The sequence below is a fragment of the Diorhabda sublineata genome, chromosome 4 (genome assembly GCF_026230105.1).
Source record: "Diorhabda sublineata isolate icDioSubl1.1 chromosome 4, icDioSubl1.1, whole genome shotgun sequence".
NCBI lineage: Eukaryota > Metazoa > Arthropoda > Insecta > Coleoptera > Chrysomelidae > Diorhabda > Diorhabda sublineata.
The window spans coordinates 3,895,585-4,924,206 of NC_079477.1; the positions used below are offsets into that span (position 1 = coordinate 3,895,585).

General features: G+C 32.3%; 29 protein-coding genes and 2 long non-coding RNA genes across 52 annotated transcripts; 16 read left to right on the plus strand and 15 right to left on the minus strand.

The window, feature by feature from the left end:
- Positions 1-13,332: 13,332 nt before the first annotated feature.
- Positions 13,333-20,540, minus strand: LOC130442503 (cytochrome c oxidase assembly protein COX15 homolog). Its single transcript, XM_056776667.1, has 7 exons — positions 20,309-20,540; positions 20,125-20,257; positions 19,763-19,895; positions 14,507-14,693; positions 14,184-14,451; positions 13,839-14,107; positions 13,333-13,781 (listed from the first exon to the last, which is right to left on the minus strand). The coding sequence occupies exons 1-7, from the start codon at positions 20,462-20,464 to the stop codon at positions 13,647-13,649; spliced, it is 1,281 nt and encodes a 426-aa protein (XP_056632645.1). The 5' UTR covers positions 20,465-20,540; the 3' UTR covers positions 13,333-13,646.
- LOC130442504 (tektin-1) lies at positions 16,487-18,989 on the plus strand. The gene is made up of 5 exons (XM_056776668.1): positions 16,487-16,811; positions 16,927-17,160; positions 17,797-17,998; positions 18,090-18,354; positions 18,663-18,989. Exons 1-5 carry the CDS (start codon positions 16,518-16,520, stop codon positions 18,922-18,924), a joined length of 1,257 nt encoding a protein of 418 aa, XP_056632646.1. The 5' UTR covers positions 16,487-16,517; the 3' UTR covers positions 18,925-18,989.
- Positions 20,541-20,915: 375 nt separating the features above from the next.
- Positions 20,916-26,306, plus strand: LOC130442730 (2-aminomuconic semialdehyde dehydrogenase-like). Its single transcript, XM_056777078.1, has 10 exons — positions 20,916-21,169; positions 21,223-21,443; positions 21,499-21,668; positions 22,742-22,898; positions 22,957-23,111; positions 23,670-23,767; positions 23,827-24,255; positions 24,435-24,534; positions 24,594-24,798; positions 25,793-26,306. Exons 1-10 carry the CDS (start codon positions 21,071-21,073, stop codon positions 26,280-26,282), a joined length of 2,124 nt encoding a protein of 707 aa, XP_056633056.1. The 5' UTR covers positions 20,916-21,070; the 3' UTR covers positions 26,283-26,306.
- Positions 26,307-26,727: 421 nt separating this feature from the next.
- On the minus strand, positions 26,728-31,942 carry LOC130442813 (protein Spindly). The gene is made up of 8 exons (XM_056777170.1): positions 31,594-31,942; positions 31,271-31,540; positions 30,631-30,824; positions 30,395-30,580; positions 29,532-29,660; positions 29,140-29,479; positions 28,177-28,395; positions 26,728-26,999 (listed from the first exon to the last, which is right to left on the minus strand). The coding sequence occupies exons 1-8, from the start codon at positions 31,831-31,833 to the stop codon at positions 26,895-26,897; spliced, it is 1,683 nt and encodes a 560-aa protein (XP_056633148.1). The 5' UTR covers positions 31,834-31,942; the 3' UTR covers positions 26,728-26,894.
- A 268-nt stretch (positions 31,943-32,210) lies between these two features.
- Positions 32,211-36,204, plus strand: LOC130442959 (glutamine synthetase-like). The gene is made up of 6 exons (XM_056777377.1): positions 32,211-32,368; positions 32,434-32,663; positions 34,102-34,302; positions 34,373-34,645; positions 35,611-35,763; positions 36,017-36,204. The coding sequence occupies exons 1-6, from the start codon at positions 32,211-32,213 to the stop codon at positions 36,202-36,204; spliced, it is 1,203 nt and encodes a 400-aa protein (XP_056633355.1).
- A 1,365-nt stretch (positions 36,205-37,569) lies between these two features.
- LOC130442690 (V-type proton ATPase subunit e-like) lies at positions 37,570-40,817 on the minus strand. Of its 2 annotated transcripts, XR_008909791.1 has the most exons (5): positions 40,619-40,817; positions 40,516-40,563; positions 40,285-40,372; positions 40,060-40,116; positions 37,570-37,832 (listed from the first exon to the last, which is right to left on the minus strand). XR_008909791.1 is itself a non-coding variant. In XM_056777012.1 (4 exons), exons 1-4 carry the CDS (start codon positions 40,714-40,716, stop codon positions 37,812-37,814), a joined length of 255 nt encoding a protein of 84 aa, XP_056632990.1. In that variant the 5' UTR covers positions 40,717-40,811; the 3' UTR covers positions 37,570-37,811. The 2 variants fall into 2 exon arrangements, 1 of the variants encoding a protein (XP_056632990.1); XM_056777012.1 differs by lacking the exon at positions 40,060-40,116 and having other exon boundaries at positions 40,619-40,811.
- A 63-nt stretch (positions 40,818-40,880) lies between these two features.
- LOC130442686 (probable proline--tRNA ligase, mitochondrial) lies at positions 40,881-43,461 on the plus strand. The gene is made up of 7 exons (XM_056777008.1): positions 40,881-41,243; positions 41,295-41,472; positions 41,534-41,607; positions 41,669-41,930; positions 41,981-42,165; positions 42,222-42,437; positions 42,522-43,461. Exons 1-7 carry the CDS (start codon positions 41,136-41,138, stop codon positions 42,825-42,827), a joined length of 1,329 nt encoding a protein of 442 aa, XP_056632986.1. The 5' UTR covers positions 40,881-41,135; the 3' UTR covers positions 42,828-43,461.
- LOC130442960 (uncharacterized) lies at positions 42,876-53,195 on the minus strand. Its single transcript, XM_056777378.1, has 7 exons — positions 53,119-53,195; positions 52,381-52,498; positions 50,186-50,383; positions 49,834-50,128; positions 44,422-44,647; positions 43,603-43,809; positions 42,876-43,062 (listed from the first exon to the last, which is right to left on the minus strand). The coding sequence occupies exons 1-7, from the start codon at positions 53,193-53,195 to the stop codon at positions 42,876-42,878; spliced, it is 1,308 nt and encodes a 435-aa protein (XP_056633356.1).
- LOC130442691 (uncharacterized) lies at positions 46,778-48,214 on the plus strand. The gene is made up of 4 exons (XR_008909792.1): positions 46,778-47,031; positions 47,213-47,387; positions 47,443-47,513; positions 47,610-48,214. It is a non-coding gene; the product is annotated as an uncharacterized LOC130442691 (long non-coding RNA).
- Positions 52,542-54,347, minus strand: LOC130442688 (protein ARV1). 2 transcript variants are annotated; one of them, XM_056777010.1, is made up of 4 exons: positions 54,053-54,347; positions 53,878-53,997; positions 53,420-53,825; positions 52,542-53,366 (listed from the first exon to the last, which is right to left on the minus strand). In XM_056777010.1, exons 1-4 carry the CDS (start codon positions 54,149-54,151, stop codon positions 53,260-53,262), a joined length of 732 nt encoding a protein of 243 aa, XP_056632988.1. In that variant the 5' UTR covers positions 54,152-54,347; the 3' UTR covers positions 52,542-53,259. The 2 variants fall into 2 exon arrangements, with proteins under 2 accessions (XP_056632988.1, XP_056632989.1); XM_056777011.1 differs by having other exon boundaries at positions 52,550-53,351; positions 54,053-54,209.
- Positions 54,348-54,513: 166 nt separating this feature from the next.
- On the plus strand, positions 54,514-57,515 carry LOC130442685 (general transcription factor IIH subunit 4). The gene is made up of 2 exons (XM_056777007.1): positions 54,514-55,130; positions 56,492-57,515. The coding sequence occupies exons 1-2, from the start codon at positions 54,668-54,670 to the stop codon at positions 57,451-57,453; spliced, it is 1,425 nt and encodes a 474-aa protein (XP_056632985.1). The 5' UTR covers positions 54,514-54,667; the 3' UTR covers positions 57,454-57,515.
- A 1,131-nt stretch (positions 57,516-58,646) lies between these two features.
- LOC130442687 (zinc finger protein 611-like) lies at positions 58,647-64,692 on the plus strand. Its single transcript, XM_056777009.1, has 2 exons — positions 58,647-59,012; positions 59,167-64,692. Exons 1-2 carry the CDS (start codon positions 58,769-58,771, stop codon positions 60,033-60,035), a joined length of 1,113 nt encoding a protein of 370 aa, XP_056632987.1. The 5' UTR covers positions 58,647-58,768; the 3' UTR covers positions 60,036-64,692.
- Positions 64,693-66,336: 1,644 nt separating this feature from the next.
- On the plus strand, positions 66,337-70,170 carry LOC130442626 (cytoplasmic dynein 2 intermediate chain 2-like). 2 transcript variants are annotated; one of them, XM_056776909.1, is made up of 10 exons: positions 66,337-66,497; positions 66,548-66,632; positions 66,798-67,019; positions 67,155-67,282; positions 67,333-67,445; positions 67,503-67,710; positions 67,761-67,948; positions 68,003-68,157; positions 68,801-69,006; positions 70,058-70,170. In XM_056776909.1, exons 1-10 carry the CDS (start codon positions 66,439-66,441, stop codon positions 70,137-70,139), a joined length of 1,446 nt encoding a protein of 481 aa, XP_056632887.1. In that variant the 5' UTR covers positions 66,337-66,438; the 3' UTR covers positions 70,140-70,170. The 2 variants fall into 2 exon arrangements, with proteins under 2 accessions (XP_056632887.1, XP_056632888.1); XM_056776910.1 differs by having other exon boundaries at positions 66,344-66,497; positions 69,070-70,170.
- A 2,812-nt stretch (positions 70,171-72,982) lies between these two features.
- On the plus strand, positions 72,983-79,754 carry LOC130442961 (NADH-ubiquinone oxidoreductase 49 kDa subunit-like). The gene is made up of 6 exons (XM_056777379.1): positions 72,983-73,267; positions 75,840-76,026; positions 76,083-76,285; positions 76,364-76,874; positions 77,696-77,836; positions 77,894-79,754. The coding sequence occupies exons 1-6, from the start codon at positions 72,983-72,985 to the stop codon at positions 77,929-77,931; spliced, it is 1,365 nt and encodes a 454-aa protein (XP_056633357.1). The 3' UTR covers positions 77,932-79,754.
- A 1,981-nt stretch (positions 79,755-81,735) lies between these two features.
- On the minus strand, positions 81,736-174,003 carry LOC130442694 (protein neuralized). Of its 3 annotated transcripts, none has more exons than XM_056777021.1 (4): positions 173,731-174,003; positions 87,067-87,236; positions 85,597-87,006; positions 81,736-84,534 (listed from the first exon to the last, which is right to left on the minus strand). In XM_056777021.1, exons 1-4 carry the CDS (start codon positions 173,756-173,758, stop codon positions 84,289-84,291), a joined length of 1,854 nt encoding a protein of 617 aa, XP_056632999.1. In that variant the 5' UTR covers positions 173,759-174,003; the 3' UTR covers positions 81,736-84,288. The 3 variants fall into 3 exon arrangements, with proteins under 3 accessions (XP_056632999.1, XP_056632998.1, XP_056632997.1); XM_056777020.1 differs by lacking the exon at positions 173,731-174,003 and adding an exon at positions 151,164-151,247; XM_056777019.1 differs by lacking the exon at positions 173,731-174,003 and adding an exon at positions 115,825-116,138.
- A 5,630-nt stretch (positions 174,004-179,633) lies between these two features.
- On the minus strand, positions 179,634-781,103 carry LOC130442824 (protein slit). Its single transcript, XM_056777183.1, has 32 exons — positions 780,903-781,103; positions 759,604-759,909; positions 210,422-210,493; positions 210,176-210,247; positions 210,034-210,105; positions 205,578-205,649; positions 205,452-205,523; positions 200,870-201,105; positions 200,607-200,751; positions 200,480-200,551; positions 200,345-200,416; positions 199,320-199,391; positions 199,195-199,266; positions 199,071-199,142; positions 198,704-198,867; positions 198,129-198,279; positions 194,589-194,735; positions 194,331-194,474; positions 194,114-194,277; positions 193,848-194,052; positions 193,636-193,779; positions 192,753-192,824; positions 192,531-192,694; positions 191,800-192,016; positions 189,732-190,041; positions 189,154-189,361; positions 188,863-189,097; positions 188,575-188,798; positions 184,862-185,149; positions 184,539-184,681; positions 182,678-183,072; positions 179,634-181,472 (listed from the first exon to the last, which is right to left on the minus strand). Exons 2-31 carry the CDS (start codon positions 759,804-759,806, stop codon positions 182,986-182,988), a joined length of 4,371 nt encoding a protein of 1,456 aa, XP_056633161.1. The 5' UTR covers positions 759,807-759,909; positions 780,903-781,103; the 3' UTR covers positions 179,634-181,472; positions 182,678-182,985.
- LOC130442962 (uncharacterized) lies at positions 775,735-776,484 on the plus strand. The gene has a single exon (XM_056777380.1). It carries the CDS (start codon positions 775,735-775,737, stop codon positions 776,482-776,484), a length of 750 nt encoding a protein of 249 aa, XP_056633358.1.
- Positions 781,104-793,278: 12,175 nt separating the features above from the next.
- LOC130442538 (cytokine receptor-like factor 3) lies at positions 793,279-797,839 on the minus strand. Its single transcript, XM_056776718.1, has 6 exons — positions 797,556-797,839; positions 797,106-797,390; positions 796,884-797,049; positions 796,550-796,818; positions 794,204-794,383; positions 793,279-793,562 (listed from the first exon to the last, which is right to left on the minus strand). Exons 1-6 carry the CDS (start codon positions 797,772-797,774, stop codon positions 793,404-793,406), a joined length of 1,278 nt encoding a protein of 425 aa, XP_056632696.1. The 5' UTR covers positions 797,775-797,839; the 3' UTR covers positions 793,279-793,403.
- A 312-nt stretch (positions 797,840-798,151) lies between these two features.
- LOC130443265 (putative helicase mov-10-B.1) lies at positions 798,152-822,431 on the plus strand. Of its 3 annotated transcripts, none has more exons than XM_056777811.1 (17): positions 798,152-798,373; positions 804,820-804,914; positions 806,174-806,273; positions 808,251-808,428; positions 809,303-809,430; positions 809,523-809,632; positions 809,850-809,963; positions 812,690-812,807; positions 813,723-813,910; positions 814,142-814,339; positions 814,474-814,755; positions 815,461-815,765; positions 817,278-817,423; positions 817,499-817,674; positions 819,452-819,581; positions 820,781-820,957; positions 821,696-822,431. In XM_056777811.1, the coding sequence occupies exons 1-17, from the start codon at positions 798,359-798,361 to the stop codon at positions 821,933-821,935; spliced, it is 2,700 nt and encodes an 899-aa protein (XP_056633789.1). In that variant the 5' UTR covers positions 798,152-798,358; the 3' UTR covers positions 821,936-822,431. The 3 variants fall into 3 exon arrangements, with proteins under 3 accessions (XP_056633789.1, XP_056633790.1, XP_056633791.1); XM_056777812.1 differs by lacking the exon at positions 798,152-798,373 and adding an exon at positions 800,005-800,258; XM_056777813.1 differs by lacking the exons at positions 798,152-798,373; positions 804,820-804,914 and adding an exon at positions 800,089-800,258.
- Positions 822,432-825,504: 3,073 nt separating this feature from the next.
- Positions 825,505-835,430, minus strand: LOC130443267 (serine/arginine repetitive matrix protein 1). 7 transcript variants are annotated; one of them, XM_056777814.1, is made up of 8 exons: positions 835,285-835,430; positions 833,950-834,074; positions 833,098-833,192; positions 832,421-832,553; positions 831,467-831,907; positions 831,070-831,382; positions 828,915-829,198; positions 825,505-828,330 (listed from the first exon to the last, which is right to left on the minus strand). In XM_056777814.1, exons 3-8 carry the CDS (start codon positions 833,189-833,191, stop codon positions 828,048-828,050), a joined length of 1,548 nt encoding a protein of 515 aa, XP_056633792.1. In that variant the 5' UTR covers position 833,192; positions 833,950-834,074; positions 835,285-835,430; the 3' UTR covers positions 825,505-828,047. The 7 variants fall into 7 exon arrangements, with proteins under 7 accessions (XP_056633792.1, XP_056633797.1, XP_056633793.1 ...); XM_056777819.1 differs by having other exon boundaries at positions 828,921-829,198; positions 833,950-835,426; XM_056777815.1 differs by having other exon boundaries at positions 833,950-835,426.
- Positions 835,431-835,718: 288 nt separating this feature from the next.
- Positions 835,719-865,014, plus strand: LOC130443264 (sodium leak channel NALCN). 3 transcript variants are annotated; one of them, XM_056777809.1, is made up of 27 exons: positions 835,719-835,815; positions 835,878-836,018; positions 836,097-836,239; positions 836,334-836,519; positions 836,579-836,802; positions 837,005-837,136; positions 837,195-837,343; positions 837,397-837,644; positions 839,126-839,842; positions 841,290-841,496; positions 841,576-841,781; positions 842,435-842,539; positions 843,447-843,629; positions 844,028-844,207; positions 845,879-846,131; positions 846,560-846,936; positions 848,299-848,419; positions 851,477-851,610; positions 851,663-851,828; positions 853,149-853,343; positions 855,833-856,050; positions 857,129-857,352; positions 860,442-860,578; positions 860,631-860,767; positions 862,086-862,242; positions 862,744-862,921; positions 864,646-865,014. In XM_056777809.1, the coding sequence occupies exons 3-27, from the start codon at positions 836,135-836,137 to the stop codon at positions 864,915-864,917; spliced, it is 5,211 nt and encodes a 1,736-aa protein (XP_056633787.1). In that variant the 5' UTR covers positions 835,719-835,815; positions 835,878-836,018; positions 836,097-836,134; the 3' UTR covers positions 864,918-865,014. The 3 variants fall into 3 exon arrangements, with proteins under 3 accessions (XP_056633787.1, XP_056633786.1, XP_056633788.1); XM_056777808.1 differs by having other exon boundaries at positions 835,762-835,815; positions 842,435-842,560; XM_056777810.1 differs by lacking the exons at positions 857,129-857,352; positions 862,086-862,242; positions 862,744-862,921; positions 864,646-865,014 and having other exon boundaries at positions 835,762-835,815; positions 842,435-842,560.
- A 650-nt stretch (positions 865,015-865,664) lies between these two features.
- On the plus strand, positions 865,665-873,256 carry LOC130443602 (DNA topoisomerase 2-binding protein 1-B). 4 transcript variants are annotated; one of them, XM_056778358.1, is made up of 20 exons: positions 865,665-865,858; positions 865,955-866,211; positions 866,317-866,459; positions 867,793-868,033; positions 868,118-868,386; positions 868,441-868,727; positions 868,919-869,001; positions 869,079-869,372; positions 869,707-869,821; positions 870,147-870,386; positions 870,449-870,640; positions 870,698-871,000; positions 871,202-871,366; positions 871,498-871,748; positions 871,823-871,954; positions 872,078-872,210; positions 872,285-872,346; positions 872,405-872,665; positions 872,729-872,952; positions 873,007-873,256. In XM_056778358.1, the coding sequence occupies exons 2-20, from the start codon at positions 866,125-866,127 to the stop codon at positions 873,209-873,211; spliced, it is 3,687 nt and encodes a 1,228-aa protein (XP_056634336.1). In that variant the 5' UTR covers positions 865,665-865,858; positions 865,955-866,124; the 3' UTR covers positions 873,212-873,256. The 4 variants fall into 4 exon arrangements, with proteins under 4 accessions (XP_056634336.1, XP_056634335.1, XP_056634333.1 ...); XM_056778357.1 differs by having other exon boundaries at positions 865,672-865,790; positions 867,790-868,033; XM_056778355.1 differs by having other exon boundaries at positions 865,682-865,858; positions 867,790-868,033.
- Positions 873,257-873,487: 231 nt separating this feature from the next.
- Positions 873,488-878,493, minus strand: LOC130443603 (CTP synthase 1). Its single transcript, XM_056778360.1, has 8 exons — positions 877,981-878,493; positions 877,586-877,756; positions 877,149-877,531; positions 875,317-875,696; positions 874,844-875,142; positions 874,683-874,790; positions 874,362-874,580; positions 873,488-873,779 (listed from the first exon to the last, which is right to left on the minus strand). The coding sequence occupies exons 1-8, from the start codon at positions 878,144-878,146 to the stop codon at positions 873,688-873,690; spliced, it is 1,818 nt and encodes a 605-aa protein (XP_056634338.1). The 5' UTR covers positions 878,147-878,493; the 3' UTR covers positions 873,488-873,687.
- Positions 878,494-883,182: 4,689 nt separating this feature from the next.
- Positions 883,183-885,848, minus strand: LOC130442598 (40S ribosomal protein S23). The gene is made up of 4 exons (XM_056776866.1): positions 885,727-885,848; positions 885,242-885,401; positions 884,680-884,878; positions 883,183-883,338 (listed from the first exon to the last, which is right to left on the minus strand). The coding sequence occupies exons 1-4, from the start codon at positions 885,728-885,730 to the stop codon at positions 883,270-883,272; spliced, it is 432 nt and encodes a 143-aa protein (XP_056632844.1). The 5' UTR covers positions 885,731-885,848; the 3' UTR covers positions 883,183-883,269.
- A 258-nt stretch (positions 885,849-886,106) lies between these two features.
- LOC130442616 (zinc finger protein 430-like) lies at positions 886,107-892,184 on the plus strand. Of its 2 annotated transcripts, none has more exons than XM_056776894.1 (5): positions 886,107-886,242; positions 886,357-886,449; positions 886,687-886,868; positions 886,924-887,258; positions 887,316-892,184. In XM_056776894.1, the coding sequence occupies exons 2-5, from the start codon at positions 886,363-886,365 to the stop codon at positions 887,525-887,527; spliced, it is 816 nt and encodes a 271-aa protein (XP_056632872.1). In that variant the 5' UTR covers positions 886,107-886,242; positions 886,357-886,362; the 3' UTR covers positions 887,528-892,184. The 2 variants fall into 2 exon arrangements, with proteins under 2 accessions (XP_056632872.1, XP_056632873.1); XM_056776895.1 differs by having other exon boundaries at positions 886,139-886,242; positions 886,306-886,449.
- A 5,687-nt stretch (positions 892,185-897,871) lies between these two features.
- On the plus strand, positions 897,872-926,754 carry LOC130443204 (uncharacterized). Its single transcript, XM_056777723.1, has 6 exons — positions 897,872-898,108; positions 899,964-900,131; positions 912,910-913,059; positions 919,049-919,178; positions 919,240-919,329; positions 925,970-926,754. Exons 1-6 carry the CDS (start codon positions 897,932-897,934, stop codon positions 926,224-926,226), a joined length of 972 nt encoding a protein of 323 aa, XP_056633701.1. The 5' UTR covers positions 897,872-897,931; the 3' UTR covers positions 926,227-926,754.
- A 2,846-nt stretch (positions 926,755-929,600) lies between these two features.
- LOC130443205 (uncharacterized) lies at positions 929,601-933,859 on the plus strand. Of its 2 annotated transcripts, none has more exons than XR_008909828.1 (2): positions 929,601-930,158; positions 931,414-933,859. It is a non-coding gene; the product is annotated as an uncharacterized LOC130443205 (long non-coding RNA). The 2 variants fall into 2 exon arrangements; XR_008909827.1 differs by lacking the exon at positions 929,601-930,158 and adding an exon at positions 930,169-930,454.
- Positions 933,860-934,950: 1,091 nt separating this feature from the next.
- On the minus strand, positions 934,951-937,927 carry LOC130442623 (serine/threonine-protein kinase mos). Of its 2 annotated transcripts, none has more exons than XM_056776905.1 (5): positions 937,788-937,927; positions 937,465-937,700; positions 937,027-937,406; positions 936,286-936,438; positions 934,951-935,163 (listed from the first exon to the last, which is right to left on the minus strand). In XM_056776905.1, the coding sequence occupies exons 1-5, from the start codon at positions 937,895-937,897 to the stop codon at positions 935,026-935,028; spliced, it is 1,017 nt and encodes a 338-aa protein (XP_056632883.1). In that variant the 5' UTR covers positions 937,898-937,927; the 3' UTR covers positions 934,951-935,025. The 2 variants fall into 2 exon arrangements, with proteins under 2 accessions (XP_056632883.1, XP_056632884.1); XM_056776906.1 differs by having other exon boundaries at positions 935,055-935,172; positions 937,788-937,922.
- Positions 937,928-938,921: 994 nt separating this feature from the next.
- LOC130442624 (39S ribosomal protein L46, mitochondrial) lies at positions 938,922-940,097 on the minus strand. Its single transcript, XM_056776907.1, has 5 exons — positions 939,767-940,097; positions 939,578-939,711; positions 939,382-939,524; positions 939,190-939,324; positions 938,922-939,136 (listed from the first exon to the last, which is right to left on the minus strand). The coding sequence occupies exons 1-5, from the start codon at positions 940,006-940,008 to the stop codon at positions 938,993-938,995; spliced, it is 798 nt and encodes a 265-aa protein (XP_056632885.1). The 5' UTR covers positions 940,009-940,097; the 3' UTR covers positions 938,922-938,992.
- Positions 940,098-944,203: 4,106 nt separating this feature from the next.
- LOC130442725 (acetylcholine receptor subunit alpha-like 1) lies at positions 944,204-1,006,150 on the minus strand. The gene is made up of 10 exons (XM_056777070.1): positions 1,006,018-1,006,150; positions 980,833-981,038; positions 969,899-969,943; positions 969,727-969,836; positions 965,310-965,490; positions 959,316-959,417; positions 953,758-954,037; positions 952,719-952,997; positions 952,018-952,274; positions 944,204-951,700 (listed from the first exon to the last, which is right to left on the minus strand). The coding sequence occupies exons 2-10, from the start codon at positions 981,028-981,030 to the stop codon at positions 951,497-951,499; spliced, it is 1,656 nt and encodes a 551-aa protein (XP_056633048.1). The 5' UTR covers positions 981,031-981,038; positions 1,006,018-1,006,150; the 3' UTR covers positions 944,204-951,496.
- Positions 1,006,151-1,014,030: 7,880 nt separating this feature from the next.
- On the minus strand, positions 1,014,031-1,021,837 carry LOC130442963 (uncharacterized). The gene is made up of 4 exons (XM_056777381.1): positions 1,021,706-1,021,837; positions 1,020,517-1,020,707; positions 1,014,354-1,014,464; positions 1,014,031-1,014,196 (listed from the first exon to the last, which is right to left on the minus strand). Exons 1-4 carry the CDS (start codon positions 1,021,835-1,021,837, stop codon positions 1,014,031-1,014,033), a joined length of 600 nt encoding a protein of 199 aa, XP_056633359.1.
- Positions 1,021,838-1,028,622: the final 6,785 nt, after the last annotated feature.

Below are 1,028,622 nucleotides of genomic sequence, written 5' to 3' on the forward strand. Positions count from 1 at the left end.
CCTTTAGTTTACGTACCATGTGGGCTAAGTCATCTATGTCGTTTGCACTTATCACCTGATCTAAACTATCCACTAACACTTAATTATTCACTAAATTATGCACTAACTTACTACTAAACACTTATATAATTTATTCAAATTCATTATTTGGTTTACTTTTTACTATACCGTTTCGTTCACGCGTACGAAATCAGATTATTTATTGAATTTGGCGGCTAAACTATCGCTCATTTATATCCAATGGTTTTCTAGATAATTCGAGTTCTAGAAAGCCGTAAAAAACAAAAAGTCTTCTAATAAATCCCTTTTACGCCTTTTTATTACCGACGAATTCGCCAATATTTAGCATTGTTTAACAGAGCACGGTCTATGTAGTGGACGAGTTCGTAATGATGTTTATGGTTCTCGCTGTAATTTTATTGCATTTATTACCTGATCAGCTGGATCTTTGCATTTATTTTTCCAAGTTTGTAAATCTTTAGAAACATATATTATTCTAACAAGTGTAGGGGAGACGCAGCACCTTCATTTCAGGCCTTTATCGACTTTGATTAATTTTGGTATTTTCAAGAGATTCTCATAATTTTCATATGTTACCGAAAGTCTTTTGTAAATCTATTTGTTCCCATTTTCTTCCTTATCAATTGCAAAAGAGAACACGTTATCTGTATAAGACCTTCTAGCTCTAAAACCACTCTGTTCTTCTTGAAATTTTGACAGCTTGTAGGGAATACCTCAAAAAGAAAAATGTACCTTACGCCGATGTTACTAGGAGGTGAAAATTTTTATGTTGAAATTGAATTGATAGTGGACCAAAAAATCAAATTTGCTTTAGGCATAATACCAACCGGGTTATGATTTATTGAAGGCTGAATATTTCCAAAAGTTCCGAAACATTTTCTCTTGCACACCTCAAATATTGTTAAAAAATGAGGTGATCAGATCAAACTTTACTTTAATTTGAAGAAAAAAAAACACCTAGGGGTGATATCTTCGAGATGGGTTGAGGATATTTTCTTATAAGAATCATTTTATGTAGAAAATCAACTGGATTTTATCACAATAGTAAAGTTCCCAAGCTTTTTCTCTCGTAGACCTCAAATATTGTTAAAAAATATGTTGATCAGATCTACGGATCTATATTTACGTCGTCCCCTATGGAGTCTCCCGTGGACCCCTGGGGATTCACTAGGATCAGATGGGAATCACTGCTGTATGTCATTTCGTAGACTCATTTTGTAAAAAAATTTAGCCATACATCAATCTTGAAAATCGAGACAGTTATTTTTTGTAATAATCGCCTTGGGTCTTTGTACCCTCACATATTCAGGATTTTGAACAAGGTTGTGATAGAAGATATTTCATGTTTGTTCAAAAATGAAACATATTTTTTTATAGCCTGTATAGTGGAGTTATTTTAGTCAGTATTCCTCCGAGAAAATACGTTTTAAAAAAATAATTTTAGATCCATAAGAAGTATGCGATAGAATAGATGATGATCTCATTTATTTATTATGAACTTGAATGGTATTTCCGACGACCTAAACGAAATATTTGACATTCAAAAATAATGTATAAAGTTTTTAATTTCCCACTAGGAAAAAATTGATTCAATGCACGCTAGTTCATGAGTATTTCGTGTAGCTCGTATAGTGCACAATTGTGTGGTTAATGGTTCATCATCTTGTCGCACCCATACGAAATATTCGAGGGCTGCTTCTTAAGTTTTCAAAAAAAAACCAACAATTTTTGTTTTACTATTGTACATACTGTTATTTATTTTTTTCTACATTGTTGCCTAGTTTACTAATTCACTTTTCACTAAATTTTACCAACTATCTTTGTTGTATTTTATGGGAACAGTAGCAATCCTTCGAACGTCTAGTTGAGATCAATAAACGCTCTTTAATATTTAATAAAAACGAAGTCTCGCATATTTCATTCGGTAACAAATATCAATAGTCAACAAAGCGCAAAAAAATACGAAAAACCCATATAAATACAGTCCACTTATTGAACAAATCATAAAAAAATTCTCTTGGGTTATATTTTTGACTATCCGAACTAGAATTATAATAGAAACACGATAATTTGGCGTTTTAGAGATCTCAAAATCCATTTATCGAACTCCTTGTTTAGTACTTTGTGTTTTACTAATAATTGGATTGGTTAATTTTTGGCTTTGTTTTTTTAAAATGGATTTATGAATTAAACGAAACGGATTATAAAAACATCTCGCTATTCATAGAAAAATAGATTGTACCCGAATTAACCTTATCGAATATAAAGTAAACTTAACCTAATCAAACTTGGAAGTAACCTAATCGAAGCTAAAGTAAAATAAACCCAATCGATTATAAGTAAACTTAATTGAAGCTAAACTAGAACTAAATTAATCGAATCTAAAGCAAATCTAACCTAATCGATGGCAAATTAAACCTAAATCAACCGTAAATAAGTAAATCTAACTTACTCAAAGCTAAAGTAAACCTTATCGAATCTGGAGTAAACCTAACCTAATCGAATCTAAGGTACAGCTAGCCTAATCGATGGTAAATTAAATCGTAAATAATCAATTCTAACCTAATCAAACTTAAAGTAAATCTAACCTAATCGAAAGTAAACTTAACCTAATCAAACTTAAAGTAACCTAATCGAAGCTAAAGTAAAATAAACCCAATCGATTATAAGTAAACTTAATTGAAGCTAAACTAGAACTAAATTAATCGAATCTAAAGCAAATCTAACCTAATCGATGGCAAATTAAACCTAAATCAACCGTAAATAAGTAAATCTAACTTACTCAAAGCTAAAGTAAACCTTATCGAATCTGGAGTAAACCTAACCTAATCGAATCTAAGGTACAGCTAGCCTAATCGATGGTAAATTAAATCGTAAATAATCAATTCTAACCTAATCAAACTTAAAGTAAATCTAACCTAATCGAAGCTGAAGTAACCTTAACCTAATCAATGTTAAAGTTAATCGAACCCAATCGAAAGTAAACTTAACCTAATCAAACTTAAAGTAACCTAATCGAAGCTAAAGTAAAATAAACCCAATCGATTATAAGTAAACTTAATTGAAGCTAAACTAGAACTAAATTAATCGAATCTAAAGCAAATCTAACCTAATCGATGGCAAATTAAACCTAAATCAACCGTAAATAAGTAAATCTAACCTACTCAAAGCTAAAGTAAACCTTATCGAATCTGGAGTAAACCTAACCTAATCGAATCTAAGGTACAGCTAGCCTAATCGATGGTAAATTAAATCGTAAATAATCAATTCTAACCTAATCAAACTTAAAGTAAATCTAACCTAATCGAAGCTGAAGTAACCTTAACCTAATCAATGTTAAAGTCAATCGTACCCAATCGAAAGTAAACTTAACCTAATCAAACTTAAAGTAACCTAATCGAAGCTAAAGTAAAATAAACCCAATCGATTATAAGTAAACTTAATTGAAGCTAAACTAGAACTAAATTAATCGAATCTAAAGCAAATCTAACCTAATCGATGGCAAATTAAACCTAAATCAACCGTAAATAAGTAAATCTAACCTACTCAAAGCTAAAGTAAACCTTATCGAATCTGGAGTAAACCTATCTAAATCGAATCTGAAGTAACCTTAATCTAATCAATGTTAAAGTCAATCGAACCCAATCGAAAATGAGTAAAATTAATTGGCGCTAAAGTAGAACTGACTCCATCGAATCTAGAGTGAACTTAACCTAATCGATGGCAAATTAAATCGTAAATAAGTAAACTTAACCTAATCAAACTTAAAGTAAATCTAACGTAATCGAAGCTAAAGCAATCTTAACCTAATCGATGTTAAAGTAAAGTGAACTTAACCAATGCTCAAGTAAACTGAACCCAATCAAAAATAAGTAAAATTAATTGGCGTTAAAGTAGACCTAACCTCATCGAATCTAGAGTAAAGCTAACCTAATCGATGGTAAATTAAACCGTAAATAAGTAACCTTAACTTAATAAAACTCAAAGTAAACCAACCTAATGGAAGCTAACCTAATCGATTTTTAAGTAAACCAAACCCAATCGAAAATAAATAAACTTAATTGAACCTAAAGTAAAACTAACCTCATCGAATCTAGAGTAAAACTAACCTCATCGAATCTAGAGTAAAACTAATCTCATCGAATCTAGAGTGAACCTAACCTAATCGATGGTAAATTAAACCGTAAATAAGTGAACCTAACTTAATCAAACTCAATGTAAACTAACCTAATGGAAGCTAAAGTAACGTTAACCTAATCGATGCTTAAGTAAATCAAACCCAATCGAAAATAAATAAACTTAATTGGTGCTAAAGTAAAACTAACCTCATCGAATCTAGAGTAAATCTAACCTAATCAAAGCGAAAGTAAACCTAACTATTCGAAAGTATAAAAATAGGCCCCCGGAAACGAAACCTTTTGGTTTAATTAAAACTGTCGAATGGGTAGTCAACTTATCACTGGTAAAACCCGATGAACTAATCTGAAGCCTCGATAAATGGATTCTGCGACTTTGAAAACGATCAACTAACGTGTTTTTATTATGATCCGAAGTACAGGTTAGTTTTTACTACAAGTTTTAATAGTTTGTTTGCTTTGTTGTATTGTTTGTTCGTTTTGCAATATCCCATTTTACTCTACACGATTGTAAATCGAACGACGTTTGGTCAATTCGTTGATAACTAGTTACCAAGTTATTCGCCACCGAATTAAACCACAAGAAATGATCTTCAATTAAATTAATCGAACAAAAACAGATGTGCTGAAAAAAATTAAGACTACCTTGAAACATATGCATTTATCACGTTATTTTCGACTGAAATATATTGATATTTTTATTTAATAACATTTACGATACAATATATTATGTATATGTATATATATGAATAATTTATATTTACAATTATTATTAGGTATTATTTTTACGCTTTTTGTAATATATAATTTAACATGCAATAATATTTAAATAAAAAAATAAATACTTCGCATAGTATAACGAGTATAGAACAAACATAGACTAACTAACTTTTTTCTGGAAATGTCAAAATTAATTAGGCGATCTAAAGTTGCGTTCGGAAATGTTGTTCGCGGAACAGAGCGAGCAGAGAACAAATTGTATCACGTGATCGTACATTGTACAGTTTGATCGTGGTGATTACCGAATAGTAAACGAAAAAAAAACTTAACCTTAAATAATTTTGAAGTCGGCTGGTTAGAGCAGTAACTAGTGAAGTAATCTTTTGAAAGTAAACAAATTGACCATTTCCGCATATCTAACGCCTCTTTAAAATAAACGAACTTGGTTTTCAAATGTTTCCGGATTCGTTCGAAACTCATAGTTAAATTGATTTACATTGAATCTTGGAACAACCTCTCCTACATAGCAGTGGTGGATTAACCAGCAGGCTAAGTGGGCTGTAGCCTAGGGCGGCAAATTTTGTGCAAAAAATGTTTCTTTCGATTTACAAAATGAAAATTTTTCGAAGAAATGTTCACTGAAAAAGTAATTTGATAAAAATTGAAATATACGTTTTTAATTGTGAATTATGGTATCAGCGGCAAATCCGTAAATCTATAATCTTCGGATGTACTCCCAGTTCGTCGTCTTCAGTTTCAAAAAAATCTGCACAAACTCCACAATACATTAGTACAAACTCTCTACAAAATTACTAATTGATAAGCGTTGTAACGTCGAAACGAACACACTGTTTACACTACCACTACGTCAACACTTACAAAGTAACTTGGCTAACAAAACGCGCGTCGGACAGTGTAATTGTGAGTGATGGTGTAGTGGTGGTGTAAACAGTTTATTAAGTATTACCAACGTTTTCAAAACAAAATTGAAACGTCAAAACAAATCTAAGAACTCGCTTTCAAGATTCGGAGCGAAGAAATCTTACTCAGAGTGTTCAAACATTTATATAATCGAACGCGAACCGAGCAGTAAATCAGTACACAGAATAAACGCTAGTATGACGCGCTCTAGACGTTCATAAATGTCTAAAGATAGTTCAACTTGTTAAGAAACTGGATAACGCACACAATGATCGCTCTTGACGTCGAACTATCTACTTTTTACGCGTAGATCATCGCTGAACGTCAAAAACATAACCTCACTTTTCTAGTGTAGTAGCAGATACCCTGAACAATAAATTCTGTGAGTGAAAGACTGGATACAAGAAAACTAGAATATAGGGAATGCTTTTCCCATTTGAAAATTCCACGACAAGAACTAGTGATTAACTTCCCTATCTAATCGACAATCAGGTTTTCTTATTGGATGTTTTGTGAAGTTTCTGCTCAATAAGTTGAAAAGTTGATTTTATAAACCCCGATTCATTCATCTATGTTTAAAAAATTGGTCTTGATAATGATGATGATACAAGATGATAATTCAAAATCTTTGATCGCCGTTCAAATTTATATACATGGACAATTAATGTTATGTTTATTAGCGAACCAGCGACAGGTTCGCGTTAATTTTGTACAGCTTTAAATTTAGGGTGTGTTTTTAACATTCACGACCATCTAGTTCATTCTGTACACCACTTGAGATCGAAATAAACTAGATTGCCGAACAGAGAATCATCACATGTATATAGCCGAACGCAGTATAAGAAAACAGCTGATCTACGTCAAAATGGCCGCCGTAGGGTAAACAATTGATTTTCTCGTATATACCCGGTTTTTCCTAGTAGTGAGGTTTTTGTATTGTTTAGTGGAAATAATACTGCTAAACTAAGTATTTTTATAGAAAACTTGTATTATTTTGGGCTTAAATTACGGGAGTTTGTTGGACATTATCTTTCACTGTTGTGTTATTAAATATGAGTGAGTACTTTTTGCAAAGTGGCAACTCAGTGACAGCTGAAAGGTACAAAGTCAAACCTAAAGCTTTTGGTGGAGTTAAACCCTTTCCATTAGATGGGAAGAGGGCTAAGCTTTAGGTGATGGACCGCCGAATTGAATGTTCAAATTTTAAATTAAGGAGGTTCGGAAAAAATTAATTCTGCAAATATGTGTTTTTCAGCTTTATGTGAAGGGGAACGTAGCTTGTTTGAGACGCCATTTTGTATTGTGTCATATATGGTGTTTCCAACGTTGCCATTAATCATTTACGGGTTGGGTTATGTCTTAATTAATGAAATTTTCTCAAAAATACTATTACGGTTACGATGCCGTGCCTCAATTCAGTTGGATGTTTTTATTTTACAACTTTGACTAAACGTCATTTTTTTAAAAACACGGTTTATCCCGAAATTCTGACACAGAGTTGGTAACACTATTGCGTGGCATTTAAGGCATCGATTATTTGCCTTATAGTTGCGAAAGTTAGGTTAGGTTGATATTATTTTTTATTTCATTGAAAACCTCAAACAACTATAAAGTTGGCGATCTATAAGTACTTTGTAGACAATAATGATATACACCCAATATAACCTCACTTTTAAATATTTTAAATAACAGTTCCCTTTACAGGGGAGTCTTGCAGCTCTTTCCGGGCGTGAGAAGGCACTCCACGCAGCTTGTTCATCAAAGAATTACTTACAAGTTTGCAATTTATACCGGATTTATAGTCGACATAACCTCAAACTTAACTTCGGGCTCCGCAACTTCCCTTCGACGGTCCATAATCTAAAGTTTTCCCGAAAAGCGCTTTAGTCAGAATCCTACTAATTTTCCACAAGTTTCCAATACACTTGTTTTTCATACTATATTTACCCAATGCATAGTTGAAAGTAAAACCAACAAACCTACGCTTCCGGGAGGAAATTTCATATTTCTACCAGTAGTAACTATTTAAGAAGCTATATATCGAAATATAACTGGAAATAATAAGGTTTAAAGTCCAACCAATAACTTCGGCAGAAGCATTTGTTGACCCCACGGCGGCCATTTTGTTTCTCATATTTATTAGGATATTGGCAATGAATTAAATAACGAAGTTCTATGCTCGTTAGTCAAAATTTTATTTTCAGGCAGACAATTTTATATCCAGTGTATTTTTATTATTAAGAAACACCGAAATATTTACGTTACAAAACTCTAAATAAAATATTTTTCTATGTTCACCATATTGTAGCACAAGCTCTAGCTCTTCTTTTACATATTTGTACCGAGTAAACATCTTTTGGGATAAATCAAAACGATTTTATGAAAACATCGAGTACTTTTTACATGCAGGAATTATTGTCCGGCTCAACCATTGGGGAAAAATATTGTGGTGGTCTTTATACATAGTGCAGAAAAAAATTGAGGAAATAGAAAATTGGAGAATTAAATGTAAATTTTTTAATTGCGCTTGACATGGTATCAGAAAAATTGCTTAATTGTTATTGCTGCCCCCTCCCAAAACTAACCTTTTTCTATTTTGTTTATGTGCATAACTTCCAAAAATTGGAAGAAAAATATTGTGTGTGCAATAAAAATCAAAGAAGGATAGATTTACCACAGAAGATGAAAAAGTTCGTTTTAGAAAAGTGCTTGAATCGTTCAGCTAATCTGATTGACATTTGGTTGGTTACTAAACGAAAAGTAACTAGATTATCCCCTAGAATTGTAACTTGCATAAAATTTTTAAATACCAATAGACACTGTACAAGAAAAATTTACACGTTTTTTGACATTCAAGAAACTTTTTTTAATATCACGAATCATTCAAAGGAGGTTAGATTCACCACAGAAGACGAAAAAGTTCTTGAATCGATCAGTTGATCTGATTGACATTTGGTTGGTTACTAAACGAAAAGTAACTAGATTATCCCCTAGAATTGTAACTTGCATAGAATTTTTAAATGCCAATAGACACTGTACAAGAAAAATTCCATGCAATATCAACGTGTACGATGAATCCTACACGTTGTTTGACATTCAAGAAACTGTTTTTAGTATCGCGAATCATTCAAAGGAGGTTAGATTCACCACAGAAGACGAAAAAGTTCTTGAATCGATCAGCTGATCTGATTGACGTTTGGTTTTTAACAAATTGCAACTTGCATGCAATAAAAATGACACCAAACCGATTAAGTTGCAAGTGTGATGTTTTACATCATGCCAATTATGTGTAGAATGATTTTAATTAAGCATTTTATGTTTGTACTTTCGATCCGAACTACTATAGTGAAGAGTTTTGAATAGAACTTATTTGATAAATAATTAAACGATATCAGTTTCATATATTTTTAATAACATTCCAAGCCAGATCAGCATAACAATAAACCAAATATCCTATCACTAAATTTAGGCCAAATAATAATTTTAAAAAATAGGAAGTTGCAGAGATTACGATCCAATCTGCTAGCGCAAAAAAAAGTTTTTCTCAACTGTAAACTGCATTAAAACGCCTAATTTTCAATACTTTTTCTTTGTGCATAGATTTGAGTTTGTTCTTTAGTGTAATTTGTGGTGCTTCACGCCAAATGACGTCTAGTTTTCGAAAACAATTTACTTGATGTTGTTCGGAGCAAGTTGTCCCTTCTATATGAGTTTTTTCTGATAGAAGTACTTCCGAAATATTTTTAAATTGAAAATGCCACAAAATCTACCTTCTTTGAGATTTTATATAGGGGAAACCCCAGATTAAATACTACAGATAAATCACTGCTTTGATTTTTTTCGAAACGCCGCCGCCGTTACAACGCACATTCAAATCGGTTATGTTCAGCGTTGCCTCACTGTGCGGCCGTGGAATTAGATTCAACAGCTGTTTATTTAAACGTTACCAGCAAACTGGGGGGTGGTTTAAACTTTTTCCAATAATTATTCACATTTTTACGCCGAGAAAACAAAAAACTTTCTCAAATAATTCAGCTTTTAAAAGAAATATTGTAAAAATTGTAAAATAGAGCAATCTTCTGGATTTAAACTAGAGTTTAAACCATTATTTAAAGTTAAGTTTAATCTTCAGTTTTACCTTAGGTTGTAAAATTGGTCCTTACTGACCCATCTTTCGTATTTAATCTGGCATAAACCATACCTGTAAATACCTTCTTTATTTAAATCCATATCTGGTATCATCAAGAGGAGGTATCCAAAATAAAAGTCATAAAACATCACTCAATAAGTCGTGTGACTAACCAAAAATCGATTTTATTCATCAATGTAATCTTCTTCAAGAGCAACACATTCTCTAACTTCTCGATACCGTGGCTTTGTAGAAGGATTTGTCTTTTGCCTCAAAATAGACTTCAGCCTCAGCAATTGCTTCTTCATTTCAGCTGAATTTGTTACAGGCGAGCAATTTTTTAGATATCAGCGTATATCCAGTGGTCACTGATGGCCAGATCTGGACAATACTGTGGATGAAGGAGAAATTTGTTCACTTTAATCATCGTACCCATCGGCTTGTGAATTCCTTAAATTGATTGTGGATCCCTTTTGGAGACAGTAAATGAACAATATTCCATGCACATCCCAAAATACTGAAGCCATAACATTCCCAGCTGACTGTTGTAGCTTTGGACGTAGTTCGTGATCGGTGTCTGTACGACCACGTTTAAATTGAGACAAACAAATAGTTTTTTTCGATGGAGCAGAGTCCGGATAATACTTTTGAAGCCATTGCTGGCTTTGTACAGTATATTTTTCATCAAGAAGCAATGATAACTTAACACACGAAATTATTTTGAAAATAACAAAAGTAACTTCACTTAAATGACTGTCAATTTTTTCTGACTAATCGAAATGTTATGAAATTTTACACAAAGTCTTTTAAAAGTTGGTACTTCATAAACGTCATATGGATTTGTCAATGGCAGCGCCATCTGTGTGTCAGTCACACGACTTATTGAAAAATGTAATGTACGAAGAGATCCGAAAGCCTTGATACGGAGGATAACAGAGTGGAAACCAACCATAGGACGGTTAAGAGATCAGCCTAAAGTACACTGGGTACAACAAGTAATTCAGGATGTTGTAGCGGTGGGATTGAGTGACTGAAGACAAATAATGGAAGATAAAAAGGAGTGGAACAAGATAGCGATAGCAGCGAACAAAAAGCTATGACAGGTTGGAAAGTAAACAAAGAAAACTAATATTCCTTTGTCTATGTTGGTACTTCATAAACGTCATATGGATTTGTAAATGGCAACGCCATCTGTGTGTCAGTTACACTATTTATTGAGTGATGTAATACATCTACACAAATCGTTAAAAAGCTGCAGAAATAAAATTTAGTAGTTGTTTTCTTCAAGTATCGAATTTTGTGAGATTTGTTGTTATTTTTAGACATAACGTACAATACCAATAAACATTTAAAGCAATAGTATATTAATTACTAATTTTTTAAGTAAAGCGAGAGTCATGTGCACTCTTTATAAAAGTTGAAAATAATTTTTGAGGGTTTTATAATGATATATCTGTGTGTAAATAAATACATTCGTAAATAATTATAATAAAAGTTTGTTATTGAATTTTTTTGTTTTATTTATATTGTTAAGAATGCAAATCACTTATTTTTCATTCTTCAACACCATCACGTGACATGTACATCCATTCCAAATCCAGTTTTCAACTTTCTATCACTATTCTTTAGTTCTAACTAATATTTCGAAATATTTTCATCATTTCATAAATTTTCCTAGATCGCCATATTTTAAATTAGATTATTTAGTGTATTTTTCAAATGAAGTAAAATCGTCGGACTCTCGATGTACGAGAACCTGAAATAAAGCGCCTCCCACAATAATACTAGTATTTTTCATTCATTATTGTTTTAAATTAATTAAAAAAAATTATTTTAATCTTTTTAGTTTTATGTGGTTTTTAGTTTTTTTAAACTATTTTTATTTTTCACTTTTTGTTCGACATTCAGACCTCCAACGACACCCTCCACGTGCTAAACAGGTTCACTCTATTCATAAAGCAGATTGTAAAGTCAGTCCCAGACTGTCCTTGATTGCAAAAGTACATGGGGACATTCCCTCGGTTGAGGACTTCCAGACCTGTGAGGCACAGGAAGTCGGTTAGGTAGCGCCCCCTGAAGATCTCATCCCTGCTCCCCATTGGCCATAGTACGAGTTGGAGTCACAACCTATGAGAAGGGGGAGTCCCATTATTTTACAGTGTTCCATTGTATAACCTTAATTCTCCGGAAGTGGTATTCGGCATCAGTTAAAGTATATTAATAACTGGTACTCAGATGGGTTGAATAATAAATATTCAATTGGACGTTTAAATGGGTAAACAAAGTGGAAAAGCGGGAAACACATTATTAATTAAATTAAAAATAAAACTATCCCCGGACACGATTATCCAAATTGATATTTATTGCTAAGAACAATAAACAAAGTTTCGGCAATAAATAAGTTTATTGGAAAAATACTAAATTCATATTAACTGCGTTTCCAAAATGGCACAGCCCTCAACTGGATTCCCAGTTGTTGGAGTTAAGTTGAATTTGTTTGTGATGTACCGGTTCAGTCTAACCTGGCAGGTGTAGAACTGCGGGAAAAAATAAAATGAGGAAGAAAATGGAAACACAGATAGAAATTACTAAAGAAGAAACGAGTAGGTAGAATAGTTTTGAATAAAAGGAACTTATGCTCTAACATGTAAAAATAAATTTATATTTTTTAAAATATAACCAAACAGGAATCTGTTCTATTCTTTCTGTTCCCCAAATAAATTCATATGAATACCATCATACAAAATTTGCTAAAAACAAAAGGAAATTCTTAAAGACAACTAGAATTTTTGTGAGCACAATAAAAAAGCAAAGAAAAACTTACCAGAGCATATAAAAAATAAAATCACAAATTTACTAAAATTTACTTTTATTTGGACTGTATATAGGAAGAGGAAGAATTCGAATCAATCCACTCAATGTTAAAATAAATAAATCCGAAGTGACTACTGTGCCATAAAACGTGAACAAAGGTATATTTAAAATGTTTCAAGAAAGCTAAATGGCGTGTTACGTCTGACCCGCGTTTCTCTAACCAAGTTATCGTCTTCAGAAACTGAAGGTAAACTCTTACCTTTCAGACGAGCTATTTTGTTAAAATAAAACTAATCTGTTAATGTAACACCACGTGTATTTATTAAAACATGTTGACAAAAGCCGCGTATTAGAATCGTCTTTTCTCAAGTCCAAAACACTGGCCTCAACCCCCCATGCCTGTTGAGCCAACTAATTGACTCGTACAAAGGTGGCGGGATAGCTATGAAATAAAGATATAATTGATAACCTATATAATACACAGCGTAATTGTTAGTGTTGGTGTAGTGGTAGTGTAAACAGTGTATTCAGTATGAATATCACCAACGGTTCCAGAAATGCCAACTTAGTATATGTTTTGGGATAAGTATTATTTCAGATTTTTTAAATATTTTTGGTCAGTACTGCGGTCTTCTCTACCCAAATAACATATATACAAAAATTGATAGTGATAGTAAAAAAGACATTTTGACCCCATTAGCAACGTTGTAATAACTACCTTCCATCAATCCAAATATATACTAGTCCTAAAGAAGAAAAAAATATATTGTAACGTTAATTATAACCTTGATGACACATTTTAAACTACCTATCACCAACTTGAATGAAAGGAACACCAAGAAAAAACTAATTTTAATACTTATACCAATATATTTATATAAAAAAAAATCACAAGTTCTGTACAATTAGATTTTCGGTAATCTTTTCAATTCGTGTGTTAACCAAACTGCTGCAGAAAGTACTGCAAGAGAACAAGTTTGATGGGAAGCTGCTATACTAACTGGTACGTAAGTTAATAAAGTAGTTATACCTAAAGTTACCTAAAACATTTCGTTGACTTTGATAAAGTTCGAATTTAAAATAAAAATCGTACTTACTTGAAGATATGCTAATGCTCCTAATAGTGTCATCGCTTTGTAAGCTTTTGGTGGTAATACTCTACGTTTAGACATGTACCATAAGGCTGTAATAACACATAGCGTAGTTGTACCTAATATCCTATGATCAAATTGGACAGTCGTAGGATTTTCTGTGAAATTTACTATTTTTGGACTAAACGCTAAAATATCTTCAGGAATCCACCTATTTGCGAACTTAGGAAAAGAATTGTATACTAAACCAGCATCCAATCCAGCTACAAAGGCGCCTAAAATATTTTTATAACTTTTTATAACCAAATCTGAATCGAAGAGATTCATTTCGATGAATGATTTATAACTTACCAGAAACCGCGGTGAGAAATACCAGACCTTTAGCAGTATGTGCCAACATTCTGAATTTTCTTGAAGCTTTTATTATCGATTTACTAGTTACTGCGATTGTTGCAGCTGGTGTTAATATATCCAAAGCCGACCATAAGAAAAGTGTGTAAAGGATAAACGCTAAACTGAGATGTGAAGCTAATCGGTATTGGGAAACTCTTGGTACATCATTGGGACCTTGAAAACGGTCTTCTAAACCCGATTTTACCATATACCAACCCATTAGTCCCTATAAAAATGTAATTATGAAAACTAAATCAGCTAATTTGGGTAGTTTATTATACCTGAGCACCTATTAGAGTACCAAATGCTAGTATTCGTTTTTTTAAGCTAGATGAAAATCTACCCCTTGCCCAAAAGTAAATTGCTGGAAGCGCAAACGCTACTCCAATGGCTCTGCCCCATTGTCTATGGGTATACTCCATAAACCAAATAAATTTAAATTCATTCAAAGTAATATCTTTATTTTTTCTAAAAAACACAAAAAAAAACTAGTATTAAAATTGTCCATATGATATTTTTCATTTTATATCTTTACATTGAAATAATCTGGGCCATAAATTTGAACACAGTATTTAGTTAGTGAATGACATAACCTAAAAATTTCTATATTTGAGTATATGGTGCTTAAAGGAATATGCTCAAAATAAGCATGCAAGTTTGAAAAATTTACATTTTATATATTTTTAGTCTAAAAGAATACCATTTGTTTAGAAAACTGCAGGTATACAATTTTTCACAATCTAAGAAAGAGCCTTTACTACCGAAGCCAACATAAATATCGATAAGACCCAAAAGTCATAAATTATGGCTATTTATTGTTATAGCAAAGAAATATATGAAGGATAAAGGAGTGAAATATACACTCAAGAGCAAAAAAATCCACTTAAGTCGCGGTCAAAAGTCTCTAGCAAAAAATGTGTACCTTCTATTCTTTTTCTGACTTCAGAATTAAATATAATATAATAAATCTTAAACAATGAAAAAGGGTTATAATTAATTATATTAAATATATAATATTTAATGTACTCTCCCTCCCCTGGCCTTAATAACAGCTTCCAATCGCTTCTTCAAGGATCGAGATTGTTTACTCGATGTTGTTCGATGCTATCCCATTCTTCAGTAAGTGCAATTTTGAGGATTGATAGAATTTAAGTCCACGTCATAACGGCAATTTCCACATCCTGTAAATACTAACGTATAGACTTAACCTGCAATTTGTGGGCATTGTTCTGCATTAGGATGAAGTTTTCGCCGATTGAACTGGCGTAGTTAACGACGCGTTCTCCTAAAATTTCTTCTATGTATCGGTTCGTCGTTAATCCCCCAGCTCCACCACCAGTTTCAATAAAAACCAATTCAATTTTTGCTTCCATTGAAATTACCGTCCAAAACCATCCAGGAACCACCTCCTAAAGCCACGTTTTCTTTCTTGCAACACAGCGGGAATCGTTCTCCAGGTCCTCTGTAGACTCGTCCTCTTCTATCACAGTCATGCAGGCACTTACAGGCAGGCATTTACCTGAGAAGATAACGGAGTCTCATTGTTCGCCAGTTCAATTAACGTGTTGACGGGCTGCTCGGTGGAATGGAACTAATTTGGCTCAAGGTTAGCTTCCTTAAGTCTTCTTCTGACTGTCCAATCATTTCTCGCGTTTCTATGAGCTCTTGTTGGACTTAAAACCAGCGAGGGCTTGATTTCTCAGCGACGTGCACCTTTTTCTTCCGGAACCGCGTCTTCGATCAAAGTTACCAGTCGCTTGGTAACGACGGTAAATTGTGGAAGCAGCACACTGACTCATGTTCAGCGAACTGGCAACTTCTCGCTGTCTCTGGCCTGGTCGCAATAGGTTGATCGCTTAAGCAGCTTTATCACTTGTTTAATGTAGAAGTTTGTTTGTCGTTAACGGAGATGTTTATCGGTTGAAGTTTGATGGCTAACTGATAGTGGTTAGTCAGGTAGATAACCTTTTATAGTTGGACTGTGAGAGCATTTTATATAATTTTGAGGCTAATGCTATTATCTTCAATATTTTATTACAAAAAATCCAATTTCGTGTTCAGTTTGTTCGTCAATTACACGAGTGTATATTATTTGTACGTTTATTTGTTTTAAATAGTCCAGTAACTTGTCAAATGTTCTACAACAACTTGTAAAATATCCCGTATACTGTCACTACTGACAACCGATGTCAAAACAAATTTTTGATATATTGACCAAACATCGTTATATACTTTAGAATATTTCCAGATTCGGATTTAATTTTACGTTTACTTTTATTCTCATTTACAACAATGTCTTCGCAGCAACCGAAACAAACCACCTTGTACCATCATTCATTGGTAGTGGTACCTCCACCACCGGCAAAATTCACCCTAAGTGAATGGCATTTAAATAATTCGTTTAGGAATAGAATATGCCTGGACCAACAAAAATTAGCTGACTCCATTATTACCGAAATCGATAGATCTATAGACGAAGTACAAGATAAAACTGACCTGAACAAAAGAGAAGTGGATCACAATTTAAAAGAAAAAATTAAAGATATCGAATTCATTAAATCGGAGATAGAAATACAAAGGAAAGAGGTAACACTCAAGTTTTTTTATTCAATCTTAATGTCAGTCTCACTATTTATCGATATTTTACTAATTTTATTTTAATAATATACTGGAAATATTTGATTATCATTTTGTTTAACAGGTGTGTAAAGAGGAAGAAAACTTGAAAATGTACATGGAAAGAATTAAAGATTGTTTGGAAGCATGTCAAAAAAATGGCTTAGAAATTGTTAGAAAATGTATCATACTTAGAGAAGGAAGGATCGGAATTGATTTTTGCTACGACGAAGTAGACAGAGAATTAAAAAAAGAATTATCAGTTTTAGAGGGTGGTATAAGCTTGCTGAATAGAACTTTGCAAGAAGCAAATGAACAGGTAAACTACATAGAAACACATAGATTGTATATTGTTTGTACAAGACTCTACATCGAATTGTTCTGTTTCCAAAATATGCAGACTCCTCCCAAGGGAGGCTATATTTTGGTGTCCCGTTTGGGCGTTGCTAAATGTTTCTTTCTTCACTATAAGCTGAAGATGAAGCAGGTTTAGTAGCGCCTTTAAGGATGTGGTGGAGCAGGTTCATATTTCCCCTGTAACACCCAGACAGATCAGTCTTTGATTCTTTTCGTTTTTTCTGGACTGTTGTTTGTTCAGCTTTCCACCACCTAACAAGCATATGTGATCATGGGGTTGATGTCTGTTAGGCTTTAGTCCTTATGTCTTCCCAACAAGCTTGCAACAAGTCCGTGTAACCACAGTGGCTTTTGAGATTACCTTAACTAGATGACTGCTCTACATAATTGTTTTATGACTCCTAAATATTTTACTTCATTTAAAAGTTCTATTAATGTTGTTCACTGGGGTTGAATGGGAGTTGAATGAGAGTCACTCTTCATCACCCCACTTTTTAATTGTGTTTGACACATAAACCAAAGTAATAATAATTTCTGATGTATTTTCAAATTGATGCCACATTTGAAAACAGTCACCATATAAATTTATTAATTTTAGATCAGGCGTTTAAGATCCACTTTTTACTTCATGGATCGTGACCTAACAGACAAAAGTACCACCCATAAAATTGATAGTTTGAACAGTACTTTGACCAATACCAGTCTGAATCTCAGTATATACCATGGATTTTCACCATTAGACCCTGCCAATATCACATTACAAGAATGGGAAAAATTTACTCAAGAAAGCATAAATAAAGGTTGGTTAATTTCAAGGTTTTTTCCAGTTTCCTTTTTTTATTAATAGATTAAGAATTACGTCGAATCATAAGTCACATATTTATATTGTAGCTGCTAAAGAAATTGCTTGTGCCAGGCAGCTTCGTTCTTATGTGGACATATTGCTTAAACAAGCTATCGATGACATGGATATGCAATGTAACGCTACAAATAATGCATTTAGACGAAGAATTGAAGAAATTAAAGATATAAAAATGAGAATGGAAGTGCAACATTCCGAAGTTATGAGGCAGGCAAACGAAATGACAAGAACTATAACAAAATTAGAAAAGGCTTTGGTTGAAAAAGAAGGATACATGGCCCTGGCTCATACTAGGTAAATATAATGTTGAATCTAATAATTTGGCATATAATAACGTAATTATTTTAAAACAAAACAATAATTAATAAGATATTGTCTCGAAAATTTCTTTCTCTACCTCTTTTATAAGTATTTAGTGGGAAGAATTTGTAAATAAGATCTCAGAATTAATTTTAAATTGATAATTGTTCCTGGTGCTTTTTTACTAAAATGAATAATATTTATCAAAAAATAGAAATAACACACCATTATCAATAATAGTTTTATACAAATAATGTTTGTCCCCTGAGACTTATATGACCTATGTAAGATTGTATTTTTAGGTTAGGTAATCGAGCGCAACGTCCTGGAGTTGAACTGTGTAAAGATCTTGTTGAAATAGCTCTAGTCAATGAAGTCGCTGAGCTAAGAGGCAACTGTGCCATTTTACAACAAAAAATGGCAGAAGCTCAGGCTTCTTTACGATACCTTCTAAAAACACAGATTCAACTAGAGGAGGATATAAATATAAAAACCAATTCATTGAAGATTGACGAAGTTGACTGCATGAGTCTTCGACAAGCAATGGATTATCATAGTTTTTGAATCTAATATTTTTACTACATTGTGAGAAATATAAATTGAATAAAAATCTAGTTGTATCCTGCAAAGTTGGGTATTGTGTAATAATTTTATTAATCTGAAACTTTTTGACTGATCATTTTTTGGTTCTCTTCTTTTAGGAAATCCCAACAATATTGAATTGATAAAGATAATAAATTCTTTGGTTCCTTGATAAATTGTATTGATTGTCTTTTTCGAAAGAAAATTAATTTCAAAAAACAGGAAGTTTTTTTTAACTAATTTTTTTGAAAAGAAACCCAAGATCAAGATGATTTATCATGAAAAATTCTAAAAAAGCATTATGCATAAGTTAAGAAAAAATTAATTATTGAAATATTATCACTGATATAGACCATGACCCTGTCCTACTATAAGTTTGTCAGGTGTGTCAAGTATTTATTTAGCCTGTTTACCCTATTTTTTGTGATTGTTTTTATAGAGACAAGAATGCATTTTTGTTTGCTTACGTCAATCTAGAAATTTCAATAATTCGAATGTTCCAGAAGATATTCTTAATATATAGAGTGAGGGTCTAGCAGCCATAAGTCAGTGAATAATTCAATTGAATAGTGAGTACTTTGAAACAATGATAAGTGAACTAAATGATATATTTAAGTAAATTAATTGTGTATAAATAAATTAGTGAATAGTTAAGAGTGCAACTGAATAGTTAGTGTATAAATAAATTACAAAAGTAAGATATACTAGGTATAAATTCATCCCCCCTGTTTTGTGATTACAATATCTTCAAAAAAAAAATCATAAATAAGTCGACTATTTATATTTATAATAAATAATAAAAACTAAATCGTGAACTCACATTTTGAATTCCGGAAACTGTTGATACCTTTCAAATTCTTCTTGCCATTCTGCTTCAGTCCAAGGCATTTTTTCACCCAACAGTTTCCAGGTAACCATAGAAAGACCTGATTCTGTTAATCTTGTTACACCCCCTATATAAAAATAAATTTCTTCGACTGTTCGATATTCTTCAGGCATTTTACTTGTAGAAGGTGAGGATATCAAACAGAAAACCAAGAATAATTAATTATTATTATATTACTAAAACTAAAATTACAAATCAAAAATTGACATTTATAATTTATTTAACACTCTTTTTGATAACCTCATCTAGTACAATACAGATGCTAACTAGCACAACGTAATACGTGATTGAAATACCTAAAACTACTGCCACAAACACCATACCGCTACATGTCAACAACCAATAACCAACGGCTTTTTGTCCTTTAGAAATATTTGAGCCAAATCTAATAGGAACGGTTGTAGTACTTCCTCTAATCAACGTTCCCAACTGCAACAACATTCACTTAATAACCTTATAAACTTTAAACATTTCACTTACATTTAATTTATGTGAAATAAGTTGTGGTCGGAAAAATGCTTTTGTATATGTCCTACATTCACCATTTTTAATAATATTACAGGTATTACCTCTAAAAACATGTTTAACTCTAGAAATTGAAGTTGAAGGACGACAATATTTTGATAAATTAAACATTTCGGTAAGTGTTTATTTTGAAACCATACGTTCTCATAATATCTGTCACTGTCATTTCAAAGACAATTGACTGATTGTCCCTGGTTATTTTCTTATTCTTTTTTAAATAAAATGTGTCTTTATACAATTAACCATATTGTCCCTGCTAATATCCCATTACAAGAATGGAAAAAATACTGCTTTAGCTATCTATGACAAGGATATGCAATCTAACGCTGCAAATAATGTATTTAGACGAAGAATTGATGAAATTAAAGATATAAAAATGAGAATGGAAGTACAACATTCGGAAATTATGAGACAGGCAAACGAAATGACAAGAACCAAAACAAAATTGGAAAAGACTTTGGTTGAGAATTTTCTTATTCTTTTTTAAATAAAAAGTGCCTTTATGTAATTAACCACCTGGATATTAACATATAAGTAATTGGCGTATTTAATAAATAATTATAAATGAAGAATACTTTTATCAGTTTTACGTCAGCGTGTTTATTATACACACGATATAAAAGTCAAAATAATCAGATGTGAGGTTAAAAGTTGCAATTAATACTGATAAAAATTATCTTGATTAGATGACTTTAACTTCTGCTCTTGAACTATTTAATGATGGCCGAGAATATTAGAATAAAAAGTAGTGAAGTTAAGGAAATTTTCAAAAATATGGAATATGGAAGTAGCTACGAAACCATTCACTCAGCGCTTGTAAGTATTATTTAAACATATGAAATGAAATCCATTATAATGTACTTTTTAAGGATTGGTTAAAAACTAAGGAAAACAGTTTTTTCGCATACGTAGATAAGCCCACAGAGACACCGAATGGAAGTATAATAGAATTAGCTAATGCTGTAAATAATAAAAAATTACATAAAATTCATGTGCCAGATATTGATACTATTAATAAGATTTTATTACAAGGTAGCAACAAAAAGTGGTCTGAATTAAAACCATATGAAAGAGTAAAAATTTTAAACCAGTAAGTCTACTTATCTACTGTAAATGAATATCAGTAGACAAACGTTTTATTTTAGAATTGGTACTCAGATTGAAAAAAAGGCTGAACTATTTGTACAGTTAGAAATATTAACCAGGGGTATTTTAGGAAAAGATTCTAAAACAAAAGCTATTCCGCTATTATCTCAATATTTCCATTATTATGCAGCATATGCATTTAATTTAGAAGAGGAAAAGTTACCACAAGGTATGTAACATTAGACTGAAAAAAAACGACTATTTTTTTAAATATATCGAAAATAATGTTGCTAATAAATCCCGTGAAAGCCACTTGATATTAATATTAAGATATCCTGCATTCTAAATTTCAATTTCCTGTGTGGTTAACAAGGGAAAGCTTGTTTTTTTTAATTAGGAAATTCATAACTTTTTAAAGGTTCATCAAGAAGGCTAGACTAAATCATTCTGTAAAATAAAATTGAACGCCCTACGATAAGCCTACGCGTTTCAAAGTTATTCAACTTTAAAATAGCTTTGGTTGAACTTACAATAAGTATTGTACGAAAAATGAAAAATAATTACAATACTTAGTACTTGTGATTAGTGAACATAGGAAAAAAGTTCAAAATTGAAATAAAATAACTCAAATGTAACAAAATTTAGAAAAAAATAATAATTTTCAGTTGAAAAAAAAAATAATTTTAATTTATTCAAAAATTAATATACAATAATATTAGAAATTTTACAGTTAAATAAAAGGATCTGTGACACCAAAAAAAATTACGAATACAAAAAAATATAAAAAACTATAGTTTTGTCAAAAAAATGGGAAATATAAATCATATTTTAATGTTTAACAACTTCGAAACGTGTCAGCTTATCAAAAAATGAAGAGAACTTTCTTGTAGTGCGCTCATTTTTTAAAAAGAAAATTATTTGGTCTAGCGCTTTTGATGAACCATTAAAATGTTATAACAACTCAAAAAAGCAAACTTTCCTGTGTTAATCATGCAGGAAATTCAAATTTCTCGTACTGGATATCTTGAAATTAATATTAAGGTCTGTGGCTTTCACAGGATTTATTTCAACAATTTATTAGAGATATTTAAAAAATAGTCGACGAACCAAGAAAACTATAAAAAACAAGATAAAATGAGAAATTTTTCTTCTATTAACTTTATTTCAAATCAGCTCCATTCAAACAACCTTTCTTATATTATTGAGTCTTAAAAAACTTTAGTGATGTAGCTAAAGACTTTTATGCTCAGAAAGAAACTACAAATTCCACCAGCTCATCACAAATTAATTTTTTTGTTAAAGGCATTGCAGTTGGAGTAATATCAAAAGAAAATTATTTACCCTATTTAGGGCTTTTTCTGGCTCCTGCTTTAGCTGCAGGACGTACTATTGTACTGCAGATAGGTTTGCAATTAACACCTGTGGCTTTTTTATTACAAGAAATTGCACAATCAGCCGGGTAAGAAATTATACACTAAAATTTAAAACAAATCTAAAAGTTTTTTTATACGTTTCAGTGTTCCTGAAGGTACAATAAGAATCATACCTTCAGACGATGGTGAACTTCTGCCTTATATGAATTCTGAAAAAGTAGAAATCATCACTTTATTTGTCGACTTGAATAGTGGATTATACAGAGGTGTTAACACTCAAAATAAAAAAATACTTGTTCGTAAGTTTAATCACTCTACATTATATTTATAGGCTAGTTAGATTAAGACCAGAGAATAATTGTAATAAAAAAAAACAATAAGCAATGTACAATTTGCTCAGAAAAATTTCAATGGAATAATTGGACTTTCGAGATGATTTTTAGTATTTGTGTTTTGTGATAAATTGTTTTGATTTGGGTTTGTTTTCTATCTTTTTTATACACCAACATATCATTTTATTTTCAAATTGTCATTAGTTTCATATAATATAAATTAAGAAATATGAAAATCAAACAAGCAGATTCCAGACTTTTCACAAGTCTAACCTTAAGATGCTTCTCAAAAATTAGGTTGTAATAAGGAAATCATATACAAGGCTTGTGCATTTGAAATATTATTTATTTCCTCCCAGTTACATAGGAAGTTATTTTAAATTTCAAAAGTTCATATTTTTGTCTTTAATTTTTTTTTCTTAAGCCCTATAGGCATATTCACAAAATTTTCATATTTATTTTAGTAACTTTTTGAACAACTAATAATCACTGAAATTCTTGAAATTCCCCATGTAATTATTTCAGTAACTTCGTACAAAACTCCTGCCATAGTTTTTGATAGTGCGGATCTGGATACAGCATCCGAAAGTGTAATAGAATCATCATGGAGTTACCAGAGCATGGTAAAGTAGTTTTTCAATACCTTAATGCGATTTTTTTATTCATTTCATTTTTTTTTCAGTTACCTTGGACCACAGACACCATTTTAGTTCAAGAAAACATTTTCCCACTATTCTTGAACAAACTCAAATCGAAGATGATGACCCTTCACATATCGACAGCGGACGTGAAATCAACGAATATTTCCGTGAATTTAAGTGAAAGTATTGATGAATTAAACGAACTTGTTAAACAAGCTAAGCTACAAGGCATAGAAATATTTCAAGTTGAAGAGAGTTCTAATAAATGGAGCCCTACTTTGTTGATCGGTGGAAAAGTATCACATAATGCTTTAAATACGAAAATTGATACAGCTAAAGCAGTTACCGTTTTAGCTTTCAGATCGATAGATGAAGCTGTTAATTTAGCTAATAATACGAGACAGGGCTTATGGGCATCTATTTGGAGTGAAAATAGTGGTGTTATTAACGAAGTCACAAGAAAACTAAAAGTGAGTACATGAGTTAGTTATTTTGAATCACTACATCAACAGTCATATTTACATATTTTTTATTCGCATTTTGATAACCTAATTTACCTTTAGTCTTTGAAGATGGTAACTTGGTTATCGAAATGGTGATCGGTATCATTATTAGGGAAAATGAGGTGATAAACTAAATTTTTTTATAGGTGAGCAATATTTTTGTGAATGGTAGTAATGCTTTTTCTCCAGAAATAGTCTTTACCCCAATCAAAGAGAGCGGAATTGGAATCTACGGGGGCAAAGAAGGTAAAAACATTAATTCGAAACTAGAACAACTATTATATGTGTATGAAAAAATTTTTTAGGCTTTCTAGAATATCTGACTTTGGAACCAACAAAACATTGTTATTGTACAAAGAAACCATCCTCATCATCTATTTCTAATATAGATTCTTTATTTAATACAGCCAATAAGGCACAAGCAAGTTGGCAGAAAGTATCGAAAATACAAAAAGAAAAAATATTTCTTGAATTTGCAGAAAATTTACCGCCAAATATAAAAGAAGCTAAGTGAGTTACTCGACCTACGTAAAATATAAAGTATACTCCACAATTATGTAAAATAGTTTCTACAGTTGATGGTATTTTCAAAAACAAGGGTGCTTACTAATATAAAGTTTTTTCTTATTCAATTTGAGAAGCATTTATATCGATTTATATTTTATGCCACCATCAACTACATTCTATATGAATACAGGGTAGTTCGAAGGGTGGGAATTATTTTTTCATATATTTCGTTTTGAATCTGAAAGCGGTTCTTGTCCCATAAACGTCCTTATGTAATTTTTGAAAAAAAAACCTCTTTTACCTCAGAAAAACTTGATGCAATGCTGCTAAATTTTAATATCAATTTAAAATTCTAAAATTCTTTGTAACCCTCATGCTTTATAAGCTTTTTTTTGTTTCCATATCGAGTGATATTGACATAGTTTGGGTATCGGGGCCCCTATATTGCTACTACCACCGGCACTACGGCCTTCAAAGAGCCTTTACCTCGTCCACCATATTCCTCTAGTCCGAAGCTTGTTGTTGTAGTTAGTTAGCCCCAGGCCCAACCCTTTGTAGAAGGACCACATCTCTGCCGCCCGATGTCTTTATGATACGGAAAGCTACCACCAGCTTCAAAGCGGAGGTGGAAATAAAAATTAAGTAAGAGAAGCCGGAATCCAGAGGATATATTGCGCATCATACCCCTTTACCTGGTTCGGTACCCCATATAGCTGACACAGTGGTAGTTACGCCCCTGATGGATCATTTACTTTCAATAACTATCATATGGTATGGGGCAAATTATTATATGATAAATTACCCCAATGTCTTATAATCATCCCTTATGCATCGTAATCATAACTGTTTAGGAAAAAATATGAATTCCTCAATTCTCAAGAGGGTTTTAACTTCGTTTTTATTCAGTTTTAGTAAAAAATTAACACAAACAAGAATTTTATTATTAAAATAATCAATTTTGAACCACCTAGTATATTTATAAAAATGACTATTTTAGTGAATCAGAAGTGAAATGGACTGCGAAAGATATTTATTTGGCGCTCAAGAATACGATTAGAACAAATTATTCAACTACTATTTCGGGATACAATTTAAATTCCTATACAGAACCAAGAGGAGTTATTGTACTAGACAGGTCAGAAAGTGTTAATATCCCCTTGGTAGTAACTTCAATTTTAGAGGGAAATTCTTTGATGGTTCTTACTACTGCTAATTCCGAGAAAATATTGAAATTATTGAGTAGTAGATTACCCAGTGGCGTTCTAAATTTAATTCCGTATGAATCAAATATATTGAAGAAATTGGCTGCAAACAAAAAGGTCAATTGTTACTTTGGAGATGACAGCGAGCATATTTTAAGATGTCTTCCTATTCAAGACTCCATTAAATATGTTAATATAGCGACAAGTGTGGATATTTTTGGAAAAATTACATTTGTGAAGAATGTTTTGAGTGATATTGGATCTTCCAGTAACTGTAATTTTTAATAAATAAAACATATTGTTAATAAATTTTTGTTATTCTATATAATTTATTACCTTACCAAATAAAAAGATATGTATGTTGTTCACCTTTATCAGAGTCTAGATCTTGTTCTTCTTCTCCGTTAATCTAAATAACCTTAATTTCATAAATTTTATACCTTTTCAATGTATGTCAAATTCTCCAAAGTGAATGTACTGATTATCTTATAATAATATTCTAAAATTCCAAGTTTCACTAAATTCTGAATGCAAATCCTAAAACCGGTAGTATTACCTTAATATCATCAAAAAAAATATCTGGGAGTCAAAGTCTTGTTCAATAACAACAAAAAAAATTCCTGGGAGGGAGTCAAAAATTTGTTTAATATCAACAAAAAGAATATTTGGATTGATATTCGTTTCATCGCTTTTTGGTTAAGCTTATGTTGAGGTTAAATAACAGAATGACAATTTTTTTAAAGTTTATTACTCTTCTCACTTAAGTACCAGCTTAAAAAATAATTTTTTTACAATCTGAGAATAGATCAAACAACGTACTAAACACATATAACTATTTTAAGTCAGTCTTAAAAATTAAACAGTAAGTAAAAAATTTACAATTTGTCATAAATAAATTTATTTTTTAAAATTTATATTTTTAATTGCTACAATTCTCCTGCCTCCTTTCTGTTGCGTCTTCTTCGGAGAAACGGTATTTTCGGCAAATGAAACCTTCTTTGTCTAAAAATATAAACCATTTTATTGAATTAAGAGTATTTGATTGGCCTATAAAATCGCTCTACAATATGAGTCGGCTAATAAAATTGTGGGATTCAACTATAATTTATTTCATTAAGGAATGAAGTTGTATAATGACATATATGTTAAGGTTGAAATCAGTTGTCACTTAATTCTAGTTTTGACAAGGGAAGATTAGTTTTCACAAACTCATTCCGTTAAAACTTGTTTTTACTAGTCAAAACTAGTGTTGACTAGTACCCTCCGCGTTAAATCTAGTTTCAACAGAAAATACTAGAATTTACTAGTTTTTTTTATTTAATAGTATTTTTAGTTGAAACTAGTTTTCATTAGGGAATTCTACTAATGGAAAACAGTGTTTCCAGTTGAAAAATTTATTGTTTTCAAATTTTATTCTAGTAGCACACTAAAAAGTCAGAATTTTTAAAGTAAACTTTCGTGGCATATCATTTTTTTTTGTACAAACCACGAATAGAAACACAATATTTTTTCCAGAAACATCTCACAAAACTTGAGCCAGTGGATAATTGTTCAGTAGCACTGTGAAGAGACAAAGTTGTACCTGGGACTCCATCCAATGGTAGAAATACCTCCGTGCATGCAGTGAATTTAGATCTACCAATACAATTAATTTTATAAACTATATAAGTTCAATGTCAATAAATAAAAATATCCAGGATTCAGATGCTTGTTTAATGTCAACAAAAAGAATCTTTGCAGTTAAAAGCTTGTTAAATATCAACAAAAAGAAATTTTGGAGTTAACATCTTGTTAAATGTCAAAAGGGGTTTCAACTGTAACATATACATCTTAAATCATTATTAATTCGTCAAGTTTACATTGTTGTATTCAAAATGAACACACTATTTACACTACCACTACACCAACAATTACAATGTCTAACGCGCGTTTCGTTAACCAAGTTATCGTCTTCAGTATAATTGTGAGTGTTCGTGTAGTGGTAGTGTAAACAGTGTGTTTGGTAAAAACATTAAGCATTTTATAGATTATCAGAAAAGTATATAACAAAATCATTTAAATAATGATAATATAAAAAAATCTATTTATATGTTACTCATGATTTCTTCCAATGCTTGTTACTATCAATAAAATCTATAAGATTCTTGATAATAATAAATACCAACGATAAAGGACTCACCTGATTTGTATCAATTTTACTTTCTATAATATTTTCTTTGTTACCACCGGCATTCTCCTTTTCTGTAGTTTTACTTTCATCTTTTTTCAACATGCTTACTCTAGATTTATCACACTCATCCGGTTTTTGTTCAACCTCCAAAGATCCTGATAAATGTTCTTCTAATACAATAGTAAATCTTGATTTTGCCTTATTTTCTATTTTAAAATTAGAATTATCCTAAAAATATTTTACCAAAATTTAATAAAAATATATGAGATCTTTGACTTATGTTTGTTTTTGCTGATTAATTTTGAAGAATACCTGGGAGTCAAAGGCTTGATTAATATCAATAAAAAGAATATGTGGAAGTCAAAAGCTTGTTTAATATCAACAAACAAAATACCTGGGAGTTAAAATCTTGTTTAATATCAACAAAAAGAATATCTGGGAGATGAAAGCTTGTTTTATATGAATAAAAAGAAAATTTGGGAGTCAAAAGTGTGTTTAAAATCATCAAAAAGAAATTATGCGGTTAAAAGATTCTTTATCATCATTAAAGAAATATTTGGAAGCAAAAGCTTGTTTAAAATAAAAAAGGAACAATTGGAATTGACAGCAACCATTTGTGTATCAATGAAATTATGGTTTCAGCATAACAGTTGTTCCACTCACAATTAATATAAGATAAAAAATAATTTAAAAAATATTTTCAAGAATTTCTTTACATGATTTTTTTCTTAGCACTTATTTAAAGCAAAATATTTACCGAGATGGTTCTGAAAGAGCTACAAAACTCAACAAATGAAGGTAAAAAATAATATTTTGTTTCATTTCTATTTTAATTATTTCTATTTTTTCAACGATTTTACTTAGAAATTCTTCTCTCTATAAATGTGTAAAATCTTTAAGCATCTAACAGATATTCTTTAGTTATATGGAGGTTCTCAATTAAAAATTTGTTATTCTTCTAATAATACTCACCTGAAGAGGATTTTCATATTCTTCTTTAATGTCTGATAGGCGTTTTGGCGATAATGTCTCAACCTTAGAAGAATCTTTGTCTACCATATTGTTCTTGTAATCTTTTTTATTAGTTTTATGTGAAGCTTTTTGTAGTGACTCTTCCGAATCATCATTTTTAGTTTTCTCTTTTAAATTATTAGCTATTTCCATTTTTAGTAACTCAAGTTGATGTTCTTTATCCATTGCCTTCAAACGCCATTTTCTTTTTTCATCGTTCGCTTCTCTCAAAGCAGTCGAAAGTAAAAATCTATCTAGAGACTTTGCGCACATTTCATCCTTGAGAGATTGTATTTCTTGGCTGTAATTTTCAATATCTTCATAATAATCAAATTAGATCTGATACAACTTACTTTTTTTCGTTTAGTGTGAGACTGTAATATTCAATTTCCTCGAAATTTTTCTTTGATAATACAACTGGTTTTTGTAATAATTCTTTTTTGTATTTTTCTATTACTTTTTCCAAATCTTCAATTCTGGATCTATAATAAGATAAACTTAAGAGGAAATGGAACCCCTTCAAGGAGCTGTTGATGAGTGGGCACAGCGGCCGCCCTTCTTGGGCACGCCTAAGAGGAGGGGGGATGGTGCAGAGGAAGGCTCAATCTAAGGCGGAAGCAATTGTGCCAAGGGATAAATGATACCTGAGCCCTAATTAAATATTATTCGCAATTCCTATGGGATATCTGAAGAAATTTCAAAGGCCCTGCAAGAACAGGGACCTTCTTTCCTCCGAAAGCTCTAAGCATACAGGCACCAGGGTAACCACAATCCCCAAAGCATTTCTACTGATGTCGAACCTCTGACAAGACTTAGTTCATATGCCACATCATCAGTTGTGTTGAGAGGAAAAAGAGAAAGGAAGGCCAATACAACCTAATACCAGCTCCTGGATTTCATTAATGTCTTAACTAGGACTATCATGCTGTCTTCATCAGACAGAATCGAGCCACCTCAGTGTCTGTCTCAGCTGGTTATAAATCATATTTTAATTTCTAGTAGGGCAGAATAGGTCTATCAGAAGGTCTATGTACTTAACAGCTCTAGGCCACACACTCTTCTACTATTAACTAAGAGGAAATGGAAATAACAAGTAACATAGTCAAGTCAAAATTATAATAGAGAAAAGAACAAAAAATCGCAAGTGGCAACAAGCTGAACTATAAGAAGCTGCAAAAAAACTAACACATGAAACAGATTGAATATATTAACTTACTTTAAGGCCACAGTAACTTCATGATTGTCATTGTCTTTTTCTTCTATATCAGACTTCCATTTTTCCAACTGTCTCATATTTTCCAATTTTAATTGATGGATAGTATTTTCAAGTTGAGCTTTTTCTTGAACCATTGCTATATAACTTGCTTTCATTTTATTCACTTGGTCCTGCAAAAATACTCTCCTGAAATAAAAAATGTAGTTTTTCAATAAAATTTAAAGTGTAAAACATACCTATCATCAACTTCTGCAAATAATGAATTTCCTCTACTATCCTTATTCAATGGTTGGTTTTTCAAATTGTCTAATTCAGTTTTGAGACAAAGTATTTCATCATTCAAAAATTGATTAGTGGCATTGGCTTCATGTAGATCTGTCCTGGTACAATTTAAACTTTCTTTTAAATTTTCTAATTCATTTGTGTATTCCTAAAATTGATATAAATCACATTCATCTAGGTACTATTATGTATTTCAATATATTTTTTAACAACTGAGAAAAATAGAAAACGAAGGTGGATAGGATAAGAAATGAGGTAATTTTAAAGAGGCACAAACAGGAACCAATAGGAAACAAAATAGTTAAGATTATTGAAATGATATGGATACATAAATAGAACTCTACAAAGCATAACAAAAAAAAATCACAGAAGCAACAAGATATAAGAAAAGAAGAAAAGGAAGACCCAGGCAAACTTGTCTACAAGTTAAAACAGGAAGGAGGAAGACAAGGGAAACAATACAGCAAATGAATGAAATAGCAAAAGATCGGAGAGAATTGAAAAAATGGATGAAAAGAGAATGAAAATCAAAATCTTAATACTCTGACGCTCAAAAGATCATAAAGAGTTCTAGAGAATAAATATATTTTTTACCTCTAGTTGTCTGGTTAAAATTTCGTTTTTGCTTTGTAATTCTTTTACAGTGTCTTTTAATTGCTGATTCTCATAAAACTCTGGAGGATCCGAAAGAATATCTTGTATTAGTGAACTTGTATCTCCAAAATTAGTAACATTATTATCATAAGAACCTTTGTAGACATCGAGTTCATTTTTCATAAGTTCATTCTTTTCTTCCATTTTCATTATAACATTTTCAAAAGTTTGTTTTTCGTCATTGTAGCTCTCCCTCATATTATTAATGTTCTACAAAAAAAAAATATTCAACATCTCATACAATGTTACTCAATTTTACTCACTTGTTCAAGCTGTTTAATAATATCTTGATATTTCTGTTTTTGTTTGATTTGCTCAGATTGTAACATATCAATTTCATTTTGGTATTCTGCCTGTACAGACGTTAAAACTCTAACATTTCTCTGGCATTCGTACAATTGTTGATTTGCTTTGTCTAATTCTAATTTTATACTATCTAATTCTTGCTTCAAAGTTAAATTATCAGCTTTTAAACTTTCACAATTATCAACAGATTGTTCCATAGTCAATGAAAATTATGTTTTCTTTTGAATATTTACTTAAATAATAACCGTAAACTTAAATGATTTTTTTGAACTTTCAAACTCAACGTTTTTACTTCTTCTTTTTTATGTCATTTCCTTTAGTTACCTAGGTAACTATTTTAAGCGCCTTTTTGATACTTTAAAAATTTTATTAAATCTGTACTAATCTTGAGTATTTAGAGACATAATTAATAATTTCTCTAATATTTGAAAGATATAAAATAATACGACGCTGATCATCTCCAAATTTTAGTCAACCACCATTACAGGTATTCAACTTTGTGACATAATGTTACTAGATAGGGGCTTTATAACCCATGACAGTTTTCAAAATAAATGTTCCAATTTAAATTGAAATGTTTAAAATTTTTACAAAACTAAATCGAGGAATATTTTTTAATGAGGCGCGATCATGGAAAAAAGTTCACACAAGAGCAGTACCTGTCGTTTTAGAGGAATTAAACGCGGCAGAAATAGCTTTGGAAGAATTAAAAAATAAACATATTTTTGAAAGGTAACGATGTGACTCTTTAACTGATCGATTTTTATGTATTATTACTGTAAAAATAATTATTTTAGATATATGTCCCTTCCCATTCCAGAATCAAAGGTTCCTGCTACTTATATATGGATAGATGGAACAGGAGAAAATGTACGTTGCCAATCTAAAACGTTAGAAATTAATCCCAGCTCCCACAAAGAAATTCCCAATTGTACTTTTAACGGAAGCGAAACGCAACAAGCTAATATAAACAATCCGGACTGTTATATAGTTCCTGTAGCTGTGTACAATGATCCTATAAAAAGAGGTAAATGAACCATAAACACAGTTTTTTTTAGTTTGTAGTCTCATTGAATAAAAAGTAAAGGAAAAAGCAACAAACAAAAGTTTTGCGCCCAAGATGGTTGTTACATATGGCGGACATCAATATCCGCTTTACCATAGGCGTGCTATATAAAAATTATTCTACATCAAATAATATAAAAAATTAATAGAATTCAGAAAAAACTTGTCTTTTAAATATAATTTAATTTCATATTTTCTTGTAAAATTTTATTTTTACAAATAAAACACAAACAACGCTTAAAATATTTCCAGAAGGCTTTATTATAAAAGAATATTGTAATTTTCCAATGGATTTATGTCATGTAGCATCATATTTTTGGTTTTTAACTTGATTCAAAACTTGATTGCTTGTTAGTAAAGGTCAAAATATTTCAATAATATATTTTCATAGTCAGTCAACAATAAGTTTTGCTTTTTAGCAAATTTACTGTTCATTTTTTTTCTGTCGCCAAGTAATTTCCCAGTTTTCGAATTTTTATACTTTCTAAAGCATAATTTTTTTCAAACCCATGATTTGACTTTTTAGTTTTTTCATGTATTCATAAAAGGAGCTACAATAGGCGCTTCTGGCCTGAATTATGGTCTTGATAAAATCTGATCTAAGTTGAATTGTGATAATTAAATTAACATTAACAAATATAGAAAAAACAATTTTTGAATAATTATAAAAATTGTCAAATAATGTAATAATTATTGTAGAAGAAGTATGTGTCTGCGCTATTTAACTTGAATTTCGATAAAAAAATTTACGAAGGCCGTGTTTTAAACCACTGATTGCAGAGGGCATGCGCTGTAGGCGACTACGAGGCTCTTACACTAGACACTCCGCCATTGTTGACAGTCAGGCGTCAGTAGGCGTTGTGCTACAGCTACATAAACATGTCCGCCATTATTGATGCTCCCACCAAGTGTGATTCGTTTTCTACAGGTTTAAGTTTAAAGATGACCGTAATGATGAGAAATGTCTCGATCTCTTAGCTAATTATTTCGAAAAGTAACGGGAAGTGTACCAATCCTTTAGTAATAAAATTATTGTTTTATATGAACTTGTCTTATATTTATAGCCTATCGGAGGTTGAAAAAAAAACGGCCCTCGTATTATTGATATGTTGAGAACATAATTCACTCATTCTTGTAGGTGCTCAATTCACTTTATTAATAAAATTCCTCCATAATTTGTTTTTTTGATAGTTTAACTTAATATTTTTAACATTATGTTACGACTATGTCTTTCTTAACCTCAATTATTAATCAAAATACGATTTGATTTTTCTTTTGCATTTTATATATTCAAATTGATAGTAGCTAAAGCGAATAAAGAAAAAAACAACTTACCTGTTGAAAGTGATCCCTAAATATGCATTTTAAATAGTGTTGGAATTTTAAATATACAATTTCAGGTAATAGTAAGCTGGTATTGTGTGAAGCATTTAACGCCGAAGAAAAGCCTTGTAAAACCAATCATAGACAAAGATGCGTTGAAGTTTTAAACAGAGCATGTGAGCATGAAATAGAAGTAAGTTTTGAACAGGAATATTTATTGACTGATAAAAGTGGAATACCGTTTGCTTCTCAGAGCATTGGAGATGATTTACCAGCAGGTTCGACATATATTTATAATTTAAATACGTTCCCGTTTGTAATAATTATCTGCTATTTGGGCTATTTTAGAGTTACATTACGCAGGTATAGGAGCAGGAAAAGTATTGGGTAGAGAAATAGCGGAATGTCTCTACAGAAGTTGTCTTTACGCTGGTATTGAAATCACAGGCGACAGAGCAGAAAAAGTATTTGGACAATGGGAATTCAAACTCGGACCATCTCCTACGATTAAGGCCGCCGACGATTTATGGGCAGCTCGATATTTACTTTCGAGAATAGCGGAAGATTACGGGATTGGTATATCGTTAGACCCAAAATTTTCGCAGCAATACCCAGGATCAGGTTATAATAATTTTTTTATTTATAGTTTACAATAGTAATTAACAGGTAAACGGTTAAAGAAGTCCTCCACATTACTCGATATGGTCGATTCCCCTATATCGGCGGTATATAATATTTTAAAAATAACTTATTACATTGAGCATTAAATAGTTTTGTTCGCGGGTAAATTTAGAATCGATTCAAAATCAGTTGGTAACAAATTTAGGATCGCTGTAATGCGCATGCTTAATAGTCCATTCATGATTATTTATCGCGAACGTAATGAATGATTTTTTAACATTGTACTATACCATAGAGTTAATATTAAATAGAGAATGTTTAATATTAACTCTATGGTCCTGAATCGTCGGCCATATTGTCGTAGTGGACAGAGTTTGTTTCATTTGTGCATAGAGAATTAATTGGTGGAAGCGGCAAAGGATGAGACTCATATGACCTCAAAAAACTTGTCTATTAGATTAATTCTTATTTAGTTTCAGGGCTAATACTTTTATTATGAGTAGTATTTTATGTCAATCTAGTTTTTACTGACCACACTGTTCACATTACCACTACACCAACACTGCCTGATGTGCGTTTCTGTAACCAAGTTATAGTCTTAAGAGACTGAAGGGAACGAGAGTCGGACAGTGTAATTGTGAGTATTGGTGTAGTAGTAGTAGTGTAAATACTATGAAGAATATCACCAACGGTTCCAGAAATTAGAATGACATATGGAGATATAGCTCGCCAGTTAATAATTTTTCTAGACAGAATCTTCGGTTCTTTTTGAGGCTATTTAGTGTGAAAATGTTCTAAACTTTTAAATACTATTAGGTATTTGTGTCCAATACATAATTGATTATTTTGAAAACAATTCTTTCATTCATTTCATACTTTTTTTGTGGTATGAAATATTCAAACATTGTATTTATAAATTATGTATACTTTAGATTCCTCTATTGTTTAATATGACATTTTTTCAGCATTAACAGCAACTTTTTCTACAAAATTCATGAGAAACGATAACGGTATAAAACATATTATAGAAGCTTTCAAAAAATTGGAAAAAAGGCACTTTGAACATATGAAAGTATACGATGCGAAAGGGGGAGCTGATAATAAAAAACGTCTTACAGGTAAAAAATATCCTACAATTGAAAAGCTTCTTGGGATATTTCTAATTTTCATTTTTTTACCATTATGATTATTTATTTTGTAAGTATTTTGTAGGATATTTTGGGTATATTCAGTTTTAAATCAATCATGTAAGCTCCTCTATTGCTCCTAAATAAATGTTCGTGACTGTGATAACTAAAAACTATGAAAAAATATCCTGGAAATGTCTTTTTTTGAATACAAATCAACTATAAACATCGTTCTTTTTCTTAGGAAAGTTCAGAACATCGTCGGCGGAAAAATTTACTTGCGGAGTTGCTGACAGAACTTTATCGGTTCGCATGACGAAATTGGTAAATTTACGAAGGAACGGTTTTTTAGAAGATAGAAGACCAGCGGCGAACGCAGATCCCTACCAAGTAATATCTGCATTGGTCGCTACCTGTCTTTTAGAAATGTGATAACCTTAAAAATAATTTTAGTAAAAGAGGGATTTAAATAAACACAATTTTTTAAGAAGTGTATAAATAACTATAATAAATTAATTACTTGTTATTGTTGTAATACCCAGCAGATTTGTTTGAACAATTTTCAATTTTATATTAAATAATTTGTAGGAGTAGCAAGTGGTCCCGAATGATCTAACAAGCTCATATTTTAAAAAATACTAATAATGTTTTGATAAAGACCGAAGTAGTTTGAAACTTGTAATTTTAGATTGATTTTCATAGAAAAGAGACCTAAAATCAAGGGCGTATATAGAAATTTCTCCAGAGGGGGTCGAAATACTGTCGGAAAAACACATAGAACTAACGATTTTCCTATTAATCAGTCACAACAACTTTATAGCAAATATGTTGTGGGTAGATTGTTCGGATCTTCTGTTCCTAGTAATAAATCAGACGCAAAACTGATTTAATGTTTCTCTGAATTTGGTTATATCCAAAAAATATGATTTCATTCCATTTTAAAGTTTATGTACTTCTATAAAAAAATATTCACTGCTTGTGCTTGAAACTTTAATTTTTTTAAATAGTTTGTGAATAGAAAAATAAAATTTAACGCCTGCTGCATGGTTTAGTGTAAATGGTTAAAGATAAACAGTACTAACACAATCCATTGGTTCCTAAACTTTTTTGTTTCATAGACTACTTTCAAAATATTGCTTGATCCGGTGGATAGCTACATCACTACCAATTTCCAAATCTCAAAAAAGCAGTGAAGATTAGATCTATCTTTAGAAACTTGCATTGTGGCTGTTCTTCATTATCGAAACCAAATAAATAGTCATGGATTCTCGCTTAGGATTGTGAACTCTCATTTTTTGTCACGCCCAACGGAGGCTGTTGCTTAACAGGTCGTATGTGTCAGAATTGGTATAAAAAAATCCGTTTTGGAGATTTTTCCCTTAAAGATAAGCAACGCTCTGGTCGGCCTACTGAAGTTGATGATGACTAAATCAAAGTCATAATTGAGGAGGTCCGTCATATAATTGTTTGTGTGGTAAAGTACAACAGCCAAATGGCCGACGATAGAGAACAATTACCTGCTTCCTATTGAAAAGGATATATCCCCGAACTGAAAAGAATCGGCTTTTTAGGCTGGTGCTTTCTTTTCTTCTTCTTCGACCTCGATTGGTCATCCGTTTTTTCAGCCCGAAGCAGCACGATCACAAGCTTATCACTACAACCCTAGATCTGCAGAGGAGCAACTCCTATATCAGGGCCAATTCCAATGAACCTTCCTCTCTATACAAAAATTTCCTCATCCCACCCAAAACATTCCCAACGAATCACTAAAACATTAAAAAAATAATACTAATCCTTCGACAATTATATTTTATTTTAAAATGTCCATCTTTTACGACAATATTAACAAAATGGATTTTTTTTATATATTCAGAGAAAATATTGTACTGTATAATTAATTTATGATAAAGATAAAAGGAGTATGTTACAAGAAATAAAAAATAAATATAATACAACGTTTTAACTGTAGAGAAATTAATTTTGGGATACACTACACTGTGATATTTACCATTCTTTCAATTTAATCTACCACATTTTTGTTATTCTGTGACAGCGTTACCCTAAAAGAAAAAAATAGTCAGCCCATTATTTGTACACTATTTGTTCATAAAACGAAGTTTTTCAAATAATGTCTACGGTCTATCTAATCAAATATATAGTTTTTTAATCACATCAACTTTTATAGCAGGGGTTTCCAAACTAGGGTCTGCGTGCCAAATCCGGCCCGTAACAGAAAAATTAAATTGTTTTGATCCTTGGAACATACCGAAAAATATTCTGAATATTTTGAAACCCGAACGTTTCAAAGTATGAAGACCCAATGTTAACACCTTGTAACATTGGTGCTACTGTCTCTAGTTTTGTAGAGACGAATACATCGAATACAATGAAAGTAGTTGATATAACTGCACAGTACAGCTGAAAAGCTTTTTGTTTTGAGTATATACTATTAAAACATAATTTACTTTCATCTTTTTAGTTTATTTTTATAAAAATATTGCTATTCGCCAAACTAATTTTCATTTTTTGTCACAAATATTTTTATTTTCACTGCCCCTATATGATGGCGCCCATGACAAATAGTATAGAAATGTTTCATAACATAGTTATATCCATTATATCACAAATTTACAATCTCGAGGTCACTGAATCAATTCTGTGGGGGGAAATACATTTTTTATTCCATCAATCCAATTCAAAATCAGTTAACATGCAATTTTGCGATCTTTATTAACAATATACGTTTATTTAATAATTTTTCAAATAACTAATCAATGGCTTAATAGAAAGGATCTATTCGAGGATCAATTAATGGGAAAAAAGAAATTATATTTTAATAAAGATATTTCATTTTCCATAGTTGACTTTTGTTTTCATTAATAATATATTTGATCTTGGATTTTATTAAGTAAAACTTGAAGAAAGTTACTTTTCTTTTCAGTTATTTGAAAGCTACTAAAATAGTCCTGACACTATCAAGGGGCTTGAACCACTTATGAATGCACCAACCTTTCAATATTTTGATGAAACTCCCTCATCAGTCGAATCTAAGAAGTGGAGCAATGTATGTTGAGTACAATTATGGTGTCAATTACAGATTTGGTCGCCGTGAAGCGGCAAAACAAGCAAAAGAAAAAACTACTTTGGTCTAAGGAGTAAGGAGTGGCACAAAGTGAGAAACTGCTTCAATCATGACCATCTCCTAAAGTTTCTGTGTGATTCAGAATGAGAAGACTACTACTTTTGTTCTATACTTAAATCGGGTTTAATCTTTTGCAATACGCCCATGATTGTTTCTAGCATTGCATTTTTTTATTTCTAATAAATTAATTAATTGCCTTCCCAGTTTTCAGGAAACAAGAATTGGGTAGTGGACGCCATAACTGACGCAATGCTTGGTGAAATTTGCCAACAGGCTCAATCATTCACTTGAGTTGTCAAACATTCCATCAATCATCACCAATGCTTACTGCAAACATAAAACTATCAATCCTGGTTGATACCAATTTACTAAAGCATTTGATCAAGCTGCTTGATAGTGTAAGGCCTCCATAACAATTAACTAGGAAAATGTTCATGAAGAATTCAATATAAACCACTGTATAATAAAAAGTGGGTAGAGGTGCAGGTCGCAGTGGATACTATTGGTTGAATCAAGATCTTCAGCAAATAACACTGTAAAGTAGTTAGATTACATTTGTGTTACAAAAAGATACTGTGCTCTTGCATTGTTGCAGGATTTAGGTGTTAAAATGTCAGTTGCAACCTACAACTTCAATTAAATATTCCTTCATTTAGCACTTAATACAAAAATAATTTATAGCAACATCAAATGTGTTTTGTTTTATGCAAGTTGCTATGGAAGGGGGATGACAACTTGGTTTTGAACACACCACTAACATGGACCCCGTAATATGCATCAATGTATAACAAACTAATCTGTTATTGAAAAGCATCAATGCAAACTTGTTTTTTTTTCTCTTCCATTCACTTCAATGTGTTTGATTCACATGGATGTCGATATCAACCCTGACCTCTACCTTGACTGCAACCTACTTGTTGGGATCATATATTTAGTGCTCTGTGGTGTAATTGTGGAATAAATAAATAAATAAAAATTCAGTACTATAAACCATAATTTCCAAAAAAATACTTGCTCACATGCAAATACAATTATTTATATGAGAAAAATACTTTTACATGCTAAAAGCATACATAAAAATAACTACAAAACTAGTTAATTCAACAAAATATTCACATGGTACTTTTGTTATTTGTATTCATTACCTCAAATAAGGTGAGTCCTATTGCTAAAAGAATAGATGTTTTATAACATTCCTACTCCTGAAAGCCAATGTGAAATTATTGGATGAAATTCTATTAGTAAATGTTTTTGAAGCAAAATATAATTCAATCATACGACTATTTTATATTTCTAATACAATTATTTCAAAAAAACTTGAAATATAAATTCTATTATTATAACACCAACTTCAATTACTAGATACTTACCCATTTTTCAGCCATAATGAGTATAATATTTTGTTCCAGTTTTGGACCAATAAGTGGGTTCATTTGGGCTACATAACAACACAACCAACTAAAAAATATATATATAGTATACATTTATATATTTTTGTAAAAGCTATAGATATATATTAAATCTAATACAATTATACAAAAAATGTAACAATAAATAGGAGTTTTAAACTATGTTTGATACTTAAGAGTTACTATACTCACAACAACCAGCAACACACTCCCGTTAACATCAAAATTACTTGTACAATTCTAAAAAAGTAATGCAATATAATACTCTTATATATACAGTAAAAGCTTACCATACCCTCTGTTAGGTCCTTTAGGTACAAATATGGGTAAAATTATACCTATACCACCCCATAAAACGGTGAAAATGACAAAAGGTATAACTGATGCGCCCATTTTTTTATTGAAGGTACGTGCAAACGAAATTCACGTGAATATTTTCGACTCAGTTTTCGACCTAAGTAAACGATTAGATGTCAAAATCATATGACTATAAAACACAAGTTTGCCAACATTTTCATACCACTCCCTTAGGTATTTTATAGTAATGCGTTTGTAACCTGTCAATTACGCTAATCGTAAGCATTAATCAAAATTAACCAAATGTAGGGGATTAATAACTTTTATGGTTCAAAAAAACGAATCAGCCCGTCAGCTGATTGCATTTATTTCAGATTGTGATGGGGTTAACCAAATCATAGTTTCTGAAAACGCTTCAATTCATTAGTGGATGTAACCTAATATATGAAACGTAAAATAGAAGAAGTGTTTTGTCTCGATGAAATAGTTTAAGTTTTTTTCTAATTATTTTTAAAATGACCAATAATATAAAACATTGTTTATCGAAAATTTTTCAACCTATGACCATTATCCCAAAGAATTCAAATTTATCAAGACAACAGGTTACATCGAAAAGCCAAAGGGTAGAATGTCAAATAATCATAATATTGTTTATTGAAGTCCTTTTTTTATAGTTGATGTTAGAATTAGGTATTATCCAACAATCTATCCCTGGATGTTTTCATCTACTTCCTCTAGGATTGAAGTCGTTAGAAAAGTTGATCAAAATTGTTGACGATGAATTATTCAAAATTGGAGGACAGAAACTACTGTTTCCTACGCTCACCAAAAGTCAACTTTGGGAAAAGAGTGGTACATTAATCTCTAACTACTAAATTTTACAGCCAAATTAAAAATAACTACTATTTTTAAGGTAGATTGGAAGATGTAGGACCTGAACTTTTTCAACTGGAAGATCGTCATAAACATAGTTACATTTTAAATCCTGTAGGTAATTTTCTTATAACATTTTTCATATAAAAATAATACATAATTTACACCCGAATAGACACACGAAGAAGTAGCTGGTGAATTGCTATCTATGTTAGCACCAATTTCATACAAAAGTTTCCCATTGAGATTGTATCAGATCTCCAATAAGTTCAGAGATGAAATAAAACCGAGATTTGGTTTGATGAGAGGAAGAGAGTTTATTATGAAGGACATGTATAGCTTTGACGTTGATATAGATAATGCAAAAAAGACTTATGAAGAAGTTTGTCAAAGCTATGATAATATTTTTTGTACCATCGGAGTTGAATATGTAAAAAGTAAGTTTAATTATCTGTTTTAGTTCAAGTTTTCATTAATTTAGTTCCAGTTTTGGGTAATTCTGGCACAATGGGAGGCTCACTGTCTCACGAATATCAGTTTAAAGCTCAAATAGGTGAAGATAATGTTCTAAATTGTAGCTCTTGTAACTACACTGCCAATACTGAATTATGTGGTGATCACAAATGTCCAAATTGTGGAGAAACTACTATAAATATCCAATGTGGAATAGAAGTAAATATATTTAATTTCAAAAATCAAAATCATGTGTTTCTTGATAAATTTTTTAGGTTGGTCATACGTTTTATTTAGGAGATAAGTATTCAAAAGTTTTTAATGCTACTTATGTTGGAAAAGACGGAAAATCAGGAATATTACAAATGGGAAGTTATGGAATTGGTATAAGCAGACTTTTAGCTGCTTCTCTTGAAGTTTTATCATCAGAGAATGATTTGAGGTGGCCTAGTGTCTTAGCACCTTATAACGTCATCATATTACCTCCCAAAGTAAGTTAGATATTTAGTAAACATGATTCTTGATAATTATTAATAATATTTTCATCTGTATACAAATTTCAATATTATTTTTAGTCTGGCAGTAATGAAGAAACTCCAACTGAGGGTAGAGCGACTGATTTATATACAAAACTTGAAAATATGATACCATGTTTGAAAAATAATGTTCTTTTGGATGATAGGACTTCTTTAACGATAGGGCGACGATTTGTGGATGCTAAAAGAGTTGGTTATCAATTTATAATAGTAATTAATAAGAAAACTGCCCAAGAAGTTCCTTTATATGAATTGAACGATATAAAAAACAATTCGCAGATGTATCTAACAGAAGAGGCGTTAATAGATTATATTAAAAAAAATATTAGAATGAATCAAACTTAAAACATGTATTTTGTATATTTTTTGTAGTATTATTATAGAAAATGCCTTCTACTTTTCTTCTGGGGACTGGGATATGCTAATTTGTGTAGGAACACCAGTATTTTCTGTCGGCAGTTCAAAATCTTCTATATAATTCAGCCATACTTTCAACTGAGTTTGTCTTGCTTTGGTAGCCACTGGTGATTCACTGTATTTACAAGGTATTTTTGGTAGGGTTTCAGATAACATTGTGTAACTAAAAATAATCATAAAAAACTGTTATTGGTCTATTTTCATTTGAAACTTTTTCCATTATATCTTTAGAATGAAACAAAAACAATTTAAACTCAACAACAAATGAAATATGTAAGTTGAAGACAGCTAAATTAATAGTAGGGAGAAGGGGCTTTACTTGAATGTCCTAAAAATCTAGTAAACTTTAAAACTTAAAAAAATATGAAGAAGAAAAGGTTTAAGTACATATGGATCTTCAGCTCATGCTATTGTGTAGTTTAAATTAAGGAAAGGTTCTTCTCTTCCGGGGCCAATTAAAAATGATTGATTACGCCAGATTATTAGGGTTTTATATATCTAGTGGTTAACAACAGTTTTTTTCCTGTTTCTATTTATTTCAAACATTAAATTTTTCTAATAACAATTTGTTTAATGTAATAAAATTGTCAACAAATTATTCCTTCATCTGATAAATGTGAGAAAGTTTAGAGATGGAGAGAATTTGGAAGATGAAGGGAGACGTGGAATTGTAGTAGATGACGTTAAAAAGGTTTCAACTTACTCATATGGAGTCTGAGGTGGCATCATGAAATCTGGTACTGGTTTCATAACGGAACTTCGTTTTTTAGTGGTCATCAATTCTTCATTCAGCATTGGATCTAAGAACTTTCTAGGAACGCCTAAAATACCAACTCCAACTTCTAGTTCTTCCAATAGATCTTCTGGAGCAGTGTAAGCCATTCTTAAGTAATCAAGTCTTTCGCTACGACTACATAAAATAAAATCTAGTCTTAGTAGTAGTAGTGAAATCAATTCATAAGACATTCAAAAGAGTTAATCTAAATAGCTTTTATCAAGTCCATTCGTTTTTTATATAAAGATAGGTGAAATTCTTCATGAACTGACAAGTACTCATTCTTGCTAGAGGTAAGATCGATCAACACTGTCATAAGCTTGTTAGTAATCTATGAAAAGCTGGTGTACGGTAATACTGTACTCTTCCAATAAGCAGGGAATAGTAAAGATTTAATCAGTTATTGATCTCCCTATCCTGAATCTGCACGTTGCAATGACTTTAGCCAGTATCTTAGCTAAATTCCTCTGTAATTTGCACCTTCTCTGTTCATCTTCTTTTGAGAACTTGAGCATGGTAATGGTACTCTAGTTCTCACTAGTTTGTGGTACATCTTGGGTAGAACTATTTGATCTTTTCTGAAACTTTTCTCCTGTACTTATAACTATATGCATTGTGGTAAGAAGATACCTACCATGTTCAGTAGAAGTTAGGTTATGTTTTACGGTAGTATAATAATTGTGATACAAATTGAGTTAAACGAAAAATATTCAGTTTAAGACTGTTTAAAAAAGACATAGTGCTTACTCCTCAATATCTGTAACACCAATACACAGCATCCTGTAATCGTGAACATCGAAAATAATTTCTTGTATCAACTGAGATCTGTGCAAAAGTTTTTTTTCTTTTCTGTAAGCTTTTCCTCTTAAAATTCTAGTTTCTTCCGGCGTTGCCAAAAATTGATACATTTTAAGCTTGTCGTGTTCCATGGGACTGAATATGGTTGTTCTCAACAGCCTATTCATTTCTTTTTCTGTTGAATAAAAACCATAAAATAAAATGTAACGGTAAGTAAAAAAATTAAAAACAATTTTATTCCTGTGATCTTGAAGCATATTTCAACGCCAAAATTTAATTTAATACTGTGACCATAAAACAAAAATCCAGTTATAAAAATTATTTGTTAGATATTTTTTCATATATTACAAATACAGGGTCTATTATAAAAGTAGTAGGACTGGTTGTTTCCTATGAGAACATCCGCACGGGAGGCGGTCTGCGCTTATACGATTGGAGGAGAGAAAGAACGCGAAAAAAAATCGATAGTCAGACTTGCGTCTTGGGGCAAGAGCCAGGGAGCCTGAATCGGGTGGCGCCGGCAGTTGTCGGTACCTGTCGGCTCAGATCTGTCTGCGTGCAGGGGACTTTGACACTTTTTGACTTGAAAATTATTTCCCTTCACATTTTATGCAGACTTAGAACTGCCATCCTGATAAGTAACATATTACTTTGCAGGAGGTATGTTTAAAAATTTTTTTGTTTGGTTTTTATCCAATTTTATAAGAAAATTAACAACTGGTCGTGAAAAAAATGAACACTAAAAGTTGTCACAAACCAAATTTATTCTTGGTATTACAGGGTGTTTTATTGAAAAATAGCGTTTAAAAAACATATCACCCTATGAATGCCCATTGCAGTTTGATGGCAAGCCACATAAAAACTTCTGGTAAATCCTAATTTACGTTTGTTGTTTACTATTGTGCTTTTGCGATAGTAAATTGAATGCAATGGTTTCTCGTTCTGTCAGAGTCGGTAGTTGAATGGATGAGGCATTTCTTTGGTGGATTTTTTTGGTTGACTTGAATTTTCTTTGCGGTTCAATTTTCGTCTTCTTACTGGGTGGAGATGTAAGTTTTGGTCCCTCTAAATTACATTGTGATTTGTATTATCACTGCGCGTGAAAGCAGATTGCAAGCAATCTGGTGCGTTTCATCGCTCGATTCGCTAGAAGTCAAAAGTGCCCTTATTTGGTCAAGAATCATTTCGCTCCGTTTACTTTTGTCATTAACTGGTTTTGAGGGGTTGCAAATTACCAAGTCTTTAATTATGGTTTCCTCCAATTCTTGAGGTTCAGATGTGTCTGTCAGTTCCGCGAGATTTGAAAACACCGTCACGGAAACACTGAAATGTCATTTTTTCAATGTTCTCGGCAGTTGAGTATGACCCGTATTGTTTTACGAACATACTTCGATCGGCACTTTCAGTTTCAACTTTCCATTTTTGGAATTCTTTAAATTTATCACCTCTTCCCGTTGAAAAATTACACTTATTACACTTGAATTTATTAACCGATTCACCCCCATGAATTGTTCTTAAATGCCGGAAAAAATTTTTATTCGCGGAGAATGATTTTTCACAAATGTGACAAATATTATCCATTTTCGAAATTGTTAGTCAAGAATTACTAGAACTCGAGAAATGTTCCTCTGTGCGTGACCTTCCCAGGGTCAAGTGTGTGGTGTGGTGTGTTAATGAAAAATAACAGATTATAAAATTAACAGATCTTTAGACTGTGAGCGCTTCTCATTTAAATGAATGCGCGCCAGACAGAGCTTGGCCGCCAGTTACCAATGGCTGTCGCGCCAACCGTCTTCAAAATTGACATCTCCGCCCAGTAAGAAAAATTCAAGTCAACCGGAAAAATCCACCAAAGAAATGCCTCATCCATTGTACTACCAACTCTGACAGAACGAAAAACCATTACATTCAATTTACTATCGCAAGAGCACAATGGTAATCAACAAACGTAAATTAGACTTTATTTTTTGAACGCTATTTTTTCATTAAAATACCCTATAATGCCAAGAATAAAGGTTTGTAACAACTCTTAATGCTTGTAACAACTTTTAAATTTGTTAATTTTCTCATAAAAATGTGAAGTCTGAATAAAATGTGAGGGGAAATCATTTTGAACTCAAAAAGTTTTCAAATCCCCTGTACGCAGACAACCAGCGTTACCCCCTTTGATTTGAGTGAATGCGCGCCAGACAGATCTGGGCCGACAGGTACCGACAATTGCCGGCGCCACCCGATTCAGGCTCCCTGGCTCCTGCCCCGAGACGCAAGTGATCACAGACCACACCAGACGGGAAAGTAGATTCAAAAAGAAGGCAGTTTTTTTCATCATTGTTCAGTACATTACAAATCGTATTTATCTGTCTTTATCACACTTACTACAAAACATTTGTAGAGGCGCTTTTGTATTTACAGAAATCTTTCGAAAGTTACATTATTCTATTTGTGGGTTTGTGTGGTTTCAATAATCATCATTCACCGGAAAATGAGATTTTGTATTGTGTGCGGTAATTCTGAAGACGACGTAAAGCATTTATTTTGCTTTCCCCGTAGCGCAGACAGGTAAACAGAAAATTTATTATCTTGTTGTGTAAGTACCCATACGTTTGTGCATGTTAGATGAATGTTTGGTTTTTTATTACTGAGGTTTCCTTACTGCAAAGATTAAAATCGAGCTGTACCAGATGAAACTAAAAAACAGGTTGCTATTTTACAATGTACAATAATTACATGTGTGTTACAGGTCGCAAATATGGCAGGAAGCTATGGGAATGAAATATAGACCACTATGTGGCCATGTTAGAATCTGCAATGAGCATTTCACAAAAGATAGATTTGTGCCGTGTACCTCAGTTTTACGTTTGAAAGCTGATGCAGTGCCTAGAATTCTGGAAGTCCAGAAGGACCATGTTATGAAGGTTGTATTCTAATATTAATTAGGTTTGTATTTTACAATGAAAATAATAATTTTAGGGACTGGGCCAGATAGGAAATAAAAAAGTATTTACATTATATCCCAATATATAATAAAGCCAGAACCACAGGTACTGAATTTTACATATTATTCTAGATGATTTGCTTTTATCTTGCTTTATGCAATAAAACATAACTTAGGTGTTAATTGAAATTCAATTTCTTAGACTCTTTTGGATACCAAATCATTAAGTAATGCAAACAGTGAAGTTACTGAACATGAGAAAACAAATTCCTCTCAGTCACCATCCCAACGGGCTGTCACACCAATTTCAAGTACAGTTAGATGTAGAAGGACTCTTTTTAAGGACGTTGAAGGCTTGTGTTCAACACAGATAACACCAAGAAAGCAAAAGTTGATGGTTATTGTGAAGAGGAAGCAGGGTTGCATAAGAAAATTACAAAAAGTTTGCAAACAAAAAGGGAAAAGGAATAAAACTTTAGAAAATATAACATTGAATAATTGTTTCAAAGGTAAACAACAAGTAATTATAATTTGTATTTACTTCTAAACTAATAATTTTATATATAATATAATATAATAATTTTTTGGCAGGCATGCCATCTACCATATCTAACTTTATGATGTCTCAGATTTACAAACAACTTTGTCCTCTTGCATAACGTTTTGTTTCAGTTTTCTTGGAATCCCTATGATCTAATGTTACTAGTTCTCATTCAGTCTGTGTTTGTTATGAAAAGATGTGGCATAGCATTATTATTATTGTGAATCTTTGTTGTACTTATGCAAATACAATTTGACAAAGCTCAATTTTTGTTTCAATTATTTTTCTACATGTTTAAAAACATTTTAAATTAAATTTTAATTCAAAATTAAAAATCCCGCTATTCGTCGGCCAAGAGCGCCACCTAGGTACGTTTTATATCGCGATGAGAGAGAAGAACAACAACTGTTTCTCTCGTCTGCCACTTCCAGATTATTGAGTTGGGTGTCTGGTGTGGTCTGTGCAAGTGATAGTCAGCTCCCAACCGCTGAAGAGAGCAGATTTCTTGTATTGTGAAGCCCTGTCGAAACGCCTTGCCACGTAGAATCATAGAGCGTTTACCGCTTGTTTAAAATTTGGTAAAACGGGCAAATAGACTCACGATATGATTAGGGAAGCTTACGGTGGTGCTGCTATGACTAGATCGGAAGTTTTTGAGTGGCATCTTCCGAGAAGTTGAGGAAAACGTGGAAGACGACGACCGCTTCGACCAGCGAAAAATAGATTTGATCCGGAAACTAACAAGATTTCTGAATTTTTCATTATTTTTAGCATTCTTTCGAATAAAAAGGTATTATCAAGAATTCTCTAAAAAAAATTGACATGCTTGTATAAAAAGTTCCATTTTTTCGAATCCAATTGAGATATCGTTTTATTTTTTATTCGAATCAATTGAAAAAACGTGTGTCTAAGTGACATTTCATATTGGATTCCTTCAACTTCAAATTTTTGAGAAATATACCGGGTTATACAATCCTTTCATGATCATACAAAGCGACTTATATAACATAATGTTAGAAGTTATTAAACAAAACTTCAAAGGGAACTCCTTTGTTCTGAAAATAAAAAAAAAGTTTTCCAGATCTGGCTAAATTGCTGTAGAAACGGATTTTTTGATACGAGGGTTCGAAAAAGATATCAGTTTCTCGGAAAAAAATTATCGGCGAAAAATTCAACTTCTCGGAAAAGTATAGATTTGATCCGGAAACTAACAAGATTTTTTCAATTTTTTGGACAAAAATATATAATATAAAAATTTAACATCAACAATTATCTCAAAAAATCCACAAATTCGAAAAAAAAATTGACATGTTCGTATAAATAGTTCCGTATTTTCGAAACCATTTAAGATATTGATTGATTTTTTACACGAATCAATTGAGAAAACGTGTGAGGAACGTCGATACTATCATAAAAAAATACAACAGCCCCCTTTCACGATCATACAAACCGATTTATATAACATCCATACTAGCTTTGACTCCATTTTATAAGAGTCAAGTGGTTGTACAGCTGCACTGCTATTTTTGCATTGCTATAGTTGTCTGTAGTGACAAATTAACCAAGAGAAATCTGTAAAAACATGCTCTCCCCAAAAATAATGAATGTAATGAAAGAAAAACGTTTTGAAAATTTTCTAAACATCGAAAAAGCCATGACAGAGCAGATGAAAGCCTTCCAGTCATGAATTAAACATTGAGTTAGTGCTAAGGACGGTATTTAGAGAGTAACTCAAATTTTATGTTACCTTTTCACTTTAAAAATCAAGATTTTTTCGATAACACTACTTTCAATCCAATGCCAAAGTTGAGCCGAAGAAAATGAGTTTATGTACATCATAAAAAGCACTAACAAAATTTATTATAAAATACATTTTTTGGTTTACCTATAATAGTCAAATTTTTTTTCTTTAAAGCGATCCATATCACCCGTACTGTCATTTTAACAAACATTTCAAATCGTTTTCTATCTTTATCAGATAGAGAAACATTGTTTTCATTACACATATGATGAAATTTTTTAGAATCGCCGACTCCAGTCAGTATGGCGGCGTAATCTCGAGTTACCATACTACGAAGATCCGCTAAATCATCCCTGACAATATTTTCGAGTTCCGTAACGATTGGTTGACGTAATTTTCTACTAGCCTCTATTCTCCTCAAAAGCATTAAATTCCATACCTAGAATAAATATCCCCGGATATATATTTGATCATTTTGGAAAACGTTTATCTTTACCTGGATGTAGTATTGAAAATATATGATGCAGGATCTCAGAAATTTATCAACAATCTTCGTATGAAAGAACTTTATAAATTCAGGTGTTAAACATTTTACATCACAGGAGAACAGAGCTACGTCTTTGCAATCTTGCAATATTACCACGTTTGTGTCGTTAATTTTCACTTTTCTTTCATAGTTTTTTCGAAATCTAGTCTTTAAATGGAATTTTAATGTTATTAAATGAAAATTTTATATTCAATTAATATTCATTGAAGTTTCGAATTAAATACTTTTGAAGAAGAAATTGCTTGCAAAAACTCAACTGAAAAATGTTTTACTGATGCCCACCTCTATAAAGTTTGGTTTGTGCGGACTAAATCAAAATTAACATTAAACTAAACTTTCTTGGTGGTAATTTTTTGGTTTACGAGGTATAGCTATTAAATAACGAGACCTTTAATATACTCCCCTCTCCTCGCCACACACTTTTCCATACGTTTTTTCCATTAATCGAAGCAGTGCTGGAAGTCTTCTTTAGTTAGGTTAGGTTAGTTTAGAACCTCTGCCGTTTTTTCTTTACCGTTTCCATCGACTCAAATCGGGTCCCTTTCAAAGCAGATCTTTTTCTAACCTTCCAAAGAAATCTGAGCAGACCCGTTGACGCAAGAGCTTTTGGTTAGGAGTCAGATTTTTTGGCACAGACTTTTGTCATGTGTAATTCCTCGTGTAAAATTTTTCTAACCGGAATAAACTATTTATTTAACAATATAATAATTAGTTAAACCAGGTTGCAATAATCCGACGACTATACTCGACGAATGCCAGACTATTAAAAGGACCTCGTATCTTTTTAATCTTCAGTTAAACAATTTCTAATCTATATTCAGGTAATTTTGTGTTAAAAAACACAGCAGAAACAATAATTTACGCCACAGGTCTTGATTTTTTTCCAAGGAGAGTGTATAATAGAGCGGACCATCTTACAAATATGGATAATTTTACCTTTTTTATAAGGTTAGAAGCCAACATTTTGGAGTAAATTGACTATAGCCTCATATCGATATCACTACTTAACTTATTCTTCCTTGGTAATGGGATTTTATAGATTTTCCATTATTTTTTAGGTCTATTGTTCCTCGATCCAAAGTTTTTTAGAACTCTTTTGCTGATTTAACCACATACAATGACGGGATAATAAAAAAATGAGTCATGTTATATGAAATAGCCATTGAAAAGTGTATGAATATTTCTATATTTTTAAGCAAATCAAATAATCGAACATGGAGTAGTTTCAATCATTTCCATTCATTCTATGTAAAATTTATTAAATAATTTACTTCTTTGTTACTGTTTACTTGACTATATTCCTGATTACTTTGTATATACGTATTCACTTATTTATGATAAACTTAATATCTAAACTTGAACACAACAGTTAAAACTAATACCAAAAAAACTTTAAAAATATCTAAGCACAAAACAGATACAAGTATTCTAAATTTTGTATATTGCTTCGAAGCTTACTTGCAGATAAATAAATTAATAATCAACTCTCATTACCGAAAAAAAATAACACGGGTACATATGAGAAAATTGATTGTTTACCCCACGGCCGTCATTTCGACCAATAGCTGTTTTCTTAGATTGTATTCTAGACATCCGGGACGTGACGTCACGGTCGTCATATTGTTATAATTCACTTTTCAAACAATGTTTGTTAGGTTATGCTTCGTGTGAAAGGATTTTTTTACAAAATTTATCAAAGAAAATATCACATATATGATCGTCAACGCAGTTAAAACTTTGTTTGGAAAGTGATCCCTAACCTGAGCTAACAATGGCGGTATGTGACGTTACACTCCTGTTATCTATTAGACTACTGTTATTTTTCTGTTTGTTGTCAACTTCATAGTTGTAAATTGGTATTAGATTCGTTCAAACATTTTTCACGAGTTTTTTTAAACAAATTTTATGCTTTTTATTATTAATTATATAAATTACTCTAAAAATATCCAGGATTATTCGTGAATTCATTTGGAACGAACCTATTCTCAGAAAGTATGGAAATGACATACTTTGATCAAGTCTTAAAGAAAAGTTGAAATCTCGAAAATTTATCTTTCTTTTAAAAATTACCAAAAAAAAAAAACTAATTTTAAAACAGAAGAAACCTAAAATCAAGAACATTTAGATGCATTAATTTATCTTACTTGAGATGCTGATCCGAATGTATCTTTAAATGTTGTATCAGGTACTATTGGAACAGCTGATATTTCTGAATTTCCAAATAGAGTAGACTGAGGTCTCTGTTGTCCTATAGAATCATAACTGAAATGGGTTTTTGTATGGGTAAATAATAATAAAAATACAACTGTAGCTTTAAGGTCTATTTATAAAATTTTGCACCAACGTTGACGCCCTCGTTCGCGTCCAACATAAATTAAACGCTCGCGTTCCAGCTCCAATACAATGGAAATAAGTATCCAGGTCCATGAGTCGTTTCCTTTTTAATTTTTCCAAAGTATAAAGATATAAAATTTCCGCTTTTGACGAATTAGGATATGATTCCTAACCAACTGAAGAGGGGGACACTGCTTTGCCGGATGGAGACGGCATGATGGCCCCAGTCACCTCATCAATGAAATCCAGCAGCTGTTGTTCCGTAAATTCGGAATAGGATTGTCCCGCTCAACTAACGACCAGATGCAGTTTCAGTTCCACAGCTTAGGAGCCAAATCGTTCTATTAGCATATAACCATGACTTCCGGGTTACAAGCCCTGGATGGAGGGAAGTTAGAGGTCGAGAGGACCTTAAGATCCGGGGCCGTTAAGTCCTCGGCAACTTTACAATTTGTCTTGAACTGACTGATATGACTTTTTCAAAAAATTTCATATTCACTTTACCTACAGGTCTTCAACTGTATTGTTAACTGCAAGTATGTACTTACTTAGTAAACACTAATGTATTGTTGTAATCATCCCATGACCAAAACCCTGGCTTAAGAGAACCTCTTCTGTCTCCCATATATAGATGTAAGTAAAAACAATATTTGTGTTTGAATACTATAATTGTCTTTTTGACAGTTTTATCACTCGACAGCTATTTTAGTAAGTGGAGTGGACATTATATACATTTTAACTAAATTGGATAAAAAAACAACTACTAAGCTCCAAATTTTTTCTGAATTTGTGATCGCTGGAAAAATAAAAATCATTTATAACTTAAAACAATAAAAATCGAAAAATTACCTTTATGAGCTAATAACTGTGAAAGTGTAGTATATAATGATACAAAAAGAATGTGGAATTCATTAATTTGTGTATCCCATATCAATGAAGGTAATATTAGAAATATTCCACTGCTGGAAAGACATACTGCTTTGGAAACAGTAATTAATGATATTTTATCAGTTTTTCTTAAATAAGAATAAATTCCCGTTAAACTAAATGTTACAATTATGTAACTGATAAATCCTAGAATAGTGTTGAGACTCATTTCATAAAATTTTATATCATCAAGATAAATATCTGCTTCATTGAATGTTGATATGTTATGTATTTCTCTAATTGGTCTTTCAATTGGAAATTCTTTACTTAAAATCCAAGTCATGTATGTTTCTAATATTATCAATCCAATGGATAACTTCCAAAAATTCTAAAACAGCACTAATATAATGTATTTTTATAAAATCGGGACTACAACTTACTCTAAATTCGGAATTGAGCAGAACGTGCCTGTAAGCCGTCATTTGAAGTAGAATTAGATCAATAATAACAATAACAGCATCATATTCTACGTATTTATCAGCAATATTCTTGCAGTTATCCTAATATAAAATATATACAATCATAAAGGACATTATAAAAAAAATCAAATCTTACACATTCTGTTAACTTCAATACCGTTGAACTATATTCTTTATAAAGACTTTTTACTGTATTACCACAGTTTATGCAATATTTATTGTCCGAATTTAACATTATGTTTAAATGTTTTTTTTCCGCTCTTTGTTTACTAACCTTAGTATTTGCCGTGTATAAAATCTTTGATTTGCTTCTTCTTTTAACAGACTTGTCTTTAAATGCACTCGTAACTTTAGTAGTGCCTATTCATACGAGAACCGGATTATAATGTTTATTAATTTTTCGCATTCTTGAATGAATAATTTTTTTTTATCCATACGTTACATATCAAAACATAAAAAAATATATATACAGTACAGTATCAATGCTTCTCACATATAAACACGCTTTAAACTATCCTTTGAATAAATTTTTGTTTATTTCTACGATGTTCTTACGATTATTTACAACCATTAACTTTTTCACTGTAGTTATTCTTTAAGTAAAAACAGAAGAAGAAAACGACAATATAACCTAATTTTTCGATTTTTAGGTTGATCGGTTAATCGTTTTAATCGTAAATTAATAATTACTTATTAAATTTAATTTAAAAATATAGCATGAAAAGAGTTTTATAAACCAACACAACTACCAATGGCTGATAATGAGGCTGGTTCCTCAAACCAACGAAGTACCCGTATAAAACAAACTAATTTGGAATGTAAGAATCTCTATGATTATTTAAAATCTCGGTCGCCAAATATATTAGAGAGACTATATAATCATCCTACGATATGCCTAGCGGTCTACAGGGAATTGCCTGATTTAGCAAGACAGTTTGTAATTAGATTACTATTTGTAGAACAACCAGTACCTCAAGCAGTTGTAGCTTCGTGGGGATCTCAAATTTTCGCCAAAGAACATAATTATGCAACTAAAGTGTTAGCAGAATTAAATTTATGGCAAGAAGCGGCAATTCCTGGCGGTCTTTTGGGTTGGATTTTATCTCCAACTTTTAAAAGGAATCTTAAAGTTGCTTTACTTGGAGGTGGAAAAGCATGGAGTATGTCATCTGCACTGGAAACAGATAGCAAAGCTAGAGATGTTGCCTTTTTAGGTAAATATTACAGTTTTTAATAGTAAAGTCAACAATATTTTACAAAAAATATGTAAAAAATCATATATTTATCATATACATTCCAAATAAACTAACTTGTAGTTGAGGCAGTTGATTTTTATTCATTTCTTTTTAAGTAATTTTGATTAATGAAACCATAATACCATAGATTGAATTAAAAATAATTTTGATCAAACCAGGCAGGTATTTGTTACTGAATCTACCAATAAAACTCGACAGAGCTTTTCAGGACTGTCATTCTTTGGTTAAAATGAAGTATTAGTGTTAAATAATGTTTTGACAAGCCTAAATATTTAGGTTTTTTGTAATTTGCACAATAAAACAAGATACTCTAGATTTCATTAGTTATGTATGGTTTTAATTGCTTTTGAATAACTTTGTAATTAAATTAATTCAAGTTATTTTGCTTGAGTATGTTCTAATATATCATAAAAAATTGTGGAATTGAAAATTATCAAATTGATTATTTTAGTTCAACAAACTAATTTTATAAATTAACCAAATTTTCCATTAGAAGTATACATTATAGAAGACATTATAAATTATTTAGAATTCTATTGTTTACTTTCAACTGTCTACTGATAATTAAGTTATTTTAATAACTCATTTAGAAAAATATTTGGATGAAATTTTTTCAATTACAACTTATAAGAATCTTTGCTTAGAACAAAACATTTCTGGATATTAATAACAAAATAATTCTGATTGATTAATTGATAATCTTTTTTTATTTAAACGTTCAGAAGTTCAATGGATTTTTACCCCTAATGAAGGAATTGTTCATGAATTAATTACATCTTTACAAGTAATTTGGCCACAAAATATCTAATACTAGAAAATATTATTTATTACACCCAATTATTAAGGCCAAATATCGTGTGGTAAAAAGAATGTTGGTCAAAGATCAACTTCTTGACTCAACAATCTTCACATCATCATAGAACAATTTGATACAGAATTCAACATGAAATTCCAACAATAAATATCAGTCGATGCAGTATAATAAGAAATCCTTTATCAGCAATTTTTGTGTAGATGCCAATGCTCTGATGATTAATTTTTGACAATTATATTGATGCATCAACAAGCAATCCAAGTACTTTTATTGGATTTGCATAGCAGTCTAAAACTATAGTCATTTGACAGCTAATTAGTACCCCCAATGCTGTATAGTACCATATAACTGAATCATTTATTAAGGATTGATTTTATGGTAGTATAGGGATTCACAAATAAAGGTTTTTGAAAAGAATTTATCACTAAATAGTTCTATTTAACAATCGTTTTCCTCCGGTAAACTAATTAAACAGTTTTACCATTTTTGTATCATTTATTTTCAGATACTTATTCTCAAGAAAGATGGGAATGTGTTTTACATTATATGGTTGGATCTCAACAACAAGAAGGTATATCTGCAGATGCTGTAAGAATATTACTCCACGCTGGTCTTATGAAGAGAGATGAAGATGATGGAACGCTTGTGATAACCAGACAAGGTTTCCAATTTTTACTTTTAGATAGACAAGCTCAAGTGTGGCATTTTCTACTTCAGTATTTGGACACTGTCGAAGAGAGGGGATTAGATTTAGTGGAGTGTCTTACTTTTCTATTTCAACTTAGTTTTAGTACTTTAGGGAAAGATTACAGTACGGAAGGAATGAGTCCAGGTTTATTAGTGTTCTTACAACATCTCAGGGAATTTGGTTTAGTGTATCAACGAAAAAGGAAAGCCGGTAGGTTTTATCCAACTAGGTTAGCACTAAATATAACTAATAGTCAAAACAAAGTAACTACTGATATAGAAGAGGACGTACCGAAGGGATATATAGTAGTTGAGACAAATTATAGAGTATATGCATATACTGATTCTAATCTACAAGTTGCCTTGATTGGTTTATTTACTGAACTTATGTACCGATTCCCAAATTTAGTTGTCGGTGTCATAACAAGAGATTCAATAAGGCAAGCTTTAAGAGGTGGAATAACTGCAGATCAAATTATAGGATTTTTAAAGCAACATGCTCATCCTAAAATGTTGGATACTGAAGCTAAACAACCGCTACCTCCAACAGTCGTCGATCAAATCAAATTGTGGGAACTGGAAAGAAATAGATTAACTTATACTGAAGGTGTTCTATACAGTCAGTTTTTGTCTCAAGCTGATTTTAATGTTCTTAAAGAGTACACTGAAAGTAATGGTGTATTGATTTGGTGTAATAAAGAAAAAAGGACTTTGGTTATTAATAAATCGGCGCATGATGATGTTAAAAAGTTTTGGAAAAGGTATTCGAAAAGCAATTAGTTATAAGTCTTTATTAAGATTTATATATTTGTAAAAATAATTAATAAATTTTTACTTTTGAAGACATTTTTTTTTATTTACACAATATATTAATTGGTAGGTAGAAAAATGTGATATCACACAGTATTAGAAATTATTTCATAATCTGAACTTGAGAATTTCAATGTAAAATCTTCAATTGATTCCAATTAATTAGTGTAAAATTGATTTAAAAAATTATAATTAAATTGACTGTTCCACTATATTTTCACTCCACACTGAACTAACAAGTCCGCTATGTAAACTCTTCCCTGTCGTATAAAAATTCCCTGCAGAATGGAAACTTGCTCGGGTTCAACCCATACCAAAAAAGGAAGAAAGATGATACCCAACAACTAACGTCCGATTGTTTTAGTCCCAGACATTGTCAAGGTCATGAAGAAAGTCTCTGAGATATTTTGATACTACCAACATCATCAAGAACCATCAGTACGGCTTTCATAAACATAGACCAACTGGGGATCTTCAGGCTTACATCACCAAAGTATGGACCGAAGCTATAGAGAAAAATAAAGAATTCAGGGCCATCGTACTGAACATATCAAAGGCTTTTGAGATTGTTTGGAATGTTAACCTTCCGAATAAATTAAAATTGTACAGTTTGCCGTCCTCATTCATCGACTGGCTTAGTAACTTCCTCCAAAAACTTACACATCTGGGTCGCTATCGATGGACATACCTCAGAAAGCTTCGAGTTCAACGCTGGTTAGGTTCATATCATATTTTCGCTAAGCTTTTTCGATATTATTCAATTAAATTGGATTGTAAATTTGAATATGTATCATGCTTACATTACTCATACTTATTTTCATTAATTTTTTTAATACTTTCATTATATATTTTACTTTTACATTTTTTATATGAAATATAATTATTAAATACACATCGATCCCTTTTTGTATACTTTTACATAAAAGCATAGGTTCAAAAATAAATAAGCCAGAAAAAAATTATTTCATAAGTTTCTTACTGCAAGTAGGGTGTAATTAAAAAAAAAAGAAAATATTTATTTAGAATGAAAAACACGAAAAGTTTAATGTTTATTGTGTGCAGTCCTACTCTGGACCTTGGGGAAAGTTGTATTGATAATATTGCCCTCGTTTTGGTTTTTTTACAATAATTTCACAAAATTCCATTTGTTTAATATTGTCTTAAAAAAATATTTTCCGAGTTGTTCAGAATTGGGTTTCCGAAAATTTTCATTACAGCTCTGCGCTGTGTACTATTTTCAACATATAGGTTATGTCCTAAAAGTCCATCGATAATTTTGTGTTTGATGATGGCGATTCTATTTGAAGATTATTTTTTCGGGAGGCCCGAATTCGGAATAAAAGAAGCGATAACTATATTGGAAAGAATCCGAGAAGAGCCTAGAGAATTTGAAGTAGCAAATTTAATTAGAACACTAAATGATCAAAATGAGAACAAAAATAATAAGTCTGAGGTGATTACAGAAAATTTAGTATCTTCAAACGAAATAAAGACAAAAGAATTTCAAAATGAAAATATTGTGTATACAGGTTAGTTATGAACATATTTTTATCCATCAATTATGGTTTTAGAATTTTTTAAATCGTCGGTACAATTATTTTAAACTAGATTTGAATGTGAATTGAAAGCTGTAGGATTAGAAATAGAAATATATAATATAGTATTGTTTTAATTATTTTACAGGTTTGCACTCGCCTGAAAAGACGGCGACAACTTATAACCAATCTTTTAATCCTGATTTCAAGATTCATGAATTAAAAAATAAAGTGGGTAAGTATCAAAAGAAATCTTTACCCCAAACTTCTAATACCCAATATGAGAATAAAATAACTCAGTGGAGTAAGCTTAGTGATGAAGAACTAGCTAACAAACGACTTTATGTGGATTTAACACAATGGAGACCAGATATAGTTAATAACTCTATATTTCAAACCAAAGTAACAACTACAAAAGGTAACGAAGATAAAAAAATCGAAGAAAACTTTGAAGAAAAGATCGTTAACTATGAGTATAATACAGAATCTCCTTTTAAATGTGAAACATGTTTCAAACCTTTTTCTAAGAAGTCGTATCTGCAGCGTCATCAAAAGGTACATGCAAACGATGAGAAATTCAAATGTTTATTATGTTTGAAAACTTTTGCTGATAATTCCAACTTAAAAAGACATTATTTGTATTTGCATAGCGGTAATAAGATGTTCAAATGCACAATCTGTGCTATGACATTTGTAGAAAACTCCGGCCTCAAAAGACACTATTTGTATAAGCATAGTAATGAAGAGGAGAAGAGGTATAAATGCAAAATTTGCTCAAAAAAATTTGTAGAAAATGGGGGATTAAAGAGACACATTTTGTATAAACACAGTGGCGAAGTAGGTAAAAGGTATAAATGTACAATATGTTCTAAACAATTTGTTGAACATTGGATGTTGAAAAGGCATTGTTTGTATAAACATAGTGGAGGTATGGGGAAACGGTTCAAATGCAGGATTTGTTCTAAAGAATTTGTTGAAAACGGCGGATTAAAACGACATTTAAATGTACATTTGTAATAGTAATTTACAAAAACCGCCGGGGTATCGCTTTATAAAGTACAAGTTTCAAGAATTTCCAGACGAGTACTTTAATGATGTTTCATGGTATTATATTATGTAATATTTTATTTCATACTGTTTTTTTTTAGTTGAGATAGTTTTTTACAAACTTTATGAGATATAATATCTTTAGAAAAAACAAGATTTCTATCACAGGTGAATTTGAAATTATTAATGAAGAAATAATTTTTTTTTAATTTTGTTTATATTCATCTAATTGTCTAGTTTAATTTTTGTAAAATTTAAACTTACGGGTTAACTCCAAAAACATTGTTATCATCACAGACCTAATAACACAAGAGACAAAATATACCATTAATAAAATGCATTTAAAACGATCCAACATTGTTTGTGAACAAGTAATAAGTGCAAAAAGGAGAGGATTATATCGGCTCCATATTTCATAGTTTTGGGAGCACATAGGCCTTCAGATTGGCCCCTTGTGCCCCACTTGACGTTACCAGAGGCCAATGTCCTTTGAGAAGCCAATCAGGCGCTTTGACTTGAACTCTTTGATGTGCCTTGTCAGCTTAGCGTTGCTTTCCGGGGCAACGCTGCAAAATGCGTACCTTCGTATGTCGCCAGTGGTGCACTGAATATCATTCTTCACAACGTCTAGGATCTTGCTCCATTTGAATTAGTTACCAGGTCGTCTGGGGAATAACGATGCGAGGGATTTTTTGGCAGAAGTTGCCTTTTTGCAATACCAGCTAAAGAAAACCATAATTTTCGTTTTTCCAAATCGTTAGGAAACCTGATTTCACTCCAAGCAAAATGTAATATAAGTAACAATAAGCCTTAAAGTTCCATAATATAGAGTAATAATTAAACCCATTTCTTAAATAATGAAGTTTTAAAAAAATAGGTTCAGGCTCAGGAAACGAATTATGAATATTTAAATATTTCAAACGGAATAAAAAATATAAAATTCTTTGGAATTTAAGAAATTCTATTTGCATGTAGATCTAATATAAAAGAGTAAGGAATCTGTTTTTACGTTCGGGACTTTTTTCTTGTTTACTTAGTATTTCTCTTCATAACAAAAATATTTGCAGATTTTAACTTTAATAGTTGAATAATAGAAATGTAAAGAAACAAAATATTTCAATAATAGTAGAAAATGGCCCGCCACTAGCAATAAATAAACTTTTTTTCCTGAGATAAAACATAACCCTACTTACTTAAGAAAAGTTAAATATGGAAATAAATGATCCACTTTTCTACAAACCACACAACCACGAACCATAATTGTGTGATTATATAATTTTTTTTCAAGTCACAATACCAAAATAGCCAAAAAATTGTATAAATAATTATATATGCACAGTTTCTGTAAGGCAACACCGCAAGAAATAAATTCATTCAATTCTCGCATCCAGCCATCATCTAACGTAAAATTCTAAACAGTGTTGTCACATTTCTTTTTATCTTAGTATAGAAATCTCATACGAATAATTCATAAAATGAAATTATTTATTTTATAATGAATGGTTTGATTTTAATCTCCAATCTCCAATGGTATAAGAATAAATTAAATCACTTTTAGTTTATTGGATATGATACTAAATTGCTCTTGTTTTATTATATTTTTCCTCGATAAACTTATACAATTTGTAAACTTGGCAATACTGTGGCTACAGTTGTTTTAGCATAAAAAGTGGATATTTGCACACTATAGAAATGTAAACAATTTGGTCTCTTGTGTTATTAGGTTTTATAGTTTCCGAGAGGTAAAATTACTTTAGTGACTCTTAAGCCAAAATATTTTAGTTTCAGTCTACATTTTCCAAATGGTACAGCATGAAATAGAATTTGTTAATTTATAGTCACAAATTCCACGAAGTTTTAAAAATGTTTATATCTAATTGTCTGGTTTAATTTTAAACATGAGGGTTAACCTTAAAAACATTGTTACTGTCATTTTAATTTAATCAAAGTTATATTTCATTTGTTGTAAATTTTTTTTGCCTCACTCATCTGTGTTGATTAACATAGTTTCCGGGGGGTGAAGTTACTTTACTGACCCTTGAGTCTCCCTTAGTTTTCTAAATAGTACAGTATGAAATAAAATATTTGAATTGAATATAGAAGTGTACGTAATTATGTTATATCTGAATTTGAAGCAAAATGAGTTTCAATCACATTTCAACTATTCAGATTATCTAGAGAATTATATGGTGCAATAATTAAGTTTTGTGTTTCAATAAGAAAACAATAAAAAATTATTATATCTTTTGCCGAAGTTGATATGTGTCTTTCAATATTTATCGATTTTTTAAACTCAAAAAATGTGCTATTCCAATTGATTATAAATATTAATTGATTCTTAAAAAACACACACTTTCCAGCATAATTTTATACAGTATTATAGTGGATTTGAGCTAAAAATATACATGGACATTGTATACGGAGCCCTAGCTAGAATAATAAGTAATAGTTTAGGCAAATATTTGGGAAAGTCAACTAGTGATCAAATTTTCAATCTGAAGGTAATCAAGAACAATATCTATAACCATGGATTAAACTTAAAACTTCTCTTTGCGGATTTCAAGCAAGCGAATTTGGGAATGATGACACCAAATAACACCTAAATGAAGTAACTGTCGAAGGAAGCATATTAAACAAAAAGAGGTTAGAACCCACTATCAAAGTGCTCTTTAACCTTTTACTAGAAATGATTCTGATAAGTAGTGGCATCCGAACCCAGGGGGTCCAAATATATGAAGTGATGACAGAGCAAAACAGAGAAAGCCTTGTGCCTATACGTTTTAACCCATAATTTGGGTGATACAAAACATGTAATGAAGCAGAGGCAAAATTGGAAACATTACATTCGATCAGTGGCGGTTTTTTTCAGTACAATCAACTAGTAGAAAACTAGTCGTGTCCTTCGATATTTTGGGATTAACGATTAAAGCCCAGTTGCCAACACTAAGAACTTCAACTCCAACCAAGTTACTATTTGTACTTGTTGGAAGCCTCTAATCATTCATTTTAAAAGATAGAAATATTGGATGGTAATAAGTCTTATCCAATTAATAAATTAGTTTCAAATTGTGCTGGTGAGGGTATTTGAAAGAATAGCAGCAACTAGAATAATATAAGATTCTTCAGTTGAAGTTGTTTCTTAGAAACAAAATAATTCTGTAAGACAAATATCAGAATATTAACTATTATTCTCTCTCATTATCATGCTAGAATCAATAGAATAGTGTAAAAAAGTGAATTTTATAAAAATGTGATTGTTTTTATAATGTACGGGATATTTCTTGTACTATTATACAGCTCAAAGATTTTATATTATTTGACTTATCAAATGTTCAGTGCTAATTGTGTTTTTAGACAAATAGTGATTAAAGAATATGTAATGCAACCTCCAAATATGTAGATACGTGAAGTTTCCTGATGTTGAAAGTATACAATCACTTTTGTATTCAGATATTTATTTTAACCCACGGGTATAATGAATTATCCTTTATATATAAGGAGAATAATTTTTTTCTTGGGGTTGGGTTGAGTGTTTTCTGTTGTATTTCTATATAATAACTGCTACACGTTTTTGCAGCTAAATTTTATAAACATGCAAATTATTATATGATACTATGTTTTTAAAAATATTCTCTACTTATTTGTGTCTTTTAAATAAAACCAGAGTTTCAATTTTCTGATTCTCTTATAAGAGATGTCCTAAATTATCTTGTGCAAATAATTATAGTACGAATATATTTATTGAGAAATTTTAGAGGATCCAGGCCCTTTTTGTGTGTGTACTTGCCTTAGAACAGACTATAATAATTTGCCCCACTCACATCTATTATACCTCCACACCATCCATAAATTTCGAAATAGATTTTCACCTCTGAAGTACCTTCTGTTGGTTTTGGTTTGTGGTTCTTGTATCTCTAATTCTGTTTTCAAAAAATTCTTTTATCCACCATCTATACACCTGTCCTGTATCCTCCTATACCTCCTAACGAAAATAACACACTAAAAATCATACTGACCAAGATATATAACACAGGAGAAGCGCTAAAAGATTGGTAAATGGATATAATTACACCAATATTCAAAAAAGGAGACAATAACAACAACATTTACGACAAAAAGTAAAACGTGCTCCCCTTATCTATTAGGTGCATGTATGATAGTTAATTTGGGACGTCAACTTTTATTTGAAAGTAGAGTATTATAACGTTTTGTGATTTTTTTTTATTATTTTTCTATTTATTTATTTTGTGTGTTAAATGTACGCCACTCTGATATCACATGAGTATACATGTCACATTTTTTAACTATAATAATAATGAATTTTTATTGTGCAGAGCTTTTCAAAAAATGTCTCATGTACTTTACCACACATTTTGGATTTTATTACAACTAATATTGTATATACTCCAGAATGTGTGATATACCCTGTATAATGGTAGCGATAAATCATGTGTACTCTTGTAAAAAGTTACAATATCAAAGTGGTTAACTTAATAAAATAGTGTTGATATTTTTTTATACTATTTAAAATGTAGTATACAATATACAAATCTATAGAAAGCTTTCGTGACCATAAACGTACTATTATTTATTATAATGAAAATAAATATATATCTTTTGTGTAAAAGTTGTTTTTTCTTCTCCATTTTAATTTATATATCCCCTCCCATAACAGTAATCGTATATTTCTATATACATAAATTATTATTGTTATGCCGAATTGTGTTGTTTGAACAGAGTTCAGTTTCACTCAACAATACTAGTTGTATATCATTTCGTGACATATGAAGCTTGTATTATACTAAGTTAGTTTTTATGCATTACGAATAAGACTATTTATTTTACATATACAAAAACCACATTTTAGTACAAAAAAATCTCGATTAAAATTTCTAATTAATAAGCATTGAAACGTCAAAAGTCAAAACAATTATGAGAACTGTCTGTCAAGCGCAAAGAGATCTTACTCAGAGTGTTTTGAAAAAATTATATAATGAAACGCGAACCTAGTATTGCGGTCTCATAAAGTGGATTGCCGAACGATACCGAACTGTCAGACAATGGATTTACATAACCGATCGCAATACCTGCCTATTTAGTATTTCAAACAAATTTTTCATAAAAATTTAAACCTATAAATCTATAGGTTCCTCAATCAAGTAATCAAAATGAGAAATAATTTAATAAAAATAATACACTAAACAGTATAAGATAAAAATTAGATTTTTTATGGAGTTGAAATAATATCCAACTGTATACAATAAATAACAGTTCAAAAACCTTCCAGAATGACACTGGTATAAACAGAAAAATTCAATATTTTTGACTAAAGCAGTTCATTATTGAAAATTTCAACGACTAAAGTAAATATAATTCAAAAGAAAGTTGGTACTAATGTGGCCTTACCCTTATTTAACACATTTAAAGGGATCATTTTTATACAGACATTTCCTTCTCTCTATCCTTCATAATTTGGATGTTGTATGTATTTCATTGAATTAAATATAAAGGAAGAAGCAATAAACAAAATGTTGGGTGGCTGGATGGTTGTTGCATATGGCGGACGGCATTACCCGTTTTATCGTAATTAATATAACCTAAAAAAATTTACACTAGTCCTAATGTGACGTCACCCATAAAATGAGCTTTACATGGAATGGACTACATTATTTATTATGTGGATTGTTTATATTTTACTATAAAGTGCGGTAATGTCGTGTAATTTATGACGTCAGAATATAAAGTGATAGATTTGGTTAAGCAGACCATCCTATTATTTGAGGACGAGTCCTTGGATTGTACTATTCTTTGTGGACGAGTCCTTGGATCGAACTATTGTTTCTAGAAGACTCCTTGACTCTCTATACTACAATCATTCATCATCTTCCGTGAATACCGAGAGGCTGGGTTCCTCACGAGGTGTGGACATAAACTTCGTACTTCAGTTTATTTCGATGAAATGTCCATTGAAGCTATACATAAAGATATAACTGGGAGAAGCTGTATGTTGATAATCTTCAATCTATGGTTATATTATGAAGAACTTTTCCAAGAGATGTCACTAGCGGTAGTGTGAAATAATGGGTTATTCACACAGAAATTGCTATATTATTGAAAATCCAAATTTTACTAGTATTTTTAAACATTTGAAATATATTAGGAAGGGGAGTTGATTTTTGAATGGCATTGTATATATAACATTCTATTCAAACATTATTTATTTTGTCTATGAACTTCTTGAGAGATAGCCAATCGAAATATGCTAATTTAAACAATCGATCAATCATTCGTGTGATGTTGACGTTTTGTTTGTATTCAAATATCAACGAAAACATTTAAATATACTTAGATTGATCAATTATTAGAAAATAAAATGTTTGGAATAAAACACAACGAATGTGTTGGATTCGAATCGAGATGGAAAGTGAAAAAGTGAGTATGTTTTTTTTCGTTACCATTTGATTTTCAAAGCGTACTTATAGAGTAACAACTGATACCGCTATTCAAACTACTGAATTTTCTCAGGCGGAAAAAGGAACAAATTCGACTGCAGTGGGCAATATTGAGGTAGGAATTTTTTTATTTCGGTACTAACTGTTTATTAAGGGTTAAACCATTTAATCGCCACAAAAACCAATATTGTTTATACCATTTATAAGAACAATTAACATTTTTTATTAAAATTAATTCATGGGTATAATAGTAAGAAAATAATAAATTGTTTACATATAGATTCAAACAGATTCTTCAGAAGCTCCCGTTTTGTCTGAAGATACTGATATGCAAAAATTAGCAACCTGGTTACGAAATATATATCCCAGAGTGAAAAAAGAAATTGATGATGCTAATAATTCTAATGCTTTTCGAGGATATCGGTTACAGAGAGATACGAGCGAGGTTGAATGTAAATTATTACAAAAAATTAATATTGCTCATAATGCAGGTGGAGATAATGTAAGTAAAAATAAAATTTCACTTAGTTATTGAGAACATGATTTGGCTTGTGAATATTTGACGTTAATTCTGCCATGTAGAAATTGTGATCAAAATGTGAATAAATATTATATTTTCTACTTTCGCTTATTTTAGACAATTTCTAAAAAGGTTTCATCAATGACATGGAATCAAAGTGGGAAATCATTGGCATTTTCTTGTAATTTTGAACACCAATCATGGTGTCATCATTCAGGATCTGTTTTCATTTATTCACAGTCGAGGTAAAATGAAAACCATCAATTTTATAGTATTTTTAGTTATATTTTTTTAGTAACGGTGTTTTATCAGAACAGCCTAACAAAATTTTAAAAACAGAAAGTTGTGTTGTATGTTTAAAGTTTCATCCAACACAACCTAGTATATTGGCAGGATCTACATTTTCTGGTAAACAATTCTATCCATATAGTATTCACTTTATAGTTTATCTTGCTTTTTATTAAGGTTCTGTTATTGTTTGGAACATTCAAAATGAAGAAGGGGATGAAATTATGATAACAAAAAATGCGCATGGAGAAATAGTTACTCAGTTATCGTGGACTAATAATATAAAGCAAGATAAAGGTTTACTTTTAGTCACTACAAGTACTGATGGGTTGTTGAAAGTGTGGAAATACAATGCTACTGAATGCGATTTAAAGCTTTATACAAGGTACTCTAATAAAAAAAAATTACTAGAATTGTTATTAATACTTATTTTAGATATAAAGTGAAACCTCCATTATTAAATTCTTCACAAAGAATCAATGAATCACCTAATATAATAAACAAATCTTCTAGTAGCATAATTTGCTTCGATTTTTCAAAACATATTCCAGATATGTTTGTTGTTGGCTTAGAAGGAGGACACATAGTTCAATGTTCTTTACTGGGGGCAACTGAATTAAAAGGTCTGTTTTTCACAAGATTTCTGTGTGTCAGCTTTAGTTAGAACATATTTTTAGGTAATACACCGGAAGATCCTTTGGAAGATCCATCTTTCAAATATTACGAGCCCCATGAAGGCGAAGTAGTATCTGTTAGTTTTTCACCAAATCGGAAAGAAATGTTTATGAGTTATGGCACCGATTCGGAAATAAGAATTTATCTCATTGGGCAGGTACCTAAATGCTTTGAGGTTAAATTAGTGCAGAAGTTTTGTTAGTTTTAATTTGTGAATTTTACTAAGATAAGCTCCTTTTCACAAGAAACTACTTAGTCTTCATTTAATTGATAGTGTGTTGTTTATACGCCTTTTTATCTAATATACGAGGTGTGTACGTTAAGTAATGAGTCACACAGCACTGTAGATGGTCCATAGCAGAAGTTACTAGAATATATTTCTGTTCTAATAGTTTGAATGGATTCTATTGAGAAGATTGGAAAGAGGGAAAGTCATTAAGTCTTGGGCCAGGAAAATTAAGCTGATAAGAAATTCAATAACTTGTGTTTATAATAGAGGCTTATTTGCCTTTTGAAAATGTCCTAAACTACTCATTACCTTGGATTCAGATTATGTAAATTTTTTAAAGTTTTACAGAATTTTTTCCTCCACCAAGTCCAAGACTGAAATAAAATCTAATATGGAGTTTTAGAAGAAATGAAAGAAATACTTCAATAAAACCAAGGGCTAATAAGGTTAAATTTCTAATGAAAGTGTATCACATGTTCATCTACTTCCTTATTGTGTTGTATTGAATGCTATGTTGCCAGTTTTTAATAAATTATCATAATAAAAAGTTGGGGATTTAATAATTTTTTAGGAAGATCCTGCGCAAATGATATTTTTAAAAAGTACATTGTTGGATTTGTCTTTCGTTCCTTATCAGGATAAACTAATCGTAGGATGTGGTTTGAATGGATTTATGGAAATTTTTCATTTACGGAAGGCGCAACGAATTCAAGACGTAACTAAGGAACATTTTAAAAACAAAATTACGTCCACTTGTTTAGCTATCAATTATAATAAGTTAGTATAATTTATTGGATATTTTGAAATTTTTAGGTTATATATAATCATAAATTGTTTCAGTTATCAGCATAACCTCCAAACTACGTAACATTACTTGTCAAAAACTCTTCTAATTTGGCATCTGTGGGCAAACAGACTTTTATTTTGTATAATAGTGTTAGTAGTCACAATACAAGTAGTTAGTAATAAATATTTAAACATAACGATTAGATGCATATATACAAATGTAGTTGTAAAAGAACTAAACATAAAAACTGTTTAAACATTCTTTTTACCTGTTTTTTTACATATTTACATTTTCACGTATTTTATATTAAAATAAAGTCGAATTACTTGACAATAAAATCAAAATAAATACAAAGATGACGATAATCTTGTTGTACACCGAGAATTTATTTGTCCACAAAGGCCATATTGAATCACAGTGTTGAGAGAGTCCGATAAGACTCTACGAATACACATAATTAAATAATTTTCATATTTTTCTATTGAAAGGTATTTAAAAGTGAAATATACAAAAATCTTGACCCATACAATTACATGGACAGCTACTTTGGTCGAGAAATTGGCAAAAAATCTAAAAGGACGATCCTGTAAGCCCTTGGTTGTTTTTGAGGATTCCAAAAGAATCTAACAGCGTTTTTATTGTTTTTTATGGTTCGAGGATTGTTATTTGTTCATTTGAAAGGATTAGAAATAATTCTAATTGTTTTGGAAGAGTCAGAAATAATTTCTATTCGCTCTAATAGATGTTCACCTTTTGCTGTGAGGAATCAAAAAAGTAGCAGTCTATGAAACTGTATGGTTTTAAACCAATAAAGCATAACCTATAAAAATAAGATCAGAAACTCAAGGGATAGTTTATTATTTTTGTTTCCAATTCAAAACCTGGTAAAGTTGTTTAAAAATGATTTTATTTATAAATACCGCTTCAGGATGTGTTTGTAATGGCTTATGATTTTATAAACCAAAATTTTAATTTGTTCCATTGTTTTAACGTGCTAAAATATATAAAACTGGAATGCTTGTTATAAATATATGTTTTCAGGAATAATCTTGTTGCTCTGGGTACCGCGAATGGAGAATTACAATTATGGAACGTGCCTTGGGATTATTTGGAAAATAAATAACAATTTATGTAAATAAAAGATTGTTTCATTATTATAGACTTTAAATATCATATCGGTTGGGGTTTTAAAGTATAACGTCAGTTCATTTCCTGTGAGGTAGACAACCAAAACAACATATCATTTGTATGTTCGCGACCGATGAAGACGGAACTTTGTCTTTCGAATGAGTAGGATATCATCGGAAATCAGTTAATAGATTTCTTAACCCTATTCAAACGTGCAAATATTAATTTTCGTCGGTTTTTGATCGTTTCGTATTTTAGAATTTAAGAAAGCTATTCTCTTTGTTTGTTTATAAGCTTCAATTTTTTCTTACACTTTTTCTGATAAAATCAATAGTTATTTGTATGCCAAGGACTGAAAGTGCTACTCTGTGGGCCGAGTCTGAAAATTGCGAGACGAGCGAAGCGAGGTGAGCAACAGACGAATCCAGCAAAGTAGTATTTCAGCCGCGGTGTACACAACATTTTTTAAACGACGCATAAGATCCAAAACTTTTTCAATTACACCAAGGAAAGAAAATGAATAATAGTAAATTATAAACATTTTATTTATTGAACAATATAATGTACTTAATGATATTTGCAATATCAATATTACGTTTTCCATTGGGTTTTTCGCCTTTTTCTGGTGACACCAGAGCTCTGGAACACTCAAAACGCAACTTTCGATATGTAAATGAATACAGAACGAAACTGTCGACTGTCACATTTAAAGAAGTTAAATTTGTCTAATCCAGAGCGTCCCGAAAGTGTTTTGCAGTACGGAACACTAAAAACGCATCTTTCGGTATGTAAATGAATACAGAACGAAACTGTCGACTGTCACATTTAAGGAAGTTAAACTTGTCTAATCCAGAGCGTCCCGAAAGTGATTTGCAGTACGGAACTGCCACTTTCACTACATGGAACACTCAAAACGCAACTTTCGGTATGTAAATGAATACTGAACGAAATTGTCGACTGTCACATTTAAGGAAGTTAAAGTTGTCTACTCCAGAGCGTGCCGAAAGTGTTTTGCAATACGGAACTGTCACTTTCAATACGTGGAACACTCAAAACGCAACTTTCGGTATGTAAATGAATACAGAACGAAATTGTCGACTGTCACATTTAAGGAAGTTAAAGTTGTCTACTCCAGAGCGTCCCGAAAGTGTTTTGCAGTACGGAACTGTCACTTTCAATACATGGAACACTCAAAACGCAACTTTCGGTTTGTAAATAAATAAAAAACGAAACTGTCGACTGTCACATTTAAGGAAGTTAAACTTGTCTAATCCAGAGCGTCCCGAAAGTGTTTTGCAGTACGGAACTGTCACTTTCAATACATGGAACACTCAAAACGCAACTTTCGGTTTGTAAATAAATAAAAAACGAAACTGTCGACTGTCACATTTAAGGAAGTTAAACTTGTCTAATCCAGAGCGTCCCGAAAGTGTTTTGCAGTACGGAACTGCCACTTTCACTACATGGAACACTCAAAACGCAACTTTCGATATGTAAATGAATACAGAACGAAACTGTCGACTGTCACATTTAAAGAAGTTAAATTTGTCTAATCCAGAGCGTCCCAAAAGTGTTTTGCAGTACGGAACTGTCACTTTCACTACATGGAACACTCAAAACGCAACTTTCGATATGTAAATGAATACAGAACGAAACTGTCGACTGTCACATTTGAGGAAGTTAAACTTGTCTAATCCAGAGCGTCCCGAAAGTGATTTGCAGTACGGAACTGCCACTTTCACTACATGGAACACTCAAAACGCAACTTTCAGTATGTAAATAAATACAGAACGAAACTGTCGACTGTCACATTTAAGAAAGTTAAACTTGTCTAATCCAGAGCGTCCCGAAAGTGTTTTGCAGTTTTAACAGCAGGTTTAACATGATAGATTCAAATCCTGTACAAACACCAATTAAAAAATGGACTCGTGACAAGAATGGACCACCATTGGAGAAGAGTATATACCCTATATATAAGCTGTTGAAAGCCTGCTCTATCTGACTATGACTACTCGTCCAGACTTTTCATATGCTGTTGGTATAGTTTCAGAAGTGTTGGATTGTCCAAAGGAATCTGACTGGGAAGCCGTAAAAAGGATCTTTAAATACTTTAAGGGGACTTCACATTATGGTTTGTTGCATTGTGGAGGTATAGCCTTGAAGTTGAAGTGCTTCACTGATTCCGATTATGCCAACGATCGTGAGACACGACGCTCATTACATGGACGAGTCGCAAGCAAACAATCGTGGCATTGAGCACAATTGAAGCTGGATATGTGGCTGCAAGTGAAGGCGCGAAGGAAGTTGTGTGGCTGAGTAGGTTGCTGAACGAAATAACAAGCCTGTCTTCGTTACCAACGTTGCTTGTTGACAATTTGAGTATTATAAGACTAATTTGGAACCTAGAGTTTCATCGTCGGACTAAGCGCTTCCACTTAATACGGAAAAAAATCACGAATGTGCAAATCAAGCTGGAACTCGTTTCAAGCCATCATCAACTTGCCGATATGTTCAAGAAAAGTCTTCCTGCTCCTGCGTTCTCAAATCTATTGGAGTCTTGAGTTTGGGGGAAGGTGTTGGAGCTACCTTCCTCCTACTTATTCAAACACAAGACAACAACAATTGACTTACCGTTTCAATATTGATTTCACGGAAACGTTTCTGTAACTATTTATTTTTTTTGACATCGACGTTTAATTATATGTATGTATAGTCGTTTTTAATTACATTGTCAAAAGTTTTAAGTCCCCTTGATAATATTTGCACCTCTAATACATTGTTACTTCATCACTGTCCTGACATGACAGTTTGTTACTTATCTTGTTCGTTACTTCCAAAATGAATTTGTCAAAAACGGCGAAAATATTATCTTTCCGAAAATCTTCAACTACCCACATTTTGATTAGAAACGCTACGAGATGGTACCCTGATGCGGAATATTTAGAAAGTTTTAGAGGTCCAGTTATGTATCCCAACGAGATAACTAAAAATTGGAAGGTCGCTCCTTGGAATGCCAAGAAAAAACCGCCGGAAAGAATCATTCAAAATATGGTTCTAAATTTTGGACCCGCTCATCCTGCCGCGCACGGTTGCTTACGTCTAATACTAACTCTAGATGGCGAGGTACAAAGTTTTAAAATTATTCTACATCGAATTACGAAACATTATATAACTTATTTAATTATTTTATTTTTATACCTGGATGGGTTTGCTAATTATGTACCAAGTTATTGCCAGGACTTCTTTATTCTCAGATAAATCGGTGAACTTGGTGATCTACTTCTTGATATCTCTACCTCCATGAAACATGTCCGAAGGTATTGGTTTTTGCCTATAAATGATGGTAGGTCCAAGATATGTCTTAAAAAAAAATTAAAATATTTTTCAAGTAACGGGTGCGGCAGTATAAATTGGCACCATTCGATCTGTTACTGTTACTATAAAGTTGTATCCAGGAAGATTTCGTTAGAACAGCAAAAAGCGGGAGTCTGTTGTTGAGCTTACATTTCCAGTGGCTATTCTGTGATTACAACCGAGCGTGCCTTTCGCAATCGTTTTATATGGGTTTTTCCCACTTTTTTGGGTTTTTATAGCTAATTTTTGGGGTTTTCCCACTTTTTGGGTTTTTATAGCTAATTTTTGGGGTTTTCCCACTTTTTGGGTTTTTATAGCTAATTTTTGGAGTTTTCCCACTTTTTTGGGTTTTTATAGTTAATTTTTGGGTTTTTATAGCTAATTTTTGGGGTTTCCCACTTTTTTTGGGTTTTTATAGCTAATTTTTGGGTTTTCCCACTTTTTTGGGTTTTTATAGCTAATTTTTGGGGGTTTTTCACTTTTTTTGGGATTGTACCACTTTTTTTGGGTTTTTATAGCTAATTTTTGGGGTTTTATTGCTAAATTTTGGGTTTCTTTCACTTTTTTGGGGTTTTTGGGTCACTAGGTATAACCAAATTTCAAGGGAAACAAAACTATGGACCGGAATCCCATTACATAACTTGAGAACATTGAGGCTGTGTAAGCTCCAATGATGCGATCATTATGGCGCTCTGCACGTCTGCCCCTAGAGTTTCCAATGGTTCTATGAGGAGATTTCTCCGTGAAGACTTCATCCATAAAAGATGGCAAGAACATGACTACAGTTCTTGGCGGAACGTATATGAGGGAGGTTCTTTTGTTGTGAATGAGGACGCTATTTTTTAGAGATGAAGACCATTTTCATTATGTAAATACGGAAAAACTTGGACTACTTTGCTGATACTGTCTGTTGCCCACAAATGCACTTATTCAAAGAGGCAACATTTCATGAGCTTCTTGGTCATGTTTTTTGTTACATGTTACAATAGAACGTTTAATCTGGAATATATATATATATATATATATATATATATATATATATATATATATATATATATATATATATATATATATATATATATATATATATATATATATATATATATATATATATATATATATATATATATATGAAGTGCAAACTTATAAAAACAACAAAGGATGACTGATGAAGAAATAGAACAAGGAAAGAGAGTGCAGGAAATAATACAAAACTTACAGGATAGGAAGAATGGAAACAGTTTAGGAAAAATGAGTACACACAATGACGTAACCCCAACCAAGTTTCAGGGACGCCCAATTATACGAAATAACTCAATTAGATCACAAGTAAGACTGTATAACGCCGATTTTAAGTTGTATGATATCCTTAGATAGCAGCGCCACGTCATGGCTACTTCAAACACTTAAATTACGGCAACATGAGAACCACGACGCTTTGTAGAAATTGGTCTCAATTTTAAGACCTGTATGTAAGATTGCGATCAAAGCTAAATATTTTTTGGCTTGTTTAGCGGGTGTCATTAACGTAAATTGATTTGTTGATGTTCTAAAATCATTTACAGATTCCAATGTTTCAACCACATTCATAGAGGCATTTTTTAAATACGGCATATTTTTTAAGTAAGTACCGTTTTGCGATTCCGCCGCCGCAACCCCAAGTCGGCGTTCCGCACATGCGCGTTGGTTACTTACATCTCTTGTCTACGCACTGACGCCATTACAGTCTGATTCTTCATTGTGTACGTTGTTTACTGAGTGTTTAAGATGCCTCCGACAATCGTGAGTCCCGCCGATTGTGAAGTACGGGCTGTTATACGATTTCTTAGTGCTAAAGGCGTAAAACCGATCGATATTCATCGAGAGATCTGTCAAGTTTACGGACAAAACATTATGAGTGATGGAATGGTAAGGAAATGGGTGAATGTAGGGTATCGTTTTGCTGCATGGCAATGCCCGTCGACATGTGGCTAATCGGACCAAAGATCTGAACAAATCTTTTCAATGGGAAACTCTAGATCATCCTCCCTACAGCCCTGATCTGGCGCCCAGCGACTACCATTTGTTCCTGCACTTGAAGAAACACCTGGGCGGTCAGCGTCTTCAAGACGATAACCAAGTCAAAACAGTTGTGATAAATTGGTTCAGTTCAAAAACTGGTGCCACGTTATGGCAAGTGCCTCAATATTAAAGGAAATTATGTAAAAAAGTAGATTAAGGTACAGGCTTTCATGTAAAAATAAAATTATTGCGATATCTTTGCACTTCTTAAAACGGTACTTACTTAAAAAATATACCTTGTTTCTTTTTGATTGCTTTAGTTGTAAAAAAATTATTTCAGCTTGTAAAACGCCTTGATCCCCACGTAGGACTACTTCACAGAGGAACCGAGAAGCTGATCGAATACAAAACTTATACGCAAGCCTTACCATACTTTGATAGGTTGGATTACCTTTCGCCTTTGGTGAACGAATTAGCTTTTTGTTTAGGTGTAGAAAAACTGCTTGGTATAAAAGTTCCCAAACGAGGTAAGTAAATTCCAACGACAAAAATGGGAAGTCGATTCAACAGGATAATATTGTAGCTCAATATATTCGAACAATGCTCGCCGAATTAACAAGATTGAATAATCATTTAGCTGCTACTTCGTTTTTAACATTGGACGTTGGCAGTATCACGCCTTTATTTTGGTATTTCGAAGAAAGGGAAAAATTGTATGAAATTTTCGAAAGGGCATGCGGGTCGAGGATGCACGCTTGTTATTACAGAATTGGAGGAGTGAGTCAGGTAAAAATTACAGCATCGAAATTGAATATACTTGAAAAATCGAATTTTTCATGTAAAAAGTGCTTGAATATTTTGTAGGATTTACCACTTGGTTTGTGCGATGACATTTACGAGATAGTAAAGAAAATTCCCGAAAGAATCGATGAAGTAGAAGACGTTGTAACAAAAAATCGATTATTCATTGAAAGAACTAAAAATATCGGAACTGTCAAAGCACACGAAGCGATGAACAGAGGATTCTCAGGTCCCATGTTGAGAGCTTCGGGTATCAAATGGGATGTGCGCAAAATGCAACCGTACGAAGTATACGATGAATTAGATTTCGAAGTTCCTATCGGCTTAAATGGCGACGTTTACGATAGATATTTGCTCAGAAATAACGAGATGAGGCAATCTTGTAGAATGATTGTGCAATGTTTGAATCAAATGCCAACGGGAGAAATCAAATGCGACGACCATAAAATTTCGCCCCCGAATAGAAAAGAAATGAAAACTTCGATGGAAGCCTTGATACACCATTTCAAATTGTTTTCCCAAGGGTTCCAAGTACCGCCGGGCGCTACTTATACTAGTATCGAACATCCAAAAGGTTTGTATCGACAAGTACACAACTATTTAATTTTCATTCAATTCATTCGTGAAATAGAAGTAACGGCAAAAAATAAAGAATAAAATCAACGAAAAAAAAAAATAATTGATGTAAAAATTGTTTTTTTAAGCTAGTTTTAAAGTTTAAAAAATTTGAATTACTTTTTGGTTACGTTTGATTAGGTAATTATCACTTAGTGATAATGGTTCATTCTGCTGATCAATTGTGCTTAGATATGGATGTACATTGGTGGTTCATTGTCTGAGTTTGTGATGCGGTCTTCAACATATACAACAATCGATTGCCAATTCTTTCCATTCTGAGCATGGTGCCTTCAACGTCGAACCCCTAGCAGGATCAGATCCGCCTCAACGTCCTCCAACCAGCGAAGGCATGGTCTTCCTCTTAGTCACCGTTCTCCAGGATCTTCATACATGGCACTGCGCGTGTATCAATCAAACGTGCCCCCCGGATGAACGCCACCAAATCTGGTTCGTCATACATCTGTCTCAGCTCAGCATTCCTTCAGATCTTCCGGCAAAAATTTTTCGTAGAATCTTACGTTCTCAGTAATTCACTCGTCCGCTCACTTGTCGTAGTCATAGTCCATGTCTCGCAGCCTTATGTGACTACTGGACGGATTATTATCTTGTAAATTCTGAGCTTTGACCTTCGTAAGAGCCGTCTAAACTTGAGCATTCTCTGGACTGCTCAAATGGAATGTCTGATTCGCTATCTGAAGACATTTCTAGTAATTACTTCTGACTTATTTTGAAAAGTCTTTGCATGCTTTCATAGTAACAATACAACTATTTTTTCAGGCGAATTTGGTGTATATTTAGTGTCTGATGGTTCATCTGTCGTATATAGATGCAAAATAAGAAGTCCTAGTTTTATACATTTATCTGCAATGGATTATATGGGTAGAAATCATTACATAGCAGATGTTGTAGCTATGTTATGTAAGAAATATGTCAGAGTGTACATAAATAGTTTGATTAATTTTATTTCTGTTTTAGCTACCTTAGATATAGTGTTTGGTGACGTTGATAGATGAGATTCACGTTTATAAATCTCAAGAAAACACGTTACGAAACAAGCATTAACATTTATTCTATTTTTAAAAAAATATATCAGTTGCTTAACGGTTTTGGTGCCGTTCGTCATTTCAGAAGTAATCGAGTATCTAATAAATTGAAATAAAATGAATTTACAATTTTGAAAAAGGTTCTTTATCTATACTATCCCCTTACTATTTTCCAAATTTGACTTGATTTAATGAATGGATTTCCAAGATTAGTCTGGGTGGTCCTTTTTGAGGTCATTCCCAGATTAGTTCAAATGCTTCTGTATATCTTTAAATCATCTGTATGTCCGAATTAAACCCCAAACTACTGAACGAATTTTCACCACTAAATAGAGTGTTTTATGAGGAAAGTTTACGGTTGGCTTAAATATGACACTAATTGTTAGCAGTATCGCAAAAATTTTAGCCGTTTTGAAAATGCTGCTCAATATATTTGAAATATAAAAAATATGGTGGAGTAATCTTCTGTTTTACATCTACAAAACAATTTTCGATAAACATTAAGTCATTATTTTTTGCATTCAACTCGCCACAAGTCAGCGAAAAATCAATATTTCTTTTTGAAAATTCAATAGCATATTCTTCAACTATTTCATAAATTATCAAAAGTTGTCCGAAATTTTCAAAGCATTTTTCGGGTGGGATATTTTGGAAATTTTTTATCATGGTATTATGACTTCGTACATTGAAATGAAAAAGTTTAGTGGCAAAGTTTTAAATCATCCATCATTATATATACAGTCTAAAAAATCATAGAATAAGGAAGTTATTCAGATAATTCCAGCCCTTAATCTCTTTTAGAAAAGAAGCTTTCGATTTTTTAAGTTCCTTGTAGTAGTACTAAGCTTTTTTTGTATATGCACTTGCCAAATACGAATATTAACATTTTTTTCAACTAAAAAATTTCTTACAATCATTATAAATAATTTAATTATGCAAATCGTTATAAAATTGCACCCTAGTGAGCAACGGACAGAAATACCACGTCTATGGATAAATTAACAACCAAAAATTACATTTTTCATAAAAATATCTATTTAATTTACAGCCCTTCATAATTTTTAATACCACATAACTTTAGACATAAAATATCTTTATGGAATTAATTTTTTATGCTTGGTTGGAAACAAGATTACCACTAAACTTCTTTGTATAGTAATTAGCCTTTTCATTTAGATATAATGGTGAAAAACATTCTCAGAAGCCTGCTTTTTGCTTTGTAGTAAACTGTAGTACTACTTCGAAAAGAGAACATTAATTTATACTCAATGGGGTGAAGATACAATTATATTAGATAATACTGTTCTAGTTTCTACTGTCCTAATCAAAGTCTGCCCCTAATTGTTGCAGATTAATCGGGTTTTTTATGTCTTGTATCTCTATTTCTGATTGTTCCAATTGTTCAAATTACGTCTCAAGTTTTTTTGAAAAAAATTATTATTATTTAAAAGCACATTCAATAAAATTTATCTTCACAGTTAATGGAATAGGAATAAAATATGGCACTATAAAAAATCACAGTCGTAGATCACTCCACTCCACTAAAGCTTTAAGTGTCACAACAGTTAGAGCGAATATCCAAAAAAGCTAATGTAATTCAAGCCCAGACACAAGTATTCCGCATTTTGTATATTGCTTAAAAGCTTATTTGCATAAAATAAAATAAAAATTCAAAACAACTCTCACTGCCAAAAAAGCTAATACGAGAAAATCTATTGTTGACCCCACGGCCGCTATTCAGACGTAAATCAGCTGTTTTCTTAGATTGCTCCACAGGATAAGAAAGTCGACTTTACATCTAAATTTCAGCAAACCAAATTTAGTTCTGCTAGTTACCAATTGTGGCGCTAGTGTCATGAAACTGTGTCACTACTGTCAATGTCAATTGTCAGATAAATCATTTTTTTTAAATTTCCCTGATGTGTGTTTTAAATGGGAAGAATTTTTTCATAAAATTATCGCTTATGTGACAATCTTTTTCTGAAAAGTTATTTTACAAATTTTAATAGAAAATATTTGTACCTCTCATCCCTTCATTGCCTACTTCCACAGTTACGTCAAAGTTAATGACCATATAGTAGGCATTGGGAAATAAAAGAATATATCGATAAATATCGTATCGATATTTTTAAGCAATATCGATTTATGCAGAATAAAAAATATCGATATTTTGATTTATTGATATTTTTATTTCAAGGTGCGATTACCCAAAAAATTGTCAAATTATTCGAACGTTAAAAAATGTGAACAAAAATTCAATTTTTACAGTTTTATTTATTAATTAAGAAAATAAATATTTAAATATTGTTAATAAAATGAAGTTTATGTTTCTAAATCATGATTTTAGGTCTCTTCTGTTTTAAAATTAGTTTTTTCAATAATTTTTAGTTTGACGATTCGACTCAAAATATTTTGATAAAGACTTAAAGAAAAGTCGACACGTCAATTTTATCTACCTTTCAAAAAGTATTAAAAAAATTAATTTTAAAATGGAAGAGTCTTAAAATCAATATTTAGAAACAAACATATTAAAAGGTTTAAGAAATTAAAGAGATTTAAATTGAAGTTTTTAGTAATAACAGAAAATGATCATTTTAGATAGAACTGGTGTTAAATGTATTACTATAGTAAGTGGAATACATAATTAATATGAAATATTACGAAGATCTTGAAAAAATATGGGATTTGATACTCGGAAATAAATATTGATTATCGATACTTCAAGATAAAAAAATCGACGATAATTATCGATTATTTTTGTAAAAATATCGATAGTTCAATATATTGATATTTTATGCCCAGTCAACAGTCAAAATATCAAAATTGGAAAACAATTTGAAGAATAATAAAGAGCAGTTAAAGACATTGAAGAAGATGTGTGAAATTGGAACATTTAAGTGTATAGAAGAAAGTTACAGTTAAGAAATATTTATAGATAAGTTACAGCAAAAATATGAGTATAGTATGCACGATAAAATTTTTGCTTTTGCTATGTACAAAAGAAGTCTCTACAACCTTTTATTTCAACCGTGACAATTTGATAACTACTAAAGTACTGTGATATTTTATGTACCTCTGGTATCAATATTGCTCATTTTTGATTTATGTTGGTGGCAGATCCACTTAAACCTTCTAACATACCTTGATATATATATTCATTAACAAACTTTTATGTTCTTTGGCTCACTGGTATTTCTAGCAATATTTTTGGTTAAATCCCTATTATTGTAATGATGTCAAATCTATTCAACTGAATTACTTTTTTACTTCTGTTTAGAATTTATTACAGTTTTCACTTTGTTAGGAAAAACTGTATTTTGTAACTTTTCATTTTAAAAGTAATATTTGTAATATCGTCTACTAATTTTCCTTGGGTTAGTTGAAAATAAATGTAAATATTATTTTGTAAATGAACATGTCCCAGTTCTAAGATGTTGTTTTTCGTGATTTCAGGAAGTTGAGAAATAGGAAATGGATGAAAATAAATACAGTAGATATTCTTTGTTATAAATAATATGCCATATTGTTTCCACTGAATAAAAACTAATTTAGCTTTTCTTCTTAGGATATGTTCTGTGCATTGCAGAGGCCCTTTGCGATAAATAATTGATATCTTATGAATAGACAAAGTTTTATTTATTAATGTATAGAAAAGAATTTTTTTTTGCAGACATTTGTGATAAACATTTTACAGAAAAATACTTTGTTTTCGTGTTTCTCCGGCAGTTAGGCGTCATATGGACACTTGGTGGATTTAAGGTTAATAAAACTACAATTTTAAGTTTTATAATATATAACGCTTTATTTAAGGACTATAATAATAATTGAACTAAGTTGAACTAAATCAGTACAATCTTAAATGACTAGAAATTCTAATATACAATAGATTTTAACCCCAAATATTTTTGATAAAGGGCCAACTTTCATTTTAACAACTGGCCATTTAAGTTTAAAAGGAATGTAGTCAATTTTTTTTTTCATAAACATTAGGATGTACACGAACAGTAACAACTTTTTTTTTAATTTTAATATAACATCCTTTTTTCTTTATCACAGAGAATATACACATGAGTGAAATAAAGAATAAAGGAGGTTTTTTTGGTAAATAATATACTTTTTTCAAACTAAAAGATAAAACATAATAAATAAATAAGTTTAAACTGTGTGGTCACAGATTGACTATCCACTGATTTTTGTGGAGCACGATAGAATGACTAATTTTTCCATCGCAAACGCAGACAATCTCATAAACTCGAGATTAGTCCATCTTTGGTTATATTTGACAGAAAAACGAAGTAACTTTCACAATATTGACAATGTTGCTTGAATATTATTTATAAAACCCAAATTTCGACAAATAATTTTACCAAAAATTAGATAATTTGAACTAGGCGATATCATTAGGAACTTGTTAATATGGATGGATTGAAGAAAATTTTTTCATATAAATAACAAAATAAATTATTCATGCTATATATATCGGATTGATCTTTACTACATTTCATTTTAACATATGTCGCCACCATTCCACTACAATGCAACCTATTTAATAATAATGTAGCTTACCACTAGATGCCATAAGCTCAAACTCTGCCTTAGTTACAAGTTTGTAGCCATAAACTTTGAATAATCCAATATTCCAGTTTTTTATAAAGGATAGAAGCTACTATGTATCACAAAAGGAATATTTACTGAATGGTTCCAAAGTTAGTTTGTGCCATTTGTAATATGGAAAATAAAAGTAGTTAATATACTTATAGATACTAAGTTATAAATATATCAATATAGGGATAAAGCAACTACGCCATCTCTATGTGATGACACGAACCTTCGAGCCATCATATTGAATAAGAATATCTATCATTATTTGAAAATAATGGAATTTAAATAACAATTTTTGATTAGCTACCAAAGATAATTACATGCCAAAATAATAGGAGCATTGAGCTGAAATTCTAGAGAGGTGTTTATGAAGGTTATATCTAAGTAGAAAAAAATCAGAACGTTGATGGGTCCCATAGTATGAGAAAAACGTGGAACCAAACTTGTTCGAATATTGATGAAAAATCTTCCACGCCAAAATAAAGATTATTTGTAATATGAGTAATAATATTATAACTACTTTCCAAAACACTCAGTAAATTTATCCAATGATATTGACAACATTTACATATTGTTTTTATGTCCAAATTGCACCCTACTACAGTCGATATACCAATATGTAATACAGATAAAAATTTTGTTTTGTTTAACTTGATTCTGACCATATGTTGGATTTTATTTAGATAAAAATGTGAGTATCCACATTATAAAAAAATTCTGGAATAAAATTTGGCATTCAGAAACTAAAGAATTATCCAACAGTAATAGAAACAATCAGATTAGACAAAACAATGATGTGTAAGGAAACATCTGATATGATTTTAACCGGCATAATAAGAGAAACTTGATGACTATGGTAGTCAAATAGGTATCAGGATAGCACAAAGAAGCTATGTTAGCATTTGGCAAATATATACAATGGGTGGCCCAAAATAATATACCTGTTAACCAAATTAAGGAACTTTGATTTCAGTTGTGGGGATAATTTGAATAAATAGTAACAGTAGAATCGATCATTGTGGTGAATGGTAACAAATTGATTGATAATTTTCTATGGGTAAGAATTTGTTTGATGACAGTCTTCAGTACTTAACAATGAGTAGTTGGGTGAGAGGAACCATTTGGTATGATATTGATATCATAATGGTGATGAAAAGTAACATTTTGAACTGACAATTTTCTATGAATAAGAATTTTTAAAAAAATATATGAATTTCAGTATTTACATGTTCTATCCGCTTTCAGCAGACTTATCAGGTACGATATATTTAAATTTGTATGTTTAGCAAACTCACTGTATATTATTTAAATAAATATATGTTTTTATCTGATGGAATTTGAAGTTTTCTAATATCCAAGCAACTTTGTAGTAGTACAGATAAAAAATATAGTTTGGGACACAAAAATATTTTTCAACAAATTCAGTCTTTTTTACAACACGAGCTTTAGGCAGTAAAGTTCTCTAATATGTTTTTTTTTGGAAGCACTAGTCACTTCAGACACATAGTCGTCTAAAAAAATTGTTCAACAATGTCCAAACTACAGGTAACAATTTAACCCTTGGTCAACTGATCAGATTTCACTAAATTAATAAGAAATAAATCAACTCTGATGAAGAAGATCAAAGGAATTTGAAATTAAACATAAAAAATGATACTAAAAAACAAACAGAACATTCAACCGATCATTTTTGTTTAGTAAAATCTGATCTTATAAAAATATGTCCTACGATTTATATGTTCGAATCACATCTCTAATAACCGCCCTACAAAGGGGGCAATGCCCACCTCCTTTTCCACGCCACTGTTGCAGAGCGCATTCATAACACATGCACATGTGCCCGCACATGTAAAGCACTGCGTCTATAGGGTGTTCATAACAAATTGTACATTCTACTCCTGCACCAATCGTGGTACCATTTTGTTCAACCCAAGACAACGGAGTCGAATATGTACTAGAATCCGAGATGGGCTGGAAAAGAAGAAAACAATAATTTAATATATTATGTCTAATAGGGTATTTTTTCTAATTAGATGGAATTGAGGAAATAAGAAATAAATATTTGTTTAAAAAAATTAGCAACGTTACTATATTTAAAATTTAATATAGATATACATAAAGTTCTATACATTTATAGGTTATGTTTTGTAACTATTAATTTTTATTATAAGAAAAAATACAGTAAATTGACTGAAATAAAAATTTACAAGATTTGTTAAGACCAATGATCACTTATTTGCAAAAGAAACTTCAAAAATAAACAAAGAAGAGAAGGAAGAACTGAAAATAGTTTAGAAAATGATATCGAAACCAAACACGACATTAAAAATTGAAAGTAGACCAAAGAAATTGAACAAGAGAATATAAAAATGTATATAAAGGCACAGAGACTCGAGAAAATTTTCGAAAAGGCAACAGACATCATTAAAAATGTTACAAAATGGATGCTTGAGTGGAATCCCATGAAATAGAAAGTTATCTGGGAATAAATTAACAAAATAAAAATTTACAAGATTTGTTAAGACCAATGATCACTTATTCGTAATAGAAACTTCAGTAATAAACAAAGAAGAGAAAGAAGAACTAATAGAAGCGTCACTAATAAAGAAAAGGAATGTAAGAATAAGAGAACCACTAAACGACAAACTATGAAAAAACCCAGCAGGATTAAGAAGTTGCATCGACTGTAATGCATCAGAAAGTCAACTGGTATCTCAAGAACAACAAAACAAAGATTGTTTCAGACCAATCTAAAATCTATTCTGTTATATGGAGCCGAAACTTGGCTTTATAAAAGGAAGGTACCATTTAATTGTAATAAAACAGGCAATAGCAAAAGAGGTAGACCTGTACGAACATGGAGAAGAACTGCAACAGATATACATGGAATGGAGAGTTCCCGTCAACAAAATTGAAAGAAACCCACAAAACCATGCAAGAGGGCTGCGATCTCATCGTTTTAACAAAGCTGTGTGTTTCACTGGGAGCTATATGACGATGATTATGTGAATAGTTTTAATTGCAGATACTCACTTCTACGTAATTACTGCTACATGTGGACATCATAGTTCCAGTAGGTAAATTGGATGAAGTAGGAATAGGTGCCATTACCGTACTTGGAGACACTGCAGGTTGAGTCGAATGCCCAGGATATGAATTATGTTGACTAGGATGATTATTGACTGAATTTTGAGAAGAATGGTGTTGGTGATGAGACGTTGGAATCGGAGCAGCCGTACTGATGATACTCGCGTGCGCGGGAGGTAGAATAACCGACAAAACAGTACCACCATTAGCGCTAGGTTGAACTTGGATATCGGCGGGTGCTACACAACATAATCTCGAATTTGAATTTTGCATAGCGGTGTTTCTACGAATTTCCGATTGACTATTAATACTGTTCATGGATTCGCTGGTGGGTGTTATGATTCTTCTTTCTGGATTTCTGGTCGGCGAAATCGGAGTGGTGCTACTTAAAACTCTGATCCGTTGGGTGGATCCGTATATGTCGAAGAACGCCCATAACCTCAGAGATTGATCAACGTGCATTATAACTAGAGGAGCTCCGTGGTTTTTACAAATTTGTACTTCTCCGTTAAGTGATACGGAAAAGCTAATTTCGTCTCCTTTGTTTAAATTTCTGGCGAAATCTCTACTCAATACCCAATATTCTGGTCTATCCAATAAAAAATTGGAATCGTCGGGAAGGTCTGTTTGGGTAAGTAGAGCTGGATCACAGGAAGTCAATCCTATACTCAAACAACCTTGGAACATCGGTTCGGTTCCTAAAATTTGTACTACTATTCTTTCTCCAATCTGTAAAGGTCTGTAAGTGAATACATAACCTTGGCAGAATTCCGTGTCCGATCTGAAAGCAACGCTTCGGTTATTTGTCATGAATTTAACGTTTCTACCTCTAGTTCTATGTAAGGGCATCGCTTGGTAGTTGAAATGCGTGGGTTGGTATCGGAGTAATGGTAAAGTCATTTCTTCGTTAGATTGAATTGACATCTGCTGCATTGGATACGTTATTCTATCGGCGACGTCTTGTCTATTATCGCAGTTCGGTGTTGCATTATATCTGGATGAGTTGTTCAATTGATGTCTAACATCAACAAATTCTATTGCCGTAGAATTTCCGTATACGTCGATTAAACACCATAAGGGACCTCTGGTTTCGACACTACTGAAGAAAATCCCCTTTTCTTCACCATTTATACCAAAATGGACGTCACCAGTGGAAGTTACGTAGTAAAAAAGTATGGTGCCTTGGCTACAGAAACGTTCGGGAAGAGCTTTAGCCCAATATCCTGGTTTATTGGTAAGATCCGGGCAGGCATATTTCGGCAGACCATATCGAAGGCTAGTTGGATCGTTGTAAGTGAAACCAAATCTTATCACCCCCGACCAATTATTGGAAATCTCCAAGAACTTGATGCAAACCTACAACGATAGAAGAAAATGAATGTGACTGTAAAAAAATAAAAAGTAAAAAAAAAATACTTTTTCATTAACTTTAACGGGTCTCGAGCTGAAAGCTATCCCTTTGCAAAAGCTTTCGACGCGCCTTGCAATAGTACCATCCCTTGAAATTCTAATATTTTCACCGTGGACGTTGTGGAATAATAAAGGGGGTAGATTGTTTGTACCACCGTTTGATGATGAACGGGAGGCTGTAACAAAAAAAATATACTATAAAAAATATACCATCTTGATCGACTCATATTCACCAACATCAACATTGTAAGTTCAATCAATCTACAGGAAAAAACAGAACTGTATCTTATGTAACAGCCGACAAATTTTTGAGTCAATCAGAGCTAGGTAGTATCACCTCTAGGCTAGTACAAAACTATATTGAGCGGCTTTTAGAAGCTGTCGACTATAATTATATTAAACTTGTGTGGGTTCCTGAAGATTTTGGTGTTCAGGGAAATGACAGGATAGACGAGAACGATACGGTCTCCCCAATTCCAAAACTATATGGTTTCATCAAAAGTCTAATGGTTGGGAGGGCTCGAGACAGTTTATTAAAGATATGACTGAAAACCTCCGATACACTAAAATCCTAGAATCTTCTTTAAAGTACTCAATGTCCAAGATGTAAAGGTAAGAAGTAAACTTCAACCCACATATTGTTTATATTTCGTTATTCGACGTAATAATGTCGGGAGAAAACACCAAAATCCAGGACATCTTATCGGCAACATTCGCTACGCGCAACCGCTTGTATATGTCGATTCAAAGAGCGTCACCTAGCAGGAAGCCTCTTCGGATAGTCAAACGTAGTCAATGTGAAATTGTAATCGGGATCCATCCTTCACGTGGTATGAGACTTGGTGATACAAGTTGGACTCGACCTCCAAACGGGAATCGATGAAATGAGATTCACCCCGTGATCTGGAAAGTCAAGACATTTCTGTGGAGCAACTAGTGAAATGATTCTACAAAGCATCCGACCATAATTGAGCGGTACTAGGTAGTGGGACCTAATGCACGAATATTTTACAATCCGCATGTGCCAATAATGACTCAGCGTGTCGTAACTAGTCTTGGTCCACCGTACTCCTATGACCTTTGCGTCGACAATCCAAGAACGTGGAACTTCTGATATGCCATTGACTCTGGTTCTAACAGTTATTAGACGCTTTATGAATGTTACGAAGGTAATTTATTTGTATCTTCTGTTTTATTTTTTCGTTTGTAATGCCGTTCACTGACGTATGTATATTTTTTACGCTTAGTACATTCTGTCTCAATCAGAATCTGATTATATATAGTAAAGTATTCGTAGAAGGCCTTATAAACTACATTTGGGTATTAAAAGTTGTTGAAAAAGAAAAAGTTTTAAAATTAAAAACCAGAGAAAATAATCTACAAATTCATTATATCTGTAATGTTAATTATAATCATTTGTTTTGTATAATTTATGTCAGATTTGATATAATAGTCCAAATTACTTTTATTGTAGACATATTTATGAGCCAGAAGTGATTCACAGTAGAATTTAGATGTTCATGTGAAAGTTTATATATTCGTTATACTCAACTAAAAATATTACATCAACTTGTAGGAAATATAAATTATGCAATTGAAATTCTTAGTGGGTTGTTATAATTTCCAGGTGAGAATAAAAAAAAAGTTTCTTAATACTACCTTAATCATAGTAGATACTAAACTGTGCGTCAGCGAAAACAGGTCACTCCAAATATTTGCTAAATCATCAATTGTTACTAATTGCTTATTTATTAATTCAGTGAAATGGTTTGGTATGTATACGGAGCAGGCAGATCGACCCTGTACAGATTAGAAACAACTTCTCGCAACCAAGGAAACGATTCAATTGTCAGTTATTAAAATTTCGACTACTTCATGTACGTTCATTGTGAGTTAAAACGGTTACGTTGTAACATTTCTAGTGATTTTAAGGTTTAGACGTATCGCTGTACTAAAGTACAGTACTCCATTGAGTTAAATTTCTAATAATGGATGAAAAATATCGGAGAACTGTTGAGATTGAAATATTGCTGGATATTGGAACGAGTCAACGAGAGATTGCGAGACGTTTGATTTCTGTTAATGCTCGACCGCACACGGAAAGAATAGTAACGGAGTACCATGAAAAGGTTGGTATTGCGAAAATGGTCTGGCCCGCTCAGAGCCCCGATCTCAATCCTATTGAGCATATTTGGAGCCAGCTCAAAAGACGTGTAAGACGTCGCATACCTGCTCTATCAACACGAAGAGAGCTCCGATTGGATCTGATTGAGGAATGGATAAACTTTCCTCAAGCAAACATTCAGAATGTCTTGCGTTTTATGCCCGCTCACTTGAGGTCACTTTTTGTGTGTGCTTTGTTCAATTATTGTAGTGTTAATTGAAAGTGTTGTTTCTAATTGTAACCGGTATAAATATTTATTACAACAAAAATAAACTACATGTAAAAATTTGGATAATTTTGCAGATTTTTGGGGTGGCTGGTTTTCGCTGACGCGCAGTGTATTTGTATTAGACATGATTTTAATCACAACAAACTGATTTTTTTTATCTGTAACCTTGGAGAACTTCTAGGAAACCATTCTAATTTTAATAACGATAACTAAACCGTTTTTATTTGTCTGGTAGATATAAAAAGTGTAGGTATAGGATTCGAAATAATGATAGGGCGGTAGTCAGCGCTCCTTATATCCGGTATAAAAACGGAAACTGTACCACGTGCATAAGTGCATATAGCTTATATCCTCAGGTTCACTCTAGCTACCAGAGTTGGTTTCAAATTACTGAAATTTCAGGTAGTTCAATTGTATTTCAATGAAATAATGTGGGAATACAACAATTAGAAACGATCTACGACAGGGAAACATTAGGATATCTGAGAAAGGCAGATAAACATTTGTATAATTCCAAATGCATATCTTTAGAAGACTGATGCGTCTTCTGCGACTTTTTCTTCTTCTTCAATATTGGATTCAAGACAATTTACACAGCTACACAAAACTGGCAGTGCAAAATGGACTGAATTTTAAAAAAATAGTCGAAATTTGTTACTAATTAGTTGTCTCAATGAGATTTTATTGCTCAGTCTGGTACCAAAAAACAATAACAGTACCAATAGCAAGGAATAAGAAAATCCAAACTGAAAATAGACTAAAATTGTTGCCGGTGAACCCTACCGGAAAAAATGTTTACCGGTCAATAATTTGTTATGTAATGAGTAGACAAACCGCCATGAGAATTTGTAATGTTGGATAATGTTTAGTTTTTTATGTGCGATTTTGGTGATATTTTTTTTAATTTTTCGTTATTGAGTAGACCACTAAAAGAAGACGAAGCGGTTTTTAAAGCGGGACATATTGTATTATGTAGACTAGAAGGAACAAATTCAAAAACCATTAAAAGTTTGTGTCTACAGACGTCAGGTACTATGAATGATATAGTTAAAGATTGGAAATGCTACCAAAATGGCCAATAGAATGGGATTTTAACAACTGGTACGTTTTTATTGTTTTCGAAGTGCACCTTATAGATGTTTTTATTTCAGAAAAGCACTTTAAACAGGTATATACACTTTCTATTGTTTATAAAACAAGAAAATTAGTTCGTATTCTGTCTTTTCTGTTCATCTCTATTGAAGTTTGAATGGAAATTAATAGATGTCGCCCACTTAGTCAAAATCGGATATTTTACTAATGTAACTTCAAAATTAATTGTCGAATCAGTTGGCGCTTGGAAATGTGCATCGAATATCGCTAGCCTAGATGATTTTATAGGAAAATGTCGCAATTAAAATGTTCATAAAAAGTGTTTTGTTTATTTTGGGGCTCAAAAAGTTCCAACTTACTCATGAGTTTCCGCCTTTCCAGGTGTAAGGCTTATTGGAGTTGCGTGTCATTTCGTGGGCTTCTTTTGCCACATCTATTTCTATTACTTTGTTTTTTGTTCTATTTTCTGTCATGTAAGAGCTGGATAATGTGTAAAAATAGTTTTTGAGCTCTCCACCATGGGAAATGGAAAATGTCTGGGAGTTCTTACCTCAAACTTACTTATGACTTTTCCCCTTTCCAGGTGTAAGGCTTATTGGAGTTGCGTGTCATTTCGTGGGCTCCTTTTGCCACATCTATTTCTATTCCTTCGTTTTCTGTTCCATTTTCTGTCATGTAAGAGCTGGATAATGTGTAAAAAATTAGTTTTTGAGCTCTCCAACTTGGGAAATGGAAAATGTTTGAGAATTCTAACCTCAAACTTATTTATGACTTCCCCCTTTCCAGGTGTAAGGCTTATTGGAGTTGCGTGTCATTTCGTGGGCTCCTTTTGCCACATCTATTTCTATTCCTTTATTTTTTGTTCTATTTTTCTGTCATCTGATTCCTCGTTTTTCTCCTACCGACACCTTATTCGATCTTTCTTTTTTGTTTTTGTAAGTTCATGCTTCATCTGTGCTCAAAGAGCTCGATGATGTGTAGAAAAATTAGTTTTTCAGCTCTCCACCATGTTAAATGGAAAATGTCTGAGAGTTCTAATCTCAAACTTACTTATGACTTTCCTCCTTTCCAGATGCAAGACTCATTGGAGTTGCGTGTCATTTCGTGGGCTCCTTTTACGACATCTATTTCCATTCCTTCGTTTTCTGTTCCATTTTCTGTCATGTAAGAGCTGGATAATGTGTAAAAAATTATTTTTTGAGCTCTCCAACTTGGGAAATGGAAAATGTTTGAGAATTCTAACCTCAAACTTATTTATGACTTCCCCCTTTCCAGGTGTAAGGCTTATTGGAGTTGCGTGTCATTTCGTGGGCTCCTTTTACGACATCTATTTCCATTTCTTTGTTTCTATTTTCTGTCATGTAAGAGCTGGATAATGTGTAAAAAATTAGTTTTTGAGCTCTCCAACTTGGGAAATGGAAAATGTTTGAGAATTCTAACCTCAAATTTACTTATGACTTCCCCCTTTCCAGGTGTAAGGCTTATTGGAGTTGCGTGTCATTTCGTGGGCTCCTTTTACGACATCTATTTCTATTCCTTCGTTTTCTGTTCCATTTTCTGTCATGTAAGAGCTGGATAATGTGTAAAAAAATAGTTTTTGAGCTCTCCAACTTGGGAAATGGAAAATGTTTGAGAATTCTAACCTCAAACTTACTTATGACTTCCCCCTTTCCAGGTGTAAGGCTTATTGGAGTTGCGTGTCATTTCGTGGGCTCCTTTTACGACATCTATTTCCATTCCTTCGTTTTCTGTTCCATTTTCTGTCATGTAAGAGCTGGATAATGTGTAAAAAATTAGTTTTTGAGCTCTCCAACTTGGGAAATGGAAAATGTTTGAGAATTCTAACCTCAAACTTATTTATGACTTCCCCCTTTCCAGGTGTAAGGCTTATTGGAGTTGCGTGTCATTTCGTGGGCTCCTTTTACGACATCTATTTCTATTCCTTCGTTTTCTGTTCCATTTTCTGTCATGTAAGAGCTGGATAATGTGTAAAAAATTAGTTTTTGAGCTCTCCACCATGTTAAATGGAAAATGTCTGAGAGTTCTAATCTCAAACTTACTTATGACTTTCCTCCTTTCCAGATGCAAGACTCATTGGAGTTGCGTGTCATTTCGTGGGCTCCTTTTACGACATCTATTTCCATTCCTTTGTTTCTTTTTTCTATTTTCTGTCATGTAAGAGCTGGATAATGTGTAAAAAAATAGTTTTTGAGCTCTCCAACTTGGGAAATGGAAAATGTTTGAGAATTCTAACCTCAAATTTACTTATGACTTCCCCCTTTCCAGGTGTAAGGCTTATTGGAGTTGCGTGTCATTTCGTGGGCTCCTTTTACGACATCTATTTCTATTCCTTCGTTTTCTGTTCCATTTTCTGTCATGTAAGAGCTGGATAATGTGTAAAAAAATAGTTTTTGAGCTCTCCAACTTGGGAAATGGAAAATGTTTGAGATTTCTAACCTCAAACTTACTTATGACTTCCCCCTTTCCAGGTGTAAGGCTTATTGGAGTTGCGTGTCATTTCGTGGGCTCCTTTTGAACTTGGGAAATGGAAAATGTTTGAAAATGCCAACCTCAAACTTACTTATGTCTATCTATGTTTCTACCCTTTTTAAATCAATTATACACCGAGAAAAGTGTTAAGAAATGATCCATGATTCGATATCAATTATTAGTACCTTGAATTTTTACCGCTTTTAAAGTGCGAGTAAACATTTTTTTTCGACCTAGCAACCATTTATATTCTTCTAGTTTCCACAATGGTTGTTTCGAGATTATATTCTCACGTATACATCAATAACATCAATCATTAAAAGTTACTATTAGTCATTTGGGATATAATACCGCTTGGCTTACGTAAATATTTGAAGTAGCTCATACCAGAAAAGTATTTTAGGAGGATCGAGTTTTACCATGTTTTCGTAATAATTAAATGATAACTCAATTGAAATATATGAACTTTCATACTATTAAATAAGTAGATCATTTATTAGTAGAAAAACAAAGATTATCAATAGTTTTTGTTGAAAGACTGTTGGGAAAAGATAAATAAGAAGTTAATAAAAGTTTTGAGTATTACAAAGGGTTTCTATAAAAACAGTATCATCATCACCATTTAGTTCCGTCTACCGCTGGACATAAGTCTCTCTTAACCAAGACTATTTTGCACGGTTTTGAGCATCTTGGATCCAGTTTGAAGATATCTTTCAATTGCATCCGTAACTTTTGTACTCTCGTAATGTCACTCATGACATGGTCTTCTCCATGTCTCGTTGAGTCCTTTTTATTTTATTCACAGTTTTTTTGTGTTTCAGAACCATAAGACAATACTGGGCATTGGTCCAATATTAAAACATTGTTGGAAACACAAAAGTTTAAAGCAGTCGTGGCAAATATGTGAAATTGAAGGAGTAGACATTATTTATGAGACACCCTATATATAGTTCACTGACAAAGAAAACAATTTAGTTTCAATTGGAGCTCATGATGATGCTTTACATCAAATTCATATCTGATAAACTTTCTCAAAAATTACCTATTATTATTTAGAGAAAATGAACTTTATTTATGAGACACCCTATATGTAATATATGTATAAAATGAAAATCCTTATGCAAAAGTGGTATTTCCACACCGGATTTGTATACCTGAGACTTCCCCTCACCAATACAGCTGTCCATTTCTTTCTCTGGTCCCTTCTTGTCTCTGACATATTGCAGATAGAAAACACCACCTGGTTCTCACCGTAATATAAGGGAAGATGTATTCCCCCTATGCGTTTTACTCTTTGTTGTGCCAAATACGCACACATGCCGATGTAGCGTACAAATTTGGTAAGCGAAAACATGTAAAAGTTAAAGTTTCATGGGGCACCATGATATAAAAATTTGATATCTATTGGTTATGATTTTTTTTTTGATTTATTACTATTGCTGAATGTTGTGGCAAATACTCGAGTGTTAATTGAACATTGGTGGAAAAATTTTACCTTTCGAACTGATTTGTGAGGTTGATTTTTATGCCGACGATTTTGGGATCATCATGAAACGATTTAGAAAATAATTTGACTATTAATAAAAAAATGAAAAATATTATTAATTATCATGTGATTATCATTAATTATCATGTCAATTTTCAGTTTGAAACGTCTTTTAATTTATGCTTATAATAAATATGACGGTTGCCTTCATGTAAAATCGATACAATATATCAAAAATTAATCGATAGTTTTATTTCGACGCTCGTTTCGTATAATTATGACTCTAAGAAAGAAATCTTTTCCTAATAATTACGTCATTATCTCAAAGAATTAAATAGAGATAAATCTTAAAAGAGATGAACATCGCGAGTTCTTTGTTTGAAATGTTGTTTCCCACGGCATCAGCCGGATCAGTGAGAACGCGAAGAAATTAATCGATACGTTCACCTGAAGATGGTCTTACCAAAGGAATCATACATTTTGGTTTGAAAATAAGATCATTTGGACCATAACATCGCCAAACAACTCTCTTATAATATGTTGAATGAAAGTGGATCGTTATATAACTTTTTTTTTAAATTTAATTAACAATTATCGGTTCTGGATGATTTAATGACGTATAATATTGATAATTTATGATAAAAAATTGTGAAAACTTAAGTTACCTAATAAATATATTGTAGCAACATCTTTACACATATTTTAGGGATATTTTGAATTTGTAGTAATTGAGAAAACAATAATTTGCGTGAAATAAACCTCAATAAGTTTCTTATTCATCCAATCTGATGTGTGAGAAACATAGAAGACTGAAAATTGATTCATAGATTTACGATAAAACTTGATAAAGAAAAGACATTTCCTAGATTAGAAATATACTTTTAAAAATAATCGCTGTTTTGAAAATGTAATAAAACAATGAAAATTGAATAAACAAAACTTTAATACAGATTCAAAGAATAATTTTTAAATACACACTCCTCATGTGACACGAATATCCAGCTGTTATAACAGCGTCCAAATGACGTCCTTTTATTCTTGAACTACTTAATCTGTTCCTTAACAATTTGTCTACTATCTCCAATCACTGCGTTTATCTTCTGTATTCAGTATCCTCTGTATTTTGTCGTTCACTATGTTCCTTTATACTTTTTAATATTTCCATTTATCGATCTCTTTTCTGTGCAGTTTTGTGTTTTTTTTAGTACTCATAATGTCCCGTAGAAATATGTATATACGATTTCTTCACAATCAATTTTATTTCACTTCATTGGAAGATTTGAAAAAATTGCTGCAGGAAAAGTTATGATGAACTTTGAAGAACTACTTTTAACAAACAAAACGACGCCAACTTTTCTATGCACACAATATTGAATACCTTAATGTCCAACTGTTTGCTGATGGATTTTTATGTATGTATTTATGTCAATCAAATAAACTTTTTGATAGCCTCCTAAAACATGCGTTCTTTTTGCTCCACCATGTATATGTATAATGGATTTCTTTAATTTCTTATTTCTTAGACCTTTTGATATATTAATACATCGAAATGTTCTTGATTTTAGTTTTAAAATTAGTTTTTTTTAATAATTTTTTGAAAAAAGATAAAATTTGACGCTTCGACTTAACTTCAGTCTTTATCAAAATATGATATATATTCTCAATCAATGGAATGGAAACATAAGCAAATAATGACACTTTGAAAACTCATGTGCACCGTTTTTTGGGACAGAAAAGGCATTTTGCTGATTGATTTCTTACCACGAGGCCAAACAATCAATGCCCATGTTTATTTCGATACCATTAAAAATTGCACCGCGTAATACACAGCCTGCGCCGAATATTATTGCCAAAACGTATTTTTTTTTCATGTTCATCCTCCATACAGCCCTGATATTGCTTCTAGAGACTTTCATATCTTTTTACACCTAAAAACTTTTCTTTAACGACGCTGACGAACTGGAATAACATGTTACCACATGGTTGTATCTACAGCTGTAGATTTTTGTATTTTTTGTGTATCTGTACAATTTTTTTACTAACCAAAGAATAAAAATATAACGACTGCCCTTATTTCTTCACTAAAGAAATATAACAACCTAAGAATTATTAGACGATACGTAACTTTTAAACTGAATTTTATAAATTTATGTGTGTGGTAGTAGTAACATTATTCTATACCCCCTGTACATTTTTCTTTTTATATTTTCACACTCCTGGAGACCAAAATATTATTATTGTAACACACATATGTTCGAAGCACGTGCGTGGTGTACACACCATACGTTTGTGCAGTAACATGCGACTCCTATTCATTATTTTATCATTATACCAACACGAAGCGGATGTTGTAACTACATTAACAATAAACCACAAAACAGAGGGAATGTAACCGAATTACAGACACTAACTGTAATAATTATAATGCCATTATTTATTAAGGGGAAAGGAAAAATCGTAAATAGTAGATAAACCGCAAAATTAACGCATGGCGGCCCATTTTAAAAACAATACAGTACAATAATCGAAATCCAGAACTACATATACTGTTCATAGATTATATGCAACCTCACGAGGCTTTAGAATCTTAAGGTGCCTCAAAAAAACTACTGGAACTAACTCTGGATAGAACCGAGAACAAAGTATTATCTGAAGGAAAGCTAGCAGTGAGTTTTCAATGAACAATAGGGCTGATGTAACCCTTATCCACTTCACTTTCTAACATCACATTGAAAGTGATTATAAGGAAAGCGCAAACACAAGAGGTTTAATCTCTAAAGTATAGTTAAGCATATCCAGACGATATAGTAAATAGTAGATTGGAAAAGGAATGACGACACGAAAGAGAAACTCGGATACAAAACGATTATTAGACCGACCGTAATGTATTGGTGTGAGTCCTAAGTACTAACTCAGGAGACGTGACCAAGAGGACGTGAAATAGAGCATAAATGGAGAGGGAGTGCATCCGAAGAAGGATAGAGGCCAAAAATGGATATGAGAGGTAACAAGATTTGAAAAGAGTGGTAATAACTGAGTGGAGAGAAAGAAGAGAGACGGAAACGGATGGAGAGGTCAAGTAACGAAGTAAGAAGAAGAATAATATAGAGATTTAGGAGTTTGATGATACTCAAGTATCGCTTCATTAATGACACAAACCATTATTAGACATTTTAAATGCACATCCTTCAATAGAAAGACAAAAATTGGAAGCCTGAAGATTAAATTTATTTGTGAAGTCCAAACGTCTCTAAATCGGTCATAAAACAATTATTGGATTATGAAAATCTTGAGTTTGAAAAGATAAATCGCTCTCTTTGAATAACCGCCCTCTAAACAACTCAATTTACCCTCTAGAAACGATGTCCCCCTACGAATTAAAACATGACATGTACACTACAGCTCAGTTTTGTTCTTCCTGCAACTGAAGTGGATTATGCGAGGGTGGACAATCGGTACATGGACGGAGATAAAATTTTGTCAGAATCCATCTCACAGGGTATTCTCATCTTTAACCTATTGGTATAAATTTCAACGGCGATAAATAATTAACTAATTCATTAGATTTTATTCCAAACAGAAAGTGGAAGAATAATTTTATTTTAAGGCAATTTTGATTTGTGAGATGGTGCACTGATCAATTTGTTGTTGTTTTTTTGTCGAATTTGAGTTTTCGCATGCTCAAATATGTATAATATCTTTAGGGAGTCAGCAATCTCAGCTTCACCTCATTTAAACTTAGCAAACCACTTCTCAAAGGTTGATTTCCCCGGATCGAAGTCCAGATAATATTTATTAAGCCTTGCCTCGTCTTCAATACCATTATTTTGTCAAAAAGCAATGCTTTATTATCACACGAATCCCTTTTTTCTATTTGTTCACAATAACAAAAGTTGTCTCATTCAAAATGTTGTACATCGAAAAATAATAGCACGCCAGCTGTCAAATTTACACACGAGTCTTTTGAAGTTTAGGACTAAATGAAAATCATATGGATTTACACAAATGAAGACTGTGATATAGTATACTGGCCTAAGTTCACTGACACTACAAAGATTTCACGAATATATGCGAAACCTCATAAAAACCTTGAGAAGAAGTTTCTCAGTGTATACCAGATTTCAAAGTGGTATTTATTACCAAAATCAAAATAAACTAAATTTTACAACCTAAAATATTTACATTTTATAGTTAGTTAATAGTGATATAAAAATCGAGACTTTTGAAATCTGTTATTTTTTCTATTTCAAACGCAACTATATATATATATGTTTCTCATTCGATTTATTTGATAATAATGAGGTGATATCCAAAAACAGTTTAAAGGAATGCAAATTGTGGCAAAGTATGAGTAGTTTCATTACAAATAATCAAGTTTAACATTGAAATAATATCCTTTTTTTTTAAAAAACCACCCGACGTCTATGAGTCAGCACACATCTGCATGCTTGCACATTGAAAACCGCCATTATTAAGGGCTGTAGTCAAGTGATAAGCCCGATATTCGAACACATTCCCCTAGGGACTCTTTTAATATTGTTCCGAGTAAATGCAATTGCAATTCTGGGCAATTCGTTGCATATACACAACAGTATTTGATTTCCATTAATGTGTTTTCCCCAAAGATTTTCATGGAAAATGATACGCGTAGATCCTCAACCGGTTGGTTTAAATTTTACAATGGAGAGTTTTGAAATTTCTGTTTTTATAAAAAAGGTGATATTGAAACAAAATCAAGAATAATGGTTCTTTCAAATGTGGACAAAGCCCGAGCTGATTGCAGAAACGCTTCAAGTCTACCAATCACGATGCACTTCGACGTTTCCAGGAGACTGGAGGGCTGGCAGTGGGCAACAATTGGAGTAAACGATAGATTTATCCCGCTGTCCGAAACCAATCTCAAACAGCTTCTGAGGAAGCATGTATCACATACAGGGTACAAACTTGGAACGTGGAAAGTCATGCTCATTGGACTGTGGGGCAATAGAGCAAAGAGTTTTATCAACGGTTGAGGTTTAATTTGGTCTATATTACTCAGACGATCGAGACAGAGTTTGGAGGCGATCAGGAGAGTAGTTTCCTCTATGTATTTTTCGCGAATCACGGCCTTGCGAAAGGAGATCAGTTATGGTTTGGGGTGAAATTAATTTCCGCGCCCGGACTGAATTAATTTTGATTGGAGCTCTGACTACTCGGAGGTAGACATCGTCATCCTACTCCTAGTGAGACTTTAATCAACTCCAAGTTGCTCCTGAAGCGAAGTGAAGAATGGGATGCTATGCCGATGGAGTAAATCCAAAATTTATTTAGTTTTGTGCCTTTAGAGCCTTTTAACGTAACAGAGGTAGAACTACCCGCAATTAGAATGACATAACTTGCACTTTTTGTTTGTTAAAAACAACAAAATGCCTTTGTGGCAGATTTGAATGTGAATGTTCAATTTTTTTGCTGTTTGTATAAACGACAAAACATCTCACACTCTTATTTATATTTATATAAAAGAATGCATACGTATTCAACTCTGGTTATATCAAAAATAACCCAAAGTTCACTAATCCCGTAATTTATTTTTATTACATTCTTTTCTTTGCTTCGTTGTCTGTTTGTTTGTAAAATAATCCGCAACTCCGCGACGAAATTTTAATTTTTAGGTACTTAACCGACTCAATATTCACTTTAATGTTCTATTTTGATTAAAAAAAGCTCATAATACTAATTTGAAACTCCTATGTTCTGGGAAATTCTTTCTAAAACTTTATTTATAATTTTCTGTAAAATACACTTTCGATGATTCTGTATACTACACCAATACCCGACTGATGCTTCTAAAATTTATTTTTATTAGTTGAAAGACGCCTAGCACGTTTGTAAATTCCAATAATAAACAGAATTATAAATATCGTTATAAATTCGTGGTCTGTTAGTTTTGTGCAATCGAATCTTCAAAGTTACGAAATGAGATCGATGAAACTGATATAAAAATTTGTATATATACATAGTGATTCGATAAAGTTGTAGAACTGATTGTAGATAAATCTCAAATGTTATACTCAACCTGAATAATTTAATAAAGAGTTTCGTCGTCAATAGAAAAAAATTTAGGTGAATCTGTGGATAAGACATGTACCCACGAAGATTGACTTGCAACCCGAGCAAACCCCCAAATTTCCCTACAAGCAGAGGACAAGCAAACCCAGCATCTCCGAAGCTCTTAAGCCCAATCCAGCTTCTTCTTGTGTCCTTTCGCCTCGCCTCTGTTTCTTGATTTCGTATCGGTTTTTTATGGGCCCAAATCAAAGGACGTGAGGATGAAAACAAAGTGAATGACACGTGGAATCAGATAAGAAAGAAAAAAGCTTCGATTAAATCCGTTTCCGGTATAAATATCGCTTGAATTACGTCTATTTTGTAATAGACGTAGCGAGCAACTGAATAAATCGAGAGTGTGAATGACTAGCACTCTTGCCGGTGAAAACTGTATCGAGAGCCTCTAGGAGGCGCTTCAAAAGAGCCTGCCGCGGACATCGGATAATGGACTGAAACGAAAAAGCTTTAGAGGTGGATAGAGAATACTAAGATCCGATGATGACTTTATCCTAACCACAAACTTCCGTGAAGAATTACAACAACGCTCCACGACAAATGAAACAAAACGAAAGTGATGTACAACGAAACGGTACACCATCATGAAGTATCAATCAGCAATACCACAGTTCATCTTCTTTAAATCTAGAATGATGTACGGTTGTCAAAACCTAGTGACTGAAACAAGGTCTCATAAAGAAACTCCAGGTTGTGTACCAGTCTATGGAGCGATGGATGCTTAACAGAATCGAATGGAGTAGACAAGAGACTTAATGTCTTAAGTGACAACGGACAGATGAAGCAAAGAGGCGTCAAATTACTAAGAAGGAATCGATGTAATGTTATCAGAAAAGAAACAGCGTAATTAACGATAACATGGCTGCATATAAAAAGTATTTCCTAGTTCAGTAAGTTTAGACAGATGTTTAGGTTCATTATACCTGGTATGTAGAAACTTGTTTCAATTTTTATTGTTTATTGAGGATAATATTTGGTTTTGAATGTTTTGAGACTTTAGTTTAAGAAAAAGCGTTAAAAATATTATAATTATGGTAATGAACAAATACAATGTGATAGTACAGTTACTACTGCGATTTATTCGTAAATTATTAAGACATGGTTTGTTTGTAGACCGTAAAAATAACTAATGCAAGTAAATAAAAGAATATGCGTGGTATATACCGCTGTTACTTTGACCTGGGTTTCTAATTGAGGTCAACAAACGTTTAAACAAGCTTCTTAATTAATGGAACAGATATCTAGCTGCATTATTTACTTCATAGAACAATATACAGCTCAAAGTATCGGGAAACAGAGCCAAAAAGATTTTTTATACAAAAAATTATATTCGAATACAAACTTTTTGATTTTTCTAAAAGCTAAACTTTGTTCAATGAAACAGAATGTTCGTGATTTCTTTTGTTATTTAATATTTTAAATGGAAATTTCATGATACGTAAATGCGAATGGGATTCCCAGCTTCCCGCTTACCATCGAAGTATATTTCCTACGAAAAAAAAACACAAAGTCTTTATCGAATATTTTATTGATAAAAGATGTTTAGGGACCGAAAATAAATATTTATTATCAGAATTTTGGATGTTGTGAACCTCGTAACTCCATAGAATCATTCATTTTCGAAATTGAAGAAAAACAAGTAAAATAACAAGAAGTGCGTTTAGCTTTAAACAAAATGGCGTAAGCACTCCGTTCTTCAAAGCAGCAATGTGTAAATCGCTCTCTAGGTCTTCGGTATACTTTCATTGTTTGATAGCTGCCATGGAGGTATATTCTGGTCTCATAGGAGAGCCAAACAAATCCTCATTGTTCCAAAGTCAAATTCAGATGATCCTGCGAAAAACGCAAGCATGCTTGCCGATGAGTTGGGATAAGTTTTGAACCAATCGGAGGTGTTTTAGGGGTCAGGTTATTTTCCTGCAGTCTTCGTCGTACTGTCCAATGACCAATAGTCACTCCTCGCAACTCATGGAGCTGTCATTGCACTTGACGATTTCTTAATGTTCTTGACACAATAAAGCGGTTATTACGAGCAGCTGTAAATCGCCTTCTGCCTATTCCAACTTGCCTATGAAAGGCTCTAGTCTTCTTATAACGGTGGCAAACTCTTCGAACTGGTGCGCGGGTCATATCCAATTATCTAGCAAAAGCTCCCCGACCAAATTCATTAAAGCAATAACTTATACGGATTTTGTGGTGTATTATGTAACTATGTACTAACTTACTTGAACTTACTATTGAGATTATTTAATTTCAGAACAGGAACCGATAAAATATTTTATTTGAAGACGACAAAACTTCTATCAGGCGAGTTTTTTTGGAAATATTGCAGAGCATTTTCTTTTGAGAAAGTCCAAATCGATTGCCATTATTTCTTTTTAATTTGCGTATGGTTTTTTCTTTCTTATCCCACTGTATTTTGTCATCTTTCTTGAATTTCTCTTATCATACACCAAAAAATTCCCCATGAATCACTCTATCTATGACTGTTTTTTCCTACTTCTTCAATAGTGTCATTTACAAACAGTTACAACAGTTGCGAACAATATTTATTTGTTTATTGACGATTCTATTACAAAAAATTACAGATTCTGGTCATATAAAAAGCAAATCAAATCATTGTGATTCTCGATTTATAAAAAAACACAACCGTTAACTAAAAGAAAATGGAAATATTTCGGTATTATTGTTACCACTATTGATTCACTGAAATTTAATATAAATACGTGGTTGTAGAGCATAAAATTCTGAAAGCGATGTTTTTTGTGTGTGATTTTTACAATTGAATAATTTTACAGAACATCTTTCGGTTGCGGTACTACGGCCTACTGATTTCCTAGACCTCTTCTTGTTAAAAATTAAGTCACATCAATTTACATAATCTAATCATTAACAAATATTGAAATAACAAAATATGCAGTTATTAAAATATGTTAATGCAGTTTCATTTTATTTCTTTATCGTATTGATGATCTTTTAATATATTTTCTAAATGCTGAGATGTCTGTCCTATGTAAATAGCGTCGCAATCATTACAAGGCTATTTTAAATTTTAGTTTTTTGAGATATTGGGATAATATATTATGTCCTTTATGACTAATACCATATATTTATTGAAAAAAATCGTAATCAAAGCAGGGAAGTAAATAGGAATGAAATATTAAAGATATAATTAAATTTGCAATTCATATAAATTAAAAACAAAACTTTTCATAGATAAACATTCCTATTCGAACAAAAGGACTTTTCTATTATCCCTAGACGCCATAAACACAATGAGCTAGTCACCACAAGATAATAAATAGCGTTTTTAGATTTCCTTAGGGTGCAGTGGGATGAGGGCTGCAGATCTATTCGATCCTAGACGAAAAATCGGGGGTGGCGTTGAAATAGCACCAGATGGGATGGTTCTCAAGAGATTTTTCCTTCTTCTGTTATTCGCGACAGATGCGTAAGGGGCATTCCCCGTCTACAAGCGGGATTAACTCGACCAGGTGTATATATCGATGAATTTTCTATTAATAAACTATTAATACAAAAAAATAATTGTGGGTATAAAGGCTACATGAGAGTAGTTGTGTTTTATACTACAGTTACACACTGTGGAATTTCCGACAAGAAACTTCCACTCAATTTAAACAGCTTGTTATACTTGAATGTATAATTTTTAAAGTTTTTCTATTTTTCCTTTTTATTTATTCAGTGACGAAAATTCTAAGAAATCGTTGACAGAAATAACAAACGACAGATCTAGGACAAGGATTCGCTATATCCTAATTGAAGGATTATAAATTCGTGAGCTAGTCGCGAGTTAGATACTGCGTTTGCTCATTTTGGACCAAAAAAGCATTCGAACGAACACGTTCCAGGCTTTATTTTGGCTTTTTAAGCAGAATGAGTTAGATTTTTTGCGTTTATTTATAACTGTAGATGGAATCTGTATCTACCAACACATTTCTAAAACGGAAAAACAGTCAAGATAATGGATTGCAAGTGGCGAACCTCCTCAGCAAACTCAAAGGCGGTTTGCGATTTATTTTTGGGAATTGTGTTCATAGTTAATCCTAAAAAGAGGAGGGAAGTGCTTTTCCATTAAGACAATGCATTTTTGACATAGTTAAAACTCAAGAATTGCTTGAACAACCACCGTGTTCCCCAGATCTGACCTTCAGCGAGTTTCTCATGTTTCTTATCCATACAGTTTCATTTTCAGGGAGAGATTTTCATCAGACGAGGACGTTGACATACGTGAATGACTATTTTGAGGAGTTAACAAGATTAGAGCATTACTAGACTAAATCTATAGATTTAAAATGAGTCACGCGTTAGATACTGCGTTTGCTCATTTTGGACCAAAAACGCATTCGAACGAACACGTTCCAGGCTTTATTTTGGCTTTTTAAGCAGAATGAGTTAGATTTTTTGCGTTTATTTATAACTGTAGATGGAATCTGTATCCACAAACACATTTCTAAAACGGAAAAACAGTCAAGATAATGGATTGCAAATGGCGAACCTCCTCAGCAAACTCAAAGGCGGTTTGCGACTTATTTTTGGGAATTGTGTTCATAGTTTATCCTAAAAAGAGGAAGGAATTGCTTTTCCATTAAAACAATGCATTTTTGACATAGTTAAAACTCAAGAATTGCTTGAACAACCACCGTGTTCCCCAGATCTGACCTTCAGCGAGTTTCTCATGTTTCTTATCCATACAGTTTCATTTTCAGGGAGAGATTTTCATCAGACGAGGACGTTGACATACGTGAATGACTATTTTGAGGAGTTAACAAGATTAGAGCATTACTAGACTAAATCTATAGATTTAAAATGAGTCACGCGTTAGATACTGCGTTTGCTCATTTTGGACCAAAAACGCATTCGAACGAACACGTTCCAGGCTTTATTTTGGCTTTTTAAGCAGAATGAGTTAGATTTTTTGCGTTTATTTATAACTGTAGATGGAATCTGTATCTACCAACACATTTCTAAAACGGAAAAACAGTCAAGATAATGGATTGCAAATGGCGAACCTCCTCAGCAAACTCAAAGGCGGTTTGCGATTTATTTTTGGGAATTGTGTTCATAGTTTATCCTAAAAAGAGGAAGGAAGTGCTTTTCCATTAAGACAATGCATTTTTGACATAGTTAAAACTCAAGAATTGCTTGAACAACCACCGTGTTCCCCAGATCTGACCTTCAGCGAGTTTCTCATGTTTCTTATCCATACAGTTTCATTTTCAGGGAGAGATTTTCATCAGACGAGGACGTTGACATACGTGAATGACTATTTTGAGGAGTTAACAAGATTAGAGCATTACTAGACTAAATCTATAGATTTAAAATGAGTCACGCGTTAGATACTGCGTTTGCTCATTTTGGACCAAAAACGCATTCGAACGAACACGTTCCAGGCTTTATTTTGGCTTTTTAAGCAGAATGAGTTAGATTTTTTGCGTTTATTTATAACTGTAGATGGAATCTGTATCCACAAACACATTTCTAAAACGGAAAAACAGTCAAGATAATGGATTGCAAATGGCGAACCTCCTCAGCAAACTCAAAGGCGGTTTGCGATTTATTTTTGGGAATTGTGTTCATAGTTTATCCTAAAAAGAGGAAGGAAGTGCTTTTCCATTAAGACAATGCATTTTTGACATAGTTAAAACTCAAGAATTGCTTGAACAACCACCGTGTTCCCCAGATCTGACCTTCAGCGAGTTTCTCATGTTTCTTATCCATACAGTTTCATTTTCAGGGAGAGATTTTCATCAGACGAGGACGTTGACATACGTGAATGACTATTTTGAGGAGTTAACAAGATTAGAGCATTACTAGACTAAATCTATAGATTTAAAATGAGTCACGCGTTAGATACTGCGTTTGCTCATTTTGGACCAAAAACGCATTCGAACGAACACGTTCCAGGCTTTATTTTGGCTTTTTAAGCAGAATGAGTTAGATTTTTTGCGTTTATTTATAACTGTAGATGGAATCTGTATCCACAAACACATTTCTAAAACGGAAAAACAGTCAAGATAATGGATTGCAAATGGCGAACCTCCTCAGCAAACTCAAAGGCGGTTTGCGACTTATTTTTGGGAATTGTGTTCATAGTTTATCCTAAAAAGAGGAAGGAATTGCTTTTCCATTAAAACAATGCATTTTTGACATAGTTAAAACTCAAGAATTGCTTGAACAACCACCGTGTTCCCCAGATCTGACCTTCAGCGAGTTTCTCATGTTTCTTATCCATACAGTTTCATTTTCAGGGAGAGATTTTCATCAGACGAGGACGTTGACATACGTGAATGACTATTTTGAGGAGTTAACAAGATTAGAGCATTACTAGACTAAATCTATAGATTTAAAATGAGTCACGCGTTAGATACTGCGTTTGCTCATTTTGGACCAAAAACGCATTCGAACGAACACGTTCCAGGCTTTATTTTGGCTTTTTAAGCAGAATGAGTTAGATTTTTTGCGTTTATTTATAACTGTAGATGGAATCTGTATCTACCAACACATTTCTAAAACGGAAAAACAGTCAAGATAATGGATTGCAAATGGCGAACCTCCTCAGCAAACTCAAAGGCGGTTTGCGATTTATTTTTGGGAATTGTGTTCATAGTTTATCCTAAAAAGAGGAAGGAAGTGCTTTTCCATTAAGACAATGCATTTTTGACATAGTTAAAACTCAAGAATTGCTTGAACAACCACCGTGTTCCCCAGATCTGACCTTCAGCGAGTTTCTCATGTTTCTTATCCATACAGTTTCATTTTCAGGGAGAGATTTTCATCAGACGAGGACGTTGACATACGTGAATGACTATTTTGAGGAGTTAACAAGATTAGAGCATTACTAGACTAAATCTATAGATTTAAAAGAGACTATGATAGAAAATGGAAATGATTGTAGAAAAAATGTCTTATTTTTTGTTAGGTCGTATATTTTTCAGACAATCCGCGAATTAATGGCATATTATAGGTCAAAAGTACGTGAAAGAAGAACAAATACAGAATAACAGCATATTAGAAAAAAACAATGGAATGTTTTTAAACCACGGAGATGGATTACTGAAGATTCAGGGCAATAATTGAGAGTTTTGACATGATTAGATACGGATATACTTAAATTACTATGGGAAATGTACTGGTCTACAACAAATTCCTTACATTTTCTCACAACTAATCAATTAAATACCTCTAACCACTGTAACTAAAACTTTTAATGACGTTTAAATTTGTTGAATATTGGTAAAGGAAAAAAACAAGATTATAACTATGATAAAATAGATGTTGTTATTTATAAAAACAAATTGTACGGATAATGTAGATTGATTAGTGTTCTTTTTCATCTCTGAGGATATTTTAGATCAAAAACGTTGCCAGTTGAACAAATTATACCGTTTGATCGTGTCATCGATTGATCCAATTCATTCGATTCTTGTAAATATGGTGCAATATGGCAACGCGCGAATTTCTGTCCCGGTAGCAAGTATATGATGACGAATTGTCAGTAGAAAAAGTTCGAAACGGTACCTGGTATTGTTGTTTCGAGCGTGGGAAAAGTTCTTCGCATTTTTTGTTTCCGCCGACTGTGAGAAGATAGAAAGAGATGAAGAATACATGATTTCCTGAGAAGGCCGTTCATTATGAAAAACCTCCAATAATTTCGGGTTATTCGAGATAATAATCAACAACGAGACGTTTTTTATTTTAGTTTTTTGATTGCTAGACGTACGAATTATCGAATTTGAGATGTAGATGGGCTATTAAAGAGATTTACATGAATCTATAAATCACACATTTAGGCTACGTCTAACAACGACCTCAGTAATCTCATCCTCTAATGAAAATTTAATTTACTCGTTTTTTTGTGTGATAGCAAAGGAATAACAAAATTTGAAAATGAAAAAAATATAAAGAAGATACAACGGGAAGAGAAAAGATGTATAAATTATTTAGGACATACGAGGGTTGTTCGTAAAATAAGTTTCCCAACGAATTTCCACAATGAAAAACATATTTATTGGCATTGATTAATACATGTTTTAAAAGCTTAGACTTCCCTCTATGTTTGCATTCGATGTACCATCTTCATCATGCTTAATATCTTAAAGCCTCTTCTTTCCGCTCTTCGTCGGTTGTGGAATGCGTCCCTCCCAATGAGGGACAGTATTCCATTTAAATCTGTACGTCCGTCTTGGAATTCTTTGCACTATACATTTCGCAAAGTTGAGATATAATGAAAAGTTACACTTTTCACGGCTACCAAGACAAAAATGGACGTTGTATGCAGCTCGTCGAAGCGGGAACTGGAAGAAAGGGACACTTTAGGTACTTTATTTTATGGACAACCCTCGTATATTGATAAAGGACTAGAAGATAGTAGCACAAATAGCTATAAAGGAAATAAATGAACCAGATTGTACTATAATAACAACATTTTTAAGTGAAACTAGGTCATTAACAAAGAAGATCTAGATGAAGCACCTAAAAAGAATTAAGGCAGGATAACAATGTGGGAAAAATAAGAAACGAGATGATAAAAGAATGAATGATGATAATGAGAAAAGTTGAGGTCAATTACAGTATAGGAACAGACTTAAAAGAACAATGATGGAAGCAGAATAATCAGAGGACGCAGTATCGGATCCTGGGTATTTTCCAGAAAACATATCTTGTAGAAGGTCTTAGTCAAATTGATTTTATCGATTCATGTGATGAAGTGGTTGAATTTTTGTGATGGTTGCTCTACATGAAAAATATCAGTCGCCAAGCACTACTTTAAATCTTTATCGAAGTGTTTACTACTTTAATTTCATCTTCAAACTTAACTAATCTAGATCACTTACTCCTATTCCTTCTCAAACTCCACTGCCACCAAAAAGTAAGCAGGGAAAATAATATAAGAAGCTTTTTCCTTTCCATGTAAGTGGTTTTACTGTGATCTGTGACTCAAAATTTTGCTCTCATAAATGATATCACTTTCCAATAATCACTTTGTTTAGTAAAGAAGAAAGAAAAGAGAAACCTTGATAATCAAAGTATAAACTTCTATGGTTACAACCCAACATTCGGTAAGCTCTTTGAGACCTTGGTAAAACCATTCTTTGGACACATCTCTTTTAGAAGGTTCAAGGTTAGTCTTCTACTTTTTCCCTTGTAACCTTAATATCCTACACAAGTGGTCAACCTGAACGAGCACTACAACCATTAAAACTTAAATCAAAGAGTTACGCTGGTCTGGTGCACTATTATTTTAGACCGCCGGTACTGTAACGTGAGTCTTCGTAGATTATAGAAACAGCGCGCAGAGCACGTTCGAGTATCTCAAATGAATAATAATACTCGGAAAATGGGTGTATTATTCAACTGGTTGGCTTTATTGAGTTGTTTATAAAGGTATTACTGCACGCATGCGAAGAATTGATCCGATCAGACATGGATATGAACAGAGAGACAGTACGTGCTAGAGATTGACAGATAGTCTTCTGATTAATCGTTCGAACTCAATTGGAGTCTTTAATACAAATTTAAAAAAACATGGAGTGTAATTTTTTTATAATTCTGCATAACCTTCTCATTTTTATCTATTCCAAACATGTGTAATATTCCAAGATCCTATTCAGAATTCCCCTTTCGTTCGAAATCAAATTGTCGTGAGAAAATATAGTAAATACACCGATCTTAAGTAAAGTCCCGTTGTTTTGTTTGATTTTCTCAAATGTACCTATTACTCAATAGATTTACTGAGTACCTACCTTAATGTAAAGTCAACAGAAATGTAATAGTTTACGAAAACGACCCACAAATAGTTTACCATCTTTGTTTGATACCTACATTAAAGATATGATGAGGTAACGATTACTTTTACTCACGGTAGGAATACGCTGCGTTGCCACGTTTTAGTTTTATTACTTACAATTCGACCAAAATAAGTACGAAACGAAATAAAACAGGTAATATGTAAATTAGAAGTATGGAAAGCACCGGGAATAGACCAAATAACGGTAGACGTGGTAAAAGCAACAGACGTTAAAATCATATACATGACACAGAATAAGCGCCAGATTAGCAATTGAACACAAGCAACTCCAACAGTACGTACATACAAAGATAAGAATTAGAAAAAACCATAGAACACCATAAATATGTATAAAGTACGAAAAGCAATAGGTGAAGTGAGGAGATCCTGAAAAAGCATTCGACAGAGTCAATACAAATGATCTATGAGAATTAATAGAATAGAGAGTAAGATCTGTATATAAACAGACGAAAAATTATTTTAGAATCCAAACAACAAAAGGGGTAGAGCAAGGATGTATACTGGGGTAATTATTGGTTTTTATAGTGTGAGATGAAGCAATAAAAAGAAAAAGAAACAAATAAAACAATATATGTTCCTAAGAAGTGGGAGACAGATGACATGGACACTGACGCAAAAAGAAAAATGCGGAATACAGAAATGAGATTTGTAAGAAAAATTGAAAATCAAATTAGATACGATAAAATAAGAAATAACTTTACAAAAGAAAAACAACTAATATGTTTTGGCTACATCACGAGAATGGGGGGAGATTATTAATTGGGAAGATATATGAAGCACGTCTTCATAGACGAGAACACCGAGGAACTTGACAGAAGAAATTAAAACGACAAAGGGAAAAGATGGCAGAAAACGGAACAAAACAAAAGACAAGTATTGACTCAAAACAGTTTTACACGTGAAAATGTAGAAAGGCATCAAGATCAAGCTGAGCTCAGCTACATAACATTCGATTAGTATTTCCAATCGTATTTTTAGTCGAATTTTTCGAAAGCATGACTAGAAGACTAGAAGAAAAATGGGGGGCATATCATTTTTCCCATGTTTTGAGACCTCCTGAACACGATTATGTTGGTTTTTCGAATGTTTGTAGTTTATATATATATATATCTATAGATCTGTTTAAGCTACAATTCTTATTTTCGTCTCTCGAACAATTGCTATGGGTCCGATTTGGTTCAAAATTAGCATACATGGCTTTTTTGGCGGCAGATTGATGTTATTAGAGTTTGGTTGAAAACAAATGAATATTTCGAGGGGTCGCAGTGCAAAAAAAAATGGTTTTTGACCTTTGCTCACCTCTGCAGGTCAAACGAAAAGCGACTGAGAAATGAAATTTCACATGTAGGTTCAATTAGTTGCGAGATGATTTCCTGCCAAAGGTCGAAACTTTCCATCTCCACCCCTCTCCATTTTATGGTCATTTTTGTTATATTTTCTTATTTTTTGGCCAGAAAAAGTTTAACTAGAGGGTTCGAACTTCGTATGCAAGTAGGGGTGATGTTGAAGAATTGTCTTTCTCAAGTTCAAAGTTTTCTTCTAGCACAAAACGCCTGAAATAATTTTGATCGTTGTAATTGTTGAACTGGACCGCCTCCTATTTAATGAATAATACGAGTATGATCGTTGTTAGGGTGATTTTTTTTACTTCCCATTTTCGAAATTTCTTGTCATTATGACAATTTTTTCTTTGTTGTCTATTGGAATTGAACAAGAGGGTTCGAGGAGACCACCGGATCTATTGAAATTATGAATTTTTATTCGAGAGAGAGAGTTAACTTGTGAAATGAAAAGTTATTGAGGAATAGCAAATTTTCCATATAAAGAAATAAGATTGAGAATTGATATCATTTCCAAGAAATTCATTTTATGGAAAGATTTGTTTGTGTATTAGTTAAATTCTTCATTCGACGAAAAATTCGACTTTCGTGATGGAGCTCAGCTACTCACGGCTTTTTTTCCATAAAATAATAATGTATGAAGGGTGTTGTTGATTTTGTAATTGGAATAACTGGTCTTTGATAATAACAAACGTTTTTTTAAGGCAATTATTAATATATATATATATACCTAATGATTTATATCTGTTATTTATATAATAAAAACTTGTTTACAAGATGTAATTTTTATGCCTAATCAACGCACGACTCACAACAATCGTTTTTACGAATACTTTCTCTTTGTGACTACATAACGTAGCCATCAGTGTAATTACTCAAAAAAATTGGTTATTCTCTTAAAATAATTACTTATAGTACGTTTATAAAAAGAAAACTTATGAGGAAATAATTCTCCAGTGTAGTTAACTAACTGCTGGATCATTTGAACACCAAAGGTACACCAAGAAATAAGAATTCTTCGATTGATAGTGCTAGAAGGATTTTAAAATGAGTTTTTTTAATAATTTTTGGAGGACAAAATTTGACGTTTCGTCTTTTCTTCAAGTCTTCATCAAAATGTTATATATAAAAAAACTAATTTTAAAACAGGAAAGACCTAAAATCAAGAACATTTAGATGCATCTAGAAATCAAAAATTAAAGAAATTCACCTTGATATTTATATGTAAGGAAATTTAATAAACATCGGCAACGTTGTTAGACTACCGTGGGAACGCTCCGAAGTCGTGTGTAAGTAGTTAACGTGAAAATAACGTCACGAAGAAATAATGGAAACGCGACCTTAAACGTACACCGTGTAAAGCTCACTAAAGTTAATATTAATTATTGTTGAAGAAGTAGAATCACGTGAGGAATACTTTATGAGGTTTTTCGGCCCCATTTTTATTTCCAAATGTATTTTAAATTGTTCAGACGGTTTAATAATAAGGTGTATATGATAAGTTGGGCTATACAGTTCGTCTCAAAATTTATATATTTAAAACTATTCCAGTTTTCGGAAACTATGATCACCGATCAGATCGATCAACTATCAGATGCAGATTTTTCAAGTTTCCGTTCTACTTTGGGTGGAAAATTCAAATTTATAACCTTCAACAATGGATTTAACAACAAAGTTCAATACCAGAAAGCTTTTAATTTATTTGAGGCTGGAACATACAAGGAAAACTCCTGAGGAACAACCCACACCTGTATAGGTATATAAGTGAATTTATGTTGATGATGTACTTCATTTACTTAAACACCAAATTTGCCTTCAAAGTTGGCCCTTTTATTTACAGGTACCGCACGTTTCAGCTCGCTAGCAAACCCTGTACATTATTTACTTAAACGCTAAGTCTTGGGATCGCCTGCACTCTATTCGGAACGTCGTCTCGTCGATAATGCAGATTTTTGCAGGCGATAGAGAATAATACGGCTGATCTAATTCCTCCACGTCAAAAATAACACGTATACAATATTGTACTTTCGGACAGGACTCATATAAACACTAAATATCGTTTTGCAAAACCAAGAGATATGCAGAGAACTCAACTATTATTTCAGAGCCATAAAAATCAACCCAACCCCAAAACTTAGTACTACTCCTAATAGTTATACATCACATCTAGAGGTAGCAAGCAAAAATCCTCTTCATTTACTTATAAGCCACGTTCTGTTTAACGTTTAGGGATCGCTAGCATAACTTACACTTCATTCATTAAACGCCACATCTGCACTTGATTTAGTTGCAGCGTCGTCTTGTTGATATTGCAGGCAATCGTGTATAATGCAGTTTATACCTTAGCCTGGTTCATCCACATCAAAAACAAAACTCATTCTATATGGCACTAGCCGATCGGATGAATACAAACAATAAATACTGCCATTCAAAACCACGTGATCTAAAGGGGTATCAAATTCTATTTCAAAGCCATACCAATCAACCCAATCCAGAATTTGAAGGCAGTACTGATCACATCTAGGAATCTCGAGCAAAAATTTACTTTATTGACTTACAACCAAGTTCTGTGTAACGTTTAGGGATCGCTAGCATAATTTACACTTCTTTTATTGAACTCCACGTCTAGTGATTGGCTGCACTTGATTTAGTTGCAGCGTCGTCTTGTTGATATTGCAGGCAATCGTGTATAATGCAGTTTATACCTTAGCCTGGTTCATCCACATCAAAAACAAAACTCATTCTATATGGCACTAGCCGATCGGATGAATACAAACAATAAATACTGCCATTCAAAACCACGTGATCTAAAGGGGTATCAAATTCTATTTCAAAGCCATACCAATCAACCCAATCCAGAATTTGAAGGCAGTACTGATCACATCTAGGAATCTCAAGCAAAAATTTACTTTATTAACTTACAACCAAGTTCTGTGTAACGTTTAGGGATCGCTAGCATAATTTACACTTCTTTTATTGAACTCCACGTCTAGTGATTGGCTGCACTTGATTTAGTCGCCTCGTCGGTGTTGCAGATTTCCTGCAGGCCGCAAGGAATAATGCAGTTGGATTCTAGTTGTTTTTATTTTTGCGTAACCTGATTAATTCCTTCTACGTCAACAACTAGAGTTTTACAATATTGTATTGGTTGATCGGGCCAAATACACTCGGAAGAATTGTAATCAGAAGCCCCCTTATGGAGCTGTACTGATCAAACTAATTCAAAATTTGAAACTACTGCTAATAGCTGAACGCCATATTTAGGAATCGCTTGCACAAATCTACGGTCAAGGGTCGCTCTTAATTTATAGGGATAATTATTTAATAATTTATAGGGATATTGAAATTGTGCCAAATTGACAAGTCTGAAGCATTGTCTGTAAAGCAATCTGTAAAGTAATGATTCCAGTGGAATGTAAAGTTGGTTTTATATACAGTAGACATTTACTAGCAAATGATTTACTTCACCATAAAACTTGTTAAAAATACAATTTGTTAAATAAAATAATTAAATAACCTTGAAAATTCCAAACACGTTCAACAAGTGATGTTAATTTTTTTAACCTTATATATTAATTAGTTCGGTCACGATGTTTTTAAGTAAATAATCCGATCTTCACGTATACCAGGATGATCAATAATTAATAAAATATATCTACAACATTGCGAGATTTTTTCGTGTTACTAGAATTGGAAAACATCGATTTGAGTGTATCTGAAGACCTTGTTCAATGGAATTATCGATTTAACTTTCGAAACACCTTCAAATCAATAGTTTACGATAAAATTAGATTTAAATGAAAATTTGAAATCGAAATTTAAATAAATATTTGAATTACGTTGCCAGTATATTATTATGGCTAGTATGTGAATGGATTTGTTTAAATATTTGCAAACTTGTTTAAATATGATAGCAAAAAAATTTCGTTCGATATAAAATATTCGGTTTGTTCCAAGTTTTTGTGCCAATACAAAAAGTTGAATAAAACAAAGAGAATTTTTTAATGTGGAAGTAAAAGCTGACAAACTCACCTAATCCCATGCGCCTTTTAATTTTCTTTAAGACCTTCATTTTTCCTTTCAGCGGTGAAAATTTATTTTCTCCCTTAGTTTCAACACTTTTGCAGTTGCAAGCTTTGTTTTCTTGTATCCCCATCAGTCACAAAACACAAAAGTTTTTATTCAAAAACACACACGAAATGTCGAAAACAGTCCTTTATCCATAGGAAGAAAATTTAAACGACTAGAAATAACTAAAATGTGTGCAGATACACAACACTAACCCTACCTGAATGAGTTTTCAACTGAACAAAACTCGGCTGCGACAGCGAGAAAAGTATACGGTAGAAGAAGCGGTGGGGGTAACGTAGCATCTGCAGCCACGAGTCGTTAGCCAATGGGAATCGAGGCGCACGCCGTATGCTTTTCAACAGCAGCCGCCTTTAGCAGATGTGACACCCTATCTTACCTGGTATTATTTGAATTAAAGTTATTTACCTGTTGTTGAAATTGTTGCTTGAGTTTAGGGCGATTCGGATACGAGGATGTAAACAAAGTAGCCGACGAGGTCAACCAAACGATACCCATCGCGAAGGGTCACTGATATTTCAATATCATCAATGATCTTCACTTTTTTTATTGAATAACCATACAAAAACAAACCCTCAATCCGCAAAACTTTGGTAAAAATTGCAGCACTGCATTTTCAACATCTCCTTTGAATTTCGCCATGGATGTGAATAATTTGTAATCTAACGGTACAAGGCCGGCACTAAATGCTGGATGTGACAGGAATTGAATACCACGTGTAGTTTATGGTTTTTTGGGATTGTTAAACCATCAAACGCAAACTACTATTGCTGTATCTGGGATCAAGTGAAGTTCCAGTATCGACGTAAACGCTAAATTGTCCCATCTGCGAAGTGTTGCTTCTTCACGACAAAAGTCACGCCCCATACAACATATGTCACTAGTGGAAATTGACTGGAAAACAGTCATGACAGAACAAATTTATCGCTATCTTTGGATCTTTTTTAAAAAAAGCACGTCGAAGCAAGAAATTTGAGTAGAAATATTCCTATGTACCTCATTAGCTACCAGTCCGATTTCATTTTACAAGATCGGCAAACAAATGATGGCAACGTTGGAAATATATAATAAAAGGAATCTATATAGAACTCATCTGTTGACCTAAGCAGTGTTTGAACCCATTGCGGCTTGTTTGTTACTCCAACTGTTTCGGTGAAATCGTGTTTGTTGTGTCTTAACATAGTGTTACTAACTCGTCCACGACATAGGTCGCGAAGCCGATCCTGTTCGGTTATAATGGAATTCTAACAATTGGCGAATTCGCTTCGGCTCTGATGCTTTTTATTTATTTGTTTGTCTGTTTATTTTCTAAAATTTTTGGGAAATTCGTTTTAGAAAACTTAAGTTTAGTTAAGTTTAGGGTTGTTGTTTATCTAAATAAATGAAGTAAGTAAAAGACAGTGTTTATAAATTCACCCCACCGATAGAAATAGTATAAATAAATAAGAAAAACGTTACAATTGATCTTGAAAAATTATCATCAAGTTTTGTTTTTTAAAAAAGTGTCGAGGGACCTCACGAAATATTAAAACCTGTCAATGGTGCTAATGTATTAACCTCGAGGAATATTTATATTAACTATTTGAAAGTGGAAATGAGTCAGTTAAGAGCTATAGGGATGTTCTTTGACCTCGAAAACAGATGAATGTGTTCTTGGTCTTCTAATAAGGCTAAGAGTAGTACTTTTGAGGAGATTAATTCGAATTTTATGCTACCTTTTTAAATCTATTTTTAATAAACGTTTTTTCGATCACATATCGTAAATGTGGAAACAAGCAGGTTTATAGATCGCATTAAATGGGATCAGAAGTTCTAACCATAATATAATGGATAATAGTATGTATAATGAGACCGGATATTGTCAAAGACAGCAAGAAATACGTAAAAATAATAATCAATGTAATTAGTAGGACAGCAATTAGAGACAGGATGTCTGACTTAGTCATCTTTTAATTCAATTATTTGATTAGGAAGACAGACTATTTTTGTTAATTCATTTCAATTAGTTTAGGTACTGATAGGACTATGGTGGTAATAAGCAACAATCGTAATAACCATGTGGGTAGTTTATGATTAAATAAAAAATATTTGGAAAAAAAGTTTGTATAATTATAAGGTATGATATATTTCGTATTTCAAACCATTATATATCCAAATAGAATCGTTTATCATCTGATTTTGCATTTCTAGTTGCATTTGCAACCTTTTCATTCGTTCGATTAAGGGCATAGAGGAGCGCCCGTGGCCTGGTTCCAGAAACGGTGCTAGGAAGTTTTATCCAAGCACAGTTCAGTAGCCATCATCCACCGTTGTATCAGTTGGAACATGTGTTTGTCATGAAGGCTTACTTTTAGAAGGGATGTTCTGTGATATCATCCCAAGGTCCTTTCGAACTAATAACTCTAGCCCTTTGGCGCATTAGATCATCTGAAATCATTGGAGGAGTGAGAGCTTGAATATCTAAATTTTCTTTAAAAGAAAATAACACTTGTGCAGAAATTACCAGAAGGTGACCACAATTCTCGGAGGGACGCCAAGGTTCTACCGGATATCGTTCCTAAGAACGCTGTCGTTGTTTTTTAACTATTTCCGTTTGAATTGATTAGTGAATAAACAAAGTACGAGCTACTGTGTCGTGTGCTATTTCTTCAGATGAAATTATTGGTCCCACGGCTAGATGAGTTGGATTTGGCTGATATTTCAAACCAACAAGTTCTTGAAATGACACACACCACAACAGCATCGATAGTTGTTTTCAGGAAGCAACCTCCAGAAAGCCTCAACTTAATCAGGTAGTTGCAAATCAGATTTGTACGATTTTTTTTCTATAGGTCTTTTTCAAGTTCAGTGTTTATTTGAACTGCATTCGAAAAGAAATTGCCAGCACAACGCTATTAACATGTTTTGCTCTTCAAAACTGGGTGCGCTACAACTGGTGACGATTTTTTATCCGTTGAGGTAAGGATGCCCAAACTGGGGACGGGAATATTTCAGGTAAACGAAAAGGTAGTCCGAGTACATAATACAACTCGTGACGGATTTGTATATATATAATTGAAAAATCCAAAAATTAAAACCTAATATTTCTAAATCCTTCAGGTTAGGTTAATTAACCTAAATTCACCATTTCATAAATAAAATATCTTCTATAAACTGACTAAAATTTATATCTTCTATAAACTGACCGAGGAGAATATTTTTTATTGGAAAATTTGTATCTGGAATAAATTTAAAGTGTTTGACACGGTTGGTACTTTTAAATTCTGTCCAAACTACTTTTAGTTACGTGTTGATATTTTTTACTGAAATACAATGTAAATACATATTTTTTTTTGTTTTTCATTTCATAATAATAATCCCGAGCTGCATAATCTTCCGTCACGAGTTGTCTAATCTTCATGACAACCACCATCACGAGTTGGCACATTGTAACAGAAGATAATCACGAGTTGTCGCACGCCTTCTAGACTATGTAGAACAAAACTTTAAGTGCGTACCTACACTATAAAAAACACGAAAATTCAGAAATGCTGTCAGTTTTATAAATGATACCGATACTTTTCGTTAAATAGTTTAAATTGTTATGAACAAATGCCAACTTCTTTAGATTGAATTTGAAACAAGGTAATTTGAAACTTATTTTCGATCTCATTAATTCTGTATAAATGACTTTGTTGTTTCTAAGACCCTTTTTACATATCGATTTTCAATATAAGTTTAAGTGCACCCGCATATGTCGTTTTGTCTGTGGTCTTCACCTGTTGTCTGTTGCCGACGACATACTGAAACCATTGCTTTGGCTCGAGGAGATGCTGCAACTCGAAGCCCATTATTTCTGACTTCTTGGTGGCAGGTGCGAGAAGGGAGGACTGCCCATCATATGTCCACGTCGATTTAGTTATTAATTTCCTATACAATTGCCATTGCGAAATCAATAGATATTAAAATAATTAGTCCTTCCACTTTCTCAAATGAAACAGTTATTATTAAATTAAAGAAAAACTTCACTTAATTTTATATACAATTATCGATTATATTGTTTCTCAAAAAATTTGTGATTTAATAGTAATAATTAATGAAAATACGAGGGATGATCACAAAAGGATTAGCAGACATCATCACAAATTGTATTTAGGTAGTTATTGGAACGCCGTTTTGGTATTCATAGATGCGGTAGATTGATAAATATCCATGTCTGTTGCATTTTCCAGCTAATACAAGTGAAAATAAACAAATTCAAATATTAGGTTAGTTTCGTAAACGGAAAAGAAAATGTTCCGTTGTCATACTGAAGTTGCTACCAAGTTAACGTCTTCAAAAACCGAAGGTAAACTTCTATCCTTCAGTCTACGAAGACGATAACTTGGTCGCGCGTCAGATAGTGTAATTGTAAGTGTTGGTGTAAACAGTGTGTTCAGTATGAATATCATCAACGGCCTTCTCATTGATTCTTCATCATACACCACTTGATTATAGTAAACAACAATTTTTTTTCAATAAAAACTTAAAAAAATTAAATATGAAAAGCTACTGACGATAATTCAGCGATTAAAGTAAAATATCTATAATTTCTCCCTAACAAACTCTTTTACAAATTTCATTTGTTTATTATAATACTTTTTATTAAATTTTAAATAAACAAATTGGAATTCATTGAGTTGTAGCTTTACGACAGTCGATTTTTTTAATAATACGAGTTGGATTGATTATACCAATGAAAGACTAAAAAAGTAGTGAAACCAGAAATAGGGAAATATCAAAAAGGTTTCAGACAAGGAAAATCGCGTAATCGAAGCGCAAGAGAAGCTCAGCATCCAAATTAAGAGTCTAGCAAAATTCGGGGACCACCGAAAGTTGAAGTATATAGGACTTTTGAATTATGAAATTAAGAATATATTAGTAAATGTGGATGTAGTAAAAACAATTAATGCTAAAAGAATACAATGGTACGGATAAATTGAAAGTAGGGAAAAACGGTACAAGGAAAATTACAGAATAAAGACCAAACGAGAAAAGATTACCAGGTAGACCAAAAAATCGATGTGAAGATCAGATTGTACAAGATATGCGAAGGAAGAAATTGGGAAAAATAGTCGATGCTTTAAAAACATGGCCACTCTTAAAAACCAAAGGTCATAAGAGCTTAACCTGAGCGGCTACAATTCTAAAACTTATGTATAACCATCTTCTTCTTCTTGAACGTATTGTAGGCCTTATGCTTGTAGTTTCCAACTTTTCATACTTGAGTATTGATGTCCATACATCCATCCATCTTTTTGGAGGTCTTCCTTACGGTCGTCGTGTCCCTGGTTTACCGTCTCGTGCGATCTATGCTAATCTTTCTCTGGTCATCCTGTCCACGGGTTCGTTCCAAGCTCTTCTACGTTTACGTCCCCATCTGATTATGTCTTCCACCTCACATTCGTGTCTTATGTCTTTCTGTCTCTTAGTGTGTATCCGCGAATGTATTTTCATTTCTCTTATTCAAATGATATTTTTGGTTCTTTAGTTGTCAATATGGGTCTAACGCAGGTTTTGTATATCTCAACTTTTGCCCTTTTGTTCATAATTGTATTATTCCATATAATGTCCCGGAGTGCGCCTGATATTCGGCTGGTTTTGTTTGCTTGTCCTTTTACTTCATTTATTCTGTTCTGGTCTGCGTTGATTTGTGTGCCTAGGTAGTCAAAGACATTACCAGTTTGCACCTTATTGGTTCTTTAGAGATGACAAGGGCTTAGTTTTTGCGGTGGATACTTGCATGTTAAAGGTTTTAGCTTTCACGTGGAATGAATTTAGGAGCTGCTGTAAGTCGTCTTCGCTCTCTGCCACAATTACAGCGTCATCGGCAAACAGATTATTTTTATTGCGCCCGTTGTAAGTGAATATCCTCTTACTGTATTCTTGACATGATTTATTATTTCGTCCATTATCAGGTTTAACAATTGCGGGCTTAAAGAGTCTGTCGGATACTCGTTGGTGTTTGTTTTTCCTTTGGCAGGTTTTGGTTAACCCACATGTGTTACAGTTTAAATTTCTTATGAAGTCTATTTTGGTTTTCGGAATGTATTTCTTTTCTAAGATGTGTACTACGTCGCTTAGCCTTACCTTGACGAATGCTTTGGTGAGATCTATGAAGTACATATACGCGGGCTTGCCGTATTCTACATCCTTGTATATTTGTATATATATATAATACACTTAATACAATCAAGTTCTTTATTTTAAAGGAAAATTTCAGTGTTTGAATAATATGAATTTTTATTTGATGCAGTTTTTAAGAGTGTCTTACAATTTCAATAGTTCTGAATCGTCTGGTAATTTTCTTTATTAGACTTTGTGTATTTTTCAGTTTTTAACTATTAGAAATATAGTCAAAATAAGAATTAGGATCTGGGAAGCATGAGGTAAAGTTAAAAATGAAGAATCCCTTGCAATAGATGGTATAAATATTGAGGAAAATAAAATAATAAACGACGAGTTAAAATTTGGAAAAAACACGTTTCTGCAGTAGAATGTTGTCGAATTCTATGAAATTATCAAAGGAATTCATAAATTTTACAATTTACACCAGCACCAAGTTATTTACCACCAGCAATAATTCTCTAAATAAGAAAATTGTCACGTATATCTTATAAACACCTTGAAATCATAATAAGTTTCTAGAAACTTCGACAAAACTTTAAAATTTTTGTTGAAAACTGTAAATTCTTCAAATCACCTGAATACCAGATGTGTTTTTATTGTCAAATCTGTTTTTAAAATGAAAAAGTTCCCACAAATATTCACTATTAAAAGTTTCGTGGATTACGGAGGCTATCTGATAAGTTTCACTTAATTCTTCTCTTGTGTTATTTTCAATGGTTTTGGTCATTAAATCAATAATTCAATTCTTGTATTTGATGAATACAAGTTGCCTATCTTTGGCGGGAAAGGAAACTAAATCAAAATTAGAAATTTGCTCCACAAGACTGAGGAAATAATATGATAAAATCACCAAGAGTTTTGCGGGATCCACGAAAATAAAGAAAATTTCTAGATTGATACAATACAGCATCTATAGCAATACCCAGAATTTATCTTCATTTTTAATTCTCTGAGTAATCACTGGTTCAATATTTTGATCAATTCCACGGCATGATTTCATTTGTTGTATCCGAATTCTAATTCCGTGAGCATTTGTGAGCTCACCAATTGAAGCACTCTGTAGAACGCAATGCAGATATGGCAGCAAGATATAATACAGGGTTATTCTATATGATGGACCCTTTTTGAAAAATTCGTATTTATTAAAGTACAAATGCTACATGTTACAAGTTTCAAAGATTTTTTAAATGCATTACAAGAGTTCAATGTGTTGCACGGCAAACAAGTATTTATTTGCGTGTGAGTCATCGTCCATCATTTATAGCACATTACCGCAAAAATCAAGCCGCTTTTCTTTGTCATTGAGAGCCTGCACGAGTTCTAAACGGTAGGGCTTGTACAGCAAACGCCGTCTCAGAACTTTCCATACAGTTAGTTGGGGTATTCCAAGTTCTCTACTAGCTCTATTCGCAGACTTACTTGGGCTGCGAACAAAACTGTCTTCTATCCGTCTGACATCATCTTCTGACACACGCGGCCTGTACTTTTTCCTTTATATACATTTCCAGTCTCTTTAAATTGATTAAACCAATGAGTGATGCTTTTTCTAGTTGGTGGTTTAATACCCGCTGCACTGTAATTTGCGACTCACTTCTTACGAACTCGATAACACAGAACATCTTGTGCTCCACAGTCGCCATCTCACTTACAACTGGCAGTGACACAGAATGGCGGCCTATTGGCGCGAGAACTCTAGCAGCCGCTTCTGGAACTATCACCACCTGTCTGCACTTGTAATACATTAAAAAAACTTTGAAACTTCCCCCTTCCATTGGTATAAAAATTTTTAAAAATGGATCCATCAATTAGATTAACCCTGTACCTACCTAGTAAATGGAGAGGATGGACGAGCTGAGGCAGATTTATTTACAGCTTACAGAATGATACATCGATGAGAAAGAAATGCTAATTGTGTTTATGAGTTGTGCGATGTGGATTAAAAAGAGATGTCATATATAAAAAGCGTTGTCTTAACTAGTACAGACTTTGAGGTAAGTTATATCCAAGTTTCAACTCTTTGAGCTTTTTCGTTGCCTCATCAGCTTACCAATTGAGAAACTCTGTAGAGCAGAATGACACAATAAGACATCGATGAGAAAAATATGCAAATTGTGTTTGTAAGTCGTGCGTTGATGTGGAGTAAACAAAACTGTCAAAACTTGTTTCCTGATGTACAAATTTTGTGCCTTATCTTTTTAACCAATATCAAGCGTTGTCTTCAACTGGCACAGAGTTCAAGAGAGGTTCGAAATTAATTATTTCAACAACTATTAAACTATTTAAAAAAAATTTGAAATCTCAAAATAAAATTTGAAAAAACTAAAAAAGCAACGGGACCTGATGATATTCCACAAGAACTACATCAAATTATTAGCGAGTTAAACTTTGATTAGAATCGGTATTTATAACCATTCAAAAAATAAACAAGCCAGGAGATGATGATCACAAATTGATAAGTCTGATGAGCCTCAAACTAAAAGTGTTTCTTAACATCTTAAAATCTCGAATAAGAAACAAATTATTCCAGCGAGACGTAAACTTTGGCATATACGAAATTTGCCATGTACGGCAATGCGCTTTATTAGAAGATGGTAGTGGGGATTAGTACGGTTCCTCAAGCACTACTATTATGTCTGTTAGATAGTGGTGAGCACTGCGTGGGTACCTACTTTCATTGTTTTTACTGGATACCGAGATAGAATATATATTTTATTCGGGGTACAGAATTTAATACTATGATTATTTAATTTTTTAACCCCGTGCCTCTCGTACGTTTCTTCGAAATTCACTCCTGTATTTGCCAAACTTCACTTCGGTTTTAGAAATGCCCTTGGTACCAGGGAAGCAATTTTTGCTTTGAATATTCTCCTCCAAATGTTTCGCGACCATTGTAATGATGTTTTAGTGTGTTTTATTGATAATGAAAAGGCCTTGAATAGAGAAGAGCACGAAAAGATTATAAATATATTGAGACACTGGTGTTGATGGAAAATGTAATTGAAAACCTGTACTGGCGATAGAAAGCATTCAAGTCCAACGAGGGTGTGTTCCGTTCCCGCTGTTGCTTATTAAACAATCTAAATTAGGGGTCAAAATTAACGGTGAATTGGGTCTTTAAAGGTCTCTAAAATGGGATTGAATATATATGTTGCTAAGACGAAGTTTTCGGTCTTCAGTCTCCAGCCATACCTCTACACTACACGCAAATAGGAAAAACGTTCAGAGGGTCTCAAATTTGGAATACCAAGGATCCTACATTAGATGCAGTATTGAATTAGCCAGTGCAACATCACTGAAGATGAGATCAGTATTTTGTAACTGAAAACTAAGACGAAGAATTGAATTAAATTTTTGTTTTTGGTCTGTGCTGTTGTACGATGTTGAAGTCTAGACACAATCAAATCAAGTCTTAAATAGAGCAAATGCAGCAACTTTTGACAGCAGTTAAATACCGAAAACCTTCATACTTGTTGTGGAGAAAAATAGGGATCAGCTCGACAATGTTATTGTCAACGTCAGGGGAATTTTCATAATTAACCTCATTACGGTTATCTCACGGGTATTTTTGGATGTAATGCATTGAGACTCTAATCATAATTTTTATCTCTTAACTAGACTATCAAGATTGCATTACTGATAATAATCTATGACTGTATGTTATGGGAATATCGTTTGAATTCACATATAGAAAGCAATATATGAAACAACTTCAATCTTTGCATATAAACCATATAAAGAATATCCGCTTGTTAAATCTCTCAGGAAAATGTTAATTAGAATTTAGATTTAATATGATTATACATTTATAACATGATCACGTATTTTCCGTAAACTTATTTAAATACGATAATGAACTGTTCTTATATAAGTCGATATCTAGTTAAATATTACTGTTTTTATATTATAAATAATATTAACATAACCTCACTGTTTAATATAGTCTATTTTTATTAATGAGAGAGTATTAAAATAATAAAGCATTCGTAATCCAGTATCACTTCTTTTAGAGACAAGTAAAATATTTTTTAAAGTTGTAGTTTCGTATTAAATAACATTTATATAAATATGCCGGATGCACATTTATATCTTCACTTAATTAACTTGCTTATAACTTCTTAGCAGCTGAAAGTAGAATACGAGGTCTGACTATTAAATAACGAGACTGGATACGAAAAACGTTTTTATAAAAATTATTCTTCATTCGAATGCTCTTCCGTTTTTGCTTTACCGCTTCAATCGACTCAAATCGGGTCCCTTTCAAAGCAGATCTTTTTCTAACCTTTCAAAGAAATATGAGCAGACCCGTTGCCGCAAGAGCTTATGGTCAGGAGTCAGATTTTTTGGCACCAACTTCGCACAGACTTTTGTCATGTGTAATTCCTCGTGTAAAATTTTTCCAATCGTTTCTTTATTGGCGTCTTTATCATTCTGAAGCTCATTCCACGATCTGCACGCACAATTTAGTTGATTTTGGTCACTGTTTCCGGAGTTGAATCAGTCACGGGGCGACTTGGGCGCTGGTCATTTTCAGTGCTTTTTCGGCCCTCACTAAAGCGCTTACACCGCTCAAAAACACGCGCACGAGATAGAGAATTGTCCCTATTGGCCTCTTGCAACAATTTATAGCACTCAGTTGAAGTTTTTATCAATTATGCATAGACAAGATATCTAGATATCCCATGCATTACTCGTTTTTCACTCAACCCATCTGGGGCGCCCTCTAGGCGCGCAGTCTCGTTAATTAATAGCCAGACCTCGTAATGCAAGGTATGAAAAGGTTATAAATTAATTTAATTTCTGATTTTTTGGACCTTTTGACACGTTTATGTTTCTCAATCGTTTTGATGTTCTGATTTAAAATTAGTTTTTTTATAATTTTTGGAAGATAGGTTAAAATTTAACATTTCGTTTTTATCAAGAGGTCACCTACATTATGAATATCAAAATAAAAATAAAATCAAAATAGAAATCTGTTGTAACATAAAAAATTAGTTTTTACATCTCAATAATATGTAGCTCTGAAGCAATAAGTCAAATTATACGTAATTTCCAAAAATTCTCTTTTTCCTGTGTTTGATTTCGTTTCAAGAATTTTTGAATCTTTATCATTGAATTTATGTTTTTTTGAGTGAAATTTACAACCCTATTTTGTAAATCATAATACAATTTTACGAAAATTTCACGTTAGATGTTGATAAAGACCTTAACAGATCAAAACGTCAAATTTTAACCTACATTTCGAAAATTATAAAAAAAACTGATTTTAAATCAGAAGAGATCGATTTAAAAACATAAAAATACTGGTTAAATATGTTAAATATGTAGCTCTGAAGCAATAAGTCAAATTATACGTAATTTCCAAAAATTCTCTTTTTCCTGTGTTTGATTTCGTTTCAAGAATTTTTGAATCTTTATCATTGAATTTATGTTTTTTTGAGTGAAATTTACAACCCTATTTTGTAAATCATAATACAATTTTACGAAAATTTCACGTTAGATGTTGATAAAGACCTTAACAGATCAAAACGTCAAATTTTAACCTACATTTCGAAAATTATAAAAAAACTGATTTTAAATCAGAAGAGATCGACTTAAAAATATAATAATACTGGTTAAATAGGTATAAGGGTTTAAACTTTGATTTTTAAAAGCTCATAAATGATGATTTTAATATAAAAACTGATCAGTGTAGGTAGAGCTACTTCTAACAAATCCAAATCAGAACTGGAATCAACAGACTTCCGCAACCAATATTCACAATGAGTCCGATTAACTACCTTTTCACAGTTTTCAGCATCATATTATTACTAGCCTCCAAAAACAACTGTTCAACATTATTAATCTTGAAAAAATTATTTTTTCTTGAAACTTCTCCCTTTATGGCTCATTGGGGGTGGGAGGAGTTAATACTTATGAAACCTAATATGAGAGGGAAGGGCGAGATTCACTTTTTCTTACGTAAGATCAAGCTCAAGCTTTTAAGAAAGCACGTGAATGCCGAATGAAACTTGATGCATACTCCACACCAGCTACTGTCAGTAAAAACAAGCGTCAACGGTGATTTAAACTCTGAATTATATATATTTTCAACCATATTTCTTAGGTAAGAGGGGGAGGGTGGATATCTTCAAACCTTAATCATCAAATGCTTTACGTAATTTTGTAAAAGTTCCCTATCTGTGCCCATACCATTTGGTATGTGTAATTTTTTTTTTTCAATAGACTTTCTGGAATGCTTTTTCCGGCGAAAAACTATTTCCATTTCCAATTTTTTTTCTAAAGAAGAGCGCACAAGTTTTCCTTCAAAGTTCCTATTTAAAATAATTTTCTATTTGAAATTTTGGTTTTCTTGGAGCTTTACTCCGTGACTAGTAAATTTTTCATGTAATCTAATCCCACTGTGTTTTACATAAATGATTGTCAGTAAATTAATCAAAACAATTTTTTAGTTTTTACGCCGATCCTCCCAAATTTTCCATATTAACCACATTAGAATTCTCAAAGACTGCAAAGTAAGGTCAGTCACCAAAAAAATTGTAAGAAAATAATAAAACCAAACAAAATTCTCTGATGTCCCTGTATATGAGCTGTTTTTTCAATAGTAGCGGAAACATTATTTTCAGTAATGGCTTGTGCTCCAGCGTGTGCTCTACCTGGGAACAAAACCAACACACGTCTTGGATGGAATCTTAAGAAAGGCACCTTCCAACTTTCGTAATAAACAAAATTTTCTTAAGATTTCTTTCAAATGGTTATTTTTTTCATTTACTTTGTTCAAAAACCACAAAATTGATTATCTACCTCTGCTACCTGGTATAAGGTGTATATTCCAGATAATAATAGTTGAAAGAACGACCTTAGAGGGCATTTAAACTTAAGAAGATTGTCCACTGAAACTAGTTAAAATGATTTCACTACATCGAATTATAATTTTAGTACAAAATTGACGATTAGCGTTTTTCATGAAATTTAGCACTCAAAGTCTATATTTAGTGCGCGAATCTTTCTCCTGGTCTTCTATAGAATCGTCTTCTATGCTACTATGTAGACAAACTCTTCTTTCGTTTGAGAACAGAGCTCTATTGTTCATAACTCCAATTAATTTGTTCTCTAGCAAATAGTAGAGATGATGATCGGTGGGCTGGGGTTGATTTGGGGCCAGAAACTCAAGTTGAGCTGCCTTAAGTCTTCTTTTGACTGTTCGTTGGAGTGGGCCCTGATATAGGAATTGTTCCTCTGCAGACACGTGGTTGCATGGGGTTGTGTTTCTAGAAGAGGTAAAGCAAAGATTTAGGCCTTTTGGCTAGAAGAAATCGCAAGCAAAAACGGTCCTTCTCGGTTTGGTTTTTTCCGATTTTTTGAAAAAGTTTTTAAATTTAAAAAGCTGCTACTGCGTTATTCCCTATCGTCGGCCATTTGGCTGGAGAACCGGTTCACCAGGTTAGAGAAAACCGAGGATCGACGAAGGGTGTGTGGAATAGGTCGGGTTTTATCTGAAGGATATGGGAGAGCCAGCGAGAAATCTGCCGGCAAGTTTGGTTTTAGTATCACGAAAAAGGATATTCCTGGAGTTGTACTTCAGTGGAAGGTACTTGGCTTTTGGGTAAAAGTGAGATGAATGCGGTTACCCACGCCGCTAGTGACGGTACAGTAGTATGGTGGGGACTTTTGGGGTTTCCATCCTCTTCGGACAAAGAGGGTGAGAACCGCTGCAATCTTCACAGGTAGGTAAATTTGATTTATCTGGTACAGTAGTGAGTCAGGTAGATAACATCTTATAAGGATCAGTTACCCCTAATTGATAGTGTTAAACATAAAAAGGGTAGTTACCGATCGTAACAGGACTGTGAGAGCAAGAAATATTATAACATTTTACATAATTTTGAAGCTGATGCCATTAGCTATAAGAGTTCACTAAGAAAAATACAATTTCGTGTTGTTTTTTGCCAGTGAGTGTCGCCCGAGTTTTTTGCTCACAAGTGTGGGAGGTCTTCGAGGGACCATTATTGAAATAGGCCTCAAAAGCACTTTCGGTTGCTAATTAAAATAGAGACTCTAAAGGTATAATTACGATGTTTTCTTTTAATTGAAGATCTACCTCAGATTAGTACTTGGACATCTTCCAGTTTTTTCCGTACGATATTTTACATGTTTGTTTCTAATATTAACAACTTTATAATCGTTGGTATTGTAATTTTTTTCCAAATACATATACAGAACGAATCCTCTTAACTTCAATTATTAATCTATACAACTTGACGTAACTTTATGTCGTAAGGTAAGAAATAGAAAACAGCTGACGGACAACAAAACATTGTCATGGGTAGCTGAGATTTTTAAAGTCCACCTACAATAATTATTCCAAAGAATACCATATGATGCAAAGGCAAGAAAAGGTCCATGGGAACTTTTGGGACAACTAAAGAAACAGTTGAACGTTTACCTGAAGATCCATTCATAATTCAAACGAAAACAGTTACCTGTTAGGTGTTAAATGGACTGTGATTGTTATGTAATTATATAAACAACTATTATTGTTATTTTTTTTATTATCATCAGGCATGGAAAAATACTTTAATATGACTTTTTTTATTATACATATTTCAAATTCAAAATATGTTTTGTAGTCTGACTATATTGGACTAGTTTATGAGCTGCTAGTAGCTTGTAAACCCGTGTACTGTTTACGTGATGAAATTAAATGAATTTAATACGTTGAACTAATATATTAACTAGAAAAAAATCGATTCTCGATAACGATACCATTTAATATCCATTTGTAAAAAAATTACTAGAAACAATTTGTTTGAACAAATCCTTAACAGAGGGAAACACATGGTCTACGTTAAGCTATTTGGTTTTTGGTTATTGTATCAAAAATCAAAATCATTATCCAAATTATTTTAAAAGCAGGATTTTTTCTATACTCTACACCTAATATAACAAAGACGATATGTCGGAGCAATAAATGTAGGTTGCCTGCCTGTTGTTTAAAAAAAAAACAAATATTTTATCAAATAATTTTTCAAAATATGATAATTTCATTTTGATAACAATATAAACACTGGATTAAAAAATAAATTTTCCGTCTATTTACTGGTATCGGTATCGACTTTTTGCAATCGATTCTCGACACCGATACCAATGTCCAAGAATCGACTCATCCATAATATTATTAATTAAAAGTTTTACTTTTTTATACCGGGAAAAATCTATCCATGTTATTCGTGTATAGTCATTTAGTTATTTGATGAATTTCATCGATGAACAAAGAAGCAATTCCTCGTGATCGTGATCTAAATTCACTTATGATAGTAGAGAAAGTGTTTACCTCTGACTTCATTAAACCAGCAGCAATTTTTCTGAAAATTTGTGAGTAGTTGGAGGATACCCATAGAAATAAATAGACGTCGTGCCTACTTGCGATTTTGCCCCGGGGGTGGACAATATTTTATTAAAAATAACCCCATAATTATAATTATAGTATGAAAAATTCTTATTTATAATTTCAATTTCCTGTTTGTATCGATCGTAGTGACAGTGACTGTTATACGTATCATTTTGATTTTTCTGTGCAATTGTCATGTTAATTTTACTCTCATCGTAAATTTATCATTAGGTTCCAGTGCAATTATTATTTATTAATAATTAAAAAGACAGGTTTTACTCTTATGTAAGTAAACACCGCTAACAACAGCCTTTATCGTACCTGTACATATTGTACTTAACAATTTTTAGAAATAGTTTTAAGTCAAAACAGAAGCGTGTACGTTTTTAATAAATATACGTGTTCTATTATTGTGAGGGTCAATCACAATCACAAGAGCCACGAAATCAACAGAGACAATTAGAACGGAGAGATACGCGTAGATTCATAGTAAACAGACGAATTGAAGAATTGACTAATGCCAACAAGTTCTTCGAGCATTTACATCAGATTTATTTCTTCGACTAGCATTCCAGTATGAGCCTGATGTAGAATATTATCTCATTTCAAAGTGGTTTTTGGACAACTATATGTGGCATATTCTTAAAACGCATAACGTTTTCTTGGTCAGCTAGTTTTATTTGCTCATTTTGGACAATTTTAGATGTTGCTGATGGGTTTTCGTTTTGTTTTAATGATAATAATTATTCAAAAGTTCGCCCATCTCTGGGACACTCGAACGATCTTTCGGATTCAACACAAGTAGTGCACGAAATGTTTTCTAAATGTGCCTGTGCGCTCGATGCACGTGCCCTTTCGCACCCCACCGAAATGCCAAAAGTGCAAGTCGAGCATATGTCTTCTTTTAATTTGAGAGTAAAATATACCTCAAAGTCTCATGCAAATTGATAGAGATTCACCGAAAAATGAAGGTAATAATTGATTTTTATCTTCATTCACTATACTACCTTGAAATGTTTGAAAAAAAAATAGCCCACGTGAGAAACGACTGCTTTTTAATGTACCTCAAGGTGTTCACATTCAACAATTAATATTATTGACCATTGGGCATACAGTGCTTTCTTATAACGAGATACTGAATCTACAGGTTGTCTGAATTCGGTCGACTCGTCGAATAAAAAAACAGCTGTGCATCCAAGAAGATTCGACGTAGGTATATTTCGTATAATTCGTATTATTTCTAGTTCAGCTGTTGCACAATGGGGTCGGTTTGTGATCACTATTTACGATATTTTCAACTCTGGTCTTGTGTTACTGCCGTGGGAATCAGATAAAATGAGAATCATGCTTCTACATAAAAGTATAATTAGAACAATTAAATAAAACTACTCCGAAAATGATACAAAAAAATATAAAATAGTTAAGATAATATATTTCATTAGGAGTCTGGAGATGAGGATTTTTTCATGGAAGTTATGCAAGCACGGAAACATCCATTTCTGAACGTGTAATGAACGATACTTTTTATTATACTTGAAAACAACGCAAAAAAGAATAAGAATTAAATTTTATTATTTAAATAATCATAATACATCGTGATAGTATCAAATATTTTATCGCTATGATCCAGATATTCCTAAAAACATATTAGAGCTAGCGTGTTGATTTGTTACCAGCAAAATCCAAACCTAGAAGACGAATGAACACAAGTATCAAGTTTTTATGGAACGGCGATATCTCAAAAAAGTTAAAACTGTAAATGATGATATTCTTCTAGTTTATCTTGTCGAAAAAGCCAAGAATATGAAATCTTCCCCGTTTTGGAGTCGTTTCTGGAATGTTTAGCTATAAAAGAAACTACTGACAACACAAAAAATATCCAAAAACTGTTGAAGCTATGTAGCATTAGGCTGTGGGCTACATACCAAAAAAGTTAAGGGCAGAATAAGTAAACAAATTTTTATGCGAAGCTTCAGAACAGTATTAACTGATAAAAGTGATTTTAGTGTTTGGGATATTTGGCGTAAGTTACAGAGATGATTGAATACGTTTGAGTTCAGACGATGTAGAAGATAATGGGCGTTTGATTGTTGTGTTTTTACCAGATGGAAACAAGTCAACAAGTTTTACCATTACCATGAAGGATGTATATTCGAGCCCTTTGCACTTTACCTTACCACCACAAAATATGAACAGCAGAAAAGATACGGAGTTCTTTCAACGCAGCAAAAGTATATACATAGAAGAATCCCTACAAACAAAAATAGGAATACCACTAAAAGTATTAAGCCCTTCTAATTTGACCAGCGACATTCCATCAGGAAAATCAAAACATCTGCGGACCATCTTTAGTTCTAGAGAATGAAATACCGAAGGGACTAAACTTCTGCAATAATACAAATACAGTTATGCAGATAAACATAAAATTGTATTAGAAGTCAATACTATGCTCAAGTCTATAAGGAATATAGAATGAACAAAATAAATCGGGTACTAGTGTAGTAATTGAATTCAATATACATTTTGAATATTTTCATTCCGATATAACTTGACGTACACAACCGATCAAAAGTCAAAAGAGCCCACCCATAATCCGTATAGTTCATAGTTATATTGTGGGCGGCCAAGAGGCCTTTGAGGACATTATCAAAGTCCAATGTCCTTTGAGAAACCGATCAGGCGCTTTGTCTTGATCCCTTTGATCTCATATGAGCGCAGGGCACTCACAGATGACGTGGTTTGCTGTTCCATCCCCTTCCATGCACTAACGGCACTCCGGATGTTTATGGTGTGAAGATGGCGTCTTAGATAGTGTCCGGTAAGTAGTCGGATTTCGCGCCTGTTTAGCTGGATCAGTTGTTTGGTTTGAGACTAACAAGGTCCATCTATATATGCCTTTGCTTGTTTCATACCGGGTGTCTCTATCCATCTCTGCCGAGCCCGCTGTACGAGTAGACTGTCGAGAGACGCTTTTAGCCACGCCAAGGATGGGTTCTGAGCCCATCGATGAGTTCGCTGATCCCCTAATCAATACACTTATGGATTCTTATTTTTATTAATTACTAATACAAATTGGAATATGGGAGATCTGTCGAATGTAAAATTAGCTTAGTTTTTTTCATGACATTTTTGAACAAAATGGAAGGTATAAGTTAGCCGATTTTTCGACAAGTCTACGATGTTTCTTTCTTTGAAAATCGATTATAATTTTGTTCGCGAGATATATGGCATTGAATAAGAACAGAAGATGAATATTAAACTCAAGTCACCATGTATGGTAGTTCAAAAAAGAATGATGTAACAGCAATAAGCTAATAAGTACAATTTCACGGTGGAAATATGATTTCGTGTTAATCAATTCTACTGCTTTACATTATTAAGTTGTGCCTTATATTTACCAACAAAAAATTAAAGTCACTTGACATGTGTTTTATCTGATCATATTTTAAATTTAATTATACAAATTCAACATCGAATTACTGAACAAAAAGCCATAAGTTGAATATCCATAACCAATTATCAATAATGAGATCCATAAATATTGGCGAACGTGAAATTTGCTAGCAATTATTCTCCTTGAGATCATCACGATTAACATAAATCATCATCAAGTGAGAAAAAATTACTTGCACCTAAGGAATTCTTGAATACAAAAAAAATATTGATGTTACTTTCAAATACTTGCACAATAGATTATAATGTATATGAAGCAAACCAGTTTAAATGTTAAGGAATCGGTACGGGGTTATGGAACATTGACATATTAGTGAAATTGATTACAATTAACTGTATATGTATCTATGTATATCGTAAATAGTCGATGAAATACCATTAGAACAGTCCAAATATGATAATTTCAATTAACCAAGCGTTGTAAAATAATGAGTGAAGGTGTCTACATACTAAGTAACTATTAATTCTAACATATCATTTGGCCCGCTACGTTTTTCTTTCGAATATTCCTAGATTTACTTAAACTGGCTCATTATTCACTTCGGTATCGTTATCGCGTTCAAGTGTTTGGAGAAACTTATTTGTTGCGGACCTCAAAGTTCAATAAAATCTCAGTATCGATTCTAAAACGTCTCCTATTTACATTCTACAACGGCTACCAAAGGTTAAAATCGAAATAAAAAGTAAATTGGTGGTGTCACAACTTGTGCACCATCATTACGTCAAAATCAACTCTAACAATTTGGAACTAGTCCCAGAAGTACCTGGCTTGAGCTAGAGATGGCGGTAGTTGTTTGAAAAATACCACTTTAGTAAAAAGTACACAATCTATGCAGCAAATGTTTCAAGTTTGAAGACGCCACGTTGTTTAGTATTCGTTTGGCAGCCATCGAAAGTTTTCAGTGAATTTGTAAACGTGGTCATCGTTATTTGACACAATATTTTAATTTGAAAGGCATTAGACCAACCAATATAAAAGCTGAACTACATTCTACATTGCATGAGACTGCTCCTTAGTAAAATATTGGGCAGCAGAGTTTAAACGATGATGTGCAATCTGCGAAGACCATCATCGTCGTGGTCGACCAAATGAGGTGGCGATTTAGAAATATAATTAAATACTGGATGATCGTGTGCTAGCAGATATAGTAGACATTTCAATAAGTACGAAAAGAAAAAGCCACAGACTAGAACCAGAATATAAAAATCATCGATGAAGATATCCAAGTAAGACAAGCCAGAGATTGATTAGTAGAAAAAGCAAATTGAAGACGGAAACAAAACTCAGGTTTATTAGGAGCATAATAATATAAGCTGTCACGTATTAGTACAGGAGCTGTCAATCTAAAAAGTCCCCTCATACCGTGCATGAAAATTAATTGACAGCTGCTGGACCATATGCCTCGGTAGTATGCAAGCGTAAATGTCCACGGGATAGCAGGAAGCGAAAAATTAAACGGAAAAACGGGATCACAAAGATAAACTATTCGAGGATCTGGAAACACATCCGAGGACTTAAGGGAGGAGAAAATTGGATCAATAAGTTATTGAGAATATTTTTATAATACAAAAAAAAAACACAACAACCCACATCCTAAGAGGACACCCCGATACGGTAAATCCGTCCTTCATAAGCACGTGCCTGTCGAGTTATACATAACTCGCGTTTGATCTTTTCTTGCCGAGGTTTACCCGAGGCAGCGAAACACATACACGACTGAGCAGCCACGACGACACCTGAGCTAACTGTTAACACGGAACTCCCATGGAACTGGGGGGATAGGAAAGAGGCTACGCGCGAATCACGATAAAGATCTATCGTAATGACAGGTTATGGTGGAATGTCCTATTTGACAAATCCATACGGGAATGGATTCCTAATGGGACGGGCGTTCTCTCGCGCATGCGGTTGTTATCATTTAATTTTGTCTTCTCGTTACAGATTATTTTTTAGAAGAGAAAGAAAAAGTAACTGAAAGAATTGGAGTGATTAACATAACAAGAAAAACAAATGAGATGCGCATAGAAGTAATCGATTATTTATTTTTATAATTTCTTCATCTGTGTACTTAGTATTTGTATAAAGACAATATGGAGATCATACAAACGTAGCGACGCTACAAACCCCGAACCGTGTCGACCCATTTACTTCATCCCTGACCTATTTATAATGAATAAATACTGTACTATATGACCCTATTGTTCACATAAAAATCGCGCAACTAATTACATCCGATACGATTTTCAATTTAAAAAACGGACAGTGATAACGATCAATATGTCAGTGAAACTAATGGACATCTCCTACTTCGATTTGTTGGAGAATATCTCACGCGGAATAAAAACGAAGAAGATATAAGTATGGGAAAGAACGGTGTATGGGAGAGCGAAAAAAATTGAAATCGTCACGTTCGAGGTCAAAGTTGAGAATGTCTAAATGGAACTCTCGGTTCTTGAACAAAAACCGACACCGAGAAGGCAATTTTAATGTGTGAGATATAAATTTGAAGAGGTGGATCTATTACCAGGATAGGACTGATATAATGCAACAAACTATTCTATAATTTCTATCAATATCTACTTCGTTACTCTTTTTATATGTTTTCCTTAATAAATCGTCTTGATTTTAGGAGAAAATTAGTTTCAAAAATACGAGTGAAAAATTGTAGCAACCTTCAAATAAATTATTCAATATCATATTTATTGAAACGATTCAATAGTTGTTGGTGAGGTCCTTGTACATATGGCATGGAAAACTTTTTATATCTTGATGTTTATTTTTTGCTTTACTCCTTAATTGGTTACTAGCTGACCCGGCGAACTCTGTTCCGCCTTAAAGGAAATAAATAAGCCAATTTTCGAATTTATTAAGTTAATTTTTTTATTATGTCAGCTCCTAGCTCCTCTCCAACGCAACTGTTTTAAGTGTTCAAAAACTCAAAAGAAATAAGGTGTTTCAGCGAGTGTTCTTAAATCAAAACGAATTCTGTAGCTATATTAGAACCTGAGATATAGATCTTTTAATGTAGGAAAATTGCCAACAACCTACAAAAATCCATAACTCCACATTAAATGTCCGCGCGTAGCTCCTCTCCAACTCAACCGATTTAAGTGTTCAAAAACTCAAAAGAAAGAAGGTATTTTAGTGAGTGTTCTTAAATCAAAACGAATTCTGTAGATATATTAGAACCTGAGATATAGATCTTTGAATGTAGAAAAATTGCCAACAACCTACAAAAATCCATAACTCCACGTTGAATGTCCGCGCGTAGCTCCTCTCCAACTCAACCGATTTAAGTGTTCAAAAACTCAAAAGAAAGAAGGTGTTTTAGCGAGTGTTCTTAAATCAAAACGAATTCTGTATCTATATTAGAACCTGAGATATAGATCTTTGAATGTAGAAAAATTGCCAACAACCTACAAAAATCCATAACTCCACGTTGAATGTCCGCGCGTAGCTCCTCTACAACTCAACCGATTTAAGTGTTCAAAAACTCAAAAGAAAGAAGGTGTTTTAGCGAGTGTTCTTAAATCAAAACGAATTCTGTAGCTATATTAGAACCTGAGATATAGATCTTTGAATGTAGAAAAATTGCCAACAACCTACAAAAATCCATAACTCCACGTTGAATGTCCGCGCGTAGCTCCTCTCCAACTCAACCGATTTAAGTGTTCAAAAACTCAAAAGAAAGAAGGTGTTTTAGCGAGTGTTCTTAAACCAAAACTATCTTGAATAGAACCTGAGATATCGAGGATAGAACGTGTGTATGTGAAAAACTCCCATAAGTAATGTACAGGGGGAAATCGCATTTGAGTATAACTTGAGAATGGTGAAAATTAGATGAAATCCGATGGTTGATGACTGATCTGTGCATCAATACCTTTCATTGATGAGAGAGAGATGAGACTGAACGGACTCGGAATGGAAATCATCATTTTTTTTAATATATAAGATAGTATCTGTTTATTCCTTTATTGAATATGTCATTTATCATTTTATCAGAATAACAAATATTAGATTTCAAAATTATAAATTGTAATTTTCAATCGGGGGAGATCAAAATAATTCAGCCACAAAACATACAAAACGGTCCAAGAATTGAGGAACTGATGAAATGTATGTATAAATATGAAATTAAAGTCAAAAAAAGCGAGGATTTGAGGGAGGTAGAAGAATACATGATATACATGAAAAATATTGAAAATGAACACAGTAAAAGCAAATAAGTATCCAAAATAAAAATATAAAGTGCGTATGAAAACAAGGTAAAATGAAGAAAGAAGAAAAAAACAGAAGCAAAAATTAACATAATGAAGCAAAGCGGAGGAATGATGAAATTAAGAAAAAAGCGAGGACAACGTATATGAAAAAAGGAATTATAGAGGGCATCTCATAAATAATGTCGGATTCCAATGTTAACATGTTTCAATTGATATGTAGAAAATTTCATATATATAAACCGATATTACTTATGAGACACCACTCTGTAAAACAGATCAAAGATATGAAAATAAATAGCGAACCTAGCGAAAATATAAAAAGAAAACAAAACAAATGTAGGACATGAGCAAGAAAGTGGTTGCTAAGAATGTGAGAACACGAAGAGATAATGAAAAAGAACAAAGTAAAAACTAGACGAAAATATAAGGAGATATTGAAAGGGAAAAAATTAGAATATGCTGAGAAATAAGATATGAGAATAAATCGAAAATAAAACTAAGATATTCAAAGCGAAAGAGTGGGAATTTACACAGAAATCATAAAAAAGGGGATATGAAAAAAGAAAGTAAAAGCGAATAACGGAATTCACATATATACATAATAAAAATAAAAAGAAATTAAAACAGAACAAAAGATGATGATAAAAGAAGTTTTAAAGCCAATATAACGAGAACTTTAATCGAAAAAAATCCTTGATAAAAAGTGAATGAAAAAACGAAAATATTGTAGAAATAAAATATGGAATTCCTCTTATTTTTTTTTATGATTGGTCTAATTATAAAAAAACGTGTTTTGATACATTTCATTGAATGAGAAAACTTATCACATTCCTGTTGTGAATACGTTTAATGGTTCAATAAATCTAATAAACAAGCTACTTTGATGAAATTCTTGCAATTAATTGAAAATTATTTCCGTCAGCTGCTTTCCCACAATTTGATAGTCTGATTTAATATTTTTAATTTCCATACTAGCCATATTAACAGTAATAATAAATATTTACAGCTCATAATACGTAGAGAATCATGATGTTAATGAAACAGAAATGAGGCAAATATTATTTCATGTAATAGATTGTAAATGTGGATATTCGTTAATCAATCAGTCTTCGTACTGTTTGATCGGCTTCTTATGTCGAAAAGAAATTTTATAATTGAGGAACAGAAGTGACATAATGGCTAAGTGACAAAATTGTTACAGAGAGAAATTTAGAGAAAACAGATTCTTTATTTTCAAGTATTTGTTAAATATATTTGAGCCCAAATATGCTACGATGAAAGAAACAGACAAAATAGAAGACGGAACATAATAAATAGAGAAAAAGTTGGGCAAATAGGAGAAGGGTTCAACTTTAGAATATCATTAGGTGTTTGCGATTTTATAATTTTTATTCTCACTAAACTCATTTGAAGAAAAACAAATTGTGCTCTGCTACTTCTCTAGACAGCCCAGGCGTTTGATAAAGTTCGTCATAAGTGCTTAAATTACATGTTAAGTAAGTTACTACTTCGGCAATATTCAGAGGGATAAGAAATGTCTAAGGGATATTCTAAAGGAACAGAATGTTGTTCAAAAATCAAGAAAATAGGCACCCAAATATTCTACGAAGCAACAAAAATCGAAGCTTAGAAGTCTGAGTGACGAGTTTTCAGGTTTTGAAATCATTTTCGACGACGAGTCATATTTTACTTTTGACGGTAGTGGAATAATAAGATTATTATGGTCAGAAAGGCGATAAGGTAAATTCAAAAGTGAATTTCAAAAGACACGAAAAGTTCAATTCGAGTTGATATGGTGGGCGATAACTTCTAGTTCTTTAGCATACATTTGTGCTTGGAAATTGGAAATATATGAAAAAGAGTGTGTTAGATCTCGATTTATACAGTACATAAAGAAAAAATATCTTGCTAATTATGCCAAGGTCGTTGTAGAGAAGTCTATAAATATTTCTAATGTGCCTCAACTGATGCCAATTGAAGATTTTTGGGCGACATTTAAAACGAAACGTTATATTCTGAAAGTTGGGAAGCAACACCTAATGAAGAATTGGAAAAGAGAATTATGAGCAAACGCCAGGCATTTCATAATTTAATGAGAGTTTTTTTCAAAAAAGACAGTTTCTTAGGGCAAATAATGGTTTGTTTGTCAAAAAAGACAGATTTCTGAGACGAAGGACAATCCATTTATCAGAAAAGATTGTTTTCATCCACAAATGACAGTTTTTTTTCAAAAAAGACAGTTTTTTAGGGCAAATAATGGTATGTTTATTAAAAAAGCTAGATTTGTTTGTTCCCTTCCACAAATGACAGTTTTTTTCAAAAAAGACAGTTTCTTAGGGCAAATAATGGTTTGTTTGTCAAAAAAGACAGATTTCTAAGACGAAGGACAATCCATTTATCAGAAAACATTGTTCCCATCCACAAATGACAGTTTTTTTTCGATATAGACAGTTTCTTAGGGCAAATAATGGTTTGTTTATTAAAAAAGATAAATTCCCAAGACAAGGGACAATCCATTTATCAGAAAAGATTGTTCCCATTAACAAATGACAGTTTTGTTAAAAAAAGACAGTTTCATAGAGCAAAAAAGATATACTTCCAACATAAAGGACAATCCATTTATCAAAAAAGGTTGTTCCCATCCATAAATGACAGTTTTTTTCGATATAGACAGTTTCTTAGTGCAAATAATGGTTTGTTTATTAAAAAAGATAAATTTCCAAGACAAGGGACAATCCATTTATCAGAAAAGATTGTTCCCATTAACAAATGACAGTTTTGTTCAAAAAAGACAGTTTCATAGAGCAAATAATGGTTTGTTTATTAAAAAAGATACACTTCCAACATAAAGCACAATCCATTTATCAAAAAAGATTGTTCCCATCCATAAATGACAGTTTTTTTTCGATATAGACAGTTTCTTAGGGCAAATAATGGTTTGTTTATTAAAAAAGATACACTTCCTACATAAAGCACAATCCATTTATCAAAAAAGATTGTTCCCATTAACAAAAAACAGTTTTGTTCAAAAAAGACAGTTTCATAGAGCAAATAATGGTTTGTTTATTAAAAAAGATACACTTCCAACATAAAGCACAATCCATTTATCAAAAAAGATTGTTCCCATCCATAAATGACAGTTTTTTTTCGATATAGACAGTTTCTTAGGGCAAATAATGGTTTGTTTATTAAAAAAGATACACTTCCTACATAAAGCACAATCCATTTATCAAAAAAGATTGTTCCCATTAACAAATGACAGTTTTGTTCAAAAAAGACAGTTTCATAGAGCAAATAATGGTTTGTTTATTAAAAAAGATACACTTCCTACATAAAGCACAATCCATTTATCAAAAAAGATTGTTCCCATCCACAAATGACAGTTTTGTCTCAAAAAAGACAGTTTCTTTGGGCAAATAAAGGTATGTTTATTAAAAAAGCTAGATTTGTTTGTTTTCATCCACAAATGACAGTTTTTTTCGATAGAGACAGTTTCTCAGGGCATATAATGATTTGTTTATTTAAAAAGATAGATTTCCAAGACAAATGGAAATCCATTCATTAGAAAAGATTGTTTTCATCCACAAATGACAGTTTTTTTAAAAAAAGACAGTTTCTTAGGGCAAATAATGGTTTGTTTGTCAAAAAAGACAGATTTCTAAGACGAAGGATAATCCTTTATCAGAAAAGATTGTTCTCATTAAAAAAAGACAGTTTCTTAAGGCAAATAATTTTGATTTATGCAGTTCATAAAGAAAAAACATCTTAAAGGAAATTTTGTGTTTTGGCCAGATGGCAACTGCTAATTATGCCAAGGACGTTGTGGGAGCTTGATTATTCCGATTAATGAGAAGTCTATAAATATCCCTAATAAGCCGCAACTGAAGCCAATTGAAGATTTTTGGACGAAATTTGGAACGAAACGTTATATTCTGAAAGTTCGAAAGCAACACTTAATAAAGAATCGAAAAAGAGAATTATGAGACAACGCCAGGCATTTCATAATTTAATGACTAGTAAAGTAAAGTGCAAATAATTGAATTGAAACATTTTGTATAAAGTTTATGTCCTCACATCTTTAATATTATCATAGGGATTCAATATCAGAAGATCGAATAATGATTTCATTACATAAATTCAAATATACAGTGCTTTTCAGATAAAAGTATCCACCTTTAATAACTTTTGTAATACTGGTATTTAGAAAAAATCCAAAAACACGTCAATTTATGTTGGAAGGGGCAAGCATTATGGCATATTTAAACTTACTGGAAAAGCCACCCCCTCACCCCCAGCAGCATCCCCTTTATTTTTTTAAATTACTTGTCATATTTTTTATGTAAAATTTGGATACTCCTCTTTGAGCTGATTTCAAAAATGTATAATACTTGTAGGTTAAAGTGATTAGTTTATGAGATAAACAATTTTTCTTTTAAGAGCACAAATTTTACTTATTATTTACTTTCACCTTATTTGCCTGTACTAAAATGGGTTGTACAACAGTTTAAACTCTTTAATCTTTTTAACTGTGCTATTTATTATGAAGTTACAATAAGTGTTCGAAATGAGTACCATTCACTTCCATACAATGGTATAATCTATTTTGAAATGCCTCTCTGACAATGCTTAATACGGCTGGATTTAATTGTCGACATTCATTTTCTATCCTCTCTCGTAAATCATCCAGAGATTCTGGTTGGGTACCATAAACTTTTGTTTTTAAATACCCCTATAAAAAGAAGTCTAGGGGTGTTAAATCCGGTGACCTAGGTGGCCACTCCATCATCTGCCCCCTTCTACCTATCCAACGAGCGGGGAATGTTTCGTTTAAAAATTGTCGGACAGGCATAGCATAGTGTGGGGGAGCTCCGTCTTGTTGAAATACCAGTAAATCTTCGGAAAGGTTATCATCATTTTCTATTATTGTTGTAATACGTGGGTCAATCCCTTCCCTGAGTAACTCAAGATATGATTCACCATTTAAATTTCCGTTGATGAAGAAAGGTCCGACAATGTGGTCACCTAGGATACCACACCAAACGTTTAACTTTTGGGGATGTTGTGTATGGAATTCACACATAATATGTGGATCACTTTCAGCCCAATATCTACAATTATGCCTACTTACTAAGCCATTTAATGACCATGAGCATTCATCAGAAAAGCAAATATTGTTTAACAATTGTGGATTGTTATTGATAATTTGCGTCATTGATTCTCAAAACTCTAGACGACGATCAAAATCATCTTCATTCAACTCGTGCACCAACTTAACTTTGTATGGGTGGTACTTGAATTTATGTAGAACTCGAAAAACTGTAGAAGATGAAACACCGATCGCTCTACTTATTGTTGACCACGATTGGGGTTGTTGAGCCTCTAAGTTGACTTGCCCGAAAATTGCCACTTGGATTGCTTCGTTATTTACCCTCTCGCTTATGCACTTTATTGCAAACAGACCCTGTTGTGGTAAATTTCTTCATCAGTTGAATTACATACTTATTAGTTGCATGTCTTCCGTCATGTAATTCGTTAAATATTCTAGCAGCAGCTCTTGCACAATTATTATTTTGGTAGTATAAACCTACAATTTCAATTCTTTCTTGCAAAGAGTAAAACATTTCAGAGAAACAAAATAAATAATGTATCAAATTACACTATCAATAGTGACTACAAATTCTAGTTGACAATGTCAAACTTTAATAAAAAGTAGAGTTTTTTGTTGTTTGGATTTTTTAAGTAGAATAAATAGCACAGTTAAAAAGATTAAAGAGTTTAAACTGTTGTACAACCCATTTTAGTACAGGCAAATAAGGTGAAAGTAAATAATAAGTAAAATTTGTGCTCTTAAAAGAAAAATTGTTTATCTCATAAACTAACCACTTTAACCTACAAGTATTATACATTTTTGAAATCAGCTCAAAGAGGAGTATCCAAATTTTACATAAAAAATATGACAAGTAATTTAAAAAAATAAAGGGGATGCTGCTAGGGGTGAGGGGGTGGCTTTTCCAGTAAGTTTAAATAAGCCATAATGCTTGCCCCTTCCAACATAAATTGACGTGTTTTTGGATTTTTTCTAAATACCAGTATTACAAAAGTTATTAAAGGTGGATACTTTTATCTGAAAAGCACTGTATAATAAGAATGTAAATAAAGCTTGCGTATTTTCATCAAAATCCACTATCTTTCTTCTTAGGGCGCTTGTAGACGCCCGTTTTTTTCGCCGGGCAACGGACCGTGTTTTCGCCGGAAACGCGGTGGTGTAAGATTCATAAAGGATGTTTGTACATGCACCGGATATCGGTCCGGCGAACACATCCATTATAAATCATACACCATCGCGAATCCGGCAAAAAAACACGTTTCTTTGTCCGGTGAAAAAAACGTTTAATTATTTATTGTCGTCTTTAACATTTCACGAATATTCTTCTAGTTTTCCTATATATCACTTATATAGGTTTGTTGGGTAGATGCGAGATCAATATAACCCAGAAATGCACCTGGCAATTCGAATTTAGAGGCTATTAAAAGCGCACAAATAATAAAAACCTCTAAAATAAATTGAATAAAACTATGCAGACTCACCTGCTTTAAATAAAACTGGCGTTAGTTTTGTTTGCGTTTTTATTATTTCGCAAAATGCGGGAAAGACAGGTGTCGCTAGTATCGTAAACCAGTGGCGTGTCAGGAAATTTCCCTTTATCGATAAAGCTCCGCGATCTATCTTATTAATTAATTAATATTTTGATTCATGGGTGGGTGTTTCTGTAGTTTTCTATATACTTTTAGTTTCAATCTATTCTGGAACTATCGATTCTGAAATTCTTTTAGCATTCTGACTATAAAAATATGATACAACTCTCTAGAGTCAAATTGTTCGTACACCTCCCGTCTAATTTCATCTTTGCTGTTAAATCATTTATCTCTTGACTTTGTCTTCAGCCGTGCGAACAAAAAAGTCGATCGGGGTTGGTTCAGGACTATATGGTAGGTTTTCAATATCTGTATTCGTGAGGTAAATTAATAAACTCCGTCTCTTACGTTCTTAATTTATTTACACTCAATACAAAACACTTAACTTATAATAATTTACTTATAAATATCACTCAAATAATTTCTGTCATTACTTTTACTAATTCGTTCTATTAACTACAACTATTTATTTAAAACTGAAGTAACTGCGTTTACACAATACGATTTATATACCTAAGTAAAATTCTTCGAAATTTTAGAACAAAAAGAAATAAATAAATAGATTTATTATTGTTTAGAAGAAAGGCGCCGCGCGAATTCGCTGAATTTTAAGATTCCATTATAGCTAGACAGAGTCGGCCTACCTTTCCACCTTTCCAATGCCATTCCATGGAATCTCTTTTATATTTACAATTGATTGAATTACGTTTTCTTGGTCATCGCGGCAAAAATCGCTTACAACATTCTATTTGACTTTGCTTTTTGCACTGTGTTGGGAATTCGAGGCACCGAAATCGCACTTATCTTTATCATTGTTCATTCACGATCATGTTTTTAAGGCTTCGGTCACTTATCACCACTAAGTTAATGTTTTGTAACAGAACCTTCCGCACGTGAGTCATCTTTTAATGATTCTCGTCCACAGTTGTTGAAAATGATGGACACAAAAACGGAACGTTTTTTGTTCGCTTATTTCATCAAATTTAGTGGGGTAAACAACAGATGAACGTCAAGTTATCACATAATACTAAATTATACGAGGTCTGGCTATTAAATAATCAGATTGGTTACGAAAAAATGCTCCCCTTCCCCTCACCACACACCTTTCCATACGTTTTTTTCATTGATCGAAGCAGTGCTGGAAGTCTTTAGGAGCTCTTCCGTTTTTGCTTTACCGCTTCCATCGATTCAAATCGGGTCCCTTTCAAAGCAGATCTTTTTCTAACCTTCCAAGGAAATCTGAGCAGACCCGTTGACGCAAGAGCTTTTGGTCAGGAGTCAAATTTTTTGGCACCAACTTCGCATAGACTTTCGTCATGTGTAATTACTCGTGTAAAATTTTTCTAATCGTTTCTTTATCGGCGTTTACAGCCTCGGCAATCATCCGGATGCTCATTCGGCGATCTGCACGCACAATTTGGTTGATTTTGGTCACTATTTCCGGAATTGAAACAGTTACAGGGCGATTTGGGCGCTGGTCATCTTCAGTGGTCTCTCGGTCCTCACTAAAGCGCACGAGATAGAGAATTGTCTCCATAGGCCTCTTGCAACAATTTATAGCACTCAGTCGGATTTTTGTTCAATTTAACGAGAAATTTGGTTTTCGACTCAAGAAAAAAATATGTTCGTTTCAAACCTCTACTGCGCAAATACCATAATAGTGATGGATTCGTGTTTTGGGATGTGCATAGACAAGATATCTAGATACCCAAAGCACTATTCGTCTAGGGCGCCCTCTAGGAGTGTAGTCTCGTTATTTAATAGCCAGACCTCGTATAGTTTACTAACCAATTTAATTAGTTTTGTTATTTTCTAACATAAAAATTCCACGCATTTCAACGTACATCACTGGTCGCTTCGGCATCTTGCAACAAACTATTTTTTTTTTCGATTTTTTCTTTTACTTCTTTCAACTGACTTGAAAATTAATTTGTGTTGTTAAGACCTTATATTTTCAAAGTAATTATTCCCCATTATTGTGCGCCACTGATGCATCGGTTAAAAAACACAACAATCTCGAGAAAGGTGCTTCGTGTAATTTCGTTCAAGAAAGTCTCAAGTTAGGATGCGGGTCGCTACGGCCGATTTCGATTGTTGCCAAGACCGTCTTCGAACAAATTACTTTCACGTATCGGCTATTTACATCGGGGGTTTTATTGATTAATAATTCTCCAGATGCATATGGAATTGACAGTAACTCATATACTACGTATACTTTTTTTCCATTAATATATACAAAATTCGATATTTGGCAGTATGCATTGGATTTTATGCTGTATATATAAAAATAATAATGCCAGCTGGTATAACCAATTCAAGTGATTCAAAATCAGGGTTTAGAAGATCTGCTAGATGGTACTATAGATGAAATAAAAATTACGTGATGACGGTCTGGTTATATATGTTACCCTTCGAGCCCTTTGCAAGTTGTTTAACTCTTGCTTAGAAAAGGGAATAGCAATAATAGTGATAATGCATAAAAAGGGGTGATAACGAACTACGCACTAGGGTGGTTCAAAAAAAATTTTGTCTCAAATGTTTCTATTTGATATTAGTTATAATTTGCAAAACTCGCTGGCGTTCGTTTTTGTAAATATTACGCTTGTTTAACAATATAACTCTTTTTATAACGTTTTTACGTACAACGTTTTATCTAATTCCGCGCTTTTAATATTTAACACGTTGACTGCCAAGGCAATTTCCACAATTCCATTTAATCGCATTAAATCTTTAAAAATGATAATTTAAATAAAAAGTTATCACTGAATGGTATAGAAAATGTGGGATTTAAAAAAAACATTAATTTATTGGTTGGATTATGTGAAAAAAAACTCTTCAGCGGAGGTGAAGTATGAGTTATTTTGCAGTTGGCAGTCAACGTGTTAATAGAATCCTCAATTACAATGATTATTATATTACTGTGGAATCAAATGATGTTACTATGGAAGCAAACAGCGTTTTTACAAAATAAGTCAAAACAAGTCAGAAATATTCACTTGAACTGTCTTCAGATAGCGAATCAGACATTGCATTTGAAATAAGATAGTCTACAAATGCTGCAGTGGGTAGTTTAATACCAGAAAAATCAAAAGTAGATACGCCCTGGTCTACCAAAAATTTGAAAAATGGTGCGATTTGTTTATTTTGAAAATGTAAAAATATTAGAGGCGTCGACTTTGCGGATTACATATTCCATGTGGAGATTTGACTCTATGCGCAAAAATATCGATATCAAATACAGAATGCTTTTGAAGCTGAAGAAACGGTCTGCAGGATACCATGCAAAAAAATCGAAGATTTTGACAAAGGAGGATGTAGAAAGATTTACACAAGAGGCTGAAGGCGACATATTTTTATTTGCACAAGTACGACCTTACAGGAAAGATGAACTGACGTTCCTACGTGAAGGAGACGTATTTGATGAAGGCACCTTTCTTAAAATTGCAATTCCAGAAAGCAAAACACACTTTTTCGTGAATTTGTATACACTGCTGGAAATATTGTTGGTGTTAACCTCCTCAAAAAGTACAGAAACATTAGACCTCCTGCTGTAAAGCACGACAGATTTTTTGTGCGATATTGTGAAGAAAAATATGGCATGGACATGAATACCATTGGAAAATTACCAGCAAAGATTGCTTACTACCTGGGTCTACCTAATGTTAAAGGATACACAGCACATTGTTTCAGACACTCGTCAGAGTCTCTCCTGGCAGACTCAGGATCCGACATTCTGAAGAGAAAGCAACACAGAGGATGGAAATCCAACATTGTAGCCGAAGGCCTCTGGAATACATGTAGATATCACAGATTCAAATGGAATTAACATTAGACAAGAAGTTCAAGAAAATAAACACCTAGAAAATTGACTTACTTTAAATAACTGTGTTTTAATAATGTTGGTTTCAATGTCTATAAAACTATAAAAATAATTATCAGTTTAAGAATATAAAATGTTTTTTGTAGAAAATTACGTGAACTATGTGTAAATTCAATTTTAGTACAAATAAAACTGAAATAAAAATAGCGACCTCTTGGAGTTAAGTTACAGGGCTCATCTTTGGTGAGGATATTTTTTACATCAAATACAAACATTTGAGACGGTAAGAGATGAAAAAAAAATTTTCTTAAGCACCCTATTACCCACCCACTTTCATATATGTAAGTTGTATTATTGGTTAAAATCTAAATGGGATATTTATTAGCCTTAAGAACAAGCTGGGTTTAGGTACAAAGGATCACTTATTGAATATAACAAATTTATCATTTTTATGTTCGTAAACTATGAAAAGCTGTTTGATACAGTAAACCAACACAAAATACTGATAGTTTTAACCGCATACAGCAATACGGCAAGGTGACCAAAACTATTCATAACTCTGCTGGAATATGTGTTATAAGAAATTGAATTTAAAAACAAATGTATCAAAATAGATGGCAAAAAACCTTAGATTCGATGACATTGTACTAATAGCACGCCGTGTCGACGATGTCAGAAGTACGCTTGATGATGTAAATAAATCCTCAAAAAATACGGTTGCATATAAATTAATAAAAAAAAGAATACATGAAAAAGTGTTGAGTAAAACGCCAAGTATAGAAAGTGATAATATTGAAAAAGTAAGATTGCACAATACTTAGTTAAATAGATTTAATCTGGACCGCCTTTGGAAACTTAATCATGTTTTCAGATATTCCTGTTTGTTTGAAGAGAACACTGTATTCCACCGGGAGTAATATAGGGTGCTGAAACAAAAGCTACCCTGAACAAATACCAGGTAATGCAGCGAAGAATGGAACGAGGGACAGAGTGATAAATATAAAAGACTGTCTCGACGGTTACAGAATAACTGGATTAACATGGAAATGAGGATCTAAGTGACCAGAAGAACAGACACTCGGTGAACCAAAAGAATTATTGAGTGGAGACTAAGAGAGGATGCCCTTAGAAGTAGATGATGTCCACCGACATGCGGGTCTGACGATACTAAGAGGATGGTTTCCAGTTGGATGACAGTTGCTATGAACCCAGCACAGTGGCAAAGATTTTGAGGGATGCCTATGTCCAGCATAGTACGCAAATGGCGATGATGATGATGATTGGATTTTAAGGAAATGCTGAAATTTGTTGCAAGTGGAAGAAAATGAATTGACAATGAATTCCACTCTTGGATTCTCCTACTTATTATAATCCAAATTGATCAGTATCAATAGTATTTCAGTAGAAACATTTTGTTAATAAATACGATAAATTTATTTCGATTTTAATACCATTTTGAAAGAGTTTCTTGTCTCTCAAATTGAGCCTTAACCACGAACCAGTAACTATGACTGGAAAATACAAAAAAAAAATGAATTTTACTAAATAAAAACTCACCAATTTGTTTGAAAATGGATTCACAATAATTGAAAAACGCAAACATGTCGACATTGAACACCATTATAATGTATGTAATGTATGAATGTTAAAAAGTAGTCATACTAGTTTTTTTTTTAAATAAGTTTCGATATAATACTGAATTTAAATGAACTGTTTTTACATTGATAGTCACTTTATTGATAAATATATAGTTTCAATCAATTATTTTGTATAATGTTTGAATAAATACAATATACAGAATGTTTTAAAAAAAAGTAACCCCGTGTTTGTTCGAGATGTCAAGTTTTTTCTGTAGATCTTGGATGTTTATTGCAATAAGGGATATGTTATCAGCATAATATGTTCTCTCGGATATTTTCACCACTTCTAGTTTTTCTATTTATAATTCTAAATCTATATATTTCTTATATCATCTATAAATATATTGAAAAGCAATGGATTTACGCCACCAACTTATCCTACTTCTACGATTAGAAAAGCTTATTAAATTAAGTTTTTACTAAAAATACGGTTGACATTTCGTTTATATAAGCTCATGATTGCGTTTCGTAAGTTCACATCTATTTTCCACTTCTCCAAAGCTTATAATCAGTGATTTTTTAAGATATATATGATTTGATTTTGAAAAAAACCACAAAAAATTTGAAAAAATTGATGAAATCTTTATTGGAATCGATAGAACGATCAGTATAATTTAATGTTTGAAGATGATTTCATGCAAATGTTGGCCACGGCACCGATTTAGATAGCCCATGCGCAAGGTCCAATTTTGTCACATTCTCTCCAACAAATTGACCGGTATTTCACATTGACTTCCAGTGCGCCAATTGTTGCTGGTTTATCCCTGTAGACATTAGCCTTAACATAGCCCCACAAGAAATAGTCCAAATGCGTTAAATCACACGATCTAGGCGACCAAACGTGAGATAAAATGTTCACCAAAGGCGGTTCTCAATTTGGCCGTTGTTTCGCATGCCGTGTGGCATGTGGCACCGTCTTGTTGAAACCACATGTCAGGCATGTCCAATTCTTCCATTTTGGGCAAAAAAATCGTCAATCATCACACGGTAGCGGTCGCCATTCACAGTAACATTCCGGTCATCGTCGCTTTTGAAGATTATGCCACCGGCCCATAAACTAAGAGATGCATTGATAGCTCTTGCAATGCTTCTGGCTGGTCTTCACTCCAGATGCGGCAATTTTGCTTGCGTATCCATTCAACCAGAAATGAGTTTCGTCGCTGAACACCATTTATCGATAAAAAAGTGGATCTCCCTACAATTTTAACAGCGCCCATTTACCAAACGTTAGAGTTTTTACATCCTTTCGCAAATTTTTCACGTATTGGAATAACACATGCCCAATTGCTGTGAACGGCGGCGAATTGACATTTCAATATGTCCAATGTCCAAAAGTGTAAACTGAGTTCGAAATTTAGTTACAAGCTTCCGAATAGTTCCCTCAGTAGGCCGACCAAACTGCCCATAAATTGGAAGAAGTGCGCAATGCACTGAGCATGACTTTTGATAGTAAAATTAAATAATTTGCAAACGTTGTTCGTTCGTAGGTCGATTCATTATTGAATTATAGACCAAACTAAACAAGTTTAACAATGACACAAGACACGATTAACGCGTTATCTGTCAAAAACAGTGTCACCAAAAAGATACAAGCAAAAAAATCACTCTTTATTTTTGACTGTGGTACTCCGTCAAAAACTTTCTGCATATCAATAAATACGAATAATGCATATGTGTTTCGGTGGCCAGCTTTGTCTATAAGTTTTTTGATGGTAAATACGTTATCTTGTACATTTCTACCATTGCGGAATCCACTTTGGCATTCGCATAGACGTAGAACTCTACAATCCTACAAATCGGATGCGGAAGATTATAAAATGATCAGTACGGGTTGCTACTAAAGTTTGAGATAAGCAAATGAATACAAATATTTATAATTGGATATCACTTTATTAATTTACAAAATATTCTCCATTAAAATCAAATCACTTTTGCATGCGTTTGAACCAAATATCGAAGCTTCAGTTTCAGTTTCAATTCGATGTTTTGATTGTTCAAAATCGTCTTCATTTGAACTGATGTGTGAAAGCTCGCGTTGTCCTGGTGGAGAATGATTCTTCTCCTGCGGTTGGTTTCCCCGATTTTTTTTGAACACTTCTAGCAAACAAATGCTGTTCCACTATTCAGAATTCTACCATTCTACATAGCTCATCGATGTTTGGTGGCACACCAGACAATTATGGACGACCTTCAAGAGATTCATTCTGTAACAAAGTACGACCACGTTTGAATTCACCTAAAGTCGAAGTAAGTTGATAATCACCCTGCTATTGGTTTAATCCACATCAAATATCATAGAAAATTGTCGCAATAAAATGTTCGCGATTTTAACCAAGATTAATGTTTCAAGTATCTGTAAACTCAAATAACACACGTTTTTAGTCAAACTTTATGATAGCAATGTCAAATATTAACATCAGTGTTGTTATATCTCCAAACTTAAGTAGCAGCAACCCACGTAGAAAACGTTCGAGACGTAAATTTGTATTCTACTCCCTTATGAGTATTATGAGTCTCCCATGTATGAATATGTACATTATAATAGTCCAAATTGACCCTTTTCGTTTTCCAATAAATAAGGGTGGATTATTTAGCATGCAACAGCATCAGTATTTATTACAAATTCGATCCACATCTGCATTGCACACTTCCCTATCGCGGTCAGGTAAGATAAAACAAAATTCACCCTCGCAAAATATAAAAATAGCCAATATCTCCCTATTTTCTATTTAAAACAACCCTCACCTGGATAACAACCCCTGAAAGTATCTTCTCGTACTGGTATGGTAATGTTTTCATTTTGTCTGTTTCAAAATCTTTTCAATCTATTATTTTTGAAATTTGTCACCTGGTGGCCATGACAGGAAAGGGGTGGAATAAAAATTGGATTTCTAAGTGAAAGTTCGACCGTTCATTGTATGCCGTTTCATTTTTCGAAATTTAGTTTCAATATCTATTAGCAGATGTTTGGTTTCCTATTTGTGGAAGGAAGTTTCGTTTCTAATTTTGAATACAATAAATTTGGGAGAAAGTAAAAGGTCAAATTAAAATGGAATATGATTACGGGTTCAATTCCACTAAACTATTTACACACTTTCACTTATTTAAATTTTTCACCAATCACTGTATATTTTTATTTTAATTCGGCGGTACCTATACAACTACGAGGGTGAATCAAATATAAACAAGACTTATTTTTTAAAATATTTATTTTGATTTTAAACGCACAAACAATCATAGTTTATTTTTCTACATAATCTCCTGATTTAGAAACACATTTTTCCCAGCGTATAGGTAATTTTTTAATTCCTTCCAGGTAAAAAGAGTCAGGTCATGTTTGTAGCCAATTGCGCACATATGCTTCAACCTCATTATCGCTGTGGAATTTTTGCCCTCCCAAAGCTTCCTTGAGAGGACCAAAGACATGGAAGTCGCAGGGAGACAGGTCTGGACTGCATGGAGGGTGTTCCGGTGTCTCCCAACCCAGTTGCTCCAATTTTTGTACTGTCAGAGCTGCCGTATGGGGGCGAGCATTGTCATGGAGGAGAATCACTTTTCTCATTGGAAGGTGTCGTCTTTTGCGGCGATATGCAAGTCTTGCATATCGCAATTGCAATATTCGAAGTTGTTAGACGCCTATCACCTTCAACAAGTTGACGAACACTGTCGATGTTGCCCGCTGTAATGCTGGTGCGGGGTCTGCGGTCATGGTTCTCATTTTCAACACGTTCACGGCCCTCCACGAACTGTTTATGCCAAGCAAACACTCTAGCTCGCGACAGCGTCTTTTCCCCGAACTGTGCAGTCAATCTTCTCAAGATTTCGGCCGGTTTTACACCTTCTGCAGCTAAAAACTTTATAATAATACGTTGCGCAATAGAGCGAGGTACCTCCTGCTCAGACATCGTAACGATGGACACTGAGCGAGTCTATGATGATGAGTCACGTGCTTCCCCCACTCCTGACAAACCAACCTAACAGCCAATAACAGCGGAACGTACTTCCATCACTATTGCGCGCGCAGGTCCAAAAGTCTCGTTTATATTTGATTCACCCTCGTATTATACGTAGAAATCACTACGGAATTCGTTAGAATTATAATTTTTGTTTATTAGAATGCTACTATCCAGGTTTTGGTGCAGAGGTGTAGATATGACAACTGTAACGTATAATTATGTTTTATAGATTTTGAGAAGGCATTCGACATTGTCCGTCATCATAAACTAATAAATATCCCACAGGCAATTGGAAAAAAACAAATTTACGACTCACGACGTCACCAATACTTTTCAATTTATACTTGGAACATGTAGTCTATGAAAAAATATATTTTATTTACATGAAACATGGATTAATGAGGATCGTACACCAAATAAATTTTGGCAAGATGGATCTGTTACAAGTCGAAGGCAGGCTCTTCCAAATAATTTATCAACTGGTTAAAATCCACCAACAGGAAAGGGGCGCAGACTGGTAATAGTACAAATCGGCGGTTCAAACTGTTTTGGTAGTTGGTTTATTGACTTTTGAATCTACTGGTTCCGGTGACTACCATGAGGAGAAGAATACGATGGTCCGAACAAATGATAGATCTCAATGGTAATGGATAACGTTAAGTTATCATTCGAACATTGTAGAAAAATTGCCCACAACCAAATGGTTAAAACGATTTACAGAATTGGTTTAATTCAAAGAATATTAAGTTCCATCCTGGTTCTGTAAGAAAAGAATTATGGACATGAAGTGTCCATGGAGAGATATCTTAGATGTTGGAGGCTCCAAATTGATTCAAATCCAGATATAAATGTACATGATGGTAATATTGTTTAAATATTGTATTGGACAATGGTATAACGAGCGAAACAAAAAATATATTCGCAAGAAGATTATCAGGTATTTTCGTATCTGTTCTGCTAAACATCAGGAAAGAGTCTTTGAGGATCATAAAATGTTAGTCAAAAGGCCGAATAAACAACTTATATGAATCTAATATGCTGCTGTTATTTAGGCATTTGAAGTTACTAAAAATGTCAGTATAAAATTTTTGGTTAACACGTTTCGCAGTCTACAATTAGCAAAATTGGAAAAAAGGTTCGTGAAACTTGACAAGTAAAGAATATTGAAAAACCAGGTAGAAATGTTGAATTTACTGATGAGAAAAAATTAGATGGACCTTGCCTCTGACAATGATGTAAGTAAATAATCTATTTTGAAAGTTTTGCATAAAGAAAAACACCATTCTTACAATATTCAGTTGGATCAGGAATTAAATGGATATGATCCTGATAGAAGGCATGAATTCTGTGAATTCATTTAAACGGAACATTAACAAAACTGTAGATATTGGAAAAGAGAAAATCCTCACTGGATGTGTGAGGATGACACTCAATATCCTAAAAAGTGAACTTTGGGTTGGTATCATTAACAATACAATTATTGGTCCTTATTTTTTTGAGGGCACAGTGAGGTTTATCTAGATTTATTGCTTAATTTTTTAGTGCCTATATTACAAAAACTTATTCCTGATTTTAATCATCCAAATAAGATAGATCGATCTATTTAGATGAAGCTCCATCGCATTTTGCTTTGCACGTACAGTTAGAAATTATGTAAACGAGGTTTTTCCCAAAACGTGGAACGATCGAATGGCCGAATAGATACTCCGATTTGACAATTTTCGATTACTTATGGGATACTTTAAAATCTAAAGTATATTTTATACAAAAGTTAGGATAACGTGAGAAATTAACAAAATAAGCCCAGAGGTCATACAAAATGGTTTACGTGAATTCCAAAATCGCCTCACTCGGTTATTGTCAAGAAGTGAATGGTGGTCATTTTGAATATCAAACTTAATTATAAAGTACATTGAAAAATTCATTCTAAATATTATGCGACATTTATTATCTTTATTCTACGTAAAGTTTTGTGATAGAGACATTTTCAAAATTATATCTATAAAATTAATTTTCTCAGATATGATCGCACCAAATTTAAAAAACTTTATATCGCTGAAAAGAGGACTAAAATCCCTTCCCACCCACAAGGTGCCACAGGACCCCCTGTGGGTGCTTATAATTCAGAAGGGGTGCTGGAGGGGTATCATACTGAAAAGTGTCAATTTAAATATAAAAATCGACCTGTTCCAGGTTTTTTTCACATAGTACATAATAATACTGAAATTGACTTTATTTTTCCTCACTTTTTCCATTTTTTTCAGCTTTCGACATCTCGTATAATAATTAATATCTACGCCGACTATTTAATTTTTATATACAACGTCACTTTTTCAATCTAAAAGTTTTACTACTAAAATAAAAACAACGAAGAAGAAACTTCTGTTGCTGGTAATGGATATTAGCATTTAAGTAATATCATCTTTCAATTTCACGGAAATTATTTTTCATTAACTAAATATGATATTGACCATATTTTACTATTACCGGATAACTACATTTCCAATATATCTTTCAGCTGCGGATGCCGACATCTTCATATCGAATAAACACCTTGCTTTCTTCTTCAATTTAAGGACACCTGCGATGACCTTGTCCCGCAGATGATAATCCTGTAAGTTTATTTACAACAGGTGGAAATAGCTAAGGATATGAAGAGTTTGCACGTAATAACTGTTACTATATTCAAATTTGTGAACAATTTTAATTTAAATCGGTTTAGAAAGCCACTTTCGGTATACGATTTGGTTGAGGTTTTAATTAATTACACAATTTAAAGTTAAAAACTGGAATATGGAAGTCCGTATTAGCCTATTGTACAGGGTCCTTCACGACGAGCTGAATCGATATGTGTATGGGAAAGTACTGGGACTAGTGTTCTGAAAATTTGCTTGCATGAGTTTTCCGAAATGCTCGTTTCAGTTTTCTGAAACTTCCGGTTATACCGCAATTTTTGGAATCCACGCAAAATTTCAATACAACTTTATATAAGGAATAATATACCTAAAGTCCACCGTTTTTTAATTATTTCACTTTTTCGAAATTTTTGGACACATGCAGCCCTCCATTAAAAAAATTATATTTCTAAGTATAAGTGAGTTAGGTCTAATATTTTTGGAATTTGGACAAATAACACTTACAGTTTTCAAAATCTGTGAAAACCTTGATAAAAATTTATATAGGGTGTTCAGAAAAGGGTGCCGAATTTCGCTATCTAAAATCTTCTGGATTCTACGCTTTAAATTGAGGGGACTTCGTTAGTAAATTCATATATCTCAAATTAAAGGTTTTTGTAGGAACTTGGTTTTTAATTGTCGGTTATCTGGAGCGATAAAAAAAACATATCAACAAACAAACAAACAATGAAAACGGCATTTCGAACTTTTTCACTGCAAGTAATTCGAAACGCCACTCAGTACGGGTTTTTAAGAAGAATCCATAAATTTTTGGAAGTTTTGTACTTCTCATCTTAGTGTAGTGTTTTTAAATATTTTTTAATTGACTAAAGTATTTTAATTTTTGATACGTTAACTTTTGTTATTCGTTGTTCGCCATCGGCAGGTGACAATTAAAAACCATGAAAATTTCAGTTTTTTCATTCAAGTTTCTACAAAATTTAAGATATATGAATTTTATAACGAAGTCCCCTCAATCTCAATGTAAAGCGTAGAATCCAATGGTAAAGGGAAAAATGGGGGTTGCCATTTGAATAAATTAAGTTTTTAGATGGCGAAATTAGGCACCCTTTTCTGAACACCCTATATAAATTTTTGTCAAGATTTTCACATATTTTGAAAGCTGTAAGTGTTATTTGTCCAAATCCCAAAAATATTAGATCTAACTCACTTATACTCAGAAATATAATTTTTTTAGTGGAGAGCTGCATGTGTCCAAAAATTTCGAAAATGTGAGATAATTAAAAAATGGTGGACTTTAGGCATACGATACCTTATATTAAGTTTTAATGAAATTTTGCGTAGCTTCCAAAAATTTAACAAAAACCATAGCAGTACGTTTAAAATAACGAAGTTTGGCTCCACTTCCGGTATAACCGAAAGTTTCAGAAAACTGAAACGGGCATTTCGGAAAACCCATGCAAGCAAATTTTCAGAACACTAGTCCCAGTACTTTCCCATATGCGTATCGATTCAGCTCGTCGCGAAAGAACCCTATACCTTTCGATGATCAATGTTTTATAAACTTTCATCTTAGAAGCTTCAAGAAAAACGCTAAAATCATTTAATATCCACAAGTATCTTTGTTCTCATTGTTCACGGAAGCTGCTTTCTGTTGAAGGGATCGATAAGAAGTTTTGTATCCACCTATACAACTATTCATAATCTTCAAAATATTATAAGGGAACAGGCGAATTAGCATTAGTTAACTAAATAGAAACCAAAATTATATTTACCTCTTATAATTTATTTCCTAGTGGGATTGTGGCAAAACTAAACACCAAAGTGTACTAACTCTAATATATTTCCAAGTTTTAGAAAAATGAAAATGTGACAAAAAGGCCAAAGACTTTAATTCTCGCTAAAGATTTACAGCTGCATGTCTACAAATTCAACCGACTTAACACCTTCTGCCAGTAGATCATGAACAGCGAGGAAAATTTACCAATTGGATCCTTGAACAACCTGTTTATTTTGCAAATAAAATCATTTTCAGTGATGACACCAATTTTCATCTCGATGATTTCCTCAATAGGCAAAACCGTTGCATCTGGGACTTAGAAAATCCACGTATTGTTCATCAGAAAGCTATGCATCCACAACGGATTATTATATGGTATGCATTGTGGCCTAGAGGAATAATTGGCCGTTTTTATTCGAAAACGAAAAAGGTAATGCAATAACAGTGAATGGCTAACGTTATATTTCTAAAAAAATACAGTTTCTTGTTCCTCATTTGGAAACTATTGATCTTGACTAAATGTGGTGTCAGCAGGACGGTGCCAAATGTTATACCGTGCGTAAAACATTGACCATCTTGCACGAGGTTGCTCCTGGTCCCGATTTGGTGACCAGAATTACCCTCCAGGTTCTTGCGATTTAACGCTAAGGCTGTGGGGTTATTTGAAGTCGCAGATTAATGTCGAGAAACAATCGAATGGAAGATATTTCCTTATAAAATCAGCTTCTTCAATTGTAAATAGAATAACCATATAATCGTTATTTACTGACGGGTTATTTCGTTGTATAAATCTTGAGCAGTAACTGTTAAATTTTTATCAGTATTAAGAATATTATTTTCAACTTTGTATAGACGAAAATAAAACCGGCTGACTGATCGCATATGCTCAACGTGTGTGTATCTCCAAGTAGTTACAATATATTATTAAATTTATTTTAGTGTCGGCTGCATCTGCCTCGAATAGCTTTTTCTCCCCTTTGACAGTTTCTCGCGTTCCAAATTAAAAGAATTGCCGAGTTTAAATTTCGGGCAGGAGTAAACAAAACTTTTTGAAAAGTCGTGTGTCGGAGAGGGGCGGAGCGGGTGGCTGCTTTTAAACCATATTTGCAGATGAAGGAGGAAGTAAACGGAAGCGGATATCGGGTTACAATCTTTGAACACGCGTCCACCGTTGCGTTTACTTTTGTTTGTTGGTACAACTAGACCGAAGCGTGACAAGATATTCGTAGGGAAGCAGGGACGTACTTTTACGTATAATTGATTATGTAAAATATTTAAAAAGATCACAAAAAACTACTGCCAGCAATCTCAATTCAACGACAAGATCTAATTTATAATATAGATATATTATATTATAAATTTAATAATAAATTTTTAGATATTTATATTATTTTAAAAGAAATACCACTCTCAAGTCGTAAGTAATATAAGAAGTACAGAAAACAAAAAAATATATACTTAATATAAGTAGACATTTCTCCGAAGAAATTTCCTCAATAAAACCTTTTTAATTTCCGAATAGCATACAATTAATCCTCCCCAATATACCTGATTTTGGGAAAAACCAATAACCTTCTACCTAGTCTTTGTTCTATACTTACAGGAACCTAGGTAATAAAATGTTCCGTACCTAAAGATGGAGGTATGGAATCAAGAAAATTCCGGCGACGAATTTACATGTTATTAGTGGCAACTCTTCTGCTATCAGTTTATATGCGTCCCTTTAGGCCCCATCTCATCCAATCTAGGTATTGGTATCTTACCAAAAATAATAAACGTTGATTTGGGTGCAAGATTATCTACATTCTAGATGGATTAAACATTCTATCAGTACGTTCAGATATTGTATATTTACACTAGTTAAAATCCTAAAACTCGCTCTATATTTTGACAAAATTTGAAGCAAATAGTCAACACATGATACCCTTGATATAGTATTTCTTGTGGTGACAAAATATTTGCGGTTATTTGATATAAATTTGCAACTAATTTGATATTTCTTGCTATCTTTTGGATGAAATAAAATTTGTGGTAGATTTTTTCTTTACTTTCCTGCAGTACTTTCATTATATGTTAACCGAAGAGCCACTACCCATAATAATGGTATAAAAACAATTAACAATGCCCTTGTTATGGTCATTTATTTTTTTAGTACATGAAGCACGCTTCCTATTTCCTATACACAAACAACTACTTAACATAGAAGAAGAAAGACACTCAACATCGACAAAACTATTCTTAACGAAACAATGTTTATTTTTATTCAATATTCATTATATATAATTTTTGATATTAGATTTAAAAAAAATCTATAACATATCCCGTTCCCGTGCAGCTGATAATTACGATAATAACATTCACGTGTAACCGATTTGAAGTTTGTTTTGTGCTTTAAAAGCATATGGTATCTTTTCAAAAGGACCCAATATTATAAAAATACCGTAACTTATAGTATCACCCAAGCACACGTGCCACCTTTCAATAAAAATACCTATTAGAAACAGAAATACCCGAAGGGGAAATGAACAAAATATGCGCATCAATTATCTCTTCAGACGATCAGAACCGGCTCAAGGTATACAATAACCACACGATTAGCTGCGTACTGATCTGAGCGTTCGTGTGCACACGAATGTGTGCACGTAAAATTCCTGTACAATGGCAAATTTACGCGTATAAGCAAACGCGTACGAAAAAACGCTACCTGTGGCTTGTCGGTTCTTCGGGCTTATGCACTCAGTCTGGAAGCAAACAATTCTGCCTTTGGACGACTAAGCATTATAAAGAAAATAGAAGCGCAAGTAGCAAATGGATCAGAGATGTGAGAACATATGATTCTTGATAGAAATTGGGATAAAAGTCTCACTGAAATGGGAAATTTCGATATTAAATATAATTTGTACAGAAAAGAGAATGAAAAAAACGGTTGGTGGGGAAAACCTATGTAGAAAAGAAAGTAGTTGCACAGCAGGCATAATATGAAAGTACCTATTAAGAATCGTTAATCCCACACACTAATACCGTAAAGAAGTACGATTCCTCGCACCAAAAAATGAATATTGACGCTTTAAAGAAATTTTTTCACGTGGTAACTAGAATTACCAACTAGAAACAGATCTCTTATGAAACTAATGTCAATTGTCAGTCTATTTAGGAAAATAATTCTTCAGAATATATTAATTTATAATTCGCAGTAAATTCCCTTTTATGTCATCTATTGACTGAAAATGGATTGTTCGAAGAAGCAATTTGAGTTAAGAGAATATTTATTCGTTTTGATACCTGCATATGTTGAAAATATCTGTCATCATATAAGGATCCTAACGACATGGTTTTGATGTCGATGAAATCATTTTCCTTGCTCTGATCTGCTGTGTGCTGAGAAATTTTTCTAGATAACTGTACAATAAATGCAATTTGAGAGTCATATTAACTAGTCAAACAAAGATTGTCGCTGTTTTTCGAATTAATTCATATACTTTTTGAATCCTTATCCTTAGTTGTTCATAGGTTATTTGTGGTCCATCGAAAATATTACATCACTCAATAAGTCGTGTGACTGACACACAGATGGCGCCGTCATTGTCAAATCCATATGACGTTTATGATGTCCCAACATTCAAAAGTGACAGCCATTTAAGGGAAGCTACTTTTGTTATTTTCAAAACAATGGATATAAAACAATTGTGTGTTAATTTACGATTGCTTATTGATAAGAAAAATACTGTACAAGCTCAGCAATGTCTACAAAAGTGTTATTCGGACTTTGCTCCATCGAAAAGAACCATTTTTTATTGGTTTGCTGAATTTAAAAGTGGATAAATTTTCTGTTGATTACATCCCCAAATTATCACCGAGCCTCCGCTCTATTTCACAGTCGAAATTATACTTATATCAAAATCCGTTCTTTCTTTGATCTGCGCACAGACACTCTTCTTTTTGGACCAAAAAACTCCCACTCTTCATTCGTCCAGTATTTTATGTTTAGCCCACTAATACCTCTTAATTTTATTTTGACGTCATAAAAGAGATTTCTTCATTACCACCTTTCCAAAAAAGCCAGTTTCTCTCAAACTCCGTTCCAGAAGTACTCAAGGGAAGATCCCTAGAATCATTGATGTGAATTGCTATCTCTGGTCCTGTTAATCGTCGATCACATTTACTGTTTACGTTTATCTTCAGTGGTTGTGATTTTTCGAGGCCGCCCTGAACGTTTTCTATCGCCAAAGCTCATGGCTCATTCAATTGATACTTCTTAGGTTTTACTCATTATAAGACAAGTCTGAACTACGAACAAAAAACGATGTCTTGATCCAAAAAGTATAAATTGCATCTCGTTTTTGCGTGCCTTAGGGCTAACTGGGACTGGACTACAATCATAAACACCTAAGAAATAATTCAAAGTTAGGGAATAATAGAGAAATCAGCTGGTACTTACAAATTTTAACTTGTCGCTTTCACCAACAAACTATAAGTATGAAAGAGTAAAAATTTGTATTATTTTGAAATTTAATAAAGATCTAGATAATAATAGATGCCTTTATTGTTAATTTAGAAGAGTTTACAAAAATTTGTTTTACATAATAAGTACCGAATTATTTTATTTTGCGACTCGGGTGTTTATTGTTTATTTCTATACCAACTAAACTTGAGTTAAATAGGATGTTTCTTTTTTTCGAAAGAGCTTCATCTTGAAAATAACTTTGAGATTGTACAAGCATTTGTGAGGAATAAAAAATACATAGTACTCTGAAAATAATTCCCTCATTATGTCCCAATATCCAGATTAGAACATAAAGTTTTTATTAAGAAGTTTTTAAAAAAGCTGTTTGGAACTATGACTTGTCTATTGTAATTCCAACAAACTCCCAAAATTAAATACTTGTATTATGATATTAGTCAATACCTGTCCAATGAAAAATAATCATTACCTCACAGCATTACCAACAGCCGATAAAGTAAGTATATTTTGGTAATAGTTTTTGACAGTTGGCAGTACTGTTACTTGTTCGGAATGACGAATTGACTGACGAGTTTGTCAGAGTAATTGTTGGAAGAATATTTCATTGTAATTTTTTAAAGATTACATTTTATTAAATCATTCCATCACGTTCAATTTTGATGGCATAGCTACGTATGTTTTTAGAGGTAAAAAGCTGGCAACGAATGGTTATGTTGCGAAGTTTTTTAGGTTATGATTTGTTTTGTCATTCCCTCATTTTGAATAAAAGTAAGGGGATGATGAGTTATGATGTAATGATTTTCGAACTAGATCGACTCGGTTTTCGTACAAACTATTGAATTACTATTTTGCTTTATTTCATAATTTGTAAGTTAATATAACCTAGTCTAGTTTTAAATATATTTGAAAAATAAATCCTAAGATTTCATGAAAAATGAATATAATCATCATTTCAATATTTCCTCACATTTAAATCGTCCAAACTCATTTATTCTGGGAATCAAAATATTTTCCACTCCTAGTAAGATAAACAGTAGATAAATTTAAGTATTTTTCATTAATTTATTAATAGGTAATTTCGAGATTTCATGAGAATTACCCATAAATTGAATTATAATACAAAAATAGTGTACTGGAACAAATTCTTCAAACCGGTACTGTACTTTTTAATCTCTCGAACCCAAAATGTGCATAATAATGCGAGCCAGACGACTATATATATGTATGTACGGAATGGGGTGAGCAAATTTCGATATTCGCCGATGAAGAGAAGGTGGATGAAGGTATTTTTGTTTGTTGGTATAACGGGACCAGACGCGTGTCCGAACGTCGGTCGGACTGGCAGCTGGCATTGTACCTTTATGATCCCCCCATATATGGTTTCCTAATGCATAAATAAATTTTTAAGAATAACCAGGAACTTCTGGCGAACTCATTATTATTAAGCAATGCATAGGTGAAACATAATAGCCCAAAAATCTTCAGAAGCAGATGTGTTTGTTGTCAATGTTTTCCAAAAATTACTTGATTTCGTTAATGATGTTCAAAAACTATATCAACATATCGTCACTGTTATAATCGCTATTAACACATTAATGCTCATAACTATGAAAGTGTTTAGAGTGGATGTTTGTGTTCGAAAATTATTAAATATGACCTAATAAAATCTTTGAATTGTAGTTTATAATTTTGAGCAAGGGTCTTTGGCACTTATTAAAATGAAACAAAAAACATAATATTATGTTTATTTATCGAAAACAGAAGTTCCCATACTTTTTTTCCTCGTGGACCACTTTCATTTACAACAGAGGTGTCAAACTCTGCTATTTATTAAATTTTGAATTCGTAGATTAACCAGATTCAAAATAAAAAAATGAACTGAATTATTATAACATTTTATTTATAAATTCATATAAGTATATAATTTTCCGTTTGTAAAAATCATATCAAAGTTAAAATATTGTAGGTAATTATGTTGAGCTCGAGGATCCAGATACCTGACTTATCTTGTTTTTGACAAGCTCATTCGTAAGTCTTGTACGATGTTTGTTCGTACAGTATACAGTATTTAAGACATCCATAGAGGAATCGAATGAAATCTAAAAACTCTAAAAAACGTGATTCTTCTTTCTGTGACACATTGCGATCGCAGGCCTTGTTGATATGGTCCAGGGGCCGGAAGCGGCCCTCGGGCCGTATCTTTGATATGACACCAACTCGTCGAAAAATCAGATCTAACTATGGAAATTCAAGTACACTTCCGTAGACCCCTAGAGGTGCGCCTGGAACACATTGAGAATAACTGATCTGAAGAAATTTGGAATAAAAAATTTTAATGTGAATGAATTTATAAAATTCATTAAAAAATTTATCGAATGGAACTAATAATATCTGCGTCCAAAACAAAGTGTATGACCACATCCAAAACTCCGTCAAAAAGTAAGCTAGTCGTAGACGACCAGATAATTCACCAAGTAATGAAATTCAAACTGAAGCCTTAAGAATAGCAGCATGTTTTAACGAAACCATATGGCGAAATAAAAATATCGGAATAGAAGTTAAATCGAGAATATACAACGCCACGGTTAGACCCATAATGACCTATACCTCAGAGACACGACCAGAAACGGCGAAAATCAAACGGCACAGAGGAAATTGCTACGCAGGATAACCGGAAAAACCCTACTGGACAGGGAAAGAAGTGAGAACATCAGAAGATGACGGCAAAATAGATGACGTCAACGAATAGGTTCAATCGAGAAAGAAAGAATGGAATGGACACATAAGTCGTAAGGATAACAACAGAATGGTCAAGATAACGAAGGACCGAAGGAGTACCAGCCGACCCAGAAAAAGTTGGAGCGACAACTTTGAAGCGGGATAGGAGGCAAGGATGTCGAAGATAAAACAGACGTCTATGTCTAATAAACGGAAGAAGAAGAAGTTAATGGAGCTCGACATCACTCGCAACCTTTTTTTATTACATACGAAGCATCTTCTTTTTGTCTGTTGGCAGACTATCAAGTGAAACAGTACACAGAAGCTCTTTTAAGCTCAGCAATTTTTTATTCCCTTTCATATTTCTTTAGGAGATACTGTCAAATCTCTCGCCTAAATTGGAGATTCGTAATAGTGGCTACTTGACTAGCATTGGCAACGCATAAATCAATCATCCACTGCAATATTTTCACTTTTTCTCACCCATAGCTATTCTGTACAGTTGATCTGCCCTCAGATATATTGAAATATTCTTAGCCTACTATAGAACCAAACAAAATTTTAATGTCAAAATATTTTATTATTCAACATATTCACCTCTTAAATGGATACATTTATTACAGTGAACCTGCAACGTCTCTAAACCTTTAAAAAAAATGTTTTTTCTGGCTCCGCAAACCAGACCTTCACAGCTTTTATTACCTCCTCATTGGAAGAAAATTTACGGCCTTTTCAACTTCTTTAAGGGGGGTGTTCTAGTAATTTAAACCGTAAATACACGAATTTTTTGCATGGCAACATGAGATTTGTGTGCAGGGGCGTTGTTCTGCAAAAACAAAACACCTTTGGATACCTTTCCGCGTCTTTTTTGCCGTAGGGTGGTCAGTAATGTCGAATAGTAATCTCCAGTTATTGTTCTAACCTTATTAAAAAAATCAATCATGATTACTCCACGGCAACTCCAAAAAACTGAAGCAAGAACTTTCCCAACATATTTTTGAGCATGAAACTTCTTAGATCTTGGAGAACCAGAGTGTCGCCATTCCATCGATTGTTGCTTTGTTTCTGGATCGTAGAAATGTACCCAAGTCTCATCCATAGTAACAATTCGATTTAAGAAGTCTACATCGTTTCCAAATCGAGCACAAATCGAACGCGATGCTTCTACTCCTGCACGCTTTTGGTCAACATTCAAACATTTGGAGATCCATTTTGCAGCAATTTTTCTCATGTACAAATTGTCGTGAACTATATGATGAACGCGTTCGTCCAATTCGACGGTCTGATAGAATCATATCATGAATTGCATCGATATTTTCGGGGATTGACACAGAAACTGGCCTTTCCGATCTGTCATCATCTTCAATGGAAAATTTACCTCTTTTCAAACTTGCAGTCCAAGTTTTCACGATCGCATAAGAAGGACATTGATCACCGAGGGTATTAAGCATATCTTCGTAAATCTGCTTACTTCTTAACCCTTTTAAATAGAGGTACTTGATCGATACTCGAATTTTTCGATTTTCACAATTTCGTTGGACATCTTTTTTCTTTCAATTTATTGCGTAACTCTATTTCACTGTTTTGACGTCAAACTTTACACTTACACTTCTAATAAGTTATTGTTCGTTGCTATGGTAACGCAATATTTTGTTTATGTATGTGATATACATTTTTATTGCATTCGGTTAGACGACATCCATTTTCATTAATTTTTAAAATACAGGGTGTTACGATACTTAATGCAAAAAATTCGGGAGTGAATACATGACCTGAAAATAATTATTCAATCAATTCTCTAACAATAATCTACTCTTTGTTTAATTAGATAAAATTTATGGTTTGGGAGATATGTAGATTTTTAGATCGTTGTACTTGCCAAGGAAACCGTTCGCCATAAAGAGACAATCTGAAGAAAATTATCATAAATTGTAATTACAGGAGGTATTAAAATACAATTAAACATTTCTAATTGAACTGCATACTGTCGAATATCGTGTTACTTGCATGGGGAAAAAATTGAAATGTAGAAAAATTTAGTTGGTTAGCTTACAAGCTTTTAAGATATTCCCAAAAAAATGAATCCATTTTATCTAATTCAGGGGAACGTGGTGGCAATGCAAATGAACCTCCCCGACCAATCCACCTATTAGGAAAAATGTTATTAAGACGATTTTTTTACATCATTTAGGAAATCGTGCACGAACCATATATCTCTGCGAATGTTTACTTATTTAATCATTAATTCTTTAAGAAGTTTGATTCTGTTTAATAAGTATTTTCAATAAATAATTACAATTTATGATGATTTTTTTCAGAATATTTCTTTATGGCGAACGGTTCCCTTGGCATGTACAACGATCTAAAATCTACATATTTTATAAACGATAGCCTGGTTTGGTACTCTCAACCCAAGCTTTATAGCCAAAATCGTATGTTTTGATGTCCGGATGCGTACTGTAAAAAGGTTTCATTCAATGCATCAATTATTGATCGCAGTCATTTGTTCCCATTGAGGTAGTGCGCTGTTGTCAGATGCATGAAAAAATCTGCTGCATATCTCTTCAAATCCATTATGCATCATCGATTGCTGTACTAATGAATTATGCAGATATTCAGCTTCTTACCAAAACAGTCTGCTGGGTGGTAATCTTTGCTTCAGACTACAAATCCTAAATTTTTTTAAGTAGGGTATTTAAATGTATATTTCACGACTTCTTCAATAAATAATGGGACTCATGAATATGTCAAAAAACCCTATATGATGGATATGTCTAGATAGGGAAAATAGTGGTACCTCGGTACCATTCCAAGAAGTGAGAGAAGGAATACGATGACGATGACATTGCATAATAGATTATTTTTTAATCTGGGGGGGCCATTAACGACCTCTTTGGCATTAATGGTTTGATGAACAGCCAATCAAAATTTAGATGTAAAAATAAAAATGTTGGTAAAAAATTGTCAAGAAATATAATTTAATAGAATAATCAGATGTGATTTTCGACAGACAGATATGTCGTTTCTTAAACTATTCTGTGAATCCAACAAATCCGCCTTCATTTTCAATTCGTGATCTTGTAGAGTCAGTCAACTAAAGCGAATTATTCAATTTAAAGATAATTGCTCTTAAAAAAGGTCTAACATCTAACCTATGACCCCTCCAATTTTACAATAGAATTGAAAGAACGGCTGTAAGGAAGTTTTAATCAACCTCACGTTTTATACCAATTTGTCACTTGTTTTTTTTTAATACTAGTTCATGGCGAATCACGAGACACGAACTGGAAGAATCTTAGTGATTTAGTTCAATTGAAGACGCGTGATTCTAATTTTTATAGGTACAAATACAATCGTATTTTATTTAGCAATAAATTATTTGTAAAACGAACTGGTTATTACCGGTAATTAATAGTCCATTTGGATGAATAAGAGAGTATGAAAATAATAAAGCATTCGTAATCCATAGGCGTACCACTTGGTCAGGGCCGGATTAAGATTTTATAAGGCCCGGGGCTAAAGTAATGACGGGGCTCTCTTAAGGAATTCGGAAGCTCGGAAAAACAAGACTAATAAAAGTGATAGGCATTTCCAATAAATTAATTATATCACATATTTCTTGTACAAATAATTATTACATATATTATATCAAAAGTATATATTATAACTATAAAAATGTATACAAAAAATGTTTTTTTTTGGACCTGGGGCTATAGTCCCCCCAAGCCCCTAGCTTAATCCGGCCCTGCACTTATTTAGTTAAAATATTTTTCAAGTTTTACCTCGGGTATTTTCGTATGAAATAACATTTATATAAGTATAATGACTACACCGGGTGTAAACGGCTTGAAGTAAAAAAGTGCAATTTTTTCTATAATGTTTTATTTTTCCACAATATACGTTAAGAACACTGGGTCATAATGGTTATATAGGTATAAGGGTTTAAACTTTGATTTCTAAACAACGTTACGTTCATAAATAATCATTTTAATGTAAAAACTACTGCTACAAATCCGAATCAAAACTGCAACTAGAAGATAAACTGCCGCAACCAATATTCACAACGAGTGGTTCGATCATTGCATCAAAAAATATGTCCAGCTTCCACATTTTCTTCTTTAATCGTATAATTTACTGTCTTTTCTTAGTAGCTCAGCCATTTTGACCCTTGGAGGTAGTGCGCTGTTGTCAGATGCATGAAAAATCTGCTGCATATATCTTCGAATCGATTATAGCTCATCCATTGTAATACCAGTGATTTATGCAAATCATTTCATCAAAAAATATTGTCCAGCTTTCTCTTTTTCTTTAATCGTATAAATTACTGTCTTTTCTTTGTGGCTCAGCCATTTTGTTCTCTTGAGGTAGTGCGCTGTTGTCAGATGCATGAAAAATCTGCTGCATATATCTTCAAATCGATTATGCCTTATGGATTGCAATACCAGTGATTTATGCACATCATTTTATTAAAAAATATTGTCCAGCTTTTTCTTTTTCTTTAATCGTATAATTTACTGTCTTTTCTTAGTAGCTCAGCCATTTTGACCCTTGGAGGTAAATTTCTCCCTTTGTCTTTACTAATAACAGTCCAATCGGATTTAGTTCAGAATGATTTTATGGTGATCTAACCACCGTCATTCTACGATTTTCTGCAGTTTCATCTATTTCATATTTTTTTCAATTGTTCTTTATGATGGGAACATAAAGAATTTAGTTCTTTTTTCACAAAACCGGAATGGAACACTTTTGCATGTATTTGAATCAATTGTTAAAGCATTTTTCCCTTTTCCATTGAGGTACCTCCGATTTGTGATTTGAACGTATCAACCGCTTTTCAGGTGTAGAAAAACGATGACCTCGCAATTTATTCTTGATTTAAGGGAATAAGAAGAAATAATTGGATATCAAACAAGGCGGGTGACCCATCAATTCGATGTTCGATTCCTCTTCGATTGGTTTTTCTGATTTTTTCGAACACTTCTGGCAAACAAATGCTGGTGTACCATTCAGAATTTACCGTTCTGGAACTAATAGAACAGCTTTTGTTGCAGTTAGCTCGTCTTGAAAGACCCATACAGTCGATTGTTGTTTAGTTTCGGGTACATATATATAGATCCATGATTCGTCGCCTGTTACGATGATAGACGTCGTTCGAAGCACCAACCCAACGTGAGCACATGAATATTGAATGTAAGCGAGTGGACTAATGTCCAGGTATGCTTCAATCTAACGGTATGTCACATGACGATCTTGTGATATCAGCTTATGCACATGATCGATTTTTTTTCTGGCCCAACAGCCGATTCTGAACGATCTCCAATAAATAAATCCTGTAGTGAAGTGCGTCCACGATTGCTCTAGATGGTGTCTCATCACCAAAAGTCGAAGCTAGTTTATCGGCACACTGTTATTATTTTAATCTACGTAAAGTCATAGAAAATACTCTCACGAAAATATTCGTGATTTATTTCCATTTTTTGACGACCAAGATGAATGTTCCAGTATCTGAAAACGACTCAAATAGCACTCGTATGACAACACGTTCTTAGTACGTTCACCATTAAAAATGTCAAACTTTATAATGGCAATGTCTGATTTGACATATTCATATCAGTGTTGCCATATTTCAAAACTTAAGTAGCAATCCTCGTATACTACACTGCCACCGCCATTTTCCGGATAATTAATGAGCTTTTACAACAGTTTTTACGTACATTTATTTCATATTAACAACAACTGAAGCTTGGTTTACGGTACTTGTAATTCATGTAGAAAATAAACGGTAAATTTAAATTAAAATTCGTCAAATCTAAGTTCTTAGTTTAGTTCCTTAATTTTGTGAGGTTATGAGCACAGAATACGTCAGATAAGTCTGTATTGGTGGTATTGTTTTGTTTACAACACGCTTGTTCTTTGTTTATGGAAATATTATTAGCGTTATTGCTTATTTTTAAAACTGATATCAAGAAAATAGGAGAAAGAATTGATTGGTTTAGTGTACCGCCAAGAAAGTTAGTACAATTTATTTTCGCCATTTTAAATTGCATTTCAATATGATGAAAGTTTTCGCAAACAAATTACGAGAAATATACAAACGCCATCAACAATAAAATTATCTTTGTAAAAAATAAGATAATAAATCATACGACAAAAATAATGGGATATTGTTAGTTGAAAGAACAATTAAAAACAAGCGAGAACACAGTACGTGGACTCGAGTCGCCCACGGCAGGAAACTTCGAATTTTTGATAACAAAAGGCAATCGAAAAGACAAAAGACTACTGCGTTTATTCCCCATGTTGACTGCGATGATGGTTGATGAAGATAAAGTGGAATTGATGATTACGCCGGAAATTACATCAACTCTTTTCGATCCCCTAATAATTTCTTTCATACATTCTTTTACTTGGAGAGGCAATTAAAAAATTATTCTCATTTTTACTCCCCCACATAGTTTCATCTAAAGCAGCTGAAACCGCCAACGCATTGGGAGTAAACCTTATTATTTGAATATTAACGTCAAATTTATTGCAAAAAATATGTCTGAGGAATATTCATAAAACTTTAATATCTATTTTATAATAGAGAATCTTGTAATAATATTTACATTTTACGTAAAATTCATTTAATTAATTATAAAAGTTTGGATAGAATTCTTATATATCAGTGTAAGTTTAAATTGTAGGTGTCATTTTATATATGTAGTCGGATAACAATAGAAGATTCCATGACAATGCATATATGTCCATTATTTTCACATTATTCGATTACTTCTTTATAACATTTGCATTTATATCAGGTTACAAAGCTATAGGAAATGGAGAATTAAAATGTAAATACTAATTCAAGAGAAACATTCCTAACCTCAAATTGAAAGATTTTAATAAAGCGTTGTCATGCAATAACATGAATAAATAATAAACTAACTTACTTGGTATGCCGCTTGCAGTTTGACCCATAATATTACTAGGAAAATAAACCACACAGCACAAGATAGGTTTAAAATATTTGACACTTAATTTTAACAGCCATAACGATTCTACGCAATGATTTTATTAAAATGAGGAATCACATTCACTATATTTAACTTGACAATCAGCGCTAGTTATTTATATTTTAAAGGTTATTACTATGAAATAAAAATCTTGCACAAAATAAAAACACTTTAAAAATCTGTTATATATGAAGTTAGATTTAGGAATATAAATATGAGAAATGGAATGTCACTTCTTCTTTTTTAAACGACAGTTTTTATATTTGATACGTGTAATATTGTTAACCTATTATATAGGCAACACGTAACACTAATACAGAGTAAATCCGGAATCATCAATTAGATTAAACAAAAATAAGAATAATTATTTTTGTATGAACTAAATATATTGATATATATTTTGCCCACATCATTTCACAACGCAATATAACGAAGGGTGTTATAGAAATATTTAAATAATAAAATTAGTCCCCTTGTGCTCCAATTTCTATGAAAATTTGATTGGAAATTATCGTGTATACATTTTGAAAATTCATTAGAAAATAACTATTTAACAGCGCATCGTAAAACTGATACTTTGATTATAAATGTAAGCCTTCCTACTTCAGTATTTTACGCTGTAACTGCATCTCTAAAGACAGTAAATTATTTATCATTGAAATAAAATTTTCAGTCAATTCTTTGGATAATGTAATTAATATAAACGGGGTAACTTAGTAAGGGGTATGTGCATAGAATCAATAAATATGGGTATGTGACGCGAAATACTATTTTTTAGGGATATTAAGTTGTAATCCCACATTTTGACTAATGTATGTTTAAATAAAATTTTATCATTAAATGTTGCAGTTATGAAAACAATTAATGTATCAATAGTGTGTGAAATTTGATTGTTCCTTTTTATTCCCATGTAAATATGCACAATTCTACTTTATAGTAGGTTTTGTTGTAAGGGAGTGGAGTGGAATCCATCACAATTGAAGATGGTAACATATTTATTGGCTTAAATAATGTGAACTAAAGATTAATTTATTATTTTATGTTGAATAAAACTATTTATTATACGATAAATTTAATATATTTTTATACACAAGTTGAGTTGGATATAAATTACAATCATTAGACATAAATAAGTAGTCATTTTTTAGATAAAAAACTTTATGTGTATGTATGATACTTTTTATTGTTAATCTGATGTATATTTTAAAATTCAATAGTTATGCAAAAAAGAACTAGGTTACAATAGGCAATACTTGTTCAAAAATTTTACATTTTTTTCCAAAAATATTTGCTAACACCCACCAAAAATTGTTTTGTTAATAAAATTTTGTAATTTATAATTTATCAATAACAAGTCTCCAACAAAGAAAATGATCAATATAAATAATAATTTTATTTGTATGTTTTTCTTTATAAATCGTCTTGATTTATAAAACAAGAAGAAACTATATCATTCTAGTATACATAATGATGCATTAAGGTTAATTTTGGAAGAGTTGGAAATATCTAACTACCTCATACAAATTACTTAACATTTAGCTAACACATTAGATAATTCAAAAGTATGAAATGTTTTTATAAACTCAAATATTCATAAAATCAGCAATTCTGAAATATTTTGCTTTGAAAAACAATTGCATTCATTATAAATATAAGAATAATATTAAACATGAGTGTCTATTTAATTATTGATCATTTTCATGTGAAAAGCATATTTGATATTAATAATTTATGTGTACTTATTATTTGTTATATTTCAAAAAACATTTTTTTTGGTTATTTGATGAGGTATTACTCTTACTGTTGAAAAATATAAAAATTTCATATGAAACCTATTTAACCTTGATCTGGGAGGAAAAATAAACAATTGCCTCATGTTTCTCAAGGACCGAGTCCACTGTGCCTGTTCTGCCAGGATTTAATTGCAAATGTGACGTTGTTAACATGTATCCATTCTTGTTTGTAAATAGGAAAAGTGGTGGTCGTGGTTGGTTGTAAGCACCTGACATAATAGTGAACATTCAGTAAATTCATTTCTTTTGCTGTTACAATTATTATCGTGTCTGTTATGTTGATGAATCAAAGGTGATAGTCCGAATTATTAATAAGAATTACCAGAATAACAGATTAAGACAGCCATTTTTCATACTGTTAATATAATTTAATACTGTAGCAATAGATAAGAGACATTCGTACGATTTTGTGAGAATAAGTTTTATAGTCCAGGCGCTATAGCCAAAATTTTACTGAAACCTGACATTACAACCAATAGTAACGATTTTTGGCATACAAGTAGTTTTTGAAGAATACTATTTCTTCGCACGTGGGTCCATAGAAAATGGGGAAAACCAATAAAAATAGGTATATTGTCAATAACGTGGAAGAGATTGAACATTTCGATACAATGTATAGAAACAAGCGTGAACATCCACACAAAAAAGGTATGTATACGAAAAATAGTGCATTTTGGAGAGATGTGGCCCTGGTGTGTTGTTTTTCATTATTGGATCCCTGTTATGCGGGTTGTGAAGCGCATGCTCAAGTTAATTGGGTGGTAACTGTGTGGATTCGTGATTTGACTAGACTGAAATCAGATTCTTTTAATAATTGTTATAAAGTAGATTTGCCGGTTGTACACAATTGATAATTTATCTATAACTTAAGAGTATTTCAAAAAATTTCAACATAATCTTCCATCAGCTATAGTTCCACATCAATTGAGATACATTTCTTAAAAGTGGAAAAAAGGATGAAATGAATTGAAATTTTTGAAATGGAAAAGTGGAAAGGAAAGAAAAAAATTAGTAGTACGAACCAGAACGACTGAAGATATGTTAGTTTATTAATTTATTGAATGATGGTAAGTAATCACCCGAAGTACATAATCTTTATTCATTATTCACATTATTCAAAAAAATGAAGCTGTAGTCACTAAGATACTTAGTAGTATTATCAGAAGAATTTCCAAAAAACAACGTGTTCAGAAAAATGTGATTGAATTTGGCCAATGACAAGGTGGGAATGAATGTTATAACTTATTTTTTCAATTTTGGCAACCTTGTAACAAATCCAGTAAAAGGATATAAAAAATTAGTAAAGTTAAATTGTTTATTAAACAAAATCATTTCAGCTTTGGATTAGAAATAGGTTTTTGACGGCACTTGCCAGCAGTATCTATATATCCATTACTGAAGGAATTTCATTCAAAATCTCGTTTACTTTGGGACCGTTTACTCAGACAAAAAAAAAGGGAGTTTAGAGATTATTGTCCAGCGTAACGGCAAGTATTAAAGTATTTTGAGTTGTTAATGCATAGATCTGATATCACCAATTATAGTTCATTATCTCGTAAGGGAAGCATTTTTCGAAAAAATATGTGGAGATCTTTTTTATGCAGATTTTCACATTCTTCAAACCTGTTCATATTCGTTGTACTGAAATTTTTAACCCCTACCACGTCATTGACACTATTCCAATTTTCCAGGGTTTTTTGAGAGTTTTCCCCAGTTTCCATAGCCGCTCACTCTTGATTCCTGGACTATCATCTGAATTTGTTAATATTTTTTCGATCCCAATGGACGAGGAATTTTTTTAAATATATAGTGGAAGATACTCACTGTACTAACTAAAATTGATCATTTATTTTGAGTAAAAACCCTTAAGCGTTTCTATTTTTATAAAGGAAATAATAATTGATGAATTAATGATACAAGAATTGAAATGAAGCTTTCCAACTTCTTGTTCTGTTAAGCTCTATTCACAAATTTGTAATAAATTGAGTTGAATACATAATTATTCATCATTATTTGCTTTTTTTGAATATATTTAAATTTTTTGGTGAATGTTACATGTTTTGGAATAAAATAATTTAGTGTTTTAATTACTATTTTTATTGTTTAATTATTTTAATCATATAAATGTTTATCAAATACAAATATTTGATAATTCTTGAAATAAATTACAAAATAATCTCGTATTTTAAATGAAACAGTCTCGTTTTCCACAAAAGTAAATAGAAAAACGGATTTTTTTCATGTTAATTATGGAATACAAGAATGTATAAGTTTTTATTCAATTATTTGTACAATGGCGCGAATTTTCTGAAGAATTATGCTATATACAAAAGAGCAATTATATTAAATTACAGCGAGTGAATTTCCAAGACTGTACGGTGCGTTCCACTAAGCGTTAACGGCGTCTGAAATACTCTTATGTGCGTTCCACATAGTGACTACGATCCCAGGTTACTAAAATAATATAAGGTTCGTGACATGCGCATGTTTTTGTAAAAAAACGATCAGCTGCTAGAACACCAGCTACGTCATTATGTTTTGTTTATATTTTTATGTCAAATAGAATCTTTCTAACATTATGCTCGAGTTATGAGGATGTGTGTTATCTCTTGCTGATCTGGCTATACAAACGAATATATTTCTAACTAACGAATTTATTGAGCTGTGAAGAACCGGTGACGTCACGTGTCTACTGCGCATCTTGTTATTGTCACAAACCTTCTATTATTCTAGTAACCTTGCTACGATCGATGTGGCCGCGGCGACAGCGTCACTCATACCGTCATGACTAACGTTTACGACGATCCTTGTCACGAGGTACGTCGAAGTACAAATCTCAATCAAGTCAGATTATAACCATGAGAAATATCTCATTATTTGATACATTATCAAATATTTTAAAACTTTCGTTTTATTTTTCTTGTTTTGCTATTGGTTAATATTTATCTTGAAGCTTGTAAGCTATTGTGTTAGGTTAGGTTAGGTTAATGTTATGATTATAACGCTCGGGAATAAGTGGAACGGGAAAGATCGTGGCCATGAATGTGATTGTCGTGAGTGCTTAGTGGAGTGCACCCATTATAGTTTGTAGAACACTATATTTTCTCTACCACCACAAATTTTGGAAATGATATGACTGATATTTAGTTTCTGATCAATTGCATTTTTCTATTATTCTATATCTCACCAAATCTACATTCATAATAAATTTTGTTACTCTATATTGAGATATTGAAATTTTTACAGCAAAGTGATTAATTTCACTAATTAGAAATGTTTGAAATAAAGTATTAGATCCATGAAATTTTGTATCAGTAGTTGAGAACCAAATTTTTTCAGTCAAATTATAAAAAAAATGTTTTACTAACTTATCTATCAAATTTAGTTACTATTTTTGATTTAATGCATGTAATTATAAATTTACCTGGGCTCTTAACACAAATTTCTACTGAATTTTCAATATAAACTGGATTTTTAAATTTGAAAATACATTGTTGGAAACTAGAATACTAGTTTAGCCTAGATATATTAAATCTCTTAGAGAAAGGAGAAAAAATATTTTGGATTAAAACCGCGCTTAGAAATCTACAGGGAGATGTCAAATTTAGTGATGAAAACTATCATCTTGTGATGCATCCAAAGGTAATCCTAGTTTAAACATCTACGAATCACCTGGGGGTTGAGATTAATAATTTCACAAAAAAGTTTCCATACATATTGTAGAGTGAATATTATAAGCTAACATGAAAGAAATGTTATTCCATTGTACAAATTTATCAGGGTCGAACTTAATACCTACTCTTAGATATACAGAGCGATTGAAATTTTTCTCGTGTAATAAATGGTAACAATGAAGGAATCCCATTTTTATAATAAATAAAATACCAGCAATAAATATATTATAGCCATTTCAACAGCTCTGCATATTCATTTATGTATATATACAGTTATAAAATGTTTTTTTTTATCCTATCTTATAATAAAAGTTTATTTGATCGTATAAAGGAAATACTTTTTAATATTGGGAGCGGTGAATCAAGAAAACCATACTATAATCGACTCGTGTTAATAACACTGTACACTCTGAGGTTTCAGGTATTTTTTAACAAATATCAAGGGTTTCACAGAAATCAAATGTTATTTCATGCCCTTCAGAATAGTTACATAAAATTTAATAATACTTTAGAATATTTGAAACATTTAATTTAAGTAAAGGTGGGATAGTTATCATCTATACAGGGTGTCCCAGGACGAGTTAAAACGATCTGTATATGGCAAAAAGATGGCCGACTTTCGGTAGAACCGGAGGTGAACAGAAACTTTGTTGAGAATTTTCATTTCTGTGGTCTCCAAGAGTTGTTTCCTTTCTGATGTTTCCTGCTTTATGTCTGATATATAGGTTTGATTGCTGTTTTTTGAATTGGTGCCTTTGTTTCTTGTTTTAGTTGTTCGTTCAGCCATACTATTTGCTCCAGCTACTTGTTCTCTTACCTCGTCTCAATAACCGGTTATGTCAATTCTAAGATATTTGTATTTTATTCTCTGTTGTATTATTTTACCTTCTAGTTTTAATTTGCATCTAATGGGCATTTATAGGCATGTATAGCACAGGATTATGACTCCGCCTCTCTGCTGCTTCAACTGAGAAACCTGGTGGCATTGTTGCAAGAAAAAAGAGGAGATTAAGGAGCTAGGTTAGCAGCCAACCTCCCAGAAAATAGATAACTAGCTCAAAGTACGATAGAAAATTGGACATTAGTTTCCAGTGATTGAAAAAGTAGCAAATTACAAATTAATATATAGTGAAGCAAAACTAGATATGCGATTCTTCTTTCCAATGTAGCTTGGCCTTTGCTTGTGTGATTAAACAGTTATCGAATATTCTAGAGTTACGTGGATAGTTGTAAAATGTCCAGGAGAGCTAGCACAATAGAAGGAAGGGGAAGTTGACAGATATATTTAGAAAAATGTTAAAATTTTAAGTAAAAAGTTATAAATATCGATCTTTGTGCAATCCTTGAATTATGTTTTTAATTACTGTACAAATCTCAGTGTGTTACAATATTTTATACCATTTCTTTTGATTATATTTTTATAGAACTACAAAATAAATGGATTTGAGTATAATATTATTCTATGACTTTTTTATAGGCAAACATAACGATAAAAACACCATACAAATGAATTCTATAAATCATCGGAAAGTTTACTTGATACCGCTCATCAAGACATGGCTCTGTGTTTCACACAATAAAACCTAACCTATAATTCTTAATGTTTTTTTGTAAGATTTAAAATTTAAACGCCGCTAGTCACAATTCTAACATCATCAGGGTTGTTATTTTTTTTCTTTTTAATATCAATACAGTCTGTTTCGGGGTTTTTGTTATTAATATTTATTATTTGTCTTTTTCGGATTTGTTTTTTCGTCGTTCATTACTTATCAATTAAAAACAATCACAATCGGGGGTAATAAATAATTACTATTCAGAATCGACATGCACTTATTTGAAGTTCTTCTAAACATGCAATTTATATAAATATATATATAAATAATAAGAGATTGTTTTATAACATAAATAAATAATGGAATATTATCCAATTATTAAACGAAATTAGTATTGTATTGACGTTGTTATAAAACAATCAATTAAAAACTCTACACTTCGAATAAACGATGTATTTCTTCAAGTTTAAATATTAAATTTGAAATATCCTAAAATGAGTGGGGCGCAGTACTACCACCACTGCATTTGTTCCACGTGCATGTGCATTCGTTGTTTGATCCACAATATGGCTAAATATACGAATGAAGTAATTGTTACGAAATACAGGAATGCGGAAAGCATACACCCAGCATCATGCTCGTTGTGGTCTTTTGCATATCTGAAAAAATAAAAAATAAAAAAAAATATATTAAATTCTAAAATTCTTAAATTTCGGTAGCTATTGCTTCAATTACTTCACAAATATCCGCTGAAAATAATTGTAACATAGATACCAATGAACTCCTTACTACATACGAGGGTTGTGTAAAAAGTTTTCGACCTTAACCTGAAAATGTCAGATGACTGACTGTCATTTACGACTGTAAAACTTTGTTAGGTAAATTGATAGGGCCAGCTCGATTGATGACGTACTTCCGGGACACCCATAACTGCGACAAATACCGATATCATTAAAAAAGTTCACCAAATGGTATTGGACAACCATCGGAGAAAGAAAAGATTGTTTCGGAAAAGACAGGAGAGAGATTTTCATCAGACCATAACGCACTAGATGCGTTCGACAATATTGTCGGTTAGAACAGTAACTAGTGAAGTATGAAAGTACACAAATTGATCATATCTGTATCCAACGCCGCTTTTTGATAAACAATCATTATGCATATTTAAAATGTTTCCGAATTCATTCGAAAATGATACTTGAATTGGTTTGCACTAAATCTTGATTACTGCTTTTATCATTTTCTAATTGATATTTCGAAAATACGATTGATAAGCACAGAAACATCAAACGAAACGTCAAAATTCAAACCAAATATGAGAACTGTCTTTCAAGATTCGGAGCAAAGAAATTGTAGTCGGAGTGTTCAAAAATTGATATAACTGAACGCGAACCAAGCAGTGAGATCGAAATAAAGTGGATTGCCGAACGATATCGAACAGTCAGAGTCATCAGATGTATTTAGCCGAAAGCAGTGTCGGAATTTAGAAGAATTGCTTGAAATAAACGGGTGCCTTTAAACTTTGTTTAAATCATTGTATTGATCTCAATGGAAAAAGTTTTCAATAGTTAATGAGATAGTTTTGTGATGATTACTGAATTTCGTATACCGGAATTTGTGCGATTGAAAGATCCTTTTTGACGAAATAATAATATAATTAACGAAAAACACAAAAGTTACAACAAAAACAGAAAATACGCACAAAAAATCTTTTGTTTGCCACCCAGGTAAAATGGCAGATTTATCAATGTCACGTGTTCTGGACTAGTGCATAGTTGTCGAAGTTATGTTTGAGGTTTAATAAATTATAGTCATATTGACGTCATTAGTAAATTATCCCCTTCAATGTGCATTAACAACTTACCTGGCTGCCTTATTTCCTTCAAAAGTACTATCGTAACTCTGTACGACCAATCCGTCGTAATCTTTTTGCGGATCTTGAGGAGAGTCATTCTGCATACTTTTCGCATTATTATTTTTGTCGTTTTCATAGTAAAACGTCAATTTGTACGGCTGATTTGTGGCCGGTTCTGGTTCAAAGTCTTGGGTCATGGGAGCGTGAACGGGTTGGCTAATGTCGTCGTCCACGTATACAGTCTCAGTTAGGGGCGTTGATATAAATGATGATGATGATGATTTGGCGTTAGAATTGTGATTAGCGGCGTCTGTCAGTCAGTAGCATTTCTTAGTACAAGCGCATTTACGCACGATATCGATGTCTTTAGTGTAACGGGTGCCATCGTTGCAAATTAGACGAACCTACAACAAAAATAAATAAATCATTATTTAATTCAGCCTAACTAGCTCCATAAATCGAAACCCTCCAAATTCCGTTATTAAACGACTTAAATACATCCAAAAGGAACAACTAGAAGTTCAAAAAAACCTTTGCGAAACTGCATCGCTAATTATTTCCACAAGGAAAAGAATTTTAAAAGAATGATGTTTGAATGTTGCAAACTCAAGATAAAGAGTAGGTTAAAACCTATCTAAACCTGCAATTAAATGATCATCTATTAGGGTAAGACTTCAGTATATCTTCGATTTTTAACATTAAGAGCAAGTTTTTACTTGAGTATTCACGCCGAGCACGCGAGCACCGTCTCGTTTGCAGCCATATTCATGAATCGTCTTATATTATTGGACAAATTTGGTTCGGCGGAAACACCTACATTTCAAGATGTGGATTTCTTTTACTGGAGGAAGAGGAGAGGGATTCTGGAAGGGTCGATGCAGGAAAGGGGTTTCTTTGCTGATGACGATGCGAGCAACCGACAAGGTGCATCACGCGAAAGGAGGCAATGTATAAGACGAGGTGAGCATTCAAAGGTCAAAACTTATCCTAACCTAACCGAATCTAGCCTTACTTGACCTAATCAATAAGGAGAAGATTCTTAATTAGAGCTCAGCGTATAGATGTCTCCTCGATGGAGTAAACTTCAAGATTTAACTTCCTTCTTGACCACATTATAAGTCGAAGTCAAATGAGATTTCTTCTAGGAAGAGTGAGAGTTAGGGAGAGAGTTAATTCCTTGTCGTGTCCGTGTGTGTCCGGCCACTGCTTGGCACTTCTTGAGCTTTGATGAAAGGAAACGTCTAGTAGTAATCCAGGGAGTGAAAAGGGTGTTTTTGGCATTCGATAGTGCGAATCATGTATCGGACTTGTATTATGGGGTTATATCGATATCGACATAAATGGTGTTACTAAGGCTGAATGATGGTTAGGTAAGATGTAATGGTCGCTTGATAATAGGATTGGTTTCCTCCTTTAATAAGACATACTAGCCTCCGAAGTTCAGATCGGTCGTCTACCTGAGAGTGATTGAATAGACGACTTCTCTGCGGATCTCGAGATGTTCTCTCCAAAGCCTTAAATGGAAATGGCGTGGTTCAAGTCTTACGCTCCGGGTATTGGGATGATTAATGATAAGTGGCTGACTCACTTAATTTCCCAGACTTAGAAGGTTCTGCTATCTCACGGAGCACTTTCTAAGTCTGAAGATGGGGCTCTAAAACGAAATTCAATTCCTTATATTGGAGCAACTTCGATAAATAACTCATACACGTTTGATGCATTATATAAAAGAAATTACATTAAGATACAAGTTTACAAGAGATGAGCCTCTATAAGTGTGATAGATTAACCAAATTGTACTTGTTATGTAGGAAATTATAGTGGACAAAATTATTTACAGGACACACACTGTATAGGGGTAATTACTCACCTTTCGCCTTTTACTTTTTCTTGCGTGACAGCAGCTTGTTCCACAGCTGCCGACACATTTGGCCATTTTAAGAGGTTTCCTTGATCTGCATCCATGCTCGGTGTAGTGTTCACGAACTTGCTCTTTCCGGCAAGTTGCAGCTACTTAACAAAAATATAATTAAATGAAAATTTGTTTTATTAAATCAATTTTTTCAAAAAGTAAGTATACCTGTGATATTATAATTAGAAAAAAGTTAATCCAACACCATTTCTTCTCTAATAGAGCTTAGTATTATCTTAGCTGAAGCAAGAAAATTAGTACAGAAAACCACTCATACTTACACTCTTCCTCACCTTGCTCGCAATATTTCCCCTTAAAACCAGGTCTACATTTACATGCGTATTCTCCGTTTTTAGTCGGTACGCATTTGCTGTCGTGTTTGCAGTGATTAGCGAGACACGGATCCGGAGGATTAGCAGGCTCTTCTATCATTTCGTCCATTTCGTCTTCTTGTTCATCTTCTTCGCGATCTTGATTTATTATTCCGCAACCCGGCTGGACTTTCTGTTGAGTTTGGGCGTTACCAAAATCCACCGGCTTGTGGTTTATCCAAACTTCTTTCATACAACCTGAAATTAGTAGCAGCATATCATTTAGACTGTTATCGATTTATTTTTTGAAAATAGACTGAAGTTGACGGAATAAAAACAAACTTTCTGTTAAGTCAGTAATGCAATGCAAGACGCAATATTTCTTATCAAAAGCATGCGCAGAAGAAGTTCAGGTGATTGTTTCATGCAAGATTTCGCACTTGGAACATTATCGGTTTGGTGTCACTTTTATTGCGTGCAAGTTGTAATTCTAGGGAGAAATCTAATTACTTTTGGCTTAACCACAAACTAAATGTCAGTCTTAGATCAGATGACTTTCGTAAAACTGATTATTTTGATCTCGCGGTAAATTTAATCTTATTGCGATTTTGTTTTTGCTCATATTTGTTAACAAGGTCAAAATAATTAGTTTTGCGAAAGTCGGCTGACCTAAAACTGATATTTGGTTGGTTAGTAAACTAAAAGTAACTAGATTTCTCCATAGAATTGCAACTTGCATGCATTAAAAATGGCACCAAACCGATAATATTGCAAGTGCGAAATCTTGTATGAAAAAACTGAACGAAATATTGCGACTTGTATGCATTGCACGTTTTATTGCTTCATGTTGCAAGAAATTCCATGCAACTTTTAGCACGTTGCATTGCATCATGTTAAGCGGCCTTCACTAAGAAAAATTTTGAATATTTTTTTTTAAATCAATAATTTAGGGACAATTGTTTAGAACATGATTTTTATTTCTTCAAAGATCTGAATTATTAGTTGAAACGATTAAAAATTTTTGATGGTTTTCAAGAGATAAGTAAAATTTAAATTTTTTGAAATTGAAAGGAAATAATACAGATTTCTAGTTACAACCCAATAGAAACCGCATAAAAAAGCGACAACATCTTCTGGAAACCAATCAGTCAATTGATTGATTAACTCAAAGAACAAACAGAAATCGCTATATCGAGAAAAATCAAATATTTTCTTATTTCAACAATAACTTGTGAAACTAAGTGAAACCAAAATTTTACATTGAAAATTAAGTATTTCATAGTCCCATACAAATGTTTCACGATATATCTGGATAAAACTTTCACCAGAATACTTTGTTGTGCCACCATGACTTAAATTAAGCGCCTACTTCTTAACTTATTTGTTTAGTAGCTTTCTGCTACGATATATAAAGTTGGGACTAACTAGATCAGGCTTCGTAGTTTAATAAAACTCAACTGATAGGGTGTAGCGCCATCTCAAATACGCCAACTGCTTTTTTCAGAACACTAGTAAACAGCTGATAATATAGGTTAAAGGTTTTTGCTGAAATGCCGGATTTAATAAGATAAACAGCGTCTACATTAAATTGCACCTGAAGAAAAATCAAACAAACCTACGGTTATGTGAACCAAGGTTAGACAAATGTCAACGCACGTGATTCAACTCATTGGTATTAATAGTCATCTCACTTTACGGTGGCGTTAACACTGCCATCTATTAGTTAAAACTAAGATGCAATACCATATGTCGTTTGTCGGCCGGTTTAGTCTCCCGCCTCATGTATTCTGTGGAAAGTAGGACCAGCGAAGTTACAGGAATCTCAGCTTCATTCTCTAGGTACGCAGAAAAGGAAAAAACTTCCAGGGGCGCAAAAACGAGAAAAAAATATGGAGTGTAGAAGTATGGAGATCCTTCTCAGTGTATCAAAAAGTATCAGTTGAAAGGGAGCCAACTATGATGACACTTTACCAGCAAGTGGAAAGATTTTAAAAACAGCACCACACGTTATTAGAATAGGATAGTAAATTAAATTCTTATTTGAGAGTCATAAGTATTTAAACAAAACTATTGATATAATAATTGGTCAAAAAGATGCTTTTATCATTTTTGTTTAAATATAAAATACTCACTACCCATCAATTTAGGTTTTTAAATAACAAATGTACAAATGATGCTATATTCTCCCTCCTAAATATTGTCTATTCTTAACAACCATCACTCCTCTGCAACAACTTTTTGTGATTTTTCTTTCGATTGTGTTCATCATAATGTTTTAATCAACAAATTGCAGTACTACGATTTCCGAGGACACTTCTTGCATGGCTTAAGTCATACCTTACCAACAGAAGTCAGCTTTGGTTAATAAAACGTTGTCTTCTTGCAAGCCAATGGAGTGTGGAGTAAGCCAAGGCTCAGTATTAAGACCTATTTTGTTTCTTATGTTTATCTATTTACTCCACGTTCAAAATTACTTAGGGGCTCAATATTTTACAATGCAAAAAATGCACAATCACTTGCCAATTGAAATTAAATCGATATCATATTTTCCCGCATCTCGCTCGGCATATTTACTAGAAAGTGCCTTCTACTCTGTAAACAACTTCTAATAATAATATTTAATTCCGGACATGTTGCATACTGATTTAATTCTTGCTATGGACTTACTATATACTAATTATTACCTATAATTTTTTGTATATAATTGTACTCATCTTTATTTAGTTATTTTTATGTTTGTTTCTTAGTTTTTACAAGCTTTTGTTCACAAAATATACAGAAAGAAAAAATAGCAGAACAAGTACAACCTTAAATCAAGAGGCTATGCATGTACTGAAGAAAAGGTATAGTATGTAATGTTAACTTGTAATCAATTTATCGTAACACGCTGCAATTTAGATTGCGGTGATGATCTTGGTTTGTGGCCTGCCAGTGTGACTATTAATATTTTTATTAATTGTAGTTCTAGGTGTTCAACTGCAGCTTTCCTATAAATGATAATAGAAAGAAAAAATACGGACAATTATTAGCATAGAAATCTTCCTAGTCGCGAAAACATTATTCGTATGCTAGAAAAATTCGAAATTATAGATTTGAGTCGATATTTTAAATGAAATTAATGATCTCAGCAAAGTGATTCAGAGCTCTGCAATGAATAATCAAATCGATTTAAATTTGCTAAATTACTTGATTGATAATGAATACAAATCGTCCAAGAAAACAATCAACACAATGATAGAGTTTTATTTTAGAATCCCAGATCAGACAATAACTTCTTTAGAGGATAGATTCGACAAGTTGGCTTTCTTAGTTGCATTTTGTAGAAACCAGTCTAATGATCCACAAACCCTTTACAAAATCTTTTTATCAATAGTACTGGACAAATTCAATTTGCTGCTGGAACGTTTAACTTTTCTTTTATTACTTATACTGTTGGAACGCAATCTTCATATCGCGCATGATCAAATAGTTCTAGACAGTCTGCTGGAACTGCATCCTTGATATGGGACATCCCTATCAAATTAATTATTAGGGAACAAATGGGAAAAATGAAGCGCTCTGCTATGTGAAACTATTTACAAAAGGAACGAATATAAAATTTGCAATAGAGAAGAGCATGGATCTAATAGAAATTATGGATCATCTTGAGAAAACAAATAAATAGTTTATAATATGAATCTTACCATGAAAACTAGTTAGATTCCTCAAATGCCACTGGGTAAAAGCTTCCTGTCCTGCTTCCGGAGGTATCCCACCTAAATACATAGGAGTACTTAACCTCAAATATTCTTTAGAACCTTCGTTTATGATGCTTCTAGCTAATCCTCTGTCGACGCGAAGAGTAAAGTTCTTTTTAATAGCTATCAGTTCCGCTACGTGATATTCTCCATCAGATACAGTTTCAAAGCTAAAATTATGTAATATACGAAATAACTTTGGAATAATAGGAAATTTTCGGTGAAATTAATTACCTGTACATCGTCGAAACGGGATAATTGCCAATATCGTAACTAACTCGTATTCTTCCATTGAAAAGTTCAACTGCCAAATGTTCTTGATGACCGTCATACATCAAAACTCCATTTTCTTTCTTGGTTGCAAAAATAATTGTCACGTTAGCTTCTGGTTTGGTTCTTAAAGGTTCTAATTCCACGTACGAAGTATTATGGATAAAACTAAGACTAGTGAGATATTCACATCGTTTTCCTGAAATTAGAATTAGTTTCGCAATGAAAATAAGTATGTTTTAATAATCTAGTTACCAGAGTATCCGGGAGCACATTTGCAGAGGTAATCATTGGTACCAGACGGTTGAAAACAAACACCGTGAACACAATCGTGATGTTGGCAAGGTGAAGTTTGTGGGTACATCATAGCTACCAATGGCGTAATTTCGCATAACTTCCCACTGTACTCTCCAGTACATTTACAGAAATATTCATTTACACCGTCTACACATGTACCTCCATTCTAAAACAAACAGAAAATAATGAGGATTATGAAGAAACAGAAAAATTAATAAAATAGCTGCAAAATATGAATTTCTAAATCAATAATCCAATGAGTTAAGAGGTTGGTGACATTTTTATGACAGTCCTTTATAAAACATGCTTCTCTTGCCAAAAAGGATCACAGAAAACAAGGCTCCTAAAATTATCCATCAATTTCCTTCCAATCCTGTTCTTAAATTATTTAAAACAATGTAACTATATCATTATAAGTACTCTATAACTGTATAATCATACAGGTAAAGACCAAGTTACAAGGGAAAGAAGAAGAAGAAAGAAGAACCAGTTAACAGTTTTACTTCAAAAATAGTTAAGCTTTAGTTTTAACTAACCTGGCACATGTGGTTCTCACAGTCGTCGATGTTGATGGTACAGTTCTCGCCCTTAAAACCAGGTAAACACTCGCAAGTGTAATAATAATCGTGATCAACGCAACGACCGTTATTTTTACAAGGGTTATATTGTTCAGTACAAAAGGGAATTTTTCTTTCACAGTAATCACCCATGAATCCGGCGGGACATTTGCATCGGTAACCGGCGATACCGTCGACGCAAGTGGCGTTGTTTTCGCACTTGTTGTTGATGCAGTCGTCGATGTTGTGTTCGCATCGCATTCCGGTAAACCCTGGGAGGCATTGACAGCTAGAAAGAAACAAAAACAACTATAATCTAAGTTTTATTAAATAAGCTAAATCATTTTTTGATCGAGACGCATAAATAAGCATCGTTCAGTACCAAATCAATCAGAAAAAGTTTTGGATAGAGATCTATTTTAAATTACACTTTTTGTACTTTTCTTTTTAAAAGTTTTGTCTTGGAGGTACTTCTGGGTTTCTTAGATCCAGCTTATACACTGTTTTCTGATCTGCCTGTACGCTTTGGCTAATAAAAATAATATCCGCAGTCTCTTCTTTTATCTCTAACGTATCTTACATCTTCCAATTCACAAATTTGTCTTATGTCGTTTCTTTATGGTTCCTTGAAGTATGTGTTGTGTTAGATCTTTATAACTTGGTTCTCCGCTTGTTCTCTTAGATTTTTGCTCTTGGTAATGTTAAATTGGGGTACTTGAGACATGATTCACTATTTGATCATATAAAACAGTATTGACCCCCACATCCAAGACACAGCCTGGATATGTCTAGAAAGACACAACCTGGAGATGTCTAGAAAGACACTTGATATTGATGTCTATAAATAAAGGGACTAGGCAATGAGAAGGACTATCAGAAACATTGTTTATAATTATTCTTCTCTCTGTTATCAAGCACTATTTTGACCAAAGGATTGAAATATTTAAAAAGTGAACACAAATGATGAGATCGAACTACCAGCAAGAAGCAAGACTGGTGGAGTTGTTCGAAGACATATAAGAGAAAGCTAGAGATGTTGAATTCATAGTTTATGAAAGTAAAACGAAGTAAGTGATCGCTTAAGCAGATCAAACTTCCAACACAATAGACTGTGCAATAGAAAACGTTTAGGAAAGTAACAACTCTCAATGTAAACTGCTCAGCATTCATCAAGGAGCGAATACAAGTTGAATTCAGGACCTACTACGCAAATCTACAAAACTTCATTCGTCCAGTAGTCTCATATGGTGGTGAAACACTGACAGAATACGATAAAGAAAGATTGAGAAGATTTCAAAAAGTGATCAGGACAATAAATGAAGGGCATAAAGTGGGAGATGACATATAAGTGATATCCTACTAAAATAAAATGTTTATCGTTTCATCAAAGCTCGAAGTATTCAATGAAATACCAAAAAAGTTCTGGCCAATAATGAGATGGTTGGAGAGTGTCACGGATAATTTATGATGGTTCACCAAGTCAAAAGACAGAATGCTATGGATTGTTGAGGAGAAAAAGTCCCACAAAATGTTGTAGAGCTTATACTTAAATACTTATACTTAAATCAAACAAGGAATTCAGTCTTCCGCGAATAGATATCATCATTTTCAACTATAGAACAACGTAGTCGGTGTAGTAGATAGTTTTTATAGTCTAGTGCTCTATAGAATATTCTCTACCTACAGTTTTGGCTCCAGTGGATTAATTTCTTGATTAAAATATAAATGAATCGTTAATGAGGTATGTTAAAAGTATGTTTATACCTGGATTAATAAACCACTTCAATAAGTAAGGATTCTGGAGAAGAAATAATATCAACAGCTGATAGAAAATAAACAAAAGTTCAAAAACTGTTTTGAATAAGATAAAAATCACCAGGAACAGAGGAATATTGTGCTTTAATCTACTTTTTTATATATTCGGCTTCATTTTTGTCTGTGAGAATGGTTCTTTCTTGTTTGAAGCTGAAGTTTGGTCAAAAAAATTTTGTAAATACCATGGTATGGTACTTAGACCGCATTAATACTTTTTTTACAGTTTTTTTACCTGAATCTCCCCTCCTCAAGCACTTTACAACTCCCATCATTTCGGCAGGGGTTGTCGTAACAAGCGTCGATCATAAACTCGCATTTCTTTCCGTGATATCCGGGGGCACATTTGCACTGAAAGTCCCCTTCAGACAGAGTGACGCATTTCCCTTCGTTTTGGCAAGGAAATGTATAACAAGCATCGCATTTTGCTAAAATGTCGTTGCTTACTTTTCCTGAAACATAACATATAAAAACGATCAATAGATACTAATAAAATTGTTGATAATATAGAAGATGAGATATCATTAAAGATATCAGGACTGGATATTCCTTAAAAGGTTTCGGAATTTGGATTGATTTGGTCAAACAACTTTCTATCAAGTTGATGTAACTCGACGTCAAATACTTGACGGGATTAATATATTGATTTACCAATCCAATATTTTTTAGAATATTCTCGTGAATATTCTGTACATTCAGTGGCAAATCCATACTACTTCAATGTCCAATAGTAAGTAATAAGACACATTTTGAAGTTACAGAATATGTCAATGTGCAGATTTTTATTTAAATTATTCCTCTGTTCCTGGATCTTTTGCAAAAAGAGATTTAAATTGTGGTGGGGGAGTGGGACTCTTCATTTTTATTATAGATATTCACTAGATTCGATCAGACATTTACTAACAATCACTGTGATTAAAACAGCAAGCGTGGAGAAACCTATTTTTATGTTTGTAAAGAACTTACCTTTACAAACGAAAGATGAAGACGGTGTAGATAGAATTGATTTGTCTTTCATTGCCGGAGGTTCGGCGCAATGAGCTATTCCTGGTTCTACGTAATCAACTTTTACCCAATCTGACAACCATTTTAAAGAACAGTCGCAATATAATGGGTTCGCTCCAAGTGCTCTAAAAATAAATAAATTTCACGAGTTTACAACAAAGAATTATTATTAGTTTTACTTACATGTGACTGATCGATTTCAAATTAGCAAAAGTTCCTTCTGGAATTAACGATATTTGATTTCCGTGTAGAGACCTAAGGAAAAATCAAAATATAAAATTTTTAAATATTTTTCCATCAAAAATGTGTCGACATCTTTTGATTTATATCGGAAGCAACAGTTGAAGATGGAATTGAAAAATGTAGAAAGCTGCGAATATTTTTGAGTCGTATAATTCTATTGAAATTTGATCGTAATTATAAATTCCTATTTAATCTTCCATACTCATCTACTAGATGTCGCTAAATACTATGAAATGAAAAATTTTAATCACAAACTGTTTTAAGATAAAATAAAAGACTATTTTTCAAAAAATATTCTAAATTTATTTATAAATATAATTTTTTATTATAGAATGTGATATATAAAATGTTCTTTCTAAAATATGTGTCGACATCTTTTGATTCATACCAAAAACTACAGTTTAAGATAAAATTAATAGAAAGTATCTATTTTATTGCTTCATACGCTTACTAGATGTCGCTAGATGTTGCAAAATCAAAGAAAAGTTTTATTAACAACAAAATTTCATATGAAATACCAAAAATATTATTAAAATTTATTTGAAGAGAGACTTTTATTTGGCAAATGATATTTATCGCAGGTTTTATTAGTTGTCTGTATTATTAGTTGACGTTTTCAGTCCTAGAGGTCGAAACAAATAACATTGTTGTGAACCTTCTAATCATAAGTAATCTATGATTATTGTTAATTGTCAAATATGTAAATACTGTAGGGAAAGAATTTTTAATTTAATTTACTAGTAAAGTAAGTATTGATATTTGTTTACACGATTTTTAGTGTTTCTAAGTATTTAAGCTGCTAAAACTAAAACAAAATACTTACAAAATTCTTAAAGACAACAATCCCTGCAATGAATCCCTTTGAATGCACTGTAACTTATTATAGCTGATTATAAGGGTAGACAATTTTGATAGATTCGTGAACGTGTCATTTGATAACATTGCTATTTTGTTGTTACTAAGATCCCTATAAGAAACAAATTAAGTTTAGGACATAATTTCTATCTTTTACTTAACTATAATAAAAATACTTACAGTCTTGTCAATGATTTCAAATGTTTAATCCTATCTCCTTGTATCCTGTCGATTTCATTGAAGTCTAAATAAAGTTCTGACGTTTCCGGTGGTATACCACGAGGTATTTCTTTGAGATTAGCCCTAGAACATCGAACTACAGTTCCCGTGCAAGAACACATTGGAGGACAGTAATTTTCGCCTAAACATCCTTGATCACTTTCACCTAAAATAATAACCAAAATTATCATATAACAGAAATTAATATTAATTTGAATGTGATTTACTTAGACATTTGAATTCAGTTTTGGGTAGTTCTCTAATGAGAACTTCTTTGACTCGATCCGGACCAGCGCATCTCGGAGGTGAGCCACTTAATCCTTTATTCTTTAACCAATCAGAAAACCATGCTAAATGACAATTGCACATGAATGGATTTTGTACCAGATTCCTAAAAAACAGTTTGATATTAAGATGTCAAAGAGAATATTTGAAAGAACTTACAGTGTATGTAACGATTGAAGAAAATCGAAAGATCCTGGCATAACACAAGTTATTTGATTATTATTTAACGATAAGACTTTCAAATTATGTAAGCCTAAGAACATTTTGTTATGAATTTCCAGCAACTTGTTTTCAGAAAGCAACCTAGAAGAAATAATATTTTTTTATATAATTTATTAAAACATAATTAATTTCAATATATAGTGCTTCATATATATTACCCAGCATATGGAAATGAAAATTTTAGTTTCCACTTACAATTCAGATATCTTGGAAGCACCTTCAAAGGAATTTTCTTCAATTCCAGTTATTTGATTACGTCTCAAATCAAGTTTGATTAAGTTGGGTAGTGTTCCAAAAAGTCCATCTGATTTTATACGTCCCAAATCATTATCATGTAGTAATCTGAAATAATATAAAGCTCCAGTTTTTAAAGTTTCAATTTCCTACAAGTCTCAAATAGTTGTTTAATTAACTTCAGTCCAAGTAACGGTTGCTTCGCAAACAAAAAATTATGAATTATTATGAAAAATTCTTTATCATGAAACTAAAAGTTTTTGAACCGTCACTAGTCACCTCAAAAAATCGACGCGATAACCTTGATTGCAGTTGGAACGGTCTTTGCCTTCTTTGGAACCGGTTCTTCCTTTTCATTGCAATGTTTTCATTATTATTTTGTTTCAAGTATGAAGTGATGGATCCACGTTTCATCTATACTCATTCAAACATTGCAAAACACTCGATGGAAACATCTTCTCGACGCTGTTTTTGTTCCATTGTGAGCAAACGCAGCATTTGGTACAATTAGAAATCTTACAGTCTCAAATAGTTGTTTAATTAACTTCAGTCCAAGTAACGGTTGCTTCGCAAACAAAAATTATGAATTATTATGAAAAATTCTTTATCATGAAACTAAAAGTTTTTGAACCGTCACTAGTCACCCCAAAAAATCGACGCGATAACCTTGATTGCAGTTGGAACGGTCTTTGCCTTCTTTGGAACCGGTTCTTCCTTTTCATTGCAATGCTTTCATTGGTATTTTGTTTCAAGTATGAAGTGATGGATCCACGTTTCATCTATACTCATTCAAACATTGCAAAACACTCGATGGAAACATCTTCTCGACGCTGTTTTTGTTCCATTGTGAGCAAACGCAGCATTTGGTACAATTAGAAATCTTACAGTCTCAAATAGTTGTTTAATTAACTTCAGTCCATGAAACTAAAAGTTTTTGAACCGTCACTAGTCATCCCAAAAAATCGAGGCGATAACCTTGACTGCAGTTGGAACGGTCTCTGCCTTCTTTGGAACCGGTTCTTCCTTTTCATTGCAATGTTTTCATTGGTATTTTGTTTCAAGTATGAAGTGATGGATCCACGTTTCATCTATACTCATTCAAACATTGCAAAACACTCGATGGAAACATCTTCTCGACGCTGTTTTTGTTCCATTGTGAGCAAACGCAGCATTTGGTACAATTAGAAATCTTACAGTCTCAAATAGTTGTTTAATTAACTTCAGTCCAAGTAACGGTTGCTTCGCAAACAAAAATTATGAATTATTATGAAAAATTCTTTATCATGAAACTAAAAGTTATTGAACCGTCACTAGTCACCCCAAAAAATCGACGCGATAACCTTGATTGCAGTTGGAACGGTCTTTGCCTTCTTTGGAACCGGTTCTTCCTTTTCATTGCAATGCTTTCATTGGTATTTTGTTTCAAGTATGAAGTGATGGATCCACGTTTCATCTATACTCATTCAAACATTGCAAAACACTCGATGGAAACATCTTCTCGACGCTGTTTTTGTTCCATTGTGAGCAAACGCAGCATTTGGTACAATTAGAAATCTTACAGTCTCAAATAGTTGTTTAATTAACTTCAGTCCATGAAACTAAAAGTTTTTGAACCGTCACTAGTCATCCCAAAAAATCGAGGCGATAACCTTGACTGCAGTTGGAACGGTCTCTGCCTTCTTTGGAACCGGTTCTTCCTTTTCATTGCAATGTTTTCATTATTATTTTGTTTCAAGTATGAAGTGATGGATCCACGTTTCATCTATACTCATTCAAACATTGCAAAACACTCGATGGAAACATCTTCTCGACGCTGTTTTTGTTCCATTGTGAGCAAACGCAGCATTTGGTACAATTAGAAATCTTACAGTCTCAAATAGTTGTTTAATTAACTTCAGTCCAAGTAACGGTTGCTTCGCAAACAAAAATTATGAATTATTATGAAAAATTCTTTATCATGAAACTAAAAGTTATTGAACCGTCACTAGTCACCCCAAAAAATCGACGCGATAACCTTGATTGCAGTTGGAACGGTCTTTGCCTTCTTTGGAACCGGTTCTTCCTTTTCATTGCAATGCTTTCATTGGTATTTTGTTTCAAGTATGAAGTGATGGATCCACGTTTCATCTATACTCATTCAAAAATTGCCAAACACTCGATGGAAACATCTTCTCGACGCTGTTTTTGTTCCATTGTGAGCAAACGCAGCATTTGGTACAATTAGAAATCTTACAGTCTCAAATAGTTGTTTAATTAACTTCAGTCCAAGTAACGGTTGCTTCGCAAACAAAAAATTATGAATTATTATGAAAAATTCTTTATCATGAAACTAAAAGTTTTTGAACCGTCACTAGTCACCTCAAAAAATCGAGGCGATAACCTTGACTGCAGTTGGAACGGTCTTTGCCTTCTTTGGAACCGGTTCTTCCTTTTCATTGCAATGCTTTTATTGGTATTTTGTTTCAAATATGAAGTGATGGATCCACGTTTCATCTATACTCATTCAAACATTGCAAAACACTCGATGGAAACATCTTCTCGACGCTGTTTTTGTTCCATTGTGAGCAAACGCAGCACTCGTATTGCACACAGCTTTGTCATGTCCAAAATTTCAGTTGATATGCGATGTACAGTACTTTTTAGAATACCTACTATGTCTGCTAGGTCCCGCACTTTCAATCGACGATCATCCAGTACCGCTTTATGGATTTTGTTCATAATTTCTGGAGCCCAACAAATACTAAACAACGCGGCGCCTTCAAACTTGGAACATATGTTGTATACTGTGTACTTTCTACTAAAGTGGTATTTTTCAAGCAAATACCGCCATCTCTACGTCAGGCCAGGTATTTCTGGGATCATCCTCGTAGTTTGATAGTTACCTCGGTTAAAAATACTTTTCAAGTCTATCCATATTATGGTAATCAATTAAGAATACTTCAAAGGGCAAGTTTAGGTAGGTTTTTGATCTAATTATGGAAGATAAGATTCAGATCAAGTTTTTTTATGTGGGGCGACTTCTAAATGTTTATATTTGATTTATTATTTGATGGATTATTTTCAATAAGTGGTTAATACTTTTTCCAGGACAGTACTATGAAACATAAATGTCTTTCCTATTCCCTTATACTATTTGATATAACGTCCGTGTTGAAGTAAATCCAACTTCTAGAATATGAATTTATTCTATGAATAAACTTATCGATTGAAACAATTAATCTGTAGGACCCACATCAGCATGTTATAAAATTGTTAAATACTTATTATTTTTCACTCAATCATACCCAGAAAACCCACAAGTATCAAACAAAGATTAGATTTCCCTTTTTCATTTTCATGGATAAACTTTCAAACAGTTTCAGATAGTAATATAAATTTATTTAGATGCATTAATAAATTTATTATTGACAATAAATTCTTCTTAGAATTTCTAGTTGAACTGACTTGCCACCATGGTCTGTGGTTTAGGACTACTTAATTTAATCTGAGAATAATACTTACAATTCTGTTGTGTATAATGGAATGTCTCGTGGAATTTCCTTCAACTCTCTTCCTGAACAATCCACGATGGTTCCGTCACAAGAACAACCGGATGGACAGGCGTTGTCAATAAGACATTCACCAGCAAATTTAGTTCTAAATTCTTCTTGACCTAAGTATATCGAAGTTGTTATATCAAGACTTACCCTTATGTCTATTGAAAACTGACTTGTTGCATTGTTGATTACTATCATTTGGTACAATTAGAAATCTTATAGAATAGTTTTTGTAATTTTTTCTTTCTTGTAATAAGCAAAAACATTTTAACCCAAAATCCATCATATGTAATAAGCCAGCTTAAAATTTGAATTATGAAATGAGATGGAATTTAGCTAAACATAGATAAATTATGATAAAAATAGAAGGTATGGTCAAGTTATTTAGGAATTTATAAATAAATGAATTTATATATAAATCTAATGATGAATATGTAGTGTAGGAGAGAAATAAAGCAGGAAGAGACAGCTTATATTAATAATAAGAATGAATGTTAAATGGAACACCATTACCACTTATTATAGTGGAAAGGTGCTTACCCTTACATTTGAACTTTTCGTCTTTTAATGATTCGATTCTTCTTCTTTGCATTCTTTTTGGAGTTTCGCATCTTGCTCCGGAGGTCTCAATGGGATTTTTATGTAGATACTCTGCCAGCCATTTCAGATTACAATCACAGATAAATGGATTCCGAGCCAAATGGCTACAAATCAACAAAACGTAAAGCGATTTCACCAGTAAAATTATTTACTAAGTATCAATTGAATTTACCATATACAACAATAAATTTTATTAATATTAATTATCATTATGAGATGTAATAAAAGGTTGGAACTAAATATTGAAAAAATTCTAGATTTTGACGATGCTAAATTAAGAGTAGTGATAAAGTAATTAAAAACTTACAGGGTTTGAATGCTTCTAAGCGAATCAAAGCTTCCATTAGCCAAAGATTGAATATTGTTATCATATAAAGATCTAAAAAACAATTTGGGTATTAAATAATCAAAATTTTTGTTACGATACTTACAATAAACTCAAGCTGTGAAGGTCTCTGAACGTATTTTTTCGTATACAAGATATCTCGTTGGCATTAAGTAATCTACAAAAAAATTGAATTGGCTTTTGTTCTACACTATGTTGAAAACTACTTACAGTAGTTGTAACGACACCAATCCTTGGAAAACACCAGCTGGCAAATCTTTTATTTTGTTGCCGTACAGTACCCTAAAGTTAAAGAGACAAATTTTGAAATTAAGTGACAGAAATAATGATAAACTGATTGAGAACTGAGTACTATACTAGACTAGACTAGACATCAATTGGAAGGAATTATTAAATGGAAAATAATTATAAACTACTGTAAAAATTTTGAAAAAATATCAAAAATGGAGATTTGGTAAAAGTTCCAAACTAAAAACATTGGAACTAAAATTTGTTATAAAGTTTTCTTTAATCTCTTTTGAGGGAAATGTTTGTAATAAACAATTTTTCAACTTATTTTATTTTAAATCATTCATTTCATGAGTAGATGGAACAGGATAAGGTCAAAATGCCAGTCAAAGGTTTGATTATCCTTTATTGATGTATTAGATACGAATTTTTAACCTTAGTCGTTTCTTCATTTAATCATATTTCTTTATTTAGTTCAATTAATTTTTTGAATTACCAAAAAATAGTGGTATATTTTGAGGAATAGTTGCAAAAAAGAAAGCATACATGTTATGAACAATTTACTCATTGCTAAGTACAATAAATACATTAAACGGCTTTGATAATTATAGTCACAGTAATTTAACAACACTCTGACTCTTTAAATAAATGATTCAATACTTTTTCACTTGAAAATATGAAAGTATTTCCTTAAAAAGACATCTGGCGACAACACAAAGTATTTTTAATTAAATGTAACGGTAAAGGTAAAAATTCTTTGTAGATTTGGAACATATGAAAATAGGATTACATCATAACCTCAAAAAAGTACTACACATAGTTAGATCATTGAAAGTACGGAAAAGGTTAAAAACGACCCATAAGTCCGTCGAAGACCAGATATATGGGACTCTGGATCAAGACCTTTATGCATTCTTACAATTTCATTTATCATCTAATGTGGATGATATTTATAACTTGGATCAAAATATGGAATTCTTGATATAATTGGATTTCTTAATACTTACAACGAACTTAGGGCTTTAAGTCCTTGAAAAGCGTCTGGAGCAATTTTTGAAATTTTATTGTTGCTCAAATCTCTAAAAAATTCAAGAAAAGTACGGTTAATTAGGATTATTTTGTAATATTTTGAATATACGTACATTCTTCTGAGTCTTTTGTGAACCACGAAAGCTTTCGGTAGAATTTCAGTTATTTCGTTTTGTTCAAACCGCCTGGAAAACAAATTTTTGAACAAATGAATAAATATTTGTTAAATTATTAGCTTACAATTCAGTTATGCTGTCAGGAAGATGATCAGGAACTTTTGTTAGTCCTTTTTGTCTGCAATCAACAATTCCATCAGCGCATCGACAAGGGTGAGGGCATTGTGGTTCGCTGATACATTCTCCACTAATAGCTCTTTCAACTAAACCTAAAAAATACCATCCGGACTCAATATTTATCTAAATATATAAAAATAATCGCCTACTAGCATCTACTAATGAGAATTTTAATAAAAATGATCCGTAATAAAATTAAGTAACACTCACCTGAGCATTTGAAATCACGATCTTGAAGATCGACTATAGCTTGTCCTTTAAGATGACTTGGGGAATAACAACGCGTATATTGTGCTAATCGTGAAGAATGCCTCAGGTATTTAGCAAGCCATGACATCTGGCAATCGCAATGGAAAAGATTATCGCTTAATCGGAGCGTTCGCAATCGGAACATGTTGCTAAACATATCTTTACCCAACCATGTCAAATTGTTGTTATTTAACGTCCTAAAAATATATTTATATTATATGAAAAAAGAAAATATTTTCCGTGTATTTTCAATGCTTAAAAATCATACCAAATAACTGGATATTCCACACATAAAAAAGCTTTAAATTCCATGTCTTTCTTCTTTTAACAAGCTTTGGTAAATAATGAAACTCTCAGTCAGTCAGTACATGATTAGTTCTTAATTACTAAGAATTACAGCGAAATTGAGGATTTGAAAAGAATCAAATTTGGAATGGGCAGCAAAAATTAGAATCAAATAATGAATATCACAAAAGCTTTAGCACTAAAAATAGTACGAAAGCTAATAAGTTTACTTAGAATTCGAAATAGCTTGTCAGAAGATGTCTATCTGAAGTCTCTATTGAACAGACTGAACTTTTATGGTGGTATAATTTTAGACTTTTAGATCCACATGTCAAAATATCATTCAAATTGGGTGTCGACGCGACTTGAGTGGCTCATTATCATGATTTTAATAGAGATGAGCTATAATTTCGGATATGTACATCCATTGGTACGATTAAAAATCTATGGGATTTTTACATGCATTGCAAACTTAAAAATGTATCGTTTTCTCCCTTAGTTTCTTCTGCGCATTCTTGCAGTTGTCTAGTAAATGTAGTGTCTACACATACCAAGACCAATTCCGTTAGTTTTTGTTAATTCATGACCAATATAGAGTGTGTCATTTCTTCAATTTTCTTCTATTCATTCTTAAATTATGATAAAATCGTTGCAGCTATCACTCATTGGTTCTTGTAGGACTATTTTACACTCCAGCGAAAGGCCTGAAGCACACTACTTCAGCCGCTTCTGCTGTCTGAGAAGATCGAGATTACTGTGCTTCTATATCTTCGATTGAGTATCGGCCATCCACTATTCCATCACAGCGAATACTTTACCTTTAAAGACGTTAGAATCTCTCCCAAGCGAGAAAGATTTGATTATTTTCGTGCTACGAGCAAGTAATTCATCCTGGAGTCAACTGTGAATCACGTAATTAGTATTGCAGGCTTAGATTTTGCAGACCTCCATTCTTTGTCAGTGCTGTGCGCCTCCAATTCCTTATTATCAAGCGCTATTTGGTCATTACCCATCAAAATTATAGCATAATCTGCAGTCCGCGTCCAATTTTCGCATGGTAAGCCACTCCAGACTGCAATTCGTGGAGAATATACTGTTTTCATGGCTTCGAAAGATCTAGTTAAGTCTAAAAGTTAGAGCTATAGCTTTATTTGGGACCGTACACATGGACTCTATGATACAAAGTTCCCAAAGGATGGCTCCGTACTTGAGAACCATCGAGATATCTTTGGAGTGAAGGATTTTCGCAATCCCTACGTACAATCTGAAGATATTCTACATGTTAAGAGCACGCGAGTAGCATTCTTTATACTAAAGTCCAAGTATTCGTCCAAGAGCAGTTTTGGATTCAGTCTGATCTTTAGAGTACGCTAGTACGAGTAGTAGAGCTGTTTTTTTGGGTGCCTTTGCACCACCTATTCACTTGCCGTCAGCCAAGAGGGTACGCAAGGTGGAGGCGTCTTTTTCGGGCAAAGAATAACAAATTCATTAATCTAAGCTTGTGCATGAAAGTCTGCCTCATTTAGATCTTCGATTAAGTCAACCAGGTGTTATAAAATGAATTTTATGCATGAATTAAAATTAAAACTTTTATTTACTTAAATGAATTATTGTATTTTGAACTAGCTCATTAATTAATAAGACTTTGTTGTGTTTTATCACTAGTTATCGCATCAAAACCGTATACATAATCCTTTAGATCGTAGCCGTGTTTAACTAAGGTAACACGACTCTGTTGTTGATGAGGTTACAGGGTACTGTGGATAAAATTTCGCTTCCAAGACGTCTTATAATGAACGAATTCAAAATACTCATGATTTAGGTCGCTTTAATTCTTTCTGCTATCAAGAAAGTTCGATATAATATCTATCTATAAAAGGATGTCCTGACTGACTGTCTGATTCATTCATTCATCAACGCCCAGCCAAGGCTATTAAAGATATAGACATGAAATTTTGAAGGTATGTTTGTATCGGTGTGTAGAGGTGCGCCAAGAAAGAATTTTGCGAAATTTCGATTTTAAAGGGTTAAAACGGGGTATGTTTGCAAATTCGATTTTTTCGGTTTTCTCGGCCGCTAATTGAGATATCGACTTCGTTTTTACACTAAAACATTCTCCGTACAAATACCTAAAAACCAATTTCTGCGATTTTCAAAATTCGACTTGGAAAGGGTTCAAAGAGTTGAACAATAATTTTTATTACGGAACCATATAGCATTATAAGGGTTGGTGTGTGTTTATGCGTTGATTCCTATGAGATTATTACATTCTGCAGATTATATTTTGAAGTACTTAATTTTTATAATCATAAGCTTAAATATCTTCTTCTTCCAGTGCCTGCTTCATTCTAATGAATGTTGGCAATCATCCTTTGGAATTCCTCACGATATTCAGTCATGAGTATTAGATTTACATGGAAACAAAGGTTTTTTAACCATGAAAATCATACCGCGCCTGCCTTCTATCTCAGCTGTAACAAGGCACATTTTTGTTTTCTAAAAATGTAGCCAAAATAGGAAGCTTTCCTTTTCTTTACAATGGTTAATGGTTCTCGTTGTCTGTTCATTCGTCTTAGCACTTCGTCGTTGGTCACCCGATCCGTCAATGGTATTAAGTATAGAGCGTTAAAATCATTGTGGTTGAGTTCAAAAGTATTTCATTTCACAAATATAAACAACAACTTCTTTGAATGGTAGTGGAATATAAAAGCCATTAGATTCTTCAAGACCAGCTCGTCATTTTTTTGAGCAACGCATAGTCCCTTAGTTTCAATAGACTTAATAACATAATGTTAGTTAGTTAGTTTTTGTATACCAAAGTTATCTTTGCTTAGTGAATATAATAAAAAATAGAGCACTGTAAACGAACTAAACAAATTTTCTTTAATGTATGCATTTAAATATCTTGAATTACTAATATGAGTAAGCTGGGATATGATGCGTCTCAATATTTTTTAACCAAAAGGTACATTCATTATAAATCTTCAGATTATTATCAATATAAGTGATGATACCAAGACCTTGTATGTGTACAGATAAAGATGAAGAAGGAGGGAAATATAATTGATTAACGACATCATCAACGGCATTATTAACAACACGTCAAGGTAATTCTACACGTGACTCTATTAACGGCTCTTTTCCCTCCAATAATAATGTTCCTCCTCGAGTCTCATTGTTTTCCTAAGCTGCCAGATATCCGAGATCTATCGATTAACATCTACAGGTTATGTTATATGTTATATCTTCTTATTTTTATACTATATTGTAGTTTAATTTCAAACTGATTGATTCAATATTAATAAAGTATCGTTAAGTTTAATTGTTCACAAAGCGAAATTAATTACATTATTCAATTAAGGTCTAAATGAACCAATGACATCTTATATGAATATATCCTAGTATACGTTGTATAGTGGTTTTAGTGTTTATATTTCTTCATATTTCTTCAACGTTCGTTCTATTCTAGTGGAGTTTCATTAAATTTTCAATACACAGCGTTTCGGGTACATTCCTAGTGGTAAAATAAACTCCTGGACAAAATTAACGCACCACTCATACTTTTCTTGATATTTATAAGCAAGCTGTTAATTGTAATAGTTTTTATCACATGTTTGGAACTTCATTTGGGACTATATCAAGTAAAAAAATGAACCGGCGTGGAAATTTGTCAATGGAGGAGGCAGTGCGAGCATCGATTCTTCTTATTGAAGGATGTTCAATGTGATATGTTGTTGGTTGGTTAGGAAGACATCATTCCATCATCAGTCGCATAGTGAGGCGACATAATCACCATCGAAAACCAGAACAAAGGCGAAAACTACATTGATTATTAAACTGCGCCGCGCGAGCTAAATCTTTGGAAACGGTGCAGCATCGTTGAGATCTCGGCGTTCGGGATCCGATCGCTTCGTTGTCTCGAGACACAATAAATTTCTCGCCTCGTCTGGGTTCGTGTAGGTATGGAATAAAGAGCAGGTAGAAGATATTTAGTATTTTATTTGGACATTAAGAACGTTACTTGGAATTTGCTGGGTCAGATATCGGTCAGTCAGGTGTGGACGGATTATCGTTTTAGTGAGAGAATATGAAACCGTTTAAATTTAGTAATTCAAATCCCGTTATTAGAAATCAATAATTGAAAGATTTGGTATCATAATTGTTAATATAATTTTTAAGAATTATGATAAAGTTGCGTGTGAAAATTCACATTTTTATTGTTCAATATTGAACATTTAAGCCCAAAGTAAACACTTACAATATTTCCAAGTCCTTCATTGCTCTCAGCGCGTTATCATCTATACAAGTTAATTTATTGTTATCAATTTGCCTGAAAAATTATTACTGATATTAGTTTTACAATTAGCATAACATGATAACTTACAAATTTCGTAACGATTGTATTCCACGAAAGGTTTTTTTCCCGAGGACAGATATCTGGTTGTGGCTTAAATCCCTATAAAGAAAAAAGGATTGTGATAAAATAATGAAAATATACCGTAATAGGGTGTTTCACATTGCATTAAATTTAGCTATTGAAGGTGTAAAATTTATAAATTGTGGGCAAATATTTTATGTCGTATTTTCAAATCTTTCTGTGCACCCCCATTGAACAGTAGCGTCACTGGATTATTAGTGGGTACATGAACATGATTTTCATGAAGCATCTACAAAATTTGGAGCATGTCTTGCCCTAATAATGAACCTATAAGGATTTATTTCCAATTATATCGAGTTGTATCACATCTACGGTTTGACCTACACCAAATGTTTGGTCCAAAAGTTATGCTACAAATATTTTTGTTAGCCTCAAAATATTGTGATAAAATTTTATCTTGGATCAAAACTATTCTCAACAAACAAATGATGTTAGTTAATAATATCAGAAGGTCCTATAAGAAATATTAATAATGAAAAGTCATCATTATCCTCTCAGGATTATGAAAAGAGTGCAATTAAGGTCTTTAAGTTCGTATCTTGAATTAGTATGGTATTTAGTTCCCTTGACAATGAAGGATGGTCATTTTTAAGCTCCCATGTGATTTCTGGCCGCAGATTGTAGTCATCATTGGATTTTGTAACTGATTTTAAGATCTATAGGATTCAGATAAGGAGATCTGGCTGGAAGTGATAGATGAAGATTTTCTATTTCTTCTGAAACACTTTAGCTCGATGTGATCATATCAAATCTATAACGGTATAAAATAGTGGCAGTATATTGTCCAACACTTAACATCTTTATACCTACTCTATCATTTTTCCGTCCAAAACATCAACCTAGTACGGTTATTAAATCAAATGTCTATCTAGACCATATTTGTAGGTTTTGGAAGTGGTCGACAAAGTGCGGCTTCAAACACTTTAGTATTTGTCAAAAATTCTGTAAATGCTACAATAACCGAGTTGAAATGTTCTACTTTTGGAATCGACATTGGTAGCTTTGATATATAATCGGTGGATTTTGAAACAAGGAATCCGGCACGGTCTCTGTTGTGGAATTGAGAATACACCAGTAGTTTGCTTTGCATGACTCATTTTCAACGCTTGGAATAGTATTCCTGACTCTTACGATTAGCTGAAAAAGCTCGTTATTGCCGTTCTTTCCCTTTTTGGTTCTACAGTCTACATATATATGCAAACAATTTTCTTCAAGCATGAAAATGATCAAGAGTAAGTCTTCTTAATGATGAGAACTTGGAATCATCCCAATAAAATTTTCCAAGGATATACAAGCACATTGTTCTCATCAATATCTATACATTTATTAAGTATAGAATTTAGTTTTATTTGGTGTAAAAAAGTTAACTAAACCAGCTGATTTGGCTTCGTTTTTTTTTAAATTGTTGTAATATTCATATTTTGACTCTTTGGCTAATACGTTAGCCGATCAGTGATCTACACCGTACTTGTAGGTTTTCGAAAGAGGATGGTTCGTTGATGCAAGGGCAAGGGTCTCCCAATTTTACGTCTTTAGATTCCAGTTTCCTGGAATTGACTAAGCATCCTTGCAATGACGCTTTGGTACATATTTAGTCGATCCAATAGCCCAAGATGTTTCAACAGTTAATGCGAGTCAATTTTTATAAATGACATTTATAATATTTACAGTGACTTTTCTTCGAATTACTTTTTTAACTGTCATATTTCCCAAATTTAAATGAACTAATTGTCTATTTGATGTAAAAGAGAGATTTCTAAGTATTGTTGAGGCTCTAAAATTTTGTTCTTAACGTTACAAAAAGTCTCAATTTATTGTATAACATTGAAAACCTCATTGTTTTGGCAATTGGAAACACTCTATTACAGAAAAACTGTTGTCTTGCAAAAAATTATATGAAAGCTTTCATTTATTTTTCCGTTAGAAATTTTACAAATGATGAAAGAAATTGTGTGCAAAATGGACACTACATGACAGAAATGTGAGCGATGATGTTAATTTAGAGATGTAAGTTTATGAGACAGAGTTTTATAAAGGACACGGCATTAGTACGCAAAAATCCAATGAGAAAAACATATTTTGAAATATACAAATGTAATACTCCGTAATTTTTTTCCATTTTCCTATAATATAGGATTACGGAAAGTTATACAAGGTAATAAACAGAAGAACACAGTAATTCGGCTTCTTCGCACTAATACCGCAACCTGCATAAGAAACAGTGCTTACTGTTAAAAAAGAAGAGTAGACAGAGCAGTAGTCTTTAGTAAAAAATAAAATTATCAGTATACTGCAGTTATACATTTATGTAATACTCCTATATGGACAGTTGGTATGGGAAAAAACGTCCCTATGTTATGGTGCCGACAATATTCATTTTCTCTCTCGTTCGAGACATTTTATCTATATTGCGCATGCTTGAGAATACGCAGAACCGAGCTGGAACCTTGGAGGATAGAGAAATCGTCGCCATTTTGTCTTTCTTAGTCAGAACAGCTTCCACTTATAGAAACTGTCCATATGTATTACATATATGATTACATCACTCAATAAATCGTGTGACTGACACGGAGATGGCGCTGCCATTGACAATTCCATATGACGTTTATCAAGTACCAACTTGTGAAAAATTTCATGATATTTCGATCAGTCGGTAAAAAGTGACAGCTACTTTTGTCATTTTCATAAACAATTTATTGAAAACAATTTCGTGTGTTACTTTATCATTGCTTCTTGCTCAGCAATTGCTTTAAAAGTATTATCCCGACTCTGTTCCATCGAAAAGAACCATTTGCTATTGGTGAGATAGCCGAAGCCGTAAAGATAAAGATATCAATAGGCAGACATGAACATTCGACCTGAAGAATCTTTATTCAAAATGGGTGCAACGTTTACACAGAGTCGATCAAAAACAACGTGTTGATGATTCATAGCAATGTTTGGTTGTTTTTACACATAATAAATCAGATTTTTTGCGTCGATTTGTGATAATGGATGAAACATGGATCCATCACTTCACTCAATCACGGAATCAAGACGATTATCATCTGAGTAAACTGCAGCCTGTGAATCACGTCCGAAGTATCCAAAGGCACACCAGTCAGCTGGGAAGGTTCTGACAGTATTTTGGAAAGCGCATGGAATATTGTTCATCGACTATCTCTAAAAGGAAGAGATAATCAATAGCGAACATTACGTTCTTGGATTATTTGATTACAAAAAACAAGGAAAACCGGCTTCCTATGTCCATCCTATGGCTACGATGGTTAAATTGAAGGAATTACACTGCGAATTGCTTTCTCATCTATCGTATAGTCCAGATCTGGTCCCCAGTGACTACTAGCTATTCGCTGATCTCAAAAAATGCTCGTCGGTTAGAAGTTCAGCTCAAATAAAGAAGCAATTGCTGTAACTGAAGCCTATTTTCAGGCAAAGGACAAATCACTCTACAAGCGCGGCACCTATAAGTTAAGGAAGCGTTGGAATGGTAGTATTGCTCATGAAGATTACATTCATGGATAAAATCGATTTTTGGCAAAGAAAATTTGTTTTTCTTCGTTATTCACACGACTTATTGAGTGATTGTTGATTTAGAAATGATGTACATTCATATATTAGCGAAAACTTTTTTTATTAAATAATATTTTCTACTAAATTGATATTTTTCTGTTTTTTTTTAAATACGAGAGCTATTTGGAAAGTAAGGGACGTTTATGTAAGTCGTAGTTAGTTGATCACCTCAGTCGGCTTCTAGGTATCACAACAGGAAACATTTCCATCCTACTGGTCCGTTTGTACCGATTTTTTTATGTGAAATATATAAAAATTTACCAAACGATTGTGTAGAGTAGCAGACAAGAACGTATAAATAAAAATTCCGCTTGAAAATGATGCATTCAGTTCAAAAATGATCAAAACGTACGCCTTAGTATTATAACTGATGAATTGGTCGCTATAATTGATAATAATCGCCGATTCACAATATCGGATATCAATTTGTTTGGTAACTGTATAGAAAAGTAAATTTTTGTCGTTTTCCCAGATGATGTACGTCATAATTTTTTTCTTTTAGTTCCAAAACTTTCTAAACAGCCCTAGTATTCACTACGTATAAAATTGAAGCTTGGAGCATGATTAATGATAGAAAAGAACCTTTACACCATACAGTGACACAGAATAGTACAAAACTCTTACTTGGGTAATGATTCGAAAGAATGAAATAATTAGATACGAAATTTATGTTTTAAAATTGGGTGGACGCTATATTACATCCACCAAAATTTTAAAACAACAAATTTTGTTGTGAATTATCACGTAAACAATTCGGATTCAATACTTGGAGGAGATAGTGTATATCAAGTGTTGTACTATGCATTGTGACATCAACAGAGACATTACTTACAAACGAAATAAATTAGGCACGTTAGAAAATAAATTTTCTGGAATGTGTCGTATACTGTTGCCATTTAGTCGTCTAGAAAAGAAAAAAAAAACAGTGGGGAAAATAATGGTTGCGAAATCGTCTCTTCAACTCTTTTACTTACAGTCTCTCTAAATTTACTAGATCTTGAAATGCGTCTTTCTGTATTGTTCCTATTAAGTTATCGGATAACTGCCTGTGAAAGAATGTTTTACTTTAACAAGATAGAAAATAAAAGTCTTAGAAACATCTACTCGATTTTATTTATCCCAGAAAGTTTCTCCAATAGTTATATATTCTTTCTTATTCTAAATATCTCATTTTTATTTTAAATAATTATTTTTTTTTCTATGAAATTCTAGGTACTTACAAAATCTTCAGTTTTCCTAAATCTTGAAAGTCAGACTCGTACAAAATCGTGATGTTATTTCCTTGCAGATCCCTGAAAAAAAAACAATCTATTTGTATTCTATTTATACCAACATCCGTAAGAGAAGAAGTCAGATGTCAAAATATTTTATTACTCAACATATTCTCGAGCCTGCGACGTCTCTAGACCTTACAAAAAAATTGTTTCTTCTTGATCTGTAAACCAGATCTCCACAGCTTTCATTACCTCCTCGTTGGAAGACAATTTACGACCTTTCAAACTTTTTTTCAGTTGAGGAAAGAGATGATAGTCGGACGGAGCCAAATCTGGTGAACAAGGGGGGTGTTCTAGTAATTCAAACCCTGAATCACGAATTTTTTGCACTGCTACATGAGATTTGTGGGCAGGGGCGTTGTCCTGCAAAAACAAAACACCTTTGGATAGCTTTTCCAGTAGATTTTTGGACACGAAACTTCTTAGGTCTTGGAGAACCAGAGTATCGACATTCTATCGATTGTGCCTTTGTTTCTGGATCGTAGAAATGTACCCAAGTCTCATCCATAGTAATATTTTATTTATGGAACTGGTCTAGGCTAACTAGGTATCAATACATCCTCGTAAGAAAAACCGGTTGGAGATTGCATAATACTAATTTAAATTATAAGTTGAAGTACATTTAGACCAGAACGGCTACGCAAAAACCGAATCTGGAACAAGATAATAAAGATTTCTCGATGGATATGAATCGACGAAAAAGTTAAACATGAAGCGATGTTTCTTGGTTGAATGACCATCAGTCCAAGTTAAGATTTCAGACAAACTATAGGCAATTGAATAGGACTCTGTACCTGCAGCTGCAAGACAATGTAAGGTCTTGGCGAATGGTAAAATCAATACAACAATGGCACTTGGAAAGGCAGACAACAGCTTCACGGAGGGTAATTAGGACAGAGTATCAAAAAATAACTTCCCTGGGAGCGGTATTACGGCTTCAAAAAACAAGATGAAGAGATAAAAGCTACGAGACAAACTACAGCAATGTTTAAGAACGTTTGCAGCAGGGAAAAAATAGATATGAATCAATCTCAAGCTTATCAAGTTATACGGGTGTGCCATTGACTGAAAACAGGGGGATTCACTCTATACAGTAAACTCCTCTGGAATAACCGCGAAAGTCCTGATGGTGTGCAGAAGCTCCACAGAGAAGAAATGGGGTTGTAGCCTAAAGATCCTGCTGGGGATGTACACAATTATAGTCAGATGAATAGATTGAGTAAATAAACGGAGGAAAAATGAAAGGTATACTTTTGAAATGTGTACTCGTGAATTATTATCTGAGGAAGAGTCACCGAGACAGTTGAACGCCTGATTTTAAGGCTTGTATTTCTTAAGAGAGAAAAGAGTTATGAAGGTAGTGAGGTGGATACATTATTGATAATTTTATTTCTTGAAAAACTTATTGGTTCAGTTTAGTAATACCAAATAAGTAACTAAAATTGAATATCAAACAATTGAAAATCGAAAGTAAAAGTCTAATAAAGATTCCAATCTCCCTTTTCTAATTACTAAACTAAACTCGAGCAAAAAAACATAGGCAGTAAAGTCAACATTAATATAAAAGTCGAAAGGAAGCAAAAAGGGTCTACGGTTGTAGCAGCAGTAGCGTTTAATTCAATTTAATTTCATCAAATTTGTTTAATTGAACGAAATGGCTTTTAAATACGTTTTCAATTGGGTTTTTTAATTGTTGGTTAGCTTTGTGGTAATAACCATCGTGGATGGAATAACAAATTTTCTGCTTCCCATTTACGCTTTTACTTTCACAATATCGCTTTCCCTTCGTTTGCTTTTCTATTAGACTAGATTCGTTTATGGTCGAAAGCGTACATTTCGCATTTTCTATACTGTAAGAGCTCATTATATTTTGAGTCAGAAAAATGTTTTAATAGATCTTCGTTCAATTTGGTAAATCTTGGTAAATCGATAATAGATTAAATACGCACAATTAGATAGATTGTGCAAAAAACACATGATTAGATCGATATATTGCAATGATGTTTATAGATTTCCAACAAGCGTTTGACTCAAGATGATAAGGGCATTAATAAAAACCAAGGGATAGGAATAAAATTGATAATACTGACTAGCGAAACGGAAATATTTCTAATTAATAAAAGAGTGAGACAATGTGACTCACTATCTGCAGCACTATTAGCCGAGTAGTCTCGGAGGTAAATCCTCGGCCAGTCAGTATGGGGGATTTTGCTCAGTACGTTTGCCTCGCACACTCAAGACGGTTGTACTTCGTCTCACTTGTTCATGGCGTGTTAGCGTAATGGATAAAGGACAGTATCTCAAAATAATACAAGAAAGAGAAAGGTGGTGGTAGTGGCAATAGCTTTCGGAACGTGCGGCCTCATGAAGATCTTGATTACATCTTGCTTGGCTTTTCCTTTAACACGAGGTCGCTTCGCGTGGAAAACGTCCGAGGCTGAGGCCGACACATAAGGGATACGTTGAAGATATTGAAAACAGTAAAAGAAGAAATGGGGTTAAAAATAAAATTGAATCATAAGGTATTATAAGCAGTCAAAAAGGGATAGGTCATATATACAGGGTGTTAAAACTATCTGTATATGGGAAAATACTTGTAGTAAAATCATGAAAATTTCTACGTTCAAGTTTTCGGATACGATCTTTTTAACTAAATTATTTTCAAAGATGGCCGACTTCCGGTTTTATCGGAAGTCGACTGTAACTTTGTTATTTTAGATAGAACACCCTATATATTAATACATTTTTAAACACTACGTAAGATTTTAGTATACTTTTGTTTAAAAACTTTTTTAGAAAAATGTATACTTTTTGAGTTATTAATTTTTTTGTAAAAAAATTGACCCTTATAAATTATTTTTTTACGAGGATACCCTTAAAGATATTAAAATGGTTTCTGTTCGGTTGCTTATAGCATGGTCAGACATATTTGAATGTATGTTGAAATTTTTTTTCTTTTTATACAGGGTTCGTATAAAAAGTGTTCAAAGTTTAACTTCATAAATATCAAATTTCTTCATTTTTTAAATAGAACCACCCGGTTTTTTCTATTTTAATGCATTCAGGGGTGAAAACTAAGGCAAATTCATGTATACTTTCCTATACCTAAGCCTAACCGTTATCCAGGTATTAAATGTTTTATGTAAATTTTTAGAGATGCTGGTGTGGTCTAAATTTTATTTTGACTCGCTAACACAAGCACTAAGAAAAAAAACTATGTTTTTTTATCTTGTCAAGATCTGTAAAAAAAATCAAATCAAATTGTATTTACTAATCCTATTCCTAATTTTAGTCGTTTCCGAGGTATTTGAGGTTTTAAATTATTTTTGTATTTTAATTTTTTTAATTTTTTATGTATATTTTTAGAAGGCTTTGTAATATATTGACACTTATTTAACTGTCACTTGTCAATTGTCGATACTTTTGAAAATCGTTAAAAACGGCTCGTTCTCAATTTAATAACGAATAAATAAAATTTAGACCACACCTGCATTTCTATAAAAATTAATAGAGAAAATTTAATATATGGATAACGGTAGGGTTTAACTATAGAAAAGTATACTTAAATTTGCCTTATGTTTTACCTCTGGATGTATAAGAATAGAAAAAACTGGGTGGTTCTATTTAAAAAATTTGATATTTATGAAGTTGAAATTTGAACACTTTTTATACACACCCTGTATGAAATAAAAAATTTTTCAACATAGATTCAAACATGTCTGACTTTGTTCAAAGCAACCGAACAGAAACCATTTTCATATCTTTAAGGGTATCCTCGTAAAAAAATAATTTATAAGGGTCTGCAAAGGTCAAATTACAAAATTATATTATACAAAAATATTAATAACTCAAAAAGTACACATTTTTCGAGAAGTTTTTAGACAAAAGTATACTAAAATTTCACGTAAATTTTAAAAATGTATTAATATATAGGGTGTTCTATTTATAATAACAAAGTCATAGCTATCTTTGAAAATATATTAGTTGAAAAGATCGTATCCGAAAACCCAAACGTAGAATTTTTCATGATTTTACTATAAATATTTTGCTATATACAGAAAGTTTTAACTCGTCGTGGGTCACCCTGTATAGACGAAAATATGTTAGTAATTAATAGATAATATCGTTCAAATAAGAAGATGTTGCAAAGTGAAATTTTAAATGAAAATACCAAAATGATAATTTACAAAACAACGATTTTAATGTATGGCGGCAGAAACAATGACAAAAATAGAAGAAGTTGATATGAAAATAATAGCACAGAAGGAAAGATAATTATAAGTATATTAGATTGATGAAAATGAATACAGCCAACGTATGAATAATGAAACAAATAACACATTGTGATCCAAGGAGTAGAAGAAGTTGAGGCTCAAATGAAAGTGGTTAAAAGAATTAATGGAGGACGTTAATGAAATCAAAATCAAGCGATTGAATGAAAAGAAGACACAAAAACAATTAACGTTAGAAAAATGAACTCAAAAAGATCTACAGATGTACAAACATTTCACTGTTGAGATATCGTCTCCAACAAGAGATCTCAGTTTCTAGATGAAACGGATACATTAGTTTAAGTTCTAAAAAGTACTTTAATAAGTATTTTTATTTATGAAACTGTTTTACCCCGTTTAGATATTCTAATAATCCGGAAATATGAAAACAATCCATTTCTGGGTGAAACCACTCATCCATCCAATATATCCAGCTGTAACTTTTCCCGCACTTATTCAATCTCTTGAGAAAAATGTAAATTGTGGAAGTGCTCTTGAATACGAAAATACTTTTAAAAAAAAAATCGGCCCGACCAGACCGCTCTCGATTTCGTACACGATAAAAATCCTTTTAGGGAACTAATCCTTTGTAAAAATTAAGTTGTCGTTCTTCTGCGTTTACTTTCGTGCGAAATAATCATTTGTGTTACTTTTAATGTTGATGTAAATCCGAGTCAAAAGTTCTTTACCACACGCGACACGTAAAATCGTTGATTACTTATTTTTTGGAGGTTTCTGACCGATAATTGATGGTTTACGTTAAAGAAGTATAAAATTATTTTTCACTGTATGTTAATATGTAAATAAGTGAGAAGAAATTTGTTTTAGCGACCTTGAAAATTAGTTAAACCAAAACAGGAGCAATAGATTACGTTATATATGTTACTAAGACTACAATTCAATATTTTTTTTAATAGAACATTTATTTCTGGAAATAATTATTGGGTATGAACTAGTTTTTAGCAAGAGCAAACGTGAATATGGAAATACACCATACCAATAACATCAAATCATCTACGAATTGTTTGTCACTCATCAATCTACAATTAAATTAATTTATCGAGATTACAAGTCACCACAAAGGTGCAGCATTGAGTATTTTTATCGATACAGAGGGAGTATTTTATAATGTTCCATTTGACTCTATACGGGAAATAGGGATGTGATGCGAAACAGAGAAATTTCATTCAGATTTCAGACCATTGAATTTTGCAGCAACTCCCATCATGTAGTCGATCGTTATTGACATTTTGCTGGTTTGGGTGTACGCCCTACGACGATGATGCTGCAATTCTGTTCCAAAACCTCAGCCTTAAAACAATGAAAAATAAGACACAAAAGCTCTAAATTTTTATTAGAGCTTTCTCGATCTTTATAACAAAATTAATTTTCTCTAGTGAAGTGCGCTATGTCGATGTTATGATAAAAAAGAAGCTCAATTGGAGAAACCACGTTTATAAGCAGTTGGAAAAAGCAACCACCACTTATTTGGTAATGAATAGTTGTGATTACATAGATCTATTCGTATGATGGACGGGTGCCATCCTCAAGATTAGGCGCCTGAATTCATATGTTGATAATCTAGTGTAATTAGGCTACAATCTCAAGGAGTTATGAAGATTTGTTTTGAGGTGGGTTGACCTTCATAATTACAGAAGGGCCAGTTTTGTATACAGATGGTTCAAAGACACTAGGAGTTGGAGTAACTTTTTATAGCTCAGTGTGAAAACGGAGGAAACTTGAACCATGGATCTCTCGACAGTAATGGTTTACAAAACGTGAAACCTGAAACTTGTTACTGTTTGATAGGTCTATACGACTATTTTAGTTACACAAATCACTTATATCAGACCGTCTTAAAAAAGAAAACGAATATCAAAGTCATTAAATACGTCTATACTAAAATACCCAGGAACTGGAAAAGTAATACCATTATATATCAAGTACTTTGTAATTTTTGACTTTGTTTACATAGTACAGACATCTCAGTATTTAGAAATTAGATTAAAAAGTCATCAATGCGATTAAAAAAATGAAACACAATCAATTATAAAAATTCTTGAAATGGAATCAGGTACAAGAGAAAGACCTTATTTATTTAAAGGCTACTATATATTTGAAACAGATTTTTATTTTGATAATCATGTCGATCTATTAATTAATATAATCGCACATATTATTAAAGTCAAGTCATTTTTTGAAAAAGACTGAAGTAGTTCGAAACATCAATATTTCTAAATTTCTAAAGACGATTTAGTGACAAAAATGATGGTTTTATAGACAACTACGGAGGACGTTGAATATTTGACTAACTTCATACTTTTGTAGTTTCTCTATGAAATTTATGTTGGAGTGGAACAAATCAAAATGTCAGTTTAATTAATAACCATTATTTTGTCTAGCTAACTAATCGATGTTGTATCTAAAAGTTATGCAATAAGCTCACGAAATACACAAAATACAGCAACTGTCACGATACGATCGGTTTGGTATTATTTTTATTGTTCCTGCCAGCATCAGGCAAAAAAATCATATTTCGTTAAAGTGAAATCCTGCAAAAATAAAACAACAGCGATTTTCGAGAGCTGGTTGTATTTGTCGCCTATCGACCTGTAAAAAACGTATTTTTACATTTGGAGCGTGAATAATTCGTTTCAGTTTTTTTTGAATGGTTGGACATGATAATGGCACGGGAAGTAATTTATCTCTAATAATCCGCATTTCGCTACAAAATCTTTAAAACCAGGATTTTGAGGAGAATTCAATTAATACACACAAAAAAAATGTTTTATAGGAACCTTATATGAACAAATAGCCGATTATTACTAATAATAACAAAATCAAACAGTTGACAAAGTTTTCAGTAAATTTCCAATGGATAATAGAGTGGTTAGCTACTACTACCTAATACAGCGGTGCCTCTTGCAAATCTTCATCCATTTTATGCTTTTTGGCCGATGGTTTCATGAAAAACCTGTCCAAAGTTGTTTGTTTTTCTCTTTTCTCCAACATCTGCCGGAAATAACGGACAAGAGTATCGGAGTATCGGGCATTGGTAAACTCCTGAACTGCTTTCCATTTGACCAGGATGTTCTTGATGTCAGCAGTTGGGATTGGTTGATTGTTTGATTGCTGCTCCTCGATATCAGATGACGCTTCCCTTTGAGCATTGTCCTGTTGCTGGACCAGAAGTGTTTGGGCTCTTCAGTTGTCAGCTCTTCTTCGTGTTCCTCAATAAGCTCCTCCACATCCTCTTCCTCTACCTCTAATTCCAACCTTTGAGCCACTGTGATGATGTCCTTCATCACTTCTGTGTTATCAACTACTGCTTTTTTCTGGGTCCACGAAGGCACAAGCAGCTTCCAAGCAGAAATCAGGGTCCTTTGTGACACTTTTTCCCAGGTCTTCTGTATAAGTCGTATTGCCATAAGGACATCAAATTTCTCCTTCTAAAACTTTCGGACAGTCATATTATCTCCACCAAATTATCTCCACCAAACACCTTATTAAAGAGGGCTCTAGTGTAGAGTTTTTTAAAGTTTGCAATAACTTGCTAATCCATTAGCTGAAGAATGGATGTGGTGTTTGGTGACAAATACTGCACCTTGATAAAATGATAATTTTCGTGCAATATTTCCTCTAGGTCTTTTGGATGAGAAGGGGCATTGTTAAGTATCAGAAGAGCTTTGAGTGGCAGCTCTTTTTCTAGTAAGACTTTTTTCATAGTAGGAGCAAAGGTTTCCAGAATCCATTCGATGAAGATAACTTGGCTCACCCAGGCTTTTTGATTGGACTTTCAATGGTCGGGCAGTTTGAACTAAATAACGTTATTTCTCTTGAAAAATTATTGTATTTTCAGAGTGATGAACCAATAGAGGTTTGATCTTGAGGTCTCCGCTGGCATTAAACGAAAATATAAGGGTAAGTCTGTCCTTCATGTCTTTCTGTCCTGACAATTTCTTCTCCTCTTTTGTAATGAAGGTTCTGCTCGGCATTCTTTTCCAAAAAAGATCCGTTTCATCGGCATTGAACACTTGTTGTGGTCAGTATCCTTTATCCTTAATACATTTTTGAAAATTAATAGAGAACTTTTCTGCTTCTTTTTTGTCAGCACTGCCATCGTCACCATGCATAGTAACGCTATGGATTCCACACCTTTTCTTAAATCTAAAAAAGCACCCCCTGCTGGCTTTGAATTCTTCTTCATTATCTTGATTGCTGCTACTTCCAAGGACGTTTTTCTTTAGATCGTCATAAATTATCTTGGCTGTTACGTCACCTGCCTGTCCTTAATCCGAATCGCTAATAGCCTCTTCATTTCCTCGTGGATTGAAGACCTAGTTTTTCATGAAATAGTTTGCAACCTTATTTGTCAAAATGGTGAAAATGGTGGTCTAGCTGAGGCCAAACTCTTTGGCGAGGTCACACACATACACACAATTTAATCAATAAGAAATGAGTTTTAAATTCTTTATAAAAATATTGCTGCATCCCTATTGATAATATCTTTAACAATTTCTTCGTGATTGACAGCCTAGTATTTACAATATTTACGCTCTTCAGTCACTATTAGCTTAAAAGCTCCTAATTTGACACACCCCTAATTCAACAAATGAAAAATCTTACGAGATACGACATGAAAGGGAAAGGATTTAAAAAATTCACTACCCTTTCGATTGTGACCCTTTAGTCCGGTTTGCTCCAGAGCTGTAGATTAATCACTGACCATTCATGTCCGATGAAATTATAAAAGAGAATAATTGGCTTAACAAAACGGCAACCGATGTTTGGTCAGTAGCATATCTAAAAGTTTTCTCCGCCAGAAGAGAAAATATCAAAGATAGAATAAACATGAATAAACTATGTTTCAAATTGCTGCTAATTTTAGTATTTATATAAATAAATAATTTTTGTTAATCACATTGTGGGATTCATAGTTCTAATTTTCCTAATGTGGATCTACTATAATAAGTCTTTACCTTTAATTCCAACAACAACCAAGAATGCGGATAGAGATTTCATTCCTCATGTAGCAGAATCTGAATGTTGCATATTCTGCTACAACAAACGTCCTCAGGAATGCCTCGACAAGACTTTCAATATTCGTATTTGAGTTGATACCTTAAACAGAGCGAGGAGTTTCAACCTCTGTAGATTTGTCCAGTGGTTTCACAGATATTATCTATTAACAGAGAGGGATCTAGCTATCTTATTAGACTGTATCAGAAATATTTTGGTTGAAGTTTCAGACTACAGAAAGATCTGTAGGAAATGGGGAGTTTGTTTTGCTAATACTGGCCCAAAAACAAGTGCTTATCAATATTCCGTACAGCTGTAGATAAGATGAGGCTTATCATCATGATTCTGATCAAAATATGACGCTAAGAAATGGTTTGAAATGGTTTTTAAATCATTGATGCATAAAAATAAACTGTATATTCATATTTGTTTTTTCAACTTTTTTCTTCTCAGATTTTTGATATGTTTCCATTGATAAACTGTCTTGGTTTTAGGTCTTTTTTGAATAGAAATTGGTTTTTGAAATAGTTAAAATGATCAAAATATGATTTGACATTGACATTTTGGATAATTATATTAACCAATACATCGTCTAAGGCGTGAATATCAGAACAAACATTTGTTTTAACCAAAATAAATAATTGTTTTTTTGTTTTGTTGTCATACATTAAAAGATAAGTAACAGCCATCTATCAAATTATTCATATCTGCCTCAAAATGTATTGAATGGAATTAAAAATTTTATTCAAATTGTTTATCAATGACTTATATTTCGTTTTTATGTATGTGAACCATTTCTAGAAATTCTCAGTTTTGTATTTGATTTTCGTCAAGAATTTTTGTATTTTTAGACATTATGATCTTTCAATCTATTCTCCAAAAGCTGTGATGTCTGTCTTATGTAAACAACGTCATGATTATTTCAATGTATTTGATATTATAGTATGTGACATAGGATGACATGAGTTGAAATTTAAATATCTTGAGAACCAAGTTGGTTTTCTATACCACTATGTATTTATGTTATTTTAGTTGTATGTTTTTATTTGTACGTATTTATATATATTTTTTCTGTCGAAGCATCTGGGCTGATGATGTGCGCCCCTGATTTGCGCGAAGGGCTAGCAGACGAATTGTTTGCAAAAACTTCAAAGGACTAACTGACCATCCGGCGTTAAACGCAATGGGAATTCTCATTTTTATGCAAACATTGTCTATCTCTGCTTTGTGAGTTTTAATTTTTAGTTGTCGGATGCAAATACTGCTGGACCCAAAACCGCTTCGACGTGACGATGGGGGTTTGTTGATGCAGGCGAGATTGATAAAAAAAATGCAAAATCACATTAAAATAAAAATACATACGGTAAAAGTGATAATATGGATGTTTCTATTGTCTGTTTTTGACATATGTACATTTAATTTGAGGTTATTAATAAAACTAGGAAAAAAATCATGTTGTTCATTACATTTGGATAGTTTTAAGTGAAAAACTTTCTCAATAAAAACTTTTTTAGGCTTTTAAGTGAGGCAAATGTCGTTCGTTTTTAAAAAAGACAATCTCCAAAGACAGATGATGATTGTTTTTGATAAAGACATTATCTAAATACAAATGACAGTTTGATTTTTAAAAAGATATACTTTAAACACAATTATCTGTTTTTTTTGGAAAATAAAATGACGCTTTGTTTTTAAAAAGTCATTTAATGCAAATACAGGTTTATTTTTGACAAAGCCAGGTTCTGAAAGCAAATAATTCTTTTAAAAAAAGATAGTTCCTATGGAAAGTTTCTAAAGATCTTTTTTTTTAAGAAAGGTAACTTCCAAAGACACTTTTCGCTTTGTTTAAAAAAAACAGTTTCTGAAGACTATTGATTGGTTTTTTTTTGAAAAATAAGATTTCTAAATACAGTTTCTAAAGAAAATGACAGTTTCTAAGGCAAATGATAGTGAATTCTTGACAAAGTTAGTTACTGAAGAAAATGACGTGTTATTTAAAAAAAAAGCTTCCGAAGACAAATGATTGATTTCTAAAAAAGAAGTTTCTGAAGATAATTGCTCAAGATATCGAAGACAAATTACTGTTTGATTTTGAAAAAAAGAAAGAATTTCTGAAGACTAACGACTTTTGTTTTTTGAAAAAGACAGTTTTTAAATACAGATCCTAGAAGACATCATGTTTTATTTCTGAAAAGCCAGTTTCTAAAGGTAAATGACTGTTTTAAAAAATATAGTTCCTATGGAAAGTTTCTAAATATCTTTTTTTTAAGAAAGGCAACTTCCGAAGACACTTTTCGCTTTGTTTAAAAAAAACAGTTTCTGAAGACTATTGATGGTTTTTTTTTTGAAAAAGAAAATTTCTAAATACAGTTTCTAAAGAAAATGATGCCTTAATTCTTGACAAAGTTAGTTACTGAAGAAAAGATGTTTTTTTAAAAAAATAGCTTCCGAAGACAAATGATTGATTTCTAAAAAAGAAGTTTCTGAAGATAATTGCTAAAGATTTTGAAAAAAAGAAACAATTTCTGAAGACTAATGACTTTTGTTTTTTATAAAAGACAGTTCCTAAATACAAATCCTATAAAACATGATTTATTTTTAAAAATCACAGTTTCTAATGAAAATTGATGACGCTCTAATTTTGAAAAAATAAAAGTTTCTAAAGACAAATAACGATTTTTTTGGAAAGATAGTTTATGGAAACAAATGATAATATTTTCGTGTAAAAATCTGAATGCACTTTGTTTTCGAAGATGACAGTTTTTGATAACAAATCTTAGATTGTTTTTGGAAAATACAGTTTCTGAAGACATTTGTTTTATAAAGATCTTGTGCGATAATTAACTGTGGTTTTTGGGGAAGACAGTTTTTGCAGAAAAAAGACTGTTTATTTTCGTTTCAAGACAAATGATGGCTTGTTTTTTAAAAAGACAGTTTCTAAAAATAGCTTTTAAAGACAAGAAAGTTTCTATGAACATATAATAACAACGTGTTGGATTCTTGAGTACTTAGCATTGATGCAAACGGCGACAACTATAGGAAATCTCTTGAAAATTCTCAAAAATAAGCTAAATTAGAACCTTCCGAGTTATAACAATAATGATATGTATCTGAATTAAGATAGAATACACCACAATCGACAAACCTTGATATAATTGATATTTAAATATAAATAATATCTACATATCAACCAATTTCTCAACATCGAGTAATCATGAGACGCCCTACGAATTTTATTGTTTCGTTTCACGGACTTTGCAGTCAGACAATACACAAGCAATTTCATAAATCACCATCAAAATGGATTTGATTGGGGGTTATAATTCAATCGAGGCAACTCCCTTTCGCGTCTCCCTTTTCTCTCACTCCTGCATTCATTGCACAATCTACAGTTATTCTAGACGGATTTCGAATGTTAATCGACTTAAATGTTGTATCGACTGCGGCATCGAATCGAATTATGTGTGTAATAATACATTAGTTCAACAATTTTTTACTTTAAAGAAGAAACATGTTGATGTTAATGTTTTTCAATTAGAAAATGACTATTATTATATGCCTTGGTAGGAGTTTTTTGTATAAAAATGTTCTAGACTGGTTAGTTAGAAAGTATAGATCATCGAAATTGATGCTTATTATTATGAGTCGATTTTGAAATTATAACCACAGCACTGCTCCAATCTTATAAGCGTCCTTTCTTTTTGTATAATCTCGAGCAGATCAGAACCGTTTATTCGTAATAATCTCTTGTTACTTTGTTTTCTAATTCACTGTAGTTTACGCTATAAACAATTGTTAGTGGATGTTTTTGTTGTGGAGTTAAGGGCGGTAGTATTAGGTTCGAGGATAATTAAGAGGTAGCAGATTGAATACACTGTTTACATAACCACTACACCAACACTCACAATTACACTATCTTTCGCGCGTTTCGATAACCAAGTTATCGTCTTCAGAGATTGAAGGTAAACTGACTGTCTGTTCTGTCTCTGAAGTAGATAATGTGGTTGTCGAAACGCGCGTCGGACAGTGTAATTGTGAGTATTGGTGTAGTGTAAACAGTGTGTTCAGTATGAATATCACCAACGGTTCCAGAAATTCTTACAACTCAACTTAGTAAAGAGTTAACATATTAATCAGAAATTGGATTACTCGAACTTATTATTTATACAAAAGAAAGATAACTTGGAATCCTCAAGAAGAGACAATTTGAAAGTCATAAATTTGATATTTATGAAGTTGAACTTTGAACACTTTTTGTACACACCCTGTATAAAATAAAAAATTTTGCAATATATATTCAAATACGTCTGACTTTGCTAAAAGCAACCGAATGAAAACCATTTTCATATCTTCAAGCGTAAAAAAATAATTTATAAGGGTCTGCAAGGGTCAAATTATTTACAAAAAAATTAATAACTCAAAAAGTATGCATTTCTTGAAAAAGGTTTTCAGACAAAAGTATATTAAAATTTCACGTAGACTTCAAAAATGTATTAATATACAGGGTGTTCTACCGGAAGTCGGCCATATTTGAAAATATTTTAGTTATAATTTTAGTATTTTGCCATATACAGATAGTTTTAACTCATCATGGGACACCCTGTATATGGGCGTAGTCGCTATAATATTAAACAAAAACAGAGGAACAATCAGGCATATGTTCTAGGACTGCACATCATGTTTATAGATTTTAAGGAAGCCTATAAATCGAAACACGATGTATAATGTGTTGAAGTATCTGAGAACCTCAAAAAAATGTACATTAATCATCATTTTCAGAAAGAAAATGTGCATCTTATCCTTTTACAAAATCTATTGTACCTTAATAAACATCTATTAAATTGCCTTTTATTAATATTCCACTGATAAATCCTTGGATTCTCATTGTTTCATCAAAATATAATAACCCGACCACATTCGGTATCAGCTTGATATGAAAATTCCATCCACCCTAGCACCACAATCATCCACCATCTGTTTCTTTTAATATTTGAACCATATTAAATCTATACGACAGCTAATAACCCACAACCCTATCCCCAACAATTTCGTTGGTGATTTGCATACAGAGAACGCAGAAAGCATATCGTACAGACCACGCGGTATCGTACCGAAATTTCTCTTTCCACTCTTACGGTTGATTGACTGATAGAGACGATGATATTTATGTTTAATTCATGTCCGGAATGAATATGAATGAGAAAAGGCGTTCAACAATGCCTCCGACGGTGAATTTTGACGTAGCGACGCGAATTCTGGGCCCGGTTGCGACATGTTGCGCTCACGTCGGCGACAACTAAACGTCGAAAATCGAACTTTCACAGCAATAATGAAGAAAAAAAATTTCATCATAGATTCTGGAGCTCAACGAGGTCCAAAAATTGACCTCCCACTAATCATCATTCCAGTCAACTTCTTATGAAAAGCGTTGATACAATTGATATATATTCTACAGGTCTTATAAACAAGTTCGTGCAAGATGAGAAATTCTTCAAGGTAATAAGCATTGACAACATAATGGAGTCGAGCATACAAGTCCGAAGGTATTGTCCATGCTATTTTTGTAAATTTACAGAAATTTGAAAACGGAAAACTGTGGAAAGTTACGATTTCAGTCCACTGGACCCCTAGGTGCAAACAAATCCTAATCGGCTTGGATTCAGTTGCCAAATATTATTAAGAAATGAGAAAAGCAGTAATCAGCATGCCACTATTGAGAAAAATCACTTGTTTTATCTTTTTCCATAATCAATTTCCGTCGTTGTGAATTTCGCCTGTGCCTGAAAATAATTCTAATCTTTGATAAACAAGAGAATCGAAATAAAAACCTTTGAATAGAATACCTTAGATAATCTAAAAACTCTAGATTTAGTGCAACCAAATCAAAAGTAATTTTGCTATAGACTGGAACAGAGTAGTGTTGGTACTCTCAACCGAAAGAGCGCTTCACAAAATTTTATACCGCTTGTTTTGGTTACTACAAAGTAGTCTACGTAGTTACAAAGTTTGTTATCATCTCCATGCCAACGATTACTGCATTGAAGCAATTTCGGGGAAGCTGGAGATGTGTCGTAGAAGAAACCTGGATTCAGAAGAACGGAAACATCGATTTGGTAGTTTCCAGATTTTCTGGATGCTCAGCTCTAAAATATGTTACTGCTCTTTGATCTATACAAATCAGTTGCAGTTCAAGAATTTAAATTACAAGATTCTGTTGTTTAAGAATCTTCATTTGAAGCGCTTAACGACGTTTTTAGTTTCGTTGTGACGAGGATGATCCATATTTTGATATGTGACTCAAGAAGCAGTACCTGGTGACATTGAAAGACTAGAATATCTTTCGCAATAATTCGATATTTTCACATGTATTGAAGAAGTAGGTGAGTCGTTTGAAACCCTTGTATATTGACTTCAAAGTGATTTACCCCGCAATATATAGATACTATATAAAATGAGGGCTGTCCGGAAGGAAATCTAACCGATGAATAAAACTCACTTTTTTTCAAACCGTTTTTAGATCTCTATTTAAAGCTACATTTTCATTCAATGATCGTCGGTGTCATTTCCATTCGCGAACCATCATATTCGGTGAATAATGGTGTCGGAATTCCGTTACATATGTTGAAAACTCTTTCGACCACGGCCAACCCCGTTATTTACGCTCTCTCGAAGGTGTCAATAGAGATGGATTACCTTTTTCGACGGGTGGTTCGTATCTACCAAAAAAGAATACGATGGAAAGCAGAAATCAGGATAAAAGACAACCACACACACACACATATATAACAGAATCTAAATTCACTTGATGCGTTTTTTTATAGTTTGAGTTTTTAGAAACGTTTGAGATTCAAACATGTAACAGAAATGGAAGTGATAATAATTGAGTTGATAATCAAATTTACAGATTAGAGCACAAAAATAAGCAGAAAAATCTTAGAGCTAACGGCATTAGCTACAGATATACAATATTGCAATGTTTCTTGCACTCACAGTCCAACAATATGTTATAATCACCTACCCTAACTACCCTTTTTATGCTTGTTTATAATAGTGCTAATTAAGGGTAAATGACTCTTATAAAAGGTTATCTATCTCACCCACTGTTATCAGTTAGCCATTCTAATGCGACAAAGGCAGAGTCAGCGAGAAGTGGCCAGTGAGCTGAGCATGAGTCAGTTACTCGGAAACTGGTAACTGGTTTCGGAAAAAAAATACACCTACGATTTAAATGACCCATTCATTGTCAGCACATCGCTTCACTGGTGTTCCAAGTCTAACAAGAGCTCAAAGAAACGCGACGAATAACTGTGAGTAATTGGCAGTCAGACGAATACTTAAAGCAGCTAACCTTGATCCAAAAAGGCCAGCTATTGGTTCCAAACTAAGTCCAACCCATCTACGATTTGCCTGAGAATACATTAATTGGACTGAAGAGCAATGGGGCTCTGTTCTCTTCTTAGACGAAAGCAGAGTGTGCCTTCATGGTAAAGATAGAAGAGGACGAGTCTACAGAAGACCTGGAAAAAGATTTGCGTCGTGTTGCATAAAAGGAGGCTTTTGGAGGAGGTTCTTGGTTGGTTTGGTAGGGAATTTCAATGAAAGCGATTGGAGAGCAAAAACAAAGTTGGTTTTTATTGAAATTGGCGACGGAGCAGGAGGACTAATGGCGAACCGATACATAGAAGAAATTATAAGAGATCGCGTCCTTCTCTGCGTATGCAGGGCAATGCCCGTCCACATACTGCAGGTTCCGTACGGCAGTATTCACAGGATATCAGCATTGCCGCTATGGATGGGCGAGCAGGTAGCCCGGACTTACATCCTATCGAGCATTCATGGGATGAACTTAAGAGAAAAGTTCGGGATAGAAAACCTGCATCAGTCACGAAATCGAACCATGAAAAATCTATTTGAAGATGTAACGAGAGTCACAGGGGAGAGAAGGATGTCCTGACTGACTGACTGATTTATTCACTCATCAACGCCCAGCCAAGGCTATTAAAGATAGAGACATGAAATTTTGAGGGTATGTTTGTATCGGTGTGTAGAGGTGCGCTAAGAAAGGATTTTGCGAAATTTCGATTTTAAAGGGGGTAAAACGGGGTATGTTTGCAAATTCGATTTTTTCGTTTTTCTCGGCCGCTAATTGAGATATCGACTTCGTTTTTGCACTAAAAAATTCTCCGTACAAATACCTAAAAACCAATTTCTGCGATTTTCAAAATTCAACTTGGAAAGGGTTCAAAGAGTTGACCAAAAATTTTTATTACAGAACCATATATTTAGCAATTCTTCATGACGAAATGAGATATCAAAGCGATTATTTTTTATAAATGGAATGTGAATATCTAAAAAGTAATTTCTCCGTTTTTGGAAATTTCTTTTTGATTTCTTTTAAAAGGGTTAAATTAATTTGATGGAGAAGTTTCGATTTATAGATTCTGTGTTACAAGTTGATAATGCTGTGCAATACCCATCAGAGTTCCTAAACACGCTTAATCCTCCAGGTTTCCCGGCACATAGACTTATTCTGAGGGTTGGAACACCGATAATGTTGTTACGAATTGCTACGTGTGAACGGTCTTCAGAAAAACGTAATCGAGGCTACAGTTATAACCGGATGTGCTAGAGGGGAATCAGTATTTATACCAAGCAAACCCCTTATACCTTCAGACTACCCTTTTCAATTTTTCAATTTTCAATGTTTTGCCCCTTTTCAATTTGAAAGAATGCAATTCCCTATTAAAGTCTGTTTTGCTATGACAATAAATCAATCACAAGATCAATCTTTGAAAGTGGCAGGATTCGATTTGGGAGAGAACTGTTTCTCCCATGGTCAATTTTTAGTTTAGTTATTTTAGCAAAATATGGCAAAACAATTAATGTGGTTTACAGAGAAGTATTGACATAAACAATTTTGTTTTGCGTTTTTGTAATCATAGTTACTTTAATAATAAATCATCTATTTAATATCTTTATGTTAATGAAATGTATGTATGTATTTGTTATATTATTTATCGTATAAATAATAAATGTGTGCAATTTTTAAATGATAATGTGTCTTTTCTTTATAACACTTCCAAATTGAATTAATGTGTAGTTATTATATATTTCAAAAGTTAATAATCAGATTTTGTTTCTGTGAAGTGCGAATAAAATAATTGAAAATGAAAATCAAGTATATGTATAAGTCAATATAGACATTGCTGTAATTCACGTGTATGGCCAGCTATTCTATAAAATGATAGAATCAGAAAATGCAGTGAATTTCCCCATCTTGTACGTGTCGTTTTCTGTTAGTGTGAATTCGCTGGCGATTCTTGTGCTCGGTTGCATTTGAAACGCCGATAAAATGGATTTTTTTATAAATTGATTATTTGAAATTCGGTATTTCTTGAATTTCAGAGCAAATATTTGATATTGTGGTAAAGGAAATATAGATACAATATTTGGATAACTACAAAGTATACAATATTAAATTCTGTTATGTAAATTCAGACTGTTATAATGAAAATTGATACACGTATTTGTCTTAAAACTTAATACCAAAAATGTCTCGTTTTATACTAGCTGTAGAGCTGGCAACACCAAGTTTTTAACTATGTTAACTATGAACAGAAATAATAGTTATTTATGTAACAGTGAATACATGAATCGAAAAAGGGCTTTAGACACGAATTACATACAATATTTTTTCTACTAACGAAAATTTTATCAAAATGGTAATTTTACTTATAAAATATATTATACATTTATCAATATTTCGAACATTTCAATCAAGATTAGAGCAGATTAACAAAACAACAGACGAATTTGTCAGACATAAAAATAAAAATAAAAAATTGTATCACTGCGACTTGAACCTGGGACCTCCCGCATGTTGATAACGTACTCTACCCACTACACTACAGAGACCTTGAAAATACATGTTTTTCACGCACTACTGCTTAAAGTATGTTACAATACGCACTAGTGCGTAAAGTAAAGTTTTACGCACTAGAAAGTGTGTCTATAGTACGTATTTAACGCACAGTAATAAAAAAAATAAATTTCTTAAAAAGACTTGTAGCTTGCGTTAATTTTTGAAATTTCTAACTGTTCTATTTTCCAGATATTCTACTCTTTTTTTAAGGAAACCCTTGCTTATGAATTCTTATAATTAATGTGCGAAAATGATAAAAATTAATCGCAATAAAGGATTTCTCGGCATGATAGTAAAATTACTGATGAGAAAATTAATATCTTTATAATAAAAGCGATGAATGCAATTTACGTTTTGTAACTAATAAATCTGAGTCTGATTTCCTGTTCGTGGACTATTACGTGATTTTTTCTTCTTTCATCCATAATACAGCCTGTTCCTTCCTCGATATCTTTCCTCATTCTGGTTCTAGGTTGTCACTCTACCTCTTTTGTGGTCAACCTCTACTCCGTAATCTAATAGAATTACTTTCTATTTTTACAAGTCAATCATAACCTAATAAAAAGCGTGTAAAAAAAGCAAAAGTAAGATGGAAAGGATATAGATGGACAGTTGAAGCTGCAGCTGGGATAAGAATGATAAGTGGACGCAAAGTGGGAGAGGAAGACAGAGGTTGAGATAATTGGATTTAAGAAGAATAGGATGGTAATAAATAATTATGGTTAGGTAGAAATAGAGACTGGTAATGAACAAGCCGAATGTGTATAAAGACGAGCACTGAAGCTCTCTTGATTAGGTCTTCGTAAAGCTCTAGAAAGCAGATAAGTTCCACATAAAGGACCTTGTCGTATAAAGTAGATTTAACGGCAGAAATAGAGGTAAATTATGAATGAAAAATGTTCAATAACATTCATATCAACATTTTAGCAAACAATGACTATTAATAAAATTTTATAAACAATGAATTGTTAATCAAACCTACTAGGTAGCTAGTCATCAATTCATTTCTTCTCATCATGCTAGCAACCATACTTACATTTATAACCAATGTTATCAAATAATCTTTTTTTTTAAAAAACTTTTATGACATTTTCATAAGTATCGCGCTATGCAATGTTGATACACTCTTTTATTGCAATAATATACAATTACCTTTTTTACAGTTATTTATAGATGGGAATTTATATATAAATTTGTAAACATATCAAAATTAAAAGATCAATTCAAATCAATTTCACTTTACCTCAATCCCCGGATTACTTATAAGGTTTGGCAACGTTGAATATGTGATCTCTGGATATATAACTTTTGTAGCTCACGTTGTTTATCCTTTAAAGTGCATGCCATGCATTTACCAACAAGATATTTGACTGAATTTTCAATAAATCTGCCATCCGTTGTCATAATCAGGTATCGTTAATGTTTTTCTAGTAACAAACTTTTAATTTGAAAGACATCGCTAACGAACGTTAAAATCCCAATTAGAAAATTTCCCGTCGACCGACCGGGAGAAATTTTGGCTCAACTTTGTTGATTAATAATCTCCAAAAAAACAAAAACAAAAACAACAAAAATGACGTCCCGCTACCGAAATCTAATTACACGATTGATCGAACTTTGAAAAGGGTTGACTGAGGTATCGAAAACAAAAAAAAACTCGATTAATTATCAATAATATTAATTTTAGTAGAAAATTTGCGTTTCATTAATTTTTAATTAGTTCTCGCAGTTAATTCGTAGAACGATTGTGACGAAGCAGGACAGGCTTCATTTGTAGAAGGGTATTATTTATTGGGTAATCTACGACAATAGCTGATTTATGTCATTATATCCTGACTATCTGGGGTGTAATTCTTTCGATTATATCGATTAATGACGAATAAAATTATAAAAACTATTTTAAATTTCATATTTTAAATATGAATAATTTTGTCATCGAACTTATTGCGGTCCTGCAAACATCGGTTAACTTTAATTAAAGTTGCGTAACAGTAATTTCTGGATTGTGCGGAAACTCCCTGTGAAGTTAGTACTGGGGGTCAGGGTATACAGATGAAGTTCAGCATGCAACACGTGTGGTTGTTCTTCTCCCACTCCTTTCTTGATAGACGACGGTGTTTGGAATTAGTTTTGTAATTGGATTTTCGGTACGAAATTCGTCTTGTTCGAAATCTATAGCATACCATGTCGCTACAATTATAAGATTAGATTCCGGTTTATTTACAAAGGGTTTTAGAATATTCTAGACATTATTCGATCAACCTAACTGGAATATTTTAACCGGTGATAAATTTCCTATCGATCTTACACTAAAAAAAAAGATACACGTCAAAGACTGGATTTAGATATTGTTTCCAGTCTTTATTTGTTTTAAAATAAACAATCTTCTGTTGTCCTTGTTGCCACGGCTACTTATGTTTCCAATAATAGCTTAACAATCCTCGACATTCATCTGTTAATAGCTCTGAATATCTGCTTAAGCTTGACATCCATCGCCTTGGACGTGCTTCTTCATAATGCCGTTAAATTTTTGGAGTTTACTCCTTAAGAATCGATTTGCATATATAAGGGGCTCGGTATGAGAAAAATGTGAGGAGTAAAATCTATCGATGAATGACCTCGTTACGTTACCCTATGATGCGCAACTTTTTAATTTGTCAGTGTCAACATATTTATATTGCTGTTTTTATTATAAATATCAATAATTAATATTGTTATTGTGAAGTTTTAATTTTTATCATTGTGTTTGGCTAAAGTGAACTGAAAATATTTTCAAATAACTATGGCAGAAAGAGGTGTAGATGATATTGCCGGAACATCTAACAAACACGAGGCTGCATGGTACGTTATAATTCATGTATTATATGTATGAGCATATGCAATTTGTATTAATAATTATCGATGTAGTTCATATAAATATATATTTGAAAACAACACATAAAATTAGATAATCAACCCAATATGTATTATCGAGCGCATCCACATAAAATAGAAAATTTCTAACCTAACCAAAATTTAATTTTTTTGTCGATGTCTATAAATTTTTCCACGTTATTATGATATATTTTATAAATAATTTTTAAATATTAACAACTGTAGTCAATAATTCGATAATATTATCAGAAAAATCGACAATATTTTTCATTATAATAATATTTTTATATAACTTTCTTTCGAAAAGTTATTTTTAAGCTTATTTTAAATAATTTTCATGTACTATTTATTTAGTGACATAATTATCTTTTTATAACCATTTTTGTTAATTATTAAGATAATATTATATTTTAAATAAAAAATTAATTATAATAATTTAAAAAAAAATGTTTATAAAAATCTTTTTTTATCAATTTTCTTAAAGTCAGTTAAAATTTTTATAATTATGCATTTAAAAATTTTTTTTTATATTTTTTGACTAGGAAAAAATCTAAACCTCCAAAAACTCCAGCCGAGAGACAGCGAGCTTACAGATTAAAACAAAAAATAATGAAGGAAGCCCAAAATATTCTGGCAATCAACCAATCATTTTTAAGTTAAATAAACTCTTTTGGCGTCTGGTTAGACTATCGAACTTAAGGAGTAAACTCCAGTCGTGCGTCGGAGCTGACACACACAATTTTTTTTTGTTAATATTTCTACCATATCTGGTTAGATATTCATTCCTCTGCCTCAATTGGATATCCTTAAAATCAATATGTCATTTTGAAAGTATTTCGTTTCTAATAGTTCCATTCTAGATATCTTCACAGTTAAGACACTATTCTAGAGGGATGAAATTAAATCAAAGGATATTAAGGATTGGAATTTAGGTAAGGGGATGAAATGTAACAGTGGCACAAACCCAATGACAAGTTTATTTCTCCCCGTTCTCCAAGAGGATTATACGCTTGTATACACATCTTAGAGGTTGGCAGAAATACGTATCCGCGTTTCCTGAAAGATTATATTGGGTACGGAATAGTTTGTTATCTGTTTATTTATATGAAACAATAAACACAAAATATTTTCTCTATGCAGTAGAAATAAATGGAGAAAACCTAGAAACCTGGTTATATTCAAGGTATAAATAGAATATTGTAGAATATTTGAAAAAAAAACACTCCTTTCATCCTTCATTAGACTTTCTGTACATATAGAAGTGATACAGAATCATCTTCTGAATTTAAAGTGAGGGTGGCAGTGAATTGAATTAGTTCTAGTTCTTGTAGAAAAGACTGAACGACTTCAAAAGGGTCCTGCTGAAAAATAACCTACTATGTTCTAAACATATCAAAATGACGATACTAAAAATTGAATTAACAGAATACGCTCCACACGATTGTGGATTCAAAAATAAGTTTAGTTTCCAACACAAAAAGAATGAATATGATAAAAGTTCTGGAGAAACTTTAAACCAGTTCAAAAATAGATAACTACTTCCCTTGGTAGTGAAAAATGTCCTTTTTATGACTTTGAGACAACACAGCAGAATGTTATGCTAGATTTTATAGAAATTGGCTTTGAAGACATATCATAAGTGAAAGTGAAAACGTAATCAACGAATGTGTGGATATATAGATAGGACTACCTTCTCAACCATATGAAGAGTGATTCAATCAGCATATTAACATTATGGAAGTTAGATATGAAGAAAAATGAGATATACACATGATGGTCTAGCGCAGTGAAGATTTTAGCGAGACTATTAACTCTGTATACTCTGGTAAACTTATATGACCGAAATACTTAATTCGGGTCCAATATCAAGAAGCTAAATACTTCTCAACAGCTTATATTCCTTTAGAAGGTACAGATTTGTCCATCCTTGGAGTATTTTCGCACATCTAAAGATAGGAATACTCCGAGGATGCTGGATTCAATATAGAAAATACGGAGACGGTACCACGACAGATGCTTATACAATATAATCCCACCTAAAGTACTATTCGCAAAATCTACTCGACAGGCAGGCGTGGCTAATGAAAACCAAGTTCTCCTGTAGATGTCCAGAGCGTTATGTCTAGGTATTATTTCTTTTGGAGACGTGCAAACAAATGGAAAATATTTAAATGATAATCGACTAATATATGCAATTTTTTTGGTTTCTTTTATCTAGAATTATTTCTCTGTCCCATTACCAAGAAAAAATATCTCATGAGTACTTCAAAAATATGAAGGTTACTCAATCAACATACAGTGAAACTTTTCGCTAACTTTCAAACTCCCATAAATCTTTTCATACCCTTCATAGAAAATTGTTCCAACTTCCTTATTATCCTGTTAATATACCGTCTCGAGCAACATTCATTGAAAATTTTTGGAATTATTATCTGCCGAGGAGGGCGAAGAAATACCGTTATTTCTTTTGTGGTATTATCGTTATTTCTTCACCGTCATGATTCCTCAAGTAGGCCAGTACAAAATTATATACTTCGTTTGTGCATAGTTTATGTTACTAACTGAACAAAATCGTGAGTTTTGTTTAGAATTTTATTAATATCTTGATATAAATTTATCCAACAAACTGTATTTAATATTTTAATAAATAAATTACGAGTTTCTTCGTTGTTTATCAAATATGAAGGCCTTTCACGTAATTTTCGTTTGATTATGATGAATATTTCGATATAAATTTCCGAAACTACTACGAAACCTAACGACATTTGATAAGGGGAAATTTTAGAATTTCAAACTATGAGGCCACGATTGAATTCAAATTTTTTTTTAATTGTCACACTTGCGAAATTATAACCTAACTTTTTCGCTTATATTGGTTTTTAATTTTTGATTGTTTAAGAAAGGTTTATGAAGAAAACAGATCAAGCTACTTCTAACAATGAAGTTACCATCAACTGCTACAGTTTTGCTTCAGTTAACCAAACCTGCTAATAATTCATTAGCATTAAGGCACTCTTTTAAAACTTATGGTAAAACTGGAGATTTAACTAAAGTTTAAGCTATGGATTAGAGTGTAGTTTGAACCAAAAACAAACAAAGTTCCTCTATTGCTATATTCTACATTAACCTTAGATGAATCGACAATATTGATAATTTCTTCATCGTCGTTTATCAAATATGAAGGGCACCCAGGGCCGGATTAAGATTTATAAGGCCCGGGGCTAAAATAATGACAGGGTCCCCTTAAGGAATTCGAAAATCCGGAAAAATTCACAAAATAATATCAATACGTTAGATTTGTGGTATCAACACATTAAAAAATACAGAAGATTTCCAAATGATGGGGCTCTCTTGGACCTGGGGCCCGGGGCTATAGCCCCCCCAAGCCCCTAGCTTAATCCGGCTCTGAGGGCACATCTTCCAATCCTTCATTCAAGGTATGCAGAGTAGAGAGATGAATGAGAAAATTTGAAAAAGTATCCAACTGTATACGTTAAATAACAATTAAAAAACCGTTCAGACTCTTGTTGGTGTAAAAAAAGGTATATATGGTAGATGAATTAAAGTATGCCGAGCAGAAAACCATTACCTAATAGAATTATAGAAAAAAGTGGGACAAGAATGTATTTTCTCGCTAATAATATTTGGCGTTTCCTTTTATATTTAACCTACTTGCTAATGTGGCGCCACCCTTATTTAATGAATTTCGATGGACACTTTTCATATGCACAGATTATTCTCTTTCTCTTTATCTTCCATAACTGAAGGTAATATGGTAAAAGCGTTAATAATTTGGAAAGCTAGGTTGAAAGTTGTCTGAGTGTCATATAAGACTAAAGTTTAAGCTACAGCCAGTCCGCCGGTAACGTTTAAACGTCTAATATAAAACGTTAAAAAGTCGATATCTATAGCAGAGGTGTCAAACTCAATTTTGCAGAGGGCCATATATTAAACTAGCTTTTACCCGCGGCTTCGCTCGCATGTAATCCATTAAATAAGTATCAGAAATCATTATAATAGAAATATATCAATATGATAACATTCCAGGAGTTTCATCTTTGAGTGCATTGCAATATTGACATTTTTTATTCATTGAGCCAATAACAATTAGAGGATGATTGTGATATTCCATTGTAGGGTCATATTGAAATCTAGTTTCTATTTCTGATCGAACAATTCTCCTAGCCTGTGATTGTTCTGGCGTTTCTACCGCTCTTCTAGCTACCCGACCCAAACGACTTTGGGTCTGAAGAGGTGTTTCAGAAGCTCTCAAATCACTTTGTCGCCTTGCTTTGTCTTCTCAGCTCTGAATGAAGCAAAGATTCTTGATTTCGTGCAACTTTTTTGGCGAATTTTTAGATAATGTAGATTTACGTTTCCGAAGTATTTTTTAGACATACGCTTTCAGTGACAGTTGAAAATAACAATGGTACCTAACCTCAAAAATTCCAAACAGCTGAAACTATAGTTAATTCAATTGGATGTATAGATTAAGTGGATGTAGACTTAGATGCCGCCGAAGTAACAAAATGTTGATATTTGTTGACAATTTTTTTTAATAAAAAGTATACTATGTTACTTCTAGTACCACCCAAAATATGTATACAGAGTTTCATGATTCGTCAAGTAGTCTTTGCGTGAAAGCATAACAAACATCCACGCTTTCACATTTATAATATTAGGGAGGATATTGAATTCGTAGCTGGGCCAGATTGAAAATAAAAAAAATGAACTTAATTATTATTTTTATTCATTTATTGAAATATGTAAGTATATAATATACGGTTGTTAACAATCATATCAAAGTTATAAAAGTTGGTAGGTAATTATGTTGAGCTCGAGGATCCAGATACCTGCCTTCTCCTGTTTTTGACAAGCTTATTGTTGTCAGGTATCATATTCGTTGTAGTTATTTTGAGAATTGATTGGAGATGTTCATTCGTAAGTCTTGTACGATGTTGGTTCTTATTTATTTTCATGACGGAAAGCATCTTCTCAAATAAAGGCAGAGAATGCTTTTTGAATTCCAGGTAATTATCCAAACTCTTGAAATATTTTGTATAAAATGCAAGAGCGTTAATCTAATTAAATTTTTCTTTCAAAATACTGGCCGATTGAAGATCTATCAATTCCATTTAAAATGGATTGGTGCCTGTGCTTCAAAATTGAATGGATCGTTGAAAATTCGGAATTCCATTTCATTCATTTTGTGAAAGTCTTCAAAACGATTGTTGAATTCCGTAATCAAATTTTGCAGAAGTTGAGAAAATTCATCCAATTTTTTTTGGTTCACTGTACCAAATGATTTTAAATAAAGGAAATGGTCCAAACTTTGATTTTTTACCTCATTTTCCCACAGCCTCAACTTCCTTTCGAAGGCTTGAATATATGAATACATTTGAGTGACAATCAGATTTTTACCCAGTAACTTTATATTCAGATCAGTCGAGTGTTTCTTCATATCTACCAAAAAGGCACAATAAATCCACCAGTCATTGTCATAATCAATTGGCTTGCCTTTTTCTAATATGAAAGCTTGAATAGAGTCACGTAATGCAAAAAATCTTTCTAAAACTACTTCTCGACTGAGCCAACGAACTTTGGTGAAATAAACTTTTCGTCCAAATCTTGTAAAATTTGCATGAACTGTCGGTGATTTAGATCTCTGCTCCTTATTAAATTTACAATTTTAATTATAGGTTGCATGACATGGCCCATTTTTAAATGTTTGTATACCAACGATTCCTGACGAATTATACATTGAAATCCAGAAGCGGCCCGTGGGCCGTATCTTTGACATGACTGATCTATAACTTAAACTGACGATTGTTGATCTCTACATGTAAAATAACAAATCAATTCGTTACGTTTTTAGTCTGTTTTCAATAAAATAATTGCATTTTTCTAAAAATTAGTTAAATCTATCGACCGCATAAGTTCAACGTTTATCGTATTGGCCTGTATAAAAATTTATATACGGTTCAAGATTTTCTCTTTAAAGGTTTGAGAGATATAATCTCACCCCTTTTTAGCATATTTTCTTGGCGGTTTCACCAACAGACCTCTGATCTTCGTGCACAAACGTGCCTACGCTACGCCGGTATTATGAGGAATGCCAAGATATTCCACTAGTAAATGTTATGCAAAATACTCAGCACAAAAGGCAACAATATTATGGTTTCAGAAGAACAGGTGTTCGAATTTATAACTAGTATAGATTTGTAGAGTATTTTATTATTTGGTAATTTGTTATTCGGTTTAAAATGTCGAATCACGATATTGTAATGAAATTTTTGTTTATTTCATTTATATACATTTAAATATTTCAAATTTGAAATTGAGGAATTTACGAACCTCAAAATTGTGTCATGATATTAGGGATTCACTCACAATTAAGAAACGAATGTGAAGAAACAAAATTTTTGAAATGTTGATGGAAAAAAACAAATAAAATGATAATTTTTCGTGAGCCCAATCCTGATTTATAAATGACAGACTGTATAGCGACACAGATTCTTTGAATGGGTCAGACGAGGTCTAGGGCTGCGACATCCGAAAGTGCCACCATTACTTGTTGTAATGTAATGGGGAGTAGGGGTTCGTGACCGCTGCAAGTTCGGTTATATCGGTTAATGGACAATTAAGGGAGCTCTTTGTCTTTTCTTTGTACGGTCCTATGTGCATCTTTCTATTAACTAAATGTTCCGAGGATAGTCTACGGCGTTGAGGAACGCATGTGAAATGGAGTGTGAAAAAAAGGAAGACCGAAATAAAGTGGGGCTAATAAGAATTTCGGTAAACGTGTTTCCTACAGAACTTTTTTTTAAACGAAAAAACTTACACACAATGACATTCTGATATAATTTTTTAATTCCAAATAGTGCGTTTTTTTCTGTATTCATCTTTGACCGAAACCATCCCCTTCATTCGTTATAACATTGATAAGATTTTTTGAGTATCACAAATTAGAATTCACTAACGTAAAAAGCAAACAGTGTCATTTTTTTAATCTCATACCTGCCAAGCCGATTTTCCAAGTCTATGTCACGTCTTGCAAAAATAAGGAGAAAATTCTTGACAACGTACACCATGTTGTTTGACAGTTTTTTGTCCAGCTTATTTTCCCCGAAAAAAGTCGGTCGGGGGTATAGTGAGGCTACAGTTGGGGCGTCCACTTGATGGAGTGTGAGATATTATCCTGACAGGATTCTTTATTAAGCCCATCTCGCACGGTCCTTTCGGTTCCTATTTCTGTTTTCTCTAACAGAGATGTATTAACAGCGATTTTAGCAGCTCGAAAAAAAGCAAATTCAATCGTACATTTCGAATTTTAAATGCACATGTGTAGCTACGAGTTTCACAATAAAGTTCACTTAAATGATTCAAACTAATAACTTGTACTACAACACACAATCCATTTCGCTATATCCATTTAGATTTTTGTGAAAAAATCGAAGAACTGGTTAATACTATCGAAATTAGGGTCTATTATTACTTCTGGTTGGTGGGTCTATCCGTGTATCATGCTGCAATATCAGTTGCAAATATTTTACCTTATGCAGCATCATCTGATCGATATTATCAGGATTTATGCTGCCGACAGTCTCCTCTACATCCTCTCTCAAATCCCCCAAGTGGTTACGCACGAAGCGTCCTCTGAGTCGTTTCCACAATACGTACACTCAGGTACTGTCTTCATTTTATGAAGATACCGTCGGAAGTAGCCGTCAAAAATTGAGTTATGTAGAAGTTCACCTCTCCAAACTTCATTTCGGTCTACATTCAGCGTACATTCAGCTGATTTCTCTTTGTTGTTGCCACGTCCGTATATTCTAGTGCGTTCGATTGCTTCCGCATCCTGTCGCGTTATACCTAAGCTGCTTCTGTATTTAATCTTACGCTCGAAAGCTAGGAGGTCCACGGGAATTATACCCGCCACCACTAGGACAGCTTGTGCAGAGATGGGGAGTCTTAATGCATTTTGTCTATGTACCATCGATTTGAGTGCGTTGCCGCAATCAGCAGCCTTCGTTTCTCCGGCGGTTCGTTAATATTTGCCATTGACCGGCTGAAAAATGTTGTCTTCCTGGCCGCTTTTTGAGCTGTCTTCCGTATGTGGGGCCAGAAAGACATCTTCGTATCTAAGGTCACTCCCAAATACTTTATTTCGCATCTAGATTCAAATTTGTCTGTCGCGGTTTCAATGGGAAGTCTTGTGTGTATTCGTTTGCTTATGAGCAACATCAGCTCCGTTTTTCCCATAGCGTGTTGAATTCCATGATCTTTCGTCCATCCCCTTACTTGTCTCATTATTTGGTTCAGTTTAAGATAGTTATGTTACTGCCTCTGTACATTAAATTAATCAAAATTTAGCAAAAGATATAAACGGAGAGAGTTTTGGTTACACGTTTTTGTAAAAACATTTCTAAGTTAAGTCAAGCAGGATTTTAGAAAATATGGGTACTAAAAATGATGAAAGCGGAGAGCAGATTAACCAAAATATAGCTTTTAATGGAAAACGGCTTAAAATAAATATCAGACCACTGTTGCCGATTAGGGGAATCCACACCATAGACAAACAAAATGAAAAAAGAGTTTTTCTTCTAACACTTAGAATTCGAATCAAGTGCGATTGGAAAGATATACTTTTAATTGACTAGTGGCGAAAAAATCATAAGTTCTAGTCCGTTACTGTTTTCCAATTTTCCCCCCACTTTTTCTTTTCCATCGCTAGCCGGTTTGGCACAATCCCGGTTCTCACTTGTCATTTTCAATGAATATCATTTTTCTTTCGTCGAGGAGAAATATGCTCGTTGAAATTTGTTACGGGATTTTCCTGTATAACCGGCAGGAGATAGGAACTAAAAAGATTAATGGTTGATTAGCGGATATAAATGTTTTTGGAATATACACGTCAACAAATAGACGGTTGTATCTGATATTAATAATGAATTACAAAAAGACGCATCACCAGATATTCTGTTCTTTCCTGGGCTTGCTTTGAATAAGATGATCAATGAAATTTTCATGAATGTCATCTCAAGTTGTTTGCATAAGAAAATAAGAAAAATTTGGGTCAGTTTATTGGAACAAACTGGAGAGTTTTCCATTCCTAAAAATTTATAATGATACTATCTACAGGACAAAAGACTCCATATTTTTCTTGAATAGAATAAAAAATCGGTAATAGGAGTTATAATTAAAAACTTATCGGCACCTATTTTCTATATTAACGTCTATATTATTAATTACTTTCATATCTTCACATTACTATTACTATCTCATCACTCGGTGAGTGACATCCTGAGACATAGTGTTAATTTGATTGATTAACAAGTTCTCAGCAATATTTCCACTTCATGAAAGTCTTCATAGTCGGCTCTAAATTTGAGTTTGTTCATAATATGAACATTATCTTTTATGCAAATAATAAATATTTGCTGTCAATATTGTATTTTTATCTAAAATCAATTGCTGCAATTTTCAATTCCAAATCTCTACCAGATAGTGTCCTTCTTAACTAATTATATATATCTTTTTATACAGTAGAACCTCCATCATTCGAAATCCAAGGGAAAAAATCGAGTTACGGAGTTTTTGAGTTATAGAGGATTTCGAGTTAGGCGACAACTGGTTTCAAGTTAAGGACAAATTCATTGGAAAAAGTCAGTAACTTTTTCTAGCTTCAAATAAGGTTTGTCTTCATCTATAGCATTGACTTGTGCATGCTACATTATTTAAATCTTCTCTATCATCTTCATTTATTTCATTGTTATAAGATACTGAATTAAGAATCTCTTCGTCCAATAATATTCCAGAAGTCATTTCTTCATCGTCACATGCAATAAAGTCTTCGAAACATACCCCAGGCTCTACTGGGGTATGTTTCGGTAAGACTTAAGGATTTTTATTTTCGTTTCCCACTCATTGCTCATCAATTTCTTCACGTTGACGTCCAAATTGATGTAAATTGCCATAAATCCCAACTATATTGGGATTCACGACAATTTATCTAGGAGATACTTATGTTCGGTAATAATTTTATATCCAAGTTTATTTATTTGAGTTATGGAGGGAAATATGTATAGAAACAGCTTGTAGGGACTCACTAATTACTTCGACTCTCGACGTAGGTTTGGGTACTTGAAGATCGATTTTATTTATTATATATATAGTTTTAAAAATTACGAGTATTAGTTCCGAAAAATATTCAACTAACTAGTATTTAGCTATTCACTAATACTTGATTATTTGATATAATAATTAACTTGTATAGTAACTTTTCTAATTTATTTAAATCCACTGGTTACTCTTCTATTTCGTTTTGTTCACTATGACTATTTATTATAAACTGAAGTAATTCCGCTAAACATCTTTGATATATACAGCAGAAACGACATTATTTTGGCATTCTAGAGAGTAAACAAACAAAAACAACTAAATAACAAGACCTTCGTCGAAGAAAACAATGTAAACAAACCGCAAGCTATGATAGAAACATAAAATTCCGATGGTTCATAAAAAGTATATCAAACGTGCTGCGACTTCGTCAAATTTTAGAATTCCATTATAACTAGGCAGGACTGGGTTCACGGTCTATGTCTTAGACTTCTTCTTAACATTATAATAATACGTGAAGTTTCCCTGTATCGTAATTTTTTTTTAAATTTTTGATTACACTATTGAAAAAATGAAAATTGAAAAATGTACTTGATAAAATAGTATTTCTTTTACTTTTTTCATTTTTAGGCGATAGGATGATAAAACAAAACAAAGTGGTGTGGAGGCTGCTGTATCTTATCAAGCCAAACTCGATCGGCGCTTGTGACGTAAGCAACCTATTGACGCGTTCCAAGAAGAAGAATTTATATCAGCGCTATTATGGTAGCTAGAGACGCGTGGTAAATTGCTAAATTTATGTTACCGCGTCTCCAAATTAAAAAATTTTAACCCGACATCGCTTTCGAATCCATTCTACACTTGTGTAAACTGTTTGTACGATTCAAGTAAATTCATCAGTTAAAACATGGTTAATTTATTAATTTTCTGTTTCATAAAACTCTCATTTTGTGTCTTCGAATCTTGATGTCGCATTCCTTATACTAAAAACGCACATTCAACACAAAACAGAAACATTGGATAGCAAAAAGGTTTATAGCGAAATATTCAAATTAATTTTTTTTAATATTGAATAATTACACTTAGAGTAGGTGATGTCTAAACGAAATTATCTCTTTTATATAGAATTCAACGGAATATGAAAAAACAAAACGCGAATTTTAATTCGGCGGGCTTTACAGACGTTGAATTTGCTCTCGTGCATTGTTCGAAATGTTTTATATTAATAGCGATTATCACACAAGAGCAAGCCCTGACAATAATTTTCAAAGGGCCCTTGTTCAACCGTTTACAAAATACCTCTGGTTGTTATATTGGGTATTATCCGTTCCGAATTCATTATGTTTCGGCACAAAATGCTTGCCTATATCCGTTTCTGTGATTCTCTCTGTTCTCTGTTGTGACTGCCGTATAGAATATTAAAATATTTATTAATTTCGCCCTTTACCGCACACCTTTCGGCTAATTATTTGGCCTATTATAGCGTAAAATGAGAAATATCGCGTTAACGTCATAATATAAATTTTTCAAAAACAATCATGTACACTATAAGTAAATAGTTTAGAGTTTAACTAATTCTTTCAATTTAATATTTGTATATTCAATATATTCCTTGTACAGAAAATGAGCAAAAAAATAGTGACCTTCAGAAATGCTCTTCCCAAGCAGAATCTAACCATACTACGAAGATGCAGATACTTGTCAAAGAAATAAAAACAACATTCGGAATCATTCAAGAATTGGAAAGTATGATGAAATATAGAGAAACCAAGATCACTCAGTCCCAATGAGGTATTATACAAAAGGTTCTAGTAGGTATTTGGCAGACAGGCTGATTTCTCTAAACTGATATAATGAAAGAACTAGATATTGACGTAGACCGTGAAGCCGGTTCTATTCTAGGACTATCTCCTTGTTATCCGCATTTCCATCCTCCGTATATTTGAATATTCCTTCTTATAGTTTCGTCCTTTAATCTTCATTCTCTTTTTTCATTCTTTGGGCCCACACCTAGTTATCAGTTTTGTTAATGATTTATCGGAAGCTATCGATATCTTTTGTATCTTATTTCCAGATGATACAACAACCTTATATTTCGTGGCTAATAAATTGTAACTTAATGAGAATAAAACGAAACATTTTCTCTTTAGTGTAGACAAATGGGCCATGAAATCGGAGCCAGTGAAATTACTAGGCATTTACTTGGATACCAATCTAAGTTGGGCACTTCATATTGACCACGTTTGCTCAAAATTAGCGAGTCAATTCTTTGTATTTCAGCAGTTAAAATGTTGTATATCTATTAATTTATTGTTTACCACTCACTTTTCCACAGAAAAATGACATATGGTTATACTGTGGGATAACTGCTCATTAGTGAACAAAATATTTGTATTACAGAAAATAGTAAATCATTTACAATGTGCCCAAAAACACAAATAGCAGAGAAATATTTGAAAAACTTGAAATATTGCCACTTTAGTGCTTATATACTTCAGAAATATTGATAGAAAACCGTTTTATTCCGACGAAACATGAAAATATTCATGATTATTTCATTGGGAATAATAAGGAAATTGTACCTTTAAAATGGGACATGGGACAATACATTTGTAAAATATTTCGCGCATCTTAACGTGGTTGCTATGACAAGTTTTCAATTTGAAAACTTTTCTTCTGAAATACTGCTTTCATACAATAGATGAATTTTTAAGGGAACTGGGAACCTAATCTTGATATAGATAAACATTCTATATAACTTCGTTTTGATTGAAAAATTTCCCATCATTGGGTCTGCAAACTCTTTAAAATTTGTCATCTAACAACTCTTGAACCAACGTTACTTTGTATGTATGGAATTTATTATCACGTAAATTTTCATTACGGATGTTTGCGAAATATCAAGTTCCTGGTTATTTGTCTAGTACTCAACGTGGATCATCTTTTAACAGGATACAAACATCTAAAGATTTGTTTTCAGTTGATGCAGTTTTTTCTGCCCCCCCCCCCCCCGATTTAAATAAATCTTTTACTGAACCAGTTTCGTTAAACTTTTTCACTAATTTACAGATTTATAGATCTTGTTATCGGATTTCGGTTAGGATATAAATTATTAAAGATATTACACGTTTCTAGTTGACTTCTACGCTTAAAAATCAATTTGTTCTTTTTCAGATAAACGTTTCATTCTTTATGATTCTCATATATATTTTTAGACCCACTGACATATTTGCTCTGTAGTTTTCGCACATTATTTCGTCTCAATCACAACTGTAGTTTTTTAGAGATTTCGAACATAATTTCAATTCAATTTCGCTTTGGTTGAATAGTTTTTTAATTAAACTTTTACAAGCAATATGAGTCAAGCTCAATTTTAGTCCTGCGGAGAGAATATTTTACTTTCATCACCGTATGTTCGGGAAATATGTCAAATCATGAACCCTTTTAATCATACCTGCTATAGATAATCTATCTCCGCTAAACCATATTGATTATTAGGATTATTCACAAGATAAGATCTAAGCATAAATTAGAAGAGGATCCGTTATTCTGCAATGAGAAGGGAAACCATAGTCGCATCGTGTATTTTATTTGCAAGGATGCAATGATATTGGTGAAAAACTTTAATTATATCGATATGATAATGAAAAACGTTATTTAATTGATGTGTAATTAGTAGTATTCACGAAATTTTCACTATACATCCCACGAAAATAAATGCGATTAATTTATTACGTTTACTTTGGGAAAAAAACATAGATTGGTGTTTCGCATATATTTCTACTTGATATTCAAGAAAAAGCTGCTTTTAAACTTTTTTTGTTCTGTTTTCGACGGTTTTTTTATCAAAATGTAAATATTTATTGATAAATTGAGCATATGACACAAAAATTGAGAATAAAAACACTCTATAATTTGATATTTAAAGTTAAATGATGTTTTGAATGTTTTAAAATTAGTTTGTTTTATTTCAATACAAGAAATTCATTAATTTCACAATTTCCTTTTTTTTTCTGACTTATTTTCATATATTATTTATTTGAAAAACATCAATAATATATAAGAACTAATTTTGGTTCTCATTTAAACTGTTCCTTTCATCAAAATGTACATATATCGATAAATTGCGCTTATGTCAAAAAAATTAAGAATTTAGATTTAATAGAATAGAATATTCAATTGTTATAAATCTCAATTCAACTATACAAAAAGATGATGTCGATCGGTGGGGCTAAACTAAATTCCTTCACCAGGAAGAACAAACTCAACCTCGAACTCATCAAGAAATATCTGGGACTCATAATATATAGTAAACTTTTCTGAAACAAACACTAAAGCCACAAAAGCTCTGATGGTGTGCAGAAACTTCGCAGGTAAGAATTGTATCTTTGTATCACAAAGATCCTATTTTGGATCACACGGCAATTGTGAGACCAATCATCACATATGGAGCAGTGTTTTGAATTACTAGAACTAATCTGAATACTACGAGAAATAATCTCTCGAACGTACAAATACTGGCAGTCTAATGTGCAACCGAGGTCATAAAATCATGCCCAACAGCTACACTAGAAGATTTCTGAATCTCCCATCTCTTAACATAGTTCTGGAAAGCGTGGCAAAAGCAACATCACTTAGAATGTTAAGAGACGGAATCATCAGAGAAAAAAATAATGACCAAACTTGGGACATGCCTCTGGGTAACGAATCGAGAAAGTATAGCTTTGAGAGAAAATTTACCTCAATAATAAGCTGTAGCAGTGAATGGTATGTGGACGGATCTAAAGCAGCAGATGACAGAACTGGATTATCAGTGCACGGGCTCAAAACAAACCAACCAACCGGAGATCATGATCCTATCCGATAGCCAAGCAACCATTAGAGCCTTAAGCACCGTTATCATAAAATTCAAACTCGTTTGGGATTGCCTGGAAAAATTAAACGAGCTTGGCAAGAAAATTAAAGTTAAGATTTAGGGACCTGAAGCTTTTTGTGTATACCAGCTACAGAACAATAGAAAAAGCATTGGAAAGAAGGTAGATATGAGCAAAACCAATTATTCGAACAACTAACAAGGGCTGAGACAGGCAACGACTCTCCTGGAAAACTATAAGCAAAGATCTGCTGAATGTATCAACCTAAGTAACAACAATCTACGAATAATATTAGGAGTCCTATCGGGGCACTGTTGCCTAAACAGATACCTGAAGACGCTAAACTTAGCAGATAATACTAGCAGATTTTGTTGCACGAAACTTCTATCCATATTCTTCAGAGCACTACACTTGGGAGCGTATAAAATAGAAGACAGCTACAGCCATCCAACATTCTGGATTTTTTAAAAGGAGTGGGATTAACAGATGTAAACACTGGGTTTCCCAATATCACAGAAAAGGGGTACACAATAGATCCTTTTGGTCACAGTGTATATAATACCCCAATATTCATATAATTATATACATTTCAAATCTTTTATTTTCTACTTTTGAATGTTTGTTATACCAAGATATTGCAATTTCTTTTATATTAATAATAAGATTTAAGCACCTTCATATTTTTCTTGTTCTTATTGCTTACGTTAATTCACGTTATTTGATAGAAAAAACTCTATATTGGAGGAAAAGTGCCAAATTATACTATACATTTATTTTCCTTCATGGATTTCTCGTTTTTTTTTACTGATTACTTTTTCCGAACTATTTTACTGAGCCTATGGTGAAAAGAGGGTTTTCTACAACTAAAAGGGTCAATGAGATGAAATGTGATTAAAAGGACTAGCAGAATTTCATTTCAAGGGTGGCCAGACACCCTTCTAATTTATGTCTGATGATATGGTGAAGTGTAGGAGATACTAAGATAGTATGTACGTATATAATTTGAACAAGTGTACCGAATATAATGCGTATGAAATTTGGTCTTTAATTCAAGGGTAAATAGTATTACTACAAGGCTTTATGACTGTAATTTTGTTTATTTTGGTAGACCAATTTCTTGTCATTGGGTAATATACAAACATTGAAGATAGAGTCGTTTATAACTTTCTTGAAAGTGAAGATTTAGATTTAATACATATGTTATGAGACGTTTTATTTGATTGAAATTATACTTCATAATCTTTCCATCTTTTGCTTTAAAAAACCCAGATAAAATTGGCTTTCTGCTCTAAAATATCCTCTGTACTCTTTCACATCTATCCATTCTGCTGAATTGTATGGTATGGGAATCTGCCAACAATAGTCCAAACAAGAAGAAGCTACTCTTTTGCAGAAACAACAATATAAATGTTAATTCCATGTGGGTCCCATCACACACAAGGATAGTGCGAATGAGAGAGTAGATGGAATAGCAAAAATTCATACAATAATAAGCTATCAGTAAGGGATAAATATTTAGTACATTCCGACTTCAAAGCAAACTCAAGAATAATGGTAACAAGTGGCAAAGAAGAGCCAACATCAACCTTACGAAGGTTCCCCAGAAGTAGTTGGGATGCTGAGGACCAGCTAAAATATGACGTCGAACGAAAGAAGAATCAACTACCACATTCACCAGAGAAGCGACTTTAAGGGGATCAAAAGAAACTTATGAACTATCTTAAAGACTTCAAACTAATTAACAAAATCTAAATTCTTATCCTGAATTTATTAAACCTCAATGACTCGCTGATAACCCTGCGTGGTTAATGCGGAAAAAAAATCTTTATAGACAGACATACAATTTGGGATCGAACTCGTTGGTTTGTTGTTTTTTTTCCTCTTCACGATTAGTTTTCAAATATTTCATTAGCTTTCACTAGTAACGTTTTGAATCTATTTTCATGATATCTACCTGAAAACACAAGTCACGTTTTATCAATTATCCCATTTTCCACTTTGAAAAATCGAAACACTATCATTTTCATTTTTTATACATAAATAAATTTTTTACTACGAATTTTCTTGGATCGTACAAGAAAATATTGGATCGACAGGGTTGTAACCTCTTATACTCATATTGACCAACTTTTTCCAGTCTTTCTGGGTTTCTTCACCCCTATTAGTGGATTTAGGTGAGTTTCTATAGTTTTTTCGTGTCTGATGATTCCTCTTGTATAGTGGGCACTGCCAGGTCCAAGTGAATGGTGTGATTTGTTACATACCATGGAGCATCTACTAGTTGACGGAGTATTTTAGATTAGGACCTCTGAATAATATTTATATTTTTATATATTCTTGATGACAGATTTGTAGATGAGGTCTTTGTTTTCAAGTGAGACTTTGGATTCTGTCCCTATCAACCAATGTACTTATTTTGCTTTTATATCAAGTTGTTGTTTTTTTTGTGATGTTTCCAGTTAGGTCTTAAATCTTACCTAACAAACAGAACCTTCCAAACAAAAGTTAATGGGGAAAAGTTCGAACATTTTACTATAGCAGCAGGGGTGCCACAAGGTAGCGTACTAGGCCCGCTATAAGATATACCAGAGGCACAGTATTCAACAGTAGGAACCTTTGCTGACGACACAATCATCTACTCATCAAGAACCACGAGCAGCGGCAAAAAATGTCTAGGCTCATCTTAACCAATTACAAGAATAGCTACAAAAATGGAGGATTGAAGTTAACGAAACCAAATCAATTAATGTAGATAATGCTAAATACTTAGACAAAAAACAACAATAAGATCCACTTGATTTTATAATTTAAGAAATGATACCAGACACAGACGAAATAATCCCCCTTTGGTAAACTCTTCTAGCATATTTTCCAGGAAACTATAAATCTGTCAAATATACGTTAAACCATATTTTTTCAAATACATTTCATTCAATTATCAATAATTTAGTAGGGAAAGAGGAAAATCCGAACGGAAAAGTTTCTATAAATTTTGCATACAATGTGAAATTATCGATTTATTCGTATCCTCCCTAAATTATGAACACGCTATCGAGAACATTAAAAAAGTTTGAGAAGTTGTCGGCACTTGAGGCTATATTCAACGCCGGGCTTCGTAATCACAAATGAGACTCTTGATTTACTAATTGGCGTCCACCTATGATTATTTTCAGTGATTACTGTTGTTTGGTGGTCAATTTTTCAGAGAAGGGTTCTCATTAGCGATGCGTCATTATAGAGCGATTCTAGTCAGATCTTTTTTTTTTAAATATTACATCGACTTTATAAGATTAATTTGGACCACACAGATATGTAATTTATTTTGATTTTTTATTCACAATCGTTGATCTTCTGAGAGTATTAGTCGTTTTAGTGTGAGTAAATGATAACTGTATTGAGAAATAGAGCTAAGAAAGACATCGAATAATATTTTCCCTGGTAAAATTCATATACATTTTGTAATTTTTTCAATTTTTGGTTATAATTTGATTTTTTTTGCTATATGTATCTGTGAAGTGTATCAATTCTTATTTATTCTTCTTCTTCTTTTAATTCTTCCTTTTGCCCCCTCTTGAGCGTCGGAAATGTCTTATCTATTTATCCTCTTCATCCGCTTCTGCATTAGTAACCTGTAGCACAGATTTAATGAGTCAATATCAGTTAGTTTTCCAGAAACAGCTGAATTATTATCAAAGATAACGAAGTATTCGAACTCAATACAGTGAAACTACAATTCTTTCTCCGCATGTTACTTCAAACCAAGTTTTCTTGAAGCAGTTTACAATGGTCCCTTCAGTGAAAAGATTCCAAGCTTTGGCAATAATCGATTCGAAAACGTCCATAGTAGTTGGAGTTCGTCATTCAACATTAGCCAGAAATTTTTCTTTGAATGATGCCTTGGTCTAGTAATTCTAGTTTGGAAGTGGTAGTTGAAAGTAAGTACTATATTTTTATATTATTTAGTTTAGTTTAGTTTAGAAATTTATACAGTACAACTATCTTTTTTTCTTCATCTCTTTTAAACTTTTAAACTAAAAGTTTTAAGCTAAAAGTCACAGGTCATCTAAGGTTCGCGGTAGTATTTATAATTTCCAAGCTGATTATTACAATTTACAAAACATCGTCGTTTTCGCTGCTTTCCGATGATGAGGGGCCCAGCATTACGGTTAAGCGAAGTTTGCTGTTGTTCTTTGACATTGACGTTAAAGATTTTTCGGAATAATATTTGATGGTCAGCTCTTCTAGTTCATCTTTTCACTCATCACATACTTTTCATTTAACTTCTTCACCACAAAATTTTTGAATAACCTTCTCATTTCGTTTAATGGATTTTTGAATCCACTCGGAACTTTTCATGTCCTAATTCTATTGCAAACTGCAGAGCTTTTTCCTGAAGGATGAAGCCTTCGATTGCCACCTTATTGTTTCGAAATTTCTTCACGTCTTTAAACTTTATTTTAATCTTCTATTTTTTACAGGCAAACAAATTTCTTTCAAGAATTCATCAATTTTAAAGTTGTAGCAAATGTACTTGCGGGAATCCCGATACTATTTGTTTGGTAGTCATCAATAGTGAACGTTTCCAGTGAATTTGTAAACATGGGAAAAGTTGGTCATTGGTATGTGACAATACAAGACAATACTTTCATTTGAAAGGCATTAGCTCAACCAATATAAAAGCTGAACTAGATTCTAATCTGGGTAAGACTGCTCCTTCTTTATCAACAGTAAAATATTGGGTAGCAGAGTTTAAACGAGGCCGTATGACGTGCGAAGACCAGCATCGAACAAATGAGTTGACGACTTCAGAAATGTTGCAGAAAATCCACAAAGCGGTACTGAATGATTGTCGACTGAAAGTGCGCGAGCTAGCAAACAGCAGGCATTTCACAAAGTGCGATACATGTTAACTGAAAATTTTGACATGAGAAAGCTGTACGCCGTTTCATAAACATAGATGAAACGTAGGTTTATCACAAAGATCAATCAAAACAATGGCCTAAAATGGGAGAACTGGTTCTGAAGAAGGCAAAGACCGTTCTATCTGCAGGCAAGGTCATGGCGTCGGTTTTTTGGGATGCGCGTGGGGAAATTGTCATTGACTATACTGAAAAAGGAAAAATTATCAACAGTGAGTATTGTGCAAGCTTACTGCAATGTTTGAGCGAAGAAACAAAGCAAAAACGGCCGAAGAAAGTATTGTTCCATCAGGACAATGTACCAGCTCATGCATCCGTTATTGTAATAGCCAAAGTTGATGAATTAAAATTTGAATCGCTACCTTATGCACCCTATTCGCCAGATTTAGCCCCCTCGGATTATTTTCTGTTCCCATACTTGAAAAAATGGCTCCATTGTCAAAGATTTTACAACAAGAGGTGATGTCGGCAGTTAATGGTGATTTTAAGGAGCTTGACGAATCTTATAAAAAGTATATCGAACTTATAGAGCATCGCTGGGAAAAGTGTATGGAGCTAAAAGGAGATTACACTGAGAAATAAAATTATTTGTTTTCAAAATTTTTGTGTTTTCTTCTTTGTCCAGGTACTCATGGGACCATTTTCTTACGTCTAATTCTTCTGTAGTAAAATAATGATGTTTCGCTTTTCTGCAATTGATAAAGAACATCTTCCACATTATACATTGGTCGGAACGATATATAGTGATTTGGGGTTGACAAAATTCGTTACAGTTGTTATAAATTGGTTGTTCGCAATATTGTTACATATTTTACATTGACACTTATGGACAATTCAAGGGAATGTTGAACTTCTATAATTTATTTGGTCGAAACCTGGTTTGATACACACGATGTAGTTCAATATGGCCCGGATGGTAAGTCTAGAAATTGTATCTGGAATACTCCGTGTACAATGGAGCAATGAAGATGATTTTGTACCAAATCCATTGCTAAAAGCATGTGTTATTACAACGATGACATGACAGCGGCAATATTTGAAAAACGTTCCACCGATCAGCTTTTACTAACCATTGTTGTTGCTTTAACAGTAGGGCGCCGGCAAAATCCTTTGTTATTTATTTGTTTTATCATATTTTTTGCCCCTGTAAGTGTGAATAGAACTACTATAACATCAAAGTCCTTTCCTTTCTTCTGTTCACTTTTTTCAAATTTTTGACACATTGTATATATAATTTTTTGATTAAACATTCATGATTTGATAAATAGCCGTGATTTTTTATTTCTTTATAATTTCTTTTATGTTTCGTTGTAGTGGAAGTTAAATGTACACGTAGCTAATGTATTCATCCGGCTCAACTTATGCAATATATGGGCAGCATGTATATTATACTCGACGGCGTTAATTTAAAACTCATAATTAGGAGCGAGCTGCCAGCGCTTTTCTAATTAACACAATGACAATCAGGAACGTATGCAACACACCAAATTCCAGACTATTTTTCATACAGTTTGATGTTCGCTTACCAGACCCGACTTAGCCATATCTTTTTATTTCTGTTACTATATTAGATAAAATTATTTGGGATTTAAGAGTATAGGGGATCCTAAAGCACAAATGAGAATCAAAGACAATGAATAAAATTTTGTAAAAACGATCTGTAGTATTTAAATATGAGATATAAAGTCTCTAATTAATAGCTATTAATTAACACCACATAATTAAATGTGATATTTTGCACCAAATAGAGTTGGAAAAATTCTTGGGAGCAAGACCAACCAGGAAGGTTGATACCACGTGTATGGAAAAAAGGCTCCACGGCGATGTTGGTTATTATCTTTCTGTCCAGACAAGGGTATTCTTCATACTGCTTCCAAACAATGGGCAAGAGTGATTCGCTTGAATGCACTTGCTTCTTGGGAGTGCAGGAAGATGCGCTGCTTATGTTTTTCTACTGCGAACTGTAAGCAGATATTATCGTTGTTGAATCTATTAAGAAAAAAGAGCATCTGACTGACAAGAAGAAGTGAATCCGAAGGATGAAAGAGGGATCCCAACCGGAGTAATGTGCTGAACAGTTCCAGGTTGGTGTGCGGAAGAAGAGGTGGAGTATTTAATTGGTAGATCTTTACTAGATCAAATTTGTTAGAATATATTGATTCAATGGAGGGGAAAATTGTTAAGACACATCTCGGCTGATGGAATTGTGAGATTATGTGGGATTTTTACCCACTAAAACTCTTACTTCTCAACAAAAAGTTGTTGTTTTTGAGTTGTTATCTTTGTCAACAGTTTCCGTTTTGTTGAATGGTTCCTTCTGTAATCTGGACAATAAAAGTATGCTTTGCAGTATCTTTAAGTTTAGGATAGTGAAGACAAATTGGTGGGTCTACAATTTTAAATCGGTAAAAATAATCCATGCGTTATCTGAGTTGTTGAGACGTCATTAGTAGCTTCCCACGGATATCTCTTTTTCCTTTGCTACCTTCATAATAGGTCAATTATTTTCTGTATCAATTAATCTATCGGAATCAAGTCTGCTTGCGTTGATATTGTTCGAAATGCTCAACAAATACTAACAACTAATTTAGTTTTTACAAAAGTGGGAACATTGAGATTTATCATCAAGCAATTAAAGGCGATCGCAGATGCTACAGCTTTTTTGCAGGTATTCAAAAAAGGCTTTTCATAAAAGCTGACCCAAGGTACCTTATTTGTGGCTTAGTTGCGTGACGTTATTTTCACCTTTATGTTACCTGCCGAACTATTTTATGGTCGACAATGTGTTTCAGTTCTTTTTCCGCGAGTTCCAGATCCATTTTTTCAATACACCCCGATACTCTATATTTCGCAATATCTGTCAATGTTACTAATAATTTTTCTTATGCACCAAAGACAACTACTGCAAAGTCTCCATCATAACCAATAAGAGTGATGTTCTGCGGCATGTATAGATTGAGGATTTTGGACCTAAGATGGATCCTTGTGGTACATGTAGTTGAAATTGATGAATTATGGAGACAGATTCATTTCAAGACTTCGGACTACAATTCGAATGATGCTCCAATACAGTTACCAAATTGAGGCATGGATAGTGCTATAATCATTAGAAACATTTTTATTTTTCGTCTATATATGGTTTTTTTGATAAAGACGAAATTAGTCGAAACCTCTTTTAAAATTATTACAAAAAACTATCAAGAACTAATCAAGAACATTTAGAAATAAGCAGTTGCATACATCATTCTTTGAAATTATACTTCCGTTAAGTATATTTTTATGTCGCAACGTACTCAGTCCGGCCCAAAATGTGTCTTCATTTTTTTTCTGTTTCGTATAAAGTAGTTGTACATGGTTGTTAATGTTAAGCTTTTATTTCTGAAAGTAGAGTCATTTGTACAAGTCAAAAATGAGTCACGGCTCGTCGTGATTTTAGGATGGACTTTTAGAAATTAATGGAAGTCCTTGGAAGCAATTGATTAGTTACGCGGTTGAGGATGTTGTTAGTTATTATTCAAAAGAGTTCGCCGTGTCTTTTTACTTGTTCTATTTCAACATATAACATTGCAGGAACAAGAAAGATTATTTATTGCAAAGGAATTGAGAATATAAAAGAAAATTGTTGATAATACTTTCAATTTACATCAATTATCTCTTTCCGAAGAATGTATGCAAATGTGGCATATCATTGTTAGTTTAATAAAATCCTGTAACGAAAAGATTAAAACGATCATTTCCACCCTCAAAGAGTTCCAGAACAAAAACCGAATACCGTAAGAGCCTTAAATCCCATCAATCCCAGAACTTATTCCAGCTTGTCTCATTAAACATGATAGATCACGCAAACAAACATCGGCATCGGCGGAAAAAATGTGTTTCATTTAACACAAACATTCACCCTTGTAATTACACACACCCCTTGTAAACGGGGGTGGCGGGGCTGTATGTCAACCGGTGGGTGGCACTCCACCCTCAATATTAACCATCGCGGCTACACTGACATTGATATATGTCGACAATATCGAATGAGATGACAGACTCAATCGATGGATTTCTCCCTTGGTGTCTTAGGACGTCCACTTCATGCTGATTTGATAGATTTTGATGTAATTAAATGGATTCTTAATACCACCGACTGTTGTTTTTTGAAATTATATTAGAAATATCTCGTAGTATTTCTTACATAAAAAGATCAATTGTTTGCTTGAGTCTAAGGGTTCATAAAGCTTTATATTAAAAGATCCTGTAATTACTATAAAGTATAAAACAAAGTCTCTTGGTCTCTTTGTTTGTCTCCTAAATCACGCGACCGATTTGATGAGACTCGTCCTTTCGTAATCAACCTAGAGAGATGCTGCTTCAGGTTAAACGTATAGTGGAATTTTTCTTTCTACACAGGCCGGTCCTTGTAAACAGAATAAACTTAAACCCCCCGAACTCGATAATTAGATTTTTTAAATATATTTTAGGCTGACGGCTTCTATATTTCATTTTGACCGAGGTAGTGAGTGGTTGCAGAAAATTTACATAATTATTAATTTGTATGGATTTTCTCTTAGCGTTAAGTGAGTATTAATTTGAATGATGACATATCCGAAATGAAAATTTGTATTTGAGGAGGTGTCGAAAGTTCACAATGGAACTGGTTGAATTATTGAAAATAGATTTTAAAAACCGTGGCAATTATCGCTTTTATTGTCATGCGCACAGCTTCAATAGCTCGTAATTACAAGATGAGGATAAAAACTGTGGACCATAGTTGCGACTTATCCATCTTCATCATCAACACAGGGATATATTCCTTATTCAGTCTGACATATAATCAGTCTTTGTTTCAACCTTAAATAAAAGGTATTCCATCCACAATCAAAATCATACAGTTACAATGCAAATGGCAGAGAATCTGAGCTTTTGGTATATGTCGTTAAGTTCAGTTCAGTGGCCAGTTCTGATAAAATTGTACCGAAACCGGTGAAACGAATCGGTAAATTTCTATTCATAATTTGGAGCAACCTTTTTTATGTTCGTGTTGAGGATCCGATGTTCATCAAACTCATGATGTAGAGACTACAAGGTGTGATATAGCGCACCAGCTGGGAAGAAGCCAATGAGAATTCGTTCCCAAAACGACGAGCCAATTTGGGTCTTGGAGGATTGGAAAATGAGAACACACCTTGTAGTCTTTACATCATGTTCAAACTCGTCATTATTGGCAACGAGATGTTGGTTTATGAATATTATATCGAAGCTGTCAACAATTTATCGAATGGATCTACAAAAATTAGTCGAAACCACATCAAAGTCGATCGAAAATTAGGTAGATGCTCGTAATTTTAGCCCAGTAGTGTAATTTACCATGAAGTCGTTCTAGAGTGTCAAACAAAGTGCTTATTGGCAATTTAAAGGCATCTACGAGTAGCAATTCGTCGTAAACGATCAGATTCGTAAACACATAATTCATGGATTTTTCACGACATTCTCATCATGATTATGATTGCTCCCTAAGACTTATTTCTCTTCTCAGAAATCAAGACTCTGTTTCGAGATATACACAATACAGCTTTAAAAATTAACTCGCTTATAACTGAAGGACAGATTTACAACTAGTGTTTGGAAAATTGGAATAGGCGTCGATCTACAAGGACAAGGACAAGTCCTGTGTGTGGTGACTTTCTTTTTCGATGGTGACCGACAAAAATTGGCTTGAGCAAGGCCCTTTTTTTATGCTCCATAACTTTCAGGTATCCCGAACTCAGTTTCCATGGAGAATAACGTGACGATAACCTACGATCACGTAATCAATTAACCCCGATTAAAGTTGCGCGAAATAAGTATTTCGAAAATTTACTTGGGCCATATTATACTGCATTAAATTTAAGGCATTTTTGGCTAACAAACGCAATCGGTGAACCGCAGTATCCAATACTTTAAGCGCAATCAATAGAAGTTTCTGCGTTTTTCTTGAACGTCTACGAAAAATGGATCCACTGGTACACAGCAGAGAACAGGGAACAGTCTAAATACCCAGAGAACGTGCTCTAAAGAGGACAAAGACTATGGGAAATGAGGTGGCCATCGTTTTCTGGGATTTACGTCTACACCGACTACCTGCAGAAAGGGAAAACGGTCTCAAGATTATTCTATGCAAAATCATTAGGCTGATTTAACACGTAATTGAAGAGTAAACAACTCTATTTAGTGAGGAAAAATTGGCTCTTTTACGATGAGAAACTTACCAGCTCACACCTCCATCCTTGTCATGGAAAAATTGGGCTACAAATTGCTGCCTTGACCACCTTATTCTCCAGACTTGCTCTCGTATAACTTTTTCTAGTATATAAACTTGAAAAAGTTCTTTTTTGGACAGAAATTTGAGTCAAATTACGAGTTCAAAGCACGTCTTCTTTGCAAACCCCATGAAATACTAAACGTCACATACCCGATTTTTTTTGAAAACTAAGTATTTATTGAGTATCTTTGATCGAAAAATTGCGGTTATTTTTTATTAAGTCATTGTGTACATTACAGTTTAAAAAAAACCTGGAAAGAGAATATAATGTGCGATATTGAACAATAAAAGTAGTAATAACAATAATTATCTATAATTTTATGCTTCGACATAACATGGGATCACGTAGAATAATTTTTGAGTATTAATGATTGCAAATATACGGGAATTAACAGTCGACATCACTCATAATTAAATAATAATGATAAACAAAATAGACGAATCGACGTGAAGAGTATATTTGGACAGTTTAATTTAGCTGGTCATGATACATAGTCGTAGTTAGATCCAACACGAAATTATTCACTATATTATTGCGTACATTTCATTTTTCAATTGTCATAAACTTCATTTAAGTACTGAGTTACTATCTGTATTATTCTGTAGCTGCGCAATTCGTCGGTCTCTACTTCAAAAACAGTTTCAAGAATAAAAAAACAGTTTCAAGAATAAAAAATTGTTTAAGACATAATTAGTTTTTATTTATTTTTTAATATAGTATTAAAAATGAGATATGTGCAAAAATTGGAGTCCCAAGACACGGACACGAGGTTTTTTTTTTCGCATCAACCATACAGCGAGTAGTTAAGTTTAAGCTTGTGGCTGATGACAATTTAGACACTTAATTTTACTAGTTAATTTGCAATCTTTCATATAAATCATGAGTTTTTTTTGTTTTCTCTTAAAAGCTTCTCCTATGAATGTGGTAGTTGATTCTTTTCAACGACTCATACGATTGTCAAACATAAACTGAGCATACAATCACTGAAATTGTAGTGTAGTTAAACATAAATAACCATTACGAGTGAAACCAGAGGAAAAGTAATATATTCAAAGTGACTCGAAAGAGAAATAACAAAAAATTTGGGCGTATTGTATGTTTACATAAGTTTAAACTATAAGAAAACAAAGAAATATATTTTTTATTTCAATAGAACGTGTCTCTATGATATTTCAGAAGATTGATGTTCAAATTGGAATGTTAATTTCCAGGTGTTATATTGTCTCTTGTATATCGACGCAAACGAAGCAAAAAAATGATCCAATGAGGTCAAATTAGACGATCTTTGTAGAAAATTACGCGAGATTATCTTTTCATCAATAGCGAGCGCAATATGGAAAATGGTTCTGTCTTGTTCGAACCACATTTCAGTAAAATTTATGCCAAAATCATCGTTTTTGAATAAGTATAGACCTAGGTCTTTGACAGCTGGTAGAGAACATCTACCAATCATTTTCTGAGGACGTAATGGTGTTTCGACAAAAGCTTCTAGATAATCCTCACATCAATTGCTTCAATTCTGTCTATTTACGTACTCATTCAACCAAAAGGGACTTCAACGAATAGCAATAATTTGAATTCAAACAAAATATCAAAATCAATTCGCGTTTTATACCTTTTTCCAAACTGGCCACGTATAAGATGGTCGTTACTGGACTTTAACTGCTGCACAAATTGAATATTGAAATCTTTTAACCCAAGATTGTTTCAAAAAATCTCCCATAAAATGGAAGAACACATTACCATTTACTGAAAGCCGCGACGAATTGGTTGATTTGGATCTTTCTTAATTCATCCCTGTAGAGTGGTTACAGCTTCTTCAGGGAGCAATGTTTAGCATCTCACGGGATGCAAATTATCACTAAAGGCCTTAAAACGGTCCATTTTCATTGTAATTAGCAGCTCTAGAGAATAAAAGGGCTTTTTTATGCCGTAAAACGAATAAAGTTTGACGACCAGAACAATTGTAACAAAAACTATTTACAAGCGTTGCTCTGGCGAGAATCTATCTTCAATGAGATGTCAAATTACCTAAACAAGAAATAATTATCAGCTGTGATGCTAAATCAAAGTTGTAAATTTAAGAAAAATATAGTATATGAGTTATTGAAGTACTTATTCACAATATGTATCCACTCGTGTTTAAAGGACTTGATTTTCTCAATTTTTTCTGCATCATAATTTTCTATTTTAGTTTTCCCTGTTAGCTCATCATTATATACATCTTTTATTTCTTTCTTGCCTCAAATTTATCAAATTCTTCTGTTTTATTTTGTTGCTCTATTTTCATATAATCATACAATTCTTCCCGTCTCGCAATTCCCGTATTTCCATTGAATCTTGGATTAATATATCCACTATCTCAATATTCCTTCTTCAATCTCTTATTTCACGTGACCCTTCGATTTGTGTTTATCGTTTTATGCATAATATTGGTGGTTATTTTTTTTATATATATTAGAAAAGTATCTTATCCCTGAATCCCACCTCTACCTATGTCATTGTATAATTAACCGCCTATTGTGGATACGCGTACGTTTATAAACTGATTTAATGGTCTAGTGGAAAATTAGTTGACACAAGAGCGTATCAGATGATCCTAATAACAAAGCTTTAACAAGATTATAATCTGGACAGTAATAAAACTTTTCAAAAATTCCTATAATAGTGTTAAATATCAATTTACGATACAGTGTTTCAAAAAATATATACATTACAAGAATTTTGTTTGCTTAGCCATTGTAAATCTGGCCCAGGCTTTTGGGATTACATTGTGGCAATCTGAATTTACGGCGAAGGGAACAGTTTATGTTCACCCCGAAGTTATACCAAAGGGATTGTACTGACACCGAGTAATCCTCAAGATGATATTCATTTTATAAAACCTCCCGGATATAATATTTCTACGGAATGTGCCATGTTGATATTTCAATAAGGTATTCTTGTCAAACATATTCCTTGGGAATATCCTATACACAAAAGGGACTCGACTTTGCATGTTTCCTTACTTTCAATAACTGTAACACCTGAAATAAGTACTTTTATTTAAAAATAAAACCAGCGTTGTTTTTTCTACTTCAAAAGATGTATTGATTTTTCAATTTTTGCTTCAGTAGTAGTCTGATGGTGACGTTCATGAAGGAAAACGGATGAAATTTATTTACTCAATATTATAGGTTGTCTAATTCAGTATTTTAAATTTAAAAAAAAAATAGAGGAATAAGAAAGAAAATCCGAATAGCAAAAGAATAGTGGATGAAAGAAAGGTGCGAGGAGATTGAATTACTTCAGAATAAACAGGACAGCCACAGAGTTCATCTTAATATATAAAAATTCAGGGTCCGTGTGTATGTTCCGAATAAATTCAAAAACGAGTCAACTGATATTCGTGAAAGATCAATGGTCTCAATGATTAATAATTAATAATAAACTGATCATCAACGTTGATTGTTGTTATTAATCGTAGTTTTCATAAGTCTGGAACAGATGGCGCCTTAAGCGAATTCCTTTACAGAGAACTATAAAATTTTGTCCTTTGCACCTCATAGATGGCGCCACCCTTCAATGTGATGTATTTCCTTAGACAACACACTATACATGTCTTATTTTGCCTATATAACTTAACGTCGCTTCTTTCAAACCATTCTTCATTTTGTCTTCGTTGCGTATATTACTTCGAATATATATTTTTTTACTTTTAACTTACAGTTATATAAATACAGCCAAATATATAATCTACAAACTCAGAGAACAGCGAAATTAATTGACATTAAAAATTCAATTACTATTTTTATTTTTAGTAAAGTGCCACCCAAAAAATCCAACCTTAATGCCCGTAGCGAGTGTATAACTCCAAAATGATCCAACAGCACAAGAATTTTTTAAGCAATTACTGGATCTTTGAAACGGTGAAATAGAATTTCGTCAAGATAAGCAACATATTAGATTGCCAGATAATTTCTGTACTGTCGTTGAAACTAAAAGTAACTGAAGGAAAGTGTCTTCCCAGACATACTAAATAACTACTTAAATCATGACTGGCTTAGTAATCGTGCAATTTTGGTAGCGAAAAATGTTGATGTTGATCTGATTAACTACCAGATACAACAATCATTACCAGGTGATTTAATGTCATTCAAGTCGATCGATGCTACTGTAGAAGAAAACTAGGCAGTGAATTTCCCAATCAAATTTTTAAATTCTTTAGACATATCAGGAATGCTATCACACAATCTTCGATTGAAAATTAGATCACCGATTATTCTACTTTGTAATTTAATCCCTCCTAAACTATGCAATGGTACACGTTTGGTGATCTAAAAAATCACTGGAAACGTTCTTGAAGCAACTATTTTGTCATGAAAGTTTAAAGGAGAAATCGTTTTGTTACCACGTATTCCGATGATACCATCCGATTCTACCATACCATTTAAAAGACTAGAGTTTCCCATTCGTTTAGCTTTCGCGATGACTATAAATAAATCTCAAGGCCAAACAATGTCTATTTGCGGCTTAGAATTGGAAAATCCATGCTTCTCTCATGGGTAATTAGATTAGCCTGTTCACGAGTAGGAAGATCATCAAGTTTATTTGTATTAATAAAGGACCGATTGACCAAAAATATTGTACATCAATTGGCACTTCATTAAACAGCAACTGTGATTTATTACAATCAAGGATATTTAGAGTATATACATATTAATAAAATAAAAGAGGTAACGCATTCCAACAAACATATATACGTAAAACATTCGCAAGCGATACGCCACGAATATTCCACACGAATAATGAAGGTGAAGCAATTAAACTGATTAAAACCGGAAAAGCCACGGGTCCGGACGAAATCCACATAGAAATGATGGAACTATTGAAAGAAAAAAAATGTTGGCAATGTTCCAGTTACTACAGAATCTACCAACAATGTGAAGGAGATCAAAGCGATACACAATTTGGATTTCGCGAAGGTCTAGGAACAAGGGAAGCACTAGCCAACTTATTAAGAATCTTCTTTCTATGCCTGTTTCATAGACTACGAGAAAGCCTTCCATCGAGTTAATTATACCGTCTTTCTGACATTACTACAGAAAAAGGGGTTAGACAAACAAGACATCGAGTTTATTAGTAATCTTTATTGGAACCAAGAAGCTAATCGCTGGTACGTTTTGTACAAACATTGCTACTCGCGGGTAGATTTTGTACACTATGCGCACCAAGAGGAGGTAGGATTTGCCTTGACGTTGCTAATCAGCGGTATGTTTTATCTAAATGTGTGCACCTACAGGTCGACGCTTACTGCCTCTAGTTACATCTGGTTTCCTTCTGAAGATGGACTTCTTCGGTTGAATTCTTATTGAAGCACCAGCTCGATTGCGTAGGCCAAAGGTACTACCGCACGTTCTTAAAATGTATCCCAACTATTTTTTGTTTTAGCTTTATCCAGCCTTTTTAAACATCTGTTCAAAAGTACTTTATATGTATCAAACTTAGTATGTTGTTCTCGTAGTACATTTAGGAAATGTTCAAACTCATTATCATTAGCATTTTTGCTTTCTGGGACTGAGAGTGTTTCAGTATTCTCATTTATACAGCATCATAATTTTCATAATTTGAACTTATTTGGATCTGGATTATTTGAGCAGCTGATGGACTTACTTTCAACAAGCGGTGAATAATTCTTTTCCTTGACGTTATCTCCTAATGCCAAAACTGTCATCGAGTATCTATCATTATCCTCAGTTGCAATAGAGTCAGTATAAAAAGAAAACACTGCAGCCTGATGCTTACAGAGTTTTCCAAGGATTCCACTTGCACATGTGCAATGCCCCATGCATATGTCGATATGCATAAGGCAAATTCTACTTCCTATTGGCAATAGTGCGCATAGTATTCCTAGGGAGATTAGCAATGTTTGTACAAGACGTACCAGCGATTAGCAACAACCAATGAGAGACCTCAATTTATAACCTATTGCTAATATGTATAGATAGTGTATAGAAGGGGGTGCGACAAGGTTGTGTTTTGTCCCCAGTACTGTTTAATATGTACTCTGTGCACATATTTAACCAAACAATAAGCGATGACGATGATGGAATAAAAAAAACGGCAGGATATTGAACGACATACGTTATGCAGACGACACGGTTATCATTGCAGATAATCCAGAAGCCCTTCAAAGTAAGATCACGTATAGAACAAGATAGAGCCATATTCCTAAAGGTGAAAAACCTATTATGTAACGCAACGTTGAAATTAAACTTAAGATACCTTTTTGTAAAGGCGTATGAGCACTCAGTTCTTTTATACGGAGCAGAAACCTGGACATTAAAACCATGAATACACTCAAGGCTTTTGAAATGTGGACTACTAAAAATATCATGGACTCAACTATGAAGTGCTTAGACGTATGATATACTGATATTAATAACAGAATGAAATATCGAAGGGAAACGTGGCCCTCGTCGCAGACAACAAAAAACATGCGACTGGTATGAACATATCAGCTTCAATTCACACCACTCAAGATGAAAATAAGTATGCCGAAATTGTCGCTAACTTTCATTAAATGGAGATGGCTCCTGAGGAAGAAGAAATTGTAAAAATAAATTATTTCAATATATTTTTCAAGAAATATCCCATCTGAAGGTTATATTTTTACATTTCAATGTTTAGACCAGAGTAATTAAGAACATTTATTTTCTGGAAGTTTCATATTGGCGATTATAGCAATAAAAAATGAAAATTCTGGATAAAAATATATCGTGCCACAATTGAATAAGAAACTGCTGACTTAAACGGAAATACCTGTCTTACGTAAACCAATAAATGTTTTCCCAAAACCGGAAACAACTTTGACAAAGTATCCCGTAATTTTTTAGTAGTGGAGACGTTCCGTGGTACTTCATGTATGATAAATAGTGTCTTTGCTTCCGTAAACAAGCAATTCTTGTGGACCGCAAGCAGTAAAAACTTTGGAAGAATGAGTAAAGAGGCGAATGTGAAAATCAAACGGCTTCCGGTTGAATAGTCTGTCTATGGAATTTTTCCAATTCTCATTCTCCTCTGCACACACTAGAGATTTATGTGATACTGATAGGGAAGTAAATTTTTCACTATTTGGAAACTATTTTTAAGCAGACGTATGTTTGTTTTATTGTTGCGAATATTTAATAGATAGATTCTAAATGAAAAATATATCAGTTTCAGCATGCTTTCAAAAACGGTCTAGTCGTAATGGATCATTAATCTCACTATATCCGTCCATCTTCTAGCTAAATTCAATACAGTTGAAGTGAATCATCTGTAGATTGAGCTTTTAATAGAGATAGATACCGGGGGTTCATACTCTTGGACCAATTTAAACGAAGATACATCATCTCGTGTGATCGAAAATGGTAAATGAATTTAGTTACTTTGGAGAGAACGTGTTTGCAGTATCTGTCGGGAGAAATAGATCTGGAACACATGAAATTTCATTCAAAGTTATAAAAAATGTTACCATATTTGTCTCTGTCCACAATGTAGTAACTTTTAAGAAAACAAATTTTACAAAATTTCGAATCTTATACCGGTAAAAAGAAATCTGTTGAGGTTTCTTCTTAATCATGACAAAGCATCGTGTAACTTCTAGTTCTTAACGGAAAACAGCTTTCCAGAAGTTCAACTAATCGTGGACTTAATCCTCCCATATGTAATGTTAGTTATTTAAAAATTCCTACACCTCTAAACAGGTGCTTGTCCTGCCGAAAGATGATCGTAAAGCGAAAAGTTTCGACTCCAAAGGAGATGTTGAAATCCAGTGCGACAATTTTTAGCATATGAACTCAAAGCATGGTTTAACCAAGGATTCATAGAGCTTGCGGAGCGTTGGATTGAAACCATAGAATGCTATGTTTTGTTTTTGTATGATTATTCAATAAAAGTGAACGTTGCAAAGCGGCATAAATTATGGCACAGCCTTTATATTTTGTTTTCAATAAAGTAATTCATGTATTTTTTTAAACAAGTTTCTGATCAGAATAATCATTGTATCTCCGTACGTAAAAACTCGTTTTGTACCAAAAGAATGTAATTGGTGACCATTCGATTACTAAAAATTCATTTAAAGAATGGTTTTATGAATGGCTCAATTCGCTGAGGTTTTATATATGTCCACATCTGTAGCAAAATACAATATGAATTATATATAAATCCAGTTACAATAACAATAAGAAAGTAACATACTGTAGTCGTCGTTTTCGAGACCAATACTAATAATAAATTTTTGCTTGACAAATTTTTCCATTACCCCGAAACTTCTCCATGTCGAACCATTTTTCCCCAACATATTTACGTGGAAACTTTTTAATAGTAGTAGTAAACTTTCCTAACACCCTAACCTCAACATAAACGGTTTATTTTTTATTTAATGAGATGAAGGCCGAGTTTCTTCCTGATTATCAACTTCCGCGTGAGATTTTTAAGCAGATTTTCATAAATAATGAGGGGTTTGGACTAGTGTCGCTTAATGAAAAGTCAGGCTGGGGTGAGATCCTATATACCGCTAGTGGCTTCATTAATTTTGAATGAAGAGAGTTTTTCTTTCGCCTACAAGAAGAGAATGGGACGGAATGTTTTTGAATATTTAATAAAGTCTAATTTTCTTAGAATATTTTGAGTTATATATTACATTAAATCCGCCTAATTTGTATTCATTATCAAAATATACAATGGAATAAATAATTCCGAAAGGGTTAGTTTGAAAAAGACCACACGTTGCGATATAGCACTCATAATAGTCTGCCAAACGGTCTCGCAAAACTAGTCAACTAGATTTGGCCGGTTCGTCTTTGTGCTCATCCACCTTTTTTTGCCAAACGGTCTCGCAGAATCCTAAATTTGACCATATGGTCTTTGTGTACCTTTTTATATCGAAAGCTCTACACATGAAGATCACCATCATAATATTAAATAAAAGAAATACATACATATTTCACGATAGGCTTTCAACGATTGACTTAACATAACCTAACCTAACTTAACGTATCCTAACCTAACCTAACCTAACTTAACCCAATGTAATTCAACCTAACCTAACCTAAGTTCATGTGCTATTGCTCTAGATGACCGCGTATTTCGATATGATTGGAGAATTATTGACGTTCAATATACATAAGATAATGATGGAAAATATGTGTCTCCCTCACCTTTATAGTACTTACGGAGCACTAAAAAACAACCCTATATGCGCGAAAAAAATTTTGGAGTAAATTTGGGGTGGAGCCCGAATTCTAAATAATCACCTCATTTTTTATAGTGCAAAAATTCATGAATATCATTGAGAAAATTCTGTCCTAGTCCTATGTCTGAATCATTTACACTTTAATTGTTCTCCCTAGAAAGATTTTGAAGTTTTATTAGTATATGTAAACAACAAAACTTGAGCTATAAGAAAAACGTCAGTTTAAAATAATAGAGTGGTTTTTTTTTCGAAGTCCTACTAAATTTCAATTGGTATTAAGCGAACTATATCAAGCTCTTAAAATACTACTTTCCCACCAATTTAAATACGATTTATGTACAAAAAGCGTCCAAATAAATGTCAATTATCCGGCCGAGCAGAGAGGAAGTATATTTTTAATAAAGTTAATCTGCAAGAACATCACAGTCAAAGCGTTTTTATAGAGTTATCACGGTTATTATTTGCGTATGCACTTTAATGGTATTTCCAGCTATGTGCACATGGGCCTGCCGACGGCATAACGCGTGCCCGACGCACGTGTTTCATCTTCGACTATCCCACTTGCCCCCTTTTTCCACTTATCCAGAGTCGTAGCGAAGGGTCTACATTGAACGACTGGCAATCGTCAAAACAATTCTTAATAAAAGGTTCTTTGACCGCATACAGTAGCGCAACCTCTAAATTAGTATATATGTAACAGAATATGTAAAAATACACGAATGGTTTTCATATTATCATTTCCACGTGGAAGACTGTGTAATTAACGCATTTAGAATTTGCTCCTAGGCTTGTACAACGTTTTGTTTTCAATGTATGATTAGATTTTCACAGCAAATTTCAGTTTTTATTAAAAGTATAACGATTATAGATTTTTCTTTTTTTGAGTTTAAAACTTTTCTTGAAAAAGTTAACTATTTGGCACCAAAAGTGCAAATGACCTCAATTCATCATTTTGTTTACAAATAAAAAGCAATAAGAGTAAACATAGACGGTCTGCAGACAGTTTAACAAAAAAACTGGGTACGTTCTAATACATTCACTTTCGTCAACTTGATGTCACGACTTTACAACAACAGTAGCGCAGCAATAAGTTATTGATGTATCTAAGGATTCCATTTTGATTTATATATTATATATTTCCATGAATATGATTAATTATGGAAACAAACTATCATACATTTCTTTGAAAATTCATGTAATTATTTGATGAACCTAATAAATTTCATGAAATTCAAAGTGAATGAAGTTACCAGCAGAAAACGACTCAGTTATTTCGAATGGTTCGAATAGTTTCGCGGAATAGATCCAGCAAAGCTCATTTGTGTCTAAACAAACAAATTGAAGATGCAAAAGGTTAGGTTAGGTTACTTTTGGTACCAATATGACCCATACAATTATTACGATATGAGAATAAACATTTTCGTTATGTCATGGTGTCAGTAAAAGGGAGATTGGGATATAAGTGTCAAAAAGACCAAAAATAAACTATAGAATAAATCAACCAAAAAAACTTCATAATCCCAAAGAAAATGAAAGCGGATCAATACTAAGGGAAATGGAGAAACCAAATTGAACAAGATATCAGAATCATAGAAATAGTAGACTGGAATGCAAAATGTAGAAACAGAAAATAATGGAGAAAGCTAGCAAACGAAGGCATGATCAACAAAAAACTGTAACAAAAAGTACGAGGGGAGTAATCCACCGCAATAAATGGATTTGTTGGCACACAAAGCGCTAGCCATAATGATGATGAATGAAGGGACATGGAAAACTCTAATCTCGAAACTATCATGTATTCATCAAAACAAAGATGATCCACGCCAAGTCAATAAAATGTCAACTGAAGGTTTTGTTGATTAAGAAAGAAATTACCCAAGATATTGAGTACAAACTTTGTTGTAAATGAACAAGGTGAGAGAGTTTAATTAGATCCTTGGAAAAAAGTTAATGAGTGAGCGATTGCATATATGTATATCCAATAGTACCACTATCTGCTGATTCTGAATTTTTCTGATATTCTCGGTTTAGTTTATTATTCCTTCTCGTATTTTTGTTTTAAAAAAAACTATTAGGTCCCATTCTCACTATAACGCCTCTGATAGTGTTCATTGCTATTACCCATAAAGGTCAAATGTCGCTCAAATTCCATTCCAAATATGAATGAATACATACATTTTCAGCTTGACAATGTTTTATAAAACTAATATAGAACAACAAACAGAAATTTTTGACCTAACCCAGAATTTTTTCCATTTTATTTCCATTTTTCGATATAGCCTCCTTTTAAATCTATACGTTCATTCCAGCAATTCTGCAAGTTAAGGTTAACAAATAGGAGAAAGTCACTCGGGGTCAGATGTAGTGAATACGGTGGTTAACCACTACACAGTGCCTCTTCAGCGTAGGCATATTGCCTTGAAAAAAACATTTAAAGACAGCTCCATCACAAAATTTGGGTGATTCAAAATTGAATAATGAAACTACTAAGAAGTTTACTTCAACACTGGGATAACTAAGAAAACTATGAAGGGAAATTATCTAACAGTGGGTCGAGTACTTTTTGCTTGAGTCTACTTTAATAAATTACATATTTCTTAATAGAAAATGTTCTGGGCGTTTTAATCTTAATTCAATCAAATAATAATTTGAATATATGGAAGAAGCCACCTCACCGTATAAGAATTTTTTTATTAGATTTGCAATTATTTTAATAACTTTAAAATTAAGATTTCATTAGTCTAAAATCAAGAATACCAAAAAATAGTGATTTTATATATAAGGTTACTTGTGATACCATTTATATACGACAGACATCTCAATATTTGGAAAATAGATCATAAGATATCATACAATAAGAAAGCTGCGATAACGAATGTTGAAATAGCAAAAAATTTACAGAATGTCTTAAATACATATTTGAAAATAATCGAAATAGATTAAAATAATGGAATTTTGTACGTGGACATTTTATTTATGCCTATATTTATATTTTCCGCAGTACGCCACTGTAGACACCTCATGAATGACTATTGGACCTGTGCCATATTTAATTATTGATTCAATTACAACAGCATCTCTTCTGATACTCTGCATCTGGTTAAAACGCAATTATACAAAGGAAATGCTTATCTACTGAACGAGCTGCTCTTTTACCATTCATTTTATTTATGTTATTATTCATAAGTAGGTCTGTTTAATATTAAAAGCTATTCGAGATGATTATCGTGGCCTAAAAAAGAAAATTCGTTTTTGGCAGGTGTAATTTTATGTTATTTAGATTTGGGTAAAAGTTTTTTTCTAACTTGTATACGATTAAGGTAATTGCCATAATTTTTATATGAATTATACCTTCTAAACTAGCTTAATATCTAGTATTTTTAATATATTGACTAGAAAAATTTCTTTTGTTTGGAAATTCTTTGAAAAACTTATAAAAACGATGATAGAATCTATAAATTTGGTAAATTAATTTTAGGTTCGTTATGATAATCGATATTTTGATTTTGTGGATGGGTTGTTATCCTTGCCACTTTTTTATGAACTAATTGATGATTTAGCAGATAAAGATCAAAAGCATTTCTTTTATTATAACACTAGCTTTTAATCGCGACTTCGCTCACATCGAATCCATTAAATAAGTATCAGAAATCATTATAATAGAAAAGAACCTGAGATATAGATCTTTGAATGTAGAAAAATTGCCAAAAACCTACAAAAATCCATAACTCCACATTGAATGTCCGCGTCTAGCTCCTCTCCAACTCAACCGATTTGAGTGTTCAAAACTCAAAAGAAAGAAGGTGTTTCAGTGAGTGTTCTTAAACTAAAACGAACTCTGTAGCTATATTAGAACCTGAGATATAGATCTTTGAATGTAGAGAAATTGCGAAAAACCTACAAAAATCCATAACTCCACATTGAATGCCGGCGCCTAGCTCCTCTCCAACTCAACCGATTTAAGTGTTCCACAACTCAAAAGAAAGAAGGTGTTTCAGCGAGTGTTCTTAAATCAAAACGAACTCTCTAGATATACTAGATATATTAGAACCTTTGAATGTAGAAAAATTGCCAAAAACCTACAAAAATCCATAACTACACATTGAATGTCCGCGTCTAGCTCCTCTCCAACTAAACCGATTTGAGTGTTCAACAACTCAAAAGAAAGAAGGTGTTTCAACGAGTGTTCTTAAACCAAAACGAACTCTGTAGCTATATTAGAACCTGAGATATAGATCTTTGAATGTAGAAAAATTGCCAAAAACCTACAAAAATCCATAACTCCACATAGAATGTCCGCACCTAGCTCCTCTCCAATTCAACCGATTTAAGTGTTTGAAAACTCAAAAGAAAGAAGGTGTTTCAGCGAGTGTTCCTAAACCAAAACGAACTCTGTAGCTATACTAGAACCTGAGATATAGATCTTTGAATGTAGAAAAATTGCCAAAAACCTACAAAAATCCATAACACCACATTGAATGTCCGCGTTTGGTCCTCTCCAACTCAACCGATTTGAGTGTTTAAAACTCAAAAGAAAGAAGGTGTTTCAGTGAGTGTTCTTAAACCAAAACGAACTCTGTAGCTATATTAGAACCTGAGATATAGATCTTTGAATGTAGAGAAATTGCGAAAAACCTACAAAAATCCATAACCCCACATTGAATGTCCGCGTCTAGCTCCTCTCCAACTCAACCGATTTGAGTGTTCAAAACTCAAAAGAAAGAAGGTGTTTCAGTGAGTGTTCTTAAACTAAAACGAACTCTGTAGCTATATTAGAACCTGAGATATAGATCTTTGAATGTAGAGAAATTGCGAAAAACCTACAAAAATCCATAACTCCACATTGAATGCCGGCGCCTAGCTCCTCTCCAGCTCAACCGATTTAAGTGTTCAAAAACTCAAAAGAAAGAAGGTGTTTCAGCGAGTGTTCTTAAATCAAAACGAACTCTTTAGATATACTAGATATATTAGAACCTTTGAATGTAGAAAAATTGCCAGAAACCTACAAAAATCCATAACTACACATTGAATGTCCGCGTCTAGCTCCTCTCCAACTAAACCGATTTGAGTGTTCAACAACTCAAAAGAAAGAAGGTGTTTCAACGAGTGTTCTTAAACCAAAACGAACTCTGTAGCTATATTAGAACCTGAGATATAGATCTTTGAATGTAGAAAAATTGCCAAAAACCTACAAAAATCCATAACTCCACATAGAATGTCCGCACCTAGCTCCTCTCCAATTCAACCGATTTAAGTGTTTGAAAACTCAAAAGAAAGAAGGTGTTTCAGCGAGTGTTCCTAAACCAAAACGAACTCTGTAGCTATACTAGAACCTGAGATATAGATCTTTGAATGTAGAAAAATTGCCAAAAACCTACAAAAATCCATAACACCACATTGAATGTCCGCGTTTGGTCCTCTCCAACTCAACCGATTTGAGTGTTTAAAACTCAAAAGAAAGAAGGTGTTTCAGTGAGTGTTCTTAAACCAAAACGAACTCTGTAGCTATATTAGAACCTGAGATATAGATCTTTGAATGTAGAGAAATTGCGAAAAACCTACAAAAATCCATAACCCCACATTGAATGTCCGCGTCTAGCTCCTCTCCAACTCAACCGATTTGAGTGTTCAAAACTCAAAAGAAAGAAGGTGTTTCAGTGAGTGTTCTTAAACTAAAACGAACTCTGTAGCTATATTAGAACCTGAGATATAGATCTTTGAATGTAGAGAAATTGCGAAAAACCTACAAAAATCCATAACTCCACATTGAATGCCGGCGCCTAGCTCCTCTCCAGCTCAACCGATTTAAGTGTTCAAAAACTCAAAAGAAAGAAGGTGTTTCAGCGAGTGTTCTTAAATCAAAACGAACTCTTTAGATATACTAGATATATTAGAACCTTTGAATGTAGAAAAATTGCCAGAAACCTACAAAAATCCATAACTACACATTGAATGTCCGCGTCTAGCTCCTCTCCAACTAAACCGATTTGAGTGTTCAACAACTCAAAAGAAAGAAGGTGTTTCAACGAGTGTTCTTAAACCAAAACGAACTTTGTAGCTATATTAGAACCTGAGATATAGATCTTTGAATGTAGAAAAATTGCCAAAAACCTACAAAAATCCATAACTCCACATAGAATGTCCGCACCTAGCTCCTCTCCAATTCAACCGATTTAAGTGTTTGAAAACTCAAAAGAAAGAAGGTGTTTCAGCGAGTGTTCCTAAACCAAAACGAACTCTGTAGCTATACTAGAACCTGAGATATAGATCTTTGAATGTAGAAAAATTGCCAAAAACCTACAAAAATCCATAACACCACATTGAATGTCCGCGTTTGGTCCTCTCCAACTCAACCGATTTGAGTGTTTAAAACTCAAAAGAAAGAAGGTGTTTCAGTGAGTGTTCTTAAACCAAAACGAACTCTGTAGCTATATTAGAACCTGAGATATAGATCTTTGAATGTAGAGAAATTGCGAAAAACCTACAAAAATCCATAACCCCACATTGAATGTCCGCGTCTAGCTCCTCTCCAACTCAACCGATTTGAGTGTTCAAAACTCAAAAGAAAGAAGGTGTTTCAGTGAGTGTTCTTAAACTAAAACGAACTCTGTAGCTATATTAGAACCTGAGATATAGATCTTTGAATGTAGAGAAATTGCGAAAAACCTACAAAAATCCATAACTCCACATTGAATGCCGGCGCCTAGCTCCTCTCCAGCTCAACCGATTTAAGTGTTCAAAAACTCAAAAGAAAGAAGGTGTTTCAGCGAGTGTTCTTAAATCAAAACGAACTCTTTAGATATACTAGATATATTAGAACCTTTGAATGTAGAAAAATTGCCAGAAACCTACAAAAATCCATAACTACACATTGAATGTCCGCGTCTAGCTCCTCTCCAACTAAACCGATTTGAGTGTTCAACAACTCAAAAGAAAGAAGGTGTTTCAACGAGTGTTCTTAAACCAAAACGAACTTTGTAGCTATATTAGAACCTGAGATATAGATCTTTGAATGTAGAAAAATTGCCAAAAACCTACAAAAATACATAATTCCACATAGAATGTCCGCACCTAGCTCCTCTCCAATTCAACCGATTTAAGTGTTTGAAAACTCAAAAGAAAGAAGGTGTTTCAGCGAGTGTTCCTAAACCAAAACGAACTCTGTAGCTATACTAGAACCTGAGATATAGATCTTTGAATGTAGAAAAATTGCCAAAAACCTACAAAAATCCATAACTCCACATAGAATGTCCGCACCTAGCTCCTCTCCAACTCAACCGATTTGAGTGTTCAAAACTCAAAAGAAAAAAGGTGTTTCAGTGAGTGTTCTTAAACCAAAACGAACTCTGTAGCTATATTAGAACCTGAGATATAGATCTTTGAATGTAGAAAAATTGCCAAAAACCCGCATAAATCCATAACTCCACATTGAATGTCCGCGTCTAGCTCCTCTCCAACTCAACCGATTTAAGTGTTCAAAAACTCAAAAGAAAGAAGGTGTTTCAACGAGTGTTCTGAGAAATTGAGGATAGAACGTGTGTATGTGAAAAACTCCCATAAGTAATGTACAGGGGGAAATCGCCTTTGAGTATAATTTGAAGTTGATGGCTGATCTGTGCATCAATACCTTTCATTGAAAAAGAAAAATTAAGCAAATCTGCTGGGTAGAACGCCTGAACGGACTCGGAATGGAAATCATCAATTTTTTTAATATATAAGATTAATTTCAGAGAATTTCATACATGTACATGAGATTTCAACAAAAAAATATGACAATTACGAATAAATCGTATAAAAGCTGAATGACTTGTGAATAGATAACGTGAAAATAATACTGTGACATGAAAAAATTTCTTATACAACCCCTCGTTTCTGAATGATAGGCATAGAAAGTTGCGAAATCATAACTTATATTCAAGTATATTTTCTAAATTATACATTTGAACATTATAAATTTTAATGGATGATTTCGTATGCATAACTTTTACAGGAAGCTTTACAATCTAAAGATAGCAAAAATAAATTTTTCAATTGTTTTTTAACAAAAAGTTACTCTTTGTTTAACTCGATAAAATTTATGGTTTAAAAGATATATAGATTATTAGATCGTTGTACATGCCAAGGAAACCGTTCGCCATAAAGAGACATTCTGAAAAAGATTATCATAAATTGTAATTATTTTTTGAAAATACTTACAGAAGGTATTAAAACGCAATCACACATTTCTTGGAGAACTTATGAATAAATAAATATTTGAACTAGGTTCATACTATGGAATGCAAGGTGCCCAATTCTAACATTTATTATATTTTTTTTGTTTGATAAGTTGTAGGCTAACCAACTAAATTTTTTTACATTTCAATTTTTTACTTATGTAAGTAACACGATGTTCGACAGTATTAAGATCAATTAGAGATGTTTGATCATGTTTTAATACTATTTCAATTTAATTTCAATATTAATAAGTATTTTTAATAAGTAATTACAATTTATGTCTATTTTTGGCGAACGGTTTCCTTGCCAAACAATAAATTATAGCGAGTTAAACAAAGAAGATTTTTTGTTAAAAATTCCTTTTTGCTATCTTTAGGTTGTACAGGTTGTTCCTGTAAAATTTACGGATTGTTAACCTCTGGCATTCAGATAGTAGCCTAGAATTATTTATTCCGCCAAACAGAAATTAATTATGTTGTAATTCAGAAAATATACTTAAATATTTGATTTCGGAACTTTGAATATCTATAACTTGTATGAAATTTTTTTTTATATTACTGCATTATTTTCACGTCATCTACTCCCTCCCGAATTTTTTGCATCAAGTCCCGAAACCCCCCATATTTACATATGAAAACAAAGTTATTCACCATCTGGATAATTAAGAGATAATCCTAGGAAGTATGGATTCACCTATTTTATTATAAAAGAAGTAGGCCAAGAGCCGGTTTTTTTTGTAATAAACGTACGGGAACAGGTATTTTTTTTTGAATATGTTCAGGGGTGTCCCCTGAATGTAAATCTAAGTGGGCGTCATGGGTGGGGGGCTACACTTCAGCCGATATCTTGAAAAACACGTTTTATTAAACATCTCGAGAACCGTGCATCGTACGACAAAAATTGTAGAGATCATTATTGTAGATAATAATATTTGCTGTTTTTTTTTATTTGAAACTTTTTTTGCATAGGTTTTTAATTATAGCGCACAAAACTTTTTCCAATATGGCTAAATAGTTACGCTATATCGTAAGAATTGTTATTGTTATTCTCAATATTATTATCATTAATTAAAGTTATGCTTGTATTATGCTATTTTATACTGTACAGTATTATTTTATATTGTATATCTTGTAATATTAAAAATGATTTCTTTTTTAATAGAAGAATATGAATTTTTAATTTTTCAACGTGAATTTGACTTTATCTCATCGCCTTAAAATTTATAGAAAATTTTATGCTCTACAATTCAGTTACCACCATTTTTAATTTATCATTGACCATTAATTAAATATTTAGCAAAAACCATATTGAGAAAAGTTTGGGGCGCTATAATTAAAGACTTATGCGTTATACAAAAAAAAGTTTCAAATAAAAAGGATGGCAAATATTATTATCTACAATAATGATCACCACAATTTTTGTCGTACGATGTGCGGTTCGCGAGATATTTGATAAAATGTGTTTTCCAAGATGCCGGCTGAAGTGAAGCCCACCCCATGACGCCCACTTGGATTTACATTCAGGAGACACCACATATTAAAAAAAAATACCTGTTCCCGTACGTTTTTTTCAGAACCTACTTTTTTGGTTGTGGCTCTTGGACTAAAGTCGGAACGTAAAATTTTTATCTGTTTTTAAAAAATTATGAAAGAAACTAATTCAAAATTAAGAACATTCAGAAGCGTAAAACTAATTCTAGTAACACTATTCATTATTCAAAAACAGGAAAGTGAGAGATTCAATTTTGTAACAAAACCCAAGTTCAAAATAGTTCATTACTTGCAGTGGAGTTAATTATTAATAAACTCGGTTCGCCGAATAGATATGTTAAAAATTTAAGTTCCATAATGAGATGATTAACCAATTTAAATTTCTACTTCAAATATTTAACTTTTTCGGAAGGTAGATAGGTAACTTAATGAAGCCAGTTTGGGCAAACGCAAAGAAAAAGTTTGATATTCATCTCCCGCTAGAATGAGAATGAAGCCCCGTTGTGTGCTTGCTCCCTTGAATCAAAATTTACACGGGAAATGAAGCTATACGATATACGAGAAAAGTATGACTGAAATTTTGATGTGTTTGTGTAGTTACATCATAATATATGGAGGAAACTTCAAAAGGCCGGAAAATATGTATCGTATGGTTAGACATACAGTGTGGAAAAGCTAAAATAAATTCATTATTTTGGTTGACATTTTTCGCGTGATTTCTACTTTCATCCCTGTTTGAATGACGGATACAGACCCCAATTTATTCAATGTAAAATTAATGTACACGTGATGAAATGAAAATTAATATCCTTCATTCGCCTTTAGCGAAATTGCATTCACGACAGGAGGCACTCTGCTGTGGCGTGACCTTCTCAATGTCGGGAATAATGTCGAATCTTTTCTAATAGCACATTTTTCATGTTCCGGAAGAGACAAAAGTCAGATTTTGCTAGATATAGTAAATAAGACGTATGTAGATAGAAGAAAAATTAATTTGTGAGATGATAAATGATGAAGAAGTCTTTGGTCCATTTTCAAGGCTTTTTCTTCGCATATATTTCCACAAACGTTTCAATATTTGATTGGTCTATTTTAACAAACAAATTTGTTCATTCTACGTACGCCTTTAACTCTTTTTCTTGCTGATACGGTGGTTGTCTGAAAAGTTTCCGACTACAACTTGAGAACGTCAACATTTAACGGTATAAGCCGGGAAATCAGTTTTCTGCAAATTCAAAGAATTAATATGGACTTGTTCTGTCGAATATTTATTTTTTAATAGCAATATGCCTATAAAAATGAAAGAGGAGTAAGACACTGTAAACAGAGACTCTTCTGCATTCTAATGAACATTTCCTAGGTCTAATCGATTCGGTTTGAAGATTCCGCGTCGATTTATAACTATAAATTAAATTTGGTTCCACCACTACACTCCTGAAACAAAAAATAGTTAAGGCAGTGGATTGCAATCCATTTTTCGCGCCAAACATACAGTTTCAAACGCTTGCAACGCACATTTGATGATGAAAGATCTCCACAAGCAACTGAGTTTTGCTAGCAGTTACTGTTGGATATATTGAAAAAATAAGATGTTTGATTGAAAATGATCCAAGTTGGACCTATCAAGTGATTGGTGTTGGATTCGCAACAGTAAATTGTAAAGCGTATCATACGCTTAACGATTTCCAAAAGGGTTAACTATCACATATTAATACAAGTATTAAAATATCTGAAAATCATCCTGTCTATTTTATGACATCTAACTCTTCAATAATTTGATTCAATACGATTCTTGTGATATATGTAATAGAGATTTAAACCATGAAAAGTCAGATATTTATAAATAAACCGACTTCGGTCATGATTATTTCAAATCAACTTTAAGAAATTTCATGAATACTAGTATCTAGTTGACTATCGTTACCATTGTTATATTCTTTATCAACTGGTATAATAATCAAACTTATTATAATCTAAAGTTAAATTTTGGGAAATGAAAAATGTTTTATGAAAACCACTTTACACGTTGGAAGCTTGAATCTCACCGAAAAGAAAAAACTCAATCTCAAAACAAACAAACTTTAATTTAAAACTTATAACAAGAAAAATATTTCATGATCTCACCTTGAAAATATGTTTTCAAATTATGACGACAGGTGTGAGATGAAGTTGAAAGCAGAAGTTTTAAAGTTTACAAAAATCATTTAAAAAGTTTTTTTACACGCATAGAGAAATATGTTTGAATCGATTATTTGTTACCGTAGCTGTTTTTTGGTTTTGGATAGTTCACAACATTAAAATTGTCGTTAAAACTCAAATTTCCCATGATTTTTGTCGATGAAATTCAGTTTAAAGTAAACAATTATATGTAGAGAGCAATTTTTTAGAAATATATGCCTTTCATTTTTGAGATCCTTGTAATATCTCAGTAGAAGTTGAAACAGTACATCATAATAGCTATGATTAGATAAATTATTACTTGTATTTCATTTCAGATGAAACCGAAATGATCCAAAGATGGGAGCATTTCAAAGAAGCAGTAAACGCAGAAAACGAAGGTGGACAATGGGAGAAGCTTACAAACCAAGATTGGAATAAATTGAAAATATATTGCCATCATCAAAATAAAAGTGGCAACACTAGAAATAATTCGGGGGCTAAAAAAACGGCAAGTTCCCGGGAGAGGACGAAATAGAACAAGAATTAATCAAGTATGGTGGAACTGTACCGAAGACAAGAATATATCCTTTAATAAGCGGTATATGGGAACAAGAGACAACACCGTAAATGTGGAAAATGGCAATAATGGTACCAATACAGAAGAAAGTAAAAAGAAATGAATGCAAAAAGTACAGAGGTATAGCGCTAGTAGATATAACCTACAAAATTTTGACTAATGCCATAGATAAAAGTTTGAGAACCAATGCGGGTTTAGATCTGGAAGATCAGTCACAGACCACATGTTCATTCTGAGCCAAATGCAAAGAATGCGGCATGAATACGATCTGCCAATTTTTTCAGCCTTCATGGATTTCCAAAAAGATTACGGTACTGAGAACAGAAACCATCTGTACAGCATTATGAACGAGTATTCCAAAAAGACATGTAAGTCTTATGAAAATAACACTCGAACATACAAAAACGAAGGTAAAGGCAAATCAAAGAATATCAAAATATTTCCAGACCAGCACAGGACTAAAACAGGGATATCCTTTAACCATCACGCTGTTAAATATATCATTCAATATATATGTATGGCACGTGAAAACGGTTCAAATGGTTATCAACGTCGACGGTGATGAGGGAGAAAATCTGGAAGCGGTGATGACGAGTGAAAGTAAACAGTTGGGAGCACTGAACGCGATAATAAGAACCCAAAAAATTCTAGATAATTGAAGCTACTATAAAACAATAATAAAACCAACAGTGGGCTAGGGAGGCGAAACCTAATTTCTTAACAAAGTAAAGGAAGAGAAGTTAGATATATGGGAAAGAAAAATACTTAGAAGTCAAATAATGAAATAAGGAATCTATTTGGAAAAGCAGAACTAAGCGAGATAATAGAATGGCTGGGTCACATACAGAGAATGCCAGATTTCAAAGCAACAAAAAAATGATTGACGAAGAGCAAGGACGAGCAAGAAAAAAAGGAGATTAAGGAAAAGATAATACGCAGAGGTGATTGAAGACCTAAGAGAGAGGAATTCAGAACTGGAAAACGAAAGCAAACAATAGGAAAGAGTGGAAAAAAATCACTTCCATGCTATGGGCCTAAATGCATGCGTAACATCTTTAAATAAGGTTCACTGTCAGTAAATTATTGTAAAAGTATGAGGTTTTCAGATTTCAGGCATTGTGTTAGAAAAGCACGGAAAAACTGCATACAAATCTTTTATTAAGTACGGAATTGCCTCATACAACGATATGTTATCAGATTTACGTTTCCTACAACTCTTGAATCAACAGTATGGATAAAATTCTATATCATGTAAAATTCGTATTACGGAAGTTCTCTGGATATCAATAACTGTCTTCTCATATAGCTAATTACTTGATACAATTTTTTTATGCCTTGATTTCACTTTTATAACCAGTTTCGTTAAACGCATCAACTTAGTCAAAGTTGTTAATCTTTTTATAAGGTGACAGTTGGGATTTACATGATTAAAGATATTCAACATTTCGTGCACGCATATTCTCATATTCAAATCATTGAAGCACACGGTCTGTTATTTGTTCAAACCTAACACCGTATATTACAAAACTCTTATAAACGTTCAAAATATGTATTCTTTTTTACATTACGAGGATATATTGAAAAATTCTTAGCCTACTATAGAACCAAACAAAATATTTTATTACTCAACATATTCTCCTCTTGATAGGATACATTTATTACAGCGAACCTGCAACGTATCTAGACCTTTCAAAAAAATGTTTCTTCTTGCTCTGCAAACCAGACCTCCACGACTTTTATGGCCTCCTCGTTGGAAGAAAATTTACAACCTTTTAAACTTCTTTTAGGGGGGTGTTCTAGTAATTTAAACCCCAAATCACGAATTTCTTGCATGGCAACATGAGATTTGTCTGTAGGGGCGTTGTCCTGCTTTCCGCGTCTTTTCTGTTTCATTTTATCCCTTAGAGTGGTCAGTTATGTCGAATAGTAATCTCCAGTTATTGTTCTACCCTAATCCAAAAAATCAATCATGATTACTCCATGGCAATCCCAAAAAACTGAAGCAAGAACTTTTCCAACAGATTTTTGGACAACTTCTTAGGTCTCGGAGAACCAGAGTGTCGCCATTCCATCGATTGTTGCTTTATTCCTTGATAGTAGAAATGTACCCAAGTCTCATCCATAGTAAAAATTCGGTTTAAGAAATGTACATCGTTTTCAAATCGAGTACAGATCGAACGCGATGCTTCTACCCTTGCACGCTTTTGGTCAACATTCAAACATTTGGGGATCCATTTTGCAGCATATGATGAACGCGTTCGTATGAAATATTCAGTGCTTCATATATCCGTTTTAGCCCAAATCGACGGTCTGATAAAATCATATCATCAACTGCATCGATATTTTCGGGGACTGACACAGAAACTGGCCTTCCCGATCGGAATCATCTTCAACGGAAAATTTACTTCTTTTGAAGCTTGCAGTCCAATGTTTCATAGTCGCATACGAAGGACATTGATCACCAAGGGTATTACGCATATATTCGTAAATCTGCTTATCTCTTAACCCTTTTAAATACAGGTACTTGATGATGGCTCGATACTCTAATTTTTCGATTTTCACAATTTCTTTTAATTTATTGCGTAACACTGGTTTACTTTTATGACGTCAAACAATACATCCTCGTGTATCAAAACATCATATCTATTTTATCTATAGATATTTTCAAAATAGATTTTGAAATAATAGTGTAATAATCATCTATCCTATACTTCATCACAAGTGAAATCAACAACAATGCCTAAATATTTAACCAAGACATAATTTTATTGAAAATAATTATGAATTTAAAGCAGAGCTTAGTGAAATGACGGATCCTGCAGGCACAGAACAGAGGAAACCAAAGTTGTTATATATCGATTTCAGTAGTCGCGGCATCAGCAACACAACTCCCAACCGAACAGCATTGCTTTATTAATCTCTTTTGAGGTCTTATTACGTTGAAGTAAGGAGGAAAAGGGATCTTTGATTGCTTATTGTGGTTAAGAAACGAAGCCCTCCGGGACAAACCGACACCCTACAACAACTTTTCTGTCCTTCACACTCGTAGTAGGAGAGATTGTGAAACTGATAAGACAGTTAATTAATAATTGTGCAGATGTTCATTGAAATTTGATTCTAATAAGGGCAAAATTCCATTAAGATTCTAGAGATATTTATTCGTTTTTAACTTTTAAACTGAGTTCACAAAAGTAGAATCCAAATATAATACAATATGTGTATCTCTAAGAAGAAACATTCCAATGAGATTACCTTACAAAGGTCATAGCCTACGATTCTAGCAAATTAGATCAAGTTCGTGTTGAAATAAATAGTTTATGATTGCAGTATACACAGTATTTGCTAATAACGTTTTATTTTGAACTACGGAAATCAAATCCAAAAACTTTTAAAGTGATTACTTCTTAATATTCAAACCCCAGTTGTATCTCTTGGACGTGAAGGTACGGTATAAGGCCAAATCACTGAACTGGTCATTTTATACAGAATCCTATTAGACTGTAGCGAAATTTGTGAAGATTTATGTGGAATCAAGTAGATACCAACATAATATTAGAGGTATTAATAGAAAAACAACACAATATTCACAATTCATTCGAATATCTTGACTTCACATCACATCAATGCAAATTATGAGTATCTGTGGAAATATAATAAATTAAACCAAAAAGTCACCGTAATCTACCCGACTATTATGTTTCTGTTTTTTGTTCGCGTTTCTGTTAGTTCCGGATTGTCGTCTTTGTAAGGTTTCTAACCTACGACTGTCATTAAATATTTGTCCGGTGTCTTGTTTTCTCAAAGGAAGGAAAATTTTGAAAGTGAGTCGGAAAGCGTGTGAGACGTTTTATTTGATTTAAGGGGACTTATTATTAGTTTGTGTGTGTGAAAAAACGCCGATTTATTGAATTTTCAGACTGTTTATTACATTTTTTGTGATAAAAAGCATCCCAAGGAAGTCGTTCAGAAACATTGATACGCTGTTTTGATCAGTTTATGGCAATTTTATCAACGGTCTTAGTATAATTTGCATTTATTTTCTCTTTAGTATCATTCCAGCTTTTTTATTATTCCAAAAAATTTCGGAGTAAACCAAAAAAGTTTATTTTATGTGAAATGGGGTTAGTTTTTTCTTCATTTGCTGTAGATTTCCCTCGGTCGGCTTTAAAATGTAGAATTTTTGAAAAACTAAAATAATCCTGTTAAACTTCTTAAGTAGTAGTAATTTGGGGTTTTTAGAAAAACTGTTTCTGCTACAAACTTCTCCAGAAATAAAAGGCACTCTATTCATGCACACAGTCATCATTGACAGCTTCAACAAGTTCTTCCTATGAAGCTTTAGGTACCAACGTCGGAATCATTATTTCTAATCCCTCATTTTTTGCATTTATGTAAATATTATGGAAATACTCTCAGAAAAATGTAATCTTCACTTTACTTTATTTTTTTTTATTTTTGCAAGGACAATTTCTTTCTTGGCTTCAAACTAGACGTTTCTGCTTTTTCAAATTCTCCATTTTTCAGACAGAAAGTCTAATAGACTTTCTATTCACGATATTTGCTTATTATACCCCATCAACGTCTTCTAATATCGAAAATTTACAGGAATTTTGACGGTTAATAGGAACTATGCCAGTGCACTGCCGTGGGAACCATGAATTCCAAAAGCCTTACTTCGACAGCTTTTGTTTATATCGTTTGTTGGAACAAAACTTACTTTTCAGTTCGAATAAATACCATCTTAGTTTTGATATGGATACCTGAAATTGGGTGGACATTCTCATTATGATGCTATTCGATTTGAACACCGAACAAGAGATTTTCCTTCATTTTGTTTCACATAACCACACTCATATCTTACTACAGATCGAGCTCTTCATTTAGGTATGACCTGCTTCCAGTTTGGTATCGCAGAGATTGCGTATTGGTGGAATTTAGCATAGATTGCGTACAGTTCGCCGGAATGATGTTTGGCGATGGTGTGATGAGGCCTGACCCTCTAGGGAGTGGAAAGTTAGAGGTGGAAAAAGCATATACAACCAAAATCAGGCTTAGCTTTTGTATAGAAATATAGAATGAGCACATTGACCGCATGACGGAACGAATTGTGAAAATAAGGGGCAAATCACCAGCAGGATAAAGAAGCCTTGGAAGACCTAGGAAAAGATGGAGTGACAACCTCCCAGGTGACTGAGCAGAGGCAATGATGTGAAAAAAAACAGGCAATGATGCCTATACACAGCAGGAAGAAGAAGAAATAATATATAGTCCATATAAAATAGGTTAGGTTAGTTTGGGTTTCCTTCGTCTGTCACATTCCACTGCTTCAAAGGTCACGCCTTGTATCACCTGGTGGGTTGTACTCAATCTTCGCCTTTGTTTGTAACTATCCTCGTAATATCTATGTCACCGATTCTCAAATAAATTTGAGGTTGTATATGAGTCAAGAGGTTTTATTGATTAATATTTTTCATTGTCATTAAAGTCCTCAAACACTTTGTCGACAATCTGCGTACTTTCACTAAATTGAACCGTTTGCCGGTAACACCAGCATATGAAACTTTGTTCATAGAATTTCAAGAAACTCGAAACATCTTAGGTATCATCGTTTCACGGCATTTTATATACTTTCATTCATTGTAAATCTATAAACACTTTGTGAAAATAAATGAAGAACATAATTTCTCTCCACGGAAATGATCAATAACAAGATAAATGAAACTAGTAAGAGACGACCAATTATAAAGGGAAACGAGCAAATAAAATATCTATAGCTCGTTGTCACCCTCATAAATATAAGGTAGAAACATGTTGTGAATAATTTTATAATGGCAATTTGCGAAGCACAAAATGAGAATTATTTAACATGTTTAACGCGTCTAGAATCCAAAGAAGTTTTAACGATCTGCTTGATAATGATATCGATAATTATAAAAATTGGTATTTGTAAGAAAAAATATGTACGGGCACATATTCAAATATCAAATGTTATGCATGAATGGATAAATAATTAACAGAAGTCATCAATGATGATGGACTTATAATTAAGTATCAAACTATGTAAGTAGAGCTGGACATTTTAGTAGAAAGCGAATATGCTTTAGAATCTGGATGGTTAAGGCTCTTAAGAATGTGAAATTTTGCAAGTTAGTAAGCTCATTTGAATAAAAATTAGAAAACCATTTTCTTTAATTCATCCAACTTTTAATTGGAAAGTTGAAAGCAGTGTGAAAATGTCATACTGAAACGTGGGTTAAAGAATTTTTGCATGGCATATTCCGATGGATTTTCCCAATTATATCGCAAGCAATTCAAAATTTTGATTGCGTAAGATTTATACATTTTTCAAAAATACGAGGAGCGTTAAAAAAGTTAAACATCTATTTAACATTTGAAAAAAAAAGTATTTGAATGACATATTATAATTAAAATGCCTCCTCTCCAAAGCTAGTTATTTTTTTTCGTTTGACTACATGGATAAATAATTAAAACTAGTCAAAAAATCTGTAGATTTGAAACGTTTTAGAAGGCATACTTTATCTATCGCGCTAAGTAACTTTGGATATGATTAATTCTGTCATTATATCTCTTACTGCAGCTTTGTACACGACTTTCAATGATGGAGAGGTGTTTCTATCGAAAAATCAAGCACGTATCGTGGAGGCTTGCCTCAAAACCTTATTTTGGAATCTTTGTATTATTTCTAGATTGTGATAGAAAGCAAATCCACATAACTGGATGTCGTATGTTCAATTGGGCTTTGTCTTTGGTCTAGATGTATGCCCAGGTATTTTTCTACTTATGTTAGTTGGCAGTTATTCATTGTGACCGGCCGTTTCTCAATGTAACTGTAATATGTTGAGGTTTCAACTCGTTGGCTTTCATTTTTCATTTTTTCAGTCTCGCTTCTATTTATTTAAAATTATTTGAATGAATTCTCAATATATATGCCAGTAATTATCTATTCTGCATAAATTTTGACTAGTTTGTCTCAGACTTTGATGTGTTTAGACTAGAAGACAATTTTGTGGCTTAGAAAGATTGAATCTAAAATATACATGGATATTAAGTTGAAAGGAAGTTCTAGAGAAGGTCACGAAAGTTAAAATCTATTTATGATGGTATTGAAGTAAATAGAGAAGGCGAAATGAGATTAGAATTGGTTACATTGGTATGCATCCGCCTTTCTCACCAGATTTAGAAGCATGCGACTTTAAGAACTTACCTAAAATAAAAATGTGCTAAAATGGAAAAGTTTCTTTGCCATTCTTCATAATTAGGAGGCCCTGAGAGTAGATTCAAATTAATCCGAAAGAAGCATTCGAACAATGTTAATTTAATGTTGGAATAAATATATATTTAGCTAAGAACAATACTTTGCTGTTTACAAATAATTTATTTCAAAGAATATGTAGTTTTCGTTTAATTTCCTTTTACCATTAAACTCTGGTTGAACTGATGAACAAAAAAAGTTTCTGATTATCACAAATAGGGAATTGCAGTTAAAAATGTGTACGAAGTCATAAAATGTACATAATCTTTCATTACTATGAAAGTTGGCTGTGTACAATAGTGATAACGATATCTTCATTGCAAATCTAGCCCCAAATGAGCCATTATTTAGAGAAATGGACGTGTGAGCTAGAAATAGTATCACTGTTAACTGAGAGAATAGTAATTCCACCCAATGTTGCTGGATGAAAAAACTATTCAAATTAGTACACGTAAAACATTAAAAACGTGTGACATATCATAATAATATGAGTAGAAATGTAATAACTAAAAGTTTGAAGTATTTCCGAATGTGTTATAAATTCAATTTCGTTAGAAAACATGACAAAATCGTTTTTTGTCGGAACGATTTGTATGTGAATCCTACTTCACTGTGTTAGTTCAAAACGTTCTGCGGTTATTTGAAACAACACTCCTCTGTAATTGCTACATTTACTACGTGATTCAACCATTTTGTGGAGGAAAACGGTGATCCATTACGGCACAATCTAGATATTTATCAAAATTGTCTCGTTTCTTAACAACTGCTGATATGTGAGACTTTTTAATAAAGCGTGCCATCCGTGAATGTATTTTTCGGCAAAAGCATACAGAGTTTGGAATTATCATGATAAAGAATCAGTAGTAATTAGACATTGGAGAAAAATGCTGCGGTCTGATTGTTTTTTAAGTACGTTATATATACGAGGGTTGTATAAACTTTAACCTGAAGAAGATGTCAACTGGACGCTTAGTTTTAGTTTGATAATCGTATAAATGAGCCGTTGTGAAGATAGAAAAGAAAAGTATCGATTGAAAATAAAAATGTGTTTAAATGGAAAAGTCCCTGATACTGACAAGACCATGCTAGAGAAGATTGAAGCAGATTCGAACAATTATGATTTGTTTTTGTTTGATTTTGAAATATATACGCGAATGAAAGAGAAGTTGGACTGAATACGGAGACTCTACGCCATCATTTACAACCGCAAACTTTTGAATAGCTGAATTTAAACTTTGCTTGACTGACGATGAGCTATGAAGATGAAAAAACTGCGACAACCAGCAATTTTAACAGAATAGTTCACCAAATTACATTGATTTCTTGGCTTTCTATGGCTACTACTTCCTTTGCCCTTTCCTGTTTTTCGGTCCCACTGTAGATCATTCACAGGTACTCTTTGTATCGGTTTTGGCCTTTACCTTTCTTTTTAGTTTCCTGTATGGCGCAAATGTCTATGTTGTGATAATTTAGTTCCTTTGTTATTTCTTGTTCTCTAGTATTGAGAGATCTGATGTTCCATGTTGCAAATTGTAGTACATTTTTCTTTTTCTTTTTTCTCGCATGTGTCGTCATCTTTTCCACATAAGTGACGGCATAAGGCAAAAATGCAGGGTGGAAAATATTAACGAATAGGTACTGAGCAGAAGCGCGAATGGGACGAACACAAAAGTAGAATGAGCGAGGGAAGAATAGTAAGGGTAGCACCACTGGGGAGAAGAAGTATGGAAAGGCCACGAAAACGATGGAGGGATAATCTTACCGCCAATTGAGGCAATAGGCATGCTCCGAGGAACTAACAGGCAATCTGCCTAAAAGGGATGGGATACCGCTCACTTTGGACCAAAAGTGCATTTACTCTTATTAGTCGTTTAAGCAAAATGAGTCGAGTTTTTTGCGTCGATTCATCGCTATAGATGAAACTTGGATCCCCCACAACATTTACGATGAAACGAAAAACCGGGCAAAACCGTCAATTGCAGACGGCGAACTTGCTCCGAAGAAGGCATAGACGGTTTCATCTGCAGGAAAAGTAATGGGATCGTCATTGGCTTAGACTATTTTCAAAAAGATATATAAAAACAGGGGATTATCACACCTCATGGCTTGATAAGGAGAAACGAGATTTTACAAAAAAGTGACCACATTTCAGCTTATTTGAATGAATTATTATTATATATGCCAATAATTACTCAATCTCCATAAATTTTGACGAGTACATCTCATACCTTAATGGATTTAGACGAGCAGACAATTTTGTGGCTTAGAAAGATTGTGTCTAGAGTATACAAGGATATTAAGTTGAGAGGAACTCCTAGAGAAGCTTACGAAAGGTTAAAATCTATTTATGATGATAATGAAGTAAATAGAGAAAGCCAAATGAGATCAGATCATGAATAACAGAGGAGTATCAGGGGAAACGAGGAATTACATAAAAGTGATCACATTTGGAGAAGAAGAAAGTGCGTTTCCATCAGGACAACGCGCCTTCTAACAATTCGGCGATCCCAATGGCTGAAATTAACGAATTGCACTTCTAAATTGGTTGACCATACATCGACAGTGCTGGACCCAGCGAATTTTACCTGTTTCCTTATTTAGAAGTTTTATTTTCAGAGGATTGTGTGAAGAACAAACAATTAATTTGGATAAGATACACAATATTAGATATCTTAGGCAACTAATTATATTAATTCGATAGATATTGAATCAAGAATTGCACCGAAAGTCAAGTGATGAGTCTATTCTATTGTTAAGGCGTGTTCACACTATACCACGGTTAGCTGGTAGCACTGCCAGGCTGGCAAAGTCGATACAATGTAGATGCTAACATATCTTGCCAAGCCAAATATGTATGAGCCAAATATATATGACGAATATATGTAATCACATGGGTACAGTTGTGTTTTGTATTTGGACGAACGCTAAAGTGTGATTTGTTTGAATTATACCAAAATAACCTGTTCTATTTATTTTTGGATAAGAAGAACTAACGAAGAACAGAATGATTTGTATAAATACCTATCAAGAACAAAATACACAAAAGAGTAAGATGGTTGGGACATACTAAAAGGATACTAGCAAATATATTTGCTTAAAATATTATTAGAAGTATAAAAGAGGTACAAAAGAGGGGGAACCCAAAGAAAAAAAAATGGTTCGATGCAGTTTTGAAAGATATTAGAGAGATAGAAATGAATTAGACTGCAAAAGTCCAGAATCGCAGCTTGTGGAGATGAAATGTAAAAAATGTAGTACTGTAAATACTAAAATAACCTGTTCTATTTATTTTTGGATAAGAAGAACTAACGAAGAACAGAATGATTTGTATAAATGCCCATCAAGAACAAAATACACAAAAAAGTAAGATGGTTGGTACATACTAAAAGGATGCCAGCGAATAGATTTGCTAGAAAGATCATTAGAAGGATACAAGAGGTACAAAAAAGGGTGAAACCAAAGAAAAAATTGGTTCGATGCAGTTTTAAAAGTAATGAGACAGGTAGAAGCGAATTAGAGTGCAAAAAATAGATATATATGACTTTAGTTTTGATAATTTTGCTGTGCCAACGTACGAACTTCATCACAGTATGAATGAAATTTGATTTGATAGAGTAAAACTTAAAATATTTGAATCGTGGTTATAAATATAGATAGATATTTCAATTCAATTAATTTTTAACTACAATTTTAAGTAATGTAAATTAGTAGAAGAGATCTATGATTACATATAAAAATGAAAAATAGAAACTCAAAAATATAATCGACAATCCCGAATGTATTGTCTATATCTCTTTACGTCTAATTATTGTTTTCGAGGAATTTGCATTAAAATTTTGTTCGATCCCAAAGAGACCGACAATGGACTACAGAATATCAGTAAAAACCGAAATGGCAATTTGATTGTGTTGAACTAAATTCGAAGCCAGATTATGCATATGAAAGCCTTTGGGATTATACGTAAATTATAGTTTATATACGAGTGTAGGCTCATATGTTTCGTATTTCTTTCACTCATAGATTTAAAATTGATAAATATTGAAGACAACGTATTACAATGTGTTTTACAAAGAACTAGTCCATTGGTAAAGTTAGGTTAGGTGTACTATTTAAAAGTTGTGGATATTTTTATATCGCCCCATATTCTGGACTAAATATTTTAGTTTTATTCGATTTTGTTAATATGTGATAAGCAGTCTGAATTCAAAAATGCTTATTTTGACTTGTAAATGAATATTGAAGAGCTGTACAAAATAGTTGAGAAGTTTGGTTAATATCAATAATGTTGAGCTGAAAATTAATTACTTTCTAAAACTAATGGTGTCATTTAGTTTAGAGGATGCTCAATCGGATCCAGAAAAATGAAAGAGTTACAACCGCCATTGAGGATCGTTATCTGTTACTCACAGCTTATATAAATCCTCATGATATCTCCAGAATCCTGAAGAAAAACTTTTTAATGCTAGATATGTTTCTGAATCTTTCTCAATGATAAAGTAAACAATCAGTAATGATCATTTAAGATAATGGGAAGTACCATTGACCATTGTGCATAGGTAACAAAGATTATTTTGAACATTGGTGGACCAGCACTGGCGTGATGAATAGAAGAACGAAATTCTTCATGGATGAGTCTCGTTATCGATTGTTTTCAGGCAGTGGATGACAACGAATATAGATAAATCGATCTCTTTCAAGATTCACTGGATGAAAACATAACAGGACATGTGTCTGGGTCATACCGCCACAGTTTCATGCTACTTTAGGCACCCAGTTCCTTTTTATTGATTATAATGCGACACTACATCGACCTACGATGGTTTATATCACGAGAAGGATCAGTTACAAGATACCATCAACATAATCAGAAATCATAGAGGATCTTTGCAAATTTCTTCAAAACTTTGGGCCAAAATTGTTCAACATGTTCTGCTGTTTAAACATTCTCTTTTATTATATTTTTATGTATAGTTTTTTTGTTTTATCATTCTACTCATTAGTAATTTATTCAATTTTGAATATTCTACGTTAAATAAATATTATATTAACCATTGTTGGCAGTCAACAGTTAACAAATTTATACCCTTCCTAGAAATATTATGAAATTTATTTGTTTTAAGTTTTAAAATCGAATTTAATCAATATCAAAAACTTCTAACCGGTTGTTTACTATATAGAATTCGTAAATAATCAAAATCACTTTTCCTAGGCATTGTAGTTGCTTCTATTTCAATGAATATAGATTCTACACTAAAGTTTTCACTTGGCCAGTGATATCATTAACCCTATGACGAGGTCTACAAAACAGCTCGCTACTATAGTTGTAAATCATTTTATAATATTTTATTTAATAATAGATCTTGTCTCAAGTTAAAATAATTCATTTAGGTGGCTATGACTGCCATATTAACAAATTTGACTTTTCAATAAATTATCATAGTTGAAGTTTATTGAAAGTCACAATGGATCGTTTATCTCAAAAAAGAACGAATTGATATTTTAATGATATTAGGAAATGGTGATAAGCGTAGAAGTCAACAAAAAACGTGTAATATCTTTAATAATTTATATCCTAATCGAAATCTCATAACAAGATCTACTCAGTAAATTAGTGAACTTAGTAAAATAGTTTAACGAAACTCATTCAGTAAAAGATTTATCTAAATCGGGGGGCAGAAAACCTGCATCAACTGAAAACAAATCTTTGTATCCTATTAGAAGATGATCCACTTTTGAGTACTAGACAAATATCCAGGGAACTTGATATTTTCGTAATGAAACTTTACGTGATAATAAATTCCGTCCATATAAAGCAACGTTGGCTCAAGAGTTGTTAGATGACAATGAAGAGTTTGCAGACTTAATGGTGGAAAAATGATACAATCATAACGATCCAAAGATACTGATCACATAACAATCTTCTTGGATACGTGAATCCCACACCCAATATTTTGAAAAGCTGAATGTATGGGCTGGCGACAAAATAATTGGTCCCTTTTCCAACAATAGTACAAGTTATTTCCGAGATTATTGAGACGTTCCATATATAAAACTCGTCCTGTATATAAATATTAGATGAGCTAGTATCATTATTACTTATGTAAAATATGTGATCAATGTAAATAAATCTACTATCAAATCAATTTCTCATCTACGCCAGAATTCTTTTTCTCTCACAGAAAACCACTGATGGATTCAAAGGGAAAACGTAATTTCGTCGCTATATTTTTCTGTCTCGCTGTTTGTATGTTCTTGTATACATCAAGTAAGTCTTTCATCTATATCCCCTTGGGCAATAATTGCTTCGAAAAGTGCCTTGCTCATCCCCTCTTGTAAGGGAATTCTAGGGTATGTCAAATTCGATACAAATTTAGTGAATTGATCTTCAGAAATTTACTCTTTTATGTATACATGTCTCTTTTATTCACTCTTTTGAAATAAAATTGACAAAGAAGTCAGTTAACCATCTACTTATTTACACAAATTACATAAAAAAATTGGTTGTATATAATATCGACAATTTGTTTTTAATAACTGGAAACTTGCATCATTATATTTTTGGATTTATAATTGAGACTCTTTTCCTTATTAAAAGTTTTTTCCTACTACGATTTTCTGAATGAAATTAGCATTATGACTAGTTAGCAACACTAATTAGAATCGGGATTCGAAAATATAAATTTGAAAAGCTGGAACTTTACCCAATAGGAATTTATGATATTTATTTTTGGAGTACACCACGACTAGAATGCAATTTTCAAGTTATTAAAGTTATGTCGTTGAGTTTGAATTCGAGAAGTAAAATAAGTTAACAGCAGAATCCGAACGTTTAAAATTTAGATTGGATAATATAACTTTGATACGAATTTCGAGCGAAATGTTATGTATTGGCCTTTAAAATTATCTAGAAAATTATAATGGATGCGGTAGGTAAACAGCGAAATTTTAATAAGTTTTAGTTATTGCAATATTCAAAAGGCTTGTTAGTTTGTTTGATCTCAATCCAATAATAACAAACTTTTATTTTTAACTTGAATTCTTGAATATTTTTTAATCTTTGTGTTAACAAACTGGATCGCGAAAAGACAAGTTTGAATAGAGGGAATACCAAAGAGACTAGAGGCAGATCTTGAGTAAGCCACATTTTTCCGATAAAAAAATGAGTCTTTGATGCAAAATTTACGAAATTTTGAGTTATGCACATATATACCCACTTCAAAATGATGCTATAACATTAATGATTTTAGCATTAAACTCTAAAAACAATCTCTTAATTCCCACGGAATCAAATTCCCCACAAGTCAACACTGGTTCGGGAGGTAAAGGTACATTCGGCAATGATTACTTGTAGACTAGAATCATTGGAGAATTTTTGACAAATACTTTTTCTACGGTACTAATTGGTACTTTCACATTAGAAAAAATAACATTTAGTACGTTCGGCTAGTCGGTTTAATATACGTAAACTAAATTTGGTTAATTTTTTTAAGCTGCTGTTTAACTTTAACTATATGAGGGGCGGCGCATTATACCAGTATACCAGAGTATAATTTTTTCAGTAGTAGGTGCGAAAAAATTAATAAAACATTTAAAAATAATATTATTAATAAAAAAATTGATGTCACTATTATGAAAACAAATTAGTTAAGATTACATTAAAGGACATAACCAATATAGTAAAAATTAATAATAAGAAAAGTGAATCTTTCAAAATATAACAATTATTAAGACAAGGTGACCTCCTATCAAGGGTACTATTTAATTTAGCTTTGAAAGGCACAATATGAAGAACCACTTAGCTTATGCTAATGATAGCAAAAAACAGAAAAAAGCGTGAGGAAACTACAAAACAAAGTTTATAGAAATAAAGAATAAATGTGGAAGCAAGACAAAAAATAATTTCAAAGTACATAAACATGATGGGATATTAATAGAATTCGAATAGGTAGAAAATTTCATGCATTAGGGTATATTACTAGATAATAAATGCCAAGAAAAAAAGGAAATCGAAATAAAAATTGGCAAAAGTAACAGCTGTACAGGCACCCTTAGAAGAATATTAACATCGAAAGGGATATCCAGAACTACGACATTTTTATGACAATTTTGAGACCCACCTTAACATACAACTGTGAAACCCGGATAATGACGAATAAAACTAAAAAGAACTTGGAAATCTCGAAGAGAAATATACTAAGAAGAATTTTTTGAGGAAAGCAGGCAGAGCTAGGATGGGAGAAATGATCAAACCATGAAATTCAATGAGTTAATAATCAACGCGTTTAGAAAGAGAAGAAGTTTACAATGGCTAGGTCACTTAGAACGAATTGACGAAGGCAAACTCTTGAAACGAGTTGCATGGAAGATACCAGAAGGCTAGAGGAAAAGAGAGATTAAAAACAGTGAAGAGAAGTAATGAAAGTAAAACATCTAAAGCTAGAGAGAAATTACAACGCTATGGACCTAAATAGTCGGCATATGACGTTTCGACTTTTATTTAAGTTTTTATCAACTCCGTTCCAAGAATTCTTCAATCTATTCTAATTTTTTTTTTATATTTCAGGGTTCGTTAATACAGTTTTTTTATCGTATTGCTATCCTTTTAATCTATTTTCTAAATACTGAGATGTCTGCCCTATGTAGACAGCATCACAATTAGTACAAGACACTTGATATATAATAGCAGTTCTTTTTTCTTTTCGTGCTTTAGATTTTAATTTAGTGAAATATTTGGATAATGTATTATGTCCTTTATGAGGTTTGATGTTTCGTTTCTGATTTTCAATTGATTATAGTATCTGTTTATCCTTTTCTTGAATATGTTATTTATCATATTTTCCGGATAATTAGGGTGGTTTGTATGACATATTTAAATTAACTTTGTGCTGCAGCCGGCTCTGTGCTGAATTATGTACATCAGATATTCAATATAAAATTACTTGTCATATAGAATGAACGTTGTTTATTACGTAACGTATATGTAATTAACAGGAATCGAGCAAACGACCCATTAAATAAAAAATCAAAATACTTTTACGTGTTCGTATGGTTAATATTTCCAAATTGACATTGTCAGTTTATTTCACCCAATCCATTTAAATCGCTTCTCTCTACATTTTCGAATAGCAATAATTGTAATTAATTAACAGATTTTACGTTGGCGTTATCTATGTGACAGTTTAAATATTCGTACGCATCCATTTATTTCGGGGTTATTTTGATTAAACAGATGTCTAACCACCTAATAGAATGTCAAAAGAATTTTTATATTTCGCATTCTTTATTGTTGGTTGACTGCGATATTTGTGAACTTGCATTATTCTGATGATGATCAATTTTTACCAAACCGTACGCAGGAGGGTGTTAAAAGTGGAATCGACGTTTCTTACTAAGATATAACACAAAATACGCAGAGGTGTAAACATATACCCGCAATTTTTGTACTTTTATTATTGTTGGAATTAAAAATTAGCTTCAAACAAGCAGTCCACTACCACGATCAGATTCAGAATTTACCAAATCAATCAGTGGACAATGTTGCACTCTTTTGATCCTAGAGGACGAAAAATTGAAGAATACTGTGTTCATATTCTCCAGTGGAAATTGGTGGATTAAATTCGAATGGCTTGCTTATACTTGTAGATTTCAAGGGATGATTCAAAAGATGAATTGGTCCTACCACTTGTGATTAAATCTATGTTTTCTGATTGGTAGCTTTAAAAGCTCTTCATTACAATTATTTGGAATACATACAGACACCATAAAATACAAATCGCAGCTCCCCAAATATAATTTTAATACGAGTTTCCAAAAAACTCCAAATGTGTTAACATTCACGCGCTTATCAGAGGAGGAAATTCTCAAAATCAAATGAAATTTAGTTATCAGATCTTTGTCCTTTCCACTGGAATAGGTGAAGAATGTTTTCGGTTGTTTTTTCGTTGTTTGACAAATTAAACTGTCTTGAATTCTTTTATTGTTTTTTATTGCAACTATCTTTTGAATCATCACATATGGGTTTTTTGAATGTATGGAATATGAAGTACAGAACGATCCATTATAGCAGTGTAAGCTACAGACAGTCTGGATCTTTTCATTTAAGTATCTAGAGCAATTGGTTCAAATGCATGCAAAAGTGTATTGATATTAATGGAGAATATTTTTGAAAAGAATAAAATCATATCCAATTATAATTATTTGTTTTCCTTTGAAATTGAAATTCTTTTCCTAAAACTAAGATTTATCATTTGATATGCTCCTGTGTACGATCTTTGAAGTATCTCAGTACTTTTCAATCTATCTATCAATGATATCAATGGGTAATGGTGAACAAATTAAGCATCCAAAGCTATTTTCCTTTCCCTACCAGTATCTGTCAGATCGAACAAATTAGATCAGTTTCGGCTTTATTATACCCAATCAGCATCTAGTTTATAGCATTTCTAAAGATATTTTGAATCCTTTCTCCTTGAAAAATTACAGTTTTATGAAGCAATAAATTTTTTCTAACCAAGTAAATTTTTTCTTATTTAATCTTGTACATCATTCTAAATATATCATGAATGCAAATACTTAAGCAGCTGTTTTATTACTCTAAACAGTCACTCGAGGGCGATTCTTTACCCGAGTCACGTGTGTTGCTTCTTCGTGCGTGTGTAGGAAACGTGTGACCGTGATGACGTCTCGGTGGTCGTTTTTGTCGTATTTGGAGTTTTTGTTACCGAATTAATAAATAAGACGTTCGTGCTTGGCGATTTTTATTCTGCGCGAAAGGATAGAATGATGGTTAAGGCGGCTCCTTAAAATAAAATATTACAAAAGCTATTTGAGCCGTGATAAAATATTGAAATTAATGTTTCGTAAAAAATGGTTACAGCACTGGAAAACATTAGAAATTAATACGTAACATGCCAGTTATGCTGCATAAAACATTGGACATGGAATTGGCTTACTTTTTTTCCATGGGAGAGAGGTTATGATATCAATTTTATATGAAATTTCCTTTCTATTTCAGCATATCGTTAATTTTATTCTCATAATAGCGGTCGTCCAAATATGAATACAAACGATAAATAATTAGTTCAAAATAGCCCTGGAAGCAGATTAAGGGTAATGGATTCTTGATTAAATAATGGTCACACGTACTTCTTAGAAAAAGATTGAACGAACAACATCTTATCAAGGACTACCTCGAAGGAACCGCTGGGTTCACTGCTGATTTATAAAGGAAAGCATAAGTAGGTTCCATTATTATACTTTACAGTATTGGTTTCCATTGCATTTATCACTTCATTTAATTTCATTTTTCACTTGGAGTTATTCTAGTGCTCCATATTTTATGGGTACTCTTTCTTTTTCAATGGATGCCATTACTTGCCACTATATTTTTTTATGACAAAACCTTCTTACACTTGAATAGTTCGAGTAGTGACTGCCGTGTGTAGATGCCTGTAGATATTGATCTTGAACTCGGGAAAGACGTGCCTTGGTAGATGATTCCACAAACTTGCACTTCTCCTCCAATGAAATGAGTCTTGATAAATTGAAGTTCTGCAGGCCAACTCGGTGTACATGAGCCTCGTCTACCTGTCGAGTAGATCTTGCAAATACAGCTCTAGACAGGATTATGCTAGACAGCTCGATAAAACATTTGTCGTGGTAGTTCAGCTTCTTCGGGGTATGCTTGGGAGCCCAACTCTAAATGTGCGAGCAATATTCTGAAGATGGACGAATCTCGAACTTGTAGAGGACTAGAAAAGCTGTTGCGAAATATATTGCTTTTTTGGACTTAAAGAAAGAAGTTTTTGTGAAGCTGCCTTAGCCAAATCCATCATATAGCTCAAGAGTATCAAAGACATCAAAGGATTTGAAAGTAACCTGCTGGCATTCATCGTTAAAGATATATTATTTGTCTTATTTGCAATGCAACAATAGCTTTGTTTTAGGAAGCGAACATTGAAAGACATCAAAAGTTACAAGGCAAATTAACTACATAACAAAATAGTTTTTGAAATACAATAGATACTGCTACGATTGCTTCATTAAAAGTTGATGATAGTTTTAATAAACATAATTTTCAACGTTTCAAGTTTGATAGAAGCTTTTCTCACAGCTATAAACTGGAAATAAGGGTATCCATAAAAGATATGTCGTTATCACGAAACACAGTCTGTTGCATGTTGACGATATTTTACATAGAAACATAATGAATTGTATTGTTTTGTTTTTTCACAAAAATGATTTTCGATTATATGTTCGCCATTATTCTAATACAAGAACGCAGAAGATATCTTTGATTTATTTGAAAATAACGTATAATTTTCCAATTTATCGCTTGGTATCAATAACCATTACTGGGGTTAATCTTATTAATTTTCAAATAAGAAGATTTATAACATTAAGTGATCCTGCCATTTTTTTCTTGTCCATTTAATGATATCATCGATTCTAAAAGTGTCCTAAGCAACGTTCTCGGTATTACAAAATTAGCAGACATGGAAGAAGCCATAATAAGTAAATATTAAAGTTGACATGGTTCCAGATTGTAACTTGTGGAAAATTATAAGAATAGACAACTATTGTAAGCAGCATTACCATGTGAATCCGCATTTTTATTTATTAATGTCAAAACAAAACATCGATCGCAATTAAAAAAATAATATCTATTTAGGATTTGCTTTATACTAAATTTTGAAAAACTTTTGCCACCCGCAACCTATATTTTACAGAATAAATCGCCACAATTCAGTCACATCTTTTTTTTTCAATACCTCCATGCAATTACCAATCTTTCTATCATTTGTAAATAATAATTAAATTGTATGATTTCACATGTAGAAGGTATGTATATCCATCGATGAGTAATTATTTAAACTTTGAAACGTTTTAAATATCGGACTTCCCTTGTTGTGTTAAATAACTCACTAGTGAGCACTTTTGGATGTGGTTAGTGCATTGATTAATATACTTATAATCATATGTTGGAATCTTTGTATGCCATATGATCACAGCTGTGATTTTCTACCATTACCCAGTAAAATTCCTGCACTTTAAGTCCTAGTTGCTTTCTTTTGTTAAATATATGTTTTTTTTACGTAACCCCTTTGTCGAGACCTTATATATCACACTTATATCACACTCTAGTGTAATGTGTTCAGATATTGAATGCTTCTATTTTGTTCAAATCATTATGCAGATTTCTGGTTGCTGTTTTTAAATTCTAGTAAGACACTAGTATTGCCGTTTTGGACAGTTTCTGAGGTGAAAAAAAGATACAATACCGGTCCCAATATGCTTCCTTGGGGTTCTCCGGACCGGATTTATTGAATACCCACAAATCTGTTTTTTAGTTTATATGGGTACCACACTAAAACTACCAAAATGGCAGAGCAATACTTTTCGTTTTTGGAAAACTTTGGATAGCTTTGGTATTGTGGGTTTATATGAACCTGTTGTATTTTTCTCTGGCGTTGAGATAATTATCTATTGTTAAGGAAAATGCCGGCGTCGAATTAATGTAGATTCTGAAGGATATTGTCTGTTATAAGAGCGTATCTGGGTGTTTTGTATATTTAACCTCTTCTAGAACCGTTTCTTTCATTTATAGGTTTATACATTTGAAAAAAAAGCTTCTATGTAATTATTTAATTATTCCAAGTTCTCTTTGTTGTTTTCACTATCAATAGGTTTGAAAGTATTTGTTAAATACTTGGCAAATGCATCCTCTTAATTTTTTCTAACCCATTTTTCACTTTGGTCTTTAATAGGTGGAAAGTGGTCTATTTGTTTCATTCATTTTTGTACCTTACTAATAATTTGTTTAGTTTACGTTTGATAATTTTGTCTGTAGCCGGATTTTACAAAGTCTTTTTTTCCAGCTATAGCCACACCTGATATAATAAGTTTCATTTTCTCCAATAATCACTTCTTCGCCAATATTTGGTACTAAGTACTGTAACATACTACATATTCAAATCATACCTACCGGATTATATGTTTGAATGATTCTTTTTAACAACTAATTCATTTTTCTTAAATAGAATATTAATGTTTATAGTTTTATTTGTACTTATATTCAGAATTCAAAAACAAGTTTTGTAATCTCAAGCATTGTCAATTTTAACGGTATGCTGATAAACGTAGATTCTCGAAATTTAAAATTCAGATGACCGAGACTTCGCAAGAGCGTGTACATGTACTGGAAACTTTTGAATTTTATTATGTTCCTCGATTGGGTGGGTATATAAGAGACTTTCAAAGTTGGTTTTTCGTGACTCAGGCTGAAGAAGTGACCGTCTATCGAATTGTCGTGGGTTCAAACGTCGAAGCGTAGAGCTATTTTATATACGTCCGCCACCGCCTACTTGACATCCTTGCCTTCGATATTTTTTTTTGGGTATAAATCGTCTCCGGAAGAACTTTATTGACTAGTTTTTTTTTACTTTTTTGTAAGAAACAAGTGACATGGGATTATTGGCCGTATCAATTCCCCTTTCTGATATCTATACAAATCAAAATATATCATTATTGAAAATTTTCTGAAAATCGGGTTCAAATAGAAAATAACTTTGTGAAAAGTTGATATAACTAAATTAACGAAATTAAAGTACAAAATTAATATTACTAGAATAAAATATATATTCTAAAGATACGAAATTCGAATTATTAACTGTCGAATCTATCTTATTGAACCAAACATAAGTATTTTTTTAAAATACGGGGTATATACACAATGTAAGTGCCGTTTCTATTTCTATCAGGGGTAGCGCTGCGATCGCAGTTCCGAACATGCGCGCCAGTTACTCTGAAACAAAATATTTTCAGATTGCTAATGTCGATGTGTTTCTTTATGACGTCAATTGAAAATGCCGCCGCTGATGAATCTGTGATTCGTTTCCTAAATGCAAGGAATGTTTGAATTGAGAAGTTTACGGAACAAAAGCTATGATTGATTCTACAATTGGATGGGTCAGAAATGTGGACGCTCATCTTTGATTACTGATGAACTGGTTCATAAAATTGAAGTGAAGCTTGAACAAAATCGTAAGTTTATAATTATTGATTTTGCTATGGAATGTCCACAAATCTCATCAACACCATTTCACAAGAATGTTACTGAAATTTCGACAACTTGGATACTCGAAATTCCCAAAGTTCTTATTGAACAACAAAAAAACACGTATGGGCAGTGCACTTTAGCTACAATGAACACGGTGATGATTTTGTTTCCCGAATAGTCACTGATGATGATACGATAGCTCAGAAACTAAACGGCTGATTAATTTCTCACCATGAGGCCAAACAATCGATGTACAAGTTCACTGCGAAACCCTAAAAAAATTGTGCCGCGCAATACAAAGCAAACACCAAGGGTTACTGTTGAAATCCACAATAATGCCCGACATCTCAATGCGAACATAACAATAAAATTCCTATAGCAATTTGGTTGCGATGTCTTTGACCATTCTCCGCACAGCTAGGATCTTACTTTCATCTCTTCTTACACCTAAAATCTTGATGGTCAACAACAATAATGGCGAGCTGAAAGAACATGTTACCACATGGATGAAAACGCTATGATATGAGTCAGAATTTCGGAAGCTATGTGAAAAATTAATTCAACAGGTATAGATTTTTGTACAATAATTCATCGTTTTCGCAAAAGGCATAAATTTTGTCACTTCTAAGTTTATTAGAAATGTGTAATTGAATAATCACAAAACAAGCTTTGAAAAAAGGAAAGAAAAAGCGTGATATGACGCTGCAAACACCGTTTAATGTTATACTTCTAATGAAATTTTTTAATGCGTATTTGATGGAGCATTTGATGTTTATTGCCCGTTTCGAAATTTTCTAAAACATTGGCGTAACATCTAACAAATCGAAATTTATTTGTGTTTTTTCGCGAAGCAGTTACATCAATAATTGAAGAAACAAAAACAAAAATAACCTTTTGAGGCGTTATTTCTATAGTTAAAGAGTATAAATATTTGCTGGATATATACGAAGGCTGTTTTTTTCAACCTCCGATCGCTCCGTGTGGACGCTATACGAGCGAAGCTCTCGCACTACACACTCCGCCATTGTTGACATTCGGAAGTCAGTCGGCGTTGTGCTACAGCCACGTAAATATGTCCGCCATTATTGATGCTCCCGCCAAGTGTCAATTGTGAAGTGTCATTCGTTTTCTACAGGCTGAAGGCCATAGTGCTGCAGAAATTCATCGGAGAAATAGTCGTGTCTATGGGGAAAACTTCATGAGTAATGGTATTGTGCGTTCATGGTGCCGAAAGTTCAAAGATGGCCGTATGATGTGCATGATGAAGGAGGCCAAGACGCTAATTTTAGATGACCTGGTTTAACGAGTTGACAGAATGGTTAAAGAAAACCGCAGATTCACCATTACAGCTTTGTCTATGGAATTTTCAGAAGTTTTGTACTCTACTTGAATTCATTGGCGGCAACTTTCTTTGAAGAGGGTATTGAAAATCTTGTCCACAGATGCAAACCTGAGCGAATACAAGCAGCAGCAATGAGAATACATCGAAATGTGATCGAAAGCAAATAAGACTTCAAACTTGTAATATCAACTTGTAATTTAATGTTGCTTCCTCCAAAGTAATTCCCTTTTACTCTTCATGCAGTGAAACTTGGATAGCCTTCGGCTGATCGGTTACTATCGATTAAATACTGTACAATCTCCCCAAGTGACATTCTTCCACATAATATCATCACATGGATAAGCCAAAAGTAAACAGGGCTTACCTACTTGACGATCTTGAAAGGGTAAACAGATTTACATATATGAGGTCAATAATAAGCAACGCGGATGGATGTGTAGACGAAATTAGCTTTGGCTAAAAGCTTCTACATAAAAGCTTTTTGACATGGTGGGCACTTAAAGCTAAAGAGCGCCGATATATTGATTCATTTGGAATGTGGTGCTACAAGATATTACTTTGAATTCCCTAGACTGCGAAAAGAACTAATTAGTCATTACCGATATAGTTAAGTGTAACTATCAGACTATCATCATTATGCATGCGGGCTCATAGTTATAAGAATAGAACAGGTAAAAAGAAGTAGAGTCCGATCACCTATGAAATGGTGTGATCACAACAAAAAGTTACAGATCAACCTCTTCATGTATCGTTAAACAATATTAAAGAAGGAGAAATATGGAACGAGACAATAAAGAAGGAAATAGCGACATTCAAAAGCGATCACGGCCCTGGTGACTGAGAAAACTAGCATAAAGAAAACATGTGGATCATTTAAATCGATTCCACGAAGACATGGCAACATGTTTTAAAATAATTTCCGAGCAAATCCTCAATTTAGTAATTCAGTAAAAATTTGATGGACGGTGGTGTGCCTCAAGTTCACTTGCGTTTGAATTCGAATGTTCTTATTCACGTATAATATAACTAATTTCATTTTTAGTTTGTTAGACTATAGAGAATGAATGATTTAGACGCAAAACTTCCTGTTTATGGCTTTCGATCGAGCGTAAAAAAATACGGCTACTGCTATACTTTACAATTATATCTTTATGGCTGTGATTTAATGATACAATAAAAATGAAGGTAACGAGGTGATTGTCTTAGGGAGCGAAATAATCGTGAAATTCTATTGAAATTGACAGCAGAAACGAAATATTAGAAGAATTATTAATATATCAATCGATGTATTATATAAAATTGATATGTATGAATAATAGAGTTTCGAAAGATATTCTTATTAAAAATTCTGTAAATAATTTGAATTAGTTCAGAAACAGTTTCAATAAAGTTCGTTACATCTAATTAACATACTAATTGCTGTTAAACAAAGTCTAATATGTGTATCTCCGGTCAGATAGCAACAAACATATCTGGGATGGTAATGTAGTAAACTATGTATTTTACTACAATTGCCGCCCCATCATATTCCCAGCAGTAGTTACTGTTCTAGCCGCCTCGTGACATTCTCGCAACAAGGCAATTAACTAGCAGATAAAGTGATTATGAGAGGCGGTTTACGCCATCCGCCGCATCCGGTCGACAAGATACTATGGTCTACCTATGTCGTTCTCTCACTTTATTTAAGAGGAAAGCAACAGTTTGTTTTGATGCGGTGTATTTTCTCGATTTTATACAGTTGGTAATAATTAAATATGATATTAGTATAAGTCATAAAGGACATAATACCTCATCCAAATATTTCACTAAATTCAAATCTAAAACACCAAAAAACAAAAGAAATATTATATATCAAGTGCCTTGTACTAATTGTGATGCTGTCTACATAGGGCAGACATCACAGTATTTAGAAAATAGACTAAGTAGCCATCAATACGATAAAAAAAAATAAAACTGCATTAATGAGCAATGAAATATCTAAAAAACATAAATTTAATTATAAGGATTCAAAAATTCTGGGAACGGAATCTAATACACGAAAGAGAGAATTTTTAGAAATGGTTCACATTCATGAAAACGAAAGAGATAGAAATGATAAAAAAGATCTAAATAATTTTGTAAATTCTAATAAAACTACAAATAATTCTATTTATTAATATAAAAACGCAAATTGTCAGTGTCAATATCATATTTTGATAAAGAAAAGTCGAAACGTCAAATTTTATCGTTCTTCCAAAAATTATTGAAAAAACCAATTTTCAAACTGAAGAGAACTAAAATCAAGAAACTTTAGATCCATTAATATATCAAAAGATCTAAGAAATTTTTGAATATATATTAATTAAAATTAATTACGCCTCATTATTTGCGAGTTCCTGTTTTACAAGGTTTTTGTTGATCAAGATTTGAGATTGTTGCCAGACTTTTGAAAAACCAGCCAAATTGTTTAGAATCCGTAGTTTTTACAAATACGAGGGTAATGCTATACATTTTGAGATACTACAAAACTACAAGTCAAGGACGTTGATTATATTTAGGTAAATTCAAAGTAAAGACAATCAACATCAATGCAGTTGTGTAACCGAAGTTTCCATTACTTGTAAGTTTGAAGCCAGTTATATCTCAGAACACTTTCTTACTACTCAGGGACGGTAAAACTAGATATTGTAAATCAATAAGTACTCAAATGTTGAATACACCGAACCAAGCACTTTGGAGGATACTTATAGAGCAGTAGCTACGTCCCTAGTACATGAACACTTGTCAGATGATCTATCGGTTAGAGTGTATTTCTGTCAAACATTCAACAAAGGATAGTCTTCTATCTAAATTTTTTTGAACGTATTCTTTCTACGGAGGATGCTAATTTTAAGTGGCAAAGCCTGTTTAACTTCCTTAATGCACACTACTGATATGATGAGGATAAGAACCCACAAGTCGGAAAGGTATTACCATCATTCATTTAAATTTTATATTTGGACAGCAAGTTTAGGTAGTAAATTGAAAGGTAATCATATTCTAACTGGAAAAAATATTATACGAGCGAAGATCTCTATTTTCATTGCACAATCGAGCTTCGCTGCACTTAGAATTTGTGGTCCACAAATCATTTTCTGAATCAATGAATTGGTAGAGAAGCAGACGCTCCGATTCAGTTCCATCCTCAATAAATCGATTCCAATCCTTTGGACTAGAAAGGTTTGGTCATAAAAACAAAATGTATGCTAAAAAGGTGATGAATTCCCGTTAACAGAATGAATGAACAACAATGACTTTACATCTGAACACCAATCGGTTGGAGGATTAATGGATCCTTTAGAAAAAAGGATATATTTGTGTATCCGCAAAGAAGGATAACATTTGAACAATTTAATTGAATTTTATTTTCTTTCTCTTTATCATCAACACAGCATAGATTATAAATTCATAATTTCCAAATCAAAATGTTCTGAAAAGGGTACACAGCATCGAATTTCACAAAGAGCACGTTTTTCATTCCAATAATGCCAATAGTTTGGTCTTTCGTTATTTATGCTGAATACGGATGGCGTTACCAAAAATTGTTTGGTAAGAAAACCAGATTACCTTTTTTTGAAACACTCTGTATACTCACAATTCTACATAATGTATTACATTTAAAATACATTAGCTAAGACCGATACCTCTGCATGTAATTCCAAAAGTAGATTCGTTTAAAATTATTTAATTATGTCAAAAATTAGTAGATTTCTACATCACTAGTTTGATTCAAACGTCGAGAATTAATTATTATTGACATTATTAAATTGATTCACATTACTTTATGACCAAACTGTATAGTTTTTACCATCGAAAAAAAAAATGTTATGAACACGTCATTTAGTATTATCGTCGAAATGCCAATTTCCAACGACATTATCTGCTTTGATTTATCAAACTTCGTCCACTACCCTGAATTAGGTTAGGTTAAATCGGACGTTTCGTATTAATATTGCCATGCTAGTTAAACATTTGTAACTTCTAGAGTTACTTGACATTTTACATGGTTTACTACTTTGCTTGTGATCACGCGATATTTGATAAAGTCCATTTTCTTGTAAATATGCTAAAAATTTGTATATGGATTTGTATACACTTCAAGTGGTTAATATAGAAATATTAATGTTATAGCAAAATTAGTAATGGAAGATTATGGAAACTCTCATTAGCAAACATAAGAACAGAATGGTATAAGAAACCAACTTGGTCCTCAAAATATTTCAACTCTAATTCGTGTCATCCAATGTCACAAAAAAGATCGGTGATAATAAGTTTGGCTGATAGATCTATCCAACTATCAGATCTTGAATTTAGATGCTTAGCTATTCAAAAAGCAAAAACTGCATTGAAAGAAAATAATTATCCATTAAGAAACATAAAACATTTCTCCTTACCAAATTTACCAAGATTTTTCCAACAATTATCGAATTATTTCAATAAATTTAATAGTGTAAGTCATAAAGGACAAAATACATACAGATATTTCACTAAATTAAAATATAAAACACCAAAAAAAAAACAAAAGAAATAATATTATACATCAAGTGCCTGATTGTGACGATGTCTACATAGGGCAGACATATCCGTATTTAGAAAATAGCCTAAAAGTTCATCAATAGGATAAATCATAATATAATCTACAAATTCTATATAGGTAAAGATTTCATATTATCATGAATTAGTTATTTTTGTTTATTAACAAGAACATACTATATAAAATCTGAATTTATCTATGGATTTTAATCAATTTCCTCAATTTCAAATAAAATTATGCCTAAGCAAATGTCCTTCCATAAACCTAAAAGAGAAATATTGCATCTTGTCATATTAATTTTCTTCAACCAAATCATTTTTTTCAACTACTTTACATGGTCACTTAAGTTTAATATTCTATTCTTACTCAACGTCATTTATTTCGTATGAAATTTGATAAGTATGTCGATTAAAAAGTGCTTCTTTTATTATATTTCTGGAAAATTTATTATTTTTAAAGAAAACCCATCGTACATTCTTTACAAAATTCATATTTTGGATTTTTTATTGCGAACCAAGATAAATATTTGTATCACATGTGGTTTGTAAAAGCTGTAGAATTATTTTACTAAAATAGTTAGCCTAAGATAACTTATTCTTCCCATTTGGTTTGCTAATATTTTGGAGCAATCATTAATCAGTTTCGTTTCTAGTGAATCAGATCTTGTTTACAATAGTGTAAGCGGGTAACCCGCATGAGGTATCATGGATGAATTTTTTTTGTTCAAATTCAATCATATTGCAATGCTTTAAATGTATCATAACTTTTTTTATCATTTTTTACTGCAAAAAGAGAAGTTGTTTTCTCGAAATAAGTCGGTTATATGTAGGACCCTTTTTGCATAACTTTATTCATTTAATCTAATTTTTTAATAATATAATAATTTTGTATAAAGAAGAAAAAAATGTGTAGATTGTAAAATTTATCTTTGGAGATGAATCTCCAAAGACACATCTGATAGAGATCGGATAGAAGAAGCATTTGAAGGTGTCGATGGCCGCCATTTGAAAGGGGGCGCTGCTGTCGAATACACCTCGACGGTCGCCGTCAAGGTGGTTTCATAGGTAAACATCACATTTACAAAAAATATATAACATGTAAATCTTCTGTTAGTCATTTATCTCTCTGAATCTACTATCCAACGGTCTTTCTCTGTTTTAAACTCTTCTATTTGTACCATCATGAAAAAAATGCACAATCACTTGCCAATTGAAATCATATTTATTGGAAAGTGCCTTCTACTCTGTGAACGTCTTCTAATAATAATATTTAAATCTGGGCAAGCTGCATATTGGTCTAATTTTGCTTATACTTATATATTAATTATTACTATTCATATAACCTATAATTTTGTTATTCATTGTGATTCTTTCCTAGTTATTTTTATGTCTGTTTTATAGTTATCCCAAGCTTCTGTCTACAAATTTTAACAATTTTTTGACAATAAAGTATTTCTCTTTCTTTCTCATTAATATTCCTTTCATTTTCTGTTAAAATTTGTCGCGTGATGAGAACGAAAAGGTGCACCAATCAGCTGCAAGTTACGTCACTAAATAGTAAACATCCGATGAAGTCTGATTAAATCTATTAAAGCTTACGTTGTACTAACGTCAGTGCACTATGAGTGTTTTAGCGTGAAGAAAATTTAAAATCCTGATTTTAGATGTGATGATAATATGAAAAATATTATTATGGTAATTTTGCATGTCAGATTGGAGGTAAAAAAATCAGTATGTCTTGTAGTGAAATTTATTGAAGCTAATAATAATTTTTATGATATTTTTGTAAACCATAATTCAATTCATTCAATCAATCGATACAAAAGCGAAAAACTGCAATTTATTAATTATTACATCAACAGCAAATATAGCATCTGAATTGAATGGGTGTATATATATAATTATAAACAGAAAACGATCGTAACTGACATATGTAGGAAGTTGTAAATATACGTTCGCGTCGACATTTAATATCCTCGTTAGCCGTATCTTCGCGATGGATTCTTTTTTCTTTTATCATACAATAGCAACAAGACCAATTAGCCTTTCATAGTTTATTGCCCGAACCCATCGATTATAATTATTGTTCAATTATCGACAATACTCGATTCATTTGTCCACCAACGTATAGTACGTCGTATGTTGTTCTTTTCAAAACAGTGTAGTCCCATTTCACTCGCATGATGAGGTGAACATCTTTTTACAGGAACCTACCAGGGGATGTCAAAAAACGACAATTTCAAGTTTGATATTGAACAAATGCTGGGTTTTCAAACTGACAGTTTGTCCAGTAGACTCAACGATTTATTTGGTCCACGTGGTTTTCTTTTTGAAATTAATCTATCAATAAATAATTTTTCATACTCAGAATCCTCTCTAAACAAATAATATCATTTCGATCTTTTTTAATATTTCATCTCTTTCGGGAAATCCTTATTTAGTTTATGGCCACCTAGGTCGACAGTTCAAGCAACATAGACATGCATATAAAAATTATTTTAGCGTTGTATGCAAACTAGGTTGAGTTAAATGAAGCAGATAGATGCGGAAAGACAAAAAGTGTTGAAAAGTCGACACAACAATGCGCCTTCCATCAGTTTATTTATATACACATTCTCGATCTTGAATTCTAAGTAGGCCGCGTCGAACGATTCCGACTTGTACCAAGAATACTGACTTGCAAAAAAATACGCGCTACAGACGTTATTGAAGAAATAAACCACAAGTAGGATTGTGGTAACAACATCTTTAGTGCAGTGCCGTTTTCAAAATAAATATAAAAAACCTCTAATACGGAATTTGTGCTTCATGTATAATAAACGAATAAAATTTTGTTGAGACGCTTTTGCCACAGAAATTATTAGCAGTATTGTAGGATGTAATGGTTGATAAACATTATAATTAAATCATACTTTTTATCAGCGAAAAAATCTAAAATATTCTCACAATTTTTATTCAAAGTTAAAAATTATCTATATGAATGGTCTTAACAACATCAACAAACAATTTATATAAGGGAAATTGCAATAAAGAAAGCTTCAATGACTAATAAGCCTATTATCAGTATTCAACACTCTAAACCTGTTTTCATAGTCCTTTCCATTAGGGGCTTTAATATTTCCAATCATAACGTATCAATTACTAATTTCGACAAAATACATACAAACGAACCTTCTAACGATTATTATAATGAGTATGTGTAGTATAAACTATCTACGATGCCGAATTTTGATTCAAACTTCTAGTTTGGTGATTGTTTTAGTGACCTCTAGATTTGGAATTGCAATATTCGAAATATTTTTAATAATCTTCAAAGTTAGATAAACTTTTAGCATGATAACATGAATTATTTCATTCTATACTATACTATATACTATACTATACTTTACTATATACTATATAGTTTTTTCAAATGTACAAATACAAAAGTATATTGCTCAAACTCCATATAATATTGGAATATATTTTGATACCAATTTATCAATTATCAAAAATTTAAATAAATAATCACAAACAATTATAATTAACTGATCTGGTTCATTGGTAATGTTATCCAATTTTTGACTATCCTTCTTCTTTTTCTCATATCCATTAATGGATGTTTTCGATCTCTTCTGACTATTTTATCCTGTTTTTGGTATGAATTAGTTTTCCTGCGATTCTTACCCCTGTCTCATTTTTAATATTATGGAGCTATGACATCCTTCTTGTCTCTATCTTTCCCTCAATCATTAGTTGAAGCAAATGGTACCTCTGGCTCAAATATCCCTAGTAAACTGTTTTCCTATGTTTTCTCGTGCCCAGCAATTCACGTTCCCTTCCCATTCTCTTCAGAATTTCTTCGTTGGGTTTTTTTCTTCGGTAGATCCACATCTGGAATGCCACCAATCTGTTCATGGTGTTGACTTTCAGTATGCAGCTTTCTATGCCGGACCATATGTATCATTTTGTGAATCTTATTGATAATGAGTCTCATAAGCCGACTGTGTATTCCAACTACGTCCAGGAACCTTTGAAAGTCATTCATGTTATCTGCTATTAGGACTGTGTCATCGGAATATCGGGTATTGTTGATGCATGTACCATTCATTTTGATACCTTATTGTTGATCCTCGAGGACTTCTTGGAAGATGTCTTCCGAATAAAGGTAAAACAGGAGTGGGGAGAGGACAAACGAGATCATTAACAATAATAAGATTGTTTAAGGATAGGTATTCATTGCATTAAAAAGATTCGTTATAAAACATAGATTTTAAATCTTAAAAGACAGTAATTATCACACCAGAATGTGTCATGCGTTACTTTTAATAAAAGCAAAAGGGAATTTACACGAAAAACAATATTGAACACACCCTTATCGTAATTGCAACTCATTCCTTTTTTTTATCTGTTTTTTTGTGTTTTACTGTTGATAAGTTTTGGATTCCAATCAATTGTTCTTAGCATCTTTCTGCAGCAAATAGTTTTGTATTTTCGACATTCTTTTTCAGTTAATGATTACACATTCCACATCGAACGTATTTCAGATAAGAGAAAGCGTCATTTGGCACCATCTCCATAGATATAGAGCAACTGGGAACTCAATAACCTGAAAGTTACCGAGGGATATAATCTGAGCAAAAGATAATTTTCTAGCTGCTCCAAATGGTAGAAAACCTCTTCTTCTTGTTGTAGTATTTAGAGAGAAGATGCAGATGTGTTCCAAGTGAGTGGAAGTGTCATTTTACATCTTCTTCATAGACATTGAGCAGCTGGATAACATTAAAGTCGTCTACCAAAGGTTACAATTCCCACATAATCGTAGAGTACCTCGTAGATTTCATATTCCACTTCGAACGTATTTCAGATCAGAGAAAGCGTCCTTTCGCAGCTTCTCCATAGATATGGAGCAACTGAAACTCGATACGGATGATGTGAAAGCGTCTTTAAATTATTCTTCCTGCTGTAGTATTTTGAGAAGAGATGTATATGTATTCCAAGTAAGTGAAAGCGTCTTTTCGCAGTTTCTTCATAGACATCAGGCAACTGGGAACTCGATTACCTGAAAATCGTCGGCCAAGGGTAGGGTACCTTGTTTACAAGAGATGTAGATGCGTTCCTAGTCAATGAAAGCGGAATTTTTCAGTGTCAACAAGGGTTACAATCTCCGTACCAGATAGTTTTCTGACTATCACCATTCATAGGTAACTTCTAAGTACCCGAAGGATGATGTAAAAGCGTCAAAGCGTCTCAGCAACAGTTCTATTTCTTGTAGTAGTTTTCAGACAGAAGATGTAGGATGACTTTCAATTCAGTAGAAATGTACGATATACCGAGCAATTGAAAACGTGGTAGAAAGCAACAACCCAGGGGTTACAAACTTCGTACAAGTTAGTTTTCTGACTTTAAGAGATTCAAAAGCGTCGTTTCGATAATTATTTTTCTTATATTCTCAAGTTTTTTATTGATTCCAAATTATTGAGTCAATTGAGAATTGAAATTTGTGTTAAATAATGCGTATTTGTAAACATTCTGGTGAAGATAATAGGATATGATTGAAATATATTCCAAGTCTGTGAAAGCGTCTTCGAGTGACTCGAAACATGCAGAATAGATCTTAAAGTAGACAACCAAATATTAATATTTTGAAAAAAAAACTGACATCGTACAAATATTCAAAATATAAGATGTGAATATTTTTGATTAAATTACGTAATTTGTAAAACAGAATCTAAAATTTATGAGATGCATTTTGTAGAACAATTTATTCAATAGCAGCCAATCCTTAATGACATTTCCACAAACTATGAACTTTCCAATTTTGCGTGTTTTTCTTTCGCAATAATTTTTCAACCTGCTCTTCGCTTACCATTAATTAAAACCACATCCGCCAAAAAATTCCGTAGCGTTTTATTCATTAGCAATTGTATAGGTAATTGCTTTTAGATATATCTAATAATTATGCGACCCGCTGCGGCAAGAATATGAAAAAAAATTCGCCTACGTGTTCAATTCTAAGACGATTAGACCACCATGAGTACGTCACGGGGGTGGTCCATACAGTGTATATGTTTAACAACGAGATAAAACTGGTACTTGCTGGGTGTATTTAGTTTCTGGATAGGAACAAGAAAATAGTAATTACCGTTGATAATAACATAAAATAATAAATAATACGGTAGTCTGTCGATAGTTATGAGATTCACTGTATATCAAGATGCTTTCAAATAACTAGAATTAGTAATCGATTTCATTTTCATTTGAAAAACGGAAAAAGTATCACGGCGAGTAGTAACGGTAATTTATACAGGATGATTTATTTATTTCTGAATTTCATAAAAAAATCAATGAAATGTGAAGAGTACTTTATTAATTTCCTAAATTTTTGAATGTGCCTTACAATTTACGATATCTAATCAACAAATTTAATATAATATACTCTGATTATTTGTACAATGTTAATGTTTTTTTAAAAATTAATATTTCTCTCGAGGAAGATCGTCTCTAAAAAGTAATGATGAACATGAGTTCATGGTAACCCTTGGTTATCTTCTTTGAGATCAATCCTTCATGTTTCTAGTCACTGGAAGACGTTTTCACTGACTTGGAATATGTATCAATCATCCTCTACTATCTTCATGAGAATGTTTACATGTAGGCGTTATTTAACACAAATATTAATTCACAATTGACTAAATAATGTGGAATCAAAGAAAAACTTGAAAATATAAGTAAAATAATTATTCAGAAACCTAACTTGTACGGAGACGCTTTCACTGACTTGGCCGCATCTACATGTTCTCTCTTCTAAGTACTACCAGAAAACAATTACAAACAGTTATGTGGGAATTTTAAGCCTTGGCCGACGACTTTCTGGTTATCAAGTTTCCAGTTGCTCAATGTTTATGAAGAAGCTGTAAAATGACACTTTAACTCACTTGGAACACATCTGAATCTTCTTTCTAAATACTACAACAAGAAAAATAAGTTTTTAAAGACGCTTTCATATCATATTATAAGTACCCAAAGGTTTTCAACAATTTGAAGCAGCTAGAAAACTATCTTTTGCCCAGATTATAACTCTCGGTCAACAACTTTCAGGTTACTGGGTTCCCAGTTGCTTTATATATATGGAGAAGCTACAGAATGACGCTCTCACTGATCTGAAATTCTTTTGATGCAGAATGTGGAGTCATTAAGTGGAAAATACAAAATTTGCTGCAGAAGAATGCCAAAATGTTTGGAATCTAAAACCTATCAACAGGAAAACACAAAAAAAAAGAAATATAAGAAAGGAATGAGTTGCAATTACGATAAGGGTTTGTAAAATATTTTTTTCTCAACTTAATTCTCCATTTTTTTCATTAGAACTAATGCGTGACACACTTTGGAGTGATAATTACTTCCTTTTAAGATCTAAGATCTTTATCTATGTGATCCTGTGAGTCGTAGACTCCCGTCAAGGCGGTTGAGAGTTTAAACTCTCCCATTGCTGGGTTTCGATGTGTTATCAGTTTTCTGGAAAATCGTTTCACTCATTTCTATCAAACTACTTCATTACCATCCATTATGAAAAGAAGATTCGAAAATTTCAGTTATTTATGACTTGGAAATTCTTATTATTATTGCTGTCAAAATAAAGATGCATTAACTTATAAATATTGATATATATGAAAAATAGTTTCCTTATCGCGTTAAGACACTTCAGCCTTTACAAACAAAATTTCCTTATCCAGAAAAACATGTATCCAATCATCAACTTTCTATACCGATAAGGTCCTACGTAAATCTCTAATTACCACCACAAACAGCTATAAAGACAACAAGGATTTTAATAAAACCTCTAATATCCCTCAGAAATCCACGTTAACCAAATATTAATCTGTAATAAGGGGGAAATACCTCTGCATATCATAAAGGGTATTGGAGAGCGTGCTAATGGGAACTTTATTGGGAGAAAGAACCCTTGACTCTGCGTTGCCTCCTAGGCAATGACGTTGTTTCGATTCCGAAAGGGACAAAATAGGGAAGCAAACGTAATTAATTTTATCTTTCAGTAGCGGCCAACAGTAAACTCAGTGAAACTGTGAATGGATATCGTTTATTTTTAATAAACCAAAAAAAAAACAAAACTCATCAAGTATACATTAGATATAGCTTACGTTAAATCAATTTATTTATGACACAATTTGAACGTTTTTTATATTTATATTTATGGTACACAATTTGGGTATTGTCTGTAACAATTTCGATAAATAATTCGTCGTCTATTTGGTTCTATTCCATTAAAAAGATGTGAAGTGGAAGCGGCACACTGTTTTTGACTTCCCTGCCAAGTTTGTCCCACAAAAGATCAATCGGGTTAAAGTCGGGCGACTGTGATGGCAAAATAATAATTATTATTATTCCAAATACTTTTTGCAGAACTTTGAGTAATGCTTGGAATCGCTGTCATGCTGGAAGATATATTTTCTGCCGATCAAGTGCTGGCCAGAATATACTTAATTTTTTCTATATATTTCTATGGCATTCCTTTTTAAAACTCATTTCACTTTTCATAATTTCTCCAGTCGTTCTTATTCCAAAACGTCCCCAAACCTAACCGAGAGCCTCCGCCGTGTTTTACAGTCGGGATTATACATGGAATTAGCATCCGTTATTGCTTTGACTTGCTTTCTTACACCCAACATACTTGAACTTTGATTCATTCCATAAAAATCTTTCCCCCACGTCATGTGTCCAATTTTTTTGTTCTTTAGTCCAGCTTCTATCAATCTCCTTTTGATTGTAGATGTACTCGAGGGTAGATCCCTAGATTCATTGATCTGAGCTGCTATTTCTGGTCTCGTAAGTCTTCTATCACATTTACTGATCAATGCAATAAATAATCTTTTGTCTTGGTGGTCTATCGCCAAATCTCCTGGTGGAGGCATATTTTTTCACTTTGTAATGAATTAGAAACAAATCAATTTAACCAAATAAATTAAACTTAAATTTGGTTTATCCACATTTTCGCAATAGATTTTTCACGACATCTATAGCTTATGTAGACTATTTCTGTTTTCAGAAAATAGGGATGCTCGTGCAGACCCCTGTCGAATGTTTAGCGTTGATTTTTATTAGAATCTAATCTGAATACAACTCGAATCGCGAAAAGTGAACATAAATTAGTGATTAGTGTAGGTAGGTTTAGTGTTTTTAGAACGGTTATTGAATTATAAGTAAGAACATATACCATGTGTTCAAATTTATTCGAAATCAGGGTAGTATAAAATGAGAACACGTTTAAGATATTTATTGAGAAACCAACTGACATATATTCACTTCTTGGCGATGATTTTATATCATAAATAGGGTACTGAATACATAGTACTTAATTAACTTAATTTTTAGAAACTCTTCATATAATGGCCTATTATTTATTCTTAAAAATTAGATGTTGTGCTTTGACTACATAAACATCCCATGAACCAATATATTGGCCATCTTATGGTTTGTTTCATAAGATTTAGAACTCATATCAAATTTCTCGTTTCATTTATCTACATAAAAGGTGACTGACAAATAAAATCACGTTATTTCGGCGTAACAAATTGGATAATAATTTTTTTATTACACATTTAAATATACCATATAATAAAAATCATAAAAGAAGTCTCAGTATCCAATGAATTTGTTTAAATTCTTACAATATTTTGAGAATTCTGAGATTTAATCTGGTTTTTTCGATTTATGTTGAATTTTTGACGAATAAGGTAATCAAAAATTTTTTCTTAACTATTCCGCTCTTTGTTTTTGAGTGATATCTCGCAATACAAATCTTTCCAACTTTAAAGCACTTAACATGATGTTTTATTTTGATTAAAGAATCTCACTTTAACCTCAACAATCAATTAAAGTAAAAAAATTGAATATTTATTTGCTGTTACATACTTTTGAGGCTCAATATGAAGTCTTCAATTAATTTTTTTTTGCCAAATAAACAACAATATGTTTCGGTGGGTGTCAGTAACGAAACAGACTGATTGTAATGTTTATATAGAATACACAATTCAACTGTATGTAATTTTATTTTCATTACCTGATATTTTAGTTACAATGTTACAATTATTTTGTTTAATAATACAGAATCATCAATAAATAATTTTGGTATTGTGAAAAGCGTGTTCAATTTAAATAACGTATAAAAAAAAGTATGTAAAAAAATCATGTTTTATTTCTTCGCCAAATAAAGCTAGTTTCAATTTTTCCCTTTATTAACAATAGAATATTTTTTAATTTCCATTTTTCTTCACATATTTTGTTCGATCGATCTTCCATGCTTTTTTCCCGAAATCACTAAGTCTCTAGAATAAATTGGTGTTTTTCAGGTTCCATTTCTAGAAGTGAAACTTTCTTTTTACATATTTCCATAGATTTGTGTACGACAAAAACTTCAAAAACTACTTTTAAGATTGCGTGAAAAAGCGACTAACGTAAATTGTAGATTTCTACATTCTTGTCTAATCTCAAATTATTAGAATTATGTTTTCCTCATTAAATGTAACCAGTAGTACCAGTATCCGTGATAAAACCAGTTTTCTGTCTAAATCGTTTTTTTTTCTATGTATTTTCAAATCGGACAAATACAATATGAAAAGACGCATTGAAATTCAATTAACATTCTCAGACGTTTTAATGTCAATAAATTTCATATTCTACTGAGTTGTTTTTAATTTTCAATTAATCTTTTCTGCAACTTATCAGGATAATAATAATTATTTATCTTTCTGAACGTTTATATATGCTTTTATTGAACATTAAATGGATATCAATACTGTTATTAAAGACATTCCAGTATGGTTTTAAAAGATATATACAAACAACCACCATGTAATTTTACATCACACTGTATTTTATGATATACTACACTTATATAAGACGTTAATGTATAATTTTTTGTCGTTTTTAAATATATTTTGAGACTATTTCCATTTATATCATAAGTTCTTTACTGAGTGGGAAATAATAGTTATTTACTTCACTTCACGGACCTATATCGTATATACATAAGCTGTTTCTTAATGGGAACGTGGCAATGAAACACCAAAGTGGACTAACTTTAATATATTTTCCGAGCTTTCGAATACTTATGTATTCTTCGTCTGAGAAATAATTAATTAAGATTGTCGGTGGTTTTGAATCATATTAATTCTTGTGAAAATTTTAAATTCATTAGTTTCAAAATTCAATATTCGAATTGATGTTGTTAGAAATATTGATTAATTAATCGTAACATTGCAGACAAAGGCAGACATATTGGATTTTTGCAAATAGTGGAATAAGGAGAATTTAAGGCTGCTGTAAAGTACAAGGATAGTGTAAAATGCCATTTTCCGGACTTCCCGGATTTTCTGAGTACTGTAAAGTCGAAATTACAGTACAGTATGAAACAAATGGGAATGAAAACATATTTATCACTGTATATTTTGTATACGAAGACTCAATAATAACCGGAAAAACATAGCCTTGAGTGGAGTACGCATTTGTAGTAAGCATTTCTATCGAAATTCATTCTTCTTCTTCTTTCATAGCTTTATACCCGTAGAGAACGTTGGCTATTAACAAGGCTATTCTTATATTGTTTTCTGAGTTTCTAAACAGATCATCAGATGACACTACAAACTACAGGCGTAGGTTGTGAAACCATGAAACCACTTTACCTTAGACAATCAACTGCAAAATATGATATTTGTGATGTTTTTATACGTGGCCAAAATGGTCCGGTTTCCGTTTATTTTACTGTAAGGGCTAGTTCCTTCTCTTTCCCTAGTCTGTGCAAAACTTCGTGCTCCGTCCAGGATATTTTCAAAATACGCCGATATATCCTCATCATCAGTAATTTTAAAAGTAGCGTCGGTTGTGGTTCAAGCCTCTACACCATAGAGCAGAACAGAAAATATGTAGCACCTAACTAGTTTTAATTCTAATGGTAATGAAATATCTTTGCTAGTATATAATATCTTAATGTTGTAGAACGCAGCTCGAGCTCTTTCTATTCGTGATCGCATTTCTGATGCCTGGTTCCATTTCGAGTTTACTGTGGTTCCAAGATATGTGTACGTTTCTACCCGATCTATGTCTTATCCAGACGCACTGGAGGACGTTGACTTTTGCTAATAATCATATGTTTTATTTTTGATATATTCAAGAAGAGTCCTTCTTCATTGTTATTTATTATAATTACGGTGTCATTGGCATATCTAATGTTGCTGATCGTTTCTTCATTGATTTTGATGCCATCTGGTGATTTTTTGATAGGTCTAGGTTTTTGTTCTTGTGTCAAGTTTTAGTAAAGAAGGTACGCAGCATTGAAATTTTAATTTTAACCTGATAAATATACTATAGAAAATGTTTTAATATTGAAAACAACTTATAAAGATAACGCTAGTTTACAAGTAGTGTGGAATTGATAATTGTCAGCGAGTAGCGGGTTATCTTGGAGCTCTGAAGATTTGGACATGAAAAGGGTTACTGGGAGTTTGTCCTTGGCTTCTACATGGCAATCAAAAAAAAGATCTAACAGAAACATGTTCGTCGAAAAGACAGCTTGAGACTGATCCAGAGCTTGTCATGATGCTATGGATATGAGGCTGAATTAAAACAACAAACGAGTCAATAGAGTCACCCTTTGTTCAAAAAAATGTATCCAATTAAGAGGATAATATGTTGTGTAATAAAATATTCTGACATTAAAATTTTGTTTGGTTCTATAGTAGGCTAAGAATATCCCTAAGATATATCCTCGTATTATCCTTTGTATTTGTAGTCTTCCTTCCCGATCTTATCGTCGATTATTTTCTACTTGGCAAGCCATTGTATTCGAATAATTGTTTCTATTTTAACCGATTATAAAAAATTTAAACATATCGATTTATAAAGTATCTGCAGTAATAAACTTTGAAAACGAAATCTCTTAATGAATGGTGTCTGCAAACATAAATTTCGTCGAAAGTAACATATCTGTCTTCTAAGAATGGTTCCACCGACGAGTTTTAGCTTGGTAACACGGACAAGAAGTGTTTATACTATTATATTTCTGCCAAGTCGGTCATTAATAGATATTATAGCGAATTGGAATGCGTTTTGTGGATTCCCTTTATGTACTTAGACACGAAGATGTAAAACAAAAGGTTCAAATAAAGGCTCCATAAGTTTTATCATCAGTATAAATTGATTTTTCATATATAAGTGATAGTATTTGATTTGAGTAATTGTACTCACGCTGATTTGATTTATTCGTTATTAATTTCATCGCCTATTCACTATTAGATCCAAAGATTTTGAGTTGAATCTTCCACACTTGTTGCTTTGTAGCTTCTAGGTCAGGCTTCTAGGATAAATTACCAACCAATCGCTAGATATAGGCCATGTAGTCCTGACAGCGCTAGATGTTCCGTTTTTGCTCAATCAACATTAGTCTAACAATGGAGTTTGAAGAGCTGACTTGTATTGGTTGCTATACCGTAGGTTAAAAGCAAGGAGTAGAAACATAATAATTAACAGATTAACTATAGGTTCATTTGTGTAGTTGTATCCTTTCAAGCACACTTTTCAACGCTCTATTTTTCTAATATCCACACTTCGTATCTCAAATACATTTCCATGTTTCAACTTTTTCTATAAATAGCTCTACATCAAAAGCATCGACTTCCATTTTGAGAGTGTATTGATAGATATTTGTTAGCAGTATATATAGTAGAGAAAGAAGAGAGAGAAAAACGTGCTGTACTGGTACTGAAAACTACCAGCGCTGCAGTAGGTCGAAGCTTAAAAGCGCGAGCTTCTATGTGACCGGTGTCCTTTGAGTCATTTGCTTTGCTATTAAAATAAATGAGCACAAAAGACGATGATAGTGGACATATCAAACAAATAAAAACAGAAATATATAAAACAATATCCACTCCCATATTGGCATACGGATCAGAGACATGGACACTCATACAAAAACAAAATTGTAAAATACAAATATGATATTTCTAAGAGAAATAGAGAATAAAAAAAGATACTGAAAATAATAATATTATAAGAGAAAGATGAATTTGAAATCAATTCAAAACAAAATCGAACAAGGACAATTAAAATATGGAAGATATATGAAGCGGAAGGAGATTTACAGAAGATATCAATATGGCAGGAAATAAAACAAAAGACATAGGATAAGAAAGAATGGAAGCTGCATTGGAAAAGGGAGTCCACATAATGACTCAAATCGACTATGCTTTACACCTGAAGAGGTAAAAAAGCTTCAGGATTATGTGGTTAAATACTTTGCTAACGCATGTTTACAGCTGCGCGGGGTTTAAGGACCTCATGTGTAAAACGCCAAAGATCTGCAGCTACTAAACCTTTTCTAAATAAGCGTATAAAAGTCTAGAATTATTTATAGCTCCTATGATGCAATATTGGGAGTTATACAATAAAAGTTAACAACTTGAAAGGATACTACAATAGCAGCAAGACTATTCGAGTACCTGAAATAAAAGACGGTGGAGTAGTAAGCAATAGTAAAAAATGATGTTCTATGTGTGTGCTATGCTCTAAATAAAGATGAATTATAATATTACACGCTAGAACCCGAGATAAGAGTGTTATTATTATCCACTAAAAGAACTAATTATCATGAAAACATGATAGAAATTGGTTTAGTGAACAGCTGTCTAATATCTTTTCTTTATGTCGCTTTCAAACTTCTACAATTATAAATGAAAGACCTTTACTCCGATTTTATTCTTACTACCCAATATCTATAATTTCAGAAATGAATATAACTCGCACGTACGACTATGCGTGTATGCGAATAACGTTCTTTAGCTGGGTTGAAAGTAATGATACGAATTTGCTTGTTCAAAGGATACGTTGAGATAGTTTTAGTTAATGAAAAACTAAATGGGGGTAAATGAACGCTAGAAAGAATATTGACCTTCTACGTAAAAAGGTAATAAAGTCAAATTTCGTTAGATTTTGTTACGGAAATTAAACTCGTTTCTAGTTTGTTGATGTTGGTTGATATTAGTGTGCAGAAAAGTTCAACCAGTTTTAGTATTAAAATATCCAATATCGACTTAATATTTTCATCAGGGATCAATGTTAATTATCAATAGTTGTTAACAAGACGAAATATTGAATATTATATAAAAGCACAACATAATTGGTCTTTTTTGAAATGTTAGTTACACCTAAGGAATCCTGTGTAAACGTGAATTTATAAGGTACCATATCATAGGCTCCTTCAGAATTTATACAAATTCAATATAAAATAAATTATAACAACTTTTGGGTGTTTTGTTTACCATAAACGTCAAATTTAAAATAATGTAATTACTTCTTGACCTACTGTTATTAAGTGGTCTTCTAAATAACCAGATTTATCTATAAACATTTTTTTTCCTAGGTAATTATTTAAAATATCGACACTTTCATGTTTAATGGATGAATCTTCAAAGCTTGAAATTGAAAACATAACATCAAGCTATTTATACTATTTATATTTTACTCTCGACTTTTATTCCGTGGTTTTTAATCCATGTCTTATTTATTCTACTGGATCGGCTTCTTTTAGGATAAAAGAAACAATGAAAGCAATTTTTCTGATGCTTCAACGACATAACAGTTTCGGGATCAGATACAAACTTGATTTATACTGGCCGAACTTTGTGAAGTAACACCAAAATTGTGTATTAAGATGGAGTTTCTGGATTCCTTGATAATGATCATAATTATACGTTTCGATAATCAAGTTATCGTCTTCAGGTAATTTTACTTTCCGTCTCTAAAGGCGATAACGGTGTTTAATATATCGAGAAATTTTCCAATAACTTTTCACTTTAAATAATGTATTTATGGGGTAAAATTAGAAAATTTCAGGTGTAGTCAATTTAGTATTACAAACAAATAACGACTTACATGACTAGTATTTACAATTCTCAATATTTTGGACAGCAGAAGTTTGTAAGGCCATGTTGGAAGCTCAAATTGGCGATTAAAAAAACTAAGTAATAAGTCCGACCTTTTCTTTAATATTAGTTTTGAACTATCCCAAATTGCAGACTCAGCATTTGTTTAAAATGAGATTCATACTATTAAATGTATTCCGAATTGCAGACTCTCTCTGTATATACGAAGGTGATCTGAAAAACCATCAACCTCAATTTGGAAATGCTAGCATTGTTGGGAAATATATTTGTGCATTCTTTGAAAGATTCCCATTCAACTTTGGAATTTGTTAAAACTGCACCTTAATTAACCATCGTAGTTTTGAGCAGTTGAACGGTTAAAGCAGTGGAATGAAAGGACGAACCTGCTGCAAAAAAGGCAAAATCGGTTTCATAAACTGGAAAAGTGATGGGACGTTGATCGCCATAATTGAATTCAGGATATTACACAGTGACTTTTTCCTGTTTTCAACCTCCAAGTTTAATTGGCATATTATCGCCGGCCTAAACGCCTATTTTGAGGGAAAAGACAGCAACTATTACTAAGAAAAGTTAGAAAGATTCAAGTATCACTGAACTAAGTTTATCGATTTGTTTTTTGTTAGTATGAAACTTTATGAATAACCTTCGTATATAATATTCATAACTTCGCCAGCTATGTTTCGTCTTGACATTTTTAAGCTTTAATGACTGTTTAAATTATACCTGTAAATTAAAATTTCAGATCAAAATGTAGATAAATCCACAAATTAATAATTACAACTTGTATTTCTCTTTCTGCTCTTTCACAAGAAGTAATTGAAAAAAGATTGAATCGTGAAATAAACGGTTTTATCCCCAACATCAAGAGTACTCAACTCGAGACCTCCCTCAGTGTTATAATCTCCGAAAATTCCCCGTAAATCTGGTCAGTAATTCAAAACAGAGGCGGAACTTAAACTACCCAACCATTTTAAAAACGTAAGAAGTTTGTAGCACTTTGTAATGTTGCTTATAGCATTTTTGTCAAAAAATATTCTGATTTACTAATTCTAGCATATTTTAATTTAAGATACTAGTAAAATAATATCTATTATACATGATAAATCTAAGTTTATTTATAAATTAATAGTTTCTACAAGTCAGCCGTATTAAGATCAGTATCAGCCAGACAGTATCTCTAGGTTTGCTCTCTCAAAATAAACAAAATTGCGTGCATTTGAATAGCAATTGATGGTTGTTTATAATACAAGAAATTTTTGAGATTATGTTCTGATTATGTGGCTAATAACGAGTTTTGGTTGAGGCAAATTTGTGTTTAAAAAAATATTGGATTCTCTATCCACCTTTATAAGTACGACTATGCCTTAGAGATAAAAAAAGGTTTAAATGTTTTAAGAACTATTAAATTCGTGGTAGTTTAAGACTATATACATGCAATAAAAAAGACATTAGTGTGTATGACAGTAGCTGAAGATATTTTACTTGTCCCTAAAATGTTATGTTCTTAATTTTTAAGTTCAGACGAAAATTCCACCAAAATTTATATAAATAAAATGTCTTTTCTTAAATACATTATAATTTTTGTAGTTTTACTAATTGAAAGAAAGAAATACGATGGGATAGTAATATTTAATTAAATATTAAAAATTTCCTGATTATTGAAAATCTAAGAGCAAATTTATCAAGGAAATTAGAACAGAGTTCACAGAGTTAGCTACAAACTTCGGTCTATTAAAAACGAATGCAAATTGTAAATAGATGAAATCTAAGTATGTTTAGTATACACGTCTTTTCTTCTTCGAAGTGGTTGATCGATTCGGTTCTAAGCTATCTGTTTATTTCCGATATTCATTCGAACAATACAGGTAGCCAAAGTCCGATGTATACTCGAATTAAACCGGTCAAAAGTTCGAATTTCGGTTAATTGTTGAAAATTGAACGTACTATACGTTCAATCCCGAAAATCCTAATCCGACTGCGCCAATGATGTTTCGTTACTTCTTCGTTACTTATTAAAAAACGAAAAATTACAATGAAGACGTTTATTCACTAAATTAAAACAAACAATTTTAGTTTTTGCTTAACAAAATTCTACATTTTGAGAAATTACAACTCAGCCTTTGTCGTTTCTTAACTCACGATTCAGAGAAAATAGTTTTGGAGATATTGAAGAATTCTAGTATATGAGAGTGACAGTTTCATATAAAAGTCAATAAACATACAGAATAGAAGAATTCCTGCACAAAAAACAGTGAAATAAAGCAAACTTGTAAGACCAGCGGTTCTATATGCATCAGAAATATGGACGATTACAAAAAAGATAAGAATAAGATAAGAAAATTCAAAATATGAGAAAGAAAAATCCCCTGGAAAACATATGCTGTAGTCATAATGGAAAAAACAACCAAAAATAACACAAATAAAGCAGAAAGAGGCGAGCTGATTGGGACAGATTTCCAGATTAACAAGTAGAGGGCGCTCAAAGAAAAAATGGATAGAGTGGAGACCCGTAGAGCTGAACTATGTACGATTATATACACTATTGCCATATGCAATGAAGATGTCGGATTATTTAGTCAAAATATCAGGATAATTAATTGCAAAGTAAAGAAAATTTTTTTCCAAAAGCGTCTTATTTTGACTCTTACAACAGCAATCGGTGTTAATAAGAGAGGGGAGAGCTACAGTTTGTGTTTTTTGGATCTCACTAAGTGAACGCAATTTATTGCTAATAATGCAGCCGTCGCAACTTCTTGTTGAGTTATTTGAATATTTCTGAATAATTGAAACGAATTTTCAAAAACTATATTGATTATTACTATACCTTTTATACATAAGCACTTCCAAATTCATAAGAGAGGTACTAGTGTATAATTTTTTATTTTTGCTTCTAGGATAAAAAATTGATTAATTATAGTGAAAATTCTATCATACTTATCAGATATCAAATGATTCTATTCGATTTAATGAAGTTTTGTAACATTCCCTACCGTTTGGAATTTGAATATATTAAATTTAGTAATAAACTTTTGAGCAATGTATGTTTTCTTCACTAATTATCCATTTTTTCATGGCCTATTACTATGATATTGTCATGATGATAAATTCTTGGTGGAATTACAAGCAAATCATTTTAAGAGAGTTTTAGAAATGGTGAAATATAAAGTATGTTGCTGTTATTTTTTTAAGAGGCATTTTTTTCGACAAGTTACGACAACAAGTATAGAGATAAAAATTATCATCGAAACTCACATTTTAGCTGTCCAAACAAGTCTTTAAAAATAAAAGTATGTTAGTCGTCTTGTACGTAAAAGATAAACCAAGTATAATCTCCTTTCCTACAGCTTTCCGAAGAATGTAAACTACATCAAAGTGATAAAGTACAGAGTGATCATAAAGGGTCGAAACAGGTCCTATTTATCTGTTCTGTAATTCAACTCGAGCCAAACAAGGTTTTTATTAAAACTTTTATCAGTGTTTTGTAAAAATATACCGACAAAACGCCTCTTTTTTTTTGAGAGTTGGCAACACTGATGTACGGTCAAGATTTTTGTGGATGCATACCTAACCAGTGCATGAAGTATTTTGGATTGATATCTCTGGATGATAGCAAACTTCATTTACTTACACAACCCATAAGCTCTATACCATAAGTCCAAAAAATCAATTTATATTTTCTCTACAGTAACCAATATAATTTTTGAAAAGCAAATCAATTTGTCCCCTCTTTTTAAGGCTGTTTTAAAGGCTCTTTTTAAGGCTCCTTCCATTTAACTTTGGATCCAGGTGTATTCCAAGACAACTGACTGAACGTGTTTCTAGTATTATTATAAGATTGATAGTTCATTAGTTCTCTCTTCCATTTCCAATTTTCTAAGAGATATAAATGGTGTGGAGTTGAGCTGTTGTAGTTACTGGATAAAATAATCATCCGAAAACAAAAAAAGCAAGTAACAAGACCTCAGAACGCTTCCCTGTAGTGAATTGAATTGATCGGGAAAGTGTCTGAGACTTGTTAAGTAAGATCCAATAATTTCAAATAAGATCAAAGGCTTGGTTTGTATCAAGAAATACTGGTAGAAAAAAGTTTTTTTTTCATCGAGAGATCTGTTGATCGTATGCACAGTTTTGTAGCATTAGTGAATAGAGTTTGAATGGCTGAAACCAAATTGGTGATGTGGCATTTCATTTAGAATAGGACTTATTTTGTGTATTAAGAGTTTCTGAAGAAGATTTTAGATAATTGGAAAAAAACTATTGGGTCTGTAGGAGGTTACATGATTTGGGTTTTTATCTGGCTTGAATACTGCTGTTATGTCTGCTATTTTCAGTTTTTTGGCCCAAAATAGTGTGATTCTGGTTCTGAATGGTCTTCTTGTTAAGTAAGATCCAATAATTTCAAATAAGATCAAAGGCTTGGTTTGTATTAAGAAATACTGGTAGAAAAAAGTTTTTTTTTCATCGAGAGATCTGTTGATCGTATGCACAGTTTTGTAGCATTAGTGAATAGAGTTTGAATGGCTGAAACCAAAACGGTGATGTGGCATTTCATTTAGAATAGGACTTATTTTGTGTATTAAGAGTTATTGAAGAAGATTTTAGATAATTAGAAAAAAACTATTGGGTATGTAGGAAGTTGCATGATTTGGGTTTTTATCTGGCTTGAATACTGCTGTTATGTCTGCTACTTTCAGTTTTTTGGCCCAAAATAGTGTGATTCTGGTTCTGAATGGTCTTCTTGTTAAGTAAGATCCAATAATTTCAAATAAGATCAAAGGCTTGGTTTGTATCAAGAAATACTGGTAGAAAAAAGTTTTTTTTTCATCGAGAGATCTGTTGATCGTATGCACAGTTTTGTAGCATTAGTGAATAGAGTTTGAATGGCTGAAACCAAATTGGTGATGTGGCATTTCATTTAGAATAGGACTTATTTTGTGTATTAAGAGTTTCTGAAGAAGATTTTAGATAATTGGAAAAAAACTATTGGGTCTGTAGGAGGTTACATGATTTGGGTTTTTATCTGGCTTGAATACTGCTGTTATGTCTGCTACTTTCAGTTTTTTGGCCCAAAATAGTGTGATTCTGGTTCTGAATGGTCTTCTTGTTAAGTAAGATCCAATAATTTCAAATAAGATCAAAGGCTTGGTTTGTATCAAGAAATACTGGTAGAAAAAAGTTTTTTTTTCATTGAGAGATCTGTTGATCGAATGCACAGTTTTGTAGCATTAGTGGATAGAGTTTGAATGGCTGAAACCAAATTGGTGACGTGGCATTTCATTTAGAATAGGACTTATTTTGTGTATTAAGAGTTTCTGAAGAAGATTTTAGATAATTGGAAAAAAAACTATTGGGTCTGTAGGAGGTTACATGATTTGGGTTTTTATCTGGCTTGAATACTGCTGTTATGTCTGCTATTTTCAGTTTTTTGGCCCAAAATAGTGTGATTCTGGTTCTGAATGGTCTTCTTGTTAAGTAAGATCCAATAATTTCAAATAAGATCAAAGGCTTGGTTTGTATTAAGAAATACTGGTAGAAAAAAGTTTTTTTTTCATCGAGAGATCTGTTGATCGTATGCACAGTTTTGTAGCATTAGTGAATAGAGTTTGAATGGCTGAAACCAAAACGGTGATGTGGCATTTCATTTAGAATAGGACTTATTTTGTGTATTAAGAGTTATTGAAGAAGATTTTAGATAATTAGAAAAAAACTATTGGGTCTGTAGGAAGTTACATGATTTGGGTTTTTATCTGGCTTGAATACTGCTGTTATGTCTGCTACTTTCAGTTTTTTGGCCCAAAATAGTGTGATTCTGGTTCTGAATGGTCTTCTTGTTAAGTAAGATCCAATAATTTCAAATAAGATCAAAGGCTTGGTTTGTATTAAGAAATACTGGTAGAAAAAAGTTTTTTTTTTCATCGAGAGATCTGTTGATCGTATGCACAGTTTTGTAGCATTAGTGAATAGAGTTTGAATGGCTGAAACCAAATTGGTGATGTGGAATTTCATTTAGAATAGGACTTATTTTGTGTATTAAGAGTTTCTGAAGAAGATTTTAGATAATTGGAAAAAAACTATTGGGTCTGTAGGAGGTTACATGATTTGGGTTTTTATCTGGCTTGAATACTGCTGTTATGTCTGCTACTTTCAGTTTTTTGGCCCAAAATAGTGTGATTCTGGTTCTGAATGGTCTTCTTGTTAAGTAAGATCCAATAATTTCAAATAAGATCAAAAGCTTGGTTTGTATTAAGAAATACTGGTAGAAAAAAGTTTTTTTTTTCATCGAGAGATCTGTTGATCGAATGCACAGTTTTGTAGCATTAGTGGATAGAGTTTGAATGGCTGAAACCAAATTGGTGATGTGGCATTTCATTTAGAATAGGACTTATTTTGTGTATTAAGAGTTTCTGAAGAAGATTTTAGATAATTGGAAAAAAACTATTGGGTCTGTAGGAGGTTACATGATTTGGGTTTTTATCTGGCTTGGATACTGCTGTTATGTCTGCTACTTTCAGTTTTTTGGCCCAAAATAGTATAATTCTGGTTCTGAATGGTCTTCTTTTTAAGTAAGATCCAATAATTTCAAATAAGATCAAAGGCTTGGTTTGTATTAAGAAATACTGGTAGAAAAAAGTTTTTTTTTTCATCGAGAGATCTGTTGATCGTATGCACAGTTTTGTAGCATTAGTGGATAGAGTTTGAATGGCTGAAACCAAATTGGTGATGTGGCATTTCATTTAGAATAGGACTTATTTTGTGTATTAAGAGTTTCTGAAGAAGATTTTAGATAATTGGAAAAAAACTATTGGGTGTGTAGGAGGTTACATGATTTGGGTTTTTATCTGGCTTGGATACTGCTGTTATGTCTGCTACTTTCAGTTTTTTGGCCCAAAATAGTATAATTCTGGTTCTGAATGGTCTTCTTTTTAAGTAAGATCCAATAATTTCAAATAAGATCAAAGGCTTGGTTTGTATCAAGAAATACTGGTAGAAAAATTTTTTTTTCATCGAGAGATCTGTTGATCGTATGCACAGTTTTGTAGCATTAGTGGATAGAGTTTGAATGGCTGAAACCAAATTGGTGATGTGGCATTTCATTTAGAATAGGACTTATTTTGTGTATTAAGAGTTTCTGAAGAAGATTTTAGATAATTAGAAAAAAACTATTGGGTCTGTAGGAAGTTACATGATTTGGGTTTTTATCTGGCTTGAATACTGCTGTTATGTCTGCTACTTTCAGTTTTTTGGCCCAAAATAGTGTGATTCTGGTTCTGAATGGTCTTCTTGTTAAGTAAGATCCAATAATTTCAAATAAGATCAAAGGCTTGGTTTGTATTAAGAAATACTGGTAGAAAAAAGTTTTTTTTTCATCGAGAGATCTGTTGATCGTATGCACAGTTTTGTAGCATTAGTGAATAGAGTTTGAATGGCTGAAACCAAAATGGTGATGTGGCATTTCATTTAGAATAGGACTTATTTTGTGTATTAAGAGTTATTGAAGAAGATTTTAGATAATTAGAAAAAAACTATTGGGTCTGTAGAAGGTTACATGATTTGGGTTTTCATCTGGCTTGCATACTGCTGTTATGTCTGCTACTTTCAGTTGTTTGGCCCAAATATAGTATTAAATAAATAAGTTAACATTACGATACCTTTTTTGGAGACTACTTTCAGCATTTTTGAGCTTACTTAATAAGGTTCTGGAGTTTTTTTGTTATTCAAACGGGATATTTCTTCTTCAATTTTCATCATCCTTGACAGTCATTTAGTATGAGCTAGGTATTCCATTATATCTTGGTCATCTATGTCATGGTTAGATATAATAGTTTTTACAAGTAGGTCTGCCTTCTCTTTGTTACTCCTTGCCCAGGGTCCTGGAGGAGGGTTTGTCAAATCAGTTGAGATTCTTAACAAAATCGTGGAGTGAAGCGGTTTTAGATTCTCTTCTTTTTTGTCTCAGTTTGTTGGTTAATCGGCAATTTTCAGTTTTGTTTCAGAGACAACAAGGGACCAATAAATTCGAAAAAAGCATTTCAGGGTCATTACAGTTAGTAATTGAATTTAGATTTGAGTGAAATTGTGAATGTTGTAAGTAATCTAAGGGTGGAAGTTACCGATTCCAATAACAGTACAATATACACCAAAGAAAAATTAACTTACGAAGGGATCTATATTCTCAACTCAATTTGTAAAGAGCTACTTCATTCAAAGCATTGTCTTTCTAGTGTGAAGAAATCTATATTACATGATATAAGTATAAAACTAAACTAATTTGTGATAAATCCAATAGTCAAGTACAAAATCTCTGCCGGTACAATTAACGTATCCTCAGAGACCCTATAATTAAGTGACAGTAGCCGACTGGACAGCCATACTGGAGTAGGTATACGAGCCTACTCCAAAAGTTTCTAACAAAATAAACAAGCGAACTGTGTCCGGTCGCCATTTACTTTCAAACGCGATTTCGACTTTTAGTTGAGGGAGTTGCTGACATGGAACGGGCGTTACTTGAAAGGTTTCTTTAGGTAGACGGAATGGGGTCGTGGCACAAACCTCGCTATGGAATTTGTCTTTTGTGCATATTTTATGCGGAGAATTTGATGTGTTTGGAGAGATGCGCTTGATAAAAAATTTAAAACTTCACAGGTATCCACGAAATATAACCTAGATTATTTTATCTCTCTATTTTCTCTTGATCTTCTCTATTTCCAATAGCAGTGGTAGTAGTGGTTCAGTAATTTCTTGTTTTTTTATAAAAAAAGTCAAGCTTTCATTTTCGTTTCTAATATTGTCTGTCAAAAAGAACATTTTCATGAGGTTCGTAATTTTTATTTGAATAAAGAAACTTCAAATGTGAAGTATATGTTGAAATCAAAGACAACGACGCCATTCTCAACATTAGTCTTGAATTCTTACGCTAAAACTTACCTGAAGTATTGATAGAAAAACAGGAAATATAATGGAAACATGAATGCAGATCTATTCGATGTGATTTGAGTTCGTTTTGCGACATGTCAAAGATCAATCTATTATTCCATTATATAACCTTATCCATTCTCATTAGATGAAAAGCTGGAATGCAATGATTAAAGCAGAATGAATGGAAACTATCAATTATCAGTCTTGCACCCAGAATTAAATTTAGCATGGTTAGAAAAATAAGAAATGTTTGGCGGCGACGAAATTTCCTGAGAAAATGAACGAATTTTGGAAATATTAATGCAGATCTCTTCTAACTGTGATTTTAGTACGTACTGCGACATGTGAAAGAACAATCAATTATTCTAATATAAAATAAACTCCTTTCCATTAGTTGAAAAACTTGAATACAATAATGGCTGCGTGGAAAAAATTTGAGGATACTGTAATTAGAGTTAATGGTAAATATCAATTTTAATGCTAAAACTGGTTTATTGGACCAATATGCCTTTAACATGTGATAAAGTGGGTCTCGAATACTGTACAAAACTCTTGTAATAGATAACTAGTAGGGATTGCATAATTCATTAACAGCTATTAACGCGATGAAGCTTGGTAGGAAAGAATGAGATAGGAATTTAGTCATTAACCTTAGGTAACTTGAAATGTCGACGTCTTCTTGGCCAGGAAGCTGTTTAATTGTTGATTCTGGGATAGATGTCCAAAATACTTGTCTTTCGCCAAAGAGATGTTTGACCAAAGTGTTGATAGCGTTGTTTTCACTGGTTGATTCAATCCGGCTCGAAGGGCCAAATGTTGCTTGTATTCGAAGGGTAGATTTGTTAAAATGATATGGACTGTATAGTATACAGTATAGTCTCGTCTTTACGACTACCCTGACTGACCTACCTACTGACCTACCTGAGTGAGATCTCCTCCTATATATAAGGGTGGGAGTTGCAATCCCCACTTGTTATTTATTACAAATACATGTTTCTTGGACAAATAGTTACCATGTAGAATGAGAAATGAAAATTTCATACTTGTTTTATGAATTACCAAACTGTATGTTTAAAACACAGTTGTAGGTAGGTGTAGATTTATAGCAAAAATTGACCTATTTCTAGCATTATCGATTATCTTGAAAATGAGCTGATTCGTTATTTTAAAATATGTATGAAAATACAAGTTAATAACCAGTTTCTTAATCAAATCGATAGTTTTATATAATGAAGTCTTCATTAAACTTGATACAGTACAGCTTTACCAGAGATAAAATCCTCAAGCACATTTTTTTATTTTTCATAGAAACTCAGATCCAGTTAAAACGTTCACAGTTGACTGGTCGGTTGCCTTGATCGATATCTATGCTGATATTTATTGCATCGGTTTTAATATCTCAATTCAACAGAGTATTACGCATTAAACTCAACTTCTTTTGCTTAATTGGATGGTTTACTGGTTCTTATGTATATTTTTTTAAAAATTACCGTTAAAAATGAAATCTACTAAAGTTTATTAATAATATTACATGAAGGTGTTATTCTTCTAAAAAGTCCTGCTTGCTGTAGAACACAAATTGCAACCATTAGATATTAAAAATCTTCAATTGTGTACAAATCATATGAAAATAAGAATTTTGTTCTAAAGTATTTGATAATATCGGAAAAAATTTAAAACTATTTTCAAATTTACATCGTATCTGTAAGATATGGCCATCATGTCTGCACGAACTACTCTTTAGATGAAACATAATCAAACTAAGATACATATTCGACTATAACATTCTATATATATAAAATTACATTCATTACAAGTGAACATAGAATCCAATCTACTTCTAGACCAATTGTAACCATCATTGTATAAAGCAATATGTGCAAACTTTTAGCAGCTCCTTTAATTTACAGACTGGAAAACTTATAACAATCAAATGCTTCATAGCAATTCACAATTATCTTATGAGAAAACTGTCCAGTCACAATTTCTTTTAACTTAATAAATATATAAATATTTATACTATGACACTAAATCTGTAAGGCAAGTTAAATTGTTAGCTTTCGATTGGTGACAGGTACTATTAGAGGTTCAGCTTGTTTAATTGACTTCGTTATTGATACATTTACAAGAATTCAGAATATTTTTAACTGAAATCTTTATAGAATAACCATATTAAAATTAGAGGCAGGGTTCTAGGGAAATACCTGGTCCGACCTAGAGAGGGCGGTAGTTGTTTGAAAAATACAACTGTACTTGAAAGTACACAATCTATAGAGCATTTATTTTGACGCCCCGTTGATTAGTATTCGTTTGACAGTCGTCAATAGTAAACGTTTTCAGTGAATTTGTAAACATGGAAAAAACTGGTCATCGTTATTTGACACAATACTTTTATTTTGGAATGCCTTAGCCCAAACAATATTCTACTCTGGATGAGCTGCTTCTTCGTTAAACAACAGTAAAACATTGGGTAGCAGAGTTTAAACTAGGCCGTATAATCTGCGAAGACAAGCATCGCAGTGGTCGACCAAATGTTTCATAACCATGGATGAAACTTGGGTCCATCACTTCAACTTCACATTCGAAACAAAAGAATCAATAGACTGAAAATGGAGAACAGACTCCAAAGAAGGCAAAGACCGTTCCATCTGCAGGCAAGGTCATGGCGTCGGTTTTTTGGGATGCGCGTAGGAAAATTGTCATTGACTATCTTGAAAAAGGAAAAATTATCAACGGCGAGTATTGTGCAAGCTTATTGCAAGGCTTGAGCGAAGAAACTTAGCAACAACGGCCGAAGAAAGTATTGTTTCATCAAGATAGTGCACTAGCTCACACATCCGTTATTGCAATAGCCAAAATTAATGACTAAAAGTTTGAAAAATGGCTCGGTGGTTAATGGCTATTTCGAGGAGCTTGACGATTCTTATTATAAAGCGGTATCGAATCATTGAATACCACTAGGACTAGTATATGGAGCTAAGAAAAGATTACTGAAATTTTTGTGTTTTCAGTTTGTGTTTTTTCAGTTACTATACTGTTATCAGTGTAATCAGATGACACCAATTCATACCTGAGTTTAACTGAATTAGATGTTCAATTATACCATACTAAATATCCAGTAGACAACATTTCGAATATGCAAAAGCAATAAGTAATTTTTTGCCAAATTGTTAAGCAACAAGAGTCATTCTATTAAATTGGCCCTATTATTCATCAAAAATAGTCTTAGAATTAGCTCAACCCCCTTTTCATCACTGGATAGCAACCTTCAATTATAATAGAGGCCAGTAATTCAGTCACGCAACTATTCTAACCTGAACAGTACAGGTCTACGTATTCTAATGTAAAATCAATTTAGTGGATAGTTGTCTCGATGAACTTCTATATGTAACAGGTTATGTAAAAAGTTCGTAGGCTAGCATAGAAAAAGTATAATTTGATTTTATCATTCAATGTAATTGTCATACAATTTCATAGAGGTCGTACAATACTTTTATACCATTTTTATTGTATGATTTCTCCTCAAACTATAAGTTTCAGGGATAATCTCATCATTGACCCAAAATTTATGCCCAGCGAGCATGGTCTTGAGATCTGAGAACAGGAAAAAGTCGCTGAGAGCTAGATCTAGTTAATACGGTAGATGCAGTAGCAATTCGAAGGCTTATTCATGTAATTGTGCCATGGTTTTCATTGATTTGTGACATGTTGTTCTTCTTTTTCAAGGACCGTTTTGATTAATATTAAACCGATTAATATTAAACCATGGGGATCCCATAATATTGATGCCATAAACTCGCCAGTCGACTATTTTGTCTTTTGGAGCGTGCATTCCACACGGCTGTTACATTCATTGTAAAATTTGGATGCAAAGTTTGTATTTATTCCGATTGTATAGCTCAGAATCATCAATTCTTTGTAATTTCTGGTCGCTTATGAGCACGCGCGGGATCTATTTTGAACACAGCTTTGGATACCAAAGTATTCATCCTACTCGGAGCTCGCCTCGTTCATTCAAACTAACAAAATTGACTTCATTCAAAATGCTTAAACTCACAAAATAATAGTATAAAATCTGTCAAGTATGTGTCTAAGTGTTTTTTGAAAGCTAGCACTGATTAAAAATCATTTGGTTTTAATATTAGTAGCCCTTTATATGTATCCGACTACGAACTTTCCAGCCTATCTAATAGATCTTCAAACTCCAGAGCCTATAAAGTTTTTTTCTACGTCCTTAATAATATTCACGTTTTTTCAAATTAATTTGCATTTATAAAGATCGTAATTTCTAAATCGGTCAATAAGCGTGAAAAAAGTACCGTCATTTTTTAACGCAATTATAAAATTGTTTTATCAAAATAGTGGACTCATATCAATTCGCATCTCGGATAAACTGTCACACTTTTATTTCTTGATATTCATTCAAGAAAATCCGTTTTGTATGTTACTAGCTTACGTTGAAACTAGTCAAAATGTGGAAAAATTTTTGTATGAAACTCGTGTATAAAGTAACTTTTTTTCACTCGTATGGATTGCCGTCTGCCCGTCCTACTCATGAAAAAAAGTAGTACTTTACTCACTTGCAGCATAAAAAATTATTTATTGATTCTGGTTATGGGAATTTATTGTCACAGAAAAAAAAAGAAGTTGCACCACACATTTTTCAATATTTTGATTGAATTAACGAATATAAGTAAAATAACTTTTATATGTGGTCACTCTATTGCTATTTTCTTCATATCGGCTACAGCAGCTCTATGAAATTCATATACAGAGTGTGCTAAATAGAGCAATCTACAAAGCAGTCTACAACGATATTTGATGTTTTTTATTCGCTTTCAAGGAAATTCTGAAATACATCAATACTTGTTCTAACGGAGACACATCTGTATTTTGTCAACCCCTTCGCTTCCACTTTCCTCCAACTACTCATTGTCAAATAGGGAATATACTATGTATAGTACCTTATTAGATGTGACTTATCTATATTTATAAACCTACAAATACGAAAGTATCATAATACATTTTATTATTTTCTTTTCTATTTTTTCTATTAATACAACCCTGGAACCTCTCGTGTTTGATACCGGTGAATAACTTATTAATACAACGTTCAACCCCCTGTGTCTTTTGTTTTATAGTACATGCTAATTATTAGGTGCCTGTGTAGACGTCTGGTCTGCATATATATACTTGAATTCAAGTGGTTGTTACTTGTTTATGAATGCGCTTTTTATGTTACTAAGAGTTTACATTTTTTTAAATTGTTTAAGCTTAATAGAAGATTGTGGGTACTTCATACATTCTAAAAAATGTATTGAAGCTTTAATAAAAGTTTACGGACCATAAACTAACCCAAAATTCAGATACTGTGACTTAGAATTAGTCTATTATAGAAGTGCTTTCAATGCCACGGATTTTTTTCTCTTCAGTATTTAAATTAATAGACTATTTTTCTTTCCAATTTTTATCGATTTTTGTTAACTGTTTTCTTAAAATTGCTTCGTTGTTTGTTTAGAAGAAAATACGAAATTTCGCGAGATGATTTACTCAAACATCTAAAATTATTTTCAAATTAAAAATACTTATTTGTTTCTCGTTTCTAATATTTAATTTTGATTTAAAGAGTTCACTTCAGCTACAATTATTAATTAACATTTACTACTAACATTATATTATTAAGTATTAAGTTTTGAGTATTAAGTCTTCTGTATTTTAGACCTGATATTTATCATATGTTTAAGATTAAGTTTACTAAGAAATAGAGAAAGACGCTTTCGGCCAGGGCCGGATTAAGCTAGGGGCTTGGGGGGGCTATAGCCCCGGGCCCCAGGTCCAAGAGGGCCCCATCATTTGGAAATCATTCTGTATTTTTTAATGTGTTGATGCCACAACAACAAATCTAAAGTCTAAAATCTAAAGTATTGATACTATTTTGTGAATTTTTCCGGGTTTCCGAATTGCTTAAGGGGGCTCCGTCATTATTTTAGCCCCGGGCCTTATAAATCTTAATCCGGCCCTGCTTTCGGCTGCTGATTTTGAAGAAAACGAATGTGCTTTCCATCAGGACAAAACACCTTCTTAAACTTCGTTGATTCATTCATTAATTGCATTTAGAATTGGTTGACTATCCACCGTATTCACAAGATATAGCCTCCAGTGACCTTTTCCTGTTCTCTAACCTTGAAATTTCATTTGTATGAGAGAGATTTACATCAGACGAGGACTTTATCGAATGTTTGAAGATCAATCTTTATATGATGTTATTTTAATTTAAATCCCGATAACTTATGGAAAAATAATTTGAAAATTTTCATCTCCAATAACATTCGTAACGAGGTGACTATATTTAAAAAATACGAATAAGAGTGTAAATAATAAAGAGAAATGAGTCTTTGAAATTTTTTTAATAGAGCGACACAAATTTTCACGCGAATGGCATTCTGAAAATCAATTATGAACTTCGTAACATTTGACAGTTTCCCTTATTTTCATCCTTATTAAAAAGTTTTGTTGAATAGATATCATAAGAATGGAATTATGAGAAATATAAAAGTTGAAACTGCTCGAATTTTATTCCGAGGAGGTTTTTAAAAAGTTTTCTTAAGAAAAACATATGCTTGAAAGCATCGAAAGATTGAAGTTCTTCAACAACTAAACGTTAATTCATACTTTCTCTCGATATCATGTATAAATATGTTAAATTTGTACTGTGAATGTTGGCTATAGCATTAAATTGTAAAACTGCGAACATATTGAATAGAAAATGTCAAAGTTAAACAAAAATATTGCAGTGAACTTCAAGCAAATCACCGCCGAATTTAGTATTGTCGTGCTAGAAAACTTGTCTAGAGTTGTCTCCGAGCATAAAGGATAAGCAGGGCTAAATTCTAAAGTGCACGAAACTGCGGTAACGTCTTGTTTGTTTCACGTACCTAGGTAACAGGCGTATCAACAAAAGGTCTAAAGAACTTTGAATACGGTTTCGCTTTATATAATTATATAACAACCGCAACCAGGACAATCACCAGACTGAAAGATTAACGATTGAAATACTTTTTGTCATTATAATTTTCCTTCTTATTTTTCAGAGGCGGCTAGTGTAGAAGTGCTGCACAGGCCGCTCAAAAATATTGTTACTTATTAATTATTAACCACCTAGACAAATTCTATTTCTAAACTAAAAGAAAATTTTCAATACTTCGCGGTCAACTTTCTAATATCTTGTTAAAAACTCAAAGTCAATTTATATTTTCTCTTTAGGTCTGGGGTCGGCAGCCTACGGCTCGCGAGCCACAAGCGACTCGTTAGATGTGAAGTGAAATATTATTGATTTTATCAAAAAATCGTTCTGAATCTATTAACAAGGATTAGGAATCGATTCTATCTCCCAGCGACTTGTATTCGCTTTTCTTAGCCTCTTTCTCCGTGACACACTTCAAAGATTTCTGCATAAGTAATTACAAAAACAAACCAGGAATATTGGAGAAGATCAAAGATTTGCCATTATAACCTAAAATGTCTTCTAATGTAACATATTTGCAGATGGAAGATATTAATTTTTCTTTTGCCTTATCACTTGTTATAGATGAGTTATGTGACATAAAAGACACGGATTGCTATCGCTCTAGGGACAAACTAGAAGGGAAGATATAGCGAATGCCATGCAAAAATGTCTTAAAGACCATTGGATTAATTTAGACAAAATCGTTTCAATAGCAACTGATGGAGCCAGAAGTAGGACAAAAAAAAAAATAAAGCAGCAACAAATATTCTTCAGAGGAAAATAAACCACGAATCGCTTTGTGTCCAAAACGTTTTGCTTTGTGCTTGAATGAAATAAATACTTTCCTAAATGGAAACGGTATTAATTACCATGAATTAAACCCAGTTTTGATAAAAGAATTGATGTGCTCTGAAGGAAAATTAATTCTTTTTGCCAAAGATATCGAAGCGGTAAATCACTTAATTTTCAGTTTCTAAAGCAATATCGCCAGAGCAACAGTTGACGCAAATTGCTTCAGCACGATTATAAAATATTAAAGATAACTTTGTTGACATATATGATCAATTCAAAACCAAAAAAATCACTCTAGTATTTATAGTAAATCCTTTCAGAACAAATAGTAACGAAATCCACATTGAGCCGTTTCGAATTGAAACTGGATTCCTAGAAATGCAATTGATCGATTTGAAAAGTAAATCTTTGTGGATTGAAAAATTTAGATAGTTGAAAAGCAAGTTATATGGAGCTGGAGATCCAGAAATGCATGTACATAACGCAACAAAAGTGGACACCTCTGAAAGAAATGCCGCAAGTTCAGGCTCTTATATTTGATGGGTTACTCTTCCAGATTGTTACAAAGATGTAAAAAAGTTTTCATTTGGAATGCTGACTATCTTCGGATCGACATATTCGTGCAAGTAAGCGTTCCCTTATATAAATAAAATTGAAAGTAAAGTGAAAAGCCAATTTATAAATGAAAATTCAGAAACTTACAAGTTATAAGCCAAATTTATCCAAATTTTTCAAAAACCATACAAGCCAACGCTATTTGGTTTGCCCTATTGTTTGTTATTGAAGTACGAATTGGTTGTGAGTAACTGTTTAATTGTGTTTTCTTTTCTTAAATGATAAGTAATTATCTAATTAATCCATATAAATATGTATGAATATTGACTAATTTGTTGTGAAAAACACTACAAATATTTGAATATCTATTTTCTTATGAATAAACGATTAGCTTCTTTTATCCGAATTGGCTCTTCTGACTCAAAATGTTTCGATCAAAGGCTTTTTCAAAGGCCAAACAAAGGCCACGTACAATTTCTTCTTATCTTGTATTGTTTTTTATGTCAACTGTTTAATAGTAACTACATGATCTTGGGTGCTTCTTTCTATTCGAAATCCACTCTGAGATTCTTCGAGTGTGTCTTCTAATGTTAATCTAATTCTTTTCTCTAGTATTTTCATTATCATTTCTATCGCTGTACTATAATGTTATTTTTCGGCAGTTGTTGCATATCTTACATAATCTTTTTTTACAATTGGTACTATTAATGCATTCTGTCAGTCTTTTGGGAATGTCTCAACATTTACAGCTTTATGGAAAATATGTAACAGCATATCTTTTCCTTTTTGACCCATGTTTTTCAAAATTTAGAGAATATACTTTGTCATATCCACGCTATTTTCTATTCTTTATATCTGATTCTTCCGTTATGTCAATTTGTACAATTTCTTCTGTATATTTTGAATCAATATTGAATAGTTCCTTTTCATATTTTTTCCAACTTAATGATATTTCCTTTTCTTTTTACATAACAAAAAATACGTCCAGATTTTTTTGTTCTCATTTTTTTTTAATTTGCTTTCCTTCGATCACAACGATGCTTGTTTCACATTATGTTTTCTTCTAATTGTTTCATATATTTCTTCTGCATTTCATATAATGGTTTCAAAGTAATTCGATGATTCTTCTTCATTTACATTTAATCTTTCTTTGTTATTTAGTTTCTTATTTATCTCTTCTTGATATTTCTGGGCGATGTTTTCATTTTTAGCTTTGTATGTTTTTATAGATTCATATCATATTTTTCCATTTTTTGTTGATTTATAAGGGAAATCATGTTATGCATACACAGGTGTCTGAGATAATATTTTAAATTCTGTATGAGTTCGATACGAAGAGATAATATAAAATTTACAGATCAGTTGCTTCTCAATTATTTAATAACATGTATCGCATATCACAATATAAAAGTTCTTCTGCAATCTGTAGATTATATTATATCATATATTGTTTTGGAAAGTCGTTTTGGCTTTACAGACACTTTGCACCTATATTTAGAGGATATTTTGTACACGATTCCACATCTGATTGTTCTTCCCTCCCAAAAGAGGCTATTGTTTGGGGGCTCTTGTATCCCACTACCCTAGGAGTTAGTACACGTACTTAAACCTTTTAGCGACATTCGCAGAGTAGATGCTCTGCTGTTTCCATTGCTTGCTCGCAGAATCTACAGTTGTCGTCTTCTGACATGCCTATCGTCTTAAGGTGGTATTTGAGGGGGCAGTGACCCATCACAAAACCGACCACCAGTATCATGTAGTTTCTGGTCATCACGAGAAGTTCTTCAGACGTTTTAGCTGACATGGTTATGAATCTCTTGGATTCTCTTAGGTCCGAAGTGTTTCTCCAGTGAGACTCCAACTGATTCTTTAGCCATTTGTTCAGTTCGTTATTGATCTGGTCCAAGATATGGAGTTGTTTCCCATTTTTTGACAAAGCTGTCCTGGTATCCCTGTTAGCCAAGAAGTCTCATTAGAGTCACTTTGTTTTTGTTAGCTGTTGGATGTGCTCTCAGCACCTTCAAGGCTGCTTGGATATATGAGAGAATATATATGTGCTTTTAGAGAGGTTTCTATCCAAACACTCCTAAGCACATTTGTCAATTGCTGGCAACTCTATATGAAAAATGGTGAATCATGTTGCTAAAGGTATGAAGAACTCGCATTTTGGTTCAGAAATGCCCAGCCCAGATAACTTTAATTTTAATTTTACAATGTATTAGTCGCTGCAAATTTCTAGTCCTAGTTTTACTATTCTATCTTTTATTGTATTTCTATGTTGTCATTAAGGCTAATACACTTTATTATATCATAAGTTGACCATACTTCAGGCTTCTCTCTACGGTTCAAGTACCTGTTCCATCCTTTCATTATTCCATGAAAGAAAAAATTGTAGAGCGACAACTACAATTTTTCAAAAGCCATCATATATTTTATTAATTTTTATTTTTGATGGTTCACCCTTACTTTGATCTTTATCAGAATAATACCTGTCAGGTCTGTCATCTGCCCTCTTGTGACGCCGATGTCCAGCTATCGTACCAGCGTTTTGGGGGCCTACCGATTGGGTGTCTTGTGTCTGGTTTCTGTGTTTTGGCCCATTTGGCAATTCGTTCTGGAGCCATTCGTTCTACATGGTCTCTCCATTGTCGGTGTCTTGCTCTTACCCATCTAACGACATCTTGTACTCCCAGTTCTCTTAAGGTATCTGTGTTGGGTATTCTATCGTGGAGTGTGGTACCCTTTATTGTTCGTAATATCAATCATTTAAAGCATTGAAATATAAATAATCATCTAGTACATAAATATCAAAACAGTATACGAAAATCGACATTTTTCTAGATAAAAAGTTGAAAGAAATTTCTAACTTTCCATCTTTAATAAAAATACTCACAAATGATGTTAAAAAAACTAAACTTTTCAATTTGAATGACCTTACAAAGTGAAAATGGCATTTTCGTAAGAAATAAAAGAGGTAATCTCGTATCAGCTTTTTATAAGAGACATTTTGTACATAAAATCAAATAAAATAAAACATTTTTGTAAAATATCTGGTTAATTGGCTGTTCCTTTACTTTTGGAACACATTGTACATATACTCAACACACTTGGTAATGACGTGTAACCGCATGGCCCCTGTCACGAACAATTAGGGTTAACCAGTGTTAGATAACATCATTTAGGAGTTGTTATTAAAGGTTTCCGTTGCCGGAACGGATACTAATAAATCTGTTGTACAAAAGAAACTTCTCTAAAGATGGTTAATTAGATAATTTTGTAAGTTTGGCAATAGAATTACATTGATTCGAACTACTATCAAAGTGATGAAGAAGTAATGAAAAGGAAAATTGAATTGAAAAAGAGTAGATGTAGAAAAACATAAAAATAAAATCGTTGAAGTTGTAGTGAAACGGGAAGGAAGCTTTTGAAAAATATGGAAAAGTTTTTAATGAAAGCAAATTGATGGAAGATGAGGTAATATGATTAGGAAGCAATTAGTGAATGTTTTCTCTTCTATTTTTCATACCTTTGCTCTTCGAATATAAATTTATTTGTTGTTTTATTCTTCATACCTTTTTCTGAATTTTTTCTTCATATGGTTTGATATTTATATTGTTTTTTCTTTTCCACAAAAATAATTAGATACCTTCATCTCTTTGTCTTTCACACTGAACTAAATAATGATCTTCTAACTGGTCTCGTATCATTTCCTTTATTTCTTTTATGTTTGTTGATTGTGATTCTTCATCATTCACTTTTTCATTTATCACTATTCCAAAATTCATTTTCATTTGTTTATACAAATTCCCTTTGATCCTTTGTACGTTTTCGTTTGATCAGCTCTTTCTGTTTATTTCAATCGTTTGCTTCCATTTAATTTACCAATAGAAAAATTAGAAAAAACTCGATAAAAATGAACAGAAAATTGATTAGTACGAAAATATACGAAAAATCCTAGCAAGTTTGTATTATGAAATGGAAATGAATGTTGATGTATGAATGAAAATAGTAAAACGAGAGAAGAGAATAAAGAAAGTCAGATTAAGAAAATAAATAGGAGAGGTATGGAATGTTGATTATCTAGGAACTAAAACAATTTATGGAACAATAAATGTAAAATTTATCAGAAACACTGGCAGAATGGGAGCCAAGCTACACGATAGTCTGACTAAATCCTGCCTAACAGCGTTCCTAACGTCCACATCGCCTTGAGAACCTTATTTTATGGTTAACCTTGGTATATCTGATATTTATGGTCTGTCCAAATTTGATCTGGACTAGTGTTTTTAAATTGGAACACGCCATGTATCGATTGAAGTCATAAAATTTTGTTTTTGTTATTAAAGGCCACCTCAATCGAGGCTCATAATAAGTGTGAGGAAAATAAGATTAGGTTAATATTGGCTCTAGAGTAGCCTATTTGAAGGCGGAATGAGGATTTATTTCTGTCAAACAAATAATCAATCGGTGAACCAAAAAATTTATCAAGTGGAGACCGAGAGAAATGGAGAACGTCCACCGACACGCGTCCAACATCACTTTATATTTTTGGGACTAGTTCCAATATGATTTTTTGATTATTGTTAAAATATATTTAGTATGGGGTGGTAGCGTTACGTGAAGAATACGTCATACAGCCCCAAATAAACAAAAGTGCTTAGCGGGTACCTTTAGCAAAAGACTCCTGATCCATTACTCCCACAATCCTGAGGAGTAACGCTTTGAAGGTCAACCTTGATCTTTTCATACAGTTATTTTTATATAATTTCATCACCTTCACATATTTCATGTTTTTCTCTACGAAACTTCTCTATATTCTGAACATTATTCTCGTGATGAAACTTTAGTTATCTTTTTATTTTTCGGAAAAATAAGACCTAGAAGTTGTTGTGTACTTGATGAGAAAACAATATTTGTATTTGAATAACAAATCAGTTTGTTGACTGGAAAGTCTGACGTTATTCAACAGCAGGTTAGTACACGTATAAAGGAAACGATGTGACAATGTCAGAGATTTTCTTTGGAAAATACGAAAACAAATACGTTATCTCGTAAAATAGTGAATAGCTTATGTATAATGCATAGAAGGTGCCTCTTACAAACTTAACCTCAGAAAAATCGAATAAGATTTGTTTCTATGTTACAATATTTGCCATTTTGTAGGAAATATAGAAATTAAAGATCTAATCAAATAGTTTCTTTGGTTAGTCAAAAAATATTACCGATAAATAGCTTCAAGAACGTGCATGTGAAAATATTTATAATGTTTAAGAGACGAATTACTTCATCTTGTAGAAGATGAAGACGTGGGAGTTTATTTTTGAGCCTTTCTTGTCATTATATTTGACTGAAATCAATGAGAGAATACGAAGTTCCAGTTTTTTGTAGGTAGAAAATATTTTAACATAAGACTAATTTGAAAATTTGTAGACCTTTAGCTTTAACAACAAGGAATTCTTCAATTTATTTTTTACTAACGATGCATCCTTTATAAGGGGTTACAATCTTTTACTACCAAAATAATGATGAAATACTAGGAATTCTTCTTCTTCTTAGGGTGCTTTCTTCTAACAAAGGTTGGCGATAGTCATTTCTGTTTCTGCCCCTTCTTATCAGCGTCTGAGAGTCAAAACCGGTCTGCCACGACTACGTTTTTCCTCGATTTTCCCTTCGATCAGAAGTCTGTATCTGTATCTGTATTTCTATATATCTATCTCAGAGGTTTTTCGAGTTTTTATTAATTCTATAACTTGTTCTTTGCGTTAATTATTCGTTATTGATATGAGCGGTCCTGGGAATTGTCAGCATCCTCCGAAAAATCCACATTTCGAATCTCTCTAAGCGCCTTAGTGAGTTCACCTTTAACGTCCAAGCCTCCGTTCCGTATAATAAGGTGCTGTATACACCATCCGGTACCGGATGTTAAGGTCGAGTGCTCAGGATGTAAACAATTATCTCATTTGTAGAAGGACATTTCTTGCTTGATCGACGTGTGATCTTATTTCTATATCTGGGTCTAGGAATTGGTCAATGTAATTGTTGTCTGATAACCATATGGTTAGACAAACACGTTGTTTACCCAAATTCCGTTCCGGTCTCTATATCTCTTTACTCGATAATAAAATTTAAACTTATTATTCCTCTTCTTTGCCGCATCCATCACTCTCTCTCTCTCTCTCTATCAGCAGTTCGTATCCACTTGAACAAGCCCCATACCTCGCTCTATCTTTAATATTGAGTCTATGCTTTTCACAAGATGCACTATATAGATGATGGATTTTTTTTCCTTCTGCTTGTTCATTTGCGATTTTTTTTACCATTCAGTCCAAAAATTAATAATACTCATCAATATATTCCTTTTTCGTTGAAGAATATGCGTCTTGTGTACCCCAAAATTCAGAAGCCGTGAACTTGCCAGCGGAATTTTTATTATTCAGTCCACCCGAATGACTGTCGTGAACATAGTTTCATCTATTGAAGATATTTATCCTCCACACATCGCTTTAAATCATGAATTCGTTGTTGTTTCGTGGGGAAACTCGCGCCTTATTGGAAAGAAGTTTTTTATGTCCAGATAAAAGCAGAGAGAGACGTGTTTTATTGTCAAAACATTGTTTACAATTTTGTAGACAAAAGCTCGTAAAAAAATAAGAAACAAACGTACAAATAACTAAATGAAGACACAAATAAAATAAAATCTCAATATGAAGTACACACAAAAAAACTACAATAAATAACAGAATTACCTTATATATAAAATTGTCAAAATTAAACAAAAATAAACCAGATAAAAAAATAACTAACTCTACAGCAATCCTAAAATATGTAATACTTTGTATTAAAAATCAATAAGAACCATGAATCAGTGCGTAGTATGCTCCGAATTAAATATTGGTATTAAAATAATAATAATAAATAATAAAGCAATTGGTAAATGATGGTATATTTTTTGTATTGTAAAGTATTGAGCCCATAACTAATTCTGAACATGGATTGGGTAGATGAAGGTCGTGCACCACGTTCCTAAGTGGATAGCTCTACAACGATCTCTCTAAAATTGGAGGAGCGTGTTTAGGAATTAGGCAAACTCAATTGCTCATCGCGATGTCTATCTCTCAGTGTGAGTCATGATTTTCAGTACTTTTTTGGTGTTCTATGGTAGTTCTGATCATTGAGCATCATCAGGGCATGTTTAAACTCATACCAGTAACATTGGTTGAATTTTTTTGAGACAAATTTTCCGTTTTGTACTTAAAAAACAACATTTGGAATTTTTTATCCATTCATTGATCAAAATTTGACAATTATGATTCGAAAAACATAAAATAAATAATTTTTGGCGATTCTTCCACTTCATAGCGGGAATCTATTGTTCGTGGGACAAGAATAAGACAAGTAAATAAATTTATCAAGTTTACCCTTCGATTCTGTAGGGTTCATAATGGAAAACATGTTTTCGGTTATTTATTATTATTTCAGTAGAAACGATAATTAATTAGAGATAAAAAAGTGGTGTTTATTCAATTTGTCAACTTGTCGCGAGTACAAGAAAGATATCTTCCCTCGAAAAAGAATTATGACTTCATTACATCGCTCTTTATTTTTCTCAAAGATGTGAAAACAAAGGAGTAGGAGCCGCTCCATTTTAAATTAAACTGACAATTAAAATTAATTGGAATCGTGTTTGCTTGAGAAGATTGTTTATTTATTTTATATCCCTTGTTGTACGTTTTTTAATGATTTTCACTTTTCAAGTGAAGTCAAAGTCAAAAACGTAGATTTCCAAGCAAAATTTCGTTCTTAATCATTGCGTGATATTACATTAAGAAGTCTGATAAGATTTATATGATCACTCTATAAGGATGGTTAGTTACTTTGTACCTTAGCTGATGTAAGGCCTGAGTCCACTAAGTCGAAGTGGAATGTAACTTTCAGGCTACTATTTAGGGAAAAGATTCAAATTAAACGTCTTAAACGTCTGCCAATTCTAAGAATACAATCATAAAACAATACCCTAATCTATTTATTTTATTTATTTGCCTCATGTTTTTGATATATCAACAGTCACTTCCCAAAATTTCCTTTATTCATTTCTATCCATTACTTTCCGTCTTATCAAATTTCAATCAATGTTTCTTGCTCCATCCGCTATGCTAACTTCCTCATTATTTGTTTTTCTTGGTTCTCTTTTTCTTACTCATTGGATACTCTCTCAATCATTTCGTCTTTTTCATTCTTGTAACATGCACAAACCATCTTCTATTTTAGTATCTACAGTTTTTTGCTGTGTGTATTAGTTCTAATCGTGTTCAAGCTTTTTATCTTTCTCAAATATCTCCCTCTTCTCCTCCCTCTTCTCCCTTCATTTCATCCCCAATTCTTCCATCTAATTCATTTAGTTTTGTTTCAGTTTTGTTCTATTCAGATACATTTCGTGTACTGTTTTGTCTATAATCATTTTTTTATCTTCTCATTTATCTTCACGTTGTTGTCAACCCTCAAACCGGCATGGTATCACATATGATACCAAATGTTTAATAATTTCTTAAAAAATCGGCGATTAACTTTTAGACCTGGTTCTTTTTCTAGGGGCAAGGGAATTCCATTGTGGATGTGTTTTTCATACTGTTTTACGTCTAACAAAAGTGTTTTTTGGAATACGGTAAATTATCTTAGCTTCGTAATACTGTATTGAATGCAATAATGGAAAGAAAAAATCGTGATAACTGAATTTCTGCTTTAGAAAATGCATTTTGTGAACGTATCACATTTGATATTTTTTACCGTTTATGGTAAAAGTTAAAATGACTTTTGTTAAACAAAATTAATACGCTTTTTATAACTAAATTGTTTATTGATATTTATTATATTATTTTGTGTATTATTATATATAAAAATTATTATTTTTAATAAGTATAATTTTGAGCTAATTTATTGCTCTGATCTAACTAATATGATTGAATATTATTTAAACAAAAATATATAACAGAAACAATCAAAACTAATTACAATCTAAATTTAATGGCTTGCGCAAACATTATTCATATTTATTTGGAGCCAACAAAGAGCATGTGTCATATTTGTATGGTAATTTGATTAAAAAAAATTGGAAAGACTATCCAGATGTTAAAAAAGGAAACAAAAGATGTGATTTCGGCTAAATTCTAGTAATTTTTAGCTAAATAACTATCTCAGTACCCCCTAAACCGGGAAGGTATCATATATGATCCCATATTGGAACATATGGTTCAAAAATTGAAAAAAAAGTTTTTTTCTGACATTTATTTCAGTTCTAAAACATGAATCATGAAAATAAGAAAAAAAGTCATTGGTGAATATCCTGCCAGTTCAAGAGTTTGAACTTGATTAGATATTTCTATGTTTTTCTTCAAAGTTCTTTATTTGCTACTTTGATCTAATTCATATTTCAATGTCCCGAGACATTTTTTAAATAGAACTCTTTATATACTTACACTTCTGTTCATTGAAATAGCATACAAGTCTTGAGACAGATTTTTTGAAAATTTTTAGCTGTGTAAATTTACATTTGTTGCCATGTTTACAAATATCAAGTTATTAGGTAAGTATTCAGAAACAATTATCATCATACCATAATTATTAACCCTTTCAGTTCAGCCCTCTTCCAGTTTCGCAATAATGGCAGCTTTCTGAATTTCACTTAAATGTGTGAGTACACTTTTATTTCAACTGAACTCAAATTAATGATTAAATTATCTGTAATTAACACTGACAGCGACTTAAGTTAGAAACTTTGGTTTACACAGGCAAAATGAAGTGTTTCCTTTTTCAATGAACAGAATTGTACATAATAATTTGATTCCTTTTAAAGTTGTATCGTCCAATCCTGCATTTGCTCACGCAAGCTTGCCAAGCGTGTATACGTAGCATTAGGAACTAACCTATTTAAAATTAATTACTTTTTAAACTGCCCTAATAGACAGCTTAGTTAAAACATTAAAACGTATTCTAAAAATATAATTGTATATAATTGTGGGATTCTAATTATATAGTCAGTAAGAAGTCTCGTTAGGTGAAAAATAATCTGTAATTTGTAGGAAAATGTATAAATAATAGCAATAGATATCACCTATTATTTAATGTAAATTAGTAAACGATTCTATAAAGATAAATAGGGAAATTCACAACCTACACATTTAAATGAAGTTGTCGTAATACCGGTAGAAAATATTTATGTCCGAAAATTTTATCTGTAGATATAAATGGAATTCTTAATCGAAAATTGTGATAAGCTTTCGAAAGAAAGATATTACAGTAGTAATAATCTTTATTTTTGTTTATTCTCGAAACAGCCTGTCAAAATGGTTGTAAGTAATTTATGCATTTAACTTAATAACTAATTTTTCATTATTTATGGCTGAATTTCCAAAATGAACGGTAATACGCCGCATTATATTTTGAATTTCTGGCTCCGAACCAAACAAACTTCGACAAATGGTTACATCAATTGAAGTTGAAGAATTTTGTTGTCAAGACTTCTTTGAGAGGGCATGATTATTGTATGTAAATTGAGGTAGAGAAATACCGATAAGCTCAATTTTCAGAAAAAAGTGTAGAAAAAATGTTAATAGGATTATGGATTGATTATGGAAGAAACTGTAAGCAGAAATTAAAATTTAAGGGAGCAGCTTCTAGATTAATTGCTCTTATTGAAAACAGGCGCAGTCAGAGGTATGTACGTGGGCAAAATATTAGCAATTGATCAGATTATCAAAGGTAGTTACGAAATATCGAGACCCTCGAGGATATGATAGAAGGCTGCTTCAGTGTAGGGCGTTGGCAACTCCAGCTGCAGAAAATAGATTTTTGAAACTGCAAACTTTACGAATAAGACATGCAACGATATGACAGCTTCAACAAGAGTTAGCTGAAGCTCGAAATGTGAGAGTAACTACACAAACTGTGAGAAATGTTTTGATTAATGCTGTAATCGGAGCTAGAGTAGCTGACACTGCACTTTGGCTGACCAGAAAACATCGTGCAGGTAGGTTAAGATTATTAGGAGAACGTGCGGACTGTTTCGGCTAATGTACTTTTTATTGAGGAGTCCAGATTTTGTTTATGTAGCTCAGATCGAAAAATACGTATTTCTAAAATAGATGGTGATAGGTATTTTCCTTGCAACAATTGCCTCGCCAGTTATAGACATTGTAAAGTTTTGGCTACTTCACTGGAAGAAATTACCGTAAATTTAAGACCTCAAACGTCAGTTCAAACATGTTTTTCGCGTTTTCGTTTTATAGATGGCTCCACCGACAGAATTTTGGTTTTTACATTTCGGCAGTCTAGGGGTAAGTTTTGGTTTTTGTAAAATGACTGACGATGATTCATCATTAATACTAAAGCCGTATTAACAAGTAAATAGAATTTTTGTTATTTGAAATTTAATTGCTGCAGTTGTGTTAATTCCGTTACGAAGATGTCGTTTACCCTTCTGCCACATTCACCTTATTATTTATATGATTCTCTTGTTATAACAACTTTCCATCTGTCACTAACCCAATGACCTATGACACTCTTATCTATTATTACTCTAGTAATAAGAGAGGGGCGCGATGGTCCTTCACCAGTTTCATAAAAATTTTGTTTTTCAATTGAAATCACTTATTTTCTATATTGGTAGTAGTTGTATCGAAGGCATCATCATTCTTTTATTCTCATAATTGAGTTCTCTTGCAAACTCATCCAAATCTTCCAAGTCAGGGTATCGTTTTTTATTGGGATTCGACTCATTGTATTTCTTCAAAAGGTTGACCAAAAGTACTACCTCATCGTGATAGAAGTTGCATGATTCTTTTGTTTTTGTTGAAAATTTTCAATATATCTAAGTTGCAAAATTGAGCCTACTTTTGACTATTCAAGTCATTGACAGTTTGAAGCATTTGTTATCTCACTTTTGAAGATTATGATTCGTGATCTCTAAGAAAAAAATGACAGATCTTAATGGAAAACTAGTGACTGAACATATCCAACCCATATACGGTTTTTTGTCAACATGATAATGGGTCTTTGCACAAGAAAAGTCTTACGCACCAGGTCTGGCATTTCTGCTACAATTTTTGATATTGGAAAAGTCACGAAAGAGAAGTTGGAAGCAGTTTCGGAACATGCCTTCCAAAGAATCCTTCCTTGGTGGTTTTACCGTTAGGATGAAAGCTTTGCTAACCGAAGATAGTACTTTCATGGAAATTAAGTTTCAAATGACGTTCCTATTTTCTTATCGATAGAATAATTATTTTTCGTATTTGTTTATTACATTTGTACGCTGTCACTGGTTATTCCAAACGATCCATTTAAGAAGACTGTGAATCTTTTAATTACAATTTATCGAATACATGCATTTTTCTCGTTTCTTATCTTATAAATAATTACGCATCGAAAGTTGTACGAAACTTTTGCATAGATTAGTACTGTCAGATAGTTCTGTTCATAATACCATTTAATTGGCTCTACAAGCTCCAATTTTTTTCCATAAAAGTACCTAACTTGTAAGGGAGATAAAACATGTTGAAAATAATTTATTTATGCTTATAATACCGGTTGTGCAATGACAGGAGCAGAAATTAATCGACAGAAGGTGGGTATTAGACATGCGACAGATTGTTGTGAGTTTTAACAGGTTTTTTGAAAAAAAGTCAACAAGATTATACATCCAGTGGATAGGTTCACAAAACGCTTAAACAAATTGAGTTAACGACCGAACTGACATAATTCAACGAGAAGTTTACTTACATTTCGAAACGTAAAAATGAGTAAGTAATATTAGGGATGAAGTTATTGTAGTTTTCAATTAGAGAGCCTACCCTGGAATTTGGTCACAAATGGAAACAAATGATACTTAGTATTACGAGCTGTATAAATACTATTGATTTTGGAAACATGATGAATCCTTCATATTTTATATTGTTTTGTTACTTTCCTTTCTAATGCTTGCCCATGTAACAAACTTGTTGACCTTAAGGCTATGTTGTGTTCACTCCAACTAAAAATTTTGTTTTTTATTTTCGGTTATTCCACTCGTCGCGCTACGTAATCGATAAATTGTCATATTTTGAAAAACCCGCTATTCACATAACCTACAAGGAGGGTACCTGGCTTAACCCACAGATGGCGGTAGATGCTTGAAAAATACCACTGCATTAGAAAGTACACAATCTATATAAAATATGTTTCAATTTTGAAAACGCCACGTTGTTTAGTATTTGTTTGGCAGCCATCAATAGTGAACGTTTTCAGTGAATTTGTAAATATGAAAAAAAAGTTATCGTTATGTGATGCAATACTTTTATTTGAAAGGCCTTATCACAATGGAACAAAAACATGAAAACGTGAAGATGTTTCCCTCGAGTGTTTGGCAATATATCACAGAAATAAAGCTGTTTCACAACTATGGATAAAACGTGGGTCTATCACAAAGAAAAATCAAAGCCATGGACGTCTGTACGATGGTTTAAAAATTTACAAAAATCTCCTAAACCGTCAGATTTATCTAGTTAAACAAGAAGCAACTTTTTGTTAAAAAATCGATTGTAAAATTCATCATTTCATTTCATTCATCACAGCACACATTTTCACGTCACCTGTATAACAAAAAAATATATCCAACCGATCCAATCTTTTCTTTCACTTTGTGACATTCTGTCTAGTAGCTTTTCTAGTATCATTTCTTTATCAATCTTAAATAAATCAAAAATCTAATGGAGTTTGTCCATTACTTTGTGTCGGTTTATTTGTATTTTTTTAAAAACTGTACATCTCAAGTTATTCACATTGATTTGAATAAGCAACGATGCAGAAAACTTTTCAAATAAAATATTTCATTTATTTAAGTTGGCATATTTACTAGAAATTAAATTACCTTCGAATATTTCCAGAAAATCTAATAAAACTTTTTAAAATTACCATGTTCAAATCATTCACAACAAATTTCCACTGTAAAATGTTAATGAACTTTGTTCTCTGAAGAATATTAGAAGATATTATTTGAGTCAAGAATTCAAGTAGAAACCAGCGTAGTTTCAAAAATTATCAAACTATAACACTCTTATTATTGTTTTCAAAACCAATAGTACAATGTAAATCAATTCATGAAATGAAATATGTTTCCTCTACGAACTTCTCTTGGTATATAACTTTGAAAATAACACCAACTTACGGGATTCACAATGTCGTTTCTTTATCTTCACTTTCAACTTTCGGTTTTTATGAATATGTACTTAAAGAGCTGTAAAAATTTATGATCAAAATATACCGAAAAGTTTTCCTGTTTATTTATGAAATCTAGTTATGATATGACGTTATTTTCTGAGAAAACAAACTAATAATAATAAATACATGTAGAGTATCATATCATAACCTGGCAAAAGTCACTCTAACGGTATTGTTTGTAAACAAATTTCAATATAAAATCAGATGATAGATGTGGGAGAGGAATATACCATCGAGCCGATGCTGGCACGAGAATAAATTATTTTCTAAATAAACGGCATATGGTTGGCTTTTATTTGATTTGTACCATCCGAAAATGAAATTTAAATAATCTGTACCCCTCGAGAAAACGAAAAAAAAACGCGAAAATAATAGGTTGCCGCAACATCTACTGGTAGGAAAGAATCAGATTTTCTTGCACCATTAGAGAATATTAATTTTTTATTTGTACCCTTCGCAAAATTTGAGAAAAATTAAGTCGTAACTTCTGCACATGTGCGATGAAAAATCTTGTTTCTAGCACTGAAATATTTTTGGGAAAAAATCAAGCGAATGGCTTCTAATTAATTTATACCATTCGAAAACTACAAATTTCTCATTTGTACCTATATCAAAACTGGAAAATTTCAGTTTTCTCTATCAGCTCTATTGATATTCTCTAAGCCGACGTACAGAGGTTGGCAGTCATTCAGAGAATGAGAGAAGAAGAGTCCGACTGCAGCAGACAGCAGTTTGAGCAGGTCCAGAATAGAGTCCAGATTGAGGGAGTTAGAGAAGGTGCGTTTTCGCGTTTTTTTTAAATTAAATTTCATTTTCGGATGGTACAAATCAAATAAAAGCCATCCATATGCCGTTTATTTAGAAAATTTAGAAAATAATTTATTCTCGTGTCAGGATCAGCTCCATGAATATACCAGAGAGTTTGGGAGACATTATAAAGGGAATTATTAAAAATTTGAACCTTATTTAAAGGAAATTGGAGCGAACGCTTTATTAGAAAACCGAAATTATGAATAATTTATCTATCAAAAACGTGGGGTGCTTAATATTTTAAAATAATAATTGCGTTTCACAAGTATACATTGTTTAAAATAGATTTTTAAGTAGATGCAGAAAGTTACATAGAGATATTGAGATTCTGTTACATAGACTAATTAAAAGCGCGTTTTTTTATACAGAAATGCTGAATATGAGTAATTCAGGCATAATTTGATTGCAGTGTTTACATTATTACTGATATATCGAATTTTCTACCATTAGATTATTTTCAGGATATAATTCCACATTCTAAACTATTAACTATATCTTTTGAATAGACAATAGACAGAAAGCAATAACCTTTTTTTATTTAAGCAAATATGTAAAGGTCAATTCATAAACTTAACGCTAACGCCCGCGCTGAAGATCTCGTTTGCGTTACATAAATTGAACAGATTACGAAGTGTTATTTAGAAACACCAACGACCGCGCTCGCGCTCGCGCTCAAGTTCACGCCAAGTTCGCTCTAGGAGACTTTTATACCGACGCTCACGTCCCCACGACTAGCCAATGAAAACAGGTAGACATTCAACCATAACTAGCATAGAACCAAGATAAAAAAATGCTGAAACTTGAAACAAATGAAACGGAGATGAGATTTTCCTTTTATCATGCAAAGGAAAGTCAAAAACTTTATAAATAGTTTCCAATGTGAATATTAACTCGTATTTAAAACGTTCAATGCACAAGCAGGAGCTATGACATATGCAGTAATGAATTTTTGAGAAGAAATTGAATTGAATTACTTATTCAAATATGACATAAGTTTTCTCTAACTAACATATCAAAATTTGAATGTTTTCTATACAAAAACGAAGTTCGATTGAAAGGGTGAACTGTTTTGATACCTTTACCACCGGAAAAGGTTAAGAAATTATATAAAGAATAGTGAAATCCGTTAAGTTTACGTTTAATTTGTCTAAATTTAACATTATAACTATACAGATCTTAAAAACATATGAAAATTTACTTTAGAGAAATCTCTGAGTCCTCCGACTTGGATTTTATATCTCAATTATCTTTTGACAAAAACGACAAAAATTAGTTATGATCATTTGCGTTTATTTTAGCAAACTTTATCAAAAAATCTCAATATTTCCATTTCATATATCAGAAGTTCTTGTTTAATAATTAATTATAACTTTTCGAATTCAATTTATCTTCTAGGCTTTCAATGAATACATAAAAAGTTTCAGGATTGAGGATCCCGACAATTACGAGCTGTAAAAAAATTCTCGTCACGTTTCAACTTAATTCATTTAAAAAAAAAAATTCGGTCCACATTTCTCGCTACATTTAGTCCAAAATCTTCTCTGATCGGATAAATCGACCAGAAAGTGTCTAAAACAATGAAAATAATGAAGCGTAGTGTGTCCGGAACACTCCAAGGAGGTGTATAATTCATTCAAACCCCAAATTTAGTAGAATCTGCTGAAATTCTCTGGAAACCATTAATTTTCGGATACCATAGCCTGTAAGAGACTGCTTTCGGGTTACTATGTCTCATGTTCGAGAAGCTGAAATAATCGGATTCAACTCAGAAACCTATAAATTACAATCATTCGCGAAATTTGATTTCAACTGTGGTCCTTTTTGAAATAATAATGAATAACAACTGATGTTTGGAAAAACGTTGAAAAATGAACGTAAGAAGAGAGCGAAACAGATTTATTGTGACAAAAAATTATTTAAACAACATTTGAGAAGACGTGATGTTAAATAATATTAAATAAACAGCATTTAGAATGCAATGAGCAAATTAATCTCAACGAAAATATTTCAAATTCTGAAACTACAGGCGACTTTGTTAGTGAATTGCTTAAATGTAAAATACGAGCGACATTGAATGTTGTGACACACATAAAATTACATGGATTGAATACACACAAGTTGTATTACACCTGATCGAAATCGACCAAACAGCATTTTTTCTTGACCTAATTTATATCTACAAACCTTAAGGTTATACCCATTGATGTTAAATAGTTCTTATCCGTAAACTTTCACTTATCATTGTGGTCTGCTTTTACAATTTCACTAAGGTTTTATACCAAATCTGAAGGATTTATCTATTCCAGTCTCCTCTTTATCCTGTCTAACAACTTTTGGGTATATCTCTTAACTTTTGCTATGCTGAGTTGTATTTCGAATATAGTATGGAGCCTTCACACGAGAGTTGCTATTAAAGTTTGGAAATATGGCAACACAGATGTGAATATCTATCATTGCCATCATAAAGTTTGACATTTTTAATGGTAAACGTACTCAGAACGTGCTATTTGAGTTGTTAGCAGATACTCGAATCATTCATCTTGGTTAAAAAATGGAATTAAGTCGTGATTATTACTAAGCGATGATTTTCTCTGACTTTCGACGTAGATTAAACTAACAGCAATGTGCCACACCATCTCGAGCCACAATGTTTCACTGGGTTTCAAAATTCAATCGTGGTCGCACTTCGCTACGGAATGAATTTCGCCAAGGTCCTTCAAAACCGGTTTTTTTCCAGAAAATATCGAAAACTGATCTTGCAAAATGTTCATGAGAGATACCGTGAGATTAAGATATACTTAGCATTACTTCCACTCGCATATATTCAATATTGCATGAACATTCGGCTTTCAAAAAAAATTGCTCGTGCTGGAGACCGAATAATTTGACAGTAGTTCAAAAAGAAGCTCGTGTCAATTAGTGCAAAGAAATGCTGAAAACATTCAATCACGGGGCTTTAAAAGATCGTGACAGGCGACTAATAATCGATCTTTACAAAAGAATCCGAACTAAGCAATAATGACTGTATGGGTCTTTAAAGACGAACCAAAACCAACAAAAGTTGTTCGTGCACGAAGCATTAGAAGCATATGGTCGCCTGTTTCATTGGAATAACTGAACAGTCAATTCTTAATGGTACACCAGCGTTAGTTTACCAAAAATAATAGGAAAACCAATCACAGAAGACGATCCATTCTCCACCACGATGCTCTCTTGTTTGGCAATTTCTTCTTGTTCATGCAGAATAAATTGCGAGGTTATCATTTTTTCACACTTGAAGAAGCGGTTGATGCGTTCAAATCACATGTACCTGAATGGGAATGGTAAAAATGCTTCGATAATTGATTAAATCGCATGCAAAAATGTATTTATCTTAATGGAGAATATTTTGAAGAACATTAAAGCGATATTCAATTATAAATAAAACTTAAGTAGCAGCCCTCATAATAGGAAGTACTTTGTTTTGAAATTTTTGAATGGCTACATTGTTGGTTGATTTAGAAAAGTACCAGAGCTGTAGTTTGTATCCACATTGGCTTTCGAATTTGCTTGCTTGTGAGTAATTCGTTTTGTGTTAACATTTTAGAGTTTCTGCCTATAATTTAATACAATTTACTATATTTTGCATCCAGCTATTTCCTTTTTAACTTACTCCATCTCAACCTAGCATCTAGAATCATTCCTAAATATTTTTAGCTGTGTTTCACCTTCACTGAGATTAATATGTTTCGATTGTTCGTTTTGTTTGTGAGATTAATTGAGTTTTATTCTCACTATTTGATTTATACCTGGAATTTATTGGTGTCTCTGTGTAACTCCTTCCACATTTGTTCCTGTTGAAAGGAGATCGGTGTCATCTGTAAATGTCCTATTTTCACAACATTCTCCTCTGGTGTATCATATAAGTTTATATTATATATAGAACTGGTCCAAGCATATTCCCTTTTGCCTAAGCTCAGAATAATCTATATTGAAAAATTGATAGCTCAACGTATTTTGTAGAAAAAAAATTGTTCTATTTTGTTTGCTGAGTCCCTCATGCCCGATCTTATGTAATGCTTGGGAACAAAGCAAAAATTTTGTATCACTTCCAATTAGATCTGTGATTCTTTGTACTTCGTCATATGTTTTGTCTAGCCTTTAATGGAATGGTTCGGAGAAAAACGTATAGTAACTAGTATGAGAGAGAAAAATATTATGTTTACTTATTTAAAGTAAGTCAAACATATCTAGTTCAACTTTTAAGCCTTCCCGCAACTAGTCAATGAAAACAGGTAAGTCAAACATATTTTTCAAACAGTTTTACTGCAATTCATAGGAAGTGAAAGGTAAAGAAATTAGGTCCAAGTATATAAAGACTGACATAGATAGTTAGTAAAGTAATGAAGAAACAACTACTACGAGGATGTTTATTCAAACATTATTGAGGAAACTTATTGAGGAAAAAAAGCTCATTTGGTGAGAAATGTGAACAAACTGAGAACAAAATTTAGAAATAAAACAGATCACATTAAAACATAGAACAAGTCCAATCCTTCTATAGCAGAAGAAAGTAATATTGGAGGAGATAGATTTAGGCGTGAATTATTCACACAGTCGAATTCCAGGTAAGAATTTCACTCATATCAACCGTCGTACTTACGATTTATATTTTTATTGGATCTGTTGTATTGCTTACCTACCTAATTGAGACATTTATATTATAAAACTTTGCCTTCGAGATGACTGAAACTGAAAATATGATAGGTAAGAAAAATCAAACATGCATATCTGATGATGATGTGTCTAAACTAGAGAAACCTCACATTTGTACAAATCCAAAAAAATCTACACAGAACTACAACATTGATTTGAGTTAAACAATTGAAAGTGAAGTGAAAAAAATTGAAATTGATGATGAGAAGATCATTAATACAAATTTTCTAGTTTAACAATCGAAAACAGTCCAACAACAGTCCAATAAAAAGAATAACGAAGTTTTTCTTGGGTTCAAATCCTATATTTTTCTTGTTGTAAATACAAAACTCAAAGTTTTCCATTATAAAGTAATTTTTCATATTTTTTATTCATATACCTTGAAGAAATTGCTTTTTTTAAGAAGGCTTCTCTTTATAGATTCAACTTATTAACTAAAAGGCCATCAATATCATCCTACATGAAAGTATATTAAATTAATTTTTGATCTCGTGAATTCCAAATAATTAGAGAATTGACTGACGCCGCGAGGCTTATTGCAGGATTAATTTCCTCAGTTCCGACTTAAAGATGGGTGGGTGGACCGCTTTACCTTCGCCATGGTTATATAGAGTTGGTACTTACCTGTAACAAAAATTAAGTTATTAATATCTCATGCCAATCGCCGTGAGCCAGCTCAGCTGGTTGGAGCTTTGTTAATTTTTTTAATAACTCTTTTGATTGATTAAAACTGATAGATATATTCTGTTAACCGTGGGAGGATGTACCGTTTAGCCTGTTTGTATAATACATACTATGAATGTGAATTTAAACTGGTTAAAGTTGTGATAAATTTTAATGTGAAATTTATATCAATTACTTTCCGTATAAGTAAGAAATTTGCACAAACAATTCATATGAAAACATCTATCAAAAGAACTAGATAATCCTTAATCTGGAAAGTGGATTTTTTAGTACACAAAGGGAAAATGTACAGCCTGAGAAACTACTATGTTGAGTGCTAAAAAAACAACTAGATTTTTGGAAAAGTATGTAAATTTTAATAGAAACTGATATTTTGCTTTCATTGCAGGGCAAATGTCATGTCAAAAATAAAAATTTCAATTGATTTCAACAGAATATTAACATACATCTTTCAAACTGCCTTTAGATACACATATCCTGTAGAACAAATAATTCTGTAGTCTACTTCTATACAATATAGAAAACATTCAAACAACCTATTAATTGTATATAGCAAAAAAACTGTCTTTCCAGAAACTGCAGAAATGCATGAACCACAAAGCACCTTTGTAACCAAATTGGTTACAAACGAGTATGGTTATTCAATGACAGCTCTTGAGTATATGGAACCCGGTACTTTATTCTACAGAATACTAATTGATTCGCTGATTTTTTTCGCAAATAAAGACAGTAAATAAAGCTTACATAACCTCAAAATGCGGTAACACCCAATTAAACTTTTAGGTTAGTTGGTTATTCACATTATTCACATATTGTCAATTATATCGTTGTCTCTTTTTTTAATACTATTGTCTTATGAAGAAGACAATCGATCTTATGTTATTATGTTGGATGTCTATTGATAGAAGAAGATAGTATGTAGAAAATATTTGCTCAATAAATCGTAGATTTAGTCACGTGATGGAAGAGCTCCACCGTTTCTACTTCATTTGTGTTCATAATAAAAGTTTAATGGTCTATGTTTTTTACAAAGCTTCGGATCCAGAAAATAACACATTCGAAGAAATCATATTTTTAATCAAGATCTAAAGGTAGAAAAAGAAATTCATCAGATACAAACTAGTTGAAAGAATAAATAAACTGAAGAAATTTCTCTTTTTATAATAGCATTCGTAATTATATTTTTACATTAGTTTATATAGGGTGTTCCAGGACTTGTCAATTGTCAATTATATAACGTGACCGGGCAGTGGACGTATTTGTTTACAAATATTTGACAGTAGTCTGCCTGAAGTCATCTCTCCGGTTTAGGGATAATATAGATTTACATTTGGTAACAGCTGCATATGATGCTTCTTCTCACAAGTTCTTTATAAAGTTGAATCTCTCCATTGAGGCGTTCGAACATGCATGAAAAACCTTGTGATTCTTCGATATACTACCGTAGTGTGATTGATTCCACAACGGTTTTGATCCTCTGAATGGGAAACTGAAGTGTATAATAAAATTTATTATCGTATTTATATTTCCAAATATATATCTTTTTGTGTTATTTTAACGGGCTTATACATGAATGATGATTGGAACAGGAACATTTGTTGACATGTTAACAAATATTTACATAAAATACTAGCGGGATTATCATTGTCTTAATTATATTTTGTAATGAAGTTGAAGCATTCTAGAATTTTTTCCTCATTTCCTTGAAACAACATAATGACCTCATCAGATTAAAACAAGATTAACCCTATTAGGGCATACCTGACGAACTCCATAATATATAATATATAGCTTATATTATTTCATCCGTGTTTATATTGGAAGCGTTCGGATCTAACGAACGTTCTCTCTCATTGATTCACATCCAGTTGCATGACATTACTACTGTCAAATGTTGTCGTCGCTGTTAATAATTTTCCAATTCATTAGAGAATGAAAGTGTAGAAATATATTATGTGTGTAAGTTTTTTCTATGGAAATCAAGTTTATGTTATACAAAAAAATGTGAAGAATTTTATAGCGATGTATCGGAAACATTGAAATAAAAAAAATATTCAAGCATAGTGTTTCAAAATAATACTTTTCTTATTGTCTTAAGCTCATAACGGTATAGATATGTGTTCAGGATCTCATCACTGATTTGCGATTCATCCTCATCAGGTTCTTGTGAGGTTATCCTAGCCTATAACTTACCAGGTTTCGTAATTATCTGATAAAGTACCTATTGAGTCCTCACAAAAAAACAGATGAATGGATATTGTGAGTAATAGATCACGCCAAGGATTTCGGATATAAATTTTGAAGGCAACCTTGAAACTATTTGCCAACTAGAGGATGTATTGACATCTAGTTAGCCTAGACCAGTTCCATGTATAAACAAAATATTGCGTTACCATAGCAACGAACAATAACTTATTAGATGTGTTAGTGTGAAGTTTGACGTGAAGAGGCCAGTTTCTGTGTCAGTCCCCGAAAATATCGATGCAGTTGATGATATGATTTTATCAGACCGTCGAATTGGGCTAAAACGGATATCTGAAGCACTGAATATTTCATACGAATGCGTTCATTAAATAGTTCACGACAATTTGGATATGAAAAAAATTGCTGCAAAATGGATCCCCAAATGTTGCGGGCAAGGGTAGAAGCATCGCGTTCGATTTGTGCTCGATTTGAAAATGATGTAGACTTCTTAAACCGAATTGTTACTATGGATGAGACTTGGGTGCATTTCTACGATCCAAAAACAAAGCAACAATCGATGGAATGGCGACACTCTGATTCTCCAAGACCTAAGAAGTTTCGTGTCCAAAAATCTGCTGGAAAAGTTCTTGCTCTTGTTTTTCGGGATTGCCATGGAGTAATCATGATTAATTAATTAAAAGACGCGGAAAGGTATCCAAAGATGTTTTGTTTCTGCAGAACAACGCCCCTGCATACAAATTTCATGATTCCATGCAAAAAATTCGTGATTTAGGATTTGAATTACTAGATCACCTCCCTTATTCATCAGTTTTGGCTCCGTCCGACTATCATCTCTTTCCTCAACTGAAAAAAAGTTTAAGAGGTCGTAAATTGTCTTCCAACGAGGACGTGATGAAAGCTGTGGAGGTCTGGTTTGCAGAGCAAGAAGAAACATTTTTTTTTTAAAGGCTTAGAGACGTTGCAGGTTCGCTTTAATAAATGTATCCTTTTAAGAGGAGAATATGTTGAGTAATAAAATATTTTGATATTAAAATTTTGTTTGGTTCTATAGTAGGCTAAGAACTTCCCAATATATCGTCGTAGACTATGATTTCAAGGTTTATTTAATATTTTTCAACATTTTCAAATTTTGCTAAAGAATTGTCTTCTATGTCTAAGGTTATACCCAACTTTGATGAAAACCTTAGGAGTTGATATTATTACATAAATTAGAGTAAAAGAAACGGAAGATATTAAAGTACAAAGATACGAGGACATTAGGAAAAAAGAAAAACGCGTAGTTTCAATCCATTGCTGATACGAAGCTTTTCAACTGCCATAATTCGAATATTGTTGTGATTATTTCCGTTTTTTTTGTCTATACCGCTTGAAATAAAAGAAAAATCCATTAGTTTTCAGGAGTAAATCGTTATAATAAAGGAACTTAGATGTATAAATGATCCAAACCTCCCTACAACCGAATACATATACTGCCACAGGCTATTCTCCACTTGTGCCGTGTCAGCGATAGATGTAATACGCATAGTAGGAAGTGGAAATCGTCCCCGAGGACATAAAATCCTTCCCTCCAGTCCTTCGTGTGTTGTCTCACGAGGATAATTCTAATGATTAAATCACTCTCAACCGAATCGGTTTTATATATAATGCATCAACCTAATTCTCATATTTTCCTTTCTTCTCTTCAACAATCAAAATTCGTGAAATTCGTATTAATATACAACTACCATTATTATCATATTATGTTTCAAATACTGAAAAACAGATGGTTCTTTGTAATAATTGTTATGCTCTTTACATAGGACAGACGTCTCAATATTTAGAAAACAGATCAAGAAGTCATAAATTAGATGAAAGATAGAATTCTATTAATACACAATAGTCTATCAAACAAATATACATTCCGTAAAAACAAAACAAAAAATGCTCAATGGAAGAGACGAAGAAGTCTCAGAAATTAGTTCACAAACATAAAAACGAGAAATTTATTAATAATAAAAAATACCTAATGAGTGGAGCAACATTAATAATTCTATTTCAATGTTTCCATTATAATTACAGTTGTTTCTTTTTTGAATATTACTATTGAAACATAAATGTTGAGGATAAAAATATTTCGGTATGGTTAAATAGTTATTTATACTACAAGGTGTGGTAATAAAGTTCAAGACTAGTAAAATATACTTGCATACCGTGAAGTATAAAAGATTTTTTCTCTAATTTTTGGTAATTTTCTGTAGTAGGTTGGTGCCTCTGAATAGCAGTTTTATTTTGACAGTTGATTGGACGATGCATTATTCGGTCATGTGTGAGGATGATGTGATGTTATTTCAATTTTAAAATATAATTTACCGAAAACAAAAAAATTGTTTCTCCTGTAGTCTCCTTTTATCTTCATACAGTTTTCCCAGCGATGTTCAAGAAATTCGATGCCCCGTTGTTGGAAAATCTTTGTCTACTGAGCTCCTTTTTCAAGTTTGGGAACAAAAAATAATCCTAGGGAGCTAAATCTAGCCAATAGGATGCATAACGTAGTAATTCAAACTTTAATTTATTAATTTTGGATATTGCCATAACGGATGTGTGAGATGGTGCTTTGTCTTACCCAAATGCGGTCATTTTTCTTGATTTATTTGCTCAAACTTCGCACTGAATACTCGCCGTTGATAGTTTTACCTTTTTTAAGATAGTCAATGGAAATTATCCCACGTTGTTCCCAAAAAACCGACGCCATGACCTTGGCTGCAGATGGAACGACCTTTGCCTTCTTTGGAGCCAGTTGTCCCTTTCCAGTCCATTGTTTTGCTTTGACTGATTTCTATAGCATCATAAACATTAAGGAACAGTAAAATAGATACAGAAGAAACAGCTTTTCTGGCTGTGAGGGAGAAGTATAAAGCAATATAACAATAAGTCAAGAAATTGTGCCAAACAAAGACTGCTACTGCAGTTTTAGAAACCGTACTTTTGGCATAATTTCACAAAATATCTTTTATACTAAAGTCTCCATCAAGCTTATGGTGTAAACATACCATACCGAAGTCCACCCCTTTTATAGAGAAAGACATAGATATTTTCAATCCTAAAGTTTAAAGTATTTCAAACAGGATAATAAATCATTTTAGTTGGACGTAGTTATTGAATTAAACATTTTATATGGTATAAATTATTACCACCCAAGGGAGAGAAGTTGACTTACAACCCGTCATCAACGGCTATCGATATATTTTTGGTTATTGTTACTAAAGCCCTTCGAAGCAGTGTCAAATTGCGTTGTTTACAATAAAATGAGAGAAAAATAAATTTTACTTCAATATTTATGAGGTAGATGATCTCTGTGGTTGATATAAACAAGTTTTCAATATCAAATTGTATTTTTATTAGATCGAAAATACATTATTCATTAAAATAGTCCTCGAAACAAGAACAATTTTTTAAAAGCTTTATTGTTTTAATCAACTTTCACAATTTTCTTTTCCAAACAACGAACCCCACGACGCACTTACACGCGAAGAAATCGTAACCAAGGTGCTGAAGAGTAGGTCAGCTCCTTACGCAACATTTGGGTACTATCAAATAATTTATATTTGGTATATTATTCTTCCTTTTTTTTTCTATATTATATGACTAAACTGAGTATAATTATATTTTTGAGAAAACCCCGTATACAACTGGAAAATTATAATATCTATAGTTGCATTGCAGGTTTCACACCTTGTAGAACTTTTAATCAAGAATCACTTTTTTAATAATAATAATAATAAAGTGAATACGTTGCGAATGTAAGTGAACACACTGTATAATATCAGAACTTTGAATCTAATACAAAAATAAAAGAAAAAAAAATCCATAAACTTATTTATATACATATAAAGAGAAATGGAATTTGGAAAAATTGCTGTTCAGACTTCAGTAAAACCGAGATAAGGGTATTAGTTTGAAAATAGATTTCCTGATACTGGGAAAGTATATCCGAAGTGGCGGTTATTCAATTATATTTCGCAGAAATGCTCAGAATTGTAATTTAGTATATAATTTTGTTAACTCACATTTCGATTTAATCATAGTATACCATGTATCCCAACAAGAACAACTCTGATATATGTCCAAAACAGTATGCAGCCGCGGAAAAAATTTAAGACAAAAATAAGCTTGAGTAAACCATGGAAATAATCTTTTAGATTTGTATATCTACAGGTGTAAGATTCTGTGAATATTCAGTAATAGGTTTTAGTCTAAAAAAAATACAACAACAAGGATATTTAAACAAAAAAACACTACTTGGCATGCTCCCAACTAAATTATCCAATCAGTTTTGTGCGTTTTCCAAAAAGTACAAAAAACAACATCAACATAAAACTCATTCTTTCTATAGAGATAACAATTTTTAATAAATAATTTCGAACAGATGTATTGAATTCAGAATAGGGGGAGCTTCAAAAATATCTTTTTTTTGTATGATTGTATATGATCACATTTATTCCCTAACGCCGTTTCTTTGTATTCCTAAATTTAAACCTTTTCCAGATATCTCGGGACAGAGAAAAGATATTGAAAAGTGTTTCTCACTATTCTCATTAAATCTAGTTTCATATTCACTGAACTATGTTGAAATTTTCATTTTAATGTTGATGGAGAGAAGCTAACTTTGGAAAAATTAGTTGAAGCTATGGACGTTTTTCATAACAAATTCATGACTTTCTCGCGTCCTTAATCACATGGACGGAAAATTATAGAGGGATTCTGATAAAGTAATAAACAAAATTCATGAAACTTAAAATCAGTATAAAGTCAAAAAAATAGAATGTCAAAAATATTGAAGTTATAACTCCATCAATATACTTCTAATATTATAAGAATAGAAATAAATTTTATTTTAGTTATTTCCATATTAATTGAACATTGCATTAATTTTTAAATGTCCTCACAGAAAAGAATTTATAGGGGTGAGATCAGGTGACCTAGATGGCCACTCCATTAATCCATGTCTCCCGATACACCTTCTCTCAAACTGGTTATCCAGAAACCTTCGATGTATGAGCTGGTGTATTGTCTTGAAAAACATCACTTTCTTATTAGCAAATGCGCTTGTTTTTGCTTAATTTCTTCGCTCAAACGTTGCAATAAGTTCGATGAATACCCGCCGTTGAAAGTTTTTATTTTACAGGATCGTCAATGAAAATTATTCCACACGCATCCCAAAAAAAACCGACGCCATGACCTTTCCCGCAGATGGAAGGGACTTTTTGCATTCTTCGGAGCCGGTTCTCCCTTTTCAGTTCTTTGTTTTGATTGTTCTTTAGTTTCGGGTGTGAAGCGATGGACCCATGATTCATCCAAAGTTAATTACAGTGAAACATTGCCAAACACTTGATGGAAACATCTTCACGACGCTGTTTTTGTTCCAATGTGAGTATTCATATGAATATGAATCCACCTTCCCTTAAACTGGTTATCCAGAAACCTTTACTTAATGTTCTTTATTTAATTAAGCCATCGAGCGATTCTAGAAATGTTCTCGAGACCTTAAGCTTCTCTTTATAGCTCAATATTGGTACTTTTGATTGTATGGAGAGTAAAAATGATATAATTAATCCCATATAGTTCAAGTTTCGCCAATTAAACTGTTAGATCTAGTTCTGTATGTCTTAAAAAAATCTAATACGGAAATTTTTTATACAATAACAACATAGACACACGTCTGTTCTAAAACATGAAATATTTATCCAAATTGTTCCATTTCTGTTCCTCATTTTTCACCTGTTGTTTGATGTCAAAATTGACTGAAAGGCAATATCTTTCTTTTGTATGTTACTTCGAGGCTGTAACTGAAATTTCTTTCAACTGACATGTTTTTCTAATCAACACAATATTTTTATAGTGAAAATATCAACAGTTTCGTATTTCTAACAAAATTACAGTGTCTTGTTTCTTATAATAGACTGTCTGATATAAATGCTATAGGGAATGTTTCAAAAATCAATTTTTATATAATATAACCAGTGGATTACTGAGATAATATAGACAAGAGATGATAGTTTAAGATGAATTGAAAAATAAATCATAATTATCAAAATTTGGAATCTCGAGATGTTTCGGTGATATTGAGGGAATGTTTATATTATTATATAAATATACTCATATGGTTGAAAAAGTATAACCACCACTGTTCTTTCCAAGGACCGAATAATCACCAAAATGTATCAGTTAGATTTAACTAACAACGAGAAATGGACAGGTATATCGAGATTTCATAAGAATTACTTATTTAAGCTTGATATTAAGTCTTTTACATTTGATACCTTACATAAGACGGTCGCTACTTTACTTGAGTTTTAAGATACGGCAACATCAATTTGAATATAAAGTATGAAATTTTTAATAGTAAACGTGTTGTCATACGAGTGCCATTTGAGTTGTATGACTTGTCGGACATTTTCTATGTCTTTCGACGTGGATTAAACCAACAGCAGTATGCCGATCAACTCGCTTCGACTTTGGTGATGAAGCACCATCTCCAGCCACCGTGTTTCGCTGGTTTTTCGAATTCAATCGTGGTCGCATTTCGTAACAGGTAACGAATCATGAATCTATGCATATAAACTCGAAACTAAACACTATATGGGTCTTTCAAGATGAACCAAACCCAACAAATCACGCACGAAGCACTCCGAAGCAAATGGTCGCCTGTTTTTTCGGAATAACTGTACATGTCGCCTCGATTCCATAAGAGTAACGTAGAACGGTCAATTCAGAATCATTAGTAGTTGTTTGCCAAGCGCAGAAAACGAATCTTTCCCCACGACGACAATGCGAGATCATCAGTTAGTTGAAACAAAAACGTTTTTGAACAGTCGAAACATTCTGTTTCTCGCAGATCAAGATAAATAGCTAGGTCAACGTGTTTCTACACTTGAAGAAGCGGTTGATGTTTTCAAACTTGTTTTGGAGGTACCTCAATAAGAATAGAAAAATGTTCAATGGAAAATATTTTGTAAAATAATAAAACCACATGTTAAAAAAATTTATTTTTATATTATTTTTAGAATATAACGATGAATATTCGATACTACTCTTGAAACATATATTTGTTTCATTCATTTCTTTACAATATAATTATTCAAAAACACAGTCCAACTCCAGGTACACAATATTAAAGGTAACGATCTTAAAACAATACTCCTAAGATGATATCGGATTCTGAAACAACATTTAATATGAAGTCGAATCCAACACGCATCAAAACAATAAACCAAAATAAAAATAAATAAGTGTCATTCTTCAATATACGTATCTTTATCTTCTCTTCTCTTTTATAGAAGAGACATTAGGTTATTTGAGGTATCCTTGTCGGCACGCGATGAGCGAGACCACCCAAACGCACGTACGACCGATTCTTTTTGTACAATTTTTTACGTTAGGGCAGTAATGAGAGGTTTGATTAGTATACAGAATGGAACTAAAAAGAATCGTTAATTATCTAAGATATTTTTTAAAACTGAGATCATAATTGAGTCATAGACACTTGATTTCAAATCATTTATAATATAGTCTGATTATACATTAAAGAAAGAATATCTATAAAGGTTAGTTTAGATTTTTTACCCTTAAAATAACGTTAAAAATAGTATATTATAATATTATATTATATAAGGATTAAAAGTGCATATTTTTTTACGAGCAATATTTGCAGGTGCGAGGCGGAGCGCAGCGCAGCCGAGTGAATGCAAAATTGCTGTTTTGCAATTAAATTCATTAAGAAATCGGTCAGTGACAAGTGTCGAGCTCAACAGCCTTTTACGAGAAGTCCGAAATGTAATATCTCATAGATCAATAAGGTGACTCCTTCAGAATGCTGGTCTACACAGCAGAAGAGCTCTCCAGGCACCTTTGCTAACCAGTCAGCATCGTGTTGCTAGACTAAGATTTGCAAGGCAACATTTAGATTGGAATTTAAAAAAATTGGTGCCAAGTTTTATTTACTGATGAGACAACAATCAGTCTAAGAGGTTCAGAAGGACGAAATCAAATTCGAAGACGGCGAGGAGAAAGATTTGCGCATTGTATCATTCCCAGGGAGCCGTTCCAATGAGGGTCTATCATGTTTTGGGGAGGAATTTGTTTTGATGCCCGCACGTCGTTCCGTTTTGGTCATTTATTGGTGATGATTTGCGTTTAATGCATGATAATGGTAGACCACACGTTGCGGCAGATGTTCTGAATTACCAAAACGAAGTAGGAGTTCATACCCTGGACTGGCCACCAAGAAGTCCAGACATGAATCCTATCGAGCATGTCTGGGACATTTCAAAACGCCGCATTCGTCGCCAAAATCTATTTCCTCAAAATTTAAATGAACTTGAACAAGCGAAATTAGAGGAATGAGAAAACATACCTCAAGAAGTGATACAGCACCTAATTGAAAGCAAGCCCAGGAGAATGTTTACAGCAATTACATCCAATAATAGCAATATTAATTTAAATTTTAATAAACAAAAAAATATTTGCAGAAATCGAGGTGGTGCGTTATTTTTGACCACGAGTGTATTTTGCACAACCTCGCCAGTATTGTAATAAAATTTTAAGTGTCGTTTATATCAATGTAATGATTCTATAGCACCTTAAAATTGCGATAATCAACCGTTTTTTTTTTATTGAACAACAACCTTAAAACGATAAATTCGAAAAAAATTAGTCCACCAATATGTTAGCTTAAAGTTAGGCACATGTGAAAAAGAAATAATTTCTACTAAGGCAGCGTGAATTATTTACAGCTTCCTGATGTTTAATTGTAGCCACTAAACGTCATGTAATTGCACGCGAAGCTGCCAACTTTAATTTTTATCAAATTCTCGGGAAACCGCCGCATATTTATAGGGTTGAAAAAAACTGTCGTTTTATTCCGTGCTCGAGGGTGTTGTTTTGACCTATATTTATGACTTGTTTTTTTTAAAGTATGTTTTACGCTCCGGGCGTATTTTTCCTACAAACTGGAAGTTACGTTTTTCATAAAAAGCTGTTTTTTTGTATCTTGAAAGAGGAATTTAAATAAAAGTATTTTATTATACCAACTTTTTTTCTGGAAAAATAGAGGCAGATTTCAATAGGCCGGTACAAAGCAGAAATGTATGCCGTCGCATAAACAGTGATCTATACATAAATGATGCTATATATTTTGAAATACAAGTACACTGAAAGTCTTCAGAGGTAAACCATTTTACTGTTGCGGATCCAGCACCAAGAGTTCCTCAATCTCTTGATGGTGCAGTTACTCATTAAGGACTTTCATTGTCATGTGTCATTGAAACCAAAGTAGATTATAGCACACATATATTCTACGGCGAATCGTATCCACATCTATTTATTCTGTGATACTGCAGTCGGAGTTTATAATTTCACGATGGTGGTATCTAAAAATGCAGAGCTACTAGCTTTAGCTAGTCTAATTTCGGTCGATAATTGATACAACTAGAACTCACCCAAAGCTGTTGAACCAGAAATGGAAAAAAGATAATCGGTTAAATAGCTAGTAAATTAAAAAATTTTTTCTCGCAAAACAATATTAGAATGCTCAGCATTAACACGTTCGAGGATCAAACACACAGTGGATCCTACTGTAAACTGTGAATATTGCTTGTTTACCAAGATTGAACAAAAGACAAGGTAAACTATTAAATGGATATTTTTGAGTGGTCTACAATGCAAAATAACCGGCATCTTCATTCATAATAAAGTTTGCTATACAAAAAGAATAATTATTTACTTTTCGACAGTTAGAATATTAGGAGTCACTATAGTGCGGCCGTAATTTTCGGTGAGGCGTTTTGTATAATATATTATTGACACTTTTTGCAATATCTGCGACGAATTAGTTAATTGGAAGCTAAATAAACATTCTTATTATGAGATAGTAGTCTTAATGCACTTCGCTATTTTTTATTATTGTAATGTCATATATGAAGCTATTGTAAAGCTCGATCACATTGTGCGTTGCATGAAAAATTAGATAGATAAGTATTTTGTAATAAGAATATTTCAAATAATGATGTAACCTGTATAAAAAAAATAAACTGGTACTATAAAAGTATAAAAAAACTATTTTTTATTCATACTTCACTGAAATATTACTTATTTATGACTAAATAAGAGATTCTTTTCAATTTTCCCACAGTTTTTTTCTCAAGAGCCGACGACGGCATTCCAAATTGCATCCCTTAAAGTAGGCACGCAACAGTCAACCGCCCCTACTGGCACCAGCGTGAGTTGCCCAGACGACGACTAAACTCCTAAAATATGCATCAACCCTCTTGCCCTCACAATATATATATATATATATATATTTTTACCTGCTATCTACGAGGAAACTGACATAAGTAATAAAATGATTGTAATAATATGTAAGCGGTGAAGTTATTTAGTTGATGGTCAGAAATTTAGCAATGGATATATATATTCATGATTTCAGTCTTATCGTATTATTTTCCATTAAAGTCCAGCTCGTTTTATTTCTAAAATTCTTTATTAGTTTCAATGAAGTATAGGCTACATTTAATCGTCTCCCATAATCCTATGAATTATCAAGCTAGGTACAATATGTTTCCATGAAAGTATCAGCGAAGTGTTTTCTTTAGAAAATATTATTAAAATTAACGCCCCTCGTTTCCAAGTCTCGATAACAAACTTTGAAAATCTGTGTGTATCTAAAATTTAATTTCAAAACAAACACCCTCGATGACGATTGCAAGGTTTATCTATTTAGTTATAACCTGAAAGAAAGAAGGAAACTCTTTCAAAAGTGTAGTATGACAAATCGGTTACAAATTCTAAAAAATATTCAATTGGGTATTATACATTGGATATTATATCACGTAGAAATGTTATTTATAAATTTCTTCATTCAATATCTATTAAATCGGTGCGAATTGAATCCGACCGATTCTTTTGGCACAACTAAAAAAACATGCGAATCATCACTAATCAGAATACTAAATTATTAAGAATTACAAAAGCAAATAGGAAATGAAGAATTGAAAATTGATAATGAAGACTCTGACTACTATATACCTACTACAATATCAAGAATACATTTTTAAGGAAAAAGAAGGTATCTCTAAAGGTAAAGTTACAACTTCGTGTATGCACCAATACTGACTTTTGGCTACGGAATCTGAATACTAACGAGGCTTGAAAACAAAATACAAGCAGTGGAAACGGAACACCTAAAAAAAGACCTGGTACTAAGAGAAATGGATAAAATATGGAATAGCGCCTACAATGTATGAAGCATGAAAAAGAGGTTAAAAATATTTGGTAATCAAGATTTTTTGGACATAAACTGTACCTATCGAGTAACCGCTTAAAACTGATTTTGAAATTTAGTTTCGAGCGAGTAAAAAATAATTATGAACAAGTGCCTTATTAAATCTGGTGCTTATCCCATGGCACGACACTTTTTTAACATTTTTTTTTTGTTTCGTTACCGTACCTATCGAGTAACCGCTGCAAATTGTAATCAAATTGAAGTTCAAACATTTCTTATTAAGAAAATAAATTAGTGCCATTTCAATTCTAGTGACAAATGCCTAGCACGATACTTTATATTCCTTCAATTAGTATTCATATAGCAAGGCTAGTCAAAGACTATTTTGGAGTAAAGAGAGAAAGACTCATGTACATTTTCCATAGACTTAATGTCGTTTTCTTCGAGTCTTAAGGTAATATTATCTACCTGAGAAGAAACCTTAGTAACAACAATGAGCGTCGACCAGCCCTCCTATTTAATTGTCTTTCTTAGGTATGCTGTAAGCTGGTAAGTTTTGGAAACAACCGTTAAGAAGCATTTTTAAAAGTACCTTCCAGTAGTCTACAATGCTTCATGTATGTTACCGAGAGAGAAATTTAACAATAGAAAAAGATGCATGGAGATACTATCCAAATTTGATGCGAACATTGAGCGTCTCAGTTATTGAACTAGTTGTGGTGCAGTGCGCACGGCCTGTGCTCTGCAAAATTTTTTGGAGTATTTCCTATTAATTATTGTTAAAAAAGTGCGAAATTACTTCGAAACAATAACAATGAACTTATGTTTTTTATGTGGTCGTGCATGCAATCATGAAGAGGTCGATACTCGTATTTTATATCATTTGAGTGAATTGGAGAATGACAGTAAAGTAATGATCAAAGCATCTGACACTGACATTCTTGTAAAATACTTGGAAATATTCATAAGTTAGCATCATTAGAAATATATTTAAGTACGATAGGATCGAAATCTAATGTTATAAATTCCATTAATTGCACTAAACTAGCTAAAAAACTTGGTGATCTTGTGTGTCCTTCTTTACGCGGTTTCCATGCATACACTGGATGCGATTATACAGCTAGTTTTTTCAGAAAAGGTGAAATTAGGCCTTTTAAAAAATTATTAAAAAATCTACAGTTCAACAAGTTCAACAAGTATTCGCTAGTTTAAATAATATTGATAAAATTGATAATTTAAGAAGTATGGAAATATTGCAAGAATATACTTGTAAAATTTATGGAATAAGTTGTAATGATGTAAATGATGAGAGATTATTAATGTTTCCAAATCGATTTACGTCAACGTCTGTAGCAGAATATTTTATGAAAATGTAAAAAGATTTGATTCAACTCAACTTCCACCATGTTGGAAATTACTGAAACAAAAAATTCTACGTACCATCTATGTAACTTCAATGTGGCAAATTGCTACAGTTAATGACAATAAAATTGAACCACTTTTTCCGAAGGTAATCCGAAACCTCTCTTAGTTGAAGACATTGTTATGGTAGAGCTTGATGAAATTGATAATTGTGACGATGATTATTATGATAATGATGATTGCAACAAAAATAATGACAGTGATCATGACGATAATAACGATGATAATCATTATGAAAATAAAGGTGACCATGACGATAACCATGATAAAAGTGACAATAATCATGACGATAGTGATGATACTGTTTATGATAACATTTAGTAATAATTCGATATATATGTTTTATTGTATATTTTTATTAATTTTATAGTGACATATATGAGAAAACTTTCATTGTATTTTATGTCTATACTTTATAAAATACTCGTATAAATAAAAAATAAATAAATAAAAATTACTATAATTGTTGCTCATCAGATGTTTATCCATTTATTCCCCAATGTTTCTGTTATAGCTTTCATGAGCATCATTATATTGCTTGAAGGAATATAAAGTATCGTCACTAGAATAGAATTGGCACTAATGTATTTCCTTAATAAGAAATGTTTAAACTTTGATTTGATTAAAATTTGAAGTGGTTACTCGATAGGTACGGTAACGAAACAAAAAAAAAAGTTAAAAAAGTGTCGTGCCATAGAATTAGCACCAGATTTAACAAGGCACTTGTTCATAATTATTTTTTACTCGCTCGAAACTAAATTTTGAAATCAATTTCAAGCGGTTACTCGACAGGTACAGTTTATGCCCTGGCACAATAATTTTTACAATAGTTACAGTGAGTAGTATCATTCAAAAAATACTTCATCCGGTAACTCGATAGGCCAGGTTTTTTGCAACCAGATCTTGGACTAAAGAAGACACGAGTTCAGATGGAGACCCCCGACCACCACCACCAAGAATCGCTCTATACAAAAAATCTTGTAGGGCCTAACTAAAACACAAGTGGCGATCCTGGTAATGTATAAGAGTAAAAAGTCTCATTGGTTAATAATAGAATGAAGAAAATTTGTGGTGGCTTGGAAATATGTTAGAAATAATTTGTCTGTTTTGTCTGTAATTGAAAAGACTGTAATTAATACTTTTTGCACGGTATTTTCATAAAGATTTCCTATACACCAGTAAATTGATGAATTTTTATTATTAGAATCATTCTGTTCGATGAAAATCTTGTTGGTGATGCATATTTTTTCCGGTCATTTCCATCAATAATAGCTTTGTTTGCGAGGCGGAATTCGTAAGCAGTTTTGGAAGACATTAAGAAGGCACTGTTATGTGCTTGTTTTGGTTCACAGAAGTATATTAGTCGGAAGAAATGAAGGAACAAAGAGAAAATGTATGGAATTGGCATGTACATAAATTAAACTAAATAAGTAACGGCCATTTTCTGCGCTTCTGATTAATAGTACAGGCGCTAAATAAAGTTGAGTACATAATACGATGTGGATATTGAATAAGGAGACTGGTGATACAAAATATTTTATTTGGATATTTTCATATATTTATTTATTGTTATATATCCTTCCTCTATCCCTACATCGCTCTAAGCCAATCTTCCATTATTCGAAACAGGTGCAGGAAGTCTCCTTCTGTCAGTTTCGCCGATTTTTCTTCCACAGCTTCAGCAAACTCAAATCCCATTTCTTTTAATTCAGAAAAGAGGTAGAAGTCACCCGGTGCAAGATCCATTCAATCACATTCAAAGTGTCATTACAAATATTTTTGCGAGCTTCTTGTTGTTCGAATATTAGTACCAATTCTGCACACACTTTTCGCGAGTTTTTTCATGCAAAATTTACCCCACACATTCTTTGTCGATTCTTAGAGATTGATTGACGAATTCTTAGCCGACTGTGAAGCACCTTTAACTACTTCTAGTCTATTTTGAAAGTGCTTGCAACACGTGGACGCGACAAACATTTAAACAGTATAAAATGAAAGCAGTTATCGTATTAAATGCAATTAACTGCACATAACTCATGGTTTAGAAGACAAAAATGTTGAGACTAATGGTGTGAGAATAAAATCGAAGATGAACGAGTAAAATTTGCTGCAAAATCAATGTTTTATCTGATAAGATTAGAGTTCCAGATCCGATCTGTACATGTTTGTTTCAATTCAATTTTCTGACTTTACTTAGTCAAGATTATAATATAATAACGATCAAGAAGTCTAGTAATCAGTAAACAGCTTTTTTAGCCAAATTCTGTTTGTGTTCACTAGTGTCCTTTGAGAGTAATACAACTAGTCCTACGCTTTTTTAAACTTTTCCAGTTTAATACTCCTAAAATAGATTTTAATTTTAATGAAGACTTTCTCGTTTAATTGAGCATTTTCCAAGCTACTAACTCGCCTTTTGGAGTTACGACACTGTTCGTGATTCACTCAAACATATTCTAAATTATATAAATGGGAATTGTATTGGTATCTATTCATAATACTGGCTATAAACTTATATAAAATCGGCGTTTTAATACTACAAAAATGTTTTGATTAACAAGATATAAATGTTCAGTTCATGATATCTTCATTTTTGTTATATCAGATTTCAGAGAAATCGTAAAAATTCATTTTTCCGTCCACCCTTACAATGATTTTATGAGTATTCGTTACCAATTCAGTTCAACAGATCGTTTTTCCAAAAAGACCACCTCGTGATGAAATCCGATATTTTTAGGTTATAAGTCGGTTTGATGTCGGAAATTAAAGATATTTGATAACCACGAGAAATAAACTCAGACTTTTATTGTGAATATAATCTAGATTATAATAAAATCCATACAATCTCAAGCTGTAGACGTCTTGATTTGAAGATAAAATTTCAACTGTTGTCTTTGGTTTCATTTCAATTCCATTATTATCTTTAATATTTCGGTCATTCATCAAAATAACTGAAAAAATTGAGTGAGTGAACACATATATTAATGAACAGATACAGATACAAATTCTAGTTTAGGTTCAATTAAGAATAAGAATAGAAAAAAATCTTTTTTTTTTATAGAATTTTATTTTATTTTTCAATATACTTGCACTCAAGGGCGATAGGGCGATAAAACTAAATTGGCTGTCAATTGTTTGATACTATTTTCTAGTAGGATTTGTCTTTAGCTAGACTTCATGGGAGCAAAGTTAGTGTCCAGCGAGGATCTTCTTGAGGCATGAGGACAGAAGAAAGTTCCTGTGGGCCAGATCTGAAGAATACATTGAAAGTGGAAGCAATTTGAATCCCAACATACTGATGTCATAACATTATCAGCCATTATCAGTCGGTTCATCACGTGCAACCCATTGGACTTCGGTGTGAAATGATAAAAACATGTTTCATCCATTGTCATATTTTCAAGTTTAGCTCAGGAATATCAATTCGTTGTTGTCTTTGATCTATGGTGAACTCACACGACAACCATTTTTAACAGAGCTTTCGTATACTAAAACATCCATTCCGATAATTTTTTTGATATGTATAGGGTCTGTTTCAATCAGTTTTACTTTACAGTTGTGAACTTTTTTGATTTTTTCGACGAAGACAGCCTCTTTGAGGCATCCATAGATTGTATCGTCTCCGATGCTCATTTCGACGTGTTGATTTTCGTAGAACAAATAAAATTAATGTGGGGTTAATAGTTTTTTTTGCCAAGAAGCGATGCTTTATTAACAAACGAAGCCAATAATTTAATTGGAGCGGTTTTCAAAATAATTTGTTCTAATAAATAGTGAAAGTGACAAGAGAGATTTGAATTTGAATAATGTGGAACTAGATATTGTTGCAGTTGAAACTTTATATTTGAAATGTGAGAGATTTAACTTTGAGAATCTAATCGAATCTAAAATCAATAAAAATTGAAATAGTGAGGCAATACTGGTAAATATAAAAAAAGGTGAAGAGTAGTGATAATTCAAAGAATAATGATAACAAATTAAGAAAAAAAATGGAAAAAAAGCGAAAATAAAAGCGTGTGTAGCAAACAAAAATACTACTATGTGAATGAATTGATTTATAATCTGTTAAATTTTGTTTTGTCACCAATTATTGAATACACCTTTTAACACTTTTGTTTGAGCAAGTAATTCATTTTAGCTAGTTAATCATTAAAGGATTAAGAAGATTGTAGTTTCAACACCTTGTACATAACAACTTTTTGTCAAATAAAACGCTCTACTTTTGATGAATAACACTAAAAACAAAAGCCTATCCTCGCCAGTCCGGAAGCATATGAAAACGTTTCCGGCTCAGCCGAAAAAACCCCGCTGCGTTTCTCGTTTCAAATTGAACACCCCATTACTATAAATATTATTATGTATTTGCGCACTTGGATCGCCCTTTTTGAACGAATATACATTTCAACATATTTTCTGCATTGCTGCACTCCCACAAAGGGTAAAAAGACCTTCAGGCGGGGTGAAATATGCCTCCAATATGATATTTACCAAAGCCAACCCTAGACAGTTATTTATGGTCATTTGTAGTTTTTTGTAGATCGAAGGGATTGTTTTTTAATGCACCCCTAAAACCGCAACAAAAAATATGTTTTTCATTCAAAAAATATAAAAAAATTTCATATACAAGTTTATAGAAACAAATCTGTTTTCAGAATTTTTATTTCATCATTCTGTACTTTGATGAATCTACTTGAATTTATACATTTGTTTAACTACAGTATTATGAACTGTTAACATCACTAATCATTAAATTAGTAACCTATTCTCACTCGTGCTAATTTTTCACAACTCTAAATCCCCTATCCATACTAAAATATCAGGTAAGTATAAGTACGAAGTTACAAATAACTTTGTAGAGTTTTTGACAAGTTGTTTTGGCTTTTCAGCGTCTCTACACCCCAATACCTAGTAGATATTTTGTACAAGACACTACATCTCATTATTTGCTTTGATCAAGTTGACTTAATAGATGTGAATGATATTTTGATCCACCACTTTCTTTGCAAAGATAAAATTATCAACAGTGAATTATTTTACACCGTAATTGAATCGGTTGAATGGAAAAATTTGGATGAAACATCGATGGAAACTGTGGTGAATTTGAACAAATGTTGTTTACAATAATTGCTTGACCACCCAGCGTATTCTCCAGATAAGTTTTCCAGAAATGTTTACATTCATTGATTGAGATAATTACATTGCGAGGTATCTTATGATTTCCGGGATACATCCGCGGACGGATGCCAAGAGACATTCCACCACCCCCTGGAATTTCGTCAGGTCCTCATCCTCGTTCACGTCGCAATTTCGCATGTAAACTTCTTCCTTTCACCTGATTTCTTTGAGAGATTCTGGAGGCCCTATCTTTTTGTTAAGAGTTAGCCTGTTGGCTATACACTCTTGTCTTCATGATGTCTGGATGTCTTAATGTGTGTGTGTGTGTGTGTGTATTTTCGCTGCCTTTCAAACCTTCTTCGGCAAGAAAATACCTTATTCTAGTGGTTCTTCGCCTTCTTGTCCACTATTTACAACTCGGCACTTGCTTATGATATGCAGAGTATCGGGGAGTCTCCATTTGTGGATCTGAAAACTCCGAAAACCTAGAATCTTGGAAAAAAAGTTATTTTTTTGTTTTTTGTATTTTTTTTTGTGTGTGATTTGTTTCAAATTTTTTATAACAATCCAACTTGGAGAAATTTCTTAAATATGATCATTTTTTCTAGCTTCAAACATCAACACTTGAAACATCAACCATTACGGTTGTCATCTGTTCACTTCCTTTCTGAAAATTCTCTTATTGTGTTTTTTCTTTAGCATCGTTCGTGGGATTTCCTTTTGTAACACTAGAAAACAGATAGCGTGTACAGTAGAGGGATGTATTATAACCTGTTAACATTTCCCTTTGCTGAGGGTGGTTAGCCACAGTTCTTTTGCGCGAATCGTTACTGCAGCTACCGCAAATAACCGGTTAGAGGTGGAAGATGAGTATCCATTGAAACTGTTCATTACATAATTCCAACTATTGTACATGGATTATACACTTTTTTAATAGTAGGGGTGAGATTAAATATCAGATTTTGAGAATGATAAATTTATTTCTGGTTTTGGTTATTTGTTGTTATTTTATGTATAGAAAAAGAAATACGTGTATCTTGATATATATCAGAATTAATCACGGTTTATAAAATAATAGATTCTGAATTGTGTCATTGAGTATACCCATATTAATATTCCGCTCTAATCTTCGAATCGAATTGGGAAATTTCATGGTAGTAGTAGATGCAAAGCAATATTTGGGGAAGTTTTTTCACACGAAGCAATCCCATGACATTTATTTTGATAAGCAGAGCCACCGAGAGACTTTTGGAGGCCCGGGGCAGAGTTTGGTACCATTCCTCTCCCATGATAAAATGGACAAAATCGGGAATTGAAAGTAACCTTTTTCTTGAATTGACCCAATATGTCATTTTTCCAAAGTCCGTCTAAAACTAAAAATTCATGGCATGAGCTGAGCTTTGCTATAGACCAATAGGTTAATAAGCTTACAAGGATTAAAAACATGCGATATAGTTTAATAAAAATACAAATCTTTGTTGCTTTCACACATGAATATATTTTGGTAATTTATAAATTGGTACATGAAATTTTTAATTGAAATTAGTTTCCAGTTCCAACTAACCATTGCTGATAGTACTTGTTAACAAAATATTTGATATATTTTGAACCTAATTGATAAAAAACCCGAAGCTGAGAGTTAACTAATCATTTCTAACTTCTTCTTACATTTGCCATTTTTTAACTTAAACACAACCAAACTTTTTTTAGAAATAACATAATACATTTTGAAAGCTTCTTTATTCAAAATATGAATATTAACATAAGATAAAACAATTCTTAAAACTCATACTACTATAACAAATTACTATATTTCCATATGTTTACTAACATAAAGCTTTTCCACCAGAAGTTTTAAATTAAAACCTTTTCTTTGTAGTTTTCATTCTGGCAAAATTGTCGATGATAATTTTTCCACTGTTTCATGTTCAATGCTGACTAACACCAAATCGATCTGTCTTCACCAGTAGTTGCACGTAAGCGATTTTTTACTAATGATAAATCAAAGGGTTGTGAATATCTGGGGGGAAACCGACTGTAGTTCTTTCTTATAAATAAGCTTAAGCATATCAAGGACAAAGGGATGTTCCCACTAATAGAAAGTTTGGATTACTTATGTACTAACTTCAAAAAAATGTCTTCCGTCAGATCTTTGTAAAGGAGATCTGACGGAGGATCTGATATGTGGATGCAAGATCTTCAGCTAGTCTATAGATTGGTTCGTACGAGTAAACTCAGTTCTTCGTCAGCATCAGAGTCGTCGTTATCATCGTTGGAGCTTGGGAGTTAATATTTATGCACTTAAGGAGTAAAGATTGGTGAAACTGTCCAAACAGAAGCACCTGTAGGTGGATTTGTGGAAGCTCGTACACTCTCTGACTGAACTATATCCTCTAAATTCTCAATTCGCGACTATTAACAATTGTGTGCTGTATTATGTGGGTTGATTTTATAGTGGTTTAAAATTTCTCAAATTTGGAACTCAATGTTGCCTGACAAAATGTACTAATCAAAAAATTAGGCCCCTGTAACGCCCGAGGCAATTTATCCCCTTTACCACACTCTTTTGGAGGCCCTGTTGAGAAAAACATTGTAGTCCAAGTAATTACAATCCTAATACCAAAATATTCCGAAAATAAACGTTTTGATTTAATCGAAATTTACGTAGCAAGGATGAGAAACTGTTATTACAGACGATTCTGCAAATTTTTAACCGAAGCAAGCGAACAAGCAGTTTTTTATCTTAATAATAAACTTTTTTATTCGGAATTGAGTACAAGAAATATCATTATTGTGGGAGTCTGCGAATATTAATATTTACAACTTCATACAAATATTATAGCTTCAGATACCGTCCATCTTCACACCAATTTCATTTCTATCTTCTTGTGGTTGTGGTTAAAGCGTGCCTCTACATTTCATTACTTATTTAGACACTCAAGGATGTTAGTGGTCTAAATAAATAATCCACAACACAAGATAAACATTCGTTCTTAGGAGTATACTCAAAACTCTACTATATTTTATTGACTTTAAATTTGTGGTAAGTGGCTCGAAATATTGAATAGATTTGATTGTTAAAAGTCAATAAAAGACAAAAAACTGGACGTTTATATAAGGGAGTTGAGAAGCACGTAAATGAAACATTAGATATGAAATTATACTCAAAGATATAATTTTTAAATAAATAAAATAGGAGTGTAGAAAATTGGTAGACATATTATATGAAAATTGTTGCATTTTTTGCTTCTTTGCTTGAGCAAAGTTATTACCCATTTTCCGATTTCCTGTGTTATTTTCTATTCAATATGAATGGAAAATTAGATCGAAGAATTATGGAAATAAAATAAATCGACACCAAGGAGAAGGTGTTTCTTATAAATTGCTGGAATAAGGTCGAGTTGATTTTTAAAGGTAGGTACTACAATTACATTTGATATTTTGTGGTTTATGTTCGTTTCCATTATAAGATTAATGCACTATACTCCTGGAACACACATCGGCTCAAGGGGAAGTGCGCGTTCTTCCATCAGAATATCTACGGTTGATGCCGTTGAGGACAGGACACAGAAAAACTACAGGAAAACATTCTTATGTTTAATTGAGCACCAAGGGTTCGCCGTCTTCAAACTTCTGTACCCAGCATGTACCTGGACTTATAAATAAGCTAATTTCGTGATGTGACCTGACTTTTCCTTGTGGCGAACTTTCAAACTCTTGTATGCTCACTTTGTAGCCATATTATATGAAATTTTTTTATTTTTTGCGTCTTTGCTTGAGCATTCGGCTTGGAAAAAGATAGATATTGAAATTGGAAAGTTATTCCTCATCTTCCGATTTCCTGTGTTATTTTCTACTTTCTCATAGATCTTCTTCTAAGCTTCTCTATTCAATATGATTGGAAAATTAGATCGAAGAATTATGGAAATAAAATAAATCCACACCAAGGAGAAGGTGGTTTTTTTATAAAGAAAAAGTTTATTATAAATAGCTGGAATAAGGTTGAGATTATTTTTAAAGGTAGGTACGACAATTATATTTAATAATTTAAGGTTTATGTTCGCTTCCATTATAAGGTTAATGCACTATACTCCTGAAACACACATCGACTCAAGGGGAAGTGCGAGTTCTTCCATCAGGATATCTGTTGAGGTTGATGCTGTTGAGGACAGGACACAGCAAAGCTACAGGAAACATTCTTATGTTTAATTGAGCACCAAGAGTTCATAATATCCTTCTTTTTCTTCTTATTCATTTTTATGATCTCATTATCTGTTAGTTTTGCAGGTTCCTCTGTATCAGTTCCTGGGAGATGGACTGTCAGCTATCCATCCATCTCTTAGGTGGTCGTCCGGGTTCTCTTTTCCCTATTGGTTTCTCTTCAAGTACGATGCATGGCAGTCTACTCTCTTCCATCCTTCTCAAGTGGGCGAACCAGTATCTTTTTCTTTGTCTCCCCCATCTTACGATGTCTTGCACCCTACACTGATGTCAGTGTTCCTGATTCGATCTACTATCGTTTTTCCAACTATAGTCGTCAGCGTTTTCATTTCGGCTACCCGAAGCATGCTTTTCGTTTTGTTGGTTTCCTCTCTGGTTTCTATTCCGTATGTCATGATACAAGACTTATAGATCCTAACCTTGCTATCATTTCGCATATATTCGTTCGCCCATATTATCTGCTTTAAGCAGCCCGATATGGCAGTCGCTTTGTTGATCAACACTGGGCCGTTACAACTCCACAGGTCCATACCCAGGTATTTAAATTGTGAGACTTGTTAGATTATTTTGTCTTGAACTACCAGCTTACATCGTACGGACTCTTTAGCAAAGGTTATGCTTTTCGTTTTTTCTGTGGATATAGTCATGTTCATCGCTTAGCTTACCTGGCAGAATTTGTGTAGTTGTCTCTGTAGATCGTCCTCGAAAATAGCTGCATCGTCGGCCTAGCATACCATGCTGATTCTTCTATTCTGTCTCTTCTATCTCCAAACCTCTAAAAACGAGATATGACCTGACTTTCCCGATGTAGCGAATTTTGAAACGCTTTTCTCAAACTCGGTTAACTAAATCTGGTTATGTCTCTATTAAAACCTCTTATATTCGCATCAGCTGTCCTATATATACCTCGGCATTGATAGCTCGATTATATGGAATGATTTCTAAGTTCACCAAACCTTCATAGTTCCACAACACGACTTTCCGCTCGAACTGCGTTACAGTATTCAAGCTATTCCTCGTAAATATAAGTACAAATCAATGGAGGATCTGATCAAAAGTTTAACTTCCAGCTAGTCGCTCGTCTAATACTTATCTGTGGTGAGTTTTAGTTTTATCTATTACATAAAATGTGAGATAAGACCAATAAAATGTTATTTTTATTATTCTCTTCTCTCGAAACTTTGTTTTATTCATTATAGATTAGAATGTAAGTAAGATCAAAGCAAAAACAGAACTTACTTAGAACGAAAGCTAAAATTTTCCTCAGAATTTGTACAACTCTCACTATCCATCAATAAATCATGTGCCTTTATTTCCAAAAAATGTCACTTTATAGACTTCGTGCAATAAATTTTCGTATCTATTTTATATAGAGAGCGTCTAGAGCTGAGAGTGCACAGAAAAAGTTTTTATTCGTTAGCAGATAAGTGTCGGGGGAAATCAAGTAGTAATTTCAGACGCTTCCTTTAAGCCTTTTTCTTACTTTTATGACTCAATATAAAAATTACGAACGCCCATTTTTCATTACATGAACTTTAATAATTCGGAAACTTAATCGGGCTCGATAATTGACTGTCCTACATGATTTTTGTAACACATTTCAAACAATTATTTTCATTTTAGTGATATCTCCAAAAAACGGAAAGAATTTCCTAAAAGATCTAATACATAGGCACTTTTCAATATATTCTTTAGAAACTTTTTTGATCGCTGATAGAAAATTTTATGGAGACTATGAAATTGGTCTGTATTTAAAAGCAGAAAGATTTAATAAAGTGGGTTATTTATTCTCTTCTTTGGCTTAGATTTGAGATTTGAAACGATTATTTTTAGAATGACGATTTTTGTTATATTTTTGGAATATTTACGGTTAAGCCACAAGCCGGATTGGGGGAGGAAGACGAAGTTTCCCAGGTGTGCTGTGTCATTATAGCTTGTCATCACTTCAGCGAATGGACGGGAATAGAAGAAATATGCTTTTTGCAGTTCCAATGGTGCGAGAAGTCACCAATCATTTTGATAATTGCTATATTTGTACGACAAAGGTTATTTTAAAACATAAAAAAGCCGTGAGCAGCAGAGCTCCATCACGAAAGTCGAATTTTTCGTCGAATGAAGAATTTAACTAATACACAAACAAATCTTGGAACAAAAATTAATTTCTTGGAAGTGATATCAATTCTCAATCTTATTTCTTTATATGGAAGATTTGCCATTCCTCAATAACTTTTCATTTCACCAGTTAACTCTCTTTCTCTCTCGAATGAAAATTCATAATTTCAATAGACCCGGTGGTCTCGAACCCTCTTGTTCAATTCCAATTGACAACAAAGAAAAAATCGTCATAATGACAAGAAATTTCGAAAATGGGAAGTAAAAAAAATCACCCTAGCAACGATCATACTCGTATTATTCATTAAATAGGAGGCGGTCCAGTTCAACAATTACAACGATCAAAATTATTTCGGGCGTTTTGTGCTAGAAGAACTGAAGAAGAAAACTTGAAGAAAGACAATTCTTCAACCCCTACTTGCATGCGAAGTTCGAACCCTCTAGTTAAACTTTTTCTGGCCAAAAAATAAGAAAATATAACAAAAATGACCATAAAATGGAGAGGGGTGGAGATGGAAAGTTTCGACCTTAGACAGGAAATCATCTCGCAACTAACTGAACCTACATGTGAAATTTCATTTTTCAGTTGCTTTTCGTTTGACCTGCAGAGGTGAGCAAAGGTCAAAAACCACTTTTTTTGCACTGCGACCCCTCGAAATATTCATTTGTTTTCAACCAAACTCTAATAACATCAATCAGCCGCTAAAAAAGCCATGTATGCTAATTTTGAACCAAATCGGACCCATAGCAATTGCTCGAGAGACGAAAATAAGAATCGTAGCTTAAACAGTTCAGGAAGTCTCAAAACATGGGATTGCTGGTAATGTAAGGAGAATTTAACCGAGGACATTTGTACACTCAAAAAAGTCCTCTTTGGATTTATGGTTAAGTCAGAAGCATTTCTAAAAAAGAGAAGCGTGAGATCATCCTCAAGGAGGATTTACGCAATTTTGCTGTTTCCTTTGTAAGTTGGACAGTCATGCAGTAATTCCAGATAATGTAAAGAGAATTTAGCCGAGGACGTCTTGTAGACTCAAAAAAAGTCCTTAGGTCTTCGTTTTACATTGATTTTAGACTGACGATAAGCTTTGTGAAGGCTATGGTTAAAAAAGGTGAAGGATGAAAATATTTGAATTATATCTTTTCCCAATTAGTTGCCACTAAGTTCAATGAGAGTATATTTACTAGGCCTCAAATTTGAAAGTTACTGAGAGAATTAGTTTTATGGAGGCGCTTACCACACAAGGACTTAGAGCTGGTAACTCATTGGCAACAACAAAGTATGAAAGGTAGTTGATGACTTTTAAGATTTTTTTAAATCGCTTTAATGTCATTTTGTTTATTAATTTAATTATCAAAAGGGAATAAACACCACTTTCTAATTTTTTTGCATAAATAATCTCAATTCTATGCAAAAATAAACAAAATATTTATAAATTCGAAATTCATAAATCTATAAACGACAAATGTAATGAACTAGATCTATAGACTGAACCTGTTCAAATGTCTTAGGGGATTTTGACAGAAAGCGGTAGATTGGTAAAAAAACCTCTCATAAATTAAAGTGGCTTACTGAATTTGAAATAAGGCAGAAAAAGATGGCTGAAAAGAGATAACAGAGGGTATTCGACTGAAGGCGAATAAACCAAATTGATTCCAAGTTTTTTCCGCATCAAAGTTTTGCCGCAAAAGTTTTTCAAGTAGTCGTTATTGAGATAGATATGATGTTAATGTCAAGTATTCGAATCATTTCAACATGTTTATTTTGAAAATATTATCTAGCATGGAGAAAAGTATGAAAAATTACAGTTATTTGAATGATACTTTAACTTTTAATATTTCAAAAAGAATTAATGAAATTTAAAACACATTTTAAACATACAGCGAACGGGTAAATTATTTCGAAAAATTGTAATTTAGGTGAATTTATGAAATGAAGAATGAATGTCAATTTCACTTTCTATTCAACAAGAATATTTTGAAACTTAATATTGCTAAAAACTTAATAAAAACTTTCAAATGTATCACCAACAACTTTTGTGAACCTTCTGTTAACCCTCTTTTAAATGTTGTACTACAATCCCTGCAAAAACTTTTATTAGCTCGGGAAACAGAATAAAAACAGATATTTATAGTACCTTTACCCCTTCAACTGACAAACAAAATAATAAATTTCAACCCTATTTATCTAGAAACTTCAAGAAAATATTTCATATTCAATTACATTCAATCTAGGCCTTCTTCCGCTCCAGCTTGAATAACTAACAAGAAAATGAAAATATTTTATGCGTCTAGGGAAAGCGAGGTGTCTTTATTATTTAGTCCTTTGAGACGCGCATTTAAAATGACACTGATAAATTGCTCCACTTAAAATGTATGAACGAATGTTCTAAAGATGTACCTAGAGTGGATGAAAACCTAACCTCCTAATTGTATTCGACCGAGTTTAAGTAGATTCTGCAAATTGGGGAGCTTCATCTGGCACAAATTTTGTCGACTTGTCTCCGAAGTTATTAATTTTCACCTGAGGTGTCAATCAGAAAAAGGGGACTGTCGTTTGCAGCATTAAATTTCATTTGTTCGCCCAAAAAGGGAGAGATTAAATTATCAATTCAACGTGAAAAATATGAAACCTTTTTATATTAAATGTATTTTGAACCAGATCGTTTCGTCAAACAAAATGAATTTCGTTATAATATTTCCCCGTTCGTTATTAGAAATTTTGCTTTAATTGAATACACAATATCGCAACAAATATTTACTTTAATTCGTAAGCGGAGACGCTGAGTTAGAAGAAATTCAATTAAGATGGCAAATGGGAGAAAACTTGGACATACCAGGGCATTCGGATAAGTATTTAGCCTCACTGCTCGATGGCTGCACTATCGCAAGAGAAATTTACTATCGTGAAGTTCACTTTCGTAGTCTTGTGCTTGTGGAAATCGTGCAGGAAGCTCAAAGATCATTGAATATTGTGTATGGTGACTCTTCTCTTTGACGAGTTTCAACGTGATCACACGTCAGTTTTTGGTGAACCACGTCCAAGTATCTCGAAAATGGCTACCACGGAGGATAAAGTGACAAAACTTGAGACCATTTAAGAGCAGTCTTCGATGCTATTTAGACACAATAGGAAAGAGTTTCTGCATAGTTTCATGATAGCTGATGAAACATGGATCCAGTGGTTCCCACAAAAAGCCAAAAAACAGTCGAAACAGTGGACTCCACATGGTGAACATACTCCACAGATAGCGAAGATGGCCACCGTTTTCTGGGCAAATTATTATATATTATATATTATGCTGAATTATTGGGTCAATTCAATGACGAATTGGGAGAAAAACTGTTCCGTATAGCAAAGCAAAATGTGCTCTTCCACTTCCACTCTCGCCGCGGCCAAATAGATCGAATTGAGCTACCAAATGGTGCCCCATCCATCATATTTTCCAGATTTGTTTCTGTATCACTTCTTTTCTAAACTCGCTTGACAAAATTTGAGTGGAACGTAGAGGCCATCGCCATCAGGAGGACCTTATTTGTAGACCTAGAGGGAACGCTTTATTCAGGCGGGCTAAAGTGGAAATGGGACAAAATTCTATAATAATTTTTCTATACTTTGTTAGTCTTTCACAATATTTCATTATATTTTACCGGAATATTCAAGTGATGCAATGGGAAGGCACTATATCCAAATTTAGTACTAGAAATAAATATAATAAAAATTTTACATACACATAAAGCCGATACATTCCCAGGGTCATTTTGAGTAGCCACTTGGATCTCTTCGAATCTTTTATTGCAGTAAATCAATCCACACTGTTTCTTATGCTTTCGTGTCTTCATCTATTCAATTATTCTGGTTTATTCTCTCCTATTATTTATCCAGTGGTTTAGTTTCTCATCTTATTCTGTGTCGTCCTCTTGGTTTGTCTTCTATCGCCCTCCAATTTTTTATTTTTATCTCTACATGTCCATATCATTCCAACCTCTGGGATTTTATGTTACTAGTTACTATGTCTTGTCCCTATTACGTCCTTTAATTCCTTATTCGGCAGCCTTCTAGAGGCATTATTTTCTCTAGGAAAATTTCGAAAATATGCATGTTAAAAGAATTTTACAACAAATATTCAGAATAGTCTTGAAATTGTGAATTGGACCGTCGCGGTATTAAAAGCATTAAATTATTAATTAGTTATTGTGGAATGGTGTTTCATGTTTGGAATGGGTAAGAAAAAGTGCAAGTATATAAAAAAGCAGTGAGACGTGTAGCAATGTGTAACTATTGCATGAAACATTAAGTAGAACTCCATAAATCTCTGAAATGGACGTATTTGCAAGCTCTTATCATTTGCATAATGATACAGTCGCCAGATTAACTATAAACTTGAATCATTTTTTATTAGTATATCTGCTTTATTTGAATAATTTCATAATTACATCTTATATGGTAGTAATGCAAAAATTACTGTAACTTATCTGCCATTATTTCAACTCGCTCTGTGTTTGATTACATTTTATGGTAGTGTACGGGAGGTCTTGACATTTCTAAGAAGAAAACGGTTTTTATTCATATCATATGCTTTTCTAATTTTTTATTAAACATTCTTTCATTTATTCATTTCATATACAAATTCACAAAAAAATTGTTATCTTATTATTTTGGTACAAACAGTGGTTACAAAAAGTCCCTGATAGTTCGGATTCGACGCAAAGATACGTAGTCCTCTATGTTCAATTGATAGTTTTATAATAATCACAACAATTTGAGCATCATGTACAAATGAATATTTGGAACCAAGTGCAATTACAAGAACTATTTTTGAGTATAAAAACTGCGATTCTGAATAATCCGACAAATAGAATATTCCAAAATTTTTTATCTTGGACATGAATATCAACAAAGGAAGACCAGAAAGTAATGTCGGTTTCTTGAATTAAATTTTCAACCATTTTTATTTTTAACGAATAACTTCAATAATCTTTGCTAAATAGTTTACATATCATTGATGCTGGAACCATGAAAATCAATTGGTTTTTGAATCCATATTTTTAAATTTCGTCCCTTCAAAAAAAAGGTTGTAGCGATCGAAAGGAATTTTAATCTGACGTTGTGATATCGGGCGAGTTGGTGAGTTATACGGTACCTTCCACCACAATCATCATTTAACTTTACACAGTGAGGTGTTGGATGATCTTATTGCAAACTAAAATCTTTTATGTAGACAATTAAGATCTGCATTAACAGTTTCAGAAATAAGCAATTCTGAATATAATCCACCAAACATACACACACGTCTTTTTGAGAAGTAAATCCGGTTTCGTAGTACTTCGTGGAAATTCATCTAGAAATAACCACTCCCTTTTGCATTTTGGTCTATTATAATAGACCCATTATTCGTTTCCAGTGACCCATAGATCAAAAACTAGTTCTGTAAGATTCCTTTGAAGTAATATGTTGTTTGTAATGGATCAGTTGGTTTTTATCTCTTCAGTCAGATTGTGGGTGATTCAAATGCGTGGTTTGCTTATCATATCATCTGCTGGAGATGTTCTTGAATGGTCCATCAAAGCGTGATTGAAGTTATCTGTCCTTAGAATGTCTTTATGTAATGTTGGTAGTCTTCTTGATCAAGAGTCAAGAATTTTACGACTTGAAGAAACATAACAAAATGTTTTGGTACCATACTTGCAAAACTCAAAAAGTATACCATAAGAATATGCTTCTATGATTTCATACAAAAACTTTTAAATGTCTCTGACACGACTTCGGAGTACACAATCTAATATTGATGCGAGAATGACAGTACTTTCGGGATCTTTGATGTCTTGGGAGAACTGAGAGTGTTTTTGCTTTTATTGTAGAATCTAACGAGTACGCTTCAATCAGAGGATCACAAAGAAATAGAAGCTAAGCGTTTGGACAAAAGTTTCTACATGTTTCTTTGGAAACTGTCACTGTCACTGTCACCGGTTTATTTGTGGAAACATAACTATATAGTGTAATTAACGTTATCTATTTATGATATTGATTCTTATATTCAATGATTTTTTACTATAAGCAACTCATTTATTATAAATGGAATTTTTTCTACAAATTCAACTATTAAGTATGTAACGGTAACATTCTTCATTGATTTATACTAGTTCATCAAACTGGTTCAAATTACTCCTAATTCATTTGGGAAACGAAACTTTTTTATCTGCTACCAACGTTGACCTCCAGTAGTTTCAATCACTTAAAACACAAAAGAAAAAAAAATACTCACGACAGAAAATTAGATCGAATCGCCGAGGGTTCCACTGATCATTTATAATGTCTTTAATCTGCTGCTACAAAAATAAGAATCTATGACTCAGAAAGAGAATCCCACAGGAACGCAGGACTGCAGTATCGCATACACATAACTTTACATATTGCACCACCCCTCCTACTGGTTTCTATTGTTAAACACCCCTTGTACAACACATTAAGCATATGTGTCTTTCCCTAGCTCATTTTCGTCACTATGATAAAATAGAATCGAAACAAGTGCGTGATTCATCGATCTGGAAAATATTTTTGAGGTAAAAATAGAATTAAAGATAGTAAATATCGATAAGAAACAGCACCAGAAGATTCTGAAGAATTTTCTAATAAAAATCATTGAGTAATAAGGAAATGCGAAGAAAGTATAATACTGGCTATATAATAAATTTTTTACGTTATAAATCATTTTGATTTTAGTTCCTTTTGATATCAAAACTTGTATAAAAAGGTAAAAACGTCAATTTTCACCTGTTTTTTCGAACCATCTCTTTCCAAAAAGATCTAAAATCAAGACTATTTGACAATAAAAACATAAAACATGGGAAATGTTGGATTATTTATTTCATTGAAAATAAAAGGATGAATCCTTGAATAGGAACATGTTTGGAGAACATAGTGAAACAAAACATGTCGTGCTTGGTTTTATGTCAGTTATTTCGCAGTAAGTTTTATTATTTATTTATATACTATCGAGTACCATCTCCAGATATTTAGTTGCTAGCTCTTTCCCATGGAACAATAGAAGAAATTAAAAATAATTACAATGATATTCGACTTTCATTGACTGACATTCTTTAAGGTGAGGTTTTCCATTTATCTGCAGTAACAATTTTGGTAATAAAATTTAGATCACCAAGAGAACAACCTTTCATCAATAAAAAAAGTTAGTGCTTTATAGATCTGGTTTGTGTAACTAACTATCCTTTGAAAAACATCATCCAATAGATCGCTGCTTTTGTTTGGGTATTTTTAAAGTCATCTGTCATTTCTGGTAAAGGTATACAATACTAGGAGCTCTTTTTCTCCTTTTCATTTTCCACCTCACCCCGAGAATCGTCACTTTCTTTTCCAAACACTGATTTAATCGAGGTTCTTTTCTCCAGCATACGTCTCAGTTCTTCAGCATTATTATTTAGATAAATCAAATTCATGGGCCATTTTAATGGAAAGAAGAAAAACTACCATGTTTTGGTCCAAACAAAATATATTGTTTGACGAATATGGGCGTAATCTGCATGGGGTCCTTGTGATTGTAATTGCTTCCGACGAAACTTGTCAAACAATTTACTAGTTGAGGTCCCATTATTTGAAGTATCAGATATTTATTTCCCCATAAAATGAAGGAAGAAGAAGAAACATAAATATATGACAAATAATAAATTTCATATATAAGAGGCTTGAAATCAAGCCTCAAAAGTATGTTTCTAAAGAAAATTGTGTGACGAGATTGCTTTTTCACTCACAAACAAACAACGAAGCAAAGAAGAGATAAAAATCCGAGCCACAGTTTTATAAATAGTACGAAATTGAAACAGAAGTGAAATTAAAGAATGATAAACTAAAAATGAAGCTTATTCAAGAAGTTATGGATAATAGGAAATTAAAAAAAGACTAAAGAGGAACATGAAGAAAGAAACGACGATAAAGTCCGACAATTGGTGGAAGAGAGGGAAATAAATAAATATAATAAAGAAAGATAATGAAACGAAAATAAGAGACACTAAAAAATAAGGGATATTTGAAATAGATGAACTAATGATAGTTAAAAGATTAATTGAAACTTTTTATTAACGATGGTGTTCTGATGGATTCAAATGAATGTATAGAAATTATTTATTTTCGTTTCCCATTCAATCGGCGCATTTTCGAAATAAAAATAATATTTTTGTGATGCGCTACTGGCGTAACTACATGATTCATCCACCATCATAAGGATTTAGAGGTGTAAATGAAATTATCGTTGGAATCATCGATGTTCATGCGATTTTGATGGATACGTTTATTGTGTAGACAACTGCTGTATTGTCCGTTTCGAAAATTACTGACATACATCATGTATCATCAGTGGCAATTGTGATGATGAATGTCATCGCTATTCTATAATTTGATGGTTGAATTACGCTGTTTGTTTCTGGTTAACCGACTAGTTTGAAATGAAATCGAAATTTCACGGAAAAAAATGATCATATAAATATTTTATAAACAGAAAAATAAATTATTATATGATTTACGAGGTCTGGCTAATAAATAACGAGATTGCGCGTCTAGAGTAGTGCGTTGGGTATCTATCTTGTCTATGCACGTCCCAAAACACATTATAGTATTTGTGTGACGATAAACAACGTATCAATCTCGAATTTTTCGTTAAAAAAACTTGTAAGAGGCCTATAGGGTCAATTCTCTATCTCGCGTGGTTTTGAGTGGTGTAAGAGCTTTATTGAAGGCCGAGAGAGCACTGAAAGTGACCAGCCCCTGTAACTGTTTCAACTTTGGAAACAGTGACCAAAATCCTCCAAATTGTGCGTCCAGATCATCGAATAAGCATCCGGATGGTTGTCGAGGCTGGAAACGCCGATAAAGAAACGGTTATAAAAACGAGAAATTAGACATGACAGAAGTCTGTGCGAAGGCACCTAACCAAAGAAGAAGAAGAAGGAATATTTCTGCAAACAGGAACTGTTTCAATTCTGGAAACAGTGACCAAAATCCTCCAAATTGTGCGTGTAGATCGTCGAATAAGCATCTGGATGATTGCCGAGGCTGTAAACGCCGATAAAGAACTGTTAGAAAAATTTAGGAATTAGACATGACAGAAGTCTGTGCGAAGTTGGTGCCAAAAAGCTCTAGCGTCAACGGGTCTGCTCAGATTTCGTTCTAAAGTTAGAAAGGTTAGAAAAACATCTGCTTTGAAAGATGTCGATGGAAGCGGTAAAGCAAAAAACAGAGCTCCTAAAGGCACCTAACCAAAGAAGACTTCCAGCACTGCTTCGATCAATGGAAAAGACGTATGGAAAGGTAAGTGGCGAGGGGAGGGAAGTATATTGAAGGGGAGCATTTGAATGTAGAATGTCTCGTTATTTAATAGCCAGACCTCGTATGATAAAATTTATGGAAAGAAATTAAAGTCAAAGTACGTCTCAAAATCAGTTAGGAATAGCTTCAAGTTTGATAATAAGCTAGGCAAATAGATCTTTAACTCCTATAAATACATTGAAAACGCAGCGATGCCTTTGGTATGCTATGAATTGCTTTAAGGGATTTGGAATGAACACTTGACAGGCACCGATTGTGAGAAGGAAGTTGTGAAAGCGATTTGGAATATTTCTGCAAAGCGCACTCCTATTTCAATAGTGCCATATCTCAAAAAAGTGGTTATAGGAAAAAGAGGAAGAAAAAATGATTCTAATTTGGTTCTGATGCCGGCCTACACAACTAAGTCAAAGATCGAAACAAACAAAAAGAAATATTCATTATCTTTATTTGAATGTGATTCCCAAGTCATACCTATATCAGACTATGCTAGATTTAAGAAATTAATTCTAATTTAAAATCTAAATTTAAAATTTAAAGTCCATGCTGCTTAATACTATTTTTATTTTTTTTGATGTTGTTCTTCCTTACATTAAACGTAGATTTACTCGAGTTCAAACACAACTTTTGTAGTCGAGTTTTAGTTTAAACATTTTTGGGGTTGATAACTTCGTGTTTTTTTCTTTGTCAAACTAAAATTCAAATCATATTTCGTTACATTCTCCATAAGTTCTATTTCAATAAGTCTTAATAAAATTAACATCAATAGTTTTGCCGAATTTGGTACGCCTATGTACCGAATTCCTGGATCCATTTATAATAGTTTTTATTTTGGCTTTCCCGAAAAAATAATATCTGTAAGATTATGGCAAATTGAAATAAGGGTGCAGAAGCTTTCACAAAAAAAATATTTTCAAGATTTTAATCAGAAGCTATTAAAAGATATAGTCTTTTAGAATGCCAGAAACGCACATGCTGTCATAAAAAGCGACATTACGATAAAAGAATGAATTTGTGAGTAGATGTGTCTAATTGAACATTAGGAAAAAAGCTTTGAATGAGTTAATATTCGTTAAATTCTTCAATTAGAACTAGTATCGAAGACGAAATAATTTTAAATTAAATATCTTATCATTTGAAATAGACCTTTCCAATCACGAAACCATTTTTCTTTCATTAAATCGAATTCTATAAACTTCGAGAAACAGTCAGCAAGTGAATTCAGCATTTTTTTCCAAATAAGATTTCAGTCGGTATCAACTGCCTTGGATTTTCTCCAGGAAGGCCAATTTATTCTAGAGTCCTGCAGAGATCAACGTTAGATGCAGGTTTCACCATTCTTTTTTTTGAAATATGTATTTATTTGTAACAGGAAATCGAGAATACAAGAGAATGTTCGAAAGAAAAGAGGTGCCTGAAGGTAGCGTGTGTCGAAGTATACTTAACATGATTCAAATATCCCTCATAGGCGGGTAAAAATATTAATTTTCGCCATTTTTCACTTGAACTAATCCTCACAAACACTTACTCTTAGAGAAATATCCAGGAAACTTTCATTGTACTTACCTGAAAAAGAAAAAAATAATTAAAATCGACTCAAATATTCAAATTTTGTAATGTCAGAAACGATTTACCAAAAAAAATGATCAGAAACTTGATACAAAACAACAGAAAGAAATTTATCGTTAAAATAAAATTGAATAGTAGATTCGTATCCTGATAATGACAAATTCCTTTTGGTATAATGTTAACGTTAATTTAAAACTTGCCTCATAGTTTTTTCCAAAAGGAATCATTTTTATGAGTTATGCTATGATTACTATATTATATTTCAGCTGTTAGCATCGTACGTGAATAAATTATGAAAAAAGCTTCACACAACAAGCTCAAATCGGTCTAGTGATAGTAAGGCAGCTTTAAAGCCAGCTTACAAGTGATATCAGATATTTTTCGAACTCACAAATCGATGAAAATTTGCATAAACTAGAAAAAAAACTTGGCAAGTGGTATGAAATAGTTTTAGACCTCCAGAACAGATAAAAATATGTATAAAGTAGGTAAAAATGTTAATTCAATCAGATGATTGAACATTGCGAATCGATATGCAAGGAAAGAGACCTGAAAATAGTTTTTTATCATTATGAATACTCCCTGTTCCACAAGTTGCTTTTGATTCGCTAAAAATCTTATGTTTTATACACGCCTAAATGACAAGACATATTATCATTTACTTTTGGTTGTTTTTTAAATAAAAGTAAATTGATCTGATAGTGAGAAAGCTACGACATAGCAGGTGAAAGCCATTACTAATAAATCATTCCAGAAATGCTGTCATTTTGGTATTAGTATATTGATACTCAAGGGTAGTCGTGTTATGTAGTGGTTTAATTTCAATTTCATGTTAGTTTGGGTAGTTACCATCGTATTTGAATGAATTAAGTACTTGAGAAACTTGGAGATATATTAGAAAGACTGTCCAGAAAAGCAAACGTCATAAACTGGTTCCTAAGAGTTGTATACAAAATTTATAAGTGGAACAGAAAAAGTAATTAAGACCTGTGGAGTATAACTGAAGCAGAGAAAATAGTCGTGATGATTACGAAGCGAAAATGAAGATGAATAGGTTATAGACTACGGAAACCACTAACAAACATACGCATTAATCCTTTGATGCCGACAGCCGTATTATTACGCTTCAGGATAACAATAATTATTTTGGATATCATGAGTCGCACGTTGTAAGTCAAAAAAAATGCCCAGTAATAATTTTTTGGGGCTTGAAAATTGTATTTTCGGCACGTGCTTGACACCACGCATTTTCTTGAAATTTGTACTCTGTGACAAATTAATTGAGGTGAATTTACAATTGAAAATTTAGCTCTATTTCAAAAATTTCTCCTCTTGCTCTGTATATATATATATATACGTGTAAATTTTTTTAATGGTAAAAACATCTGATATTAACCCTCTGTGATATTTTAAAAAACTTTTCTTTCCCGGTCCTCGAGCCTAATTTTGGTTTCTAGTATCCAGGGCTGAAAGGGTTAAATTATAATACTACATGCAGAAGGAAAAGAGGCAGACCTGTACGAAAAAGGAAAAGATAAACAGATAAACTTGAAAAGAGGCTACAGAAACAGAAGGAAATTAAGAGTCTTCGTAAACAAAATTGGACGAAAACCATAAAAGGACACATGAGGATACCGCCCACAGCTCCTGAAACACCGAGAGGTGCCCTTTGTTTTGATGGGAGCTATATGACGATGATTATGGAATAGTTCTTGAGATAACCATTAGAATTGGTGTGAATTGTTGTACGTTGTTATCTAGTTGTGCACAAGTAATAATTACAAGTGAAAAAAAATGTACGAATTGCATCTTTTGTATGCAAGTGTTAACTTTATTATTTAGTCCAACTAGTTTGAAAAAGATGATTGAATTGTTTATCACTGTTGTTCGAAATATATTGTTTCGTATATCGTGACATGATTGTCATTTAAAAAATAGAATAAGTGCGGTTATTTGTTAAAAAATAAAATAAAAATGTATTGAGACGACACTGACAGAGAAAACATGCGAGTAGGTAAACTGAGAGTGACCAAGTACTTAGCGTGCACGGAAAGAATTCGAAATTAAAAGTGCATTATACCTTCAGGGAATTTGAACCACTTGATCAGTTGTGAGAAAATGTAATCGCCATATTATTATCAGAATAGAATTTACTTTAATAATATTAACTATGAAGGATATGTCGTTTTATTACAATTCACTATAATTTATAGTTTTTCAGAAGTTTTTCCCTTTTGGAACTTAGTAGTTAGAGTGCGAGATATAGAGTTATTATAGAGTTACATTTGAGCAACTTTAAAAGTCGTATTTAGAATAAAATTGTTCATTTTTGTTTCTCTTTTGTAGAGGAGCAATTTAAGATCGTATTTTTCTAGCGTAAGAGTTCTATCGAATGTTTTTTTCATTGGTATAATACCAAGAATGATATCCAACTAAAAGTCTACAGCATCTTTTTAATTATTGATATGACAGGTGCCTTGATGCCAAAAAATTATACCCCCAAGTAGATGTTCAATTATTTGACTTTAGATAAAATCGGTAAATAAGTTTGTGTTTAATGTTGTTTATGTTTAATCAAAACGAATAACTATGTATAAAGTGAGAAAATTTAATAACGAAACTTTGATTTCATCGAAAAGTTACAACATATTACATACTTTGTATAAAATAGAAAAAAAACGAATGTCTTTCTCTAAAGAATTTCAGTTTCGTCAAAGCAACTTCCAGTTGAAGCTTTGTTTTTCCTTTGTCTAGATACCAATCATTTAATTATCAACAATTATAAAAGAAAGATCGCTTCTTCCCATGAAACCGATCCTTTTCTCAGTGTTCTGTGCGCCTCGGAACACGGAACATGAAATTAGATTCGTCACGGAACAAAAAGGAAATCGATCATGACTTGTCAAAGAGAGTCACGGCTCACAGTGATTTAATAAAAGGCAAAGAATCAAAGGGGTATCGTGTTGCGACTTCCTTCTATCTGATATATATGTCTTTTCTTATAATACGAATTTATATGTCGATGAATAAAGAACGCGAAGGCTTAAGAAAATTCTTTTATTGTCAGAAGATTGATAGTTATCCTTAACAATGATAGGTGTGTCGTCACTGACAAAAATATTTTTATGTATTGATGTTTACTAGATAGGAATGATTTAAACTTTATAATCACATTGATATATTGTTATTTGTGGATTGAACGAGTTTACAAAGCATGTAAGAAATAGCAACGTGAAAGTGAGAGTACATAAATATATAAGCGAAAAGTTGAATAAAATAATGACTAAATCTTGCAAGGCATGAATACAGACCTCGTAAGAATAATCTAAAGCGCGAGAAAACAACATAGGTATCAAAAAGAAAAATAGAGACATACAGAAATATAAAGAAATACAAAAGGACATTGTATGTCGTCAAAAAAAAGGAGAAACTATAGGAGTCACAGAGTGTGCATAAAAAAATAAAAACGTTCACGGGACCTGGTCGGAGATATGAATCATTACAGATAGAGAAGGAAATATTGTGTTGGATATTAAAGATCAACAGAATAGCGGCGTGTCCAGAATATTGCTCGGGGGAGGAGGGTTCATAAATCCACGGAACCTCTGGGGAATCTAAGGGGTAGAGAATGTTTTTAAAAGGTGTTGTTTTGGCTATCTATCCATAGCTTTATAAAAATAAACTTACTACGTAATCAATACAAGCATTTGACATTACAATCCGATTCTAGTTATATCTAGCATTAGATAAATTATTTAATCTTTTTCTATAGAGCATAATTATATTTTTTGGCTCGGGAAGGATATCCGGTCTCGCTCGTCTCCACCAAGGACCAAAGAGAAGAAATAAATACTGATAGTACCACTGAAATAGGAAAAACCATTTTAAAGGAAGCGATAAAATTAGCTAAGGATGATAACCAATAAGGGCAACAAAGGCTATAACAAAGGAATGACTCTAATCAAAGTTTCTTTTATAATGTCAAAAAAATGCGTAGATAACCGTACTATTAGCCTATTGAAGGCCTTTATCAAAGTAATCCACCTTAGGTTTTATAAAAAGCTGGAAAAGGATTCAACAGATACACAATTCGACTTTCGAATAGCAATTAGGGAGACTTGTTTCGACTATAATGTCTTCATACAGCGATATCTTCATGTCAAATAGAATATATAAGTCTTTTTTATTGACTATAAAAAGGAAATTGATAAAGTAAGACATAAACAATTAATAGAACGAAAAAAACGGGACACACGGTATATACAAAAAATAACCAGACAGTATATGAATCAAAATACGTCTATTGACTACCTGAGCTTGGAGTTGAGGCCCGGAAACTCAAGTGTTATCCATTTCTAGTCCGCTTATACGGGATGGAAGCTCGAACCATCAACTTATATTTCTAGCAAACTCTCGCAATGTGGGACTAACGAAGGATGGTGAGAACATCACCACAGATCATTTGACAAATGTAGAAGATCTAGAAAAAATGAAGAAGGACGTGAAGATCCTCCATGAAGTGAAAACAAGAGGTCCTCAGCTCATGATTCAGGGAAAAATTGTAGGAAATAGATCTATTAGAAGGAGGAGAATATCTTGGCTCGGAAACCTTCAAAAATGTTTTAACCTCGCATCATTTGATCTATTTATGGCGGCATTCTTCAAGGTAGTTGTGATGACAGCCAACTTTCGAAATGGAAATGGTACGTGAAGAAAAAGAAGAGTGCTCAATAACTCTTAACCAAAAGCTCTTGTAATATCATTTTGCATGTATTGCTAGAATGTACATCATTTTTTTTATCTGTATATCTATATACATAACCTATTTTTTACGAGTGTTGTTTAAAATTTTGTTAATACATTTCAGTTTGGAAATTTTTGAACGCTTGTTTATTAGACATACTTAAAGAAATATTTTAATTGCAATACTATGTTCCAATACAAAATCTTTTCATGTTTTTCAATATTCCCAACTTTTTTGATTTATCATATTCAATAAATATCTAAATAAGAAGGAAAGTAGCTATATTTCATATTAGTACATTTCCGGAAACTACGTATTTCCTGTTTAGTGTTGAAACACGTACTAATTCATATTTTAATATATCCGACAAGCGGAATTTAATCTACCACCCTTTTCGCATCCAAAATTTCCATCTACATATACCTGAATTTCATAGTCGTATCAAAGATACAACGGAATTTTGTCCTTTGTTCAAACACGTAACATTTCGTTGTGTCTTGTCTTCGGATATCATCAGCCATTCAACTCAATTCACACTGCGACTCCTAGAAGTTAGCTAAAGTTACCGGAATCAGACGAAAGACAACAAAAGAGGAATATTACCAAGTTGTTTGATTAATGCCTAATAGCAACCAAGGGCGTCCGTCGCTGTTCCAATGTAGAAAAGCTCTGCATTTCTAACAATTTTATTAATATGACATTATATATGACATTTATTAGATTCATCTGCTTACAAAATTTTGAGATGTTTCTTTGGTTTGATAAATTTTTTAGTTTTCAGATAATTGGTGCTGTGTAACTGATAAATCACCCAGCACATACTTTGTGGAGGAACATTTGAAGCAAGGTGTCTGTTGATTCTTTTTCTAAAGTTATTGTTAATCGAGTTCTATTCTTGTTACTCCAATGAATTCAGCAGTATTTGCATCTTAATTCCAACAGAAAAGGCATAAAATATACATTACTTTGCTTATTTTTTATAGAAGGATAAATCTAATATGACATCAAGTCAATCAAAACGCAACAGTTTCAAAACTTTATACTTAACATTTATACTTTTCTCGAGAGCTTCTCTCCTATCGTGCGCTGCTTTTATAGTCAATTCGAAGTTCTAGAATATTTAGATTGCAATGTCATAAAGACATTGACAAAGGCCAAAGAAAAATAGCCTATCTAGTTTTGTTTCACCACCCCTCCTACACATCAATTTTCATGTCGAACTCTAGCAGTTCTAATCAATGACGATGTTTCCTCCCTTGAAATTCCAACAATACAATAATTGGAGTAATCGATTTTTTTTCCAGCTTCGAGTTTGCCTGCTGCTGACAACCATTTACAGAGCTCTAGCCTCCAGATGAACCTTTCCTGGGCTTGCTTATAGTAGAACCGATATCTTCATAGCGAATCTTCTCGAAACCACAGTCACCCTGGATCCTGGATGTGTTGTGTCCATTTATGGTCGAAATCTAGTGGCAATAACGTCTGATAATTATTAGTCTCCAACTCTCAATTACAGCTTTATTTTGAGTGTATTTATCAACAACTCAATTGATTTATTGTTAGACATCATTAGAAACAACCTCATGTTTAAATCAATTTATAATGTTCCAAGGTTTCAAATATTTATTCCAGAAACGAAGCATTTTACAGAAATCGAGGTTTATGCTTAAAATGACACTTCTCTAGAGCTCTTCTGGTAACTTGAGACTCATAGCAATTAGGCAATCTAACCAAACAGCTGATCTACAAAATGACGGCCGTGGGATAAACAATCGACTTTTCCGTATGTACCTAATTTGATTTTTTGATTTTTTCGGGTGGTAGTTCGCTTTTGTTTTATGGTGTTAAGAGGACTTAGATACTTTCTAGATCTATTTGGATGAAATTAGTACTGGAGAAACTAAGTATTTTGCAGTTTACTTCAGTCAGTCTTTCAAACAATTCACAAAATTTAAAATCCTCAATTTTTTTGACGGTTTTTTGAAGGTTGCAAAGTGATAACTCAATGACAGTACAAGGATAAACTCAAATCTTTAGGTGGATTTAATTCCTTTCCATTAGATGAAATGAGCTTTAGTCAGAATTCTGCTCAATTTTCAAAAGTTTCTAATATATTTACTATTGAGATAATATTCACTGCTTACCTATACTAAGTCACGTTTATAAGAGGAAATTTCGCACTTCTTCAATTAGCAACTCTTTAAAAAGACATTTTGGAATGAAACTGGAAATAACGTATAAAATCAAGACGTGCCTTAAAAACCACACAGAAAGTGACAGCAAAAGCATGTGTTTTCCCGACGGCGGTCATTTTTTAAATGGGCATCAGCTGATTTTGACAAATCGTTAGATTGCTCAATAGGACATTCCAACACCATATCAAGTTGATGTCAAAATCTTTGATCCTTGAACCATAAGCAAAAAACTTTTCATTGGACAGTTACTATCATCTGACTCTAGAGTTCTCAATGACAAAATAAAAAGAACTTTCACGTTTGAAAAGAGTCGTTTAATGCTATAAACGTGCTTCTTATTGAAGATCTTAATTCAGATTGGATCATTAGCTTTATACTAGAGTTTTGCATTACTAAAATTGATCGGGTCTATATAGTTGACAAGGAAATGAGTGAAATTTTTCAAGATCTGCTCTAAAATACTATTTATAATATAATGTCATATTTTATGTACCTTTTCATAGTACGACAATGGTGAAAATCTGTCTAATAGAAATATTAGTCACGCTGTCGAAGAAGTTGCGAATAAGAGATTGAATTCATCTTCAAGTTAGCTTGCTCGGAATCATTATATCTAAATGCATTCAAATAGATTCTCACGAGCTAGAACTTCATTTTAGTTGTACTATTGAGGGTTTCTTATCGTTTCAACGAAATGATAGCATTCAATAATCTCAATGCCCATTGAAAAACTCAATAAATAACAATATATAATCTAATTGTTATTAATTTTTTGTATTTTTTATTCAGGCAGAAATTTTAGACAATCTTATAGAATGTATGTAAGAGAATACATTACTTATTCACATTTATTTAAGTTATTAAGTCATATTTAATCACGAAGAATAGTTCACTCATTTTTTATGAAATAAAACATTTCTAAAAGAAATTTTAAATCGTTTTTGGATGAATTTATCGTGTGGTATATTTGTTTTATGCGATACGATTTTTCCCAACTCCGAAATCATTTTCACCATCTGTATATTTAACCCAAGTTATTGTATATACTTTAATGGCGCCGTATAAAAAGCAGGATTAACCTAATTACGACTAGCTCTACTGGGATAAAGCTCTGCGTGAATTGAACAGCACCTCAACGTTCTAATCTTTATGTTTTTCATCTGTGATAAGTTCGCCGTTTATATAGTTGCTCAAGCCACTTAACGATCACGAAACTGGAAATTCCTCAAAGCAAACTGCCATATATACATACATAATGGACCTTTCAAAACCATAATAAATGTTTTAGATAAAAACACCTTTAAAAAGCTCTTTACTGTTTTTAGATTTGAGATACAAAAAAAATATTGTTTGAATATTTTATTGATCTAATATAAAATCTAACATGAACCAGATTCGGAATTATTTGACATCAAATTACTCAATAATATTAAATACTCTTAACATGACTCCATAAACATTTTTTACCACGACAATGTTTTATTGAAATATTTATTCTACGAGGATGGTCCTAGAAGTAGCTGGACTGACTGAGAGATGGCGGCATTTGCTTGAAAAATACCACTATATTAGAAAGTACACAATATAGCTTATGTTTCAAATTTGAAGATGCCACGTTGTTATTTTGAAGGCATTAGCTCAATCATATAAAAGCTGAACTAGAAGCTACTATGGGTGAGACTACTTCTTCATTATCACCAACAAAATATGGACTAGCATAGTTTAAGCAAGGCTGTACGACCTGCAAAGACGAGAATCACAGTGGTCGACCAAATGAGGTGACAACTCTAGAAATGTTGAAGAAAATACACAAAGCGGTATTGGATGATCGCCGACAGAAAGGGTGCGAGCTAGCAGACATAGTAGGCGGTACATCGCAAATTAACTGAAAATTAGGACATGAAAAAGCTGTTCGTAATATTGGTGCTGCGTATGCTCACATTGGAACAAAAACAGCGTCGTGAAGATGTTGCCATCGAGTGTTTGGCAATAAAGCTGAATTTTTGCGCCGTTTCATAACGTGGGTTCGTCACAAAGAACTTAAAAAACAATGGGAACCGGCTCCAAAGAAGGCAAAGACTGTTCTATCTGCAGGCAAGGTTATGGTGTCAGTTTTGTGGGATGCGCATGGGATATAACGGTTAGTATTATGTGAACTTATTGCCACGTTTGAGCGAAGAAATCATGCAAAAACGGCTGCATTTGGTTAAGAAAAAAGTGTTGTTTCATCGAGACAATGCACCAGCTCACACATCCTTTATTGCAATGGATAAAATTAATGAAATTAAAGTATGAATAGCTACCTCATACATCCTTTTCGCCTAATCGGATTATTTTCAGTTCCTGGACTTGGAAAAATGGCATGATGGTGAAGTATTTTCCAGCACTGAAAGGGTGATGTTGGCAATTAATGGCTACTTTGAGAAGCTTGACGATTCATATAAAAATGGTATCGAACTTATTGAACATCGCTGGGAAAAGTATATGAGGTTAGGTTAAAAAACCAGATATATCTTTTTCCCAAATTTATTGTATTTTCTTTGTTGGTCCAGGTATTTCTGGGACCATACTCTCTTTTTATAAATTTTTACAATTTCTATCTATTGATAAACAGAAATTGTGATTCATCATGTTCTTCACTTTACTATGGTGAAGATACAATCCTAAAAGACAATATTCCGTGGCCGGCTTAACAATGAGAATAACAAAACTAAATAAGTAACGAAGTGAAAAAATGGTCAGTGAATAGCTGTCAAGCTGCTGTCTTACTTTTGAAGCCTGATGAACAGGTTGGTTGCTAAGGTAAAAGTAACTAGATTTTTCACTAGAATTTCATCTTGAGTATGTATGCTTTTGATCAAGAAATATTGCGTCTTCCATTGCATTGCACGTTGTATTCCAACATGTCAAACGGCCTTTAACTTGTAAATTGATAGGGTTGAATGACTGTAGTAGGACCAGATTTTTGTCAAATTATTTTGCTTATAAATTAGACAGAGAAAGACCTCATAGTTCTAGTTAGATTTATAAATTATACAACACCATAAAGCGAAATGAAAATGATATAACATCAATTTGATATGTATATCATGATATCATAATTGGAAGGGTTAAAAACCATGAAATAAAATTTTACATCATCAATTAATTTTGTGCATTAGTTAGTGTATTCATTTGTGTTAATATCATCCTATCAACAGAGCCACCCCGACATGTGATAAAGGAAAGTCAAGCCCTGAAAACGAAGGTGTTGCTCGTGACATAATAGGTTAATAAGCAATTTGAAAAAAGCCCGTATCTTGACTAATGAGACATGAAAATATTTATTTATATAATATTGGCACGCGAATAACTGCTTTATCATTAGAATTTCCTTCATGCTATTCATGATATACCGTAACATACAACCTACATTTTATATTTGAAAATAATGATACGGTGTTGGAGTTTATGTATGAATATAAATATTGTAAATGCAATGGATAAATCACTTTGATTTCAATTGATGTAGCTGAACTACTTCAAACGAAACCCCTTCTTATTTGAACAAAATAATTATATGGAATAACGGATATAATAAATAATAATTAATATATTAATATATTTTTTAAATGAAAATGTGCTTTTGTGGAAAGTAAATTAATCCTCTCTTTATTATGCTTATCAATCCTATATGAAAACGTAAACACTTGAGACAAATGGATTGTGTTTACTCTTATTTTTGACATGCTTTTGTCTAACCAGGATCATTCAAGAACTAATGCTCTGGAAATTATGGGCAGGAGTAAATAAATAAATGTACAGGGTGTCAACCATACACTTGTCTCAAAACCTTTATTTATCAAAAAACAAAAGTTCTTTGAATTTTGGGTTTTCCAATTTTTCAGTATCAACATTAACTTTGGAATTTTAAATAGTACACCCTATATTTTAATGCATTTTTTGATTTCGTGGTTAAAACAAAGGTAACTCTCATTTAACCTACTTATTTGATTTCCGTCCAGTTTTGGAAATATTTGAGGTTATTTGAATTTTTATTGAAAAATCATTATATTTGGAGAATTCCGAAAAATGAAAATTAGGCTAGCTGGTATCATTGCAAAATGTATTTTTAAACACAAAACTTAAGTTTATCGAGCGATTTTCGAGTCTAGAATCATACTGGGTGTCTTTTTTTACTGTATGTACAGAATATCATCAGATACCTTTAATAAAAATAAGAATAATTTCATACATAAATGTCTTATACCTATATTTGATTTTTTCTCATTTTTTCGCCCATTTTATATTGTATTGTACTGTACTATATATGTACTATATATTGTACTGAGTATTTCATTTTGGAAAAAACTAAATAGACAATGTTTATCATAAGCAAAAAGCTATGAAAATATCGTGCCCTTGAACAAATATTTTTATTAGGAATAATTCAAGAAATAACAGCTTATTTGAAAACTACGCTACAGAAAAAAATCATATAGTAGGAATTCGTATTTGGATTCCTATTATTTTGGTAATATAGCAGGTTTAAAATGCCTTCAGACAAAATATGACAATAAATGTGACGTTTGCCCAAAATAATGGCAGTTTTAGATGACAGTTAAGGTGGCTGTGTAAACCAAGTAATTAGTCGTACTTCTAATTTTTGTATAAAGAGTTTAAAGAAAGAAGATTGAATTTAAAATAGAAACTAAAATGGATATACAGAAGAAGAAAGATTAAATCTTTATGTTTGATGTATTGGAAATAATAATAGTTCAGCCCTTGCTCTAAGAGAATATGGAAGGCGTTTTCACAACAACAAAACTCCAGGCAAAAAAATATTTACACGCATTATAAAAGTCTTGAAAAAATTACAATTAAATATTTTGTTATAATTCCAGCATAATTTCGAGAATTCTTTAAGAGATGCTAAACGTGACCCACGGTTGAAGAGAAGTAGCATACATGGTGCATCAAAAATTCATCAGTTTTAGCCCTTTACGTTTCTCCCGACGCAGTTTGTATTGGATGCTGATTATCAAGAAAGACTGGAATTTTGTGAAACAATAATGAACTAACAATTTGAGAGACAACTTATTTTCACAACTGCTGGAATGAATAATAGAAAAAATTGCCACAGCTGGATCAATAAGAAAAATTAAGAGACGGGGCAATAGAGGATGTCCCATTTAAAAAAAATGACATTCTTTTATTACAAAATTTGAAACTCATACAGTAAAAAAAGACACCCAGTATGATTATAGACTCGAAAATTTCAAAAATTTAAAAAAACTTGAGTTTTGTGTTTAAAATTTTGCAAATGATACCAGCTAGCCTCATTTTTATTATTAAGTTTAAATAATTTATATCTCAATATCTATTAATATATACTTCGACTGATTTGGAAAATATTGGAAAAATTATTATATCAAATTAATGTACATCAAGTAAAGTAACGTAATTTGCTATTTCTGTTAGATTCAAACAAAAAAATATTATTTCATGTAGTACCAACGATATATAAGTTAAAGTTAAGAAACAAATTGGAATGTATGATAATGAAGTAGCCGATCGATTAACAAAAGATTCAGTACTGATTGTAACAAGAAAAGATGCGATTAATTTATTAAGTGTTTCTACTGGGATAACGCTCCACGCTCCAAACTATATTTTTAATTCCATAACTCCGAAATGTAATTCAGCAAGTATATTTAGTATTAATTCTGGTCCGCCTATCCTGTTAAGCTGGCTATCATACAATCATACCTATACCTGCGATGTTAATTCTTATTCTTATCTGGATCACATTTTTTTTTTGGATACAGCAATTACATTTACAAAACAAACAGTTTATTACATTCACTTCTTGAAGAAAACTCTTCGCTACCTCTAAACATTTTTACCATAGATAACCCCCATACTTACTTGTAAATTTCATGGATTATTTAAAATGATTATTTAGGTAGGATCATTGAAAAATTCTGTGGATGATGGACTTAGTATACAGGGTGCAGAATAACTTTTTACTTTTTTCAATGACTTCATCTTATTTGCTGAAGTTCTTGCTTTCATTTCATAAAATTGCAAAGATCATAACGAAGAATATAATAAAAAAATAAAAAGAATTAGAAAAAATAAAAGCTAAAGATCACACGTGATAGACTAAACCATCGTGGTTTATATCGTTCTTAAAGACATTTTGTATACATATTTCTACTTTACCGATCTCATATTACATAAAATTAATTTAGTAGTCAACAAAAATAATGTATCTCCTTTATAAATGACATCAACGACCGAGGCATTAATCAAAATAAAACATACATGTGTAACTCACTTAATCAGTCATTATTCTGATTATCATCATCGATTTATCAAATAGCCAATCGCAAGGTTGTCTGCGATCAATGAATTCAACTAGAATATATTGTCAAATGTATTATTAATGAGGTGTAAACTCCTATTAATGGATACGTCTTGAATGGAATTGGTGCGAATCAACTACACCACTAACTGTCTAGAAGTATAATCGCTTACTGGAAGAACAGTCCCATGAAAATATAGAAACAAATCAAAATAGCATTAGTCAATAACATTTACTTTCTATATTTCGATTATTATTCAGATAAAACTAAGATACAACAGATTTATGAATAACTTATTCGAGAAACAAAAACAATAGAAACAAAGAAATAATAATTTCAGTATGATAGAACTTCAATGAACTATGGAAAATGAAGCAGAAGACGTTAAATAGAGACCAGATATTATCATGAAGAGTTACTATTGAATAATCCATTATAATTTTGTTACAATAATAATACAAATGCTTTACAATATCTCGGGTTAATTCGCCCTTTTCATACGTCTGTATCGGATCCTTATCGTCGTAAATACTTTTATAGAACCATTAAGAATTAATATTCAAAGAAAAATATACGTTTCCCTATTGTGAAAAAATATTTAGTCTTGACACTTTAACTAGCCTAGTAGATTCTGACTTTTACTTTACTAGATTTATATAACTATATAATAGCTACTATTATCTACAATACTAGGAGTACTTCAAAATAGTTGAGGGTTTTTTTGTTGCCTAATCAAAAAGAATGTCAGTTCAATAATATTTGTTCTATGCGACAACAAAAAAATGCTACTAAACTGAAATCTATCATGGTTTCTATAAAAACTGTATACGAAGTAAATGATTCGCTAAAAATTTGGAAAATCCTGAAATTAGTCCTATGAGAATGTACATAAAACTAATTATGGAAATTCGTTGTTACCAACCAAATATTTCTTCCTGGCGTTGCAGTCCAATATTCTCAAGCAAGAACAAAACATTTTCTCCCAAATAGGAAGTATCAGATATGATCTTTCAATTATTATCTTGTAGATGATATACTCCATATTTATATGACCATAATACTGTCACTGATCCATCACATCCGCATATCTTGGTTCTATGCAGTATTATACTGCCGTATTTATGTATGTATATTTCATTTAGACGGCGACTCAAACAATCGATTGTATTCGTTTTTATTGTATTTACAGCTGATCTATTAGTTCCATTTCTTTCAGGTCAGGATGTGATATAGCTACCAGCGATTTTTTATTTCAGCTGTTTCCAGATGATCTGAGAATATTACATTCGACTTCTAATTATCTTTCCAGTTCAAATGATCTCTAGCGAACTATAATCGTATTCTAAGGACATGATGCGGTTAACGGGGATCCATATACATGTATTCTAGGCGTTTGTAATATCTAGTAATGTCTTCAGTAATACCCCATCACATTTCAGATTAGTATAACTACTTAAACACCAAAGTATAGTAAGTCTAATGTTTATAATGTTATTTCGCTGTGTCTTCGTTTCAGTTATTATTTATTATTAATTTATATTAGCTACATTCCCACGGCACTGAACTGATTTTCTCTGTTTTCTGACTGTATCTTGCAATCTTATTATTGCCATATAAAACCTTTCTACTTCTTGTATTTATAAGAAGCCTTCTCAAATAAAATAAGTTAGATGAAATGAATCATTACGTGCATTTTGAAAAATTCGCACGTTTGCACAGCAACATAAGGTCTTGAAAGCAACAAAAGTGAGCCAGTTAAAGAAGTCTAAAGTTTGCGACAAATAAATATGAGTTAATTTTACTGGGGAGTGTCTTCTAATCGCCGTTAAGTGAAAATGGATAGTGATTATTCAAAATAATCGTCGTAAAATCAAAATCAAGTATGTGAACAACATATCTGATTGTTATAGTTATGTGACCTTGTATAAAAACCGTTTGTGAATGAGATAAAACTACCTCTCATTGATGATACCCTTTCAGAGATATGAAAATGTTTCGAGTACAAGAATTTTAACTTACACCAATAAAAGTTAATTGCCAGGTAAAGCTTCATCGTTAAATTTGAAAAAAAAACAAGACGATGCGCTCTCGGTTGTTAATTTTTATCAATGACATACCAAGTAACAAATCTAAAAGGTTAATGTAAACCAGTAACAGGTTCCCAGTAAAGTAAAACCAAACACCTGTGCGACCCAAAATGATTGGTCGTACGCATTTGCTTGATGTAGAAAACTGCACGCAAACAGCTGTTAACGTGTGCTATGGTGTGTCGTAAATTAAGTTTAAAACATGACACTTATCTATAGAATATCAATGAAGATGCATTAATAACCAAATAAAAATACATGGAAAGTTACGAAAGGGAGCCATTCAATTTGTAGTAAACTTGAAAAATAAAAGACACAATCAAAATAATATGATTCAATTTCTAATAAACGGGTATATTTATAAATCTTCTTATTATCATATTTAATTTCCATATCACTGTTGATTTTGTATTGAGTATTTTGAAATAGTTATATACAGAGTTCCGTTCGTAAAGCTGATATATCGAGTTTTAAAGAAGCTTTTACGATAATAAATCCATGGAAATATGAAAAAAGCACCAACTTGTAATTTCAATACCCACCATAATTTTAACTTCAGTTACAATGTACCAACTCGTGATAATGGTTGTCGTGAAGATTAGACAACTCGTTATGGAAGATTATGCTCGAGATTTTAATTAAAAATTTAAAAACCAAAATAAAATATATATTCATAGTGTATTTCAGTAAAAATATTTTACCTAATCTAATCTAACCTAATGTTACGAACAAGTTCGCGAAATGGGTCCTTAAACCGGCCCTGTATGGCTATTATGGAATTCTAGAATTCGACTACGGCGGCAACCCAATGTACGAATGAAATACCAGGAATTCTAAAATTCCGCGGACTTTTGATGTTTGCTTTTTATATAACTTTCTATTATAACAGAAGGTTTATTCACATTGTTCCTTTTGAATCATTTCTAGGATGTTCTATTTATTTGTTGGTTTCCTTTCTTTATTTTTTAGAAGTTTTTAGAATTCTTTTGGGATATATAATGAGTTAGTGTAGCGCAGTTTAGTTTAGTTCATAATAAATAGTCGTAGTGAACAGACCGAAATAGAAGTACTCCAGGAATTTAAATAAATTATTCTAGTTCAGTGATAGTGAATTATATTGATTAGTTAAGTGTAGTGTGAAACACTGTTTATTGATTCCCCACCCCACGAATAGAAACCGTACAAATAAATTAGTTTATTAGATAAGGAAACTTCATCGGCATGTCACTTGGCTTTATATCCTTCTACTGAACATTACCAAAGAGTTTTGCCACTTTTTTGTAATTTTTTTTTTAATTTTAAAATCATTAATTACAGGTAATTTGTTTCTCTGTTGAGTTAGCATAAAATCCATTATCAATATCATTTTTAGCTTGTCACAAACACCCAGACCACGTTATCAATTTGAAGAATGAAAAAAGAAGCAACGATTTTATTTTAATTTAAAAAATTACAATTACATGAGTGCATTATTATGTTATATGGAATTTTGGAAATTACGGCTTTCGCAAATTTTAAAAGTTCATTTCTCTATTTTATATTGTACCTACCTAATATTGAAATCTAATTCTAAAATGATTTGGACATTCTAGTTTTTAATTTTTGGATTTTACAACTTTACAAAGTGGATTAGCTACTAAATTCCAAGAATCCATCACGAGTTCTATGATGTACTCGGATTACCTCTTCATTTACCTGAAATATCCACGTCTCCAGTTGGCGCATTCTTATCTCAACGGATTAAAAATCATCAGTTGTAGAACCTCACCGAGAAGCCTTAACACGTTGACTGCCAAGGCAATTTCCACAATTCTATTTAATCGCTTTAAACCATTAAAAATAATAATTCAAATAAAAAATTATCATTGAAAGGTAGATATAGAGAATGTAGGCTTTTAAAAAAACTTTTGTTGAATTATGTAAAAAAAAACTCTTCAGGGAAGGTGAATTATGAGTTATTTGGTAGTTGGCAGTCAACGTGTTAAATATGGTTAATTTATGGTGAGTTCTAATAGAGTACATCAGTCTTGATAAAGTGTTAATACAGATAATACATGGTTCAGTTTTTATAAGTAACGCTTTTCATGTAACTTATAAAGAAATTGCTTAATTATTCTTATGTTTAATTATGAATAAAAGTAGGAATTAACGTACTTTTCAATGAATTGTGAAGAAAACGCCACTGTAAATGATTTAACACAATTTTCTCCACTTATACGAACAGAACAAAAAAGAGGAGTCCAGTCGTGACACGTGAGCGTCAATTTATGCTAATCCTTTGGTCATGCTCCTTATGGTATAACAGTAAACAGCATGACAAATGCTTCTCAAGGGCAGTTAAGATACCGGGGATATTTGGAAAATATAAAAGTGAATTGGTCCATTTCTGATAATACATGAAATTATTCTATAATGGCTTAAAAATATATCTATTAGTAGACATTGTGATTCTTATAAAAAAATAATTTATTGTTTTTTGTCCATTTATTAGTTCTTACTAGATAAATTAGCTAAACGATAAAAAACTTAAAACGAAATAAATTTTTATTGAAATTTCGTACAGTGATAAAAAATTGGTAGATATGAAATAACTGTACATTTAGTAAAAACACAAACATACACGACACATATAGTGTGAATGGGGCGAAATTGTGATCGTTATTTTATTAACTAAAACCAAATAAAATCTTAAGAAAAGATTCAAATCATGTATATATTCTATTGTTCCATTAATAAAATTTGGTGAAACTATTGAATCAACCCCGGTATAGGACATAATGACAAATGCTTTTCAATCTCACATTTTGCTAGTCAGTGTTGTTATTCAGCGCTTTGTGGTTTCGCCTCTTATCAATAGTATTGCGTTTCCACATAGGGAGATTAGATTCGAAGGGATGTATTGAAAATTATTAATATACCTACATTTACAAGGGTGCATGTTAAATTGGTTTGCAGGAATCAGTATGATTTATATGGCAAATTCATTATTAGGAGAATTGCTGACTGATTTGAATTCACTGTGAGCTTAGGATACTTTAGGTTGTACTTTTATGACAACCGAAAATTTATTCCAAATATTTAATTTGGAATAAGTTGATGGACGAATTCAATATTCGTAACTTGTATGAAGTACCAGTCTTCAATGAACTAAAAGATTATACGCATTGTTGCTAATCTCAACTGGAATCAATTCACATATATCGTCTGAAGTTTTAATAAGAAGACTAGTAAGACAATTGCTATTTAATTTGTACTTTGAAGAAATATACAATGATGGTTTAGAGAGCTCTGCTAAAGATGTCATGACAAACTTGTCAACAATATAAACTACGCTGATAAGCTCGTTTTGAGCACTACAGAAGCTCGTAGACCTGTCAGATCTACGGATTGTAGACTAATAAAGACTAAAAATACACTCATAACTATACTACAAAATGTAACAGAAGAAAAATCACGGTTAATGAAGTAGAATTAGATCAGGGAGAAAAGTTCCGACACCTGGGAAACGTCATAAATAATAAACGGGATCCTAGCACTGAAATATGAATAGCCAAAGCAACAGCAAGCTTTCTAAAACTCAAACAAATATTTCGCAGCCATTATCTATAACCTTGATTTGCGTATAAGGATGGCACGGTGTTGTTTTTCTGTGCGCAGAGGTTTGGAGGAAATCTGCACAATCAATGAGTTGGGTTGATAGGAGTTATAAACAGTTCTCGAGTGCATGAACTAAACTTTAAATAGTCAACACTATAAGGGAAGAAAATTAGAATGTCATGTGATAAGCAGCCCTGTTAAGTACGATCTTCTTCACTTTGTAATGCAAAGCAAAGTAATGGGTAAAAGAAGCATACGTTGGCGCATAATGTCGTGATTAAAAAATCTTCATTAATGGTTCATGAAATCAACAAATCAGATATTTTGCGCTGCAGTAAATAAAGCAATTATAGTAAATATTATAACGAACATGTCAACTGAATTACGAACACACGAAGAAGACGAGAATCATACAAAAGTTTTATAAGGGGAATTTAGTCTGAACGTATCATCTCTGAAGTATGTTAAGCTTGGCAAGACCGTGTATCCTTAAGTTTATTGTTTGAGAGAAACCACAAAATATAAGAAGGTCAACTTGCATGAAAATCTTGACAGTACAAATTTAGTTCTGACACTAACCTATCGTGGCGCTAGTGTAATAAAAATGTCCCATTACTGTCACGTCAACTGACAAGATAAATAATCATTTGATCCAATTTCCCAAACGCATTCATGATGTGTGTTCTAAATTTCATTGTCTACTTTCATCTATGAAGATCATAGTTATACCAAAGTTTATGAATGTATAATAAAATATGAATTAAATATATAAAAATATATAAAATATAAAAAATATATAAAAATATGCTGTAAATACAAGTATACTAAACACTGATATGATCATTGAAGAGCATCAAGTTTATTTTCCGAATGTTCATGCCTTTACATCTGGCAATTTACCTTCCATTATTACAGAAGAAATTTGTAGCTTTGACAAAGAGGAATCGGGTTTTTTGACTGTAGCTGGAACTAGTCAGAACAATTTAACACTTAGGGAAATGTCAAGTTCATCACAATAGCCAAAGAGCAGTTGAAGATATTGAAGAAGATGTGCGATATATTGGAACATTTGAGTGTATAGAAGAAAGTTTAATTATTGTAATGAATGAAATCATTAATTGACAGTTAAGAAATATTTATAGACAAGAGGGAGCAGAGCGATAGACTATACATTTGGACTACACTATATGCTCTTTCTATGTACAAAAGAAGTCTCTACAACCATTTATTTCAACTCTGATAAATTTATGTTCCATCTAGGGCACTAGCAGCATCGAAAATCCACCATGTTGCTTCCACCACGGTTTGCATTTCTTCTTAGGGTATGTTCTATGTGAGAATCTGTCTTATTATAAGTAGAATAAGTGACACAATTGAGGTTTATGTTATTATATGTGTAGAGATTTTAACTACATAAAGAAAATGCCTTTTTGTGGACTGCATCTTTATTTATTTTAGTTGAATCAACACATTTTTATGAAGAAGTTTAAGGGGATTACACTTTTCCCGCGAACCTCACCCATGTTGAAACAAGAAGAGACTGAAAGTTTGAGATGTTGCCAACTTTTCGGCATGGTTGTGGAGTGTATTCAGTATGCTGGGGGGCCAGATAAAGGCAATTTCCCCTCTTTTTTAATTGCGCTCTTGCAAGAAAATATTGAATATCATTTTTGCATATTTATGCAATGGAAAAATGTTTATTTTATTTGTGCTTGCTTAAATTGCAATTAAAATCTGGCATGTTTTTCATACGAAGGCTTGATTCATACTGAGCAGGTTTTACAAATTTTCCTTTTGCACTTTTTACACGAACTGTTTTCCACTTAACTTAACTTAACTTAACTTATGATCCGCTCGAAATGACTGAATTTATGTAGAGATTTTAACTACATAAAGAAAATGCCTTTTTTGTGGACTGTATTTATTTTACTTGATTTTTATAAAGATGCTGGAGGAGCAAACCTCATTCATGCTGAAACGAGAAGAAGACTGAAAGTTTGCGATTTTCCCAACTTTTTGGCATGGTTATTGGATTGTATCCAACAACATGAATTCTTATTGTCACAATTAAATCGTAATTAATGGATAACCTCACAAAAAACACGCTTGGTAGTTGTAAAAAAATTGATTTTTTAGTGAATTTCAAGCCGTTTTCTATATTTTCAACTAATGTTTAATACATTTCATAACTTTACGAACACATATTTTTTGGCCAAATGAATGTTTCACTTACATCATATAAAATTAATTTGCCCGAAGTAAATATAAATCAAAGTTTCAACAGAAAAATCAGTGTAGAAACAAGTTTAACCAATTAAATACACTATTTAATGCCTTCGGTTGCCATTTACATTTTTAAACATCAACTAAACTCGTTATTACCAGAATTATTCTTTTTCAGTTAATGTTATTACGCATAGATTCTGGACAGGTCTATAATTTTACTATTAGAGAGATGTTTTCTCACTTTCTCCAGTTTAAAACAAGCGTTTAGACTTCAGAAGAGAATTTATTATCAATTGATCTAATCGTTGCTTGCAGCTAATCATCAGAATTGAACTTAGTATTAACGTGGAGTTTATTTGTATATAATATAGCATTAGTATTGGAAAATTAAGGAAATGAAGGCGATAAAGAACAATTTATTCACACCCACATGCTTTTGAAATATTTAATTTGAATACTTAATAAATATTATGTTCTAAATAGTGAGATCGTTGGGATATTTCGGAAAATATATGACAAAAATGTTGATTGTGGTAGAAAACAATTTTGTTGAATAATAATTATGTAAACGTGTCTATTTAAAAGATGAAATAGTATTGAATTGAACAATTATTTATATTGAAATACAGCCACCATGAATTTTATGCAGCAAAACAGTCAAATATTTAAATTATATATTATATAAATTTGGAAAATGTATTTATAATCTACCCACACTTCTATCAAATAGAACGATAATTCATCTGAATTATTTTTATCTGTTTTACAATTCTTCTGGACCAATTGATGGTAATCACTCCAGAGTTAATGGTCCTAATGAATAAAAAAGTACCTCTAAGAGGAAGCTCATGAGAATTAAGACCCTTAGCATTTTTCAACGTTCTAATCTGTTCTAAGTAGTTGCTATGTCGACATGTATGATGTTGCTGAGACAAATCGACTATATTTCTCCTGCATATCATGAGCCAGGGATCTATGCAATACCCTAGTCTTCTAACAACAGTCTTCTTAAACATTTGTTAATCGCTCAGAAGTATTAAAATTTTAAAATGTACGGATTTTAACCAGAGACAGTCTATGGAAACATTTCGTTAAGAAATCTTTTTCAACCACGTTTTTAAATGCTTGTCTGTCCCTCGCAACATGAAACAATTCTCCGACGCTGAGATTTGTTCATTCTCTTACGTTATGGAGCCAGGATGTCTACTTCCTGTCTATACCTCTATTCTGGCCTGCATTATGTTCTGTGGCAGTAAGTATTTGTCGTTGCGTAAGATGTGTCCTATGTAAAATGTTTTTCTTATCTTAATAATTGTCAACAGCTTTATTTTGCGACCAATGCGTCTTAGTACTTCGTCGTTGATGAATCTGTCAGACCAGGGAATCTCCAGGATGCGTCTCAAGTATTTTGATCATTTCAGCTTTCAAGGTCCAACTTTCCACTCCGTACAGCAGTACCGACTACACATAACATTCCAGGAATCCTATTCCGACGTGTAGGTTTAGATTTCTGTTTGCAAACATTGAGGAGTTCTTGATAAATGCCATTTCTTCGTTTGGATCCATTTGAGTGTTTATAACTGAACCAAGATACTTATATTTTTGTACTCATTCTGTTTGTTTTCCTTTCAATGTGAGAATGGGGTTAATATCATTATTTTGGTTTTACTTATAACCATGAATAACCAGTTTGTTCGATATTTATGGTGAGTCCTACATCCATAATACAGTATTATCGGCGAATCTTAAGTTGTTGATTAATGTTTACCCCCTCATGTCTCTCCTCCAGTACTTTCTGAAATACAACTGAGAATAGAAATTAAATAGTTGAGGAGAAAGAACGCAGCCTTGGCGAATTCCCTTTTGAATTCCGATTTCGTCTGTCTCCATGAACTCAACACGCAGTACTGCCGTTTGATTGTAATAGAAATTTTTGATTAATCGTATATCGCTTGGATCTAAGTCAATAGTTGTTAAATTGTCTATAAGTTTATCGCGTTGGAAATCAATGAAACGGACATATACATTTTCGTTGTATGTTGTAAATTAAGAAATTATTCTGGGAAATGTTGTATCTAATATACAATTCTACAAAATTATTTTTTGAATCATATTTAAAGCGCGTTGTAGAACGTTGGCTCTCGAGAGATAACCTCGCGGTACTCCCGAGAAAAGATAAAGGTTTCGTGTTGTATTTAAAGAGATGCGTGCACAGAACTGGCATTGTTTTATTACCGAGGGCGTGTTCATATTGGATAAAATAACCTAACTTCGGCATCGAATTACCTTTTCTTTATTTATAGGACTTTTTACGATAAAATATGTATTAATTTTTCTTTATTTTTATGACCTGCTATAATTTACTAAAATCGCCATACATATTCATGAAAATTACACACACATACAATGTAGTCATTTGTTCTTCTGTTTTTTTACGTATAATAAATATGGAGGAAATTTATAGTGATTTGTTGTTGGTAATTTATTCCCTAAAATACATTATTTCGTCAAAATAGGGTTTCTATTTTGATAACTTGTTTTTTACATAGACAATCAATTAATTACAAGGAATATGAGTCAGCTAAGGTAAAGTGATTTGATATATTCAATGAGCGCCGATAAAGACAATATAAGCTACGCTGGTAATCTCTTTTGATAACCAGCAAAATAATAGGTGACCATTAATGGTTCGGGCAATCAACAATCAACTATTTGGCACAGCAGTAAATGAAGCAGTTATAGTAAATATTATAACGAAGATGTCAACGGAATTGCGATCACGCAAAGAAGAAGATAACCATACAAAAGTTTTACGTCTCAAATATGTTTTTCGTATCATCTCTGAAGAAGTTTTAAGCTTGGCAAGACCGTGTATCGTTAAATTTATTGTTTGAGAAACCATAGAAAATAACCAACAAGAAGGACAACTTGAATGTAAATTGTTGTGATTTTATATATTCCCAAAAATTGGTATTGAAAGAATATTGAAGCATTTATTTATGGAAAGCAAAACCATTGCTACCTTACTGGTAAACAGTCCGGGGCACATAAGTCAAAGTGTTTGGTAATTCACCCTAGTTCATCTAATCTAGGGAAACTATATCGGAAGTCAAAAAGTGTAGTAGCAAGGAAACCAAGAGGTTGAAGCGAAAAGCCATCTCTAGCTTCCGAAGTATCCTATTTATTATGTTCACTGTGTATATTGGTCAACGAAAAACAACATGTACTAGATTACTGTGAATGATCAATACATTTGAAAAAAGAGTTCTAAAAAGGATTTTTTTCTGATATATAGTAAGAAGATTTGACAACATATCTTATCATTTGAATAATTTTATAACTCATATTTTGAAATTTTGGTATCCATTTATTAGAAAAACAAACGTAAAGGACCTTATTTTCGAGATATATTGAGAAAATAATTGATTTCCAAATTTATGGAGCTCATATTTTGGGATAGGGTTTTAAGAATATCAGTTTATGCAGAAAAAAAAACATGAATGCTTGAAAAAGCGGTATTTCTGAAATATATTGAAAGAAACAAATTGAACAGAAACAGATTTTCTATCATTTTAAAAACTGTACAGCTTATATATTCAAATTTATCGAGTTAATATTCTGGGACAGTTTGTCCTAAACATTCGTTTATATAGAAAAATATCATGAGTGCTTGAAAGAGCGGTATTTCTGAGATATATTGAAATAGAAAATTAATGATAAAAAGATATTCTATCATTTCAAAAACTGTACAGCTTACATATTCAAATTTATCGGGTTAATATTCTGGGACAGTTTTTCCAGAACATTCGTTTATATAGAAAAAAATCATGAGTGCTTGAAAGAGCGGTATTTCTGAAATATATTGAAAGAAAAAAATTGAACAGATTTTCTATCATTTTAAAAAGCGTAGAGCTTACATATTCAAATTTATCGAGCTAATATTCTGGGACAGTTTTTTCAGAAAATTGGTTTATATAGAAAAAAATCATGAGTGCTTGAAAGAGCGGTATTTCTGAGATATATTGAAATAGAAAATTAATGATAAAAAGATATTCTAGCATTTCAAAAACTGTACAGCTTACATATTCAAATTTATCGAGCTAATATTCTGGGACAGTTTTTCCAGAACATTCGTTTATATAGAAAAAAATCATGAGTGCTTGAAAGAGCGGTATTACTGAGCTATATTGAAATAGAAAATTAATGATAAAAAGATATTCCATCATTTCAAAAACTGTACATTTTACATATTCAAATTTATCGAGTTAATATTCTGGGACAGTTTTTCCAGAACATTCGTTTATATAGAAAAAAATCATGAGTGCTTGAAAGAGCGGTATTTCTGAGATATATTGAAATAGAAAATTGATGATAAAAAGATATTCTAGCATTTCAAAAACTGTACAGCTTACATATTCAAATTTATCGAGTTATATTCTGGGACAGTTTTTCCAGAACATTCGTTTATATAGAAAAAAATCATGAGTGCTTGAAAGAGCGGTATTACTGAGCTATATTGAAATAGAAAATTAATGATAAAAAGATATTCTATCATTTCAAAAACTGTACATTTTACATATTCAAATTTATCGAGTTAATATTCTGGGACAGTTTTTCCAGAACATTCGTTTATATAGAAAAAAATCATGAGTGCTTGAAAGAGCGGTATTTCTGAGATATATTGAAATAGAAAATTAATGATAAAAAGATATTCTATCATTTCAAAAACTGTACAGCTTACATATTCAAATTTATCGAGTTATATTCTGGGACAGTTTTTCCAGAACATTCGTTTATATAGAAAAAAATCATGAGTGCTTGAAAGAGCGGTATTTCTGAGATATATTGAAATAGAAAATTAATGATAAAAAGATATTCTATCATTTCAAAAACTGTACATTTTACATATTCAAATTTATCGAGTTAATATTCTGGGACAGTTTTTCCAGAACATTCGTTTATATAGAAAAAAATCATGAGTGCTTGAAAGAGCGGTATTTCTGAGATATATTGAAATAGAAAATTAATGATAAAAAGATATTCTATCATTTCAAAAACTGTACATTTTACATATTCAAATTTATCGAGCTAATATTCTGGGACAGTTTTTCCAGAACATTCCTTTATATAGAAAAAAATCATGAGTGCTTGAAAGAGCGGTATTTCTGAGATATATTGAAATAGAAAATTAATGATAAAAAAATATTCTAGCATTTCAAAAACTGTACATTTTACATATTCAAATTTATCGAGCTAATATTCTGGGACAGTTTTTCCAGAACATTCGTTTATATAGAAAAAAATCATGAGTGATTGAAAGAGCGGTATTACTGAGCTATATTGAAATAGAAAATTAATGATAAAAAGATATTCTATCATTTCAAAAACTGTACATTTTACATATTCAAATTTATCGAGTTAATATTCTGGGACAGTTTTTCTAGAACATTCGTTTATATAGAAAAAAATCATGAGTGCTTGAAAGAGCGGTATTTCTGAGATATATTGAAATAGAAAATTAATGATAAAAAGATATTCTATCATTTCAAAAACTGTACAGCTTACATATTCAAATTTATCGAGCTAATATTCTGGGACAGTTTTTTCAGAAAATTGGTTTATATAGAAAAAAATCATGAGTGCTTGAAAGGGCGGTATTTCTGAAATATATTGAAAGAAAAAAATTGAACAGATTTTCTATCATTTTAAAAAGCGTAGAGCTTACATATTCAAATTTATCGAGCTAATATTCTGGGACAGTTTTTTCAGAAAATTGGTTTATATAGAAAAAAATCATGAGTGCTTGAAAGAGCGGTATTTCTGAGATATATTGAAATAGAAAATTAATGATAAAAAGATATTCTAGCATTTCAAAAACTGTACAGCTTACATATTCAAATTTATCGAGCTAATATTCTGGGACAGTTTTTCCAGAACATTCGTTTATATAGAAAAAAATCATGAGTGCTTGAAAGAGCGGTATTACTGAGCTATATTGAAATAGAAAATTAATGATAAAAAGATATTCCATCATTTCAAAAACTGTACATTTTACATATTCAAATTTATCGAGTTAATATTCTGGGACAGTTTTTCCAGAACATTCGTTTATATAGAAAAAAATCATGAGTGCTTGAAAGAGCGGTATTTCTGAGATATATTGAAATAGAAAATTGATGATAAAAAGATATTCTAGCATTTCAAAAACTGTACAGCTTACATATTCAAATTTATCGAGTTATATTCTGGGACAGTTTTTCCAGAACATTCGTTTATATAGAAAAAAATCATGAGTGCTTGAAAGAGCGGTATTACTGAGCTATATTGAAATAGAAAATTAATGATAAAAAGATATTCTATCATTTCAAAAACTGTACATTTTACATATTCAAATTTATCGAGTTAATATTCTGGGACAGTTTTTCCAGAACATTCGTTTATATAGAAAAAAATCATGAGTGCTTGAAAGAGCGGTATTTCTGAGATATATTGAAATAGAAAATTAATGATAAAAAGATATTCTATCATTTCAAAAACTGTACAGCTTACATATTCAAATTTATCGAGTTATATTCTGGGACAGTTTTTCCAGAACATTCGTTTATATAGAAAAAAATCATGAGTGCTTGAAAGAGCGGTATTTCTGAGATATATTGAAATAGAAAATTAATGATAAAAAGATATTCTATCATTTCAAAAACTGTACATTTTACATATTCAAATTTATCGAGTTAATATTCTGGGACAGTTTTTCCAGAACATTCGTTTATATAGAAAAAAATCATGAGTGCTTGAAAGAGCGGTATTTCTGAGATATATTGAAATAGAAAATTAATGATAAAAAGATATTCTATCATTTCAAAAACTGTACATTTTACATATTCAAATTTATCGAGCTAATATTCTGGGACAGTTTTTCCAGAACATTCCTTTATATAGAAAAAAATCATGAGTGCTTGAAAGAGCGGTATTTCTGAGATATATTGAAATAGAAAATTAATGATAAAAAAATATTCTAGCATTTCAAAAACTGTACATTTTACATATTCAAATTTATCGAGCTAATATTCTGGGACAGTTTTTCCAGAACATTCGTTTATATAGAAAAAAATCATGAGTGATTGAAAGAGCGGTATTACTGAGCTATATTGAAATAGAAAATTAATGATAAAAAGATATTCTATCATTTCAAAAACTGTACATTTTACATATTCAAATTTATCGAGTTAATATTCTGGGACAGTTTTTCTAGAACATTCGTTTATATAGAAAAAAATCATGAGTGCTTGAAAGAGCGGTATTTCTGAGATATATTGAAATAGAAAATTAATGATAAAAAGATATTCTATCATTTCAAAAACTGTACAGCTTACATATTCAAATTTATCGAGCTAATATTCTGGGACAGTTTTTTCAGAAAATTGGTTTATATAGAAAAAAATCATGAGTGCTTGAAAGGGCGGTATTTCTGAAATATATTGAAAGAAAAAAATTGAACAGAAACAGATTTTCTATCATTTTAAAAAGCGTAGAGCTTACATATTCAAATTTATCGAGCTAATATTCTGGGACAGTTTTTTCAGAAAATTGGTTTATATAGAAAAAAATCATGATTGCTTGAAAGAGTGGTATTTCTGAGATATATTGAAATAGAAAATTAATGATAAAAAGATATTCTAGCATTTCAAAAACTGTACAGCTTACATATTCAAATTTATCGAGTTATATTCTGGGACAGTTTTTCCAGAACATTCGTTTATATAGAAAAAAATCATGAGTGCTTGAAAGAGCGGTATTTCTGAGATATATTGAAATAGAAAATTAATGATAAAAAGATATTCTAGCATTTCAAAAACTGTACAGCTTACATATTCAAATTTATCGAGTTATATTCTGGGACAGTTTTTCCAGAACATTCGTTTATATAGAAAAAAATCATGAGTGATTGAAAGAGCGGTATTACTGAGCTATATTGAAATAGAAAATTAATGATAAAAAGATATTCTATCATTTCAAAAACTGTACATTTTACATATTCAAATTTATCGAGTTAATATTCTGGGACAGTTTTTCTAGAACATTCGTTTATATAGAAAAAAATCATGAGTGCTTGAAAGAGCGGTATTTCTGAGATATATTGAAATAGAAAATTAATGATAAAAAGATATTCTATCATTTCAAAAACTGTACAGCTTACATATTCAAATTTATCGAGCTAATATTCTGGGACAGTTTTTTCAGAAAATTGGTTTATATAGAAAAAAATCATGAGTGCTTGAAAGGGCGGTATTTCTGAAATATATTGAAAGAAAAAAATTGAACAGAAACAGATTTTCTATCATTTTAAAAAGCGTAGAGCTTACATATTCAAATTTATCGAGCTAATATTCTGGGACAGTTTTTTCAGAAAATTGGTTTATATAGAAAAAAATCATGATTGCGTGAAAGAGTGGTATTTCTGAGATATATTGAAATAGAAAATTAATGATAAAAAGATATTCTAGCATTTCAAAAACTGTACAGCTTACATATTCAAATTTATCGAGTTATATTCTGGGACAGTTTTTCCAGAACATTCGTTTATATAGAAAAAAATCATGAGTGCTTGAAAGAGCGGTATTTCTGAGATATATTGAAATAGAAAATTAATGATAAAAAGATATTCTAGCATTTCAAAAACTGTACAGCTTACATATTCAAATTTATCGAGTTATATTCTGGGACAGTTTTTCCAGAACATTCGTTTATATAGAAAAAAATCATGAGTGCTTGAAAGAGCGGTATTACTGAGCTATATTGAAATAGAAAATTAATGATAAAAAGATATTCTATCATTTCAAAAACTGTACATTTTACATATTCAAATTTATCGAGTTAATATTCTGGGACAGTTTTTCCAGAACATTCGTTTATATAGAAAAAAATCATGAGTGCTTGAAAGAGCGGTATTTCTGAGATATATTGAAATAGAAAATTAATGATAAAAAAATATTCTAGCATTTCAAAAACTGTACATTTTACATATTCAAATTTATCGAGCTAATATTCTGGGACAGTTTTTCCAGAACATTCGTTTATATAGAAAAAAATCATGAGTGCTTGAAAGAACGGTATTTCTGAGATATATTGAAATAGAAAATTAATAATAAAAAGATATTCTATCATTTTAAAAACTGTACATTTTACATATTCAAATTTATCGAGTTAATATTCTGGGACAGTTTTTCCAGAATATTCGTTTATATATAAAAAAATCATGAGTGCTTGAAAGAACGGTATTTCTGAGATATATTGAAATAGAAAATTAATAATAAAAAGATATTCTATCATTTTAAAAACTGTACATTTTACATATTCAAATTTATCGAGTTAATATTCTGGGACAGTTTTTCCAGAACATTCGTTTATATAGAAAAAAATCATGAGTGCTTGAAAGAACGGTATTTCTGAGATATATTGAAATAGAAAATTAATAATAAAAAGATATTCTATCATTTTAAAAACTGTACATTTTACATATTCAAATTTATCGAGTTAATATTCTGGGACAGTTTTTCCAGAATATTCGTTTATATATAAAAAAATCATGAGTGCTTGAAAGAGCGGTATTTCCGAGATATGGTGAAACAAATAAATTAAAGTTGATTAACATTATCCTGTCCAGATTTTTATTGTTACTAATACCGAGTTCATACTCTATTAATGTGACGGTTGGTTGTCAGTCTCAAATATCTCATACAAATTGTTAAGAACATATTATTTATTTAATATGATATATTTACTTATTTCTGGACTAGCAACATGATTTTAATTAAAACGATCAATGTCTACCATAAGTCGTGACTGATTAACATCCTTTAAAAAAATGAAACAAATTATACACATAGTTCTGCCGTCAAAATTGTTTCTTGCACGTCCAAACAAACTGGCAATAATTACCATAAACAGAATGGGGTCTTCACTTCAAATGAAGGCAGTTCTGATTAATGTAGACACGAGAGAAGAACTTACAGGATGGTTTGTGGTTAATGGTTAATTCAATTATATTTTACGTAATATTAGATTTAACGATATTATAATAAACATTGGAATTGGAACGGTATGATGGTTGCATAGCTATTAGGGTTAATCAATATATAAAACACCAGAAACGTGTTTGCCTTCTTCTTCTAAAATTATTTAATATTCATATCTTGGAAGTTCACACAGTCTGTATACTATCTTTACCCTTCGTATATCTCAAACGATTCTACTTTTGTAAGTAAATTTCGTTTTCAACATGTACAAAGCATAATAACATAAACACTTGTCTAATTCCAGACAGCGCGTCTAGTCGGTAGAAGCCCAAGCACTTTGTGATTGTTTATTTACTATTTTCACTATACAGGCGGCTTTTCTGTCTTTCTTTGTACTCACTCATCACTTATGACAAGGCAAAACTTTGAAGATTATGTGCGACGATTGTTTTACAGATTTTCAGCTTTGGCAGTACATCAAAAAGTATACTCACACAACGATATTGTAGTTTCCGTCATAGCGAGAATATTCCTTAAGATATTGCACCTGGCAGTGTCTTGTATCATCAAAAATTTAGTACGGTTTCAGAAACTATATAAAGGGTACGATATTTCTAAGTAAGATTCTCATATTTCTTACAAATAGAAAACTTTGTTTTTTGTTATTAGTTTAATAATATTGAAAAACCTTACACTGTTGAAGACGGTGCTCTAGCTTCTGTATTCCTAAGTCGAAAAGTCTCCCGCCAAACCGCAGAGGAAGCTTGTGGAAGATGTGATGGTTGCTGAGGGTTGTTAGGCAATTCTGGATTTCTCGCCTGAGTTGGATCAATGGCTCACAATATCTGTCTTGAGTTTATGGTAATCTCAAGCATAAAATAGATGAGGGGCGTCCTCTTCCGGTCCCAAAATACAATTTCATGCCGACTACTTTGTGAGTGATACAACTGTCGACACTGTCGGGTATTTAATGAAACACTGGTGAGTCCAGCAAATGTTACCTCCCCTCTCAAGTTTGCAGGCACATTCAAGGATCCAACAAGTACTAATCTTGTGTTTCTGTTGAAGTTCATTCAGTTATGGCATGGGAAGCTTCAGGAATGCGACAAGTTCACTGAAAATAACCCTCTGATCTTTGAGCAGCTATTGATCTTGTAGATAATCGCATCCGAAGCCGATGATCTTCCGTTCTTTCATGCGACTTTCATGCGACTTTCATGCGACCCACAACAATTTGCGGACCTCCTGAACGACATGCACTCTTCCCCAAAAACCTCAACTAGAGTCTCACCTGATGGCTACCTAGAGAACAGTGATCCATTTTGGGAAGCCTTTGGTGCAACTCCCATACATATTCTGTTTCTTTGAATTACACAACAAAGCTAGTTGTTCAGGAAGAGTGAATTGTTTTTTTGTGGCAAAGAATGTTCAAAAATTCATTTTCGTATGGTCTCTTATTTTGGAGTGATGAAACAAATGAATATAAAGCACCTCGATAAAAATATTTCTACAGCTTTTTATTCAAGTAAATTGGAATATTTGATATTCTTGATTATCAAATTGTGGGTCAAACAATGTAATTGTCAATGTTGGTTCATTTGTACTAATCAGCGTTTGGTAGGGAATTGAAGCTAATTATCTATATTATTGTTGTTATTAATGTTATTTTGTTATTTTGACGTTCTTGTACATGAAGTAATTATGTAGAAAAAAGGATGTTACAGAAATTCTGTCTAAATCGTATTATAAAAATGGTATGCATAACATCTCCGTTATAATGCTATTATCCTCATTCTATACGCCCAAGAAACGCAATATACATGATCCAATATTGAAAATAAACATATATCTGTTTACCATAATCTTTAAGCGATACCATGACAATCTACCTACAACTAGAAGTCAGCTGCTAATTTGAAAGATATTAAATTACACAAGTGATCGTGGCAAAATGTAGTAAACAAAGATAGCAAACTCGTTTTTCATTGAAAAATATGTAACGTGATAATCCTCTTCCTTACAAATTTATCCGACAACTTGTTATGTGTATGTTTGTGTGTTGGCGAAACTGAACGATTTGTGTTGGGGATAAGCCCTCAAGTATTCGTGTGAATGCTGTAAGTTTGTATTATGCAGAATGTTTGTTAACAATTTTATGAACGCTCGAGAAACTAGTTCAGTTAATTTTTTTCAAAAATAGTACAGAGCTTATTAAGCATCTTTTTTGTTGAAGTGAAGTTTGTGAATCAATAACCAATATTACAAAGTTGTACGCCAATTACTTTTAATGATAAATATACTAACGGAACAGTTCATTAGCAAACAGGTTTTGGTACACACTTAATCTTGCTCCGTATTTTTTGCTGTATTTCTTCTTTCATGCTGAGAGTCTTCAAGTCTCTCCCCATTATTCTGTTAATCTAATCCTGATTACCTACCAATCATTCAGTAGAAAAATTGTTGAGTGTCATCGTTAAGATTAAAATCAGTTGTAGATTTGTGCAGATGTCTTAAAGCTAATAATAATAAAAGTTAGACAATTGGAATGTCGTATTTACATCCTTACTAGTTTTGCTATATTTATTTGTGCACTTTTGAAATACGAGAATTGTCCGAAAAGTCCCCGACCTCAATATGAAGATGCCAGCACTTATTAATATGAGTTGATAATTTTTTTGCATATGCGTTGAGAGGATTTTACAAAAAATTTGGACGCTTAGTTTCTGTTTCACAATATTTTTTGAAAATGGAAAAATTGAGTATCGAATTGTCATCAAATACTTGTTTTAGAAAGACACTGCACCTACACAAATGAAAGAGGGTGTACGGAGACTCCGCATCAGCATTTTCTACCATAAAATTTTGGGTAGATAAATTCAAACGAGGCCGTATCAGCTTGGCCGACGACTAGCGTTCAGGGCGGCTAAAAAAGTTCACCAAATGGTACTAGAAGCCTTTCAGATTAAGCTTAGAGAGATAAAAGAGGTATGTGTAAGCAGACAGGACAGTAGATTGAAAAGGGATAAACGTGCTTCGCAAAAGGCAAAGACAATTTGGTCATGAAATTGATGGTGACAGTTTTTTGGTATGGTCATGAGAATGTAATCATCTTCTATATTCAAAAAGGTTAAAATCACACAGCATTGCTTTTTCATCAGGATAAAGCACATTTTCACAGTTCGGTGATCACAATAGCTTGACTGGTTCAACTGTTTAAAAAATATTTTTGTCATTATGGATTATTCTTTCGAAATTCCAAATCGATAACCAAAGTTTTGCAGTGTTCTGGTAAATACTGCAATACAGCCCGATGATTTGCTTTGAAATAAGGTTCTAAAGACCAATGTTGACCACGTGGTTGACTATGATAATTATTCTGTTAAGTAAAAGGTGTTCTGACGCAACTTTTCTAATGAAACAATGAACAACTATTGAAACTACTATTCAAAATAAGCTAAGTATAGAATTTAGCACAGGTTCAATAGAATTTCATCAAAACGAAACAACTTTTGAAACACCAACGCCAGATTTTGGATCACACCGACAGCTAGTAATATGAAATATTTTCCAATATTTTCATTTCTTGATATGTATATAGAAAACAAAGTTTTTTTATAAATATGATAGTTGAATTGAAAATGATTGAAATTAATGATACAATCCCACTCACATTTGTGAAAGATATTATTCTGTTGTCCACTCTGTCTTGTAAAGTGTCAACACGTGGTAAATACGATACGCTTGAAGGAAATATTTCACTCATCAACACTTTTGCATAATACCACCTTCATCTGAATATGAGAAACTGTATTTTGCACTAAAGATGTTTATGCACCAATAAATGTGTGAATATTCCACATTTTGTAGAGTCGACTGAAATAAATTGAATTTATAAGTGTTTTCTTTATTCCCAACAACGGAAATACTTTTAAGATCACTAAAAGAAATAGTTTTATCGCTAAACTATTGTTAACTAAACTTTTATCGCTACAAAGGAAGAAAACCGGCGCAAGTCAAAATTTTTCAATAATCGTTGTATTACGGAAGTCGACATAAAAAATATCAAATTTTTATATGGAAAAATGTCTTGAAGGCATCTAATCGGAACTAGATACCAGTTATATCGTTTCTGAAAAACTAAAAGTTGCTTGTTCGTTCTTGACACATTTTAAGTTGTTTGCCAGGCAGCAAAGTGAATACAAGGATTATTTGTTCAAGACTGTCATATTAGGTTAAGTGTCAAAACTCCGCTTAATTTTTTTGTGACACATTTTTCAGCGTTTTTCATAAAATAGTAAGTAAATGACTTATATCAATTTCTTCAATACCGTCTTATTTCAAGTTCAGTCAGTTTAGAATAAAATGTGTTTTGGAATATATATGTGTAAGTGTCATATTTTAAGTTATGCCTTTCTTGATCAAGAATAATCATTAATTTGTTCTCTACAAAACTACTAATTACGACATTTTTTTTGAGATGTACCAGTTTTGTTAAAAAAAAATTATTTGATTTTTATTTTTGTTTTTAGTTTTGTCACATTCATTTGAATAAACTTTTATTTTATGTATCTTATTAGTAGTTAATATTGCTTTCTTATTCCTAGTTCACTAACAAGACTTATTTTGAAACTATACAAAATGAACAAACTCCTGTTCCTTCGGGACGCGATGCCTATAAAAGTAATAATCAGACTTAAACTCTAATTATTAAAGATAAAAATGGTTTTGGAGGCAGTGATATTTATTTAGACAGAAATGTTGAAGATGTTCAAGCCAGTGATACTACCGAGCCACGTAAGTTAAAAGTCTCAATTTTTACGATTTTCCTTAAGTTTCTAAATAATTTTTAAATGTTTTTCTTTTGTTACAGTTTTCGCAGAGGTTGTTCATATTGACCAGAGTCTTAATACGTGGGATTCAGATTCCGAAATAGATGAACGAAATGAAGAACTTTTTCCACCTAAAAAATTCGCAGACGTAAAAATTTTAAAAATTCATCAAGATGACCCCGATGTAATGCAGTTAAAAAATTCATACAGTGATCAGAAGTTTCAAAAACTTCCACTAAAAAGTAGTACTTAATTAACTAGAACAAAGGTTGCTTTTAAGCAAGAGGCAATTCTGCAAAAAGCTTAGTCAGCAAAAACAGGAATTTCAGAGGTAAAAAAAGGACAACGCCTGATGGAATCTCGAGTAATCCTCAGATACTACTTTGATTTATTCAATAATTTGTAAATTAGCTTCGATAAATACTTTCCAAAGAGTTTGAATTTAATTTTAAGTTGTTCGTTTTCCATATAACAAGTAGATTTGTTTGATTGTCTAAAACTCTTTTATCCTGTTATAATCACTGACTTAAGTCGAAATATACTTAATCATTTTTCGACAATACTGTCACAACTCGAACGTTATCTAACTACTTTTGTAAGTAAATCGAAAGTGTGTATAAAAACTTTAGTTTTCCTAAACAGAAACAACTTTTTGTACAACCTTTTTGTCTATGAGTTATCTTAATTAACAAAAAAATTCAAAGTAATTGGTTTTCTCACATTATTCACTTTTCGAGTTGTGGCGGTTTTCTTCCAAGGTAGCGATATATTGCGACAAATCTCTTACTGGAATATATATAAGATTAAAGCATATTATAAGCCACTCTTACTGTTTACAAAATATCGTAAACCATGATCCTCCACAAATTAGCATTACGATAAGTTGTAGGTTCCAAATTTCGCCCGAAGCGGCCGAGTTGGAGTAGACGAAAGTGGCGGAGCTTAAATTCCTTGTAACTTTAAAACGGTACTTAATAAATTAGTAAGAATTAATTTAGCGAAACTTTAAAATTCATTACAAGTGATCAAAATAATACATCGGAAGAAGTTTAAAGTTCGTTGGAAACTTTACAAACTTTGCGTGGCGGCACTTTACTACGCGAGGGATTAATAGTGTACGGTATACCGAGAAATCATCTTAAATTTTTGTTTCATATTGAGGTGGAATTTTTGAATAAATTATCTTAGGGCTAGTACACATTGAGCGCTTAGATTTCAAGACATTCGACAAGTGTTAAAAGTTACGCTTACTTTATGATACTTATTCATAGGCTCCTCTACTGTCACTGTAAAAAACAACAGAGGAAAGTGGATTTTGAGTGCACCGAATATAAGTTTGCAAGCAAAATTAAAGGGATGTGTTACTTAAGTACGTTTTTAAAATAAATTTCTGTATATTTCTTTTTTATTTCTTTATAAAAAAAAATAATCTCAAGAAAATCAATTTTACATTAACCTCAATGTTTGTTCATTCTATACAAAAGCTCGCGTTCAATTTTATAGTACAATAACGGTCGATGTCTCGCGGCTAACACCCACTAATTGCGTTTCATAACCAAAATCTGCCTTGTACATACGAGTGCATTAGACATCGTGTTGTTCTAAACATACGATAAGGTAAAGGGATCAAATGGGACCGTTCGCGGTCAACTATCCTTATACAACCGCTTCAAGTTATTAGAGTAGGCATTGCACCGTACACATGATCAGACAAACGACTCTACCGTGTATTTTACTAACAGGTTTCTACCAATACACTCTTACGAGGATGTATTGATATCTAGTTAGCCAAGACCAGTTCCATACGTAAATTTAATATTACTATGGATGAGACTTGGGTACATTTCTACGATCCAGAAACAAAGCAACAATCGATGGAATGGCGACACTCTGATTCTCCAAGACCTAAGAAGTTTCGTGTCCAAAAATCTGCTAGAAAAGTTCTTGCTTCAGTTTTTTGGGATTGCCATGGAGTAATCATGATTGATTTTTTGAATAAGGGTAGAACAATAACTGGAGATTACTATTCGACATTACTGACCACTCCACGGGAAAAAATTAAAGAGAAATGATTTAAGGTTTGAATTACTAGAACACCCCTCTTATTCACCAGATTTGGCTCCGTGTAACTATCATCTCTTTCCTCAACTGAAAAAAAGTTGAAAAGGTCGTAAATTTTCTTCCGACGAGAAGGTAATAAAAGCTGCGGAGGTCTGGTTTGCAGAGCCAGAAGAAACATTTTTGTTTGAAAGGTTTAGAGACGTTGCAGGTTCGCTGTAATAAATGTATCCAATTGAGAGGAGAATATGTTGAGTAATAAAATATTTTGACATTGAAATTTTGTTTGGTTGTATAGTAGGCTAAGAATTTTTCAATATATCTTCGTACAATTGAAGCCGAGGTTTTTGATGTAAAGCAATTTCTAAATTTTGGATACAATGTCACAAATGAACCTATATTTAATCTGTCATCTATTAGAGGATGTACCTACAACCTTCTCTGTTTTATTTGCCTTTCTTTGTATCTACCGTATAACACACGTTAACTCAAATTTCTTTTCGTTGATTGATGTTGGTTGAGAAAAGCTGCGATGCTGTCATGATTACAGTATTACTTTTCCTGTCGCACGGACAACTAGATGTCTGACACCCTCATGTGTACAAGGCGCAATAGCAATAGCTATATTTCTGCTCTTATAGTCTGAAAAGTGTGACGGGATATTAAGGTAGATATTAAATTTGAACTGGTCTCGTTCGAAGTATCATCTTCGGCTAATAACGCATACCAACGTTGAATCCGTCCTTCTTCTCTGTCTTTGCCTTCTCATTAAAAAAATTCAGTAATAATTAGCTAATTTCTTATTTTTGGTGTCGACTATTGCTACATTTGGTAATTAACGTGGATGTGGACAGCCAGCAAGACGTAGATAACCTTATTTTCCAATTTTATTTTGTAGCTTTCAAGCAAATAAAATCATTAGAAGAAATTATTGATTATTAACCCTCCAAGAAAACATTGGAGTAAATGAATGTTTCCCAAAACTTCCCCAGCGCTGTTTTGTGAACTATGAATTACTTAAAATGCAGAGTAAGAAGCTAGTCGACTCGCGAATACCAGATTGTCTGAGACTTAATATACTTTAACTGGACCTTAGATTATAATTATATAAATAATAATTTTTCTTTAATTTCTATTAAGAAAAATTAATTTTTCCTTAGTCCTGTAGTTTTATTAGAATTTACAAAATAGAGCTAAAATTTTAATCAAATTATGTATGTCCTTTTTATCATTTATAGCTTTTCCGTTTTTATGAATGTGAACCATTTCTAAAAATTCCCTTTTTCGTGTGTTAGATTCATTCCAAGAATTTTTGGATATTTATAATTAAATTTATATATTTTTTTTGATATTTAATATCATCCTATGTCACAAAAAAAAAGTGATAATAAGTTTGGCTGATAGATCTATCCAACTATCAGATCTTGAATTTAGATGCTTAGCCATTCAAAAAGCAAAAACTGCATCGAAAGAAAATAATTATCTAGAAAAAATTATAAGCAACATATTCAAGATAAGGTTAAACTGATAATGCAATCAATTCAAAAACAAAACAGAAACTAAACATCAAAACATAAAACATTTTTCCTTGCCGTATGTACAAGTAATTTCCCTTTCAAATTATTTCAATAAATATTAGTATAAGTCATAAATGATATAATACCTCATCCAAATATTTCACTAAATTGAAATCTAAAACACCAAAAAACAAAACAAGTAATATTATATATCTAGTGCCTTGTACTAATTGTGACGCTGTCTACATAGGGCAGACATCTCAGTATTTAGAAAATAGACTAAGAGGTCATCAATGCGAAAAAAAAAATGTAAAAAAATAAAACTGTATTAACGAATCACGAAACAAAAAAACATGAATTCAATTATAAAGAATCAAAAATTCGTGGAACGGAATCTAATACACGAAAAAGAGAATTTTTAGAAATGGTTCACATTCATAAAAACGCAAAAGCTATAAATGAAAAGACAAGACCTAAATAATTATAATCTATTTTGTGAATTCTAATAAAACTGCAAATAATTTGATAGATTAAGTACTGCTACATATTTGGGACGTAAGGACTAAGGAAAAATTAATTTTTCTATTTTGATTTTATTCTTATCTTGATATTCATGATGAAGGTGATCTATTGATTAATATAAATACGCAAATTGTCAGTGTCAATATCATATTTTGATAAAGACTTAAAAAAAGTCGAAACTTCAAATTTCATCTTTCGAAAATTATTAAAAAAAACTAGTTTTAAAACAGAAGAGACCTAAAATCAAGAACATTTAGATGCATTAATAATTTTTCTGTCACGCTTCGTATTCTTACTACGATTACATATAGGTAAAACATTTTGCTAAGATGGATAGCTCTACCTGGCATGAGACAAGCTAAAGAACACACTTCTGCATCTCTTAGCAAACAACCGCTTCACCCTAAACAGGCACGAATTTTGATTGGTCATCCAAGACGCTATCTCCATCCTAAGGGTTTCAAAGACGACCCGGAATGCCGCCGGTACCTAGAGTAGGAAGAAACTGCAGACTACATCATCGGTGAGTGTCCAGTACTCACATTTGCGAGGTTCAAACAATTGGGCAAGCCTAGTGACATCAAAAGGTCAAAAGGCAAAGTGATTGGTTTTTCAAGTGGGACACGACAGGCCTATGTGCTTAACGCCGCTCACAATCCTACTATGAATATAAGTTAAAAATTTCTCTTATGATATTTTGGAAGATGATTTTAAATATATGTATAAACAATTTTATGTACAATTTATATTTCATTCAGTAACTAACCTCTTGCGATCATAAATAATGAAAAACAAATTGCTACTGGACAAGTGAAATAATCCATGAAAAGGTAGCCGGACATAAGTTATAGCCATAATACAATAAATTGTTATTACTAAACTACGTATAACATACAACCGCTTTACTAATTACTATAGCATTCTTTTTAGAATTCGATTTTACGGATATTAACTTGAATAAAGGAAGCCTTAAAACTCTTGTCGGACAACCATAAAGCCAGCCTGTCAAGTAAGATCCTACTTAAAAAAATTCATGATCTTTGGTCGACGAGATACCGCATCTGCTACTGAACGACGAGGCTACACACTGCATTAATAAAGCGGGCTTCAGAAGTATTAACGAGATATGTGTAGTTTTAAGAAAATGCCCTTTATTACTTGGACATATAGTAACCTACATAGCGATTAAAAAGGTTGGACATTTTAAGAGGGTTAAAGTTTTAACTAGAAGAATTATAAAAATTCTTTACTGAGATGATAATAAAACTAATAATATCGATAAGACAGAATTATTCTACTTTCGAATATCAAGTATTCTGATGTCTAGTCACGGTCGTTTCCATTACAAATGTTAACCGCCTTTTAAATTCGATTATCTTGAAATGGAAACACTATTTTCATGAACAAACCAACTATAATTACTGAGTATTGGGAATTGTTAGTATAAAGTACATTTTTGTTAATTTTCATTGTACATAGATGATGAAAATATATTAATTAATATCACTACAATCCGCAATAGATGATCAAAGATTGTAAATTTACGTAAAAACGCATTTTCTATGTAAGTATTAGTTCATACATAAATTCGATCTCTGAAGACGATAATTTAGATAACGAAACGCATGTTAGACGATGTAATTAACACTTATAGCTTGTCGCTTAAAGATTATAAAATTTAAATAGAAAAATAGAAAAAAATTCTCGTTTCGCCTGTCAATGAATGTTGCTGTCCCTCCCATTTAGTATGAACAAAATTGTAGATAAAAAGTGTCCCTGTATTGTCTAGTATACGATATACATTGTATACAGTGTTTTTCCAGGTAATAACATTGCTCGGAATAATTTCTTCATACTTTTTTCTTTTTCTTTTTCACAAAACATTCTTTGTTAAATTCCAAATTCTATCAACAGTGATTTGTAGGAAATTATATTTTTTCAATTTTCTGCTTTTGTTTCTTTCTCATTTAGTTATCGTTTTTAGTTTTCTCTCATCTCCATTCTCCTAACTAAGTACCCAGCGTAATGTTCGTGTCAGGTGTCAACAGCAATCGAATCCATTTCAAGATATTATTATAATAATTACACGAAAAGCGCGGGAGTGTTAGTTGCTCTAATGTAAATTCGGAAGTCGTACTGGTTCCTGAAGACACGTATTTTGTTTCAGGACTTGAAGTTGACGGATCGTTTGAATCTGAGACTTAGATGTGTGGATGTAACTTTATCTTATTTCGTTACGTTTAAACTTCCAAAGTCTTTTCTTTTGTTTTAAACTTTAATCTACCGCCTGTTTCATTGCTTAATAGACCCTATTTTAAGCTGGTATGTACCATGCAATCAAATTTGATCTGAATTGAAAAAAAATTTTCACGTATTTTGTGAAAAATCTTCATTATCGTGTTCAAAATAGGCTTATACAAACATGCTAACGCTCAATTTAATATTTCATACACTTATTGTGACCTTCGGGTGGGATGACTTCCAGTAACTTGAGTGAATTCCTTTTTTTAGCTTCAATGGATTCGTGAACCGTTCGCCGAAGAGGATTTTTCAGATTCAAAAAGAATAAAAGTTACAGCCAAAGATGACACCTGAATTCAACACTACACTTCTGAAACGAAAAACCAGTTAAGACATTGGATTCCAAATGACGAACCTCCTCCAAAAAGGGTATAGACGGTTTCATATTACTAACTAGCAAGTCAGTCACTTTCCTAATTAATTTGTATCTATGTGACTTTTCTGAGAATAGAATAAATATGTTTTTGAACTGTAATACGCCCTCGAAAATAAAAAAGGAGTTAGATACTGGATACTGAGACTCTATCCACTATCCGCAGTTGGATGCAGTGGTCGCTCACATTGATCAAAACCGCTCTGAATGAAAGTTTCCCAGGACTTTTGATGCAGTTTAAGCAACATGAGTATAATTTTTTGAGTCGATTCATAACTATAGATGACACCTGAATTCAACACTACACTTCTGAAACGAAAAACCATGCAATCAAATTTGATCCGAATTGAAAAAAATTTTTCACGTATTTTGTGAAAAATCTTCATTATCGTGTTCAAAATAGGCTTATACAAACATGCTAACGCTCAATCTAATATTTCATACACTTATTGTGACCTTCGGGTGGGACGACTTCCAGTAACTTGAGTGAATTCCTTTTTTTAGCTTCAATGGATTCGTGAACCGTTCGCCGAAGAGGATTTTTCAGATTCAAAAAGAATAAAAGTTACAAAGAGCCAATACTGGCGAATACGTGGCAGTGAAAGTGTATTATTATGGTGTAAAATTCATAAATTTACGTTAACAATTAATTGCTTCACATAGACACCTCAAAACAACCAATTGGTACTCCCCGTTGACCGTTTAACCCTCTGGAACGAATTCATAGTGAAACACATCACGATAAACGAAAAAAATTAGCATTATGTTGATTTTCGACCGTCTTTGCCTTTTGCTTTTTCTGCAAGTTTTATTCTCTCCTCCTCCTCTCCATGAATGTTGGGTCGTTAGCTACGTAACTACGATGTGAAGCACCTCTTCTGCGCCCTCTACTCGAACAGGTTTTGCAAACGATTAAGTCTAATATTAACACAGTTCATACTCAAAACATTAACCATAATATGTAGAGTTGATTCATAATAGATGTTAAAAGCCTCTGTTACCTGACGAAAAAATTTTCACAGTATAACTAAGCAGCCGACAATAATTGAGATATTTCGCGCTCAAACCTCATATGAACATCAAAAAGGTTCTACCAATTTAGGAAAAAATTTGATCAGAGTACCTATATGTCAAGGGATATTCCGCAGCCCATGAAATGAGGAATTTTATTAAAGTAAGTACTTTGAAATTATTTTGTTTATTAATGTGAGAAGACCTAAATCGTCACGCTTGATTTTGTCTTGATGCTAAATAAGAATTCAGAATCTTGTAGAAGACAAAAACTTGCTTCTCGAAATATATGTCAGATACTGATGAATTAGTTTTTGAAGACCAAGACCGAGTGTATAAGATCAAGACCAATGTCAATTGATTTAGACACAAAATTTTTGTGATATTGCATTCCTCAATTGTAACTTAAAAATACATGGCGAATATATAAATTTTCGTTTATACAGGGTGTTTCAAAAAAAGGTGATCTCGTCTGTAGAATAGATAGACAACTGAAAAATATTCGAGGTTTGTTGGGGGGCGTTGAAAGTAGATAATAATAATTAATAACTTTATCAATACTTTATAAAATCATCGGTTATTACTTCTTAATTTCCAAATCAAAATATTCCGAAAACGTTCCACTGTATGGTGTTTAGATTCATTTGAAATTTTGCTTAATAAATCTAAAATCGAAAAGGTTATTGTTCAATATTACTTGGTACGAACGAAACGTGTAACTAGCGCCCTCTATGACAGTCAGACATAAAAACAAATTCATTGGATGTTTCAGCTTCCCAAACAAATTCATATAAAATTTCAATACAATGTTGCCAGTAGTTGCGACAAAATTGTAAAAATGTATATATTTCTACTGGACAAACCCCAAATATTTTCCAGTTTTTTGTCTATCCTAGAGACGGGATGACCTTTTTTGAAAGACCCTGTATATATAGGGTGTGTTTTTATAAACATTTATATCAAACTTTCTTGAAATTCCTAATCATTTCAAAGTTCCAAGCACAATTTGAATAATGAACTGAATTCATTTCGATTATAGAGTAGAACATATTGAAATCCGTTGCACAAATTGAAAACTATTATAATAAGAATTCCAAGATGACTTAAATTTATTAACTTCACATTTAAACAGTAATAATTTATAACGAGTCTCTTTTGAAAATCAACTTTTGATCTAATGATACGTCCGAGTGAAATATTTTAAACACGAACTATGCATATGAATATTTTTTTGATTCTTGTGCACTGAACTGAATCTTTTTATCTACAAACATTCAGAGCGAAGAAGGATACTGCATTGTACACACAACTCATGCGCGATCGAGTTTATAAAAGAGACGACTATAAATTTTCGAAACATTGCTTGCTACTCGATCTCCTCATCATCATTCATACCGTATCTCGTCATTGTGTTCGAAATCAGTGAAATAAATGAATGAAGTGCCGTCGACCGCTTTAAGAACGCGCCACGGTATTCAATTCACCGCCTATAAATTTAATACCTTAATGACTATAATCAAAGACGTGTACAAGAAAGGATAACATGGGGTATAGGCAATTTACCCAATCTGTTCGAAATTAAGAAGGAATGCTATCAAATTTAACATTTGGATATGAAATACAAGAGTTATATATTTACGCATGCGTTAAGAGATTTTAGCTGAAAGTTTATCCATTTTGGACGCCAATTTTCTGTTATTCTGATACTCGTACAAGTGAGTCGTCGAGGAGACTTTTCTTCTTTCTCTTATGATAGGTCTATTGTCTGTTTCTTCTTCGATATCTTTCTTTATCCTAGACCTGGAGATTAATCGCTTGTTATTTTTAGCAGTTCATCAACTTTATGTTGATGCATTAATATTATCTACGTCTTAAGATCTGATGTTTTCCCTTTTTCCTCGCTAGTAGTGTTTGTCCCGAGATTCTCCCGAAAATTTTTATTTCTGTGGTCTCCAAGAGTTGTTTTATTTTTGATGTTTCTAATGTATAGGTCATTATAGGTTTGATTGTCGCTTTGTAAATTTATGCCTCCGTTACATGTCTAAAGTTTCGCCATTCTATGTTCTGAAGACATTTTCTCTGAAAACTTGTCGTCTTACCTCGTCTTCTATGTCTCCAAATTGGTTATGTTGATTTCAAGGTACTTGAATTTCATTTTCTGTTGTATTAACTGACAGTTGATAGGTATGTTTATATTGTAAAATAAGTGAATTCCACTTTGACATGGTCAAACGATTTTGTGAGGTCAATGAAGCATGAGAATGCTGGTTTGTTATATTCTATGGATTTCTCAACCAGTAGACTGCATCTACGCAAGATCTTCCTGATATAAATAATTGCTGCTCGTTTTCTGGTGTTGTCATCGAGTTAATTTTGATGATCGAGTCATCGATTCTTGTTTATCCTTCTTTTTAAATATCAGTATAATTGTACTGGTTCGTCATCTGTTTAGTAAATAAGTAATAAGTTAATAAGTTTTTTGCATGAGATATTGACCACCGTACTTTGGTAGTTCATTATACAGTCCTTCTAGTCCGACAGATTTGTTATTTTCTAGGGCTTAATCGACTTCTTTAATGGTGATCTCCACGTTATTCCTTATGTGCAGTATGTTGGTTTCCATTTGTTCTCTGATATTTTACTGGATTCGCAAGGTTTAGTTATTTCTTTCTGCTGGATTCCAAATGACGAACCTGCTCCGAATAGCGTAAAGACGGTTTCATCTAGCTAACTATCAAGTCTGTCTCTTTCCTAATTTGTTTGTATCTGTGTGACTTTTCTGAGAATATAAAAATATGTTTTTCAACTGCAATACGCCCTCGAAAATAAAAAAGGAGTTAGATACTGGATACTGAGACTCTATCCACTATCCGCAGTTGGATGAAGTGGTCGCTCACATTAGATCAAAACGGCTCTGAATGAAAGTTTCCCAGGTATTTTGATGCAGTTTAAGCAACAAAAGTATGATTTTTTGAGTCGATTTATAACTATAGATGACACCTGAATCCAACACTACACTTCTAAAACGAAAAACCAGTTAAGACATTGGATTCCAAATGACGAACCTCCTCCAAAAAGGGTACAGACGGTTTCATATTACTAACTATCAAGTCAGTCGCTTTCCTAATTAGTTTGTATCTATGTGACTTTTCTGAGAATAGAATAAATATGTTTTTGAACTGCAATATGCCCACGAAAAAGAAACAGGAGTTAGATACTGGATACTGAGACTCTATCCACTATCCTAACCAAAACCGCTTTTGAATGAACGTTTCCTAGGCCTAGGAACAAAATGACTATGATTTTTGGAGTCTATTCGCAATTATAGATGAAACCTGAAACAACTACTAAACTTCCGAAACAAAAAACCAGACATTGGATTCCAAATGACGAACCTGTCCTGAAAAGTTAGAGACGGTTTCATCGACTGAAAAAGTGTGGGCGACAGTTATTTGAGATAGCCATAGGATTGTGTTCATTAACTATCTTTCAAAAGCTAAATCAATAAAAGGAGAATGCTTTACATCATTGCTTGATTAGGTAAAGGGGAAAAGCGGTGATATTTGTAGTTAAAATCACGAATTGAAATTCGTTTTGGTTGATTAATCACTGTATTCCCCAGATCCGGCCTTCAGTGACTTTTTCGACTTCAGACGAGGACGTTATCACATACGGCAATTATTATTTATAAAGATTCAATAAGGTTCGTTGGAGAATGATTATTGAAAAAATCATCATCGTTCTTTGTTAGGTCGTAAACTCACTCAACTATTACTAGTTGAACTGTATTAATGTAGCTACTAATGTAGGCTTATTTCCACTCGGAGATTATTAAATGGATAATGTTCCATAGTTAATTTAAATTCTGCAAAATATCGTCATGTCGACCCAAGAACGTTAACTTGAATCGCCAATACCGTTATGTTAAAATTCGATTTGTTTCTTATAAACCAGACCAAAGTTTTAAAAAATCCCTCCGACGGACATGATGTAATACTTCGTATTCTCGTCAAGTAGGATATCCAGAACCACTTAGCCTTCCATTGCAACTACACATGCATATAACGAAGCTGAACTTAATGGTCTGTAAAATAAAATAATTCAAGACAAGTTTTTTATATCTTTTTATCTTGTATTATTCATCCCATTGAAGCCAAGGACGTGCACTCGTCATATTCACAAAGGGAAAAAACGTGAAAACGATCATTAAAATACTTTATTTCAAACTATAGGCAGTACAATATAAACATTCTACGATATATGCGTTCTCAAACATTATATTCATAATATCATTTCGATGCTACCATCACACTTTCATTAAATATAATCTCGAGAAGAATAAATATGTCCTTTCTTCATTCTAATTAAAGTCTCAAAGTCTCTTTCTCGGTAGTCTGATAATCCTGTGGTTCATCGCGAGCAATTTCCAAAATCGTTCACTAGGTCAATGTCTCTGTTCCAATCGAATTGATTTCTGATGATCATCTTTCCAGCATCTCTTCCAGATCAATCCACTCATTCTATTTGATGTCATGTTGAATAGCGTACCATAAAGAGAAAGGTCATAAATTGGAAAACGACTATGATTATTTTTCAATAAATTCTTTCTTTAATTCCAAACACTTTTCAGAACGTCTGACTAAAGCTAAAGCTAACGAAAAATAGTCGGAATGGTCAGATCGGGGCTATACGGTGAGTGTTCAATTTCTGTGAAGCCACATTCGTCTACAGTAGCCTTGGAAAGCAAAGCAGTGTGGACTTAAACATAAAATAAGCGCAAACTTCGACTGATTTTTCCGCACCTTTTTTTGATAATTTTTTGATGCAATTACCTTCAGTAATTTACTGTCAAATGTCGCATTCTCGATTGTATTTGATGTCTTGAAATTAATCAAAACAATACCCGTGTAGTCGCAAAATATTGTAGCCTTCAGTTTTTCGTCACCTTTGCTTTTTTTTAGTACGGCCTCTTCTTTCCGATGCCACTCTACTAATAATACTCGTCCCTAAACAGCCTCCAGTCGGTTTTTAATTAGTGTTAGTGTTGATCCTTCTTTTATCAAAAATTTTATAACTGCACGAAACAAATTTGGGATAATTTTCAAAACAACTTGACTGAGTGGTTGCTTGAGCTCTAATATTATAAAATGGTTCGAAGCAGCAAGTTGAAACTTTGTGTGAAACTTGTTGAGACTAAACTATACTTTTTAGTGAATAAGTGAGGAAAGTACCTGAAATACTGCTCTTGTTTAGCAATTCATTCATCGCAATGCTAAAAAAAAGTATTTCTGGAATGCGTTTTTCGAAAAGGTTCTTTTCAGATCCATTGTGACGTTCGAATGATAATCATGGGATCAAAACATTTTGGATACAACTTTTAAGGATCTTACCTAATAATTTCAAATGGCGATGTATGATGGTATGTTTAGACAGTCCAAGGGAGATCAAAAATCGGTTGGTTGCTTGGTTTTCCTATCTTACGTAGATGGACAACCTTCAAGAGTCAAATCTCTACTATTAAAACGATTAAACTCTTCGTTAATTAACTGTCTTTCCCTTCAATTGCACATATTAGCTCCCACGGCTGCTTTAAACTTTAAACTCTTCATAGAATAAGAGACATATTTGAATTGATGCATTCACATGTGAAAGCAGCCGACTATAATTATATTTGTTTATAAAAAATTGGGTGTAAAATATAAAAGAAGAATGTGATAAGAAAACTGTATCATTTATATTACCCCACCTTTTAATAATCATTAAGGAACACATAGTTTATGTTGAACATTAATTATTAACTAACTCATCTGTGTTGAAACAGCGAGGATAAGCTTGTGCAACCACCAAAACTCTAATTTCTATGGAAGTTATCGGAAGTTACTTGATGAGGATATTATTATGTGTGTATGGAAATATTTAACTTGAAATATAGTGACTTAGTTACACCGTACCTCATTCGGAAAGTTTCTATAGTTTATAGGCGAATCCAAGGGGAGTGTTGAGATTGTTTAAGTAACTTCAATATTAAATTTTCTGGCGCTTGTATCGGTTATTGAAATAGTTAATTACAAGGGTTAATTAAATGAGAACGGTAGCAAGAGTAAACATAAGTTAATAATTACTATATAACTTCGGTTGTAATTATTAATATTTTCGCGAAGCGAAATTCCTTATTATAAATTTGAAATCATTTATTCTGAACACCTATTAGTGTTACATAACAATTCGCTCCTCGCAAATTACACTTTGCTCGGTAGTATCACTGGCTTGAACATCTTCGATATTTCTGTCTAACTAGATATCCCTGCCTTTGAAACTATTCTTGTCTTTAATACACTGGTCGACAAAAAAAAATTAGTAGTAACAAAAGAATGAATAGCATATTGTGATTAAATGGACCTATACAAATACGGAAATATGAAAAAAATAAATGTATCACGTAAGGTTTTCAAGTTACATTTATAGAACCATGTTCATTGGTAAAATATTTGAAATTTATTAAAAAAATAATTACACGTCTTTTAAATTATATATATTGACAATATTTATAGTTTACATCTAATTTCCATTTTTGTAATTTCTTGGTGAAACCTTTCACCCTACACATCACTGACAGCTCCCAAATTTTCGGAAAAAAATGTCGTATAGAAATGGAGGAAATGAATTTTCGAGCATCATGGGATTCGTAGGCGTCTAGAAGTTCATCAACTAACTGTTGGTAGTTTGGATCCAAATTGTTGTCCAAAAATCCCTTGACTACACTAACAAATACCTTCCATGCTCTAAGTTCCTGTTTGGTTAGCTTTTTCGCAAAATTTTCATCGTCCAGCAATTTTCTCATTTGTGGTTCAATAAAAATACCTTCCTTTAACTTGGCATCACTCAACTGGGGAAAGACTTCTCTAAGGTATTTGAATCCATCACCCTCTTTATCTATAGCATTTACAAAGTTTTTCATCAATCCAAGTTTAATGTGAAGGGGTGGAGGAAGGTAGAAAAACATTTTTGGGATATACAACTGGTATTAAAAACTTAACATTTTGAGATCCCGGTTGAAACTCACTTCTTGCTTGCCAATTTTTTTTACATAGTATTGATCTTAAATTGATTGATTTTAAATATCCATTGTGTAATAACATTGCTTTTAAACAGTATTTAGACGAGTCACTGGGATTATGCTTAATATTAAGTTCCTTCATTAGACCATTAATATCCGTACAATCACACAACGAATTTTCCATATTGTAGAATGCTAAAAATGTAGCATTTCTTTTTCTAAGGATCGTAATTTTTGTCTCTTTGGCTAACAAGTTCCATTCCTTAAGACGGGAAGCTAGAAGTTAAGACTGTTGCTATGATAACCCCAAATCCCGTGCTAAATCATCCAATCACTTTGAACAATCAAATGTGGCTCGCCGGAACTGGTACTTGGAGTAAAATAGGGTCAGTGCATTGTTCTTCGGAGCTTCCAGATGATACGTTGTCTCCAGTATCTCCTGAAACAATATTTTGCGGATCTAAAGGCGCAATCGGTACTGGTAAATCTTCGTTAAGGGTCGTATAGCAGACGGCAAATTTGAATACTCGATCTTATGTTTTCCTTTCTTAGTATAACCTTCAGACTTTGTTAGACGTCGTCAAAATGGTTAGTAGGTTCCTGCCATACCATTGGAATTGCAAAAGGCATGCTTGTTTTCTTCCCAATTATCCATTACACCAATGACACGCTACAACTAACACAGCACGCGTGGGAGTCCACTGTTTGTCCTGGTCTCCAAATAAAGTACCAAAATATTTAAAATAGGGTTTTTCACATTTTTGGATTTTGATTTTACCATAAATTCTACACAAGAAGATTTGCAACTGCGGCGCGGTAGACTCGACATTTTCGTCTTTATAATGACTTTGTGCACTATGAACAGATAACTTACTATGAAATTCAATAAAATACTAATTTTAAATGTTATTTCTATGTTTATTATTCTGAATGATACAGTTCACGTATTTTTTCGGTCATAAAATTTAGCGATATTAATGTAAACAGGTATAAATAAGCTATTAAAAAGTGGTACGTGTTAGGGTTAGGGTTAAATATTTTTCTATCATTGGACGAGTATTTCCATTATAAAAATAAAGGTATCGCTTGTGTTAGGGAAATCTTGTCGGCCAATATTATAATACGTAAAGTGGTGTAGAGCAAGAGGTGAGGCAGAAACGTGTCCTAATATATGCACTTTCCTTGTTTCGGACCGACATTATTGCTGGATTTATTCGGTGCGAATGTTATCCTGAAGCTATTACATGAGAAAATCACAGAATTATTCCTAGAAATGAAACGGATTAGTGAATAATAATTTGGAGTTAACAGTAGCGTCGCGAATATAAGATATCCAAGTTTCGCCTCTTATTTAAATAGTTATTATATTTTCTTCACGTAAAGCTTCTTCTAATTAATTTTAGTTACTGGTTCTCATGCACGTGTTAATGTCAATCAACCATTCTAACATGGTACGTAGATTATGCGCGATGCGTAAAGACATAGAGATGCTGCCGTTACTTGTGAAACCAATTTTATGCAAATTAGCAGAGCTTGAGTTAAATATTCAATAGATTTGATTCACTTTTCATTCCAAAATTCTAAATTTTTTTGGTGTTTCTGCTTTTACTATGAGTATGACTGGAATGAATAAAGTCTCATTTTATATGTTTAACCTATATTCCTGCTTTTACTTAATCATATCAAAGAAAGAATGTCGTTTGATCTGTTTGAAATAAAAACAAGTCTGAATACAGATATTTTCAATCAACATGAGTTATCAGAAAATGCCATTGCTCAGGCACAGGTCTTTAAAAAGATTAGTTTCAGCAAATAAAACATTACTAGAGGCGTTTCCACTGAATAATTTGAGTGAAAAGTTGAAAGTAAAAATAGAAATAAAATCCACATGATTGTGTCTACAGCTCCAACAATAAGAAATATTTGGTTATTGTATCGAGAAGTTTCTGTACCTAAAACAACTTGTAGCAATTTTTTCAGAGATAATTTGTGACAATAGCTCAAAACTTACAAAGTAATTGTCTTTTGTGTAATTTTATCAAGAATTAGAGGTGTCAGTATCGCAAGGAAAACTTTTCGATCATTTTCCTTCATTTAAAAACAGCTACCGTTCTTTAGATTTAGAAAAAACTAATTAAATGCTGTCCAACATCATTTTAGTAATTATTATTGTGATTATGTGTTCGTTTTGCCCGGTGCTGTCTTTTTTTACTGATCAAATTGACATTGAATTTATACTGGTTCGTGTGCACATAAAATGAGTGCACTTGTAGTTGTCGAAACCGTAATTTTGGAAAATAATCGACTTTAGCGTCAAATATTTAGATACAATTAATTCGTTTTTCCTTTGAGCGTCCAAAATCAACTGTATGTATTAATTACAAATGGAGCTGAATGCAAAAGTACTGAATATAAAATTACTTTTAAAACAAAAAAGCTGGTTGTGCGAGTGTGATTATATTTATTATTTTTCGTCTTTATTAGTTGTAAACAACCAGGAATAAAAATGAACAAAAGCTTATAGTGAAAATTTAAAACAAATAAAAAGTTTTCTTAGAAATACAATGGATTCAAGAAGAGGCCATTAATTTCTAATATTTAGATGAGGTTGAATGGTACCCATCCTTCTTTTACCTTATTTTGTATATCCTCGAAGTATTAAATTGCACGTCAATATAGATTTATTAAGTTACTGACTCACTTTATTATCAATTAATTAATAAATTAAATCTTAATAATTTTTGAAAGAAAGATAAAATTTGACGTTTCGACTTTTCTTTAAGTCTTCATCAAAATTAGATAATAATAACAGAAGAGACCTAAAATCAAACTATGTGAAATCTCCATGTGAAATATTTTTTTTCATGAATCCGCCATAAAAACGAAGATTTGAAAAAAAAAATCATCGAAATCGGATGATTTTTCGATTTTCTGGAGCCAAAAAACGAGGGGACCGCGAAAGTATAAAATTACCAAATTATTTTTTGGTGATGATGGAGTTTATTACCACGCATATGAAAATTTCTCAATATCAACTGGTAATATAGAATATTTGAGTTATAGATTTTTTGGTGTTCACGTTAGATTATGTGGACTATGAAGGGACGATAGCTGCTTTCTATTTAGATCAAAACTCAGATTATTCTCACTTGTGATGTTATAACTCATTTTAAAGCACGTTCCTTTTCAGTCCCACAAGTCTGACCTAACTGAGTTTTTACCAGCACAAGCTTGAGACTGTGTGTTTCAGTTAGTTTTGTAAACTCAGATTGAAAGTGAGGTTAAGGACAACACATTGCAACTAAGTACACAATACTGAATTATTGCATACATTATAAATAAATAATCTTGTAATTTCTTTCGCTACGAGTAATCGGCGGTTGGGTCACCGACATTTATGTCGTTATTGAGAATATTAATTCTTTTATTCACTGAATAGTGACGTGATTATCTGAGTATAAGATACTCACATAACTCACTTGAATATAAATAGAAAGTAACTAATATGTCAACAGTTTTTGGTACACCTCCAATGACAAAGGGGCATAAAATCGGTCCTATGACGAAATAAATATGTCTAGTTGTTAAGTATAGATTATATTGGACCTATGTCAAGCATTTCTTTCATTGTTGTCAAATTACGTGAAAATTATGATTTTAACATTATTTCTCACTTTTAAAGCTACGCTACTGTGATAATATGTCTTCAGGCACAACGATTTTGGATTTTGAGAGCCGAAGGAATAGATTGATAATGGTAACGTATGCGGTTTAATTACCACGTGGATTTGTAATGTGTGTAATGTATATTGTAGCGGAGAACGCTACATTGCCGACAGGGATTTGTAGCTGTCAGTAAGAGGTACACGGCAACTAAGTTTACACATTTAGCATATAAATGTTCACCTAAACGTAACGGAAATTTTGTTGAAAATTGCTCAAATTGGTTTATAGAAGATATGAATGAATATAACTGTCTGTCTCTCCAGCATCGACAATTATTCCAACTGTCAAGTATCATAAATTAATATCTTTAAATTAATTACTTTACTTAGTTTAGCTGATCATTTTCTAGTCGTTCCTAATAGTGTTCAGATCAACGTTCTATTTTTTATTTCTGTCTATTTTCATCCCAAAACAGTTTTGTTTTTGAAAACTTATGATGATGAGTGTCATACTCAAATTTTCTTATTTGTAATTTATAATCGACTCGAATTTCTATTAATTTTTCCATAATATAATATGTTCATTTATAAACTTCAAATATATTAAAACATTTCATTATATGTTTCCAATTCTACATCGCTAAAAACTAAAATTACTTTTCAATTCCTATGCCAAGTTACGTAGAGTTTTTGTGTATAATTTCCTGATTAATGGTAATTAAAAAATAGCAATTACTTTGATCCTATCAAAGGAAGAATTTCATTTGATCTGTTTGAAATAAAAACAACTGTAAATACAGGTATTTTTAATCAACGAAAAACGCCGGAGCTTAGTGAAATTAAAGGCGCAATTCTTCCAAAAGTTGAACTCCAGAAAATCAAACACTACTACACAGGAAGATTGTAGAATTAGGTGAAAATTTGCAAAGTGTTTGTCTCTACAATTCACGTGATCTCCTCTATAGCTTCAACAATGATAAATATCCCGATTTTATGAATTAAGAAGCTTATGATCATAAATGATCAGTTTGTAGACTTTAGAATGCTTGTGATCATCTTTGCAGCTGCTTATTATCTCAAGATATCTCAAAATTGTGAAATTATTTGAAAATTCGTCTACTTATCTCCAAAATGAGGATATATATATCAAGAAGATTGTGATTCTGAACTTACAGTTGTAGCGATTTGCTCAAAAAGAAACTATGAAAGCAGTTGAAACATCACAAAGTAATTTTCTTTGGAATGTTTGTGATAATCTCTCCAGCTTCACCAATGTTAAAAGTTTGATTATTGTTCCAAGAAGTTTATCATTTCAAAGAACCAACTTCTGTCAAGATTTTTCACAGAAAAATTGTGGAATTTGGTGAAAATTTGCGAAGTAGTTGTCTCTAAAATCCACGTAATCGACTACCTATTTCCAAAAAAGAGGAAAATTTGGGTTATATGTACCAAGAAGTTTATGATCCTAAATTAACAGTTGTTGTTATTGTACTCAAAGAGAAACTATAAAACAATTGAAATATCACAAAGTAATTTTCTTTGGAATGTTTGTGGTAATCTCTCCAACTTCACCAATGTTAAAAGTTTGATTATTGTTCCAAGAAGTTTATCATTCCAAAGAACCAACTTCTGTCAAGATTTTTCACAGAAAAATTGTGGAATTTGGTGAAAATTTGCGAAGTAGTTGTCTCTAAAATCCACGTAATCGACTACCTATTTCCAAAAAAGAGGAAAATTTGGGTTATATGTACCAAGAAGTTTATGATCCTAAATTAACAGTTGTTGTTATTGTACTCAAAGAGAAACTATAAAACAATTGAAATATCACAAAGTAATTTTCTTTGGAATGTTTGTGGTAATCTCTCCAACTTCACCAATGTTAAAAGTTTGATTATTGTTCCAAGAAGTTTATCATTTTAAAGAACCAGCGTCTGGCAAGATTTTTCACATAAAAATTGTGGATTTTGTGCAAACTATCTCTATAATCTACGTAATCATCTATCTATCTCTGAAAATGGTAAGCATTTGAGTTATATGTATCAAGAAGATTATGATCCTAAATCAACAGTTGTAAATTTGTTCAAAGAGTAATTATGATTGGAATTGAAACATCACAAAGTAATTCTCTTTGGAATTTTTGTGATAATCTCTCCAGCATCACAAACGTTAAAAGTTTTCCAGAAAAATGATGGAATAGGGTGAAAATTTGCAAAATAATTGTCTCTAGAATCCACATAATCGACTACCTATCTCCAAAAATGAGAAAAATTTAGGTTATATGTACCACGAAGATTATGATCCTAAACTAACAGTTGTAGAAATTTTACTCAAAGAGAAGCTATAAAACGATTGAAACATCACAAAGTCATTCTCTTTGGAATGTTTATTATCATATTATCTGTAATTATCGTTTATCATATTAAACAAACAGCCTGTGAATATATTCTTCAGAATGTTTGTGACCATCTCTCCAGCTCCTCCAATAGTAAAAGTCTCATTAAGGAAGTCTTACATTCCAAGCTCCTGGCAAGATATTTTAAGAAAAATTGTGGAATTAGGTGAAAAATTGTAGAGTAATTTGCTCTAGAATCCACGTGATTGTCTCTCCAGCTCAACCAACCAAGTCAAGAGGTCTTTGAACGGATAGCTTGTGACAGGATTTTGTTCAATTTTCGTGAACGTAGACCAAGATAACTATCTACTTGGATATAATTTTCAACAGTACTGTTTAGCTCTAACTAATAGGAATATCAGTATTGTATCTTATTGAAACTATAATTATAAATAATGAATTGGAGTATTGTAGTTTTTATACATTATATTTTTAGTACTAAAAAATTGATTGGTTGAATTAATATACTTAAGGAAATATCTATTGACCCACTTAATTAATGTAAAGTGAATACTTCACTGAAAATATTCAGAAAATCGTGTAAACATCAGTGTGAATTAAAATCAGCAATTATCTGTAATACAAAATTAGCATTTAGAGACGCATATTAGTGTTTTAGCATTCAATGCCATTAACAATTATGCAAATTGTCATAGTCGACAAACTTAACTACTTGATTACTTTCTTTCCACCGTTCCCCGAGTTTATAATCCAAAAACAGACCCTTATTTCACTTTATTATTGTTGGAAAGTATTTGTCTTCATTTGTACTTTTTGTATCCCGATTTCGTTTCTATGATATATAAATATGATCTAGTAGAAATGAAAAATAAGAGATTGAAAGTGTTAAATAAGAAATAAATAAATGTTAAAGATATAAAATAAGTTCTTTGATTTTATGTGTTATCGGTTTGAGATAGTACATTGATGGAATTAAATTTGAAGTGTATATATACCAAAGTAAACGGCGTATTTTAAGTACACCATAAATAAATACTTCTCACGTTGATCTTTATCAGAGAAGTTATGGATATTTCCAATGGCTAATAACAAAAGATCCAAACGAAGATCATTTCGAGATTATATCACGTTATGTGTACATCTAGTGATTTATTTTCTGGCAAATTCAATAAGTAAATCTGATTAAACCGTAAAACAAACATATCATGAGCGTTCCACAAGAAATTTCTATACTTTTTTTTATTTCGCATTTTTTTTTAAATAAATTAGATATTTGAACAACAAAAAAAGTCAAATGTCTGTCTAAAATAAATATTGGTACTATAAATATCAGTTGATACAAGGTCTAAAGAGAAATGCAATGTAATGTCATTTGTATCTATGGAATGAAAAATGACTTAAAATCCGTTTTTCATCAGAATAGTGCAGTAAGACAGTCATAATAAAGAGTATGATAGAAAATTGAGACCTTATTACATTTTAATTCTTCTAGAAAGTACTCATAGAGAACAACAGAGAGACATAGACCTCTACATTCGACTTATTTCTATATAGTACAAGAGTTTTGAGAATCGAATAATAGGTGGCGCTAATAAGTTGTGGCAGCACTGTATTTGTTACTGAGAAACCATAGGTAATAGAAAAATTCACTAATATAAGCACCATCAGTTAATGCATCCAGTGATGAATGTCGACCAAAATCAGTGATCAATTCGAGAAACATCTATGCTATGCGCAACATAATTGAAGAAGATCGATATGTGACTTATTGATAAATAGAGGCGACTCTTATGATATTGCAGTCTGCAATACAATCGATTTTGCATGTACATTCCGCATGCCATGGAACACGTCAAACAACTGAATATTTGAAGGAGAAACACATCAAATTAATGTCTCGTATTCACCTGATTTATGCCTTTATGACTTTTTCTTCTTCTTCGCTGTTGAATAAAATATGCGTCGTCGGCGATTTTCATCACCTCAAGAAGCTGTTGAAAAGTTTCAAAATCATATCACTTTCACAGTGGAAAAAAAGTTTCCAGAATTGGTTTGAGCGTATGCAAATATGTATAGACTTTAATGACGAATATTTTTCAAAGCACTTGATCGTTTCAATTTGCCTTTTTGTAAAAACTTAAAAGACAATCCTCGTAGTTACCGTTTTCAATGGAAATTCAGTACTTTTGTGTTCTATTAAATCACATTATCAACTAGATATTGGTAACACTGTTTAATATGGTACACAAGTAAGAACTGAGAATTATTTCCTGACAGAAGATTTTTTGTTACGAAAATTCTTGAAGGGAAATATTTATTCCTAATGTATAGCATTTAACTAGGCCCTTCATTCAAATACCTTTTTTCTATGTTCATGCAATAAACACAACTTTATTAAACTATATTTACTGATCTGTCATTATAGTATAGAGGTTTGTGATCTAAAAAAACATAAATAATGTTCAAGTTAAATTATTCCCAATTACTAGTTCCTAACTTTCTCAATGTTAAACGATTGTGTTAATTAATTAATTATTAAATATTTTGCTTTTAAATTACGCTTTTTATTTTTCCACACATAAATAAAACATTTTTTAAATGAACGTGGAGAAATATTGTACGCAACTCGTGCAAAAAGTGTTAATTGCACTCGACGTGTTGTCAAACTCGTTAGACAAATTCACGTCGCGTGCAATACACACTAACTCTTTGCACTTTGCACATCATTATAATATTTTTTTCATTCATTTGCATTTATAAAGAATGTAATGTCTGAATCGGTCAAAAAGCGATTTATTTTTTCACTTTTTGCGTTAAACGTGTTATTTTTCGTAACGTGTTATTTTTCAACGCATTTCGACGCTCTTCGGCGTCTCTATTAGTGGATTCCAGTGTAGATATAATTCAACTAAAAAGGACGGTGGGTGGAAATCCAACACAGTTGCGGAGGGTTACGTAGACGACTCAATAAAAAACAAAATAGATTCCGCAGTAAAAATTTTAACGGGAACATCTAGTAGGATCGTCAACATTTACAATTCAACCAATACTAATACAACTATAGACGATGCTATTTCTTTTGTACAGTTGTACTTTTAGTATTACTATTACAAAATAAAAATTGATAAAAGTTTTGTCGAATTTCTTTATGTCTACCGTCCTACTCGTGAAAAAAAAGTATTACTTCACTCACTTGTTGCATAAATAACTATTATGAATTAATTCTTTGTTGCATAACAATTATTATTCGTTTTTGATGAAAATTGGAGATGTTGCTGAAAGAATAGAAACACATAGAATAGATTATTAGAGCATTTGTGAATGTCAGCCGAAGATATAGTAGACATGTCAATGCTTTAGTGGGATGCAGAAGATGGAAAAAGAAAGGAAAGACCAAGATCACGATAGATAAAAGAAGTAGAGGAAGACCTTAATAATTAGCAATAAAGTAGAATGTAAAGTGTATTGGGAATGGATGCACTCCGCGAAAAATATTTAGAAAGCATTACGCGGCTCAAACCCACAAGGGGTTCACTGCCATGTGCGTATCAAATTTTAAACAGTATTCAGGTTGAGTGTGATTACTAATATTCAGAGACTAGCTCCTCATTTGTAATATAATTGATGGTCTAATAATGAAATGTCTTCTTCTTCTTGTAGTAGGACGAGGTCCTGTCAGGTCTGTCATCTGCCCTCTTGTGACGCCGATGTCCAGCTATCGTACCAGCGTTTTGGGGGCCTACCGATTGGGCGTCTTGTGTCTGGTTTCTGTGTTTTGGCCCATTTGGCAATCCGTTCTGGAGCCATTCGTTCTACATGGTCTCTCCATTGTCGGCGTCTTGCTCTTACCCATCTAACGACATCTTGTACTCCCAGTTCTCTTAAGGTATCTGTGTTGGGTATTCTATCGTGGAGTGTGGTACCCTTTATTGTTCATAATATCTTCATCTCTGCTGTTCTCATTTTTCTCTTTGTTTGTGTTGTGTCTGCCCTTGTTTCTGCGGCATAGGTTAGTATGGGTCTGATACAGGTCTTGTAGATTCGCGTCTTACTTTCTATGCTCATATATTCATTTCTCCATATAATGTCCCGTAAATATCCCGATATTCTAGTTGCTTTCTTGATCTGCTTATCTACCTCGTCCGTTATGTTTCTGCTGCTCGTTGTTTCTACGCCCAAGTAGTTGAAATTCATTACTTGCTCTATATGAACTGTCTGTGTTTAATAATTTCTAGCTTGATAAATCCAATCTTTTCTTCTAGATGCATTCAGTTTGAAAGGAGCAGTACGACAATTGTATGAAGAGAAAAGATGAAGCATATTCTACAAAAATATGGATATGGAGAACAAGCTATTGAGAAGTGTTACTGTTGCGTGTATTTGTTTCGAACTTAATTCATTTAAAATGAAACTTCATCATTATTTGCAATACCAAGTCATTTTGTTTTAGACTTATATAACAAAATATTAATTTTTTAAATGATCAATATTCAGTACGGCTATGGATTTTGTACTAGATATCCTGTAGGAAAAGGAATAATAGTAAATCTAAATCATATTAGTATCTTGTTTATATCTAGCAAGGAATAGCTCCCGCTGATTTTCATTCGGTCTTATCGGTTAAGATGGTAATGTTCCGCAAATAGTTGACGTCGCATATATAATAACCTACATGTGGTATTAATTGCAAAGTATCTCGAGAAATAAATGTTATGGAAAGATAATTTAACCATGATTTGTTGATAAACTTAAACTGATAGCAGCAGGTATAATATGTAAGATTTCACGGTCATCTTCAACATTTAATTGATTAAATTTATTGAAATTGTATTACTAGATAATCCATCTAAATTTATATCATAAATGGCTAGGTTGAATATAGCTTTTTCTAGTATATTCTGGTTAGAATAAATTAATTAATTGGAGTTTAATTTGGTGAAAAATGGCTTTCTTTTTCTAATTTAACCATAAAATGCGTTAATTTGGTAAAAAGATGTTATATTCATATGTCTTATTTTGCAAAAAATGTATTTTCTATATTTAATTTCAAGGAAAAAAGGTTGGTGAAAAATTGGATTTTCCAGGATAATTTTATCGGAACTTACTTACCATTGTCTAATTTGGTCACAAACTTTTTTATTAGTTTGGTCAATTTGGTCAAATAATTGGCTTCTTTTGGTCTAATTTTGTCGAAAATTGCTTTTGTATGTGTAACTTGATGAAAGTACGTTTTATTTGATCTTCTGGTTCGTTGGTCATTTGATTATTTGATCATTTAGTCCTTCGTTATTAATTAGCTTTATTATTTATAATTTTTTTGTCTTAATGTGTTAGTGAGACGAAAAATGGCTTATTTTTTTAAGAATGGTTTTACTTCATAAAATGGAGTCAAAAATCTATGCGTAAAAGTCTAATTTGCTAAAAAAGTTTTGTTGACAAATATAATATTTGGTCACAAATTTTTTTTTCTCATATATTGAGATTGAAAATTTACTTTCTTTGTCTAATTAGGTCAAAGAAATGTTTTTTTATGACTAAGTTCGTCAAATGATTGGCTTTTTTACATTTAATTTAGTGGAGAATGGCTTTTTCTACGTTTTACTTTGACAAAAATTGCTATATAGTAATTTGGATCTTTGACCATTTGGTCCCTTTTGGTTTTTTTGTCGTCTGTTATAAATTGGCTTTTTTGTTCATAATTTAGTCGTAAATTGCATTTTTTATGTCAAGTTAGTTAACAAATGGCGTATTCGGTCATAAATCGGCTTATATACATCGAAAATTGAGGTGTATAAATCTAATTTGCTTTAAAAATCGTTTTTCAAGCTAAATTTCATCGCAAAATAGCTTACTTAGTTAAGAACTGACTTCTCTACTCATATTTAGAATAGAATTACCTTTCTATTACTAGTTTGGTAGAGATTTGGCTTTTCTATATCTATTATCATCGAAAATTCCTTTCATATGTCTAAATTGATAAAATAAAAAATAGCTCACATGGTCAAAACTGACGTTTCTACGTCCATTTTTATTGAAAATTCCCTTTCTAAATCTAATTTGGTGAAAAATTGGCGTTTCTATATCTAATTTTGTTGAAAATTCCATTTCCATTCGACAAAAAATGGGTTCCTTCAGTATAATTCGGCTTCATATGGCTTTCTTATGTAAATTTTGTTGAAAAGTGCTGAGTTTCATCCCAAAAAGCTTATATGCTTAAAAAATAACATTTCTGGTCAAAAATGTCGTCTATTTGTATAATTCGGTCAAAAGTTGCCATCTTTATTTAAAACAACTTGACTTGTTTGGCCTAATTAAATTGAAAATCGGCTTTTAAATGTCAAAAAACTATAGTTTGTTCTGAAAATAATTTTCGACCTTAAATTATGCTTACTTGGTTGAAAATTGGCTTTACTATATTTGTTTTTACCAAAAAATTGTTTCTTTGATCTAATTTCGTCGAAATTTACTATTTTATGTATAGTTCCAAAATCAAATCTACCATGAAACTCTGAATTTTGTCAAAAAATGCCTTTTCTTAGTAAAAAATTGGCAATTATAATTTTTAATTGGTCGATTTCGTGAGTTCAATTTTGTATTTGTGGATCATTTGCTAGAAAATAACTTTTCTATCCTTAACTTAGTCACACATAGATATAGACTTACATAGTTTTGAAACATTTTTCTCAAATTAATTCGTTAACATAATTATTTGCTATAATTAAATTCAGTAAGTTAAGGCTTTGAATAGAAATTAATAAATGCAAGCAATCTGTGTGACTCGAGTATATGCAACTAGTAAATCATCATCACTTAATCACAGGGATTGAGGCCAAATCAAATTAATCATCAATTAAAACCGGACCGAAACCTATTCCAATAACTATAATAATAAATTTGAATATTCCTTGACACGCCCACATAAAATTAAAATTTCTTAACAATAATTAGTGCAATAGTATAAACCTCCAAGTAATGATATTCGCTTAGCCCCACCTACTTCATTACCGGCTGATTGACTGCAATCGTAGGTGTATCACTAACTCATCCAATTAAGTGAAACCGGACAATACGGTTTCACCTCGTCCGTCTCGGTACAAGGTGCAATAATTCATTCATGATAGTAGCGATTTAATCCACAATATACTCCGTAAAAACATAATAATAATATTTGTAATAAAGTTAAACATAAATTACAGCATAAATGTGGATATTGTAAGAGTCACGAGCAATAGCTATTGATTCATTTACAACATCGTTCAATTTTTTTCCTGTTTTACTAATCACACTGAAATTCCAAGACTCTAAAAAAACAAAACGTCCATTGTCCAAACGTCCTTGGACGAGATCATCATTTGTTATCTGCTTTTTATAACTCATTAAAACAGTTATTAAAAATAGGCTCAGCTACAGTTTTTCTTCAAGGCACATTGTAATGCGGATTCAAATCTTCCACGAAATCTCTAAAATACTCTGATTCAGATATAGCAAAAGGTGTGTTGCAACCAAAAAAAATTTCCTAAGAGTGAGTCAATTTCTTTTTTCTTGTTGAAATTGATAGGAACATTTGCAAATCTGCAAATTTTTTTGGTTCTCGTTTTACGTTATAATGACTGTTCTCGTTTTATTAATATATTTGAGGTTATGTTTTTCTCTACTACACCCCGGAATATTGTGCAAAAAAGTCACTTTTTCACGTTTTCTACATTTTACACTCACAATAAGTAATAAATAAAAAATGCTTTGGTTTTCCCACCAGCGCAGATGTGTAATGTCACGATTATTTCCACAAGTCTAAATCTTACCGCGTAATCCGAAATCGCCATCCTCCACGGAAAAATTCACGGCTATTATTTTAACCTTATAGACCCGGAAAATTTTATAGTAACGGATGAAGGTCTTTCCCGTGTCTCTAAATCTTACCATATGATCCAAAATGACCACCCTCCACGGAAGAAAACCGTTGTCTAATTTTAATCTTAGAAACACGGAAATTTTGAAACTAAACTAACATAACCTAATCTAACCTAACCTAACCTAACCTAATCATCATCAGCAAGCTTACAATAAGAGTCAAAGAATAAATTACGAGATATACATAGCACTATCATCAATTCATTATTACTAAGGTTATTCTTTCAATCAAATTATATAAATTTTTAGTTCTTAATGAATGATAAAAATATATTGGGATTAGAAATGGCATATATGTCAGATTTCATCTGTAGGTGCTATTTATCTATGGATAGTATTCATCCGTGAGTTAAAGCTTATTATTGTAACATTCATGGCTGAAATTAGAGACACGGATAGAGCTCATTTCTTTGAATATGTCCGGGTCTCTATGATTTTTCCGTGGACGGTGCTTATATTATTTCCGGCGGAGTTTCTGAAAAGGCTTCTTCAGGGAAATCAACTGTGGGATGTGTGTCGTCAGTATTTTCTTATGGAAACCTTATTTTGGGCGACGACATAATTCCTCCCCCCATGGAATCGACTTCTGAGGGTTAAAGAGAAAGATGAACATCGTGGTGGTCTATTTGTTGGAAGTACGAATCTTCTTGATGTATTTGCTATAAACTAAGTAGCAACTACCAATTACGAGGAGTCTATACATAAGAATAGTCCAAGCACTGGGGATGTAGGAGGGGTTGTTGAAATGAAAATCGGGTTGATTCCCAAACGGTTGGCTGCGAATTTCTTGAAGTTAGTTAAATCGCAAGTTGATGTTCATGTTGAATTTTGGATACATAGGAACAGGATAGACTGATTCGGATTTTGATTCTGTTCACGCCAGAATTAATTCAAAACTCATGAAAACTGGCAACGCTGTCCGACCAACCGACTACTGAGCGAATGGAAGAAATGAGATAATATAATAAGTTCTGTTGTTAAAGCTATGTAAAAATTTTCTTACAAATAAATGTTAATGTGAACGTGTTAATAATAACTATAATACAAAAAATGGTCCTTCGAGCCGGATTATAAACAAAACCAGTGAAAATTCGCAATAAACAATATATTATTAACAACTATAACCCAAAAACAATTTACCACGTGCTGCAAGCAACTATCAACGAGTGCAAAGTGATCGACCAAACAAGTAGTCGATACAATATCACGGCGACCAGACATCAACTCAACTGGCCGACTAGTTCAATTGCAAGAATCAGGCAGTTCGACCGAAATCAGAGTGAGTTTGTTCCAAATTATTTATTTCCGAATTTTTCTTTCCATTTGCGATTTCAAAGCTTCTCTGTTTGTGCTTGAACAATTTGACAATATAAAATGGCAGAACTTGGCAAACTAATAAAGAAAAGAGGTGTAATTAAAGCTCAGTTAACTATTTTCACAAAAGCGGTAAATGAATTTGCAACTATATCTAATTTAAGCCAAACAGAAGTTACAAAATTAAAAGATAGGTTACGTGATGCCGAAAATTATCTTGACGAATTCAAATCATATCAATTAGAAATAGAGTTACAGGATGATATAAATTTAGATGAGCAATTAATCGAACGAGAGAGATTTGAAAATTCATATTATGATGCAATCGCTGTTGCTAAAAACATTTTACAAAGCTACAATAATCACGATAATGATACAAATCTTAGCGTGATTTCAGACAAAGCTTGTTGTAAAAACGAGGGTATAAAGCTTCCGGATATATCACTTCCTAAATTCAGTGGAAACTTTGAAGATTGGTTAGAATTCAGGGACACATATAAAAGCCTTATTCATGATAGTAAAAAATTAGATAATATTCAAAAATTTTATTACTTGCGAAGTGCACTAGGAGGAACAGCAGCGGCGTCCATTTCCAAAATCAAATATACGGCCGACAATTATGAAGTGGCATGGGCCACAATTTCAAAAAGATTTGACAATACTAAAAAATTAATATATGAACATATTAGAGCTATTTTTTCATTAGAAAATATACAAAAACCGACAGCTGAAAAACTACAAAATTTAGCTGACGATATTCACAAACATTTGGGATCTATTGAACAATTGGGGCAAAATATAACTAATTGGGATCCTCTACTAATTTTTTGGATTACTAATAAATTAGATACTAGCTCAAACCTTGAATGGGAAAGGGAAAATAGAGATCAGGAAGAATTGCCAAAGTTAGATAAATTCCTACAATTTTTACAAAAACGTTCCAATTTTCTTAATATGTTAGAATCAAAGAACAGTCTCAGTTTAAATAAATCAGATTCAAAATTTAGTAATGAGGAAAATAAATTCAATAAACAAAGTAGAGTAAGGTCATTGACCTCAAGTACATATACATGCTCCTATTGCAAGAAAGAGCATTCAATATATCGTTGTGCAGAGTTTCTCGGATTAACAATAACACAAAAAAAAGATTTTGTCAAAAAATCAAATCTTTGCCATAACTGTTTGCGTTCGGGTCACTCTGTCAAACAGTGTAAATTAGGGCCTTGCAAAGTGTGTAAAGCTTGGCACAATACAATTTTGCATGAAAAACTCGAGATAGCGGACAACGCGAGCTCAAGTTCCGCAGCACTAAGCAGTGGCGTAGTGGTACCAGCGGCGGGGCAGGTGCTATTATCTACCGCCTGTTTACTCATTTCAGACAATTTCAATAATTTTCACAAAGCAAGAGCGTTATTAGATTGTGGTTCTCAAACTTCCTTTATAACGGAGGATTTGCAAAAGCGTTTGAATATTGCGACACATAAAACAGATCTTTCAATTTTCGGAATTTCAAACAATATTTCAAAGGTCAGTAAAAGGTGTAAGGTTTCATTTAAATCTATACATACCAATTTTAAAGCGCATGGCAATTGTTATATTCTAAAAGAGATTACAAGTGTGATGCCGTGTTGTCGAATCAACACGCAATCTTGGGCGATTCCAGGTGATCTAAAGCTAGCTGATCCACAATTCAATATTCCCGGACCAGTAGACATGCTCATTGGCGCGGACCTATTTTGGACAATTTTAAGCAATAACAAAATTTCGTTAGGAAAAAATATGCCGCTATTAATTGATACAGTGCTAGATTGGGTTGTATCTGGGCAAATAAGTACTAACAACGTTGAAAAGGCTTCTTGTAATTTAAGTATAAACCAGGAATTATTAAATTCAATAGCCAAATTTTGGGAAATCGAGGAAATATCTAGCACGCGACAACTTTCTCCAGATGAACAATTTTGCGAGGACAATTTCATCAAAACTACTACCAGAGACGCGAACGGACGTTTTACAGTCACTATACCTTTGAAGCAACAACCTTCTAGTTTAGGTGAGTCGAAAGCTCAAGCCGAAAAACGTTTCTATGCATTAGAACGAAAATTCAGGAGAGATCCAATGCTGCACAGCAGATATATACAATTTATGAACGAGTATAAAGAGCTAGGCCATATGACAATTTGTAACGGCAATGATTCAAGCTTCGAATATTTCATGCCGCATCACGGAGTTTTGAGAGAAGAGAGTTTGACCACAAAACTACGGGTAGTTTTCGATGCATCAGCGCCCTCTAGCAACGGTCTATCCTTCAACAATATTCAAGTCATTGGACCCGTTTTACAAGACGATTTACTATCAATAGTCTTAAGGTTTAGGAAATATAACTATGTAGTTTCGGCAGACATAGTTAAAATGTACCGGCAAATTTCAATAACGCCCGAGCAAAGGCATTTGCAAAAAATTGTATGGCGCGAAAATCCGAGTGATAACCTGGAAGTCTACCAGCTAAATACCGTTACATACGGGCAAGCCTCTGCCAGTTATCTTGCAATACGCTGTTTAGCTAAACTCGCTGAGGATATTCAAGAAATGAACCCGGAAATAGCCGAAATCATTAAGCACGACTTTTATGTAGATGACCTGTTAACAGGTGCACCTACACTTGAGCATGCGCAATACATATGTAAAGCGATAAGTGACACTCTTAAATCGGGATGTTTCGCACTCCGAAAATGGTGCTCTAACGACACCAACGCGCTCAAAAATATAAGTTCAAATGATTTAAAATCCGATATACTAGAATTTGCGCATGATGGCAAAACAAAAACATTAGGCTTGATATGGGTTTGCAATAACGATAAGCTTCAATATAAAATTCATACCAATCCTATAGGTACAAAGGTCACAAAACGCACAATTTTATCTACTATATCAAAAATATTCGACATCCTTGGTTTACTAAGCCCATGTACTATTATCGCAAAAATGATAATGCAAAAATTATGGGAAAATAAATTAGCTTGGGATGACGCTATTCCAAAAGCTATATCTGAAAATTGGGTAAGGTTGGAGAAGGAGCTTCTTATTTTGAACGATCTTGAGTTAAACAGACAAGCTATTTGCAAGAATGCTGTTGAATTACAACTGCATGGTTTCGCTGACGCTTCGGAAAAGGCTTACGGAGCCTGTGTTTATTTGAGAAGTATTGATTCCGATCAAAAGGTTCATGTATCCCTGTTATGCGCCAAAGCAAAGGTGGCACCTATAAAAACAATACCAATCCCGCGGTTGGAATTATGCGCAGCATTGCTTCTAGCCCGCCTAACAGATAAAGCTAAAACTGCTTTGAAAATTCAATTCAAATCTTTCACACTTTGGTCGGACTCAACTATAGCTCTAGCTTGGGTACGCACAAGCCCGAATCTGCTAAAAACATTCACGGCCCATAGAGTGGCAGAAATTCAGTCTCTCACTAAACACGCCGATTGGAGGCACATCCCCACCCACGATAATCCAGCAGATATTGCTTCAAGGGGAATATATCCTAGTCAAATTTTAAACTCTGATTTGTGGTGGCGCGGCCCTACTTGGCTAGCTAAGGACCCAAGTTTTTGGCCCAATGACAAGCTGGAGGTGCTTCATGATTTACCTGAACTTAAATCCAGTCTTCTGACCAATGTTGCGCCCCCTACTCTGAGTTTTCCCTTTGAACGTTTTTCAAATTTCTCAAGAATGCAACGAACAATGGCATACATTTTACGATTTAAGGATAATTGTCTTCAGAGAAATCGCAGAAGAGGCGGTTCTCTTACAGTACAGGAGTTAAGTGATTCTCTAAAATGTCTCATTCGAATTTGTCAATCTCAATCGTATTCTACCGAAATTGAAACATTGAAAAATAACAAGCCTTTGAGCTCCCATAGTAATCTATTAAGTCTTAGTCCCTTTCTAGAACCCGATGGTTTGCTACGCGTAGGAGGGCGACTAAAACATTCAAATTACTCCTTTGACAAAAGGCATCCAATTTTGATCAATTCAAAGCATCATTTTTCAAAGCTACTATTTTTACAAGAACATGAACGCCTATTGCATGGCGGCCCTCAGCTGCTCTTAAGCACTATAAGAGAAAATTACTGGGTTATATCCGGTAGAAATCTTGCACGAAAGACTGTTAAGAATTGTGTGAAATGCTTCAAATTCAATGCTAAAACCATACAGCCAATTATGACCAACTTACCGCGCGATAGAACTAATCCTTCTAGTGCATTTTCAATAGTGGGAGTTGATTACGCGGGGCCATTTATGATTAACGATAAGAAAGGTAGAGGTTGTCGTTTAAGTAAATGTTATATTGGCGTATTTATTTGTTTATCAACTAAAGCAGTCCATTTGGAATTGATTTCTAGCCTTTCTTCAGAATCATTTATTCAGGCGCTATATCGTTTTGTCTCTAGACGAGGCAAACCATCAAAAATATTGTCCGACAATGGAACAAGCTTCGTCGGGGCACAGCGAGAGCTAAAGGATTTTCTAAAACATGGCAGCAACACTATAATCGAGAAATGTAGCTCTCAGAATATAGAGTGGAGTTTTATACCACCCTACTCTCCTCATTTCGGAGGTTTGTGGGAAGCAGCTGTCAAAAGCGTAAAGCATCATTTAAGGCGCGTTTTGACCCAAGTTCATTTATCATTTGAAGAATTTGCCACAGTTCTCGCACAAATCGAGGCGATTTTGAATTCGCGTCCTTTATGCCCACTGAGCTCTGATCCCAACGATTTTGGACCTCTTACCCCAGCTCACTTCTTGATTGGAAGACCAATAATTGCAGCACCTGATCAAGATGTCACCGACATAAAAATGAATCGACTTTCCAGATTTCAGCTCGTACAACAATTAGCACAGCACTTCTGGAACAGATGGAAATCTGAGTACATTGCGGAGCTCCAAAGACGCACCAAATGGAAGTCCAACCAAGGCCATCTAGTAGAAGATTCTCTCGTTTTAGTGAAAGGCGAGAACACTATGCCCACTCAGTGGTTATTAGGTAGAATCAGCAAGCTCCATAGAGGCCCTGACGGTATCGCTAGGGTCGCTTCTATAAGAACTCCCTCTGGAGAAATCATCAAAAGAAGCTTTCAAAAAATCTGCCCCCTTCCAGTTGACCTTTGAAAGCCATCCTTATGCTTTCAACGCGGGGAGTATGTTCACGCCAGAATTAATTCAAAACTCATGAAAACTGGCAACGCTGTCCGACCAACCGACTACTGAGCGAATGGAAGAAATGAGATAATATAATAAGTTCTGTTGTTAAAGCTATGTAAAAATTTTCTTACAAATAAATGTTAATGTGAACGTGTTAATAATAACTATAATACAGATTCCTATGTTGATTGACTGTAAATTAAAATTATTGTTTGGATAATTATTTGCAAAATCTTTGATGTGGAGGTTGCTTTTAAAAGAATTGTTTTGTCCTGTGATTTGTCTATTACAATTTTTTATTTTGGAAATAGTGTGTTATGTTCTTGGATAACGAGTTGCAAGGCTTCACTTAATGTTGTTGTTGAACCTATAGTTGTACCAAGAGGATCTTTAATTGATAAAAATGTTTTCAAAGTTAAATCGTTATACAAAAGAAAAGTTTCTTTGTAGCGTTTCTTAAAGATCTTGCCAACTGGTGATTATTTGAATATCTACTACCAGCCTAACCTAAACTTTTAAATATATCCTCCATAGACATTCAAATATACTTACAAAAAGAGTAGAGTTACTTCAAGCATAACCTTATTAACAGCTATAGGGATAAACACTGGATTTGTAACTTATGTCTCCTCTAGAAGTAACGATCAACTATGTATTTTTATATCCAGTCAATAGTTAAAACGAAATTACCACGTTCGATACGCGATAACCTGGATATCCTACTGACTGCGCCAATAATAAATTTGATAGCTCGAAGTAGCTTTTTAAAAATATTTATTAAAATTAATAGAAAATATGAGAACAATTACAATAAAAATATTTGTTACTGAACTGAAAGCGAGTTTAGACTGCCTTTTATATTATCTTTCTTGAGAACGCCGGTGGAGTTTCTGAAAAGGCTACTTCAGGGAAATCGACTGTAGGATACGTGTTGTCAGCATTTTCTTATGGGAACCTTATGTTGAGTGACGAGAAAATTCACGTATGCAATTGAAACAAGAGCCGAACCATCGATAGGAATTCAAGATGTAGTTGAATAAGTTATAGAAAATTAGCATTTCTGAGTCTAGTTTGTTGTGATTATGGTCTTTTAAGTTGAATGATATCAAATAAAGTTTCCAAAATTGTTTTTCACGTAATTTTATTTAAAACTACAGTTCTATGTGTAATTTCGTGAAAAGTGGCCTTTCTAAATCTAATTTGTTCAATAATTAGCTTTTTAGTTAAATATGTTTTTTATCAAGTTGGGTTACAAAAAATTGACGTTTCGAAGTCTGATTTGATAAAAAAAGTTTCTTTTTGAGTTGAATTTTGACTTTAGTTCTAATTTGTTTAAAAATACTTTTCTATGGCTAAGTTTCTCAAGAAAATTTCCCCTTTTCAGTTTAATCTCATTGAAAATGACATTTTGGAGTTTACTCCTTAAGAATCGATTTGCATATATAAGGGGCCCGGTATGAGAAAAATGTGAGGAGTAAAATCTATCGATGAATGACCTCGTTACGTTTTTGGTGCGCACCCTATGATGCGCAACTTTCTAATTTGTCAGTGTCAACATACTTATATTGCTGTCATTGTGAAGTTTTAATTTTTATCATTGTGTTCCGCTAAAGTGAATTAAAAGTATTTTCAAATAACTATGGCAGAAAGAGGTGTAGATGATATTGCCGAAACATCTAACAAACACGTGGTTGCAAGGTACGTTATAATTCATGTATTATATGTATGAGCATGTGCAATTTGTATTTATTAAATATTTTAATAATTATCGATGTAGGTCATATAAATATATATTTGAAAACAACACATAAAATTAGATAATCAACCCAATATGAATTATCGAGCGCATCTACATAAAATAGAAAATTTCTAACCTAACCAAAAATTAATTTTTTTGTCGATGTCTATAAATTCTTCCGCATGTGTATGATTTATTTTATAAATAATTTTTAAATATTAACAACTGTAGTCAATAATTCGATAATAGTATCAGAAAAATCGACAATATTTTTTCATTATAATAATGTTTTTATATAATTTTCTTTCGAAAAGTTATTTTTTAGCTTATTTAAATAATTTTCATGTACTATTTATTATTGTATGTAAAAGATTTAGTGACATAATTATCTTTTTATAACCATTTTTGTTCATTATCAAGATAATATTATATTTTAAACAGAAAATTAATTATAATAATTTAAAAAAGAATCAATTTTCTTAAAATCGGTTAAAATTTTTATAATTATGCATTTATAAATTTTCTAATTTTTCTTTTTTTATATTTTTTGACTAAAAATCTAAACCTCCAAAAACTCCAGCCGAGAGACAGCGAGCTTACAGATTAAAAAAAAATTAATGAAGGAAGCCCAAAATATTCTGGCAATCAACCAATCTTTTTTAAGTTAAATAAACTCTTTTTGCGTCTGGTTAGACTATCGAACTTAAGGAGTAAACTCCAGTCGTGCGTCGGAGCTGACACACACAATTTTTTTGTTCTTTTCAATTGAACAGGCTTCTATGTATAATTTGTTGAAAAGTTGGCGTGATTAAAAACAAAATAATGGTACACAGAGCAAGATAAGAATATACCAAACATACGTGAAACGTATTCTAACCTTTACATCTAGAAAAGTTGAAACATCAACAACACAAAGAATAATGAGAATGACAGATGAAAATGCAGAAAACAATTAAGGAAATAAAGGAGTGAGATTAATTGAGAGTAAGATTAAGGAAGAATTATTATTATCAGTCTCTATCATTGTTCTTTCTAGTATATAATTTCCAATAATGTTACGGCTTGAGGACCCAAAATAAAACTACTCTATCGACAACACATATGGCACAGAGGTAACTCGAAAGTTGAAGCCTTGATGAAGATTAAATAAAAGATCGAAACGTTGGCATTTATAAAAACTTTTAGATCAGACAGTTTTATTTTAGGTCCTCAACCCGTAACACCACTCGAAATCATTTATGAGTAATAAAAAACAAAACTTGTACATATAAACAAATCCAGCAAATAGAAAAAAGTGGTTATAAAATTCGATGATAATCAAAATTAAAAAAAAATTGAAAATTTATACATATTACAATTAAATTAGTTTTATTGAACGAAAATGTAGCTCTTAGCATTTAATTTTTTAACACATACAGAAGATATCGTTTTAAGCGGAGAGTTTCCAAAGGGAGAATGTCAGTTTTTTTTAATATCGATCCCGCTGTCTTAAAACCGGCATTTATTAATTGTCGAGTGCAGTATTTGTTTTCACCGCTATTACAACCTCTTCTCCACATGATTTGAGCACAGTACATAATATATCCTTGCCAACAACACGTTCTGTACGTACTTGATCTCCAACTTCCCCATCTGGAACCTTAAGATCTTCACGCAGTTCTCCATTATAACAAAAATATCTGTAAATTGATAGTCTTCACGTCTTCATCCATATTGTGCATCGATAGGAAAAATATCTTCATATTTATTTCCGGAAAAGATATTAATACCAACCAAGTGAACTTTGGCATGCCCATGTTTTCCTGCTTTTTTTTTTTGGAAGTGGACATTTCTACAATTTTACATAGTCTAAATTTTGAGATTACCAAACCGTTTTCACGCATAAGATAAATAGCAGATGACCCGGAGTCTACAGTTTCAAAATGTGAATCGTCTAAATTATCTACCATTGTTTATAAAGTTTTTTCTACTTTGTAAGATGTAATCAAGTTGGAAACTAATCTACAAGTGACTAAGGTCCTCAACAGCCCTATTTATCCTAATTTGGTTAAACTCGTTTTTTTTTTAATTTAATGTGATTGAAATGGCTTATTCAAATTTAATTTTGTCAAAATGGTTTTTTATGTCTGATTTGAACCGAGACATCAACAATAAAAAGAATAATGAGGATGACTGAAGTGAAAACGCTAAAAATCGTTGATGAAATGAGCCTCGGAGATAGAATAAAAAGTCAGGATATTAGAGAAGAGCTCAGAATTCAGGTAAAGAGGGTAGTAAACGTAAATGCAGAAAATTAGTAACCCAACACACGGAAATCACTAGCTAGACCAACAAAAAGACGGAATAAGAGATCAGTGTCTGAAGAAGAGCTTAAAAGCAGGCTAAATATTGATTGATAAAAAATTAAAACTCCTTTATTCGATGCAATAACCTCGTGAACAGAAAGTTTGGTTAGTTATTTTTTGATTTAAATTTCTAAATATATCCAATAAACAATAAAAGTTTTTATAATATATAGATAATCTTTTATGCATACTCATATTCGCTTCAATATTAAACGAAAGCTACATAAAATACTACTTTGTGCCAAATCGAAATCGTGCCATAACTTTTCAAGATATCATTTTGCCTGACCGAATGTATACGGTTGGTGGACGTGCCCTGAAACTGGTTTTTGAAATCAAACAAAAACTACAACGATTATTTGAAATAAAATTAGTTCTAAAGAAATTTACCGGTTCGTTTGAAAAGTTAGTTTTCAGTTTCAATTTACAATGCTGTATATTTGTATACAGGTTGTTGAGTATACATTCGAACATTATTTATTTCTAATGGAAGTGTCATTGACGGAATAAATAATTCTGCACTACTGTTTGAACTCCAGGGGCGACTCATGACCAATGGTTAACAATCCGTAATTTTTACAGTGACAACCTATACAATCTAAAACTAGCAGAAATGAATTTTTTATTCGATTTGTCAACAAAAAAGTACTCTATGTTCAGCTCGATAAAATTTATGGTTTAAGAGATATTTAGAGTTTTATATTGTTGTACATGCCAAGGAAACCGTTCGCCATAAAGAGATGAAAAAAATAATCATAAATTGTAATTATTTATTGAAACTACTTAAAGGAGGTATTAAAACACAATAAAACATTTCTAATTGAAGTGCAACGAACAGCATGTTATTTACATAAGAAAAACATTGAAAGAATTTAGTTGGTTAGCTTACAACTTATCAAATAAAAGCAAAAAAACTAGACTAAATGTTCGAAATGGGTACCTTGCACTTCTACACACTTTCGGAGTCTACGGAGTATATTTGTTTGAAGTGTAGAGTTAGAGCATCTAATATGGTGTCTAACTTACCCAAACAAGTTCAAAATATTTAACAAAATGGTGAAACAATATAATTTCAGTATATTGCAGATTACATTGGCTGCTGCAATGTTATTTAAACTTCGTTATCGGGAATGTTTGATACATTTATGACTGCATATTCAAACTTCGCGTCTATCAAAATAATCGCTGGAAATACACAAAGAGCATACAGTTATTACGTCGTTAGGGAAAATTTGAAATTCTGTGGCGTTAGTTTTTTACGCCATTATTAATTTACCACAGGACAACGTGAAAAAATTAAAAGCTTCACAACAAAGTTTTGAACAAATTTTAATAATTTTCCTCGGAAATATTTGATTATGTGAAAATTAATGTTTTGGGTTTTATTTTTTATCAGTAATTATTTTGAAAGTGCTTATTGACGGTTTTAACGGTTTATTCGGTGCTTGTTATTGTTTATATCAATTTTAGCAACGTCTTTGTCTCTGCTTAAGAAATTTAATTATATTTGTCAGCGTTTTCTGTACTAAAACCAGGAAAATCTCAATTTGTTTCGAAAAGACTTTAGTGAAACAGGTCTCTGTTGTAATTCGTTACACCGCATTCAACATACGATCACAAAATAAACAATTCTGAGCGAGCTGTAATAGTTATTTCTCGCTGTAAGAATTTATTTTGTAAGTTTCCGTACGTTCCCAGTGTTTGTGTTCGGAATGCAATCTTTTTCACCATTTCGTAGTCGGTTGTATCGTATTATCTGTTGAAAAATGTTTACGTCGCGATTGCGGAAATAGACTATCAATGTTGTTAGAAATTGAATACGACTTTTGTTTTCAATTTCACATTATTTTAACCATAAATATTTTTTTTATAACAGTTCCTAGAAACCTATGGAAAAATAAATGGATGAATATATTATCTGATAAAAAATTAGATTGTTAATAAAAAAAATGTGAGATATAATCAGGATTCTAAATTTTTATTTATGTCCGATTTTCAAAACATTCTATTACATCTCGTAATATTCTTAACTTACACTTCTTCTTCTTTGTGGTAATACTATGTTTCTATAGTTGATTATTGGTAAGTTTTGTTTAATGCACAATGTTTTTAAGAGAAATAATCTAAAGGATTCATGTCGGGTGATCGTGGAAGACTTTATTTAGTAATTGTGCAACATTTCACCTATCGTATTGCACCTGAATAGAGGATGATAAAATATCATAACTATTCCTCTCTGAGAGGAATATCTGTAGTTTTACGTGGTTTTCGCTGGATATCAGTACCGCTTCTGTCAACGCTTAGCTCAGTAGCATTTGGTGTTATATGCTTTGCAAGATCCTCTAACATTTCACCGCAAAAATCCATTCGATGTGCTAGTACGGAACTTAACTTTTCTTCCACACATGTCTGGCGTACTTTGCACAGACGTTTACGTACATACGTTTGGACAATAAAATTTTCGTCTTCAGAAACTAAAGGTGTTTCTTTTCGTCGATTTTATCAATCTTTTTTATCAACAGATATATTTTTTCTTGCAACATTTTACAATATTCTAGCCTTTTTTTTCTTTAATGAAAAATTTTTATCATTCATACACATGTTTTTCGAGACTTCTGCTTTCCTATTGGATGAAATTATTAATATCATGAGGAGGATACTGAATGGAACTTTCAATATGCAGAATTAATTCCCTAAGATAGAAATCACAAGACAATCGAAACTCAAACCCTTATTCAACATATCGGTCTCTTTTCTGTTCAATTTTTATGACTGGAATAATTTATAAATTTGATTTATTTACAAGTCTTGCGCCGCATATGATGTTAACGTCTTCTGCATGAATCTTTTGTGGATATTCGGAAAGAGATTCGCTTATCAACTGGGATTGTTACGTTGCCTGATCTATAGTTTTATGATATACTTTTCCATTATAAAACAAGTATGAAAACATCTTTCTTTCTTATCTAGAGGTACAACACTCAGTATATAGACATGAGAACCAACCAACTTTTTATATACGTCTGTTTGAAAAGAGTAGTTAACCTACTTTGACAAAAAATAATGAAGTTAGTATGTGTGATTTTCGATAAAGAAATCCATCTGTACCATTATTGCCGCAGTGTCGGTTTCCTGTATATATGATGTTCAGAGGAATTTTCTGAAGAGAATGAGACCAGAATTTTAAAATGTCATGTGCACTATACGGCGGCATTAGCGCAGCACACTATTGTGTGCTTTAGATGGAACTAGGCACTTCAATATCACCGTCACGTGGATATTACTGTAAACGTGGAAAATTAAATTAATCAATTTCAGTTGCACTCGACTACTTCCGATGCTGAAATCCAATTTTCGGTAAAGGAAAAGGAAATTATAGAGAAATAAGAGAATTGTACGGTGTGTGACTAGCACACGATAAATGTAGATTGAAAAGGAAGTTGCTGTATAAATATATGTATCCAATATTTGCTATCGATATTTTCAATATCTGCCATAGTTGATATATACAGACATGCTATGAATCCCATATTTTCTATTTGGTTTTAACAGTAGCAAATTAATAATGAGTACTTGGCAATAATTAAGCGAACAGATAAATTAGATTAGATTAAGTCTTTGATAGATTTATTGTAGTATCTTCTATCTAATCCTAAAATGCCTGCATGGTCTTGTAACTTTTTTATTTCAGATTTCCTCACTTACCAAGCACGCATAATGCTTCACAGAGGTACCAAACTATTTTCCACCAGGTTTGTTCCCTCCAAATCCTCATCAAGTTTGAAATGCCCTATGAAATGACTTTCTATTATTCCAACCATACCGTGACTCAAAGATCTAGTAAGAATTTGGACGAGTTGCACTTTTTCGAAAGTAGCCTTCGTGGACTGGTATCGAGTCTATGGTAATTGCTACAATACCTGACGCATTAAAACCTTGAGATTTTGGGAGTTAAGTGCCTTCAACGCTGCTTCACTGTTCCAATAAATGACGATGTTTCCACTCTTTCTTCCATTGTTAGAACGCAACATCTGCGATTTTTGCTTGAAACACACCCGAAGCTTGTAGATGATTTACTTTCCATAGATATCAGATCCTTCTCTTGAATAATAATGATGCTATATGAATTACTTTTCTATTATGTTGAACATCCCGTGACTCATAAGATCTAGTGAGAACCTGGACGATATGTATTTGATTTCTTATGTTATAACATTAGGAATGCAATGCCAAAAAAAGCCTACCATGACTATAGCCATTTCTTCTTAGCTCTTTATTTTCAATGTAGCCTTCGCGACATGGTATATAAGTTATATAGGCTCAGGCTGAGGTATATGGAAGAATTAACTATGGGCTCGTTTCCTTATATACCAGATCCTTCTCTTGAATAATAATGAGAATCAGGTAAATAAAAATTCAGTATTATGTCAAATAAGTATTCTTATGTCAGCTAGGTTATTGTCCTCTACAATTAATCTTTAGTTCTATTGATATAGGTATAATTGTCAATGAAAACTGATGAAACCGCCTGATAGAAATAATTATAGTTTTACAATTTGCTATTGAAATTCAAGTAGATCCTCGAAGTTCTTGACAAAATTGAACCCGGTCAGATCAAACTGTGAAGATTAATTCATCATAGTGATCCTCCGAACTTGTATCCCTTTTCCACTATTTAGAATATCTTTCCCACAATTATTTATACTGATTGTTTAAATTGAATGTGTCTGTTGATTTAAACGATTTCAAGGTTTCTTGACATTTCCAAAGCGCTAGATTACACGTGACCGAATCCACTAAAGTGTTTGATATTCCTTTAAATCAGAAATGGGTTTTACAATTTTATACTCTGTGTGAATGTTACTAATGTTTTTAATACGATTTAAAAATGAAATTTATTTAGTATCATCTAAAATTAGACTTTCAGAACACTCTGTATAGTAAATGATAGCTTATTATTTGCGACAACAATAAAAGCAAAAATATGTATTAACGATGAAATAAATAAAGCAATATTTCAATTTCTATTGTTACTTTGTTTTGTACGCCGAGGAATGTTGGGAAAAGCAAGATGAATGTCGCATTTTTTTTTCGACAATTCAAATAAATTCTGGGGCATTGTGTGTGACGTGAAAACTGAAAACTTAAATTACTGGAAATCAATTGAGTGGGAATGTAGAACGGTGGAAATATTGTAGAGCTTCTTATACATATGCGGCAATTTGTTGTTCGAATTTATTGAAACCCTTCGAACGATTTATCTTTGAGTGTATATACCAAAGAAATTGGATTTATTGATTTGCTTAAGAAAAATGGGGTGGTTTGTCAATGACATACGTATCGATAAACGATTTCTGTTAAACGAAGACGATACCTTTTGTTACCTACAATGCAGAAAGTTCTATTGTCCATAGTCACCGCGTCTCATTTCGTTCACTATGATACTGATACTACAAAATTTAGATTTTAAGGGATTTTAACGTTTTAATATTATGTGAATAGTGACAACATATATAAAACATAAATAAATAATGATAGTAGTACGATACTTGGGATAATATTATTTTTAGCACACACTGACAGAAGACACCATACAAAAGGTAAAAAATATCGTTGAGAGGACCTAGGATAAGTGAGAAGAGGAGAAAAATAAATACAAACACATTTTTATACACCATTGGCTATTTAGAGAAAAAGAATTGTATCAAAAACATGGATTTCTGGTTCCAATTTGTTAGTATGTTACTAAACCCGCTTTAGGGTTATGGTAGTTGCAGTATTTAACGCATTATAATTAAATTTTGTTGAAAAAAGCGTCAAAGAAGCTCTTGAAAGGTTAAACTATTCATACGGTCATAATTCAGTATCATTGAAGACTATTTACAAGAATCATCTCGCTTTAAAAAAGCCAGATAATTCAGATCGAGCATTCTCTTATTGTAAACAAATAGTTTAATGAAAGTTCATTACGAGAGAAACCTCTATGAACCTCTTCCTATCCCTTCACGTCCGTTTTACATACCTGATTTAGCCCCATGCGCCTGCTACTTCTCCCAAAATGAAAAAGAGTGATTTCACACGATTCCTGATATCGATTTCAAATTGTGGCAATTTTTGTTTACTTTCAATTTTGTACTTTTCATATTTCTTCGTATATAGATTCCTCAATAAACGAAAGACACAGATATTCGCTATCAATTTATCAATAATCAAACATACAAACCAAGAAGGCGAAAAAAAATTGGGGTTAATTCAATTCCTCCACGCTCTCCCACTTAGTTTCTTCAAATGGTCTAGAAACTTTAACCGTTTTGTTTCATTTAACGAAACGGAGTAAAAATTACGGAGAATTAGGATTCCAGTTTGGAGCAAACATCTTGCCTTCGAATAAGAAAACTAAAGAAATCGCAATTGATGTAATATTGAATTCCGAGCACGTTTGTTTGTTTTTCAGCGGTTACCGTAGGAAAAACCACCTTTTAACTGCTATTATTGAAGTATGTTTCTATTGATTCGAGAGGTATTCATAGAATTCAAAAATTTAGGTAATTTTAAATCGATAAAGATGTTTCGACAGATGATTCTAGGAATAGGATAATCAATCGCAAGTTACAAATCTTATATATAACTTAGTCCTTAAGGCACTATAATCGTTCGTGACTTCGTCTTCACAGGGTCTTTTCAATTCTTATTTAACTTTTCTAAAAACCATTTTACCTGAAATTTCCATACTTCATATGTATTTGTTCTAGTGTGGAATAACTCAAACGTTAAATCTTTTTGGTGGTCTATATTTCACTGTGCTATTATGGGTTTATTTGTGCACGGTATCCTAAAAGATCTATTGTGTCATCTTTTTTGCTACATATAGACATATATCAGACAGTTTCCGAGGGATTATTTCTCTATTTTCGATCTCTACAAACCGAATACCCGATGCCTGTTGTATCCATCCACGCAAAAATCATGTGGTTCGATGTTTCACTCTCCTCTCCAGTATCCCGTGGGAAATTTTGTGAAAATTTATGGTAATTTCACTGTATTTATCAGTTTTTTTCACAATTATCGATCCTAAGGAGCAGTATAAGGTTTCTAAGATTGAATATAACATCCCATTAATGTGCTGGACTGCTTCTATTTTTTTCAGTTTTGCTTTTAAGTGGTTACTCCTTGGGAAACAGAATAGTTTTGTTTCGGTGAAGGGAGGGAAACATTGTTTTCTAGACAGTCAGTAATCAACTCAATTTATCAATTATCTGTGAGCTAATCGCTTGTATAGATGTCGAAGATGTCTGGTAGTTCCTGACCAAATTGAATTGTGCTGACCTTCCAATGGATAGAATTGCCACGTGGAAGACATTAGGATGGAATCTCTTTGATTTGGAGTACTGTACTCTTGCTCAATAAGCTAGAATCCAATTGTTTCAGGGATATCTGCGAAAGCCAAAACAGGAAAGAAAAGAAGAATGTTTTAATGATAAATGCCTGATGATAAAAATAAAGCAAAAATGATAACTAGGCAAAACATAGAACCCAACAAAAAAAACTTAAAAAAATGAAGGATCACTATGGTAATAAAAAGAGTGAAAATGTCTATAAAGAAGTAATTATTGCAGAGACCAAAAAGGACAGCTTTTAAGAGACAAAAAACAAACTAGACAGGTGGCAAGGTATTTTAAATAACTATTAAATGGCGACGGGGAGAATATCATAAATGGAAGGAGATACTAATGTATCCAATTTAGAACAGAAGGAGAAAGACCATGTGCGGAAATTATAAGGGTGACGCATTACTAGATACAGTATATAAAGTGATTTCCAAAGTAATACGAAATAGATTGAAGGAAAGAAAAAATATCAAAAATGGCACAGTGAAAAGTTTAAAATAACACAAGCACAAAGAGAAACATGGTTATGACATATTGCTAGATTGCCCTAGCAGAAAGTTGTGAAAATGGTGCTAGAGACAAGAGGAGGAGGAAAAAGAAGAAGGCGCCCAAAGAAACAAGTCAGAAGAATTAAATGGAGAGAAGAAGCAAAGCACCGATTAAGTGGAAAACTAATTTTGTAATCAATCATAATATTTTCAGTCATAATAGTTTCTAGCAAAATATTTTCAGAATTGAAACCTCACTAATGCGACCAATAAATATATGAATCTGTCGTGAAGAAATTGCATCAAACAATGAGAAAACAGGCGATTACAGAATATTTCTTCATCTCGACGTTGCTCTCGCAATTAATAGAATTAATTAATGCACATAATGAAAATTGAAACTAGTAAACCTCCTGAATATTCATTATCGACTGGCGTACTTTCAGTTAAAGAAAAAAAGAAGTTGAAAGTAACAACTGGTTGTTTTTTTTAATCTTGTAACAACTCAGTCTCGTGTTGTAGAAACTTCCATTCACAGACCACACATTGTGTGTCTGGTAGTTCAACAGTAGTTTAATAAATTTCTTCAACTGTGACAACGCGCCTTTGCAAATTAGGAAATGAAGAAGGTATCAAGTCTGGGACTGACAGAAAAAAAAATAAACAATGAGATACGTATAAACCTTCATCTGCTTCATTAGGCGATGTACTGTGGGCATAAATACTCATTGATTTTACTTTGCTTTGACGGACACACAGTAGATCAAATTCATCTTCACCCTAACGTCACTGACAATAAAGTGACTAGCAAAAAAATGAGTAGAGACAAATTCGTTTAAAGAAACTTGAAATAATTTTGATTTCTCTGATAATCAATCGGAAATTTTAGATTCCCAAGTTGATGAACAGAGTAATTTTAAGAAATATAAATGAATTAAAGTCATTCAATAAAAAACAACTCATGCCACTCAGAAGAGAATCAGAGCTTAGCAACTGTGCGTTTTGTACATCAAGGTTGCGTGCTTCTCTTGAATATTTTCTTCCGAAATTCTGCCGATAAAGCCGAACATGCTTCTTCCGTACTCCTGCAGTTTCTTCAGATTGTAATCCAATTGGTAGTAAAACATGTTCTATCACAGCTGGAACCGTGCAAAAGCATCTTATGGAGCCTGGGGTACATAGGCTACCACGGATGCAGCTCAATGTAAAGCTTGGTCCTCCCAAATTCTTCGAGTTTTGTCAAGTTAACCTTATAGTGCCTGCAATGGTGTGGGTTGTGTGTCCTGATCTTCTAGAGACTTGACAAATGCTGTTTTGTATTTCTAGACTTGAGTCGAAGATCGAATTACATATTGTCTTGTTTCTCTTAGTATACTTCTCTCATAACATTCGGCGAATCGCTTTTGTGGTCGTCCAGGTCACGGGTTTGTACTGCGACGAATCTTTCTGAATTCAAAAAGTTCCCTTAAACTCTGTGCGTTGTCTTTTAAAAATAAATATTTTTTTTTTGTAAACCTTGAACCATCTTTAATTAAATTGTGATTTGACATATGTTTTTATTGTTTTTATTATCCTTGATTTGTTCATTTGTATCACCAAATATTGTTTTGCAGATATTTCAATTTTTCGTCTAAGCTGGTGAGATCCTACAGGTGTATCTGGTACCTGGTACCTCTGGAATAAAAGGCGAATGAATTTTCATATATATTTGTACAACTAAAAACCTCTTAGATACCTCTTCTTATTTAAAAATTCTATATGAGCAGAAATCGCGGTTATTCGTGGCCAATTTTTGAGCAGATATATTGTCATAACGGTGATGTATCTATCAAAAACAGATATATGGTAGTAGTCCAGTAAATCAATTGGGTATACCTGTGAGAATATACATAGTGTACACTTGCAGTTGTGGAAAACTTGGACTATTTTGCAATTCGACATGTGGAACATGAAGATAACTACAACTACAGATGAAGATAACAAAGAAGAAGATGAAATCGAAAGTGTCGATGAAACATAATGTTACATTCCACTTAATAAAAAATTTATTATATACATTATTTTAATTTTTCCTATCAATCATTGAGAAATATCATGAATTTTATGATAAAAGGGTTGTTTTTCAGGGTGAAAATACAAGTATTATTATGAATGAATGAATGGACCACTAAGTATTACAATGATCATTAGTTTATGTGTAGCATAGAAAAAACGTCTTTTTATTTATAATGTTATCATTAAGGGTAGTTTATAGGGGTTGAAATATGATAAATATTATAAGAATTATATTCCGCGATATGCAAGAATACTTTTTTTACACAGAAAAATTTTATTTTTATTCACGCAAGGTATTTTTAAAACTTTTCTAATTATTCCACATTAGGGGTGGTTTTCACCTCTTAAGGTGACTTTTTAAAAATTATCTAAAGGGTAAATTAAACTTAATTGCAATTTGAACAACTTAAAAATATAAGTTCTCACCTTCATGTTCAGATGCGAAAAAAACAATAAAACAGACAATATCGCAACGCATACCGATGTTATTGGTTTCAGATTTTGAGTTGACTTGGAAATACTACCTTGTTAAATTGCTAAGGTATAAGGCTACTTAGGCAGCGTTTTTTGTTTCCGGACAAATAGTCTTACAAAATTGATTTTTGGCAGATCGATTAAGTACCTCTACGTGAGTCGCTGTGTCGCTTGTATTTGAATGCACAAAGCATTGCTGAAATACTACAAAAGTTGCGAAATGCCATTCGAAACAAGAGGAGATGCTTAAACTGAAACATTGATGTACTTGTTTCCAATAAATATGTCACTGAAAGTCTTGGTTCCTTTTTTTATTATTTACTTTCTGCCTCTGAGATAAGTTTTCTTTGTATGAATGAATTTCGAAAGTATCTTTACTTGACATGATGTCTAACTTCGGATATAGATAGAAATATATAAAAATTTCAGATCTTCCCATATATATGTCCTTTTATAAATATAATTGGATCTTTTTCCTTTTGGAAATAACTTCGAACGTATCAAGTGAGTGATACACTTAGTTCAGAGAAAAACAAATTGTGCCAATTTGTCCAATTTGTAGAAAAGAAACTCTTATATCCCGTATCCTTGCTCCTTTTCCAGAATACTTTAGGTAGGTTGAAACTAATTTGAAGGGATTTCAGGTAATATATTGAAGTGGCTTTTCTTGAAACTGTACAAAATTACGAAAGTAATTTGGGTAAATTTGTTCTCAAATGTTGCTTCCTTTCATTGTCTTCAACAAACAGAAGATTTTTATAAATAGAAGAAAATTTAATTCGTGTTATCGAAGCTGCGTCACGAAACTAATGTTAAAATAGTTTCCAGGAAAACAACAACTAACTCAATTAAATAATTTCGTTATTATCCAAGTGAATTAAGTGATGATGAAAGATTACCCATAAACATGTTAATCCTCTGTTTTGATGTTCTAAAAGTTCAGTTTTCGGAGTCAAAGCTACCAAGATTAATTTGTTTGAAAATATTCCGTTTATTTTGATCTCAATGTCATTATTTTGATTATTATTTGGAGTGTATAGAATTGTACAAAATTGTCAATTATAAATTTACTTTCTTACCAATTATACAAAAAAATGCTTATAACATTTTCCTCTCGCTCTTGAAAAATTCATGTTTTTAAGTGACCTTTCAAAAATAAATGCAAAGATGCAAAAATTAAGGTCTGGGAAACTCAATTGCTATGCAATATGTCTTCTTCTACGTATCCATCCACATGAAAATACAATCTCTACTCGGGATAGTGGCACTTACAGGATTAGATAACAATTCATCAAATTGCATCACTAATTCTTCTCTCAGGCATTTGGAATATTGTACGCCATGTAAGTTTCATCTGATTATATTGATATTATAGTTGGATCACCTTCAGTCCCTTCACAAATCTTCACTTTTCCTGGCCGTTCAATATGACTTTCCCTTCCGCCCAATATCAGATCTAAGAAACTCAGCATCAGAATACTCTGGTTTTGGTTTTCACTCTCATTTATTGGATAATTCCACTATTTCCGCACTTTTGCTACTTCATTCATTTCTCACATCGTTATTCTCTTTATTTTTCTTTCCTTATTGCTCTACCCACGTTATTCCGGATCTTCCCATCCCTCTTTTCCCATTTCATTGTGCTTTTGTTACTTTTCTTATTAAGCATTGTGGTTTTCTTCCTTTTATATATCTCGTTTTCCTTGGTTTCTATTATTCTATCTTTTTGCTAATTAGCCATGTTTTCAGTTCAATATATTAGGATATTGTTATCAAATAGTAAAACATCATTTCTGTTCTATATCTATTTATCCGTCTCCATCTTCCAATATGATCACATCTATTCTTTGTCTTTCTGGAATATCTCTGCTACTTATTGCTATATAATCTGCATATAGTAATCCATCCATTTTCACCGTTTTCAGGTTTCTTTAGTCTATTATTGTCACCATTTTATAGTTCTTCTCTTTCATTGTTTCTACCTTTCTATCCATGACTAGTAAAAACAGAAAAGGTCTAAAACTGTTTCCTTGTTTTACTTCCATGTACATTCAATCTTCTCCGATCGTCTTCTATCTATTTGAACCTTTCTTCTCACGTTTTCCCATACTCATTTTGTTATTTTTATCATTTTTCCTATTTTCTTCGTACTACCCCAAAGCAATTTTCTGTTTGTTGATTCTATTCCAGCTTTTAAATCGATAAACGTCATATGCACGTAATAATTATTCCTCCTATTCTATTTTTCTTTCTATTGTGTATGCTGTTTATCGTTTGTTTTTCTTTATTTCTCCTCCTTAGTCTTTCTTTGAATGAATATAAGTCGCTCTGATAGTTCTAATTAAATCAAATATTAGTAATTTGCTTATTAAGAATGGTCTTATATCATCACGAAGTTGTTTTCATCATCTTTTTCCAAAGGGAACCATTGTTATACTGAATGTATCATTATGTTAGTGTGGCAGTGAGATATAATAACAAATCGTTACGAATCACACGCATATAAAAAACAAAGAAATAAAAAGAAAACTGTTGTCTCCTGACACTATTCTATCTTTGTTTGTTATGAAAGTTTGCACGAAACGCCAATCAAGATATCCGATAGCGTTCTGCGGTCGGAGTTGCCGTTGTTTATGTGCATAGCTGCGATTCTTTCCTATGTCTGACATTTCGACATTTATATGTATCTGTTTGCTCACATCAAGTTATGTCGTCCGCAAATTTTATGTACCGATCTAAACACTTTTTGTTAGTTTTCGTTTTTATCGGTATGAATGGGGTTATTTGCATCAGTTAAATAATGATGACTGCAATAACCCAGAAAGCTAAATTTTCTCTTGTTTCGGTAGTCAAATTATAGTACAGTCAGTAGACCGTAATGGAAAAACTACGATTTGTACGAATAAGTTCGTTTCACTGCGTAATATTAATGTGTAGAATACCGGCTGTAAAAACATTTTCATCACGATAACACCGTTTTTTTGGTAAATTAGGAATCGTATAGAATCAACAACGATGGTTCTGTTAACAAATCGAGTATCTTACAATGTCTTACAATGTAAAATATCTTACAAATCTCATCAAGATGCCAAATATCTTACATTTGCAAGAGTATTCCTCATACATTAGATATTAGTTCCGTCTGTAATATTTCTTTTCGACATGTTTTGAGTACTGCGTTTAAAGTTCTTCCAATATCAATTGCACATTATAAAAACCCTGGCCGACAATTTGGTTTAACCTACCATAAGCGTAGATACCTCATTTTATAAATTTATAATTTTTATAAGTACTTTTAAAAATTACAAAACGTAAATAGACGAGTCAAATTTACCTGCCTGTGAAGGAGTTTGGTTTAAACAGGGTACCAGACGTGAACTGAGCCCTTTTTGTACCCCATTCGTCTATTAGAACTTCGGTAGTCTTTTATCTGACGCAAATAATCTTGTCGCCATCGAACTATCCTTGACCATTCGGTGATTGTCATCCGTTTATTTAGTTTTTTGTGTTTAAAACTACATGCTGACAATACTTGACGCAATGTTTCTAAACTGATTTAATTGTATTCTGGATAATTTGCTACCTTTTGCTGAATTAATTCTAATGTTGCATCCCCGTTCTCCTTATATAAACTATAATTGTCCTACGTATAAAAACTTGAGTAGATTTGTTTATGTTAGGTTCAGTTTTTCGGCTCTGTAAATGATCCACAACAACCCCTTTCGTGAGTACTCGAAAAATGGAAAATTTATTTATTCTAGTTAATTCAGAAATTCTTATTATGATTGCATTATCAGATTGCTGAATATTTTCCTTTTTTAAACATTCGACTATATTTAAAATAACTTGTGTATATCTAAATCTCTATTATTAAATTCATACCTCCCTTTATTCTCACTACACAGAGCAATTTCATACGCCATATTTCTATTTATTTGAGAAATTTATGAATTAAATAGATCTCACTAAGGCACGCCACTGTTTATCGCAGAATGTCTAGAAGGAATATTTCAAAAAAATTGTGTACATACGCCTTCCAACAGCTTCGGCCAATAGAAATGCATTTATGTTTACAATTCGATGTTTTCATTGGTAATCAGCGAAGATCATGAGTCCACGTGGACTGACGGTTTGTTAGATGTTTACCGAATTTAATTTCTTAATTTGGTATTGGCATAAATAAATGATGTATGGAGAACAAACTGGAAGATTTAAGTTGCCAAGTAAACATAATATGATAACTTAACATGCTAACAAATAATTTATTACTTAATAATAATTTGTAATGAAACACTTTCACAGAGTTATTAAAGTTGCCGTGTTCGGGCTTCGGTTTATCTTATCGATAATATTGTGCAAAATCAACGCAAAATAATAGAAATAAAGGAATTGTACAACTATGAATTGATGAAACATTTAATTCGAACTTTTAATAATTAAAATAACCTCGTATTGGGATATCTATTCTGTGTTTCCCACGAGCGGACTTGAAAATATTCTACAAGTATTGTTCTCTTTTCATTTTCGTTCTCCATCACAATACAATTGTTAAAAGACCAATCGAAATAGTCGTACAGCAATTGAGATCGTCAAAGAGCAATTGAGACATCTCTGAAGCAGCGGAGGAACAATTGCAATTGCGAAGAAAGAAAAGCTAACCGGTTGCGGGTAAAACGTTTGATTAGAGATTTCGAATGTGATTGAACAATCACTGTAGAGGTGAAGTGTTTTTATTGTAAAGAAAACAGTGGGAAAGGGATGTAATTGATGTTACTTTGTATATTTTTCGTTTCATTATAAATCGATTAAAGAAAGCCCTTTTATAATTATTATGAATTATGAACAGAAATAATATAATAATAACAAAATTTCAGTGACAGCTTTAACAATTGAACTTCAGTTAAAATGCAATTTTTTAAATACGTTATATAGTTTTATTATATTCATGATCTTTTAATCTATTTTCTAAATACTGAGATGTTGGTCCTATGTAAATAGTATCACAATCATTACAAGATACTTCATATATAATTCTATTGATTGATTGATTCAGAACACAAAACTTCGAAGATTTTCTTGTCAAAGTTAATCAAAAAGCTGTTTCAAGTAAAATTATCGAGGTAATACTTACTTTTGAAGTAAGGTGAGTTGATATAAATCTGAAAGGCTATCGTAATGAATTTATTAAATAATAATGAATCGTAAATTTCAACCTAAATGGGTGTGATACCTTTTCGACGCATATTTTGTCCTAGAAAATTTCAGAGCCCCCTCGATAGGGAGCAACTTCGCGGAGAAATTTCTATCCAATTTTGTTAATTTTCATCAGTCCAATTCTGGTTTTATTTAGCAAAAAAGATCTAGTACATTATAGAGTATATAAGAATACAAGAAATTTCACGTTAGTTGAAGTAACCTCGTTATTTGAAGCTTTATGGAGTAGTATTAACTTTAATTGCTTCCGCATGTTAACTAATAAGAAAATCCATCTCCTAACATAGATGATTTAATTACGTTATAATGAGGCAAGTAAAGATGTTTGTTTAATGACGCGGTATAAAAGTTTGTATTCTGTGCTAAATTATTGGTTAATCATAATCAAAGAACATTCAAGTATGTAACTAAACCAAAATAAAAACATTTAAGTAGTTGTAAATACATCCGTTGGTCTATTGAAAATAATAAACTGTTGTGTAATTAACAAATTTCATTATATTATTATTATTACTATTATTATATAATATATATTAGATGAATCGGTACTAATATTCATTGCAAATTATGTTCTAGTTGCTTAGTGTTCTCAAAAAACCATCGTAGAACAATGTCAGGTTTCCTTACTCTAAAGAAAATTTTATAATACCACATAAAAATATAATCTATATGAAATTTATCAGTCTGCTTCCTTAATATCACCTGCCAGAGCAACGAGCTAAACAGAAAAGTATCCCTAATGCTGCTTGTCAAAATCCATTCCTATTTATATGAAAACAAGATTAGGCGAACGTTACTTCATCTTAACAGGTTCAGTTCAGAAAACTATTCAATTACACAAGAAGAAAACATAATATATTTGTTAACACTATCACTCTATTATCCTCATTGAAGATGATTGAGTTAAGTAATATGGGAATTTTCGTAATTAATTTGTAAGTACCCACATTATTTACAAAAATGTAATCATCTCTTTGGAATCAATATCGAGGTAAACTAGATGAGAGAATTGATATCAGTAATGATGTATACGTAATGTGGAAAGGTCTTCATTTTCTTTCAATGATTCCGACTTCTTCAAGAATATATATGGAATTTACGACATGGGGATGCATACACATGATTTCAAAAAATGTGAGTATGTCTTTGGAATCAATATCGAGATAATCTAGAAAAGAGAATTGATATCAGTAATGATATATACTTGATGTGGATAGTTCCTCATTTTCTTTCAATGATTCCGACTTCATAGGAATATACTTGGAATATACGACATGGGGGTGCCATTGACTATCAGGCGCTATATTAATGTACATCGCTATGTTTATGAAATAATATCGGAACCTCATCAACTTCACATCAGGACACTTAAAATCCAATCTCTCAGGAAGATAAAGTTCTACCACAAATTGAACTACTGCAAGGTAAGACTTGATCTTCAAGATCACAGGATTTGCCCCAAATTAAACGCGGGTGTAGGAAATAATCGATAGAAGATTAATAAATTTATAGATTTTTCCTAAGAGTGCTGTTCGACATGAGATAGAAACGACAGGGAATGAAATATACAAGAATATTGATTATGAGAATGCTTAGATGTTTTAAAAATAATAGTTAAGTCCATTATTAAATTTGGTTATGTATGCACAAATATTACTCAAATAAAATAATTTTTATTATCTGTTCTACTTGCTCTACCACCTAGTATATCGGATTATGAATGAATGAAACTACTCTGAGATGGACAAGTCGAGAATTTTAAAAGTTGTAGCAGAAGAAACAAAAATGTTCTTGTGTATATTCCATAAGTGAGAACTGTTTAGAAATAAGTAGCAGCACCTTTATTAAGTAAATTAGTAAATTGGAAATAATATAGAAATTTTATTCTTATTGTAAAATAAAAAACATATTGATACAAAACGTGTTTATTATATTAGAAATTAAGAAGGAAACGTACTATGACTTTAATTATTGGAAAAAAATTACTGAATAAGATATTAAAACAAATGAATGACGAACTAAAGGAATTTTTTTAGTCGACCCGTTAACAACCCTTCCCAAAAAAACACTACCCATCATAAAATTGTAAATTTAAGCACCCCTGTTTGAGGATTTGGTGCTAGAAGATTAAATCGACATAGACAATCGGAATGATTCGTTTCGTTGATATGTAATGCTCATGAATAGAAATGGTGATGAGTAACACTGATTGCTCTCTTACGGCCTAAGGGTGAAAGCGAGGGTGGTGAGAGGGACACACCATCATTACTCTCTTTCCTATACAGGATATTACAGTCACTCTTCTTCTTTTTGCAAACATACTCTTGCAGACAATCAATAGAGGATATTTGAATGCTTTTATGAAGGGATTCTCCACAAGTGATTATTGATTGATAAGAACAGGTCATAGAATGGTATTATACACTCGTTAACGATAAAATTCAACAAATAAACAACGATTATAATCTTATATGTGTGTCACAAAAAATCATATCAACAAAACAAGTCTTAAAATGTAAATTGCGTACATACAGATACAAAGGATTTAATTCAACAATAAAATAGACAAATGAACCATCGAAATTGTTAAATTAATCATGATTGAATTTATTTTACTCCTTAAAATCAATTTTTCGCTATAAAAAATGATCAAACGATATTAGAGTTGTGCCGCTGTACACAATATATTTTTGAAGCTCTCGTTGAGTGAGGATGTAAACTACATCTATGATTACTCGGCAATAAATTGTAATTGATTGACGCGGACATCACACCAAGTCTTTAATTAATTAACGGTAACGTTGTGTTCTGGAAATTGCATTTTAATAATCAGAGTTACCATGTTTTGCGAACAATGTTTCTTGTCATTCACGTCCAGTAGGCGGATGAAAGAGGATGGTTGTCATGTTGGTGACTAGAGCCCACCATACCATTTAAATTCAAGATGTGGTTGAATTTATAAATTTAAAAGATATAAATGACTTGCAGGAGGTAATAACAGAATGGAAAAGTTTCCTTAATTAAGTATTTATTGTTTACTAGACAATGCGGGGCATGTACACTGAAAATTAAAACATATTTGTCATCATAAATTCCACCAATATTATATATTCCAACACAGACGTTTCGACTTCGTTATCATCGCTCGGTTTCTCATTGAAATGAATAAACTTTTTGTAGTCACTGGGCACTAGTTTAGGACTGTACAAAGGATCATCAGGTTATGAAGAAGCAACTAACAACACGTCCTTCCTATATCCAAACAAGCTATACTTTATTTTTCGGATGTTGCTGGATACTCATATTTCCTGGGTGATGTTAAATGTCGGATTTCATTCTACTTTTGTTGTGATTCTGGTGCATTATGTCACGTCATCATCAGCTGTTACTACTTCATCATAAGGTAACAGGAAAGTGAAAGAACTACCTAAACGCTTGATTTTGTGCATTATTTCAGCTGGATTAAATAAACGTCTATATTTCGTACAGTATTTGGAGAAATTCAGTTGTATTATTGGGTTAATTTTTTCTACCAAATTGTCTGTAATTATTACACCCTCATCCACTTTAGAACCAATCCATCTCTTATAATGCTTTAATTTGTTAATTGTACAGATCTCATAATGAATATCAACTTCTTTTAAGCGTTTAGCACATGAAAAAATGGATAACAGATGCGGGGTTTCAAAACGGTGTTTGATTTAAAAACATCATCGTAATAGTTAAAAAAGAAATAAACTAAACAACAATAAATATCTCAATATTGAAAATAATATTTACAAAATATGGTTTCAATATTTTGGTGCACAACAGTGGAGTGTCCCAAAGGGAAAACCACATTTTATTCTTTTCCTTCATAGACTTTTACATCAATTAAGTTCATATTGAAATCAGCAAAACTTTTTATTAACAAAAGCAATACTAAAAATCTTTATAAAATGGTGCTTCTAATCTATGTTCCTTCCGTTATGGTTCCAATAGTTCTTGATGTAATATATAATAATAATATGATATATAATAAATTAAGATAATTGTAAATATCTTATGAAACGTATTTTATGTCGAAAAAATACGAATGCCTAACATTTCAAGACGAACATCTTACATTTTTCACCTTAAATATATAGCTGTACCAGAAATAGCAAAAGAAAAAGGAACTTCCATAGTATTTATTTTTTCTTAACGCATAACGACAATTGAAGCACTTAAAGCCCATTATCGAGACAGAAATGGCAAGAACGATATTCTTCTATACCAGTTATCTAACTAGAATCAAACCGAAAACTTGGAAAACTTCAGAGAAAGAAATAGTCTTGGAGCTGCTTAAGATAACGACGTATAATAAATATTTGTTTTTCAATCATATTTATTATGACCATAATAATAAGAAACTAGTTTTTTGTAGTTTGTACAAAAAAATAATCATTATTCATGAAATTACTGAAAATTGTTTAAAGGGTAACGATGAACATTGACTAATTTGACTTGATCTTGATTTTACTGATTTTATTTTCGAAATCTAAATATGTATTGCTACAATATAATTTCAATACATTTTCTCGTTAATTTTGTTAATTTTTGAGATACAGAATGAATAAAAAAACATTAACATTAAATACAATCTACTCTTATATTTCCTATAGTCTAACAAATTAAAGATGAAATAAGTCAGATACACTATTTAGACGCCATATGTATAAATGATAGATTCATCAAAAGTAGTAGATCTATGGAAAAATTTCCAACCACCAAACACCAAGGTTAGCAGCTTATAGTAACTCATGAAAAAGTGGAAGGAAAGATCAAGTGATTAAGAGTCCGTCCTAAAACGTATCTACGATTAGTCTATCCCTGGTTAAAATAGTCTAAAAACTGGAAAGTAACAATAACTATGTGAAAAAGGGCTTGGATATCACTATACTATAATACAAGCACACTGTATACAACACTTTGTCTATGAAATGGTTCCTAGAAGCAATATAATGATTTTCAACTGCCACTGTATCATTATGAGTTTGAGTGAGTGAGTGAGTTTATAGAAAGATACTAAATCGTTTTAGTGAGGCACTTTGTATCATTACTTTAATTGAAAAACACTTCAAATGTCTTGGGCTAGTTAAGAAGCTTGATATTTGGGTACCTCATGAATTTAAAGAAAATATCCAACACAAAGAATCATCTTTTGCGTCATGCACTTTAAAAGGAATGAAACTGATCATTTGTTGAAAAGAATCATCACTGGTGATCAAAATGGGTCCTGTACAACTGTACAATTTCGAAAACGATCATGGAGCAAACACGATGAACCAGCACAACAAAAAAAGCTCATACTCATGCAAAACAATTATATCTGATGTTTACTATCAACAATTAATGAAACTGGTTGAAGCAATCAAAGAAAAACAGACAGAATTGTCAAATCGGAGGCTTAGTGTTCCACCATGATAACGCAAGGCCTCACACATCTTTGGTAACTCGTGAAAAACTATTGGCTGGGATGTGATGCCACATCTAAGTTTTCAGAAATCTTTGAGTGGTCAAACTTGAACTTCAATCGCAACTGGTTCAATTTTCCGCTGATCAGGACCAGAAATTTTATGAGCGCGGAATCATAAATCTAAAAGAAGATGGCATAAGGTCAATGAGTAAAAAGAAAAATATATAATTGATTGAAACTATTCTTTATTAAAAAAAGTGTTTTATTTTATACTACAAAACCGAAATTACTTTGTCGCCAGTAGAAGTGGAATGAAAATATTTTATACATAGTTGTTAACTATACTGGGTTGCTTTTTAAGTTTTGAAATATTCACTGATGTGAATACTTTAAATCATAAAATTGGCAACAAACTTCTTCTTCTTGTTCTTTCTGTAATATAAGCAAAATGCTTGTTTTTCCTCGTATCCTCTGCCATTTAATTATTAGGAAGGTTGTCGCTTCATCTCTTGCGGGGTCTGCCAATTCCTTGAAACGAAAATCTCATTGAGAGGGTTAGAATAATAATATTACAGGTTAGCTCCTCAACTAATAGGAAAGTGAAAAAAGGTTTCCTATCCATTAGCCTCAATCACTCGGATTAGTTTTATTGGATCTAAGGATTTTGCTGGCCTTTTTTCTTAAGTAGGTAACTGTTCATGCTGATTAGGATCGGGCCGGCAAAAACTTTAATGCTTTTGCTCAACATCAATAACAACTACACTCTTATTTTAGTGTTAGTGGTATTATTATTCATAAAAAATTTCAAAAATGAAATAATTAGAGTTATAACTTAATAATCTGATCCCATTTCAAAGAGACTAACGAATATATAACTCTCACAGTAAAAAAACCTATAAAATTTTACTAGTTGTCCGATTAAATTCAACGAAGAAGATGAAAACATCCTTATTAGAAACAAAGAAATGTATACATTGAATCAATAATAAAAAAAAGTGTTAATTGACTGTATACTCCATCGAGATAAGTGATTATTTGTCTTTGGTTTGTATGTTTTGCCACAAACTGCTAAGTGTTTCTTAGAATGTTTATACGTTAAAACATCAAATTGACAGTTATATTCTGATAATTAACATAGTTTTACATCTCATTCCAATGGACAGTTTCTATGGAAGTAAGAAGATAATAATATAAATTTAATTTTAAATTAACAAAAAACCATTTTTTATTATGCAAATCATTCCATGTGATTCAAGTTCTATGTTAAGAATAACATTTAGTTCTGTGAAAACCGAATCAAAACGCTGACGGTGCAAAATACGGGCTATAAGAAGGATAATAAATATTCCCCAAGTTCCGACATTAATGGTACAACTATAACCATGGAAGATTGCTGAATGTATCAACTACTAATACTTATCTGGCAAACAAAGTAGAGATCGACCACGGGAGAAGTGGAATGACAACCAGGATAAGGAAAGAAACATACGATAGACCTATTATGGAAGGAAGAAGAAGAGATAGAAGGGGAAGAAACTGTTAAAGGTCGATACATCGTGCACCAGTGTTCATAATCCAATCTATCTCGTTGAGCTGTTCAATTTTATTGGTTTTCTCAATAAATCGGCCGAAATGAGGCAAACGTTCAAACCAATTACGTTCGGTGCGATTGGTTATAGACTTCAACGTATACAACAAGAATATATCTAAATTTTTTTTTTTTTGTATATTAAAAAAATACCGGCAATGACAAAAAATAATAATAACACTATAATCAATGGTATAATTTGCTTTATACATTGTTGAAGAATTTTTTGATGATTTTTTATTATTAAACAGAATGATGCTGGTCATATTACAGAGAAAATCAATTTTCCATGTCTATGATATAACAGGTAAGAACTTGTAATGCCAACGTGTCAAAAGAATGCATTTGTGCAAAAATACTGTTTTAATTTCAAAGAATGTGATGAAAAGTAAGATAAAAAAACTTCTTGATTCAAAAAACGATTACTTATCAAATGGAAATCACTCTAAATATACCAATAATCTGAGTTTAATTAAATTCATTCAATAGCAATAAACTACTAAATGTGTCAGTAGCAATTTGCTTATCACAATTTCAGTCAATCTAAATTTGACCCCGAATTTATAGTTCCATAGGGTCTAAAATAAGACTTTGACGGTTTTAGTAATAGTATTACACTTATTTCTATAGATTTTGAACAGTAACGGACTTGTATATATATTCAAAAGCTCAAAAACATTGAGAAAATTGTTACAACTGCAAAAGAAAAAGATGTACAGAAAATAGTAAGAACCAAGTGTAGGTTAACATGCATGAAAAAACAGAATAGAAAAATTAACAGAATAATAACTAACACAAAAGTATATAAAAGATTAACGTAAACAGACACGATACAGAAGAAGGGATTATGAAAGTAGTTGAGAAAAATTTTCTTTGTGAAAATTTCAAGAAATAAATAAAAATTTGGAAAAAAGTATTAAAAATTTGAATGAATTTTGAGACTCAAGACTGTTCTAAATTAAGTACATCTCTGTGTTTTTATGTGTCCAAATAAATCCAAAAGGGTGTTAGCTTTGCAATAAGAACCGTTTTACTAATCGCTCGCTGTGAGGTTGTAAATTGACACTCAGGGTGTACTCGCAAAATGATGAAAACTCATACATATTTAATTTTCATAGAGAAAGAGGTACACAGAAGGAAAGTTCTTGATGCTTTTCTTGCAAGGGTTTACTGTTGGGATTTATTTACGAATTATATGGAATTAACATTTTAGTAGACTATTATAAAATGTATTTGACGTTAGATAATGTTTACAAAAGGAAATATTTTGGTTGGCAATATTTTTGTTTCATTTAAAGTTTCATTATCTACCAAACGATATAATTACGTGCTGAATATCAAACAACATTTTGATAATTAAATTGACCTTTTATGTTTACAATAATATTGTGATGAATATTAAAAATAATGATTCGGAAATGGCTGGTTGTTACATTAATGATTCTCTTCAATTATTCATATCAAATATCGTTTTATCAAGTCGGTTGAATCCATTGTTTTTGTACGACAACTAAATTTTTGATAAAGTTGGCTATTAAAATATTCATTATTGTCAATTGAATATTCGATTGCCAATTATTTTTGATGATTCATTCATTTAATACTTATAAATATTAAATTTTATTTAGGTAACCTAAGAATACAACGAAAAATAAAAATTCATTTCTGTGGTATTATCAACAAATACACATTTGACTATACTGTAATCGAAATTTAGCGACAGAAAACAAGAACAATCAAATAAAGTCTCCTTCTGACTAGACAATTCAATAGATCTAGAGAAATCGGCACATTTGTTACTAAATTATTCCAAAAAATTTCACAAATGTTCAGGGTATTCCGAGGTTTCATGCAAAAAATTCGGGAGAATTTCGCTGTGACAATTTCTCATACTACTCCTCGATTCTGAATTCGAACATTATGAATTTTTAATGGATGATTACGTATGTCCATATAGTCCGTTTGATGGAATAAATAATTCTACACTACTATCTGAAGGCTAGGGGCGGCTCATGCCCAAGGGTTAACAATCCGTAACTTCTACAGGAAAACCTGTACAGTCTAAAGATAGCAAAAACGAATAATAAAACATTTTATTTCGATATCATTTATATTTATTTATCATCGACTTCTATATATATTCCTCCTCTATCCCTACATCGCTCCATATGATTCTTTCTCTGTTTGAAACAGAGCAGGAAGTTTTTTTCTGCCAGTTTTTTCAGAACGCGCGTCGCTTTTTATTTCACAGCTTCAAGAGACTCAAATTTTGTTCCTTTATATTTTTTGTAGTCTACTGCATTATTCAAAAAAACAAAACAAGAAAAAATATTAAATATATTCCGAAATTTATCCGAGCTCGATTCTAGTTTCCTCCAATTTTTGCATAATTCCCTCGTTCGAAGTGTATTAGTCAACTAGCCTCTCCTATCCAAAATATGCAAATCTATATCTTCTACAGCAATCAAATGTCAACCAAGTTATCCCTCATAAGGTTATAAAATTCAATATAAGACCAACATTGCCAAGTAACGAACAGGTATCTTTAAATAAAATTAAATGGAGCTGCGTAACGTAGCGGCGCTCAAAGTATTACCATATAAAATGGATTCCGTTGTTGGAAAATTGTTTTGTAAATCTATGAATTACTTGTCGAAGAGGAAAATACGATATCTAGTTCGAAATTCCATGAATATAAAAATGACACTTGGAATAAAACTTTACAAGTTTTTTATGAGAATTTGAATTTAAAATTTATCAAATTATAGAGACAATAGCTTTAGCGACGTAGCAATAATTTTTGAAATGTATACGTAGTACAATTCTTTTTCATTCATCATCTATTCCATTTTCTTCAAAAAACCATAACCAAAACAATTTATTTCATAGTAGAGGCAGTTGAATACCAGCGACATCGTTATTTCCGTTGTTGGTAGTAGCGCTAAAAGTCTGTTATGGTTTTCCGTTTCCCAGCAATCGCCTAGGGATTGTGTCTTGTTAAAGGACTGATCTGTTCCCTTCTACCAGAGACTCAGCACCTACAGCAGTGAGGCATAGGGCATGAAATGCCATACTGCTGTCGATTGGTTCGAGGTACATATGGCCTAAAACCGCAAATGATGATATCATAACACTTTCATTTCCAGCGGCGATACTACAACTCATCTTGGACTTTGGAGACATTTTTAGGAAGTGAACTAGTACAGTGGGTAATAAGAGGATACAAGGAACAGAACATGAAGGTCGACGACATAACTGGGCATCCAAGCATCCTAAAAGAGTGTGAGGTGTCTATTGATATGATGGTTTAAGAATGACAGTTATATGTGGCCAATCATATATGGTCAGCACATTGCGAATAACGCAATTTCACTAATACAACATTGACTCAAAGCTAGTATAGGAATACACGCAGCTTCTGAACTTACTGGAAACTAATAACAGAATTAACCTGATGTGGTTACTCGACGAAACCCTAGTGCACGGTAATGATTGAGCTGATCACCTGACGAATAACCACAACCTTTTATAGGTTGTCCAAAACTCCTCATAATTATGGACTAGAGCAACCTGAGAAAATTGGCATCAAACCTGAAGCAATCGAAGCCATGTTCAGTGAAATATCACGTGAAAAGCATCTACAAGTTTAGCCGTTTTTGTATCGTGAGCACTTCCTCTGTGATTGCGAGATTCTTCCACAAAGGTTCCTTAAACCAAAAGAGATAAGCTGTCTTGGGTACACAAGAGATGAACAGGTAAATTGTTAACGAGCTCAATTCATTGCCTTCGTACACTAGCTCATCGATTTAATCGATTGTTTTTCTGTTCAGCTGTGAGATTCTTCGACGAAATATTCTTCATGTCCAAAGCGTATTGGGAGGTGTACAAATTCAACTACTCATACCTCATCGTTATTGTTGAACTGTAGTTGAATTTCAACCCAAAAGGTTACCCGAAATTCCAATTTTCCATTGTTATAACAAACAAATTCAGCAAGTGAGAGAGTTAAATAAATCGTTAAGCACGATGTTGCCGGAGTTCATTATTTTTGTTATACACCTCGTATACTCATATTTTGAGTAAAGAGAGAGTATTAAAACTCTTATATTTTCTCCTACAACAGTCACAATATATTTCGTTACACTAAAATTCATCTAAATAAAGTCCTGATACGTCTGCAGAAATTTCACATTTTTTGAATAGTTTATCCTTAAACGTGAAATATAATCCTAGATCCGTTTTGTGAAGTTTATATTCCAGTTTTAAAAATGTTATCTGCAGTATAAAAGTGTCAGGTGCGTCAGATGTGGCTAGCTTTAAATTTATGGTACAATTTTTTGATGCAAAGAAAAAACGATTTTATACTCGTCGACGAATGATTGAAAATTATACAAATAATCATGAGAGAGAAAATCTGAGAAAAAATACAGTAAAACTAATCGAGAAATTCAATTACTTTTTCGGCTTCATTTTAAATTGATGTTGATATATTTCTTTTTGTATATTAATAAAGAAAAGTTGGGCTACTCCTGCATAACCTCAACACCTTCATTAAATTTTCTTGGCACGTATTGACTAAACAACATTAATTCATAAAAAAGTAACAAGGAAGGGATATAAGGTTTAGAAGGGCTGTTCAGACGCCCCTTTACCTTAGGGAAGCTTGCCGTAGCTTCCATTGTACCCCTGCAAGTAAATTTTCAATAAAATTAACAATGTTATTGTCAAGTCAGTGGCGTGATCTTGATATTGAATAGAATACTTGTTGATATCAAGTAACATCGTTACTAGAAAAAGTTTGTAGAATAATGAACGGCATTTTAACATCTATTAAAAATTGAAAAAAATTCATTAAAACAACTTGAGTCGTCTCGTTGAAATACGTCTTAACTAAAATTAAAATTTGGATTGTAATAAGCTAACTATTAAACCACATCCCAGGCATTTAATTTAATAAATCACCATGTACAAGTATTTTGGAAATGTTATTTTCCGCAAAAAATAAGGAATAAGGGGTATGTTAGATCGACAGAAAATACTGTTACAGTTTTCTAGATACAGTTCAGGCTTTAATAACGTGTGGAATTAAGTATTCTGGTACAAAATGAATCATCTGAAAAAAAATAATCTCACCTTTTGGAATGATATTTACCACAAAGAAACTTCAGAAAAACGCTGTAAAATACCTTATGGTACATCAAAGTCAAAGTAGCATAATACCATAGCTGTTGTTGATAATATAGCAATCGGACACATCATAACGAAGTTAAAAAGTCGGCATCGAAAAAAGTTTAGGTATATATTTGAATATGGAGAATTTAACTGTATGGGATAAAAATCACTTAATGAACAGCGTCAAACTATAGACCGATTAGTTTGACTTGACTTTGACTTTGGCTTTGTAAAGTTATGGAGAAGATAATAGCAAAGAAACTAAAAACTTTCATAATAGAAAATGACATTGTACCCAAAGGCCAACAAGGGTTTATGCCTGGTCGATCCACAACAACAAATCTTCTGGCATGTTACACAAACTAGAGCATCTTGGAATAAGAGAGAATCTTTTGGCCCTATTTTCATCTTTTCTCCAGCTTAGGCAGTTCCAAGTGAAAGCCAATGGTACTTCGACAACCAAGCACGAGGTTCTTAGTGGAGTACCTCAAAGGTCTGTTCTTGGTCCCCTTTTCTTTGTGATCTACATTGGTGATCTTGCTGTGAACGTTAAAACAAATATATCAAGTCTGCTTTTGAGCGGCAGTTACTCCAAGATGATTTGCACACAGTAGAGGAATGGACAAACACCTGGAAAATGAAGCTCAATGAAACAAAATGTAGTGTCTTACATATTGGTTCAAACAATACCAGAAGAGCTTATACATTAAAAGGTGTGGATATTATTACAGTTGATCAGCAATGTGATCTAGGAGTTATAGTGACCGAAAACCTAAAATGGGATGCACATATTTACCAGATAGTCAAGAAAGCCAACTCATTCACTTATATGGTACAAAAATCTTTTAAGGATCACTCAGTTGAGATGATTCAGTGTGGAATCCATACTTTGTGAAGGATATTGAGCTTTTAGAACGAGTTCAGCGAAGGGTTACTAAAATACCTCCCCCGCTGAAAAATTTATGCTATGAAGAACGCCTAAGAATATTTGCCCTACCCTCTCTCAGAGAACGACGCTTCAGAGGAGACTTAATAGAAACCTATAAAATTCTTGCGCACATCTACACTCGCGACTTGGACATTTCCCATGTGAATACAAAACAACAGTTAAGAGGGCATTTAAGAAAACTATCTAAGTAAAGAAACTGCAAGTTTCCCCGGAAGAACTCAGCTACAAACAATCAAATTGTGTACTACTTTTAGTAGACTAAAAAGTGTGAGAAGTATTCTGAAAAACTTTCATTTTTAAATTTATAAAACAATAGTTTCATCAGTTTCATCAACAATAATAATAATAACACTTTAACTAGAAGATAGTCAGAGCCACGAAGAAGGGATCTTAACCATGACAAAATTGATGCGTTCTAACTATTCGAAACCAAGACTTAAATGGATGAAACTTTGTCATGTGGTCAATTAAGTCTCAAATGCTAAGGGAAATCACACGTCAATCTGGATTTATGTTGTAAAAGAGTGTCGGGAGCTTCTGGAATTAATAATACAAATTATCAAAATTCCTCGATAGAAGTATCATGATTAAAATTATTGATAATTATTTCTGAAATTGTCGTCGTATTGTTCCAGTTGGTAGGGGCGGTATTGACTATTTCATTACGATTTGTCTCATAACTCACGTTTAACAAAAGAAGTTACAGATGTCAAAATGAGTCGCTTCAGTACCATTTCAAATGAAAAAAATAACAAAACTATCAGCGAGCTAGATAAAGATGATAGTAACAAAAAACAAGCAACAATTTTGGAATACCGATCAATCAATACTCGAAGGATTGATAATGAAAAAAATATTTCAATGAGGAAAGAAGTAACGAGCAATTTGGGACCATGGAAAATTCATTCCCTCTATTATAAGATCATGTTTATTTATCAACATATTTTGTTATTTAAAACTCTAGTGTACGTCACTGGTATTAAGTATGTCATTCTCGAATAGGGGGGTGAGTTTGGGAAGAAATACGACCCCGAAGCTTTTAACGAATTTATCAAATTAGAAAAGGTATTCAAATGTTAATTTATTCTTTTCGTTTTAGACCTAATAGTGTCTTATTGAGTTTCCTTTTATTTTAAGTAGTGTTAACTCGAGCCGATAGAATCCCATTGGATTTAATGGACTTCTGTTTGTCAATTTGTTGAATAGAATTATTGGTAGCTCTCGCCTTATTCATCAACTATTCCGCATATCTAATTTATTTTATACTTTCTGCATTTGCTAACACACCGTATTTATGCAAATAAAAGTTACTTCATTTGGGATCTGATCCATCACTATAGAAAGTTGTTGGTTACATCATGGTCTGCGGAAGACGTGAATTGATGACCATCGCTCTAGAACTTTCTGAGAAGGGTAATGTATCAGTTATATTATGGAGCCTCGGGTAACGAACTATTTTTGGTTTATTAACGACGACGTTTTCATTTATTTTTTTTTTCTGAATGACTGTAGACGACAGCAGATCATGAGGCATTTTTCAGCTGTCGCCGATGTTATAAGAGAAATTTTTGTATATTAACAATGGTTAGTAGTTGAATGTTTGTTTTGGTTTTATCAGATTTGATTTATCATTTATAGATAATAATAAATGATTAAAATATCCTTGAATATTTTTTATCAGTTTATCGCAGTTTTTAGGAGAATTTTGGAATCTATGGTAAAAAGAAATACTCCATACAAAGTTTGAAAATTTATTTCTGCATTTATAACTTTGTTTCGAATGGTATTTCGGTATTTATGGGAAGTTTGTTACTTCCAATAAGGAGGGGTATATATAAGATTATAGCTATAATTTAAAAATTCTAAATTTTCCAGGTTTTGTAACAATTCTGAAAGTCGTTGACTGGAACCTCTGATAGAGCCCAAGTCAGTTATTTATCCTCAATCTTTTCTTTTTTTAAATCGCAGAGATATAGATCTGGAGACCATTTCTTGAAATGTATCAATTACTTCGCTAGCAACAGGATCATCCGCGGCTGTCAAAAACGCAAATCCTTATAGATTTTTTTTCAAGGAAACATTGTGCGTGGCTTATATAACCATATACTTTACCCTAAATTATAGCCGCCGAATAGCCTTATTTCGTACAGAATTTGAACGCTTTACCACAAGCGCAGCCAAAACAATCAGCTTATGCTTGTGCTTTCTAGCTTATGGCTAAAGAAACATAAAATTCCGAATGGGAAACCCAAAATATGCGTACAAATAAGCAAATCATTTTGTAAAAATATTCACATATTCACATATTCACATATTTTTTTACATAGGTACTAATCTACACCTAAATATGCATTTATTACATAAAGTAAATTGTCGTTAGTTATAAACTACTATATACTAAACGACTAAATATTTTTCGAAATTCTCAATTGAAGAATTTCGTCTTCTATTTGAATATAAAAATTTATTAATTGAAAAACTTTTTGCCACATCAACTGTTGTAATAAGGGCGTTTTCATTGCTTCTTATTGCAGGATCTAAATCAATGGTATCAATTAATTCTCCCTAAAAAATATTAGCCACTTGGTTAGGTTAGGTTAGGCTGTTGTTATTTACAATTATTTTTAATCAAGTTTCAAAATTTTTGTCAGTTTATGCCTCTCGTTCGGCCTTTGGAAAAGCTGCTTCAGACCTATAATTACTTTTTTATAAACGAAAATTGCTGTTTTATTTCTGAGTTGTACTCAACATCTCTTCAAAAGCACAAATAAATATTGCAGACCGCCCAACAGAACTCAAAGGTTTAAAACGACTTATTCTTAATTTCTGACTGGTATTACTCATATATTTTCTTTGAACTGTTTGAATGCTTCGGAATAGCAGATTTATGAAATTATTTTGTCTTAATACGCCTGTCAAAGCTCTATATCTTTCAAAATTTCCTCAATTATGCACAATGCAACACTTATTGCGTGTGTTTCCAGTTTCTAATTATATATTTAACTACTTACATAAAATAAGTTATTTCATTTTATTTTGCCCAAACTTTTGTAACTTCTTTTGTGAAGGATGATCGTTGGAGAAGTTTTTGTTTCTTTAGCCACTTTGCATCTGTACCTAGAAGATAATTTGTCCAGAATTATACATTTCATTGTTCTGTTTTCAAAAATTCTTGCATTCTTCCTGAGAACGTCCTGAGGTACATAATGTTCAAAGGTACACACTTTTTCCAACACATTTTTTTAAAAAACCAATTATAATAGAAGAGAGAATATAAAAATAATTTATCACTTCAAATTTAACTAAAATGTAAATTGAATCTTCCTGATACTATATCAAAATTTAAATTCCTTTCTCTTCCTTAAAAAATGTAACAGCCTGTCAAATCTATCAAAATTCATTTTTGTCCTAGAGTTTGAAACAAAAACCTACAATCTTACATCCACGTATCTTGCAGGTAAAATCTACCGCCGTTTTGATTTCTTGTGTATACAAAAACTCTCGTAACTTTATACTGATTAATAAATATATCTGACGTGACAGGATCTGCAGGGTGTCTTGGGGCGCGTATCGTTTTTCATTTTTACCTGTTGACAGCTCCTAAAAAATGGTTCTTCACCTAATGGAATTCCCGATAGTTTTCAACTGATGAAATTGATTTTTTTATTAGATGTTTATGGAAAATAAACCAGTGGGCAGTTCTTAGCTGATTGTTTTTAGTATATTTTCTTATCACTCGGTAATAGTCAAACAATGATATAGTTAATCCAAATTCATTCAATTCTATTTTAAAAAAATTCATTAAAACTTAGACAAACTCACTTGACAACATAGCACTAATATTACGTATTTACTTGAGGTAGACATAATCTGATATGCTTGTATTCAGCGACCATACAAAAATTCGGCTTCTCTTTCCAAACCATTGGTGATGGATGATCGGCAGCCTTTTGAGTTAAAAGAACCGAAAAGAAGATGCGGGTAGATATGAAGCACAGCTAATCACGGAGTGATAGCCGTTTTGCGAGACGCGAGAAAAATAAATCGAGCCACGAAAACTGACGTGTGATTATTCGGATTGAATATGAAGCGAAAAAATGCTAATGATGTAGCAAAAAAGTTCGTAATATTAATATGAAAAACCCTATTCACGTACTGTGTATAATATAACTTGAAAAACTACATCGTTTGAATAATGTTTAATATGGTCCTTGTTCATTTCAGTCTTTTCTTCATTTTGTTTAGTTGTTTGTAAAAGATTCCGAAATCTTGCGACATAATTATTTGAAAATATAGTTACTTAATCACTTCTAATCCTTTATAAACGAAAATCAACTAAAATTAGTCATACCCGAAGAATCTATATTACTTCATCTCATTTCTTCAACCAAAATCCATTGAATCACAGATGTCCGAATGAATTTTTTTAGTTTTAATTTTTCAAATTGAAAAAAGGTTGTGAACCAACTCAAGTTATTTTACATTTTGTTGTATTCAAATAGAAAGTACTTATTCATGAAAATCTGGCAATATTGTCAATGAGACATTTGTTTACAGTAGACAAATTAAGCTTAGAAAAATTATTGTTAGATGGTAGTTATGATCAAAATTATAAGTCATTCTGCTTTCCAAACAAATTTCCAACTATAAAAATTTTATTTTCAAAAATTAGTTTATTCCCAACAAATTCTTTGAGACCAATTATTTACGAAACTAATAAATTATTACCATTTCCTTTCTATTCAACAAAACTTCCTATTCACTAATTAACAGCTAATTAATAGCGGTGGAAATGGACCGTGTTTGTTTTGAAGTTCCTCGTTCATTTTCCAAGAAAAAGATTGTGTAAATTTTTGGAACGTCATTTAGGCCTACTTCTAATAGCCATAAATCATTAGAAACACAGACGACTTCCTCTTCACGAGCATAGGCAAGGTAATTGAGAAGTTCCTTTATTTTGTTTGGCTTCGACCACGAGAATCACATTGTAATTATGTTAAAATTTTTTTCATTTTGATTACCGTAATTGAGTACATAATTTTCTTTTGTTTGAGTTGAAAATTCCAAGTATTTATGTCTGATATTTCCTCGAGGAAATCAATGTCGATGTTTTTAAAAACCATTTCTAGCAAATGTTGAACTTTTAATTCCAAGAATCTCTTCCCAACAAATATTAAGTACTGATGAAATGATCGGGTCACTTATTATAAATATTGGTTGCACCAGTTCATCTTCTGATTCCGATTCTGATTAAGATTTGGGAGAATTAGCTCAACAATGTTTATGTTCGAGCTATTCAGAGCATATACAGAAAGTCAAAAGGCTGATTCTTTCATTTTGTATTCTAACAATACGTTTGTATCAGTATTACTTGATTTTATTGAAAATGTTAATGAAGAAATTTAAAACTACATGAGTTGCAAATAAATTCGTTTCTCTTTTATGATAATTATTATTTATTTCTAATTGAGTTTTAAAATGAAAAACAACACGATATTTTATTGAAATTCGATAAAAAAATCTGTCTACTTGTTGTGCCCTTTCATTAGTGTCAAACGTATTTTCGAATAGAATATTCTACATGCTCTACCTGACCCTTCTTCATATAAAAAACATTTTTCTACATTCAATATTTGTGTTCATTATTATCCTTTACCCTTTTCACTTTATGTTCGAAACTCTGTTGGAGTCCATTCATATCAGATGCAACAAGATATAACATGTCATATTTTCGTGTCTACACCCCATTCAAGAAGTCGTGACTTAGGGAATCTTACTTTTCGGTTCGGTCGCTACGGGTTGGTTTAGAAAAAAAAAACTGACAATAAATCTCGTGGTGGCCTTTTTACTACTGAAAAACGGATAACGTTGAAGTAAGCCGGTTTTTTTGACGGTAGATTTTTCTTCTTGTGTACAAATAATTTTTTCAAGAATTTTTCGCAGAATAAATATTTCATGAGGTCTATGTCAAAAAATTTGATACATATTTCATCATTTTATTGACGATAAAATTCCTTCAAAGTATTAAAAAAATTTATTGGGAGGTGGACGACATTGAGGTATTTTTTGTAAAAACTTTTGGAGTCTGAAGTCTCTAGGCGAGTGAAATTTCATAATGGACTACCTTTTATTTATGTAAAATCAGTCTGTAAGCTACTAATGGAATTCTCTATATCTCTATAACGCTCAATTTTTGACCAAAAACAGCAACATAATAAAATAGTGGAGAAATTGCTTTAAAGCTGGCATTTGTGGGAAACAATACATCATAATATGTAGGAATCTAATGGCTTGAAGAGAGCAAATCAAAATATGAAAATCTGGACGCAGGCGGATGTCCAATCAATTATTTTGAAGGGCAGTGAACAAATGGGGCCTACGACTGTAAATAATAAGGGCAGAATGACTTGAATGAAGTAATATTCTGCGCAGGGTATCCAAAATAAGTGAATAACATTCATCTGGAGATCATGATACGCCTTCCAAGTCGAAGTATTCGTTGTGATGTGGTGTGGACATCCTTTACGGTTGTGCTGGAGTGCAACTAGTGAGTGGTGACTGTAGCTTTTATAAATCTTTTAGTAGTATACTCGAAAGACAAATTTGTAAATGAGATGTAAATACCTGATATGAGACGAATTAAGGCACTCATAGATGAACCTTCTACCTCTCTTACCCTATAGCTTGCGTCGTGACGTTAAAAGGTTCAAGCCAAATTGCTTGATTAGCTGATTAGCTGACATCAACCTTTTTAACTGACAAGCAATTAAAGAAGATGGAAGAGAAAGTAACATATAATAGCAAAGAATATCTAAAGTAGTTAGTTCTTATTATATATGAAACATTTGCTAATTGAAGCTTTCAGTAGTGCATTAACTAGCTTTCTATCGAATTAATCAAATTATAAACGACCTTATTCGTCTATTGCATCACTATCTACTGTACGGTTATATGTATCTACATTACCTCTACATCAAGACTTCAATAAACGTTTTTAGTTGTCGAATCATGCCGCGAAGCTCAAAGCTCAATCTAATTTTCCAATTTCGATACGTTACACGCCCGACCAAGCGTCTACATCATACACTTCCTTCATAATAGCGTCGCTATCTATTTGGATATTGGAAAATTTGATCATGTGTTGTCTTTTAATAAATTTTCCTACAATCGGTTATAGAAGTTCATTTCATGAAATAATGAGATAGATAGAAGATACTTTATACCAGTGTTGGTTGAGAAATTTTTTACCTTAACCTAAAGATATCAGAATTTGTCAATCTCCAAAATTTTTAACGCTAACAATCATAGGAGTGAGTCGTCGTGAAGATTTTTTTTGAAATGAGAAAAATTGGGTATCGAGATGTCTTTAAATATTTGTTTTTAAAAGGCAATACGTAAATAAAGGAGGAGTTGAAAAACTAGCGATATTATCGGAGAAAGTTCACTAAATGGTAATTGACGACCGTCGGATTAAGTTTAGAGTGGTAGAAGAGGCTATCGACAAATCAAAACAACGCATGTGTCATATACTGATTGACGTTTTGGATCAAAACCGCATAAACATTTCTCAGGCCTTATTTAAACATAATAAGTTGGATTATTTGCATCGAATCGTAAGTATAAATGAAACTTGCATCCACCACTACACTCCTATAACGAAAAAATAGTCTAGACAGCCGATTGCAAAGAGCGAACTTACTCCGAAAAAAGCAAAGAAGGCTTCGGGGTAGTCATAGGTTGGTATTAATCTTCAAAAGGTTAAAAAACTGAATGATTATGGAGAAAAATGTCTTGTTTCTATGTTAGGAACATAAATAGAGTTTTCTATTGGAATATGTCATGAAATGACGTCTTTCAACCGGAATGCATGATCGAAAAGAATGAATTGGTACTACGAATGTGTAAAATTGACAAGATTCGCTCATTGATAACCCAACTGATCACTCATGTTGAAGAAGAAATATTCCAACCCTCGTAATGGATATTTTGAGTACTTCTGTCTAGGAGCAAGGAAAGGAGGAAATGTTTGAATTTGTCTAAAAAAAATTAGAATTAAATTTTTGTTTGGAATCAGATTTGGTTAAATGAGAGAGTGAGGTTAAAATAACTGTCATACAATCAGATAAATCGTAACTTTTATCTGTAATTTGAGCCCAACCAATCATTTTCAATTAGGTTAAGTTGGAGAAAGAGAGCTGTAAAGTAAAGAAGTAGGTGTAGCTAAGGTCCAAAATGAAACTTTTAGATTTTTTAATTTGGATATTATGAAGAAGACATGAAACTTGTTGTTTAGGATGTTCTGAAAAATTTCACGTATAGTAAGAAATTCAGCAGAAAGAGATAAGTAAGTTTGAATTTTGTTAAGATTTGGAATAGTGTCAATTTTGGTCTAAATTATTCTAAAATATTGAATCAGTCATTTCAGAGACAAACAGTAGTTTCCATGGCTTTGGTTCTGTGAATGTTTTTAAACATATCTCATTACATAAATTTTTTCAAGTTTAATTGTCACTAAATTTATGAATAATTCAGTCATTGAAGTTTCTAGAATTTTTTGCTCATATGGATCAGCATACCGTATACAAAAATCACTACAAACTTACGAAATCTTCATATAATTGAGTACCTGATAATCGAAACAGTAATTTGGCTGTCTCAAGGACGATCCTGTTCCGCACGAAATACTAATTTCAGCACCTGATTATGGTATACAGTAACACCTATAATTAGTTTCGTTAGCCTTCTTTTTTCGTGCACACTGAGGAATCATTTTTGGCCAGAAGAAACAATTTAAATACTCTTCAAAAACAACGTTCAATAAAAAACAAAGTGAGTTGGGTATTTTTTTGTACTCATACGAATCCTTATATATTAGAATAAAGCTAACTACTAGTTAAAACAAACGGAATTAGAAAGTTCGTCACCAGAAATTACGTTTCCATCTTTTTACCTTCAAGTATCATCTTATAAAAGATAACTGCTAAATGTTGAGCTTATTTTTACAAATAATTTGTTCAAGTTAAGAGTTAACGACCTCTGAATTTGCGGAACAAATTTTATTATAAAATATATTTGTTCTAATTTATTTTCAAATCTAACAAATATCTTTCATGCAAAAGCTTTGCTTTTATGAAATAAGCCATCATTTTTTTTTCACATGCATTCGCTTTTTCTCACCGTGGAACAAAAAACACGACGAATTGATTATTCAGATTGCTGTTTACAACTGTCTCTACACATCTGAACCAAATTCCTCGTCTTATGGACTGTATCCTAAGAAAGTCATACGTAGCACAAAAATAGGTTTATGAATATGACCTTTTGGCATTGTTTATCAGTTATTGTAAAGAAGAAGATTCAAGAACGATACTATTATTGTACTTTATTGGGCTAATTGAAGGATATCAAAAAGAAATGATCCTTCATGAACATCGAATTGATTCCGTACCGTACTAGATCTGGCCCCAGCGACTCAGGAAGACATTCTTTCAAGAAAGTATTAATCATCTGAAGAATCAACACAAAAGAAACCTACTTTTAGATAAAAATGATCTAAAACAATTGAGAAAGCATTATTTGATTTTCGAAACAAATCTTGATGGATGAAATCGAATTGCACCACAACATTTATTTTTTGTTGACCAAATTGTTACGTCGGCTTAAAATGAATTTGTTAAAGATTATTTGGAAAAAAAAACATCTGACTCCTTGGAAAATTGATGGATGTAATGAATAAATTTGTTTAAGGGAAAGGAAAGTTTATTAGAATGAACTTCCTTCTCAAGTAGAAACAATCTAGAAGAAATTGAAGCAAAAATTGCATATCTCATTGGTGGTAATATATGTGAGGAACCATCCATAAAAGAGATCAGAGTAGTGTGACATTTTGTGAAAGTTTAAAGTATTAATACCTTAATGTAAATAAAAAAGTTTGAGTAGATTAGGAATATATATAAAAAATTCCAATTGCTTCACAAATACTTAAGGAATCAGAAAATCATGAAAGTCGTGAGACGTAACTTATGGATGGTACTTTTCTCAATAATGACACAATATGCGTACCATTCTATAAACTGATTGGTCTTGAATGGTAGAGAACAATTGAAAATGCCAATAGCAAGCAGTTAATACTGAATTGTCGGACAGCAACGGTAAGAACTGGTCCAAAAATAAAACCGACAGGGAAAAAATAAGATAGAAAAACAAAAAAAGATTAACTTTAAGATTAACAAAAACAATTAATAATATTTTTAACTGTGATTTTAACACATTTGCATGTTAATTATATTTTCAGTTTAGGCGGTTTAGCATAACTACCTTGAGGCACACCTTACTTAAAATAAATAATTAATGTAAACCGAAGTATTCGCAGCATCCTGCATCGCAATAAATTCTGATACGAAAGATACAATTATTCTTCGTTTCTAGGATATACTTTAGCTACAAAGTTCCCGTTTTTATCAGCCGAACAAGACACAATAAAAATAAAACGCGATCGTTGTGAAATACGTTACGAATTCTGCCTAATCTCAAATTACCAGTTTGAATCACAGTATTGCAGTCTAAAGAGACAGGATTTGGCGCTATCTAGTAGAAAGATAGCGAATTAGTGTGCCGAGGCGAGCACCTTTGCGAAATGAGATTTTCCCGAGATAGAGACATTTCGCGGTTTCTTGCGTTAATATAAATGCTAAGATCTGCTTTCATACAACGCTTGTTTCATTAATGAGCATCGTAAAAGAATCCGATAATTTAGAAAAACTAACCTTTTATTTATATATTCAGAGGAGAATTATCTGGAAAATCGAAAACAACAGGTCAAAATAAAAGACGAAATAAACATAACAAACGAAGCGACATGGGAAGTGCGTCAAGGAACGGTCTTGGGCCCATTGTTATTCACTACATGAATAATATATTTTTATTGGAGAAAATAGGAAAAATCATCAGCTTTTCTGCTGATACTGTTATCGTATATAAAGGCACAAATTGGTACAACTTGAATTTGAAAATTGAAAGGGATTTTGTAGAAATTAAGACTTGGTTGGACTATAAATTATTAAAATTATAAAGTTAGATTGTAATTTCCGATTGAAAACTCTTGTGAACTGCTTAACAAAAAAATTATGGAGCATTCTATATAGTTTCTAAAAAATTGTCGAATTTTCTAATATAAAAGAGAGAATTGTGGTTTATCAGAGTTTAGTGGAAACACATTCAAGTTCAAAACACACTAAAAGGCTCTAAAATTTTCGTAAAATAATTTTTTGAAATTATTCCTGAACAAAAATAACAAGGATCACACTGATAAACTTCACATCGAAGCTAAAGTATTAAATATCCGTCAAATATGTTATTTACACGTCAATCTAAGACAATATTTAAACAGTGATAAATCACAAGGTCTAACTAATGACTATGGAACTAGGAATAAACAAAAGTATGTGCAAGAACATGGGACAGCAAAGTTATTTGTATTTAGGGACCGAATTATATAACAACCTACCAGATGATATAAAAAAACACTAAAAAGGTTCAAGACTACACTAGAAAGTCACATATGGAATAGACCAAGAAAAGATATTCATGAATTAATTTACAGCTATTTATCTAAAAGAAACTGAAAACGTACATTGACTGTAATGCCATGTTTATACAAAAATGATTTTATGTTATATGAAAAAACATTTTACACTTTTTTATTTTGTTTCATTTCTTGTATGTAGCAGTTAGATTAGATATTCAACTTTAATAAAATAACCCACAACGTACAATCTATTGTATATTTAAATATTTCAACTTAATGTAATTAATTATACAATATATTTGTAATGTTTCTGAATGTTCTTGATTTTAGGTCTCTTCTGTTTCAAACTTAGTTTTTTTAATACTTTATAAAAGATACATAGAATTTGACAATTTTAAGTCATAAAAGACATAATACATAAGAACACAATAGGGCAAACATCTCAGTATTTAGAAAATAGACTACGAGGCCATAAATAATCTATATAAAAAATTCTTGAAGTGGAATCTATTGCACAAAAAAGAGCATTTTTAGAAATGGTCCACTTTCATATGAACGAAAAAGCTATAAATGATAAAAAAGGTCTGAATAATTTAAGTAAAATTTATTTTTCTATACAGTAGAACTCCGGTTATCCGTGCCTCGATTATCCGTGTTCGCGATTATCCGTGGTGCGAGGAGAATAGTAAAAAAAAATCAGGGCGCCCGACTTTTGAGATGGAATACCCATTTCTTTCCTTGCTCAATACCACCCTTTGAAGTAATAAATTATTGAAGATTTCTTGGGTAAAAAATAAACACCTTGAATTTATTCGTATGTACGTAATTATTAAAAATATGCACCCATTCATTACAAGAAGTATCCGTATCGGAGGAGAGAAATTATGTAAAATAAAATATTAAACTTTAAATGTGTACATATGTAATTAAGGTTTCAGACGCCTGACCTATTATTGATTCCGAGAAGCGTTTATGCCTAAGTAGAAAGAGTCGCAAAGCCTGAATTGCTAATTCATTCCAGCAAATGGTTTTTGTTGATTTTCCCCCTACGCAAACCTCACTTTTGTTCACTTTCAGTGTTTCAGTAGCTTCTGATTAGTTTTCACCTACTGATCGGTGAGAAAAGTTATTGCCAACCGTAAAAAACAAAAACTAATAACATCTTATTTTCGACCTATGTAAATTCACTCCTCGATGTATTTTTCATTCTTTTTGATTTTTTAATTACTAAGAATGCATTCGATTTATGTTTTCTTTTGTATTTTGTACATAAATATAAACTGTTGTTAGAGAAAATATGTTACGTATTTACTTACAATAGCGTCTAGTAAAATATTACTATCTCCGGGAATATCTCTCATTGGTGTTAATTATGTTTGTACATGCTTATAATTGATAATTTTGATGTACTGATTTACATTTCTACAAAAATTGATGTTCAATAAATTTTTTCTCGATTAACCGTGGTTTTCATTTATCCGTGTAAGGGGGACCCCACCATTACCCCGGATAATCGGGGTTCTACTGTACTTGGGTTTTGTGCAAACCTTTTAATATCAGCAAATCAAATGTTTACTAGTAGGTGGTGTGATTCAGCCTTTAGAAAAAAGCTTACAAGTTTTGACGAAGAGCCAAATTGTTTCCTAATTTCATGTGCAACATAGCCATCAAAATTGATCGGCCTTCACAGATGGTTCATTCTTGACGTTTTGATCGTAACAAAGAGGTAACCCATAAGCAAAATTAGCATGGAGAATTAGTGTATCTGCCTTGCATTCTCACTTTCAAATCTCTGCAGAACCGATATCCATCAACGGATTATTAAGATTTTTGGGTATAGTTATAGCATATGCTATACATATGGGAAACTGTTTGCGATAAACATAAGCTCTAATAATAATAATTTCAAATTTAATTTTGATAGCACCAAGCTCGTAAATATGTTCATTATTAAACCTAATGTATAGTTTCCGAATTATTCCAAATATCCTAATAATTTTCCGGATCAACCCTTATTTTTTGCACTTAAACTTTAGAACTGCCGCGCTAGAATTTTAGAAGCGCTAAGGTGAAGCATGGCACAAAAAAGGTTGGGAAACACTGTTCTAGATGATCGAGAGATGAATGTGGAGGTATATAGTGGATAGCTGATGCGAATGTATGAGGTTTTACATTAAAAATATCCAGGTTTACTTAACCGAAAGCGGTTTGTCTTACGACAAGACAATGCTAAAACATACTGAGTAGGTTGCGTAAAATAAGATCGAAGAGCTTGCTGTTATTGAATTCCTTTCACCGTCAGTTAAATCCTTTGAGATTCATGGCGAAATTCTTGCGAGAGAAAAAATTTAAATCCAAACGATACGTTGAACATGCAGTGCGACTACTTTTTGAGTATAACCTCAAAGAATGGTTTTACCAAGATTTCAAAAAGCTCAATGAGCGATGGGTTGACACTATACAATATAATTTTTTGTATTATTCAATGAACAACGTGAGGATTGGATACCAACGTTATTTATAAGACACCCTCTATAGTTCATATAAGATGAAGTTATCATTTAATAATAATTCTAAGATCCTTATTTAAAAGGAAATTCAACTACTGTGTTGGAACAAGTAATTTATTTCAATTTTCCACATGATATCCAACTAATAAACATCAACAATGTTAATAACATAGTAACAATAAATTCAGTAGCCACTGGCTCTTTCAGGTATACATAGATAGATAGCTTCTGTTTCATATCTTAGCGGTATGATCCCCCGAGGACATTAATTTATCTGATATAATTATTGAATATTATTGTTTGATTTAATTAAGATAAATACCTATAAGATTGATATCGCTATTTACTGCATTAATTTGAAATCTCATACAATTTGAATTCTATCTAATGAAAAATATCCTTTTAAAGATATTAGTTTTATTTTTACAATTGGTCAGGTGGTGCTTCTGTCCCTCTGTACTCCAAAGTAGACAGTCGACTGATAAATATTAATTGTAGTAACAAAGCTTCTTTCATAAATTTTGGTTTCCAGTGGACACACCCTACGCGTTAATAATGTAAAGTTGTTCCTCAACTTAATCAACACCCTGAAAGATCCCATGAAGTGATTTGACAACGCGCATTGTTAACAAGCCGAAAATAATGGGCCAAGATGTCCATCACGTCAATTTCGTGGAAACAGATCCCACTAGAGATACGATTCGTAGCCCTTTTGCATGGCACGGGAGCATACAGCAACAGCCCCTAATTTGACGTTCCCTCGAGCGACCATCAATCGGTGCAGTTAAACCCTTTCTAAGGGCGGCCAATACTGACACCTCATCGTTTTGAGTTCCATTAATATAAATCCTAGATAAATATTGTCTAGTGGATGTTGAAAATGAGATATATTCTTTGCGGATACACTAATAAAAATGTTGGTGTTAAATTGAATTCAATGATTAGTGGGTCAAAATTTTTTGAAAAAGCCGCAAGGAAAAGAAAATTCAATGTATTTTTATCAAGATTATATTTCATTTTCTACATTTACTGAACAGTATTCATATTAATGGAGCTCAGAATATTGAGGTGTCAGCATTTGCCGCAGATCAATAACTAACTTAACCTAAACTATCTTTCCACTTGTTTCCTTCGTCTATTATGTTTCCTATAAAGACATTTAGTATTATTTTACTCAGTTTTATAAAGTCTCAAGGTTTCAAAAAGCTTTTTTGCTCTTGCTTCCATTATCATTTCCAATACTTTTTCCACTATTAGTTTGCCGTATAGGTATACTCACTTTGTGTTTCAGTGAACATCTATTGCTTGTTTTATATTTTTTAGGACCATGTTATCGAGGCATACGTAATTATCTATTTAATTATATCTCTTATGTACCTAAGTGTGATGTCAATTGGCGGATTAAGCTTAAATACGAATCTTCATTATGATATGGAAATTTTGACGCACCACATGTTGGAAAACAAAAAAAAAACAATCACCGACATCATAGTGCTTTGTATACCCTCTCATCATATAGTTTAAATACTTCGTTAAACTGTAGGTATCGTCTATCTAAATGGATATCACAATATTTAGTCATAAATGCTCAACTTTTATCTACAACTTCATTATCTATGAGAATTAATAACGATTATAAGAAGTAGGTAATTTATAATGGATAACCTGGTACATTTCTTTTAGTCTCCATTCCATACCATGTCTAATTCAATTTCCTCAAGTACCCCAACACTTATATATTATTAAAAATTTACATATTTCATCCAGTGTGAATTTTTCTCTGGTTAAATGAAGCAATTAAAAATTCACCGCGGTTTTTACCACGTTTTTTTGTTATATTACTTTTTGTTACTTTACCTTCCTTTAATTCAACCGTGTTTATCCGCTCTTCAATTTTTTCCCGTTCAAGTAGGAATTATGCAAATCGCAGTAGCCCGAAAGCAGTTCTAAAATAATTAATACTCGCCCTCTATAGCAATCGGGCCTATTTTCTAATAAATTCCGTTTGGTACATTATTCTAAGAACACTTTGAATTAAAGTAAATATTCCTTGATGGTAAATGGACTCATGTTACCTCCAGCTTGATTTTATCATTTCTTTTAAATTGTAAAATATATAATTTATATTACTGAATTGAATGAGTTTTATTTTAGTGTTGCTTGTGGGAAATTTTTGTCGATCTGTAATGAGTAGTCTTAATTTAAATTTAAACGCAACGATAATGCATCGCATGAAACCTAACCTAATCTAACGTAACCATAACGCATCCTGATGTAATCTGACCTAATGATTTTCAGGATCATAAACCAATGCTGCGAGATGTATCAAGTTCCCGTCTTCTTCTAGTGATTTAACAAACTGTTTCATAATAATTTTAGATGTAATGGTGCAATAACGAACTACTAATGAATTGTGAACTATATTTTTCTTTTCAGGCTTCATTTGTTCTCTCGAGAGCCAATTTCTTCTTAGCCAAAACTCTTGTTTAGCTCTACTGTCCCAAAGTCATATAAAACAGAGAAAATTAGTGTAACAAGTTTGTTCACCGAGAAGAATGTTCACCATTTTAGAATAGAGACAAATTTTCCACTCATAGCCATTATATTTTATTTTACTTGCGAAATATTACAATTTTTTTCCTTTAGCTTTGTACTGTGGACAATAGGTAGCAGCGTATTTATTTTCTTTATTTGTAGTAGTTTGGTTCGTATTGTTTCATGCCCATTTATATCAAGTTTTTGATATCTGATCCAAAGATGATACTGAAACTTGTTTCAGTGTCCTAGGAAAGCAAATATTTTTTCCATCTTGATGCCAACAATTCTGAAGCTCATGAAGAGAGATTATCCAACTCGTTATGTGAAAAAAATTTGGTTCATTTGCCAACTTCAAAATAAGTAACAGTTTGGTCCTTCAAGGTATTGGTCTAAGGGTTTAGACATATTTTTAGCCTCTGAAAAGTCAGGTGAGCGTTCCACTGGACGTCAACACAAATACGTCACTATTTATCTCCATTTTTAGTGTTCAAGTTTTCGTTCATCATACAAAAATGACAGTTTTTGAGATTATTCCAAGGTCCTCGCCAAACAGTCGTTGTCACTTTTCCACAATCTTTAATATTTCTCATTATATTTACAAAAGAAAACCTTTTATCCAAGAGCATCTCAAAATACTCAAAATAGATATTTCCCACCAACTCTGACATAACTTTTCTACAATATTCAAACACATATTCTCCGTATAATATTCTCCATAATAGAAAATATGATCTGGATTGTTTTAACAACGTCTCTTTAAACTACTCAAAAACAAAGTAACTCTAGCTATTCAAAGAATATAGATGATTGTCTGGCGATAAATTGTCGTAGCCATGAACCATTTTGCGATGAGTTGTCGGTGATGAATTGACGTGCCGCTGTAAGCGGACAGAGATATGTGTCAAATCGACTAAATGTGCCTCAAAGTATCATTTGCTTGGGTATGGAAAAGTTCCAGACAGTAAAAGAGAACGGGTATGAATAAACCAGTAGACGCGTTAGCTTCAATGGCTGTTTAGGGCCCCAGTTCTCTTTTATAGATGAAAATACGATACCACATCAAATTGAGAAAGTTATAAGTTCCCTTCATCCAATGTTTCCACCCTTGTCGCCTGATCTAAATCCTATGGAGCATGTTTGGGATCAAAAATTCATTAGAAATCTTCTTCCACAACTTTGGACAGAAATCGTACATAATTTGAAAGAAATCCAAGAAGATTTGCTGAAGTGTATTAGCTGTTGCTTAAACATTATTTTTTATTAAATTATTTTGTATCATTATTCTATTTATTGTTTGTAGCTTTTGAAATCGAATTAAATTAACATTCTTTTGAACAGCTTTTCATTATAATATACCAAACTGCGTTTTTTACTATGTATTCATCTAATCTTTTATAATGTACGAGTACAAGAGTTATTATTCAAATCGGGGCCACTGGATATGGTGAATAGTTGTCCTCGGTACCCAAGAGATCTTCTTTGATCACGGATTAATGCATATATTATATTAAACGTGTACCCGTAGAACCTATTTACACCCGAGATGACAATTATTTAATGAACCATGTGAAATATACTATGAATACTGAATTTGAAGAAGAGCTGGGGCACATTTTATAAAAATAAATTGCTATCACATGAAGTATATCATTATTACAAAAAATTAAGAAATGCTGTTAAAATTTTCGAGATAAATAATAAATTACGAATTAAATATGTCCATTCAGTATCTATTAATAATGGATGACATAAATAATATGGAAAAAATTCAGTAAATTATATACTAAACATTAAATATATCTGTAATCGTTGACGTGGACATATTTTTCCATATTAACCATTTTAAAATATTAAAAACATGACATTGAAATATTCTATTAAGTAGTTGGACGTTCATAAAAAAAAATTAATAACTTTTTTCGAGGCAATCGGATATTCCTAACGAAATTATTAATGAAGTTCATTTAAGAGAAGAAGGAGGTACACTTATTTTACGTATTTCTTCAACTTTTTTTATTCATTGACTCACATTACATTTGATTTATTCTTATACTTTCTCAGATAGTATCTGAAAACATGATATATAAGTAATTTTTCAAACAACCTTTGAGTATCTTTAGAATTGATTTTTTATAAAAAATACGATACACATGAAACTGTAGTTGTATATCAACTAATAATTAACAATTTGCTGTATAATTGAGTTATTTGGGAAGGTTTTAGACGTATCTCGAGTGTTTGCAGACTTCTTGAGAAAGTTGATATTAATTCAGAACAAGTAAAAGAAATCGTCACATTTTCGGCGCGACAGACTGTAGCGAAATTAACAAAAAAGAAGTTTCCATGAAAAACTATATTGATCACCTACAACATGAATATCAATGCGATGCAACTACAAAAAATCAATTGATAGATTTTACTGAGAAAAAAAGGAAAAAATTATTAGGGTTGAAACAGATTTCTGTTTTAATATTCATGTTGTAGGTGATCTATTTATAAATATAATTTTGTATGTTGTCAATGTCAAGTAATACGTAAAAAAATAAAACTGCGTTAACGAACCCATGAAATATCAAAAAAACATAAATTCATATTCATAAAAACGAAAAAACTAAAGGGTTTTCCAATAAGAGGTGTTATTTTGAACAGCCCGCTATTTCGGTAAATGTCACTTTTGAAGCTGTCATTTTTTGACATTTGACAAGTAGAAACTACGCCATCAATGAAAATGGAAATATACACGCTTCAACAACGCATTGAAATTATTAAAATTCACTATAAAAATGCTGAGAGTTTGGCAAAGACGGTTCATAAAACTAAAACATTTTTGGGTCGACGTGAAGCACCTTCTCGGACCGCAATACAGAAATTGGTGGAAAAATTTGGGTTGTTGGGACAAGTTAGTGATGTGAACAATAAAACCCGTGCACGTCGCTCAAGAACAACTGAGAATATTGCTGCTGTAGCCCAAAATGTTGAAGAAAACCCAGGTGTGTCCATTCTTCGTCGTTCTTTGGAATTAGCCATTCCACAAACGTCATTACACCGTATTTTGCATAAAGACTTGGGTCTTAAGGCCTATAAAGTTCAGTTAACACAAAAACTCAGGTCGGCTGATCATCAACAACGTCGTGTCTTTGCTGATTGGGTCCTTGAAATGCATGAAAATGATCCGGAATTTCATCGAAAAATCATCTTAACTGATGAGGCCCATTTCCACCTTTGTGGTTACGTCAATAAACAAAATTGTCGAGTCTGGGGCTCGGAAAACCCAAGAGTTATTGTTGAAAATCCTCTCCATCCTTAACGCGTGACTGTTTGGTGCGGTTTATGGTCTGGCGGTGTCATTGGACCTTACTTTTTCGAAAATGAGGCTGGAGCAACAGTTACGGTGAATGGATTGCGCTATCGAGAGATGATTAATGATTTTTTATGGCCGGAATTGGATGGTATTGATTTGGACAACGTTCACTTTCAACAAGATGGCGCTACGTGCCACACAAGCAACGAAACCATCGATCTTTTACGGGAAAAATTTCCGCACCGTGTTATCTCTCGAAGAGGTGATCACAATTGGCCAGTGACATCTTGTGATTTAACACCTTGCGACTTTTTCCTTTGGGGCCACGTGAAAGATAAGGTCCAGCATCGATTCAAGACCTCAAAGATGGAATTCGTGAGGCTATCGAGGACATATGACAGCCGCTTTGCAATTTGGTTACGGAAAATTTCATGAAAAGGATATGGTCCTGTAAGCGCAGTCGTGGCAGCCATTTGGCTGATGTTGTGTTCCATGAAATAAACATCCGATCATTTATCTCAAAAAATGGCATTTTTCTTTGAATATCAAAATAACATCTCTTATTGGAAAACCCCTTATAAATGATAAAAAAAGACCTAAATAATTTGAGTAAACTTTATAGCTCTATTTTGTAAATTCTAATAAAACTACAAATAATTTGATTGATTAAGTATTGCTACATATTTAAGATGTAAGGACTAAGGAAAAATTAATTTATCTCATTAGAACAAATTTCTATTTTGATTGTATTCTTATTTTGATGTTTATGATGTAGGTGATTTATTGATTAATATAAATACGCAAATTGTTAGTGTCAATATCATATTTACTTAAAGAAAAGTCGAAATGTCAAATTTTATTTTTTTAAACCAGAAGAGACTTAAAATCAAGATCAAGAACATTTAGATGCAGTAATACTTTGATATATACGACAACAGGTCGAAACGTCAAATTTTACCTGTATCACATTTTGGTTAATGTAATTTTTTTTTTCTAATAATGACCAAAATTTCTCTCGTTTCGGTACACCTACAGCTATACAGGAATCAAGTGCAAAAAACCCGAGCTCGCTATATGCTTCCTGGAAGGAAATACGGATAAAACGCTGGTAATAGAACGTTTTTTTTTGTAAAAGATGCGCCAATAAAAAGGTTTTTTTCATCTAAGATTCAGTTCTACATTTACATTATGCTATTAAACCATGTAACTAAATTATATACAACTATATATGTATATTTAAAACAAAAATCACCATTTACGAATGTTAATAAATATTCAACTAAGTTTCCAGAAGGTAGTAAGTGAATTATAATCAATGGGATTCGCTCTATGTTTACGTAATCAGTCGAAAAAGTAAGTACACAAAGAGATTTTAATTTTGTCTGTTTTATGTAGTTGTGTTCATACTCAGAAACATTGCGAATGACTAAAAGACAACGCAAACAAAACCCGATTAGGCCATATCTGGAATTAAACTCATAGAAAGACTAAGAAGAAGACTAAGAAAGAACTGGATAGACAAAATCAACAAAGCAGTTTAGAACAGAGGAATGAAACTATACAAGATACTAATATGAAAGGACATAATTTTGAAAGAAAGATTCAATGCAAAAAGAAACTTAACCCACGTCTTACACCCGTAACGTAAGAATAGATAGACATTAGGATTAGGTAAGTTAGTTAAGTAAGTTAAGACTTATTAATTACATAACTTTTCCTTCTTTATCGTTATTTTTTTATGCAATATAATTTATTTGATTTTAAAAATAAGCCAACATAAATTTTCATATTTAATCTTACTCTTACTGTACCACTATCATTAACCTCACTTACAGAGCTGAAGTCCACACTTAAATTATTTAAGTTTTGCCCGTTCACAAGTGAGTTTTTTTCTCTATTCAAAGCACGCCATCTTTGAACTCGAAGATACGCATCAGACATGGTTAATTTTAGTAGTAAAAAATAATAAAAAATGTGATAAGAAACACACACACTGAATAAACTAGATACCGTATGTGACCGAACAGCCGAAGCTTTGGTTCCCAATGAATGTCCTAGGCTGGGTTAATCAGGATTGGTCCAAGCTTGGGTAATCATTGGTATGGCCAAGGCTGGGTCAACCAACCTTGTGATACAAATACTTTATGCAATTCACTTTCGTCATTTATAAAATAATCAAACGTTATATAATGGTATCAACATATTTTCATAAGAAATCTAATAGTGACTTTCACCTAACCACTTTTTCAAATTTTTAACCATAAACTGTCATAGCGCTTTAGCTTGTTTGCATGAAAATAGAGTGAAGTAATTTATACTTAGGATTTGCTGTGAAAAATTTCTAAAATACGCAACATCGACCTATATTCGACCGTTCATAATTTTTCAACGATTTACGAACAGTCTTTTTTCATTCGTTCCACTCTAAAAAATATGAACATCCCGTCGAATCATAAGCTTTATTAATAGTGCAAGCGCGAAGTGCTGTTGTGGGTTTCATGCCAAAATCAAATGGCGAACTGGAAACCGTTTTTCTTTTTTATCGTAGAGTAAAACCCGATATTACCAATATTCGAAACGAATCGCCAGATAACATGCTCCAGACATTAATTTGACGACCGTTTCACATAGGAATCGAAAACTATAAGGGTTGATTGAGTATTAGATATTTTGAGAATGACATTTAAGTATGTTTCAACAAAATTTAAAACTACTTTATTGTTAGGATTAGTAGAAATGATCACTAGAATAGCGTTCTTGATTCTATCCAAACATACCAGTTCAGTTCTTGTTATAATTTTTTCTCCTGTAATGCAATCCATTTCTTGAGAATTGTATCACCTTCTGGATAAAATTCTGCAGCAATTTCGAATTGTGACAAGGGGCTACGTCATCAAATGTTTCCATAAATGGATCAATCGTGCGGCATATAAAGCGTCCAAAGCTTCGGTTTAGAAGGGTTCTTAACAGTCTGTTGAATGTTATCCACTGGCAGAAGTGCACCTTCACTTTACCTGATTGATATCCTTGTATAAATAAATGTGCTTTATCGACATAAACCACTTTTCTCATTTGTTATGTAATTTCTAACTTAAAAATTGTTTTTTCTGTGATTCTTTTACCTTTCGGACAATTTTGTAAACCATATTTCAGTAAATCCGGTTTAAGGCCTGTGCTTAGATTTTTTGGATGCGGATTGCTATTTTTCATCAAATATTATTAGTTTTTACAATTGTTTTTTGTTTGCGGCTCCATTTTCCTTTTCTTATAGAAGTCAATGATCTGGAATCTTGCTGGTGCTATATCTCTAACAATCAAAGACGTGTGTTCTTTAATGGCTATTATTTTAGCACTCTTCTTAGGCGAAATATGTATCATTGACACCAATGACACTCTCAAACCAGTTATTTATATTCAAGTTCATTTCTGCATAGTGCCTCTAAGTAAATATAACTGGTTTGAGGTGTTTCTGAATATCACCAAGAACCTCAATGAATGAATTTGAGAACAGTATAGAAGATTGTTGTCAATAAGATTCAATATACATGCTATATTTATATCAATATTCCATAATACGACTGCATTAAGTACTGGGTTATTGCATGTGAAAAATAAATAACCATGAACTGTGAAGTCTACATAAAGCATCGACTTGCTCGAAGTCATTACGAGCAGAAGAAAACAAATCACTATTTACGCAATTAAAAATTATTGTGAAACATACTAATTTATAATCGAATAAATTGTTTCCATAGTTTTTTATTATTGTACATAGGAATCGGTCTTCGTAATGTCCAGATGTTACCTTAATATCGTATATATATGTATATTGCGGATAAAGCACTGTTATTTGTGAACCTGTACCATATTGGTATGTAATATCTTAGGTTAGGTCAGCGTGATAGAAATACGTAGGCAGATACAAATACCAAATGGTAATGGAACGGTATTTACCTTCAGAAATCGATTTTCGCAATAATATCATTTGGAAAACCAGCGAATATTACATTTTCCCTTTGAACATTCCCCTTGGAATATATTTGCCTGTAATATTTTTTGAAATAGACAGATGCGGATTTAGTACACAAAAATTGATTCATGGATAAAAGAATCTTATTACATTTATATATTTTTTTCCTACACCATGTAACATATATCCATCTAATCCAGGTAAGTTATTTTGATCAAATTTGTGTCAAATCTTTGACGCGTGATTATTCCAAATAAGTTCCGGGAAAAGTTAGTAATAAGGTTATATCAGGTAATAAGTATGCAACTAAATGATACTTAATTATGCAAAAGTTATCAGTATGCTTCGTTATTGACGTCAACTGCTTGTACAATTGATATAAAAAAATATTTGTATTGTTGTTTTCTAGAATACCCAAGAATATTTGAATTACTGACAGTTAAACATTAAAAAGCTTCATTGTGTGGCGATATAGCGGATTTACAAAGAAGGAAAGTGAAAAAAGAAAAGTAAAGAAAAAAATCCAAGATCAAACTAAAATAACACTATTTTGAATCAATTTCACATATTAAGTTTTTGGAATTGCATATTCCGTTGTTTCAACTTGTCTATAACGCAAATCGGCATTGTCTCCCTATGAAACCCCGCTTATTTTTCAAATTTAACAGCGTGTGTTTAAAAAAAAAACGAATGAGTAACCATTGTAGATAATCGTACGAAATAAATATTTTTTTACACATCAAATAATATTAGTTAGTGCTTCCGTTTTGTGCTTTGAAATAGTGACAAAATAATTTGAATATTTTGACAGACAGAGATGTAGAACAACTAAATATAGACACAATTTTTAGTATACGTCCTATGTAAACATCAGATGTGTGACCAAGCATATTAACAAAGGCTTAATACAGAACAGAAATTAGCTCAAATTTGAATTATTTTTTTAGAGTCACGTATTAAATAGGATTTGGTTTGTTGGAAAAAAACATATTCCAGTCTGTTTAGCACCCGACTAAAATAACAGCGTATATAAATGAATGTTTTCCTTTTATAGGTCGGTTAAATAAATTGCATTTGGCTTTTACAGTAATAGAAAATTTATTGATGATGCTGTTTTATTGAAGTACAAAATTTTTTATTGGTTTTCATTAATGTACACTGATATTTACCTCTATTTATTAAATAATTAACTGATTGTTTATGTAGGCTATTTAGCTGACAGACTTTTTTGTCGTTTTTCGTAGTAAATTGTCAGTTTTTGTAAGTTATTTGTAATATACCATTTTTTTGTAGATTTCTGTCAGTTGAAGTTATTTTTCCATAGTATTCTGTCAGCTTTAGTCACTTTTTTGTAGTATTTTGTCAGTTTTTGAAAATTTCTGTCGATCTTCTTCATTTTTCTAGTAAACTGTCAGATTTCGTAACATTGTGTCTCTTTTTCTGTCAGTTGAAGTTACTTTTTCATAACATTCTGTCAGCTTTTGTCGCTATTTTGTAACACTTTGTTACATTTTTGTAATATTTTATCAAGTTTAGTCACTTTTTTGTACTGATTGTTTATGTAGCCTACTTAGCTGACAGACTTTTTTGTCGTTTTTCGTAGTAAATTGTCAGTTTTTGTAAGTTATTTGTAATATACCATTTTTTTGTAGATTTCTGTCAGTTGAAGTTATTTTTCCATAGTATTCTGTCAGCTTTAGTCACTTTTTTGTAGTATTTTGTCAGTTTTTGAAAATTTCTGTCGATCTTCTTCATTTTTCTAGTAAACTGTCAGATTTCGTAACATTGTGTCTCTTTTTTGTAAATTTCTGTCAGTTGAAGTTACTTTTTCATAACATTCTGTCAGCTTTTGTCGCTATTTTGTAACACTTTGTTACATTTTTGTAATATTTTATCAAGTTTAGTCACTTTTTTGTACTGATTGTTTATGTAGCCTACTTAGCTGACAGACTTTTTTGTCGTTTTTCGTAGTAAATTGTCAGTTTTTGTAAGTTATTTGTAATATACCATTTTTTTGTAGATTTCTGTCAGTTGAAGTTATTTTTCCATAGTATTCTGTCAGCTTTAGTCACTTTTTTGTAGTATTTTGTCAGTTTTTGAAAATTTCTGTCGATCTTCTTCATTTTTCTAGTAAACTGTCAGATTTCGTAACATTGTGTCTCTTTTTTGTAAATTTCTGTCAGTTGAAGTTACTTTTTCATAACATTCTGTCAGCTTTTGTCGCTATTTTGTAACACTTTGTTACATTTTTGTAATATTTTATCAAGTTTAGTCACTTTTTTGTACTGATTGTTTATGTAGCCTACTTAGCTGACAGACTTTTTTGTCGTTTTTCGTAGTAAATTGTCAGTTTTTGTAAGTTATTTGTAATATTCCATTTTTTTGTAGATTTCTGTCAGTTGAAGTTATTTTTCCATAGTATTCTGTCAGCTTTAGTCACTTTTTTGTAGTATTTTGTCAGTTTTTGAAAATTTCTGTCGATCTTCTTCATTTTTCTAGTAAACTGTCAGATTTCGTAACATTGTGTCTCTTTTTTGTAAATTTCTGTCAGTTGAAGTTACTTTTTCATAACATTCTGTCAGCTTTTGTCGCTATTTTGTAACACTTTGTTACATTTTTGTAATATTTTATCAAGTTTAGTCACTTTTTTGTACTGATTGTTTATGTAGCCTACTTAGCTGACAGACTTTTTTGTCGTTTTTCGTAGTAAATTGTCAGTTTTTGTAAGTTATTTGTAATATACCATTTTTTTGTAGATTTCTGTCAGTTGAAGTTATTTTTCCATAGTATTCTGTCAGCTTTAGTCACTTTTTTGTAGTATTTTGTCAGTTTTTGAAAATTTCTGTCGATCTTCTTCATTTTTCTAGTAAACTGTCAGATTTCGTAACATTGTGTCTCTTTTTTGTAAATTTCTGTCAGTTGAAGTTACTTTTTCATAACATTCTGTCAGCTTTTGTCGCTATTTTGTAACACTTTGTTACATTTTTGTAATATTTTATCAAGTTTAGTCACTTTTTTGTACTGATTGTTTATGCAGGCTACTTAGCTGACAGACTTTTTTGTCGTTTTTCGTAGTAAATTGTCAGTTTTTGTAAGTTATTTGTAATATACCATTTTTTTGTAGATTTCTGTCAGTTGAAGTTATTTTTCCATAGTATTCTGTCAGCTTTAGTCACTTTTTTGTAGTATTTTGTCAGTTTTTGAAAATTTCTGTCGATCTTCTTCATTTTTCTAGTAAACTGTCAGATTTCGTAACATTGTGTCTCTTTTTTGTAAATTTCTGTCAGTTGAAGTTACTTTTTCATAACATTCTGTCAGCTTTTGTCGCTATTTTGTAACACTTTGTTACATTTTTGTAATATTTTATCAACTTTAGTCACTTTTTTGTACTGATTGTTTATGCAGGCTACTTAGCTGACAGACTTTTTTGTCGTTTTTCGTAGTAAATTGTCAGTTTTTGTAAGTTATTTGTAATATACCATTTTTTTGTAGATTTCTGTCAGTTGAAGTTATTTTTCCATAGTATTCTGTCAGCTTTAGTCACTTTTTTGTAGTATTTTGTCAGTTTTTGAAAATTTCTGTCGATCTTCTTCATTTTTCTAGTAAACTGTCAGATTTCGTAACATTGTGTCTCTTTTTTGTAAATTTCTGTCAGTTGAAGTTACTTTTTCATAACATTCTGTCAGCTTTTGTCGCTATTTTGTAACACTTTGTTACATTTTTGTAATATTTTATCAAGTTTAGTCACTTTTTTGTACTGATTGTTTATGTAGGCTACTTAGCTGACAGACTTTTTTGTCGTTTTTCGTACTAAATTGTCAGTTTTTGTAAGTTATTTGTAATATACCATTTTTTTGTAGATTTCTGTCAGTTGAAGTCATTTTTCCTTATTATTCTGTCAGCTTTAGTCACTTTTTTGTAGTATTTTGTCAGTTTTTGAAGATTTCTGTCGATCTTCTTCATTTTTCTAGTAAACTGTCAGCTTTCGTAACATTGTGTCTCTTTTTTGTAAATTTCTGTCAGTTGAAGTTACTTTTCCATAACATTCTGTCAGCTTTTGTCGCTATTTTGTAACACTTTGTTATTTTTTTGTAATATTTTATCAACTTTAGTCACTTTTTTGTAGTATTCTGTTAGTTTTTGAAGATTTCTGTCGATCTTCTTCATTTTTCCTTCTAAAGGTCATTCAGTTCGAAGATCGTCTGCTATACTTAATTGAATTTGAGATAGACTTAAAGACATTGAAGAAAACTGGCGGTTGGAAGTCATCAACGGTCGGTGAAGGATATGTTGATGAATCGGTAACACACAGAATAGAAATAGCTAATAAAGTTTTTCGAAAGAGTGGTAGTGCTGAAAGATCACCGGATTTGCGATCAAGTGTGTGCTTATAGAATATCTGGAAAAAGTATTAATTTTTTTCCCAGGGAATGGAGTAATTTCATAAAAAGTGACATTTTGTTACCTCTCAGAAACAAATTGTCAAACTTTTTTCTCTTCACAATTTTTAACGCATTCAAAGCAAATTAAGACATCTTAAAAAAATTAAAGTATAATCAAAACACTCCAGAGAATTTATTTTTGTTGGAATTTTTTATTTAAGTCCATTGTACAAACTAGACGATTGTTAATAAAATATTAGTTACAAAATAAAAATACGAGTATTAAGTTTAAGAAAGAGGTTTAGGTACCTCAAAATTGAAATCAAAATTTTATTGCAAGATTGTGGATTCACACACAAACAAACAAAGGGTGGAATTGAAGGTAATAATAAATATTTAACAAAACTGAGTCCTACTAATAATTGCTTCAAATAAAAAAGTTGAATTACCGACTGTAGATAATCGAAATTCTACAATTATCTAAATTTCCAAGGGTTTATTGGTTAAGAATAGCTCAAACAACAGCCATTATACAATATAAACAGCTGTATTATATGAATTGATATGGGAACTCCTTGTGGGTTTTATATTACCTGCACTAATCTGTTACTGAATGGTAATAGTAGCCAGGCTCTTCTATTTGTTAAATAAATATGATTATGGAGCAGAAAGGTACAGAAAAAACATCCGGTTTACTAATGTTCCAAAAAATCAGATACCCTAAAGGCACAATAAACTTAAGGTAACTCTTAACCTACATGTACAAACGCAATAATAAATATTTATCAAATAATGACTGCTAATAAAAAAATTCTTGACCTTCATAATACTAAATAACATTTTCCAGAAACAGTCGAGGTCGAATTTTATCTATATGAATAATTAAAATCACTTGTTAATCGGTTTTGACGTCTTTCTGCCTCATCAGTATAAAGTATATATTTAGAACGAGATAGCAGTGATATATGACGTTTCTTGCGATTTTCCTGTAACCTACTGAACTTATTAACCAGCTAAATGGCTGAAGATAGGGAATAATGCAGCCGGAATCATATCCACCCCTACTTACGATAGAAACTAAGTCTGTTATAACCCCCAAAGCTGTTTAATTGGTCGAATCATTTTTTGGCTCCTATCATTTTTCGTTTCTACCCTTCTCAAGACAGGTGGTTGGACACACTACAGGCAGTTAACGTAACTATTAAATCACAGAATCTACACTGTCCTAGCCCTTCAGAAGAGATTATTACTATATCAAGGCTAAACCAAAAAATATACCCCACCCCTCATATATGATACTAGCGCATGAGTCGGCAACCTGCGGCTCGCGAGCCACATGCGGCTCTTTGGATGTGAAGTTGCGGATTTTTAGTACCACACGCAAATATTATTGATTTTATAAAAGAAATATTCAAAAATCGTTCTGAATCTATTGACGATGATTGGGCATCGATTCTATCTCTTATCGACTTCTACTTGCTTTTTTGGTCCACTCCCCCGCAATCCACGTAAAAAATTGCTTCATAACAAAACAGAAATCTTGAAAAGAATAAAAAATCTACCATTATCCGCTGGAACAGTACAAGATATAATAGCTAAAATATCTTCTTACATATTTGAAAGTCGAAGATATTTAATCTGCCTCTTCTATCACTTGCTATTTTTAAGGCATGCGACATAAAACGACACGGTACAAATGGTACAAATTTTTCTGATATATGTCGTTTCAAGGCCCAAAGAAGAACTTTAGGATTGCTACCTTTCTCGGGATAAACTAGAGAAGGTATAGCGAATGTCGTGCAAAAATACAATGAGATCAATTTAAAGAAAATCGTTTCAATAACAACTGATGGAACAAGAAGAATGATAGGGAAAAATAAAGGGGCAACAACGATTCGGCGGATGGAATAGTCTGCAAAACTTGAGTGAGATGAAGAAATTGCTATTTGGAGTACTGAATATCAATTCAACCGATAAATGAAAATTTAGAGTCATGTTTGAAACTTAAAACAAATTCGCTTCCATTGAATTTGTTTGCCGAATTGTTTCTTATCGAAATTAGAGTTGTGGGTAAATGTTTATTTGTTTTATTTCATTCACTTAAATGATTGGTAATTATCTAATAATTTCATACAAATGTGTATATCAATTATCTAATTTATTGTGAAAAACACTACTGAAAGATCAGATTTTTACCGAAAAACTTCATTTATACGAATACTTATTATTATTTACAATAAAAAATTTTGTGGCCCTTTACAAACTTTGAAATTTTGTAAATTGTAATTTTTGGCCCTCCTGACTCAAAAGGTTGCGCCTAAACTATACTAGCGTTTAAAAATCTTCTAAGACATTTCAAATTTTCATTCTTCTTATTTGAAATTCTAACAAATTATCGTGAACATCAAAACAAATACATCATTCATTCATTAGATGGAATTTTGGAATTTTAACTTTATATTAAACTATTTGAAAAATATATTTCGTTATTGAAACGTATTAAATAATTTCCAGGTAATATAAAAAGGTAATTTCATAAAAAATGTTGTAAATAACTTTTAACATTGTCGACATTCCACGCATAAGCGTTATTATGAAACAATTTCAAACTGGGAGCATCTGGTAGGTTGCGGTATGTCGGTTGTAATGGTCCACTGATGGCAAGTTGTATATATAAATTTGTATTTTTTGTGGATATACTCAAGCAACGAATAAAACTAACTTCCTGTTTGATAATTGTTATCGATTAAATATAAAATACAGGCGATAGATGAAAGCAAGTTCGCGAATCTAACAAAACAATAGCAATTAAGTATCACTACTAAAGTATATGCCACAATTTCGAAAAAAATCTTATGAAAACCAAGTAGAGCATTCTTTTTATCAATGTTCCTAGTTATAAATCGGTGGTTTCGGAAGATTTTTATGGTAGATCTCAATTACAAATAAAACTATTGATGTATTTAGACTACACAAATGCTGTGAGAAAGCGCTCGTCATTAAACAATAATCATGAAACCATTCCATGTCATAGGATTAGTACTACTTCTAACCATTGGTAAACCATAATGCAATTCGTTGGAAATATGTGGAATCAATGTGGTAGTTAATCATTTTTGCACAATTGCTACTTAAGTTTTGAAATATCGCAGCTATGATATGAATATAATAAATCTTGCAATTTCATTCATATTTTTAATATTGAACGTACTTAGAACATGTTGTCATAAGAGTGCTATTTAAGTTGTTTAAAGATACTTTTTAATTTCGTGTAGGTCGTCCAAAATCGACTGCTGTGCCAGAAAACATTGTTGTTGTGTTTAAACTGATATTGCAAGATCATCATGTGTCATACCATGAGATTAAGTATACTTGGACATACGTGGACAGTTCGCGTTGGATACCGCATAATTTGACAGTCGCTCGTGTCGATTGGTGCAAAGAAATGTTGAAACAACTCTGTCGTAGTCTAGAAGATCGCGACAAAAGACGAATCATGAATCTATGCATATGAACCCAATACTAAGCACAATAGACTATATGAGTCTTTCAAGACGAGCCAACTAACAAAAGTTGTTCGCGCACGAAGCACTCCGAAGCAAATGATGGCCTGTTTTTTCGAAATAACTCGCCACAGTTGCGTTAGAGCGAGTAAATTCTGAATGTTACACCAGCATTTGTTTGTAGAAGATTTTCCATCATAACAATGCGCGCCCTTACAGTTCAAAAACAAACAAAAATGTTTTTGAATAATCAAAACATCGAATTGATGGGCCATCCACCGTACAGTCCTTGTTTCGTACCCAACTGCCGAGGTCAACGTTTTTCTACACCTGAATAAGCCGTTACTGCGTTCAAATCACTTGTTTTGGAAGTATCTCAATTGAAATGAAAAGACTGCTTCGGCAATTGCTTCGAAGGTATTCAAAAAGTATATTTATATTTTTGGAGAATATTTTGAAAATCAATAAATCCATAACCAATCACAAATCTTTGCTATGTGAAAACTTAAGCAACAACACTGTATCATGAGTCGTGAGAACGTGCTACACTGAACATATTTTATGTACATAAAAGATATTGAAGTAATATACATTGTAATCAATTTCAATTTATAACAATCGAAATTCAAACCCCATATCACGACACTAATATTAAGAAATTGGCTGTTTATGGACTCTTTATTGTTGATAATAGAAATACAAAGGCCTTAAATGTTTTCAATTCATTTGTGTAGTAATCATTCCAATATTTTACAGTCCTATAGTAGTGCAGTTTCTTCTTCCTCCATGCACCAACGGCACTCACGATCATCTATGAAATCCATAGTGTGCTGGCGTCTTAGATGACCATGTCCGGTGCAGTCTCCAGTCGAATGTCACGCCTATTCAAGTGAAGCATTAGTTTAGTACGAAAAGTAGTGTGCAAGATGTCTCTATCCATCTTTGCAGAGTCCGCCTTGCAAACAGACCGTTTAGAGTCGTAATAACAACACTTGGCTTCATCAAAAATGGGTTCTGTTACCAATGGTGAATTCCACTCGATTCCAATCTGGCGAGCGAGTCCGCTTCTAAATATATTTTGACTAAATTAGATTAAATAAGGCTGAAATTTGAGGGGTTTGTGTGAGCTTTGCGACCTGAAGGATCTTCTTTCCATGTTCGATCAACAACTAACAATTGCAGCAACGTTCTTGTCAATAAATGACTGAAAATTATAGATTTAGACAACGACTCATTTGTCTCCTAGTGGTCAATAAATGTACTACCTTTATGACTTTATTTCATATGAAAAACTGACACATCGTAACGTTTCGGATGTATTTGAACGCAAAAATTGCACTTTACATCATTATTACTCAAGAGAAGTGATGAATTCTCAAAAAACATATTCAACTACAAAGATAGTCAAAATTTAGGAGCATCATTCATAAAATTCGGGATATTCACAGCATAAAGTTGATGTAGGATTCAATACAATAATCTGTCAACTTGAAGTTATTTATAGAATAAGAATGCTTAAGATGCTATCAAAATAGAGTCAAAGCTTTCCAAATATTCATGCGAAAAGTATCAAATTGAATTAATGAAAAACTAAGATTAAATTCAGTGTGAACGAGAAAATAATCTTATATTAGTACTTCACGGATGGTAAGCATATTCACTAGCCAATTATACTCGATTTGTAAATGTTATTTACTCATGAAAAATTCACAAAATATCCTGTAAACTTAATAAATTTTGAGTTAATAAACAACGCACAAACTCTATTAATTGTATTTAGCTTTATCTGCACCAAAGTAACTTGCCAGCAATTTCTCTACATTGTTTATTCACCGCAATCTCGCCACATTATACGGGAAATAGATCACTTCAGTCGGTCCAGTCGGGAACAGAACCTTTCTATAATTAACAGTGAGCGGCAACCTAGCAATTGTCACGTCTAGAACAGGTCGTCACGGGTTTATAATCTAATTCTAGACCAGTTCATGAAGTGAAATGATGTAAAATTCAGTATCAATAAAACATGAAGAAACTTTTTATAATATAATTCATGTTATTTAGGATAAATTAGTTGACTAATTTAATTTTCAATATTGTTTTATTGAGTTGAATCGTGTCATCAAGTTTATCAACTTCTACAACTGGACTATAGTTTAAACATACTCTCGAAGTAAACTGAGCGCTATCAGCCTGTTTTAGAAGTGCTGACTGTAGAGAACATACCCCGGCAGGTGGAAGATGCAATTAGTCGAGGACAGACATCGTGTACGATGGTCAAACGGCCAAAAGACTGTAAAGGAAATGGGGTGGCTATACACTACATTTTATTGAAGTTAGAGAGATAATTAAGAGATGTTCGAGAGAAGAAAGATCTAAATGCTAATTTCATCCGCTATATAGTCGAAATGTGTAAAAGAGAAATTGGAAATCATTAATTTAGGTAAATCAAGTTTAACTTATGCCCAAGGATAGTTAACTATGCACCAAAATATAGTAACTGATACTTCTTATCTCTGAAAGATTAATTTGTAAAGAAAATATTTTTAATTCAAATTGTCCAAACTATAAAAAATTAAGGTGAGAAGAATTATGTTTCATCCGTTAGCTTCGTTTTCTTTCAAGGCGATGAATTGACAAAACCAAAAAAATTTAAATGGAACTTTGAAAATAGTTTAATAAGTGTCGTACCAGAACACACCAGGGACGATTTGTTGATTTTGAAAAAAACCACAAAAAATTCGAAAAAATTGATGAAATCTTTATTTCAATCGATAGAGCGATCAATATAATTTATTGTTTGAAGATGATATCATGCAAATGTTGGCCGCGGTTCCACTTTAAATAGCCCATGTGCACATCGGCCGGTACTTCACGAATGAATCCCTCAATATTGGCTTCCAGTGCATCAATAGCTCCTGGTTTATCCCTTTAGACATTAGCCTTGACATGATCCCACAAGAAATAGCTCAAACGCGTTAAATCACACGATCTAGGCGACCAAACTCGAGATGAACTGTTCACCGAAGACGGCTCTCAATTTGGCCGTTGTTTCGCGTGCTATGTGGCACCGTCTTTTTGAAATCACATATCAGGCATGTCAATTCTTCCATTTTGAGCAAAAAAAATAATATTACGTATACAATTTTTTGAATACTCATCTTATATAACGAGACTTGCTACTGACATTAATATGTAGAGACTAAATCTATTATAAATTATTATTAAGCTGAATGATTTATTATCATTATAAGACATATATGGAAATTAATTCACGACAAGATGTACATGTACATTATCTTATCGTTAAACGTCAGCCTGTGATACGTTGAAATGATGTATAGCATTTGAAATTGTTTATCTCGGATAGGTACCGTAATGCTTTTGCTACGGTTTAACTTGTCAAAAAAACAACTATTCTGATAATATCATAGATCAATTTTAAAGAATTTGATGTGTTGGTACGTGAGTTTTTACTCAAGTAGTTACCTGGAGGATATCAAAGAAAAAAAAACAAATTTCATCACAACGTAATTATATGGGAACCATGCTATGTGCCCTCTCATTTAAAAATACATCATACAGGTATATTTTCCTCAATAAAATAATAATCCTTCGATCTCCGACTGACCGAGTCGATTACAGGGAATTGCAAGTTTTCTTTTGAGAATTCCTAGTCACATTTCTCTTATAACATTCTTAGTGTCCAAACTATCCCGTTTTAGGAAAAAACTACATCCCTCTACCTTCCACACGATTTTATGTGACCTTTTCATATCCCTTACTTAGACAAACGCAGGTGAACCATTTTTGGATATAAGTGTTAAAGACACTCTTCCTCGGGATAGCGGAGCCGGCAGATCTCAAACACCTAGTTCTCCAGCGGAGCTACGCTGCTTCAAGAGATTAGGCACGCGCCACTAAGTTTGATTTTACGTTTTCTATATATTTTTGAGTATATTGTTTGATTGGTGTATATAGTAAATTTTAAGTAATTATAGAACTTTGATTATTACTATACATATTGTCTGACATATTAAAAAATGCTCTAACAGTCTCCAGGCTAAAAAAGCCCTAAACATAAATAATGGAATCAATATAGTGATTTGCCATTTTGGATGTTTGTCGGGCAGTACAATTATACCCTATGCAAATTAAAATTTAAAATGATCATGTATCTAATTGAACGGTTAATGTACAATAAAAAAACAAAAATTTTCAGAAAGGTCACTTTTTATACAATAATAAATTATAAGCTGGAATATATCAATCACAAAGAATTAGATTATTCCAAAGTTTTGTAAATAAAATTGTTTCTCTATATTTGTTTCTTGGAATTTAAGATATTTATTGATAATAATTACATAATTCTATTAAATAATATATCACTTACAATATAAATATCATATTGGTTAATTGGTTTTGACCATAATAAATAATCTTGTATTTTATGTTGTTATATCTCAAAAATAAGTAGCAGCTAACAATTAAATTTTCAATAGTTTATAAAACAGAATTGTAAATTTTATTGTTTGAGTCTTTTTTATCAGCTTTCTCATTCTTATATTTGTGAACCATTTCTATAAATTCTTTTTTTTTTCTTTAATTTCGAGAATTTTTGAATTTTTATAATCTAATATATGTTTTTCGTATATTACATGGTTTGTTTAAGCCGTTTTATTTTTTTATCATGACCTTTTAATCTATTTTCCAAATACTGAGACATCTGTCCTATATAAACAAAGTCAAAATCATTACATGATATATAATATCACTTCTTTTGTTTTTGGGTATTTTTAATTTTAGTTAGTGAATCACTTTATCACATCTCACTAAAATGACAGAGAATCAAACAGAACACGTATTTTATGAAGACCAGTCTAAGGATTATTAATCTGCCAAATTATTAACAGCAAAGAGTAACTACAAACAATGCTTATTTCTAGAAAAAAATTATCTTGCTCAAGATGTTTCATGACAAAATTATTTAAATAAACTTTGCGTTTTTTATTTTTTGAAAAAGTTATGAAAAATTCAATGTCGTTATTATCGACCAAACCTTGCTTAGGCTTTGAATATTCAACTTCATTCGTGAGGACCTAATCTAAACTAGCCTACGTCAATCATAAGGGCCTAACCTCAAATTATACGTATTTCAATTTAAAAAATAAATGAAATCTACAAATTCAATATTTATGTCAAGTCTTCATTTCAAATGTTTTATTTTGGATGCCACTATATTTTCATTTTAATAAAGACCGAAATATATCGAAACGGGATTTCTAATTAATCAAATACCAATTTTCAATTAAATGAGATCCAAAATTAAGACGATTTATTAACAAAAACATATAAAAAGGCCGATAAGTAAGAAATTGAAGTATCTATTAATATAGTCGTAGACAAAGTAAAGTATTCAGCTTGCGGCAATAATTATAACTCACTTAATGAATTACAAAGTTCAGCTGCGTGAGTTATTATTCACAAAGCCGTTGTAATATTAAAAAATTAAATTACCTCTGTCATAGTTCAATAATTAAAGTAATAAACCCATATATTAAAACATTTTTTGCGTTAATTGAAATGTCATCGATGATGCCTACACGAACTAATATTTTGAGCCGCATCCGGCCAGAAAGACCCATATCTTACGAACGATATTTGCATTTTAAAACAATTTCCCCAATATAAGAGTCTTGTAAGCAATTGATTTACAATGACCTATCCCCTTTAATTTATACTTTGTGTTCATTTTTATTCATGTGTGAGTGTGTGTACGAGGTGCTTAACGGACCGGCACATATTTTAGAGCATGTTTAACAATCGGCCACCCGCTGGCAGTTAATTGTTTGTGGTAAGAGGTAGCTGAGTCCTTTTTCTCTATCAGCTTTACTCTCGTGCTACACTGTAAAAATACATTTTTTTATATTTCAAAATAACTTGAAGTGAAATTCAACTTCTCATATGGTTTATAACTTTTATATGTTTATGCAAACCGAGACAGAGCAATAGTAAATACACTTTTAAGTGGTTTGAGGATGAGCAAATTACACCGATAATAACAAGTGTAACGAGCATCGATGAAGATCTTAGGCGTTATCATACTAGCGGATTGCAAGTGTCTTAAAAGGGCAACGACGCGCAACTGCGAATAGTAGCGAGGACGCCATTTTGTACTGTCGCGTACAAACGTTGTCGGTGCTTTCGTTTTCGTCTCTTCGAACATTATTGTTTCCTCCTCGGAATCCATTTTGTTAATGAGTGTATTATGCGCTACAAATACACGACGCAAACGTTGCATTTCTGCCACGCGTCCGCGACGTATTTACAGCGCAGGCGCGTCATGTTCGCGACGAATTCGTTGCGCGCCCGGTTCGCCCAGCAGCCGCTCGCAAACCGCTAGTATGATAATAGACTGTTACAAATACTTAATAAAAAAGTTGACGAAAATGAATTTGAAAACGAACAACAATTTTGGAAAGCAGTTCCGATGACGAGGAAAATGATGATTTTGATACAGATACAACTGAAGAATTCAATGTTGAATCGATTAATATTTTGTTTATTAATACAGATTTTATTATCATTTTATTTCTAACGATTTTAACAATTTTATTGTTTTGTTAACAAAAATAAATATCACCGTCAACTTAATACTTGCAGGTGGAAAGATCGTCAATACATCTGTCAATTAGACTGTGAAGCTCTGAGATGCATTGAGAACGGAGTTTGGTTATACTACTAACTGATGGTCTTTCCACCGTCTTAAATACGACTGACGGTTTTCTTTATATAAAAAAAATATGAGGATCAATTTCTATAAATTTTATACAGTATAATATGACTTCAAATTTCAACATTCATAATATTAACGCGACTGACTGTTAAACCCACTTCTGTAATACGGCTGATGGTTATGTTTCAGTTAAAAATGACCTCAAATATTGATACGATCTGAAAATACTAGTAGCAAATTCGACAACTTAATTTTTGTTAATTTTCTGATTCTGATTATGTTGATTATTGACTACTGGAAAAAAATTTTATCGGTATAAAATTCATCGAAAAAATGTAGCACTACCTCCTCTACTATTAGTTTTCATTCCTTTATATTTTTGACAAAAATTAATTTAATGATACTCCATGTAGTTTTAAATGTAATTGGACAATTCTAATTATATAATTTTCATAAATAAATTTTTATAATAATACATATGTATTCTAACTAAATCCCATGTAAGAGCCCGCAGTCTTGAACGACGGGGCTTAGCTTGGGCCAACGATGGGGTTGAAGTCCTGGTTGAAGTCTGGTTTACTTAGCCCCGGCCATTCTATAGTCAGCCAGTCTTGCCAGAACTCTCAATAACTATATAAAGATTTGTTCTAATATCTTATCCATAATAGATATCTTAATATTATTATGAATAAAATTCTTTTATGCATAGAAGCCAATAAAAAATAGAATAATGAAAAATATCTTTCGTAATTTCATAACATGTGCAATTATTTAACTAATATTTTTATGTAAATTAATTAGTAAAATGCATTAATAGAAAAAATTGTAATTAAAACTATAATTTTATTAACAATATATAAAAAATATATTTTTACCAGCAACCAACCTGGCCCAGGGTTGCAGACCAGTCTTGGGTTTATCTAGGCAACCAGGTCTAGGCTTGCAAACCAATCAAACACTTTTATCATCCCAGAGTCCCACCAAGTCTGAATCAATAATGGCTTCCAAGCTCGGACCTGAGTTGTACACACTTAACCCAAGTCTGGGCCTCTACTGGACCCATTGTAAAATCTTATATGGGATACTATAACAATTTGTAACCATTTTTTGCTCTTGGAACGTGAATAAATAGTTTTTTAGTTGATTTCAAGAAGGTTTTAGTACACAGAGACATTATACACCCCTTTTAAGTTCTAAAAGACATTTTCTTAACACAAAAGCAAATAAACACTAAAGAATGTTGTTAACTGTTTACAAGTTTACCATGGACTTACTACATTGCATCGCCTTATTGAATTAAGCGATAAGTTTAAACCGATATTTAAAAAAAATTGATGATAATATGAAAAACTTATCGGGACTTGTTTATTACTATGAGTTTTATGAAAACCCACAATTTTTGGTAGACTTGTCTTTATAATGAGGATGTTAAGCTACCATTGTAAAAAGATCTCAACTCACCGAATTCAATGTTTACTTTAAAATATTTATGAACGCATTTACCTGAGTTTACAAATGGATCTCCCATAGCCGATAAATGACAGATAAACTAAAAGGTTTTTTGTTATGTTCTAATGCTTTTGGGTTCGATTATTGTTTGTTTGGATTTGAGATTTTGGAAATCCGTCCGGAATTCGATATGCGCGATTAAAATGATTTGGGACTGACGCTCTAATGGGTGGTTATCATTTCACGTGTGCCTATTAAAACATTTCATAGATAAGAAACATCATGAATGTTAGACCTACAATATTCAGAAGTTTTCACGTAATTTACTATAGTGATCGTTCACTATTAGTATTAAAAGTATATATAGAAAAAATTTTGTAGTTTTCATACATTTTTGTTTCATTATAATCAGAAATAATAAGCTTTAACATAGTTCATAACAAATGCTACCGTACATTTAGCAATACCATTAACAGATAAAAGATATATCCATATTCTTCCATCTCTTAGTACGTATCTCATTACTACTCCGAACAAAAACGTCTACAAGGCCATTCATCATCTTTCACTCCTTCCAAAGAGAACTACACAAAACTGATAAGTGGATAAACATAAACACTAAGTGCATTCGGATTTTAATCTACTCTCTCCATCCATCCAAGCATCTCTTAAACGAAGAAACGAACGGGAGGCCAAGGGAATATTCAAGTATTCTAGATAGAAAACAAAATGAAACTAATCAGATAATGAACAATAAATGATCGGCGTTTTTATATAACGTATTACAGAGCAGTATCCATAACATTTACCCTAGAATTTGATCGATGAATACATAAATTTTAGGAGAATAAAAACATATGGAAGACTTACAAAGAACAACTTTTTGATTTTGAACGTACAAGTAAAGACGTGGCAACATACATAGTGAAATATTGGAGTGAATGTGCTAGAAACGGAAAATCAGTTTTTTTCGACCACCCTTTTTAACACCATCTATGATAGAGGAAAAATTCCTGAAGACTATCTGCAGTCAAATTTAATCACTAAAAAGATGCGAAGCACTGTGAACAATACCGCCTAATGAGCTTGATAAACCAAAAAATAACGCAGGTTTTTACCAAAAATCGAATAAACGCAAAATGTTAAACAAACATACTTGAAACGCAGTTTGGTTTTCGTAGCGCATCAGATACAAGGTTATCCAGACATACAGAAGAAAAAAAGCACGTACACCTGTGCTTTATTGATTCCTCCAAGGCTTTCGGTAACGTCAAACACGAAAAACTTATCGAGATTGTTAGAAACACTGGTCCAGAAGGAAAAGATATCCGTATGATCCCTAATATGTCCTGGAGTCAAACTGCAAAAATTGAAGTAGGTAATTCGCTCAGCTGAGAAACTACTGCCAAGATGGGAGTGCGACAGGGCTGCATTCTGTCACCTTCTGTTCAATGTTAGAATAACAGCACTGACAGGACTATCAGATAGCATCAAAATCAACGGAGAAGCGATCAACAACATTAGATATGACGACGACGCAATAATTATAGGTACTAACAATGAAGAGCTTCAAAATATTAAGCAAAAAAATATACGCTGCAACAAAACATATGATTATTAGCAAAAGTCAACATCCTCCAGTGCGTCTAATGATAAACAGTAAACGCAAAATGGGACCAGGCATTAGAAATAGCTTAAGCTGCGTTCAACAACATTAAAAAACTATATATCATCAAAGATATTTCTTTACAACTAAAATTAAGACTAGTGAATGTTATAAGAAACATTGGGAAACAAGCTCGTAAAAATACTCCATCTGGCAAAGATATTGAGACTCAATATTTTATGATGGATTCAATACTTATACTTCTGATCAGATATTTATATTGAGAACAAAAATCAAGGAGAAACTTAGCACAATAATGTAATGTATCGTTTCAATAAACTCCAAATAAAGTATGTAGATCAAAAAATTATATGATACAAATGGCTAACCACTGTCTCAGTGAAACTAGGATCAGTTCAAGAGGGTCAAAAATAGCTCCAATCTAAACAGGAATAGATAGGAAAAAATCAAGTTAAGCAGAAGTTGTACAAATATAAAAACAGTAGAAAAGCAGCAATACAGAGCACCCAAGTAGGACTATAAAATCCTCATCCTCCCACTTAAAGTAGGAGCACCTGTAAGATTCTGGATATAACAGGTGTATTTTCAAGAAACCAGAAAAATAAAGAAAGCGTGATTTGTCTAAGTAATTTAGGTATATAAAAACGTGATGGTAAGTTATCTATCTGAAAGGCATGGAGACGATATCTGAGATAAAACTGACAAATGTAATTAACTCGGGAGAATTAAAAGACAAGGGAAACGCAAAAAATCCCAAAATACCATAAAAAAATAACTTGAGATAGTAAAAACGAGGAATTTGTAAGTGGTTAAAAGTGAAATTGGCAATGGATAAAAAATAAGTTACTTCCTCTTCTAATGTACGTAATTTAAATTTGATAAATAGCAGACGGGATTTTGATGGGAAGTGGAATACTCATATAACCGACACGTGGGATAGTGTTCAAATTTCACGACATAAATAAATCGTAGGCGTCATTTGAAATATTTGAAATATGCATAATTTTCACAAATCAATCAAGTCCAGCTCTGTATGCAATTGATAAGCGTTTTGTAGATCGAAGCGAAGAAAGGTCGATTAAGCGTATAAACCATTTTAGCGTCAAAATTGATGGATAGGCCTGTTACCTAATTGGAAATAAGTACCGAGAATTGTCGAAGATCCTGCTCTCCAATGACCATTACGAATTTATCGAGACGAGTCTAAATGCTGACGTAAAACCTTTTAATATAGATGATGTAAATGAAGATCGCATTCATTAAGCTTGATTCGCGTGAAGGTGATGCTTGTTTATTTAGTAGATACTTAGAAAACTGGTTAGAGTAGTTTGAACAATACTTTGTTGAAAGGACATGCCAACTTAAAGTTATACTTCGGTTTCGTGGGACAAAATAGATTATCAATATACTTAAACTCTTCTTAATTCTCATTTTTTTTACATTTCTTTAATTTCTCAACACTTTTTTTATATAGTTTTTTATTAAATTCTTGATTTCAGGTCTACTTTATTTAAAAACAGACAAAATCTTGACGTTCCGTCTTATTGTTGTCTTCGAAATATAATTTGTCATAGACAATTTTCATATTTATATTAATAATAATTGATAACCGTTTTGTTTCTATATGTGTGAACCATTTCTGAAAATTCGTTTTCTTGTATTTGACCTTGTTCCCATAATTTTTGAATTGAATTAAATTCAATGTATGTATAAAATATTGATTTACATGCAGTTCACATTGATGACTTTTTAATCTATTTTCCAAATATTTAGATGTCTGCCCTATGTAAACAGCGTCATTACAAGGTATTTGATATATAGTATTACTTCTTTTCTTTTTGGGTGTTTTAGATTTTAGTTTAGTGGAAGTCATTCTACATACGGTAACAAAAATTGTTTCTTATTTTGATGTTCCGTTTCTGTTTTGTTCCTTAATTGATAATAATTCTTTTCTTAAATGTGCTATATATCAGTTTCTCAGCAACTTTTGCTTTCTAAATAGATGCATCTAGATCTTTATTAACATAAAACCAAGCAAATAACAATTGGAAGAACATATGATAATAGAAAAACAAGCAGTAGGAGAAAAGGATTTGAACATAGATATATGAGAAATAAAAATAGATTCAATGTGCGATAACCAAAAGTGCTAGAAGCAAAAGAATTGACTAAGAATTAAGAAATGTACGAATAACAAAATTAATAAAGAAGAAGACGTTATGACGCAATTTGATTCAACAGGCTACAAATATTAGGTCATCAGGAAGGAATGGGAAATAACCGGCATTAAAATGGAAGAAAGCAAAATTGGACTAAGTTGTAGAAAAACAAAACAAAAATGGAAATGGAAACAAACTACAAAAATAAATAGTTTCCAAATAATTACGAAATGTTTATGTTTATATTGATTCTATAACAATTTTTAGGGTTGTGATTGCTTCAACAGAATCAAATCTTACTTTTTTTAATGCAAATTTGATTCGTCACACGTTATTACCGTCAATACAAATATTTTTACAAAATTCTCATTGTTCACATGTGCAAATTTAAGGCACAAGTTATGCACACATTTTATACAGGTTGTGTATAAAAATTGTTCAAAGTTTTACTTCATAAATATCAAATTTATTTATCTTTGAAAATATTTTAGTTAAAAAGATCGTATCCGAAAACCCAAATGTAGAAATTTTCATGATTTTACTATAAGTATTTTGCCATATACGTTACGGTAAAAGTAATAAATTCGGTGTTCATATAAAATTACCGGTGATTATACATAATCACTATACAACGAATTTGGTAAAAATGATAAATTATTTTATATTTATCAAAATTACAGGTTATTTTATAAAATCCCTAACTCATAATGGGAAATGTGATAAAAGTCCCTAACTTTAAGAAAATTGTTCATCTTCGGGCAACTTCTTGGCACATGACAACCACGTGATTTCAGAATTAGTTCTAAATTCGTTGCATGTAGACATTTTTTCGCTACAATCTCGTAAAAAATTAAACATTGAATAATGGCTGGTATGCTTGAGCGTTTTAATTCCAAATTACTCAATATTATGGATACTAAGAAAACAAACAGTAGTTAGGTTAGGTTACGTTAGGTAGTAACTACTCAAAAAAACCTGCACTCTATTCTACTGGCCCAATAAGAAGGTTTCGTTGATTTAATCTGCTGTTAAATGTAATCATCCGTGTTGAAAATTATGTTATACTTATAAAAGGTGTAGCTTCTGTTTAAGACGACGCTGTTTAAGATCTGTATAACTTTTACAGATATAAAGTAATGAGTAACTATAAATTTGAACATTTGTTTTGCGCTAAGATCAGTTTTCAAAAAAATTGAACTTATCCACTTCCTTAATAATCTTTTCCCTTCTGGGGTACGTGTGGTGCGACTCAATTTGACCTAATCTTCAAACTACAAAAGAGAGCTGTTAGATATTTACTCGGACAGCAGGATTCAAGATTCTCCAATTTGAGGAAAATCGTTGCACGGCTATCCACTTAGGAGCACGGAGCACGACCTTTACCTACCCACTTCACGTTCAGAATTAGTTAAGGGCTCAATACTTTACATTGCAAAAAAATGCACAATCACTTGCCAATTGAAATCAAATCGATATCATCTTTTCCAGTATTTCGCAATAATTTGAGGGCGTATTTACTAGAAAGTGTCTTTTACAAACTTTTATTTACAAATTGGAACGATCTTTTGATAACAAAGCATTTCTATCTCTCAATTTTATAAACTAAACGGTAAATATGATATAATTGTACACATTTACCAAATTTAGTGATGATTATGCATAATCACCGGTAATTTTATATAATTACGAATTTACCATTTTTACTGTAACACATATGAGTTATTGTCTCGTCACTTGTATCTTTCCTATTTTTCGAATTTCATGTACCAAAACGTATTTTATCTTTTTTTTTTATTTTCAAGCCTTCATATCTGTTACTAAACTAATATGCATATTATAATGCACAACAGCATCCAGAATGGCTCGTAAAATTTACTGTACGCTCAAATTACTTTGACATTTTTATGTATATCTACAGTGACTGTGTGGCGATGAAATCATATATCTTAGAGGATTTTGTAAAATCATATTAAGATTTTCTGGTAACGCTTTGTAAGCTCCTTAAGGTATGGAAATGGGGGAGGCAAAAGCTGATATATTAGACCGTACGTTCAATAAATTTCTTCCACAGGTAGTTGCCTTTTTTAATTAGTGAGTCTTACAACTCCATTGAAATGGAATCAAAATGAAAGAAATATATTCAGAAGCTTCTGCAATTTCCAATAAATACTAGAAGTACAAGAATTTCAACAAAATCTGTCAATTATATTGATTTAATATTTGTATATGTCCCAGATCGCGTCTGACGTTTTATTGATACTCAGAAATTTGTTTTTATTGTGAAGTTCTTTGAAACAAGTTTCAATAAAGCAGTTGAAAACATACTTACCAGAAACCTATCAACTCAATTAATTCAATAATCTTATTGATGAACAGCTATTATAAGTAACGACTTCGAATACTTACCTGAAACAGAAAAACAATATAAATATTCATAGTATATCGATGTACAAAGAATCGTTAAATTTTATGGAACATAGGAGAAACCCGCAGAAATCGTTAATTGAGATAACTTTCTTATTGCAGATAAATGGAAATTTAATAATGAAAAACACAAACGGTTAGTTATAAAACACATTATTTGTTTGCTCCTGTAATGTATACTGTTATTACCACGTAAGCGAAGAATTCTGTACGGTTTTCCTTTTTAGGAAGGGTGCTTCCTTAACAGGACAAGCAACTATTAAAATATCAATAAACCTCAATAATAATAACACTTTTAGGGAGTAATGGAATATTATAAAGGTCAATTTCTTAGTTAAATAATGTAGTCAATCAACATAACAGAAGAAAAAAAACATTTGGTCCTTCGAGGCAGATTTATCAAAGGCGATGGAAGTTGTTGGGATTTGGTTTAAAACTATTCAACTTAGATTTGTCGCGAATTCTATGAAATAAGATTTAATAGTTATGTTAACGTTCTCGGAAACTTTACTTTCGATTAGATTAACGCCAGTAATTGTTTATGTTGATTTTGTTTTCTTTTAGGCTCTACAAAGTTTGGCTGTTATGATGTTTGTTTATGAAATTTTGTCTAATAATGCACGACAAGTGTGAATTAATTAATAATTAATAATGCCATTGTTGCAAACAGGAGAACTTGATTTGGATGGACGACATGTAGAGTATTTACTACATTATCATTAATTTGCTGTGTATGATGTTTGTGGTTGCATTTCTTAAAAAACCAATTTGATTTACATTGATCTGTAGTGTAGTTGAATCTTAAAAAATTCCTGCACAATTTTTGAGGTTCCGCCCGTTATAATATTTCTGTTACACTGATAACTGCTGTGTAATTTTTTACAAAATTATTTCTTGTAATTAAATTCATGATCGGTACTTTTATTGAAATGATGGTGAGTTTGATAAATTTGATTCAGATAGCAAATCCTCGTTATCCCAAAATTTCATCAACTACGAATTTAAATTGGATTCTGAATTAAAAGTCTTTATTAGTTTGATGACGTATTAATCGATTTGTTTTCTATAGATAGTTCATCACCTAAGATCCAGCCAAGTTTAGTATAGGAGATAGGGTTGGTTTTGATTCCAATCCAAATTTATATTGATCGGGAGCTCGATTCAAGATTTATCAAAGAATAATCAACCTTTAAATAAAACTTCATACATTGAATTACGTCACTTATTAGATATAATTAATAATAATATAGCTGCACTAAGTGTATTAAACCTACAAGAAGATTCATGGATTCATTCTACTTTTCATTCGATCTCGTCTTTTACGACTACCCCGGCCTAGAAAGATCTCCTCCTTTATCTAAGGGTAGGAGATGCAATCTCCTCTTGTTCTATATTACAAGAATTTTGTACAAACTATAAAAGGATATAATTAAAAGTATGAGTTTATAAAATGATGGGTAAACGTCTATTTGTCCTATAATCAACACAATTTAGAAGATAGAAGGACTAGGAGTCAACCAATGAACAGTGGAAAGGAGAATAACATCTTGAAGATTATATAAAATAAGTAGGAGTACAGGATCACCAAGGATATACGATATTTTCTCTGTAGCACGATGCAGCCTACAAAAGAGCAGGAAAATGGCTGCATTCAATAATGAAAAAAAAAGTATATGTCCTCCTAATATATATTCTTCTTCTTCTTCTTCTTCTTCTTCTTCTTCTTCCTCTTTCAATAGGACCAGATCCTGTTCAATCCTGTACGTTTGACCCTCTTCCTTGATCTTCTTGAGAAGCTGAACTGCAGCTTTCGTACCACCTCGTTGGTGATTTCCTTACAGGCCTGCGTGTGTTCGATCTCTGAGTTTTAGCCCACTTTGCCCATCGTCTTCTATCACCTAATATATATCGAAAAATAAATGTCTAATCTAACAGATTATTAATAATTTTTATTCCGTTTCAAGAATTTTTTAATCTTTATAATTGAATTTATGTTTTTTAAATATCTCATGGTTCGTTAATACAGTTTTATATTTTTTATCATATTGATGACCTTTAAGTCTATTTTCTAAATACTGAGATGTCTGCCCTATATAGACAGAGTCAAGGATACAGCGTACAAGGCATTTTATATATAATATTATTTCTTTTGTTTTTTGGTGTTTTAGATTTTGATTTAGTGAAATATTTGTGCCATCTTTCAAATGACAACTGTTGAACTTGTTTCCTACTAAATTGTTTGAATTTTAATTGTATAGAATATCAGTCAGCAGTGACTATTACTAAACATTGTTAGGCCGACTGGGGACGAAAATTACAAAAAAACGGCCACGTAATATGAAGAAAGAAAATCTTTTCCACAAATACAATGCAACGTAATGATAAAATGATGCAATTCGTCGACAATCGACACGTTTTCCAGATCTGGCGACTACCGTTATCGCTAAAACATAAACCTCTGTCGAGGCCAAAGATAAATAGTTCTATAAAAATGGGTTAGAAAGGTTTGGAAAGTTTGGTACTGTTTGTATCACTGGCGAAGGAAACTTTCTTAATATATAAAACAAAATTTAGTTTAAAACCACGTTTTCGGAAGTTATTGATCACTGCGTTACATTCAATACTATCTGAGATTTAATAATTGTATGACTTGAAAGTGAAGAAGAAAGCAAGGAACTAATTTATTGTACGTGCAAATTACAGGTCTCATCTCTTTAAAAAAAATGAGGTAATATAAAAAAGACTATACTGAAACCTTGTGTGACTCATGCGCTTTGGTTACTACCCTGGAGTTATTAAGAAACACAGAGACGGGTTCGGTAAAAAATTGGACTCAAATTGTAACAGCTCACTTCTTAGGTTTTACATATTTATCACCCTAGTTTTTTTAAACTATGTATCATATTTTCTTCTCAAGTTCATAGAGCAATCCTTCAAAATCAACGCCAGTTTTTGCGCCATCCGATTTTCATCTAATTGATATTTCATTAATATTCTGGGCAGTATTATAACCAAATCGTGACATTTTGAAGTATCACTATATACTTATATACTTTATATATATATAAATATGTAAAACGTTAAAATCGAAATAAATCAATATGTATAAATGGCAATGTGATAAAGTGAAAATAACCCATGTACTGATTGGTTGTTTTCAATCAGAGCAAAAACTATTTACTATTAAAAAAGCGTGGGGTGCTTTGTATGACATTTTGAAATTTACTTAGAATTTTGTACAATTTAGGCAAAATAATCTTGATCAGTTTATATATAACTTGCTTCTCTGCGTATTTGAAAGATGTAGTTAATTGATCATAATTTAAAACGTACAGTGTACCATTTTCAATAACTGTTTGGGTTTAACTATTAAAAAACAAACCTGGTCTCGATTAATCACATTTTTTCAAATATTTTATTTTCAAAATATCAAATAAAATCCACGTATAATCTGAACATATTTAAAGATAACGTAGACCGAGCCTGCTTAACGAGATGTACATACTCGCGTATTTATGAGATGGTAACACTATAATTATGTTCTTTAGAGAGATGCTAATTGTGTTTAACATTTGACCCATTGGGCAGTTTATACAGTTATGGTTCTGTAGATTACAAATGAATGCCATACCTTTAAGGAGGTTATTCCAAGCAGTCGTTCGTTTCCATATTTGAATATATTTATCTTGATTTATTTGTGTAAGTTATGATTTTATATACTTTCATATGAAAAAAATATGAAAAGTTTGGTTTTATTGTTATTAATTATTATACAAAATAAATAAATCGCATTGGAGCATCTCAAGTTTGATGAATGATTAACACTCAAAACCAATATAAAGAATATTTAAACTCTGTACTATTACGGTGTATATATATATATATATATATATATATATATATATATATATATATATATATATATATATATATATAAATTAATTGTTGTTCATTATTCTTGCTAAAACTCGAGAACGGCTAAGCCGATTTGGCTAGTTTTAATCTTGAAATTTGCTACCCAGAAGATGGATTGGAAGGAGTGTTTTTATCGAATAGCCCCCACAATGACCCGACATAAATCCTTTAAACTATTTTCTGTGGGGTCACTAAAAAACATCGTTTATAAAACAAAACCTACCAATATACAGGAAAGTAATTTTTCTACTTCAGAAATGTGGAAACAAAACAAACATTCGAAAATCTGTCTTCAATTGTAGTAGATTTTCTGCGTCATAACTTACTGACACTAGACTTTGGTACGAGATTTGTATTAGCACATAAATTGAGGCGTCCCATACATAAAACTCACTCTGTATATAATTACAATTCTCTCCATAATATTTCAAGTTTCATATTTGACATTTGGTAATTTTCTCGTCATTCTTTCCAACAAGTTTTTAAAGAATTTGTAGTTAGAAATATACTTGCTATAATTATGATGTAATCATTCTAATCCAATACTACCTAGTTGTAGATTTCTTTTAAAAACTAAGTTATTTTGTTATTTTGTAAAAGATTATGCCAATGAAATATTAAGTTTCACTAATCATAGTTGAATGAACTATACAGTGTATCTTTACCTTAAATTTGTTAATATGCCGTCTATACATCCAAGATTTCCTGGTAGAGTTCTTTTAAATTCTCTGTAGACTCCATTATTAAATCAGAATACAGTCTATTCTTCTATCTAACTCCATTTAAAAGTCCATAAACCTCCGCAGTCGAGCTACTACCACGAACATTTATTTGAGCTGCACACAACTTTAGAAAGGAAGCAACAATTAAAGTAAATCTTGAAAATTGTTCCGCCCTTGCCTTTAACACTTTATATTTGGACAGAGCCGCCACACGGAAATATTTATGGCTAGAGATAAGGAAAAGCAGGATAATTTTTCATAATTAAGAGTTTGTACGCATCCTTTGCATTCAACTTTTTTATTAAAAAAAATGTTTAAGCAGTGGAATTGCATCATGCATAAATTATTTACATAAATGAAATGATATAAAAGCAAAGAATAGAATGAATATATATATATAAGAAAAAGTGAAAATCGGGTAATTGATAGCAAGATAGAAATGAAATGAGAATGAAAAATATAAAAAATTAATTGTAGTTGGAAAACGGCAGATTACTCGAGTAGTACTTCATTCTGAAACAAGTTTAAGTATACTGAACACTGAAGAAGATAACGAAACATACATCAAAAATGTATTTGTGAGTGTGGGTGCAGTGGTAGTGAGAATATCATCGAAATTTCTAGAAAAAATCAATTAAATCTGAATCAAGTACAATCAGCAAAATAGTCGTTTACAGAGTAGAAGGTATGTCCAGTAAATATGCCCTCAAATGATTGCGGAATGCTGGAAAAGATGATATCGAATTGATTCCAATTGGCAAGTGATTGTGCATTTTTTTGCTTTGTAAAATATTGATCCCTCAACTAAATCTGAACGTGGAGTAGGTAAGTAAAGGTCGTGCTCCGCGTTCCTAAGTGGATAGCTGTGTACGTGTACGTTTGACCCTCTTCCTGGATCTTCCTGAAAAGCTGAACTCAAGCTCTCGTACCACCTCTTTGGTGGTCTACCTACAGGTCTGCGTGTGTTCGGTCTCTGAGTTTTAGCCCACTTTGCCCATCTGTCTTCTGGCATTCTGTCTACGTGATCCCTCCAGAATCTTTTTCATGCCCTGACCCATCTCACCACATCCTGTACGCCTAATTCTTCTCTTCTGTCATCACTCCTTATTCGGTCCCTTGATGGTTCGCAGTATTTTCATCTCTGTGGTTCTCATTATTCTTTTTGTTGTTGATGTCTCGGCTCTGGTTTCTGAGGCATATGTAAGAATAGGTCTCACACACGTTTTATAGATTCTGGTCTTGCTCTGTGTCTAGATAGGTGATGCCGTTTATAAACTAGTACTATGCCTTGGGGGACTCCAAATTCTATTTGCTTACAAGGAGACAACGTTGTATCAACCCTTACAAGCTGACTTTTGTTGGTGAGGTATGACTTAAGCCATGCGAGAGGTGTTCCCCTGAAACCGTAGTACCTACTGCAATTTCTTAGTTAAAATACTATTATTAACACAATAGGAAGCAAAAGAGTCAAATACTGCAAATAATTGAATAAAAAAATAGTATAATAAACATTCAATTCATTAATAGGTTAAGAACTTTAATCTGAGCAATGAACTATATATTTAAATGTAGTTCTTGTGAACAGAACAAAACATGATCGTTATGCCCAGGTCTGCGTCAAAAAGAGACAGTATATGAAAACAAAAATGCATTGTTTGTGATGTACTATCCTGAAAATGATAAACGGCGGTCTCCATCATCATGGTACGCACCGTATTACAAATCGCTTTCGATTTGTGGATTTTTGCGACGTTTGGATCTCCGAAAATATACTAAAAGGCAAACGTTTTGATAGATAAAAGCCATTAGAACAGAAACAATCCAAAAATACTTTTAATCATGAATCCAACGTTGTGATAAGTAGATTGCTTGCCAAAGGTAGTACTTTAAAAAAGATTAATCCAAAGTTTTGAATAAAATGATTCAAAAATATGTTCGTGGTGTAGAAATGAGAGTTTTCAACAAAAAACTTTTCCTGTATCGATCAAATCCTGTAGCGAAGTTAATGTTTTAAGGGTGGGTTGTAACTCATTCAATAGATTCAAGAGGGCGTTAATTTCTCGATGTACAAACGTCTGTGGTAATTATTCCTAGAAACAAAAGACGGTCGCTAAGGCCGCGCCGACTTAACTCGAATTCTTGGTCCATTGGGCCGTATATAATTTGTTTTTGAAAACATTCGTTATTAAATTCAGTTAAAACATGCACACGAACTTCTTGTGCTGGTAAACAAACGTAGATCGATATTGTACACATGACCTTAATTTCACTTTATTACGAAGTTTATATAACAGCGAGATGTTAATGAAGCTTTTAAGCAAAAAGGCTTAATTGGACTTTGGACTGTTTCAATTTAATACGGATAATAGTACAGTCGAGGGAAACATTTTATTCTAACTATAAAAGGGATGCTCATTCATTTTATTTGTGAGAACACGGAATTATATTCTGATTCATACGGGAATTTTATTGAAAAGCACATTATGATTTAAATATAATGATTGCATTCTTGATTGATTCTTATGAAATATGTAGACAGAAAAATATCTTCGGGATACAGTTATCCATTATTTCTTTTATCATATTTTTAATGCCTCATCTCTTCCCTACACATTTAATTTTCAATAATTTCAGTATTTGCAGTATTTTTCTCTATAGAATCAATTCGACTTCAATAATGAGTTACTACTTTTCTAGATAATCACCTGTGTTACAATCGAGTTTAAATTCAGGAATTGGCAACATCCTTATCTACAGAAGAGTTTCTTTTATAGTTCCACTACAAGCATGAAATCGATAGCGTGTTTTATTTTTATTTTGCGCGTATTTTTATGAAAAACTTGTTTGAATAGTATCCTGAAATAAGTGACTCACTCCACAACCAACGGCGAAAAATCTTTGGAAATCCTTCACATATTCTAGTTAGTGTTTGAATTAATGAAGAGGTTCAAAATGTAGAAGACGTGAAGAAGAAGAAAATATCCGCAGGATTTGAAATATTTGTGCAAATATTGAGCCAAAAATCGTCCCCTACAGACAAAAACAGAAATCTGATCTGCAACAGCAACAGCAGAAAGTGGATGAATCAGGTAAATACTGATTAACTGAATATGTTTTAAGTCGTTGGAACAATGCTGGAATTCTTCATTTGAGTTGAATTAAGACTATTGTGAAGGTCCATAAAAGAATTTTGGTTTTTTTAATGTGAAAATCAAGCACAAGAGAGTAAACCCTATTAAATTCGAGTAGTTCGAGTGGTGCCTGCCGTGTATGTGAAGGTTCATTAGCTCGTTTTTTATTTACATATTTTCACACTTCATACATTTTTTCTCTAGTTGTTTTTTAATAAAAATATATGCTTGACCTTGGCTTTTTCGGTATTCTGAATATCCACGATCTCAAAATACAGTATCAAGGAACATTTCCCAATAGTGATCTTCAAGGGAAAACTATTGAACAAGCTGTTATCAATTTACGCAAAAAACACGAGAAATAGCTTCATCGATATATTTAACCATTCAGATGAGTTCAATATTAGCTAACGATTCGAACTATTCAAAAGATGGTAGCCAAAATTGACACCCATGAACAAAAACAAATACTGATTTGCAAAATTTTGTTGTGCCGTGTTAAGATCGACGGCAAAAGCTGGATAAATCAAGTAAATACTGGAGAGTAGACCTGGATATCTGAGTGTGTTTTAAACCATTGTAACAGCGGTCAACTAGATCTATAGAGTTGAATTAAGACCGTTATGAAGATCTATAATAAAATTTGTTATTAAAACTAAAGACGGAAGCAATTGAACAATGTATTATAACTTTACCTGTTGGACAAAACAGGAATAGAAAGAAGAATTCAAAGGACAAAATCAATGGAATAAGTGAAATGAGGATGTTAGAAGCAGAGAATAGTAGCGTTTTTACGAGTTTGCTGTAACCCCATAAGGATAGACATCATTTCTAGAAATTCACATTCATAAAATACACGCACTGTTTAAATAGCATATCTAATAGCAGAACAGGTAATGTCATTATGTGGAGAAGGACTTATTGTAGTTAAAATGTTATAAGTAGAGCTTAGGGCATTTTTACGTGTTAAATTCAATGTAACCCCTCAAGAGAGAACCTAAGAGAAACTGATAAGTATACCTCAGTTTAAAACATAATAAGTATTAGTATAGGTTAGCATATAATTGCTCAATGGTATATTTTGATCATATTGTATCATAATAGAATTCCCAATGGGTGTTTTATATCAAAAAAATGTTTATGTATATACACCATTCCAACAAATTCACTTTAATAAATAAACGTACTGTTCAAACGGCATGTCCTATAACATAACAGTGTTTATGTCATTATGTGTACTTACACTATGTACACCGTTCGACTACATCACTTCTGGACATATATAAGATGCACATTTATGGACTCAACATTATTATGTTTGATTTATAAATGGTTAACAACCAGTATCGTTTGTTTATTGGCAAAGAAAAACGTAGTGACATTGAAAATATTACCTTTGGATATAACGAGCATAATTTCATAAAACACTTTGTTTACTTTGACAGGTTTCTAAATTTCAGGAAAACTGTCACTCTTTTACTAACGAAGTATGGAAAATTATTTATCATCGTTCAGTCTTGTCAGAAATAAGAAACTTTTATTACACTTATATCTTATTTCCACAACTCTTCTGGTCACTTCACATTTAAAACACCATATCTAAAGAAATTGATTTGATATAAAATGTGAAATATTGAAGGATCATTATCAAGTCTGAAAATTATGTATTATCACAAACAATAATCTATTAATTTTTAATTAATTATTGAGATTGAAGTGAGATTTTTCAATCGAATATATAACATCACTTTATAAGTCGTGTGACTGACACTCAGATGGCGCTGTTATTATCAAATCCATATGACGTTTATGAAGTACCAACTGTCAAAAGACTACGTGTAAAATTTAATGATATTTCGATTAGTCAGAAAAAAGTGACAGCTATTTAGTGAAGTTACAATTTAATCAACAGTAAAAACACAAGAGCTTTTTTTTATCGGATAATTTTCTTTTTGTAACGAAATAATTTTGTCAATCAGTAATTTTATGAGAAAAACTGACCGGTAGAACTAGAAGTCGGCTATCTTTGAAAATATTTTAGTTAAAAATATCGAATTCGAAAACCCTTAGAAATTTTCATGATTTTACTATAAGTATTTGGCCATATACAGATAGTTTTAACTCGTCGTGGGACACCCTGTATATCGTTACCGAATTATGTTTGACAGTTCGTAATTTCGTACTTGACATTGACGTATTGACGCTTTGGTATTTTTTCTGAATTGCCGAATTGCTTTCTCTATATTTTTTGTTATTTGTTGAGTCGAAACTTCCCCAAAACAACTCATATTGTAATGCTTCAGCATGAATTATCAACAATACTTAAATAACAGACAGGGCAGACATTAAAGTGATGTAAGCATACTAAATGTAGACGCTTAAGAAAACAATTATATTCAAACGTCACGTTTATATAAAGTTCATAATAAGTTTTTTCAAATAAGTATTTCATGTTTGGGAATGTTTTGAGGTGTTTAAGTACCTCTAAATTGTGACGCTAAGCGGTTTACTAAAAACAAACAGTTAACTAATGAAAGTGAAGAAAAGGATGTAATAATAAAAATATTGATTTTTGGATAAAATAGCTTCAAAAAGAATTTATAGAGTTATATGAAAACAACTTTTAACAATACGTGATTTAATGATGTTTCAAGTAATCCATCTATTGGATAAAACAAGAACATAATGAGATTTGAGTAAGCTACGCATAAAAAAACAAATTTTTGATAACGTTTTCGAAGAATACCATCGGATGTAGTTTTATTACTAATGGTGCAAAATTGTTCAACTTCCAATTTAATATATAGTTTTGATGATTTATCAAGCACTTTATGGACTTCCTTAGACTTTCATTATATTTTATCGATAGTTATTTAAAATTCAAGAAGAAATCACTGGAACAATACGAATATTTCCAATAGAAATACTTCAATGGAAGGAATTTTCTAATTAACTAATGATTAACAACGAACGTTTAATAAAGGAAGAAACTTCATTTAACGACGATAAAAGAAACGGCTCAAGAAAAAGAAAAAAGGACCCAGGTGTTTTTCAGGACGAAAAACTTAATAAAGCGAACCGAAACTTCAGAAACGACCTGAAATTTGCAAGCCAGTTAAATTAGAATATCGTTAAATGTCCCATTACGGTTGTTAGAATGTCTTGTGGACTTTCGGGGTAAGGATATAGTTACAAATTACCAAACGCTTCTATAGATTTACAACAGAATTATGGGGAAAGTTAATTATGCATTTCGAAATATGGAGCTATATTTAAATCGATTTTATTTTGAGGAATTAAGACAGTATAAAGGCAGTATTTTACGAGTTTTTTCGAAATCTGAAGTGAACTTTCAATTATTGTGATTATTAAACATTTTGGAGAGAAGTGTACTTTATATCTTGTTTCCTATCCCATTCCAAGCTTTTACGAATACGAATATGATAAAACTTTTTTCGAAGCCTCTCTAGTCAAGCTTTGTTCCAGAAAATCATTATTTTCAATACGCTCCCATTAGCTTTACCTGTACGTTTGTTAATTACTTTTTCGTCTCGATTTTGCCCTACTTGGGGCGATCAGATTAAATTTAAACCCTTCACACTTGTCAAAGACTGAAACAATTCAAAAATGCAATAAAAATATCTGAGTATCCTGATAAATTTCTTTTTGTATTCTTTCCATGTGTGGGCGAACTACGTAAGTGTGCAGTACCAGACTTACAAAATCGAGATGCAACCATCAACACATTTGTTCATGTTTAAGACATTTATTCATGTTAATGTCATGTATAGGAATGAAATTGTTATGAATAATAATTAATGCCACTATTATGAAGCGTGGCGTGCTTTCTATGACATTTTCAGTATGAAACTAGTAAAAAATTATAACGAGTTCTCGATATCACAATTTTGAAGGCGTCAGTTCAATGGGGAAATGGAGAATAAAGACCAACTTAGTGAGTAATTTTCGACAATGGAAAAATAATTCGCTAGAAACTTCCCCAGTGGTCCTGTCTTAAAGACACTTGCCTTTGTATTCCAGTCACCTACATAAGAGATCCAGTGAGAAACTATACCGTAGAAAGCCATGTCGAGCCTATTGAGAAAATAAGAAAGTAAAGGAATAATCTAAAGGTCAGTCTCAGATCTATAGGCTACAAGACGCAAAGTTAGTCAAAAATATCATTGAAAGGTTGATGGTGACATTGTTTCATATAAATAAATCTGATGAGGAGCAAAGACCTAGAACCGGTAAAAATAGATGGATTAGTATATGAAGACAGTATAATAATCGTAATAAAAACAATGGAAAAAGAGTAGACATACGGATAAAGATAATAGAAGACTTGAGAATGGATATGAAAGAATTGTAGAAAATCAAAAAATCAAAAGAGAGTAATGAGAACAATTTAATACTGAAAGGACAACGAATATAGAGAGAGACCACTTTTGATATAGAGATAGCGAACAGAGTGAGAAAAACAAATCAAATATACTATGCTCTTAATTAGACAATTTTCAGAAATAACGAAATAGGAGAAGACAGAAAAACAAAAGTATACAACTTATTAACTGTACAACGTTAATATGGAAGAGTAATGAACAAAAAACTGCAGAGTAAATAAATAGCGCGGAGAAGAAACAACTGAGGAAAATAGCAGGGAAAACGAGGATGGATAGGATAAGGAATAAGGTAATTATAGAAGAACTTAAACAAGAACCAAAAAGAAGCAATATAGTTAAAATATGTTTGAAATTGGCCAGAAAAGAAGGAAAGTAAAACCCAGGAAAACTTTGCTACAACAAGTAGTAAAGGAAGGGGAAAGACAGGGAAAAACAATACAGCAGATTGATGAAGCAGCAAAGGATCGGAAAGAGTGGAAAAAATAGATGGTAGGAGAGTGAAAACTCTAACGGCATTATGAGTTCTAGAAAAGATTGTAACTGCTTATAAGCTCAACTTCTCAATAATAACCCAAATCTTTAATTTAAATCAGATTTTAAGAATTTACAAATATATTTTCTTATTATTCTCGTCATTTTTAAACATCAAAACCATTCTATTAAGAGAACTCGAGAAATAACCAACAAAATCAAAGCATATTTCTCATCAATATAATTGTCCATTACTGCTTTCCATTTATAGTGAAAAAATAGTAATTCTGTATCAGATAATCAGATAATCAGATCGTTTAAATGCATCATTCGAAGCGTATAAAGACAAAATGAATATTATAGAGTTGTCTTTGTCACGAGAGGTATTCCTAAATTATTGATTGTAATCAATACATTTCTGCACGCTATGCTACTAGTAGTTGAATCCTATTAAAAGTTACTTTTTTACTTTTTTATTAGTAAAATCGATGCACGAGAAAAAAATATATCTGTAAATAATAATCGAATCAAATGGCTACAGCTCAGTTAATCACTGTCAATATTGATTCTATGACATTGGAGCTTAGCTCTAATGATTGCTTAGCTATCTAACAAGATGTTAGTGATAATTCTTTCTAACTTGAGCTTGACTTTGCATATATTTCAGTTTTTGGACCATCTTTGTACCATTTCTGTTCATTTTTAATATGATGTTATAATCCTATTTGCTTCTACTAATTAGTTTTGTAGTAATTTTTTTCTCGAAGCAAAACATTTTCGGTATATCCCAGATTTGTTCATTTTTTATGTATAAATTAATAAAAAAATACACCTATGAGGTTATTCATTGCAAACATCGATTTTATTGAAAAAGTCATTGTTTCAATTGCAAATAAGTTAAAAGTGATTGAAAACGATTTCGTAGCAAATTTTAGACACTACAATTTTTGTTTGTTTTATTTTTAATTATTTTTTACCTCTAAATACTACATAAAGTTCATCTAGGCCCGCAACGTAGTAATAATTTTTCATTCTTTTCTATTGTCTTCGCCTTCCAGTCTCGAAATCTCTCCTTGGTTTGTAATTAAAATATTTCCAAAAACCAGAATATTTTTAAAAGTACGTATGCAAGATCTAAAGTCAACGGTCAAACATGAATCAGTGGTACCAATCCTCCACCTACGTTAAGGTCTAACTTCCCTAATTGATATGTTCAAAAATTTTTCTATAAATAAATAAAATGAATACAAGTTAAAACAGAGACACATAATATAAATCACTCGTAACAGAAAGCAATTCCAATATTCGTTCCTTGGAATGAGAAGCCTTCTGTTTTCAGTATTTTAATATACTATTCTCAAACTACTTTGAAAAAATATAGATCAGATCAATTGCTGGATAAGGCTGGGGCATTATTACACTTAATATTGTTGGTAATTGGAATGGTGACATGTATTTGGATTTATTAGGAAATAACTCAAATTGTGGAAGACAATATGAATCTTCTTAAAAACCAATTTTTATTTTCAACGGAATTTAGCTCCTCTACACTATGGATTCCAACGAACTTGATTTGAATCCTAGGAATTTTGTTGTGAGAACGTATGTGCTCCATTACTTGAATTTCTTTAAAACCCTCGACAAATCATCGTGTCAAAACGCCATTTAATAAATAATAACATCAACAAAAATTAGTGGACCATTTGAGAGTAAATTGATGTTGAAGTTGGAGTTTCTGGAACCTTTGGTGATACTTCTACACCAACAATTACACTAACGCGCGTTATTTCTGAAAAAACGTGGTTTCACGAAGATATTTCTTGAACCTATAACGATTTATCAACTTATCTACATTCACATCTTTAATAAATAATAAAGATATAATAAGGAAAGCAGTTTTCTTAAGAATGTGGCAGGAAAGTTATATATGAGTAAATTCAAGAAATCTCTTTGAGAAACCACCATTTTTACAAAATCGAAACAACAAAGTTTTGCTATGGTACTTTTCAATTCTGTATGTAAAAGGATTAGAAAAGATAAATCCATCAATACATTTAAACATTTTTTGAGTAATCTTAAGGATAAAGGATATTTGGAAAAGAATGGTTTTAACGAAATCAACTATAATCCTTATAACAAGAATTTGTTGGGCAAACAAAGAAGTCTATTAACGTCGGGTTTAAAGAGCACCTACTATTGTATTATTTTTTAATACTCTAAGCAGTTTTCTCGAGTTTTAAGAGAGAATGAAAGCAATAGTACGATAAAAATTGAGTCCTCTCTTTTTTCTTGAATTTCCTTGTATATTTGTCGTGTTTCCAATTTACAATGTTACATTAATTGCTTCGTTTATCGCTTATAATAAACAGTTTAGGTTTTTTGCTATAATTTTTTTCGTTCGTATAGGTCATAAATATAAAAAAGCAATTAAAAGCAGCTTTATGTTAGAAAATATCTTAACCAGTAAGTCGTTTTCTATTTTAAATGGCGTCGATTAAATCGCAATTTTACCTTATATCGTTTTCAATCAAAATTTACGACGGTATCAAAGAACAATTACGCTTCTAGGCGTTGAGAGCTATAAAATCTAAATAAAATCAAATTGAATGTATTGAAATCTACCGGCGGCGAATATATACAAGTCATCTACACGAGTATATTCACTCTACTTAATTCATTGCTAATGGTATAATTTCAGGCTCTCTTCCTCTTCCTCTGTAAAGTTGACACATTTTATGAATGACTCCTTTTTATTGCTAAGAATGAATTTCTTCGTTATTTTGTCCGGCATGTATAACAAAATCTGTTTGGGGCCATGTCAAAATGCCCAACTATCACCTTTCCGTCACCTTACAATGAAAAAAGGAGCATTTAGTGGTGCTCTTAGATTAATCCAGAGAGAAAAGGATTATCGGACAGGTCAACTAAGGATTCTAGAATCAATAAAGCTAGAAATCAATGGCAAGATGGACACAGGCATCTCAGTCGAGTGGGAATCAGTTACTGCTAAATATGGGTTAATAAAGATCTTCCACAAACTAAAAATGATTCTCACTGTTTTTCAGACAGAGCTGCTAGCAATAAATTTATGTGTTATATTAAAAATTTCACGTGAAAGCACATTTTTATTCTCTTCGATAACCAAATGGTCTTTAGGGCTTTAAGAGTTATTAAAAGCACGTCCCAGCCAGCGTGGAAGTGTAAAAAATCCTTAAAAGGTAATAGATAATCCTTATATAGCTACCAGACCAGTAAGATATATCAAGTAATGAGAAAAAGGAGGATATCACATCAACAGCAAACTAAATGTCAACTAAAGAATCAAACAGGGACAATTAACTAATGTTCAGTCTGCCGGGTCACTGCCGAGGTAACTGTAGATTCTGCAGAGCAAGTCATATCGGAAGCAGAGCATCTAATGTTCTGCCCATTTCAGCAAAAGACTTAAGCACCTCGAAGGAGTAGCGTTAAATCTTCAGGAATTATCCTACGTATTTTGAAGGCAAATCAGTGAGATGCAGAGTCGTGCATAAAGTTTTATATCAGATATAGCTGCGAAGCGGCTAAGATGCCAAAACGTTTCAAAAATGATACCTAAAGGATCAGATAGAGTCTATTTGTAGCCATCAGCTAAGAACTCCTCGAGATGTTCAGAAACGACATTTATTTGATGTTCAGTTTGACAGGTCACAGACGAGGTAACTGCAGATTCTGCAAGCAATTCATATCGGAAGCAGAGCATCCAATGTCCTGCCTATTTCAGCAAATGACCTTGGTACCTCGAAGGAATAGCACCTTAGGAATAAGAGAATAATCTTCAGGAATTAGGCTACTTATTTTGAACACAAAACAGTGAGTCGTGCATAAAGTATCATTTCAGATATAGCTACAAAGCGGTTGGAATGCCAAAACGTCTCAAACAGTCTACAATATACTATCATTTTTCTTTCGCAATTGTTTAAATAATAAAAAATAACAAACAAAGTTAGAAGACTTTAATCATTGGTCTGGTGAAATATGTTTCTCCCACATATAGATACAAAGTAAAATGATACATTTGCCTGGAACCCTACAAAGTTAAAAAATTTATTATAATAGGGGAGACGAAAATAACTAAAATAGCAATTGCGGTTGGCGACGCTTTTGTTCTATTTTCCTACAGTTATTGTTTTTGCTAGCCCTCATTTGTTCTTGTTTTATTTTTTACTGGGCAGAAATGGGTAGAAATAGACACTTTGGGAAAAAATTAATTGAAACAGTGTTTTGCATTGTTTGAAAATGGCGATTTGTCGATTGTTAAAAAAGATCCGATTTGTGGCAGACTTTTCTTCTACCATAATAATGCACCTGCACACACATCCATTTTCATTCAAGAGTTTTTAGCTACATGGTGCATGTTGACCCTGTCTCACTCATCCAACTCGCCTGACCTGACCCCATCACACTTTCTATTTTATTATTTTCACACATAAAAAGAATCATGGAATGAAAATCATTCCACAATATTGAAGAGGTCAAGAAAAAGCCAGTACGAATTCCCGGGTAGGCCCTTTCCGTTGCAGTCAAGTTGGTAAATTATGAAAATTATAATTAAGATTTTTGAAAAGGAGTTTTAGAAAACACACAATTATAGATAGTAATAATAAACATGTGCTTCAAATTTATTACTAGTCATGTGAATAGTCATTAAAATTACCAAATAGAATTAAAATTTTAAGAGTCATAACGTAATAATATAAAATAATTACGTAAATCTGTATCTCCGGTTACATCGAATGACTCCTTGAATACATTACATATTGTGACTCATAAAAGGAGAATAAAATATCAAGAATCCAGCTGAGCCGGTAGATATACTACGTCTTAGATGTATTTCTCATATTCGTAATAGACTGCACTTCGACAAATGCAGATATTAATTTTAAGAAAATATGCTCCATGAAGTCGGTCTCCTTTGATTCCTTCTCTGAGGAAGATAAAAAGTGAAGCGAAATACGTGTGTACAAAGAACAGTGTCTATTTTGTGGTCGGTAATTTAGATTAGTGAAGAAGTAATTTAGATACTCTATTGGAATAATTTGTAAATTATTCTATGCATTTATTTAAATTGGTACTTAATGCAGTATCTATCCAATACTAATTGAGGTTAAAACTGTTCTTAATACGTTCTATATCTATAGTGGTTACGAAGTCTATCAATATTGATGGATACGTGGGGTTACTCGTAAATAGGTATCGTGAATTGTATATAAGAATATACACTGCGACTCCTTTTAGTCCAGAAGTCCAGAATTTGGGACGGCTATAGCTACCAGAAATCTTCGTCTTCTATTTCAAATATTTCCGGGTGTAGTGCTCTGGAGTTTCTTAGTGTTTCACACATGTGGATAGAGTCTAAGTCTAGCGTCTTCAGGTGTCTGTTGAGGCGACAGTGCCCCGATAAGACTTCGGTTAGTATTCGTATATTGTTCTTCCTTGAGTTGATACATTCAGCAGATATTCTCTGGTTATAGTTTTTCAGAAGAGTCTTTGCCTGTCTCAGCCACTAGAAACTAACTTAATATAGGTTACAGGGAGTTGTGCGTGAACGTACTAGTGTATCCAGTAGATTTTATTCAATTATAAGGTTAAACAGAACATGAATACAATTTTTTGTCATCTCCACATTTTCTGTTGTTTTCTTTTTCATTCCAATTCCGACAATTTTCCAATTCCGAGATTACTGTATCTTCTGCAACATTTACAATCCCTCCATTTTCGCGTAATAAAATTAGATCCAATACTGTTCCCTGTGGTACTCCATATTTTATTGTTATTTCAGAATCGAACGAGCTATTGCCACTTGAATAACATGATAATAAATTACGTGTATGTAGTAAGAATTATTAAAATAACATTCTTTGTTTTTAATTATATTGTCAATCATCCCAAACCCACGGAAATGCTTCAAATGACAATGTTGAATTTTGAACGAAAGAAACAGACACGGAATGAGCTGGTGAAAACCTTATAACATCAAAATGACTAGAACTCAAGAGAAGTTGTTCGAATTATGGACAAGGATGTTCCCAGAAGTACCTGGACCAACAAAGAAAACACAGCGATTTGGAAAACACATATTAATTTTTCAACGTAATCTCCTCTTAGAGAGCTCCACAAAATAGCCATTAACTGCAGACATCACCTCCTCAATAATCCTAGGGAGCTAAATTTGGGTGAATAGGGGGCATGAGGTAACAAATCAAACTTTAATTCATTAATTTGGTCATTGCAATAACGGATGTTTGAGCTGGTGCATTGTCTTGATGAAACAACACTTTCCGCCAAAGAAATTATCCCACGTGTATCACAAAAATCCGACGCCTTGACCTCACTCACAGTTGGAGCATATTCTCTCTTTTTAGTCGATTGTTTTGATGGCTCTTTCGTTTCAGATGGGAAGTGATGGACCCATATTTCATCATCGGTTATTCAAAAAATTGGCTTTCTGTGAAACATTGCCAAACTCTCGATGGAAACGTCTTCACGACGCTGTTTTTATTCCATTGTGAAATAACACTGCACCCACTTTGTAGATTTTCTTCACCTCATTTGGTCGACCATTGCGATGCTGGTCCTCGCAGGACATACGGCCTCGTTTAAACTCTGCTACCCAATATTTTATTGTTGATAACGGAGGAGCAGTCTCATCCTGAGTAGAATATATCAGCTTTCATATTGGTTGGGCTAAGGCCATGCAAATAAAAGTAAAAAACATATACTGCATAGATTGTGTATTTTTTAAAACAGTGGAATTTTTCAAGCAACTGCCGTCATATCTAAGTTAGTCCAGCTACTTCTAGGACCATCCTTGTATGATACAGAAATTGAACTTAAGCCCAGAGAAAATCGCATTATTCTGTTCATGAAAGCTATTATAGGTTAAGAGGATAACATTAAGTCACGACTTTTTACTAACGGTTTGCTTTTTGCGAATATTCTAAATCTAATTTGAAGTTATTATTACATGGTAGAGAAAATGTAGAACTATCACGCTGTGATCTTTAATGAGACCCTTTCAGATTGGCATATTGCTCTCAACTTCATTATCAAGTTATAGAAAAATATAATAATTATATTTTCATATATAAATTTCTGTTTGTGAAAGATTACAGATTGCATATAGTATTTTTATTGTGTACACCTCGCCTCTGTTTTGACGGAACTAGAATTTTCAAATGCAATTTTCTAGCAATTTATGTACGTTCCATGAAATCCACTCTCCTATAGCAGGTAATACTGCCTCATAAAACTCTACAAGTTTAAGTTCCAATTTAAAATTCAATATTCTTTTATTAGACCTGATAAATCTGATATGAAGTCTTTCTTTTATGTTGTGGCGAGAATTCAATATAGCAGCAAAGTGTAACAAAAAACTTAAAGCTTCTTTTCAAGTCGCAAGTCAATTTTGTTCTTTTGTTTTGGCATATAGGGTCCGCAAAAAGCCTGTCATATGGCAAACGTTAAATTCACAAAACCCTATTATTTGTCCTTTGCTATGTTATGGACGAATTTTTCACCCCATGTCGCACCAAGAGATTTTGCTACCCCGAAAAAATCTTTATTATCACACATTTTCTGTAGTTTTTATTTACGTTTAGAAAGAACATAAAGTCAAAAACGAAATAGGTATTTATGTGAACAGTGACAAAATGCCGGTATTGTACAATATGTCTTTATATATTCCCATCCAAATGGATGTTTTAATAACAATTAGGAATCTGAGCGTCGTATGTTAAAGAACTTATTAAAGATCTGAGTTTAAATAAATATGCATTAATAGGTTCTCATTGATTACTTTATATATTTTCGTGGAAAAGTTTGGTAGCAATTTTCACCAAAACAGTAATTATTATCTAAATGTTAATTTTTTCACTTTTTTCTGTACCATGATTTTTACTCCTCCTCATCTTTTTATTTCCTACTTTCCCATTTTCTGTTTATTCATATCTTTGTTTCTCATTTACTTATTGTTTATTTCGTTTTTTTCAATCGCACTTAGGCCTTAAGCAACCCTAGAATGTTGTAAGATTTTTATTTTTTTATTTTAAATGGGCTTCAAAAATTATGTCCCAAAAGATTATTTATAGTCCAGTTGATAGAGGTTTAATCCTGAAACAGCCAGAAAGGAAACTAGAATTTAACAAATACCTGGTTTCTATTGTCCTGATTACGAGAAAAAATTCATCCTAAGGGTGGACTGCATCAAAATTGAAAAACTCTTAAATCAATTTTACTGGAGGGGTAGTTTTCGTCTTGTTCTTTTTTTGTGGATATGCCTGTGGATATTGAACTTCTGTAGGTTGTAGTGATCGGGAAATACGTGCAATGGTAGCTGATTCTTCAGGCTTGCACATCTTCAAAGAAACAAGTCCAGATAGATAATCGTTCTGGGAGTCTGCAATCGAACTCGGTGTTCATGAGCCACGACTGCCTATCGAGTAGATCTTGCAGATACTAGGTGGGATTATGTTGGACAGCTCGGAAGAATATCTTAGAGTCAGATCAGCGACCTTTCTTCTATACTTTAAGCTGTCCAAGCTCCTGGTCAACTGTGTATTGTCCATAAGTCTGATCGCAGATGGACATTGGCCTGAGACTTAGACTCAGGTGGACACGTACCTTAATTTCTCTCTTTTGTACTGAATAGAGCATCCTCAGGCTATGCTTGGGATTCGACCTCCAAATGTGCAATACTTCAAAGATGGACGAACCTAGGCCTCATTAGAGGTTTAGAAGATGTTGCGAGCTATATAGCTTTTTGGTCTCAGAAAGGGCACCAGGTTATTATGAAGCTACCTTAGCTAAATCGGCCACGTGACTATGTTCCCAACCTTAACACCTAACAAGAGAATTTGCGGTGATGGTGATGACCAGACAGGAGCGAATCCTGAGCTGCAATACCAGCTTTCTTCGTAAAAATAGGAGCCCTATCAGATTGTTTCCAGCGTACTACAAAATGTATTCAATATCGAAATTGATGGTGTTAGCCCAGTTTATTGGAGTGGCTAATTCGAACGACGACTATCGTCGGCGAAGCTATACATTGGGTTCTCAATTAATGTGTATTTAACGAATAGTTTATGGATCACTAAAAATGATACCCAATTTTAAAGTACTGCCCAAAATCTTCATTTTCCTGTCGGCAGAAAAAAGGTATGAATTTATACCACTTAGGCATAGGTAACCCTCAAAGTAGATTCTTCGATTTTATGTTTTTGGGTGTCAATTACTACAACTATGCCAAATATCAGCATTTTTTCTGACGATTTTAGCTCGGGGTGTTATTTAGCATCTAGCGGTTGGACTGTATTATTAGATTATAAACGTTCCTTGTCAAGTACTTAGTTTAATCGATATTCGCAAAAATAGATCAATTCCTGAAATATTTAGATATTTTTTCGATTATTTCGAATGAATATTTAAAAGATAATCAGTTTAGAAATAGTAGCATTATAACAAATTTGGATGATAATGAGTTTCTGATGACCAAAATTACTCATCAGCTTTATATACACATTCAATTATTTATTTATTTATTAAACAAAATTAATAGTTACTATTTATTGGAAAACAAGGTAATTTTCTGTAAATCGAACAATAAGCAAATAGATTTTTCCATAATTTGCGCCGGTTGTCTGTAAAATTTCAAGCCTAACAAACACCGTTTAACTCTATCAAATAATAGTTTCCTCAAAATAGGCGGTTACGTATCTAATTTATGGATTTTAGCCATGGCGATTAACCAAATGTTAGAAGTTGCGTTGTCCTGATAGAAAACCACTTCTCCTTCTCCAAATGCAATCCACTGCTTTTTCATTTGTGGAGTGTAATGGTAGATCCAGGTTTCATCCTAATCAACGTTAAAAATCCCATTTAGTTAGCTTAAGCTACCTTTTCTAACTATTTCTATCTTTTCACCCTTACTCCGACAATTGTCAGTGAACTTTTTCGATGATTCATTGGTTGTTGCAGTTTTTGGCCGTCCTGAACGGTCATCGTTCGTCAAGTTGATATCGCCAACTATGAATTCAGCCTCCTAAAATTTTAAGAGTTGCAGATTCTTCGTACAGAATGTCAAGCTCTTGTTCCTCCTAATTATGCGTATTTCTGTGCATAAACAAATATATAATAACAGTTATATGCCCAATTTTTTCAATTTTTAAAAAAATCTTCACATTGACCAACTTATATGCTTGTTATACAAAAAGTAAGCGCCCAAAATAACTGAAATTTCCATGAGAATCTTTTCAGAAAAACTTTTTTTTCATTATATTAAACACCCACATTGAGGACCCTAATATTTTGTACTACCTACTTTTGAATACTTTTCTTCACAACAGCATGTTTCGAAATCATTTTATCGTAACATGTCATATCAAAATGGCACTATTTAATCAAAATATTGAATATTAATTATTATTGATAGCATTTTTATAAATCTTGCCTTATCTTGCTCGATATGTAAAGTGAATTATATGAGGAATTCAAATTTCAATTTCCCACCTAAATCAATAAGCACAAAACAATTAACATGAAATATCTAGAAAAATGTCTTTTCAAAGATTATAGTGGTAAAATACCCTTTTAAATACGATTATTTCAAAAAATAATAAACGGTGCAGAGAGAGGGTGGTTCGCCATCAAATAGTTTTTCAAGATAATGACTTTTTCCTTATCGTTCGCGACAGTTTTGATTTCCAAGATTTCCAAATCATTTAATTGAATGAACAGAGTTCACGTGAAAGTGCATGATTTTCAATACGAAAAAGGGCAGCCTCTTGGGACTTCCAAGGTCTATAATCCATAAAATTTTAAAAACAGATTTGGAGTTACATAGTTTCAAAATCCAAATTGTCAAAGACTTTATCTGCAATGGTAATATCTTCTGTTTTGAAAACGCCAAGCAACAAATGTCAACAGTGAAGAATTACGTGCGCATCATTATAGATATTTTTTGGTTTCACTTGCGAGCTCATCCATCATTCTCATAAAACAAGTGGTTCCAGCAGAAAGGTCCGATCTCACACATGGCCAGAACTTTAACAAATTTGCTTCGGAAAGGTCTTCCTCTCAAATTGATTAGTCGTTTTGGAAACATCACGGAGCCATCGAGGTCAACCGACTTGACTCCTATGCATTTTTTATGGTGCTATCTCAAATAAAGAGTTTACCCCTACAGAGTGTAGCACGAAACATGAACAGTGCGTGCAACTCGATGGAAGATGTTTTGGTGAAATAATTGAAATACACCCCTGCTCTTTTATTTCTAATACCTTCATTAAAACGATATGCCAAGTAGGTATTTTTCAATTTAAGTTTGTAATTCTGTCGTTAGACACAAATATACTGGAAAAAAGCTTCAGTAGCCAAGTAAATTCTTATACTTAGTCCTCAAATCTCATACTTTCCATTCCACAGAATTAATTTATCCACTAATTTGGTTTTCAAACACTTCCTTCAACAATTTCGTCCGTGTAATTTCTTAAGCGTACAGTACACAAACATCGTCTCGTCTGGGCTTCACAATGGGACTCCCCGTCGAGATTTAACGTCTGATTAGATGTGTTTTAGTCACAACATGGCGGAAATTGAGTTCGTTAGCTGCCTGCGGTGTCGGATTAACTTTTTCTAACACGTAAAATACCCTTCCGACAAATATTGATTAATAGCGAAAGTATACAGCCGTCTTGTTTTCATTTTTGCAATCAATTAAACTTACGGGAAACGATTAATTTATTCACTGAACATGAACATGTTCAGATATTCAAAGGAAGATTTAGTTTCCAATAAATATCCCATTACCACAAGAAAAGAAGTATATTTATTATCCAAGGGCGAGCCTAGAGTATGTAAAAACATAGTGTGAATATAATATACATTGAAAATTTAGTACATATCAAAACTATAATATGAATAGAATGTCATTTTAACTCACAGCAACTATACAACGAAGAATTTGATAAAATTGATAGTACTGAAACAAATATCAAAAACTTTGAATCTCTTATATTATAGGATAGATTATTGAATTTAATGAGACTGATAATGTCGTTAGAATCAATAAGATCATAAAAATTTAACATCATTTATTGCACATTTATCTTCCAGGGAAATCAAACTCAAGCTACGTCTACCTGGAGCAACATTATCATTAAGAAACAGTTTGGTCGCAGTAATTAGAAATTTATTTAGGGTACGATCAAGTCTATCAATGTATTAAAGATATTGAGGATTCCAAGCTTAAGACACTATTTACATAAGTCATAAATAAAGATCGCAATGAACGAGGAGTTTTATTTCCGATCCACACCCTCTACTACGAGACTCCTTTTGCCTTCAGACGCTTCGCCTTTCTGTCGCTTGTATTCGTGTTTTTCAGGAGCGAGCAAAAGGATATGGCGGCGGAAATCTAGAATAAATCGCTGATGGATATGTTGAACTTCCATAGACTTCACACTCAACCGCTATATTCTGTAATCTGCGTCCAACCAGCAACTATGGTAATATTACTTCTAGCTAGTGGTTCTGTCCGTGTATGTCTGATTGATCCGTCTGCATTATTTTATGTCTCTGTGTATGTAGGAATCAGTTGCCACTATTCTATCTTGTGCAGCATCACCTGGACGATATTATCAGTAGTTATGCTGTCTAAAGACTTCTCTAGTTCCTCTCTCAAATCCCTCCACTGGTTACAAATGAAGAACGTGTTGTCGGCATCATCTGAGTCGTATTCACAATACGTACACTCAGGTAGTCCTATCCCATCAGGAGCTGGGTTATGTAAAATTTCATATCTTCGAACTCCCTTTCGGTCTAAGGCTTTTGTTTATCGTTGTGTTCATTCACCTGATTTTTATTTTGTCCACTATTGTTGCCACATCTGTATTATTCAAGCAGGTTCGATGGTTTCCGCACCCTATCGTCCTATATCTGACGTGTACAACCTCTTACGCTCGAAAGACGGGAGATCCATGGGGATCACGCCCGCTATCACTAGGATAGCCTGTGAAAAGACAGTCTGGTACGAGCTGGCAATCTTCAGAGCATTTTGTATTTGTGCCATTGCCATTGCTTTGCAGTATTTCTTATCCTTAGTGCCTTTGACCAGATTTCAGCCCCGTACAGGAGAAGCGAGTGGGTAGCCGCCTTCGTTTTTCCGGCAGTGGTTCGTTAATATTTGCCATTAAAAGGCTCAAGGGCCAGAAAGATTTCTTCACAACAACAAAACTAAATTCGAGCTCGTAAATCTATTGATTGTAGACTCAAAGATCATACTCAATTGAATTTACAAAGTGAATTTCTAGATACTAGTATTAATATTATATTATATCATGCTAAAGCTTTTTCCCCGAGGAAAATGGAACAAAGATACCTTCCCAATATTTCATTTGTTATCATTAATCTCGCTTGGTTTTCTTTTCAATAGAGTCGTTGAAATAATATTTAATCAAGACGAGAATAATGGAAACGGGAGAACAAGATGCACTTTTGATTCATAATAGAACACTTTTATTGTACTCTGTATAAATGTTTGCACTAGTGCGGGGTTACAATTAGCGATTTGATGGGAAATAACAAGGGAAGTTAATGGGAAATGCGAGAAATGAAAATGAATCATACTATTTGATTTATCAAAGCAAACACATCAAATTCCTTGATGCTTGTATAAATAAACATCATACACGATATGGTGTACTACTTTGTCTATAAATATACCAGTTTCTTGAATTTTTTACTTCTTTTTAATCTTGATAAGTTGTCATCATTTTAGATTGCTAGAAAATTAGTTTAAAAAAAAAGTACAAATTGACGTTTCGATCTATATCACAAAAGATCTCAAAATTTCTGGAATGGTCTACAAAGTTCTTAAATGTTCATAAATATTCATCAAATTCTCGTTTTATAATCGATTTCGAATGTTCTAGAAAGTTTTACAAATTTCTGGAATGATTGCAAACTATTATTATCGATTTAGAATGTTCTAGAAAATTTTAGAAACTTTCCGAACAGGCTAGCAAGTTCCAAAATGAATGTAATTTATTATGATCGATTTAAAATGCTGGAGAAAGTTCTAGAAATTTCTAGAATGATTTAGGAAGTTCCAGAAATTTCTAGAATGATCTAGTAAGTTCTAGGAACTATTATAATAATCTAGAAAGTTTCAAAATGAGTGAATTTTATGATGAACGATTTAGAATGTTTGAGAACGTTTTAGAAATTTCCCTAATAATCTGAAAAGTTTCAAAATGAGTGCAATTTATGATGATCGATTTAAAATGTTCGAGTTAATTCTAGAATAATCTAGAAAATTCCAAAATGAGTGAAGTGTTATGGTCGATTTAGAGTGTTCTAGAAATTTATTAAAAGGTGAGACATTTATCATAAGCGATTTAAAATGTTCGAAAGAGTTCTAAAATGATCTAGAAATTTCTAAAATGAGTGCTATTTATTATAGGCTATTTATAATGTTCTAGAACGTTTTAGATATTATTGGTTCACTTTATTAGATATACTCTATATACACTGCATAATCAATGACCAAATAAGTCTCTCAATATCGAAAATAGTAATCCACAGTATTAATGTTAAAAAATGTATTCTTATATATTTTCTATACAATTAAACGATGCTACTATAAAATGTTGACAAAAAATATAATTAAAGCTCAAATGTGCTCGTAATTTACAACAAATCAGTTTTCAATGATACCTCATTTGAGAACAAAAAATAAAACAAGTCGATGTTTAGAAAAAAGATATTTCGTTTCAATCCCCTTACCCCTCTAGCCTAAAGCGATTTTTTTCATAAATGCTAATAAACCTTCGAGTTGTGAATCTCAATTCTCAGTATAATAAAATAAAAATTCTTCTTTATATATCGATTGTGAAGCTTGGCAATATTTTCTGCTTGTGCTTGTTGCTTTTAATCACTCAACTGTGTTACCATTGCAAATCATTCGACTGAAAAAATTCGTCATTTTTAAGGCAAAATGCGAAAATGGTAATCGTATGGTATTTTCATTTCGAATACTAATATCACTGGCAACCTAAACATAGACGTAGCAATTGATAATTGATTTTATGTGATTTCATAGTCAATTTGAACACTTATACATTGACACTGGTTTTCAAGATGGTTTAATAAAAAAACAGTTACAATAAAATTTGCAATAATTGTTTAGAAAATATTTTATATTTGTTAAGATCTAAAATGAACAAAAGACTTAAGTCATTCCTAAATGAATTATAATAAAATGGGATATTTCTTAAAGAGAAGTGGTGTGTGGACCTAAATTTTAATTCAATTAATATTAACTTTAAGGCAATTGTTGCGAAAATAATGTTGGGATTTTCAAAAGTTTTTGCTCAGAGCAATCATCATCTAGTTTTTCCATCTACATTAATATAATTAATATATAACAAAAATAAAGATGCCATATATTTGATAACCAGAACAAAGAAGGGATTGTAAGAGGCATTCTGTAAACTAGAAGAGGTTGTAAAAAATTATAGACTAAGAATAAACAAACGCAAACAAAGTATAATGTGCTATTTGTTAGCCAAACTATGATTAGTAGAAAGGAGAAAACAGGAAATATGGGATAGAAAAATTTTGTGACTTCGAGTTCAATTGGAGTCAAAGGACAGACCGGAATAAAAAAAAGTAAATGAAGTTGAGCATTAGGATCATAAAGTGAGTTAATATAATCCGAGGAGGAACCTAGAGCATCCAAAATTAGAATATATCGAACGATAATTCGACAAACAATTACATCCGGAAATGAAATATGGTTTTAACAAAGGCAGAAGATGTAAAACAGGTTCTATTGAGAAATTAAAATAAATGTAGAAGAAGGATGAAGCAAGAACTGAAAAATCTGTAACAAGTTTCATGGTTGGTGTATACTAATACGATGCTGAAAAATAGACATGCGAAACTGGACATCGAAAAAGATGAAGGAAGAGAAAGAGAAAAAGGAAGGTCATAGAACAAATTATTGGATGGAGTGTTAGACCATATAAGAGAGGTAGTACTGAATTGGAGTGCTAAAGTCCATAATCGCAATTGGAAAAGACCAATAAGAAATAATAAATGAGTCATAGTTCCTTAAAAATCCGCGGTACTTAGGAATCCTCGAAAGGAGATTAACCAAATGACTATACACACAAAATTTTCTCTAGGATTTCCGAAAACATTGATAGATTTTACAATTTCTCTAAATTTAGTTATCACTTCGTTGTGATTAAAATGAAGAGCCTATAAATGGATTCTAATGTGGTTTGGATCATGACTTGAATGGTATATTATATACTTTGTGTTTTTGTTCACACAATCGAAGAGGTGCTCATCGAGTTATGTCGTGCATAATTGAATAGAATTTGTTATTGCTTGGAAAACTATAAATGATAATATGAGACACCGGGCTTTTTATAAATAAAGTACGAAATAATTCGAAATAATCAACAATTATAAATTTAAGGTTATTATTGTTTGAAATAGAATTTTAATAAACCTGACAATGAAGTATAAAACTTTTTATGTAATCACCTTTTTTATCTGTCTCTGATGTGTATTTTATCTTTTTAAATGAACACTGAGATTTTATTAGAATACACGAGACATTTTCTTGTGAAAACCACCATGTAATAATTAATTATTAAATAATTTTTTCTTTCAGGACGTCAGATAAATAAATGATCAAAGTACGAATGTTATTAATTTTCAATGATTTAATCTCCTATTTAAACTAAAATATCTGGTAGTAAGTGAGTAAATAGATAAATAAAGTGGCATTCTATATAAAAATTATAAGTCTGCGTAGTTTTCTTTTAGTTGTGAAAAAAAAATGTTCCGATTTAGAGAAAAATAAACTGTAGTAGCTAAGTAGTAAGTATCAAACGTGAATGGCTCAAAATAAAAAGTCAAAAGTATGTATTTTTGTAAAATATAATCATTTCCACATGGAAATATTGATACTTATTTTAATTAATTATTGTGGTTATAGTAAGCAAAATAGAACATCAGGAACAGAAAATACATCATTTTGAGGTGATTGTTTTGAATTTAAGAGAGTTTGTGATTCGAGAATGGTCCCAGTACATTTTTGTTTGAAAGGCGTTAGCACAACCAATATAAGAGCTGAACACTCTGGGTGATACAGCTCCTTCGTTACCAACAGTAAAATGATTGTCGACTGGAAGTAGGCATATCAAAAAGTGCAGTACATCGAATATTTACTGAAAATTTGGACATGAGAAATCTGTGCGCAAGATGGTTGCCGCGTTTGCTCACAATGGAACAGATGTTCCATCGAGTGTTTGGTAATGTTTCCCAGAAATAAACATGAATTATGTGCAGTTTTATAACCATAGATGGAAAGCCGTCTCCGCAAAGACCGTTCAATCTGCAAGTAAGGTCACGGCGTCGGTGTTTTTTGGGATGGAAAAGGAAAAACTATCAACAGCGAATATTACTGCAATTACCTTATGCACTCTATTCGCCAGATTTAGCTCCCTCGGATTCTTTTCTATTCCCAAAATTGAAAAAATGGCTCGGTGGTCAAAGATTTTCCAACAATGAAGAAGAGAAAACTATAAAAAAATTGTAAGGAGCTAAAAGGAGGTTACATTGAACGATATATAATTTTTTCCAAAGTTTCTGTGTTTTCATTGTTAGCCCATATACTTCTGACAATCCTCGTATTAAATATCTCAGAATTAAAATCAAAACTGTATCGCGAGATTGCGGACTCACTCGTAAACAAATAACGGAACAAAGTGAATAATATGAAAAACCTATGAAATGAAGTGATAATGCAATTTTCTAAAATCGTGGAAATACAATTATTATTTACTAGTGATGTACCCGCCCCTGTGCGGGTTAATATCGAAAACGAGGCGGTTGGTCGCTAGGTTCGTTTTCATTTCACCAGTAATATCGTTTTAATATTCAATAAGTTTACGGCAAATGAAACTTTGAACTCTCTCTTTCCACTTTACGCTCAACCTAGCAGAGGGGTTGGCAAATAAAGCCAATGATGTTGTCGCTTCGAGTTTTGCTTTCAATTTTCTGTACTTCTGGAAACATTCAAAAACGTATACTTATTACCGACGGAATGTTATAAACTTTTTGAGTGCCACTTGTAGGCAACTAGATGATTTTTAGAGAACCACATTGAAAGTTTATTCAAATACAAAATGTAATATGATGTCAAAGACGGATTTTTAACAAATAGGAATTCTCAAGTTTTTTTAATATAATCGTTTATAAAAAGTATTTGAATTATTTTTTTTTTCATATTTATACAGTTTTTATATTAATATCGCAAATTATATTTACATGTAATAGGCAAATATAATATTTTTTTAATATAGTATTCCAAATGTAATCAAGAAATTTTGCAATCTAGAATACCCTTAAAACATTATAATATTCAGTTGATAGAAAGTGAAAATAAGATTTTTTAATCTAATCTTTTCAAAATTGATGCCATTCACCCAACTATTCCAATTCTAACCGATAAATTCCAATCTCTTTATTCAGGTCTGAACCCTAGAAATCCTTATTCTTATGGGTTGTGATAAAGATAAATCCTTTTTATTGATTCTTGTAGTTTAAAATTAACTATACTAGTAATTTTTCATAAACAATGATTTCTTTTTACATAACGATGATGATAGACTATAGATATGTAATGTAAGCATCACAAAACTGAAAAAAATTGGTTTTGACGCATCAACTGTAAAGCCCTAACCCTACCACTGATTATTATATAAATTATAATTTATTTGGGTTTGCAAAATCCGAATATAGTCTACTGCTGGCTTCAACAAATTATTATGAAATTTACTTGGTCTAGTTTTTCATTGGAAACTTTAGAATTTGTAGTTTTACAAGAAAAATGACAAAATCTGATCTATGAGTACGGCATTTATATCATTTTTCACATGCCATTCGGCTTCAAACATTTTGAATATTCCTTTATTTACATATTATGGGACAGTAGTTACTTTGGATTTATTTATTCTAATAATCGAGTTTGTGAAGAAATTAATTCATTATCGACCTCTCACTCCATTCGAGAAATTCAATTAAACCTCGGAATGTATTCTAAATCGTCCTCTACCTATTTACAAGTGTTCAAATAAAATAAATTTTATTAAATTTGTGGCGATATCATTCTTTATATTCGCTGGTGAGTTTTTCAAATATCTTTTTAACTTTTTTATAAAAGTGTTCACAAAAAAAATCTGCCGATATCTGTCCTCTGTTCGTTATGAAATCAAATGATAATCGCCCTTACATGTTTGTCAAAATTTGGGTACTGAAGTTATTGCTACGGTTGCTTTAAGACCGAATTGATCGTACTAACTTCGAAGAACGACAATATCCCAAAATTCTTTGTAAAAGAAGTAGATGAGATGTTAAATCTCGAAGTTCGAACCTCTCTGGATTGTCCTTAAGAAATTTGGAGAATATCGAGGTTACCATTACTGATTCGTATCCGATGGAGCTAAGCTCCGAGACGCAAAATTCTTGACGTATATTGATTTGAAAAAGGCTGTCTTGCAAGTACCTTTATATAAATCTTCTCATTCGAAAATTGCTTTCGCTGTGTACAGTCTAGGACTTTTTGAATTACTACCTCTTAAGGTCCTTAAAACTATGGCTCGTCTTATGGACATGGTTATAGATCCGTGTCTTTGGCCATATTGCTTTTCTTATTTAGATGACATTATTATTTCTACTCCTACTTTTAAACTCCTTAAAAAAATTTGTGGTGAGTCTCTCAAATTTCTAGGTTTCGTTGTTAATAAATAAAGTCTCTGCTATTTTCAATGATTCCGCTCCAAAGAATACGATAGAATGTCTTATAGGTCTTATTGGTTGGTAGCATAGATTTATAAAAGATTTTTCCTACTGTATCTTCCTCAATCACTGATCTTGTTCATGGCAGGAAAAAAGGCCAATCTATTTCTTGGATGCCTGAAGCAGAAAATGATTTTGACGAAATCCAAAAATGTCTTACTTCTAGCCCTTTTCTTGCAGGTCCTGATTTTTCTAATACTTTTTTTTAATTCAGACTAATGCTAGTGATACTGATCTTGGTGTAATACTTTATTAAGAACGTTTTGAACATTCTATTGCTTACTAAAATCGTCCTTTGAGTAAAACTGAAGGAACTCTTGGAAGTAATTTTTGATGATGAAAAATTCCGAAGTTTGATTGAATTCCTCGAATGGAATGGGGTATCGACAATAAATTGCCACAAACATTCTTTAATTTTTGAAATTTATTCTATTCCAGCCATTCTAGATAGAAAATGAAAATACTAAAATTACCAAAATGAATTTAGTTTTTCTTTGTTCAGCCAACAGTATTCTTCCTTACATTTCCTCCTTCACTTTGGTTCTGTGTGTGTGAAAAATTGGTGAAAGTGTCCTTAAAAGCAGAAAATGAGTACTTCATTTTCACATTCTCATAGTTTGGACGTTCGACCTCCCACAGGCATCAACAACGATGCAGACTGATAATTTTTATATATTAAGTTGAATTTTTTATTAAACAGAAACTTTATAACAATGTAAAAGACGACTTTGATTTCTTTAATTAACACATTGAAAGAGAAGTATGTTGAAAAATATAGTGTAATTACCAATCTAATTGAAGTATCTTGAGAAAAAATATACCTTGGATACTCTCTATACAATTATTCAGAGGAAATGAAAGTTTGAGAAACTATTTTAATCAATTTCATCAATCATTCACTTCCAGTTTATTATTAGAATGCCTTCTTTGGTTATTGAATTGCCTGAATTCGTAAACGTTTCGAAAAGTTTCCGTATAAATAATTAAAAAGTATTCCGGAAACTTCAGTACATTATTAGCATTTCAGTAAAGGTTAATCCATTGAAGCGTCTCCGGAGGGGTTGCAGCAATACAAATTTATTCTGTAAAGTTCAAACAATCATGTTTGATTTATGTTATAAGTTAGAAAGAAAATGTTAAAAATTACCGGACGAAGTTTATTTGTCAACTACTTCTTAAATTGATTGCCCCAACGATTTAGTATTTGTCATATAATGAATTGATTTCCCGGTAAAAGCGGATGAAGGATGCGGAAAAACAGATAGTTTATTCTGGTAAATGGAGAATTGGAAATGAGAAAAGACATTACTAAATATAAAGTTGGTTAAATAAATAACTAAAAATGTAAAAAAAACATAATTAAACGTATTGTAATATAAAGTTAATGTCCTAATGTGCTTCTCAAAACTATGCTATTTTCCAGAAGGAAAACCTAGGGTCTAAAGAAGTACTAGTAGCTTAACAAAAAACGGTAGATACACAATGGCTGAAAGAATGAAATTGCAGAACAAGGGGAAAATATCCCATGTAGAAAATCAAAATATTGGATTCTATGAGACTTTATTCCAAAGCAGTACAATCTGAGCCAAGAATAAGATTGACGAGAAGTTGAAAATGAAAAAAATTGGTACTTGATTTTCATATTCCCATAGTTTAAATTTTGTGACACATGCGTTTTATTTGGTGAGCGTGTGGTCTTCTTTGTCAAATTTTTTCTTCACTTTGCTTTTTTGTTTGTTTCTCAGAAATGTGAAAAAGGAGAAAAATGTCAATAGAAGCAAAAAATCGTTAGTTTTTGCTCACATTACCATTGTTTAAACCATGTGACTCATTCTTTTTATTTGGTCAGCGTGTTGTCTTCTTCGCCAAAATTTTTTCTTCGCTGTGTTTCTTTGTTTATTTCTCAGGAATGTGAAAAAGTGAAAAAATGTCCATAAAAGCAAAAAATTGGTATTTTATGTTCACATTTCCATAGTTTAAACCTTGCGACACATGTTTTTTATTTGGCGAGCGTGTGGTCTTCTTTGTCAAATTTTTTCTTCATTTTGCTTTTTGTTTGTTTCTCAGAAATGTGAAAAAGGAGAAAAATGTCAATAGAAGCAAAAAATTGTTAGTTTTTGTTCACATTACCATTGTTTAAACCATGTGACTCATTCTTTTTATTTGGTCAGCGTGTTGTCTTCTTCGCCAAAATTTTTTCTTCGCTGTGCTTCTTTGTTTATTTCTCAGGAATGTGAAAAAGTGGAAAAATGTCCATAAAAGCAAAAAATTGGTATTTTATGTTCACATTTCCATAGTTTAAACCTTGCGACACATGTTTTTTATTTGGCGAGCGTGTGGTCTTCTTTGTCAAATTTTTTCTTCACTTTGCTTTTTTGTTTATTTCTCAGGAATGTGAATAAGGGAAAAAATGTCCATAAAAGCAAAAAATTGGTATTTTATGTTCACATTTCCATAGTTTAAACCTTACGACACATGTTTTTTATTTGGCGAGCGTGTGGTCTTCTTTGTCAAATTTTTTCTTCACTTTGCTTTTTTGTTTATTTCTCAGGAATGTGAATAAGGGAACAAATGTCCATAAAAGCAAAAAATTGGTATTTTATGTTCACATTTCCATAGTTTAAACCTTGCGACACATGTTTTTTATTTGGCGAGCGTGTGGTCTTCTTTGTCAAATTTTTTCTTCACTTTGCTTTTTTGTTTATTTCTCAGGAATGTGAATAAGGGAAAAAATGTCCATAAAAGCAAAAAATTGGTATTTTATGTTCACATTTCCATAGTTTAAACCTTGCGACACATGTTTTTTATTTGGCGAGCGTGTGGTCTTCTTTGTCAAATTTTTTCTTCACTTTGCTTTTTTGTTTATTTCTCAGGAATGTGAATAAGGGAACAAATGTCCATAAAAGCAAAAAATTGGTATTTTATGTTCACATTTCCATAGTTTAAACCTTGCGACACATGTTTTTTATTTGGCGAGCGTGTGGTCTTCTTTGTCAAATTTTTTCTTCACTTTGCTTTTTTGTTTATTTCTCAGGAATGTGAATAAGGGAAAAAATGTCCATAAAAGCAAAAAATTGGTATTTTATGTTCACATTTCCATAGTTTAAACCTTGCGACACATGTTTTTTATTTGGCGAGCGTGTGGTCTTCTTTGTCAAATTTTTTCTTCACTTTGCTTTTTTGTTTGTTTCTCAGAAATGTGAAAAAGGAGAAAAATGTCAATAGAAGCAAAAAATCGTTAGTTTTTGCTCACATTACCATTGTTTAAACCATGTGACTCATTCTTTTTATTTGGTCAGCGTGTTGTCTTCTTCGCCAAAATTTTTTCTTCGCTGTGCTTCTTTGTTTATTTCTCAGGAATGAGAAAAAGTGGAAAAATATCCATAAAAGCAAAAAATTGGTATTTTATGTTCACATTTCCATAGTTTAAACCTTGCGACACATGTTTTTTATTTGGCGAGCGTGTGGTCTTCTTTGTCAAATTTTTTCTTCACTTTGCTTTTTTGTTTGTTTCTCAGAAATGTAAAAAAGGAGAAAAATGTCAATAGAGGCAAAAAATCGTTAGATTTTGTTCACATTCCTATTGTTTAAACCATGTGACTCATTCTTTTTATTTGGTCAGCGTGTTGTCTTCTTCGCCAAAATTTTTTCTTCGCTGTGTTTCTTTGTTTATTTCTCAGGAATGTGAAAAAGGGAAAAAATATCCATAAAAGCAAAAAATTGGTATTTTATGTTCACATTTCCATAGTTTAAACCTTGCGACACATGTTTTTTATTTGGTGAGCGTGTGGTCTTCTTGGTCAAATTTTTTCTTCATTTTGCTTTTTTGTTTGTTTCTCAGAAATGTGAAAAAGGAGAAAAATTTCAATAGAAGCAAAAAATCGTTAGTTTTTGCTCACATTACCATTGTTTAAACCATGTGACTCATTCTTTTTATTTGGTCAGCGTGTTGTCTTCTTCGCCAAAATTTGTTCTTCGCTGTGTTTCTTTGTTTATTTCTCAGGAATGTGAAAAAGGGAAAAAATATCCATAAAAGCAAAAAATTGGTATTTTATATTCTCATTCCCATAGTTCAAACCTTATGACTCATGTTTTTTATTTGGTCTTCGAGTGGTCGTCATTCTCACATTTTTTTTCTTCACTTTGTTTCCGTTTGTTTCTTAAAAATGTTTCAAAATGTCCATATAAACAGAAAATGAGTTCTAGTTTTCAGACAAACACTTGTTCAACCAACATTGAAAGTACTGATTCAAGATACGTCGACAGACGTCAATAATAATGCAAACGGATCATTTTTATACATAATTCGAAATTTAATCCAATTTTTAGTAACATAGAGTCAGTTAAAATGTCCATAAAAACAGAAGAAGCTGAAAATCATACGAAGAATGTATTAGAAATAAGTACAGGCCAGCTTTTTTAAGCCTATGGTTCTTCATTATAAAGTTTTTGAAGAAAACCGCACATCTAATACAAGGTATAACACACTTGTCCAATTACTGGGACCCCAGCTGCATTAGAAATTACAAATCCCGGATACACTATTCACCAAATTCAATGCATTACCTCGTATAATAGTTTCCTTTTTGAAATTACCTCGACTGGAATCCTGATTACACCGACTAAAAACCGAAAGAAAAAACTTATTCATAAATTTTCCTCAATCGTAAAAGTGTTTCCGTTGCGAATGTTGAACTTTAATAGTCGACGAGGTCGTTTCACCACCAAATATTTAGTTTGCTCTACAAATACTCACATGAATGATATTGTTCTTACAGTCGCTTTCTACTGCTTAATCTAAATTTCACTCAACCATTAAAACATACAATGTCATACTACGTTTGAAGACCGTATTCTTGCATTCGTCGTCCCGCCTCTAAATCTTTCTCTATCTCTTTGCAGATAATAGAAATTTTAATATGCTCTCAGAAGTAGATTTGGTTTGAATGGAGTAGGGCACTAGCGTTTTCATAAACCTAGTGAATATCAGAGGAAATTGTACGGAAGGATAATATCAAATATTTGAACCGTGTTAAACACTCTTGTTCAAGTAATCTATTAACAATGTTTTCCACGTCAGTTAGTCTTCGAAGTTGTCTGTAATTATTCACATTTTAATCGATATTGATTTAAAATATCAATGCGAAGTGCACACTGCTCACTCGATAGCTAGATTGAAACACACAGTTACAACTTACTTCTAATTCACCAGCGTTAATATTGAAGATAAATCTGGTTATTTAGTGGGCCAGTTAATCGTAACTCGTCTAGAAAATTCTCTCGATAAACGTTTTTTTAAATAATACGAAACTTGTGTTAATCTTAAGCAGTGTAATCATCTTACTGGAATCAAATCTTCTCAAAGTTAACGAGAATCGTGAAAGCGACGTTCTATTGAAATTGATATTTACAAAACAGATACAATCAAATACTATTTCAATTTTTAGATATGAATTCGTGTATGACATAATAACATAATTTATGAGCTTTTCTTTTACATGGTCTCGAAGATAGTCATTCAATCGGTTATTTTTTAAGATAACTGAGTTATTTTTCTTATGGGTCTATTTATCATTTGTCTTTTCAAATACTAGACGTGGTTCTCTCGTTCCACTACGAGGTGTATCTACACATATTGTGATAGTGAACTACCTGTCTGGAGGCTTTGCGACTTACCTCTTCTGGCTTTAAAAAGCTTGAGTATAAGTACCGTAGTCTTTGTTTATGGATTGTCTCGCACTCATAAAGAAGGTTCTTTACGGAAGCGACAGGAGCTATAGGGAGTTTCTTCGATGTTCTTCAGATGGTAGTTCATCAGACAGTGTTCAATGTCCTTAGCTCGGTTTTGTTCAATGAAAAGGCCTTTTCAGACCAGTTGATGGAATAGGAAAAAAATATTTTGAATTGTTTTAGACCTGGAGTCTTCATCTATATTTCTGATTTCTTCTCCTATTCCCACTTCTTCATGGCTTTTTTGGAAAACTATGAAAGGTTGTGTTCCTATGAAAGGTATTGTCCTGCCTTTTTCGCCAGATGATCGGCTTGTGTACTCTGGTGTGGCCAGGTTCCCACATAAGAGTTTCAGTTTCATACTAGCTTTGATTCAATTTTCCAAGAGTCAAGTGCCTGCAGGGCTGCTCTGCTATGGGATAAATATCTATGTATTACGGTAGTTATGTTGTGCGCAGCGAGTTTCTGGGCCTTTTAGCTTGGTTCCTGAGTTATGTATTCTTGCCCCTACTTCCCCATTTTCCGTTTTCCAGCCATCACTATACAGTAAATACATTTGTTCATTACTGTGGACTTGGTCCATTGCTCTCGACTTCTTATAATAATTATAGTTTCGAAGAAATGGTGTCCGTGACTATATCTATGGGCACCTCAAATTCCTTGAGAATTCTAAGATGCCCAGTCGGGCTTCATGTTCTGTTCTTTGTAAGCTTCTATTGCCCACTTCATCAATCCACTTTCTATGAAGTTCTTCAAATGGGGCAGGTCTAACATGACGTTTAGTGCTGCTTTGGGATATGACCGTGTCGCGCCTGTTATCGCCTTTTGTAACTTACCCAGGGTTGTTTCTCCAATTTTGGTTTCTGTTCTTGGCCATCATATGAAAGCTGCATTGCTCATGATAAGTCGCACAATGGATTTGTACATACAGTTCATAATTTTGGGTTTTAAGCCCCATGTTATTCCGACCATCTTTGAGTATATAATCATTCATTTATCAGTTTAAGAGATATTCACTCTTTTAACTCCTAGTTGAGGGTTTTTTCACGAGTCCCAAATCTCATTTTCAACTGTTTGTGTTTATTGAAGGTTTCATATTCGACTATAAATTTTAACCTTACGAAAATCGCTGTTATTGTAGCTGATTACAATTCTTGCAGTCTAGTTTTCCACAAGAAAGTGGTTGTGTCAAACATTTCGACAATTTACAATTCCAGTTTCACGAACAGGCTTTTAATCTCTAATCCCATTCCGTTATGAACAAATTTTTCAAGTTTCCAAAAAGTTATTACTCTCTAGTTGCCAGAAATCACCTGAAACGCTCGTTCTGCAACCTCAACGGCATTCAAAAACGAAAAAAATAAAAATAACTGCGGTGTCCCCTTGTGCATACACTCGACCTTTGGGAATGGAGCAGCTCGACGTTGCAGCACTAACGACAAAACTTCGCATATAAATCTATTAAAAAAGCAGGCGTGAAAATCTTAGAAAAGAGCCGGCAAAACATTAAATTTAAATAAATAAGGCCGCAACTAGATGTCAGAAACAATAAGCGTGGCAAACAATTTACTCCTGCGGTTTTTTCACTCGATAATTTCTAATCATAGACGGCGTAAAAGGTGTAGACGAATAAATAATAATTTGCTTTCATAATATAGTGTTTAGAAGAAAGCGATATCAAATTCCTTGGCCTGTCCGTTCAGCAGATCTCTCACCTATAGAGCATGTTTGGAATATGACAGGTAGAAAAGTAGTTTTACTATCAACTATCACAATAATTTCTGTACAAATACTACAAATAATAATTATAACACATCAGAGTTCCAAGTAATTCGAAATTTAATCTGTATAAAGATAATAAAGCTTGCAAATTTATTATTAGCAAAATCTTGAGTACCTCGAAGAAATGCCGTAGGGTCTCGCTGCTTTATTCCATCTAGTTTTATGTCTGATGAATATAGAACAGAAAAGGAAAATACCGTTGAGGTAAAGACTTGTCTGGAATAGTATTACTATGACTATTCAATAGGAAAATCATTATCTGAACTTGTAGAGGTTAATGGTCGTATAAGCACCGCAAGCAAGTGATAGTCATCGATTTGGGTGTTAAAGAAAGGCAAAAGGAAGTATAAAAAATCGTGTTCTAAAATTAAAAATTGGAATTTATGTAAATAATAGATATAGAAACTATTTTTCATGTGTCTTTCATAATAGATTTACTATTACGGCCATTTTTGAGCTTATTGAAGGAGAAAATCACGAAGGAAAGTCCTCATAGGTAGAAGAAACACTTTTTCCCTTCACTATAAAGCACAGCTATCAGTATAGTCTGTAGATCTATTTTCAAACCAACAGATTTGCCCCAAAAAAATTAAGGAAACGAAACTTATGAGGAAACATTGTTTTCTGCTTCTATTGTACTGGAAATCCTAATTAGATTGTGCAATTGAAGAAATAAGTTGCTTTTTAAAATCATAAGAAAGCTTTTGTTTTATTGGAAGTATGACATGACTGGTAGAAATCAAAGTAACACATCACTGAATAAGTCGTGGGACTAACTAAGAGAAACACATTTTTTTCCAAAAAATTTATTTTATTCATCACTGTAACAGCAATACAATCATTCCAGTCATGCTTGTTGATGGATTTGTCTTTTGCCGCAAAATAGGCGTCAAACGTAGTTATTTTTGATAGACTGTGAGTAAACGCGGTACCCACTTTGAAAAAAGCTTTTTCATGGTTAAACGTTTATGCATAATTGTGCAAAACACACTGTCAGAAGACATCTTTATGGCCTCAGCTATCTCACGCAATTTAGAGTTACGATTAGATGTAACCATTTTCATCACAATCACCATTATCGATGTCTGTAGCAGAATCCGGATAACATTTTTGAAGCTAATGCTAAGCTTATACGGTATTTTTTAATCAAGAAGCAATGATAAATTAACACACGAGATAGTTTTGAAAATAACAAAAGTAGCTTCACTTAAATGGCTGTCACTCTTTTATGACTAATCTGAACGTCATGAAATTTTACAAACAGTCTTTTGACAGTTGATACTTCATAAACGTCATATGGATTTGACAATTGCAACGTCATCTCCGTGTCAGTCAAGCGACTTATTGAGTGATGTAATACATACATTTCTGTGGAGACAACACGATATATAGAAAGCTAATGCAAGAGGTAGTTCAGTATCTGGAGCATTTTTTTCCTTCTGGAGTTTCAAAGTACATAATTAAGTGAATAAATATTTTAGAGATTTTCCACCGGTTTAATAATACATGTAAAGGAAGCTTTAAATTTAAAGTTCCGATTATTTAATTTGCGCGTTTCATAATTGTTATTTAATCTAAATATTTTTCTGATTTGCGTTTAAATAAGTTTTAAAAATAAAAATTTAAGGCACAATGTTTAGATATCGTGGTATATTAAGTTCGAGCTCAAACTCATCTTCGGACATATGGACATAAAAGGAACTATTTGAAGGCAACGTTTCATTTTTTATCTTTTTCTAGCGACACATATTGGAAGAGGACATAGCATCTGTCAAGGACTTTGAAATACAGCCAGGCTTGTCAACGTTGTAAAGAAATCTTTACTTGGGAGAGCGTTATCGGTTATGGGATCACTTTAACAGTTAAAGGGCCCTTTAATTTAAAGGAACATTTAGTTAAAGTGGGAGTTAGGGTAGGGTTATAAAACTGGCCGTTAGATTAAAAAAAGATCTATCAAATATACTAGTGCAATTTGAAATTATTGGACATAACCCAACCAAAGGATACAAAAGATGGAATTTTATATAAGTATGTCATTAAAAGCAACTTGATTGATTACATAAAGTAGTGATGATAAAAATCTGGTTACTTTGTAATTTTGTATAAAATCTGTTTGATCGACAACATTGTTGAGGTAAGCCACTGTCTTTATGGTATCGAGAACACACTCACATCCGTACGTCACAAAGTAAGATAGAAGATGAAACGACCGCAAAAAGACATTATTTTCAATTTGCGGCCGGCGAATGCAATAAACGCACCCGCCGACAAATAAATTTTACTTCTTCTATTCCGACTAAGGAGGCGAAAGTTGCCAAACGTGTATATGTACTGCGGTTCTACTATCGCATTTTGCCGTGTTTAAGCCTCCCTCGCGTCTTATTCTGATACACCCTTATTACGGCGGTGCATTCAATAAAATATAACGTCTCCTGTTGACTTAGAAGACCATAAAAGTAACAGACTTGTATTTCGGAAACAGAAATTCGTGTTAGGAATATCAATATTTTATTAGTCATTTATGTACTATCATACATTTATTGTATTTGAGTTTAAAACCGCATTTTGAAACCCTAATTTCAATGCTTAATATTTTTATTTCTAAATAATTTTACATATTTCTCACATCCATTCTCATATCTTGTCCCCAAATATTATTTCATTATTTCTGGAGCTATCAATTCTTATAATAATACGAAATATTTAATAATTCCTCTAGAAAAATCATTGAAGGTATCTAATATCTGTTTTATCAGTGTTTTTATCTATAAAAGATGACAAATATGGGCTCGGTTAACAAGGTGATGATTCTACGTGCTCTTCCATTGGGTGGTTTGATGAGAAAGTTCGATTTTTCTTGAGTTTAAAATCTTCAACATGTTTAACCATTAAACAGTCAAGAAACATAAATCGATTTCACTGCTTTTTTACATACAGACGAGATTCTTATAGTTGCCGCTGTCTCCCTTTCCTCAATCGTGTTCCTCGTTTATTTCTGTCCTTCCTCTTGTCGTTTTCTAAATCTCTCTTCCTCTTCATCGTTTCCTTATACCGATTGGATTCCAGTCGGTAATTTCTTCTTCCATTTAAGATATTTTCTAATTTTCTCACATGGTTATACCATAAGAAATGCTGTTTATCACTATATTCAATAGCATTCTTACTCATATTCATCCATCTATGTATCTCATTCTTTGTTAATCTATCAAGGCTTTTCAATCCATTTCCATCGTTTTTATTCCAGAAAAAAGTGAATGGAAATAATGAAAAGTACGTGTTTTTAACTTTATTTCGTCTAAATTTTACTGGAAATTTCAAAAAAACTGTATTGGAAAAACTATAAAATGATTTGAAAGAAGTGTTTCTCACAGAGTCATATATTGATATCTCCATTCTGATATCAATATATGATAAAAAACTTGAAAAAAAACTCCGTTTCACTCAATTTTATAATGATTTTATACAGCAGGATCGTACAAAAACTTTTTATTATAACATTAATTATAATAAATGGGGTACGACGATTTAACACTCAATCAAAGAAGATACTGCCAGAGCTTATTAAACTCTGAAACAACTGATATCTGATGAACTGATTGGAGTTAATAATCAAGTAAAGAAATATAATGAATGAGGTTATATCTAATATTTAGTCCACCTCTTATACAGAGTTCTTCTAAATTCATAAGTCAAAATTCAGGAAGTGATTGCCCGTGGGAAATTAAGATTTGTCTTTCCTATAACAAAATTTCCTCAGCCCACCTCTCTCCGAGATATCACCCTTAAAAGTTGGTGTATTAGGTATTTTTCCAATATTCCTGTTACAATATATGGGGGTTAAATTAGCAACCTTTACTTTATTTCATATCAAAACTTTATGAAGTGAAATTATAGCTATAAATCCTTGTTATATTTAAAACTATTTTTCCTAAAACAAATAGCTAGCACAGAAAAAATAGTAAGCATCATAATTTATATTTCTAAAATCTAAAATGTAATCCGATTCTTAATAAATGCTGGAAATAACCACCTCTAGCCAAAATAGGTGTTTTTCTTATGGTGTCACACACCATTTGAATAATATTCCTCAAATAGTTGATCTCAACTATGAGTGTCTTGTAGACTAATGATTTAAGGTAATCCCATAAACGGAAATCACAAGAATATAACTCTGGAGATCGAGGAAGAAACTGTTGGGGCTCTCCTCGACCAATCCAATGGTTGAGATATCTTGAATGTTGCCTAGCAATCCGACTGAAGTGTACTGAAGCACCATCGTACATGAGCTACATGTCTTCAAGTAGTTCAGGGAGAGATCATTTTTCATCAAACTGATATAATTCCATTTAATGGCTCAACTCTTGTGCCTCGTCCGTAAACAATTATTTAAACATTAAGGATTCTGTCGCATTTCGTTTGGTAACCATTCCCAAAATCTCACCCATTGAGGAACATCTTTAGGTAAAGAGGTTGGACCCTTTATATAAATTATAGTGTTTATATTTTTCTTTGCAACTATTGGCTTGGAGAAAAAACTTTTTAAATCAAACAAAGATTTTAGAGTTTACTTCATAAACCTTCATCTTAAAAAAAGTTTTGATGTGAAATAAAGTAAGGGTTGCTAATTTCACCCCTGTATATTGTATCAGGAATATTTGGGAGTGCACTAAAATTGTAGAATTTCAAGTTTCTAGCTCTACTGAAATTTCAGAAAAAAAAATAAGAACTCAATTTTAGTCACCATCTGTTCAGGGCGGAGGAAATTTTATTATAAGAAAGACCCATCTTAATTTCATACGAGCAATCACCTCTTGAATTTTGGCGCATGAATTAGAAGCACCCTGTATATCTCGTTTATTTAAATCATTTTAAATAACCTTAGTTTCGTGTATACTTTGTATGAAACATCAAATTATAGTAAAAACAGCATTTTCGGTTTCATTTTTACTTCTCTTTTTGTGCCTTTGTTTTCCACATGTTTATCTGTATGTGTTGTTCCCAGAATTCCTCATTATTCTTATTATTTCGGAATATTCTTAACTAATATAAGTGTATTTCTCAAAATAGCTTAGCGTGTTGAATCAATTTTCAATAATTTATACTTATAAGATCCGTCGAGTCTATTCGTTGAGATTAATAATTATTCATCATTCTCTTTGCAGTATTCGGAATTTAATTCTAAGCAAATTATCATCCTATCATCGAAGAAAAGGAATTATAAACTTCTGTCTCTAGAAATGTAGATTTTAATTTCCATTTAAATTGGATAACTTATCTGATTTAACTTATAATCATCATGGAATACACTCTTATAAATTCCAGAAACAAAAATTTCCGAACCGATGTTGATTTTCTGCACAAAAAATCTCATAACTGCGTTAATATTAGCTCAATGTCGTGATGGGAAAAGTTTGACGCAAAGTTTGTTCGGAAAAACTGATAAATTATTTAATACATACTATTTCAATTTCAGAAAATTTTTCTATATGAACTGTATTGTTAGGACTTTCTACAGTTGAATTCCACAATTGGAAAGAGTGGATTATTTCATAGGCCAAAAAGACACTTTGTACTATAAAGTTGTTTTTAATAGTTATAGAATCGATGTTAATAAACATCAAAAGAAATCAATCAACATGAAGTGACAATCGACTGTTAATCAGCAATATCTGATACATGTAGACACCAATTCACCTGAATATACATGAATTGATGTAATTTGACCTGAATCGATATCAGAAGACATCAAGCAACATGAAGTGACAAACAAAAATAAAGTTTTAGTACTAGTAATTAAAAAAAGTGAGTGGATTATAGCAAAAATTGATCACAAATTTGCAAGAAACCTTTATCTTTTACTCATTCTCCAGGTAGTTTGCATTATTATTTATATTTACGTCTGGAACAAATTGAAGCTACATTATTAGCAGAAACACAATGGATTAGGTAAATTCTGTAAACCCTCACGTTCTGTAGGGTTTCGTGAAGCGGATTTTTTTGTAATATTAGGAGGAGTTAATAGAAGTTTAGGAGTATAGAAGTTTATAATAAACATTGTTTCTATTTTTTCTTTGTTTTTCGATACAGTGTACAGTAATTTGGGCGAGAACAGTGATAGTAAATCAGGTATCAAAAGAAAACGTAAAAATTCAAAACCAGGAGAAAAGACAAGATCATAAATATCTTTCGAAGCAGAAAACAACGAAGCTAGTGTGTATGAAAAAACTAACATAGGGAATGAAACTATGGATGTTAATATTTAGAAGGCTAAGACTAGAAATAAGTTGGATTAACTGACTTATAGATTCGTCATAAAATCAATCAATACTCATATCATGAACTAACATTTTATCTCAAATAAAAGGGCTTAATTTACTTCACCATCCTCAGACTTAACCAACTCACTCATATTATATTTTAAACGAAAGGGCTTGACTTACTGAGTGCTCTTAGACCAAAACGAACAGTTTACCTCTAATGGAATTCAAGATATGCAGCATTGATGGAGAAAAATCTAAGAAGAATGTAAAAGGAAAGTTGAATTTCTACGCTTAACTATCCTCAGACTTAATCAACTCACCCATATTATATATCAAATAAAAGGGCTTGACTTACTGAGTGTTCTTAGATCAAAACGAACAACTAACCTCAATTGGAACTCAATATATGCAGCATTGATGGAGAAAGATCTAAGAAAAATGTAAAAGTGAAGTTGAATTTCTACGCTTAACTATCCTCAGACTCAACCAACTCACCCATATTATATCTCAAATAAAAGGGCTTGACTTACTGAGTGCTCTTAGACCAAAACGAACAGTTTACCTCTAATGGAATTCAAGATATGCAACATTGATGGAGAAAAATCTAAGAAAAATGTAAAAGTAAAGTTGAATTTCTACGCTTAACTATCCTCAGACTCAACCAACTCACCCATATTATATCTCAAATAAAAGGGCTTGACTTACTGAGTGTTCTTAGATCAAAACGAACAACTAACCTCAATTGGAACTCAATATATGCAGCATTGATGGAGAAAAATCTAAGAAAAATGTAAAAGGAAAGTTGAATTTCTACGCTTAACTATCCTCAGACTTAATCAACTCACCCATATTATATATCAAATAAAAGGGCTTGACTTACTGAGTGTTCTTAGACCAAAACGAACAGTTTACCTCTAATGGAATTCAAGATATGCAACATTGATGGAGAAAAATCTAAGAAAAATGTAAAAGTAAAGTTGAATTTCTACGCTTAACTATCCTCAGACTCAACCAACTCACCCATATTATATCTCAAATAAAAGGGCTTGACTTACTGAGTGTTCTTAGATCAAAACGAACAACTAACCTCAATTGGAACTCAATATATGCAGCATTGATGGAGAAAAATCTAAGAAAAATGTAAAAGGAAAGTTGAATTTCTACGCTTAACTATCCTCAGACTTAATCAACTCACCCATATTATATATCAAATAAAAGGGCTTGACTTACTGAGTGTTCTTAGATCAAAACGAACAACTAACCTCAATTGGAACTCAATATATGCAGCATTGATGGAGAAAAATGTAAAAGTGAAGTTGAATTTCTACGCTTAACTATCCTCAGACTCAACCAACTCACCCATATTATATCTCAAATAAAAGGGCTTGACTTACTGAGTGCTCTTAGACCAAAACGAACAGTTTACCTCTAATGGAATTCAAGATATGCAACATTGATGGAGAAAAATCTAAGAAAAATGTAAAAGTAAAGTTGAATTTCTACGCTTAACTATCCTCAGACTCAACCAACTCACCCATATTATATCTCAAATAAAAGGGCTTGACTTACTGAGTGCTCTTAGACCAAAACGAACAGTTTACCTCTAATGGAATTCAAGATATGCAACATTGATGGAGAAAAATCTAAGAAAAATGTAAAAGTAAAGTTGAATTTCTACGCTTAACTATCCTCAGACTCAACCAACTCACCCATATTATATCTCAAATAAAAGGGCTTGACTTACTGAGTGCTCTTAGACCAAAACGAACAGTTTATCTCTAATGGAACTCAAGATATGCAGCATTGATGGAGAAAAATCTAAGAAAAATGTAAAAGTGAAGTTGAATTTCTACGCTTAACTATCCTCAGACTCAACCAACTCACCCATATTATATCTCAAATAAAAGGGCTTGACTTACTGAGTGCTCTTAGACCAAAACGAACAGTTTACCTCTAATGGAATTCAAGATATGCAACATTGATGGAGAAAAATCTAAGAAAAATGTAAAAGTAAAGTTGAATTTCTACGCTTAACTATCCTCAGACTCAACCAACTCACCCATATTATATCTCAAATAAAAGGGCTTGACTTACTGAGTGCTCTTAGACCAAAACGAACAGTTTATCTCTAATGGAACTCAAGATATGCAGCATTGATGGAGAAAAATCTAAGAAAAATGTAAAAGTGAAGTTGAATTTCTACGCTTAACTATCCTCAGACTTAATCAACTCACCCATATTATATCTCAAATAAAAGGGCTTGACTTACTGAGTGCTCTTAGACCAAAACGAACAGTTTATCTCTAATGGAACTCAAGATATGCAGCATTGATGGAGAAAAATCTAAGAAAAATGTAAAAGTGAAGTTGAATTTCTACGCTTAACTATCCTCAGACTCAACCAACTCACCCATATTATATCTCAAATAAAAGGGCTTGACTTACTGAGTGCTCTTAGACCAAAACGAACAGTTTACCTCTAATGGAATTCAAGATATGCAACATTGATGGAGAAAAATCTAAGAAAAATGTAAAAGTAAAGTTGAATTTCTACGCTTAACTATCCTCAGACTCAACCAACTCACCCATATTATATCTCAAATAAAAGGGCTTGACTTACTGAGTGCTCTTAGACCAAAACGAACAGTTTATCTCTAATGGAACTCAAGATATGCAGCATTGATGGAGAAAAATCTAAGAAAAATGTAAAAGTGAAGTTGAATTTCTACGCTTAACTATCCTCAGACTTAATCAACTCACCCATATTATATCTCAAATAAAAGGGCTTGACTTACTGAGTGCTCTTAGACCAAAACGAACAGTTTACCTCTAATGGAATTCAAGATATGCAACATTGATGGAGAAAAATCTAAGAAAAATGTAAAAGTGAAGTTGAATTTCTACGCTTAACTATCCTCAGACTCAACCAACTCACCCATATTATATCTCAAATAAAAGGGCTTGACTTACTGAGTGCTCTTAGACCAAAACGAACAGTTTGCCTCTAATGGAATTCAAGATATGCAACATTGATGGAGAAAAATCTAAGAAAAATGTAAAAGTAAAGTTGAATTTCTACGCTTAACTATCCTCAGACTCAACCAACTCACCCATATTATATCTCAAATAAAAGGGCTTGACTTACTGAGTGTTCTTAGATCAAAACGAACAACTAACCTCAATTGGAACTCAATATATGCAGCATTGATGGAGAAAAATCTAAGAAAAATGTAAAAGGAAAGTTGAATTTCTACGCTTAACTATCCTCAGACTTAATCAACTCACCCATATTATATATCAAATAAAAGGGCTTGACTTACTGAGTGTTCTTAGATCAAAACGAACAACTAACCTCAATTGGAACTCAATATATGCAGCATTGATGGAGAAAAATCTAAGAAAAATGTAAAAGTAAAGTTGAATTTCTACGCTTAACTATCCTCAGACTCAACCAACTCACCCATATTATATCTCAAATAAAAGGGCTTGACTTACTGAGTGTTCTTAGATCAAAACGAACAACTAACCTCAATTGGAACTCAATATATGCAGCATTGATGGAGAAAAATCTAAGAAAAATGTAAAAGGAAAGTTGAATTTCTACGCTTAACTATCCTCAGACTTAATCAACTCACCCATATTATATATCAAATAAAAGGGCTTGACTTACTGAGTGTTCTTAGATCAAAACGAACAACTAACCTCAATTGGAACTCAATATATGCAGCATTGATGGAGAAAAATCTAAGAAAAATGTAAAAGTAAAGTTGAATTTCTACGCTTAACTATCCTCAGACTTAATCAACTCACCCATATTATATCTCAAATAAAAGGGCTTGACTTACTGAGTGTTCTTAGATCAAAACGAACAACTAACCTCAATTGGAATTCAATATATGCAGCATTGATGAAGAAAAATCTAAGAAAAATGTAAAAGTAAAGTTGAATTTCTACGCTTAACTATCCTCAGACTTAATCAACTCACCCATATTATATCTCAAATAAAAGGGCTTGACTTACTGAGTGTTCTTAGATCAAAACGAACAACTAACCTCAATTGGAACTCAATATATGCAGCATTGATGGAGAAAAATCTAAGAAAAATGTAAAAGTAAAGTTGAATTTCTACGCTTAACTATCCTCAGACTTAATCAACTCACCCATATTATATCTCAAATAAAAGGGCTTGACTTACTGAGTGCTATTAGACCAAAACGAACAGTTTACCTCTAATGGAACTCAAGATATGCAGCATTGATTAAAAATTAAAGGAAAATGTAAAAGTGAAGTTGAATTTCCACGCTTTACCATCCTCAGAGAGGCTTGATTAAGTAAGTTTGTTAGACAAAAACGAACACCCCAAAAATAAACAGGTCATATTTAAGTATAACTTGAAGAGGGCTTAAGTTGAATGACTGAATGCTTGATCACAAATCTAGGCATAAATACTGAGCAGTCAAAAAAAAATGAAGGACATTTGCCGGATAGAACGGCCATCAGATTTTTATATTTTTTTTATTACATAAATTAATAAATTAATGTCTACAAACGTATGCTGATATAGTTTGGAATAGTGTTGATTTTTTTATTATTGTAAAATGTTTTATAATTATTGCAGTCTTTATGTGTACGAAGGACTACTTTACGATGTAGAAGAGGTCACCAAAATTATCAACCCAAAAAGTTAAGATACCCTATTTACGTTCACATGCTTTTTACGGAGTAAAAATTGAAGTTTACATCCCTAAAAATAACTAAAATAATGAGTCTTAGTTTGGTATGCGAAACACTGTATTATTTGAATTTACGGTTAGGTATACGCAAAAATATCTAGTTTTACGGTTTCTTTTAATCAACATACTAATGAAAGTTTTAGAGGTAAGATAAAAGGAAATATAATTACGTTTTCCATCGCGATTTCACGACCATAGCTGTTCGTATAATCACTCAGATCTACTGTACCCGGTAAAATCATATTTATCGCAGTTGGGTACTTAAGACAAGATATTATCTACCAGACAGCCACTGAAAGGTTATTAATAATTTTTCCGGTATGGAATGAGGGTCGTGAATAAACTTTTTTAATTATCAGATTCTTGATTACAAACTGAAGGAGAAAAAGTGTGGCGGGTGGCCGCTTAATGAAACAACTTACAGTCTAATTTCAACTGTCTGTAACAGAGGAATTATATGCAGTTATAAGTTCTCTAATATCGGTGTGGCGATCTTTTTATCTTGACAAAAAAATTTCCAGTTTTCGTTTAATCACGAGTATATCTACTGCTTGGAAGGGAAATTAGTAGAAAAAAACGGAATCGATGGTAATTGGAATAGCTTCAAAAGGGAAAATTAAGGAATAGATTATACGTGAATCACAAATTAATTAACAAAAAAATTAGTAAAAAAAAAGATGCTTAAGAAACATGCACGTTGGCCAAAAAAACAACCTATTAACTTATTTTTGGAAATAGTACGCCCTGTACTTTGTTTCCGGGTAGGTGAAATGATAAAAAATTATCTATTTAAATTTTCATTTTTGAGATTTGGACCCTGCTTTATTAAAAACTAATTTCTAACATAATTTTAGTTGTAAAATATGAAATATTTCGAAATTTTCATAAAACCTCTTTTCATAACAGTAATAATTATTAAAGAATTGTTTATGTCAAAAATAGTTTATTTTTCTATTATTAATTGTATTAAAAAGTCATGACTTATTTCTCGAAGTAAAATAAGGGGATTCGATTCTTCTAAAATTTAATTATTATAAGATGGCTAACGTATTTATTGATACGTATTCAAATCACAACTAAATTATCAAAATTGTAGTTTAGAGAAGCGTGAAACTTTGAAGAAATGTGTTGAATAGAGAAATGTCCTAAAACTGACCAACAGATACAGTAGCCAATAATAAAAAATCCTTGAATGTTATGCAAAGTTTTATAGAAGTTTTTTCTACATCCATTGGCAAAACTGCATTACAACGTGTTGTATAGTAAATCGTCACTGGTGCAGACATTGATATCATTATGCCCCCCCTCTATACTACAAAACACACCACTAAAGACAACCGTCCAATAAAAGAATAGCGGATTGCTAATTCTATGCTTTTTAATAGACAATTTAACAGTTTCAAGATATGGCAACACTGATGTGATTATGTCAAATCTTTCCGTCATAAAGTTTGACATTTTTAATGGAGAACTTATTTCAATTGTTGACAGACACTTGAAACATTCATCATGGTCAAAAAATTGAATTAAATCGATTGTTTAGTCCTTGAAGAACCAAATATAACAAAAGTTGTTCGCGCACGAAGCATTTCGAAGCAAATGGTCGCCTGTTTGTTGGGAATAACTTTCACCGCCGTTTCATCGAAGCAATGTAGAACGGTCAATTCTGTATGGTATACCAGCATTTGTTTGCCAGAAGTGTTCGAAAAAATCAGCGAAACCAATCACAGAAGACGAACCATTCTCCACCACGACAATGCGAGCTCTCACACATCAGTTCAAACAAAAACGTTTTGCAACAGTCAAAACATCGAATTTATGGGACATTCGCCGTATAGTGCTTGCTTAGTACCCAATAATTTGTTCTCATTTCCTCAAATCGAGAATTCATTGCGAAGTCAACATTTTTCTGCACCTAAAGAAGCAGTGGATACGTTCAAAACATATTTTGAATATACCTCATTTCGAATAACAAAAATATTTCGATAATTAGTTCAAATGCATGCAAAAGTGTATTAAAAGAAAAACATTTTGAAAAAAAAATAAATCCATATCCTTTTATTATAATTTTTTTTTCAATTTGCCTATCTCAAAACTTGAGTAGCAACCCTCGTACAATATACAACAGTCACCATTGTAGATATTGTGATATTAATCTTAGATAAACATAAATGCATTCGTTTGAATGTCGCTTTTCAAATGTGAAAATACCTACGCCTTAATTCAAACGTGTTAAAACTAGTTTCTAATTCTATGAAGACTACAATAGGTTCACTTTCTTTTAATCCTTTTCTTTCTGTTTATTGACGATGCAGTACGTTTTTATAATAAATAGTATACAGTGCGATTAATGGTAATGCTAAAAGTTTTTATGTTTTTTTATTGACTAAATTTGTGTAAATAGACCAAATAAAGTTTTACGTAAATTAAAATTTGATTGTAATTTAATTAAACCAAGAAGTTTAAGTTTTCTTTTCAAAACGCACGTGTATGTTATGAGATCTGATTACGTGCATGTTATTGTTAAAAGTCATGAATAAGGAGTGTTGACAGAGCGATTTTTGACATTTACAGACATGGGCGTAGAAAAATATTGACACTTAGTATTAGCTGGATGGTGTATCACCATACTTCAGTACTCCTGTCCTAAACTACGGAAGTGAAAAGTTTTCCAGCACAGAAGGGTTGCAAAAAGGAAGATAAAAGCAAATAATATCTTTATTGCCTTTAAACGTTTTTTTTCTTAGGATAACTTGACTTGAAAAAGAGAATACTAATAGCAAATGAACGATTTGCAAAATTCCGTATCATATTTTTATTAAAGACTTCTTATAATAAAACTCAAATCCCCAGTCACTATTAACTAGAATATATTGGGGCTTCGAGAACTTTTTCAACTTCATATGAACTTAATGACAGTCTCAAACTAACGATAACAAATTTTTTCGTTATTTTACTTGAAATGGGAAAACGGCGTTATGTGTCACAGGCATTTTAACACCAAGCGCTTCATTCACAGAGCTGGACTTGAATAGTTGGCAATCTATGACATAAAATTGAGGTAGAATTTAGAGCAAAAACAAGAATTGATTCAATGTGTTGATTTATATTGTATCTCTGTTGATTATTGGATAGGCTACGAGGAAAAATAATGTGTATTTTATCAACCAAGGAAGTAAAAAGGTAATATTTGAATGAGTTTCGTTCAAATTAATGCTATGGACTATCAATGCACTAATTTTAAAATTTAACCATTTGCTGTCGTGTACTTCTAATGTAATATGTAATAAAAAGTTTAAAGACCAGATCTTTTAAAAGTTTTGTTGTTTTGTTACTAAATTATTATCCTATCAACAACCTGACCTCCATTTTTATGATATTTATGATATGATATGACATTTAGAAAACATTCCGTGCATTTAGCGCACATTACCTGTGTTGGATCCGAAAGATCGTTCGACAAGCGCACAAGAAAATTTGATCTGCCGAAGTGAATCCTAGAGATAGGGAAACATATGAACTTTTGAATAATTATTATCATAAAGACAAAACGAAAAACCATCAGCTAAATTTAACAGTGTCCAAAATGAGCAAATGTTCAATATTATACATAATATTGAACAAAAATTGATATAAAAAACTATTTTTTCTAAGAATGAGTGTATTTGTGGTATTAGATTCAAAATAATTGAAAAATTGCGTATTTTTAATTTTCCACCTTTTTCCTTTTAATTTAAGAGTGGTTAGGTTAGCTTAGGTTAGCTTAGGTTAACTTGGGTTAGCTTAGGTTAGCTTAGGTTAACTTGGGTTAGCTTAGGTTAGCTTAGGTTAGCTTAGGTTAACTTGGGTTAGCTTTGGTTAGCTTAGGTTAGCTTAGGTTAGCTTAGGTTAGCTTAGGTTAGCTTAGGTTAGCTTAGGTTAGCTAAGGTTAGCTTAGGTTGGGTTAGGTTAGGTTAGGTTCGATTAGGTTAGGTCGATGCACCCTCTTATATGTGCTCTCGAACCACCGTGCGCTCGACTCACGTGCGCTTGATGTAGGGATTCAAAGTATTCACTTTTTTACAAATATATTTGGAATGGCCCCCATATTGTTGAATTACAAACTTATTTTCAAAAAAGAGTCATGACGAAATCGACATGCGACTTTAACTTTCATATTTTAAATTAAAAACAGTTTCTCCTTTATAAGATAGTATTTTTGTTATCATTCATATTTTCTCTATAGTTATCAGTTGATTAGAAATTTTTTTTGCAAGAATTTGTAGAAACTACATTTCAATATACCTTTTATTCCTCATAGCTTACTAAAAGCCATCGCTTACTTTATTTTACTACAATTTGTGAAGAAATACTAGCCACAGTCAAACAGCTTGAATATTAAAGTTTAATGAACAGTTCATTAGAATGAGAACATGATAAGGCCGTTAATTATATTTACTGTCATCAAATATTAGAGGAATTATTAACAGAAAAAAAAGTAAAACCATCTCAGTTTTCTTATCTCATTTGTACATAGTAATAAAATAATCTAGTCCCTCCCTGCAACGCTTTGTCTCGTTCTCTTCAAGAGAAAAGATAAATGATAATGGAAATTAGCCGACGACGGCCTTTTTATAAAAGGGAACGATGCAGTGCACTTTCCACGGGAAATTCGGGATGAATTTGGCAATTTTTCACGCTTAAAAAGCAGTTTTTCTTATTCGCGCTATCACGAAGAATATACATTGTTATACTTGTAGAATTTCTTCGTTCAATCCAGGTATCCATACCCAAATACGGAAAGAGCAAAATGGATAAATGCTCAAACTTATCCCAAGAATAGATGTGGATATCTAGACGTTGATATTTACCTGCTACTGGCTATTGTGGTCGATTTGTTGACGTTCCTTGTTTGTCTACTACTCTGACATTCGTGAGGTTATGATTATTCTGTGTATTATCCCAGTAAATGGAGGAATTAAAGCAGATTAATTGGCAGCTGCATCGATTCTAGGGCACGAACTACATCTTAAGTTTCTGAAGGGAGCCAAATTGAACTGACGGAATAAATCCGAAGCGAAATAAAGAATATTTTGTGTTTTAATAAATCCAGGACTTTTCCACTACTAATATGGTAGAGGCTACTAGTGACTATTATACTAACTGGATCCGACATTTCCTTCCAATAAGCGAACAAAAGCTAAATAGAGTTGCTAGTATGTTATCTGGGCAATGTCTAGTGAAGCACATTGGAGAGATTCTCAACGGCTCTTGTTGTTTCTGCAAGGAAACAAGGGAATCAGCTAAGCACCTTCCATTTGAATCCATATACAAAGGGTATGTGTTAAACCAACTCTGATACTCAAATGATTTTGTCATGAAGTTTCAAATAAACATGAGATTTTGTTTATTTTCACAATGTCTTCGAAGGTATCAAGGAGTTTCTATTTCCTATTTATAGGAAAATAAAATTTTTAACCTGACTGACTATACCGTGTGAGTCCCTTGGTGTTGTTTGAAAAAAAATTGCTCAAAATACACACCCGAAAAATAATTTCTGTTAGTTATATATATCGAATGTTTATCAACGTTGAAAAATAAATATTTATTCAAAGAAAGTATTTTCTCAAAGACGAATAGTTTCTCTCTAAATTATTCTGCTTCGGTTTCGCGAAAACTGTCCACCAAAAACTTTTTTATGACAAAAAAAAATAATTTCATTACTTCCTTTCGTTCCGACATTTTTCTCACTTTCTTTTGAAATCCCTTTCACGCATGAAGTATATTCGTAGAAATCTTCCTTCCGCAACATGCACTAAATCCGTAAATCCAAAATCTTTCCATCTATGCAAATCTACGATCGATCTTTCGGTTACAAATTGGTTACTTCCACATCCGAATCATAGCACGGGGAATCACAACCTTTCTTAAGGTTAACACCTAATATGGTTAAGACTTACAGAATATGTTGAAGGAATTTTTATGTACGGTTCCTAGAAACTATAAAAATCGTAAATCATACATACTAATGGAAAACCATAGAAATATATATTTTGATGACTTGACCCACATTAAATCAACGAATAAACAAGAAAATTTCTAAGAAATATGATTGAAACTATAATAAATTCTCTGGGAATGGTCCCAGAAGTACCTGGACCAACAAAGAAAAAATATTAGCTCCATACACTTCTCCCAGCGATGATTTATAAGTTCGATACCCTTTTTATAATAAGACTCTTCAAGATCCTCAAAATAGCCATTAACTTCCGACATTATTTCTTCATTGTTGGAATATCTTAATCACCGGAGCATTTTTTCCAGTTTGGAACAGAACATAATCCGAAGGGATCAAATCTAGTGAATAGGGTGCATGAGGTAGCAATTCAAACTTTAATTCATTAATTTTGGCCATTGCAATAACGGATGTGTGAGCTGGTGCATTGTCCAATATAAAATCCAATACATAGAAAACTATATTTTCAAAAAAAAATAACACAATAACACAAATTCAAAATATCTAAATCTGAATAATATCAAATCAAACGGATTCATCATCTATGAGAGGGAAATATTTTGTCGCCTTAACCTCTTCCCACTCTAACCTCAAACCTTTTGGTGTCTATACTGATACCAACTGAAACCGACGGTAGGGCAAAATCGAAAAGGAAGTCCGGGTCACAATTTCCTGTGTGAATACAATAGCTGGAGTAGTGGCTGAGATCCCACTGGATCCGAAACGAGTATGAACACATGGTAACAAACGAACAAGAGAGAAATGGATTTATATATATATAGACCGACTTGAAGTTGAGGTGATAAGAAATGTCTGGAGAGTTGGTGAATAACAATTGAGATATTATTCGAAAGAATGAATTTTTCGACATGAATAACCTCATCAATTCTCAATATTTATTACCAAAAGTGTTGGTTGATATAGAGCTCGGATAAAAAGTGTTTGGCAACTTAATTTAGTTTCGTTAGTTTTGAACTTATTACCTGCTCAAAAAAAACTCTCGATTGCTTAACTTCGACTATAATTTTACTGTTTCTTCATCCATAGTTTCCTATTCCAAGAAAATGAAATACTCAGAAGCTACTATAAGAACTATCGTCAATAATTTTAAATAATTTTACAATCCTTAAAACGTATCAATGCAAATAATCGATCTAAGAAACAAATGGATTGGACAAGTTTGTTCTGAAAAAACATTCTACGTGCAGTAGACTAAGATATGGGTGTAAAGGTCGTTATGGCAATCGAGTGGAACGGTGAAGAAAGATAGTAGTTATATTCTTAATTGAAGAAGTGAAGAATACAGTGATAACAAAAAATAACAAACGATTCTGTCACCTTCGACGGCGCCCCATTGTTAAAATGACTTGAGTTGTACACAAAATGATTTTTTTAGAGTTTGAATGTGTCTCGTCACTATCAACAACCCGAATTAGAGGAAAATATAGAATATACATCATTCGAATTCACATTTTATTTGACGTTACTTTAAATCGACCTCGCTGTTGTTCATTGAAAATTATTTATTACGCATTAATTTCATGAGTATGATTTCTTTCTTACGATATAAATATAAATATCCCTACTGTACTCATAGTAAGTAAACGTTTACATTTGCTAAGATTACTTTTAATGTACTCAAAATCATTTCTATAGCATTGAATGAAAAATAAGAGTGAGGCAGTCTTAACTTCTCATGATTTGCAGCAACTCCTTTTCAATGGCTGAATTTGGCGAAATCTCTGTAGGGTGATTATCGGTGAACCATTTTTCGAATAATGCCTCGGTCATGTCTTCATTGTAATCAGATGTATTTCGGAAATATTTTTAGCGAATGAGAGCAATTAATTTGGTTCAAAACCATCTTTACTGCCAGCATAAACAATAATTACTCGCTTTTTTCTTGACCAAGAGGTAATTAACCAAGTCTTAATCAACCAGGATTTCGTGCAAATAGACTATTTTTATGTTTGAGTCTCGGTATATCTTCATCTTAGCATTTCTTGAATATTATTGTCAGAGTTCGACGATATGACGTGATGCCATAAGACCATCCTGTTGTCAATTTTTTTTATATTTACACACATTCTATCATATTAGGCAACATACGCAGTTTGTTCTGCATTATGTCTGCACGATCCGGTGTTAAGATGTAGGATAACTTCTACGAGGAGAGTTAAGCTTTAGGACTGAAAAACCCCAAAATATATTAAAAATTAGTGTTTAAATTTAAAAAAAGAGAGGTAAGGAAGAGATTTACCCACCTTAAATCTTATCCAGTTCTCCAAGACTTTGAACATGGTTAAGAAATCTACTAAATGTTTTCTATTTTGAAGATTCTAAAATACTCCTACTCGTTCGACGGTCAAAGGTGAAATATAATCTCTGTTAAATACGAATATAAAAAAGCCGATTGTGGACTTATTGTTAGTTGTCTATCTCGTAGGCAACTAACCGAATTTTATAGCTTTATATAGAAATCCAACAATGTCCAATGTTGGTACTAAATTACCTTCATAAAAGTTATATAGTAATCATCTTTGACTAACTTTCTTTCGATTTTAACCTGTGATCTCTAATATCCCCTTCTAATAAAACGCGATAAATGATAGAATATGGGATTCAATTTGATTGTTCAATCCACTTAATAATAGCATTTTGTAACTAATTTAACTGATCTCTATGTTCTCGTTTTAGGTACTAAGACATTTTTAGAATAACCCTTTGATATAGGATGTGTGAATCTCTGTCTCAAAATTATCGACTCGACCAAAACTTTTTTCACCATTCTACACTATATCGTCTACCTTGAATCGTTGCTAAAAAGCCGTCATACTCAAGGAAAAGTTAATTTTCTTTGATATTTTATAACGTCCTTGTTTAAATCACGTTAACATTTTGAGTTTCAGTTCAAATTTATTAGACTTTTCACACTGTTGCGTCTTCGGACCCAGTATACCCAGAGATCTTTCGAATGTCTTAAAACGAACCAGATTTTCATTCCCAAACAGTCAGTTTAGTTTAGTAGTTGTTAGATGGTAGGCAACCGATGCGTTGATTGCCTCCCCTAATCAATATTTTGGACATTATAAGTTATCTTCATTTTTCATTACTTAATTGAGTTAGTGCAAGTGATACAAATTAAGAATGGACCAATGTCTTTTCATAATGATTGCATATATTAGTCTCGAGAAACGAAGCGTTGCCAAACCCATCTGGTATAATTTCATCTTATACAAGGGGTCCAGAAAGGGTATCGGGCATTTGTAAGTTCAAGTAAACAAAAAATATTTATAAGCAATAAAAACTTTTATTGTTTTTTTAAACCATATGAATTGGAAAATTTTTTGGAAAATATGATGTTATCCAAATGTTGACCGTTACGTTGCTGGCACTCTTCTAATCGGGAACGAAGATTGGCGATAACACGTCGACACAAAGCTCTTGATATTGCTGCCATTTCTGACCTGATGTTTTCCTTCAATTAGGCTAAGGTCGGGACTTCTGGGAGGCCAATTGATGATACCCCTTCGCGAAATGACTTTATTATGGAATAATTCATTCACAACTTCCATCGAGTCATTCCAGGTATGACAAGTGGCCCCATCTTGCTGGAACCACGTTCTTTGGTTGAAACCTGCAAACTCCTGCAACTCTAGTACCAAAAAATTTCGCAACATATCGCAGTAACGGTTACTATTCACATTGATTGCTCGGCCTCGTTGATCTTCATGAAAATAAGGACCAATAATTCCTTTAGCAGATATAGCGGCCCAAACAACGACCTTTGAGCTGTGCAGGGGTCGTTCATGCTTTCGTCTTGGATTCTCGACTGCCCAGTAACAACAATTATGCTTATTAACATGTCCATTCAGGTGAAAATTTGCTTCGTCGCTGAACAGTATGTTTTCAAAGTTATTAAATCGCTGCATCATTTCGTTGGCAAAATTCAGTCAATTAGCATATTCCATATCCTTCAATTCTTGAACCAGTTGAATTTTATAGGCTTTTAAATCTTCCTTTAAAATCAAATATATTGACGATTTTTTGATGTTTAACGCTTTGTATTAAAAATAGGCCGGAAAGTAAATAAAAATGAATCCAGTGAAAGCTTTTATCGGACTATCACAATAATTTTCTGGCTCGGTCCGACAAAATGAAATTTTCTGACCTAAAAATAAACCGGAATGTACTAATTTCTAGTCCGATTTAAAAAAACATATTAAATAATAGTGAAGTGTAGTCTGGTTCAATCTGATTCATATTCTAGCAAATTCATCTACTCGAAAAGTATAAAAAATTCAGAAACTGGTCTACGCATTGTGCAGTTTTGGGTACAAATACATTGTTAATAAATATAATGACGAAATTTAAAACAACATTAGCATATATTAGTAGCTTTTTAAACTGTTTTATTGAAAACGGGAGTTTCTTAGATGATTATTTCTGTGTGGTCAAATATTTATAAATATATAAATCAAGGTGAGAAGTATCTCTATAACTGTTTAAAATTATCATTAATAAAGATATATACGTAATAAAAGTGATAAAATAAATCAAGATGTTCATCATCTTGCACGAACAACCCGCTGTGTAAGCGTAAAATCGCGAAGAAGAAGGAAACTTCGTTAATTTAGAGATCCGAACGTCGTAACTCTTTCTACGCGTCCATTTCACTGCATTTTCTATACGAGTGTGTAGAAATGAGTAAGTTCTCCTCGCGAGTTTGCAAAACATGTCGATAAATTTCGGACACCCGTTGCTTTCTGCAAATAAGCCCAGATAAGACGTTAATAAAGTTTGTTGTATCCTGCTTACCGGTTCGGCTACAAATAATCTACGGGATGGGAAACCGATAACTGCTCATTTAATGAAATTTCTTTTAATTAGTTATAGAGAGAAAAAAATTCAATCAAAAGATATGTAGACTACATTGAGGGTAGAAATATTTCAAATAGATAGATCTATACTATAGATCTAATTGTATATTGGTGAATATTGTGGATAAAATAATCAAATGAGATCATTTATCAACAAAATAGCTTCAAATTTATAGTTTCCAATTCTGCATTATGCTTTATTCAGTCATACACAATCAGAATGTCTATTTTCAACATCAAGTGAGAGATCAATAGAAGGACATGTATGATTTTGATTAGATAATGTACAATTTGAGGTGTCTTGTATTTATCTGTAGTGCAGTCATTATATACATTTAGAAATGCAAATGAACCGAGAAAGCCAAATTTTGGATATTACGTGGGGTGTGGGGGCTAGGAAAGATTAAGTTTAAATTGTCGACCAAAATAAACTTGAGTATTTTCCTTGAAAAAAGGGTTAAATTCAGTTTTTTCATCATAATTCGATTCCCCGTTAAGATACGAAAATTTTCATACAATCCTTTTTTGTTGCCCTTTGCACGATCTATAATTAAGGTCCTATACATTTTTCACGTACCGATCATCGTTATCGAGATATTGATAAAAAAACCATACATTTGGGGAGAAAAAATTGTTTTCCGCTATTTACTTTTTTCTCGTCAAAAATATCTAAAAATGTCCAGTATGAAACTTGTACAGCGTGTTCAGACCTACAAACTCATTTTTTATTTTTCATTTTTGAGACCTCTAGCGCGCTACAAAGTTAGTAAGACTGTGCCCGGTTTTGATTTAGCCGTTCGCACGGTTGTATCCACACGTCAAAAAGGATGAATGGTTGGTCAGGGAATTATTGCAATACAAAATAATACAAAATAAATTATTAAACCAGCCAAATTATAAATCAAACACATTTATTGATCAAATAATTTTTATGCAGCAAAAATAATAATTACAGGTCATTTTTTATTTTTTTCACATATTTTTCGTCGTTTTGATGATCCTGGCTGTAAAAGTTCTTCCTCGGTAGATTCTTCGATCGCAGGAAATGATGCTGTGACGGAAAAATCATAATAATCATCATCATAATCGGAATCGTCGTTGAATAAAATCTCTGGCGACATTGTTGCATGTCTGTTCACTACAGTGCAGGCAAATAACGGAGCAACTAATGACTGCTTTCCTGCACCCACAAGCAGCTCCACACTTTCCTTTACATTTGCACGAAATGAGTTTTGATGGTTTAGGTGGAGCGGGTGCGGCTGTGGTACAAATTGGTTCAAGCCCGTAATTAGTCTGTCGCCCGTTGTACCTGTAGATATGTCTGGAAAACGTTTTGGCGGATTGCGCTTTCTGTTGATGGGAGTAGTAAAAGATTATTCATCTTATTTGTCGTCGATGATTTTGCAAAGCGGAGGAATCGCAAAACAGGCGCGCTGGAGCCGACTTTGTAGCGCCATAGAGGTCGTAATTCTTGTCAAAAATAAAAAAATTAAAAAACGAATTTATAGGTCTGAGTACGTTCTACAAGTTTCATACTGGACATTTTTCGATATCTTTCACGAAAAAAAAAGAAATAGCGAAAAACTCTTATTCCTCCCCAAATTTATGGTTTTTTTTATCTCGATAAGGATTATTGGTAAATGTGTAGGACCTTAATTGTAGATAGTACAAAGAGCAATAAAAAAGTATTGTATAAAAATTTTTGTCTCTCAACGGGGAACCGAATTATGATGAAAAACTGAATTTAACCCTTCTTTGAAGATGACTGAAAACCCACAAGGTTATTTTGGTCCACAATTTGAACTTAAGCTTTTATAGTCCCCCCACTCACGTAATATCCAAAATTTGGTTTTCTCGGTTCATTTGCATTTCTAACCCGATTTTTCCGACGTAATGACTGGACAACTGGTATTAATTATAAATGCTTCAAATCTATAAGAGTCCATTTGATTCAATGTGACAATGGAGACTCTTATAAGGTTTGTCTCCTGAAGCTACCTGCAGCGATAACATCGTACGATTTGGGAGAAACTTGAACCTATTTGAAGACGTTTACTTGTTTATCGAGACGCGTGTCAGACAGTGTAATTGTTAGTATTGGTGTTCTGTATGAATATCAAAAACGGTTCTAAAAATTCCATCTTACCTATACCCCAATATTTTTAAATAAAAATATTTCACCATATATCCATAACAATAATGAAAAATGTATCCTCTTTAGTTGACGACAGCATCTTGTTCTCTGTGCTAATGAGTTTAGGATATATTTAGAACACTTTCACGGAATATTTGACCATTTCTTCCTAATTCCCGCGATACGGTGCGCTTTGTTGTATAGTATTCACACTCTAATTTTCTTATGGAAACCCCGAGTCTATATAAAGCTTATTTGACCAGTCTTTCCGCTCTCTTGGGGTAAAATTCTTGGTTTTCCACTTTTTGGAAGATTCAGACATTGTATGCCTTCTTCACGTTCGGCTATTAAATGATGCTTTTCCTTATTTTCAACTTATGATTCATTTTAATTCAATTGATATAAAAAAGAATGTGATTATAGATCCATCAAGTAGTGGACAGACAAATATATCTTTTAGTAATTTTTTTATCACGACTTGGCTTTTGGGTTTAGAGCTTTTTGTATCAAATTCTAGAGATATTTATAAAGCATTATCAAATCAGTTATATCTGAAAGGATTTATTGTATAAATTCTCTATTCCTTACACTATTCGATCACAAACAAATAAATCTACTGCTTCCTAGCAAACAACTTTTACCCCTATCAATATTTTGGAATTTTTTGTTCACTTACTTAATTTATTGACACTATTTTCAATTCACATTTGTAATAAATTCTATATTAACATCAAGAAGATAATAAATGATCGCGACGGATATTTCACAATGCCAGTTTTTAAAAAAAGAAATAATGAAGTTCAACCACGCACGCGTATTTTCCTTTTATCTATTACATCTTAATAATTCCGATGGCAACAACCTACAATTTGAAAGAGATATTATCTAGGCAAATTTCACAGACACAACACGTTATCCTCCTTTGATCTCGGTGTCTAAATCATGACCGGTGTAAAAATTGTGTTTATGCTCTTTGAATGAGGCGTGGAAACAAATTGTAGTTATTTATGGAATAATCACGACGGGGTATGAAGGAGTGAATGTATTTTTTTATTCAGGAATATCTTCTATTTGATAATTGGATAAATAGAAATATTTCTTAATGGATAAATAGAAATAATTCTTAATGTTATCGCCAGATGATCTATTAGATTGAAGTCTGATTCGTAATAAGTTTGTAATTTGGTAGAATCCTGTTTTTGAAGGGTGAATAGCAACCTCTAGCACGCCTCACTTCTCACTGATACATCGACCAAATACATTGAAACCTATCAGTTTAGTGAACTCCTATACTTTTTTCTGGATATGATTGAATATATGAAGGCAATCTACATACAAGAAATTATAACGGTATTTAGTGCTTTATGAGGTTGATTCTCTGCGTCCCATTCATAATTCACTTGTGTACTATATTCAACCGTTCCACGAACTAACTTGGGACTGAAAGACTGTAGCTTTCACAACTCCCCGCATAGTATACAATAGTAAAGTAAAAAGAAAAGTATGAGATTGTTTTTTTTATTAACCACATTTTTCGAAGAATGTTATTTCCTCGGAAGTAGCACCGCTGGAATCCTTAATCTTATTCATCCCAACTTTTTTAAATGTTTTTTGAGTTTTGAAATAACGTATATAACGACTTGTTTCCATTTCCTAAAAAATAAAAAGTTATAAGGACATAAATTTGAATAGTGAAGTTGAGGGACAGCAGAAATGCATTCTCATGTCAAGTCGTTTTCGTGATGATCCACTAGACTGCAATGTCTGGTTACACGAATATAATGTTATGAAATGCATGGTTAATATTTCTTTCTGGTGGAAGAAATATTGTGAACACCTACATTTTGTGTGTCGCTTTGTTTCAGGATCATACTGAAATACCCAGGTTTTATAACCTATAATCTCAGTTGAAGGATGCTTGATCCCAGCAATCCTTTCAACAATATCAACGATCAACAATTCCTCGATTATATGAAGCGGTAAAAAATTTCGGCATTGTTTTAACATATACCTCTCATTTGTCTACACCATATGTCTAAATTGAATGTACGATGTGTTCAAACTTAACTACTAACTCATCACACATTAAATATTCTCATCAATTTTTAAAGTTGAAAGTATCCATGAGAGAAATGGATCTTTCTCTATAAATGATTTGTTCCTGCGGATAACTCGTGCCCTTGGCAAGCAATATTCCTTATTTTAACAATAATAAAAGTTATCTGTATCTCCAACAATGTTCTATTCACAAAAGATATTCAAAATTCTGTACCTCCAAAAACAACTCAACTTGACTTATGGCACTGTCATAAATAACGTGATCTGACAAATTATTTGCATAATGTTCTTTTCACTTATTTAGGGTTGGCGAGAAACTAATTTCGGTTTTGTAGTATAAAATAAAACACTTTGTTTTTAGCAAAGAATAGTTTTTGATCAATTATATATATTTTCAATTTTGCTGAATCACCTTATGCCATCTTCTTTCAGCTTCATAATTCTGCGCTCATAAAATTTCTGGTCCTTATCAGCAAAAAACTGAACCAGGTGCGATTAAAGGTCATCGTCATAAGTAAAAATTTGATAATTCAAAGAATTCCGCAAATTTCGAAATAAATGATAATCAGGGCTGTATGGGGGATGTGATATCACTTCCCAGCCAAGCTCCAATAGTTTCCCACGAGTTGCCAAAGATGTGTTAGACCTTGCATTATCATGGTGGAACACTAAATCTTTCCGATTTGTCGATTCTGGCCGTTTTTTGATTGCTTCATCCATTTTTATTAATTGTTGACAGTAAACCTCTAAATTGATTGTTTGGTTACTAGGAAGCAGCTTAAAAAACACACCTTTGCAATCTCACCAAACTGACAGTATGAGCTTTTTTGTTGTTCATCATATTTCGATGTGGTTTGTGCTGGTTCATCGTATTTGATCCATGATCGTTTTCGAAATTGTACAGGACCCATTTTTCATCACCAATGATGATTCTTTTCAAGAAATGGTCAGTTTCATTTCGTTTAAAGTGCATATCGCAAAATATGATTCTTTGTGTTAAATGAATTTCTTTCAATTCTTCTTAACGTCTTTTGAACTAACCCAAGACGATTCTCTTCATTTATGATTGTGGTTTGGTCATTATCAACTTCAGTAAGCTAACCAGAAAATTGCCATATTTGAGTGAAAAATCTCCAGAACGAAAATTTTTATAACGTGCGCTCTGTCAAGTAATTAACACCGTAAACTTCAGATATTTCAGGAAGTCTTTTCTTCTTCATTTCTTCTGTATAATTCCAAGTGCTAGAAAAAGATGGATACACTTAATGATTGCTGTGCCTACATTTGCGACTTAGTTGTATCGCGTCCGTAGGTATTATATTTTTTGCTTAGATCTCTTTTCGTAACAGTATATCTAGCGTTTCAATAAAATTAGGACAACAAAGTTAATAGAGGTACCACATAGTTTTTTATTTATATCACTTTTCATTTCAGTTTTATTATCAGAATAATATGCAAACAAAAAAATAATCGCATCTAATATATTTAAAAAAAAACATCTTCTGCAAATTTACAAGAAACTTCACTTTAAAGCATTAAATTCAAGTTTATCTGTTTCAACAAGAATTCACATTACATCTCACTATCCCTAAGTTTCAACCCTTTATATATGATCTTCTCCTCCATGTTCTCGTGCTAATTTCTCCACCCTTGCCTCGCTCGATTTCCGTAGGACACCCAACCGGTGGTTTTCTCCTGGTCTGTGATTACCGCTAATTAGAATTGATATTTACATTTCGTGTCTGTCTATCTATGACTGTTGGTGTCTAGTTGTTTGTATACCAGTTTGTTTGCATACCTTACTTCTAAATACAACACATAATCCGGTAGAGACCAAGAGAAGATCGGATAATTGACAAGTGGACAAACTATGAATTATTCATTCAATTATTGGAAGTGTTTGAATGTCTGTGTGTCTATCTTTGAACGCCGATCGTGAAAGATGTAGACACGTTTGATTTAAACTTGTTTACTATATAGTTTGTATAAAGGTTACCGAGAAACTGGAACAAAATCTGAGAAAATTCAAACGCAAACGTATAAAAGATTTACAATAACAAAAAATTGAATCACATTGTTTTAAAATATGAATATATCGAATGAATTTGTAAGAAATTGAAATAGATTTTGATTTGTAAAAAATTGTGCTTCATACGTCATAGTTAACCATAGTTCAATCAATATTTAATAAAGAACACTACTCTGTATATTTTAAAATCCCACATTACTTGAGCAGTTAGAGCTGGCAAAGAGGATACGCTTGGTGATGAGGCACTGCTGGTAGGTCCTGTTTTTCAGTTACTGGAAATAAAGAGACGTATGATGGAAGGAGACCCAAAGATGTCCTTATCCAGCGATTTAGGTATTTGTCGCATCACGATAATGGATCACCGTACACTGTACAGCTGAATATTCACGTGAAAATAATGTATCAGTCATTGAATATCCTCTCTATTCGCCTGATTTGGCGATTTGAGATTTCTGGTTAGTCTTTAAACCATTACGGCCGCTTGACATGATGGAATACAATGTGCAATACAATGCAAGGGCGCAATATTAGTACAGCGAATTGTTTCTTTAAAGAAATCACAATCTGTTTACTTCCATTATTTTCAAACCGGTCACAAAATATTGAATCAAATTTTAGGTAAGGTATTTGTTTAATTCACTTATTGAATTTTTGTTAGTAGCAGGCATGATGCAACGGCAGAAGCTTGCATAATGTCCAGCGACGTGCAATATTCATCTATGCAATATTTTGACCTTGCAAGAACTAAAGTAGCATAACTATGGTATGAAGATTCTATTGAAACTGACGTTGATGCTTTTTATTCAAGAAAAACTGAAATACTTTCTCGTATTTTGCTACATCGCTATCATCTACAGGCCGAAATCAATTATATGTGAAAAAGAAGCTATATTCTTGATATATTGAGAATATATCTTGAATAAACTCAACAAAGAAGTCCCATAAAAATAGGGACATTACGTGGGAATAAAGTGAATTATGGAAAACTACCTCTATAAGATAAACATTCATTTTCTTGAGAAACATGAGTAAATCTTAAATGGAAAGGGGAATATGATCTGTTTCAGCACAATTTTGGTAAATTGTGTTCTAGGGACCCAAAATCCGTGAAAAAATAGATTTGATCCACCAATTCATACCCACTTATAAGATTGGAATAATGTCCAAAAAAGGGGTGGCTTTTTTACAAAAACTTGTGTGGTCCAGGATGGGTATTGCATAGGCGGTTAGGTTTTAACTCCAATTCCAGAAGGAATGTGCTCTGTATATTTTTCAGAATTATGGTCATGAACCATATCTAGCTTATACAAGAATAGGGAATGCAAGCACTGTGGATTAATAATTTTGTAATTTTGTACTTTTTTTATTGATAAAAATAATTTCAAAACTATTTGATGTTATTATCACAATTTAAATCTGGTATAACTTGATAGTAATTACTAAAAAAGTGATCATAAGAAACCTTACTTGCTTGGGCGTCACCCCATTAACTCATTATTCATTTATTTAAGACCATTTTGAAACAAAATGATGCAAAAAAACTTTTTTAAAGACTTTTGGTCATTGAAGAGTTAACATTTAAAACGGAATGTGTTATAAATGAACTATTATTTCCAAAATATGACTGGCTTCAATCTTATTAGTAGTGCAAGCTTTGGTTACAAAAGCGAATTGATGTAGATATTGATTATTTTGAACATAAATGGAATCATTTACCTGAAAAGAGTTTTATTCTCTCTGTATTTCAAAATAGCGTCATCAATGTATGATCAGATAACAATGTTAGGTAAATTGCAGTACAGAAATATTATATGTAATCATTTAATAAAGCTCCTGCCGTGTATAAAATATATTTCCGTTTTCTCTTGTGCCAAATATTCAAGAAGTAATAAGAAAGACGTATTTTCTCGCTCGTATGATGTAATTAAGTGCGAGATTTGATTTAGAGAAGTAAATTTCAGAAGTGGGATACGTACAGACGAAATGCTGAAGAAAATCGTGTAAATTTTATTATCTTGAAATTCCTACGTTTGTTTCGCATCTTAATATTCAATCTTTTTCGAAAGGAAAATGGCAACATTTCAGTAGTGAAAATTATTCTATTCAGCATGAAAGATTTACATTTAATAACTGAAACGGCGTGGTATTTCAGCAGAGATAGTAAACAGTAATTTAATTTGAGCTTACCAGGATTATGATGAATTCTGGGGTTGATGTACTTACCTAAAAAAAGAAAGAAAAAATTTAATAATAACAAGAAACGGTTGAATTTGCATGTTTCACATTTAATAAGAAAAAGCTTTTAATTAATGAAATAGGAGTCATAATCAAGTCATTTTGCCCGATCCTGTACATATATTGATTTTGGACAGAACCCCTCTTGTCTTATTATTATTGCTATCAGATTTCATTTCACTCAAATGAAGTGTGACTAACAAAAAAATACATTTTTCTGCAAAAAATCGGTTCTATTCATCTCCTTAAAGGGCAAAACAAACATTTCAACGCATTTCTGAGTTCCAAATTGCGGTGCTTGCAGAAGGATTTGTCTTTTTTCTGAAAATAGGCTTCGTTGCCATCCACATGTGAATCGGTGCATTGTCTTGGTGAAACAGTGGTTATTTCTTCGACATATGCAACCGGTTTTCCTTGATTTTGCATTCAAACGATCCAACAACTCTATGTTGTTGGATCGCTATTTATTGTCTCTCCCTTTTGGAGATAGTCGATGGAAAATATTCCATGCACATCCCAAAATACTGAAGCAATAACCTTCCTAGCTGACTGTTTTACCTTTGGACGCTTCGGACGTGATTCACCAGTTGCAATCCACTCAGATGATGATCGTTTTGATTCCGTAGTGAAGTGATGAATCCATGTTTCATCCATTGTCACATACCGACCCAAAAATCTGATTTATAAGGTGTAAACATGGCCAAACACTGCTCTGAATCATCAACACTTTGTTGTTTTAGATCGACTATGAGTTAACTCTTTCTCATGGTCAAATGTTCATGCATCATTGTGAACACACTGCCTTCTGATATCTTTATGGCCTCAGCTATCTCACTCAATTTGAATTTATGATTAGCTATAACCAATTTGTGGACTTTATTGATATTTTCTAGAGTAACCGCCTCAATTGGACAACCAGAACATTCACCATCACCGGTGTCTGTACGACAACGTTTAAATTCAGCAAACCAATAACAAATAGTTCTTTTTGGAGCAGAGTCCGGATAAAACTTTTGAAGGCATTGTTTAGCTTATACTGTATTTTTTCTCATCAAAAAGCAATGATAAATTAACACATGAAATTGTTTTGAAAATAACAAAAGTAGCTCCACTTAAATGACTGTCACTTTTTTCCGACTAATCGAAATATTATGAAATTTAAACATAATATTTTGAAAGTTGGTACTTCTTAAACGTCATTTGGATTTGACAATGGCCGCGCCATCTGTGTGTCAGTCACACGACTTATTGAGTGATGTAATATGTAGTATATTGCTAAACGAATGGACGATAACACAAAATTTATTTCAAAGAGGCAAGATGTAACGTTAATAAATTTCATGTACCTAGTATGCACTTCATCTGGAAACAAATATAATTTTTGAACAATTTAATTAGAGGTAACCGACATCATCATTGGTTAGTTATTTCATCCTGTCATCATTTACAGCAGCTATTTCCTTCTTTTACATGTTTTTTGGAATAATAGTTATCGTTTATTATATTTATTACATTGGCAATAAAATGAAAACATCTGGTGCATTTGAACGTTGAACTCGTAAATATAGGCGATATTTAAAATTAAAACGAAACATAAACAACACATCAGACTGCAATCGAGTGAATAAATTATGAAAAAAAAATTATGCGTCATACGAGGGCTGCTACTTAAGTTTTAATATATGATGTGGAAAATGTCTAATCGGACATTACCATAATAAAGTTTGACATGTTTAAAGGTGGATATACTCACAACGTATTGTTATACTGCTGGAACTATTCATCTCGATCAAAAAATGGAATTGAATCGCGGACATTTTTGTGCAACGATTTTCTATGTCTTTCGACGTGGATTAAACCATCAGCAGTATGCCGATCAACTCACTTCGACTTTGGTGATGAAGCACCATCTCCAGCCACCGTGTTTCGCTGGTTTTCCGAATTCAATCGTAGTCGCCCAAAATCGGCTGTTGTGCCAAGAAACATCGATGCTGCGCGTAAACTGATACAGCAAGATCCTCATTTGACATACCATGAGATTCAGGCATACTTGGACATTAATTTTACTTGCATATATTCAATATTGCACGAACATTTAGCTGTCTAAAAGAATTTTAGCGTTGGATACCGCAGAATTTGATAATCGTTCAAAAAAATGCTCCTGTTGATTGCTGCGAAGATATTATTAAAATAACACAAGCGATGTGCTTCAAAAGACGTCTTTAAGATCGTGACAGGTGATGAATCATGATTCGATGCATATGATCCCGAAACTAAACAACTATCGACTGTATTGGACTTTCAAGACGAACCAGATCCAACAAAAGTTGTTCGCGCACGAAGCAATTCGAAGCAAATGGTCGCCTGTTTTTTCGGAATAACTGGACATGACATGAAAAACGTTTTTTCTCAAAATTCTATTAATTGATGCTTCTAAATGTTCTTGATGTTAGGTCTCTTCTATTTTAAAAATAGTTTTCTTATTAATTTGTAAAAGATTGATAAAAAATTGACATTTTGAATAATTTTAAGTCTTTATCACAATACGATACAAACACTGTTATTGTCAGAGTCAATATTATATTTTGATAAAGACTTAAAATTAGTCAAAATGCCAATTTTTTATCAACCTTATTAAAATTGTGACAAAAAACTATTTTCAAAACAGAAGAGACCTAAAATCAAGAACATTTAGAAGCTTTAATTATATTAAAAGGTCTAAGAAATAAGAAATTAAAGAAATTCTATTATTTCATTTGAAAAACTTATGCACGCAGAGGTCTGATGGTTTGAGTGAATGTCACTATTAAGAAAACCCTTGTTGATCCTGCCATACTTTTTAAATATAACTATGACTAAATCAAATTCGTATTAGCTTCTTTTTCGTATATCAATATCTAAACTTGCGGATAAAAATAATTCATATCTAGTTGTCAACGTGGGTTTAGTTTGTATAAAAACCAAAATAAAGTCGAAAATTTCTATAACAATAGGGCATTTGCATAGTATTTTTTTTATATTTATAATTGCTAGATAGGTATAACTCAATAAAAAAAATAAATTATGTGAAAAAAATACAAATAATTTTAGATAATATATATTGGATGACGTCAATTGCCACGTTCAGTATTTGTTTACTTCATGTTATTTTATAGGTTATTGTATTTCCAATATTTCCAAGATTGATCACAAATTCACGAATAACGTGTGTTTCTTTGGAATTGTAATTTTAAAAAAAGTGCCTTCATCAAATACGACTCCTTCTCGTAGGAACGTCAGTTCAGCCTTCCTTCAGGTTCCTGCAATCCCTAATATCATTGCGACCTAAGGAACAGGTTTCTTTAATATTAACTTATTAACATAATTTTAGTCTTCCTTTGCAACTAGAAATATTTTTCTTCTTCATCCTCTTTTATGAATCTTTCTACATTCCCCTCCGATTTTTTGTACGGTATCCAGCTGACCGGTTCTTCAATCAAGCCAAAAGCATACTGTACTCTTTGATATGGACTTTTTGCCCATGGTGTATTCAGATCTCAACATTGATTATGTAGTCCACAAAGTCGACGTTTTTTCAAAATAAGCACGTAGTAACTTTTGATTAATGTTCTTCATATTTTTCAAATAGCACCATTTTTTAACTTTTGGTAGGCCAAGGCGTATCCACTTCTTGTTTTTTCAGGTATTAAACTACCCACTGCAGCATTTATAGACTTTCTTACTTCAAATGGAGTCTGAGTCTATCTGAAGACATTTCAAGTAATCACTTCTGATTTGTTTTAACTAATTTTGAATATTTCAACACCTGCTTCCTTAGAAACAATACTTCGAACACCATTTGATTCCACACTAATATTTTCATTGTAATTGAACGTTTAACGTAAATACCATATATGTAATACTCAGTTGGTATTGTACAAAAACGACCCTACGTTACGACGCCAACAATATTCATTTCCTCTCTCGTTCGAGTCACTTTATATATACTACGCATGCTTGAGAATGCGTAGAACCGATCTGAAGTCTCGGAGGATAGAGAAATCGTTGTTATTCTATCTTCCTTAGTCGGAACAGCTTCCACGTATAGAAACTGTACATATAGAAGTATTACATATATGGTAAACACGCGTAATTTGCAAAACTTTGGGGCTCGTTTTGGCAAATATTACGATTGTTGAACAATCCTTCACATCCAATCTACTCATATTCACTCCCATGTAACATCGTCTTTATTACATAGATGATATCTGTGGCACACCTTAAAATTTCGTCGTTTTTATTTGTTTCAATGTAAGTGGTAACTGATGGATTTCTTTCATACTTGTTGAATCGTAATGACAGATAAAAATTATTATATTCCAGCACACCTAGACATAACGATTTCCCGTTCAAGGTAACTACTCGCTGTGATATTTGAATTATCGTTCCACTTTTATTTTTGTCAACTGCACTTAACAATACTTTCTGTTTTACTCCAGTAGAGATATACCGACATAAATTAATAATACATGGATAGACAAGTAAAAAAAAAATGATTTACATTCGAATGAGTATCGGCCCTTGGGCCACACCGCGGGGAACTGGGTAATGTCGCGTACATTATACATTCAAATACTGTGTGTATTTACTAGTATTTATACAGGCAACAGAAGATAAATCTGTCAATATCAATATTTATAGACTAAATCAAATATTTTAATATGTAAATTCCAATTGACTTAAGCAGATCAAATTAAAATAATTTGATGTAAACTAGTTGGTACGTCAATTTAAAATATTGGCGTGAGTTGTTAATCGAGTTGTCTTTTTATTCGGGCTGCAAGGTATTAATTATTAATTCTAGCAATTGTGATTGGTAGGGAAGCGACCAGGAATTAATGCGGGTAGGGCTGTTTTAATAATCATTATTAATTACGAAATTTCAGTAGACATGGCTGTTGAATAAACGATCTAAAGTCACTATACAACCTTTGACAGGGGCGGTTCGTACTATAAAATTTTAGGTGTTACTTCCCGTTTTTGTTTAATTTCAATTGATTTTATCTTCTGTCGCGGAGTGATGGATTTTGGTTGCCACATAAGAAATGTTTCAATCATCAAGAACTACTTTACGTTTTAACCGAGGTATTTACTAGAATCACGTTTATTGTCTTGAGAAAATTGTAATGTTTCTATTTCCAAGAATGTCATGAATAACTCCAACATATTTAACACATATAATAAATTAACTAAGTACGCCTCGGGAGTTACCTATATCTAATTCAGCCGAAAAATATGTGACGATTTTCGAATGTATCAATTTAATTATGTCCAAGTAGAGCCAATTCAAATGCCCCAGATAGTTGGTTGATAGAATAAGAATCAATTCATTTCTTTGGTTTTTGAATCTTAACACGTTGACTGTCAACCACGAGATAACTCGTAGTACGAGTACAACAAAGAAAACTCAAAAATTTTGGAAAAAATAAATTTATTTTTTAACGTAATCTTCTTCTAATTCCACACACTTCTCCCAGTCAATAAATTCGATACCCTTTTTATAATAAGAATCAAGTCTGGTAACAGAAAATAATCCGAGGGGGCGAATGGGGTGTATAAGGTAGCAATATAAACTTGAATTCATTAATTTCGGCCATTCCAATAACGGATGTGTAGGCTGATGCATTGTCTTTATCGGATAACACTTTATTCATATCCAAATGCGTACGTTTTTGCTTGATTTCTTCGCTCAAACGTTGCCTTAAGTTTGTATAATACTCGCCGTTGATATTTTTTCCTTTTTAAAGATAGCCAATGAAAATTATCCCACACGCATCCCAAAAAACCGACCCCATGACTTTGCTAGCAGAAGGAACGATCTTTGCCTTCTTTGGAACAGGTTCTCCCTTTTCAGTCCATTAATTTGATTGTTCTTTTGTTTCATGTATGAAGTGATGGACCTTCGGTTCATCCATGGTTATGAAACGGCGCAAAAAATCGGCTTTATGATCTATGATCCAATACCACTTTGAGGATTTACTCCAACACTTCTGGAGTCGTCACTTCATTTGGTTGACCACGGCGATACTGGTCCTCTCAGGTAGTACGACCACGTTTAAACTCTGCTACCCATTATTTTACTGTTTTTAACAAAGGATAAGTATCATCCAGAATAGAATATAGTGCAATTTTATATTGGTTGGGTTATGATCTTTCAAATAAAAACATGGTATCACATAACGTTTATTAATGTTTACAAATGACAACCTTCACTATTGATGACTGCCATGACCGAATCCAACTAAGAGATGATTCAGAAGACCTTTTTAAAAAAGAAACGCAATTTTTTAGTTCACTTCCGTTACAACCTCTTGATCTCTGATGTTCCATGTTGTTATATTCCATTTTTTTGGCGATTTCCACAGTCATTTTTCCTTTGTCTTGCCGTGTCGTTATCCCATAAATTCAATCAAGTACCGAACTCTGTTAGTAGTACTTGCAGCGTTGAATCTCTTTGAAGTGGGCAACAGTGCCCTCGAAGCTACTCAATCTTCCTCTGGTCTAAGAAATCAAATAAGAAGCAAACCTATTAGAAAAGATCTAAAAATTGAGGATATAGTATTATGAACGAGATCGAGACGACGATATTGGAGATACCACGTAGAGAAAATGATGGAAGATCGATGGACTAAATGGGCAAAGGATGAAAAACTAACTTCAAGGAGATCTCCCGATAGTAGACGAAACAAGAAAAGAGAAAAATGATAACTATGAATGAGAATTGGAAAATAATATAATGTGATTGAATCAAAGTGTGATTTTTGACTGGATTTCTAGAAATTGCCATGTGTAGTATTAGTGAGAATTTTGCTATTGTGGCCAGTCGCTCGTTATAGATATTTCGATTCAATTTTAAATTCAATCTTGTGTATATGCTGTAATCGTTAATTGAATCGTAGATGACAATTAGGTACTCCCTAGTCTTTCATGGGATCGAAAATTTTCCACAGCATCAGTTATCAACAGAGTCATAAAGAGTCTTATGTTTTTACCTTCGAAAGAATAAGAATAAGCCCAATAGCCCAGCTGGATAAAAGGAGTCCAAAGTTTAGAATCGTGGTTTGTATTCTTTGGATCTGTATGATCTCTGGTTGTTCAAAGTATTTATATAACTGTTAATTGATAGGTGGAACAGCCGTGATCATCATGCATCACCTCAATAATCACTACAGCACACAGCAGTATTCATTATGTAACATGTTTTCTTTTTTAATATGACTTTGATAAGTTGATTGTTCATACAAGACATGAAAATAATTGATGGTTATTTTCTGATATATTTTTATAATAATCTTTTAGAGTATATAATTTACATACACATGTCTATGAATGATGCTTCTATCTTCTTTTATAAGTCAAGTAAAATAATAAGACCGACACGTGATCCGCTTATTTCAGCATCATTTGCTTCAAATTTACTATCAGTTTTACATGTTTTTCTTTTATATTATCTTTAAAATAGATATTCATCTACAAGAATTTCGTATTTATGGTTCCTCAACTATTTGATTCCTTTTTTCCGTGGCTATAACTCTATCGACAATTTAGAGACTTTCGAATCTTCGTAAGATTCATTAGCTTCAAATATAAGTTGGTATAATATCGTTGTTATCATTATTATCTCTATCCACAAAGTAACATCCTTTTTTGAGAGTTTGTTTAACAAATTTCAAAATCGATTATCATCAGTTTTCATGGAAACTAATAAGCACTTTGTTATCTTTACGGTTTCAAATTGGTATAAATATTTGAATTAGAAGTGTTTATAGTTTTAGTCCGTAACCGTAAACCTGAATTAGCCAATTAAAATTTAATGCGGTAACTGTAAATAAGCATATTCTTCCATTAACCCCATCATGACTTTAAACATATGGCGTGATTTGAAATCTGATAATGATTTAATGTTATCATCGACTGATGAAACTCTGTCACTTCATTTTGACCAATAAATTGGATCTGAGTGATTGGATATTAGTTCATTATGTCTGATAATTTAATACATAACCATAACGAGTTTTCGTGGAATTTTAATTCCCTATTTTTTCGCATAATTTTTTTTTTAAATTTATAAATCATCACTACATTTTACGGAACGTTCTAACCTAACGATTCCTTAAAATATCTCAGACAGAAAAAATGTCGACATGTGCTATTTTGATGTTAATTCTGTTTACTTCTAAAAGATCTACTTAAGTTTAAAGTAACGACAATCGCATGGCGATGTCTATTTTCTGTTCCGAGATATCTTAAAAAATGCTCGCCCTGAAATATAATCCGTTCCTAAGATATGGCCGATCGTCCTTTTGTTCCCCCTCCGGTACAGTTTGTCAATATTATAAGAAAATGACTTGCATGGAAATGTTACAAACTCAAAAACAGATTTAAATTTAAATTTACATAAAGTATTTTTTTCCGATATATTGGTATATATTTGACGATGGTTCTTTGAAAAATCTGAAAAAGTAATGTCCCTTGGGAGCTGTCCTTGTCACTCTACAAGTACTAAATCGATTTGTATATAGTTCCATCACTAGATCAGTGAGATTTTAGAATTAAAAGGAATATGTTGAAAAAAAAATACATTAGAAGCACTGATTAAGACGTTGCTTAAGCACTTCGACTTATGAAGATGATCCCAGAAGTATCTGGCCTGACCTAGAGATGTCAGAAGTTGCTTGAATATTATCACTATATTAGAAAGTACACAATCTATACAGCATATGTGTAAAATTTGACGACGCTAGTATTTGTTTGACAGCATTCAATAGTGAACGTTTTCAGTGAATTAGTAAACATGGAAAAAACTGATTATCGTTATGTGACACAATACTTTTATTTTGAAATGCCTTAGCCAAAACAATATTCTACTTTTGATGAGCTGCTCCTCCGTTATCAACAATAAAATATTGGGTAGCAGAGTTTAAACGAGGCCGTACAACCTGCGAAGACCAGCAAGACTAAATTAGATGACGATTCCAAAAATGTTGAATAAAATGCAGAAAGCAGTACTGGATGATCGTCGACTGAAAATGCACGAGCTAGCAGACATAGTATGCGTTTTAAAAAGTGCGTTACATCGCATCTAAACTGAAAATTTAGACATAAGAAAGCTGTGAACTAGATGGGTGCTGCGTTTGCTCGCAATGCAACAAAAACAGGTTCGTGAAGAAGTTTCCATCGAGTTTCACAGAAACAAAGTTGCCGTTTTATAACCATAAAAGAACAATCAAAACGATGGGACTGAAAAGGGAATACCGGTTCCAAAGAAGGCAAAGACCGTTTCATAGTATTTTCTAGAAAAACAGTGATGTATACGTATGTATACAAATAGTAAGCTATTTAGGAGGATAGAATTTATTATATATTAGAATATATTAAAAGTTATGTCAAAAAATTAACGCGCGAGAAAATAAGGTCAAGCTCATTACATTTAGAACTAATATTAGTAGAAGTATAGGCTTATTTTTTCTGTTTGTTCTACGGGAAATGTAGGAAATGTGACGACTAAGTACCAAAATTTTCAAACCCAAAAATATATTACTAATTACGATGTCATTAAGACAACTATCTCTGTTTTAACAAAAATTCTACGGAATACATTATAACTATTGTCAATTCTGAGTTTATACTTTCTTTGTGGCAGTATCGTTACCAAAATCCTTATCAATTAAGCAGTGATAATCAGTAGAAACACTTAAATTTTTCTAGTTTCTTTCAGTGTATAATGTTGAGTTCTAAATATCTAACAATTTATTCAACTCTATCGTATACAGTTCCGATTGAAGTAGAATAATTCTCGCTTAACCACAGAAAGTTTTACCAATCAATTAAGAAACAACTTAATGGAGAATCCAGAACCATTCACTAGTATTAACTTACAATAGAACTTACACAATAGGTCACTAAGGGTAGTTAAATCTTCCGTATGCTAATTCCGATTAAGATTTCTGGTAGTTCTATGTAACTTTATAGTGTAATCCGTATCTGTTTTATGGTAGAAATGATCTAGGATTCTAGATCGTGCCCATTGATTTAGCTATGTGATTAGATTAAACAGATTTCTCTTAGAAACTGTTTTCCCAATATAAGGCAGAGCTTTAAACTTGTTAAAGTATTCAGTATGAAGTAGATAACAAACATCAACAACATCAAAAGGAATAATTCTGGACGACTTCATTTGAAACTGTACTAAATAATGTTCATGGAATTTTATCAGGTTGAAGCAGAAAACTATCGGGATATGTTGTTTATAATTTCAACAAATATATTATACCAAAAGACTTGAGCTTAATCACACTAAACATATAACGTTTCTCCCAATATTTAACCATATATTTTGGTAATAAGTGTCTTTAATGAAATTTTGCTTTTGTTTAAACTACATGGAGAGGCCTGGCTTCCATCATACAATTTGCGAGATGAAAAAGCCTAAAAATCTTCAATTGGACGGGCCTAGGGTAATTAGATCTTTTTTTGGTACAACTTTGTAAAACTTTGTATTGTCTGCAACGTAATGTTAAAGTCTCTTATTACCAGTATATCTGTTTATCTTGTGTGAAAATTCTTGGTTTTCCACTTTTTGAATAGTTTAGATGATCGGTTAAAAATCTGTGAACAGCAGTTGATAAATGAGACATAGATAGAAAGTTTATTGACTTCGTTCATATATATTAGGTTTCTGTGGAACAAATATTTTTTTAACTGATGAGCAGTTACTTCACAGTGTAATACCATGTTGCATATTGCTATGGAACAGTGCATAATATACAGTTTTCGATGAATTAAATTAAATTAATATCTAAGTAAATGTCTAGTAGTTTTGCTGACTTCGATGTTATGACACATTCATTTAACTACATTAAAGAACATACGTTTTTCTTTGAGCTTCAATTTATTAGCCACGATCCAATGATTTAACAAAGTATCATCGCCCACTTGTATACCATCTGATAATTTGGTATCATCGGTGAATAAGATATAAAAAGTATCGATAACTTCCGGTAAATTATTCAAATAAACTTTTAATCATATTATTTTTAAACACATATTTGTCCATCATTGTTTCAATAACTTCAGCATCTACAATATCATTTTCCAAGGCACATTGAAAGACACTATGAACCAAGTTACCAACAAGCTTATATTCATTTAAACTACTTGAACTTTTAAATCGTATATTTAAAGCACTCCTCTTGCACCACAAAGAATTAACTAAAGTTAGTAGTAGGTAGTAAATAGTCTGGCTCAAAACTTAATAAGCCATGTTCGGTGTTTATAACCCAATTACCCGGGACGTTTTTGCATACAATACAAACTTTCTATTTCCAAACAAGTATACACCCAAGCACTTTCTAATATACAAAACACTTGCAAGATTTCAAAGTAAGTTCAATTTTTTTTGAAGTTCGAGTTTGAATTGGGGTCTCTTATACCCAAAGGATCTATTATGCCCCCCTTTCTTGCTGCGATACTAGAGAACCTCGCGTTAACAGCTGATCCATCAATCCCACTCCTTTTAAAAAGTCTAGAATGTGGCTTCAATTGCCAGAGATCTTCGTCTTCTATTTCAAACGCTTCTAGGTGTATTACTCTGGAGTTCCTTAGCGTTTCATACTTCGAGAGAATGTGAATAGAGGCTTCCTCCTCTGTACAACAAAACTTGCACGCCGCATTATCTGCTAGGCCTAGTGTATTCAGGTGTTTGCCGAGGCGACAGTGCCCCGATAGAATTTCTGATTATCTTACTTAGGTTGATTCAGCAGATCTACTCTGGTTATAGTTTCGCATAAGAGTCTTTGCCTGTCTCAACCCTTGTAGGTTGTCCCGATAATTAGTTTTGTTTCTATCTACTTTTTTTTCAGTCCTTTGTCGCTCCGGTGTGTCCTGGAATCCATTGTAGTAATTTTATCTTTGAGGGATACCGTTAAATGAATTGTGTGAATCAGATTTTCTGTTTCCACAAATGATGAGCTTCGTCCAAAGCCGCCAAAAGCACTAGCTGGTTATGCGTCTTCATTTTGGGATACTTATGATATTCTTTTTGAGGATATTTTTGGCTAAAATGTAGGAAACGTTACATCGTAGTGGATGAAAATAATTAACTGTTTACTGGTTACTATTAAAAGTAATATTCATGAGAACATCTTCGGAAACAAAGATTGACTGATATTAAAACTATTGTGTTATAATTATGACTATATCACGAGATATCAATTGATTTGTAAATAAGGGGGGAATTAAATGTTATAACTATGATTTTCTCGATAGTATAAAATTGATGCGGGTTGGTTACTTTTTACACTCCGTACCACGGATTGAGATTAACGCCATCGGATAACAAATGCTCTAATGACATCAATAATTTAGACGTGTACACTTTCGTGTTCACTAATGACGCTATTACAGCAAAACACCTCTATGTTGCCTTTCGATCAACGTGGCTTTGATCGTTTTCTACTGATAGGAACAGGGCACACTGCTGGGTTGTAAAGTTTACGATTATACGGATAAATTGGGGCCTGTCCGTGTAAACGCACACACCAAAGTGGAATTTATTTTAAGGAAAACGTTAATAGAAATATTTTTCGACTTTTTAGGTAAAATATTATTTGACACTGACGACTATGATATTAATATAATAGATGATATTAGTTTAGATGATTTGCCAGCTGGAATTTATTTCTGTAGTGTGTCGAGAAATTTCAGCAACATATGATCTGCTATTTTCAAAAATATAATTCAAAATTTTTATCGCTTATAATTACATTATTAGCTATATAGGTATTAAACAAAAAAAACTTTAAGAAAAATTTTACTAACTAAAATTAATCAATGGATTCTACGAAACTTCATTTCAATGCTCTTCTCTGATGTCTAGACTTTGGAGAATAACGTATCATAGACTAATAATAGTCAGATGTCACATTTCTGTCCTAGAAACCCTGATAGCGCTCTTCCATGAGATGTAAGTCCTGATGCATACGCTTTCCGTCAATTATAGCGAAGGGTCTTCTGCAAGTTTAATATAATTTTCAGATTTTTTATTTCCGAGAAAATTCTGCATCACAGAGGCGAATCTGTCTAAATCAAGTCTTTCAAAAATACCGGCTTCAACTATAGTGGGCAAATATAAGAAAATCATTTGTCGTCTTTATCTATTGATTCGATGATGCCCAGTTTTATACTTGATAAAGGAAGTATAATTTCTTCACCAGCTCGGTGAATTTCGGACTACATTTCACTTTCTAGGTCACATATTTTCTTTCAAGAGCTAGTTTTTCTTACCCAGTCCTCTTGTTTAACTCTACGGTCCCAAAAACAAGGAAACTTAGTGTAACCTTTTTGCCTCACAGGCTTCAAGATGATTTCGTGGTTCTCGCCAAATAGTTGGTGCTCCAAATTCACAGGCACTTTTTAAACTTCTTTCCCGTAATTTTAAATATTCCACGCACAATTCACAAATACAATTGGGAACCAATTCAAGAGCAATTCAAAATACTCAGCATAGTTATTTTTCACTATCTCCAATTGTTTAAATAACTTAAAAACTTTAGATACTAATGTTAAACACTAAAATACGCCTAATAACGGTTCATATATACACTTAAATGGTAAAAATCAAAAATAAAGTAGTTACAGCTGTTCAAAAAATTTTGAGATAAGATTTGATAGAAACCAATCATAAGTAAACATTATTAAGCACAAAGTTTGCGGCAACATGGATAAATTTTTAGTTTGTTTAGTAAGTGAAAGTGAAAATAAGTGAAATTTCTGAATAAAGATGCTTTTTCACCGAAGAAAAGGCTATAAAACATTACAAACATGTGATGAAATTTATGTTGTTCACTATAGGATACTATAAATGATAGTACCGTAAGTAATTGGTTCGAATTAGTGGTAAGGTTGCAGAAAATTGCGTCTATACTCTATTTCAGGAAGGTATAGAGTAATAAAACCTCATTAGGTATGCAAAGGAACCACAGAGTGGCCCAATGAATATTTAAGCCACTTTCATAGATTGGCATTGATTTAATTGTAAAATTCTTTTTATCAAGTGCAGGTAGTACCACTCGGGTTGGGGTCAATTTATGGGCTTAACCTATGGTTATCCATTCACAAATACTGAAACTAATGTGCCAATGGCGTGCCGGTAGGATGCTCGTAAAAAGGAAAGCCGAATCTGAAATAGGGTTGGAATTAAGCAGAGCTACCAATAGAAGGTTAAACGGTACCTGTTAAACGCAAAACATAACTATATAATCTACTGTCTAAGTAATCCCCAGACAATATTTCGATATTGACACTTCAGGCCAGAAAACATACTTTTACGCAATTACTTGAAATTTTAATATTACAAACAATACTATTTCAAGCCCTACACCTATGGCCGATATCGAAATTGAACCGAACAGGACATAATTGCCCATTTTATTACTCTATACCTTTCCGAAATAGATGATAACTCAATATGGAAATGTCCATGCATCATTTTTGTAAGTTCTGATATGAAAACATTAAGCAATTAACAATTCGTATATAAAATTTATAAAACAAAATTATAAATTTTGCTAGAATCAATTAGATTTTATGTATTTATATAAATTCTATTCATATTTGATTCTGTTTTATATTATTAAAAAAAAATATTGTTATATTTGCCTTATTACTTTTCAATGAGTATTTAATCTATTTTCTAAATATTTTGATGTGTGTCCTATGTAAATAGCATCAATATTATTACAAAGAATACTTGTAAACATTTATTGCCAAATTTTCCTGATAGATTTTTCATTGTTTTATATACTGAATTGAATTTGGTGATAAATTCCTTCTGAATGACAGCAAATATTGATTATGAAAAGCACGACATCATCCCACAGGAATCCTGGTACAATCAATGATCCCTATAGTCGAAAATAGAAAATGCATCGATGTAGTGTACCTGCATTTTGCGGATTGTTCACATAATGTGTATTCGACCGCAGACAAAAACCATTTTTCCAAATGGAATTTCTGGCCCTTGCTGAGCCACAATTTCATCGAACAACCAATCGTTCAATTTACTCTTTATAGCAGCTTATTACCGACACTACACACGACGACGCCGCAGCTCCCTATTCCGAGAAATCAAAAAGTAATTTGCAATAACGCCACATCACGCCTTTGAGAGAAATTTTTGAGGAAAAGAAAAAGGATTACGGTCGACATCAACCGTCGACAGAAATAGATATAGAGGTGGCAGAAACTCATATAGAAAAATAAAATAATCTTGTCACTAATCGTAATGCTGTAGGGAGTATCAGTTTACTCGATTTCTAGTTCTCTTAAAAGATTTCTTTCCATTCCAGTGGGTATTTCGTGTTGGATGGAGCCCGGTATTTAAAATTAGAAACAAAAACGAATTCATGAAGTTGTATTATAATGTCACATCAAATTTATTATTCAACTATAGCCCAAATTTCGTTCCTTTTAATATTTTATTATATACTCTTGTAAAATATAAAAAATTCTCGATTCAAATTTAGTCTAGCGCTAACACAATTTTAGGTATTTGACATTTATCAAAGAACTATTTTTCTCTGCAGTGAAGTGCATTTTATGTGGCAAATACAATAAGAAGTTATTAGAATCAACAATCGACATTTAGATCCCAAACTTTAAAAACATTATTTATGTAGACTGCAACTAAACGGCAAAACTATCCATGGATACGATTATCCAAATTAATATTTATTGCTGAGAGCAATAAATAATTTATTGAAAAAATAGTAAATTCGCATTAAATCCAAAAGAGTACAACGAACAAAAGCAGTTATAAATAGAAACAACTCGGATTTATTTATATATTAAAGATGGACTGGGACGTATCCATGGAAATCCGGGATGATTGCAACCCTCAACGGGATTCCCAGAGTTGTTGGAGGGAGTTGAATTTGTAGACTGGTGGTTGGATCTTTGGTGGTTGAAATCACCAACCTGGCAGTTGTAAGACAGCGAATATAAAGAATAAAATCACCACAAATTTACCTTGAGTGTGAATAGGTGGAGGAAAAATTCGATTCAAACTCGAGGTTTTATTGAATTTCTCGAATAAGTGGGAGATTGATAACAAATTAATTTCTTCGAAAGCTCGAATATTAGAATGAATAAATCAGAAGTGACTACTGAACTACAACACGTGAACAAAAGAATATTCAAAATGTTTTAAGAAAAACGTAACAAGCCTAACCACTAAATGTATTTGTATACTGTTGTCAATAGATTGGAATTACTTTACTGTCTCAAATTTTGTTTCCATTGAATGTATTATTCTTTGACATTTTAATTTTAGTGTATTATATCATTAGAGCAACAAAAATCGTCCAGAATAAGGATGGTCACAAGTTTTAATCAACGCTTAAGATGTTGACGCTACTAACTTCAAAATACAACAGTCAACTATCTTGTTGACTTTTTGAATTCGCTGGATTTACCAGGAATGCCACCACATAACTTGCGATTAAAAATTGGCTGACTTATCATTTTACTTTAGAATTTAAATATACCTATAAGCTATGCAACGGTACAAGATTAGTCATAAAAGAATTATGTTCTTGAAGCTACAATTTTGAAGGGTGAATTTGAAAGTGAAGTTGTTCTGCCACGAATCCCAACGATCCCTTCAGACCCACCCATTCCATTCAAACTTCTGCAATTTCAAATTCGCTTGGCATTTGCCATGACTATTAATAAGTCACAAGGTCAAATAATGTCGATTTGTGGGTTGGATCTTCTCGCGTCAAGTTCATCCTAAGATATTGATAAACAATCATTATTAATTATAACAAATTGATATTACTTCAACATAAAGAATAATGGAGTTATTATATTATTTTTCTTTCATTCCATACTTTGTTTAATAACCCATTCGCTAGAAATATCATCCAGTACATCGTCTGTAGGGTCCGATAGTAGAACTTCCGAAACATAGTTTTTCAAAACTAATATTATTAAGCCTCGAAAAATAATAATCGTCGTTTTTCTTATCCAAGGATACAATGTATGTTATAAAATAGCAAGTTGTTCTCATCTTTACATCCGAGGTAAAGATATAGGATATTTTCAGAATATAATAAAATCAACAAAAGAGTTAAGTGATGGACGATGATGTAGGCACTTTTTTTATAACAGAATAATGATATAAAAAGTTTATGATTGATATCTTACGGGTTGATTTTAACACAGTTGAGGTCAGAAATTGATGTATGTATTTACTTCGAGCAAACATTGATGAATGACAACGGAATTACATATTTATTTTAAGAAGCACTATGAGAAATTACTATCGATTCGTTTCATTGTTTTATACTTTCACTCCACGATAAGTCTACATCTACTTTAACACTATCAATTAATCAAGTTGCAATAGGAAATATATGTAGATGTATATATGAACGTTACAGATGTCGGATAGTGGCAATTAAACACCGAAGTTTACTCTTTCGAATATATATTCCGAACTTTCGAAGACAACGTGAAAATTTGTATAAAAGTATAATATTATTTAATCACTCACATTGATTAAGAGATAATTGTAGTGTCTTGAATTTTTGTTTCTTCTAAAAATTTATGTTGTTGATTCTTGTAGCTATTCAAATTATTATTGGTTAGATTATGAATAACATTGAATTTTCATAGTATGATGATAATTAACTTGGTTCATGTTAGAATTTTGAAGCCATTATCAAGAAGGTAGGGTGGTTATTCGTTTATTGTAAAGAAGTGAATCGATATGCCTACGCCACGCAACGAATCATACCTTTTTCGTTTAACTCGTTCAAAAACTAGTTAGTGAGACTTAGTTCCAAATAACTACAGAAAAAAGAAATGCACTCGCAGCAACATTTTCATGTAATACATTTTCGTAGACGGTTAATTTCAGAATGTTCTGACCGCGTGTGGCAGCGACTTGTTTTCGGTTTAACGACAACATGGTCGCTGATTTTTAATCAATCACGTCCAGGTATCCACAAAGCAGCTACCAGAGACAATAACGTGAGAAAATTCCACGGTTTCTTATTCGCAGCCACCGATTGAAGTGCGCGAGATAGGGGTGAGACAAAAAGCCTTTTATCAGGTCACGTGAGTAATGTTCCGCATGAAATTTTGTGCATGAGAAAGATGTAGGCGCGATGGTTGCCTCGATTTCTCACTCCCGACAATAAGCGCAACCATGAGATCACTTAGAACCAATTTAAGAGCCGAATCCAAGGAGTTTCTACCTCATTTAATGACTTTCATCGAGCACTGATTAACTTTCAACAGTGGATTTTACACGTGCTCAAAAAATGTGGAGACTGTGATGATTTTTGGGCAGATTCGATGATTAAATGAGAAAATAAATAGGCCCAATTGACGAATAAAAATGTTTACTTCCCCTATCTTAACGCGCTGGTCCACATCTCAGCTCTCTCTACTCTCAAATTGGTCTAAATACTGCCTCATCCACCGTATCCCTACATTGTCCTCCATTCGCCTTTTTTTGTTTACAAACTTGAAAAAAAACTCGCTGGGTAGAAATTTGCGCGTAATTAAGAGGTCATCGTCGCCCTCTTTGCAAAGAAACCATAATTTTCAGACGGGTTTAAGAAAATGAACCATTACTGATTCAAATATATCGAATTAGAAGGAGAATTTATTGAGAAATGAATGACAGTTTTTCAAAATTCACGTACTTTTGTGGGTTATATATTTATTGAATCATCCTGATATATCTCCAAATTCCATACATATTAACCGTTATAAATAAGTAAAAGTTTTTTTACCATAACATGGATAATGTTTAATGTCTATAATATAAAACTTAACCAAACAGTTTTGCATGAACCTTTGTTCTTCTAAGATAAGTATATCGTATCTTCAAAGTCGGGGACGTCCTTCTACCTAATAGTTGTTACTGGTATCGTACCAAAAACTTGAATCAACAATTAGAGAATCTAGTGCCGTATGTGGTTTCCACCTCTCGCAACAAAGTAATTGTCTCTCAACTGTGTTTTTCACAGAAAAAATCATAATACTAAATCAACAACAATACCGAACTAGTCTTCTGCATTATTGAAAAAATATTCCACCTCATTGTTTGCTCGCCGTAGATACTTGAGATCGCTGTATCACTATCAGAATAAATTTTTCTCGATCTCTGCGTTCCTTCTCACATCCTCAACGGTTTCCAGCACGTCATAGTTTGGAGCTTGACTCAAACTAATTGGAAGGATTAGCCACTGGGCAGTTGATACAAGAGTTAAGATAAAATCACCTCGTTTCTGAATCAAAATCATTGTGGGTTTCATCGAGTAAGTTCATTACGTGGGCATCGAGTTCGTGGAATGTCAAACATCGCAAGACGCTGACAGTACACAAATTCAACGAGATTTTCGTCAAATTTTATAAGGATGGCGTTTGTGAATTGGTCAGATTACGTGCAAGGCATAATTTTTTGTTTCAACAAAACAATCTAATCAATGATAAAACTGACGACAATGTTGTATGAAATAGATGCATGTAAAAATAGTGTTTATGTAGTAAATAACTTCCGTATATTTTAATTATGATCATTTTTTATTAGTATCCTCTAAAAAGGTGGCACTAATTAATATTTTTATTTTCGGGATCATGTGCGTTATCCACGGTTGAGAAATACACTCTTATGACGTTTTTATTAGCCGAAAGGTCATTACAGTGATAAATAGGACCATAAAACAGTTTACTTATAGACGTATTTACTCATAAAGCATATATTAAAATTCTAGAAGACCCTTTAGACGACAATAAAAATTATAATGTTACATTATACGTTAACTTTCTTTTTGTGATATTTAATACCGAATTTTTACTGTTACTTGGTTCTTAAAAAATGTCATAAAGTTAACTAATATTATTTTTAATCTCATTATCTTTTTGACTGGAAATTTTTGGTTAGATTAAATACAGAAATAGGTCACTATTCTTTGTGAATAGATAGCACGTAAGAGGAAATGGTATAATTAAGTTTCACATATTCTTGATACTGCTTTACGGGGTAAAAGCATGAACAGTCTCAAAGGAATCGATGAACCGTCTCAAATCCTTTGAAATATGAATCTACCAGAAGGTTTTGAAAACTGGCTCGATATATTCTCTGATTATATTGGAGATAATAGGAAAAACTAGTTAAAACCCACAAAAAGATCCATGAAAAAAGACGAAAAGAGTTCGGACAATTATTAGCGCAGCTGTTTCTCATCAGTTAGGACAAAAATAAGAACGCTACATCAATTTTGGTAAATATAACCAAATTAAGTAAAAAAGACAGAAGACAAATTCTGGGTAACCAATAGGATTTAGATTGTAAGTAGGTATATTAACAGTATTTTCTTCTCAAAATGACCAATTTCGGAACATTATCTTTATAGTAACTTTTAGTAAATGTGGCTATATTTTGAAACAATTTGAAAGATGAGATCCAAAGGATAGTTTTCAGCATTCCATGTTTCTTCTCCGAGATTACATTCATCAACATTTCCATCAGTTTTTTGTCCAATTTCCTGAGGATTCAGAAGTTCTGATTGTTTTGCTGTCTTTCTAATATGAACTATTTAGTTTGTCTTTGACTTGATGAATTCTTCCTAACCTAGTGATGTATTCGACTTGGCTTTAGTAATCGTTTTAATTATTGTTTTTGCAACGCCACAGAATGGTTTCGGTCCAACGTTCGTGAGGATGTATGGACCTTTTTTTTTATTTTTTCGGAAAATATATACTTCTCATTATGTCACCAAGTATATCTTATGAAGTGATTAGTAAATTAGTGATATTGAATTAGGATAAAATAGAGATGTTACACAACTTGAAGAACATTGATTTCCAAAAAGATATTATGAACGTACATGGATTTAAAATTATTTAAATGAATGAACTGTATCGATTCAATGAAGTTGTGCAAAAAAGTTATTTTAGAGGTGTTTTTGGAGAGTTGGATATATTTTGGGTGGGATGAGATAATGGTGACTAGGTTCTCATTGGAATTGACACTGATGTAGGAGCTGCTCCTCTGCAGGGCTAAGGTTGTGGTTATTTGTTTGAGATTGCACTACTTCAGGTTCATAATATATAGTAAGTGGTTACTTACACAATAGGAATTATTTCTATAAACATTTGGATGGAAAAACCACATGTTTTTTTGGAAAATTTCCGAACGACATTTTTTTCCTTAATCATTTTGGTGCAGTGACATACACTATCTAAGTTCTCTTTTATTTGCCTAGGCGTACTGCTTCTCAAAAGTAAATATTTAAGTTGAATACTCAATTTTTTCTATTTTCAGAAAAATCTTTACAATAACTCTCTTATACGATTGTCAAACTGAAACTAAACATCCAGAATTAGCTGAAATATTAGAGATAATCTCACAACGTATGCGCAAATATTTTTATGAACGTATATTGATAAATGCTGAGATTCTTAAGTTGAGATAGGGAACTTCATAATAGCCGATCTTATATCTCAATATTGAATTCGTTCATAATTATAAAAGTCGATAATTTCTTCGGCTATCCCAATATGAATAATTGAATCTAATCATTTGGAATATTGCAACCATAATTTATAGAAAAATATAACATATTGGCTCAGTAAGACAATTTTCTAGGAGATCTGCTAACATATGATATTCGATATGCAGAAGTAGATTAAGGCATTCTCAATGTCGAACCCATTATTATTTATTTACTAATCAACTTACTCTACTCCACCCGTTGTAACAGCCCCTAGCGGCATATTAATTAATTTGATTTTTATTTACTCAGAACTATGATAAACATATAATTTTCTAAAAATTACTTCATCGTACAGGGAAAAAATCACTATATTTCATAATGTTAATACCGGATAATTCGCTTCAAATCAACCAAAATTGAATGAAACATGAATATCTCAACAAAGCAAGTATGTAATTGTAAAGGTTAGAATAAGCTCTTACCACGGGCGACACACGATTTTAAAATACTTAGATATGGCCTTCACGATAATATGCAACAAGTGATTTGCAGATGGTAATATGCAGTTATTAAGACATTGTTGATTTTTATGAACTATAAGGAAAGGTAATTTATTACCTGTGAAACGGATATAAATCTTAAGGGACGGGTTTATAGGGTGTCGCACAAAAGTGAATGTTTAACAACTTGGACATTTGAAGTTACGAAAATATGACATATTCTAACAATTTTTTTAATTAGATATTTCGAATTCTAATGACCACACAGAAAGAAATCCGAATAGTTTAAATTAGGAAAGTGGGTTGGACACTTTGCAGGTCTTCTTCTAATCCATCAATTAAGAAAATGATTATTCAGAAAGTGATGAATTCTTCAGCAAACTGAGGTCATTTTCCATCTAGTAAAGTTTATCTTGACAAAACCGTTGTCTCCTCAAGACTCATACTAATCACTGGCTAGCTTTTAGTTTACAATTTATAGTTTTAGTATTAGTTACAAATATAAGTAACTGTCGTAAGGGCGGCTAGTGCATAAGGGCTGCAGTGCTGCAAAGCTCTCAAAAAGATATGACTAAAAAATGTCATAGTCATAATTTAAATAATTTTTCGCCACTTTTTGAACTATCTTAACGATTTGAGCTAAATAACAATATACTATAATAGAATGTATGTGACTTTAAGTATAATGGAATTTTGTTTATCTTAATTAATACTAAAAGATATTGAGAATATTTATATAAAGAAAATATTAGGAATGAAGGATGGCCCCTTACCAAATATTATTACAGAAAAAAAACTGTTGCAAATAGAGGAAATAGATACATAGAAAATTTACTCAAGATATTTATGGCAATAACGATTGGATTTATAACCAAAAAATGTATTATTTTGACGGAAATAAGGGTTAGTGATCGAAAATAAAGACACAATAATTCCCAAAGTCACAATCGCATACACACACAGACAATCGCAGAGAATATGTATTATTAAGATCCACCAAAATTAAATTCTGCTCATTAGTTGAATATACCGAGCCATAATGTAAATGTGTCGAAAAAAATGTATATATGTCAGAAATTATTAATTATATTAAACTTTGTGGGGTTATTTAACTTAATTAAATGACGTGTTGAATCTGTTTAAGTTGCTCTGGACATTTTTTTAAATTGAAACATTGCGAATATAATAAAAGTAAAATAGTATCGTAAATATCTCGGTAAAGACATCAATTAGTGCTTGATGCTAATTCTCTTGTGTGGCAACCATTTCACCAATCCTTCATTTCAGCATCAAGTCGATAAAATTGATAGAAATTTTGTTTTTAGTTTACCAATAACAAAATTAAAGCGGTACCGGCAATTGCTGTGATTTTCATTCGTGATAAAAGTTATAATTAAGTTGCAATTTAAAATTAGTTGAACTTATCCTAAAAAGTAACTTTTACATATTTTCAGTGACAATCAGTTACAGTATTATATCTGCTGTTGCTTGTAAAGGGAGCTTGACATGATGCAATGCAATGATGCAAGATATCGCACTTTATCGGTTTGGTGCCATGCCAATTTTTTAAATGTTTCTTCATCCATTCTCAACTAATTTTTTCTATGTTTTCTCATCCAATTCTCCAGCTAAACTGTCCTTCGGGCTTCAAAAATAAGGGTAGCAGCAGATATAATTATTGCCAGTGATGTACTGACTTCATTTTTCTTGTTTATTTCACCTAGTTTTATTATTTTCATTTTCAAATTGCCCACAAAATATTAAATAGAGTTTAAAGTAACGAAATTGTTCACTTTTACTTATGGAATTTTCGTTATTGGTTACCATGATCCAATGGTAAGCGACATGCAATATTCGTCTATGTAGTATTTTGATCTTGCAAGGAATTGCTTGTTGTTTTGCATCATGTCAAGTGGCCTTAGAGGTTGTCTGAATCTTGATGAAAACAATTTTCATAAAATAATTCCTAGGATGATTTGTCGACTTTTTGTTAATGGCAAAGATGAACCATTTACATTCGAAAAAATTATTCTTTGGAATAACGAAAATTTGAAAACTTTTATTAGAGATGATAGTAACATTTATCTTGGATTACCAGGCTATTTGGAAGAGTTGATAAATTGGCTTTCAAGTTTGGAAATAGTAATAACAAAAAGGCAGTACTTGAGGAAGCTGAATCAGCAGCCAGTAAACTACAAACAGAGAAAGACCAAGAAGCTGCTAATATCTATATTAAATTCATAAATAAAGTACTCGAGGTAGAAAATTCTTTCATAGGCCAAGAAAAAAACAGGTTGGAGAAACTATTATCAGCAGGAAAAATGACCGAAAAGAAAAAAAGAGAACTTTCCAATCGTCTAAATGTTCTAAAATCATTCAATCTTGAAACGAAGAAAGTTAACCTTTGATTCAAATGGTTGTTGATTTACTTGTTGTCTTTGCCTGTTTTGTATGGTTTCTTCAATTATTCTATTACATAGAAGATGAAAAAACTAAAGTTTTTTAGGAAACAGCGGATTACCTACTGTAAAATCAAGATCTTGTAGAATCTGAGTCGACAAAACGAAAATAAAAAAGCATAAAATGCCGGATATACTCTTCTAGTATTTAGCTAGCCTAACTAGGAATTATTTATTCTAGTATTCAATTATTTTGAAGTAAAATAAGTCATATCATAAGTATACAATGAGCTGAAAAAAGACAAAAAAATTTCCACAAGCTCAGAAACGACGTTAATTATAGGTCGCCCTAATATTTAGGGTGATTGTATGATTCCATAAGACACTATGTATATTTGTATGTGAATTATTATTCTCAATGACTCATAATTATACCGACAACGAGTTTATCTTTTCTACATTGTTATAAATGGCAATAGCATAGAAAATTTCAAACGCAATAACTTGTGAAATATTTCTAAACAAAGTGTTTAGGTAAGGCTATTTTAATATCAGAGAAGCCTACTTTGAAATAGCTTATTGTAGATTTCTGCTTATTAAAATTTAAAGTAATAGAAACAAATTTCATTGAAATACTAACGTTACATTTGTGTATCACACTGTAAACTTCAAATTATTACAGCTGTTATAGAATGACACTTTTCAAATACCCACTAGTAAAAAAAAAGGATGAAACCCACATAAAACGAAATATAAATTATTTCTATAGTAATTAGCTGACGAAATCCTTCCTATTGTTCTCCAAAAGGTAATTTTTTCAGTAAAATCCCTCGTTTTTCGACAAAAATATGTAACTAAAGCGTCGCTTCTAGTTACCGCAGAAGTCAAAAAACCGCATCCTAAATTCGTAATTAACGTATACGTCCCGAATAGACGATGCCAGCCAGCAACCCGCCAGCATTCAACATTCAGCAGTCATTCATTCTATGCGCAATATTCAACACTATATAGCATAGACATAACCTAACAACAGGCCGTCGTAGTCCCATCAACATGACAGACGTTACATTTACACTTGCAACAGCCCTAATGTAACGTAACTTTGAAAGTTATATTCTATATTTACTTCCCTTCTCAGCAGACTTTTAGTGCGAGCAATGATTTGAAATGACAGTTCTATTAAACTCTATAATTCTACTCAAACTTATATAATAGATTAAAAAGTATAATTACTTGCAATGGCTCTCATGAATTGTATTAAGAAGAAGACTGTTTAGAATTAACTTCAGTTGATTTCGGCCTAAACAAATTCTAATTAAACGATTATGGGAGGTAGTGAGTCAAAAAATCATTTGCAAAGTGATCAAATTTGATCTACATTAATAAAAAAAACAATATTTTCACATATTTTAATACAAATCTTTATTATCGCATCCAAAATAGGTTGGTTTCGAGTTTTTCATAAACTTGTTGTAAGACAGGGATGCCCTTCAGTACCTTAAGCCTCAATGAGCTCATAGCGCATACCTCGAAGAGGATTTTTGTGTTACAAAAAGAGAAAAAGTCACAGGGATTTAAATCTGTCAGACTCATGCTGGATTTTGACGACGCATTATCGTGGTGAAAGATGTCTGCCTACAAATTCGGTTCCTTACGAAGAATTTCATCACGTATGCTATTGGGCATTTGACTTCTGAAATACATTTATGGTAGACTATATGACGATAATCGAAGAAAACGTTAAGCGTCACCTTGACTTTCGACCGACTTTGAAGTGGTTGTAGCTCATTTTTGGAGCCATAACATTATCTTGAGTAACATTCTAATGTTCTTCTTTATGCTGATGATCTTAAGGTTACTCAATATATATTGAACATGGATTGTCACTAGCTCCAATCTGATATACAATTTGAGAGTGTGAGAGAAACTTATTCCCATTCATTTCAATGATTGCATTACTGGTGATGTGTTAAAACGGTCTGCAATATTCAAAGATCTTGGTGTTACATTTGATAGTAAATTTAACATGTTGAGCAAATTACTATTATTGGTTTCGTACTTAGAAATTCTGGACAGTTTACCGAAGTTAAAACCGTATCTTTACTTTTCAATGTATTGCTTCTTCCAAAACTAGAATATGCCTCTCTTATAAGGGCCAAAAGCTATCAAACTCAAATGAGCAAACACCTCAAAACACACTGTTACAACTCTTCATCCTAAACGATCTAGCGACTAGTCGTATGTGTTCTTCCTTGATATTCTTCCACGAGGAATGAAATTTGCTTTCCAAAATTGCTAGGTCTTCTAAAAATACATTCTTCTCGGATTACCAGTCAATCCCACTCTTTACTCTACTCTTCAGTCCCTAGATCTAATATCCTCAAGTTTTCTTCTTTATATAGAATGAATTAATATCACTGATGATGCAGAACTCTTTGGATATTTTTTGCAATACTATTTCTCGCATGAACATGAAATTTCTGACCACTTTATAATTTTTCTTTGTTTACCTATCTGGCAGAATTATCGTAAAATACACTGCTTACTTTTTCTAGACCTTTCTGGACCAAACTATATTATCTACAGTTCTACGGAAAGTACTATTATTTATTCAGATTTTTCAATTTATAGATAAATAAATAGATTGTAGAGCAAAATCTTCTTCATATCTTAACATCTCTTATGCGACTTCTATATTTTATTTTTGATCAGGTCTAACATTGAAATGCTTCGTATCCAAAATATTAACCAAAACATGTTGAATTGATCCACAAAAGATGTTGATAGACTCTAATATCTCTCGGATGTCGACACGACGATTTTCGAGAAAAATTGTTTTTATGTTATCATGGTAAACAGAGTTGGCAAGTTTTTGACGACTTCACTACAACCACTTAATAGTTGATATCATTCAAATACTTGTGCTCGCGCTAAATTAGACCGCTCAAAATAGTTATGTCCCATTTTTTTTTAATTCTGCAGTAATTCCAATGTAAATACAAAATTTCAAGAAAAGTAATTGATGAACTTTTTTTCCATGGCTCAGAAAACTTAAAACTAACATCAAAAGAAATTGTATCAATTTAGGAAATGAAAAAGTTATCGATTTGATGTACGCACCAGTATTGACCTTTAATCGGACCACGTATGTCTAAATTGTGCTATAAGCTTAAAAGTATATTGAGATAATACTTCGAATAATACCTGAACTATATTTTCACTTGCTTGCTTCGCCTTTTCCCTTTATTCATTGTTTAAACCGGGAAACAAACCCTGGCGCGCTTTGAACAGATGTAAATTTCAGATTTTCAGGCACTATTCAGAGTCGGTGGGGGTTTTCCATAGAAAAATATAACTAGCAGCGAGTCAGTTTACATTTATAATGTTTGCCGTGTAAAACGAAGAAATGACACAGAAATGTAAATGTACAACTACATACTACATAGAAATGCTGATGAAATAATAACAAAATAGAATACAACTGTTGGGTTGTTGTTACATTAGAGGGATTAGATTTACAGGGTATGTGTTAATTTTCGTGGTATAATAGAAAGTTATGTCTGTCCCCTTTTGATAGTATTCTCATATAAAATAATAGAATATTTAGTAGAAAATATTTTACAGGCGTTTATAAACTTGCCTTATCCAAAATTAGCAGAATTTGAAAAAAAAAGTACCAAAAAGTAGAAAATATATTTTTTACATAAAACTTGGTACAACTAGTTTTCAAAACTATTTACTTAATTGATGCTGGTGGTAACAATATTGAAAATATCACGTACTTTAGTTTCTACCACAATTAATTCAAACTTTACTCAATAGCGGATTTTCAGCTAATGATTGGGAAGTTTTTGTATGACCAACATTCATTTACATTTCTTTAACTATATCTTCACAATATATATTTTCAAATTATCATCATAGGCATCTATGATTTGAATCGTTTTTGAAGACTAATTATACCAAAATTTTATTTTTCGTTTCGTTAACAATCCGTAACGTTTACAGGGACAACCTGTATAATTTTGAGACAGCAAAAATGAATTTTTAAATATTTTTTTCTATAAAAAGGTACTCTTTGCTTAACTCGATAAAATTCATGGTTTTTAGATCGTTGTATATGCCTTAAAAAGACATTCTGAAGAAAATTATCATTAATAGTCATTATTTATTGAAAATAGTTACAGGAGGTATTAAAACACAAACAAAAATTTCTAATTGAACTGCATACTGCCGAATATATGGTTACTTACATAAGGGAAAATTTGAAATGTGGAATAATTGAATTGGTTAGCCTACGACTCAAATAAAAACAAAAAAAAATTCGAAGTGGGCACCTTGTACTTCTAAACACTTCCGGAGTCTATGGAGTACATTTCTTTGAACTTGGAAAAACATTCCTGCCTTATAGCGTCACAATGGAAGTTTATTCCATCGATCATTTCGTTCCTTGTGTTTACCAGTGTTGCATATGCACGTTGGAGCCCCTCCACACTTCATAAATCTTGTAAAAAATCCCTTAATAACATTTTTCCTAATAAGTGGATTAGTCGGGGAGGTCCATTTGCTTGGCCACTACCTTCTCCTGAATCAAATACAATGGATTTATTTTTTGAGAATATCTTTAAAGGTATATGCAGCACTGGTAAACACAAAGAACGAAATGATCGATAGAATAAACTTCCATTATGACGCTATAAGGTACAATCTGGTAATGATCGTCCAAGTTCAAAGAAATATCCTCCGTAAACTGCGGAAATGTGTAGAAGTGCCCATTTATTCGAGCGATCTATTTAATTTAAACTTTTCTTATTTGTAAAAGTCTGACGACAAAATGTAATTCCGATCAAAATATCTGATTATCCATATAAATAAACTACGTAAGCACGCAGTCCCATACTCACAAAATCGAGATGCAGCTATCAAGACATGAAGATGGGTTTAAAATAGCAAATTGAACTAACAAGCATAAAATAAAATACAGTTAAAAACACTGAGAAACACGCTTTTGGACGTAGGTAAATTAAAAAGTACAAAATAAATACTTCAAAAAAACTGACATTAAAAATCTCGTTTGTTTCACGAAGCTTCTGTTATTTTTCAATGTAATTTGTTTCGGTGAGAATAGAAGATGTCATATCGTTTAAAATTTGTGATGAGATCCGTTTTTTGTTCAACTTTTTATCTGTTATTTTAAAACATTTTTATAGGTTTTCCAACACCGCTGCATTTTTATAAATGATAGTCAGAATGAAGGAAACAAATCATCAAGATATTTATTATACAATCTACTACGTAGCGCCGAGAAAAACTTATCACATTTCTGTCATTTCATCTCAGAAATAAAACGTCTACTTCGCGTCATCAGTTATTTGTTTTATTTTGATTTTTTCCAACCCCAGCAACCATTCGCCTGTTTCTGATAGCGATAATAGTTTCCTACCGAGATGTGCTGAAACCTTAAAACTGTGTCCTTTGTATCCTTATCGAACTTTCTTATTTTGTGAGTGATAAAGAAATAACGGAAAGAAAGATTTCTAGCATGACTGACCGAAAGTCGGAGTTCCTAAGGGAATCATTTTTCACACTTTTTCTAGTACATAACTGCGATCTGACTGCAGCATTTTTATAGGTTATAAATCGTTTAAACGAGAGTGATTTCTACTTAATTGGAACCTATACTTTAATAATATTGTCAATCCTATTAATTTAAATAAATCGGCTGAAGGATTGAATGTAAAAACGGATATATCTATTTCTCATGTCCATATCGCTTGTTTAATATAAAAATTCCAGACTCCAGATTTTTTTCCAGCTACCATTTTTAGATATACTTCATATTTCATATTTTTTATAGTAATACATTTCGAACCTAATCCATGTCAAGACGTCCTCGCTTTTCAACGATAAAATCTCCTAGTTGACACGACGCTTTGACGTTTTCTGTCAAAAGTTGCACCTTTTTACGTCCCTTTGTACTGAGAAATATCTATTTAATCTGTTGGAGAATGCCGATCGGGAGCAAGAAGGGATTAAGGAGATTAAGTGTAGATAGCCGAAATCCTGGTTTGTACACACACGCGCGTTTTAGAACGAGAAAATTCGGAGGGTTCGTTTCATCTAATATTATACAGTCGGTGATAGGTAGAAAATGTTATTAGTTGTTCAATTTGTTTTGTGATAGATATTTTGTACATAAACAAGTGGGGTGAAAAATCGACGACGCCATGTGAAAGTTGTTCGTTCTGTATTAATTTACATACCGAAAGTTGCGTTTTGAGTGTTCCATATAGTGAAAATGATAGTTCCGTCCTGCAAAACACTTTCGGGACGCTCTGGAGTGACTCTAGCCACTTCAATGTTGACAGTTGACAGTTTCAATTCCATGGGATGATGAAAAAGAAAACATCAGCGATGAAGAGTTACTAGAATCCACGCCACCTGATCTCACCGAAAAAAGCAATGCGGCCGTTCTTAATTCGTTGCCGAATAAATCTCGTGCAAGGTAAAAAAAACAATACGAGCTGTTTATGAAAAGGTGTCACCAGAAAAAGGCGTTAAACCCAACGGCAAACGTAATGCTCGCTTATTTTTCAGAAAAATATAAAATCTGGTTCTACTTTATGGTCTACATTCTCGATGATTAAAAGTACTCTCGCAATAAATCGAGATGTTCACATCAACAAATATCCAAAACTCATCAATTTCCTGAAAAAACAAAACAAAGGGTACACTGCAAAAAAATCGAAAACGTTAACCAGAGAAAATATAATAGAATTCTTGTTACATCCTTATGTTTCGTCTAAAAAATGTTGTGTACGCCTCGGCCGAAATACTTCATTGTTGGACGAGTCTGAAGATTGCGAGACGAGCAAAGCGAGGCGAGCAACAGACGAACACTTTCAGTCCTTGGCATGCAAATAACTATTCTTTATAGAATTTGATTCTATTCAAACAATTTGTCTATGCCATTTTATAGGATGATTTTTCTTAAGCCTAAAATTAGGCTTCCGTTTCGGTGATAACTTCTTCATCGGCACAAAATTCTTTTCCAGCGAGCATCCTCTCAAGGTCCGAGAACAAGAAATCTTTGGGGGATTTGGAAAATGCGGTGAACGCGGAAACAATTAGAAACTCAATTCGTACAGCTTAACCATCGTCCAACGCTCAAAGAACGCTACATATTAGTCGTTGTTTATGGTTTCTCTCTGTTAAGGTTATCGATGAATATTATACCATATGCATCCCAAAACACTAATACTATAAGCTTACCAGCTGACTCTAGTGTTTTACCACGAGTCAGTTCCTCGCGAGGAGACCACTCAGCTCCGTCGATTGGACTTGAATGTGAAAAGATGGACTCACATATCGATCCAAAAATTCGGTTTATTGTGATTGTACAGCTCACAGTCATGAATTTCTTTGTTGTTTTTAATATATGGTGATCTCGTACGGCACTCAATTTAAACAAAACGTTCGCATACCCAAATATTCGCAAAGTACCTCCAATATCCTTGGATATCATTAGGTTCTCTACCATCAACTTCATTTTTCGGTTATCCGAATTTTTTTGATGTTTCAGTCGATGAAAGCCTCTTTAGAGCATCCACTATGAGCATCGACCTGGATGCTTATTTCGCTTCGTTTAAACCATTTCTCGATGGTTGATTTTACTGCGGTAAAGTCTAAATAATGTTTCTTCTTGCTACGAAGCAATACTTTGCACACCAAATTTCCTTTAAACATTAAACTTAAACTACCAAAGGTTATTTGATTCATAATTCATAAATTTTTTGAGCCCACCTAAGACAAGAAACGTAGTATGTATACTAATATACTAATCTTTTTGTTATGGCTTCCATTTTTATTATTATAATAGAGATCCTAAACATACTCGGTAATTAGATTCATGCGCAGTTTGAAATTATGCGAATAAAGCACGTTCGGGACTAGAAAAGAATATTTCAAAATTAATTCCTTCATGGTTTTATTCTAAAAAACCAGTAGGAATTTCCAAACATTGTCACTTTCTAACGAACTTGACATCATCATCACCAAGACTTAATAAATAATTTCATTCGCGAATGAAGGAAGTACCATTTTCGACAACTCGTGGCTTTGTAAGGTAAATAGATATAATTCATGAGATCCTACTATTAAAATTATTACGAAGCCAAATACAGATATTACAAGATCTATTTATTGAAGAAAAATAGTAAACCAAAACACATTCCCGCGTAGTGTACGTAATCAGGGTTAAAAACGTCAAAACCATATATACTTTTTTTGACCGACCACTGAAGAATGATTAGCTCTGTATTCACGAAGAATTCGGTAGACTCTTGAAAAAGATATTTCCGATATAATTGCCGTTTTGGAAAATCTTTTCATCATTTTCTTACATTTAATCTTTTTAAATACAATCATTTGTTTTTCGCTATCGTTGAAATGGGGCTTTTTAGCTGTCTTCTTAGGCGGAATATAGCTAATATCAACAACTGTCATCCTGTCAAATAAGTTTTACGAAATTACGCAACAAACAAATACAAACAATCTCACTGTAATACAATAATACGATGCCGTCTCTGTACCTACACCTGATCTAACGGCTTCTACAGCGATGTGGCACTCGCCTCTCCCACACGGCTTTTTTATTTGTAGTACATTATTTTGCCCGAGATATTCACGTGCTGATCACGCACTGATCATTGATTTGGTTTACTTTTTTCTCCGATAAATAGACTTTATCTGAAACTGTAGATGAAATTCGTACCTTCAAACGTTATTTCATTCTTTGAAGACGATATTTTGTTATCGAAACGCGCGTCAAACGGTGTAATTATGAGTGTTGGTATATTAGTAGTGTAAACAGTATGTTCATTAGAATCATTGTTATCATTGATATTCTTAATAGCCATCTTATAAAAATCTTATTATTATAAAATGTTCATACGTTGAGTATTTTATCATAAATACGGAAAGCATTACAAAGCAAGTCCCAATTATTTATATTTCTACCTATCCTAGAAACGGATCACGGTTTTTTGAATCACCCTTTATATTGTGACAACTTGAAACGTTGTATTGGTTTTGAAGCTGTATTTATTGAAAAAATTTACAATCCCCAACCGCAAATTCTCTATTAATCTCTCTTTTCGATTGTGAAAAAACATACGTCATGAATGTGTCCCTGACCAGAAATAATATCGTCGGCTTACGTTAGAAAATATAGTGCCATTGAAAATCAAACAGTAACAGATTTCCGAATAGCGAAACGTAAAAACAGGCAGTTAAATGGGAACCGCACAAAATGGAATCGTACGTGTATTTGGAACACTTCCGAGGCTTAGTAGTTTTGCCCGATCGTTGATAAACAATAATTGTACCCGTGAATGCCGAACGCTGCGAGAAGAAGCTTTGCACTGTAAAAATATAAAAAATGGATGGATTTATTTCTATTGCGGGTGGATTTGTTGCCAATAAGCCAAAAGTAAAATGAAATCGCGCAAAGAGATTAAGGGATTTATGTTTTACCACATGAATTCTAGTTTTTTGTTAATAGAACTGAAATTTATTACAAAAATATGAAGAAAAACATTCAGACATACAAAAAGTATGGTAAACCTCATTAATAATCTTACGGCATCACTGCGAGAAAGGAGAAGTTATTTTTTAAATTTGCAAGTGTTATAAATCTAAATATCATATATTTTCGAATAATAAAAAACAGATTCAATATTGCACTTATCATTTTTTTGAAAATATGTGGCCTCTCTGTTTATTTTCAGATTCCACAACCCTCAAGTAGTAAGTTCTAACTGTAGTTGAAGCACTGGTAGTACAGAAATGGTAGTACATACGATTTATCATCGAAATATGAATTTATTGAAAGAACAAGTAGACGCTATGATGTCCAACAAAATAATGAAGACGCGTGTTAGATGATTGAAAATCCTTCACAATAAGTGCAAAAAAGTTAGGACACCATCATCAAATTTTCCCCATAAGGAATATTTGTCGAAAACAAATCGACCCACTATTATTTTTTTGTAATGAATTTCCGAGGAGCGTTCGACGCAACTTGGAAGTACAGCTTAGAGTACTCGAAACAATGACAACTCTTTCATTTAGGCTCGTAAAAAATTGTAGGCAGCGTCAACTGACTTTTTTTCAATCGCTGTTGACCAACATTTTATTTACATACATAACATCACTCAATAAGACGTGTCACTGACACACAGATGACGGTGTCATTGTCAAATCCATATGACATTTATGAAGTACCAACTTTTAAAATACTTTGTGTAAAAATTCATGACATTTCGATTAGTCATAAAAAAGTGACAGTCATTCTAATGAAGTTACTTTTATTACTTTCAAAATAATGGATTCAAAACAATTTCGTGTGTTAATTTATTTTTGCTTCTTTATGAAAAAAAATACTCTAACTTGCGAAACTGAAGGTGCTCAATATTGGTGAACATATTATCAAGAAAACAGCTTTTTTAATGTGGAATTTAATAAAGTCAAACCGCGTCAAATTGAACCAACTATATCTTTTTGCAATTTCTTAGTAATTAAGTGAGGTTTATACATCTGTACGAGCACATTAGAAAAACGGATGGCACTCTCTCCAGATTTAGGGCTAGTTGTTACATCTTCGAGGCACGATGTTTTGTTAAATTAATAGACAAAATCGTCAATTAAATTTTTTAATTTTTGATAATGTTATAAGCAAAAGAGATCACTCGAAACAGTCTTCTTACAATGATGAATAATTATATTGACTAATTCGTAATTTTACAAACAATATAACTTTGGTACGAACTTGTTTAAACATTATACAAAAACACATATACCTATAATTATTTTAATAAATCTCTAGTAATCTAAAACACTTTGGAATAGAAAAATATACAGTTATTTGAACGGAAGTAGCAATATCACATACTAATTTTAAATAATTAGTCTTCATTAGAATTGCAATTAAAACAAATGTATGCATTCTAAATATTCTACTCAATCTTGTTTTTTATAGGGGCTATAACAAAATCATTCATCAATATAAGAGTCTGAATTGGATACAAAAACTTTTTTCTTCGCCTTAACTCTGTACTTTTCTTTATTTTAGTTACTTTATTTAGTTTTGGCTAGTTTTTCCTTCATGTTCTTTTTTCAATGACATGTAACAACTTACCCCGCAAAATTGTAACTACCTGCCCTATGGCACGTTTTTTAAACTAAATTGATGTCACTATTAATAGTTATCGATAGTAGAAAAAGGTAGATATATTATGAACATTTAAGATTAAAAATTTTTGAGAAATTAAATAACACAGAGATCAGGAATAAAAAATTTCCTAAAGAATTTGCGCACTATCTAGCAGCTTGATGCTTGGCGACTCATTGATCATTTTTATGTTGTGCACGAGTCTAATTAAATTCATCAAGACGCGTAACTTCTTACCCCTGCAAAAATGTACCATCCACTGTCCTACCATATGGTTATTTTTCTAATCTTCCTCTTTATCTGATTTCAAAATATGAAAGTAGATTTCTTTCTTTTTTAGAAATGAGAAATGTTCTTTCCCTTAGTGTTCTGAACAGTTAATATTTATGATAAATATACACGATAACCATGATAATTTTTTTTTAAAGTGTTCAATTGTTGGCTGCATTTGATGTAAGGCACCGCCATGCAGAATTTATAGTGATGTATACTCGGAATAACATTTCAATATATTTGCGCGTTTCAACGGAATTTATTCTCTCATAACGGACGAAAATGACAAATTGCCGGAAATACCGGCCAATATACAAGTTTTTCATTTCGAAATTCGAAAACTGTGAACCAGTGAACACAAATGTTAATGAGGGTATATTAATTATCAAACAAAATGGCTTTACAAATGAGTCGGTCGCTTTCAAATTACCATCAAAATTTTCGGAAAATTATTACTGGGACATTATTTCCATTTTGCGTCCGTGAACCACACTTTATTATGATTTATATTGTACATGAATTATGTAAATTTATATATTTGTACCAGAGTTGGGCTTATCAATAACAAACCGAACATATTCTAGTTGAAAAGCCAAAAATTTTATTTAAAATTAATGTGAGGCGTGATATTATAACAACTATTTCTTCCAGCTGAAACCCATAAGTTCCTTTCATTAATCAAAAACGATACAGAGATCAGTGTGACATGCTCCGTTAAGAAACGTTACCGTAAATTCATTGATCAAGTCGGGCATCAATTTGAACATTTACAGTAACCCTTTTTCGAACCCTTTTTGTAATTTCATTTAATAAATCCATTTTGACGCTGTATTTTATAAGATTTACAGTTGTTCACACTGGCACTGTGGAGTGTCTCCAAAAGAACATCGAAGAAACTCCCAGCACTTCATGATTCTGGAAGAAACTAAAGGAAAACGTCGAGCAAATCTTCTATGAGTACGAGGCTGTCCATTGACAAAGACTACGGGACATATCTGCACAATACTTAAGCCCCAAGACAGGTAGCACACTTTACCCAATACATTAATTGATCTAAGAGTGTTATAAAGGTCGATTCACGGCCCTAACTCATCTAATTTCAAATAATCCTCTAAGTAGAAATATCCTAACGAAAAGAGCAGTTTTTGAACTCAAAAATTACAAATAAGTGAGTTTCTCATCTTAAACCTAAGCGTGCCAAAAATACTTCTGAAGTTGCTGGATCTTCTTTCTGTTAATTGGATGTATAATTTGTCCTATATTGAGATTTATGTGAATTCTTTGAAAGCATAGTTTTTATTATGAATAAATTATCTCTGTACCAATCTCCACGTGACCTGCAAACAGCGTTTTATCTGAGTGCAAATAGATTTTGTTCGAACTGTTTGCTTAGCCGTCAAATTTCTGAGTAATTCTATTTCAAGGGTACAAGAAATTCAAGAACAAATAGATTTAATACAAGTTGTAACGTTTGTCGTCCAAATTCCAAGTAAACCTCACTCAAATATACCAACAATTTGAATACAAATAGATTTTATTCAATCTGTTATTTCAATTTCTGAGTTTTTCTGCCTTAAAGGTACCAAAACTTAAAGCGCAAATAGATTTTATTCCAATTGTCACCTAAGTCATTGAACTGTTGAGTTTTTCTGCCTTAACGGTTTTGTAAATTTAAACAAAACTAGATTCCATTCATCTCAGTCATCAAATTTCTGAGTAATTTAGCCTCAAAGGTACCAAAAATTCAAGCTCAAATATATTTCATTCGAGCCCTCATCTCAGTGGTAAAATTCTAAATTCCATGTAAACGTGCTAAATATTGGAATATATGTAGATTTTATTCAAAATGTTATCTCATTCGTCAAATTTCTGAGTTTTTCTGCGTCAGCGCTAATAAAAAATTAAGTACAAATAGATTGTATCCAAAACTGTCAACTCGATTGACAAATTTCTGCCTTAAAGCTATTAAAAATTCAAGAACAAATAGATTTTATTTGAGCTGTTATCTCAATTGACAAATTTCTGAGTAATTCTACTCAAAAGATACCAAAACTTAAAGCACAAATGGATTTTATTCGAGTTGTTACCTCAATCATCGAGTTGTTAAGTTTTTCTGAGTTAACGGTTTGAAAATTTAAGCAAAAGTAGATTTTATTCATCTCAGTCATCAAATTTCTGAGTAATTCTACCTTATAGGTACCAAAACTTGAAGCACAAATAGATTTCATTCGTACTGTCCCCTCAATCGTCAAATTTCTTACTTTAAAAATATCAAAAAGTTAAGCATAAATTGAAATTTAAGCTTGAATATATTATGGTCGAGCTCTTGCCATTGTTCCATTGAGAAAAAATGGTTAGACGGCTTTTCCTTGAGGTAGCTGATTTGTGATCTTTCCTTCGTGTATTCGATAAATTTTGCGTTTCCATTTGAATAAAAGCTTTTAAAACATAAAGTAAATACGTCCATTTCGACCGTAAACTTAAAATTATTTGGATGTTTAAGCACAAATAAACTCTGTTCGAGTTGTTACCTCAGTCATACCCTGTCGGACCTATGTAAATTTATTTATTATCGATGATCATTTACTGGTGTTTACAAATGTGAAAATTATACAAGGGAGGAGCCAAACATTTCGGACGTAGCTAAAATGATTCTTATTACAAGATTTTTTACTAGTAATAACAATAACGCACAGCAGGACAATGAAAGGATCTCTTACTATAATCAATTACTTTTCTGTACGTGAAAAAATTGATTACGTCGGAAAACAAAGAATTTTACTGGGTTGTATTTACATAATGAATTTTTATTATCTCATTTCACGGTGAATTTGTTTTTCATCAGTGTAGTTAATGAAAAGAAAGTTAATTTATTCAAGTCGTTTAGGGATAAAAAAACTGCTTTATTATAGAGCAAATTTAATCAAAAATACAAGAAAACAGTTTCTTATAAGAAGATAAATCCGAATAGTCTACAATGATACAGTAACGTATCATTTAATATTATTTCGCAAACAGCCAAATAAAAATATTCTTTAATTTTTACTTCTTAGATTTTTTTTTACGTTTTTCGTTATTTCAGCTCAAACATGGCACTTTTGTAATCAAATGTATTGTAGTAGATGTTAAAAAGCCTGATACAAAAAATTTTTTGACAGCAACAAAACTTGTAATTATACTAAATTTGGAAATGTTGATGTAAACGCTTGACTAGCCATTTCAGAAATGACTTTTAAATAGAGGTAAGTTAGATTAGATGGACATAAAATCTCATTTTTTATCTATTTGGCAGGACATTCTGTATTTTCTGCAATAAATATGTAATGGATGAATTCATTGTAATAATAATTGTACGAATTTTTGATTTACCTACTGTTTAATATCAACAAACAGGGCAAATTCAAATAAATCGGAATTTTAACTATTGTGAACGTCGAGCGTTGCGAACTTCTGAATTAATATATCATTGTTTTGCCTTTAGAACTTTGGGAAAGGCTATGTTAATTAATAAACTTCTAAATTCGAAATTTATGCCGCGACGTACAGTTTCAACATATTCCTGACAAGTAAACCAAATAATGGAAACTTCCTTGTAGCACAAAGACGAATACCGAAATACCTTTATTTGTAATAATCACGTTAGGTATGTGGCAACTAAGGAAAGCAAGGAAATAAAGTGTTGTACAAAATTTTTTCGGTGTGTGGCATCGTTGGACTACTAAAAACTCTTGCACAATTAATGAGGAATGGGTAAATTCGTTGTAATTATGCGAGATCAGTCACTGACCGATAGGTACATTATATAATCGAAAATAATCGATTATTTTACGAGTAATGTGACGTAATATGCCAAAAATTTTTGTTCTCCACAAAATGCCTAAAAGTGATTTCATACATAGGTATTTTTACATTTTCAGTGTACAAAAGCATCAAAGATTCAATTCCTTTTATTTCTAAAGTTTAAGATATTTCGAATCGATTCAATGCGTTTTCAATATGTTCTCTTACTTTTTGAAATACTTCAAAAGATGTTAACTATTGCAACACACTTATTGGACCCACCGAAAATCCGAATTGACTAAACCGTGTAACCGTGTAACTGTAATTTTTTGGTTGATTTTATCATGATTTATATAACTACAAAAAACCACTGGCTTTGTCTCGCTTAGCCTTTCCCTGGTTCTAAATTTTTCAAAATTTTACTACTCAAAACTTTTTATGTTTTTCTTGATAGATCGTCTCAATTTTGATAGAAAATTAGTTTCAAATAATAGAGAATTAATGTATTTCGATCTTTATCAAAATATGTCTTCACATTGACAAATGGCATAATTGTGAGGTTGGCAATTGAGTACTTTCAGTTTTTACTGATTGAGAGCGTTGCTCTATTTTTTGAATTACTTATATTAGTGCTGTAATTTGCCATTTGTCACGTGATACTGGTTACATTGACGTCACTTCAGAAGTAAGTAGTGTGTTCTGGAGATTTTTCCCTCTAAGATGAGCAGTGTTCTAGTCGGCCTACTGAAGTTAATGATGACTGAATCAAAGTAATAATTAAAGAGGGTCGTCATATAACAGTTCTAGAGGTTGCGAAGAGGTTACGTGTATCGCAAACAACAATTTAAAAACACTTAAAATGTCTTGAGCTAGTTAAGAAGCTTGATATTTGGTTACCTCACGAATCGAAAGAAAATCATTTAACACAAAGGATTAACTTTTGCGATATGCACCTTAAACGAAATGAAACCAACCCTTTCTTGAAAGGAATCATCACTGGTGATGAAAAATGGGTCCTGTATTGTAACATAGTTCAAAAACGATCATGGAGCAAACACGATGAACCAGCACAAACCATATCGAAAGCTGATAAACAACGAAAAAATCTCATGCTGTCAGTTTGGTGGGATTACAAAGATGTTGTGTTTTTTGAGCTGCTTCCAATAAACTAAACGATCAATTCTGATGTTTACTTTCAACTATTAATGAAACTGGATGAAGAAATCAAAGAAAAACGGCCAGAGTTCTCAAATTGAAAAGGTGTAATGTTCCACCATGATAGTGCAAGGCATCAAACATCTTTGGCAACTCGTGGGAAACTATTGGAGCTTGGCTGGGCCCCATACCATCTATTTCGAAGTTAGCAGAATTATTTAAATAGTCAAACTTTCACAAATGACGATAACCTTCAATTGCACTTCGTTCAGTTTTTTGCTGATAAGGACCATAAATTTTATGAGTGTGGAATCAAGAAGCTGAAATAAAGAAGGCAAAAAGTCATTGAGAAAAATTGGAAAATATATAATTGATTCCAAACTATTTTTTGTTAAAAAGAAAGTGTTTTGTCTTATGCTACAAAATACTACAAAACCGAAATTACTTTGTCGCCACCTCAAAATAATATATTAATGAATAGATCACCTACAACATGAATATTAAAATAAATATCTGTTTTAACCATAAATAGAATTTTTCCTCAGTTGTTACATTTAAAAAACAGTATATTATGTTGTAGCCTTGAATTGAATTATTTGTAGCTGCATTAAATTTTATAAAATAGAGCTTGGGTATACATTTGGCTCAAATTATTTAGATCTTTCTTGTCCGTTTCAAGAATTTTTGAATTTCTATAATTGAATGTATGTTTCTTTGATATATCGTGATTTGTTAATGTAGTTTCATTTTTTATCTCATCTATGACTTTTTAATCCGTTTTCTAAATACTAAGATGTCTGTCCTATGTAAACAGCTTAACGATCATAAAGAGGTGCTTGATATATATTATTTCTTTTGTTTATGGGTGTTTTAGATGTTATTTAAGTGAAATATTTCTATAATCTATATTATTTATATTACAACATATATTAACATCATATTTATTGAAATAATTCTATAGTAGTTTGGAAAGTCTTTGCACATAATTAAAATTTGTTAAGTTTTCATGTTTATTTTTTGTGGTTTTCTTCCTTAATTGATTCTAGGATCTGTGTATTTTTCGAAATTTTGTTTCCGTATTATTTTGAAACTAAATAAAATATTTTTTCTTGACAACTCATACCTCATAGTATCGTAATATTGTAAATAGTGTTTTCCCATGAATATTTGCATGCATGTATATTGGAGTGAGCCTAATGTGATTATTGAACGTTTAAAGTAAATATCATGTTGTTTACAGTTAGATTTTTGTTGCAATGCACATTCAGTATCAAAATAAAAAATTATACAACCGAAAAAAATCGATATTTATAATAATTTTCTCTTCACGCAATAAATGTTTAAAGACAAAAAACATATCGAGATAAATGTCTCTAGTCAAAAGTATAAAACAGTAATATGGAATTCTCTTGATCGGATTCTCACGAGGTCTGAAAAGATCAAGTCTCATTGCGGCTTTAGATACAGGAATTTACTGCGTACTCTGTAAGGATTCCAAAGATAGTTACGTTTTTATAAAAAGATGGTAATTGAAGATAAAATTGACAATGGTATTTGTGATATTTCATAATAATGTTTATAGATCGTGTTGTTTATAAAAAGTCTTATAGCTTTTAAAATATCATTTTAATACAATGTTCTTTTTAAAAAATATAATTTTTATTAAAAATCTCTACACCAGAACGTAATAATGAATTGCTCGGAATCTTTGATATATCTATTATTAATTGTGACAAAAATAATCAAGCTGCTATCCTGATTTTCAAAATATTAGGAAGTTATGTCGATATTTGATTGTTATTTTTCAACTCATCGTTTACTTCAAAGCCAAATCAAACATATTGTAAGGTTTCTATGACTTAGTTACTTATAAATAATTAAATATTACACTATTTTTAACATTTGCGGGAAAATTGTCAGTTAAATACCAGACTCATACTGGTCATTAGGAACATTAGACAATGACATTCTAAGGGCTGGAGTGAAAGCAAATTCATTTCAGACAATAGAGGAACTTGTAAATACCCATAATCAACCTTGATCGACTATCCAAGAACGTTGTCAGCAATTGGAAAGATAAGCAGAGTAGCTGTTTAGATTTCTTATACTGCCCTGAGAAAATAAAGCCAACCGATCTATTATATGTAATTTATTGTTTTAACGGCACTATAAAGAACCGTTTTTTGTTCTCTTGAGCACTGGAAACTGGAAAAATGGATCCTTAATAATAATCCAAAACGAAAAAGCAGCGGCTCTCTCCAAATAAATGTCCAAAGTACTGCGGATTTACATTCCAAAAAGGGCTTCTGTGTACCCTACTTTATAAAAATAAAGGTGATCAGTGATATTTTACGAAAGTAGGAACTTTGGGGGTTTTGATTATTTTACCTACCTTATTTTTTTATATTTTCACTAGCAGACCCGGCCACACGTTGCTGTGACTGAGTGATTTGATGAAATAATTCTAATGACAATACAATTGCTCTATCTTCTGCTTGTTCAATGAAATTATACTGGCATCGAGATGTTACAATTGCCCATAAAATAGATCTGAAGAAATTCTGGATCTTCATTTGGCATTGGCATCAATGATCCAATTTTATGATTTACCTGGCTTTGAATGTTGAATGTTGTCTCAAAATGACGACCATCAGATGACAAATGACAAACTTTTGATACTCCAAACGACGTCATTTGGAAGCAAGAATTGAATTTTCGTGTCTTATGCAGAAATAATTTTGATTCATTTGAAATGATAAAAAGAAGGGATTTTAAGGGTTCAGGTGGAGTAGGGAGTGGTGACAATACAACTTTTCTCTATAAAGAAATTCGCTTAAGGCACTATCTATTCCAGACTTATGGAAACTACGATTAATAACAACAATCAACGTTGATGATCAGTTTATAATTAATTATTGAGACCATCAATTTGAATAATAACTATCCTATAATTTAAGTTGGACCAAATTACATATATACGCCAACTTTCATGAATATCAGTTGACTCGTTTTTAAGTTCATTTCAAACATACTCACGGACACTGAATTTTTATATATTAAGATTTAAGATGTATAATAAAAATGAGAGTAATATACACCTTTCTACCATTTTTAAATCATAAGGACATTTTTAAGTCCTTTGAAATCAAATTATTTTTATGTATTCCGAAAAATAGTTCAGCAAAATATGAGAAAGTTGATAAAAAACTCCGTACTTTATATATGCTGGCCAATTTCTAATAAGACATTAATTTTAATGAATTAGTCTCAGTTAGAATCAAAATTTTGAATGAATTGGGTATAAATAATATGAAGCCACAATTTTTTCACTCACATTTTAGTTACGTAAAGGAAGGACACATATTTGTACTTTATGTCTACCGTTGTTAATAACCCTTGAAGCTAACGAGAAGAAAAAAATCTGTTTATAATTCCTTCATCTGTTCGTAAAGAAACATTTCGCTGTGAAAAGAATCTATTCCCATTCTAAACTGATATTTAGGCAAATATTCAATCACAATTCTTTTTCCTTATTTCCATAATCCCGTTTTTTATTTTTGATAAGCTCGCTCTCTGGTTTTTATTAAAAAGCAAAAGCGCAACGAGTTCCGATTAAATTATTAATTGGGGCGCTTACTGCCTCTCACACCGATAAAACAAAATCTCAAGAAAAACAATCGAGAATCGGGAAGAATCAGAGTCGGAATTACTCAAATCACATAAAAATCCTGTTGATATCTGCTGAAATAATTAGCTCCATCAACTTTTTGAATCAAGAGTATATAAAAGTTATAATTATATCATTCATCTAATTGCCGTCGTTGTCTGAATTTTCTTTATGATTTGTGCTCTTTATACATGGACATATTGAAAAATTCTTAGCCTACTATAGAACCAAACAAAATTTCTATGTCAAAATATTTTATTACTCAACATATTATCCTCTTAATTGGATACATTTATTACAGCGAACCTGCATCTTCTCTAGACCCTTAAAAAAATGTTTCTTCTTGTTCTGAAAACCAGACCTTCACAGCTTTTATTACCTCCTCGTTGGAAGAAAATTTACGACCTTTTGAACTTATTTTCAGTTGAGGAAAGAGATGATAGTCGGACGGAGCCAAATCTGGTGCACAAGGGAGGTGTTCTAGTAATTCAAACTCTAAATCACGAATTTTTCGCATGGCAACATGAGATTTGTGTGTAGGGGTGTTGTCCTGCAAAAGCACCTTTGGATAACTTTCCGCGTCTTCTCTTTTTAATTTTTTCCCGTCAGTAATGTCGAATAGTAATCTCTAGTCATTTTTCTACCCTTATCCAAAAAATCGATCATGATTACTCCATGGCAATCCCAAAAAACTGAAGCAAGAACTTTTCTAGCAGATTTTTGGACACGAAACTTCTTAGATCTTGGAAAACCAGAGTGTCGCCATTCCATTGATTGTTGCTTTGTTTCTGGATCGTAGAAATGTACCCAAGTCTCATCCATAGTAACAATTCGGTTTTCAAATCGAGTACAGATGGAACGGGATGCTTCTATCCTTGCACGCTTTTGGTCAACATTCAAACAATATGATGAACGCGTTCTTATGAAATATTCAGTGCTTCAGATATACGTTTTAGACCAATTCGACGATCTGATAAAATCATGTCATGAACTGCATCGATATTTTTGGGAACTGACACAGATCGGTCATCATCTTCAATGGAAAATTTACCTCTTCTGAAGCTTGCAGTCAAATTTTTCACGGTCGCATACAAAGGACATTTATTTTGTAACTCTGGTTTACTTTTTTGACGTCAAACTTTACACTTCTAACAAGTTATTGTTCGTTGCTATGGTAACGCAATATTTTGCTTATGCCTGGAACTGGTCTAGACCAACTAGATATCAATACATTCTTGTATATCGTCGTTATTGTTATTTGTATCTTGATTATGCTATAATATAGTTATATCTTACTTTAGTACGAGCATGGATTCTATAATTTAAATTCTTTTCTTTTTACAGTTTGTACAGTTATTTATTGATATGTCTCAGTTTATGAAATCTTGACCAATTTTTACTATGAGTTTGCTTAGGTTAGGTTTTTTATCTTCAGGTCTGTCCCTTTTACCAACAACTTGAATTATTTTTTCTTTTGCAGTGTAGATCAATTACTCAGTTGTGACTGTTGTGGCATATATTACTTTATATTTGATATATTTTTTCCTAAAAAAGATTCTGTGCAACGAAATTTCAAATTTTATTCACTATAGAAACATAAATATTGTTAGTAAAATTTGTTGAATTAAGATAAAAAATAGTTCATACTTTTCTATGGTTATTTTCTAAATTTATCTAAATTTATTTAAATGGTTTGTATTTGAATGTAGTATCTGGTACGAGCTAATGGTAATTCACCAGTTGGCAGTGGTGTACCTCAGGGCTCAGTTTTAGGTCAAATTCGTTTTTTGGTATTCACTAATGATATCACACACTCACACACTATATTTGAAGATGACACCAGTGTAACCTGGAGTGGTCCCGATATACAAGCTTTGCATTCTACCATGGACAAAGATTATCCTACAAATGTGTTTTGAAACCTCTAAAACTCAACAAAGGTCTGTACATGTAGAAAAAAAATTATCTTCAGCTTGTTTTGCTATTAAATTATTATTAAATTAGTGTCTAAACAGCTCGATTCTTGGACTATTTTAGCAACTTAAACAATGCCTTCGCTATGGTTTGCCTTTCTGGATGTCTTGTAGTTTGCATCTCTTTCAATCTATCTTCAAATTGCAAAAAAAACTATACGTTATATTTATGGTTTGAGTAGTAGAACGCATTGCGAACTCCATTTCAAAATATTCATTCTCCCTTCTCTTGTCATGGTTCACAACTCAAGTTGTGAGTGACCCATTCATAGTTAACCTACTAGAAGAAACAATTTGGTCATTTAGTTAAAAATACCCACCTCTGATCTGGTGAAGAATTACATCATCTTCAACACCAAAAAATTATTTAATCAGCTACCATTTTCTTATGACAATAAAGCTTATTTCTCTCTCATGTCCTTTTTTTAAACTGGGGTTTATTTCAATTGATTTTTCTTCAATTCAATCCACATTTATTTTTATAATAGTATAAATCCACGGTACAAAATATTCTAATTACGACTCTGTACGGATTAAGGTTTCAGGGAATCAGTATAAGACGGAAAAAGAATCAGAAAAACGTTCGAGATGCATTGAAAGTATGGAGATCGACCTTTCTGGGCTTTCCTTTCCAGAAGTTAATTCCTAGTTTAAATCGTATCAGTGGAGATGTAACAAAGAAATGACATCCTGGAAAACCTCTTTTTAGCCGTTTACTACACTCAGTGGTTTGAAAAGAAACGTTTAAAAAATGCATTCATGTATCTGAGAGGAAAATCTTTGAGATGCAGTTTACACGAGAAAGATTACTTTCATTTTTATTTAGTATGAAACAAAGCCGATTTACGCGCTTATCTTGATTAAACTATTACTAAAAATGTTTCACAATAATATAAATTGTTCCATTTACGTCTATCTTCATTGTTGCAAGGTTTTTGTATTGAAAATAATATTGAGAATTACTATTTTCATATTATTTGTTATATTTGTTATTTACAATTTACAATTTTGCAACTTTGTTTTCTAAAGGTTCGTTCGTCAAAGTCAAAATAAATATTATAGTTAATCACAATGCAGTTTATTCCTACAAGCATTATTTTACAAATCCCTTTTCGTTTTTTCTTGATAAACAATAAATACTATCCCGTATTAATAATGGAGCTGGTTATATTTAAGCCCCAGCTGTAATTTCCATAATAAATGAAATTCAGTCCACCATCTGCAGGATGAAATCCAATTTAGTTGTGCATCGCAATATTTTTCACTTCTTTAATTTAATTCGTAGTTTTGTAGACCTCGTTGTCGACGGGGCCGCGGCGTGTGACACTCTTAACAAATTTCCGTTAATATTTCCCGCGTCCAATTATAATACTAGCTCGAAATACGCCAACGTATTTATAATTTTCAGACATTTCCGACGCTTCATCGTTTTGCTAAAGCAAACCTCAAAAAAAGACATGAAATATTACTCGAATCGTTTATTCTAATACTATTTCAACGTTAAAAATATATAGAAATGTCCTATTCACACAATATTATTTATATAGAACATATTGAGATAAACGGTGATGCTGTAGATTGAGTGGCACATATACTGGTGGTGCATAAGTCCAATTTACTCCGTTTAAATCGATCTAAATGACACAAATTATATATTATGTTAGATAAAAAACTCCTTTTGCTTTTCTTTTTCTAGCAAAACCTATGAGAAAATTGTCTACCTTCTCCTTTCGGTTACTAAAGATGGACTCACGCCACACCTTGAAATCTCGCTCTCGCCACTTGTCAATGTTGCTGGTTCTCTGTTATTTCCGTAAACTTGTTCCTTAGCCAAGCAGCCGACGATAGGGTATAACGCAGTCGCAGTTGTACCGGCTGCATCCTCTGTTTTAGCAGTACTCTAAAGTTATATTAACAAGCTGAATGCACCTTTATGCACCGTGTTATTTATATTTGAATGTGACGTCTCTAACATGACTTAAATCTCACTAATTTCTCGCAAGACAAAAATTTCTATGAATTGGTATAAGGTAAATAAATTGGACTATTCGGATCTTAGCACTACGGTCTATTATTAATCATACCTGGCCCAACAAAGAAAACACAAACATCTTCATCGTTGGATGAAGAGCCATTTTTTCAATTTTAAGAATAGAAAAGGATCTAAAGGGGCTAAATCTGGAGAATAGGGTAGCAATTCAAACTTGAGTTCATTGATTTTGGACATTGCAATAGCGGATGTGTGAGCTGGTGCATTATCTTGATGAAACAACACTTACTGCTTAGCCAAATAGGTCGTTATTGATTGATTTATTCGCCCAATAAATTCGCATAATACCCTGCTTGCAGATGGAACGGTCTTTGCCTTCTATGGATCCGGTTCTCCCTTTCAGTTCATAGTTGATTGTTCTTTTGTTTCGAGTGTGAAGTGATGGTCCCACGTTTCATCCAAGGTTATGAAACGGTGCAGAAATTCGGCTTCATTTCTGTTAAACACTCGATGGGACCATCTTCATGTCGCAGTTTTTGTTCCATTGTGAATAAAGCGACACCCATCTTGCTGCAGCTTTTTATGTCTTTTATAACATAACGATTACCAGATTTTTCCATGTTTGTAAATTCCCAGAAAACGTTCAATATTGATGGCTGCCAAACAAATACCAAACAACGTAGGGTCTTCAAACTTGAAACATATGCTATACAGATTATGTAATTTTGTACACAGTGGTATTTTTCAAGCGACTACCTCCATCTATAGGTGAGGCCAGGTACTTCTGGGACCATAATCGTACATTTTAATTTAATTTCTTCGTAGCAAAAGCATAAATTCTTTCTTATTTGCGACATTCATTTCGCTCCTATCTTCTGCTCCCTAATTGCTATCTATATTGTCTATTATTGTCTTTTCTGCACACCTTATTTGTATAATCATTCCCATTCTTGACATACTCTCAGAAATCCGCTTCCAATGCTTTAATATAGTTCTGTCGATTACAAAAAAACATCTTCGTCTTACTTTGTTACAAGCAGGGATTATATAATTTACGTTTTTAAGTATCTTGTTTTCCGAGCTCTGCAATTAGCCATTAATATGTCTTCAATTTATAGACTCTTAATCCCTCTATGCTAGGAATTATTATTAATATTTTTCTTGAAGTCTGTCTCTTCTACAAACAACTTGAAGTACTTATTTCCGTGTAGTGCAATGAAAGTACCTACTAATATCGATATTACGCACATTTTGTTTGTTCACGTTGTTAATAAATGTATTTTTTCATAATATTATGAGTTTGAAAATATCAGATTTTATTCAATGTAGAAACATAAAACACAAATTGAAATTGTTGGATTCGAGATTTTTATAAGCTAAATGTTAAATACCTTCCTCGTTTTTCAGTTACACCAGCAAATTCATTCAAATCAAGTCGAGTGCCCTCGTTTAACGATTACATTTGATAGTGCAAAATACAAACAATAATAGATAAAACAGGAAAAAACCGAATTAAAAATGAAAATCGTAAATAAATACGTTGCTATACAAAATTATCGATGACAGCACTACATGTCAAAACTCTTAATAATGAACGGTATTGTTCATCGGTTCGAACAATAGATTATTCGGTGTATATGTTAACAACGGAATTCAATCAATTTAATTTCGGTAACATTTTATTTTATTACGATAGGTTACAAATTTAACTAGGAAATCCGTGTGACAGTTTTAAAAATGTTACAGTGTTTTTTTTTATGGAACTGACACAAATTTTCAAACAGAATCGAAAGAATCCATCGTGGTTATAAAACTGAAACGTGGTTGATTGAAAATACATTCTCTTGATGATTTAACTGACTATTTACTACTAATTTCTGGAACCGTTGGTGATATTCATACTGAATACACTGTTTACACTACAATTACATCAACACTCACAATTACACTGTCAATTTACCTTCAGTCTCTGAAGACGATAACTTGGTTATCGAAACGTGCGTGAGACAATGTAATTATAGTTGTTACAGTTACAGTTACAGTCTATTCAGTATGAATATCACCAACAGTTTCAGAAACGGAACAGAACAGGTACGTAAAACTTAGGATTAAGATCAGATTGGTAAGTGCTGATATTTTGTTTCTTAAATCATGCTGTAGGTCAAGTGTTTTTCCAGGTTTTGTCAAAGTTGACGTAAGCAAGAGTATGGTTTCAGATAGAGTTTAGAGCTGAGTCTAGAAATCAAATATATCTACAGTAAACGAAGTATTTTTTAAATAGAAGCATACGGACTACACAAACAGTTTACCTTCAGTCTCTGAAGACGATAATTTGGTTACTGAAACGCACGTCAGACAATGCGATTGTGAGTGTTGGTGTAATGGTAGTGTATTCAGTTTGATTATTTACTTCAATATAAAAACAATCTGTAGAAAATATTTATAGCATGGATGAAGAAGAAGTTAAATCTGTAAGTACTAATTTTAAATTTCTTTTGCAGAAACCTCGTTGCATCATCAATAGCTGAGGTTAGTAAAAAGGTAGGGGACGTCAAACAATTCCAAAACACTTGCGAGCAATCAGTACTGGTGAAACTTTAGATTATTGGCCGTCTATTCATAGTAATTTGAGGGTGGGGTTTGGAGTAGAGCTGCGGAACTCCATTGTTTTGTTTATTTAGTAGATAAAGTTAGAGGTTAAGTCAAATGTAAATCAGTACTGATCAGCATAAATTACAAATGTATTAAGGAGTTCTGTGCGCTCCTAGAAGGAGCAGCGAGGGGAGATACTTCCTCCGGAAAGAGCTGCGAGACACCACCCCTAAAAGGGAGCCTGTCATTAAATAATTTAAAACTGACGTTATATTAGATGTATATTAGTATTAATTACATAGTACTTATAGATTGTTAACGAGATAGTTGATTAAAGTTTTCAATAAATGTAAAATATGAATAAAAACCCAACCTAATCTAACTTTCTCAACTGTAAGGCGAAGAAACGATGACTGAAAATGACTCGCCACTCATTAATTCGACACCTAAATGATTAATGGAAGCCTTGGATACGCCATGCATAACACAATACAAAATGGCGTCTTAAACGAGTTACGTTTCGTTTCACATAAAACTGGAAAACGTATATTTTCAAACAGTAATTTCTCAAAAGCTATTAATCCCCGCAATTTGAAATTTCTTAACTCATATACTATTTGCCATAAAAATTTGGACATCCCATTCGACGGTTTATATTAAGTTTAGCCTTAATACTGACTCGATATTAAAAGCTATGACCAAATAAAATGTAACCTGCCTGTTACATTCTTCCTTCGAATGTTTCCCTACTCATTTAATTAATTATTGTAACTTCTGGTTTATAGCTACTTCCAAGATCAAAAATAAATGAATCTGTTGTCGATCTCTCTGAGTTGAAAAAGTTTAATAAAATATCAGTCGTAAGTTCGAAGTGTTCTGTTTAATTACAAATCCTGCCAGAGGCAACAACTTCAAAGTAAATTTTAATAAATTTGTGGTGATATTAATATAGATATTCGCTGCTACATTCGCCAAGTCAAACCAAACCGTTAACTATACAATTTATACTATATAATTTAGGCACAATAGAGGATTACAAACCAACTCGGTGTTCCTCAGATAGGTTTCACTTTTAAACTTTGACACATATTTTACTTGTAACTTTACTTATATTCCAAAGCTTTTGTTCTGACACCCGTGCTTAAGCAAAGTCAATTTCTTATAATGTGTTTCCAGCTTTTTAACCTTTTCCAATTATATATTTCAACTGAGACCAAATATCACTTTAGAATGAATCTTCAGTTATCGAGCGTGAGGTGACAAAGCTGATTTAATAGAAGGAATATAAATTCCAAATCATTAAGTGCTTCAAAGCTTATCTCGAGGTGCTAAAGAAATGTTGCAGGTAACTAACGCTCAGAATAAAATGGCGTAACTTCATTATTATGATTGGTCCATTTCAATTAAATAAATTTCATACATTTTTCATCAAAATCAAACACTCAAGGTGAAATATGCTTCATTTTCTCTGGGTTCAAAATTATTTAGTCTTAAAATATTCCATGTTATTGTGGCAAAAGAAACATTGATGTAACTGAATGTCTTTTGAAATATGGATAAACGCTTCAAAATAGATCTGCATCGGATCTTATTCGAAATTAATATCAAGTGTCTTTTCTAAATCCCCAAATCTTCCAATTTGAACACACAATACTCTCGCGTGAAGCTTCGCTTTCTTGTCCAAACTAACTAGTCTTTAACTAAATAGAATTTGTTTCAAGATCTATTGGAATTGGATGAGTAGAGGTAGTAAAAAATTACTACCAAGACTGATTAACTAGGAAGATAAAATAGAAATAAAAAAACGTGTTTGTTAGATGTTTTTAAAACAATACAAAGTATGTATCAAAGAGATTTGGAATACTAGGAATATAGTATTATGATCCAAAACTGATTTGTGGTAGAAATGAACCTTAAAGTACCAACGAAATGATTTTGATATAAAATCTATAAGTCAACTTAAAAAATCGAACAATAAAATTCGAAACTAATATTATCGACGGAGCAACTAAAAATGCCAGGAATAATAAGTTTAAACTGGAACTTAGTTGATGGAAAATACATTATCTTGACGATTTAACTGACTATTTACTTCTAAGTTAGAATTTCTGGAACAGTTGGTGATATTCATACTGAATACACTGTTTACACCAAAGCTACACAAACACGACGAAAAACGACAATGACACTGTCAATTTACCTTCAGTTTCTGAAGACGATAACTTAGTTATCGAAACGCACGTCAAACAATGTACTTGAGAGTGTTGGTGTAGTGGTAGTGTAAACAGTGTATTCAGTATGAATATCGTCAACGGTTCCAGAAATTCTAACTCAGTTGAATGACTCCACAGTCAACGAAACAAAACAGGTACGTAAAAATTAGCATTAAGATCATATTTGTAATTACTAATATAAGTTTAAAAATTAACTGGTTTTTTCCAAGACATGTGAAATATGGAATGAGGAGCTGTTAACAAGGTCAAGAACCGACTCAGGTTTTTGAACTGTTTCATCTCCAATTTTGAAATCCATATTCATATATTCCGATATTATGTCGTCCTTCGATAGTACACCTACATAAAATTGTTGTAAACATCACCAAATACATAAGAACATGAATGTAACTACTCTTCATACTAAAAATAGATGTGCCAGCTGATTGTATTTTAATAAATTCAGTTACGTTTTATAAAAGGAGAGGATATATAACATTTGGAAGGAAGCTACCCACGTCCTAACCATAATTAACACATTAAAAGTGTTTTTCAATGATTCGGGACACCTGTTCCGATAACTAGTTAATAGTTTTAATGCTAATTTATTATTAATTATACTTTTAAATTATTTTGTGAGTCGTAAATATGGCGTGTCTAACTGTGATTGGGATACTGGAGTCACTTCATTAATTTCAAATAGTCACGATCGGATTAAAGTGGTTGCGCTATTTCATTTTGGAATATATGTGAACTTGATCGAAACAGTGATAAACAATAATAGGTTGTTATTATAAATTTTAAGAATATATTACATTACAAGGATATCAAGAAGCGGTTTAGCTCTCAATAAGCAAACTTGAAATATAGACATATTATGTTATTTTTACAGAAAGCGGCAATACAAAGGACGATAAAAACGAAGAACAAAATCCTCTTCGATATGCACATTCCTTCTCATTTATCATTGCGTAATTTAAAGAGTATATGGTATGTAATCTATGCACAGTTCGAAGTAATAACTTCGACAAATGTTCACAATAAAAAATACGAACAAACAAACAATTTCTAAGGCGAATCAATTTCATTGAACTGGAAATTTAGAAATTCAAAATTCTGATCTGGATGCGTAGTCATGAAGGCCACCTTGGAAATAGGCATTTTAGTCATTTTAGGCAAATAAAGATCGAAAAAAGGTATGCTAGCTCCTGAGCATATTTATGGTAAGTCTATCACGAAGTGGTATATACAGTTTCAGTTGAGAGGATAGTGGCGAATTAGCTTACACGGCATTGTAAATTCTATAACTAAATGAAAAATTTGAACATGATGAAAAATAACGATTGGTGCTAATTTAAGCTCTTTACAGACAAAATATATTTTGCGAAAGACCGAAGTACGAGAAGTTGAAACGTCAAATATTTATACGTTATTTTGAACTGATTTTCATAGAAAAGAAACCTAAAATCAAGACAAAAAAAACTTTGCTAAGAGCTTCAACATGAGGTTATTAGAAGAAATTGCAAAAGGTTATTTTAAATGTTCTAATTGATGCCCAGGCATTTATGGCAACTTTTCTCAACGGAGAGGCAGGTCCGGAGAAGCATGTTAAGCTGTCCGCAAAGAGTTCCGAGGTTGGGAAGGATTCGTGGTTCTCTTGCAAAAATTCGGTCCTTGAGAAGGCCACACAGGAAGAAATCGCAGGGTGTCAAGTCAAATGACCATGCGGACCACTCAACGAATCCTTTTTTGCCTATTTATTCTACAAAATGAACATTGGGGTACTCCTACACACATAACGCGTAATGCGGAGTAGCTCCATCTTACATAAAATGGATAATCGCGAGTGTTGGATCGTTGTCCATTTGTCCAAGTAAATCTTCGAGTATTTCTAGTCATATGTACCTCAGAAAAAGACCTATGAGACCTCCTGCTATGGATACCTGCCGATTTACTTAGAGCGTTGCCTGACTTAAGCCGATCTCTGTATCTATATTCATCTATGAAAACGGTGGATAGAATATTCATACCATAAGCTTGATTTTTTAATGTACGTCAAAAGTACGGCTTCTGAAACTGCAATAACAGTCTTTGTTTAGCATCATTTCTTAAAGTAATAATAATAATGAGAAACAAGCAATATTTGCTGATTCGCTGATATTCATTTGAATGTTATACAAATCAAAAACTTCAATTTCTCTCAATTTTTAATAATAAACTGTTAACTTGACGCTGTTGATGAAATAACAATACTTATGATACTGTATAATTTCACGTAGAAAGTATCAAATTAAATTAATATAAATTTTATATAATACTTATATCCATTGAGGTATAAATTTGATTCAATTTTTAGTAATTAGTATTATATTTTGGGCCAAAAAAAAATAATATATCATGCCAAGTTATACAGAGTGAGTTCTATGTATGAAACGCCTCAATTATCTCGGAAACGGCTTGTACGCTTTTTATAACATATTGTGTACAAGGGTCTTGCGATAGTGTCGGTATTATGATGGTATTAACATTGTTGTCAGATCTTTCCTTTTTCCGGAATAACTTTTTCATGCAATATTCTACATACCTAAATGCCATAATTTCGGAGTTATAATTACATTTATAGTATCTCCAATAAAGTTACAATAAATAATAACTTTTTAACTATTTAAATAAAATAATATAAAACAACTTAAGAGAAATCTTTAAATGTTTGTGTCATTTTAGAAGTAGATCCACATTTGTGAAGTAGAAATATTACGAATTTTAGAAAACATGCAGTAAAAGCGATTACAGTATATGCTCAAAATGTTGTCCATTTCCTTCATTACAACAAGCCATGCGATTTTTGAAACTTTGCAATACATTTTGCACTGAATACTCAATTCTTTTTATCTCTGTGGTAATACTATCTTTTAATTCCTAAATATTGGCAGGTTTTTAAATGACCCCACAGAAAATAGTCTAAAGGATTCATGTTGGGTAATCTCGGGAGCCATTTGATTGAACCCCGCCTTCCAATGCATCTTCTGGAAAACACATTATTTAGGTATTGCCTCACCACACACGCATAGTGAGTTGAGGCAAATATTGTCGTTTGGGATATTGTTATTGTCCGAAAATTTCTAATAGTTCTAATAGTAGTTTTCTGTAAATGTAATTGAAAATACTTACTTGTATTTAAAAATATTCTCAGGCAACTCAGGTATAATATTATTTTCAAATAAATCTAAATACTATTTAAGTTACCTTCGATGAAAAAGGGACCAAATATTTTGTCACCCATTATTTCAACCCATACATTAAGATTTTCGGGATATCGGGTGTGGGATTCACGCATATAACGAGGATAGTTACGTGACCAGTATCTACAATTATGCCCTTTTACGTTTCCATTAATACAAAAAGAGACCTCGCATATTACTTAAAAAATTTGGATCGTTTTGATTGTAACATTCTTCCATCATCAGGTCTGTAAACTCTTCACGTCTCTATAAAAATCATTCATTTGCATCAACTACGTTTTAGTCATTATAATATTTTCGTTATTGCTAGGGAAGCCATAAATTTTATTCTCGATGAAATTGATCATTTTTTTTATAATAATTAGAACGTCTTCATCGATTAGATAATGGTTTTTACTTAATTCATACCCTCGTTCACCAATTTATTCAAATAAATTATATACGATCTTGTAGTCACGGATAATATATAGCGACAGAATGGAAACCAGTTAGCTTACCGCTTTTTTATCTGGTTTTCTACATTCTGATATACATCTGATCGCTCTCACATCTAATCACTGCTTTTGCTCTCCGGTTCTTTTCCAACATCGTGGGCGTTTTCCGACTCTTGTTTAATCGAACACACGGAATACGATTCACGATTTTATCTGTGGTTGTATATGCGTTTTTTGTGAAACAATGATACGGCCATAAGTCTTCTTGATCATCACTATTTCTAATCTGGTAATATAAAAATATTATCGTTTGAAAAAAACGATTTTTATTGTGAATTTATTGAACACAGTTAAATGAATTCACGTTGAAATAAGAGATTACTCGATTAATTTTCACATACGAGGGTTGTTTGAATAGTTTTCGACTTAACAAAGAAACAAGACATATTTTTAGACATAGTCTATACGTTTCGTCCCGCTATGATCTATCTTTTATAATCTTTCAAAATAATAGTCGTCGTCTTTGTCCTCAAAATAGGCGTTTGAGTATCGGTAAAGTCTGAAAAGAATATCTCTCCTTTAAGGTTAGGAAATAGTGAAAAGAATTAAGGATGACCTCAATATAGTCAACCAATTTGGAAGTGCAGTTCGTTAGTTTCAGCAATTTCGATCACCGAAATGTGAGAAGGTACGTCTGTTTTTGCTTAAACTGCGTCAACGCGTTGATTGTCATCTACAAAATATTTTATCATCCCCCCAAGATTTTTTTCATATAATGCAACTAAGAAATGAAACTTTTCTGAAACACAGCCTACGTTTTCTACACCTTTCAGTTTAAATTAGTATTTTTAATGATATAATGTGATTAAATAAAATTGTAAAAATTGCCTTGGCAGTCAACGTGTTAATCCGACGGTATTTCACAACTATTTGATGATCTTTTTCGATGATATCGCTGGTTATTTCATTTTTGGTAGTACTCATCATCAGTAAAGCTTATACGGTCACAGTTGAGTTCAGCTGCTCTATGTCTAGCTACTCTTCCATTTGCATTGGCGTTTAAGAACAATATTAAATGACAGCTCGCTACTCAATTTTTCTCGTTTTCAGAAATGTCTTCACAACAAGTCACTTATACGATTCTAAAACAGAAACTGTGCATCCAAAATAAACTTTTCAGACAATCCTCGGTGATTAAAGTATACGTTACTGGCTCTTTCCGAAAATTGTTGGGCAGAATTTATCTCAAAAATTATTTGTGAAATTCAACCACGCCACCAACTGATTCAAATTACTATAAATCTTCGTGATGATAAAAAAATTTAGAAAATATTCGAATAACAGAACTTGTTCCTTTCATTAACATTGCTTAGACTAATATAAAAAAAGACAATAAGCGAAACGATTGCGATTTGGAACACTTGTTCTTTGTGAGAAATATGAGAAAAGAATGCAGAGGCGAAAGAAAAGCAGAAGCCAATATAAGTTGCTATGACTTCTGCTTACGGCTATCTCGATTTAATCGCCGACACGCGTGCCGCCTCATTGTTGGCGTTTAATTTCATTTGTAATGGATTATTATCTAGTAATTTTTAACAAGATTTGCTGAAAAGATCAAATAGTAATGCGAAACCAGTGGCTGTGAACCGAAATACCACTGAAGCGACATAACGAAAACATAAAAAGTATAAAATCAAAGAAAAGATATACTAGTTGTTGATATAACAAATCCGGATTTATTCGAAATTTGCTTAGTTTTTGTGGTCCGATGAAAATTAATAATTTCATAAAGTCGTACCATTACCATAATTAAGATCACCAGGTGGTTTTCGAGCACTTCGAAACGTCGAATTTATTTCAAATTTCGTATATTTGTTGATTACCTATGAGAATATAATTTTATAAATTCGTATTATCTTTGGACTCGATGTTCCAGCTTTTTGAAACGTCAGATTAAATTAATATCTTGTACATTTGTGGAGGACTGATGAAAATAGAATAATTACATAAATTCGTACCATTATCTTTACTAGTCCCATCTTGTTTACACCGGAATCTTTGGACTCGATTTTCTACCCTTTTAAATGAATAGATAATTCCATCCTTGTCACAATCGATTAACTTTATCCCATTGTGCAAACATGGTTCATCAATTTAAAGAACAGAGAAGCCTATTTATACGATTTTTTTCACAATATTCGTGTCTCCTATACAATTTTCCAATTTCCTGCTTATTATCATCCAATTAACTCTAATAATTGATATATTTTATATGTTTACCGACTGTTGGCGATTATCGTGGAATTAATGCAAAAAGATCTTTAAAAAGTTACCGACTATATAGAATATGCTGATGAATAATAACAATTATAATAAATGAACTAATCAATCAGTATAATCAACTTCAAACGGTTATTAACGATAAAATACCAATTTACAAACCTGTTTAAACATTCATACCTACCGCAGATACGGTAAATACATCTATTTTTAACAAAAACTCGATATGAAAATCATAATTGTTCCACGAATATAGAACAAGCAAGAAAATTGACTGTTAATAGCTTTTAAATACATTTTTCTAAACGTTGTTCTTTTATTTTGCCAACGTTTGGCTTCGGGTATCGTGGGTGGGCGTAATATGTATATGATAAAAAGAATTTTGAGAAAAAAAAAATTGTTTCAACATTGCATTTCATAATCAATACACTATGACTATTAATAGTAACAAAATAATTAATAAAAACATTAAAAATTTAAAACCACTATAATTTATTTAAAATAATGCATAATTCCTGTTTTGATTATAAAAAATCAAAACAAACCATATATGGTGCTGATTTATGTCTATTTCTGTATCGATTCTAAGGAATGCCACGTTTTCCATTTTAATATCTCTAATAACTAAACTTTTGCTGGATACGTCTCTGGACTTCGATCTACAGGGTGTCCTGAGGCTTGATGCATAAAATTCGGGTTAAGTAGATAAATAATGCTGTGACATGAAAAACTTTTCTCATACAACCCCTCGTTTATGAGTTACAAGCCTTTAAATCTGCGAAATCACGACTTATATTTGAGTATATTTTCTAAATACTATCTGAAGGCCAGGGGTGGCTCAGGCCCAATGGTTAACAATCCGTAACTTTTACAGGGACAATCTAAAGATAGCAAAAATGAATTTTTCAATCGATTTTTTAACAAAAATGTACTCATTGCTTAACTCGAAAAAATTTATGGTTTAGGATGTATGAAAAAAATTATCACAAATTGTAGTTATTTATTGAAAATACAATCAAACATTCCTAATTGAAGTGCATACTGTCGAACATAGTGTTACACATAAGGACAAAATTGAAATGTAGAAAAATGTTGTCTACAAATTTTTGTGTTAGAGTCTAGGAAGGAATAGTGGGTAATAATTTAGTAAGTCTATATTTTTGTGATAATAACCTGGCTGATCAACGATACTCAGAATTTCTCCAAAATTATTTCATACCCATTTTATGTGATATCCGTTTAATCATTTGCAGAGACGTGTGGTTCATGCCCACATGCAAAATTATGTAAAAGATCGTCTTAATAACATTTTTCCTAATAGGATTTTGTTGGGGATATCTTGAGATCTTGGTAAATGCAGTACCGGTAAAAACAAAAGAAGAAACGTGACGCAATAAGGCAGAATTTTAGAATACTCTTCCAAATTCAAAGAAATGTCCTCCGTAGACTCCGGAAGTATTTAGACTTGCAAGGTGTCCACTTCCAACATTTATTATAGTTTTTGTTTGTGTATTTTCAATAAATAATTACAATTTATGATAATTTTTTTCAATATGTCTTTTTATGGCAAACGGTTTCCTTAGTATGTACAACAATCTAAAAATCTCCATATTTCCCAAACTATAAAATTTATCGAGTTAAACAAAGAGTACCTTTTTGTTAGGAAACCGATTGGAAAATTCATTTTTGCTATGTTTAGATTATACAGGTTGTCCGTGTAAAAGTTACGGATTGTTAACCATTGGCCATGATCCGCTCCTGGCCTTCAGATAGTAGAGTAGAAATATTTATTGTATCAAACACACTACATAGACATACGTAATCATCCATTAAAAATTCATAATGTTCAAATGTATAGTAGAAATTATACTGAAATATAAGTTCTGATTTAACAACTTTAAATGCGTATAACTATATAATGATAATAACGAAAATATATACAAAGTTATTGGAGATTTTACAATTAATCACAAAGGAATGAAAAGAAACAACTAACCAGATTTTCGTTTCATAATAGTAACTTCTTAACAAACGATAATAACCTTAAACAAAAATAGAATATTCTGAATAACTGAACAAATCATGATTGTATAAACGTTTTTTCAAAAAAAGCACTCAGTGATGAATTAAAAAGGAAAATGGGACGACATAAAGAGCTGCAGGCTAGTTAAATATTTACTACAATTCTTTGATAAACGAACAGCTGATCTATCCAGCATAAACTAAGAAAAATTTCCATAGAATTGAGTTTGACATGTCAACAATCTTTTATCCATTCAGCTATGTAATGGATACTTGAAGACATGGGAAGAATACATCTACTTACTACTATTTACATGACAACACTGTACGTGGATTTTTTTAAATGATCAAATTCTTAATAGAAAAAAAAACTATCATTTAATATCAAAGATTGGTGTGGAAGTCATTGACCACTATCCCTCTATAATGAAAGAAAGAATTCAATCTAAACCGTATGATAATTATTGCGTAGGTTTTGTGATACGTAAAGGTTAAATAAAAAATGTTTGTCTCAGAAAACGAATATGTACATCTATCTTCAATTTAATTTTACAAAGGAAAAGAATATTAACAAAAGACCTTTTATGTTAGACAAATATTCGGTCCAACGATATCAGAAAACGTGAAAATTGCTTTCTTTTGTTAATAACTAGTCTGTCAATGATATAATAAAAGGTATCGTGAATGATATTTTTATACATTATATACAGTCACACAAACAATTTAAAGGTAATTTTATTATTACAACTAGATGCAAATTTCTGGGAAACAATTTTTGATAAAACTGTAAATACGTATATTTTTCAGTAGTCCAAGAATTCAGTACTTTATTTATAGAAAACTAAAAATATTGACTTATCAATGCCAGTTCATCAAAACCTCATAATATTTCAGTCTTTCTATTCAAAACTACATATCTTTGTATATCCCACTTTAGTCTTTTAGACTTTTAGCGCCGTAATATCCCACTTCTACAATACCGCTTTTGAAAATTCTTTTCTAAAGGCAGGAAATGGAGGAAAGCTGCCCTTCCGGAGCACTGAGCCGATTATTTTGTTTGATTTGGCTTGGCATATATTAAAATCAATGCATATGCGACACCTTTGAATAAAATACGAGAGATAAGTGCGGAAAAATGAGGTGATGTAAATAAAAAATCATGAATTTATATTGAAAAATAAAAATTGACTAAATTGTTGGTTATATAGTACAGATATTTTTGTGAAAACGCAAGTAAATCATGGAATTTTTTTGAAATCATCACAATATCTTTTCCATATATATTTCTCTGTTATGAAGTTTTTGAGGAAATTAATTTTTTGTCGATCACCTACTCTATTCTCAAGAATTAATAAAATCACCGTGTCGATTCTTAAACGCCATCTGTCTACATTCTTCAACGCTTAATTAAGGTTGAACTCAAAGTAAATTTGTGGTGAAACTATTCTTTATAATCGCCGGTGAGTTTTCCAAGATCCTTTTAACTTTACTCAATAATTTGAATCATAATTTCCTTTCAAATTAAGGAAATATGGAAGTTTATTTCCACGTGAATTCGTATTTTCTATTCAGTTTGGGAAACGGAACGAATTTTTGTATGGTTATATTTTATAAACTATAAATTCAATTGAATTGAGAATGAGTAAATTTTTATCCAGTTCTCTAGTCGTTCATTCTTTAATAATTTCCATCTGTGTTCCTGTATTGTAGATTGTTTTGGGGACTCTATTCGAGTTTACAACCACTTTGCACCTATACCTAGAAGATATTTTGTATGAGACTCTACATCTTATAGAACTACTCCTTCAAGATCCTTGAGCCTTTCAGCGAAATGGGATGTTCTGCTGTTTACTTTGCTCGTAGAATCTACAGTTGTCATCCTTTGCCATGCCCATCGTCTTGAGGTGTTTTTGAAGAGACAGTGATCTGTCAGAACACCGACCACCAGTTTCATGTTTGTGGTCATCACGAGAAGTTCTTCAGACTTCTTGGCTAAAATATATATTGGATTGTCTAAGACCTAGAGTGTTTTTCCAGTAAAAGTCCATCTGATTATTTGGCCATTAGTTCAGTTCATTATTGTGCTATTTCTCGTGAGACCGCAGCAGGGTTCTGGAGTTATAGCTCCTTTTTTGGCAAGGCTGTCTGTTTTTTCATTTCCTGGTATACCCTGGTGGACCCTATTATTTTGTCAGAATCGATAAAAACACGGTTGGTGCCATTATACATACTACAAACTATTAAATTGAAGTTTACAGAACCATTTTTCCGAAAACAATGATCAATTGATTAACCAGAGTGTTGATTTAAAGCCCCACTCCAAAATCTGTCAGCGGTAATTGCATATTTCAGCAAAATACAACAGTCCTATTGATGATATTATTTCTCATAAATGATTTTCCCTTTCTTCTCGTTGTAATATAAAATGTCTTTTACAAGTATATCATTTTCCATTCCATACAATAGTGAAATGAGGGAAAGCTTCTCTTGATACTAGTCTAGCATTGACACGTTTGATCTCCAAAACATCAAGATATCTTGAATTTTGAACATTTTAGTTTTAACATTCAATAAAAAAATATTAAGTTCAAAATATAATGACGCCCTATAGATACTTTATGGTTAGTTTTTATTAAAAAATTCATAAGAACTCTAGTTCGTCAGAGAAACGATTAAAATTAGTTTTAACTCAATTTCCCTTAACCTAATTACATTTCTAATTCACAAAGATCGAAAAGGAACAAATTTCCTTGCAAGAGGAACGCGAGTTTTTCCCTTACGTCTCATGCCTGCATCTGACAAGACCTTAATGGCGATTGCTTAAATATTTATTGCGGTTATATTTCACAGAATGTCAAATAATTTGGGCGTTAATCATTTTTATGGGAGTGAAGCAAATACCCGATGTTAGTGGCGGTTGTTACCTTGTTTTGTTGGTTTTTCATTCGATGTTCGAGGTCAGATGGTATCGCGCTGCTTGCTAACGGGGACGAATGCAATATAAATTAATAATTAAATATCAAACTCATTTTCTATTCATACATATAATGAAATTATTATGATTATTTGCCCAATTATTTATTAGGTATTTTTGTAGTGCTTAAGCCCGCGTTGAATTTTAAACTGCAATGAACTTTTTGTATAATTATGTCATAGTTGATCTGCAAACACTTCAATTTTCAAGCAGTTTTCAGTGTAATGTTGAGTGTTTATCAGGCTAATTGTCGTGGAATGTGAAGAGATTAATTTATTCCAGCTTAACTCTGTAACGGAACCGCCAGATTAACTCGTAGATTTATTGGGAAATGTATAAAAATAAAACAAACGAAAACCGGCCAGCTTGTTGAGATTTTCTGGCTAATATTGAAAGTTCCAAGTAGTTTCTCAGAAGTGATTAGTAGTATAAATTTTTCTATAACTATATTTATCTCATGAAAAATTTTATAATACAAGGTATCTCGTAAATTCGTCTTTGTTCCAGGTCTCACTAATTTTATCCTCAAAAAAAACAAGAAACAGTCTCTCGAAGCTCAATCTGGATGGGATGGATAAGTGGGCAATTCCCAGCTTGATTCGGGAAAGTTTTCCATGAAAATTGCACTTACATATATCCTTTTTTTGTCCTTGTTTCTCAATAAAGTAGTATCATATTCGTCAATGACTTTTTAAAGGTAATCTATCATCCATCCTATCTTTGGCGTAGTCCACTTCAAGAAACCCACTGTTTTGATTGATATTTGGTCTCTATTATTGCAATTTCAAGACGAATCTCTACAAATTTATCAAGAGGTTGTTCAAAGCAGATATTTGCATACTTTGGTAAGATCTTTGATGTATTGAATGCCATCGTTTTCTCCGAATGGGGAAATGACTTTTTGAAGATAATCTATACCAATATTGTACGCGAACTTACCTTAGGCGTAGATTGACTCCAAGAAACCCACTGTTTTGATTAATGTTTGGTCTCTATTATTGCAATTTCAAGACGAATCTTCATATATTTATCACGAGGTCGTTCGAAGCAGATATTTGCATACTTTGATAAAATCTTTGATTCGTTGAATGCTGTCTTTGAATCATATTCGCCTATGACTTTTTTTTGAAGGTCATCTATATCAATACATGTACACCATGCATTCTACAAGATGGTCACCTTGACCTTATTGGTTTACGAGCCTACCTTAGGCGTAGATTGGCTTCAAGAAACCCACTCTCTGAAGTTATGTTTGGTTTCTAATCTGTTATGATGGATTTATGTCCACAATAAAAAAAACGCAAATCCACGTTCATATCACCGCTCAATTACCTCATACACTCCTGGGAAGTTGTCAGACGATTGCGTTTGGGGCCGATTGTGAGCAAACGAGGCATATATTTTGAAAAAACTTTCTCATACTCAAATGATCATTCTAAATTGAAACCCCTGAGCTTACAGACCCATCAATCCGTTATCATAGTAGTATAGTATTTAATATATAACTTTTGTCTTTTTCCTTTAGTTTTTAAGATAAATACCAATGAATGTCACCAAAAGAATATCTGCATATATTCTTCTTAAGACTTATCGGAACTTGGACTATGTTGTCTTATACTATCCAGTTATCACAGAAGAAGAATTATTGCAATTCAATGAAGAAATGTTAACATTTAGTGAGAGGTTGTGCTTTTGGGAATAACTTGTAATGATTTTCTAAATATTAAATATGTTTACATAAGATAATTTATCATTTTGAATAAATGAGATTTTTCAATTCCAATATTTTTATCTAAGATATCAATCATCAAAGTGGAAACTTCTTCAAGTGCACTTATCGAACAAAATTTTCATCGTCCTTCGAATGTTCTATTTTTAATAGGTAAAAAGTGATTAATGACTTTCAGATCGATTTTATCGAAAATTCTGGCATCTACTCATAATTTTTACGGAACGTTGTTAATGATGGTGAAAATAAAGAAAATAATATTATTTTCTAATTCAACAATGTAAGTAGTATCTAAGATACAAAGCGTAGCCTAAAAAGCTTGCGAAACAAAGTTAAATGTAGTATTCAATATTTTTCTTTGGCTATCTATTTATAAATTGTCCAAAAAGTCTTCTGCTAAACTCAAACTACAGATATTAGTTGTGGTTTTATACTTTATGCTATGACCAATTTTACCCCTAAATAATATCTAATCTTACCAATGAATCTTGTTTTTAGATATTTGAAAAACTGAAACATGTCATCACTAAAAGACGTTAGCGGTTTGTACTTTAGTTTTCACAGACTTAGCAATTCTTTGATATCTTTTAATTTCGAAATTTTTATCATTAAGACTACGAGATGAGGCTATTAAATAACGAGACTGGTGATATATTTCATCGTTACATCACTCCATGCGATACAGTGCAATCTTTTTTTGTCTGCTCCTTTAGGAAGTACGCCATTTTTCTTTCACAGCTCCAACAGACTTAAATTTTGTTCCTTTCAATAAAGATTTAACCTTAGTAAAGAAGTAGAAATCGGACGGTGTAAGATCCGGCGAATAAGGTGGCTGGTTTAACATTTGGATATTATATTTGTCTAGAAACCTCTTGAGGCCATCTTGAAAACACTTAAACCACTCAAAAACAAGTTAACGCGACAAATATTCTTTGCCAAACACTTGTTTCTATAAATTATGAGTTTCAGTTATAGTTTTCCAAATTTCATGTGAAATTTAACAACAATCCGTTGCTCTATTTTGAAATTCATAATTTTTAAAGCAAAACAAACAACTGCCGCTGTAGAAACGAAAGCAACAGCTACAGTGGTTTGTCTACAGACACAGTAGACATTCGATTTCGAAAAAGTAGGTTTTGTATTAGAAATTAAGTTTTATCTCTCATGTATGAAAATAGAACATCAAGAAACTGAAACACTCTCTACCCATCGACTAAATAATATGTCTGGAGAATAATTCTTATTTATCCAGCTTATAAATCATAATAATAATCCTTAAAAATTAACTTTTTATCGTGTAAATGTTACACATCTACACTCGTGTTGATGTTCTTTTACCTCGGACGAGGAATGAGGTGCTCGGAGATGATGTAAATGATACAATCGACGTAGGTGATCTTGTATCAACTACATAACATGGAAGGAAGTCGATTTGATTTATATTTACGACGCAATTTATTATTTCACATTATATGGATTACATGTACGTCAGACGATGTAGCTACAGAAAAAATAGTAACACCTGGATGTTCGTTTGAATATAATTAATAACTAAACGCTTAGGCAGACGGGAAGTTTGGATATTTATATTGTTATAGGAACTATAAATATTTTACAAGTAATAAAGAAATTATGGATGCCGCCGTCGCCTTACGCCGCTCCGTTAAAACAAGCCCATCACTTTAGAAAGTAATTAATAATACAGCCTTCGAAATAAGTGAGAAGAATATACTTGATACTAAACAATACAGTCTTCTTATAGCTTCTGATTTTCATGTTTGTTTCTTTGTAAAAAAATTCATACAAAGAAATATTTGAAATTTAAACTTTAATGTCTATTATACAATTATTGTCAATTAATTCTACATCAGATGGTCTTAGTACGTTTAAATAAATCCGATCCTGCAATCGTACTGTGAAAGCATGTAAATATTGTCATAACCAGTGGAAATTCGATTCCGAGAAATGATAAAAGCCGCACATTGTTACCTTTCACATTATATAGAATACATCCGATTTAATTTTGATGACTTTGGTGAGCGTATAGACCAATAAAGCGTAGCGTAGCTTTTGATCGAACAATGCAATAAATGGAAAACATCTAATACATTATGAATGAAGATTACACATTGGGAATCGATGTATATATACCTGGGCCACGGGAGACAACCAGTCAGTAATAATACATTTTGAAAATTCCCGATTTATATTAATGAGAAATGGGTATTGAAATTTTTATGGCAAGAATTCTCGTTTAAGACTATTATAATTAAAATAAACAATAATACCGGAAATCTGACTGATCTTTAATGTGCTTATTTCAGATTTTTTTAAATCTAGTTTTTGAGATGACACATATATGGCGGTGCTATTGTCAAATCCATATGACGTTTATGAAGTACCAACTCTCGACAGACTAAGTGTAAAATAACATTTCACATAGTGACAAAAAAGTGACAGCCATTTGGGTGAAGCTACTTTTGTAATTTCAAAACAATGGCGTGCGTTAATTTATCATAGAAAAATACTGTACAAGTTCACCAATTGCTTTAAAAGTGTTATTGGTTTGCTGAATTTAAACGTGCTTATACAGACACCGATTATGGTTGTCCAATTAAGGTGGTTACTTCAGAAAACATCAAAAAAATTGATATTGCGTGAGATATCTGACGCCATGAAGATATCAGAAGGCAGTATATTCACAATTATGCATTAGCACTTGATCATGAGAAAATGGGTGCCGCGTTTACTCACAGTCGATCAAAAACATATTCGTTTTGATGCTTCAGAGCAGTGTTTACACTTTACTCCACCTTATTTACACGTATTAAGATTTTTTATGTCGATATCTGACAATAGATAAAACATGGATCCATCACTACACTCCGAAATCAAAACGATCCTCATCTGAGTGAACTGGGGCCGATAAGCCACGTCCGAAGCGTCCAAAAGCACAACAGTCGGCTAGGAAGGTTATGGCTTCAGTATTTTGGGATGTGCATGGAATATTGTTCATCGACTATCTCCAAAAAGGAAAAAAAATCAATAGCGAATACTACATACAGTGTAGAATCGTTTGAATACGAAAATCAAAGGAAAACGATTGAAGAAAAAACCACTGTTTCACCAAGACAATGTACCGATTCACAAGTCGATGGCTACGGTGGTTAAATTGAACGAATTACACTTTAGCACTGCTTCTTCAGCCACCGTATAGTGCAGATCTGGTCCACAAGTGACTACTGGCTATTCGATGATCTAAAAAAAATGCTCGCCGGTAAGAAATTCAGCTCAAATGAAGAAGCAATTGCTGAAACTGAAGCCTATTTTGAGGCAAAAAACAAATCTTTCACAAGTCCAGCATCGAGAAGTTAGAGAAGCATTGGAATGATTGTTTTGCTCTTGAAAGAGATAACATTGATGAATAAAATCGATTTTTGCCAAAAAATATGTGTTTTTCTTGATTAGTCACATGACTTATTGTGTTCTGCTCACTTTACTGAATCCTTATGCCTTTTCACCTTCTCAGGAGTGAGGTTTGTTGGAGAGAGAGACTTTTTCAAAAGAGCTAATCTTGAATAAATTTTAGACACAACAGTTTCAATGACAAAAACATTTTTGTTTTGTTAAAATTAATGATTTGAAAACAAACAAAAGTGCTAATACGCTGATCTAGTGAGGACTCTTTAGAAGCTTATTTCTGTTTTCAATTTAAGTGGTATAGTGTTATTGACTGTTGATAGAGCTTTACACAAGCTAATGAAAATTAACGCATCTTACTCAATAAGACTAAATGAGTGCACATAAATTTTACACTCAGACAAACCCAACAGTGAAAAATAAAATAAAGCATTTAAAGAATATAGATTATTTGCAAAGTTAGAAATAAGAGTAACTTATAAAAAATTGGAATACAACAAAATTCAGAAAAGAGCTGGTTGATATACAAAACAATGAGAAATTTCGAAATATTAACAAAAATTGAAGCTATTAGAGCAAAATACCATTTTATAGAGATTATGTGGATATCTAATATTTATCTGTGAAGATTTGTGCTTGTTGACGAAGCCATTAGACGTTTTGGCATTGAAATAACCCAGCAGATTAAGAAAACAAATCCTTTAAAAATATTGCAATGGTATGATAACTTTCAATAGCTTCCTTCTAAACCTAAATTTGATTTCGCACCTAAACTTACTCCACTGAAATTAGAAAAATAATCAAAATCAACCTGAACCTTGAACTCGGACTTCCATGTTTCCACATTATTGATCCAGATGTACTAAATGGTGTTTTTACCCATGAAATATTGCTGAAAACAAAAAGTATCCCGTGCTGAAGGATCTCGAAAGAAATAGGTCCAATTCTCCGTCAATTCTCCAAATAATTGTTAGTCTTAATGTTAAGTTATTCGATTTTTGAAATAAATATTGAATTTGTGAATCAATAGATTCTGAAAAAGTGGAAATATTGTTAAAAGACATACTGTATACTAGACAAGTCTATTATTCTATCAGTTCCGCTCCTCATTTACAAGATTATTTATGTTTCCGAGTTACTGGACACTGAAACATAAAAATATATATCTGATGATCCTTAACGATGTATTTTGTCTCATAATGAGAGGCTTATTGAAATAAATATAGAAGCGATTACGCCCACAATTATGAATACCTTAAAACTTTTCAATTGACTTAATCACCGAATGCTTTTACCTGGCTACAGACACACTAATATCATAATGGTCTCATGTATGGATGTGCACAACTCTTGCGAGCTGGAGTGCTAAAAAATATGAAAACTTTTGAAACGATATCAATGGAGCTTTATTACAGGCATTTGTCTCGTCAAGTGTCCAAAGAAACTGCGGGAGGTACTCATTAAATGTTTTTCAATTTTTTACAGCATCATTACAACTTTTCAATTACAATAATGAAAATTTCTATACAATGCTTCGGTTTATAGCTATCACTATAATATATATTGCTACTTTGTCTGAAGGAGATTTTAAAAAATTGAAAATTGAATAAGTGAAAAACGAGAAAAAAATGTATTGAATCTATTTTAGAGAGTTTAAAAAACCATTCAAATGAGACATTATAAGACTACATAAAATAAGGGAGTTATGACGAAAATCCTTTCATTTCACGGAAAAAACGTCATTTCTACCCTTGATATTGCCGCCCAAATTGAAATAAAATGTTATAAATTTGCAAATCACTTCAATTGGATACAAATAGGATCAAGAAACTGGAATGGTTTAGTGAGCTTGATTCTGAAAAAAATTACGGTTACAACTGAGAAAGCATTTTTTTAAATTTTCTTTTATTTAACTTGAAAACAAAACAAAAGTTTATCCTTTGTTTTATTAGAAATTTTGTTTTTTATTTTTTTCTTAACTGCGGAATTTACCGAGATATAATCTTTCAAAGTACCGTGTGACTGGTACCGTTTTCGAGCCCTTTGAACGTTTCACTTTTAGAGAGTTCATTACAAAACCTTCCAGTCTAATAATAATATTCATCATATGGAAATATATTAGAGTTAGTACTCTTTGGTATTTAATTTTGCCACATTCCCACTACGAAAAAGCTAATAATCTAGAATAATCTAGCTGGAAAATAGAAATATTTCTATCAACGTCAATTTGAATATTTATTTTTGAATTCTAATTAAAAATTCTTACAAGCATTAATAATATCAAAAGTCACTGGAAATCGTTATTAATTATTTCCCTGACGATGATTATATAAGAAACATTTGAGGTCAATACAATACTTTTAATATCAATTAAGTTAGATAAAGTACTGTAATTGTTTTTTTTTCAATTTTATCATAAGAAAGGTTGGTATATGAGGGTTCAAATACATTGATTAAGGGTTAAAAAATATAAGTAGTATCCTAAAACATTTAGCGATGTTTATTTGAATCTTAAAAATGTATTTTCAACTTTCAAAATGCTACAACTTTTATTTTATTGAATTTTAACACTCCATAAAATAATTTTCACATAATAGCAAAGGGTGGATTTTGATATGAAGGGTAAATAGAACTTAATTCAAAAATTTCACGCCAATCCATGCATCTTGATGAAATACTGAGGTGATACCAAATTTTTACCGTTATCAACTGATCTATCTATACGATTGTCATTCAGAAACTAAGAGTTCAAAATGGCTGATATATCTCAACGCATGCGCTGAGGTCTAAAACTTTTCAAGCAACCCTTGTAAATTGCAAAGTATATTTCTATACTTGTAAATCAACTAGAAATTAAATAATCTAGTTGTTACCAGAGAAAACATTTGAATAAAACAATAACTATTAACCAAATACTGGAAGATATTTACTGCAACCGTTTCATATATATCGGTAAGGGTTAAAGCATTAGAAGTATTGCCAACTTAAAGAAAAGCATTAGGTTCTACTTTGGGATTAGTGTTTAAAACAAGTGTTTGGTTGTTATCTCTATTCAGACGGTAAGGCTGATTAAAAAGCCAAGAAAACCGCCGTTTTTCACGCTAACGAGGTCTATCCAGCTGGGGATTAAAGCAGACACTGCCGGATATACGGAATCCGAGTGAAGGGGCTTTTCATATTATGTACAAGGGATTTATAACTATCTAAACAAAAATAACAAATTAAATTTCACTGTCTACAAGTTTTATTCACAATATTATCAAAGTTTTGTTACAAATAATTGAAATAACGGGTCCATATTAATACCCCGAATTCATGGTATTCGAATGGTTAGGTGGAGTGGAGAGTGGAGCCCACGATCGTTCACGGTTCAACGTATCGTATGTGAAATCTGCGTGAAATGGACGTGGACGCTGCTGATGTTTTAACTTTGTTAGTAAATAGATTTTACATCAAACATGAGGAGAACAGAAAGTATTGGGGGAGATTGTTGATGATGATGAAATGAGGAACTCTTGTGACAGCAGGGAAATATTCAAAAAAGTAACAACAACATACCACTACAGCTAATACTTGCACATGAATTGGTTCAGCATTATAGTATAGCACAGTCCAAGGATAGATCTGAATGTATTTGAAAAACAGATTCGACAATAGTTATAAATCCAGGGAAGCAACTAAAAAATGGAAGAGCCGTCGTTCCAAGTGGGGTTAATGCCTAACAAATAAAAAATGGCACAAATTAACTTTTCGAAACCTTAGCTTGTATATATACAAAATATATCAATGGTGCGAGTGAGGGCTTTAGTGAGTGCCGAGAGAGCACTGAAGATGACCAGCGCCCAGGTCGCCCTGTCACTGTTTCAACTCCGGAAACACTGACCAAAATTAAACAAATTGTGCGTGCAGATCGTCGATGAGCATCCGGATGATTGCAGCGGCTGTAAACGCCGATAAAGAAAATTTTACTCGAGGAATTACACATGACAAAGCACTGTGCGAAGTTAGTGCCAAAAAACTTGACTCCTGATCAAAAGCTCTTGCGTCAACGGGTCTGATCAGATTTCCTTGAAAGGCAGAGAAACGGCAGAGCTCTTGAAGATCCTCACCAAAGAATACTTCCAGCATTGATTCAATCAATGGAAAAAACGTATGGTAAAGGTGTGTGGCGAGGGGAGGGGAATATATTGAATCGTAACCAGTCTCGTTATTTAATAGCCAGACCTCGTATATAGAATACACTAATTACAGAACAGAGTGGGTTTAGTGTTGGAAGGTCAAGTACAGACAACGTGTTCTCTCTGAAGTGATTAATAGAGAAGACAACAGAAAGAAATACACTTAATGTTTATAGATTCACAAAAGGCTTACGATAACATCCCAATATTAAAATAATAAGTTCTTAAGAATACAAACATTAATCATAACCTCACAAAGGCCATCCAGAACTTATATGAGTCTGCAATAAAAATCTAATGTCGGAATTCTTCCTAATCAACCAAGAAGTGAGACAAGGGCGCTGCATCTCCCCAATACTTTTTAAATATATGTTTCTAAAGCTCTAGCAGCTTGAAAGAAGAAATGAAAAAGAATGGTGATCCAAATCGGCAATGACACTAAGTATATACATCTTCAGATTGTAGATGATCAGGTGCAAACGACAGAGATAAGTTAGAATGCATGGATGAAAAGATAGAGTACTTGGAAACAATAGACATACAATTAGAAAACAAAGAAAATATAGCAATATCTAGGAGTTATTTTTGACAAAGAAGAAGCAGATGACAGGAGTACTTCGTAATAAAAAAATATGAAGAAAAAGAGATAAGCACGAAACACATTAGAGAGACGCCACTATAATTGTTTTTTCTTGACCATCTTTTATTTCAAACATATAGAGTTTTTAACAGGTGTACCGGTCCAACCGGTACATATTTTGTTTATAATTTCGTAATTTGAGGGCCACTTATCAAATGGTGAACAAACAAAATGTTAATATAATCAATTAAAACGTTTCATTTACATAACCTTTTATTTTTTATTCATTATTCATCAATGGAAAGTAAAAATTTTAAGAACGAAGTATCTTCTATACGTATGTTGACCTTTTAACCTTACCTAGAGTATTTATGTAGGACCACGCAGTACCAGAATCGAAACACACCAAGAGCCACTTAAGCGTTTAATGCATCGTGCGGTAACATTCGTTGAATCTTTTATAAACATGATGATGCATTGCTTACTACTACTAAAGTAGGTAACTGCCCGTCGAGACATCAGAACATCAATGGGAGAAATACTAAGGGCATATAACCATTTATTATTTATTATGTACTTCCTAAATAGGATTTGAAATTATTATAATACCTATTTCAGGATAGCAGTGGCTCACACACAACTTTTATTATATCTTAATGTTTTTCTTATTTATTCACACTCTTTCTATTCGTGGGGTGGATTTATAAACACTGTCTCTTACGTTCCTAAATTATCTAAACACTTTCAACTACACTTAACTAACTTATAATAAATAACTTATCACTAACACTTAACTAACTTATATAATCTATTTCGTTCCGTTCATTATGGCTATCTATTATAAACTAACTAAGTTCGCTAGACATCCTCAACTTGTATATCCAAAACGAAGTTCTAGAAAGTAAAAAAAAACAAAACAAAATAAAGAAATAGATCTTTCCAAAAATTATTTCAAAAGAAACAATGTAAACAAACCGCCTGCTTAGATTAAAACATATATAAAAAAAAACATCAAATGGACCGCGAGTTTCCCAGAATCCATAACGTTTCATATTTACAAGTCTTTTTCTTTTAATTTATGTGCAAATTTTCAGAATTAATGCCTGTTTGTAATCGAAGCTTCCAAATCTTAAAATCTTGAAGCGAGTTATCATTTTCGGTCGTAAAACGTCGACCACGTAAATGTAAATGTAACAAATTTACCAAAAATCACTCGTTAGAAAACACGTGAATAGGTTAGAAGTTCAATGACAATGCATTGTGTGACAATGCATTAACCCGCTAATATTGACCTGACTGAAGAACTGCAGGTGAACATGGTGTACCAGTTTGCTCTGTAACTGTAAATATATCTTCAAGATCAATTACTTTCATCAATCCTGTACTTCAAAATAAAACTGCAAACAAAACTTTTTTTATTTCGCTATTGTTGGCATTGGTGGATCTTGGTGAATATCATTAAATGGTATGTATGTTTGCCTATTGTAGAATGAATACGATGTCTATCATTATTAAAAATTCTAACGTCTGCTGCACGATTCCCACTCGCTTTTTGGAAATTGTCAAGTTATGTAATAGATTGAAAGTTGTATCTTGGATTTTCTCTCCCACACGTCTAACTCTGTCCACCAGTCGTCTCTTATATTCGCTATATATCAGCGAAACTCAAAGGCACGTGAAGGACTTTTGTAACCAAATGCGTATTGCAACCGTTCAATAGCTGCTATTCACCGACTTTGAATTTTTCGGAAGCTTTTTTCGGAATTGCTCTCATGCTAAGTCGTATGGTCTTCTTGATATTAAAAATGATACCAAAATGTTTCTTTTTAAGCACATGCAAAGCCTAAGGTCACATTTTGCTAAATTTGATGATTGAAACTGATGAGAATAGACAGAAATACTGTACATTCTCATTAGAAGTGAAGTCCTACCTTAAAAGTATTTCTTATCGATCTTGGTATCATTGTAAACTTTTCCTATTGAATCTCAAATCCTATTTAATCTCAAAATTTATAATGAGACTTCGTTTTTTCTACTAGTTTTCGCCATAACTTACTGTCTTGTATTTTCTACTTTGTTCACTTATTCTTAACATCCATATTAACTTCTTCCTACCTTGTTTTAAGTCTTTTCCTTACTTTGTCTATAACCTGTTTCCAATCTGCTATTTTCCTTAATATGTCCTCTTTATTTCCTCTGAAAATGTACATCTGCGTACTTCATGAATTTCGTTGTCTTCTAAATTGTTTTCCCTTTCTTCCTTATTCTTCTATCTGTCTCTTTCCTGATTTAACTGGACAGCATATTTTCCTCTTAATCTTTGATGAAAATTTACGACTCGTGGATAGGCACTTTTCTTCCATTTCGCAAATGTGTCAGTAGAGTGATCATTGTTTTAAATAACAAGTTTGTCCACTTTTTGCACTTTTTCTGTCCTTATATACTAATTTCCACTTCAAACCGCCAATATCAATTGTAAATAATGTTTCTTCTGTACTTTTTTCAACTCGAAACGAAAGATCTCGGGTCTCACTGCAAATATGGACTCGGTATCACTTGAACTCTTTTTAAAATGTCTTATTTCGAAGAACCGAAACGATACGAGGAAAATCTCTAGCTCTTGTGGGGCCTTAAATCAATTTCCCGGTGTTTTCCTTCTCTTAAAGATATTGTTCCAAAATAATATTAATATTTACCAGGTAGATCTACTTTTAGCAAAAGTTTTTCTTCGATTTTCTTCGTATTGACCATTTTTTTCTCATTGTATTTTCTATTCTTTCTTTATAAAATAATATTCTGTTTAGCAAAATAATTCCTTCCAATAAAACTTTCCATTTTTTTTAATTAGTGGAAATATCTTTTCTTTTAAAATTTCTTTCCATCTTTAAAGATTAAAAATTCTTCCTTATTCATCTTTGAATCCGTTTGCCTACTTCGTAAGCACGTTTCCCCAATGTCAGAATCGACTTAGGAACGCGGAGCACGACCTTTACTTTCCTACTCCACGTTCAGAGTTAGATAATGGCTCAATATTTTACAATTTAAAAAAATGCACAATCACTTGCCAATTGAAATCAAATCGATATCACCTTTGCAGCATTCCGCAATAATTTGAGGGCATATTTACTGGTAAGTGCCTTCTAATAATAATATTTAATTCCGGACATGCTGTAAATTGGTTAAATTTTCTCTAGGGACTCATATACGACGTATATACTAGTAATATTCATATTTTACATATTGAAATTTTATTTGTATCTTTATTTAGTTATTTTTATGTTTGTTTTTTAGTTTTTACAAGCTTTTGTCCACAAATTGTTACAATTTTTTGACAATAAAGCATTTCTCTCTATCTATCTAATTCTAGATTTAATTAAATATGTTTTGTTATGAATGAATTGAAGAAACTTTCCCAAAACGACTGATTTTATGGAATAAATATTAATTAGAAGCATTTAACGCTTCAAATATGAAGTTGCAAGGAGACGTTCGAAAAGGCAACTAATTTTAGTTAATATTATAAGTACCACCGATGCTATACCGATAAAATTTTCTTCGAAGGGGTTACCTAAAACTGTAATGATGTATAATGCTTCATAAAACTAATGATTTACGTTGTGTAGAAAGTAAATTTAATAATAGTTTTAAGTTTTATGTATCGCTGCATAAACTCATGTTTAAATGGAGGTTTAATTGTATTTCAGATTGAATTCAGTGGCGTTTTGCTGTAATTTCAAATTTATGTAACAATAAAATTTTCATGAAGTGAAGCTTTTATGGCACATTATAATTTAATAATTAGGAAATGTTTGTGAGCTGAAATTAATTTTTTATTATAAATAATGTCATAAATAAGAGGCTATCTAAATAATTACATATCAAAAAAATTCTTTTTTCTCAACTCTTTGATTGAATCAAGTTGTAAACAATGTTATAAAACATGAAGATAACCTGAAATATTGATAAGAACTACAGAAACAGTTATTTTTAACCTTCTGTTCGAAATATTCATAAGATAAGTAAACTACCAGAAGAATTATTTATTAACAAGCTTTATAAATATACGAAAAAATTTTAATAGACCATAAATATTGCTTGTGACTACTTGATATAAATATTGTCTTCATGATGGTTGTATTATACTCATCTGAAATTATACATTACGGTACCTATACTAATATCTAAAGCGCGTTTGACTTTTATTTTATTAATTTAAATAGTTAAAATAGCTGAAACAATCCATTGTTTACAAATATTGTAGGGAATGAGTGAATAAGTTGCGAATACACCCTCTCCAAAAATACATAACAAGTTACAGATCAGTTGGAGCCCAACCAGGAAAAAGTTCTGTGGTCATTCCTTGTGTGTTGCGTAACTAATACACGTACAAAAATTCTCTCTAAAATATCTCATAAGATGATATTTTCTATTTACTAATACATACTCAAGAATTTTTAGCTTCCATCAGAAGCCTTAAAAATATTTAAAATTATTTGTTTTAGTCTGCAGCTTCCAGAAGAAACTTTTTCTCTAACGTATTTGATATGAACTAAAGAAATGTATGTTGGATCAAATATTTGGGTGGTACCACCACTTCGTGGATGCCCCTGTCTTAAAATTCTTCCAGTTGTATTTAGTTTAGTTTACCAACGTTATTATTTCAAATTTCCCAATTTTCAACCTCCAATTCGTGAATTGTATCAGCTTTCTTCATTTGATATCAAAGAGTTTTATTGATTGAGAACTGCTTCTAGAAAATGCTGAAATATTTACGGCTACTTTGTTTCCTTAAGTCCATCAAAAAGATACCCACGTAGTCCCAAAATATTATAACCATCACTTTATTCAAATTAGTCAATAATAATTCTACTCGACGATGCTTTTGCACTGCATTAAGTATTCGAAGCACCCACCTTCCAAGTTTTGTCATTTTTAAATACTCCTCTAGAATCCTTACAACACTTGTTTTGGAAATGCCAGTCTGTGTGGCAATTTCTTTTGTTTTTTTTAGACACCAGTCATTTGGAAGCAATTCTTCCACTAATAAATTTTTTTCTAGAGTAGTAATCCTCACAAGACGTGGGTCATCTTCTAAGGATTCTCGTCCCCAGCGAAACGAACAATTTTTTAATGTTGAAATTGATTAACATAAATCACCGTAAAAAGCCAAAAATTTTGTATACGAGACCCAGAACTCATCGAATGCGCTATTTTACTCGTCTTTTTTAGTTCTCTGTAAGAATTTGTGGTAATTATACACTTTCACGGTCACCTGGTTTTTTGGCTCTAGAAAATCGAAAAATGGATGGATTTTAATGATCTTGGTCTCAAAATGTTCCATTTTACGGCGGATTTATAAAAAAAATTAGTAGAAATAGCTGGAATGAAAATTTCTCATAGTTTTACTGTTTTAAATCGTAAAAAAAACGGTTTTGCAAAATAATCCTTTACAAAAAATTATGGTAATTATACACTTTCGCGGTCACCTGGTTTACGGCAGATTTATAAAAAAAAATACGAAAATTTGAAAACAAAAATTTTTTCAGTTTCATGACTTTAAATGCAAAAAAATGACTTTCTACATATTATCCTTCGTAACTGTTTCTGACGTCGTGGAATCAAGTTCGTATATTTTTTTTCGCAATTTACATAAAAAAATGAATATTTTGAAAAAAAAAGATTTTCTACTATTTAAGGTTTAAAACTATTAAAAACCGCAAATTCAGCCACTACCCCCGTGTTTTTCATAAATTCGTCGTAAAATGGAACATTTTGAGACCAAAATTATAAAATTTATCTATTTTTCGATTTTTAATGGTCCAAAAACTATTAACATTGAACGAAACTATTCACGAAAATTGATTGTTTTTCATCGATTTCATTTTAAGCTATAAAAACTGAAAAAATCATTCTTTTTATATTTATTTTTAAATTGTTTATCAATTTATATAGAATACAAAAAAATATAAGAACTTTATCTGATAATGAAATAATTTTTTGTAAAGGATTATTTTGCAAAACCGTTTTTTTACGATTTAAAACAGTAAAACTATGAGAAATTTTCATTCCAGCTATTTCTACTAATTTTTTTTATAAATCCGCCGTAAAAAGGAACATTTTAAGACCAAGATCATTAAAATCCATCCATTTTTCGATTTTCTAGAGCCAAAAAACCAGGTGACCGTGAAAGTGTTTAATTACCGAATTTGTTTTTCCGTGGTCTAAATAAAATGAAAACATGAGGAAAGTGTTTCTTGCAAAAATTCACGTCCTTTTTCAAATCCTTAAATAAGTGTCTTTTGGACTTGGTTTACCTACCAACTTTCGAGAATGAAAGATGTCGAACAAACAGGTTCATTTCTTTCAGTAATCTTTACAACATTGCCAGTTTTTTCCATTTGTTAAATCATACCTCCAGCGTTTTGGATAATTTTATGTTCAGAAAGTTATTTACAAAAATGGAATTCCGTAAATCCTTATATAAACACATTCTGAAAACCATTTTGACAAGTAACTAACGCAATAAATTATTTTTTCAAACCCTACTCAATTATAAAATTTCTAGAAAAAATTAAACAAATAATTTTATTCATTATCCAATTTATACATGTCTGGTATTACTTTTACTTTCAGTTGATTATAATTTTTTCATTATATTAGTTCTATTGTCCTTAAGTTTTACTTTTAAGGTCGAAGTGATTTGAAAACCTTTTTCTAATTAACTTTTAATTCTATCTGTCTCTTCAACTACTTAAAGTTGTATCAAATGAATTTCAATAGCTGACTCTAATCGCCTCACACAAACAAAAAGTTTGTAGATGAATACAGAATATTTATCACAAGTTTGCAATTCTTATAAAGGAGAAAGAAGCTTTTATTTCTTTATGTATATACTTGCTTCCTTACGACAAAGTCGTAAAAGTTCATAGTGCGAAACGACTAAATAGTAGAACTTATTATGACTTTTCCACCTATTAAGAAGCAGGTAACTTTTGTCGTTTAAAAGTTTTAAAATTTATATCATAATTCATTTCAGACATTGAAATAGAAAATACTTTTAAGTCAACACAATATCATAAACAATAAAATATACGGAAAACTTATATATACATAAAATATAAATAATATTTATGTCTACACTCTACAAATTTCATATCAAATACGGGGTAATATTGAAACAACGTTCAGTTCTGCAGGACTTCTAGACCCTTGGCTTCAAGCTTCTATACTATTCCTCTTTTCTCACTTCCCTCGGTCCCACTACATGTCATCTACATACCGCTTGACTTCTTGTGGTCATTTATTTGGACACCCTTTACTTTATCGTATTACTATTTCTAATATTACGAGGATGGTCCCAGAATTACCGGGCGTGACCCAGAAATGGTGATAGTTGCATGAACAATACCACTTTATCAGAAAGTACACAATCTATACAGCATATGTTTTAAGTTTGAAGACGCCACGTTGTTTTGTATTTATTTGGCAGCCATCAATATTGAACGTTATCAGGGAATTTGTAAACTTGGAAAAAATCGGCATTAGCTCAAACAGAAGACTGCTCTTTCGTTGTCAACAGTGAAATATTAGGTAGCAAAGTTTCAATGTACGACCTGCGAAGTCCAGGATCGCATTGATCGACCAAATGAGGTAACAACTCCGGAAATTTTAAAGAAAGTCTACAAAGTGGTTAGTGTGACTGAAAGTGCACGAACACATTAGGCACTTAAAACAATGCGGTACATCACAAATTAACTGAAAATTAATAAAGCAGTTTTATAACCATGGACGAGACTTCACACCCAAAACAAAAGAACAATTAAAACAATGTACCAAAAAGGGAGAACCGACTCCAAAGAAGGCAAAGACCGTTCCATTTGCAGGCAAGTTCTTGTCGTCGATTTTTTGGGATTCGCCTGGAATAATTCTAATTGAATGTCTTGAAAAAGAAAAACTATCGACAGCGATTAGTATGCGAACTTATTGCAACGTTTGAGTGAAGAAATCTATCAAAAACGGCCGCTTTTGGCTAAGAAGAAAGTGTTCACCATATTAGGTACTAACAAGTTTTTTAAATAATAATAATTAAATAATAACCTATTTAGTCAGTAGCTTCCATTAAAATAAAGAATCGTGGCAATTACGATGCAATAGCTCTGAATGGTATAAATCCAGTCACTTTAAAAAATATTCTATAGTTTGTGCCAATAACGTTATTAAGCGAAATCCGACAGAGATCATTAAATATGTATTAAAGCAAATATTCTAAAGGAAATGGCAGGAAAATGTAAAGAAATATCTCGATTGTGGAGTTATGCTCAAAAATATCGACTGCTTTTAATGTATCTTGCCGATAAACATAAAAGAAAATGGTCTGAAAAGCCTGTAACTCTCACTGAAAAATACTTGGAAAAAGATATCCTCTCTATAGCAGAACGCCGGTTAAATCGTAGCAAATCGGTAAAATATTAGAAGAGCGCTTTCATCTGCAGACCGACCCATTGAAACTCGAGACTTGGGGATACAAAGGCGGCGACCTTCAATATCAATGCAGGCCATTAATTATTATAGATGAAGTCAAATTTAAATGACAAAACCAAGTAAGTAACTCCCTTATACTTATTACGAATATTCGAAAACATGAAACGCCTTTTTTTGGGAATTTGATCATTAAAACGTTATCAAATTTGATGCAAAATAACCTCATCGGAAATTATTAATTACAGACTAATTAAACTATGTCACAACCCTAAATTATATAACATTACAAATGACGCGTGACGTTTGACGTACACATAATTGACAATTGACGTTTGTGGTTGGGTTCCGGTCATAGACATAGATATAGTTCGTATATTAAAAACTTGTGCTTTAACTTTAAAACTGAACAGCTTTTGATATGAAATAGAGCCATCTTTGTTCCACAATGCTATGATTAGTGAAAAGAGATAGGAGAATAGAGAAATGAGTAGTAGAATGAGTACGATACTACAAATAAGATGAAACACATCTAGCTTTTGACAGAGATAACTATACTGTAGCTTTCTTTACATATCGTAACACGAATATCATCGATTAAGCAGTCTAGTATTACTATTTCTATGATTCTGATAAACATTTAAACTATCTATTCACAGTAGATAATCATTAGAATGTAGATTACAAATAAACATTTCCATGATGATACTTAAAAAATAACATATGAACATTAACAATTTGTTATATCATCGAACATGTTTAATCTAAGTTTAATATAGGTCAGAACAATGATGTAAATATGAAACATTTGTAGTTTTTTTTCACTGTAGGTTTGAATAAATTGCATTGTAGGCAAGTATCAAGCCTTACATCAGGGAGATTTGAAACCAAACTGTATAATACATTGAAGGTGGAAGATGTTAATCATCCGCAATTCACGGCGTCATTAATAACAGTACTTCCATCCCCAATGTCAGAAGAATCAGTAGTTTGAAAAAAATTATCAATTGACCTACAAATACAATACATACGGGTCAAATCTAACCTAACATCAACTCCTTATAATATCAATTATGACGAGCGTAACTTTTTATGATGTATGGCCTATATATTACATCCTTTTAGATCGTTCTTTGTGGTTTTTGTATATATAGATTATCCGAGAAAACAAAATAAATATTAATACAACTCACTACCTTCTTATTATCTCTCACGCACGCCTATGATCATGCAATTGAGGGAAAAAAATGGTGCTTTATTTGAAGATTCCTGTGAATGAAAAGCGACGGTTTGGCAGGAACGTCGACTTATGCCCGCAGAAAAAAAAGTGATTGATTCGCTAATAGGGTCTTTTTTCCTTCCGGTTATATGAACTTCAAAGTTTTGTCACAAAAATGGTTGCATAAAGTGCTGCAAACGGTAATATTGTTTTTGAGTGAAAACCATTTTTTTTTCTACAGGATTTTCATTATAGCGATTATTTATGTTCATGTTTGGTAACCAAAACTGACAGAGAAATATACACCCCACAAAAATTATCGCATCACTCATTATTTTTCAAATATTTTAAATGTGTTGCCTGTTTTTCGAATTTTATTATTATTACGAATTAAAACACCAGTAGATACGCCTTTTGCGTTGCCTTTTATTTTATATCAGTTTAATCTACAGAGGACAAAAAGTTTGATTTACCAAAACATAGAAAATATCAAAAAAATTATACAAAACATCTATACAAAAAAATGAATGGTCCTTAAACTAAAACAGCCAATGAATTTCTAATAGCGTGTGTTGCCACCCCTCGCTCTAATTACAGCTTCCATTCGTCTTGGAAGGCTTCTAAACAGGTTCTGGACGTATCCTTGTGGCATGTTTTCCCAGAAGTTAAAAAGAACATTTTGAAGATCATCTAATGTTCTTATTGGTGTCGGATATTGCTGAATTTGGGTTAAGGTCCGGGCTACGTGCAGGCCAATTCAGGGTGGGTATCTCGACCTCTTCTAAGTACTGCCGAACCACTCTAGTAGTGTGTGGTCGAGCATTATCGTACATTAGCACAGAGCTGTCACCGATATAAGGCATTTATAGGGCACTACATGGGGTTCCAGGATATTGGTTATGTACCTGTCAGCATTTAGTCTCCCATCATTCACTGGTACTAACTCACCAAAGCTTTCAGTTTGACAAAAATTAATCGTTCACCTCGTCGCCTATATACTAGTACACGCCTATTTGATGAATACAGACAAAATCTTGATTCATCCGTGAATAAAATATTCGACCAATCTTGATTATTCCAATTTGCGTGTTCTCGAGCAAATTCCCATCTTGCTACTCGATGTTTTCTGGTAAGACGTGGACCTCTAGCTCGCACTCTGGCTACTATCTGCTTCTCTCAGCCTATTTCGAACTGTTTGTAGGAGTATTCGGACATTACGAGCAGCCAACAGATCTGTTTGCAGCCTTCGAGCGGTGGTATGCCTCATTCTTAACGCCGTTAACCTTAATAACGATCATCTACTACCGAAGTTACCCTTCCGCGGCCTTGTCCGGGTCTTTTGGTTAGCTACCCTGTTTCTTGGTAGCGAATAACAACTCTGGATATGGTGCTTTGTTCAACTCCAATTACCCCGGCTACGTATCTTTGACTGCGGCCATCTTGTATGACCGCGATGATTCTAGCGGCTTCTTCATTCGTCACATCTCTTGTTAAACGTTGAGGTACATCCATTATTAACAAAATAAATTTAAAGTTTCACTATACAATAACACAATTTGTTCAGAAAGTTCTCGATCTCAATGCATTCTCTAAGACAGAAATGATTTACTCGACCATTTTTACTTCCAAAAAAATTATAAGAAATTGTGATATTTTTTTGCCCATGATAAGAAACCAGAAATATCTATTAAGTTGATACATATACAGATTGTCCCAAAAAACTAAAATTAAGTATTAAAATATCCTAAAATACCAGTGATGCGATAATTTTTGTGGTCTGTATAGTATGGAGACTCACCATTCATCAATTAGGCATTAAAAAAGCATAAGGTATGTAAATTTAGAAAATCGGGAGTTGTTTGAAGAATAATATTCTTCGAGGATCATCTGCACTCATCTTCGTTAACGCAGTCAGTGACATTACAGCAGTGAAGTAGTTGGAGGTGATGGAAATCAACCAAATAATATTTTATTACTATAATATCACCCCAATTGCATTTCCTCAAAGTCCAAACATCTTTGAAAATTGAATTATAAATGTATTGAACATATCTGTTAATTCAGGGCTTAATTTCACTCAGGTCAGTTAACGCAAATTAACGCATTCAATTCACAAATCCAATATAAAAAATCCTTAAGACATTGCAATTTTTTATAACGTTCATCAAAATCAAAAAACCATGACGTTTCTAGGACTTGTTATTCATAGATCTAACTAAAGCATCTTTCAAAAAGTCATGCATTAGATCAATTGTGTCTGTTTTGCCCCTAGAATCTCGCGAGGTGCCTTCTAGACACTCTCGATACGAGTTTTGGCGATTGGGGGCGGCTATGCTTGATTTATTCAGTTACTCGCTACTTCTACTATAAAATGGATTTCATTCAGTTGAAGGTTATACTGGAAAATTATCAAATGTAGATACCTTTCTTTTCTCTCTCAGATGCCCTCTAAAAGTCGCCATTAATGGAATTTTTCAAGATTTCATCTCCTATGTATCTACAAGTAAAAAAAAATTGTTCCTATATTTTCATCCTTTCGTCCTTTGACTCACGTTTGTAAAACTGACAGATGCGACAAACAGGAGAGGCGGGGAAAGATCAGAAGACACGAGCGCGTCGTTCACACTCTCGGTCTCGCGTTCCCTCGTGTAGCTTCGTTGAGAGTCTGGATTGGACTTTTGGTTTTAACTACTACCAATGGAAGTCTTGAATCAGTGAACAATATTATTTATTATAATGATGTAGTTCACTCGTATCAAAAACAGTTTTAATTTGGAGGTTAATTTCTGTCTTCGGCTTCGTTTGTCTATAATCCTTTTCCATTCCATTCCTCTGTCACGTAACTAGCCAAACTTCTAAATCGCCAAGCTTTTGTCGACGATTTAGATTTAAAAACACCATTATACAAATGAAGGTCTTCTAAAATTATTTGAATATCCTACAGAACAATTTATTATTTATTCACTTATCCACAACTACTTCTGCCATTGTCTGTGTCTGTTATTTTTTCTGTCAGTTGTCTGTGAAGTGAATATCCAATGTTGCGATGATACCTTGGATATAAATAATGTAGTAAAGAGTAGCAATATCCCTCTTCAACAGCTGGGATGGATGTCAATGTCAGTGTAATAATTACATACCTTTAACATTTCCGTCTTTGTTTCATTTATTTCTGTGCTTTCTCTATTTGCAGTTTCCCTATTATCTTTTTTATTTCTGTTCCTGGCTCTTCTCATATTGTTACAGTTATATTACCCTCATCTCTTTCTGTTTTTTATTTGCTTACCTCTCTTACGGGATTTTCTTTACATCTATCTAATAATACATTTTTTTATATTCTAATTTATAATTTCGTAGTTGCTTATCGAGTTTTTTTCTCTTCTCCGATTGATTCCAATACGTAATTCAGTATTTTTGCATTGCCAGCTTTTCTACAAACTCCTCCCATGATTATGCTCAGTTTCTCTTAATAAACATTTTCTTTGTCTCTCTGCTGTTTATATATTTCGTACTATTCATCATTTTAGTCACCGCCAATGTGCTAATTTCTTTGGGTTTGTTGTTTTATTTGTTTCATATATACGTATAATTTTGAATGTCCTCCAAAGTTCTTCAATACGCATTTCAGGCATAATTTTTCGTCTGTTCTAATATTGTTTATGTCTTTTCTTCTCAGTTCTAGTAGTCTACAATTCTAATTAGTGTTCTAGAGAATCTAGCTCCCATTACTTGTCTGTCTGTATTTATGCAAAGCTTGTTGGTTTCAAAAGAATAGATATTTTTCCAGTATAAATTTTTTTATTGTTGGATACTTAAAATAAGGTTGATATAAACTTTATTACGTCTACCCAATAAAATTCCATCTTTGCTCCTCCGTTCCGAACTTCACTAAGACATGCCTTTGATAAACAAAAGTTTTTAGAACAACCGGCGTCGCTATTATGAAAGTTTCTAAGTGTTGTTGTTAATATCGTTATTTCTCTTTTTCAATTCTTTCTACTTTCATTCATAAAAACCGCAAAACTATTTAAAAGTGTGCAGCGCAAAGGAAAACATTTTCTTGGGTATTTAAGATATCATTGGGACATCAAAGCGGAGAACCAGCAGCTTTTTAAAATTGCATAGAACTTCAGAAGCTCAAAGGGAACATTTCTGCGGAATAAGGAACACATTTTTGGTCGACTGAAATGTAAAATCTCGTCGCAATTTCAAATATTTTCACTGTAAAGTGGTTGTAACTGTTTTTTTTTTTTTCTATACAGTGAAACATAAACATCACCTAACTTGATATGTTTTAATTCAATTTCTAAGCTAGTCTGAGTTCTGATGAATAGATATCAGCTGACAAAGTTTGAGCATATTCCCTCCAATAATTTATTTGTTAGAAAGGTTTATTATCTATCTACATTCTGGTGACTAACTAACATTATTTAATAACTATTTGTAGAAGGCGATAACAATTAGCAATGCCTATTGGACCTATATTGGATCGATTGACGGAGAATATCACAAAGATAAATAAACCATCTTCATCAAGACCATTCACCGTATCACAAGTGATAAAAATAATTTTAAATATATATGAATTGAAATTATAATAGCTTCCGTACCCACCATATTTTCCAGATCTAGCTCCTGAGTATTTTGAGTTTTTGTGGTTTAACTAAATACCAAATAAAAGCCGTTCTAAAATTTAGCTAATATGGTTGAACTGATGATACCAATAATAATGAATAAAATAAATTTCGAAAGAACACCTTGGCCTAGACGATGGTCCCCCGCATCAAATGGTAGTGGACCACTGTCAGATTAAGGTTAAAGGAATAAAAGAGGCTATGGTATCTCAAAATGGATTTGCCATATAATTTATTGACGAATTATGAATTCGTGAGCTTACAGCGCATTGGGTTCCGCTTTCGCTCACTTTCGAAGAAACATTTTCCGAACCTTATTGACGTGGTTTAAGCGAAATAAACTGTGACATAAATGTAGATTATATCTGGATCCACCACTACACTCCTGAAATGAAAAAACAGTCAAGACAATAGATTTCCAAGTGGGAACCTACTTCGATAAATGGTAAGATGGTTTTGTCGTTTGGAAAATTAATTCCATGGGAAAAACCTCCTTCACATTTATTCCTTGACGACTAAATCACAGAGTGGGTTGTAGTTTAGTAGTCAAGGAATAAATGTAAAGATTTCCACCAGGGAGGTTTGCCTTTTAGAATTAATTTTCGCGGTAGAAGGTTTATTGGTGGGAAAATTTTGTATAAAACAGGTATTCAAGGTTTTAGTTAACCTTTATTTTCTGAAGACGATAACTTGGTTATCGTAACGCGTATTGGACAGTATGAGTGTTGGTGTAGTGGTAGTGTAAGTAATATGTTCAGTATGAATATCACCAACGGTTCCAGAAATTCCAATTCAATAACTTTTCTTGCATAATTAGCAGAAGTCCATCCATAATATAATATGATGTACAATGCGATGTTGATGTACAAAATTTATTAATTTAGATATGTAGTACACCCTTACTCGACGTACACAAGGTCTGGATTTCCTTGTCAAAATCGGATACAAGATCAGAATTTATTGTATTAACGAATTTGGCTTTTTCTGTATATACTCCATTGTTAGGTCACTCTTCGATATTGTCAGTATAAAAACCATCGTTTAGTTTGACTTTAAAATTGGCCAGTGTGAAGTATTCATCGTAAATAACAACGACTATCTCATTCGTATCTGCTTTAGTAGACGACATCATATTGGTATCCGCGTTAATTGGTTTGGGATATACTTAAGAAAATTTCCATCTTTTTAAATATTTTTTGCTAATTCTTAGGATACATTGATCTTTGAAATATGGTATTCTGTCTTTTGATTTTAAAAAATACTAAGTCAGGCATGGGGATCTGTCCAACCAAATTATAAATGCTTTTTCTAATTTACAATTTCAATATATTTTAATGCAGATGATGTCTCATGACAATAAACAATTTTTTAATCACAAAGTCATATTGATATAGTATTATTACTTCCTATTGTTAAACTCCTAAATTTTATTCTAAATCTATTGCGGTATACGTTATAGAATAAAGTCATAGACTCTTAAATTGTCAACAATGAATCTCGGCGGAACAAAAATTATATAGATACATAGACAAACGTTCAGAATATAGTGGATGTCAGACATACACAACGAAAAATAATTAACAAAGATAAAGAAACACTGAGTATTATAATACATACTGTAATAATTATTAACACAACATAATTAATGGGAAAATTGGAGGTTAAAAATTTCATAGAGTGAATCGGGATATGATATGCCGAACAACTCTGACACATGACATATGACTTAAAGTACTCGTTATGGTGATTATCTAATGTCAGATCTTACAAAGCAAACGAATTAGAATAATTGTTAGGATTCATGTATTCACTCAACGCGTTCTCGACTCTTTTGTATCTGAAGTTTGGTCTTGGTGATTTCTTTTTAAATAATTATAATGACGATGACAGTCATAATCACATGATATATGATGTATCTTTTATCAACTGATAAATTAGTAAAGAAGAAACAGTACTTAAGATAGACCAAGCGTCGTTATAGCTTTCAAGTAAAAAACGCGTTTATCAAAAGTTAAAAATAACACAAATATAATTTTAAAGACTAATTACATATCTGGTTTATTAATATTTTATTGACGTCTCTGACAATATCGTTAATTAAATCTTCACTAAAACTTTCACAAAAAAAATAAACGGTCATTAACAGAGACGAATTCAGCAAAAATGAAAGCTAGTTAAGTGGATCCTGAATATGTGATAAAATCGGGCAGTTAAGTGTCTTCTTGAGCCGTGAGTAAGTTTTATGTGGTTGATGCAGAGTCTTCTTATTGTCACAGCTTCTTTCTTATTCAAAATGTTTAGGGAAAGGTGAGAAGTAGATGGGTGGATGTTATGTAATGCTGTAGTACTCTTGCTCCATATATCGCGCCAAGATTTTTGAATGAGGTTTTTGAAGTCAATCTTCAGATCATTGGCCAGCTGAACTGGGATTTCAGCATGATTCTTTGTGACTTCTTTGGCATGGCGATCTGCAGATTTGTTTCCAGCAATTCCAGTGTACGATGGAAGTAAGATGAGGGAGACTGTTATATCAAGAGCAATGAGAGTTTGGTAGATGTCATGAATGTTTTGGACTATTGGATGGTCGATGAATATGGTTGCGATTGACTGTATGGATGAAAGAGAGTCAGTACATATGGCGATATGTTTATGGGGAGGAGAGATAGATTTGAAAGCTTGAAGGATACTGCATAGTGCACCAGTGTAAACACTACAAGCTATAGCTACAAGTCTTAATATTTTCTAGAACAAACACACGTGGCTACGTTTGACGTCTCTAAACAGTAATCACCCCATGGGGTCAGATTAATGCAATTTAATTTACCTTGTTTTGGCTTGCAGTACAACAGTATTCTCTTGATTTACAGATAGATTAACAGATTTATATCTAAATTAAGTTTTGTTCTGTATATTCCTATTTTCCATTAGAAGTATTTACAATAATAAGCGGATTCTCCAAAAAAATCGCTCAAATGATAGATGCAATTATAGAATCTTCTTTTTTCTTCTGTACTGCCACTGATCACTAAGATGTACTCTATGAAGTCCCTGGACCTGTTCGAGTAAGTTTTAACCACTTTTCTCTTTCCTTTATTCCCATAGCCACACGAATAAATATTTTTTCAGGCGTTTTCAAGGATCTGTCAGTACACTGAAGCTGAATTAAGGAATGCTGTTAATTGTTTACAAGCTTACTATATACTGACGTCAGTGCACCGCCATGTTAGTAATGAGCGTTTTAGCAGGAAGTATGTCAAAAGCTCTTTTCTAATAAACTCGATACTTTTGCATTCGAAGACATTACTGAGACATTTCCTCAACTATAAATGAAAAACGATACATTTGTACTTATCTTAGTAACAAATAAGGCAGCAGTCGATTTAAATTTGATAAGTGGATAAATAAAAAGCATCTATAAATGATAATTATACAGGTATTACTGTAATTAGATTAACCTTAAGAGCTAGTCCTGTTCTGATTACCAAACTAGGTAGATTTTCCCTATTAAGCCGGCGCATATTGATTGCGATATATCAATAATTTATATATTTATTCAGTAGTTATCGTAATTGGGCAGATAATGGTAATAGTCAATAATCAATAACATTTTTTATCTGTGCTTGTCACGGAATTAATTAAGAAGTTGTGAGGAATGTTGTAAAAAAATGATAAGCATGTTAACTTATCCAGGCGATAATATAGTAGAGTAAATGGTTGACTCTTATTCAATATGAGGAATTTACTACTTGAAACATATTTTATTTGGACTTGTCTATTATACAGAGTGAGTTTTACGTATGGAAATGCCTAAATTTTCTCGGTAACGGCATATACGATTTTTATAAATTTTTGTATGCAAGGGTCCTAAAGTTTCATGTCGAGACCATCTAATCGCTTCTAGGCAACTGAAACTGTTGCAGAAAGATAGAAAGATCAAGATTTGGAAGACCTTGAGAACCAACACGCCTTTGATCATCAATAACAATAAGGAGAATAATTTGTAATTCTAATTGAAGAACCAGGCGACTTTTGAGCAGAGTACCATTGACAACTGCACATAGATGACAAAGATTAATTTGGGCATTGAAACACCAACATTGATGTACTGAATGGAGGTACATGATCTTCTCAAATGAGTCTCGATTGTTTTCAGACATTAGATGAGAACGAATAAGGAAACATCCATTGACGCCCTCGTATCAACGGCCTTAAAAGAAATTGACTTCTTTCGGTGATGTACAATTATGGTTTAGGCAGGAATTTTATTCATTGTAAGAATCAAGTGGTGGCTAATATCATGCGACAATTTTATGCAGTCACAGGTATTCAGTGCATTTTTATTGAAGATAAGTTCAGACCATTTGGAACTACCGAAGAAATAAGAAATTTCTTAGTCGGCCGCTTTTATTTTTATCACCTGATTTGAATCACATAGAGCATGTTTAAGATTAGTTATTGATGACCACAATTCGTGACTAGAAAACCATACAGAAGCTTAAAAATCTTCCTCCAGAAGGTAAAAATCATACATAATTTTTTCGAATAACTTGCGGCATGCTAAAGAGAGTCACACAGAATATAATACTATCATACTATTTATTATACTACTATTCAATTATTTAAACATTCGTTTCGTATCTCATTTAATGTACAGCATTGTAAAATAAGAAAAGAGATTTTATGGTTCACTTTTGGCATTCAACAGTTAACAAATAGATACCCTTTTGAGAAATACCAACAAATTTTTCTTCTGCCTTTTAGAATCAAATTTAGTTAGTATCCTTAATTGCTGAATAGTTAATTTTTTCACAATTTCTTATGAACTTTTTGTGTTTAAGTTATCATCTTAATTTTCCGCTTACTACCAACCGAAACGAATTAAAGAAAAGTTTTAACTAGTTTGTGGTTACAAAATGTAAACACAGAAATTAAAGTTTTGTATTCAAGTTGCCAAAGCTGTATCCCACCAACCAAACAAGTTGATTATTCATGTACCGGGTGGAGGAATTAAAGGTATGACCTTAAGCCGTAACCTGGAAACGACAGTGCTTAAGAAAAATTACCAGGAATTATTTTTATCTTTTTAAATGTCATAATTATAAATGAAATTACAAAAAATTAGTTGAGAGCGATGCTAAAAAGCATGCAAACCATTTTTTATCATCCACAACCTTTCCTTTTAATAATATTCAATAATTTAACTGGAAAAGGTAGTAGTAGTCGTTTGATAATAACCCATATTGGGGATGATAATAGTTTTTTACAAATTTATATTTAGTTACCACAAAGAAGAAGAATATTTATCTAAAATGCTGGATTCGATTATGATAATGTTTGTTTGTTGAATGCTTTAGAAATAGAGCAAAAGCATAAAGAGACATTATGGCAGACGCTTACATGCTACTAGAAGCATACGTCGACTTGTATAACGAAGCAGTACTGATAAATCTCGCAAGAAGATTCAGAATGTTATAGCATATCAACAATTTCGGCTTCATTAACTTGAATTATTTCTTCTGGTTACTTTATTGATATTTTCACGGAAAAGTTGTTCGCTAAGCTGTTTCTTCCCCCTTTATACAAATTGTATTGTTCAAATTTTGTAAAATCGATAAAGATTGATGTATTATTTGTTACGTATGTCGCAATATCTAATTCTATTTCGATGTCATCTTCTTATTTCCTTTATTAATATTGTTATCTGTACGATTCGCAGAACACGTTGAAAAGGACACTTTCTAGCCACATCAAAGACTCCAACGCTATATCCCTTTGCCACATTTCTTCTATCAAAATAAACTAAGTCGTTTTAATTAGCTCGAATCGACCAGAAAGATGGGCGATGACGGTTTTTCTTCTACGTATGATCACAGATTGACAGTCGGTAATTTTTCCGGAAGAGAGCAGATCTATTTTATTTGTGCGAGTTGTGAAACAGCGATAGGCGTTGAAGTACGTAGAACATGAACGTAGCACAATTTCCGGCAAATAACAGCTAAAATCTTTTATTTTAATAATAATTGTCTCTACATAATTGATTTTAAATTGACTGTAACGAAAAATATTTCATCTGCAAGTATAATCTTCTTTTAACTCGAGAAAATTTTTTCAGTGAATATAAAAGACAAGACTATAAATCGTGAATGAACGAAAGTAGTTGTTTCATCCTAAAAACAGCATCAAAACATTTCGGAAAATTAGCATAACTAGAAGAGGACGGCTACGAATAAACTAAGAGAAAAAAAGTGATGGTGTTAAGCAAGAATGTGGTCGGTAGAAAAAGATGCATGTTGATTGAAGCAGAAGAGTACGAAGATACTGAAATAAATAAATGACTTTGGAAAAGAAAAACTAACCATAAGCCAATTAATTACCATAAATGCTCATCAGTAACAATTCAAATGATGAGGTGGTTGTATAGATATACAAAATGGTCAATGGTCAAAGAAGACAAACGTCAAATAAATCAGTTGGATGCAGTGCTGAAAAATATTAAAGAAGTAGAACCGAATTGGAATGCTGCGTAAAAGAATTGTAAATGTAAAAACAGTTGACGAGAGACCGATGATTGAAGACAAATAAGTAATGGGCCTAAAAGACTACAGTGCTGTAAATATATTTATATATAGGAATCCCGAAATACTGAGGGAATAAAGTCATAATTTCGACTGAATTTTGTTATGACGTATGTATACCTAAGTTAAATTTACTGTCACATTTCGACGGAAACCTTGGATTAAATTTGACGAGCTTTAAATGCGAGTGAACTTTTGATAAGTACTAAGCTTGCCCATAGCGTTTTCATGGCAAATATTACATTCCAACTATTTTAGGTAGACATTCAGCATCATACAAATAGCCACTTATCTACCAGTTCTCTACATAGTACTGGAAAGCGTAGCAGAGAAAAAATCACATCAACATCAAAGATAAATCGTTCCTAAGCATGCCTCAATACTAAGCTGTGGAAATAAGTGGTATCAGAACACCAAAGAGAAATGCCATTAAATGGTAAACGGACGGACCAAAAACAGTAGACAGAACTGGATTAGGAATGTACGGGCCCAAAACCAAAGACTCTTTCAGTTACTCATATAGACGAAAAACAGTTTCATCTATATGAGTATTAAAACTGTGAATTGTATGGACAAATGATATCAGAAACATAGCGATAACTAATCGTATCGAAAGTGAAAATCGACCTCTGAAAAATTACGTTCAACGACCCTCGTATATAAAACAGAATAATTTATATTCAACAGACGAGTGAATTAAAACATTTTATTTAAATGAATATAAATTCAACAAAGCAATTTCAAGCTTTTTCCTATTAATATAATCCGTTTCTTTTTCAGTAAAATTATTTGTAACTCCGAAATGTAAAGTTAGAATTTGACTGGCGGTTTTTACTAGATAAAGTGCGAGCACGCCACTGATAATAAGAAAATCCTTATTGACAATTTCATCTTTGTTCAATTATCGAATGAAGCACCATTGTCCCCAATAGAATGCCTGTTCCTTTGAAGGATTTCATTTCCACATAATGAAAGGGTTGATTTCTCGTATTATTTCGATCCAAGTAATATTTTTACGCTTACTAGACCGTACAATAAGTAGAGACAGTCTGTCGAAGTTTAATATTGGCATGCAGAAAAATATAAAATCTAATGATAGAAATGAGAAGGAGGATGCCGACTATTTTCGACGAATACCCTTAAAATAAGAAACTAAAAATAAACCAAAAATCAGACATTATATTCCGTCGTGTCGTGTCGTTACGAAGAACATAATTTACCATATTAACTGACATTACTGACATTTATTCTCTTGTCAACTAGTGAAATAGAGAAACGAGACTCCCAAACTAACTTCATTATTCTTATATCCGCGAAATCTTCCTTCCCTAATTAAGATCCAATTAAATTGTAATAGTAGGCTGAAAGGCGCACTGGTCTAATTGGGAGCGTTAATTGAGCAGATGCCAGCTGGTTGCGGTTTTGTTTTGACATTAAATTATCGTCTATAATCAGATTTGCCTATTAATTTTCAAGTCTTCAACTCTTTTTTCTCAGGCTAATAATAGTATATTTCCGGAGTGAAACAAAAATTTGTTTCCTATTTTGGCTGTTTATCCAATAGATATTTTAGAATTTCCAGTATAATTCACGAAATGTAATTCAATGTTCGTCGTGATTTATAAGAACGCTGTTGTTTTTTACCCTTATATTTACCATTCATAGATAATAGTAAACCCCTTTCCTGAAACAAATAATCTTTTGGAAGGCTTTAAAAAACTTGATGAATAGTAAAATTTCAAACACATATATGTTTCTTTAATGTTAAAGAATAACCAGAAATCACAAATGATCAAATCATGCGAATAGGGTGGATATTCAACGACTATTACATTATTTTCTAGTCAAAATTCATCTGTCTACTGTGTAATGTTTCCTATTTGGACAAATATATGAATCAAACGTTAGACATTTTATCCAATAGATATTTTAGAATTCCCCGTACAACTCACGAGATGTAATTCAATATTCGTCGTGGTTTATAGGAATGCTGTTATTTTGTAACCTAAGCCTTCAAAATTTAAAATCTCGAAGCAAGTAATCTTTTGGCTTTTGGTTTCTTAAATATGTTAAAGAATAACCAGAAATCACAAATAGTCAAATCATGCGAATAGGATGGATATTCAACGACTATTACATTATTTTCTAGTCAAAATTCATCTGTCTACTATGTAATGTTTCCTATTTGGACTAATATATGAATCAAACGTTAGACATGTTATCCAATAGATATTTTAGAAATCACGGTATAATTCACGAGATGTAATTCAATATTCGTCGTGGTTTATAGGAATGCTGTTATTTTGTAACCTAAGCCTTCAAAATTTAAAAGCCCGAAGCAAGTAATCTTTTGGCTTTTGGTTTCTTAAATATGTTAAAGAATAACCCGAAATCACAAATGATCAAATAATGCGAATAGGATGGATGTTAAACGACTATTGCATTATTTTCTAATCAAAATTCATCTGTCTATTGTGTAATTCTATTTATAAATTTTGATTATTTAAGATTTTCCCAAAGTATTTTGTTCTAGGTAATTAAAACAATAAATATAGCGAAACAAACGGTCTCAATGAAAAGGCCAGTAAAAAGTATAATTATGTAATTAATATGTGATTCTATTAAATAAGAAGGTTAAATTTTTGTTTATAAACTCGTAATAAAAAAATAATGTGGAAGAAACAAGTATTTTATTCAAGGAGACTACACAAAAAGTGTAGGTTAGGTTAAGTTAGGTCCTATAGTTTCATGGTATTTAAAAATATACAGAGTGGTCCTCGTATATATAATTTATGAGATTGCCTCTTCTTGGGCTATTGTTCAACTGTCCTCTCTATCTCATAATTTAATTGTGACCTCTATCTCACAATTACTAACGTAAACACAGTGATAGCGCAGAAATGCACTATTTTGTTAAGTCGACGGTTTAATTGTTAGCTAAAATAGGTTGAAGAGTTTCATAGACGTACTAAAACGTGAACAGCAAAATTTTTTGTTAAACAAGATAAAAGAATAAAAGCTGACAAACACAAATTGCCAATAAATTTTCATACGAATGAAAATATCTATGCAAATTTGACATTTAAGCCTGGCTGCATCGTCAACAGGAAAATTATTTTAACTCTTGAAACAGCTCAAACTTTAATGAAATACATCAGATTTTGAAACCCTTTGTGTTGCTACTATATAGTCAAAAGCTTGTAAAAACTGGAAACAAACATAAAAATAACTCAAAAATAAAACAAACAAAATAAAACTATAAAATATACAGACGAAAACCACAAAGAGTAACAAAATTATAGGTAATAATTAGTATATATGTCCATAGCAAAAATTCAACCAGTATGCAGCATGTCCGGAATTAAATATTATTATTAGAAGTTGTTTACAAAGTAGAAGGCACTTTTCAGCAAATGTGCCTTCAAATTATTGCGGAATGCGGCAAAGGTGATATCGATTTGATTTCAATTGGCAAGTGATTGTGCATTTTTTTGCATTGTAAAATATTGAGCCCTTAACTAATTCTGAGCGTGGAGTACGTAGGTAAAAGTCGTGCTCGGCGCTCCTATTTAATCGTTGATTCTCGAAAATTGTGATAGCATAGTTCAAAAAGCAGAAGCGAAAGCCAAATTGATAAAAAAGCAGCGACGAAAACCAAATTGTTTAATTGGTAAACACTGATCGTTCACAAGTTACGAGACTTACGATGTGAAATATTTTGTCTTAAGTTCAAATATTTTCACTTAGACACCTTGTTCGACAATTCCTCTTCTATGAAATTTTTTCTTCTTATTCAGATTACCTCTTACGAAACAAATAAAAATCGCGAGATGTCAGATGCAGAGAAGAAGGTAGATGGTCTGGTACTAGAATGCTAAACTTGGCTATAATATCAGTTCCTGTAATTTCAACATTTGTAGGAATATTTAACTGAGGTTATTTTATTAATGATTTTTTTCATATTGTCATTGGTTTTTGATGTGGAAGGCGAATTTATTCTCGGCAATATTGGAAACTGTTAAAACATTCTCTTCGTTCAATAAATTATGTATCATTTATGCTTTTATATCAAATTTCATAACAATTTTATTTACTATTGCACTTCTGATAACAAAAAAAATTCCAATACGAATGGATGCCACGGCTATACTGATTTATTTACGGTATTGAGAATCACAGCATCCGGTAATCATGGTAACAGCCATCGGTTCCTGGTGTTTGGTGCATTCGTAGTTATTCTATAGTACTACCAGTCATGAGAAGATCTTGGAGAGACACAGTTAGCTTTCAGATATGCACTCGGTACTATAGAGACCTTTTTGCAATAAATGTGTCATTCCAAAGGTACCGTAGGTAGAAACGAAGGATGTCTTCATGTGATTCGTGGATTTCGAGGAATCTGGAGCATTGAAGACAAAGATACTTGTCATCAAGAGTTCATATAGAATACAATACACACAGTTAAACAAAGTTGAATTTTATGCTCAAGTCAATTGGATATATATTTGGATCAATCTTTTTAAAAATAAGCAAAACAAGGAAACACATAATATCTATTTGTGAATTTATCTCAATTCTAATGAGAAAAAAATTTATTAAACAACTAAAAGTGTCTCTAGACCATGTTTAATGGTATTCGCGAGTTGAGAAAAAAAATATCTTAGTCCAGTGATTCACAAAGTGGTCCAGGTGCACCCCCATGAGTCCACGGGAAGCTTTACAACAGAAGTGTTAGTAATATGGTATAAATATATCAACTAAAACTAGTAATAAGTATTTTGAAAGTGGTTTATGAGGAAAAAAGCCTTCTGTCTTAGTCTCTAGTCGTAATCAACATGGATACAGTACTGACTGGATGGAACACCAATCGAAAGTGTGCACAAGTTTGCGTTCTATGAAATCAGATCAGCTTGATCCAGATGTGAATAATGAACGTAGAATAGCATGAAATACAAAATATTTCTTTCTAGCGACTATTTTCATTTTGATTAAAGATTCAGGGATGTTTGACTGGTGCTTTTGTACGGCCTTGAATATCAACTATGAACCTCAACGAAGAGCTGCTAAGAAGCTTCTGGAAAACGATACGAGCTCCAAAACAATTTTTACATTTACTAAGAACTGAGTAACCTTATCAATAGTGATTGTCAACATTGGGTTAAACTGAAAAAACACATAAAAAATTGCTTTATCCTACTCGATTTCTTTTGAAATTTGAATGTTTGTAATCGCTCATCTGCAATCTTTAGTATCAACAGCTTCTAGTTTGATCAATAACAGATAGAGGTCACCTCTTAAATTGTTGATATATCCGCCGTCTCTGGTAAACGAGTCGTCGCTCTATCTCCCATTATGTGTTTCAACAAGATGCCTAGTCATAATTTTAATGGTTTCGTTTTGTTATTGGGTTAATTGTCAAATTAATTTTCGTGAGGGGCTGGGAATCTTCAAACCATTGTTGTCATTAAAGTGGTTTGAATAGTTTCTGCTGTCGGAATTGAATGGGCGCTGATTGTTGGAATCGAAAGGAATATTCAAAGAATAACAAACAACCAAACAATGTTTATTATCGTTACATTCAATCGTATCTGAAACTGGCGAGTGTATTTATTTTCCGTTAGGTAATAACGATCGTTTAATTGGAAAATTATAGTCTTCAAAATCAAATGCGACCCGTTGTTATTAAAAAACAATATTTTAAAATCGTATAGCTTTGTGGTTTATATTTGTGATGATATTTTTCAAATTATTTAGATCAGTGGTCCAGGTGAGCCCCTAGGGGTAGACCGTGGACTCAACAGGGGTCTACGCAATTTTTTTTATTTAGAACTCATCTTGATATTAATTGAGAAATTATTGTAGAAATGTATCAGCAGGAGGTCTCCTGAAAGCAGTAATATTTCGAAGAAAGAACATAGGATTTAGATTATTGAAAATTATATTGTAGAAAAAATGGTCTGTCAATTGGATTAAACGAGTTGGTTGGATTAAAGACCTACTTAAGGATTGCTCCTTATGAGTAGGCCGTGATACATACGTCGACTTTTCATATTATCCCCCAAACCATCTTTATGTCTTCGTCCCATTAAAACTTTCCAGTTTCATAAGATTTTTTCTAAGTTCTTGCATATAGTGTGGATTAGAGGTTGTATAATTATTATTAAATGATACGTGTGTTAATCATGAAGTCTAACTAGCCACCAAATTGAGGCGTAGTCAAAAATCACTATTTTAACCAATCTTCCAGTAGAACTAATGAATGAAAGTGAAGTGGTTACAATTTATGTATCTACGGCTTAACTTGCAGACCACGTAACTCCTTTTTTATCCTTTATCAATATTTTGATTCCATTAGATAGATAGTTTCTAGCCAAAAAGAAAATCCCCAAGCAAAAGTAGCAATTATATTAATATGGACACTCATACAGAAACAAAATGTAAAGCACAAAGAACAGAAATGAGATAATAAATCAAGATAAGACAAAATAAGTGATAACAGTATAAGAGATAATTTGAATTTAAAACCAATTCAAAACAAAAAAAGAACGACAATTGAGGTGGTTTGGCATAGTAGGGATCTACCAGGGAAAAATCGAGGAATAAGATGGCAGGAAATTAAACATAACTCACAGGATAGAAGATAATGCAGTGGGAAAAGAAACCCACGTAATTACTCAACTCCAACGTGTCTTACACATGAAAAGGTACAAAGTCATCAGGATTAAGTAAGTAGATAGATGATTTTTGAGCCTATCTAACAGAAAAATTTTTAAAAGGCACAAAAATATCCGTCACAATTTAAAAGTTTAAATAGAAACCCCCAGACCGTCAGTTTAAAGCTAACCGCACACCCGTTAATTTACTTGGACTGTTTTTTTTTCAATTATTTTTTTGAAAATCGATATTTGGCAACTGATTTTATTGAAAAAAATCTTCAGTCAAGTCTTTAATCAACTTATTTCATCGTTTTTTATATCTACAGTAAAATTTGGGGCTATGGCGTTACGAGGTTTGTGACTTTAACCAACGTTTTATGTAAACAGTGTTGAATTGATCAAGTGGAAAGTCTAGTGGAATTATAAAGGTTTAGTCTACTTCGTTTTCTATTGTTTAATAGAAAAAACTGGTGAACACAATACATTTCTAGCAAAACTTTCACTTTCGAATAAATAGGAAAATTATTAACAGCTCGACAACATTTGACAGAAGTAATGTCATGCAACCGGATGTGAACCAATGAGAGAGAACGTTCGTTAGATCCGAACGCTTCTAATATAAACACTGATGAAATAATATAAGCGATATATTATATATTATCGTGTAAATACATTCAGGAATTTCTATTCACGCAAAGATTGAGATCTGGTTTAGATGATATCAACTCTTTATATTATTGTTTAACTACCTCTCAGAGTAGTTTACACTTTATTTTGATATTCAATTCAGCAAAAAAGACAATTTCTAATAAAAGTACTGTCGTATTCAAATCCATAGGAGAATTCAATTTTATGGTTCAAAATAATTTCATAGTTCAAATATTCGGGAATACCTTCGGTAAAAAATATCATTTTTTCAGTAAGGTAAACCTGAGAGATTCCTTGTATGGACATGATCAGGAATACCTTATGAAAAATAATTAAATTTCAAGAGGATCAACCTAATTTGAACCTAGGTGCACCTCGTCGGGATAACCTAATAAGAAATATTTTTCTTACCAATAAGGTGGTCCCGAAAAGTTCCTTATATGGACAGGATCAGATCTAATCTAAACTTAATTCATTTCAAATAGGGTTATCCTGATACGCTTCTAACATGGACCTCGTCAGGTGCGCCCTTATAAGGCCTAATCTAACCTTATTTTAATCTGATGAAGTCATTATGATATTTCAATGAAATGAAGAGAAAATTCTAGTCTGGATAGTGGAGAGCCGATGCGAATGTAAGAAAATTACGCGGAACAAGATCGAATAATTTGGTGGTATTGAACACCTACCACATCGAGCATTACGCCGGACCTTGCACCGTCAGATTAAGTTTTAATCAGACCCATGGCGAAATTCTTGCGTGAGAAAAAATTTGAATCCAAAGGAGATGTCGAATATGCAGTGGGACAATGTTTTGCATCTAAGCCCAAAAAATGATTTTACCGAAGTCTTAAAGCTCAGCGTTCGGTTAAAACGATGGGCTATACTTCGAATATCAGGGCTTTCTTTTTGTATGATTATTTGATAAACAAAGTTATAATTGGACACCGACATAATTTATAAAACACTCTCTATGTGTTTAAATCTGATCCACAAATTTGAAGCAACAAGCTGATGCTACAGGCAAAAAATGTATACACAATAGCCGGGAAGGTTCGCTGGTTGTTAATAAAAGTCTATCTTTAAAATTACCCAAATTTTGGAAAAAAACACATAACGAAAACATATGCCTATAATTACATTTCCTGGCTCCCAACACGCCCATCTACAGTCTATTGTACCACCCCCTTAAAGGAAAATTACGGTTACAAACAAAAAACAACGACAACCCAAGAAATTATTTACGAATTTAACAAATGATAGCCGCTTAAACAGATGTGAACCTAACTTTAAATTATATCTAGAATAGAATAAGTTAGGTAAAAATCTTTTTTGTTTTCAATATTTTTTACAAATTTAATGGTTATTTTTAACGTTCTCTTTTCACTTTGCTTTGTTTTTTGTTTGTGAGTGAATCTGCAATCTCGCAACACAATTTCGAATCTAATTTTGAGGTACGTAACAACCAGCTACGAAATAACTCCCCAGTAAGATGTTTTTTACATAAATCAACTAAGAATTGAAAGTTTTTTTCTTAGCTTAATTTTCTATACCTTTCAGTGATAACTTTGTATCAAAATCATTATTTTTAATGATCTAATGCGATTAAATAAAATTATGAAATTTGCCTTGGCAGTTAACGTGTTAAATATCCCAAATACTTTTCAAATTTAAAGCATTCACTTAAAATGGATTTATTTTTGTTCTTTATACTCTATTTTGATTGAAAAACTCAATTTAGCGATATTATTGAAAATTGTACGAAATTGAATACTCATTACCTGACATTCTAATTTGGTTAGGAGTTTGATTCCTCTAACACCAATATTTGTACTATGACAAGAATTATTCTGTTTAAAATACATTTCTAACATTTTAATATGGTGTTATTTTAATTGAAAATTCGATACGATTTCGATGATATCCACAAGTTTGTTCGTGTGTATTTTCAATCTAATTAAGGTTCTGTCACAAACAATCTCCGGTCAAGTTGTAATAACATGAGGGCAGTGCAATCAGAATTCCAAATTGGATTTAAAATAAAACAGTACCATATCCTGAGGTGATTAGAAACGTATCCCATAGAGAATTTCAATTCGTAATATATCCAATAATATATTATGCGTGAAATAAATTTTAAATATAACTAGAAAATGAATATAACGTCGCAAATGCAATTGAAAAATGAAAATGTAAAAATTTGACAACAAATTTTCTCCAACTACTGTTAATTTTAAACTTCAGGATAACTAAAAGTCTTTTCATTTCACGCTTCTTAATGCGCCAGTTTTAACTGATAGTTCTTTGGTTTACCCACTTACAAATCTGAATTTAATGATTATAGGGTGAGCTAAAACTTTCGACCTTTGGTGTATTTAGTAAGTATATTACAATATTAACCAAATAAAACAACCAAAATGGACATCATCAAATAAAAATTAACCAAATTATAATTGAAGATATTGGAAAGAGGCACAGTGGTTTGATTTGAATCAAGTGAAACGACATGTATATATGTTAAACGAGAAACAAAAGTGAAAGTGCAAGACTGTGACAAGCCTTTTTAATTTACAGAAATTAACTACCATAATATGTTTAAAAAATTCTAACCGCGTATAATGTTGCTTTAAAAATTATATGTACACAACGTTCAACTCATAGGTACATAATTATGACTGTTTTCTGGGACAAATATAAAGTTTAATAAGACAGGATTTGGTTCCAACTATACACTCTCCTATAATTAATCTCAATTTCCTTTTGATTTTGTTGGAAGGGGTAATTATATAGAGTAGAACATATTTCTGTAAATAGACAACATAATATTTTAAATACGTTTATAATTACTAACTGAGAAAGTTCGAGGTGGACGTTTAAACCGATCAGAGGACATAAATCATATTCACGAAACATGCCAGTGAAATTTTCCACGTACCATAAATCAAAGTATTAATTAGAGGATGGCTAAAGGTTTATTAAGCTCAGATACTGATAGACGTAATCAACTGAACTCGATAAGTCGATATAAATTATTTCAACTACCGTCAGAAGTTGACACGTAAAGTTGACATTCAGTTAAATCTATAAATTCAATTCATTTTTACAAATAGAAGTTATTTTAATACAAAGTGAGGTTCGCAATTCAAAGTTATGATCACTGCTTCATTCGACAACCCATTTAACATCTGATAGTAGCTTATTGTTTAGTTTGATTTGACATTTTATTAAAGGCTAGGAATACTTAAGGTTCCTCGAATGCGTGCATCGAGCGCACATTGGAAGGTATAAAGACTGGGTAATTATACACTTTCACGGTCACCTGGTTTTTTGGCTCTAGAAAATCGAAAAATGGATGGATTTTAATGATCTTGGTCTCAAAATGTTCCATTTTACGGCGGATTCATAAAAAAAATTAGTGGAAATAGCTGGAATGAAAATTTTTCATAGTTTTACTATTTTAAATCGTAAAAAAAAACGGTTTTGCAAAATAATCTTTTACAAAAAATTATCTCATTATCAGATAAAGTTCTTATATTTTTTTTTGTATTTTGCATAAATTAATAAACAATTTAAAAAAAATCCAAAAAGAATGATTTTTTCAGTTTTTATAGCTTAAAATGAAATCGATGAAAAACAATCAATTTTCGTGAATAGTTTCGTACTATATTCTTCAATGTTAATAGTTTTTGGACCATTAAAAATCGAAAAATAGATAAATTTTATAATTTTGGTCTCAAAATGTTCCATTTTACGACGAATTTATGAAAAACACGGAGGTAGTGGCTGAATTTGCGGTTTTTAATAGTTTTAAACCTTAAATAGTAGAAAAACTTTTTTTTCAAAATATTCGTTTTTTTATGTAAATTGCGAAAAAAAATATACGAACTTGATTCCACGACGTCAGAAACAGTTACGAAGGATTATATGTAGAAAGTCATTTTTTTGCATTTAAAGTCATGAAACTGTAAAAAATATTTATTTTTTTTAATTTTCGTATTTTTTTTTATAAATTCGCCGTAAAATGGAACATTTTGAGACCAAGATCATTAAAATCCATCCATTTTTCGATTTTCTAGAGCCAACCTAACCTAACCTAACCTAACCTAACCAAAAAACCAGATGACCGCGAAAGTGTATAATTACCATAATTTTTCGTAAAGGATTATTTTGCAAAACTGTTTTTTTATGATTTAAAACAGTAAAACTATGAGAAATTTTCATTCCAGCTATTTCCACTAATTTTTTTATAAATCCGCCGTATAATGGAACATTTTGAGACTAAGATCATTAAAATCCATCCATTTTTCGATTTTCAAGAGCCAAAAAACCAGGTGACCGTGAAAGTGTGTAATTACCAAAGACTGTACATTAGATGGACACCGTTACCAAATTGGACGTGAGACTGAAGAGTTTATTTACTGGAGGTGTTTTCAAGAAGGAAGAAGCAAGGTTCACTGAAAACAACTGCAGTCAAATGCGATGTACTACAAGCAACGCATCATCAGTGTATTCCAGATGTAGCTGAGATAACCTTCACTTTGTTTTGACCTAGGTAGTTCTGAATTTCGCACCATTAATCTTTCTGAACATGAATTTGAAATTTGAGGCCAAAAATTTGACTCGAAGCTTTGTTTTTTAGCAGTTTTTCACCAAATTTTGACAATTTTCACAGTTTTTAGATTATACCTCAAAACGTAAGCGTTTTTTGACAAGCCCGTTCCATACAAAATCTAAGTAGATAAAATTTTTTTACAGCTCAACCGTTTCGCCACTAGAGCGATATATGTATTGAATATTTCATAAAATAAATTTATGTGTCGGTGGTTGGTGATAACTTCGACCAATTGATCATCCTCACGGGTCTTTGCTAACAAGAAAACGTATTCTTCTTGAAACTTGAACTATTTGGAAGCTCTTACCAGAAACCACCTATTTCCGATCTTCTAAATGTGTTCAGAAGCCCTGAGGCTTAACCAAAAAGCAAAGAAAGATTCCTGATCAACATATACGGGTACAGAGAAAGTAGATTAATTATAAGAATGCAGCTTTCAAGACCTCCTCGAAATAGCTGCACTATGACCATCAGCAGCAGCAGCAGCTACACAACACAGTTTGAGGATGTATTGGATTGGAAACGAGTTTCAAATTGCCTGTCTTCAAGCCAATGCTGCTTCCGAGCTGCTGCGTCTAGTGTCATGCAAATGCCTCAACACCAACTCAAAATCAATCCTCGAAAGTACCAATCTATGCATTAACTATGAGAGGTCGTGCATTAATATTACAAATATTAAAGATCTGTCAAATACTACTGAGGATAATTTAATCATATACATTTTGCCGGTTGTTGATCACTAAATAGGTTAAGTGTGATTAAAATAACTAGAGATTCTCAATATACTTCAACACTTTTGCAGTCTATATAATTGTTGTGGCAATACAATGGATAAGCTTGAAATAATTGGTGCAAATGGTAAGCCATGCCCTTCTCGACTATATCTGTAATGTACCATTGAGTAATAAGGTACCATAATCAATGCGAACTAAACTTTCAAATTAAATAGTGAGCCGAAACAATATTACACTACATATATGTAGCGTTTCCCAGATCTTTTTTCTTTCGAAACATCGGTGAACCACGTTCCTCCCCATTGTTTGCCACTCCAGGGTCCTGGTCACTTGCGGCAAGTTATAAAGATTTATAAATAATTTTTTTGTTAATGACAAACTTGTGTATCAGTCTATACCCTTCTCTAACCTTGAATGGGTCTTCTTAAGTTATTTCTAGTGAAAATAAAACTTTTGTAAACGGTACACTGAGTGACATAAACCGTTCATCCAGTTCAGTTTAAGTGTATACTTTTACTAGCTACTAAATAATTCTACAGCATAATGATGATTCTAATAGAAGTTCTGTCTGAAGAAAATACAAGATAAACTGGAAAAAAGTCATTAAATATCTAGCAGAACGTATTCAAACCCAACTAAATTCGAATTAAAATGAAGATCAAACTTCATGTTATCAATCTAGTTCGTAGAAGTCCGTACAATAAATAATAGTTCAAATACCTTGCAGAATAGTTGTAAAAAAATTGTATGTATTGTATGTATGAAGCAATTGCAGATGAATTGAAGTATACCGAATTAAAAAATTATAACCTAAAAGAATTATTATGAGATTTTTTTTCGTATTTTGCTATCTAATAATTTCGACGAACACTTTTCATACACTTTCTATCTAAAAGAAGTTTCTTTCATAGAAAATGTTATAATATTCATATTTTATAAAAAAATTATCTTTCAATTACTTACTAGCAATGTATTCTGTCATTATTTAGTAAGTACACCTGAACTGTATAACCATTACAATGCAAAAAAGGTTTAAAGTCCTCCCCCCAGTGTCAACCCTAATTTATGTACCTCTCCATAGCTTGTCTATTTAAGGATTGATGGGAACAACTGTCTGACTTAAATATAAAAGTTTTTGATGTTATTGTCTGGTTATCATTATGGTATTTTATTTATCTTTTTCTATATTATTTTCTAGTATTTTTTTTCCATTTAAGATTAATGTTATTAAAATTTTATGTAAATTCATTTACACCATCTGTCCTTACAATCATCAATCTCTGCCACAAGAATTTTTGCCTTCAACATATTACTAACTGTTGTGTCATATTTCTAAACTGGCAACAAATTAATCCAAAATTATATCCTATACTATTTATAGTTGCTTAATTTGACGCAAAGCAGAAAAAATAAATTTTGAGAAGACGAATTTATGACGGCAAAGTAACGAGGACATTTGTTTTCTGTAAGAATAAACCGAAATTAATTTTACCATTTTTTGAAATGTTGAACAAAGATACATGTTGACAAATAAATCTATTTAGAGGTGGAAATTGTCTCTAATGTGAAATAAATTAATCTAAAATAAAGATAGATTTATAAAAGCGTTAAATGAAAATCATGGCAGTGATATTTGTACACGTTCGTTGTTAGGAAAAAAATAATGAGTAACTATTAAATGTTATGTGAATTTTTTGCGATTTTTTTTGGAAAAACTACTTAAATATACACTACCGATTCAAAGTTTTTGCACACCCATAATCCACTCATTAAATCTCAAACTAATACACTTTCTCTTTCATATTGTCAAGGTGGAAACGGCTTAACAAACCAAAAATAATAGTGTCCGTTATTTATTTATATTATACAAGGGCATTGCAAGTACCTGCTGATTTAATTATTGTTATTCAACTATGAATAATCTTTTCGGCGTTTATGATTGAAGTTTAGTTCCAGTTAACTCGTAAGACGCAAGAAAGTAATGTGAGGTATACTTTTTAAACCAATATAACTTTTTGTGATGAGTCAAAATCTAGAAGATTAGTTTTTGAGGCTGAATTAAAAACGGAAGTTAGATCGTTAGATCTATGTGTAATGTAAGGCTGTAAAAAATATTAAAGGAAAATTTAGTATGTTTTGGCCAGCGTCTAATCGGCAGAAAATTTATTTTTCAGCATAACAATGATCCCAAGAATTCCTCAAAGCTGTACGAAGGATGTTTAAAAAAATTAGAAAGAAAGAATGTACTGACAATCATGATTAGCCGTCACAGTCGCCCGATCTCAACTCGATTGAGTTTAAGAAATCAGAAAGCAGGAATACGAATTAAACCAAATTGTCCGATAGTCTAAGACACAAATAAGTAACTTTGATGAAAGTATTACGTTTTTTCTTTTCATAAATCGAACATATCATCATCGTTTGCTTTATTTAAAATAACTGTTGAATAACCGCCCAAACGATTAATCTAACACGATCGGGTTACCCATTGTTTATTGTTCTTACTTAGAAACCATCACAATAAAAACAATAATATGGACATGATCATCATCATATCATTCTAAATAATAATTTTTCTCTGTGCATTAACATAAATAATAATTTTTCATTCACATATCAAAGCCACCCGAGTCGAACATTCAAAAAGGAACGACTCAATAAAAATTCCTAGCAGTATATTAAAAAGCGAAGGCAACCTGCAAGGCATTCCGAAGAGAAAAATATAAAAAAAAAATCCAACGAGATGATACACACCGTGATACCAGATGTGTCAAAACGCTTAAGTGGCACTAAATCCATCAACTGAGGTAAATCGGTCTTGTTTACATAAACAAAAAACTAAAAAACATAATTTGAAGGCTGCACGGGTGACGCATAAGAACGAGAAGTATTGGACTGTAATATTTCATCCACTATATAGGGTGTATCTAATTAAAAATGATAATCTTTTTGCCTGTTTGTATTTTAATATAAGTTCTCATATGTGAAAATCCCTGCGCCTCACTTTTAACTTGTTAAGATTTACCTCTAATTCTATGAAGAGTACATTAGGTTCACTTCCTTTTAATCATTATCTCTTTGTTTATTGTCGACGCAGTATGATTTTATAATAAATAGTATGGAGTGCGCTAAATATGAAATCCGTGTATTGTTAACACATAATTGGAAATTAAAATTTAAACCAGCCGTGGCTGCAAGAAAAATATGTGAAATTGAAGGAGAAGACTCAGTTTATGAGCGAACATTACACAATTTATGATCATTTTCTTCAGAATGTTTCTTTATGGCGAACGGTTTCGTTGGTATGTACAACGATCTAATAATCTATATATCTTTTAAACCATAAATTTTATCGAGTTAAACAAATAGTACCTTTTTGTTACCAAATCGATTGAAAAATTCATTTTTCCTATTTTTAGATTGTCCATGTAAAAGTTACGGATTGTAAACCATTGGGCTTGAGCCGCCTCTGGCGGCCTTCAATCGTGTAGAGTTATTTATATTTATGAAACACACTGTATGGACATACATAATCATCCATTAACAATTTATAATGTTCGAATGTAGAATATAGAAAATATACTTAAATATAAGTTCTGATTTCACAACTTTAAAGGCATATAACTTTGAAACTAGGGGTCGTAGGAAAAATTTTTATGTCACTGCATTATTTTTACGGCATCTACTCACTCCTGCATACATGATACAGTGTGATAACTTACATATAGAATGCACAATTGAGTGTATGTAATTGCTTACTTCTAACATGATATTTTATAAAATAGTATTTTCGTTCACTGATATATACCGTGACGCCGGTCCTGTTCAAATGTGTTGTCGAAGCTAAAATTTAATGAACTATTTGTATTTCCATTATGGTTTTTTTCAACTTATTCACATTGTTTTGTGCCCGTTTTTATGGAGAAGTCCTTTTTGTTTGTTAACGGCAAATTAGCTATGGGCAGGAAATCGAAGATTCTAGAATGTGATGATAGTATATAAAAAACGAGTTTCTAGCAGCAACACGTAAGAGTCAGTAAACAATTTTCTTGTAATTGTAAACACATCGGAATAGTGGAAAGTAATTCAAACGGTGTATTTAAATAAATTAGATGATCTTAGTAAACAGTTTAGTCGTTTAGTGTGTAAGTGTTAGTGAATAGTATATGAATAAATTAGTACTATTTATAAAATCGCCTTACTTTGTATTTAAAAGGCGTTTAAATTAATTAGAAAAACATTTCAGTATCAAAAAACCTGATTCTAGCATATTTTAAATTATCATTTTTCAAATATTGTAATTGTCTTTTCTTTTTTTTCTGTAGTATTGTTTTGTCCGATATCAAACAAGTTAATACCAGAAAATCGTAGCTAATATAAATGTCAAAATAAAAGCGATTCTCATAAGATTAGAACAATCCTTTGAAGCTTTTAACTTTGTACGGTTTTGAATAATTATTCCGGCTTATTCTGAACTTCCGTAATAGTCTTTAATACATATTGTGACAAAAGCATCCAACTCCGCATTTATATTATTAAATAATGTTAAAAATCCACTCACGTAAACTACTTGGAGAATAAAACGACAATCAGTATACAAAAGATGGGTAATTTCAAATGCCAAAGAAGATGATCGCAAAAATAATTTATGAGCCGTATTTCAAAATTGAACGGCTTTCTTAATAGAATTTCAATAAAAGATTGAACTGACCAAAATAAACATAAGAATAACGCGGTTTACAAGGTGAGTATCGTAGGAAAAATATTAAATATTATAAAACAGAAGCATCAAATACTATTTGACAAAAATGTGACTTGCGCCGTAGAAATAGTGGGAACAGGTTTCTGCCTTTAAACGGTTCTTGTAGTTTTGCAACAGAAGTAGTGCGGTGTTGATAAATGAAGAAATTCGTATACAGTGTGTCTACTTAAGTTGGAACCATATGGAAAACTATTTTATTAGTGGTTTTATGAAAAAAAAGCTCTAAAAAATCACTTTTTTAGAGCAGTATACGTGGTCAAAAAATTTGAATTTTGTGCAAGAGTAAAGTATCTTTATTTTTCACAATTCAGAAAAAAGTTATAAAGTAAAGTTGTTTTGATTCAAAAGTTAGGTAATTATTTACCACTCTAAAAATTTTTTCGCGCATATAAGGTTGTTTTTTAGTGCTCCGAAAGTACTTTAAGGCTGGGGGAGACACATATTTTCCGTGATACAATCTTATGCATATTGAATGTCAATAATTATCCAATCATATCGGAATACGCAGTAATCTAAAGCAGTAGCCCATGAGGTTAGGTTATGTTAGGTTATATTAGGTTAGGTCAATCGTTGGCATTTTTCAGAAATAATTCTCTCAAAATGGTCTACATCATCAAATGGTCCTCGCTGATAAACCTGCTGTTTTAAGTAACCCCATAAAAATAGTCAAGGGAAGTCAAATCGGCAGACCTAGGAGGCCAAAAGATATCTAAATACCTTTGAATCACCTTCGCATTCAACATATTTTCAAGCAGTACTTTGAAGTTTAATGTTCTATGGATGGAAGCACCGTCTAGTTGGAACCAAATTTTCATGCGTTCTTGTAACAGAAGATCGTGCAAAAAATCACTTACTTGATTTTCCAAGTTCAAGTGTGTGTTCATTGTGCGGGATTTGAGGAATGTCGAAAGGACCATCAAATTTATTTTTGTACACACCACACCATACGTTCGTTTTAAAAGAATATTGGTTCCGAGTTTTTATTACAAAGTTTGGATTACTGTTAGACTGTTAGACCACCAGCGAAAATTTTGTGATGAGACGGTTCCATTCGAAGAAAATGATGCCTTATCGGAAAATATAATAGTTCTTGTAAAAAACGGGTTTTCACCCAACTTTCCTTGAACCATAGCGCAGAATTCAAATCAAATATCGTAGTAACGTGTGTACAAATTGCGGTTTGTAGCTTCATATTTATTACCATTCGAAATATTTTCCACTGTATTTTCACTTACTGAAGTTTGGGTTGCAAAGGCCCTTTTTCTTAATGATATTTTTGAATCTTATACGACAGAAAGCTTCACTTCAAATTCAGTGTCTTCATTCGCAACCCGTTTTCGCCGTTTATTCTTAAATTTATTTTCTATACTTCCGCTAGCCTTAAATTTATTTGAAATTTTTATAACTGTTGAATGCCAAATGTTTCCACAAAATCAAATTTTTGGACAATTTCGTATACTGCTTTAAAAAATTGATATTTAATGGTTGTATTTTAACTTTTGGACCATATAGAACTTTTCACAGTTAGTTATGACTTGTTTACAATAATTTCTACTGAAAAATATAATTATAAACAGACATAAAAAATTTTGAACCAAAATAACAAGACATTCTAGAAACAGGTTTTTATTTGTTTACAATTCTTATTACATTCTAATCATAATTAAGTAAAGAAGAAAATTAGAAGAATGAAATAAATATGATTATAATTAAAAGATTAGATATATAAAATGATAATATGAAACAAACACTTTAAAAAATCTTCTTCAAACGGTAGGATGTCATAAAAATGTCCGCAGTTGCTGTAAATGGTTGTATTTACATTTTTTTAATCGGCAATCAGGTGTTTTGAAGAAGAGGATTTATAGCACCAACCTCCTGACTATTTCGACTTAGTCTATTTTCCAGTGCCACCCAAACGTCATCAAAATTCAATTTGTAGTATAGTTTTCCATCAGGTCTGTACTGAACGGCGCACAAATCATTAACAGTAGAATCTCCTGTTTTATATCCAGGACAAATGGAAGTGTGGTATTTTAGTGCTGAAATATCTATCATTTAAATATTCAACTTGATAGGGTCGAGGATTTAAGCGGATTTACCAGCAGCAATATATCCAGCAGGCGAATAAATTTTTCTCTTACGGATTCTTCGCTCAATTTTGGAATGTATGCATTCAATTTATGTATGTCCACTTACCAGTAATAATTATGCCCTTGTTTACCGATAGATTGAGTAGTGCGTTTGACTTTACTTTTTTTATTTTGCGCAATGCTTCCAACACTATACGAAATAATGTTTTCCCCTTCTGATACATTGGATTCGGTGAAATTGTACAAAATTGTTGCATATTCATTTGAAGTCAATTTTCCTTCAACTTCGTGTTATAAAAAGCAATATGCATCATTTGTTATCAAATTAAACAAGGTAAAGTTGTGAACCACCAACTTTTTTTGTAATAAATTTTTGATACCTTAAGCATTGGACAAAGAAGTATTGATTGAAGATCCATTGTGAAAACAAGCCGGGTATTACTTTTGTCTGAAGACTTTTCATCGCGTACTCTATTTCCAGCCTTATATGAGATACAAAGGTGAAAGCCTAGATTATTTAAAGCAGACTCAAAGTTCTTAACTCCGCAGTACTCAATATAATTCCTTTACAATGCAGCTTTGCTTTGCCAAATTGTCTCCAAATGCTCGACAATAATGGGATTCCTTTTTTGGTAGTTCCATCAAAAACTTCCTTAATTCTGTTTAACGCAATAATTTTCCCTTTTATTCCTATTGATTTGAGGTAGATGATCTACATTAGTTCCATTTGAATTTGGAACTAGAGATACTATAAATTCATCCTTCTGATGCCCCCGTATATCTTGAGAACTGAAAAAGTGTACTATTAAAATAAAAAAATCACATTGCAAATTAGAGTATAATCATATCGTTTGAATCAAAGTCTATTCTTCAGCAATATTTTTTCATAAAACAACGTAAATCAAAACCTCCAACAAACGCATCAAATCTAGCAACTTAAAATCTGATAGTCTACATTTGATTAATTAATTATGGCTTCCTTACCTTATGAAAACAGACACTTCTTGTATTTCACATAGTATTTGGTTCAAAGTCATAGACACATTTTAAACAATGACGGCCGATTGCAAATCCCATACTTTTGAGTAATTCTTATGGGGTCGTTATAACCAATTTAAGAGTTAGGAGCTTTGAAAGGTGTTGAGAATATTTTAAATCTATTTGTATCAAAACCTGATGAATCGTAAAAATCGGACTTAAATTGTTTTGATAGTAAGCAGATGTCATGTAATATATTTAAAACACTTGAACCTAATTTTAAAGATCGTTTTATAAAAGAGAATAAGAAGGCCTGTTCCAAAGCACTACTGAACTAGTTTGGAGTTAGGTTAGGTTAGGTTAAGTTAGGTCCAAGGGAAGTGGGAACATGTTATTGATAAAATATTTGGATTAGAGGAAAATTTTATGGCAAAAAAACATTTTTTAATCGAGGCAGTCAAATTAATTGGTTATTGAGGATAAGAAGGCCTGTTCCAAAGCACTACTGAACTAGTTTGGAGTTAGGTTAGGTTAGGTTAGGTTAGGTTAGGTCCAAGGGAAGTGGGAACATGTTATTGATAAAATATTTTGGATTAGAGGAAAATTTTATGGTAAAAAACATTTTTTAATCGAGGCAGTCAAATTAATTGGTTATTGAGGATAAGAAGGCCTGTTCCAAAGCACTACTGAACTAGTTTGGAGTTAGGTTAGGTTAGGTTAGGTCCAAGGGAAGTAGGAACATGTTATTGATAAAATATTTTGGATTAGAGGAAAATTTTATGGCAAAAAACATTTTTTAATCGAGGCAGTCAAATTAATTGGTTATTGAGGATAAGAAGGCCTGTTCCAAAGCACTACTGAACTAGTTTGGAGTTAGGTTAGGTTAGGTTAAGTTAGGTCCAAGGGAAGTGGGAACATGTTATTGATAAAATATTTGGATTAGAGGAAAATTTTATGGCAAAAAAACATTTTTTAATCGAGGCAGTCAAATTAATTGGTTATTGAGGATAAGAAGGCCTGTTCCAAAGCACTACTGAACTAGTTTGGAGTTAGGTTAGGTTAGGTTAAGTTAGGTCCAAGGGAAGTGGGAACATGTTATTGATAAAATATTTGGATTAGAGGAAAATTTTATGGCAAAAAAACATTTTTTAATCGAGGCAGTCAAATTAATTGGTTATTGAGGATAAGAAGGCCTGTTCCAAAGCACTACTGAACTAGTTTGGAGTTAGGTTAGGTCAGGTTAAGTTAGGTCCAAGGGAAGTGGGAACATGTTATTGATAAAATATTTGGATTAGAGGAAAATTTTATGGCAAAAAAACATTTTTTAATCGAGGCAGTCAAATTAATTGGTTATTGAGGATAAGAAGGCCTGTTCCAAAGCACTACTGAACTAGTTTGGAGTTAGGTTAGGTCAGGTTAAGTTAGGTCCAAGGGAAGTGGGAACATGTTATTGATAAAATATTTGGATTAGAGGAAAATTTTATGGCAAAAAAACATTTTTTAATCGAGGCAGTCAAATTAATTGGTTATTGAGGATAAGAAGGCCTGTTCCAAAGCACTACTGAACTAGTTTGGAGTTAGGTTAGGTTAGGTTAGGTCCAAGGGAAGTGGGAACATGTTATTGATAAAATATTTTGGATTAGAGGAAAATTTTATGGCAAAAAAACATTTTTTAATCGAGGCAGTCAAATTAATTGGTTGTTGAGGATAAGAAGGCCTGTTCCAAAGCACTACTGAACTAGTTTGGAGTTAGGTTAGGTTAGGTTAGGTCCAAGGGAAACGGGAACATGTTATTGATAAAATATTTTGGATTAGAGGAATATTTTATGGCAAAAAAACATTTTTTAATCGAGACAGTCAAATTAATTGGTTATTAATTTGATAAAGTGTATTAAGACATTTTTTTTATAAATATTTCATCTTGTTATGCATCTTATCAAAAATAATAATTTTCTAGTAATTAACTAAAATACTTATGATTATCGTAGATAAATCTTCTGTGTTTGAAGTAAATATTTTGCTATATGATAGAACACCTTGTATGTTATAAATCTGACCGCTTTAAATGTCACTTGTCATCCATAGATCTTATGTATTAGCTCCCACAGGAGGATATAACTAAGTAATACAATAGGTATTGAATTTTCAGAATGACAGTAGAGTTATTGGTATAGACAATAGTAGGTATACAATTTAAGTCTTTGTTCTTTATTTTTAAGTAGTACCACGGTATTTAGAATGTGGGTAGAAATTCATAAATCCGTTTTTTAGAACATCTCGTAGGTAATCTAATACAATTAAGATATTTATTGCGTCGTCCTGCAATAAAATGAACATTAATAATATCCTTTGCCAAAAGGTTTATTGAAAATCCTTTATACATGACAAATCTTTGATTTTGACGTAAATTATCACCTCAAGTCCTTTTCAAACTTGAAACACTTACTTAAAATCGATGTATTAATCATTTCTTCATTTAAAAAACCCACAATAATTAATTAAAATAAACTTCATGATATCCACGCGAGAAGAAAAGTTTTCCACAAACACATATTTTTGAGGGTTAACATTATGCCTTTTACATCGATTTGATACTTAATATATGTGGCTAAGCGCCGGAATAACTTTTTACTTGAAATGAGTGAAAGAGACCGGGGATGGTTCACTAAGTTTTGACTAAGACTCGTATATCTCTGATGTTTAAGTTAATATAACATAGAAAACAGATATAAGAACTATTCAGGCATCTAAAATGCTAATCTATAACCTATATATTATAATATTTATTTAGTTGATTTTCTAAACCCTTATTGCTTGGTTAACCTACCCTATCTCCGGGGTAAGTTGACCGTAAGCAAGGGGTAGGTAGACCTAGGCAGTAATTAGTGTGAATAAAGAGAATTGGTATAAAATAAAACATCAAAATTTAATCAATAATGGAAACTTTCTATTAAATTATAAACACCCTTAAATGTGAGATCTATTCTCGGTTGATAAAGAACTTTAATTAAGGTTATAGTCCGTCTTTAAACTATTTTATGTTCGCCAGCAATTAATTTGATTTTTTGCGTGTCTCTTATGATGTTAATCCATGATAATTATCGGCAGCCGTCTTCAAATAAGCATCTAGTTTATTTTCTTCGTCATCGCTAAATATCCGACTATTTTTTATGTACCCCGTATCTGCGTATCATATACAAACTCTGGCACTAACATGGAAACAATAATGTACACTAAAACTATCATATTTACATTTGACATAACGACAACATTATTTCTAACAGATCCATAGGCACAATAACAAAAAAGTACGAATCGTCGCTCGTGATTTGTTGGTAAGAAACAAGTAACGATGTGGAGTTATTACTGCTTAGTCTACCTGCCCCGATAGCCAACCATCCCCGGTTTCCCTGCAACCATTCACCATTCACCAACCATTCAACGGTTTCCCTGCAACCTGGTAAACCGGTTCCCCAATCTCTTTTTAGCTCTCTTTTCGTTTTTCCTCCTCCATAGAAATTAGCAAGCCCTGCAGAGTAGCAATTCCTATATCAGGGCCCACTTCAACAGACCCTCTTCCTATAAAAATTTTCATTATCCTACCAAATTCCATCCAACGAATTTCTCTCTATACTATTTCAAAAACAATATCAAACATGTCGCGGGGGTCAAGTCTCGAGTAATCTTTTATGAAAAACGTGCTATGTACCACTAAACAAATCATCTATTGTCAGTGGAAATGTACGGTGTTCACGTTTCAAGTAGACAGTTTTATTTACGTTGCTCGTTTGCGTTTGAAAATATTACAAATACTATAAAAGAACTATAGAAAATCTTAAAATAAACTGAGAAGAAGTCAAGGTTTGCAATATGTAGGCAACGATAAGAAAATTGTGAAAGACAAGGTCGAGTCCATACCAACGGTGAGAGGATGATGTTTATCTAATTTTGAAACATTAATAACCATAAATTTATTCGGGGGTTTCTATAAATTGCAAAATTCGCAACTAATTTTGACTAAGAAGTACGAAAATCAAAGTAGAGAAACAGTGTATTTTACATTTTCGGGTAATGTGCTGCAAATATGTGAAAATAAATTCCCGCAATGTTTTCCAATATCGAAAAAGTTTGTTGATACTTTTTGTCAAATTAGAGAAAGAGTCTAAATTAACTTATCTAGAACGTGGGAAAAAGAAAATTTCCACCTGCAAATAAGCATCTGGCGAATCAGCACATCTCTTCATCCCCAAGGGAGTAAAATGATTATAGTAGTTTAAAGAGTAAGAATATTTTTGTGAAGAATTGAATATTAAAATATTATATTACATATTTAAATATATCCATCCATCCATCTTACAATAAACTTGCTGTTTCTAGTTCAATATCTTCAAAAAACCTGTGATTTATAGAATATAATGATATAAATAATCCAAAACACAAAATCGCCAACTTGAACAAAAAAAGTATTTAAAACCTTAAAATACGATCAATATCTAACTCAACTTTCCCTAAGGGATACTTGCACTAATTCTATTAATCTGTAGCTAATGCTGACTCTTTCACCTTTAACAAATGGACAAATGTTTTATCTTCGACTGCTCTAATGTTACAATACGAGGTTTAGCTAATAAATAACGAGATTAGTTACGAAAAACGGTTTTATTATAAAAATTATTCTACATTTGAATGCTCCCCTTCAATACACTACCCTCCCCTCGTCACGCACCTTTTCATACGTTTTTTTATTTTCGGAAACAAAAAAAGTCGCGCGGTGTCAAATCTGGTGAGTACGGCAGGTGTTCTTGCACTGGAGTGCGCTTGATGGCCAAATACTGCTCCACAGATAGGGCGTTATGGGCAGGTGCGTTGTCTTGATGCAAAATCGGGCCGTTTTTTACGAGCGCGCTCTAGCAGTATTGCCAAAACTGACAAAGAGTAAGTATGATTGGCAGTCTGACCCTCTGGAGCCCATTCAGTCATCACGATACCGTTAAAAACGATCAACATTGCCTTGAATTTTGATTTGCTTTCTCGGTCCTCACTAAAGCGCTTAAATCACTCAAAAACACGCGCACTAGATAAAGAATTGTCCCCATAAGCCTCTTGCAACAATTTATAGCACACGTTCGGTATTTTTTCATTTTAACGAAAAATTTGAGATTGATACGTCGCTCCTGTTTTTCGTCACGAGAAAAAAACACGTTCGTTTCAAATCGCTACTGCACAACTACTATAATAGTGACGGAAACGTGTTTTGGGACGTGCATAGACAAGATATCTGGATACTTCGCCCGTCTAGGGCGCCCTCTAGGCGCGCAATCTCGTTATTTAATAGCCAGGCCTTGTACTTTGGCAACGTTTGTCTCAATAGTTTTGGCACAAAATAACCATACGCGTATATTTTACTTCCATTTTTTCACGGTTTTAAACTTGTCCAAACTACCCATGATTTTAAATTTATAGAAGCTTCCAAACTACAACTTCAATTCTTCAAAGAATTAGTTGTATATATATGAAGCGTCATACGTAATAGATGCATGAATATTTATATAGATTCCTTAATCCGGGAGAACTCGCTGGGTGAGATTTTCTCTCACCTGCAGACTTTGATTGAAAGGAGGGTTTTTTGAAAGAACTCGCACTGAGTTTGATGAAACCTCACCTTATTACCACATCGGCAAAATATGAAACCTCAAAATTGTACTTCTATGAAAAGAATTGCGATTGTTGAATTGAATACTGAAGAAAAAAATACCAGTCAGATGGAAAACCAATTCTGTGCTGTGAAAGAAGAACAAAAAAATCAAAAAAGTGTGTGTAATTGCAACACACAGTTGCGTAAGATGTGCTGATATTGATTAGCAAGCTTTTTCTAGTAGAACAAAATTTTGTTTGCACATTTATAACTTTTTGTGAAAAATATGACTGTTGAGATATTATATTTTTGTTTTTTTCAACTATATTTAAACAATTTATACATTTGGATTAAAAAATTTAATTAGTATATAAACTATATCACATTCTTTTTATAGATAAACATCACAAAATGGAATAAAATATTTAAATACATTAATTTACGGTGAACTTAATTAAATGAGACACTGTGAGAGAAATTCTCACTAGCGAGTTCTGCTGTGACGGAAATTCTAACAAGTTCTCCCGGGTTAAAAGATGAATAAACTGAAAAAACATAAAGCTATAATGTTCTCAAAATAATAATTTTGTCACTTAGCCCGATATGCGTTTCAAGTTTTCATAATATCATATGAGAGAAAAAATTTTACTTAAATACCTTTCTTTACCACTAACTTTAATTATTTCTGGATTTTTAAACAGTAATTAATTTTGTTTTTACTATGACCGAAATAATTCCGTTCAATAATCCCTAAATTAATTAATACTGTAATTGTAAGAGGAAAATTTATTTAACTGACGTATCGAATGAATGAATGTTATTTTACTAATATTTATAAACAAATTTCATATTATTTAAAGTACATTCATCCATTTAGATGTGATATTTCACCCTTCAACATGTGTATTAATATATCTGGTTATTGTTCCCTTAATCATGTTGTACAAGTACCGTTCAATGTGCGTCTAGTTTTCAAAAGCGTACGTACCCTTTTATCTACCGTTTTCCACCCCAATTTCTACCGTTTTTGTATTGAGGATTAAAAAAATTTTGAATGATAGGTATAGGGCAATGGACAATAAAACCATCGTGGTGAGATTAATTTTTTTATTCAAATTTTCAACGTACAAGATCTACCGTAACATTTCATGTTCAAATCTATTTGTTATTACAAACCAAAATCATAACAATGCAAAATATTCGAGAAAATTAAATGCAAAATCTTCAAATTATATGCCATTGAGCGATAAGAAAATTGTTGTGAAAAGTTGTTTTAATAATAATAATGACGCTAATAATTTATAAATTCTAGTATATTTCTGATAAATGTGGACTAGAATCTTATTATAAATGATAGAAAAATTGAAGGAAATGAAACTGAAATGAATAAAAAGGTTTATTGTCTTAACAAAATAATTGGTTATACCATTTCCATTGACCTGACTTAATGACTAAATCATCCAATACTTGATACTATTTTTCTCTAAATTTCTCAATAGTTTTGGCTGCTTTTCATCCTTTTCTATTCCTTCGATCTCGGTCATAACCATATCTAACGTAATCATCATCATTTAGCAGCCTGTCTTTTCCACTGCTGTACATAAGCCTCTTTTAAGATCATTTTGCTCGATGCTCGAAATATCTTTTTCAAATCGTCCGTCCATCGCATCAGCGATCGTCTCCTATTTCTCTATCCTTCATCCCTGGGACGCCATTCTAGTATTCTCTTCGTCCATCTATTATCTAATAATCTTGCGACGCCAGCCCAGTTCCTTTTTAAATGTGTGACGCTTTCAATTACATGCTTAACTTTTGTTCATGACGTTGAGTTGAGTTCGTTGAGTTTCCGAAATCATACTCAACGTATTACTTCTAATTATACCTATTGAACTTCATTTTATTAACCCAGTTAAGTTGAACTTTTATCTATAGAATATGTTTTTTTTTAATTTCTATACCTATGATATTATTAGCTCCATTGAGCTCTTTTCTTATGGTTTATTTGTTTTGTTTTAATATTTAGTTCTTCTGCAATTGCTGTACAGTTATCATAAGTGAGTTTGATTAAACACATTTCAAAGATATTCCGTATCTCAAGCATTTGTTTTTCCTCATTTCCATCATTTGGCATATTCTTTTCTGTATATCTTCAATAACTTCTTCTGGAATCTCATTCCCTCGTATAATATCATGGCATTTCAAATTTTCTATCAGTTGTATGATTTCTTTATCTGTTGGTTCCTCAACATTTTCTATTCCGTCCCTTCTATCTTCCTTGTATTCCGGTTCTTCCTCTTTTCCATTCAGCAAACTTTCAACGTATCGAGTCCATCTTCTAATTTTTTTGTAGATCTGTTAATAGGTTACCCTACAAGGTACTTGAGTAAGCCCTCTAGTGATTTTCTAGTTTCTTAATGAAAATTTCTTAATTCTTTTGAAGTGTTCTTTAATATTTTGTAATTTATTACGCATGTATATTTATTGTTATCGTCATGCTACAAATTTCTTCTGCGTGAGTTATGACCTGCTCTTTAAATATAAAATATTTTTATTTAATTTTTGATTTAATGTGCTTTGGTTTGATCTCATTATAACAAAGCTTAAAATTACACAAACTTTAGATCGAGCAACAAAATTTCAGTTGTTTTGAAATATACGAATAGTAAAACTAAAAGAATTCTTATTCACAAAAGAAATTCGTTTTGATTGATGGAAATAAAAAGTAAATTATAGATATAATCAGTGACTGATGCTTTATATTTATTAATATTTTCATACAATCACCTTACCATCTTTTATATCACCTGAATGTATGTCTTAAACACTTAAGTCAGCTTTTTTAAAGATCGACACGCCTCTCTCTCTCAACTTTCAATTCCGAAAGGCTAAAAGGCATCTCATATCTAACAAATACTTTTTAGAATTATTAATCCTGACACAAGACTATTCAAGTCCGGCAGTGTAACAACTTATTAAATCTCCTTTGATAAGAGTAATTTTTTTTATAAAGTCATCGTCGAACGGAAGTCTCAAAAAGCTTTATCTTACTAACCATGAAAAGGAAAACACAAAGTCGGAGCTACTAATTTTTTCCCATAGGTTACTATAAAGGACCGGAGATATTTAACACCTTTTATATTATCTTATTATAGTTATACATTTAAAACTAAATTAAATTTAAATGGTATATGATTTATTATCCATACAAGGTTCCAATGTTTAAAAGGTATATTATTAACTTTAATCTTGTAAAGATCAAATTATGGGTTACACCTTTCAAGCAACTAGTAAGATTTTATCAAATTTGACCAGGAATAGTGTATTCAATTTCAATGCAATTTCAATTTATTCCAAAAACTGAAATTGTTTGATAGACATGTAGCCAGAACAGTTCATCTCAAAGACAGAATCGTTGCGCTGAGATTTTTGTCATCTGCTACATTGCAATTATTAACTTATAAATTGAATAGTAATAAAAAATAATTTGATATGTAATACAATGAAAATGAAATCTTCAAACTAAAGAGAGTTGATTTTGTTGTTTTTTTTTTCAATTTTCTCAATATTTAATTTTTAATTAAAAGCTTTATAATGTTGAATAGCAGATGGTTGATTTGAAACAATTTTTTATCAACTATTTTTCTTCAGTATTATATTGAAATACATATTTCTGATTTAGACTATTTATTTTTGTAACACAAAGAACAAATTTGAAAATAGTATATTTGTGTTAATATCTAGAAGTTTGGATTTTTCATATAGCAGATCTGAAGAATACTGATAATTTTTGAAGTGCATTATTTTTAATATCCCTCTGTGAATAATGTTTAGTTTCTTGAAGAGAGTATCGTATACAGTCCACGTGGAATCATCATCTCCACTGTTACCAAAGAAATCATCGAATCGTAAACATAAATGCATTTCTATTGAGCGAAACTATCGGAAGGCGTATGTAGAAAATTTCTTCGAAATATTCCTGCCGGATAGTCTGCGATAAACAGTGGCGTCGCTTGGTGAGATTCATTTGATTCATAAATAAAGATTTAGATATACAAACACAGGAAGTTATTTTAAATATATTCGAATGTTTTAAAAAGAAAAATATTCAGCAATCAGATAATGCAATCATAATAATTAACTATAACTGATTTAACTATAGTAAACATATTTTACAATTAAATCAAATGCATTTAAATTTGTTTCTACCAATATTTTGAGTTTCTCCCAAGTTTCAGCAGTAAAAAATATAACAGTGTTGTTACAAAAGTTCTGAATCTCTTTATACTGTTTATATAAAAGGTAAAGAGGATGGGATCAATCACCAGGCCCAATAAAGTTGTTTTCTGTTTGGTAAGGAATGAAAGAGTGTCCAGAAGGCTTCTCAGAATCTAAAATTCCCTCAAAAATTCTACGAACTGCGAATGGCTCACGGTGTCAAATGCATTTGCGAGTTCAAGGAAGAGACATAATAAGAGTTTACCCTTTTCAAGCGATTTATACATTTTCTAACAGCATTTTGATTAGTTATTATAATAATAAATTCTTCTCTCGGAGAAGATTGGATATTTTCTTAAGTATTCCATTGAGTACCTTCCCAATAATATTTACAAAGTGACAAAGAAAGAAAATCGGCCTGTAAATTGTCATAGAGTTCTTGTTTTATGCCTTATAGATCGGTTTTGAGGTGGCTATCTTAATTTTTCTTTGTAACAACTCCTAGTTTAAATAAATTATTCATAAAATGTTCCCAAGGACCGATTATATGTTCGCAAATATATTTTGCAGTTTTTACTTCATCTATACCAGAAGCCTTGTTATTTCCAAGATTTTTTATTATGTCTAGAAATTTTTCTGTTTCTTAAAGTGTTTTTATTTGGTTTTTTAATTTCCTCTGCTAAATTGTTTCCAACATTTGGATGAAATTCATTGGGCTAATTTCATGGGACTATATAATAGCTTATTGTTTGTGTTAAAGATTATATTAATTTCGAAGTTTTAACTTTTAGGCAACTAAAGAGGACTGATTAGGAATGGTGCATTTAAATTGCACGAGTAAATCGAATAGGTAACATTTTTTTTAATTGGTACAAACTTTTTTAATGTTTGCTTGAGCTCCATATCTCGATTGGCGAACTGTTGAGCTACGGCTTGAATTTTCAATGGAATTACGTAGACAAAAATTTTCAAAAGTTGCTATTTAATTAACAAATAAATCAAAAAAGAAATTATCGTGAAAAATTAAAATTTGATTTAGTTTTAAATGTATAAGTTACGACACTGTATTTGTAAATTGTATTATTTAAAAACTTTTTGATATCTATGAGAAAATCTGAATGTAACTATCGTATGATCATGAATCCAATTGGTTTTATGAATTGCGGAAAGAACAGTCCTCTTGAAGGTGTGCTTTTAGACTACGTGTGACTCGGTCGATAAGTTAGAATACTAGCCCGAAGCCATCATTCTTCAACCAAATAGTACATAATGATGATTCCTTTTCATACTTATAAGTGTATTGCTATGAAGCGCAGAATCGGATTCATTTTATTTGTAAGTTAAAATAAAAACAAAATTAATAAATTTATTTATGAAAAAATGGCACAAAATTAAAGAATATACAGAAATACCTCAAAACGAATTTATAAAAGCTGTAGAACTCACACTTACAACAACTTACTTTAAATATGAAAATGAAATATACAAAAAAATTGATGGTTGTGCTATGGCAGCTTCCATTTCAAATGTTATGGCACAATTTGTAATGGAAGATCTCGAGGAAACTGTACTAAGCAAACGTGATATAAATATTCCATTCAACATAAATAAAAAATTCAATTCTTACCATAAAAAAACTTCAATTCACAATCGAAATCGAACAGTATAATGAAATCAAGTTTCTTGATGTCACATTACATAAAATTAACAATAACATAAGAACAGAATGGTATACGATAACAACTTGGTCTTCAAGATATTTAAACTTCAATTCGTGGTTACAAAAAAGATCAGTGATAATAAGTTTGGCTGATAGATCAATCAGATTTTAGATGCTCAGCTATTCAAAAAGCAAAAACTACAATCAATTAAAAAAAAACAGGAACGAAACATCAAAACATAAAACATTTTTCCTTACCGTATGTACAAGGACTCTCCCAACAATTATCAAATTATTTTAATAAATATGATATTAGTATAAGTCATGAAGGACAAAATACGTTTTCCAAATATTTCACTAAATTAAAATCTAAAACACCAAAAAACCAAAAGAAGTAATATTATATATCAAGTGCCTTTTACTAATTGTAACGCTGTCTACATAGGGCAAACATCTCAATATTTAGAAAATAGACTAAAAGGTCATTAATACGATACAAAAATTGCATTAACGAACCATGAAATATCAAAAAAAACATAAATTCAATTATAAAGATCCAAAAGAGAATTTTTAGAAATGTTCTCATTCATAGGAACGAATTTTTATCGATGTTTCAAAAATTATATAAAAAAGTAATTTTAAAACAGAATCAACAACATTTAGAAGCATTAAAATTAATACTTTATAATTAAATGTAAATTAAAATCAAGTTAACGATACTAGACATTGGTTAGTTAGTTATTATTGTATTATTTATTTTGACTACCTTATATCCTGAACAATAATTTCAAATCAATAAATAATTTTAACCTTTCAATAATCTTTTTTATTTCAAGTTCCTCCTTGTACAGAATTTTGATAAAGTAAAGTACAAAATTCAAGAAACATACCTGATAGATTTAATCTAAAACCAATGAAAAAATTAGAAGAATAAAAATCTATTTTTTCCATTGTTTCAATAAGACAACTGATTGTTAATGTCAGTGTTACAAATGCAACATACCAATTATAATGGCTTCTATAATTGAACGAGAAAGGATAGAAATTCTAATGATGGTAGGTTATTTAACTGCAACAGAAATTGCCTTACATCAACGTGGTAGTCCGTCGATTGTAGTAATGTTTGTAAAAAGAAAAACTGCACTCATACAACGTACAACATCCAGATAGACGTTTGGAATTATGTATTCAGACAAAACAAAGTGCGCCCAAAAAAATTAATGTATGGGTAGGAATCGTCCGGGAAAGATACATTGGTCCTTATGTCTTTCGCGGGAATTTTCGGTTTGAAATAATAGAGAAAACTTGTATTTGGTTCTAAGAAATGTGCACATCCAAATTATGGTCTTACGTTCAAAGATTTCTGGATAACCATTATGAAAGGAGGTACATTGAAAGACGTGAATCAATAGAATGGCAACCTGATCTTACCCTCCTTGATATTCGGATCTACGTTAACCTATCAGAAAATTTGGAAGATTAATTGGAACGAATTAGACATGAAATGAGTCGTATAATGCCGCGGATGACGTAAATAAGGTCTAGCATCGTCTTGGCTTGGACAATTCCTGTAGACCGTTTAATTAATTTGAAAGTTAACACTAAAATTAAGCTTATTTCGATCTCAAACTAATTTTTTAATGCACGAAAACAACAATAATGTCAAAAAACTTATTCTTATTTTAAGTGTTAGTTGTTTAACTTACGTCAAAAGACGCGGAGAAATATTTGTTTCAAAAATGAACATTGTACGTTTTATGAATGTTAGCCATTACTTTATCATAACCCTATAATTTCATAGGTTTGTCATCCTGTTTTAATAACTGTCTATTATTCTCATATTTTCAGTTCTAAATGTTGTAATTTTCATATCGAGTTTGTCTCCTGAAACTTAAAATAAATGTTTTGCATTATCCCGAATTGTTCATTCCTTAATACGCAATCATAATTCAGAGACAAAATGGAATTAGACTGGATGCATCATAAACTTTATTTTAGTAATAACTTTTGAATTAACTAAATTATTAAAACAAAGCTATTTCTTACAGAAACTGAATTTTCGATTGAACCATTTGTTCCCCAAAATATAATTTCTAATATTTTTTTTCTGTTATTGAACCTCAATCTATTGGTTTCATAACCTGACTGTTCATATATTTACCCCAAAATCGACCCTCATTAAGATTACGAATTCAATGTAGGAGGTGGTTGATTTATGAATGGCAATACCCTAGAGTATCTTTTATCTATCAGTCCGATCCTGGGAGAAAGAACGTTATTGTTATTACAGTGGCATCCTAGACAAAAACGGAAATCGTGCATCTCTTGAGACGACCATTGATTATTTTTATTGACTCAAATTATCGCTATTATTTATGTAATGTTTTGATGAGAAAACGATTGTAACAGAATTTTAGACATTTTATATAACTAACTATAAACTAAAGAAGTGCGATAATTACATAAAACTTCTGAGGTTCTAATAGACACATTATTATTATTGTCAAAAAGTGGGGTCTCTTCTCACTAAGCGTTTTACTTTACATGTATTTTGGTTTTGTAAATTGTCTTCATTCGCTCATGGTCTAAAGAACGTCATTTTTCTATTTATTCAAACAAATTTATGAATTGCATAAATCTCACTAAGCCATGCCACTGCTTACTGCAGACTCTCCAGCAGGAATATTTCAAAAAAATTGTGTACATACGCCTTCCAACAGCTTCGGCCAATGGAAATGCATTTATGTTTACGATTCAATGTTTTCATTGGTAAACAGTAGAGGTGATGAGTCCACGTGAACTGACGGTTTGTGAGGTGTTTACCGAATGTTATACAGGGAGTAAACATATTAGAAGAACTATTCCTACGAAATGGAATGGAAAGAGTCCCTAAAAATGAATAAAGAAGTTATCCTCAGCGTCCCAAAGTACAAGTTGTGATGCAGACCTTTATCTGTTCGATAAAGAAGATGGGCGTCAACTCAAAATTTGCGTTTTCTTCGTTTTTTGTTAGAAATTTTCTCGTAAAAGTGGCAATGCCGCTGTAAAACGCTTCATGGGAACGGACTCATAGATCAACCTTCATAATGTAGTAGATTGTGGTTGGATAGACACTAAACCTTTCTAATAACTTTACTTCTTGTGTCAAATTTACATTTCTATTTCGAAATCATATACTCAAGGAAGCCCCTGTGTATCAAGAAGCTTTTTGTAGATAAATTCAGAAGTCGATAAGGTAACAAAATAAAAACTCAACGTTCCAGCGGGGAGTCGAATGAAATAGGAGTTTCGATCGCGACAGACCTAGTGCACAATTTTAAATAAATATTTTAGATAGTTTATGTTTTAATGTCATACAAAACGTAATAAAAAGTTAACTTGTGTTGATTTTTTGCGACATTCGGATACTTTGTTTAGTTAATCTACAACTAACAATCAAATTCATTAAAAGAACTACTGAAAATTCATTTTATTCTATTCTATAATATCAAAAATGATCATTTGAAATTTTGTATTTAACAAAAATTAACTGTAATCATTTTTTGAATCAAATGTTTCTGATACGAATATCAGAAAATTAATGTATGATACTTTTCAAACAACAATAACCAAGTAAACTCAAAACATCTAATTCGATAATGAGTCTTGTCAGATTAGGTGGGAAACAACGTTTCGGACAAGAACGAGCGGTCGAATCTATCGACAGGCAAGTTAATTAAACTGGTCCTTAATTATCGAATTTGGTTTACATTCGAAGGTGTTGTCGCATTTAATAGCTTTCGTCTAATCAGATCGTGCTCGTTCGAAAACTTGAAACATTAATCGTCAACTCCCTTTTAGTAAAATTTTCCATTTGATTCTCGTGTCAATTTCGTCATTAATAATGATAAACTACAAGTCAAATACACCTGGTAATTGTTTTTTGAATTATTTCAGAAATATTATACAATTATTACAGCTTTCTTTCTTACCCATAATTTATAGCAAAGCAATGAACTTCAAGTATATCTCGCTGAGCAATTTCCAACTTTTAGAATAATTTAAATAAGTTACGAGACATCATAAAACTTTTCGAGGTTTATGCCTTTCATGCACACCATTAATATCTTGGACAGTAACATTATGCAGAAGAAAATATGGGACAGTCGTAACAAGAAAAATTTATAGGGAAGCAAACCTTTATAATTTATTAGAAAAAGTTTTACGAATGTATTAAAATTGCAATAAAAAAATCATAATTTTGATGTTTTAAACATAAAAGAATAGATGAGAATATCGAGAGAGATTATAAAATTCGTCGATAGAAACCAAATTTTCAATTAATAATCAATCACTTTCTAAAAAAGAAATCTGGGAAGAATTTAAGGCGAAAAAAAAATCTTCTAAAACAGCTAGTAGAACCAAAAATAAATAATTTCTAGAAGATATTTGCAGTATTATCGAGTGACAACAAGAATTCAATAAAAAAAACAACCGCAATAGGAAAGTGGATAGAAGAATATCATTCAGCTGGATAAAACAACAAAAACGTTGTTAGTTCTGTAATTCTAGACGGAGATAAAAACGGCTCAAAACGGTTCCCAAAATCAGAGCCTGAAAGTTGTAAGTAAAACCCTAGTACATCATTAAATGGCTACCCTGCCGATGCAAAACGTTTGCGTATGAAAATGCCAGCCGGTTTTCCACGTTGTAAGACTTGAAGAGAAAAATCGTTTCCACGTAAAATTGTTTAGAAATGGTCTCAAATAACAGCGGTAAAGTAATGGCAGAAGTTTAATCGTACAAAAAACCCTTGGCAGAGGCGATTGAAGAGTGTCGGAAAACCTCCCCGAAAAATCGATACGGTTCCCGCGCCCAACTTTTTTCCCAACATTCTTTAGCTCTTAACTAAGAATTGTGCGTGATAGCAGAAGTTTTGGATGACAATAAACCCTCGGCAGAAATTATTTTGTCGGAAAATATTAACAAATACACGATTGTTTGTTAAGTTTACAAGTTGAGGCTAATTTTATGTATGTCATTAAATTATTTTCAAATTCTACCCCAATTTAATAAAAATTATCACGTTACGGTTCAAACTCGCTGAGAAACTCGAATTTTTTTGACCCTATACAATTTTGAAAAAATGCGAATCATTCCAAATTGCGTTTTCCGATCTGACTGACAAATCGATGGATAGACCAAAGGTTTTTGATGTACTGGAAGACTTTGTATGTCGAATGTAATCGCAAAAGAAAGGTTCGAGAAATTTGACTCGACATGTATTGATTCTACAATGTTACCGCCATGTCAAAGAGAACTGTACTAACACTTCTCACGGTCTCATTTCATGGGTAATGCCTATCTCATAATTCCGAACGAAACAATTGCACCGGAACAATGGGGTTGGAAGAAAGAAAAATCCACCTTTGTGACAAAGTGTCCGAACCGTCTGAAACTCTTGATACTGGTGAAGGAGACGATACTGAGAGGATAGAGGATACCAGGGAAATTAACGAACTTGATTAATTCTTCGCAGAATACTGATGATGATGTTAACGATTATGATGATGATGATGATGAGACAGAGATGGATGACGACGATGTGTAATTTCAAAAATCTCGTATTAGTGCATATTAACCTTTATAACTATTGATTTTTATTAGTAAATAATCAAAATTCATTTCCCTCTCCTCCTGATTATATTACATTCTATTTTAATACCGATACTGCAACCATTATTAAAAAATAAATTTTGGGCATAGTATCTCAATAATGCACACCACAAAATAATATATAATTGGGAAAGAAGTTGGGCGCGGGAACCGCATCGATTTTTAGGGGGGATTGACGCCCACGCGGTGGCTATCACCAACTTAGAGCCCTCTCAATACCCGATGAATATCCCGTCTGCTATAATCATCATATTCTCTGCACAGAAAGAAAATCTACTCGAATATCTAGTTCATTGAAGCTTGTTGTCGCTGGGGAAGACATAAACCGTCATCCGGCCTTTAGAAATTCCTGTACATGACTTTTAGGTTATACGTAATGCGGCTCGATTCTTTCATCAGTATATGGAAGAAATACTTCGAGGCCTGGATTTCGTTTTCGTTCATCTCGATGAAAATGAAACACAACATCGAGACAATCATGTTACCTTTTCGCCAATCTTGATCCTAAAAGTCGCGCCCAAAACTGATTAAGTCACACAGCTTTTATCTTACGAAACTTTTGCCTTTAAAATAGCTTCCATGACAATCCTAACAACAAAATGTGAAGCATGCAATGGAATGAGAAGACAGCAACACATAGTATCTGACCTTTACTTATGGGCAGTTTGGGAACATGAAAATAATGATGTGGATTCGGATTCTAAAAACAGTTCCTTATCAAACTAAAGTCTATCAAAAATATCTCTTTTCTGGCCAAACACAAATGGAAGCAGACAACACAACAATTTCTTATAATCTACGCCACTGTTTACTTGTCTTAAGTATCGTAACAGCAACAATTTCAAAATGATCGTGTTGGTATATTAAAACGCACCCTATACATAATAACCACACCTTGCCAACAACATTAGCTCAAAAGGTGCTTGGACCAAATGAAGTAGTTTAATATCCATATTCCGTATAAATGAGTACAATATTATGAATGTTCCAACAGACAGTTGTATGTAATGTTTATGTGAGTTGGTTCTAAGAAAGAGCGGTGCCTTTGCGATCTGTAATATTTGTTAGAGGAAGTTATTACAGATAATCTTAGTGCCAAGATTAGGTAGTAGACTGATATGTAACATAAATCAAGATGTGTGATGTTTAACGTTGGCGGTAGCTCATCAAGGCGTTATTATATTCCCAGTAACGTATTTAGAAGAAAAACTACGTGTATCGAATTCCAATAGATTTTACAAAAATCCTCATGCGACCTCATTGAAAGGACAATAAAATCAACGGGGGTCTTTCTCTAAATGTAGACGACGTGCCGAACTTCATTTTATACGGAATACGTTGGATTCTTTTTAAACTTTCTAATTCCTTTGTAAATGTGAACCAGACGTGTTTCATAATATGATTCGCTTATTTTTATAATACCTTTTTCGTTCAAAAAGTTTTAGTATAATTCGGAAAGAATTTCCGCACATATTCTTGTTCGTTGTTATTGAAACTAGTTCATATCTGACTTTGAAGTTATCTTGAATTATTTTAACGTAGATATTTACAACCCATCAGCGCTTTTAAAATAGTGAAAAAAGAATAATTATTACTCGAAATTAAACTAAATTGCACGTCAACAAACGGAGGACAAAAGAGCTACTTTTTTCACAGTAACACGTCTGTTTCACTTTAAAGCCTCGTTTATAAAATTTAAAATATCGTTTAGCACTAACAGCGCCTCATTAGAGTAATTATTTAAAACATCCTGTTAAACCAATATTGGTTAACATCCGAGTCTGATCCATTATATAAATAATAAATATAATATATACTGTAAGCTGTTATAAGATTGGAAAAGACAGAGCCGAACTTTGATAAAATTTTCATTTTAAGTTCATGCTAAGGATAAAAATATAAGGAACTGACAGAGAAAAAATATGTGAGCAAGAAGTTAATAAAATAACTCGTTTTGAATAAAAGCACGGAAATGGAAATCAAAACGAAAACTAAATTCAAAAAAGGAGTTTTTACTATAAATTCAAATGTGTAGGAGTGGAAAGACGTAGAACTTAACAGATTCGATAGAAATTCTAACAAGATGGACACAAAATGAAATTTTTTCTAATTTATTGTCCTTCATTGATGACTCATTAATAAATTTAAAATAAATAAATAAGCCCACGTCCAGTACGTAACAATATAAATCCAATCTGTATCATCCCAACCCTGGATGAATCAGATCTATATGAACCGTACCTAGATGGATCTAGACTGTATGAATTGAAACCGAACATAATTGAATCCAATCAATATAAATCAATTCTATATCCACAGAATATGAATGAATCACATCTATATAAACCTAATCGTTACAAACCGAATCTATACGATTCCAATCTATTTGAATTGAAAATGAATGAAAGGAATATCTATGAATCGATTTTATTTGTACACTATCTGTTTGAATCAAATTTGTATGTACCCAATCTACCTGAATCTACATGGAACCAATCTATATGAATCAAATCTATACGAAACCAATTTATATAAATTGAAACTATATGATCCCAATTTGTATTAACCGATTATGTGATCCGATTTTATATGAAATGAGAATATAAATCGAATATATATGAAAGGAATGAACCGAATCTACTTGATTCATATATGAATCGATTCTATGTGAACACAATCTTTAAAAATCGAATCCAAATGAACCAAACCCATATGACTCGAATCTATAGGAATCAAATCTACATGAAACAAATTTATATAAAATGAAATTATATCTGTATTAACCGAATCTATATGAAATCAATTCATGTGACCCGATTTTATATGAATGAATTAAATATAAATCGGATATATATGAAAGGAATGACCCGAATCTACTTCAATCGATTCTATCATAATGTTTATGAGTCGAGTCCATATGAACCGAACCCATATGAATCGAATCTATGTGAATCAAATCTACATGAAACAAATTTATGTAAATTGAAACTGTATCTGTATTTACCGAATCTATTTGAAATCAATTGCTGTGGCCGCATTTTATATGGATGAATCCAATATACATCTGATATATATGAGTGAATGAACCGAATCTACTTGAATCGATCATATATGAATCGATTCTATGTGAACACAATCTGTATGAATCGAATCCAATTTGAACAGAACCCATATGGATCGAATCTATGTAAATCTAATCTGCATGAAACAAATTTATATAAAATGAAACTATATCTGTATTTACCGAATCTATAAGAAATCAATTCATGAATTTATATGAAAGAATTCATACGAATCGAATCTATGTGAATCGAAACTACATCTGTATTAACCGAATCTATATGAAATCGATCCATGTGACTCGATTTTATATGAATGGATTCTATATAAATCTGATTTATATGGAAGGAATGAATCGAATATAAAAGAATCGATTCTATATGAATCCGATTTACATGAATCGAATATATATGAAAGAAATAAACCGTACTGTTGTTTAAAATATCTCAATTATTTACCTTCCATTTATCGGCAAATAGAGCAAGAATTGAACCAAAAAACACATACGAGTAACTACAATCGACTTCAAAGAAACAAATTATCTGCTATACTATCGAAAAGGATATAAAACTTTTTCAAAAACCACCTATAATGCATATTAAATGCTAAATGATAGAGGAAAATATATTAATATACTAGAATGACATACGAGTATTTTTTTAGGAGATTTGCAAATACTTTTTACGTACAATGTATGGGACTCGCGTCTCGCTTAGAGGGGTGCCCTACACCTCTTTCTGCTTCCACCTTTATGAACCTTTGGGATCGCGTAAGCATCAAAACTTCAGGTTGTCTAATATATTGTTTCAGTATATTACTGTTGAGTCTCTTTATTGAAAGTCAGCTCTTTATTCCATGGATATCATCATCGCGGCAAAAGTAGTCCGATGTCAACAGTGAGTTATCTCTCCCACAAAGGATGTGTTCCACTGATGACAGAGAAACAGTGTATGATCGGCGTTGTCGTTATCAGAGTGACGTGGAAACGATACAGTGTTGTCTGTTGATCCTCTCAGGTGAGTTTTAAATGAGTGATCTCATCCATTTCTTTTTGTTTTCCTAATGCTGTTGCTATCTAAGCATGCGGGTATTTCGAGCCGTAGTTTTGTCGGTTTCTAAGTACGTTTTATGTCGATCTGTGACTAGAAAATCTATAGGTGGTCAGTTGGCGAGTACTCGTGGAGACGTTCCGGTACAGTTTTTTGTGGGTTTCTGCTTTCCAGACTAGAGCTTCGTAGAGGATTGTTGAATTGCTGTTGATTTGCTGAGCTCAGCAAAGAGCATCAATAATTGCTCCATCGTTTTATACAAAAACAGCTACTATATCAGGGTCTCAAAATCACAACTGATAATAAAAGGAAGACCATAAATTGCTACACTTTTTTTAACCAGTTTAGAGTAGAAGTCCCGCGGAGGAAGTATTCGGTACCATTAATTAACAAAACAAACAGGGCGGCCACGAAGCAGACAGAAAAAGCGAAGAGACCGTGGAGCAACTCAACTTATCTATGTGGAATCCAATTCGTCTACGTAGAAGCATTCAGATACTTTGAAACCACCCTGAACAACTTTTCTTGGATATTGAAGTTGGACTTAAAATTGTATCCTTTCTACTTATATGGGCATATCAAATTTTCCTATTTTGGAGTATGAATAATCCTAAATTGAAACACCAAAGACGTTTTTACTCTAAAGGTTCGGGCTCAATTTTTTAGAAACTCGCGCCGCAATTCAATAACTATTAACTGTGTTTGCCCGTGGTTAAGAGTACATTTGTCAAGCAATTGGTGGCATACCTGACGCTATCTATCGAAGAGTTTAGAAAAAGGGCCAAGATTTAGGAATACCTGTGGCGAAATGATAGCCTCTTTAAAGATATTATAAATGTTCAATATAAATAATTATTTGTTTGAATACAGTGTGATTTTTTATCATGATAGTTAGAAAATTTTATAAATTAATGGTCTAATGAAAGATAAGGATTCCTCTAATATATCTTGTAATTTCTGATGAATGCCTACAGAAATATGAGACAGTAAAGTGTCAAACATTGAATTGGGTATAAAAGATTTATTTTCCTAACGGTTTTTGAAGTATTTGTTTAGAAAACATCCACTTCAACTTATAAGTTTTCATTCCACAAGTTCACAATTGTTCTTTTGGAACGAACTCTAATTGTAGTCGAAGAAATCCATAATCATGACCTTAATGTTTAACTTCGGTGGGTCTTTCTAGTGCGAGGTGATTCACTGGTTTTCCATTGAAAACTTTGAATTTTTGTCCTACAGTAATAGCCATCTATCAACAAATCGTGAGCTACTTTCTCATTTTTGTTCCAGAAATATTAATATTATTGCTATGACACTATAAAAGCTTCATCGAGATGGATTTATGATTTTTATATATTTTATATATTAAATCGACTGACTTATCTGTTTGCGTAACCAAAATAACTGTATTTTTAAAAACTGTATTCACAACTACTATTCTTACTCCAAAGTTTCAAGTTCTGATCTGATATCCGGTACGTAATGTACGAGAACTTGATTTTCTTGAAAATTTACTCGTAAATATTTGAGTTCTAGTTAGAGACAATAACGAGGTAGTAGATGTTTTAGCGTTTTCAGTCGGAAGATAATTTTACTGAGTAGGCAAGTAAAGGAACAAGACAGGCATCTTTTGAAAACTATTTGTCTTTACTCTAATTAGAAAAAAAATTTTTTTGAAAGACTTTTCTGAAGAAAAACGAACCGGGTAATAAATATAACAATGTAAACTGATATTTGGAGTTTATTTATTCAATATTGTTTAATAATGAAGTGCACGTTCTTAGTATGAACATTTAGGAAACAGTTTGCTAAACTTATTCTTTGAGCTCATAAAAATAAAAAGGAATATTTGTCATGAATTATCTGACTTATACTTGAGATCCGTAATTGTAAAGACTGATTAATACTGCAGAGCCAAAATGAACGTTTACTCTGTATCAAAAAGTTGTCTTTTTATTACCGAAAAAAAGCGATTATTTTAAGTTTGTAAACAGAAAATAATCCGAGGGGGCTAAATCTAACGAATAGTTTACATCAGGTAGATATTAAAACTTCAATTTATTAATTTTGGCCATTGAAATAGCGAATGGGTGAGCTGGTGCATTGCCTTGATAAAACAATACTTTCTTCTTAGCCAAATGCGGCCAATTTTACTTGATTTCTTCGCTCAAATGTTGCAATAAGTTAGCCTAATATTAGCCGTTGATAGTTTTTCCTTTGGCGCAAAAAATCATATTTATTTCTGTGAATCATTGCCAAACACTCGATGGAAATGTCTTCACGACGCTGTTTTACACGCGGGTTGATAGGAATTTCATCAAGTTTATAATATTAGTGATAAGAGATTGTACGTTACTTTTTACGATTATTGTTTAATTTTTCTAAAATAATTTTAAAAACTATATCTTCTTAGGTTTTTATGAGATGAAAATAAAAATATAAGAAGACATCGAGTTCTACCACCCTCATACTTGGTCTAAAGGAGTGTTAGATCATTCCAATAGGGACATTATAATAAATAAATAAGATTGAACACATCTAAAAAGGAATTACTTACAGTCTTTCAGTGTCCAAAGGGATATTCCTGGGAACAGCGTTGAGTCCTCTTCTAGAGCAGTCGACGGTGGTGCCAGCGCACGAACACATACGAGGGCATCTCGGTCCTCCGAACGATAAATGCGCCATCTCATCGGCAACAGTGATAACAATAATCGCCAAAAGTAGGCACACTATGAACGGCACTGTTGTGGGCGCCCGCATTGTGGTGTTTTTTCTTTAATAAAATATACTCTTCCTGTTCTTTGTTATTTTATTATTTCAAGACGTATACGAATAAGTTTCAAGAATAGTATTCACTTTATATCTGTAACAATAAAACGTATTTCAGTCTCTATTATTAAAAACAATGAATGCATGTGTAATCATAATTTACGGTCAGAAAACAATGAAAAAACTGAGCGAAGAGAATAGATGGTCAGTGTTTTTTTTTGTTCGAACATCGGGAAACTGGGAATATATATTGTTTAAAAATTTATCTCGCGAATTATTCCCTGAATATTTCAGAACCTTTGCGTTCTTAGTTACAACCCTTTGAATATTTAATCGCCGTTTAACACTTGGAAAACAACGGGGTCAGGTGGTTTTCAATTATTCACATTTCGCAGGATTTTTCCAAACAGAAAGGTCGAAACGAATTCAAGAAAACTCGATGAAAAAAAGGGCAAGCACTCGAATCTAAAGAATACTGTTGAAAGCGTTTGGATTAACAGGAATAAATTCAGGTTAATGCCGAGAAAAACATTTCTAACAATATCTGATCTGCGAAAAATCCCACAAAACCGGAGATGAGTTTGTACTACAGCTTAACCAAAATTTGAAAATGTTGGTCAACGTAAACAATTACTTGCTATAGTCTATTTTTATGTCATGCAAACGTTAGTACGGTCATTTCAAATATTATTACAGCTTATACAAGTTTTTGGTCTTTTATAACCAAGCTTTATAACCAAGACAACATTTTTTTTGTCTTTGCAACAAATTTCACCAAACGAAACTATGTTTACTGAACTTCAACAACAATTTCCGAATTCGGCGCTACCAAATCTGCAAGAAGACGCATCCTTCCCGATCTCCGAACTGCTATTAAAGAAGTGGACATCTTGACATGGTTTGCCGGACCTGCTTATCTATTGAGAAACGTTGCCATTGATCAAGAAAGATGGGCATCAATTTGAACACTTGAACACTTTTTCGAATCCCTTTTGTAATTTATTTTAATAAATTCATTTTGACGCAGCATTTTTTTCTCTTTCTTGATGCAAATTTGTTGCCTAATTTATCCAAACCTCTGTATTTAGATATGACACTTATTATGAAGCTATATAACAGGTAAGTAATGATTAAACTGAGATTTCATTATAAACATCCTGGATAGTATGTCAACAACAATGCTTTATCTTTACTCATATCAAAAAATGCATTTTGCACTTTTGAATTAAATTTTGTATCAATATGCTGACAAAACTAAAATCGCATGAAATTGAGTAGTCATTTTATGTTGATAAAATTTATTCGAATACAGTTGTTTGATTAACAATAATTAGTGAAACAATATGGTTAAAAATTATTTTTAAATTGTTTCTATAAACGAAATGTATTACTAATTGTTGTGTTTACATTTTTTTTATTGGAAACAAACATTTTAACCTTTTTCAAGGATAAAGTGAGGAAGCTAATTTATAGGTGCTAAAGTGGCGTTTAATTCATTATTTTTATACAGAACATTGGCAATGACATTTCTTCCGATTGTTCAAGGTTGCTACTCAAGTTTTGAGATATGGCAACACTAATATGAATATGTCAAATCAGACATTGCCATTATAAAGTTTGACATTTTTAATGGTAAACGTACTCAGAACATGTTGTCATACCAGTGCTATTTGAGTTCTTTATAGATACTTGAAACATTCATTTTGGTCAAAAAAATTAATCAAATCGCGAATATTTTCTATGACTTTCGAAGTGGATTAAATCAACAGCAGTATACCGTTCAACGTGCTTCATCTTTTGGTGATAAAGCACCATCTCTGCCCAACATGTTTCGCTGGTTTTACGAATTCAATCGTGGTCGCACTTCGCTGCAGGATGAATATCGAAAGGGTCGACCATCATTGGCTGTTCTACCAAAAATCATTGATACTGTGCGTAAACTGATATTGCATATGACATACTGTGAAATTGAGTCAGTCTTGGGCATCAGTTCCACTCGCATACATTTAATATTGCATGAACATGTTGTCGAAAAGATTTGTTCGTGTTGGATATCGCAGAATTTGACAAAAAAAAGTTCGTGACGATTGGTACGAAAAAATGCTTAAGAAAATCAATCGCGGTGCGTCAAAAGACGACTATAAAATCGTGACAGGCGTCAAATAATGGATCTATGCATATAAACCCGAAACTAAACAACAATCGACTATATGAGTCTTTCAAGACGAGCCAACTTCGAAGCAATTTGTAACTTGTTTTTTCGAAATAACTGGGCACCTAACGCCACCGTTTAATTAGAGCAAAGTAGAACGGTCAGTTCTGAACTGTAGACCAGTATTTGATTGCAAGAAGAAAAAATCCAGGAAAACCAATCGCAGAAGAAGAAAGTGAAACATCGAATTGATGGGTCATCCACCGTCCAGTCTTTGTTTGGCACCCAACTGCCGAGGTCAACGTTTTTCTACACCTGAAGAACGATTGATGCATTCAAATCACATGTTTTTGAGGAAAAAAGTGTATAGATCTTGATGGAGAATATTTTGAGAAAACATTAAAGCCATATGCTATTAAAAATATTTGTTTTCAATTATCTATCTCCAATCGCAGAAGACGAATCATTCTCCACCGCGATAATCTCACATATCAGATCAAATCAAAACGTTTTTGGAAAGTAAAAACATCGAATTGATGGGTCATCCACCGTACAGTCTTTGTTTGGCACCCAACTGCCGAGGTCAACGTTTTTCTACACCTGAAGAAGCGATTGATGCGTTCAAATCATATGTTTTGGAGGAAAAAAGTGTATAGATCTTGATGGAAAATATTTTGAAAAAACATTAAAGCCATATCCAATTAAAACTATTTGTTTGTAATTATCTATTTCAAAATTTAAGTAGCAACCTTCGTAAGATACGACTCAAAACTTATTAGTTTTGAATTAATATAGTTATCTCTATAATATTTACTCCAATAAATGGAAAGGGATGTTTCAGTCGATTCAATTCAACTTCAATGTAAACAAGAAATGAACTGGAGGACGAAATAAGGCTTCATTAAGACAAAATTATTAAAAGTACTACTCTAAAATTTCAAAATAAAAAGACTGAACATTTTTTTAAAACAGTTCAAGTTTTGTTATTATCTTATTATTGAGTTTTGACCAAGATTTTTTCCATATTATAATGATCGTGTAAAATCATATTTACTGTTGCGAATATACAAAGAGTTGCCTGTATCTTGGATCTTATTCGATGATCTCACTTTTCCAATGTTTTCAACTGCCACTGAAGAACAGGGCCTACCAGCACACATCGCCAAGCAATATGCGTCCTCTTTTAAATACAGTGGGTAGAGAGAACGACTGTCATCACCAAATGCGCGTTCAAGTCTGTAGTTTTATCAGGTCTAACTCCTCTAGGCTCGTGGCATTTCAAAATATACAAAGTGGACTTTGTTACATCGCCAAGAGTGTCACAGTAGCCGTGGAAATGTTGCGCTTAAAATACTCCTTGATTGTAACTCTTATAATATGGAGCAATCGCCTAGTAGAAAAAACTTGTGTATTTGCTTCGCAGGTATCATGACAAAGTAGCATTTGAAGTTATCTTAGATTTCACTATATTACACATTGTTGTAGAAAGACATACAAACGCGTCTATGGTCAGGAAGGTCGAAAGCGGATTCTGGAATAGACGAACTACAAACTCTAGATCCTTGTGGCAAAAACGTCTTTTCTAGAACTTGCTCGGGTATACCGATGCCTCCAAAACCTCCAACAAATATTAGATTTCCTTGTTGAATAGGAATTAAATATTACAATCTGTTCAAGATTATACAAAACGAACTGAGAAGAAATCACCCAAATCTATAAAAACCTTCGAAATCCTCATTTCAATGTAATGATCCTCAATTTAATAAGATCTATTATTGGCAATTCTTCTTAATATATGATTCAATTTTATGTTATATAAGTAGATGAATTTTTAATAGAATTATTGTATGATGATTTATTGTGTCAATTTAACAATAGTTTGAATGGAAACCGTCAATAAAAACGACAGACCCTTGTCGTATGTGTATACATAATTCAATAAGAACGTCTTACTCAAAATACAATCATTCCATATGCTTTCATTCTATAACCCTCCTCTCTACTGTAACGCAATGAAACTCTGAAAGCAAACAAATTTCGAAATTCACCCCCGAAGGCTCCTCTTCTCCTTATTGTGTACGCCAGAAGGACCTTAAAAGAAATTATATAAACATAAAACAGCAATGTATTGAACACCCAATCGATTTCAATATACCTTGGAGTAAGGCGAGTTGGCTTCTTACGAACTCCCTGGGGAACCGTCCCAAGCGCCTCAAAATGGATCCGGAAAACGGGGGTTTATTTGACGACGATGCACTGAATGAGAAAAAGATGCGCCCATGTGAAAGTTATTACTAAATAGGTTGCCGAGGGAAATGGAAATAGTAAAAGTTTCCCGGCGAAGTTGTTTGATAATGTCGAACATTTTAAAGTAGCGACTGTCACAGACGAATCGACTGAAATATTTAGAAATGGTCAAACACCGAAATACCTTTGATATAACAGAAAAACAAAGAAGCTTTGGAAATATTTTCTTAATAATACCAACAAATTACAAATGTTAAAGAGTTTACTCATCCAAATAAAGAAAATCTATCATTTCACTAAAATAATTCACTTAAAGATGTCAATTGACGAGTATATTTTCATCTGAGGATTTCGTTTTCGAACTTATAGGAACGATATCGCTTCAATACTAAAATCGCCCGTTTGTTTTGTATAATCTTGAAAAGATAAGAAAAGAGATGGTATATTTATCTTGTGTTTGAAATAGAAACTGATGTGTCAATACAGTGCCTGTTAGTCCTTCTAAATAATCAATTATAATATCAGAGCTTCGAAAATAATAACCAGCGTATTCTCCATAAACTACCAATAGTCAAATTTGTGGCGCTTACAACTAAAATCAACCTGCCAAATACAAACGTGTTGGAATCAGATATTGACAACAATGAAGTAGACTAAACTAATACGGATAATGATAAACGGGACGAAGATTCCGACACCTCTTTAGAGGACTCTGACCCTGATTGTGAAGAAAACACCAATCATTTTATAGGAAAAGACTAAATCACTTAATGGAGAGCATCTAAGTGAAGCAATGACCTCAAAACATATCAGTAAGTTGGAAATATTTGTAGAACTGCTTTACTTTACAAGCGTACTTCGTAGTAGCAGACAAAAAATTATTGTTTTGACTCATGATAAGTCTAAAGTGTCTGATTCATTGTCTTTGGAAGATTAACGTACATATTAGAGTAGAGTAGAGTAGAGATTATACTGTATGTACGTATAATCCAAACCTGAAACTAACTCATGGCTTCTTCATAAAGCTTGAAGTTACCTCAACTTTATTCAAGCATAGTCAGCCTTCGAAGATGAAAAACCATCGATCTATCGAGAACAAAACGACCAACAGGTCCAGCGCAACTTGTTCCTTCAGTGAAAATCATACAGGATCAGACAGGACGTAGATTTATCTTGTGTTTGAAATAGAAACTGATGTGTCAATACAGTGCCTGTTAGTCCTTCTAAATAATCAATTATAATATCAGAGCTTCGAAAATAATAACCAGCGTATTCTCCATAAACTACCAATAGTCAAATTTGTGGCGCTTACAACTAAAATCAACCTGCCAAATACAAACGCGTTGATGTTGGAATCAGATATTGACAACAATAAAGTAGACTGAACTAATACGGATAATGATAAACGGGACGAAGATTCCAATACCTGTCTAGAGGACTCTGACCCTGATTGTGAAGAAAACGCCGATCATTTTATAGGAAAAGACTAAATCACCTAATGGAGAGCATCTAAGTGAAGCAAAGACCTCAAAACATATCAGTAAGTTGGAAATATTTGTAGAACTGCTTTACTTTACAAGCGTACTTCGTAGTAGCAGACAAAAAATTATTGTTTTGACTCATGATAAGTCTAAAGTGTCTGATTCATTGTCTTGGGAAGATTAACGTACATATTAGAGCATCTGTATGTACGTATAAAATCCAAAAAATCATCAATTTATCGAGGTCAAAACGGAACACAGGTTCAGCACAACTTCAGTGGTTATCATGCAGGATCAGACAGGACATTGCCCTGTTTGAACAGAAAAGAGAATACGCTGAAAAACGCGTGTAGTTTTATTTCTATCGACTGCTTATTTTTAAAATTGGATATCTTATCCTACAGAGGGTTAAGTTTGGAGAGGATTTGAGGTGATTAAGTGCTTATAAATCAAAATTGAAATTGTGTCACGGGATTGCGGGTTTACTCAAAAACAAATAAAAAAGAAGAAAAAAATGTAAAGTAGAGATTTTGATTTTTAACTATGATTTAAGAAAATATATATATAAAAAAAGAAACATCAAAAAATGTGTTCATTTTTGGAAATATACACAATTATATGCAAGGTACCTAACAACTATCAAACAAATATTTTTAACGATATAAATTCCAAAAAGAGATAATAACGGTAATCATTCGAATTTTACGGTTTTCAGCCGGTAAACTGTTTGTAACTTCAACTACACATACCAAACGAGCGACATTTCAATAGAGTAATTTATAATACTATTTTTATTGTTGTATATATGTACTATACATGCAATTATAGCGCAAATAGCGATGTCCTTTGAAATATTTTATTTATATTGTTGTAATAGTGAGAATATCACACTTCCGGGTGACGGTAATGAAAATCTTTTTAGGTAAGTTACACGAGGGCGGATTAATTTATCCGTGACTTCGACTATTAAAGACAGATAGATTCGACATTTCATTATATCCAACAATATGCCACAATATCACACAATAAAATTGATATATTCATATCTCACCAACCGCTCCGTCAACGTCGGTTATTGCTTATCACGCCCCTCACCGGCATTTCATAAGGCTCCATTCTATACCTCATCTATACGTATGATACCCCCCATTACCCCAGTAAATGTCCAATTGTATGCCGCACTCATATCTTCCGCTCAAGACATGCATTCTCTCAACATTGAATTCTAAAGTCTTTTGAATTAATTTTCGGATTGATGCAGGAAATGGATGGTGATTCTCAATTCCCAAAAGACTCAAGCCATCCGAATACCATGGGCAAAAACCTTCAACTACAAAGCTTCCACTTTGGGGAGAGAGGCTCGACATCCACATAGAAATCGTCTATCTGAGAGTGAAATTCACTTATAGTCTCAGTTGGGTATCTGAATGATACTCTAAAGAGAGTACGGAGTCGAGTCTGTCTCATCAAGGCGTTCGGAGGAGAATTTGGACGAACACACCCCATCACCTTACTTCATACTTACAAAACATCCACCCCATAATCGAATATAGTAGTACAGCCATACAAGTGTAGATTCACAACCGTTTGTGTCAGTACAGACATAACCCCCATCCCAAGCCTTCTAAATGACCTCCAAGCCCGCTATGTGATTCGTATCATCGTATCCAGCAACTCCGCTGCCAAAGAAACCCTTCTTACCGATAGACACCTCAAAGCCCGAGAGGAATTCCCCTATCCGCACGTAATGAAACTTACGAGGATATTTTGTAAAATTCTTAGCCTACTATAGAACCAAACAAAATTTCAATGTCAAAATATTTTATTACTCTATATATTCTCCTCTTAATTAGATACATTTATTACAGGGAACCTGCAACGTCTCTAAATCTTTCAAAAAAAAATATTTCTTCTGGCTCTGGAAACCAGACCTTCACAGCTTTTATTACCTCCTCGTTAGAAGAAAAATTTACGACCTTTTGAACTTATTTTAAGCTGAGGAAAGAGATGGTAGTCACACGGAACCAAATCTGGTGAATAAGGGGGGTGTTCTAGTAATTCAAACCCTAAATCACGAATTTTTTGCATGGCAACATGAGATTTGTGAGCAAAAAGAAAACACCTTTGGATACCGTTCGGTGTCTTATCTCTTTAATTTTTTCCCGTATAGTGGTCAGTAATGTCAAATAGTAATCTCCAGTTATTGTTCTACTCATATCCAAAAAATCAATCATGATTACTCCATGGCAATCCCAAAAAACTGAAGCAAGAACTTTTGTAGCAGATTTTTGAACACGAAACTTTTTGGAGAACCAGAGTGTCACCATTCCATCGATTGTTGCTTTGTTTCTGGATCGTAGAAATGTACCCAAGTCTCATCCATAGTAACAATTCGGTTTTCAAATCGAGTACAGATGGAACGGGATGCTTCTATCCTTGCACGCTTTTGGTCAACATTCAAACAATATGATGAACGCGTTCTTATGAAATATTCAGTGCTTCAGATATACGTTTTAGACCAATTCGACGATCTGATAAAATCATGTCCATCATGTCATCATGATGACCGATCGGTCATCATCTTCAATGGAAAATTTACCTCTTTTGAAGTTTGCAGTCCAATGTTTTATGGTCGCATACGAAGGAAATTGATCACCAAGGATATTAAGCAAATCTGCTTACATCTTAACCCTTTTAAATTTGATGATACTTGATGATGACTCGATACTCCAATTTTTCCATTTTCACAATTTCGGTAGACATCTATGGTAAGAAATACTGAAATACTGGAAGGAGTTGAAACTTATTTTATTGCTACCTCGTATCACTTTATTATCATCTATTTGTAATAATTTCCTATCACTTGTAGTCCCTTTCCGTTACCCTTGGTAATGCTAATGCACAAAAAATTCATATTTAAATGGCTCAGGATATTTTCCTTCTATCGACATTCAGTTTTCTCTTTTTCTTTATTTTTTAACTCAGTCTATCGCTTTTCAATGTTTTATTTGAGTTTTATTCACAAACGGCATATTTGTTAAGTCGATTTTTTTATGGAAAAACGCGTTACGATAAAAGGTCTTTGTTGACAATATCGAGGATATATATAGAGAACTTTCAAGGATAATTTCAATATTTTTCTTCCAAATAGAGACTCCGATGGAGTTTTCTTGAAAAGAGAATGTTATTTAATATGTATAATGCTTCTATATGCATACAATATTAGATTGGAATCTTTCAAAAATATTAGAAAAATATAGGGCAAATAGAGCTCAGAATTGGAAAGGGATTTGAGTAAAAAAATGTGAAACGAATCAATATCTCATCTACTTTTCAGATTCCCTGTCTCTTAACTGAAAGAGCAATATAGTTCCTGTCAAAAAGCATGTATTATTTGTGACAAAATATGTACAAGTTGTTTCACATCTATTGAGATTGATGGTTAGATGAAAATGAAACAAAGCGAGTCTAGACTCGAAATAATTGAAAAAATATACCTTTCGTAAGGCATCTAACATAACACAGTGATTGTGTGAGTTTGGAATGTTCACATGGATATGAAAAAATAAGTGTTGATTTTCCGACCACAAACGTGTGACCATGAAGAAGTGTTTGGTATCCTCCAACTGTAATATAAACAACTTTTTGTAACCATGGATTCACCACAACAAGTCATACAATAAACAGTAGTAAAACATTAGGTTCCTCAGACTGAATAGGCTCTAGAGAAGACCAAATCAACTATTCCTAAGAAGAGCATTATACAATTCCCATTGACTGAATTTGAAAAAGCTAAAACAATTAATTGTAGCAACTTATTGAGTCTATTTAATGATGATTTCAAAAACAAACGACCACATTTTAACCAAGAATGAAGTTCTTTTAAAGCAGAATAACACGTGGAGTTTCTATCTCGAGAATACATTAATCAAATTATGATCTACTCGCTAGTCCCTCTTATTATCTCTACTTGGTATCGAGTGACTGTTTCTAGTTTTAGAACCCTAATAAATCGCTGGGGAAAAATCTTGAACTGCAACAATGAAATCCTTCCAAATACAAAATACCTATTTGACTAAGCTCAAATGAGACTACGCTGAAAAATAAAATATTCTAATGTTTCATATTATATCTGAAATTATGGGAAATTTTACGTGTTTTTCGTCAATTTTTTTGGAAATAAATTTTACTTAGATAATTTATTTCAATTATTATAGCATAATGTTTATAATTTCTTCAAGAGAAACTTGAAGTATGGTTAACTTATGGTAAGATATATAGTTCGTGTTATGATCAATTTATAAACTTATATGCACGCATTCGCGTTGGCGCACTCGTTGGCGTTCAAATCCAGCTTTAGTTTTGAAAAGATTACATCTTGTAAAAAGACATTTAAGTTCAGTATTCAACTTTACTTCAACTGGTTTAGTTTTCAACAATTCTTAAATAAGTTAAGAAATTACTTGATTATCCATATGTTTAAATTCCAAGACTGAGAAAGTTACTGGATAGTACTTGTTCAAAATTAAGTAATTATCAATTATTTTTGGCATTTTACTTCAAATTTATGCTCAATAACTTGTGTTATACTTGAATTGCTGTAATAATAATCGTAGTAAATAAGTTCAAGAGAGTCTGCTGTTTGTCAAGTTTGTTAAGTACGAGGATGGTCCTGGAAGTACCTGGTACATCACAAAAATATATTTACTTTTCAACCTAATATCCCTTTAGCTCCATACCCTTTTTATAATAAGAATCGTCAAACCATTAACTGCCGACATCATATCTTTAGCCACCGAAACATGTTTTCAAGTCTGGAAACAAAAAATAATCCGCGAGGATTAAATCTGGCAAATAGTTTGTCTCTGGAAGCGATTAAAACTTTAATTTGTTAATGTTGGCAATTGCAATAACGACTGGGTGAGCTGGTACATTGTCTTGATGAAATAATACTTTGTTCTTATCCAAATGCGGCGATTTTTACTTGATTTATTCACTCAAACGTTGCAGTAAGTTTGTATAATATTCGCCGTTAATAGTTTTTCCTTTTTAAAGATATTTAATAAAAATTATCCCATGCGCATTCCAAAAAACGGACGCCATGACCTTGCCTGCAGATGGAACGGTCTTTACCTTCTTTGGAGCTGGTTCTCCCTTTTCAGTCCATTGTTTTGATGGTTCTTTTGTTTTGGGTGTGAAGTGATGGACCAACGTTTCATCCATGGTTATAAAACGGCGCAAAAGTTCGCCTTTATTTCTGGATGGAAACATCTTCACGACGCTGTTTTTTTCCATGTTGATCAAACGCGGTACTCATCTTGCACACAGCTTTCTTATGTCCCAATTTTCAGGTAATATGCGATGTACAGCACTGTTTGGAATACCCACTATGTCTATTAGCACTAGCACTTTTGTTCGACGATCATCCAGTACCTCTTTGTAGATTTTTTTCAACATTTGTGGAGTCATCACCTCATTTGGTCTACCACTACGATGTTGGCATTCGCAGATCGTACGACCACGTTTAAACTCTGCTATCCAATATTTTACTGTTGATAACGAAGGAGCGGTCTCGCCTATACTAGAATCTAGTTCAGTTTTTATATTGGTAAGGCTAATGCCTTTCATTGATGGCTGCCAAACAAATACTGAAAAACATGGTATCTTCAAACTTAAAGCATATGCTGTATCGATTGTATACTTTCTACTAAAGTGGTATTTTTCAAGCAGCTCCCGCCTCTAGGTCAGGCCAAGTAGTTCTGGGACCATCCTCGTACTTTTATTGGACATATGTTTCCAATATAAAGAATGCAACTTAGATAGGCGCCGTCAAAGAAACCAAGTATGTATGAATATATGTAAAAGTCTTCTAGTTTTAAATATTTGATTTTAATAATGGATACTCCAACGTTCTACATTAAACTCTACATCCCAAGCAAAACAAGTAAAATTGTTGAAGATGAAAGTTTGGTGATAGAATACAAAGAACTAATTTTATAATAATACTTAATACAAAATCGAGTCTCTAAAGACAATTAAATTATTTCTAGACTCCAGAATAACTTTTCCACGATCTGTCTCACTTTATATTCATTTTTTTATATTAACTTTCGGACATTAGATATAATAGTGTTTGAATACTAATAAATACTATTACTTAATAAAACCTTCACCTAGAAATATTCACGTAGTTTTTCCCAAAGAAAAAAATTTTTACTACGTTTGTGCATGTAGTCGATCGCGTCTCTCCGATGACTGTTGTAAGTATACCCCAAGGCGATTCTCAAAAGAATATAGTAGACAGTAAGTGTAGAAATTTTAGGACACCCTCTTTTTAGTGGGGCTCTGATCCTACTGCCTCCGAGCTATGTGCTCTCTTCTCCGTTACTAGGGATAATGGAGATGCTAAGGATCTGAAAATGCGCCGAATTTTAAAAGTTTATGGGATGATAATAGTAAGAATCCAATTTATTTTCGAGTTTCAATACAGTGTAAATAATATATGTAGGTATAAGTTTATGGGTTGCTAATGGTAAGAATCCAATTTATTTCAAGTTTTAATACATGTACAATACACGTGTAAATAATAAATTTGTTTGGTAGTCATAGATAGAATATTTATGAATTTATTTTCAAAATTTATATATAAAATACAACTGTATTAGAAAGTACACAATCTATACAGCAAATGTTTCAATTTTGAAAACGCCACGTTATTTAGTATTTGTTTGGCAGCCACCAAAAGTGAACGTTTTCGATGGTGGACTGTGCAGTGCGCGAACTGGTAGAAAATTTGGACATGAGATAGCTGTCCACCCTAAACAAAAGAACGATAAAAACAATGGAGTGAAAATGGAGAACCGGCGCCAAAGAAGGTAAAGACCGTTCTATCTGCAGGAAAGGTCATGCCTTCAAGTCTGGAAACAAAAAATAATCCGCGAGGATTAAATATGGCAAATAGTTTGCCTCTGGCAGCGATTAAAAATGTATTTTATTAATGTTGGCAATTGCAATAGCAACTGGGTGAGCTGGTACTTGTCTAGATGAAATAATACTTTCTTCTTATCCAAATGCGGCGGTTTTCACTTGATTTATTCGCTCAAACGTTGCAGTAAGTTCGCATAATAATCGCCGTTAATATTTTTTCCTTTTTAAAGATATTCAATGAAAATTATCCCATGCGCATCCCAAAAAACGAAGCCATGGCCTTGCCTGCAGATGGAACGGTCTTCTTCGGAGCTGGTTCTCCCTTTTCAGTCCATTGTTTTGATTGTTCTTTTGTTTCGGGTGTGAAGTGATGGACCAACGTTTCGTCCATGGTTATAAAACGGCGCAAAAATTCACCTTTATTTCTGGATGGAAACATCTTCACGACGCTGTTTTTTTCCAGGTAAAGACCGTTCTATCTGCAGGAAAGGTCATGGCGTCGGTTTTCTGGGATATGCATTGACCATCCTGAAAAAGGAAAAACTATGAACGGCAAATATTATGCAAACTTATTGCAACATTTGAGCAGAGAAATCAAGTAAAAACGGCCACACTTGGCTAAGAAGAAAGTGTTGTTTGATCAAGACAATGCACCAGTTCACACATTCGTTATTGCAATGGCCAGTATCAATGGATTAAAGTTAAAATTGCTACCCCTTGCACTCGACTCGCTAGAATCAACCTTCTCGGATCAATTTCTGTTCCCAGACTTGAAAAAATGGCTCGATGGTCAAATATTTTTCAATAATGAATTGGTGATGTCGGCAGTTAATGGCTATTTTAGAAGCTTGACGATTCTTATTATAAAAAAGGTATCGAACTTATTGAACATCGCTGGGAAACGTGTATGGAACTAAAAGGAGATTACTTGGAAAAAAAGTATACACTATCGTTAGGATTATCACAGGATATTGAAGTGTTGCCATAAGACTCCGGAAATCGATACGAACAACCGATGCAACTGAGGAAGAAACAATAGAACATCTGATCTGCTACGTCAAATGCTGGGAGACAACATTCGTCATTCTCGGTTAGAAATGATTGAACTTAAGCTATACAAAGGAAAAATATGGGGTGCTTAGATCTAAGTTTCCAAATTGTAGAAAATAAAGGTAGTACAATAGACCTCAGACCTCTAGATGAACCATTAGAAGCTAGTCCAATATTGTCTCTATTTATATCGGCTCACCAACTCGAGTGTATACAATTTATAAATTGACCAACCAGAGATGTTTCATTCTTCTAAATCCACCTCTGGTTGTGTTCAAATACTAGTGTGTTCGTTAAAAATATTGTAAATCAACTTTTTTTCTCTACGGGGCATTTTATGAATGCAAAAAATTAGATAGAAGCTATATGATCAACGTTATCATGCTGAATAAACAGGTGAACGTTGTCAAATTTCGACTATAACTGACTTTCAACTTAAAAGTTATGTATTTATCGTAAAATTCCTCTCATAGTTACAGTTTAGATATATTTTCGTTAAACGAAATTATCTACCAGTTAGGGTTAACAACATTCGATGATATAATTAAATATTTGTTCAACTATAACAAGAAAATATTCAATAATGACAATTAAACTGACCATCGATATTTATTAATATTATACGAGGACGGTCCAGGAGTATCTGGCCCATTAAACAACATCATGTCTTACAAATTTTCACTCATAAAGATAAGGCAGTAAATTGGTGTGCGAGGCATTATCAGTATAACATCCATCTGTCTTACTGCTTCCAACTGAAAAACTCCTGGGCAAATACCTTTAAACAGCAACTCAATATTATGTCGTTCTATTCTTTTAAAGTACTAGAGCGGTTCAAATATGATCGAGACAAACTCTCTAGCACATGTGTTTGCCACCTCTCCGGAAGCTTTTTGATGTAGAATCGAAGAATTCCTTGAGCAACTCACACGCGAACACAAACTCCTAAACCTCGTCGTCTGTGTTGAATGTTTGACCTCCAAGAGGTTCTTTCAATGGTTCAAATCTGAGATGGCCACAGGAAGATAAGTTTGGACTATAAGGATATGTTCTAGTATTTTCCACCCCAGTTCTGATATTGTACCGAGCTTGAACGTTGTGTGCGAAGAAAGGCACCGTACAGCACTCCCTGTCGGTCGTAGGATACAGTACACATAAACTGAACCCACGGACCTGGTAGTCTTCGCTTTGACTGACACCCCTTTCTTTTTATTCCTCCAATCTTTAGACGACACTTCGCTTTCGGGAGTGTAATAGTGTACCCATGTTTCATTTGTAGTGATCAGTATAAATTTTTGCTCAAATTTCTACAGTTTGGGAATACATCGTGCAGTTATTGATCGTAGAACATAGACTTTACATTTAGATTCATTCACGGTCTTCCAAATGAGTAGTTCTATGCGGTGAATGTTGTCTGGTGTGATGCTGGTTGACGGTCGACGATCCTGCGGCTCATTCTCGACGATTTCGCGGCCATCTTTGTCCATTTAAATACAGCATACCTACTCGTATTCAGGTACTGAATTGATTTCGTAAATGCCGAAGAATTTCCTTGTTTTTAATGCTCAAAAGACCAAAAAACGGCGGTTAATATTTGACGTTCACTCATGGTGTAGCACGCGCGTGAAACGTGCGTTAAAACTATGCCACACGGCTAGTAAAAGACACTGCTAACACTTAACCATTGTCCGGTCGAGGTGAGTCCAATAGACTCACCGAGCAAAGTTTTTTTAAATATGTTCTGCAGTATTTGTCTCATCCTAAATTCCTTCCGTGACTTTGTTCATAATCATGGTCGGTACATATGCCTGATGATAAAATAAAAATAAAACTTTTTGTATGCATAAAAAAAATTATTAGTTGTTTTTCAGACACAATCGGGCAGTATGAGCTCGGCAGACTCCGGATAGTTTCTTGGAATGTTACACCGCTGTTCTTGCGAGTTTATCTGAATTACTCTCTTTTCAATTATTATATCCTGGTAAGTCATATATTCAACACAGTTCTGGTAAATAAAATTTTTAATCATTATTGTAGTTGAATATTTACAAATCTTTGGATAATGAGCAATAAAGGGCTGTCTGACAGAGAACTTCAAGAAATTATTGAAAATTTGTCTGATGTCGATAACGAACCCTATGACATCAATTATTCTGAGTGGGAATCTGAATCAGAAGACGATATTGTATCTGTAGCAAGCGAAGTACCTGACATTCAACATGACGACAATGAGGGAATTGAAAATGTGACTAATGAAATACAATCACTAGTTTTTACTGGCAAAGACGGAACGGAGTGGTCACATGAGCCTGATCGTACTGGGCGCACAAGGGCTTGTAATATAATTACGACTCAATTACATAAGGTGCGTCTTCCACCAGGTAAACTTCTAGAAGAACCAGTTGACTGTTTTTATTTGTATATGACAAATGAAGTCGTAGAAAAAATAGTCAATTTTACAAATTCTGAAGCAACTCGCGTCTTATCCCCTGATGCAAAATGGAAATGTTGTGATAAGATAGAGATGTATGCATTTTTTGGACTGTTGTTCACTGTCGGTCATTTGAAATGCAACAACACAAGTTATGATGTTTTATGGAATTCTATTTATAGGCCGCCATTCTTCCGAGCAACCATGGGCTTGAATAGATTCAAAACTCTTTTACGCTTTATAAGATTTGATAATAAAGAAACCAGATTTAAACGCCGTGAAAATGACAAGCTCGCCGCAATCCGCGACATATGGAACGTATTTTTGAACGCTGCCCGTTCAAACAATATATGCCGTCGAAACCGGATAAAGATGGCATGAAGATCTGGACTCATCATGGACTCACCATGATAGGAACAGTAAAAAAAAACAAAGATTCCTCCCCCAAGAATTTCAACCACATAAGGATCGTGAAGTAGAATCTTCGATTTTAGGGTTTAGCAAGATAGCAACACTGGTATCGTACGTACCAAAACCTCAAAAAAGCGGTATTTTGTTGACGACAATGCTTTTCACCAAAGAACTCATTGATGTGAAAAATAAACCTCAAATCATTCTAGAATATAACAAAACAAAAGGCGGCGTGGATAGATTAGACCAGATGGTTCACGAATACATGTGTAAAAGACGCACAAACCGTTGGCCTTTCGCATTTTTTATGAATATGTTGGATGTGGTTGGGATAGCAGGTTATGTGATATGGATAAACCTACATTCTGAATGGAATTCTCAGAAGCACGAGAAAAGACGCCTATTTCTTGTGTCTCTAGCAAAAGAACTAATAATACCCCAAATACGCAGAAGAAAAAGTCTTGGACTAACAAAGGAAATGAAAGCAACAATGAAGCGATTTTTGCCAGAAACGCAAGACCAACCAAATACATCAAGGAGTGTAGAATGCAGAAACAAATTTGCACTAGTTGCAAGAAAATCATTTGTAGCGAACATTCTCATATCTTGTTTTTGTTGTTCAGAAACATTATAATTTTCTCTTGTGCATGCGTATAATTCTTTGTACCTAGTATTATAAAGTGTTATCTTATTAAATTTTTCATTGCATTACCATTGACTTTTATTAATATAGCATATGCATAATCAATAGACATACAATATCTGAAGTGAATTCTTATCAAATACTGCATTTTAGCGCGTTGAGTCCAACGGACTCAAACTATCCGTTTCCGTTACTAGCGCAGACTATCCGGATAAGGGTTAATCAAGACGCAGCCTGCAAAACTTACAGGCGCGTCATCTACAGCGTTTGTGTCGATCATATTTGAACTGCCGCCCTCGTCTATTTGGGGTAACTCTAATAGCAACACTTTTGTAAATTGTCAGGTTAAGAAAATTAAATGAACAACATATACAAATTCTAATAGTGGCTCCAAAATGAAAAGGGAATGAAATTGTTATACCGCTGGAAATAATCTCCAAATCTCCCCAAATTCTGAATTACATTCCCATTTCGAATGTTCCGATAAAAAGCGACAGTCGGGCGGTCCCAAACCACCAACGAAAATTTGTGTACGTCAACGGGGCTTTAAATAACCAGTAAAAACCCTAGATAAGGCTCAACACCGATATTATTAGTTACAGAGAATCTGTTTACATTCATGATTGACAGTTTATTCTTTTAATGACCAATGTTAAAAGTGATTGTGTTACTACTAATTTAAAGTCCTCATACAGCAGAAATATTCTATCATGTCACATTTCTTTCACTTAGGTAAATAATGTTTTGCGAATACCTCACTCACTCAACACCCAATATATCGTTACAAATTTAATCAAAATGTCGAGTATGAAGTGCGATTAATATTCTAATCGGTTTTGTTATGTTTGTGATGAGATTATATTTTCAAAGATTCAACGTAGATTCTTTAAAAAATGCAATACCACCAACAATAAAAAGTGGATACAACATATGTTTTGAGAAAGATATGGAATCGCTTTATCAAAATGGTAGCCAAAGATAACATTTGGTTATAGTAGCAATCATAAAAACGATTGTTATTGTTGTCTTAAGAAGACAGTGGGAAATAATACAAAAAAAAGATATTGTATATACCGATTTTCCAGCTGTTGCCAACCCAAATTTACATTCGAAAAATCTTCCATTATCCAATATTAGAAGGTGACAATGAAAATGATTTGTATCAAATGTATTTCTAGTGATTCTGATGATTTATCTCTAAAATACTCCACATTTAATCAAACTGAATTATATGATTAAATAAAAGATTTATAATTATCAAAATCTAAAGCAGAACTTCTTAGATATCACTGACAACAGTAGGATTTGTTTATACCAAATACGAAAGTTACATTGTCCAGAAACGAAAGTAAGGAATATTCAGAATTTTTCAAAAAGGAATCAAAATTATAATAAAACGGAATGACAATCAACCTTTGATTCTTTGAAATAAAGTTTTAGAGTTATTTTATTACACAACGGAATAAGAAACTGTCTATACCAATAGGACACGCAGTAAATTGTGAAGAGTTAGGAATCGACGTGTACGTTAACGAAATTATGAAGTATGAAGAACATGAAAGTATGCAGTGATCTCAAAATCATTGGGTTTACAAAATACTCTCGTTTGCTATGTTTGTGGGACAGTAGGGCCAAGTAATAAAATGAAAATCAAATATAAGTCGTTGAGAGATCCAAAAAACATTATTCTTTTCTCTTTACACATTAATATGTGATTTTATAAAAACGCTTAATAAAATTGATTATGTATTTTCGTATTTACAAACAACATTTCCACAATTTATTAAAAAATATTTTTCGGCGTACAGATCAATAAATTTTTAAAAGATTCTCATTTTCGGAAATAAAAAGCTCATGAAGATATTGTCGCCGATTTATTAGAAAATTTTCTACAGTTTGGAGTGAATACCAGAAGTGCCAATATGGCAATCAAGTGGAAGATAAGCGCTTGAGTTTTCATCTGTTATTAATCTAAAATTGAAAGAGTTGCAGAGAGAACAAAATCACGGATATAAAGTAGAAGACTGTGCGAATTGGATAGCTTGGTGAGAATATAACGGATTTTGACAGATTTTTTACTATTGCGGTGAAAAACTGTGCAAAATAAATAATAAACAATTAACGAAGAGTCATAAAAAGCTTACGATAACACGATCAAAAATTGCATGCTCTGTTCATTAGAAGAGTTATTGAAGAAGGGAAAAGGGGTAGAAGAAGAAGAAGGAGGCCAGAAAAATGATGATTCGATGCAGTATTGGCAGATATAACAAAGGTGGAACAGAATTGGGTACAAAATTACAGAATCGCAACATATGGAGAAGAATTGAATTAGTTGAAGACTAGTAAAACAGAAAAAAAGTCATAGGCCTTAAAGGCGAGTAATTTTTGAAAATATATATTAGTGAATATGTCATTGAGATTCATTTTCTGTACTAAAATTTGAGTTTTTTCCATGACAACTTAGGAAGTAAAAGTGATGACCAGGAGGAACGTTTTCGCCAAAATTTAATAACGTCATCAGGGATTTTGAAATCAAAATATGTTAGGAATTTACTGTTGTTTCATTATAACAGAAGCTAGTCTAAAAAACTATGAAAAGAGGGGCAAATTTTATTATTTTCAATTTTGTTATCGTTCACGCCAACTTGTAAGTATTCCTAAAACTAGAAAATTGTTTTCTAGCGACATACACAATGAAAATACAAAGAAATATACAGGGTGTTTCAGCTGTGATTTGTTTTTCTATCTATACTCTTTTAATCTTGAAATATATAACAGATTTCGTTTAAATTTTGAATTTATTTGTTATCTAATAATTGATATTGTTACTTTTCTATTTTTTTATTGCAGATACCATGTAATAGAAAATTTTAAATAAATAAACACGTGAAAACTTATATTACTTAATTGGGTTAAATAAAAGATGGACATGGACATCAAATATTCTACTGTCGAAGCTTCACATCTTTTCTCCAACAGTAGCGTGAATTCTTTGTACCAGGTGAATCAATATTATGAAGAAACGACGTTAGTTCCTTATATTAGGATGTAATTGAAAAAATAAATTTGGAATAAACATTTTTACACATAAAATCAGGAGACCACCGATTCTATTCATTAATAGGTGTTTTAGCGACGACATTCTGACAATATTTAACCCGATTGCTTCTAAAGAATGCACTGACGGTGGACAGATTTGTACAAAAGATGTACGGCTGTTCCTGGAGATAATTTTTTGCTTATTTTGTCAGATGCACCACCGTACATGAAAAAGGCTGGGCAAACTTTGAAAATCTTTTACTACAACTTAATACATGTAACATGTTTTGAATAGGTTTGCTGAAGAAATTAGGAAACATTTTCCTCTTGTACATAATTTAAATTCGGACAAAAAATTTTCCTTAGTCTACGACCTATGTAAATAAATTAAAATGTTTATTTTAGAGTGAATCTATTAATTATTGTATAAGAATTTTTTTTCATATTTTCATCATTCTTGTGCATATTTTTACTAAATAATTTAAATATTTATGCAGGTATTTGCATTTGAGTTTCATTAGTTATCGATTACTTAGACGCAAATCAGTAATAATTGTAAGATAATTAGAACAAAATTCCAATATTTTTATTACTAAGAAAATTATTTAAAAAAAATCTTGTAAATTAAATTAATATTAATATCATATCGTACTAAAATAAACGAAAGATTTTCGGAGAATTTTGTTGGAAAAGTTATGCCGCTCACCTTATGTATTATTATTAAGCCCCATCTCAAAAAAAACACGATTCACAATACACGAAATTCTCGTACGTCACAAATTTCACTGTCTCACAAAAAAAACACCAGAAATTTCACCAATAAAATCGTAACTGTTCGCGCGTGTTCCCAAAGTGAAAATAAGAGCGCGGACAAACAACCTCCTCACTCAAATGACAAGCTACAACTGAAGTGAACTCCTGAACTGACTGAAAACTGAAAGCGCGTCCGCGGAGCTTTCAAATCCTTCGCAAGCTCTAAAACTATTCGTTCAACGACGAGGACAATAATCGGGCACCATAATAAATCCATTTCAATCGAATTTATACATGTTTGTTTCAATAAAAATAGTTATTTTTCTGTAATGCATAAAATGATTGATTTTTTAATGATAAATGAGAATGTTGTTCATTTTTCGCTGATCGGGGACAAAAATTTTCACCAATGTGCCCTGAAACGACAAATTTTATACACGAATTACAAGCAAAATTTATTTGTACAACTGTGAGTGTGGATATACATCGTATCAATTAAAAATTAATACATATTGACGTGGTTTTTTGCCCCGATACGTTACTGCTTTTACAAGACTGATGTTTTGAAAAAAAATAAGTTTATAAAATGTCACGGTGGCTGAAAATCTGCTTCTGAAAACAGCCAGTGGCCGTTTAAAACAGCCACAACGTTCTCGGTGGGAATGCGTTTGCCAGAACGCGTTGTGGCTGTTCTGATATAACCAGAACACGAATGAAATTATTTTAGATTTAGAAGACGTCAGCTCACGTAATATAATGCTGCTTATTAATAATCATAGTTAATACAAATTATTAACAGTCGTTTTAATGTAAAAAGTATATTACTAAAATCAATCTTCGCTGCATATTTGTTTTTGCATGAGGAATTGCTGTGGCCTTTTGAATTGCATTGAACTTTATGTTTGACGCTGTTAGGTTAGGTTAGGTTAGGTTAGGTTATGTTAGGTTAGTTATATTAACTATTGACTATATGGATATAAAACATATATAAAAACGTTGTCATTAAACATTTATTCAAATAATGAGTGTTGTAGTATTAGTATTAGCAGCATTATATTACGTGAACTGACGTCTTCTAAGTCTAAAACAATTTCATTCGAGTTCTGGCTATATCAGAACAGCCATAACGCCTTCTGGCAAACTCAAGGCGCACAGAACGCATTGAGGCTGTTTTAAACGGTCACTGGCCGTTTTCGGTCATTGAGTCTAACACATATAAAAGATGATTTTGGGAACAGCATTGCTGATTTGATACTTCCAGTCACTTAAGGGGTAACAAATCATTCAAATGGCTCGGAATTTGAGTCATGTCTGTATTGTACTTTGTCGGGAGTAGCGCTCAGATCGACCGACCCCAATATACCGCCTCTCTGCGAATATTGAGACGTTCTATCCATAGCATTGAGCGGCAATTACGTGAATTTGTTGGGATGGTTAGGTTTTTTAAGAATTTCTGGCGCCAATTCGAGAATTAGCGATGGAACCTTGAGAAAACAGTGTTGGGATGCTGAAGAATTATACAAATAAACGATGTATGGAATACGGGCGGTACTAAATATGGCCAGATAGCACGTCGATGGCCTTTTGGTATGATAAATTCGGACAGAAAAATTTGGAATATTTGTGCATGTATTTAATTGTGCTAGTTTAAAACTAAAAAAAAGGAAGTATACAACTATCATTATAATACTTGAACTTATATTTTCAAAAATGTACAAATCTATACAAATATAAAATGTAAATTGGGATGTTTCGAGTTTTTTCGTCGTCATTTAGTCCCACCGATTAATAACACATTTTTGCATAGTTGGAACTAGATGACTAGATAAGCCATGTCGGCTTATCCCTGACATGGTCTATTCCTGCTACTTTATTGGATATCTAGAGGTTGTCTTATTTACTCATCTCAGGTCTAATGCTCTTTTATTATCAAACGCACCTTATATGTCTAAAAATGTACCAGCTTAGGTCAAGGGCGGATCCATGGGGGTCCATCCACCCCCTGGATTTTTCATTTGACGAATTGTCTTGGTCATGGTAAGTAGTTTTACTAATTACCATAAAATATCATTATTTTGAATTACAGCATGTTTTTCCATAGATCTTAGAAATTCACGGGGACTTAACACAAACACTAATTCAATTCATTCCATTTTGTTCACTAAAGAAAGAACACAGCCTTTGGAAAATGAAGTCCCTAGTTGTCTTTTGGAGATAATAGATGAATGTGGCAACGAAATTTACCCAGGGATTAACTGTCTGCTCCTGGTAATTGGCCACATCAGCCACAGCTTGGTATTGAGCATAGCAATCAGTGAAAGATGTTTTTCCACCCTACGCAGGGTCAAATCGTGGTTACGATCATCAATGGCCGAAAACTGTCTCGTAGGTTTAGTTCTGCTAAACATCCATTGCGACATTGAGATCAACTGTAATAGAGTCATTGAGTGGTTTTCCTAGACAGCAAGAAAGTTAGATTTCATATTATAAATTTGTAATAGTTGTTGGAGTAAAATTATCATTGTCTGTAATCCTTAGACCCTTAGTCCGTCTATCTTCAAATACCTAATGAGATGTAGTTTTGAGTTAGAATTGATAAACGTTATTATAATTATTTAACAAGTCAAAATAGACTCAATAAAAACCTTTCGCATTATTTCTCAGTTATTCAACTGTAATGGAGAACTACCCTAGACAAAACAACAATATACTGACTGACGTTGTGATATATGATTCAAAGTCGATGAGAAATTGAGGTTTGAAGTAAAATTTGCGTAAAATTCGTCATTACGCTGTCAAAAATAACGTAATTAACTTATATTTTTTGGATAAAAGGCTTAAAATGCCATGTCTTTGGGGAAGGACTCGTCCTAATACTAATGACCCCTTCTTTGTCAAGACCCTGGATCCGCCCTTGAAATAGGTACTGTGTTTTCTTCATTCTTCAGGGCATTCTAAATTCCGTTTGTTAATTGTACCAGTGCGGTATCCGTAGATTTGCCTGTTTGGTATTCATATTCTCACTCCAAAAATCTGTGTTCCATCTAAAACTTCGTGAAGTTGATTGGACAAAAAATTTGAGAAGTGTGGTATCCTCCTTTCTAATTTTGGTATGAAGATTCTTTTAGTCCTTCTACAAATCTCTGGTATATATCCCAGTTTTAGACTGCTTCGTCTTAGGCGAATTAAGTATGGTAGGATTTCTTCCTGTCCTATTTGAAGAAGATTCCGTCCACTACTAATGACTTGAAGCATACCTTAGTTTATTGAACAATCTCTCAACAACAACGACTGGTTAAGTTACTGAAAGTGTGAAATATGTTTAAAGTTGTTCAGATCATTTTTTGAAAATTGGAGCATTACGAAATGTCTTCAAATATACATATACAGTAAAGAACTCGGTAAAGACGTAATTTAATGCTTGGTAATTCATATTTTGTTATGAGGCAACAACTCCAACAACCCATTTCAATAGAAATGTCAAAATTTAATAAAGATGACATTGTAATAGAGAACAGATTTAACGCAATGAAAAGTAATTTTTGGTGCAGGTATTTCAGGAAATCAATATTTTTGACAAAACTCCTAACGAAGTCCGATCTATGGAATCCTTGAAGTGACTTTGTAATAAAGGAATAAATTAAATGTAATATTTGGATAATATAGTAAAATATTATTGGATTACAGCCGTAAAATTTCAAACTGAACATATCCCTCCTAAATCATACCTAAAACAGGGATGGCCTCGTTGGTTACCTAAAACTAATTTTTATATGTTCTGAAACATTAAATTTATAAACAAATAAAGCCTAATTAACAACAAATGTGAAGAGAAATAAAAAAATGGCCTCCTAGTTCAATTAAGTTTAAAGAGCTCTTTCTTTTGGTCTAAAATTTACAAAGAAAAAGTTGAAGATGGATTATTTGTTTTAAACATTTTAATTAGTTAAGTGAAAACAAAAACATTTTTTTAAAAAAATCTCGTGGCGCCATGCAACTAAACGTATAGATGATAAGTAGAATGCGATAAATTTCAAAATACGCCTGAAAAGTTTCCTAAAAAGTTATTGTCCTGAGCCGACACTTCTATAAAAGTCGTAGAAGTTACATTTCCAGAAAAGCCACAAACGATACACTAATCTGATTATAATTTGGTTTGCACTAAGTCAATTGGTATAAATTGTAGGAATCAATTGTTGGAGCTTCATCGTGATATATAACTGCGTCTTGCATTGCATTGCACGTTGTCTTAAAGTCTTTAGTCTCTGTTTATTTAGTCGTAGCTATCTTGTCTGTGGCACACACTGAGACAAGAGGCAAATTGGAACACGTATGATCAAGGAATAGACAACAATTCCTCCTCAGCATCATCCGATTCTGATTCAGAACTTATTGTACTTAAATTCAACAATTGTATTGTTTACTTTGTCAAAAATGTCGGACATTTTTTGACCAAACTCCACCGTTTCCTATTCGAAAACGCTTGTCTCAAAATGCGGATCACGACGCAGCACGTGTAACTTGTACTCGTGCAGTGTTGCCAGAGCTAGTACAATTGTACAATTTTAGTACATTTTAGTGTATTTTAGTACATTTTTTCTTTTTTCTAATACATTTTCCCTGCGTTCACAAATATAAAGTTATTTTATATTTTCGTTTAATAAAATAAACTAGAAATTGTACTAGATTGTAACAATAATTAGAAAACAGAGCCAAGTTGATTTATATTTAGATCGTGAGATTTTTGTACTGCATTGCTAATTTTATCGGTAAACTTTATATACATTTTTCATCCTTAAAATAATTTTAAACTTAAATCTAAACTTATGTTTATACATCTTTCTATAATTTTATTAAATTTGTTTGAAGTTGGTACAATCTAGTACATTTTATAGTTCAATTTTTACATTGAGCTTTTAAATTGTGGCAACACTGTAGTCGTGTCCCAATTTACGCCTTGCCTAACACAGCTTGTATTATTTTGCGTGTGTTGTAGATACCCAGAAAAACCACATATAGAAGTGACACTTGCTCATTGAGTACATAAGTACACCGACAAATCAAACTCAAATTGATATAAAATAATATAAGGTTAGATCAGGGCCGTAGCTAGAGGGGGGCTGGCCAGGGCAGAGCCCTGGTAAAAAAATTTGAGCCCTGGTAAAAAAAATACTATAAGCACGCGTCAAAAATTTCGGCAAGTCATTTGCAAATGCAACAGATCTTAAAAATGGATTTCCATGAAAAAACGGCAGTTCACATTAAAGCTATGCAAATGTGGAACGAGAAAAAAATCAGAGACTTAACTGGCACTGCTGTGTCTACGCTTATCAATAGTGATATTTTGCAAAAATACAGATATTATGTTAAGTCGATTGCTGAGATAATTCAGTTTTTAACAGTAAATGAACTAGCTCTTCGGGGCAATTATGACATTGAGCATGAACAAGAGCGGGGATTATTCTTAAATTTATTTAAATATACAATTAAAAAGGACGAAAAATTGGCCGAATGTCTTCCACATATTCCTCAAAATGCTAAGTATACATCTCCTGATATTCAAAATGAGATAATAGCTATTTTAGCTGAAATGGTACGTGAACAAGTTGTTGGTGATCTAAAAACTGCAGATGTACCATGGTTTACATTACTTGAAGATGGCACAAGAGATAAAAACAACAGAGAAAATGTATCAATTGGAGTAAGATATGTCAAAAATGGTAAAGCGTTTGAATCTTTACTAGGTATTTACACTACAGAAAAGTTAGATGCCAAAACTTTCACAAATATGACACTTAATATTCTTAATGATAATGGAATAGATACAAAACACTTTCTTAGCCAATGTTATGACGGTGCTAGTGTTATGAGCGGCCATAAGGGGGGAGTAGCTGCTTTAATCCAAAAATCATTAGGACGTTTTATTCCATACGTACATTGCTTTAAACATCGTCTCCATCTTGTAGTTGTGCGAACTATTTCAGAAATAGATTCAATTAAACACTTCTTTGACCAAGCTGTTATGTTACATGAATTTTTTGGTCATTTATCTGTTGGTCTGTGTATTTATCAGTCAAATCTGTTGGGATTAAATCAGTTATGTTGGAATACGACTTTAGATTCACCCTTGTTTTTATGAAGAAGTTACTTGGGCTCTTAGAACCTGCCGATTCAGATTTACAAGCTCGTACAATTAGTCTAAAGGAAGCCAATGAAATTATTAAGTCAGTAAAAAATAAAATTCGAGATCTAAGAGCAAATGAGACTTATCAAAGTTTAGCCAATGAAGCTTCACAACTTTTAAAGGATACGGAAGCAATACCAACTGAAAAGAGAGTACCAAAGTTAAGCGTAACTATGAAGGAATATCTGGTAATGGAAAAACTGCCGTCTGAAATGTCTAATAAACCAAATGCCAGTAAAAGTGGCACTGAAGCCGAATTTTTTGAGTCCTTGGACCTTGTATTATCCCTATTAAACGAGAGGCTCTCTGACAATGATGAACTAATTACTGCAATAAGTAGCATTGAGCTTTTTGATCTGGAGAAAATCAAATATCTGGAAAAGTTGGGTAAGTGTCATTTTGTTTTGTAGCAATTCTTAAGTTATAGTGTTATACATTTTTTTAGGGATTTCACTACCAGCTCTGGAGGAGTTGGCAGTAGTCAAGGATTACATGCACAATAAACCAAAGTCAGATATTTTTGCTGAATTATATAAACAAAGGGAAGTATTTAAAAATACATACGCCCTGTTTGCGACAGTATATACCCTTAGGTGTAGTACTGCAGTAAATGAATCTTCGTTTTCAACATTAACTGCAATTAACAGACCACAGAGATATTCTATGAGTCAGTCTCGTATGGCCGATTTAATTTACTTGGCTTTTGAAAGTCGAAGAACAGAGTCCCTCGACATGGAGTCATTTTTAATAAAATTTAACAATCGTAAACAAAGAAAATTGCAACTTTTTTAGTTTTAATCATTTTAATTATCTGTCTGAAAATTTATTTTATTTGTTTTTGTGTTGTTTTTATGATTTTCTATGTAGATATTCTAACAATAAGTGTTAAATGTTATGAGTTTTAAAAGTGTTCTGTTATTTTTGTTCTTTATCAAAGCATATTTGTTCACATGTAAGTCAAAGAATAAAATATTTTTTTCATGTTTGGTTCTAAAGAACTTTTTAAATTTATAAATTTATTCTTATTTAATAGAACATGTTTAACACTCAATTTGGTTTTATTTCTTATGGAAAAAACATATTTAATGGTGGTGTATGTTTCGTCCGTAAATCGTCCCTTAAAATTAAAATATCAGTATATTTCAATGTGAAAATATGGGCCCTGGTAAAAAATCTAATAGCCCTGCTAAAATTTTGATTCTGACTACGGCCCTGGGTTAGATATTGTTTAGAAAAAAAATTTAAAATATAGTCATCAACATCCAAGTATTTTCATTAGAAATCCACATTGAAAATTAGTTTTTTTAAAAGTTGTGTATGCCTAATTTACTACACATTTTATCGCAGTATACGTGTCGAAGAAGACTTTTTACTTAGTGTATTCTGTTGTGCAATCCCCATCTAAAAAGTACTCGCGCCGCCGGGTTATCGCCTTTCTTTGATTAATAGATTTCAGGTATGTATACTAGTTATTAATGGAGTAGTGGGAGAATCCCTTCTATCGCCAACATGTCTACTAACCTATCGAAAACGGGAAATCAAGTTTATTTAATGTGCCACAAAAAATTAAATGGAATATAATAGACGGAGTAACGACTGGTTTATGATTACTTTCACCTTGGCAATGTCATCTAATGATGATTTGATTGGAAACTGATTAATAGAATTGTAATTTTTATTTCTATTATTGTTTTTCTGAAAGTTATTTGACATTAATAATATTATAATCGCCGAGAAAATGATGATTAATGAAATATTGATTGAAATGGCAGATAAAAAATTATTTGTTGTTTTTGATGAACAGTGGCGACTCGCGTTAAAAATTTTTGGTGTTCTGCAAAGTTTACAGAAAAAGAGAGATTTTTAAATTTCCAAGAGGCAGAATTTAATCTAAGTATAATATTTGTTGATCCTTGTAATAACGCAATTATACAAAATTAGTTTTTATCATCAAACTTAAGTATACAAATCCAATCATCCTAAAGAACTAGTAAGTTCAAAAAGTCGCGAAGAATTCTAAGTTGGCGACAAAGTAATTTCGGTTTTATAGTACAAAATAAAACAACAAAGAATAGTTTTTAATCAATTATATATTTTCCATTTTGCTCAATGACCTTTTTTCAGCTTCATGATTCCGCGCTCAGAAAATTTCTAGTCCATATCAGCGAGAAACTGAACCAGGTGTGATTGAAGGCCATCGTCATTTATGAAAGTTTGCGAACTTTGAAATAAATGGTAATCAGATGGTGCATGAGGTATGTGGCATCACTTCCCAGCCAAGTTCTAATAGTTGTATGAAGTCTTGAATTATCATGATGGAACAATAAACTTTTCTGAAAGCTGTTCTTCGATTACTCCTTTATCCAGTTTCATTAATTATTGACAGTAAACATCAGAATTGATCGTTTGGTTCTTTGAAAACAGCTCAAAAAACACAACACCTTTGTAATCCCACCAAACTGATGGCGTGAGCTTTTTTGTTGTTTTTCAGTTTTCAATGTTGTTTGTGCTAGTTCGTCGTGTTTTCTCCATAAACGTCTTCGAACTATGTTACTGTACAGAATCCATTTTTCACATATTTCTTTGTGAATCGCAGCAGCTTTATTTTCTCTAATAAAACTAAAAAAGTAAAATATGCATTTCGTTTAACATTAACCCACAACTAATACTTTCAGTAAAAATCACGCCCTACTTGCTTCTAAAGTTACGTCAATGTGACCAGTATCACGCGGCAAACAGCAAAGTACAGCACTAACATAAGTTGATCAAAAAATAAACCGACTCTCTGTATCAGTGAAAATCCAAAGTACTTAGTTGCCAACTTTACTGAACACCTAACTAAGGTTATGGAAATTACAAAAAACAAAGTGGTAAACAAGATGCCAACTAAAAATATCTAAAAACAACAGATATGGGTACAAAAATAATTCAAATTGGGAAATATAATCTGTACAGTGGTTTTTAAGGTTGTTGGATCCGAATTAAGAACAAAATTCCAGAAAACAAAAGAGCGAATGGGATACTGACAAAAATAATTCAAATTCGAAAATATTAGGTAGATATAGGATTTTGACGTACATGAATCAAAAATAAAAATTTAGAAAGCGGACAAGATACTGACCGACAGTATCTAAACAACAACATAATTTGATGAAACAATAATTCACCAATATGAATATCAAAATTCCAAAATACAAAATGGGCGACACGATACAGTCGATATCCGAAAATATTCCGACAGTTTAACGAGTCTCATTAACGTGAAATCACAATTTTCAGTAAAAAGTCACATATAAAACTGACCAGCAGGTCTGGGCAGATCTAAAATGTGTTACATTATTTTTTATAATCAAATATATCAATAAAAACAACAAATATGGTCGAACTGTCAATGACGTCATACTGGAATGGTCGTATCAAAATTAAAGTTTTCATATTTGTAACGTCATAAAATTGGTTTGTATAAAGTTAATGAAAGTTGACAGTCCTAATTCTTGTGAAAGAATTGTTGTGAAAAGTCTACTTTTATCACGTGATGACCGATGTCTATTGGTAACTTCTAATTAGTTAATTTTCATTGATCGGTAGCACGGTCTTACATACAGTTCTTAAAACCTGGAACAATTTCTATATAGCGGCGTGGTTCTCATGTTGTCAGGGTTTTAAGTATTTGAAATAGCCATGACGCAGCGCTACTATCTAGAGATGGATACTTATAATATAAAACACTTTTAAATATTAACTACTTTTATTCATAATAATTACTTATAGAAATAATAAGTATTATAACTATTATTAGTAGTTTAACACAAGTTGGCACCTTAAGTTGCATGACGCATTTTTTTTTATGTAAAAAGCAAGCACAAAAGGGTAAATATTCTTGAACATCTGTAGATTGAGTGCCTTTGAAGCTGTTACCAGAGCTTCAAAGAAAGCAGTCCCTTTAAATTGACGTTCTGTACGTCTGCAAGTGACCTCGGTGTTCATGAGCCACATCTGCCTGTTGGTTAGGTCTTGCAAATACTGCTCTATGTGTAATTATGTTGGACAGTTCCCAAGAGCCGTTGTAATATCGATGAAACAGTTTCAAGTCAGCGACCTTTCTTCTATGCTCTAAGCTGTCCAAGTTTCTGGTCAACTATGGGTCGCCCATAAGTCAAATTGCTCTCTTATCGAGCATCCCAAGGGTATGCTTGGGAGCTTAGCTCCAAATATGCGAGCAATACTCTGAAGATAGATGAATCTGTGCCTCATTAGAGGCTTAGATACTGTTGCGGTGTATTTAGCTTTTTGGTCTTAAACAGGGCTCCAAGTTTTTGTGAAACTGGTCACGGTCAAGACATATTGGTCCCAACCTTAACACACAGCAAGCGAATTTGCGGTGATAGTGATTTTTATGTCCAAACAGGATCGAATCCTGATCAGTGCCTTCTTTGTAAAAACAGCAACCTGGGTCGTTGCTTTTTCATACTCAATCAGATTATTTCTATCCCACTGCAGAATGTTTTCAAGATCGGTATAGATGGTGGTGATCTGTTGTTGCCTACGGTTTTGGGTGTTAGTGTTTAATATGCCAACCCTAATAAGATCCGATGATCTTGATAAGAGACAGGTTACGACAACAGCTGAAATGTAATGTACTAAATCAGACGATTATTTGTGAAGACATAAAGAATGTACAACTGGACTTAATTACGTGTCTTTGTTCCATCTTATAATACATGGAGTCAGGTGTGAACAGTTGTTTCTGATAGAAAAAGAAAATGGAAAAGTATTTTAGACCGCCTGATCCATTGCAGCTTGATAGCAATGAATCAAAAAATTGCGAACATTTTCCCAAATATTTGAACTGTTCTTGACAGTTAAAGATTTAAAGGAAGACTCAGAGAATTGCGATGTTTCTAAGTTTGATGGGACAAGATACCTTGTCTTGTCAAGATTAGATTGTCAGGGTTACCATATTAAACACTAACACCCAAATCCGTAGGCAGCAGATCATATCAGGGTTACCATATTAAACAGTTAGTCGAATTTATCGTTGATATACAAGCGAAAGAAGAATCGGTTACAAAATGCCTCCCTGGGGAACATCTGCATTAACCTCAAACCGTTCCATCTATTGCGACATAAATGAATAGGTCGTTGGCATGCCAAATCCTGTCAAAAGTCTTCAATATGTCCAGTTTGATTGCTCTGTATTCCCCACATTTCTCTATAACTTTAATCCATACGTTAGTAAAAAAGGTTAGGAACTCCCCAGATGATATATGTCTAAGAAAGCCGCATTGATGGTCGCTGATTATGTTAGCAGACTCAAAATATCTCAAGAATTGCTTGTAAACAACTTTCTCCGAGACCTTGGCAATAGCTTGGACTAAAGCAATCAAATTGTAGTTGTTGGGAACATGGGGAGAATAGGACATGCGCATATTATCCATCCCTCTATCACAGCGCCGATCTGGCGACCACAAGGTAAGGTAACTAAATGCCAGTGAAATAAACCAACCCCGCTACCCTCGTTTAAGACCTGTACTTAAGATTAACAAACTTGATATTTTTTTGGTAAAATCAATATAGCAAACGTAAATTTTCACGCAATGACAACTCATATGCATTGTTTATAAATATTTCCTACAAGTGCTAGCAATTATTTTTTTTAACATCCTTGTCTTCATCATATTCGGGAAAATTACACAATTAATTCGACTTTATCGATATTTTGATTAAATAAAGTTGATATAATGTTGAAAAAATGGAAATTTATTATATATAAGAGTTTTTTACAACTAACCATGTCTCCCTGTTCTCCATCTATTTATGTCCTTCCAGTCTCAGTCTTTAAAATCTCTCTTCTTCATTGCTTCATCAATACTATATTTCCATGATTTTTTGGATCTTCCTCATTTCCTTTTACCCATGGGACTAAAGTCGAAAATTCTTTCTATCCATCTGGTATTTTCTGATCTTCTAGCGTAGCCATTCAATAATTACCAACATAAACATAACCTCAATATTTACATTTATATATAGGGTGTTAAAGTTAAATTACTTTACTGCTTTTAGTATGTTTTTCCTAACACACGCAATTTTATGAAAAAATAACTACCAAAAATATTGGTTAAGGAAACAAGTAATAAAACTACAATTTAAGAAAAACAATGAATATTTAATATTTTATGAGTTATGTAAAAATGTTTTTATATCTTTTCGATATTATTCAATACTGTACAGATGTGTAATCATTATAGTTATATTTTCATTTGAATATAATCATTCGACCATAATTTTCCATTTTGACGAAGAAAAATGTGCTACAAAGTACATTTTCGTATCACAAGGGACTAACCAATCATATGTAACCCTTTTGTCCTTAGAATCAATGTCTATTCTAATTTTATTGTCGTTAACCTTGCTACACATGAATGTTACCTAAAAAAATTTATCAAAAAATAAAATTATCACTTTTCATATTTTTCTTCATGGGAAATAATTATTAAAATAATTGTTGAGGATATATTGTTAATAGCAACTTGTCTAAATTGTACAAATAAGAGAAATTAACTTTTATGTAAGCATTGAAGATATTTTATGCATGAAGTTAATCCAAAATTATTTTCAAAATGGGTAGTAAGAGGAGACCAGGTAGAAGACTTCATTCATGGTTGCCCAACCTATGCCAGTGTTTTGAAGTGTCAGCTGTCGGTCTTTTTAGAAACGCAGTAAACAAGATAAGAATATCCTTGTTAATAGCCAACATTCATAATGGATAAGTCAATAAAAGAAGAACATGTGTTGCCTACTTGAGCTCTAATCACATCACAACAACGCCATAGCATATTACTGATCAAACCCTCCAAGTAATTTTCCCACTCAGTGGAAATGGATAAATAATTATGGAATTGGGAGCATAACTTGATAGAGTTATTGATATTGATATAGATACAATACAATCTTCTCTTCTGCAAATGTTTTATGTTAAATAAAATAAATAAGAACTAGATATAAAATCATAATAGTAAATGAACCATTTGAATATAACAAAATTCCTTGTTAATAATAAAAATTCTTACTTTTGATCCTCTATGAAACTCTGGTAATACTGTTGACTTTTCAACACCATCAACCCAGATCTTACCATGCCTAGTCATAAGAAATGTACCATCTTTTGCCTGCTTTGGATGTTTAGGTAATTCTTCTAAATGTTCACAAATAAGACCAACTACTGCATCATTTGAATCACTTTCTAAAAACTGGAAATATTAAAAACATTATAACTAAGACCCCAAAATTTTTAAATTTATTAATGGCAAATATTGTTCTGTATTTTATCCACCTGTAAAAATTGAGTTCAAAAAATGGAATTTCATAGTTCATTGTGGGCGGCCAAGGGGCCTTTGAGTACATAGGCATTCAGATAGGCCCGTCGAGCCCCACCTGACGTTACCAAAGGCCGATGTCTTTTGAGAAGCCAATAAAGTGCTATTTTGATTTTAAGTCTCTTCTAATTAAATTGGTTAGGTTAGGAAAATTGGTTTTTAAACTATTGAAAATATCAACATTGTGACCTATTATAAATTAGAGAAATCAAAACATTATTTTGACGTGATCCAATCCCCTTAAGTACATTTAACTTTCAAGTAGAAAAATATTCCATCTATCTTCAAGCATGCCACTGAATAATAACTGCAAAGAAAATTTTCAATTATTTGGCTCCTCTCAATAAAACTAAGCCTTTATCAATAATTTTAAAAAACTGTATTTTAAAAAACTGTTCGTTTGAAAAATATAATGCCGGAACTTCTATTTCATCTTTTTTTTTATTACATTTTGCCCAAAACATACATAGCTGTGTACTTTTTTCCAGACAGTAAATGCTTCCTCTAGCAACTCCCTTTTTTATGGCATATTTTTATCCCATTCATTTGATACATCATCTCCAATCAACTTTTTTTTGCATTTCTCATTATCAAACTCTTTGTCGTTATCAGATTTTTCTTTCCTGAACTTTTCTCTGTATTACATTTTTTTATTTTTCTTCCTTCCTTCATTTTTTTCCAAGACCCTTTGCTTCTTAAATTCCCCATCAAATTTCGTTTTATTTTCATTACCTTTGTAAAACTTAAACCACTTTACTGTTGTTGTTATGTAAATGGAAGCTCCGATGATTTCTGTTTCCTTTAATTTTTTCTGAAGAGTGATTCATTGGATATATTTTGAGAGGGATGAAGAAATTTTTTTATAGAGAAGAAGGTTCATTGGAATTGGCCCTGAGATAGGAGTTGCTCCTCTGCAGGGCTGGGGTTGTGGTTATTTGTTTGTAATTGCACTGCTTCAGGCTGAAAAAAGGGGATGTATTTTGTGATTTTTTTTTAAATATATTTTTTTGTTATTGTTTTTTTCTTCATTATTCAATAGGAAGCGGGTGAATTGAGGGGCTGAAGATACTTCTGGCCAATATAATATGATTCAAGGAACTACTAAATCTACTAGGAAGAATTGTATTTTTTTGGATTGTTTATTGATATAATTTTCAGGAAATTTATTTGTTTCTTTTATTCCTTACAAGGTAATTTTCCATGTCACAGGAAACCTTATGTACAACACTTAGCTCCTCCCCTTTTGTTATATCTTTTTCTATACTATTATTTCCCGCTTCATTATCATGTGATTCAGTTTTCTGAAGTTTGCTCAGTTTTTTTAAGGTGCTGTTTAGTTTTTTCATGACATACTCATTTTGCTTTCTCAATCACTTGTATCACTAGTACCTACTAGTATTTTTTGAATGGCATAAAAAATATATGGAACCATTAGTCTCCTTGATCATTATCTTTAAAGAGAGTTTGGTCTGCAATAACTCTTCATATCTCAGAAACGATATTGAATAATGATATTTTATCTAAGGCAATCCCTTTTTTAGAAATATGGGTTATCAATATAGTTTTAGGTCTAATTTTTCTTGTTTCAGGAGTGATTCCTTTCAGGTTATTTACCAATGTGGAATGAGAAACATTTTCTGATAGAAAAAGTAGAATTTCTTATTTTAGCATGTAGCATCTGTTGAGAGTACAACATTTATATTGGTGCACATGTGTATGGTTGTGTGGAGAGCGCATGATCTCTTGTATGTGTGGAAGAGCTCATGTGCACGAAGTGAGCCTTGACAGTTCTATGTAAGATGTTTCTTTTATTGTTCTTATTAACAAGCAATAAAGACTTTTTTATTACAAGTGATTTGTTTGATTAACCACATACCTCAACAGCATTAGAAGTGGTCAATCACAAAGTCAATAATGAGGCCAAGTAACCCTATTTGACTACACCTGCCCTGTTTTTACAATTATTTTGATAAAGAGAAATTTCTGAATTACGCTTTGTAGAAAATTTTTAAAACCAAATAATTATAACTTCATACTTACTATAAAATCTATAGAATGACCTATACCAAATTGAGCACCATCAGAATACAACATATGAGCTGAACCGGTTTTGGGTCTAACTATTTTATACTCATTTGAATGTTCATAGTCCCCATTGAATTTCCAAGAGAAATGTTTGAGAGTTGTAGTAGTAACTTGAGGTAGAGACCAAGGTGACCATTCGGTAGTTCCCTCAAACTTACAGCACACTCTAAACGAATATGGTTCATTTACTTTGAGATCTTTCAAAAGATACTGATTATCCAAACCTAAATGTGAAATCTATATTTTATATGTACATTATCACCTAAACATTGCATCATCAATTACTAACCTTTGTATATATCTTTAAAATTGTTAACTAGATGTTTATCTTTTTGTATATCCCCCATAACAACTTGAAGTCTAAATTCTTCTATATCTGTTACTTTTTCCTCGTTATCTACAACAACTTTCCATTCCACTAGAATACCCCCTGGTTTCTCGATTAAGTCAGCTACCTGGAAAATATTGTTAAGTATTCATTTTTGTTATAGTTAACATAGTTACAACATACCTGCACTGGTGGATATTTATAAATATCTCCAAGATTATCCAATTTGTCCATTATTTCTACCTCTAAGGAAGGTTCATAGCAGAAGCTTATATAAGGCACTTCTTTTAGCTCAGGGACTTCGGGAAGAGTTCCTATTAAACTAGCATGTTTGGAAAATATCTCCACATTTCTAAGTTCTGAAGAAATCAAAACTGATCCTGTGTTAATCAATTTTACAGTGGACTCAATTTTATCCAAAATCATAATTCGGCATTCTCTTATAGGTGCAAGGGCCTCTATTTTGGTCTGAAAAATTAAAAACATTACAATTACTCTGTTAGAAACACGTTTCGATTACAGAATTAACGTCTTCAGACGAAGTTAAACTGATTGGTTTAATGTTAGTAAACAGTATCGAACTTCACATATAGAAACACTCAAACATCGTATTTTGTCATTTAAATAAATCACCTTTTTAGCTTTATCAAGAAGGCATTTTTCTCTTTTATTCAATGAATCGATAAATGCGTCTTTAAATTTGCTAAAAGTAGAACGAATATTTGATTCAGTTTCTTCGAAAGTATTCAAGATTTGTTTTACTGCATAATCTAATTCACTGTTTAGCCATTTTAATCGGGTTAAATATATATTAGCTGCCTGTACTGTTTCGTGAACTTCAACTTGATTCATATTTTTAGTGATTTTGAATAAAAGGAATGAAAACGATGACTGACGATGAAAAACAAAAATTTTGAACTGACAGTTGAAACTTGAAATTGACGTCAATGTCATATCTTCTTTTATTTGCCTTTTTCTTTTCAATATCGAGCTAGTTATGTTCAAAAGTACTTTATATTTCATAAATTTTTTCCCAAAACAACTTTATAGGCTTTACAACAATCATGATGTTAATGAGCATCTAGTTTTTACTATTAATATCTACAAACGTAATATATTATGGGTATTTGAGCTTACTAAATTCAAATGAAAACGATTTCTTCAGATCTTATACTAAATTGACAACGTTGTTTTTTCAACACGTGCTCTTTTTGGTGGAAATTTGTAATGAAGGAGGGGAAATAATGAGATGGTTGCGTGGTTTGCTGTTTTGTAAGCTGGTATATTGATGGTATTATATTTTAGTTCTCGTTATCATATTGCAATCATAACAAAACTTAGACTCCAAGGTTAACACTTATTGTTCAACCGATTTTATCTAATTTATTTATCAGTTTGTTACTTTATAATTTAGTGCGTGTGTGAATCACACAGATATGGAGAATTCACAGGTAGGAAGTAGTAACTTAAGTATATCATTGTGACTATACTAATTGTTTTATTAATATTAAAACAAAAGAGAGAAGAGCAGTAGAAAAATTATATCATTTATAAAATGTAAATATTTTGAAGACAGTATTACTGTTTTGAAAGGTTAGGTTTTTTTTATGTAAACACACAGAATTAATTAGAAAATTTCGTGCTTCCCAATGTGCGAGGAGTTAAAAAATAAACTGATGACAAAATTGAATATTGTCAGCAGAATTTTCTTTCATAAAATTATTAATTAACGAATATACAAACTAACACAAAAACGAGCTGCATTGACCTTGGTATTTTTATCTAATAATAATGTTACTAATCTATGAAGTCTTTTCAATACCCATTGAACTTAATGTCATAAAAAAAAGATAAAATCTATTATTTTGTTCATAAAATTTATTTTTATTGCGAAATTTATTTACAATAAACAAAGTACTAGTTCCATAACACTATGAAATATTGAATACCTATTAACCATTCATGTTTTATCTTAGTAAAGTAAAGTAGAAAGTAAACAGTAACAAAACACTATATATCAACTCTACAACTTGGAACTTAAAATGATCTACCATTAAGCAAATGATTTTTCGGTGAATGCTACTGAAACTCGTGCTATCAATTCTGGCAACACTATTTATGACATTAAAATTTTATGATAAAATCGAATATATTATACAACAAACATCCTTTTTCCTATAATAGTTTACTGAAGTTGGAAATATTTATACATAGATATATGTTCAAAATAGAGTGTTCTCAACTCTCAAAAATTTATCTCCCTAAATCCCCAATAGAAAACTCCTAAAAAATCATCACAATCACCTCTAAAAGTTTTTTATTAATATATAAAATGAATAAATATGTTTAAATTGTTTATAATTGTGTTAGATAATATGCTGGAATGAGCAACGCATTTTATTCAACTCTGCACTCTTATAATATGCTGGAATGAGCATTGCATTTTATTCAACTCTGCACTCTTAGTAACAAGTAATCGCAATAGAGTTACTAATGCAGTATGTATAAAAATGAATATGATTCGCTTGATTAGATTATCCCATGGCCTACACCTTCATTTTGCTTTATTTGAAATAAAAAATTAATATAGTTACAAAAATCCCCCATCCTACATTTTCCCCCTAAATTTCGGGGAAAACCCCTAAGTTGAGAACTCTGTCAGATTATCATTCATAATTATCTATAGTACCGCTTCTCTTTAAGTGTCACGACAATGCAATGTTACCAAAAATCTAGTTTTCCATAAATTTCTCAAAAATCACTTCATTCAAATATTTCTTAAAAAACCATAGTTAATAGAATTTAGCATGAACATGCTTACTAGTATACAGTTTTAGAAAATTGACCTGCTTTTTTTAAGTACCTATAATTGAATTTATATGAAAGTTTTCAATTTTATTGTTAATATTCATCTTAAACTTAAAGCTAATTACCATATTCGAATTTCCTAATTAAACTTCAGATTTAATAATGAATATGCATTAAAATAACAGATAGAAAATCCTATAGATATCTAGAGATTAAGCTTTTAAATTGATATGGCAACGTCGCTTTACCAACTTTTATTTCTTAATATTTGGAGGGAATCTGGAATGAAGTAAAGGAGTAGTAAAGCTTTTTGTTTTGTGGTAATATAGGTTAGAAGTTAGAAACTATAGGTATACATCTCAATGTTAATTAATATAAAAACATTTTTCGTGTTAGAATGTCGTTATCTATTATATTTTAATTTCGATTGCTTTATCTATTGATTATTTAAACTCTGCATCATTTGTTTTCCTTCATAATAAGTGATTTGGTGATAGTGGGAATCACGAAAAAATGGATATTTCGATGGTGAGTGTTCAAATTATTTATTTATGTGCTATTTATACCCTTTTTTCACCAAATTTCATTTTTGTGATTTTAAATCTTGTCATATTAATCGTACAAGATGTATACGATATTTATAACGTATTAAATTAATTTCAAAACCTTTTTTTTTCTGTTATTGCCTATGTGAAAAACTTTGTTTTTTTTATACCTTTAAGCTGCTATTGTGCTATTTAGTTTTTTATTCCATACGTAAGAATGTATCCCATTTTCAATTTTTTTCATGGTGTGAGGATAACCTCATAATTGTTAAGGTGGTTCATCTATTCAATACTTTTGAGCCTAATAATAACTACGAAATATTGAAATTTTAAAATTATCGAATCGGGAAAAGTGAGTAATTTTATATATTCAGGCAAAAACGTGTAGGCACTGCTCAAAAGGGATTTTATAAGCATTGTTTTGAAGCATATTCCATTATGTAAATAAACTTGTATTCATTGAGCCAATGCGTGCACATCCATAAAGGTTCAATATTTATTAATTGATATTTGTTATATAAATTTAGTATATATGGAATAGTAAGAAGTAGGAAAAAATATTTAATTATTGATATTTAAAAATACTAATGAATCATTGTACTGTATACAAAACTCCTGATGATAAATAATATGATAAAAATTAATAAAATATGTGTTCACTTGAAAATGCATTTATCTATATATACACAGCAAAATTATATAAATCTATCAGTAATTCATAATAATAGACATCCTTAAAGCATGTAATTTATTTATATATGACAATAATTTGTTAACTGGGCTAAGCTCATTATCAAAAACAAATCTGTAACAATATTTATAAAAATCATTATAAGATAATTTTTAGAATTTGTTAAACTATAAAAAGCCCATTTTACCACAGTCACAAATGTCAAAGTAACACTTATACGAGTGTTGACTGAAAAACACCGACTTTAAACTCGAAGATATCAGTACTTTTAATATAAGTTTGACAATTTTTAGAATCTACGTTAAGAGATTCTCCCTAAAATTTCAACCATTTTGGACGCTTAGTTTCTGTTTGACATTGAGTATCGAGTCATTAAATATCAACCATAAAATAACCACCAAACATTTGTGTTGTTTGGTAGACACTATCAAACTTTATAATGCATACTGTTTCATGGCACGAAATGAACTGACACAGGCAAAGGTGTTGGGACCATACATAATCCGACCCTATTGCGGTCAAGTAAAAATATAAGGGTAGCGTCCATTCTATCATGGTAGGGGTAGTCTTGCTCTTGCTCGAATTCTCCTTTTAGATTATTCCAGAAATGTTTTTTCGTAATAAGGTCAGGACATAAATTGCTAGAATCTCGATATACAGGGTTTGTCCGGAAAGTAATAGGACTGAGTCGATTTAAAAAAAATTATTGAGCCAATCGTTACAATTCTTTAAAAACTTTCAAAATAGGCTCCTTCTGCGTCGATGCAGCGCTGCCAGCGCGATTTCCAAGCATTGAAGGCGTCACGGAAGGCATTCTCCGGAATAGCCTTGAGAGCCGCGGTGCATGCTGCTTCGATCCCCTCTGTCGTCTCGAAATGCTTGCCTTTCATCGGCCTTTTCAGGTGAGGAAACAAAAAAAAGTCAGGGGCGGCCACATCTGGGCTGTAGGGCGGCTGCGGAAGCGTTGGAATGCCGGCCTTAGTCAGGTAACTGTTCACAAGAAAGGCGGTGTGAGCCGGGGCGTTGTCGTGGTGCAACTTCCAGTCTGCTGCGATGTCTTGTCGGACCCGATTGACCCTTCGTTTGAGCCTCTTGAGCACTTCGACACAGTCGACGGTCTGTGTTCAAAACTTTGCGCACACGAGTCACATTGTCGGTGTTTGTCGAAGTCGAAAGTCTTCCAGCACGGTCTTCATCGGCGACCTTTTCCCGGCCCTCCAAAAAGGCCTGGTGCCACCGAAACACACCACTTCTTGCTAAAGCAACATCTGGGTAAGCCTGCTTGATCATATCAAACGTCTCTGTCGCAGATTTACCGAGTTTCACACAGAATTTAATCGTGTACCTCTGCTCTAACCAACGCTGCATTTTCGGCTTGCACAACTCACAGAAATACGTTGCGCGAAAATCCTTGTCCTGACCCTTCAGGTGCTCGGACACAACTGACCAGCCGCTCGTTTGTTAGCTAGGAACGCCCTCTACCGAATCCAGTCGGTGCGCGCACGCTCTGAAGTACAATCGCGGCGGAAGAAAATCAGTCCTATTACTTTCCGGACAAACCCTGTATATTTATTAGGCGTTAAACTTCTTCTTTCGTGAACATGGTCGCCACTACGAATCATCACAGGATCGGTTCCTATAGAAATTGCAGCCCAGGTCATGTAGGAACCACCTCCATAAGCACTCCGCTCTTCAAAGCAGATATCTGCAAATTGCTTTCTTGGTCTTCAGTACACTTTTCTTCTTCGGTAGCTAGAATAAAGGTTTATTCTGGTCTCATCTGAGAACAGTACAGATCTCCAATATTTCAACATCAAATTCAGATGATTCTGTGCAAAACGCAGGCGTAATTGCTGATAAACTAAAATCCGTTTTGGACCAATGGCAGGTGTTTTAGGAATCAGGTTATTTGCCTGCATTCTTCGTTTTAATGTCCACTGACTAATAGTTACTCCTCGAATGACATGGAGAAAATTCTGGAAGGACATTTATATAAAACGCAATTGTATTAAATATCATAAACACTTTATCAGCAATTATTTTATTATAAATAAAAATGATTGTAAACAACTTAATGGACAACAATTTAATCAAGTCTCTAAGCGACATATGGAATCGCTTAAGTAAGACGTTGGTCCCGTCAGGGAACGGTCAGTTTACAATAAATCTTAACTCATACAATAGTAACTAGCTATTCTTCAGTCATATTAATACAAGACAGAAATTAGGTAATCCGAGACGATACGTTATTGAAGCATAAAATAAGAGACATATAATATTGTATAACTTAATATACGGTTAACAGATCTAAAATGGTTTCCATCAGGAGTGGCGAGATAATTCCTTCTGTCTGTTCCAGATCGCTTATTGAACGATTCACAGTCCTCAGAATTTTCTTAAAATCGTTGTGCGAGTCATATCCGATTGTCTAGTAATATTTCGCTCACCAAGTCCATTTTCGATGAAAGCAATAACATTAAACTAACACACTTGAACACTATTGAGAGTATGAAAAACTAATATATACAAATATTTGTTGCAGTCGCAATTATTTTAATATATGACAAATTTGTTGTTTTCGTTACAAACACCACATAAACACGTTTCATTTATTTTCCCATTGCTACGCATGTAAACGATAAGCTCTGCTGATAAATTTATACTCACATTAGGTTCATTACAATCCATCAAAAAACCGTCCTTGGTACGGTGACGATTCTACGCAATAGAGGTTACGTGTTACAAGTATGCGCAGTTTAGATAAAGTGTCTCGAACGAGAGAGAAAATGAAAATTACATATATGGGTTACCGTTGTACGAACGATTCTGTTTTGCATTCCAACGGACTTATTGTGAACCGTTTCCGGGACGGCCTTTTCGATACTTGATTGATTGATAGAGTTAAGTGATCTAAAACAGCCCTTATCACAGCGGCGCATCATTATCAATAAGTTATTTATTACTATGAACTCTAACTTCATTAAATAAGTTCATCATCACTATAAATTGTCTATATTTCATATTTCTGTGAGTTTTATAGATTGTCAACTTTAACCCCATTAAGGTATCATCTTCAATCATTCATTATTTAATTATTATTTATAAGATAAGAACCAATATTTAAAAAAACTTGTAAACTAATACATTGCTCATTTAATTTAATATTTGTCTTGTACGCCAGTCAGATTAGTGTAACCAATTGTAACTTTAAATCATTATTAAATCCTCAGTTTGCTAAATAAATTGTTTTTAAAAAGCAAGTTGGTGAATTGAGTTATTTAATTGGCGCAGTCTCAGTAGGATCCCAGTAGTAAAAAAATTACAAGAAGAAATTATAGTGATTCCAGCTGAAAAAATAATAGTTTTTACCATCTGCAAATTAAACAATCTGTTTTTTATCAAAAAACCAAGTGTAATCGAGTTATCTACCCGTCCATTGGAAATTGATAGAAAATTATACGAAAAAGAAAAGAAATCCGACCAAGAATACGTCCTGAATATACCAATAGTATATTTACCTGAAGAAACTAACGGAACAATACCAAACCTACAAGTGCAAAGAATCAGTTTTGAAGAAATAAAAAGTGCTCAAGTAGCTTTCAACAATATTAAATTTATTATATATATAATATTTATTACTATGAACTCTAACTTCATTAATTAAGTTAATCATCACTATAAATTGTCTGTATTTCATATTTCATCCTTGATAAAGGAAATGGCAATTCATCGGTTTCTGGCTACCGTGGAGAGTTGTGAGCGAACAGGGTCGGCTCAAGAACGAGAATTTTTCACGATCTAGTTTAACATATTTAATTCAAATGTTTAAGTTCCATTTATTTCTTTTTTTCAGAATTGTCCTTTATGTCATATTGAAAGTGATGAAAATCATTTATTTTCGCGAAGACATCGTTTTAATTACTTGCTACAAAAATGGAACTGTATGAGGTAAGTCTCTTCTTAAATACCCATGTATATTTTTATTATAAAATGTTTTAATATCCTAAATGTTCCTTTTCAATATCTGCAAGTGAAACTATATATGTACACTAGTCCAAACACGCTCCTTCTAACACATCTTATCCGACGGGGTCAGTCTTCTCTCCTTTCTACTTCAATGGGTATTCTCTTCTTTCTTCAGGCCCCCCACATACTTCTATTTAGAATTTCTCGTTGGATGTGTTTTTAGCTCTCCCTAGAAGTGAAAAATTCTTAGCCGACGAACTTAAAGAGTGTATCTATCCACTTCCTAAATCTTTTCTAAGATATTGTATTTCTTCATTCTTGCACTGCTGGTCGTGAATCATTTGTTTCCATGGTGTCAGCTTCCTAAATTAGATGCTAAGGCAGATCCTGATCTCTCACAAACTTCTTCACGTAGTGCCCTTCTTGATTTTTTAGTCTGTGTTTCGAAAGAATTGCTAATGTACCAAGGGGCGTTTTTACTGCTTAGCTCCAACTGATCTTCTGCTGAACTTGTAGTTTCTTGCGATTACCCTCAGTTGTGCATTCCCACGTTGAAGATGCAAGTAAAGATACGAATGTCCTGGATGAGGTTTTCAATTCCAGCTTGAATAGTTTTCCGATTAGTTCTATTCGCTATCCTTGACTTATCCACGAAAAATAAAATTTTTGTATTAGTACTGTATTTATTTACATTCTTTTATTCATGGAGTGAATTAATAAACACTATTTCTTACGTTCTTAATTTATTTAAAAATTTTACACTACACTAACTTCACTTATCACTATCACTTAACTAAAATAATTCTTCGATTACTTTGCTAATTTGTTCTGTTCACTACGACTTCTAGAAAATAAAAAAATAAATAGTGCTTTCTAGAAATTATTCATAAGAAACAATGTAAATAAACCGCCTGCTATAATAAAAACTTATATAAAACAAATACAAACGGATTTAATGTATTTCAATCGTAAATCCAACGTTGCCGCCTACGCCGAATTTTAAAATTCCGTAAAATCCAGACAGGGGCTCAAGGACGGATACGCGCTCGTAACAGTACTAAATGAAATAATATGGTTCATTCACCACTGGTAAATGATTCAAACTCAAAGTACTAAATAATGTTTTTATTTTTAATGCATTCATCATTTATGATATAGACAAACAATGCCATTATGTAAGAATATAATTATATCAAATTGAATATTTACCTGTTTTTTTCTACATTTTTTTTTGCTTTCAGGACAAGTTTAGTAAAAAATCGTCATGGTATAGATATATCCGTAACATGTGAAGACATTGCTCTAAAACATAATCAAAAACATGGAAAACATTACTACCAGGTAAACTTAATCTTACTTTTTGTAGGTATTGAATTGTAAACTTGTAGTGTAACTGTATTGATGAAAAAAAAAACATGGGAAACTGCAACCAATAAAAAAAGTTTACTTCAAGAAAAATCTGGCAACTTTACGAAAACTGGATTCAATCAATATGACCGTTAGGTGACAAACAGATCGTTGTTTTTTGTCATGAGAAAGTGTTAATCATACGAAATTTGTATGACAAAAGTCTTGAATAGTGTATAGTCATCATGTTTCAAAAAATCGGTACTCAAAATTTTATTTTGCTTTTTATACATTACCCAAACTTCAAAAAAAAATTCAAAGATGGCTCAAAAACTATCACGTGAGCTAGTGCTAGAGTATATAGATAGAAATACTAGAAAGTGAATTATTCTTAGAAGAAACATGATTTCATTCTTTTGGCCAAATAGCTATCAAAGCACTAATCTCTCATGTCATCGACTTGAAGTTTCATATAGGTCTCTTTAGACTGGGTTCCTAATCATAAAAAAATCAAAAGAAACGCTACGAACGCTTTTTGTTAGGCAAGAGTATTTCTCTGATATAGTAAAATACTTCTAGAAGAGAGAGAAATCAGAAAATTGTGGTCTTTTGGTATTACTAGATCCAAAAGTAATTAGATCTCAGTGAAACCAAGTTCCATCACCTCACTAGATTCTTTATAGGATAATGCCACGCCAGGAAGCACCTGAATGGAAATTATGGATGGAGGAAGAAGAAATTTCAGTTCACTCTAGTCCTTCATTGTATAGGCTATGCTTGCTTGATCTATCCGAATAAAAATGGTGTATTATTTGCATGTATATCCTAATAAATCTACAATTGTATAAAAGAAGTTTAGCAAGAACAGAATTAAATTTTATGTTTGCCTTATACTTAATAAGTTTATTAGATTCAGCATATATGTCCTATTGGTATTTATTACAGCATAATATGATTTCTTCATTATTTTTTATTAAAATCATCCTTGTGAAACAGAAGTACAGGTGTGAATTGTTAACTCATTCTTATTGCATTTAGATACTTGTATAGTATTTGTGAATTCAATTGTATAACTACGAAATATCAAATATATCTAAGGCTCAATCACCAAAATACTTTGTAAAGTAATGTAGAACTATGGAGTTCAATGTTCAATGAAAATATATACTGGTTAATGAATTTCATGTATTGTATCTTTAAAGTCAATTGTAGTACAGTGAAATATCAAATTCAATGTCCTAACATGGTAAATAAGTACTAAATCAGATGAAACTGATCAAATCTTTTCAATAAATATCTTTTATAGTATTTTTAAAGTCAATGGAGAGCTATGAAGTTCATGTTTCTATGAAAATATATACTAAATACAATAATACAGGTCAAAATAAATGCACTAATTTGCTGTTTAATAAATTTTACTTATAGTATCTTTAGAGTCAATTGTAGAACTACGAAATATCGAATTCAATGTACTAACATGGTAAATGAGTACTAAATCAGATGAAACAGATCAAATCTTTCACCAAATATCTTTGATAGTATTTTTAAAGTCATTGATGAACTGTAAAATTCAATGTACCGAGAAAAAATAGTTAACTGATATCCAATACTGAGTATAAGGCATAGTATCTTTAGAATAAATCATATTAGAACAAATTTTCATAAAAATATGAATGAAACATTTGAAAAATAACATGAACAATCTGTCTTACGTTGTGGATACCTTGAATCATCCAAATATTCTTTAAACTTTTAAACCTATGTAAAATCACTTGATACATATTTTTGTATTGTTTCAAACACAAGTCTAAAAATCTACACCCATAATTTTTCCATTTTCCAATGCAGATTTTCAGTTAAATAGAAAAATTTCCAAAACCCTCCCACAAAAATTTTTACCTCTTGATATTTACTTGATATTTTTGTTATGTAAGCCATTATTTTATCATATTTATTTTGTTTATATTTTAGATTACTCCTAAGGCTTTATTCGAACGTGGAAATACCCTAGAATTCAAATGTACGATTAGTAATAGAACACAAAATAATATGATTTATTTAACAAATAACAATATTTTACATAATTACAGTATGTTTTCCATTAAAGATAAAATATTAAACAATGGTTCCGTGATTCAATTGATGCCAAGTAAGTATTTGATTATTTATATAAAAAAATGAACATACCATTTAGTATTGCCATTTTAAAATGCAATAAACAAGCACAGGGAAGTTCCAGAATGTCATTCTGATTCTTACTAATATTATATATATATATGTGAATGTAAGTTTGTTTGTAACGCTTTAACGCGAAAACTTTAACCGATCATCATAAAACTTTGTACACATATTCTTGAAGGTATTAGAAATAACAAAAAATTCGTTTTCCAAAAAAAAATTATGTTTTACGAAATATAAAACAACTTTTTGTCAAAAATCTCAAAATCCCCAACTCCATCTAGCATTCCACTAAGTTCCAACCCTGAGTACTGTAATACCGGTCCACTGTATTACCAAAGGTCACATCAATATCTGGCTCTGAAGTTTCTTAGTGTTTAACACTTCGGTAGAATGCGGATAGATATTTCGTTTTCTGTGCAACAACATCTGCACCCCTCATTATCTACTGAATATAGTCAGGTGTTTGTTGAGCCGACATTGCTCTGATAGTTTTACTCCTATCTACCTTCTTTTCCAATGATTATTCTATTGGTCTGCAGCTGATACCACAGAAGGGTTCAGGTACCATGAAGGGCTTATCTGCCCCCTATTTAGCGAGCTGGTCTCCAGTTTGCGATAGTTCCTCTCCAAATTGAACTGAACACATTTTTCAATTGTATATATTTCTGCTTAAAAAATATTTGGTGAGCTGCAGAAGCTTTCAGAGTGTTTGGTTCTGGGCCCGTACACTTCTATTCCAGCTGTTTTAGAGATAAGCTTAGGAAAATTGTTTGCAACAACTATTATAGGATTATTCAAAAGAGTACAGACATTATTTCAAGCGTTTCAACACCTGTTTTCAGACTCTAAACATAATATGATAGTAATTTTCGCCCAAGGAAATACAATTATGTCCGGAAGATATAGTATACCTGTGTGTTTCTCATTTCAAACGTCTGATAAACATGTGTTCCATATAGCAAGATCAATTGTAAGTATTTGATTTTTGACTTCATGTAAATACTTCATTATCTGTTAAATATGCGTCTATCTCAATACTTGATTATTAATTATGTATTTAAGAATATATCTGTCGAGGAAGATTTAGACGAGATACCTGAAATATATAAAAGTCCTTTTACGGGAAACTCTTGGGAGCATGGCGTAGGACTACACCCGCCCACTTGTTATATGTAAGTAGATGAAATTTAAAATAAGTGCATAATGTAATTTCCTAAGTTTTAACTTATACTGATAGATTTTATTTTATGAAACTTCCCCCAAAACTATCAAATAAGAGTAGTAACATTTAAAATTGATCTTTCAAACTAATTTTTACCAATTTAATTAAAAAAACATTTGAAAAATAATTACTTGGTATGTTTTAAATATCAGTGACATTTTTTTTAGACCTTACTGCAATAATTATACCATACCTTTGGAAAAAAGAAAAATATTATCATACGGATTAGAGGAACATCCATTATTGTGTGGAGGCGATATAAAAATATTGGAAGAAACATTGTAAGTAATTAATTTTGTTCAATAATATCCATATGAAAATTGTAGTATTAATTTCACTTTGCATCTGCATCTAATTTTCATGCTAACTCTCAATTATCGATATTTTAATATAAATTTCGATAGATTATATCCAATTTTTTCCATTATTCAGAATATTTGAAATCAAAGTATTAACTAACTGAAAAAACATCTTTTCAAACTAAAAGTAAATGCTACATCGCAATTGAAAATGCTCTAAATTTCAGTTGAAATGCTTTCAAATACTTGTAGCCGCCCTAAAATCTTGTTAAAGTGAATAATTGCAAAGGTATTTCGAATTTTTTTAGCTCATTTGAGAATAAAAAGTATTTTTTTACATAATACGAAGCATCGGTTTGTGTAACATGCTTTTAATTATAAAGTTTATAATAAAAGTTTCCTTTTACACAGTGAGCCGTTTAGTACAAGATAGGTGGACAAAAGTCAAATCAAAGAATTGATTAATCGATGATTTTATAGTAATATAACCTCTTTATAGACGATTATAGTTATAATTTTTTTTCAAACTTCGAGAGCAATGGGTTATAACCGGTTTAAATGTAGTGAAAAAGTAATTCGTGTTCTGCAAACAACTTAGTTGCCATTTGGTATTAGTTCATATAACATCTAAACAGATTGGAAGTGAAGGATATTTCTTTTGTTGTGATGGATTTTACTTTAAAGGGTAAGGAGTCTTTTTATTTTATTTAATATTTAATTCCAATAAGAGCCATTATCTGTTATAATAGGGTTTGAAGAATGGAATGGAATTGAATTGAATTGAATCGTCTATTGTATTTTATTATACAAAAATTTTCCTTAACGCATGTGATTGATGATTCCCAGAAGTATTGCAATTGAAAATTTCAAGTTATTCTGCCAAATTTTCTTAAAATTGGGCTGCAGCCAGTTACATGATGGACCGTTTTTTGAACGACAATAAAAATTGGTTAGAAGACACAGATATTGAATTTAAAATCAGCATGCATCAGCCCTGCGTTTCCTCATCATTTGGAGGAAATATTCCCCAAGGTCGGCCCAAAAAGAACTTTGAGGATTCATCTTTTAAAACTAAAAAACGTGGGTTGAAGACTTAGTGCGTTCGAGAAGTGACAGCAAATTGACCGCAGCTGCTGAAATAGCAAATCGTTTGTCCGGTCATAGAAACATTGCTATAGTGATTAGAAAAAGTTCTGAATCTTCTGAACAAAAGAAATCAGCTCATGTTATTTATGGGGGCAGGCAGTTGACCAGTGATGAAGCATTGGCTTATTATGTAGACGCTAAGTGCACCAGGCACTCTTACAAACTGACACGTAAATGGTCACTGAAGGCGGGGCATCAAGTACGACGAATGATGTAAAACAAGGAAGATAAAAATGAACAAAGAGATAATGCAAACCGTTCTCTGCGCGAAAAGAATGAGCCACCGACTTGGCCAGAAGATGAAAATGAACGACAAAGAATTACAGTGGACGAAGGAGGCCAAATACCAGAGTATAGTATTGGACCCAAGCACCATACAAAGAAAGTGTCGCGTATTTCCACAAATACAGATTTGCTGAATATGCTCTTGATAACATCCGATCCTGTAATTAACTCACTTAGACAAGTTCCTAAAAATAGAACCGAGAATTTACCAGTGGAAATTTTAAATTTGTACCGCCTTCAATACCAACTTATCAGGTAGCAAATGATGTTCAATCCAGTGATGATGAAGATCACTTAGCATCTGAACCGTCTGATGTTCAAATTGATAAAGAATCATCTGACGATAGTTACTAGACTAAAAATCTATAATCTAAATTATAATTAGTACAAAGTATGTAAATATATAAGTGTATATAAAAATAGTATAGTAATAAATTTTATTTAGAAATAGTATAGTATTTAGTATAGAAATTGTGGTTTTTGAAAGCTCTGGATTCATATAAATAACATAGAAATAGAATAAATAGTAAAAATAGTGTGATGTAAAAAAAAGTGTAAATTTTTATACATAGAGTTAATAGTGTTTTTCCTTATAACAATAGGTATCAATTAAATACATTATTTTTCAATATAGGTATTCCCCAAGTTTCTGAATAATCAATTAATGCATAACTGTTCAAGAAAACAACAAAAAATCATTTATCGTAAACAAAATAATCAAGCCTTAGAATAAAATGTTTTTGTCCACCTAGCTTGTACTAGGCGACATCAAAAGCTTTTGATGGAATCACATTGAAAGTCATTGAAAACGTGAAGCCTATTTATAATATAATGTAAACTCAGTTTGTGTATCAGGCTTGTTAGTAAAATACTTGAAATCTATACATTCCCACTTAGGGGTTGTTCTAACAATATAGAAGTGTAACATATTTAACATATTTACAAATAACACTGTACAAGCATAGTTATAGAGCTGTGAAATAAATATACTAAACCTATGCGTATAAAAAAAGTAGAGAACGCTCATAAGTGAGCTTATAGGCGCTTGCAAGTGAAGCCTGTAGGTAGTGCAGTAGGTGGTATCAGCGTTTCCCTCCTATCCAAGACAGATTCGTACTCATCAAAATGTAAAATCGTAATAGATTTATTGTGAATAAAAATATTTATTAATGAAACATTTTGTGTCCATGTGGTAATGATCCTACAACTTTTTCTACATTCTGATTAGGGTTTGATTTTATTGCTTATTATTTAGAATTGTTTTTTAATAAATTCAGGAAGCAGATGTCGCCAGGACATATTACTAAAAAGAACTATAATCATTTTTGGCACAATGTTCTTTGGTTAGAAGAAATTGGACAAACAATAGGTCTTCAACGCTATAATATGGAAGAGGTAAACATACCTATGCCATTTTTTATGTAATTATTAACATCATGGACTCACTTTAAAAAAAATCGTGGTTAGATAATGTTTTTTTCAAAATCAAACTGATGTTGGTCTTCAGAGACTGTTTTTTTTTCCAAAAGCATACCGAAATTTGTTTTTAGAGACTGTCTTTAACAAACATAAACCTAAATTTATGTTTAAAGATTATCTTTTTTAATAAGTAACTATCATTGGTCTTCAGAGACTGTTTTTTTTCCAAAAATAAACCGAAATATGTGATTAAATATTATCTTTATTAATAAATACCTCTCATTGGTCTTAAGAGACTGTTTTTTTTTGTTTTTTTTTAAACAAACCGTAATTTGCTTTTAAACACTGTTTTTCTCCAAAAACAAACAGAAATTTGTTTTTACAGACTGTTTTTTCCATAACAAACCCAACATTGTTTTTAGAGTTTGCCATTTCCAAAAATAAATTGACATTATGTTTAAAGAACTATCATTTGTATTTAGACATGGTTTTTTTCAAAAATAAATCGACCTTCGTCTTCAGAGACCATTTTTTTCGAAAACAAACCGAAATTTGTCTTTAAAGGTTGTCTTTTTTAAAATATACCAACATTTTTTTTTGAAACTGTCTTTTTAAATAACCTTAATGTTTTTTGTGCTCCCCTATTACACTTTTACTGTAATTACACTATTATAGTAGATACTAAAAAAATCAATAGCAATTTTGACCAATTAATACCTTTTAGAGTCAGACTAACAATATTTTTCTTGGTTCAGTCGATTTAATTTGAAATTAGCAGGAACAGAATTTCTATTCAAAGGTGCTCGAGTAAATACAACTACGTTTCGGCTCCTTGAACTTTATATTATAGATCCAGACGAACTTTAACTACTTAATATATATTTTTAATAGGTGGCTTTAAATTTATTAGAGGATGATAGATTGGAACTGGTGGTGCCCGGTTTGGTAGAAAAGAGACCTTCTGTTATTGTTGGAGATTTTGTTGATATACGTATACACAATGATCTACATAGAGGCTATCAAGGTATTATAAGAAAAGTAAACGATAAGTCTGTGGAAATTGACGACGTTAATCGTGAGTAAGTTTCGTTTTCCTAATAAAACAGCTGAAAAAAGTACCAAAAAATACCACATAATATACACTAGATACAAACCTATAACAAATGATTATTTTTCCACTTTTTCATTAGCATTTCTCAATTGTTAGATATTTTTGTATACATATTCTTGTACATAAATTTTAAGTCTCTTAATTTATAATATATGTATTTAAAAAACTTATTTATGTAATTTTTACTAAATAATTTCAGATTAATTATGATAATTGAGCAAAATGGCCGTTTATCAAATGATTTTGATATCAGATTCGTCTTGAGCAGGTTGTCATTTGAAAGGCAACATTCGGGAGTGGATCAAGTAACCATTAAAAAATTACTTCCATATATTTTCCCTCCACCTAATCCGGAAGTACGACGAAGAACTGCCTTACGAACAGTTGAAAACAAAGGGTAAGTACACAGTTTTTGTTCACTATTTCTGTATGTAATGTCCAAAAATTATTCTTATTTACTGCTTAAGATGTCTAATTGGAATATATTATTAGTATAGTATAAATTACATTTGCCAATATTTTTTATTATAGATTCTTCGATCAAAGTATAGTCAACAATGAAGAACAAAAAACCGCAGTTCGTAATATTCTTAATAGAACGTCTGGCCCATATCCTTACATAATATTCGGTCCTCCGGGTACGGGAAAAACCGTAACAGTTGTTGAAGCCATTTTGCAACTTAAAAAGAAAACCACACATAGTATTCTAGTTTGTGCTCCGTCTAATGCTGCCTGTGACATGCTGACTGAAAAATTGATTGTCCATTGTAAACAAAACGAGTTACTTAGGATAATGTCTTCCTCCGTTGATATGTAAGTATTATAAATGCATGGTTGGTCACCTGCTACTAATCCTGTTGAATAATATAAAACATTCTCCTCTTATTACTAGAGTACGATTAGATCTGACAAATTTGGAGATAAAAAGGGGCCATTGTGTTTGGGAAAAATTGTTCTTTCAAGAATTTTCAGCTTATAACAATTTAACCTACCTTACTATTCTCGATTACTCGATTCATGATCATAATTAATTGAAGATTTGAGATAGCTGGTGAATGGATAGAGGTATCAGTTGTTCAGTACAGAATAAATGATGAAATAAAAATTGAACCGTCACTTTTGCAAAAACAAACTGTCATTTATCTTTAGATACTTTTTATCTCGAAAACAGTTTTTTATTTGTTTTTATAGATTTAAATACAATTCGTTATTTGTCTTTAGATACTGTTTTTTGCAAAAACTAACTGTTATGTATCTTGAGAGACTTTTATTTCAAAAATAGTTTGTTGTTTGACTTTAGAGACTTTTTATTTCAAAAACAATTCAATATTTGTCTTTAGATACTGTCTTTTGTGAAATAAACCCTCATTTGTGTTCAAAGACTATCTTTTGCAAAAACACACTCTCAAACACAGTTTATTTTTCTTTTGAGACTTTCTATTTAAAAAATAATTATTAATTTATCTTTAGAGATTCTCTTTTTTAAAAAATCAAACATTTATGAATAAACCTTTTCAGATCTTCTGTTCATGAAGTAGTGCTGCCATATTCTAATTATAAGACAGATAAACAGTACCAATCTGTCAATTCAGCATATCTTCGAAATTACAGAATTATAGTTACAACATTAATTCTTATTGGAAAATATACTGGGTATTATCATCCAGACATAGTTTTTATTGATGAGGCGGCTCAAGCTTCTGAGCCCGAAGTATGTATTCCATTGGGTATGATGGAAAGTGGAAGCCAGATAGTCTTAGCCGGTGATCCAAAACAATTGGGACCACAGTTGGTTTCTAAAGTTTCCCAAAAATATGGGTTAGGTTCGTATAACTTTTTCATTTTTTTATTTTTAACGAACCATTTTAGTAACACATTTTAACACAAGTTTAAAAGTAAATTTCAGTTTCATCTAATGTCCAAACTTTTATCTTATCTTATTACATATTATATGCATTTTAATTATTAATTTTTTTATTTAACTTGTTTTGTTCTTTATTTCCAAAATGTTGTTCATGTGCATTTGTTTATTATTACTACTCATTATTTAAGGAGTAGAATTAGATTATGCTGCAATAAATCTTGATAAGTATTTGAAATTTTGTACTTTGATTTACTCATAATTTGAAAAGTGAAAAGTATATTGGACTATCTTCTAAATAATGAATTGTTCTGAAAAGGTTCTTACTGAAAAGGTTCTTAAGTAAGCTCTACTCTGTATTGTCGAAAAAACAAGAATTATTCAGTGATATTTTTGCTATATTCTGACCTGTATGGTCAGATTATAGTTTACCAAGAGAGTTTTTGCCTGTCTCAGTTCCTATAGGTTGTCCCAATAATTGGTTTTACTCCTATTTACCTTCTATTGCTGATACCACAGAAGCGGTCAGGTACCGTGAAGGGCAGACAGCCCCCGTTTTAGCGAGCTTATAAGCTATTTCATTTCTCTTCGCTCCAGTGTGTCCTGGAATCTATTGTAGGGTAACTTTTTTTTGTTACCTAGTTCGTTTAATTTTTATACGCAATCACAAACGAGTTTAGATTTTATGAAATTGGAGCTTAAAGCTCTAATGACTGCTTGGCTATCGGATAGGATGATGTTCTCCTGTTTGAGACAGCTCCTCTCAAGATTGAACTGGACACATTTTTCAATTATATGAATTTCTGCTTGAACAATGTTTGGTATGTTGCCCAGGCTCTCAGGGTATTTTGTTCTGGGCCCGTACACTCCTATTCTAGTTCTGCTGATTTAGATATGTTTGTATACCATTTAATGGCATCACTCTTCATTTCTTAAATGTTTTTTTATCCCATTTACTTCTACAGTTTAGTATTGAGGTAATTTCCTCTCAAAACTAAATTTTTTTGATGCATGTTCTAGAATTCTTCATTATTTAGGGACGGTTTTTGTTTGGTGGTTCCGTCTCTAAACATTCTAAGTGATGTTTTGTTGGCCACGCTTTCTAGTAATATGTGAAAAGGTATGAAATTTAGAATCACTTCGAGTGAGTTGCACATATGCAAGCCAGTCTTTGTACCATCGAGAGATTGTTACTCGTAGTATTCAAACTAGTTCTAATACCCTAAACTACTGCCCCTCAACTATGTAAAACAATCTAAAATATTTTGCTGCAAAGAATTCGAGCTAAACCAATCCTGTTCTTTATAATGTGAGTTTCCAAACCCAAATAGAAAAATCTTATCCTTCCTCGACATTACATCTTATAATCTTTGGTAAATATTATGTAAGGTAAAGCTCCATACACAATATGAATAAAGAGCAGAGCCGGATTTGCTCGAAGGCTTCGTATAATCAAAACATTTTATATTTTCAGGTATATCGTTGTTAGAAAGATTGATGGAAACTGATTTGTATAAAAATCGTAACCCGAACTTTATAACAATGTTGGTAAACAATTTCAGGAACCACAGCTCAATTTTGTATTTGCCAAATCGACATTTTTATTATGGGCTTCTAAAGGTAATAACTTTGAACAATGTCAATTATTGCATTTCCTCAATACACAAAGTTGAAATTATTTTAACGATTTTTTAGCCTCTTTCAAGTAGAGCTGAACACGATCCGATATCGAAAATATTCGTTTTTAAAAAAATAAAAGAAATGGGCCAAAAAAAATCCAATAAATCCAATAATAAAATTGATTTAGAAGGGAAAGCGGTGGAGTTTTGTAGTTTAATATCAAAAGAGTCTCGAGAAGGAAAGTCGCCGAGGTATATAAATTTATCATCAGAAACTGAAATTATGATCAGTCAATGTAAAAATATGTGTAAAAACTACACTAATTAATAGAGAAATGTGGTGTTCTTAAACAAAATTAATCAAATTCATAAGATTCTTCATCTTATTTTTCCTTTTGCCGTCTTTAGGGCGTCGAAAATGTATTTCATTATCTATTTACTCGTTTCCTCCATCTTTTCCTGTCCTATGCCATTATCATCAATTGATTTATTGTTTTGTTTGTTCCAAGGTGTCTTGTCCGTTTCTTTGCATTTTTTAGTATTTCATCCATTGTTATTATGAATAATAGTGGATTTGGACTTACGATCTTTGTACTTTCTCTCTTACCATCTTATAGAAGCTTTTTGTGATTGTTAATTTTCTTTGGTATTTCTAATTTGTTTAATATCTTCCATTTCTTTGGATTGAGTCATATCTAAGAACGTTAAATGTATTGTTTACCTTTTTTTCGTAACGTCTTTCAATTATATTTCTTCGTAAGAAAATATTATCCATTGTTTGTCTTCCGAATCCGAATGTTGCTTGTTCTTCTTCCAGAGTCTTGTCTATTTATTTTCTTAGTCTTCCTTATTATTATCCTAGTTAGGCATAGTTGTCGCAATTTGTTTGTTCTCCTTTATTGTCATTTATACTAGCAGATTTTCTTCCAACTCTGGTGGTTATTGTTTCTAACGTAGATATTTTACCGTTTATGGATCTATCTTTGCTGCGCGATTTTGATTTTTCGCATCGTCTCTTCGATTCCTTCATAGTTGGTTTCTTCACATTTGTATTTTCTATTTCTTCCTCTTCTGCTATGACGTTTCGTAATTATACAAGGCGAGTTATGAAACATTGAATTTGAACTTTTGAAACAAAATTCATTGTTTCAAAGGGACGACTTTGGTATGAATATGGAAAAATAAACTTTGCACATTCCGCGCAAAGGGGTTTTCTGATATGAGGACTCCAAAAAAACGTCAGTTTTTCGAAATTCGGGAAAATTAATGAAAATTCGATTTTCCAGAAAACCATATTTTCGATTCAAAAAATTTTTGGCATGCTTGTGTATATAAATTGGATTTTCGGGAAAACCTATATCCGAATCAAAAACTGATAGGATTTTCGAAATTTGCGGTGACGAGTACACGATATTTAATCATTTTTAAATACTTCCACTAATATACCCATATTTTCAATATTTTGGTACAAATATAGTATCTACTGTTTTGATTTGGGAAAGTTGTAATAAAAAAAAATCGAAAGAAGAACATTGATACTATCATAAAAAAATATATCCGTTGTATCGTAGTTATACAAGCCGGGTTATAAAGCTTTGAATTTGAACTATTGAGACAAAATTCAAAGTCGTGATCGTTTCTAACTTTTTTGGCCTCTTTACTTTGTTTATATACTCTTCTTTGTGTTGACCTTTGGATTGTGTATAATTTAAACAAATTCATAAGATTCTAATATCAATATTTAAATTAATACATAAATATGGAGTTTATTGATTCTTGTGGCCATTCAAATTGTTGTGAATTTTTATTGGTTAGATTAGGAATGACATATGCATGTATTACAATGAAATTGAATTTACTCATTGTGAATATTGATAACAAAATTTATTGTGCTGATTTTTCATTTATTTGTGCTGGTAATATTAGCAATACGGTTTTATTGTAGAATATCAATATTGTCACTTATTTTCAATTATTTTTTATTTATTATAAATTAATCGAGTAAAATAAATTTGTATATTTTCTGCAGTTATTTCAACGTAATAGAGCTCCAAATGGTGATTAAATACATTAAAGCTCTAACAGCGTTGAAATTTGAAGAAGAATGTGACAAAGTTGCCCTAAAGGACATCGGCGTAGTAACGCCCTATATTCGACAGGTAATCATTTTAATTTTCTAATTTTTTTAATACCAAAACGTTGATATTATCATTGAACTTATTATTTCTATTATAGAAAGATAGCACACTCAACGTTTCGTCATTTATTGATCATCTTGAATCCAATTACGTATATTACGCATTGATTATATCATATAGTTTGCAAGGGTGGTTTGCTTTTTATTCAAAAATTCAAATAATTCAGTTGGTTTATAAATTTAAAGTGTCAAATAACCATATATTTCTTGGTACACTCACATCAAAATTTTATAGAATCATTATCACTATAAAACTGTAACAAATTTTTGTCTGTACATCATTGTGATAAATTATAATACATTTTCCTATTCCCACTCTACTTGTTGGGCTCGAAATCGATCGGTATCAAAACAGGAACTGACATTTGTACGCAGAAGCGTACCAAGGCGGGTCCTCCATGGATATCACATTGTAACAGAAAGCTGGTGTACTGTGTGTATACCTGAGATGTAGGAATAGCGGAATTGTGTGGGGTATTATGAGGGTACGGTGTGGAGGAATGATGAATTGAGAGACGCCAGGCTATTTCCAAAATTGCTGAAACCAAAGTTGGAAAAAATAAGTTTAAGTTTAGCAAAGATAAAGTGACAGATATCAGGTTGGTAGCACTGTCGACCAAAGTCATTATTAATAGGCTTTGTTTTTTTTTGTTTTTGTGTCATTATAATTTTCTATGTGGGATTAGTCCTATGGGTGATTGTAAAAATCGTAATAAGTTCAAATTTTTCTTCTTTAGGAAGACATGCCAATTTTCGTTTTATGAGTAAACCATGTTTACTAGACTGTTTAAAGTGAAGTGATAACAGAAATATTGATATATTCTACAATTTCATATAGAATATATAAAAATGATTTTTTTATCCACTTATGCTGTTCAATCAGCAACAGAAGTGTACTAGAAGTGAAGTTCCAGGAAATTTCTATTTTATTCAAAAATTTAATAAATTATAAACACCCTAACACCGTGTTTTAAAAGTATCAAGTCCGTAATTTAATATTTTTTTCTGGGAGGAATTTGAACTGTTTTTACTAGAAAATATACTCGAATTCATTTCTAAGGGGATGACAACATAATATCCCGCCTGGTCCGGGGTAGGAAATATGATATAGTCAATTGATTATTGAAACTACATTTTGATGGTTACTTTCTATTGTAATAGGTCCACAAATTGAAAGTATTATTGAAAGAAAACAATCTAGAAGGGGTTGAAGTTGGAACGACAGAAACATTCCAAGGTCGCGAAAAAAGAATAATAATTATATCAACAGTTCGAGCCCAGAAGGATTTGTTGTTGTATGATAAACGTTATAAATTAGGATTCGTCAAAAATAAGCAGGTTCGTTGTATAAAAAATATTGAAATCATTTTATTTATCACTTCCCCAAGTTACTAAATGAATAAATTTTGTTTTATTCTCTAATTCCCTGTAGTAGAAGTAGACCAGATAATTTTTGAAATAAAAAAAATAACAGTAGAGTAAAACCCTTTGGAAAATGCCGAAACTACAAGTCCTATGAAAAAAAGTTAAATGGCGAAGTTGTATTTACAATTTTTTCACCTAACCTCAAAATTTAAATAGCCAAGTTTTTGATTTTATTTGATTTGAAATATTTATTTTTTCACCTTATTTTGACTTAATATCAAAAAAGCACCCTAATTTTCAATCGAAATATCTGAGTGCTTTTTGTTCGTTGAAATCTCTATTTCCTGTTGGTTTAAAAAATATACAAAAAATCTGTATGCTGCAACACAATGTTTCTGTACTTTATACAGCATGGGTAATTTTCTGAAATTTTAGTAGAGCTTCCTTATTCATAATAGTCACCGTTTTGATGTAAACAGTAGTTTTTAAGCCATTTTAACATGGAAATAATCGCCATACTTACATGAAATCAATTTTAGAAGCAAATAGTAGGAGTGATTTGCAATTTTTTATTTAATGTCCAATCATGCTTACCTCAACCAGATTCATTCACGATGAATCGCACTGAACAAGATTAAGTCTAACGAGGTCATCTTACTGGGAGAAAATTTTCAAAATAATAGATGTAAAAAGAAAATTTTTATTTTTCAGAGATTCAACGTTGCGATAACAAGGGCGATGAGCAAATTAATTGTAATAGGTTGTGCTCATGTATTAGCTACAGACGCTCATTGGCTTGATTATATAGAATATTGTGAAAATATTGGTGGATTCTGTGGAGCTCAATTCGCGAAAAGAGACGATGATACAATAAATACTATCACTAAGATGATGGAAAACATCGATTTGGATAGCCAGTTTAAAAAAAATACGGGCAATTCTAAAACATAATTTTTTACTGTACATCAACTGTTTTGACCCAATTTTTTATTATGTAAATCTACGGGGGTTTTCTGAAAGCTTACCGACCTAACAAAGAAACGAGATATTTTTTTTCTATAATCATTTTTTATTTTAAAACATAATGTACGTCTAATTAAAATGTCTTTTACACTGTGCGTTGTTCTTATAGAAAAACTTTTTTTTTCTTCTTAAAATGCAATCGCGACGAATATATTAGTGGCAGCTCGATACTCATTTTTTTTTTCATTTTCAGAAAAATTTTCACAAAAACTCATTTATACGATTGTCATATAGAAACTAAGCGTTTAATATGATTGAAATTGTATTGAGAATATCTCAACGCATACGCAAATATATTTCACAACTTATATTGATAAATTCAATTTAAGGTCGGAAACTTTTCAAACAACCCTCGAACTTATTTGTAATTTTATTTTTTATCACTATTTTCTATAAGTTGAATAAAAGTATTTTGACTATTTAATAATAATAATTTTTCACATTTCAAAATAACGGTAAGTTTGCAGACATGTTTATATTTTACGTTGTTACATTATATTTTTTTCCATTTGTTTGCTTATACCACTACTACTGTGGCCACTCAAATCAAAGTTGATTTTTGGCCTCGTCAACAAGTTGCCTCTATAATTCTCAATCCTTAGCCATGTCTACTTCTCCAATAAGTCTCCTCACATTTTCACACACACGGCTATTTCAGGATGTGCAAAATATCTAACTTTGTATCGTCGCTTAGTCCTGTTCTTCCAGATTTCGGAACACCACTCATCCACAATTATTTTGCTTACTGAGCGATCTTTCATTGTGTTTCGTTAAATTAAGCATATACTTTACGACTTCGAAGTCATATTTCTTTTCTCTTTCGGATAAGATAATAATAAATGTCAGATGAATTGTGTCCGACCAGGTTAAGAATCATAATGCGTCTGTCAGAGGGTTGGGAAATAATGAAATAAAATTCTTTCAACAAATAAATATATTTAATGTTATATTTATTCGGATATAATCGCAAAAAATCAAGTCAAAAAAAACTGAGACATAAAGTAAAAAATTAATAACATCACTGATTAGAAAAAAAATTAGATACTGAACCAAGATTTTTATTCTTAATACTAGACATAAAAAAATGTGAGATTATATCACAAAAAAATGTTAAATAAACTAAATATATTAACAATATCATTAATCAGCAATGCTAGCAAGTTTTCAGGGAGAAATAACTTAGTAAACACGTTTTATCTATAATGGTGTATCAGGACAATTAATGTAAATATTTTATAAAAAAAAAACAAAATAGATGTAACGGAATTTTTTTTTATAAAATTTGACGATATTTTCAAATCCAAATTTATATCGATTTTCCCAAGTTTTTCTACGAAGTTTGAAAATAAAAAAAAATTGAAAAATCTATTATGGATGATAAAATAAACTGTCGTGGCACCAAACAAAACTATTCCGTCATAAATTAATCAACATATTGTTATAAATGTAAAAAGTACTGAAAAAAAAAAGATTTGTGAAAACAATATTTTAATCTAATGAATAAAAATGGATTTTAATTAAGGATATATAACCTTAAATATTAAGAAACAATAATTTTGTCTAACTCAAAAACTTTTTTTTAAATAGTTAGATTAAAATTATTTTAGGCTTGAAAATATTTCAACTATTTTTTTACTATTAATGTTTTCCATTTATGCCATAATTAAACAGGTAATTATCTAGATTACGTTGCACCCCTCCGATCTGTATAGGGCGCGGAAAGCAAAACTTCATATAGTTTTTCAACTTTGAAGTTCCAAAAAAAGAAAAATATTTTATTTTAGTTTAGCTTCGTATATTTTCATTACTTAACGATGTAGAGAATTTAGTCTAGTTACATATGACTATCATTAGAAAATCTATCGATACTTGATTTTTTTTTATTCGTGTTTGACCATGAAAAAGATAAAATTCTATGAATTATTGCTGTTCATTCATTGATATTCTTAATAAAAATTTGTACACGATTCATCATTCTTAAATGTGATACTGTGAAAGATGAAGCTGTACGAATTTTTAGTTATCAATGTGACTGTGAGTGTTAGTATAGTGGTAATCTAAACAGTGTATTCAGTATGATAGAAGTGGAATTATTTGTTGTGAATGTCGTTCGATGATTTCACTAAATCGTGAAACGTGTGTAATTGTACTTATAAATATTTCAGTGCTAAGCGAAACCGGAAGAAAACAAAAGAGTGGTTCAAGTGGACAATAAGTGCATTAAATGGCACTTGGTTTGATCAATTTCGAATAAATATACAAACATCCAACATTGAAATCCAATCACTGTCTGATAGTTGGCGAGGCTATAATAATTTGTGTCGACAATGAAGGATGCATTTAACGGTTAATCACCGTTATAATTTCGTAGATCCAGAAACCAAAGCACACACTCAAAATATAGAGAGGCTCTGGAGAAATTTGCGTGATAATATCTCGCGTTATAGTAAATCTCGTCATCATTATAAACAATATATTGCTGATTTTTTATTTCAGAAACACTAACTATATTCAAAGAATTTATGAGGTTTTTATCAAATGTCTAGGATGTATCCTATTGAAATGGTCATTTAAATAATAAATAATAAACAACCCCCCTCGACTCCTTTTACCTATCTTAACTAGCGATTTTTATGAAACCGTAGACAATAATAATTGAATTTGATTAAATGATTACTTGAAAATTAATGGTTAAATAGAGTGGAAAGGGTTGGGGTGGAGAAAGATGTTAAAACTTTAGACAATTTTTTACAATGTCATTCTGTAACTCTTTTATTAAATTAATTTTAAATATTACAATCACTGAAAAATTATTACAATTATTTGATTATTAAAACGAAAAAAAAAGAACCCGAAGGGATGGTTTCCGTGCCCCATATATATATATATATATTTGTTTTCTCTATAAATACTAATATTTCAAAGAAATCGGAAGGGTGTAACCTAATCTAAATAATTACTATTAAACCCTGTCTAGATACATACCGCTCATATAATTTTATGTAACGCTTGTTTGGGAACTCGAATTATGGCAATCTACTTAGCAATCTGTCATCAATGTTATAAACATTCTCGATTTGGCGCAAATTTTAGATATATTAGGTATTATCTATTATTTGACGGACAATAAAAACACTGGAAACACTTATAATAGCTTCAGTTAGACCAATTCACATCAGTAAAATTTTTAATGTATCTGTTGGGTTTGGATTTCTGAAAGTGACTATGAGAAGTAATAATACCGAGAAGCTGGAACATTAATCACAAAAGGCACTACACAATAGACATCAACACCACCTCGACCAACCGCATATTGACAAAAAACCTTCAAATAGATGGCAGTATTGCTTCCAAAGATTTTATGATCACTATCCAGGATCAAATTATCAACACTAGCAACTACAAGAAAAATGTGATTAAAGATCAAACAAATGCAAAAATTTTCAGTTAACATCAGAGATAATTGAACATATAACATGTGCTCGTATTGTGTTAGCTAATACTGACTATCTGCACTGTATAATCAATTATGCAACATCATCCACCAGAAACTATCCAACAAGTTAAGTCTTCTCAAAACTTATATTACAAGAACAATATTGAACTCTAATACGATAGGTCCATTATTACTGATATACTGGTGACAGATAACAGACCTGACATAGAAGAGTCGAGTCGGAGAAACTGGCCAAGTACGCAAATCTTCCACTGCATGATAGCATTGCCAAACTGGTATTACAAAAAAAACCTTTGCTGACTCCCAGTAAGCTGTGATATTGAATACTTGCCACACAGTGCTAAAGTTTATTATGTGAATTGACCCTTTTGTAATTTGGATCCGGGAGAGGTTGATGAGTAATGCATTAATAATAGATTAACATCTCAAGTCGTGTTGCGCCGCAAAAATGTTTTCTAGATCCTCTTATTAGAGTGGATCAGTTCCCATAATCCTTCTCTATACCTCGCTTATTTTTCGTCATAATTTCCTGTTTCCTGAAAATTTCTAACTCTTGCTTAGGTCATCCTTTTAACAATTTTGTTCTAGGCCTGCCGCGTCTTTTTCTACCACCATTGCATCACATCATATGCTATAGATTTTGTTCCTTCTCTCCATATGTGCCACAACCACTTAACTAGCTAGGCTAATTTTTTTGATAATTAAAATAAGGCAACAATAATAAGAATAATGTTTAAAAAATATGAATATTTATCAAACGGAAAAATACAAACTATCAACAAACTGGATTGAAAATCATGGGCGATAGAGACATCTATGGATTGAATTTTTTTATTAAAATGTTTTGACAAAATCCCTTTTGCAGAGTATATCTAATTGGTTTCAACCTGTGTTTATATAAATCTGTAGTTAAAATGATTCCAAAGAACAAAATTTGGATCGGTTTGTATCTTAAAGGGTAATATGAATGAAAAAAGATATTCATTCAAATATTAATTAAAAAAAAAGACATAGAAAATTTATATCTTCATTTAAAAATGTTAACTTAATCATTGAATTACCACGATAGTCTGAAAATCTACTATATAGTTGGCAGAAAAAAAATAAGCCATTTGAAAGAAGCTGCTCGATTTTTTTAAAAAATTTATTAGATATTAGATCTGATCACTCAAAAAATTAAATTCACAGCTATGTTAACGAAAAATTAATAATTCACCTACAAATTATCAAGTTCCCTTAAAAAATATACTTTATATATTATATAATAAATATCTTAGCCTACAATCAATTCAATAAAAGATTCATTAATGTTCGTTATGTAATGCACTAATTAGCAATAACAAAAAAATACGATTTTATTAACCCAACAACGAAATTTATTTATGTAATAATAAACGAGAAAGAAATTTCAGGCCCAAAATCGATACAATTTAGTCATGAAGAGACGCTGGAATATATGGACCAAAAACTAAAAAATAACGCAGACACAAATGAAGAGAGTTTATGGAATTGATTATTGGACATCAAAAAGTAGATACTAATTGTTCAAGCTAAATCATATGAAGTAGTAATGCAAATCTTCACCTTAATGGATTAGTTTTTAGTTAAAATTATGTTTGGTGTCGATTTGAACCTGAACCTGAAACTTATTCAACAAATGAGGTTAATTAAGCGTTAACTGGTACCAGTGCTTAATAATGATAATTGGTTGATATTGATTTGTTTTTAATAAGATATTGCCACATGCCAATCAACTTGAAAACATATCAATTGCGTGATCATGTTATCTAACACTGTTAGATTTGTTTATTTGAAGTCAATGGTCTATGTTAAGCCCACAACCATCTGTGCGGTATGCAAGTTAGTAAATGTCACATTTACGAGACCCATCTACAGTTATATGGGAATTTTGGTAAAGATTATAACCATGTTTTCTGTTTATGTCAAATTTTGTGTTAATTTTGTAATAAGTTTATAGATTGAAAAAATGTTCTGATTGGAAATTGAATTTACTGGAAAATGACGTAATACATACTACTCTCAATATAAAACGCCATAAAGAAAAAAAGAATGTACCAAAATCACCTTTAAAAAATTATTTTCAACTGATCAGATCTTTGCCATATAAAGAAAATATGAAGTTATGCAAAAAGCTAAATTCTAATAAATTTACCTTATCTTATAACTTTCCTGTATGCTATATACATTACCTTGTGTATTTACCACGACTTTCATAAAGTTCACTTACCATAAAAAGTCTCAAACAAAATTAAACGCGCCATTTTCAACGTCCAAATTGTCAACGATTGAAATAGGTTAACAGAAACTTAGATTGTGCTTGTTAAACCAGAAATGCGTTAATGTGATGTGAAGATCTAATATATCTCAGTAGTTACACAGTTGTCTCGACATTTTATCTTTTCCCAGATCCAATATTCAACTAATGTATAAATAAAATCGTATAAACTTATCCAAGAAAAGTTGATTCTTAATATTATCACAAACAAAAAAAACACAATCAAAGTTTCAAAATTAACCGAATACCGAATTTAACCGTCGTTTCACTCAGATTTCGCCCACCTTTCAATTCAAACGTTTTGAAGCTGGTAGACGCTTCTTTCCTCTCCGCCTACCACCCCCTTGAGATGCTAACCAATGTTCGTAATGGCGTTCGTTTGCTAACCAGTCTTGATATTTGTACCACCACTCTTCCCATTTGACATAATCATCCAATGTTAGGTCACGTAAATAACCTAGATCTTTGTAATACTGATAACGGACGCGGACGTCATCCCATGCCGCCATTCTTGATTGGCCGGAAGACATCAGTTTATCTGGAAAGTGACCAGTGGGTACTGGAGACAAGCTAAAAACCAAATTTTGTTTCAAAAACAGTTTGTTCAAGAACTAAAAATACAACCAGGCCAAGTACAATTGGGATAATTTAAGATGAAGTTTCCATGGGGATACGAAATATTGATTCCTATAATAATGATATATATATATATATATATATATATATATATATATATATATATATATATATATATATATATATATATATGGAGGCCAAGTTGTCAAGTGCGCTTTGGTGTTTAATAATTTAGTTTGAATTGGAATTCGTTCACAATTCTATTTGTAATGAAAAAAATTAATATTCACACAAAAAGGAAATTCAGAACATAAAAATGAATTGACAGAAGCAGAGATTCGAAGAAAAAAATTGGAAACTCAGAATAAAAGCAGTAAAAAAAGAATCTTTTGATTATTAGACCGAATATAGAAAATTGTAAACATAAATTTTCAACTATTACAGCATAGAAAAAAAGACAGTTAAAAGTTGAAGTATATTAAATTACAATAATATAAAATAAAAACATTAGTTACATTAGATATATTTTAATTAAACAAAACACCAAGGTGAGCACATGACTAAATACCACAACTAACCTGTACCTTCTTGGGGGACTACCATACAGGAAATCGTCTTCTTCCACTAATACTTTCATATTGCTGCCCGTTTTGGTAATTCTCATATTTTCCATCTCCCTTCTTTCTCTATCTGCACTCCATTGTGCGATTTTTCCAAATCTCTCTGATAAAGTTAAGCTGGTGGTAGCTACTATCGGTGTAGGCAACAAAGTATGCCCGCTATCTGCCGAACCTGAGGATTCTGCTCCAGGAGAACCTGGTCGATTACCTGTTCGTTCTTTTTTTATTCGTTTCAACAACATCTGAAAATGAACATTGTATAAATTGCAAATATTGTCAGTTCATGTATTTATTATCAGAACTCATGCATCACAGAAATTTTTAACTTAAACTCCTAATTTTATAGCAAAGCTAAGTTACAAGTAGGACTGGGCAATTATCAAAAAATATAATCGATTATTTTAGATTAAAAATTAAATTAGATTAAAGCAGAAGTAAAATTTTAAAAGAACGATTGTGGTTTGATTCCTACAAAAAACAAGATAAAGAGCGAGTATACCACTAAGAACATACAGAAGACATTATGGTTTGGTTCCCAATAAAAACAAACCAAATAATGAACCTACAGAAGATATTTGGAAGTAAGATTCTGATATTGAATTATGTTGAAATAATTATGCAGAAAATAAATTTTTTAATTGTTAAATTGATTATTATATTATTTGATTATTTTAACGATTGTACGAAAAATAGTGTGTATGCCATAGCTACGAAACTTTTTAACGACCTCAAGATTATCTTGACTTGGCCGCATGCGGTCTCGGCAATAACTGTTCTTCGGTACGTTAAAAAGGTATTTCGCGACCAAAGCATACAAATAACTATTCCAATCTTTTATTTTGTAATAAAGCCACTTTAAAACTCTCTTTTAAATTCAATTAAACTGTACCAAAACCATTATGCATTTTTGAGAATAAAAATAGGCAAGAAACATTGTATTTTATAAAACCAAATTCTTACAGGATGTTGTCCACATGCATTAATCAATATTTTCCGCTTAATCGATTATTTTGCCAACCCCTAGTTACAAGAACTTGTTGAAACCTTTTAAATTGAAAATCTAAGTAGACTTGAAAAACTGGAATTTCAATATAAATTCAAACATGGCTGTAGAAGACAAAATTTGACTACAATATAATAATAGTTTTTAATGGACATGCGGTATGAAATTAAGACTACCAGCTAATCTAGTATATTGATCCAATGTTACGTAGAACAGATCTTTTAATGGCAGAACTCAGGTATCACAAATTAAAGTTTTCAACACAAAATCCTATGTCAAGTTATCTATCCCTTATCTCTCAGTTACATGTAACTTGTTACATTCAGAATGAAATGTAACTTAAGATCTGGCTTTCCAATATGTATTCCAAAATGGCTTTAGAAGACAAAATAATTCAGTATTTAGTAATAGTTCTCAATGAACATGATGAATGGAATTGAGACTGCCACAGCTAATCCAGCATATTAATCCAATAAAACAGGACTTTTAACAACACAACTCAGGTATCACAGAAATTAAAGTTTTCAACTCAAAATTCAAATTCCTACGTCAAGTTTTCTGTCCCTTATCTCTCAGTAAAAGGAACTTGTTAAAACGTTTTAAATTCAAAATGAAAATATACTTGAAGAACTGTCTCTTCAATATGAATTTCAAAATGGTTTTAGAAGACAAAATTTGATTATTCACGATAACAATAGTTCCTAATAGACATGAAATATAGAATTGAAACTGCCAGCTAGCATATTGTTCTAATGTTAGATCTCATCAAAATATTGAAAATACAGTATTGGAAAATGTTTATGTAATATACAAATTCAAAGGTAAAATCTTTAACCAATCCACCAGTGGAAATTTTAATAAAACGTAGTGATAAATTATAATAAACTTAAGTGTTTTACTGGATTCTAGCTTTATTTTACCAGAATGTACTGGGAATACAAGTAAGAGAATTTTTATTTTGTCTGCTTTTGTTGTTTGGTTTGTAAATGAGCTTTAAGCTTATATATTATAATTAAAAATAATGTACATAAAAAATGAGAACCTACTGGGAGATCATAATTAAGTGAATTAAAGATTATTTTCTCTGTGTTAACAAGTGATAATACTTACCGGTTTCACCATTTGTTTTTCTCCACTTTTCTTCACAGCCGTGGGCTTCGCAGGAGGTTTAACTCCTCTAACATTAATAATCTCTCCAGTGCTACCTCTTGGCCTTGGAGGAGGAGGTTGTCTTCTAGGATCGGTGGGTCTGTCAGAAGGGTTTGGCTTAGGAAGTTTCCTAGGAATGGGGGGAGGAGTGGTAGGTTTAGCAACACGTCTTGGTACGGGGGAAGGTGAAGGTGGACGTTGTCGTACCCGAGACTTAGGAGGCGAAATGATTTTTGGAGCTGGTTTACGCGCGCGGGGCGAACGGGATTTCGATCTGAAACAATTAGTTTATTAAATAAATCTATAAAATGTATTAACGATAATGGTATGTTAAGTAAGTTAAAACATACATACATACCTCGATCGAGCATTTCTATGTCCTTTAGGCGAACACACCGAACATGAATCGTCTGAACAACTGCTGATTGAGCTATTAGACACGGATCTACGAATATGCCTAGACGACGGAGGCTCCCTCGGCGAAGGCGGCGAACGCGGTCTACCCCGTGGCAACGATCTTCTATAAGAAGGTGGCGATCTACGGCGCGTCGGAGGCGAAGAAGAACGTGAACGAGAGCGAGCGCTGCGCGGAGGTGGCGATCTCGGAGAACGGGGAGATCGGGCGGACCGCCCTCCGTAAACTGCCGGTGACGCACGACGCATTGAAGGGGTACGACGACCTCCTGGGGTAGGCGATGAACTGTGACGTAACGGCGAACGCGAACGACTACGTCTACCGTTCGACGATGGAGATGACGAACCGTCGATATAGAGAGATTTATATCCGCTGTGGCGCCACCTGAAACAATAAATAATGATTAAAGTTTTGCAAGAATTGTTTAATTTTATTCCTTTCTCTCTTCTAACACTGGAATTGAAGGGTACTCACTATATTAGTTTGAAAACCCTTCTTCTTCTAATAAACAAAATTTCATGGAATATTGGAAAGTACTTCATGACAATACCACTATATTCTTATATTGATGTTCCAAAAAAATGACAACAAATTCTGAAATTTCAGAATAAAAAATTGATGGCTTTAAAAAAATGTTAAAATTCTTGCTACTAAGCCATTATAATTAAAAAATGTCATTTTTTAATGTAGGTCATATGGCATGATGTGTAATTTGGAAACATTAACACATAAAATGCTACTAATCATATTTTCAAATAAATGAGTAACAAACATCCTGGACATAATAATGCTCCTAATAGGATAATTTATAAAAATACATTTTGAGGACACTAATAGTTTTTAGAAGCATGTCTTCGAAGAGATTCAATATTCAAAAATTTGAATTTTTGTATTCACCTGTTTGGATCTTTAGCTTCAACTTCCAAAAGCTTTTTGTCCCAAAATACGCCTGAATTTGGTGATTTTTGAGCCCTAGCTTTTTTCATAACATTATCTATTTCCCTTCTCCTGCCAGCTGGTAAACTAGGGTCTGAAAATAAAGTGTTCCATAAACACTATGGAATTTTCATTTTCATGCCTATTACATAATGCAATAGGCATTTTGAGTTTGATTTCAAACCCCTTATAAACATTTATATCAAAGAAAGAAATAGTGAATATCTCAACGAGATTTATTTTAATTTTGATCAAACAAAAATACATAATTTAACAGTTTGTTTTTCATTAAAAACGTTTGTCAAGTGTGTAAATGTAAAACAAGAAACACCATCATATAATTGTTTTTTATTCTGAGAAAATTTTTTGGAAGTTCTGCTTTTTAGGATTAAATTTCTTAAAAATCTAGGGAATGGTAGTATTTGTATAACAGGATGTATTATACGTTTCCAAAGCCCAATTGAAAATAATTAATGAATAGAGTTTTAAGCAGTAAGGAACAATTATTTCACTTTTCTAATATGGTTAAAGTTGACTTTACTTCGACAACAATTTTGAATAATTTGCATAATTTTCTTTCCTTAATATAAATGTATGCTGTTTTAAGAGAAAAGATATTTTTTACATTTACTTGGTACCTGTAATTCTGATAGCCTGGGGTTTAGTATCCATTCTAAGTTTCGTTGACACATTTTTCTTATCCCTACTTCTACTTCTCCGCCTTGAAGACATTCTATAAAATGTCCTATACTTATTAGTCATTTTTATCTATACTTGAGAAAGTAGGCAAAAGAACTGCATAGACTAGATATTTTTCTAAATGGCGATGCAGCTAAGGAACATCTCATTTAGTACATAGGTAAAGTTAATAGAAAACAATTCTTTAACCTTATTTGCTTTACTTGTTTTGTATTGATTAAACCTATATAATGTATACAGCCATTTTCAAAGCTGATTGTTTCAAAGACTATTTGGAAATATAAATTTTTATAAATACAAAAAAAATGCTTTTCCTCAGAATGATCACAAAATAGTATTCAAATTTTATTAAATTTAAATGAATTTGCACTTATTTATATTTAACAAAAGTAAATACAACTCTTCTAAATTAATCGTTAAACTAGAAATATCAAAAATATACCCAAATTAAAAAAAGATAGAACTGTTGACAAGAAAAAGTAAAATTCAAGTCCAAGAACTAATGGTCCAAAAATAGTAATCCCCAAGAAATAAACTGGATGGAAAGAATATTTTCATTGAACATCAGAACATATTTGTGTGGAAAAAATTCCAAGAGCCTTAACAAACTTAATATATGAGACATTAATGAGATAAAAGAATATCATTATGAAAATGTTGCAAAAAAATGACAAGCTTACTCAGAACAAGTTGCAAAATGCTTTACCTATGTACATAAAATATACGAAGTTCATTGGTAGTTCTAAATCAAATTTCAAGTTGTATTTATAATACAGTGGTAGAGAACTCACTTTCTATATGTATATTTCTATTAGTTGCTTGAAATATATATCACAGCTTCAGTATGTATTGAATCAATTTTTCCAATTAAAAAAACCAACACTGCAAAATGGCATGCTTTAATTGTGTAGCCCCGCTGAAATCACGAATCACGCGTTAATATTCAACGACTCGTCCACATCACATTACCGACACCACATGCAATGTGATTTTTTCGAGCGTCGATCGAATGACTATTTAATTATTAGTATATTTAATTGCATACAAAATTTGTTAGATAGAATTTTCATCAATCTTTACACACATTTTGCACCCAGCTGCACATTAACATCAGGAAAAATGTGAAATATACACTCTATTCAGCATGATTTTAGGGTCATCAAGAATTTAAGGCAGAAAAAGGCCTCTAAATTATTTCTTTGATTTTATCTATATTTTTTAAATTATCTACAATGTTATCAGTCTACTTTTATTACAACTCTCGATGAGTGCTATTAATGGCACTGGTACAAATGCTAAATGAAAGACCAGGGCAAGACTACTATAGAGATAATTCTTTCACTATGTCTAGCCAGAGCAATTTTTATTTAAAAAAAGAGGCTGTCATAGACAACATAATCTTATTATGAGGTGATTTAAATAAACTGTGTTGGGCAATATAAAAATCACTAAAAAAATGCAAGGAGATGTGAAATTTTATTCTGAATCATAGTGAAATCTGCAAAAAAAATTTGATAAGGGTTACTAATAGATAGAAAATTTGAAGACATCAAAGATAAAAAAATGGCAAAAAACAGATAAGAAAATGATGGGTTCTATTCCACCTCAATATTGAAACATTCATTACTGTGAAAAGTATATTGGTAATGTACTATGGCAAAATTCAGCCTAATCCGACCCTGACTACAAGCATACTTTCCAATCAACCATTTACTTTATCTAAATGGAATATATTCAAATTTTAAATAAAATAAGGTTGTATAATCCGTCGGGTAAGCGAAAATGGCAAACCGTATTGCCACCCACGTTCCGCGCCCGCGACATCGCAAATAAATAGGTCACATAAGGTGAGACGAGTCACAAAAATAAAAGCATGTCTTTACACAAATATTTTCCCCCAACATACACTACACTTCAGTACCAGATAATTACATTGTAAAATTACCACTACGCGTCGAAAATAAAATAATCCGAAAAAACGATACGTGTAACGAAAACATCTAATTTTACCTCTAATAAGAGGTATATAGATCACGGACGCGACTATATGGAGGAGAGAACCGAGATCAAGAAAAATCAATACACATTACACAAATATCACGGCCTAAACACTACATATCACTTACTTTTCTTTTTGAACGAAATATGTTCGTGCTTCTAAACAATCTACGATTCGTTGTTTTTATTTTCTTCTAATGGTTTTCCAAATATTTCGAAAATATACTTGAGTAAAATGCTCGGCTTTCGGATCACGATGACATATTGAACCTGTAAGGGGAGCATTGATGCCAAATAATGAATTAAGAGCAAAATTGATAATGCCTTTCAGATCAAATTTTCTCCTTATTCAATTTTATTATTCGATAGTAAAATTAATTGATGAGGAAACTGAATTTTTTTCGATAAATATGCTTTATTTTTTCAAATAAATCAAAGATACATTAATAACACTTTATTAAACTAACACACGCAACACAGCATACACCTTACAGCTTCGGCAACACTGGTGATCAGGTTAACCATCCCTATGCATTTTCATTATACCAACATTTTTATTTTTGTTTAATATAAAATTTTTTAAATATATTAGATTTTCAAAATTAGAAGACATTTCCTCTTGATCGTCATTTTGCACCACAGAAAAAATTCAGATCTCGGTGAAGGATAATATTTTATCAAAAAAGGGAATATAAAGAGAATATTATATTGATCTTTTTAGGTCCATGCGCGCCTCAGCCTCCTTTCTCAAATTGAAGAAAATACATCCAGGCAAATATTTCGGAAAAGTTGATTTATAATATGATTAAAAGAAAATACAATTCCTCAACTAACGCATTTGATGGACGCCACCTCAAATAGTGTAAGTAACTGTATGAAGATTTTAAAATTAAAAAAAATTCTTACGGTATTTGAAAAAAAAAAACCTTGTTGATTTTAGGTAAAATTCCCCCAAAATTTATCCCAGAAAAAATCAAAATGATGTTAGGACGTAAGCAGAGTTTGAAGGGGGAACCAATTTTGGCAGATTATGGACCAGACGAGGCTTTCAACGAGAGTGCAGACATTGAATGGGTAAATAAGGTAAATTATTTAATACAGTATACTTTTTGGAATGAGGTAGTTTATGGTTGATAAATGTTTAATTTCACTATAAAATGAAACGATTCGTTTTAAGAGATGGGTACGTCGTTTGATGAGAACTTGCGCACTTTTAAGCCTTGCCTCTGTAAGTTGTAACACTCCAAAAACATTTGAAAAATTTCATTTTATGCAAACAACCACTTTTTCTGTTGATGCCATTGTTACTATTCTTTTTACGTCTGAAATGATAGCCAAAATGCACATTAGGGGGATTCTAAAGGTTGGTAAAAAATTATGTTGGATGGTGAAAGATAAATGTTCATTTTCTTTATATTTTAGGGAGACAGACCTTACTTAAAAGATCATTGGTGCCAGTTCGATGCCAGCATGGTATTTTTTTTGTGGATATCAGTCATTTTACAGGTTTTCGAAATGGTTAGCATTGTTCCAAGATTTAGTTATCTCTCAATATTAAGAGCACCTCGGCCGTTAATAATGATCAGATTTTTGAGGGTATTTCTCAAATTCTCAATGCCAAAATCCAGAATAAATCAAATATTTAAGTAAGTACAACTTATAATTTATAATTTAACCCACGATGAGTGAAATTATTTCACCAAGTATGACATTAAAATGAAGCGAGAAAACGTTGGGTCTAGATATCTGGAGAAAAAGAATTAAGAAAAACTGATTGCAACGAGGAGCAAATATTTTTTCCCTGAAAAACAACTTCTAGCTCCCTAATCCGCCCAATTTATTTTTCAGGCGGTCCAGTCAGCAAATTTATAATGTTACTCTGTTCTTCTTATTTTTTATGTCACTTTATGGTTTATTAGGAGTGCAATTTTTTGGAGAATTAAAAAATCACTGTGTCACTGTCAACACCACTGAACCAAAGTGAGTTATAATAATATCCCCACAAGAAAATAATTTATTTCACCAAAAATTTTTCCAGGGACATTACCATAAACAGCCTTGCAATTCCTGATACCTACTGCTCTTTAGATCCTTCCTCAGGATATCAGTGTCCTACTGGAATGAAATGCATGAAGCTCGAAGGAGTTTCTCGGTATATTATCGGATTTAACGGATTCGATGAATTCGGTAAAAAAAATTTATTTGGTGAATACCAGTTTTGATATTTCTTCTATTTTCAGTAACAAGTTTCTTCACAGTTTATCAAGCAGCGTCTCAAGAAGGATGGGTTTTTATAATGTATAGAGCAATCGACTCTTTACCTGGTTGGAGGGCAGTTTTATATTTTAGCACGATGATATTTTTTCTAGCTTGGTTGGTCAAGAATGTCTTCATTGCTGTTATTACAGAAACTTTTAACGAAATCCGGGTTCAATTCCAGCAAATGTGGGGTATAAGAGGTCATATTCAAAACAGTAGCGCCTCGCAGGTATCTATTCACTATACTATTTATTAATCTGTTTGTCAAATTAAAATGATAATGTGTGCTCCAAAAAACAACTTGTTATCTTTGGTTCTGTGATCAATTTGACAGCTTGACTGATAAAAGAAGATATACATCTAACATATCGATTTCTATGGTCTTAGTGAAGGAGGATCAAGGACCTATAAAAGGTTATGGACACACAACATACCACAACTCATAACCTCACAAAAAGTTGAAAATCTTTCAATTTTAATTTACTATTAATATTCTGCATAAACTACAAGTAGCATTTCATTTTCTTTTAACCAGTAATTTATTTTATTAATTTTGGCTGCATAAATCAAGCTTCACTTATAGACACTTATTGGTTTAAAATTGTCTCTTCTAATAGCCACAGGTATTCTAAAATATAGGTACAAAATACTCATTTTTATTGAAAAAAAAAAGAATTAATACTGACGTTAATACTCTTACTTGAAAAAGTTTGATTATGCATTTTTCTTTCTTCTAACCGTGCAGTTCATGGCACAACAAGATTGAACCATTTTTATACCTCAAGCTTAAGCTTATAAAACAAAATATTTCTTAAAAATCACTCTAAACCTCGTTATAATTATCACTATCCCAAAATGAAATAAGTGGCAGATAATAAGACACTAACACTTAAAGGTCCTGAAGGTACTTACAGATGAATTATCGCAATTAACCTTAGGCGAACTAAATAAACTTCAAGTTCCAGATATAAATTTCTTTTATTTTGCCCTCTTTACTTCCATCCTTCTTACATTGTCTCCCTTGCACTGCGTTGGCTTCGATTTTAAATGGTTTGGACTTGTCTATAACCTTGGTGTATCAGGTGTAACCTGATTGGTGCTTGAACGAGAGTATTTTGGACATGTGGTGTTTATTATACATGAGTGAGTACTTCTACGGTTGCAAAGTGATAACCCAGTGACAGCTAAAACGTACGAGAACAACCTTTAAGCTTTAGGGGGTGTTAAACCCTTTATGTGCTTTAATCAGAATCTTGCTCATTTTCCACAAGTTTCCAATATTTTCAGACTATATTTACAACGAGCACACCGTTGAAAAAAGAAAGCAAACTCTTTATGAAGCCATTTCAAAATAAAAAAGGTCTAAAATTCAACACAAACCACACAGAAACTAACCGCACAATCAATCGATCACTTCACGTCGATCATTTTTAAATGAGCATCAGCTGATATTGACAATTCGTTAGATTGCTTAATACTTATATAGAAATTGATCACAAATTTATAAAAACAAAATAAAAACATGTTTATCAATCAATTTCATGATTTAAGATTAAAAATTTCAAAAACTAGTTTCGAATTTTTATTCATTAGAATCTTTCCTGCATAATCTTGGTAGTAGTTTTACCGAATGTTTAATATCTTAACAAATGGGTAATGGAACCATCATTTACATGTTATTATTTAGAAATTTATTGATTTTCGTTACAGATTCTGATGGGAGACGATAGGGGTTGGAGATTGGTAACTTTAGATGAGAATAAACATGGTGGTATAGCACCGGAATTTTGTCATAAAATATTAAGATCTCCCCATTTTCGTTTGATAGTGATGTGCGTGATTCTCGCCAATGGCATAGTAACCGCGACAATGCGTTTCCAACATGATGAAAGACCTAGGCAAGTTTTTTACGAAAATTATTACTACATAGAACTTGGTTTTACTGCCTTATTAAATTTGGAAACCTTGTTTAAGACTTGGTGCTTAGGATGGAGAGGATATTGGAAACATTCCATTCATAAATTTGAACTACTGCTAGCCGTTGGTACGACCATACACGTTATACCGGGGTTTTACATGACAGGATTCACCTATTTTCAAGTATTGCGTGTCGTTAGATTAATTAAAGCTTCTCCATTATTAGAAGATTTCGTTTACAAAATTTTCGGTCCCGGTAAAAAGCTGGGAAGTCTAATTATTTTTACCATGTGCTTATTGATAATTTCGTCTAGTATTTCGATGCAGTTGTTTTGCTTTTTGGATTTTGCTAAATTTGAAACGTTCGCTGAAGCATTTATGTCTATGTTTCAAATACTAACGCAGGAAGCTTGGGTGGAAGTTATGGATGAAACAATGTTAAGGACAAGATCTATGCTGGCACCATTGGTTGCTGTTTATTTCATTTTGTACCATTTGTTTGTAACGCTGGTAAGTTACCATTTTTATATTCTCCTTTTATAATTATTAGTCTTCTTTATTTGTATCGTTATTTTCTGGATGTTTCATTATATGTTTATTTTTTATCTTTTCAATTCATCGAGTATCCAAGAAAGGATTGTAAATAATTTGGAAAACCGGAAATTGTTATTGAAATAGTGATTTTGTAAGAAATACTGTTTCTTTTTTAATGATTGGAGGTTTGGCTCGTTTTCTGCTTTAGCTCTTTTTTTACTAAAACTAGGTTTCTTTCAACAGCTTGAGATACTTCAGAAAACTTTATAGCTCTGACAAAGTTTCTCGAATTTCCCAAAAATATCCAGAAAGTTACCAACATTTTGAAAATTGTTCACATAAAGGTTAAGAACATCACTAGAAATTTGAATGTACCTTAAATGTCTAGAAAATAACCAAGCTTTCGATAAATTGGTACAAGAAAGATGAAGAACTTGAGCAGAAATTTGAAAAATCAGTTGAATTTCCCATAAATATTCAGAAAGTATTAAGAACTGCACCAGATATTTGAAAAATCAGTTGAATTTTCCATAAATGTCCAGAAAGCAACGTAGCTTTTGAGAGCTTCACCAGACATTTGAAAAATTACTTGAATTTCTCATAAATATTCGGAAAGTATTAAGAGCTTCAGCAGATATTTGAAAAATGAGTTGAATTTTCCATAAATGTCCGGAAAGCAACGTAGCTTTTGAGAGCTTCACCAGACATTTGAAAAATTACTTGAATATCCCATAAATATTCATGAAGGAATTAAAAGCTTCACCAGATATTTGAAAAATCAGTTGAATTTTCCATAAATGTCCAGAAAGCAACGTAGCTTTTGAGAGCTTCACCAGACATTTGAAAAATTACTTGAATATCCCATAAATATTCATGAAGGAATTAAAAGCTTCACCAGATATTTGAAAAATCAGTTGAATTTTCCATAAATGTCCAGAAAGCAACGTAGCTTTTGAGAACTTCACCAGCATTTGAAAAATCAGTTGATTTTCCATAAATGTCCAGAAAACAACGTAGCTTTTGAGAGTTTCACCAGACATTTGAAAAATTTCCCATAAATATTCATGAAGGAATTAAGAGCGTCACTGGACATTTGAAAAATCAGTTGAATTTTCCATAAATGTATCAGAAACTAATCCAGCGTCTGATAAATTAGTACCAGGAACAGATATTTAGAAAATCAGTTGAATTTCCCAGAAAGTAACCTAGCTTTTGATACATTGGTACCAGAAATATTGAGAGCTTCGCAAGACATTTGCAAAATCTGTGGAATTTCCAGAAATATTCAGAAAATTATGAAAAAATTTCACAAAATCTTCCATAATGTCAATTTACACGCCATCAACACAATCAACCTCCGTAACTTTAACATCTTTCAAAACACAATGATCACACGAAACTTTTTATCTCTTTTTAATTTTAGATCGTGTTGAGTTTGTTCGTAGCAGTCATTTTGGATAATTTGGAATTGGATGAAGATATAAAAAAGTTAAAGCAGCTTAAATATAGAGAACAAAGTGCAGAAATTAAAGAAACTTTACCGTTTCGACTGAGAATTTTTGAAAAATTTCCAGACAGTCCCTTGATGGTCACTCTGCATAAAGTACCATCTGACTTTAACCTACCAAAGGTCAATATTTGATATTCAAAAATCAGAACTAAACAAAATAAGTTTCTAAACAAGAAAACTTGATGTATGTGATTTTCAGGTGAGGGAAAGTTTTATGAGACAGTTTGTTTATGAAACGGAAGACGATGAAAATTCTGAGGGTGGTATTAAAAAAATGTGCGAAGAAGTTTTCGATACCAAAGTGATTTATAGAAAACAAAAACCGTTGAAGATTTTAAACAATTTAACTAAAGTTAGGGTAGTTAACTTGAAACTTAAAAAAACCGCCGTGGCTCAGATAGTTAAGTGAGTAATTTCTTAAAAATTTATTTTCACCTAGAAATTCTTCATTTTTTGATATAAAGAATGGAACGAAAAGAAGTTTTATCCTGTATAGTCCATCGTTTTCCTGTACCTTGTCTACGAATAAATGAATTCTTTCGTTACATTTTTTAAACTTTCTTCTATATTCTGAAATGTTCCAATTTCACACATCTTCAATTCCTTTAACTGCTCTTTGTTATTCTAACAGTTTTTCAATTTTGTATTTCGGTATGTTTTGTGGAAATTTCGGAACCAATACGCCACCGCCGTTGAGGCTCGGAACCATCCATGGGCGTAGCAATGGGACTTGAACAGCATAAAACAAAACAAGAAAAACCATTTTGCTAATTAGAAAATGTATCTCTTATTTCTATTTTTATTGACAAATTTCGAGCAATTATAAAGTTTTTCTTCGTAATATAATTTCCCTATCCACCTATCACTGTTGATAAGGATTTTTGTCATTAACTTAAAGAAAGGTCGTGATGAAAGTCTGGCAACACTGTGTAATTGTTTAGTCTTCCAAACAGGAACTAAAATTATATAAAACTTTAGTGAATAGTTTTTTTTTAATTGGTTTGTATTTATTATACACTGAAATAAAAATTATTTATTAATTCCGTCTTATTTTCTAGTGATTCCAATAACCAGAGACTGATGTTGGGCGATTCTTCGATGATTCCAGTACCTGGGAGTAAGGGACCATTAAAACCGCAAGGAACAGTAAACAGTATGAAACAGTTACGTATTGATCATAAGAAGTGAGTCTAAAATAGATTGGCAACTAAATTTTTGCACTTATTATTAATTGGCATGCAAAATTTTTTTCATTATAGGTAAATAGAAAACCATCCAGAAATAGAAGATTTTTCTAAATGTATAATGTACACCAGAGGTCTCCAAACTTATTTCCCAGTAGACCAGTAATGAATAGTGAATTTTTTTTTAATTGTAAAAAAATTTTCTTAGATACCTTTCGTTCGAGTATCTTGTGAACCCTTGGGGTTCCATCTGAACCACTTTGGAAAAAACTGATGTACACAAATATATATATATATATATATATATATATATATATACTGCGCCCCCTTTTTTGCTATGCCACTGGGAATATTTAGTGTTTACAGTTGATCTATTAATAGCATTCCTTTTAGATAATTTAGAATGTGGGCTCCATGTGTAATGCTCTGAAGACCACTCCGTGTATATAATTTCTACATGTAAACAAAAACATACTGATAATTAACCTCAAATTTATGCTAATATTATAAAGGTGAAGAATTTGGGAATTTGGTCCATTTTAATGTTGATTCTAATGGTAAAATTATGTTTTATTGTAATCTTTTCATCATTTTTTTAACTTAAAATTCTTAATCTTTATGTCTTTCTACCCTCAAAACGTGGAGTTTCTTTTTTTTTCGGGTATTTTCTCAAAATTCTCTTGATTACTTTCAATCCTTTTGTTTATGGTAACACCTGTCACAGTTTCTACATCTATTCTTAGTAGTTTTTTCGATTTCAACCATTAAGGTTCTTTCTGTTTTGGCATCGAATATTCTTCTCATTATTAAAAAAAAAATGGAAATTGCAGCATAAAAAATGACTAAAAACAATGACGATTTTCACATTTCCCTTATTTTTTTACAGGTTTGGTTCGAGATCGATTCGAAGAAGTGTAAGAAGTGGCTCTATAAAATTGAAGCAAACTTACGAGCACTTAATGGAGAATGGAGATATAGGTGTTAATAGAGTTACATCAAACAGAGCCAGACCGCATGATTTGGATATTAAATTATTGCAAGCCAAAAGACAACAAGCCGAAATGAGAAGGTGAGATTTGATTCGGAATATTTTGTCAAGTTTAATTCGTTTTTAACCAATTACCAAAAAATACATTTAATGATACGCAATATAATCAAGTTTAAATTTACTCATGTCAACCAACGAAAAATAATTTTTAATAAAAAAACCAAATTTAATTTTATATGTATGCGATGTTGCCATTTTCAATTATAGTTCAACTATCTACCCAAATATAAATTATACGAAATATAAATTTTACGGCATATGATGTTGATGGAAGTTAAAAATCTATACCAACTGTAGAAAAATAAATTTAACAATATGCGATGTTGCATGGAACATAAATCCAACAGTTTGCAATGTTGTCAAGTCTAGACATATAATACATGAAATGTTCGTATTTTATCGAAAAAATTCATATTTAGGAATCAGCGTGAAGAAGATTTGAGGGAGAATCATCCATTTTTCGATACACCCCTTTTTGCTGTACCAAGAGAAAGCAAATTTAGGAAATTTTGTCAAATGATCGTTTATGCGCGTTACGATGCCAGATTAAAGGACCCCCTTACAGGAAAAGAAAGAAAAGTGCAATACAAAACGTTACAGTAAGTAACTATCAATTTGCGATTAAAAAAATTATCACTATAATTATATTATTTTCTATAATAATCACATATTACTAAATTTATTGACTATACGTCACAATATCTACCTTTATATTGCAGATACTTGTTTCAAATTTTATCCCACTGCTCCCGAACTCACGGTATAAATAAAACGCCATCACTTTGTGATGTTACATATTCATTTACTCTATTTTTCCTCACATTACAATCATTTTCAGAATCAATATAAAAATACTCTGCTAAAAACCTCACCTAAGCTAAAGTAAACCTAACCTAATCGGAGCTAAAGTAAAACTAACTTAATCGAAGCTAACTAAAACTAACCTAATCTAAGATTAAGTAAACCTAACCAAAATCTGTTTCTTAGTTTGGTCAAGAGACAGTTCCTAATCCGATTCTATAAAAAAATTGGATAAATGAACTAAAATAAATGCATTTATTGTGGTACAAGATGTCGAACATTAGTACTTCCGGTTTTACCATAATTGAATTGTTTGTGTTCTGTTTCGACTTTTTGAACTGGATGAATTACAAAGTATAGTATGGAATATATTTTTCTCAAATTTGCGACCAATAATATATAATATAATAAATCACTTAAGCTAAAGTACACCTAACCTAATCGGAGCTAAATTAGAACCAACATAATCTAAGCTTAAGTATACCTAACCGCATTGAAGTAGTAAATCTAACCTAACCAAAAAATGTGTCCGTTCCTGTTTCTATCGAATGAAAATAAAATTGAATAGAATTGAATAAATAAAAACCTGAAAACAGTTATGTTCAACTTTTTTCGTACTGTAGCTCTTTTCCCTTTTCAGTCTAGCCCCATCTCTTAAAAATAAACTACACCTTGTTTAATTCAGTCAACCAATCGAATTATCAGTGAAAAGAACTAATTTCCGTTTCGATAAATGGATCTACGACATTTTTTTTATAATTTTTACTGAATTATAATATAATGTATGTCGTATTTCTTTACACTCGTTCTGTTGGTGGGATGATTTAATAAACACTGTTCTTAATTTATTTACACACTATACACTACAATTAACTCACAATAATTTACTTATCACCATAATTTATTTAAATTCTTCGACTACTTTGCTAATTCGTTCTATTCACTACGACTATTTCTTTTAAGCCATCTTACTGCACTGCATTAATTTATTTATATATCTAAATAGAATCCTACAAACTTCTAGAACAAAAAGAAACAAAACAAATAAATAAATATGCTTTTCTAGAAATTATTCAAAAGTAACAATGAAAATATCCGCCTGATACAATAAAAAGTTCTTAAAAAAACATCTAAGAGGCGTCCGCCATTTATAAAAATATAGGAAAGGCACCTCGCGAATTCGCCGAATTTTAAAACTCATTGTAGCTGGACAAGGCCGTCCTAGGGACCCATTTCACGAACTCGTTCGTAACAATAATATAGAGTAATATCTATGAATGACAATGAATTTTAACTTTACTCAAAAAATGATTTTTCAGCTAATTACATTTCATGTATCTATATGTTCGCAATATAGTTTTTCAGCTTTGTCATTAGTAACATATTTTTTAGTAAATTTTGAATAGAATGTACGAGTAGTTTTAAAAATTTTTTTTCACTTTATTTTTATTTTAATATGTTTGTTTTAGTAACTTTTTAGGTCTGGTAACTTATCTAGATTGGGTGATGATAACAATGACGACGTTGTCATGTTTATCCATGATGTTCGAAACACCCTCTTATAGAGTCATGGAAAACGTCAGTTTACAAATAGCCGAATACAGTTTCGTCATATTTATGAGTATTGAACTCGCCTTGAAAATTCTAGCAGACGGTTTATTTTTCACCCCTAAAGCCTACGTCAAAGATGTAGCAGCTTTACTCGATGTCTTCATATATGTGGTAAGTACTTTATTTAATCACCCTCTGTATATAATATACAAGGTGGTCCAAAATTCTGTCAATTAATTTCTAGATCAGATGGAACGTCCCCTTTTTTATAATATTTAATAATAATCTTTAAAAAGTGGTTTAAAAACTATATTTTTCCAAATATGTGCCAAATTATTTGGTTCATATTTTGGATGATGGTGTGATGTCACTAACTATCCCATTCTAAATGGGTTATTTGGTTATTATGTCACATTTTTAATAATAAACAATCAATCCCTAGAACTACTATATAGAATAGGGTAGGTGGTGACATAAAATTATCTTAATGATGAAAAATGATCCTGAAATCGCCATTTCAAAGGGTTATTCTTCAATTTTAGAAAGAAGTGTATGTATCAATGACCTCTATACTCCTAGTGCATAATTTCAAATTTTAGGTAAACTTAACATTTCTCTGTTGGATGCCAAAAAGTGTCCCCCCTAATTCCGGAGCTCAACTCCTCATGATACTACGCTGTCTCCGACCTTTGAGGATATTTACTCTGGTACCACATATGAGTAAAGTAGTTTACGAGCTCTGTAGAGGCTTCAAAGAGATTCTACTCGTATCCACTCTTCTCATTCTGTTAATGTTCATTTTCGCCAGTTTTGGAGTACAGTTGTATGGTGGAAGATTGGCGCGTTGTAACGATCCGAATATCACAAATAGGGAGGATTGCGTCGGAATGTTTATGAGGAGGGTGTTTGTAACTAAAATGAAGGTACAACCAGGGGAGAACGAAACTTTTCCAGCTATAATGGTGCCTAGAGTTTGGTAAGAAAAATTAAAGTTTACTATTTAATTTGTTGGTTAAAATTCTGAATTCAAGTGAAATACACTATCTGAGAAGTGTAACTCAGAACGGTATTGGACTCCTGGATACTATAGCACCTGAACTATCAACTAAAGCCGTGACCTTATCTACTCATTGGGAGCCTGGTACTCCTGATTTAGTACCATTTCGTTATTGCCCCTTTACCATCACCTTGTTTAGGCTTCTATCTTTCTTTGGTCCTATAGATGCCTTGATAGGTTTTTCTGTTGTGGTTTTTTTCGTGACATTTTCTTGCGAGTTCTCTACGCTCTATTGTACCACTTATTATAGCTACTAGTCCCTCACCAATACCAGAGCTTTAGTTTAGAAGTTTTTTTACCCAAAACAGAGCAGTTGGTAACTAAGTGATCTTGTAATAATTATTTTATGTTTGATCTAGTTTTATCAGGTACTTCCTGAGGCGGTACTGCCCTGTGATGAAGTCATGAGATGTAGCAGACTTTTTTAAAGATGCAGATATGTCGTAGTTTATGTGAAAAATTTTTTTTGGTTGATGCAGTCTTGGAATAATCTATCAGAATAATGTACAATGATCACTATAATTTTTTCAACAGAAATATTCACATGTTCTCAAAGATTTCATTAAAAAGTGGACAATAAAATGACTATTTTCCAAATATTAATTCAATCCAATTAATTTAGAAAAGGGTGAATTAATCTTTCTAGTTACGTGATTCAAGACTCATCCGTTAAGTTTTTTCGGGTATTATCCATGTTTACTTTGTTCTTAAGCTGATCTTGGAGCAAGCAATTGGAGTTGAAACTTGTTAGTTGTTAGTTTTATGTATGGAGGGTGGAGGTACCTCTACCATTCATAGATTTACAGTAAAGTTATTCTTTTATATAATAAATGTCACCATAGAAACTTTATTGGTATTATTTCGTTTCTCATGATGTGAATCACCACGTTTTCTTCTATCTTCTGAGTCTTTTCAGATTTTGTTAATCTGATATCAAAGCGAAACCCCCCAAAAAAACTGATAAGACCATATAGGAAGTGGTATCGAAAACTGACCTAAATGAGGAAAGGAGAAGCTTTTCATTAGCAATGAAAATTAAGGAAATGGAGTCAAATAAAAATATATTATTGGGGGTAAACAATTGCATTGTAAAAGCATTCTAGGAATAGGATAATTAAAAAAGCAGAATTAATTTGAAAGTAACCATAGGGTACTGAAAAGTTAATTAACTATCAAAAATATTGAACTATATTGTATAGAAAAATATTTTGAGTATTGTGATTTTAATAGATCAAACTTCATTTAGGATGGATGGGCCATGATAATCCAATTCGTTTTCAGGGCGAATCCGAGAAGATTCAATTTCGATAACATAGGAGACGCCATGTTGACCCTCTTTGAAGTACTTTCTTTTAAAGGGTGGTTGGATGTAAGAGATATTCTTATCAAAAATTTGGGACCCGTAAGTATAGAAACAAATATACTTCTAAATACGAAGATAAGCTAGAAGAAAAAAACTAAATTAAGTGTGAATTTTAAAAATCATTTTTATAAAAAATTATATATTCAAATAAAGCCTAAACTAGGTACGTTTATTTCAAAATCTATATATTTAATAGATGGTGTTAGATGTGAAACATTGAGGCAAAAAATAAATGGTGGTCAAAAAAAAAGAGAAAATATCTTAATGATAGTGGGAATATTTTGAAGTTTTTGTTGATAAAAAATAGTCATTTTAAATATATGTTACCAAATAATTATTAAAAAAACAAAAAATACCCAGAAGTTTATATCCTTCACGTGGTGGATGTTGCTGTTTGATGAAATTGATGACTTCGTACTACCTCAATCGATAAATGAAAGACCTAACCTTTTGTATAAAATAAACTTAAAACAAACAAAATGAATACTTTTTTTATTGAAACAAAGTTTGCCTGAAATACTGGCTATTTATAAAGTTTCAATTTGATATTGTCAGACACACACAGTTATGATACAGTCTGTTAATCACTTCAAAGCTTCCTGATAAACTATATTTTTTATTTTGTTTTGTGGTACGTAAATAAACAAAAATGACGGTTTTCCGACGCGCGAAACAGGTAAATTCAAAGTTGATTCCAACTTCCAACGACTGGCCTTGCGGTTTATTTATGGTCATTGCAAAGGCCAGACGTACCGGAAGTAATAGACGTTTAAAATCGAATGGTAAATCCGTTGGACTAATGACGTTATTCATCACCTTTTTACAGTATGTCTTGTTACATTGCACAGTCGAGGTTGATTAACATTACGCAGCATGATTACACTGATCCTACTTTTAATTTCAAATTGTGAGGTGGTAATCCAGGCAATTCCAGTGAATTTAAGAACTCGGTGAGATAGTTGACTACGTCAGTCTGGTTCATAACGGTGTCGATCGATTTGAAGGACACCAACTGTCGCGGAAGAAAATTCTGAATGGTCGCATTGAGATCTTTGACATCTCTCATATTGCTCGTTTACCCATCCAATTATGGTTATTGAACTGTTACGCTATATCTGGAAAAATACGCTGAATAAGCTCCTCTTTTGAGTCTGTGATGTAACAGAAATCGGTGGATAATATGATGAACCCGATCAAGGTGTTCATTTCAACTTTATTAATATTGTATTCTATCTAAAGACCCCATTCTGACATGGCAATACGACTATTTTCTTGGTCTGTCTCTCTCTGGTCATCAATGCGGTTAGTACGTGAGGTAGCTCTTCGCACGTTTGATTGACTGCGATGACCTAAGTCTTTTCTTCGGCATCGTAAATTGTAATAAATCAAAGAGAGAAAAGTTCGCGCGCACTTAGCAGTAAAGTGTCACTATCACAAAAGATCAACAAAAAAGAGCACATAATTTGAAATGTCACTATCACAAAGGATTACCGGAGTAAAGAAAGTTCTTGCGCACGTAGCGTTAATCGTCACTGACAAAGATAGAAGAATGTACTCTTTCGACCGACATATTAGTTGGTTGTCAAATGTCCAATGTTGCTGTTCTTAGTAGCAGTGCAAAAAAACTAGTTCACCCAGTTCACTGTACTGCTTGCACTGGGTCCAGAATTTGTTCAGCCAGTGCAGTGCACTAAGTGTAACCTGGAAATGGTGGTACTACATCTTCGTCATCGGACGAAGGTAAAATTAAAAAGTTCTAAATCGTTTTCCATTAATGTTGATACTACAAGGCCTGAATCACATAACCTCAAATACAACTATCAACAATCATTGCACTCTGCACTGCTCTGCTCTGCAACGCTCGTTCGATTACTTATTCGACTTCGACGGTTGTATCGATTACATTATCGACTGTGTAACATGGCGGAAGCTCCAAGAAATGCAACAATTTTAGCTTGGATCCAAACATTCAATATTACTGGAAACACTGCTGGAGAAATTCATCACGGCCGTCCAAGGACAGCAAGAACGCCTGAAAACATTCAGTCAGTAGCAGATTCTGTAAGCCGACAGCATCGACTCAGCGTCATAAAGCGTGACTTTCAACTGGGATTATCAACAGCGACAATTCACCGCATAATGCGATCTGATTTACACCTAAAGGCTTATGAAATTCAGATTGTGCAAGCTCATCAAGAAAATGATGATGTTATAAGATTGAATTTTGTGAATGCAATGTTGGAGAAATTTAACAATTTCAACAAAATGTTCTTCAGCGATGAGGCACATTTCGATTTGGATCGATACGTAAATCGCAAAAATTGTCTTCTATTAGCCTAGCGTTACCATATGATAACGCAAAGAAATATTCTAACCTAACGACAACATCCAAACTAAAATTATTTTAAATCCGTTAAAGTTCGGTACTTTCACATATGAGGAACAAAATAGATAAACATCTCTAATCTCAAACAATAATAAATAAGTAATTTTGTACTTACTCGAAATGACGATCCATGTTTTTACACACTTTGCAAACGATCACTTTTTAAACCAGCAAAATTCTGCTACAAAAAGGAATAAAAGTACAGCACAGTTCAGACATGTGCTTTGGTCATCTCTCAATTGTAAGCTGGCGCCATCTCTTAATAGGTGACTAAATACTGCTTTACATAAATTCGTGAAAGCGTTACCATATGGTAAACCAGGCCTAATACGGGTTAAGTCCACAATCTCAGTTTTTCCGGTCTATTTATGTTTATAAATTCCAAAATCTAGCTACTAGCACTACTATTCGATTACTGTGTATTTTATTCTTAATGCATTGTCACAAATGACCCACTCTTTGGTATCATCATCCTCACAAACGCGTGGGGCAGCGATACCGTGGGGCGAGGGCGGGATAATACCAGTTCCGACTCGTTCGTGCTTGCATACATTCCACTTTTAGTACATATCTTGAACATTTTGTAACTTGGCTCAATATTACTTAATTATTTAAATGATCGCAGTGGATAGTCCGGATAATCGCGAATCCGTATAACTGAGGGCCGGATAATCGAGTTTCTACTGTAGTTTAAAATAAATTTTTTACAGGTTCATGCAATATACATTCACATTTATATATTTCTGGGTTGTATGATCGGCTTAACGTTATTTGTTGGTGTTGTAATTGCAAATTATTCCGAAAATAAAGGAACCGCTCTGTTAACTGTGGATCAAAGAAGATGGTATATAATTATTTTATTAATAAATTATCATATTTATAAGAAATTTTTACAGGTGCGACCTTAAAAAGAGACTAAAAATCGCTCAACCGTTACACTTACCTCCCAGACCAGACGGAAAGAAATTTAGGGCTTTCATATACGACATCACTCAAAATATCAAATTCAAAAGATGTGTGGCGTTTATGGTTTTGATAAATAGTGCACTTTTAAGCGTTACGGTACGTTTTTAATAATCCGAACGTACAGGGTGAGTAGCCTGTATGTATATCGTGTCTAGTGTGAGAGAAAAAGAGAGAGAGAAACTAAATAAATCTTTTTTTATATCATACAAACCAACACGTCGTAATAATACCTTATTACTGAACTGAAGTATTCCATAAATTGAAGACAAAATGTAATAATAGTTTATTATGCAACAAGTGGGGAAATTTCAACTTTTCTCACAAGTGTGGAAGTTAGTGTAAACACACGAGTGATAAAAGTACTTTCCCACATGTTGCTCAATATACTTTGTCTAAAACTGCACAAATTGAAAGAATAAAAGTAATAGAACTTTATGTTTATTTTTATGAACAGTCAAACCAAAATAATACTTAAATATCTAACCTAACCTTACAAAAATTAATAAATTTTCATTCTATCTATTAATTTTTCGTGAAAATAATGCATTTGCGTTGCGAATGAAGACTACTAGTCCCTAAGAAAGGTAAACCATACCGAGGATGGTTTCTACATGTTTAGACCATTGAAGGGCAGCGTCAATATGTAGACCAAGAAACTTAATTGAATTTGAGGATCGTATTAAGTCATTGTTGAGTTTTAGAGCTGGTAAAGCTTCTTTATAGGATAAGACTAATGTTTTCTCAGTGTTTAAACAAAGAACTTTCGCGTCAGACCAGGACTTAATAGTAATGAGATCTTTGCCTACGGTAGAATGTAAAGCTTGTATATCTGGACCACTTTAGGTTACACTACGAATAAAGTGAATCTGTCTGCGACATCATTAATGAATAGTAACAAAAGAAGTGGACCCAAAAGTAAACCACCACTGCTAGCTAGCAATTTACTTGAAACTTTAACATTAGCTCTTACCAATTGTTTTCGACATTCAAAGTAAGATACAAACCATTTTAAGGAAACACCTCAGATGCTATAATATTCTAGTTTGTTAATCAGAATTTCATGATCATGACACAATCGAAATCATAAACAACTGATTGATCGACACAATCGAAGGCGTCGGCGAAATCACAAAAAACTGATGCCGAAGAAAATTTATTGTTAAGTGATTTCACTAAGAACAGAAAACATAGCGTCATTAGTGTAATTATTAGGTAGGGTACCAAATTGTATCAAGATTTTATGTTTGAAAAGAAAGGGTTTTTCATTAGTCGTTCAATTATCTTCGAGGGTAAATGATGACACTTTTCGTAGCTATAAAAACATGTCTATGTTTACCCACTAGAGATCGTATAAATACAGGCGATTTACCCCGTTTGGGTTGTATTTAAGTCTATTTCAAACTAAAATTATTTTAGTGGAACAAAGAAGATGCTCATACGGAAATATTAGCAACTGTTGATATAATATGTACGCTCGTTTTTGTGGTAGAAGTGGTTATGAAAAATATCGCTTTCACACCTCGTGGATACTTACAATCGAGAAGAAACAGATACGATTTATTCGTAACTGTCATGGGAGTTATATGGATGTTCTTTCATTGTATGTTCAAGGTAATTATTTAATTATTTTGCTAGAAAAAAGAAACACGCCATTTTTATCTTCTATTCAAAACAAAATAATTACAGAAAGCAATTTATATCTACAGCGTAGTCAACAAACACACACATAAAGTAACTGAACTATCATAGTGTTTCGGTACCATAATCCACTAAATGTGATATTTATAGTCAACATTCGAGTTATCCTCAAGTAGTTTGGGGCGACTTTTGCATCCACAGTTTCTACTCAAGTAATAAATCAGCTTGTGTGAAAAAAGTTTGGCATTAATGTAATAAATATCACTCTGCACCTATATCTAAAGATATTTTGTTAAAGAGGAGGCAAAGGAGGCTATTTTTTTGAGGTTAAGGGGGTTCTAGTTCTACTTTTTCTTAATGAATGACAGGACAGAATCTGTAGTTGGCGTCTTCTAGCTTGTCTACCGTTTTAAGTGTTTCTAACTTCTGTAGGTTTTGTGTTCGGGAAAGACGTACCTTGGTAGCTGATTCCACAGACTATGAATTTTTTGAATTGTTTTAGGCTTGGAGTATTTCTTCAGTTAGCTATCCGTTCAGTCCATTATTGATGTGGTATATCATGAGGCAACAGTAGGGCTTTGGTCCTAGATATAGAGTTGTTGCCCTTTTTTAGCAAGCCTGTCTGCTTTATTATTGCCTCGTACTACCTGGTGGCTGGTAGTGTTACTTTGTTTTTCAGCCACTCTGCACCTGTATCTGAAGATATTTTTTCAAAGATTCTAGATCTCAATTTTTTACTTCCAAAATATGTAGACCCCTCGCAAAGGAGGATATTTTTGGGGGGTTATGGGGATATTATTATTACTTCCTCAAGGTACTTAAGCCTTCACATGAACTGAGCAGGACAGAATCTGTAGTTGTCGTCCTCTGCCATGCCTACCGTTTTAAGTTGGTTTTTGACGAGGCAGTAACCTGTCATAAGGTTTCTGCTCATCACGTCATCAGTTCTTCAGACTTCTTAGCAAATTTTTATTATGTAAGAAGGAAGCACAACACAGTAAACCATATTACACTCGAGTAGTTGGAATGGATGCCTGTCTTGTAGAGACGCCTGTGAACATTGGTTTTGAGTTGGAAAGACGTACTTTGGTAGCTAGTTCCACAGGTTATGAATCTTTTGAATTGTTTTAGACTTGGAGTGTTTCACAGTAAGGTTCTGGTCCTAAATATGGAGTTGTTGCCTCTTTTGTTGTAAGGTGTCTACTTCTTCATTGCCTAGTGGTTTGGTAGCTACATTATGGTTGCTTTGTTTATGTTTCCTATTGCTTTTAGAATTTTTCTGATTTGGACATGTACTTAATAGCTTTTAGGCACTTCAAGGCCGCTCGACTCTCTGAGAGAATGTTTTTTAGAGAGGTTTTCGTCCAAACACTCCTGAGCACCTTTGTTTGTTTCTAGAAACTCTACCTGGTGAGTGATATTACTAGAAGTATGGACAGCTTACATTTTGGTTTATAAATACCCAATTCAGCTCCCTGCGCTAGTTATGTTTCAGAGGAATACATTTCGAGCTTACAGAATAACTTTATTGACTATTGACTCATAATAGGCGGTCATTAATTACAACTTCGAATGGAATATCTGTGTCCATCATTCTATCCATTTAGTCCATTGGATTGTCACTACTTTTCAGCTTAATCAGTTCCAAAATTCTTAGGTTACTTTGTCAGATTTCCTGGGTTTCCTTGATTAGCCTATGGGTATCGCTGAATGCTTCTTTTTTTACTATAACCTGAAGTAACCTGAACCTTAGAGGCAAGTTTAACAGTGCCTCTAAGGATGTGGTGCGGCAGGTTGTTTTGTTGATCAAATTTATTTACAATCTGATTTTAAGTGGAAAAATAAGTGCTGTTCGTTTATTGTTTATTTAATTAGTGAATCAAACTTTTTGGTTTTGCTTTAGCTTTATTCACACTATGTACACTTCGATTACGAATTATAAGTTTACTGCCAGTCATTCCTAACCTCCGTCATTCATTCTACTGCTGACAGCTTGTCATTGTTTCACGGACTGTGCACCCTCGACCTTGTTGCCGGTTCTCCACACTAAAGGTCTAATTACACTACAAGTACTAAATCATAGGTGAATATAGAAAAATGACTTGAGGGGTGGAAACCCGTGGTTTTCTTCCCCAACTGTCTAGATTATGCAAATAATTGCATACAGTATTAAGAAAACTGTACGACAACTAGTTAGGTTATATAAACATAACCTGCAAATTCTTGTAGAGATATTGAAAGAGAAAAAATATCAAATAATTCATTAAAAGAGTAATTTTTTAGATATTTTGTTTACAGTGCTCCATTTAAACAGTTTTGAACAAGTAGTTTGTAATTTTTACTTTAGAGAATTGTTGGTACCACTTGAAATGTAATATTTAAATTAATAATACGAATTGTTGAATTTAACCAAATTCTTATATTTTTTATACTCTAACAGATAATTCATTTCATATTTTCAGAACGATCTGACATATTTTGTTGGTTTCATGGTAGTAATTCTCCGATTTTTCACCATAACGGGAAAACATGCGACTCTAAAAATGTTGATGCTAACAGTCGGTGTGTCGGTCTGCAAAAGTTTTTTCATCATTTTCGGAATGTTTTTGCTGGTATTTTTCTACGCATTAGCCGGAACAATAATATTTGGTACTGTTAAGTACGGAGAAGGTATTGGAAGGTAGCGTTATTTTTTCTATATACACATAAATCTGTATAAAACTTACAGAGATGGCGAGCTATAATAATAATGAAATCGATATGTTCTGTTCTATTTTATTTTCATGATGTTTTTTTCCATTTAATTCTATCCATCGCTTCCTGTTTAACCCGTCAGTCCTCTTTTTGTTTTTTACTGTGTCTTTATTCCATTTTCTTCTGGGTCTGCCTCCTCTTTTTGTTCATATCCGATTCCCATATTACCGTTCTATTCCCCTTCATTCTCATTATGAGTCCAAACCATCTCACCTGTTGTACGAATTTTTGTATTACGTTTAACTCGCGTTAAATTGGTATCATTTTTTTTATCAATTTGTTAGTTAGTATCAAGGATCCACAACCGTAGTTAAAAACGACTTATCCCTATCCTTATCTTGATATGTTTCACTTCAAATTGATCACAAAATAATAAAAAAACGAATGGATTGTTCTATCTAAAACCATTTAAAGACAAAATGTAAACAAAACAACACAGTAACATGATCTAAAAATAAAAAAGTTCTAATATTCCCGACTAGAATATTTTGTGAGGACCCGATAAGGATCTTATCAGGTAATTTCGCAACCTGATAAGGAATAGGTCAGGATAACATGAAAAGTACTTTGATGAGGATGTAACGCAGATGACCACTGAGGTCCTCATCAGGTTTATATGCTCCTCCTGATGAGAATGTCCTATCGATCGGGATTACCTTGTAATGTCCTTATTAAGATTGCCTTATATAGTATTTTAAATAGGGTAATCCTGATGTAAATGGAAATAACCTAAAGAGAAATATTTTTTTTCCAGTAAGGTGATCCTGAGAGGTTCCTTGTAAGGACATGATCAGGAAAATCTGACTATAAATTAATTTATTTTAAATATGGTTATCCTGATGCGATCTTAGCGTAGACCTCGTCTGAATTGCACTAATAAGGCTAACCTTGTCTTAACCTGATAAGGTCCTTACGATGTCTCAAGGAAATCAGGAAAAATTTCTAGTAGTGTTGTTGGATTGTCTAGGATTATTTGACTTTCATCGTATTTTTTCATATTTTAGGAGAGCTAATTTCGAATCTCCTGTAACCGGCGTTGCAATGCTATTTAGAATAGTAACAGGCGAAGATTGGAACAAGATAATGCACGATTGTATGATACAACCACCATTTTGTACACCTGCCGATAACTATTGGCAAACAGATTGCGGCAATTTTTATGGGTCTTTAATTTATTTCTGCACATTTTACGTCATTATAACATATATAGTTCTCAATTTATTGGTGGGTGAGTCTATTCTTTATACAAATTATGAACTATATCAAAAATGTAGTAATTTTTGCAATTTTCATCCAAATACATCAATAGTTAATATCATTCTACCCCGGTATTTAATGCATTATTGGTTTCATTGCTGAATTATATCTCTGACTTCTCGATATCGTGCTTGTAGAAGGATTTGTCTTCACTTGAGCTGAATTCCTTACCGGCGAGCGTTTTTTTGAGGTCAGCGAATAGCCAGTAGTCACTGGACGCATGATCTGGACCATACGGTGGATGAGGAAGCAGTGCTAAAGTGTATGTAATTCGTTCAATTTAATCATCGTGGCTATCGTGTGAATGGCTGCATTCTTTCGACATATGAGGCCGTTTTTCCTTGATTTTTGCGTTCAAACGATTCAACAACTCTATGTAGTATTCACTTTTGATTGTCTCTCCCTTCTGGAGATAGTCAATGAACAATAATCTATGTTTACCCCAAAATACTGAATCCATAACCTTCCCAGCTGACTGGGAAGCTTCGGATGTGGTTCACCGGCTGCAGTCCACTCAGATGATGATCGTTTTGATTCCGGATTGAAGTAACGGATTCACGTTTCATCCATTGTCACATTAGGGAGCACAAAATCTGATTCATTAAGTGTAAACATGGCCAAACACTGCTCTGATTCATCAACTTGTTTTCGATCGACTATGAGTAAAAGCAGCACCCACTTTGAAAAAAGCTTTCTCATGGTAAAATGCTTATTACGATTAGATATAACCAATTTGAGGAATTTTTTAATGTTTTCTTGAGTAACCACCTCTATTAGACAACCAGAACGTTCACCATCATCGGTGTCTGCACGACCACGTTTAAATTCAATACACCAATAATAAACGGTTCTTTTCTATGGAGCAGAGTCCGGATAATTATTTTGAAGCCATTGCTGAGCTTTTACAGTATTTTTTTAATCAAGAAGCAATGATAAATTAACACACGAAATTTTTTTGTATCCATTGTTTTAAAAATAACAAAAGTAGCTTCACTTAAATGACTGTCACTTTTTTCTGACTAATCGAAATATCATAAAATCTTACACATAGTCTTTTGAAAGCTGGTACTTCATAAACGTCATATGGATTTGATCATAGCAGCGCCATCTGTGCGTCAGTCGCACGACTTATTGAGTGATGTTGTATTAAAATGAAAATTCCCACTTATCTCAGTATCAATTAATAAAAAAAGTAATAATTTTAGACATTCAATTAAAACCATCAATAGTTAATATCATTCTACTCTGGTATTGCATGCTTTATTATTACAATTATATTTGTGTTGTATTCAACGAAAAATCTTTTTCGTTTGAAAATATCAGGCTGCAATTTTCACCCCCATCTAAAAGTGTGGACAAAAAGTACCAATTTTTCAATACTTATTTAAAACGTTGTTATCATTCTACCCTGGTATTTCTTACTTTGCTGATTTTAGTGCGGAATTGTTTCTATTTACTTATATTTAACTATTCTCTTTTGTGTGTCTTATGGCAGACTATTTTGTATGCTGTATATTAGGGGAAAGGCACGTCTTTTTATTTTTGTGAAAGAAATGGGAAATAATTTAATTTTTTCAAATAGTTTTGTATAAAAACGAAAGATAAGTTTACTTAAATGCATAATTATTTCTTTAAAGCAATAAAAACTAAAAAAGTAACTTTTTGTTATTTTCAAAATTGGTCTCCTAATATGAGATAGTGTGGGCTCCTAATAAAAAACTGCCTTATATTAGAAAACCTAGAAAACAGAAAAATAAGGAGAGGAACCATAATAAAATTATTGTTATTATTCTGGAAAAAGTAATAAATATAAGGATTAAAACTGTTACAATACTTGAATCTAATCGTAAAAGAAGCTGCTCTTTTTCTTGATTTTTGTCCTGGTGGCACCACATAAAATAAGCAGTACATCTAGCCAACTTTTCACCTCGAGTGTCTTCGGAAAAGTTTCCCTGACAAAACAAACATTCAGCATCATTGTTATCCTTTTCATCAGTCGAGTCGTTATAATGTACGGAATCTTCTGAATCTGAGCTAGTTGATATCATTTCATCCTTTTTGGTACTGTTAATCTTGGATTTTGTATCCGTTGTTCCTGAAGACTTTGGTTTTTCATTTTTGTTTTTTTTTTTATAATTTCTTTGTAATTGATTCTTCCAAGTTTTTCTTGTTTGGCGTAGATGTTATTTAACTAGCTTTACCTTTCCTTTTATTAGAATTTGCACCATAATTTGAAGAGGTTGATGGTACTGGACAAACCTCTTTTGGAGAGACAAACAAATCACCTTTATCAGACTTGATCTTGGTAGAATCTGATAATGCTGCGGGAATTGCTATGGTTTTCTCACACTTGGAAATATCCAGAGCCAAATCTAAATTACTCTCATTTTCATTATTAGTTCCTTCCCGTGAAGGCGGGTTTTGTTCTTCCAAAAAGACATTTTTGTTGTAAGGAAAGAAACCTGTTTTTCTAAAGGAATTGATTGAAGCTTCCACTGTTGCAGCCCAAACATAAGCTTTTCCAAATAGTGAGCAAATGTTGTTGTGTGTCACAACTTTTCTAGAGTTGTTTTTTAAATAAGTCTCTTTTTCGTGAGCGTAAAGATTTTTAATGGTGCCATGAAATCCCCATCAGCACTAACAAAATTGGTTCATCTTTGGTTGGTTTTTTAAATTTAATAAAATGTGAAAACCACTGTGTAAAAATATCCGTCTGAATTCTTCCAGATAAATGGCAGGCCCATATTGCTCCAGTAGGTGCACCTTCCATAAGATATTCCGCCATATTTTTACGAGGAAACACTAATAAGGGTTGAACAAAGGTAGTGACTTTAAGTTAAAGAGAAAATAGGCCATAAATCATATTACGTACTTTTCCTCTATTTTATTCTGTTAAAAAAAAGAACACCTTCTTCATACAAAGATAAAAAGACTTTTAAGAGATTTTTGACTGATTTCTACATATTTCTAATTATTACAAAAATAGTCACCAGTTTTATCATTCTATCCTGGTATATTTGACTTAATTACTCTTCTATGTAACTACTTTTTACGTTACAGCTATTATAATGGAGAACTTTTCCTTATTTTACTCCAACGAAGAAGACGCTCTTTTGTCGTACGCAGATATAAGAAATTTCCAGAATACTTGGAATGTTGTTGATATCCATCAACGGGGTGTTATCCCAGTGCGAAGGGTGAGATCAATTATCTGATAATTCTTATATTTTCGTAACAAATTCTTTTTAGGTTAAATTTATATTAAGACTGTTAAAAGGTAGATTGGAAGTTGATCCACAGAAAGATAGACTTTTGTTTAAACATATGTGTTACGAATTGGAAAGACTTCATAACGGAGAAGATGTTACTTTCCATGATGTTATAAAGTAAGATAAACTTTTCTAGGAAAATTGATAGATAAAATCGCCTTATGGTTACAGTGGGTATCCGCAAATTACACCAACTTAGAAACTTTTGTTTGTTTTGACATATAACGAGTTAAGTCTGTCACTAACTTCAGAGCATTAAAAATTAGTACATACCAATATTAATTTGGAGTCCTTCTACCACATACTAGGTTTTTAACCCAGGAGTGTTATAAATTTGAGTTGGCAATTCTGTAGACTCCTTATCGGTTATAATACAGATGATTTCACTTCAGATTTTTTTAATTTGTAAACAACTAGAGCTGATTTTGTTATTTCTTAGATTCTTTGTTTTTCTTTTATTGAAATATGAAAACAATTATTAGCTCTAGCTCACCATGGTTTTGACATATGACAAGTTAAGTCTGTTACCAGCTTCAGAGCATTAAGTTTTTACTTTATATATTTTTAAATTTGTAAGCAACTAGAGTTAATTTTGTTATTTCTTGTATTGATGTTTTTATTTTTTTTCTTTTATTAAAATATAAAAACAATTATTAGCTCTAACTCATCATTTTTTTGACATTTGACAAGTTAAGTCTGTCACTAATTCCAGAGCATTAAAAATGAGAACGTGCCAATATTAATTTGAAATCCTATTATCATATACTCGGTTTTTAAACTAGGATTGGTAATTCTGTAGATTTTACTTGGAGTTTTTGACATCTATAAACAAATAGAGCTCATTTTGTTATTTCTTGTTCACTTATTATGGTTTTTTCAAAATATGAAAACAATAATTAGCTCCAGCTCATGATTGCTTGGGCATATCACAAGTTATATATGTTAATAATTTCAAAGCATTAAAAATTAGGACGTGCCAACATTAATTTAAAGTCCTACTATCACTTACTCTTGGTCTATCTTATACTTGGCCATTCTATAGATACCTTATTGATTAAATTACAGCTGGTACTTGGTATATTTTAAAATTTGTATAAAAATTAAATTCATTTTATTTGTTCTGTTTCTGGTTCACTTATTATTGTTTTATTGAAATATAAAAACAAATATTAGCTCTAGCTCATCAATGTTTTGACATATGACAAGTTAAGTCTGTTACTAACTTCAAATTATTAAAAACTAGGGTGTTCCAATATTAATTTGAAGTCCTACTATTACAACATGGCTTGTCAACTAATTCTATAGGTTTCTTATTTATTGTGTTACTGCTGATTCCACCACCAACCAATGATCACTGTTACTGACGTTTTCTAGTTAGGCATAAAATTGTTGTGATTTTATTAATAAATAAGTAAATAAAAAATTTTGTTTTCAGCATGTTATCATATCGATCTGTCGATATAAGGAAAGCGTTACAGTTAGAAGAGTTATTAGCTAGAGAAGAATTTGAATATATTATAGAAGAAGAAGTGGCCAAACAAACAATTCGTACGTGGTTAGAAGGATGTTTGAAAAAAATAAGGTCGACAAGTGTAAGTATCTATATATTCAACTCGCTTCGAATCTGAGCATAGATTTGTTTTACGATCAGGGGTAATGGATTTCTAAGTAAGATAGCTCCTATAAGGAGAATTAAGCTTTGAGACTGTATAATTTACCCAAAAATATGCTTGAAATCAGATCTTATCTGAATTAGGTTTGATATAAAAAAGAATAGAGATTTACTAGCCTTATATCTTATCTATTTCACCAAACCTTTAAAGAGCTCTCTTCAACAGAGCTTGGTTAACCAATGAATAACATTAGAGACGCAGAAAAACGGGGAATATGTAATACCCGCACATGTGGACAGCTCAATTCCGTTTTAAAAATGCTCGTACTCGTTCGAAGATTAAGTTGAATCTTTTGAAATCGTGAACATGCAACCAATTTCGAATACTAGGACTTGTTGTTTTGGTTGTCGACCTCGTAGGAAAATGATTAAATTTTGTATTGTTCTAATTGTTCACTTATATCGAAATTGCGTGTTTCAGAAACAACAAAATAGTTTGATAGCAGGTTTGAGAGCTACTAATGAAGCATTATCGATGCCTGATCCGGCCGAAGAAAATAAATCCGCTAGTCCAGAACGAGAAAATGAAACAGATGCGAATAAAGAAAACGAAGCGAAGAAACAAAAAGCTGCAAATCTTCCTAGATCGGACAGCATAGGTAAATTTATAAATAAATACATTTATTCAAATTATAATACATCTTAATTCAAAAGGATAAGATTTTCTTAACAGGGAAACATTGAAATATCATATTTACTACTAAATTATTACAAATGGCGTTTTTTTAAAATTCCTGTGTAGTGCTGATATTTTTCTTTGTTTTTAACTATATTTGGATTTGATGTTCACTTAATTTTTTCGTCTTTTCAAAATTATGTAAGAAGCAAACACAAACCCTTTTACACTCAAGTAATTCGAATGATGCCTGTCGTGTGGAAATACCTGTGGACATTGATTTTGAGCTTCTGTAGGTTGTAGTATTCAGGAAAAACGTGCCTTGATAGCTGATTCCACAGGCTTGCTCTTCTCCAAGGAAATAAATAACGATAAATCGAATTTCTGTAGGCGAACTCGGTGTTCATAAGCCACGACTACCTATAAAGTACGTTTTGTAAAAACTGCTCTAGGCGGGATTATGCTGGACACCTCTGACGAGCATCTACCGTGGTAGTAACGGTAAAACAGAGTGAAGTCGGAGAAGTTTCTTCTATGCTCTAAGTTGTCCAATTTTCTGGTCAACTCTGGATCGCCTATAATTCGAACTGCACTCTTCTATATTGAGTCGAGTATCTTCAGGGTATGCTTAGGAGTCGAGCTCCAAATGTGCGAGCAATATTCCAAAGATCTGGGCCTTGTAGAAAATTAGAAGCTGCTGCGGAATATATAGCTTTTTGGTCTTGAAGAGAGCTCCATGTTTTTGTGAAACTGTTTTGGCTAAATCGGCCACGTGCCCAGGGCCGGATTTGAACATAATGCCGCTCGTGGACACCGGAAAAAGTCTGCCCCAATACTGGAATTTTACTTATAGTTCATATATTTTATTTTTCAAAAGTAAAATAACTAGTTTATTGCAGAGACTTTATTATATATATTATCAATTTTTACTGAGAGTGCCAAAACTATAATTCACAAATAATATATGAAGTCAATTTCATGAATTATCAATTAAACAGAAAATTACGAAATAATAGAATTAATTAATTATTTATTGAGTGATCTTGATAAAACTAAAAACTTTCACTTTAAAAATTTTGTCGCACTGGGCATTTGCCACGACTGCCCCTAATGTAAATCCACCACTGCACTTGACTATGTCAGAACATATTGATTCCAACTTACACCCACCACACGAATTTGCGGTGAAGGCGAAATTTTACGTCCAGGCAGGATCAAATTCTTAGCTGAGCTTCATAAAAACAACAGTCTGGGGCTTTCCTTCATTAAACTCAATCAGATTGCTTCCACCTCACTCCAGAATGTTTTCAAGATCGATATTAATGATAGTAATCTGTTCCTGTCTACGTATTTGGGTGTTAGACAAGTTTATTGAGGTGGTTGATTCGAACGACGAACCAGGGTGCTATAGTCGGCGAAGCTATAAATTGGATTTGCAGTTTTGTCGAGTACACTGTTGATGTACAGGAGAAAGAGCGTAGGTGACAAGATGCATTCCTGGGAAACACCAGCGTTGACCTTAAACCTTTCGTAGACGAACTGGATAGATCAATCTTCAAAGAAAGCTGATAAGTGAGGACGACAAACTGCACGATCTTAATTTATTTAGAAAGTTCGCTTCGATTTCCCATTTCCGAAATATCAACATCAAAATGGTAAACTCTCTTCAATAATTCTTTATTGAAAAAAATTAATATTCTATTTTAGGTAGCAGTTCGGGTCGTAAGTTTCTGGCTCCTACGTTATCCGATCCTTCAGCAAGGCAAGAGAAAGAGAGGATCGCACCGAAAAAGAAAAATAGTCGGTCATCTGCGACAGTTAATAAAAATTTGTCTCATTTAAATGATTCAGAGAACCGTATGCCGAGGGAAGTTTTTACTAGCAAGACAACTGTGCCGAAAGCGAATAATACTTTACATGAAATCAGAGACTGGTGGAATGAACAATTAGCTTATGTTTCGTCTAGCGATGAAGAATAGATGTGAATTTTTTCTTGGATTTGCTCTTTTAAGTAGAATTTTTTTTACATAAATATTGTATTGTTATTTACTAGAAATAAATATTTATGGAAATAAATTTCTTTTATATTTGACCCAAAATTTAATCCAAATTATCAGTTTTTGTTTGTATTTTCCGTTTTCGGATTTTATAATGACCAAGACAGTGTAGAAATGTAGGTTTTCAAAATTAGGTCTCATTCTTATCTTAGGTGCTCCAAAAAAATTAATAAAATGAAATAAGATATTGAAAATATGAATTTTTAGATTTTTTATGACCAAAAATAGGGTCAATCCCAATTAAAAATAATTCAATACAGTAAGAAATTACAAAACAATTGCCTGATTTCGATAACAATAAATCTGATAAACGATTACCAGTGGATGCCAACATTTAAAATGTACCTTCCCCTAATACACGAGTGATCATTTCATTTACACTTATTTAAATTTCAAAATTGAAATCTGGAATGAAAACATGTTGCTGAAAACAACAAGTTACTCAATTTAGTTCTGTATACATACACGTATTAATTGACACGAGTGTCATAATAAATGGTAATTTGACGTAAAGGGTACCTTTCATTTGACGCCAGCAATATCCTCGTGCTTAAAGGGTGTTACAACCGTTGCGGATATTAAGTGGAACGTATCCATAGTATCAAATTAATTCTTCTGGCTCTTTATGGTCTTGTATGATCTAATCTTCAGACCTCAAGTCTGACATGTGACACATGAAAAGTAATGTGGCAACATTGATTTTTTATATTGAAGTTTGAAATGTGAAACGAAAAATCCGAAGAAAATATTAGAACTGTATTAATTGTTGGTTTAAAGAATTTTATTAATAAATAGGTAAATGAAATAACATTTTCTAATTCATTGTTATTAATCTGGTGTACACTTTATAAATTTATGGAATGGTAAGCAAAAAGTTAACCTTACATAAATAGATTCATAGCAATGCACAAAAAATAACACGGAAAATTTAGTTTTGCAATTTGAATTTTTTTTTTCAGAGTGATAAGATTTCGATGAGAAGTTCTAATGAATCTTTGTTGTGGTCAATAATTATACTAAACATCAGAATTATTAACAGAATAATCCTATAATGTAGAATCAGTTTTGTTATTAAATCATTCATTTAAATATAATTAATTAACTGTTGAATTTCATTCTTTAAACACTCATGGAGAGCATTCGTATATTTTTTATTTGCTCCGACAAATATTCAGATGAAAATGAAAGTTCTGAAACTATGCTTCAAGCTTATGAGGTAAGATTTAAAAAGTATATATAATTAAAAAACTAACTACTTGTAATCCTATCAAATTAATTCAAAGTAGGTTGGGTATTTGATAATTTACTATGATTTTTCAAGGTATGTAAGCAGAATGTTAGCACCAATGTATCATGGGTCAGAGAATCAGATTTTAAAATATTGAACTTGAATAAAACTGATTTTATTGTATTTGAACAGTTTGAGGGGAAACTTTTTGAAGAATTGCAAAATACTAAGAGCGCGTAAGTACACAATTTATTTCAAATAAGTTATAAATATATCTAAAGATGAGCAACAGATTGTATTAAGATTTCTAATTATCAACTCTATTTGCAATGGAAAAGGGAAAAATTCCTGTGATAACTTATTTAATTGATCAGTTTCATTTAAACAATTTATAATCATTTTATTTTATATATATTATTCTTAGATGATTTGGAAAACATAGTTTGGTCATATGAATTATTTCTAGGGTATAAAAATATTGTGAGTATGTGGTATATCAGGGAAAGAGACTGTTTACTCAGTGAGAAGTGACACCGGCGGGGATCATTTGTTAAAGAATATACAGTTCTATTAACAAGTAGGGATTAGTGGTGGAAGGGTGAAAATTTAGTACTGAATGTATTGTACAATAAATGAAAAAAATGTTTGAGGTCAATCACCCTCAATACTTAGGGGTATAAAAATTAGTTATGGTCCTATTGTCAGATATACTGAATACACATATAAAATTTAATCAAAATTGTGACATGAGATTTTTATAGATATTTGAGATGTTTCAATATACAATTCTTGATAATAATAACATATTTTCCTAGAACATAAACTAAGAGATAGTTATTTCATTTTATGCATCAGTTATGTTCATAATTGAATATTTGTATGTTAGAAATAAAGCACAATTTAAAAAAATTCTTTTTCCTGCAAACTATTGAACTGAGGACTTGCATTTATGCATAAGTAAGTTTTTGTTTTATTTTTGTCTAAATTTCAATAAGAAAATTATATGCTAATGTGTCAGCTATCATTATAAAACAACATTAATTACATTAACTTAAAATGCGGCACTATTATCCAGTTTAAGCCTTGTCCTCTTCACCATAGGCATTCTGTCCTCTGACTTGGAGCACTATCTGGTAATTCATCCATCTCATTTTTGGTCTTCCTCTTCTTATATTGTACATTTTAACAATCAGAAGAGCATTATAATTCTCACAGGTTGTGAATGGTATTCAAGAAAATTCTGTCGTACTTATATGTATATTATATGATAATTGCTTTTATTTATCTGTATTCTGACTTATTTGTGAAATTTCTTGAACAATTGGTGATATTAATACTGAACACACTGTTTACTACCATTACACCAAGACTCCTCACAATTACACTGTTTGTTTTTGTATCTGCACTTTCAATGCTTATTTGTGAATAACATTTTTGTATTTAGTAAATATTGTATAAATAAGCTAACACCAAAAAATTTATATGCAATATAGTATTTAAGAGAAATTAAATTTTTTTTATTACTTATTATCATTTGATATTTAGAGAAATCAACAACTTTTGTAGCAGGATTGTTGGTCCTTGGGCTGTCTCTATTTGTTTGATGGAAGGAAAACCAATACCTAACTATGATTGGCCTATTTTTAATGTAGCTATGTATAATTGTATAGTCACATGCTCTCATATGTCTAAGATTGCTAAAATGAGTATTAAGAACAAAATAGAACAAATGGGAGGATGCTATACTGATAGTTTGGTGGAAAAGAATACTCACTTAGTTACTGGGAGTGCCAAATCTGAGAAATATTTGGTAAGTACGTTTTTAAAGAATATGTCACAAACACAGTTTTTTGCTATTTTATAGTTTATATATAATACTTTATTACTGATTTAGGTTGCCGCCGAAGCAGGAATTAAGCTAATGTGTCCTTCTTGGATTGACGATGTTTGGAACGTTAGTCAATCAGTTAATGTTCATGCTGATGATGAACAATTTAAAACACACACATGCTTACCATTTCATAATCTAACAATTAGTTCGACTGGTATTACAAATACCGCAGAAAAACATAAAATTGAGAAGATCATCAAGGATAATGGTGGAAATTTTAGTGGAAAACTCACTTTAGCTACTACAGATATTCTTATTTGCTACGGGGATGTGTAAGTGTATTTCATTTATTAACAACTCATATTTTTCTATCATTATTATTATAGAACAAGAAGTGAAAAATTTAAAGCTGCTCGACAATGTCCTCACATTAAATGTGTCAACATAAATTGGGTAACAGATAGTGTCCAAAAAGGTTACGCATTACCTCACACTCTTTATCAAGTACAAAAACAAACTTCTACACCTACCAAGACTGATAAATATGTAAATCCAGAATTTTCTATATTGAGTGCCATTGGTGGGCCAAATTTGTCCCAGAAGACTTGCGTGGAAGATACTTTGAGTCTCACATCATTGGATGTGGAAAAAACAGGAAATTCCAAAAGAAAAGGTAAATTAAATGTTTATAATTAATTGTATCTCAAATATTATAACACCTTTAGCTTTTTTCCCTATAAAGTTGTAAAATGTGTAAATAACCACAGGTGCTATGAATCATTTTTGTAGTTGCAGTGTGAATTTTTCTTTTTCCAATATTATTTATATTTGAATATTATTAGACAAATGAGATTTTATTTTCAGTACAAGCATGCTACGACGATTTGGTAAAAAATTTGGACATTAAAAAAGCCAAAAAAGCAGGACAATTCTTAGATGGATATTCGGTATGTTAAACATCAATAATTCTTATTATATAACACAGAATGATTGCCTTTATAAGTCATAAACCGTTCTTAAACAGGTATATTTAACCGGTTTTAACCCCGAACATGTGGAAAAACTCAACAAAATAATAAATTTAAGTGGCGCAACTCGCTATGATATGTTTTCTGATCGAGTTACACACATTATCGTCGGAGATGTTTCCTCTCATGAAGTATCTATAATTAAAAATAAAAATTCATCTGCTCATTTGGTTTCGATACAATGGCTAATAGATAGCATAGATGATCAAAATCCACAACATGAAGATAAATATCTCATAGTTACCACGGATCTGGAAAATAGTCATTTGGGATCTCCTCTAAGTAAAAAGGTGAGTACATTTATATTTACTAGACATTCAGGTGCTTCAAAACAAATTTTTTTCAACTCTTACCCTTTCAAATGTTTATTTGATGTAAAAAAACCTAGCTCAACTCTAAAGGGTCGTTTTTTGTAGTTTCTCATTTGATGAATTTGGAAAATGATTTTTTATTAAATTTGAATTTACACATAATTCAAGTATTTTTATTTTTTGTGAAAAATCATATTCTTGAAGTTGAGTATTTGAGCTTCATAAAACTGTAAAACAGAGTAAGATCATCTTTAAAAGAAGACTAGTTACAGCCTTTCACAAATTACTAATTTTTTTTGCTTAATATGTTTAGGGCTTAAGTCTTCTTCGTTCAAATAGAACAGTTACTGAAAAAGAAATTAATGCGATAAATGCTGAAGAAGAAATGGAGAACGAGCTTACTTTACAAAAAATACCTACACAAAACAGTAAGTAGTAATTTATATATACTTACCCAAAATACCAAAACTTTACTCCACTTGTCCTTGTACCTTCTCATGTGTTAGATGAGGATTCCAATGCTTTTTGTACCCATTTCCTCCTCTATATTTTGTCATTTTCCTTTCTCTAAAGTCAATCCTCTTTAGTTCCTACTTTATCTGATCTATCTATTTATTTCTGGGCATCTCCTTTTTTTTGATACTGTTTTTAGTGTAAAAATGTAGTTGGTACTTCCTTATTATATATTTCCTACTATATATCCATATTTATGTGTCCTACTATTCAGTGTATAGTAAATTAATTTTTTTTCAGCATCTGATACTCTAGGAAGATTATTGGATGGCGTTGATAACACAAACTTGATTAAAGAAGTTTTAGATCTGCCAAAATCTACGCCGCAATTTGAACCGTCTAAAACTTCAACACAACAATCATCGTTATCCATAACACAGGATGCTGAAAGCGAAATTAATAGAATTTTTGAAAATTTAAAATTTCTCATTGTTGGATTTGAAGAAGAGGAATTTGTGGAATTGAGGCAGTCGATCATTGGTGAGAAAACATTTAAAAACTGGTCTATTTTCATTAAAAACGACTTTAATTACTATTTTTAGATCTAGGGGGTGATGTAGTGTCTAAAACATATAAAGGAATACCAGATTATGCAATTGTTCCAATATTCAATAAAAACCAATTACATCACACTGCGTCAGAAGTAGTCAATGATCTTTTTATAAGTGATTGTATTAGAAACGAAGAACTTATATTAACCATTTCATATTACCATCGACCCTTTGACATATCAGGTTCGTAGTTTAGAATTTCTATATTCAATCTAATGTAATAAACCATATTGTTTGTAGATGCTAAACCATTAGAAAATTGTGTAATTACTATTAGCAGTTACTCTGGTACAGAAAGAATATTTCTCAGGAATCTAATTGAAGCACTAGGAGGAATAGCTCAAGAACAGTTTGCTAGAGTACGATCTGAAAGAAAAGAACTTTATCCATCAACACATTTAGTTAGCTCCGAGGCGAATGGTAAAAAGTATGCAGCCGCCTTGAAATGGGATTTACCTGTCGTAAATAAAGATTGGCTATTGGAATGTGCAAAAACTGGAAAAAAAGTCTATGAAGGAGATTTTCTGTTAGGAGAATCTTCAGGTAAGTATATAATGTTTAATATAGCTCTCTATAGTTGTATATTAAAAATGTGAGTGCAGTTTAATCAAATTTAAAATTTTTAAAAAATTGTTTTATAATTTTTATCAGTTTTCCCTCCAAAGCTTCATTAATTGAAAACTTAGTGTGCTCCTAATCCAACTAAATTACTCTAGTATTTGCTAAAATATTTGTTGGTTTTAGCTCCAGATATAGTTGAAAATACGCCCCAAAAAACTAAAACTATTACTGAATCATTGAAAACAGTATCAACTCCTACAGATATTGCAGGATCCAGTAAGCAACAAAAAGTGCTAACATCTGTTAATGATATAACACCCTATCATAAGCGGTTTCTAAATAGTGCAGGTACATATTAATTTTTAATAGGTATTCGATAAAAACTTGTTTTGCTTTAAAAGTTGCATTTAATTTAAGAGTTTAGATACACTTAATTTCGAAAACTTTCCTACCATGTTTACAGAATTATATTATTTTAGAAAAATTCAGTCAAGTAACTCCTGTGAATAAAATAATGAAACAATTCAGAGAAAGTAATTTGAACGAAAGCCGCAATGCGAAAGAGACTAAGGAATATAACTTACCTCCGCCATGGACTTTTGTAAAAACACCAGAAACTCCTCTCGGGGCATTTTTAACACCAAACCCCTCTCCCGGTCTTAGAAAACAGTGGGAGTATTGGCTGGAACAATTTCCCGATAAACCTTCACCCAAAAGTAACAAAAGTACGGTAAGCCTTTTTTTTATTAAAAATTACATACTTTCACGAAAATTGATACTCATACCGTTAATTTGAATGTTTAGCCTTTGTCTGAGATAAAACGTCAATTAGCTGCAAAAGTATCCAAAATTGGAAACTACAAATTGAATTTCGAAGAAGGTGGAGAACAATCTCAAGAAAATGTTGAAAATACAGACACAGAACTAGATCCAGAAGTAAGATTAACTTCATTATTATTCTATAAATACTTATCTCAACAAAATGGTCATCTTAAATTCTACCTAATTATTTTTTTATAAATTATTTGTTGGCTTTGTACTGTTATTTCTTTATTACAGATTTCAGTAAGTGAAGCAGACAAAACACCAGATAATCAAGAATTGGCCAGTAGGCTTCAGCAACTAGAAGATATGTTGAGCGCTAGTGGAAGAAGGCCAAGTAGAAATTTTCAAAATACCATCACTGCACCGGGTAATATTCCAATTATTTTATAATATAATAATGTCATATTCCAAATATCTCATATAACTCCTTTGATGTTTCAGCTGCACCTGAATCACTGAATTCTCAACCTTGTACTGTAGGATGGGACTTTAGGTCTCAAGAGGTGAGAAAAATTCTACTTATTATTGTAATTGTGAATCTTGAGGTTTCTAAAATTTCAGTACAATCAGCCGACAGATGTATCGAAAATATTTTCACTTTCTGGTATTACTGACGATATAGAAAGAGCGAGAATGGTAAATCAATTAGAACAATTAGGTGGTACAGTTTCCAGTTTAGCAAATTACGATCCTTCTTGTACCCACTTACTTTGTCCGAAACCTGCTAGAAATGAAAAATCTTTATCTTGTATGGCCGCCGGAAAATATATTTTACATATATCTTATTTAGAACACTCATTAAAAGCGAAAAGATTTTTAAATGTAGGTTTCCATTGTGTATTTCCATCATATTTAACCTCTAAGAGTGGTAACTAAAAATTTTAGGAGGAGGAATTTGAGTTCGGTAATCCAAAATCAATGGGAAAGTTTTCCATCCCGCACGATAAAGATACGGAAACTAGAATGCAAAGGATGCATTGGTGGCGAAAGGAGGTAGCTCGACGGGGTTATGGGGCTTTTAACGATATGAGAGCCATTGTAGTCGCTATTAAACGAGATCCTATTGTTAGAGTCATCGAGGCTGGAGGTGGTGTTGTTGTAGATATAAAGTAAGTGAGAAATTAGTTGTAATGTACCCGTCAAATGAAATATTTATATTTTAGACCTCCTTTCGAAGACACCATTCATGCCACACATTGTCTTATAGAACAACGAAGTGTGGAAAATTTCTCGGACTACATTCCTCTTGCTAAACAAGGGATTTATTTGGTAAATACAGTGTATATAAGTGATCACTTGCATAATCCAAACAAAGATATAAGAGATTGTATTTTACCATATTTTTCTAAGTATTATTCTAGAAATTAAGTATAAAAAAAGTGATTTTCAAACATGTAATTATTTTTTTATAAATACCGGAGTTTTATTATCCTTTCCATTCTCAACATCAGCGTCAGGGATAAAGAAATTACTCTACAGATCTTTTTCAATAGCTGACCTATAAAAGGTACCATTAAATTGAGTGCACACTCTTTTTTTAATGAGTGTGCACTCATTATAGTGATTAGATCTCATACAATTTGTTTGAAAAATGTATAAAAAAGCTGTATAACAAAAAATTGAAATTGTGAATAAAAAATACAGTTATAGATTGAAAAAAATTGGTTTATTCAATTTATCAAAAAATAAAAATTGTTTCACAAAACATAAATAAATATTTCACTGGTAATGATATACCTTTACAATTTATTTTTATACTTAATGTTAACATATAACTTTGAACTGCAAAAATACTTTACAAATTGGTCATATGAATGTTTTTTGTTGAATTTTATTAATATTTTTTAAGATAAACTGGAACTGCTATAAGCACTGCTGTTGTCATCTTGATCGGTCACATTTAGTTGTTTCACTGTTAGTTCGTTTAATTCATCATCTACAAAAGAAATTAAGAGATTTTCAATTATTAACTATAACATATAGTCTAAATAATTACATAATAAACAATATTTTATAAAGTAATATTAATATCTTTTTTAATAGTCCAATTAGCTATTCATCTAAATACTTCTTTCTATTATAAGAAAATAGGCCAACAAACATTCCCTCTTCAATTTGTCTCGCTGAGTTTGGGGAATTTCTCTTAATCATAAACAAATCCACTGCCGCAAAGATGCATGAATTTAAAATCGCCACACATTTTCCAAGAACGTTCACTGTATGTTTTTCAAGAAGAAATCTCATATTTTCTCAAGTCTCTTTTATTTCATAACTAACAGCAGGCGGCACTGAAGTTCATTTCCATTATGCAGCAACTAGTTTTTGAGAAGTCAATGAACAATTGCTAATAATTCAAATTTTAATAAATTCATTATAACAATGAACCAAATTACTCTGTTTACCATTTAGTTTCAATGTTGATCATTACACAATGTGAAATAATTCAATTGACCATATCCAAGTTGAATCTAATAATAAACTAAACCATAAAAAAGAATATAATCGTTAATAAGTTTACCGGATTCATAATAGTCAGATTGGGGTTCCCTAGGTGACAATTTACAACCACGTGCTAAGTATGATTTTAGCCTGTCTTTGGCGGCTAAAACAAGACCTAAAAACGGCGGGGAAGGATCCATGGGTCTTGATAAATATTCTGGATGATATTGCACAGCTACATAATATGGGTGATTCTCTAATTCCAGAATTTCCATTCTCTTCTGTTCTATATCAACACCTGCAAAGTATACAAATAGATCTTTAATTGTACTACTTGCACCATACAAAAAAGTAGAAGATGCTTCATTTTTAAGTTGAATTACTGGTTCCAAACACATACCTACAAAATTCATGCCCTTATCTTCAAAATGTTCAATATATTCAGGATTAACTTCATATCTATGCCTATGCCTTTCATCTATTTGATCCTTACTACCATACAAACTTTCTAAAAAAAATTCATAACAGAAAACTTCACATAAAAAAGTAATTAACACTTACTAAGAATACTGTTAGGTTTTCTAAAGACAGTAGTTCTTTTTCCCAATCTCATGGTACCTCCCATTTCACCGGTATTATGTTCAGGCATATCAATAACTACAGAGTGTGTAGTATCTTCATTAACTTCTGTGGAATTGGCGTTTTCTAAGTTTAATACATTTCTAGCAAATTCAATCACTGCTGCTTGGAATCCCAAACAAATACCTAAGAAAGGCTTATCGTTGATTCTACACCATTTACAAGCTTCAATCTTGCCTTCTACACCTCTTTTTCCAAATCCTCCAGGGACTACTACACCACTGTGAAACGATACATTTTAACACCAGTTTACTATCAATCCTTCCCCAATTATACACACATAGTAACAACTGTGTAATTGTTAGAAATAGGAAAGTTTGTTTTCAAAATGACATTTTGGACTGATTATTTCTGAAATATTTAGATAATAGTAAAGAATGTAATCAAATACTTACTCGCAAACACACAAATTATGCCAAGCATTGTGATATGAAGCAGGATCGTCTGTTAGCATGCTAGTTTCTAAAGTTGATGCTTCAATAAATTTCAAATTAATTTTGAATCCAACTTTATTTCCAGCATGTCTCAAAGCTTTAGTAATGGAAGTATAGGAATCTTCAAGTCTGGTGTATTTTCCTACAATTCCTATTGTTATTTCATGTTTTAGGTTAGACATTCTATCTCCAAGTTCTATCCACGGTTTCATATATTTTCTAATATGTGGTAAAGGAGTAATGCCCAACTGTAGTCTTCTGCATAGGAATTCTGCCATACCGTGATTTTCCATAAACACTGGCACTTCATAGACAGATGCTAAATCTGGTATACTAATAATCTAAAAAAAATTGTTCAAAAAAGTCTTTCACCATTATGATTGTTCAACATAAAATATGTTAAACAACTATAAAACATTATAATAACATAGTTATTAAAATATTTATTGATACGTCGAAACTCCTTAAATTTCACGACTAAGATATAAAAGGTCAAAAAATTAAAATTAAGGATGTTAATGATTTTAAAATCGTTTCTTATGTTTCAACATCGAGCTTAAGGAAACTTACAACCTTCATAGAAACAGCAGATAATGACAACAGACATCAACACAAAGGACAGGAGCAATAAAAAGTTTTCCAATACAACTGGATGAAAAAAAAGTAATGAGCTTAGAACAGATTCAAAGTTATGTATATCTTGGGGTGTTTATCAAGCAGAGGTAGAATTATGGCTAAGAAAAACAAATAACAAAATATGGAATGTATTTGGAGGAGAACTGAAAAAATAAGATCCAAAAGAATAGAGCGGCGGGGAATACCAGATTTAAGAGCAACAAAAATAAATGATGGACACAGATCAAAGAGGAACAAGAAAAAAAGGAAAACCATGGAAAATATGTTATACAGAGGTGATGGAACACCTAAGAGAGAGAGAGAAAGGTATTCAGGACTGGAAAATTAAAGCAAAAAATAGGAAAGAGTGTAAAGTATCACTTCCAAGCTATTGGCGTTAAATGCCTGCATGTATATTTTTACATATAAAGACAACGTGGGTGGATCAAAATCACTCTAAGCCCCATATTTTTCACCATCAATGATGCCAGATTATACTTTTTCAATATAGGCAATGAACTGCATGATTTGAGAGCCCAAATCATATTTGTACTATCTCTCAAAATAGTTCTGATGATAGAAATAAAGTGCCATATACTAGTGAAGACATTTAGGCGATATCTGGCATAAAATGAACTGTTTTAGTAGTCTATTTTGGTTTCCCAAGTCGTTAATAATTTAGTTGGGTCCGCCTCGTCCACATATTCACCAACACTATAGTTTGTTGTTAAATGCACTGTGAACTGCTGTACAAACACTCGACACCCACATATTTTGCTGTTTGTAGCTATGCAGCTCATGTCTGAATCGACATACTTTCATATGTAGAGCAATAGCTCTTCCTTACTCTTCTCGTTAACCTTGAAGAAAAGGCTGATCTTTTCCTCTTTGCAGTAAGGTGCTAAAATGACTATTGTCATATACTGAGAAATTCACCCACAATGATTCTGGTGGTCTGTCTTGTCTTTTCCACTTAATGTCTGCCTTACCTAACCTAATGTTAGCATAATCCAAATAATATAGTAACTCATTTTTCGAGTTTTCATCTTTGATATCTCAAAGTGTAGGGATTTCTTTATTTTCCTATACACCCAGGGATGGACTCTATTAGAAACCACGGTCAAATTTAGGGGCCACCGAAATTGTAATCTCCCCCTTTTATGTATTTCATAACTTACTTGTTCTGGAGCAACATGACAGAAGTTGGAGATTTTATCCTTAACACTTTGTCCAATAGGCTGTTCTGACCTACAAACAATTATATCTGGAGACAAACCTAAACCTCTTAATTCTCTAACGGAAGACTGAGTTGGTTTTGTTTTATGTTCTCCTGTAGTTTTTGGTTGCGGAACAAGAGAGACATGAGCAACACAGAAATTCTCTCTTTTCACTCTAAACTGGAACTGCCTGAATGCTTCCACAAATGCCATGCTTTCAATATCACCAACTATTCCACCCAATTCTATTATACATACTTCTGGTGTTTTTCCAGTGGCAGAAACTGGTTTTTGGGCCACTCTTTCCACCCATTCTTGGATTGCATCAGTTATATGGGGCACAACTATAAAAAAATATTTTCAAGTATTTGAATTGAATAAAATATTTGGAATTTTACCTTGAACTGTCTTCCCAAGATAATCACCATGTCTTTCCTTATCTATAACGTGTTTATAAATTTTCCCTGTGGTAATATTGTTCTCTTTATGTAATGTTATATTTAAAAAACGTTCATAATTTCCCAAATCTAAATCAACTTCCCCACCATCATCCAAAACATAAACTTCTCCTGAAATGCATAAAACATTTTGAAATTAAACCTATTTTTTACGACTTAGAGATGTAATATGATTAACATAATTTAAGAATAATGACCCGAAAAAAATATACTTTACTCTCAGTATTTGCAACAACTCATGAATTTACAGGTTAAGTTAAGATATTAAAACTGATAATAAACTTATAAATAATTTTACGAATTATTTTATAACACAATGGTGTTAGCTTTTTTACCATGCTCGTAAGGAGAAAATGTTCCAGCATCTAAATTAATATATGGATCAATTTTTATGGATGTTACTTCTATTCCACAACATTTTAATATAGCCCCGAATGAACTTGATATGACACCTTTTCCTATACCACTAATAACACCCCCTGTTACTAAAATGTATTTCATTTTTGTAATGAAACTATGGAATTGCACGTGTTTACGTAGAAGACCGCCAATGCTGAAAAGTGACCATATCTAGAATTTACGTCTACGGCATAGTTGCCACTAACACAGAATATCCAACAATCACACAATTATTGGAAAATAAAAACAGGAATGGATTCAGGAGGTTCGTACTACCCCTTTACACAATATACAAATACTAGTTATTCCCTTGTTTATAAGATGTTGACTGATCCAGAAAATTAAACCTATAAACTATTAGAAATTTTTTTCTCACATGAATATGACGTTTTATAACCTTGACGGTTAATTCCTATAAATAATTACTTATTTTTGGCTACGTGGAACCATCATTAAATAATTGCGAACGTTAAATAGTCTAATAATATTCTCATAATCCAGAAAGTGATTTTGATTTTTATATATTGATTTTCTAACAGGTGTTTCAAAATATATTTAAAGCAGGACCGGTTTGGCCAATATTTACTAAAAAATAAATCTAATAATATATTGTTATTGGTTATTCTAAAAAAAAATTATATCTGATGTAGTCCACAGACCGAGTAAAACTTTAACAAGAATTACTAGTCAATTAATTTTGCGATTCTGTAAATGAATATTTCTGTTTTTTGTAAATTAAACATGAATTCGAAAAAATAACTGCACTCATGCTATTGTTTATTGTATGTATGATGAGATATTATGCAGATTTCAAAATTATAGACCTTTGTCCTAAAGATAGGCATTTAATTTCTAAAAGAAATTTAAAATGAACGGAAAAAGCACCTAAAGATTTATTTTCAAACTTCCATCACTTTAATTTTTTTCTACTCTCTTGCCCTAAAATTACGTATAGCTAAACTTTAAAAAAGCCCATTAGACTTCTTCTTTCTTAATAACAAATTAAAACATAGCTTTAAGAGCCGGTTGTAGCAGTTCCGTCTCGCCAGTAATGCAATATTAAGAAATTGTATCTGCAGCGTCCAGATGTTGTTGCGCAGAGGACGAAACCTCTATCCACATTCTCTCGAAGTGTGAGACACTAAGAAACCCCAGAGTATTACACCAGGGAGCGTATGAAATAGAAGTCGAACATCTTTGGTAGTTAGAGCCATTCATTTCAGTAACACAGCAAAAAAGGGGAGACTATAGATCCTTCGGGTGCAAATGGTATATATATATACATACAAGGTCGATAAAATTAGAATTTGTTATCTCATTAATTCCTGTATTATGAGAAACTTACCGTGTTCCCAAGGAGAAAAAGTTCCAGCATCACAATTTAGATACGGATCAATTTTCATGCAAGTTACTTCAAAATTCAAAGTTTTTAGTATGGCTCCTATACAGCTTGTTATAATTCCTTTCCCTACGCCACTGATAGTACCTCCGGTTATTAAAATATACTTCATGCTTTGTAGTCTATTAATTTAAATGAAATTAATCAGTCTGAAAACTTATTAATTTGATAAGCAAAATAATTAAATGGATTTTAATAAGAAGTGACCATTGGTGGTTCCTGTTGAAAATATAATATGCCTACTACTGAATTATTTTGGTCTTTTGATATCAAAATACACAATAAAAAGTTTATACTTAGTAATAATTGAAAATAAAATTTTACACAAAAGAAATCATCAAATGGTCATGAATCGTCAAATTCAAAGTCGAAAATTTTTCGTTTCAATAATAAATTGGTTACATAAATAAAATTAATTCATAATAAAATTAAAGAAAAAACAGGTAATGAATGTATGTATGTACCTTACGTTTCTTAAAAGAAGTTCACTATTAGATTGATCACACTGAAATAAAACTAATAGATAATTCCAGAATTTTGTTTTCAATAAGCAGGATATTGCAGCTGTAAAAACTCTTAAAAACAAATCAGCAAATTCTTTATCTTAAAAATATTGGTCATTATGACTGCATACATTAAAAACGATTAATTTGCAAACTGCCTCTGTATTAAATTTGTTTATAAACGCATGAAGATTTGCTTTTTTAGAAATGTTCTTCGTTTCTCAAACTGATATTCTGTTTTATTACAATATTTTATTATCAATGAAAATAAAAATAATTTCATTTCAGTAGCATGAAACTGAAAAAGTTTATGCTTTTGAAATTTTATACGGAATGACTTTTTTTTACATACAGTACGAGAATCGCTCCATAAATAAATTAACTATACAAAATTCACGCCATTGATTCAAGGTCATGCCAAGTTTTTCATATTCTGTTTAGAGCTGTAGATAGAATTATTAAAAATCAAATTCTCAAAAAGGCCTAATTCATAGAAGTTAGAGTAAGCGGGATTGTACTATTAGAAGAGGGAGAAAGAGTATGGATTTACCACTTTCTATTTTTTCTCTACTCGCTATTAAAATCGAAGCTTGTTATTTTCCTCCCTTGCCGTTCCCGCCACTCGAAACTTCGATGTCATGGAAATCCAATCAGAAGAGAGTAGAGATAGATAGTGAATGGTATACCCATATTCTCTCTCCATCAGCAGTTGGGACCAATTTGAAAAAGCTCCCATACCCCATTCTCTCTATGAAATAATTGGTATAAAACGAAACCCAGATAATGTTCACAGGGCCTATAGAAACCAGGACACGAAATAGAAATCAGCTGAAGAGAGCGCGCGTTGCCAATTTTAAATTACCGGCAGTTTTGTAGATCAATATAATTGTAAAGGTTAAATCTTGAAATATTGTCTCAAACCTAACACATTTTCCCCATAATTTTTATTTTCATTTTAAGTATATACACTTTTTCGTATCCTTCTAATACTTCCAAATAATAATTAGTCTTTCTGATAAAAATATCTCCTGCAACTAACATTTTTTGTTAGGAAACAGGAAAAAATCGCTAGGAGTGATATCTGGTGAATACGGTGGATTCGAAGTGGCTTTTTCCTGATGAAACACTTCCTTGTTACGGTTTTACATCGTTGAAGACAGTCAACACAACCCATAAAGAGCGTCAATAAGTTACCGGAAATATTCATTTGAATAAGCTTTTAGTTCAAAGTGAGCTAACTCCCGATTTTTGAGAAAAAATTTTAAACTTATAAGATTGAGTCACAAAAATTTTATAACCGTTTTCCTCACGGATCACTTGGTTATGAATAAGGTGAATTCTTCTAAGACGGAAAATACATCAACCTTCATTGGAGTTAATTTGGCAACATTGGCGTATAATCCATTGTAAAATTACGAAAATTGCTGTTTAATCTTTTGCATTCTAAAGAATTGTCATATTTTTCAAAATTGAGCACTAGGGTTAAAAAGGTTCGAGCGAGCAGCTGAAACAAGAGGATCCAAAATCAATAAACAGAAAACCATGTACATGGGGACCTCATGGAGATTCCCAAACTCCCAAACAACGTTCCAAGTCCCTGTGTGCCCCTGATTCAAATATCTTTGGGCCTTGATAACTGAAGATAATGACGTGACAACAGAAATCAAGGCAAGAGTTGCTGGGCGGAATAGATGCTTATGGGTAATCCAGAGAGCGCTCTCACGAAAGTCAAAGCTGACAATTTACAAGACAATAATCAGCTCGTAGTCATATATGGATGCGAGATATAGACTATGACAAGTGAGCGGATTTTGAACAGCTGGGAACGTAAAATCCTGCGAAAGTTTTTTTTGGCCCTGTTTGCGAGAAAGAGTAAGTGAAGGATCCGAAGGAATGCTGAGCTGAAACAGATGTATGGCGAACCAGATTTGGTGGCGCATCTGAGGTGACTGAGAGGATACCTTCTGATTGATACCCGTGAAGTACCATGTATGAAGTTTCTGGAGGACTGCGCCTTCTGGTTACAGGATATTGAGGTGGACCTGATCCAGCTACGAGTTCAACGTTGGAGGCACCATGCTCAGGACAGAAAATATTGGCAGTTGATTGTTTAGAAGGCCCTTATTCTCGAAGGACCGTAACGCCAGTTTTTCTTCAATAAAAAAAATCCAGATTTTATGAAATTCGTATCTTCTTAGAACTTCTCAACCACACAATATCATTAATTTTTAGACATGTTTTAGGGCCAAATAACTTGTTTCGATTGAAATTATTTCGTAATTTATTGCTGCATAACTACGGCTATCAAATGATCCAATTTTTTTTGAATAATCACTACTTTGGTGGTTATTCAAGACTGAGGTGGAAAACAATGAAAAAATTTAGAAACAGAAAGTTGTACTACATGTAATAATGAACTTTTAATAATTCACTTATCACTTAACTAAAATAATTTATTTAAATTCTTCGATTACTTTGCTAATTCGTTTTGTTCACTACGATTATTTATAATAAACTGAACTCAGCTCCTTATATATCCCAAAATATCTCAAAGTTCTAAAAAATAAACAAAATAAGAAATTATTCAAAAGAAACAATGTAAATAAACCGCCTGCTATAATAAAAAATTCTTGGTATTTCAATCGTACATCAAAGCTTGACGCCTTCGCCGAATTTTACAATTTCATAAAATCTAGACAGGACATGTGTCAACACGTCTTTGACAATGGATAAAATAATAAAGAGACAGATGTTTTTTAGTTTTGTCTCGAACTATGTGATCGTTGTTTATCACTAGAGTGCCATCTGGAGGCATGGTGTGAATGTAAAAACCCTACTCTAGTCTTACAGTAGTTTTAAATGTATTATAACTAATTGATATATAGGAAAAAAATTGAAAATTAGTATTATTTCTATTACACAACAGCAGACTTTACATCAAAAAAGATATTTTTTTTCGAATAATTGACCAAACAAATTCAATATACCTAAACTTTAGGACAAAGAACAATTTTTGTTGAGTCGTGTAATTGAATGCACATTTTGCAAACAGATCCACATAAATATGTAATGGCGAATCAATGACCATACAGTTTAATCAATGTTGATACACAGTTCTGATGAAAGTCAAATTTAAGGAAGATATTGAAGTTTCCTTCCTCCCGCCTCTCGGTAAGTTTTTTGTCACTCGAACTTTGAGCACCATACTTGATTAACAATTGTTAAAAAATGTCCAATTTTGTTAAAAATTAGTTTATTGAAATAAAACACTATACAAAATCATACTTGTACACTTTATTTGTCAAGTAATTAAATAAACCAGCCTATGACCTCGGCCTTTCCTTCTTTTCTTTATATAAGGCTAGAAGGGAAACGTTGGCTACTTTAACAACCTGAAAATTAAAAAAAAGACGTGAATATACTTAACCAAGCATCAGTAATGATTCATAAAAAGCTTTATTTTATCAGTAAAAAATTATGAATCACTATTGCATTCATAGGATTGGCTCTAAATTTTATCATCACCAAATTGGAAAATCAAACAGTCAAATAGAAATGGTGAAAGTATAGTCGGCTAAATATATTTCTTAAGAAAATTCAAAAATTTTCGATATGTTTATTCAATGGCAATTAATAATGGTAGAGTACCACCTTTAAAATGTTTTTCACAATGCGCTCTATGGCTCTTCTTAATTAAATTGTGACAGTTCTCGTTTAAATAGTTTTGATTTTGTTATATAAGTATAAAAAAGATAAAAACTTAGTATCTCGAACTCATACAAAAACCTAAACATGAAGTTTTGGTTACATGAAAGTCTCTGTAAATTATATACCTGACCAGTAGCCTTTAGATGATCACAAGTAAAGCTATTACAAACATCAAGAACAACATCAAACAGCAATAACTCAATATGTAATGATACCAATAATTTTAAGACTTCAACTAATTTGCTCTATGATTTCACTGATACTACCACAGCAGATACTTTGGCTTGAACCTTTTGGCATGACTAGGTTAGCCGCGAGGTTTACCAAAGTGTGAAACTCTTCCACGTGAGTGCTGGCCACTCACATAACATAACATTGAGATGAGTGTCTAGTCCACAAATTCACTTAATCGTTGCCAGAGTCACCAGACACCCAAACAAACTGGATGACCCATAATTAGAAGATTTAATTGACAGAGTTCTCTTACATATGCCCAGAATATCAATCAGAACTCCTTTTAGAGAAGTAAAAGCTTTTGGAATCAAGACATGTCATTCTTGAATAGTGAAATATACAGAAGTTCAAGAGCAATATGCACAGGAATCTCCACACTGTAGTTATAATTGTGTTTACCCTCATGCGTTTACTTTTTTTTATATAAAAAATAATTATAATTTGCAGCAGATTTAGCTTTCACCACTACCTACAGGGTTCATAGCCAACTAAATGTTACTAATTTTTTTTGTGAATTCAATTCAAGATACTTTTTAATTGCTGGTACCTAAAGATTTAGAAGTTTTGTTTTTTATTAGCATATTTGCTAATTGCAAATAAGATTAATACCAGTTAAAGTAACCAATTGGATAATATATATATGATAATTATATCATAAAAATCAAGAAATAATTATTGTAATAGAGTTAATATACTCTACTTATGTTTCACTTGAGTAATTTGGTATAAATTTGTAGTTATCAAGAGATATTAAAAAAAAGCAGTGCAATAATATATTATAACATTTTTACCTTAAATCTAACTCCAGGAATGTCACCTACAGCATGACCTTTACGTCCAAAACCTGCTACAAGAACTTCATCGTTTTCTTCGATGTGATTTAGACAACCATCTCTTGGTACGAAGGCAGTAATTTTTTTACCATTTTTAATTAGTTGCACCCTAACGCATTTACGGATGGCAGAGTTTGGTTGCTTAGCTTCTACTCCTCTATATAAATAAAACAAATTTATAATTATGTATTATAAACAAAATGTAAATATAACCTATAGTAGTTTACCTTTCTGCTGTATTTTGATGACAAATTGGAACACACCGCACAGAATTTTCCTGTGATTGGAGTCAAAAATACCCATTCACGAGGAAATTCTGCGCAACGGATACCAATGTTTACAGGACAAATTTGTAGCGCACATATCAGAGTGTATAGTCGATTGAATCGTCTACCCAATGGTTCAGAGCACATTTAATTTAGCATTCGCTAATATAACACACCATTTACCTAAATATCGGTAACGATGTTGTCGGAATGCTGCGTATATATAAAACACGAGAAAAATGTAAATTACTCACACTTTTTCGAGAACAATTCCTTTAGCGTGAGAAGCTCCTCCAAAAGGATTAGCCTTCCATCTTGTTCCTAAATGTGCTTTTTTGTAATCTTTGTCTGCCCACCTTTGGTCCCTACGATGGTTCACATGTTTCCTAGCAGTTCTCAATCCACGGGGTTTACCTTAAATTATTAGATTTGTTAAATTCTTCGTCATATTATAATTTAACAATTCTTCAAACTCCTACTTGTACGATATACGTTTGTTTAAACTAAATGCATCACTCTGAAGGTGGATGATTAAGGATAAAAATTTAATTGACACACTTCATCTAGGCGTTGCTTCAGAGGAAATTTGTTATTTCCATAAAAAATTCCCAATGCTTCTACATTAAATATATTTTTACACTGACTCTAGCTTAAGTTATATAAAACTTATTGAATATTTTTAAAAGTTTTCAAGAATATTCACTAAAACTGAGAAAAAAACTTACAGAACTACACTCACCCATGTTGACGGCTCAGAGACTTTGACCGGAAAGAATATACTGTTACCAACAAAACAATTCCAATGACTTATTAAGCACATAAATCTCAGGAAAGCCAACATAAGGAAGTTAAAGTCTGTTTTACACGAACATTTGTATTTAATTTAATTATTTATACCAAGCTCTCTAATATATTTTAATCACTTTTAAATTAATTAATTCCAGACAATAATGATTATTTGATTTATAGATGGTTATATAGAACAGAGGTGATAATAAAATAAGTTTTATTGAAAAAAGCATTTGTGTATACCTTGTGAACGAGCTTTTGAAGTTGTTGGCAGCCTTGTTTAAATTTTCGATCGATAAGACATCTTTTTGACAGTATGACAAGGAAAACGGATTTTTTTGTATATTTTTTAAAGTTATTCGAGAATTTTTACCTAGGGTTTCGTATTTAAAGGGTTTATTTTTAATCGAAGATATATTTTTAATGTCTTGAAGCGTTTTATTTATTTTCGAGATCATTTCTCAAGGTATTCCATTCATATTTATAATCTAATTTATTAATATTTGTTTGTTTATTTTTGTTTCACTAGATATGAAAACAAAAAAAAACTAGAAATTAGAAAAAGTAAATCCCTTTTTAGGATATAATGAACATGGACATTAGAGATGATGATGATTTTCAAGCATCTCTTGAGCCTATGGTTATTATAAATGATGAAGAAAGTTTAAATGAGGTATAAATATACGTGTGATGTTGCATGATAGCATATTTTTATGCATGGCAACTTTTTTGTAGATCGAAAAACAAAGGAATAGGCTTTCACATCATTGTTTGAAATTTATTTTACCGTTTGATTTTATTGATATAGGTATCTAATTTTTATTTTTGCTTTAATTTCAATAAGAGTTGTGCCCTATTGAATTTGTGGTGATTACTTTTTAATCGCTAGTTAAAATGAGATTTTTTTTAGAATTGCAAAGATAATTTATCTGGTCACAATAATACTGATAATCATGAAATAATTAATTATATTGGTCCAGAAATATCAATTATACCAGTTAGAAAAAGACAGCAATTCAAAATAAAACTTTTTGCTCGCGAATATTCACCGTCTAGAGATGATACCAGTGATAAAGTTCAAAGTATAACAAGGTAATCAAACGATAAGTGAAGAATTTACAATTAAATAATTCCTATTTTTTTAAAGAAATACTCGCGAAAAAGTTCGATTAGTAACAAAAGATGAAGCACAAAATGCAACTGAAACATACACCAAAAGAAAATCTAGTCCTTTGGAAAAATGTCCAATATGTAAGAAATATTTCAGAAGAATGAAAACCCACCTTTTAAAACATGAGATATTAAATAAAGCCCCAGAGGAAAGATTATTTTGCACTTTGTGTCATAAAGTATTTAATACTCAAAGTAATCTTCTGATACATATGAGAAGTCACAGTGGGGATAGACCTCATATTTGTGAAGTTTGTAATAAATCATTTTCACAAAGCTGCAACTTGGTTAATCATATGAGAGTGCATACAGGTAAAAGTTTTTTCATTTATTATTCCAGTGAAGGGTAACTAATTTTGTGCTTTTTAGGAGAAAAACCTTTTAAATGTCCCCATTGTGATAGAGCGTTTACCCAATCAGGTAATCTTAATAATCATATTAGATTGCATACCGATGAAAAACCTTTCAAATGTCATTTTTGTGACAAGGCTTTCGTTCAATCAGGAAATCTCAGTTCTCATATTAGGAATAATCATAAATTTGACAATATGCCATTTCAATCTTTGGCAAGTGTAATGTAGTTATTTCTATACCTAATTTTCTCTTTATTTTGTACAAGAAGGGTGATACTAAAAAAATTTATAACATACCTTTATGATCTCTTTAGTATTTATGACAAATTAGATTAATGGCACATGTATTCTGCAATAATCTTGTTCTATAATTGATTTAACTTTTTTGGATTTTATTTCACCTTAAAATTATTAATATAATAGTTTTTTCATTGAATACTTTGTTTTTGAATCATCAGTTTTCTGCTTTATCAAAAATATTATTTCAATTTTTACACATATAAACTGTGGAAATTCAACTAAAGCATATCAATGCACAGATTGCTTCCAGTGATTGTAAATCTCCCATCTCTTCATATAGTATTGGAAAGAGAGGTGGCAAAAACTACACTCAAAATGATTAGAGAAGGAATCAACAAGGAAAAACCGTCCTCAAAAAATTACCACCCAATCTGGGACATGGCTTAGAACAAAATACTAAAATAGTTTAGCTTTGAGAAAATATTTACCTCAATACTAAGCTGTAGAAGCAAATGGAATCAAAGCACCATATGAGAAATAAACAGAATTGCCATTAAATGGTATATGGATGGTTCCAAAACAGCAGAGAGAACTGGAATAGAAATGTAAGGGCCTACAACCTAACACTCTGAAAGCCTCAGCAACGCCCCAATCAGTTTATAAGTAAAAATATATGCAAATGAAAAATGTCTCTAGAATAATCAAGAAAGGATTTATCTCAAACAGATCATGATCCTCTCTGATGACCAAGCATCCAACTGGCTTGGGAAGTATGGATAGTGGATATTGGATAGTATGTGAAAAATTTTTTTTCAGTCATGTTCGTTTTATTTAATGTATTAGAATCACTCTTCTTGTCATTGATTTTGCATATCAGTTTTAGACTGTGTCTCTGCATAGTGGAGACTAATAAAGATATGCTGAAATAAGCCTTAATATTTTATTATATAATAGATATACAATAAATTAATCTGTATATTGGTCCAAAATATAATTTGATATTAAATAGAAAAAAACAAGCCATATAATTAACTTATTACCGTTTATGTATTAACAGAGGTGTAGCCACAGAACATACCCTAAGAAGAAATGCAAACTTAGTTGTTATTCAGTGGGAACAACATTTTTATTACATTAGTGTCGCGATTGGTAGGTTGAAAAACTAAATTTGTGTTGCCAAGATTTACATACAAATTGACTTTCTTTTTGGTATGTTCTGTGGGTGTAGCTTTTATTAATGTGGAGAGGTCTTGTTTCTTTCATTTCCAAAATAGCAGTCTGAAGGTAGTTACAAAGGTTAAAGAAGAGCTTCTTGAGATAAAAGTCATCAAATCTGTTAGATACATATGGTAAGTTTTAGGGACCTCGCTTAACTACGTCACTGGTATAATATTTATAATTTTTGGTATTGAATATAATTCATTTTTGATTTTATACGAATTTATTTTGTTATCATGTAAATTGTGTGCCATATACTATTGATCTCTCCTAGTTAGTTATTTAATGTTAAGGATATCGATGAAATACTATAGATATTTTTTAAATAAAATTAAAACAATAATTATTCTTAGAATAAGCAGATGTAAGTTCCAATTTCGAAAATCATTTTAGTTTTGAATAGAATTCAAAATATAAATGTTTTCATTAGCCTTCCCTGTTACAATTCAGGACCAGAAGTAACAAAGTGTCACAATTATTAACTCATTAGCCCCCTTTTCATTTTTATATTTACTGGTCTAAATTAGTTAAGATTAATAATAAAAATAATTATTAACAAAAATAAATTTATTCAAAACAATTAGCCCCCTTTTTCTTATATTTATCGGTCTAAATTAGTTGAGATTAATAATAAAAATAATTAGTAACAAAAATTAATCTTTCGAACCCATTAGTCCCCTTTTTATCTTTATATTTACTGGTCTCATTGTATTTGGAGTGTTGGCAATTTTTCTGTTTGATAGGATATAGTCGATAGTACACTGAACTTGTCTCTAAAAATATCTTATTTTGTGAAAAATTGGTACTAAGCCCCTTTGGTACTTCTGCTCCTTAATTATAAAATTTACTTCTTCATCTCTAGAATTTTTATGACATTTCTAGCGTCAGGGTATTGGGGTTTTAGTATTCACTCTCCTTTTATCCAATTTTTTTACTTTCATTTCTTGTATTATATTTCTCTTTCTCCCTCTTTCCTATGCTACATGTTCTAGACTGTTTTCCTGGGCCTTAATTTCCTTTATTTAAAAGTTATATTCTTTTAAATTTAATCCCTCACAGTTCATCTGCTATTAGTATAAAAATGAATAAGAAAATAAAAAATTGAAACCCAAATGAAAATAACTTTTATCAAAATAATGATTTTTGACTGATTTGATATCTGTAAGAACTAATTTTTAAAAGTTTTAAAAAGACTACTTCGAATATCTATTATTATTTTAATGATATCATATATTGTCATTTTTTTTCACTATTCATTTAACTTTTTTTCTATATTTTTATACAGGTTATAGCCTATGTTATCTAATTTGATTTTTATGACCAACATTTCTTTATCAATTACTTTATCGTTAATTTTATTTAAAAAAAAATATCAAATATTTGAATTTCGTACTCAAAAAATCTAAAGCTGATACATATGTTACCCTGCTCTGTATAAAAAATACGAAGTATGGCTATTAAATAACGAGACTGGTTACGAAAAAGGGTTTTATTATAAAAATTATTCTTCATTCGAATGCTCCCCTTCAATATACTACCCTCCCCTCGCCACACACCTTTCCATACGTTTTTTCCATTGATCGAAGCAGTGCTGGAAGTCTTCTTTGGTGAAGGCCTTTATGGGCTCTGCCGTTTTTTGCTTTACCGCTTCCATAGACTCAAATCGGGTACCTTTCAAAGCAGATTTTTTCTTCGGAAACAAAAAAGTCACCAACTGATTGTTTTTCTAAAGGGATTTATCTTGGAAAGTATCGTAATTTTCTGTTCTGTTTATCTAAAAGCACATACAACTTTTATCTTGAAATATTTATTAGTTCATGCCAAGTACCAGTTCCTAATGGATTAAAAAGAAATTAAAAATAAAAGAATTCTTGATGATCTGACCACAAAACTGGAATTATTACGATGGTTCTGGTTAAAATTTTTTAGCAATGATTGGAATATATATAAATAAAACATAGTAGAACGATTTGTTTGTTGAATTCATCCAAGTTTATCTTATGTTTCCAAATCTTATTTCTTTCAATATTTTCATATATGAATTATACAAATAATAATAAACTGATTATTAGGTTCCCTGATATATACTTTGTTGAGACGCACTGTATCAAACGTGTATATTATGCTAGTCATACCTGAATACTAGGGTGGGTTAAAGAAAAAATTACCTTTTTTTTTAACAAGTGACAGGGAACAATGGGTTGCACCTTGAAAAAATTCCACCAAATATGAGCTCCTAATTTTAGTAGGAAGATTCTCGGCATCGCAATTTTTTATTTTCTTAGTCCAATTGAAAGACAAATGTTTTTGAAGAATTTTGTGGGCAGTTTAATGCAATACAATCATCTAAGACGTCACCTTCACACCATGGGCATCACGGATGATCCGGAGTGCCGCTGGTGCATGGAGGAGGACGAAACGGTTTAAACACCTGGGCAAACCCCACAACCTGCCTAATTACATCAAAGGGTTCAAGCCAAAGCGCCTGATCGGTTTCCCAAAGGACATTGGACTTAGTGGTGACTCAAGTGGGGCTCGAAGGGCCTATGTGCTCAATGGTTTCACGGCCGTCCACACCTACGAATTATGAACTATGAATGCAATACAAAAAAGTTTTTCAGTGAATCTCGCCATTTTAATGGTTTTGAAGATGTAAATTTGATTATACTAAGACCAATTTCATTTTTGCTCAGGAATTTTATACCTCTTCAATAAATGAAATTAATTGCTTTATCAAAATTGTATTTTATGTTTTGGCGATAAAATTAAGGGATCAAAAGATTTTAAGAATTTATTTTCTGATATTATTTCTTGAAAAATAAACAAAAAAATAAATACTTTTTAAAAAATACAAATACCCTATTGAAATTTTTCGATTATTTGATCAAAAACTCGTAAAACAGTACACATGACACAAGTTTGATTATTAATATCTTTTGAAGATTTAATTTAATCGCTTGAAAAAATTTTTGACTTTATAAATTCATAAACAAAAATGTCTTAATCTTGTCTTAATAAAACCTAATCATGAATATCATTCAAATGGTTAGGCTCACGGAAAAAAAAAAAGATAACTTTTTTGGAGTTCGTTAAATTTCTTATGAAACTATTTAAAAACATTTTTCTTTTTAATTAATTTTATTTTATTTAATTAATGATGAGTTATGAATTTTTTCCCATTTCATATTTGGCGAAAATTTTTTTAAGGTGTCTAGCTATTTTTCCGTGTCACTTTTTGAAAAAAGATATTGAATTTTCCTGACCCACCCTACTGAATACCGATTATATAAAGAATGTTCCTTGAGTGTGAATTGTATATATAGTGAAAAAATAAATAATATAATTTATAAAGTGATTCATATTGTACTTTTGCATGATCAAGTAATGTAGTTTTATATCTATAATTAATAAAATTTTGCTTAAGGTGTTTTTTAGTTTCTTTTCTTAATTATATCCTTCTTATCTTATTTAGAGCAAAAATATCTAAATTACAGAACCATAGAGATGATATTGAATACCTGCAGAATAATTTCTTGCAATATGTATGGTGTTTACATGGAATAATACAATTTTTTTGAGCAGCTGTCAATAGCAGCCCTCTAAAATCAAAAATAAATCAAATGAAACTTGGTTTATGCAGCCAAAATTAAAATTAACATCCAACTTTCTTGGTGTTAATTTTTTAGTTTATGCAGGATAATTATACATTACTGGTAAACCAATGGAAATTCCCTGTGAAGGTCCTTTTTGTTATACAAATGTGGAAAGCTACTGACATGCTGTAAACAAAGCAATACCACCAGTACAGACTGACCTGACATATTATGTGCTCATAACCTCTCAAAATTGAGGAATCAAACTAAGAAGTTGAAAGTTTAATTTCAATTTAAATTTAGTGTTAATTTTCTGCATGAACTTCAAATACCATTTTTGTGGTTTTCAACTAGTAATTTAATTTGTAAGTTTAATTTTGGTTGCATAAACCAAACTTGAATGGCAGCTACAAAATCAGGAACAAACAATAAGGTTAGATTTACAACAGAAATCAGCTGATCTGACTGAACTAGAACTGCAAATTGCATACAATAAAAATGACACCAAACGAATATTGCATGAATCGATAACCTTAAAGCTAAGGATGTTTTTAAACTGGTGAAGTAGTATCATCGTCCTCCATGTTTACACAACACACATTCACAATCCTCCGGAGCTTATAATACAATGGGGCACCTACAAGAAGAGATGGATTGGTTCGACGAAAAGGAGGAAATGGTTGCGGTTACTGCAGTATTGCTTGTGCTACAATATGAATCCAGGGAGTACTGGGTTCATCCAATAAACCAACGTAGGACGAATGTGGCGAATACCATGTTCTGTGGTCCGAAATTATCAATGACGACGACACTAAAAATCAGGGCCGGATTAAGCTAGGGGCTTGGGGGGGCTATAGCCACGGGCCCCAGGTCCAAGAGAGCCCCATCATTTGGAAATCATTCTGTATTTTTTGATGTGTTGATACCACAAATCTAACGTATTGATATTATTTTGTGAATTTTTCCGGGTTTTCGAATTCCTTAAGGGGGCCCCGTCATTATTTTAGCCCCGGGCCTTATAAATCTTAATCCAGTCCTGCTAAAAATGTATATCAGGATGACCAAGAAGGAATTTAACGTGGTTCACAATTTACTAAAACTTTTAGAGAAGCAATATCTCTAGAGGAACGACTTTTGATAACTTTAAGTTAGAAAACAACAAAATACACTATTATATTTTCTTAACTACAACCGAGTATAAAATTACTATAAATCTAGACATAATATTATTATTGGAAAAGTAGATTAACATTTTATAAATTTGTAAAATTAATGTATTCGAAAAGGAATAGTGTTTTCTGCACCATAAGTATTGGTTTCAGATTGTTTATCATTTTGGGGCCAATAATGTATAGATGGCGGCTGTACAACGCTTTCAGAATCATTCGAGTAGGTAGTTACCGAGGACAGAGCTGGTGAAGGTTGTGGCATTGTTACAGTTACTACTCGTGGTTGTATGTCTATTCGGCTCCAAAAGTTACTTATGCCGATTTTGAAACGAACTTGTTCATTGTAGGAAAATTTTCTTATAGTTTTAGCTGAACTTAAGAAAAATAAATCGATATCATCATTGGTAGTTTGTACTGCAGTTTGATGTGGCCTGAAGATGGTCTAGAACAGGAACTCATATTTTCGTACCTCTTCTATAAGTTGTTCCTCCATTAACATAAAAACAGATGTGTAACGGGAAACGAATATAGGCGATACAGGTGGTGAATATAACCTACAACACTTTGTAACCCTTCTGACGAAAATCTGACCAACGTAGATATTGAAAACATAGGCGTGTGTACCACTTTCTATCTCCTTCTACACTATTCTGGTTTGATTTTTTCCCATAGTACAATTTCCCTTACATGCAATTTTCTTTATATTTAATATTAATTCTAACATAAAGTATAGGTGGGTCAAACTGAGCTTTTACAAAACGTGGCGGTAATTCAAACAATCGCGCCGAAACAATTTTTAGAATTCCCAATTGAACTTCCGGTGGTAGTATGTCAAAAACGCAACCATAGCTTCATGGGAATCTATGTCGAATTAAATTCCAAATTGTCAATGCGACACTAAGGGCTAACGTTACGGAATGAACGTGCGTCAATAGCGGAACGGAGAGAGCCAATCAGCACTTTGACGCATCTTCTGTTACGCCCACTTTGTTGACATGGAGCGAAATGTGTGTCGTAAACTTTCAGGTTAGAAAGTTATTGAAATAATATTTGAATGAAAATCAATCACAATTACAATAAAATATTATTGTCATTTAATTTCTAATCATTATTTTTCAGTCAAATTGGATATATTAAGAATAAATGTTCTTATAGTGATTGCTTATTTTTGAAATAATTTTGACGAATCTCGTTCCATTTCCGCTGTCATGTGAACATAGGGGGCGTACAGTTGAACATCGTAAATACGGACCTTTAAAACGCGGAATATCTAAAATCCGGACTGATTCTTTCGTATCGCAATTTTTAGCTTCTGTATTTGACACTAGATGTTGACACCATACATAACAATAGCATGAAGAATATGTTTATAAAGTATTTAATCTCTTTACTATTATTATTATTCTATAAATCTGTTTTTGTGCATTATTAAAAACTATTTTATTACATTTTATGCATTCCTCTCCCTCTGTGTACATTATTATGTAATGCGATACGATTTCTAGTTAACGCGATAGAGAGCGCCACCATAAATGCATTCAAATGTTCGTATGATCTAAAATACGGAACCGATTCCGGATTTACGAAGTCGAGCGAACTGCGTCAAAAAACCTAAATTCAGTTATTATTTGTAAAACAATGAAATTAAAAAACTATTGAAGGGAAAAATAATAAAAATTTTTTGAAAATTGTATTTATTTAGTTACAAAAAATAAATTTCACCTAACAACTTACATTAATTTCATGGGTATTTGGTACTTTTATATATTAGCACCCATTATTCAATACACAAATAGTACACCGAATATCAAAATATAAACTGAACGATGTGACGTTCAGCACTTTTATGACGTACACGTTCTGGCCACGATCTGGCTGCGGAATTCAATGACGCATGCGTCAAAGTGCAAAGATCCGCATGATCTGATGGAGCCCCAAGGTTCAAAACACAGAGACTATAATTAAGTGTCGAATATACGGATAAAATTTCTAGAAAATACAATTTTCGTATTTTTTCGAACGGTTCGTGCAAATGGTGGTTGTGGACCTCTGTTATAAAAATAAAATCAATTTTAGAAAAATTAAAAACAGATGACGTTCTTTTGAGTCACGCTAGTGCACGTTATTGATCTCTGTCAACTGTCATCTCATTTTTTAGTACCGTGTTCCATATGTTGAGTATAAGAAATCATATCCTAACCTATCGGGTAGATAACCGATAGTACAATATTAAGAATAAAATATAACGAATGTATAAATAATTTCAATCATATGTTTATTTTGAAATTCCAGCATCTACTTAGATTTAATTTTATCCCTTTCGTTGGACAGATCATACCAACATTCAAAAAAGTTATAGATTTCTATCTACGAGGATGTATTGATATCTAGTTAGCCTAGACCAGTACCATGCATAAACAAAATATTGCGTTACCATATCATCGAGCCATCATCAAGTATTTAAAAGGGTTAAGAGGTAAACAGATTTACGAAGATATGCTTAATACCCTTGGTAATCAATGTCCTTCGTAAGTGAACGTGAAAAATTGGACTGCAAGCTTCAAAAGAGGTAAATTTTCCATTGAAGATGATGACCGATCGGGAAGGCCAGTTTCTGTGTCAGTCCCCGAAAATATCGATGCAGTTCATGACATGATTTTATCAGACCGTCGAATTGGACTAAAACGGATATATGAAGCACTGAATATTTTATACGAACGCGTTCATCATATAGTTCACGACAATTTGGACATGAGAAAAATTGCTGCAAAATGTATCCCCAAATGTTTGAATGTTGACCAAAAGCGTGAAAGGGTAGAAGTATCGCGTCCGATCTGTGCTCGATTTGAAAACGATGTGGACTTCTTAAACCGAATTGTTACTATGGATGAGACTTGGGTACATTTCAATGATCCAGAAACAAAACTACAATCTATGGAATGGCGACACTCTAATTCTCCAAGACCTAAGAAGTTTCGTGACCAAAAATCTGCTGGAAAAGTTCTTGCTTCAATTTTTTGGGATTGCCATGGAGTAATCATGATTGATTTTTTGGGATAGGACAACAACTGGAGATTACTATTCGACAGTACTGACCACTCTACGGGAAAAAATTAAAGAGAAAAGACGCGGAAAGGTATCCAAAGGTGTTTTGTTCTTGCAGGACAACGCCCCTGCACATAAATCTCATGTTGCCATGCAAAAAATTCGTGATTTAGGGCTTAAATTACTATAACATCCCCCTTATTAACCAGATTTGGCTCCGTCCGACTATCATATCTTTCCTTAACTGGAAAAAAGTTTAAAAAGTCGTAATTTTTCTTCAAACGAGGAGGTAATAAAAACTGTGGAACTCTAGTTTGCAGAGCAAGAAGAAACATTTTATCTGAAAGGTTTTGAGACGTTGCAGGTTCGCTGTAATGAATGTATCCAATTAAGAGGAGAGTATGTTGAGTACTAAAATATTTTGACATTGAAATTTTGTTTCGTTCGATATTAGGCTAAGAATTTTTCAATATACTCTCGTACAAATTATTTCTCAAAAAAGTGATATTCTCAATATCTCACCCGAATAAAAACACTTTTTTTCTTTTCTTTCCTTCTTGTTTGACGCGGATATTAGATGTGAACAATGAATGGAGTACCACAAGGGAGGCGAGAGATAATAAATAAAGAAATTTCTGGGAACCGGATGGAGAACAAACGAGAGAAAAAGCAAATTCAAGAAAACATCAGTGGACAAATCAGATATTAAAACCCTCCATCGAAAATTATGGTGACTAATCCAACAAACAAGTTTCAACAATAGAAGGTTTTGTCGTATTTTAATTCGATAGCGTTCATGTTGTACCCACGTTCCACATAAAATTGATTTTTCGATTATAATAAGAATAATATTCTGTTATTTTCGAAAAATATCATAATAGATAGTTATAGTATACTTGAACTTTAAATTTCGAAAGTTGACGATGAATACAAAAAATTTACATTATTGTATTTGCATGATTCCAATCAAACCAATTCCGTTGTGTTAATTTTTCATTCCACAAGTTTATACTTTTGTCTCTATATAAGCTTTTATCAAATACCACCTGGCAACGTCGTTTACTGACACCCGCATCGCGCAGACGGCTACAGCGCAGCACACGATGCTTCTTCCACTATTTCCACTATCCCTTCTCGTCACACCGCTAGAATCAGAGTCGTTTGAGATAATCGCGCCGCGAAACTCATCCTTTTTCCGATTCTCTAAATAATTTCTATCCACTATTTCTCTCATTCTTTATAATGTACTTCTCTTTTATGAATAAGAAAAATGTTCTGTCACGTTTCGCTTATCGTTAAAGTGTAACTAAAACAAATCTTTTGGTATTTTATCGTCGGGATGAGGCTGCGCCTCTCGCTAATGGAGCATGGAACTGCCCCGAATAGCCTCGCAAACCTCAATTTGTCCTCCAACAATACCCGGCATACAGTTGATGACCGGATACCAAAAACCAAAAACACCGGTCAGCAAACAGCTGCTTACAGCTGCCAAACAGCCAGCTGAACCACAGTTTGCCGTTCTTCCTTCTTCTGCCTCTTATCAAGTGAGTTGATTTAGATATATTTTGGAAAAAGTAGATTTCGTTGGTTTCAAAGTAGTTTTTATCAAATGAAATTTATATAAATTATAAATGTAGGTAATTTTATAGTCGATCTAGTATAAATACCAAATATAAACTACTATTTGCTGGTCAACAGAAACTGTGGATACCAAACTAGAAATAATCAAATTTCTTTTGTGACGTAAACACTTCCAAGAGCCGGAGGTAAAATTAAGAAGTGCTTTATCGCAAATTACTTTTTGCTAAGGGTTATTCTAAAATATAAAAGAAAAAAATTTTCTTCACCCTTAACCTTTATTCCCCGTGTATCAACGAAAAGTACCTACGCTAAATTAATGCAGACCTTGATTTCAAACTGAACACATTTTATCATAGTACTCCTCTAGGAGTGTCATCTGCCTCCGTAGTATTTTTATACAGGGTGTTCAGGATGTAATGACGTGAAAATAATGCTGCGACATAAAAAAATCCTCCTGCGACCTTTTATTTCTGAGTTATAGGACTTTAAAGTTGCACAATCAGGACTTGTATTTAAGTATGTGTTCTAAATTATACATTCGAACATTGTGATTAATGCCCAATGGTTAACAATCCGAAACTTTTACAGGGACGATTTTTACAATCTAAAGTTAGTAAACATAAATTTTCCAATCGATTTTTTAACAAGAAGGTACTGTATGTTTAACTCGATAAAATTTATGATTTAGGAGGTATGTAGATTTTTAGATCGTTGTACATGCCAAGGAAATCGTTCGCCATAAAGAAATATTCTGAAAAAAATCATCATAAATTGTAATTTTTTATTGAAAATACTTATCGCAGCTTATGGGAAACAGGTTTGTCTACATAAAATCAAAAAATGGTAGCGAAGTTCAACAACTAACTATAAGAACACCAGCTTTAGAGCAACATGCATTGGATGCAGTTGATGCTGATCCTACAACTAGCATAGACAAAATGTCAGAATTTAACGCATCAACTATTCATAGGATTCTCCAAGAGCAACTTCTTTACCTCTTTCACTCCCTTTTTATTTTATTTGATTGTGGTTTGAATACCTCCTAAAGTATTTTCAATAAATACAATACATGATAATTTTCTTCAGAATGTTTCTTTATGGCGAACGGTTTCCTTGGCATGTACAACGATCTAAAAATCTACATATTATCTCCTAAACTATAAATTTTATCCTGTTAAACGAAGGGAACTTTTTCTTATAAAATCGATTGAAACATTCATTTTTGGTATCTTTATATTGTACAGGTTATCCCTGTAAAAGTTACGGATTGTTTACCATTGGACATGAGTCGCCCCCGGCCTTCAGATAGTAGCGTAGAATTATTCAAACTCACTTCTGCTTTTGCAACTTTAAATACCTAAAACTCAGATACGAGGAGCCGTAAGAGAACATCTACTTAGTCCGAATTTTTTGCACCAAGATCCGCAACACCCTGTTTTTTGTACAGAGTAGGACAGAGTGGAAATAAATTGAAAAATAACTTCAGACAAAAGATGCTTTTTTAGTCATTGAATATTTCCCTTCAAACAGTCAAATTTCTAGGAGTATAGGCTTTGGAATCATCGTCCTGAAATCACACTAATTCCAAATTATTCTGTAGCAATTGTAATTCAAGAATTTATTGGAATAGAGGGCACCATGAAACAAGAGAGTCAGGACTGTGTTTCAGTGGATAGAAGTGAAGCTCTTTATTTCAGTTTTCTTTGTTTACCAAACTTGTATTTTCCTAGTTTATTCATTTGTTTGATTGTTGATAATCAAATATTCATTCATTCAAAAGCTTTTTGCATTCTAATCTTTTTTTATTTGCCTTTGCAGCCGAGTCGAAAGCGAGAGGAAGCTCGCGCTTTACAAAATTTGAGAAGAAGACTTCAGGCTGTGAAAGTATTACAAGCTAATAGAGCTGAGCCTATCGAGGCTACCTCTTGTGCCAATAATAATCTTAGTCCCGAAGAACTTGATAATAGGCCTTATCTTCTTAAAAAGGTGAGTTACTTGGAACTTAAACGTTAAATATTAAATGTACTAATAGGGACCCAATTTTTTGGGGAAAATAGTTGTTTCTTCATTGTTTCACATATATATTTAGAGCACTAAGCAATGATATATGTGTCTTTTTAATGAGGGACTTTTTGCCAGTTTTCTGGAAAATTATAATAACGTGACTTTCTGGACGGAAAACTGAAGTGATTTCCACCAGCCTGTTTTGGAACAAACTTCACACCATGAAGAAAAATAAATGGTAGTCCTATTGAGTAAAGTCAGGGCTGTATCAAACCTTTCCATCGAAACTTTTCCAATTGTAGATATGAAGAAAGACAACATCTTCTCTATTGATTATTTCTAGCCGGTTTTTTCTATCGCCTGCTTCAATATCAACACTTATCGAGCGTAGATAGTCCAATTAATAGATCGAGCAGCTCATAACAAGCAATGTTTCAATACCTACCATCAGATACTAATCATCACCTTTCTTTGCGTCAATACAGACTTCGTAACTCGTCCGTAGTAACTTATTTCAAAAATGGTTAGACTTCGTTTTGTTCCAGGAGGGTTTCACAAATTCACAAACTTGTTCCATTGAGTTTTTTTACATAAAACTCAACTAACGAGCTTCTTTTGGTATTTCGTCTTAAGCCTGATCCAGATTTCTGGAAATTTTGCTTTATCGCATAGTCAAGATTTACGTTCAGAGATTTTCTTTCATTTCATTATTGAATTAAAGTTAGCTACACATTCATTTGTGTTTGTTCAATATTACTTCCTCGTATGAATGATCAATTACGCCTTTTTGTCTAAAGATTGATCGTTAAAACTATAGTAATATTGTTTAGTTATAGGGCTGGATGATTTTTTTGCTACCTACAATGTTAACCTACTTTTAAACTCTTTTGTTTTTATATAATCCTTGGTCTTATTCAAATAAAATCCCATTTATTTTCACGCGGTATTTAAAAGCTCTACCCTAGGGATTGTTTGCTTTGTTTCGGAATCTCAACTATAAAATGTAATAATTAATGTGGCAACACCGTTTCCAATTCACGTGGATAATTTATTGGTCCCTATTGTATCAGATAAAGCCTCTAAAAGTAAAAATAACGTCGTTAGGGTAGAGCTTTACGATGTACGTTGAGCCTACTTTAACCGGGAAATCGTTACCACAAATAAGGAAAAAACGATATCAAAGTTCAGAATACCAAAAAAAAAAAGGTTACTATCACTCACAAAATTACTCTCTAGTACAGGTAAAATGGGATTACACCCGAAATTCAATTGGACGCTTTTGATTTTCTAGATTCTCAGAGGTTTTCGGTTACTGAATAAGCCTAACAACTCTTGACAAAATTAAGGGCAACGCGTTTTTGAAATTTTGAAACTTGTAACTCCAAGAAAATTTGAAACGCGAATAACTCGAAAACTAAGAGGAATCCGAAAAAAACTGCCCAAACAAATAATGTAGAGCACAAAATTTTCTATAAAAAAGGTCTGTAGACATTTTTTCGTTGGAGTCACTATTTCTGAGGAAATCTACCTCAACGCCGAAAGCCCGAGCATCCGCAGTGGGAATTCAAGCCAATTTACGTTCCAGACGCTCATGGAAAGTGCTCTAACTCTTGGAAAACTATTTCGTTTTAGAAAAATCAAAATGCATCATGATGGTTGAGATCTCTATTTTCTACAAGGGATCCCACAAGAGATTTATCGCGTTGTTATCAATATTTACTTTTAAAAAACGCGATCATGAACACTAGCTTCGTTCTTGGTTGATTATTATTTCAATATTCACAGACTTCTTGATAGTTTCTCTTTTACAAAAATGTAGATACTATTTTGTGCTCTACAGTTTTGACTCCGACGCTTTTTTTTTCGAATCTACCAAGCTTTCGAGTTTTTCGCAATTCAAAATATTTTGAGCGTAAAACCTTTTTTGTGCAGAATGTTGTGCTCCGCATTTTTTGTCCCGGCAGTATCGAAATTCTCATTATTTTCGAGTTAAGGGCACCTCAAAATATTTTTGAGTACATTAACCCATTTTACGGTAAAAATTTTGAGGTTGGGAAAAAATGTTTAAAATCAATCTGTCGAGAATTTCGTACTGTACATTTTTTGTTCCAGCACTTTCTTCGAATTCCTCGTAGATTTCGAGCTATTCGCGATTCAAAATATTTTTGAGTGTATAGACCCATTTCAAGGTGAAAATTTTGAGGCTAGGAACAAATACCTGGGATACTTTTTTGTAGAGAATTTTACACTCCACATTGTTTTACAACAGTTTTTTTTGAATTCCTCATAGTTTTCGAGTTATTCGCATTGATTTCGTTAAGAGTTGCTAGACGTATTCAGTATCCCAAAACCTCTCAGAATCTAGAAAATCAAACCGCCCAATTTAATTTAAGGTTTTAGCTCAAAACCGCCTAATTTGACTGTACTATTACTAAAATCGTTTTCTCGATAGTATAAGGTGAGAAGGAATAAAATTGAGAATTGATTTTTATATAGACTTTGTTTGCATTAAATTAGCGAATTTTTCGCTTTCGACGTTCGTTTCTCAAGTTTCTCGAATTTCATTGAAATCAAAGAATTAAAGTAAACGATTTCGTGTTTGTTGTGAAAAAAAAATAATTGATTAAAATGTTCATTTAGTAGGGTTTATTCATTTCACAATTTAGGAATAATTGCTTATAGTATGAAATTCAATCGATGATTTAAATTAACATAATTTTTTTCTTTTCTTTCAATAAGTCAGTTGAATTAATCAAAGTACATTGTTAGTAGTGATAACGGCACAAATTTTCATTATTTTTTTTACTAATCGACACTGATACATTTCACATTTACTCTTTGTTTAATATACAGGGTGTCCGGTGGCAAAATTGGTATTTAAAATTTATATAACACAAAAACTACAGAGCATATGCATTTCTAATTTTAATCAATATAAGGTAGACAAATGCGGGTTTTATTTTATAAAAATTACATCGTCCAAATGTTGGCCGTTACTTCGGACACACTCTTGGAACCTGTCTTCGGTATTTCTTGCTACTTGCATTTCTTTCAGTTCAGAGATTGTCGCCAGGCTTGTTTCGTACTATTTACTTTTGAGATACCCCCACAGAAAAAAGTCCTCGGAGGTAAGATCCGTTTAAACGTAGTTAATTAAACTTTTTGAAAAAACCGTGAATGTTTTGATAATAGTTTACTAGAAACTACATTTAAACGACCCGATAATATTTGAATTAACTGCATTTTTTACAGTCGGACTTCATTGTATATTATTGTTTATTATTGAAATATTTTTTTCATAATCGAAAGATAATTTAGGTTTTGTGGAAACGTAGGTTGACACATAGATGGTGCTACTAGTATTAAATCCTTATGATTTTCAATTAACCCTAACCTTCAAAAGACATGTGCACAAATTTGACAGCTGTCATACTACTAGTTTGTGAGTTATAGCATTTTGAATGAAGCAACTTTTGTTTGTTAATAAACTATTGAAGTCAAGACCTGGTTTGTTAAACATTATTAAGAAAATAAATCGTTGAGTAGCGGTTTAAGGAAATGGGCACCGAGGACAATACACGAAGTAGGCTCCCCAAATAGTTGCTACCGACTAAAACATAAAAAAGTCCACGAAATAATTTCGGTCACAATCGATCAAAAACAACAACGAATTTATGATTCTGAGAGTTGTTCAATCGTGATTTTTGCATCGATATTTGACAACGGATCAAACATGGCTCTGTCATTTCACACTAGAATCTAAACAATAGTCAACTGAGTAGAGTGCACGCGATAAACACACTCGTGGAAAGTCGCAAGGGTAGGGTGTTAAGGTTATGTCATCACAAACAGCGACTATTACGTAGCGTTATTAGAGAATTTGAATGACGAAATAGCGCAAAAACGGCGCCATTTTAGGAAGAAGGACCTGATTCATCACTGTGTCAAAAATGAATAAAAACGATGTCAAAGTTGCATGAGTTGAGCTTCTAATTGCTTTCGCATCCTCCAAATTCTCCAGATTTGACGCCCTGTGATTTTTCCCTGTTCTCAGACCACATGAGGATGTTCGCTGGACAGAAATTTTGCGTCGATGAAGAGATTATCGCCAGAAGTCACTGAAGTGGTCATAGTACGTCAAAGCTTCAATCATCACAATTCATATATGGTTTTTGACTGTTAGCAATGTAGTGATTCGTTTTTTTGAGCGCTTTCAACTATACAGAGTGTCGTTCCGTGTGGAGGAAACAGTCAAAGTATATCGGAGGAAGTTTCCTAATCGCGTGGTTCCACAAATAGAAACATTTTCTTATCTTGAAATCGAGAAGGTTCTGTTCAAATGAGATGAGGAACTAATTTTGGATACCATTGACGATCAACGGCATTTTAGCATTAGAACTTTATCTAGACAAAGTCAAGATCATCAACTCGAACATAGCGTGAACTAAGATTTATAATTTAATACATGGTCCTCGATAATTCGTTGATATTAAGTCTTGTTTGAAGTTGATTGCTAAAGAAGTTTATAAAATATTAAAATTGTTTACAAGTGATATTAGCGATTTAAAAGTTGAATACGCAGTTCAATCTGAAAAACTGATAAAATTATGCGAAATGTAGACAAATTTATTTGTTAAAATAGCCGATTGGGGTACTGAAAGGTTTACGAAACGATAAACGAAGAAATAGATCTGAAAAATTATCCTTCTCAAATGTCCTTTTTATCCCTATTCATCTTACTAGATTTAGCTCTATATGGACACAAATCGTGACAGAGAATACACTTGAACCATTAGAAAGAGGAAAAGGTGCATCCAAATGCAAAATCATAAAGCATCTTTGAGGTCCTTCAGAGATGCAGCTTGGTGCTGTAATTTATCGTAACTAAATGGTTTCACAATTGTATTGAATTGTTTTTGATTCGATTGATATTTGAGTTACTTAATGAAAGAAAAATTACAAAGATCATCTACATTATAAAATTGAAATAAAATATTGAACGCGATTTGACTTTTCGACTACTACATTCTTTTAGGTTATTTATATTCTAATAACACGCTATCTACTGGAAAATCTTATATGCAAGAAAAATGTAAACTCATTATTACCTCGACGTATTTTTGTGGCAACATAATTTATTTGACGTTTAAATATGATGGAAGGAGCACTGGCTGTCTAAAATGGTTCATTATAGTTATAAATGGCTTTTGATGTAAATAAACCCATACGTCTCATAACATGATTTGGATAACGAACGCTTTTTTCATATTTCGACATGACGGAGTAATCCATTCACTTTGAACTATAACTATGAATCTATAATGTTTTTATAATATCACGATAAAGAAAATACCAAATGATTTTTTGTGTCTGACGCATTTTTTGGGTTGAGTCTTAACACGATACTTTCTAATTAAGTTTAATAAAATAGAGCTAAAGTCTATTCATATAGAAAAAATAGTAAACTAAAATAATAATCAGTACGGGACCAGCACGAGAACATCCCGGGAACGTGACGCGTGGGAAGGATGAGCGCCGCATCGTTGCATAAGCCGCTAGGGGCGTACAGAAGCGGCATTGTTTGTATTTGTAGCGTAATTTTCTTAAATATGTCTGACACGGAGACTGATGATGAAGTTGTTGGCATTAGCTATACTCCACCGAAGAAGAGAGCAAAAAAGCTCCATTTCAACGACAAAAACAAATGATTGTGAATATTTATGGAAATAAAATGCAGGAAAATTATGACAAGATTGTTGATGACGTTATTTCCAAAACGGGGAGAGTACGATTTCCTTGGCTCAGCGATTTGGCTTAATTAGGTCAAAATAAATCGAAAATGAGGAATGAAATTTTTTGATATCTCGCTTCGTTTTCGAGATATCGATACTTAAAGTTATAATCAAACGTTAATTCAAAATTCGCATTATTGAACAGATGGCGTTCAATACTTCGTTTCAAATGAATATTTTATCACTTCAAACTAAGATTTTTTATTTAATTTTCATATTATTTACCCTGATCCTCCAAAATTATATTGAGAAAAACAGATTTTTATAGCAAAATGAGCCATTTTTGATAACTTTCATCACTCTGTGATGAATATAAATTAACATACGATAAATATATGAATACTTTGATGTTTTTCATAAAAAATTGTCTGTTGTTTTTATTATTTATAAAATAAAAAAAAATATTTAAATAGTTTGAAGATTTAATTAGTAATTTAATGTAAAAATATCCTCTTTCGAGCAAAAAGTACGTTTTGAATGCTTTCAAAAGTTATTTATTTTCGTTTGTCTTACAATTGAAAAGCCAGAACTACTGTAGTATTTCACAATTATCCTGAAAAAGTTCTCTAGCAATTATTTTTGCATCATTTATCCTATTTTTAACGACAAAATCAACCGAATAAGAAAAATGACTGTAAAACATCGTTCCAAATCGAATTTATCTGCCCCCAATCTCCCCTCTTCAAACCCACCCATTCCTCGTGGCCTGTGGTTTTGGGCAGACCAGAGTCCGATGTTCAGAGGCGGAGTCCCCGTGGGAGCGAGGGGGCGAAGCCCCCCATAAAAAAATAATAAAATAAAACTAAAATAATCCTCAATTTTGGACAATTTTGGCTGTAATAAATTCACGATTTTTGAACTTTTTACACTCAAAGTGCACCACGAGAAGGTTAGGTTAGGTTAGGTTGATATATACAAATATTAAATGAAAATAAATTTTTCCAGCTTCGTTTTCGAGATATCGAAAAATTTTACTCTTCATTTTTTACTTATTTTGAGTCGATTTACAAAATTGCATAGTCAAATCCAGACTCCACGGAAATCGTACTCGTAGCAAAACGCAAATATTTCTGGATTATTTTCTTCAAGTATCTACCGAATCCTTCGTGGGTACGGAGCTAATCATCAGTGAATGACCCATAAAAGTATCCAACAAGAAAAAAATTAACAATTCAATGGATGATTTCACAAGAATCGTACACAATTTTTTCTTTCAACAAGCACTCTGCAGTGGATAATGTTCTGAGAGTGGTTAAATTTTTATAATTTATCAAAAGAAATGGGATTTCAATGCGAAAAACGAAGATGGAACAATGTATTAGAAGCAGAAATAATTGTGTAGCCAAAATGATCGAAAAAAAATAAAACCATTTTATGATTACCGTCTTACCATTGTGAACTCAATCCCATCGAGTTGATAGGGGCAGATGTGAACCAATATGCTGCAGTAGAAAATAAAACATTTGAATCTTCTGACGTTGATAGTTATTTGTATGCCAAGGACTGAAAGTGCTACTTTGTTGGACGAGTCGTACTTAATGATATTTGCAACGTCAATATTTCTTATTAATTATTTGCAAAAAATAATGTTGATTGTACCTCCAGGATAATTATTAATATATATTGGATTGGATATAGATGGAATATGTATATCTCTACTAGATGTTGATGGAATCTCTGTAGATGTGTTTGTGTCTTCGATAGAATTTGTTGATTTATTCGTATTTGTGGTGGAAGAAAGTTATGCAAAATCATCAAAGTGAAACTGTCAACTGTCAACATTGAAGTGGCTAGAGTCACATTTAAGGAAGTTAAAGTTGTCTACTCCAGAGCGTTCCGAAAGTCTTTTGCTGTCACTTTCACTACATGGAACACTCAAAACGCAACTTTCGGTATGTAAATGAATACAGAACAAACAACTTTCAGATTGCGTCGACTAAAAAAATATTTTTCAAGTTATTCCGAAAATTACATTTGATAAGTTGAAAAAGTGTATTCAACATGTCCAGGAAAAGGTTGAGACCAAAATGTGGAATATAAAAATTGTCATGAATGTGCAAGCTCAAGCCTGTGCGTGAATATGTTTTAGTTTACTATTTTTCTTCGATAAATAGACTTCAAGTACTAGTATAATATAATTAGTGACCTTCACACTTTCCTAATTACGAATACAATTGATATTATCTTATTGCTTCTGTAATCTGATCAAACCCAAAAATATCCAAAGTTAACCTTTAAATAATGCTTTATTGTATCAGACTCGATCTATTTGCATGTCCAAATTGACTCATCCTTGAAATCTACCGATATAACAACTCATCAATTATAGTTACTGTCCTGCTTTAGCACTTTTTTGTATTATAAACGCCAGGAAATTCATGCAGGGCACTCTTAAGGATTCATTAATGAAGTTAACTCAGACACAAAAGCAATACATCAAATTTAAGCCTCCTTTATTAATGTGGGTCTAACATGTTACACACTATCACAGAAAAATTATTAGATGTTCATGAAGATATTTATACGAGGATGTATTGATATATAGTTAGCCCAGACCAGTTCCATATATAAACAAAATATTGCGTTACCATAGCAAGGAACAATAACTTTTTAGAAGTGTCAGTGTAAAGTTTGACGTCAAAAAAGTAAACCAGAGTTACACAATTAATTGAAAGAAAAAATATGTCCACCGAAATTGTGATAATCGAAAAATTGGAGTATCGAGCCATCATCAAGTACCTGTATTTAAAAGGTTTAAGAGGTAAACAGATTTACGAAGATATGCTTAATACCCTTGGTGATCAATGTCCTTGGTATGCAATCATGAAAAATTGGACTGCAAGCTTCAAAAGAGGTAAATTTAACTTTGAAGATGATGACCGATCGGGAAGGCCAGTTTCTGTGTCAGTCCCAGAATGTTTGAATGCTGACCAAAAGCATGCAAGGGTAGAAACATCGCGTTCGATCTGTGGTCGATTTGAAAATGATGTAGACTTCTTAAACCGAATTGTTACTATGGATGAGACTTGGGTACATTTGAATGATCCAGAAACAAAACTACAATCGATGGAATGGTGACACTCTGGTTTTCCAAGACCTAAGAAGTTTCGTGTCCAAAAATCTGCTAGAAAAGTTCTTGCTTCAGTTTTTTGGGATTGCCATGGAGTAATCATGATTGATTTTTTGGATAAGGGTAGAACAATAACTGGAGATTACTATTCGACATTTCTGACCACTCTACGGGAAAAAATTGGAGAGAAAAGACGCGGAAAGCTATTCAAAGGTGTTTTTTTGCAGGACAACGCCCCTGTACATAAATCTCATGTTGCCATGCTAAAAATTCGTCCGACTATAATCTCATTCCTCAAATGAAAAAAAGTTTAAAAGATTGTAATTTTTCTTCAAACGAGGAGGTAATAGAAGCTGTGGAGGAGGTCTAGAGAAGTTGCAGGTTCGCTGTAATAAATGTATCCAATTAAGAGGAGAATATGTTGAGTAATAAAATATTTTGACATTGAAATTTTGTTTGGTTCGATAGTAGGCTAAGAATTTGTCAATATATAGTCAATATATAGTCGATTCCACTTATACCACATAGTGATGCGTCGTCCAAGTTTACATTTATGTACTGTATATAAATTTGGCCACCGTGTTTTAGGTTTCTGCATCTCATACTCTCTGCACCGGTTTCTAATTTTCTATTTTTGGTAAATGACTTCGCCAATTTTTAGGGTGATTTTATTTTACGAGGATTCGAGGAGTCCAAGTAATCTGAAGGGAATTGAAAAGAATAAAGATTAATTAGGAAAATCATAGGTATTTTGTAAAAACTGTACACGTGAATTTTTGTCGAAATTGTTTTGTTTACGCTTGCTTTTGTCTTTTGTGCGTTTTAACATTTAGTTTTTGATTCTGTTGAAGAATCTCTGGATCATCAGAGTTTAAATTTTTGTCGTTAAATGTATGACGACATCAGGTGTGGCGAGATAATCGCGTCACCAAACGCCTTGTCATTCTACTGGTGAATTATTTGCTATACTTAAGCTTGTAATCCCTCGACTTAAGTTTTCAAAGAATTGCTTCAAATCCATCCGAGGCATATTCACTCTCTAGTATAGCCTACAAACGATTATTGTCTGATATCTCGCCGACGTCATATTGCATTGCCACCTAGAAGTACGAACCTAACACCACCGCATTTTTTTTGTGTGGGGATACCTAAAAAGTAGAGTCTACCCCAATAACCCAGCCACGCTTAATCAGTTGAAGACCAACATCCGAGAAGAAATAGCAGCTATTCCCCGCGCAATGTGCCAACGACTTTTACCAATTTCATATCTAGATTCGAGGATTGTTTGCAGCGCGATGGTGCACGCCTGGATGATGTTATTTTTAAGAAATGAATTTCCCAGAAGTATATTTCAAATAAAATGAAAATTTGTATGTGGATTATATTCAGTTTTTTTATTATTATTTTTTTAAATTCGCAAAACTTTCTGGACCGCCCTGTAACTTGAGAGCAACATCACCTTATCTGTCGAATATCTGTTCATTGAATGTTAGCAACACTTATCTAGAAGAACAGAGTTGGTAGTTTTAATTACCATGACATAAATCATCTATTCACCAAATAAAATGGAAAAAGCTGTAGAATATTTTAAAAAATTAAGTATTGTTCCAAAATGTGCTCAATAACATCGTTGTAAGGGATTGAAACGGTTAGAAAAGAAATTGAAGTGACCAATGAAAAGTACAATAAAATAATTCGATGTTTTCTCAATCAACTGACCAACCTAACCTTGAGTAAGAGCCGAGCATCCGACGTAGTCTCCAAAGTTGATCACGATTGAAAACTATTGTCAGTTATTCAATATTGCCCTTCTGCCATGAAAAAATATTTTTTGGTATAAATAAAATACATGCATATGTAAATATTGTAATCAGCTATTTTATTGAAAGATATAATAACCTTTCGGTTCATTATTAAGTTATGCAACAATTTACGTTGCAATTGAATTGTTAATGCATACATATCATAATATTTTATGAATTATAAATGAAAAGATAAATAAGTTAACTAATAAATAGTAAATAACATTCATAACAATATAATGAATCCTTCAAATAGGTATTTTTCAATATTTGAACGAAAAATAATAAAAAAATGGAAGTAAAATAATTTATTTTTTGTTTCAATCGACTAAAGCCTCAACATATCCACCATCTCTTTCTAAACAATTAGTGGTTCGTCTATTAAATTCCCTTAATACATGCTTGATTATACCTGCCGAAATTTCCAGACATGCCTCTGTAATTGTCCTTTCCAAATGATCAATATTTTGAAAAAACCTTTCTGGTAAACCCTATGCTTTAAGTAGCCCCATAAGGAATAATCCAGAGGGGTTAAATCTGGAGATGTAGCCGGCCAAAAAATGTGGGAATGCCTGTGTACTACTTTGTTATTGAATGTCGATATGGCATGTAGCACCGTCTTGTTGGAACCATGCACGTTGACGGTTCATTAAGGATAGTTCGTTAATAAAATCATTGTATAATTGATTTTGTAAAAAACTTAGATAATGTTCAGCATTCATTGATCGTCGAAAAAAATATGGTCCTATGATTTTATTTTTGTAAATACCACACCAAACGTTGGTCTTGAGTGAATATTGGTTTCGCGTTTTGATGGTAAAGTCTGTCATAATCTCTATCTTTCAATGTATGCACAAAGTGGGGATTGTATGGATGATAATTGTTATTTTTTATAATATTTGCCATTGTACCTCTACTTACTTCATTTCGGATCAAAGACATTCTTTTTCTCAATGACATTTTAGGGTGCTCTACTACAGATAACACCACTTGTAATTGCGTGTCCTCACCGGCAAGCCTCTTCTGGCGTTACTTTCAACTGCGAACTACAAGTCAGGTAAAAATGGTGGGTAATCGCCGATAATGCAGATTCCATTTTGATGGTACTATCAAAAAGGTCGATGAACATCACACCCTTTAAAGGAAAGTATACCACCAAATGTATACCTGATGAATACGTCATTATTCAAAAGCTTGGAATACATATAAAAAAAGTGTACACTTTGGATTTGGTTGCCACACTAAAAACGTTTATAAACTAGTTGACAAACTTTTAGCACACAGCTGTTCAACAAATTATATTAAATCTAAAAAATTTTTAAATTACTAAAAGTGTCTAAAATACATTCGATTAACTATTATTATTGAATATGCAAAATTTTGACATTTACAAAAACGTCATATAAAACAAAAACTTTAGAGGTGGAGCTAGAATTTTAAATTTCAGTATTAAATGATTTATCACAACTTTGTTTTTTTTAAGCTAGTTGACAAAACTATTTATCATTGTATATATTTAGTTTGCAAATTTCACTAGTTTATTTATAATAGTTCCAAAGATAAAAGATGGAAAGAGGAGTTTTGACTATTGAATACCATTGTATAACTATCTTCAGTTTATAAACATATAAATACCCCCACCAATTTTAATTCGTGTATATATCCATTCAAGAAAAAACATACAAAAATGAATACTTTAGAAAGAGACTTATAAAGAAAGCAGAATTTTGAAGTAGTGAGTATCGAAATACGCACAATTACTTTAACAGATGACATAACCACAGAATTAGTTTTTTTTTTAATTTGAAGTAAAAAAATGTAGATTGCGGAGATTACAAAATTATAAACCATTACAAAGAAAACAGTAGTACAGTGGTAGTTCCTCTAATTTCATTGGAAGACGTTTATAGGAATATAGTCAGCAAACAAAATAATTTTTTCAATAATATCCAACTTACTACTAATCACTGAGGGTTTCTACTCGTGATTTGCATGACAGAATATTTTTTTCAATAAGCGTTTAGGTGTATTGCAAAGACTTAATTGGACATACGTTGAATATATTAACACTTGGCTTATTGTGACATTTTTTACAGATATTAACAAACCGTCCAGTGACTATGGTGCTAGATATGTCAGAGATACAAACCGCATGGCAAGATAGCGATTTTATTACGGATTGCCTGTGTTGGCACAACGTTTATCGCCAAAGACATTCAGCACCGCCTTTAACAATGTCTTCGGAGGTATGTTTAAAAAACTTCAAACAAATTATAGGGTAATTCATCAAGTGAGTTACAACCATTACCTAGAATTGTATATTTTGTCTACAACTGTAATAAGATAAAAAAAAGATTTAATTAGATATTTCTCATCGGGAGCTTCTTTTATGATATTATTGATTTCTTCTGTCGTAGAAGTTTCTCTGGTTGATGTTCAGCAAACGCATATAATTTTAAATAACTTTCTATATTGTTCATGTTGAGTATAGAGTAGAAAGTCTATAGAAACTATGCTTTATATTAAATGTTAGTTGTTAAGTATATACGCCGCCCAATTTGAGTGATACGTGTTATTTGGTCTGTCGGCAGACATAGGCCCGCCGCAAATTGAACCCAGTCCACGCACAGCACACACGTTGATTATTTTTCAGAACGTTGTTTCAAATAGAGTGGCGCATATTGAACCCATCCCACGGCCAGCTCCGACCCAACCTGGTTCGCGTGGTACCGAGTTGTACTTGTAACACAGTTTTGTGGGTCGTGGGGTAGCTACTTTTAAATAAACCATCCATTACCAAACAGTGTTCCTTTTGACTCAAAAATGGAAAAATGAATCGAAATTGTGAAATCCTTTCCTGTACTCTATGATTCTACTTTTGAAGATTATATGAGAGCAAAAACTGAAGGATGATTTGTGGGAGAACATAGCAAAAGAATTAAATTTTACTGATGGTAAGTGATTTTATTTGTAATACTTCAACTTAGTATTATTAAATTAATGTTTACATTCCATTAATAAAATTTTTAATTTACATACTCAAATTAGAACATTGGAACATAGACTTTTTGACTTTGCACTCTTGACCAGTAATATTCTTTTCAATTAATTTATAAGCCTCACTAAACTGTCTTCTGTTTAACCGAAACGCCTCCTTGAACATATTTTCTGGAATTTCACCAGATAACTTGAACTCTCCGTATACTCTTTTTCTTTGTTGGTAGTTGCAACATAATAATTCTTTCGTCATCCTCAGATTCAGACTCCAGATCGAGAAGAAGCTTCTGGTTCGGTGTCATCTTGTATACTAATGGGGATTTGAGTACAAATTGTGGGCTGGGCTGTGTTCAATATGCGTTACTATTAAAAAACGTGGACATAAACTGGGTCTGGCCCTCGCGTGGGCTTCGCAAATACTCATTTGTTTTACTTCTTTTTCTTTTTCTTTGTTAGTAGTTGCAACATAATAATTCTTTTGTCATCCTCAGATTCAGACTCCAGATCGAGAAGAAGCTTCTGGTTCGGTGTCATCTTGTATACTAATGGGGATTTGAGTACAAATTGTAGGCTGGGCTGTGTTCAATATGCGTTACTATTAAAAAACGTGGACATAAACTGGGTCTGGCCCTCGCGTGGGCTTCTCAAATACTCATTTGTTTTACTTTTTTTTCTTTGTTGGTAGTTGCAACATAATAATTCTATTGTCATCCTCAGATTCAGACTCCAGATCGAGAAGAAGCTTCTGGTTCGGTGTCATCTTGTATACTGATGGGCATTTGGGTACAAATCTTGAGCTGGGCTGTGTTCAATATGCGTTACTATTAAAAAACGTGAACATAGGCTGGGTCTGGCCCTCGCGTGGGCTTCGCAAATACTCATTTGTTTTACTTCTTTTTCTTGGTTGGTAGTTGCAACATAATAATTCTTTTGTCATCCTCAGATTCAGACTCCAGATCGAGAAGAGGCTTCTGGTTCGGTGTCATCTTGTATACTAATGGGGATTTGAGTACAAATTGTAGGCTGGGCTGTGTTCAATATGCGTTACTATTAAAAAACGTGAACATAGGCTGGGTCTGGCCCTCGCGTGGGCTTCGCAAATACTCATTTGTTTTACTTCTTTTTCTTGGTTGGTAGTTGCAACATAATAATTCTTTTGTCATCCTCAGATTCAGACTCCAGATCGAGAAGAGGCTTCTGGTTCGTTGTCATCTTGTATACTAATGGGGATTTGAGTACAAATCGTGGGCTGGGCTGTGTTCAATATGCGTTACTATTAAAAAACGTGGACATAGGCTGGGTCTGGCCTTCGCGTGGGCTTCGCAAATACTCATTTGTTTTACTTCTTTTTCTTTGTTAGTAGTTGCAACATAATAATTCTTTTGTCATCCTCAGATTCAGACTCCAGATCGAGAAGAAGCTTCTGGTTCGGTGTCATCTTGTATACTAATGGGGATTTGAGTACAAATTGTAGGCTGGGCTGTGTTCAATATGCGTTACTATTAAAAAACGTGAACATAGGCTGGGTCTGGCCCTCGCGTGGGCTTCGCAAATACTCATTTGTTTTACTTCTTTTTCTTGGTTGGTAGTTGCAACATAATAATTCTTTTGTCATCCTCAGATTCAGACTCCAGATCGAGAAGAGGCTTCTGGTTCGTTGTCATCTTGTATACTAATGGGGATTTGAGTACAAATCGTGGGCTGGGCTGTGTTCAATATGCGTTACTATTAAAAAACGTGGACATAGGCTGGGTCTGGCCTTCGCGTGGGCTTCGCAAATACTCATTTGTTTTACTTCTTTTTCTTTGTTAGTAGTTGCAACATAATAATTCTTTTGTCATCCTCAGATTCAGACTCCAGATCGAGAAGAAGCTTCTGGTTCGGTGTCATCTTGTATACTAATGGGGATTTGAGTACAAATTGTGGGCTGGGCTGTGTTCAATATGCGTTACTATTAAAAAACGTGGACATAAACTGGGTCTGGCCCTCGCGTGGGCTTCGCAAATACTCATTTGTTTTACTTCTTTTTCTTTGTTAGTAGTTGCAACATAATAATTCTTTTGTCATCCTCAGATTCAGACTCCAGATCGAGAAGAAGCTTCTGGTTCGGTGTCATCTTGTATACTAATGGGGATTTGAGTACAAATTGTGGGCTGGGCTGTGTTCAATATGCGTTACTATTAAAAAACGTGGACATAAACTGGGTCTGGCCCTCGCGTGGGCTTCGCAAATACTCATTTGTTTTACTTCTTTTTCTTTGTTGGTAGTTGCAACATAATAATTCTTTTGTCATCCTCAGATTCAGACTCCAGATCGAGAAGAAGCTTCTGGTTCGGTGTCATCTTGTATACTGATGGGGATTTGGGTACAAATCTTGGGCTGGGCTGTGTTCAATATGCGTTACTATTAAAAAACGTGAACATAGGCTGGGTCTGGCCCTCGCGTGGGCTGTGGTCAATTTGCGGCGGACCATAAAGCTGGATTTATAAACTTTTCGTTCGCGTTGACAAATATTTATGAAGTTTTTAACTTTCCTGAGATTATAATTGGCTGCCCTATTAGAAATATTATTTCGCATTACCACCAAAAGTAGAAGAAAAATTTTGTGTCTGTTTCATTAGTTTCTTAGCAGTTATTTTTGTACTTTTTCTTAAAAATGTTATTTGGTGAGCAAGAAAACCTAGTTTTAGCACAGGTAGCAGCCTTAACTGGAATTTTGTTCCTCTATGCTTTAGTAAAATTAAAAAAGAAACCACATATGATCTGTATACCGGTTTTGACTGGTCGCTGGGACGCGTAATACATAAAAATTCACAACCTACCAGCGTGAACTTGAGCGCGAGCGTTCGTGTTTACAAATTACGTAATCTGTTGATGCTTCAACTTTGAACACCAACGAAAGAATTATAATAAACAAATTATATCGGACAATGTCTTTGCTAACTCAACAAATTGTAAGAAATAGGAATTGAATATTAATTACTGTGTGTTGGGTTAAACAAATTATATCTAATGCTGATTTTGTTAATTCAGTAAAATGAAGTCATCCATATTTTTTATATAAATTAACCAAACCAAAATTACAGAACTATAATATATACTTTTGAATTTCTTGTAAAAGTTGTAGTGAGTTTCAAGAGACAATTAGTATTTTATGTCTTGAGAAAATTCATATATACAGAGTGAGTTTTATGTATGGAACGCTTAAATTGTCTCGGAAACGGCTTGTACGATTTTTATAAATTTTTGAGCGCAAGGGTCTTGTGATACGGCCGGTTTTATGGTAGTATCTACATTGTTGTAAAATCTTTCTTTTCTCCGGAAAAATAAGTATTTCCTAGGAGATGCGAAAAGCGAAAAATATATAGGGTGATCCATTTGATATAAAACAAGTTCATTCTTTTTCCGGAAATAGGAAAGATCAGACAACAATGTAAATACCACCATAATTCGGGCCGTATCACAAGACCCTTGTACACAAAAATATATACCAATCTTAGAAGCCATTTTCGAGATAATTGAGGCGTTCCATAAATAAAACTCACTCAGTATGTTCATGAAAACGTGAACAACGAACTTGATAGATTGTTTTTATGTAAAAATTTCGTGGTTTTTGGTAATAAAATAGAATATTCTTACTTTCAGATAATATTTTAATTTTTATTAGTTAGAATCTGACGGAATATCTTCGTATCTAATTCTGTTGATTGAGTGGAGATAAATCAAAAAGCGAAATCTCTAAAATTATACCGGAGCACTTAAATACACAAATATATACACGATCGATTTTGTTGTTCATGTCTGGAATAAATTCAAGAGTTCTACACGATAAATTTCAAGTAAGAAAAATTTATGGTGTAAAGTCTGACTTGGAAGGAGAATAATATATATGTTTCACCATACTAGATATATAATGCTGCAATTTTTAGTTTTTGAGTCCGATTCTACTATGTAAAAACACGTCAAATCAATAACTTAATCCACAACTTTGTAAAAACTATTTTTATTAACATAAAAGATAAATAAATAAAGTGGTATCAATCTGGCTACTGTTCTCGTTGGATGTCAAGACTATTAAGAACACACTATGCGTGTATATGCTCTCTTAAATACTAAATCCTATTGTATACAAAAACGGTAATTAATTATATTTATGGGACACTTGAAATCGCTTCAATATGACGTTGGTTCCCATTAGGAGCGGTCAATGTACAATAAATCTTAACTAGGAAGTTAAATAGGTAGATTTATGATTCTTCACAGACACATTAATATAGGACAAAAATTAGGGAATCCGTTAATGGAGGGTAAAATAAGGGACATATTGTATCACTTAATATATTAGTAACAGATCCGAATGATTCCCATGAAGAGTGGTGAAATTCTTTACTTTAACATAACCCTATATAATTCGAATGAATATTCAATAAAAACCGATTGAAAATTTATTCTTCGAAGCTCCGTTTTTATTATTAAAAAGCACAATAGTTGTGTTTAAATTTAATTTTCCAGAAATTTCAAGCAAAGCTAGATTATATTATAGAAAATATTTTCATTTTATTTCCATTAACCTTTAACCTATACATTTTGGAATACAAGAAAATTACGAATCTTTTTAGGAAAATAATTTATCACTATCTATAGCTTCCTTCAGAGGAATGTAATTTTTAGAATTCTCTCAAAAAATTGATGAATTACTTTATCTTTTTCATCTTCCGTCGAGAGATGTTTCTTTAGGCTCACCAAAAATCACACTTGGCCAAATCCGGCAAATAGGGTGGATGTTCAATGACTATTACATAATTCCAATAACCTATAATGTTGATATGGAGAGATATGTCAAAGAATTCGTTTATATTTAACTTTTGAGGTACAAGAGAATTATAAGTCTTTTTAAAGAAATGATTTTATTTATTTTGACCAATTTTGACTTATTTATTTACTTTAGATTAGTTTTGGTTACGGGTAGTCTTTTAAGTAGCATGAATTCTTCGTCTTTTGGAAACTTCCAAACTATCTGAAAGGGAAATAATCTATTAATATTCAGGTTTTTGTGGATAATTCACCAATTAATCAATTTCAATAAAAAGTTTTTGATATTTTGAATCATTTATTAAGGAAATATCATCATATATTGCAAACCATTGTTTATAAAAACCATGCAAATTGATAATTGACACTTCAATCTTCAAGCTTCAATCTGTAATATTATCATCTATCATTTTGTCATGTTTTTAGCTTTGTTACCTTGCTCAAACTTGGGCGAATCATTTAGCTCATACAAATAGATTTTACTACAGAATCGACAAAGAAATTGGCCAAAATCTATTTTGTCGACCTTCTAATGGATTAGTTCAAGAAATATCGGGTAAATTATCTTATTTACTAAAATATTGTTGACAAATTCGAGACGATAAAAAGTATTTTAGGTCAAGAAGTAGCAACTTATTGGTATTCAGCAGTACGTCAGTACAATTACGGAAAAGAACCAGATTGTTTACATGTAAACGTGAATGCAGGTACGTAACGTCTAAGGCCGATCACACACGTTAAATTTTAATTTCTGCTAATTGTAAAAAGCGTCAAATAGGTCTTGATCATCAAATTATAGTATTTACGTTTCTGATCAACTTTATACGTTATTTTACTTATTTTTAAAAGTAAACATATACGAAGATCAGCGAAATAATCTTGCTCCCTCGAATCCATATAATATAATAAATACCAAAGGATGTAACTGAGCATGTTGCACTTCCGCTCAAATAGTGTCATAAGTCAAAAAATAAAACAAATTACCGAGTAATCAGCGTTTGAAATTAATTCTAACTCTTACTTTTCGGATGATAACTCAAAAACTGACAAAGTTTGACATTATTTGAGATGAGATTCTCAAGTTTTCTAGCACCAATAGTACAATAGAAGAGATTTTAAAATTTTTTGAGTTATGACACTATTTGAGCGGAGGTGCGATGTGTGTACCCACGGTATACTATTTCAACTGTTTTAATTCAATAGTTATCGTATATTCTAGGCTTAAGAACAAAATGTTATAAAGTACATGAAATGTTAGTACATAACTTCGCGGCCTAAATGTGACACATTATGGAGCTTTCGTCTGCCGGACCAGATCGGTACCGTTTGAAAATGCGAGCCGCGTGAACTTGGCAGACGTTTTATCTGTCCGCAAGTCTTCGGTAATCGGAAAATTCACCTGAAAAATTACATAAAGTACACGCGATATTCTTTGTTCTATTTCTTTCTTAGGTCATCAACAGCAGCGAGAAAGCTATGATAGACGTTTTCTGTAGCAGAGTCCTCGACAGACGTGATCCCAAAGTCCCTGGTTGTTGAAAAAGAAAATTGCGTTCCTCGCCCAGTTAATGTATTATATTACTACAATAATGGCCTAGAAAACACTTTGCCTCTGGTTCCGATGCTTCGGAATCCATCACGATAAAAATCTACGTGCTTCAATTAATTAAAAACGTGCGAATCTTCATATCCGGACTGATTTTCTGCGTGTGCTTCTTAAGCAGCTATGGCAATGACTGACTCAACCAACTCGAGCTTCAATTCGCACAGCCTTTGGCAACGTTGGTCATATCACCAATGGATGTTTTGACTGCCCAACAGCCGTGTACGTGACTTGGAGATTCCCGCTCATAGTATCGACAATTTTTATACCTACAGTTGCATTCAACTCTCTATATTTTTCAAACAAAAGCGATGACAGCAGCTCGACGATCAGACAAATGCATAGTTAATTAAGAAGTATTAAATTGATATATCAGAAAATTCAAGTTTGTTTACGTTCTTAGTTTGATAAATAATATATTATTCGTATTTACGTAAAGGAAACCGTTTAGTTTTACTCATAAACTGAAAAAATTGTGACAAAATTTCTCATTTCATTTATATTACACTTTTTTCATAAGCTTTCTTCTTAATCACATAATATTTTTACTATACATATAATCATTAAAATGATTTTTGGATGTTGCGGCAAATTTTCTATAAAAAAGGTCTGTAGACATTTTTTCGTTGGAGTCACTATTTCTGAGAAAATCTCCCTCAACGCCGAAAGCCGGAGCATCCGCAGTGGGAATTCAAACCAATTTACGTTCCAGACGCTCATGGAAAGTGCTCTAACTCTTGGAAAACTACTTCGTTTTAGAAAAATCAAAATGCATCATGATGGTTGAGATCTCTATTTTCTACAAGGGATCCCACAAGAGATTTATCGCGTTGTTATCAATATTTACTTTTAAAAAACGCGATCATGAACACTAGCTTCGTTCTTGGTTGATTATTATTTCAATATTCACAGACTTCTTAATAGTTTCTCTTCTACAAAAATGTAGATACTCATTTTGTGCTCTACAGTTTTGGCTCCGGCGCTTTTTTTTTCGAATCTACCAAGCTTTCGAGTTTTTCGCAATCCAAAATATTTTGAGCGTAAAACCTTTTTTGTGCAGAATGTTGTGCTCCGCATTTTTTGTCCCGGCAGTATCGAAATTCTCATTATTTTCGAGTTACGGGCACCTCAAAATATTTTTGAGTACATTAACCCATTTTACGGTAAAAATTTTGAGGTTTGAAAATAATGTTTAAAATCAATCTGTCGAGAATTTCGTACTGTACATTTTTAGTCGAATTTTTCTTCGAAAAATTAGACTATTACGGTAGGCATGAATAGAAGAAAAATGGGGGGCACATCATTTTTCCCATGTTTCGAGACCTCCTGAACACGATTATGATGGTTTTTCGATTGTCTGTAGTTTATATATATATATATATATCTATATATCTGTTTAAGTTACAATTCTTATTTTCGTCTCTCGAGCAATTGCTATGGGTCCGATTTGGTTCAAAATTAGCATACATGGCTTTTTTGGCGGCGGATTGATGTTATTAGAGTTTGGTTGAAAACAAATGAATATTTCGAGGGGTCGCAGAGCAAAAAAGTGGTTTTTAACCTTTGCTCACCTCTGCAGGTCAAACGAAAAGCGACTGAAAAATTAAATTTCACATGTAGGTTCAATTAGTTGCGAGATGATTTCCTGTCTAAGGTCGAAACTTTCCATCTCCACTCCTCTCCATTTTATGGTCATTTTTGTTATATTTTCTTATTTTTTAGTCAGAAAAAGTTTAACTAGAGGGTTCGAACTTCGCATACAAGTGGGGGTGATGTTGAAGAATTGTCTTTCTCAAGTTCAAAGATTACTTCTTCAGTTCTTCTAGCACAAAACGCCCGAAATCATTTTGATCGTTGTAATTGTTGAACTGGACCGCCTCCTATTTAATGAATTATACGAGTATGATCGTTGCTAGGGTGATTTTTTTTACTTCCCATTTTCGAAATTTCTTGTCATTATGACAATTTTTTCTTTGTTGTCTATTGGAATTGAACAAGAGGGTTCGAGACCACCGGGTCTATTGAAATTATGAATTTTCATTCGAGAGAGAGAGAGAGAGAGTTAACTTGTGAAATGAAAAGTTATTGAGGAATAGCAAATTTTCCATATAAAGAAATAAGATTGAAAATCATTTCCAAGAAATTCATTTATTGAAAGATTTGTTTGTGTATTAGTTAAATTCTTCATTCGACGAAAAATTCGACTTTCCTGATGGACCTCTGCTGCTCACGGCTTTTTATTTACGTTTGCTGAAGACTTGAGGACAGAAAAAACGTCTGCCAATGGTTTGCCGCCAATACTTACGACTGAAATAACTTTAAGAGAAAAGAATCTTGTGTGTACCTTATTTTTTATTTCCTCGAATTTCCACGAAGTTCACGCGCCTCGCATTTTCAAACGGGACCGATCTGGTCCGTCAGACGAAAGCTCCATAATGTGTCACCGCGAAGTTATGCACTAACCTTTCATGTACTTTACAACATGCATTTTTTGTAGCTAGGTAGCTCTTGGACTATAGTGGAAAAGATTCACGTGTGGAACATGTACGATTGTTATTTTCAGTGGGTTTGGGATCTTTGTTGAGAAGTCCAAAGTTGATAAAATGTTCAGTTTATTGAACAGAGTTTGAAAAGGTACCTGTCAATGTACATAAAAATCAGCATCTAACTTTTACAATTTTAATAAGAAAAATATTCAGGACTTTATATAAAAGCCATTTATTTGTTTGTTTACAATTCTTACAATTCTGTGAAAGAAAATTAATGAACAAAGTTTTGGCATGTGGCGACAAGATTAGAATACAAAAATAAAGCTTAAATTGATACGAATTGAACATACCTTCTGAATCGTTTGACAGTACTTGTTTCGATTAACAAAACTGTTCCTAAACAATCGTCGGATTGTTGCTCAATACTTAACAAATCTTGAGATTACTTACAAATTGGAGCACGTTTGCCTGTCGCCATTTCATTTCGCTTTTTCGCTGGCGCGTGAACATATCAAAAAGTGCTTATCGCCTGCCAACTTAACTTGATTAAAAATTAAGATGAACATGGTTACCAACTTTGACTCTACGAGCCCCTTTCCCATTTCAGTTGGCCCAATTGTTTCGTTTTGAGCACTTTATATTGTCTATAAACATTTTAAATACTTTTACAGAAGTTACAAGTCTTAACATATGTTATAATTACAAACCAAAAAAATGTAATCAGAACAGCTTAAATATTAAACATATTAAACCGCAATTCTTTGAGCCATGGTGTTTATTAAATTCTGGCAGTATTCGGGAGTAAAATCAACCCAAATTTCTTGCAGTATTTCCTCTAATTCCATGACATTTCTAGTGGATTTGCACGCAACTGCTTTTTCATTTCATGCCAAAGTGTTTCTATTGGTGATAAATCTGGACTACTTGAAACCCACTCTAAAAGTGATAACCATTTTAAGGCTTTTTTTGACTTATGGAATCAACTTCATCTTGCTGAAAAATAAAGGCTTTCGCAGCGGTTAAAGTTACTTCTCTTGTTGGCAACAATGATTCTTTTAAAATATCCAAGAACTTTTCAGTATTAACAATTCCGTTTATGAAATGCACTTTTCCCACTCCTCTTGCACATATCGAGCCCCACACATCTGAATGAAAAGTTTCATTTTTTTGGCGAATAACTCTACTTCGATCGTCCCCCACGCAAACTTCAAAACGAGACTCATCACTCCAATGTATACAGCTCCATTCCAATTTTTATGCTCTTTGGCCTATTTAAGTCTATTTTTCTTTTGGATTTGAGTAAATAATGGCTTTTCCTTGGCTTATGTAAAGAAAATTTAAATTTAGAAAAATATGTATTAAACCAACGTGTTTACAAAATTCACCTTTTATGTCCGAAATCGTAATTTTTGAGCCTCTCTGTGACATGTGGACCTTGAAACCCGCTTACTCACTGCATTACTCCAAAGTATACTTACTTGACCATAGTTAGTTTTGTTTTTAACACTCGTTTATCTTTGTCCGACAATTTCGATTTTCTTACGCTCCGGCGTTTAGGGACAATCGAACCATTTGCTTTATACAAGCGAACTATATTTCGAACAATGTATTTTAACATGTTTCCAACTTTCGCGATTTCTGAGTTCTTTTTCCCATTTGAATTTTTGAATTTATTATGATTTATCGAATTTTTTCATCAATAACTTTTCCTCTACCCATTTTAAAAATTATACTCAGCTTATTACTTCAAAAATCTATCTGTCACTTAAATTTTTATTTTAGATTTTAGACCTAATGAAACTCTGAACACAATTTTGAAAACAATGAACCCTTGTATATGCAAAAAAAATTATTATCAACGAGACCTATCTATTTCCATCATATTAAATATCATATTTGACAATATTCATCCAAAACCTATTTTAGACGTAAAACTAAAAGTTTAAAACATTTTACTAACAGCTACTTTTTGGCATTTTGAAATAAAGTTTAATAATTTCGAATTTTTCTAAGTGGGCCGACTGAAATGGGACGGGGCTCGTATATAAAACAAAATAGTGTGAGGTAAGGATTTGGTCAAGGTTATGATAGGTCGGGACATCAGTCAATTTGATCAATTTTCAACATGTACAAATGGTAAAATTCTTTATTTCTCAGATAAGGTTATGCTCTTTGACCTTTCTAGATCCACTCCGCACTGCGGAAGTTTTGGGTGTATTATCTACGTCATTGTCTAAATATCTTCTTGAAAATTGACACAATTACCAACTGATAACCAAGGAAAGCGTTTAGACTGTTGTCCATTTCTTTGACAAAATTTAGGAAACGGCGCCCTTGCCACTTAAGTGTTCCTTTGGCTTGGGGAATAGATGATAATCGTTGCGGACTAAGTTCAGTATGTACGGAGAATGGAGTTTATAGTCGTCGTAGGCTGCATAAAATTTATGTTTAATGCATGTATTGAAACATCTACGTTTCATTTCCTGAAACGATAGAATCCTACAACTTCTCCTTGTTTCCTAGCCCTTCACGTTGTTGAAGAAACTTGCTAGCACATTCAAGGTATTACTTCTTGTATTCGTCAGTCAGCATCCGGGAGACCTAACGAGCACTCACTTTGCGATAACGTTTCTGGCCCTTTCAATTGTGCCACAAGAAGCTTCAAGAATGCGTTCGGAAGTTCACTAATAACAGTGACTCGCCGATCTTTGAGCGGGCACTGTTGATCTTCTGGATAATCGCATCAGAAATCGACGGTTTTCTTCCATCTTCAACATAAATCTCGAACCTTGGTTGGCGGGAGCGGCAATCAACACTTCAACCTCTGACACCCTCCCTCGAGGAATCTTACTTTTGGTATAACCCTCATAAAATAAATAGATATACGAGGGAGCTTAGACGGTTAGCACACTAGGTTAATTATATTATTAGTTTCCGCCATATTTCTGTCAAAATTTCATATAAATACAAGAGATAGATTAGTTTCAATAGTCCTAGAAAAAAAAGATAAATGTATGTTTCGATGTTATTTTTCGAATTTCCAATCGTTGATTGAATTGAATGCTTACAATTAGCACTAGTATTAAAATTTTCCCTTGACCTAATTTTAAAAAAGAAATCGAATAAATTTCACAAGGTAAATGTTTAAAAGACGTATTATTTTCTAGCATGACCACTTCTGATAAAATGTACGTTATCAAAAGTAGATTGTCGTATTATTTTCACATGTAAATGAATGTTTAATTGTTTTTCTAGGTCATTTCACACAAATGGTGTGGGTGTCAACTAGATTCTGCGGCGTCGGTAAAGCTCGCGGTAGATCTGGCAAACTTGTCGTAGTAGCTCACTATTTACCCCACGGGAATGTGTCAGGGGCGTATTTGGAAAATGTGCTTCCACCTTGCGAAGATTATCCTAGGCTTCCTCCTCCTCCCCCACCTCCTTCGAGACTAATTATGACAGGTAGCGTCACTTCCGAGTCTAGTTCTAATACTCCGAATAGCAGTTCTTAAATTTGGCAATCGTGAAGTACTAATGTTTTTTCTCTCCAAAACGAAGATTATAAGTACTTTAGTTAGGTTTGTACATTTTGTATTATTCCGAGAAAACGCCAAATTTAATTTTGCAGTTATGTATTAGGGGTCGTCACTATTTAATCGACGAGCCTATTCGAGCGGACATTTCGAAACAGCTGATTGTTTAAATTGGAATAATGATTTCTTATTTTTTTATATAATCTCTTTTAATTATATTTAAATATACGAAATATGTACAGAAGGGAAGAGTAGACTAAGATCTATAAATAAACGTAACACAATACAATCACTGATATAATAATAATTATTATACATTTCCCAATTTTTTAGCTCTTAGACCTTTTTATATTCAATTTCTTAGATAAAAAATCTTGATTTTTAGTCTATTCTGTTATATCGCGTGTTTTTTGTATGGAGATGTTTGACGGTTCGACCTAATTGAATGAATATAAAAATACCTTCTCTTTTAACATTATAAAGATTATCTACTTTTTATTATAGAAATTCAAATTTTAAAATATAAAGAAGTAATTACCAATTCTAATTTTACGTAGGTACATTTTTACGTACACTTCTGTTCATCGAAAAAACATACATTAACATGTTACCTGCGTAAATCGGAGCTGCTATCTAACATCATTCTCAGGAAAATTTCAAGCGACGCCCAAGATGTTGCATTGATTAATTTTTTAAGATAACGTCCCTTTTAATCGACTGCTAGTGCTGCATAAACAACAAACTGTGCAAGTGCTAGGAAAACATCGCTTTCAAATGAGTGCAAGCAATCCAAACTTGTATTTGCACTTAATTATGTGTATCGTAATCTGGACTTTTGGAAACGAATTGCCATCAAAGTTTCAAAAATATTTAAATCGTGCAATGACGGATATTTTCGCATTTACAGACTACCAAATTCAAGATTTGAGGAGCAATACGTTGACGGAAGTAATAAGTCCGACAAATTTTCAATAAATGTTTGGACTTGGATCAGTATCAATGGATGTAGCGTTCGGTGGGGAATCGCTGGAAGGTTCAACTCTGAAGTTTCCCTCAATTTTATTTACTAACATGATAATTGTCCTGTAAACTCAACAATGGTTTCGACAAAACAATATTCAGTCTCTACCGAGGTCGGCAAATAGTCCTGATATAAATCCCATTGAAAATTTATGGGGAAGGTTGATAAAAACAATTCACAAAAGTCTTCAGAAGAAAAACATATTTTCCTCTGTAATTCTCAAGCATACTTTATAATGGAAAAGATTAGTCTTAATCATTCGAACCAACCACGTTCACGAAATATACAGGGTAAACCGCATAAACACCGCCACAGAGCAAAGGCGTATAAGGTAGTCCAAAATATAACTCTATCTCAAGCTGCATCCCTAAAGAGCTCAAGGGCACAAAATTTTCAGAAAAATTAATTTCTTTGCAACCCTTTAATTAAAAAATACCAAATTTGGTACCCTGTATAAGTCTGTTAAGGTCAAAAGTTCACAGAAGTTTTTCATCTGTCAGTTGATTTAAAAAATTTAACTTCTAGACAACGATAAAAATTTGGTAATACGCTAGTTGACAAAATTTGGAAATTAGTTTAAAACTATAGCTTAGCATCTATTTCACCTCAAAATTATATTATTTTAAGAAAAATAGGTTTTTTACTTTAGTATTTTGATTTTTTAGAAATGAACTTGAAATTGACTGCGAAAAAGGCCAAGACTGTCATGGCGTCTTGAATGACGCGAAACAGCTGTGTTTGTTTATGACATTCAATTGTGTTTTTCAATAAATAATAAATTCCTCGTATTATAAATCTTGTATAGTGCCCCAATGCGAAAATACAACGATAAAAACGCCAAACAAATTATTCATATACGTTCCAAACAATAAAGAAATGGGAAGAAAGTGGTTAAAATGGCAAGGAGACAAAATGCTTTTACTTTAACAACTGATTCCACAATTTATTTCTGTGAGGATCATTTTGATGTCAGTATCAAACAAAACTTGATGTATCTATTTATAAATGTACAAAATCTACCATAATATACACATAACATATAAAATGTTATGAATTAATTAAGTTAAAATTATTGAAACTTTGTATTCGCTAACCTCAAAATCAGTTAAGTATTTTCATTTCACAGTAGGTAAATGCGGCTCTCTGACTGGTAACTGCTAATTAAATAAGACTTCGTTTGTTCTTCACATAATACTTACATATAAGTTTTAACACTGCGAACTTCCGATGAACAAAAGTATGTGTTCATTGCAAAAAATTTGTCAAGACTAACGGCGTCAATTTTGGGCAAATTAGTGCAGTTTGCTTTGTTAAATCTTGATTCCATGGCAAATTATACCCAAGATTAAACTAAAAACGAACTTTATTAATTTAACAATAATTGCTGAAAACTCGAAATAACCTGGTCACTTTATACGAAAATGACAGCTACAACATAGCGTTTCGCGAGGTATGACGTCACGCTTTTCTGATTGGTATTTAATGTCACGTGATTAAACGCCTCATCTTGTCGATTTTATTTTCCAAAATATTATTAATCTTTTATTATTTTTGTATAAAAGTTGTTTTTTTATTTACTAATTATCACGGTTAATCACTAGAAACTCATAGCCATCCGATTTATTCTTAGTGGAAACAAGCCTATTGTAGAGATGGCTGTACATACCGTACAGATCAGCGTTTTAATTTTTGATATTCATGCTGTAGTTAATCTATCAATTCATATATCAGGTAATGTTTTAATTAGGTCGAAAAGTCGAAAATATTTTCTATAAAAACTCGTTACAACTAAAAACAAGATCATTTATTTAAGAAAATAATAATTATATGACTACAACCGCCGATAACTTCGTAAATTAGTACAAGTGAATACACTGCTTGCTACCATTCATAATAACGTCGCTTTACGCGCCGAAGGTGAACTGAATTGAAATTTAACAGTTCACTTTTGGTCGCTGAAGACGGTTTGGGTATTGAAATGCACGTCGGACAGTCTAATTGCGAGTGTAGTAAACAATGTGTTCGATATCACTATTTCTCGTTTTATTAAAGAACATTTTAATCAGAAATTTGATACAATCAAAAAGACTCCAAAAAACGTCCTTCTAGACTAGCGAAAATGAAAAATTTGACAAAATATTAGTCTGCATAGAAAGAACCTACTCAAATTAAGGTTTGTTCACGGATCAAATTCTATCAAATTTCGGTTGTGCCTTGTGACTTTCTTCTCCACTTCTCTCAGCCTCTATTCACTGTATACAACTTTCATTAATACTTATAACACTTATATATAAACAAATGTTTGTTTCTCTTTTTATAATCATTAATAAGTTTTAGAATAATATGTGATCATATTTCAACTATCAAAATTTTTCATTAAATACCCTGTAATATTTTTATATTTGCTAATAATCTATGAAATAAAAATATGATAGTGTAATACCGGCTTTAGTAAAAGTTTATCGATTCTTAAAAGTGTCATAGTGAAAAATCGATTCGAGAGCAAGCAAAATTGAGGAATATAGATGCATAAATTCACATTTTCCTCTTTTGTAAACTTTAGGGAAAACGCCAAAAACTGTTTATGTTTGATATCCAATTCAAATTATTACAATTTTTTCATAGTATCCTCTTATTATTCAAGTTATTTTTGCACAAACATAACCCTAAATTCATCTCTAGTATAATGAGATTTTAACTCAGAAATTTGGATAATGTGTTTTGCACCAAATAAGTGGCCAAGTGTGAGTTTTGCACCAAAATCTCATGAAGAATGTGAGCTTTGAAGGAAAATCATTATACCCAACCAAACAACCAGAACCAAAAAATGTTATTGAAAGTACTTCAACTGTTATCTGGGTTAGATGCATAAAAAAAGGCACACTTAGATGTAAGTATTTATCACTTTTATTATTGATTAAATTTAACAAACTTTAATTAGATAGCGTCAACTTTTGTAAATAAGCTCAGCAATACCTGTGATTGGTTGATTTTAAGAATGTGAACTTGGCTTCATGATAGCTGTTGAATAAAGTGAATTATGAACAAAGATAATATACACGGTTATGAATCAAACTGCTATTTTGTACATTTTTTTAAAGCTAATAATGTGAATTTTTAACCAAACTATCGTTACTGACCGCTTCAGTGATGTGCATATATCAATGTGTTCAAATTTTGGAGAATGTGAGTTTTGCATCCTTACCCCTCAATTATAAGAAGTAAAACCTACTTAAATAATATATTTTGTCAAATTTTCAACAAAATGTATATAATGTTTACAAAAAATCGTTATTATTTCATAGTTGAAAAAAGCTATTCATTTACCGCACTGCAATTATGGCTTTAGACATTATTTAAACTCTTATTACAAATCTACACAGGGTGTTTTTAAAAACAAGTTATTATGTCAAGGTTAAATGATATTTTACATGTATAGCTATCTATAATGGAATAGTTTAACCTAGATGTGTCAAATAAAACTATTTAAATTCATAAATGCAAAAACATTAATGGAAACAATTCAAAATAATCATTTTTTTCTGCTTATGTACTTTACACAAAAATAGCCAGTATAACAAACACAACAGACCTGATAGAATGTTTATTGGGACATTAATAAAAAAATACTGTTTCCATTCATATGTTGCAACCATAAATATTACAACATAGAAATAAAATATTTTATTGTTGTATATACACGTAGTGTGATCTAAAAATATGTTGAAAAGTGTGGAAAGTTAGAAAATGCTTCTTTCTGAATATCTTTCATATGCTCTCTCAAGGATTGTGGCATCTTCTTGAAAACCAAGTTGATATTCTGAGATTTAATAATAAATTTTGAGGATTGTTTCTAGTTTAGTTTCCTAGTAAAAAGCCTTCTGTTGCTTTCAGAACTTGATAATATTGTGTTGTTATGCTGATGAGCCTATCAGAGATTACATATTGGTTGGTTTACCAAAATTGTGTATTAACATAATTGTGACAGTTTTTATTAGATTGGAAAATAATTCAACTTCAAAATTAAGATTATGAATGGAGGTTATTAACTCTATTGTGCATTGAGGTATTTCGAGGAGGACTTTGGCATTTATTAAGCGGTATCTTGGTGATTTATTGGCAATAAAATCTTGTATTGCTTTCAGAACTCAATAACATTGTGGAGATAAGGTGATGAGCCTATAGGAGGTTACATTTTTGGTTGGTTTACAAAGTTTGAGGATTAGATTGGAAAAAATTCAAAATGCGTTACCCATATATGGATGTTACCAACTTTACCATGCACAATAGTTCAAGGAGGACTTATCAAATCATCGTATTCTAGTGATTTCATGGGATTGAAGTCTTTGATTACTTTCAGAACTTAATTTCTAGATATTTAGTTTAGTGGTAATTATAGAAGTCCGATTGTTTGTTTTACTTCTTCGTGAGCATCTATTATTCAAATTTTTTTTTCTAGGGGGACAGAAAAACTTTTAGCTCTTGTTGAACTGTCTCTTATCTAATGGCCTTTTGAAATACATATAATTTAATTTATATGTTGTGGATGGTAGACCTTTTTCTATGCTTCCCATAGCGAATTTTTTATCACTTCGGCCCCACAAAGACTTTCTCATTAATGATAGATAGTTCTTCTTCTTTATATGTTTATTTTATTTTCTCAACATCTTGTATTTTGCTAGATTTCACGAAATGGCTATTTATTGACATAATATAAAACTATTATTATATAGAAAATATCAAATTGCAGTTTTTCGTATAACAATTGATGGTTTCTTAGTTGTAATGTATTTGGTTGGAGTGTACTTACAAGATATTTAAATGAATAATTGTTAAAATTTAGTATATACCAGAATCTAGACCCTCATTAGCTTTATTAGGTTGGTATAATCCTACCTGGTGTTGAGAATATAGTATTATGTGCGCGAAAACCCCGCTGTTATCAGTAAAAAAACAACAGTGTTCATATATTTAATCAAAGCGTGTGCCTAAAAGTGTTGAATATTCGCTTAGGCTGTAATCATATATTTTTGCTCATATAGAAACATATCGCTAATTTTAAAGCAATGTATTTTATGTAAGTACAATGTGTCCAAGTATCTACAGACTGATTAAATTCACAAAAACATCCAATTTGGAACGAATACTTGGAAATACTTCTATATCTGCTCTATTTAGATGGATCCGTTCTAAGCTTTTAGAGACAATTCTCAGTTCAAATTTTGATGAAAGTTAAACAAATAAAAACGTGAACAACAATTATTTTTTACTTTTTTTCTACATCCCTATTCAACTAAAACTTCATCTTCTAAAAATAACAAAGTAAAACATTTCGTTTAATTCAAAATTCTAATTCAAAAATGTCTGATGGCTGTACTATTAATAACTACCCGCTATTAATTCTTGTTTGCATCTATATCTCTCGTCCTAGAAGAAGCTTTCGAAAATATAAGCTCTGGAAGGTTCGACTTCTAGAAATTTCTATAAACAACATTCCATATAAATCTGGAAGGTCCAGGAATTACAGAACACTCTCAAATGTAGAAAATTCTTGAAAATTGTAGAACAAACCAATTGGTAGTGGGTCATTCTGGAATAATGTGGAATGTTAAGTATTTTTTGGGTCTATGGAGGGGTATATTCATCGTGGTTTTCAACGTCAGTTTCTTATTAGTGGAATGTGATTAATCAAAATTATAAGTAGTTAAACATGAATCGAAAATAACGAGTTTTAATTGTATTTCTTAATAAAAAAATATATTAACTTGTAAAAGATCTTACCTGAAGAAACAGTAGAAGTATTAGAAGTAGAGGGACCTAATAGCAACGAAATGAACGAATTAAAGGATGAGAGTGCATGCGCAAGTCAATCATATTTCTTTTCATTAAAATGAAAATTTGAACTGATTTTGTTTGTTTATTTTATTTAGATAAAAAAAATAAAAAAGTTGCGAGACACGAGACTTTTATTGCGAGACGAGACTTCTCACTTTTTTGCTTTTATTGTGAGACGAGAGTCCACTTTATTGCGTAGAACAAAATTCTTAGTGGTGTCTTCTCGTTTCATATACGTAAAATATAAGTTATTATAGTAATTATTATAACACAAATATAAAAAAAATATTAACTTGGTTAAAGGAAAGTCTTTTGAAAATGAAAATTTGATAAGAAGAGCAGAAATACAAGTTTTTTCTTTCGAATCAAAAATGTATTTGGACAAAATAATTGTTTCGAGGACAAACAACTCTATTTTTTTGTGAATTTAATATTGAAAGCATGTGGTAAACTGATGATACTATACTTGGCAAATATGTATTTTTTCAGGATTTCAAGCTTCGCAACTAGTTAAAAAATTAATTACATCATTAGGTGGCACTGTTTGAATTCATGAAAAAAGCAATAAGTGTAAAGCTGTGATTCGATGTAATATTTTTGTGGCTATTAGAAATCATTCCCAGAAAAATGTGATGCATTTAAATGTTTATTTATATGTTACTTGTAGGATTTTGTACAATATCTTGTGCTTTTAATAACTTCCCATTATTTATATAACTGAAAATACCATGTAAACTGAATTAGAAAACCGAACAATAATATATTTTTCAGTATTATTAGATTAAAATTGAAAAAGAAGTGCATTTGTTAGTATTCTAGAATCATCACGTATAAAATGAGTTTATCAAACCTGATTGTTTAGAAATCGATACAACAAAGGTTATAATTGAATGATGTATGTATTTAATTTGAATTGTTATTGTTATATTTGCTAGATATTGTCATTATCGTTGATATTAAATCAATTTAAAAAAAATGGTTTTATTTATAAGAGTACCTAACCTCAGAAAAACCAGTCAAAGCCACAGTCTTACACATAGATGAACCACATTCTTACCATATATGTAATACGAATCATATCGTGGTCAAAGCCAAGCTTAGTAGAGGATAGGTTACCCGGTAATGTGGAAACGAAATGGGGAAGACGTTACATCACTTGTTGAAAACATTAGTGGTTAACTCTTCCTTGGTAAACGCTTTTTTGGTTGATTTTTCATTCTACAAAGAATGAAAGACAGAAGAAGACACCCATATCCAATTAATCATTCACCTTTTCACTTCAATAAGCTCCAGTATATTTATACAACAATACGAACGATTCAATTAGATGATGATTGCTTGTATATTTGAAATATTTCGTCAGAATTTTGTATAAGAGTCCACATTTAGAAAAAAAGAAGACGAGCCCACTATAACTAATTTGGATGGTATATGTATATAAATAGTGTACGTCAAAATGTGTTAAATAAAGACACAAGTCGTTGAAATTTTTTATAAGGAACTGCTTGAGTCAAAAATGATAAATTTTTTAACTCGGCATACTTAAATTCATATACAATTGCTACATTCATACTGGAAGCTTTTCAACTGTTTCAATTTATCATATAAAGCTGAATATTTTAACTTTTGTACCATACAAGATATTCCTCGTTCTCTCTATAATCATAATAGAAGAGTGAATAATTTTACTGGAACTGATACAACTTGAATTAATATATAGAGTTTCTTTCACCTCTATTTCCGAAATAGATGATTGTTACATAAGGCCTTAGTAATAGTTACAGCGATTCTTATTTTTTTGTGTAGAAGTCAACAATCCTAAAAGTATATCTACTAATACAAGTATGGTAAAAAAAACATTTATTTATGGGTGAATATTAAATTTAAATTTCACGCGAACAATGATAACTTTAACAAAAATTTTAAATGGTATCCAAAACTTGTAATATACAAGCGATATTCGGTCTCTCATTAGGATTTTCATTCCAACATTGGTGATATAAATTGGAGAAAATGTCCATAGGCGCTTCCAAATCCGGCCGTAAATTCCATTTAACGACCTAAAATAACTATATTTCAAACTGAATTAATAGATAACAAAAATTAGTACATTTTATAAAACTATGCCCTCCACTGTGCTTGTCTGCCCGCTCTCGATAAAAATTACAAAATAAAGTTTCACTGTTTAAATGAACAGACAGTTATTCTCGAAATGGGTGATACCTGTTAAAAATAACGGAAAAAATCAAGCTGCCCGGTAGATTTCATAAAAAAAAAACCGCCCAAGACATTTGAGATGTATTAAAACTATGGATGGTATGTCATTCCTCATTTTTAGATCTTTAAAAATAGAGGATGGCGTATATCTATATTCTATAGATAGATTATACACATCCCATTATAATATATTCTAAAATGTGAAATCATAATTTTGTCTTATAACGACAATGTACTAGATGGTTGCAATGAGAAGAGAAGATCATGTTTACAATAACTAAGATAAGGTTATGTTTACAATGAAGAAGATAAGGTCATGTTTACAATTAGGTAGAGAAAATTATGTTATAAATGAAGACGAGAGGAAGAGAATAACGAAGGTAAGATTATGTTTACAATGAGTTAGAGAAAATTATGTTTACTGCGAGCTAGGGAAGTTTATGTTTACATCGAGAACGAGAAGATCATGTCTACAATGAAGAAGAGATCATGTTTACAATGACGAAGATAAGAATATGTTTACAATGAGAAGAAAAAATCATCTTTACAATGAGAAAGAGGATCATGTTTATAATGACGAAGATATGCTTATGTTTACAATGAGATAGAGAAGATTATGTTTACAACAAGGACGAGATCATGTTTACAATGAAGAAGAAAATATTATCATAATATCATTTTCAAAAGTTCAGTTTTTCAAGAAAATAAAGTTTTGATTTATAGAATTCTATACAACTATCAAATTTGTAACGGAACTAAAATTGATTGTTGGGAACAGTTTAGCTTAGTATTCTACTCCGAAATGGAATGCTTCATGTTAACAGTTTGAAACCTTATTATTTATGAATAAACTCCTTATTATTATTGATAGACATAAATGTCGTTAATTCTATATTTGTTGTGGTCAATTCTATGGTACTATTTCTTTGAATTTGATAAAAGTATACACTGTTTTTGAAAATTACCTTATATATAATACACTCAATATTATCAATCTCTTTATACGGAAACTTTCTTGTTTTCATTTGCCAAAATGCTACGCCCAAAGAGTAAACATCTGCTTTTTCAGTTGGTGTTTTGCCCAACAATATTTCTGGAGCAGCATAATGAACAGTTCCCTGGAAACTACAATTTACCAGTTTCAGATTACATAAGAAATAATTTATTTTTCAAGCTTCTCTTCAGAGAAGAACCAATAAATAATTTTACCATCTAATAAAAGACATGTAGCCTTTGTACAGTATAAAACCATTTGAAGATTAAATTGATTCATCTAGGAATATTTTTATCTTAAAGAAATGTCAATAGTGGATCTATAATCATGGATATTTGTAGTAAATGTTTAGGTTTCTTCTAATTAACTCTTACTTTATGTTCATAATTTCTATCTTTTTAAGCATTAAATTCAATTTATTATAGATACATCTAATTTTCATTATGGTTTAGTTTTCCATTTTTGTTGATATAGTTTCTGAAGTTATTGTCTATATAAGCTCCACAAAGAAAAATAATTTAAACTGAATTTCTTTTGGAAAAAGACCTTACTTTTAATGAAAAGAAGAAATAAGAAACAACTCAAATAGTAGTTATTAAATCATGACTTCAAAATACTATTTTTTATAGAAAAAGAGTTGGTTGTACTAACCCCCATGAAAAGTAAATTATTTATCTGAAAACTATAAAAAAAACTTACTTCCAATACTTACATGAAATTCATAATCATTCATGTTTTCATTCACTTTAACGGAATTTCCAAAATCACATATTTTACACACCCCTTGACAAACTAAAATGTTGCTTGGTTTAATATCCAAATGTAGAATACCGTTTTCGTGACAATATGATATTCCTCGACAGATATCTTTCGCATACTGCACACATTCAATATCAAATAACGAATTGTTGATAATATTCTGCAAATTTATACAATTTGGAAGGTACTCCATTATTATTAGGGAAAAGTTTCCCTTCTCATTTCCTATTATTTCTAAAATTTTCACAATATTTGGGTGATTAAAATCTAGCGCATTTTTCTCTCTATGATCCCCACATAATTTTTTCACCAATTTCATTGCCACCGATTTATCTACAATGACAAATAACTGATTTAACACTGTGTTTGTTAAGTAATTTCAATAACTCACCCTTATACATAGCTTTAAACACTTTCCCAAAACTACCCTGCCCCAAAATATTGAAGTATTTTTCCCCTTTTAAACCCCTTGATAGAAGTTCTAATTTGTTAGGTGTATTAATAATAACATCCCGTTTCTCCTCAGTTGGATCAATTCTTTCACATACTGGACTAACGTGAATTTTTATTGGTGATTTTATTTGATCACAATCCAGAAAATCACATTTTCTTATTTTATATTTTGATCTGTAAAAGATAAAATATAGTTAATAGTTAAATTATTTCATTAATAATAAAAATTCCTATCGTGGTAACTGAAAACAAACAACTCACCTGTCAACATTATTCACATGATTATTCAACACACTTAAATATTTGGGAGAAACTGGAGATAATATTTTGGGAAATAAAATTTTTGAGACATTTTTCAATGGAGTACTCATATTCACAAATCGAAATCAAACAAAACAAACGACAATTATTGATGATAATTAATACTAACCTCTTAAAAAACTTGATACAACTTTTTGTTTATACTTTTTTATTAGTATATTTAAACCATCAGGTAAATATTAATCCCCTGTAACACATTCTATTCACAATTGGGTTAAAGAAAAATTAAACTCAACAAAAATTCCAAGCTTTGCATTATGGAGTGTAGAGACATACTTTGCATGCACAAGGTTCGTTATTAGTTCAACACCATCGCTTATTGGAAACAAAGAAAAATAATATTATAAATTCAGAACCTTGTAGTACCAAATTATACTGAAATTTAACTATAAAGACCTCATGTTTCTTCAAGTATTTTTAAAGAATAACCACAATATTAATGGTCTACACCAAAATTCATTTTCATTGTTTTAATTTGAATAAAAGAAAGTTTTCATATGAAGGTGATATTAAACAGTTATAAAATTCATTATTTAACTGCTACTATTCTAAGTGGATTTAACAAAAAAAAAAAAAGGAAATTGAAACAAGATCTGTTTACAGTTTAACAATATCTTGGTATGATCTAATCTTATTTCGATTAAAAAGATTACAATGATTGTAAATTATGATGCTGATTTAATTTAAGTTTTTAAATGTCTATCAGTTACACTTCAAAAATATTCTACTATCCGCTGACGTTAGCATACTTATATGTTCTTGTTGTTCTGTTTTCTTTTAAATTTTGGCAATTGTCTTTTCCCAAGATTTGTTTGGGCATCCTTGTTTCCTATTTTCAATTTCTCTAGCTTGCTAAATACTTTTTGTTGGTCTATTGTTCTCCATTTTAGAAAGGAGTCCAAACCATCTAATCTGTTGTTTTTCAATTACTTCAAGTACAGATTCTATGTTCAAGTCTTTTCTTATCGTTTCATATTCAATTCTTTCTGGCCTACTGTAGATTATCTTCCTTTTTCATCATCCTGTGAGACTATTAGCTTTGAATGTTTTATTATTAGCATAAACTAAAGTATAAAAAAAACGAGAGCTTTGTAACAACTATATATTTATTAATAATTATGAGTTAAATATTTATTTTATTAGCTTCATTCATCTATCAAAAACTGTTTAATGCTTGAGTTATATTTAGGAAGAAATGCTTTCTGTAATTCATTCCTATCTAGCCATTTATAATCCAAGTTTTTCTGGGGTGGTTGACCTTTAAGGTACCTCGCAAAATATATGAATACCTGTAATAAAAAAATATTAGTTAACATTTTGATACAAATATTACTGCTCACACCTTTGCTCCAACTGAATTTTTTTCGTTTTTAACCTGAGAGGGGTACCTATATTTGTAGAATCCACATGGTGCATTTCCATATATTTGAGCCTTTAGTTCAGTACCTACGCTATCTTTTAAAATCCTTTCTGCACTCTACAACAATTATTGATACAAATATGATAACAATTACATAGATTATTGAAAATTTACCTGTCTTAGTGTTTCACCATCTTTTCTAATTCCCTGTGGAAGTAAATATAGTTTTTTATCCCCAACTTTTTGGTTAAGTACAAAAACCAAGTGTTTATCAAGTTTTCGATCGAGAGATTTTAAATCGTTATTCCTATCTGCATCTGAAATATATTTTTGATATAATAGATTGTAAAAGATTGGAATAACTGCTTACCTGTTACTCTGTCTTCAGCTTTAAATTCTTTGGCTTCAGTAGACCATAAATCTTCCAAATCTTGAGCTGTTTGTTTTAAAGTTATTTCTTTATCGTCTATTTCTCCCCCCTGCTTTAATATGGTAAGATTTTTGCTAAAATTTAATATTTTTACATCTACAAGACACAAAATATTATAGTTATGCTTACACTTCAGCTTCGTGTCTCAATTCAAAATTTGATTTCAAACTATTTTCAAAGTGCATATCACTCATTAATTGTTTATATTCTTTTTCCAAGTCATTTAATTCGGCAGTTACAACTGGTTTTCTTTCTAAACATACTGCTGCAAATAAATCCCATTTTTCACCATGAATATTCTGAGTCTGTGTTCTGAGGCTATGTTTCAATTGATTATAACCTTTTAAGAGCAAAAATCTTTTCGATAACATTTTCTCCAATTGATTTTAACACTCCTAAATTAAACAAAAACATTGAGGTTAGTAAAAGGTGAGTACAAGATCACCAACTCTTCTTTTTTTATTCACAAATTTAGTTTAGCAACTACGAACATGAATATGCAATGCCGGTTGTATATCTTCAGGAAATCTGTATATGAATGTAGTACATAATTGTAAATGAATTGAGGTATGCCGAGTTAAAAAGTTTAATGTTCTTTTTTCATAGTAAATATAACCTAAAAGCAATTTACATTGATTTTGGTTTGGCGATACCTTTATTTAATGTATTTCGATGGACACTTTTAATATAGACAGATGTTCTCCTTCTTTCTACATTCTTTGTTTCCAGCTCTTTCAAATACTTTTTACACAGTTTCGAGGAATGCTTGGGATCGTTGTCTTACTGGATAATAAATATTCTGCCATCAGTTGCTGACCAAAACGTACTATTTTGACCTCCACAAAAATACTCTTCGCTTAACCAAGGTGCGCACTGAAATGGTGTGGTAGTGGTGAGGTATTGGAATGGTAGCGATGGTGAACATTTGGCGTGGCGATGGAATAGCGGCGAAGTGGTATGAAAATGATTTAATGCAAACTACAGTGGCAAACAACGTATGGTGTCACCGATTTATCAGTTCTGTCCAGAATGTCCTCAGAGGATGAAGATGCTCTTTTATTTGTACAGCCTGCTAACCTAAATGCTAAAAATCAGGAGAAGAAGAAAAACACTTTTGGGTTCATCTTCTCTGGCAAAAAATAAAAAATTTGGAATTTTTAACGTTTATAAAAAGGCTTTGAACTTGGACGACCAGAAATTTAAACTTTTCTATCGAATGAAGAAGGTGACAATTTGCAATTTACCGACAAAACTACGAACTATGCTTCAAAAAAAGGGTACAAACTTCAGGAATTGTGTTTCTCCCGTCGAAAATTAAACATGTTCGCGATGAGTGGCACCAGACTGGCATATACGTTACCGCTACTCCGTTTTGATGCGCGCGTCTTCATTTGTTTACTTGGTCACCACGCCACTGCCACGTCACTTGCTGATTACTTTAGTGCGCGCCTTGTTTTACATCCATAAATCTCAAACATGACATAAATCTCTAGCCCACTGCAATTTTTAATTTTATTTCGACGTCTTAAAAGAGGTTTCTTCATTGCCACGGTTTCAAAAAAGGCCAGCTTATCTATCCCCTTTTCACTTAAAGGCAGATCTCTAGATTCATCGTTTTGAGTCGCTATCTCTGAGCCCGTGAGCCGTCGATCACGTTTACTGATTGATACAATACATACAATCTTCAGCGGTTGAGATTTCTCGAGTCCTCCCTGAACGTTTTCTACCGACAAAGCTTCTGGTGGATGTATATTTTTTCACGTTGTAGTCCATGGTATGTCGAGGTATTTTTGATTCGACGGAAATGGTACGGTTACTTTCACCTAGACTATGAAGACTTTCAACCAATAATTCCTTGGTTTTACCTATTTTAAAACTTACAAGTCTGAATTTGCGAAAACGAAAACAAATAGTATGCGAACGTTACAAAAAGATGGGTTCAAAAAGTATAAAATACAGTACAAAGGAAACTGGGACTAAACTACAATCATAAACACCAAAGAAATAATTCAGATTTGATGAATAATAAACAAATCATCGGTACTTGCAAGTCTTGACTTGTCGCACTCAACGACAATATATAAAAATTTCACTCGTATAAAGTAAACAACGGACACTGCTTTTTTGGTTTGTAAGACACCATTTAGACCTTCGCTTGACAATATAAAAGAGAAATTTCTAAAGTGTATTAGTTTGAAATTTAATTAATGCATTACTACTATAAAGTTGGTTTAATAAAGTGATTTCTCTATAAAGGTGCGAAGTATTTTCGAGTACTTTATTGTTGTTATAGAGTATAGAGTACAATTACCTAACGTAAATACTTTATTATAAATAAAGTACGGGTGGCAACTCTAGTTATAAGTGCATTAATTTTTATACTGTAATAACCATGTAATGTCTTCTTGCAAGCCAATAGAATGTGGAGTGCCTTTTGTTTATAAACGTCATTGCCTATCTAGACATCAGTGATAAAATATGTCTATTTGCAGACGACACTAGTTTTGAAATTGAGTTCCTCCTGTTTTGCGCTGAAATCAGTTTCCAAAGAACTGTACTTATTTACCTCCTCAACAGTCTATTATGCCCTTATTGAGTCGCATCCCCGATATGCCCTTCCCTTCAGGAGTACGTGTGTTGCGACTCAATTTGAGCGAATCTTCAAAGTACAAAATAGAGCTCTTAGATATTCACTACGAGTAAACAGCAGGGTTAACTGGCGGAACTTCTTTAAAAGATTAAAAATTCTGACTCTTCAGAAAGGTCGTTGCACGGCTATACACTTATGAACGTGGTTCAATATTTTACAATGCAAAAAAATGCACAATCATTTGCCAATTGAAATCAAATCGATATAATCTTTTCCCGCATTTCGCAATAATTTGAGGGCATATTTTTGGAAAGTACCTTCTATTTTGTAAACGACTTCTACTAATAATACACACACCTCCAAAAGTCTTGGCTCCCTTGTTTATTTGTCACATGTTTATTTTAATTTCAGCATTTTTTGTTTACAAACACCTTCTTATCTTATCATACAAATAAAAGAAATTAGGAAGCAAAAACTTGTTTTCGTATGAAAATATTCAGAATTTTGTAAAAGAAGTCAGTTTTGAATTGTAGTGTGTATAGAAAGTATTCGTTGAAGTTTGTATAAGATGCCAGGAAATCCGATTTCTCAATTTGATCGAGCAAGAATTGTGGCCCTACACCAAGAGGTTTTTTCAAATCATGAGATTGCTAGGCGTTTAAATATGCCGCGAACTTCGATAAGGCGGGTAGTGGCCCTTTTTCAAGAAACTGGTGGCGTTGCACGGAGGCCGGTGTCTGGTCGACCTAGAGTGACTTCAGGGAGGGAAGATCAGTATATGGCTAATTTCACTCGAAGATACCGCAGAATAACGGTAACGAAGTCATTTTTTGCATATCTACCGAAGAGTAATTTCGAGAAGTACCATAAGAAGCATGTTACATTCTTTAAATCTCAGGTCAAGAAGACCTTTAAGGGTACCTAGACTTCTACCTCGACATAGAGCTGAACGTTGCCAATGGGCCGAAGAGCATCGGAATTGGCTTTTACTCCAATGGCGCAACTTTTTATTTTCTGACGAGTCACGATTTGGCCTACAGAGTAATAGTCGCCGGGAAACAATTTGGAGAGGCCCAGGTAGACGAGAGCTACTAATTTTCGCAAGAGGCGTTGTCCCTTATCAAGGTGGATGTTTTGGAGGGGTATAATGTATAGTCACCGCACTCTACTTATTCTTATTGAGCGAATAATTATCGGTGCCATATACGCTCAAAACATTATCCAAGCAATCGTGCAACTTTTGCGCAACGAATATGGAGCAAACTTCATTTTTCAAGATTATAATGCCAGACCACATCCCGTAACAAAGGTACAGAATATGCTACAAGAGGGAAATATCCAAAGATTAAACTGGCCAACAAACTCGCCAGACATGAATCCCATCGAATATGTATGGGATTATCTTGGCAGAGCAATATCCAATAGAGAAAACCCCCCTTTAACTCTCCGGGACCTAACTGCAGCTGTTCAAGAAGAGTGGAACAATATGCCCAATAATGGGCATATTGTTGAGCTAATTCGTGGCATGCCAAGACGCGTTGGAGAATTAATTGCAAGAAGAGGTGGAAACACAAGTTATTAAGTTATGTTATTTTCAGTATTCACATTTTTTTCTTAAAAAAAAGATTTTATTTTGTTTTTTTTTCGGATTTATTCTACAAAATTCTGCTTATGTTTACACGAATACATTTGCAAACAAAAAATCCTCAAATTAAAATAAACTTGCGAAAAATTACCAAGGGGGGCCAAGACTTTTGGAGATGTGTATATTTAATTCTGGGCATGCTGCATACTGCTTTAATTTTGATATGGTATACTATTCTTTGTGGTTTTCTTCTGTATATTGAAATTTTATTTTATTTGTATCTTTATTTAGTTATTTTTGTTTACAAGATGTAACAATTAAATTACCTTTCGAATAAATATAAATAAAAAAACTGTTTACTTAATAAGAAAATTTTATTAATCGACTCGTCTACATGTTATTTCTTACAAATGAAACAATTATTAACATTATAATATTATTGATTTATCAATTACATAACATAACAATTACTATGTTAGTGATTATCATCGGTATCGCAATTTTAGTCTTGCAACGGCGACTTTTCTGCTTTTGTCAAATTTTGAATACCTACAATAATAGTTTATAAACACCTAAAAATAATAACAATGAAGATTATTTAAAATAAGATTAATATGCATTGTGACTGGTCTCCAATTTGATTAAAATCATTTCGAATAAACAGAATCTGGAGTTTTGATGTCATTATTGATATTTAAAAGTGCTTCTCAAATTTGAACTACTAAGACGTGAGAAAATAGTGTGTTAATAACATGTTGTGTACAAAAAACTTCAGAATATTATATAAGGCACAAGCTCTAATTGTTTATTAATAAAAATAGGTATTTTAAATTGAGACAGTAGCCACAAAATTATTTTTGAACAAGAATCTTTTTTAACTCTACGAATCAGTTTAATAAACAAAACAAATAATTTCAATTAAATGATTTTTTAGATAAATTAGTAGATTTTAATGTCATATTTATTCCAGCTTAAGATTACCAATCGGCTAAAATTAAGCGGGACACTCCCGGATTATACTATTCGCAACTTTTATTCAAATATCTCATAGAAAGTTTCAGTTAGCATAACTGCCGATTGAGTGCTCAATATTCAGCTAAAACGAACGACGATTTAAGCCTTGAAAATATCGAATGAGTTACAAAAAGATGGAGATGAAAGTTATCTGCGGCACAATCTTTAGCTTGACGTACGTATAATAATTATGTATAGTTTGCACCACAGAACACACCTAGGATATTGATTGTCTCTCCCTTCTGGAGATAGTTAATGAACAATAATCCATGCGTATCCCAAAATACTGAATCCATAACCTTTTAACTGACTGGGAAGCTTCGGATGTGGTTCACCGGCTGCAGTCCAATCAGATAATGATCGTTTTGATTCCGAAGTGAAGTGATGGATCTATGTTTCATAGTCAATAGTCACAAATCGACGCAAAAAATATGATTTATTATGTGTAAACATGGCCGAACACTGCTCTGAATCATCAACACGTTGTTTTTTTTGATCGACTGTGCAAGCAAGGGTATTAATCATTTATAACGTGTTGGCAGTTGGTAATTATATCTTATTGCAGCATCGAAACTGACTTTTTGGCGCGCAATCTGTAGGTATATTTATGTCGTAGGTCAATAGACAAGTTGGGATTTTAGCTAATATCCCAGGATAATAGGCAGTTGGCTGATGGCGCGCCACGCATACATATTCTCCTGGAGTATTAACTAAATACCGGACAATAGTTTATTCGTCGAAAAATGACTAAGCGTTTATCTATTCTCCTGGGACTTTAGCTAAAATTCTTTCAGCTTCTTTTCAAAATTTTCACGATCAACAATGATCTTCTCCATTCTAAAGAGTTTTTACAAATGACTTTTCAGTTAAACTGATTAATAATTTACAAAATTGGACAAGACACTGTATGTTCGACAGAAGCGACAGCACGACTGATGAATCTGGAGACAATGAGAGAGAGAGAGAGAGAGAAAGAAAGAAAGAGGAAAATACGGAAAGTTAAGCAAGTGTCAATGCGAATCTCAGTGTGAACTCAAAATTAAAACAAACATTGAAATTGGCTTCGGTATTGGCCCTTTCGCTAGAAGAGATATAGATATTCAATTATCCGAATTTTAGCTAAAGTCCCAGGAGAATAGACAAACGCTTTGTCATTTTTCGACGAATAATCTATTGTCCGGCATTTAGCTAATACTCCGGGAGAATAGACGTGCGTGGCGCGCCATCAGCCAACTGCCTATTATCCTGGGATATTAGTTAAAATCCCAACTACGATATTTATATCAACAATACCAAAATGAATAAAATCCTCATGAGTAATTCAATTATACATAATATAGTGCGTAATGAATAATAGTACACAGAAATTAAAATTTCAATAGCAATTTGTTATTAGTAATATATTGACACTATATTTGGGAAACACTAACAGAAGAAATAAAAAATGAAGAAATGAGTCAAACAAGACTGGATACATATGGACAACAAACTGTAAACAGAAGTAGGAAAAGTTGGCGTAGAAATAAATCAAGAAAAAACAAATTTCTATATGAATATAACAAAACAAGACTAAATACCACTTTGTAAATTGTCCTGTATTAAGAGGTCCTGTTCCGCATCGTCCATATCTACTTCTGAAATGTACTGTACAAAGATTTCATAATGGAAGTCATCAAATCATACTGTGCGTCTACTAAAATCAATCTGTCCATTTGAAGAAGTATTAGCAGACAAACAATTGATCAAACAAATTCATAGTTGTGCAGAGTATGACTAAAAGTAATGTAGTGCTTCAGTGGAAGTCTCGGTGAAAGTGGTGGAAAGTTGATGACCTTATTACAGCTGGCTGAGTGATTGTCAGATTTTTTGCACGTGGATATAAATTTCTGGTGCGTTCTTTGTGAGACTAGTCAGAGTACATATTCATTTTTGTCACAATGATTTCGAAATAATATAAGAGATGTAGTTTATAAAATTAATTAAATGTACTGTGGGATTTGAAATTATAGTTATCTTTAAGCTGCAAACAAAGCAAATAAAAGATATGAAATTATTATTCAAGTACTGAGAATTTGACATTAAATACGATTTCTATACAGCTGTCAATAAACAGTAAACATTTATTTGCTGGTATTTTATTTATTTTTTTAAATTTTCATTACTTAACAGAAAGTATAACAATTGGAATATTTTAAACAATTAATTTAAAACAAACATATCTTAGATCAAGCAATTTTTGTAACCATTAACCACTGTTATCCTTGTGATTGACTAGAGAAATCAAAATGAATGAATTTGTTAATTTTAATAGATGATATATGACCCAACCCCAACCACAAATATTTTATTCTTCTTTTCCATCAATCAGTAACTTCTAGCGAATAACCCTGTATGTATTACAAACATTGCCACAATATGATTTTATGATTAAATATTTGAAAACTAATAATTTTGATTCATTCTAGTGTGGTTTTTCATCAGTAAAATGTCATATTTTATAATATTTTTTGATTTCCAAACTTCTATTTCTTAATATTTTATAGACAATAGACATTACAACGTTCTCAACAAAGTGCTCCAGTTTAATTAACAAATAATTCAAATAACAAAATGAATTTGATATCAGATTCCAAATTTAATCTAATAATTCATTCAAAATTAAAATTAATGTGCAGTATAAATCCTGGTTGGTAAATTTTTGAAATTGTGATACATCATTTAATTTAATAGGTTCGATAAGAAGATCAAGTTACTCAGTTACGGGTAAGTAAACGTTCCTTCCTCAGAATATCTCTTATAATCGATAGTGTCTTGAAATTTATTGAAACACTAAATAAATCATTGCCAAATGTGGCAACAAGGCTATATTATAAAATTTGATGAGTATAAATATTATTCACTTTCGTTATTTTGGATACGAACAATAAATTTGTTCAAATTTATAGTTTACTCTCGAAACAAAGTTTGTCAGGTAGTGTGTGTTCTTTAAAGTTATTTAAAAAGTTTTTAATTAGTTTACTGTTGTGTAAGATGGTAATGTGCTTTGTGCCAGAAGGTAGTTTTTTGCAATATTTATCAAAGTAAATACGAAAATGCGAAGAAATCACTGTGGGGTGTTTTTTTTATAACGGAGAACGTTCGAAATTTAATGGAGTAGAATGATTGTCAGTGATTTTGAACTATTTAATATGGTAAGCCTGATAAGATCAGCTGTTGGACTACACAGTGACAGAATGTTATAATTATAGGATTATTTGTGAAAAATAAACACTTGGAAAATAGTTTTTTGTATTATTTCCACACAGTATAACACATTATGAGTACAGGTATGTCCACGTAACTTTGTGTTTTTTATGATGTGTATACTATACATATTAGTGGTTGCCCTTAAGATATCCGGGTTTCAAATCAAACAAATTTGATTTACAATAAAATTTTTTGTAATTACATCGTTTTTATAGTAAAAAAACTTACTTGAATCAGATTATCTTTAAATATAGATTCAGTTTAAGGCTCATGTTTATAAATAGAATTAATTTAAGTATTTTGAGGTTCAGATATTTCATACAACCCTGGAATACTAAATCTTCGTCATTCCGACTACCTTTACGAACAATTTATGGTATAACCTTTGAGGGTAAGGTTAGGAAATTCAGGCTATAGCAGTGCTTTCCCCAGCTCAGTGCCCTTTGAACTAAGTAGGAACAAGAACCATTGAACTCTAATGATTTTAACCAGGTAAGTTTAAATAAAACTTACATCATCTGTTCGACGAAGCTTTAGTATTACAAGTAAAATGTGTTTGTCATTTTGACGGACAGATTGGCTTGAAGCTCAGGAGGTCGCTGAACTAATCGAGGAAATTGAAATCTGAGAGGAAAAAAACAAGATTCTGGAAAGAAGAGAAAGCAAAAGAACATTAACTTGATCAACAAGAACATCACTTGATGAAGATAAGAGCTGCTCGGAAGTATAAAAGAGAGGTTCAAGTAAATATATGCTTCAACCAGGTTTTGAAGGATTAGAGGGTAAAAACAGAAAGAAATGGAAGACGTCTAGCTTGGTGAGATATGGAAAAATGCGGAGTATTGATGTTGTCCACATAAAACAAGACCCTACCCCTCAAACTGGATACAGTGACAACATCCTGGAGTCTTTGAAACTATTTTTTAACGATTCATTTATGGAAGTAGTTCTTCGTTTCACCAATATAGATATTAATTCAGCAGAATTAAATTGATATATCATATACAGAAAGGAAAGCCATTGACAAGGATTGATTACATGTGTGAATTGTCGGACAAACTGACTGATGCTTGGTTGAGAAAAAGAAGGGATCTACCTGCACAACACCGAAGTGTCAAGGATAGAATTGACGCAGTTTCAAAGAAAGGCAGTAAATGTGAATTGAGGAATATATTGACTTTTTTATAATTTTTGTGTTCTCTAAGCCATTTTTATTTGAATTTTTTATGTAACAGTCTGTGTAAGCATTTATTTACATATTTAGTTTTGTAATATTCGGCACAAAATGTGCATGTTTTTAATATCCCATCAATAAAAATGTTAAATGGATAATTATTTGTTCTTATTGTTTCATTTACCACTTTCTTAATTGGTTTTTAGATACTGTTAGTCACAATGACGAAGGTTTATTAATAATAAGGTACCTAAATTGAGGTTTAGTACTCCATGGTTAATATAGTATATGATATAATTTTGATTTCATACCTTAAAGCTCCTAATTTTTTCAATTAACTATTAATCTAACTCTCGAGGACTTTTGATTGCAATTTGTTTACATATCAGACATTTACTTACACTATAGTCTATATTTATGTACCAGAGAGTAATAACACCTAATTTCTAATGAAAAACTAAGGTTATTTTAAACATTATTACACAATAATCTGAATATTTCCTAAAAATAAGTTTACTCTGAGATAATTAAAATTTTCCGACGTTTATTGGTCCATTATGACCACAAGCTGTATAGAACAATAGGGCACGCCAAAAGCCCTGTTTATGAAATATACCATAGCTGGTATACATACAATTTTTTCAAATAAGTACTTATTTGCCTGTAAATGCTAGGAATTAGAAAACATTTAATTTTTTTAAATAATTCACAAGCATTTATGTAAAAGTGTTGGTGACATAGTGGAATTAGTTAATAGTACGTTTGGTGTTGAGAAATCTATAATTTAAGGACTTGTTGCGAGCTTAAAACAGCACCAGGAAAACCAACATTTCAAATAGAAAATCATTTGCAAAAAAGACTTAGTTTTTTTAGAATATAATTTCCAATAGTAAGCAAAGCTCTTGCCACGCTTCGACATGATTTAGATTATTCTGAAATGTGGAAGTACATTTTCGAAACTTTTAAAAGAAATAGGTTTGTGCTAGAAAAAGCATTCAAGTAAGACCATTTTAAAGAAGAGATATGTAGTATGGAGAAAAAATTATAGGCTTTAAAAGAAATGAGGAGGAAGTTGAGGTCAAGATTTTTTAAACAATTTATCTACTGGTGTACATCATCTGGAAAGGTGCGAATATACGCTCCGGTAACTACCATGAGGACATGGATGGTTCAAACAAATGATATAACTTCTTCCTCATACCTCTACAATATTAATGGATAATGCAAGTTATCACTTGAGAGCTATAGAAAAATAAATTATCAAACCAAGTTTTTGAAAAAAGATTGACAGGATAGAATCATTCAAAGAATATAGTATATAAGAATGTGAGAGTTTTATTAGTGGGATTGTGGCAAAATTAAACACCAAAGTGTACTAACTTTAATATATTTCGAACTTATATCTTCTAAGAAACATTAGATTCTTCAGCCTCAAAATTCAATATTCAAATTGACGGTTGATACAAAAAATCAATACGCTTAATATTTTCATCAAGTGTCAATTTGAGCGTTGAATTTTGAAGTTGAAGAATCTATTGTTTTTTAGGAGATATTAAAAAATTTATCATACCGCAATTCTTAACTAACCAGACGATGAATACATAAGTATTCTAAAGCTCGGAATATATTAGAGTACACTTTGGTCTTTAATCTTGCCACAATCCCACTACGAAAACGTTGATAATCTAGCTGGCAAATACTACGTACCAAGTCACGTATGTAAGAAGTTAAAACATGATTCTACTAGAAAAGAACTGTTATTTGTTTTAGAAAAGAAAATTGATGAAATTGTAGAAAATCATGGAGAAATGATATTTTTGAGTGATGTTAAACAGCTGTAAATAAAGTGTGAACTGGAAAAAGACAGTTAATTGTGGGCTTATGTGGACCATGTGTTTAACTGTCTACTAAGAGACGTGATACGACATGGATTACGAATGCTTTATCTCTTTATTACTCTCTCATTCATTAAAACAGACTATAACTTTCTACGTGTCACGTGTCTAATATGCCATGTGTATGGGTAATAGATGAATTTTTTAATGAAATATTTTGTATGTTTGTTGTGCTGACAAATTTTAGAATTTGATATCAATAAAAGAAATTTGAACAAAACAAAAATTCATTAATTACAAACATAAAAAAAACCTCTATACTCGTACGTATATAATTTCTATTTCGTGATTTTTATTTATTTTAATGGTTTTTTTATAGTAAAAAATAGACAGCTGAATAAAATCTGTGAATGATTTAAAGTTCCTCGGGAACCATTTTGAGTAACGCCATTTTCTTTTTCGCCACTTTCGAAATGAGTACGTCGATAGGTTTCGTAGTGTCGTACAAAGATGGAGCGTTGAAGATTATTATGCCAGTGCCAACGATGCAAGCCAATGTGAAAATCCACAAAAATAGTCTGTCGAGCACCATTGCTACATATTTCCAATCTTCGGCAACCTTCAAAAAACAAACAAAAATTTTTGATCAGAAAACGATAAACTATGACGACAACTAGTTCTCGAAAATTGTGAGTAAATCGTGTCAAAATAATGACGTCATTTGACGTATAATACAGTAGCTTACACTGAGAGAACAAGCCCAAATCGCCATACTAAGAAAAAAAAATTGCAGTTGTAGTTTAAAACAAAATTTGAAGAAAAACGTCTTCGAATCTTTATCAATTTATATCATTACCTCTATTTTGCATATAGTAGGTTTGTAATTTATCATACAAATGTAAAAAGTGATTCTTTATTATAATAACCTATACTTACATTTTCAAATGAATCCTTATTCCTAACATGTTGAGCAATAAATCTGGAATCGGCAATTGTTTTTTCCATATCATGGATATCCATCTTGTCGAACGATGGACTTATATCGCTAGTACCATCGAAGGTATTTGTCCTACAACTTGCAGGACTGTACAGATCTTCATCACCTCCCGTAAGAGGTAATGGAAACGGGGGTTCTCCAAAACAAGAACCCAAGCCCCCGCTGTGAGGTACTTCAAACCTAGGGGGTGGAAGACCTGTAAATAAAAACAATTTTTCAAATAAGAATATATTTTGATAAGTAAATAAAACTTAGAATATCATTTGCAACACAAATCTTACGCGCTACGGCAAATATGTGATGTATGTATTGACGGATAACATGACGACATGAAATGAATCAGTAAGAATCAAAAAGTTGTGATGAATCAATTACTTTCGCAATGATGATAATTTTCAAGAGAAAAATATAAGAGAAAAGTTTTTGTACGTTTATTAATCAATTATCTCAATGATATAAGTATTTTCATTAGTTTATTGATGAAAAAGTTAACAAAACAATACTAAAAATGTATAATAAATAGAAAAAAGTCTATCTTTTAAATGTTTTATTCAATTTTCTGAAATTTACTCTAGCGAGTTGTGTGGACTAATTAGGATATCGCTTAAACGGATTTTTCAATCAGTTGTGAATCACTTACCTAAATCGAAGCTATCGAACGAGGCTTTTTCGTATGGTTTGCAATTATCTATCATCGGAACTTGAATGACATCAGTCAACATGCTGTCTTGACTTCTGTCATCGTCTTCTTTCCGAGGACGTTCGATGAAGAGGAATTTCGGTAAAAATTCAATAAAAAAAACCTTAACCCAAGGTGCTAGCTTGTGTGTGACGGGTGATCGAAAATTTACATTTAGGACTGCTATGGTGACCACTACTGACAGTGTGCATAACAACATGGTGAAAAGCAAATATTTACCTAAAATAAATTTCCTAATTTAGTCAGACCAACACAATAATAATAATCAGATTAGAAACTCATTTTGTTTTACGTAACTTTCAAAAAAAAATTAACCAAAACATGCCATCCGGCTTGTCACGTTTTTTTCTTTTCTTCTGATTTATTGAAACATTCCAATTTTTGACGAAATTAATTTGTTTTCGACCTCCCACTCAGATTCTTGTTTGGTTATACTTTTAAAAATCATAAATTTAGTTGCTAGAGCATAAGGTCCTTTTTATTAAAATCTATTCTACCTACTCGTTCATTTTGCCATGATTCAACCATCCCGATTTCCATACATCTCCCAGTATCTTTAATATATAGAAATCTGAGTTGTTTTTCATTTATAACTGCTTTTTATTCGTTGTTCTTTTTTGAATATACAGTTTATGCCAATTTATTATTTTTTCAATAAATTTATTTGTTGCTGAAACTTTTTTTATTGCTCGCAGCCGTAAATATTAATTTGGAGAATAATGCCCGGGGATAGTTTAAGTTTTTACTAATTTAATTCACAATGTGCTTCCAGCTCTTCCACCTTTTTTAATTAACTTCTAACGTCTTTCGTTGAAAAGCTGGGGAATATTCTCCAGCCGGGGAAGTAAGGTTACAAATTGGCGCCCAATATGGGGCGTTGTGCGGAAACTTTTCAGATAACCCTTGTATTTAAACGATTGTAAAGAAGTTTTCTATCTAGTGTCTTAAAATATTATACGATTATATATATTTTACTTACCTAGCAGAGGCACTGTTATGGAAGTTGGTGGAATTATCTCCACCAGTAGCAAAAAGAATACAGTGAGGGACAACAAAATGGAAATTGATAAAGATACTTTTTCTCCCGAATCTGACGGTAAATAAAATACTAAAATGGAAAGAAATGATATTCCTACACACGGTATGATTAAATTTACAGTGTAAAACAGTGTTTTTCTTCTCAGGGTAATATAGAAAATGATGTCGGGATAGGATTCTTCACAACAACTATAGTACTTCTCATTTCGCACGGCTGGTACCTGAAATGAAACACAATTTTTACTTATAAAAACAAAAGTTTCATCCAAAAAAATCTAAGTGAATATATCAGTTTATTTACTTGATGAAAACCTATAAGCGAAATTCCATTGCAAAGTCGATCAGTTGGATAACCAACCCACAACCCGATTCGCTCAGTTGCAGTATGTAGTGGGATTTAACTAGAGTTGTATTCATTCATGCGCAACACGTAATACACCATGATGTGAAGACTACAAGGTGTGCTATAGCGCACCAGCTGGGAAGCAGCCAATGATAATTGGCTCCCAAAACGACGCGCCAATTTGGGAGCGAATTCTCATTGGCTCTTAAGAAATGCGCAGAACGAGTCGAAAATGAGCCCTCGGAAAGAACACACCTTTTAGTCTTTACATCATGTAATACACCATGGGTTAGATCACGAGTAAATGGCTTTTTTTTTCGGGACTCCTCAAGCTATATATTTCTTTAGGACGATGTGAATGGATAAAAATATACTATAATGAAACTTAAGTGATTTTATCCAGAATGGAAGTTTTTTACATTTTTTTTCAGCCTTGTTGAAATATTTAAGTTCTTCAGAATATTTTTAAAAATTGAAACGTTGCAAATTTTCTTTAAAGACTATAAAAGTAGATTAATAGGGTATGGTAAAGACATCCCTAAAAACGTGATGTAGTACTTGGTGATTCATATTTTTCTTGTGTCCCGTTCCAACAATTTATCATTTCAGTTTGGAAGCTAATAAAACTAAGGGAAATTTGACAAAGACCATAAAACTTTTCATTGTAAGTTTTTATGGAAACATCTAAAAATTTTAATTAAGGGCCGTTATTGCACGTGTATTCTTTCATTTTGTTTTCCAGTTTCAAGTTTTGTTTACTTTAAAACCTTTATATCTTGTTATTAAAAAACGATTCATCTTCGGATTAGTATCAACAATCGATCCTCTTGGATATGCCCCTCTTTGTAGTTCTTGAGGTTACCTATTCAATAGAAAAAAATTCAGCTTACAGAAGCTCTGTATAACTGAAATAGGAAGATTTGAAGATCCAAAACTCGTACATGGTCATGCGGAACAGTTATTTCAGTACACAGACCATCCACTAGAGTGGTCACCCTGACCTTCACCTAGTGCCAGCTAGGTTAGGTAATATAAATACGATTTTCATGCACTTGAGACAAAATTCTCTCGATTTTTTGGATTCCCTTGGTGCGTATCGATCTCGATTCCACACTTTCCTTCTAAAAACTTTTTTTTTAAAAACACCTTCAAACGCGAGGGCCAGAATCCATTTTTCCCCATTATGAACCAGTCCAGAGCATGAGAATTCGATTCTCTCTACTAGGGTGCGTTGCCGTAGTCCCGAATTCCATTAGCATTACTGCTATTCCTAATATACCAAAACATACGCAGTTTCATGGAAATCAAATTTTGATACGAATTCGAAATCTCTTCCAAAATGCCTCTAATATCTGCTTTACTTTCGCTTTCATCTTTGTTATCAATATTACGTTACTGTAAGCCAAACTGATGGATTTTATTTAATAAAATTTTCTAACAATCCAGTCAGATTTTTCTTATAATGCTTTTTATGTTTAGCAGCAGAGCTACTGGATTTCCTTGCATTAGTATAGTTACGTTTATATTTTCAATTCCCCCGAATCATTCTCTCGTATTCAAATAATAATAGGCTTGTTTCCACTAATAATAAATCGGGTGGCTTAGAGTTTCTAATGATTAACCATGATAGTTAGTAAACAGAAAAACAACTTTTCTATTAAAATAATAAATGATTAATAATATTTTTGGAAAATAAAATCGACAAAATGGAGCGTTTAATTGCGTGACATTAAACAGAAGCGCATGGAAACGTATCGTCACACCTCGCCATGCTGTAGCTGTCATTTTCGTATAAAGTGAACAGGTTATTTCGAGTTTCAAGCAATTAATACAATTCGTTTTCAGTTTAATTTTGAAAGAAAGGTATAATTTGTCATAGAATCAGAATTTAACAAAGCAAACAGCAACTCATAGCTACTTATTTGATGCGAAACCTGAACCAAAATGTAGCAACTGCAATTGCAAATTAACTATACGAGGTCTGGCTATTAAATAACGAGAGTGCGCACCTAGAGGGCGCCCTAGACGGGTGGGGTAAAAAACAAATAGTGCGTTGGATATCTGGATATCTTGTTTATGCACGTCCCAAAACACGTTTCCGTCACTATTATAGTATTTGCGCAGTAGCGGTTTGAAATGAACGTGTTTTTTTCTCGTACCGAAAACCATGGGTGACGAAAACCAGGAGCATCGTATCAATCTCAAATTTCTCATTAAATTGAAAAAAACTCCGACTGAGTGCCATAAATTGTTGCAAGAGGCCTATGGGGACAATTCTCTATCTAGTGCGCGTGTTTTTGAGTGGTGTAAGCGCTTTAGTGATGGCCGATACAGCACTGAAGATGACCAACGCCCAGGTCGCCCAGTGACTGTTTCAACTCCGGAAACAGTGACCAAAGTCAACCAAATTGTGGGTGCAGATTGTCGAATGAGCATCTGGATGATTGCGGGGGCTGTAAACGCCGAGAAAGAAACCAGTATACGGTTGATGCGAATTTTGTAATAAAAAAAAGTAAACAGCGGTAATTTGCCCAAAATTGACGCCGTTATTCTTGACAAATTTTTTGCAATGAACACCGACTTCTGTCCATCGGAACTCCGCAATGTTTAAACTTATATGTACATATTATGTGAGGAACAAAGTCTATATAATTACCAGCTACCAGTCAGAGAGTCGTATGTACCTACTGTGAAATATAAATACTTGACTGATTTTGAGGTTAGCGAATATAAAGTTTTAATAACTTAATTAATTTCAATCTCTTTATGATTAATTACATTGTTTGGCAATTGAAAAAATAAGAAGAGTATAAATTATTACATTTTATAAAACGAAAATAAAATCAAATCAAAAAAAATAAAGTCAAATAAATCATAAAACATTAATCAAGTCATAGCATTTTATAGGTTATGTGTGGTATATTATGTTAGATTTTGCAAAATTCACTTCTTTTTGTATACATTTATAAATAGATAAATAGATAAATAGATAAATAGATAAATAGATAAATAGATAAATAGATAAATAGATAAATAGATAAATAGATAAATAGATAAATAGATAAATAGATAAATAGATAAATAGATAAATAGATAAATAGATAAATAGATAAATAGATAAATAGATAAATAGATAAATAGATAAATAGATAAATAGATAAATAGATAAATAGATAAATAGATAAATAGATAAATAGATAAATAGATAAATAGATAAATAGATAAATAGATAAATAGATAAATAGATAAATAGATAAATAGATAAATAGATAAATAGATAAATAGATAAATAGATAAATAGATAAATAGATAAATAGATAAATAGATAAATAGATAAATAGATAAATAGATAAATAGATAAATAGATAAATAGATAAATAGATAAATAGATAAATAGATAAATAGATAAATAGATAAATAGATAAATAGATAAATAGATAAATAGATAAATAGATAAATAGATAAATAGATAAATAGATAAATAGATAAATAGATAAATAGATAAATAGATAAATAGATAAATAGATAAATAGATAAATAGATAAATAGATAAATAGATAAATAGATAAATAGATAAATTGTGGAATCAGTTGATAAAGTAAGAGCATCTTGCATCCTTGCCATTTTTAACCACTTCGTATTTGTTTGGAACGTATATGAATAATTTCTTTGGCGTTTTTGTCATTGTACTTTTACATTGGGGCACTATACAGTATTTATAATACGAGGAATTCATTATTTATTTAAAAACATAATTGACTAACATAAACAAACACGGCTGTTTAGCAAGGTGTGACGTTATTCAAGACAATCTTGGTGTTTTCCATGGTCAATTTCAAGTTCCTTTCTAAAAACTCAAAATACTATAGTTTTAAGCTAATTTCCAAATTTTATCATCTAGCCTATTATAATATTGGAAAATCTAGGAGACATAACAAAGCGCCATTGGAAATTTCTATCGCGTTCAAAAACGCCTATTTTGGAAAGAAATAAAAATATACTAAGTTGATAGGTCATCCCTTGGTTTGAGAAAAGTATTTGGAAAATTAGTTCAAACTCATTAGGGATATTTTAAAACATGATAAAACTAATTTCTACAGATTGGATAAACTAATGAACGAAAAAACTTCATTCGCACCTGTATTTAAACAGATTATATGAAGTGTAGTATGTCATTCTACTATATTTTAAGCTATACAAAATCGATGCTATAATTATAAACTCACGAGAACAAGAACGTTCCTTTGTAGTGCTCCTAACAATAGCTCGTGCTACGCTTTTTTTATAATTACAATAGACTTTTCTTGTACTAGGATATTTATTCGTTAATATTTCACAAAACAATCTTTATTCAGACTAAATTTAGGCATACACGATAAACATTAACATAACCTTTCAGCATTTACTACTATTATATTTTGATAACAAAGCCCTTTGCCGTGTGTTTATTGGTTACTCAATTACTATTTGCACAACGGATCTGCTCAATAATCATATCCAACTTTGTTATATTTAATTGGTTAGAATCAAATTAGGAATATTTTCATTAGATATTATTAAATCAGCGAATTTGCTGCTTCTAATCCGACTTGTCGTTGCCCATTAAACACCAGTTCTTGGAAGACTCACACTCCAGCAAAACTCTTTTGGAATGCCTTCAAAAAATTAAGGCTTTCATTCACTCTCAATCCTAATCTCTTCAATTTCTTAGCATCTTAAAACAAACAAAGTGACCCTCGTACTGCCCCTAAGATTGTCACAGTAACCATGATGGTGAGGAAAAGTTGTGGATCTATACTGAGATATTAACAGTAAGAAACAGTAAAATCAATTAAGTTGCACTCTTATAAAGAGGCGATTCAAGCAACGATAAGAATGAGCTAAAGGTATTGTTTGTTTCCAAGTGGAGACAATTGATTTTATTAAAAAAATTAGCATAAAAAAGAGAGTCTCTTAGGTCTACAGAGTTTCTAATCAGGTTTATTATGAGGAAATAGAAGATATAAAGATGTAGAAGTACTAGTCACTAGTACACTTTATCATCCAGTTATCATCCTAAAGTTTTTTATGTAGAATGAATAACTAATTCTCTTATCTCTGTTATAAATCTATTCCTTTAATTGTTCACTTATTCTATTTCGAACAATAATCCTTACCTTCATTATGTCCCATTCTACTGATATGTAATAATCCTGTAGGTCGATTCCGACGTCAATGTTATTAGAGTCCTGGGCTTGCTTGAGATGCCTCAAGTCAACCTACAAAACAGAGGATTTATTGCTACAAACAAATCGATTTTTCTTATAGATGTAGAGGTTATGGAACCCCAGAGGTTTATCTAATGCATTTAGTCCTGAGGGTATTATTTTGAGAAAATAAAATTGCCTAGAGCCGATTGGTTTCGTTCAGAGACGTATCGTATCATTTGTTTTTATAGAATATGAAAACGTTGTAATAAATATATGAATGTGAATAATTTCTTATTTTCCTCATTTTACGGAATTCATATTTCTCACAAATACATCTTCTAAAAATATATATCTCTTTCACGAAAATACATCCACTTGATATTTTCTTCTTTAGCGACATAAAAAGACATAAACACTATCATTATCCAGGCTGATCAGTTCACTTAGTTTACAAAGAAAAACGCATGGAGACATTCCATACATATATATAGTCAAGTGAGCTAAGGTTGGGGTTTCTAGGAGGTCAGTTGGGGTTATGAAATGATTTGATTTGATGTTTGGTAAGCTATTCTTTTAAAACCACGTTAACGGTCCAGATGACAGTATTTTCAAGCACGAGGACAGTTTACCGCTTTTTTGCTGTTGTTTACAAAGTATTTTATCTGAATTTGTGATATTTCAACGACGTAACAACTGAAGAAGACTTGCAAAATATGATTAATTCCATTCATGCTGACATTGCTGGTAATGCAGAAATGGAGCAATCGGAGACAGAAACAGAAGAGGTCATAGAATAGCATCTGGAAGGAGTATTAGCGGAAAATCATTCAATCCCGTGAATGAAGAAGGTTTCTGTTGGAAACCCATGTTCGGAAAATATTTGCAGTTTTTGCACTAGAAACAGAAACATAGCAATGACAAGAAACGCTGCTAATGATGGATTACAGCTACAGGCAAAACGAATGAAAGTAATATCAGATAGCACCCATCCAAAACTGAAAATCGGATCAACTGTAAGAATTCTCATTCCAGACGTCGATCGAGGCAGAGGAGATGCTAGGTCAGTTTTAGCTGTAGTACTGGAAGCCACAGAAGATGGATTTTACACAACAAACAGTGATTTCAAAATACTATAGCCGTTCAGAATTTAGTACGTGAACATTTCGAAAATTGAAGAGGTTTCCAAAGACAGGGAAATCCTTCTTAGATCGGTGGCTACTACTCAATCGACAGGACATGGGTAAGGTTATAAAAAATGTAATTGTAAGGATAAATGTCAATGAAAGAAATGTGCTTGTCGAAATTCTAAAGGCCATAATGGCTTAAGTTGTACAAACAAATAAAAAAATGAAATGTCCTGATTTGTATTCTTTACGTATGTATTTTTATGTCTAGCTCATTTCTATAATAAATAAATAAAAAAAAGTATTTAAATATCTTAGAAATATGCATATGGTGTAGGTGCAGCTGGCCGTATATATATAAACTAGACCTTTTACAAACGGACTAGACAGTTCATTAAAAGACAAGTTTTTTACACATATGGACTAATATCCTCAGTCCTATTCTATACTGACTAGTCCTTTTATATATGGTCTACTTTTCATAAACAGTCTGTAACATATACACTGAAAACTTTTAAATAAGCTGCGTTATTTCCCACAACACCCTACTCTTCAATCTTAGTGGTCTTCCAGAGAACGTACCCAGAAAATTTGGTCCCAATGGTCGAAAATCAAGCCCCCCAAAGAGTGGCGACTTTCTGTAGTAAATCAAAGTCGATGTTTACGGTGCAAACAACTCGGAGTTCTCTTAAAAATACAATCGTTATTGGAAAATCGGATTTTTATAGGAATTCACTGGGAGGTTTCCATTTTGAACAAATAACCAATATATCTAGACTTCTGTTTGAGATATATCAACCAATCACCATTAGAAGAATATCATCTATCTGATAGATTGATTTTGGATGATTTTGGATACCGTCCACATCCTAAATCATGATTGCCATTTATGTCTCTCAAAATTGTTTTATTTTGAATGTATCTCCAAAATATCGATCAGGTGGGTCTTGGATAACATTAAGTTTGATCAAGGCATCGCTGCGCACGAATATAGAGTTTAGCTCTAAAGTGATTCCGAATTTTGTACTTTTTCCATAAAAAACAACGTCTAGGATAGTAACAGATGAGGACTAACTTTTATATCATCTTTGGTAGTAAATCACACACTCAAATATCATAAATAAAAAGCCACATGAATTTTTCCACTGACCACGAATTCCGTTTTTAAAGGTTTTCGCGACAAGATCATTCCAAAATAAACAAATACCTAGATATGTCTGGCATAAAAAAATTGATGGGGTTTGCTATTTCAAAAGTTTGGATTGATGGATCAGAACAAATATTAGATCTCACTACTTGTTTTTGTAACAGAGGGAGATCGATTAATCTCGGCCAATAATGAAAATAATACTTGTCATTGAAAATAACAAAAAATATATCACTCCTATTGGCAATAAAGCTATAGCAAAATGCACAAGTTTTAATGGTATTATCGGTGTACCGATCTACAAAAATACTAAAAGCATAAAGGTCGAAAACCACAAGCAACACGCCACGCCACCCCACGCCATGCGACGTCGGTTCACGTACATTGTTGTGTACACATTTGTAATACGCCACGTGACGACACGCTGAAAATTTTTCAGTAGCTTTGATTACGATATGGAGAGCACTGGTAGTTTTTAGTGTTGTGGCTGTGGTTTTGCACAGCAAGAGAAAAAGAAGATTTTGAGTCCATAAAATCGACAAAAATCGTGAAAAACATGTATTGATCCGAGAATTGGAATAAGATCCTAATTGGTATCATATGTACTTCCGAACAGGCAAGAGAGGGGCATTCACACGTCTTGACACGCGTCGGTTACATCTGAAAATTTGAATCGTTCCACGTGGGAATGCGTGTGGTGAGCTGAATGTGTACGCACAGAATTGAATTAAATGGAAAAACATATGCACACATATTCGATACGTGGCGTGGGGTGGCGTGGCGTGGTTTTCAACTTTTAGTTTGAAAATTATTTAATCACTAAAAGCGACAGACAAATGAAAATATTTCGATGTAGCTTTTAGTTTGATACTACCATTATATCGTAAAATGAAACAAACCCGCTTCCTCTAAAGTCGTTATGAAAATAAATGCGTTTATTGGCCAAAATAAGATAAAACTAAAGTTGTTATTTTGTTGACTGTGTCTCGATGTTCCCTCAAAACATTAACTGTTTGTAAATATAAAGATTCGTTTTCGGTCATGATTTAATTCATTAGAATCAATGTAGAAAGGCATTAGTAGTACAAATATAATATGCTCGGTTTTTTGTGAAGCAATGCAAAAATCTGAAAATCTCATTTTATTAGTTTTAATTTACCAGAGAAAATTCAGGAAACTTTATTTTCTTGAAATAGAAATGGAATTCGGAAGCAAATCCTTGCTGAAACGAGTTTTATATTTTTAACAATGACCTTTTTATATCCCTAATATAGCCCGATAAAAGTACTGGTTCCGGATTGCCGTATCTTGATCCGAACGGATTCTAAAATGAAGTATAAATTTATAGATGTTACCGCAACGAAAACCAATCAAAGTGATATAGGATGGCCTATTTTTTGGAATTGTATTATACCATTGGTGATGACCTCATTTATCCTGAAAGTCTTCCTTTATATTTTTGTGTAGTAAGGCTTACAATTTCTAATATTACAGATTCTTAACAGAAAACTCTAGTTTGTTCAAAAATATGTCGTGAGTAGGCTGTTTAAAAAGTTTTTACCGAAGCTACCATTCATTATACAAATATTTGTTCTGCAAAGTTTTAGAAATAAATTATAGATTCATGGACAGAATGAAGCTTGTAGGTTATTCAAATGTTAGGATCTTCAACATTTTCTGTAGTCAATTCGTTTAGCGAGCAAATGACGTGACCCAAATCAAAAAAATCAAGCTTCCCAATGTATTGGATGATCATAGATATCCTCCACACCCCAAATTACAATTCCCCATTTTTGTTTCTTGACATTCTTTCAGCGGATGCGTCTTACGTTTGATCAAGTCGTCGCTGTGCACAAATATAGAGCTTAGCTCAAAAGTAGATAAGGATTCTAAAGCATAAAAAAACTTTTTTCATACAGAACATGGTCCTGTGGTCCAGGATAGTAGCCCCAAATTCCCCCAAAATAATTAATATACAGATTTATAATTAACCATTCTTTGTCTTTAGGACATTGAAAATAAGAAACAAATGTATAAAAAAGGCAGTTATAAACAGAAAGATAGAATTGACACTACGTTTAAATCAGAAAGAATGACTATAAAAAATAGAAGTTAAATAAAACGAAAATAGAAAAAAAACTAAGATAAATACATAGAAAGTCTTGAGACAGAAATTAACGTTATACTGAGATAATGAAAAGCTTTTCTTCATCTTGATGAGGAAAGAATGGGACGAGAAAACGATATTTATAAATAATATAAAAAGCATCAAAAGCATAGAAATCACCAAGTTATGGAAAGGTGGCGAGAATATTTCAAATGCACAAAACGAAAGTGAAAACAAAAGAAGAAAAGAACGAACAAATAAACCAATTCTGGAAGAAAAAACTTAGACGAGATAAAAAATGCAAAGATCGAAAGAATAAAGAAAGAATGTTGGAGCGAAGATCCGAAGGAAACAGAACTAAAGCTCACTTTTTATTCGAAACGCGCTTCTTGTACACGAGCGTAGAATAGTAACAATGATTGCTTAAAGTTTATATTGTACGAGGTCAATTTTCACGTGAATGCTCATGTTAATGCATCGTGGATGCACTTTGGTACATTAGAAGTATCTGGATGTAGATACGAGGATGTATTAATATCTAGTTAGCCTAGACCAGTTCCATGCATTAATTTTCCTTTGAAGATGATGACCGATCGGGAAGTTCTTGCTTCAGTTTTTTGGGATTGCCATGGAGTAATCATGATTGATTTTTTGGATAAGGGTAGAAAAATAACTGGAGATTACTATTCGACATTACTGACTATTCTACGGGAAAAAATTGAAGAGAAAAGAGGCGGAAAGCTATCCAAAGGTGTTTTGTTTTTGCAGGACAATGCCCCTGCACACAAATCTCATGTTGCCATGCAAAAAATTCGTGATGTAGGGTTTGAATTACTAGAACACCCCTCTTGAGCACCAGATTTGGCTCCGTTCGATAATCATCTCTTTCCTCAACTGAAAAAAAGTTTAAAAGATCGTAAATTTTCTTCCAACCAGGAGGTAATAAAAGCTGTGAAGGTCTGGTTTGCAGAGCAAGAAGACACCTTTTTTTGAAAGGTCTAGAGACTTTGCAAGTTCGCTGGAATAAATGTATATCCTCGGACTATTGACTAGATTAACATGAAATTTACCATGAGTCGCGAAGTACGACTTCATCATCATACCAATGTTAAAGTAATCCAGCTCCTCGACACTTTAGAAGACTCAAGAGTATTAAACTTTGTTGCTGGTGGGGTTGGTGAAGTGTGTTGATTAGTTTACAAAATATAATAGAAATCCGAGAATGCTATTAAGTAGTTAAAGGATAGTAGTTTGAGTTAGTTGCTTATTTATTTTAAGAAAAAATTGTTTTTGGGTGATGAAAGTGGAAACACTTGAAAAGTGCAAGTGAATTATTCGAAATTGCGTAAACGTAAACTTGGTCTAAAATTAATAAATTTCTATTATTTATATAAAAAATCCTCATAATACTTTTGAATTAACTTTGTATGTAAACTATTTAAAAAGTCGTCGTTATTGAATTAACTCGTCTCATTCTTAAAGCCGTACGTAATACATCATTTTCCTTTCGGTTATTTTTCATAACGTAACTTCGGAGACAGTCTATACTGAATAGAAAATTGAATCGATTTAAAAATTCATACCAAATATCCGTCATAAGTCCACGAGCCGAATTTCATGAAACAGGTTTGTTCGTCGAAGGGGAAGTACTCGACATCAATTTCGCAGAATGATTTATAGATGGCAGGTGGCTTCCACACAACTGTACCCGTATGGTGAAGAATTGCTTTGGTCATTATCGTTACTTCATAGTTTCCATCCGCACTGAAAAAAAAAAAAAAAGAAAAATACGAACGATAAGTATCAACTTGGAATTTTGTGGTTATTCCATCAAATTCCAACTACACCCCTATGATATATAGGTGGACAATTTTGTATTGCGTGACATTATTACTCGAGGCTATCATATTTTAAGACTAATTTGCATTCTGAAGAGATATTCAATGAAGTTTTAGAGAACTCTGATGATTGCGTCCTGGTTATAGGAATACAATATGTGGTATACTGATGATAATCTTTCAAAAACCAGCTCGTTTAAAGAACTACAGAGGCTCGTACACTGTACAGAGTCGGTAGTCTTGTGAAATGAATGCGCAGAATTCATTTCACAAGACTTTGTTTATTTATATGTTTTAAACTTTGATTCACACAACTTATCTCAACCTATAAGACTTTGAAGAAAAATTCCCGCCATTCACACATTTGGGAACAAGTTGTTGACATGCGGTTTCGGTTATTTTACTGTTGGTTTAGTTTACTTTCAAAAGAGTTGCTAAAACTTTTAAGCTTCTATTCAACTTTATTAAGAGAAATCACAATATATGAAACAACGTCATCTAGCACTCACGTTGCTAATTAAATTGCTTAAAATTTATAATTTTTGTACTGCTGGAAAAAGCTCTTTGAAACAACATGAAGTTTATAAAAATCGACTAAAAATAACCGGTATTTTTTCACAATAAGGCTACAACTCCCTTCACCTCTTATTTGAAGAGATATACCAAACCTTCTGGAACGAAATTTGTTGAAAAAAATCCGATTATCGTATATAAAGTACCACTAAAATTGGGTAATTTTATATTTTAAAAACTTCCTCTGGTAGAATTTTGAAAATGAATTTCCACGTGTCCACGGGGCCACTTTTTGAATGTATTTTCCTCCTGAAGCTGTAATATAATCCGGTCCTGAGATACGGCTGACAGTCGTTCTTAGTTTAATCAACGACCAGAAGTAAATAATCTTGTAGATTAGTGAAAATTAATGAAAACTTGTGCAATTTTAATAAAAAAGAATCATAGATAGATTTCCCAACAATATCAAAGACAAATTTTTCATTTATTCAACTGACGCATTGAAAGAAAAGTTGGCAAACTTCATGTTTACATAGTGTTAATTCATCTTGAAATTAAACTTATAATGTTTGTCATTCAACATACCCAAATTTGAATTATTAAAACTACAAATTTTATGGGGTCACATTTTTAAACCAGGTAACAAACCTTTTCACTAGATTTCCTAATTTAGCAAAAAATATATAAATGAAGTCGAAAAAGTGTACATAGCAATATATAAACTAATTAGTGCATGTGCTCGAGCTGAAGATATTTCCAAGTAACAGTATTTTTCTAAAAGCGTTGATGTAATTTTCATTTCAATTGTTACGATAAAAACCAGCTTAACAACGGTCCAAATCGCATCTGCTTCACGTTAAAACAGCTAATGTTAATTTGTTTTGTTCTTTGAAACATGAGTTTTTCAATTTAATTTGCTAAAATATGCTATTCACTATCACTACCAGCCACCAAACATATCCAATAGAAAGGCCAACTTGCATGGAAATTTCGGCAACACAATTTAGTTCTGCCGATCACCAATAGTGGCGCTAGTGTAATAAAAATATGTCATTACTGTCAATGTCAATTGTCAAGACAGTTTTTTCAATTTCCCAAACGCTTTCCCGATGTGTATTCTAAATGGGAAGAATGTTGTAAAATTCAATGCTCAACATCAAATTATTGCTTGTTTGAAAATCATTTTCTGGACAGTGATATTACAAATTTCCATTTATGAAGAACAAAGAATATTCATATGCTGTGAATACAGGTATAGTAGAGTTGATATTCCGAATGTTCATGCCTTTACATCTGGCAATTCACCTATAGAAGAGCCTTTGGAGTTTTCAAGTGAATTTTCAGATTCCATGATCACGTACAGAGGAAATTAGTAGTTTCGACAAACAAAAATAGATTTTTTTGACAGTAGCTGGAATTAGTAAGAACAATTTAACACCTAGAGAGATAGTAATTTATTGAGTTCGTCGGAATACAATAGCCAAAATATCAAAATTGAAAAACAGCAGTTAAAGACATTAAAGAAGATGTTTAACTACAAGGACCGAATAGCGACGCTCTTTGAGGTTGTCGTTATCTCAAGCCCGAAGGAAGGTTGTTAAAATGCTCTGAAGATACGTAATATCGTCGAAACTAGTCAGTAGTTACAGCCTCTCGCAATTGCGAGCCATTGGGGATGTTAATATTGATAAGAAAGGTCGATTGACACTTTTCAGAGGAATTCTAATTCAATATCAGTCGTGGCATAAGCCAGGAAAGTAGTTGTTTTCTCCTTTATAGAACGGCAGAATACATTTTCGAAATATTGAATTTGGAAATTATTTCATACGTGAAGCATTTTCTACCTGCGAGAGTATGAAATAGACGAAGATATCTGGCAAGTAGAACCATACCACAATCTGAAATTTGTTAGGAGTGGGGATAATAGATAATAGCTGTAAACACTGGGGATCACTGGTGCCGCAACAAGAGAAGGGAACACAATAGATCCTTTGAGTCGTAGTTTATATGACACCCTGAACTATATAAATACATTACTAGCAGCCATTATTTAGTCTGCACTTATATCAACCAATACCCACATATATTGAAGCAAACGATGGTAATTTTGTAGTGCAATGGTTCTTCATTAACTTACATTAACCTAGTAGTAACATTGTATCAGTTGTTGTCAGAATTGTTGTCGTTACCAAATAATAACTGGAACGAGGTCCTGGTAATAATAAGAACCATTATTTAGTATGTCACACAAAGAGAAACTCCAACAAATGACGATGTAGTTGGTTACCTTTCTCAGAATCACAAGAAAGTAAGAAACTATCCTGAAGGCATCGCAATCCTATCTTGCTCTAGTGAGATCATTAATGTCTACCTTGAGAAAAGTAAAGAAGAAGCTCATTAAATGTTAAAATAAGCTTATATAGACAATGTAGCAACAAAACAGTATTTACGACTGGTTTCAAGTGGAAATGAGGTAAAGAAGCGTTCGGTGCTTCCTTCTACTTCAAAAAATGTGTAAAAATTTGAGGAACTTGTGCTGCAAAGTTTGCTGTGCTGTGCTGTGTTGCCTTCAATAAGAGAACTTTTGCTGCTTAGACTTTTCTTTTGATCCCACTTGCCTTACTGACCCGATTCAGTACCATACGACTTCGATTCCAAAAAATGAAAAATATGCTTCGAGCTATTGATTCAAACTAAGATAAATGCATTACCAGCCACTGGTAGTACTTTGAAAGATATTAATTCAAATTTTATGGAGCATTTTTGGTTTGTTTCATATAAAATTATATTTTGTATGTTAAGCACACAACCCGAGCTGTGTCTAGTGACAGTCAAATGAAATTGAATAATAAACTAACCTAGTTAGAACAAATGTTAGAAGTTAATAAAATACCCTTTAGCTAGTAAAATGTTTTCGCTTAAGTGACTCCGAGGGGTCGAGTAGTAGAAGTTTTATAAGTGTGCTTATCAAGGAAGTTCAAGAACAACGTGTTGTAATATTCACTTTTATTACGTATTTTTCTCACTTGTTTGAGGGGAGTGAAAATGTAGTTTAGTTCCAGTTTTTTCCATACTTAAAAATTATAATTTTAGCGATAAGAGCCAGTATTTAACATGTGGAAAACCAACAAGCTGTTTTTGAATTAGCATTTATCGATTTCGAGAATAATGTGAAGCAGAACGAAATTAACATTTTTATGTTAACCCCTAATTATCTGTGATTTTCTTTCCTATTGTTCAATCAAATTTATTGAAGGGAATAAGTGAGATGTATTTTATATTATATACGAGGGTTGTCTAATGAGTTTCATCTTGAAGATGTCAACACCTATCAATACAAGTTGGGAATATATTTGCGCATACGTTGAGATATTCTCACTAATATTTCAGTACTTAGTTTCATAGTTATGTAACCCAATTTGAGTATTTTCTATTCAGGAGACAAGTTTTTCAACCCTGGTAGTACAGGTACTAGGATAGCTTTCAACTGATCGTCTAATAACATTTCATTTTTTCTGGTGTTCCAAGAAAACGTCTTTTCAGATTTTGAGACAAACATAAGGAGACTATAGAAATTTGAGGAAAAGTATTCATCTGGTTCTTCTAGAGATACTAACAACTTCGTTATCAACATAAAAATTTAACTTACTTATTGTAAAGGACAATGTCTGGAAGCCAAATGTGTTCAGAAGGAACATGAAGTATTTCGACACCACCATAATCATCAGGATTCCATTTCAACTTGTAGTCGTTCCATTCCTGGAAATTTTCTGAGTTACAATGTTATTTATAACTCAAATTTTTGATTTTGGTGTCATTACCTGTTCAACCCAAACGTTCGTTGTCATTATTTGGTTCTTCAAGTTCTGCAAATAAAAAGACTACTTGTAGACACAAACCAAATGATCTAATTAAGTTTCTCTTTCATTTAGGAGGAAATTTGAAATATAATGTTCACTTACGATCATTTCAAAGGTACATATTATAATAGGACACAGTGTTTCAGGTCCTATCTCAATTCAAAGTATATTATTTAATTTTGTGATAATGCAAGCTGTATACTTTATTTTATCTACGACTACAATGAATACTCAGGTACAAATACAGTGGAAAAACTTTATTCACAATTTATACTAGTTACCGATAAAAATGCTATTAAAATTATATCCACTTCAGTAATTTTCCACTTTTTCCACTTTGTAATTTGGAAAATAACATAAAAGAATTTCAGTGAATATTCTGTTCAATTTGCTTATGTGGTACAATGACCATAAAAAAAAGATTCGTGATCATCTGTACCAAAGTTTGTTGTATGTATCTTCACCTCTCCTATCTTTTTCCTCTTTGGTCTTCCTTTTTATATCGTTTCCCTATAGCCTACTCTCAATAACTTTCGGCGTTTTATAATTATTCATTTGGTAGAAGTGCAACTAATTCTTTGGGCTCTTAATACCCGGTTAATTGATGATTTATAGTAAATGGGCATTTTTACTTCCTTCCTGACCTTTTAAATTTCTTCAAATAATTTTCCCCTTATATATCTGTACCACATTCTCTCCTCATTCCATTTGCAGCCTCTTTCGATGATAATCATAGTAGAAAACTGTTGGTCGAATAACTGTATATTTTTGGAATTTAACACCACTTTAATGGCTCCTGCTGCCTTGCTTGCCTTTCATTTTTTGTCGCCACTATTTCTGTATTATTGTTTGTAATTGTTACCTTCAGATATTCAAATAAATTGTATATTAATCCCATGTTCTTTTGCTTTTACTTCCATCCTTGCTGGGACGTTGGGCATATCTATTTTTGATCTAGTTAAAACTACTATAAAGTCCCCATAAGCAATACATTGGTGTTTCTGTTCATTCTTGTAGTATTAATAGGACTTTCTTTCATAATAGCGTCTAATAATACATGTTTTAACATCTAGATTGAAACCTCCTAATGTTAATCCATTTAACTTGTTAGTAGTTTCCTCAAAATCATGCTTACTAACTTGATGATGTTAATTGGTATTCCAAGATATTTTATTGTTTCATCATCGAAATGTCAGCTGTAGAATCTGCTTGTAACGTAACTAACACTTTGTAGTTGTTGTAGGATGATAATTTAATCTGTGGTACCTTTACCTGAACTTTTCTAAACATTCTCCAGCAATATCCGAGACCCAATTTTCCAATCTTTTGATTCTAGATAGTTTTGCGACCTTTTTCATGTATCAGGCAGATAACTGCGTTGTTTGTCTTGTCTCCATATTTCTTGTATTGTGTGATATTTGTTACTAGGTACTGGTGACCCGATTAAAAGTTTTTAAGTTTGATGATTTCTTCCTGGATTTCCTTCCCAGTAGGCTCTGGGACATTTACTCTATATCCCGCTCCTCCTCGTTCTCTCTCATCTTCAGATATCTGTGCTTCTTCGTTTCTAGTATTCAGCAGTTCATTAGAGTTGATTAATGAAATGATTAAATTGATTTACCGTGAAAATTTTTACCTCCATACTTCTCTAATTATCTTTTAAGAAATGCATATTTAATTTTGAGTCATTTGGAGTGAAAAGTCCAAAGGGACAATTATATTTAGGGCTTAGTTCTATAAAATGTACATTTTCTGTAAACGATAACTTAATGTTTGTGAGTTGATCTATAATTATGTTTGGATAGTTTTTCTTCATTTTCATGATCGGTATTCTTAGAATCACAAAATTCAATGAACCTAAGATGAGAGTCGCAATGAAAATTTAATTGACGAAAGTCACTTCTGTTCGTTCCTTTTTCGAACGCTTCTCTAAAAGAATAAGACAAGGGTTGAAACGCTTTGATGTCAATCAAGTAATTACAGCCGAGAAAACGGAAAATATCTTTTAGTAATTGTCAAATGAGAGTTTGAATAATTTCAGAACAATATGACGGGCCGTTTCAATTTATATCATTATTTTGTGAAGCTAGTAGAAGAAATAGATTTCGAATGTTTTTTTAAGAGACTATGGCACAATTAGGTTTGTTCAACCTTGTGTATTCTATTAGTAATTTTCCCCAATTATCAATAGATAGTGTTGTAGAGGTGATTTATAAAATAATTTTACAAAAAAGTAACTTGATTGAAAAAAATGGGCATCGTTAATATGCTATTATGTGCTGCAGAAATCAAAACATACGGGACAAAAATGCTTCTACGTTTCTGAATCATCATAACCATCGTCATATAGGTACCAGTGGAGTAAAGGACACCTATCGTTTTAGTCGCCATAAAAAGATGATATCGCTATCTCCATGCTTCATTTTGTAGTATGTTCCATCCAATTATGTTGACGAGGGCTCTCCATTTCCTTCTGTGTTTGGCTATTCTTGTAGCCTCTTTCCACGTTTTGTTTATCTATTCTTCCGCACTTGTAAAAAATGTGAAGAAGAGAAAAATCAAACATGTGAAAAAGTCGTCGCACTCTCGGCAAGAGAGACTATTAGACCAAGAGCCAGTGACCAATTTCAGGTGGTCATTTCAAAAGTCACGAAATTCTCTGAAAATGTGTGGCCGGGGTAGACCATTCTAAATTTTTAAGGAGGGTGAGTATCAGTCAAAAAATTTGAGGAAATTACTTTCGACAGTATTTTGTCTTCATGGAGTTTTCATCAGTATTCCAATTTTAATAGGATAAATAAGCAATTAATAATATACATTGCCACAACGAAGTTCCATCACCAACAGTCTACCACAGTGAAAAATGTGTCCGTGCGAGTGCAAGTAAGATGGAAACCTGCGGTTTAGAGTGAGAGCGGTTACTGGGCACCTGTGGACTTGATTAGACGTAGATTTAAAATAATACATAATGCAATAGATTTTTCTTAATTTTGTTGAAACATTACTTTTGAATGACTTTTCCTTACCTTTGACGGAGCTATTCTCTAGGTCATTGTCAAGGATAATGTGGGAAAATATTAAAACGCGTAATATTCTAGGTATTCTTTTCTTTTAGGAGTGATAATTCGTAGAACGTCTATTGCTGTTATACCTGTACCTGTGACGTAGTTTTATATACTTTACATTTCGAAGGTATGAATAAAAAGTAGGAATCCTCTAACGGTTTGGGGTGTTGCATACGATTCAACATCTCAGTAGTCGTTTACAAACATTTTTGGTTTTTGCAGTTCAGTTTTACTCGTGCGTTGATCTTGCTATCAGAATAAATATTTTATACTAAAGTATTGCAAAAAAAAGATTGACAATATATTCTTGTAAAGTTAATTTTAAAGTATCGTGAGGTATATTTCTACGTGTGTTAATTTGCCTACTTTATTATATAATACTACTCGTATGCGATAGACTTTTTTTATACTCAGTTCTTCATTTTCAGATATAGAGGATTTACTGTAGAAAGTTTCGTGACTTCTGAAATTCTAAAATTGGTTACTGGCTTTTCCTCTAGGAAGCCTATGTTTTGCCGTTTTGCAAATTTTCATAAAATAATGCCTAAAATTTCTTTCATTTCGGTGCATCTTCGAGGTTTGGCTATTAAATAAGGAGGCTGGTTAGAAAGAGGGTTATTATAAAAGTTATTCTACATTCGAATGCTCCCCTCGCCACACACCTTTCCATACGTTTTTTTCCATTGATTGAATCAGTGCTGGAAGTCTTCTTTGGTGATGATCTTCAAGAGCTCAGCCGTTTCCATAGACTCATCAATCGGGTCCCTTTCAAAGCAGATTTTATCTTCGGAAACAAAAAAAGTCTCAAGGTGCCAAATCTGGCGAGTACGGCGGGGTTTCGAGCACAGGAGTGAGCTTACTTGCCAAATACTCAGGACTCAGATTTTTGACACCAACTTCGCACATACTTTTGTCATGTGTAATACCTCCAGTAAAATTTTTCTAACCGTTTCTTTATCGCCAATCATCCGGATGCTCATTAGACGATCTGCATGCACAATTTGGTTGATTTTGGTCACTGTTTCTGGAGTTGAAACAGTCACAGGACGACCTGGGCGCTGGTCATCTTCAGTGCTCTCTCGGCCCTCTCTAAAGCGCTTACAGCACTCAAAAACAGGCGCAGGAGATAGAGAATTGTCCCCATACGTCTCTTGCAATAATTTATAGTACTTAGTCGGAGTTTTTTTCAATTTAACAAGAAATTTGAGATTGATACGTTGCTCCTGGTCTTCGTCACCCATGGTTTTCGGTACAAGAAAAAAACACGTTCGTTTCAAACCGCTACTGCACAAATACTATAATAGTGACGGAAATGTATTTTGGGAAGTGCTTAGAAAAGATATCTAGATACCCAACGCACTACTCAGTTTTTACCCCACTCATCTAGGGCGCCCTCTAGGCGCGCAGTCTCGTTATTTAATAGCCAGACCTCGTTTCTCTGCTATAAACAGACGCACCAATCCTAATATATTTTAGTGAACGCTGGGTACTAGAAAACTTCTATGAAAAGCATTACAGAATAGAATAATTAACTTAATTTTATGTTCGACAGAGTATACTAGTTACAATAGGTATAAATTAAACACTACACCGTTGGGTTTTAAGCCCCATTACCAATATATAATTTAGTATTGTTTCTTATGCCCTACATATTTGTATCATCTGGATGACAAGGCAAATCTAGCTTGATACATATTTGATTTATCATCAATATCGTTTTCTCTGTTTATAAACTAGGAGTGGTTTACATTTCGGCTATTCGGTACACTGAATATTCAAGTTACGGGGCCTTTTTGATGGATTATTGAATATTCCCAATATAAATCCTGTCCATTGAATTATTTGATTCTCAAAAATATATGTTTCACTTGAAGTATAACATACTTGTGTGAACGAAATAAAAGGCATTTTTTTTTATTTCAGTTTAACATGCCTCGACAGCGCTGGTCATACAATCATAAGTTAATTACAGGACTGTTACAAAATCTATTACGATGCATAAATTAAATTATATTTTCTTATAAAGCTTGGTGGCTTTAAGAAACTGCACGATTTTCCTTATTACCGTCGGGTAGTTAAGTGTCTCCTTGAGGTTGGTTTTCATATCAACCTGTTGATATGAGGTAGAATATTCTCTGCAGTCGGGGAGGATGTGCTTAACAGTCACAGGAACTTTACAAGTTCGGCAGACATGATGACCTTCTGACGACATCAAATAGCCGTGAGTATGTTTGAGTGTAGTTGATGCGAAGTCTTCTTATTGTCACAGCTTCTCTCCTATACGAAAAGTTTACGAAAATGTGAGAAGTAGATGGGTGGATTTGATGTAGTGCTGTATTACTCTTGCTCCAAATATCGTGCCAAGTTTCTTGAATGAAGTTTTTGGTGTTAGTCTTCAGATCATTGGCAAGCTGAACTGGGATTTCAGGAGGATTCTTTGCATGACATGGCGACCTGCAGATTCATTTCCAGGGATTCCAGTGTGCGATGGAAGCAAGATGATAGAGACTGTTGTATTAAGAGCAATTAAAATTTGGTAGATGTCGTGGATGTTTTGAACTATTGAATGGTCGGCGAATATGGTTGTGATATGTTTATGGGTAGAAGAAATATATTTGAAAGCTTGAAGGATACTGTATAGTTCACCAGTGTAAACACTACACGTCGAGGGTAAGCGGAAATAACTTATGAGTTCGTGGTTTGTAGTGACTGCGCAAGCCACATCGGATTCAGCTTTGGAGGCATCCGTATAGAGAGGATTTTTTGATACAGAATTTCCAAGAATGCTTTCTCTACAAGAACGCTAGGGGATTCGTGTTTATTATAGATGGTTAGTGAGGTATCTACCATGGAAATATTTTTTATGCAAGTGGGAGAAGAAGGCAAAGACAGTGGAAAGGTCAACGAGAGGTTGGACAGGATTAAAAATGGAATGTTCTTCTTATTTATTACCAGTTTTAATCACAAAACGGGTTTATATTATTTAAATAATTAATTTGTATAGTTACATTTACGCTGTTAACTATTAACTAATATTTAAAATGCACTGTTCAGTTCACTTGACACGATATAATCGCGATGCATAACTTATAGCTGCTTTATATATTAAAATCACATTCTAGATCTTTCGGATTGATGAGATATTTAGAAAATATCAAACAAACAAAAATCCCTACTTTTTGTTTGTTTGAGTTTGTTTGTTTCTAAGGAAAGTAAAAGTAAACATACCTGGCGCACCCGCCAAACTATAGCTCCGATAATGTACGGTAACAGGAGCGGCTTTACGGAAGATGTCAACACTTATTGAGTTGGGAAATAAAAAGATAATAAGCCTTTGCGAATGCTTGAGTAGTTAGATACTGTTTTTAGAGAGAGAGAGATACTGTTTAGAGAGTTGTTAGAGACTCTATACTATACTATACTATATTTAGAGACACTTCGGCATAGCCAAAAACTGCGACAACTAGCGAAATAATCGAAAAAGGTCACCATATTGTAGTGAAAGACCGTCGGATTAAGGTAAGAGAGATAAAAGATGCCATCGGCAGATCAAAAAACTTATTAAAGAATTAGGCAGGCGTTGGGTACTGCATTTGCTACCCAAGCACCTTCGAAAGAACATTTCGCTCACTCCTTTCAACAACGTCATATCTCAAAATACACGATTTTTCAGGAGAATGAATTTAAAGTTTAAAAGTAGAATAAAATGAATTCAAAATAATTTCTCAGACTCCAATTAAATTTTTTACTATGCATCACCTCTTTTCAGATAATAGCCGATAATTTTTCTATGTTTGAATAAAATTTTTAAATTTTAAAAAGCTGCTTTTTATTTATGACGTTATTTTCCCAAATTTCTGATGTGGTGCTTGGAGTATGTCAAACTATGTCGGCATTGTGAGTGAAATATTAAAATTTGAAAGTTTTACATTGAAGTATCTTGAGCTAAGCCATTCTCGCAAAGATAAATTAATTCCGAATAGGCAGTTATTCCTTATATTTTAAATACTTTTATATTACTTTTATTTCATCTTCCAATGGAATACTGTTTAAAACAAAAGAATGAATCTGTTAATTAAAACAAAAATAGAAGGTATATTGTTTTATTTTTTATTATTACAGAATATAATTATGGTAGAAAAAAAAATAAAATTAAACAAAATAAGAAAATTTCGTACAAAAGAAAATCATTCAAAAGTTATAATAGGAAAAAGTATTTGAATATAAAAATAATTTTAAGGATTCTCATAAAATATTTTATAAACGTTTGGTACGAATTTTTTTTCAATCAGTCGCATCAAGTCATTACTTTTTTTGTCTGATATTTTGGGTTTTTCGTCTAAGGCAGGTTTTAGTGCGTTGTTATTATCTTTGTTTTTTTCCAATGATTAAGGCTTCTGGTTCTGCATAAGAATGTTTATAAAAAACCGAATTTGGCGAATCTTGTTGAGCTCTCATTACTTTAATGTCTAAGAATTTGACTGGTTGGTCTTGCTTATTTTTTACTGAACGAAGAGGATCTATATCAGAGGCTAAACATTTCAAGTCAAAGAAGTCTTCATACAAAAGTTCATGAACATGAAATGAATGTTGTGAAATCTCATATTATAGTCTATGTACCTTAAAATTCTCTTCCCTCCACTTTCTGATAAATTTTCATTTTGATCGATATTGAAAGCTAACGCTAACATTTTTTTCCTCGAGACGTCATCATAATGATCCAATTAAAAATGACAAAATGTTAATTTTTAATTGAAGACAATCCATAAAGTAGCAAGCTACATTCAGTGACGACGTAAAACAGTAGGTTTTTTAATGACATAAATGACATGACAATAAACCTGCACATTTTCAATATAAGCGTTTGACTTTTTGTTGAAAGAATACAAATTGATCAAAAACCATTTTGTATGAGAGAAAAAGCATTATTAGCAATAGCGTCTTAAATCAAAATATGACAATACATTTCACAAACTGACTGGGCAAGAACGTCATAAATCAGATATAAAACAGAATATTAAGCAATTAGTACATTTTTTTATACAAAAATAAGAATGGAAATTGCACTTACCTTTTGTGCAATACTGTGTTCTGAACAAATAATCCACTTTTGCACTAAAAGGCACTGATAATGCTTCCTAAATCACTCGAGACCAACTGGCTTGTGACGCTCTTGAAATAAACACTGATGGAATATTTTATAATGCAGTAACGACACTACTGGTCTCTAGAGGCCAAGTATTGAGTTAAGAATATGACGATCTTGCAAGAACATACTACTCTTTCAGTACAATCAGAAAATAGTCATAACTCGAAATTGCCGATTTTTGAGATATGACGTTGTTGTAAGGAGTGAGCGATTTATCGATTCAGTTTAAGCTAGATGATTCGCATCAATATAATTGTAGATAAAACATGGATTCACCACCTGATTTCAAAAAAATAATAAAAATAGTGGATTGAAACCTGTCTGAAAAGACAAAGACGGTTTTATTCACCAGGATCCTTTTTTGGGATAATAATGGTATTGAACAATAGCAGAATGCAGCCACTGCATTTGTGGGAAGGAAGGGAAAATTCTTCGGTGACGTTATTTCTGGAATTCATGAATTGCACTTCGAGTTGATTTTCAATCCACCGTATGCACCCGATTTGGCCTCAAGCGATTTTTTCTGGTTTCATGACATTAAGTTTCATTTGAACGCGATAGATATAAAGCTAGTTTCAAGATAAAACGGCAACTACTATTTTGAAGGGTTAAAAATATGAGAGCTGGAATAAGTTTATGGATTTAACAAGTGACTATCTTAAAAAATGAAAATAATTATGGTAAAAATAGTTATACTAATCACATTAGTCGAAAAACGGCCCTTACACACACGTTAAAAATTCAATTAAACAATATCAAACATGTGTTGGAAAGTAAATGTGTTGAAAAGTTAAAAAATCCTACAAAATATTTTTTATTTTGTAATAGTATAGATGTCAAAAACGAAAAGAATGATTATGAGATATTTTATAACTAAAGAACAGAAAAAGAACCAATAGAACAATAGAACTCTATATTAGATACCTAATAGGAACTAAATTTTGTTGCCCTTTTTATCTGAGATGTTATAAAAGTTAAATGTAAAGTTGTTATTATAACAATTACTAAATTGCAGTGGATTTTGTAATGTTGCATTATTGGTGGCATCCCTAACATATGTGTTTATTGTCTCTTGATGCTGTACAAAAACATGCATTGTTTTTGTTCAACACTATGTTCAATGTTTCCATTTGCAACTTCTTTATTTAATGTGTTTGTGTTGCTAATGGCATTCATTATTTTATTAGCAGTCATTAATTTATTAACAGTATCGACCTTTAACTATATAGGAATAACGTTGGGACAAACAACCAGAGAGAGGATAAAGGATACAAAAGGGCTATCAAGCCTATGGAAGAAACAAAAACCAAACAAAACAAAGATGTACAAAACCTTAATAAGACCAGTAATCATATATGCAATGGAAACAACAGTAATAAACAAAAGAGAAGAAGATGAACTTAAAAGAACCGAAGGAAAGATGATGAGACAGGTCCAAACATAAGAAGAAGAAAGAAAACGAAGAAATAGAGAGGGAACTGGGGAAGGAGAATATATTGAGACCCATAAATGCACAAAGGCTCAACTGGGCAGGGCCATAATGAGAAGAAAACCAATTGAAACGATCAAAAGAATAACCCAATAGATCCCATTGTGGCCAAGAAGAAGGAGAAGGCCGAGAAAAACTTGGGGAAACGAAATAGAGGAGGACATAAAAGCACTCAATATAGAAAACTGGAGAGCAAAATGCCGGAACCGAAAAGAATGGAAAATAATAACAAAGACAGTCAAAACAAACGACAAACTATAAAGAAAATAAAAACTAGAAAACGAGGAGTAATCCACCTCAAAAAAAAAGGATTTAAAGTGCCAAAAGCGATAGCCATAATCCACAGAGGATTGGAAGGCTTGATGATGATGATGATAAAGTAGAAAAATAAAAAAAAGTAATGAACGCGACTTGAACCTGGGATCTTCCACATGTAAGCCTCATTCTCCAGCCACTACGCTACGGAGTACCTAATAATAATAATTTTCTTTATGCAGTATTACGTAAGGTTTTACACACTCGAAAGTTTATTTGAAGTGAGTAATTTAAGCGCGCTAGTAGAAAAATATCTTGTTTATTTGTCAGATCGGAAACTTTCCAGACAATCTTCGTACAACATTCATAAAGCGATTTAAGAATATTCCCATGTACAATTTCAAAACGTTAGTTGCAAAATACACAAACAATATACCCATCTATTAACCCAGACTAAGCTTATTTTTCAAAATCTAAAGCAGGTAAAGAATAATAAAAATGTATAATTATTAATATTTTTCATACAACATTCATTGTTAATGTTAAAAACATACAGCAACTGATTATTTACCAAACTTAACCATTGTTAATTTGATTTTTCTCAGCCCTAATTAGCGAATTTCAATTGGCCTGTTTCCAATTCTTTCAAAATTAGTTAAGCACATAATACACATGATGATGAACTACAGCTGCAGATGGTTTATATAGAAGAATATTGTATTCGAAATTAATACAGAGGATACTTCATAAATAATGTCGACATAAGCAAAGAAAAAATGTTTACAAGAAAATAAAGCAAGATATATAAGTTACTATACGTAGAAACTTTCACATATGAAAACCGACATTAATTATAATATACCAAACATATTGTAGAATAATTTTTAATATCGTTATTTTTTCTTTTCCCGAAATAATGTAAAAAATAAATATATACCACATCGATGAGTTGTGAAAGTCTAAGGCCCATTTTCACGGTGAGTCGATCGGAGTTGTTGCCCACGGGCCTGATGAGTCGGTTGTAATTCGAGAGTAGGTCGTCGTAAAGTCTCTTCGCGTCAGGGTTGCCCCAAATCGGGGTTGGAGGGGTTAGTCCACCCAACATCAGCCATGACAGAGTGAGCCACAGCCCCATTTCAAGCCCTAAAACAAAAGAGAGTGGAATTTAATATCGCTATTCAAGTATTTTGGGTTAATGCAACACTTGAGCTGGAATTTTGATAATCTGTTTGGTTACATTTTTTATCGTTTTATACATTTTAATGTAGATCTTTTTTGAAAAAGTCATTATTCACTTATGTACTATATTTTTAGGTTCAGAATTTTACTAAAATAGATGTGGAAAATAAAATTATTTCCATGAAATTTGATAAAACCATAAGTAACTTTCAATCTTTTGGCAAATGTTGTTAGATACTGTTATAAATATATTGTCCTATAGAAAAGTAATTTTATTTGTAAACATTCATTAGGCAAAAGCGAATCACTAATTAAATATTGTAATAAGAATATTTCAATGAAATAATTGAGAAAATTAGAGTAGAAACTTATAAAAGAGTAGACAGCCATCAACAGTGAATTTGTAAACATGGAAAAAATTGGCCATCGTTATGTTATATAATACTTCTATTTGAAAGGTATTAGTCCAACCAATATAAATTCTATTCTGGGTGAGGCTGCTCCTTCGTTATTAACAGTAAAATATTGGGTAGCAGAGTTTAAACCAGACCATACGAACAGCGAAAATCAGGATCGCAGTGGTGGACCAAATGAAGTGACGACTCCAGAAATGTTGAAGTTAAATCCACAAAGTTGTACTGGATGATCGTCGACTAAAGTGCGCGAGCTAGCAGACATAGTAGGCATTTCAGCATATTATGATAATTTGAACATAAGAAAGCTGTACGCAAGATAGGTGCTGCGTTTGCTCACAATGAAACAAAAACAGCATCGTGGAGATGTTCCCATCGAGTATTTGGAAATGCTTCACAGAAATAAAGCCGAATTTTTGCGCCGTTTCATAACCATAGAAGAAAACGTGGATCCATCGCTTCACATCCGAAACAAAAGAACAATCAAAGCAATGGACCGAAAAGGGAGAACCGGCTCCAAAGAAGGTGAAGACCGTTCTATTTGCAGGTAACGTCTTTGTGTCGGCTTTTTGAGATTCGCGTGGGGTTAATTTTCATAGACTATATTGAAAAAGAAAAAATTATCAACGGCGAGTATTATGCAACGTTTGAACGAAGAAATCAAGCAAAAACGGCCGCATTTGGCTTAAAGGAAAGTGTTGCATTATCAAGACAATGCACCAGCTCACATATCCGTTATTTCTTCTTCTATCTTTTCTATAGGCAATTCTGCCTGTTTCTTTCTTTTGTTGTGCTTTTAAGTTATCGCTCCATCTTTTCCGGGATCGACCGACACTTCCATTCCCGGCCGGCGATTTGTCTCTTGCGATCTTTACTACCCTATCATCTGTCATTCTACTTATATGGTTGTTCCATTCTTTTTTTATATTCAATAACCACTCGTTAATCTTCTCCACATTACATGTTTTTCTAATTTAGTCGCTATTTACTCGATCTCTCAGTGTGTTCCCCGTGATTCTCCTCAGTATTCTCATATCAGCTGTTTCCAGCATCCTTTGTGTTTTGGACGTGTCCGGTCGTGTTTCTGCTGTGTCATTATAGGTCATATAACAACTTTGTAAAGTCTAGCCTTAGTTTCCGTTCTAATATGTTTGTTTCTCCATATTGTATTATTGAGGCATCCTGCTGCTCTGTTGGCTTTCTGTATTTGTTTTTCTACTTCTGATTCTGCATCTCCACAGCTTGATAGTGTGATGCCCAAGTAGTTAGTTTCCATAATCTGTTCAATGCTGGTACCGTCAATTTCTATCTTACATCTAATCGATTCTCTCCGCCTGCAGGGTTGTTGGGTGAATTGAGTAGCTCAATGACTCTGTTGCCGGTCCTGATCCTGGAAAAAGGAGGAGGGAGACCAGGTTAGCACCCTATCAGAGGACTTTAAATACATTACCGCTCATAGAACCAAGGTTGTGTCTCGGATTATTTCAAAGGCCAAAATTAATGAATTAAAGTTTGAATTGATACTATAGGAAGTTATGGTTAGGGTTAGGTTAGTCGCAGACTAGCAATTTTAAAATATATTTCATTTCAAGGTCCAACTCTAGACTATACTAAGTAAAACATATGTTTTTTTGAACAAAGACCATAGTGCATTGGTTGTACTTTTGGTATTAGGATAAACAGTCGTTTTTACAACTTAATTACCTGAGGTCATAAAAATCAAGCCTATACCGGCCTTTCATTCAAACTGCACCAATGTGTCTTAAATGTGTTTTCTAAAAACTTAAAAGCAATAAATTAAAATATAATAGTCCTTTTAAATAAATATTTCTAAGAACCAAAAATATATAAAATAAATGTTTAAAAACTAGAATTCATTTTTGCTCAGTGTCCAACAGATACCTCATGCACCCTATTCGCCAGATTTAAGCCCCTCGGATTATTTTCTGTTTCCGGACTATAAAAAATCGTTCGGTTGTCAAATATTTACCAACAATGAAGAGGTGATATCGGCAGTTAATGAGGATCTTGACGATTCTTACTATAAAAAGAGTATCGAACTTATTGAACATCGTTGGGAAAAGTGTATGTTGAATAATAAATATTTTTGCTCCAAAATATTTGTGTTTTCTTTGTTGTGGCAGGTACATCTGGGACCATAATCGTATATATAAAAGAGGAAACAACAACAATTTCTCAATTAGCAGAAATGTTAATGAACCATACAGAAAGCTGGCATAAGTTAGTTGGATCCTTTGGGCAAATGAATTAGTATATCTATTATTAGTTTCGTCGATATCCTCAAAAGTGGTTGTATAATATCCGTTTATGTTTGAATTCTGCAACCCTTGGTAATATTCATACTAAAGCACATTGTTTACATTACAACTCACACCTTTAGCTACCAGTTTACTTTCAATATCTGAAGTGAGTAGTTTTTTATTGGGAACGTGGCAAGGAAACACCAAAGTGGACTAACTTCAATATAGCTTTCGAATACTTATGTATTCTTAGTCTTATTATTTTATTATTATTCAACAATAATAAAATTTTACTTACAATAATTAATTAAGATTTCCGGTGATTTTGATATTATTAAAGCTTGTAAAAATTTTTAATCTCATGGAATTCAATATTCAAATTGATTGATAGAAATATGGATAACATTAAATTTCAATAGGTTAGGTCGTTATGAATGTAGTTGAATATTCATTGGCTAGAATATATATATAAAAAATATGAGCAGAAAAAACAAAAACAATTTATAAATTCGATGGAATTGGTTCGATTAGTTAGATCAGTTAACAATTCAAATTATCCACATCATTCGGTCATTATTTCAAAAGTTTCAAAAAAAAACATTGTTTTGATACAAGTATATTCTGTATTAATTGAAATAGTTTTTTTGCAAAAACTTTTAGTTTCAAAAAAGATATTTTGCCAGGTAAATTCATTTATTTACATATTTTATGAAGCACTTCGAAACAAAAACAATCAACAAAAGCGCCAAACCACTAACACGCCAGTCTTTTTATTTTCATTTAAAGTTTGTCCAGTGGCACCATCTTCGAAACCACGCTCTTAAAACTTTTCCATACCCAGGTAATAAACATTCTTAGTGCGAGCAGCAAATAATTGATTGCTTCCAAGTTGTTTAATCAAACTTCCCCATCAATTTTATTCAATCGCCGATGATGCTGATGCTTTTGCCTCCGACATGTAGGTACGACACTCTCAGCAGTGGCGTAGCTTCGCTTTTATTGAATTAAAAGTTTCCAAAGTTGTAATGCATTTTCGTTATTATAACGGGTAGGTTTAATGAGTTAGTGCCCTGTTCCTGAAAACTAATTAAATGTTCTGAGCTGTAGTTGGGATGTTCTACTAACTGTCACAGTAGAATATGTTGTATAGTTCACTATAAAATATATTAAATTCTCTATAAGCAGCTCTGATACAGCTAAAAACGTTTATAATATTCACTTTTTTTTTCATTCATTTGCATTCATAAAAAATGTAATTTCTGATTCGGTCAAAAAACGTGAAAAGTACCGTATTGTGTCATCTTTTAATTATAAAATTGTTGTATCAAAATAGTGGACTGTGAACAAACTGTCACACTTTTATTTTTCGATATTCGTTCAAGAGAATCCGTTTTGTGTCTAATTAATAGGGGTTTCGTATTATTATTAGTGATGGAGGGTAATAGTGAAGAAAGTTTAAACTGCACACCAGAAGATGTTGAATCGGCAACTGCAGCGACTATGAATCTTCTCCTCGAGAAATCCAGGGAACAGTATTTAAAGGAATATAATTCTTTTATGGAGTGGAGTGTTACTAGTTTACTTTGAAACTAAATCCAATATGTGGAAGTCTTCAACACTTTGGTCGACTTATTCAAAACTAAAAGGCATCCTAATGGTAAATAACGACGTAAACATCAGTAAAAACTCATTGCATATTTGATACGAAAACTTCTAGATGCTTCAGTATAGTTTTTACTTCTTGAATGAAAGAACTCGATGAGATACAGATTTTTTTCGTTCGTATGGTCATTTTACAGTACACGCAATTTGTCACCCGTATATGTTTCTCTTGATAGATCTTGATTTAACGTTTTTTTTATAGAAAATAAGTGTCAAAAACATTTCAAATATTTAGAAGGATATGGAATCGCATATTTAAACATAACATTTGGTCTAAAAACACCAAATTATCAGTTAGGTCATGTACCAGCCGATTTCCCGTAGAATTTTGATATACTCGATATTCTTGAAAATTGGGATGAAGTAGTATTTATAACTTTCTTCAAAATCTACCCTATGTCGAAAGGTGAGAACCGCTCCTTCTTGGAGATGAAAATTTATTTTATCAAAATAATCTCGTACGTCGATAGATTGACTAATTCCAAGCAACTTTTACTCTACAATTTTTTTTCTAAAGCTGCTATTTTTAGAGTTATTAACGATTGAAACTGCACATTTTTTATTGAAAGAACGCATATTTTTTTACCGTTTTTCATGGATAACTTAGAAAGTTTTCATTTTATCAGCAAAATTATTAAGCACAAAAATGTAGCTAATAAAAAAATAAAGAGATTTGTTTTTTAAAGATCTCTGTAAACTCAATAATAACTGAATTATTGCTCGTTGAAGGATGGCTATTTTCGGGGAACCCCGAAATTGAAAATCTTCAACCTCAAATTACTTGATGTAATTTTTGGAAAAAACACTAGAGATCTTTTTGGAAGCCTATAAAAAATCTTTAAAATGAGCATTGTCAAAAGTGTTTTACGTAAGATTTATAACAAAAATAAGGTCTCTTCTGTTTTTTTTTTGAAAAAATGTAATAATTATACACTCGCCATTTTCACCCTAATTTTAAAAAAAATAATTAATTAAATTGAACACTGCATCTTGAAAAAAAATGAATTTCTCTTAAATAAACCAAAAACTATTCATGTTATGAGAAATTGTTTCAGATATTGATTTTAAAGTTTTTCTAGCCAAAAATTTTTAACTTTTTTAAATCTATGTATTATAAAAATTGATGTAGATACGTTAATTCAAAGTTTGCATTCGCGTACCTAATGTAGCATATGCAACCCCTTTGAAATGCACCCTTTTCGAAACCGAAGATTGAAAAAAGTTTTAATTGATATGACGTTGAAGTTCTTGAAATCCCCTACAAAATGTTTTTTAAAAAACTTTCTAGCTTGAAAGTTGAGCGAGTTATTGTCGAAAAAACAACTGCTTTTTTTCAAAATTTTGGAGCATTGGAAAAAGAGAAATGTGGAGCGTACAATCGAGCAACAGCTAGCACGAACGAGAGGAGGAAGAAGATATTAGTGATGATGAAATACAATTATTCATAATTCAAAATATTTATTATTTATATGAAAAAATTCAACTGCAATTTTGAAATTTTTGGTCATTGAAGGTGGATTTCATAAGGGTAGAAATATTTAAAAAGCAACACTTCTTAAAAATACTTAAGAAATATTCTCGGCTCAATATACATACACTTGAATAATTTTTAATTATAAAAGAATCGTTGAGATTATTTATTAAATTTTCATATGATTAGGGGATGATTTGAAGAGATTGCATGAATCTGATTGATCATAAACGTGTTTGTGAATTTCAACAAATTAACGAATAATACATTTAAACTCCATTTTACCCGAAACGTGCAATAAGGGGTAGTTTACACCCCCTAAAATATAAAAAACCCGGTTTGATACAGGGAAGATTTCGTAGAAGAGGGTAAGTGGAGCTTGAATTCAAATTTTCATCAAAATCGAGATTGTAATAAGTGTTCTTAAAAAAAGTTATTTACTACCCTTTGTAGGGGTTGTATGAGTCAGATTAATCATAAAGTTGTTTGAGAATATCAACAGATCTACGAATAATGAATTTAAACTGTATTTTACTCAAATACATGCTAAAATTTAAGATTTTAAATTTTTTACGATAAGGGGTAGTTTTCACCTCTAAAAAAATAAAAAGCACCGTTCGGGATAAGGTACATTTTGAATAAGGAGGGTAAGTAGAGCTTATATCAAAATTTTTGTGAAAATCGACGTTGATTAATAAAATTCCACAGTTTTAACGTTTTTTATCGCCGGTTCCTGACCTAATTGCAACATTCGCAAAAATATACAATATAAGACAAACAAAGCATAACTTATAGATAACATTCAAACACAACCAGATCGGGAATCATATCACAACAAAATAAGATTATTAACTTTCCCATGGTTTTTAACAGACCCATTTAGTGCTCCAAATTGAAACATCAACTTGTGTTAAATTGTCTATGAAATAGTTGCTTTCTTATATTGTTGTTTTGACGTTATTGAGTCTCAAGGAGCTTCACTAGATTAGTATCTTCCCGAAAAAGTCTTTCCACTTGGAGTTCGTGGTTGTTCTATCGTTTTTCAATGGTCGTTCAAAAAACATTCTTAGATTTGCAATCGCTCTTCGTATCACCGTAAAAAACTATTAGATTTAACCGTTGTATGTATTTGGAACTTTATTCGTTTTATAGATGTTTCGAATTGTTGGAAATTTGTAAACAGATTGTATCAATCTATTGTTTATTTTTTCTTCACTCAATGTAGTTTTAAAATTATCTAAGCTTATAGTCCAGGAGCTGACAATCTAAAAAGTCCCCTCATATCATTTTACGAAAATTGATAGTTCAAAACTATAGGAATTGAAAACGCAAGGTTTGCGTGAATTTGCAAAGCCTGAAAAATGTTAATTATTAAAAATCGATAAATGCTTCTCTCTTATGGTTTGTCTGAAGTGTATTCGATAGAAAATTTCATTTTATTTCAGAAAAATTTACGCAAATCAATTTTTCTGACCGGGATAGTCAGACAAACTTTTTTTTAAGTGTGCGATGAGGGAAGAAATTTATCACTCATCACGTAAAATGTTTTTTTTATTTTGTTCGTTTTAATGTATACTTTAAGATTATCTTGGTTTGCTGGCTCAGAAACGGCTGGAAATATCCGGCAAACTAGCTCAGAATCCATTGACTCCTAGCTCATTTTCGATAAATAGAATTATAGTCAGTTAATCTATAATAAATGTTTCTCTGTGGAAATACTATCCATAATGATTATAATTTTTACTTAAGGTTTGTGCCCACGACTCATATACTTCTTGATGATTAACATGTATAAGTTTTTTGTAGCACGAAAGATGATGCCCACTTTCACTAAAAGTTTGACCGTAAATTCGCATATTTTAAGTTTTTCAATTGTCTGAAGACTAAAAAGGTCTGACATTTAAAGAAAACGGAGTAATCTTCTCCTTAGTGGTTGCGTTACACATTTGTAAAAATCGAGTAGATATATTTATTACAGTTATAAAAACTGAAGAAAGAATAGAATTTATCGTAGTTCTAGAAGCTTACCCCTACAACAAAAAATATAAAAAAGTAATTTTACAACAAAAAGTATTAATAAAATATATAAAATTATAATTATTACGGAATAATAGTATTTCCGCAGAAAAACTTATTCTAGATTATATTCATTGACTTTAATTCTATTTATCGGAAATGAGTTCGGAGTCCAATGGATTTTAAGCTGGTTTGCTAGATACTCGTATTTCCGACCGTTTTTGAGCCCGCAAACCAAGATAATCTCAAAGTAGACATTGAAACGAACAAAATAAAAAAAATCCTGTTAAGTAATGAGGGAGAAATTTCCTCCCTCATCACATAAAAAAGACTTGCCTGACTCTCCCGTCCAAAAAAATTAGTTTGGGTAAATTTTTTCTGAAAGAAAATGAAATTTTCTATCGAATGCACTTTAGGCTAACCATGAGAGATAAACATCTTGCGTTTTCAATTCTTATAGTTTTAAACTATTAATTTTCGTAAAAAAATGGATATGGGCATGGTATAAGGGAATTTTTTGATTGACAGCTCCTGGACTATAACTTTATTTCGACTGAATGTATGTAAGTCCCCACTTTTTATACATAAATAAGTGAACTCACCGCAATGATCCATTTCATTTCATTGTAAAAAAACACTGTCAAGAGATCTAAAAAGTTTTTCAAATGATGTAAGAATAATTTTAGGTTTATTTATTTATAGATATACAATTGAAAAAAGTAATTTGTTCATTTGCTCCTATAACGTCAATTAAAACTGGAAACTAATTTGCATGTGTTGATTAATTAGGTATTTTATTAAACGTTGCAATTTTATTAATTGTTTGTAATATATAATCCTTCGGCTCCAATAAAAGTTTTTATATTTGATTAATATTCTGAGTATAAACTAGTGCCTTGTTTTAATATTATATATTTTGAAAAATAGATTTTCATATTTGAATTTGTATTAATTGTTTTTATAGAAGTTAGGGGGTTGGAATATATTAACAATGAACAAGAATGTGTAAAATCGTTGGAGAACTGGACTTGGTACTACTTGCAACATTGCGTACATTCTCCCTATGTGTGTCTACACATTTCCCCTAAAAAAGTTTATTTATACAAATATTTAAATGATGCATTAAAAATATAAAATATCATTAAACGAATAATAAAGTTATAATAATCCATAAAAATACAACACCCCTAAAAACATACCATCCCAAATTTTTCCCCCTAAATTTGCGGGAAAACCTCTAAGCTGGGAACCCTGACTTTTGGATGTCAAGCTTCCACGATTTATCTCTAGGAAAGTATAACCCGGGTTAAGGTAGATCACCTAGGAGCCATAGAAACGAGGGCGGAGACTGCAACTACTAAGCGGATTCTTAGAAAGACCGAGATGAAGACATTACGCTCAATCACAGGGAAAACACTAAGAGACAGAATAAGGAGCAATGAAATTAGAAGAATGTGTGACGTTCCGGATATAGTGAGATGGGCCAGAACTAGAAGAAGAGCATGGAGAGATCATGTCAATAGAATGGACGACGATCGACTGGCGAAAATCGCAAAGGAAGAGAGACCCAATACAAGTAGACCGTCTGGAAGACCACCAAAGCGCTGGTATGAGAGCTGGTCCTCGGAGTCACAACTTAGGCTGAAATCACAAGACATGGTCTCAAAATAAGAAGAAGAAGAAGAAGATCTACGAGCTGATTGCGGATCCTAACCTAAAATTACAGTTTCCGAACGTCACGTTCAATTTCCTTTATTGGAAATTGAATTGGAAAATTAAAAATGATTTAGCTACTCTTGCACTAAATTTTAATACTTCAATTTCTTATTTCTTCGACCTTTTGATATGTTTATGTTTCTAAATCTTCTTGATTTTAGGTCTCTTCTGTTTGACGTTAATTTTATCTATCTTTCAAAAATTATTAAATAAACTAATTGAAACGGAAGATACCTAAAATAAAGAAGATTTAGAAACATAAAAATTTTAATTACTTTAATAAGCTATTTTTATGCAGAAATTCCGAAAAATTTATCTCCACTCTGTGTCAACGAAATTTCTTCACAATATGTGTGGCTTGTGTTCTGATCATCTCTCGTATAATATAAACTTAAAAAGCACTTGAATCATTACAATTTATGATGAATTTTTCTTTTATCAATATCCATCTAAATTTCAGTAAAAATCTCGAAAGCAATTAAAAGTAACTCAAGTTGAGCAACCAATTTAATTAGATTTCAAGAAGTATTAGTGATCAATCAATTGATCACTAACTCAACATTTACAACGTTGAAATTGATACAGACCGAAAATAAATTAACTTCTTTCCTCAAGAAAAATATCACCTGATAAATTGACCTTTAAAAAATTATTATTTGATAATGTGCATGATATAATGGATCTACGAAATTCTTAAATGTGATTACCAGATGTGGTAATTAAGTGATTAAACTGGTCGCAAAACGGCATCATTGAGAGGAGAGGTGACAGCCTGTTTTTGGAAATTTTAGAAAGTTTACGGAGATGTTCATTAGGTTTGTACTGAATTTGAGATAGGAAAGATCTGTGCAATTTGAACATATGTTTTGGTTTGGCTAACAAAATTATCTACTGTTCATTTACGTGACGTGAGTTTATTCTAAATCCGAAAAGGCAACATTAGAAAAACGTTGGTCACCAACCAACTGAAGGCTACCTCAGTATCCGAGCTTCAGCTACGAGAAACCAAAAAACTGGTCTCCTAGATTTCAATTATATAACTTTAATCGTTGAGCTGCAAAGTAAATTGGTTAATTCTATTACATCACTCAATAAGTCGTGTGACTGACACACAGATGGCGCTGCAATTGCCAAATCCATATGACGTTTATGAACTTTTAAAAGACTATTGGTAAAATTTCATGACATTTCCATTGGTCACAAAAAAGTCACAGCGTGAAGTTATTTTCAAAACAATGGAATCAAAACAATTTTATTGGTTTGCTGAATTTAAACGTGGTCGTATCGACACCGATGATCGTGAACGTGCTGGTCGTCCGATTTAGGTGGTTACTTCAGAAACCTCCACAAGTTGGTTATATCTAATCGTAAATTGAAATTGCGTGAGGTAGGTGAAGCCATTAAGATATCAGAAGGAATGAATATTTGACCTTTTTTCAAAGTAGGTGCCGCGTATACTTACAGTTGATCAAAAACAATAAGGTGTTGATGGTTCAGAGCAGTGTTTGGCTATATTTACACGTAATAAATCAGTTTTTTGCGTCGATATGTGACGATGGATGAAATACGGATCCATCACTTCACTCCGGAATCAGATCGATCATCATCTGAGTGGACTGTAGCCGGTGAACGACAAGATCGTTTGAATGCAAATAATCAAGGAAAAACGGCCTCATACGGTGAAGAAAAAACCACTATTTCACCAAGACAATGCACCGATTCAAAAGTCGATGGCAGCACTGGTTAAATTGAACGAATTACATTTCGAATTGCTTCCTTATACACCGTATAGTCCAGATATGTGCCCCAGTGACTACTGGCTATTCGTTGATCTCAAAAAAAATGCTCGGCGGTAAGAAATTCATCTCAAATGAAGATTTTGAGGTAAAATACAAATCCTTCTACAGGATAGCAGAGAAATTATAGAAGAGTTGATAGTCACACGACTATTGAGTGATTATTAAGTCGTTTCTTACAATTGTCAGAGTGAAATTTTGGATTTTCACTCAAAAACAATCAAATTTAAAGCTTCAATTCATAAATAATATTTACTGCTATTGTATTTAAGATTCTCCTTGGAGTACTGAATACTACACAATCTCCATTTGTCCCTAATTAAATAACTCAATATTCAAGAGCTTCATTAAAAGTACCTAATAATATTTTGGGCTACGTTTCTGAACGTTTGAATATCGAAATCTGATCAACTTGAAAATTAATTTGTTTCAGGTCAGTTGAGAATGTTGGTTTTTGAGCTGTTTGACTGCTGCTTTTAGTCTGATTGGCAGACAGATATCGTATCTGTGTTTATTGGTTTATCGATTACAAATACGCGTCCATTTAAGAATTTTATTAATCGAAAAATCTTACTAGATATATTATGCATTCGATTCTTTATCTATATCATTCTCTTCAACATAGCAATGAAATTTGGTAGTGGCTATTACACCGATCGAACAACTAATATCGAAAAATAGAAGATGAGAAGTATACATTGCTTTCCTTGAACTACAAAAAGTTTTTGACAGTATAAAACTAACAACGATTTGGGATAACCTGAAACCGAGAAATGTTTACAAAAGACACAATCCATTTGATAATAACAAAGGTTATTGCAGAAAAAAAAAGAGAATCTCAATGCTTCATAATAAAAGATGGATTAAGACCGGGAACGAATTTTTTGGTTTATGATGTTCACTTATGAATTGTTTTTCCTCAAATTTATTTTGTTTTCAATTTTTATCATTTCATAATGGATAACAAGCGTATTTTACTGTGTTAGAATTAGTATCTAAATGTTTAATCCTCATGAGTAGTCCAAAGAGATTTTGTTTAGACAACCTAGATCATTTTTGTTCAAATGTTGAAGAAAAATCAAATCAGTGTTGGCAAAAAATACCAATTTCGATTATTTTGGGATGCTCTTGGATAAAAATGAATTTGTTTGTGTTTGTGAATCGTGTGTGGAATATTTAACATCATGGAAAAGTGGTAAAAGAAGTGCCTTGACATTTAGAGCAGCGACTATTTCGCGAGAACCACCAAATCATCTCTAAAACTTTGTGTCATTAACGTGGTTATGATATGAATATCGCTATCGGAATACAAAAACTAGTCTAGCAATTTTATCGACAGTCAAAGATCGTAGCTAATTTCAAAAGAGATGTTTACAGAATGAGGTAATTTATTAAGTTCAAAAGTCATTAAAAAAACACATATAATCAAATCAATAAAAATTAAAACATAGACAATAATGGAAATGAAAAAATATGAACAAAACTATTGGCGTTTATTCATTGGCAGTTTAAAACGTACCTTAAAATGTATTACCGATTGTCCAAAGTACAAAGTTGAAGGAAAAATATTGTAACATTTCGCTAGTCTTGAACAAATACAATAACCATAAGTGGCAAATTTGTAATTTAAAAAAGGTGGACATTCTTTTCGGTCAACAAAGTGGTTACATCAAGTTCACTGTTTCATAGGTTTTTGGGACAGTAGAGCTAAACAAGAGCTTTGGGTAAGAGGAAAATAGCCATTGAAAAATATGGAGTCTAAACAGAAGGATGTATTCCAGAATCTCTAAGTAACTCGTGACAAAATTCTTTCACTATTACATATAAAAATGAGCATCATGAAACAGTTTGTTAAAGCACTAAAGGTGGGAACTGCTTTTATTACTTTTGTCAGAAATTTCCTCAGCTCACTGAAGAAAAAACGAAAGCCGGTATTTTTGAGCAGGGAGAGCGTATGTATGAGGACTTACGCATCATGGAAGACCTCTACCAGAGTTTCTGTTATATGAATATGATGTCTGACTGTTGTTGGTCTCTTATACGTTATTTTCAAATTCTACATATCACAGAAGAACATTCATTCATTCATATAAGTTTTTTTTCAGTTTCATTCTTACATACAAACCTGAAACTAAAATATATTAAAAATATAACTGATAAAAGCTTTCTATGTATATATAGTAGATATGGAAGAAAAAAGTATTGAATCAATAGTTAAAAAAAATAGAAAACAAAAAGCTAAAATGGTTTGGCTACATTGCTAGAATAACAAACTATATGAGAAGTTTGATAAAATAACAAAGGTGAGAAAGGTAGATAAAAGAAAATTTGGAATGAAGAGATGGTAGAAATATTGGAAAAAAGATGGTTAAGACTGCACCAAACAAGAACCATGACACCGACTGGTGAATCGTTTACAAGAAATGCAAATTTTATTATCAATGAATACAGTTTTAATCCAATTAGATTTATCAGTGATAAAATCCAGTTCCAAGAATTTACTATTCTATGATCGAGATTGTTCTGCAATCCAAACTACCCTTATGAGAATGTGAGAATTAGAACTTGAGACGATTCTACTAAATAAAACATTCCTTACGATTAGTTCAATATATAAATCAGTGCTCAACCACTTTTATGCGTAGTCGTTGGACAAATTATTTACATTTAAACCCCATCACAAATTTGTTTGTTTCAAGACTAAAAGTTTCAGAATTAATGTTATTAATATTGTTTGTCGTTTGTATTAATACGGAAACTCGAATCAGATAACGTCCAAAATGTATTAAAGGATATTTGAGCTTAAAAACAAATGGTTGGTCCTTACTGTGGCGTTATATATTAAGCAAATCTGTTTAATGGCAAAATTATCTTGACACTTTCTGACTAGTTTGACAGTTAATTTGAAGACACTATTAATTATCCGCTTTCTGTTAAATACTATAAGGACCCAAAAGTTTATACCTTGTCAGTTGCTGGCTCAGTTTCTATGTACGCGTTACTACAAAACATGATACATGGAAAAGTTAATTGATGTAAGAAAAATAATTTAATATGCGAAAATATAATATTATTGATTCAATGTTTATATTGTTTATAGAGTAATTTTATTGGCTTTGAAAGATAAGGTCGTGAAATAACCCAGCAGTAGTGGAAGGGAAATAGCTTCGACAATTATCCGGAGATGATAGGATTGAGCTTTTTCGTAAAATACCATAGGCTACATAATACATTGTCCAATTTCTCTACTCAAACCACGTGAAAGAAGAGGTTTAATCATAAGAGATGATAACAGAATTATCATCTGCATTAATAGACTAGTTTGAAAGGGATAATGGTGATGTGAATGTGATGTGAATGTATATGTAGATTAGGAGTTGACTCATTCAGTTCAATGAGCAATGTCATCAAATATATTATTGCCAAGTACTGATACTAACGAAATAGAAGGGAATCTGGTCTAAAAGGGAACCATCAACAGCTTCTACTGATTTCTCTATTATTTCTTGTTATATATTTTTTTTACTATGATCGCGAAATATCACCTCACACAATTAAAATGTCGTAATAAGAAGTCGACATATAACTAGATGTATCTTTGCTGAAGTATTAGTGGATATACGCTGTATATAAACCATGGGCTGAATGCGGAAAATGGTTACTTCTTGTCGATGTTGCACTGCTTTATGGAATAGTGGCCTGGATTCCTAAGGTTTATTGTGCTCCGTTTTAGATCGTTTCCAATATCAATGCTGGCTTCAAATAGGTTAGATCCAGCTAACATTTTTGCGACTCCTGACTACACTTTCAAGAGATTTAACGACATATCGTATTCCAATTAAAGTTGAGTATCATTTTCAATAAGAAAGTGGGTGAAGAACGTGTTAACTGTTGCCCAATTTATCCTTTAACGTTGAAGCAACGTCCTAATAAGCCCTTGATGTTAACCAATCGGTTTTCAGAGGTTATACACTGTGAGAAATGATACAAAAAGTAAATTGTTTTTGTCTCTATTGTTTTTATAAAAATTTTTTCAAAATGCCTAATAATTTTTACAAATAGTCAATAACCACATTATACTGAAGATAATTTAAAGCCCTTCAAAATGAAAATCAGTTAAGTATACAATATAATTGAAATAACCTCAAACAGGTATTTGTGATACATTTTCATTAAATTCTCATACTTTTGTGTGAGTGAATATTGAAATTTGAATTAGTCATATAGCTTCGAATGGCCTTCAGATATTTCAACCTCTTTAGGAATGCAAAATATACGAAATGGAAGTAAGCACTTCATCAAACACTTAGAACAATAGATATTCAGTATATACTACTCTATACTAAAAGTTCGACTCCACTTGCAACGTTGTTCAGGCTTCGCATTTGAGTCACTTCGATAACCAGATCAGTGCAACTGATATCACTCATAGCACAGATTTTTTTACTAGATCACAAAATTGTAATTGTAATGTAATTGGTAAAATTGGTCCAGAAAACTATAGTACTAACCCGACGAATCCATTTTAAAATAAATGGTAGACCACTCCAGCAACCAGCAACAATTTTAGACAAGCTATTAACTAGAAGATATTTTTCAATATTTATGCATAACTCATATTCTTATTGACCTATATAGCCATTGAATAATATGACTTATTAATGATTTTGACTCATTTTAATATTTCTAACAGCACTGATCCTAATTTACCGTTCTATAAACCATAAAACATGAAGACTAGCTCCATCTATTATTGAGTAGTAACGAACTAGATATTTCTGGAACAAGAAGTAAACTCTAAGTACACAGAGATTTCTAGACAATAGTTGTCTACTACTAGATCCTTTAGAGAGTTTCTATAATGTTCTAGAATCATTGCATAAGCATATATGATGCGGGAGTACAAAGTAGAACTGTTATATGAATATTGAAGGTACATAGCGATCAATCCTAATAATCCAGGAGTGAAGAATTAATATTTGATGTGATGTTTTACTTATGAAGTGTGAAATTGAATTTTATCTATGAACTCGTCAGTTGTAGAGTGGACCGTATTTGAAAAAAGACTTTTCGAGGGTTTTTCATGAAGCCCAAGATATTCTATTTGGAAAACAGAAGAGATGTGGCATTTTCGATATCACCAAAAGATTTTACAGTGAAAAATGAGGTAAATTACAAGTTTTTTTTGTAAAATTTAATTCGAAAGCTAGCAGATATACCTATTTTTCAACCTCAACGATTAACTATATACCGAAAAAAGGACAAAAAACGGATTTTCGAAAAAATTTTAGAATATTCTATTTGTAAACTAGCCTTTCTGACGTAAAAATTCGAGAATTTTCGATTTTGAGAATTTTTTATTAAGATTTCAGTGAGTTTTCTTGAAATTTATGCTGGTTACATGTAGTAATCGAGACAAAATGGGAGATATGATGAAAGAACTGGAAGAAGACGTGAAAAAAAATGTCCAAGAAAAAATGAAGAAGAGCTAAGATTAAATGAATAGTGAAGTGAAGAAGATCTCAAAGAGGACGTGAAAACCGCAGACCCAGAAGCAAATAAAAAAAGGGAGATGAATTGAAGAATCAAAACAACTTGAAGAGGACGTGAAAACATCTGTCCGCGAAAAAAGACAGGCCGAAAATCATGGGAGGCAAATAGGGGTCTTTTAGTTGGAGTACGAGCGCTGTTCTTGTTTCTTGTCCTGTACATCCATTAAAAGTACCCCTAATGGCAAATAATCCTACAATTAGGCACCATAATTAGCTTAAAAGTAAAGTTAAAGCTTAGAATCCACATTCATTAGTTTCTGCTAAACCCAACGCCTTCAGCTGTTCCTGAGGGGGCGTTTTTATTATTGTTGTCTACTCCTCGGCGCCCCCATGTAAATTTTAAGTCCATGACATGGAATCTTACTACTTTAATAGCTGCTTAACTATCAAAATGCATTGATATCTCAAGAAAATCTTGCGAAAAAGCATTATATCACTTTTAAAATTAGAAAAAGTTAAATATTTGCTTAAACGTCAACACTAATATTATTCTTTCGCTAAATTTATTCGCTTTGTATCTAAATTCATATTGTATTAATGAACCACTTGAAATTCGTTATCTCTCTTATTCATCTGTCTTAATCTGTCCTCAGCTCTTGCGAGATTCAATTCTTTTTAAAAAGCAACAACTTCATCATAATTCCCCCTGAGAGTAATCGTTGATATCATCAGAAGCTATCGATTTATGCAATCAAGCATCTTAACTTTGAAAGGCTTTTGTGTTGTTAAGAAGATTCTATCTTTATTTAACGTTAATATAATGAATGTCAATGATGCATTCATAGGGTTATTGTTTATTAATCACAATATATATAATCACAAAAGAAATCAAGTGTTTTGTGATGTATTTATCTGTTTAGATAAAACAAAGTGAAATATATTAAATCAAAAATTAATGTTTAGAACTTGGAGTTTTATTGTCTCGCTTGGTTTCTTGGCGGCTCCACATTAATGCCGTGGAGCTCTGTAATGAGGCGTGAATGTGGACGGTTTTCGCGGCGCTCGCGCGTGCACGTTCGAGCGCCGTTTACTTCCACATTCACGAGCGATTGAGAACATACCATGAATGTGGAGGACACGACTTGTGTCGTGGACTCATTGGACTAATGTAAGTTTCGTTCCGGTCTCATTAATTCATTATTGTGAAATAAAAATGTTAATACTACCACAACTATAGATAAATAAGATTAATTATCGTAGTATTATAGAATTTTGATGAGAAGAAATAAGATATTTCGTTACAAGATGGAAACGAGACCTAAATTTCTGAATCTCAGTTTATCTCGTTTCTTGTATGAACTGAAGCTGTAATATAACATCACTCAATGAATCGTGGTGTGACTGACGCACAAAATGGCGCTGCTGTGAAGTACCAGCTTTCCAAAAACTATGTGTGAAATTTCGGAACATTTCCATAAAGTGAAGCTACTTTTGTTATTTTGAAAACAATGGATTTCGTGTGTTAATTTATCATTGCTTCTTGATGAAGAAAATATTATACAAGCGCAACAATGTTTTCAAAAGTGTTATCCGGACACTGCTCCATCGACAGGGACCATTTATGATTGGTTTATCGGATTTAAACGTGCTTTTACAGGAACCGTTGATGGTGAACGTTCTGGTCGCCCAATTGAGATTGTTATCCAAGAAAATATCAAGTCCACATCTCATGACCGCTCATCAAATGTTTTTTTCAAAGTTGCTTAAACTGCCTTAATAAGTATTGTATCAATTTCAATCTCGTAACTTTAATCATTGAGCTACAAGGTAAATTGGTTAATTATATTACATCACTCTATTACACAAGTCGTATGACTGACACACAGATTGCGCTACAATTGTCAAATCCATACAACGTTTATTGGTTTGCTGAATTTAAACGTAGTTGTACAGACACCGATGATGGTGAATGTTCTAGTCGTTCAATTAAGGTGGTTACTTCAGAAGACATAAAAAAGACCTCAAATCGGTTATATCTAATCGTAAATTGGAATTGCGTGAGATAGCTGACGCCTTAAAGATATTAGAAGGCATGAAAATTTGACCATGAGAAAGCTTTTTCAAAATGAGTGCCGCTTTTACTCACAGTCGATCAAAAGCAGCAACATGATTCAGAGTAGTGTTTAGCCATGTTTACACGTAATAAATCAATTTTTTTGCTTCGATATGTGACAATGGATGAAACACGGATCCATTACTTCACTTCGGAATCAAAACGATCATCATCTGGGTGGACCGCAGCCGGTGAACCAAGTCCGAAGCGTTCAAAGGCACAATAGTCGGCTGGGAAGGTTATGGCTTCCAATATTTTGGAATGCACATCGACCTTCTCCAAAATGGAGAGATAATCTAAACAAACATAGAGTTGTTGGATAGTTTGTAAAGAACGAGGAAAAACGGCCTCATATGTCGAAGAAAAAACAACCTTTGTTCCTCATCTACCGGATAATCCAGATAGTGACTACTGGTTATCCGCTGATCTAAAATAAAGCTAATTTTGAGGCAAAAGACAAATCATTCTACAAGAACGGCATCGAGAAGCATTGGAATTATTATATTGCTCTTGAAGGAGATTACATTGATCTATAAAATCGATTTTTGGCAAAAAATGTGTCACATAACTTATTGAGTGATGGTTTAACGTACATAATGAGGAAAATATAATACATTGGTACACTAAAATGATTCTTTTCAGGAAAGAAAGTATGAAGAGATTTGTTTTGGGATGATATATTTGACATTAAAGACAAACTATCCAATATCGAAGATAACATTTTGCAAAAAAGGGTGTAGAATGCAATTGAATAAAATTTACTATTCTTGAAAACCATTAATTGAATAATAGGAATTATAACAATTGTTTCAACTATTATTTTTTCCAAAACAACGCCCACGTTTTAGTTTAAAAAATATAATAAATGTAATCTTGTCAAGAAATCAACAACTAACTGTTGCATGCATTAAAAAGCAGAAATAATTGGATTTTTATACTCTTTTTTTATTACAGCTCTCACCTTCGTCCTAAAAATAGGGCGACAAAAAGTTACAGCTGCAATAGCCTCAGCCCTCCTTTTAAAATGAGTGTAATGCTCGAGAATTCAAATCTGATATAGACATTACTCGAATTATTGGTTTAGCTCAAGTGTTTTATTATGATATAAATTTGTTTTTTGATTTAATTTGCTTCTCCATAATTAAAATACTTAAAATGTGAATAAAATAACATCATGCAATGTCAAATGTGCTTTTAATTAATTATTGTGGCTTTTTAATCGAGATAGAATATATGGAACCAAAAATATCCAATTCACTTGTTTTAAGTTTCAAAATTCTGTAACAAACAACGGGGCAAATCGAAGATTATTGAGGCAAAAATACGTGTCGTAAAACCGAAGCCATCCTCAGTTTCCAAAATTTAAAAATAGATCTGGGTAATTGTAGAGAACACTAAGAACTGAATAGAAGTTTATTTTTTGTAGCTGCATAATGGATAATGTTAATAAGCTCTCAAAAATCAAGCAGATGAGTATCCTCTTTTGCTCAGTGGTTGACATAATATTGTGTGTTAGAAGATAAACAATGAAATAATAAATAAAAACATGTCATAATGTTGTGAAATTATCTATCTTGCTATATAGATACTTGATGCAAAAAATTTGAAAGTGTGTGGATGATGTGAAAATAATTAAAAGTTATAGGCCTAGCTGCGAAATCAAAAATTATATTTAAGTATATTTTCTAAATTTACGTTCGAACATTATAAGTTTTTAATGGATAATTACGTATATCCATGTAGTATGTTTGACTGAATAAATAATTCTACACTACTTATCTGAAGACCAAGGGCGGCGCATGCCAAATAGTTAACGATCCGTATCTTTTACAGGGACAACTTGTATAATCTAAAGATAGCAAAAACAATTTTTGAATCGATTTTATAACAAAAAGGTACTGTTTGTTTAACTCGATAAAATTTATGGTTTAGGAGATATGTAGATTTTTAGATCGTTGTACATGCCAAGGAAATCGTTCGCCATAAAGTAATATTCTCGACAAAATTATCATAAATTGTAATTAGTTATTGAAACTACTTGAAGGAGGTATTACAACACAATCAAACATTTCTAACTGAACTGCATACTGTAGGATATCGTCTACTTATATAAGGAAAAATTGATATGTAGATCTTAGTTCCTTAGCCTACAACTTATCGAATAAAATAAAAAAAAATATATAATAAATGTTGCATTTCATACACTTCCGGACTTTTAGGAGGATATTTCTTTGATCTTGAAGATCATTCGAAGAATCTGCTTTATAGCGTCAAAATGGAACTTGGAACTGAAACGTGGTGACCATGCAAATGGACCAATCCACCTATTAGGAAAAATTAAGATGAATTGGTAAGTGGAGAGGGGCTCCATAGTGCATTAACCTCATGTATCTGCGAATGTCTAGAGGAATATCATATAGCATGGGTGGGAAATCATTTTGGAGAAATTCTAATTATCGCTAACCATTCAGGTTATTATTAAAAAAATATGAACGAAATTACCTTCACCTTCTTAAGACCAATATTTGATACATTACATTATTATTACAATTTTTCGTAGAAATAAGTATTCTACTTGAGGAAATTTCTTTCCTTGAATCATATATTTCGTTAACCATTTAATATTGAATTTCTTGGATATATGTTTTCAATTTTAAGTCTATTATATTGAATGATGGATTTTTTGACGTTACAACCTAATTTCGGTCTTTATCAATGTGATTTTCACAACTTGTATATTTGAGTAAAAAATATTAAAATAAACACCTAACACCAAAATTGTATTTAATTGTGAAAAATCAGACTCCATTTTAAGAAACATTAAATTGTTTACAGTTACATTTAGAATTACAAATTAATATGTACGAGGTTGGCTCAGAAGTACCTGGCCCAACAAAGAAAACACAAACATTTTGGCAAAAACTATATTTATTTTTCAACGTAATCTCCTTTTAGCACCATAAACTTTTCCTAAAGATGTTCGAAATATAATAAAAATCGTCAAGCTCCTCAAAATAGCCATTAAATACCAACATCACCTCTTCATTGTTAGAAAATCTTTGACCACCATGCAATTTTTTCAAGTCTAAGAACAGAGAATAATCTGAGGGGGCTAAATCTGGCGAGTAGAGTATATGAGATAGCAATTCAAACTTTAATTTATTAATTTCGGCCAAGAATGTATGTGCTGGTGCATTGTTTTGATGAAACAACACTTTTTTCTTAGCCAAATGGCCATTTTTGCTTGATTTCTTCACTCAAACGTTGCAATAAGTTCGCATAATACCCGCAGTTGATGGTTATTCCTTTTTAAGATTGTTGATGAAAATTATCCCACGCACATCTCAAAAAGCCGACGCAGTAACCTTGCCTGCATATGGAACCATCTTTGCCCTGTTTGGAGCCCATTATCCCATTTTAGTCTATTGATTTGTTTCCGGTGTGAAATGATGATCCACGTTTCATTCATGGTTATGAAAGAGCTTAAAAATTCGGCTTTATTCCTGTAAACGCTGCCAAACACTCGATGGAAACATCTTCACGATGCTGTTTTTGTTCCATTGTGAACAAATGTGGCACCCATCTTGCGCACAGCTTTCTCATATCCAAATTCTGAGTTAATATGCGATGTACTGCACATTTTGAAATTCCTACTATGTTTACTAGCTCGTATACTTTCAGTCCACGATCATCTAGTACCGCCTTGTGGATTTTCTTCAATATTTCTTGAATCATATCCTCATTTGGTCGACCTCTGCGATGATGTTCTTCGTAGGCCATACGGCCTCGTTAAAACTCTGCTACCCAATATTTTACTGCTGATAACGGAGGAGTAGTCTCAGTCAGAGTAGCATCTAGCTCAGCTTTTATATTCTTTGGCCTAATGTCTTTCAAATAAAAGTATAGTATTACATAACGATATCCAGTTTTTTCCATGTTTACAAATTTACTGAAAACTTTCAATATTGATGGCTGCCAAACAAATACTAAACAACGTGATATATTCAAACCTGAAAAATATGTTGTAAAGATTGTGTACTTTATAATACAGTGGTATTATTCAAGCAACTACTTCCAGCTCTAGGTCAGCCCAGGTACCTCTGAGACCATCCTTTTCCAAAAATTCTCTTTTTCATATTTCGTATTATTCTAATTAGATACAATCTATTTCATAGTGTGTTCATACAGTATTTAAGCATTGATGAATTCTTAATCTATGATTCAAATATTGAGATGACTGACTTGTGTAAACTGCAGTATTACAACCTCATTCCTTCTTCTATTTGCTGCTGCTTAAAATTTTTAACTACTGAAATATTATAGACGGCTTATTCTAATTCATCAATTAGATCATTGCTTTTATATGAGTTTTTGCTTTTTTATTAGGTGTATTCTTAATTTAGGATCTGATAGTTGGATAGATCTTTTTAATACCTGGGAAACTTGTAAGATCAGAATACATGAATTAAAATTTTAATAACCATCCTAAAATTTAATATAAAATGTTTTTGATCGTATTTTCCAAATAGTAAGGTAATGGTGTTCAAAAAGTTCAAATATTTCATATAGATTTGTGTAATTTGTAAGCCTATATATTTTTAAAGGTACAGCATGAATTTTTAATTCGTTTGCATTTTCAAAAGACATAAAAAGTGATTCACTCAAGACTGTTGATTAACTATTAGATAAATCATTGTAAATGAAGTTAAAATTATCGGAAAGTATCTATGTTTGAGTCATTAAATCACTCCCGTTTTCGCTACTGTGAAACTAAACTATCAAATAATAGTATCCTATAGTGAAGTACGAAAACGTTTCCCAATTTCACTATGAGCAGTGAGAAAACGTAGACCTGACAAATACGCTTTCCTGAGTCAAAAAACTTACTATTTTTCATAGTATTTCATTTAAAAATAAAAAGGAACTCCCCACATCTCTTCTTTGAGAGATATAAAAAAATGAGATAAACCATACTCTATCGAAAAAATAACTGTTGTGTAGTTATTGTGACAACCAAAACCAAAAAAGACTAAACTAAACCTCAAAACCTACCATTATTAAATACCCCTACAGCTATTAATGGGAATGAAGAAACGGTAGCAGTGATTACAAGATCTAAAATTTATAATTAGGCAGTTAATATTTCAAATACAACACACAACGTAGGGAGAGAGTACAAATAAGAAAAATAAAGTCTTAGTCTATTATAATGTCCTTTCGTTTGGGAAGAATGTTATAACACACGCCTCGGCAGACGTTTCAATGTTTGTCATAACGGATTTTCTGGTGATATCCTCTTTCTTCGAAGCAGTTCAATTAAATAAATTGAAGACACTAATTTATTTATTTAAATATACGAATGTATTATAATGGAATGAATCATTTGTTTAGATAGTGTTTGAACGAACATTCAAATTGAATTATTTAATATTTAAGAAAACACTTTGATTATTATAGTCAATGCCCATTATATGTAGAAATAAGAACGTTTGAAAAAAAAATTTATTATGTACTAGAAATCAACCTCAAATATTGATTATTTTTCAAAGGATTTATGAATATTTAAACATTAGTTCGCCGTCTACTTTTGCTTGAATTTATAAATAAGTTTTGTTGACAAAGTTTCTTTTTTCATTTGAAACTAGTTTCCCTCGAAAAAATTTCCACACACAATTCCCATTTGTTTAGAATCTGTTTAAAATCCTTCCTTAATTTTAAATGAATTGAAATAATTCGATATGTAAACAAAGTACTTGCTATTCACATTATTTACATAATAACTATCAATGAAAATTAGTTTGTATTTTAGTAAACAATCGGTATTATTATAAATAACAATATTATAAGCATTCAAGCAAATTACTAGATTAGTTTTTGCTGTAACGTCAAGCCCCCTTCGAAGTAAACGCCCACTTTACTTCTAACGATAAAAAAACTATAAAACAAATTGAAAATTTTTTAAAAAAACATCAGAAACTCTCAAAATTCCCAATATCTACATACCTATTTACATTTTTTTCCTGGTGCATTGGGAAAAACTCTCAACGAATTGCGAACTCATCGTATTTTGCCGCGATCTACGAATCTGGACCACGAAATCGCGACGAACGTTCTCTCCCAAACATCCCTTGATACTGGGGTGCAGCATCATCCCTTAGCAATCCTTTGGGGAGGCGGAGTACAGCGAGAATCCCCGAAAACTGCCAGTCAATACCCGGTCGGGGAAGTTTCGTATAACGTGGATATACTCAGTGTCGAACTAAAAGAAGCTTAGCTTCTTTGGAAGGAAAATGTTGCTTAAAGATGTCAAAAATCGGAATATTATTTTCTTTTATGTACAAAATGGTATATTTAATGTATTTTTAGATTATTTACCAAATAATTCACTGGATTTTCTTATTACTTATGAAAATAAATATATGAAAAGTATTTTTAACACGTCGAATGCCGTAGGAGATCAAATGGGGCTGATAAGTTTTAAGGACCAAAATGTATAAAACGTATCTAGTCCCACAATGATCTCTTAACATATTTTACTTACGAATCCACTTTATTATCTAAAGTACGTTCTAAATTTATTGAATAGTGTACTAATTACCTAGGAATGAAAGGTTGTCAGGACCAGAAAGTCAGGAGATCAAATGGGTCTGATAATTTTGGTCGCACTAGGTGAAGCTACGCTGCTAAAGCGAAAACATTTGTTTTAATAAACAGAAATCATGTAATCTCTTTGTATTTCTATCTTGAATTCTGTTTATTTCCCGTATGATACGTACGAGTGGTTGTAGTCTTTCTAACATATTAGAGTTAATCGCTGACACCTACAAAATCAAAGATAAAAAGATTTTTATGGATTGGCAAGTCAAGACTTTTACACTGAATAGATGTCTTGAAGAAAAATTAAATCAGTCATTTCTTTTTACCAAAAAGGAAATTATAACATATCTCATTAGTCTTTGTGAAGTGTTCTGGTAATTGTCCTTTGTCTAACCACTGATCTTCCACATTCGGGTTGTTTAGATAATTCCATTGGGGATGTATGGTATCCATAGAAGGTCCAAAGGAGGCCGAAAATGCGCGAGTGCTGGTACTAGGTTGGTTTTATACTGTTTCCTTTGTAACCTCGCAGGTGGAGGATCTGAGCGCGACGATTTTCAAGCGTCCAAATATCACTACGAATACGATTAAACCAACGGTGTGCCGTTCGCTTATTAAATGTGGCATTCCCTTCAATTCCACATGTTTTACTTGCTGCTTCAGCTGCTTTAAAGCCGCTTGACATGATACAACTGACAACGTGCAAGAAATTAGATGCAATTTCTTGCAAGATCAAAATATTGTAAGTATGTTTTGCTAGGTTAAGAAAACAAGAAAAAAGTGTAGTACTGGCAGTAATTATATCCGCTACTGCCTTACTTTTGGAGTCTGACATGCAGAAAAGAGCAGCCAGGAGATGATAGCACAGGTCCTGGCTAGACAGAACGAGGAGAAGCATGAGTTTAGCTGTAGAATTAGACGAGAAAACCTACCGAAGAACTCCCAAGGAAAATGAAACATAAGATAACTAAAAAATTCTTGGCTACAGACGTGATATCAGCAGATCAGATACTCATTTCTCTCTAAACTGCAACTTGCACGTAAAAAAATAGCATCAACACGATAATGTTGCAAGTGCGAGATCTTGTATGCAACAATCATCTGAACTTCTTCTCCGCATGCTTCTTGTCTTGCATTATGTCAAGCGGCCTTAGTTAGTTTATAGAAAGACATTTTTCCTTGAAGTTTTCAAATGAATTTTAGCTAACAAAAGAAATTGACTCATGTAGCTATAACATCACAGTTGCTAAAGCCAAAGGAACGGGACATAAACTGAGTCTTCTGACCAACATTCTGTTAGATTTTGCTTGTCTTGAAATACCCACATAGTTAATTTGCGGGTTATAATGACAATAAATTGTGATTATGTTTAACAACTTAAAATTTACATCAGAAATATAAATGACAGTTAGAAACAATCGGTATTGCATTGGACGTTGTCTTGCATCATGTCAAGCGGCCTTTCTTGGCAGCCATGATGCAATAGCAAGAGACTTGCATGAAGTCAAGCAACGTGCAATATTGATCTATACGTAAAAGCACCATACAAAAAGTTAGTTGCTTGCTATGGGCTGCAGGAGGAAAGAGAATACTTGATTTGGACTAAAGGTTGTAACAATAATAATAGGAATATAACTACCACGGAGCTTATACTTACTGCTCTTATTTATCGTAAATATGGTCGCTCTTAAATTAGATATCCATTGAGAAAAATTGATTTCATATAACCAGCTTGACGCTCCAATCGTTTCAAAACATGTGATCGTACTTAAATTGAAACGAAACATCTAATAAGAAACACTGATTTGCATCTTAACTTGTTGGAATATAAAATCGAAAATGTTAAGTTGCCGGAGCTTACATCGACGATAACATAAATAAGAAATTAGAACGAGGAATAAGAATTATAGAAGACATTAACAACAATAACTATACTACTACAGAAAGTACTACGGGTATAAAAATCTAGCTATAAGTGTATGTAAAAATCATCTTTCTGAGTAATGGTTATCATTATTTGCTCATTATTTGTACATCAGAGTTTTGTTAATTGTAGTGTACTGGATCGGTATTCTATCTCACTAACTAAGTCGTGTTGAAATCTGCGTTTAGACTACATCGATAAATATAAATTCGATGTGCCTACTTTATACCTTCTCAACATAGACGAGCGGATTCATCGTTAAACAGCTTCGGATATTAGCACCTTCTATGTGGAATTTCCGTTGACTAATTATACCATCCGAAAAGACAGAAACTGGTTTCATTAATTGGTTAACATAAGAAATTTTTACTGAATACATTTTCAAAGATTGAAAAAGTTTACCACCTCATTGGTGAAAACAATAAAATAATTGGTCAACTGTAAGCCAGTTAATTATAATAGGGTACTGAGCACTTACGCACAACTCTTCAATATAAACCAGAGGAAGTGGTGTAAATTTCCTAGCCCATAAAGTGTTTTAAGAAAAAAAAGTTTTGGATACCTTACATACAACTTTTATTATAATTTTTTTTTCAATTCTTTGATCATTATTGAAATTTCAATAATTTTGTAGGTAGTTTAAACATTTTAGTGAGGCCGTCATATTGCGTGAAGTCAAAGGTATAAAATAAGCCTTGAATAAATTATACAAAGTAAATACGACAATTCTCTAAATTATTCTAAAATGAGCGTTGGTATTAAACTTGATTAATCTAAAAAATGATATATAAATCGTGTTTTGTGACAGGATGTAAAAATACCACGACTAAAACACCTAATAAAGTTTTTTATGACGTCAAGAAATTCGAATATATAACAAAAATTGTTTGAAAGTGTTGGTCGTTTTGATGATCTTGTGGGATGTAATTATTTTTGTTGCCAGGATCATTTTAATGCTCTAATTTTAAGTTATTTTAATATTTTATAGTAATTGAGTTTATTATGCTTTCAATTTTTAACGTGATTATATAATAATGTAACAACTTAACTTATAAAAGGTTTATTCACATAATTCTTATATGTAGAAACATATTTTATTTATACATAACTGATAAATAAAAACTGTTTTATAATAGCACACGCTACATTGCCGGCAACGATAACCTCGTAATTATTAAACAGAAAACTGCTCAATGTTTTTATGAAACCTATGAGGTCACAACTGAAAACCAATAAGAATTGTTTTCCTATGTAGTTGAAAATTTGAAATTTTTGCCATTTTTACTTAAATATTTGGTTATTATAAATGTTTTTTGAAAAATGTAAGTACCTGTATTTTTTCTAAGAATATGGCCGTATTTAATTTCTTTTGTTCTTTATCTATGGAATATACGAATATAATTGTCGTCTATTTTGATAAAATTAATAATATAATGTAATTTGGTAATTCCTACGCCTCAATTTAAACATGTGATAAGCCGTTAAAACTATAGTTGCCAATTCTGTGAAGAGTAAAATTTTCTTTGAATCATTTCCTCTTTGTTAATAGACGACGCAGTGCTCTTTTAAAATAAATTGTGTGGAACGCGATGAATATGAAATTCGTGTATTGTTAAGTTAGAAACAAGAGCAAGGAAAATATGTGAAATTGAAGGGAGAGACACCTGTATGGGATATTGAGGTTACAAAGGAAGCAGTTGAAGACCAAAGTAATACCAGCACTCACCAATTATCGAACTACCTTGAACCTTATAAAAATACTTTTTTTGTATGATTATTTAATAAACAAAATTATTATTGGAAACCGAAATTATTTATGAGACACACTTTATATCTCAAATCTTACTTGTTTTCACATTATATGTCTCAACATTAGTAACATTCTTGGTATCCATTTCATCAACTACTTTCCTTCTACTTTTATCCGATTGTACATTTTTCCTTTTGTGTTTTCTATTCTTTTTTTGTAGTATTAGTTTTTATTTATATTTGCCATCTCATTTTCTTACAATTTTTTGTTTGTTTATTTTCTTTTGTCCTGTTTTCGGAAATTCCGACTATGTTATTGTTCATCTTCACTAGCTGGTGACCGCTGACCAGTTGTTCGTCCTTTCATTCCTCCTTCTTTTCCCATATTTTCTATATAAATGGTCATCCAGTATTTCTCCATCTATAATTATTTTGTCATGTATTATGTTTACCCTATGTCCTTTGTTTCTTGCTGCTTTTAATTGCAGCAGTGATCATTTCCCAATTTCCTGAACTTGTTTGCTGCAGTTTTCCGCAATCCATATATTTGTACCTTTCCATTTCATTGTTTATTCAAAGATCTCTACTCTTTTTTGTATTGAGTCGAGATCAACTAAAACTGGTTTATCCTTTTCTCGTCTGTTTTCTTAATTTCCAATTCTGTTGATTGATTTTATGTCACTTTTGTTTGCTTTTCAAGTAATTTTATTCTTTCTTCCTGTTCTTTGGTTCTTCTTCTTACAATTCTTCATAATCTGGATTACCAGATCATTTTGAAAATAATCAAACTTCTTCTCTATGTATGCTTCACTTTATAAATACCCTGTGAGGTAAATGGTGTTGCTTTTTTGAATTTGGCGCCATGGAGCGGCAATGTCAAAAGAGTAGGTCGTAGACTTTTATACCGCTTGTTTATATTAACACGCGTTTTTTTTCTATTTAAAAAAAGACTTGGATGTTCCTAAATCTACCTGACAGAATACGTTATATGTATACAAACTTTGCTCTTTCAAACAGCCATTAGTAATTAATATATCTTATATGACAAATAATAAGATAACTGAAATATCATCGAATAATTAGCCTATCTTTTAATTGAATCTTTACGTCGCAAAACACAGACGCGCATTAAATTTCGGTTGAATTGGCAACGGTGCCCAAACCTAATCTCATCCTGAACGCTTGTAAATTCTATACAAATTCGAGAGAGGTAACACCGGAATTATCGTTTGCCTCTGGAAATAAATTGGATACCATCTGCAGGACGAATTAAACCGCCACAGGACCAACACCCCCGGTTTCTCTATTAATTCGATGCAATTCGAGGAAATGTGAATGAAAATGTCGTTAATTGATTGGGTATTGACTGGTGTTGGGTTTACGTTGAGGATGTTGTTTGTAACTGATAAAATAAGGGAGCTCTTGATGAAAAATTATTAGATTATAAAAGGGGAATGGTTATTCTAGATCAAATTTAAAGTTACGGGGATCAGAATTAAATGGAAAACGCGTTTAGTTCAAATCATTATTCGTTTCCATTAAGTTGAGATATCTTTGCATCATATTATGTTTCTTTTATTCCAATTTATTATAGAAACCCAACAGTTTGTATACTCTATCTATTCTTACTTAAAGAACTTTAGAAAGTATCAAAGAGTTCCCATCACAAAGCTGATATACCAGAAGAAGCGGCCCCATTCTTTGGACTGTTGACAGTGACAGTTCACTCTGTTGTATTTAATACATGTTTATAGTTCATAATATATTCAACAGCTGTTAAGCACATCCGTCCTTCGTGTCCTAATTGGAATTACCAAAGACCGACGTTGTTTGAAGAGCCGATCAGGCATCGTGGCTTGAAACTTTTGTCGTAACTGTTAGGATTGTACAAGTATATTTCGTCTAGGTTCGTATGACTGGTCGTTCTTCTCCATGGACCAGCGACACACCTGGTCGTCCGTGAAGCCCATAATGTGCTAATAACGACTTAGACGACTGTTTCTAGTTAAAAGTCCAATCAGGAACTAAATTTCGCGCCTATTTAAGTAGAACAAATGCTTGGTAAGAGAGACAAAAGGCCTATCGATATGTGTCTTAGCTTATAATAGGTTCTGGGTCCATTAGGTGATATGTCGATTCCAATCTGTCGAGCGAGTGTATTTTCATTGTTGTTGGCCGAGTGAGCGGATACCCAAATGAGCGGTATCTCGCAACCATCACTCAGCAATTTTTGTGGTATTTTATTTCCAGCCGTTATGACTTAGCCGGTAGCTCTGCATTCTGAGCAGATTGGCGTTGATTGAGAATCGCGTGTCCACATTTCATTACAGCGAAAATGCGTGCAATGAACCTGGATATATAATAAATAATAAAAATCTCTTTAGTCTGGGTTCCTAGTCCCACAGCAATTAAAAGAAAATAATCGGCTAGAAAGGAAATTGATATAATAATGACGCATAACTTCTGATATCATTTACCATTAGGCTGAACAAATAATTGTTCATTTAAAATTTGATTTCAGTCCTTTTAAGCTGTAGCGCTCATCCAGGCAGCTTAGAGTCAGAACATCGTGACCAGACGTCTTCAGACTACTTTCAGCAGATGTCCATGTCGGAGACATTAACCATCTCCCATGACCAAGCGCCACTTCATTTTGCTCGTACTCACGTTGATTGGAAATGGGATGGGTATGAAATCAATCCTTTGGAAACGTATACCAAAGACAGAGAAAAATTGTACAGGCTTGTATTTAATTTATTTCTTGAAACTTTTGTGATTTAATTTCAGTGTTCTGTTTTTATTTATTATCAATTACCCAAATTCATTGCGGGTGATGCCTTTTTGGCCACCATTTGAGGTATTAACAACTGCAACACTTAATACAATAAGAACCCGCTTGGTCTACATCTCCCAGTTTAATAACTGTATTAACAAAGAAATGACATTGACCATCTTAGTGAAATTTACTTCTTTTCACTTTCATTGGGTATGGCAAGTGAATTTAATTTTATATTTGTGAAATATTGACATCACATAATATTTAGTGAAGGTTTTTATCAATATATTTATGTGTTTTGACTAATTGAGCTGATTCATAAACTACACTCAATGTGAATTAACTATTACTTGCAATCTTCACCAATTATCGTTTGCTGTAGCAATTTAACATCTAGCAATGCACGTGGATAGAGCCGATAAGTGAACCTGTTCAATGTCTTACGCGACATTTACACATTTACAAAAATTGAACAATATCGCTCACTAATAAAAGTAGATCCATTCATTCAATTGGTCCTATCTCTTGAAAAAAACAGAGAACTAAACCAATCTTTGGACAGTATCATGAGTAATCATATACACCTCTTGATAGCTTGATAATTCCCACATTTCGAATGTTGTTATCTTATCATTGAGTCACCTTCAAATTCGTTTTCAACGTATTCCTATTGATTGGATCTGATGAAATATCTAAAGCCAAAATAAGAATCGGAGTCCCTTAAATCACTCGTTTTCAAGAAAAATAATGCCCTTCTTTCAATTCTCTGACTAATTAATCCCTACTAATTAAGTTTCTGGAAACTCATTCAAAAAATTCTAATTAAAGAACCCATTCTGAGTCAGTTGTCTTTGATCATTTTGTAACTTCTACCCTTTTCTTTCACTCTTAAGTTATATAAGAGCTACGATAATTTTTCAATTATAAAAAGACCACAAACAATGAAAGTCTTCAAGTGTATAAAAAAAATTTAATTCAATAAATAATCTGAGTAGCGACCAAGAGCGACGTCAATTAATGAAAAGGGACAATTAAATATTTCGGTGCAGTCGTGACTTTCCCTTCCCATTTGTCCCGCCAAGTGGTAAATGCGGTGTTCTTCCGGTTCGGAGGGGAGAATCCGCTCTTTGGGGTATCTGGAAAATAATAAAAGTTTAAATAATTAAAATAACATAAATTGGATAATAAGCCTTGTTGAGTTTAATTAATTACATAAAAAGGGCATGCCTCAATAATCAATTAGGCGAAGATTCTCTTTAAAACTAGCTGTGAATGCAAAAAAATTATACTTACTTGAAAATTAGCTTTAAAATGAAGTTTAGAAGATTATCTTCTTTTGGAGCAAATCTTTGGGACGCTTCACACAATGTTCGTAAAATACAAGTACGGCCGTTGTAGCCCATACTAAAACAAAATAATAATTTTATTTCAATATATTTTATATTTTTCACGTCATAGAGCGTATGAGGTTATAGCTAAACAAGTTGCCCAGCTTTTAAAGTAATTAAGACATGGACAAAAATGTGATATACCTATATGTTACGTACCAAGCCCGAAATTGTATAAAGCCGGCTTTATACAGGTGATTTTGTACAAAATCGGCTTCGTACGGAATGCAATCTTCGCTGCTGGAATAGCATTGAACGCGTTATTTCGTTGGTAGTAAACAGCTTGACGTTATGATTTGGCATCGTTTGGTTAGTTGAACCGTATACATCTATCTTTCACAATGACTCTGAAAAATAATTGTAATGCCATCGAAAAAAACCTAATCACACTGAGGTTGTAACACGTAAGTTGTGGTTAGTTTTTTCAAAAGTCGACTGAATATTTTATTTACAACAACTTGAATTTCTTTCTAACTAGCTTTTACCTGCGGCTTCGCTCGCATCGAATCCATTAAATAAGTATCAGAAATCATTATAATAGAAAAGAACGAACTCTGTAGCTATATTAGATCTTTTAATGTAGAAAAATTGCCAAAAACCTACAAAAATCCATAACTCCACATTGAATGTCCGCGCCTAGCTCCTCTCCAACTCAACCGATTTAAGTGTTCAAAAACTTAAAAGACAGAAGGTGTTTCAGCGAGTGTTCTTAAACCAAAACGAACTCTGTAGCTATATTAGAACCTGAGATATAGATCTTTGAATGTAGAAAAATTGTCAAAAACCTACAAAAATCCATAACTCCACATTGAATGTCCGCGCCCAGCTCCTCTCCAACTAAACCGATTTAAGTGTACAAAAACTCAAAAGAAAGAAGGTGTTTTAGCTAGTGTTCTTAAACCAAAACGAATTCTGTAGCTGTATTAGAACCTGAGATATATATCTTTGAATATGGAAAAATTGTCAAAAACCTACAAAAATCCATAACTCCACATTGAATGTCCGCGCCTAGCTCCTCTCCAACTCAACCGATTTGAGTGTTCGAAACTCAAAAGAAAGAAGGTGCTTCAGCGAGTGTTCTTAAACCAAAACGAACTCTGTAGCTATATTAGAACCTGAGATATAGATCTTTGAATGTAGAAAAATTGCCAAAAACCTACAAAAATCCATAACTCCACATTGAATGTCCGCGCCTAGCTCCTCTCCAACTCAACCGATTTGAGTGTTCGAAACTCAAAAGAAAGAAGGTGCTTCAGCGAGTGTTCTTAAACCAAAACGAACTCTGTAGCTATATTAGAACCTGAGATATAGATCTTTGAATGTAGAAAAATTGTCAAAAACCTACAAAAATCCATAACTCCACATTGAATGTCCGCGCCTAGCTCCTCTCCAACTCAACCGATTTAAGTGTTCAAAAACTCAAAAGACAGAAGGTATTTCAGCGAGTGTTCTTAAACCAAAACGAACTCTGTAGCTATATTAGAACCTGAGATATAGATCTTTGAATGTAGAAAAATTGTCAAAAACCTACAAAAATCCATAACTCCACATTGAATGTCCGCGCCTAGCTCCTCTCCAACTCAACCGATTTAAGTGTTCAAAAACTCAAAAGACAGAAGGTATTTCAGCGAGTGTTCTTAAACCAAAACAAACTCTGTAGCTATATTAGAACCTGAGATATAGATCTTTGAATGTAGAAAAATTGTCAAAAACCTACAAAAATCCATAACTCCACATTGAATGTCCGCGCCCAGCTCCTCTCCAACTAAACCGATTTAAGTGTACAAAAACTCAAAAGAAAGAAGGTGTTTTAGCTAGTGTTCTGAAACCAAAACGAATTCTGTAGCTGTATTAGAACCTGAGATATATATCTTTGAATATAGAAAAATTGTCAAAAACCTACAAAAATCCATAACTCCACATTGAATGTCCGCGCCTAGCTCCTCTCCAACTCAACCGATTTGAGTGTTCGAAAACTCAAAAGACAGAAGGTATTTCAGCGAGTGTTCTTAAACCAAAACGAACTCTGTAGCTATATTAGAACCTGAGATATAGATCTTTGAATGTAGAAAAATTGTCAAAAACCTACAAAAATCCATAACTCCACATTGAATGTCCGCGCCCAGCTCCTCTCCAACTAAACCGATTTAAGTGTACAAAAACTCAAAAGAAAGAAGGTGTTTTAGCTAGTGTTCTGAAACCAAAACGAATTCTGTAGCTGTATTAGAACCTGAGATATATATCTTTGAATATAGAAAAATTGTCAAAAACCTACAAAAATCCATAACTCCACATTGAATGTCCGCGCCTAGCTCCTCTCCAACTCAACCGATTTAAGTGTTCAAAAACTCAAAAGACAGAAGGTATTTCAGCGAGTGTTCTTAAACCAAAACGAACTCTGTAGCTATATTAGAACCTGAGATATAGATCTTTGAATGTAGAAAAATTGTCAAAAACCTACAAAAATCCATAACTCCACATTGAATGTCCGCGCCCAGCTCCTCTCCAACTAAACCGATTTAAGTGTACAAAAACTCAAAAGAAAGAAGGTGTTTTAGCTAGTGTTCTGAAACCAAAACGAATTCTGTAGCTGTATTAGAACCTGAGATATATATCTTTGAATATGGAAAAATTGTCAAAAACCTACAAAAATCCATAACTCCACATTGAATGTCCGCGCCTAGCTCCTCTCCAACTCAACCGATTTGAGTGTTCGAAACTCAAAAGAAAGAAGGTGCTTCAGCGAGTGTTCTTAAACCAAAACGAACTCTGTAGCTATATTAGAACCTGAGATATAGATCTTTGAATGTAGAAAAATTGCCAAAAACCTACAAAAATCCATAACTCCACATTGAATGTCCGCGCCTAGCTCCTCTCCAACTCAACCGATTTGAGTGTTCGAAACTCAAAAGAAAGAAGGTGCTTCAGCGAGTGTTCTTAAACCAAAACGAACTCTGTAGCTATATTAGAACCTGAGATATAGATCTTTGAATGTAGAAAAATTGTCAAAAACCTACAAAAATCCATAACTCCACATTGAATGTCCGCGCCTAGCTCCTCTCCAACTCAACCGATTTAAGTGTTCAAAAACTCAAAAGACAGAAGGTATTTCAGCGAGTGTTCTTAAACCAAAACGAACTCTGTAGCTATATTAGAACCTGAGATATAGATCTTTGAATGTAGAAAAATTGTCAAAAACCTACAAAAATCCATAACTCCACATTGAATGTCCGCGCCTAGCTCCTCTCCAACTCAACCGATTTAAGTGTTCAAAAACTCAAAAGACAGAAGGTATTTCAGCGAGTGTTCTTAAACCAAAACGAACTCTGTAGCTATATTAGAACCTGAGATATAGATCTTTGAATGTAGAAAAATTGTCAAAAACCTACAAAAATCCATAACTCCACATTGAATGTCCGCGCCCAGCTCCTCTCCAACTAAACCGATTTAAGTGTACAAAAACTCAAAAGAAAGAAGGTGTTTTAGCTAGTGTTCTGAAACCAAAACGAATTCTGTAGCTGTATTAGAACCTGAGATATATATCTTTGAATATAGAAAAATTGTCAAAAACCTACAAAAATCCATAACTCCACATTGAATGTCCGCGCCTAGCTCCTCTCCAACTCAACCGATTTGAGTGTTCGAAACTCAAAAGAAAGAAGGTGCTTCAGCGAGTGTTCTTAAACCAAAACGAAGTCTCTATCTTGAATAGAACCTGAGATATTGAGGATAGAACGTGTGTATGTGAAAAACTCCCATAAGTAATGTACAGGGGGAAATCGCATTTGAGTATAACTTAAGAATGGTGAAAATTAGATGAAATCCGATGGTTTATGGCTGATCTGTGCATCAATACCTTTCATTGAAAAAAAAAATTAAGCAAATCGGTTGGTTAGAACGCCTGAACGGACTCGGAATGGAAATCATCAATTTTTTTAATATATAAGATGATCATTATCTCACTTTTAACTCGATTTAAGTATGTAATTTTTCCCGCTTTTAATCGGCACATAGCTTGATGAAAAATTAAACATGCTTATAATTGAGTTTGAAATTTGCTAATGATTTGAAAGCAAGCAATTGAGTTAGAAATAAAATATGTTGAAATTATACGCCTGTATATTTTAAAAGAAAATGACTAGAAAACTAAAAGAAATAAAAATTTGTATTTATCTGTTAACAAAACACGTCCACGATAAGTGACCGTGTTTATTACTGGTTCAGCAACGAAGATTGTATTCCGTACAAGAATGGCGGCTCGGTGCAATCGTCGCTGTACGAAGCCCTCGACGGGCTTATACGAAGCTGACTTCGAACAAAATCACCTGTACAAAGCCGGCTTTGTACAATTTCGGGCTTGGTACGTAACATACACTTCGTTTTTGGTTACAGTTAAACCCTATATTCAAACCACTTGGCAAGAAACAATATAAGAGTGACAGGCTTGTACCTTCGATCTTAATCACATTTTATTTGGATGCAGCAACTACATTCACAAAAAAACCGTCATACTTATGACGAACCGACATACAGATTTATCGGTAAATTTCATCAAGAATATTAATATTTAGGTAGAATCATTGAAAAATTCTGTGGCTGATTGACTTGTTTCCAACTCATTTTCTTTCACATAACATACACAAGTAGCAGTAGTCATTACTAGTGTAAAGCAGCTGGAAACGATCACACTGTAAGTCAAGGCGCATGAAAGAACATTTAAGCCTTATATACGCTATCTAGGTGTAATTAACGCGCTCGTTAACTTTAAATAGCATGCACAGTACTTGGGCGACAAAGCGGCGATTGTCAGAACAGTCTTAGAGCGGCTAAAGTCCAACATAGAAGGTTCAAATCAGAAAGAAAGGAAACTTATATTATCTGTAGTGACCTCTGTATTTACCTATGACATTACAATATAGCCTGATGCATTGAAAAAAACAGGAATCACAGAGAAGGGTAATCCCAATATATCGACTGAGTACCTTGTGAGTGGCAAGTGCTTTCCATACGATGTCTCAAGACAACGGGTGTTGTAGCCGAAATGCTGCTTAAAAGCTTAGGTACTTACTAAAGAAAGAAGTGGCGAAAAGGTTAGGTTCGATTCTATCGAATTAACTCAAACAGAACTTAGGAATGGAGAACGGAGTAACAACTAATCACAATTACAAAACATTGTCAGTTTGTGGCATGAAATAGTCTATAAGTAGATTAGAAACAAGCGATGATATAGATGAAATTTGACATTGGAAATGTTTAGAAAAAATGGACGCACTTATTTAAGTGGTTTAGTCTCATAAGCATCCATTAGAATAATTATTTTTTAGCTATTTTTTTAACATGGAACTCTGATTACTGTCCATTGAAATGTTTTTCCTTTTTTTTTCTCGGCGAGTACATTTTCAAGTAAGTTTAGAATGGATATCGTGGAAGCCCGTTGCTAATAGTTTTGTCATGTATTATATAGTAAAAAGTAGATAAATGGACAGAAGGACTTGAGAGAATGAGGATAGAAATAAATATGAACAATAAAAGAAAAACTATGTGGAAACCAAAATATTTGTCAGAAATAAGGATTAGACTAAAAGAAGTAGAAGAAAACGATAACATTACTAGTTCTATCCTATGAAAAGATACCAAAAATGTTTTTCTACTACCTTCATGAAGTAATTTAGACACACTTTCGTGTGCGTAAAACTTTACGCACTCCGTAGTGTGATTGCCAAAGTACGAGGCTCACATGTGTGCCGATTCAAGTCGCGCTGATTTCATATTCTATTTTTTTACTAATGTAGTAATAATTATTTTCAGGTAGCATTCATACATGCCGGAGAGAAGAGAAGTAATAACTGCACAAATTCATCCGTTGATTTGTTAATTTGTTGCACATTTGTCGAAAAAAACTTCTTTATACATTTGTTACATAAATAAGTATTTTCTGCTAGTACGCAAATTATTTTTAATGATTTAATGTACGACATTCATTTGCCCACTATAATAAAAAATCTAATAACCCGATCTTCTTTTAACGCTAATTGAAATTGAGTTAATAAATTACATGTATAACTTACGATTCCATTATTGTTTCCATTTTTCCATAAAGATCTCTTCTGTGGCGTCTCTTTGCAAGAAATTTAGGTCCTAAGAAGCTTCCAATGGACTTTGTATCGTTAGGCAAATCATACGCAAAACCCCAAGCTATACTTTCGGTAAATATACCTGGTGGATTTACCCAAAGCTGAGACGTCATACACACGGCTGTCTTAAATAAAAATGGCAATATATAAATAACTATAAAATATACAATGTGATCCAATGAGAACGTACTGGAAGGTGTAAGTCTCAGTGAAAAGATTTGGCAAGATTATTGCATCCTCAAATATGTTCAAATGGAAATAGGGATTCAAGTGATGTTTGTTAAAAACGTTTGTTTACATGCTGCTTTTTTTATTTTGAAATTCCATCAATTCGATGCAAAGATGTGGACATTTGAAATGATACCAATAAATTTTCCGAAGAATATGATTTTTTTAATTTCGTTGCAATAAATATTGTCAAGGTTGTGACCAATCGCCACACAATTTATATTTTCTGCAGCAACTGCGACTTTTCTTATCGAAATATGTTCCTGACAGTTAAATAGAATGTATAAAGTCAATATGGAGACATCAAAAAGCAACGTGCAGGAAAATGTTTGGAATTATTCTGATTGCTGTTTTATTTCGCTCCACAACAACTTATTATTGAAGAGTAACCGTTCGCCTAGCTCAGTTACATTGTCCACTTATTTCACAACCGACATAACCGTGATAATTCCTTTCTAGACTGAACTAGAGATATTATTTAATATGTTTCTGCTTGAGAAATGATTGGTATGTTACCCAGGCTTTCAGAGTGTTTGATTCTAGGCCTATACACCCCTATTCCAGTTCTGTCTGTTGTTTTGAAAGGGTCGGAAGATGGAAAAAGTTGTGAATGAAGGTGTACATGTATAATGGACTTCTGAGTGTTTTGTTCAGAGTGCACATGGTTTGGTCGCCACAAATACAAGCCATTAGGTGACGTTTGTTTATCAACGATATGTATAATATATGTTAAAAATAACTTCCAGTAGGTTTTCCCTCTGCTACTCGCATATATGATTTTTTTTTTATTAAAAAACAACAATTAAATATTTATTCATTTATTTATATGTATATAAGTTAATTTTTATCGTACCTCATTATCTCCCTAAAAGGTATAGTTTATGTTTGAACTTACCGAAACGCTAGCACCTTCGGGAAAAGTCAAATATCTCCTTTTCCTGGATAAAACTTTGTTTCGAGAACTCATTAATTGCCCCGATTCTAAAAGCGGAAATAGCAAACAGAAAGTAACCAGTAACTTCTTCATTTTATCGGCATGATTCTTTGCTATTCACTAACTGAATTTTAAATTGGAAACGGATACTATTTTGAGGGTCATTTAGAATATAGATGTTAAATGGACGTCACCGTTATGATTTACTTCTAGACTTCGAGTTGCTCATCAATTTTTATTATAAAAGTAAATAGTAATGAGTATAACGTCCTCTGAAATGTAGGATAAATTTACGTTATAGTCTACAAGAACGATTGAAAATTTTTCAGTCATTGAATAGAGTACAGCATTTGTACAATTACAATTGAACCTCAATCATTCATGATAACTAAGCTACTTATCAATAGAATAATAGCTGATCATCAAACAACAACCAAGCTCTCTTCTATATACTTTGACTTCAGGTACAAAATGAGTTCATTGTACCACAAATTTCCTTTAATGCGTAATGTCAATATTTCAAAGATTATTAGGCTTTTTACTTCTCCTTAAATTCACTTTTGACACTTGTTTCCGCTTCTGTTGTAATTTAAAACCATTTCATTTTTGTTTCGACTCAACCTGTTTCCACAAAACAGGATTTAATATTCCATCCCTTTAATGGGCTTGGTTAAATTCGTATTACTTCATCGAGTTCACATGATTTCTCTTAATTTCCTTCCGCCTAAGTGGTTTAGTGATGAAATTATTAGATACCTCGACGTATATCTACACGAATCAATACCTCTTTGTTTACCAGGCAATTCTACACCCTAATACTGAAGAGTTTCAATCATATACGGATGCATTTGAGATTTGGAATTTCTTACCACGAACTATTTTTTAACTCCAACAAATAAAAAACTCTTTAATTCTTTAAATAATACTAATGACCCTTTTAAAGATAACTACTCTAAACTGATTCCCGCTTCTGTGAGTTCAAAAGTGATGACATCTATATTAAGATATTTCAAACTAAGGCCTTATTTCTATAATATTAAGTATTGTGAAAATATGAACTGGGACAACAAATACGTTTAACTAATTCATTCATACAAAACCACAGTACAATTTGGATTCGATGACTATGATCTGAAAAATAAATTTTATTCCTGCCTTGCTAAAGCTTTACAAAACTCTTCAGAAATTATGTTATTGGTAGGTCATGGGTCTCTTTGACGTCGCCATAGACACGTTGATTCAAATTGAACTGTTGTTTTTAATGCATACAGGTTTTCAGTTTTTATTATCATTTTTTGATCCATACGTGAACCTCTCCGTATATTTAAGAATTGGGCTCATAGTAAGCCATGGTTTTACGAGATATATAACAAGTTACACCATCTTATTGGAATACAATTTCGTCGAGACCAAGGGCTTAAATTTCGGCCGTAAAATAGTCATCATTCCATCTCTGGAGCACACCAAAAGAGCCAAACAACTAAAATGGAATCGATTTGGAATTTTAATTCTTACATTACTTACTATTGTGAAGACGACAGCGAAGACCGGCGACAAATCGACACTTCAAGGTCTTCGTGTAGGCTCTCCGCTACCGCCCCTATATTTCCATCACTAGATGGTGGATCTGATTAATGAAAAAATTATTCATGCTAGAGCGAATTGTGCATTCAGTAGGCCCATTATGTCAACCATAAATGGCAATAAACACATTCCATGCAGAACGCATTTTCGTATTAAAGCTGAACAATTTGCAGACGATGTGTCGGACTGAGTCTTTCCATTGGGAAATGTCAAACTATACTGAACATTTATACCATCTCATTTTTGAATGTGCACATTTCCAGGAGCAGTTTTTTGGTGAATTCCCCTATCATTCAGTTACTCATTTTAAGAAATCAATCACGGGACTGAACTTCGAGAAAGCGTTTTTAAAAAATGTATGAGAAAAAATTATTCAATTCTTTAACAAACAGAATCTGATTTTATTACAAGTTTACATTTATGTTTTACAATGTGCCACGTTTGCATTATGCAGTAAATCTTAATAAGTAATATGCATGGATGGACCAGAGTTCGACATCAGAGGAAAATTTTTCAAAACTTCTTTTTAAATTTCTGTTTCCCGTGCTTTCTGTAAGAATATTTAATTTAGGTAAATCAATGTTCTTATATAAATTTCTTATTTCTTAGACCTTTTGATATGTTTAAACTTCTAAATGTTCTTGATTTTAGGTCTTTTTTGATTTAAAATTAGTTTAGTCCTTTTAGTCTTTATCAAATTGAGATATTGACACTGACAATTTGCGTATTTATATTAATTAATAGATCACCTTCAACATGAACATCAAAATAAAAATAAAATCAGAATAGAAATTTAGTTTTTTCTCTCAAAAATATGTAGCGATCATCAATTAAATTATTTGTAGTTGTATTAGAATGTACAAAATAGATCTATACATTTTACTTAAATTATTTAGGACTTTTTTATCATTTATAGCTTCAGGTTCTTATAAATGTGAACCATTTCTAAAATTTCTCTTTCTCTTGTATTCCATTCCAAGAATTTTTGAATCTTTATAATTGAATTGATGCAGTTTGATTTTTTTATCGTATTGATGAACTTTTAGTCTAATTTCTAAATACTGAGATATCTGCCCTATGTAGATAGCGCCACAATTAGTACAAGCCACTTGATATATATTACTTCTTTTGTTTTTTGGTGTTTTAGATTTTAATCTAGTGATATATATGGATAATATATTATGTCCTTTATGACTTATACTAATAGCATATTTATTGAAATAATGTGATAGTTGTTGGTAAAGTCCTTGTACATATCGTAAGGAGAGATGTTTCATGTTCTGAAGTTTCTTATATATATGCACTGTGGATTTAAAAGTTTTTAGATCAAATTTGAGTTTTTCTAGCTCTGGTGTCGTCCGCTGGTACTACTAGAATCGCTTGATATCCACCAGATCTATATGCAACTTTTCTATATGCACTCGAATTCATCGTTTCCTAATATTTCGGTTAATCGTTGATTATGAGATTTACAATCTTTATATGTTTTACAATGTGCCTCGTTGGCGTTATGAAGTAAAGGTTAATAAATAATATTCATGAACGTAACTTGTGATGGTTTGAAAAAAGTTCAGGTCAAACTTATGTAAGGAATTACATAGAATGTAGTTTATATTTAGAGAACCACAATACTCGTAAGTACGAAAGAGTTGCAGTGGAACAAAAGGCACCTCCATAAAACCTATACCTGTACAATGGGTTATTGTTACTTGAGTGCAAATCTTAATTCATGTATAATTGTAAAGCAAATCAAGTGCATTTTTTTCTAATATCTTTTCATAAATCATTTGTCACTTTATTGTTTGAATCAAATATATCAACAGCTCATACTTTATGTACGAGTACTTGTCAAAAATCTCACTGTTTAACCAAAAATTATACATACCGAACAGGGACACGCGTTGAAAAATGGCAAGAAATTTCTCAACGACATCTCCAATGTTGTTCGTTCGTCATTGAAATATTTGGGAAGTTGTATTTAGGTTTGAAAAATAGACGTAGGATTCATGTCGCCATAACAAAGCCCGTTGCGTTCCAGTAAAATAGAGATTCGAAAACTCCAGACAAGTTTATCCATGAAAGATAATGATATTACCCATAATTTAGATAGAGATTTTTTGTCGAAAACGCCATTTATAGACTTATAAACCAGTGCTGTAGATCTAGGTTAATGTTATTTCCAAATAATTCAAAGCATTATAGTGTTTGTAAATGACAATATATTTACGTTTGAAAATATCAAATTTTCCAGACTTTGATAAGGTGGACGTCTGCAGTCCGATCACTGCGGCCGAAATAATGGGCAGCCGCAGGTCGCAACTAATTTTATCAATCAAACAAAATACACAAAATACACTCGTGGTCAAAAATATGGCACCACCCCTATTTCTGAAAATTAATAGTAGTAATTTTGAGTGATTTTTAATGAGTAAAAAAATAAAAATAAAAACATTTCAATAAAACCAAATTTTCTTGAAAATAAAACTTGCATTCTAAACAATAATGTTCCTTTTTTAAAAACGCTAGTAGCGTGTATTTCCGCATCTGGATGTAATTGTTGCTAAAATTCTCCTGGGCATGCTTTTAACTAGATCTTGCATCACTTCTTGACGTATATTCTCCCATTCCTCTAATTCTGCTTGCTAAAGCTCATTTCAATTTTGAGGAGATGGATTTCGACAACGAATGCGGCGTTTTAAAAAGTCCCAGACAAGCTCGATAGGATTCATATCTGGACTTCTTGGTAGCCAGTCCAGGGTATGAGTTCCTACTTCGTTTAGGTAATTCTGAACATTTGCCGTAACTTATGGTCTAGCATTATAATGCAATAAACGAAAATCATCACCAATAAATGGCCCAACCGAACGACGTGATTTTCAAAAATGTCAGTTATCTTGCTGCGTTAAGGGCGGGTCTAGAAAGAGACACTAATTCTGTGCGGGCATCAAAACAAATTCCTCTTCCAAACATGATAGATCGTCATTGGAACGGCTTCCTGGGAATTATACAATGCGCAAATCTTTCTCCTTCCGTCTTTGAATTTGATTACGTCCTTCTGGACCTCTTAGACTGATTCTTGTCTCATGAGTAAATTAGCAACGGTGCCTGGAGAGTTCTTCTGCTGTGTATACTAGCATTCTGAAGGTGTCCCCTTATTGATCTATCCGAGATATTTACATTTCGGACTCGTAAAAGGCTGTTGAGCTCGAAACTTGTGATTGACCTATTTCTTAATGAATTTAATTGCAATCTCGAGGAGTTAAAACTGAAGGACGTCCTTGTCCAGGCCTCCTAGAATGTGAACCGGTCTCTCGAAATCTTTGCATCAATCTGCCAATGGTTGTGTGGTGTCCGCCAAACAAATTTGCCACGATAACTTTGTCCCTGTCCAACTAACTCGGCTATTCTTTCAGCTTTTTGTTCACTTAACTGCCTAACTCTATTAATTTTTTGTTTAACTAGTCTCGACTTCATCACACCTTGCTTGAATTAAATTACTGCTGCCCAGAAGTTGGTACATCAATAAATGATAGAAACATTAAAATATGCATAAAATTAAAATTTTAAAAAACCACAAAACCATTCATTTGCTGATAAGAAATTTTGGTACATTTTATCGCTAACATTTAAAATACGTTGTGGTAGAAAAAAAAAGAAACCCAAAAATTAACAGGTTTTGATATTGAAATAAAGGGTGGTGCGTTATTTACGGCCACGAGTTTGATTTATATATTTCTCAAATTAAATTTATCTAGGCCGTATAACTTCTGAATTTAGAATTGTTAAACTTAAATGGTACCACTTTAAAACCGTTTGAAAGTGAAACATTGTGGGAAAGTCGTATCAATACTATTAGATCTTTTTTTTATTTTTATTTTGCAAGCAAGTCGCATCTAACACTGAGGTAATTAGCGACAGGAATTAATTATATTTATGTTAATATGTTAATGTCGTTAAATATTTAAGATTTTGGACATTAAAATTTTTGCCGAGTGTTGGTTCTATAATATTATTAAGGTTATTGACTTGTCTTGATTGTTGAAATTTTAGACAGTCAGTTACTAAGTGTTTTGCAGTGGGTAGTTCACATCTTTGGCATATTTGGTAATTAAATAACCGTGGATAAGCCTATTCATAACCTATCTAATTTATCTTGGAGTGATCTTTTGCTGATTGACTGCGGCCAGTGTCTCTTCGAATACTTTCAATGTCGATGCTACACGTTTTGCCACAGTTTTTGCACTATTGATTTGAACAGTGATTTCATATCGTAATACACTTCCGTTTGCACACATTTGCGGTCTCGCTAAGAACTGTCACGCTTTGAGATCTGCTATTAGATCTCTGAAATAAGATCTAAAAAAACATAATTACTGCATTGAATGCTTGAATTGAAGACCCCATCAGAGTCATGAAGAGAGAACTCTAGTTCCAATTTTCAGTGTTGAGTTTTTGGTATGATTCATTATTAAGAATTGATGACTTGAGTAAAATCCTTAAATATACTGTATTGAATATCGAGGAATCCATACAAGGTTTAAATAATATGAAGAAATATTTAGAATTTCAAGAAAAAAACGATACTGTTAAAATATTTTACGAACAATTAACAACAATGATTCCTTCTAGCAGTTCAAGACTGCTTAATATTTTAAAATTTTCGATCACGCGATTACGCGACTTAGGTTTAGTTCATTATCTGAGTGTAATTCATAAAATTTCCAATGATAATCTTATGAAAGCCTGCATGGACTTAGATATTAAGTTACAGGTACAGGATGAAAAAAGTACCGTAAAAGACATAGACGGTATACAACTCTTTAATGAAATAATTTTATATAAGGATCTTTTTTCTAATAAAAAAAAAACCAAATAAAATATTGGATATCGGATATTGATCTTATTTCTTGTTTTTCAAATTGTAGTCTGGCATTTAAAATGTTTTCAACCCTACGTGTCTCTGCGGCTTCACACGAAAGAACAAGTGAATTGTAGAAATTATTTGACACAAGAAAGGCTACAGATTTGGCTATGGTCTCTATAGAATCGGAATTCTCTGAAAAAATTGATTGTACAAGATCTCCATATTGTCCCAATAACTTTTCTCAATGAAAAACATGTTTATTAGCATTGAATCATACTTGTTTGGGAAACTCAGCCTTATCTCTATTTTTTGGTATAACTGCCGTTTAGATCAATGGATTTTTGCATGCGGCATACCACTTTTTTTATATCGTTTGTCTCGTCGCGAAGATAGCTTAAAACCTCTTTGTCGGTTGTGGAATCCCTCCCAA

Coding starts and splice junctions, on each gene's coding strand:
- LOC130442504 (XM_056776668.1), top strand. CDS start 16,518: ATGTCTTCGCAGCAACCGAAACAAACCACCTTGTACCATCATTCATTG. Junction 16,812..16,926: donor TAGAAATACAAAGGAAAGAG/GTAACACTCAAG, acceptor TTTGTTTAACAG/GTGTGTAAAGAGGAAGAAAA. Junction 18,355..18,662: donor ATGGCCCTGGCTCATACTAG/GTAAATATAATG, acceptor TTGTATTTTTAG/GTTAGGTAATCGAGCGCAAC.
- LOC130442503 (XM_056776667.1), bottom strand. CDS start 20,464: ATGTTTAATTTATCAAAATATTGTCGTCCTTCAACTTCAATTTCTAGA. Junction 14,694..19,762: donor CAGTTTCCGGAATTCAAAAT/GTGAGTTCACGA, acceptor TGTGTTTTTTAG/AAAAAATAAAGATATTACTT. Junction 14,452..14,506: donor GTACTCTAATAGGTGCTCAG/GTATAATAAACT, acceptor ACATTTTTATAG/GGACTAATGGGTTGGTATAT.
- LOC130442730 (XM_056777078.1), top strand. CDS start 21,071: ATGATGGCCGAGAATATTAGAATAAAAAGTAGTGAAGTTAAGGAAATT. Junction 21,444..21,498: donor AGAGTAAAAATTTTAAACCA/GTAAGTCTACTT, acceptor GTTTTATTTTAG/AATTGGTACTCAGATTGAAA. Junction 24,799..25,792: donor CCAAATATAAAAGAAGCTAA/GTGAGTTACTCG, acceptor TGACTATTTTAG/TGAATCAGAAGTGAAATGGA.
- LOC130442813 (XM_056777170.1), bottom strand. CDS start 31,833: ATGGAACAATCTGTTGATAATTGTGAAAGTTTAAAAGCTGATAATTTA. Junction 30,825..31,270: donor TTTTAACCAGACAACTAGAG/GTAAAAAATATA, acceptor TATCAATTTTAG/GAATACACAAATGAATTAGA. Junction 29,661..30,394: donor GAAGTTACTGTGGCCTTAAA/GTAAGTTAATAT, acceptor ATCTTATTATAG/ATCCAGAATTGAAGATTTGG.
- LOC130442959 (XM_056777377.1), top strand. CDS start 32,211: ATGTTTAAAATTTTTACAAAACTAAATCGAGGAATATTTTTTAATGAG. Junction 32,369..32,433: donor AATAAACATATTTTTGAAAG/GTAACGATGTGA, acceptor TAATTATTTTAG/ATATATGTCCCTTCCCATTC. Junction 35,764..36,016: donor TAATAAAAAACGTCTTACAG/GTAAAAAATATC, acceptor TCTTTTTCTTAG/GAAAGTTCAGAACATCGTCG.
- LOC130442690 (XM_056777012.1), bottom strand. CDS start 40,716: ATGGGCGCATCAGTTATACCTTTTGTCATTTTCACCGTTTTATGGGGT. Junction 40,564..40,618: donor CCTAAAGGACCTAACAGAGG/GTATGGTAAGCT, acceptor TTACTTTTTTAG/AATTGTACAAGTAATTTTGA. Junction 40,373..40,515: donor GGAGTGTGTTGCTGGTTGTT/GTGAGTATAGTA, acceptor TATATTTTTTAG/TTGGTTGTGTTGTTATGTAG.
- LOC130442686 (XM_056777008.1), top strand. CDS start 41,136: ATGACCAATAATATAAAACATTGTTTATCGAAAATTTTTCAACCTATG. Junction 41,244..41,294: donor TTACATCGAAAAGCCAAAGG/GTAGAATGTCAA, acceptor CTTTTTTTATAG/TTGATGTTAGAATTAGGTAT. Junction 41,931..41,980: donor CGGAGTTGAATATGTAAAAA/GTAAGTTTAATT, acceptor ATTTAGTTCCAG/TTTTGGGTAATTCTGGCACA.
- LOC130442960 (XM_056777378.1), bottom strand. CDS start 53,195: ATGGGAGACAGAAGAGGTTCTCTTAAGCCAGGGTTTTGGTCATGGGAT. Junction 52,499..53,118: donor AATACATTAGTGTTTACTAA/GTAAGTACATAC, acceptor AACCCATTTCAG/TTATGATTCTATAGGACAAC. Junction 43,063..43,602: donor CCACCTCAGACTCCATATGA/GTAAGTTGAAAC, acceptor GATTATTTTTAG/TTACACAATGTTATCTGAAA.
- LOC130442688 (XM_056777010.1), bottom strand. CDS start 54,151: ATGTTAAATTCGGACAATAAATATTGCATAAACTGTGGTAATACAGTA. Junction 53,826..53,877: donor TGCTCAATTCCGAATTTAGA/GTAAGTTGTAGT, acceptor GTGCTGTTTTAG/AATTTTTGGAAGTTATCCAT. Junction 53,367..53,419: donor ACAGTTATTAGCTCATAAAG/GTAATTTTTCGA, acceptor TTATTTTTCCAG/CGATCACAAATTCAGAAAAA.
- LOC130442685 (XM_056777007.1), top strand. CDS start 54,668: ATGGCTGATAATGAGGCTGGTTCCTCAAACCAACGAAGTACCCGTATA. Junction 55,131..56,491: donor TAGAGATGTTGCCTTTTTAG/GTAAATATTACA, acceptor ATTTATTTTCAG/ATACTTATTCTCAAGAAAGA.
- LOC130442687 (XM_056777009.1), top strand. CDS start 58,769: ATGATGGCGATTCTATTTGAAGATTATTTTTTCGGGAGGCCCGAATTC. Junction 59,013..59,166: donor TGAAAATATTGTGTATACAG/GTTAGTTATGAA, acceptor ATTATTTTACAG/GTTTGCACTCGCCTGAAAAG.
- LOC130442626 (XM_056776909.1), top strand. CDS start 66,439: ATGTTTGGAATAAAACACAACGAATGTGTTGGATTCGAATCGAGATGG. Junction 66,498..66,547: donor TCGAGATGGAAAGTGAAAAA/GTGAGTATGTTT, acceptor GCGTACTTATAG/AGTAACAACTGATACCGCTA. Junction 67,283..67,332: donor TTCATTTATTCACAGTCGAG/GTAAAATGAAAA, acceptor ATATTTTTTTAG/TAACGGTGTTTTATCAGAAC.
- LOC130442961 (XM_056777379.1), top strand. CDS start 72,983: ATGAATTTGTCAAAAACGGCGAAAATATTATCTTTCCGAAAATCTTCA. Junction 76,027..76,082: donor TATAAAAGTTCCCAAACGAG/GTAAGTAAATTC, acceptor ATAATATTGTAG/CTCAATATATTCGAACAATG. Junction 76,286..76,363: donor GAATTGGAGGAGTGAGTCAG/GTAAAAATTACA, acceptor AATATTTTGTAG/GATTTACCACTTGGTTTGTG.
- LOC130442694 (XM_056777019.1), bottom strand. CDS start 115,948: ATGGGGATACAAGAAAACAAAGCTTGCAACTGCAAAAGTGTTGAAACT. Junction 87,237..115,824: donor TAAAAGGCGCATGGGATTAG/GTGAGTTTGTCA, acceptor TTTTTGTTACAG/CCTCCCGTTCATCATCAAAC. Junction 87,007..87,066: donor CCGTTAAAGTTAATGAAAAA/GTATTTTTTTTT, acceptor CTATCGTTGTAG/GTTTGCATCAAGTTCTTGGA.
- LOC130442824 (XM_056777183.1), bottom strand. CDS start 759,806: ATGCGGGCGCCCACAACAGTGCCGTTCATAGTGTGCCTACTTTTGGCG. Junction 210,106..210,175: donor CTAGTAAATTTAGAGAGACT/GTAAGTAAAAGA, acceptor TTTCTTTTCTAG/ACGACTAAATGGCAACAGTA. Junction 183,073..184,538: donor GAAAAAGTAAAAGGCGAAAG/GTGAGTAATTAC, acceptor TTTTTGTTGTAG/GTTCGTCTAATTTGCAACGA.
- LOC130442962 (XM_056777380.1), top strand. CDS start 775,735: ATGAGCAATAAAGGGCTGTCTGACAGAGAACTTCAAGAAATTATTGAA.
- LOC130442538 (XM_056776718.1), bottom strand. CDS start 797,774: ATGAATCAAGTTGAAGTTCACGAAACAGTACAGGCAGCTAATATATAT. Junction 797,391..797,555: donor TTCTTGATAAAGCTAAAAAG/GTGATTTATTTA, acceptor TTAATTTTTCAG/ACCAAAATAGAGGCCCTTGC. Junction 793,563..794,203: donor AGTTTCATAGAGGATCAAAA/GTAAGAATTTTT, acceptor AAATTTTTTTAG/GTAACATTCATGTGTAGCAA.
- LOC130443265 (XM_056777811.1), top strand. Junction 806,274..808,250: donor ATGGAAAACATTACTACCAG/GTAAACTTAATC, acceptor TTTATATTTTAG/ATTACTCCTAAGGCTTTATT. Junction 809,633..809,849: donor CACCCGCCCACTTGTTATAT/GTAAGTAGATGA, acceptor CATTTTTTTTAG/ACCTTACTGCAATAATTATA.
- LOC130443267 (XM_056777814.1), bottom strand. CDS start 833,191: ATGTCTTCAAGGCGGAGAAGTAGAAGTAGGGATAAGAAAAATGTGTCA. Junction 832,554..833,097: donor CCAGGCTATCAGAATTACAG/GTACCAAGTAAA, acceptor CTTTATTTTCAG/ACCCTAGTTTACCAGCTGGC. Junction 831,908..832,420: donor GAAGCTAAAGATCCAAACAG/GTGAATACAAAA, acceptor TTATTGTTTCAG/GTGGCGCCACAGCGGATATA.
- LOC130443264 (XM_056777808.1), top strand. CDS start 836,135: ATGATGTTAGGACGTAAGCAGAGTTTGAAGGGGGAACCAATTTTGGCA. Junction 843,630..844,027: donor CAACAAGCCGAAATGAGAAG/GTGAGATTTGAT, acceptor ATTCATATTTAG/GAATCAGCGTGAAGAAGATT. Junction 846,132..846,559: donor TCGATGTCTTCATATATGTG/GTAAGTACTTTA, acceptor TTCAAATTTTAG/GTAAACTTAACATTTCTCTG.
- LOC130443602 (XM_056778357.1), top strand. CDS start 866,125: ATGGAGAGCATTCGTATATTTTTTATTTGCTCCGACAAATATTCAGAT. Junction 869,373..869,706: donor GATCTCCTCTAAGTAAAAAG/GTGAGTACATTT, acceptor TAATATGTTTAG/GGCTTAAGTCTTCTTCGTTC. Junction 869,822..870,146: donor AAAAATACCTACACAAAACA/GTAAGTAGTAAT, acceptor ATTTTTTTTCAG/CATCTGATACTCTAGGAAGA.
- LOC130443603 (XM_056778360.1), bottom strand. CDS start 878,146: ATGAAATACATTTTAGTAACAGGGGGTGTTATTAGTGGTATAGGAAAA. Junction 875,697..877,148: donor GTCATGTTGCTCCAGAACAA/GTAAGTTATGAA, acceptor AATTTTTTTTAG/ATTATTAGTATACCAGATTT. Junction 873,780..874,361: donor ATCTGACTATTATGAATCCG/GTAAACTTATTA, acceptor TTTCTTTTGTAG/ATGATGAATTAAACGAACTA.
- LOC130442598 (XM_056776866.1), bottom strand. Junction 884,879..885,241: donor GGAATTGTTCTCGAAAAAGT/GTGAGTAATTTA, acceptor TTATTTATATAG/AGGAGTAGAAGCTAAGCAAC. Junction 883,339..884,679: donor TTCCTGGAGTTAGATTTAAG/GTAAAAATGTTA, acceptor TTTAATTTTCAG/GTTGTTAAAGTAGCCAACGT.
- LOC130442616 (XM_056776894.1), top strand. CDS start 886,363: ATGAACATGGACATTAGAGATGATGATGATTTTCAAGCATCTCTTGAG. Junction 886,450..886,686: donor ATGAAGAAAGTTTAAATGAG/GTATAAATATAC, acceptor GATTTTTTTTAG/AATTGCAAAGATAATTTATC. Junction 887,259..887,315: donor TCATATGAGAGTGCATACAG/GTAAAAGTTTTT, acceptor TGTGCTTTTTAG/GAGAAAAACCTTTTAAATGT.
- LOC130443204 (XM_056777723.1), top strand. CDS start 897,932: ATGGAACTGCCCCGAATAGCCTCGCAAACCTCAATTTGTCCTCCAACA. Junction 898,109..899,963: donor CTTCTTCTGCCTCTTATCAA/GTGAGTTGATTT, acceptor TTGCCTTTGCAG/CCGAGTCGAAAGCGAGAGGA. Junction 900,132..912,909: donor GGCCTTATCTTCTTAAAAAG/GTGAGTTACTTG, acceptor CATTTTTTACAG/ATATTAACAAACCGTCCAGT.
- LOC130442623 (XM_056776905.1), bottom strand. CDS start 937,897: ATGAGTACTCCATTGAAAAATGTCTCAAAAATTTTATTTCCCAAAATA. Junction 937,407..937,464: donor GTTTAAAGCTATGTATAAGG/GTGAGTTATTGA, acceptor TTGTCATTGTAG/ATAAATCGGTGGCAATGAAA. Junction 936,439..937,026: donor TGAATGATTATGAATTTCAT/GTAAGTATTGGA, acceptor TGTAGTTTCCAG/GGAACTGTTCATTATGCTGC.
- LOC130442624 (XM_056776907.1), bottom strand. CDS start 940,008: ATGTTATCGAAAAGATTTTTGCTCTTAAAAGGTTATAATCAATTGAAA. Junction 939,325..939,381: donor ATGGTGAAACACTAAGACAG/GTAAATTTTCAA, acceptor TAATTGTTGTAG/AGTGCAGAAAGGATTTTAAA. Junction 939,137..939,189: donor AAAATTCAGTTGGAGCAAAG/GTGTGAGCAGTA, acceptor TTTTTATTACAG/GTATTCATATATTTTGCGAG.
- LOC130442725 (XM_056777070.1), bottom strand. CDS start 981,030: ATGGGGCTGTGGCTCACTCTGTCATGGCTGATGTTGGGTGGACTAACC. Junction 969,944..980,832: donor TTTCACAACTCATCGATGTG/GTATATATTTAT, acceptor TTTTATTTGCAG/AACTTGAAGAACCAAATAAT. Junction 952,275..952,718: donor GTTCGATAGCTTCGATTTAG/GTAAGTGATTCA, acceptor TTTTATTTACAG/GTCTTCCACCCCCTAGGTTT.
- LOC130442963 (XM_056777381.1), bottom strand. CDS start 1,021,837: ATGAAGAAGTTACTGGTTACTTTCTGTTTGCTATTTCCGCTTTTAGAA. Junction 1,014,465..1,020,516: donor ATGGAAACAATAATGGAATC/GTAAGTTATACA, acceptor ATTTTGTTTTAG/TATGGGCTACAACGGCCGTA. Junction 1,014,197..1,014,353: donor ATTTTAAAGCTAATTTTCAA/GTAAGTATAATT, acceptor ATTATTTTCCAG/ATACCCCAAAGAGCGGATTC.